Consider the following 1,153,433-nt stretch of genomic DNA (forward strand, 5'->3'; position numbering starts at 1 on the left):
CTGCTCATGAGAATGGGGAGGGTATCATTGGATCCTGACAATCACCTTGCCCAATTAATAACTTTCCTAGCAACTCCACTATGGCATAAATCACACCCACCCACACACATCTACTCACTTAACTAACTAGAGTACACATCCATTAATTAGAAATCTGATAAATGAATATTTTAAAATCTGAACAGGCAGCAAGGAGAGATATGAGCAGGTACTGAGTTAACGTTGAAAGTATAGCTTTAAAAAAATTTCACCCTCCCTCTTTTCACCCAACCTGTTCTGCTTGTCAGGATACTCCCCCTTCTCATTCCATGCCCAACCCATTATCTTTCTATTCATACTTCAAAGGCTCTTCTTTTTATGCCCACTCCCAACATTAAACACATCCATTCTTTGAAGCACATCGGTCTCTATCATCACTAAGTAAAAGGTTATGCTTCACATCAAGTGTGGGTGGAAATTCATTTATTTGGCGAATGTCATTAGGGAAATAGCTGACTACTCCCTGTTTTCCTGACACACCATGCCAGAATGCACAGAGGAAATCATTTCTTCCTCTTGGGTCTTGTACAGCTACTTATACCAGTGAAGAATGAATGTAGTGAGCTGGTAGCATCATAACCTGCTTCTGCTCTTGTAAATGACTAAAGGTGAAGGACAACAGAGAACCAGGCTGCTTATTTTTATATATGTGAGCCTTTACATTAATAATACAGAGGAAACTATTAAAAAGGCAACATTTGCTGAGATGCTACAAAGTTGTCATTTAGTTATTCCACAATTACATCCTTTTCTAGGGGCCTGATCAAAAAAGCCCGTTGAAATCACTGTAAGGACTCCTATTTGCCACACTAAGAACGCATTAAGTCATGTCAAGTGCTGACATTTCTATCGGGATCACGGTTGCATCCTGAATTTCACAACGTTGTCTCCTTTGCTTTGGAAAGTAGTGTGATCCTCATTGCTCCGCACAATACAATAGATATGCAGTAACTGACTAGTGTAGTTAAAAACTAGGCCAGCCTTCTCTAATTTGACACTAAAGGGATTCAGATTTCAAACTGTCTCTTGAAAAATGCACTTTTATGCTGAAAAGCAGCACATATGTTTCTATATGGATAACGAGCTTTGCTGACAAGGACAATTACATCTCCAATAAGCATCTGCGGTCACTCCTCGTTCATGTTTTAGAGGAAGGCTTGCTCTAAATTACTCTGTATTTGGCTCCTGTGGTTGCTACAGTAGTTCTGAAGAATAGTGTTTTCCATAATTCTACTCTAGCCCTGAGCTACCCAGCTTTGCTATCTCACATTCGCAATGGATGAAGGTACAAATGGCTCAGATCCTCAAAAGATATGCAGGCACCTAACTGCCGTCTGAACCTAATTCCCATTGATTTCAATGGGAGATAGGCGCCTCAATACTTTTGAAGATCTGGGCCAAATTTTCCTGGGTATTTTAGGCCCTAGAATACAGTATTTTACCCTCTGTGCTGACTTCTGACCTATTTCCAATGTGAATAATGCCAGCTGGGATATAGCATTGTACAGTATGACTAATATATAGTGTAACTGTATCTTATACCTCTATACTTTTTACATGGATTGCTCCTTCATCCAGGGATCTCAAATACTTTACAAGCATTTGTTAATTTGGTACTATCACATAAGAACAGCCATACTGGTCAGACCAATGGTTCATCTAGCTCAGTATCCTGTCTTCCAACAGTGACCCATGCCAGGTGCTTTAGAGGGAATGAATAAAACAGGTAATCATCAAGTGATCCACACCTTGTCACCCATTCCTGGCTGGGATGATTTAACTGGGAATTGGTCCTGCTTTGAGCAGGGGGTTGGACTAGATGACCTTCTGGGGTCCCTTCCAACCCTGACATTCTATGATTCTATGATTCTATGATTCATTCCCAGCTTCTAGCAAACAAAGGCTAGGGACACTTCAGAGCATGGTTTTGCATCCCTGCCCATCTTGGCTAATAGCCAGTGATGGACCTAACCTCCATGAACATATCAAGTTCTTTTTTGAATCCCGTTATAGTCCTGGCCTTCACAACATCCTCTGGCAAAGAGTTCCACAGGTTGACTGTGTGTTGTGTGAAGAACTACTTCCTTTTGTTTGTTTTAAACCTGTTGCCTATTAATTTCATTAGGTGACTCCAAGTTTTTGTGTTATGAGGAATAAATGACACTTCCTTATTTACTTTCTCCACACCAGTCATGATTTTATAGACCTGTATCATATCCCCACTTTGTTGTCTCTTTTCCAAGATGAAAAATCCTAGTCTTATTAATCTCCTCATATGGAAGCTGTTCCCTCCCTGTAATCTTTTTGTTGCCCTTTTCTGAACCTTTGCCAAGTCTAATATATCTTTTTTGAGATGGGGTGACCACATATGCATGCAGTATTCAAGATGTGGCCATACGATATTTTCTCTCTTATTATCTATCCCTTTCTTAATGATTCCTAACATTGTTAGCTTTTCTGACTGCCACTGCACACTGAGCAGATGTTTTCAGAGAACTATCCATGACTCCAAAATCTCTTTCTTGAGTGGGAACAGCTAATTTAGACCCCATCATTTTATATGTATAGTTGGGATTATGTTTTTCAATGTGCATTACTTTGCATTTATCAACACTGAATTTCATCTGCCATTTTGTTGCCCAGTCACCCAGTTTTGTGAGATCCCCTTGTAGCTCCTCGCAATCTGCTTAGGAGTTAACTAGCTTGCGTAGTTTTGTGTCATCTGAAAATTTTGCCACCTCACTGTTTACCCCCTTTTCTAGATCATTTATGAATATGTTGAACAGTATTGGTTCCAGTGTTCCCTCTAATTTTTGACAGGCCGTGTGAGCAAAAAAATTTCTTCTGTGCAAATTGTTGTGTTTCTGTGCAAATTTTTGTGCGTGTGGTGTTTTGCTGCGTGCGCAGGGTTTAGGATCTGTGCGCACGCGCACACGCGCATAGCTTAGAGGGACCAGTGACGGGTTCCAGTACAGACCTCTGGGGGACACCGCTATTTACCTCTCTCCATTTTGAAAACTGAGCATTTATTCCTACCCCTTGTTTCCTATCTTTTAATGAGTTACTGATCCATGAGAGGGCCTTCCCTCTTATCCCATGATGGTTTGCTTTGCTTAAGAGCTTTTGGTGCGGGACCTTGTCAAAGGCTTTCTGAAAATCTAAGAACGCAATATCCACTGGATCATCCTTGTCCACATGCTTGTTGACCCCGTCAAAGAATTCTAGTAGATTGGTGAGGTATGATTTCCCTCTACAAAAACCATATTGATTCTTCCCCAACAAATCGTGTTCATCTATGTGTCTGATCATTCTGTTCTTTAATATAGTTTCAACTAATTTGCAGGGTACTGAAGTTAGGCTTACTGACCTGTAATTGCTGGGATCGACACTGGAATCTTTTTTAAAAATTGGCATCCCATTAGCCATCCTCCAGTCATCTGGTACAGAAGCTGATTTAAATGATGGGTTACATACCACAGTTAGTAGTTCTGCAATTTCTCATTTCAGTTCCTTCAGAACTCTTGTGTGAATACCATCTAGTCCTGGTGACTTAGTACTCTTTAAGTTATTAATTTGTTCCAAAACCTCCTCTAATGACATCTCAATCTGGGACATTTCCTCAGATTTGTCACCTAAAAAGAATGGGTCTGTTTTGGAAATCTCCCTCACATCCTCAGCCATGAAGATGGATGCAAAGAATTCATTTAGTTTCCCCTAAATGGCCTTATTCTTCCTTGAATGCTCCTTTAGCATCTCAATCGTCCAATGGCCCTGCTGGTTGTTTAGCAGGCTTCCTGCTTCTGATGTACTCCAAAATTTTTTTTTGCTGTTACTTTGAGTCTTTGGCTAGCTGTTTTCAAATTCTTTTTTTGGCCTTCCTAATGATATTTTTACACTTCACTTGCCAGTGTTTATGCTCCTTTCTATTTTCCTCAATAAGATTTAACGTCCACTTTTTGAAGGATGCTTTTTTGCCTCTGCCCGCTTCTTTTACTTTGTTGTTTAGCCACCGTGGCACTTTTTAAATTTGGGGCATACTTTTAGTTTGAGCCTCTATTATGGTGTCTTTAAAAAGTTTCCATGCAGCTTGCAGGGATTTCTCTTTTGGCACTGTACCTTTTAATTTCTGTTTAACTAACTCCCTCATTTTTGGCAAAGAGTCCTGTCGCACCTTATAGACTAACAGACGTATTGGAGCATAAGCTTTCATGGGTGAATACCCACTTCATCAGATGCCATATGCATCCAACGAAGTTGGTTTTTACCCACGAAAGCTATATGCTCCAATACGTCTGTTAATCTACAAGGTGCCAAGGACTCTGCTGCTTTTACAGATCCAGACTAACACGGCTACCCCTCTGATACTTGGTCCCTCATTTTTGAGTCGCTCCCCTTAGTGAAATGAAATGCTACTGTGGTGGGCTGCTTTGGTGTCTGCCACTCCCCCCACACCATCAGCTGTTAACTTTAATTATGTTATGGTCACTATTACCAAACAGTTCAGCTATATTCACCTCTTGAACCAGATCCTGTGCTCCACTTAGGACTAAATCAAGAATTGCCTCTTTCCTTGTGGGTTCCAGGACTGGCTGTTCCAAGAAGCAGTCATTTAAGGTATCAAGAAACTTTATCTCTGCATCCCATCCTGAGGTGACATGTATGGTGTCAATATGGGGATAGTTCAAATGCCCCATTATTATGGAGCTGTCTATTTGTAACAGCCTCTCTAATATCCCTGAGCATTTCACAGTCACTATCACCATCCTGGTCACATGCCTGTGAGGCTGGTAAATATCTAGCCTCCCATTACCAAAGTGGAAAGTTAGCCACAGAAGGATTAGAACCAGTATCTTCAAGTGCTTGGGTGGGCCTGTCGAGCATTCCAGCTGGTGCTCAGCTTGTTAGTTGTGCCTAAGTTCCCCAAATGCTCTGTGGCAGTTTGGGCCATGTTTAAGGAGCTACTAGCTCAGTCAGCTATTTCAATAATGCTCAAGAACCATGGGGTCACCGAGGTGCTTCTGATTTAGCCATGTCAGGAGTAGGATTACATCTGCCGGCACAAATTAAGCCCCTCAGGCCAGGCACTCTATACTTGCTCTGTATAACACACAATCTCTGTATGTCTAAAAGAGTTCCCAAATAGAGACAGTGTAAAGAGACAGCCAGATTCAGTGAGAGAACAGAGAACAAGTGTTGGCGGGGGGGAAGAGGAAGGAGGGAAGGCTAAGGAGGAGCTGCAGTGTATGCAACCGGCCAGCCAAAACAAGTCAGGAGAAGACAGAGGGGTCTGAGTTCTGGGTTTCTGCATTGGGGCTGCATCACCTGTTCTTGCTGCTGAAATAAGCAGATTTCTGGTACATCCGTGTGGCCAGGAGAGTCATAGATGCAAAAGGCCAGAAGGGACAATTGTGATAATCTAGTCTGGTCTCCTCCATATACAGGGCATAGGCTTTCCACAAAAATAATTCCATTTGAACAAGAGCAAATCTTTAAAAAATTCCAATCTTAAAAGTTGCCTGTGATGGAGAATCCATCATGATTCCTGCTAAATCTTTTCAATGATTAATCCCCCACCCTGTTAAAAATTGTACTCCTTATTTCTAGTCTGAATTTGTTTAGCTTCAACTTCCAGTCATTGGATCTTGTTACACCTTTTTATCTTTCAGACCATCAGTCCTCCTTGCCTGACCATGGCTTCCTTCATACCCTCCTTTATTTCCGCTGTGATGTGGGCACAATCCTTTTAAACAACCTGTCAAGGTTCCTCCCCCACTCTGAACGCTAGGGTACAGATGTGGGGACCTGCATAAAAGCCTCCTAAGCTTATCTTTACCAGCTTACGTCAAAACTTCCCCAAGGTAAAAAATATTCCACTCTTTGTCCTTGGATTGGCTGCTACCACCACCAAACAAATACTGGTTACTGGGGAAGAGCTGTTTGGAAACGTCTTTCCCCCCAAATACTTCCCAAAACCTTGCACCCCACTTCCTGGACAAGGTTTGGTAAAAAGCCTCACCAATTTGCCTAGGTGACTACAGGCCCAGACCCTTGGATTTTAAGAACAATGAACAATCCTCCCAACACTTGCACCCCCCCTTTCCTGGGAAATGTTGGATAAAAAACCTCACCAATTTGCATAGGTGACCACAGACCCAAACCCTTGGATCTGAGAATGATGAAAAAGCATTCAGTTTTCTTATAAGAAGACTTTTAATAGAAATAGGAGTAAATAGAAGTAAAGAAATCCCCTCTGTAAAATCAGGATGGTAGATACCTTACAGGGTAAATAGATTCAAAACATAGAGAATCCCTCTAGGCAAAACCTTAAGTTACAAAAAAGATACACAGACAGAAATAGTTATTCTATTCAGCACAATTCTTTTCTCAGCCATTTAAAGAAATCATAATCTAACACATACCTAGCTAGATTACTTACTAAAAGTTCTAAGACTCCATTCCTGGTCTATCCCCGATAAAAGCAGCATACAGACAGACAGAGACCCTTTGTTTCTCTCCCTCCTCCCAGCTTTTGAAAGTATCTTGTCTCCTCATTGGTCATTTTGGTCAGGTGCCAGCGAGGTTACCTTTAGCTTCTTAACCCTTTACAAGTGAGAGGAGTTTTCCTCTGGCCAGGAGGGATTTTAAAGGGGTTTACCCTTCCCTTTATATTTATGACACAACCTGAGTGCAAATTTGGCTGGTGACTCATTGAACGTGGTGTAGAATGATTTCTGGCGGGCAGGGGAATGCGGAGTAGCATTGTCTGCAAGTAGCACCCAAGTTGTTGTTCCCTGGAAGTGTCAGTAAATAAGGGAAGGATAGGATATGAAGGACACTCTCCCCTCATTATTGTTCCATATGCAAAACAGTCTAGAATTTACCATGCTGTGGGTGCCTGTGTGCCCAGGTTCAGCGTGATATATGCAGGTAATCGGTGTTTCCCATTTTATCGGACATGTACCCTGTTCCAGACAAAGAATGCTGCAGTGGCCCCTTATCTGGTGTACGTTCCTTTTTGGCAACACTTCTCCTGCAGCTAGCCAGAGCAAGAGCAATGTGAATGATGTGAAAGATTGCCTTGACGCATCCTAATAGCATGGATATTTCTAATGTTTGTTTCCTGGGATGATGTGGGTTCCTCTTGTTACCCAGTGATCACTCTCCAGATCCTGTCTGCCTTCCTGCTCAGCTGGTGAAGCCCAGAGCAATAGCCCTCTACTTTTGCATTTAGGGCTACCACAAGTTATGCCTGCTGCCCATGGCACCAAGAGGCCATACCAGCAGCTAGGGTTTGCTGGGATGTAGCAACTCCAGCCACACTTCTACAGCCAGGGCCAGGGGGATAGTGGTGACATAAGAGCAACTCCAGCAGCCCTATTGCACCTGCAGTCTCTTCCACATTGGGGGAATCCTTGGTTGACGAGATCCATTGGGCACACAGCCTATTTGACCAAAGAGATTGGCACAAAGGTGCCACAGTATAGTATAGTGGAGATCTGACCCAATGTATACGACCATCTAAAAACATGACCTTGTTCAGGATGTGAAAGGTGTCTTAGAATGAGGCTCAGTACTCCCAGCCAATCATATTCTTTTCTTTTTCATCAACACTCTTTCTTAGCACTATGACCTGTTTGGATGTGAAGCACGGTTAGAGCGAGTGCACTAGTTCTGGCCCATGGAACACAGCCTACTCTTCTATTTCAGACTGATCTTCCCTCCTTCTATGCTTTTCCCTCCTTTCTCTTTTGCTACATTTTTGGTATTTTGCCTCAAGGTGTGTGTCAAATTCTAGAAAGGAGAACAACAGGTTGAATCTACAAACCAACCCTTTATGCAAAACAATACAAAACATTGCAATATTCTACAATGATGATGCAAGAATGCAATTTTTTGTTGTTGTAAGAATTACTTTTTCGGGGGTCCAAACTGGAAAAAAATGTCAAAGCTATCCTAAGCAAAGATGAAAGCTGAATGCAGTGCTAAAATCACCAGAAATGATAGAAGGTTCCAGGTCAAGTTGGCTATTGAGATAAAGCAATTATCACCTGCTGTTAGTTACTGGAACTGAGAGCCAAGTGTTTTCAGTACACACTGGGTAGGAAGTACTTTATAAATCACAGTAACTTCTGACATGCAATAACATCCAGTTTTATTAATATAAACTGCAGGGATTTTTTTAAAGTCTGTTAGCAGTAAAACCACCCTTTTCATAAAAACCTTGGCATTCACACATGCCCTGCAGGTTTGCACAGCATCTTTAAGCACTAAAAGATGTTCATTACCCGACACACTAAAAACTATAGTGGGATTATATCACTGCCTTGAATTATCTGCTTCTTCACCAAATGTCAGTGAAATTGGAAAGCGCCTATGTAAATTGTAGGAGTACTGAATTCAGAGGAGCTACCCTGACTTACAGCAACTCAGGATCTGTACCAATATTTTCCTCGTGTAGTCATTCTCCCATAACAATTGGTCAGCCTTTTTAAGATACTGTGGTGTGTGATGAGAGTTTGAGTGATATTTGTTAAAATATGGGGTGGGGGAGAGAAATGCACCTGTCTCGGTCTTTCTTCCTGTACTGTATTTATTCAACTATTGCTTTTATTTTAATATTATGATCTGAAGAGCAGGGGTTCCCTTCAGATCAGGCCCTATCTGTTGCAATGATTTTACAATCACACTAGTTGTCATCTTGTTTCCTGGTGGTAGCACATCTGTTTCCTGCCATGGGACACATAAGTACCCAGACTATTCAGCTTCCTGTGCCAGCCTAACTGCTCCTGTGTGTGAATGTTATTGTGAGCAGACTAAGGACTTGCTCCTTCTCTGTTGGTATTTGAAGTCCAAATTCAACCTCCCATGGAACTATCCAGGGGAAGGGAGTAGAGGTAAGAAGAAACTTCCTTCTGAAATGCCCTAAAAGGGAGGAGTCTGGGGCAGGGCCATGCAGCCTTCCACTCTGATGAAATCTGGAGATCCCACAGAAGCTTGGGTTCTCTATGCTGTCTCTCTGCTCCTTCTATCTCCCTTCAGGAGTCATGCTCTTAGTGGGGAGAAGACAGCCACCCTATTCCTGAGCAAAACGTTTCCTCTGAGGGAGCTGCAGGTGCAACATCTTGTTGGATCATATTAAAGAAGTTCTGTATTAAAATCACAAATGAGTTTGATTCCCCAGAGTTTCAATTCCAGGGTATTACTAATTAAGAGGTCTCTTGGTTTTTGGTGCTGTTTCTCTCCCTCTATGTGTGAAACTTGCAAGCTGCTAATTGTGTTAGTACATTCGAAGACAGAGTCTGTTCTCAGAGCAATTCACAGAGAGAGAGACTCAAAGAGATACTCTAACAACAGAAACAGCACCCAGAGACTCCCCGCCCTTTTGTTGTATTAACAATTGTGATTAAAATAGAGATAGAGGATGTATGTGGATGGATGCTTGGTGTGGATAATAACTGAATGATCAGGGAGGTGCCAGCCTAAGAATCCAGTGTCCATCGGCTGAAGAAGGCGTCAAGTGGAAATAACCAGAGGACCCCCCCCCGGAGGGCAGACTGGAATCCACCCAACAGCCTCAAGGATGGGAGAACCAAAGAACAAGATAACATCTTGGAGCCGTCAGGAATGTGCTATCTGCTGATTGATTCAGCAACAGCATGATGAAGCAATTCCCATAGACTGGCATAGGAAGAAATTCCTATAAAAATAGACTCTAAAAAGTGAGAACTTTGGGGTCTGATTCTGCAAACCAACTTCCAGGAGCATCAGATGAGCATCTGACAAGACCCTGCTCCCTCCTCATGTCCAGGCCACCTGGCCAGTGGCTTGGCATGAGCAACTCTAAGGCTGGTAACTATGATAACAACCTTGCAGAACCTGTGTGTGTGTGTGTGTGTGTATGAATGAATGTGTGAATAAATATGAGATTGAATGGAATGTTATAGCTATAACTAACTGCTTACTATGATTCTTCCTGTATTCACAATAAATGTGGTATTTTGCCTTTTTCCCTTTAATAAGATCCTGCTGGTTTTTATTTTATTGGTACAACATTTTGGTGGAGAATTGCGAAAGGGGGAATATTGGTAAAAAAACCTCAGTTATTGTAAATATTGGTGTGCACACCGCCAGCTCTAGTGAGCTAGGCATTTCTATTAGGTTAACCAGACCTGCTGGCCTCCGAGAAGGTAGCAGGGAGAAATAGGTTAACTGGACCTGCTGGCCTCTGGGAGGGTAGCAGGGGACCTGCTGGCCTCCGGGAAGGTAGCAGGGGAAAAACGCATAGATTAAGCTATGATTTCAGAATCTAGGCTGTGTCACTTGCTAAGTAATACCAGCAGTAACAAAGAGATTGAAATATCCATGTTAAGATGTTTAAAAGAAAACAGGGTAAGCCAGTACCAGAGGGAGGAATGGAGTCAGAAGGAACTCCAACCTCACCTTTTGTTAAAGAAATTACACCTTTTAAACAAATCCTTCAAAAATGTGGGCACAGTCCTTGGACTAAACAAGTCCTAGCTGATGTCTGCACTATTTCGGACCTAGAGGGTAGATTGGCTCAGTATATCCTCATATACAAACCTTCTAGTGCTGCCAAAAGAGATGCAGCAGCAATTTGGTTGTTGTGGGAGGCATGTAAGGATTCTTCCCTCCACTTGTCTTCATGTAAAGAGGAAAAGGCACAAACGGAAAAGGGAGCAGACAATTGGAAGGTGCTGGCTACAAATACCCAAAGCCAGCTGAAAATACTGAAAGAGGCACTCCAGGAATACAAAAAGAGTGAAAAAGTTAACTCTGCAGAGGCTGGAGGGACGCAGGTAAAGGGGGAGAAGGCCCTATGTACGGCACCCCTAGGCATAATTACAAAAGACAAAAGAGAGTAAAAAAAAAAAAAGTTAACTCTGCAGAGGCTGGAGGGAATTAAGCAGTTAAACTTTGTATTTCACCCAAACAACTTTTAACCGAAAATGTTAAAAAGGAAAAGTGTTAGAGAAAGAGCATTCTTGGTTTCTTTGCAGCCATTCTGAAAGAAAAATGGGCCCTTTTCCAAAGGAATGTCTGTAAATTAGCCAGGCAAAAATAAACTATCTGATTAAAATCATTTGACTGGACAATTTAGTCAAATTTGATAAAAGAACATAAGAGGGTTCTATTGGAACTTAACTGCCTCAAATGTATAAAGGGAATGTAAGATGTAAAAAACAAGAGCAGTGTGGAAGGGATGTTAAGGAAAAGAAAATGTGTATGTATCTGTCTGTGTGTGTGTAAATATGTAAAGTTCTACGGACCAGTTAGTTTTGTTTTTGTTTTAAATAATGCCACTAAAAATCCATTTGACTCTTTAATTCAAAGTTGCAAAACTGACAGACCTTTTTGCTAGACACAGGTAATTAGTGTTGTTTGGCTTTGGGATTTGGCATTTAACCCTTAAAAGGTAACTCAATGCTTTACAAAATTTAAAATGTTTTTAAGTTGTGGCTGCAGCAGGGCAGTCAAAATCAGGAGAATATAAAAAAAAAAAATTGGATTCTTTTTGTTTGTTTGTTTTTTGTTTGTTTGTTTTTGTAACAAAATAGCAGATGAGAGTTGTAGTAAAAAAAAAAATTAAAAAAAGACAGTGCCTCTCTGAAGCAACAGCAGGGTGAGGTGCACAAAACAAAAAGAAGCAATGTTAGAAACACTGAGTCTTAAAATGGCTCTGAGTAATCAGACTGTCACTTTGATAAAGGTACATGAAAACTCTGTAAACAAAAAAAGAAATAGTGACACCTTATGTAAAAATGGATCTGGATAATGTTATAGAAGTTAAACTATGGAAGGAATGTGCATTTGCCCCAGAACATGTGCAGGGTATATTGTAGAAGGGGCAAAAGAAATGCAAACATACCATGCTACTTCATTAAAATCTATTAGGGCTCCAAAGGGAGCCACAATAGGTTGGGTTTTCTTTTTCAGATTGTTGTGTGTTTTGGAAGCAGAAGTTAAAAGTAATCAAAACTCTGGTGAAAGTTGATTGTGTCCCTTTTAAGATAGAGTCTCTGAGCTGCTGATGGCTTTAAATCCAAAAGCAGGAAGTTTCTGTGAAAATGCAAATTACCTAAATGTTGAAGGAAAGAACTAGCAGCACAAAGGAGCTGCAGATAAAGGACATACTTGGTCAGCAAACAAATTGTCTAAATCAAAGGCATGGGATAACAAGATAATTTTAATAAATTTAATGATAATAAGTATCCCTGTAACAACGTATAGTGTGTATGATTTTTGGAAAAATCCTTTAAGGTCGTATGGTAATGATGCTTCTCAGTTATTACCTGTAAATAAAACTTAAAGCTTAACACAGCAGGAAAACATTATAAACTTGGTCTGCTGTATAAGAAGGAAAACTCAGGGATTTAATGACTAAACAGTGGGATAATTTCCCCATAACCCTTAAAAGATAAAAGCCATTGAAACCTGGCCTGCCTATAGAACAAAAACAGGAAAATATGGGGGCAATTTCTCTGTTTTGCCTGCAATCAGCAAGGGTATTTGTAAAAGAAATATTTTAAGCAATAATCTGCCACCTCAAAAGGGGTAGAAACATGTTCTTTTTGTCTTTCAGAAAATCAGGAAAAGCTGATGCCAGCTGAAAAGCAACCCAATACCATGAATCTACTGTCACAATAGAAATTGTGTTCTATGTTTTGTCTTGTGTTTTGTCTTGTTGCTAGCACTGTTGTGTGTTTAAAAAAAAAATACTGAAGACCTGCAGGAACTTAAAAATAAATTAAGCTTTCTGTCCCAGCTACAGGACAGCCTGATACAAAAACAAGTACATGCCAATGTAGACTTGGTCCAAATTGGTCTGGGTAACCTAAAAGGCCGATGGAATCTTTAGTAATGGCTTAATACTACCACATGGCTTATCCATAAGAAAAAAAAATATATTAGAAATAAGAAACAACACAGCCATAGCTATGGGATGCACTGAAATGCAGATACCTGCACTAGCTACTTTGGAACACAAAATGTTCTGGGTCATATTGGGAAATATTAAGGGTTTGATGCATTTGTTAAAAAAGAAAGAGATCATTGTTTGACACTTATCAATATGAATGGATGCAATATGTTTCCAGTATTGTAAACCAGACTTGTTAATGGGAGAAATTGTTGTCAAAATTGCACACCAACAGTCCCTGGAGGCAAAGGTATTGAAGGTTAACCCACTCCCCATATTACACATGGGATCCTTTTGGCTACCCTGGACCTTGAGCCAGTGGGCTGGGGAGGGAGGGAAGCTATTGGACACTAGAGGTTGTACCAAATGGACTCCTCAAAAGTGGGTGTGCCTCACCTTGCCTGTTGCCCCAGAACCTTGTAGTAAAAAGATACATCACTAGGATCATGTATGTGGCATGAATTGGAATCACAAACTCAAATTGCCTCACAGTACTTTCTCTTGAATAGGCTACATAGAAAGTGACACTGACGATTATAAATCTTAGTGTCAAAAGGGGGATTATGTTGGATCATATTAAAGAAGTTCTGTATTAAAATCACAAATGAGTTTGATTCCCCAGAGTTTAAATTCCAGGGTATTACTAATGAAGAGGTCTCTTGGTTTTTGGTACTGTTTCTCTCCCTCTATGTGTGAAACTTGCAAGCTGCTAATTGTGTTAGTACATTCGAAGACAGAGTCTGTTCTCAGAGCAATTCACAGAGAGAGAGACTCAAAGCGATACTCTAACAACAGAAACAGCACCCAGAGACTCCCCGCCCTTTTGTTGTATTAACAATTGTGATTAAAATAGAGATAGAGGATGTATGTGGATGGATGCTTGGTGTGGATAATAACTGAATGATCAGGGAGGTGCCAGCCTAAGAATCCAGTGTCCATCGGCTGAAGAAGGCGTCAAGTGGAAATAACCAGAGGACCCCCCCGGAGGGCAGACTGGAATCCACCCAACAGCCTCAAGGATGGGAGAACCAAAGAACAAGATAACATCTTGGAGCCGTCAGGAATGTGCTATCTGCTGATTGATTCAGCAACAGCATGATGAAGCAATTCCCATAGACTGCCATAGGAAGAAATTCCTATAAAAATAGACTCTAAAAAGTGAGAACTTGGGGTCTGATTCTGCAAACCAACTTCCAGGAGCATCAGATGAGCATCTGACAAGGCCCTGCTCCCTCCTCATGTCCAGGCCACCTGGCCAGTGGCTTGGCATGAGCAACTCTAAGGCTGGTAACTATGATAACAACCTTGCAGAACCTGTGTGTGTGTGTGTGTGTATGAATGAATGTGTGAATAAATATGAGATTGAATGGAATGTTATAGCTATAACTAACTGCTTACTATGATTCTTCCTGTATTCACAATAAATGTGGTATTTTGCCTTTTTCCCTTTAATAAGATCCTGCTAGTTTTTATTTTATTGGTATAACAATCTGGCATTGTTAACTCAGACATCCACGGGAGTTCCTTGACACTGGAAGTGTGAATGCTGTAGACAGGCCCTGCCCTCAAAACTCCACAGAGCCACCAAATCTGTGAATCTCCACAGAGGAGCTCCTTCAGGCTCCCGTGGTAGCCCAGATGAAAACACAAAGCTAGAACTCCCCACTTCCAGGCTCCATCATGTCTGGATCCACTTCACCCACAAAAGCAAAGGGGATGAGTGGATCTTATATACACTGATGTTCAGACAGTAATGGACAAGTTCATGTATGCATGATAGATAGAACGAGGTCATTATCCCAATATCATTGTGACAGTGATTGGAGGGCTAGATTGTGGATGGCTCTCCCTGGGTGCAAAAGTGGGAATGGGGAGAAGAGGACAGAAGCTATGCAACTCCATGCCATCTATCACACTGCCCCGTATGAACAGGAAAATCTCCCTCAGAAAATCCAGTCAGTCACTACCTTATCTTCCTTCAAATTCCTCCTTAAGATTCATATCTCCCATGGTGCCCACAAACCCATCCTGATCATGACTAGATGGGTGACAAGCTGCGACTATTCCTCTTCCCCTTCTTTCCTCTCTCTGCCCCTGATTAAACCCGCACCTCCAAACCCCAATCCCTGTAACTAACAAAGGTGGGCCAATTCTTCACCAGGTTCATTTACTTGTATGTCGTATCCTCATCCTTAGTTTGTCTATTTATGTTTTTAGAGTGTCTGACCTTCAGGACTGGAATGGTCTTTTCAGTGTCTACACCTCCCCCTACAATGAGGCTTAATTTCCAGTTAGGGGCCTGGGGTTGCTACTATAATATAAATACTTCTCCTTTCCTTGTGTAGGGGCTGGGCACAAATCTCATTGTGGAGCAGAGGCGGTGCTTCCAGCTAGCACTGAGTCAGTCTCCTGAAAAGGGTTGGGGGAGGCCTGAGGTGAAGCTCTGCCACCCCTTCTGTAGCAAACAGCAAAATAAGTCAGGTATACTGCTCCCTTACAAAGGCTGGTGGAGCTGCTGCCGCCTCAGCTTACACATAGAGATGATCCCTGCCCAAGAGAGCTTACAGTCTATTATGTTTGTACAGTGGCTGGCACAATGGTGTTGGGGCCTCTAAGCTATATTGCCATAGAAATTAATAATAGTGCTGTGTCAGCTAGAATTCCTCCTGAGGCTCCCACCTTAAGAACATGAGAATGGCCATACTGGGTCAGGCCAATGGTCCATCTAGCTCCGTATCTTGTCTGCAGCAGTGGCCAGCACCAGCACTTCAGGGGGAGCGTACAGAACAAGGCAAGTGTGGAAATATTCACCTCTGGCTTCTGCTACTGGCTTCTGGCAATCAGAGGTTTAGGTTTGCCCCAGGCATGAGGTTGCTTCCCTAACCATCTTGGCTAATAGCCATTGATAGACCTATCCTCTATGAATTTATAGAATTATTTTTTGCATCCAGTTATAGTTTTGGTCTTTACAACATACCACGGCAAAGAGTTCCACAGGTTAATTGTGCACTGGGTGAAGAAGTATCTGATCTTGTTTGCATTAAGCCTGTTGCCTATTAATTTCATCAGGCGATGCCTGGTTTTTATATTGTAGGAAAGAGTAAATAACATTTCTGCATACACTTTTTCCAACACAATTCATGATTTTTTAGACCATTATCATATCCACCCTCAGTCATCTATTCTCTAAAACTGAAAAGCCCCAATCTTTGTAGTCTCTCCTTGTATGGAAGCTTGATCATCTTTGTTGCCCTCTTCTGTACCGTTGTCCAGTTCCACTGTATCCTTTTTTGAGATGGGGTGACCAGAATGGGACACTGTATTCAAGGGTAGGAGCCCCATAGATTTACATAGAGGCATTGTGATATTTTCTCTTTTTTTCCTAATAGTTCCTAACATAGTGTTAGCTTTTTTGATCATTGCTGTGCATTGTGTAGAAGTTTTTAAGAGGATTATCCATGAGGACTCCAAGATCTCTTTCTTGAGTAGTAACAGCTAATTTAGACCCCATCATTACATATGGGTAGTTGGGATTATTTCTCCCCCCAATATTCAATTTCATCTGCCATTTTGGTGCCCACTCACCTGGTTTTGTGAGATCTCCCTACAACTCTTCACAGTCAGCTTTGGACTTAACTATCTTGAGTAATTTTGTATCATCTGCAAGCTTTGCCACCTCACTGTTTGCTCCCTTTTCCTGATCATTACTGAATATTTTGAACAGCACCACGATTTACCTCTCTCCATTGTGAAAACTGACCATTTATCCTACCCTTTGTTTCTTCTCTGTTAACCAGTTACTCATCCATGAGAGGACAACCTTCCTTATTATCCCATGACTACTTAGTTTCATTAAGAGCTTTTGGATCTTAACTATATTGACTGCATCACCCTTATCCACATGCTTGTTGAGGCCCTCAGAGAATTCTAATAGAGTGGTGAGTACCCCTTACAAAAGCCTTGTTGACTCTTGTACAACAAATCATGTTTAATCTATGTGTATGAATGCGGTTCTTTACTACAGTTTCTACCAATTTTTCCAGTACTGAAGTTAGGCTCGCTGGCCTCTAATTGCCAGAATCACCTCTGGAGCTTTAGCATGGCTCACTCCTATCTTCCTCCAGCATGGACCATGGGTTAAATCGACAATTGAGTCCTTACTTTCTTGTTTCTTTAAAATAGTAAATACACTTTATATCTGGATACAATAAAGTTGCTCCCAATTTACATAGCTGTGCATGAGAGGAAAACCAGGCCCATAACTTTTCACAGGGATATGGGTTGAATTAGAAGAGAAAAACAGTCTGCCCATCACAGAAGACCATTCACAGGGTGCTATCTCAGCATGGTAACTGCCTTTCTTTGATGTGTAATTTGGCAGCAATTCCTGAGAAATACTCGTGAAAATAACTGTTACTGCCAGTTAATAAATTGCTCATAGCTTCAAAATGGCATCTCAAAAAGCAATTAACTATCAATGAAAAACAAAGAATTTGAACAATCCATTTTCACCACTTCTACCCTCCAACAATAAAATAAAACACCCCAAACCCAGAAAGCAAAGAATAAAAAGGACAGTGAGGGACAGAATCATGTATTCACCACATACAAACTCTTCTATTTGATGATCTCAAAAAAACTGAGAAACTAGCAGATTTATGGTTATTGTTATTTGGAAGAAAACTTTGAGGAATGAAATGGACAAAATAAGTAAAATGATATGCTCAATATTGTGGGTGGCATTAAAATGTGGCATGTTCTTTAACCTCCACAATGCATACATACCCATTAGCTCTACCAATACTGTTATTTGCCATTCCCTCCTTGTGTTCTCTTTGGCCTGCTGCTTCAGTTTATCCTCACCATAAGATGGTTAAGAAAACGTACACAATAAGGGATTCACAATTTCCACTTAAATGTCATTAATGATAGTGATACCACAGCAGAGTCATGAACACATTTATAATCTTCATTTGCAATCTTTTTTTTGGGTGGAGTGAGTTGCATCAGTTTCTTCCTTTTCTGTTTCAGGAAATAAAACATATTTCCTATCTGCTCATCAAGTCTCTCGGCATGAGAAGCAAGATTTCTGTACTAAATTGGATGAAAGGAGCAGTTTAAAACCTAATCAGGGAAAAAAAACCCCTAAAATCTAGAAGGAAATTAGTGTTTAAGTGTCCTTAGAGGTCTCCCAAGAGAAAGAAAATGTTCACCTGTAATGAATGTTTACAATTTGAATGTACCTTTGTTATTGTAACATATTAGATTAGCCGAGTATAACCTTCCATAAATGTGTTTGCACCTAAAATTCACTAGGGCTAAAATATCTCAGCATTAGTTAAATCCTTTAGTTTATTACTATGCCATGTTTGTTTTCAGATTGTTATAGTACAAACAATTGTTAATAACTTAAGTACAAAGGAGAAGTCATTTGAGGTTAGCACTTACTTAAGCAGTTCTTTTTCTTTGAACAGTAGATGTCACCATTGTCATTTTCCTAACAGGAAGAGGAAAACTGTTTAAAAACCTCTTGCAAAGTATGCTGTGTGAGAAATTTTAGTTTAAGAAACAAAAATCTTGGAACCTATTCAGAGATAGAGGGGACACAGAAAAGTAGTTTAAATAATCTGCTATAGCATTTTATTTCATCTATAGCACTTGGATACAAAAAAGCCATTAGAAATGTTACCTAGAGCATTTACAATCTGTAGAGATGGCCCTGTGAAATCCTTTACAGTTAATTATATGCTGTCAAAAATATCCTTAAGGTTCCTCTTTCATGACTTTTCAAAAGCCATTTGCCTTTGAAAAGAATAATAAGAAATCATTGTTTCTTCTCCTGATCTGTTTTTCAATACTAAAACTGATGTTCTCTCTTCCTATTCTTCTTTAACTATCACTGTATATAATTAATTCTCTTTCCAAAAGCTTTAACAACAGAGTTACGGTACACACCAGCCCCACCATGCTGCAATCTTAACTCTGCCCAGTATAGCTGGCAAGAGTCACTGGGAATATATTTTAGATCTGTATCAGGCTGGGCTCCCTATGATAAGACAGCCATGAAGAATGATTATGTAAATGAACCATTTTATGGGGAGTGATATATTCCATGGAATTGTGTTCTGTCATTTTGTGACAGATTTATGTTACCAATCTGCCTGGGGCATCAGGTGATCAGGCTGAGGCTGCAGGATCTTTAGGGAGGAGATGACAGAGCACACCAGTAACTTAGTTTTAAAGCTTTATTGATAAAATAATAAAGTAACAGTGGAGAGTGATGGGTGTTCCCCAGGTTACTTAGAGGAAGGAAGAAGGCGATAGTGCCCCACGGCCTAACCCACTTTCATACTCATACACTCACTACCTGAGGCTGACCAGGCCTGGGTGTAACGTAAGAAAAAGAGGGGGAAGGGTAGATGAGAGTTCTGTCCTGTGCGCACAGGTTGTTTAGGGTCTGCTGTTGATCTCCAAATTGCTCCAGCGCTCAGGAGGGTTTTAAGTCCTGGGTTCCTTTGGGGGTGTTCTATTCCACCACCTTTGTTTTTGGTGTTCTTTGTACCAGTCTAAACTGGCTTTCTGTGGTCATCTTTGCTTTTTTAAAAAACACACCAGCTCCAGGGATGTGAAGCTTTGCTCCCCTCCTCATAGTCTTGCCTGTGTTTTCCATCTCTGCAGCCCTGGTTCAGTGTACTTTTTCTTTTCTAATGGCTGGCTGTGGCTGGGTGAGAGATAAATGCATCTGCAGACGTTCGGTCTAGCATCGTGACCCTGAACTGCGCCCAGCGTCTTATTGTCGGACTGAGCTTGCTAGCTGCAGTGTTGAGTTAACCCATTCTTTGCTCACTTCCTCCTTTGGCCTCTTGCAGCCTGCAAAGGAATCACACTTTTGACCCTCCCCAAAATGCTTTGCGATGCTTGTAACAGTGTTAGCAACGTGCAGTGCTGATCTGCCTTCCCAAGGAAACCCCAGTGGGGGGGGGGGGTCATGGGGGTGTAAAAATTTGTCTCCACACCACTCCAAATGCCCTTCACCATGTTAGGGACAGCTGTATCGGCTGGGGTAAAGATTAATTGTAGGAGGTTGCCACAGCTCATGCTGAAATAAGAGGAGAGGTGTGTCTGCACCCAAAAGAATCAGGAACCCCTCAGTTCTGTGTTGAGTTATGTCTGTTGTGCAAGTAGAAGAGCGCAATAGTCTATTGTAGCTGTGGGGGATGTATAGCTGTCTGGTAGCACTCCTGACAGTGCAGTTCAGGGCTGGGGAGAGTAAAGACATGGGATAGGATCTCCATGAAAATTTAGGTTGCACCTAAAATTTAGGTTGACCTAGTTATGTTGCTCAGGGGTGTGAAAAACTGCATGCCCCAAGTGCTGTAGTTAGGTCAACCTGACCTATCCAGATCTAAACTGGGGTTGTCAGAAGGATTTTCCCATCAACCTAGCTACTGCCTCTTGGAGAGGTAGATTAACTACATCAGTGGAAAAACCTCTTCTGTCGATGTAGGAAGCATCTACACTATGATGCTACAGCGGCACCGGTGTGCCACTATAGCCGTAGACATGCCTTAAGTTAGCTTGCGCACAGCCAATGAAGTGGTCAAGTATAAGCCACTTGTAGCCAGCTGGTGTTCTTTAAGTCCACCCTAAATATAACTTTTGCTTTAGGGAGGACCCAGCCGGAGAGTTTCCTGCTATTCCTGTGTGCTGTGTCCCCACAGCGCTCCTATCACCTGGCAGGATAGAGCGCTAATGTGTGTCAGGGGCATCAGTCAAAGAGGGCAAAGAGACAGCTTCAGGGCAAAGTCTTCCGGGCAGTGAATTTCCCTTGGTTTTGGAGGAAGGGGTGGTCGTGAAAGGGACGCAGGAGGATTACAGAAGGGTGAAGTGGCCCAGTAGCACAATGGGATGCTCTCAGACGAGTCTCTCATAGAGGTCCTATCCCATGGAATACCCCTGACACAGTATCTCAGAGGTGTGAACTAACCCATTCAACTCAGTGGATGTTCTCCTCCCACTCTCCTAAAGTATATCACAGCCCCTGTTGCAGAGTACCAATTTTCAAGAAAACCGCATTATGCACATGGGCACTTTGATTATTAAAATCAGCTCTTATTGGGGAACTCTGCCTGAGGAACCCCTAGACCACATGACCCCAACTTGCACCACTAACTCTACTCCTAGACCTCTTGTGGCACTGCAGTATTGGTGGTGGTGGGGAAATAGAGTCACCACATATAAAGTTAAATCAGGATTTCCATTTTTACAGAGGCAAGAATGGCCAACAAAAATAGTCTTTTGCGTTAGAGTATCAGTTTTAAATGTGTATTGTAGTTTATGCATTACTTATTTTTTCCATAGCAGTTGGGGGTGGGGAAAGAGAGGGAGAACATCTGAGGTTTGCTATGAGTGTCTTTAAAAGGACCGTGTGACTAACATTTTTCTAATGTCTGACATTTCTTGCTTACTCTTTTTTCCACAGAAACTACAGCACTCTGAGGGTTGAAATTGATGTGTGACCCTTCGGTTTGGGTAGATTGGATGAAATGTTGTAGAAAGTTGACCTTTGTTTTCTGTGTTTCTTTTTTCATGATAAACAAAAAAACCCACTGTTCTGGCAGTATCCTGGTGCGACAGGGTGCTCCTGTCATCTGCTCTGTCTATGCAGACTCAGACACCTTCCATCGTTAAACTGCACTAGTGTAGATTTACATTTGCTCTTCCCACCAAACTACCGATCCATACACCATATTACTCACAGTTTCAGTTTCTGCTCAGTTCCCTGGAGAGGAGAGGAAAAAAGCTCTCTATCCAGCAGTCCTTCATGGTTCTGGCTTTGCTAGCCTGCTTCTCTCTTTCCAGCACTTCCTTTCTAGGCCTTCTTCTACCTACTGTATTACTAGGCCAATTTGCTCATTAGTCCACCCCCAGCCCATTATAATGCATTAATTAGGCACCAGCAGGTACATCCTGGAGGGAATTAATTGGCATTTAAGTGACCAGAGTCCTGGCCCAGCTGTTGATTCCCAGCACTGTCACACCTGGTAATACATTAGTCACTCTCCACCATATGCCAGTCCTTAGCATAAAAATCCTTTCCAAAAAAAGAATTTAGATACATTCATGGAGGATAGATCCATCTATGGCTATTAGCTAAGGTGGTCGGGGATACAGCCCCATGCTCCAGGTGTCCCTAAACCTCTGAGTGCCAGAAGCTAGGACTGCATGACAAGGGCTAGATCCCTCAGTAATTGCTCTGTTCTGTTCATTTTCTCAGAAGCATCTAGCACTGGCCACTATTGGAAGATGGACCACTGGTCTGACACACCATGGCCATTTTTATGTTCTGTGTTATGGGTGCTCTTGCTAATGCTCAGCATCCCCTTTTGAACATGCTAAGAATCCTGTCCACTAGCTTTTCTTTGATCATACTCAGTCCCATTGTTCAGAAAATAGGTACATACAGAGGTCCTTTTGAAAACATTAATTTGACTTTTCTAAGGATAAAATACACCCCAGAGAACAAAACAAAACAATTCAAAAGTCATTTTATATTGAAACAGGGGGAGGGGGAAATCCCATTGTTAAAAAAGTCTTTTGCAGATCATCTTTAAGGAAATGTTTATATTGAAGATGGAAAGACATGCTAAAATGACAGTGTCACACAGCAAGGAAGACAAAAATCAAAAGGAAGAAGCACCGGAAATGTTTGACTTCCTCCTTTAATATATTGCTACAATGATGTCTGGTCCTTGTAAATGTTCTCTACTTGGGCAGAAGCAGCTAGCTTCAACAGAGAACTGATCCTAAGACCATTGAAATCAACAGGAATCTTTCCATTGATTTCAGTGTGCCTACATGCATGCCCCTGATGGAGGAATTGCTGATATGCTATTTATAAATCAACACAGCTGCAGTACAGATTCCTTATGCAAATGAGGATTTTAAAAATAATGCCTAATTAACAAAGGACAGTTTGGACAAGATAATAAAAGTGTCCCATTTATGGCCCTTGCTACTTAAAAGATAATCATGGAATCATAGGAAACTTAAGGTTAGAAGGGACCCATATGGCTAAATCCTGCAGTCTACATATAAGCAAAACAACATTTGAGGATGAGACTGTAACTGAACAAGGACTGTGAGCCAACCTATCCTGTTTAGCTTGAGTAGGGGTGGGGGTTCAAAGCCATCATGCCTGTTCCATTCCTTAAGAGGGTGCTGGATATACTCCCTTTCATTACCTTGCATGGTGACAGGTTTCAGAGGGGTAGCTGTGTTAGTCTGTATCAGCAAAAACAAGGAGACTGTGCAATGCCTCTCTGCCATGTACATTGGCCAAACCGGACAGTCTATATGCAAAAGAATAAATGGACACAAATCAGACATCAAGAACTGTAACATTCAAAAACCAGTAGGAGAACACTTCAATCTCCCTGGACACTCAATAACAGACTTAAAAGTGGCTATTCTTCAACAAAAACAAAAAACAAACAAACAGACTTCAACAAGAAACTGCAGAGCTGAAATTAATTTGCAAACTTGACACCATCAAATTAGGCCTGAATAAAAACCAGGAGTGGCTGGGTCACTACAAAAAGTAATTTTCCCTCTGTTGATATTCACTCCTTCTTGTCAACTGTTGGGAATGAGCCACATCCACCCTGATTGAATTGGCCTCATTAGCACTTGCACCCCCGGCCCCCACTTGGTAAGGCAATTCCCATCTTTTCAAGTGCTGTATATTTATACCTGCCTACTGTATTTTTCACTCCATGCATCTGATGAAGTGGCTTATAGCCCATGAAAGCTTATGCCCAAATAAATTTGTTAGTCTCTACGGTGCCACAAGGACTCCTCGTTGTTTTCCCTTCCATTACTGGCCAGACTCACACACTACTATGGAGGTAAGTTTGTGCCTGACCTCAGCTTCTTCTTTTTCCCTCCCCTGACACTTTTGAGGTGGTGTGCACGCGACAAGGCTCTAGCAGGGAGTAGTTCCAATGGTCAGGAGAACACATGGACTGCAACAGCAGCACATATGGGGTAGTTGAAGTGTCAAGGTAGCTGTCCCAACTATGGACCACTCCAGGAGCGTCCAGAGAGGTCTCAAGCCATCATCTGTCTTTGGGCAGGGACCTCTATCCCACTCCCTTCCAACCACGTTGTTTTAAGGTCCGTCGTCCCCCCCCCCGCCGCTGCCACTAACAGCGATACCCCAAACAAGTAAGTTTGCTTTCAGGCCAACAGCTGGTCTTTGCTTTCTCTCTGAGGACAAATACAATGTGTTCATCATCAGTTACAAGTTACCACACAGCTGTTTCTCAGCAGAGTAAATTTATTCAGGTTTAAAAAAAAAATACAGAGAAAACAAAAAATGATAAAAGTTCCTACACACTTACTAACCATACCAGAAATCACCCATTTTCCACATGGGGAGTGTGGTAGCCAGCATCCCTTCCAACCGTTCAGCATGGGTTGGGATCTCCTTTGGACCAAAGGGTCCTGCCTGTTTGCTGAATGAAAAGGAAAGCCCTGAGCTTTTTAAACTCAGACTTTTATACCAAAAGCCTTTCTTTGTCCCTTGTTCTCTGGAAAACGCAGTTTGAACCAGCATATGCAAGCCACTCCAAGGGGTGCACCTCTCTGGAGTTGAGTGACTTGCTTTAATTACTGCTCACTGTTTTTAGTCCCTATAGGATCTGTGATAACACTTCCCCATGGAGTAGAACACAGTCATACATAAACTATTCAGAAACTTAATACAGCGGTCCTCAAGATGTGGTGTGGGGTTGCAATATCAGTCACAGGTGCCTCCTGTCCTTCCCACTTGTATACACATGCAGGGATTGCCAGAAGCTGGTCCTGAGTACGGCAGAATTTCACTCTTAATATAGTGGATCATTCCATCCAATTCTGGACACTGATGAGAGAGAGATAGGGTGACGCAGCACAGGAGATGTGCACTTGAATAGGTACAGGGAGTAGAAGGGATGTTATAAAAATATTTAACAAAATAGTCAAAAATGGTGTACATTTTATATGTACCAACACATTTATGATGTAGTAGGTACATGATTAACTGAAGTGGCTAAGTTGTGGTGAACAAAGCAGTAGCATAATATCTCGCGACTGCGGAGAAGAAATCACATTTCCAAGGAAATGTGGTCACAGTTAATAACCTAAAGATGGGCCTGAGCTGCAAACCTGTGAAGTTACAAAGCTATACATTCTGGATTTACAGATGTGTACACAAAGGTTCAGACCTGGGGGGAGGTTGGTTTGGTTTGTAGACTATGACTGAAAAATTTGGATCCAGCTCTAGTTTCAAGATTACACTCCAAAGTTAGGAGTGTTCAGAACTAAGTTTGGTTCTGGACCGTCCATGCTACTGTCATCCCCCAGTAGTAAAGCCAGCTTTACTGGTCAGTTCTTGATTTTTAGAGTCAGTAATAACCAAAAGTTCAAAGTTAACACCACCAATTAAGCAATAACAAACAGGTAACGTATTTTTGCGAATACAGACTAACACGGCTGTTACTCTGAAACCTGTGTAGTTATGGAGCAGATGAAGTGGTTTTATAGGGCATAATACCTAGAATGCTTCACTTACTTCAAATACTTTGATTTGAAGACCTCATAGTGCTTACAAAGTTGGAGAAGCATTGCTGTCTCCATTTTACAGAGGGGGAGGTGTAAATACTGTGAGGTTATGGCTCAGAGAGGTTATTCTCTAAAGTGTCCATTAATTCTGGTTGTCTCTATTTTTGGGTGCCCAACTTAAAAAAAAAAATGTAGATGTCTTAGGCTGGGCTTCCAAAAACAGGAGCACATATGTGTTAGGATATAGATATTCAGGCCTGTCTGTAAAGGCCTATGCTCTAAGAATTTAGGTGTATTCTTATCACTTAGCTAGTTATAGAGGTATAAAAGAAAGAACCAAAAAAATCACTGTATGCCGGTGTAAGGGCCTTCTCTTACGGTCACAGCCTGAGGCCTTGTTCTTAGGCTAAGGCCTTTGGCTAAGCAGCAGAGGCAGCCATAAGCTGGGAAGCGACCGGTCACATCCTCACATTCCAAACGAGTCACATTGAAATTAGGTGCTATTGGGCTGTTACGAATACAATCCTGTCCTGATAGTGCCTGTCACCTCCAGAGAAAGGGAAGTGCCTAGAAGATGTAAAAGGAAACTTAGGTTGATAGCATCCTGTCTGGCAAGAATTCACTTATCAATAGCTGGGATGTGAAATCCTCATGTCTGTGTTGTTCTATCACTGTAGTCCCCATTTCCCTATTGTTTGTCTGTGTAGTCTCTGTCTGGTTCTGTGATTGTTTCTGTCTGCGGTATAATTAATTTTGCTGGGTGTAAACTAATTAAGGTGGTGGGATATAATTGGTTAAACAATCGTGTTATAATATGTTAGGATTGGTTAGCTAAATTTCAGTAAAATGATAGGTTAAGGTATAGCTAAGCAAAACGCAAGTTTTACTATATAGTCTGCAGTCAATCAGGAAGTGAAGGGGGGGGGGGAAATGGGAACAGGGAATGGGAGTGGGGAAATTGGAGTCATGTTTTGCTAAAGGGGGAGATGGGAACAGGGAATGGGAGTGGGGAAATTGGAGTCATGTTTTGCTAAGGGGGCGGAATGGGAACAGGGACACAGGTAAGGCTTTGTGGTGTCAGAGCTGGGAAGGGGGACACTAAGGAAGGAAACTGGAATCATGCTTGCTGGAAGTTCACCCCAACAAACATCGAATTGTTTGCACCTTTGGACTTTGGGTATTGTTGCTCTCTGTTCATGCGAGAAGGACCAGGGAAGTAAGTGGGTGAAGGAATAAGCCCCTAACAATATGGATCGACATTTTTGAAAATGTGGCTCTAAGTGACTTGCCCAAATAACCACAACAAGCTAGTGGCAGAGGTGGGCATAGAAACCAGATATCCCAACACCATATGCTTTGCTCTATTGTAGAGGTCACTTCCCCTAAAGCCAAATTATTTAAAATTACCTAAGAATTGAAATAATCCTTTAGCATACAACATTTAGGGCTCACCCCATGCATTCCTTCCAGGGCATTTTGGGACAGCAAGAAATGAAGGATTGGACCTTAAGGATAGTCATCTATTAAGATTTCTGGACAGCTTCAACATTCTAAATCAAGTTTTAATACAAATCGTGTTGTTCTGTGTAACTTAATTGCTGAAATTGGAACTCGAACTATTTATTTAATTCAACCAGGAGTACTTTTGGAACATCATACATATGTAATGGAATGGATCCCTTGAATTGTCTAGAATTGCTATAAAATAGAATTTCATGCATATGTAATGCGAAAACAGACTGATTCATGCATTTACTAGGCGTTATTGACATGGGTAAAAATAACATCCTTAGCAACCAGTTAGAAAGCCTGTTTGTGTCTGGATTTCTCAAGAAGTTTGTAATTTATCTACTTATATTCATTTCATACAATGCCCTGTGGCTGTTTAAGAAAAAAAAATGCTGATATTTTCTGAACGCTAGTAAAATAATGTGTGCTCAGTGACCGAGAATTAATGGGAAGAGAATTCTAACATGCCAGTGATTAGTGGGAGCAGCACTGGATCTAAAGTCAAAATTCCCATTAATTTCCAAGGGAGCAGGTTTGGACCCAAAAGTCTGTTTTCCTTCTTCTAACAGTGACAGAGAAGGGTGTGCCAGCATGGTACACAATAGGTTTTTAAATTGTTAATTTGGTGGTCAGCAGGTCTCCTAAGGCTCATTCAGTGTTTGGAAAAAAAAATTGATTCAATGAACAAGTTTGTTCCTTTCTGAATTATTCATGAGAGAATCTTCCACTGGTAAAGGAGTAAAGCATGCGTGACATACATGACCTGACCAAATACCCGCTTGAGTGACTACATTTGGCCAGATCACTGAGAAACCTTCAGGGGGGGCCAAAGCGTGAACAAAAACTCAGCAAAGTTCTCTAGTATGGTGACTGGAACTGGAGAAAGGGGGCCAGGAAGGACCAAGGTTGCAGGCTTGGCGTGACACCGGGCTTTCTGCAGATACACAGGCATCTTAGCATGTACCATGTTCATCCTGCCAATCTATCAGGCAATTGTTCCCTTTAGCGGGAAGGACTTGGACTACACAAAGTGGGCAAGGGAGAAGAAAAACATCCCATTTATCAGATGATGGAGCTGTCCTGCATTGTCACCTGCATCTCCATACAACAGTGCTGGTTGGGAAACAGGGGGAGGCTGGTGCCCAGATACCCACCCCAGAGTGGCTGAACCACATGAGGTGCAGGGAAGCCAGGCTTGTCACCTAAGGGATATGCTTGAGCGGGGATGAAAGGGTCCAAAGTGTAGTTTGAAACCACATGATCACTTTGACATACAAAGTACACCTTAATAAAACACTAAAAATAACAACTCAAATGGTTGTATGCTAGTGTCATGTATGTATTGGCATTCACTCTCATACACATGCATTTGGGGGAAAACTTTAAAATATCTTCCATTACATACATTTGAGAATATTTACTGTTATATTTCTACTTTACTTCTATTCTCTTTTGGTGTTCAGTTCAATTGCAGTATTGCACCATATTTACATTGAGGATGGCAAACAAACTGTTTTTTTCTGTAATCTGCAGTGATGGAAAGCTGTGGTTTAACTTTCCAGCATTAGGGGCTGCATACATAAGAAGTGCAGCCATGTAGTTCCTGAAGAAACTGAACTTATTTCCTTTGTACTCAGTGCCTATTTACAAATATCTCAAATACAGTATGTGTTACTTAGGACTGCTATTGTGTTCAGCTAAAGTTTAGCTGAACAAAGGTGACTGGTTCTTCAGTCCTTCTCCTGCTGTGACTGGCTACTCATGTTAGGTCCTATTCAAATATTTGTTTGGTTCCCAGTGATTTAAAAAAAGAAAGAAAGAAATGACAGAATGTGTACAACATCATTAATGTGAAAAGTTTAAGGTCTCTTAATTGGTATCTCTGGTTTCACAAGTAATATACATATACATAATTAAATATCAGTTTGGTTATACAAGTCAATATATATTTTAAAGGACAGCACATAGGTCTATATTGGTATTAAGAAGGTAGAGATTATATTACAGCAGTAATAACACTTGATGAGGTACTTAGCCAATCACTAAGAGTGTGGGTTAGTGGCCCATGAGTTGTACTTGGTCAGTCAGGGAATAAAAATTAGCGGAGTTGTCCTTTTAATAATAAAAAGAAAAAAAGTTTTCTGAGAGAGAAAGGAAATGAAAATCTTTATGTTCCCCTTCTGTCTTAAAATCCACAGAAAGGAATGAATTAATCAGAAAGCCATGCCTTGGATCTATCCTCCTCCTCTTCCTCACCCCATGGGAACTCTGGCAGTTTGTGTTTGGGGGAGGGAGGTGGGGCATGAAGGACCATTACCTCCAAAGTGTGCAAAGGCTCAGAATATGCAGAAGTATGGTCCATAACCACATGGCTCTTCAGTCCACCAGCTCTGCAGGAATGTTGCAGAGGGGACAGTAGTGGCTACAGAGCCCATCTTGCATAGGTACCTTTCTGCATACTCTATCCCCAACCATCTCCTCCCCTGTAGGATATGGGTGCTCGGCACCATGCCACAAAGGGAATGTGTGGTGATCTGATCCTGTATATTTATTCAAAGGGTAATTCTTTAGTATCATTTTCTCCACTGGCATCACACTCCAATTAGTCACTGAGGGGGTTTCAGGTTGTTTCCATTCAACTGTTATGGATAATTGACTTCCATCCCAGCTAGATCTATGAGAATTGGACTGAGCCTATAGGGATGATCCTGCTCCCATTGAAGTCAATGACAAAACTCCCATTAACTTCAGTAGCACTTAATTGGGCCTGTACATACTTTACAAGGTAAATTCATTGGCTAAACTCTTGGCTATGGAGAGTTTGCTTGGCATTAATTACAACACAACCAATGTCTGTAGTCTTCTCATACTTTACAGTATGGGTGCAATAGTGATTATTAAAGGTATACTTTTCTGCACAAGGTGCTCCATTTATTTTTCTGGTAATGATTTTTTTCCTCAACTGAGCATTTAATTAGAATCTGAAATCATTCGACAGTGGGCAGAGGATGATATTTAAATCCTTTGGTTTCCTGCAGTCATATACTATAATATATACATCCTAGTATATTATATTCTACTCAGACAGCAGAGTGGCATGAAGGACGTCATTGTTGAGAGCAGGCATAGTAAAGTGTGATGGGCCAGGCATATAGTGAGGCTCAATGACAATCGATGGACTGCAGCTGTCACTGAGTGGTACCCAATGGAACTGAAACGACCACTCAGCTGACCTCCATAGAGATGGGAAGATTTTAATTGTGAAAAGACATGGCCACACATGGAGAAGGAAGGAGAGGATACGAAAAGAATGGAAGATGTGTTATGATTGGCACAATCTATACAAGGGCTGAAGGACCTATCGATCAAGGTGATACTATATTTGGCATGTAGTACACTCGAGCCATATCTAACTTTTTTTCTTGTTCGTTATCTAAAGATGAAGAAATATTGCTGGTTTGTAGCCTAAACATCCTAACTTAGAAGAATATGGATGGTAATTAGGCTGCAGGTAAAGACACCAGCAAGCGCACAGATCATACTCAGAGCCACTCCTGACAAACAGCATCTCCCCTGGATGATGGGCAGTCAATCAAAAAGGAAAAAAATATTTAAAGGTGCTGCATGGCCTCAAGCAAATCTCCCTGAATGACAGTTCTGAAATTGAACTCTGTCAGATAGAGGAATTGGGGTTTATTTAGCCAGAGGGTGTAATGCTTGCAGTGATAACTGGGAGGTTGGGAAGAAGTGGGGAAAGAAAGGATGGGAAGAGATCCCCTGAATCCCTCTACAACAGCAATGGAGGTATCACTGACCTGTGGTGGAAACTCCATCTATTTTCCCCCCAGCCAATCATATCTCAGTCTGAAGGAGACTTACCCACCTTTCGTGTGCTGAATAGAACCCAACCGTAATAAGCAAAGACATTGTTGTCTGCAAGCAATTATGTGCAAATAGTTTTAAAGATAATAAATTTGACTTTCTGTGCAAGTAGGGTCTATGACCATCCTTTGTCAGATTTTTGTCTGAAGCTCCAGCTGATAAAGGCCCAAATGCTCTTTGCCATGAGAAACAAGGAGAGGGAGGGGCGAAAAAAGCAGATCTGGCCTGCGGAACTGTGAAAGGGGTGTATATTGACTGCACAGCCTTCTTCCCCTTTTTGTCCAACCTAGTATGCCCCCACCAGTGGGACCTCTAGCGTTTGGATTCCCTGGAACCAGAGAGTACACTGTAAGGATATAAATCTAAAGCCACTGTGGAGCATATGATTCTGCCCTTTGGAAACACAGAAGTTTATGCAGCCATCTATGGTCAAAATTGGCATAAGCGATCACTTCTGAATGGAAGAATCCCCTTCAAATAGGAATCAGCCTCCATAATTACATAGCTCAGGAGACTTTGAGATCCTCTGTAGATTAGAGGATGGATAGACAGCAGTCATGGCAGCAATTTCTGGTCAGTGGCAATACAGGACTTATGTCAATATACAGTCAGAAATCTTGTTCAAAATATATTAAAGAAGAATTTAACTTAATTCAGTAAACTAATTCTTTCTACAGAGCAATGATAAATTGCAAGCACTTCTAAAATGTCAGGGGAAAACTATCTTTTGCACAGCTTGATTTTTGTTTCAAAATATATGCTGCTATCTAAACATTTGGGGCTTGATTGCACAGCCTTTTAACATGTTTAACACCCACTGAAGTAGAGTGCAGTTAAAGAGCAAGAGCAAGTTACTAAGATTTAGATAATGATTAAGAAAAGCTGAATCTCTAACATTTACTGTACCAAATTGTGCCACTGAATAGAATAGCTTCAAAGTCCAAAATGATGACCACACTATAAATTGCAAAGGATAGGAAACCAAAGCAGAGGAGCTTAAACTTTAACATTTTCAGATTTCCACTGTCTGTGACACTTTGATATTTAAACAGAAAATATAATGAAGCCACATTGCAGAGGTTTGACATTTAAGCATACAATAGCAATATATTGTATTGTAGCTGTCATCGGAGATACATGAAAACAAAAACCACAGTGTTTCATCCACCCACACAAACTATAATCAATAGGATGCATCAAAGGGTTACATGAAAAGGGCTTTTTAAAATGGTTATGCACGATACAAAATGTAGGATTTTTCAGAATCACTACTCTAAAAGCTACAGTTTATTAACAACAAGAAGCAGGAAGACTGCTATATGTACTTTGCACTCTGTAGTCTGACTTCCTTTATACACAATTGGCCAGATGCTCAGCTGGCGTACATTTTTGTAGCTCTTAGTGACATCAATTGAGTTAAGATGATTTACATAAATTGAGGATCCAGTCCCATATCACTTATATTTTAGCATAATTTATCTGACAAACTGGCACTGCACTAAGAACAGGCAAAAGAAATTCCATCCTGAACCTCAGTCAGCATGATAATCCTGAATCTCAAATAAATACTTAATAAAAAATCATTTGTGCTCCCAACTGGCCCTCCTGCCTTAATCAATAAGCCACAAAACCTCACCACTGGTTCCCTGAAGGCTCAGCGGTGTCTTTTGGATTGGTTCACTCTTTCATCTATTTTCCTAGGACCAGGAAGACACCATACATTCTAGGGTGCTTCTAGGTGTGCCTCAGAACAGATAAACTTTGAAGAAATGTCTGTTCTATCAGCTGTTGCCAGACCTGCTAAGACCCTGTGGAGGAACTAGTGGGATCTAAGAATAGGTGTGTCAGGATCAAGAGGAATTGATTTAAGTCAAAGTAATATAACTCACTGATTTAAAGCAGCAAGCAGGAAAGCTTGATTGTAATTGTGCTTTGCATTTGTGTCGTTTAGTTATTTTCCTAAAGAAAGGTTGATTCTCATTGGATGGTATCCATTGAAACATGTTGATTTCCAACTAAATAATAGTCTTTACACTAAATGTGGTGCTTTTTTTATGTCTATACACATTTAAACAAATACAGAGTTTAACAGATAAAATAAGAATCTGAATAAATGTATTTATTATTCTAGGAAATGGTGAATGATACATTTTTTATTTGTATCAAGCTCCATTTGAATGGAAATTCAAATTCGGTTAAACTGTACAAAAAATAAAAACTACTTTATGTGCTGGAAATAAGAAATAAGTTTTTTAAAAATCATAACATGTTTTGCATTTAAAACCAATTGATTAATTAAACAAATTAAGTATTATCTATAGCTAGCAAACTGAACTGATTATTTCTGGTCACTATGTCTTTCAGTATTTTAGAATCATAGGACTAGAAAGGACTTTGAGAGGTCATCTAGTCCAGTCCCCTGCACTCATCGCAGGACTAAGTATTATCCAGACCATCCCTGACAGATGTTTATCTAACCTGTTTTTAAAAGTCTCCAACGATGGAGATTCCACAATCTCTCTAGGCAATTTATTCCAGTGCTTAACCACTCTGACAGTTAGGAAGCTTTTCCTAATGTCCAACCTAAACTGCCCTTGCTGCAATTTAAGCCCATTGCTTCTTGTCCTTTCCTCAGAGGTTAGGAAGAACAATTTTTCTCTCTCTCCTCCTTGTAACAACCTTTTATGTACTTGAAAACTGTTATCACATCCCCTCTCAGTCTTCTCTTTTCCAGACTAAACAAACCCAATTTTTTCCAATCTTCCCTCACAGATCACGTTTTTGAGACCTTTAATCATTTTTGTTGCTCTTTGCTGGACTTTCTCCAATTTCTCCACATCTTTCCTGAAATGTGGCACTCAGAACAGGACACAATACTCCAGTTTAGGCCTAATCAGCATGGAGTAGAGCAGAAGAATTACTTCTCGTGTCTTGCTCACAACACTCCTGCTAATACATCCCAGAATGATGTTTGCTTTTTTTTTCCGGCAACAGTGTTACACTGTTGATTCATATTTAGCTTGTGGTCCACTATGACCCCCAGATCCCTTTCCACAGTACTCCTTTCTAGGCAGTCATTTCCCATTTTGTAGAAAGTCCAGAGAAGAGCAACAAATCCATGCTGACTGTTATTTATCACCTTAGAACTAGTAGCTCTCATCCTCTCACAGCTAGTTTTGTAAGAGGAAAACAAGCTATCCTGCTTTTTCAATCCCCAGTTGATTTTTAACTTTGAATGAGCGTGTCATTGAACTGAACTAATTGAATAAACTGAAATGAAGAAAATATTCTCTGCACCTACAGAGAAGGCTACTGCTGTCAAAAGCTGTTTTAGCACTTCAGTTGACTCTGGTCCCAGGTATTTAGCCAGTGACTTCCATCAGTTTAGTGGTTTGACTTTCATAGAATCATAGAATATCAGGGTTGGAAGGGACCCCAGAAGGTCATCTAGTCCAACCCCCTGCTCAAAGCAGGACCAATTCCCAGTTAAATCATCCCAGCCAGGGCTTTGTCAAGCCTGACCTTAAAAACCTCTAAGGAAGGAGATTCTACCACCTCCCTAGGTAACGCATTCCAGTGTTTCACCACCCTCTTAGTGAAAAAGTTTTTCCTAATATCCAATCTAAACCTCCCCCACTGCAACTTGAGACCATTACTCCTCGTTCTGTCATCTGCTACCATTGAGAACAATCTAGAGCCATCCTCTTTGGAACCCCCTTTCAGGTAGTTGAAAGCAGCTATCAAATCCCCCCTCATTCTTCTCTTCTGCAGGCTAAACAATCCCAGCTCCCTCAGCCTCTCCTCATAACTCATGTGTTCCAGTCCCCTAATCATTTTTGTTGCCCTTCGCTGGACTCTCTCCAATTTATCCACATCCTTCTTGAAGTGTGGGGCCCAAAACTGGACACAGTACTCCAGATGAGGCCTCACCAATGTAGAATAGAGGGGAACGATCACGTCCCTCGATCTGCTCGCTATGCCCCTACTTATACTTTCTTTAAACACTGGCAACAACTATGTTCTACTTGTATTTAAATTCAAAGAGTGTAGGCCTTATAATAAGTGTAGGCCTTAACATTGATAACCTATTTTAAAGTTAAAAAAATAAACCTGTAAAAAAAAATACGTTTCAATTAAATAAACATGGATTTTAAAAAAAAAAAAATCCATCCTAGTCAGGTTGGAAAGTATAGGGGGGAAAGTGTTCATTCCAGTCAAAGTGATCAGCAAGCAAAACAGGATGTGGGTTGGGAGAGGGGGGAAAAAAAAAAAGAAATGATATCAAGGGAAGAGAGAGGATCTAGATGGGGTGTGGATTATGGAAGGAGAAGGAGTGGGTGTAGAGAGAAGATAACTTCAAATGGTTTAGCTAAGCAGCCATTTTTTTGTTGGTTTTTTTTTTTTTTTTGCCTTTGCATCTATAGTTATATGCCTCTTAAAATTGCCAAGGATGGGGAACACAGGGATTGGGCTGTAAATATCTAAAAAGTGGCAGAAAAACAGGAAACCAGTCCAAATTATTCTAGAATGCGATATTCAGTGTGTGGATGGGAGTTCCAAAGTGAAGGTACTTCATCTGGCTGGTAGATGCACGGAGGCATTAATGTGAGATAAATAAGAACTAATCCACATTTCTGTTAACTGTCTTTTCCCTCTGTGTCATCTGAAAGAATCTTAATGCTTGTGTGTTACTTAAGCAGCAATAAGGATATATATTAAAATGCAGTATTGCCCCTTCTTTGTGTTGTTTAGCATTATGAATGTGTGGTTTTCCTTTTTGTAACCTGTGAACATCCTTATAAATAAATATTTTCTTTCACTTCTAATAAGAGTGTTGGTTTAGCTATTTTTTCTTTAGTAGGTTTCTCATGACACTATGATCTGTCTGTTAAAGAAATGTAATAGCATAAGGAGGAAAAACAAAGATGTAGGAGACTAGCCTCTAATCAGAAACAATCTCTACTGGTTACTAGCTCTGTAAAATATAATGATGTTCACAAAACTAGTTTTGTACAGGGCATGGGTCTGTGACACTTGTGTAAGCAAAAGTGACTCTAAGTCAAAACTCTTCTCTCTCCCACCCTCATTAATTCTTGCCAGCCATGTAGAGCTACCCACAGTTTGGCATGAGGAGATACGGACTACATCAGTCGGTCTAATTCCCCTGAATTTGCAACAGCAGAAGATGTGGAGGCTGCAGCTTTTGGGGCACCAGAAATAGCAGCATCGGCATAGATAAAAAAGAGAGATATGACCATGTCAGAGTCTATCATGCATCAGAATAGCATTTGTGTGCCACCTACAACTGGAAAACAACTCATTCTTGTAGAAGGCCATAAAGTTCAACACTGTGGAGTCACACCATAACTAATCCATTCTACTGTTATGATTGAAATATTTTGAATTCTCATGCCCAGATTTAAAATGTGTACACATATGGGGCCAAATCTCTCTCACAGTCCAATGTGTAGACATACAGCATGGATGTCCTTGAACAGAATATTGGTTATTAGGTGCACCTGTCCTTGTCACAGGAAAGATTTACATTCATATCCACACATTCAGTGCTTTCTAGTCAAAAGAGCCAAGATAAAAACATTCATTAAAATAAATAATAAATAATAAAAAAAACCCACCCACACTTGGGTCTGGCACTAACTGACTGAATTATGGCTGGTGTTCAAGGCGCTTTGTTAATGCATTCAGTAAAACGCTGTCTACAGAAATAAGAATTCGCAGGTGTACTGATTCATGTGGAAACAAGTTTTTTTTTGGAAGATTCAGTCTGGAACCCTATCTTCATTTCAAGAAGAGATTTTACATACATAACACAGTCATAAGGGCAACAGCCATAAAAAGGTATGAAAATGGAATAAAGACCAAAATGTTTTATGCTCTACTGAGGGGTAAAGAAAAGACAATGTGGGTTATGTTTAATAATCTGTGCTGGAATCTTCATGTGGCAAATCACTAAGTAACCAGTTAAAGGGAACAAGTAGAGTACATTGATTGTATCTCTATCAGTATTGTTGTTGCATCAGTTCTGGAAATGATTAATGAATTGCTCATATTTCTGTATTTTAGATGATATTTTTGCCAAAATAAAATTATTGCTCAGGCTTGTGATTTGTATTAATGATCCAACAAGACAAAATGATCACTCTAACTGATGTTTTCTGTATTTGCATTGGTTGAATGTTCCCTCCCTCCTTGTGTAACTGGATAGAAAGTGTATTGGAAGCTGCTATTCTTATTAGGTGCAGAAATGGAAGTACTCAGGCTTCCCAAATCATGCCAAAAATGTTACTTTTCATGAACAAAAGTTGTACTGTTTGCAATATTCACATATGTAGGGAAAAAAACCTGATGACTTCATTAGATGCCTTGTTTAGCCGTCTTAAAATAAATGCTGTCTGAAATGCTTTGTATCCTCTGTGATGTTCCAAAATATGAGGGACCAAATTCATCCAGGGTGGAAAAGTATCACACTCTGTCTGTGGATTATACTTAAATGATGATGTGATATTTGTACATCGCTCACTTTTGATTTCTCCCTGTAGAGAATTGTTTTCCCATATTATCTCTAGGCATACAGTGCCATAAGCTAGACAGTAAAGCTCTTCATGCTTCAGAATCTGGATCTTTCACGTTCTCTTGATATGCTTCAGTGAATAACTGTTAGCCAAATTCAACATGCTATCCTGTTGTCGTACAAGCAGGTGCCCAATGGTGATGCACAGAAAATACAATTGGTGTCAGTTGCTTAATCTAAGATGGCTGCCAACTCATCCTTACTTCCAGTCATGGTTCTACACTCCAGCTACGGCTATGTAGATGATAGCTCTTCCAGTCCCATGATGCTCTCTGTATACTGTACTATCCATGCTTTTGTGCTTGTTCAAAAAGAAAGCAGTGTGACTTTCTGAATGTGTCCCGATGTTGAGGAAACACATGTGTTTAAGTTAGCGAGGCAGAGAATGCTATATTGGCTGCATGTCTGTCGCAATGGAACGCACAGGATGCGCCTTCTAGGAATTTACCTGAGGTGGAGTGACAGTCTATGAAAGTAGTATGGGTGGATGCTTTGGACTTGTTTCTGTGCCCAGGGAATTCAATGGTAAGAGTCTCATTGACTTCATTGGAAATGGGATTGGGCCCTTTTCTGAGAGTGGAAGCAAAGTCCCATGCTCCTCTAGTGAGCATACTGAACGGCTGTAGTATTTAGCTTCCCCTCCCAGAGGGCAAATACTACGTCAGGCTGTTTAACTGACTGCTGAAACTATGAAGCTTCCATTTCTCAAGAGCGGTAAGAGGATAGAGTAACAATGTTTGTGATTTTACCCAGGGACAAAGTAATCATTAATAATTCAGTTATAACTGTTATGCTGTTGAGAACCAGGGTGAATCTGTCTCCTAATTTATTCTAAATTCCGTTAATTAGTGTTTGGAATTCAGTATTGCAATAATCAAATGTAGTATTTGCATGGGAAGTTCTCAGGTTGGTATAGAAAAGGCATGATGGTTTGTGATGTGTGTTGATGAAAGATTATTGTGAAATCAAGTCATTCATGTAACAGGAGCTTGATGTCCTAATCAGCTCACATCATAAAACTGCCAAGCAAAGCCTCCTAGCTATTTCCAAACAAAGATTAACACCGGTTGCTAGCAACATAAGAATGGCCATACTGGGTCAAACCAAAGGTCCATCTAGCTCAGTATCCTGTCTTACAATAGTGGCCAATGCCAGGTGCCCTAGAGGGAATGAACAGGTAATCATCAAGTGATCCATTCCCTGTCTCCCATCCCCAGCTTCTGGCAAACAGAGGCTAGGGACACCATCCCTGCCCATCCTGGCTAATAGCCACTGATGGACCTATCCTCCATGAATTTATTTAGTTCCTTTTTTGAACCCTGTTGTCGTCTTGGTCTTCACAACATCCTCAGGCAAAGAGTTCCACAGGTTGACTGTGCGTTGTGTGAAGAAATACTTCCTTGTGTTTGTTTTAAGCCTGCTGCCTATTAATTTCATTTGGTGACCCCTAGTTCTTGTGTTATGAGAGAGTAAATAACACTTCCCTATTTACTTTATCCACACCAGTCATGATTTTATAGACCTCAATCATATTCCCCCTTAGTCATCTCTTTTCCAAACTGAAAAGTCCCAGATTTATTAATCTCTCCTCGTATGGAAGCTGTTCCATACCCCAATCATTTTCGTTGCCCTTTTCTGAACCTTTTCCAGTTCCAATATATCTTTTTTGAGATGGGGCAACCACATCTGCATGCAGTATTCAAGATATGGGCATACCATAGATTTATATAGAGGCAATATGTTAAAGAATAACAAACAGACAGACACTGGACAAACTTTAAAATAAATACTGATTTTTTTTTTAAATTAACCTTTAGAATACCAGTTAATCTCCATACAGTGGGCCTGATTATGCTCTCAATTATCTTTTTTTTAAAATAGATTGCAAGTTCTGAGGGGACCACTTGTGATCTAGTCTGACCTCTTGCAAAGAAGAGATCACAAGTCTTTCCTGAACTAATTCCTGTTTGAAATAGAGTATATATTTTAGAAGAGCATTTTGTGGCAAATATTGTAATGTCATGTACTATTTTGGGGGGCCATTACATTAAATTTTGAATGGTTTATGTTGGACTGTGTCCTACTCCATAGTGGAGAGTCACCACAGCTTCTACGGGAACTGCAGGGGTGATTACTCCTGAGATTGTAAATGACTCCAGAAGTTCCACCTCCTGGGGGGGGGGGGAAGTGATAAATGAAGGGGGGAGCTCCCTTTTATGGACCCAGCCAGCCAGTTAGCTATGAAGTCCCTCTTGGTAGCTGCTTGCTTTAGCTGTAAAGAGTTAAAAATCCCCCAAGTTTAAAAAAAAAGAGTGGACACCTGACCAAAAGAGCCAAAGGGAGGGCTAGAACATTTTAAAATCGGGGAAAACTTCTCTGTCATGGTCTCCGGGAAAGCCAGGTATGAACAAAAAAATCATCAGATCATACCTAGAATTACTTATTTGGAACTCCCAAATGTGTAAATAGATTAGGAATGTTTAGAAAGACTCAATTAGGTATATTTCTGTTTATTTCTTGGTTTGTGGACTCTTCTGTGCTAACCCCAGATGCTTTTGTTTGATTGTAACCTTTAAGCTGAACCCCCAAGAAAGCTATTTTTGCTTAATGCTTAATTTTGGAATTGCTCCTCTAAAAAAATCTAGCGAAAGCCTAAGTTCCAGATGTATTTTCTTTCATTTTGTTTTTAAATAAAACTTTACCTTAAGAACAGAATTGGATTTTTGGTGTCCTAAGAGGTTTGTACATATGTTGTTTGATTAGCTGGTGGCAACAGCTAATTTCCTTTGTTTTCTTTCTCAGCTCTTCTCTGGAGGGGGCTGAAAGGGCTTGAGGGTACCCCACAGGGAAGAATTCCCAAGTTTTCCTTCCTGGGCTCTAGGGGGGTTTTAAAGCTGTAACCTTGGGAGTGTAATACAAGCCTGGAGTGGCAAGTATTAATTTTTAAAATCCTTGCAGCCCCCCCACACCCAACTTCTGTACTTGAAGTGCCAGAGTGGGGATTCAGCCTTGACAGGGTGGTTTGCATATATTGGGTTAGGCTGGGTTTTCCAGAGACTAGAAAACAAAGAAAGGGCTGTTGGTATAAAAAGATGAACTTGAACAGACTCATGGCCTTCATTATGATCCATCAAACAGACGTGACCTTCTGTCCACGGGGAGCCCCCACCTTGGGGAAGGGTTGGAAAGACTTTGGTCCATTAGGGCCCCATAAGACTGATGTGTGACTCCTGGTAAGTTTAGTGTTTAAATCTGTTTATTGTTTTTATAAGTTTTCCTCTGTAATGCTTTTAACTTAAGAATAAATGTGGTTGCTTAGAAAGCTGTACGGTAACTTGTAACTGCTAGTAACACACTACTCATCGTCCTTGGAGAGAAACCAAAACACAGGTGCTGACCTTTAGACTGACTTGCTGGGAATATCACACTGTAAAGCAGGGAGCAGTGGATCCTCAGAACCCTAGTCAGGAGGGAGGAGGGCAAGAGACAGGTGTCAAGAGAAGACCTGACATCTAATTGGGAACTCCTGGAGTAGACCACAGAGGAAAGGGGACACAGATGCAGTTACCCTGAAGCCTTGACACATCCAATCTTGATTAAAAAAAAAAAGTTTCCAGTGATGGATAATCCACCAAAACTCTTAGAGAGTTGTCTTGACTGTTTAAAATAAATAAAATAATAAAAATAAAAACCCTGCACCTTTTTTCTTGTCTGAATTTGACCAGCTTTAACTTCCATCCCTTGGATTTTGTTTGACCTTTGTTTGCTAGATTGAAGAGTCCTTTATTTATCAAATGTCTATTCCCAATGTAGGTACTTATGAACTCTGATCAAGTTCCTCCTTAACCTTCTTTTTGTTAAGCTAAACAAAGTGGGCTATTCAAGATTTTCACTATAAGGCATGTTTTCTAATACTTTACTCACTCTTGTGGCTTTTCTCTGAACTCTCCAATTTTTCAACTTCCTTCTTAAATTATGGATACCAAAACTGCATCCAGTAGCGATCATGTCATGACAAATACAAACGTAAAATAAGCTCTCTACTCCCACTTACGATTCTGCTCTTTGTACCTTCAAGGATCACATTAACCCTTGACCACAGTGTCATGCTGGGAACTCAGTTAATTATCCACCATGACTCCCAGGTCTTTTTCAGAGTCGCTGCTTCTCAGGATGAAGTCCACCATCCTGTAAGCATGGTCTGCATTCTTTGTTTGTAGATTGATGACCTTACATCTGGCTGTATTAAAATGCATATTGTTTGCTCGCATCTAGCTTACCAAGTGATCCAGATCGCTCTGAATTAATGACCTATCCTGTTTATTATATATCACTCCCCCAATTTTTGGTCAGCTTTTTCAAAACATTTGAGTACAAGTTATCTGCACCTGCTGATTTTAAAAGGTCTAACTTTTGTATCTACTGTTTAACATTCTCCATTACTATTGTCATGCAAGGTATGTAGTCAAATACATCACAATCCTTTTTTCCTAAATATGGAACAAATATTTATCAAACTTTTGCCTTCTCTGTGTTATTATGGACAATTCTACCATTGCCATCTAGTAACGGACCAATATCATTGTTAGCATTCCATTTGTTACTACTAAAAACCTCCTTCTGATTATCCTTAATTCTGTTGATCACAAATTTGTCCTTGTGTCATTTTGCTTCCTTTATCAATTTTCTACAATTCATAGCTTCTAATATATATTAATTGCTGTCAACTTTCCCTTTTACCCATTTTATACAGTTTTCTTATTTTATAGCTGCCTTCATTTCCCCTCTAAGCCAGGTTGTTTAACCAGCGTAGCCTTTTTTCTTGATTGTGGCTTTTGGGGCATCTAGTAACGTGTTCTTAATTATCATAAAGATTTTCTATTTAAAATTGTTTGTTCCAGGTGATTTGGCTTTGTGAAACTAGCTCTTAGACCACCACATATATTACTGGGTTGGATTTTTCTGTTTGCACACACCAAATGTGAGGACGTCGTGATCATTTTCAGTGCTGAGAACAGAAGGCTGGATACTTCTAGCACTGTGAAATTCCTCCTGGTTCTCTTTTTTTCCCCTAGAAGTAACAATCTACCCATCTTCTTCTGTGTCCAGGGATGTAAAATGCCAGCTAGCTACACAAGTACAACTCCCTGGCTGCAGTGGAGTTACTCCTGATGCATACTAGTGGAAGTGAGAAGGGACTCGGGCACCATTTCTTCAATACTTTGGGGACTAGAAAGTTTCCGGGGGGATGGAAATGGCCACTGTTGGGATGAGTTTTGCTGTGATGTTCAGGTGAGAGGCTGTCACAGTTAACAGGCTAACTGTACCTCTGACCCCTCCTGGTTTCTCCGAGTGCACCTGTCTGGGCCATCCCCTCTCCATCGGCGTAGAGTCACACAATTCTCCCACTGTCATACTAAGCACTGGACTCTTGGGGTCAACTGTGATCACCTCAGCAGGCCCGATTTATCTTCAGGGCCTGTGGTTTTGTTCCCTGGGGGAGCAATGACCGTGGTAACGAGTGATCAGACAGCTTTCTTAAAACACTTATTTAGAAGTACAGCACTTAAGGGAGAACAGATCTTTAAATAAAACACTAGTCTATATACATGTTTGTCTCTCCCTAAGGCTACCATACTCTAGATATGGGAGAAAACACAGCTTCTTTAAACTCTTCCCAGAGTCCCCTGAACAGGCTCAGGCACGCAGACACACCCTACCTACCTACCTCTTCCTCTCCTAAGAGGGTTCTCAGCCAAGCTGTCTCACTTTGGCTTGGAGCAGAGAAGTAGGCTATTGTCCTGTCAGTGCCCCCTCACATGGTTTCTTGGGAAGTTTGCTTGTGTACAGCTATTGTGTTTCTTTCCTGCTGGTCTTTCCCACAACCCCCTATTAGGCTAGATCAGTGGTTCTCAAACTTATTTGATCAGGCCTCCCTTCTTTGCATCTGTAGTCATTTACATCCTCCTCCTCCCCGGCTCCTTCACCAAGTATATATACCACCACCAGGGTGGAGAGCAGTGGCTGCTGGCCGGCCGTCTCTGAAGGCAGCACCACACCAGCACAGAAGTAAGGGTGACAATATGAAAAGTGATCATCAATATCACTTTTCACCGCAGACTTAGCTCCCCATTACCACCCTTACTTCATCGCTGCTGCTGCCATTTTGGGACTGACAGCCAGAGCCCCGCCAACTCCAGGTGAGGGATTAGGAGTGGGGGAAAGAAGAGCCCGAGCAGCGGGGCTGCAGTTGTCTCCTTTATCCCTGCCTCACAGGTGCGCATGGCCCTTCTGCACAAGCCCCAGCCATTTGGGGCTGACAGCCAGAGCTCTTTTAAAAAACAAAACAAACAACAAACAAACACATCCACACACAGCTCATGCCTCCCTTGACACATTTCCACATGTCAGACTTGGGAGGCCCACCCCATCATTTGAGAGCCACTGAGCTAGATCAATATGTTCTACAGGAAAGTTTTATAATCCAATATACAGTAGTAAATTCACCTCACTGACCAGATCATGTACAGTGTTCAGAAGAGTATTAAATCTAAAAATACGGAGATGAATCACAAAGCTGCTCCACCTCTGTCAGACACATTCTAGCTATTGGCTAAAGAACAGGTTAGAACTCCTGGGAGGGCCCAATCCTAACCCGCTTGGCTTCCTTCCTACCATAATCTACCTCCCACACAGTTTCCTCCTCAAATGACAGCCTCTTCCAGATGGCTGCCAATTCCTGACCCATCCTCTAAAATAAGAATGAGTAGAGGGAGATTACACTGGTGACAGTGTAGGAGAGAGCCTGGGAGTGGAACCTAATGCCCTGGGGCGGGGGGGGAAAGACAGGATCAACTGTGAAGGGGATGAAGGTAGGCAGAAAGCAAGACGCTTTCCTCTCATATACAGTGGAATTCTTCTGATGCTCATTGGGGAGGGTGGGTCTTATGGGAGGCGAGGGTGGTGAAAGTGGAGGAGAGAAGGAATTGGCAGGAATGAGGAGGTAGGTGGAGCTCCAGTTCGGGTGGAAGAGCGAGGGTAGGATATGGATGGGAGCTGGATTTGTTCAACCTCAGTTTGTCAGTAAAAGATCACTAAGAATTAGTCAACTAGTCTTCAATATTCTAAGCACTGAAAGCACTACAGCAGCAGCAAATAAAGAGACCTTCTGGGACCCCCCCCACCTCAAAAAAAGCAATATTAATTTATGTGAGCAAAAGTAGCTGCATCTCTATGACCTTTACATATGTGCATACTCACTCACCTGTTGCCAGCTGTCATGATTTATAGCATACAGTGTTGTCCCAGGATATTAGAGACATGGTGGGTGACGGAATATCTTTCACTGAACCACCTTTTCTTGGTGAGAGAGAGTCAAGCTGACACAGAGCTTGGTCCAATAAACGATATTATCTCACCCACCGGGTCTATGATTTATAGTGTTTTTTTGAATGTCCCAATTGCTGAAATCAAGAATTTCTAGGAGAATTGCAACTTTCACTAAATTAAAAAAAAAAGAAAAAGAAAAAGTTGTTCACCCTCCTCGTCATGAAGAAGAGCTAGAAAGCATGCAGCAAGTACACCCTAAAAACTCAGAAACCAAAAGGCAAATAAAAAGAACCTCACATTTAAAAAATATCTTAAGCCAATCATAATTTTGGGGGTTCTGGCTCATGATTTTTGAATTCTTCCATTTGGCAACACTGTGTACCTTTTATTTCTTCAAGTACTGCTTCACTCAAACAGCCCAGGATTGCATCCTCATCCATATTTGAGGCAGATCATTTCCTCCTCAGGGAAGAAATAAAAAAACCCTTTTCCTGCTGCAACACAAGAAGAAAGCAACAACACAGTCTGAATTCACACACTTAACACCCTGCAATTTCCAACCCTTACTTATAGAGAAGTCTTCTTAGCCAAGAGGCCATGACACAGAGAATTAGTAAAGCATTACAAACACACTCTCACTACTGTTAAAGAAAATATAGCACCATAACACACACTTCCACTACACAGACCATCGTGCGTCTCACACATCCTGTCAAATCTCTCAACCCCTGTCTCACTGCAATTTGGAGACACTGGAACGGCAAATCTGATCAGTTCCCTCAAACTTCTGCCTCTACAAATGAAAAGGACAGCCAACCCACTGTGAGCTTTCTGTTTGCAGCATCTTATGGCTCCCATGCAATAGGTCCTCATTCTGATTAGATCCTGCATTTGCAGGACTGGATTTGATGATCGAATGCATGGTTTTCCATCTCTAACTTGTGTGAGCCTCTCTTTGTACGCTTAACTGCCTGAGATACTCTCACATCTGGCCAGCACAATCAGCACATCTCCTTTGAGTCTGACTGCTGGCAGTTCTCCTTCCTGAATCCTTTCAAGGAATTTCTTTTCCAGTTGTTGTGCACAAATGCAAATAACCTCTCTCGCTCAACCAACCCTGAGTTCCCCATTGTGAGAATATGAGAATTTAGGACTGGGCCCTATGGGCTATTCCAAAACCCACCGAGGTCAATGGAAAAAAAGTCTTCTACCGATTCCAAAGAACCTGAGCTAAGGCATCTCAAGATCATTAATATATAATATGCTATAACCTTAAGAATGTAGTACATGATATACTATGACCTCAAAATCTTTGCCCATATTTTTAAACAAACTACAGAGAAAAAGCATACCATAGAAACATAATTTGAACAACTAATTCCTTCAAGGATATGCTATGGTGCAACATCTGCTCCAGGACATCTGTTTCTGCTTCAAAAAGATCTTACGTTCTCTAAAGGGATAATTAACACCAGTCTAAAAGGCTTAGACATTGATAGTTTACTTTCCTTTCTGCTAATTTTATTCTTTCACACACATTGTCATATTACCTTCATAGAAAGGTCACCAAAAATATCTCAAGTTAGTATAAGACATATTTAGAATTCAGAGTAACTCATGGGCTCTACTTTTGGGTCTGTCAGTGACTCACTGTGAGACCTTATACAAGTTACATGACTTGCCCAAAGTTACACAGAAAGTCTGTGGCAAAGTGGCTCAGTTTACTTAAAATGGGTATAATACCGTATCTATCACAAAGTAACAATTATTTCATATCTATAAAGTCCTTGAGATGAAAAGTGCTATAAAAATTCAAAATATTATTTATTGCACATAATTATACCATGAACTATTTCAGTAGTGCCAACCCCAATGATTCAAAAACCACGAGTCAACTAGTGATTCCAGATAGCAAGTGTGAAAAATTGGGACAGAGGGTAGTGGGTAACAGGCACCTATGTAAGAAAAAGCCCCAAATATCTGGACACTCCCTATAAAATCGGGACATCTGGTCACCCTGGAGTCAACCCTAAAAATCTGAGGTTCACTTAAAAATCAGGGTTTCAGAGTAGCAGCCGTGTTAGTCTGTATCCACAAAAAGAAAAGGAGTGCTTGTGGCACCTTAGAGACTAACAAATTTATTTGAGCATAAGCTTTCGTGAGCTACTAAATTTGTTAATTTCTAAGGTGCCACAAGTACTCTTTTTCTTTTTAAAAATCATGGTATTTTTTTTTAAATACATTCAGGGTTCTTTTTGCCTTCTGGTTCTTGAGCCATTAGGATACACATTATCAAACTTTGCTCTGAAACCATCAGGACTAAAAACTAGTTTTTAAAATGAAAGCTGAGGGTCTCATATAATCACATCACTTCACTGAGCTGGGATTTTAAGAAAAAAAAAATCTAGATTTTAGATGAGTTAGCAACATTGTATTTCCTCTTGACTAGGAATCCCTGGAATTGGAACAAACCTTTGTTATAGACCCAAACTTTGCTTTACTTGAAAATTCTCTCATAAAAGTCCATTTTATAAATAACATTTCCTTATTTTGGCAGAGTTTTGGAAGCTCTGACTTAAACAGAAATAGCTGGAATGCGGGCACAGGGTGTGTGTGTGTGTGTGTGTGTGTGTGTGTATTAGGGCTGTTGTCGATTAATTTTTTTGAGTTAACAGCCGTTAACTCACGTGATTAATCAGTTTTAATAAAACTGTTAAACAATATAATACCAATTGAAATTTATTAAATATTTTGGAAGTTTCTACATTTTCAAATATATTTATTACAATACAGAATACCAGTGTACAGTGCTCACTTTATATTATTTTTATTACAAATATTTTCACTGTAAAAATGATAAAAGAAATAGTATTTTTCAATTCACCTCATACAAGTACCATAGTACAATCTTTGTATCGTGAAAGTGCAATTTACACATGTAGGTTTTTTTGTTACATAACTTCACTCAAAAACAAAACAATGTAAAACTTTAGAGCCTACAAGTCCACTCAGTCCTACTTCTTGTTCAGCCAATTGCTCAAACACATTTGTTTACATGTGCAGGAGACAATGCTGCCTGCTTCTTGTTTACAATGTCATCTGAAAGTGAGAACAGGTGTTCGCATGGCACTGTTGTAGCTGGCATTGCAAGGTATTTACGTGCCAGATGCGCTAAAGATTCATTTGTAAGTTCAACTTCCATGATGAAGAGATTGCACTACGGTACGTGTATCAAGTGAATTGAAAAATACTATTTCTTTTGTTTTTACAGTGCAAGTATTTAGAATAAAAAGAAATACAAAGTGAGCACTGTGCATTTTGTATTCTGTGTTGAAATTGAAATCAATATGTTCGAAAATATGGTAAACATCCAAAAATATTTAAATAAATGGCATTCCATTATTCTTTAACAGCACGATTAATTATTTTAATTGCTCGACAGCCCTAGCAGACAGACATATTGTCGGTGACCAGAGAAGGTGACAGCAGATGGTGCTCAATAGCGTGCACCACGGCTCCTGGGGTTTCTAGGGCAGGACACCTGGCAGGCTGCACGTGGCTTGGTGCTGCTCTCCCCAGCAGCTCGGATCCCAGGGCAAGCCCGGGGGCACTGGGTCTCCCTGCGGGGGTGGGGGTCCTGCCTTATGCCCCGCCCCCAGAGAGGGGGACTGAGGGCCGCATCTGTGCCGCAGGCCCAGCCCCGTGTGTGTGTGTGGGGGGGGTTGGAGTGGGCTCACGGGAGGGGCTGTACCGCCGCATCGGAGCCCCCTTCTCTGCCCACTGTGGGGGAGCCTGGGCCAGAAGGCGGGACTTTGCCCCTCTGCTTTGCACCGATTGGCCAGTTAGTCCCTCGGTAGCGCCCTACTGAAGCGCCATTGGACCTTTCCGTAACCGAGGCGTGACGATTGCTATGGCGACCGGGACGCGTCCGGCCGTCCCCACTCCTTGCCTTACCAACCCCCCCCCCCCTCCAGCCGCGCGCGCTCTCCCGTGAAGCCGGGATAGAGCCAGGTGGAGAGAAGGAGCGAGCTGTTCTCGCGAGAGGTTCTCCGGGGGACCCTAGCAACGGCGAGAGCGGCGGGGAAACAAGCGACCCGGAGAGCCGGCGATGGAGGGGGCGGCGGCGGCGGCGGCGGCCGGAGCCGAGGGGCCCTTCTGCCTGCAGCGTATCCTCTCCCCGCGCCCCCTCAGCGGCTCCTGGCGGAGCCGCGCTGGGGATGGGGGGGGGGCGCGCGGGGGATTTGCTGAGGGTTCACGCCGGGGGCTCCTCGTTCTGGGGGCGGGAGGTTCTGGGGGTTCACCCCGGGAGAGGGAGCCGGGGATCTTCCCTCTGGGGGGCTTCAGCCAGGGGTTTCAGCTGGGGGGAGGGGGCTCACGTTGCGGGGCGGGCTGTTGGGCTCTAGCCTCTGGGGGGTTTTTGGAGCCTTTTTTTTTTTTTTTTGAGAAAAAACCAGTTGGGGGGGGGGATTTGGAGTCCCGGGCAAGTTCAAGCCGTGGGGAGGGGTGGGGAGTGCTGGGGTCCCCTCGTTCTCTGCATGGGTCAGTGCCGCTCCCCGCCACCGCGGTCACCTGAGCTCTGCCCAGGATTGAGGAAGGACCTTCTCTCTGGCCCATCAGCCAGGCTGCTCAGTGGCACCTGCAATAAAGGCTTCACTCGATGCCCCTACAGTTGTATTTGCCAGGTACAGACCTGCCCAGTGGGAGCCAGGCCAAAAATCACATAATTATGGTGGGGAAAAGTTGAGATTACCAACTTATTTTACCAACACTCCCCTACTTGCTGCTGGCTAATAGTGAACTTCCCTGGGAACTGCCAAAAAACGATAAGTTAGGGCAGAATTTAATTTTTCTATTTGAACAAAGACAGCTAAGCCTCCAGGCCTCATGATTAAGAGGAATACCTTCCCAATGTGAACTGAGTGTAGCTTGATGTAGTGCCATCTTGCTGCATCTACAAACAGATGACTCCAGTGCCTCTGGTATGGAAACAGAAAAGTGAAATTGTCCTGATTCTTGTTAGTTTCACCTAGGGGTTCTGAATAGTAACAGTGGGACTGTCCAGAGTCTTGTTCATTTGGGAGTGCTGTCAAGATCCACTGTTGTTGTTTAGAATCCCTGGGTGAAACTAACAAGAACCATAACAATTTCACTTTTCGGTTGCTACTCGGGAAAGCTGTGAGCAACAACTGAAGACCTGGAGCTGTTGCCTCTTACTCCTTTTTGTACTTGTCTCCCTCTAGCAAGCGTCTGGTAAATTTTTCTAAGCCTTTTCCATAAGGCACTAAATACGTATCAGAAGGTAATCCACATTTGCTTGTTCCTCCACTTAGCAATATTCGAAACACTGACCTAGAGCGAAAGGCTCAAATTCTGTCATCTAGTGCCTGAATTATCCAATCATTCCCTAAAAATCTATTTTTAATTGAGTAGTTTATACAAGTAAAATAGGAATTTTAGATTGCAGAGCAGCAATTTAGAAGGTTTATTTCTGAGTTATGACATTTAGAAACAATCAGTTTGACTCCTTTTCAGTTTTAAAAAGAGCAAAGGCAAACTATAAATTAGTGATCGCAGGTTTTTTGTTTTGTTTTTCTGTAGTGTATATTTATTTAGAGGCTGGCACTCAGGAGATCTGAATTCTGTTCTCAACCTTGGTACTGACTGACTTGCTTTGTGACCCTATGTAAGCCACTTCTCTGCAATTCAGTTTCTGTTTCCTTAAAACAGAAATTCTTCAGTGCCCTGTGGCTGATAAGACACTACAGAAGAGTAAAAAGAAAAGGAGTACTTGTGGCACCTTAGAGACTAACCAATTTATTTGAGCATAAGCTTTCGTGAGCTACAGCTCACTTCATCGGATGCATACTGTGGAAACTGCAGAAGATCTTTTTATACCCACAAAGCGTGAAAAAAATACTTCCTCCCACCCCACTCTCCTGCTGGTAATAGCTTATCTAAAGTGACCACTCTCCTTACAATGTGTATGATAATCAAGGTGGGCCATTTCCAGCACAAATCCAGGGTTTAACAAGAACGTCTGAGGGAGAGAGGGGGGTTGGAAAAAACAATAGGAAATAGGCTTGAATAGAGACTGGGAGTGGCTAAGTCATTATGCAAGGTAACCTAAGTTAATTGTATCCAATTTGCAAATGAATTCCAATTCAGCAGTTTCTCGCTGGAGTCTGGATTTGAAGTTTTTTTTGTTGTAAGAAAGCGACCTTCATGTCTGTAATTGCGTGACCAGAGAGATTGAAGTGTTCTCCGACTGGTTTATGAATGTTATAGTTCTTGACATCTGATTTGTGTCCATTTATTCTTTTACGTAGAGACTGTCCAGTTTGACCAATGTACATGGCAGAGGGGCATTGCTGACACATGATGGCATATATCACATTGGTGGATGTGCAGGTGAACGAGCCTCTGATAGTGTGGCTGATGTTATTAGGCCCTATGATGGTGTCCCCTGAATAGATATGTGGCCACAGTTGGCAACGGGCTTTGTTGCAAGGATAGGTTCCTGGGTTAGTGGTTCTGTTGTGTGGTGTGTGGTTGCTGGTGAGTATTTGCTTCAGGTTGGGGGGCTGTCTGTAGGCAAGGACTGGCCTGTCTCCCAAGATTTGTGAGAGTGTTGGGTCATCCTTCAGGATAGGCTGTAGATCCTTAATAATGCGTTGGAGGGGTTTTAGTTGGGGGCTGAAGGTGACGGCTAGTGGCGTTTTGTTATTTTCTTTGTTAGGCCTGTCCTGTAGTAGGTGACTTCTGGGAAGTCTTCTGGCTCTATCAATCTGTTTCTTCACTTCCGCAGGTGGGTATTGTAGTTGTAAGAATGCTTGATAGAGATCTTGTAGGTGTTTGTCTCTGTCTGAGGGGTTGGAGCAAATGCGGTTGTATCGCAGAGCTTGGCTGTAGACGATGGATCGTGTGGTGTGGTCAGGGTGAAAGCTGGAGGCATGTAGGTAGGAATAGCGGTCAGTAGGTTTCCGGTATAGCGGGTGTTTATGTGACCATCGTTTATTAGCACTGTAGTGTCCAGGAAGTGGATCTTTTGTGTGGACTGGACCAGGCTGAGGTTGATGGTGGGATGGAAATTGTTGAAATCATGGTGGAATTCCTCAAGGGCTTCCACCTGCGGAAGTGAAGAAACAGATTGAAGAAACCCCTCCAACGCATTATTAAGGATCTACAGCCTATCCTGAAGGATGACCCAACACTCTCACAAATCTTGGGAGACAGGCCAGTCCTTGCCTACAGACAGCCCCCCAACCTGAAGCAAATACTCACCAGCAACCACACACCACACAACAGAACCACTAACCCAGGAACCTATCCTTGCAACAAAGCCCGTTGCCAACTGTGGCCACATATCTATTCAGGGGACACCATCATAGGGCCTAATAACATCAGCCACACTATCAGAGGCTCGTTCACCTGCACATCCACCAATGTGATATATGCCATCATGTGTCAGCAATGCCCCTCTGCCATGTACATTGGTCAAACTGGACAGTCTCTACGTAAAAGAATAAATGGACACAAATCAGATGTCAAGAACTATAACATTCATAAACCAGTCGGAGAACACTTCAATCTCTCTGGTCACGCAATTACAGACATGAAGGTCGCTTTCTTACAACAAAAAAAACTTCAAATCCAGACTCCAGCGAGAAACTGCTGAATTGGAATTCATTTGCAAATTGGATACTATTAATTTAGGCTTAAATAGAGACTGGGAGTGGCTAAGTCATTATGCAAGGTAGCCTATTTCTCCTTGTTTTTTCCTACCCCACCCCCCAGATGTTCTGGTTAAACTTGGATTTATGCTGGAAATGGCCCACCTTGATTATCATACACATTGTAAGGAGAGTGGTCACTTTAGATAAGCTATTACCAGCAGGAGAGTGGGGTGGGAGGAGGTATTGTTTCATGGTCTCTGTGTATATAATGTCTTCTGCAGTTTCCACAGTATGCATCCGATGAAGTGAGCTGTAGCTCACGAAAGCTTATGCTCAAATAAATTGGTTAGTCTCTAAGGTGCCACAAGTACTCCTTTTCTTTTTGCAAATACAGACTAACACGGCTGTTACAGAAGTGTGTCTATATTATAAAAGACATTGAAAATAAAATTTGTAGACAATGTTTGCTCAAAAATGTAGTTGAATGAGGAATTGTCTTTAAAAGATTGTGCATCTGAAATATGATTTTTCAAAAATCATGTCAAGATTTTTAACATGAGGTTTTATTCCACATGCATAGCATCTGCAACAACACAGTAGTCTAGACCATAATGGCACATAAGGGCTATTGAGTTAGTTTAAAAAACTAACAGCAAACTCACCTTCTTGGAAGCACCTAAATCACCAAGATCATTTGCATTAGTTTGGAATGACTGGTGGATATGACATTGTGACATTTCTGTCCACATTGTAAAATATTCTACAACTGTAGAATAGAACTGTCAATATGGAGAAAAAGGAATGAAGTATTGCACATATGTAAAACAGGTTGACAAAAATCTGTCTCTCATTATACAATTAAGCTTCCAGTGAGAGAAATGTTTTTAGCCAAATTGCTGGATACACAATATTGTATTTAAATTGTACCTTATAAACATTCAAACCTCTTCTACTACAGTATGACAGTACCAAAAGGCTACTTAATTAATTGCAGTGACATTATCCTGTCTTTTATTATTAGATATTTTATAAAATGATACTTAGTACATTTTTCAGCTTCTGCGTACTTTGCAAACTTTAAATAAAGTACCATTCAGTTATGGTGCTAATTAATTAATGGTTTCATAATCATAATTGTTATATACCCAACAAGGCAGGTAATTTATCATCCCCATTCAATGGATAAAGGACTTTAAGGACCAGACATTTAATCTGATTTGCGCAAGGCCCCACAACACCATAGTAGCAGGGCCAGGACTAGAACTCAAAACATTTCTAAGTCCCAGATGACTAGATCATACATACCTCAAATGTTTTTTATTATAACTTTTGCTATAATTAAAGCAGTTGCAGTTACACTGTGATTTCTATTATAAACTTTTGTTCATGCACCTGTGTAGGTTTCTGAAAAGTCCTTTGTGGCTGAAACTATTCTCAGCTCTGTTGTTTTTGCTTTGTTTTTTAAAACTGGAACAAAATCCCTTCATGATCTTTTGTTACTGGAGAGAGGGGAGAAAAGTGTTCTCAGCATATTAAGACTTCTTTGGCTTACCAATAGCTCAAAAGCATTTGTGGGGCAAGCCTTCTAAACCTCACATGTAAATTACTACATACTTTGCGGTGTGTATAACTGAGGCAAATTTAAAAATTAATGCTATAAGAAATTTAAAATAACCCCTCTTCTTAAATGCTTATTTTAAATCAGCAAAAGATTTTTGTAGCTTCAGCTAACGAAGCCTTATCCTTTAGCAATAACATAGTTAACTTTTTCCTTTGCTTGCCTCTCTCTCTAAATATATAGACAAAATATAATATAGCCAAGGGCAATTTTCCAAATAAACCATGGATTTTAGGAGGCACTAGCAGGTATACAAATATCTGATTCAGGCACATAATCACAGAGTAGGTATAAATACAGAAGTGGAACACATACATTGGCCCCTCCTTTATAAAAAAAGTTGGGCCTTAGTATCCATGCTGTGTAAATAGGACCTCACTTTTTAAAGTCTCATTCACAAGATATCTGCCCCAGACATAAAGTAGCATCATGGTCACTTTAGGTACATTGAAAGAATGAAGACTGAATTAATCATAGAGTGTTTAGCTTTTAAAAAAATGATTCTTAGACTACTTACCAAACTCAATCAACCAAAACTCCTGACCTCCAAAATCCATTCTTCTGCCACTAGACTTCCTCTGCTTTTACTGTTCCCTACCAATCTCCAGAGCCATTTAAAAAAAAAAAACAGTGGTTTCCCTGTTGTGCATTTTGCTCCCAGTTCTTGTTCAATAGGTCAGAAGTAACTCTTCTCCTTCCCTGTCTCATCTTGTAAACACTAGAGCAGCTGCAGCCACTTAGCTCTTTCTGCCCCTCTAGCATACAGTTAGTGGTCCCTGGACCACTTTGCTGCCTGCTTCTCCCCTGCCCCCCTCCAGTTAAAGGCTCAGCGAATCCAGGCACCACTAGTAGTTTCTTAAGAGCATAAAAAGAACAGAAGTAGCTGATGATGTAAGGCCTCCAGTATTTGCCTTTGGGAGTGGGGAGCTGAGACTCAGGAGCCAGACAGCTGCTAAAGTCTTGGAAGGGTGGTGAGGGCTTCAGTTCTTCAGGAGGAGCTCTTCAAAGTCCTCTGCAAAGTGCAACTGTTCTCAGCTATGTTCTCCCTGCCCAACTCAATGGACCACTTTGCCAGAAGGAGATTGTAAAGTATTCATTGAAACACATACCTCTCAATCCTCCCATTAAAATCAGTTAATCCATTTTTCCCCTCATGTAACTAAAGGAGATGTAGGACTGTTAAACCAACATAACAGAAGCTTCAATGCTCAATTTACTGTTATTTTCCCCCAAAGCGTGGATCCACAGATGTGCATTTGCCACGTCGGATCTCTAAACCTGATAAAAAATGGTTAGTTTTCTAAAAGGATGAAATTCACCCAGAGGCATAAGGACAATGAAAGTCTCCTGGTACAATATAGCTGTTGTACCAATAAAATAAAAACCAGCAGGACCTTATTAAAGGGAAAAAGGCAAAATACCACATTTATTGTGAATACAGAAAGAATCATAGTAAGCAGTTAGTTATAGTTATAACATTCCATTCAATCTCAAATTTATTCTCACATTCATTCATTCATACAAACATACACACACACACACACACAGGTTCTGCAAGGTTGTTATCATAGTTACCAGCCTTAGAGTTGCTCATGCCAAGTCACTGGCCAGGTGGCCTGGACATGAGGAGGGAGCAGGGCCTTGTCAGATGCTCATCTGATGCTCCTGGAAGTTGGTTTGCAGAATCAGACCCCAAAGTTCTCACTTTTTAGAGTCTATTTTTATAGGAATTTCTTCCTATGGCAGTCTATGGGAATTGCTTCATCATGCTGTTGCTGAATCAATCAGCAGATAGCACATTCCTGACGGCTCCAAGATGTTATCTTGTTCTTTGGTTCTCCCATTCTTGAGGCTGTTGGGTGGATTCCAGTCTGCCCTCCGGGGGGGTCCTCTGGTTATTTCCACTTGACGCCTTCTTCAGCCGATGGACACTGGATTCTTAGGCTGGCACCTCCCTGATCATTCAGTTATTATCCACACCAAGCATCCATCCACATACATCCTCTATCTCTATTTTAATCACAATTGGTAATACAACAAAAGGGTGGGGAGTCTCTGGGTGCTGTTTCTGTTGTTAGAGTATTGCTTTGAGTCTCTCTCTCTGTGAATTGCTTTGAGAACAGACTCTGTCTTAGAATGTACTAACACAATTAGCAGCTTGCAAGTTTCACACAGAGGGAGAGAAACAGCACCAAAAACCAAGAGACCTCTTAATTAGTAATACCCTGGAATTTAAACTCTGGGGAATCAAACTCATTTGTGATTTTAATACAGAACTTCTTTAATATGATCCAACATAGCCACTGTAACTGTGTACCTGAGAGTAGAGTTTGGCTTATTGTTTATATGAAGCACAGCAACTGGTATCTAGCTATAGCAGAGCAAATAGGTGGTATTTTAGTGCTGTGCAGTCCTGCAATGAAAAGTTTGAGTGCTAAATTCTGTTCTTGAATGCAGAGACATGCCTTTCACTGGGCATCCAAGAGCCAAAATTAGCCCTAAATATGTGAAATTTGGCCTTACATAGAACAGGGGAGAGGCTGATAAGGACTGATTTATGAATAACTGTGTTTTTTTTAATGGTCATATACAATTGTTTTCTCATTGGAAAGCACCAAATACGTCAGCTGGTTTAGACTTGACAAAACATACAGAAGTTACCATTACAGAAGACTCAGAAGATGATTATCAATATGAAGAGGTAATTTACTTAATAATATTGCCAATAATAATAATACCTTTTTCTTTTATAGTACCTTTCAAAAGTAGATCTCAAAACTTAGGAGATAGTCTTAAGAAAGATCTGTATTGTAGTAACCATCTCTTTTTATTTAAATGCACCATACTGTATCTTAGCACCAAAGAAGTAAATCCTCTTTTATGAAGCATACTTTAAAATATGCTTGATATTAAGCATATATTTTCATTTAATAAAAAGAACTAGTAACATTTGATTTATTATGTCTTATTTCCATTTAAATAATTTTTAAAAGGTAACAGTAACTCAGTTTAGCTGATTTCAGCTTATTCATAGTGAGCTAATTTCAGCTTACTCATTATTTAAATATGTTTATATTATCATATAATATATCTTTGCTTTCTTGGATATTGTTTTCAGTATATTAATGTCTTGGTCTTTGATATAAACAAAATCCTCTAACTCAAGCCTGTGCTCGATCTCTTTCTGAATAGCAGCTGTGTGAAGAACTGTAAACCCCACACTGGTGAACAAAGTGTGAGTAGGAGCTGGAGAGCACTAGGAGGGTGTGTCAGGATTGATTTGTTATCAGACCCAGCTGAGGAGGAGCTGTGTCTTCTCATAAAGCAGGGAAGTGGAAACTACAAGAGGGGGTGCATGGGTGAGGGTTAGAGTAGAGGGTAAAGGAATCATAGGGTGGCTGTAGGAGAGGAACTAATTTTGTGCTTAGGATAGGAGAAGTAGTGTGGGTGTTCTATACCAGGATGCTGGGGAGAACCTTGTGGGATTAAAAGATCAAGTCTGGAGGGACAGAAGCTGCTTTATTGAGGTTTGGTTTCTCGGGGATTTTCTGTGCTTTGTTGGTGAAGGCTGAGGGAGACCTGGGAATTTCTTTCTCTGAGAGAAGTAGGACTGTAAAGGAATCTAGTTTGAGCAGAAAATACTGTGGTGGTAATTAAAATGTGTGGGATACTGCTCATGTGAGACAGTGATACCTCTGAAAGGGTGAGACTTCTAAGGGACCTACCTGGAGGACCAAGTTGTGAGGAGATGACGCCACTGTAGGACTGAAGCAGTGGTTAGCAGAAAGTGCTACTGAGGAGAGACTTTTATCCTGGGCTGTGCCAGCAGTGAGTCTATTCTTCCCCCCCAGAATCTACACTGTCAGACAGCAGGCTCTCACCCTAAGCCAGGTGAAATCCATGAGAATCTTTCCACTGAGCCTTGGATCAAGTGCCAAGAGATCAGGGTTGAAAGTCTATCCCCAAAGAAGTCAATGGAGTTTTGTCACTGATTTACATAGGGCAAGGATATCACTGAGTGTGTGATACCTCCTTTTTTTTTTTTTTTTTTAAATTGTATGCTTCAGTACCAAGTAGAACAATAATCAGTTGTGTAATTATAACACCAAGCTCCTAATATGGCTACTAGCATAAGACTTTTTATTTTTAACTGTGTGCTGTTGGGACTTAATTATCTTCTGGAAGAAAGTACAATCCATTTAAAATATTCATTGATCTGACTTCATTTATATTTGGGTTTAGGTTCCAGCAGATGATGATATTAGTCTCCTGGAAGGTGATGAAGATCTGGTAAAGGCTTTACAGACAATACAGGAGCAGGCTGAAGATGCACAAATTATAGTAAGAGTTTTCAAAATACTGTTAAGAATCCATCAGTAATAAAACTGATTTCTATCGGCTTAAAGTTTAGACATTGAACACGCTTAATTATTGAATATAAGTATAGATAGAGCATTTTATATTTCTTATGGCATAAATCTCTAGAAACATTTTATATATGATGTCACTGTGAGAACAATGCTTAAATGAATTCATTTCCATCCACCCTGATACTCTTCTATTCACTGTTTGCTTGTCTTGTTGTATATTTCATGCATTGCTCAATATTTTAAGGAAAATAGTAGACTTAATTCACTAAAATGTGGTCTAAGTATCCTTTTCTCTAAATGGAATGAGCTAAATAAAATATTTAGGCCCTGATTAAACCAAGCCCTTTACCCATATGTTTAAGTTCCATTGAAGCATGTGCTTTAATCACTATGTAACATGCGCTTAAATGCTTTGCTGAATAGGAATAGAATTACTCACATGCTTTTTATTAAAAAAACAAAAGTATATACCTAGTTGCTTGGCCGAATGAGAGCTGTGGTCAAATTATCACTCATTTAACAACTAGTATTTTGGATACTTTTACCTTTTAGAATTTGATTTTTTTTAAAGCGCAATAGACTACCACGTAGTGGTGTGGTGGGATTGTAAGTGTTATGTTCACAGCATACACCCACAAGTTAATTTTAAAAACCTAAATACTCTTGTTGGAAGGCTGTAATGTGACACTATTTTTTTTCTTAGAATTCAAAATAACACCAAGAACCCCAAAATGCTGAGACACAAAGCAGGGGGCTCACTAAAAGAGAAGCCCACCTCATCCCTCCCTACTGTAGGCTGGCTCTTAGCGTTCTGCGGAAAAGGACCTAGGGGTGACAGTGGACGAGAAGCTGGATATGAGTCAGCAGTGTGCCCTTGTTCCCAAGAAGGCCAATGGCATTTTGGGATGTATAAGTAGGGGCATAGTGAGCAGATCGAGGGACGTGATCGTCCCCCTCTATTCGACATTGGTGAGGCCTCATCTGGAGTATTGTGTCCAGTTTTGGGCCCCACACTACAAGAAGGATGTGGATAAATTGGAAAGAGTCCAGCGAAGGGCAACAAAAATGATTAGGGATCTGGAACACATGACTTATGAGGAGAGGCTGAGGGAACTGGGATTGTTTAGTCTGCAGAAGAGAAGAATAAGGGAGGATTTGATAGCTGCTTTCAACTACCTGAGAGGTGGTTCCAGAGAGCATGGTTCTAGACTATTCTCAGTGGTGGAAGAGGACAGGACAAGGAGTAATGGTCTCAAGTTGCAGTGGGGGAGGTTCAGGTTGGATATTAGGAAAAACTTTTTCACTAGGAGGGTGGTGAAACACTGGAATGCGTTGCCTAGGGAGGTGGTGGAATCTCCTTCCTTAGAAGTTTTTAAGGTCAGGCTTGACAAAGCCCTGGCTGGGATGATTTAATTGGGGATTGGTCCTGCTTTTGAGCAGGGGGTTGGACTAGATGACCTCCTGAGGTCCCTTCCAACCCTGATATTCTATGATTCTATGAAAACTTATCCTGCTGCTAGGGCCAGATCGTGTGTTTCCCTACAGAGCCAGCCAGCTACCCACCTTTAGGCGGGACTAAGAAAACCCCTGAGAATTTGAATTGATCACAACTTGAACATAGTGGGGTGTGGTTCGGTGTTACTTTTTTTTAAGTATGTCAGAGTGAGTTCAGATGCTATTTCCAGTTGCAGAAAAATTACTTGGTTTGGCTTACTATAATCACATAGTAAGGTATCTTTCCTTTCCATTATACCATCAACTTTTTATATTTTCTTCCTTTATGCAGTGAGAGATTGTCAATCTTTGTTCTGCAAAGGCAAATGAATATAACTTTTTTTTTTTTTTAAATGAAAGTGACTAGTTCTCAGTGACAACTGAGGGAAGATGTACTTCATCGTGTGCTTGTGTGTGTAAGTAAACTCATCAGTTCTGTGGTCAATATTAAACCTTGGATGGAAGAAATCTGAAAATAAGAGGTACATCTGAAAGCAGATTCAAATATTTCCAATTCTTAAAAAAAAGTTTTAAACTGAAATTCTTCAGAAATCCGCTGTAGTTACCATCTGACTATGTACCTTGACACTTAAAAATAATAGTAAAAAACCACCCCAGAACAACTGAGAATCTTACTAGTCTAATCTTTTGACAGAGTACAACTGCCTGATCTTTCAGCTGTGTGATAAGTCTTTATTGAATTGTAAGACTGCTACACAGAAACACTTGATATATGGTACACTTGAGGGTGTGTGTGTGCTGAAGCTTCCTGCAGCATTGATAGCAAAACGCACCACGTGCATAGTTAGCCTCAAGTTCAATATGATTTCTTGTGTTCAAGCTAAAAGGTTTCTCTTTGCTTCTGGACTTGGTATTGAGATATTTAATACAATTTTCCCTGTAAATCATAGTTTTTTGGCAACAGTATGTCAATCATTTTCATTAGATGGTAGGATCTGTAGTGCAAAACAAACTTACTTTTAATCACACTTGTTGTTTGCCTTAATGCTTTCATAATGTTTGCTGCATATTTTATGAGGAGTATCTGCTAGGTTGTTCAGTGCTCATTTACTAGATAACCCAGGTGTTGAAGCAAGTGGTTTTGATTACTCGGCAAGTACTAGTCTTCTCTCCGATTGCCTACTGAATCAATATCCCCACACTGTGCTAAGAAACGCATCTTTATCTGAAGCAAAACTGAAGCAATGAATATTTGTAGCCATGAGATTCCCTGGCACGTTTTACAAGTGGTAGTTCCTCTGTCTTGGCTAAATTCCACCATAAACTAATGTCCTGGCACACCTCCACTTCCCCTGTAACTTCAGTTCAATTGTTGTATATTTTACACCCGGTTCCATAATAAAAGAATTTCATCCACTATTTAAATGCAGACTTTAAGGAAATGCAGTATTTATGCAATTGTGGTGCATAGATCAAGTAGGTATCCAAAAGTATAGTAAGCATTACACAGCCCACACCCTGAATTTAGAAATCATGGTTATTTAGAGTTGGTGTCCATGGCTTTCATTTTCTCTAAGAAGATCAAACATAGGCTGTAAAACTCAAGAAGAGAAGAAATTGTCTTTAATTTGAATAACTAGCACTTTCAGTAAACCAAGACTACTATGTGCCAAACAGCTAGGATGTGTTAGCATCCCCCATCTTGGGGAGGGGGGGGGAAAGGAAAATACTAGGGCTGTGATTAAACGTGTGTTCCTGCAAGAGATAAGGGGCAGATTGTCCGCTTTTTGAGATTTCTGCTTGAGTACACTGGAAATAGGGGCCAATTAGGGAACTAGGTGTGTCTCCTGGATCCTAAACTGCACAGTTCCAGTGCAAGCTAGAGCTGCATGGAGCAGCTCAACTTACACCATTGGTGTAAGCTCTCGGGACCTGTTGCCAACAGAAGATAGGGCATAGTGGAGCTCTGCTCTATCATGCTGCTTCACCCCTATTTTGGGAGTGGTTTGGTGGTTTACATGCAGAGCTCCCCTGCTCAAGGGGGATTCCTTAGTACTGAAACAAGGATGGCAGCTAATTTGTCCTGTTTGTTACACCTCATTACGTTGGCTGTTGTCCTTGCCTTGAACAGTGTCTTGGACAGTATAAAGTAATGTGGTGGGTGATCCCAGAATGTAATGGCTGTCAAAAGTAACTGTAGCTTTTTCCATATGGAAAAAGGAATCTTCAGCACTTTCTTGTTGTTCTTCCTTCCTTGCTTCCAGCTGAATAAGTTTAGAAGGAATCTCTTCTAATGCATTTTCTTGACAGTCTCTGTTCTACCACCTCCCATCTTGTTTGGAGTCTCTTTTAGCATTTCTTGGACAGAAAATTCCTGAGTACCAGCAGATCCTGACAGACCCTAGGTGTGAAGAAGTCAGAATGGTTTTTATTGGGCAAGGCTTTCTGTAAATCGACTCCACTCTTCATCGCTATAGTGGATAGGATGAAGGGTCACCCAGTGTCCTCACTTTTTCACTAGGAGGGTGGTGAAACACTGGAATGCATTACCTACGGAGGTGGTGGAATCTCCTTAGAATCATAGAATATCAGGGTTGGAAGGCGCCTCAGGAGGTCATCTAGTCTAACCCCTTCTGCTCAAAGCCGGACCAATCCCCAGTTTTTGACCCAGATCCCTAAATGGCCCCCTCAAGGATTGAACTTGCAACCCTGGGTTTAGCAGGCCAATGCTCAAACCACTGAGCTATCCTTCCCCCCGCCGCCTCCCCCCCCCCCAGTTCCTTAGAAGCTTTTAAGGTCAGGCTTGACAAAGCCCTGGCTGGGATGACTTAGTTGGGGATTGGTCCTGCTTTGAGCAGGGGGTTGGACTGGATGACCTTCTGAGGTCCCTTCCAACCCTAATATTCTATGATTTCCAATTGGATCACCTCATGCATAAGGACCTGGTGCGGGTTCCGCCACCACCGATTTTTCAGATGCCACTTGACAAGAGTGCAGGCATCTTCAGCGGCCTTCCTGGCGCACATCCCTATCCAGGACATCTGTAAAGCCGCAACGTGGTCCTCTGTGCACATGTTTACCTCTCATTATGCCATCACTCAGCAGGCCAGGGACTACGCTGGGTTCGGCAGAGCTGTGTTGCAATCCACGTATCCGTGAACTCCTACCCACTTCCAGGGCTACTGGAGTCACCTAGTATGGAATGGATATGAGCAAGTAACCAAAGAAGAAAAGACAGTTACCTTTTTCTGTAACTGGTGTTCATCAATGTGTTGCTCATGTCCATTCCATGACCTGCCCTCCTTCCCCAGGGTCAGAGGTTCTGGCAAGAAGGAACTGAGGATGGGGGGGAGCTGACAGTATCCCTTATACAGCGCCATGAGGGTGCCACTCCCGAGGGTGCCAGAGCTGGTCCCCTACAGATACTGCAGAGGGGAAAAACTTAAGGCACGGGTGCATGTGTTGAGCGCACATGCCTAATATGGAATGGACGTGAGCAACACATCTCAAAGAACTCCAGTTACAGGAAAAGGTAACTGTCTTTTCACAATGAACCCCCACTCACTAGTCTGAGATGAATGCTAATGAAAGATTGTGGAATCTTTGAAGATGAAAACTTCAGGCGTTAGCTTGTTAATGAACTTTTGAAACTATATTTGGGTACTGATGACCCTCTAAGTATTCTGTCAGTTTGTATGGAAAAACTGCCAGTGGGCTTGATCCTGTGAGAAGGGGTCTCCACGGAAGTGGGTGAAAATGCTGCGGGAAGAACTTGGAGTAAGCTTTTTTGTAGGAGATGAGAAAATGTCTTATTTTAGTATCCCAAAACAAAATATGCCACTGCGCATGTGCCCAATCTGTCCCCTGTAAATTTCTTTGCCTCTCTGCAGAAAAATGACTTTCTGACAGGGAAGCAAAGAGAAGCCCCAAGAGTGGTCATGCAGCCTTCCCCAACGTTATGTTGTGGGGCCCCAGGGCAGCTAGCGAAGAGGTAAATCACTGTGGGGTAGGAGGTGGGCCTGGGGAAGACCCAGCAGGTGCCTCCTACCCTGTACTAGGCCCAGCTGCTAGTCCCAGCTGGGCTGGGGAGGACAAGACTTGCTTTTCCCCTGCACAGCATCAGGGCCAGGCCCAACCCAACCCCAGTTTTCTCTCCCAGCTGAAAGAAGCTCTGCACACTCCACTTCCTGCACCAATTGCTCCTCCGCTGCAGGGGGAGGGATCCCTGTACAGGGAGCTGCTCCCTCACACCCTGTGCATACAGACCCCCTCATAACCAGACCCTTCTGCTGAACCACAGTTCCCTCTTCCCACTCCCCCCGCACGTGGATCCCCATCCCATCCAGCAGCTGCATCTAGATCCCCTGCTGAGCTCCATCTTCCCCCCACACCCACTCCTCCACTGCTGAACCCCAACTACCTTCACCGGGCCCCTCTTGCAGAGTCCCATTACTGTTTTACCCCCCCCCCCCACAAGCCCCTGTGAATCCAGATTTCCTCCCTCCCCTCACCCAGTTCCCCAACTGAGCTGCCCACACCGATTGCCTCACACTGAACCTTCTCAACCCACACCTGGATCCCCCCGCACTAAGTCCCTCCACACTTGGATCTTGCTTTGCTGAGCCATCCTGCCCACACCTGGTGCACCTGGCACAGAGGGGCATGGCCTTGGGGTGTTTTTGGGGCACGCCCCGTCCTTGTGCTGTCTCAGGGTTTGGTGCAGCCTCACTGCTGAGTCCATGTCCTAGGAGGAGCTGCACAGTGATCTTCCACATCTATGCAGCCAGTGTTCTGGGCTCCCCAATGCCATTTTGGAGCCTCCACGTTTATTTGACAAACAAAATTTGCAGAATTTTGCAGCATTTTAAAATATTGTGCACAGAATTTGTCTTTTTGGTGCAGAATGCCCTCTGGAATAATAAATTATTCATTCTTCTCTGATAAATTTTTTTATCTACACATACATACCTTAGAACACAGCTCTACATTGTAAGCTGTCATGTAATTAAGCCTGCTGATGTGTGGGGGGCAATTGCCCAGGGCCATGGATGATTTAAAAGAGCACAGGAGCCAATTGTTGTTAACCTATACAGAGAGTAAGGATTGAAAAGTAGTGCTACATACTTTCTGTAGTGGGGTGCCCCCAAAAGTGGATGCAATACTCCAGATTTTGCCTCACCAGTGCCAAATAGATGGCAATAATTACTTCCTTAAATCTGCTGGCTATGCTCCTACTAATGCAGCTCAAGATGACGTTAGCCTTCTTGGCAACAAGGGCACGCTGACTTGTATCCAGCTTCTCATCCACTGTAATCCCCAGGTCCTTTTCTGCAGAACTGCTGCTTAGCCAATCTGTCCCCAGCCTGTAGTAGTGCATGGGGTTCTTCCATCCTAAGTGCAAGACTCTGCACTTGTCCTTGTTCAACCTTATCAGATTTCTTTTGGCCCAATCCTCCAATTTGTCTAGGTCCCTCTGGACCCTAGCCCTACTTTCGAGCTTATCTACCTCTTTTCTCCCCCCACCCCCAGTTGCTGAGGGTGCAACCCATCCCATTGTCCAGATAATTAATGAAGTTGTTGAACAAAACTGGCTCCAGGACCAACGCCTGGGGCACTCTGCCAACTAGATATCGAGCCGTTGATCACTACCCATTGAGTCTGACTATCTAGACAGCTTTTTATCCATTTTATAGTCCATTCGTCCAATCCATACTTCTTTAACTTGCTGGCAAGAATACAGTGGGAGACAGTATCAAGAGTCAGTTGTCTCATCATAGAAGACAATTAGGTTGGTCAGACATGACTTGCCCTTGGTGAATCCATGTTGACTGTTCCTGATCATCTTCATCTCCTCCAAGTGCTTCAAAATGGATTCCTTGAAGACCTGCTCCATAATTTTTTCAGGGACTGAGGTGAGGCTGACCGGTCTGTAGTTCTTCCCTTTTTTAAAGATGGGCACTATATTCGCCTATTTCTAGTCTCCTGGGACCTCCCCCACTTGCCATGAGTTTTCCAAGATAAAGGCCAATGGCTCTGCAATCACATCAGCCAACTCCCTCAGCACTCTTGGGTGCATTAGATCTGGCCCCATGGTCTTGTGCACGTCCAGCTTTTCTAAATAGTCCTTAACCTGTTCTTTCACCACCAAGAGCTGCTCACTGCCTCCCGAGGCTATGCTGCCCAGTGCAGCAGTCTGTGAGCTGACCTTGTCCGTGAAGACCAAGGCAAAAAAAAGTTTTGAGTATTTCAGCTTTTTCCACATCTGTCACTAGGTTGCCTCTCCCATTCATTAAGGGTCCCACACATTCCCTAACCACCTTCTTGTTGCTAACATACCTGTAGAAACCTTTCTTGTTATCCTTCACATCCTTTGCTAGCTGCAACTCCAATTGTGCTTTGGCCTTCCTGATTACACCCCTGCATGCTCGAGCAATATCTTTATACTCCTCCCCAGTCACCTGTTCAAGTTTCCACTTCTTGTAAGCTTCCTTTTTGTGTTTTAAGCTCACCAAAGTTTTCTCTGTTAAGCCAAGCTGGTCACTTGCCATATTTGCTATTCTTTCTGCACATTGGGATGGCTTGCTCCTGTGCCCTCAATAAGGCTTCTTTAAAATACAGCCAGCTCTTCTGGACTCCTTTCCCCTTCATATTAGCCTCTCAGGTGATCCTGCCCATCAGTCCTCTGAGGGAGTCAGTCTGCTTTTCTGTAGTCCAGGGTCCGTATTCTGCTGCTCTCCTTTCTTCCTCTTGTCGGGATCCTGAACTCTACCATCTCGTGGTCACTGCTGCCCAGGTTGCCACCCACTTTCACTTCCCCTACCAGTTCTTCAGCAGGTGAGCAGCAGGTCAAGAGGAGCCCACCTCCTAGTTGGTTCCTCTAGCACTTGCACCAGGAAATTGTCCCCAACGCTCTCCAAAAACTTCCTGGATTGTCTGTGCACTGCTGTATTGCTCTCCCAGCAGATGTCAGGGTGACTGAAGTTCCCCACCAAAACCAGAGCCTGTGAACTGGAAACTTCTGTTAGTTGTCTGAAGAAAGCCTGGTTTATCTCCTCCCCTGGTCTGGTGATCTATAGCAGACACCCACCATGACATCACCCTTGTTGCTCTTGCCTCTAAACTTAACCCAAAGAGACTCAACAGGCTTTTTTCCAGTTTCATACTGCAGCTGTGAGCAGTCATACTGTTCTCTTGCATTCAGTGCAACTCCTCCACCTTTTCTCCCTGCCTGTCCTTCCTGAACAGCTTATACCCATCAATGACAGTGCTCCAGTCATGTGAGTTACCCCTCTGTTGTTCCAATCACATCATAGTTCCTTGACTGTGCCAGGCCTTCCAATCTTTCCTGTTTGTTTCCCAGGCTTCTTGCGTTCGTATACAGGCACCTGAGATAACTAGCTAATTGCCCTACTTTCTCAGTATGAATCGGGAGACCTCCCCTGTTGCACCCTCCTCGTGTTTCCTTCCGGTATCCCACTTACCTCCAGACTTAGGTTCGCCAGCAGCTGGTGACCTAGTTTAAAGCCCTCCTGTCATAAATATAAAGGGAAGGGTAAACACCTTTTTAAAATTTCTCGTGGCCAGAGGAAAACCCTTTAACCTGTAAAGGGTTAATCTAGGATAACCTCGCTGGTGCCTGACCAAAATGACCAATGAGGAGACAAGATACTTTCAAAGCTGGGTGGGGAGAGAAACAAAGGGTCTGTCTGTGTGATGCTTTTGTTGGGGACAGAACAAGAATGGAGTCTTAGAATTTAGTAAGTAATCTAGCTAGATATGCGTTAGATTATGATTTCTTTAAATGGCTGAGAAAATAAGCTGTGCTGAATAGAATGGATATTCCTGTCTTTGTGTCTTTTTGTAACTTAAAGTTTTGCCTAGAGGGATTCTCTGTTTTGAATCTAATTACCCTGTAAGGTATTTACCATCCTGATTTTACAGAGATGATTCTTTTTACTTCTATTAAAATTCTTCTTGTAAGAAACTGAAGGCTTCTTTTCTTGTTCTTAAGATCCAAGGGTTTGAGTCTGTGGTCACCTAAGCAAATTAGTGAGGATTTTTATCAAACCTTCCCCAGGAAGGGTGGGGGGGTGCAAGGTTTTGGTGAAGATTTGGGGGGGGGGAGACATTTCCAAACGGCTTTCCCAATAATAAACCCGGTTAGACGTTTGGTGGTGGCAGCGAAAGTCCAAGGGCAAAAGGTAAAATAGTTTGTACCTTGGGGAAGTTTAACCTAAGCTAGTAAAAGTAAGCTTAGGAGGTTTTCATGCAGGCCCCCACATCTGTACCCTAGCGTTCAGAGTGGGGAAGGAACCTCGACACTTCCTCACTAGGTTAGCAAGCCTGCCTGCGAAGATGCTCTTCTCTCTCTTTGTTAAGTGGAGTCTATCTCTTCCTAGAAATCCTTCTTCCTGGAACAACAGCCCATGGTCGAAGAATCCATAGTCCTCTCTCCGACACCATCTGTGCAACCATGCATTTACCTCCACAATTCGATGGTCCCTACCTGGGTCTTCTCCTTCAACAGGGAGGCTGGATGAAAACACGACTTGCACCTCAAACTCCTTTATCCTTCTTCCCAGAGCCACATAGTCTGCAATGACCCACTCAAGGTCATTCTTGGCAGTATCATTGATTCCCACATGGAGAAGTAGGAAGGGGGAGCAGTCTGAGGGCTTGATCAGACTTCAGACACTGTCACATCTTGAATTCTAGCTCCAGGCAAGCAGCACACTTCTTGAGCTTTCCGGCAGATGGATGACTCCGTCCCCCTTAGGAGGGAGTCTCCGACCACTGTCACCCATTTCCTCCTCTTGGGAGTGGTGGTCATGGAATCCTCATCCCTAGGACAATGCATCTCATGCCTTCCAATCAATGGGGTCTCCTTCTGATCTCTTCCCTCCGATAACTCTTCCAAACCATTCTCTGCTGTGGTATCTGTGCAGAGAGCCTGAAAATGGTTTCTTACCTCTATCTGCAATGTGGATACATGGGTTCTCCTCTTTCTTCTCTGGAGGTCACATGCTGCCAATTTTCTTCCCCGTTCTGCACTCTTTGATTCTTCAGCATGCTGTGCCTGCACAGCAGGCACGAACAAGATTTCCACATGCTAAGAGCAGGTGGTGGTGAGGTGCCTCGCCCTCCTAAGTAGCCTTTGGATGTGTCAGTTGAGCATTTACTTGAACTGAGCCAACAGAACAGTAGGAGCATAGAAAGGAGACCATTTATATGACAGCAGACTTATTCTATAAAGCCATGGCATTCTCACAACTAGAGTGTATCTGTCTGTGATACATCTCTAGTAAGTCAAAATACTACTATTCTGGAGTGTGTATTGACACTAAGCATATACTATTAATTTATAGCCTGTTGCATATAATTGAGGACCTTGGTTCTTTAATTTAAATGGGTAGTATTAATTGAATATAAAGATGCAGCTCATATCATATGAGATTTAGGGGAGGTTGTGTGGGGATTTTCCTCCTATTTCTATCCAGGCTCTAGACCAGTGGTGGGCAACCTGCAGCCCGTCAGGGTAATCCGCTAGTGAGCCGTGAGACGGTTTGTTTATATTGACCATCCGCAGGCATGGCCACCTACATCTTCTAGTTGCTGCGGTTTGCTGTTCCCAGCCAATGAGAGCTGCAGAAAGCAGCATGCGCTGGCTGCAGCTCCCATTGGCCAGGAATGCTGAACCACAACCACTGGCAGCTGTAGGCGGCCATGCCTGCGGATGGTCAATATAAACAAACTGTCTCACGGCTCACTAGCGGATTACCTTGACAGGCTGCAGGTTGCCCACCACTACTCTAGACTATTAATTGCAGTACTAATTGATAAAAGATTGGGAGGGACAGGTGCAGGTATGAGCATTACTTTACAGTGCCCGTGGAATAGAGCAATCTCAGTCTAAAATCCTGTCTGTTTCAAACTTCTCTCTGTCTCTGAAAATAGCCCAAATGGGCAGCTGTACTGCAATTTTGTTGTAAAACTCCTAAAATATTCTATGGGATCCTTTGCATCACAATTATAATCTTGTGTGGTTACTTTATTTTAAAAAAAGATCATATACACCTTCTAAGGCTAAAATTTTCACTCCAAAGTGCAAATGGCAAAGCTACATCTCTAGTTACTTGCCATGTACATATTTTTGTTTGTATCCAGAAAAGAGGCCATTTTGACATTCTACTTCATATCTATATGAATAGCCTCTTCCCCCAAACAACAATGAAATTGCTTTTTAGTAATAGCCTTCTGTGACCGGGTTCTTGGAATGGGCCACACTGAGAGTGCCACACTGCACTCTCCGTGTGCACTGCACTGCAAGAAATAGAGAAGGCAGTTACCAAAAACTGGTGGCTTATTCTATAACTATATTCATCTAGCCAGTAACAAAAGAGCTTCTGCAGTACCCCACTGATTAACTAGAAGCCAAACAGTTCCCTGTAGGCATTCCACTTAGACCTGTTTATCTGGATGGGAGCTAATGTGTTGAGGGGTTAATGAAAACCTAATTCACCATATGTGAGATTCTTACTAATCCCAGAGGATCAGACACATGCCTTCAGATCAATATATATTTTAGATCTTACCCAAATATCACAATCAGGCAATCCTTAGTAAGCTACTAAAGATTTATTAATAAAAGAAGAGTTATAAATGGTTAACAGATTATATACATACAAATGATTGCAATGTCCTTATGAGGTTTGTAGAAGTGATGGAATAGATTGCTGGCTTGTAAAGTCTCTCTGGTAACTTCCAAAAGATTAGAAGGTGTTCAGTCCATGGTTCAGGATGCCCCTTTTAGTTGTAAATCCCCAGACTGGAGATTTTGAGCAGGAAAGAGGCAAAATAGAGATCTCTCCGAGGTCTTTTATATCCTCTGTCACGTGCCTGGAAACTTACTGGGTGACTGGGCAACAAAATGGCAGATGAAATTCAATGTTGATAAATACAAAGTAATGCACATTGGGAAAACAATTCCAACTATACATATAAAATGATGGGGTCTAAATTTGCTGTTACCACTCAAGAAAGAGAGCTTGGATTCATTGTGGATAGTTCTCTGAAACCATCTGCTCAATGTGCAGTAGGAGTCAAAGCTAACAGAATGTTGGGAATAATTAGGAAAGGGGTAGATAATAAGACAGAAAATATCATATTGCCTCTATATAAATCCATGGTATACCTACATCTTGAATACTGTGTGGAGATGTGGTCACCTCATCTCAAAAAAGATATATTGGAATTTGAAAAGATTGAGAAAAGGGCAACAAAAATGATTAGGGGTATGGAACTGCTTCCCTATGAGGAGCAATTAATAACATGGGGAATATTCAGCTTGGAAAAGAGATGACTAAGGGGGGATATGATAGATGTGTATAAAATCATGACTGGTGTGGAGAAAGTAAATAAGGAAATGTTATTTGCTACTTCTCATAACACATGAACTAGGGGTCACCAAATGAAATTAATAGGCAGCAGGTTTAAAACAAAAGGAAGTATTTCTTCACACAATGCTCAGTCAATCTGTGGAACTCTTTGCCAGAAGCTGTTGTGAAGGCCAAGACTATAACGGGTCAGAAAATAACTGGATAAATCCATCAATGGCTATTAGCCAGGATGGGGAGGAATGGTGTCCCTAGCCTTGTTTGCCAGAAGCTGGGAATGGGTGACAGGGGATGGATCGCTTGATGAGTACTTTGTTCTGTTCATTCCCTCTGAAGTATCTCGCATTGGCCACTGTCGGAGGACAGGATATGGGGCTAGATGGACCTTTGGTCTGACCCGGTGTGGTGGCGGTGATGTTACTATCCCAAACAAAGCTGCATGTGGAAAATTGCTGGCCCAAGATGGAGTCCAGGGTCACCTGAGCATATCACATGTTCTTACATGGTTTGCTGAATCACAGGGGTAGGTCATTGGTATCGTGCTGTCTGAGGCATCTGTAGGAAGGCCTACTAGTGATGAGTTTCTTCAATGGCTCCTTGTGAGAGCTGAGTGTCTTTGATGGGCCATCAATACATAGCTTTCTAGCCTTGATGTAAATCCTTCTGGTGGATATCAATCATCAAGAATACAACACAACCAATATTCATAACTTCAAATACAAACATGATATGTGGATTTAACCAGGATAATTATACTTGATTGTAACTTTTCCATTGATGCCTTACATGATGCACAATTTCCATAAATCTTATATAAAGTGCAACAGTGATATAAATGGTCACCTTTCTTATACACAGCATCACACTTTCACGCAAATGGTCTAGATGTCTTGAATTGTTTTATTCCAATGACTATTGGATGGAGGGGTGGCCCTGGGATTGGATTATAGGCTAGGACAGTGGTTCCCAAACTTGTTCTGCCGCTTGTGCGTGGAAAGCCCCTGGCGGACCAGGCCAGTTTGTTTACCTGCCGCGTCTGCAGGTTCAGCTGATCGTGGCTCGCAGTGGCTGTGGTTCGCTGCTCCGGGCCAATGGGAGCTGCTGGAAGCGGCGTGAGCCAAGGGGCATACTGATCACCGCTTCCAGCAGCTCCCATTGGCCCGGAGCAGCGAACCGCAGCCACTGGGAGCCACCATCGGCCGAACCTGTGGAAGCGGCAAGTAAACAAACCGGCCTGGCCCTCCAGGGGCTTTCCCCGCACAAGCGGTGGAACAAGTTTGAGACCCACTGGGCTAGGAAGTAATAGGTTCTTGTATCTTTTTCAGGGATTGCACAAATTTACAATAACAAATACTAAACTTTTTAATTTCAGGCTCAGCGATCTGTTCTGACTTCTAAGCATTCAGTGTCTGAAACACCTGAAGTTGTGGATGACTTTCTTTGCAATTTCCTGGTCAGAATGGGGATGGCTAGAACCCTTGACTGCTTTCAAACTGAATGGTAAAACTTTTAAAATGTCCATTTAACTGTGAGGACTCTGGAATAAATGTAGACAATCCAGCCTCTTTGTGCTTCAAAAGTCAAACTTTACTTGGAGAAACCTACTTTTCAAGAAAATAAGCTTAAGTTGAGAATGGAAACAATCATTTTAGGGCCAGATTTTTTAAAAGAGCTGAACCCCAGCAGCTCCAGTTTAGACACCTAAATGAAGTGACCACAAGTTCTCAGAACCCATAAGCTTCTATTGTTCTCACTTTTCAAAATCTGGGCACTTTTGAAAACCCAGCATATAGCAAGCATCAGGGGGGTAGCCATGTTAGTCTGGATCTGTAAAAGTGGCATGCATGCATCCGATGAAGTGGGTATCAACCCACGAAAGCTTATGCTCCAATACGTCTGTTAGTCTATAAGGTGCCACAGGACTCCTAGCATATAGCAGTTTCCTTGTCTAAATGTTTGGAGCATGTTCTATTGTGTAGTTACTTCAGTTCTTGAGGCAGAATGAGCACAACTTTTATCATTTTATCTGGTTAGAAAATTGTGATGGCTACCCTTGTATGTTTTCTCTTTTTAGTTTAAGTCAAATACTGCTTAGAAGAGTGACCTTGTGATTACTTACCTCTGGTCTCTTCTCTGTATTTTTAAGTGGCTTGTAGAGATTTTTTTGTCCCACAATTTTCAAGCAGAGGAACTGTATAGGAGTTCCATGCACTAATTTTAAAATATATATTCCAAGTCATATAATTTGTTTACTGATTAACTGTCAGAATGACACAGCTTCTGTGCGGGGGGGGGGAGAGCTATGTTATGGATCTCTAGGGGTGACTCTGCTGGCAAGCTTCTAATGATACGGCTTCCATTAGCCCATTTCAAGCCCTCCAAGTAATTTGGGTGGGAGGTGGGGATCCTATCTACCTGAAATGTCTAAGTCTTGCTTTTAAGGCCAGGGGGAATTCTTTGGGGGTTTTTGTTTGGGTTTTTAGGCTGATTGACAAGCTATTTTGGAAAAATGCAATTTGAAAAAAAAGTTGTCTTTTTCACATAATGAAAAGCCTAACGTTTTAGAAACACATATTTAAGGCTTGAAACTTCTTGCTTGTTTTATTACTCCCTGAGTCACTGTGTCTAGTTCATTGGACCAAGCCCCAGCCACTTGTAAGACATTGGTGTTACTGATACAGAGTTTCCAAAGGCAGGCATTGCCTGTAGAGGTTATGGTTTATACACTGTATACAATGTCATTATTTTAAATACATTCATTCAGAAAGAGCACCATTCAGGAGCCTGTGTAACTCTTAGATGGTAAGCAGTTGATGATTAATATCAGATATGTAACTCTGATGGCAAAAGACAGCTAATACTAGACCGATATAAATGACAAATTTGTATAGAACTGAAACTTCGCAAGTGTCATATCCTGTTCAGATTTAATCCGTGGCAAAGCTCCCATTGATTCTAAACAGAAGAGGATCAGACCCTAGTTTATGGGCTTGATCGTTCAAACCTTTGCTCACATGAGTAGTTCTTCCTCACATGGACAATACCTTTAACTTCATTGATACTACTTGTATAAGTAAGGATTTTCAGGATCGAGTCCTAGGGAATTAAGGCACTTCCTTTGTAATATATTTTTATGATACTAGCAAGTGGTTTTTTAAACTGGTTTTAAATTGCTGATTTACACTGTTAATGAGGTGAGAGCAGATTAGTGTTATCAAGTTCTTCTTTGAACTGGTACCTTCCTCTTGCTAATGTACAGCTGATCCATGCTGTGATCAAGTCCTAATGGGATTTAAAATGAGAAAATAATGAGTTGAGAACTTCTCCCATTTACACCAAAAGAGCTTGACTAATTTATCAAATGATCCACTTAAATGTAATAGTCTGCCTAAGATCTAATGCTGTATTAAATTAGACAAAATTATTAGTGTTTATATTGCAACTTGAGACAATAGAGTACTTAATTTGCTAATCTACCTTTACTTAGTATGGACAAAAGCATAGACTGGTTTGTGTGGCCATGCCAGACTGTGGGGGGGGGGGGGCGTGCAGAGTATGCCCTCTCTTTTGTATAGGCTACAGGTATTATGGGGTAGCAGTGTGAGTGGAAAGCAGACTCTGTAGGGTTGCAATATTCTCTTTTGTGCAGTTGTACCAGCACCCTGAGGGGAAATTCACTACACTGAGTATCGACCTAGTGCAGCATCATTCCTTCCTGGAGCAGCAGAGAAACCTGGAGGCAGATTATGATGGAGTCACAATCCCCCACCCAGGCTATTCAAGGGGCAGTGCAACAATGTGTTGCCCTTTATGCTGGCCAGACTATACGTTAAAAATCTAGCCCTATGGAAGGACAACAAAGGACAAAGATTTGCTTGCTTCATTGGAGGGCATTCAGAGGGGAACCCATTCTGATCTTTAAGGCCATGTCTTTTATCTATATATTTGTTTGTAACCCTATGCATTTGTAGAGCACCTATAACTTTAATGTCAGAGTGCACTTTACATATATTAAATCAGAAGTAAACAAAATCTTTCCCTAGTAGTGAGTATATAGTCGTCAGTACATATTACATTTTCACTGTATTGTAAATATAAACTCGTGCTACTGAGTGTTTAATGTAAGGCTGCTATGGTACACTGCAGTTAATGGATATATAAGTCTTATACAGCTGTACTGAATCTCTGTGTGTAAGAGACAGGCACAGCATGGCACTGCAAGTCTCCACTAATTTGCCTTTGTGATAGGTTGGAGTGGCTACTCTGAGGATAAAAGAAAAGGAGTAGTCTGCGAATACAGACTAACACGGCTGTTCCTCTGAAATCTGAGGATAAAGAGATAATTAAACTTCTATGCTCTGTTCTTTCTTGGCCTTGCTACTGAGATTTCCAATAAGAATGGTAGTGACACAGCATGTCATCTTAAATATTCAAAGTGTTGAACATTTTATCTGATATCCAAAGATAAAGTATCATGCTAATCAATCAATCCCCACATCCATTAGCTAACAACTGCAGAATCATCACACCACCCAGTTCCTTCAAAACTTTTGTGGGGACCTGAATCTGTTTTATGGCTTGTATTGCAAGCATATTGAATTTCATGATTTCAGGGAAGACACCAGTGGGCTTTAAATCATAACCTTACAGTTGGTGGTCTCTCTTCTTGAGAATCTCATGTCGTAGGTACTTGGGTTATTTCGAGTTAAACTGTGGTGAAGAGCTTGAAGAATGCCCACCTGTACTATGTACGTTTGGCTCTAACCACACTTTAATTTGTTTCACAATTCCTTTCAAAATTTTAAAAGAAAAGAGCGAGAACGATCTAGCTATAAATACTCTATGAATTTTCACCAGCCAAATTTAACATAGTAAGACCTAACCACACTTTCTGCTTTGGCAGCATGCTTTTCCCCTTTTCACTGAAAAAGTAATGCGACATGGGTTTTTAATGGTTGTCTTGGAGAAGAGCATGTTAATTTTAATGAAATACAATTAATTCTGAAAAATCTCTTTCAGGGTTCTTAGCTCTGCTAGAAGCTAACTTCATCAATTATCCATGTCCTATGTATCTTCATATAGAAAGTTGATGGCTTTCATACTAGGGCGTTCTGTTGAGAAATTTGCTTGACAAAAGGAGCATATATAAATTGAATCTCCAACTGGTGATATTGATGGTTTTACCCCATGACATTCATAGGTTTCTAGCTAGTGTAGCCAGCAGTTATGCAATGATCTGAGATATATAGGGTTTCTTTATTTTTTTTATCAAGTCTATCCCGAACACACAGCCTTGGAGAGCAGTACAGAAGAGTAAAGATTCTCCTCCTTTGTCCAGTGGTGGTGGTGGTGCTGTACAGATTGCAGTTCTAGGTGCAGAGGGGGAAGGGCACCTAACACTTTCCCATCATGATCAAGAGGGCAGAAAAGGGAGAGGCCATGGCTGTACTTCTCGCACCATGTACCTGCCGGCAAATCTAACTGGGCATCAAAGGGTATCATGGTACACCTTGACTTGGGGGCAACTCATGTGAAGGGCTTGCCACACTGGGCCCGGATTTAATAATGGCTGTTCATAGTGTGCCCTACTCATACGCTTAATTTAGATGGGATAAATTCATTAATACTTTTCCAGCTATTAGATTAAACAAGGTCTATACTTTGGTGGTATGCAGCTTAGTTTCATTTGAGATTTTGAGTTTTGTTTGAATATGAAACATGAAGTTGTGAAACACCAAAGAATGAACTTGTGTCTAAGGTGCTGGACTGGGGCTCAGGAGATCTGGTATTAATTCATGGTTTTGCCAGGCACTTCCTTTGTGACTTAGACCTACAATTTCAAAAGCTATCATTAATTTTGGGTGCCCATCCTGAGACATCCAGGGCCTGAATTTTTCGGATGCACTGATTAGCCATGACTCCAGATCAGCCATGACTCTTGAAAATGAGGCCATTAGACCATAATCTCTGTATACATTGCTCTTCCCTTGTTTAAAATGGACATAATGTTCCTTGAAATCCAATGAGAGTTCTGATTAAAAATGAAAGTACAGTATGGTCCTGATTGATTTTTTGGGTGGGAATTTTCAATAGCGTGTAAATGTCTTAAGAACACAAGTTCTATTAAATCACTTAAATACATTTGAAAATATCACTCTTGTTGGAGAATGTTGAGAATGAATATATATATTAGTGTCATAGATAATTTTAGATGCAACCAAGATAATGAGACCAATTGTTCTCTTCCTCTACCTCTACTCAAACTGAAAAAGGGAGCTCTAAGATTCATTTTTACCTCACCAGAAAGCAGGGAAAAATTAACCCTAACTAATATGGGTTTCTTAGAATGATTTCTAAATATTTCAGGTCTTCCTCAAGCCATGAGAATGAAAAGTTAATACAACTAGATAGAAAGTGCATAGAGGAAAAAGACCAGTGAGTGGAGTAATCTGATATTACACTGCTTATTAACTGAAGGAAGAGAAAGAGGTTCATATTAAATATTATCTTTCCTTTGGTACTCTGACTCCCTTCCCCACTGGATTAGAAAGCTACTCTGTGTGGTTACTGCCAAGATTTCTAGTGCTAAATGAAAAAATAATGAGGAAAAGGGGAAGCCTTGCCTTGTGCTGCATGGCAAACTTAAAAGACCAGGACAAAATGGAGGTTTGAGAGTTAAAATAAGCTATTTAGTGCCATCTTAAAGTTCATCCTGAAACATGGTTTTCACAATATAAAATGCAAGTATTAACAAACTAGATTATCCAATGTTTTATTAGCATCAAATGACAAGACCATACATGGTCTGAGATTGCTTTTGGCAAAAAGAGCCCTTGATTTTAATGAGAGCTTTACTTAAACAATGAAATGATATGGTCATAGTTCCTTTGTAGGATAACTTGGGTAGTGTGGTTAGCCTACCTGATATCAAAAGCTTATTTTGGGTATGAAAACTAAAAGTGATGCTAGTGTTAATTTTAGCTTTGGTTAAATACTATTGAATATTTTCAAAGATAACACAAATCCCATCACTTTTCTGATGGTAAAAAGATGCATGAGTGACCGTCTCATTCCTAGCTATGAATGGCAGTGCCTACTCCTCTGAGGAACCGTGGGTAACCCAGAAGTCACAGATAAGCAATTGACTTAGGCAGAGCACATACACATGGAAACAATAATTTCTAACATTCACCTTCATCCTTTGAAACTTTACTCCCATTGGAAACAGCCATATTTTTTTTCAATTGCTGAGATAGCTGATCTAGATGGTTTACACCCCTTGTAGGATGGTCTACAGAACTTCTAGCTTTCTCAAATGTGTTTTATTGATCTGAAAACCATAGCAATGTTGCAATTATTCATTTGAAACCTGCTGTTTGGGTCCAGTTCAGGAGCTAGTGTACAGTATATCCTTCCTAGTTTTAATTTCGGCTGCTGTTGCCAGGCATACTAACTGCATAAAACAGATTCATAAAAAGTATATTTGCCTTTTTGGTGCAGCAAAACATGCTGTTATGATTTCCACTAGCAAGTTCAGCCCCAACATATCTTTCTATGGCAATCAGGTTTGGTAGACCCAAGGATTCTAGGATAGATCCTCAACTGGTGTAAATTGATGCAGCTCCATTGAGCTGATGCTGAGCTGTTGTAATTTGGCACAGCTCCTTGGAGCATAGTTTCACTGACCTCAAAAGAACTATGGCAACTTACACCAGCTGAGGATCTGCTCCGCTGTCCCTGAGAATGGAGTCAGGTTACCCAGTCAGATCCAAGAAAGCAATGTACTGTACCTCTGTGCACTAGGGAGGACTCTCTGTGGCTGTGGAACCTAGGAAACTTCTTTACAACCTCTACTGGTACAGAGGCACCTTGGGTTAACTGGGGCCCATAGGATCTTGAGTTTGTGTATGGATGTGTTTTTTAAAAGTCTTGGCAAATCTTGAAGTTCATATTCTCTCCTAGCTCAACTAGAACTCTGACAGAAGCAAACACGTAGGAGATACTGTTCTCGTGGATAGCATCATCTATCTTTTCATAGTGTCAGCAAGCCAAAGTGGAATTTGCCCTTCTGCTGGGTGATTCTATATTTCCGGTAACAACGCACCCATGAGCTGAATTGCTCTAAAGAGTTGGAGGTTTAGACTGGGTAAAGTCATAGACACTGTTGCAAGAATGACTGAGAGGCTGCATGAGTACTATGCAAATGTACGTGGCTGCCTAAGAAGCACTGTTCACTGCCTAAGGTATGGCTCGGTCTGCAATTGTGGAGCACGGAACAGGTTATAGAGTTCTACATCACAGAAGCTCGTAGGCTCAAGATTTGGCCGGCTAGTAACAAAAATGTATAAATATCACATTGAACAATGGGAAATGTGTTTGTGATTAGCTGATTCCAAAATAATGAAGGAGAAAAATGTAATACTGATATGAAAGAGTGCTATTAGTAAAATGAAGGACAAGATGTTTATGGGGACATTTTTCCAGGTAAACTATGAGTTCCATGCTTGGGACAATTGATAGGGTCATTCATCCACATATTCCATAGCTTTGTTTGAGTCCTAGAGGCCTTCAGAAAAACAAGCGTGTTAGAGACTACATGACCTAAAAGGACTGTGTGTATCTTTGGAAACTGCTACTTTTAAAGGGGTACAATTTGAGGTGAATATTTTTTCTTTTGAAAGCATAGACCAGAAGAAAGGCAGGAAAAGAACAATTGTTGAGGTTAAGGCAGTATGCCTCAAATAAGATGTGTTTTAAATGTTATGAAAAAATGCTAAAATGAAGGGGACCAAAATAGGGCATAACATAGAGTGGTAATATCACTAAGTCTGAGTATAAATGAGAATTTTTGATCAAGGCTGCTTTGTGTGTTAGTGATTATAGTTAATGTAAACATGAACATGGGAAGGAAAACACTGGGGAGGGGGTAAAGGAACTTAAAGTAAAACGTCTACCCATTTATATTATTCTAGGTATGAACTGATGCAGAAAGGTGCAATTGAATGTAAAGATATTGGATTTGTCCCAGATATGTACACCTACAATCAGCATTTGGAGATGGAGAACAGAAGATTAAAGAAGGAATTGGAAAACTATAAACTGGCTGCCAGGTATGTTAGTTTTAAAGGCATGCTACTGCCTCCTTTTTTAAACAGCAAATGCTCCAGATAAAATAAAATCAAACTCCTTATGGAATTAATACATTTCTATTTTCTCTGTGCCTCTGCACATTCTCACTTATGGATGAGGTGCTGAATGAAATTGCCAAATATCTCTCAGCTCTGTCTAGAGAGCTGAGTCTGAATTTCTTTTGTGTCAGTTTGTTTGGCTTTAGTTGATAATATTTTAAAATCCAATAGTCTCAACAAAATACTCCACAGGATTATGAAAATGTAATATGTAGGGATAGATGAAAAATTACCATATAATGCTATGCATCAAAATGCTACAAATTGTCATATTGCAACAAGTTGGCATGTAAAGGAGAAGAATAATTCCTTATTAAACACCTGATCCTGTAGTCCTTTCAAATGTAAAACTTCTATTGTTTTTAGGTTGTTTAGTAGGTAGGTGTGTAAATATATATGTTTACATTTATTGACTGTGTCTGTGCATATGGATCCACAGTAGCTGATTTTACAAGATACTCAGTAATTTACATTCAGACTGTATAATGGAGAGATGCAGCAGTGAGCTACACTGCAGTCTTTTTTTTGCTAACTCTTTTCTGCATTTGTGTTCAATGTTGAATTGCACTGACAACTAATGGGCTTTATTGGGAGATGAACTGTGAGTAAAACCATCCCTTTATTCTTCTGTGCAGCCTCCCTGAACCTTGGGGGCGGAGGAGAGAAGGGAGGACCAGGCAACTAGCTACTCCCATTTAAGTAGGTAGGGGAGGAATGACAAGCTGCAGTCAAAGAAAGAAAAGCAAAACCTTAGCCCTCTGAAATTTTTGTCCGTTTGCTGGTATCTTCTAAAGATTTTTCCTCTGTAGAAGAAAGAATGCTCCTCATTTGCACAGTGTAATAATGAACTTCTGGCTCATCAGGGTAGATCTTCAGCTGGTATAAATTGTCAGGTCCATTGACTGCAGTGGATTACTGACACTGTACATCAGCTGAGGCTCTATTCCTTACATCCCAAGTCCCAGTGCTGAGTGAAATATACTATACCACATATTTCATTTGAAGATTTCTATGATCAGCCTTTTTTCCCATTGGTGATACAAAGCTTTATTTTTCAATGCTTCCAGCTGAACATACTGGGGGAGTGCTGATTAGACGATAATACTCATTATACTCAGTGTATCAGACAGAAAGTTTTCATGGTGAGATGCATCGCTGTGAAATGTATTTGAAAATAGCTTCTAATTAAATTAGTTGCTTCTGAGCTTGCTGCTGTTGACAATCCTCTTGCTGAAAAGGGACATTAGTTGTGACACCACCAGTATGGGGGCCCAGTGTAAGAGACTGCAAACCAATTTCCTTCTGCTTTAATGTTGTTTAACTATCATGGGAAGAGTGATAGTGTCTAAAACTAAATCTAATTTTGTTGTTTTAATACAGTATGAAAATGATTGTACGGCAAATGTAGACACACTTATTAGATTCCTACCTGTTACTCAGACACATTTCACCATGGATTTTCAACATTTAAAAAGAAATTCTTGATCAGTTTCAATTCCTGTGCACAATAAATAATACATTTTTAATAGGCTGTCCAAAGTCTGAAAGCCTCTATCTGCCTACTGAAATAACTAGGGAAAACATTAAAAGAAATACAGCATGTGTGCAGAAATGCCCCTTCCACTCCAACAATACCTCCGCAAACATTAATTACCATGCAAAAACTTTGTTAAATTGAAATTTAGGCTTATTAATTTTAGGGAATTTTTTTTTAAAATGAAGTGTTCTAGTTCTAAAAATTAAACATTTGAAAGTCATGGAAATCAAACTTAAAATTGCGTTTATTTTGAAGACTGTAGAAATGTGGAGAGGAAAAAAACCCAAACTATCTTCATTCTCCTTCTATCCCTTGTATTTTCCGGACACAATCCTAGGCTTTGTATAAATGAGTATAGTTCCATTGAAGTCAAGTTCTGATTGGTTGGCAAGGCAGTTGCTTTGTCTTCAGCTGTAACACTTCTTTTGCTATAGCAAGGATGTTGTCTCTAGCTGTATAGTGGACGAATAAGGAAATGCTGAAAACATGAACTCTGAAACAATGTATTTGAATACATTGATTTATTTGTTAATTTAAATCCATCTATTTAACTAACATATACATGGAGGGTTTGATCTCAGCTAGGGTAAAGCAGCAGAATTCCATTGTTCTGAGTGATGATTTACCCTTGCTGAAGATATGACCTTCTTTGTATATTAGTTACTTTTCAATCAAGTTGTATATCATGGTTTCAAAGCCAGTTGGAATATTAAATCTTGTTATCCTGGTGATGTGAGATGCCTCAAATCTCTTTAGGCTTTGGCCTTTGATTTCAGAGGAACCTCCAGTCTTATAATCCTGTGTTTTACTTGCAGCTGTAAATATTTTAAATCATTTCCCCTACTGTTTAAACAGAGGCTATGGACTGTGTGTGCATATCTCTAACGGTAATCAGATTTAATGTGCCCTTCACCACAGAGAACCCCAACCACTATGTATTGCAAAGAGTTATAAAATTTCTAGCGCCTCATGTGGTGGGAATGTATTCGGCAGCTGTGATGATTGCTGGATGTATAGATCTTTGATCTGTGTATGCATTGTAGTAATACTTACCAGTGAATACCAGAGCTTTAAATCTGATTACATTTACATGGTTTACAAACGTCGGTTAAACTAGCCTTACAGTGTCCATGTGAGGAAATCCATTATTCTTATTTTACAGATCAGAATCTAATCTACTTGTGGCACAAGAGATTAGGGTCCTGACTTTCAAAACTGTGCATACAGTTATATACCCTGTTTGCAGCTGAAGTCTGACTGTCAAAGTGTAAAACCTTCCTCAGAATTGATGATCATTTAAAAAAGAGAACCCTTGCTTGACTTCCTTCCCACTGCACCAAAAGCCCATACACATTTGCTTGCCTTTGCCACAGAGAAAAACACCTTTTTTTGTTTTATTATGTGCAGCACTTCATACAATGATATGTGCTGCATACAGTGTGTAGGTAAAGGCAAGACGTTGGTGTAAGTGAGAATGTGTGGTTTCTGAAAGGTTCCTCTTTATATTACAGATGGCTCAAAGTTTGACAATCCCAGCCTAGTTCTACAAATAGCCCTGCTTTTTTTCTCTAATTCTGTTTAGCTAACTGCTTGTGAAGGGAGCAAGACTGACAGCCCTTACACTAAAATCTCTGACATATGTACCCACCAAAAGGGATAGAATTGGCAATGCCACCAAGAGAGTGGGATCTGAACCACCTACCTACTTTGACCTGGAAGGATCATTTTCACAAAAATGGTCTTTGACAGCTAAGTCTTCAGTCTCTCATCTGAGTAGCATTGTGATGGTGTTCTTTTTTGAGCAGACACAGTTCAGGAGAAAGTAGATTGAGGCCACCAACTTTTTCTTCTCATTTCAGTCACTACCAGTCTGGGATGGATTTGAATCCATGATTTAGGGTTTCTCCACATCCCTGTAGTCCTAATCCCAGGGCAGTGTAAATAGCAGTGGCTACCGAAGTGCTGCACTGTAACCACACCTGCAGGATCCACAAGGGGAAACTAAAAGGTTTCTACTTAACGTATTCCTCTTCAAACAGGACTACAGTAATGTGAACAAGGAACCTCCTAGTTTGCCCCTGCGGCATCCACATGGAGGAGTTACAATGTAGCACACACTGCTATTCACAGAACTGTAGTCTCAATTACTGGACAATGTAGACATAGACTTAGAGTTAAAAATTCTGTATTCCATTATCCATCTCTTAAATCAGTCTCCCAAGTTCCTGTCTTCAAGAGATGGAATTACAAGTTTCACATTTCAGAGTAGCAGCAGTGTTGTTCTGTATCCGCAAAAAGAACAGGAGTACTTGTGGCACCTTAGAGACTAACAAATTTATTTGAGCTTAAGCTTTCATGGACTAAAACCCACTTCATCGATGCATGCAGTGGAAAATACAGTAGGAAGATATATATATATATATATATATATATATATATATATATATACACACACACACACACACACACACACACACACACACACACACACAACATGCAACAATGGGTGTGATCATACACACTATAACGAGTGATCAGTTAAGGTGAACTATTACCAAGCCTAATTTAATGGTGTCCAGTTTGCAAATTAATTCCAATTCAGCAGTCTCTCGTTGGAGTCCGTTTTTGAAGTTTTGTTGTTGTAATATTGCGACTTTTAGGTCTGTAATAGAGTTTGACATTGTGGTTTCATGCAGCAAAGCTAAGGAGGCTCTGCAAAAAATACAGAAAGAACGTGATTTCCATCGAATGCACCATAAGCGAGTGGCCCAGGAAAAAAACAGGCTCATTAGTGATATTAAAAGGTAAGCAAACTGATCTTTTTTTTTTACTGTCATTTAACAGAAAGCTAAGTGAGTTTGAGTTGTTACTTGGCAATGTTATGTCATGGCTGAATTTTAAATTGTTAGACCAAAGCAGTTCTGGTAATTGGCAGTTCTGCCCATCCTTGAAAGCCGAGAAATGATAACCTAGGCCTCTAAAATTCAAATGTCTCCAGCGTTTCAGAAATTGGAGGAAACCTCCTGGGATGCAGAGAAAGGAGACATACATACATAGACTTATTTTTGGTACATAAAGCATGTAACGTTCCTTGACTGTCAATTCCTTTTTTTTTTCATGGTGATTGAACAAGCTCACTTATTTGTTTCAACTTGAGTTAGATACAACTAAATCAATCTTCTTTTTTTAAAATGTCATTAGTTCTTGTTCTTGACAGTTGTTGTCTATGAGTTGAGCTAATCTGTAGAATGTCATGATCTGCTTCTTTTTGTTTCTTTTGGGCATTTTTGCTGTACTAATGTATACAAAAAACTGCATAGTTGTAACTTTTATCATCTCTGCTTTCCATGTTGCCTTCCTTCCTTTGAAAGAAAGGATTTCATTTTGACTAGCTTTTTTTTTTAAGCTACATTTGTATTTTAGAGAAGGATCAGTAGGCCCTCTTGATAGGTAGAATGAAGGAGAAGGATTGGAAATATATAAAAGCAAATAGTACTTTGCACCTAAACAGTATCTTTCATATGAACAGCTCAAAATGTTTCCCAAAAGGCAGGTGATATTTATGGTAGTCTGGAGTGCAATCCTATTCAGTGCGGGGCTGGGTCACCACTGAAAATTTAGGTGCCTCACTGTACTTTGCTGTTGTAGCTTCCAACTTTGTCCAGCAACTCTTAGTTTGTCAGCAGCACACCAGCCACCCTTTGGCTTCCAACAGCTTTGGCTACTACTTGCAGGGTGATCCCCAACACACACTCCTGGTCCTGAATTTCCCCCCGGAACATGTGTTCTGTACTGTCCAGCTCTCTCCAGGACAATTCAAATATTTTTAGATCCATTGCCCCTGTAAGGAAACAATATACAACAATTTGCTACTTTAGTTGGAGTTACCCAAATAATTCACAACACTAGATTGGTTCTGATTAAAGAATAAAACAAATTTATGTAACTACAAAGAGAGGTATTTAAGTGAGTACAATTACAAGGCATTAAAGTCGGAATTGGTGACGAGCAATTAAGAGAAAATGCTTTCTTATTAACTAAATTTAACAAACCAGACTTGGTGCAAGGTAAAATTCTTACTACATACTCTCAGCAACAGGGCTGACCAAATTGCAGGGCAGGATCTTTTCCAAAGTCAAATGGCTGCTTCCTTCGTCATCTTAGGTGAAAAAGAAAGAGATAGGTAGGGAGGGAAGCTTTGGGGTGTTCTTGCCCCTCACTTTTTATAGTCAATTCCCCCTGTGAAATGCATTTTCCTGCAGGTTACCCCTAGATAAAATTCCTTCCTGCTGTGAGGATGGAGACTAGGAGTCTCATGGTGAAAAAGGATCAATGCTGTTGTTTGTTAAAGTGTAGATCGATGTGTTACTGATCCCTTTCTTTGCCAAAAAATGACCACTTAGCAGGTGATTGTCAACTTTGACATCTGACTAGAGGCACCAGCTTGGTGTGTTTTTTTTTTTTTTTCCTTTAAGAAACAGGTTTATCCACTCCCCAGATTTGTCTGGTAACCACATTTGTCATAATTTCAGATTATGTTAATAACTTTACATATAATGTTGCTACATACATTTCACCATGATATTATTTACCAGTGAGTTATTAGTTTTCAAATGATACCTCACAAGGCATATTTTCTACAAGTATCATTGCAGTAATGTGTAGGGAGTGAATATAGGCGAGCATTTTGGTCACAATATTATTCCCATTTTACATATGGAGAAGCTGAGGCACAGAATGGTTGAGTGAGTAATTCAAGGCCAAACAACGTGTCAGTGGCAGATTTGGAAATTTCGCACTGGTCTTGTGGCTCATAGCCCTATGTTCTAACCGATAGACAACAAAATATCCGATAAAGCAGGAAGATGTTTTTAAAAGTAGCTTTAAGATACGAGTGGGAAACAAATACTTTGGTGGAGCTTCAATATTGTCAAAGAATTTGTTGAAGAGATCTGTGAGCATCACATTACATACCTTCTTGCAGGTGCTGTATTACAGCTGACAAAGTAACTTTGTCCCATCGAGTTCTGTGTGAAGTGCCTTGGAGTGATCTATGATACCTTATCACTGTGTGGCTAAAGTTCATGGGTTGAAGTCTGGCCCTAGATTTTTTTAAATTTATTTTATCATTATTACCATATATGAATTTTCCATAGAAGTATTTAATCCTATTTATTACCTTCAAAAGACCCATTAGTGTTTGGTCGATCTCTTATCATTTTCTGTGTGTTAATTCTGTTCAAAGTCTAAACGAATGGTAATTATATATTATAAAATCTATTTGATATTGATGTAAGGCTGTCTGTCACTGTATTCATTCAAAGGATTTCTAATACTTTACTCCTCCATGCCTCTAACGCTGGGGATCCATTATTTTCCAAAAATGAGCATCTGGCTGCTAGTGGTAATTGTGTAGCTAATGTGTCCTTTTCAGAAGCAATAACCTCCTTTGGGCTGTGACCTAATAGAACAGGTTCTCTGGGTGGTCTAAATTTTAGTTACCTTGAAAATTTCTATGTACCATTTTCATCGCAATCACTATCATTTTAAGGTATGTTTGCACTTATGGTGGCCTGTAGCGTACGGATGCTGCATGCGCAGCTAGCATGGGTATAAATAGCAATGTAGATGGTGAGACACTGCTTAGGTGATAGGGCCCTACCCACCTGAACCCTAGGGTATATCTCCTACATGGCTCTCTACTTGCCCAAACAGTGCCTGCCATGTCTCCACTGCTATTTTTAGCAACGTTGTGTCCTGCTGCCTCACACTTGCTGGAGCCTTTCTCTGCTGTAGTGAAAGACTCCAGCAGCAGGGAAAGGTTCCGGTCATGCCCCACTACTGGAGCCCTCCATGCTTCCTCCCCCTTCTGGAGCCTTTCACTGCCACATGTAGCTACACACTGCAGTGAGTAGGGATGCTGCCTGCCTTTCATTGCAGCATGTAGCTATGTGAACCCTACGCACCATCCCAAGTGTAAACAAAGTCCTAGGTCATTCCCACCATATATAGAGAGAGGTCCCTAATTCCTCCACATCATCTTCTGCAGGATTTATGATTTCCTTTTTTGTATATTATCCTTATTTTAAATGGAGGGAAGTACTATTGGTAAAGTATTGTGTAGTAATTTTCCTTAATGATTAAACAAATAGATGAGCTATTGGCTTTCCTCTGGATATTTTCCCATTGTTACGAAGTGATATCTGGTTTTTAGATCAATTTTTCTACCAAGGTAGTCTTATCTTCTAAATCAGTCAGTAACAAGTTGTTGTACCTTGGGAATCAGGCCCTTTTGAGGTGGTCTTTTCATTAATTAGTCTTTCTATCCTTGTTAATAGTCTCCTGAAACTTGAGCTTTCTACCTGGGATTAGAACTGCTTTGGGTGCAAATAAACCCAAACTGTTATATGAATATTCCCTATGAGTTCTTTAGTATTAATTTCCATAATTTCATCATTACATAATAGCTGCTGCTCCTGGGAACTTTGTGCTCCTCTGCCTTTGCTAGTATTACCTGCCATTCTTTGCTGTCCAAGGTTAGGTTACTGACCAATACATCTATACCGCAAAACCAAAAAAAGCAAAAAAAAACTTGCCAGCAAATCTCAGAGCCCAGGTCCACTGACTCAGGCTTGTTGGGCTCATGTTATGGGACTAAATATTTCAGTGTAAATGTTTCCCCTTGGGTTGGAGCCTGGACTCTGAGACTCACCCACCCTGGATGGGTTTCAGAGTCCAGGGGCCAGCCCAAGTGGAAATGTCTACACTGCTATTTTTAGGCTTGTAGTGTGAGTCCCAGGAGCCCAAGTCAGTTAACCAGGGCTCTGAGATCCACTGCTGCAGGGATCTGTGGTGTTTTTTTTTTTTTTGTTTGGGCGGGGGGTGGGGTTACGTTGTAGGTGATCACCAATCAACAGTGATAATTCTTTAGAATCTCTTCCTTGAGTGGATCAATTTTAAAACAAGCTTTGGGCCAAATCCTGGGGTTGCAGATGTTAATTAAGTACCTCTCAACACCTTTCATGATTTTGGCTGACTCACATTTATATGCATTTTAACTTTACAGTCTATCTTACTGCAAGAAAACTCCCAGTTTTGTCTTTTTGCCAGCATTCTGGCAAAACACAATATACTTGAAGTTGTTAATTTGTTGTGTATTGAGCTGAACAATTTCTCCTGAAAAATAAAGCATTCTCATACTTTGATTCATGAGTTGGTATGGGTGACTTAGCTTCTTGTTAATTTGATGAAGGGATCCAAATGTAGTTTCTACTGTAATTAATGCTACAAAATTTTATATTGTAGCTGATTTCTCTAAATTAGTAGCCTACTTGGTTGTCAAATCCTATCTGCATTTTTCTTTCTCCTAATGAAATAACATCCATCTACAAGAAGGAAGCAAAGATTAATAAAGTTTAATGTATGTAACAAATTTAAAGTATTTTGAAGATTAGGGGAGTTGCTGAAAACAGAAAACAAAACTGGATAGATTACTTCAAAAGGTTTTGGTGGCAGGATATACAGATCCTATTACTGAAAAACTGATATATACTTATTTTTTTCCTTGGCACTCCAGCGGGGTGGTTGCATGCTAAGTAACACTAGCTGTGTTTTGACCTTCCTACATTTTATTCTTCTCTATAGTACATGGGGAAAAAGTTATTTAGGTGGAAATTGCTGATTTAACTCAGTCATCCTTTAAAATACATTTTGGCTTTTATTGTTCATAGGCTGAAGGCACATTATGCATCATATGAGCCAATGTTGAAGCAGTTGACTGAAAAATACCAGACTATACTGAGACAGAAAATGCTAACCAGCTTGGAGAGAGACAGAGCAGTTGGTCAGGTAAAAACATGGTCAACTACACTAGCAGAAACATAAAAAGAAAAGGAGTACTTGTGGCACCTTAGAGACTAACCAATTTATTTGAGTATAAGCTTTCAGGAGCTACAGCTCACTAGGCAGCTGATTCATATTTTTTCTTTAAATAAGAGTAGGATAGATTATTTCTGAGTTTCATGTGACTATTTACAAATACTTTTGAAGTTTTTATAGGAATCTTGATGCTTTAGTTTAATGTACCCAGACAGAATATTAAAGTCATATCTGCCTTCAAGTGCCCTGCTGATGTTGTGTAGCTGAAGAGACAACGTTTTATTAATGGTTTAAATTGGAAGTACTTACAATTAGCTCAGTATCAGTGAGACAAAATCACTAATACAGACTGGAATTTGTCCTCCCTAATAGGCCAACCTTAAGTTGAACAGGGCCTTTACTTGGGCGAAGGACTGTGTTAAATTATCAACAGGAATGGGCGTACTGGAATCTTCTTTTTAATCATTCTTTCAGCTTTCATATTTGTGAATGAAACATCAGAGAACTATGACCTAGTCAGAGGACTTACACTGAAACTTTATCAAAGTACTATAATTTTGATGATCTATTAATCCTTAGAGCCCTGCAAATCTGTGGATATCTGCAGACATCTGTGGACCATGTTTGTGGATTGTGGATCAGATATGGATACAAGTATTATATCCACGCAGGGTTCTCGTTATCCTTTATGGATACTGCACAGGAAACCATCCTTAAAGGTTATTAGCTGCCCCAATAGTTTTAATTAAATATTGTCAGTCAAAAAGCTTTAAAGAAAGGTATGTCAATTTATCTCCAATAGTTTCAGGTACTTCAAAACATGCCTGTAGAGATGCAGTATCCATAAGCTTCTAAGATCTAAGCCTTCTAAGATCATTGCAAACCTTCAAATAATTTAGCTCAGATGCTAGAGAATTAAACAGTGCATTTTTCTACTTGGGAATGATCTTAAAACTCTTGCTTCCTGAAGTAGTAGGTACAAGAGACAGACACCTTTGTACTTCAAATGGAGAGATAAAGATTGTGTTTTGCTCGTCCCTGGCCCTTTTAGTTTCATCTGATCTATAGATTGGTGTAGATGATATCTTGCCCCTTTAGCACAGGGATGGGTTGAGAACAAATGTCTACATGAAGGAAAATGTCTTGGAGGAAAAGAAGGGTTACGGCCAATACATTGACACCCAGAGGAAGGGATCAATCATTTTAAATGCATAATAAGATTTATCTTGCAAAATCATCCTCTGATGCAAAGAAAATGAAAGATCTTATACATGACCGGTCAGTTTACCACCTACTAGGCTACTAGAATGACAGGCATGCCTTAATTTACAGTACCATATTGTGTGATCAGTTTTATTGTGACAATGCTATGGGCCATATTGTGTCATCAGGTTAACTTTTAATTCAATGAGAAATTATGATTACAAGTTGATGTCACAATATGGCCATAACATTATCTATATTTGATTGTTTTAATAAATATGCAAAATTCCCACCAGAAATTCTGGATGGATTATTTTATATCGTTGGATTAAATATTTTAAAAATGAGTTATATTCAAGCTATTTCTTGAAAAGGAATGGAGTGAGATGAGTAATTTTAAAATAGTTATATAGTTAAACAGAGATCTCAAGTTAGATAAATCAGTAATTGCACATGGTATTTACTGCTTATTTATTCATGTGTGTTCTGTCTTCTGTACTGATAGTTATAGGGTACAAAAGCAAAGTCCTCATAACTGTTCTTTATTTTTACTCTTTAGGTTACAGGTTTACAAGCTACATTACAAAATTTAGAATCTGGGCGTGCCATTGAGATCCCTGTGACTGGAGGTAAAACATTCTGTTAAATGTGCACAGACTCTGAGACAGGCATCTAGTTTAATTCAGAACCTTATATAATACAAAGTTTGAAATAAAGTGGAACCTTGATTTTACAAACACCAGTCTTGTGAACAACAAGTTATACAAACCATTTGTCCAGGTGGGGAAAAAGATAATCACATAATAAAAGGATGTCATTGAAGAACAAGTCAACATCCCTTCACATTCCAGTGCTTTCAAGGCATTGAAAATTGCCTTGCAGTGGTTTGAAGGACAAGAAGAAAGTGATGCAATGCATCATACTGCAACTTATGCACGATACCAACTGTAATTTTAAGAAGCTCAGTTTAGTTTTATGAACTCCTCAATCCCCAATTAGTTCATAAAATAGTGGTTCTACTGTCCTTGCATTTAATATGTGTTACTAGCTGTTTTAGTGACAGCTACAAACTAAGGATTCAGTTTTGTAGTTTTATCACTGAATACTTATTCTCACATTTAGTTCTACTGAGGACAATGAAATTACACATATCAGTAAGGACTACTTTGCCTGAGTAAGCGTGGTGGGATCATGACCTAGAAACCTAACTTTGGATCTGATTCTGCTATCTGGTTCACTGTGTAGAACATAAGCAGGAGAGCAGTCTCCTCTAACTCAGTGTAAGGTTGGCAGAATTTGATGTCCTGAGAGCTTTTAAAAATTCTGGTATTGTAGAGCTCAACAACTCATTCTAGCATATTGATCTTCAGCGGAGGCCTTTAATAATACAGGATATATAATACCTTCTGGAATAACACCTATATCTGTATCTAAAAGAAGTACTTACCCTGTAATTTTGACAAAAGGAAGAAATTAGTGTAAATATTCAGTGATTTTTTTTTTTGTAGCATCCTGTGTGAAAAATGTCCTTTTAGGTGCTTTATATCCCATGCTGTGCTTTTTAAAATTACTTCAGGGGAAACAAGGTCTGGAAAGAACTAATAGCCAAATCTTCAACTTTTTGGTTTTTCGAATTCCTGTATTTGAGTGAAGGGGACAGCAAGTATTTCCCTAAACTATTGAGATGACTTTTATTTAACTCTTAATGCAGACATTACAGCAGTCCTCTTCTTCACTGCCATAAATCCCTTCCCTTTTGGTCATGGTTTGGTTTGTGACTCTTGATTTAAAGGATGCATATTTTCACATTTCAGTTTGTTGCAGTGACGCTGAACACCCCTGTATCTACACCCTACATACCGTTGTAATAATCTTTGTAAAAAAATGCTGTGTGAGGTATCATTTGAAAATAATAACTTACTGGTCAATAATATTGTGGTGAAATGTATGTAGCAATATTATAAGTGAAGTTATGAATTTCCCTGTATAATACTAGCACACATTCAAAACCACACAGCCCTTCCTAGGTAAAAGTTGTTAAACAGGTCTATTATAAACATAGGGGTGTGCATTTACCTCAATTGACATGTAAGTAGTAAACAGGATACTAAAGGCAGTGGGGGAAGAGGATAGCAGGAAGAGAACAATTTGGATTTCAGCAAACACAAAGGTGGGACAGAAAAGCTCCTGGAGCTTCCTTCACCATTAGACTCCATATTGCCACCTTTACTGCTTGAATGAGCTTTACTTTGAAGGGTAACCCTCAGAAGAATCCACTTCAAAGGTTCACTGGACTGTTAACATGGGGTTCTTTGCCCCTTTCTTTATCTCTTTCACCTAAGAAGACAAACACACCAACATCTTTAGACCTCTTGGAGAGATCCTGACCAAAGTCATTCACTGTCTTGCTGGAAGACTGTGGGTGAGAGGCCATCTTGAACAAAGCCTTGAACCAGAATTTGCTAGATTACATTTTAGACTTTTTTAGATGCATGTTTTCACTTGCATTTGCTTGTAACCATTTCTAACTTTTATACTTGAATTTATTTAAAATCCTGTCTTCTTTTGTTTTGTTTTATCTTTAATCTAAACCAATCCAGTGTTGTGTTTAAATGGAACTGTTTGATAACGCCTGTTAAAGTTGCAAACTGTTGACTTCTTACAGGGGCAACAGATCTTAATATCTGAACTGTCCCCTAGAGGCCTGGACAGTGCAGAACACATGTTTTGGGAAAATCTGGGACTGGGAGTGTGTTGGAGTCACCTTGCAAGTCATAACAAAGGTTGGTGGAAGCCAGAGTGTGACTGGTGCTTTTCTGACAGGCTGCTTGGGTCAGAGCTGCTGGGCTAGGGCTGCAGCTCTACACAGACACTCAGGGTGTGACTTGCATGCTGGTAGTCTGTTTTGTGAGTGGCCCAGGTTAGGACCTAAACCAGAAAAGCATTGTGAGGCATCCGGGGTTACAGGGGAGGTGGTGACAACCCGTCACTGCTCAGGATTGCACCCCAGAATGACAGTTGCTTTCATCACATACGTTCATTTAGTGGTGGTGGGTTGCCATTGCCAATATGAGGTGCTGCCATTTGGCTTCTCAACAGCACCCAGAGTTTCTACAAAATGCCTCTTTGTGGTAGTTTAGATGATTGGCTAATGAAGGTTGCTGTGCCTGAATACCTGTTAAGCCATATTAGCAGTTACAATCCATCTACTCTTGGACCTGGGTCTTCTCAACAATCAAATCAATGCTTAACTCACAGAATTGTGTTCATAGGTTCCACACTGGACTCAGTGGAAGAAAGAGCCTTTCTGCTGGAGGACAGGTCTCTGAGGTTGAGGGAGGTTATTCTCAATGCCGAGGAGTGTCTGACTTGAAGAGTAATCTTATTTCCTTGCTCTCATGGTGGCCACTACCTATGTAACTCCTTAGCCCAATGAGACCTGTGCAGCACTGGATGTCTCAGGTTTACTGTCCAAGTCCGGAACAATTTGCACTTGTGGGTCACCATACCTCCACACATCTTTCTTTCACTGGAGTGGTAATTAATGAGAACAAATGTCTTCAGAGGTGTCCAGTTTGATGCTCTGGCAGCATTGGTGATGTTAACTTCAGATGCGCCAAACGGTGGTGGGGGGGCACATCTGAATCATCGGGTGCTTCGAGGACATTGGTCTCATCTGGAAAAGATTCTGCACATCTGTGTGTTGGAGTTGAGAGCCATTTGTTTATCATTTATCAATCATTCTCTTTTCACATGCATGGAAGGATGGTGTAAGTAGTAATGGATAATAGTACTTCAATGTACTATGTCACCAAGCAGGGGGTGTGTGTTCACTTTTTTCTCCTCTTTGTGCAGAAGCAATAAGGTTATGGGATTGGTGCATCCTCCACTATGTGTTTCCAGTAACCCTGCATTTGCTGGGGGAGAGCAGTGTGACTGCAGAGTGTCTCAAACATGAGTGGTCCTTGAAGGATTAATTGGTTTACCACATACTTGCCAGAAGGAGTCGACCAGACTTGAACCTATTGGCAATAATGTGCAACAAGAAGTGTTGCCTTGTCTGCTCCAGAGCCAGCAGGGACAGCCAGTCTTTGTCAGATGCTTTTCTACAGCAGTGGGGAAGGAGCCTGCAGTATGACTTTTATCCCCTTTCCATTGATCCAGAAAATGGCAAGGATGGTACATAAGGACATGGTGAGGATGATGATCATTGTCCCAGTCTGGTCACACCAACAATAGTATACTGTGTCCTCCGACTGTCTAGCAGAGTCTCTGTGTGTCTTTCTCTGTCACTAGATCTCTTATCTGAACAGGAAGAGGTTTCTTCATCCCAACTGAGACCTCCCACACTGCATCTGATGGCTTGGGTGATCAACTGTATCTAATCTGAATCAGTCTACCAGACAACATTACAAATCAAAATGGACCAGATTTGTGACTTGGGATGACTGGGAAGGGCGTCTTTTCTGCTTCAGCATCCACGCCCTATGTTCTAGAGAATATTCCATCTTTTTAAAATATGAAGTGGTTAAGGATTCATTTGGTAACCATTTCTGCTTATCATACCTTAATTGCTGGTAATCACTGTGTTTAATACAATTAAGAGGCTTTATGAAGGGCTTATTTAATATGTATAGTCATTTGAGAGATCCTGTCCCTCTTGGATCTCAATTTGGCTCTAGCCATGCTGATGAAACTACCCTTTGAATCTTTTGCTGAGTGTTCCTTGCGTTGTTTATCTATTACTTTATTGATATGCCATCTGCCAGAAGGTAAATGCTCTTGTGACTGACCCACCATTCATCATTTTTCATAAACGTAAGTGGTTCTTTAGCCTGACCTCAGGATTTTGCCAAAGGTGGGTTTCTGATTTTTATGTCAATCATTTCATTGATTTGGTGGGTTTTGTTTTTCAAAACCACGTTATAATAAGGGTGATTCAGCTTTACTTTGGATGAAAGACGAATCCTTGCTTATTATTATACAGAACTAAAAGGTTTTGTAAATCATCCAGATTGTTTTTGTTTTTATGCTAAAAATTGCATGGAATATATGGTTTCTTCCCAGACCATTTCTAGGTGCCTTAAATAATGTATTGTTGAATGTTTTATTCTTTGGCAGAGACTTCTCTTCCAGGGACAATATGTCCACATTTCATTAGAGCTGTGGCAACGTCTCTTGCTTGACTTAAACAAGTCCCTGCTGTGGAGATTGGAAGAGCTGTTACCTGGAATTCTGTTCACGTTTTCAGTAAGCATTGTGCTTTGGACTTGGCCTCTAGGGCAGATGCTGCTTTTGGTAGAGTGGCACCTCAGTCTCTATAGAGTTAGGACTCTGTCCCCACCTCCAAGTTATTTTCAGCACTGCTTATGAGTCTTTACCCTAAGTGGGAATATGTAGAGCCACTTGAACAGGAAAAGGTTACTTGTAACTCCAGTTCTTCAAGATGGCTTTGTATAGTCCTACTCCCCACTCACTGTCCTGTCTTTGTCAGAGTCTAATTGCTTTTTGTTCCCCGACATTGCAGTGGATGGAACTGAGGAGGTAGAAGGCACTCCACTCCTTATATAGCCTTGCTCTCAGGATGTTCAGAAATCCTGAAGGGGAAGGGACTGGTGGTGAGAGAGTGCTCTAATGGATACTGCTGGGAGAAGGTTTTACCATACGGCATCACAAGACAGCACAGTACCCATAAGTATGATTATGCAGAACCATTTTGAAGAACTCTGGTTACAAATCAGTAACCTTTCTTTACTTGTCTGAAATATTTTCTTAGGGCTAGATTCTGATACCTTTACTCACATGCAGTAGTACCTTACTCATCAGTAAGTCCACTTTAAATCTTAAAGAACGAGGAGTACTTGTGGAGATCTTAAGTTGCAAATAAATGTGTAAACCTTTGTGCCAGTGGAGGGGTCCTTGTTCATCTTTGTCACATTTCAGGCCAGGAAATGGAGTATAGGCTTCTTGTTGTATGCCAGTTTAGGGTGGGTAGGTGCTGTTGCCTGAAGGCCTGGAGCATGGGTTCCTCTTCTGTGCTAGTGCTTTGTATTATGAGTGCTCCATCTGTTTTTCATATTATACAAAGCTTTCATTTGTTAGGTGATTCAGAGAACCACTGTCCTGCTATTCACACACACTTATTTATTGTCCCAAAATCTTGAGCATTTGATAATACCAAAAAAGTGACAAGCAGGGGAGTACTTATAAATAAATAAAATCACTTTACATATCCAGTACAAATTATTAAACTCATCAGTCATCCACACGCCCACACAAGCTTTGATTTACCTCATCCCACTACTTCACCTTGCAAATGCTATTTCATTTCACTTCCTTCTAGCGTCATTGGCTCTCATGCTTTTTATTGCTCTGTGTTGGTCTCACTCATGTCTCAATGGGCAGTGTGTTTTTATTCAGTCAGTCTGCACTGCATACTGAAAGATGGTAGCATATCCTGCAGCATGTCATCAAAAGCTTTTTCTGGGGATGATGTATTTGAAATCTTGAGAGGTGGACCTATGCACAGATGTAAACAGGACAAATGTTGGTGGCAGTTTTTTTCTGAATTTCATGATCGCTTATAGGGAGCCAGCATACTGAGTGGAGGGCATGTGTGATGTGCTCACAGTAGCCTGTGTAGCTGAGGATGTCCATTGCGCACTTTGTACTAGCTGTAGTTACTCCAGGGCTGATAGCTTCATGCCCCTATAAACTGAATTGGTATAGTACAGTTTCCCATAACTGTCCTCTGTGTGTGTGTCCGTACAGTTAGCTCTCAAACCTCTTTTGTACATTTCCCTGGACTGCTGCTGCATCTCTTAGCAAGGACAGTAGTATCTCATGATCAACTGTGTGGTATGTTGCAGAAAGGCTCAAGAGAAAGAGTGGTTCTCGGCCCTCTAGCCATTGATAGAAGGAAATTGTCCATCAGTGCCACTAATGCTGTTTCCATTCCATATCCTGACCTGACCAGATTGGCTTTGGCTAGATGAGCTAGAAAGTGGCTTTACTAGCTTCTCTATGACATACTGGATGGTAGGTAGCTCAGTGCAAGGGGTTCTTCATTGTTGGTCAGACTATTCCATACCTCCTCTGTCTCCTTCAAATATGCAACACTCATAGTAGATTACGGAACTATTTTCTGAAGTTGGCAGCCAGATCTGATGTCCAATTCAGGAAAATTGTCTGAGATTTACTATTTACCTATTTATTTATTGGCGGTAACACCCACTATGTTTTAAGTGCTTTCCAAATACTTTAAAAGGATGATTCCTGCTCTAAGGCACTAGTTCCTCGCAGACCTACCTCCTGTCAAGGTTGTTACTGCTGTTTTAATCTCTTGCAAGTGTGTCTGCATTCATGTGTGGTCCCAACAATCAGTGCTCTTCTAGAGTGTTCTGACTTGGCACTTATGGGGCCTAATCTAATGCCTACTAAAGCAAATAGAAGTCTTTCCACTGATTTCAATGGACACTGGATCAGGCCCAAGGTATCTGCATATTTCCCCAAGGTTGGATCTAGACAGACAATCATCCTACACCCCAATTACTGGTAAGTAACACTTCTTTGTTTGGGCCTTCCTTTTCTGTCCTCTTCTATTTTGCTTAAGGGTAATACAAATGGTCATTTGCTCTACAAATCTGTGTGATCTTCAGGGTATGCCAAAAAGCCCATGTTTTTACCTTGGTTTCTGCAGATGCATGGCCATTATAAGGATTGGTACTTGTGCAAGGTAAAATTTAGTCACTCAAATAACATGGGTTGAGTTGATTTAATCTTTGGTCTATTATTCTCTGACTTTTTGGGGTGAGAAACCTCTGCTGCTCAGTCTCTTATGTGACTGTTTTTAGTTGATGCCAAAGGTACTTAGACCCATTTTTGTGAATTTTTAAATCTAAATAACTATATGGGTTTGTATTGTAATACTTTTTACAATTGTCTTTGGCTGCATGACCTAGCATCTCAACCTTGCACATTATTTTCTGGTTGTAACGGAACAACATAAAATAAATAAAGTGAAGAGAACTTAAATGTAAAATTGTGTGTGACTAACCTTAGCAACCATGTGCTTCAACTGAACTTTCTAAATGTGAGGGAAGAGGTGCTTGCCCTTTGCCTGTTCCACACTTGATGTGTAAATGTCATTCTCTCCATTTATGGGCATGCCAGAGTTGATAGAATATAGCATGTAAGCAATCTTTTACACATTTTGAGGGAGTGATAGTTATTTTCTACCATCTGCATCCAAACTCCTAAAATACACTTATACATTTTGATATGTCGGAGAATGACAATTTCAAGTCAATTATATATTTAAATTCTGGGTCCCATGGATTTAAAATGGGTGTCCTAAATTAGAGACCAGATTGTGCCACACATTATTGGCAGTGCTGAGCTTTGTCATCCCTGGGAAACTTTGCGTGGTGTGCCTCAGGATGGGGAGGCATAATCTCTCAGGTCTCTAGAGAGCAGGAGGAGTGCACGTCCCTTTGAAGGGTGCAGCCTGCCCCAACCTCATGTGTGCTTAGCCAGTTCCAGGGTGAAAGTGGGATGGACGGAGCAAGACCCCTTCCTGCCGTATAGGGGCACACACATAGAACACATCCTGCACGCCCTGAGCACAGGGCTGCTATTTTGTCTGGTGGGAGGAATAAAAGGGTGAAGTCTGCTTTTGCTCTCGTTCGCTCAACAACCACTTGAAGTCCAGGTGCAGTAGAAGGGAGATGTGGAGTAATGTTTACTTACTGCATCGAGTCTATTTTACCCAGTGTCCATTGCAAATCAATAGCGCTCTCTCACGCGTCCTAATTAAAGCTGTCGGACATGTAATCCATGATCAGCAAGATGTTATAAAGGAGTTGTCGATCTACCCCTTTGCACATCATGATAAAAATGTGTTCCCCAGACTTCCATCAAAAATCTGAGTGATCCGTGATCTCTCTGATTATTCAGTTGTCATGTTAATTTTGTTGAGTTACTTGCCTTTCAATTTTTTTAACATGATAGTGTATGTACAGCTGCTCTTTTGGGGAGTCAAGCGCTGGGAAACAAAATGTTGCTTGTGTGAGACTCAGCAGAGGTTGGAAACAGCATTCTCAACCTCCACACATCTTTCTAATTCAGAACATACATGCAGACTTGCTATGTGCGGCTACTGGGTTTTGGGAAGTAGCCAACAAGGTCGGTCCTCCGCTCATATGCTAATTTTGCATATTGTGGATTTGTGTTATGCATGCTCCAAACATATACACATTTTCCCCTTCTCTGATGCCTTGTGGAGCACTCATCTACAGTATGGAATGGATGTACAGCATTTCTCTGTATGAACTCCCTATTGTTTTGGCCACTGGTGCAGCAAGAATGCTGAGGTTCTCTTCGCTTTGGCCCGAACATGCAACATAAGAGAGTTCAGAATTTGGCCTTTCTCTTTCAGAGCTAGCTCCACAGATCATCCAACCTGATCTATACCTAAAACTTGGGTCAACCTAGTTACATCTTTCAGGAGTGTGGAAAAACTACAGACACTGCTAGGCCTAGCTACAGTCTCTTGAGAGGGTGGATTTGCTACCTTAACAGAAAAACACCCTTCTCTTGCTATAGCAAGTGTCTGTGTTACAGTGCTATAGCAGTGTACCTGAAGCTGTGCTCCTGTGGTGTTTGTAGCATAGAAATAGCTTCAGTGTTGTCCCCATCTGTCTGTAACTGTAGGGGACAGAATCAGAGCTGATGGATAGCTGCTGAGGGACTAGTCCCCACCTTCCAGAGAGTCCTCAGTTGTGTTCTGTATCCTCTAGCTACTGGCAGGGCAGTGGAATCCAGCACCTACTGCAAGAGAGAATTAAAACAAAACTGCAGAACTGATTTGTGTTCTGTCTGGATTTACCACAGCACCCGCTCAGGTAACAGACTAGAAAGATGGTGGAGAAAGGGCCAAAGTGGATACCAAGACAGTGTCCCTCGGTTGCCCTGGAATTTGCAGCTGTTAAAGTTATTTAACACTCTGCCTGTAGCTCCATCAGATGTTTGCTCTTTTTTTAACTATTAGGTATAAGTATGATTCCCTCCTCCGGTTTCCTAAATAAATAAGTACAAGTTAGTAATTGGAAATCTTCTTAAAGGGCCAATTGAGCAAAGCATTTTAGCGCTCAACTAACTTCAAGCGTGTGCATGCCAACTGGAGTCCCTACTCTCATGCTTCCTTTTAAGACTCTTCACATGCTAAAGAGTTTGGCTGTACTGGGACCAGGGCTCAAAAGGATACAATATTAGAGCCAGTAAGGAAAAAAAAAAAAAAGGTAAATTGAGAATTTTTTAATTGAGAAGAGGGATGGCTATTTTGTGAAAATATTAATGAAAAATGTGCCCATGTTGAATACGAACTTCTTTTTAACCTGCCCTGTCCAAAATTTGAACTAGGAGCCTACACAGAGAAGGGCTAATATTTGTTCACTGAATTATTATTTGCTTGTATTGCTGTAGTAATGGACCAGGATCCCATTGTGGTAGGTGTTGTACACAGAACAAAAAGACAGTTCCTGACCCCAAAGTTCTAAGTAATCATTGTTCTGGCTTACATATATATTTGAACCCAGCACTGCTATTAGAATTGGTTCAGAAAACCATGCAATGAAATTGTTACCAGCTCAGTATATTTCTTGTATTCTCTGGAATCTGCAGCTGTTTATTATTCAATTATGAAGTCTAACTCAATGACTTTCTTCGTGGTTGAATTAACTCACTTCTAAGCCTGTTACCATGTTTCCTCCTTCCTTGATCTGATGTAACTGCTCTCAGGATGTCATGGAAAAGGAAATTTCAAAGGCATTAGTTGAAATACTTAGACCTGACTGACCTTTTCCAAGCACAAGGCAGTCAGAATGGGAAACATGAGCTGTTACCATTTTATAGAGTGTAATCACAATCCTTTAGATTTTGGTCATTCTTTCAAGCAGTTACTGACTTTTTAAGCTCTTTAACTTTCATGGTTCTGTGGTGGTTTATAAATATGTATATTTCACAAGCGCAAACAAACCCAATGTCCCATGAGCATCATAATTGCGAGTGGGTGATAGTTATTGAGTGAGGGGGAAATCTTCCACATGAATAAAACAATTCTGCATTATATAGTACTTCAGGAAATGTTATTCATAGCGTTTACTGCAGTAGTCGTCTTCACTTTTAAAGAATTGATAATAGGGCTAGTCTGTTTTGTAAGACACAGTTCTTTTCACCTTTTTGTAGCTTTTATTGGAGTTCATCATACAGAAGGTTTTGATCCTCATTTAATCCAACTTACGCATCCTGTTTTTTTGAGAGTTAGAATTTCACAACTGAACTGAACTTTACTTACAAAGAGCAGATTTTATTAGATGTGTATGTTTAATTTTGTTTCAGCCTAGTTATTTTATTTATTTAGTGCCGTACAAATAAAATGTGGTGTTTCGCTAGCAATCCTGGGGGAAAAAAAAAATAGGGTTGAACAAAACATTTCTTTAGATCCCAAATGAAATGTTTTGTATTGATTTTGAGAGCCTTTTAATCTTTTATATTTACAAAAAAATGAAGGAAATTTTGAAATGGAATTTCTGAATGTTTTTTGTTTTGACATTTTGTAACTTTTGTGGGTTTTGTTTTTCACAAACAATTTGTCAAAACATTTCAGCGTGTCATATCTACCATTTTTTTTTTGCTCTCCTCTTCCTCCTCCCTCTCCCCCCCACCCCCCCAAAAAAAAATCAGCTGAAAAATTTTGCCCAGTTCTACATGTGATGTTTTAAGGTTGGGATTTGCAAAAGAGACTTAAGAGCCTAAATCCCATGGAAATTCAGTGTTCCATTCTTACTCCTCCAGGGGTGCAGGATCCATCCCAATGCAATACCGACATGCACAGTATCCCATATGATTGCAATGGAAACTTTCTAAATATGAAGCAGGTGTAAACCAATGTAATCCTATCTGCCTTAGTCTGTGGAGAACCTGAAAGACTATGAAATTTCCCATTCATCTCAGTGAAGCAGTAACTGTCAAATCTGATGACAATTTAAATGTCAACATTAACTATCTTACTGCTGATTATTTTAGCAGAAACATCAAGCAAATGTGTTTGTGTCAGGTTTGGGAGGCAATGGCAGACACTGGGATGGAATACAATGGGGAAGCTTTTTGTGCTGGAGTGAAAATTCAAACGCCCGCTCTGTACGTTTTGTACGCCCTCTCTACATTTGTGGGAAAGGAAAGAGGAGGCGCATTCCTTCCTCCGCAGCTATTTCCTGGGTTCCAAAATAATTTCCTCATCTTATTGGATGCCAAAAATTACAATTCTCCCCTATCTAGTTACCAAACCCTGCAGCTTTTCTTTGACTACTACAGTGTTGTTCATATTTTCAATACCAGAATCTGCAGCATGCTGAAATTCTGGGGCATTGTAATAAAAGTTAAGTGGATTCACACTCAGAACTTGTATTAAAGGGGCTGAACGGAGTGGAAGAGTCGTATGCATAATTTTAGAGTTATTGATACGTGCAACCTTGATTACTTGGATATCACTTTATTTCAAAGACCTACTTTGCATGAATTTCAGCTTCCAGTTCTGTTTAGTTTTTTCACAGTGGGATTATTGCTAGGTAAATGAAATTTTCTTTTTTTAAGAATAACAAGAGAAATAAGTTCTAAGAGGATGAAATAGTTTTTTATTTTATAGCAGGTCATAGGTGTGAAAGGGAGGATGGAAGACAGGGTCCTACACAGAAAGCTGTTCAAGAAAACAGGGAGCAAAAATATCTGTATGCTGGCGTTGCTCCATATGATCCTGCCAAAGATCCAACAAAGCAGAAGGGCAAGAGGTATTCAAAGGTATGAAACGCTCATTGAATCTAAACTAATCTTCTGTGTTTTACTAAGTTAGTGGAAAGATAGTGAATCAATGTAACTGAGAGCAGAGTCTGGCTCTCTATTCTCACATGTTCAGAAAATGTATGTAGGGTAAACATCTAACCATTAAAGAGCTCCTGAGTTTATATCTTTCAGATACAAAACAGAATAGTTCAGATAATTGAATGGAGTTGTAAGAATATACAGGACTAGTGAGGTTGGGTCAGAAGTCCTGCCTCGGGAGCCCAGTCACTGGCTGGGTGACAGTGAGTGAGTGCACTAGGATAGGGAGTGCACAGAAGCTGCACTAGAAACTATACTGCAGTTCAAAACTCTAAGCAGAAGTTCTGACTGCAGTCTTACTTCTGTGTATCACATGCTCTTCGTAGGGATCCTGGCCCATGCTGTAGGGCTTATAAACTTTGCAAGAGTTTCAGTTCTGTTCATTTCGTGCCTTCAGGGGTCAGAAACACCAGAGTTGTTCCAGGTATCGGCCTACAGAGAGGGGACAGGACCGGGCGGGGAGTGGAAAAATCTGATTGCTTGTTTCTGGTCAGCTAAGATGTCCAAGCTGGTGTTCAACAAGATATGCAGTTGCTCGAGTTTGCAGGCTGTGGTCTCCTCCCAAATAATTTAAAACAAAATTTTGTTGCTTTTTTGCTATGCTTGTCTAAGAGGATTTCTTCAGATTTTTCTTGTTTTGCTTGGATTATTGTGCTGGGGTTTCTCATTTTTAGTCTCTTGATTTTAATGTGTTTTAATTTCACTTAATTTTATGTGGAGAGTTTTTTGTCCTCACTTTAATATTAACTAAAATACTATGGTCCTCACCAGTCTGAGACTGAGTCATAGCGAGGGACCATACAATGATTTCTTTTCCCCAAATTAAAGTAAAAATTCGAATATCTAAAACTATGTAAGGCACTAAAATTGCTACAGCAGCCTACTCTTGCTTGGCTGGCAGCAACTGTTGGAGCCTTTTTGGGGGAGAGAGGCTTTTGACTACCTGAATGTAGCTGGAAAGTCCAGCCCCAGTCTTGTCCCTCCCTATCTCCGCAGACTTCTGATTAAGCTTGCATAGCAGTGAATTCCTTGCATGGTTCCATCTCTTATTCTGCAAAGACCTTGCTTCTGTGGTTGACATCAGCGAGGTCCCTCCACTCTGACTAGTGCTTAGTTTTAGTTTTCTGTTCCTTCCCTCCTCTTTCTACCCCTTCCTCTGGGTAACAGCTCAGTTCTATCACTCTATTCGGTCCTTCTCCTTGCTGTATACCTGAGGCAGGTCAGTTCTGGCTTGTCTCCCTTCCTGTTATCTGAATACTGCTGTGCCTCATGCCACACTCAGCCCAGGCCCAGTCTCCTTCGATGAATCTTTCCAGTGGTCAGGAAATTTAATCCTTTGACTTACCTGGAAAGCACTTGTATTTATCTCTGGCTGCTGGGCAACTCTATTTTTCTCAGCCTGGCAGGTCAGAGATACATGAACTCCACAGAGCACTGGGGTAAAGATTAAATCCTGGCCCTACTTAAGTGAAAGGGACTTTTACTATTGACTTCAGTGGGGCTAACATTTCACCCTTGGGAATTATAAGGTTTCTTCTCCTATTACATTACAATGCTAATTGACTGGATCTGGCAGGCTTCTCTGCTGCAATGGATTTTATAAGCCCCAGGTGAATCCTATCCAGGTACCCTGAAGTCTTTTTTGGCTCCTGGAGCTAGTTTAGAAAACTAGAGAATAAGTCCAAAAATAGCCTACTAAATATTCCAGGAATAGTCAAGTATACTATTCCTTGTTGAAGTGACAAAATAAACCAAATCTGGCATTTTAGGAAAGAAAGTTAGATATTTTTTCCCAAGAGTGAAAAATCTGATTTTTAAAAAAATCTCATCTTATGACTATATTGTTCCAAAATGTTTCCTTTGGTGGAAAAGCATGCATGAGAAACTATAGGTGCATTGTTTATTTTTGGCCAAGTTGGAGATGGTGGGGGAAAGCCAAAATCTGCTTTAAAACAGGAAGCTGGTGATATCAGAGAGCTATTTATATCAGACTACCGTCTCTCCATAATAATTTCTGTCTTGTAATTCTCCTCCCCCATATCTACTGAAATACAGTTCTACTTTGAGAAGTGATTCTAATAATTACACTTTTACTAAATTTCGTAGGTGCCTCCTCCAAGTGGGAAAGATTAGGCTTTGATTGACTGCTTTATCCCTGTTAGATCTCCACTATAATGATGATGGGGATCAGACCAGTGGAGGTTGCCTCAATTGCATTGTTTGCAGCAGAAAAGCCTGGTAAAACATGCCAGATCTTAAGCAGATTGGTCCCTCACTTAGTCATGGTCTGTTCCTGACATTGCAATTTATGCTGAAGATAATGTCACAGATAACGTGATGGGCCTGATTCTTATTTACATTAAGACCCCTTTAAGTGCTCTGGTGGTATAAAGGGAATTTAAGTGGACGTAAATTAAAGTTACACTCACTGTAAAGCCCCTTTACTACTCTGGATGTGTAAAGGGGTCTTAGTGTAAATACAGATCAGGCCTCATAAATCAGGAGAGGAGTAAGCAATAGGGATCAATACAAATTAATAATCCTGTCCTTTATCATGAAAGAGGGAAAGAGACATAAAAGAAACCATGTGAGATATAAATAGAATTGACTGTAAAAAGAATGTTTTCAATAACTTTTCAGGAGGGCTCAGAGTGTTTAAAGCTTAGCCAAAGTCGGAGACAGTGAACTGTTCATCTACAATTAGTAAGAGATCTTATACTTTCAAGGATAGCCACCTTGATTACATTATTACCAGTTTAAAAAAAGGGGAAAAAAAACAAACCACTCAGGAAGTGTCTTTGGTACAAAAATTAGAAAATATTTGTATTAAATTTACTGTTCAAACATGAGTGAGCTCTAACAATTAAAGTGTTTTTTTTAAATCTTTTGAGAACACTGCGGTCCAACCATCTGCTAAACAGGGATCTCTTGGTTTGATTTGCTCAGTGTCAACTAGCTACAAATATGGCCAGTAGCTGAGTTATCAAGTTTTCTCCAAGGATAGTCAAACACTTCAGTATCCCAATGTCTTATAAAAGCTGATTTTTAATTTAAAACCTAAGGTGTCTTTGTAGGTTTTATAACAATAACAGTGAAAAAGCAGCAAGGGATTTCTGTGCAGGGAATGCCTTTTCCTAGTTCCAAAAGCTTTGTTTCAAGACTTAATTAGGTCATAAAATAACAGGTGAGGAAACAATATCAAAATCTCTACTCTGTAATTTTCCTATATCAATACCTCATAGGTTAAGCATTTGAATCTAATTTTCCATAAGACATTTACTTTAATGAAAAAACTCTTACAGCTCAGACAACCTTTGATAATATGATTGTCTATATATATCTGGAGTAGATTTTATTAATTGATTTTCTTATTAATTCATGTCTGATTTCAGATAGAGTGCACTTCGTAGTTGTATTTTTGTGTGTTTTTATTTTAATTAGCAAAGCACTTTCAGCTTGTATTCTTGTCTGTATTCTGGCAGTAATTTACTGTAAGATGTAATTTCATTTTCTAAAGTTTTTATTAGGTGCAAAACTTTATTGAAAGATGCATTGTAAAGGTCTGGGGCTGAGATATTTTCTACCACTGTGGAACAGAGGTTGAAAATGATGGCAAATGACACTTAAAAAATTTGTTTAGAGAAATAAAATGCAATACTGATAGGAATAACAGCTCTTGTAATTATTAGGTCTATGTTCCTTGATAAGATGATATGTGCGTGCATGTATGTAAGAAGTCTGAGTTGTTCCTTAGAACTGAAAAGATCTTTGTAAAAGGTACAAAAAATAGAGTGAAAAAACGAAGACCCTGATCTTGCAAACATGTATGTAAATAAATAACACTTTAGGCCTAGATCTTTAGCTGATGTAAATTAGTACAGCTCCACTGACTTCAGTGGAGCTATGCCAGTTTCGACCAGCTTAGGATCTGGCCCCTTGAGTTCAATTCACATGCCTGTAGTTACCAATATGCACGTGTATTTGCAGGAGTGGGAAATCAGACTTTTAAAACTGTTTCTGTGACTCATGTAGGTATTGCTACATAGTAACCTTATAATTCTTATCTTTACTGAAATATTCAAGGCATAATAAATCGGTGGAGCAAGAAAAAACCTTTTTTATTGCAAAATGTTTTTTCCAAAGGAATTTACACAGCACCTGTAGTGGTCTTTTATATAAGAATTGTATTTCAACGATATCATATTCCCCTTCGTCTCTGCTCTGAGATACCATTTAGTGGGCTTAGGAAGAATTTCTATCTCCCTTCTTACTCCTGCTTCCCGCCAGGGGATGTTCATACCACTCACATCTCTCTCCTCAACAATGTCAAGCTATTATTGCGTTTCTGCAAATGTAGGCATCAAGAGCCTGTTCTACCACCCATTGAAGTCAATAGATGTCTTTCCATTGATTTTAATGGGCTTTGAAGCTGGACTCGAGTCTGTCACCATCCTGGGGTTAGGAGGAGGAGATCTTTTGTGAGGTAAACCCTCACTTTTGCAACTCCAGTTATAGTGATTTGGGGGAATAGGGGAGAAACTTACATTGTAGGAGGGTTCCCCTGCATTTTCCTTGGAGTGAATGCATGCAATATTCTGTTTGTAGTGGCTGATGGTGGCCTCATTCTTAGGATATACAGTGGGCCTTTTCCATGTGTGAGAAAAATTAAAAACAAAAATAGAAATAAGATTTATTCTTTGAGTAGTGTCCCTATGGGTGCTCCACTGTACGTGTATGTGTGCCCGAGTGCCTCTAATCGGAGATTTTTGGTAGCGGTGTCTATTGAGCCCACACATGTGTTCTCCCTCCCTCATGGTCGGCTTCGAGGCTATCTAGCGCTGTGCAAGTGGACATCCCCCCTCCCCCCACAGTTCCTTCTCAACTGCCTTTGGCCTGGAGAGCGAGCAGTCGTCCCTTCCTTTTCTGTGTCATTAGCATAAGTAGTTGTTGTTGTTCTTGTTTGTTTTGTTCTCCTTAATAGTTATTGTTTCCTTTTTACTCCGTTGGGATTAAAGGAAAAAAAAGAAAAGGAAAAGAAAAAAACTTTAGTTTACATTTCCTGCCCTATGTGTGGGGGATTCCCCCTCCCCCAGGCATTTAGAAGACTTTTTTTAACTGAAAAAACTTAAAGGGAAAGAAGAGGAGGAGGAGGAAGAGGAAAGAAAACCTTTCTTCTGCATTCCTCACTGCTAGAGGATATTAGCCCCCGGCCCAGAGGCATGCCTGGTTCTAGGAGGTGCCTTTCCTGCAAGGAGTCGATTCCTGTAATGGCCAGACACTCTCCCTGTGTCTTGTGCCTGGGAGAGTCCCACAGAAGTGTTCCCCTGCCACAGCTAAAACTGCAGTCTCACAGGAACTGGGAGCTCCTTTTGGAGAAGGCACTTCAGCCTCCAGGGGACTCTGGTGCTGACACGGTTATGTAGATGCCTCCCCTAATAGGCTGGGGAGCTCATCTACATAACCACAAGGTTCATGGCAAGTGGTCTTCCACAGAAGTGACTCTCGATATCACTCTTTTGGAGCCAAGGGCTGTCAGGAACACCTGTGCACACTTTCTGCCTTTCATCAAGAAACCCACATGAAGGTTTTACATAAATTATCAAGGGGGTGTCATATCTCCCTCCCTCTGCACAGAAGCACTCAAACTTTTGAATTGGTGCATCATCACAATGTGCTCATCTCGGCTGTCTGTCTACCAGGGATACAGAATGTGACAGCTGACCATCTCGGTCATAATTTTTCTCATGACCACGAATGGAAACTGAAGTCAGAGGTGCTTTGAGAGATATTCGCTCTTTGGGGGACCTTGACTAAGGATCTCTCTGCTGCTTACCGGAACAATAAATGTCCTTGTTATTGCACCAGGGCTGGTCTTGGGGAAACATTCACTGGGAGATGTCCTCAACCTCCCATGGGACAGGGACTTCTTGTATGCCTTTTCCCAGTTTCCTCTTTCCAAGGTCCTGTTGAAAATTCAACAAGACAAAGCGAGAGTTATTCCGATTGCCCTTCCTGGCCAAGACAAGTCTAGTTCCCTTACCTGACACAGATGGCAATATGTCATCTGGTTCCTCTTCAGCCCATTTCTTACCTGCTCTCTCAAAACAACGGGCTGATCCTTCACCCCAACTGGTGGGTCCTACACTTTCAGGCTTAGTTCCAAGGCTTAGAGGCAAAATGCTCTGACAAGCTGAAAAACATGTTGCTCCACAGCCAGAAGTTGATCTCTCGACGTAATTACCTACAAAATGGAAATGATTCCGAGTTTGTCATTCTAAACACATAACCCAACCTCATCTTCCCTCCGTCTGATTTTATATTACATTTTAGATCTCAAGAGGTCAAAACTCTCTCTCAGCTCCCTTTAGGGTACATATCGTGGAGAAAACGGCTTTCCATGGCCAGGTAGAGAGATACTCCTGTATTTGCTCACCCGTGGATGCATAGATTTCTTGAGGGCATTGGGAATCTCTTTCCATGTGTGAGACCACCTGTTTCAGCCTGGGATCTTAACCTAGTTCTCAGGGCTTTGACTAGACCTCTATTTGAGTCCATGGCAACTTTCTCTCTCTCACCTGTCCATGACTACAGCATTTCTAATTGCCATCAGCTGAGCTAGCTGTATCGGAGAAATAGCAATCCTGATGGCACACCCACCGAGTATGGTCTTTGTCTTTAAAAAAAGTAACTGAGGCCGCATCCCAAGTTTCTCCCTAAAGTTGCCTCCACTTTCCATATGAATTAACAGATCTATCTTCCTGTTTTTCCCCCCAAAAACCACATTGTGATATCAGCGAGGCAATTCTCCATAAGCTAGATGTTAGAAGAGCACTAACATTCTACTTGGACAAGACTAAGGACTTCAGGAAGTCCCCTAAACTCCTTCCTTTCACTCATGGAAAGATCCAAACGCTGTGCAATATCAGCTCAAGCATTATCCAAAGAGATCTCTGGTTGCATTATCACTGTTATTAAGGGTACAACTCATCCAGAGTCTATACACACTCCATGAGGTCAATTTCTACTTAGGGACATCTTTAAGGAATGTGACGGATCTTGGAAATCTGCAGAGCAGCAACTTGGGCCTCTGCGCACACTTTCGCAGAACATTTTGCGATCACTGGAAATTCAGCCTCTGATGCCATCTTCAACTCCACAGTAATCTCTTTAGTAACAGAATCCACAGAAGCAGGGCCATCCCTAGCTATTCTGGGGCCCTATGCAGGTCCCCCACACAGGGAGGGGGTGTGGGGCCCCAGGCCTCGGCGGGGGGGGGGAGAGGAGCTGGCTTGTGGGGCAAGGGGGAACCGCCCTACAGCACTCACTGGCGACACGGCTGGGGCTGGGTCGCTGCACTTCCTGCAGCCGGTGAGTGCAGGCCCGGTCCTGCTGCACTCCTCAGGGGAGTGGGGGCAGGACTGGGGTGGAACAGGAGCAGGAAGAGGCGGGGCGGGGGTGGAGAAGGGGCAGGGGCCATGGGGAAGATGCGGGGCAGGGGCTGGAGCAGCACGCAGCTGTGCAGGGCACCCGGAAATTTGGTGCCCCAAATTTCCTAGTGCCCTACACAGCTGCGTACTTTGCGTATGGGGCCCTCTACAGAAGTCCCAGCCTCCAGTGGTGGCTGCTGCTCAGGAGTCACTTACAGTGGAGCAGATGCATATGTTTCAGTTCCATGAAGATGTGGAAAATGGGTCTTCTCTTTGGCTATCTCATAGTTTTGATTCTTGTAAAGCTAAATTGCTAGGCATCAGGTCTGATATGGTGATCTCACGCCGTTCTTCCACTTCACCTGAGATCTCACCATTTCGGAGAATAACCGGCATGTAACCTTCAATAAAAAGGATACCATCACTATGCAGTGAGAAAAATAGGCATATGTTAAGCTTTCACGATGACCCCGAACCTAACCCAAGATTAGGAAGGGTGCCCGTGAACAAGGAACATGAAGAATGTTAAGATGTTATTTGTGGACTTCGTAGTAACTTCCTACCTGCTTCTTGGGACTCAGTGAGGATTGATAGATTTTGCAATCTGTTTTTTTTGGACATTGTCTATAATCTGGTGGAGTGTGAGGAATCATAATTGTTCTTTGCCTATCAAGATTTTGCTGATTTTTAGGATGTCATTTTTTCTCATATGTACTTTCTACTATGAACCTCCCCATTATTGATATTGGGTGGGGTTTTGTGATCCTTCTTTGGAGTGTCAGTGTTTTGGTGGCCACGACAGTTGAGAGGGTAGGTATGGCAAGATATCTGGCACCGAATTCTACAGGTAGCAATTTAATTATGATAGAGTATCTAGGAGCTAAAATGTATTTTAACAAAAAATGTAAGCATAAGAGTGTTTAAACTACTTGTACTGTCCTTATTTGATAGTGGTATGTATCTGAAAGCTTTATCTCCAGCCAGATGTGCAATCCCTACTTTGCCATTTTTGAAATGCAAGGACAGGTTGTGATTTTAATTCTACTGACTTGGGACTCTGCCAGACTCTTCAGCTTAGACACATTTTTAGAAAAGGTCAGGATGTGTCTTAGTTTGTCCACCTTTTCCCCTCCTTAGTGTTTGCAGGCAGTCCTAGTCTGTTTGCTGGAGATCTATACATGTGGTGATCTACAGCTCAAACTAAGTGAAGCATCCTCGGTCAAAGCATGTCCAGGAGTCTAGTCTAAGAGTAGGTTCTGTGCCAGGCAGGCTGGAGACAGCCAAGAGCTGTCAGTCAGAAGGGTCCTCTTAAAGACCCACACACTGCATCCAGGACTACGACATTCTCCCCTCCTCCCCCCGCACTTTTGGTATGTGACAGCAATGATTTGCAACTTAAATACCTCACCACACTTTTTTGACTTTAAAAATCTTATTAGCTCATTTAGGGTTACATTGAGCAGCTTTACTCATCTACTCTCTGCCAAAGCAAGAACACTTCTGTCGCAAAAAGATAAAAGGTGGCCATGGTGTCCTCTCCGTCAAACCAGGGGAGGCTCCCTTGTACAGGGAAAATCAGGAATCCTTCTGCTGTGGGTGAGCCACATGGAAAGGGTAAGTCCTTTGCTTTGGCACCTATAGCACTCTGCTTCATTCAATGTACACCCTAACGATAAACAACGAATTAGGCAAAGGCCTATGATTTGGTAGCCTATTGTCTAAGAAATAATATATGCTAAGGGAATGAGAGGCTGTATTAGAATGCACATATGAGAGTGGCAGAGCTCGAATTGCATAACTACAATTCATTTCAGCATTGCCTGGCTTTTGAGGACTTAAATGTGTTGTCTTAATGATTTGTTATTTTAATTGAAGTGGCTAATGCCTTTTAAAAAAAACCCTAGGAAATCATTTGTATCATTGATATTGTTACTGGGCTCTGTGATGGAGTGTGGATCCCACACAGGCCCTGAAAGGGTTAATGAGGGCCTGAGAGGCCAATTACATTATGTGGTGGGCGGGGAGGAGGAGGAGAAGAGTGCCAACCTTAATTAGAGAGGAAGTCCCACGGGGAGGAGCTGAGTAGTGATGAAAGCAGAAGAAAGTTGAGAGTGGAAAAGGGAGCTGCAGGTAGAAAGTGAAGAACTCTGCAGTCACTGTCTGGGACTAGGTTGTGAGGAAAGAACCCATGGAGAAATTTGTCCAGAGATCCTCTCCCAAGGTTGGGGAGGGGGAGTGTGGCAAGAGTCCTGGGGAGTCTGGCAAGAGGCCAAAAGAGAGAGAGAGACAGACAGCAGCCACTGGGTGTGTAGCAGGCTCTATTGGCAAGCCTCCATAAAAGGGCTGTATTTGAACTTGCTAGGTGAGAGCTCTGAGAGGTGCTCAGTGGAGGAATAGAGCAGCAGAAAGGGATAGGAGGTTTAAGTTTATATACCTTTTGTTTAGGATTTTTGTTAGAGGATTCAGAGGACAGCTTGAAGGGTATGTCTACACTGTAGCTAGGAGTGAGCCTCCCAGACTGGGTAGACACACTTGCTCTAGCATCACCCAAGTGAGCATGCTAAAAATAGCAGTGTGGACATTGTGGCTCGGTGGAGACTCAGGCTAGCCAGCTGAGTTCAGACCCATGGGGCTGGGTGGACTTGAGATCCTGAGCTGTCCACGCTGTTTTTAGTGCATTAGCTCAAGCAGAACTAGCGCAAATCTGTCTATTTGGGCTGAGAGGCTTGCTCCCAGTTACAGTGTAGACCACCTGAGAATCCTGGTCCTTGGGAAGGGGGCGAAGGCACTGAGAAAAGGGTGTGAGGACCATGAGTCCCAGAGATAGGGCCGAAGACCATTTTCTAAGGACATTACTGTTTTATGTCGGACTTTGTTACCCCAGAAGGTGTGGACTAAATTGTGCCCTGGCCTGAAGGCCAAGTCATGCGAAGAGGCAGACCACTCGATCATGTGAAGGGTAGTCATTGGCTGGGGGCACCAGATGGGGAGAGCGCTGCTACATCATGTCTAACCACAAGTAGGTGCTCAAGTGGGGAGTCCAACCCCCTTCATGGGGTCCAATTGTATATGGGCGCACGCGCTCTCTCCCGCGTGTGGTCATTCACGTACAGTCTCATAAGCAGGCTTGGCAGAATTCTATGTTTTAAAATAATTAGATAAATATCTAAACTTTCTACCGATAATATTTACATGCTAACATGAAAAGGCAGCAAAAGAGAGAGTATCAGCACAATTTTTTTCCAGTTTGAATGTTCTTTCAACATAGTTTCTTGAGATTTTTCTAAGGTTTTTGTTTTTTCATATTTATAATGTTTTATTAATTTTGCCAAATACAACAAATCTATCAAAATACCAGATTCATCATAGTATACTAAGTAAAAAGGGTTAGGATAAAGGGAGGGGAGGGAAAGTGACATATCTATCTTTATGGTTATCTACTTTAAGCTTAGACCTCTCAAAAGACATCAAAAATTGCTTTGAATTTTTTGGGCATTCTCCTTCTGTGGAATGCCAGTCATTTGCTAGTTGCAAGGTCAACAATATCATTGAGCCAGGCATCAATATTTGGTGGAGATCGACTTTTCTATTTTTTCAGGATCCATTTTTTTAGCAACCAAAGCTGCACATTGGAACCGTGCTGCCTTTTTTACCAGGTAACTTCCATGTATCATGAGTATAGCCAGAATGAAGTTTAAGGGGGAGGGCTCCAATGTAGCCAGTTTTTATCATCTTTAAAGGAAAGCAAAAAGACTAAAAATTGCAGGAATGTACTATTTAGTGCTCCACACAAGGTTTGGAGGAGAGAGCCCCTCTCCTGGGACCCTTAGGAGCCGCAAAAAATAATAAATAAAAAAAAAAATAAAAAAATCTGACACAAAGGTTTGCCTTATTCACTTTGCGGCACAATATATGCACTGATGTTTGTATGCATGTCTTGATCTTTGATTATATATTTGAGGTCGGTGTAAGTCTTTTAAGATGAAAAATTATATGGCAGAGGAAAACTTGCTGAATCTATTCACTGCTCATTTCCAGACCTGTTAACAGTTGCATTATTTTGAAAGGTATAGAATTTTGGAAAGAAAATTAATTTTCGGAGGTGTTACATGAATTCCAATAAAACATAATTTTAACGTTAAGTTCTTATTTTATTTAAGATTTTTGCAGAATAAATTTTAGTCTACAGTGATGCATTTCATCACAATTCAAGTGTGTCATATAAACAGTTGGATAGCACAATGGGTCCTGATCTTGACTGGTGTATCTAAGTGCCACTATAATACAAATAATGCTTGACTTTGTGATCCATACACAATTATATCAAAATGTTGAAAAGGAAAAAATGTATTTGAACAGGAAGAATAATCACCCAGGATATATTTTTAAAGTAATATTCTTCCAAAATGAACATTCTTAATACCTTTTGTGTCAACTGTCCAAAATGGGCCCTCTTGATTATCACTTGAAAAGTTTTTTTTTTTTTTTTCCCCTGCTGATAATAGCTCCTCTTAATTAGCCTCTTACACTTCCACCTTTTTATGTTCTCTGTATGTATAAATATCTTCTTACGATATGTTCCATTCTGTGCATGCGATGAAGTGGGCTGTAGCGCACGAAAGCTTATGCTCAAATAAATTTTAGTCTCTAAGGTGCCACAAGTACTCCTATTCTTTTTGCTGATCGACTAACACGGCTGGTACTCTGAAACCATTCTAAATACAGAATTCTGTAGTTGTTCTACATTAGTGGTCAGGGATATGGTTAAAAAGAGAGTATGCATGCTACAGTACTGTATACTTACCAAAATGAAAAATTGATGTAAATTGAATGAGACCATAGTTCGCAATACTAATTGTTTTTCTATTTTTCCATTTTAATGTAGTTCAGTTTTAATTATTCATGCATAATACTGGATCCCTTTCAATTTACAGAAATGTGATTGAAATGTAAAATAAGCACTCAAAAGCCTAAAGTCTGGAGGAAGGGGCTCAGGTGCTCATTTAGTGTAGTATTTATATTTGGAATTAACAATTCTGTGTTGAATCATAGATTTTCACTCTTAAATCTTTTCCCCCAATATTTAAACAAAGCTTTTGCATATGCAAACATCTCCTTAAGAAAAATGAAATTCATTTTTCATGAAGTCTAAGTGTAAATGTTGAATCTCTCTAATATACCACAAGCATCCTGGTCGTAAACATGGTATTAGCTCTGCTATTCATCCTATTCTGTGTTGTTTACATTGTATACTTGACTTCTGGGAGTAAAAAATAAAGTCTTAATTGCTTTGGGTAGAATATACTGGAGGTGTTAAATGAAAGAAAATGCTAAGGTTACACTCCAAATAGCTTATGAATTAATAACCAGATTATTCCCCAAACCATTGCAGCTATGATCCATTGAGATGTTGGCTGTATCTTTTAAAAACAAGTAGTTTTTGCTTAAGCAGTTTTAAATGTCTGTATAAATATATACACACACTATTGTATATGGTTGTGATGGTATATAATCCCCATTCTGATCTGGAAGCAGTTCACTTGCAGTCAGAGTCTCCGTTAGCCCTTCTCCAGGTGCATCTGTATTGACTGTTAGGGCTGGGTGTAGATTTGAAAAAAGGAGGAAGCTTAGTAGTTGTGGGGGAGGAGGAAGGGGAAAAGAACAGACCAGCTTCTCCAAGGGTGAGCTGGAAGCCCGACTAAAATAAGCTGCAGTTTGCCTGAACCCCTGAATAAGGGGAGGAGCGTGCCAACCTCTGCACCATGGGGTTGATTTAGGCACAGAAGCCCGTTTACACTTCCATTTTGAGACTTTTCAGTTAGCCAGTTTTTAATCCATTCAATGTGTGCCATGTTGATTCTGTATTGTTCTAGTTCCTTAATCAAAATGCCATGTAGTACCTAGTCAGTGCCTTACAGAAGTCTCAATGTATTACATGAACACGACTATCTTTATCAGCCAAACATGACATCTTCCCCCATCCGCCCCCAAAAAATCAGTTAGGTTGACATACCCATGTTGTTTAGCATTAATTATGTTACTCTCCTTTAATTCTATATTAATTGAGCCTGTATCAGCTGTTCCATTATTTGAATGGCAGGACTATACTGACCTGGAGTGTCCTCTTGATATTTTTAAAATATTGGCACAATATTAGCCGCCTTACCATTCTCTGGAATTCCACCAGTGTTTGAAAACTTATTGAAAATCAATATTAATAATTCAGAGAGCGCCTCGGCTCAGCCAGCTTTTTAAAAATACTTGGATGCAAGTTGTCTTGATGTACTGATTTTAAAATGTCTGTTTTTATTAGCTGTTTTTTAACGTCTTCCGTAGTTACTGTTGGAGTAGAAAATATATAGTTATACGATACCAATGCATCCATCTGGCTTTCCCAAATACAGAACCAAAATAATTGATGGTGCCTGTGAAGAGGTTTGCTCCCCCAGACTCTGCCTAGTAGTTGGGCGAGGGCATGACAGGTGGCCTTCTACCTTGGAGCCCCCTGTTGATAGCCCCTCTGGCCCTATAGCAGTCTGTGCCCTTCTGTGGCTTAGCCCTCCAGCTGGGCTACAAGTTGTGTCCACCCCTTCAGGGGTATGTAGAGGGTCCAGAGAAAGGTTAGTTCTGCTGCCCAGCAAGGGGCTTTAGGACTTTGGCCAGATGAAGCCTGGACTTGGGACTCTCTAGGATATGGGGTCTCTCGTCCTGAGTATTTGGTATCTGAGAGAGGCATTTTGCCTCCAGCCGCTTCACTTTGCTCCCCTTCAAGCCCCTCCTCCAGTCTGTGCATGCATGGGAGGTATGGTGGCCCAGAGCAGCTCCTTTACCCCTTCCTCTATAGTATGTGGTTTATAAACCCCATCACTGTCTTTAAATCACCTGCAAAATGCATCACCTGCTCCATCAGCAGATGATCTCATTTACATGGGGCCAGATAGTGGTAGTTTTACTCCAGTGAAATCATTGTACATCACAAGTAGTCCCAGTGAAGTTAATGGGATTTTTTTAAGCAGGAAGTGCCATGGGATTTTTAATACTCACTAGTGTTTTCATATCTCATCCTGCTGCTGCTTTAGCAATTTTCCTCTTTCATTCAGTCTTATTCCTGTCTTGCATGCTCCGGCTTTCTATTCCCCCCCCCGCTTCCATAACACAGTAAGGCCTTTCTACTCGTGCATTGCATTAAAAAAGAAATGACCCCTCAACCTTTAAAAGTCTCTTGGTGTAGCATTTTGTTTATAAAAAAATGCTAGCTAAAAATAGAATACTGCTGCTTCAGGTAGGGGTGATATTATTTCATGCATGACAGATTCAATTTAAAATGTTGTTTTTGTGTCTAGTTTGTCATTTCTTTGTTTTTGAAGTTTTTTCCTTTTTATCATTTAGTACCAATGTCTGTGCACTGCAGATAAAGTACTGCATATTGGAAGTCATCTAAAGGAGATCAGTCAATCAAAATTGTGATTTATTGTGCATACAAGGATCTTGTATTTTTGCAGGAATGCCTCACTCAAACAATAGAAAGCAAACAAGCGTTACAAATCCCACAAAATGTTTCTGCAGGACTCCTAAACAAATCTTACTAAGTAATAGGGCAAAAATTGAGACTGTCTGCTGTGATTTAAATCAGTTGTAAGGAATTTTCACAGGTTAACAAGCAAAAGAACAAATAAACAAAAAAAAAAGTGGTGGGGGTGGGGGAATTCCAGACTTACTGGATTTTTAAAAATATTGTCAGAGCACCATTCCTTACTTGTTCACATATATATACTTCATGTGTGTGACACCCTTCATAATAGGACTAAATCCATCCCACTTACATACTGGGAGACTTAAATAGCATGTACTGATACCATTAAATGTTTAACAGAACTAAGTAATGTAACTTTATCAGTTAGCAATAAAGCATATAGCTGCAGTACCTCTTTGTGTCTTGCATGCCCTTAGCATAAGAGAGAGGCTTAGCTTTTCTTTGTAGTTCTCACGCTATAACAATACACAGTAGAGTGATCTTACATAAGAAATTTCCAGGCTTGATCCTTGACATTTCTCTTTTTAAAAAAAAAAAAAAAAGTCATTGTATAGTATGGATACACCAGCTTGGAGACAGCACATAAACGCATTCATAAAGGGCTCGGTGAAGACTTAAAATGGTATATCTGTGTTGTGTTAAAATTCAAACAACAATGATTATGGAACAGTAGCCAAACTGTGTTGTGTTTGTGTTTTTTTTTTTTTCTTCTTTTCTTTTCCAATTGCAAATACAGTTAACACAGGGATGGGCAGGGATGGTTGGATGGTATGGAGCTGTTATACCTGGTCTTGGCATGCGGGGTTTTGGGGGAGAGAGGTTGAGGGAATATATGGCTGGGGGAAGAAACTGGTAAGGGGTAGAGAGACATAAAGGAGGTGCAGGAGACTGGGTGTGGTAAATGTTAATTAGTGTTATCTTTTAATTTGCAGTAGTGTAGTACCTAGTAACCCTTATCAAAGATCAGGGCCCCATTGTGCTAGGCACTTGGCAGACATGTCTATCGAAGGACACAGTAAGACAAACTCTCCCTCATTTTAAACTTAGCAAAATAGAATACACTTCAGATTCATAGCCAGTGGTACATAGGAGAATGATGTGGCCAGCTTTACATCCAGCTGTCTTTGAGTGTCCTAATGGCTCATGTACCCATTTTGCAGCTGGGTGAACTGGTGGTGGCTTTTCAGGGTGAGAGTGCGTGAGACTCAAAGTCATGATCTTAAGGGCCACAGTCAAGCTTCTTAACCATATAAGCCAGATGAACTGGCTACTTTGATAGGAGAAGGGCTCAAAGTTTTCACTGTGGATTTACCTTCTCCCTTTCCATTCCCTTCCACTGTTCACTACCCTCATCTCACACCAGGTATATCTCCCTACATCCCACCTGTTCCTATTGACATACATTAGCAAGTCTGAGGGGAGCCCTGCTCTTATAGGCCTCAGAAGAGAGATTGTGGACTTTATACAGAAACAGAGGTTTTTAAACTGTGTTTTTAATTCAAAACCTTGAGGAATTGACATTCAAAAATATCATTAACAAGACTGAAGATTAAAAATGTTTCAGTGGAGTCCAACTGTTATCCATTCCAATATTGCTTTTCAAATAATGTGCATCTTTAACACTTCTCTTCCCCCTTGCTTCATCCCCCCCCCCCCCCCCAAAAAAAAATATTAACATGTCTGGCAATGAATAGTTAAAAGATTTCCTGATGAAAATTGCTATATAGGAGCTAGTTATATGGCAATGAAGATGTCTCAGATAGCAATTGCTCTTATATAGCAGTTTTCATCAGAAAATCTTTGTGGTGCCTAGGAGCCTGGACAATAGTACAAAAAATAAAAATATTTTGCCAACTCTGAGCTTTTTTTCCCCCTTAGTCTCTGTCATCTAAATTAACTCCTGGAGGAATTCTGTGCCAAAAAATTAAAAATTCTTAGCACAATATTTTAAAATTCTGCAAATTTTATTTGTCAAAATAGCATGATATAATCATGCCAGTTTAAATTATTTTGTAATTTATTTTAAAATTCCTGTCAACAAGTATGTCTGTAACAATACAGATGAAAAGAAAAGATGTAGGAAATGTTTTTTTGACAAATAGATTCCTTACTAGGCATTTTAATACAGAACTTTGAGTAATTCATTTAAACTACAATACAGAAACTTGTTTCCTGCACTTCTCAGAAGCAGTGCAAAGGCTTGGGGGGAAACGGGTAGCAGAGGAGCTGAGGGAGAGAGAAGAAGCCTGGGAGTGAACCTGGAGGCTTGTTGGGTGTGGGGGTGAGAAGTATGGAACAGGTTTATTGCAGGGGGAGGGAGTGTTAGGGAGTTGGTGAGCATCCCCTATGCCAGACCATGGCTGACCCCTGGCCTCTCCCATTCAGTCAGGCACATCTGCTCCCATCCCCATGTGTCCCTGAACCCCTGTCCCCAGGTGGCCCTGCAGCCCCTCTTCCATTAGCCCCTGGCTCAATGCTGTCACCCCAGTAGCTCCTGAGCCCATGCCCCAGTCTTCCCCCCCACCCTACTAGTCCTTCTGAACCACAGTCTGTAACCCCCCAGCAGCCCTGCATGTCCCACTCTGTCTCTCCAGTGCTACCTCACCTGGCCCCGCTGTGAGGAACACAGCCTCTCGGAATGATTGCCCTCTCTTCTGGTGCCACAGCAGCCCCTGTAGGGCAAAAGGTGTAATTTCAGTGTTTCTCCAACAGAATCTATATGCTGCAGAAAAAAAAAACTGCAGGGGAATATGAATTCTGTGCATGCGCAGTGGTTCAGAATTCCCCCAGGAGTAACTAAATGTGATTCTGTGTGGATCACTGTATTTTACTTTTTTTTCATTAGGGAGTAGTCTTGCTTGCGTCTAAGCTATGTAAAGTGCACTCAGATGTTACAAAGAAGGATACCATATAAACCTTTGTAATGAAACTTTTGTGCCTCTCACTCAAGTTCTTCTGTCCATTCAGTCCACGCAGCTCCTTTTAGCCCTCTTTCTAGGTCTGACCATTTGATGTCCCTAATGATGTCCCTAATATAATTTCTAGGGATGTTACTCTCATTATGAAAACTGGCTTGCACCCACTTTTTACCATTTTGATAGCTCAGATTTTCCTTCTCAAAACATACCCAGATGTTTATATCCTGTTTTTTCCCTGTCCTTCATAATACAAATGTTCTAACTAAACACCTTGTAGATCCATCTAGAATATTTACACTGCAGCTCCCAGCCCATGAAGACAGACTTGTGCTAACTCACAGTGAGGACATTGCAGCACTGGCAATGGCATGGGGTAGCCACCTGAGTCCAAGCGCACCTGATCCCCTTGGTCCAACCTCAAGGAGCTCTAGCCTAAGCCAGTACCCGTGCGCCACCATTTTGAAGCAGTTGGATGAGAGGAAGGTGATCAGGAACAGTCAACATGGATTCACCAAGGGCAAGTCATGCCTGACCAACCTGATTGCCTCCTATGATAAGATAACTGGCTCTGTGGATATGGGGAAAGTGGTGGACATGAGATATCTTGACTTTAGCAAAGCTTTTGATATGGTCTCCCACAGTATTCTTGCCAGCAAGTTTAAAAAAGTATGGATTGGATGAATGGACTATAAAGTGGCTAGAAAGCTGGCTAGATTATCAGGTTCAACAGGTGGTAATCAATGGCTTGATGTCTAGTTGGAAGCCGGTATCAAGCAAAGTGCCCCGGGGGTCTGTCCTGGGCACGGTTTTGTTCAACATCTTCATTAATGATCTGGATGATGGGATGAATTGCACCCTCAGCAAGTTTGCAGATGACACTGAGCTGGGTGGAAGGTAGATACACTGGAGGATAGGGATAGGGTCCAGAGTGACCGAGACAAATTGGAGGATTGGGCTAAAAAAATGATGAGGTTCAACAAGGACAATGCAGAGTCTTGCACTTAGGACGGAAGAATCCCATGCACTGCTACTGGTTGTGGACAGATTGGCTAAGCAGCAGTTCTGCAGAAAAGGACCTGGGATTACAGTGGACAAGAAGCTGGATATGAGTCTTTGTTGCCAAGAAGGCAAACGTCACCTTGGGCTGCATTAGTAGGAGTATTGCCAGCAGATCGAGGGAAGTGATTATTCCCCTCTATTTGGCACTGGTGAGGCCCCATCTGGAGTATTGTGTCCAGTTTTGGTCCTCCCACTACAGAAAGGATATGGACAAATTGGAGAGTCCAGCGGAGAGCAATGAAAATGATTAGGGGGCTGGGGCACATGACTTATGAGGAGAGGCTGAGAGAACTGGGCTTATTTAGTCTGCAGAAGAGAAGAGTGAGGGGGGATTTGATAGCAGCCTTTAACTACCTGAAGCGGAGAGTTCCAAAGAGGATGTAGCTAGGCTGTTCTCAGTGGTGGCAGATGACAGAATGAGGAGCAATGGTCTCAAGTTGCAGTGGGGGAGGTCTGGGTTGAATATTAGGAAAAACTATTCCACTAGGATGGTGGTGAAGCACTGGAATGGATTACCTAGGGAGGTGGTAGACTTTCCAACCTTAGATGTTTTTAAGGCCCGGCTTGACAAAGCCCTGGCTGTGATGATTTAGTTGGGGTTGGTTCTGCTTTGAGTAGGGAGTTGGACTAGATGACCTCCTGAGGTCTCTTCTAATGCCTAATCTTCTATGATCCACACTGTTATTTTTATCATGCCAGCTCAAGCAGAGATAGCACGTCTGTCTACCTGTGCTGGGAAGCTTGCTCCCAGCTTCTGTGTGAATAGACTGTAAGTCAGTGATTCTCTAACTGTGTGTGTGGGGACTCCATTTTAATGGAGTCGCCAGGGCTGGCGTTATACTTGCTGAAGCCCAAGCCCCACCACCTGGGGCCAAAGCCAAAGCCTGCTCAGGCTTCAGCCCTGGGTAGAGGGGCTCAGGATACAGGGCCGCCGACCTGCCCCGACGCTGAACCCTTTGGGCTTGGGCTCTTCAACCCCCGTCCCCTCCTCCCCCCGCCTCCTGAGGTTTTTTAGTAATTTTTGTTGTCAGAAGGGGGTCATGGTGCAATGAAGTTTGACAACCCCTGCTCTAAGTTAAACAATAAAAATCAAATCTTCAAAAAAAAAAAATCTAAATCTATTGTGAGTTTCTATGTGGAAGGAGAATTATCCTTGTCTCTCATTTTCATTCTCCTCAGATTCTATTTCAGAGAATAAAGGGAGGGAGATCTCTTTATACAAAAAACATTAAAGTGGTGGCAAGATCACAGGCACATAGCATTATGTGAGTGCATATTACCGGTCAAGAATGTTAGATTTGAAAAAAATCCAAAATACTAATGTTAGGAACTACAGAGTTAAGATAATACATTTCAAATGAGGCACTCAAACTGTGCACTGGCAGAGCACACCATCTTCCCTTTGCATGCAGAATACTGAAATTGTGTGCTACATAACAATGTTTCATATATACATGTTTCCATTACTAAGTTTGTATGCCAAACCTTGGAGGATGGTATTGGTTATCCCCTTCCTTACTGCTTGCTACCTCTTAGCAATGGTTTAACATAGCTGTACATTTATTTTGAATAAGAAAAAAGGGTTATTTCCAATTCCACTGTGTGGTAAATACTCATTTTTTTAATGGAATCTCCCTATGTTTGAGATTTCTACAGATTAATGGAAGTAACCACTGAAAATGGGAAATTGTATCCAACTTGTAAACTGGTCTGTTTAACATGAGTGCACTTACCACTCAGGAGACTCCATCGCTCATTCTTTCTCCCCACTATTTCCTTATTTATATGTATGAGTGTTCCCCAGCCAAGATACACACACTCCTTGAAGGGAGTCTCCTGGGTATTCTATGATTCTAGCATGCCACCTACACAGAATAGAATATATCACCTCAAAAATCCAACTGAGCATCCACAATAATACATACTGTATGGGTACCATTGCATTATAATGTAGCTTAATCAGCTGAAATAATGGTTCCATAGCTATAGAAAAAGAAACAAGAGAAAAACTAAATCTGGGCTAATGATTTTCTCTTGATTGAAACTCATCAGCACTGGAGAACTCCTGTCAGGCTTTTTCAACAGTCGGAAAAGGACAAACATGCATTTGATTGTGAATATTGTGGGGGAAAAATACACACAGGGTTTAACAGTAATTCTGGAAATATTCTTCTCCACAGTGCAGGGAAGATTGATTCCTAATGATTCTAAACAAAATATCATGGGTACTTCAGGCTTTCCGCAGCAAAATGTAAAGCACCTTTGATAGTAATAGTAAAATGAAGGATAGGCAAGCACATTCTTGGCACCCACATAATTAATTAGAATGGGAAATCCTGACACCAAAGAAGACAAAAATTCATAAATATAACCGATATGAAATATGATAATGATATGCAAATGGTCTTAATACAAAAATGCAATACAGCTTTACTTGGTTTAATGTATCACACAGTTAGTTATACAGTAATAATGAAAGGAGAAAGAGAGTGAGAGAAAATGATAGGAAGAAGAGAGAATTTCAGCTGAGATTTGATATAAAATGGAGTGTGTGAAAAGCTGGAGAGTAGGATGACTTCTGTTTTGCATGGCAGGAGGCACAAAGTATTGCATGTCATGATATGTGGTTGTAAAGTGACAGAGAAGAGGTCAGTGCTAGATGATTGAAAGGGAAAAAGAGGAGGGTAAAAACAGTGGAGGTCTGCAAGTGAGAGGAGAGAGCCTTTAGGAAGTTCTAAATAAATGGAGGGCAATTTGCAACTTGATTTAGAAATGAATGGGGAGCCAGTCTGAGAACAGGGTGGTTGTGGATTTTATTTTGTGTGAATAAAAGTGAGCAATTACAGTTCTACACCTGCTGGAGTATGGAGAGCTGGGACTTCGAGTGGCCAGAGATAAAGGAACTGAAATAATCAAAGTCAGAAAAAATGAAATCATGACACTCATTTCAGGAAATTTGTAGGTGTGGGTACAGAAGGTAACTTCCTGATGATGCCAAAGTTAACAGATAGTGGGAGGAAAAAGGAGGCCTGGGTCAAGAAGAAGAGGTGAGCTGTGTTTGAGGATTGCACAAGAGCTGCTATATTTGAGATATTTAGTTGAGGGAGAAGAAACATAAAGCTTTCTAACTTAAGACAGAGGAGTCATTAAATCCTACTATCCATGTCGTTTTTTAAATCGTGCACATAACTGTGGTATCTGTGTGCCTTAAAAATATTGAAAGACATACACAGCTGAGTCTCCTCTGTATAAATGTGCTAGCTAAGGTTAGAGGTAGCTTACAGACCAGAATAAAGAATAGCAGAGAATGCAAGAACTTGCCAGCACTCGGTCCTGTTTGACTCCTTTGATTAGAGGTGTTGGAGTGGAGGAGAAACCACAGGATCCAACCACCAAATCCAAAAGGTTTCAGAGTAGCAGCCATATTAGTCTGTATTCGCAGAAAGAAAAGAAGTACTAGTGGCACCTTAGAGATTAACCAATTTATTTGAGCATAAGCGTTCATGAACTACAGCTCACTTTGTCAGTTGCATTCAGTGGAAAATACAGTGAGGAGATTTATATACACACAGAACATGAAAAAATGGGTGTTATCATACACACTGTAAGGAGAGTGATCACTTAAAATGAGCTATTCACAGCAGGAGAGCGGGGGGGAAGAAAACCTTTTGTAGTGATAAGAAGTACTTGTGGCACCTTAGAGACTAACCAATTTATTTGAGCGTAAGCTTTCGTGAGCTACAGCTCACGTCATCGAATGCATACTGTGGAAAGTACAGAAGATCTTTTTATACACACAAACCATGAAAAAATGGGTGTTTACCACAACAAAAGGTTTTCTCTCCCCCCACCCCACTCTCCTGCTGGTAATAGCTTATCTAAAGTGATCACTCTCCATACAATGTGTATGATAATCAAGGTGGGCCATTTCCAGCACAAATCCAGGGTTTAACAAGAACGTCTGGGGGGAGGATGGTAGGAAAAAACAAGGGGAAATAGGTTACCTTGTATAATAACTTAGCTACTCCCAGTCTCTATTCAAGCCTAAGTTAATTGTATCCAATTTGCAATGAATTCCAATTCAACAGTCTCTCGCTAGAGTCTGGATTTGAAGTTTTTCTGTTGTAATATCGCAACTTTCATGTCTGTAATCGCGTGACCAGAGAGATTGAAGTGTTCTCCGACTGGTTTATGAATGTTATAATTCTTGACATCTGATTTGTGTCCATTTATTCTTTTACGTAGAGACTGTCCAGTTTGACCAATGTACATGGCAGAGGGGCATTGCTGGCACATGGTGGCATATATCACTTTGGTGGATGTGCAGGTGAACGAGCCTCTGATAGTGTGGCTGATGTGATTAGGCCCTGTGATGGTGTCCCCTGAATAGATATGTGGGCACAGTTGGCAATGGGCTTTGTTGCAAGGATAGGTTCCTGGGTTAGTGGTTCTGTTGTGTGCTATGTGGTTGCTGGTGAGTATTTGCTTCAGATTGGGGGGCTGTCTGTAGGCAAGGACTGGCCTGTCTCCCAAGATTTGTGAGAGTGTTGGATCATCCTTCAGGATAAGTTGTAGATCATGGAGCAGGTCCTCAAAGAATCAATCCTGAAGCACTTGCATGAGAGGAAAGTGATCAGGAACAGCCAGCATGGATTCACCAAGGGAAGGTCATGCCTGACTAATCTAATCGCCTTCTATGATGAGATTACTGGTTTTGTGGATGAAGGGAAAGCAGTGGATGTATTGTTTCTTGACTTTAGCAAAGCTTTTGACACGGTCTCCCACAGTATTCTTGTCAGCAAGTTAAGGAAGTATGGGCTGGATGAATGCACTATAAGGTGGATAGAAAGCTGGCTAAATTGTCGGGCTCAACGGGTAGTGATCAATGGCTCCATATCTAGTTGGCAGCCGGTATCGAGTGGAGTGCCCCAAGGGTCGGTCCTGGGGCCTTTTTTGTTCAATATCTTCATAAATGATCTGGAGGATGGTGTGGATTGCACTCTCAGCAAATTTGCAGATGATACTAAACTGGGAGGAGTGGTAGATACGCTGGAGGGGAGGGATAGGATACAGAAGGACCTAGACAAATTGGAGGATTGGGCCAAAAGAAATCTGATGAGGTTCAATAAGGATAAGTGCAGGGTCCTGCACTTAGGACGGAAGAATCCAATGCACAGCTACAGACTAGGGACCGAATGGCTAGGCAGCAGTTCTGCGGAAAAGGACCTAGGGGTGACAGCGGACGAGAAGCTGGATATGAGTCAGCAGTGTGCCCTTGTTGCCAAGAAGGCCAATGGCATTTTGGGATGTATAAGTAGGGGCATAGCGAGCAGATCGAGGGACGTGATCGTTCCCCTCTATTCGACATTGGTGAGGCCTCATCTGGAGTACTGTGTCCAGTTTTGGGCCCCACACTTCAAGAAGGATGTGGATAAATTGGAGAGAGTCCAGCGAAGGGCAACAAAAATGATTAGGGGACTGGAACACATGGTTTATGAGGAGAGGCTGAGGGAGCTGGGATTGTTTAGCCTGCAGAAGAGAAGAATGAGGGGGGATTTGATAGCTGCTTTCAACTACCTGAAAGGGGGTTCCAAAGAGGATGGCTCTAGACTGTTCTCAATGGTAGCAGATGACAGAACGAGGAGTAATGGTCTCAAGTTGCAGTGGGGGAGGTTTAGATTGGATATTAGGAAAAACTTTTTCACTAAGAGGGTGGTGAAACACTGGAATGCGTTACCTAGGGAGGTGGCAGAATCTCCTTCCTTAGAGGTTTTTAAGGTCAGGCTTGACAAAGCCCTGGCTGGGATGATTTAACTGGGAATTGGTCCTGCTTTGAGCAGGGGGTTGGACTAGATGACCTTCTGGGGTCCCTTCCAACCCTGATATTCTATGATTCTATGATCCTTAATAATGCGTTGGAGGGGTTTTAGTTGGGGGCTGAAGGTGACGGCTAGTGGCATTCTGTTATTTTCTTTGTTAGACCTGTCCTGTAGTAGGTGACTTCTGGGAACTCTTCTGGCTCTATCAATCTGTTTCTTCACTTCCGCAGGTGGGTATTGTAGTTGTAAGAATGCTTGATGGAGATCTTATAGGTGTTTGTCTCTGCCTGAGGGGTTGGAGCAAATGTGGTTGTATCGCAGAGCTTGGCTGTAGACAATGGATCGTGTGGTGTGGTCAGGGTGAAAGCTGGAGGCATGTAGGTAAGCATAGCAGTCAGTAGGTTTCCAGTATAGGGTGGTGTTTGTGACCATCGTTTATTAGTACTGTAGTGTCCAGGAAGTGGATCTCTTGTGTGGACTGCACCAGGCTGAGGTTGATGGTGGGATGGAAATAGTTGAAATCATGGGGGAATTCCTCAAGTGCTTCTTTTCCATGGGTCCAGATGATGATGTCATCAATATAGCGCAAGTAGAGTAGGGGCATTAGGGGATGAGAGCTGAGGAAGAGTTGTTCTAAGTCAGCCATAAAAATGTTGGGATACTGTGGGGCCACGCGGGTACCCATAGCAGTGCCGCTGATTTGAAGGTATACATTTTCCCCAAATGTAAAATAATTATGGGTAAGGACAAAGTCATAAAGTTCCGCCACCAGGTTAGCCGTGACATTATCGGGGATAGTGTTCTTGATGGCTTGTAGTCCATCTTTGTGTGAAATGTTGATGTAGAGGGCTTCTACATCTACAGTGGCCAGAATGGTGTTATCAGGAAGATCACTGATGGATTGTAGTTTCCTCAGGAAGTCAGTGGTGTCTCGAAGATAGCTCGGAGGGCCTGAGGAGGGAGTCTACACAGCCAGACAATCCTGATGTTAGGGTGCCAATGCCTGAGATGATGGGGTGCCCAGGATTTCCAGGTTTATGGATCTTGGGTAGTAGTTGTAAGCATTCTTACAACTACAATACCCACCTGCTGAAGTGAAGAAACAAATGGACAGAGCCAGAAGAGTTCCCAGAAGTCACCTACTACAGGACAGGCCCAACAAAGATAATAACAGAACGCCGCTAGCCGTCACCTTCAGCCCCCAACTAAAACCTCTCCAACTCATCATCAAGGATCTACAACCTATCCTGAAGGATGACCCAACACTCACAAATCTTGGGAGACAGGCCAGTCCTTGCCTACAGACAGCCCCCCAACCTGAAGCAAATACTCACCAGCAACCACACACCACACAACAGAACCACTTACCCCGGAACCTATCCTTGCAACAAAGCCCATTGCCAACTGTGCCCACATATCTATTCAGGGGACACCATCACAGGGCCTAATCACATCAGCCACACTATCAGAGGCTCGTTCACCTGCACATCCACCAATGTGATATATGCCACCATGTGCCAGCAATGCCCCTCTGCCATGTACATTGGTCAAACTGGACAGTCTCTATGTAAAAGAATAAATGGACACCGATCAGATGTCAAGAATTATAACATTCATAAACCAATCGGAGAACACTTCAATCTCTGGTCACGCGATTACAGACATGAAAGTTGCGATATTACAACAGAAAAACTTCAAATCCAGACTCTAGCGAGAGACTGTTGAATTGGAATTCATTGCAAATTGGATACAATTAACTTAGGCTTGAATAGAGACTGGGAGTGGATGTGTCATTACAAAAGGAAAACTATTTCCCCATGTTTATTTCCCCCACTGCTCCTCGGATGTTCCTGTCAACTGTTGGAAATGGCCCACCTTGATTATCACTACAGAAGGTTTTCTCCCCCCCCCTCACCCCGGCTCGTAATAGCTCTCCTTACAGTGTGTATGATAACACCCATTTTTGGATGTTCTGTGTTTATATAAATCTCCTCACTGTATTTTCCACTGAATGCATCTGATGAAGTGAGCTGTAGCTCACGAAAGCTTATGCTCAAATAAATTGGTTAGTCTCTAAGGTGCCACTAGTACTCCTTTTCTTTCTGCAAAATCCAAGAGGGATTTTTCAGAGGTGCCATTTCCTCAAGCAGAAGAGTGACTCTCCATGGTCCTCCCTTCAGCTGTCCGATTCATTTGCTGGGACCAATGGGGCAGGGAAAAGCACCAGGAGCTGTAACAGGGTTGAGTAGAAGACCCACAGGAGGGAGGGGAAAGGTCCAAAACCACTCCCAACATCACTCCAGGAAGCTCCCTTTGCTGTTGCGAATGGAACAAATAATGCTAGCAGGCCCTTTGAAGGTGCCTACCAGTTGATCTCCCTGCTTGCTGTTCCCACTATGTTCAACCCTGGAATAGAATCATAGAATATCAGGGTTGGAAGGGACCTCAGGAGGTCATCTAGTCCAACCCCCTGCTCAAAAGCAGGACCCATCCCCAATTAAATCATCCCAGCCAGGGCTTTGTCAAGCCTGACCTTAAAAACTTCTAAGGAAGGAGATTCCACCACCTCCCTAGGCAACACATTCCAGTGTTTCACCACCCTCCTAGTGAAAAAGTTTTTCCTAATATCCAACCTAAACCTCCCCCACTGCAACTTGAGACCATTACTCCTTGTCCTGTCCTCTTCCACCACCGAGAATAGTCTAGAACCATCCTCTCTGGAACCACCTCTCAGGTAGTTGAAAGCAGCTATCAAATCCTCCCTCATTCTTCTCTTCCGCAGACTAAACAATCCCAGTTCCCTCAGCCTCTCCTCATAAGTCATGTGTTCCAGTCCCCTAATCATTTTTGTTGCCCTCCACTGGACTCTCTCCAATCTATCCACATCCTTCTTGTAGTGCGGGGTCCAAAACTGGACACAGTACTCTAGATGAGGCCTCACCAATGTCGAATAGAGGGGCACGATCACGTCCCTCGATCTGCTCGCTATGCCCCTACTTATACATCCCAAAATGCCATTGGCCTTCTTGGCAACAAGGGCACACTGCTGACTCATATCCAGCTTCTCGTCCACTGTCACCCCTAGGTCCTTTTCCGCAGAACTGCTGCCTAGCCATTCGGTCCCTAGTCTGTAGCTGTGCATTGGATTCTTCCATCCTAAGTGCAGGACCCTGCACTTATCCTTATTGAACCTCATCAGATTTCTTTTGGCCCAATCCTCCAATTTGTCTAGGTCCCTCTGTATCCTATCCCTGCCCTCCAGCGTATCTACCACTCCTCCCAGTTTAGTATCATCTGCAAATTTGCTGAGAGTTCAATCCACACCATCCTCCAGATCATTTATGAAGATATTGAACAAAACCGGCCCCAGGACCGACCCCTGGGGCACTCCACTTGACACCGGCTGCCAACTAGACATGGAGCCATTGATCACTACCCATTGAGCCCGACAATCGAGCCAACTTTCTTCCCACCTTATAGTGCATTCATCCAGCCCGTACTTCTTTAACTTGCTGACAAGAATACTGTGGGAGACGGTGTCAAATGCTTTGCTAAAGTCAAGATACAATACATCCACTGCTTTCCCTTCATCCACAGAACCAGTAATCTCATCATAGAAGGCGATCAGATTAGTCAGGCATGACCTTCCCTTGGTGAATCCATGCTGACTGTTCCTGATCACTTTCCTCTCCTCTAAGTGCTTCAGGATTGATTCTTTGAGGACCTGCTCCATGATTTTTCCTGGGACTGAGGTGAGGCTGACTGGCCTGTAGTTCCCAGGTTCCTCCTCCTTCCCTTTTTTAAAGATTGGCACTACATTAGCCTTTTCCAGTCATCCGGGACTTCCCCCGTTCTCCACGAGTTTTCAAAGATAATGGCCTATGGCTCTGCAATCACAGCCGCCAGTTCCTTTAGCACTCTCGGATGCAACTCGTCCGGCCCCATGGACTAATAATCATACATGGAAGTAACACCTACTCAGAAACAGGGCAGTAGCAAATGACAATGGTGATCTCTTTTCCCAGTCACTGGCAGACGTGCTATAGGTGGGTGAGAACACAAAGGGAGGAAGAGAGAGAGGGGCAGAGACTACAGGGATTATGAGTGATGAGTAAATTGTGACAAAACCATTAGAAACTTGGAATTGGGAGGAAGGGAGGAAGGCAGCATGTATTGTGTATGAAGAAAGTGTAAGGAGAGAGTGTTATGATTTAGAATTGGCTTTTTGAATGGTAAAAGGAGCAGACCGCCCCCTCCCCAAATCAACACTGACTTTGCACTTGGGGATGCATGAGGGTATTATTGCAACCTGGAGTCCTCACCAGCGGTAGAAGAGTTAGGTAAGAGCAGAAACATGACAGAAGGAAACTAAAAATGTCTACATCCTGTATAGCTAGATGTGTGACAAGGCAAGATACCATAGAGTGGTCCACAGCATTAAAGCCTCTACTAAAGTCAAGGAGGGGGTGCTATCAGGAGCAGAGAGTAGGTGGTCATTGCTTACAAAAAGAAAAATGTTTTCCGTAATAAAGGGGCAGCGAAACCCCGATTTTAAATTGGTCATGGATATTGCTGTGTGGGTTGTTATGGAAGATAAGAGAAAAAGAGACCTTCCCAAGTACTGCTGAAAGACGGTTAGAAATAGATTTCTGGCTAGAGTGTCATAGTTAAAGGAGGATTCTGGAGAAGAGGATGAACCATGACAGATTCTGAAGAGTTGGGGAAGCTATCAGAGAAAGTTTTTTGCCACATATGGAAATGGAGGAAGCAAGGGCAAGGGTACAACAATGAATGACAGCAGAAGTAAAGAAATCAAGAGAGGTGGTTATTTTCTTAAGGCCTTGGATAATGTTGGCAGGATGTGAGGAGTTGCAAATGAATAGGAGAAAAAACTGATTGGGGAAGAGAGGAAGTATATAAACTATGAATAGCGATTGGTGGGAGGTGTTACAGAGTGAGAAATGTGTGTATGAATTAAAACAGTTCTACGGTAGATAGCAATAAGGAAGCAAAACCCTTTTCAGCTGGCTGGAGACAGGCTGAGCTGGGAGGTAGAGCAGAACGTTCGTGGATGGGAGCAGGAACAAGAATTATCAGGTCTTTTGTGGACATAGAAAGACATACTTGTTCAGAATCTGATGAGATTTCCAGGTCTGGCTGGGGACACACAGCATTGTTTTTTCAGGCACCAGCTCTATGCACTTGAGGGTCTGTAGCTGGTTTGAAATTTGAATACTAAGGAGAACCTGAGATACAAAGCACATAGTAGATTGGCTAAAAGTACACATTATGTGAGCAGTTTTGTTTAGCCTGCGAGAAGTAAGAGCTACGTTTTTGGTTGAAATATCCTGGAATTCTGTGATGTCACAGTTGTGGGACTTGAATATTCTAGAATTGGCCAAGCCTGGGACTTTGTTCATTTCCCTGGTTTTCTAGATAGAGTTTGTGGTATGTGCAGAACAAAATTTAAAAGCCCAGGAAAGATCAAATATCTGACCCAGCTTCTACCAAATCCTGACTAGAGAAAATGTGTACTTAGTTGTTTCTAAACAATATTAATAATTTTCTCATTTCTTTTTCTTATACCACTTCTATTAGTTTATTTCTTCTTTCATAATACCAAGTTTCAAGTACAGCTTTGTGTTGCCTAGGTCAAAGGAACAAAAAGAGACTTTCCCTGGAGACCTTTCTCCAGCCTCACTTTTGCATCTGGTTGGCTAAGCTCTCTATTTTCAACAGTAGTCACACAGCAGCTTTCTAGCCTGCAACAAACTTCCAGTTTTTAACGGGTGATAGTTGTATCCCCAGTTGTCACCAGAGAGGACGAGGTGGAAGCTCTTTTATCGATTCATAGCTTGCAGCAGAAAGCATAGGCGTTTCCCACATACTCCTCAGAAGCTTTTAAGTACTTCATTGGTGCTAGAACACTGACAGTTTAAATATGCTTAGTCCACTGAATTTGCAGGGTTATTTCTGCTAGTGTTACAGTGTCCATGTGCACATGCTACTTTAAATATCAGATCTGAAAGAAAAAAATCAAAATTTCTTGCAGCAAAAGGGATTAATATTGGTCAGATTATTTGCATTAGCAGAGTTCTCATTACTTTCTGGTGATATTCTGTTTGGTTATGGTAATCATCCTAGGATGATTTTCGCGCTATTAAATGACAAAGATTTTTAGCTTACTTCTGTGAAATGTCTCAAGTTTTATAGACTGAATTTGGAAAGTTACATGGTTTCCACCAGTGCATGCATGCTTCATTTCTCCTAGTGTATGTGCAAAGAATTCTGAGTGCAGAATTAAAATAGCTATCTGCAGGGAACAGTGACTTGACAGTCTCAGCGGATGAAGAATGAACAAGGTGACTGTACTTGCATTCTTTGTGTGTGCAGTTTTATTCCCCTGATGGAACTGTGCCGTTTTAGGATTGTAATCAAATAAGCACACACTTTCAAGTTTTTTTTCTAATAGCTGATTTGCCCAGTGCATTCATTCTACAAATGGGGCATCTAAGTGTATCTTTGAATTCCTCTTCTCAGCAAAATTTTCATGATAAGTTATCGGAACATGATGTCCTGACTGTTAAGTACAAAATATACTGTGTTTTCATATTTATTGTGTTTTTATGGATTATTCCAGTTTCTGTTATTAGTAGCAGTATTGTGATAATACATTGCACCCCAAACCAAGATCAGGGCGAATGTGCAAGGTACTGTAGATATATTTTTAAGAGAGTCCCTTAAGAACTTAAACTGTAAATAGACAAGACAGACAAAGGGTGGGAGAAAAGCAGTAATATCCCCATTTTACAGATGGGGCACTGAGACACAGGGAGGCTGAATTACTTGCCCAGTGACACAAAGAGAGTCGATTGGAAAATCTGGAATTAAATCCAACTCCCCTGAGTTCCAGAGCAATGCCTTAAGCTCAAGATCATCTTTCCTTCTTGGTTTATATTTAGCACTGCCTGTCTGTATACATGTTTGCTAGAAAAAACAGGAGGCTCTGTGAAGTCAGTATGTTTTTTTATCATTTTTAGTGCTATGTCTTTAAAACAGATAGTCAAGGAGTTAGAATAGCATTTCTTTTTGTGATAAGGATATGAAAATTGATTGGCATATATACACGCTGAAGAAGACACAATCCATTTAAAGGAAGTTACCTCCAATATTAGTTATATTTGATCAGATTTTAAGGTGGTCACCTGAACTCTCAAATTAGTGTATTTTAATTGAACATTAAGAAGCTGTTCATAGTTGTTACCACCAGATGGTTGGTCCTCTTCTTTCCCATCAGGGCACCTAGTCCATCTGATGCTATAGAACCACTGCGGCTCAGGGGTTCCCCATGCTCTTTGGTGGTGCCAAGGGGTCAAGGAGGATCCCAGTTGAACAGTGGAAAGGTCTTCACACCAGAAAGTCTGAAGTTCAATTAGGCAAAGGAGGTTATGGTGTCAGCAGGGTCCTGGACCTGTGAAGATGCCACTGGTAGTCCTGTTGCCTCCCATGGATCAAACTCTTCCCTAGGAAAGTGGTGTTCTTCCACCAGCCCATGTAGATCAGAGTTACACTTAGCTACAGAAGATGAATATTGGGCTTATAAATCACTAGGATCATTTTGATCTCTGAAAATTCCTGCAGTTTCTGATACCTCCTCCTTTTGTAAACTGTGAAGCTTTTGTCTTTGACCCTCTTTTTAAAAAAAAAAAATCCCTGTCTCATAAACATAAACGTGCTTTACCTATGTACTCTTTGGAGAAGGGACTCTTTTTAGATACCATCTGGCATTTTCGGGGCACTACTGCAACATACAAATAACTGTAAGACGCAAAAATCTACATTAATTCAGTGTCTAAAAATAATTATTATTCTATTAGTCAAAATACAACTGTTCTTTTAAAAAATGGATAAAAATAACATGAATAGAATACCTTGTAACTAGACTGCCAATAAATAACCACGCTCCTTTAGGACTGAAAAGCCCAATAATGTAATAGATTTGTACTCAGCTTTTCCCTTCTTCCTTTTTTTTTTCCTGATGGCATATATTTTAGGGCCTGATCCAAAGTCCAATGTGAGTCTTTGAACCAACTTCAGTAGCTTTAGATTAGTCCTGTAGTGTTTTGTGCTGCTTGCATGTCTTTTGGCAAGACACACCATAGAGTTATGGAGATGACCACTCATTTTGCTGGGTGGTAGCATGCAGTGTGGTCCTCAACTAAACGCTGCAGCTGCTGTCAGCCTCTTGAATGTCAGATCAGATTTCAGGCTCTACAGTGCAGATCTGGTGATGGCACTGTGTAGTCCTGAGTGCAGAGGTTTAGAAGCAGAATTTCTGAACTATTTTAAATGTTTGCCATGCACCAGAGATTAGAACCTGGCCCTAGGAGTGCCTTTATCTCGTCTTTCTAGTATGTTCGTCTTCTGTAAGTCCAACAAGCAAGTTTCTCTCCTTCTCAAAATCAGTTTCATGTGCCTGGACAGATTCCCACGGTATATTAATGGTAAATAATCTAAATCTCAATTAACCTACTCAGAGGATGTCATTGGATCATATATACAGATAAATGCTTTTTAATGTCTCTTGAGACATTTGTTCTAAACTTGTAATTGCTTGTTGATAAAAGGTCTGCCTCAGAATCAAGTGCTGCCATATCTGTGTATATATGTAGTCAGATTGGTTGAAATCTTGGTCCTGTTAAAGTCAATGGGAGTTTTGGCATTGACTTCAACGGGGCCAGGATTCAACCCATTATGTCTATGAAACTTTGTATGTAGTTGTTACTGTTCCCAGTGTGCACTATACCTTGGCCTCCCTTTCATTCACTCCCATGAGCTCCTTTTACAAGCCACCAGTCTGTGCCTGCCCTTCTCTCCAGGCAGAACTTCCAGTTCAGCCCACTTTTACACTGGTTCACCAGATTACAGCACTTCTGTTCCCAGAAGCGTATTACCTCTCCAAGCCCAACTGAATTTGGACCCTGCTGCAGAATTCTGTCTGGGAGCTTATGACGAGTATGGAATTGCAGTGACTTAGGACAGCTTTCCAAAACAAGTATGATTTATTTATTGATTGACAAGGGTTAAAATAACAAAAGCTGACATCCATACTATCTTACCTAAACTTTGATTTTTCTGGGCCAATTTTAGATAGAGTCACAGCATTGGGATGGGCAAGATAGAGTGCACTCCTGCAGCCTCTATCAGTCAGTGACTCTCTCTCCCCTTAAAGTCACAGGTTGTCTTGTGAATCATTGTAAAGTCATTTTGCTCAGACTTCTGCCTGAAGATCTCCTGGGGTTTGGAGCAGAGCATCTGAACCTGAACAAGTTCATGTGTTTCTCCAGAGGTATTGGAGTTATTCTTCCCACAGTAGATTGCCGGTATTGTCCCTTTCAGCTCCAGGAAATTGAATTCTGCCTACAACCAGAGTTTGTGGGTTTCTGAGGATTTAATATTGACTACCTTTTAGCCAGTCATACAATAACCACCCAAACCCAGAGAGATAAGTATAGATATAGATTACACCCGCAAAAATTAATAGAGATAATTCCCACATTCTTCACAGTGTTCATATGCTGTGGCTGCTATCAGATGATAGGTGACAATTATTTCAATGGAGGGCCAAAATCTAACCCTTTTAAAAATAATGGGAAAGTGTTTTTCAGTCTCCATTTCAAAATGGCAGAATGGTTTTTGCTCAAACTTTACAAAAGAGATAAGACCTGAAAGATTAAATGTTTTATATGTAATATATACTCTGAGTGTGTATGTGTAACATTTGATCTATGAATGGCATACATTTAAATAGCACTAGCTATTTAACTAGACAAACTTTAAATTAGGCTGGTTAATAGTCCCACAATGAAGAGAAGTGCCTTTAACAATGCCAGGGAAAACTTCTTTTGATTTGACTGACTATAGGGTTGTGAAAACTGTACTTTGAACATGCACAGGGAAAAGAGAGGAGGTGTTGCCTTATATCAAACATGTATACACTTGGACTGAGGTTGAGATGGAAATAAAAGACAGACATGTTGAAAGTCTCTGGGTAAGGATAAAGGGGTTAAAAAACAAGAGTGATGTCATGGTAGGTGTGATGGTACACCCCATAAAGTTCTGTGGAAATATGCTTATGAATGTATATATGTGACATAACTGGAATATGTTTTATGCTACATATGACATGTAACATATCTCTGTAAAGGTTATGATCTACTGAATCTATTCCTCCTATTTGTATGCCTGTATCATTTTTGTAGTTGAAGTTATGAATATTGGCTGTATATTTGTTTGATTTCTAAATAGTCTTAGTAAGAAGCATTTGGTCAGCTTCTTGAGAAAGGAATGTGCAAGTTAAGTACCCAGTCAAGATGTTCTGGTTTAACTTGGATTTTAACTTGAAGAGTGGTCAGTTTGGATGAGCTATTACCAGCAGGAGAGTGAGTTTGTGTGTGTATGGGGGTGGGGGGGATGTGAGAACCTGGATTTATGCAGGAAATAGCCCAGCTTAATTGTCATGCACATTGTGTAAAGAGTTATCACTTTGGATGGGCTATCACCAGCAGGAGAGTGAATTTGTGTGGGGGGGTGGAGGGTGAGAAAACCTGGATTTGTGCTGGAAATCACTTTAGATAAGCTATTACCAGCAGGACAGTGGGGTGGGAATAGGTATTGTTTCATATTCTCTGTGTATATATAAAGCCTGCTGCAGTTTCCACGATATGCATCTGAAGAAGTGAGCTGTAGCTCACGAAAGCTTATGCTCTAATAAATTGGTTAGTCTCTAAGGTGCCACAAGTCCTCCTTTTCACTTAACAGACAATAGAACTTGAAGACACCAATCCGCATCTGAGCTTTCCCAGAAATGTGGCTTGACTGGTAAGGAACTCAGTCTTGCAGGAACATGTGACTTGCCTATGTGACTCTGAAACTCCATTTTTTAGCTGGACTTTGCATAGGAGAGAGGAGGGGGTCTCCACCCACAAGAGAGAGTCTATTTAAACCCCTGGGAGACCCCTCCATTTTGTCTTCAGCTGGCTCAGGAGATAGCCTCTCCACCCCCAGGAATACCTAAAAGAAACTGGAACAAAAGACAGTAACTACAGGGGGTGTGAGTGATTGCTGGACCGGGACTAAAAGGAGATTAGTCTGTAAAAGGAACGTTACTGGAACTGGTGAGGTTTTGTCTGTATTCAGTTTTATTAGACATAGACTTGTGGGTTTTATTTTATTTTGCTTGGTAATTCACTTTGTTCTGTCTGTTACTACTGGGAACCACTCAAATCCTACTTTCTGTATTTAATAAAATCATTTTTAACTTATTAATTAACCCAGAGTATGTATTAATACTGGGGGGGGGGGCAGCTGTGCATATCGCTCTATCAGTGTTACAGAGGGTGAACAATTTATGAGTTTATCCTGTATAAACTTTATATAGGGTAAAACGGATTTATTTGGGGTTTGGGCCCCATTGGGAGTTGGGCATCTGAGTGTCAAGGATAGGAACACTTCTGTAAGCTGCTTTCAGTTAAGCCTACAGCTGTTAGGAGATGTGGTTCAGACCTGGGTCTGAGTTTGCAGCAGGCTAGCAGGTCTGGCTCTAACCAGGCAGGGCACTGAAGTCCTAAGCTGACTGGGCAAGAAAGCAGGAGTAGAAGTAGTCTTGGCACATCAGGTGGCAGCTCCCAGGGGGTTTCTGTGATCCAACCCTGTAGGTGTCTACTACAGATCACCTAACCAGGAGGAAGAGGTGGATGAAGCTATTTTTTAAACAACTAACAAAATCATCCAAAGCACGGGACTTGGTGGTAATGGGAGACTTCAACTACGCAAACATCTTTTAGGAAAGATAACACAGCAGAGCACAGATTAACCAACAATTTCTTGGGATATATTAGTGACAATTTTTTTATTTCAGAAGGTGGAGAAAGCTACTAGGGGAGAGGTTTTAGATTTGATTTTGACAAATAGGGAGCAACTGATTGAGAATTTGAAAGTGAAAGGCAGCTTGGATAAAAGTGATCATGAAATGGTAGAGTTCATGATGCTAAGGAATCGTAGGAGGGAAAACAGCACAATAAAGATAATGGACAAAGACAAAGCCTTGGAAACAAGCAGGGAGAACTGGAGGTCCTGGTGATGTCAAGGAACTATGACGTGATCGGAATAACAGAGACTTGGTGGGATAACTCATATGACTGGAGTACTGTCATGGATGGTTATAAACTGTTCAGGAAGGACAGGCAGGGCAGAAAAGGTGGGGGAGTAGCACTGTATGTAAGGGAGCAGTATGACTGCTCAGAGCTCCGGTACGAAACTGCAGAAAAACCTGAGTGTCTCTGGATTAAGTTTAGAAGTGTGTGCAACAAGAGTGATGTAGTGGTGGGAGTCTGCTATAGACCACCGGACCAGGGGGATGAGGTGGATGAGGCTTTCTTCCGGCAGCTCACGGAAGCTACTAGATCGCATGCCCTGATTCTCATGGGTGACTTTAATTTTCCTGATATCTGCTGGGAGAGCAATACAGCGGTGCATAGACAATCCAGGAAGTTTTTGGAAAGCGTAGGGGACAATTTCCTGGCGCAAGTGCTAGAGGAGCCAACTAGGGGGGGTGCTTTTCTTGACCTGCTGCTCACAAACCGGGTAGAATTAGTGGGGGAAGCAAAAGTGGATGGGAATCTGGGAGGCAGTGACCATGAGTTGGTTGAGTTCAGGATCCTGACGCAGGGAAGAAAGGTAAGCAGCAGGATACGGACCCTGGACTTCAGGAAAGCAGACTTCGACTCCCTCAGGGAACGGATGGCCAGGATCCCCTGGGGGACTAACTTGAAGGGGAAAGGAGTCCAGGAGAGCTGGCTGTATTTCAAGGAATCCCTGTTGAGGTTACAGGGACAAACCATCCCGATGAGTCGAAAGAATAGTAAATATGGCAGGCGACCAACTTGGCTTAATGGTGAAATCCTAGCGGATCTTAAACATAAAAAAGAAGCTTACAAGAAGTGGAAGGTTGGACATATGACCAGGGAAGAGTATAAAAATATTGCTCGGGCATGTAGGAATGTTATCAGGAGGGCCAAATCGCACCTGGAGCTGCAGCTAGCCAGAGATGTCAAGAGTAACAAGAAGGGTTTCTTCAGGTATGTTGGCAACAAGAAGAAAGCCAAGGAATGTGTGGGCCCCTTACTGAATGAGGGAGGCAACCTAGTGACAGAGGATGTGGAAAAAGCTAATGTACTCAATGCTTTTTTTGCCTCTGTTTTCACTAACAAGGTCAGCTCCCAGACTGCTGCGCTGGGCATCACAAAATGCGGAAGAGATGGCCAGCCCTCTGTGGAGATAGAGGCGGTTAGGGACTATTTAGAAAAGCTGGACGTGCACAAGTCCATGGGGCCGGACGAGTTGCATCCGAGAGTGCTGAAGGAATTGGCGGCTGTGATTGCAGAGCCACTGGCCATTATCTTTGAAAACTCGTGGCGAACCGGGGAAGTCCCGGATGACTGGAAAAAGGCTAATGTAGTGCCAATCTTTAAAAAAGGGAAGAAGGAAGATCCTGGGAACTACAGGCCAGTCAGCCTCACCTCAGTCCCTGGAAAAATCATGGAGCAGGTCCTCAAAGAATCAATCCTGAAGCACTTGCATGAGAGGAAAGTGATCAGGAACAGCCAGCATGGATTCACCAAGGGAAGGTCATGCCTGACTAATCTAATCGCCTTTTATGATGAGATTACTGGTTCTGTGGATGAAGGGAAAGCAGTGGATGTATTGTTTCTTGACTTTAGCAAAGCTTTTGACACGGTCTCCCATAGTATTCTTGTCAGCAAGTTAAGGAAGTATGGGCTGGATGAATGCACCATAAGGTGGGTAGAAAGCTGGCTAAATTGTCGGGCTCAACGGGTAGTGATCAATGGCTCCATGTCTAGTTGGCAGCCGGTATCAAGTGGAGTGCCCCAGGGGTCGGTCCTGGGGCCGGTTTTATTCAATATCTTCATAAATGATCTGGAGGATGGTGTGGATTGCACTCTCAGCAAATTTGCGGATGATACTAAACTGGGAGGAGTGGTAGATACGCTGGAGGGGAGGGATAGGATACAGAAGGACCTAGACCAATTGAAAGATTGGGCCAAAAGGAATCTGATGAGGTTCAATAAGGATAAGTGCAGGGTCCTGCACTTAGGACGGAAGAACCCAATGCACAGCTACAGACTAGGGACCGAATGGCTAGGCAGCAGTTCTGCAGAAAAGGACCTAGGGGTGACAGTGGACGAGAAGCTGGATATGAGTCAGCAGTGTGCCCTTGTTGCCAAGAAGGCCAATGGCATTTTGGGATGTATAAGTAGGGGCATAGCGAGCAGATCGAGGGACGTGATCGTTCCCCTCTATTCGACATTGGTGAGGCCTCATCTGGAGTACTGTGTCCAGTTTTGGGCCCCACACTTCAAGAAGGATGTGGATAAATTGGAGAGAGTCCAGCGAAGGGCAACAAAAATGATTAGGGGACTGGAACACATGAGTTATGAGGAGAGGCTGAGGGAGCTGGGATTGTTTAGCCTGCAGAAGAGAAGAATGAGGGGGGATTTGATAGCTGCTTTCAACTACCTGAAAGGGGGTTCCAAAGAGGATGGCTCTAGACTGTTCTCAATGGTAGCAGATGACAGAACGAGGAGTAATGGTCTCAAGTTGCAGTGGGGGAGGTTTAGATTGGATATTAGGAAAAACTTTTTCACTAAGAGGGTGGTGAAACACTGGAATGCGTTACCTAGGGAGGTGGTAGAATCTCCTTCCGTAGAGGTTTTTAAGGTCAGGCTTGACAAAGCCCTGGCTGGGATGATTTAACTGGGAATTGGTCCTGCTTTGAGCAGGGGGTTGGACTAGATGACCTTCTGGGGTCCCTTCCAACCCTGATATTCTATGATTCTATGATTCTATGATTTCAAGAAGTCAGACTTTAGCAAACCCAGGGAGTTAGTAGGTAAGATCCCATGGAAAGTAAATGTAAGGGGGAAAAACAGTTCAAGAGAGCTTGGCAATTTTTCAAAGAGACATTATTAAGAGCACAAGAGCAAACTATCTCACTGCATAGGAAAGACAGAAAGTACGGCAAGAGACCGTCCTGGCTTAACCAGGAGATCTTCAATGATCTGAAACTCAAATGAGTCCTACAAAAAACTGGAAACTAGGTCAAATTACAAAGGATGAATATAAGCAAGTATGGAGGGAAAAATTAGGCCAAGACACAAAATGAGATTAAACTAGCTAGAGACATAAAGGTTAGTAAGAAAACATTTTGCAAATACATTAGAAGCAAGAAGGTACCTAGCTCTCAGATGGGCAGAGGTGGGGTGGTTTAAACCTGTCCAACCCTTGTGATGTCAGGGGCTTGTTCAGCCCCAGGCACTGATTAGGGCAGTTTTGAGGGCTGCCTTAACTTGTACTCTAGCTGCTATTACATCTAAGGAACTGGTGGGTATGTCTACACACTGCACACTAAGTCTAGGTTCTGATTCATGTTTGAGCCCAAGCCTGCTTCCGTCCACACACAAATAAGTCTAACTTGGTCAGCAAGCACTCAGGACCCAGGTCCTAGGACCCTGTTTTGCGGGGTCAGTCAGAACACAACTCCCTCTATCACTTGGGTTCAAGCCCTGTCATTTTGCAGTGTGGATGCAGGTGAAGCTGCAGATCTGAGTCAGAATGTCTGCACAGTGCAGTATGGACATGGGTCCAGGAGTTGTAAACCAAGATTTATGATGCAGTGAGGACATTTAAGTGCAGGCTTGGAAACACTAAGTCCATAAGCCTGGGGCCCACAGACTTAGGCTTAATGTGCAGTATAGACATACCCTATATGGCCCAGGGAATAGCTTTGGCACAATGGGTGTCCTGGCTGCATTCCTTACACCCCTAACATAATCATGCTTGTTGCACCCAATCCAATACTGCACCAGCTAGTTCTTCTGCCAGACAGACACCCCTTTGTAACCTATGAGCAGAGCACCTAGGCATTCACCAGTGTTTAGGGTCACCATAAAACTACTCTAGATTTGTAGTGAAAGTGTGATGAGGTTTGTGCCAATTTTATGTGTGTTTTATATATGGATGAACAGCCATGGCAGATTAGGTTCAGGTGACCCTTGTAATTTAGTTAGGATTTGAAAAATAAAAATCTGCAGAGGAAAAAGCTAGTGTATATTAAAGTGTAGTTCTACTTTTAAAAGTGACTGTAGAAGAACAACTAGAATCTATCTTCCTCTCAGAACTATGTTGGTTTTGAAGGGTGAAGAGTCATACAAAGCCATAAAAACTTTAACCCATTTCAGGGGGTATGATTCTGAATACATATAAACAGATCTATTGAGTTAAGTCAGTGCCATTTTTCAGAGTAAAACTTGCATTAAGTCACCATGCCATCTGTTCTAACCCCCATAAATAAATTATCTTCCTGTCTAGAGATCTTAGAATGGGTTCAGAAATTGAATAATAACTTGCAGTTATGATATCTTACAAAAACACATGGTATTGCAATTGTGTTATTTAGGAGCAAGCTGGCAAAAATTAATTCCATTCTTCAGTACTGTAAACTTGAAGTTGACCGACTGCAAGTGGGACTGAAAGTTGAGAGTTTTACACCTAAGCACCTAAGGAATTGAGCCAGGAATTGATTAATAAAGGATCAAAGATGGGCAATATAATTAATGCCAATCAACATGAGTTTATTGGAAATAAATTTTACCAAACTAACTTTATACAATTTTGAATGAGATTACAAATTTGGATGATAGAGGTAATAGTGTTAATGTAATGTACTTAGACCTGTGTAAGGCATTTGACTTGGTGCCACACAATATTTTGATTAAGAAACTAAAATGATACAAAATCAACACGGCACACATGAAGGGATGAAAAGCTGGCAAACTGATCGGGTTCAAAATGGAATTGCAAATGTGGAATCATCATTGAGTTCGTTTCAACATGGAGTGGGCCCTGCAGAGATTGTTATCAGCTCTGCTCTATTTAAAATGTTTATCAATGACTGGGAAGACAACATAAAATCATTCCTGACAAAATTTGCAGATGACACAAAGATTGTGGAGAGGCAAATGATGAAGAGGACAGGTCACCAATACAGAGCTATCTGGATCGCATAGTAAACTGGGGGCAAGTAAACAATATGCATTTTAATACAGGCACATGTAAAGTGATACATAGAATCAAATAATAGAAATGCAGTATTAGAAGGTACCTTAATAGGACATCTAGTCCACTCCCCTGCACTGAGACAGGACTAAATATTATCTAAACCACCCTGACAGCTGTTTGTCAAATCTGTTGTTAAAAACCTCCATTGACAGAGATTCCACAACCTCCCTAGGTAATTTGTTCCAGTGTTAACTGCCCTTACAGTTAGGAAATTTTTCCTAATGTCTAAATGTCCCTTGCTTCTTGTCCTGTCCTCGGTGGATAGCTGAACAATTTATCACCCTTCTCTTTATAATAACCTTTTAGATACTTGAAGCCTATTATAATATCCCCGCTCAATCTTCTCTTCTCCGGATGAAACAAACCTAGTTTTGCAATCTTCTCTCATAGGTCATGTTTTCTAGACCTTTTATCTCCCCCCCCACCCCCGGACTTTCTCCAGTTTGTCTACATCTTTCCTGAAAAGTGGCAACCAGAACTGGACACAGTTGAGGCCTCATTAGTGCTCAGTAGAGTAGAAGAATTGCTTTTTGTGTTTTGCTTACAACATTCCTGCTAATACATCCCAGAATGATGTTTGCTTTTATTTTTATTTATTTATTTTTTTTTGCAATAGCGTTACACTGTTGACTCATATTTAGCTTGTGATCCACTATGACCCTCAGATCCATTTCTTCATGACTCCTTCCTAGGCAATCATTTCCCATTTTATATTTGTGCAATTGATTATTCCTTCCTAAGTGTAGTATTCTGCCAGGAGTTCTGACCGCCCTCACTCTGCAGCTGCAGCCTCAGCTCCTCCCTCCCCCGGCTGAGGCCCTGAGCCCCAGGGCTAATGCCCCGAGGCAGTAAAGTATTTGCTTTTTGTGTGGTGTGTGTGTGTGTCTCTGCTGCTGCCTGATTACTTCCAGTTCCACATGGTGTCCGGTTGACCGATAAGTCCCTAACTCTGGTGTTTGTATCTTTGAGGTTCTACTGTGTAGTAAGTAGTGGTAGACTTTGACAATTACATACGTTTGTGGGAAAACCGCAACAAAACACAGTACACCAGAATGGGAGACAAAAGTGAACTTGTCAAACACTTGAATGCAATGTAGTTTTAGTTATTACAGTCTTTGTGGGTCAAATTTTAAAAGGTGACCTCTTTTATTCACGTGCACCCTTGTTCACAGAATCATAGAAATGTAGGGCTGGAAAGGAGCTTGAGAGGTCTTCTAGCCCAGGGGCGGATTAGCCACTGGGCAGACAGGGCCTGTGCCCAAGGGCCCCAGCCACCTGGGGGGCCCTGGAAAAACTCTGCTGCTGGGCGGCGGAAGCCCAGAGCCCCAGCCACCGGCTGGGCGGGGGAAGTCCCCTGGCAGAAACTGTGGGATGGGGGAAGCCTCCACGTGCTCCCCCCCCCAGTCCCAATCAGAAGCCGAGGGACGGATCCCCTACCCCCTCTGCACCCATCTCCAGCAGAAGCCTCAGTGCGCTCCTCCACCCCCCCCCCCGACCCCGACCCGGCAGATGCTGTGGCCCAGGACCCTAGGAAACCTTAATCCATCTCTGATCTAGCCCAGCCCACTCATGCTGAGGTAGGGCCAAGTATAGCTAGACAGAGGTTTGTCTAACCTGTTCTTAAAGTTCCAGTGATGGGGATTCAACAACCTCCCTTGGAAGCCTAGTCCAGTACTTACCCCCTTTTTTTTTTTTTTTTTTGAAGCTGCCACAATCTCTGGTCCTCCCTATTCAGCCAGATTCCTCCATCACAAGGGGTTGAGTCTGTACTTCTGTCTTCTTTAGAGGAATGTAGGATCTCATCCCAGCTGCTCTCTCTGCCTTTTGCTGGGTATAAGGCTCCTCCCTCAGCTGCTTCAGTCTTCTTTTGTGAACTTTAGATTTGAAATGTTCCTTCATGCTATTCAAATCTACAAAGTATTGCACGCAGTAGTGCTGCGCACTTCCAGGCATGTCGGGGTCCGGCTCCTGGTGCAGCAGCCTGGCCGTGATGTCCGGCTGCGGGTCCCCATGGATCTGGTCCAGGTTCCGGCACTGCTGCTTTGCTTTCCATTGGCAGGCCAGGGAGCGCTCCTTGTGCGAGCCCGTGTGATGGGAGCTCCGCGGCTCCATGGCGAGGACGGGGCGGGGAGACTATTCTTAGGTAGAAAGTTTTTCCTGATATCTAACCTAAATCTCCCTTGCTGCAGATTAAGCCCATTGTGTGGATATGGAGAGCAATTGATCAGCCTTTTTAAAACAGCCCTTAATGTATTTGAAGATTATCAGGTCCCCCCTTAGTCTTCTTTTCTCAAGACAAAACATGTTCCGTTTTTTTAACTTTCCCTCACAGGGCTGGTTTTCTAAACCTTTGATCGTTTTTGTTGCTCTCTTCTGAACTCTCTCCAGTTTATCCACAACTTTTCCAGAGTGTGGCACCCAGAATTGGACACAGTACTCCAGCGTTGAGTAGAGTGGGACAACTACCTCCCATGTCTTACATACAACTCTCTTGTTAATATACCCCAGAATGATATTCGCCGTTTTTACAATTGCATCACGTTGGTGACTCATATTCAGTCTGTGATCCTCTCTAACCCCCAGATCCTTTTCAGCAGTATTACCACCTAGCCAGTTATTCCCCATTTTCATATCTTCCTTCCTAAGTGTTATACTTTGCACTTGTCTTTATTTAATTTCATCCTTTTGATTTCAGACCAATTCAGTTGTTTCCCAAGCTTACAAATGTGATGACAGGGTAGTTTTCTTTATCTCTCACTACTTGGCATTTCAGCTGAGAGAGTCAACAAGGGTGCTAATTAGTGCCAGCTGTGGTGTCTGCATGGACTCAGACCCTCTACTTCAGGGGAAAAATTAAAGCTTGTAGCTGCAGGAGCGTACAGGAGCTTCTAATGCTGCTCAGGGCACACAAATCTATTGCATGATGGGCTCCCTGCCTTTAAAGGATTGACACAGCCAGTGAATCAATGGAAATAAAGTTCCTATGTCCACCTTAGGGATCTAGGACCCTCATTTTAGGTACCCAGGTTTGAAAATGTGGGCCTAAATTGCCTAGTCAGTTGACATATGTGGCTATCCCAAGGAAATGAAGAAGTAAATAGGGCTGATAAGTTGTTCAGGATACAGAGTTGTATATACAAAGAATTAGACCCTTGCAACTCAACAAGAACCTGATGGAACATGACTGCAAGCGTTGGGGTCAGGTTGGATCTGGTCTGAAAACAACCCAACCCAAAGCCCTGGTTGGGATGATTTAGTTGGGGTTGGTCCTGCTTTGAGCAGGGGGTTGGACTAGATGACCCCCTTAGGTCTCTTCCGACCCTAATCTTCTGTGATTCTTGGGCTTGGTTTGGGTAGTACCTGTTCACCTCCTCCTGCCCGTCGGGTTGGCGCAGTGGCTGCATGACCCACTCCTGCCAGCTGCGACTGCCTCGTACTTCATATGCTGCGGAGTGAGAGCCTCTGTGACTTGTCAGCATACTCAATCTGCAGCACATACAGGGCAGCAAGGTGGTGGTGGCTGTCAGGAGTGGGGCACCAACCCCACAGGCAGGAAGCAGCCAGAGATGGATTGTGGGCATGGGGACCAGAAATCCCCAGCCAGGCTGAGCCCCTAGAATGAGGTGGTGGTGGTGCTGACAAAGATTTGGGCTGGGTCTGAAAATGTCTTGACTCACTCAGGATTGTGTCAGGTTTGGGTTGTTATGGTGTAGTCAGTTCAGGTTCGGCTTTAAAATTAGGTCTAAGCAGATCTCTGCACAGTAAAGAGAGTTCATAATAATCTCTCGTAGTTAATATATGTTAAAAATGATGAAATGTCTGGCTCATAACTGCAACATTTATAAAGTGCTCTACAAAGCTGAACTAGAAGTCTATCGTATAATCAAAATTGCCTATTTTAATATACCTAATTGAATTGTATGGGCTATGCACCATGTGTTGCTGTCATTTAAAATATCACTGAAGTCTGGTAGAACCCTAAGCAAAATTTAAATCTACAAAATTAAATTATGTTGCATAAGTTTGCATATTTTTACATCAATGTTTATTTTATAGTTAATCATAAATATAGTCGCTTTCTCCAATGTAGGCCTTTTTTGAGGATGAGACAGGTAATGTCCTCAGGAGTAACATGCCAAAATTGTCTTGAAAATGTACAAGTCAAAGCATAAAATGTACTTGCATCTGTTTTATCAAAATGACTGATGATAGTATTTTTTAACACTATTTTCTTCCCTTTGGAAGTGGAATTTCGCAAGTCTGATTTAATTTGCAACCACGTTCTCAGAATGTCTTTTCTCTGAAATCATTGACGTTTCCGCAACTGTGTAGCTGTAGTGTATATTTACACAGTGGGGAAAAATTGATAGGGTTTTGCATCTCAAAAGGGAGTGATTTGCTATATTCAGGGTAATTATATATTTGACGAATATGCTGGAGCATATTCTACCATAATAACTGAGTGATGTCTTGGCAACAAGAATCAGTATCAACACACTGAAGATTACTAGTTATAAAATATTAGAGAGTTTATTTTCCCATCTCTGGTGGGGATTTATATACCTAACTCCTACTAATGTTAATGGGAGCTAGGTGTGTAAAATCCAAAATCCAAGGGCATCAGTAGAAAAATAGACTCTGTACATCCTATATTTATAATATGGAATGAAACAATTTTGCTATTCAAGGGATGACAATTAAATGTGCATATTTACTTATATCTGTCATGGCCAGGTTATGGGCATGGGCCAGGTTATGGGCAGCCAGACCCTATAGTCAGAGCCAGAGTCTCCAGTCATGAGACAGGAGTCAAGTCTGCTGGGCTAGGATAGTGGGAGGACAGAAGCAGGAGATAAACTGGAGATCAGGACCATGAGTTGGGAACCAGAGTCAGGCTGGTCAGGATACCAAAAGAGCCCACTGAAGGTCAGGAATCACGGATCAGATGCCAGGAGACAAGCCAGGTCTGAATGCCAGGAAATCAGGCCGAGGGGCAATAGGCACACAATCTGGAGCAGGGCGGGGCCCAGTTGTTCAGACAGGTTCTTGTTCCTGCTGCTGGCTTTTAAATAGGGTCAGCAGGACAACCAGCTGCTCTAGGACTCCTTCATGCTGGGCCTGGTCTTTGCTGGTCCCAGGTAAGCAGTTGTCGATAGGTTGCCAGGTGGAGGGTTGGAGCATGGCTGCTTCCATGAACCCTGTGGGCCCACATTTGAGATCCAAGAGTCACAACAATATCCTTATTTCTAATACCAAGGAGTAATAAAACAATTGGGTAATCATTATGTAGTGTGGAGACTGTAACTGAATATAGTGAACTGAATTCTTGACAGCATCCTGTCTGAGCTCACAGCGACTCAATTTATTGACCTCGAGGAGATTGCTAGATGTGCTATATTGCACAATGATATGGCATGATTTTCACAAAGATGGGGAAAAAGGTATGGGCAAAAAATACTTTGATACCTTTGAGTGGCAAGGGGTTTCTTATCCAAACCGATCTAACTCTTCCTAAAGAATTATTGAATGTTTGGACTGAGGTTCAGGATAGTCCTTGACTTTTACTGACTTGTTCACTCATTCACAACTTCGATACTGTAAAAATTAAAAAGCAAGTCCTGCTGGCCTAACTTAGGTGAGTAGTCCCGTTGATTTCAGTGGAACTACGTGGGCATGTGAGATGAGAGTTAGCTCCAAAAGAGCTGTGAATATGTCCACTGTGTAAGCTATTCCAGGAATAATTCAGTTTCTCTGCTGCATTACTGTCCTTCACAGCTGAACAAAGACTACACAGAACCTGAAGTCTGAGAACCAAATTTTTCCTTACTCCAGTGCATGAATGGAAGAGGATGCAGGAGTCGTCCCCCTGCCCCCACCACCTTGTACATCCCACAGAAGGGACAGGGAGAAGGACAGATAGCATTCCCTATGCTTAGCATAGTGTGAAGGCTATTCCTTCTGGGTGAAAACCATACTTGTGTCACTTGTGTGAATGCAGAGCAGTTGGGGAAATTAAATCCATTTCTCAAGTAAGGGTTTGGGTTCACGGCTTCTGTGCTGGTCCCAGCCCTCACCCTCCAAGCCACATATACCAACCAATGAGCTGCGGTAGTGGTTACAGTCCCTCCATACATGTGGAGTGTGGGGTTTTGAGCTACTGTACTTGCATGTGTAACCCACACACCTCCTGGATGTGGTGTTCTGTCCCATCTAGTGGCATGGAGACCACTTAGAGAGAGAGATTAATGAGTTTGCTCTTCAGCCTAAGCTAAGAGCCATATGGCTTTTAGCTTGTGCACTAGAGCAGGGGTTCTTATCCTTTACTGCAGCTTGCACCCCTTTGATTCTCAAATTATGTTCTCGCACCCCTTATAAAAAATCTAGTGACTAGAGGCTCATACACTAAGCTCCAAAGTTCCCAGGTTCAATCCCGCCCGCTGACCACTGGGGTCTGTCGGTGTTACAAGTGGGAGATCATCCCGGATTTCAACTGGGAAGTCTCTAGAGCTCAGGACATGGTTCCTCAGCTATGGGAAGTATGTAACCCACACACCTCCTGGGTGTAGTGTTCTGTCCCATCTAGTGGCACCGAGACCTCTTAGAGAGAGAGATTAATGAGTTTGCTCTACAGCCTTAGCCGTATGGCTTTTAGCTCATACAGGAGAGGCTCATGCATTCAGCTTCAGAGGTCGCAGGTTTGATCCTGATGACGGGGGTCTATCGGCGTTACACATGGATGTGTGTCTGTGGCCACTCCCATTGTGATATTCTGCAAATGCCTATGTGGCTCCAGTTTGGGCAGCACATACACAGGCACCCTGGTGTAGCTGTTCTCCCAGTGGAAGCCCCACTCGGTTCTTTTATAGGGCTTACGTAATGGGTATTTTGGATGAATTTGTCTGTGTGCCTGCAGTGAGTAGGGGCAAATAAATTAATTCAGAGTGGCACAAATGATGAGTGATGCAGCCTGTACATTCGTGTGGTGCCAGGGAGATGGGGGAGGCACAATCTGTCTCAGAGCTCCACCTGGTTGGGTGCCACTTTCCATTACCCTCAATGCCGAGCCCCTAGGTGACTGACAGAATCTGTCCTTGAGTCATTATAAACATGTTACCTTGATGGTGTATGATTTTGTGTTGGATCCTTTACATATATAGTTCATTTGTTTTGAATGTATATGATTAATTGAGATATGTGATTGACACAGATATTGGCCAGCATGTTTGCAGAGTTTAACAGGAGCCAGAGCATGAACTGTGCAAGAGTTGCCTCTGTTTCTGTAGGATTATACAGTACGAATCACATAAAATATGCTCAGAAGCATTCCTTAGTTTGATATTTACTTTACCGTCTGTATTAAGGGCACTAAAGGATAGTCAAATAATGGTAATGATCTGAAAAAAGAGTACTAAACACCATTATGCACATTGTTGAATTGTACACTTGTTTAGTATCAGAAATGTAATCTTTTTGATATATATGATGGTTTCCAATTTTGTTCTTATTCCCTAATTCCACTGATATACTAAACAATGCTAAGTATAATTTTAACTACTGTAATAAAATAAATACACTACTAGTTAAAACCAGCAGCATTTCTTCTCAAACCTTATGCTCCTTTTTTTATGGTGAACAGTAAGTTCATTTCTGAGCCAGGAAAGTATCATTAAGCACCTGAGAAACAGCTGTAAACACAATACCTATTTTCTTTGCTGCATAGTCAACTGCTGTAAGAAGTTGCCTTGGCAGAACCTTAAAACTAACATTGTAAGGAGCACTTTCAGATTTAAATTTACTCTTGGCACCAGTACTTAAACTGTGTCTGAACAGTTTGATGAACACAGTAGTCCTGTAGATGAAGTAAGAGCAGTTTTACAATGGCTTTTTTAATTAATCTAACTTTTACTATCTATTGCATATTATCTTTATGTTTAAAAAAAAAAAAGAAAACGAAAAAAAAATCAGGGTTATAAAGCGGAATAAGGGAGATTTATGTAGCCACAACCGTTGTGGGTGATTTTTATGAGTTTTATTAACAAGCTAAGCAAGATGTAGTGCGCAATAAAACTGAGCTCTCCTGGTATTGCTTTCAACTTTTTTCCTGATATTTCAGATGCTTATAAAATCAATTGTACTTCTGATTAAAATAAAAAACGTGTAACGTGTCGTACTATGATATACTGATGAACCCAGTGACATTTTGAAAAGCAAGTTTCTTGAATATTAGGGATCATACAAGATTACTACAGATTGGGAATGTATTAATGACATTCCATTTATTTTACATATATATATTTCTGAATTGCTCAGATTGTAGTTTCTTGCACACATGGCTATCAGTGAAGAATGGAAAATTGGTCTGGGTGGAAAGGACAAATAACAAATTGGAACAGTAGTGGGTTGTCATATTTTACACTTATATAATGTGGTGCTTGCAATATAATGAATAGACATACACAAATTCAATGGTTTCCTGCTTAATAGTTGGTACATTTAGAATCAAACCATCTCCTCAGCACCAAAGCTAAGTCACCTGACTTTGTGTGGGTCAAGAGGGTGGGGACAGAATTTGCAGGGTGTGGGGAAAATATGAACTGACCTGAACCTTTCTTCAAATCTCAAGCTAATTTAAATCTATCTTAGTTAGTTAGTCAGTGCGTCATTATTTATGTGCTTCAGAACCTGCACCTTCTGTTTTTTTTTTTGAAGACAAGAAGTGGAGGTGCAGGAGTAATAAGAAAGAGGTTGGAAATCTCTTGAGAGAACTTATTCCTTTCATTATTATTATTTATTTATTTTGCCCACTTATGAAGTATTAGTAACTTTATAAAAAGCATTCAAATGTTGAGGTACTGAACTGACTGGAGATCACCCATCATAAACAGAGATGCAATTAAGATGATTTTTACCCTTTCTTTGATGCACACGTTTGGATTTTCAAAGAATTTCTTTATGTATATCCCCACTATTGGACTGAGTGGGTTCTTAGTGAGCTTAGAATCATCTTGAAAGCAGTTGGGGCTTGTATGCAATACTGACCTCTACAGCATGGTTCTGCTGAGACACTAAGGCCCTAATCTAGCAAAATCCTTATGGTTAAAGTTAAGCATGCTTGTGAGTAGTCCCACTGACTTCAGTGGGACAGCTCTCAGGCTTAAAAATAAGCATGTGCATAAGAGCTTTGATGGACTGGGGTCTGTATTTGTGCTACTTTTATCTTGCCCACTAATTTTTCTCTTTTAAATATATGCATGTATTTATATAACATCTTTATTTATTTCTTAGTTACTTTGTCTTTTATCTAGCTTTATATCATTGACTTTTTTGCTTCCTTTATTTTGGGGCGAATTTGCAAAAAGACAGGATATTTTGCATGCCTTCCAGGTACGTTTTAACATATCCTGTAAAATGAGGCTGGGATCAGATGATCTGCATCCTTTTATATTCTCTTTTTCATAGGTATCATCACAGGTCATATTCCACATTCTTTTATGCATTAAGGCCCCAATGAGCTCTATGCAGGTGGGTTTGTGTGTCCACACAGAGTCCCACTGAAAAGACTGGAGCTCCGCATAGATACAGGGATTGATCTATCTGGAGCTGTTTGCACAGTTGGGGGCCTAAAAATGAAATTTTAACTCAATTTTTTTATTCGTTCATGCATAACTTGAGTAGACTGCTGTGAGATCACCTACTCAATGGACATATCGAATCCATTTACAATCATGCAAATGTGACATGTAAATGGACTATCGTGGCAGATTATTGATCTTAGAACAAAATTCAGTGCATACCCACAATGTATGTTTTTTTTAAAAAACCATTGTCTCTCAACATAAAGAAAATCTGTTCCTATTGGGCCATTGGAAGGCATATATATGCAAAGTAAGGGCCAACTCCAAAAGAAATTGTAAGTTTCTTCTTCCAGTTGATATGCAGCAACTATTTGTTTTAAGTAACTATCTTTTATAATGACAAATGAGGTTTAATTCACTTTTCTCAGTCTCAGAAATAGTTGAAAGTTATTTTTGAGAATGAGGCCATTTTGAAACATTCAAAAGAAAGAATGTTTTCAAGCAGAGATCAAATTTGTCAGATTTCAGCCTGGCAGGTGTTATAAACACCTGAAAATAGCCATCTGTTTTGAATAAATATTAGGGCTGTCAATTGCAGTTAACTCATGTGACTAACTCATAAAAAAATTAATCGTGATGAATCACACTTATAACAATAGAACACCATTTGAAATTTATTAAATATTTTTGGATATTTTTCTACATTTTCAGTATTGATTTCAACTACAACACAACACAAAGTGCACAATGCTCACTTCATATTATTATTTTTTATTACAAATATATGCATTATAAAAATGATAAACAAAAGAAATAGTATTTTTTTAATTCATCTCATACAAGTACTGACCCGCAATCTCTTTATTGTGAAAGTGTAACTTACAAATGCAGATTTTTTTTTGGTTACATAACTGCACTCAAAGACAAAACAGTGTAAAACTTTAGAGCCTACAAGTCCACTCAGTCCTACTTCTTTTTCTGCCAATCGCTAAGACAAACAAGTTTGTTTACATTGACGGGAGATACTGCTGCTTGCTTCTTATTTACAATGTCACCTCAAAGTGAGAACAGGTGTTCGCATGGCACTTTTGTAGCCAGCATTGCAAGGTATTTACATGCCAGATATGCTAACCATTTGTATGCCCCTTCATGGTTCGGCCACCATTCCAGAGGACATGCTTCCATGCTGATGATGCTCATTAAAAAAATAATGCATCAATTAAATTTGTGACTGTACTCCTTTGGCGGAGAATTGTATGTCTCCTGCTCTGTTTTACCCACATTCTGCATATATTTCATGTTATAATAGTCTCAGATGATGACCCAGCACGTGTTGATTTTAAGAACACTTTCACAGCAGATTTGACAAAACTCAAAGAAGGTACCAATGTGAGATTTCTAAAAATAGCTACAGCACTTGACCCAAGGTTTAAGAATCTGAAGCACAGTTCAAAACAAAAGTAAAGTCCAGGGATGAGGTGTGGAGCATGCTTTTAGAAGTCTTAAAGGAGCAAACTCTGATGCAAAACTACAGAACCCAAACCACCAGAAAAAAAAATCAGCCTTCTGCTGATGTCATCTGACTCAGATGATGAAAATGAACATGCATCAGTCCGCACTGCTTTGGATTGTTATCAAACAGAACCCATGATCAGCATGGAAGCATGTCCTTTGGAATGGTGATTGAAGCATGAAGAGAGAGATGAATCTTTAGCATATTTGGCATGTAAACATCTTGCAACGCCAGCTACAACAGTGACATGCAAATGCATGTTCTCACTTTCAGGTGACATTGTAAACAAGAAGCAGACAGCATTATCTCTTCCTGCAAATTGTAATCAACCTTGTTTGTATGAGTTATTGGCTGACCAAGAAGTAGGACTGAGTGAACTTGTAGGCTCAAAAGTTTTACATTGTTTTATTTTTAATGCAGGTTTTTTTACAAAATTCTACATTTGTAAGTTCAACTTTCATGATAAAGAGATTGCACTACAGTACTTGTATGAGGTGAATTGAAAAATATAGTTTTGGTTTTTTACAGTGCAAATATTTGTAATAAAAATAAATATAAAGTGAGCACTGTACACTTCGTATTCTGTGTTGTAATTTAAATGAATAGATTTGAAAATGTAGTAAACATCCAAAAATATTTAAAATAAATGATACTCTATGATTGTTTAACAGCGTCATTAATTGTGCAATTAATCGTGATTAATTTTTTTAATCGCTTGTCAGCCCTAATAAACATACATAAGTAACTGTGTGCTTCATAATAGTAACTGGTAATAATGCTGAACATTTTTAATCAACATATTTTACAGAGAACACTTTGCCATTGGAAAATGCAGTTTTGTCAAAATCTAAGCGTTTTGCAGGAAATTTTTTCAAGGGAAAGTGTCAAAATGAATAATTTCAGCTTTTAATTTCATTTTGTTAATGTTGAAACATTTTGTTTCAATAGGGTAAAAACTATTTTTTACTTTATTGTTCCATTTTGACTTTTATATTGTATTATAATAGTTTGATATATATGTACTATTATGTATTGTATTATATTATAATATTTTGACATTAATGAAACAAAATATTTTGATGTTTCCAAATCAATTTTCTTTTCAGAATTTGAAAATTATTGAAATTTCAACGTTTTATTCTGATTCAGAACAAAAACAAATTTCAAAATGCCGGAACTTTCCATGAGATGGAAATTCCATTTTCTGACCAGCTACTTATAAAGCGCTTGTTGTCCTCAAAGGAGTACAAATATTAATCTTTCTGAGTATTGTCAGATTTTGGGCTTCCAGTATTGTTTCTTAAGCTCTTTTATTCTTCCTCTACTCTTTTCCAACAAAATATTTGTCAGGTGTGTTTTAGTTGTGCTTTGCGTTGTTCCATTGGAAAATTTAAAGAAAGTGACTGGTGAGTTTGTGTGTTTCAATTTTGGGTGTCCAATTTGAGACTCCTTAAAACGTCTTGATTTTCATGGGGAAGTGCTCACCACTTTCTGAAGCACTTCGTAAGGTATCACAACATGGACATCCAAAAATAGAAGTATGCTAACTCACCAGTCCCTTTTGAAAATATAAGTAATCATTTTTATGTTTGTAGTGTTATTGTAGCCATATCAGTCCCATGATATGACAGAGGCAAGTAATCAGTGTGTCACAGCTAGGGTTAAGATTTTATTTTGGTTATTTGTAGTAAAAGTCACAGACAGGTTGCAGGCAATAAACAAGAATTCACGGAAGCCTGATCCCTGCTACTGGCAAGGGGCTTGGGGGGGGCTGATAGCCCAAGCCCTAAAGTCCTGGAGGTCATGAAAAATCACAGAATCTGTGACCTCTGTGGCCCTAATCTAGCAATCTGGCCCTAATCAGTGACAGATTTGTAGGTTTAGTCACAGCCAAATACAAGGTGGGACAGATTGTTAAACATAAAGGGTTAATTAATGTTTCAGGAGACCACTTAAAATGAAGTGGGCAATTAACACCTCTGCAGTTGTAGGACAAAGGAGGGTTAGTAGGTTACAAATTGTGAAAAGTGGAAAATGGAATAACCTCTCAGTTCTCATCCTCAAAGGAAACCTGCACAACACCTTCAAAAGCCAAGCCTGGAAACTTAAATTCATAACTCTGCTAGACACTAAAAATCATGGACTTAGAGATGCTGGTTTTATGGCTCATTACAACAATTTGTAACCTACTAGCCCTCCTTTGTCCTATGACTGCAGAATTGTTAAAATGAAGGGGGCAATTAGGGGGTCTCCTGTGACATTGTTAAACATAAGAGGTTAACACATCTGTCCCAGCTTGTATTTAGCTGTGACACTGAATACTTTTTCCACAGTTGAAGAACAGCTCTGTGAAGCTTGAAATTTCTCTTCCACCAATAGAAGTTGGTCCAATAAAATATATTACCTCATCTACCTTGTCTCTATTATTTTTATGTGGCATTTAGAAATAGAAAATGAAATATTACAATTCCAAGAATAGAAAATGAAATATTATAATTCCATGAATAGAAAATACATTTTTAACGTGTTGCATCAAATTGACACTTCTAAGGATTACATATTTACTTCACTAAATTCATACTAGAGAGGGGCTGCACTGGTTTTAAAGATCTAGGAATCTTCAAACTGTCCTGCGAGTGGATCAAATACAGGGACTACCTAACCTACTTTCCAAATTGCTATGAGGCGCCTTTGCTGCAAAAGCAGTTTTTCTGGAGAAGATGTCACAATGTTATTGTAGTCAGTACTGATACTTTCAACTAGGGTTGCTTGTATATAGATAACTTTTCTTTTAAAGGCAATTGTGTTCTCCAAAATATAAATGCACTTACAAAACATATAAACACCTTCCTAAAACAGTGACATGAAGAACCCTTTTTAAAAGAAGATGCACTTGTCTCTCTCTTTTCTTGCAAGAAGTAAAAACTGATTTTAATGGAATGAGAGTAAGGTTAAAATAGCTGATCTAAATGGTGCTTTTCCAATTGGAAAAATACATAGTCATTCTTCATTTTGGGTGACATCCAAGAGAAGAATATTTCGTACAGTGAAAACGGGCAGCCAGACAAGTAAGCACTTTGTGAGGGTATTTGGACATATACGGTAGATAAATAATAAGAACTAAGCTTCATAATTCTCCCTTTCTTCCCTTCCCCCCCCCCCCATTCATTTGTTAACATGTCTCATTATTTCCTTTTAAAATGAATAAACTTATACATACAGAGAAGCAATCATTGCCTTTCACAAGATATGCCTCTTGGTTTTTTTTGTTTTTTTTTTTGCTTCAGTTTTGACTAAAAAGATTAATGGTGATTAGATATCTAACACAATTAATATTAAGAACAAAGAGGAAGGAACACAAGCCAAAATAGGGAAAGAACACATTAAAGAATATTTAGATAAGTTAGATGTATTCAAGTCAGTGGGCCTTCATGAAATTCATCTTAGGATACTTAAAAAAACTAGCTGAAGCAATCTTGGAACTGTTAGCAATTATCTTCCAGAATTCATGGAGGACAGGTGAGGTTCTAGAGGACTGGAGAAGGGCAAACATAGTACCTCTTTTTAAAAAGGGAAACAAAGAGGACCCGGGAATTATAGCCCAACTTTGATACCTAGAAAAATACTTGAACAAATTATTAAAGTTTGTAATCACCTAGAGGGCAATAGGGTTATAAGGAACATGAATTTGTCAAAAACAAATCATGCCAAACCAACCTAATTTCCCCTTTGACAGGGTTACTGGCTTGTGAATAGGGAGGAAGCAGTAGATGTGATATATCTAGATTTTAGTAAGGCTTTTGACACAGTCCCATATGATATTCTCATAAACTAACCAGGGAAATCTGGTCTAGATGAAATTACTATAAGGTAGGTGCACAACTGGATGAAAGATCCTGCTCAAAGAGTAGTTATCAATGGCTTCCTATCAAACTGGGAGGGTGTATTTAATGGAGTTGCACAGGGGTCAGTCCTGGGTTCAGTAACAGTCAATATTTTCATTAATAACTTGAATAATGGAATGGAGAATATGCTTATAAAATATGTAGATGGCATCAAACCAGGAAGGGTTGCAAGCACTTTGGAGGACATCATTCTATTTCAAAATGACCTGGAAAAATTAGAGAATTGGTCTGAAATCAACATGATGAAATTCAATAAAGATAAGTGCAAAGTACTATACTTAGTGAGGAGAAATCAGAAGCATGACTACAAAATGGGGAATAACTGACTAGGTGGTAGAACTGCAGAAAAGGATCTGGGGGTTAGAGTGGATCACAAATTGAATATGAGTCAATAATGTATTGCAGTTATGAAAAATATATCATTCATATATTAACAGGAGAATTGTACATAAGACACGGGAGATAGTTGTCCCTCTCTGCTCATCACTGGTGAGGCCTCAGCGGCAGTATTGTGTCCAGTTCTGGGTGCCACAGATTAAGAAAGAAGTGGATAAATTAGAGAGAGTTCAGAGGAGAGCAACAAAAATGACAAAAGGTTCAGAAAACCGGAAGCATGAGGAAGGTTAAAAAAAAATTGGGCAAGTTTAGTCGTCAGAAAAGAGGACTGAGGGGAGGACCTGATAACAGTCTTCAGCTATGTTAAGGACTTTTATGCAAAGGATGGTGATCAATTGTTCTCCATGTCCTCTGAAGGTAGGACAACAAGTAATGGGCTTAATCTGCAGCAAGAGAGATTTAGGCTAGCTATTAGGAAAAGCTTTATAACTAAGGCCTGGTCTACACTGGGGGTGGGGGGATCGATCTAAGATATGCAACTTCAGCTACAAGAATAGCGTAGCTGAAGTTGACGTGCCTTAGATCGACTTAGAATCACTTACTTCACATCCTCGCAGCGCGGGATTGATGGCTGCCGCTCCCCCGTCGACTTCGCTTCTGCCTCTCGCCCTGTTGGAGTTCTGGAGTTGACTGCAGGACGATCGGGGATCGATTTGTCGCGTCTACACTAGACACGATAAATCGATCCCTGACAGATCGATCACTACCCGCCAATCCGCCGGTCAGTGTAGACATGGCCTAATGATAGTTAAGTACTGAGCTCTGTGTTTCTATGATTCAATGACTGATCCATTTTTAAAAGTTTGGAAGTTGCAAGTCAGTGACTAACATCATTGCAGATGTAGAAAGATGTAATTTTCAAAGCAGAGCTACAAACTGATGTTGCAGAGCTGTCAAATGATTTTTTGAAATGGAAATAGATTCCTGCTCCTCACCACAGGGATCTTTGTGTCACTGAGTTACTTTCTGGCTATCTCCCTCTTAATAATGCTCTCACGTTTTGCAAGCAAGGTAACAAGTTTGACTCTGCTGACATTTGCCTAGTGAAGTTGACTGCCTAGACTTCCATCTACATTAGCTGGCAAAGCAGAATCCTAGCATTTTCGCCTCATAGATATAGACAAGGCTGAGATTAGACATGAACGTACTGATTTAGATGCACAATACTTCCTAATATTTCACATATCTCTTACACCATGTCAAACCTTTCTTGAATTTTGGGACTGATTTAGGTAAATTCCGCTTACACACCATTTATCTTCTGTAAGTTTTGACAGAGGTGTTTGCCAGCCTGTCTGCTCTCCCCTATTTCCGCTGTGTACTCTGGTGTTCCCCGCATAGTAGATCTCCAGAGTACACAGTGTATTTTGAAACCCCTGAGCTTATGTGCTTTGGAACTTCTAGGTCATATTGTGCACTCTGGGTTGTTAAACTAATCTTAAGTGGAAGCCCTAGAACAAGTGTCAAGGTTCCTTCCCCACTCTGAACTCTACGGTACAGGTGTGGGGACCTGCATGAAAGACCCCCGAAGCTTATTTTTACCAGTTTAGGTTAAAAACTTCCCCAAGGTACAAACTTTGGCTTGTCCTTGAACTGTATGCTGCCACCACCAAGCGTGTTAAACAAAGAACAGGGAAAGAGCCCACTTGGAGACGTCTTCCCCAAAAATGTCCCCCCAAGCCCTACACCCCCTTTCCTGGGGAAGTCTTGATAAAAATCCTCACCAATTTATACAGGTGAACACAGACCCAAACCCTTGGATCTTAAGAACAAGGAAAAAGCAATCAGGTTCTTAAAAGAAGAATTTTAATTAAAGAAAAGGTTAAAGAATCACCTCTGTAAAATCAGGATGGTAAATACCTTACAGGATAATCAGATTAAAAAGATAGAGAATCCCTCTAGGCAATCCTTAAGTTATAAAAAGACACAAAAACCAGAATATACATTCTATTCAGCACAACTTATCGGCCATTTAAACAAAACAGAATCTAATGCATATCTAACTAGATTGCTTACTAACCCTTTACAGGAGTGCTGACCTGCATTCCTGCGCGGGTCCCGGCAAAAGACAACACAGACAGAGAGAGAACCCTTTGTTCCCCCCCCCCCTTCCCAATTTGAAAGTATCTTGTCTCCTCATTGGTCATTTTGGTCAGGTGCCAGCGAGGTTGTCTTAGCTTCTTAACCCTTTACAGGTGAAAGGGTTCTGCCTCTGGCCAGGAGGGATTTCATAGCACTGTTTACAGACAGGTGGTTACCCTGCCCTTTATATTTATGACAACAAGTATTCATTCAAACCAGGCAGCAGCAGGACACGGCAGAAAAATGGGTGGACTTTGCATTCAGGCAGCTGCAGCTAATCTTACTGGGATGGTACTCAAACTTCCTATCTAAAATTACTGTGGAGTCTCACTCCTGAAAATTCTGTTAGTGTAAGGGAGGGCCCCATAATTTTTTTTCTCACAAAAATCCTGACTGAGGGCCACAAAGTTGTCCTGAAGAGTGCTGCTGTTGGAGGTGGGAATGTCTCTCCACAGTAAAGATGCAGGACAGAGAAGGAAGAACCCCTTTAGGTACCTCAGCAGATTTGTAAATTGGGTTAATAAGCAGATAAGTATCTTAATATCTTGGTAGGAAGGATGGTCCTATGGTTAAGGCACTGTACTAGGACTCAGGAGATGTGAGTCAAAATTCTTAGCTCTGCTATACCTTTCCTGGGTGACCTTGGGCAAATTACTTAGCCTCTGTATGCCTCAGTTTCCCATTTGTAAAATTAGATGGGAAACTGAAAATATTTTTTCTGCAACTCTTTGTTTTGTCTATTAGACTGAAAGATCTTTGGAGCTGGGATTTTCTCTTTTTGTGTGTACGGTGCCTACCACAATAGGTTCCCAATCACAGTTGGGGTTTCTAAGTGCTTATGTAATACAAATAAATAATAATATTGAATAGTGGGTAGAGCACTGAACTGGAAGTTGGGAGACATGGATTATATTCCGGCACTCTCATAGACCTGCTGAGACACCTTGGACATTTTACTTCACTTCCTCATGCCTCAATTTCCCTATCTGTCAAATGGAGATAATGATACTTCCTCCCCTTTGTAAGATGTTTTGAGATCTATGGCACCACTATATAAGAGCTTAATATCTGACATCATCCTGGTATTGCGATTGGCTGACACAATCCATTTCACTGTGTAATTTTAAATAACAAAGATACTGTGATTTGTAAATGACACTTTGGGCATATAGCTGGGGTCATTTGTTTTCAGTATCAGCAGAGACTAAGGCCATTGTGCTCAGAATGGCCAAGGACATGGAGATTCTCTCATGGGCACTATTTAGAAGTCAGTGTTCTTCGCCTTTAATGATAAAGTAATAGGATGTTTACAGGCAGGAAATGCATTATTCTGGTCTTGTAGATAATGTGGAGAGAGAAGCGTAAGGCCTTTAATGTGCAATGTAATACAAATGTCTAGCACACTGTGGATGCTAGAGCAAACAAAAATAATACATAATAATAAGTACACATTGCTTTGCAATCTTAACGTTTCCATTTCTTTGACTTTTGTGAATACAAATTCTTATTGTTGATGTTGAAATAGCATACGTTTTTGCAGTTAATGTTTGCATTTGCAAGAAATCCTCAGTGTGCTACATCTCAGCTGTGCTGCACTGAGGATTTCCTCCTGCTCTGAGGGTTAGTGCTTGAACACAGAATGAGGATTAGACAATGAAGAGCTCCTGTCTCTGCCAAAACTTGTTGGCATGCACCTTCCAATCAGAAAGCACAGTTCAACTGTCACATTTTTGTTGAATGATACTCTCCATATAAGGATTGTGTATTTATTTCACAATGTTAAATAACTGTAATTACCTTGGGGTCCAATCCTGATCTCAGTTGACTCCTATGAATTCAAAGGGAGCAAGTTTGGGTTCTTTTGCAGAACCAGGACTCAGAAACTCCACACTGAGCTAGCCCATCATGTGAGGATAAATACGTTAAAGATTATGAAGTGCTTTGATATCTACTGATGTTAGGCAGTATTTAAGAGCTAAGTATTATTCTGTGTAAGTTAATAAACAAAACAAAATGCTCAGTACTAAATGTTCACTGCACTAGGCAGAACCCAAAACTGTTTCCATTTCTGAACTCCATGCAAAGTAGTCACCTCAGTAGTAAATCTGATTGATTATATTAGAGGGCCAGATTTTCAGCTGATGTAAATTGGGGTAGCTCCCCTGAAATCATATTTCAATTGGACATCAGTGAAAATACCACTATTTTCACCACCTGGACCTTGAGGTGCGATAGGATCTTCATAGTTAAGGATGAATCTCATGTTCCAGAATAATGCAGGATTCACACTGTTAAGGAGTGAAGCATTTAAAGGGTTAAATTAATCACACTAATGTACTCTGACTGAAGAGTTCGTGCCAGTTGATGCTGGCCTAAGCAATGGGAGAATCTTAGGACGGAAACAGTGCAGTGATGCTTAATTGCAATGGCAGCTACAATATCTCTTATGAGATAAGAAAGGGGACATTGTAGGCCAATAAGGGAACAGGTCTTGCATAGAAGGGGACAAATTCTCACTCTTTAAAGAAACAGTTTAAAAGTGTATTAAAGAGAGTAAAATCCAATACTCTGTGAAAGTAGTATCTAAACTTTCTTTTAAAAGTCTGAAGATATGTCACATGAAAAACTGTGTAACAGATTTTGGACTTGTCTATGGGTGTGGACTGTGGGGCTGTGAATTGTAAAGTGCACCAAAGAGTTGCACTATAAGTGCCCCATATGGATGTTGCTGGTGCAAACTGGTACTTGGTTGCTGTTAACATAGTCCCCTTTCAGACAGGACTATGCTAATGTGAGCTAGGTACCATATCCACATGGGGTAGTTAGAATGGAACTCTCTGGTGTGCTCTGCAGTTCACACCTCCATAGTCTGCACTGTGGGACCGTGTAGACCTTGCCTGAATGAAAGAGGAAATCCTTAAAATAAACTATGTTGGTAAAGTTTTGTCCATGTATTTCTCTGGAAAAACAGCTTAAGAGATACTGATAAATGACTGTTCTTCTTCAAGTGTTTGTTCACATCGATTCCAATCAGGTGTGCATGCGCCACGTGCATGGTCATCGGAAACCTTTTCCCTTAGCACCTCCTGTCGGGTCAGCTGGGGAGCACCCTGGAGTGGCGCCTTCATGGCGCTCAATATATGACCCTGCTGACCCGGCCCCCCTTCAGTTCCTTCTTACCGTCCGTGGCAGCCATTGGAACAGTGACTCGCTTGCTTTGCAAGTGTTCCCCTAGTGTAGTTACCTAGTCTAATTCTTCTTCTTGTTTTCTTGTTTTGTAGTTGTTAGTAGTTAGTATAGTTATAGTTGTTAGTATAGGTTTTTCTGAGCGAGATATTTCCAGGTCCCCACACCTGGTGGGTTGTGCAAGTTATTTGCTGGTGGGCCGCAGCAAATAACTCGTGGCCCGTGGACCATGTGTTTGAGACCCCGACTGCCACAGCACCTGAGTGACTGTCAACAAGGGGCACTAGTACAGTGAGGAACAGCTATGTCATTCTTGACCATGAGGGGATACCAAGTGGTGAGAGAACTCTGTAACAAGAAACATGAATTATAAAGTGGTTTTAAAATGTGAATTAAAATGATACACTCCTAATATTCTGCAGTTTTGGAATTTAATTGCCCGATGCTTATTCCTTCAATTTAATCCTGACTGAGTTCAAGAACTAGTGCAAACACTAAAAAGAATGTCCGTAACCCTGCGATAATACTCAGATAATACTCAGATAATAACATGTGGATCCTGTTCCATTCTTAATCTTATTGGGTGATGGGAATTTTAAAGAACACTATAAATTATTCTTCTGTATGAAACTTCTTTTCACCAGTGTATTTTGGGACTGTTCAGGGCCCCAGTGGCCTAAAGGATAAGGCACTGGCTTCCTAAACCAGAGATTGTGAGTTCAAGTCCCATCTGGGGTGAAAAATTACTTTCTTTGGGGGAGGGATAGCTCAGTGGTTTGAGCATTGGCCTGCTAAACCCAGGATTGTGAGTTCAATCTCTGAGGGGGCCATTTAGGGATCTGAGGTCCCTTCCAACCCTGATATTCTATGAATGTTGCGAACATGTACAGTCAGCTAAATCTTTAGAATTCCTTTAAGGATACAAGGACTTTTTTTAAAGTCCTTAATGTATATTGTGTAAGATTAGTACTCTCCTGAACTTCTTAAATGACAATCTGTTTTTAATAAAGCCCATGTAGCCAGGCTAATTAGAGCAGGTAATAAATCTTCTAGCTGGTTGATTAGTCTTTAGAAAACGTTTGAGAGTCTACATTGATCAGAGAAGTGAGGTTGTAAAACCATATGGATATAGAGACATATCAACTGTTTAGCAGTATTGTCCTAGATAAAGAAAAAATATGCTTTTCTGAAGAGTAAATAGTAATCCTTTTTTATTTTTCTGGTAGTTGTTTAAAAAAACGAATTTATTACTAAAGATGGGCTTAGACAAAATCCCTGACTCAACACATCCTAATCCTTGGAATGTTTGAAATCTGTGTCAGGTTAAAATTTTGCTACTGGTCCCATCCTTACAATGGTCAGACCTAAATCCTTAATCTCAACACCATGGAACATTTCGGCATTTGAAATCCAGTCCTGGTTGTGCATTTGAACCCATCTCTGTACTACAATTCTGTACTGGTTGTCTAATACAATGCAGACTAGTCTAATCTAAGTTTTTATCATTCCTGTGGTATCTTTGCTTTATAACAAATTGCACATACAATCTAAATGTCTGCCAAAAAGTTCAGTCTTGGATGCTGAAAGATAGGTATATATAACACTATATTTAAGGATCTGATTGAAAGCCCATTAAAGTCAATGTTGTATTCTTTCCATTGATTTCAATGGGCTTTGGATCAGGGCCTTAGGGCTAGATTTTTTAAAGTTATTTAGGTGCCTAAAGAAGCAGATAGGTGCCTAGTGGGAATTATAGAAGTGCCTGAGTAGATTAGGTGTCTGCATTCCATTGATTTCAATGGATTTAGGCACCTAATCCACTTAGACTTCTAGTGGGATTTTCAAAAGAAGCTACCTGCATCTTTAGGCACCGACAGACCCTTGCAAATCTGGCCCTTGGTACCTAAAAAATAAATGACCTAATTTTCCCCCAAAATAAATTAACAGGAGTAAGTAAAAAGTGAACAGCATAAGTAGGACTGCTTTAGCCAGCGCGCAAATTATAGTGCAAATGCAGCTCTAAATTACACTGGAGACGATATTGGTTGAAGAATGGGGAAGGTGTAAAGGTGGTTTAAAGCCACATTGGTCTGAAAATGAGTTTGCTACAGAGCAGGACTGAATTAGGGTTGCCAGGTGTCCGGTTTTTGAAAAGGGACCCTGGGGTTCCAGTTGGCATTGCTGACCGGGCCATTAAAAGTCCGGTTGGCAGCGCAGTGGGGGCCTGGAGCTAAGGCAGGCTCCCTGCCTGCCCTGGTTCCACGCAGCTCCCAGAAGCAGCCATGAGGTCCCTGTGGATCCATGGCACATGGGCAGTCAAGGAGGTTCTGCGTGCTGCCCCCACCCTGAGTGCCGGCTCTGGAGCTCCCATTGGCTGGGAACTGCGACCAATGGGAGCTGCAGAGATAGTGCCTGCAAGAGCGAGGGCCCTGCACAGAGCCTCCCTGGCCACCCATTAGCTTAGGGGCTGCAGGGACCTGATGGCTACTTCCTGGGAGCCACAGTAAACACCATTGGGACCCTGCACCCCAACCCCCGCCCCCGCCCGGAGTCCCCTCCCACGCACAAACTCCCTTCCAGAGCCTGCACCTCACAGCTCTCCAACACCCCAGCCCTGAGCCCGCGCCTGCACCCCAAGCCCCTCATCCCCAGAGCTCACATCCCCAGCCTGCAGCCCCCTCTTGCACCCCAAACCCCTCATCGCCGTGTCCCCCCCCCCCGAGTCCACACCCCCAGCCCAAAGCCCTCACTCCCCTCCCGCACCCCAACCCCCTGCCCCAGCCCGGTGAAAGTGAGTGAGGGTGGGGTAGAGTGAGCGACAGACAGAGGGTGGATGGAGCGAGTGGGGGGCGGGCTCTCGGAGAAGGGGCGGGGCGGGGGTGTGTGAGGCGGGGTGTTTTGTTTTATGCGATTAGAAAGTTGGCAACCCTAGACTGAATCCAGGGTTTTTAAATTAGCAAATTAGCAACGTCCTTAAACTTCTTGCTCTAGTGCTGGCTAAACAATATAAAAAGATTTCTATTGGTTAAATAATAACATGTTGCATAACAAGTTGTACTCTGAAGTTCACCTTGTGCTTTATGAAACGAGTATTTGTGGCATATAGAATTTTGGTTACATTTTCTATTGTGTTGCTGTGCTGCTGGCTTAACAAATTTCACTTTTCAGCAACATATATGCCGCCCCAAGCAGGTTCATAAATGGCAATTTGAATTAAAGCATGAGACCCATTTCTTTCTTTTATTTACGTCCATACACCTGCATAAACTTCAGTAACGTTGGATGGGTATAAATGACAGCAGACCTCGGTCATCATTTTCCATTATATTTCACAGTATTTACAGTGTACATTTGCATCGTACTTTGAAAATGTTCTGCTGTGTTGAGCAGCGTAGATGCAGGCTTCAGATTTAGAGAAGGGTGGGGTTTGGGCTCCTTTTAAGAACTAACATTGCTTCAGAAACATACTCCGTGGAACACGCGTTTAAAGAAACAAATAATTAGGTCTTTGAGTATATTCAGGGTAATCATTTATAGACACCAATGCTGTAAACATACTTGTGCATAGCTTTAAGTACATGCATTAGTGTTTGCAGGATTGGAGGCTGACTGCAGTTTACGAGAAGCAATGGTGAAGAACCAATAGTGAGCAACGGAAAAAATAGACAAAACTGTATACATGCAAAATTAAATTGATAAATAATTTGTTACACAAACTTGTGCCGTAATCCCAAGAATGAATACTTTTCTTTTTTCCTAGGATTCAGAATTTCCCATAGATACTCAAGTGAACCCTTTTCTTTCTCGTGCCAAGGAATGCACCCGACCATTGAAATCTGGAGTATACAGGCTGAGCAGCACTTTAAAAGTCCATGATCTAGCAGTCAGCTGGTAGGAACCTTAACAATTTTTTCAGTTTATCATTGTATATCATTGAGTTTTATCTTTCAAAAGGTCATAGAGAACAATTTGCTGAAAGTGGTGAAGGAACTGTTCTTGTTAAACTTCTGAAACAATTGTCAAAAGCACTGTGCAGGCCAAGTGGACTATGCAGAGTCCTTGCTAAGAGACCTAACCCTCGTCTATAAAATGTACAGAGCAGTTGCTCTGAGATTCCCATGCAACATATTTACTGCCATACTCTGATCTCTATTACTCTGGTGTAAATCTAGAATAAATTCATTGAATCCAATGACTTCCTCTAGATAGACGCTTTTAGTAGTTGATGTAACTGAGAACAGAATCTGGCCATTAGAAAATATTAAATTCTGGTGTCTGTGTCCTAGTCCATTTTGTCATAGTGGATTTTCAAACCAGCTGAAAAGCATATGTGATGGACCAACATTCTCAATATATCCATTAAAGATAGCTGGAAGTTTGGCATACAGAATCTGTATGGTAGTTGAGTCTGACAGTATGTACCTCTAATGTTAACAGCCATTCTTTATAGACATTTAAAGAGTGTGTAAATTGGTCTTCATGAGAAATAAAACTAACAGAACTGGATTGCCAAGGAATAATAGATCAGTATGGTGGTAATGCTCATCAGAGTTTGCATCATCTTTTTTTGCTCCATTCTTCATCTACTCTTGAGGAAAGACCTGTAATTTGGACCAAATTTGTAGTGATTTTGTGAGTTTTGTGTAAATGAGCAAGGATAAATGTGCTAAAATTCATGTCCACTTGTGAGCTAAGCTATGTTTTTAATCTAAGGGCCAGGTCCTCAGCTGGTGTAAGTTGACAAAGCTGGTAGCACTGTTCTGCAAAAAGCACTCTGGCTGGGGTGTTGTGGATGGACTCCTAAAGTCACATGCTTTTACCACCATAACAGGACTTTAAAGGAAGTGTTGGGGGAAGCTGAATGTTCTCCATTGTGGACAAAAATGGTTTCCTTTTGGTTGGCAGGTTTGTATTTAATAATATTTTATAATGACAATCTTTTATGTGAAGATGATTGTAAACTCAGGTTCTAGTAGGCTGAATGATAAAAAATGAATGTTTTTGCAGTTGTTTGCAGCCCATTTCCTTGGGTCAAAGTATTAAGTTTTAAATTTGCACACTTAAAGTGCTTTGGGCTGAGGAAGAGTAAATGTGAAAGTCATCTTTAAAAATAGGTTACAGCTAGCAGCAAAGTTCAGAAATTTCTGACAAATTATCTAGGTGTGTTTCTTTGTAAATACATGTTTGAAACCCACCCAGATGCATTTCTTTTGCTATTTATAGATCTTTTGGAACAGTTTTGTACTGTGTACATTGCAGCCATATTACAGGTTCAAGGCTACTAAAGTTATCAGCCTAAAGACACATTGTCTTTCCTCATTTAATTTCACAAAGTTCTTGTTAAATCCATGGAGTTTTCTCCAAAGTACATTTTTTCTTAGATCTTGTATTTTTAGTAATGTGGTTTCTCAAATGTCAGTTGAAGGTCTTCCCAAAAATCAGTGTTTGAAAAATTGGGGAAACACCCAATATATTTTTATGAGGATCTGTCATATACGCAATATACAACAAGTAGAGCTGGTTACAATGTTGCTAACAAAAGGAGGTTTGTATTGGTCAAAATTGTTATCTGCGGTTCTTTCAACCCAAAACTCTTGGTAACTTTACGCTGTGCATGGTGGTGTCAGGAAATAAATCAAGGGGGACATGGCCGTCTGACCAATAGATGGCTGGCACAAACAGGACAACACAAAAATGCTGTCACTTAAAGCTATACTTTACTTAGTCTCAAGCACTTACTCATGTCCGCAACAGGTTAGTAAAACACCCCCAACCCTCAATAATTACCAAAGTTGGGTGTGCCTCTCAAGTCTTCCGATGGCCAATCTTCCATCTGCCAGTGGGGACCCCAAGATGTGTCCACAGGGAGAATCCCCGAAGAGTCCAACTACCCCAAACTTTCTTCCCTTATTTATTCATTAGTATTACAATAACACGTCACTCAAAGAAAACTTGTTAAGCAAGCAATTTCAAAGGTCAAGCAAGAGGTTTCCTTTTGATCATCAATGAGCCAGATGTGTTTTTTCAGAGTTTGCATGCCTTGAGGCTCTGACAGACACATCCCTGAGGGCATATATAGACAAGCTTCCTGTTTTCCTAAAATGCCTATCTCAGCAATTTCAACAGAGATCTCATCAGGAAGGACACCGGGGTCAAGCTGCCCTTTCTGTGGCACCCAAACCCCCTCCCCTCCTGACTCGGTTATGCTAAGGTTGCTACGTAGGCCCTCTTATGGCCTGCTAGCTTGCCTACTTTTAGGAATAAGCAGTAGTGATTCAGGCACTGTACTGGTCTGCCAAGAGCTCCCTGTACAAAAATGTTCTTGTTTGTGAAACTGGAAACAGTTTTTCAAAAATCTGAGTATGTTTCATGAAAATCCATGAAAATCTTATTTGGTTTTATTAGAATGACTGCTAAACCATTTTGACAAATTTTCACAGTAGTTCTTTAAATTTCTGCCTGGCTTTCGATGGACTTGGTTTAGTCATATGAGTGATTTGCTGAATCTACCCCATAGGGTAGGTCATCAATCACTTGATGATTACCTGTTCTGTTAATTCCCTTTGAAGCACGTGACATTGGCCACTGTCGGAAGATGGGATACTGGGTTAGATGGACCTTTGGTCTGACCCAATAAGACCGTTCTTATGTTCTTATATTCTTAAGTTCTAATGTCAACATTTTGACTTATTTTCTCTGGTACAGCTGCATACTGCATGGGGTCTCTGATCCAGTGAGGGAAGATAACTGGGTGTGACTGTGTCTCATTTCTTTCTGCAGTCTGCGTAGGGGAGTTACTAATATTCCTTGCCCAGAAGTGTACAGCCAGGATTTTAGGAGGACACTGATCCTACCTCATGCCCCTCTGTGCACACTAGAAGGGAAAGTGATCCATTCGCAAAAGCATTTAGAAGGTGTATTGCCCAATATTATTTAAAACATACATTTGTTTGTTGTAGCAGGCTAGTCTTCCCCTCAAAGGCCAGCCAATTCTGTTCAGAAGCAGAGCCACTTCAAAAATTGGTGTTTGGACCTTGTAGAGGGGATTATCAGGTCCTGCTAGAAAGGGATGAGGTGACTGACTGATGAGCATCTGATTCCTATGGAGGCTGGAAGGGTGGGTAGTGGGATTTACAGGAAACTGGTTGACTCCTGTGGTAGGCCAGGGGGCAGGGAAGCTCTGAGAAGGGAGCCTCTGAGTCAGGGGGAAAGTAGCTGTTGGGCTTATTTTGAAGTGTTTTATTTTGGGGGTTACTAAAGATGGTCAGTGCAACCAGTAAATGGTACCCTGAAGAAAGGGCCTGAACAAACTCTGGGCTTAGTATTAATACCTCCTGGGTTGGGGAGACACCCAAACACCCTAACTGTAGCTACATACACTCTTTAAAAAACATATATTCCTGTTTGCATGGAAGTGGGTGCTTCTACATCCTTTTAGCCCTACATTATACTCTGTAGTGTAAAGAACAGATTTAAACAGCTATGCCTACCACTGTTGCCATATGACTTTAGAGATAATAAAGGAAAGCAAATATAAACGATTTAGTGAGATTATCAAGGTTTTCCTGATGGGATCAGTCAAAGATATGTTTTCCTCCAAGGATTAACTCATCATTATATTTAATTATACTAGGTTTCCCCATTTGTTATGAGTGGCTTCCAGAGAAGATATTTTTAAAATCTCCTTGAAAATTCAGACCTGTTGACTTGCTGCAGACAGTATTTTAACATCCCCTCATTCTAAAATTACACATTGAGGCTCCAATCCTGCATTGAGATCTGCAAAGGCTCAGTGGTCTGCTGTGCTTTATACTTGTCTAGTTTTGAAGAATTAAAAGGTCAATGCTATAGTTTGGTTCATCATCCAATTTACAGGTGGTTTTCTTATTTTAAATGGAATCTACTTCAGACTGCTTGAGTGTTTAGGATGTGAAGACAGCGTTGCTCATTGTCAGTTATAAGCCTCTTCCTTTAAGAGCCAAGCATTTTAGCTTCTAGGTAAAGGTAAATGCTGTTTACAAAACCTCTGTGGAGCAGTGATGACACCTTCTGGGTATATAGGGAAACCCAGACTTCTAACATGGATTTTTCAGGGTCTTTATCACCTAACATGCTATTACTGTTTACAGAGTTCAAAACTGAGTAAATGGTATTTGAGCAACTACAAATTAGATAATCCAATCAGTATAATGATTAAGCAAGTTCCACACTTAAATAAGTACCTTAGAAGTACCTAAGGGTCATCCATTTGCTGTAAACTTAAAATGGTATTGAACTTAAACTTTCCCTTCAGACATTCTTTCGGGGCTTCCACTGAAGGCCCTGGGCATTGTTCTCGTGAATGAGAGAGGATAATTTAGCTAACACTTTGCAGAATTGTACATCCCATGGCACCAGACAACCATTTGATATATGAGCCATCTACCTGACAGTCAGTCTCTTTAATATACAGAAACTCATTTTTAAAGTTCCCAAATCTTGTGCTTTTTTACAGCTGTTTGAGAAATGAGTTAGGATTCTGTCAGATAATTAAGGACTGTCACCTAAGTAGAAACAGTGTGTGTACATTATATTCATAAAGTATTATCTAATCTGCAAAACCCCTCTCGGCCCCAGAAAATTTCTTTGATGCAATATGACTTGTTGAATCTTTACTGAAAAATATGTGTAACAACTACAAAAGGGCCTCATGGTCTTCATCATGGGAACAACTGGATTAGGGGAATGGAAACTTCGTGAATGCTAATTTACTTACTTTCCTCCTAATTCTTCTTTTGGGGGAATGCAGTTTCCTTCCAGCCCCAGTGGAAGTGGCAGTGGGTCCAGTCACAGAACCAGTGAGTCACCACTCTTATCTACTCTTCCTGGTGAAGGATGTGTGGGGTCTTTCCCTTGCATGAAGCAAAGGAAAGTGCTGACCCTCAGGTCACATCTAGAGCTGACTGGGAATTTTTTGACATGGGTTGTGGGGCTTTTTGGTTGGAAAATAATGGTATGTCAAAACTGAAAAGGTTCATGGAAATTCATTGGTTTTGACAAAACTTTCATTGGAATGTTTCTCTGGTCCAGGATGGAATTTCTTCTCAAAACTAGAGTGATCCCAGAATAACCAAAAGCTCAGTAATTAGGGCACTCATCTGGGATGCGGGAGACCTGGTTTCTCTCTGCTCTGCCTGATTTTGGAGCAAGAGCTTGAATATGGGTCTCCCATATCCAAGCTGAGTATTGTAACTACCAGGCTGTGGAGTCAGCCTCTCACACTCTGGCTGACTGAATATTTAATTATTTATATAAAGTGGAACAGCTCCAACAGGAGAGATTAACTTTATAACCTGATGGTTCAGGCGCTTGCCTGTTATGTGGGAGACCAGTTTCGAGTCCCTGCTCTGCCTGAATCAAAAGCTTCTTTTCCCATATGCCCGGCGAGGGCCTGCCCTAACCACTGGACAACTGTAGGGTGGGTCTGTGGGTCTCTGTTTTTCCACCAAAAAAAAAAAAGAAAGAAAGAAAGAAAGAAAGAAAGAAAGACAGAAAAGTCTCATTTGCATTTCACATCAGAACACAAACAAATTTCAATATCTCAATTTTTTTGAAAATCGAATACAGGTTTTCCAGCTAGCCTTAGTCCTGACCAAAGAAAGAGACTGTTTTGACTCTAATGTTCTCTCCTTACAATATATCAGGGGCATATAATGCCTGCAGTGTGAGAATTTTAAAGCTTACTTTATTGCCTTTGCAAACAAATCTTAAGTGAAGTAAAATAGAAATATTTTTGCTTTGCATAACAAGCCAGCTCCACATAACATTACACTGATGATGCAATTTTCTGTAGTCTACTTCTGAAGAGTCTTGGTAAGGTTTAATACACTTTCATGCCTGTGCCAGCTGCATTGTATTTCTTGCCTTTGGAGACTCATAAACACTTTTTTTTTGGCCTAGGATTTAACATCTTGATACAGAGATGGCTGGAGTATATACAAATATTAGCTCATGTATGCCTTCGCACTCACATGTGCACACATATGTTCAAACTTTTAGCAAGAGTGTTTTGATACTTGACTGTCTATTCAGCATTGTTCTATTTTATCTTCACTACTACCTTCAGACTCTTAAGTGCCTTTGTGGTGAGATTATAGTGAGAAAAACCTATTTCAAAAAGTAGTACATGTTTTTCCACAATGAGTAAATGTCAAAGTTGGATGCTGTAGAAAGTAATCGTTGTATCCTGGGGTCCAAGACAACAATATGAGATATATATTTTTTAACCTGCTTACAGATTAGACAGTCCTCCAACTCACTAAGTCTTTCTGCATCTAGCAGCATGAAAGGGATTTAAAAATTTCATTGTGAGATTTAGACTCAAGCCTGATCCTTATAATTGTATGAATAGATCAATATTTTAGTTTTAGGAGACATTTCAAATGTGTGTCCCTGCCTACAGTGATTTAGGAACATAAAATCTTATTGTACTCTCCTGTGGTAAGAGGTAGCAGACAAAGGGCTCAAGACGCAGTTCGCCTCATGGAATTTCCTTCCCACGCTCCCTTCAGAGGAGAGAAGTTTGGGGGAAATGGAAGAGTCAGAGATGGTGGCCTCCCAGCCCCCTAGATCCTTACACATCTTCAGGAGAAATAATTTGCAGCTGCACAGATGTCCACTTGGCTCTCTAGGTTCTCTCTCCCATCGGTAGCACAAGTATTTTTTAGGAGTCATGCCACCATATGCGGACGGTGCCTTTACCCTACTCCCTCTGTGAGCAGACTGCATGGAGAAAAGGTTAACACTAGCAGCACTAACTGCTGCCGAATTTTAAGGTGGAAATGCTACTCTTTAAAGTAAGTACTCCCACTCTCTACCCCTCATATCCTGGCCAGCATCTCCTAACCTCCTAAAGTCCCACCACCTTCTGCTTATTTGGGGTGTCTTCTAGGGCAGGAGAAGTTTGCTGCATTGACTCAGCTTCCCCACTTTGATGGGTTCAGGGGCTCCCCAATCTTTAATCCTTTTTAAAGTTTACTCTTGTAATGGCATGGCTGAAATAGAGCCCTCTTATGGACCTTCTTGGCTGGACCTTAGAGCCCCTTTGTGGACCTTGACATGGCTGCAGATCTCTATGGGAAGAGAGGCATGCAAGAAAGTCTCTGTCCCCTATGTCCACTGGGGCTCTCCTATCGTCTTAATCTCTTCAGGGGTCAGGAGGGACTTAGGATCTAGCTCCAAAATGTTCTCCAGCAAAAAGTAATGTCAATTCACTATGGGGTCATCCCAACTCTCCTCAACTGTTTTAGTTGAGCATTGCTCTCTCTTTGCATTTTCAATCTTTTTTCATACAAAGTTTTGTGCTTGGTATTCAGTGGTGCATGCAGAGGTTCACCCCCTATCGTTCAGAAATAACTTTTTTTTATATGATGATCACTTTAATGTCAGCTGAACAAAAATAGACAGTTTAAATTGAGGATTCATTCCCCGCCCCTGGAAATGAATCTCAAATGCTATCTTTAGAAATATGAAAGAAAAGTCTAATACAACTTGTGAGGCAAGTTTTGGAGAAAATGCTACTGTTTCCAGATTTGAAAGGCAGAGCATAATAAAATCTGTTATATAGTATCTTCTTGAGCTACGGTCCTGCATTTTGAATAGTTTCTTCTATTCCAAAAACAAAACTTGATTCAAATGGGAAAATAGAGAAGAAATATTTAAATTCTGCCTTGATCTTACCCTTTTCACAGTCACTCTATTTTAAATCATCTATGAAACCATTTTGAGGAGTTAATGCAGGGAAAGGCTGATCAGTCTTTGTGCTTTCAGTAAGTTTTTTTTGTTTTTTCACCCTATTAATTTTGTGCTCTTATCTATCCTGTTCAGTTACTTTTTTAATGGTTAAAATAATTTAAAGTGTCAGTTTTTGCAATTTAAGAAATGCAATGACCATGCCTTTATAAATGCCGTTTATTCCCCATCTGGGCTGTCATTTTTTTTTTTCTGCCCTTGATGAAGAACTGTCAAATGTGATTTTCTTTAAAGAAGTGGAATTTTCATTCTCCTACCACCAACATTTTAAAAAACTCAGAAACCCCAAGCATAATAGAAGATTGATTTATCCCTTATATCTTTCTGAAGAAGGTCACTGGGCCAGAAGGAGATAGTGAGAATGACTCTCTAGCCTGGTAGTTAGGGAGCTTGTCTGGGTAGTGGGAGACCCAAGTTCATGTTTCTGCTCCAGTTACTATTTAATTATTTATACACAGTGGAACAACTTCCACAGGAGAGACTGAGAGAGACCCAGTATATCCTCTGGGGTGAGACTAGGGCACTGTCCTCCAATGTGGGAGACTCAGTCCCTTCTCTATATCAGGCTGAGGGGGGACTGAACCAGTCTTCCCCATGTGGCAGATGACTGCCCTAACAGTTAGACTGAAGCTTAAAAGGGAGACAGCAACACCATCACCTCCTCCAGCTGTTTTGTGAATGGTGCCTCACTCCTGAAAGAATTTCCTTCCCACCCTCCAAAATCCCCACATTTTTATGTGGGCTTTCTCTTTGCCAAAAAACAAAAAATATCACCCAGCTCTACCTATGACAACTGCTTACATGGAAAAGTAATATTAGGAAAGTGCCAGATATATTTTAGCTGTCATTTTAATAAGGAGAAAGAGCTAGCAATCCATGCATCATCCACAAGTGTTATGTGGATCACGACTTGTGAACCTCTGCTCTAGAAGGTTTCTGGTTATCATAGGCCTGTAAGACTTGGAATACCTACTCTTCATGCCTGTGTAGACAACTTCTGACACTAGTGATTTCCCTCTAGGTGACATGATGAAGACCTCTAAGTTGACTGGTTGAATCGAGGTCAGTAGTGATTGCAAGTCACTTCTTTCATTCTATATATCAAATGAGGGGTAGGTCTCGTTGTTGTTGTTGTTCTGGTGTGCTTGCTTTCAGAAGCACCTTCTTGTGTTCTGCCCTGTTATGTGGTATGGCACAACCAATGTCTGAACATCACTCAGCGAAGTCCCAGATTGAACAGCAATGGAATAGTTTCACTGTATCTGTTTAACGCTATCCATTTAATTAGACATGCACAAAGTGGAATTTATATCCAAGAGGATTTGCTTTGATTTCAGTTGCCATCATTTAAACTTGGCAGCAAATTTCTGGATGTTGAGATTCATAAGAAAATGAGATATTTCTTCGGAAAGAGCAAAGAGAGAACAGTGATGATTAAATGTATATCTGAGTCAGCATACATACAGCTTGCCAATAATGAAGGAAGGTTGTACTTTGGGGAAGTTTAAAATATTCTTGAATGAAATTTCATCAGAACCCAGGAATTTTCTATATATGATATAGTAAAACTAGAGAAAAGGGGAAACTAAAGAGGACACTAAATTAAAATAAATAAATCATACTTAAGATAAATAAGTGGCTTACATAATAGACAGGTTTCAGAGTAGCAGCCGTGTTAGTCTGTATCCGCAAAAAGAACAGGAGTACTTGTGGCACCTTAGAGACTAACAAATTTATTAGAGCATAAGCTTTCATGAGCTACAGCTCACTTCATCGGATGCATAGATTGGAACATATAGTAAGATATATATACATACAGATAAGTTGGAAGTTACCGTACAAACTGTGAGCGGCTAATTAGTTAAGATGAGCTATTATCAGCAGGGGAAAAAAAACTTTTGTAGTGATAATCAAGATGGCCCATTTAAACATTTGACAAGAAGGTGTGAGGATACTTAACATGAGAAATAGATTCTACATGTGAAATGACCCAGCCACTCCCAGTCTCTATTCAAACCCAAGTTAATGGTATCTAATTTGCATATTAATTCAAGCTCAGCAGTTTCTCCTTGGAGTCTGTTTTTGAAGCTTTTCTGTTGCAAAATTGCCACCCTTAGATCTTTTACTGAGCGGCCAGAGAGGTTGAAGTGTGCTTCTACCAGTTTTTGAATGTTATGATTCCTGATGTCAGATTTGTGTCCCTTTATTCTTTTGCGTAGAGACTGTCCGGTTTGGCCAATGTACATGGCAGAGGGGCATTGCTGGCACATGATGGCATATATCACATTGGTAGATGTGCAGGTGAACGAGCCCCTGATGGCATGGCTAATGTGATTAGGTCCTATGATGGTGTCACTTGAATAAATATGTGGACAGAGTTGGCATCGGGCTTTGTTGCAAGGATAGGTTCCTGCGTTAGTGTTTTTGTTGTGTGGTGTGTGGTTGCTGGAGAGTATTTGCTTCAGGTTGGGGGATTGTCTGTAAGCAAGGACTGGTCTGTCTCCCAAGATCTGTGAGAGTGAGGGATCATTTTTCAGGATAGGTTGTAAATCTTTGATGATGCGCTGGAGAGGTTTTAGTTGGGGGCTGAAGGTGACAGCTGGTGGCGTTCTGTTATTTCCTTTGTTGGACCTGTCCTGTAGTAGGTGACTTCTGGGTACTCTTCTGGCTCTGTCAATCTGTTTTTTCACATCAGCAGGTGGGTATTGTAGTTTTAAGAATGCTTGATAGAGATCTTGTAGGTGTTTGTCTCTGTCTGAGGGGTTGGAGCAAATGCGGTGGTATCTTAGAGCTTGGCTTCAAAAACAGACTCCAAGGAGAAACTGCTGAACTTGAATTAATATGCAAAGTAGATACCATTAACTTGGGTTTGAATAGAGACTGGGAGTGGCTGGGTCATTACACATATTGAATCTATTTCCTTAAGTATCCTCACACCTTCTTGTCAACTGTCTAAATGGGCCATCTTGATTATCACTACAAACGTTTTTTTTTTCTCCTGCTGATAATAGCTCATCTTAACTAATTAGCCTCTCACAGTTTGTATGGTAACTTCCAACTTATATCTATCTATCTATCTATCTATCTATCTATCTATCTATCTATCTATCTATCTATCTATCTATCTATCTATCTATCTATCTATCTATCTATCTATCTATCTCTTACTATATGTTCCATTCTATGCATCCGATGAAGTGAGCTGTAGCTCACGAAAGCTTATGCTCAAATAAATTGGTTAGTCTCTAAGGTGCCACAAGTACTCTTGTTCTTTTTACATAATAGAATTATTTCAAGAGTAATGCAAAGTGCTCTTAATACTTTTGTTACTCAAAAATAATGCACACAATTGTCTATATTATTTTAATGATGGATTAGATTTGCCAATAATTGCTTTGTAATTTCTACTGTAAAGCACTTTCTTTGAGGCTTTACTGTACAAATTGAAAATTAATTTGGTAATGCCCTCAGGCTTTTGTTTTTATTAATCTGACAGTTTACTTGAATGTTATGCATATATTAAAAAGTGGTAAAAAATGGTAAAAACAAACACAGAGAACCCAAACTTTTCATTAAAGTCCAGTCATACATAAATACATTTAAGGTTTTAAATTTGTCTCTTTATAATACAGCACACCAGCAGTGGCATTTCAGTTGTACACAACTTTATTCCCAAATATATTTTGGGTTGATGCATCTCATGTGGGTTTTGTCCATGAAATAAAAGTGTTTGAAAAATTTGAGAAAAATCTGTTCAGCCATTTGTCATTGTCTGAGCATTTTAAACTGGTTTTCTGCCATTAAGGTGAGCATAGTACTTGATCTGCAGTGACTGCCATAGGTCTTTAGAGAAAGGAAACATGCAAATATGTATACCCTGTAGAAGTTCTGGTCAAGTTTACATGTATAGGGTGCGTGTGTGCGTGCGTGTGTGTGTGTGTAATATAATTGGACAAATACAAAGGTTGTATTGTTGGGATGTTTACAGCATTGTTGAATTGGGGGGAGGGATAGCTCAGTGGTTTGAGCATTGGCCTGCTAAATCCAGGGTTGTGAGTTCAATCCTTGAGGGGGCCATTTAGGGATCTGGGGCAAAAATCGGGGATTAGTCCTGATTTGAACAGAGGGTTGGACTAGATGACCTCCTGAGGTCCCTTCCAACCCTGATATTCTTTGATTCTATGACATTTATCAAAACCAAAGAGTACTAAAGACAAGGGAAAGTGAGGTGCCTTACCAAAAAGAGGGCACTCCACTGACATAAATAAAATGTAAGCAATACAAATATGGAACTGAGTAACTTAAATAATGGAATAATTACAAGAGTAATGTAAAGTGCTCCTCAAATCATTCACAATAAGTTTCTACTCAGGAGTAGCTGATGCGAAGATAAATTCCTTAATATCTAATATGTGAGCTACTCAGATATTATATGTGTCATAGAGCAACCTTTAAATTACTAATAAAATCAGTGTTTGCCCACACAATGAGACAGGTTGTGATGGACCTTTTCATAGGTGCTGTGTAGAGAAGACGGCTCAGGGAATCTTCCACTACCTTATGCACCTTACACGAAGAACAGGGATAATAGCAACTCCTATGCTTTGGCGAGTGTAGGGACTGCTTCCTCTTTGAGACTGCAGGGATGCATGTTACCTCAAAGGGGGCAGGGAGTTGGGGCTGCACACCTCAACCTCTGCTTCAGTTCCAGTGGAAGGAGATTGCCCCATCAGAGCATCTGTATCAATTGTGCCTCCTTGAAGGCATCCACACCCCCACACCCCTTCTCCCATGTCTAAGATACCATTGGTTTTCCTACTTTTAGAAAGGAAATACCTGGCAACTGTCTAATATTGCTAAATGTTGATTTTTTCATCGCAATCATTGAATGACTGTTCAATGAACTAACTGCTGGATTTGTTAGATATATTGATTTCACCAAATATGGGTCTGATTTCTCCACTGCACTGGTCCAGGTTTACACTGCTCTTACTCCATTGAAATTCACAGAATTACACTTCAGTAAAGAGTGAATGAGACCCTGTGTAGTTAATGATGGTGGGTTTGTGAGTATGTTCACAATGCATAAAAATAGAATTGTTTTAAAAAGATACAGTACCACTCCTGATTATATTTTACTTGATTTATCTTAACTGCAAATACATTTTCTTTAGCTTAAACCCCTAAAACATCCGTTTTCGTAAATTCCATGAGCTGTCCACATGTTGATAAGATTAACAGAGAACATACGATGCTAACCAGGATAGTGAAATTGTTTAAAAATTACCGAAAAATAGACACAAGCTGTTCAAGAGGAAAATAAATTCCTTGGAGTTTGACTTGGAATGTTGAAACTGATATAATGCTGAAATAGTCCAACAGGTGAAATTCACTGTTGGACTTTTCCCAGCACAATTCTCTGCCAGTTCCTCTGTCAGTGAATTGCCTTCTTAGTCTTTCAAAAAATATATCTCTCTGGAGATCTTCTAACATTATAGTTTTAACTGTCCAAATACACCCATCAGGAAAGTAAGTGAAACAGAACACTCTAGATTTTTCTTCAGGATGGTTTATCATTCCTTTTTAAAAATAATCATTTAATTTCTGTACACAGTCTCAATTTTTAGGCATATTTTAGGTGCAATAATCATTTATTTCCTGATGTTGATGACAGGACTTGACATAATATTTCACATTTAGAAATTCAATAATGCATTTTTAAAACACTTGTTTTTTTTTAAAAAAGATACTGTATAAAGAACAGTTTGTGTATTGCATATAAGACTAAGGTTTTGTTCCCCCTTCTCCCCTCTCTCTCCCCAGTTTGTAAATATGCTAGCATGCCATAAAAAGCGCCCTACCATATGATAAATATACATGAACTAGTGAAAGATGCATGAATGTGATCAGTTGTGACAGTAGATTTATTTAGATAATGGGCATGATTCAGCATTACTCTAGGTCAGGGATCGACAACCTTTGGCATGCAGCCCACCATGGTAAGGCCCCTGGCGGGCTGGGCGAGTTTGTTTACTTGCTGCATCCGCAGGTTCAGCTGATCGTGGCTCCCATTGGCCGTGGTTCACCACTCCAGGCTAATGGGGGCTGCAGAAAGTGGCAGCCAGAACATGTCTCAGCCCGCGCTGCTTCCTGCAGCCCCCATTGGCCTGGGACGGTGAACCGCGGCCAGTGGGAGCTGCGATCGGCTGAACCTGCGGACTCGGCAAGTAAACAAAGTGGCCCGGCCCGCCAAGGGGCTTACCCTGGTGGGCCACGTGCCAAAGGTTGCCTATCCCTGCTCTAGGTTTATGCCATCCCAGCTGGTGTAAAATCCCTTGAGGACTATAACCAGCTGTCATAAATTATAGCAGATCCTGCCTGTGCCATGGTCAACACAGATTGGCCCAGAGAATGGAGTGGCAACAAATTCTTGATCCTCCACCATCTCTTGCCTCCCATGGATATTAGCACAGGAGAGAATCTGGGGAAGAACTGGAGGCATTCGTTAGTGAACTAGGCCAAATATATCTAGAGCAAGAAAGAACCATTGACAAAAAATGGCTGAAAGACTACACTTTTTGCCAATTAACTATGGAAAAAGCAGATGATGGAAGTAGCACAATTATTAAAAAATTAAGTACTTTGTAGGGGAAATGAACTTACAAGAATCAGGGCCAGGTGAAATCCACCAGAGTATTAAAGGAATTATCTGAGAAATGATTAGCATCCTTATCAGTTATATTTAGTTGCTTCTTTTGGACAAAGGTCTCTGATAAATGATGTAGTGAAAATAAAAACAGTCTTCTAAAAGAAAAGCAAAGGACTCCCGTTAGTTTAATGTTAAGACCAAGTGAAATTTTGGAGCATTTGAAGAAAAAAACTCACGTATCTGACACGTTGTTACATGGTATTATTCATGTACAACCATAGAAATTAGTAACAGAAAACATGTATTTAGTTCCTCTTGCCCTTACCATGCTAAGGCAGTATTGTTCTTATGTGGCATATTCCTTATGTTGGGCCTCGTGTTGAGGTGGAGCTTACTCATTGTAAGTAATACTATTAAACATATTATGCAACAGGTATGTAACCCATTCTACTGAGTGGGAATTTTGTGTATTGGTATTAGGTAGCAAACCCTAAAGTAGACAAAATCGATCTCTGCTTGCTGTTTGAATATACAGTCATCACATTTTTCTAACATGTATTTGCATAACTTTTTAGTCCCCAGATTGGTAAAAGTTTGCCAAACTGCAATAAAGTGCTTATCTTCTCATAGGCAGTTCAGTGTCATCATTATTGATATTTCCATAGTCAAAAAGATTTGTGTGCATTACATTCATTTTTTTTATTGTAATTGTTTGTTTTCATGGGACCCTAGGTAAATCCTATCACTTTATCAAGCTGTCTTAACATATGATTATTAAAGGGACACAGTCGACTTTCCAATCACATTTCTTTCTGAAAATTGTATAGCTGTTAGAAGTAAACTTTCAGATCATTGGGATTGTAAGATTCTAGGAAAATGTTTTTTTCCTCTATTCAGACTGGGACCAAGTGTAATTCTGTGGACAAGTAAATGATGGAAAGGAGAGGAAAGTGTCATCTGAGTCATAAAAATCTACAGAAACATAAATTTAAATTGTGTCATCCTCTGCAGCGTGCAACGGGGGGGAACTCACTCCGCCCCCCCAACCCCCACCCCACCCAATCCAGGTCTCTCGGTGGAAATTTTGATAATATAGGGTGGCCTGAAACGGGTCAGCTTGGGTATCATTCGAAAGCTCTTTTTCCCACAAACACAATGGTACCAAACATGACAGACCCAGAACAGTTATGTAGCTATATATTCAATAAAAGGTTTAAAAAACAATGTATTAATTATACTTTAACACAGGCATGTCAAACATGCAGCCCTCACAAAGTTAACTTGGAGCTGTCCACAGACAGTACAGTTAATGCTCAGAACATGATACCAGATTAATTTTTTAACGTTAGATTATATAAATGGAAGGAGTGCTTCAAGCTGATATGCCATCATCTGCAAAAAAGCTGAGACATGGTATTGATTATCAGATTTGTTTATTATTCTAAAAGTTGTAATGAGGCACTGGTTAAGACATCAGCAAGAAATTCCCAGAATCCATCTGCAAACGGTATGGACATAGTATACATTATATAACATAATTACAATCCCAAAATAATTTATTACAAAGTCCTTTGTTTCACTTTGGTCTTGCTCATTGTTATGCATCAGTAGGGAGACAGAGTATCAACTAGTAGCTGAAACTTTGGAGAATACCACTGTGTAGAATTTGATTAAACACGATGTGTGTTGGCACCTTACATGCTCTAAGAAGTGCACCCATAAACTGAACTTGGCAAAGTTGGAGAGGAACTACATCAAGAACCAGGAACAAGTTGAAGATGCTGGGGCAAGTGCTAGCTGTCGGAAAGACTTGCCTTATACTAGATCCCATGGCATGCATCTTGAGTACAGATGCTTCCTCTGTGATAAGCCCAAGGACATCCATTAAGCACAGTTTCAACATGTCAGACAGGTGAGAATCTATATGAAGCAGTCATTCTTACCGAGAATGTTGCATGGAAAATAAACTGAGTGCATTGACCCAAAGATGCCCAGGCATATGACATTCGGTGTGCTACACTGAAAATGTGTGTAATGTGTTGCGTTAAAAGGTAAAAGCAACAAATTCTGATTTTACTCCTGCACACTGGCTGGCTCAGCTGGAGTTCATAAATTGCTTCAGAGAGGCAGTAATGGACGGGAAAGTGGTGGCAATGGCCAATGCAGAGGCTAAGTATGGAGAAATACGTGCTTTGAACAGGATTGAAGAGGAACAAACGTTTAGCAGAAAGGCTTGTAATGCACTTATTGAAGATGAACTGAGGGATATGGATGTCCTTTTTAGCAATCCTATTTGCAGGAATGAATCATCACACATACCCTTAAAAGCAGCAGAAGACATGGCACTATCAAAAGCAGAAGAAAGCACTGATGTCAACAGTAATATGAAGTCTCTGTTTGCAGCTGTTATTCTTTTTAATGAAAAATAATTTTGTCCTGCAGTAGAGGCGAGTTTCAGGGAACCACAGCTGATGCCAAACTGGGGGGGGGAACTGGCATAACTTGTACTTCTTTAAATGGTGAATTGTGGTTACAGTGTACCAGCAAGTATACCAGTAAGCAAATAGAGCACCAGGCTGGCATGGAACCATAGGGTTAGAAAGTACAATGAAGGTCATCTGGTCTAACCCCCTGCCAAGATGCAGGATTTGTTGTGTCTATACCATTCAAGACAGATGGCTATTCAGCCTCTTTTTGAACTCCTCCAGTAAAGGAGCTTCCATGACCTTCCTAGGCAGCCTGTTCCATTGTCCTACTGTTCTTACAGTTAGGAATTTTCCCCTAAAATTTAATCTTAATCTGCTATGCTGTAGTTTGAATCTCTGTGTCAAGAGAGAACAACTGTTCTCCATCTTTTCTTTTTATGGCAGCCTTTCAAGTATTAGAAGACCACTATCATGTTCTCCCTTAATCTCCTATTTCAAAACTAAACATAGCCAGTTCCTTCAGCCTTTGCTCATGTGGCTTGCATTCAATCCCTTCGATCACCTTTGTCACTTGCTGCTGGATCCTTTCAAGTTTCTCTACATCCTTTCTGTGCATTGGTGACCAGAACTGGACACAGTACTCCAGCTGAAGCCTAACCAGCACCGAGTAGAGTGGTACTATCATCTCCTGTGACTTGCATGCTATGCCTCTGTTAATACAATCTGTAACTGCATTTGTGTTTTTGTTGTTGTTTTTGCAACAGCATCACATTGTTGACTCATATTGAGATTGTAATCCACCACAACTCCCAGATCCTTCTCAGCAGTGCTGCTGCAACACCAGTTATCATGCATTTGGATTTTCTTCCCTCAGTGTAGTACCTTACATTTCTTTAAATTTTATTTTGTTCTCTAATTTGTCAAGATCCCTCTGAATCTTAGCTCTACCCTCCAAAGTGTTGGCAACACCCTTAGCTTTGTATCAGCTGAAAATGTGATCAGTCTGCTCTCTATTCCTACATCCAGGTCATTAATAAAGATGTTAAACAACACCAGACCCAGAACAGATCCCAGTGGAACCCCACTTGAGACCTCCTTCCAATCTGACATCATTCAATTAATAGATCTGACATGTTCTTTACTTATCCTGATCTGTATCCCTTCCCCTTTATTGTCCTAGTTGTCCAGTCACATGCTATTTTTTGTGAGACGACTGAAGCAAAGTAGGCATTGAGCAGCTCTGCCCTTCTATCATCGTCTTCATTCAGCAACAGACCCACACTGTTCCTGATCTTTTTTTGTCTGACATATTTAAAGAACCCCTTCCTGTCTCTCACATTCCTTGTCAGGTGTAACTCATTCTTTGTCTTGCATTTCCTGATTTTTGTCCCTACATACTCACTCTGTTCCCATGTATACTTTCTTGGTGATGTGCCCCTGTTTCTATTTCCTGTATGTATCCCTTGAGAATTTTAGATTGTTCCTTGTGCAGCCACATTGGCGTCCTGTGGCTCTTATCTTCCCTATGCATTGGAATAGCTTGATGTTGAGCTCCTAGTATTACATATTTTAGGAACTGCCCATCTCCTTCAAATCTTTTTCTACCTAATTAGTCTTTCCATAGGATCTTGCCTACTGAGTTCGTTTAAATCTGCCATTCTGAAGTCCAGTGTCCTTGTTTTGCTGTTCTCATGTCCTCCTTTCCTTAGGATCTTGAATTCTATGAGATCATGATCACTTCCTCCAACATTTCTGACCACCTTCACGTTCACAACTAATTCATCCCTGCTGGTCAATAACAGATCAAAAATGGATGACCCCTTGTTTCCTGAGCTTTCTGAATCAGAAAGTTGTCCCCTACACATGCCAGGAACTTGTAGGACATATGTTTTGTGGTAATAGTCTTCCAATAGATATCAGGGAAGTTAAAATTCCCCATTAATACTAGCTCATATACGCTAGCTAATCTTGTTACCTGCTTGTAGAATGCCTCATTCACTTCCTCTTGATTTGGTAGTCTATAATAGACCCCCATCATCACATTGCTACTATTCTTTTACATTTTTATCTTCACCCAGAGACTTTTAGTATGTCGACTGCTCACTTCCTGTTGGACCTCAGAGCAAGTGTGTATGTTTTTGACATACAGTACAACACCTCCTCCGTTCCCCCTATATATCCTTCCAGAACAAGTTATCTCCCTCAGTGCTGGTGCTCCACTCATGGGAGCTGCCATCTTATCATGAAGCCTCATGTATGAGTGCTGAAATGAAAAGATTTACAAAGTCTGCTACTTTTACCCTCGTGTAAACATTGTATAACGGGTTTTTGCAGCAAGGTAATGACTGCTTGCATTCAGACAGAATTCTAACAGGTCTTCAATCAGTTGCATCCCTATTTTGAAAATCCAAATGTATCTTGCACTGGTTGCCTCTTGTAGACAATTCCTGTTCACTAAAGCAAAAACAGTGCCCTTTTTCACTAGTTGGCAAATAATGCATTGTTCAGAAGATCCTGTTGAGTGATGTTCAGGTTCAAGACGGCCTTCATATTTCATCTATGGAATACCTGATGAGAAATATAACTACTACTACATGAATATTGTTTTAAAACAAATAAATTATACATATTTACCAGTATGTAGCTTATTTGTGTGTTCCCTTTATGCATTGCCTTCGCTGACAATGAAAATGTGTTTGACAACATAGCGCTCATTGCAGTGCTGAAAGCTCTTGCGGAACAGGGCATCAACACAAATTATATCAAACTATTAAAGGAAGTAAACTCTGACTGCACTGTGGATATAACTCTGTTATACACTCCCCTTCTTATCCCAGTCAAAAAAGGTGTGAAGCAAGGAGACATGGTTTCACCGAAACTCGTCACAGCCTGCCTTGAAATGGTAATGAGGCAGATGAATTGGAAGGGTGGAATCAGTGTCAATGGAGAGCAGTTAAACCACCTCAGATTCACGGATGATATCACGTTGATTGCCGAAAACACTATCAAACTACAGAAAATGCTGTGAGAATTCAACAAAAAAAGCAGCCAAGACGGACTGAAAGTGAACTGCCCTAAAATGAAATGTATGCTGTCTTATGCCTTGCCAAAAGCCCAAATAATAGTCAAGGGAGAACAAATAGAAGAAGTTGAACAACTATGACTATTTGGGCCAAGAAATTAATGTGCGCCACGATCAGGATGGCAAAGTCTCACGAAGAAAGAAAACTGGCTGGCACACATTCAATTCTATCAGGGATGTTCTCCAAGGAAAAATCCACAAGGCAACACGTGCCAACTTCTTCAATTCAACAGTACTGCTGGCAATGTTGTATGGCAGCGAAACATGGGCGTTGACGAAGGTAGAGGAGCAACAACTGTCTGTCACGGAGAGGGCGATGGAAAGAAGAATTCTGGGGATTTCAATCCGCGACTGACTCCCCAGTGAAGTGATCAGACAGCAGAGTGGAGTGCCGGACATTATTGAAAGCAGGTACAGTAAAATGTGGGCATATAGTTAGACTCACTGACAATCAATGGACTACAGCTGTCACCAAGTGGTACCCATGGGAACTGAAACAACTCGACTGACCTCCAAAGAGATGGGAAGATTTTATTGTGAAAATGCATGGCCGCACATGGAAGAGGAAGGCCAGGATAAGAGAAGAATGGAAGACGTGTTGTGATCAGCACAACTAAATGAGGGCTGAAGGTTTGATTGATCAAGGTGATGTAGCTTATGTGACAGGTATCTAAATCAATACTCAACCCCCTTACACTGTAACCAAGAGTAAGCTTTAGGTTAAGTTAGTGGTTAGGGCTAATAGAGGAGAAATTATGGAAATGCACAGTGTGATGTAGTTTATTAGAGAGACAGGCGGGTGATGTATTCTTTTATTGGACCAACTTCTGTTGGTGAAAGAAACAAACTTTCAAGCAACACAGAGCTCTTCATGAGGTCTGGGAAAGGTACTCGAGTGTCACTGCTAAATTCAAGGTAGAATAGATTGTTTAGCATGAGTAGTTAACACATATTCTAAGGGACCATTCAAGATGAAGTGGCCCATTAACACGTCTGCAGTCAGAAGACAGAAAAGGTGGGGGGAGGGGTTAGATAGTTGTAATAAGCCATAAATCCAGTATCTTTATTAAGTCGATGGTTTTTAGTCTCTAGCAAAATTATGATTTTAAGCTCCCTGGCTCATCTTTTGAAGGTGTTGTGCAGGTTTCCTTTGAGGATAAGGTTACAGATGAAGTGATTGTTTTGTGAGAAGTGTTCGTCCACAGTCAATATGGCATTATTACTTTTTTTCTTGAGTTCATTCGAGAGCTGTAGTGACTGTCAGGTTCCACCCACCTAGTTGTTATTGGAGCACTTAGAGTTCTGGATTAGGTACACCACATGTTGTGATAGGCATGTGTAGGATCCATAGATCTTGAAATATGCATTGGGGGGTATTGATCATTGTAGCAATGGTGATGTGTCTATGGGTTTTGCATCTGTTATGGCAGGTTTTGATGCTGCATTGAGTTGATGTGTCCTGGTCTGTGAGGAGCTTGCTTCTGATGAGGAGTTTGGTGAGGCTGGGGGATTGTTTGAAGGCCAGAAGAGGGGGGTTAGGAAAGATTTCTTTCAGGATATAGTCCCCATCGAGTATGGGTTGTAATTGTTTAATGATACCTGTTATGTTGTGTATGATACTTTGTATAATGTACAGCAGTGCATTTAATGCTTTCACATAATCAAAAATACCTGAAAAGTGGTTAGTTTACTTAATCTTAAATTGTCCTTACTGCAAAACCAACAAAAATTAAAGTTTCAGAATAGCAGCCGTGTTAGTCTCTATCCGCAAAAAAGAAAAGGAGTACTTGTGGCACCTTAGAGCTTTTGTGAGCTACAGCTCTCTTCAAAGTGAATATCATCACTTGACCAGAGGAAGCAGAGTACAATCTTCAACTGAGATCTCTCCCTGCATTTTCTGATAGCACAGTATTGCAAATTAGGAATGTATTCCATATTTAGTCCCTCTCCATTACTTTCTATTTATTTTTTTAAGTTACAAATGGTAGCCATTTTCTTTTGTTTTTACTTACCTTAAAGTTCAAAACATAGCTTGATAAGCATCATTTTCAGATGCAGCACATTCAAATTATGACAGAAAATAATTTTAGCAACTTTTTCCCAGAAATGTTTTGTTTCTTAGTATCTACTGATCTGGGAATTTGGCCTACACTATTACGACAAAGGCTCAGGGAGCAGAAAGCAAATAAAAAAACCTCCCTAAATATATTACTTATTTTTAAGCCAATCCTGCAATGTTTGGGGCCTTGACTCATCATTTTTGAACACTTGAGTGTAGCAGCACTATGACAGGCCCACCTCATAAGGCAACTTTAAAAAAAAAAGATTCATATGGAATGTGGCCCTTTAAAGATTGATAGAATAAATGGGTGTTGTATGAGAGTTGCAAAATCAAGTTGGAGCTCCCTTCCAGTACTTTTCTTTTACATTGTTTTCTTAGTTGTTGTTATCTCAGATGTAAAAGGGAAGTCTATTCAATGCCATTTGACTCATATTATTATATTTATTCTCTTTATAAAATATCAGATTGCCAGGGACTAAGTTTGTCTTAAAGGGAGTGTTAGAATTTTTTGAAACTGTTCCTGCAAGCAGCCTTATTATGAAGCACATATTATGAAGCACACTCTCCTTACATGCATCCGATGAAGTGAGCTGTAGCTCATGAAAGCTTATGCTCAAATAAATTGGTTAGTCTCTAAGGTGCCACAAAAGTACTCCTTTTCTTTTTACTCTCCTTACAGTGTGTATGGTAACACCCATTGTTTCATGTTCTCTGTGTATATAAATCTCCCCACTGTATTTTCCACTGAATGCATCCAATGAAGTGAGTTGTAGCTCATGAAAGCTTATGCTCAGATAAATTGGTTAGTCTCTAAGGTGCCACAAGTACTCCTTTTCTTTTTGCGAATACAGACTAACACGGCTGTTACTCTGAAACCTGTTATATTATACACAGTGGTTACAATGTGGTTGACAATTTGATAAACCTTTGAAAATGCTGTTAAATGACACATGCCACTATTTGATCCCAGATTACATCTCTGATTTATATATTCTAAAATTATAGAGGGACCAGATTAAGTTTTCAGAAAGCAGCATGTATTTCATAGTACAGCATGTGGTTGTGTGACTAGTTTGTTTTTATTTTTCCCAATAAGTAAGCTGGGGAGGGGATAAAAAACAAAACAAAACAAAAAAGCAAAACAAAACAAAACAAAAAAAAGTGAAGGAGTAGGAAGGAAAGGAAGGAAGGAGGACAGGGTGGGGGAAAGGAGAGTGACATCTCTTTCTATCCACTAGGAAGTAATTAACGATTTCTAAAAAATCAGACCAAATCTTTTCAAATGTGTCTGTGGTTAACGTCTTGTCTGATTTGTCAGCCACTCTGTAGCTGCCAGGGCAGCCAAGTTGCTGTGCCAGGATTCTATCCCTGGAGGCAGCCTGCCCTTGTTGCTTAGCTGTATGTCTCATTTCGCTATAATCACTGCTCCAGGGAACCTAACTATCTGAATTATAGGGTTTCCAAGATGATGTGTTATTTCCAAAAACACAGTTCTGGGAAGTAATTTTTAAGGAGGTGTATGCATTATATTAATCCTCCTGCCTACTTCTTGCCACAAGGATTGTATCCCGGGACAGTCCCAACACATATGAGCCAGTGTGACTCTGGGAGACATCTCCATCAATAGTCAGTTTTGTCAAGGCCCATGCATTGTAACCTATGCTGGGACCAGTGTGCCAGAAATATAATTTTCTGCTGAATCAGCCTTAATCATAGGTCAACAGTAGAGGTCTTTTTAATGTTCTGCAAGGTGTGCCTCCTCTTGCCTTTGCTGTTTGACCTACTCCTAGCTATTGTTTAGCTATTGCTATCTGTACAAATCAATATATGCATCACATCGGGCTAGGCCAAATGGACCACGTGGTCATGCTTTTATACTGACAACACTCTTGTTCTTGTATCTATACCTGAAGATTCTGTTCCTAACTTATTAAATCTAACTAATTTGGATCTCTCAGAGGATATTTAATCAACTGCTAAAAGTCATACATTTTGGTTTGTGATTGTTTTGTTAGGAGTTTTAAAACAAATTATTTTGAAATATTTTGAAAACACATTGGCAACCATGCTCTTGTTTTCTATATTTCCATTCTGTGGCCTACAGTAGGGAATTAACTGGCTGAAGATTATATAAGTCTTGGGAAGAAAATGAAGTAGCCATGTGGCAGATGTAATCTTATCTTATAAGAAATGTTTTCATCTGTTTGATTCCTTTTACAAAGAGCGAGATTTTTCAAAAATGCCTAAGACAGGTATCCAACTTGCATTGTTTTTCATTCATATCCAAGGTTAATATTAGGATCAGATTTTCAAAACAGCTCCCATTTAGGCAGCCAAATAATGTCCACATTTTCAAAAGAGTTCAGTTCCCATTTAGGCACTTAAATAAAATGGCCAGAGTTTAAAAAAAATGTTCAATACCCAACAAAACAATCGGAGCTACTGGACGCTGAGCACTTTTGAAAATCTTTCCATTTCACTTAGGTGCCTTATTGAGAGCCCAGCTCTTCTGACAATCTGCCCCCAGTTGAGAATGCTGAGTACTCTTGATCTTTTTTATTAGCTTTACATTTGAAACTAATGACATAGTTTAGATTTTTTAAAAATCAACAGTGTAGAAGGAAGCAGTCTACCAAGATGAACAAGTAACAAACTGATCCTGTCAAACCAGATAAAAGATCATCTTCATTTGCATTTTAAGCTAATTGATACTAACCAAAGGCTACAGTGGTATTTGCAAAATTATCATCTCTGTTTTTGTTTGTTTCAAAACAAATGAGATCTATAAATTAAACTTTTAATCAAATCAAAATAGACGGCACGCTCTAGTCCTAATCTGTCCCATTTATGCGTGTGTCGGCACTTGAGTTTGCAAAAGGAAAAAGTCATTCTTACCAGAGCCTGTGCAAAGTTATGATCATGGGTGGGTTGGCTGGTTGTAAGCATTCATACTCATGAAAGTTAATAGACTGCAGTACTGAAAATTAAAGTTTTCTATGTATCTGTCACATGCTGGGGTGCAATCTAAACCAGTGAGGTGTTGTCACCACCTGCTCTGCAACCTGGGGTGTATCACAATGCTTTGCTGCTGTAGCTCCCAATGTGGGTATCTTACAAACAGCATGCACATCACAGCTTGAGTGTCTGTGTATAGCTGCAGCCTGCTACCAATACTGACCCCACCAGCCTGGGTTACTACCTGCAGGAAGACCCCAACACACTCTCAGTCCTGAATCTTCCCCCAAAATGTGTGTTCTGCACAGCCCTCTCCTTGACATTTCAGGTATTATGAGTCTATTGCCCTGGTAAAGGGTCAATATACAACAGTTTGCTGCTCTAAGTGGAGTTACCCAACATTTCAGTTTAAACATAACACTGGATTTGTTTGATTATAATACAAGTTCATTTAACTACAAAGAGAGATTTTAAGTGAGTAGGAGTAAAGGGCATTGAAGTCAGAAATAGTACCAGAGAAATAAAAATAAAATATTTTCTTGTACTAAAATGTAACAAACTTGACTTAGGTCAAGGTAAAAGCCTTACCACAGGTTTCCACCAACAGGGCTGACCAAATTTCAGGTAAGGATCTCTCCCAAAGTCAAAATGGCTGATTCCCTTGTCTTAGCTGAAAGAGAGAGAGATAGGGAGAGATAAAAAGAGAGAATACATGGGGTGTTTTTGCCCCTCACTTCTATAGTCCAATTACCCTATGAAGTTCATTTTTCTGAGGATTATCCCTAAAGCAAAATTTATTCAAATGACAGGTTTCAGAGTAGCAGCCGTGTTAGTCTGTATTCGCAAAAAGAACAGGAGTACTTGTGGCACCTTAGAGACTAACCAATTTATTTGAGCATGAGCATCTGATGAAGTGAGCTGTAGCTCACGAAAGCTTATGCTCAAATAAATTGGTTAGTCTCTCAGGTGCCGCTAGTACTCCTTTTCTTTATTCAAATGATAAAGAAGGCAACATAGTCTGGGGGTGAAGGTCCACCCATACTCTTTCTTCTCCCCTGTGTATGCTGAAATGCAGATTTGCCTTGTCTTTCTCATTGTGTCAAGGACCCCCCCCCTTTTTTTTTTACTATTTATATGTAAATTGAAGTGAACACACATTCCTTTGTTTAAGATAGACCTGCATAACAACTCTTGCCTAATCAGGGCTCTGTGGGTTTAAACATGTGCTACTAACATCAGTCATGGGCAATTCATAATTTATGTATAATGTTGCTAAATACATTTCACCCTAATATTATTGATCAGTGAGTTATCAGTTTTCAAATGATACCTCACAAAGCATATTTTGTACTAAGATTATAGTAATGTGTAGGATGCAAATACAGAGGTGCATTTGGTCACGACATCTCCAACCTATTTACAGTCTGAGCTGCTTCAGTGATGAAGTTTTGTGAAGTCAGAACTATATATAAGGAATCAGGCTTTATTTAGGTGTCAATAATTCTTTTGTTTGTTTTGTTTGCCCCTGTATAAAATGACATGTTTGAGCCAGGGACTAACCAAACAAATTTCCCTTATGCAAGTTTATGACTCATAGTTATCCAAACATCTGCAGCCAGCTTACTCTGTCCTACTTTCACTATTTTGCTTTGTTGTTTTAAAACTGAATCTAAACATAGGGACAGTAAAATCCTTTCCGGTTATTTGTGGTACTTAAAAGAGAAAACCTGTGGTTTGGCACATTTAGGAAAACATTTTGGATCCTTTCTGATGGTTTAGAAATAATTAAGTCAGTCCTTTCAGTCTTGTGTTGGAGGGACTAGATGTCAGGTTGGAGGTCCAATCTAGTCTAAATGAGTCTGGGCTTCCATAACAAGAGGTAATCAAAAGGGAGATATTCTAGATCTGGAGAAAAGCATCTGATAACAAGGTGAGCTAGACGACTGAATAACGTTGCATGGTAGGGTGTGAGGGACAACATCACTACCAATGTTCAAGAGTAGACAGTGTACAGTACAACAATGAATGAGGGTGGATTAAATGGTCTGGTGGATCTGTTCCAGCCTTATCTTTTTATGGTTTCACATAGCACTCAGTGAAAGCAGCTATAGAAATTATTTATTTTCAAAAGGGAAAATTTACAAAGCACAGATGAGCATCAGCTTTAAGGATAGTATACATAACAAAAATGCTAATGACCCATTAAGGGTGTAGTGTAGTGAGTTATGAAGAAAACTAATTAATACTGTTTCAGGGGAACACAGATAAAAGAGTTATTTAGTCAGATGCTTTTCAGCTCATTTAAATTAGTTAATGTTTCAGCACAGTATCCCCGGTAGGGGCTCATTGCATTGACTCATTTGAATTGAATTGTAAATCTCATTTATATGGTTTTCGTTTTTCACCCTGCATTTCTTTTTAATTAAAAATTTTGCTGCCTGCAATCAATGGCTATGCTCACTGTTACATTTTTGAAATATTTTTGATAATATCACATTCACAAATTATGGTGGGAAAGTAACAGAAAAACAAACATCATAATACAAGCTGTCTAAACATCTGTAAATTAACCAATCGCTACAATTTTAAGGTTGTCAGTAAAATTTTACAAGAATTAATGAGTGGTAACCATTTAAGGTCTTTCCTAAATGCTGCCATTTGCACATCTTTTTCTTTCTGAAGACATTTGATTTTGTAATATATTCATAAGCATTTCTACAAAAGTGTCTGCAGGCAGTAAACCTGTATGGAACTCAGACCTTTGTTCTCTGAGTTAAACTAAGCACTGTGGTTTCAGATAGTACAGGTATTTCAAATCTGAACTTAGATTTGCTCAAAAATGATACTGCTATCAGAAAGGTAAGAGGAAAAGAACCAGGATAGGGTAGAATTATGGAACCTAAGTAAGAGAGGAGACTAAAAAAGACAGAGTAATCAGCCTTTTGGAAACAACAACAACTAAAAAAAAACAGCTCAAGAACATTGAGCAGTACATGCTAGACAGTATCAATTTAGTGATCTGATCAACTGTTATAAGGGAAGCAAAAACTCTGAACTGAAATCTTTGTATGTAAAGAACAAGAAATGATTAATCAACTTAAAATGTACATAAGATTTTAAAGCTATACATAAAGGCAAAACTGCAAACTAGTCAAAAACAAAGGAAAAATAGGAAGAATAGTAAGAGGCAATTATAGCTCCATCTGGAGAAACTCAGAAAGTAATCATACAATTATACACAAAGTGGAAACTTGGACAAATTGCTAGTGAGGAATACAAAAGAACAGCACAAGCATGTAGAGACAAAATGAGTTATACCTAGCCAGGGACATAAAAGACAATAAGAAGAGATTCTTTAAATATGTTAAGAGCAAGGAAAAAACAAAGTAAAGTGTAGGTCCTTTACTTAGTGAAGAAGGAGAGCTGATAACATCAAGACAGCTGAGGTGTTTAATGCCTATTTTGCTTCAGTCTTCACTAAAAAGGTTAATGGTGACCAGTTACTGAACACAGTTAATATTAACAAGAGGGAAGGAATGCAAGCCAAAACAAGGAAAGATAAAAGGTTCAAGAATATTTCAATAAGTTAGATGTATTCAAGACAGCAGGACCTAATGAAATTCATTCTAGGGTACTAAGGAACTAGGTGAAGCACTGTCAGAAGAGCTAGCGATTTTCTTTGAGAACTCATGGAGGAGGGGTGAGGTTCCTGTTGAGCAGAAAAGGGAAAACATAGTACATATCTTTAAAAAGTGGAACAAAGAGAATCTGGAGAATTATAAACCAGTCAGCCTAACTTCAATACCTGGAAAGATACACGCACAAATTTTAAACAATCAATTTGTAAGCACCTATAGGCTAATAGGGTTAAAAGGAATAGCCAGCACAGAATTGTCAAGAACAAATCGTACCAAACCAACCTAATTTCCTTCTTTGACAGGGTTACTGGCTTAGTCAATAAGAGGAAACCAGTAGCAATATAGCTTGATTTTAGTAATGGTTTTTATACAGTCCCACTTGAAATTCTCATGAGCAAATTAGGGAAATGTGGTGTAGATGAAATTATGTTAAGGTGGGTGTACAACTAAGAGTATTGAACTCAGAGTAGTCATCAATGGTTCATTGTCAAACTGGGAGGGTGTCTCAAGTGGGGTCCTTCAGGTGTCAGGGACTGTTCAATATTTTCATTGATGTGGATAATGGAGTAGAGTATACTTATAAAATTTGCAGATGACATCATGCTGGGAGAGGTTGCAAGCACTTTGGAGGACAGGATTAGAGTTCAAAACAACCCTTGATGAATCAGTCTGAAACTGAGAAGATGAAATTCAATAAAGACTAGTGCAAAGTACTACACTTAGGAAGGAAGACTCAAAAGCACAAACACAAAAAGGAAAATAACTGGCTATGTGGTAGTATTGCTGAAAAGGATATTGGGGTTAGAGTAGATCACGAATAGACTATGAGTCAACAGGCGGATACAGTTGTGAAAAAAGGCTAGTATCATTCTGGGGTGTATTAGCAGGAGTGTCATATGTAAGACATGGGAAGGTAATTGTCCCACTCTATTCCGCACCCAGGAGGCCTCTGCTGGAGTACTGTGTCCAATTCTGGATGCCATACTTTATGAAAGATATGGGCAAATCACTGGAAGTTTTCCAAAACAGAGTAGACAAACACCTGGCAGGGATTGTTTAGGTTAAGCTGGTCCTGCCTCAGTTCTGGGGGCTGGACTAGATGACCTCTCAAGGTCCCTTCCAGCCCTCCATTTCTATGATTCTATATAGTTTGTAACTTTGGTGATCTTAAACTTTTTAACAAATTATCTCAATTCATGTTTAAAGGCAAATACGGCACTGATTCGCAGAATCTCTGAAGTATTATTAGGAATTATGGATTACTATCTGAAGTGCTGCAAATGTCAACATATTTCAAACTCACCATATAGCTAAATTACTGAATACAAATGTGTTGAGTTTATAGCATTGTCAAAACTGTAAATATTATACATCTATGTTTTTTTTTTAAATCTCTGGTGAAATTTACAACAAATGCAAGGGCACTTGCTTAATGACAGAATGTGATTGATATTTCTGTCTTTACTCTCTGTGTATACCTTGACAATTTGAGAAATCCACCCTATCATGTTTTGAGGGAACGGTAGTCTGACATTTTGTAATTCTAAGTGTTTAGGGCTAAATTCGATGCTTTCTTGCACTGATGCTCCCCCACCATCCATGGTGATGTGCAAGGCCACTGCCAAATATGGAGCATCTGGAGCAAATGACCTGGCTTTGGGGAGCAGATGGGATTGGTTGCCCTTCAAACAGAGTGGGACTGTGCTGCTCTGTGTCTGTGAAGAACTGCACAGTCTCTCACGGTACATCCCTTGTTGCAGCAGCTGTGGCAGGTGCTGCTGTAGCTGTCCATGGAAGTTACATGGGAGCAGAGCTGCTGGACCTGCAGTGTAACAACATCATCAGTAGTCAAAGGAAGAAGAAAAAGAGTACTTGTGGCACCTTAGAGACTAACCAATTTATTTGAGCATAAGCTTTCGTGAGTTTTCGTGATGCATCCGATGAAGTGAGCTGTAGCTCACGAAAGCTTATGCTCAAATAAATTGGTTAGTCTCTAAGGTGCCACAAGTACTCCTTTTCTTTTTGCGAATACAGGCTAACACGGCTGTTACTCTGAAAGTAGTCAATGGGGCTCCTTGTGTAGTAAGATGCTGCCGGGCGGGAGTAAAGGAATAAAAATCTTGTCACTTGTTATCGAAACAAAAGTACTGCTTTGACTTTATATCCCTCCAAGAGATACAGCAGTGAATTCATTAGGTCCCTTATCCTGTTAAACAGAGGGAAAAAAATCATAACCTGTGTCCAGACAAGTTAAATAGTGGGCACTCCTACATCAGTGAATGAAAGTAACATTGCATTATAGCCTTGTATTATAACAGATAGGCCATTGATTATTCTATTTGCTATCTGAGGACCATGCATTTTAAATATTACATTTGTCTGTTTATTGCATAATTATATTTCATGCATGTTTTTCATAGCTTTCTTCCATTTACCATTTATATATCTATATATTGATATAATTAACCATTTACATATCTATATAAAATATAATCTTTACTCAGTGTTCCCCTGGAAAAATAATTTTTACAGATAGCCTTTATAATCGTAGATCATAGAATTTAGGTGTAAAGTGTTTGGGAGTTTGATGGAATTGAACAGCATCTCAAGAGGATACATTAGTAGTGAATTAGAAATGGCTTTTACAATAAAGTCCCTCAGGGTTGCAAATACACAATTCACTGTGTATTTGCAAATGTGGTATCAGAATTTTTATATGGTAAGTGTACTGTTTTTGTATGAAAGAGATCAGTACTCTTTATTGTAAAGTAACACCTTTATTTGTTTCACTTTTCAAACTTCCCAATCTGAAAATAATTTGCTTACATACCCAGGGATAAATGATTGACATGGTGATGAAAAGTTGCCTTCTGTGCGAGGATTTTCCGTGTTGCTAATATCAGAGCAACTGAATTAGTGCTAGCAATGGCGGATATTTTTGTAGACCTTACCTAATGTAGACAAGGCTTATGACATAGTTGTTGAGGAAGTCCCAGCATGCTGCTTCATTTCAAATAGAGCTGGGTGGGAAATATTTTTTCCATCCACTGAGAATTTTTGAGATTTAAAAATAAAAAATTCCTATTCCAAACCAGGAAGCAAACGGGGTGCTAGTAAAATTCATGCAGCACTGATGCAAGGTGCAAGGCCACTGCCAAGCCTGGGGCATCAGGGGTGCATGTCCTGGCTTTGGGTTGGTGCTGGGATTGGTTGCCCTGCTAACAGAGGGGTTGGGCAGCTCTGTATCTGTGAAAAACAGCAGTCTCTCTCAATGTACATGCCCAACAGCAGCCCTGGAAGTTTGCTTCTGCAACTGCCCAAGTCTGAAAGGTATTCTAAAAGATATACTCTAGTTAAAGCACAGCTAATAGACTGGAAATGGGAATTAATACAGTTAAGTCCTATGGCCTGGCAGGTAAGATTAGACAATGACAATAATTCCTTTGGCCTTACAATCTATGAATCATGCTGCCCACGTGGGTTCCATGACCTGCCTTCTTTCCTCACTACTCCAAAGTCCTATGCCATCTGGATTCTGTATTGGCAAAGGAAATGAGCGACAGTTGGACCTGTTCTGTCCTAAATGGGGTGGGGGAGGTGGCGTTCGGGGCATCCAGGATGCAGACTTGACCCCAGTGTACATTGCTGGCCAAAAGAATCTGAACGCATGCACACTAGAAGTGGAATCCACGTGGACAACACCTCTTGATGAACCACACTTAATGTAGGGTACATAGCCATTGTTTTTTATACATTTTGCAGTTTATTTTAGAAGTACAAGCCGAAAGGCTCAGAAGACACTACTCTGATGATAAATTGCCATACATGTTTTGTGTTAGTACCTCAGCAATATTTGTATAATCTTTCTTATAAGTCCTATAGGAATTCTTGAAAGTTGAATTGGTTTTTGTTAATGAGGTAAGTGTACTTACAAAATGGTATGAGCAGTGTTTTAGTTTTTTAAATTACTTGGATCTATTAATTAACATAGCCCTTTGAGAGCTCCTTGTGTGAATATTACTTGTGTTCCTCCAAGATAAACAGCCAAAAATGTTTCAAGTTTTCAATGATTTTGAGACTAATGTTTTTCTAATTTATCCCAAATTTTACTAAACTAAACATTATCAGTTGATGGAGGAAAGACAAAAACTCACAGGAGATGTAGTAAAGATAATGCACATCCACCCATATTAATTCCTCTGTTCCCCATCTAGATAAAATATATTTTAAATTAAAGAATGTTTTGGTAACACAAAGATTTAGGAACAACAAAATGAAAGAGAAACAATTCAAAGTAAAACTTTAAGGGGAAAATTCACCCAAACACAAAGGGACAACATCTGCACACCATGTGTGGTGGTGGGGGGAAGCCACATTGACATCAGATTGGCTGACAGAATGGGTGGCATTGGAGGCCAGCCTAAGAAGGGGTTTCTAGATGCCCAAGTATATTCATAAATCCTTTCTTCCTGCCTTCATCATCAGCAGTTTGTGAGGTCTTCATTGGCCTGGCCTCTTCGGAACCCAAAATGGGACCAAAATCTTTGCAAGGAAACTCTGGTTCTCATCCATTCAGTAAGATAGTTTTGCTGTTTTCTGCACAAGTTCAGAAGTCTTAGGATATGTCTACACTTAAAACACCACAGCACTTCATTGTAGACCAGGGGTCTCAAACTGAATTTACCTTAGGGCCAGTGCCAGTCCTCAAATCCTCCCAGTGGGCCAATAATGTCACTGAAAATGGTAGTCAGAAAAGAAAATGTTTATATTGTATTGTTTATTTTGAATTTCTTAGAATTAATAAAACAGTCATAGAACATTATTCAATTCTTCGCCTGCCAGAGAGTTTTTAGTGTTTGCCAGACACCTGGCAACGCTTCGGTTCTGTCACTTTGTTGATGTTTGGCCCTCAGTGACTGAGCAGTTGAAACCTTCAGGATTGCAGCAAGGTGGGCATCAGATCGTTGTGTTCGGTATTTTGACTTGTTTGTAGTCATTCTGGAAAAAAGTGACGCTGCTTCCATGACCGACTAATGATGCTGCCTCCATAGCTGACTCTGCCCGGCGACTAGTGATGGTATCTCTGTCCCTCTCCCCCAGCCAATGGGAGCTGCGGGGGGAGGGGCGGGGAGGCAGTGCTGCAGTGGCTGCTGTGCAGTGCAGTGCAGGCAGTGCAGCAGTGCCTGCTGCAGACAGAGCCGGCGGCGTGGCTACATGCGTCTCTCCTCCGCGGCCGCAGTGAGGAAGTGCTCGGGCCACAGCTGGCCCACGGGCCGGGGCTTTGTGACCCCTGGTATAGACACTCACTATATCGACTGGAGGAGTTCTCCCATCGCTGTACTTAGTTCACCTCCCCAAGAGGCAGTAGTTAAGTCGACAGAATAATTCTTCCTTTGACCAAGAGCTGTCTATTGTGGGGGTTAGGTTGGCATAGCTACATCTCAGGAGTGTGGATTTTCCGTGCCTCTCAGAGACGTAGCTGTGCCGATACAAATTTTCAGTGTAAACCGGACCTCTGGATATGTCCACACTTAAAATGCTATAGTGGCCCAGCTGCAGCTGCACTGCTGTCGTGCTTCAGTGTAAACACTGCAATGGCAGGGGCTCTCCCAGCGCTATGGGTATCCACCTCCCCGAGAGGCAGTAGCCAGGTTGATGGAAGAATTATTGTGTCAACCTAGCGCTATCTAAACTGGGGGTTAGGTCAGCATAGCAATGTCTCTGAGAGGCGTGGTTTTTTCACACCCCTCAGAGGTATGCTCACGTACGTTTTCAATGTAGAAATCTTCTTAATTTACTGCTGAATCCGCTACTGAGCTACAGTTATAACCTTTGGTAAACTACTCCTCAGTAGGGTGTGGTGACAAAGGTGCTGTAACTTCATTCTCAGCAGTCCCATAATCAAACATTAGCAGCTCCGTCTCCATGTGTATTGTGTAAATTAACCAAGGAACATTGTTTCCTCTGTGGTTATTTTTCGCTGTTATCACTTTTAGGTTGAAATACTGGCAAGCTCTGTCACTGTGATTGTTGTGGAAAACTCCTCTTTCTCTGATTCTTTTTGCTGCTCTCTTTCAGTGTACATCACCTATACAGTGTCATTTTTTCTGACATGTATAGTATTCAGCTTCTCAGGCTGGGCACATTTACAAGGAGTGTTGGTGTGCCTTATAACATCTTCCACATATCATTTTCACTGCTTTGTTATTTATCCCCATAATCTTCTTTCTCAGTTTCCCACAGCCTCTGCTTTGTGCCTCATTGTGAGCTTTTTGGCAGAATCTCATTGCATTGAAATTTGCATCCTCATTTGCATGCCTTTGTTATTCAGTGGGGATAGCTCAAGTTTCCCAATGAAGTGTATGTCACAGTTTCATACATACTCTTCTGATCTTGAGGTAAGTCCGATGTCAACAGTAGATCATCTGCATCATCTCTCAATCGTGCAGAGAAAACATTAATTTGTTCAGTACCCTCATGAACAAGTCCTGATGTAGAATATCACTATTCCAATGGCCTATTCATTATGACAGTGCTGATTTAACAGCAAAATTGAAGATCTCTGGAGAGACTATAGGACACATTAGCTCCATTACTTCCGAAAAAGAACTTACGTTCCATTACAAACTCTTTGTAAGATTTTTCCTAAAGATCATGTGCCTTTAAGAGAGCTCTTACTGCTCCTTTCAAGAAGGCCTCCTCCCTAACTGCTGCTGTGGGAATGGGCCCTTTTGCTGCAAGTGATCTGTCTGTGGCCTGCAGCCAGTTTGTAGATCCTCCTCTTAATAGACTTCACTTTCTCTGTTACATCTGATTTTTCTGTTTGCCTTTCTGCTGTCTCTCCTCTTTCTCTTTCAGTGCCCTGTTGTGGGGGATGATCCAGTGCTTGGGGAAAAGCAAAAAAAGTTCATTGCAGAGAAGTTTCACTTACTTGCCCTTCCTTCATCCCTATTCCTTTTCCTCACTGTTGGTGGGTTCAGGCTAGTTCTGACATCATGTCATGCTATGCTGAAGAAAGGAGCAAGCAACATAGACCTGCGTGGTAGCAAGAGGCAAAGTGCTCTATTAGTGACTGAGATAGCTACCTGATTTGTGGTTTTGTTAATGCTGCAGTACTCACTTTTTAGGGGGAGATTTTCAAAGACTCAAAGGGCATTTTAGAAGTCCCACTTCCATTGAAAGTCACCATTGGGTGCCTAAATGCTGGCGGGGAATTTTTTGGTTAAATGTTTTGTTGGAAAAGGCTGGTTTGCATTAGTTTTGGCTAACTTTCCTTGGGTCCAGGATGGAATTCTGGGGAGAGAACCCTCACCCCAGAATATCCAGTAGCCTGGAGGTAAGTTGGGAAGGGGGAGAGACCTTAATTCAGGTCCCTGCTCTGCTTGATTCAAAGAAAGGACTTGACCCTGGCTTTCCCACATCCCACTCGAGTACCTTATCCACTGGGCTATTGGCTATTCTGACTGGATTGGTTCCCCCTCTCGTGTGTGTTTTCATTAAAAATTTCAGAAGGTCTCATTTTTGTCCCACACCAGCATGAAAACACATTTCTAAACCTCAGATTTTTTTTTCTAAACCAAACTCTTGTTTTCTGGCCAGCCCTACTAACTGTCCATTGTACTATTGAAAATATCTCTGTTCTGTAGCTTGCAGCGCATCTTGATGGATGATCAACTGTTTGAAAGGCATCCCTTCTAGATGAATGAAAGACCTTTACTAAGCTGGGCATGCTATGCTGAGTTGGAACAATGTTGAACTTGAGTTTGAGTGCTGTCACAAAGGGTCTCCAAAGACACAAAGGGCATTTTAGAAGCCCCGCTTCCATTGAAAGTCACCATTGGGTACCTAAATGCTGAAAGGAAATTTTTTGATTAAATGTTTTGTTGGAAAAGGCTGGTTTGCATTAGTTTTGGCTAACTTTCCTTGGGTCCAGGATGGACTTCTGGGGAGAGAACCCTCACCCATTTCACTTGACCTTAATCTTTATCATTGAATCTAGAATTGATTGATTGTCTGCTAAACCACACATATTATTTGACCTTTGAGCTAGATAAACATATAGTGCCAACAGGAAAACTCCGGATAGATTACTCTCCTCTTTGTCTTGAAGCAGCAACATCCTGCTGACTCGAGCTGGTGTAATTTTGGATTTCTATTCTGCGGGAAGTTCTGATATTTTGAAATTGGGACAAAAACAAACAAAAATGATTTCCTGCAAAAGAAAGTTTTTGAAAACAATTAATTTCAGTGCAATCAAAATGTTCTGATTTTGCCTTTTTATTTGATATAATAATTTATAATTTAAAATAAATTTCAAAATGAAAAATTGAAACATTCTGTCCCAATCTAAATGTTTTGTTTCAATTTTTTTTCTCACCAAAATTTCACTGACATGTTCCCATGGGAAAGTTTGATTTTTGACTAGCTCTCCTGCTGGCTCCATCTCTCTTAACTCAGGGTTAGGGTTACGTCGGAGAAATGGAGATATATTAGCTTGTTATTTGCCCAAATCAGTTTGTATATTCCTGATGTTCATGGAATCAGTTTCTGATGTCTTTACTCAGATTTTATTTCCTCCTTACAGTACTTCAGGCAAACTCTCATTGACTTCAATGTGAATTTCCCTACATAAAAATAGGGTCACATAATCTCTTTATCTGAATGCAGGTGAATCTGTGCCCCCATTAGGGAAAGAAATCCATGCTTGTGCCGCACCCCATCCTCAGACCTAATGGAAGCCCCACTTTGGTGTTCCAGCTGTGTGGAGTTGTTGGAAGTTGATGCAGGAGTTGTCTGGGGCTCCTATGGATTCTTTCCTTTTCAGGCCCAGGAGAGAGAGATGCTGGATCATATTTTAAGTTGAGCTTTTGTCCCCTCTCTCTTTTATTGGGGCATCTGAGGAGAGCCATGAAGGAATGTCTTCTTCTATGATCAACAAGAGCCAGTGGGAACGGCAGGCACAGCCAGAGGTCAGGAACATCTGCACAGAAGTCTCTTGTCTACTTTGGTTTTTAAAGAACCAGAAAGACCATGGGTTAAGGGGGTGCAATCTGAACTCCATGCAGGTTGGAAACCACGCTTCCCATGCCCCAGAGTAACATGAGTAAGAAATTCTGTGAATTTAAAACATTCCACTGCACTTATTATACCTGAATAAGAGAAAAAGAAGCTTTGATGAAGGACCTCAGGATTTGGCCAGGGACAGTAACAGTAATAAAATAAAATACTTAGTGTTTACATAGTGACTTGCATTTTGAAACAGACCATACAAACAGGAACTAATCCTCAAAACACTCCTCTCAAATAGGTACTGGTATATACTGGTCAGGAAGATCTGGCCTTGCTAAGAGAATGTAGGTTGGTTCTGTTCCTGTAACTGAAGAGGAAAGCCAATCTAATGTAGCTTGGAGTGATGCATAAGATTAAATGAGACTAAATGTGTGTGTAGGGTGCTTGTTGTTTTAGAATCCTTTTCTCTAATGCTTTTTTTCAGCTACTAAATAAAAAATACTTTGTTTTAAGAGGGCTGTCGGTCAATCTCACTAGTCACAGGCTCCCAAAGGGAAGAAACACAGGCTTCTGAAACCAAGTCACACGTATAAGATGAAAAGCAGTTGGTTCACAAGAGATCCTGGGCTAAGATTGAAAGAATCATGAGATTATACTCTGAGACAATAAGGGGAAGAGGCCAAACACCTGAGCTGGATGCACTCGGAGAAACCAGAAGGGGAACAAAGGTGCAGCTAATCCCATAACTATGGCAGGGATGAGATTCTCTTCCCCACCTATTTCTGAATATTTTCTCTGTATAACTAAGGTTTACTCTGTTTACTAGGATTTTGAGTGGGTGGGGATAGGGCCGAGAAGGGAATCACTGAAAAATACTTGTTGTTGTGTTTTAAAACAAGATGAGTTTAGATTGTTTGAGGGCAAGAGAGATTTTTCATGATTATATTACAATTTATGCAAAAAACAAAAGCAAGAATGATGGAGAACTGCTGGTGTATTAGATTGCAGAAAAAAGTCACTATAGAATATGTGTCTCCCTAGTAAGAGAGGAAATTTTTGTGATGGTCATAAAAGATCTTTCATATGCATTTTTTCCAAAAAACATGGTCTGTTACAAAGATTGGTGTCAGCATGAAATATATTTTGCCTTATTTTCACTTTAAACATGTCTTTGTAGCACTTCAATAGTTTCTTCAAAGATGCATAATAATGGATTCACACTTCCTGGGTCCTTGCTCCTAGTGTGTTATTTTCAGGAATTCCTAGAGCTAGACTTCTGAAGTTGACAGTGTAGTCCCCTTAGTGACTCTTACAGTCAGTTCCATCTTTGTTGTCCTCCACCAGTTTATATGCATTACTCACATTCCTTCCTGCGAGCAGATTGAGACTAAATATTTAAGAGTTTTGATTATGCCACTCTGGAACACTCGGTTGAAAAGGGACCCTGGCAGCTCCAGTCGGCACCGCTGACTGAGCCACTAAAAGTCCACTTGGCAATGCAGCAAGGCTAAGGCAGGCTCCCTGCCTGCCCTGGCTCTGTGTGGCTCCCGGAAACGGCCGGCATGTCTGGCTCCTAGGCACAGGGGCAGCCACGAGGGTTCCACGCGCTGCCCCCACCCTGAGTGCTGGCTCTGCTGCTCCCATTGGCCAGGAACAGTGGCCAATGGGAGCTGGGGGGCGCCTGTGGGCACGGGCAACATGCAGCCAGGCTGGAGCCCACACCCCAACTTCCTGCCCCAGGTCGGAACCCCCGCCTGCACCCTAACTCCTTCCCAGAGCCCGCACCCTGCTCCAACCCTGAGCCCCTCCCGAACCCATACCCCCTTCTGCACCCCAACCCCCTGCTCCAACCCTGAGCCTCCTACTGCACTCCAAACTCCTCATCCCTGGCCCTACCCCAGAGCCCTCAGTCCCTCCCCTATGCCCCAAACCCCTGCCCCATCCCTTAGGCCCTCCCGCACTCCGAACCCCTTGGTCCCAGCCTGGAGCCCCGTCCTGCATCCCAAACCCCTCATCTCTGGCCCCACCCCCAAGCCCCCCCCCACCCTAACCCCCAGCCCCAGCCTTACAGATTTTTGTCACTGAAAGATGTGCTGGTTCTTAGCTGTCCATCAGCAGGGGCCCAGGCAGCAATGTGCCTCACCCACCCTCCTGTGCTGACCTGACTTTTCCATACTCGTACAGGAAGGGGCACAGTGTTTGATGCTCCTAGAATGATAGCTGGGGAGAGTGCCCCTCCCTTCAGCTAAACATACTGGTCACAGAGAGCCTGGAATCCACTTGGACCTGAGTGACTGAAAGCTGGAAATGCAGAACCGAGTCACTGGGCCACCGCCCCAGCATGACTTCCACCCCTTCTGATCTGCGATGGGAGCAGGGAAAGATCTACACATCCACCTTAGCCCCATGAATGGTCCTGTCTGCCAGGAAAGGGTTGCGGGGATGCAGAGTGGGATGCTCTATGTTTCCAGCCTAACTAAGGGATCATTTTCTTCTTCTGTTTCTGTCTTCCCCCGAGTCATTTATTATTGATCAGCCCCCCGTGCCGCTGCTTTGCATAGTACATTTTCACTGCATGCCGATGAGGCCATTCCATGTGGCACACAGAATGCAGGAGCTTAATTTCATGGTGAGCCCTAACTTCTTGCTCCCAGGGATGGTTCTCTAAGCAGAGCTAGCAGGGCCTGGGTCTGTCCCAGAGGAGCCCATCTGTAACGACCCTCTGGGAAGTGCGAAGAAGTGCCTCAAAGCAGGTTGAGGAGTTCACTTGGGCATGCAGGAGAATAAGAGGCTGAGTTGTTTGGGGCTGTTCAGAGAGGAGCTGGACCAGGCTCCTAGTTTGCCACACTGCAGATCACATCTTAACAGCCAGGTTTACAGGTCCCTTTCTGTGTGCCACTGTGTAGAACGCTTTCCTCCCCTCTGCAGTGGAACTGGCTTTCCCTTTACCCATTTGCCATCAGAAGGGCAGCCTCTGCTCCCCTTCACCATTGCATGAGCCCTCCACCCGTGCCCAGGTGGCTGGATTCTGTGGACTGGAGCGTTCATCTCAGGAAACCCCTCCTTTGTTTTTTGAAATGCTGTCTAAATGTGGCTGTGTAGAAATGCTGTTTTGGGTGTGCTCGCTGAGGTTCTGTATGTAGTGCCCCTCACAGAAGCCTACAAAGCAAGGGAGGAGGGATAGCTCAGTGGTTTGAGCATTGGCCTGCTAAACCCAGGGTTGTGAGTTCAATCCTTCTGGGCCAAAAATTGGGGATTGGTCCTGCTTTGAGCAGGGGGTTGGACTAGATGACCTCCTGAGGTCCCTACCAACCCTGAGATTCTATGGTATGGTTCTTTGGAGTGAGGGAGGGGAGATGGAGTGAGTGGGTGGAGCAGGTTCTTGGAGAAGGGGCAGGGCCTCAGGGATGGGGTGGGGCAAGGGTGTTCCATTTTGTATGGTTAGAAAGTTGTCAAACCTCTGTTTATGGCCCAATATGTCTAAACAGCCTCCAGAACCATGAAGTGCTAGCTCAGCCAGACAGCGGTGGGACTCTCCTGAACAGGTTACTTTTGCCTCAGTTTTGCTGTGGTGGTGAGTCCTGAAGAACCAGCATAGCAGGACAGGATAGAAGTGTTTGGTCCCTTTCAGGTCATCAGGACTAGGGATACCTTTACATGTAGCTACAGTTGCAGAGGGATACAGCAGTGGAGACCACTGGGAAAGCTGCCGAGTCATGCCCTGCAATGACTGCTATAGAGTGAAAGTCCACTGGGGGACATTCCCATTCCAAGGTGAAATTCCGTGGCTGTTACTCCTGAAAAGGAACTTAACTTAAAATAAGTGAAGTGGACTAGTCTAAAAAATATTGAGTGTTGATGAAGATGTGAATTGGTTCTTGTGTTAGAACAATGCCCAAGCTGCTTTGCACATCTCTGTATGTTCATGGGCCATAGTAGCAGCTCTATTATCCAAAAAAGCAAACGGATATTCAACAACTGAAACCCCAAAAGATTTCTTAGATTAAACATATAACTATATATTTCATCAGTGCCTACTGCGGCGACACCTAACACAAAATGCTTGATTATTGTGATGTTTTGGGGTTCAACTCAGACCAGTGAGGGATTGTGTCACCGCCCCCGCCCTGCAACTCTGGGTGCCTGAAATGCTATTCAGCTGTTATTTACAGCTCTGGCACCAGGAAGCAGCCTTACAAGTATGCAAGTCACAGCCCGGCCTCCACCGCCCAGTTACTTTTTGCAGAGTCCCAGTCCTGAATTTCCCTTGAGCCATTTGTCAATGCAGTTCTCAGAATTGTGAGTTATTGTGTTGACCTGTCTCAGCCTCAGCAAGTGAGAGATTTGTGACTGCTAAGCTGTGTGACAATTCCCTGATACACCAGCTTGTCTGTGTTGCTAGCAAACTCTTGAGAACTCTGCTAGTCTAAACAGTTAACCCCAATTCCTAAGCTCCCCAGAGACTGCACCCGGCAATGTCCAGCCAATTGTGCCCACATATCTATTCAGGGGACACCATCACAGGGCCTAATAACATCAGCCACACTATCAGAGGCTCGTTCACCTGCACATCCACCAATGTGATCTATGCCATCATGTGCCAGCAATGCCCCTCTGCCATGTACATTGGTCAAACTGGACAGTCTCTACGTAAAAGAATAAATGGACACAAATCAGATGTCAAGAATTATAACATTCATAAACCAGTCGGAGAACACTTCAATCTCTCTGGTCACGCAATCACAGACATGAAGGTCGCTATCTTAAAACAAAAAAACTTCAAATCCAGACTCCAGCGAGAAACTGCTGAATTGGAATTCATTTGCAAATTGGATACTATTAATTTAGGCTTAAATAGAGACTGGGAGTGGCTAAGTCATTATGCAAGGTAGCCTGTTTCCTCTTGTTTTTTCCTACACCCCCCCCCCCCCAGATGTTCTGGTTTAACTTGGATTTAAACCTGGAGAATGGTCAGTTTAGATGAGCTATTACCAGCAGGAGAGTGAGTTTGTGTGTGTATGGGGGTGGGGGGGATGTGAGAAAACCTTGATCTATGCAGGAAATAGCCCGACTTGATTATGTAAAGAGTTGTCACTTTGGATGGGCTAGCACCAGCAGGAGAGTGAATTTGTGTGGGGGGGTGGAGGGTGAGAAAACCTGGATTTGTGCTGGAAATGGCCCACCTGTTGATCACTTTAGATAAGCTATTACCAGCAGGACAGTGGGGTGGGAGGAGGTATTGTTTCATGATTTCTGTGTGTATATAAAGTCTGCTGCAGTTTCCACGGTAAACATCTGATGAAGTGAGCTGTAGCTCACGAAAGCTCATGCTCAAATAAATTGGTTAGTCTCTAAGGTGCCACAAGTACTCCTTTTCTTTTTGCGAATACAGACTAACACGGCTGTTCCTCTGAAACCAGCTTTCTCCTGGAACACTCACAGAAGTTAAGTTCGCTGCTCCTTTAAAGAGATAGTAACAGCAGCTTAACTGGGGTTTTGACAAACACTCTTATTTCAATTGCAGCATTAAATTAATGTATAGTAAAAGTAAAACAAGTTTATTTAACAAAAAGCCATAAGATTAAGTGATACCAAATATAAGGAATACAGATAGAAAGGGTTACAAGCAAACAAAAGTAAAAATGTGCTTCTAAGACTAATATTTAATTTCAACAAATTACAGTCTTTGCCTAATCAGGTTTCTTACCTAAACTCAGTTCGCAAAAGACATCAACCGCCTTGGCTGAAGGATCTGGTGTTCTGTGATTTCAGGAGCTCTGGGCCCTTTAGTCCCCCAAGTGATGGATACCAAAATGTTTATATCTCCCAAAGTTCATTGACTTGGTTACAAGAGGCAGGAAGGTTTCCTGCTGTTTTTCCCTCCCTGTTGATGTCCCATCACCCTGATGATTTGTTTGTAAATGGGGATTCCATTGTTTTGATTCCACAATGCTTAATTTACAGGGGAGATGGGTAGATAGCTTCCTTCCCTCCAGTCTGGAAGAAAACCTGTTTCTCCCTGTGTTTGGTCACAGACTTTAAATCACATTATCAGTGAGTAACCATAATTCCTCACATAGTATTAATAATTCCTCACATAGTATTAATGCATACCTTTCACAATGATATTAATCACCAGAGTATCACAGGTTTCAGAGGAACAGCCGTGTTAGTCTGTATTCGCAAAAAGAAAAGGAGTACTTGTGGCACCTTAAACATCTGATGAAGTGAGCTGTAGCTCACGAAAGCTCATGCTCAAATAAATTGGTTAGTCTCTAAGGTGCCACAAGTACTCCTTTTCTTTTTTCAGAGTATCACAGGCTTTCACAAAAGACTTTTTTGATACACTTCTATAATACAATAATAGTGTATACAATCAGTTGATTCAATTGCTTATCACTTGAAGTTCAGACGGCCTGTCTTTACAGATCAGTAAACCTTGGAAATGTATTCTCTGATCATTTTTCTCTCTCCTGGGATGTAGACACCATGTTTCCCACCACCCCTGCTTGTTAGCGTGATAGCTTTGTATACCATATTTGGAAATGTACCTTCATTGTCTCTGACAACTAGGCTGGTCAGACAATCAAATTTCTTTGTCTAAGGCAGATTGAGCTTACTCATTGCTTGCCAAACACGTTTCAAGAACATAATTCTATCACATGCTTATAACTCTTTGGACACACCTGGTACATATACCATGCAAGAATATTAATGATGAGTGAATTATTAGTTTTCCAGTGATATATCAAATGCCACTCTTTGGTTATAGTATCATGACAACAGTATGTTAGGTGTACTGAGTATGTCAGGTCTGATAAGTTGCTGACAGAGCGGTGAGCCACTAATAGCCTTTTGTGTAACAATGTATAACAACAACAATAATGTTGGAAATTTTAATCACTGTTGAAAACCTAGATCTAAGAATATGATATAAAGCAAACGGACAAATTAAAGGGGTTTTTATGAGTTATCAGATGGTAATCTATTTGGAGATAATTTAAGATGGTATTCTACTTATGAAATATTTGGCATTTTTCTGATTATCAGTATAACAGCATGAGTAGATTGGCATTGTGCCTTTTGAAAGATGACGGTTATACTTCACCAGCTGATGGAAGACAGATTTGTAGTAGAAGAGTTGGTGGTATGGTACATACTTACACTGTTTGCCATAATTGCACAGTTGATCTATTACATAGTTTGCTTCTTCAGCTCTCTGCAATTTATAATTATGTCACAATCATAGCTTTTCAAATGGTTTAGAGTAATAGGATATCAGAGCTCAAAAATTTGAGGGCTAATTACCTTCATGGCTCCTCTGTGTACCTGTTAATGTTTTTATGGGGCTTTGAGGGAGAGTTTAGAAATTGGGGAAATAAAGAGCTAAATACTACAAACAGGGGAAAGCTGGATTCAGCTTGGAATTCAAAAACTGGATGACTGGTATAATGATTTACAATGAAGAATAATTACGCCCTATCAGTCTGGTGACTGATGGGTAGAAGAAGGGGGAGGGATAGCTCAGTTGTTTGAGCATTGGCCTGCTAAACCTGGGGTTGTGAGTTCAATCCTTGAGGGGGCCATTTAGGGATCTGGGGCAAAAATTGGGGATTGGTCCTGCTTCAAGCAGGGGGTTGAATGGGGGCAGGGATCCCTGGGGGGCAATCAGGACTGAGAAGAGGGGTTGGATGGGGCAGTGTGGGGCAGTCAGGGGCAGGGTTTCCAGGGGCGGTCAGGGAGAAGGGGTGCTTGGATGGGGCAGGAGTCCCAGCGGGGCAGTCAGGACTGAGAGGAGGGGTTGGATGGGGCGGTCAGGGGACAGGGAGGGGTGGATGGGGCAGGAGTCCTAGGGGTGCTGTCAGGGGATGGGGCGGGGATCGGATGGGGGCAGGGGCAGGGCCACGCTTGGCTGTTTGCGGAGGCACAGCCTCCCCAAACTGGCCCTCCATACAATTTTGGAAACCCGATGTGGCCAAAAAGTTTGCCCGCCCCGGTACAGAGCCATGCACCATGAGTAGGGCTTCTTGGCACTACATTAGTACAAATAAATAATAATTTTGGTGTTGGCTTAGCTGGGAAAATCCTTGTTTTAGTGATTGTGTAGTTAAGAAAAGCTGTTGAGCAGCCTTACCTCTAAAAGTTAGATTTAAATTTTGTTTTCATACACGCTTCTCAACCTTCTCGAGGCACCTGTAACTCTTCTCAACATTCTCTGGTCCTGAGGTATGGATTCTCTTACTGACTAGACTGACCAACACTTTCAGCCTACCAGATAGACACACTTATCTACCAGCAATCAGTGAGTGCTTTTCCTGGGTTGAGAGGTATCAGCTGTAATACTGTTCTTATTCCACTCTATTATGAACCCCATCAAGTATTTTACTCATTTTTATTGCATTTGCAAGTAATAGAGTAGTGTGATTGAAGGCTGATTGGCTGAGAAATGAAAGCTCTTTTGTTATTTAGAACAGTTTAGAAATTCAAGGCATTTGAGATCTTTTCTGAATTAAATGGCACAAAAGGTGTTAAGAGTGGAGAAAAACATCAGTTTCCAATCCTGAAAAAAGAAAAAGAAGAGAGAACTTGTGTGATAAATTTAACAAGTTAGATGAGTTAAACACATTTCTTACTTTTACCCTTCACTATTTGTATGTAAATACTCTCGAAGGGGAAGGCTTCACAATAGGGGTCTGTTCTCCTGCTTGTTATTGGAGATTGAATTGCTATGGGGAAGAATTGCAGCTAGCAAGGGATGTGAAGGGCAGCAAGAAGGGTTTCTACAGGTATGTTAGCAACAAGAAGGTGATCAGGGAAAGTGTGGGACCCTTACTGAATGGGGGAGGCAACCTAGTGACAGATGATGGGGAAAAAGCTGAAGTACTCAATGCTTTTTTTGCCTTGGTCTTCTCAGACATGGTCAGCTTCCAGACTGCTGCACTGGGCAGCACAGTATGGGGAGGAGGTGAGCAGCCCTCAGTGGTGAAAGAACAGGTTAAGGACTATTTAGAAAAGCTGGACATGCACAAGTCCATGGAGCCGGATCTAACGTATCCGAGGGTGCTGAGGGAGTTGGCTGAGGTGATTGCAAAACCATTGGCCGTTATCTTTGAAAACTCATGGTGATCGGGGGAGGTCCTGGATGATAGGAAAAAAGCAAATATAGTGCCCATCTTTAAAAAATGGAAGAAGGAGAATCCAGGGAACTACTTCACCTTAGTCCCTGGAAAAATCATGGAGCAGGTCCTCAAGGAATCTATTTTGAAGCACTTGGAGAAGAGGAAGGTGATCAGGGACAGTCAACATGGATTCACCAAGGGCAAATCATTCCTAACCAACCTGATTGCCTTCTATGATGAGATAAGTGACTCTGTGCATAGGGGGAAAGTCGTGGACGTGATATCTCCTGACTTTAGCAAAGCTTTTGATATGATCTCCCACAGTATTCTTGCCAGCAAGTTTAAAAAAGTATGGATTGGTTAATGGACTATAAGGTGGATAGAAAGCTGGCTAGATCGTTGGGCTCAACGGGAAGAGATGAATGGCTCCATGTCTAGTTGGCAGCCCATATCAAGCGGAGTGCCCCAAGGGTCAGTCCTGGGGCCGGTTTTGTTCAACATCTTCATTAATGATCTGGATGATGGGATGGATTGCACCCTCAGCAAGTTCATGGATGACACTAAGCTGGGGGGAGAGGTAGATAAGATGGAGGGTAAGGATAGGGTCCAGAGTAACCTAGACAAATTGGAGGATTGGGCCAAAAGAAATCTGATGAGGTTGAACAAGGACAAGTGCAGAGTCTTGCACTTAGGACGGAAGAACCCCATATACTGCTACAGGCTGGGAACTGACTGGCTAAGTGGCACTTCTTGCAGAAAAGGACCTGGGGATTACAGTGGATGAGAAGCTGGATATGAGTTAACAGTGTGTCCTTATTGCCAAGAAGATTAATGGCATATTGGGCTGCATTGGTAGGAGCATTGCCAGCAGATCGAGGGAAGTGATTATTCCCCTTTATTTGGCGCTTGTGAGGCCAAATCTGGAATAATGCATCCAGTTCCTCCCCCCACCCCCACCCCCACTACAGAAAGGATGTGGACAAATTGGACAGCGGAGGGCAATGAAATTGATTAGGGGGCTGGGGCACATGACTTATGAGAAGAGGCTAAGGGATCTGGGCTTATTTAGTCCCCAGAAGAAAAGAGTAAGAAGGGATTTGTTAGCATACTTCAATTACCTGAAGGGGGGTTCCAAAGGTGATGGAGCTAGGCTGTTCTCAGTGGTGGCAGATGACAGAAGAAGGAGCAATGGTCTCAAGTTGCAGTGGGGGAGGTCTAGGTTGGATATTAGGAAAAACTATTTCACGAGGAGGGTGGTGAAGCACTGGAATGGGTTACCTAGGGAGGTGGTGGACTCTCCATGCTTAGATGTTTTTAAGGCCCAGCTTGACAAAGCCCTAGCTGGGATGATTTAGTTGGGGTTGGTCCTGCTTTGAGTAGGGGGTTGGACTAGATGACCTCCCCAAGTTCTCTTCTAACCCTAATCTTCTGTGATTCTATGATTGAAGTACCCGTAACAGAAAACTCTATGTAGCATTTGATTTGGTCAAAAAATGGAGGCCCTTTCGGGCTTCTCGCTAAGGATTTCTCTAGATTGCAGTCAGTGTATGTGAATGCAGTATATATTGGCAGGACTGAACCATCTTTAATTTAGTTAGCGCAGGTACCAAAACCCGTAGTAGCATGGGTTTCATCAATGGCAGTACAAACCCACTTGGGGACCTTGGGAACTTGAGTGGCAGTTCACTCAGCTTCACTACCTGAGGTAGTTAGGTCAGACTACCTCACGGATGGGTACACATGCTGCAGTCACACCTCTGATTGCCGTGTAGACATACTCTCAATCTTTAGGGCCCTCCTCATTATTTTGGGTGACTGGAAAGCTCTACAAGAGCAGGATGCTTTTTAGGGACTGTAAGGGGCCCCTTAGAGGCAGTATAGCCGGTTTGCTTTGGTACCAAAAATACAGCTAGGACATGCAGCACCAGCAATGTCAGATTAAGTATGTTCCTTTATTTAAAAAAAACTTAAACTTCCTCACCACTAGAGGGAAATACTGCTGAGTAACTGTGGCTATCAATTAGAGCTGAGTGAATAGCTGAATTTTTGTTTTGGGTTAGTGTTTTTGTTTTGTGGTGTGTTGTTGCTGGAGAGTATTTGCTTCAGGTTGGGGGCCTATCTGTAAGCAAGGACAGGTCAGTCTCCCAAGATCTGTGAGAGACTAACCCAGGAACCTGTCCTTGAAACAAAGCCCGATGCCAACTCTTTCCACATATTTATTCAAGTGACACCATCATAGGACCTAATCACATTAGCCACACCATCAGGGGCTCGTTCACCTGCACATTTACCAATGTGATATATGCCATCATGTGCCAGCAATGCTCCTCTGCCATGTACATTGGCCGAACCGGACAGTCTCTATGCAAAGGAATAAAGGGACACAAATCTGACATCAGGAATCATAACATTCAAAAACCGGTAGGAGAACACTTCAACCTCTCTGGCCACTCAGTAAAAGACTTAACGGTGGCAATTTTGCAACAGAAAAGCTTCAAAAACAGACTCCAACGAGAAACTGCTGAGCTTGAATTAATGTGCAGACTAGATACCATTAACTTGGGTTTGAATAGAGACTGGGAGTGGCTGGGTCATTACACATATTGAATCTATTTCCCCATGTTAAGTATCCTCACACCTTCTTGTCAGCTGTCTAAATGGGCCATCTTGATTATCACTACAAAAGTTTTCTTTTCCTGCTGATAATAGCTCATCTTAATTAATTAGCCTCTTACAGTTTGTGTGGCAACTTCCACCTTCTCTATATGTGTATATATATCTACATATAGATATATATATAGATCGAGAGAGAGAGAGAGAGAGATCTCTTTTTACTATATGTTTCATTCTATGCATCCGATGAAGTGAGCTGTAGCCCACAAAAGCTTATGCTCTAATAAATTTGTTAGTCCCTAAGGTGCCACAGGTACTCCTGTTCTTAACACATCTTGGGTTTCAATGAGTAGCTCTAGGTATGATCTTATGGTTTCCATACCTGGCTCAAAGCTCTTACAGCATAGTCCCAGCCCTGTCGCTGCTGTGTCTCCTCTCCCTGGAAAACAACAACAGACAGACTAAGGGAAAGTTTTATTCACAATTTTAAAAAGTTCTAGCCCTCCCATTGGCTCTTTTGATCATATGCCAACTCCCTTCCTTTTACCTATGGGCTTTTAAAACCCTTTACAGGTAAAGCAAGTAGAGAACAGCTACTAACAGGGATTTTATAACTACTGGCTGGCTGGGTGTCCATAAAAGGGAGTTATTCCCCCCCACACACACTTCATTTATCACATGGCTGAACCAAAAAAGCCCCCCAAAATTGTTTTGGGTTTACCCCAAATGGAATTTTGTGGCTTTCATTGCTGAAATGAGAAACCAATTTTCTTTTGCTTCTGATTCAGGGGGTATTTTTACCCCCATTTTAAAAATAAATCTATCTAGATTTTGGAACAAAACATTTTGAAGGGAAATGTCAAAATGTTTTATTTAGAAAATGTCAACTCAAGATGTTCTGACTTTTTCATTTTTTTTTTTTTTTGGTTGGCTAAAACAATTTGCCACATTCCACCTGCATTCACAAATAGTTTGTCAACCTAAATTGCTTTTTTCAGTGAATAAACTACTTATCTGAAAGTTTTTGGCCAGCTGTCTGAAAAATGTTATCTTCCGAGTGTTGCCAGCACTTGAGATTTTATGGAGATTGTGAGAAATCTCATGATATTTGGTGTCTTTCTTAAAGCCCCAGCTCTTTGACTCATATGATAAAAACTCTAAGTTTCTAGCCCTGGGGGTTGCAGAGAAAGGCTCTATGACGAGAAGGCAAATAAAAAGGACTCAATGTATTGGTTTTTTTAAAAAAATCATGATTTTTGAACACTTGAAGTTGCCCATATTGTTGACCAGCTGTTCCTTTCTTCTGACTGATGGCTCTCCACTGGATTCAGAATTCAACTTGACTAAATTTAGTAATCTCTCACATTTCAGTGACATTTCTCAGCTTTTATTTTTCTGTACTATTGATTCCTTCACAAGTTTTGCCTTTCATCTTTTCCCATGAGTAAATCTGCCCTTTGGTGCTTCTTGGAAACTTTCTGTATAACTACATTTATATATATATATATATTTATTATCAATTTTTGTTATCTATTTTAGTTGCATTTTGTTTTGGAGATTGCAGGATTTGGTCCATATATTGATGTGTCCCTTAAAGGCCACTGTATTGAAACCTGAGGGGCATAGCACTACTAGAGATTAGTCTAGTTGTAGTTTAGAGTAGACTGCTGGAACTGTACTTTTCTGTGTGCCTTGATTTATTGCCAAAAGACAATCCAGTGATTACAAGACACAAATGTCAGCCTAGGTTTTCCCTGGCTTAAACGGGAGTTTTACCTGAGAAAGGACCTCATATCATGCTAGGTAGGCAAGTGTAGCCAAATGGATTTATTGGATACCTGAAAGCTTCTAATTTTTAACTTTTATGTTTCCCATTTATTTTCTTACTGAAAGGCTTGCCAAAACAATTGACAAGTAAATAGTAAAATGATATAACCTATTTTTAGATGCCTATGAAAAGCCATTTAATTTTTCATCTATCCCATAAATGCTTCACTAACCTCATGTATCCAATTTAAAAAAAAATTATAATGAGCATATCAAACAGTTGTTGCTGGATATGGCACATTAGAATATAGAAAGTTGGCTGGATGCCTATCATAGTAAGTACATTAAAAGGGAATTGGAATAAAATATTAATGTAAAAGTCATCAAATCCTTGTTGAAAATAAATGAAGATAAGCTTTCAGAAGTGTCATACTTCTGACTAACCATTTAATGCCGTTCTATTCACCCAAAAGGCAAACATTCTAAGAAGAATTATGGAATTGTCATTCTCTTCTTATTTTTTCCCCTCCCATTACCTGCCTTTTATTTTTACACTCTGACACTTCTTGCATGTCATGTTTACATTAGACAGCAGCAAATACACACAGTAAATTATTACAGCTTCCCCATTAGCACAGTATGGTTCAATACACTATGAACTGTATGAAATAAGAATCATTAATGGAATTGCAAGCCTAAGCCCCAGAGCAATCGTGACTCAGGGATATTTTTTTTAAAAACGGGGCATGAAATTAATGTTGCAGTTCTCTTAATTGGTGATGTACTTGTTATTTTGATGTACAAGGCTACCAATACTGTATTTCTGTTCTTCCTAGCAATGGGCTGTATATGGAACTTGAGTAGGAGGTCTCACAGCACTTGGCAATGTGACATTACCTTGGATTAGTTCTTTATAATTGTAATACTGTAGGCTAGTTGGTATTGTAATACAAAAAACTGCATTGAGGGTAAAATCCTGGTGTTATGCTTTGCAGCAGAGGAGTGAAGTGATACTGGCCACACACTGAGCCATCTTACCAAAGCAGTACAGAAGGGCATGGGAAAAAAGCACATTAAGATGAAACTTACTGCTGCTCCTGAAAGGGGCACAAAGGGCCCTGTGCTGGGGGTTCTGCCTCCTACAGTACAGACATGCTCAAAATGGGGGCTGACTATGTTCTCAAAATGACAGACCACATATTTGTGAGGCTCTGGAGAATGTACGGCTATGCTAGCTTGGGCTCTTCCCTCCCACCCCAAGTGCTTAAGAGTACACGATGGTATCGCATCTTGTTGCTGTATGGGTGCACTTGATGACAGCATCCTTCTCTGTTCTGCATCACACCCATACAACATGAGGCATTTAGCCCTACATTATTTTATTTAATCTTCAACTGAGAAAATCAAAGAGTTTTGTGGTTCAGAATCCGGGCTGGATTTCTTTCCTTAACTCACAGCAGCATTAAAAAGCAAAATGAAAGCTTATGTATTTAGGATGGTGTGTTTCTGTGGAGAATTTATAGTTATCCATACTCCTAATTCATAGAATTCATTTTACTGTACCACATGTATTCCAGAATTCATATACTTTGTTTTTCACCAAAATTTTTAAAGTAAAACAAAGATTTTTTTGTCAGATTCAGAAAATATAGGACACTTGAGCTAACAAGCACCAATAACAATTCCTTACCTGTGCCTACATTGACTCCATACTCTTTTTTTTTTAACCAGAAAAGTATGTCACTATGGCTGTTGTGCCATTAGATTTGTGATGAGACCCATAAGAAGCCAGGTCGACAAGTATTCAGAAATTTCTTGAACATTTGCCTGATTGTGTTTTGCTTCCTGTGTTATATATGTACTAAAACTCTGTTCTACTGTCAAAAACTGATTATTGGTAATGCCTTCACAAACCTTGGAAACAGTTTACCAGTTTAAGGGTTCACTCCAGTACATCATATGGGGAAACTAGAATTACCAAAAGGCACTGAAGCTGGATTCTATAATACAATGATCTACTGCATATTTGGGATGTATTTACTGAGCCCTAGCATGACTGACACAATAACTTGGACACATTGCACCCAAGTAGGGAGGCACTGATGTTAACATGTTCAGTAATGCAATATTCCACACATGTTCAAAAGGATTGAACTTCAAGTTGCTGCAGGAATCATAACTTTGAATTTAAAATCTCAACAATTACGTGCATAAGGATAAGGGTTTTTTTTGTGTGTGTGACTATCTGACTTCCTTACTACATGTGTCATATAATAATCCCCAAAACTAGCAGGAGCAATCTACAGACTACAGATATTCATAACGAAAAATTTGGCATCGTTTTGTCTACATTATGTAAATCGGGTAGGAAACAATACAAGATACACTACGTATCACAACATTTCACTTAGTAATGCCGCATGTAATTCTCTCGGAATATTTTCTGTTCTAGTATTTGCTCAGTGCAATATTCTTTTTCTCACCTGAGTTAGGTAGCTCAGATTCTTTCTTGACGATAGTTTTAATAAATGTAGCACACCGTAGCTAACTCATTCTTCAAGCTGCCAGCCTTTGACAGTCTTCTGGTAGCAATGAGCCAGGGAAGAGAGATTTGTTCACTGTAAATGAGGCAAAGTGAAGAGCTGTGCTTCGTGAACACGTACTAAAAATTTGCCTATCATATCATGCAGCCTTCCTCCTTATCACAACTACTAATGATTTTAGCAATGGCTTGATGAATGTTAAACTGAAGAGAAAAGGTGCATTGTGGACACAGTAGGCCCATTCCTTCCATGAAGCGTCTGTTATATGTTCATTGGTAGAGATGGGAATACATAAAAGCCATAAAAATTGGCCTTTTGTGGGTCAAAAATAGCTGACCAAAACTTTGGCTAACGCAAAAGGTGAATGATGAAAGTGATCCAATCTGTCCTATACATTCGAAAGCTTCAGGGAGTAATAACCAAGCTCCATCTGCTAAGGTCACATAGAGGATGAAATTTGGTTTTTGAACATCTTACGTTATAAAAAATGCACTGACTGTAATTATATACAGTAAATGATAAAGCCATATACAGTAATTTGAAAGTCCTAGGGAGTAAATGTTCTGACTAAAAAGGTTGTAATTAAGGAATAAAGAAGAGCACATGCTTCTAGAATGAAACATGCTTCTGAAATAGGCATATTAATCACTAATAACTCTGTAAAGGTCGTTACTGTGAGAGAAGGAACTATGTCACTAGTAAAGTGTCTCAAGATCGCTGAGCAAGAGCAAGGTCAACTGCACACTATGATTGCTACTAGGAATAATATTGTTATGAACAGAATGTTAACAAAATTGTTTCTGGTTTGTTATGATTAAGATTGGTTTACTGATGTGACGTTAGGTTAGAGTTTGATATTGGGGGCAATAAAAAAGCACCCAATTTTTGTCTCATGCTCTAGGTCTGGAAGGAATCTCAAGTGTTTGTCCAACCTGTTCTTAAAAACCTCCCAGGAGAGACATTCCACAATCTCCCTTGATAACCTGTTCCAGTGCTTAACTATCCTTATAGTTAGAAAGTTATCTCTAATGCCCAACTTAAATCTTCCTTGCTACAAACTAAGCCAATTACTTCTTGTCCTACCCTCAGTGGACATGGAGAGCAATTGATCACCATCTTCTTTATAATAACCTTTTACATGTTCAAAGACTGTTATCATGTCCCCCCAAGCCTCCTCTTCTCTCAACTAGACATGCCCAATTCTTCTAACCTTTCCTCATAGGTCGTGTTTTTTCTAAACCCCTTATCATTTTTGTTCCTCTCCACTGGACTACCTCCAAGGTGTTCATATCTTTCTTAAAGTGTGGTTCTTCAAACTGGGCATACTACTTCAGCTGAGCCAACACACATGCTGAGTAGATTAGAACAATTACCTCCTGTGATTTACATGCAATACTCCTTTTAATACATCCCAAATTGCATTGCCTTTTTTTGCAACAGCATCCCACTGTTGATTTATATTCAATATGTGATCCACTATAATCCCTGATCTTTCTCTGCAATACTGCTGCCTAGCCAGTTATTTCCCATTTCATATTTGTGCATTTGATTTTTCCTTCCTAAGTTTAGTACTTTGAACTTGTCTTTTTTGAATTTCATCATATTGATTTCAGACCAACCTTCCAATTTATCCAGATAATTCTGAATTCTAATCCTGTCCTCCAAAGTGCTTTGCAGCCCCTTTGGGTTTCATCTGCAAATTTTATAAGCTTTCTTTCCATTCCCTCATCCAAGTCATTAATGAAAATATTCAGTAGTACTGGACCCAGGACAGACCCCTGTGGGATTCCAGTTTGACAGCAAACCATTGGTGGTTTGTTCTTTCAATCAGCTCTGTATTCACCAAATAGTAATTTCATCTAGACCTCATTTCTCTAGTTAGCTTCCGAGAATGTCATGTGGGACTATGTCAAAAGCCTTATTAAAATCAAGGTATATCATATCTACTGCTTCCCCCGACCCCCATTTTACGAGGCCAATAATCCTGTCAAAGAAGGAAATTAGATTGTTTTTTACATGAAGCGTTCCTGTTTTAATCACCACACATGATTCTGTGTTTATTCTGTATTGTACTGTACCTGATGGTGAATAGAGACTGTAAGTTTCTTTTCTAGGCAGGAACCCATTATTTATTTGTAATATTCATAAATATTTATTTGCAAATCAGTTTTTGTGCAGTGTGATGTAAGCTTACACTTTTTTATAAATGGTAATATCTGAATATTACTGAATAAATTTTATTAAATATTCATTTGGTGTTATAATGCTTGTATAATAAATTATCTGCTAATGTGGCACACCCTAGTTTATGTCCACCACACCTGTGAATTAAAACTTTCACTGGAAAAACATACTGTATATCATCATAACATTTTTGTGCAGTTGTAAAGAGTGAAAGGACTTTTGGTTAAAATGTTCAGAAGCCATTTACCCCTCAGCTTCCTAAGCAGTGTGGGAAGGGTTTTATCATAGAAGCAATCATAGAATATGAGGATTGGAAGGGACCTCAGGAGGTCATCTAGTCCAACCCCCTGCTCAAAGCAGGAGCAATCCCCAATTTTTGCCCCAGATCCCTAAATGGCTCCCTCAAGGATTGCAACTCACAACCCTGGATTTAGCAGGCCAATGCTCAAACCACTGAGTTATCCTTCCCCTTATCTGTATGATCCCATAGACTTTAGTGGAAGTTGCCTGCCTATTCCCCAATGCACCATTTAAAAATGAAGACACTGTTGTTGTTGTAGGGAGTTCTGTTTTCTTTGTGTGTCTTGTTGAAAGTCATATCAGTTTTGGCACGTATCATTTCTGCAGCTTTTATTGCTTTCAAATGGCAGATGCGGGTGCTTAGCATCTCTCAGGATTTGGTCCTTAGTTTGTGTCATTGAATACATGAACCTACTGAAAACACTGAGTTACATGGTTGCTGTGCTGACATTTATCTGGGAGCTGAATTAGAAGTGTTATTCCTCTATATCCCACAAACTGTTACAATTAGCTTCTGATTTAGAAGTTTCTGGATGTTTTGAAGTTTACCTTTCATGTTTAGCATTTTTAATGAAACAAGAGAATAATTTGCATGGATCTAAACAGTGGATTTTTTTTCCAAAACATTTTTTATCAAACTCTGAACTTCTGTGTTTTTTCTCATTTTGTGAAGATAACAGAAGAAGCATAAAAGTGCAAGGAAAAACACCTTCATTTAGAATGAAAGTTGTTTAAGTTGGGCTTTATACATTGATGGAGCAGACATTTATTCATTGACCCCATACAGGGGGCCCACACCGACACTAATGCACCATTTTAGCATTACACTAAGGTCCCAGTGACATCAGTGAGACTGCTCATTGCTTAATGTACTCTGCTAGATCAGGGCCTAAAATCCTGATTCAGTGTTTGTCACTGTGCCTCCGTGGGTCACAACTGAGAATACCAAATTCAGGACAAGCTGCTTAGAAAAAGGGAAGACACACCTCAAAACTGGTGGTTTTTCTTTCACGAGATGTACCAAACCAGCAACAAAAGTAAACTTCCTCAAAGGTATCTCATCCTCTATTTACATTTTTTTATGCAGATAAAGGCTACCTTTATTCTCATCCAAGTTTTCTTATGATAGTGATCTTCTGTTTTCATGTGAACCAAGCAATATTCTTACTGACTTTCTTCCCAACGCCTCACAGTAATAAGGGAGAGGATTCACTGCACGCTCCAGATGTTAAGACTGCTAGCGTTTTATCTGGAATGGACTAAACCTTTCAGGTCTTCATCGCAATTGTTTGTTGCATTTGTGGACAGAATGAAGGGCACCTCGTTTTCCATGCAAAGGATTTTGTCATGAATATCTGATTGTATTTGCCTTTGTTACTAATTGGCTAACATGAAGCTGCTGAATAAAGTATTGGGTCATTTGACTATATCCCAAGTGGCCTTTGCATCATTTCTGGCTCATGTGCCCATGTTAGACATTTGCAAAGTGGAAACCCGGTCATCATGTCACAAATTTGCCTCCTACTAAGCAATTTCTCAGCAATCTAGGGAACATGCTAAATTTGGAGGAGAGGTTCCTCCAGTCCCTGTTCATACAGACTTCAAACCTACCTGCAGATGGGATGGCTTAGGAGTTACCTGCAGTGAAATGGACGTGTGCAATCATTGGAAGAAGAAAAAATAGTTAACCTTTCCATAACTGTTGTTCTTCAAGATGAGTTGCACATGTCCATTCCACAACTGACCCTCCTTTCCCTCTCTATCGGAATCATCATTCTAGCAAGGAACTGAGGTGGGTCTGATGCAGCTTGGCCCTTTATATCTGTGCGGTGTGCACATAACAGCAAAGTACACACAGGTCACCCCAATGGGTACTGCTAAGGGTAAAAAGTCTCCAACTACTGTGCACTGGACTGCGCACAGCCCTACAGTGGAATGGACATGTGCAACCCATCTTGAAGCACAACAGTTACAGAAAGGTTAGCATTTTATTCAGAATTTCACTGTTATTTGTACTAGATGCTGAGGAAGTTTTGAATGGGGAGAAGATGGGCTGCTGAGGTGGAATGGAAAGCTAGGTATGGAAAATACAAGCAACAATTCAGGGCAGAATTACCTAAGGAGTGACACATCCCAATTTCAGATTGTTAGTTTGCCCATAGAGGACAGCTTTACAAAGTAATACTAAAATTATGCTTCCTGCATGGCTAGATTAAAAGGACAGGAGCTCATCCATTTAGGTTTTGGTGGCTGTATCTAACCTCTTGTCTAGGCTACAGCCGGACTGATGCTTCGTCAATCGATGCCCCGGGGATTGATTTAGCGGTCGAGTGAAGACCAGCTAAATCAGTGGTCGACCCCGGTACTCCACCAGGAATGAAAAGGGTAAGGTAAGTCAATGAGAGAGTGTCTTCTGTAGGCCCAGCGCAGTGTAGACACTGCAGTAAGTCAACCTAAGCTACGTCAACTCTAGCGCCGTTATTCATGTAGCTGGAGTTGCGTATCTTAGGTCGACTTACTGCGGTAGTGTAGACATAGCTTTCGTAATGGAAAATGCTTAAACCTTTATTCTTTTTGTGACTGAAATTTTAAAATATTTTAGCAGTATATTGTGGAATGTGATTTAAAACGGAAACTGTTATTTAAGACACAAAAAATGTTTGTTTCAATCTTTTATAACTCAATCTGTTTGAAGAGATTTTCTTCAGGTTTTCCAAACAATTCATATCTGAAATGAGCCAGATCATAGAATGTTTGAGACAGAAGGAAAACTTTTTGTAAAGTGGTAAACACAGGACAATTAGGATTATAATGTAATTCTGAATGTAAATTTAAGGTTACCATAGTTTGCACTTTTATAGTGCACAAAGAAGATGCAAAAGATCTGAACTATCCCTATGAGCATTCTCTGATATTAGCAGTTTCAGATAGAAACATTTTTTCTTCAAGATATTTATTGAACAATCCAGGGGATAATAAATTGTTTACTTTGCAGAGCCAGATGCTCTTCCAAATGTCCCTCAAATGTATTAAGCCTTGGGTTAAAATGCAACCACTATTTATTCATACTTGAAAGACTTCTGTAGAGCAGTATTACCTTGTGTTAGTATTGAATTTGCTTTTTTTCTGTGATATTTGTGTTCTTATACTTCTGCTATCAATATGTGCATCTCTGTCTTTCTGACATTCATAGTCTTACCCTTTTCCATTGCTTTCAGTGTTATGGTGACTAATTTATCCAAAACATACACTAAATATAATAGTTATTAACCTGAAATATACGTTGAAAACTGTAAAAACAAACAAAAACCCCACCTATTGGCTATTTTCCCTCATGGTAAATTATTTTACCTTATTCAAATTAGAAAGAATTATTGGCAGTTTAATGTTTTCACCAAGAGGTGGCACTAGCATTTTCTCCAATTTTTTATATAGGTAACTGAGCTTTTAGACTCTAAACAAGCATTGAGTTGTTCTGATGATATCTTATGGTTATCAAGTTTAATGTATTTTCTTATCCTGGTTTCTTGCTTTGTATTTTTATGATGGCTTACACAAGGAAAACTGACAACATTTTTGAAGAAAGAGTTTTATTGTGAGGTCAATGTAGGATTTTGTAAAATATATGAATCAAAATTAAATATTGCCTCAGGAAAGGATACAATTACTTTGGGTTACTTAGCTTTAACAAAATATGTGGTACTCTTTAGTCACAGAAATTAAGTTTTGTAAAATGTAAACTCTGAAAAGGTGTGACATCTCTGGTCCTCAGGCAACTTTGCTTTTTAATCATACAAACTATTAACTCAACACCAGAAGAATAGAAATATTGTATTACCATCTTCCCTTGCCCCCAAACAATGGCTCCAATCTTTTATGTTCAATCTTTCTAAAGCAATATAACAGCTTTGGGACTGCAGGGATCACTTCTGAATTATAATCTACAAGTTTTCCAAGTGAAATTCTCCAAGCACAGATTCATCTCATCTCCACTTGTAAGGTCAGCAAGTAAATGAACTTCTAATACTGTAATGCTAACATAATTTAATGCAGATTCTCTCGGCCAGAAACACAATTACTGTTGAGTACATCAGCATGCTTAGTGGAAACGTGTTCTATTATTGTTTCCATGGTAGAGAAAACAGTAAGAGAAACATGAAGAATGGAAGGCAAGAGGTCAGCAGAATGTATTGCAACCCTCTAGAAAAATATATTATCCAGTTAGGAACTATTAATCTGTATCTATATCTGTCTAATGTAAACCCGAAGGATGAATTGAGAGGTGTGGTCCTGACAGGTGACTTATGTACCAGTTACATCAAATATAAAAAATTTACATTATTCCCAGGCTGGGTTTTAGGTTATCTTCTTCCTTATAAATGCTACATCAGAAAATACTTAGAAAATCATTTAAATTAAGTATTGCATTAATGTCAGGTTTTTATTTATAATTTTCATAATTAACTTTTGGGTGCTTGAAATTTTGTGTTCTGGTGTAGGCAGAAGCAAGGAGGCCGATGCGGTTATGGTACAGGAAAGTGCTTTATTAGTAATAACCCAGAAATGCCACAATAGTCACTACTGCTACTTGTATAACGTTACAGGATAGTCTTTAAGACCATCCCAGCACAAATCTCAGTACATAAATTCCAAATGAAATCAGGGAAACTATGTGAATACAATACACAATGAATTCTATTCCTAAGTGAGTGTGAACCATTTTGAAAGCCTTAGTTTGTTTAATTTTTCTGTCTATGATTACTATGCAAGAGGAGAAACTTCATGGATAATACAAAGGTTTTTTTTTAAAGTCTGTTAAGAGAGCCTTTTATTTTCACACACAGTCTCAATTATTGTTAGTATTATTATTAGTTATTTTGCAAGTAACAGAAAATGTTTAGATTTCCTGCATTCTTGCTTTTAGATCATACTCTTTAAGGAATTCGGATATAAATAAAACATCCCACAATTATTATATGCAGACTTAAAAATTGCAAATATATCTGAAGTTTAAAAGTAGATTTGAAAATCAGAGTCACTTCTATGGCCCAATCACATAGTCCATATTCAAGCAAAACTATTGAAGTTAATAGGAGTTTTGCCTAAGACTGTGTTGTTGTGCTCTTGTTTACTTGCCAGTACAGTTCAGAATAGTGGCTACTGCAGGGGACTGGGAGAAAGGACTTTACTAGTGATTAAATGTTTGACCTTCTGCGAGTCAAGTAAACTCTCTGTGCCTCAGTTTATCATTACCTAAAATGGGTATGAGGAATCGCTTGTAAAATGCCCTAATGTCATCAGATGAAAGCTATCATATAAGTGCAAAGTTTTGGGAAAGTTACACAGATGTCTTTGGAAATTTGGTTCTAAAGTGTTATCAGTTTCACTGAATAGTGTGAATAAAGAGTAATTTCATTGGTTGACTGTGCTCTCTGATGTCACTGAAGTAGATACGATGCAACGATATTTGTTTGCAAAATGTGTGTGCAAATTGATAAGGAACATATTTAAATGACTGCCATTAATATTGTCGTGAGGAGATTAAAGGCAGGGTTGGGCTGGAGTCAGCCATAGGATAATTAGCATAGCTTGTGGAAATGCTGAATGTTCTGTGCCTCATTGGCCCACTGCAGTCCATTTGCATCCTAGATACCCTGCCTTGTGCTGTCTGCAGTGTACGCTGGTAATAATGTGGGAAGCACAGACTACAGTATAGCAATGTAGCTTCACCAGTGATGCATGAGCCACCTTTTCACTGTAACTGTGAGGTACAGAATCTGCCAGTGATGAATTGTGCATAACTCAGAGCAACTGCCCTGTCCTTCATGACATTGCTGCTGCTGCACAATGCCAAGGTCTGTCTATGTGAACGTGTGACTTTGTTTATAAAGTTGTGGCTGTTAATGGTTAGAGAGGAGAGATGCGTGCTTTACTTCCTGCATGTCTGGAATGAAAGTGCACATGAGCTAGGTTTGTGATTGTTGTACGGAAGTGCTGACACACTCTATTTGTTCACATGGGGTTTTTATACCTAGGTATGCCACTTTTACATTCTGTCTGGTGTGTGTATTTTGCCTTACAAAGCCTCATTTACTACATTTCACCACACAATAATAAGTGTGCTACGCCCAGTAGCATTCCTTGTGCACACTTGGGTGCCACTTGGATGTTTCTGAAAATCCCAAGGCCTGTGCTCTCCTCTGGACAGAGGGAAAATAATTTGTAGCGAAGGGGCAGAGTTAGGGCTGAATTTCAGAGCTGTCTTCCAAAAATTAGTATTGTATTGTATTTACCGTGGCCCAAAGAGACCACCTTTCTCTGCACTAAAAAAAGGAGGACTTGTGGCACCTTAGAGACTAACAAATTTATTTGAGCATAAGCTTTCGTGAGCATAATGCATCCGATGAAGTGAGCTGTAGCTCACGAAAGCTTATGCTCAAATAAATGTGTTAGTCTCTAAGGTGCCACAAGTCCTCCTTTTCTTTTTGCGGATACAGACTAACACGGCTGCGACTCTGAAACCTTTCTCTGCACTGCGTGCCAATCTCACCACCTTTAAAATCCCTTCCAAGGAACTGATCGACTTTAGTGGGGTTTGGATCAGTCCCCAAGTGTCTTTTTCTAAAGTCAGACTAGATTGTAAGGTTAGAATCCATTTGTCCTGACTCCCAGTTAATTGTCTGTTAGCCTACAGTTGCTCCCAACTGGGAAAGTGTTGTAATGCCTATTTTTCACAAAATCCCATAATTCACAATGCTTTACCCAATAATTGTTGAAAGCTGGCAAGGCTCCATTGGAATTTTGTTTCAAAACAAAACAAAACAAGCCCAGCAGCTTCTAGTCAGAAGTCTTCTTCCTCGAGTATCTTTATATAATATTCTGATTTGTGTTTTTTTTCTTAGTTTTGCTATACTTTATCCTTATTTGCTGGTATAGTACTACACCAATAACAGTTTCAATCATTGTAAATAACTCCCACACTGTTCTTTTCTATACACCAAGATACCACCTTGTGGGTCAAATTCTGATCTCAGCTGTGTATGTGTAAATCAGGATTTTCAGAATCCGATTCTGCTTTGGCATGAGCAGGTATCATCATAATCAGTATTGCCAAAACCAGGCAGGGACACCAACATTATTTCTATTTAGTTTTATAAAATAGATAGCTGGAGATCTTGAGTGAAATGAATTGCTCTTATTTCTACTTTTATTAAGTTGATTGCAGTTCATGCTACCAATTTTAAGCAGGAGCAGGCATGTCTGATTAGAGGAGAGGGCTTGTTGAGTGAATAGAAATTGTACCAAAAGTATTCAACCATGTGCTAAGCAGGCCATGCGCTAAATTAAATTTCATAGCTTTTTTATTATAATTATGAGCAAATTGCCATTCTTAGTAATTTTTGACAAAAGGATAATGACCTCAACTCAGTACAGAACATCTGGTCTAGCCTCTGTTGACTGAAAATCAATTAGAATCTTTAATTATTTTTGTGCAACATCTGAATAACGATCTGTGGAACAAAATTAAATGATCGTTCATCCGGTAGAGTACAATGATACCTTCATGGCAATGACAAACATGTTATTAGAGTTGGATGGATTTGTGTGTATGAATGTTGGAAAAGCTTGCCCCATGTTTGAAAAATATCCTAGGGGGTGCAATGCAACTGTAAAACCACTATATTCATATCCTTAAAGAACTCCTATCTAGGGGAATCCTTAGGTGACACGGAGTGGCTGTAGCAACTCTTATATACCTGTCCTACTGGCTTCTAGTGTAGGGGATGTGGCTAGGGGATGGGTACCTGTCACAGGGTCTGCTCAGGTTTCCACTCTGTTGTGCCTGTGCCCTGTGTTGGCTGGTTAAATAAAGAGACCCCACGCCTTCTTCGGTGCTTCACCCTTGTATCTTTATTTACAGTGCAACAGTATTATCCCCCTTTTCCCCCTCAACAGCTATCCCCAGCCAGACCCTTCCCAGGGTCTGCTGGCCCGTGAGGCTCCTTTCCTTGGGTGAGGAGACAGAGATGTAACCCTCCTATCCCCTCCCAGGCTAGCCTCTCAACTAAGCTTTCCCCAGGGCTTTTATAGCCCTCTCCTCTTCAGCCCAGCTGTCGTTACTTAACTCAACTCATAGCAGTGAGCCAGCCCTCATTAGGGCTTGCAGCTGGGCTCTCTGCTGACTGCCTGCCCCCCCCGTATCTGGCCTCCCTACCAGAAATTAGGGCTTAGCCAGCATTTTAGCAGGGCATTCAAGGGGTTTACCCCTGCCCTGCCACAGTACCCCACAGTGATCTCTGGCATGACCCTCTGGGTTCTAACTTTTACCAGGGACTGGTCCTAGTCTCTGGCTGATAGGGAGATAGATAGTCATTGGGAATATAGCAATCAAAGTCTGTTACAACTCTATGTACACCCTATTATTCTGTCTTGTTAATATTACACTAGCCTATAAAATCACATTTTATATATCTTTTAAAATGAAATGAACTTTTACTGGTTCCCTATACTTGAGAGATTCCCTATACTTAAAGTAGGTAATAGCACTGGAATCAGTACTATCATTAAAAGCAAGTAAAAATTTGTTAAAAATTATTCAGGAAAATCCATCCTGAAATACTTTTCTGAAGTATTTATTTGGGCACTGTCCTTTATGTTCAAATATAAGTGTTCCACAAATTGTCATCAAATTGCCACTCAATCTTCAAACCTACCAACATGTGACACCAGTAATCAAAGGGTATGTCTGCACTGCAAATAAAAACACCCACGGCTGGTCCATGTCAGCTGACTTGGTCTTGGTCTATAGGGCTGTTTAACTGTGGGATAGACATTAAGGGCTGGGCTGGAGCCTGGGCTTTAGGGCCCTGAGCCCAAACATATCCACCTCAATTGAGCACCCCTGTAGTTCAAGCCAGCAACCACGAGTCAGCTGACATGGGGCAGCTGCAGGTATTTAATTGCAGTGTAGACATACCCAAAATGGCTGACAAATAAGTGTAGAAAGCCTATATTTGATTACGTTTCACTAGGGTTCCCAGATAGCAAGTATGAAAAATCGGGACAGAGTGTGGGGACATAATTGATAGATTACAATTTTAAAAAAAAACTATTTAAAGGATGTCATTTCATTGTCTGAATGAAATAAACTAGATTTTAAAACAAAACTCCATCCTCCCCGTGGAAGGAAAAGGCCTGGGTAGGGACCGTCGAATCGTGGAAGTCGATGAATGGCTACGCAGGTGGTGTCGGAGAGAAGGCTTTGGATTCTTTGACCATGGGATGGTGTTCCATGAAGGAGGAGTGCTGGGCAGAGATGGGCTCCACCTTACGAAGAGAGGGAAGAGCATCTTGGCGAGCAGGCTGGCTAACCTAGTGAGGAGGGCTTTAAACTAGGTTCACCGGGGGAAGGAGACCAAAGCCCTAAGGTAAGTGGGAAAGCGGGATACCGGGAGGAAGCACAGGCAGGAATGTCTGTGAGGGGAGGGCTCCTGCCTCATACTGAGAATGAGGGGCGATCAGCAGGTTTTCTCAAGTGCTTATATACGAATGCACAAAGCCTTGGAAACAAGCAGGGAGAACTGGAGGTCCTGGTGATGTCAAGGAATTATGATGTGATTGGAATAACAAAGACTTGGTGGGATAACTCACATGACTGGAGTACTGTCATGGATGGTTATAAACTGTTCAGGAAGGACAGGCAGCTGGGGGAGTAGCACTGTATGTAAGGGAGCAGTATGACTGCTCAGAGCTCCGGTACAAAACTGCAGAAAAACCTGAGTGTCTCTGGATTAAGTTTAGAAGTGTGAGCAACAGGAATGATGTAGTGGTGGGAGTCTGCTATAGACCACCGGACCAGGGGGATGAGGTGGATGAGGCTTTCTTCCGGCAACTCGCGGAAGCTACTAGATCGCATGCCCTGGTTCTCATGGGTGACTTTAATTTTCCTGATATCTGCTGGGAGAGCAATACAGCGGTGCATAGACAATCCAGGAAGTTTTTGGAAAGCATAGGGGACAATTTCCTGGTGCAAGTGCTAGAGGAGCCAACTAGGGGGGGAGCTTTTCTTGACCTGCTGCTCACAAACCGGGAAGAATTAGTAGGGGAAGCAAAAGTGGATGGGAATCTGGGAGGCAGTGACCATGAGTTGGTTGAGTTCAGGATCCTGACACAGGGAAGAAAGGTAAGCAGCAGGATACGGACCCTGGACTTCAGGAAAGCAGACTTCGACTCCCTCAGGGAACGGATGGGTAGGATCCCCTGGGGGACTAACATGAAGGGGAAAGGAGTCCAGGAGAGCTGGCTGTATTTCAAGGAATCCCTGTTGAGGTTACAGGGACAAACCATCCCGATGTGTCGAAAGAATAGTAAATATGGCAGGCGACCAGCTTGGCTTAACGGTGAAATCCTAGCGGATCTTAAGCATAAAAAAGAAGCTTACAAGAAGTGGAAGGTTGGACGTATGACCAGGGAAGAGCATAAAAATATTGCTCGGGCATGTAGGAATGAAATTAGGAGGGCCAAATCGCACCTGGAGCTGCAGCTAGCGAGAGATGTTAAGAGTAACAAGAAGGGTTTCTTCAGGTATGTTGGCAACAAGAAGAAAGCCAAGGAAAGTGTGGGCCCCTTACTGAATGAGGGAGGCAACCTAGTGACAGAGGATGTGGAAAAAGCTAATGTGCTCAATGCTTTTTTTGCCTCTGTCTTCACTAACAAGGTCAGCTCCCAGCTAACAAGGACTGCTGCGCTGGGCATCACAACATGGGGAATAGATGGCCAGCCCTCTGTGGAGAAAGAGGTGGATAGGGACTATTTAGAAAAGCTGGACGTGCACAAGTCCATGGGGCCGGACGAGTTGCATCCGAGAGTGCTAAAGGAACTGGCGGCTGTGATTGCAGAGCCATTGGCCATTATCTTTGAAAACTCGTGGCGAATGGGGGAAGTCCCGGATGACTGGAAAAAGGCTAATGTAGTGCCAATCTTTAAAAAAGGGAAGAAGGAGGATCCTGGGAACTACAGGCCAGTCAGCCTCACTTCAGTCCCCGGAAAAATCATGGAGCAGGTCCTCAAAGAATCAATCCTGAAGCACTTACATGAGAAGAAAGTGATCAGGAACAGTCAGCATGGATTCACCAAGGGAAGGTCATGCCTGACTAATCTAATCGCCTTCTGTGATGAGATTACTGGTTCTGTGGATGAAGGGAAAGCAGTGGATGTATTGTTTCTTGACTTTAGCAAAGCTTTTGACACAGTCTCCCACAGTATTCTTGTCAGCAAGTTAAAGAAGTATGGGCTGGATGATTGCACTATAAGGTGGATAGAAAGTTGGCTAGATTGTCGGGCTCAACGGGTAGTGATCAATGGCTCCATGTCTAGCTGGCAGCCGGTGTCAAGTGGAGTGCCCCAGGGGTCGGTTCTGGGGCCGGTTTTGTTCAATATCTTCATAAATGATCTGGAGGATGGTGTGGATTGCACTCTCAGCAAATTTGCAGATGATACTAAACTGGGAGGAGTGGTAGATACGCTGGAGGGCAGGGATAGGATACAGAGGGACCTAGACAAATTGGAGGATTGGGCCAAAAGAAATCTGATGAGGTTCAATAAGGATAAGTGCAGGGTCCTGCACTTAGGATGGAAGAACCCAATGCACAGCTACAGACTAGGGACCGAATGACTAGGCAGCAGTTCCGCGGAAAAGGACCTAGGGGTGACAGTGGACGAGAAGCTGGATATGAGTCAGCAGTGTGCCCTTGTTGCCAAGAAGGCCAATGGCATTTTGGGATGTATAAGTAGGGGTATAGCGAGCAGATCGAGGGATGTGATCGTCCCCCTCTATTCGACATTGGTGAGGCCTCATCTGGAGTACTGTGTCCAGTTTTGGACCCCACACTACAAGAAGGATGTGGATAAATTGGAAAGAGTCCAGCGAAGGGCAACAAAAATGATTAGGGGTCTGGAACACATGAGTTATGAGGAGAGGCTGAGGGAACTGGGATTGTTTAGCCTTCAGAAGAGAAGAATGAGGGGGGATTTGATAGCTGCTTTCAACTACCTGAGAGGTGGTTCCAGAGAGGATGGTTCTAGACTATTCTCAGTGGTGGAAGAGGACAGGACAAGGAGTAATGGTCTCAAGTTGCAGTGGGGGAGGTTTAGGTTGGATATTAGGAAAAACTTTTTCACTAGGAGGGTGGTGAAACACTGGAATGCATTGCCTAGGGAGGTGGTGGAATCTCCTTCCTTGGAAGTTTTTAAGGTCAGGCTTGACAAAGCCCTGGCTGGGATGATTTAATTGGGTATGGGTCCTGCTTTTGAGCAGGGGGTTGGACTAGATGACCTCCTGAGGTCCCTTCCAACCCTGATATTCTATGATTCTATGAAAACCAATTTGATCTCATCCATACATGGACATCCTTCTTACATTGATGGCAGGACTTGAACCTCGGACCTTCAGCACACAACCCAATCACTTCAGCTACAAGAAGTATTGTTAGTACACTAGAGGGGGATTTGACACACAGTTTGCCCGTGGGTTACACAACTAATTGAAAGTCTGTAGTGGAATATTGGAAATTTGGAATTCTGGGTCATATGCTTGGCTCCTTGTGGTGGGAGTATTGTGTGGTACTTATTTATAGAATAACCAAAGCGCATCGATCTGGCTTATTTATTCTTCTGCGTGGGGTTGCAGACATATATTCCACTCAAGTGTGTTAGCACCCAGTGCACTAGCATCAGAGATTTTGCCCTTAGCAGTACCCACTGGAGCAGTACACATGCTTCATGCCTCCTTATGACCCTCACAACAGCACTATAAGGGTGGCAGTTCCCTGACCCCCCTCAGTTCCCTTTAACTGCCGGAGAATTTAGTTGAAGCTCGCTATGTGTGAGACTTCTCCTTACAGTTTTTTCCTCTCTGAGTCATGCTGGTTTTGCTAAGTTTTTCTCTTTGTAAATAATTTTAATAGTTGCTAGTAGTAGTCTCCATAGTTAAGTTTAGTTTTTAGTGTAGTTTTAATAATTAGTCTTGTATTGTCGTGCCTGGCGCTGGGAGTTATGGAGTGTTCTCCAGGTTTCAAACATTGCCTGCCGTGTGGGGTTTCCATCCAAAGCAGTGACTCACAGACTCGCTGCTTTCTCTGCTTAGGAAAGGGTCGCATTAAAGAAAGGTGTAGCATCTGCTGTTCTTTTAAAAAGAGAAAACAGATCACAAGAGAACTGTGTCTAAAGCAGCACTTTCTGGAGCAGGCTATGAGGTCCATGTCTGCACTGGGACCCTCCACAGCCTGCAGACAGATCCACTGATGGGGGACGGGGGCAAATGGGGCATTTGCCCAGGGGCCTGGATGATTGAAAAGGACCCAGGGGCCCCCGGCCCTTTTAAATCATCCAGGCGGGCTGCATGGCTCCTAGGCGCGTGCAGGGTGGCAGCCGGGCAGGCATGTGGAAGCCCTGCGCAGGCCGGAAGAGCATGCCCGGCAGCGCAGCTGGCAGCTCACTGGGCACCAGCAGCACAGTCGGCAGCAGCTCACTGGGCATCAACCAGCTCATGCACAACACCACCCAAATGTCAGATGGACCACGTCCGCGGCTTATGCGTGCATGCATCAGCTGCCAGCTCCGCACACATGTGGCAACACCATGCTAGTCCAGCAGCAGCGTGGGGCCCAGCTCCAGCCCGCCCTGCATGGGCTTTCTAGGGGGCCCATTGACTGTTCTGCCCTGGGGCCCAGAATTGCTGTCGGCTGGCCTGCTTTCGGGTCTGATCACACTGTCCTCTTCCACCTCTGAAGTGGCGGTAGAGGCAAAGGGATTGCTCTACGTCTCAGGAACTGCCTCGAAAGAAGACCCACAAGATGGACTGGTACAAAGGTTAGAGTCAGGCAGTCAATCCATGTCTCCCCAGTATTGGGGAGGAAGATGTCTGGTACCACACTGTTGACTCCGGATCTGTCTGAGGACGACTGTCAAATCTGGTATCTACGGACATAGTTGCATCACCAATGCTTTCGGTACCTTCGACCCCACAGGCCTGTGTGGTAGCAACAGAGTAGCTCTGTTTATCCGTGCCAACCTTGTCACTACCTTAGGAGTCAGTGAGACTATCAATAAGGCCTGCTATTCTAGGCCCTTCAACTTCTTCAGAAATGGGGCTGAGGTTAATGCCCTCAACATCCTTGGTACCGGTGACAAAATGGGCACCATCTTTAAAGCAGCTGACTGCGGATTCGGCACCAGTGCACTCCTCCCCTGTGGCACTGTCTATATTTTTCACCTTGGTGCTGAGGATGTCAGTACCCAGACTCCTCTCTGAGCCTGCACTGATTCCTTATCCTGCCAGGAAGCAAAAAAATACAATTTCCTGTGCCTCTTGGCAACATGGCTAGTACCGACAATGCTTCTGTTTTTGGGACTAAGTTTTCCCTTTTCTTCCTGGGCTATGGACAAGGCCAGGTGCCCTTAGCCCCACCTAGGTTGGCTCCACCATAACCACAGAGGGTTCATCAGATTTTGACATGGAATTTTCTAGCGCTTCTCCATCATGGTGGAAGACATGTCACAGATCCTCTAAGTGCCCTGCGGAGGAAACATCAGTATCAAGAGTGTTCACACTGTTATAGTAAGGACAGTCTATCTTGGCCTCCGATATACTGGCTTCCTGTGTCATTCCTTTTTTCGCAGTGGCCCTCCTGGGATTTCCCATTCATGTAGAGCTAGGACTCCACCCCAGCCAGGAAGCATATTTCCCTGCTGTCAGAGAGCCCCCGCTCAAAAATGTCCATCCTCCAGAGCCCCAACCCAAGCAGCAACCTCCCACTAGGGAGATAACCTTGGCTATGCTATCTCTCTTCCTGCCACCTCTGGAAGATCCAGGAGTCCCAGATTCCTCATCTCCCCTCCCAGAGGATTTTAAATTTTACCAGGACCTTTTTTGAAGGATTGCTTCAGCTCTGGGTATATAGTCTGAACAAGTCCAGGAAAATACCCACAACTTACTGGACATTCTACCTTTACTTATTGGACCCTTACTCTGAGAAGGGTTGTCCTCCCAATAAATTTTGTATTATAACCTGCAAAGGCTTTATGGTTAATCCCTATTTCACTTCCCCTGACCGCTAAATGTATTGATAAGCATTATGTACCTGCTCAGGGGTTTGAACATTTTTATTCACATGCACTGACTAACTCTTTAATAGTCAGAGCTGTCAATGAGAAGTCTCAGCAGCGGAGGTCCAAGCAACTCAGAAAGAAAGGGCTGAAAAGGCTGGATTTGTTAGGAAAATGTATTTGACTGCCTTGCTCCAGATGAGGACAGCGAACCAGCAAGCACTGTTAGCAAAATATGATCTCTATAGTTGGAAGACAATGGTTAAGTTCTCTGCCAAGCTCCTGGAGGATGCAAGGGGCAAGTTCACATTTGTGACATTCACTGAAAACTTCACTCCAGTTGGCACTTGATGTTGCAGATGCCTCTTGTAGGGCTCAGACCTTTGCAATTATAAAAAGACTGGCATTGTGGTTATGAAATTCTGGAATAGCTCTGGACATTCAACCATTGCTGCTTACCCTAGGGACTTTTAAGGAGGTTCCCACACAGTTTTGGAGTTGTTTTTTTATTCCTGCTTTATGATCCCCAAAACCAAAGGGGACCTGAGAAACATTCTCGACCTCTATGCTCTCAAAATATTTATCTAACAAGTGAGATTCTGTGTGGTTACTGAACAGGCTGATCTACACTTGTAGAAAGGCCAACAATTTGTAGACATTATGCCATGTTTATTGTGTTCAGAGATCATCAAAATTTTCAGTTCAAGTACTATTTAATTTCTAAAGGCAGCATATAGACTACAAAGGATACTGATCTCAAACTTTTACTGCATGTTCTTCATAGTTCACAACACTGATGCAAAAAATAAAATAAATTATTTTGGCTACTTACTACTGTATTTACAATGTCATACTCTTGGTGTCTATTGGCCTAGTTCAGCAGTTCTCAAACTGTGGGTCAGGACTGCAAAGTGGGTCGTGACCCCATTTTAATGGGGTTGCCAGGGCTGGTGTTAGACTTGCTGGGGCTGGGGCAGGGCTCAGGCTTCAGCTTCAGCCTTGGGCAGTGGGGCTTAGGTTACAACTCCTCCTTCCCCTGCCCAGACCTGGGCTGAAGCCTCAAGCTTCAGCTTTGGCCTCCCTCCTGGCTTTGCCCACCTCACCCCCCGCCCCCCCTGGCACTGGGGCTCAAGCTTCAATCCCCCTTCCCAGGGTCACATAGTAATTTTTGTTGTCAGAAAGGAGTTGTGGTGCAATGATGTTTGAGAAACCTTGGCCGAGTTAATGACAAGTTTTAGTCAATCAATTATTATGGTGAAAGGGGCCTTCAAAATACCAATATAGATGCAGTAAATGGTTAATTACTAGAGTTCTCATTATGGTGTAATTTCTTTAGCTATAAAAAGCTTTCAGTCACTTCTGTAAATTTTAAAGTTATTCCTAAATTATTCTTCCTTTATTCTTTAATTACTTCCTATTTGATCAATATTAATCATAATAAAAATAGAAGTCATTCAGTCTGACTCAGATAAAGTATCCTCCACGTTTGCCATTAGTAAAACAAGCCTCCAAAGTGGTTATTTTTTCTGAAAACAGCTTAGGTAGTCATTAAGTGACAAGTTGCTTTTCAGAACATTATTAGATGTATAAAATACTTAGAGAACATTTCCCATTAATTTATATAATCAATTCCTAAGTCTACTTAATGCCTCCGACATTCATTGTTTTACAGGATGCGTCACTGTCTGTCATTCCTATTTTACTTAATGACAGGTTTCAGAGTAACAGCCGTGTTAGTCTGTATTCGCAAAAAGAAAAGGAGTACTTGTGGCACCTTAGAGACTAACCAATTTATTTGAGCATAAGCTTTCGTGAGCTACAGCTCAATTCATCGGATGCATCCGATGAAGTGAGCTGTAGCTCATGAAAGCTTATGCTCAAATAAATTGGTTAGTCTCTAAGGTGCCACAAGTACTCCTTTTTTTCCCCTATTTTACTTGTAACAGCTAAATCTGAATTAAAACTATTAGAAAAATGCAGACAGGGCAATGATTTGATCCTTGATCACATAATGGTCACAAGAGGCTGAATGAAAATTCTTATTAAATCATTTAATTATTTCTCAGATTTTTGAGGAGGATGGCTCCTGGCTTCTACCTAGAATAAGGAAATGGCTTGAGGTGATGGTTGAACAAAATTCATATGTCTTCAGGTAGAAGAGAAATGCCCAACTTCCAGCATTTCCCACTGAGAACTTGGATAAGTCAGGCAAACCGGATCTGGCTTAGTGTTGAATCAAATTCTCCCCTCAGTCACATCCATGAAACTCCACTTACAGCAGTGGAGATGTAACTGGGGTCAAAAATTTGCATGTCTCCATATGTTTTGTCTTACTTCAGAGTGTAATATTGTAATGTTAGAAGGGAAGTGATGATCACTTGTTCTATTATAAATGATTAAAAAGAACATGTCCAATCACTTTTGTCTTTGCATGTGGATCTCCTGCTTGAATTGTATTTCTGAATACTAGTATGTCAGTTGAAGAAGGGTAACAGTCGGGTCCCCATGTGCTCAGTAGTAAGCTAAAACTGCAGTTAAGGCCTCTAATTATGAAAATAAGTAATACAGTCAGTACAGTAGCCCCTGTGTTGTTTATTTTGCTCTTAAATTCAATTGCAGTGTTCCTAAGTTTACAGTTTTCAGTTCCTTATAATTCTTATACTGACTACATACAGTTGGGTTTTCTGGGACCTAGTTCCACTGGCGCAACACAGATGAGTAGCTCCTTCTCAAATGCAGATCACGCAGGATAGCTACGAAAGAGAAGTTCTCCTTGAGGAAGACTTCACCTTGCCTAGGTGTGCTCCCTCTCTGTGCTCTCTCCCTGGGAAGAGGCATAGTGCAGCTTGTCTCCTTTTAGGACTGTGCAACTTGCTTTTTCCTTCCAAGAAGCTTCATATGTAAGGTTTTTCCATGGCTCTTATAATTTTACTTCACCTGGCTCTGAACCCCCTCTATTTCTATTATGCAGTATTTGAGATGAAATAACCAGCAATGAGCACACTACTCCTTATGTTGGTGTACCACTGAAATATAAAATGACATTATCATATTTTCATTATTACTTCCCATCCTATTTCTTATGGTTCCAAATATTTTGTTTGCTTTTTTTCCTCAAAGCCATTGCATATTGAGAAGAAAACACTAAAATATGGAAACTTTGATTCTGAAGTACAGTTCCGCAATAAAGATTATATTCCACAGCAAATTCTACAGCTGAAGAATTGCAGAATACATGGGGCCCTGCATATAGTGAAGCTAGCTAAATCAATACAGAATTGTTTGCTCTTCTGTTGTAGATGCCAATATAGTGGTAGGTTCATGTGTGTGTGTATTTTTACACCCACACCCACACTTGAACCGATAGATACTGAAAGTAAATCCAAAGCCCTGATGTAGGAGGGCTGTAACACTAGGGAAAAATCAATTGATCAAAGAAGACAGACTCAGTTTTTGCGTGCTTCAGAGGATCTTTGGAAGTTGCTTTTATTTCCAGAACTGGATCTCATTGTCATGTTGTCTCCATTATCCAGCATTACTCTGTTCAGTATCTATTTTCCCGGTTTTAAAAGAAGTAATTGTGACGTTGCAGGTAGAAATTGAATGCAGTTACAGCAACACCAGACCTTGGTAACTTGTTTGAATATTTATTGTTTTTCCTTTCCCTCAGCACCACGGAACAGCAGTCTTTGTTGCTTGCTCCTGTATACGTTTCATAAGCAGAGAATAAAAAAGTTCCTGTGAAGTCAGAGGATACCGATGTTGCTGAATAACAAGTGTTTAGAATGAGTGTGGCTTACAGGTTTATTTCATGCTATATAGATTAGCATGAAAAATGTCTTCTGTATCAGTACTGAGAAATAGTATAATAACCTTTTCTGTGGGTTTTTTTTTAATCATTGAATGTCTGTCATGGTTTTATTAATCATATAATTAATCTCTGGTGTGTTTGGTTCACTACATATCAATATATGATCATATTCTCTTGAGATAATTTCAAAGGTATAATGAAAGCTTCTGGCAGACTTTATGTACAGGGCTTGTCATATTATTCACACCTAGCATGGTCTTCCCAATGAAATAGAACACCTCATTCTTTCCTTTCAACTAAAGTAATATCTTCAGAGTTTTAGATTTAAAAAAAGTCTCTTGGAACATCTGAAGCATGCACTTTGCTTTTATGTACATACGGTAATTAATTACCATATACAATTAATTAATGTATCTTTACTTTATTCCTGGGGCATCTTATCATGATACGGCAACAAGGGGCTTGTAATGAAATGACAGTGAATGTTCATGAATGATATTTTAATGTTATGAGAGTGAGCATGGCTTAAATAGTTAAAACATAGAACTGGGAATTAGGAATTCTGTTTCTAATGTTGGCGCTGATTTGCTGTGTGACCTTGGGCACATCACTTAACCTTTCTGTGACTCAACTTAACTCATACCTCAGAGGAATCAATGCTTTTTTTTTTTACTCTATTAACTTAAATATTCCCTTTCAAACAGACTTTTCACAAAAGGAAAGATAGTTTGCAGCATAGTTTGCAGGGTTCCAAAAAACTGAAACAGAACCCTGTAGCCGAGCTAAACAAATGTGGGAGTAAAATACAGAAAATGCTAACTTTATGCATATACAATGGAACTGTGCCATCCTTCAAAAATACTAGAAAACATACAACCACCAGTGAACTGCTGGAATAGAATAAAAAATCTCCTTTGCTCAGAAGATATTTCTTTTGAGTATCCCCCTCTTGAAGACATTTGTTTCTGCTTACAAACAGAAATCTCTGCACACTTGTTTTTTTTTTCTTGTGTGACACAACAAAGGAAATCAGAAAAAGCCCTGACGGTACATGAATGGATTTCAGAAGTTTCACAGTGTGCCACCTATGAAGAACTGGTTTCTACAGTAGACTAAAAAACACCACAGCAGCTCTTTTTAAAAATAGAAACATTGGCTAGATGCAATGAAATAAGTAGACTATTCCTTTCATTAAATTATTTCCCCCCATCAGGATCCATTACTATAATCCCTGCATCTGTGTGGAGTCCCTCTGAAATAATTTCTATAGTAACAGGATTTCTCTGGACTCTTTTAATGAGGAGCCATCTGCAGATTTATCATTACAGATGCTATAGCTTTGTTGGGCTAGTAGACTATGCAATATATTCATTCAACTTGGAATAGGAAAGCTACAGTTCTAAGAGAGTTAAAAATATGTTCTCTGGCCATTAAATAAATTAATTTGTAAGCATACTTATTTGCATAAGTTTGGCTTCCACAAATCATCTTCTGAAGTTCCAGAGCTGTCAGAGCAGAGTTGAGTTATTGGTGTCGTCCATGACAATGAAACAGTGTCTAGCAAGATTAAAGGGGACAGCTTTTGGCAAATGTATGCCTGCATGTTTGTGCAAGTATAAGCAGTTTAGCTAATCACCTCCACAGCATATTATTGTATTTTATGAATGATTAATTTACTGAAATCTACAGTTCAGTTATGTTATATCATTTTAGAGATCACTTAGGGAATAGGTGCATTTTACTCATGTATCCCATTGCTGTGAGTCCATAGGCTCACTTAGCCAAATTACTTCAGAGATTCTTTTTAAAGAAAAGGGTAATTAATACTTAAATTTAAACCCACCCTGGGAGTTACATTCCAAATGATTCAACAGCTAAGCTAGTCAATCACTGGCTTACTTGAATTTCCAACGCTGTTCATCTTCTCTTGAGTCTTCTAACTCAAACCTATGCAGTAATATAATAGATTACACAGTGGTCACCCTAAAAACCTTCTCATCTTTGTTTTGGCAACTAGTAATGCTGTTGTGGTATTTCCTGTATGCCCTAGAATTTGTATAAAGAATACTGCATTTATTTAGTTAGTTACAAAGGCAACTGAACACTTTTTATGGGTGACCTCTGTAACAAACAACTTGCATGAAAAATACTCCTAGTAGTAGAGCCAACCTAGGGACCTTCAAACTTGCAGCTGGAGAATTCTGATAGTGGGGACAGAGGTAAGTGAAAGAGTCAGGAATGAAAAGGGGAAAGAGTACAGTAAATGATTACTATGATTTATGTATTGCAGTAGTGCCTAGCAGTCCCAGTCATGGACCACAACCCTGTTGTACTAGGCACCTTACAAACACAGAACAAAGCGTATGTCCCTGCCCCAAAGAGCTTATGGTGCCAGTCCTGTAACCTTAGAGGCCTTCAAAGGCACAAGGGGTCAACCACATGAATCTGATTGCAGCATGAAGGCCTAAACTTACATCACTGTAATTACTTCCACTGAGATATTTTTTTTGAATTGTGAAGATAAGGAATAGTTAGTATTTGAGTACCAACTGAAATTCTGTGTATTCTGTGGCAGATACAAAAGAGGGAACTTCTGAGTGACTTGGGATAAATGTTATGTTTTAAGCTCCATCACTAACTTACAATGCAGTCTTCAGCTGTAATTTTATCTCGCTGTGTTTCAGTCACACATCTGTAAAAAGGGAATAATAACAGTTACCTACCTTAATAGATGTTGTGAGCCTTCATTATTTCTCTGTAAAGAGCTTTGAGATCAGATGAGAGTGCTTCACCAATCCAAATTGGTGGTTGTATTATTATATTATTATTATTATTATTACAGTTGTTTATTACTAAGTTCTGTTGGGCCTCATCCGTGTTTAGGGTGAACAGGTGTACAGTTTTTGATTGGAACACCCGGTCGAAAACGGACCCTGGCCGCTCTGGTCAGGACTGCCGACTGGGCCGTCAAAAGTCAATGGTGCTGCAGAGCTAAGGGAAGCTAGTCCCTACTTGTCCTTGGACACTGCGCTGAGCCCTGGAAATGGTCTGCCTTAGCTCCACAGCACCGCTGACTGGGAGCCGCCCGAGGTAAGCCCGCACTTCAACCCCGAGCCCCAACTCCCAGCCCTGAGCATTTCCAAACTCAGAGCCCTCCTGCACCGCAATCCCCTCATCCCCGGCCCCACCTCAATGCCCACACCCCCAGCCCAGAGCCTGTACCCCCTCCTGCACCCCAACCCCCAGTGCTGAGCCCCCCCAAACCCAGAGTCCCTTACTGCACCCCAAAGCCCTCACCCCCACTGCACCCCTGCCCGGAGTTCCCACACACACCCCGAACCCCTCATCCCTGGCCCCACACCAGAGCCCTCACCCCTCCCACACCCCAAACCCGTGCCTCAACCCACAGCCCCCTCCCACATTCCGAATCTCTCGGTCCCAGCCTGTCACCCCCTCATACACCCCAAGCCCCTCAGCCCCAGCTCAGACCCCTCACTCCTCCCACACCCCAGCCCCCTCCCACATTCCCCAAATCTCTTGGCCCCACCTCCCAGCCTGGAGCTCCTTCCTGCACCCCAAACGTCTCATCTCCCGCCCCACCTCAGAGCCCGCAACCCCAACCAGAGCCCTCCCTCCCTCCCACACCCCAACTTCCTGTCCCAGCCTGGAGCCCCCTCCTGCACCCTGAACCCCTCATTTTTGGCCCCACCTTGGAGCCCGCACCCCCATCTAAAGCCCTCACCCCCTTGCACACTCCAACTCTTTGCCCCAGTGAAAATGTGTGAAGGTGGGGGAAGAGGGAATGTAATGAGTGGGGGGCGGGTCCTCGGGGAAGGGGTGGGGCTAGAGTGTTCAGTTTTGTGCAGTTGGAAAGCTGGCAACCCTATCCATCTTATATTTTTAACCCCTTCACTCTCCTACCCCTTGTGCTTAAAAAGGTTGAGAAATATGTATGTAGGATTTGTGAGCATGAATATTAGAGATTTTTCTAGCAAAGTCAGTTATTTAACCTAAAGGATACATAAAGGTGACAAGTTTTAGCTACCACTTTCCTTTTATGATGTTTCAAGTTTGCTGCATTTAATCACAAAAAAGGTCATAAAAATAAAGAAAGAAAATAGTTTCCTTGGACATTTGTTTTAAATAACAAACTGTGTGCACTTTATGAAATAAAGTGTTTTGAAGTAAGTACTGCATTGAAATCATGAAAATGGCACACAAGTGATTTAAAATACCTTCATTTATTTCATTTCCCTTGTTATACTTTAATAGAGCTTTGATGTATCTTCCATTACTTATTATTATCAAAAAGATGACCTCCTCATAGAAATATAATGCTTTTTTTTAACAGGAAATTTAATATAGCCCATCAAAATGAAGACCTATGCTAACATTCATTAACTGTGCTATTTGGACAGTTGGAAAGCTTTTAATGTTATTTTTGCAGCACTGTGCTGCCCTTATCCAACATTCATGAAAATGCTGTACAATAAAATTCACTATTGTGAAAAGATAGCATTGTGTAATGCTTAACATCCATTTCCTCTGTATTTCATTTGAATGGCTAAGAATACAGATTCACTGGTCACCAAATCTCTGTCAAAGATATTTTTATTATGGAAGAAAAAATGAGTATAAAATGTAAGTTATATGACTGAATAGTAGATGTATAAGAGAACACCACTCATTCACACTTGACTGAGAAAACCCAATAAATTCAAATGACTGAATTTGGGGAATTGACAAGGACGTGAATGAGCACAATAATAAAGCAAAATGCATGTTCTTCATTTAGAGCCAGATTATGACCCAGCTAATGCAGGAGCACAAGAATGTAACGGGGCACAAGGGGCCCCTGTGTGCCTCTGGGCTGGCTACTCGCGTAACAGGTAGAAAGGCAGGCCTTCCCAAGTGAAAGCAACCTCTGAAGAACTGAGAATTCCTCCTCCATGTCATGCAAGTGGGCGGAAGGATGTGTACGAATAGGATGGGGAAAAGGCAGAGCCTTGGCTTCGCATCCTCAATGCACTGGGCAACATAGTCATGGCAGAGCATCAGACAAATGACTGCACTAGATGTAGATCCAGCCCAGTTTATTCCCTCTCTGGAGCACGGACACCTGAACAGGATGGGCCATGGCCCCATCACTTTTTACCTGCCTTAAGGACAAGTGATGGGGGAGGGGCAGAGAGGAATGAGTGGGGGGGGCACGACCCTTGGGGGAAGAGGTAGAGTAGGGAGTGGGGTCATGGTTTGCGCATTGGTCCCCCCACCACACTTTTAAGGAGCTTCCAGCACTCCTGCTTTGAAACAAAGGGGGAACCAGAAAGGAGATTCTGACATTCTCCTGAGATGCTCCAGGAACAGCATAACAATGAATTGCACCTTATTCATACTCTAGCCTTTATTTAGATAGATATTTTAGTTTACATTATTTATAGTAGTTCATAATGTATTATTCTGAAAACCTGGAGATGCTTTAGACATGTAATATGACCTCTTACTAGGCCATCCTGTTTATTACAGCTTTGTTGAGAAGACAAGGAGGGTTTATATATATTTTTTGTATTTATTTATTTATTTGAGTGTGAATTATCCAGCGTGACAATTAGTAAAAGTGTGTCTTAATGAGAGTCTGTAGTTCTTGATCACAAGAATGAAATACTTTATTTTGAGATACCCATAATGTTCTATCTCATTAGCTAGATTGACTATTTCAAGAAAATCCAGCAAATATGATGAAAAACAGAACAAAATGTATATCTAGTCAAATACTTCTACCTGTGTGAGAAAGAAAGAAATTTTCATAATGTGCCATTTAGTCCAGTTGATACAGTAAATACATGTATTGATATCAGTCAGCCCTTTGCCTAAGCCAGGATGATGTCACCCTTGTTTCCAAACTAAATATAAGTGGGTTTAAATAAAAATGGATTCTTGCACCCAAAATTTCAGTCAGTGTGATGGGATAGAAAACCACACCTTCTGTGAATTAGCTGAAGATATACATTAGACTGATTATCCTTTAGAGAGAGAGAGAGAGAGAGATTGTAATGCCCAGCACTTGGTTCAGGAAGGCTCAGTGTGCACCTGTTTGCCAGCTGCACTCTTGTACTAAATACCTTCTCCTGTGAAATCCAGCAGTTGACCTACAAATGGACCTGGGTCCCATGCAATGTATGCTGCTGGAGGTTGAAGGGAGGGGACATGCTGAAGCCCCAGCTAGTCCAAACTACATCATCATATTTATTGAGCAGCATGGGTCAATGGGAGCAGATAATATCAGCGCTTCACTCTCTACACTGGCTCCCGAGCCAAGTACCAGATCCACTTCATGGTTCTGGTTCTAATTTTCAAAACCAGCAATAGGCTGGGCCTTTATTGTCTCAGGGACAGAATCTCCATTGCCCTCCATGACAGCGAGCTTTATTATGCACTCTGAAGGTGACAGTGCCCACAGCAGAGTTCACAGGGGCTTGAGGCCCACAGTTGTAGTTTTCCCTTCCTCCAGAAATCAAGATGTCCTTAGACCTCACCATGTTCAAAATGAAATGTAAAACTCCTCTCTTTGCAACATCCTCCCCATAACAGTCACCATGACTGTATGCAGAAACTCCCTCACGTGCCTTAACAGTGCAATACAGGTAAGGCTCAGTTAGCACAGTCCTTATGACTGGATGTGGCTGCATTTAATATTTCTGGTGCCCAGATATTAAAGTGCTAGATGGAACTGACCAGAAACTAGGATTCCTATTCTGAGAAATTCCAAAATGTCAAAAATGTTTTCATTCTGAAAGGGGGAACAGGAATTCCAAATTTTGTTTAGAAAAAGTCAAAATGACAGCTCATTGTCATCTTTTCTACAAGTTTCTGAAGTTCCCTGTTGCCTGGAGCCCTGGAAGCTAGGGAGTCTGAGGCTCACAGGGCCTCCAGGCCGCTGAGAAGCCAGGAATTGGAAGTCCAGGGAGTCCCAGCTCTGGAACAGCCTGACTGGCAGATCACCCCAGAGCTGGGGAGCTTGGAAACCCTGGGACCTCCAGCTCTGAGGCAGCCTGCTTGGTAGGCTGTCCCAGAATCAAGGACCCTGGGCACCCAGGCTGTCAAAGAGCCAGGAGCCTGGGAGGGAGTCTGCTAAGGACCTGGGTGGGCAAGCTGGCAGAAAATCAGACAGGTTTTGAAACCTGTCTGGCAGACAGGATCTATTGGAATGGAACCTCAACTGTGGAACACCTTCCCAGGAGAGATCTGAACAAGCCCATGCCTCATCATTTTCAGACCTAAATGCCAGACTCCTGCAACCTTTTGCATAGGGCCTCATGAAGCAACAGCATTTGTTTTCCGTACCAGCCTACAGTGAGAAAGTTGTGTGAAAATGTGGAGAGACTGAAGAATTACCGATGAGGAGAAGAAAATAAACAAATAAAAAAAACTTAAAAGGAAACACTAATAAAAACACCTCACCCTGCGGAGCAGTGAGAATATTGCCCCTTGAGGCACCCTCATTGCTGCCTGTAAATGTTACTTAGTGCTTGGACTCCACAATAGGTGCCTTAGAAATAGCGAATGAATGAATAATAATGGCAAGATCCATATCTGACCAGAAATGCTTTTGGCCACCTTTAAGTTGGTCAAGAAATCGCATCCTTTCCTTTCAGATGTAGACCTTGCCACCATCACCCATAACTCTTACCTCAGGACTGTTCTGATACATTCTACCTTAAGGCTGCCCTTAAAGGCCACTAAGAGGTCAATTTATTATGATCTCTCCAGTTGCAGCTTCACAGTTAAGGGTTTGTTAAGTTTTGCATTTAAAATAGTTATTATGAAGCTTGAGCTAGTACAAAATGCATGTAAATGTCTTCGGAATAGGGCTGACCCAAGAGATCATGTTATACTTCTGCTCCATACACTGACTGCCAAGTCATTTCTGGCTGAAAGTGAAGGTATGGTTATGTACAGAGACCCCATAGCTGTCTAGGTCCTACTTATCTCAGGGGTCACCGCTCGCCCTGTCCCTGCCACATCAGCAATGGCTTTGTCAAGAACATTTTGGCTGGCTGTCCCACAGGTGAAGATTTCAGGAGCGCGGAGAAGTGGTTCTTAGTGATAAGACTTTTGCTTTTGAAATTTGCTCCTGCTGGACTTACCTTAGAGTCTGAGCCTGGGCAGCTTTATAGCATATTATAAGATTCAGCTTCCAGTTCAGGCGTCCCATTAATTGCAGTTCTGTCTTGTAGACCTCCTATGATGTTTTCCCATCCCCGATGTCATTGAAGAAGTTAGTTTGGTGCTGTGGAGTACAGTCTTGGGGAGAAACCCTGGACCCATAGAAGTCAATGGCAAGACTTCAATATGGTCAGTGTTTCACCCATGATGGGTATGATCCTGAGTTTGAGGAAATGATTGGTGTACTTGAGACTTGACTTGTGTAAAGAGCCCCCAGATACTATGGTGATGAGTGCACTTTAAATGTGTGTAATAATATACGCGTATGTAGGAAATTTTACCATAGTTCTTAATTATACTATAGCCGACTCCCTACTAAGCGTATTCTGCATCAGTCCTCTATTTCCACAAGTGATTCACAAACTTAATTGTGCACATTGAACCCCACATTTGTTCTACTACTTGATGAAAAAGACTATTTAACATAATAGCATAGTTTAAAAAGTATATACTAGTTGATAAAAAGAAAAGGAGTACTTGTGGCACCTTAGAGACTAACCAATTTATTTGAGCATGAGCTTTCGTGAGCTACAGCTCACTTCATCAGATGTTTACCGTGGAAACTGCAGCAGACTTTATATACACACAGAAATCATGAAACAATACCTCCTCCCACCCCACTGTCCTGCTGGTAATAGCTTATCTAAAGTGATCAACAGGTGGGCCATTTCCAGCACAAATCCAGGTTTTCTCACCCTCCACCCCCCCACACAAATTTACTCTCCTGCTGGTGCTAGCCCATCCAAAGTGACAACTCTTTACATAATCAAGTCGGGCTATTTCCTGCATAGATCAAGGTTTTCTCACATCCCCCCCACCCCCATACACACACAAACTCACTCTCCTGCTGGTAATAGCTCATCTAAACTGACCATTCTCCAGGTTTAAATCCAAGTTAAACCAGAACATCGGGGGGGGGGTAGGAAAAAACAAGAGGAAACAGGCTACCTTGCATAATGACTTAGCCACTCCCAGTCTCTATTTAAGCCTAAATTAATAGTATCCAATTTGCAAATTGTTTCTACAAAGTTTCTACAAGCCATTACCCTATGATCCCACTGAGAGTTACCAAAAGCAACTACAGCATTTGCTCAAGAAACTTCCTGAAAAAGCACAAGATCAAATCCGCACAGACACACCCCTGGAACCCCGACCTGGGATATTCTATCTACTACCCAAGATCCATAAACCTGGAAATCCTGGGCGCCCCATCATCTCAGGCATTGGCACCCTGACAGCAGGATTGTCTGGCTATGTAGACTCCCTCCTCAGGCCCTACGCTACCAGCACTCCCAGCTACCTTCGAGACACCACTGACTTCCTGAGGAAACTTCAATCCATCGGTGATCTTCCTGATAACACCATCCTGGCTACTATGGATGTAGAAGCCCTCTACACCAACATTCCACACAAAGATGGACTAGAAGCCGTCAAGAACACTATCCCCGATAATGTCACGGCTAACCTGGTGGCTGAACTTTGTGACTTTGTCCTTACCCATAACTATTTCACATTTGGGGACAATGTATACCTTCAGATCAGCGGCACTGCTATGGGTACCCGCATGGCCCCACAGTATGCCAACATTTTTATGGCTGATTTAGAACAACGCTTCCTCAGCTCTCGTCCCCTAAAGCCCCTACTCTACTTGCGCTATATTGATGACATCTTCATCATCTGGACCCATGGAAAAGAAGCCCTTGAGGAATTCCACCATGATTTCAACAATTTCCATCCCACCACCAACCTCAGCCTGGTCCAGTCCACACAAGAGATCCACTTCCTGGACACTACAGTGCTAATAAACAATGGCCACATAAACACCACCCTATACCGTAAACCTACTGACCGCTATTCCTACCTGCATGCCTCCAGCTTTCACCCTGACCACACCACACGATCCATCGTCTACAGCCAAGCTCTGCGATACAACCGCATTTGCTCCAACCCCTCAGACAGAGACAAACACCTACAAGATCTCTGTCAAGCTTTCTTACAACTACAATACCCACCTGCAGAAGTAAAGAAACAGATTGATAGAGCCAGAAGAGTTCCCAGAAGTTACCTACTACAGGACAGGCCTAACAAAGAAAATAACAGAACGCCACTAGCCGTCACCTTCAGCCCCCAACTAAAACCCCTCCAACGCATTATTAAGGATCTACAACCTATCCTAAAGGATGACCCAACACTCTCACAAGTCTTGGGAGACAGGCCAGTCCTTGCCTACAGCCAGCCCCGCAACCTGAAGCAAATACTCACCAACAACCACATACCACACAACAGAACCACTAACCCAGGAACTTATCCTTGCAACAAAGCCCGTTGCCAATTGTGCCCACATATCTATTCAGGGGACACCATCACAGGGCCTAATAACATCAGCCACACTATCAGAGGCTCGTTCACCTGCACATCCACCAATGTGATCTATGCCATCATGTGCCAGCAATGCCCCTCTGCCATGTACATTGGTCAAACTGGACAGTCTCTACGTAAAAGAATAAATGGACACAAATCAGATGTCAAGAATTATAACATTCATAAACCAGTCGGAGAACACTTCAATCTCTCTGGTCACGCAATCACAGACATGAAGGTCGCTATCTTAAAACAAAAAAACTTCAAATCCAGACTCCAGCGAGAAACTGCTGAATTGGAATTCATTTGCAAATTGGATACTATTAATTTAGGCTTAAATAGAGACTTGGAGTGGCTAAGTCATTATGCAAGGTAGCCTGTTTCCTCTTGTTTTTTCCTACCCCCCCCCCCCCCCCCCAGATGTTCTGGTTTAACTTGGATTTAAACCTGGAGAATGGTCAGTTTAGATGAGCTATTACCAGCAGGAGAGTGAGTTTGTGTGTGTATGGGGGTGGGGGGGATGTGAGAAAACCTTGATCTATGCAGGAAATAGCCCGACTTGATTATGTAAAGAGTTGTCACTTTGGATGGGCTAGCACCAGCAGGAGAGTAAATTTGTGTGGGGGGGTGGAGGGTGAGAAAACCTGGATTTGTGCTGGAAATGGCCCACCTGTTGATCACTTTAGATAAGCTATTACCAGCAGGACAGTGGGGTGGGAGGAGGTATTGTTTCATGATTTCTGTGTGTATATAAAGTCTGCTGCAGTTTCCACGGTAAACATCTGATGAAGTGAGCTGTAGCTCACGAAAGCTCATGCTCAAATAAATTGGTTAGTCTCTAAGGTGCCACAAGTACTCCTTTTCTTTTTGCGAATACAGACTAACACGGCTGTTCCTCTGATACTAGTTGATGTAATTTAGCTTTTTCCATATTTTAAATTGGTCTAACTTCAAAGAATTCATGTTAAGACCAATAACAAAATTAGAAATAAAAAGTGCTGGAGTAATAAAGGCAGGGTTTTCTGACGTGTATGCCATACTACAAAGAACTGTTTATATGGTACATGAAGCTCAGTGCAAAACTGTAATTAACTTTAGTAGGAGTTCTGGATGCTCAACGAATACAGGATCAGGCTCCATGTTAACAAATGGGAACTTCATAGCACAGTTATAACAAACTAATCTGACAAATACTGTCTAAGCAGTGCCTCCAAGAGGAGGGGTGTGCACGTGTGATGTCATCATTCCATTTTACAGATTTTTGAGGCCTGATGTCCCAACCCGTGCAAAAACTCCTGTGGATTTCATTAACTTACATATGTCCATCCCTGTGCTAGGAGTAAATAATGAACCCAATAAGAAAAAATAGATTATCATGTTAAAATCCTCCAAGTCGTAGTTCATTAATGCACCCCAGCTGGCCAGCATAGTGCTTACATATCCACTTTACACCGGTTCAAAGGACAAGTGGGACACCACTGTAATAGAGAAATTCCCATGTCTGAAAGAAAGACGGGAAAAGGTATGAAGTACGGGGCAAATGGGTATCATTTTATAAAGATTATAGACTCTGATGAATAGTAGCTGCCTCAAAATCAACCCTGCTAGCCTCGTTTACTCTTCATTCTGTCTGGGTATTTCTGTAGTTCCCATCTGTGTGGCATCTCACTAACATAACTGAATGTATTCATAGTACACCCCTGTAAGGTAGGAACATATATTGTCTCGATTTTACAGAGGGAAACTGAGGCACAGAGATTTAAGTGACTTGCTCAAATTCACATGGGAATTCTGTGACACACACTATAAAATAGAACTGAGATCTCCTGAGTCCCAGTCCAGTGCCTTTGTTAGAAGACCATCCTTCCTCTCATTATTAGACGGTGCTGTGTTATACTGAGTCTTTGCAAGATTTTATAAACCTTGCACCTTATTTTTACATGTCCCGTTCGTATTTTCCCATGTCATGTCTACATTCTCAGGAGAGGGGCCTGCTGTTTTCTCTGTGAGGGACCTACCTACCTGATGCCAAGGCATGAATGGTAACAGGTTTTCTTCTGTGCATGTATTGATATAACACAATGTATACTCCATGTAGCAATAAGTAGCTCCTGGAAAACTTACTTGATGATTAATGCAGAAGCCATAAGATCATTTATTTATTGTTTCTATGGTTCTTTCTAAGAGTTTCTGAAATGAAAAATCAAGTATGAAAAGTGCTAGTTGTGAAGTATGCATAGAGATTGTTTGGGAAAATTACATATTCAAAGGAAGACGTGTGATACGCTGGCAAGGTGATTCAGGGATCTCCACGTGGAACGGGGCTTGATGAATCAATTGCAGAACAAGTCTAATATCGCCATTTCTAAAGCTAATTTTCCAAATTGAAGCATGTTCAGAGGGGCTTGACCCATCTGTGAAGATGCTACATATTTTCCTTTTGTTTTTCTGGCACCTTGTCAGATGATACTCTCAATTATCACTTCAAAGTCCCTGTACCCAGGGATTGATGACTCTATGAATTGGTCCTTTTGCAGATGGGAGGGAAAAGGGTTTTATTAAATATTCACTGAGTATTTTCAGAAGAAAATCCATTATTTATACCGCTATGTTTCAACCCTGGCAAAAATAGAATCCAGGAAAAAGCACAAATTCCTCTTATTAGCAAAGAAGTTGTTATTGGCAAATCTGGTCCCTATATTACAGAGTTGCAAAGGGTAAGGTAGTCCTAGACTGTGGTGTTAACAGGCCTTGCAGCAGGTCAACCAATCCTGAGAATGGGAGGGCATGGGTTCCAAGAGGTTTCACTCATCTTTGTAGCTGCAGGATCTGGAAATATGGGAACACAATTCTTTCACTGGTTCATCTCAAGGTATTTAAGTGCATTTTAGTACTCGGGCTGCTTGTGGGAAAGAAAAGTGTTTATTAATAATTCATGAAGCTCTTTTTGCATGGAAAGTCCCTGATTTTGTAGAGCTTCCTGTGCTGTTTGGGGAATAGAATCTGTATTCTAGGGAGATATTTTCCATGAAAGGGGAGAGGAATTGAGTCCCTGTCAGAGATTGAAGCCTTACAGAAAACAGGGGAAGAGGCAAAAATTGAGAAGTGTTGGACACAGAAGGATAAAGGAAGTAGTGGAAAAACCCTCCTGCCAGAAAGAGCATCTTTTGTCAGTCAGAGACATAAGGTGCTGCATCTAGAGGAACATCAGGAAAGGGAGTGGAATGAGTGAGTCCTGATTAATGGCTCAATTGTGGCCAGCTTTTGTTTGACTCGGGGTCGGGGCTGAGAGGAGGAGAACCAGGGGGCTTCTCACATTTTGCTTTTCCTGTTTAAAGGCTGGCCAGAATGGCCTCCTCTGCACTAGGGGACTGCAAGTTTTGCTACCGAGACTCAGACCATCAGAAGCACACAGCCTAGCTGGAAGAGAGAAGGGACAGAGGACGGTTGGAAGGAGGCCCACTATACACCTTATATATGTATTTTGTTAGACTGCACCTGGAATATTAAGTTCATTTTTGGGCAATTCATTACCAGAAAAGTATTGACAAATTGGGAATGTTCAGAGAAGTGCAACAAAAACGATCAAGGAGCTTAGTTAATGATGTCTGTTGTAGATTTAGGAATCATAATCCATGTATTGGTCACATCTAGACTGAACAATCCAAAGCTGACACTTTTGTTAGGACTGTCAGGCTTTGTCATTTAAAAATTTCATCTCTTGAGTGGGTATAGCTGCTGCAGGAACATTACACAAGTTCTCTGCACTCTCCACTATCTTATCCTATTTCCAGCTCCCTGTACTAATCTTCAAGGGCCTTGGTGGTTTGGCACCAGACTATCAGACTGTCTCTCTATCCACAATCTAGCAAAACAATTTTGGTTCATTGGGGATAGAGCAACTTTCACCTTCAAAGGTTAAACATTATGCAGCAGGAGGTAGGCTCTTGATACTTTATTTATCTTGTCAGAATTTGCATTTCTCTTGTAGTGTAATCCCACAATTCACTCCACTTTTAGAGTGGATCACCACCCCTGTTTACCAAAAATATTACCCTTTGGTCCCTGCTATTAATTTCTCCCTAGAAGCTGTGATCAGTTGAAAATGTGGTGATAGAGAGCAGCTTGTCACAACAATGTATTATTTATTCATCCATAGAATATGATAAGCAGAGAGAAAAGGGTTAAAACAACAAAAGCATATTGTGTTATCTAAACTCAGCATTTACTTCATGCAAGTAGGTAGGCCTGAATTAACCTTCGTACCTTCCTGTTCTGTAGTGTTCCTGAAGTAGAATGTGCTTTTCTGAAGATCTTCTGTATCTCCTGCATGTTCAGAGGGTCAGCTTTTTAGCTGCTTTGAAGATCTTTATTTCAGAGCTCCTGCCTAAAAGCCCTTCAAGCTGGAATCTCTCCTCCTCCCTTCCTGTGGGACCAGGCAGATCCTAATTCCACATAAGTTTCAAAGGAATTATCATCTTCATTGTTTTAGTACCAGCCACTGGGGCTGTCTATGGCCATTGATTTTTGGTTCCTGCAATGTTAACTAAGACTGATTTAACTTTTAGTTATCCCATAGCTAGCAATACAATAACCACCAAGCCCACAGAGTTATATAATAACTTGAATAAAAGTAACACAGATAACTCTCACATTCTTCACACCTACCCACAATAACAGGGGGTAGGAAGAATGAAGGTGAAGAAGAGAAAAGAAAGGGAGGAGTAGTGGGGAATCCAAGTTAAATAAACAGGTGAACCATAGGATGACAAGAGCAGAGTCAATTTTGAGAATTCTATTTCAAGCGCCTGGAAATGGAAAGGACACAGATAAAATCAAAAGTCTAATAAAGGGCTACACAAATAAGTGTTCTGTAGGAGAGACTGAAGCAACTGGATAAGTCCTAGTTAAAAGAGACATAAAAAGACATATAGAGGGACATCAAGCAATCGAGTTAGACTGTAAGCCCCTGGGGATTCTTTGATATTTGTTCAGGATTATGAACATTGAGAGAACTCAATCAATAGTAATAATGATGCAAAAATCTTGAAGTAATGAAAAAAAGGAGAAATATTTGGTGGGGTCTAAGGCAACAAGGTAAGGAGTGAAATCCTGAATAGAGAGAAAGGAAAACTCAAGTGAAGTTTTAGGAACTAGAAAGCCTACAAATGAAGTTAATTGGGCAATGAAGTAATGTGCTAAGAAAAGTCATTGAAGTATCATTGTTTTATTTTAATTAAGAGAAAATTAGATTTAATGTTAGTAGGATAGAGTAACTCATGTGCTTGTTCACAAGGATAGGCTAGATGACCCAGAAAATAATTTCCATTCCCCCTCTAAAGCAGAACAGTGACTGTATGAATGTGCTGTTGTGCTCAGCAAACCTGTAATACATGCATGCATCATTGTTTGTTAGCCCCATTCAGATTGTTTGTGTTTAAAATTAGGTTTGTTAATTAAACACCACATTACCAAAGCCAGGATGTGACCATTCATTGCAACAAGGTATGTCTAAATGATCCACATATGTAAATGTGTATGCTAGCGTATATGTTATTCAGAAGAGTGGAAAATATATGGGTAATTTACAGATAACTCTTCAGAAACATAATTTAGTTAAAGTTTCAAGGCAGAAAAATGATGGATAAGATACCCTACTGAAAGTGAGCGGTAAAACAATCCATCAGTGCTGTCTCTCATAACCCTTCTTCCCATCTGCAGCCTTCTTAGGCACAACAGCCCTGCAATTAATTGAAGCTCACTAGGAGACTGTAATGAAAAGTCTAACATCATGTAGCTGCTTTCATTAATAATACCATTGTCTTTTGTCAAGTTTAATAGCAATTGGGTTTATCCAGCTGGAAAAAGTTAGACAAAGACAGATAGACAGGCAAGTCTGTTTACTGTCAATTAGCTTAAGAAGAAATGCAGCCTTGCTTTTTAGATACATCAAACTTGACACTTTCTGCACTTTTTAGGTTTACTTAAGAAACTTTGGGGTGGGGGGGACTGTCAGCACTTTGATTAACAGGAGGCAAAAAAGTAGTTGTAGAGGACAATTGTTGGATGAGCTAATGGGAGCCACTGCTTATTTCCTGTTATAAAGATAAATATCTTCATAGCAACCCAATAAAGTTATAAATAGCTGAAAACCAGACATCTGTATTAATCTTCAGTGAGAGATTTAGAAAAAAATAGAAAGTTTTCTTCTTCTTGGGCTATCAATTTGGTGCAAAATACAGCCATGACAAAGCTTGGAAATAAATACCGCTAACTCTAGAAGATTTTTAATTTCACCCCTTTGTAATATTATATAATCTAGAAATTCATCCTCAATATCCTAATCATGTATCCTTTGCTGAGGCAAAATTCTCAAAGAGGCTTCTGTGTGAGTTATTGGTGGACTAGGAATGCAGGATAAAGCCCTAAATTGCTAACCAGAAACAATCATTCATTATTATGCAGCAAGCAGGCATTTTGTTATTGAAAGGTTCTGGCTATCCTTATTTCCCTATGCTGAAATTGCACTTCAAGTTTTCCTAGCATTAATTATTCAGTAATATGATACTGAAATGTGCTCTGTAATCACCCTTGTGTATTTCATCAATGTGCTTTCGTGCTTCATTAATTAGTAATTGGCTGGAAGTAAATGATCATCAGGTGTCAATCTTCACAAGATACATTGGTTTGCCATTCCCTGCCAGATTACAAAATGACTGTAAACTATTCCCATCATTTCTTTATTCTTCCATTCTGATTATAGCAAACTGATTAAGTCACATGATACCAGTGTGAAAAATGTGTATTGTAATCTCATAAGTAGCAATCACTTTATTGATAGCTACAGTGCGCTGGCTAATATAGTTGTATTCATGGAAAGCAGGAGGAATCTTTGCTCTTTTACTTCTGCTTAAAGTTGCAGATCTATCCTGCATAAATTAATCTGATTTATATTTAGATTTCTATAGTGTTTCTCTGTACATCTTGTGGCCCATGTAAACAATCTAAAAATGAACCAATACCTATTAGCCTATTTTAAAGGCAAAGGAAGAAAGGGCATTCTCCAGATAAATCATTCCCAGTGTTTCACACCATATTATTTTTCAGCTTTGAAGAAAACAAAAAGGTGGCCCTTACACGATACCCTGAAGGACCTCAAACTAAATTCCTCAACAAGAGAGGGAGCGAATCCAAGGTTGGGATGGGGGCTCCCTATCAAGCACTGTTAGAAGCCCAGAGAGTGCTACTGCATGAACCAGAGGGAAAATATTTTGTTGGGAAGGGACACCCATACACAGGAAAGAGCTGAGGAAGAAGACATGATAGCTAAGCATATATTTCTTCATATTAATGACTGTAGGTCAAATTCTGCTCTCTGCTAAAGTGATGTAAACCTAGAGTGACTCCACTGAAGTCAATGGATTGCTTTGGATTTACTTTATTTTAAGTTAAAGCAGAATTTGGTTCCTTCTCGCCAAAAATGGTCCAAATTCTTCATTTACGTTCAAGTCCTGGCCTCCATTTTGTCCCTTTGATGTTGATTTAGTGTCACGAAAGAGTAGCAAAGGCTGCCCTAATCAGCCAGCAGGAGTCCTCAGCTGGCATACAAGTGGTGTAGCTGGCTCTAATCAACTCCTTCTCCCAACCCTAGTAGGGATATGTTGGGTGCATGTTAAGGCGAGATGCAGGATAGATATAGTATGCTGCACTCTGGAAAGCAGTCCCGAGGCTACTCTCATTTACACAACAAACTGGCTAGCGCTTAGGATCAGGGGTGTGCAAAGGTAGCTTAAAAAGATACCTTTACCTTCCCTTTCTTCCTCTCTACTGAGCAGACCTCTGGTACGCCTGAGGAACAGGGATTCTCTATCTAAGTTTAATATTGCCAGTATGCCTGGATAGAATTAATATCTTATTTAGGTACAGTAGGCAAGAAATATGCATGAAATTAGTGTAACTAATCCACATATAAAGTTTTATACAGATAGTGAATGCCAATTGCACTCATTCCAAATTTTATTTTTATTTTTATTAGCATTTCTCTTGTCTAATAATTTATCTGCTTTCAAAAGCAGTGTCTGGACTAAGCAAAAAAAGTAGAATAACTAAAAAACACAGATCCTCGTCTCAGTACAACTGTGACAACTGTCACTATATTATCTCTGAACAGAAGGATATTCTTAATTCAGAATTATGCAAATTATCTTAATCAAATATCATTTTGCAAAAGGGCAGAGTAGCAAACACAATGACAATATTTTATTCTTACACACTGAATAGTTTTCAAATATGTTGAAGTAACAGAATTAATCTTCATTAATAAATATGTCAAGTTGGATGGGACTGGGTAGGATGCAGAAAAAGAGACTGCCAGATGCCAGCTTCACTGGAGTATAAAATGTTGACTGCTCTGTATTGATACTTACTAGGAAGAATGCCAAACAAATGAGAATTTGAACCCTGTAGAGGTGTACAACTAAGATCAGGTTTCAAAGTGTTATGAACTGCCCTTCCCCCAGAGCAATTCAGTCAAGTTTGAGAGAGACCAGGTGGTTTTAACAATGTATTGAAAACTACAATAGGACCTGTCAAGGTTCCTTCCCCACTCTGAACTCTAGGGTACAGATGTGGGGACCTGCATGAAAACCTCCTAAGCTTACTTTTACCACCTTAGGTTAAAACTTCCCCAAGGTACAAACTATTTTACCTTTTGCCCTTGGACTTCCACTGCCACCACCAAACGTCTGACCGGCTTTTATTTTTGAGAAAGCGTTGTTTGGAAACATCTTTCCCCCCAAAATCCTCCCAACCCTTGCACCCCACTTCCTGGGGAAGGTTTGGTAAAAATCCTCACCAATTTGCATAGGTGACCACAGACCCAAACCCTTGGATCTTAAGAACAATGAAAAAGCATTCAGTTTCTGAAAAGAAGGATTTTAATAGAAGAAACAGTAAAAAAGAATCACCTCTGTAAAATAAGGATGGTAAATACCTTACAGGGTAATTAGATTCAAAACATAGAGAATCCCTCTAGGCAAAACCTTAAGTTACAAAAAGACACAAAGACAGGAATATCCATTCTATTCAGCACAGCTTATTTTCTCAGCCATTTAAAGAAAACAGAATCTAACGCATATCTAGCTAGATTACTTACTAAATTCTAAGACGCCATTCCTGTTGGGTCTCCAGCAAAAGCATCACACAGACAGACTGTTTGTTTCTCCCTCCCTCTAACTTTTGAAAGTATCTTGTCTCCTCATTGGTCATTTTGGTCAGGTGCCAGTGAGGTTATCCTAGCTTCTTAATCCTTTACAGATGAAATGGTTTTTCCTCTGGCCAGGAGGGATTTAAAGGTGTTTACCCTTCCCTTTATATTTATGACAGGACCTAAATATATAATCCTATGCTATACTTACAGCAAATAAAATCTCACTCCCTGCTGGGTGGTCTGGCAAGGCATACTTGCTGCAGTAGGATGAATCTGTTTCTCTGGCTGGAGTTTATCACCATTGCATCACCATCACACAGCACCATAAAAGCCACGGACCTTTAAACTGTTTTTCAATTCTATATTTAGACACGTGACATCATTCTACTAGTTTACTTTCTTCTGCTGTCAATTCCATTTTTAGACTTGCGATTGTTATTTACTTCACAGTGTTATGATCGGCTGAATCGTTGTTTACCACCTTTTCCCACCAATTCTATATTTTGCACTATGTGACCTGCAGCTTCCATCTAATGGTGGAGTGGCTTTTGCTTATTCAAAATGGATGTCAGGGATACAAGATGGAGTCACTCAGGATCTCTGAAATCACCAGACTATAGTCATACTTGACAAAGATGTTTCTTATAAATTTCCTTTACTTATGTTTATTTATGCAATTACAGTGACTGCAGAATTTTTCAGATCCAACAGAACAATGTAGGAAGCTTTTGCTTTTGTTTGGGCATGAATTAATTTTTTAATATATAGAATGTTGCACTCAGTACATACAAGTTGAAGCACAGTTTGAATTTAGAATTTCAACATTAACCAATTTTTGTAAAATAATAAGGCCATATTCTGGTTTCTTATTAGATAGGAATATATCCCTAAATTATTGAATACTTAACACAGTACCTTTTGATTGTTATTTTTTTTATTTTAAAAGCTAAATCTTTAAAATGAATGTCATCTGAATAGTGCTAATTTGGAGTAGTGAAGATGAACATTTTGCAATGCCAGTTTGCTGTTTCATTTCTTCAATTTCCTTGGGATGATTTAAGAAAAAAAATGTCAGCAAATATACCAAGTATATTGTTGCTGTTGTGCATAACCCACTCGGACTACAGGATACTGTAACATCATGCTGTGCATTTAGAAAGCCTTGTGACTGCAGAGGAATCAATATTACTAGAGGGGTTTCATCATCTATGCATACCCTGTGTATTTTAGTCTACTTTTTAGGTATCATATGTTTGGGCCAAATTATACCTGAGTCTTGTGCAGTGGGGGCAGACACTACTAAAGCTAGGACCATGAGATCTCAGGGAAGGATTTTGCATCTTGGGACTGTGCCTAAAAGGAATAATCTAGTCTTTAAATATTTGTGTCCTTTTGTACCCTATTGGCTTTCCTTCTTTATGACCCTTGCAGTTGGGAAAGTCTTTGGAAATTTTTTTCTTCTTCTTCTTTAGGTTAGATCTACTAAACCCCACCATACACAAACACACAGAATTTTTGTGCTGCTTTCTCAAATTCAAGACCATATTCTCGGAAAGAAACACACTTATCAAATTTTAACCCAAGTCAAGAAAAAATCTGTTTCTTTGCTACAGAAGTGATTCTTTCCTGCTACCAACACTATTCAATCAGTTCTATTTCAAACCAGAAAATGAGCCCAGTAGCAGTGTGAAGTAATTGTTTTCATGAGTAATGGTGTACTGTGGACAGCAAAAATTGGGTACCACAAAACCAAATCTTGAGAGTTGGTAACATTGCTAATCTCTGCTGCATCAATGGTTTTAATTATGACTTGGAGGGAACTCTTTCTTTTGGGAAAAGTAATTTGATTTCACTGCCAGTTCAATTCTCTGTCTTTCCCTCATACTCTATAACAGTGCTGTCATACCATGTCCCTTTTGTGATATTTAACTTCTGTTTTCTGTGAAAAAGACCTAATAGAAAATTCACATAACATAAGGTCTTGATTAAGACTAAAAGTCCCAGATGAAGCACGGTTGTTTAATAGTTACACCAGCGAGACTTAAAAAGTTACTATGAAAATATCTGGTCATAAGTCCTTTGGCCCAAATGTTCTTTCACAAACCCATAGACCAGGAAATGGTCCATTCAAAAGTCCACCATTCGCACAACCTGATATAGTATCCTCACAGTGGGAAAGGTTAGTGGCACCATACAAGGGCCTTAGTCTCTTAATCATGTAGCATGAAAGGAACCATGAGGCATCTGTTGGATAACTATATTGAGCACCAGCTCCCTGTGCATTCTTTACAGGGTACACTTTGCCTGACTTTACAGCTTTTTGAGTGGCCATATGCCCATTGTATCTCTCTCACACTCTCATGCGCACACGAATTGCATGAGATGTGGAGGCTGAAGATTAGACACTAAAGATGAAAAAAGGAATGTTAATATCTGAAGTGGATTGAGGTATGTAATATGTCAGCTTGCTAGAGGAGTATTCTACCTACAGGGTTTGCTCATGGGTTTGTGGAGACCCCAGCCGTGCATTGTTTGTACAGTGGGCCTTCAACTGTCTCAGGAACTTTTTTGGGTGGGGTTGAGGGATTGTGAAGGGTGTTTGTCCACATCTTCTCTCCTTTCCCACAATTAGAGGGCATTAATATCCCTAGAAAGTGAGAAGCAGGAGCATTTGGCCCTTTGTTTTCTTGAAGTGCTAATCTCTTCATCTTCCAGATGTATTTTCAAAGTACTAAAGATCTGCAACAGCCCCACTGATGTATTGGAAATTTCTGTCTATTATTGCAATTACCTTGATTCAGCCTATGGGATGTTGCCATTCACTATTCATTTTTGACCAAGCAAAATAGCTAATATTTTGTTTCACAGTTCATTTCCTTTACTCTTTCTCTTCTGATCTTCTTTCCACTACCAGCATCCCCTTTTATTTGCTCCATACTTCTGAATTTTGGATGAAACACACCCACATTGCCTGCACTGTGGAAGCCTAGTGGCTGCCTAGCAGAGGTGTGGAAGTCATGCAGTGGTATCTTTGCAATGCCTGCATACTGGCAAGCTGTGCTTTCTGCCAGCACCAAATGGACAGGTGAAGCATCAAGGGTGGCCACTGACTGATAATCCCCACAAATGATAACTGTGGGTTGGAGGCTGGGGCATGGGTTGGTGCTCTGCAGTCATGCAGCCTGCCCTCAGGTCTAGCAGTGAGTTTCCTTTTCCCTCCAAGTCCTCTACAGGAAGCTCTGATAAATCCCAATTACTCAGCTTTTAAGTAAAAAGAAAAGGAGGACTTGTGGCACCTTAGAGACTAACAAATTTATTTGAGCAATAGCTTTCGTGAGCTACAGCTCACTTCATCGGATGCATTCAGTGGAAAATACAGTGGGGAGTTTTATATACACAGAGAACATGAAACAATGGGTGTTACCATACACACTGTAAGGAGAATGATCAGGTAAGGTGAGCTATTACCAGCAGGAGAGGAGAGGTGGGGGAAGACGACCTTTTGTAGTGATAATCAAGGTGGGCCATTTCCAGCAGTTGACAAGAATGACTGAGGAACAGCGGGGAAGGGGTGATAAACATGGGGAAATAGTTTTACTTTGTGTAATGACCCATCCACTCCCAGTCTTTGTTCAAGCCTAAGTTAATTGTATCCAGTTTGCAAATTAATTCCAATTCAGCAGTCTCTCCTTGGAGTCTGTTTTATGTGGGCCTCCTGAATGTCATCTTTAAAGAACGGTTTGGTTTTTGAGTGAATACAGCCACCGGTTCTGCCACTCCTACTGCTTCCACTCTGCTCTTCTGTTCCCAAGCAGTGCTGAATCAACACTGTCAGAGACTAGGCTCCCTGTCAGGGATTGGCATGAGATGCTGCTGCCTTCAGTGTTACTTCCCTGCTGTGGAGCCGTCAAATTAATAGTAACTGAGGCAATAAGAGGAAAAGGCAGTAGGTCTTTCAAATTGGCACTGTAAGCAATTATGGTACAAAACAACAAACCAGTGCTTAAATCAGTAGGGTTGGATATTATGGCTTTAGGAGAGACAGGACAGATCAAGCATTATTGTTAAACTCACATACAAAATTACAGGTTGCTTCTTCACATCTGGTCTTTAGGCCAAATGCAACAAACACAAGCAAAACTGGAAAATCTGGAAATTTAGCGCTACCCGTTAAATTCTGACCCCACCAATGTGCCATGTCTTGAATTAGTAATTTGAGTGTTGTAGGCCTTATTGACCCACTGCCATTCCATTGAACATTTACACTCCATCTCTTTAAATTTAAATATAACAATAAATAGAGTGTGCGATTTTAAACTTTAATTATAAGTGGGGCTGGTAGCACCACATATTATTAAGGTTGCCAGACACTTCCCAGGGTAAAACCCAGTTTTCAGTTGCTTATAACTTTGCCCAGCTTTAATCATTTGGGCGGAAATTTTCCAGACTGGGTGTTTGCCACGGGCTGATATTTTTTTTGTGGGAGAGGGAATTTCAGCCATAACAGGTTAGTGCATTGTTTTGCCCGTGTTAAAAAAAAAACCTTGAGATCTTCACTTTGAAACATTCTAGTGCCTACATGCTTTGTTGGTGGGACTTGAAACTTGGCAGAGATTCTACAGAAGAGAAAAGAGTATCTTATGGGTAAGGCAGTTGAGTGTTGTCCTGGAGAACTGGATTCCATCCCTGCCTCTGCAACAGAGTCGCTATGTGACGCTGGGCAAGTCACTTAAACCAAATTTGTCACAGGCGGTCACTAATTGTGTGTTCCTCATTTTCTGGGCACCTGAACTGAGGCTCTGGGGTACAATTTGTCGAAGACCAGAGCTCTCACAGCTGCAGCTGATGTCAATCAGACTTGTGGTTAACTATATAAAATCATAGAAGATCAGGGTTGGAAGAGACCTCAGGAGGTCATCTAGTCCAATCCCCTGCTCAAAGCAGGACCAACACCCACTAAATCATCCCAGCCAGGGCTTTGTCAAGGCGGGCCTTAAAAACCTTTAAGGATGGAGATTCCACCACCTCCCTAGTTAACCCATTCCAGTGCTTCAGCACCCTAATATACAACCTAGACCTCCCCCACTGCAACTTGAAACCATTGCTTCTTGTAATCATCTGCCACCACTGAGAAAGCTGAGCTCCATCCCCTTTGTAACCCCCCTTCAGGTAGTTGAAGGCTGCTGTCAAATCTCCCCTCACTCTTCTCTTCTGTAGACTAAATAACCCCAGTTCCCCCAGCCTCTCCTCATAAGTCATGTGCCCCAGCCCCCTAATCATTATGTTGCCCTCTGCTGGACTCGCTCCAATTTGTCCACATCCCTTCTGTAGCGGGGGGACCAAAACTAGACTCAATACTCCAGGTGTGGCCTCACCAGTGTCGAGTAGAGGGGAATAATAATTTCCCTCAATCTGCTATATAATGTAGGTACTCTGAGAACTCGGGTCCTAGACATCTCAGATTAGGCACCCAAAATAAATGGATCCTTCTAACTGTAAACTCACTGTGCTTCTGCTCCCCACTGTAAGATGGGGGTAGTACTTCCCCCCCCTCTTCTCATTGGGGTTGGAGCGGTGTTCCTAAAGATAGATTAATTTAATGTCTGTGAAGCGCTCAGATACTATAGTGATGAATGCCATAGAAAAACCCATGAGGAGGTTAATAATCCTCTCTTCAGAGCAGTGTAGTGTGCAATGAATAAGGCCTGGAGCCACACTGAACCATAAGGATAAAACAAAACATTGAAAAGCTGCTCACTTTGTGAGCACAGTCCATCTTGGGCCCTGAATGAGGCGGGGTCCTCCAGGATAAATACTGATCATGTAATTACTTTATCATAATGCTGGCACACAAGGGGGCCAAGCTGATATTGCACAGGCAACATCATTTCTGTCATTTACTAATTTTGATTCCTGGACTTGGCAACCTTAATATTGTTTTTTGAAGGTAGTTTTTCTGTGTGTAATAGATAATAAAGTTGCCTTTTTATTTTAGAAAGAAGCTTTAGCCTTGTAGATTATTAATCTCATTCTGACTTCAAATTTCACAGCACAGTGACTGTGGTATTAGATCAAAGCAAAAAGCGGCATTGCGCTAGTTTATTTTTTGACAAATGTTATCTTAATATCTTTTTATTTGAAATGTAAATATATGTAGGTAACATGATTCTCTACTATTGATTGTTCTTTTAATTTTTATTTGACCTTCATGTACTTTCTCCTGTGTTTCTTGACAATGCATTTTAACATCAAGTACATATGCACCTGCTATTGACAAGCTGTTACAGCTGTTGGGGATGTTCAGATTCCTTGTAAACTAACCAGTTGACATTTCCATTTTCTGCAATGTGTATAATATGAAAATATATTAGTGTCATCACTCAGATCGCTATAGCTAAGCCTTGTTGGGGTTTTTATTACCTCATTTCAGAAACGTATAGTTTGCACAGTTAAATTCATTGTGCTGAAATGTGGCATGAAGGATCTGAGTCTGGGAGCAAATATTTTTGTAACATTTGAATTAGCATTTTTTTTTTTTGAGTTTGAGTAAAAAAGAAAGACTTTTGAGTGCACTCTTTTGCTTGGATAACTTAAAATACATTTTACAGACACTTTGTGGTACAGAATTTGGGGGAAAATATAACTATTATCTTCAAAAAGTGAGATAATCTGAGCAGGGACCAAGTTGTAGTGATAACCTATAGGCAGCATGTTTGCTGCTGGTGGGGACTAAGCAAATTTTGTCACTTTTTAAATAACTGTTTAGTAAGGGAATGAAAACAGTACTAATGGATTTTGGTGGTGGGAGAAACATCCAGAGTCTTCCATTAGAAAAGAAGGCTGTAGAAGGATGAGAGGAAATTGACAGATCCTGGGATCTTCTGGGACTCATTGGAATCCTTCAATTGAAAGAAAATTATATTAATTCATTCATAACACATTTTGGGAATGAAGGGGTCTCAACAAAAGTGGGCACAAGCCTGTCTGTATATTACAAGTACAGGGTTATTTATAAGAAGTGGGCTCAGATTGAGCTAGGTATTTTATTATTTACCTCAGTCTAGATGATCATTTTAATTACAGTCTGAAAAAGTGCTTTCCCCAAATGCTGACTGTTAGGACATCTAACAAAGGGTTTGAAAGAAAGCTAATGTGTTTTCTCTGCTACATTTTAATAATTGGAAATACCCTATTTCTTTTCTCTTATAATAAAATGGACTTTTATTGCATATGGCTCTCTGCCCCATCCTATGGGAGAGGCAGACAGGAACAGTTGGTTCATTTACTATACTGCAACAGAGTATAGCTCTGCCTACCAAGACACAAGGAAGCAAAGGAGTTGAGTGTCAGAATTCCCTTGGTAGGCTTCAGTCTGCCCCCTCCATTTGTTGGTCTTTGTGTCCTCCATCTTGGGAGCATGGGGATTTTTCCTCTTTCTTCCTCATCCACTCGTTTTGTTTCTAGGGAAAAACAGAAATATAAAGATCCCCCATCTGACTGGTGGGCTGCAAAACAGAAGGGAGAACATGGAAGGTGTAGTACTTCCTTTGTTGACAGCAAGGTGATCTCACTAAAGGAAATAAACTTTGGGAGCCATTTCCTAGCCTTCCTCTCAGTAATGATACTGAAGAGTCTCTGTATCTTTCCTCCTTCCCTGAGGCCTACTTCTATAACAAAACATGGCATATTATGTCCGTCTATGGGATGACACACTGCTTTTGAATCAGGCAGAACAGGGACTTGAATATGGCTCTTCTACATCTGAGGACAGTACTCTAACCACCTATCTACAGAGTGCCTCTCTTTGTGACCAAAAAGCCCTGGACCCTCCCAAAAGCCTTCCCGATTCAAAATACTCAGGTTTCAGTGTAAAAAACTGACATTTCGGCAAAACTTTTTTGCAAAAACATTCAAACGGTTTTGTTTTCATTCCGGTGTGAAAGAAAACACAAATTTTGAAACCTGAAAACTTTCCACAAAACAGAATTCTTGTATTCTGGACACGTCTACTCACAACCTCACTGGATTAATTTTCAGTCTGGACTTGCTTTTTGCCCTCCATTATGAACTGATTCTTGTTTTGCAGGTCACAAGAACTATATATTGCTCCCAAATACAAATAGCGAGCCATAATGATAAATAGCCTCTTTAAAATAAATACAGTACATTAAATACAGTATACCACCAGAAGGAAATGTGATTTGTATATGTATCAGTGGAAGAAATAGTATTTGATCATGTACTTAGGATAATGATAGATAATGCATAAGCATTAAGGAATAAATACAAGTTGCATGGGTCTGTCATTTCCCAACTTGGCAATGCTTGACTTAGCAACCTTAATCATCTTCTTTTAAGATCGGTGGTGTTAATGTAATTTTGTATTTCTTTTTAAAGAAAAAAGGGAAAAACCCCAAATTTAAAAGTTTTATTATACACAACTATAACAATCCTCCCCCATGGGACATCAGCAGGGTTTGAACCATGGACTTTCAGAACGGGCCTCTACCACTTGAGATAATGGAGTAACTATTCTTTGGGTCAGGGCTTTTTGTTCTGTGTTTGTTCAGCACCATGCACAATGTGGTCCTAGTCCATGACTAGGGCTCCCAGGTGCTAATTTATTGCAAATAGGAATGATAATACAATAGGCTGTTGTCTTCTATGGACCAGCTACTAGAGGATGATGCATACATGCATAACACACTGAAACAGGGAGTTATATATGCAGGAGTTGCCCCCTTTTACAGACAATACAGTCAAGCGCACAGATTTAGCTTTCATTGGCCTTTTTCTTCTAGTGGTGACCCCCTCCCTGTGGAAAAGAGGATGAAAGGTTAGATGGAGCATTACTTCTAAACTAGTCACCAGAGCTGACTAGGTGCAGAGGGCAGCACAAGAAGCGCCTGCAAAAAGGTGGCAGAGCTGTTGTACTGCACATTCCCTGAAACACCCAAACAATTCCGGCGTGGTCAGCCACAGTTCCTTCAAGGATGTTTACTATCATATGGCTGTCTCCACCTTATGAGGAGCCGGGATTGATAGGCGCAATCTAGCCCTATATATTACAAATTAATTTCATTTACTATACTGCAACAGAGTATAGCATTAGCTCTTCAGATTTGTTAATGTTAGTGAGACTTCTATAAAAAACAGTACAAAAATTAAGATTGCATTGTTTAGAAAGACTCTTTCGCTGCCAAAAACTATGGCAAGAATAGCTGTTTGGGATCTAAAGCTTGGCCCTAAAGTAAATATAAGCAGAAGTAAACATTTGCAACAGTGGAAACTGTTTCTATTGTTTTTTTTAAAATAACTAACTCTCTATATGCAGTATTTAATCTAATTCAACAACATGATTCCTTATTGTAGGCCGAGATCTTACACTGCCTGCAGGAAAAGTTGTGAATAGTTTCATCTGCAGCTTCAGATACACAGAGAGTGGCAAACTTTGCCTCCTGTTACTTACTCTCAGACTGGTGTCTGGAGGTGGGAGAATCTCTAAACAGTAATTTTCTCCAAGACCAATCACATAATCTATAGCTCAGGATGGCCAAGCGTGATGAATTTGGGATTGTACCAGCACAGCTTCACCCCTGCCCACACTGTTATGGCAAATCAGTATTTAAAGCATCTGGGTATGTCCATAAAAATCCTTGATACAAATATACAGCTTAAGGACAATGCTCTCACTCTGTGCTGTAGAATTATGTTGTGCACTATATTGTATATTTCTTTCACTCTGACAGGGTTAGGACTCACCACCGCTGGCGCCTCCTGCTGGTTGCTCCAGGAATTAGCTCTGTCCAGTCATAGAGCATCTATTTTGTGTGGTGCCTTGCCCCTCATCTGCTCTGCTGCTTTGGGGACCCTCATTGCTCCTCACTCAGCAGTGTCCTCTTCAGGACACTGCCCTCCAGCAGTGCCCACTGCTCCAATTTCACCCCCTTCTGGTGGTTTGGTGTTATCACAGTCCACAATCTGCACCTGTTGTAGTGGCCGGCTGCAGCCTCTAAGTCTAGCCCCTTATTACAGGGCCCAGCCACAGCCTGGATCAGGCCATGCTCCTCTTCAGCCCAGTGTAGCTGAAGGGGAAGGGGGGGACCCAGGCCCACCCACTACTCTGGGTCCCAACCCAGGGACCCTATAGTGGCAGCCTCTCTGCCCTCATTCTCTCCCCTTGCCCTGTTATTGTCCCTGGACCACTTCCCCTTCGGCTCTATGCACTTGCCTGGCCTAGGCCAGCAGCCTAGGGTTTTCCTTGGTCGAAGCTCCCCAGCACAGCTCTGTCCAAGGTGCTACCTTCCAGCAGAGGAGCCAGTCCTCCTCTCTTGACCACCAGGGAGAGACTGTCCACACCCTTCCTGGTCAGCCTTTATATATGGCTGAGTCTGGCTCTGATTGGCTGTCTCTAACACAGCCTCTGATTGGCTACCACCTGTACCGCCTCCCTGGCCTGCTGAAGCCCCATCTAGGATAGGAGTGGGGCAGCCACCCCACTATACACTCACAGAGCTTCTATTGATGTCAATTTGATTTGGCATACTTTGGATGTTTGTTTGATTCCAGTGGTAATTGAAATTCCGAGGGTAAGTAGGATAATCAAGGGGAAAGTTTCAGTAGTGGTGTGGCCAGTAGCTTTCCCTTGTATGCTAAAAGCACCATATTTGCAAAGTGGAATATCCAGATGGCACTGCTGCCGCAGGACAAGTGGTGTATGTGTCTGTCTGTCTGTATATTTACAGAAACGTTTTTGAGAAAAAGCTTTTAAGCAAAATTGTCTATTCCTGGTTTGTGTGACCAAACTGAATTAGTTCAGAGTTCCTACATAACTAGTTTTTGAAGTTATTAAAGAATATGGTGAGTGGTTCAGATGTGTGCTGAACTATTTGAGCAATTGCTATAATTGTAACTGGTGTTCCAGGGTAATAACAGATACATGGATACTATTGATTATATATACTTTGCTGAACTTCTCTTCACCTCAGTAAATCTGGATGATACATTCACCATCTGAATTCATTTCTGCATACTAAAAATTGTAATTTTCTGTGACTTTGACAGAAACCCTTGATTAAATCATTTTTTTTGGCAAAGGAAAAAGGAGAAAGCTTATATTGTTTTTGTTTCTCTGAAGACAGGGCACTTTATCGTTTTTTTTTTTCATTCCTGCATTTTCTAACTGTATTTTATTGTACCCCAAGCAGCTATTAAAAGAAAATATGTTACCACTAGGTTATATGTTAATAACATTACCAAATGCTTTAAATAAAAAAGTTACTGCACAGTTTTCAGTACTGTGTACTCCCAACTCAGAGTTTTATAAATGTTTTTTATGGGAATATTAGCTATCCTACTCTTCAGGTGTGGGAATTCTGCTGAAAGCAATCAGTAAATTGATATATATAAAATTTACATTTAAAGGGATCCTAATAATAATATATATTCCCCACTCTTGTTTCCACTACCATAGTTTACCTCTTGGTTTATCTCTCTAATCTTTCCCCAACTTCGTTGTCTCAGTCTCTAGGAAGGTAAAGATTCCTAAATCTTTTTTCCTGAAAAATGCCCTTTGAATGGATGAACACCTCTGTGTGAGTGTACATAGAACTATCTGTGTGTGTGAAATATTGAGAACTGTCTAAAAGAAGACAATGCTGAGAACATGGTGGCAGATACTATCATGAGACATTAAAGCACATGGAATTTTCAGTTAAGTAACATAGAAACACCTTTAACCTACACTTCCCAAGTTCTCAAGGGAAAAAAAATCCCAAACTCTTCTCAGACCCCATTTGGAACACACACACACACAAAATAATTTATTCCAACTGAAAGTGAGTGGATGGTAGAAAATATGACTTAAAAAGCAAGTCTAGACTCATCTGTACCAATGGAGTTACAGCGGATACTTCCTATATAAGCAATTCTTGTGGGGGCTCATCTTATACATCTTTCTCATTGGTTTGTGTCCACACATGGAAATCTGACTTGGTTTTCATTGGAAGATAAAATCTGTTAGTGTTTCTGTGATTTAAGTGACTTTTTGCATGATTTAATGTTTGGTACCAATTTCAAGTAGCTAAAAATGTTTTCAGCACTGCAATTATAAAGAATTTGGTTTACCTCATTTAAACACTCTGACCTACATAATATTTTTCTTATTAACGTAACTACGGTTGGGTTTTTTTATTATTCCTAACAGGCAGTCTTCTTCTGGTTAATCTTTAGTTATCTAAAGCCTCCACTTCTTCAACAACTCTACATCTGTCAGTGACATTCCTTGTTTTAAGCCTTTTCTTCTTTCTTTTTTTCTACCCTTTTTTTCCTTGAGTTCCACAATCTGCCACCATTATTTCACTAGCTCTTACTCTGTTCCTGTCACTGAAGAATATTCTTGCATGTCTTCATATAAGTAAACATTGTTTGGCTCCCCTCTTTTTAGAGTCTTTTACTGTATACGACTGATTCTGAAAGTAGAATGCGAGTTTCAATACAAATCCTCACCACTGGGGTCACTGGGCCCCTCAAGGCCCTGATGTAATCTCACCCAGCTCTTTCTCTTTTTTAATGTTCATTTTTTTTAGTTTGTTTTTTGGATCTCATTAAAACTGAAGCTTTTGGACTTGGAATAAAAGTTCAGGTAAGTCCCTAACAGTTTCCAGAATCATGTCTCTTTAGAGGTAATTGTGAAACTTCGCAACTGACTTTGTCTCTTACCAGCCTTGCATTGAGGGAATGGAACATTAATCAAGGTTTGCTCATAATGAATTAGGTTTCCTCTTGCTTCATCTTGCAGGTACATCTTGATTCTGATGTTGTTTCTACTTACTGTGTTTTCCATATTGTCAATTGCTGCAGCTATGTCATGCCCTCTGTGGTCTCTCCTACTCTAGCTTCCAGCACAATGTCTCTGTCCTCTAAAATCAGCAACTTCTGTCATCACAAACAGAATCTTGGGACATAGGTCAGTTCTTTGAATCTGACACTAATGGACTGAAACCAGGTTTTGTAGACAATTGACTTTCATCTTTGGCCTTGTCAGCTTTGTTTGTTTTGGGTAACATGTCATCACTGGCAGACAGAGGTCCTCTCATGCTGCAATCCTGATACACTCCTCTTGATAAAATACGTTTTAATTTAGTAATTTTCTTGGGGTATACAATGGGGTCGTAGTTCATGACTAGAGCTTCTAGGTACTATAGTAGTACAAATAAATAATAATTATAATATTAGCATCCTGTGCTCTGTTTTTTGGTGTATTGTGGTGTCAAGGTTCCTTCCCCACTCTGAACTCTAGGGTACAGATGTTGGGACTTGCATGAAAACCTCCTAAGCTTATTTTTACCAGCTTAGGTTAAAACTTCCCCAAGGTACAAACTATTTTACCCTTGGACTTCCACTGCCACCGCCAAACTTTATCTGGGTTCCTGAGAAAACGTTGTTTGGAAACGTCTTTCCCCCCAAAATCCTCCCAACCCTTGCACCCCACTTCTTGAGGAAGGTTTGGTAAAAATCCTCACCAATTTGCATAAGTGACCACAGACCCAAACCCTTGGATCTTAAGAACAATGAAAAAGCATTCGGTTTCCTTACAAGAAGACTTTTAATAGAAGAAAAAGAAGAATCACCTCTGTAAAATCAGGATGGTAAATACCTTACAGGGTAATTAGATTCAAAACATATTGACTCCCTCTAGGCAAAACCTTAGGTTACAAAAAGACACACAGACAGGAATATTCAGTCTATTCAGCACAACTTATTTTCTCAGACATCTAAAGAAATCATAATCTAATGCATATCTAGCTAGATTACTTACTAAGTTCTAAGACTCCATTCCTGTTCTGTCCCCTGCAAAAGCATCACACAGACAGACACAGACCCTTTGTTTTTGTCCCTCCTCCCAGCTTTTGAAAGAATCTTGTCTCCTCATTGGTCATTTTGGTCAGGTGCCAGCGAGGTTACCTTTAGCTTCTTAACCCTTTACAGATGAAAGGATTTTTCCTCTGGCCAGGAGGGATTTTAAAGGTGATTACTCTTCCCTTTATATTTATGACATGGGGTGTTAAGTGATTTTAAGAGTCAGTGGAGATGGATTCTTATACTATTTCATGACAGCTCAGGTCTCAGACAGCTATTTTACATCTAACTTCCCTCTGGTCCTCCACTGCTGATTTTTCTGCGCAGAATGAAGGAAAGGTCCAGTAGCCCACTGTTTATGACATGGGCTTTGGGTTCAGTACTGCTCTTGATCTCTGACCATTATTAAGCACCACAATTAATCTCCAGAAGTTCCTCCATGATTGTGATCTGGCCACATTGAGGAAACTTGCTCACGTTAATGAGTGAAGATATTTAATTGCTCTGTGGGCAGCTTCTGACTTCTCATAATTCTGTTAATCAATTCATGTCCATTGTTGATCTTTGGAATTCACATATGATTCAGAGAATCAGCTTCTTTTCCTGTGATATCCATCTCACATTTGTTTTTTCATTATTCCTAGATTTGATTCACTCCGCCAGTGCAAAATGGCCTCCTGGATGATACACATTTCCTGGTCACATTCTGTTCAGGCATATGTAAATCAGCAGTAGTACTGGAAAAGCTTTATGGAGTATGACTAGCTGATAGTTGTTCCTGTATTGCATTCATCTCTGGAAAAGGAGGCAGAATTTTATCTCTCTGAAGCTAGTAGATACCAAAAGTTTATTCAGCAAGAAAATCTGGTCAGTTATCTTCCCTAATCTTCATAGCTGCCCTTATCACTGTAGTATCTGAGCACCTTCCAACAGTGTGTTAAACAGTGTGACTAACATCTGCCATCTGTTTGTTCTTTCTCTCATCCTCTCCATAAGAGAAGTGTGTGCACAGGAATGTTTTGGTTTGCTTTTGAGGATTTTTTTAACACATACAGGGTTCTCTGTGTTTATACTGGAGAAAGCAAGGTCGAAGAGATGTGAATTTCTCTTTGACCAGAAGGTGATGAGGTTTGTGGTGGTCTTTAGTTATTAGAGCAAGAAAGCTCTGTCTCCTGCTCACGTGAGCATTATTTTTATGGTAGAAAATTCCATTTTGCCAGAGGAGTGGAATTGTTGACATATGTTTGTGTGGTTGTTGGGTGATCTTTTGCCTTTTCTTCCACTGTTGTAAACCAATTTTTAAACTCAGACAGTAACTCCTCTTCTCTAGGATGTACATTAGCAGAGGGCTGCACACCTGCCACGGAAGCACCATAATTTCCTCAGTGCGTATGTATGTGTAACTGGTTAAGAGAGTACTATATTATGTATAACACTTTTTCCTGTATCTCAGCCTGCTTTGGTGCTGAAGCGCAGGCCAAAGCTCAGTCTTGTCAGAAGAGTAAAGAAAAATTTTACACAGAACTAAGTTGCTGAAAGTACCATATAGTTATATAAGCAATGAGCATTTGGAATACTCATTATACCTTTTCTTAAACAGCTAGTATGCAATAACTCCATTGGTATTTTCCCACACAGATTTCCCAACTTTATTGCTGTTGCATATGTTTATCAGTGCAAAGGTGTACCTTAGCAGGCACACACTCACACATGTCTCTCTGATCGTCTCGCCCCTCTTTAGACTAAAGAAAATCAATAGCTACAGTGCAAGCATGTGGATTACATACATGAGGGCTTTGCACAATAAGTTTTGACCTTGGCTTTTTTCAGCATTTGGTAGAACTCTGCATGATAAATGAGTATATTTTGACAAAGTCCTTTATTTTCAAAGGGTAGGAAAGTTGCATGCATCTACATTGCTGTGCTGATATATTGAGTTTCTTCCTTTGTCATTCCTGGGAAGTTAAAAAGGCTTTAGTATTTGTGATATATTATATCTGCCCGACCTTCCTAGGCAGGCAAAATAACGTCTTTCCACTCTAGAAAGACACAATTTTCATCTTTGCAAAAGACACTTTCTTTTTTGGACTTCAGCACACACCCTTTTAGAGGAAAATAAAATGCTAAAGAAAAAACATGGCTAGAATATCTTTTGAACATGTGAGGAAAATAACTCAAGTAAAATAGAGACTGTGGTCTCTTCATTAAAGCAAGAGACTGATAATCAGGGATATGTGCCCTGATTCTTGATTTTGAGGGTCTGTCTGCACCATTGTAAGTAAAAAAAAAAAAAGTGGGTAAATGTATGTGATGGGGTGCTCACCTCGCGTCAGTCCTGAAGGGGTTAAGATGGCTCAGAGGGGGCTGTAATGGGTTGGGTCACAGAAACTCTCTCAAGACTGTCACTGGATGTGCTGGGATACCACTGAGAACAAATCCCCCTGCCAGAGAAGGCTTCCCTCCACTCAGGTCTTGCTGAGCTAGACACTCCAATCAACTACAGCACAGACCGAGAGGTTGGGCCACGCCCCCCTGCAGTTCACAGAAACTAAGACCCACTCAGCTCAGGGTCTTCTCAGTTAACAGGGACTTTCCCAGCACCCAGTATTCAGTCTGTCTGGGAGCCTAAACCCCAAATACATCCGTTTTACTCTGTATAAAGCTTATACAGGGTAAACTCATAAATTGTCCACCCTCTATAACACTGGTAGAGAGATATGCACAGCTGTTTTCTTCCCCAGGTATTACTTACTTACTCTGGGTTAATTAATAAGCCAAAGAGATCTTATGAAATATAAAAAGTAGGATTTAAGTGGTTCCAAGTAATAACAGACAGACCAAAGTAAGTTACCAAGCAAAATAAAACAAAACATGAAAGTCTAAGCCTAATACATTAAAAAACTGATTAAGATAAAATCTTACCCTCAGAGATGTTCCAATAAGCTTCTTTCACAGACTGGACTCCTTCCTAGTCTGGGCCCAATCCTTTCCCTTGGTACAGTTCTTATTAGCTCCAGCCCATGTGGTAACTAGGGGATTTCTCATGACTGGAACCTCTTTTGTTTTGTTCCACCCCCTTATATATCTTTGACACAAGGCGGGAATCTTTTGTCTCTCTGGGTCCCCACCCCCTCCTTCTAAATGGAAAAGCACCAGGTTTAAGATGGATTCCAGTACCAGGTGACATGGTCACCTATTTCAAATAGTGAAATAGTGACATGTCCTGTGAGACCCCAAGCCTTCATCCTTCCTGGCCTGATTCACAGGAAGGTTTGCAAGTAAACAGAGCCATTTACAACCAATTGTCCTAGTTGACGGGAGCCATCAAGATTCCAAACCACTATTAATGGCCCACACTTTGCATAATTACAATAGGACCTCAGAGTTATATTTCATATTTCTAGTTTCAGATACAAGGATAAATACATTTATACAAATAGGATGATCACACTCAGTAGAGTATAAGCTTTGTAATGATACCTTACAAGAGACCTTGTGCATGAAGCATATTCCAGTTACATTATATTCACACTCATTAGCATATTTTCATAAAATCGTACGGAGTGCAATGTCACAGGGGCCAATTAATCTTATAGGTTGCACTTGAAGAAGAGTCAGGCTTGGTTCATAAGCACTATCTGAAGATGAAGCCCAGCTGGGCAGCAGCAGGCTGGGCTTGTATAAAGCCAGTAGTTGAGAAGACCAATGGGGCTGCAGGGAGAAAGTCTGCCATTGCTCTCAGGGCAAGGAGAGGGAGGTAGAAGGAAACCTGGGGGGCAGCAAAGCCCTGGGCTCCTGTCACTGACAGAAGGGGTGTACCCAGAGGAGTTGCGCGGAAGAAAGCCTGTGGAAGGCAGAGTAGGAAGAAGTTCAGAGAAAGAACAGCAAGGGTTGAGACTGTGTAGACCTTGGCTGTTACTGATAGGGTCACTGGACTGGAACCTTAAGTAATGGGTGGGCCTGGGTTCCCCTACCAGCCCCCGGGGAAGTGACACCAGACTGGGAACTGTTACAGAGGACTGTCAAGGGCAGTATATGGACAAGTGGTCTAGAGGGACTTTTATACCTCGGAAGGGGAAGATTATGTAGTGACCTAGCTGGAGGTCTGAGTCATGAAGTGAGAGCACCCTGAGTCTGGGAGAGCAACAGATATTGCAGGGCAAGTGATGGAGGAAGGTGGGCTAGCCTGGATGAGAACTGGTTCCCAGACCTAACCACGAGGGGTGCTCCCAGTGGTGAGAGAACCTTGTTTCAAGGAGTCATTTGGATCTCTGAATCTGCCACATTCTTTCCCCCAGTGCAGTCTGAAGTGTAGCTGGACAGGGGGTATTGTCCAAGTAATGAGTCTGGAAGCCACACACTGGATTCTCCCGTCCGCTGAAAAGTGGAAGTGGCCTTAAATTATCCTGAGGTAGTTGCTGGGGAATTTCTCCTGCACAGGTGAGCTCTCTAATGGAGAAAAACTAGTGGAGGAGACTGTGCCAATCTCCCCACTCCCTACCTACAAGAAAGGAAGGAACATATCTGGGGTATTGTTGGCATATGGGTGGAAAGAGGAGATGGAATGGCAGAGAAGAGCTCTGCTATGCCCAGTTCTCCAGAGCGATAAATTAGGGCTTCACTGGAGGCAGCTCTATCTTGTGTCAGGGCTGGGCAGATGTGAATCAGGGAGTAACCAGCAGTGGTCCCCCTCTCCCTACCTCCACCTTCCGCTATGCTGTGCTTGTTTTCAGCAATGAGACAGGATGAACCGTCACAAACACTGACATGTTAACCCATATAGGGGAAATCCACATGTCTAATGTATCTCTATACAAATTATTTTTATTGTACTTCTCCTCCAAAGATGCATGTCCTCCTACTACCTCTGTTTGTTTTGTGCCCTTTTACATCAGGTTATCAAAGCCTCCTGGTTTGTTGATAGAAGCATTTTCTCTGATCTCAGTGCAATATCCAAAAAGACTCCGACCTCTTATGAAAATTATTAGAGTAGCTTCACCTTCCATTCCCTGTGATTTTTGCTTTCACCTTTTTCTCAAAGTCAATTAATTCAAAGAAGTAATCAAAGAAAAAAATGTTAACGGTCAGCGAAGACAAATTATAACATGGAAGAGTGACCTCAAACTTGTTGAGAAACACTTAACTTAGTCCTAGGGGGTCATTAGTAGGTTACTAACATAAAAAAACAATAGAGCTCTCTCTTGCTTATTGCTACGGTTACCTACCCCTTCCTCTCCATCATTTTATCCTTCAACTTACATAGCGATGGGGTATATGATTTCTTTTGAACCATCAGGTCCCTGTTCCCTTGCCCACATATCTGACATCATTCACAATTTTTGGTGACATTGTTAGCGGCGTCCCAAGTTTTGCTGTTCTCTTATTTCCCCCTTTGTGTGTGTTCATTTTGTTTTGCCACCTTAAAATCAAAAATGGACTTTCGCAATGCCAGCAACAGCTCTAGCCCATCTCTACTAACTTCTTCTCTCTCCCACTTCAGAACCAGTTAACACCTAAAAGACTGTCAAATGGGTTTTTTTCCCTTCTAAAAACTCTCTCCAGCTATTACTTATTTGATACTTTACAATTCAAATGCCTTAACTATTTTCTTTTCTGTATCTTTAATAACATCTTTAAAAAAAATTAAAAAATGATGGTGTATTTGCCAAGGTACTAAGAAATCTAACCCCAAACCTTGTTTAAAACTATTTTATGTTAAACAACTGGATTATGTTAATACCTTTGGACCATATATCCCACCAAAATTAATACAACCGGGACAAAGTGTATTTAGGTTTGTGTTTGCCATTAGGGATTATGGTATATCTGGTGCATTTGTACTTTGTGACGTGTAAATAAGAATGAAGAACAAAGTTTCATGCTCTTTTTGAAGAAAATCATATACATTAAGTTGTTAAATGGAGTATTACCAAACTAGCAATGCCTTAAAACAATAGCAAAATGAAATTGTGAGTCTTTGAAAGAATGTAGAGGTTTAGACAGGTGTCCTGTGATATAGTTTAGCTGCACATAAAAGACATTGTTTGTTCTTTCACTACTCTTTCTTGTTCCTTCCAACTGAAGAGAACTGTGGATTAAAGATAGATCCTGGTAAAAAGTATGCTTGTCATTTTGTGCTCTTCAATTACCCCATTAACTGTCACATTATTTAAGCAAGGAAGGCTTCATAAATCAAGAGTAAATTTCCCTGTGGAAATAACTTTTTTCACAGGGGAACCTTTGTCTTTTGTCATTTAAGCACATCATAATATTACATTGTTTAATAAAAGTAGCAACATATGCAAGTACCGTAAATGAAGAGATGCAGTCTTGTTCTTTAGCAAGTTGAAGTGGTAACATTTATTTTCAGGTTACAGGGTGGTTATTTCTTCATAAGAAGGCACACAGGTGTGAGAACACAGTCTAGTAATATAAAATGTGTAAATTTTTGTGCACAACTAGCAACTTCATAAAATTTTCAGCCAGGCGTGCCCAGAGTGACAATGTTTCCACAGTCAAAAGTCAAAACCAGTTTTTTATCATAGTTGGGAAAAAGCCCTCACTCCTCACTGAGGACTCTGTGTGTATGCTGAAATTCAGAGTTTAGTTTTTTGTAGTTTCATTTTTTAAAAAGAGTGGATGTATTTATAGTGGGGAAGTTTCTTCTTCTTCTTTTTTTTTCATTCTCCAGTAAACCAAATAGCTTTTTCTCAGCCCTGTGAAAAACAAACTGAGAGCACAGATCATGGATGCAGATGCTCAACCCAAAAATGTATTTTTGGGGAAAATTATGATCAGCTGAAATAAAGAGGAATAATTGTAATGGTTTCTGCAAATTTAAACTATAGTGGTCACTACATTAAGTAACTGTTACCCAGGGATTTTCATACAGGAGCAAACCTGAAAAAGAACATTTACACACAAAAAAGTACTTAGTATATTTATCTTTCCCCTTTTTGCTATTTATTGAAGTTAATGTTCCCTTATTAAAGTCTTTCTCCCTCCCAATTCGTCTTTTCCTTTTGGTTGTTCCTGCAGTGAAGTCATTATCGTATATACTTAGCTCCCTTTGTAAATCACTTTGAGACCTACTGGTATAAAGCACTGTATAAGGACTAGGTATTATTATTATAGTTAGGCACCATTGTCTGTGTCCGTGGAAATTTTTATAATGTCACTAATTTATCATTTATAATTTAAAGCCTCAAACCTGCAGTGAGAACTGCAGTAAATTAACAAACTTACAAAGTAAAGTAGTTAAATTAGCCCTCGCCTATACTACAGAGTTAGGTTGCTGTAAGAACATAAGGCAGCTTACATCAACCTAACTCTGTAAGTGTCTACACTAAAATGTAGCTCCCACCAATGTAACTTGCCCTCTACACTGATTTAATAACTCGGCCTCCGTGAGAGGCGTAGTGCTTAGGTCGATTTAGTCAGGTTGACGTAGTGTCAGTGTAGACACTGTGTGGCTTACATTGACTGTTGCTGTTTTTCAGAAGCCTTCCCACAATGCCCCACACTGACAGGTAAATCCATGCAAGCGCTCCTGGTGAGGATGTGCACCGCTGACACAAGGAGCAAAGTTTAGATATGCAAAATTACTGCAGTGGCTTTACATCGACTAAACTAGGTTGACTGAATTTTGTAGTGTAGACAAACCCTTAGTGCTTGTGAAAGTTTCTGAGCTAGCTGCCCTGGGACCTGAAGTTCTCTTACCACAGACAAAGGGAGGACAGGCACTGGCAGTGCAAGCTTCCCCAGAGTGCCCCTCCAATGGCTTCAATACTGTTCTGGAAAGACCACCTTTTAAGATACAAATGTTCACTCTTGATGTCCGCTAGTTTTTAGCCTGGTTGTTGAGACTGGTGGTCTCAGCCTCGCTGTTGACAATTCATGTTACATACAGTGGACTATAAACGAGACCACCGTTGGTAAGGATGTTCAGTTTCTTTCAATCCTAGTTGGGTCTGAAACCTTGATCTAGAGGTGAAAGGCTCCATATCCCATTACCAGTCCTGTGTGTTTTACTGTTAACATCTTTGATCCTGTCAGTGAAATATCAACTAACGCAAAAGGCAGTGACTAACGCAATGTGACAACTATTATATTTGATCTGTGCTAGTATTTAAATGACAAACTGAATACCATTCCTATCACTTTGAGGCATATTTTGTCTCATTCAAAATACCTGAGACCAAACTGAACTTTCCCTGTCCTAACTGTGGTATTTAAATTACTTCACAACGAAATGCCATTACTTGCAGCATTTATGAGTATAAGATGCTTAACATTTATGAATTTCTAAATTTATTTAGTAATTCAGTCATAGTTTTGCTGAATACAATTTACTAAATAGATGGTCTTTATATAGGAGTTACTACTTTAGTAACTGGAAACTATTTACAATAATTTAAAACTTAAATTGCATAAGAGACTTGCAGTGTTATAACTGGAACATTCTAAAATGGGGAATTCTCAGCATTCACATTTTCAGCATGGTAATATTGAGCTGTACAACAGCCATTTGCTAGGTTCAAGTTTTCTGAAATCCACTCCTAGTTTCTGTTGAACCTATAAACCCATTGACAAATGGACAGCATTTGAATACCTTTGAACACTACTCTGCGTTTTATAATACTGAAGACATTTTGAAATGTTTGTCACCATTTTTCAATAAATGACATGAACAATTAAAAAAATCAGTGATTAGCATTAGTTATTAGATTGCCTAATATAGGGATTTTGTTCTCTTTTTTTTATTTAAAGTTTTATGTGCCAGAAATTATCAACTCGGACATCACAAGGTGCAGCTTTAAAGCAAAGAAATAGCAGCACAGCTCTGAGATATATATATATATAAGAGATATAGGTCTACACAGTACAGATTTGTGTTATTTTGTTCTTTGATGCAGTATGTGAATGTCAAATCTGACCACAGGATAACCAAGCAGATGGGCTGTTGCACTACAGTTACAAGATGCTTGTTTTTTCCACAGAAGAACTTTCTGTGAATTGAAGAACCACACAGCACTTTCTTAGACCTTTTTGCAACCAAATGCTTTACTTTTCTTTAAGCATAGAAAGAAAATTCCAAGACATTTAAAGCAGGGCTGCAGCCCCTGAAAAGATATTGGAGCAGACCAGGAGTGAGAACATGTTTCCCCTGTTGATGTATACATCAGAACATCAACAGGATTATTGTCATTCCCCTCATGCAACTTTGTCTCATAGATTTTAAGGTCAGAGGGAACTGTTAAGGTTAGCCGGTCTGACCTCCTGTGTGATACAGACCATAATCTGTGGATGATCTCAAGCGTGTTTTATAGAAAGACGTGCTCTTGATTTAAAGACTTCAGGTGGCAGAGGAGTCACTTTTTTATACTATGTTTCCCCCACTCCATTGTTGTGCCTAAGCAGAGAGATTTAAATAGCTTGTCTCATTGGCTTCCATAAACTGCTTTAACGGCTCCCTGATCATCTCTGTAGTTTTGTATCCAGACAGGTGCATGTTAGAACATACGTCGTATATTAACTCCTTGGCCATATAAACAAGTTATACCGAGAAAAGAAAGAAAGAGACACATTTCTTTTTGTTTTTACAGTTAAGCCTCTTAGGCAGTGTGCTGTTTATTTCAGTAACTCTCTACTGGGAATTGTCACTAACAGAGTCCATATTCTCTCTAGAACTTGAAGACAGTGTAACATGAGGATTAGGTTGCAAAGCCTCTAGGCAAGGTGAAATTATTTCTTTATGACTTGTAGTCTACAAGAATGTTTTCAAGGTCTCAGTTATTGTCACGCACTTAAAATGGTTCTACTAGTCAGAATGTTTTTATTGGTTTGAGAAATATTTCCTCTGTGTTTAATAGAGAATGCTAGTATAATCAGTAAAAACTTTCTAACCAATAAAAACGTTGTGTTCATACTGTACTGATTTGTTTCTTAATCACTTATGCTGTAAGACTTCGTTCCATTTTTATTACATCCTTTATATACATCTGGTTTTTTTTCCTCTCCCTTGTATAAGACTGAACGTTCAATCTGATTTTACTCTTTTTCTTTCATATTTTATTATTTTTCTACCTGCATTTTATTTCCTTTTTCCTTTGCCACTTACATTCTATGGGAAGAAAATCTGGTTCCAGGGCAGTGTTCAAAAATAATTAGCAGAAATTTTCTGTAGTGTTCCTTGAGGAATGACACTTTAATATAAAATATTTGCTACAAAATGGCTTACTGATATACCTACATGTTTATCTCTTTTTTTTTAACGTTTCAAAAAAACCTCTCTTCTAACCTGTTTGTTTCAGGGTAGTGAAAAACAGTGCTAGTATGCTTTGTAATATTTAAGAATGTCTGAAATTCCTGAATTCTCAGTTGAGAGCTATTGTTTAATAAGTCTTATTTTGGAATCTGTTTTCAGCATACCATTTTCCTCAGCTTCAGTGGTTTTGCTAAAAGTGGTACAATTTCAAGCTACCTCTAGACACCTTGCATAGGCATCAGCAGTTAGGAGAGAGGTTAGCCTGTCTTTTTCTGCAAGTCAAAATTAATCTGTTGCCAGTCTTTGATCCCATTTACTTGGATGGGACGATACAGTGACAGGAACATTAACATGGACCTTTGATCCATATTGTACCATGCATTCAACAACATTGTGTCATGAGCCAAACTAGGCTACCAACAATAGATTTTGCTAGGAGATAGTCTGTTCCAGGGTGGTTTGCATGCATTGTGGTAACGTTGTATGGAAACCTCACAGTATACAATTATTCAGCTATCACCTTGTCTTTTCAGGTTGCATATGAGTGGTGAGAGGAATTATAGGGAGCATGGAAGGGAGGAGTTAAAAACCCATCAGCCTGAATCAGCAAAGTATAATACAGAAGGCCCTGGCCCAAGCAGTATAAATTAGGTGACACAAAACAGAAAGATAAGGAATATGAAACACTTAGACATAAATAAACCCCATTTCCAAAATTTATGGAAAGCTAACTGTCCTGGGGTTTTATGTAGAAAAAATTAAGATTTGTGTAATTTTCAAATTTCAAATAGGCCCAGTCCTTTTTAACATATTCATAAATGATCTTGAAAAAGGGGTAAACAGTAAGGTGGCAAAATTTGCAGATGATACAAAACTACTCAAGATAGTTAACTCCTAAGCAGACTGCAAAGAGCTACAAAAGGATCTCTCAGAAGTGGGTGATTGGGCAACAAAATGGCAGATGAAATTCAGTGTTGATAAATGCAAAGTAATGCACATTGGAAAACATAATCCCAACTATACATATAAAATGATGGGATCTAAATTAGCTGTTGCCGCTCAAGAAAGAGATTTTGGAGTCATTGTGGATAGTTCTCTGAAAACATCCACTCAATGTGCAGTGGCAGTCAAAAAGTGAACAGAATTTTGGGAATCATTAAGAAAGGGATAGACAACAAAACAGAAAATATCACATTGCCTCTATATAAATTTTGAATACTGTGTGTGGATGTGGTCACCCCATCTCAAAAAAGATATATTGGACTTGGAAAAGGTTCAGAAAAGGGCAACAAAAATGATTAAGGGTATGGAACGGCTGTCGTATGAAGAGAGATTAATAAGACTGGGACTTTTCAGCTTGGAAAAGAGACGGCTAAGGGGAGATATGATTGAGGTTTATAGAATCATGACTGGTGTGGAGAAAGTAAATAAGGAAGTGTTATATATTCCTTCTCATAACACAAGAACTAGGGGCCACCAGATGAAATTAATAGGCAACAGGTTTAAAACAAACAAAAGGAAGTATTTTTTCACACAGTGCACAGTCAGCCTGTGGAACTCCTTGCCAAAGGATGTTGTGAAGGCCAAGACTATAACAGGGTTAAAAAAAGAACTGGATAAATTCATGGAGGATAGGTCCATCAATGGCTATTAGCCAGGATGGGCAGGGATTGTGTCCCTAACCTCTGTTTGCCAGAAGCTGGCAATGAGCGACAGGGATGATGATGACCTGTTCTGTTCATTCCCTCTGGGGCACCTGGCATTGGCTACTGTCAGAAGACAGGATACTGGGCTAGATGGACCTTTGGTCTGACCCAGTATGGCCATTCTTATGTTCTTATGTTTCAGAAATCAGGAGGAGCTTCCAGATAAGGCAGTTCTCTAGTAACTGGATACAATTGATTTCCTACGGGTACATGATTCCCCTGTTGCTCAAGTGAAAAGTCAGTTTGTCCACAAAATGCTTCTATTGTTAGGTTCTGTCAAATGCAACATTAAGAGAACCAAAAGATTTCCAACTGCGTGAACATTGCTTACACAGTCACTAATCTTGATCTCAGTCTTAGATCATTTGAAATGCTTTACAACTTGCCATCTGAAAATGGTCTTCCTCTTTGATCAAAACTATATTATCACTCATGTAACAAAAGACTTCTATGAGAGGATTTCACTCATTAAAGATGATTCCTAAGTTCAGTAGCTCTCAACCTTTCCAGACGACTGTCCCCCTTTCAGGTGTCTGATTTGTCTTGTTTACCCCCGAGTTTCACTTTGATTAAAAACTACTTGCCGACAAAATCAGACATAAAATACAGAAGTGTCACAGCACACTATGACTGAAAAACTGCTGACTTTCTCATGGTTATCATATGATTATAAAATAAATCAATTGGAATATAAATATTGTATTTACATGTCAGTGTATAACATATGGACCAGTATAAACAAATCATTATATGAAATTTTAGTTTGTACTAACTTCGCTAGTGCTTTTCATGTAGCCTGTTGTAAAATTAGATGAGTAAATATCTAGATGAGTTGATGTACCCCCGGAAGACCTCTGGGTACCCCCCAGGTGTACACATACCCCTGTTTGCGAACCACTGCCTTAGTTGGTTCTTTGACCTCTAAGAATGGTCTCTAACCCGTTTAGTTAGGGGAGGGGCAGGAGAATTCTGTATTCACTGAACAGCCACTTTATTAGATGACATTACAGCCGGAACCCCTCCCCCCAAGAGTAACCCTAATAAATGAGCATACTCCAAAGTAACAGGCAAAGCTGGTAACACTGTAATAACATCAGTGACACCATATGAACATGGGCTATGTCAGAGAAGAGACTAGAAGGCCCCTGTACTGCACAAATCTGATGCATAAGAGAGCTGTCTACAGACTTTTAAGAGACATACCAATAAGTCCTATAGTCAGGTTTCTGAATTCACTTCTAAGACACTTCTCTTCACCCCTGCACTGTGTCCAGTTTTGGGCCCCACACTACAAGAAGGATGTGGATAAATTGGAGAGAGTCCAGCGAAGGACAACAAAAATGATTAGGGGTCTGGAACACATGAGTTATGAGGAGAGGCTGAGGGAACTGGGATTGTTTAGTCTGCAGAAGAGAAGAATGAGGGGGGATTTGATAGCTGCTTTCAACTACCTGAGAGGTGGTTCCAGAGAGGATGGTTCTAGACTATTCTCAGTGGTGGAAGAGGACAGGACAAGGAGTAATGGTCTCAAGTTGCAGTGGGGGAGGTTTAGGTTGGATATTAGGAAAAACTTTTTCACTAGGAGGGTGGTGAAACACTGGAATGCGTTACTTAGGGAGGTGGTAGAATCTCCTTCCTTAGAAGTTTTTAAGGTCAGGCTTGACAAAGCCCTGGCTGGGATGATTTAATTGGGGATTGATCCTGCTTTGAGCAGGGGGTTGGACTAGATGATCTCCTGAGGTCCCTTTCAACCCTGATATTCTATGATTCTATGATTCCCCGCAGCCATGCTTCCCATGATCCAGGTTTACAATCTTTCTGTAACAGTCATGCTCAAAGGGGATGTGGTTACCTTACTGCTTCCTCACTTTGCCACTGTGGCAGCAAGTTAAGAGCAGCAACTAATGAACTGACATGAATGAATGAACAGACAGGGCATGTGACCAGGCTAAACGTTATTTTCAATGTATTAGACAGAGAAGGTGGGTGAGGTAATATCTTTTATTGGACCAACTTCTGCAGGTGAGAGGCAAGTTTTTAAGCTTACACAGAGCTCTTCTTCTTGTGACCTGAAGATGAAATTTGTGTAAGCTTGTCTCTTTCACTAACAGAAGTTGGTCCAATGAGAGATATTATCTCACCCATCTTCTCTCGCTAATATCCTGGGATTAACACTGCTACAACACTGCAGTTTTCAATATAAACATTAATAGATACTGTGGCAAAATGTACGAACCAGGCACCAGGCAAAAAGAGGTTAGAGAACAGCTTTGGGCTCAGGCAGCCAGTCCTGAAGGCAAGATGAGCCCTAAAAGGGGGAAGCCCTGTTCCGTAGGGTCCAGCCTCTGCCCATTAACTCCCAGAAAGAAACACTGCAGACAATGGGTATAAACAAAAGGAGATCTAGCTTTTTGTGGATGGTTCTCTCTTCTCTTTCTCCTCTTCTGGTACCAAGACAGCAACCTGTGCCTTGCAGCTCGTGGTAGCAACTCATATTTAAGGTTCCACTAAATCTCATTTCTAGTCATGTATAGAATAATGATGTGGTATTTATCATCAGTTACTCCATTACAACAAATCTTCCTTTCCCCTTCATTACTGACTTCTGTAGCAACTTGTGCATGGGAATAAATGCACAGCACAGAAGTTTCTAAGCTTCATCAGTATGATTTACGCTTTTAATTCAAAAATGGTATATTCACTCTTTATCTTAATTTTTTTATCCAAGTCATAAAAATTCATTTCTCTAAATATTTTCTTCAGTAAATTTTTTTCACTTCAGCCTTCACAGGAATTAACACAAACTAATAATAAGTACCCCATATAATGTTCAGAAGTTACTGGCTGGTTTAGTTTCTCTAGTTAATGTTTAACTCCCTAGCTTAAGTAAGGAATAATTTACTATTTACTCACCAGGAAACAAAAATCAAGTTAACATAGTTTAGATCTCTTTGAGTTCAATGGTTTTTTTTATTTCTTCCATCCCTGTCAGCTCAGGAGTAGTAGTAAGCATTTGCATTACAATGGATCTGACTGACAGGATGATATTTTTCTTTTTCACTAAGTAGAAAGTTAATCTATTCTAACTCTGTCCGACTGATAATGTTAGAGCTCAAACGGTGGCTCCTGGAGTTGTTCTGAAAGACTAGCTGCATCCTGGTTAATATTCCCTGCTCTATGATTGATCTGTAAATTTGATAAGACAGCTAGCTGCATCTAGTTTTGCAGTGATAAACACATACAGGAAAAACAGTAAATTGGCTATCAGACTGATAGTCTTGAAACTATTACAAAAGAGTCTATTTAAAAGCTAAGAGAATTCCATTTTATGGGCAGGGTAATTTCTTTCATCTTTTGAAAATCCTTTGCTTGCATATTATGTGTAGTTGCCCATCTTGGTCTTGACAGACAGTATTCCCAAGCCACGTCTTCTGGAGTCCATGTAGAGGATATCAGGGAATTTTGGATTCTCATGTGGTTGAAGAGCAAGCAGTGCAACAAAATCTTTTGTCCGCCTTAATTTTCCACAATAGTCTGCCTGGTGTCGATGGACCTTTCCTGTTGGGCAGGATGTAATACCTTTGATTGCAGATTGGCATGTCACACTGGTTTAATGTATCTCTCTTGCCTGATGATTTATATGATTACAGAGGCTTACTATAACATTTGAGAATTGATATTGTATCTGTATCCCATACTGTAACGTAAATGAGATTAATGCACACAGTAGCTCACAAGTATTTAATAAAATTAAAAATTCTAATACCTATTATAACAATAATAACACACAAATGAGCCAGACTGATTCCAGCTATGTATTTGTCAGTGTTCAGGTGAGACATGGGGATGCTGACATGAGCTGGCACCTGGTCTACCAGCATTACAGATGTATCTTATAAAGCTAATGATTTAGGAGCTTTCTTTTACTCATGGAATTAAAATTAACATCCGATTACCTCTGCCCGGCATTGGAAGTTTGTTTGTATGTGACGTATGGTACTATACACCAGTGTTTCCCAAACTTGGGGCGCTGCTTGTGCAGGGAAAACCCCTGGCGGGGCCGGGCCGGTTTGTTTACCTGACGCATCCGCAGGTTTGGCCGATTGCAGCTCCCACTGGCTGCGGTTCGCTGTGCCCGGCCAATGGGGGCTGCGGAAAGCGGCGGCCAGTATGTCCCTTGGCCTGCGCCGCTTCCCGCATCCCCCATTGGCCAGGCACAGTGAACTGCAGCCAGTGTGAGCTGCGAATGACAAACAAACTGGCCCAGCACTCCAGGGGCTTTCCCTGAACAAGCAGCAGAACAAGTCTGGGAAACACTGCTATACACAGATCTGAAGAGGTTTTAAATATGATAAGAGAGGTGGAAGAACTTTGTTAGACCCACTGATGAGGGTTTTAATTAAGGGTTTTGTTTAAAATTTGAAGTATTTTCATACAGATTCTTTTTTAAATCACAGGAATTTTAGCTGATTTTACTGGAATGATCATTTTATTGCCCAAAGCCTAGGAGACCATAAACACAGAAAAGATGATGGTGACAAGTTTACATGAACATATTGAAATGCGCCTTCTAATTGAATGAATTACATAATAATAATTTTCCCCAATAAATATGGAATATTCATCTTTAAGCCTAATTTGAGCTATTCATCATCCTTATAAAAGTAAAAAAACAATATACCCTCTTGCAAAGATCCATCAGTCTTGTGTGCTATGCATGGCCACACACAAAGTGCCCATTAGAAAACATTTTCTGCATGTTTGCCACAGGTTGTCTAGCACCCACAGCCGACAGTCAAAACAAACAGTCATGTTAAAAGAGTAATCTAGTAAAGAAGTGGGAGCCAAGTGCTGCAATGAACTAGTTGACTAGTTGCCACTAGGAATGTGGAAGACCCAAACTCAAATCCCTTCTATTCATCGGGCAGAGAGGGGAATTGAACCAGAGATTTCCACATCCCCTGTCATTGCTCTAACCACTGGGTTCACGCTTATAAGGGAAGCCTCCATCACTATCACCCAAATCTATCCCTTTACAAATGCCCCAAATTGATTTTCTTTTATTTGCTGAAATTTTTTGCAGTTTTCAGATTAGGTTGGACCCAATTTTTTTTTAAAAAATTCAGAACTGCCATCAAACCAAACAGTCAGTTATTTGCCCAGGTCTACAATAAGCTGTTCAGACATAAAAAAACAGATAGAGACAAAGAAAATATTCTTTTGTTCACAGTCTGTTTTCATCCAGTTTCTTGTCACATTCAAACATCAGTATATACAATACCATAAGGACATAACTTTGAAAACATAAAAGAATCAAGTTGCTAGAAGAGAGTCTCAGAAGCTCTTTTACCATACTGAGCAATATTTGTGAGCAGTAGAAGAACGGCTCCTCTACAAGACAAGGTCAGTTGCACAAACTGACTGAAATGAAAATGCACAAGGACATTTCTAATTCGTAAAGGTCTAGAAGATCATGACTTAAACTTTCAAAAGTAACTAATGATTCTGGTGCCTAATTTAGGATTTCTAAAAGGCTTGGGGCAGTAAAACAAGGCTGGAAGAGCTGCCGGTGTGGGCCCCACATTCTGCTCCTTTTGCCACTGCATTTCCTGGGAGAGCCCTGTGGTTCCATGGATATCGATTTCTATCCATGGATATCTGCATCCGTGGGTATAAATTTGTATCCACTCAGGGCTCTAGTCATGGAACATTTTTTGTGAGGGGGTGGGATTGGGGGGTCGATACCTTACCGGTAAGAGTTAAAATCTACTTGCATCACTGTTTTAAAGTAATAGATTTTAAAGCCAGAAGGGACCCACAGCTCATCTAGTCTCACCTCCTGTATGACACAGGCCACGAACACCACCCAGCCCCCTGACACAATACCCAGCTACTGAAATTAGACCGAAGTATTACAGCCCACAGGAGAATAGACTGTTATGTGCCACAGTCAGAAATTAGGAGGAACCAAGATGCACCAATGCCCAAGGACCCCACAATGGCAGGGAAATGATTAAGTGAGACATACCCAGATAATCCTGGGAAGTGACCCACACCTACGTTCTGCACAGGAAGGCAAAAAACTCCAAGGTCACTGGCAATCAAACCTGAAAACTCCTTTCCAACCCCACATATGGCAATCAGTTGTACTGTGAGCATGTGAGCAAGAACTAGCCTGCCAAGCCCTGAGAGGGAGAATGTTCGGTGCCATTTCAGAGCCATGGCCCTCTTGGTCCAATATCCTATCTCCAGACATAGTCATCCTGGTAATAGCTCACCTTAACTGATCACTCTCGTTATAGTGTGTATGGTAACACCCATTGTTTCATGTTCTCTGTGTATATAAAATCTTCCTACTGTATTTTCCACTACATGCATCTGATGAAGTGGGTTTTAGCCCACAAAAGCTTATGCTCAAATAAATTTGTTAGTCTCTAAGGTGTCACAAGTACTCCTGTTCTTTTTAATGGCTAGTGTATACCCAGCTGTTCTTGTGCCAACATTGCACTTTAGCTTAAATAGCTCTTTACTCTCCCTGGTATTTCCCCCTAATGTATTTATAGAGAACAATCATATGTCAGCCTTCTTTTTGCGAGACTAAACAAGCCAAGCTCTACCAGTTTCCTCTCATAAGACAGACCCTCTATTTTCCTGATCATTTTAGTAGCTCTTCTCTGCACCTGTTCCAGTTTAAATTAATCTTTCTTGAATGTGGGTGACCAGAACTGTACACAGGATTCCATATTAAGTCGTAACAGTGCCCTGTACAGTTGCATTAATATTTATCTATCTCTACTGGAAATGCCTTAGAATCATAGAAGATTAGGGTTGGAAGAGACCTCAGGAAGTCATCTAGTCCAACCCCTTGCTCAAAGCAGGACCAACCCCAACTAAATCATCCCAGCCAGGGCTTTGTCAAGCCACGCCTTAAAAACCTCCAAGGATGGAGATTCCTGATACATCTTATGATCGCATTTGCCTTTTTCACAACTGCATCGCACTGGTGGCTCATAATCATCCTGTGATCAACCAGCAGACCCAATTCTCTCTTCTCCCTGTCACTTCCAACTAAGGAGCCTTGTAGCAGAAATTCTTTTTATTTGATCCTAAGTACGTGACTTTACACTTTGTATTATTGAATTTCATCCTATTCTGTCATTTCATTCTTCAAAATCCTTCTATAAAATGTCCTGATTCTCCTCTGTATTGACAATGCCTCCCAACTCTATATCTTCAGCAAATTTCATTAACACATACCTACTTTTTGTGCCAAGGTTGTTAATAGAAATATTGAATAAGATTTGTCCCAAGACTGATCCTTGAGGAGCTCCACTGGTAACATCCCTCCAGTTTGTTAATTGACCTTTCAGCACAAATCATTGCATTCTCCCACTTAGCCAGTTCCTTATCCATCTTACAATTTGTGTACTGATCTCCATCTTCCCGAGTGTAACTAATAATTTCCCATGTGCTACCATGTTAAAAGCTTTACTGAAGTTCAAGTATATTAGATCTACTGCACTTCTCTTACTCAGTTATTTTCTCAAAGAAGGAAAACATGTTAGTCTGGCATGATCTACCTTTGGTAAACCCATATTGCATTACATCCCCTTTATCATTTACCTTCTTTTTTTCCCTTTTCTTAAATATAGGTATGACATTAGCTGTTCTCCAGTCATATGGTACTACCCTCAAATAGATGTGTAAAATCCTTGCTACCAGACTAGTAATCTTATGGCCCATTTCTTTCAGTGTTCTGGAGTGGAAGTTATCTGATTCCCCCAATTTAAGTGAATTAAGCTCTTTAAGTTTTTCTTCCATCTCAGGGGTAGTAGTTTCTATTTCTAGACATTCATTTCCATCAACCTTAATGACTTCATGCACATTTTTCATATTATCATCATCATTGAAAGCCAAGGGAAAGTATTAATTTAGTTTTTCCACTACAGCTAGATTATCTTTAATCTCCTTCCCATCCACACTGCATACCGACCCAAATTCATCCTTTCTTAGTCTCTTTTTATTTGTATAACTAAAAAAACCTCTTGTTGTTTGTTTTAATATCCTTGGCAAGAACTAATGCAACTTGACTTGTAGCAATTCTCACTGTATTCCTACACTTTCTGACCTCCACAATGTCACTTTTCTCTTCCTGATGGGCTTTCTGCTTGCTCTTAATAATCTTTTTGAGATGCTTATTCATCCAGCTGAGCCTGAAGCCTCTCCCTGCAAGTTTTTTCCCTCTTGCTTGGGATGCAAATTTCAGATAGTAATTGTATAGTTGATTTTTGTTATGATGAGGTAGCAAGCAGCCACATCTTCTTCCTGAAAATCATATGCAGATGGGAAATTATCAGGAATGGAATTAATTTGTGATTCTGTAATGGTTCCAGAATCCAGTTTAGCATGTAAAAAGGCAGACGAGGCAGTTTAGCACAGGGTTGGGAATTAGAGGATTGGTTCTAATTCCAGCTCTGCCATTCTCTCAGCTGTGCTGCCGTAGCCTCCGTATGTAGACATGCCCTGAGTCATGTTTGGAACTTTACTACTATCCATAATCTCCCTATGGAAATCACAGCGCAGCCCACAGTTTCAATAAATCATTTTTAATATGTCATAACTAATGAGTCACTTTTTGATACAAGTAGGTTTTGCCTCCTATGCAAAGCTGTTGTCAGGTGCTGATTCAACACCTAAAATCACCATTTGAAATTCCGGTATCATCAGAGCTCTTCCACAGCTTGCTGTTTCTGATAATTATTGTACAGCAGACTGACAATAGAAGAGGCAAGGAGGACTCCTGTAACATTTATTCCTTCCTTGTGCGATGTGGGACTTTCCTTCCCCAAGTTTTAAACACTTTACCTGAGTTTACAAAGAGTTTATTTTGTGATTCCTTGTTGGCTAATTCTACCAGTGGACCAAGATGACAATAGTGCAAGGAGAGGAAGTCTTTTAATTACAAGGGGTCTGGTAAATAGATGTTGTACAAGTGCCTTTGAAGTATTAGTGAGAGGTGATATTGACTGAGGGGTGAAGAAACATAGTGTATAACATTAGATCTTCACTGAGGACTGCAAGGGAAATAACCTGGGGTGGGAAGCACAAAGTAGCCACGTTCACCGGGCCCCTGAATCAGAGCCTGGGCACTTGCAGGAATACCTGGAAACAAGAAGGAGGAGTCAGTATCATGCAATCCACCATCTCCAGACTCCAGGCACACCAACAATTGCTTTGCAATCAGCTCGTGGACACCACTCCTGTATACCGTTAATCTGAAGCCAAAACCAGGTATGGATTTGGTTTTTTTGAACCAAAAATTTTTGAACCAGGATTTTTGAAAACCTAAATTACCCCCAGCTGTCCCATTTCTAAGAGAAAGATCCAAATGTTTCATAATGGATTATGTCAGAATATTCATGTATTTTGCAAGACACCGTGGCCTTCATGAACAGAGGGTGTGGCTTTATTTGGATCCAAAAAGAAGCAAAGCTTAATGAACCTATGTTTTCTGCACATAATACAAAGTATTATTCAAAAGGATTAGAGTGGTTTGTGGTTTTAGTGTTGCATAAATATCAGGAGAAAATATATTTCAGAAATTTTATTAGAGGCGTTCATAACATGCTGACACTATGTAGTTTTTGAAAGCAGCTAGCACTGTAGGGTGGTAAATCCTTTTGTAAACCAAGCCTTGGCATTTCAGCAATGGAGATTACTTTTTCATAAATTCAGAGTAATTTTATTTTCTAATTCATAGCAATGACTCATATTTTCCCCACCTGAAGGAACAGTTAATAACCCTCTCATTGTTCCCAGGTACCCAGCAATGGAAATGATCACTTGTGTGTTTGTGCTTTATGTTTTTAGGAAACATTATATAGAGGAGACCTTATCAAATGGTCATGACTGCACGAACAATTGCACTCCGAAACAAGGCTCAGAAAATAGACCTTAATGAATCTGTCAGATTTTATGCTATTACCAATAATTCTTTTCAGATTGAATTTATATGTATTACTTAGTTTTCTTTAAGGATCATTGTTTTATTAGACTGTTGACATTAACAGTTAATACTAAATGTGGCCACAATGACATTTTGATGTTTTTTTCCAAGGAAAACAGGTTGAGATATATACACTGGCAGAGTTTTGTGGCTGATAATATGTAATCTTCTTCAAGGTGGCTCTTATATGGCTCCTGTATATTCCCACATGTGAGATGTGCATCTTGGAACAGATGAGCATCAAGAGTCTTCTAGAAAAGCAGAGCTTATAGTAACTGCGTGAGAACCTTTTGTGGCACCAAACATTCTGAAATGACTGAGGTGATGATAAAAGGTCATGCACTGCCCAGCTGCTTCAGTGCCTTCTTTTCCATGGCAAGCTGCAGATGAAGGGAGGAGAGGTAGATACGCTGGAGGGTAGGGATAGGATACAGAGGGCCCTAGACAAATTAGAGGATTGGGCCAAAAGAAATCTGATAAGGTTCAACAAGGACAAGTGCAGAGTCCTGCACTTAGGACAGAAGAATCCCATGCACTGCTACAGACTAGGGACCGAATGGCTCGGCAGCAGTTCTGCAGAAAAGGACCTAGGGGTTACAGTGGACAAGAAGCTGGATATGAGTCAACAGTGTGCCCTTGTTGCCAAGAAGGCCAATGGCATTTTGGAATGTATATGCCGGGGCATTTCCAGCAGATGGAGGGACGTGATCGTTCCCTTCCATTCGACATTGGTGAGGCCTCATCTGGAGTACTGTGTCCAGTTTTGGGCCCCACGCTACAAGAAGGACGTGGAAAAAGTGGAAAGAGTCCAGCGGAGGGCAACAAAAATGATTAGGGGACTGGAACACATGAGTTATGAGGAGAGGCTGAGGCAACTGGGATGGTTTAGTCTGCGGAAGAGAAGAACGAGGGGGGATTTGATAGCTGCTTTCAACTACCTGAAAGGGGGTTCCAAAGAGGATGGATCTAGACTGTTCTCAGTGGTAGCTGATGACAGAACAAGGAGTAATGGTCTCAAGTTGCAGTGGGAGAAGTTTAGGTTGGATATTAGGAAAAACTTTTTCATTAGGAGGGTGGTGAAACACTGGAATGCGTTACCTAGGGAGGTGGTGGAATCTCCTTCCTTAGATATTTTTAAGGTCAGGCTTGACAAAGCCCTGGCTGGGATGATTTAGTTGGGGATTAGTCCTGCTTTGAGCAGAGGGTTGGACTAGATGACCTCCTGAGGTCCCTTCCAACCCTGATATTCTATGATTCACTCTATGCCCAGAGATCTTTCTCTTGGCTTGGACCAAACATTGATTTGTAGATTAGATATCTTTAGATTATCAAACTCAAAAAAGAGTCCTAAAAAAAGTGGAAAATAGGAGGAATATAAAAAAAATAACACAAGTATGTAGGGACAAAATTAAAAAGGCCCTGGCAGAAAACGAGATTAAATTAGCTAGAGCCATAAAGTGTACTCAAGGAGCTGACTGAGGAGATATCTAAGCCATTAGTGATTATCTTTTAAAAGACATGGAAGATGGAAGAGATTCCAGAGGACTGGAAAAGGGCAAAGATAGTGCCAAACTTTGAAAAAGGGAATAAAGACAACCCGGGGAATTACAAATCAGTCAGTTTAACTTCAGAACCTGGAAATATAATGGGGCAAATAATTAAGCAATCAATTTGCAAACATCTAGAAGATAATAAGGTGAGAAGTAACAGTGAGCATAGATTTGTCACGAACAAATCATGTCAAACCAACCTAATAGCATTTCTTGACAGGGTAACAAGTCTTGTGGATAGGGAGGAAGCAGTAGGTGTGGTATATTTTGACTTTAATATGGCTTTTGGTACTTTCTTGCATGACCGTCTCATAAACAAACTAGGGAAATACAACCTAGATGGAGCTTCTATAAGTGGATGCATAACTAGTTGGAAAACCATTCTCAGAGAGTCGTTATCAGTGGAAGGGCATATCAAGTGGGGTCCCGCAGGGATCAGTTCTGGGTCCAGTTCTGTTTCTTGTCTTCCTCAGTGATTTAGATAATGGCGTAGAGAGTACACCTATAACGTTTGTGGATGATAATAAGGTGGGAGGGGTTGCAAGTGCTTTGGAAGATAGGATTAAAATTCAAAATGATCTGGACAAACTGGAGAAATAATCTCAAGTAAATAGGATGAAATTCAATAAAGAGAAATGGAAAGTACTCTCTTAGAAACAAACAATCAGTTGTACCCATGCAAATGGGAAATCACTGCCTAGGAAGGAGTACTGAAGAAAGGAATCTGAGGGTCATAGCGGATCACAAGCTAAACATGAGTCAACAGTGTAACACTGTTGAAAAAAAAAAAGCAAACATAATTCTGGGATGAATTAGCAGGAGTGTTGTAAGCAAGACACAAGAAGTAATTATTCCACTCTACTCCATGCTGATTAGGCCTCAACTGGAGTATTGTGTCTAGTTCTAGGCACCACATTTTGGGAAAAATGTGGATGAATTGGAGAGAGTCCAGAGAACAGCAACAAAAATGATTAAAGGTCTAGAAAACATGATCTGTGAGGGAAGATTGAAAAAAATGGGTTTGTTTAGTCTGGAGAAGAGAAGATCGAGAGAGGACATGATAATAGTTTTCAAGTACAGAAAAGATTGTTACAAGGAGGAGGGAGAAAATGTGTTCTCATTAATGTCTGCTGATAGGACAAGAGGCAGTCGGCTTAAATTGCAGCAAGGGCTGTTTAGGTTTGACATTAGGAAAAACTTCCTAATGGTCAGGGCAGTTAAGCACAGGAATAAATTGCTTAGGGAGGTTGTGGAATCTCCATCATTGGAGGTTTTTAAGAGCAGGTTAGACAAACACCTGTCGGGGGTAGTTTATATGTACAGCTGGTCAAAAAATTTTCAAGGGAACAATTTTCCAAGATGCCCTGCATCATTAAGCATATAGGTAAAATGGGAGAAGGTCTTCACTTCAGAGGAGCTGGTGCCATCAGAGAAGCATTAGAAGAAACATCAGGGTGGCAGGCTATATTTGGACAGATGGGAGTTTTGGTTGTGGCTCACTTCAATCATTTATGGTGGTTGCACTTAGTTCATTCTCATTTTCAGAATGCTGCCCGGTCCCATAATATTCCCCATTTTAAGTAGCAGAGTCTTTAAAAACCATTCATTCTTCATTCCTTAGTCAAACTCAGGGTCAGTGCATATTCAGCATGAATTTTGCTTTACAAAGGACTGCTGTATATGGCACTAAATTGTGGAAGGGCTAATTCATGCTGAGAACTTCAGAATACTGAAGATTTGAAACTGATTAGTGGCTCTTCACCTGACATCGGTGCTCCATTCATGACAAAAACCCATTTTTAAACAAAAGAAAATACACAGTAATCTCTATGTATGTTGCCTTAAAGATCTTTTTAACAGAACATGGTGCGAAGATGCAGCCTTCCAATGTGCTAATTTAATAATTTCAGTGCAGAAAATGGCAGGTTTCAGAGTAACAGCCATGTTAGTCTGTATTCGCAAAAAGAAAAGGAGTACTTGTGGCATCTTAGAGACTAACCAATTTATTTGAGCATAAGCTTTTGTGAGCTACAGCTCACTTCATCGGATGCATACTGTGGAAAGTACAGCCACAGTATGCATCCGATGAAGTGAGCTGTAGCTCACGAAAGCTTATGCTCAAATAAATTGGTTAGTCTCTAAGGTGCCACAAGTCCTCCTTTTCTTAGTGCAGAAAATATATATTTACCATGTTTTGATTGGCAATCAAGTATGCAGAAACATCATTTTATATGTTTAGATATTTCAACATCCATTTCTATGACTTCATGAGAGAAACTAGCATTATTATCATGGATCTCTATTAATCCCTAACATGTCTTTGAAATATAGTGAACTTTTCTATTTTGAAGGCCAGATTTAGCTTTTCTTTCAGACATCTAACTTATTCTTTTAGATGAATAATTTTTTTAAAAAGGAAAAAAAGATGTCATTTTAGTGCAGGTTAGATAAAGGTAAGTTGTTGCTATTTAGATGATGAGGATATCTGATTTGTGAATGTATGGCTTTCTGTTTAAATCACACACATTGCACCCTAAGAAACTGACCTGACGGGCAATTAACATGGAACTATCTGTAACTGTTCCACTTTTCTCTACAATACCTCTCCTTCAAAGTAGGAATTCCAGCTCCTCAACTGCATTTCTTTTAAAGAAAGGGAGGTAGTTTTAGAAATATGGAATTAAGTAACAATTAGAGGAGTGAAGTTCTGGAACCACCTGCCAAGGGGAGCCGTGGGAGCAAAAAACCTAACTGGCTTCAAGACTGAGCTTGATAAGTTTATGGAGGGGATAATATGATGAGATTGTCTACAATGGCATATGGCCCATCTGTGACTGCTGGAGCTGGGACACTAGATGGGGAGGGCTCTGCATTACTACAGTTAATTCTTTCCCAGGTGTCTGGCTGGTGGATTTTGCTGACATGCTCAGGGTCTAACAGATTGCCATACTTGGGGTTGGGAAGGAATTTGCTGCCAGGTTAGATTGGCAGAGACCCTGGGGGTTTTCACCTTTCTCTGCAGCATGGGGCCTGGGTCACTTGCTGGATTAAACTAGAGTAAATGCTGGATTCTCTGTAACTTTCTTTAAATAATTATTTGAGGACTTCAGTAAATCAGCCAGAGGTTATGGGTCTGTTACAAGAGTAGGTGCATAGCTTTCTGTTTGCGTCTGTGGCCTGCAACATGCTGGAATTCAGACTAGAGGATCACAATGGTCCTTTCTAGCCTTAAAGTCTATTAGTCTGAGTCTATAAGTATATTAAGAATCACGTTCCTTACTTTTAATGCTTTTGTTGTATTCAGACACAGGAGTGCCTGTGTGCTGTAATAATAATGATTACCACCTCAGAAAAGCCTTGTTAATTTAAAATCCATTTAATAAAGCAGCATCATTTTGGTAGTTAGAGGCATCACTGGCAAGAATTAGTCTATAATCAATCAATCAATCTTTTCAACTAGTAAATTGAAGTTCTTTTAAATTCAAAAGTTTTATGCTAATCAAAGCATTGAGGGAGGTGCAGAGTTCCAAGAATAGTTCTGGTTTCAAAGAACTCTTTTTGCATTTTTCTAAACTGTTAGATTGGTTTTAGAATCAGACAGACTGAATAATTTTATATTATCCAGTACAAAAAAAATCTCACTTGTAAGTACCTGATTATCTTGGATCAAGATTAAGGGTATGTCTACATAGCAAAAGCTCTGCACAGGTTAACCTACCTGAGCTAGCTTGAATCCAGCTAGCACGGATCACAGTAACAGTGAAGACAGAATACCTCAGGCTTCAGCATGGAAAATACAAGCCCAGCATGGGCCCTGGGTATGCACTCTGCTCGCTAGCCTACTCTGTCTTCATTGCTATTATCACCCCTGCCACAACTGCTATGCCTGCGTCTGTTTGCTACGCTGTTGTAGGATGTTTTCACTACCGACCTGCTAGCCAAGGGCATGGGTTATTGAGTGCCAGGTCATGTTCCACACACTGGTAGGCCTGTTCATTACATATCTGAGGTCCTGTACTGCTCTGAGATCCCTGGCAGAATTTGACTAGGTGTGCAAGGAACTTGTTTCTGGTTGGTACCACTCAGGAGTCTTGCCCGTGGAGATGCTGTGTACCAGGAGGGTGGACTTAATAGTGGATACATGGAATGATTTCACATCGACAGCCGTAGACTGCCCCCTCACCCCTACCAGTCATCTTGTGAATGCATGCCATTGGAGCACAGGCGAATGGGTGAGAGAGTGTGTGAATGGTGTGATGCAAGCCATCACCACTGAAAACAATTCATGCGTATACTGAATGATGGAGGAAAGTCTTACAGTGCGGGGCAAGTGGCGAAGCGACAGGCATGGTGACCCTGCTGGTCGTTGCAGCGCTGCATGTAGGCGACTCACAACACCAATTAGCATAGCTTAGTGGAATGTTAGGACTTCATGTGATAACCCTGCCAGCAGCTGACCTGAGAGAGGCACAGCACTTGTTGCAAGAGAACTGGTCAGGTATAGGGTTGGCATTGCTGCACTCGGTGAAACCAGGGCCGTGCTGATGAAGGGCAACTTGCAGAGGTCGGGTGCAGGGTACATGTTGTTCTGGTGAGGTTACCCATCCACAGAGCCATGAAAATTAGGTGTTGGCTTTGCCTTTAGTGAATCCATTAGCTTCCTAGCTCAAAAGTCTACCTACAGGCATAAGGGATTGTCTTATGGTTCTTTGGTTGCCACTGAAACATAAGCGGTATGTTACCATCATTGGTGCTTATGCTCCTACCATGACAAATACCAACAGTAGTAAAGAAAAGTTCTGTAATGACTTAGACAAACTCATGGTGTCTACATCAGCATCGGATAAACTGCTTATCTTGGGGGACTTTAATGCAAGGGTTGGAAGTAATGCAGTAATCTGGCTGCATGCCATTGCTCAGTATGAGACCAGGAAAAAGCGTGGAACTCTGCTACTTAGAGACCGTCTCCAGGGGCAATTCACGATCACAGATATCTTTTCCCATTTACCAAACAAAAAGAAAATGTCATGGATGCACCCAAGGTCCAAACAGTGACATTTTATCCACTACATCATTGTCTGGCGGAGAGATAGACAGGATGTACAGATCACTTCAGCCATGTGTGGGGCAGACTGCTGGACAGACCATTGCATGATCCATTCCAAGCTAATTTTATTAATTTGGCCAGTACATCACAACTCAAAATCTAAACCCAGTCAGATGGCTCAACAAAAAGCGATTACAAGATAAAGCTACACAAGCGCAGCTCTGTAATAGCATTGCAGCAGCTTTGTCTGGCCCTGCTGCCTTGACTACTAGTGCTAACGTAAAGAGTGAGTCAGTGACTTTTCACAGCATTGTGTACTGAGCTGCTCATGCCACCATGGGTACAGCAAATGATGTTATCAGGATGGGTTTTATGAGAATGATCCAGAAATTCAACAGGTACTCACTAAAAATCATGACATGCATCACCTAATTCTTGTATCTCATGTCCCTGTACGCACAATTATAACATACTGGAATCTGTCATGACAGGCAATCTAAGCTTAGAGATACGTGGGATCAGTGGTGGGATGTAAAGGTAGATGAAATCCAGTGCTAGGCCAACTGTCAGGAGACCAAAGACCTATACATCTTTCAAAGCAGTATATAGTCCTTCACATACCACTACAGTGCCTTTGAAGAGTGTGGATGCCCTAGCACTGATTATTGACAAAGGAGAAATCCTTCAGAGGTGATGACAGATTTCTGTGATCTTTTGAACACACTGTCCAACATTACAGACAAGGCACTAACAAGAGTAGTGGATCAGTCAGCAGGTAATGGCAACCTGGACACAGCCCCCTCACTTGACAAAGTCAGCATGGCAATCAGTACCATGAAGAACTACAAGGTTCCTGGATCTCATGGCATTCCTGGAGAAATATTGAAGTATGGAGGCGAGATCCTGGTGAGATGACTTCATGGACTATTTCTCAATATATGGAGTATGAAGACATGTCACAAGACTTCAGAGATACCACCATTGTCACCATGTACAAGAGGAAAGGTGAAAAGTCTGTAGTATCTCATTACTCTCCATTGTTGGAATGGTACTGGCCAAGAGTACTCTTTGATCGTCTGCTATACAACATCGCTACTCATTGCCAAAGGGGTTGCAATGTGGTTTTAGGCCAACGTGAGAAATGGGAGACATATTTGTAGCCTGTCAGATGAAAGAGAAATGCAGAGAACAGCAACAGAACCGCTACATGGTCTTCATTTACCTGGATAAAGCATTTGATACCATAAGTAGATCTGGGCTTTGGCAATTATCATGTAAGTTTGGTTGTCCAGTAAATTCACCAACATTCAGAGGCTATTGCATGACAGAATGCTCAGATGAGTCCGTGTAGATGGTGTTCTATCTGACCCATTTCCTATCACTAATGGTATTAAGCAGGGCTGTGTAATTGGTTCATTCTTGTTTAATCTCTTCTATGCAGCAATGCTCAATGCTGCTACAAGAGATACATTTCCGATTCTCTGGAAAATTATTTCACCTGAACAGGGTATGATCTTCCACAAAGGTCTTCAAAGCAATTGTTCATTAGCGGCTGTGTGCCAATGACTGTGCTCTAGGGGCACCTACTTTAAAAGAGATAGAATTGATTATGGACAGATTTGCAGAGACTGCAGAAAGGCACAGGCTGACAATCAATCTGAAACAGACAGACGTCATGTCTCAACCTGCACCAGGAAAACCATACACAGAGTCACCATCAGCAACACATAGCTGAATGCTATTACAAACTTCTGCTACCTTGGGTAATATATTGTAAACTGATGTTTCACCAGGTTTGTTTCATCAATCAGTTGACTTGGTTTGATAAGTCACAATCGGGGCCAAATAAGACGTACACACTATAGGGTCATATCTATAGGCCCCTCTTGTGATTTCCTCAAAGGACTGATTCCTACTTTGCTAGCTGTTTAGGGGCCACCACCTTCTTGGGAGTACAGCTTAGCTCTTATCAGTTCAATGGAGACCCTCTTGAAGGTGTGTCATAGAGATCTAAATATAAAAGATAACCTCCCTTATTCCTATAGTGTTGCATAAAGATAAGGTGGCTTTGTGCCCGCAGCCACCATTTTATACTAAAGCAATTACTCATTTTCAGGTAAACTACTCCATCATCTTGCCTTTATTTTTCTCTAAATGGCATACTTTATGTTGGGAGTACAGGCTATATAGTTTAGATAAATAAAAAGGGCCTTTGGCTATGATTTAAATAAAAGTAACACCATTTGCAAATTGTGTAGATTATTTGTAGCATATGGAGGTAAATCCAAGGGAGCAGATAATTTCTGCTCTGATTGTCTAAGATGAGCAAGCTTTGCAAGTCGTTATGACTTTGCATTTGTTACAGTTCCAGGGACTGAGAACACATTCCACAAAGCCTAAAGTAGCCCTCCCCACTGTGTCGGTGGGGCCTTATTATCACTGTTGATAAATAAAACTGCTACCTGAGTACTAGTCAAAACTTTAAGCACTTTAAATTTAGCAGCTAGATAGGATGCCCAATTTGGAAAGCAGTCCTCAATTTTCATTTAGCTCATGCATCTCACATCTACATCCTTTGACAGTTAGTGCTGCCATTTAATCACTCAGAAGTGAGGCTCATGCTCAGAGGAGAAAGAAAGATTATTTATCAGAAATACTGCTGTTCTTCAAGTAGATTGTATGCATCCATGCTCCTACCCTCCATCCCTAATTCATTGGAGCCTTTATTAGGGATTTTGATGAAAGGGGAGGAAGTTTGGGGCCCCAGCTTCTCATAAAGGGTCAATTTTATTAGCCCTTGCGGTGGGGTGGGTGGGGGTAAGGCAGAAGGGGGAAGGGATAGCTCAGAGGTTTGAGCATTAGCCTGCTAAACCCAGGGTTGTGAACTCAATCCTTGAGGGGGCCATTTAGGGATCTGGGGCAAAAATTGGGGATTGGTCCTGCTTTGAGCTGGGGGTTGGACTAGATGACCTCCTGAGGTCCCTTCCAACCCTAATATTCTATGATTCTATTCTATGAGAAGAAACCCACCTCCCTGTATAGCCTTTACAAGGGCCAATCACCCTATCCATCCCTGTGTGAGCACAATCTAGCTCATAACCTTTCCCAGAATATTTGGTTTCATGAGAGAGCATCTGTGCATCCCCCCAAATCACTGCTTTTTAGAGGGTCTCAACCTGGACTCTGAGAGTGCATGCACAAACTGGAGATGTGTATCTATTCACAAAGGGCACAGTTGTGCAATCCTTATGTTACCAATCACTTATGTGAGTAGTCCCATTGACTTCAGCAGGCCTGTTCATGTAAGTGCTCAACTAGGAGTAATGGTTGCAGTTGGACCCACAATCTACATAAAGACAGGTTTCAGAGTAACAGCCGGGTTAGTCTGTATTCGCAAAAAGAAAAGGAGTACTTGTGGCACCTTAGAGACTAACCAATTTATTTGAGCATAAGCTTTTGTGAGCTACAGCTCACTTCATTGGATGCATCTGATGAAGTGAGCTGTAGCTCACGAAAGCTTATGCTCAGATAAATTGGTTAGTCTCTAAGGTGCCACAAGTACTCCTTTTCTTTTTGCGAATCTACATAAAGAAACTCAGTTATTGGTAAGTAGCTGTTCTCTCATTCTTCTAGCTTTTAGGAGTTTTATAATTCAGTTGCTGTTTAGAATATCACTCAAAAATCTACTGAATCTCATCATTTCTTCATTGGGTTTTTTGGTAATTTTTGTGCATATATTAGGGAACGATTAATTTCATGGTCTGGACCAGGTGTATTGTTTGAGCTTCCTGATTACACAGTGTATTACAGAGAGGGCAGAAAAGATTCCTAATGAAACTCTGCCAATACACCTTAATCCTGACAAGCAGCTTCCCTATTACCCTCGCCAAGGGCCACTGCTATATACAGATTTCTAGTCACAAAGTATCGTCATGTTTTTTTGTGCGGAGAATAAATGTCTGCGTAATGGATTAGGAAGAGATCACTGAACTCACTTTTATTTCTAACCCTACTGGAAGTTATGTAAAAGGCTAATGCACCAATAGCGTCTCATTGCCCTATCTTCAGTTTAAGGAGGGATATATGAGAAGGACATATTTTGACAATTATATACATCATGTATTTTAATTTCCAACGGGCAGCCAAAACTGGACCTAGCACTAGAGTGTTTATAGGAGTAATCTCGGTCTGCACTGAAAGAAGTGTAAACAACATTTGCAAAGCAGAATAAAGAGCTTTCATAAATGGTCATTATCTACGTCAGTGTTGCGACTGAAATTGCTCACTCTATTTTTAAGATAGCTGTGTTTTTGTCCATTTTTTCCACATGAACTTGTTTTCGTCATCATTGCTGTCATTTTGTTTGTTTGTTTCCTAATGCTGCAGCAATATGATATGCAAGTAGCATGGTGATAATTATTTATTCTCAATGTCAGATACACCAGGCAGAGAAAAATCTATAGAAACTGCAAATTTGTGCTTTCTTTATTTCAAAAAAAAAAAAAAAAAAAAAAAGTTCCTCTTCTCCAATCTTGGAGGCTAAAAATTGTACTCTCTCCCCTGGTCACCTACTCTTTTGTGGGGGGAGGGGTATAGTTGCAAATATAAGACAAAGCCTCTAATATTGGGAAAGTTACAATAATATTGGGACACCTGATCACCCTATACAGATATCAAATACATGACCTTAACTAACATCCATTAGATGAAGCCACATTGTCTGGACACGTCTATTATAGTTGTTATAATGAGTTGTTTGTTCCTGAAAGAATATGAGGTTGGAGATAAGGTCTTGTGTGTTTGAGTGTAGTGAAAAATAAGAGTTCTGGCAAAAACCCAACCAACCAACCAAACATAAAACCAGCTATTTATATTTTGAATAATTTATTTAAAAATTTATCTTATGTTAAGCTTTTCTGTAATATGAAGCCCTGTGGTTAAATTTCAAGCATGTGAGGTTTTAGATTGTCATTGAAAAAAGGTCACAATCCCTATAGACATTTTAAAAAGTATGTCTTAAAATTTTTTAGAACTCTACAAAGAAGGCCTTCAGGTAGAGTGTCTCAAACTTTTGAAAATTGAGTACTTCCCTGCCTGTCAGTAAAATGAAACCAATTGCTCCACCCTTTAACTCCACCATGTGTTGTTAAAAGTCAAGCCAAAATGAGTGGTCACTCAGAATAGATGGAGTGAGTAGATCTTCAAAGTATGGTGCTTTCTTTCCTTTCTTACATGCGTTGATAAGCAGTGAACAGTAGCATTATTGGCAGCTGAATTAGTACCTGTATAATTATTGGGGCCAGTTTATGCCTCCCAGCTATTGTTTCATGCTCTCTACAAACTCAGACAGACATTGCTTCACCAGTGTCACTTGGGTCACAGGTTTTTTTTTGGCAATGATATACACAGAGAACATGAAACAATGGGTGTTACCATACACACTGTAACGAGAGTGATCGGGTAAGGTGAGGTATTATCATCAGGAGAGCCGGGGGGAGGAGGGGACCTTTTGTAGTGATAATCAAGGTGGGCCATTTCCAGCAGTTGACAAGAACATCTGAGGAACAGCGGGGAGGGGAGGGAGGGAATAAATATGGGGAAATAGTTTTACTTTGTGTAATGACCCACCCACTCCCAGTCTTTATTCAAGCTTAAGTTAATTGTATCCATTTTGAAATTAATTCCAATTCAGCAGTCTCTCCTTGGAGTCTATTTCTGAAGTTTTTTTGTTGAAGAATTGCCACTTTTAGGTCTGTAATCAAGTGACCAGAGAGACTGAAGTGTTCTCCAACTGGTTTTTGAATGTTATAATTCTTGACGTCTGATTTGTGTCCATTTATTCTTTTACATAGAGACTGTCCCGTTTGGCCAATATACATGGCAGAGGGGCATTGCTGGCACATGATGGCATAGATCACATTGGTAGATGTGCAGGTGAACGAGCCTCTGATAGTGTGGCTGATGTGATTAGGCCCTATGATGGTGTCCCCTGAATAGATATGTGGACACAGTTGGCAACGGGCTTTGTTGCAAGAATAGGTTCCTGGGTTAGTGGTTCTGTTGTGTGGTGTGTGGTTGCTGGTGAGTATTTGCTTCAGGTTGGGGGGCTGTCTGTAAGCAAGGACTGGCCTGTTTCCCAAGATCTGTGAGACTGATGTCCTTCAGGATAGGTTGCAGATCCTTGATGATGCGCTGGAGGGGTTTTAGTTGGGGGCTGAAGGTGATGGCTAGTGGCATTCTGTTATTTTCTTTGTTGGGCCTGTCCTGTAGTAGGTAACTTCTGTAGTAGGCTCTGTCTTCTGGCTCTGTCAATCTGCTTCTTCACTTCAGCAGATGGGTATTTTAGTTGTAAGAACGCTTGACAGAGATCTTGTAGGTGTTTGTCTCTGTCTGAGGGGTTGGAGCAAATGTGGTTGTATCGCAGAGCTTGGCTATAGACAATGGATCATGTGGTGTGGTCTGGATGAAAGCTGGAGGCATGTAGGTAGGCATAGCGGTTAGTAGGTTTCCGGTATAGGGTGGTGTTTATGTGACCATTGCTTATTAGCACCGTAGTGTCCAGGAAGTGGATCTCTTGTGTGGACTGGTCCAGGCTGAGGTTGATGGTGGGATGGAAATTGTTGAAATCATGGTGGAATTCCTCAAGGGCTTCTTTTCCATGGGTCCAGATGATGAAGATGTCATCAATGTAGCGCAAGTAGAGTAGGGGCATTAGGGGATGAGAGCTGAGGAAGCGTTGTTCTAAGTCAGCCATAAAAATGTTGGATTTTCAGTACTATAGCTACTTCTGTAGCTGTGTCATATGTTGAGATTCCTCAGAGAATGGTTTGTGGGGACTGTTTTGAGCAAGAAAATTGGAGACAACTGATATTTTATAGTATTTCTAGTACACCAGACATCTACCTGTGTCAGCCAGATATGCAGTACAATTATTTGTGCAAATCTTAAATGAAGTATGCTAAAGCTGATATATGTAAAGGCCAATTTTTTTCAAACTTGGGTGTCTTAAGTTAGGCATCTAAATAAAACTACCCTTATTTTCAGAGGTCTGATCAGTCATAAGACCCACTGATTTTAATATGACTTGTGAGTGCTGAGTACCTCTGAAAATTAGGCCACTAGGTTATGATTTGGTTTTCAGTATCTGGTCACCATTGTGCTAAGAGCTGACACAAACAGGAAGAAAGAGTCCCTCCTCTAAAGAGCTTGCCATTTTTATAGGCAAACAGTACAAAAGAAATGTTATCTCCATTTTACGCATGAGGAATTGAGGCATCAAAAGATTAAGTGACTTGCCTGTTATCACAAAGGTAGTCTGTGGCACGGCTAGAAATAGAGCCAAGATCTCCTGAGTCCTACTTCAGTGCTTTAACCATACTAACGTTATCTGAGTGAAACCAATGAAGCAATGTCTACATGAGTTTGCAGAACACCTGAAACAGTAGCTGTGAGGTATGAACTGCCCCAGTAATGTAAATGGGTGCTAACTCAACTGCTAGTTTTGATACTTTAAATACTATTTCACTGCTCATCAAAGCATGTAAGTGCCTAATTATGGATTTAGGTGCTTAGTATTAAACGCCCAATTTAGACTGTTTTGGCCTGTATCTCCACCTATATACCATTCATTTCCTACATAATATTTTCTAGTGGAAGAATTCTTCATTGTGTCCAGTGTTGCCTCTAAGGCCGGGCTCTGGAGCATATTCTGTACTGATAAAATTTCTATCCTTTATTATCTTTAAGCCCCACATTGTTTTCTACAACATGTCGAAATATACAAAGCACATTTGGAAATATACAAAGAAAACATGATGAAAGAAATACAGCAGTGTTTTTATTACTGGAATATGTTAAAGTCATGCATGATCTTGATAGTATAAGGGAAGTTATTGAACTGAATACAAATTCATAGTATCGGCTTCAGCTTTCTGTGTATAATAATCTAACACTTTTGTTGGGGATGACAATTGAATGTGACTGGTTTGTTGGTTGAGGGGCTTGACTGTAATTGTTTTGAAGCATGCTTCTGTCATATTAGAAAAGTTCCCATAGAGCTGTCTCAGCTTCAACATAGGATTTGATATAACAAAATAAAAACATTAATTTAATTGTGACAACTAGCAGTATCATTTTCATTAAAGATTAATTTATCCTGTCCTTTCACCTATTTATTTACTGTATTTAATGATCCTTCAGAGAGAATATTTTTGGAGGGAGAAAAGCCCACACCTGTGTAGAGTCTGATTTTGCTAAATTAGAGTGGATTAACTGAAACTCAGTAGTTCTAATTTTGACATATATTTTTACAGTAATTCTGTCTTCAACCTCATGAGTGGTGCTTGCATTCTCAAATGAATTTATATACTATATCATTGCCCTCTGTTGTTCAGACTGGAAAGTTCCAATTCTTACGAATGCCAGAATCATCTGTAATCTTTCATACTTTGCTCAGTCTCGGCCTCACTGTAGATGAAACTCTATTAAACTAATTCTGTAAGCAGGCTTTGTGAAAGATCCTATCAAATTGCACTTTCAAAGAAAATAAATATTATTTAAATTCTGATATATTTAAATTTTGTTTTCAGAATTGGACAATATAGGGCATCACTTGGCAATCTTAAGAAAGATGTCCCCAGTTGACTGGTTATGGCCACTCAGTATGTTGTAACACCATGTTGCCATGGATAGTTCTATCATTAATCTAAAATGCATGGACAATAAAACTCAAGAACGGAACAGAATTAATGCATAGGAAAATTTCATTGTGGCATTTCCAAACATTTTAGTTCTTGATTAAAATAACTTTATTTTAACATAGGTTCTTTTTAGCATAATTGTGCTTGCACCTATTTACAAAGCACCTGTTTCTCTGTACGTACCTCATGCGCTTGACAGTCTTTTTGCTTTCCACTGCCTGGTAGATGGTACTTAAATATTTGTGTGGAATCTTGTTTTGTAGAACGGGAGAAGGGGTAGGAGCCTACCAAACACAGTTGTCTTTAAACATTTTTCTCATACCCTCTCTTCAGCCCAGCTTCACCGGAGAGCAAGTACATGCGCTAGTAGGACTCCATGCAGTAGAGGGCAGTGGCCTACGTAAAATCAGTACGTCACAGTGTTAGGAAGCATGCACTAATAGTGTTTATGCTGTTTATACCATGCATTAATTAAGGACTTCAGTTTCCAGTATTATCAGTTGTATTTTTGAACACTTCTTAGTGCTAAATTCTTTATGAAAATAGGAACAAGATGAGCCACAGCTTGCTCCACTGCAGTGGCGGATTTAGAGTTAGTGGGGCCCTGTGCGCAGCTTCATTTTCGGGGCCCCCCTCAGGACCCAGCCACGAAAAAGAATGTTCTCTCTTATCTCCCCTCCCGCCCCTGTTTTTCATTCTTTTTTTCTTCATCCTCCTCCTATATTATAAGTAATGTGAGGTAAATGAAAATAAAGTGAGGTAGTGAGGAACCTTGATTGGGGCAGGGGTTGGAGTGCAGGATGGAGTGCAGGGGGCAGGCTTTGGGAGGGAGTTTGGGAGCTGGGTGTGGGCTCTGGGCTGGGGCAGGGGTGTGGGAGGAGGAGTGAGGGATCTGGGCTGGGGCAGGGGTGTGGGCTCTGGGAGGAAGTTTGGGTGCGAGGTGCAGGCTCTGGGTTGGGGCAGGGGGTTGGGGTGCAGGTGGGGGGCAGGGGTGCGGCGCTTACCTCGGGTGGCACAGCTCCCAAAGCGACCAGCGCACATACCCCTCCAGCAGGGACTCCTAGGCGGTGGGGCAGGGGGGGTCTCTGCATGCCGCTGTCCATAGGTACCACCTGCACAGCTCCCATTGGCTGCAGTTCCTGGCCAATGGGAGCTGCGGAGTCGGTGCTCAGGGCGGGGGCAGCACATGGAGAGAAACACCCCCCACCCCAGGATTATTGGGATATGCTGGCAACTTCTGGGAGTGAAGCAGAGTGGCAGGAGGGAGGCAGAGCAGGCAGGGAGCAGCCTTAACCCTGCTGTTGACATGCGTCTGTGCGCCCTTTGTGGGGAGGGGTGCTGCAGGTCTCTGTGCGGTGCCTGGGGGGCAGCGTGTGGAGCCGCCCCTTCCAGGGGCGCACAGAGACGTGCCAGCAGCCGGACACTTCCGGGAGCGGCGTGGGGCCACCGGCCATGGCATTCAGGCAGCTTGCCTGCCTGAGCCCGGCTGCACTGCCAGCTGGGACTCAGGGGCAGGCTGTCAGATATTTGTCCTGCATTTTGGGCCCCCCCCCCGTCGTTGGGGGCCTCTTGCCACCGCAGAGTTTGTTTCATGGTAAATCAGCTCCTGGCAAACATTTGTAACAACATAAGCTATCATGAGTGGATAGTGCTCTGTTTGCTTTTACAATTTTTTCATTAACTACCATAGAATATACTTCAACAGTAGCACAAATTGACAAGCAACTGTCCTCAAGAATGCCTTTAGAACTCCCTCTTTGGAAAACGTTACATGGGTAAATGATATTCTGACACATCTGGAACCAATGGAGACTTGAGGCTATCTTCACACAAGCAGCATTTTCAGAGTAGAATTTAGGCACTGCTATAACCAATCAAATGGAAAAGGCTACAGCATGCCTATGGCAGCAGTATTCTTGACAAGATTGGAGAAAGGGACTCTAACTTTTGTTTTGCTAATGTTCTCTGTTTAGATTTCATGAAGAAGAGGTTCACGTCTCCACCTTTTTTCCATTGACAGAAGACATTGCTTTTTTTCATATGCTATTGCCTTTGGGGACACCAGCGCAAATGCTAAATTCTATTAAAAGTAATTCAAGGGTTCACCCATACGTTCACTAATTATGATTGTGAGCATCCAAGGAAAACTAGTGTATAATGTCTTAATTAAAGCAGAGTAATATAATTTTAGTTACAGATTGGGTTATATTAAGTCTTTAGAATAGTGAGTTTTCCTTTTACTTTCAGGTAATGAATATTAGTATAGCTGTTTTGATAGTACATTGTATTATTAATGAATATTTTGCCAGGACGAGTAAGAAAATACACAAAATAATTTCTTGGAAAGTCTAATCAATTATGGCACTTTAAGATTGAAAAATTCCTGTTGTTTACTTCTGTAGACTATACATACTTACTTGCAAGTTACTTTCTTAATTACTTGTTCAAGAAAATGTGCTTGCATCAGCAAAACTGGAGGAAATTGTTTCTATATGTAACCCTTCTGCCAGGTCGACTTGACAGCAGCAAGGGCCGGGTTCAGAACATAGGGGTTCCCTTTCAACAATACAATGCAAAACTGGCTCGAGCCCCCACCCAGTGACTTGGGAAAATTACACACACACCCCTGTGCGCCTCAAAGAGGCAATACTTCCCCTCTTGCAAACACAGAGTCTCGGTATAGCAAAAATCTTTAACAACATCTTTAACTACCATTAAATTGGGAAAACACCACAACTAGGGTTCATAAACACAAACCATGAACCAGAAGACCCACCCCCAAGCAGATGGGGCTGTGTCCTTTCCCTTTGGTTCTTGAGTCCAGCAACCCAAAAGTCACCCCTCCCACAGCTTCTGTCCCAGGTCAGTGTGGGCCCTCCAGAGTTCAAAAGTTCATCTGCAGAGTTTACCTCCCAGCCTGGGTGGAGGGGGGGGTATGGGGCACCTTACATGCTCCACTGCTCGTGTCAACAACCAATTGCCATGCCTTTCCATAGGGTTCAGCTGCAGTCTTCACCACAAGCCACTCCTCTCCGCCAGCCATCCACTCACCAATATGTCTTCAACCCCCCCCCCCCCACACACACACTTAACACAGCTCTCAGTGATTTCAGGTCTTAGTAACTTTAGCTCTTTAGTGAGTTCAGCTGTTAGTAGGGGAGCCTCAGTGCTGGTGCGCCACTAGCCCCGAGTAGGTCTAATGCTTAGACCTAGGCATCAGTGATTTCAGCTCTGCAGCATGTAACAAGAGCCCAAATGGAGTCAAAATTAGCTCTGTTATTACACAAGGGAGAGGAGGGAGCATATTACCAGGTACAAATACCTACCCACATCCTCTCTCAAGTCACTGGGTTTTGGATCCCATGTCCCTTGCCTAGCGAGTGCTACTTAGTTGAGAGTGAGTTCCTCTGTCACAAAATGCCAAGTACAGTTCTACTGTCCTTGATTGACATCACCAGGATAAAAACACTTTATTACTCCTGCCCCAATAACAAAGAGACTGGGGATCCCACAGCAGCCAAAGTGACCATTTGGGCAAGCAGTCCTATCACGCTAGGCAGAGTGGGTGTGCCCATGCAAACGAGATCAGCCCCTGAAGTCCTCTTCTCCAGCTCACCACCAGATGTCAGAATAGAGCCCATTCTGACGTTGCTTACATATAATATACTGTGTAACCCAGGTTTCATCTTTCCCTTAACTTCTGAAGCTGGTACACTAAAGTTTTACTGTCTTGTTTGTCTGAATCTTTATTTTTTTTTTTTTTGTCTACAGCAAGTTGCAGTTTACACACATAGTAGTGTGATGTCGGGTTCAGCTGTAGGACTGAGTCATTAAGCTTCACTTCATGGTACCACCAATGAGTTGCTTACAAAGGATGAAATCCTGGTTCTATGAAAGTAAATGGGAATTTTGCCATTGACTTCAATGGGGGGTGGATTTCACCCAAAGTATCTTCTAATTCAGTGGGATGCAACCTTACAAACAGACAATTTATAACAACAACATCTTAACTCATTATACAGCTATTTACTAATAGCAGACTAGTGACTGATATTTGTATAAGAGACAAGGTGGATGAAGTAATACCTTTCATTGGACCAACTTCTGTTGGTGAGAGAAACAAGCTTTCGAGCCATACAGAGCTCTTATGTGGCTCAAAAGCTTCTCTCTTTCACCAACATAAGTTGGTCCAATAAATACTATTATCTCACCCACATTGTCTCTCTAATATCCTCTGACCAACCCAGCTACAAAAACACTACACATACAATTTGTATAGGCTTTCTCCTTCCTTGTATGAAATAAAGATGACAAGATTTCCCAGCTCGTAATATTAAGAATGTGAGCACTATCAAGCTCACCTAATCAGCATAGCAAAAACATTCATTTCTAATCCATTGGATGAATCCCTAAAATGCTGCTGCTATTCTCCTGAATGTCAAGATTTAGGGTCAATTGTGACTTTAAGGCACAACCCTGAGTAAAAGCTAATGAACATTTTTACCATCCTACAGGGCCTCCAGACGAGATTTCTTTTAATCTAGCTATTTGTCTGCTTAGATGTTTATAGGGTTCCAGTCACAGTAATATCTGAGTTATTTTGATTTTTAATTTTGGTCCCAACAATATTGTTCCCACTCGTTTTTAAAAATTAAATAAATATGAAGATCTTACAGATAAATACACAGAACTTCAGGGGTAATGACAACAAAGCTTGGGAAAAAATGCTGTTATATTGTATCTGAAGGACACAGTTATGTACTTTTTGCTTTGTGGCTCAAGTAGTCTGTTCACAAATATCTACAAATAACAGGAAGGAATTGACATTGCATCTTTTTGTTGGTGATGCTATGATTTAAAAAGCAGAAACTGATTTATCACAGAAGTGCTGGGAATAATAGATACCAGTAAGTGAATGACTGTGCAACATTTCTTGAAGTATCTTGGTACATTGCTAATTGGATTTGAAGCTCCATTTGTAGAGAGCACCTTAGGTTTACTGTTTTCTTACACTAGGTTGATCCAGTTTTATACTTTCTATTTGGCACATTCCTTTGTCATTCCATGACATTCCTTTGTTTCATCTGACTATTTAATATTTCTTAAGCACCAAAAATGTTCATGATGCTGTACAAGAAACAGGATTAAGGCCCCAATTTGGCAGTCCTTTTCAGCAAAGTACTTAAGCATGTGTTCAATGTTAGGCACATGCTTAAGTCTAATTGAAATCAAGTTAAACATGTGCTTAAGCGTTTTGCTGAATCGGAATAGACATAACCACATGCTCAAATTCTTGGCTGACTAGGGGTCCATGACTGTACTGCCCGCATTAATCTATATTGGGTTTGATTGGCATTCCACCTGAGTAAGGGACAGCCTGTGGCTGCACTGCCCCAGAAGCTGGGCAGAGTCCAAATGCTGCCAGAGAGAATCACAATTTTGGCCCTGATTCCCTTTGCTCCATGTGGAAGCAAGTTGTGCCAGCCCTTTTCATGTCCTGTGCTCATGTATCAGGATCAGAGATTGTGACAGAGCAGTTCCCTTTTAATAGCTAACTGACGCGCCACATACTGATTGGATAGCTGTTATCATATCAAAACATGGAAGGTCTTGCATAAAAAATGGCTGTTGGATTTTGGTTGTTTTATTTTAATTTCTTTAATTACTAAGAAGGGTGGATTATTTCTAAGAAATAGTTTCCTCCCAAGGCAAAAGTCATATTAAATGCTCTCTTTATCAGAACTGGCTAACAAGCTAGGAATTGAAAACCCTCTCCAGAGCCACAGCTATGTGACCTAAGGCAGACATTACAGTGTCCCAGCTTTCTATGCTCAGCTTATTCTCTTCCTCTAAGGAGCAAGGATATGGCTAGACAGCTCTCTAATGGCTTAGCCATTAGAGACACTTGTATCCCTCTAATGGCTTAGCCATTAGAGACACTTGTATCCCTCTTTCTCGATTAACTTGCTTTCTGTCCAGTTTCTTACATGAAAAATGATACCTCTTGCATAGTTCTTTCTCCTTTAGTTGAAGGAATTGTGAATTGCATTTCTCTGTATTTAGAACATCTTTTTGTGGTTTTACTTATTACTTCTTCTTTGTTTTATGGGTTTTCATGATTTCCTGGCTCTTCAGATTCATCCGTTTTTTCGTTTGAAAAAATCTTTATTAGAACCCAAGATTGCTGGGTTCTAACAAAGGCCATGCCCCTCACATAACAATGTATGCGTTCTCTTTGATTCCTCTGACCTAATTCTTTTCAGGATTAAAGGTTAGCCAATCAAGGGATTTTGCCCTGTCAGAACTCTGCATTTCAGAGATCCTTTGATAGTCAGGAGAGGCATTTCCCTGCAACAGAGATTTTGCAGTGGAAGCCACTGAGGGAAGTCATCACATTATGCCCTGTTGCATATGAATGCTTCAAACTTTGATGGCCAGCAGTTGGAACACAGTGGCTGGGATTGAGCTGTGTGCCTAGATAATGGCACCACCGGTTCTTCAGGCTGACCTCTCTGCCTCAGGGCATGTGGCCTGCTTGTGAGTTCTCTGTTCACAAGGAATTAAGTGGAGTAGTATGCACTTGAGTGGCAGCTTGAATCAGACGCAGACACTCTGAGGCATTCTATCTGTTCAGAGCATTAGAGTCTCAGGTACCTGGAGAGATCAGTGTGTGGTGTTTTGAATGAGCAAACAACCCCACCATAGTAAAAAAAAAAAAAAATCAAAACAAAACAAAAGACCACTAACCTGTCAGAAGACTACATTCACTTCTGCAAGCTCAGAGAGGTGCAAACTGTCCCTCCCAGAACAAGCTGGGAAATCTACTTTCCAGGGAAAGCAGCTTGTATTTCCAATGACACCATCCCTCAGTGAGGTGTATCTTTCGATTCCTTCAATGTCTGCCTAGGTGCTCTGCTGGTGAAGGGTGAAGTGGTAATGTACGGAACCAGTGCAGTCCTCTGCAATCTTCACTTTGCCTCTTTCCCTGCCAGCCCAGCACCCCCACTTCAGGGCTATGCAGGCTGCCTACAGTTACTCTGGTGGAGGGGAGGTTGGAGCCATTGTCTTTTCCTGCACCTTCTGCTCAGCAGTCTCTCTACCATCAGATACTTGTCACCAGAAAAGGGCTGGAAAGCCAGTGTAATGAGCCAGCTGGGAAAGCCTTGGCTCTGTGCCACTCCTTCCTCACCCTACCTTGGAGGGGCATGGCAAAAGAATGGCCAGTGTGTTGTACTTGGGCAAACCCCAGCTATATAACAGACTCCGGGTGCTGCCATCAATGGCATAGCTTAGGGCAGGTAGACAAGATCATATGGCTTCACATTTTGATCCCTCTCCTCCTCTTCTCTGTCATTAATGTACAAGCTAGAGATTTATTTATTTATTCATTCATTTTAATGAAAACTCAAACTTTGCAGAAAATGGGGAATCAACAGCAGGATGCAAGAAGAAGCAGAAGCAGAAGCTGCCGCAACCTGGCAGGCTAGAGGGTTCTGCACTATAGAGTGAAATCCTGACTCCATAAAATTAATTGCAAAATCCACATTGGTTTCAATGGGGTCAGGATTTTCAGTCCATAGATTTAGTTCTAAAAAAGATAAGATAATGCTTTTTATCTCTTTTCAGTTTGTGTGTGTGTGTATATATATATGAGAGAGAGGGGCTGGGGAGTAGGTACAAATGCTTTCCGGCCATCAAAGGATTATGTGACATCAAAATTCCTAACCTTCCATATCTTCCAAGAAAAATAAAATATTAACCAAAAGAATTGTATGTATCAATAGCTTGTTAAGCATATAGGCTAATACAATGCTTTAAATCAGTTAAACTTTTTAAAAGATCATTAGTGCCATTTGTCATGATGGATTATGCATACTGTACCTGTTTTGTAGGGTCCTTTCTCATGTTTTTGATTTTGTAAATTTGGAAGACCACTAGTTTTCTTTTTTCATTGGAAATACTGGTGTCAGAATATTTTAAAGTCTTAGGTGGATGTGTTTCTTGTCTTCCCTTTTACAAACTCCTTATGTCCTTAGCAAGTGAATTCATGCCAAAGGGCAAAAATACATCTCACAGATTATGGTATTTCCTACACAGAATATTAATTACAAGAAATTCATTGCTCTGCAAGAGCAGGGTTCAACCATATGCAGAACTCACTTATTTTTAGTAGGCTCCAAGATTCAGGAATTTGTGTATGGTAGGCTACCTTTTTTCACTGCTGATGCATAGAGGAGCAAGTGTGTGTAGGTGGGTGAAAATTCCCTCCTGACTCAGCAGAGGTAGTTGTACCTTAGACTGATTCCAACTGAGGATTGGACTGATAGTGTTTGCATTAGCACGTCTTCTGACTAATCCACCACTTTCTGGTCTCCAGGCCCCACAATGGAGTGAATAGGGCTTTTAAGGTGTCTTGCACTGATGTAACCTTGCCCGAAGGGAGATTTTCCAATATCCATGGAATACAATGGTGGAAGCCATAGTAAACAGGGAGTAAGTGTGCCTGAATGTAGATACATTTTCGTTGTAAACTCTAATAAAATGCTTTTTAACTGAAATTAACATTTAGGCCCTGACTCAGTGTTTTAGCATGTGCTTATATGGTTTGCTGAATCAGGGTCTTAATCATGGGAAAGAGTATAGGATTCTAGCTGACAATCACAATTAGGGTGACCAGATAGCAAGTGTGAAAAATCGGGACAGAGGGTGGGGGGTAATAGGCACTATGTAAGAAAGCCCCACATATCTGGACTGTCCCTATAAAATCGGGATATCTGGTCACCCTAATCACAATATCTATTTGTATGATATTTGTGCTACAGTCATGCAGAAACATATGCCTTATCCCCACAAGTGATTAATCCATTTCCTCACTTCATTTAACACATTCATGCAATGGTTACAAGAACTCTAGGTATACAGAAGCTATTAATCAGAAAAATCAATAAGTTTCTGTATTCGATCTTGCTGAATTAAGGTCATCTTTAATTGATCATAGATGATGCACTACAGGTTATGGTGCTGCAACTAAAATTCAGCTCTATAGTCTAGATGTATTTTACAATACTTCATTGTTTCAGTGATTTATGAACTTGCCATTTTAGTGTGTATGAGGAATTGGTTGAGGTGACCTTGAAAGGCAGAGGGGCATTTTCATTTTTTGTTGTTGGCTTTAATGCATGAGCAAAACAACCAAAAGTATTTATTCCAAATCTGATTATAGTATAGAAATCATAATGAAAAACTATATAGCTATGTTATTAAATATCAGCATTGTATACAAGATTTAGACAGATATATTCTGCTTAGAGAGATTTCATTTTTTGAAATCCATTGAATGCTAATATCAAAAGCTTTTTGAGTCTGTTCCCAAATTTACATAACTAGTAAGCTGTAGTTTAGACACCCACATGCACACACACATTATATGTGTGTGCACATGTGTGTTCTCTAGCTGTGGTGCTTAAGCAGCCCCTATTAGGTGTGGAAATATTTTTTTTTAAATCCTGCATATAGTTACATATAGGGTTAGAAGGATTAGATTGTGATCAGTAAATGTTGATTTCACCATACACACATACACAAATGAAAACATATTTCCATCTATAATCAAAATTTACAGATAGGCAAAGCAAGAGAACTGATACTTGAGAAACTATTATAGTTTAAGGATATTTAAATTATGTATTTTGATGTGATGTTGACAATTTTTATTTTAACAGTTGCAAAGTTTTCGCTTTTTGAATCTCAACATCTACTGTCATTAAGTAATTAGTGTCTTATCTCCCCCAAATTTCCAGCAATTGTGAAAATATAAATTGATTTAAAAATTAAGAAATGCTTAAAATTCATAATTTTTCACATGTGAACATTTAAATTGCTGATTTTTAAAATAAGCATCAATATTATCCATCAAAATGATCAATACATAGAAGTTGAATTATTTCAAGCCTAGTTACATATAATGCATTCAGATCTACACTGCGTATCTAACTTATGGTCTTGTAACAAGGTGACGAGTCACAGGTGCAGCGCCTCCTGCTGGTTGTCTCAGGAATTAGCTCTTTCCAGCCTTCAGAGCATCTTCTGCAGGCCAGTGTCTCGCCTGCCGCTAGCATCCATGTCCCTCCCAGACCCCTGTGCCCTTTACCCTAGGGTTCTGCCCAGCAGTACCACCACACTCTGGGTCTCCTCTCCCTGCGGAACCCCCAACCCTCTAAACCCACCTTGCCTCAGTGGCTACTGCCAGTCGTCATCTAACCCCCGCTCACTGGGGCAGACTGCAATGTAATGACCACTCATCACCAGCAAGGGGGGGTTGGACCAGCTGCCTCTGCCTATTACCAGGCTGCCCCTCTGCAGCCCCAGTACCTTTCTGGGCCTTCACCAAGGCCTGCAGCCTGGGGGTTTACCAGGTTGGAGCTCCCCAGCTGCCTTGCCTTGCCTTGCCTTGCCTTGCCTTGCCTTCAGGCAGCTAGCCCTTCCCACTCCAGGGCTAGAGTGAGACTCCTCTAGCTTCTGGCCCACAGCCCTCTTATAAGGGCCAGCTGGGGCCTGATTGAGGTGGCCACAGCTGTGGCTGCTACTCCAATCAGCCTAGCTTGGCTGTTTTAACTCCTTTTCCCCAGCTGCAGCCCTCTCCAGGGCTGCTTTAACCCCTTCAGGGCCAGAGCAGGGGGGAGGGATAGCTCAGTGGTTTGAGCATTGGCCTGCTAAACCCAGGGTTGTGAGTTCAATCTTTGAGGGGGCCGTTTAGGGATCTGGGGCAAAAATTGGGGATTGGTCCTGCTTTGAGCAGGGTGTTGGACTAGATCATAGAATCATAGAATATCAGGGTTGGAAGGGACCTCAGGAGGTCATCTAGTCCAACCCCCTGCTCAAAAGCAGGACCCATACCCAATTAAATCATCCCAGCCAGGGCTTTGTCAAGCCTGACCTTAAAAACTTCTAAGGAAGGAGATTCCACCACCTCCCTAGGCAACGCATTCCAGTGTTTCACCACCCTCCTAGTGAAAAAGTTTTTCCTAATATCCAACCTAAACCTCCCCCACTGCAACTTGAGACCATTACTCCTTGTCCTGTCCTCTTCCACCACTGAGAATAGTCTAGATGACCTCCTGAGGTCCCTTCCAACCCTGACATTCTATGATTCCAGGGTGACCACCCTGCTACACACATATATCTAGAAAAGGTGGATAGGTGCACGAAGAGGGGTCATTTCTGGGATCACCATCTATTTATGCCACATCTTGCAACACAGTACTGGCTCCACATGTGGCAACTGCAGAAATTTCAATTGCCACTGGTCCCATGAATGCTTTACAGCCACTTTCTGCATACATGTGCATGACTGCTGTCATATATGTGCAGTAAGCCTGCTGTTTATTAATCTTCACCTGTTCATATTGCCACTCTTTGTTGCAGACTGTAGTCTTAAGACTGAAAATGCTCTTTAAAATACCATTTCTAAAAAAGCAAAACAAAACAAAACAAAAAAACGACCTAACAACAGATATCCATATACACATTTAACTTTATTTTATTCTGTTTTCAGTAGATTACTTCCTATTTCTCTTGAAACCCTTCTGAAAATAAGATGTCGAGATTTCACAGGGGAAATAATGTATTGAAAAAATGATTGCACATTGATTTAGTTTACTGTATTATCCCTCCATGCAAACAATGTTTTCTGTTTTTTTTGTCTTCATTCCTTTATACTTATGTTTTATTTTTTGCATTATATCTTCTTGGATTAATGTTTTCACTACTTTTTCTCTAAGTAAATTTTTAAATGCCCTTTTTAATCCACAGTAGCCAATAAATAGTTTTTATTATCCTACATTCCTGCTGGATCATCACTACATGAACTGCATTTTATGAGTAAAATCCTTGGCCAGGGCTAAGTACCCTTTGAACCATTCCTAAAGGGGCAGCTGGGGATTCCTTTGATGTAGATGACTCTCTGGTGGTGTAAAGCCAGCTTTAAATCACCCATTTCCCCTGAAACCAACCCATGTAGGGGGCATTCTGGCATGGGCTGTGGGGGCGGAGGGAAGGGAGCATAGCTGCACTCAGGCAATCCTGGCACACTGGAATGGTCCTTGGCAGACTGTCCTAGCTTGGATAAATTAGAGCTTGCCCTGTGACTGGGCTAACTGTGAGCATTGGGGGAAGTACAAAAGTAGCTTAGCCACCTTTGTGTCTCTTGCCCCTTGGCTGTACCAAGGACGGGCTCAGTGCCGCTGGGTATGGGGCTGTGAGAAGCACTGGCAATGTTAACTTTCAGCTAATGGTAGCTTTTAGCTAATGTGAATGTAGTTTAGGAAAAGAATATTAGTTTCAATCAGATTTCCCTTTACAATCTGGGCAAATAACCAGGTGCACTCTCATTTTACTTGTTCCCATTTATATATTACTGATAGCTATCTATTCTAAAAATGTCAGGGGAATGGTAGCTTCAGACCCAGGTAGAGGAAATGGGAATGTCTAACTAAAACCTGTCTCTGCAGAAGTTTGAGTTTGTAATCTAATGACTAACGGAATTCCCTAGGTGTCAGACTGCTAATCTTTGACTGGCAGCTGAAAATAGAGCTCTGTCAGTGTTGCCTGTCAAAGTGTCAACTACCAAACCACAAGACACAGACTTTGAGAAGCTTTATTTGCCCTATCGATAAATACATTCTAGCAGCTGTTAATTAAATCTGATTCTGCCCTGCTCATTAATATGCCTCCTAGAGCGATCGATATATTCCTCTAGTTACTGTATCAAAGCATTTGTCCATGCCTAGAAATGAAATGTGTATATTATTATTATTATTTATGCTGTGTCCAAAATGTGTTCTGTGCTTTACAAATCAAGTAAAAGGCATACACCCTGCCCAAAGGAGTTTACAATGTCATTTTAGTCATGATACAGTGAATTGGAGCAGCAAACAGTGGGAGCGGGGACAGGAAAAGGGAGGATGAGGGCTACAATAACAGGATTACATGATTACTTAGTCGTTATGTACATGACTTGTTAGTTCTGCTAGAATATATTTTTAACCATGATTATTTGGGGAAAGGGGATCCCAAGTCTCTACTGGAGCCGATGTATAGCAGAGAAATTCCAGCTTTAGGAAACATAACTCTCCTGACTTCCTGCAAAAATCCAAAGTTGTTCTTTTCCTTTTGGAACCACAAGATCGATGTGTCTTACCAGTTAAATGAGGAAAAGCAACACACATCCTGAGGTGGCTGACTCCTTCAAGTCCCAGACTCCTAGACCCCAGCACCATCTTGTTGTATAGAAAATGCAGGGAGAGGGGAAGGGAACTCCTTAAAATGAAAGATTTTGAATGTAAGGTTAAACTTAATGTTTTATATCCAGTCTCTGTATTCTGTGGAAGTAAAGGTCTCAGAAATGTTCACTGGTTTGGACTCAAGTTACTGGGGCTCAACAGTGAGCCATATGGAGGCTGAGATTAAGGCTTTAAAAGACTTTGTGGAAGAAACGCCTAAATATGTGAATCTACCCCCTTCAAAAATAATAGGAAAAAAGACTAAAAACTTGAGAAAACTAAATGAGGGTTAAAATGTTTGAATTCTAGATTTTCTGGGTAATTTTGATGCTATATATGAAAGAAAAGTTTCTCTCTGATCTACTAAACTTAATATACTGGAGGAGATGCTTTGAGGTTCCAATGCATGAACCTTGAGAAAGGCTCAATATAAGAAGCATCAGTATAGTCTGTCTATCTGATGTTCATGACAAGTAGAGAATCCTGAAGGCAGCTTTAGCTGTGGGTGACATCACTTACAAAGGCAAAAACATTGTATTGTTTTGTGACCGAAAACAGCCTTGGCACAAAGAGTTTACATTCCTCAAAATGGCATTTGAAAAAAAACAGGAGGGAAACCATTATATTATTTTTGCTAAACTCTGTGTTATTCATGGAGGGAAAGGTTGAATCTTTCAAGCCACTAATTCTGTTAACCCCCTATAGGAAAAAAATTCTTAAAGCTAATAGGACAGATTGAAGTCAGTGAAAGTACATTGGTTGATAGCAACTGCGAATAAGTCTGATTTCTCCTTTGAGTGATTATCCTCATGCATATTCCACTTGTGCATGTGCCCAAGTTGAAAGTCTTTTGGCCAGAAGTGTTCTTTGTAGTCGCACAGGGCATAAATGGGCAAAGAAGGCCAACTGTCACTCACTTCCTCTCCCCATTTCATGCTCGCTGTCTGTTCAACAAATTGCTGGCTCTTTTTCAGCTTTGTTTAAATGGTATAGTTAGTTGTTGCCTGTGGGTATTTTGTTTTCTCTTTCTGGTAAAAAAGAAAAAAAAACCTTATTCCTAAGAAAAACAATATCTTTCTAGTACTAGAATGGCTTCTTCTAACTTGGCTGCATTTAAGTATTGCTCCTCATGGGAGAGTGCTATGCCCATTAGTGATGGCATGTAAAATATTTACTTGGTTTGGGAGAATCACACATCCCCAACAATTGTGCTGTTTGCAAGTTCTACTTTCACATTACCCACAAATCTAGAGAAGTTCAGCTCCGAGTTCAATAATTCCCTCTCTGAATCCTGGTTCACATCTTTCAATCTCCAAGATGCATATTGCACAGGAAGTACCTAAGTTTCATGGTAGGCCACAAACATTTTCAGTATCAAGTTCTACCTTTGGCTTATTGATTGAGGGATTTTACCAAGGTGCTAGTGGTCATTGCCCTTACCTGGATGATTGGCTAGTTTGGGGAAGGACTACTCATCAAGTGTCAGCTGCCATTTGTTACATTCTTTAACTGTTCCAAGACTCCATTCTCAAAGCAGCATACAAAAATCTAAACTGACTCCCATTCAGAGGCACAAGTTTATAGCGGCTGCCCTGGGCTCCACCAAGCTCATGGTTAACCTCTGACAGGTTTGAGAACACATCTGTCTTCATAACCAAACTAGAGTCAAACCCAAGTACCACAGTGAGGATGCGTCTTGCTCTGCTTGTACATGTGGCTTCATGCAACTTCATAATACTGCATGCTAGACTAGACCTTTGATGCAAGCAGGGCTGGTTAAGGTTGGTGTATTTCCCCACCAGACATCAATAGGACATGCTTCTCTGTGTACGTCAACTAGTACTCTCCTTCCTAACATGGTAGAAAGAAAATGGTCTGCAAAGGAGAGTCCCCTTTGTACGTCCTCTCCTGTCCTAAACTATAGTGATGGACTCTTGATGGTCTGCAGACTCTGGGCCTGTGGACTACATGAGAAGCATGGTTGCACATCTGTCTGCTAGAACGTAGGGTCGTGCTCAGAGTTTGCAAGTCCCATCTCACATCCAAGGTCAACCTGTCTGTTAATGATCCACACTCACCCTTAGCACATCCCTTGTATTAGTGCATTACATCACTGGTAGTCTCAGCTCTAGCACTTCCTGCAGCCCGTCTGCCTCTCACCAGGTCTTCTGTGGCTCGGCCCTCTGGCCAAGTCACATAAAGTTCAGCCCCCTTCTGGGACACTCCGAATCAAAGCTGACATAGACAGAAGGTCCTTCACCCTTCCTGGGCTCAACTTATCACTCTCACACTTATCAGAGTGCTAACTCCTCCAGGCTTTTCCCCACTAGAAGTCCAAATACAATATAAAATCATGCTCCAACCCTGCTGGGCTTTTCTTCTGTTCCCTGTTTCTTGTAGTCCCTATATCAGGGCTCCCCCACAGGAGCCACTGTGGGTTTCTTCCATTCCATTTCCCTTTTGAAACACTGGCCCCAGGATTGCCTCCCTGGACACCTTGCCCCTAGCTCTACTCCTGCGGCTCAGCTGTCCAGCAGCAGCCTGTCCCAAACTGCTGGGACTCTCCAAAGGCACCCACCAGCTCTCTTCCCTGAGCTAACAATCAGATGTCCCCTACTGTCTCCCTTCCCCAGGGATCTGACTGTCTTCTCTGGGAGCTCTCCCAGTTACCTTTAAGCCCTAGCTCAGGGCTCCTCCCCTGCAGGAGCCTGCACTGCGAATCCCCCGAGCGTGTAGTCCCAGGCCTTCCCCAGGGACTGAAATCTCTTCCTTCCTCTCACCTGGGATCTCCCTTCCTACCTGAGCAGCCTCAGCCTACTTACACTCTTCAGGTAGTCCTCTTATAGAATCCCACTGTTTCCTTGCTAATTGTCTGATGAGCCACCACCGGGAGCACCAACCTGCTCCCAGGTGTAGTTTATGGGGTCATCAGAGGCCATTTAGTTCCTGATTCTCCCTGAAGGGCCACTGGCCCCATGAGACATCCTTGCATCCTAGGGGCCTACAGGAGAACAGGGCTCCCTCTGATCCAGGCTTAACAGACTGGTCATCCGCATCAGGGGACCAAATCCTAGTTCCCCTGAAATCAACTACAAAACTATTGGCTTCAGAGGAAGCACGATTTTGCCCCAAGCCTAAGCCTTTCTGATGTAAACATACAATTTAATAAGGAAATGGTACCTCAGTCCTGTGGTCAGCATAACAGGCAGCCTGCAAGGGATTGCAAATGAGTATAAGTTTCAAGTGTTGACAAGTTGTAGGGGGTAGCATAAGAGACAGGAATTGCAACACTGTGACTATGTATTGCCAATAGAACAGACCTTGGGAAAATGCTGTCTGCATGAACCCTTTATTCTTTGAGTTCTGAGATGACATGAAACAGGGATAAGGAAAGAATACCAATTTCAGTTCTACTTGAGATTTAATGAGTGAAACAAATACTAAAGGGGTCTGTTCGCTACTGGAATGCTTCTGTTTCTAATAATATGAACATGTTTAATAGGGGAACTGGCATCCCTTTGTATTACATTTTTGTTAACTGCATTCCCAAATAATAAACAGACAATCCCAGGCTTTCTTCTGTTAAGCAGGTTTAATGCTAAAGTGTTACTTTCCTTTTTTGAATAGTGAAGCATGTTCAATCTGCAAAATGAAATAAAAATGAAAAGTAGGAACACCATTCAATCTGCTTATCACATTGTGCCCATTTTCTCCCGAATAACTACAAGGTGCCCATACTCGGATCCAACTGCATTCTGTAAAAGAGAGCTGTCACTCTATCTCCTTAAATGCTATTTTACCTTGAAAAGCTGTCCTTTGGTTCTCATATAGATGAGTAAATTATACGAAGGAGGGAAACAATTGCTTTTTTTAAAGTAAAATATTTAAGAAGATAAATGGTCTTGTTTCCATTATGTGTCTTTGAATAAAGAAGACAGAAGTGAAAGCATTTTCAAATCTTGATAACTTCATTAGGAAATACTCAGTATCGCATTTTTAAAACTTACAGTATTAGCTTTTAAGTTATTTATTTTCTTTGAAATGACACGTTTGTTTTCCCCCTAAGTCACATACTTCACTCTTTGTAATTCATAGACTCATAGGACTGAAAGGGACCTCAAGAGATCTTCTAGTCCAGTCCCCTGCACTCAAGGCAGGACTAAGTATTATCTAGACCATCCCTGGCAGGTGTTTGTCTAACCTGCTCTTACAAATCTCCAATGACAGAGATTTCACAACCTCCCTAGGCAATTTATTCCAGTGCTTAACTACTCTGAGAGTTGGGAAGTTTTTCCTAATGTCCAACCTAAACCTCCATTGCTGCAATTTAAGCCCATTGCTTCTTGTCCTACCCTCAGAGATTAAATATAACAATTTTTCCTTCTTCTTGTAACAACCTTTTATGTACTGTTATTTTGTCCCCTATCAGTCTTCTCCAGACTAAACAACCCCATTTTTTTCAATCTTCCCTCATAGGTCATGTTTTCTAGACCTTTAATCATTTTCGTTGTTCTTCTCTGGACTTTCTCCAATTTGTCCACATCTCTCCTGAAATGTGGTGCCCAGAACTGGACACAATACTCCAGTTGATGCCTAATCAGCATGGAGTAGAGTGGAGGAATTACTTCTTGTGTCTTGCTTACAACACTCCTGCTAATTCATCCCAGAGTGTTGTTTGCTTTTATTGCAACAGAGTTACACTATTGACTCATATTTAGCTTTGTGATCTACTATGACCCCCCAGATCCCTTTCTGCAATACTCTTTCCTAAGCAGTCATTTCCCATTTTGTGTGTATGCAACTGATTGTGCTTTCCTAAGTGGAGTACTTTCCATTTCTCCTTATTGAATTTCATCCTATTTACTTGAGATTATTTCTCCAGTTTGTCCAGATCATTTTGAATTTTAATCCTATCTTCCAAAGCACTTGCAACTGCTACCAGCTATGTATTATGTGCAAATTTATAAGTGTACTCTCTATATGTCATTATCTAAATCATTGATGAAGACATTGAACAGAACCGGACCCAGCGGGACCCTGATTGATATGCCCTTCCAGCTTTACTGTGAACCACTGATAACTACTCTCTGGGAATAGGTTTCTAACCAGTTATGCACCTACATTACGGCAGCTCCATTGAGGTCATATTCCCCTAGTTGGTTTAGGAGAAGGTCATGAGAGACAGTATCAAAAGCTTTGCTAAAGTCAACATATACCACATCGACTGCTTCCTCCCTATCCACAAGGCTTGTTACCCTGTCAAAGAAAGCTAATAGGTTGGTTTGACATGATTTGTTCTTGACAAATCCATGTTGGCTGTTACTTATCACATTATTATCTTCTAGGTGTTTGCAAATTGATTGCTTAATTATTTGCTCCATTATCTTTCTGGGTACTGAAGTTAAGGGGACTGGTTTGTAATTCCCTGGATTGTCCTTATTCACCTTTTTATAGATTGGCACTATATTTGCCCTTTTCCAGTCTTTTGGAATCTCTTTTGTCTTCCATGACTTTTCAAAGATAATTGCTAATGGCTCAGATATCTCCTCTTCATGGAGGAATGTGTTATTTTTCAAGAGACTGTAAGTAAGAAAAAAGAGTTTCTGTAAAACTTCTTTCAGGAATATCACCCCAAGGATCTTCCAATAGCTATCAGATTTTGGGCATCAGGAGGTTAATACATTTCATTTATAATCATCCATTGCTTACCCCTCGATTTTGGGTGTTGTCACTTGCCATTTATCCTTCAAAATTCCTTCCTTTTCTTTTCATCTGCTGTATTACTCCTTACCTCACTACCAAAACCACCCTCTCTCTATTCACCACATTCTTCCTACCTCATCAAGGGCAAATTATCAATAGATGCTACAGGGATGGGTTTTATATAACCATAAAATTGATCATGGTCATTCTAATAATGACAGTGAAAAATAGAGGTGCACAAATGGACAGCATAGCTGGTTATTCCATGGTTGAAGTTCCCAGTTGTCTGGCCACACATTCCTATATGCCATATTATTATATACCATCTGGACTTCATCTTCCATTGGTTCATTTTCTGCATCACTAGCTGCTAAAGAGTAAAACCACACAAGATTTGAGTGAAAGCCTCGAACATAACAGAACAAATCACTGAGAGCCAGATTTTCATAAGCACTCAGCTCCTAACTTTATTAATGGGAGTTGCTGGCGGCTGAGCTCTTTGGAAATCTGGCACATAATGTTCTCCTGGAGAACGAGTGGTGGCTCGTGACCTTTTTGACAGGTGAGGCGCATATCACAAAGTGTCACAAATTCCAATATACCTCAGCCTCTTTCCAGTCCTGGTTGGGAGTCTCTGCTGTGCCTCTCCAGTGTCACAGCCTCCCTGCTTCACCCCGCTCCTGCCGAGATCCAGTGTCGCTGGCCCTGCGGCTGTTCAGGGAGCCCTCTGCAGCTCTGCTGCCACGGCCCTGCTGCCTCACTCACCACCCAGGAGTGTCAGAGCAGTGCCCAGGCATTTAAGAAGTGGGATGGCCTCCCTCGCAGCTGGAGGCTTGTCCCCCTCCTTGTAGTCTTGGCCAGTGGTCTCTGCTCCACCAGGCCAGAATGACTGAAAACTCACCTCCATCTTGCGCTCTGGTGTCTTGGCCCTTTGCAGGGGGCCCCCTGCAGCTCCACTCTCAGAACCACCCTTAACTGCTGCAGTCCTGCTTTGGCCTCACCAAGCCCTGGGTGCCACAGCAACACCCTCTTAAACTGACTCCTGGGGTGATAAGTTGCCATGGTAACAAGGCAGCTTCCTGAGGCGCTCTTACCTATACCAGGATTTGAGCCTCACCCACATCACTACATTTTCTGGCATTGCCTGTCACTACAGAGACAGAGTGAGTAATGTGACAGACTTTAACCAAACCGCAAGCACTTCTGGTGGCCTTACGTTACTTATTTAAAATGTACATGTTTAACAGTTCTTAAAAATCTGTATATATACAAAAAGTGTAGCTTTTAGAAATTAGCTTCTCAATTCTTTGGTTGGGCTGTGCTTCATTTGCCTAGGCTGATGAGACACCACTGTGGAGAACTCAAAAAAAAAAAAAAAAAAAGAGAGAGAGAGAGAAATACGGAACTAAATGGTCGCTGTCTGAGACTAAGTAAAAGCAAATCAGTGCTTTTCCAAGCAAAGTAAAGTAAAAGCAAATACACTATCTGTATAGAAGCATAAGCACATGATAAGAATATCCACTCTACACACCTAGCGCTGCCTCATCAACACAAGCTTATTATTTCCATCTAATCACTTTCCCAATTTGGTTCCTTAGCAAGGTGTGGATTTTCCAGGGGGCATGTCAGATGCTTTTCTTTGGTGTTACTGAGAGTCCTCATACTGAGAGGTGAATCTCTTGACATTTCAGTGTGCTGATGTGAGGAGCATAAATACATATTTTCCTGTGGTTTAACATAAACCAGCTGGGATGTGGACTGTAACTCTGACAAGTTGCCAACCTGAATCTATGGGGTGATGGGAGATATATCCTCCAGGGAGCGTCCATTTGAAGTTCTTCATTGCTAATGCCTGCTTTGTGACCTTTCTAGGAGCAGATGTGTGTGGCTATAAATATGCATCTGTCCCTCCATCTCCCACATGGCTCCACCTTTGCAGTAAATGTGTCACAATTGTTATTCATTTTCAGAGGTGGAATGCACTATGACTAGATATGGGGTGGAAGAATTCAGAACTAAGGGTGGGTTGAGAGCAAAATTCTTCCATTTGGCGAAGCCACAACCTGGCTTTTTTTCAGAAGCCTATGCCTCATGTGAGTGAGTTGCACGGTATGCAGCAATTACTATTAAAGCATAGAACCGTGGTTTTCAACCTTTTCCATACTGAGAGCTCCTCCCATTTAGTAATATAAGAGAGGCAGGTTTGTTTGGAACCCTCTGGCATCTTGTTGCAACCCCCAATGATCTAGAACAATACAATGATCCTCAAAAGAGATATAAAGCAATTTCTGCCATGGATTAGCCAGGATGATTTTGCTTTTACAAAGCAAGAACGTAGGATTAGCCACACCAACTCAGACCAGTGGTCCAGCAAGCTCAGTGCCTGCCTCCAGCATTAGCTTCATTTATTTTCATAAGCACACGAAAGCTCAGTCTCCATAATGCACTTCATCATGTCGAATTCTCTACATTACAAGGGAGTTAGCCCCAAAGGAGGTCAGTTGATGTCCCAAAGTGTGAGATTACATTGGCTGTAGCTCACATGATATAACTAACAAATATTAATGGTCATAAAATTATCCAACACTTTTAGAAAGCAGACACAAATACATTATTGCAGCTAACAACATCATTAGATAGTGACAGGAGGACTCCATCATGGGAAGCACTATTTTCTGTAATTGATTTTATCTTTATCAAATATCACTTTCATTGTCTCTCCTTGTTCTCATATTTTTGGGGAGAGGTAGAAAAGAGAGGGCTGTCCATTTATCCCAGGTGTTTTTAAGGGTATCAGTAAACTTGGTATCTAACATAACGTGTGTCATCAGAACCACACTGAAGAGAGATCTAGCAGTACAAGTGTAACACTTGTGTTTCCTACCCGTACTCAGGAGGAGGTAATCTTTTAGTACTAGGTCTGCCTATGTGCTGTGTCCTGATCTGAAACCCCCTCAGATCAGGACATAGCACATCAGAGAGTAACTGAAACCATCAGAAATCTATGGTTTTTTTTAATGATTGATACGTTATTCAGATGATAGGTAGTTTACCAGTTGCATACCTGTGCATCGGTAATTTAATTTCTTTTGATTTGGCTGTTCTGTTCAGATTGGTTTATTTTCAAGGGAGATGTAGACTGGTCGAGGAGATGAGCCAGGAAGCCATGGATAGGAGAATAAGGCATCTGAAATACAATTCCTAGGTAGCGCCAGGATGGCATTTCCCAATCAACATTTTTGGTTTCAGATAAAATTTTCAGCCTAAAAGTGTTTGATTCTTGGCTGAAAATATTATTTTTCCACCAAAAAAATTACCGTCGATTTTAGACCACAGATTTAAGCTGAGGACTGCAAGCCAGAAACTGCTGAGTTTTGATCCCAGCTCTGCTACTCAATGTGTGGCCTTTGACAAGTTTTCCTGTTTAGATTAGAAACTCCTGGGGGCAGAGACCATGTTTTGCTTTGTGTCATTCTCAGGGTCAAATAAACGATGAGAATTTAACAAATAATTAAAACAACAATAATAATCTCTGGTTTAGTTCCTTATCTCTAAGATGAAGATAACACTTCCTGTCCTTCACAGAGGTATTGAAAAGATTAATGTTCATACAGCACTTTGAAGATGTAAAGCACTAAGTGAGTGCCAAATATTATTGCTACTTAGATTCTCATAGAAAAAAAGAGGACATATTCATCAACCCTTCTTGCTACATGGTGATGAGACACCAGGCTCAGTATGCTCGATATCTTGCACATTGTCATTTATATCCTTGAAGTAACTATGACAGCTCAGAGCAGGTGTTCTTTAGCTGAATGATTAACTTGAGGTTCTCCCCCTCCCCCGCCAAACTTCAAGGCCATGCTCAATTCTCCTGTTTGAGAAGCATATTCATGCTTGATCTGAGCTGTAAATGTCAGCTAGATAGGAGACCCTGTTTCCTGGGGTAATATTTTAATTGATAAAAATAAGCATAAGCACCTTCCAGTAAAGACAGAATTCTTCACTGTAAGCCTGCATAGTTTCTCTGCATAGCACACTAGTTCTGGGATCTGCATTTGTACACTTTGCCGATTTTCATCAGAGTATGCTAGGAGCATACAACTCTTACGTGTGCATATGGGGTTAAAGGAAAGGGTCCATTTGTGATGAGAATAGGTCCCTATTTCCTGTTGCTTGTTTAATAGCTTTGTCCTTAGTTATGCAAGTCTGAACTAAACTTACATTAGAGTTTATTGGGCAGCTTTATTGTTCTCCATAATTCTTTGGATGGCAGGCTGTTCTTTCTTCTTTCATGGAAGATGCATTTTTCTTTTCAAGAAATCCTTCTAGTAATTCCCCTTGGCAGGATGGCAAGGGAGCTTCAAATGTTTTACCTGATCCTTTTCTTCTTTGTTTCAAGGATATTTTCCATGCATGGAATAGTACAGAAAATGTCACTATGATTAGCGGTGTCTTGAAATCGACATAGTTACTGAAAGAAACTTCAGCTCTGAATTTTGACAGGTGGATTTATAGGAAAGCTTCTTTACAAGCAATGCTTTTTTAAGGAACATGTCTTTGTATGAGTATTTTATTTCATTGTCAATAGCTGCAGATTAACGTACACATGCATTTAGCCTACCATAGCTGTCTGAATACATTTTCCCCAGCCTTGTGGGTAGGATCCATACAGCAACTTCTTTGTAATTTTATGCTGACTTCCAATGGCTTGGGAGGTTAGCTTTAAAAATGGTTGGGTAGGGCACTGCTTCAGTCTCTTCTCCTTTATTAGGAAGACTCCCCAACTCAACTCCTGGGGCTTTCCTGCTTGCTGTTTCCAAGAGTGCGAATCTGTAGTGGCAAAAAAACTGGGTTACTTCCGGAGTTCTCTAATCATATTGCCTCCACAGATCCACATGCTTCTTCCCACCTTCTGCACTTGCCTGTGGATCACTTTGTGGCAGATTAATTAGTAAGTTTGGGAACCCACTAGTGGCTTGTTTTGACGTACTGGACCCCTAAAGTCTATGCTTTTAAGGTCCTTATGAGACAACACAAGCTCCAGGAGTGGAGGCAATATATTCCGAGAACAGCATTACACAGCAATAACCTAATTTACTCATTTCTGATGGTACAGAATGCATATAGTAAAGTGATTCTATATTGGATTGAGACATCCTTGATTTCTTGTGGTGTTTCTTCCCCGCCCCCCTCTCCTGGAGGTGATTGAATTTATTATTCTGAGTGCTCTTATTTTTCCAGATACAAAAGAGGAAGTTTGTAAGAAGCAGTTTTAGTATGTCCAATAAAATAACATTAGCTTGTGTAAAATAACAAATACAAAGTTTAAGAAGAAGTATACAGTGTTTACTGTATGATGAAACTTTCAAAAACAAGAAAGCTGTGTTAGTTGCAGGATATTAGAAAGACAAAGTGGGTGAGGAAATAGCTTTTATTGGACCTCAAAAGCTTGTCTCTCCTAGCAAGAGAAGGTAGTCTCAATAATATGTATTAGCTCACCTATCTCACCCATATACAATTAAAAAAATTAAATAATATTGTTACAGTTAATGTCACCCAATGCACATTAAATTTGGACACAGATTTACTGAATTACTGAGCAGAGTGGATCCCTCGTACAGAGCTCTGATATAGCAAAAATCAGTTCATAGTGAATCAAGTGGAAATCTTGTTTCAGTGTAGTGTAGTATGCAAACTTAATTCTTGGGTTAGTGTGAACTTCCCATTTAGGTCAAATCTTGCCACTTCCTCTGCAGGTGCAGCAAGCACCACATGTTGTGGAACCAGTGTGGTTCTTCTGCAGAGGGGCAGGATTTGGGAAGGATGTGCAAGGTCTGTGCTCATGTATGTGATGTAGAGCCCAGTTCTGTTGGAGCTCCTCAAATGCTGCCAGTCCAGGGGAAAAGCATGGAATGGAAATTCCATGTCCTGGGTCCAGGGAGTAGGAGTCCTTCCCTTCCCCCACACTCTCCCTGTAGAGATCACCAGTCACTATTGCTGAAATTTCTTAACAAAGTTTGTCCCCTCAAAAAGGTATCCTTTGAAGCACATTACTTCAACTAGAGTATACTTCCATTCTAGTAAAATACAGGGCTTTCCCCATGACAATAACAGCGTATCAAAATATTTTCCTTTGTAAAAAAAAAAAAAAAATTCTCAGTTTCCTCTTGTATAGTATCTTGTTGCCATAGACCGAAGGCAGAATGAGATAATCAAGTGTGTGAGGCTTAGGCATGAGTTTGAGGAAGTTAAGGGAACAACCCTTGAAATAATAATCTGGTAAACCAAATAAATTAAATAAACTCGAAAATTAAGTGAGGGGAAAATGTCACGGAGCTAATGTTTAGAAAGATTTAAGTAAAGACATTAAAATATTAACAAATGTCAATAGAGATGATTACTGCAAATATCATAACTGTTTGTACTTTAGGGTCCAGGACCCTTGGTTTGGTTTTGCTGCACTTGGAATAGCCTCTGAGGTGCATCTTTCCACTCCCTGGATCTTGGGGCCAACTGGGGGCCAGGGTTCAGATCCTGCTGTAATTTAGAATACAGGGAGGGCTCTATGTTATGTTGGCAACAACAGTCTGTCAGTCAGGCCCCATCTGGGAGGACAGAAGAAGAAGGTGGTGTAGAGCTGATTTTACATCACCAGGAAATCCCCCTATGCTAGGGATGTAGCTGAGTCGTTAGGCTTCTTTCCAGCAGCCTGATCAGCACAAAGCACATGGACTCGTGGGGAGGAAAGGTGCAAGGAACTGGCCCAACATTTACACGTGTAAGCATAAATCAGGATAATCAATTTATTAAATGTGATTTGTAGACGTATTGCATTTTTAAGACACAGTATTTAAAATCTGTCATTCTTTATTTTTTTGCAGGCTTTTATTTTACCTTAGTACCCAGTACATCCATGCTGTGTAAATTAAATTAAATATGTATAAAATTCCAGAGACCTTTCATCAGTTGTTACTCATTTCTTAGGCAAAACTCCTGTTAAAGTCAATGTGAATTAACTTGGGTGACGTGTGAGAAAAACTAAGGATTTAGCCTGTCAGTATTTTTATTGTTTGTTAAGCAGAAAAACAAGACAGGGTGTAAATCACCTTATATTTATCTTTGCCTGTTGTGTTATTTGACATAAAGCCACAAAACAAAGTGCTGTCAAGACAACTAGGTGCAAATTATTGTGGCAGTTCTCACACCGGAGGCCTATTGTGTTAATAAAAGGTTTTAATCTCATTAGCATAAATTCCGAACTGTGAGCGTAACATTCAGAGCTCCACACTCTGAGCAGTCAGTTGCGGTGATTACAGTCAAGTTTGGGATTATTGGCCAATCAGTTCACTCTATTTCACTTGCTTATTTAATAATAAAGTATCAACACAGATAGACACGTTACTTAATATATTAAAGGCCTTGTCTACACTGGCAAGTTACTGTGCAGTAAAGCAGCTTTCTGCGGTGTAACTCCTAAGGTGTACACGCTGCCAAGCCACTTAGTGCGCGGAAACTCCTCAATCGCAGAGGTGCAAAAAAACCACCTCGACAAGAGTCGTAACCCTTAAAACGCAGAGACTGCAATGCTATGTTGGCAGTGTAAACACATTACAGTGCAGAAAGCAATCAATTGGCCTCCGCAAGTGTCCCATAATCCCTCAAATGGCCGCTCTGCTCATTGTTTTGAACTCGGCTGCCCTGGAGGCATGCACCCCTCCCCTTTCAAAGCTCTGTTTCTGACAGCCATTGGGTGCTGTGCTGATCTGCTCTGGGACACAAAGCAAACCATTCATGTGGAATGCTCGTGCTGTTGAAGACAGAGGCAGGTGTATGTGTGTGTCAGAGAGAGCGAGAGCTGGGGAGGGAGATAGGGGCTGATGTCGGGGTTTCCCTCTCTCCCGCCTCAGGACTGGCTGCTTCCTGCCACTGTCTGAACTTACAAGACAGCATGCTGACACACTCCCTGTCCCCCAAAAGAACCCTGTCTCTATCCCCCACCATACACACACACACTCCCTGTCACACACTCTTTGCCCCCCTCTCTCCCCCAACTTCAGTTGAAAAGCAGCTGGCAATGTAATAGGATGTCCATGGATGGAACAATGGGATTGGGAAACCTGCATCATGCGATGCTGTGCCTGCCCCCTGAGGCACTGCAAACCCTTCCCAAAGCACCCTGCGGCCACTTGCACAGTGCATTGCTTTCTTTGCCGTTGCAAGAGCTGCTAAATGTGAATGCGCTCCACCGTCACAAGGAGCACCGTGTGGATGCACAACGACGGTTCAATTCCAGCGCTTTAATAAAAGTGGTATCACTTGTTGCACAGAAACTTGCCAGTGTCGACATACCCTTCGACAAACCTCTGTCAGGGATGATCTAAGTGTATTTGATTCTGCCTCAGCAGGAAGGGGTGGACTAGATGATCTCTTGACATTCCTTCCAGCCCTATATTTCTATGCTTTCTGTCATTAGTTAGGTCCAGATTCTAGTCTGCATTGCACTACTCCATTGGCTCAAAACACAGTTACAGCTGGTGTTAGTGGCCAGCTGAGGACTGAGGTATGCCCAAGTAGAACAGAGCCAGCATAGGGGATATATCAAGGTGAAGGGTCATGACTGGAGAACTGCCATTGCAGCGGGGTATAAATTTATCTTCTCTGGTGGAGCAAACTGGCCCCCAACTGGCCACAGAATTATGGGGGCTCAAAGTGGTATGTAGCCATTTTCTATCACAAATCTCCCAAGATTCTTGGAGGGAACTATGGAGGGTCCCCTAATGTAAGTTGTCATAATGTGAATTCAGTTCCTTGATCAGATGGTATGTTTTTGTCACTATTTCTTTTCATTTTCTTTCCTGTGAATCAGCAATACATAAAGTTACTGTCTATTAGTATTTAATTGCTGTATGCCAATTGCTGATTGATTTTTTTTCTCTGAACTGACAACATGTGCAAGTGCAAATTTTTGAGAGGCTAAACCACACTGTGACAGTCCCATAATGCTCTTCATTAATGTAACCATTATTATTCTTTCTTTGTATTGTGCTAGCAACTGAAGACTTATCAGGACTAGAGCAGGATGAAATTTTTTGGCTGAAACTTTTTTTTTTTTTTTGCCAAAAAATGCAGATTTGGGTCCACTGAAACATTTTGCAGATTCATGTCAATTTCAGTGAATTGTTTCTATCCACTATAAGGTGGATAGAAAGCTGGCTAGATTGTCTGGCTCAACGGGTAGTGATCAATGACTCCATGTCTAGTTGGCAGCCGGTATCAAGTGGAGTGCCCCAAGGGTTGGTCCTCGGGCCAGTTTTGTTCAATTTCTTCATAAATGATCTGGAGGATGGTGTGGACTGCACCCTCAACAAGTTTGCAGATGACACTAAACTGGGAGGAGAGGTAGGTACGCTGGAGGGTAGGGATAGGTTACAGAGGGCCCTAGACAAATTAGAGGATTGGGCCAAAAGAAATCTGATGCCGTTCAACAAGGACAAGTACAGAGTCCTGCACTTAGGACGGAAGAATCCCATGCACCGCTACAGACTAGGGACCGAATGGCTAGGCAGCAGTTCTGCAGAAAAGGACCTGGGGATTACAGTGGACAAGAAGCTGGATATGAGTCAACAGTGTGCTCTTGTTGCCAAGAAGGCCAATGGCATTTTGGGATGTATATGCCGGGGCATTTCCAGCAGATGGAGGGATGTGATCGTTCCCCTCTATTCGACATTGGTGAGGCCTCATCTGGAGTACTGTGTTCAGTTTTGGGCCCCACACTACAAGAAGGATATGGAAAAATTGGAAAACATCCAGCGGAGGGCAACAAAAATGATTAGGGGACTGGAACACATGACTTATGAGGAGAGGCTGAGGGAACTGGGATTGTTTAGTCTGCGGAAGAGAAGAATGAGGGGGGATTTAATAGCTGCTTTCAACTACCTGAAAGGGGGTTCCAAAAAGGATGGATCTAGACTGTTCTTAGTGTAGCAGATGACAGAACGAGGACTATCTCAAGTTGCAGTGGGGGAGGTTTAGGTTGGATATTAGGAAAAACTTTTTCACTAGGAGGGTGGTGAAACACTGGAATGCGTTACCTAGGGAGGTGATGGAATCTCCTTCCTTAGAAGTTTTTAAGGTCAGGCTTGACAAAGCCCTGGCTGGGATGATTTAGTTGGGGATTGATCCTGCTTTGAGCACGGGGTTGGACTAGATGACCTCCTGAGGTCCCTTCCAACCCTGATATTCTATGATTCTATGAAAAGGAAAAAACAAATTTTTTTTTTCAAAAGTCAAAATTAACCATCATGACATTTATCAAAATGAAGCATTTTGATTATTCAGGCTAGATTCACAAAGGAATTTATGAACCATTCATGAAAGAGAAGGAGGTGGTGGTGCTAATCTCCGCCTTATGCCCAGTGATTAGAGAATTACATGAGATATGGGAGAACCAGGTTTGAACCCTGCTCTGTAGCAGGGACTTGAAAGCAAGTCTCCTTGCCTCCCAGGTGAGTGCCTGGCTACTGGCTATTTTGGCATTTCTCTCTCAATTTCTGCAATTGAAGCTGTTCTACTTTATATAAATTCTTACTTGATTTCTCTGGCCCACTGAGGATTCAACTATTTTAGGCATTCACCTCTGCTTCCTATTCTGACTACTGCTGTTGTAGCTGGTGGGCCTTATAGTAGGGTCCACTGGGACTTACTGTCCTTAGGCCAAACCCCATCCTGGAATCTGTAGTTAATGTCTGTGCTTATAAAATACATGTGAAGGTGAATGGCTAGATAAACCTCTAGATAACTTAGTGAAATTGAGTGCCATCACTTAAAAATTGTAATAGATGGTCTGGAAAAACTGTAGGAGTTTTTGGTATCTCGTGGGATTCTTTCATGAGAAGAAAGAAGATCCTTGCTGGCTTGGTTTACATTTTAAAACACAATGGAACGTAGGCAGTGTTCAAATATATTTAAACGTAAGTGGGAGCAGGCAAAAAAGTTCTTAGTTTAAAACAGCCAGTGAGATTGGCTCCCTCTCACGCACAAAGCCATAAATGGGACTAAATTTCAGTGTGGTTGCCTTCATGGAGTCTGCTTCCAATTCCACTATGCTTTTAATGTAATGTCATTTTATTTATTAAAGAAGTTGCAGATTCATTGTAGTATCGTGGTTGTTTTTAATAAAGTGACCATGGTGTAGTGGTTTAAAGTACAGGACTGGGATTGAGGAGAACTGCATTATATTTCTGACTCTACTGTTGACTTACTGCATCATATTTGGCAAATCGTCTAATTTCTCTGTGCCCTGGGTTCAACATCAGTAAAGTTAAGATAATGGTTATGTACCTTACAGAGGTGTTGAAAGAGTCCCTGAACTATGTTTTAAAGCACTTTGCGATCCTCAGTCTTTTGAGGTGCAAAGTATAAACTAGGTTATGAGAGACCATGTCATTAATTTTTGCAGATTGATCCATTGAATCTTACCAGTGCTGCTCATATCTCATAACTAATGATAGAAGTTGTGCAAGACACTACATTACTTCAAATTAATTTTGTCTCCTATACAAGTTTTTATAGTGTACCACTATGTAAATGTATATAACAAAATTTTGTTCATGGTTTGAAAAGTTCCAGAATACAATATCAACATTTTGTACAAATTGCATACATCAGGTGGAGTAAATTTCACAATCAAGTTTTGCACAATAAGATTGTGGATCAATTGTCTACCTGGCAAACATACTTGACAAAATTCTGTATTGACTTACTCTTTATGCAACCTAATTGACTTCAGTGGGGCTGCACAAGGTATAAATCCCACCAGAATTTGGTTAATTATTTCCAAAATATTTAAAATATGTGTGCAAAGACAGTATAGCCTAGGAGATTAGTAATGGATTTCAGAGATTTTCACTTATCATTGGTTGTAAGGTGACCCCACTCAGTATTGACCTGAAGTCATTACCTTCTAATAATCTTTCAGTGGCCTGTGCGGGGATAAAAAATGTATCTTATTTAGAGCCTAGTAGACAAGTCTTGAAATCACAAATAACATCAAATTCCTTTGGACCAAAATAGCCCAAATCTGCTGACTAGCAAGCCAAATCTTTTTGGAGATCTGCTAAAAAGGTGGCTCTATAGGAGTTTTACATAAAGAGAGTGGAATTTAGTTTATTTTTTTGTGCTGCCTTATTATATATTATGGGGTTGATGTTTTTATAGACTATATTTTTAATTATTTGTCAAAGGCACTCATAGTGTTCACATAGGTGCCTCTTGTTTCATAAATCAACTACAGTTGGCACACCTCTTGATCGTCTCTAAGTGTCAAACTTTGCAATTGGTTTATAGTGTCCCAAAATTTAGTAACTTATTTTTATGAAACAAGAGCAAGGGAGATAGTAGAAGAGGGACAATTCTTACAAATGAACTCCCTCGTCATTGGCACTGAATTATTTTCTCTTGAAGCATTAGACCCTTTCAGTGTATGTTCATATTATCCCAGTTCCTTTTCCTCAAACAATTCTACCAGCTGTTTTTTTTTTCTGGTAATGTCGAATGCCTGTTCTGTGCACACAATACCTTCAAGTGACATGGTGAAGGTACTACTGAAATATATTGTAGAACACATTATTGGGTTCAGTTATGCCTAGGCTTGGCTGAATTCAATTTTATTTTTTTTATAATTTTGATGGATACTATTGATGTTTATTTTAAAGCATTTTCCCATTATTATCAATTTATATTTTCACAGTTGTGCAAAATTATGAGTTTAAGCATTTTTATTTTTTATCAATTTACATTTTCACAGTTTGGGGAAATGATGGGGCAAATCAGACATTTAATTAGTAAACATTGAGATATAAAAGTTGCAATGCTTTATAAATGTTAAAGCACACATTGTCAACATCACATGCCGAAATATACAAAAGAAATATGCTTAAATTAAACTCCAATAAGTTCTCAAACAGCATTTTACTTACTTGGCCTTTCTGTAAATATAGATTATTACCAATGGAAATATTTTTCCATTGGTGTGTGTACGTGACAGTGAAATCAACATTTACCAATACAAATCTAGTCCTTCCTAGTAATACTGGTTTTGTGCAGTGTTGGGAGAGGGGCAGAATTATACCACTCCAGTGGGAGTTTCAGGAGACAATATGCAATATATGCTCCTTTCCTGGCCAAACCCTGTGCCTTTCCAGTCAGTGGTGACTACAAAATGTACAGATATTATATTTTTTATTAAGAGCTTGTTAGTCAAATTATTTTCATTCGTGCCTCAAGTACAAGAGATAAATCTTCTGCAGTGGTATAAATCTTATTTTTTATAAACCTCATTATCAATAGTTACAGCCAATTATTTTGCAATGTGACATATACTGCAGATTGTGTCTCATGATATATACCTCAGTCAAGATCTTTTTGATGTGTGTGTAAGTTACGAAGAATATTTTGTGACTTATCAATCATTATATTGCTTCTGTAGTAACTGTTCTGGCAGAAGCATCTTGTTGTGTGGAATAGAGCTACTGGGGTTTAATGGGTTTCAGAATAGCTGTCAGTGTAGTGTTTGAGTGTGCCGCAGCAAGTATTTTTTGAGGGGGAAAACACAGTGTAGGGAGCAAACTGAATTCAAGATAGGACAGTTTTTATTACATGAGGAACCTGTAGAACTCTTTGTCAGAGGATGTTCTGAAAGCCAAGACTATAACAAAGTTCAAAAAAGAACTAGGTAAGTTCATGAAGGATAGGTCCATCAGTGGCTATTAGCCAGGATGGGCAGGGATGCAAAACTATGCTCTGAAGTGTCCTAGCCTCTGTTTGCCAGAAGCTGGCGAGACTGCATGACTCACTTGATGATTACCTGTTCTGGTCATTCCCTCTGAAGCACTTGGTATTGGTCACTGTTGGAAGGCAGGATACTGGGCTAGATGGACCATTGGTCTGACTCAGTATGACCATTCTTATGTTCTTATGATCCTCATATGTGGGGTCAGAAAGGAATTCTCCACAAGATCTTGGGGTTTTTTTTCACCTCTCTCTGCAGTATGGTGTTTGGGTCACTTGCTGGGATTATCTGGGTAGCTCACTTAATCAGTTCCCTGCCCTTGTAGAGGCCTCGGGCATTGGTGCAACTAGATCCTTCCTATTCTCCGCCATTGGCACAGAATAGTTTACTCTCCCATGGGTTGTAATACTTCAGTCTAATTTTGATTGTTGGGTTTGGTATGTGGGTGCTGGGTGGTATGTTATAGATGCGGTCAGTTTAGAAGATCTGGTGGTCCATTCTGGCTTTAAATTAAACTCTCTATGACTGTGATTCAAGGATGGGACAGTTTTCATTCCAATTTGGAATGAAAATGAAAAGTTTCAAAAATCTTCACAAACGGGCATGGAGCCCCAGCTCCGGGGCATTCCACAGGGCTCCTCTGCAGTCTGCCTGCTGCTGCCTACTGCAGAGCAATGGACCCTGGATGCCTTGGGGTCTCAGACTCCAAGGTAGCCTGGCAAGCAGGCTGCTGAGGGTCCGGAAAGGAAAGCTCTAGAAAACCAAGCAAATTGCTGACCAAGACCTGTCTGGCATTGAAATTTCCACAGAAAGTTTCACCTAACATCCCCACAGAACATTGTGATTTCAACAAATCAGTTAAATCTGCCCTTGCCCCGAAAAGCTCCATCAGAACTTTTCTCCAACCAGCTCTAATATTTTTATTCTTTTTAAACAATTCATTTTTTTCTTCTTCTTTTTAAACTGTGTAACACTTCATGGACACGAGTGCATTCCAAGCAAACAATGGCCATTCAGATAGCAAGCTGAGGCCACTGCTTATTATACATAGCATGGCCATTTTACTCTTATCTCTTCCTTTTGTCTGTTATTCTATCTGTTATGTCCTGTCACAATTCTAGGCTGTAAGCTCTCTGGTCCAGGGTTTTCTTATTTATACGTTAACATAATGCCTAGCACAATGTAATGCGAGAAAACTGACTGGGGTCTCAAAGGAGCTACCACAGTACAAGTAATAAATAATAAAGCAAATGTAGCAACTTGAATATTTTGCCCTCCGGTATGAGCAGAAACAAATGAAAGTTGCATTATTTGTCTGAGTAGCAGAATTTGGCTTTTACTTTTGACTCTTTGTTCTCTGTCTGTTAAGGAAATTATAGGCAATGGGAAACTTAGTATTGAGTGTTATGTTGTCATTTCAAAATGTCATCTCACATCAAATCACAGAAGACTCTAATGACAGGTTTCAGAGTAACAGCCGTGTTAGTCTGTATTCGCAAAAAGAAAAGGAGGACTTGTGGCACCTTCGAGACTAACACATTTATTTGAGCATGAGCTTTCGTGAGCTACAGCTCACTCTACAATTTGAGTAATCTAAAATTTATTTATTTGCACTATAACATTGAGCTTATTGACAGACAGACAGGCCCCATAACTCCACAAATAATGGTTTATAATGTGATTTTGTTTCTCAATACCTGCACCAGCACAAAAAATACACTAGTTTTAGCTTATGGAACCAATGGTGCTGGAAACTTCTGATACTTTAAATATTATTTACAGGTTAAAAACTCGAGTCAATATTTTAATATGTTGTTTTTTGCTCTTTTGAGATTTTCTGATTATGCCAAGACCAGAGGCGGCTGAAAGCCTGCATGAATCATTTAGAATGTCAGTAGTGTCCTTTCATATTTCCAAGCCAAAAATCACTTCGGGAGGCAGCTTTATGCAGAAGGGGGGAGTAGTCTTTAGTCTTTTTATGGCACCGAGCATTTTCTCCAAATGCCTTGCTGTTGCTAGGAATATGGAGGAATTGTAGAGGAGTTAATGCAGCCCCAGGGTACACTAACTTTCCATTGGGATTTCTGATGGGCATGGGGGGAGGAATATTGTGCATGCCCTAGCTCCACCCCTGTCTTCCCCCCTTCTGCATAAAGCTGCCTCCCGAGTAACAGATCCTTGCTACACAAAGAGGACTCAATGGGAGCAGGACAATACTGTAGGTGTGGCTGTTCCCCTTCTCTTCCTGCGCAGAATGAACCCTCTACACTCCTCTTAGTGACCAATTGATCTGGTCCCTGGTCTTTAGTGCAAATCACAAGATTCTCCAGAAGATGTAAACGTTTCTCCAACCTTGTGTTTATTAAGTAAATGTTCCAAATACGGAACGTATCTCAAAATCACAACAATTTGTTATGATGAGTAGCATTAACAAGAGCAAGACAAATGATATTGTGACAGTGTTTTGTTTCTTCTCCAGCAGAGGCAGAATGGATTGCTTTGCTTAAGCAAACTGCAAGTAATGAGAGGGTGATATTCAGCATATAAAATAGGATTGATACATGTAATCATATATTAAAATGTTCTATTGATTACATGGAAAAAAATTGAAATCACTTATACTCATTTATATGACAACGTGAAAAACACCTTTGTGGGAAATTTTCTCTATCTTTGTTTCAACCTTTCATTTTTGTTCAATACATTATATTTTGCATCTATATGCTCTTTAGTATTACTACACAATGAGTTTGAACATGCAAAGCAATGTGCCGTCTGTATATTGCTGGCATTTGGGCCCGTGATGGCTCTCAGCTTCCTCTAATGGCTTCATGCAGAAGTTAAAGATAGGCAAGAGAACCAAACTTTGTGAAATTCCCTCACTCTGGGTCTTTGTTGCAGACTGTGTCCCACAATGAGGCCTTAAGAGGTTGATTGGTGGTGGGTACACACTGCTCCTTTTTGAAATGGCAATAAGGTGAAGATCACATCATGTTTCCTCTGCCTCTCTCTGCCATGCATCATCTTGACATGAACTCTGTGCAAAGCCAGAACCATCAATTCCTTCTGCAATGTGGTTCCTAGACGTAAGGGCAGGATTTTCATAATACAGTAAATAAACGAGTAATGGCAATTAAACTATCGAAGTGTATAGTGCCAAAAGCTTTATATTGGAAATTCTGTGGAATAGTCATGCCAATAAATTTTAAAAAAGCTTTTATGCATTACCTTAAATATCAGAAAAAATGTCTTACTCTTTAATCTGTGATGGAATGACAGATCTCTGCCCCAGAAAGAGCAGGAAGGAGTTAATAGTCTGTCCTAGAGGCAGGGACTGAGGCTATCCTCACTATATGATTCCCACCAGCAATAACAAGCTTAGAGAGAGGAAACAGGCTTCAGAGCTGGCTTGCTCAGGAAAAGTGATTTTGGTTATGTAGCAGAGATGACATAGAGGGTGGGTTGAGTAGCCAAGCCTGGAGGAAAGGCTTTGATCATTCTTATGGTCTTGTTCATTTGATAATAAAGTCAAAATAAAGGCATGAATTTTGAGCTTACACAGGATGTGTTTTAATATAGCTGGGAAAGTCACATGTTCACAGTCTGTATACAGCAGGGATGGGCAAACGTTTTGGCCTGAGGGCCACATCTGGCTATGGAAATTTTACGGCGGGCCATGAATGCTCACTGAATTAACAATTCAGAGATATTCAAATAAAGTCTATTTAATAAAGATATGTATTAGTGGAAATAAACATAAAATCTTACTTATTATTATAAATATACCATCATAACAACACATTACAATAATTAAACCAAACTTACCCCTTTTCCACGCCCTCTTTGATTAATGTGAACAATGCAGCTGGTCACTCTTCTTTACAATGGCATCAAAGTCCGGTGTCATTCTCATTGTGGAAATCCGTGTTCATTCAAATTTGTATATAGTAAGGGATGTTACCAAGGTGGGACGGAGGACTCATGGGTGTGGCGCGTGTGGCTGGGAGGCTCTACAGGGGTGGTACCAGGAACTCCTAGGGGCCCTGCTGGCAGTGACACCAATGCGGCCATACCAGGCACCACCACAGGCGGAGTCGGGTGTGGCCCCGGGCAGTTTTGAGAGTCTCGAGGTGGGAGCATAGGAGACTGGAAGGGTCTGGGCCATGGTGATTGTCTGATGAGGAATGAATCGAATCTCTTGGAGGAGCAGTGCCTCAGCGATTCGTCAATGAAGGAGCTCGCCGTTCCTAATTGGACTCGATTAGGGGCAGTATCCTGTGATGCTGCTGGCCTTGATCATTGGTTAGTTTGGGCAGAGGCTGGCACGAGGAGGCTGGCGCTTCGGGGATTGGTCGCGTGCTGCTATGTAGGGGCGGGGCTCCGATCCCGGAAACAGTGCGGTGAAGTCTGGATAAGTGGTGCCATTGGCCCCTACGCAGTGTGGCTCTGCATGCGGGAAGATGATGCCCAACAAGGAATTGTTAGTCAGGGGCTGGGGAGCACCAGGTGGGTGGAGTGGGGCAAGCCCCCAATGCCGGTCCCCAGCAGGAGCTCAAGGGACGGATTAAAAGTTCTGACGGGCCAGATGCAGCCTGCAGACCATAGTTCGCCCACCCCTGGTATACAGTATATTCCAAAGCGATAGCTTCCAAAGTACACATTCCATATCACTCATGAATGACAAAGTTTTCTGCAGCTTTGTGGTGGAAAAAAAATCTCACCTTTATTTAGCAAACTTTCCTGCAGATTTGTGTTGGTCCTGCAGTCATTTAGCAAACTTGAAGCAAAAATGAATATAGTTTACTAGAAAATCAATTGCACTGTCAAAAAGCACTAACATAGGGTTCTGCAGAAATTCCCATTGTCTTTCAACAATTTTTACATTGTCTCTAGTTTGGGGGTTGGAGGGTGGGGCAGGAAGGTATTTTTGCACTGTCTCAAAGAATTCACATAATATTTCATGCAAAACAATATACATATTTTTAATAATGAAAGCCATATCAAAAAGGCTCTCCATCACCCTGTTTTAGTGGTGGAAAGTAGCTAAATATGTAGGAGAAATGAAATGGTGCCCTGTACAAGACTAGCATTTTGTCTGTTTCATCTATGTTCATGATTCAATCAACTGAAACTGTATAGATTTATGCTAGCAAGATGTTTCATCTATACACCTTCTCATATCTGATGATGAGGTTTAAATATTCGCTGTCAAGACACCCTGCTGATCTCTCTGCAGGTTCAGTTAATGGGGAAAAATATACAGATATATTGTACAAAAGCATTTAAGCTAGTGCAGTTCCATTTAGTCTTTAATTTGATGCATCTATGCATCACGAAAACAGCCGTTACAAAAAATACATAAATAGAAAGTCCAGAATTAATCTTCAGCTCCACTGAGCCTCACAATGGACTTTGTCTCCAGGGAGCATTGAGGGTGGATTGCGTATCCCTTGCTGAGCTCTGCCTCTTTCCCCCAACACCCAAAGAGCCACACAGTTCGGTCTGCCTCAACAGCAGCTCAAGAAGGGTCTGTACCTCCTCTGCAGAGCAGTTGTTTTCTCAACTTCTCTCTTCAAACATGCTTCTAATACTGGAAATTTAAGCTACCTGTTTTCACTGGGTCACAAATACAATCATTAGTCTGGCTGTAACTGATCCCCTATGAACTTCTGGGTTCTTCTATTCGGTGTCCAACTCTCCTTCCTCTTAGTGAGCCCAGCAATGCACGCACCGCCACAGAGGGAAGAGATCTAATACAAGCCTGAGGAGCCCTCCTCAACTCAAGAGGCTATCCAGCCCACCTCTCTCAAGAAAATGTGAAACAAATCTAACAATCTACCCTTAAGCTAACTCAGGGTAACTCCTTATCCAGGTTGTCCATTTCCCTCACTCACTCAGACCAGGTTTCCCACAAAGTCAAGAACAAAAGAAAATCTCTGTCAGATCTGTCTGTTCCAAAAAGAAATTGCACGTCTAGCCCCAGTTTTCAGGCTTCTCTCTCAAAAGTAAGTGTTCCTCCTCTGAGATGCCTCATCCTAATCCACTTTGCTTCCACCTCAGAGGAAGATATGTAGGGAGCCGATTTGCAATAATTTGTCCCTACACTCCCTTGAATTTCAGCCGTGAGAGATAGGATTTCTCCCAGGTGAAGCTCATGAGCTCCAAAGAAAATAGTCCCTGAGCTCGGTATGTGGGACAGAGTTAGGAGCAGTGACTCACAGCTAGAGGGAGTGAGTTGAGCTGGCCCCCTACAGAGCTACTTCCTCTCTGTCACATTGTTACCCTAGGTTTTCAGAATCAAGGCAGTGGTAACCTGTTTCTCTCCAGGCGCTGTCAGGACTAAATCAATTGGGACACAGCTCCTCCGTCTGATAAATGATTGGTACAAATAAGAGTGTTTTTATGTAAAACTACTTTTTGTTAGACCTTAAGCACACACACGCTGTCTCAGTAGGTTCAGAGTGTAACGCCGACAGACCCAGGTCATCAGTGGGCGGGATTGAACCTGGGGCCTCTGGAGCTTAGTGCATGAGCCTCTATTGCATGAGCTAAAAGCCCTATGGCTGTTAGCTAGGGTTGTAGAGCAGACTCATTAATCTCTCTTTCTAAGTGGTCTTGGTGCCACTAGAAAGCACACAGTATTAATCATTAATCTCTTTGTATGTGGTCTTGGTGCCTCTAGGTGGGACAGAGCACCTCACACAGGAGGTGTGTGGGTTACAAGAGCATCCCAAACGTTTATATTTATCCAAAGTCTGAGGTGGTTTAGAGGAATCAGCAACCAGCCAACCTCAAGTCATGAAGAAGAAACATAGGAGGAATTTACACTGAGTGAAGAAATCTGCAGCATTTAGGTGTAAGGCTACAGCCCAGCACCCAACTTCAATACCTGGGCAGGGTGCTGGGCAGATGTGTGGTGGGGAAAGGAATCCTCTCTTCCAAGCCATGAAGTGGCTACAGAGCCACGCTGCAGAGTTTATTCCTGCTCAGTGACTATGGTAGCTTCCACGGGGCTTTGCATGGCGGAGAGGTTTGCTAGATAGACTGGTTTGCTGTGGTAGATTCTGCAGGGCTTTGCATGGCTTTGCATAGGGAGAGGTTAGCTGGATCCCCATAGAACTGTATCCTCAAGCCCGGCTCCTCCTTTGTCCTGCCCATGCACCACCCCCACTATGCTGCTATGCGGGAATATATTGCAGAGATATGCACCCTCTAATCCCACCTTTCACCTTGTGCAGCAGAGGCACTCTAGTTCTGCTTGGGTTGTAGGGGATCCTCCATGGTCACAAAGGCAGATGCAGGATTTCTCCCTCACTGTAGATTGCATTAACATTTTCTAACCCAAGCACAACATTTACTCACCCACACTTACTGTGTGGGAATAGGGAAACAACTTGCTTGCCGAGATGAGGGCGTGAATGTAAATTATATAATACCTTGGGAAAAAAATAAACACACAACCATTAAGCCTTGCAAAATTCCAATGAGCTGATTTTATTTTGACAGTTTAATGTTACTTCTGTAGATCTACAGTGACATGCCTCCATTTTGACTTCATGCTGTCAGCGCTGTAGATTTATCCTGACACTGTTGTATTTCATCTTGATACCATAAGCTTGATTTGACATTGCAATGCCACCTCCATAAATTAATATTGTCATTCTTAGCCCATTGTCCTGATATTTACTAAAGTGAAAGACAGGAGCTCCAGTGTTGGCGATTGGGGTCAATGCAAAGGAAAATTTTTGTGTGGTATCTAAGAGGTGTGCACAAGCAGGTGCTGGCACAACTGATGAGGGCAAGGGCTTGTGCTAGGTGACTGATAATCACTGGTAGGTGTTTTAGGGACAGAATGACAACAGATGACACCCTCGTAAGAGGTGGTCCTTAAGAAGCATGTGCACTTAAGAGGTGGTCCTTAAGAAGTCAGTCTGTTTTCAATTTCACTTTCACTTTCTCAGCCTCTAGCCAGAGCCTCCATTGTGGGTAGGTGGTGGTGGTGATGGTGGGTGTTCCAAAAAGTGAAATTAAATAGCTCAGGCACCAGGACGTGTTCTGAAAACAGACATTCCCAATATTAAGGAACAAATGGTAGCATACTGTATCCTTGGGGTTGTGGAACTCAGATGTGATCTGCTTTATTTCCCTTTGATATCATCATTGTCTTCATGGGCTCATATCAACAACTGAATTTCATTTTGACCTTGTACTACCTTTACAGAGAGACCAAGACACTGTTTCCCCTTGTTTTGATATCTGAACAGAGTTGCATTAACATTGTTCAGATAAGACCTTGAGCAACAAAGTCCTGTCTGCTCTGCATGCACATAAATATCTCATGGCACTATTTGTAGGAGTTTTTACTATAGCACCCTCGGTCATAAAGTTCCTTTTCCCCCTTCTGTTGCCCAGAGTGCTGGTTGCTGCCCTCCACTCCAGAGATAGCTGCTATTGAAAACTTCTCCGTGCAGCACAGCTGTTCTTCTGGTGAATTTGTATGTCCAATGCACTGCTAGTCCCAGAAAAGATTATATGGTGCTTGTTCATTTTCCCCATGGCTGTGGAAACTGTGCTGTGTTTCATAGACATAGGGCTGTCAAGCGATTAAAAAAATTAATCACATGATTAAAAAAAGTAATTGCAATTAATCGTGCTGTTAATAATAGAATACAATTTATTTAAATATTTTGGACTTTTTCTACATTTTCAAATATATTTATTTCAATTACAACACAGAATATAAAGTGTACAATGCTCACTTTATTTTTTATTACAAATATTTGCACTAAAAACAAAAGAATGGTATTTTTCAATTCACCTAATACAAGTACTGTAGTGCAATCTCTTTATCATGAAAGTTGAATTTACAAATGTAGAATTATGTACAAAAAAACCCCTGCATTCAAAAATAAAACAATGTAAAACTTTAGAGCCTACAAGTCCAATCAGTCCTACTTCTTATTTAGCCAATCGCTCAGACAAACAAGTTTGTTTACATTTGCAGAAGATAATGCTGCCAGCTTCTTGTTTACAATGTCACCTGAAAGTGAGAACAGGTGTTTGTATGACACTGTTGTAGCCGACGTCGCAAAATATTTACATGCCAGATGCACTAAAGATTCATACGTCACTTCATGCTTCAACCACCATTCCAGGGGACATGTGTTCATGCTGATGATGGGTTCTGCTTGATAACCATCCAAAGCAGTGTAGACTGACACATGTTAATTTTCGTCATCACGAGTCAGATGCCACCAGCAGAAGGTTGATTTTCTTTTTTGGTGGTTTGGGTTCTGTAGTTTCTGCATCAGAGTGTTGCTCTTTTAAGACTTCTGAAAGCATGCTCCACACCTCATCCCTCTCAGTTTTTGGAAAGCACTTCAGATTCTTAAACGTTGGGTTGCGTGACGTAGCTATCTTTAGAAATTTCACATTGGTATCTTCTTTGCATTTTGTCAGATTTGCAGTGAAAGTGTTCTTAAAACGAACATGTGCTGGATCATCCTCTGAGACTGCTATAACGTGAAATATATGGCAGAATGTGGGTAAAACAGAGCAGGAGACATACAATTCTCTCCCAAGGAGTTCGATCACAAATTTAATTAACACATTATTTTTGTAACAAGTGTGATCAGCATGGAAGCATGTCCTCTGAAATGATGGCCGAAGCATGAAGAGGCATATGAAAATCTTTAGCACATCTGGCACATAAATATTTTGTGACGCCAGTGTGACAGTGCACCCCGTAAGGCTTAATGGAAATATGCTTATGAATGTATATATATAACATAACCTTTACATAAGCCTTATGGGGTGCAACAGTGCCATGAAGATGCCTGTTCTCACTTTCAGGTGACATTGTAATTAAGAAGTGAGCAGCATTATCTCCCATAAATGTAAGCAAACTTATTTCTCTTAGCGATTGGCTGAACAAGAAGTAGGACTGAGTGGACTTGTAGGCTCTAAAGTTTTACATTGTTTTGTTTTTGAGTGCAGTTATGTAAAAAATCCCCCTACATTTGTAAATTGCACTTTCATGATAAAGAGAGTGCACTGCAGTACTTGTATGAGGTGAATTGAAAAATACTATTTCTTTTGTTTATCATTTTTACCGTGCAAATATGTGTAATAAAAATAATATAAAGTGAGCACTGTACACTTTGTATTCTGTGTTGTAATTGAAATCGATATATTTGAAAATGTGAGAAACATCCAAAATATTTAATAAATTTCAGTTGGTATTTTATTGTTTAACAGTGCGATTAATCATGATTAATTTTTTTGAGTTAATAGCGTGAGTTAACTGTGATTAATCGACAGCCCTACATAGAACTATTACTTGCTGCCAAAACTTTTTTGTATATAGAGTGGTCAGCATTAAATGGTCAGCATTCTCAACAATTTACCAAAACTGTACTTGGCCTTTTCACTTAAAGCAGATATCTGTAGTAACTGGTTGTTAATGGTTAGAAAAGGTTAATGACTTCTACTGTATCACACAGATAACACTGGAGGTAAACAAAAAATTGTGGGAGGAAAAGGGGTGGTGGCTCTACTAATTTGAGGACCCATCCCAGAGTACATCCTGAAGAATTTGAGCCCTACTTAGGGATTCATCACCGCCCTACATTTTAGTAAGGCAGCTCGCCATGTGAAGAATTAGGCAATTTAGTAGTCAATAGGATTCTGATAGCTCAGTGAATGATTTACAATGGAGAAGGAAGAGATAAGAATAGAAATGCATGCTATAATTAAGATGTACCTGCTGTAAATAATGGAAATTTACCATAAAATTCATGCACATGAGAAATGTTAGAACTCTCTGTCATAAAGGATCAGTAGTCCCTGACCCTCCATTTGGATCCATGCAGGCAGATCCCCCTTTCCTTTTAAGTCATTGGGGCTCCAGAAAGGCACAGATCTATTTGCAATTATCCCTGTCTCAGGACTACATCATGCCATCAATTTTTAAGCAGAACTCTCCATTAAAATCAATAATGGAGTCTGCTTAAAAATCATTGGCAGAATATGAGCTGTGGTTCCTAAATGTTTTAGTAACTTATTGTTAAACGGAGCATTGATTTTTTAACAAAACTATTCCCAAATCATTGAAATTAATAGAACTGAAAAGGACTTTTTATAAAAGAGGTGATCATTTTAAACTAGTATAATTTTAGTGAAGTATTATTAGATTTTATTACTTTTGTTGTCTCCTTGTGATTCCATCAGATGTGTTTGCTATGCCATAATGTTTGTGGGAAGAGGATGGATCTATTGCTTATAAAATCAAATTCCATAATCTTTCCCTAAAGGAGGAAAAGAAATTGATTCAATATAGCTTTTTAATTGCTACAGAGAATTAAAACACAACAGAAATGAAGTGACAGAATTATCCCTTTTCATAGTTACTTTACAGATTCTCCACCAATGTCTAATACAAAACAGATGCCAAAGGGCAATGTGATAGAATGATAAAACCAGCTGATTTTCCCCACTGTGGAATGAGTTGAGCTACTGCATTTAATATTGTTATCTGGCTGTTGTAAAGAAGTCACAGTCACTTTTGAAAGAGGTAGTAATTGTCTAAAGGAAAATAAAATAGAATTTCATGCCTGGCCATAGGGAGATCTCTGTCAGTCTGTACCCGTGTTTGTGGTAATGTTAATAGATATTTGCTTTTCACCTTGCACATTGTGATCAAAGATGGGGAATCCTGCCATCCCTTGTGTGAAGAGCATGCTGGCCCAAACTGCACTGGAGATAACACAGTTCTATCACACAGGTTTCAGGTGACGCAGTGGCTGTGCAGAGACACTGTGCACCCCCTTCTATGATGTGGAGAAACTTGTGATGTTAAAATTCATCTGTGGCACTAAAAAGGAGGGATTTGTGAGTGGGACGGGGACAGGGAGAGTGTCTTGCAAAAGTAATTGACCAAAAACCCAGCTGGGGATGAGGAGACCATAGAGACTGGGGTTGCCAGGTGTCCGGTTTTCGACCGGAATGCCCGGTTGAAAAGGGACCCTGGTGGCTCCGGTCAGAACTGCTGACCGGGCCATTAAAAGTCCGGTCAGTGGCGCAGCAGAGCTAAGACAGGCTCCCTGCCTGCTTGGCTCCATGTGGCTCCTGGAAGCAGTGGCATGTCCCCTCTCTGGCTCCTAGGCTTAGGGGCAGCCAGGGGGCTCCGCGCTGCCCCTGCCCCAAGTGCCGGGAACTATGGCCAATGGGAGCTGCAGGGGTGGCACCTGTGGACAGGGCAGCACGCAGAGCTACCTGGCCGCATCCCACATAAGAGCCAGAGGAGGGACATGCTGTTGCTTCCAGGAGCTGCCTGAGGTAAGTGCCGCTTGGAGCCTGCACCCCTGCCCCCCTCCTGTTCCGCAACCCCCACCGCAGCCCTGATCCCCCTCCCACCCTCCAAACCCCTCAATCCCAGCCCCGAAGCACTCTCCTGCACCCAAACCCTCTCATCCCTAGCCCCACTCCAAAGCCTGCACCCCTGCCAGAGCCCTGATCCCCTCCTCGTGCCCCAGCCTCCTGCCCCAGCCCTGATCCCCCTCCCGCCTTTGAACCCCTTGGTCCCAGTCTGGAGCCCCCTCCTGTACCCCAAACCCCTCATCCCCAGCCCCACACCAGAGCCCGCACCCCCACATGGAGTCCTCACTCCTCCGCACCCGAACCCCCTGAGCCAGCCCAGTGAAAATAAGCGAGTGAGAGAGGGTGGTGAGAGTGAGCGACAGAGGGAGGGGGGATGGAGTGAGTGGGGGGCAGAGCTTCGGAGAAGGGGTGGGACCTCATAGGAGGGGCAGGGCAAGAGTGTTCGGTTTTGTGCAAGTAGAAAGTTGGCAACCCTAATAGAGACTGCAGACTGGCGACTGAGGGGTTTGAGTTGGTGGGTTTCCCCTTCATCCTGTCTCCAGTGAATTCATCTTTGCACAGCTTGTTTACACAGGATTTGTGCAACTGATGAGGGTTTTACCCATACACTTTGATCCCACAAAGGTCTCTGTCCTTGCTTCCACACACAGTTCCACTTGAGATCTGTGACTCTGCTTGTAGGGGTTGGTGCTGACAGAACCATTGTGGGATTTGGTCATCAGTAAGGAACTAGAAATTTAACAGCTCTTAAAGTACCATTAGTAAACAACATCTGTATATACTGGCAAAACGCCTTTCATATAGAACAACGTCTCCTTAAATTAACTTCACTTTTCTGGCCTAAATACAAACATCACAAAGTCTCCTTTGGGAGCATGGGAAAGTGAAGGGGGTGGGGCAAGGATGGAGGGAACAAAGGACTATTAGTGACCAGAAATGGAAAACTTGTTAAATATGCCTGCCATGTTGATTCTTTGAGGTCAGGAACTGATTTTTTTTGCATACACACACCCAAAGCCAGGATTTATTAACCTTCTAGATGATGAAGTGAGCTGTAGCTCACGAAAGCTTATGCTCAAATAAATTGGTTAGTCTCTAAGGTGCCACAAGTACTCCTTTTCTTTTTGCGAATACAGACTAACACAACTGTTACTCTGAAACCTGTCACAAAGACCATAGTTTTTCTTGGGCATTTTGGGAGGAGGTGGACTGTGAGAAGATAGAACTGTGGGACATTTTACAACATGATTATTGATTGGTGAGTGTTTGTGAAAGCTGTGTGGGCAGTGAATTATTATATTGCAGTTGCTATTTGCGTTTTGTTTTGTTTTGTTTTAAGAATTAGGAGTTAACTTTTGTGAAAGCTCTCAGGTAGGCAGGTATAGTGACTCCAAATTGAAATGAAGAAATAGTAAATGATTAAATGACTTCATCACAGAATTGTAGGGCTGGAAGGGACTGGGAGAGGTCTTCTAGTACAGTCCCCTGCACTCAAGGCAGGACTAAGTATTAACTAGACCATCCCTGAGGGGTGTTTTTCTAAACTGCTCTTAAAAAAGTCTCCAATGACAGCCCCACTAAACAATTTATTCCAGTGCTTAACCACCCTGACAGTATGTTTTTCCTAATGTCTAAACTAAAGTGCCATTAAGCCCATTGCTTCGTCCCAGCCTCAGAGGTTAATGAGAACAATTTTTCTCCCTCCTCATTGTAACAACCTTCTATGTACTTGAAAACTGCTATCATGCCTCCCATCAGTCTTCTCTTCTCCAGACTAAACAAACTCTTTTTTTTTTCCAATCTTCCCTCATAGGTCATTTAATCATTTTTGTTGCTCTTCTCTAGACTTTCTCCAATTTGTCCACATCTTTCTTAAAATGTGGAACCCATAACAGGACATAATACTTCCGCTGAGGCCTAGTCAGCATGGAATAGAGCAGAAGGATTACTTCTTGTGTCTTGCTTACAACATTCCTGCTAATACATCCTTGAATGATGTTTGCTTTCTTTGCAACAGTGTTACACTATTAACTCATATTTATGACCCCCCAGATCCCTTTCTGCAGTACTTCTTCTTAGGTGGTCATTTCCTATTTTGTATGTGTCCATCTAGGTTGTATTTCCCCAGTTTGTTTTTGAGATGGTCATGTGAGACAGAATCAAAAGCCTTATTAAAGTCAAAATATACCACATCTACTGCTTCCCCCCATCCACAAGACTTGTTACCCAGTCAAAGAAAGCTATTAGTTTTTTTTTACATGATTTGTTCCTGATAAATCCATGCTGACTGTTACCTATCACCTTATTTTGTCTAGGTGTTTGCAAATTGATTGCTTAATTATTTGCTCCATTATCTTCCTGGGTACTGAAGTTAAATTGGCTGGTCTGTAATTCTCTGGGTTGTCCTTATTCCCCTTTTTATAGATTGTCACTGTATTTACCCTTTTCCAGTCCTCTGTAATCTCTCTTGTCTTCCATGAGTTTTCGAAGATAATCGCTAATGGCTCAGATATCTCCTCTGTCAGCTCTTTGAGTATTCTAGGATATATTTCATCAGGCCCTGTTGAATTGAAGACATCTAACTTGTCTATGTAATTTTTAACTTGTTCTTTCCCTGTTGTAGCCTCTGATCCTACCTCATTTTCACTGGTGTTCATTATGTTAGATGTCCAATTGCTGCTAAACTTTTTGGAGTAAACTGAAACAAAAAGTCACTTAGCACTTCTGCCATTTCCATATTTTCTGTTATTATTTTTGCCCCTCATTGAGACAGGTCTACCCTGTCTTTGGTCTTCCTCTTGCTTCTAATGTATTTGTAGAATGTTTTCTATTGTCTTATTATCCTTAACGTCTCTAGCTAATTTCATTTTGTTTTGAACCTTGGCCTTTCCAAATTTGTCCCTACATACTTGTTATTTTTTTATATTCATCTTTTGTGATTTGACCTAGTTTCCACTTTTATTAGGTCTCTTTTTTTGAGTTTCAGATCATTGAAGATCTCCTGGTTAAGCCAGGGTGGTCTCTTGCCATGCCTCCTATCTTTCCTATACAGTAGGATAGTTTGCTTTTGTGCCCTTAATTATGTCTCTTTGAAAAACTGCCAACTGTTTTCAATTGTTTTTCCCCTTAGACTTGCTTCCCATGGGATCTTACCTACTAACTCCCTGAGTTTGCTCAATTCTGCCTTCTTGAAATCCATTATCTTTATTGTGCTGTTTTCCCTCCCACGATTCCTTAGAATCATGAACTCTATCATTTCATGATCACTTTCACTCAAGCTGCCTTCCACTTTCAAATTCTTGACCAGTTCCTCCCTATTTGACAAAAACAAATCTAGAGCAATCTCTCCCCTAGTAGCTTTCTCCACCTTCTGAAATAAAAAATTGTCTCCAATACATTCCAAGAATTTATTGGATGCTATGTGTCCTGCTGTGTTATTTTCCCAACAGATGTCTGGGTAGTTGAATTCCCATCACCACCAAGTCCTGTGCTTTGGATTATGTTGTTAGTTGTTTTAAAAAAGCCTCATCCACCTCTTCGTCCTGGTTAGGTCTGTAGTAGTTCCCTAGCATGATATCACCCTTGTTTTTTATCCCTTTTATCCTTATCCAGAGATTTTCAACAAGTCTGTCTCCTATTTCCATCTCAACCTCAGTCCAAGTGTATACTTTTTGATAAATAAGGCAACACCTCCTTGCCTGTGAGTAGTCCCATTTAGAGATGAGCACATAACAGATTTTGGTTTACTGGCCATTCCGAAAAATAAAAGTAAAATATTGTTTCAAGTTGAACTGAAAACAAAGTTTTTCAACATCTCTGGTGAATCGAAAAGTTGAAAAAAATTGTTTTGACAAAATTGAAATGTTAAGTTTTTATTTTGATGATTTTAAAATATTTTTGATTTTTTAAAAGTAAAATTAAAAGATATTTTGACCCAAAATCACTTCAGACCAAAAAAAAAAAATAAATTTTGTTTTCAGAATTATGGGGGAGGGATTTTTTTAAACGAAATAATTCGACAAAGCCAATTCAAATTTTCAAAATATTTTTGACGCATTGAATCTGCATTTTTTTCCCAAAAAAAACTTTAGTCTGAAATATTTTAGCTAGAGGTAGTCCAGTTGAAGTCAATGGGACTAATCAAACTGTGTAAAGTTTAAGAGAGTCATGGACCTTGATCCCGCAAAGACTTAAGTGAGTTCGAAATATTCAGTATTCAGAAACACATTCTAGTTTTCTGAAGTCTTATGCAAAATGGGGTAAAAATCTGTTTTTTTAAAAGTATCTCTGTACTTGCATCAGCCAGCCCTAAAAAGATAGTGTAGGAAGATCTCACAGTTATTGAGTGGCTAGTTGTTTGTCACTGCTAATTTTTTTTCTTTCATGTTAAGAAAGTTGACTATTTTTAAAAATGATGATGAAACTAATTATGAACTATACAGCAGTGAGTTTAATAATAACTGTGAGGCAAATCTTAGCAGCGTATTAAAGATGTACGGTAGGACACCTGCAAAAGCAATTTGATTAAAGCGAGACAGCTGGGATACATGCAGGGCAGGTTGTGCTTAGCTAACTTGCTGGAATTCTTTGAAGACATTACTTCCATAATAGATGAAGGAGAAGGAGTTGATGTAATACAGTTTTTTTCAACAGCTTTTTGATGGAGATAGAGTCCTGTGAAAAGTGATAGTGGATAGAAAACTGGGTTATGAATCTGAAGTGAATGATAGCTGTGAAAGGACACTTTTCAAGAAAAAGGAATACAAGGGAGGTGCACCACATGTTGGCCTTAGTATACTTGTTAGAACAGACCCTTGCTAACTGTCCCACTTTATAACTATAACACAGTAAAAGTGGTTCTCTCTTATTCTTGCTCAACAAAAAATTAACAGCAGGGTGCTGTACTGCGGTCTCAGAGTCCTGTTGATTTCATCATTATCTTCCTATACTATACTACATTTACTAGAGGATTATCCAGCATCAGCACTTTTGTAAAGCAAATGACAATTGTTAAATGAACAAGGCGGGCCAGATCCACCACTGTGCTCCAGTTGCTTTGTGCTGCTCCAGCAATGCAAACAACTGCAAACCCAGTTTAAATGGCCAGTGGGAGTTGAGTTTTATAGCTGCTTTGTGTCATGGGAGTAGAGCAAAGCAGCCAGGGCATATGGGTGGCCCAGTAGATTTTGTGATGACTTATCCTTGCTGTATTAGATGTGTATTTCATTCATTCATTCATTCATTCATTCAAAAAACTCAATTATTCTCCTACTCTTTTGTGCCAATTAGCAAGATTCTACTGCATAACAAAATGATTTGGACAAAGCTATAGTCAGATTCAAATTCAAATGGTCAGATTCAGTTATACCAGTGTAAATGCAGAGTAGCTCCACAGAAGCCAGAGTTACTCTAAACTTACAACAGTAGAACAGAGATCAGAATCTGGCCCTAAACCTCCAAGGGCCAGACAGTCCAGACATGCATAAGTGTGCAAGAGAGGATGAGGGTACAGATAACCCCTAAATACAGACAAGCTCTGCAGTTGCTGATTGAAAGCCACTGCTCTATATTAGTGACTGTGATGGCACTAGACTGCCTAATGAGGGCATGGAAAGGTGGAGGGGAAGGGCCAGCAGAACAGAGCAGAGCTGGATGGGTGCAATGGGGAGCACGTGCTTTACAATTATAAAGGAGGAGTGAGCTGTCTGTGGATTGTAATGTTAAAGGATAACAATGGCTATCTAAATCCACCCCACCAACAGCCAAACTGTTATACTTGTCATTCATTGATATGGTCTGTCAAAGAGTGAAAGCTTTAGCCCTTGTATCCCTAAGTAGTAAGATGCTGAGGGGACATGTGCTTTGCCTGATTTCTCACAATCTCTGCCTCTGCAATAGCCCCATTCCCCTCCTCACACTCCCTTCCTCTCTTATATCCTTCCAAGCTTCTGAAAGAGATTTACCTTTCTGCAACCTCTCCTTCCCCTCCCTCCCGCTATTCCAGAAGCACTAAAAATGCTCCCCAGAAGCGAGTGAAGCACCCCATGTTGTTTATTTCTGTCTCACTTATGTCCTGGCTCCTTCAGAATGAAACTGTGCTGTGCTCCACTCCAGGCTGGTTTTGCCCTGGTCCAGGTTGCTGATGATGCTCTCAGCTGACCACCCCTGCCTGCTTTCTATAGGGCAAGACCCAACACCATAGGGACAATGTGGAGTTCCCACACAGGAGAAAGTGGAATGGGGCTGGAGCAGTCCTTACTCAACTGCTTCTATCCCCAGACACGGGCCTTTCCTTTTCCCTGCCACATTGTCCTGTCCCAACTGCCCCCTACTGGCCTGACCTGGTCATTTACAATAGCTCGGGACTCGCTGGGGTCCATAGTGTTACTAGTACTGAGAGTTGTGGACCTAAGTTAGAATGAATGTATGTGGAACATCATTGTCCCCATTTAGTCACACGGAAACATAGACTAATCCAATACACAACTCAGCAGCCCCAAACACCTGAGGTATAAAACTCTGCCAAATGAAATCAGTGCCATGCTCTTGAATTGCTGAGGCTTAGTTACTGAAAGAAAGGGATACAAATTAAACTACAGCCAGTCAGAAACCAACTTATCCAGAAAAGTGCCTTTAAAAAAACCCAGCAGTATTTCTGAGCAAGCTCTGAACTACTATGTTTACTAAAAACTAACAGAATACAGTAAGCATCAATATGATCAAGTTAATATTGTCAGTAAGCAGATAATGTAATCTGATTGACTCAAGTGCATAAGTGATTTATAAATATTGTTGTAGAAGCTTGCTCGTGGAGTATTATACTGTATCAGCTGACATGCAAGCTATCAGTTTCATGTCTTATTCAAAAGACAATGACAGGAGTCAAAATGCCACCCAGCAAGCAAGGATAGTAGCAGAGTTTTATCTCTTCAAGTATTAGTATGAATCTTTTTTCTTTTGATAAGCAGAAATACAACTTTTTCATTGAACTGCCCCTAAGTGGACACAGTGATCTGTATTTTTTTGTATTGTATAGTCATGAGTGATCAGTCATCTGAAAAATCAACTTTTCTTTCTTTCTTTCTTTCTTCTCTATATTAATACATTAATGCAAGGACTGTGCTGCCTAGTAATGGGCCAGATTATGATAACCCCTAGTCACATTGAGTAATACCTTATTCCACAAGTAGATCTGTAAATTAGAATAGGACTACTCGTGGAGTAAAGGCACTGCTCAACTTGAATCGGGGTGGCACAGTCTGGCCTAATGTGATGAAAGGGTTTTTGAATAAGATTTGTACAAAAGTTATTCAAGTGAATGTGCTGAAGGACTGTAAGACTGGGGCTTTTATGTTTGCAGTATTACATTCCTTTTAAAAAGTTCATTAGGTGAGCTACCGTAATAAATCTTGTTTAAACAAGAAAACAGATGGACTCCAGGGTGTGGAAAGCCACTGTGTATGGAACAAAGGAACTTTGTCTCTTGAAGAATACTTTTGTAACTAACAGTAGGCCTGATAGCAGGGAAGGAAGGATGGTTTTCTGCTCTGGATGTGGGAAGATGGTTAGAGCACAGGAAAGGAAGTCAAGAGATACAGAAACTGATTCCTGCCTAGTGTAAATTGGTATCACTCCATTGATAAAAGGGTGGGAGCTGGGTGAAAGTGTGCCGTGTTTAAGGAAACAAAGTGGTGGTTAGATAAAGAGAACTCTGTTTTCTTAAACATGGCACACTTTCACCCAGCTCCCACCCGTTTATCTAGCTTATCCATAACATCTAACCCACCAACCTCCTTCTGTGCAGTTTCCTCCTACCATCCCTTTCCACACTTACCACCATTGATTCTGTAGTTAACAACATCAACTGCATTATTGATGTATCTCTCTAATGCACCATCCATCCCACTAAACCCCATCCATGTAACTCATACTGTGCACCCACCTCCTGAACTCTTGTTCTCATGCCACTGCACATCTATGGTGAAAATGAAAGAACTGCATAGCTTTCCTTCACTGCTAATTTATTCTTTCCTTCCACACCGCTGCCCTCTTCCTTGCAAACCAGCTCTACCTGTCAAGTCAAATACCTACAAGTCCTCTCCCCTCTTTTTTCTCTCCTGCCGACCGCTTAGGACCTCACTGACTTCTTCAAGGAGATTTCCTCCTGGCCCTTCCCAACACCATGTCCTTCTTTTCTCTTGTAATTAACTGTGGTATCTTATCTACACTCCACCTACATGCCCTCCATATGTCCCTTTCACTGCCTCCCTTCCCGGATTCTGCCTGCTCTTGGTCCCCACCCTAACTCGCTCCACCTCTCCAGACTCCTTCCCCTCTAAGTACAATAACCCACTTCCTGAAAAACACTGACCCTCAAACTCAGCTGTCTCTCCAGTTACTCTCTCATCTCCAGATTAATTGAATTTGCAGTTTAAAACCATTGCTTTGGCTTCCTCTCCTCTAATTCACTACTCTAGTGCACTCTAGTCTGGTTTCTGCCCTCTCCTAGCTACTTAAACTGCTCCCACTATCCTACAGTGACCTTTTCTTTGTCAAAGGTGAGGGCCTTCACTTTTCGTTCATTTTCCTGGACCTCTCTCCTTTTTTTAATACCACTGCTCACTCAATTCTCCTTGATGTCCTTTAATCCTTGGCATAGGCCCCTTATTCTTCTACTGCCACCTCTCCAGCCATTCTTTCAGCATCTCTTTTGAAGGTTTATCATAGAATCTCAGGGTTGGAAGGGACCTCGGGAGGTCATCTAGTCCAACCCTCTGCTCAAAGCAGGACCAATCCCCAATTTTTGGCCTAGATCCCTAAACGGCCCCCTCAAGGATTGAACTCACAACCCCGGGTTTAGGAGGCCAATGCTCAAACCACTGAGCTATCCCTCCCGCTCTTATCTCTGGCTGTCTCTGGCAGCCCCTGAGGTCTCCTTGCCCTTATCTTTTCCTCCCTCTACATCTCATCGCTGGGTGACCTCATCTTCTCATACACATTCAAGTGTTATTTCTGTGCTGATGTTCAAAAACCTATCAAATCATGACCTGTTTACCTCTGTCCAGAAATGCATTTTAGCCTGTCTCTGCAACATTTCTGCCTCGATGGCTTGCTGACAACTTAACATAGCGAAAGCAGAGGTCCTTATCTGTCCCCTTAAACCCTCTACACTTCCCCCCATCAATATTCTCTTCAATCAGTTAATATTCGTGCTGTCTAAAAGTATACAACCATAAATCCCCTTTTCTCTGGCTTTGTTGACACCACCACCACCCTTCCGGTCACCTACATTTGCAACCCTGGTTTCATCTTTGACTCTTTCATTTTTATCTGCACTTAGGCACTCTCAAATTTTTACTGTTTTCTACAATATTTCTAAAATCCATCCGTATTGCCACAATGCTAGCTCATGCTCTCATAATTTACCTTTTTCATTATTTCAATCTTCTCCTCTCCAAATTTCCCTTGCTTGTTCTCATTCCCTTTGCACTAATCCATCCTAAATGCTGCTGCCAAGATCATATTTATTTTGCACACACAGTTCATGTCACCTTCCTTAATGAATCTCTGCATGTGTTTCCCACCTGCTTCAATGAAGGATGTAAGAATATCTTCATTTGCAAAGCTGTCCAGGCAGTGTTCTCTGCCTCCATTTCCTCCTAAGTGTCATCCAAAGGTCTCCTGACTGTTTCCTTTGTCTGCTTTTCTTACTTCATGCTCCCTTCAAGTTGTCCTGGGCCCTGGCACACTCCGTTGATGTGTATCAATCACTCTCCCTCTCCTCCTTCAAATTTCACTTCTTAATTCCCACCTATTCCATGAGGCTTACTTGCAGTTGCTTCCATGCATAGCCCTTTGTTTTGTTACCTGTGCCGTACTTGTCTGTGTTTTTTTTGTGTGCTCATTGTCCAGCAGCTTAATTTTTACTTGCTATTTTTTACCTGTCATGAAGCTCTGTAGACCATTAATGCATTACTGATATATCAGTAATAATCCTCTCATTAGTAGCATTCTAAGGCAAAATAGTTGTTTTCTCCCCCAGGTATGCTTTGTTGGGTTTTCGGCGTAGTTATGAGGATACAAAAACTATTGCTTCAAACTGTCTAGAATTAAACAACCAATTTAAAATAGCTGTGATCTGTGTATAGAAAGCAATATGTTATTTAGCAACAGGAAATATCTCCCATTGAAGAGAATCCAGGTGTCATTTCTTTTGTAAACTCTTTTAAGACTGCCAGCCAAGAGGAAGTTAGCCTCCATGTGACTCCAGCAAATATAATATAAAACATACAAGAACACGTTGTTCTATATTCACACATTCAGGGATTATGAGCAATGGCATTTTAGGTTTATTCCAAAATCTTAGAATAAATTGGGTTATCATCAATAATTGGTTTCATTTTAAAATCTTAACATTGTATTCCTTGGACACTCTTCGGAGCCTGGCGAGTATATTTACTTTTGCACACAGAAGCCACGATAGTGAATACGTAGAAGACAGATTTTACTTTCAACTATCAGACCAGAATAGCAGCATCATCTTTCACAATAACAATCATCCTCTATAATTTGTAAAGCAGCAACAATCAGCTCGCTATTTTTGTTATCAATCCATTATAGGCTGTGTGGCTTTTTAACATTTCTGTTAAATCACAGGACCATATTAAGGAAATTAATTTTGATCCTCGTGAACCGTTTCTGTCAGACAGAATATTCGTATCATGGTAAATGATCTCAGTCCCTTTGTAACAATGAACTTGTGCTCAAGATTCACCATTTTTGTGGAATTATTTTCAGAATCCGCTGTCTATAGGATGTGTATTTGATGTATTACAATAGGCCATTTTTGGTCTTCTAGCAAGGTGTTTCTTTCAGATGATGCATTTCATATTTGTAAGGAGAAAGAAAGAGTTCAGAATTTGGCAAAGCATCACACTTACAATTACATTTGAAAGACAAAGCAGATTTGAATGACAGTACTAGTAGCTATAGTCACTTTGAACAGAACAAGTAAAAGTAAATTTGTATGAACTAAAACAGACTTGAGTTATCAGTGCTACTACTTTAAATTCAGAGGAACAAATGAAAACAGAAATTCAAATTCTAGTTCTGGGGCCAGATCCTCGGGGGGGGAATAAATTGTCATAGGTCTATTGAAGTCAATGGCGCTACACCAATTTACAGTTGCTTATATTCTGGTCCCTGGACTTTTTCCACATTCGAGTAGTGATTTTAGTCCCAGATTCTCATACATTTATTCATGTTGGGCAGCACATATTCCATAAGATTTCAATGGTCTAGCTCTTTATTGGTTATTGTATATTGAGCCAAGTGCGCTTTGCCTTGTTCATGTGAGCAGTCCCATTGATTTCCCTGGGAATAAAGGGGCCACAGATCTCTATTAACTTCAATGGAGCTATGACAATATATAGCAACTGAGGATGTCCCCCAAACGAGCAAAATTTTAACCCTTTAAGTCATGCTTTAGAGACTCTTTAATCACTCCAAAGATGGGCCTGGGAAAATAAATTACTAATCCATCATAGATTCCACCTTAAAGTTTTAACAAGTCCCATTATTTTGATCCTGTTAGAGGAAATAAGAGTCTGCCAAGCCTTTTAAAGATTATTAGGACACTTAAAAAATTAGAATTGTATAAAGCTTCACATTGCAAAATTAATTGGACTCCACCAATTCCAAGGAAAATGTTGCCATTTAAAAGCAAATTGGCCAGGGTTAGTGGGATTAGTTTCCCTATTGGACAGAAAGTTTGGTTATCCTGAAAGTGGGGAAATTAGTCTATGATTCCCATTTAAACTTTTACATACTTCAGACTTTAGAGCAAGTTTTTGGCTGCATTCAGCAGTAAGAAGGCTTTCTCCTGATCCGTTCTTTCCATATCAGCAGATACCAGTGAGGAAATTAATATGCAGTATTAGAGCTGTGAGTGCTTGCAAAAATCTACTTGGCAGACAAGGTCTCTTTTTCTTGAAGGAACAAAGAAACTCTAAGCTCTCTATGATTGGAAGTTTCCCTTGCTCATCTCCTACTTTGAATTTTCTGCTAGTGTTAGCAGATACAATATTCATCTTCTGGAGGATGTACCAATACTAGAATTGGTGACTTTATTTCATATATTCCTTTTAGGGCCAGATGCTCATGTTAGTAGTCAAGGGAAATATTTGTGTGAATAGGGTTTTGTGGAACTGGGCCCTCAATTAGCTTCCCTAATGGCCACAGTGTTAATCTGTAGGACATAATAGTGATGAGAAAACCTCAAAAGATTCAGAGGTTTGGTTCAAATATGCAGCTTAACCAAAGTGTCCAAACTTATCATGACCACTCTTGGTAGGTCAAGATTTCCACTAATTCCTGTTTCAGTTATGCTTCAAATACTACAAGAAAAAAGTATTTGCATAGTATTTCAGTAGCCTCACGTACAGGTAAAAATAAGAAGTTACAGAAAGAAGTGTAAATAATGTTTTACGTTTGGGGGGAATGAAGCTCAGAAAATGCTCAGAGTGGATTTGGTTTGGTTCCTACTGTACCCAAACCTGCTTGCCTATCCCATGTATTTACAAGGAATTTTTATCAGCCTTCATTCTTGTTTTCTCTCTGCTCCAAGGCTGCCATATATCTGAGTTTTTAAAAAGGGGATATTCCCTCATTCTCTGCTTCAACAATATATGCTGTGGGGTCCAATTATCCATTCCAGTGGATCACTTTAGACTGCTCTAGTGGTGTAAAGGGGCTGACAGAACTGACCTCTGAAATACCCCTGGCATAAAAGGGTTCTGCACTTGGTGCTGAGGTAGTGGAATGCCTCTCTCCTTTCAGACCCCGAAGTGGAGGTGTGCTAGGGAAGTGAGGACACATGCCTGGGATTCACTTGGATTGCTGGAGTGCAGCATGATCTGCCCGTGTTCTGTCCATTCCCTCCCCAACCATAGGATGCCCAGACCAGAGAGGATAGCAGTATATTCTACAGTGTCAGAGAATATGCAGAATGGAGATGTTTTGGGAGGAAAGATCAAGATTAGGTGACACCATTAGAAAAACCTTTGTGTCAAGCCTACTCCTGCACTTTCACTTTTGCTAGAAGCAGTGCAGTGCTACCTATTGGGGTAAGAAATTTACTAATGAAATCAGCCTAAGAATGGCTGCAGGTAAAGAATTAGACAAAAATGTGAACAACACATCACAGTATGTAAGAAAAATGTATTATTTGTTTAAAGTAGTAACATCTCTTCTTGAAAATAGTCCCAAGGTGAGATTTAAAAAGGTAGAAGAAGAGAGATACCAAAAACTCGTTTGCAACAACAATAACTACCTCTTCTTTCACCTTCTAGTGAGGGCTAATAAGACTGTCAAATTGATGTAAAGCTCTTCCTACTTGCTAAATTATAGTACCTACTTCTACATTAGCATAATATGTGCTGAAAATGAAATAGTATCCTATTTCAGAGCCTGCAGATTTCTTTTATTACTTACAGGTGCTTTTCTTGTATAACTTAGTTATAATTTTCATTCTTTACTTTTTAAAGAAAAACTATATCCAGTTACGTTATATATCCAGTAAAGTTGAATGAGGTTTTAGAGAAAGAAATGGAGGACAATTTTGTTTTTCTTTTTTCCTGATGTCTTTTGAAGCCTAAGGAAATCACTTCCAGATGAAAGGATGTCACTGTGAAGTTTGAGGTATAATCTGGTTTTGAAGGAAGGATGGAAAGTACAAGAGCCCTGCAAAATGGAAACAATCCCCTCTTTAAAAGGCGTGTTCCTGCAAACCATTACTGATGCAAGTAGTTCCATTGACTTCCTGTGAAAAAGGGTTTGAGACCCTTAATAAATAATGTAACCATTTTTTCCAGTTGAGTAAAGAGATATAGAATCTCTTTTTTTCTTTATCTGACCTTAAAAAGAGAAGGTATTTTGTAGATAACCTTAAGAAGCACTTTGTTATTTTTTATACCTGAAATACTCTGGCAGATTAGGGGCATAAGATAAATAACCCAGAGAGTATGTCATCTGTGTTTGAACTCAATATTCTTTAAATAAACCTTCTCATGTAACTATTAGTGTAACATTTATCTCATTTCACTTTTGGAGGATCAAGATTTGATGGGCATGGTTTTCTTTTAATTAATTCAGGTGAAAATTGTAGCATAGTTGGGAGCTTTGACTAGCTCTTGCATTGGTAACATTAATTAGGTTTAAAACTTAAAGTAAGGATGTATATTAAAAATCCTTACTGTATTCAGCACAGAAATGCCACTTTGCATAATTAAAACTAAATGACTGCTGAGTCTGACCGTATACATTTTAATCTGAATTAATCATTTCAATACGCATGTTCTGATGATGAAACAGATCATTTTTTAAGGAAGAGACACAATGTGATGAACTTTGGCTGACTAAATACTGTGTTTAAAACAAACATAAGGAAGTACTTCTCTACACAATGCATAGTCAACCTGTGGAACTTCTTGCTAGGGGTCTTTGAAAAGGCCAAAAGTGTAACTGGGTTGAAAAAAAAAAAGAATTAGACAAATTCATGGAGGATAGGTCCATCAATGGTTATTAGCTAAGATTGTCTTGGACACAATCCCATGTTCTGCATGTTAGTAACCTCCGACTGCCAGAAACTGGGACTGGACAACTGGGGATGGATCACTCAATAATTGCCCTGTTCTGTTCATTCCTTCTGAAGCATCTGCCCTTGGCCACTACTGAAAAACGGGATACTGGGCTAGCTACATCATTAGTCTGACCCAGTATGGCCATTCTTATGAATCCATCAATAACACTATACAGTATTGCCAATGGCACTCAATCTGGAAGGAGGCTATGTCCCTTTGGGATTGACCTTGATGATGATGAGTATTGTCAGTGCTAAGCATTCAAAAATTATGTCAGTACTCCAAAAAACCCTTGAGTTCATTTTATTTGTCTTCTGGTTTTTGAGTCTTTAGAGTCATGTTTTCAAGCTTTTCTCTATACCACGATGAGGGCTACGAATTTGTGTTTTAAAAAAGAGGCTATAAGCTGGTGCTGTAACAAAACCACCAATCATCATTAGATTCCTGATAAAATCATGAGAGTCGGCAACAGTGGATATGGGCCACAGTCCCCAATCCATTCGGGGTTCTGGTTGCATCACACAGCTGTGGCAAAGCAGCATAAGCACAGCTCCACCAGCTGACTAGGTTGGGTTTACAGATGTATTGTATCATCAGAGCAGCACAAAGCACTTAGAGTATAGAAGTGAATCTGCCCCCAAAATAAGGTGCTTGTGTATATCTGTAGGCGTATAGCAAGGACTTTCATTTTTATGTACAAAATGCCTTTTTTTTTTGGTAACTTCATTCCTGCTCTCATTTTCCCCCAGTGTTTCTTCTCACTTAGGCTTGATCAGATTACTGTTGCTAAAACCGTACTATTTGTTTGGTTTACTGGGAATGAAAATAGATTTTCTTTTTTTTATTTGAAGCCATTTCCCATAAATTGCGTAAATGAACAGTGTGCTTGAACATGTGGCCAGTGGCTCTATTCCCTGAAGAATTAATTTCTCACCAGTGTAACAAGCTCATTCTTATAGGATTGTGTTGTGGAAATTTAGATTTGATAGTGTGGAAAAATCTGCACCAAATAACAGCTTGCTAGGGTAAATTTTATACAGGTTTTTGAAAGAATCCTATTTTGTTAGTGAAGTGATTGAAATACTTTGGCTATTTTCATACATAGGAAATAATAAATTAGAAAGTAATTACTATGAAAGGTTGATATTCTAAAACCCTAAAATTGCATGGCCGTCCAACCTCAGCCTGGTCCAGTCCACACAAGAGATCCACTTCCTGGACACTACAGTGCTAATAAACAATGGTCACATAAACACCACCCTATACCGGAAACCTACTGACCGCTATTCCTACCTGCATGCCTCCAGCTTTCACCCTGACCACACCACACGATCCATCGTCTACAGCCAAGCTCTGCGATACAACCGCATTTGCTCCAACCCCTCAGACAGAGACAAACACCTACAAGATCTCTGTCAAGCTTTCTTACAACTACAATACCCACCTGCAGAAGTAAAGAAACAGATTGATAGAGCCAGAAGAGTTCCCAGAAGTTACCTACTACAGGACAGGCCTAACAAAGAAAATAACAGAACGCTACTAGCCGTCACCTTCAGCCCCCAACTAAAACCCCTCCAACGCATTATTAAGGATCTACAACCTATCCTAAAGGATGACCCAACACTCTCACAAATCTTGGGAGACAGGCCAGTCCTTGCCTACAGACAGCCCCGCAACCTGAAGCAAATACTCACCAACAACCACATACCACACAACAGAACCACTAACCCAGGAACTTATCCTTGCAACAAAGCCCGTTGCCAATTGTGCCCACATATCTATTCAGGGGACACCATCACAGGGCCTAATAACATCAGCCACCCTATCAGAGGCTCGTTCACCTGCACATCCAGCAATGTGATATATGCCATCATGTGCCAGCAATGCCCCTCTGCCATGTACATTGGTCAAACTGGACAGTCTCTACGTAAAAGAATAAATGGACACAAATCAGATGTCAAGAATTATAACATTCATAAACCAGTCGGAGAACACTTCAATCTCTCTGGTCACGCAATCACAGACATGAAGGTCGCTATCTTAAAACAAAAAAACTTCAAATCCAGACTCCAGCGAGAAACTGCTGAATTGGAATTCATTTGCAAATTAGATACTATTAATTTAGGCTTAAATAGAGACTTGGAGTGGCTAAGTCATTATGCAAGGTAGCCTGTTTCCTCTTGTTTTTTCCTACCCCCCCCCCAGATGTTCTGGTTTAACTTGGATTTAAACTTGAAGAGTGGTCAGTTTGGATGAGCTATTACCAGCAGGAGAGTGAGTTTGTGTGTGTATGGGGGTGGGGGGGATGTGAGAAAACCTGGATTTGTGCAGGAAATAGCCCAACTTGATTGTCATGCACATTGTGTAAAGAGTTGTCACTTTGGATGGGCTATCACCAGCAGGAGAGTGAATTTGTGTGGGGGGGTGGAGGGTGAGAAAACCTGGATTTGTGCTGGAAATGGCCCACCTGATGATCACTTTAGATAAGCTATTACCAGCAGGACAGTGGGGTGGGAGGAGGTATTGGTTCATATTCTCTGTGTATATAAAGTCTGCTGCAGTTTCCACGATATGCATCTGATGAAGTGAGCTGTAGCTCACGAAAGCTTATGCTCTAATAAATTGGTTAGTCTCTAAGGTGCCACAAGTACTCCTTTTCTTTTTGTCCTCTTTATAACAGCCCTTAACATATTTGAACACTCTTGGCAGGTCCCCCCTCAATTGTCTTTTCTCAAGACGAAACATGCCCAGTGTTTTTAACCGTTCCTCATAGGTCAGGTTTTCTAAACCTTTTATCATTTTTGTTGCTCTTCTCTGGACTCTTGCCAATTTCTCTGCATCTTTCCTAAAGTGTGGTGCCCAGAACTGGACACAGTGCTGTAGCTGAGGCCTCACCAGTGCCAAGTACAGCAGGCCATTACCTCCTGTGATTGACATACTACATTCCTGTTAATACACCCCACAAGGATATTAGAATGATTTTCACAACTGCATCACATTGTTGACTCATAATTCTATTTGTGATCCGCGATAACCCCCAGATCCTTTCCAGGCCTAACACCACCTAGCCCATTATCCCCAATTTTGTAGTTGTGCATTTGATTTTTCCTTCCTAAGAGAAGCACTTTGCAGCTAACTTTATTGAATTTCATCTTATTTATTTCAGGCCAAGATACATAGAGGACCTGATTCTCATTTACACTAAGGCCTCTGGTAATATAAAAGAGATCTTAAAATCAGTGTAAATGTAACATGTCCACTCTAAAAGCTGCTTTACGCTGCCAGAGGTGTAAAGGGTTCTTGGTGTAAATGAGACTCATACCCAGAGATCCAGAGAAAGGCCTGCTGTACTTTTCAGGGAGCCCAATAAATGAACTCTGCAGTCAACGTTCTTCTGCTGCAACTGTGGTCACAACATCCTCTATATGTTTTCATCCAGTATCCCTTCAGCCCAGAGAAGTACATAATAGAAGGTCAGAATGAGCCAAATTCCATACTTATTACACCATACTGGACACAGAGACGATGGGGTTTTTTTGAAACCCATACTGATGTTAACATATGAAACCAGAGTACCTCTGCCATGGTCCAGCACACCACCAGCACCCACAGCCATTGAATATGGATGCCTGATTGCTTAAAAGGAAGTTAAGACAAAGGGAAAACTGTCAGAAACTTTAGTCAACAATTTTATTTTTTTCAAACAGCCATCCATGTATAAATCATAATCCAGAGCACTGAACTAATTCAGGCACTAGTTTATATGGGCCCAGACATCTTCCTAATCCCTTAAAATATCAGAGATTCTTGAATGTATGAAAGGTGGTCTTAGGGAAGACCCCCAGGAAAGCCCAAAATTTGGGAGGCACAAAGGTGTCTTAAAGTCAGCTTTGCGTCCTGAATCCACCATTCCAGGCTGCACCTCCTGAGAGGCACAGTTCAGAATCAAGGCCACTGATCCTACCCATCTTTATCCAAGCATCTATATTCCTGTAAATGGCTGGAGTATTTTGTTTCAAAGTTATTACTCATATCCCTAAGGCAAAATTTTAATTATTTTAATATTCCATTGCTGAATGTTTAAACGGTTTTGCTTGGAAGTTAACTTGAACTAATACGCATCTTAGCACCTGCTGTGGGAAGTATAAATTCTGGAGAAGCAGCTGATTGGTAGCTCCCTTCAACATTTTGCTCTAGCTGTGAGTAAAGAGAACCTTATCAATTTGTAAAGAATCCAGAATCCTAAAGAAAAAAAAGCAGGCAGCTAAGAAATCCATTTTTTCTGTCTTCTTTTCTTTGTGTTACTGATTGACTACTCTGCAACGAGAGTAGCTGGAGGGGTGATCAGTCTTTGAAAACTAGTGCCCATGCATGAGGAACAAAAATGATACTAATTTTGAAGTTACTGCAAGATTTCCTATTGATCTTTTGTTCAGATCTCGTGACATGTTGCTGTGCCTAACTGCTTTGTTTAGGAAAATATGACTCACTAATAAAGCATCAGAGCATCTTCTCCTGAATTCAGTCTTAATGGTTTTCACCTAGATACTGTGATGGAAATTCAGCTAACTGGCCGCATTTATTTCTCTTTTATACTAACAGCATGTACTGATAATGGGATAGAACCTCTGCAGGAAGTTGTAAAGTATGTATGAAATTACAAAATCTGTGCCCTGTCCGCTGAATATGAGTGTTTGCGGTCTCTTATGTATTGTGCAGTTTATTGCACTATTGATTTGGGACATCATCAACACAAAGACCAAAAATCAGAAAATAAAATAAATCTCAACTTTTTCTTTCTGTCCCTCTTTCCCCCCCCCCCTCCCCCCTCCCCGGCTTGGCTTTTTCCTGCACATATATCTAGCTATCTATTTAGTGCATTCAAGAGTCTTCCCACCAGTTTTCCCACCAGTTAAATTACTTAAAAATAAATGCTGTTTTATCATATTATATTTTAAATTCTCTAAGCAGTTTTCAAAATTATACATTTCCTCTATGCGGTGCTATAAGTAGTGTGTTAGCTGTCTCCAAAGTCTAAAACAAACTGAAGTGGCTTTTGACAATGCCAGAGAAAGAACATATTGCAGAGAAAGTTATAAAGGCAAAGTATGAGACCCTTACACAAGCTTCCGCAATATTACTGTGGTTCAGGCACGTGGAACAAGCTACCTAACTGATTGATGGTTACCACCAGGTAAATTGTGTCCAATTACTAAATACCACCTCTGTCTCTATGTAGTTACATAGTGCAACGTTCAGACACTTAAATTTGCACATGGGCTAATTCCTTTTCTGTCTTGCTGCATTTTCATTGTCTTTTCAGAAGTACAGACTTATTCAACCGTGAATTTACTTCTGCACAATCAAAGCTCTCAGAAATAATCGGGGGGAGGGGGGAGGGTTGGGAAGCTACCTCCCAGAATAACCTAGTGTGCATGAAAAAACCCTCTTGTGTTTTTAAGTATTCATGACTTAGGTTTGTGAGAATTTGCAGAATAGAAGAGAAAGAAAGAAAACATTTCCTTCATGAATACATGTAATAAAAGAAACTTTGCAAATCAGCAAAAATATACCCATATCAATATACTTTGCCACCATCTGCCTGGGAATTTAAGTTGGAAAATACCAATAGTCTAACTTGTGTCATTTGAATATTTCAATAGGTGCCTGAGAAGAAGAAGTCTGCTTTTTTATTAGTTTTGAATGGATCCTCTTATACTGCACTTGCTGGTCATTAAAGCTCTGATTCTCTTGACCCAAGGGAGTACAGCTGTTTGAGCTCTTGCTCAAATTCTTCAGATGCGAGTAGTGTGTTACCACTCCTGGATTGCTGCTCCCAGCCTGTAACTCTGATAGCACCACCATAGATCAAATTCCTGACAGTATAATGGTCATCCTCACCAACCCAACAGCCATGAGTTCACGTTCTGTGCTGCCATTTGAGGGGCTGTAGTTACAGCTGTTTGTTATTCTTGTCTCTATATTTATGAACCTGGTATTTGGCTGATCAGCTAAGTTTTTGCTTTTATCTGTGTTGCCTTTCCTTTGGCAACATTCAAGGTTTATTCTTTCAAAAACTTTGAGTAACCTTTTAATTTTTTTTTTCAGGAGCAGGGGAGGAACATGAGAGAAATTCTCAGTTTCTTGTACCTGTTTAGTGTCAAGGTTTATTTTTTCACAGATGTCAGAAAGGATCCCATTGGTTTTCAGTAGTGTCTGAAGTATGTCCAAGAGATGGCATTCATCTTTTGTGCACAATCACATTCAGTGTTTGTGCTGTCTTGAAGTGAACCAAGTTGCATGTGACTGCAGTAGCCACTCAGGGATGCCTTATTTGAACCTTCAGCTCCTGGGGAAAGCATAACAGGCTTTGACTTGATTCTCTCAGAGCAGAAAAGAAACTTTGAAGAAGACTTTTTCAAAAGTAGCGTTTGGGCACCATGTCCACTGGGGGTCCAATTCAGCTCTTGTTTGTCTTAATAAATCCATTATCACAGTCTTGTGAAATTGTCAAGAAAATATACCTGCAGAGGGAAAAATCTACTGGGTCACTCTCAATATAAACGCAAGCCATAAACTTCTCCATCCACACAATGTGGGTGCATTTGTTCACACATGCATTTGGACTCTGACTCAACACACACAATCTCTTGGAGTCATTCTCAAAGAGGTGAGGATCGTGCAACGCTACCTTCCTGGCATTTCAACAGCATCAGATCAATTTCCTAGCTCCCATGTGATGTGTTAGAGTGTAGGGGCTGTGTTATAATGAGATATCTTCCCACAAGGCTTCTTTAGGGCTCAGCTCCGAAGGTCAAATTGAAGCCTCCCTGAAGCACATGTCAATTGCCATGTAATGAGTTAAGCATACCATGCCTCATTATACTTTCTCATCTGTCTTGTACTTTGATTCCCTCACTCTTTCCAACCTCCTCAGTCCCAGTTGTTTTAGGAGAAACCCTAGTCTGCTAGGCAATAGCTGACTTCTGTACAGCCTGATAAATGACTTCCCCCTTAGACCCACAGCCACATCTCTGCTTTATGCACCAAATGCCAGCCACCACTGCCCACTTCTTTGTGCTTTCTCTCATGTTGCCCTACACACTTGGGAGGTGCTCCCTGTGCACATGCACAAAGCTACCTTCAAATCCCTTCTCAAAACTCTCCCTTGCCCATGATGCCTACACAAAAGTTGATATTGGTAAGGCTGATAGGGTGCAGAAACGATAGCATGTCATGCTGACCAGTATTATCTTATTGTTTACTTGAACTTCTCCATCTGTCTATATCCATCTGTTATTTATTGTCTTATACTTACATTGTAAGCTGTTTGGGTCAGGGAGGACCATCTTTTTGTTCTCTGTTTGTTCAGTGGGGTCTTGGTCCCATGACTTAAACTCTTCGGTAATACAAATAATAATAATACTCTCTCTGTCCTTTCTACTTTCTCTTTGTGCCCATCTGCACCTTACTTATTCTTGATGAATTATGTTAGATGTTTAGCCATCCCATTCTGTATTTTAAAAAGAGCACCTAGAGTTGTAATAAATATATTCTTCGATACAAGACAGCAATGCCTGTGAGTTATAACAGACTGTCAACCTGTTTCTCAATCAACCCTAGGTCATAAGGCTGAAAATGTAACAATACCTATCACATACACATGGTGAAATAATCTCCTTAGTAAATTAAATAACAGGGACCCTCCCATAAAAGACATTTTCAACGGAACGAGTTGTTTACAATAAAAAGGGACCACAAGAAAACACTTCTATCCTTATTTTTTTCCATCTCTATCTTCTTTTCCTGCTTTTCCCCTATTTTCTTTTTCCCCTCTGATGTTCTCTTCTATCTGTCTCTCCTATTTGTGCTAATGTTCTCTTTTCCAGCTCTATAGAAGCAAATCTTTAAATATAGCTTTATGATTTGTAAAACCATACTATGGTTGCTAGTATTAGTACTATAAGAGAGAAAACAAATCCCCAAAGGTAGAATAAAAGAAGTGCATTTTTGTACTAAAATGGAAGATTCTATCTAAGGTGGGATTTGAAGCTGCTAATAATCTGATGCCTAATGATTTGCCAATTGCATCACATACTTGACACTATATAAAATTCTAGAGGCAAGGATAGGCTGATGCAACTAACAACAAGATTAAAGAAGTTAGCAGACCCGCAGTAGTTCAGAAAATGGTAACCTAAAATAACAGCCTGCAAAAGAGAGAAATTTGAATGGTAATTTAGAGGAGCAAATTTCAAAGAAATCCTGTGATGTGAAAGAGATGAGAAGGGCCATTTAACACTTAATCAAAAAGGTTGTTGACCCAGAAAAGAAACCATGCTCCAATTTGAGATTTTAAAAGAATATCAGTGGAGGTCAGCACATAAAAGGTTTTCTTTAGACTCTCTAAAGAGCTTTTTCACTGAGATTTTTTTTTTGTCGCACTGAGAACGTGTGATGGTCTACATTAATGTTCTAATCCTAAAGAAAGAACTAGAACAGTAACAGTCCATTTCCTGAAATTGACTGAAAAAGCCAAAATGCCATACATAACTACTAGGCAATGTTGTTGTAGCCATGTTGGTCCCAGGATATTAGAGAGATGAGGTGGGGGTAATATCTTTTATTAGACCAATTTCTGTTGGTGAGAGAGACAAACTTTCAAACTTACACAGATCTCTTCTTCAGGTCCTGTAAACTTGAAAGCTTGTCTCGCTCACCAACAGACATTGGTCCAATAAAAAATATTACCTCACCCACGTTGTCTCGACAAGTAAGGAAATTTACATGCAAAGATTTTCCATCCCAAAAGCGTCTTGGCACTAAAGAAGCTGGCAGAAACTGAGCCCCATTATGGAAAGCCTGAAATGATTAGGGCTCTGAGTATTAATATTGTACCATGCAGCACACCAGGAGACTGACTAGCTCTTCAGTGCTAAAAGAGGTCAAATGGATACTTTCCCTGGCTCATTCTGACTAGTGCCATTCTGATCCATCAGTTGGGGAAATTCCTAACTAGGTAACGGTAATGTCTTTATGTTGAGAGAAATTCAATGATATTCTGGCACAAAAAATTGGGGGAGGGAGAAATGGAGTAAAACGTAAATTCTCTCCTTTTAATAACTGTTTGCAAGAAAGATACACAGAAATGTTGAAAAAAGTGAGGAAGGGTATGAGTGTCTGTAACATGCAAGGTTCATAGGCATATGCTGTGTACATGCGCACAATTGTTAGAACAAACTTCACATAGATCTTTATTGGTTTGAGAAACTAAATGTCAGAAATAATGGCTTGTAAAGGCTCCCGTAAGAGCTACATTCTCCATCCTCTTCTAAAAAGTTTTATTTCTTTCATTAAAAGGATTTGAGCAAGTTCATTTTGCTGAAATGTGGGGCTGTTTCTGTGCTCTGCAGTATTGGAGAAGACATTAAACAAAAGGAAAGCAGCGAAAACACCTTTTAAGGGCATAAAATAGTATTGGGTTTTTATAATCCAGCCAAAAGAGACTCAATTTTTGCATGTGCCTTCAATGTGAAAACCAAGGACTAATCTCAGAGCACACTAGTGCTCCAAGTGGAGTAATTTTATTCCCTATGTACTGTGATAGTGTAAGATTCAGGTGAGCACTGACAACTGCAGCATGTAGGCATATTATTTCTTGGCTTAATGTTGATGAATGTTGCCAGAGTCTGCCTACATTTATTTTAGAGCTGTCCTATTGCAGTCAATGCATGCATACAATTTTGGGCACTGCTGTACCTTTAAGAGATGACTTGTGAAGTACATCAGCCTACCTACACCTCCGATCAGCCCATCATTGTTGGCTCCACCCTTTAGTGGTGCTTGTTGACTTCCCTGGTTCCGTATCAGAAGGGCAGGAAATGGAGATTTCTACTCTTCTGTCTCAAAACTGCTTTCCTAATTTTAGGAGCCAGCTCCGAATCTTCTTTCTTTCAAGGATAAATTGGTGGTAGCATGTAGAATGGCACATTTCATAACAAATAATCATCTGTTAATGGCGGTGGTTGCCCTCTAAAGCTCAGTATGTACTCCTCCACTGGTGAATAGCACTATAGCACTTCATTTTGAAAAATTGTAGATAACAGGGAGCAGGATTGCAGATAAGAGACAAATTGGAAATCGGGAATGTTTAATTTAGCTTTTGATCAATGCAAAGTCAATGAGAGTGGAGTTGAGTGTAGGATCTGCTGTTTGATGATTATCATGTCATTACCAGAATGGATTGCCTAGGCTTTCTGCTTTTTATATGAGAAGGGCAGGTTAGGGCAAAGAGGCAAAGTTAGGTTTCACATTAATTTCCATATACATTGCAGTACAGACAGAACCAGAGTCTTGACCTTCAATACTAAGTTATTGCTATAAGTATTATTTAACATTTATCTTGTGGTGGTATGTAGAGGCCTCAGTCAGGTCAGGGCTGTGTTGTTAGTTACTGTACAACTATAAAATCAATTAATAATCTCTGCCCCAAAATGTTTATTAAAAGGGTAATGGAATTTGGCTAATTTCTCAACCACAAACTTTTCAAAATCTGAACTGTCCTCCTTTTTTAAAAAAAAATGTACATTGACATGCATGTGGAAAGCTGATACTTCCCTAGGAGATTTAAAACACAACAGCAGCAAAACAATCATGTTTTGGAATCCAAACATTTTGATTCTACCTGGAAAATGGTGAGAGTTCAGCAGAATGTTAATTATGAAGCTCTCTGAACAATCTCACCATTTTTTGTGAGAATGCATGCTCTGATTCTTTGGGGATGGGTTATATTCTCTACGGCAGAGCAGAATAACTTGCTTTTGCAATCTTGCTTTTCCTCATTTGCTTAGTTTACATTGTTCTTCATTTCCATTTTCTTGTTTATGTGCTTCCTCTAATCAAGTACTGCTAAAATATTGGTTGAAAACCAGACTAAGGTAAATAGGTAACATTGTTGCAGATTAGGATTACGATTGAAAGCATTATTCTAATTGCCACAGAGAAATATGTATTTCTTTACATGTGATGGCCTTTAAAAGACAAATGATCTTCCCTCATCCCAGATCTTTACCTTAAACCAGATGACTTTGCCTTCTTATTCAGTTCTTTATGCTTGCTGTATATTCACCCCACGCTGTCCCATTGTTCATTTTACCTACCAGCCCCTACCCCTGAAAGCATAGACACAGACAGCAGTTGATTCAGACAAAAAGCCTTGTTCCACTAAAGGGTGGAGCCAACAATGATGGGCTGATTGGAGGTGTAGGTAGGCTGATGTACTTCACAAGTCATCTCTTAAAGGTACAGCAGTGCCCAAAATTGTATGCATACATTGACTGCAATAGGACAGCTCTAAAATAAATGTAGGCATTATTTTAGTAGGTCAAAAGATAATGGTCAGGAAGGGTGGGCCCCACCTCTAAACACTCCTGGTCAGAAGGCATGAGGGAAACCTCTAGAAAGGTGTGTGTATGTGTAAGTAACACCTCGGGAAAGGTGTTTGTTTGTGAATGTTAACCCTGGCTGGCTAATGGGCCCAATGCCAGTGCCCCATTCAAACTATTCTGATAAGGACTTTGTATGTGGAGGACCTGAATATTCCAATACTTTGTCAACAATATTATATAGTTATAGTTAGTTGTTATAGTGAACATTCATTCTCTTTTTTCCATGTAATTGTATTTGTTTTTGTAATGTACAGTAATAACTGTACAATCTGTACATAGACACTAGGGAAAAAGAAAAATCTCTAGTAGTTGAATATGGGTTGTGTTTTCCTGCATTCCCGCTGAGTATTTTTTCTAATCTTTATCATTTCAAAAATGTTCTTTCTAGGCCTGAGAATGACTTAGATTAATAAATATGAGGAATTAAAAATAGGAACATCTATGACAATGTTAATAAGGTCAATAATATCATTGATTATGGCATGACCTAGGGAGTAACTTTGTATTATGCTTCAATACCCTGAAATCTCATTGGACAGTGGGGAGATTGGATCTGATTTTTTAGGTAGTTGACAAAATAGGCTTCTCTGTGTGGTTCAGTTTATTTTAAAGATAGAAATTTTTCACCATCTTGTATTGTTTAATAAGCACTCTGGAGTCAGGAGAGAAGTTATTAACTGTACAAGCACTCAGTTTATTTGGACTACTGTGGCTTCTAGAAACATCCTAGTCACACTGGGTAGGTTCAGAGGCTTACCACAGATATCATAGAATATCAGGGTTAGAGGGGACCTCAGGAGGTCATCTAGTCCAACCCCCTGATACTTGACACTACCTTTATATTCATACTTAGAGCTTCCTTGAAGGGTGCATGGATATTAAGCAGCATACAGCAGAGCTGTTCGTTGTCCTTTCTGCCATTTGTTCTGTATGATTAATAATTAAACAAAAATTGACAGCTCTTCAAGACAACCTCATGATTTATTGATTTAGGCCCAAATTTTTAATAGCGATGAGCAATTTTGGTGGCTGAATAGAAGACACCTTCCAGGGGCCTGATTTTCAGAAGTTGGGTGGTCCTCACCCTCTGAAAATCAGGCCCCTTCAAGATGGGTGCCTAAAAATGAAGGCAACCAAAATACTAATAAGCTTTGAAAATACATGCCTAGGAAAGTACGTGTTGCTCAAAGTGCCCGACAGATAATAACTCTTATATAAAAAGGCAGTAATCCTGGTTTATAATAGGCTGAAGATAATCTTCAGATGAGTACAGATTATTTTCAATATTGTTCTTCTCTGAAGAGAGATTAGGAGCAATATTAAGCAATGATTTGCATATGTAAATGAGTGCTACCTGCTTCTTTCTGAGTTCAGTGAAAACTGTTACTTATTACCAGTCAATTAAACAGCTTATTAACCTCTTGGCATCCCAAATAATTTAGCAGAAGTAAATAAGGGTTTTTTCCCCCGGCCTTCTATATAAATATCTGCTTATTGTTGTTATGTTTATTAGTGTTTTTTATTAAAATACTGGCTTATTCTATTTAATTAAACCAAGACAGTTCAGGTGTAAAGTTTAAAATTAATTCCTCAGTCTCCCAATACACAGATTACATTTGTCTGTTTTGTAATATTCAACATATCCTAATTCTATTACTGAACACTTATAAAATAGCTGATCCTAACACATAAATTAGCTTTAAGTAAAACTGAAATGCTGCCTGTATTGTGGGGTAAAGAGATTACATTAAAAAAGAATCCTTTTTGAATGGGCAGACAACACTAAATACTTGAGTCTCCAGGCTCTATTGTTCCTGGTGTACCTCCATTGTTACACTAGGATGAATTGGGCCCTTGATTTCTCCATCTGTTCATTCTTTTGTGTGTTTGTAGCTACTCCCATCTCCAGAAAGATCTTCCTCAAAATGTCTTCCATTTCTATTCTCCTCTCATTAGCAGTCAAAATATGTAAAATCTCAATAAATCTCCTTCCAAGGTTTCACTTTGAGATTCTCTTTCACCCTGTGGGCATACGAGGAAGGGTTGTCAGATATATGGTTTACTTGCAAAATTAATTTAGAACAAGATTTCAACAATTAGTTTTATCTAGCTAGTATGGCTAGATTTCAAAAATCTTTCTGGACAGCAAGGTTGAGAAATACAATCATCTTAACTTCCTCACTCTCCAAAGAGGAAAAATGGTCATCTCGTCCTGAACAGTTCATGCTGGGGAAATGTGTATAATACTGTTAATAACAATATTTTGAACTTACATAGCACCTTTCACCCCAAGAATCTGAAAGTTTTACAATGGTGGTAGAGTGGTGTTTTCCCCATTTTAGAGATGGAGAAACTGTAACACACAGGACATGATTCACAGTCCAATTGTAGCAGCCACAATGGCCTCCTAGAGAATTCACCAGGTGCAAGAAGACCTATGCGGGAGCAGGGATGAGTTTGGTCCCCAGACTAAGTGAGTTGCCAAGGTTGTACAGAGTCTGAAGTGACAGAAATAGCAATAGCAACCATGGGCCAAATTCTGCTCTGAATGTAATATCAGAATAACTTCATTGGCTTAGTCCAGATTAATTGATATCAGAATTTGGCCACATACATCTTGATGCCCCACCCCCTGCTGTAACCACTACAACTATATTTCAGAAGCATTTTGTCTTTCTGCTACTTCTTACATGGCATCTCCATTGCTGGAAGCTTGGAACCCTGGTATCCCACTCTGTACGATTGTCAGGGTTCCTTCCCCACTCTGAACTCTAGGATACAGGTGTGGGAACCTGCATGAAAGACCCCCTAAGATTATTCCTACCAGCTTAGGTTAAAAACTTCCAAGGTACAAACTTCGCCTTGTCTTTGAACAGTATGCTGCCACCACCAAGTGTTTTAAACAAAGAACAGGGAAAGAGCCCACTTGGAGATGTCTTCCCCCCAAACATCCCCCCTTCCCAAGCCCTACACACCCCCTTTCCTGGGAAGGCTTGAGAATAATATCCTAACCAATTGGTTACAAAATCATCAAAAGACCCAAACGCCTGGATCTTGGAACAATGGAAAAAATCAGTCAGGTTCTTAAAAGAAGAATTTTATTAAAAGAAATAAAGGTAAAAATCATCTCTGTAAAATCAGGATGGAAAATACTTTACAGGGTATTCAGATTCAAAACACAGAGGATCCCCCTCTGGGCAAAACCTTAATGTTACAGAAAACATGAATAAACCTCCCTCTTAACACAGGGAAAATTCACGTAAAACAAAAGATAAACTGATCCGCCTTGCCTGGCTTACCTATACTGGTTGCAATATTGGAGACTTGGATTAGGATGGGTTGGAGAAGATAGATTTCTGTCTGGCCTCTCTCAGTCCCAAGAGAGAACAACCACATAAACAAACAGCACAAACAAAAGTCCCTCTCCCCCCCACAAAGATTTGAAAGTATCTTGTCCCCTTATTGGTCCTTTGGGTCAGGTGCCAGCCAGGTTAGCTGAGCTTCTTAACCCTTTACAGGTAACAGGATGTTGCCTCTGGCCAGGAGGGATTTTATAACGCTGTATACAGAAAGGTGGTTACCCTTCCCTTTATATTTATGGCAACAATCCTCCATTAATCTGTGGATGAACAGTCCTTTTGATCCACCCAGGTTACAACATCACCCACCCCAGATGTTTTTCTGCCATCATCTTTCCCTTCCAGGGCCTGTAAACATGCATGACCCACTGTACACCTCTTAAAATGTGCCATGAAGATTGAATCTCTCTTTTCGTAAGAGCTCTGATTAGCATTTGCTGAGTTCTAATCACCTCCAATACTATTTCATTGGCTACTCTATCCATGGTATTTTCAGAATTCTTCTAAAGCTCCATAATTTGAAGGGTTGTAATTTCTTTATTATCAATTGTTTGAATATCCATGTTTCATAGCCATAATTTAACACTGACCAAATGTGTTACACAGTAATGCATCCTCTTTTCCCAGCCAATCTCGCAGACATAACATCAAAAAGTTCCGTTTTGTCTTTTCATGTTTAACGCATGATGTTCCTGATTTAACATTTCCTGAACAGGTATTCCTGCTACACGGAAAGCTGATTCAAAATGACAGATGCCTAAGTGCTTCTATGCTAATTCAGCACCAAAACTACTGACAAAAGTCTTTGTTAGCAGTCAGAGTAGAAAATATTACTTCAAAACTAAGTAGTGTTTTACCCAAGAGGTCATCTTTCCAGGTTATTGATGAAGAATTATGGAAAGTTTGTCCTGCCACTTCCTCTCCCATATTTCTTCTGTGGATATAATACAAGACAGTAATTTATTCCCAAGTCATTGAGGCACCTTCAATGAACATACCATTTTAGTGGAATCTCTCTCTGCCTCAGTTTCCTGCCTGTGAATTGGAACACAGCATGCATACTTACCTCCATTTTAATTCTTTGAATATTCAATATAATAAATGTACTTTAATCAGACAATTGTTTTGAATGCAGTGCTTGTGAAAGGTGCTTGAAGCCCTCTAATCACAGAACAGTTGCAGTGGAGGCAGTGAAAGTGAAAGCTTCCTCCTGCCATTCTATCAATTTGCCTTCAACCCTGTTCTGGAGGGATTATCTCAGAGATGACAAAGCAGTTCACTGTGCTGAAACTGCCAGTACCATTGCCCATTACTATGATAGCTTTTATGATGACACTAGGAGCTACAGTCCAGCCATCAACTTATTTCATATAAGTCAGTAGTCATTATACAATCGTGGTTTCAGTTAAGGAATGCACACGTAATTCATTGACCACAGAAAGGGCGGAATTTAGCCTTTGACGTGGGGTCTGAACTGATGATCTAGAGTGGAATGCTGTATTCAGCAGCCTTACCTCTGCTTTGAGATAGTTCTGTGTAATGGTCTGGAACAGGTTGAGCACTCACCGCCACAGCACCTCCTGCTGGTCATCCAGGAACTAGCTCAATTCCAGCATTTGGAGCACCTCCTGCTCGCTGGTGTCTTTCCTGCCTCAGGCCCCCCATGTCTCTCCCAGACCCTGGTGCCTCTTTCCTTGGGGTGCTGCTCCAGAGCAGTGCCCCCCTCACTCTGGGTCTCCCCTCCCAGGGGAACCCCCTCCCCCATCCCTACCTTGCCTCAGTGACTACTGCCAGTTGTCATCTAGCCCCATTCTCTGGGGCAGACTGCAGTCTGTAATGGCCACTCATCACTGGCAAGGGGGTAGGACCATCTGCCTCTGCCTATCCCCAGGCTATACCTCTTCAGCCCCGGTACCTCTTTAGGCCTTAAACAAGGCCTTAGCCTGGGGAGTTGCCAGGTTGGAGCTCCTCTTGCCTTTCCACTGCACTGCTTCGGGTACCCTGTGCTTCACCTGCAGCTAAGTCCTTCCTACTCCAAGACTGGAGAGAGACTCTGACCCAGCTCCTCCCTTAGCCCTTCTTATCAGGGCCTGCTGTGGCCTGATTACGTGTGGCCCCAGCTGTGGCCGCTTCCCCAATCAGCCTACCTTTTCTCCCAGGAGAGGGGTAACTGCCCCGCTACATGCTCCTTGAGATAAAATTATTTCACTTGTTATTCTATTTGAGTAGTTTTTAAAGATCACATTTTCTCATCTATTTAAACCACTGTTATTAACCAGCTGATAATTATATCTAACAAGATGTTTAAAAGTCAAAGGGGGGGGAAAAGATCTAATTTTAACTTGACTGACTCTAACAATGTTAAAATTCACTAAAAATTCTTTGTCTCTTTGTTGCCTGTAAAATATGTTGGACTGAGAATTAAATATTCCAATAGAATAAACAGATCACCAGTTTTGTAGCATTTAGCTGTCTTTGACAACATCACCCTTTTCAATTAGCAGATGTGTGTGCTGAGCTGCAGTATAGGTACCAATATTTGTCTTGTTAATCAGATATTCAGGAATCATTTGGAACCTTTCCCTTTTTTGTAATCATTCAGATTCCTGAATCTTATGGGGTTGTCTGCAGTAACAGGAGACCAGACTCGAAGACCCAAGAGGTCCCTGCCAGTCCATTGTCATATGTTCCTATGTTCTTAAGACCCACAGATTGTTGAAAAGAGGATGGTCAATAGCTTTAAAAAGCTTTATTTCTCATCTGGGTTTCTTGGTATAAACTGTCTTCTTTCCATCTTCCTTTTGAGACTCCAAGTTCCTTGCATCAAGAGCCATTTTTATTTTGTGTCTTGTGCAGCACAGAGCACATAGTTAGCACTTAATAAATAATGCAGTAGAAATAAACAATATTAGACAAAACAGAAATTAGAGATGTAAGTTAGTCCATGGCTCCTGCTAATGTTGGATTTCTCTCTAGGGAACATTTTCTAGTTCATTGTCTAATTTAGTTTTCAGGGACCCAAATGATGGGCCTTTCTCTACTGGAAGATTATTCCACAGTCATTAAGACATTTTTCCTGATGTTCAACCTAAATTTGTCTTTGCTTATATCTTACTTCACACCTCACTTGCATAATTCCTCTCCCACCTTGATGGCTCTCTTTCTTGGTATCTTGTACATGATTGTCACCTTTCGTCTTAGATGTTCTTTGCCAAAGTGGCCAATGCACCTTCACAGGTGCAGGTATCTCCAACACTCTAATTTACCCCAGCACAAACCACTTTCTTTCCAGCTTCCCTATTTATCATTCATATCTACCCTACTTCTAGTATAATCAAAATGCTTCTAACAAAATTATCCTCCTCTTCTTTCAGTAGTGTCCCCGTGGGTGGTACAGTTCAGATGCCCATGTGCCTCTTGATCCCTTGATCAGAGATTTTTTTGTTAGCAGCATCCATTCAACCCGGGCACGTGACCTATGCATACCTATGTCACACAACAAGTCTGTGTAGGGCTGTGTGGGTGAACTGCCCTCAGTTCCTTTTCAAATGTCTCAACCGGAGATAGAGTCTTAGTGTGTCCACCTTGAGCCTGCCTCAGCTAATCTCTTATAGAGGTAACTAGAGGGTTTTGTTTAGAATTAGTTCGTTTTGTTAGTTGTTAGTAGATTGTTTATAGTTAGACAGATATAGGTAGTGAGGGGATTAACTTGTTTCCTCTCCCTTCCCTACCTCAGTACATGCCTGGCTCGCAAGGGTTTCAATTCTGCCTCTTTTGTCAGAAGTCTACACCTGTTAGTGACAGCTCCTCCAAGTTTTTCTGTTGCTTGTGGGAGTCCCATGTCTGCCAGAAGAGCAACTTATGCCTGATCCTCAAATCCAGGGAAAGGAAGAACTGAGAGATTAAATTGAGGGTTCTCAATTTAAACAAAAACAAAAAACAAAAACAAAAACAAAAAAACAGAAATCCTTGATCTCCAAAGGTGAAATCCTGACTCCAGTGAAGTCAAAGGGAGTTTTGCCATTGACTTCCATGGGGGCAATATTTACCCTCTGTTTTTATTACTAATGATTTGGTAAGGCTGTTACAGATTTCTGACCAAAGATTATTTTCAAAGTTGGGCATGGGGATTCTATAATACTATAAAAACTGATTGGTGAAAGTCATGGGATATTACCTGTTGTTAAACCAAAGCTCCAGTTTACATAGTTTAGTAGACTCCAGTTAGTACACAACAGTCCTAATATATCATAAATATCACTGCCACATTTCCATACTGTTTTCTATGTATCTTCTGATAGAATTTGTATTTTGTAATTTAATTTCTATTTTTTCTTTTATCTCTATAATGAATAAGTAAGGGCCTTCTAACATTTTTCTGAGCTTCAATTTTGACATATCCAGAAAAAACTCATAGCATTCAAATGTGTGTTAGAGAAAATAAAACACAGTTTAGCATTCATGATCTGTAATTTTATTTCAAAAAGACACAATAGCAATTTTACGCACATTTTGTTAGACACAAGACTTCAGAATATGCATTTTCCTTTTCAAAGATACAAAAGCTACATAGAAGACAAAGCAGTTTCCCACGTTACGGTCACAGAATCGGGAACCTTGCTATTTTAAAACTGAAAAAAAATATAACATCACTTTATACAATAGTATAAAAGGCAGAAACCTAACACAAAGAAAGTGAATGTAACTGTAAGTAGGTCAGTGGTTTTATTCTTATTGAATTAACACAATTTGTTTAAAATGTGGATGCTGACTGGTCTCTCAATAGTTTAGTTGGGGTTTGTATCTGATACTCATTCCCTTTATCTTAAAATGCTTGGATCAACTATGGATTGACCATATTTCACACACACACTAAAGAAACGAGAATTCAAGTAATTTTGTTTTTAAGGTAGCAAGATAATTTCCTGTTAAAAGCAATAAAGCCATTGGCTTTTGCTTTGGAATTTGAACTGGTCAATTAGTAACTGTTTTGTACAAAATTGTCTCTGATCCTTACAGTAGATCTTGACTCTGTTATTCTGCCGTTGGGATATGTTTGCCAAACGGAAAAACATAATGTTGGAACTCAGATCTCCCATGCAGATCTAAATTTTGCCCTTTGATGTTATTACTGTACAGTACAATGGATTGATCCTATTATCATGTGCTCACATGAGTAATTTTACTCACATGATGGTCCATTGACTCATCACTGAGCCTTAAAAGCAAGACTCCAGCAGACTTCCAAGAGAGAATTCTACAAGTGAGGACCTTGGGACCAATAAAGCTCAATCCTAGTCAAATGACAGGAGGTGCTGGGACATAACTGATTCCCTTGCTCCTGTCCAAAGAGGCAAACAGCCAGTTCTGTTCTGTAAATCCAATTAGGAGTGTATTACAGTAGTCTCGTTGCTGGGAGTAAGGCAGGACTACGCAAGATGAATTTAGAGTAACAGGCTCATTTTTCAGATGAGATGGAGATACCACTTTGATGCACGATGGATGGGCATACTGACAGAGCACACAGGAGTCAAGTCCATATTTCACACCTGTGTCATTAGTGAAGATCTGAATAATACAAATATACACAAGCCTCCAGTTGAGAGTGAAATGTTGTAATTTAAGTATCCTGCTCTCAGTGCTGCTGTGAGTCAGAAGTTTTAGCCACTGAGATTACACTTACTCTGATGTGACTCATTCAGGAAAACACAATTTTCCTTGCAGAAAACCTCTCTGATCAACATAACTGCATGCCCTTTGAGGAAATCAATAAAAGTTTGTGTTTCCGATATGTAATGGTCTTATGAAATCCTGAGGCTTGATTCCAATCTCGCAGGCACTCATTTTATACCAGACTAACTCTGTTTAGTTCAATGGAGTTATTTTTGGCCTACAGGGAGATGAGAATCAAGTCCTTGGTACTGGTTCATTTCAAGACTGGTGGGATGCTTATAACTAAGAGGTTCTATATTACAGCTGTACATCAGTGCTATTTTTCACTAGAACAACAATGTTCCCCTTTTTCATTTATCTTGCCTGAATGACAATAGGCATATTTTTAGTTTGAAACTGCAACTTCCTTTACTGCTGCTTTGCAAGAGTGCTAAATGCATAGAGGGTGAGAGCCTCACCTCCACTCTGGCTCCTTTACACCACATAAAAGTGCTGAAGTGGAATAACAAGCTCCTGAAAGTCCCAGTTCCGTTGGAGGGAAGATCTCCCTCCTTCAGATATTGTGCTACACAGCTGTATGGCTGCCTCCCGAGGACCTCCTCAGAAGTCCCGGAATAGGGGAAGTGCTGGGGATCGGAGTGGCATGTTAGGCAGTGTGTTGTGAAGAGTTTGGGCAGTGCCAGGGCTTCTTAGAGGCACAGTAAAGAATCTCACAGTGAATCTACGAAACGCTTTGGAATCAATCAGAATGAAAGGCACAATATCTATGTAAAATATTGGGCAGGGTTGTAGCTTGGTGTAACCATCCTGCCACTTAGGGATCTCTGGGAGAAATTCTGCCTACCAGATCTCCAGAGAGCAGAGGGGACAAGCATACACAGTGGCTGCATTTTAAAACTTCCTTATGTTTTTCCAAGAGTCTACTGGTTTGTGGGAGATTCCCTGCACATGCAATGGGAAATACTGCTGGAACCAGTAATTAAAACAAAACAAAACAAAAAACCTTCTGTACGTGTGAGTATTATACTTTGGGCCAGCAAAACTGTGTCTGCAATTTTCCACACAGAGAAAGAACTGGAAGCACAATTCGAAGAAATTCCTCTAAGTTAGTCACTTGTATTAAAAAAATAAAGTAAAAAGATTTGTAAAAGAACAAAAACAACAAAATACAGTATAGTCTTAGAATACCTGTGTTCCACTATTTTATTTTAACCAACTAGCAGGAACTATTCCTATAGAAGGGGAAGATGTCAAAATAGAAAAAAAAAGTTAAATATAAACATTACATGTACAAAAATACATAACCATATCATATAACAATAGGCAAGTCATTTAAAAATATGATTCATTCATCCATTAATGCATACCTTGGGCAGCTGAAAATATAAAACTATACCTGGAATGTGTTAATGCACCACTAAATCATATCCTATCGTGGTTAATTATGGCATTAAAATAAATTTGGGCTCTCTCATTTGCTGTCAGTGATAGTCTGACCCATGTCTTGTTAGTTACCGTTTCTCTCCTCGCTGTGCCATTGACGACTCCCTCAAAGTCCTATTTCTATCCTCTTCCTGATCCTGTCTCTGGGTCTTCTATTATTGTTCCCATTCTGGGTGGACTTTCCAATCCCAGTGTACCAAGCGTACCCAGTGTACTGTACCCATTTCTTCCACAACACTAACTTATGTCAGTCAAATGTTTTCACTACCCCAACATTTCTTTAGAAGGATGAAAAGTGAGGAAGAAACACATTAAAAGCTAGCCCCTTCTTTTCGGCCTTTCCACACATCTCTGATCGGTGTCTTTCAAATTGGGAGCTACTCGGGTCAGGAACTGTCTTCATTTGTGACTTGTACAGGACCAAGTCCAGCTCAACACTTAATTTATTAATAACTAACAATGTCTAAGGCATAGTAAGTGATCAGTTTCAATTGAGTTCCTTATTTTTATATGTTTCTTTTATGAGTGCCAAAGACAGAACAGGCAATTTAGCAAGCTTATTGCATTGCTCAGATGGGTAAATTCATTTGGTTTGTCCTTGTGCCTTACTTCTACCCAATAATTACTATACTCTCACAGGAACATGCTATCTGTCATGTCTTATTGCTTAAATACTTTTCAGATATCTTTTTGTTTACAGGTAATACTAAGAGACAAATTATAGGGAATTTCCATTAACATACTCTGAAATGTAACTTGTTTGCTACTGACCTAGAGGAAGAAATTAATGAAAATTTAACATATTAAGCTCTGAAATATGCTTTCATTAAATAGAGTGTTTCAGTTATTTATTTATTTATTTATGCAATGTATGGGACACCTATCCACGACTCCAGGCAGCGTAGAACAGTTACAGAATACAAATTGCTGTAATTTAAACATCCTATGGCCTATTTATATCTCTGAAAAATTCTAGTTTTCAAATTAACAGGTAACAGATAGTGCTGTCTACCTGGTCTCCCTCTCTACAGATATCTGTATTCAGTCCGACAACAGAATTCCCTGAACACTGGCCAGAAGACACCTGTTCTAATTTATGTGAAATATGAGGATGCTCTGTATTCAGATCTCTCTAGGATACCAGATTTAGTGTGACATACCAGTTTTCTTGCCCTCTAGGACTCCTCTGCCACTGTTTGCATGGCTACGGTGTCTTTCGCATTTCACAAGACTCAGGCAGCCATCTTCCTCATCTTCAGCCTTCATCCCTGCAAGTCCTACACATGCATATCGATTCCATCTAACCAGTATGCTGTAGCTCACGAAAGCTCATGCTCAAATAAATTGGTTAGTCTCTAAGGTGCCACAAGTACTCCTTTTCTTTTTGCGAATACAGACTAACACGGCTGTTACTCTGAAACCTATAGGAAGCTTGTGCATCAGGATCTTCTTGCAGCACCTCCTGTCAAGCATTGCTATAACAAGAGAGAGCCCAAATGCTCCTTTTTATGGGCCAGATGAATCTTGCAGAAATATCACTCCTTGAGTGGAAAATCACCACTTGCATCTCTGATAATGGGCTGAAGAGGTGGGTCCTATGGGTTGGGGAAGAGATATGAAGATACCACAATGACTGGCTGATCATAAGTGTAGAAGATATAAAATGGACTGGTGAGGGGAAATGGGTTAAGAGAGAGGGGAGGAGGAAAGATCTGGATGGTTGGGAAGAAAAATAAACTCTGTGTGTGTGTGTGAGAGAGAAAGAGATGATTGTAGTGGTAAATTTTTCCAAAGCATTCTTTCAAGCCCTTTCTTCCAGCCAGGAAAGGATATATCTCTTTCTAGATCTTATCCATCCTATTTGGATTGGCCAGAGGGCAACACAAAATGCACTTCTCCCTTTTAATTTTTATATCACTAAGGTGTTGGTCTTGTTTGGCTCTAGCTATTCCTCAAAAAGAAAATTCTCGATGCAGAGTGACTTCCAGACTTGCATACCCAGAGAGAGAGTGTAAAGGTGTGGGTAAAGTTATCAAATGGTGAAACATGAATTAATATCCCACATAAATATCCACATAGTCCTAAATTCTGTTTTTTCTCTTTTTTGCTGGATTTTGAACAATTATGCCAATACACACATTTCAAAATTAGTAGTCTCTCTTGGTTCAAAATTGTGGGGCTCTGATGACTCACAGAGTCACCTACAAAGTTAATCTTTCCACCCTTAGGCATCTATAAACAGGGGTGGGGCTAATAGAAGAGGTGGATTTGAGCTTTTGGGTTGCCTTATCTGCGGGTGGCATATTGAGTTGTACTGTGGCACTTTAGTTAAGGTTGGATTTTGATTTTCTTGTATATTTAAATTGCATCAAGAGTGCTTAGAGGTTCGGTATTTTTAATATGCATATAAATTTAAATACATAAATAAAAATGCTTTATTGGCTTGACCAGCTGTACAAGTGTTGCCCAAGTGTAAAAGAGATTGAACTCTAGGTATCTGTCACAGGCCAATACAATTTGGGATGGGGTGTACACTTTGTGAAGTTTTTATTCTTTTGTCCTACTGTGTGTGTCTATTTCTGATCAGGTTACTCTGCAGTGTGAAGCCCAGGCTTAGGAACTGGTTTTTTCCTAATTTCTTTCTGATGAAATATCTTTGGCCATTTCTGACTACTTGAAAAAATGTCCTTGCTGTGCTCCTGTGTATTTCAGATTTTGGACTAGAAAGTGTTTCTCTCTTCGTCTCTTCTCTGTCAGGTTAGTTGTACATATACTTCTCTCTGGTTTTGAAATGTGCTTTGTTTCTCTATCTGTAGTGTGGAGTTACTTCGTCTGTAGCTTGTGTGAGTGGCGGGGGAGAGGAAACGAGTGTTCGATACAGTAGAACCTCAGAGTTACAAACACCTCAGGGATGGACGTTGTTTGTTACTTGGAAATGTTCATAACTCAGAACAAAAACATTACAGTTGTTCTTTCAAAAGTTTACACCTGAACATTGACTTAACACAGCTTTGAAACTTTACTATGCAGAAGAAAAATGCTGCTTTTAACCATCTTAATTTAAATGAAACAAGCACAGAAACACTTTCCTTACCTTGTCACATCTTTTTTTTAAACTTTCCCTTGTTTTTTTTAGCAGTTTATGTTTAACACGGTACTGTATTATATTTGCTTTTTTTGTTTGTTTTGGTTTCTACTGCTGCCTGCTTGCATACTTCCGGTTCCAAATGAGGTATGTGGTGGACAGGTCAGTTGATAACTCTGGTATTCATAACTCTGAGAGTCTACTGTACTTTCCATTTGTCATCCTTTCTTGCATGGTAGCCACTCTCATGTATTTGTATACTTGGAGGTTGAAAGGTTGTCTGCATGTGTTTTCAGTATTTATTCCGTGCTCAATGAGTAAGGATGGGAAAACTTGGAAAAGATGGACAGCCTGTAAAATACAATGACAGGTGAAAATGACAGCATCTGTTTATTTTGATAAATAGATTTCTTTGTGCTGAACCTCTTCACTCAAAAAGGGATATAAAAAGCTAAGATTGTCCCTCGGTAATCTGAAAACAGACAACATCAGAGGCTTGAGTGGCAAAAATGGATTAGTGGTCCTTTTGTTATCTCTTGGAACCAAGCCATAGAAGTAGGAACGCAAGATATTTTACTTCGGATTTCTTCCTTTGCATGTCTGAGAGGCAAGTAAAATGAGTTTGGAACTCAGTGGGAATTATAGCTTTCTCTCTCTCCTTGGAGACAGATTCAGGAATCGTGTGGGGGGAAAAATGTGAAAGTCAGTGGAGAAGAGTTACTGAACTATAGACATTAAGGACTATATTTTAACAGGAATGCATGGAATTGTATGTATGTAAAATTGAATATCAATGCTGCATCTTTAATTAGTTCCTTTTTAACCTTTCTTCTTCTCCTGGCCAAGATATAGTGTTACAGAGGCAGCAGCTGTGAACTGTGGTAGGTAAGCAAAACGTGCAGTCATCTGGCTCCCTTGCTGATTTTTGATAGGTATTTGGGATTCTTTTCAGTTCTTCTTTTAAAGGACCAAATTTTGCTGTCCAGTGATCTAAACTGGTATAAATGTGGAGAAACTTCATTGATGGAATTTGGCCCTGTGTATGCATTGGAGTGATGCCTTCACAAGATCTCTTCAGGTCCCAACATGCTTTTTCCTGATAATATCTTCCTTACACCTTGCATTGTGGGAAGTGATTTGATCTTGACTGGAGATCACTGACACAGCAGATCCCACTTAATCCTTTCCCAGTCGGATCAACACCTGCTAATAGAGTGAGATTTTTCAGACAAGCATTGCCCTCTAATTAAAAACCACTTCCTTGCTCTACACCCAACATGTATTTGGAGTGTCTGTACACTGCAGGACATGGATATTGGTGAATTTGCAGCTCAAAATGAGTAGTGCTTTGGCTCCAAAGGGCAAGGATCCTATTTACCTACCACACCAAGAGGTTTGTTTAACTGCTGCTTCTGCTTCTCCTGCCTGTGTTCATTACATCCCTTATGGACCTTTATCCTCCCTTTGTGGCTGTCTCTGTGCAGTGCAGATTGTAAGAATCAGTGATGTTGATGGAACCCTGGTACAGATCAGGCTGGTTTATCTGCTGCTTCTGAAGATTTACTTTCCCTTGGGGAGGATTTAAGGGGGAAAAGCTAAGCAAATTCCAAACACCACCCTTCCAATCTGCTGTGCAAACAAATGTTTGCAGGTGCAAGCCTTTGATCTGATAGCAGTCTATGGGAGACACTCCAACTTAGCCTAAGCATCAAACAAAATGGCCAAAATGTTCACTGTTTTCTCATGCTAGCTGCACCAGGCCTGATATTTACAGTCCCATTACAAAGCATACCGCGTTACATACAAACCACTGAAATGCAGCCATGTCTGAGGTGCCGGGCAGCAGATAATTTAGGAAAGGGAAGTTTTAGGTAAGGACTCCTGGACAGCTCTCTGTGCTTACAAATAGTGCCACAGAATCTATTACCTGTGTGAGGGAGAGAATTCCTTGGATTTTTCAGATCTCTTCTCCAACACTCCTCCCCAGGGGCGGCCCGTCCATATAGGAGAACTAGGCGGTTGCCTAGGGTGCCAAGTTAAATGGGGCACCAAATTCGAGGAAAAAAATCAAATTAAAAAAAAAAAGATGAAAAAAAAATACAAATAAAATAACAAAGATGTCATTATTTCAATTCCCGTGTGCGTACGGAGGGAATGTGAATTATAATTCATTTCTCTACATTTCTGAGAATGTATTAATATGTCAAATCTTATATTTACTGCAAAAATAAATAATATTTTAGCAAAAAAAAATTTCAATTTGCGACATAGGGTCAAGATGACCCACTCCGCAATTTTGATATGCAATAACTCAGATACAATGAAACACATCCACCAATGGCAAGAGCTGCAATGCTAGTGACACCTAACTTGAATATACATCAAGGTTGCATGGCTGGAAATTTATGTAGAGCGGAGATACCGCGAGTTGATACATGTCAAACGGTCATTTTAACACACGTCACAGGTAGAATTGAGTGAATACTGTGAAAAATTGTGTTTCTTGTTGCCAAAGAATAACGTCTTTCAACATTATAAATCCAAAATGTGAGTATCTTTAAGCGTTATTAAACCTTAGCATTATTCTCAGGCTGTGTAATTATAACGTTTTCTTTGTTATAACTGGTTTCCATGTAATAAATAAGGTCCATAAAAGAAAAGTAACAGTGTTAACACTTAATACACTATGAAAGTGATCATGTCACACTCCAAGCGGATAACCGTGAGGAAGGGGATTACTTTCCAAACAACCGGTGTCGGGTTATAACGGTGAAAAAGGTCGTTAAAGCAGGATAGCGTAATAGATGATTTGGGATTTGTAATAATCAAAATTATAATGAACATTTTAATGCAATTTTATTTAAAATTGGACTGAAATAGCATCTAGCTGTCACGTACAAATCTATTTTGAAAATTTTGTGTCTCTATTTTATCTGATCTCAGAAACGTTGGTTGGACAGATGGACGGATGGAAAAACTGAATAATTAAGCCTCTGTTTAAAAAAAATGCTTAAAAAACATTAAAAGGAAAAAAGGGGCAAAATGTTTCCCAGTTTACCAAAAACCTCAGCCTAGATCTGCCCTTGAGGTTTGGGGGTGGGGGACGCCGATTGCATGGTTCGCCTAGGGCACCAGTTACTGGCAGCTAGTCAGTAGCTAGCTGAGCGGGGCCAGGGCAGGCAGGCAGGGAGCCCTGGCCCTGGTGCACACCGCTGCCACCCTGGAGCTGCTCTAGGTAAGCGGCGCCGGGCCGGAGCCCACACCCCAAACCCCTTCTGCACCCTGCACCCCAACTCCCTGCCCTGAGCCCCCACCGCACCCTGCACCCTGACCCCCTGCTGCACCCCTCACCCCTCCTGCACCCCACAGCCCAACTCCCTGCCCTGAGCCCCTTGCCATACCCTGCACACCTCCTGCACCTCAACTCCCTGCCCTTAGCCCCTGCCACACCCCGCACCCCACCTGCTCCCCCTGGGGGCAGGGAGGGGGCGGAGTTGGTGTGGGGACTTCGGGGAAGGGGTTGGAATGGGGTCAGGGAAGGGGTGCAAAGAGGCGGGGCAGGGGCGGGGCCTCATGGAAGGGGTGGAGTGGGGGTGGGGTCGGGGGCAGCGACGGGGTGTGTGTCAATGATGCGGCCCTTGGGCCAATGCACTAGTCCTCATGTGGCCCTCGTTGTCATTTGAGTTTGAGACCCCTGTTCTAGGTGTAATAATTCTATCACTATCTTCCATTCTAAACGAAAGTCCTAGATCTCTGCTGAGCAAAGATGCCCCTTCACATCTGATTGTATACTTCTGGGGCCTTTCTCATTCCAGCCATTCTGCAGGTACATTGACTTCAATGAGAGTTGTGCATAAAAACTATCCGGATGATTGGACCATTTTATTTTTGAAATAAACACAAACTATGGTCAGAATGAGCCCAACAATCCCATCTTTGTCATTAGCCAAATTAGTGATTAAACACATTTGCATTAGCTCAGAATAGCCCATCCCAACATCTTCTGCTGTTTTTTGTTTGAATGATTGTTTTTGAAGGAAAATGATTCTTCCTTTACCTAGTATCTGGCAAACTGCTGATTTTTCAATTAGCAATGACTAATAAGGTGCTAGTTTTTCATGCTGCTGATTCAAAAGAGAGGGAGGGAACTGTCCAGTCTATCTGTAGAGGCAAATGGAGATGTAAACTTTTGCAAGTTCTAAAAACTATAACAAACCACTAAACAGAAGGGACTAAAGTAAGATTTTTTTTTAGTCAAAATTTCTTTTTAAAAGAAAAAAGAAGATATGTTAAAAATGTGGAGTAAAACATTTTCCTTGCCCAGCAGTTGTTTTAAGAATACGGTATGTGACATGCAACCCACAATGTCACATATCAATGAAATTTCAATGGATGATTATACTCTAATCCTATGGGGGAAATTGCATTTTTTCTTATGCGCTAGCTTTTCAAAACATCTCTGTTGAAATTCTTTTTTTGATTGGCTGCTAACAGCTGAAGAAGGAAAGAACAGGCTCTTCCTTGCAAACAAAAGTAAGAAAATGAAATTTAAAATTGTACTGTCCCTAAGGGGAAAGGTATCTGTGCAGTGGGATATGTCTTAGCGTGGTATGCAGTTTTACAATAATATAATAACTCTCTTCATGTTCTCAGGAGCTTTCAAACTAGATCACTACTTCGATGGGGAAAAAAGTCTAGTCTTCAGCTGTCTCTGATTATAGACTTGGGGAAAATATAGATAATGGTATGTGTATGTATAAGAGAGAGATTCGTTCTCAGGGAGGCTATTGCGACAAAAGGGACACGAGTTATCCTGAAGGATGCCTATCAAAATTGTACTTATGGCCAACAACATGAGAATCAATTATATGAATAAAATGAAATTTGGGACTTAAGAGACTGGAATATGGGGCTCAATGGAGGTGATATTCTTGGAAATATTTAGTGATACTCTTGTTTTATAAGGGAAATAAAGAAAAAGCTGCTATTGGATAGCAGCAAATATATGCAACAGAACTACAGGCCCTGATTCAGTAAACAATTCAACAATTAAATCCCACTGTCTTCAAAGAGACTTGATTTCAATGAGGCTTAGGCAGGTGCTTAAAGTGAAGCCCATGCTGATGTGCGTTGCTGAATTCTGGCTATGATACAGGAGAGAGGTTTGGATTCATGGAGGATTAGAATGCCATCAGTGATGAATGGAGACTCAAATCCACTCTCCGTTTAAGCAGATGGACTACTGTTTTACTAGATTCAAACAAGCAGGGCTTGTCAGGTAGACTTAGGTAGAAAACAAGTAGAACACCGCTCTTGCTTAATTAATTTTAAAAAAATCTGACCATTCCAATTTGAGTAACAAGTTAAAAACAGAAAACAAAAACAGAGCTCTAGACTGCAACCAAACATAAATTAATTGAATTTAAAGGGATTATTAATACACTTCACTCTCTACACATGAATAAATGGAGTATTAGAAATAAGCACCTGTGATGGGTTATACCTGGCATCTGTTGCCTCCGGCTGGAGGCCCTGCCACCTTGCGTACCCCACCCAAAGAAAATGTCCTTTGGTGGAAAAACACAAGCACATTTAAACTTCCAAGAGCTCCCAAACGAGGCCACCCAGGATCAGCTGTGGGTGGAACCAATGAGAATTGGCCCTCCATTGGTTCGAAAGGCTGGGAGCAGACAGAAACCAATCAGGAGCCAACAGGCAAGGTAAAAAGGGCTGGCGGCGTCTTCCAAAGGTCAGTTCTGGATGAAGCTGTGTTGTGGGTAGGAAGGATCTCTCCGGTCTTAGTCTTAACCTGAAAGCCGGCCTCATTAGGGGTCTAAGTCTGGCTGCACTTTTTTGGCTGAGTCAGTGGAACACTGTTTTTGTTTGTTTTCTGGAATGCAAAGCCCAGGTGGCCACCTTAAGTCAAATATCAATTTGACTGCTGTACAACTTTAGGGAATTTGCTTTGTGGGACTTCTCACTGATTCAGGTGAACCCATGTCTGCGCCTTGAGGCTGTCTATGCCCTAGAGCATTGAACTGGTGGTATGGTATTGTAGCCTGGATGCTAGCCATTTTCTTTCCATTGCAGTTTTGCCTGCATCACCATACTAAACAACTGCAATTCTGCTGCCCTCTGGGTACCTACCATTCCCTGCACAACTCCCTGAAGCAGGAGCTTCTGGGAAATTTCTAAAAGCCTTATAGGAACCAAGGAGAAGTGTGGGGAAAAGGAGATCAAACTGCAATAGCCAGCTAGGAAACTCCTATAATTCCCCAGGTATTTCCCCACAGCTACTTCCTGGTCCCTGGTTCCCTTTAAGTAATGGCCAGGATGAATGTTCCTCTCTCTTGCTTGACAAGGAATATTTTAAAAAGCAGTCATGAGGCAGTGTGGGGCCAGGCTTCCCCTGCATCCTGAACCTGCCAAATGCGTGGATGAATTAGTATCTGTCCTTTGGTGGAAAAACACAAGCGTGTGATTTGGGGAAACTGAAAGCAAGATGGAGACAGCTGATCCCCTACAATGACATTTCAGTGACAAATGGGGTAATTATAACAGCTACAAGCTACATTTTGTATATGATACCTGAATGCAGAGGTGAGGTCTTTAATGAACAGTGTAGCAAGGAGGCAGCAGAACGTGCAGCACCATATGCACAGCCGGATAGAGAAGCTGTTGAACCTAAGGTTGCTGCTTTATATTAGCACAGCCTGAAGTTGGCATACTGCTCAAGCTGGTAATGCTCTGGGTACACTTTTTGAGGCTGATGGTGGGGAGTTGGGATGAATCACCAAAATGGATATTTCCTTTATTTTTATTTTTTTAAAGATATATTGCTGATGGGATGTATGTGCTTCTGATAGCTTTCTATGTTTCTTTTTCTTGTGGTTAATTAATTAATGATTTGTATTAGTTATGGCCAGGGAGTTTATGGAGGAGTGAATTAATATTTCATTTATATTAAAGAACAACATGATTGATGTTCTAATTACACGGATATTTGTATTCAATATTCTCCTTTATTATGCAAAAATATAAAGACCAGCAGCAACAGCAAACCAAGGTAATATATTTACAAGGGCAAAATAGACATTGCTTTTCAGGTCCATGGGTTTCCATTTTTCTGCGCATGAATGGATGCGAGGGAGCTGGGCAATGGGGGGCAGTTTAAGAAGAACTGTCGTCCTGATTTAAACTGCTCCATTGCGCAGATGATGCAGGCATATGTACAGTTCTTGGATCAGCTGTACAATAATATTTATCTTTAAGTATTGATGGACTAAGTGTTCACTGTGTAAGGCACAGAGCACTCAAGCTGCAATTCATCAAAGCACATAAGCACATGCGTGGTCCCAGTGACGTCAAAATAGGTTGTCTTGGTTTGCTAGTGACCTGCTCTTCAGAGGACTACTCATTTTTAGTATGAAGCACATGTTCAAGTGCTTTGCCTTGTAGGATCAAACCCTAACTGAACATTTCATGTGGACACTGTCAGTCCTCCATTCTCATTTCCCATTGATTCACCCCTGTCATTCAAAAGTTGCCCTCATATTGATGCTCTTTGAAATGGTACATTCAGTCCAAGTTCTCTGTGTATATCCAGTAGTAGGTATTCAGTGTATATTCATGTCTCTATATAACTTACATACAAATGAGAACTAAAGAATCTTTTAGACCTCACTGTACTTTTACTGTGGTTAATTTGTAACACCTTTTTACAAGATTTTTTTTTTTAGAAATGTTTAAAACATTTTAAAATGTTATTTCTCTGCTTTTTGTATCTCCCTTCCTGTAAAGCTAGGCTGCCATAGAAACATGTGTCTGACTGTCAGGCTTACAAGGGTGAAAACACCGACAAATCCATTTTAGAAAGCTTTAAAAATTACTTGAAATAGATTTTCTATAAATCATAATGTTGCAACTATAAGTGCAGATATTTCACAGGCTCATGCAACCTTTGCGGTTTCCCATTGCAATATTGCCTATCATGCACCTCTGAGCAGCGTCATTTGTAGGGAGAGAAAATAAATACTGTGTGTTGGCATATGGAGCCAAATCCTGAAGTACTGATTCAGGCCACATTCCCATGAACTTTAATGGCAATTTTTTTCCTAAATAAGAGTCTCCACAAAGCCCATTGAAATACATGAAAATACTCTTATTGACTTCACTAGGCTATGGATCAGGCTGTAAGGACTTAAGGGCAAACACATGGAAGAGGATATATATACACTAGATGCACTGTAAAATAACATTTTAGTACGTAGATGTAAGCAGAGTCAAAATGAGCTCTATCCTGATATCTGGTGGTGAGCTGTGGAAAAGGACTTCAGGGGTGGATCTCGTTTGCATGGGCACACCCACTCTGCCTAGGATGATGGACTGCTTGCCCAAATAGTCACTTTGGCTGCTGTGGGATCCTCAGTCTCTTTGTTATTGGGGCAGGAGTAATGAAGTGTTGTTATCCTGGTGATGTGAATCAAGGACAGTCGAACTGTACTTGACATTTTATGATGGAAGGACTCGCCCTCAACTTAGTAGCACTCGCTAGGCAAGGGACATGGGTTCCAAAGCCCAGTGAATTGAGGGGGGTGGGGATAGGTATGTGGACTTGGATGTTGCTTTTTGAGGGCTCTAAACACCACTTTGACCCTGCCTCTCTCCACTGTGTAAAAATAGAGCTAATTTTGACTCTGTTAGGAGTCTTGGTAGGTGCTGCAGAGCTGAAATCACTGATTCCTAGGTCTAAGCATTAGACCTACTTTGGGCTAGTGGTTCTGAGTGTGCCCTGCTAACAGCTGAAATTGCTGAGAGATGTATTAAGGGGTGGGGGCTGAAGACAAGTTGGTGAGTGGCTAACAGGATGGCTAGCGGAGAGGTTTGGATAGCGGAGAAGAGTGAATAGTAGGACGGCTGGTGAAGAGGTGCAGCTGGCGGTGAAGACTGTGGCATAACCCCATGGAGAGGTGTGGCAATTGGTCGTCAACCTGACCAGCGGAGCATGTAAAGATGCCCCCACCCATACCTCTCCCAACTTTCACCCAGGCTGGGAGGTAAACTCTGCAGATGAACTTCTGAACTCTGGGGGCTGCACTGACCAAGGACAGAAACTGGGGGGGGGTGACTTTTGGGTTGCTGAACTTACGACCCTGAGGGGAAAAGGACACTGCCAAACTTACTTGGCGGGTGGGTCTTTTGCTCATGGTTTGTGTTATGAATCCTGTTTGTGGTGTTTCCCCAACCTAATGCTGCATTGTTTCCCTACTCTATTAAAAGGCTTTTGCTACGCTCAGACTCTGTGCTTGTGAGAGGGGAAGTATTGCCTCTTAGAGGCGCCCGGAGGGTAGTATGTAATTGTCCCAGGTCACTGGGTGGGGGCTTGAGCCGGTTTTGCATTGTGTTATTGAAACGGAAACCCTAGAGACTGAACCTGGCCCTTGTTGCTGCCAGCTCTGGTGGGCAGAAGGGTCACAAAGAATTTGTCAATTTGAATGACTTAGGAGCCATGCACAAAAAGTTGATGCTGTGATTCCTACTTATATTAATGAGATCCCTGCATCTAAAGCCCCATGCACCAGTTAGAAATTGTATCCCTCACTGTCCACTTATGTACTGCGATGAGACTGAGTATAAATGAATTTATTGGAACCATTCCAGAAAAAAATGGGAATGGCTGCTGTATATGAAGGAGACTGAGGGTGGCAGATGTCTCATTTCTATATAGGCGTAGTTTGGTGCTGTGTGGTATTGAATGTTAACACACTGACTTATTTTCTCAAGTCAAACAATAATGTTGCAAAACTCCACTCCACTGTCAGTAATTCTTTACTGCAATATTTTTGTTTCTGCCTTGCTGGCTACATGGTTTTGGAGGAGCCTGCAAACACATTGTTTGCACATTATTTGTTACATCCCGATATATTTAATAAACTAACACCATGTACATAATTCTGAACTAAATGGCTATAGGAAAGAAAAGTACTGTGTGTCACCTTCACACAATAGTCTGAGCCTTGACATCTGTGCAGCTCATTCACTAACTAACTTCACTTTACAGCTCTGAGCAGCTACTGTAGGTGATTTCATATGCACAGTTGCTATTTAAAGAAAGAGAGGGAGTTAATTCTCGTCTCAGATTTTCATATCCCAATTGCTTCCTGCAATGTAGAGGAAGCTGTTCTTGGACAGTTGCCCTTTATAAGACTGGGAACAGAGCTACATAGTCTATTTGTCATAGAAAAAATATATCATTAGCATGGTAATTGTAGAAGTGTGCAATGCAGAGTTTAAAGATTAATGTTGGCAAAATTTTTACTCCACATGGTGGGAAGACTAATGGGGCACATCTTATATTAGTTTAGTTTTACAAATAGTGGCACCAGTAGTAAAATTCATTTTAGACCCTTATTCTACTTAATTGCTAGTCCATTTATTTGGCTGGTGGATGTTCCTGTTCCTTTTTTTTTTCTTGGAAGAGATCTCTTCCTTAATTATATGAAAGAAACAATAATTGCATTTAAATTTAAGTAAAAGGAGCCTGAAAATTCTTCCAACTGAAAGATTAATATTAATATTTTACATGACGTTAACTAACCTTTGTACATTCCTGGATATCTAATAACAAATTAAATTCTTATAGTCCTGTGTTTGACATGATGGTGTGTATATTTTGAGGCATTCATAAATTAATATCATTTCTGTTGTTCACTTATGGGAACCAGCATTTTTTCTCTTAGTCCATTGGGTACCCGTTCAATGAAGATGATATTACACAGATATTAATTGTATAAAATTAGTATTGGTCAGAAAATGCATACATCCTGTAATTACAATCCAGGCTCATATTTTAGCATACTTAGGCGAGAACTGTTTTTACATAATTGTACAGGGGTCATTAGTAGTGCTAGAAAATGTTTCTGTATGTTGGATTTAGAGTAGCCTGGGATCATCCTGCATGCTGTATGATTGCTCCATCTGGAAAATATCAAACTCTGGCACTACAGTACATTCTGCTGCAGAGTCCACAGGCTAGTCACCGGTTATATTCTAATGCCTTGCCATTACATCACCCAAGCATTCTCTAGAATATACGAGCATCTTATTGCAACAGTTATCATCCTGTCTGACCTCCTGTATAACACAGGCCATAGAACTCCCCCAAAATAATTCCTAAAGCAGATCTTTGAGGAAAAAATCCAATCTTGATTTAAAAATTATCAGTCTTAGAGAATCCACCAAGATCTTTGGTGAATTGTTCCAATGGTTCATTACTCTCACTGTTTCCAGTCTGAATTTGCCTAGCTTCAACTTCTAGCCATTGGATCATGTTATACTGAAGAGACCAATATTAAATATTTGTTCCACATGTAGGTTCTTACAGACTATAATCAAGTCACCTCTTAACCTTCTCTTTGTTTAGCTAAATAGATTGAGCTCCTTAAGTGTATCACCATAAGGCATGTTTTCTAATGCTTTAGTCATTCTCATGGCTCTTCTCTGAACCTTCTCCAATTTATCAACATCCTTCATGAATTGTGAGCAACAGAACTGAACACAATATTCCAGCAGTTGTCACATCAGTGCCAAATACAAAGAGAAAATAACCTCTTATTATTGCTTCTTGAGATTTCCGTGTTTAAGGCATCCAAGGATCACATTCGCCCTTTTAGTCACAGAGTTGCACTGGGAGCTCATGTTCAGACCCCCACATCTTTTCCAGAGTCACTGATTCCCATGATAGAGTCCCCCACCCTTTAACATTCTTTGTCCCTAGATGTATACATAGAATCATAGAAGATTAGGGTTGGAAGAGACCTCAGGAGGTCACCTAGTCCAACCCCCTGCTCAAAGCAGGATCAACCCCAACTAAATCATCCCAGCCAGGGCTTTGTCAAGCCGGACCTTAAAAATCTCTAAGGATGGAGATTCCACCACCTCCCTAGGTAGCCCATTCCAGTGCTTCACAACCCTTCCAGTGAAATAGTTTTTTCCCTAATATCCAACCTAGACCTCCCCCACTGCAACTTGAGAACATTGCTTCTTGTTCTATCATCTGCCACCACTGAGAACTGCCTGGCTCCATCCTCTTTGGAACCCCTCCTTCAGGTAGTTGAAGGCTGCTACCAAGTTCCCCCCTCACTCTTCTCTTCTGCAGACTAAATAAGCCCAGTTCCCTCAGCCTCTCCTCGTAAGTCATGTGCCCCAGCCCCGTAATCATTTCCGTTGCCCTCTGTTGGACACTCTCCAATTTTTCCACAACCTTTTTGTACTGCAGGGGGCAAAACTGGATGCAGTACTCCAGATGTGGCCTCACCAGTGCCGAATAGAGGGGAATAGACGCTTCCCTCGATCTGCTGGAAATGGTCCTACTAATGCAGCTCAATATGCCATTAGCCTTCTTGGCAACAAAGGCACATTGTTGACTCATATCCAGCTTCTCTTCCACTGTAATCCCCAGGTCCTTTTCTGCAGAACAACCGCTTAGCCAGTCGGTCCCCAGCCTGTAGCAGTGCATGGGGTTCTTCTGTCCTAAGTGCAGGACTCTGCACTTGTCCTTGTTGAACCTCATCAGGTTCTTTTAACCCAATCCTCCAATTTGTCTAGGTCACTCTGGACCCTATCCCTACCTTCCAGCACATCTACCTCTCCCCCCAGCATAGTGTCATCTGCAAACTTGCTGAGGGTGCAATCCGTCCCCTCATCAAGATCATTAATGAAGATGTTGAACAAAACTGGCCCCAGGACAGACTCATAGGGCACTCTGCTTTATACCGACTGCCAACTAGACATTGAACCGTTGATCCCTACCCGTTGAGCCTGATGATCTAGCCAGCTTTCTATCCACCTTACAGTCCATTCATCCAATCCATACTTTAACTTGCTGGCAAGAATACTGTGGTATCTACCTTTAGCTGTATTAAAATGCATATTGTTTGCCTATCTCCAGCTTACTAAGTGATCCAGATCACCTGTATCAGCGACCTGTCCTCTTCATTATCTACCATTATCCCAATTTTTGTATCATCTGCAAACTTTATCAGTGATAATTTTATGTTTTCTTCCAGGTCATTAATAAAAATATTAAACAGTGTAGAGCCAAGAACCAATCCCTGCAGGACACCACTAGAAATGCACCCATTCAATGATGGTTCCCCTTTTCCGGTTACATTTTGAGACCTATCAGTTAGCCAGTTTTTAATCCATTTAATGTGTGCCAGGTTAATTTTATATTTTTCTAGGTTTTTAATCAAAATGTCATTCAGTACCAAGACAAATGTCTTACAGAAGTCTAAGTATATTACATCAACACTATTACCTTTATCAATCAAATTTATAATCTTATCAAAATATCAAGTTAGTTTGACAGGATCTATTTTCCATAAACAGACATTGATTGGAATTAATTATATTACTCTCCTTTAATTCTTTATTTTCTTGCCTACGATCGATGTCAAACTGACAGACCTATAGTTGTCTGTGTCATCCCATTTACCCTTTTTAAATGTTGGCACAACATTAGCGTTCTTCCAGTCTTCTGGAACTTCCCAGGTGTTCTAAGACTTATTGAAAATCAACATTAATGGTCTAGCAAGCTCCTCTGCCAGCTCTTTTAACACCCTAGGGTGCAAGTTTCTCTGGACCTGCTGATTTAAAAAAAGTCTAACTTAGTAGCTGCTGTTTAACATCCTCTTGAGGTGGAAAAGAAAGTGTGTTATCTTATGATATGACTAAATCATCTGTTTTCCCAAAGGCAGAACAGAAATATTTACTGAACACCTTCTGCCTTTTCTGCATTACTATTGGTAATTCTACTATTTCCATCTAGTAATGGATAATTACTGTTGTTAGGATTCTTTTTGTTTCTACTATACTTAAACTCCTTTTTGTCCTTAATTCTGCTCGTCCTAGATTACTGCTTGTGTCCCGTTGCTTTCCTTATCAATTTTCTGTAATTACTAGCTTCGGATTTATATTAATTACTATCGACTTCCTCTTTCTTCCATTTGTTTATGTAGGTGCCCTCACATCCCATCAGGCCAGTTTTTTTTTTTTAACCAATACAGCTTTTTTCCTAGTTTGTGGGAGTGTGGCTTTTTGGACATCTAAGAAAGTGTTCTTAATCAATTCCTAATTATTGTTCACATTTTTCTGATTACATATTTTCTCCCGCCTAATCTGGCTCAATTGTTTTCAGCTTTGTGAAATATGTTCTTTTAAAGTACTAAGTGTGTATCTATGCATGTGTGTATGTCTATCTAATCTATATATCTATCAATATATATATCCACTGGTCTGGACTTTATTCTGTTTGCACATTATAAATGTAATCAAGTCATGATCTCTTGTACCTAGGTTACCATTAATTTTTATTTCTTTGATCAGTTCCTCTTTATCTGTCAATACAAGGTCTAGTATAGGATTCCCCCCACGTTCCATGCAACACTTTTTGAGTTAGGAAATGGTCATCTACAATATTTATAAATTCCAAGCATATTTTAGTACTGGCAGCATGAGATCTCCAAAATATGTTGCTCAAATTGAAATACCCCACAGTCATGCAGCTTTTTTTGGTACACATTATAGTGTGGCAAGGCACTTTCTTGGTCTCACCAGCCTCAGCTGTTTTTAGCCTTGGCGAGACGGGCTTGGGTAAAACAGTCCCTCTTGGCGGCACGGAGCAGTCCGTTCCTTCTCTCCGCCAGTCTTTTGGGCTTGTTTTTTCTCCCTTATGGGAGGGAATGCAGCCTCCCCTCCTGGTGTGGCTCACTGTCTTGCTGCTCCTAACCTACTGGCAGTATGACTCCTTCTCTCCCTCTCTCTCTGAACAGGGGAGGGTTTAAAAAGGTCTCAGGCTGCCCTTAGTTGGAATCCCTAATCCTAATTGACCTCAGGCAATTCCCTTCCAGCTGATCCTAATTGATCTCTGGTAACTGTTAGGGGGCTTATTCCTTCACCCACTTACTTCCCTGGTCCTTCTCGCATGAACAGAGAGCAACAATACCCGAAGTCCAAAGGTGCAAACAATTCGATGTTTATTGGGGTGAACTTCCAGCAAGCATGATTCCAGTTTCCTTCCTTAGTATCCTCCTTCCCAGCTCTGACACCACAGAGCCTTACACCTGTGTCCCTGTTCCCATTCCTGCCCTTAGCCAAACATGATTCCAACTTCCTTACTCCCATTCCCTGTTCCCATTTCCCACCCCCACCCCCCCACACCCACTCACTTCCTCATTGACTACAGATTATATAGTAAAACTTGAGTTCTGCTTAGCTATACCTTAACCAATCATTTTCCTGAAATTTAACTAACCAATCCTAACATATTGTAACATGATTATGTAACCAATTATATCCCACCACCTTAATTAGTTTACACCCAGTAAAATTAATTATACAGCAGACAGGAACAATCACAGAACCAGAGAGATTATACAGACAAACAATAGCAAAGTGGGAACTATAATGACAAAACAATACAGAAGTGAGGATTTCACATCCCAGCTATTGATAAGTGAGTTCTTGCCAGACAGGATGCTATCAAACTAAGTTTCCTTTTACATTTTCTAGGCACTTCCCTTTCTCTGGAGGTGATAGGAATACAATCCTGTCCTGATAGCGCCTAACACCCCAATAGCACCTTATTTCAGTGTGACTAGTTTGGAATGTGAGGATGTGACTGTTCGCTTCCTAGCTTATGGCTGCCTCTGCTGCTTAGCCAAAGGCTTTAGCCTAAGAACACGGCCTCAGACTGTCACAGTAAGAGAAGGCCCTTACACCAGCAGACAGTGATTTTGATTCTTTCTTTTATACCTCTATAATTAGCCAAGTGATAAGAATACACCTAAATTCTTAGAGTATAGGCCTTTACAGACAGGCCTGAATATCTATATCCTAACAGTAACCCTCCCCTCAGGTGAGCCTGACTGACCTGTAGTCACCCCTCCTCAGTTGGTAGAGAGGAGGGCCATTTAACCTTCTGGGACTGTTTTCTACCCACTCCTTGCAGCTGTCTGTCCTGAGTGTATCACAGTAAATAGATGCATAAGGAGCTGGTCATCCTGTTCCCTAGAGTGATTTGGTGGTCTAGAGCTGTCAAGGTTCCTCCCCCACTCTGAACTCTAGGGTACAGATGTGGGGACCTGCATGAAAACCTCCTAAGCTTACTTTCACCAACTTAGGTTAAAACTTCCCCAAGGTACAAATTAATTTTATCCTTTGTTCCTGGATCTCCACTACCACCACCAAACTAACTGGGTTTACTGGGAAACGTAGTTTGGACACGTCTTTCCCCCCAAAATCCTCCCAACCCTTGCACCCCACTTCCTGGGAAAGGTTTGGTAAAAATCCTCACCAATTTGCATAGGTGACCACAGACCCAAACCCTTGGATCTGAGAACAATGAAAAAGCATTCAGTGTTTTACAAGAAGACTTTTAATAGAAATAGAAGTAAATAGAAGTAAAGAAATCACCTCTGTAAAATCAGGATGGTAGATACCTTACAGGGTAATTAGATTCAAAACAATAGAGAATCCCTGTAGGCAAAACCTTAAGTTACAAAAAAGACACACAGACAGGAATAGTCATTCTATTCAGCACAGTTCTTTTCTCAGCCATTTAAAGAAATCATAATCTAACACATACCTAGGTAGATTACTTACTAAAAGTTCTAAGACTCCATTCCTGTTCTATCCCCGGCAAAAACAGCATACCAACAGACACAGACCCTTTGTTTTTCTCCTCCTCCCAGCTTTTGAAAGTATCTTGTCTCCTCATTGGTCATTTTGGTCAGGTGCCAGCGAGGTTACCTTTATTTTTAGCTTCTTAACCCTTTACAGGTGAGAGGATTTTTCCTCTGGCCAGGAGGGATTTTAAAGGGGTTTACCCTTCCCTTTATATTTATGACAAGAGCAGACAACAACTAATAGCCCATTTAGTGCTTTATCTGTTAGGACATTGATTCATAAGCATTCAAGACCATTTTCTTTTCACTTATCAGTGATTCAAACTGGTAATGCCATTTTTGACATAGACCGCCACTCCCCCTTCCCTTTTGCTTACTCAGTCTTTCCTAAATAGGTTATAAGCATTGATTTTAACATCCCACTAGGTTTCAGTAATACCAACTGGATCAAATGTGTGCTCATAAATGAGCAATTCCAATTCCTCCTCTCTGTTAACCAGGCTCCTAGCATTGATGTATAGACAGTTAAAGAATTTCTTCTTTTCATGTCCTTTGTTTACTTGATTAATTTTCTTCTCAATATCTCAATTTTGTGCTGAGTACTCCTATCTTCTCTCCTTTTACTCTCCCCTCTTTTTATTAGTTTACTGCCTACCTGACTACTCTAGCCAGGCTGTCCCCACGAAGATTGGTCCCCCTTATACTGATGTGGAGGCCATCTAAACTATACAGCTCCCTCTTCCCAAAGAAGGTGGACCAATGTTCCACAAAATCAAAACCCTCAACCACTTACCTAGCTACCAGTTCACTTCCAGAATCTTCTGCCTTCTGTCATCCTTTGCTCATGGGACAGGAAGGATCTCAGAGAACATCACTTGGATATTCTTCTTCAGCACTCTTCCAAGTTCCTTGAAGTCATCTGCTATCTGTGAGATACCCCCAACACAGTGTCATTAGCTCCTATATGAACCATCACCAATGGATCCTTTCACGTTGACTTCAAATGCCGATCTAATCTTAGTGACATCTCATATCTTGGCTCTGGAAAAGCAGTACACCATCCTTTTGTCTGCCTGTCCCTTGCAGAATGTTCTTTTGATCCTTCTGAGTATTGAATCCCCAACAAGGACCATCTGTCTTCCTTGGACAGCTGGAGAACTCTTTGTAGACAAACTTGATTTTCCTATGGTTGGGCCAAGCTACCATCCACAGGCACAACCCATACATCTCTCCATACCCTTGGACCAGCTTGATCTTGAGAGGATCTTGATCCTCAGTTTCCACCTGAGGACCAGATATCAACTGGAAAATTCTGCCCATCCTCATCTATTTCCAGCCTTGTAGGAGGCTGCCAGGACCCTCTCTCTGATGGTTATGAACAGCCAGGCCTCCTCTCTGATGTGCTCTCCCTGAGTAATTGATGGCCAGTTACTTTCTTTCTTGAACGCGGGTACTGATCTTAGGATCATGCGGACAACCTCTCCCCTCGTTCATAATCCTATAGCATCTCTGTGACTTCGACAGCAGTTGCTTGTATAGGAAAAGTAACATACATTAGGGAAGTATTTAGTGTATTCTTAGCTGTCTTTTAATGCAGTTTAGCACCTTGGAACAAGATGAGAGCCAGTGTGATGGGCCTCATCCAGTGCCCATTGAACTAAACAGGAGTCTTTTGGCTGACTTCAGTTGCCATTGGATCATGCCACTTTTGGCCCTCTAGCTCTCCACAGACCACCAGTGGTCTACAGAGCAATATTTAGGAAGCTGTTTTTGAATCTGTCCTTACTAGTTTAGTTATGGCATTTGTGTGGGATTTGAGATAAAAAGTGGTGAAGCTGAGGTGAAATTTGAGACTTTTCTATTACTTTCTTTTAAGAATTGAATATACAATAACAAACACATATCAAACCATAGGCCTTCCTCAGACAAGGTATAGACTGATTTTGAGATCATTTTAATCACCATGGTGACCTAGAGTCTTATAACAGTATGAAAGACAACTTATTTTTCCTTCTTTTCTGCTCAGGAAAGAGGCTTCTCAGTTGCTAAAATATATTGTAAAAGTACATATTCCTAACATGTTCATTAATGGGCACTGAGGAAAGCAGCGGTGGCCTTTCATGCGGATGCTTATCCTTCATTACAGCTCAGTTTGAAGTGGAATAGAAAGCAGTTTGGAAGCAAGATAGACGTCAGCCCTTCAGGTAAATATTGTATAAAATTGCAGTTGTTGAAAATAAGTAATCTCTTTAGTCATATGTAGGATTTTACCCTTCCAGCACAGTATACAGAAACACTGTCTGGCAGGAATGTTACTTTCAGATGTTTACCGCAGCATCAAGTAGAATGGTACCCGAAGGCTTAGGAAGTCTTGTTGAAATTATGTGGTATTTTGAAACCAAGTTAGTTAATAGGCTGAGGTACAGGAGAAAACTTGTGATTCAGTGGTTAGTACTGTTGTGAGATTTTTAATCACAGTAAACATCAGGAAGCCTTTGATCTAAGAAGAGACATCTTTGATGGAGCTATGCTAGTGTGACCAGTAAAATGTCAGCGTTTTTAATTTTCCCCTCAAATTTTATGTGAAAAAGTGACATGTTCTTTTATCTCAAAAAAGAGCATGTTAATTACAAAAAATAGCTTACCATCAAGTTTTAAGGGTATGGGATTTGAACTCAAAGAAAATGTGTATATAATTAAGCGCTTTAAGTTACATCAGGCGCCAGGATTGTACACTGTACTTAGGATTGCCAACTTTCTAATCGCATGAAACCGAACACCTCTGCCCCTTCCCCAAGGCCTCGCCCTTGACCCTCTTCTCTGAGGTCCTGCCCCCCACTGATGCTTTCCCCCCTCCCTCCATTGCTCGTTCTCCTGAACCCTCATTCACTTTCACAAGGCTGGGGCAAGAGGTTGGGGTGCAGGAGGGGGTGAGGGCTCCAGCTAGGGTTATGGGCTGCAGGGTGGGGCCAGAAATGAGGCGTTCAGGGTGAAGGAGGGGGCTCCAGGCTGGGGTAGGGGGTTAGGATAGAAGAGGAAGTGTGGGTGTGGGCTCTGGGAGGGGGCTCAGAGCAGGGGCAGGGGGTTGGGGTGTGGGAGGGGGTGTGAGGTGCAGGCTCCAGGATGGCATTTGGGTGCAGGAAGGGATTTTGATGTCGGACAGGGGGTTGGGGTGTGGGAGGGGATGTGGGGTATGGGCTCCGGCCAGGCAGCGCTTACCTCAGGTGGCTCCCGGTTGGTGGCGCAGCGGGGCTAAGGGAGGCTCCCTGCCTGCCCTAGCTCTGTGCGGATCCCAGGATCGGCCAACATGTCTGGCTCTCAGGCACAGGGACCAGGTGGTTCGGTGCACTGCCGGTGCTTGCAGGCACCGCCTACGCAGCTCCCATTAGCCCCCAGCTCCCAGCCAATGGGAGCTGTGGAGCTGACACTAGGGGTGGGGCCAATTCGCTGAGCCTCCCTGGCCGCCTGCCCTTGTGCCCAGGAACTGGAAGTGCCAGCCATTTCTAGGAGCCCTGTGGAGCAAGGGCAGGCAGGGAGCCCATCTTAGACCCGCTGTGCCGCCAGCCAGACTTTTAACAGCCCAGTCAGCGGTGCTGACAGGAGCAGCCAGGGTCCCTTTTTGACCAGGTGGTCCGGTCAAAAACGAGATGCCTGGCAACTCTAACTGTACTGAGTTTGAGCTACAGTTGAAATCTAACTTCCATTCTAGTTCCCTGTCCTTTTCAGTTGCTCAGAACTTACTCAGACAAACTCCTTTTAGGCTGATGTTTTCCATATTCGGTCATAGCCTGATGGTGAATATTTGACCGAAAGCAGTTCAGCTGTTTTAAAATTATTGGAGTGTAAAAATAAGTCACTACTTTCCTCATATGTTCTGATTAGAAATTTTGTAATAGCTGAACTAGAAACTTCAGACTCAGTTTGTTGGAATCTGTAGATTTTAATGACCCTTAAAAAAGAAGTGTTAAGAAAATTGTTTCAGTAGTTTTAAAATTAGAGGCTAAAATTCTGGCCCCCGTGAAGTCCATAGTAAAACTCCCATGCATTATAAGGATTTGTAGACTCCATAAACAAAAGGAATTTCTCTAAGGATGTTAATAAAGTCAGTTAAGGCTACTGTTAGAGATGCTGGGTCCAGGAGCATGTAGAGATTATGAGCCCAGCAAGAGATATAGCCATTGATCTGGGAAGCCTTTAGCGTAGGGCTAGGATGAAGGAACTAACAAGCTCTCTTGGCAATGTCAGAAGGGTTGATAGTAAACTCGACAGAGTGCTGGAGGTTTGGGGATTTTTGCATTTAACTTCCCTGTAAAAAAACAAAAACAAAACAAATAAAGAAAACACCCTCAAACCAATCCCCAAATAAAAATGCAAAGAACCAAACCAATAAACAAAAGTACCTATTGAAACGTTAAAGTTGAAATGTCAAGCACATGAAAGTCAGGAAATTCAGACATTAAAGTTTATCCATATAGTGTCCATATTGCTTGTGTGGAGTATTTTCAGTTCCTGATGTCCCTGCCGAACGTAAATGTTAAGATATAATTGTCTGCTTGTTAACACATACCTCAAAAAATAGGATATGAAAGTTGACTGAGTTAAAGTAGTGAAAACAGCTTTAACTGCTGTAATTTCCAAACTTTTGACTGTTTGATATTTAATCCTTAAGATTGCATTTATGCTATTTTAATTTTTATATATTTAAAAATATATATTCATCTTCAAGGAGTGTCCCTGTGGGTGCTCCACTTTAGGTGAATCTGCATCCCTGCACCTGTGATCGGAGAATTTAAGTAGCAGTGCCTGGTTGGGTTGCACATGCACTGTCCCTCTCTCATGCCCCCTTTGGCATTTACATAGCGCTATGTGACCAACGGCTTCCCCACCCCCAGTTTCTTTACCATCCCTTGGCTTGAGACAAAGCAATAGGCAGCACCTCTGAGTTTTATCGTTAGTCTATCTTTAGAGTACTGGTTTTAGAACCCAGTTATTTAGTTAGTTAATACTTAACTACCCTATCTCTTCCCCATTTTTAAAAATAAAATAAAATTTTTGTCGCTTCCATTAGAAATTTAACAATCAGTTATAAGTATACCCTTTAGTGTAGTATAGTTACCATCCCTCATGGGAGAAACCCTATTCTAAGAGGCATGCCTGGCTCCCTGGGTTTTAAATGTTGCCTTACTAGTTATCAGTCCCAGTTTCTGACAGACATTCGCATTGCGTCCAATGCCTCGGCGAGACACGCATCCCATTAAAGAGCTCCCACTGCCATAATCTGAAGGCTCGCTCCAGGAATGCGAGGAACCTACAGCTAAAACTCCTCATGATGAAGTCTCTGCATCTGGCATCTGATCCGGGGTGACGGACCCCTCCTGAGCACTGGTCTCCAAGGGTGGCATCTGACAGAGGTTCTCCTCCACCCTCTCAGAGGAAGGAGCACTCTTCCACAAAGGCAGCAAAAAACAGGCTCCAATCTCCTCTCCTCAGGAACTGTCAAGAAGAAGCGTTCCCCGACCCATCAGTTCCCATCAGTACAGATGCCACAGAGACCATCTACCTCTGAGGCAGTGGTATCATCCGGTACTGTGGGTACCAGGCAAGCCAAAAACCCTAAGCAGGCAGGCTCAGACAAAGGCATAAAATGGAAACCCTGCCTTGGTACCACCAAAACTACTTAAACATGCGGCACCGAGCAACTGGGCAGCACTACAGTCTGTGACACCACCTCCTGCCTCCACAGTGCAAAGCGCACAACCCTTGATACCGACAACTGTGGTAAAGCCATCAGTACCGCTGACAACATCCACCTCTGTACCAATGCTCCCAGTAGCCCAGCAATTTCACCGGTATAAAGACCTTCTAGTCTCATCAGCACCTTGGTACCATTACTCCTGCATGCTCGGTACCACGTCAACTTGCAACACCACCCAGATCAGCTCCTCCTTTATCCAGCACAGAGGATAATGGTGATGAAGGGGAAATCTATTCCTCCTGTCATTCCTCGCCTATCCAGACAGCCACTATACCAGGTCCACTACACCAACATGAGTACCGCCCCAGACCTGAAACTCATGGATGGTACAGAAACTATTGATGACACCACCAATGCCATTCCCACCACGGTGGCCCTACTGGGACCCATGGACAGTGTACTATCAACACTACCCTAAGCCTCCCAGTCCACATAGAGAGAGGTTGAGACATTCTCCATCACCTTCAGTAACTGGACCCTCTGAGCCCCAAAAAGAGGCAATTGAGGAACTGGAAGAGACTTCAGACCAGGAAGTCACCCAAGCTGCCAATTTTTCATCCTGCTGTCCAGATGAACCCATCATTTCATCACCAGCCATGACGGGATGACTTTAAACGATTCCAAAAATCATGTAAAAGGATTGCAGACTCATTGAAGATGCTGCTGGATGAAGTTGTGGTATGCCAAAATAAGTTTTTGGATATCCTCCAGACTTTGATCCCTTCCAAGATTTCCCTCCCAGTAACTGAGGCTGTCATGGCCTCAGCCAAGACCATCTGGAAGACCCCGGCAACAATTCCATCCTACTGCAGAAGAGCAGATAAAAAATACTACATGCCTTCCAAGGGAACAGAATTTTATTTTCACAGCCTATGCCAAACTCTCTGGTGGCAGAGGCCATGAAGAGCGGGGCATATAACAGCACTGCAGATCTACCCTATTAATGATCTGGAGGATGGCATGGATTGCACCCTCAGCAAGTTTGCAGATGACACTAAACTGGAAGGAGTGGTAGATACGCTGGAGGGTAGAGATAGGATACAGAGGGACCTAGACAAATTAGAGGATTGGGCCAAAAGAAATCTGATGAGGTTCAACAAGGACAAATGCAGAGTCCTGGACTTAGGATGGAAGAATTCCATGCACTGCTACAGACTACGGACCGAGTGGCTAGGCAGCAGTTCTGCAGAATAGGACCTAGGGGTTACAGTGGATGAGAAGCTGGATATGAGTCAACAGTGTGCTCTTGTTGCCAAGAAGGCCAATGGCATTTTGGGATGTATAAGTAGGGGCATTCCCAGCAGATCGGGGGACGTGATTGTTCCCCTCTATTCGACACTGGTGAGGCCTCATCTGGAGTACTGTTTCCAGTTTTGGGCCTGTCAGGGTTCCTCCCCCACTCTGAACTCTAGGGTACAGATGTGGGGGACCTGCATGAAAACCTCCTAAGCTTACTTTCACCAGTTTAGGTTAAAACTTCCCCAAGGTACAAATTAATTTTATCCTTTGTCCCTGGATCTCCACTGCCACCACCAAACTCTAACTGGGTTTACTGGGAAACGTAGTTTGGACACGTCTTTCCCCCCAGAATCCTCCCAACCCTTGTACCCCACTTCCTGGGGAAAGTTTGGTAAAAATCCTCACCAATTTGCATAGGTGACCACAGACCCAAACCCTTGGATCTGAGAACAATGAAAAAGCATTCAGTTTCTTACAAGAAGACTTTTAATAAAAATAGAAGTAAATAGAAGTAAAGAAATCCCCCCTGTAAAATCAGGATGGTAGATACCTTACAGGGTAATTAGATTCAAAACATAGAGAATCCCTGTAGGCAAAACCTTAAGTTACAAAAAAGACACACAGACAGGAATAGTCATTCTATTCAGCACAGTTCTTCTCAGCCATTTAAAGAAATCATAATCTAACACATACCTAGCTAGATTACTTACTAAAGTTCTAAGACTGCATTCCTGGTCTATCCCCGGCAAAAGCAGCATACCGACAGACACAGACCCTTTGTTTCTCTCCCTCCTCCCAGCTTTTGAAAGTATCTTGTCTCCTCATTGGTCATTTTGGTCAGGTGCCAACGAGGTTACCTTTAGCTTCTTAACCCTTTACAGATGAAAGGATTTTTCCTCTGGCCAGGAGGGATTTTAAAGGGGTTTACCCTTCCCTTTATATTTATGACACCCCCCCCAAATCTCAGCTAGGGTGAAACACTGGCTGGGATTTCTTCCTGGAGCTCTAGGAAAAACAGAGTTAATAAGACACATGCATCTCTAAATATACTACCAAGTACATAAAGACTAACAATATTTTCCACATCTCAAGGATGATTTTAACCAGTTGATTCTGGGAAACTTTCACGGGAGAGTGCATCAGCCACTTTGTTAGAAGCTCCTGAGATGTGTTGGATGTCGAAATCAAAATCTTGGAGAGCTAAACTCCACCGAAGAAGTTTTTTGTTATTTCTCATGGTGGTATGAAGCCACTGTAGTGCAGCATGGTCCGTTTGCCGGTGGAAACGCCGTCCCCAAACATATGGGCATAGCTTTTCCAGGGCGTAGACAATGGCGTAACATTCTTTTTCACTGACTAACCAGTTGCTTTCCCTCTCAGACAGCTTTTTGCCTAGAAACACTACAGGGTGAAATTCTTGATCAGGTCCTTTCTGCATTAAAACTGCTCCCACACCACGCTCGGACGCATTTGTGGTTACTAGGAATGGTTTGTCAAAGTCTGGGGCCCTTAGTACAGGGTCAGACATGAGTGTCGCTTTAAGCTTGTTAAAGGCCTTCTGACACTTGTCGGTCCACTGAACGGTATTTGGCTGTTTCTTTTTGGTTAGGTCTGTCAGTGGGGTGGCGATTTGGCTGTATTGCGGTACAAATCGTCTGTAATAACCGGCCAAGCCTAAGAAGGATTGAACCTGTTTCTTTGACTTTGGGACAGGCCACTTTTGGATAGCATCCACTTTGGCCTCTAGAGGGCTGATAGTTCCTTGACACACCTGGTGTCCAAGGTAAGTCACTCTGTTTAGGCCTATTTGACACTTCTTAGCCTTAACAGTTAGTCCTGCCTCCCTTATGCGCTCAAGGACTTTTTGTAGATGTTCCAGGTGTTCTGCCCAGGAATCCGAAAATATGGCCACATCGTCAAGGTAGACGACTGCATATTCTCCTAATCCCGCTAGGAGACAATCTACAAGTCTTTGGAAGGTGGCGGGTGCATTTCGCAGCCCGAAAGGGAGTACATTAAATTCATACAGCCCGAGACGTGTAGTGAAGGCTGACCTTTCCTTGGCAGATTCATCTAGCGGTACCTGCCAGTACCCCTTGGTTAAGTCCAAGGTAGCGATGAACTGGGCCCATCCCAGTTTCTCTAATAGTTCATCTGTGCGTGGCATTGGATAGTTGTCTGGGCGAGTTACAGCATTTAGCTTACGGTAGTCCATGCAAAAACGTATCTCCCCATCTGGATTGGGAACTAGAACCACTGGAGATGCCCATGCACTTCCAGAGGGGTGGATTACACCCATCTGTAACATATCCTGGATCTCCCAGTCTGTAGCAGTTTTAGCTTGAGGAGACACCCAGTAAGGTTGGACTTTAATTGGGCGAGCATTACCAGTGTCAATGGAGTGGTATGCCCATTCAGTCAGTCCTGGGGTGGCTGAGAATGCTGGCGCGTAGCTAGTGCACAGCTCCTTGATCTGCTGTCGCTGCATATGCCCAAGGGTCATGGAGAGGTTCACCTCTTCCACACCACAAGCACTTTTCCCTTCGTAGTAGACACCTTCAGGCCACTCAGCGTCATCTCCTCCCTGGGCTGTAAACTGACAAACCTTTAATTCTCTGGAATAAAAGGGCTTTAGAGAATTAATATGGTACACCTTAGGCTTTCGGTTGGAGATGGGGAATGCTATGAGATAATTAACAGCTCCCAGGTGCTCCTGGACCGTGAATGGCCCTTCCCACGATGCTTCCATGTTATGGGCCTAGAGCACCTTTAAGACCATGACCTGGTCCCCTACTTTGAAGGAACGCTCTCTGGCATGTTTATCATACCAGGCTTTTTGCTCTTTTTGAGCATCCTGTAAGTTTTCTTTAGCAAGGGCTAAAGAGGTTCGGAGGGTGTTTTGTAGGTTGGTTACAAAGTCCAGAATGTTAGTTCCTGGAGAAGGTGTAAATCCCTCCCATTGCTGCTTCACCAACTTTCAGCTTCTTAATCCTTTACAGGTGAGAGGATTTTTCCTCTGGCCAGGAGGGATTTTAAAGGGGTTTACCCTTCCCTTTATATTTATGACAGGGCCCCATACTACAAAAAGGATGTGGAAAAATCGGAAAGAGTCCAGCGGAGGGAAACAAAAATGATTACGGGGCTGGAGGAGAGGATATATTCTGAACAGAGTGGCATGAGTCTGGCATGAGTAGTTTAGGTAACTTTGGTCTATTCGATTCTGACTGTGTGGAAATGGGGGATATTTGAAGAAGGATATATACAGATGGTTTCTAACATTTTTGTGTTGAATTATCTCTTTTTTTCAAATTGTATTCCAGGAGTGCTTTATAGTAAGTATATAGACATAATAGTACATAGCACAGTTCTTAATTTGGCAAAATCCTTATGTGGGACAAAACGCCCAATAAAATGGAAGAGGAATCTTGAATTAAAGTGTAATTAACTCTGATAAATAAAATTTCCTATGTCCTTAGAATATCAGATTTGGAAGAGATATCAGGAGGTCATCTAGTCCAACCCCCTGCTCAAAGCAGGACCAATCCCCAATTTTTTTTTTGGTCCTAGATCCCTAAATGGCCCCCTTAAGGATTGAACTCACAACCCTGGGTTTAGCAGGCCAATGCTGAAACCACTGAGCTATCCCTCCCCCAATGACTTAGTGTTTTTCATGCAACCAACAATGAATAGAAGGGAGATAAATTGATGTTGAAAAGAAAGGTGCAATCCTTTGTAAGGCAATATAGTTGTGAGGTATGCTCCTTGGATTAATTCTGAATTAGAGATACCCTTACTAACAATTCAGCTATCAGATCATAATGGTTCATCTTTACTCTGTGTTTTTATAGTCTGATATTTCAATTATTCATGGGGACCCTCTCATACAACTAGAACAAGATATACTTTACATTAAAGGATTTAGAAATAGTCAGTGAATTTAGTGACCCTGAATGTCCCATAGTACTTTACCATGCTTGATAAATGGCAGGGCTTTTCTGGATAGATGAGTTTTTCTTATTTGTTTTGGGGAGGACGATTATACTTTATTATCAATATTCACAAAATGCATCTCTCATACTTATGGAAATACCAGTGGTATTTAATATTTCATTATTCCCAGCTTCAGTTATGGCCCCAAATAGACAAATCTCTTATTTATTCATATTCCTTTGTCCTCTCTTGCTGTGTATGTTACAGAATAAAAGGAATCCTGAGGGCCATTTCTGATTTCCCTAAACAACTGTGAATCTGGGTTTTTGAGTATTCTGGGTGTTTTCGAGTACTTTGAAGGCTTTTTGTTTCTTTTCTCTTTCTCCCTTTGTGATGCCTACAACCAGCACAAATAAATATCTAATGTTAAAAACTCACTTTCCAAATACTGCAAAACAAATGCAATAAAATCACAAGGCCTGAAGGAGTTTCCCCAAATCGTGGCCAGTCAGGTAGTCCTTCGTGTGATTGTCCAAATGAAAAAAGAAAAGGAGTACTTGTGGCACCTTAGAGATTAACCAATTTATTTGAGCATGAGCTTTCGTGAGCTACAGCTCACTTCATCGGATGCATACTGTGGAAACTGCAGAAGACATTATATATACAGAGACCATGAAACAATACCTCCTCCCACCCCACTCTCCTGCTGGTAATAGCTTATCTAAAGTGATCATCAAGTTGGGCCATTTCCAGCACAAATCCAGGTTTTCTCACCCTCCGCCCCCCACCCCACACACAAACTCACTCTCCTGCTGGTAATAGCCCATCCAAAGTGACCACTCTCTTTAAAATGTCTTTGATAATCAAGGTGGGCCATTTCCAGCACAAATCCAGGTGGAAATGGCCCACCTTTATTATCAAAGACATTTTAAAGAGAGTGGTCACTTTGGATGGGCTATTACCAGCAGGAGAGTGAGTTTGTGTGGGGGGGGCAGAGGGTGAGGAAACCTGGATTTGTGCTGGAAATGGCCCAACTTGATGATCACTTTAGATAAGCTATTACCAGCAGGAGAGTGGGGTGGGAGGAGGTATTTTTTCATGGTCTCTGTGTATATATAAAGTCTGCTGCAGTTTCCACGGTATGCATCCGATGAAGTGAGCTGTAGCTCACGAAAGCTCATGCTCAAATAAATTGGTTAGTCTCTAAGGTGCCACAAGTCCTCCTTTTCTTTTTGCGGATACAGACGAACACGGCTGTTACTCTGAAACCTGTCCAAATGAATTCCACTCTTGGTGTGCATGCACTCCATATATGAGAGATTGGTTTCCTTTGGCCAGCAGTGTCTGTTGGGGCTGCACCTGTGTCCTCGACGTCCTCCTGCCCCCTACCCAAGGGCATAAAGAATGGAGGGAGCCCAATCGTCCCTCAGTTTTTTCCTACTGCATGTGGCAGTCAGATGGTACTCCTGCAGTATCTGCCTTCTTCTCTGTGACCCTATTGCAGTTAGTGATAATGATTAGTTATCATAGTTGTTAACTTTTTATTTTGCCCATTGGCTTTCAAAAGAGAGAAAATTTAGTCATAGAAAGTTGGAGCTCCACACCACCCCATGATACCAGGGTTTGAGTTGTCTGCATGAAAATTAAATCTCCAGGTTTTAAGATATGCCCCTTCTGTGATATTTCTAAGCCCCTCAATATTAGCACCTTTTATTTAGGTTAAGGGCGAGCCATGATTCCACCCCAAGCTCTGGGGTTGAGACATCTAAGACTCTAGTGGTCAAATTTGATCCAAAATTGACTTTTTCAAGAAGGGTTAGGAAGGAGCATAACTCCACAGGTGACACAAGACATAGATCTCCCTCTCTGAGAACCTCTGAACCAAGACTTGAATCAGTATGTGTTAGACTCATCTCAAGCCTCTCAGCTGAAAGGCAACCAATGACTTAAGGTGGGTCCCTTTGGTGCCTCAGTTTGGGCTACGAAGAGTATTTGCAGTAAGTCTGCAGACCACAGATTCCTCTAACACAGACACTTTAGCACTGTTATTGGTACCCAGCACCTCAGTACCATCCATTTCAGTGCTTGGGGCATATTCAGCACTGAGTGACCTGTCTGTGGGCTTGGTGCCATAATCCTAGTTGCTGGTTCATACAATATCAGCAGTGCTAACAAGGCTTTCAGTCACCAGAATCAGAGTACTTCACAAAGCTGTTGAGACATTGGTACTTTCTACTTCCCCAACCCAGGGAGAAGGGGGTAGGAGCATTGTAGCCCACCAGAAAGAGTAGCCTGAGCACTTGAGGTATATTCCTCTCTATTTTCTCCATTGGAAAATAGTAGAGAAGGAGAATGCCTGGGTCTCACAGGAACAGGGCCCCTGGATCCTGCTTTGTGGCCACCAGTCCAATATCCGTATGCTTATCAGTCATGGCCCTATTGGGCACCCTGGAGTATACAGCTGTATGCCAACAAGACAACTTTCTGTCCCCTTTTTGGGGTTAGAACCCCTTCCCCAAAGAGTAAGGTGGATCAACAGTTATTAGGTTTGATGCAGAAGAAAGATGATCCCTGCCTCAAAGAGCGTTCAGTGTAAGTGATGATATTACAATAAGTAGGTAGCACCAGTAAATCCTTAGAGAGTCACAGGGACATCCATGCAATCTGCACATGGTCAGATTGTACCAAGGAAAAGAATATTCACTGTTCCTGTGCTAAATGAAGTGTAGGGACTACTACTTCTAAGGGCCCCCATGGTGTACACTGCCCCAAAATGGTGGAGAGGAGACAGGTCCATTGCTCCACTCTCCCCTGCATATTGGTGCATGGGGCACTGAGGAAAACAGGCTGTACCTTTGCAAGGTCTGGGGATTGATGCAGCCTGCTCACCTGCCTACACCACTTCTGCACCAGAGAATTCTGATCCTGTGAGGCAATCTCTACCCGAGTTTCCCCAGGGAAGGTGCAGCTCCACTTTGCCCTCTGCTCAGGGCTGTGTCTAATGGGCACAATCTAATCCTCACCTGGGAGCCCTCCAAAGGGTGCAAAGCGGCTTCTTTACTTTCTGTGAAGGGCCCATGTCTCCTGCACTGTCAGTTTAGTCCAGGGTGGTGGAGATACAAAGGAAATTTGGCTGTCATTACTCAGATAACTATCAGTAGAACTAAGGGGCTACAGGAAAATTATGTGCCAGATGTTAGACTCCGTTCAGAGCTTATTTACAAGGGGAATATAAATTACATGCTGGTAAATCCATGTGAGCAGATATAGCCTTCACACCAAGGGCAAAGGGCAAGGTGTCTCAGAAAACAGAAGTAACAAGAGAGTATAAGTTGCTACCTCCGGCTTTAACTTGTACCTTCCTGTTTGTTCCTCCTGCCCTGCTCTCCTTTGGACGTACAAATCAGCCCTGCTCACAGCACACTGACCTGCTGATATGTAATTTACATCATCATTTATGTCACCTGTGAATTTGGCTCATAGCCTTATGAAGAGGAACAGTTTTCAATAGTGACTCCGCCTACTCTCTGTTCTCTACTAGGTCTATCAGGAATATATATATGATCCTTGGGTTATAACAAGATACTTGCCTTGTACTTACTCTCACACAGACTTTTCTGGGCTTGTTCGAATAACTGCTAGCCTAAATTTGGATTAAATTTGGTATAGTTTAAAAATATATATCTGTTTAAATAATGGCAGTCACAGCTTTGTCACAGTCTAAACTATGAAGCTTAAATAAAAACTTAAGTGTCCACAGGTGCTGCAAGCACAAAGGAAGTATAACGGTCTTCTCTAAAGTAAACTGGTAGTCTGTCAACTTCCTGACATCTCAACTGAAGGCAGGTCTAAGAAAGAAAAAAAACCTCTGCTGAGCACACTTACACAGCTACATTGGAACATGCATAATATCTGAATTAAAAGCAAAGAAAAATTTGGTAATCAGTAATAAGCAAAAGCTATATAAGCAAAAGCGAAGAATCTTTCAGTGAAGACTTTCTAAAAAGTGTAAAATAATGCTGTAAAATAATGACACATTTATTATTTATAAGTATTTGGACAAAAGAGTTATGTTGCTGAGGTTCACAATAGATTGGAATGCAACAATGGAAATAATTTGCATATTACCTGTGGGCTCTGTGGGGAGACTTCCTGCTCCCACCAAATCAAGCAAGAATCCAGTCCTGCAAAGACTTATGCAGTCACTTAACTTTCTGCCCTGTGGAGTCAATGGAACTACTCTTAGTGCATAAAGTTAACCATGAGCATAAATCTTTGCAGAATCGGGGCCTACAGCATATTTAACATCAGCATCATACCTTTGAATAGGACATTTACTCAGGTTTGATTATATATTGGACCAGCAATACAGTAAAACCTAGCTACTTCATATAAGTACTTGGGGGGTCCATTGCAACTTACTGAATTTTGCTAATTTTCAGGTAAGTGAACAAACAAAAAACCTATAAAAGTTTTGTTCATATAATTTTAGCTTATTTTCAATTAATGATAATATTTCATAATGTACTCTAATTTATAGAATATTTTGTATAACCATGTAGTGTTGATAACAAAACTGCATTGCAATGTAGCACTCCGCTATTACATTTTGTTGAGTGTGGTGCCATATTTGGGTGAGTTATAATGTAGATGGATAACAAAGTACAGATTAGTGAGGTGCAGCTTCATGAGTGTGCATATGAATTGTGAATCCATGAATAGTATGCAGCTGAGACTAAAGATTTTGCATGCAGGATATAGGTGAGGAGTGGGTTAGATAGCTCCATAGGCTACTTGCTCAGCCTTTCATCTCTGGAGAAGTGGATTGAAAGCCTTTGGAAGATTAGGACAGTTGATGAATTGTGGTCTACAAAGGATTGCTGGATGGTCTGCAGAGAGGGCTGTAGGTATGTTGGTGCCCTGCAGAGAACCACCTTTTTGCACCTTTTCTTCTTCCCCATTTCTAACTCACATGGATAAAAAAAAGGGCCAACCATATCAATAGAATATATTTTTTTTGAAAACCCCATAATTGAGATCCACCCTGAAACATAGGCCAGCATATAGGAATATGAAATAATCTGATTTGTTTATGTGAACATTGTGGGGTTTGCCTATGCCCTATTCTATTGTTTATTTTCTGGTTGATGGGTTTTGCTTTACTTTTTGTTTTACTTTTATTTTGCTTTCACTCCATATTTTCTTCCCCTCCACCACTTTCTAACAAGAAGGCAGACTTTGAGGCCCTGAGTAGGAATGCAGGGATTTTGGGGCTAAATAATCCTAGGTTTAGGTTCTAAACCCCTGCATTAGAAGTCAGGGTAATAATTACTGCTGAGGTAAGCTGGCAGGTGGGACCAATTAGCTCCAACCAAGACATAAAGGAGGTGGAATGAGCTGCCTCTAGTAGAGGGAAGTAGTTTAAGAGAGGAACACCAGGAGTACCTGCAAAGTCTAGGGAGTTGTTAAGGGGGAGGTTTTTCTGATGGTTTGTTTTTGAATTATCAATAAGGCTAAATCTCAGAGGGGGTGAATGTGGACAATAACTTCTCCTCTGTAACGGATGGGAATAAGGACTTTCTCTTTTGCTTCTCTTCCATCCCAATTGCTGAAGAAGGAAGCAGGGGGATTTTCATTGTCACATGGGCTCCTGTTTCACCTTTACCTCACCCAGCCTTGTGCTCCCAGGGAGGAAGTAAATGGAGCTCATGGCCCAGCCTTTGCATTTTCAGCAGCCTCAGACTGTTATGTGTCATGGTTCTTCTCAATAGCTTTTCCAATGAGAGCACATCAGTCTGCTCCCTCTGCTTGTCTCCGCTTCTGACTGTCCCTGTTTGTACTTTGAGTAGTAAATGCACATACAGGAGTTCCTGGGGGTGATCTTATATATATGGGCATCTGCCTAGTTGGACTATGTCTAATTTTGCCACTGGGGTGCAAAAAGCTACTTCCATCAGAGGAGGGAGACATGCAATCCAAACAAAGCTATTCTATCTACTAGAATCTATAGTAATTGGTTAGATTTGTTAGAGCTCACTGCTTGTTAGTAATGACCTGAGAGACTTGGGAATAGACCAAAACTTCCTCTATGCAACACTAAAATCATGGTTTTTAAGATGCAGCTCAGCAAAGCTCTTACACACACGCACAAGTGAGTAGTTTCACGGACTTTAACAGGACTGCCAGTGTTCCTAGTACTTAAGAATGCACTGTACTTAATCTTTTTGCTGGTTTTGGCCCTTACTGACTTTGTCTTCTGGCCATCCCTAGAAATTCCTAGCAAGCATAAGATGTAGCCGTAAAGGCCCCCAACAAATTCCATGGGTTTAATCAGATAATTTCAAAGAGGGCTTAGTTACCATCTCGTGAATAAACAGGGTGATTTGTTTTGCTGAGTGAGCTGTTTAGAAGGGCTTATAATTAAAGGACTTACTATAGTTTGACCAATATGTGGCAAATATTTTTCAGGCAGATACGCTAACTATATTTCTTCGTTTGGTAGCACAAACTTTCTAGAATCCAGTTGCCAATTTGAAGTACTATTTTCCTACTATAATCTTATTATCATAGGTGGAGCTGTTAGGTGAAGCTAATGTAGCCTAACAATTTCCATTATAAGACCCTGATTTCAGCTGTTCATGACTTCACCAAGATGTCACTGTTCAGGCTGAAATTAACATTCCTGTGGTGGGAAGAACACCTCAACAGCCCAACACTGTTTAATTTCAGAAAGGGGAGCTATGCAAAAATGAGGAGGTTAGTTAAACTGAAATTAAAAGGTACAGTGACTAGAGTGAAATCCCTGCAAACTGCATGGGCACTTTCCAAAGACACCATAATAGCAGCCCAACTTAAATGTGTACCCCAAATTAAAAAAAAACACAGTAAAAAAACTAAAAAAGAGCCACTGTGGCTTAACAACCGTATAAAAGAAGCAGTGAGAGATAAAAAGGCATCTTTTAAAAAGTTGAAGTCAAATCCTAGTGAGGTAAATAGAAAGGAGCATAAACACTGCCAAATTAAGTGTAAAAATGTAATGAGAAAAGCCAGAAAGGAGTTTGAAGACCAGCTAGCCAAAAACTCAAAAGGTAATAACAAAAGGTTTTTAAGTACATCAGAAGCAGGAAGCCTGCTAAACAACCAGTGGGGCCCCAGGATGATGGAGATACAAAAGGAGCGCTTACAGACGATAAAGTCATCGAAGAGAAACTAAATGAATTCTTTGCTTCGGTCTTCATGGCTGAGGATGTTAGGGAGATTCCCAGACCTGAGCCATCTTTTATAGGTGACAAATCTGAGGAATTGTCACAGATTGAAGTGTCACTAGAGGAGGTTTTGGGATTAATTGAGAAACTTAACAGTAACAAGTCACTGGGATCAGATGGCATTCTCCCAAGAGTTCTGAAAGAACTCAAATGTGAAATTGCGGAACTATTAACTATGGTTTGTAACCTGTCCTTTAAATCACCTTCTGTACTCAATGATCAGAAGATAGCTAATGTAACGCCAATATTTAAAAAGGGCTCTAGAGGTGATCCCGGCAATTACAGACTAACATCAGTACCGGGAAATTAGTTAAAACAATAGTAAAGAATAAAATTGTCAGACACATAGAAGACTATAAATTGTTGGGGAAAAGTCAACATGGTTTCTGTAAAGGGAAATCATGTCTTTGAAGGGGTCAACAAACATGTGGACAAGGGGGACCCAGTGGACATAGTGTACGTAGATTTCCAGAAAGCCTTTGTCAAGGTCCCTCACCAAACGCTCTTATGTAAATTAAGTTGTGTGGGATAAGAGGGAAGATCCTTTCATGGATTGAGGACTGGTTTAAAAGACAGGGAACAAAGGGTAGGAATAAATGGTAAATTTTCAGAATGGAGAAGGGTGTTCCCCAAGGTCAGTCCTAGGACCAATCCTGTTCAACTTATTCATAAATGATCTTAAGAAAGAGATAAACAGTGAGGTGGCAATTTTGCAGATGATAGTAAACTGTTCAAGATAGTTAAGACCAAAGCAGACTGTGAAGAACTTCAAAAAGATCTCACAAAACTAAGTGATTGGGCAACAAAATGGCAAATGAAATTTCATGTGGATAAATGTAAAGTAATGCATATTGGAAAAAATAACCCCAACTATACACACAATATGATGGGGGCTAATTTAGCTACAAATAATCAGGAAAGAGATCTTTTCCCCATAATATAAGAACTAAGGGACACCAAATGAAATTAATGGGTAGCAGGTTTAAAACAAATAAAAGGAAGTTGTTCTTCCACACAATGAACAGTCAACCTGTGGAACTCCTTGCCTGAGGAGGTTGTGAAGGCTAGGACTATAACAGGGTTTAAAAGAGAACTGGATAAATTCATGGAGGTTAAGGAATGGTGTCCCTAGCCTCTGTTTGTCAGAGGGTGGAGATGGATGGCAGGAAAGAGATCACTAGATCATTATCTGTTAGGTTCACTCCCTCTTGGCAGCTGGCATTGGCCACTGTCAGTAGACAGGACACTGGGCTGGAGGGACGTTCTAATGTTCTTATGTCCTGTTGTCTAACTCAGGCTGATTTTTTTTTAAGTTTCTGAGAATGAGATTATGGGAAAATATACTGGTTTTACTCATGTTAAATTCTTACAGTTGTTTCACTGAGAAACTCTAGTGTCTCCATGCTTTGGACCAGGGACTTAAAATTTGTCAGAAGGGTTGCCCTGGTGTCAAGGATCCCGTCCTTGTGAAAATCCATTCAAATTCAGGTAAATCATGAACCTCTGAAAATTACAGTTTGCACATGCTCAGTTGAGGGTTATTAGAGCTCAGCAGCTAAATTCCATCTGCACCAGTCATGCTCCCTCCTCCTACAGCTCCTGTTTATCAATTGGTCTACACATGTGCTATCCCCACGGAATAACTGAGCATGCACCATCCTGGGGGCATCAGAGGCTGAGCAGCACTTTCCCTGCAATTTCTCCTCCCAGATGCCAGGGTCCACTGAGATACAAGGCATCAGAGCTTTTTTCCCATACTGGCACGTAGGTGGAGCTAGAGCAGAAGCCTGTCTCAGATGCAGAGGGGTGGAGGAGAAGAGAGGGGTAACAGGAGGAAGAACTGTGGTGGTGGTGTTGAGAGGAACATAGAAGCTGGGGATGATGGGGATTGGGATAGAAGAGTTTATAACCACTAGAGAATTATCCCTTCCAGAACCTGGATCTGGATCCAGGGTTCCTGAATCTCAATATTTCTTTGTGGTCAGCAAATAGCTGTGACACCCCACTGGCAAAAGATGTATTGCCTATCCGTCTCGTGACTGTTCCACAGAGAATGACTACTCACCACTTCTCTCAGTGACTCCATTACTCAACTGATAGAGGATTGGGCTGTGGATCGAAAAGTCCCTGTCCTACTGATGTCCCATATGGGAACACAATGTGGCCCTACATGATGGACTTTCTGACTTCAGTTTTTGTAAAAACGTAGGAAATACCATCCCAAGAAACCTATATTAAAAATGTTGATGTAGCCAAGCACTCAAATGTTAGGAAATGTCTGTATTAAGCTTGCCCATGCAACCTTAATTCAGCCCCTTTGTTTGTATGCACTGTGATACTGTCTTCAATTACATGATCACATACTATTTTCTCACAGAGGCCCTGCCTCGTTCAGTGCATAGGCTGTACTGGATCTGGGGATGAATCAGTTTTGTGTCGTAAATGAGGCTGTTCTCTGTAGGGATTCCTGCCTCAGTTGTTGCAGAAATTGGCAGTGCGTAGTGAGTGAGGCAGGGGATTTGAGGAAGACAGAGGATGGTCTCATGGCTAATGCAGTTGAATTCATCCTGGAGAATTGGATTTTATCCCTAACTCTGCAACAAGGTTCTCATATGGTGCTGGGCAAGTTACTTAAACCAAACTTTTCATAATTGGCCACTAATTTTGTATTGCTTGTTTTCTGAGTGCCCAATTTGAGGCACCGGGGCCTAGATTTGAAGACGTGCTGAACACTCTCTGCTCCTGTTGAAGTCAGTGGGAGCTGTGCTTAGAACATATAAAGTGCTATAAAAGTGTAAGTCCACTGAAAAATCAGGCCGTGTCTCAGAAAGCCACCAAAAATTAATAAGCAACTTTTGTCTTTAATCCTTCTGTGCCTCAGTTTTCTCTGTTTGTGCAATGGGGACAAAATATACCTCAGAGAAGTATAGTGAAGATAAATTCATTAATATTTTTGTGACATTAACTATCTTTTCACTGACCTCTGTCCATCCTGTGCACTGAATGAGGCCAGGGTTCTGTGGATATAATAGTTTGTGATCAGAATATGCACAAAGGGGGCCAAATTAAGGTTGCACAGGCAACCTTAATTCTGGCATTTCCTGACTGTTGAGTGCTTGACATCACAACCTTAAAAATGTTATTTTAATGTAGCTTTTTATGTAGTATGTATTTTACATTGAAATTATCTTTTGCCTGCACCTTAAGATGCTGTATGTTTGTTTGCTGTTCAGTCAAGGTACATTAATACAATACATGAATGTTTTTAAAGCAAATTACTGCAAGCACTACATATCTGCCACTGCAAGTGATGAAGACATTTCAATGATTTCTGCTGTTGAAATGGGTATATAAATATACCTGTTTCCACAACTTGACAGCAGCAAATGTCTGAGAGTTCTCTTATTGCTAGCTATGTCCCTTTCTCCCACCACATGCACACATACACAAAAAAGAGGAGGAGAAAACGAACGTTCATATAACACACGTCCTGTTATTGATTTTCACCCTAATCCACCCAGAGTCTTCTGTGATGGAAATAATTAGACGGTGTGTACAAAGATGAAACAAGAATCAATTCAATGCCAGGTTGCCAAAAATGAAGACAAGGGCACTCAATGGTGTATAGCACTCTTTTTTTGGATGAATGTGCTTCCCATTTTGAGAAGCAGCTCAGTGGTGGTGATGTCACCCAGCCTCCTGTTCATTAAATGGTGTTAGCTTTATGCCTGTACAATTCCATTGCGGGGGTGGGGGGAATACACACTTGGGTCGCAGCATCATTTTACAGGAGCTCTGCAATTAAAAAGAAAAGTCTATAACATGTACAGTGTGAGTTCCATTCCAATTGCAAGAGTTTATTTCTTCTGATATATAATACACCTTATTTTTTACAGAGCATTCTTAACAAAGAGCATCACAAAACACTTTAGAAATGCTAAGAAGAAAATAAGGTCTAAAGGCTGGCTTTGAAGAGAAGGAAGTGTTGTTGTGCTTTGGAGGGCAGGGAAGAAAATGTTCCAGACAGATGGGGCCGGATAAGCAAATGAGCAACTTCCAGCTATGGACAATTGTAGGGAAGCCATGAAGCAGCAGCCAGGTTGGAAGAGTGGAATGAGGAGGTGGATATGAATCTAGAGTAAACCATCAGCAATCTTGAATTGAATTTAGGAAGTGAAGGTGATGTGAATGAGATTTTTAGCAGGTCTCAGAATGTAGGAAGACTTTTATAAAAGGGATGATTGATAGCTGAGGTCAGAACCTGTTGATCACTGTATACACCCAAAAAGAAAAGGCATACTAGTGGCAGCTTAGTTAACTACTTATGGAAGTACCGTGAAAGGCAGAACAGACAAACTTACAGATGGGAGAGGCAGTCAGAAGATAAAGTATTGGGTTTGGGTTGACATCAAGATTTCAAGAGGTATTCAATGATATTTTTGTAATTTTTAAACAGCAGTGAAATCCAGCTGTTCTCAACAATGAGATTAACCAAGCGGAAAGCCTCAGGCTTTCAGTTTTCCCATTGTAGGCAGGCACGAGTGCTGCCTAAAAAAATGCTTTGTGCAATATAGCTGTAGAGCAGCTTCTCTGCAGGAACTTCCTGTCTCTGAGCAGACCTCATTTCTACAGGCCTTGCTGGGAATCTACTTCTGTTCTTCCTCTCACCTACCATTCTCCTTCTACATCTACTACACCAGAGGAATCTCAGCAGCAGCCTGGTGAAAACTGTGTTCCGACGTCTGCTCCATCATCACATGTGCACTGGCTCTGCTCCTGCCTGCCATGCTGCCAATGGCTTTGCCCACATGTGCTTGCCAGCTGGGAAGCTCCAACTTAACCCAGCCTGCCATGTCGTCTTCCGAGGGTGAGAAGACCCTCGTGGGCCCCTCTATCTTTGATCTCCATGGACTCCCCTTTATGACTGGTGTTATTCTGAACTCTCCTTTGTAGCTCTGGCCTCCTTCCTGGTTGCCTCTCCCCCATTTTGGCAATAATACTACTTTCCTTGCAAGGCCTCAGACACAGTCATGTTATCACAGATTTTCCTGTGTTCTGGGAGAGTCCTATATCAATGAGAATTCTGGGTTGAGGCAGGTTGACCCATACCAATTACGCCTCTCCTCTGCCTTGTAATAGGCTGGAGATCTTTCTTTTCTTGTGACATTTCCTTCTACTCCCTCCTCAGCTGCAGACCAAATTCTTACCAGTCTAACTAATGTAATTATTCTATATTCATCACTGTAGAATGTGAATAATATCATTTCCTCTTTCTCCTCCCCCAGTGAATGGGAGGGCAAAATCCTCCTCTTTGTCCAAGAGCGCCAAGATCTCCTCCTCCTTTGATTCAGAATCCTTGTCCAAATGAGTGTCTAATTGTTAAATCCCTGGAAACTGAAGATACTTCTGTACTATGAGTTGGTGCTTTGAGATAGGAGAGCATATGTGGATATTTCTTGATGGAAAGCTAACTGGAAAAAGTGAGTTTTTATGATAGATTTGAAGAAGTGTTAAATTCTTAGCCTACTAGAGGAGAGAATGCTGGTCTGTGAAACTGTGGAATAATTATTAATAGATTATTTATGTGTAGAAGAAAGAGGCTATAGTAACAAGAGATTTTTCTGGTGTAACATTTATGTACTTCTTATGAGTCAAACTCTCTTCTACTTGGCTGCTAGGTATCCATTCTCTCCATTCTGATCCCACCATAAAACACTTCTTCCGTGCAACCTACCATTAGATCAACTCTAATATTGAGATTTTTATGTTATCTCTCTCATCCATCTAAAAAAATAGTTTCTCATCCCTCATTCCATTTTGATTTTGAACTGTATTGTTGGTCTATTGAAGCCATTTGCTCCATGAGTCTATGTCCTTCTTGGACATAGGACCAAGCACAGTGTTGATCACTATACTGATTTAAGTCAAATCAGTTAAGCCAAAATAAAAAGAATTTGGTAATGCTCATTGTCACAGGTTCACATTTTCTTTTGTAGGTGCACAATGTCCAAACCAAAAATAGACTGTGTTGGAAGGAATTTTCAGTTAAGAGTTATAATAGATGCATAATGTCCTAGCCATTGTGTTCTCATTACTTCATTACACAAAAGGAAAACCTGTAGAACAATCAGAGAGTAGAACTGAAATGAATTTACTTAACTTAGCCTAGTAGTGGCTGAAGTATTAACAATAAACCAGAGCTACTGTAGTGTAATTCAGATTTCAGTAATGTCCGTGTGCTGAGGAGATCTTAAGCTCATGGACACAGAACACTAGCACAAAGTCTGATCTCCTGTAACCCATCTGTCTTGAGAAGGCCCACAGGCTAATGTTTCAGAGGATATTATTTCTGGAACAGTGTTAGTGGTTCACATTGCTTTTGTGGGTTCATAATTTATATTTTTAAATTATGTATTGCACTCATTTAGGGGATCAACTCAGGAAAGCACTTAAGCACGTGTTTAGGTGCCTTATTGAATAGGGGCCTTAAGAGTTTGAACCTGGTATTGATTCCACTGAAGTCAATGGGAGGTTTGCCATTTACTTCAATAGAAGCAGGATCAGGCCTGTAACAGATAAAGGATTTGTGTATCTTATAACTTTTGGGAGCATAAATATTACACACACCATCCAAAATCATAGTAATGTAGACCTTGTTATTGCTAAAATCAAATCATGTTGCTTTAGATTTCTTTAGATATCTTATTTAGATATAATAAGATTAAATTGAATCAAATTCTTGTATGTCTTTCTTTTCTTCTGTAGTTTGGCTTTGCATCCTCGGAAAGACATTGTGGTAACTGCAAGTGATGACCGCCTCTGGAAGATGTGGGCCTTTCCTAATGGGAACATCATTATGACAGGCGAAGGCCACACTGATTGGCTTTCTGGCTGCTGCTTCCATCCAAGGTTAGTACAAACAGTACCCTCAACCAGCGCTAATCCCTTCTGGGGAAGTGCTTGTTTGCCTTTTCGTCCCTTGGTGGCTTGCTTTGATGACTTTCTATTCTCAGTGTAACCCTGTGCTCTCCGCTGAATTTCTAAACATGTAGATAAACGTTCCTTTGGCTTTCACTGTGTTGACTTAAGATTGATTGCTCTGGATATTTTGTACGCCCCAAACTTGGTGCACATGCCGGTGCATCGAACAAATAGTACTGAGCTTTTTAAGTCTAGCTGTGTTCATTCTCTGTGTGTCCCTGCACCGTGACGAACATTGCGTGTTCTTTAGTTGTATAGGACAGTTGACTTCCTTGTATTAATCATTTTTGTGGATCTTATTTAAAATATTTAAATTTCCCTAAGGAATAGGTGTGTGGGCTTCCCCCCAACCCTTTTATAGAAAGTCAAATGATTTTGCAGACAAAGTAATGTTCAGAACAGGAAACAGTCATAAGCTACTGAAATAGTCCAAAAATATTTAGAGTTAATGGTTATTCTATAGAAAAATGTAATTTAATTGTACTCTGGAAAACTTAGCTTTTCATCTCCTGAGGTTGGAGATGTACACAGTAAAATGATTTTGCATCAGATGTATGTTGTAAACCATGGCTTGCAGTTGTAGTTAGAGCTCTTTGTATTTTAACATAGTGAATATCTGCTTGACTCCGCAGCCCAAATTTTAACTTAAAGCCTTATTAAGCCTCCAAATCTGCATTTTTTTCATTGCGAGGCACTATCTTTGCTGTTCTTCAGAAGTAATTTTAAAAAAAATCTTTTTAATTTCAAAGCTTCTGTTGGCTTCTCATATGTTAATTGAATCTTAAAAAGGAAAAAGAAGTAGCCGTGCTCTTTTAAGCCTCAGTGCAGGAATGCATCCCAATTTGTGAGAGAACTTAAGTATGTGCTTAATTTTCAGCTTGTACCATTTTTTTCAGTGGGACTTGCATACGTGCTTGTGTGCTTTCCTGAAATGGGTTATTATTGAGTAAGATGGAAAGTTGCAGACTTGATCCTGCATTTCCTTATGTACCCAAAATTCCCCTTGCCTTAACTGCGAGTTTCAGGTGCATAAGTAATGTAGGTTCGGACCCTAAATATGATGCCTTTGTTTCAGAATACCCTCCTAATACTTAGAGGCAGTACGATGTATCAAAGGGGCATCGCTCTGATATTTGAATGAATTAAAAAATGTAGGTGGGGGAGGCAAGGGAAGGGAGGAAGAATGGGAAGTTGGGTCTTCCATTTCCCTAAATACTACAGAAGACTTTTTTTTTTTTTTCAATGAATGGCAGCTCAGGTTGCATTGAACAGAGGAGCCTGCAGTACATTCCATATCAAACTTATAGATAAACAGAACACTGCCATCGTCTCACCTCTTATGAACATCAAACTCCTCCCTGAGAACAGAAAATACAATTAGAAAAGCATGCTATCACTTATAAGGCTGCTGGGCATACTAATCAGATTTCAATAATGCGTTGTTACCATGACACCGATGACTCAGATTCAAAAAAGGAAAAAAAAACTCATTAGTTTTTGACCAGCAGACAGTCCTTTCAATAGGCCTCCCAGTCTCTCATTCAATTATTGAAATTTAAAATGAGCAAGGTACATCATTATTCACTTGCAATATGAATTTACTCTGGCTGAATGCGATATAAAGAGTAAACGAAATGCTGCTACAGTATGCGCCTGCTGTTAATGGATGAAATAAATATAATGGGACAAAATACATTTAATCGGTCTTTTTTTCAGTTTAGGGCTTCTACACATCAGATGTTCAAGATGTGAAATTAACAAGATGTAAGTGGAAAGTTCTTGTACAGGGTGTCACGATTAAAATGTAGACATTCATTAGTTTAATTTTTATTTGCATGAATAAATGGTTTATTCACAGAGGAGGTTGAGAGGAAGGGTATTCCCGTAGGAAGGCTTCTCAGTGGGGATTCAAAGACCAGGGTTCAATTCCCTATTCATCCACTAACTTCCTGTGTGACTTGAGGCATGTAATTTAATTGCTCTTTGCTTTGGTTCCCCACCTGTAACATGGGGATAATACCTACTTTCTCCCACCCTTGTCTGTCTTGTCTATTAAGATTTTAAGGTCTTCAGTGAAGGCACTGTCTCTTATAATAATATTAGACAATGCCTAGCACAATGGGGCCTAACCTGGCTGGTTCCATAATACAAATGAATAATAATCTATCTTTATAAGATATTAAAAACAAAGCTCTCTTACATTTTTAAAGGCTCAATTCTGTTAGAACTTGGGTTTCCTTTTCATAAGACAAGAGTTTTGCTACAAACAAAAGGAATAAACATTCTACGTCAAGTAGTGTCTCTGTGGGTGTCCACTTCAGGTGCATATGTGCCTCTTGAACCCTTGATCTGAGATTTTCCATGAGCAGTGTTTCATCAGCTGCACATGCTCCCTATGCCTCCTTGTGCTACACAACAATAGACTATATAAGGATGAGAGAGCAAACTGCCCTCAGTTCCTTCTCATGTGCATCAGCCTGAGGCAGACTCTTAGTGTGTTTGCTTTGAGCATGCCTCGACTATCTTGTATTCAGATTTTCCTGTAGTAGTTTGTTTAGGATTAGTTAATATAGGTAGTTGTTAGTGATCGTTATAGTCAGTTAAAGATAAGTAGTGAGAGGATTGTTTTGTTCCTCTCCCTCCCCTTGGGAAGCCTTACTCTCCTGGCAGGGTGTGCCTGGCTCACCATATTTTAAGCACTGCCTCTTGTTGAGAGGCTACACCTATGAACAACAGCCCCTCTCAGGACTTGTCTATACTTTTGGCTAAATTGGCACTGCTGTGATTCAAGAAGTGGTGTCGATTTAGCAGGTCTGGTGAAGGCAAGCTAAGTCAGTGGCAGAGCGCTGTCCCGTCAACGTCTGTACTCCATCTTCCCGAGAGGCAGAAGGTAAGTTAGAGGGAGAGTGTCTCCTGTTCACTTAGCACAGTATAGACATCTCTGTAAGTTGATCTAAGTTATGTCGACTTCAGTTACATAACTGAAGTAGCGTAACTTAGGTCGACTTACAGCTTTAGTGTAGACCAGCTCTAAGTGCGTCCATTGCTGCAGGGAGTCCCACATCTCCCAGAAGTGCAACTTCTGCTTGGCCCTCAAATCCCAAGCAAGGAAGAATAGGGAGATTAAACTCAGATTCTTGATGATGGAATGCTCCCTTCAACCAACTTCTGAGTCAGGTCAGGAGACCCCCTCCTGTACCTCTGTCTCCAGATAGATCCAGTTCCCCTTCAACCTCGGTGGAGGCTTTCCCTAAGAAAGTAAAGACTTTGGAGGCTTCATGGAAAACTTCCAAAAAGAGGGGTGCAGACTTTCTTCTTAAGGAGCCAGTTCTGAACAAGCCAAAGTCGCCTGCCAGATCAATGGTCTTTGAAGCCTTGACCTCTGGGCTTGGTACCATTGAATCATGGGACTCCTCATCCAGTACCAGCATGGCCAGAAAGTCCCAGAACTCAAAGGAGAGACATGGCTCCAACAGGGCCTCAGCACCCTCTACCAAGGACAAGGAGAGCAAGCATAAGCACGATAGATTGGAACTGTTGGGCTCAGCCCTGCCATTGGTGCCTACCCAATTGGCACCCTCAGTACCAAACAAGCAATGGCACCAGATACCGTCAGTGCATAGCCGCCCCTCCCCAATCAATGGTACCATCGGCTTCACCTACTGCATCCTTGGCTACTGCCTCAGTACCAATCCTGTATTTGGTACCACAAGAGTTCAGATACACTAAGGATCTGTCTGTAATAGACAAACCTGGAGTCTCTGCTCCTCATGGGTATTGACCACCTCTTGGTACCGAGACCCTGATCTCCAGAAAGCCACTGACCTCTGGTACTTCAGGACTCTTCACCCTTTTCTGCAGGTGCTCTTCTGTTGGACAATATTGAGGATAAAGGAAACATCCAGTCAGTCTCTTCTATTTCTGTTCAGGGTTTTCCAACCTCACCTTTCAGGAACCCATTCTTTGAAAGTCATAGGGAAGATGGCGCTCATCAGCAAGGGTGGGAGAACCAATGCTGCATGCCATCCCAACATGGGCCCCCCGAATGGGATTGCGGGGCTGCCTATGGGCAGCAATTTGCCAGACCACTGCTAGTGTGTCATAAGGAGGCTAGAGTCTTACAGTATTCTCCTCACCAACCAGGTCCCATGATAGGAGGAGACATTTGAAGAGCAGGAGGCCAAGGTGGATTAAGAAGCCACCCCTAAAACACCTGTTTCATCCTCTGCTCCAGACAAGGCTGTTATGCCTCTGCCATCTTTCATGGCCAACAATTTTGGAAATTTCAAGATCTCATAAAGGGGGTGACTGATGCTCTTGAAATTGCACTCAAATAAGTCAAGGATTCACAGCACAAACTGTTGAATATCCTGCAGTCAGGAACACCATCCATGCTGGTGTCACTCATTAGTGAGGTGTTCCTGGATCCAGCTAACACTGTATGGCAAGCACCTGTTACTATTCTATTATCACATAAACAGCCAGATAAGAAGTATTATGTTCCCTCTAAGGACTCTGACTTTTTGTTCTCCCATCCTCTACCTAACTCCCTGGTGGTGAATGTGGTAAATGAGCAGGGTAAGCAACACTTCACCAAGTTTACCCATGTCAAGCTGTCTGGAGTCATACATCGATGACTGGCTACTCAAGAGCCATTCTTATGAAGCAGTGATATCTTCCATCCAGATGGCTCTGGCTCTGTTCCAGAAGTTGGGTCTGCAACTGAATGTAGAAAAATCCACATTAACCCCAGTACAGCAAATACAGTTTTTGGGTCATCTTTGCAGTCATTGACAGCCAGGGCCTACCTTCCCTTAGACAGATTCATAACGTTGTACTTCTTCTTTGGGCAATTCAGGGGAGACCTTGAACCACAAAAAGGAATGGTCTTCAGCTCCTGGGACACATGGCAGCTTGCACCTTCATGACTGGTCATGCCTTCTCTTCTTCCAGGGTTGCCTCAGGACGACCTATTCTCACACCTTGGACAGACAGATGACTTTTCCTTTACAAGTGACAAACTCCATAGATAGGTAGAAAGATCAATTCAACATCTGTGAAGATGTACCTTTCTGTTGCCCAGCTCCACCATTAACTCTATCAACAGATGCATCACTTTTGGGATTGGAATCTCACCTCAGTGCCCTCACAACTCAGGAAGACGGACAACTCAATCTGTTGAACTCAGGGCTGTCAGGAATTCCTGCCTCCATTTCCTACCCCTCATTGGGCCAAATCAATCAGGATCATGCCATACAAACTATTCTGCATGTTCTGTATCAACTAGCAGTGGGGAGCAAGATCCCCCACCCTGTGCACCAAAGCCATGAAACTGGAACTGATGCATAGCTCATCAGATTGAAATTTCATCACTCTATCTCCCAGGTATTCAGAACATCACAACCAATTTTCTCAGCAGGAGCATTTTCCAGGACTAGGAACGAAAGCTAAACTCACAAATTCTCCACAATATAGTTTAAAGGTGGGGACTCCCAGAGGTGGATCTCTTTGCCACCACCAGGAACAAATAGTGTCCTCTGTTCTACTCAGGAGGAGAGCTAGGCCACCACTCTTTGGGAGATGCCTTTCTCCTACCTTGGATGAAGGGTCCACTCTATGCTTTCCTCCAGCACTGCTAATACTAAGGGTGATGAACAAGATTGGACCGGACAAAGCCAGAGTTATCCCTAATAGTACCAATCTGGTGGAGACACTTGCATGCTCCACCTTTGTGTCCAACAGCCATTCAAGCTTCTGACTTTTCCTCACCTCTCCCCCCCCCCCCTCAGGTCAGGTGCTTCACCCCAATCTAGGGGTTCTCCTTGGGGCCTGGATCCTCAGTCTTCTCAGAGTTAAAATCTTCCTGCTCTATGGAAGTGCAGCTGGTGTTACTGAACAGTAAGAAATGAGTCAACACAAATTACTTACCTGCAGAAATAGAAGAGATTCTTCCTTTGGTGACATTGCCACTGTCTGGTGCCTGCATCTGTGTCACTCGTCATCCCGCATTACCTGTTAGATCAAAATAAATCAGGGTTATCAGTTAGTTTGATTAAGACCCTCTTGTCTACAGTATCAGCCTTTCATCCTCCAGCAGAAGGGTTCTCCATATTTCCTCACCCTGTGTCATCAAGGTTTATTAATGATTTGTGGAATCTCTGCCCCCAGATTAGGGACCCCACTCCCACTTGGGACCTCAATTTGGTACTTAAATACCTCATGAGACCTCCATTCATACCAATGGAAACCTGCTCTCTGCTCCGCTTATCTGCAAAGACTGCCTTTTTAGTAGTTATCACATTGGCCCAGGGGGGTTGGGAAATTGGGGGCCTTGATGGCAGATCTCCCCTTTATTGTGTTCTTCAAGAATAAGGTTTCCTTATGCTGACACCTCAAATTCTTACCTAAGATACCATCAGAATTTCATCTTAACCAATCCATTCACCTACTATTCTTCCCAAAACTGCATAGCTCTCTGCAGGAGACCTGTTTCCATGCCTTAGACATTAGAAGGGCATTGGTCAAGCAGGTAGAACCAAACGAATTTCAGAAGTCACCAAGACTGTTTATTTTCATCACAGGTAGATCCAAGGGGTCCACAGTCTCTTGTCAGAGACTATTGAGGTGGATATCTGGGTGTATTATCACTTGTTATTATGCCGCAGCATTCTTCCCTCCTCTCCCCGAAAGGGTGATAGCATGTTCTACCAGATCATAACCACATCCACAGCATTACTTGAGAACTCGTCAGTGTCTGAGATATGTAGGGCCATCACATAGGCTTCACTATATACATTTTCTAAACATTATGTTTTGATCCGTGCTACCAGATCTGATGCGGCACTTGATTCTGCAGTACTGTCTTCAGTTCTAGACTCAGCTCTGAAGCTCCCTCTGGGGATCCTGCTTGGAAGTCACCTGAAGAGCAGAACCAATGGGGATGCTACCTGAAGAAAAAGAGGTTACTCCCCTTGTATAGTAACTGCGGTTCTTAGAGATGTGTCCCACTACAGATGCTCCACTACCCACTCTCCTTCCCCTCTGCTTTAGACTGTTTTCTATGGGATGTTCAGATAGAGAAGAAACTAAGGGTGGTTTGTCCATGCATCCCTATATAACCTCGGTTTCCAGCACAAGGAGGCATAGGGAGCCATGTGCAGGCCAAAAGGACACTGCTAATGGAAAATCTCCAATCAAGGCACATGCATACCTGAAGGGGAACACTCATAGGAATTAGAGTAACAGCCGTGTTAGTCTGTATTCGCAAAAAGACAAGGAGTACTTGTGTCACCTTAGAGACTAACCAATAAGTGAGCTGTAGCTCACGAAAGCTTATGCTCAAATAAATGGGTTAGTCTCTAAGGTGCCACAAGTACTCCTTTTCTTTTTACTCATAGGAATATGCATCTTAAAGAACCACAATTATTGCACAAGGTGAGTAACCTTTTCCTCTAGATCTTTACACAGTTTGTACTAGGAAAACTACAAACATTTTTTTTAAAAGCCTTTGGTCTATTGCTATTGTATTATTTCTGTATGTCAACGTGTCATTGGCTTGCTTAATTGTTTTCTGAAGTTTGTATTTTTTCTATGAAATTTTATTTTAGGGCTGAGCATAAGGATTTTTCTACTAACCACAATTTATTGTTGGCCATTAGTTGCCTGATACAGTACAGGCTAGATTGTCTTTCACAAAAGGCCTTCAAAACAAAGCCAAAAAATCCAGTATGAAATTTAGGAGTCGTAGAGAATTTGCCCCAAGGGCCAGATTCAATAAAAGCTTCATCTGGTGTCTCAGCAATGCCATGCGAGCTCTGAACTGTAATTGAAATTAATAGAACACTTTCCTTTGTACTCACCTAAAATCCCATTCAGCGCCAGCATACTACGGGAAAAAATTATGCGGCTTAAAAATATTTACTAACTATATTGCTGAGTTCCTATGGCAATTTTATATTTTATGGCAGACACAGAGAATGCTTTCTTTGTATTATTCCCCACAGAAATCTTGGAAATTGCTGCCTTTCAACTTACAGCTAATGTAACCTTGAAAAGAATCTGTTCTGACCTTTACATTGTCTTTCATAAAGCAAAGTTGCACAGTCCTCTGGTACAGCTTTTCACCAGTCTTAAATATCTGGAAAGGGAAAGAAATGGAACAGTCTCTACACAAGTGAAAAAACAGAACATAGCTTATTGGTAGAGCAGTGTGGAAAAAAAATCATTCCGAGTTGACCAGAAACAACAAAAAAATCATTTTTTTCACTGACCCTACCAAAAAAAAAAAGAAGAAGAAAAACTGTTTTGGATTGAATGAAATGTTTCAATTTTTTCATCTTTTTTTTTTCAACTGGCAAAATTCGGCAAATTTAGAAAATATTTTTGTTGACCTGAATCTGCAAGTTTTGGTGAAAAAAATTTTATGACCAAAAATTTTCACCCAGCTCTGCTTATTGACCAAAATTTGGATGGAAAATAGAATTGAATTTTCTTTCCAGTACTAATCTAAATCAAACTACTATTTGACTTTGAAGCCATCTTGACTGAAGCTGTATTCTTATTAACTGGGTAAGAATTTCACTGATAACAATCTCATATTTAAAATAATTCCCTTGGAAAACGAGGTATAATGACAAACCTATTTTGATCACTACATCATTTCATGTGCACCATAGATATCCATATATGATAACAGCTATACTGACTGACAAACCAGGGACTTCCAGAACTAAAACCATGAATCACTACAGATTGAGCTAAATAGCCAGACTTCATAGGTAGGGGGTTGTAGCAGATTCAGATCCTCTGTGGATCACGACAAGAGTGATGTGTGTATTTACAAGATAAACATTTGCATAGACCCAGCCTTTCCCTCCCCATACTGGGAAGCGCTCTTGAACACAGTTGCTAAGTGGGAGGGCACTGTGATTGGATCTCATACTACTACAGACTTAGTGCTCAGTTCTGCTCCTGGATCTGCTCCGAGGATCTTGATCCTGACTGTGATCTCACCATCTACATGGAACTCTCAGGACAATACATATAGGGAGAACAGAGTGTCTGTGTTGTGATTCCCTGTGCAAATCTGAGAGTAGTTTGGCCTTGCGCTTTTTAAAAAAAATGAAAGGAAAACTTCAGAGAGGTCCAATCATCTGTGGAGCACTGCAGCTGGAGGGAAGGAAGAAAGAGATGCGTTGTTTCTGAAGTTCAGGCGACAAGTGGTCAAACTGCAAAGGGAATCACTCTGGCTTCTTCTGCTTGAACAGTGCTTTGAAGGTGAAAGAGCTTCTTTCAGGATTCGTTTTTTATTTAAATCACTTAAGGCTAAATGCTGGCTCATCCTGTGTGAGTATGCGAGGGGTGATGAGAGAAGGGGCACTTCCTTCCACAGCCATCCACAGAGGTCTCATGCAGAACGCCGACATTAGAAATCACATCTGATGTCTCTGAATGTCCCCACAGTTTGGGGTTGTAGGCAAGGTCCCATGTCCCTGCACCCCTGATAGCAGCCTCCAGAATGAGCTGAGGGAACTCATCCTGCACCTTTAACCAGCACATGCAAGGAAGGCCATGTAGTCCCCTAGCACTCTCTGAAGAACTCTGCCTAAATCCTCCCCAGAACATCTCTCTTCAGCTCCACACTCCTCACTGGAGCAGTGAGGAACGGGTACAACTGGGTTATAAGCTTGTGTGCATTCAGCTTTAGATTTAGCTGTTTAGAAACTGACCCAGATTCACCACAGGATCGAGTCTGGCAGAGACCCCTGATGATGGGGGGGGGGGAAATCTGCAGCTTCTTCTCTACCTGTGGGATCCTAGGGAGTCAGCACAGCTTCCACAGGCTGACCACCAATCACAGTGACCAGAGAATGTGTGGATTCAGTCTATCACTTTAGCTTCAACAAGGGAGGCTCCTTAAAACTTAGAGCTGCTCTCCTTTTATCCCTGGTGGACACCAAAAGAGAGCATGAGTCATTGCATCAGCGTCTGCTCTCCCTATGGGTGAAATTCTTCCTGTGGCACAGAAGTCCAGACTGGTGCAGGGACATGTAATTTCCATCTACCTACAGCCCCTTTGGAGTGTCTCATATATGTCTACACTGCAGTTAGGAGTGTGATTGCCACTCATGTGGACACACCCAAGCTAGCTTTAATTGAGCTAGCTTGGGTAACAGATCAGTGAAGCTGCTGCAGCATGGGCTTCAGCATGGTTCTGCAAGACTGCCTGGAACCCTGGGTAATTATTTCGGTGGCTAGCCCACAATGAAGCCTGTGCTGCCATAGCTTTGCTGCTCCAATACCCAAGCTAGCTAGATTAAAGATAGCTCAGAGATGTCTACAGAAGCTGCAGTTACACCCCGTGATTGCAGTGCAGACATCACATCAGCCACTGTACTTAAAACTGAAAGTGGTTTGGCAGTCGGCAGTGTTAATGAGCAGCGTGGGGTTCCTGATGGGGAAAAGGAGTTGTTTTAAAATTCTCCCCAGTGGCCTTCTACACTTTTAACAGTACTTTACAGTTCTAAAGCCAATTTGCTTTCTCACATTCTGTTGCAAGTTATAAATGCTGTGTAGTAAAGCTCTATGAGGAGTCGGACTTTGCTTAACCTAAAGCACTGAACATCTCTCAACTGAGCTTCAGCAGTATGAAGTGAAAGGGGAAAGGGACTGATGGGCCACAACCTGTTCAGGAAAGGCTCCAGTGTTCCCAAAACATGTAGACGAGGAGGAGGAGGAAGGACACCTTAAGGTTAGGCAAAAATCATTTACAAATAATTGTATTCAAAAATAGCGGAGGAATATTGTTGTACTAGTTTAACTTATCCTTTTGCTTTAAAAACTGTTTTAAAAAAGTTTTTTTTGTAAAATAATAAAACAACCTAAAGAACCATACTTCAGGGCATGTATTATATTTTATTGGTCTATTAATACTAGCCTTAATACTAGTGGTTAAAACTGCAAACCACAACACGTACCCGAGGTGTATGTTAATGGACCAATAAAACTCACCGTGCAGTGTCTTAATGCTATATTATTTGCTCTCCACATATGCTAGCATAATGTTCAATGACATTAATATAGTATTGAATATTAATAGAGTACCTTCTTTTTGGAACATATTTTTTAGACTTTCTCATGTAAAACGGGGATTGAGCCCATGAAACAACATGAACTTTTTACTTCAGATTCTCTGAATCTGAGTAGTAATTTTGATTCATTCTCAAACCCTTGTGCTGCAAATCATGGGCTCATGAACTGGTAGTATTCTGTTGAACTGGGACAGAAGTATTGCCAATATCTTCTTATTATTTCTACTCTCTCAGCATCTCATTTATGAATTCTACACAAATAATATCAATATTATTAATATTATATGATGAGCACTAACAGTGTACTTGGCAGTGTAGACAATAGCATTTGAAGAGAGACATTTTATATAAGAAAATGCCCTATTTTCTCACTGAACTTGAGTAATCCACATATGTATTTGTCAAGCCATTTGGTGTTCATAAAAATGTACATCACTAACAATTATTGAGAAAAGCGAAAAATCAGAATGTCTATATCTGCACATTTATTATGGCAAGAACACACCACAAGTACTTCATAACCAAATTCCCGGGTCTCCTTCCAGTATGCCTTCCAGAGCGCTACCAGGTGAAAGGCTTCATAAGCTTTTTGAATCAGGAACCATCATCTTCTGTTTGTTTGTACAGCACCTAGAACAGTAGGGCCTAACCTGGTAGACTATAAGCTTTTCCGCATTATAATGTTTAACAATAATTTTAGCCTTGAATTTTTTTCTTTTGAGCACCTCAGAACATCCAAGATCCTCTAACTATGGGCCAAATAGGTAGCCTGCTAGGTAAAGCGACTGTGTTTGAGTATAAAAACTGAACTTCCTACTGAGCCTGAAATCTGAAGAAAATGGTAATTCATGGATCGCTAACAGATTAAAAGAAAACAAAAAATCTCTATCTACTCGTGTGCAAAATCTTATTATCTGAAAAGACAAACAATTTTATTTCAGTGTGAGCTCATCTGGCAAGATTTATCACTAACTTTTTTCTGAGGCCACCTCTGAGTGCTTCAGTTTGAACGTTCTCAAGAGAATTCTCCTTTTATTTTTTAATTTTTTTTGTAAGTGTTGGTGAAAAAAATCACGGCTATCTTCTTGTCAAAGGAAGGGGCGATCATCTGCCTCCTGGGTTAGTTCATGGAATTTATAGCTATAATGTCATCTGTGAGGAGCTGTATAGCCTTTCTCTTCAAAAGATGAGTAAGCTAGTCTTGTGGCCCAAAGTCCTATGTTCATGTGTAATCTGGTCTAAATGGTTCCCCCAAGATGAATTGGAGGCATTGATACATATCTTCAGAGAAGTGGTAGAAAAGCAGAAAGTTGGAAGAGGACATTTGGGAGAAATGCTCAACAGAAGAAGGCTAACAGGTTGTATGAAGGAGACAAAGAACTTTGCTGAGGCTGTGTAACCATGGCCAATCATGAGAATTAGCCAAGAGCAAAAAGGTTTAAAACAGAGCCTACTCTGACGTGTGGAGTCACTCTCATTAATCTTAGAACCTGTGTTTTAAATATATGATTTCCTCATGGTCTAAATCTACTAAATCTTAGCTAACTGTATTGATAACTACCCTGGAATTTACAAGGAAAGCTGAAAGAAAGGGTTGTTAAGAAGAAATGAGTGGCCACAAATGTTAGGGAAGGTAAAATGACAAAAGAGTTGGTGGCCATTGTTGTGATGTCAGGATCAAGGATGGAAAGAAGTGATTAAACAATATAGTCAAAGTCGGTTTTCTTCTTAAAGCACAGGATGATATTAGAAGGGAAGAAGAATGAGAGAAAATGAAAAGAAAAGAGAGAGCATAAAATCAGTAGCAAAGAGTGGCAGATATGTGAAAGTAGACGCTAATGTATTGCAATTTTATATTTAAAATAGTATGATCATTTCCCATAGTCAGCCACAGAAAAATTGAAAAGGAAACCTGAGTTGGTGGAAGAAGGGCCAAGGATTATCAATACCATCTGGAAATATTATTATTTATTATTTGTGTCAACATAGTGCCTCACAATCCTAATCATGGACCAGGAGCACATTGTGCTAGGTGCTGTACAAATAGAGAACAAAACAGACAGTCCTGCACCAAAGAGCTTACGATCTAAATATAAGGCAAGGGCAAACAGATGGATACAGACAGACGGATAGGGATTACAAGGAAACAATGAAACAATATTGGTCAGCATGATAGGGTGTGGCTTAACCATTGTCAAATTTTTGAGGACAAGGATGCAGCTGATTTGATGATCAAGGCGCATTAAAAACAGAGATCAATGCTCAGCCCTCCATTCTCCATGTCTCAAACTGTAGACTCCCTATAGATCGTACCGGCTAGTAGGGATCTAATACTGGTATATGCAACCACATCAAACCATTATCAAGCAATAATGCCCTCATACATCAGTGTTTGGTGAGAAACAGCGACTGGGCACACAGAGAGTCAAACACTCTATCAATCTGATTCCAAAAATATTTAGGCTGTTTTCTATTTGGTTGCATAAAGCAACTATTTTTCCATAATAATAAGCATAACTAGTAAGTAGTGAAACAAAAACAAAGGAAAGTGATTTGATGAAAAATTGACAGTGACTAGGGTTCTTTAATCATGGTGTCAATATTACTGAAAAAGCTATGCTGACAGCAAATATGTTCCTCCCTAACACCTCAATAATTTCTAATATCAGTCTTATATGGCATGTTTCGTTGGCGAATACAGCAAGCAACTGATGAATTATCCTGCTATTGTATCTTTTCTCTTGTTTAATAGGTGGACTTAAGCTTAGAATATTCAGTGTTGTTGAGGCTGTAGTCCCAGGATACTGGAGAGACAAGGTGGGGGAGGTAATATCTTTTGTTGGACCAATAAAATATTACCTCACTCACCTCATCTGTTTAAGCATAGAGTATCATTTGCACTGAGAGTATTCTCTGAAGCTAGAAAGGTTTGCAGGTCAAGCAGATGCTGTCAAAATCATGACTCCAGGATCTGCTAAATGCCTTTATAAAGTAATGTTTCTTAGCTCGGGTTAAACAAAACAGCATTCATCTGTATTTGATGGTCTTGTTAATTTCAGTGGAGACCTTGGCATGCTGTTCTAGAGGTCTTGGAAAATTCTGTTGATATAGAGACAAGCAGAGGCGTTTATAAATCGTGTCTTAGAGAATATTATTGGGTTCTGTCTAGACAATAGAACATGATGCTTTGAAAGGCTCCACTTAGCATCGATGAGGTCAAAATTCATGCCTAAAGTAGTGCCATATTTTTTTTTTAATGTCAACCTACTCGGGTCAAAAGGTGACTCATCAAAATGTTTATCCCGGTGGAGGCTGGAAGAGGCTGAGAATTTAAGTAGCCCCGTGACCTAGTCTCAGTATCATCCACACTCTCAGGTTTCGCTGTGGAAAAGCCTGTCTCTGCCAACCACTGCTGAAAGTGCAAAGTACTGCCAGGGACACCAGGGTCAGAGAGCAAGGGGCTGAAAGAAAAGGGAGAATTATGATAACAAGTAAGGGCCACATTGTGTGTGGCCAATGCACATCTAGCTAGGGGTCAGCAAGAACCCTCCCCATTCCTCATTTCCTAATGCCACGGGGGAGAGCGGGTTCATAATAGAAAATCCTGTGCCCTAGGGAGCACTGAGACTCATTCCTTCCTCCTCTTAAGGAACAGGACAGTGGCAGGGAGGGGTGGTGTTGGCTCTGTTCCCTCCTTTCAGGCAAACAGGGCCGGCCTTAGGGGTGGGCCACCCAGGGGACCGCCCAGGGGCGCCATAGTCAAGGTGCTGCAGCGCAGAGGTGTATGCTGCCACTGTAGAGTCAGAAACTGCTCCCAGCTAGCAGGGGAGCACGGCATGGGAGGAGGAGAGGCACACAGAATACTCTCTGCTTCCTCCCAGCAGATAGGGTTGCCAACTTTATACTCACACAAAACCAAACACCCTTCCTCCGCCCCTCCTCCAAGGCCCTCCGATCTCCACCCTGGGCTGGCTCGGGGGGTTCGAGTGTGGCAAGGAGTGTGGGCTCTGGAGAGGGGCTGGGGATGAGAGGTTTGAGGTGTGGGAGGGGGCTCCGGGCTGGGGCAGGAGGGTGGGGTGCGGGTGGGGGTGAGGGCTCTGGCTGGGGCTGCAGGCTCTGGGGTGGGGCTGGGGATGAGGGGTTTGGGGTGTAGGAGGGTGCTTTGGGCTGAGACCAAGGGGTTTGGAGGGCGGGAGGGGGATCAGGGCTGGAGCAGGAGGTTAGGACATAGGAGAGGGAGGGTTGCAGGCTCCGGGTGGCACTTTCCTCAGGCAGCTCCCGGAAGCACTGGCATGCCCCCACCCCTGGCTCCTATGTGTAGGCGCAGCCAGGCAGCTTTGCATGCTGCCCCATCTGCAGGCATCTCCCCCACAGCTCCCATTGGCCAGGAACTGCAGAGCTGGCGCTTGGGGTGGAAGCAGTGTGTGGAGCCCCCTGGCTGCCCCTACACATAGGAGCCAGATGGGGAACATGTCACTGCTTCCATGAGCCACGCGGAGCCAAGGCAGGCAGGGAGGCTGCCTTAGCCCCGCAGCACCGCCAATCAGACTTTTAATGGCCCAGTCAATGGTGCTGACCGGAGCCGCCAGGCTCCCTTTTCAAACAGGCATTCCGGTCGAAAGCTGGACACCTGGCAACCCTACCAGTGGAGGAACACTGGTGGTGGTGTGGGGGCGATGCACAGATAGGGAGGGGGTGCAGGGGTTAGGGGCAAAGGCGGGGAGCCTAGGGAGCCCACGCGGGCCAGGAGCAAATGGGGGGCGTCCATGAGGGCCAGTGCCCACAGGAGCCAGGGGCACCAAAATACATGTTCACCCAGGGCACCATTTTCCTAAGGTCGGCCTGCTGACAATGGGAGGAGTGGCCAATCTCTGCAGTCAGAGTGCAGGGATCTCAGGGACTGCTGCTGTAAATGGTCCCTACATAACCGCTCACAGTGTGGGGAGAGTTTCTGGCTGGAGCGTCCATGCTAAGTAGTGCAGCTCCACACCCCTGTCCACACAGGGAAAAAACGACAACCTCATTCTGAAGTATTAATGTAAGAGAGATGTATGGCTCATATTCACAGCAGGGACTGTTAAATAGCAGCGGGATTGAATCATTCTGTTTTGTGACTTTAGGTAAGGTGGAGGCGTTAAAACCTGATGCAGATTTCACTGCAGAAACACATACCTTATTTATCCCTGGTAAAAATATTATTGATATGGAAACACAATAGGTCTAATATATTCATTAGGACTCTTAAGTTTGTATTTTTACTGTAAAGCCAAATTGATTTGATTCATTGATGGAGGGTTTTGATAGACGCAGAACTCAACAAAGCCTTCTTTTATCAGACTAGATATTAAATATAACAGTAACTTGACCCTTTTTTGGGAGATGGCATGATTACATTTGAGCCACGTAACAGGCTTTGCAAAAACACATTGGACTTGGCAAACTAGATACATGTCAAGAGGCTTTTGAAAATGGTCATAGCACAGAACGTATCCCCCCAAAAAGCTGTTTTTTCCCCAAGAAAAAATTGTTTTCAAAAGCCTTTCAGACTGAATGTCTTTTTAGCTGCAGAGAGGTGTAACCTACGCACCCATTGACACTGCATTCTGGGTATAACAAAACCTGTATTTGGAATGTAGCATTGTTTATTTTGTCCATTTTAAAACTTCAACAATAAATAATTGGTAAATACACAGTGGGCAGAAAATCTAACCAGTACTTATTGTACAACAACATATAGAAAGAAACAAACTGCATGTAACAGAATCCTTCTTCAGACCAAGAAACCCCACTCCTTTTACTTCACAAACCTGTCTTGAGTGGGTGGATGTTAAATTCCCTTTGGGATTCTCAATCTCATTAATTTTATCAATAAAACGGCCTTTTCCTGGACAAAGGAATAAATCACATATAAATGAAATATGAGAGATTACACCAGAAGCTGAGCGTTTGCTTAGACTAATCCAATATCTTTGGCCAAATGTCTCAATGTCAAAAGCTTTATAAGTATTCTGCAGGATCAGCCTGGCAAAGAGAAATCAATAACCAGGTAATGGATTTGATTAAAATGTTTATTTTTTTCCTCTTTCCAGCTGCCCCCACAAGCCAAATGTTGCTACCCATACTAATCGGCTGCTGATATATGGAGCTGTTGGTTAGCCACTCTGCTTTTCCTGTGTGTGTGTGTGTGCTCTTATACATAGGTATATTTCACATGTGTGTGTTCTATGACACATCTCAGATATCAATTAAAGTATCTCGGTCCATTTTCAAAAATGGCATATGTACAGCTAAATATAATTTTTCTTTAGATTGATTCACCCTAAAATGCACCATTGCAGACTACAGTATATCAGTGGTTGTTTTTACTATAACAGGATATACATAGTGAATGCCTCAGAGTCAAAAAATCATGGAAATGTATGGCTGGAAGGGAACTTGACCTCCAGTTAGTGCTGGCCTCTTAAAAAGTAGGTTAATATCTATATAATAAGTTTCCAGGATTGTCACTAGAATGTCTGTTGAGTGAGTGTGAGGTGATTGAAACAGCTACAAGCGCGGGGGGCAGTTCTATTTTTTAGAATATCATAGGTTGAATCATCACTGTATTTTGCAGTCTGTTATTCAGTTTTCAGCCATTTTGACTTTACAAATTACTCCTGTTTGTGGTGTGCAGCTACAATAAAAGCACATCTACATACAGGCGTAGGCATAAAACTTCCTATGTCAATGAAACGGGGTTTTCCATCTATGTAGGTAATGGTGAGCAGCAGTAGCTAAGCTGAAGAAAGTTTTCTTCCATCGATCCAAGCGGCATCTACATCAGGAGTTAGGTTCGCGTAACTACGTTTCTCCGGGGTGTGAATTTTTCACATCCCTGGGCAACGTAGATAGGTCACTTTAAATTTTAAGCATAGACCAGGGCTAAGGCATGTGTGCATGACAAGTGTCAAAGGCCATTTTAATATCGGGGACAACTCAATCAATCATCAACCTTACTCTAAACCTAATTTGCATGCAACAGTTTCATTGGTTGTGTGAGGGAGACTGCACAGATGGTTGAGAGCTGGCCCAACAGTTCTTCACAACTATCCACAAAACAACACAACCACCATGCACAATAAACCTAAATATCACTCTGAAACCTAGGATGTCTCTTGAGTCAGTGTGAAGCAATGGAGTATTATTGAGAGCTCTTTTTGTTTAGAATATCCTCCGGTTCAATCATCATTGGGATGTGCAGTCTGTTACCATTAAATGTTTAAGTTCTCAGCCATTTTTGGCTTGCTTTTTTTTAAAACAAAGTCTTTAGGAATTACACCCATGCGACAGCATGGACTTTCAGCTACTTATAATCATGCTAATGTTCTTTGTGGATGTTGCACCTTTCCTCAGAGGAGCTTAATGTGTGTTACACACATTCATTAAGGGAAACACCTCTCTTGTACAAGGCGTCTTATTGTGCCCATTTTAAAAATAGGTAACTGGAGGCACAGGGATAATTAGTTGCCCAAGGACACTGAGGCTTTGTTTAAACTAGCATATAAAGATGAATTGTTAGAAACTGTTCGCTAACATGCTAATTAAGGGTATGTCTTCATTGACTTCGGAAGTGTGATTTGAAGCTCATATAGACACACTGAATTAGTTTTAATTTAGTGAGCATACACAGCAATAACAGCACAGACTTTGGCGTGGGCCAGCCGCATGAGTAAGTACCAGGGATCCAGGCAGAACTGAATAGCCTGCACTGAAGCCTGTGTTTCTGCAGCTTCATTGCTGTTTGGTATTGCACTAGCTCAGCAGTTCTCAAACTGTGGGTTGGGACCCCAAAGTGGGTCACGACTCCCTTTGATGGGGTCACAAGGGCTGGCTTAGACTTGCTGGGGTCCAGGGCTTAAGCCCGAGCCCCACTGTACAGGGCTGAAGCCAAAGCCCGAGGGCTTCAGCCCTGGGCTACGGGGCTCAGGTTGTAGGTCCCCTGCCTAGGGCTGAAGCCCTTGAGCTTCAGCTTTGCCCCCCCTGCCCAGAGAGGTGAGGCTCAAGCTTTGCCCCCCCCACCCCGCACATCCCTCGCCTGGGGCTCGGACGGGCTCAGGCTTCGGTCCCCCTGCTGGGGTTGTGAAGTAATTTTTGTTGTCAAAACAGGGTCGCGGTGCAATGAAGTTTGAGAACCCCTGCACTAGCTAGATCAAAGCTAGCTCGGGTATGTCTACACATAGAATCATAGAATATCAGGGTTGGAAGGGACCTCAGAGGTCATCTAGTCCAACCCCCTGCTCAAAGCAGGACCAATCCCCAATTTTTGCCCCATCCCTAAATGGCCCCCTCAAGGATTGAACTCACAACCCTGGGTTTGGCAGGCCAATGCTCAAACCACTGAGCTATGCCTCCCCCCACATGCTGCAGTCAAATCTCCTACTGCAGTGTTCAAAAAGTCTGGTGTAAACAAGACAGCTCATACTTTAAGACATGCCCCATTTGTTGAGTTAAAGCCTAGGGAGCAGCTTATTATCAATGGTCTGCTTTATCAAAAACAGATTCCTCTTAATCAATACTCTCTGCCTTTGTTGGTGAACATGCCCTAAATCAGCGGTTCTGAAACTGTAGGCCGTGACCCCAAATGGGGTTGCACCATCAGCATATGGGGTCACGGCGATCCCTAGTGTTCGAAGGATGTTATTTTGCTCGGCATGGCCTGACCTCACATGTACGGTGCCTGCAAGGTCACAATGCATGAAGGACACCATTGTGCTTTGCAAAATGCCATCCTGCACAGCATGACCTCACATGTGCAAGGTCATGCTGTGAGGAGGACGCCATTTTGCTCTTCAAAATGGTGTCCTCCAGGCTATCCAGGCATCTGGGAGGAAATATTTCATTAAAATGGGGTTGTGCCAACCAAAAATCTGGGACATCCTGTCCTAAGTATACACCCTAGCCTAGACCCATGAGTAACATGAGAAAGACAGACCTGGCGCTGAAAACAAAAAGCACCATACAACTTTATTTTTATCTTTTAAACAAATCCCTTAGTTATAGAATTGTCCTTGGAAAACCGCTTAAAATAGAAATACTTTTCAGGACAAAATACAAAATGCAATAGATTTTTCTTAGATTAGGAAACTTAAAAGTCTATCATTATATTGATTTTCAAAGCAAACAATCAGCAGTTCCATACTATGGTTACTGAATAGGCTTCACTTTTCATCAGGAATGACGATTCTTTAATGCAAAAATGATCTTTGGTTTCTATGCCCCAGTTGGTGAAATTATTGACCACCCTAAATTAGAGTGATTCACTGATATGATCTCCACTTCAATAATTCAGCAAACAGCAAGAGAGATGAATGCTGATGACTGTTCAGGAAAGTCAAAGGCAGAAAACTAGCTGACCGGGAATAAGCAATCACTCTTTTGAACAATTCAAATGTACATGTCAAATAATTCCAAGAAGGAATTGTATTAAAATAAAATGCTGCCCTTTGAGACTGCTGTGAAGTTAGCTACTTGGGTGACTTTGCATATTTATTTTCAGAAAGTCATAATTGAAACCTATTGAAATTTGTGTAAGGACACTAATAAATTCTGGTACTTGGTAAGTGCCCTTTGCATATTAAAAATATTGTACTGCAGTTTGTCTTTATCTGAAATGTGTCAGAAACATTTTGTGGATTGGCTTGTTAAGTGTGTTGTGTTGGGCAACATACTCGTGATTGAGATAAGAGGAAATTTTGGTTCATTTGGAGCTGGAAAAAAGAGTTATTTGGTATCTGGATGTATTGATTTAAATAAGAAAAAATGGCTTCCAATAATGTTTAAGTTGAGGTAGAAACTGAAAAAAATCAATAAATTTGGATTGGAGGAGGAGAAGAATGTTATAAATTTGGGATGAGGTGTTGGTCTTAATTTGAATTTCCTACATTTTTGCTGCTTTTTTCTGTATTCTACTAAGCAACTGGAATTCTAATAACTGAAATGTATGGTAGGTTTCTTTAGACATTGGTATATTTGCAGTTTGCTGAATGTGTTAGTTCCCTTTTGTGTGTCTGTGGGCGTTAACTGGAGATCCCATTAATTCCTGCAGAAAAGACATACACCCTCTGAAATTTAATTCACACATGCCAGAGAATGGTACACTAAGCACATGCCAATTGGCAATGAAACTCCCAAGGTACGTTTTTTGACATTTACCTCACGGAGTGGAAGAGCTTTTCCTGCAGTCTGGATGTGATGGAAGTAAAGTCTAATCTAGAGGAGACTGTTTTATTTAATCTAAAAGTTGTAATGTACAAAAAGAGGAGAGGATAGCGTCCAAGGGGACTACTGTTACGTTCACAGCATCCACACAGAGAAGTTAGATAAAAACAGCAGATGCACTTACTGGAAGTTTGCAATGTAACACTACTTTCATCCTTAGAATCCAAGATGATAACACAGTAACCAAAGCAAGAAAAAAAAAAAAAGCTGGCTGCTCCCTGAGGCATCACCCACCCCACCTTGTTCTAGGTTCTTTCCAGACTGACTCTATTGGACTCTTTTCCTTAAAACCCCTTAGCATGCAAACAGCACTAGGAAACCCCTTACAGTTTAAACTGACAGTTTACAGTTCCAACAGAGTTTTTAGATACATCACAACCACTTTCAAAATACCCTTCAGTCCTATGAGCTATCTAGAGTTATGACTTAGCCCCTGGAAATGTATACATTTAAAAGGAGGGTAGTATGGTAGAATGAAACTCCAGTGTATTTTACTCACTAGTGGAAAATAGCTATCAAATTTTGCAGCTAGCTGAGGATTACGGTTCACTTGCAAAGCGCTGAACATTTACATTATCATCACTATGTATTTACCAATTTTTTAAAAAGTCTATTTCTGATTTGTCAGCATATCAACTTAATTCTATTCCATTTCGGAAATACACATTGGTTAAAATGCCTTCTTTTTACCCAGTAGGTTTTAAGTGACTGTATGATCGCTCGAGCAACACCTGTATAAGTCTTATCAAATAAATTGCTTGGCATTTTTTTTTCAAATTTTAATATTTCTGGCATTTTCCTCAGTTGAGGGAAAGTGAATAGATCGCATGATGAAATAAATTGTTCCTTGGGAAAATCCTAGAAGGTGCTGAAAAACTGTATAGAACATTAGTAGACGTGTTATATATGCTATGATGTGCGAGTAATGCCCCTCTGCCGTGTACATTGGCCAAACCAGACAGTCCCTACGTAAAAGAATAAATGGACACCAATCGGACATCAGGAATGGTAACATACAAAAGCCAGTAGGAGAACACTTCAATCTTCCTGGACATTCTATAACAGATTTGAAAGTAGCTATACTTGAACAAAAAAACTTCAGAACCAGACTTCAAAGAGAAACTGCAGAACTAAAATTCATTTGCAAATTTAACACCATTAATTTGGGCTTGAATGGGGTTGGGAGTGGCTGGCTCATTACAAAAGCAGCTTTGACTCTCCTGGAATTGACACCTCCTCATCTATTATGGGGAGTTGTCTACATGCACCCTGATCGAATTGGCCCTGTCAACACTGGTTCTCCACTGGTGAGGTAACTCCCTTCTCTTCATGTGTCAGTATATTTATGTCTGCATCTGTAATTTTCACTCCATGCATCTGAACAAGTGGGGTTTTTACCCACGAAAGCTTATGCTCAAATAAATCTGTTAGTCCTGAAGGTGCCACTGGACTCCTTGTTGTTCCTCTAAAGGCATTTGTGGTCCATCTGAGATATGGGAGTGTGCTAGCCCTACCCAGTGCAGGATTGTGGTCTTAAATGCTATTTTAAGCCTTTCTTTAAATGCAAATATATTTCAGTTCCATTTGTTACTTTTCAAAATGAGAAATATTCTTAAAAGCTCGTAACTTGTGTACCAAGTTCTGTCTGTGTGTGAATATGTGACCTGAAAATAGACTTTAGTCATAGGATACGGACCCTGGACTTCAGGAAAGCAGACTTCGACTCCCTCAGGGAACGGATGGCCAGGATCCCCTGGGGGACTAACTTGAAGGGGAAAGGAGTCCAGGAGAGCTGGCTGTATTTCAAGGAATCCCTGTTGAGGTTACAGGGACAAACCATCCCGATGAGTCGAAAGAATAGTAAATATGGCAGGCGACCAGCTTGGCTTAATGGTGAAATCCTAGCGGATCTTAAACATAAAAAAGAAGCTTACAAGAAGTGGAAGGTTGGACATATGACCAGGGAAGAGTATAAAAATATTGCTCGGGCATGTAGGAATGATATCAGGAGGGTCAAATCGCACCTGGAGCTGCAGCTAGCCAGAGATGTCAAGAGTAACAAGAAGGGTTTCTTCAGGTATGTTGGCAACAAGAAGAAAGCCAAGGAATGTGTGGGCCCCTTACTGAATGAGGGTGTCAACCTAGTGACAGAGGATGTGGAAAAAGCTAATGTACTCAATGCTTTTTTTGCCTCTGTTTTCACTAACAAGGTCAGCTCCCAGACTGCTGCGCTGGGCATCACAAAATGGGGAAGAGATGGCCAGCCCTCTGTGGAGATAGAGGTGGTTAGGGACTATTTAGAAAAGCTGGACGTGCACAAGTCCATGGGGCCGGACGAGTTGCATCAGAGAGTGCTGAAGGAATTGGCGGCTGTGATTGCAGAGCCATTGGCCATTATCTTTGAAAACTCGTGGCGAACCGGGGAAGTCCCGGATGACTGGAAAAAGGCTAATGTAGTGCCAATCTTTAAAAAAGGGAAGAAGGAGGATCCTGGGAACTACAGGCCAGTCAGCCTCACCTCAGTCCCTGGAAAAATCATGGAGCAGGTCCTCAAAGAATCAATCCTGAAGCACTTGCATGAGAGGAAAGTGATCAGGAACAGCCAGCATGGATTCACTAAGGGAAGGTCATGCCTGACTAATCTAATCGCCTTTTATGATGAGATTACTGGTTCTGTGGATGAAGGGAAAGCAGTGGATGTATTGTTTCTTGACTTTAGCAAAGCTTTTGACACGGTCTCCCACAGTATTCTTGTCAGCAAGTTAAGGAATTATGGGCTGGATGAATGCACTATAAGGTGGGTAGAAAGCTGGCTAGATTGTCGGGCTCAACGGGTAGTGATCAATGGCTCCATGTCTAGTTGGCAGCCGGTATCAAGTGGAGTGCCCCAAGGGTCGGTCCTGGGGCCGGTTTTGTTCAATATCTTCATAAATGATCTGGAGGATGGTGTGGATTGCACTCTCAGCAAATTTGCAGATGATACTAAACTGGGAGGAGTGGTAGATACGCTGGAGGGGAGGGATAGGATACAGAAGGACCTAGACAAATTGGAGGATTGGGCCAAAAGAAATCTGATGAGGTTCAATAAGGATAAGTGCAGGGTCCTGCACTTAGGATGGAAGAATCCAATGCACCGCTACAGACTAGGGACCGAATGGCTAGGCAGCAGTTCTGCGGAAAAGGACCTAGGGGTGACAGTGGACGAGAAACTGGATATGAGTCAGCAGTGTGCCCTTGTTGCCAAGAAGGCCAATGGCATTTTGGGATGTATAAGTAGGGGCATAGCGAGCAGATCGAGGGACGTGATCGTTCCCCTCTATTTGACATTGGTGAGGCCTCATCTGGAGTACTGTGTCCAGTTTTGGGCCCCACACTACAAGAAGGATGTGGATAAATTGGAGAGAGTCCAGCGAAGGGCAACAAAAATGATTAGGGGACTGGAACACATGAGTTATGAGGAGAGGCTGAGGGAGCTGGGATTGTTTAGCCTGCAGAAGAGAAGAATGAGGGGGGATTTGATAGCTGCTTTCAACTACCTGAAAGGGGGTTCCAAAGAGGATGGCTCTAGACTGTTCTCAATGGTAGCAGATGACAGAACGAGGAGTAATGGTCTCAAGTTGCAGTGGGGGAGGTTTAGATTGGATATTAGGAAAAACTTTTTCACTAAGAGGGTGGTGAAACACTGGAATGCGTTACCTAGGGAGGTGGTTGAATCTCCTTCCTTAGAGGTTTTTAAGGTCAGGCTTGACAAAGCCCTGGCTGGGATGATTTAACTGGGAATTGGTCCTGCTTCGAGCCGGGGGTTGGACTAGATGACCTTCTGGGGTCCCTTCCAACCCTGATATTCTATGATTCTATGATTCTATGATATTGGGACTGCCCAGTCAAGTTTAACCATAGCGGTGTGCAGGCTCTGTGATTACCTTCATATGCTGTAAGGAGTAGGTGTCAGGTTGAATATTGCCTATTAAAGTTTTTTAGGTTACTCAAATTCACTTGAGAAATATGATCTGAACTTTTAAACTCCTGGGAATTAAAAGTAGCATATTTGATCAGATTTGTGAGTAATCAGATCCTGTGTAGAACCTGAACAGAATTTACTTAAGAAAATATCTAAAGGGGTAACAATCTATGTACAATAACAGTACGGTAGAAAAAAGCAGATGATACATTTCTGTATAATATGGAAATCTTCAGAATGCTGAAGTCCATTCATCCAGCTAACAGACAAAAGAGCTATATTTTCATATCTTCAAATAAATTCATATTATTATTTATTTTCATACGCACTCTCAGGGCTTGTGTACCTGTACAGCAGTGCAGCTGTGCCACTGTAGTGCTTAGTGAAGATGCTGCCTACGCTCTCCTGTCGACGTAGTTAACCCACCTCCTCAAGAGGCGGTAGCTATGTCAGCAGGAGCTGCAGTGGTGTCTACACCAGCAGTTTGGTTGGTATAACTGTGTTGCTAAAAGGTGTGGCTTTTCCACATCCCTGAATGTCATAGTTATACCAACATAAGTCTATCATGTAGACGAAGCCTCAGTGTGCTGGATGCTTCTTCACCATGGCAGCGGTCTTCTCAAACTGTGGGTCGGGACCCCAAAGTGGGTCGCAGCCCTGTTTTAATGGGGTTGCCAGGGCTGGTGTTAGACTTAGTGGGGCCCAGGGCTGAAGCCAAAGTCGGAGACCCACTGCCCAGGGCTGAAGCCGAAGCCCAAGGGCTTCAGCCCTGGGTGGCAGGGGTTTACCGCCCCCCTGCCCAGTGCTTAAGCCCTCAAGCTTCATCTTTGCCCCTCCCAGGGTGGCTGGGCTTCGGCTTTGACCCTCCTGCCCAGGGCGGTGGGGCTTGGCCTTTAATCCCCCTTCCTGGGTCATGTAGTAATTTTTGTTGTCAGAAGGGAGTTGCGGTGCAATGAGAAATGCTGCCATAGAAGACAGCCCAGTCCCAAGTGAGTATGTCCTTTTACCAGAGATTAGCCAGAAACAGAACTTGAATCAGAATCCATTCAAATATCATAGGGAGTACAGATTAGAATTGCAGATCTGCATCCATCCCTGCAATCCTCCCCTTCTGGTTCCAATCTATCTTACCTTAGGGTTCTATTATTGGTGTGCATCACCATAGAATCTGGGTGCCTTCACATAATATTAATAGCAGAAGAAGTGTTCATGCTAGGTGTCATTCTTGTAAATTTCATGTGAATGATAGTGTTGTATAATCTGGGGCATCCCCAGAAGTTTTACACATGGTACATCCCAGGGCTCCCCGCTGCCCCTCTTCACTGCAGTTCCCTGTACTTGTAGCAGGTCTTGAGGCTGTCATTGAGCAAGTCCTGAGGACAGAGCAGAGGGGACATGGGCTGCTGGAAGCATGGTGAGGCTGGGCAGGCCCCTGGGGGGAGCCTTGGGGCAGGAGCTGGCTCCATGGTAGCATCAAGAAGATGCAGTTATGGCCTCCCCACTGCCCACTCAGCTTTAGCTCTAGTGGCCCTTCCATTATGACAGCAGTACCAAAACTATGAGTGGCATTATGACCTGATGCATGGGGGTCTCAACGCTGCTCAGGTTTGACCCCACTGTCATGATCGAGGGCCGCGGGGCCAAATCTGCATGGGCAGTGGGGCACCCAGCAGTGATCCTCCTCACTGCTGCCATAGGGCTAGTTCCTGCAGTGGGGCTCCCTTAGGTGGGAGGGCCCAATGATGATGACTTGGTGCCCATGCCAGTGGTATGCACTGTGTGTAACGTGAGTAGAGCAGTGGGTGCCACTGTGTAAAATTATGACTGAAGATGATGGAAGTCTTATGAAATCACCTGATCTTGGGAGGCTTACATTTTCATCTTGCGAGGGAATCAAACTTAAACTCTAATCATGATTTGGCTTCATACCCAAGCACTGAACAGACAATTTGATACCCTGTAACATCCCACACCCTAGAAGACAATCTGCCTTGGGAACCATCTGGGGTTACGCTAACAGGGTCTGACATAGCTCTTGGCTGAATCCAAAAGGGAGAAGGTCTCTAAGAGAGACCCTGTCTTAAATCCTTGCCTCCGTTGGTGCTTCTGTGATGGCTACTAGCATGCAGAGAATTGTCTTGTTGGAATTTGTATGAGTGCTCTCTGTAAGGGTTACATATTTGTTCCAGGGGGGGATTGTAGAAGTCTGCACCCTGCTCTTGGAGTCCTTGGGTGTTCTGTGTTCTAAGTAACTTAATGTCATCTAATTCCTCAGTTTCCAGTGGTTGTATGACAGCTGCTGCGTGGTGCTCAATAAAATAAGTCAGATTTGCATATGTCACATCTGTTTTGGAGATGAAATAAGGATGTTTCTCTTATTCAAAATAAAGGCTGCTGTTATTTTTGTCTGGGTTGATTATTATTTCATTCTACACTGGGTGGAAATTATGGAGAATGTTGAAGGGTTGCTGCTTCCTCATTTGGGTTGCTAGCAGTGTATTTGCTCTGTTCCCATGTTATCATTTAATATGTTGTTCAGTTCTGATCAGTTTTTGTTCTCGAGATTTGAGCAGCTCTTTTAATTTAATCTTTTTGTGTGGTATTTCTGTGTGTGCAATTATCTTGAGGCATTACATTTTCTCTGTCCATTACTGTTTTCTTTTATGAATCAAAGGCAATTATTTTGTTCCTGAGGACAGCTTTCAGGGTTTCCCATGTGGTCGCTGGTGATGTATGCATGTTATGTGAAATGGTTGAAATATGCATATCGTAAAAGGGGGCTGTTAAGATGATATTATTTAGTATTACTGCTGACCAGAGGACAGCAACTTTTCAGGTTTTGAAATGGAACAAAACCAAAACCTTTCCAACATTTTCTGGAAAATGGAATTGCCAAAATGTCAAGTTTCAGGTGAAACTTTAGTTTTGCAGTTCAGCTAGGAGTATGTGTGGCCTGAGGCGAGGCCACTGCCCTGGGATGTGGGAGATTCAGGTTCAAGTACCTTCTCTGCCTGATCCAGAGTGATCTAGGATGAAAATCTGCTCTGAGTCAGGCAGAGTAGGGTCTTGAACTGGGGTCTTCCACATTCAAGGCTAGTTCCCTAATCATCAGGCTGTGGAGCGTGCATGCCTCTTATTTCATTACGCCAAAAGTGTTCCGACAAGTTCTATCTAGTATATGCTATAATGATTAGTGACATATGGTCAGTGTTTGATGATGCTCTATAGTTAGCTGGAAGCATAAACTTTGGAGAAGAATTGTGTGAACAATAAGGACTTTTTAGCAAAACCCTTTGACACTACATCATTTAATGAAGCATCTCTAAAGCCCTATAAGGAGCTTCTGGATTAGAGAAAAATCACTTCCGGGAACAGGGTTCGTACATATGATTAGGATAACACTTTTACAGAGCACTTTCTTAATCTGCATCATTAACCAGGTGGGCTTCATATTAGGATAAAAGTGGATTCAAAGAAGCAATTCCAGACTGTACCGGAAGGATGAATTGCATACTCTACACAGGCAAAATATGGATACAAAACAGATACAAGAAAGTGAGAAATTTTCAAAGAACCTAGAACCAATTTTATATAAAAAGTAGAAACTCGTTTTTAATGAAAGTTTATTCCAATTAGAAGTATTAAAACTGCCTTTAGAAAGAGTTGGGTATCTCTGAACGTGGACACACTGTAGTGCAAATCAGACTGACAATTTCCTGCAATATGCTGAATGAATTTTATTCAATTAAGTTAAGCCTTATGGAATTAGTTTGAATATCATTGGGGTCTACTGTATTAAAAATGCAATTGTATATGTGTTGTTGTGCACTTGTATGTATGTATGTATGTATATATGTATCTTCTCTAGGAGACTGGCTAATCCAATGTCTGGAAGGTATTAGGAACATCAAAGGGCTTTTTGGAACAATACGTGTGAAGTGGATTTCCTAGGAAGTACCTGGGGATACAGGGAATGAAAGTGACCCACTTCAAATCTACTCTTTTGAAGCTACACCCTGGGAAGGAAAACCCTTCTTTAAGATGCATTCCTCTCAGAAATGAATTAACCTTCTTCATAACAGGCCCTGCCTTGTATATTATTCTGGATTTATTATTCATCTAATTACCTGCTACTGGAAACTCCAGAAGACCTCTGAACTGTATAAAGGGCGAACTAAACATGTTATAAGTGTGCTTGTTCTGAGCTGAAGTTGTGATCAACTTACTACCACGTGGGTGTGGTTCTGTAAGACTGCCTCCTGCTAGAGCCCATATTAAAGTTGAGATGATGTCTGGTAAACTTATTAGCATGCATGTCGTTTCTTATTGTTTTGAATAGGTTTTCTTTTTAGTGCTTTTACTTTAAGAATAAAATAGGCTTGCATAGCAAGAGCAGTGTGGTAATTTATAATCACTCTGTTATCTCTCTGAAAGCAAAGCAAACAGATCTGCTTGGCAGCCTGTCTCTGCTGGGAATATCACAGTGAAGTTAGGGTTCTGTGCAGTCTGAGAATACCCCAGGCAGAAGGGTCTGAGACACGAGTTTCCACCCAAGAAAGGAAATGGCTGGAGAGCTGGACACTTGAGAGCGGGCACTCTAGCTGGTCCACTGAGAGGCAATGCAGGTGTAGTTGCTCCGAACTGTGACAGATATTAAAATTGTATCCTTTATTAATGTATGTAATAGATTTATCAATCTGTCCACATATTTTATATTTGCATATCACACATTAACCTTTTTTATACTTAACAAAATGCAACCAAAATCAGTCATATGAACTGCATCCTGGTAACAAAAATGCTGAGACAGTAGAACTACTACTGTTTTCAAGAAACTGGAACATTTGATACTTTGCGTATCACAAAGAATGAACCAAAGTATTTTTGTGGTAAACTTAATGTTTGAGATCTCACAATCAAGAATCGAATTGTAAATATAATAGTGTAATGAAATTAATAACACTGTGTAAAACGGGTTTCTTTCCTTTTTTTACTTCTAGAACTGTTCCATTTTGGATTTAGAGATCATAGCACTGCCATCTGTAAAGAGCCAAAGCCCCCAAAATAAATTTTGGCCCGTTTTTTACTATGTTACAGACCCGCTCCATGCTCCAAAGGCAGAAAGGGGCTGTAACCCCACAAAAAACAGCCCACCACTGAAGGGGAATCTCTGGACAGCATGGAGCTGGGAGAACGGATCTCAGGGCTTGTTTCTGCAAGGAGACAGTGGCGGATTAGCAAATGGGGCCCGGACAATTGGGAGCCCCCTGGAAAAACTTGCTCCGGCCCAGAGGCCCCACAAAACCCTAATTCGCCCCTGCAAGGAGCTGAGCACTCTGATCCTAGCAAATCACTTAATCATGTACTTCATGTTAAGTACCTGAGTTTTCCTATTGACTTCAATGGGACTATACACATGCTTAAAGTTAATCATGTGCTGTTGTATTATGTTACAGGAAATAAATGGGCCAAAGGTGTTAACATAACCCGGTCACTGCCCAACACAGTGTTAAACAAGTTCTGGGGTTTGGTAAACAGAGGCCGTGACCTGTTTAGCACCACAGCACACACCATTTAAAAATCCTTTTAGTCCTTTATAAAAATACAGAAAAGAAGGAAACCAGTTAAAGCATTTGAAATGTAAAGTATTAAATAAGGCTTTCATTTTAACAACCTCCCTTCTTCCCTTTCCCTTTAACTGGTGAGAGTCTTAAGAGGACAAAAACCCTTTTTTGACAGTCTGTTAGCTAGTATTGGATGTGGCAATAATTGTTCTTTTGGGTAAAAGCAAAGATGTTAGTTGAGATGACCAGGAGCTGGTTTTGTTGCTGCTGTTGTCAAAGTTGGATCCTGTTTCGTTTCAGCTGGTGGTTGGGATTCAGGTGGAGCTGGTAGGGGTGCCGATGTCATCTGGGTCCCTCTCTGTTTAGCTCGGTCTGGTCAGGACATCTCTCAGGATCAGGATGATGAAGGCCTGGGGTCACATGAAATGGTGGGAGGGGGCAGCCATAGTGGTGAAGCTTGCTCTTTGCTTCTCCCCACAATGTCTGTCTTTAAGTACCCACAAAGGGAATGTCGAGTGGAATAGCCCATCCCTTCATTATTTTGTCCACCAGTTAGGTCTAATATCAACACACCAGTTTTGGCTCATTAACTTCCAGTACATCATCTTCTGTTTTTAACAAGCATGATTTCAAAATAGTCCTTAAATTATATCAACATGGCCTTTTTTGTTTGGACTAATTTAATCTCTCTGTCTGTTTCTTTTGCTCCTGTTTGTAACATTCTTTATTGAAAGCAACTCAGCTTACTTTCTATTACCATGTATTAATATAGGCTCTTGTAATATTTTATAAATGTTTATATAATTTTTACAGTTGAGGTCACAGTTAGGATAAATTTCTCAGCCCAATTGTCACAACAGTGCTTAATTTCTTTGCTGGATTGGGACCAAAGTACTCAGCACCTTGAAAGATTTAGCCCATAGAGTGGGAAATTCTTAGAAGTGTACAGTGTTGATCCAATTCTGCTTCACTAAGAGGGGATTTAGGCCAATTCTGAGTAGTTTTAGAAAATCCTGAATGGAAGGTGTGTGGGCTACACAAAATTTCAAACACTTGTTTACTATGTCACTAGAGATGCCACCTCGAGCATATGCACAACTAATGTGTAAACACCTCATGTTCTTTTACCATTAAAAAAAATGGTGATGAACCTCTAAAGGTCAGGATGTAGTATTTTTGTTTTTTGTTTTATTCTTACTGAATAGTTTGCTCATTTCTTGGTTATTTTTGTTTAGCATTCGATGAATATTAAATGGCTGACTTCAGGTAGAACCATCATTCAAAGGACATTTTAGGCCTAAAAAGAAATGAATGAAGTCTTGGTGCTTCTCCATATGTCTTTTAAGGGGATTGGAACAATATAAAGGTAAGGAATTAAAAAAGGAACAACCAACAGATTAATTTTAAAGCCTGCTGCCAGTAGAAGCAAGTGAACAATCTTAATTTGCCATCTGCAGCTGTTTAGCCGTGAAAAGCAACATCTCTTTTCGCCAGATTAAGATATGGGATTGTTTAGTTCTTCTGTGCAGGATTAGAAGATTTTTAGATGAAGTGATAACGTGGAATGTAGTTTTCATTTAAAATTTTCTAAACATAAATGAGAACAAAAGGGAAGCTCTCTGTTGTGCCACTTTTTAATCATATGGGGATGGCTCCCATAATATTTTTTTCTTCTAATATATTTTAGACTGAACCTATAGAGTGGATCCTTTCGTCTTCAAACATATTTCTCCAGTCCTATATTTTGTTCCAATTCATCCTATAACTCCAGCATACGCTGGCTTAGGAAGCCTTCCAGATACGTGGACTGAAAAACACCATTTTGTACAGAACAAATCCCTGATTCCACTTCTTTGTCACATACATGTTTTCTAGATAAGCCATGTGGAAAATATATGCTAAGGCTCTGATCCTGCAGCTTGTTCCTCATGGACTCAGGGATCCACCTATGTGAATAGAGTTGCAGGATTCGGGCTTAAGTGATCACAGTAAGTGCCTGCTATAATAAAGGTTTCTATTCTGACCCCTTGCTTTCAAGTGCTTATACATTTCAGAAATGTTCTCTTTTTAGGCTAAAATATTCCAAACTTAGCCTCTGCCTGAAAAGAAGATGCCTTTTATGAAAAGTTTGACCAAAACCAGTGCAGTTATTTTTCAGCATGATGGGGATGGGTGGGAAAGTACACACTAGAACACTTCTGGAATGAAAAGAGGTCTCACTGAGTAGAAGTCCCATTGAGAGTTCTGGTAAAAAGTAGTTTTGGCCTGACTTATTGAAAATTGTCCTCTGTACATATACAGTACAGTTAATTTCTTATATAGGGTCCCAAACCATAACTTTATACATTTGAGTAGTCTCATTGGTCCGGATCCTTAACCCTGATACTGCAAAGTGCCACAAACGTCCTTAACTGCATGGCTGAGGGGATCCCCCAGTGGCAGAGGGCAGGTATAGTCCCATAAATTACTTTCATAAACTAGTTTGTGTAACATATATAGAATAGTATACACAGTACTAGAAAATTCTTCGTGTGTCTAGTTTATAGGTGAATGTGTATGACATTGTCATGCATTAAGTAATAGTAATATAATAATGTAATTAAATACTGTATCCTAATGCCTATGCTAAGGGGAAAGAGTTAAAGTTATGTGCATTGGATCTTAATACTGCAGGACTGTGGATATCATGCTGATGATGCACGGCACAAGAGAAATGTTAGAAAGGGCAGAAAAATATGCCAATAACTCTCTCATATTATTATATTATAAAGAAATTGGGGCGGGGGGAGGGGGAGTGAATGCCCACACCTTGTCAGGAGAATTAGCCCAGATAACAATAGGATCAGGGTTGTGTTCTGTACACAATGCAGTTTGTCAGTTCACATATCTGGACATCTTTCTTAACACTTTTTTTCTTCTAACCCTCAACAAAGTTTGAGATCATGGAGTCATTTGGAGGGCAGAAAAGACTACACACTAGGGGGGATTTATGTTGACATTAAAATTATTCAGCTGTTACGTAACACTTTTCATCAGTAGATCTTAAAGTTCTCTACAAAGGAGGTCAGTATTACTATCCCTATTTAATGAACAGGGAATCTAAGCACAGCAAGGTGAAGTGATTTGCCCAAGGCCACCCAGCAGGCCAGCGACAGGACTGAGAAGAGAACCTAGGTCTTTGCAGTCCTAGTCCAGTGCTGTGTTCCCTAGTCCCTTTAATGGCTTTGTGTATTAACCCCACCATAATGCACTGTTTAAAACAAACTGCATTATGAACCTTGATTGTTAGCATGCACGGCTTTATGTGATTAAATGTATTAATTTACGTAGAAATACAATAGGGCATAGGAAGGAAGCAGTTTTTGACTGAAATTATTTGGAAAAACAGTATTGACATGGAATACAGTTTATTACTTCTGAATACAAGAGAACCAGTTCTGCCACTCTTACTCACAATGACTAGCATAACAAAGAGATGGTTAAGGGATGACTTGATCACAGTATATAAGTACCTGCATGGGGAACAAAAATTAGATAATAGAGGGCTCTTCTATGTGGCAGACAAAGGTATAATAAGTTACAATGGCTGGAAGTTGAAGTTAGACAAAATTCAGACTGGAAATAAAGCATAAATTTTTAACAGTAAGGGTAATTAGCCATTGGAACAATTTACCAAGGGTTGTGGTAGGTTCTCTATCCCTGACAATTTTAAATCAGGATTGGATGTTTTTCTAAAAGATCTGCTCTAATTCAAACAGGAATCAATTCAGGGAAGTTTTATGGCCTGTGTTATTCAGGAGATTAGACTAGATGATCACAGTGATCCCTTCTGTCTTTATAATCTATGAATTTATCTGATTACTCCCAATGAAGTCAATGTGGGAGAACTTGCTTGATTGTTACTCAACATAAGAATGGAAGAATTGGGCTTGTGAGCACATACATAGTTGCTAAAGTGTTCTGTTCAAACAAAATAGCATTCATTACGTCTAACTGCATTTCCACATCATCACAATGTGTCTGATTAGAGAATTTCCAAATGTAATCCTCAATTTACTGCCCTTTGTGTTAAGAAACTTTAAATCAAAACTGGTGTTTTGCATCATTTGTTGATTTGCCCCAAATGTTTGTAATAGGCACAGATAAACTAAACCATCCCAAAATGTAATCTGACATGAAGAGATATTTCTATTCCCAGCTACTCAGCTGCAGATGGCAAATGAAGATAGTTTACTTGCAACCACTATGGCAGGTTTTCAATTTTTTAATTTTTTTTTTTGGCTTTTCCATTTTTATTCCCTACCCCAGATGCTTCCAAAACCTCTTAAAAGGCAAATTAGAGTGTATTAAGTACACATCCCTCTACTGGGTACCTAAATTATTTAAAATTCTCATTTAATTATTCTTTAATTGCATTAATTTGGAAGGAAGCTACTTATATTTCTAAGAGCACTAGGCTGGAAAGAACTATATCACTCAGGATATTTGTACTGGGACTCAGAGCTACTTATTGCCAATGGACTTGTTTGAATCTAGCCCAGGCCACAGCCTACAGTCTGTCTGTCTCCCTTCTATTGTGGTCTCGGTACATATTGTTAAATTTGGTCTCTTCCATGGTTAGTTGTAATGGGAGCTTAACAGGGGGGTCACAATTTGCACATATCTGACACAACTCCCTGTACTTGGGGTTTCAGAACAAACAAGCCAAGAACATAAGAGATGTTCAGAACTGTTTGTCCTTTTGATCCCTTTGATGAAGAAACCATTGGGTTCAGGGAAATGCTTATGAGAGAGATCAGAAAAGAGCAGTGTGAATGCTGGAGAGACCTGCTTGAACCAACAAACCTGTGCCATGTTTGTAATAGGGCCACCATCTGCAATCTGAACTCTGATGGACAACAGTGAAAAGTGGATCCCTGCAATTTCTCCCAACCAAGTTGCACACCAGCTCATCCTGAATGGTAAACCAGTCCACAAAGCAAAACATAGAATTAAACATGTTAAACAGTAACTTTGCTCACTTCTCATAAACACCAAAGCCCACAATGAGCATTGAGGAGCTCACAATAGCCATGAAAACCCTGAATTGTGGAGAGGCAGCTGGTCTCAAATGTATATCTAGTGATCTATTATTACACTTTGGAACAAGAACACAGAAGTGGCTGCTTCTTTAATTCTTGCACAGAGACAATGCAGATACCCAAGAAGGTGGAAACAGGCTAAAGTGGTTGCAGTACTCAAACCCCCTAAACATCTTAACTCTGCAAAGAGTTACTGACCAATATCATTACTCTACTTAACCTGTAATCTATGTGAGTGGATAATAAGTAGAATAACCCCAATAATGGAAGGGCAGCTGACTGATGACCAAACCAAATTCTGCCCAGGACAGTTATGCTGTGGTGAAGTTGCAAACCTAACTCAATACATAGAAGATAACTTTGAAACCTGCAAAATTACAGGGGCTATATTTGTTGATCTGTCAGCTGCTTACACCCCTGTGAACCATTGTGTACTTCTGGTGAAACTGGCAAGAATTTTTAGAAATAGCAAGATGGTCCAGGTCAACTCCTCCTTGCTCAAGAATCAATATTTGTTTGTCAAGATGGGTGGTCAGAAGAGTCGATGGCATACTCAATGGACTAGCAAAAAGAAAAGGAGTACTTGTGGCACCTTAGAGACTAACCAATTTGTTTGAGCATAAGCTTTTCATGATGCATCCGATGAAGTGAGCTGTAGCTCACGAAAGCTTATGCTCAAATAAATTGGTTAGTCTCTAAGGTTCCACAAGTACTCCTTTTCTTTTTGCGAATACAGACTAACACGGCTGTTACTCTGAAACCTGTCAATGGACTAGATTGCTCCAAAGTTCCGTGCTATCATCTTTGCTGTTTAATGTCTGCACAAATGACCAACCAGAATTCCCTGGCATGTGAAGATTAATTTATATAGATCTTTGCATTGCTACCCACTTAGAGAGATTTGAGGACATTGAGCATTTTCTAATTGACTCCCTGAGTGTACATGGAGAATACTACTGCACATAGTTCCTGAATGCCAACCCTAGACAACACAAGTGTGTGTCTTCCATCTGAAACACCACCAGGCCAAGCAAAAACTCCAGATATCATGGAATGGTCCAGTCCTTGAGCATTATGAACATCCAGTGTACCCAGATGTCATATTGGACCAAACATTCAAAAAGCACATCAAGAAGCTGAAAAACGAAAGTGAACTCCAGGAACTGTGTACTCCAGAAACAGGCCAACATAAAAGGGATAGGATCAACAGAGACCTTGAAACAAACTCGCACGGTGTTGCTATAATTCCTCATTGGAATTCCACCACCATTACTGAGGCAGCAGGATGCCTTTACTAAAAAGGGGAGACAAAAACAGGTGCATGATCTGAGACACCCAGTGTATATGGATACATACTACTAACCAAGAGTCTAAAGTCCAGAAAGGGCTTTGCTTCTAAAAATCCATTACCCCAAAATACTACTGTGAAAGGCTACAGAGTAACAAAATGGCAGGAAAGGCCAATGATCTTGGAGACCTTGGTTCCTTCAGGACAACTCCCTCCACACAGCAACCTTGAATGAAACACTGTGTACTCTAAATTGAGCGAGACCTGAGATAGCAAAGACTGGTGATAATATCACCAAGTAGAGGCTGAGGAATACCCCAGATGTGAATGTGGAGAGCCTAGCCAAACACTGAACACTGACTACTGCAGTGCCCTCTGTCAACATCTTGTAGGCACTATTTGAGATAAGTGGTAACATAAGATCTTGGCTGCTGTTTTGGGAGCAATAAGTTGATGTTATGATGACCTACAGTATGTAAAATGCACTGGCACTTGCAGTCTATTTCCTTATAGACATTAAAAAACACGTGCAGAGACCAAAGACTGAATTTGCATGCAGACTGAACTGTCCTTACTCCTAAAGATACTGGGTGTGCCTTTGCATCATGACTGAATCAAACTGCTAGTGGCATTGCTGGGAAAGCTTGCTCTGTGAAATTGAGGATTTCTTTCTTTTGTTTGAGCCAGCATATTCCACCAGTATTCTGATCACTTGAAAATGAAAACAAAAATATTTAAACATGTGGAGAACCAAATAAACATAGCACAGGTGAGATTTGGTCAATAAACTTACTTACAGCCCTTCCATCCTCCCAAAAGCTCACATGTGCTATATTTTCAAACCTTACTGGCGGTGGGAGCATGTTCTTTTTACATTATAGTGGCCATGTAACTATACCCAACTAGTCTTCATTTCTGAAACACCTTGTATCATGAGGGGGTCTGACTGAATGAGCAGACGCTACGTTGTCTTCAAGTACAACTGCCCTTTAATGTAGCCAAAGTCCTTTCACAGAGTGCTTGTCTCCCATAGAACTGGTGAGAGGTCGCTCTCAAAGAGAACATTCCCCTTCCATTGCCACAGCTTTCCTACAACACCACACCCACTTGTCAACCAGCTAGTGGAGGAGAGGAAACCAATTACAATGTCATTGAACAACAGACAAACACAAACATATTATGAAAGAATCTAACTACTATGAAGAGTGGGATGAAAAAATACCTATAATTTGGACTAGGCTTATTATGCATTACTAGTTTTGGAGAGAATTTCTAAAGGCTTCCAGATGGTAGTTTTTGTGTCACCTCCTTCTTAAAAGTAGCAATAATTGCTGACTTGGTTGAGCCAGAAATACGATGAGAACAGTTTTTTAGTGGTATTTTGGTGCAAAGGCTATATTAACAAAAATAGATAACTGAACTCTTCCGTCCTTCCTCCTTCCCTCAATAAACAAACAAAAAAGCGGGTTTGTGTTTCATCTGAATGTGTTCAACATTCTTTTGGGCTTTTCAGTACGACATGAGCAACTAAGTGTTTGGAAGTAACTGAGAAGCGACATCAACACGTTAGTGGAAGCAATATATCACTGTCTGTCATGATCTTTTTAGCCCAATGCAGTGAACTCTGAAACTTCAGCTTTCTGAAAGACAGAGATTCATATTTTTCTTTTTTTTTTTTCTTTAACTGATTTTTAAGGGTATTTAGCAAAGTCAGAGTGCACTCAGTAGGGGCCAAACCCTGCCAATCCCAGCATAGCATTGGAGAGCAGGAAAACAGACCAGTGTGCTCTGAGCACAGGGTTCCTGCTGGCTAGGACTGGATTCCTCAGGGAGGGCCAGAGCCCTGCACTTTGGAGTGATCTGTTGCTCCTGTGAGGAGAAGGAGTGTGCCTACAATCGACCAGCAGGTGCTTGCTGCTGTGTTTGCTGGACCTGAAATTTCTTAATTGGTTTATAAAATGCCAGTTTAGGATTGAGTTTGAACCCTTTTAATTTAATTCATTCTTGTCCCAGTTTTGATGATAAATGAGGATGATAAATGAGGAAAATCATATGTTTGTGATTTCTGACTCCTTCTGTGGTATCAGCTACCTGGATAAATGACACACCATGTAGGTTAATAAAACGGGTTCTTTCCTAGGCTCTTGTTTTGTTTTTAAAGGAGTGTCATTCTACAGTTATAGCATGAGAGATGTGTGCTGTAGACTCACAGAATAAGTGAGGGAGAGAGAAGGCAGAAAGAAATTGGGAGTGCATTGTATGCATCAAAATAGGGGATTTTAATTTTTAAAATCTATTATAAATAATCTGATTTACAGAACAGCAATATTCAGTAAATACACCACCACATTTCAGCCTCAGTCTTAAGTATAAAAGAATTTCTGCTAGAAACTAAGCCATACATGATATCTAAGTGGTATTGATATCTAACACTGGTAGCCGATCTGGGACTGATAGCAGGAAATATCTCTAATGGCTGGTAATGGGACATTAGATGGGGAGGGCTCTGAGTTACTACAGAGAATTCTTTCCCAGATGTCTGGCTGGTGGGTCTTACCCATGTGCTCAGCGGCTAACTGATAGCCATATTTGGGGTCAGGAAGGAATTTTCCCCCAAGTCAGATTGGCAGAGACCGTGGTGGGGATTTGCCTTCCTCTGCAGCATGGGGCACATGGCGGGTTAAGCTAGTGTAAATGGTGGATTCTCTGTAACTTGAAGTCTTTAAATGATTATTTTGTTTCAGTAACTCAGCCAGAGGTTACAGTTCTATTACAAGAGTGGGTGGGTGGTGTTCTGTGGCCTGCAATGTTCAGGAGGTCAGACTAGATCTTTCTGAATTTAAAGTCTATGAGTCTAATCTAGACTGAGTTCTTAGGAGCTGCAGAAAAGTTATATCGGCCATTGACTCCGCCCCTTTTGTATTTCAACCAATCAGCCTCCTCTACCATTCTATGCTGTGGAATGTTTTTCCTTTAATTTAAAACATTATTCCACCTTTCCCCCTCTAAATAGGAGTAATAAGGGCCCATCAACAACAACATATGTAAAGAAGCACAACAAATCTAAATGAGAACCAAGAAACAGCTAAACTAAGGATTGGCCATCCTCAGTGGGAAGCTGCAGTGCCCACATTCTCGGCACCGGGTGGTACAATATGATGGGATAAACAGCAGCACTCACACGCCGCATCACATGAGTCCATCAGCAAATACCCACTCTCCTGAGCTGTGTCCTGGTCTCTGTCTTTTGTAATGAGGTCTGAAAGAAGGAAGAAACCAGCTGTGCAGTATGCACCCTGCTATTGTTTGTTTTTCTTCCCTACCTTTCCCCTGGGGCTTTCCATACAGTTTCAGTGAAGGATTTTAATGCACCTAAAATAGGTTTTTTGGTATTAACCTAAGGTGAAGCTATTAAATGTTTTTCTCCTACTCAGTGGTAGCCTGCTCTGTCACATGGAGTAGTACAGCAATTCTGTAAATCCAGATTTAGAATAGTTGCATGCTTATAAAATAATAGAAATTAACAGAAATGTTATTTTTGCACTTTAGGATTGATTTTATTGCATGATTATTTGTGCTATTATTTCTCAAGTATGATAAAAATAGATAGTTTAAAATGTCTTAGACTGTATTTCAGAATGGTTTACGTTGGTGATTGTCTTTATTTTACAAAATGAACTTAACTGAAATTTACCTCACTCTCTTCCTGGAAACTCCATGCCTCCAGCTGACATTCTACTGTTAAACTCTAGTCAGGTGCCGCCCCCTCCCCCCATTGCCATTGTCCCTCTTAGAGTTATGAAACAAAACTTTAAGGAAGAGTCGTCCAAGCTCTTCCTTTGGCCCTGTCTGTCCTTGTTTGGAGACCCCATAATTATCACCCTGACCTATGAATCTCTGCTCATCTACTATATAGTAGACTGTAAGGTCCTCAGGATAGGAACCTTGTCTTGTTTTATGTCTGCAGAGCACTATGCATGCCCATGGCACATGCAAGTAGCATAGATGTCATTAAGTTTATGTATGTCATAAAATCTGAACCTGTATATTTTAGAATGGGCACACCCCTTCATTAATATGGGGACAATCTGTGCTCTAGGATTTAGCTACTTCCTAAATTTTACTAGCATCTCCTCAGGAGTGAGAGCATCAACCAAGTTGCTTTTATTCACTTTCCAACATCTCAGGAACACTCTTATTATGATGAAAATGAGACTGAGCTAACGGCTATGCAAGCAAAATAGTCCTCTTCTCCCACAAAGGGGCCTTCAATGTTATGTGGAATAAGGAGTGGTGACAGGAATAAACCTTGCAGAACCCTACACAAGAACGTTTGGGACAGAAACTCAATTGCCCAATGTCACTGTGAGGATCCCTCCCCTCAGCCCTTGCCAAGACCTCCTTGCCAATAGTATGAAAGGCTGTTCAGACCCTTTTGCATCCAGCAAGGAAACTGCTATGTATGGAGGCTGAAAGGAATCAGAGATGACATAATTCACTTCTCCCAAACTTTTTCAAAACCTTTACCTAAAAAGGCAATTTAAGAGACAGGCCAACAACTGGCAGGATCACCAGCATCAAGAGGTGGATTCATAAGCAGAGGCCTAAAGGCAGCCGTTTTGAGAGAAACTGTGTGTATTCCCCACTTGTGAAGATGTCCACCCTGCATAAGTAGGGACAGGGCATTGGTTGCAGACCACCTGGCTGGCTGTGGGCCAGTCAGCTGGCACAGGGGTGGTGCTGGGACAAGCTGAAAAGGTAAATTTAAATTGAGTTAATGTTAAAAATGTAAAAACAAAGACATGCAACAAATGGAAAGCTTTTGAAAAAATATATAGTCGAAAACATTTTAAACTATCAATTTTTACTATCACACTGGGGAAATAATTGTGTAAAAACCATTCTGTTCATTATTATTATTATTATGTATAAATATAAAAGGAGTACTTCTGGCACCTTAGAGACTAACAAATTTATTTGAGCATAAGTCTGAATGCATCCGATGAAGTGAGCTGTAGCTCACGAAAGCTTATGCTCAAATAAATTTGTTAGTCTCTAAGGTGCAACAAGTACTCCTTTTCTTTTTGCAAATACAGACTAACACGGCTGCTACTCTGAAACCTATGTATAAATATGCAATTATTCTAAATGAGGCTGAAATTCATCCTAACCTTGGAGCTAGGAGATCAGCCTAGGGAGTAGGCTGCGGGCATAGCCACAGGCAGGCTAAAAGAGTGGCCCAGGTCCCATGGAAGAAACCTTAACCAGCATATTGACACCTGGCTACACAACAGAGAACCTCACCACTCCATGCTCACACTGTGCCCAAGAATCAACACCACTGCAAGAAGCAGGAGGTGCCATCTTTGAGGGCTGAGGGGCTGTTGGACTCTTGGTTGCGTAAAATATTATTACTATGTGTTTTGCAGCATGGGGACCTGCTACTGCTGCAGATTTAGGCATTACTTTCTCTCGAGGCCTTTGAATGGTCCTTTTTAATAACTACGATGTTTCCCCATGAGTATGGCATTCATTTCTGGGGTTAATTCCTGCTTCCTCAAAGGTTGTGGAAGGAAGCCACGAATTTTAAGCCCAGTGGGTGGCAAGTGTGGTTCTTCACCCACAGACATGAGTGTTAGAATTTGGGGACATCTGAATGAATCAAAATGTCCCCAGTCCAGCTGTCACCCTACTCTACAATAAGGAGATGTTAACGACAGTGCTGTCAACTATTACAATTTTATCGCAGGTCTTCAGGGGTTTTCTTAAGGCCTCAGCTCCTGGGAACAAATGATTGCATTGAATCTCAGGTCTCCTTTTTTTTTTTTCTTTTTTAAAGTAAGCTTCTAGCCTTGTAGTTACAGAGAGAAGCTTGAAAATGTGACCCAAGTGCACCCTAATGATGCAGAAACCAGAATACAAAGGAAAATAACTGTGTTATTTATTTTAAAGCCTCATGATTTTGGAAGAAGGGGTAGACTGGCGTTGATTCATGATTTTTGATTGCTTGGGGTTGGCAGTGCTTTAACAGTCTCAACCAACAGTGAACCCAGTATGCTCCTGCTTGATTTGACCAGATATGAGGAGAGTGCACCTCAATGTGCATTTTGTAGGCAAGAGCCCTCCCCGCAACTCCAGAACTTTGTTAAAGCTCCACTGTCTGAAACTCAACCAGAGGAGATTTGCGGTTGCTTTTCCCTGAAGAATAAATCCCCTCACAATGAGCATGGTGTAGTGCCTCCTTCTGGACACTGCATGTACCTATCAGGAAGTGCAGAGGCAGGAGGAAGTATGTTAAAGAGACATGAGGACATGCTCTGAGATCAGGAATTCTCTTAGTAAGATGTTGAATTCCTTTTCATTCATTTTTTCAATGATGCAATAACTAAATAAAATAATTTCACTGAAACCTGAGGCTGCTTCTTCACGAATATGTCATTTTGGCAATGAGAGACTGTTTGGTGTACATAGTTGAGAAAGGTGGCGTCTCCAATTTGCCACCACCCATACCTTTCAGTTTGAATGCATTTTATCTGTAAGCAGAATATAAAATGTCTATAAACTCCTTCTATGAGACTGCTGCATTTGATTCCACCTCTTAGTAAAGATAGCTACTGTTTTCAACTACATATAGCACCCAGGACAAATTCTGCTGACCAGAGCTTTCATACACTACAGCTGATGAAAATAAAACTCTCTTTTAAGGTTCCAGATTGAGAGTGAGGTTACAAAAAGAAGGAAAGAAATGTCCTTATTTGAGTTTTATACAAGTGTGAAACAAACAAATAAAGCATGTATTACCAACTCATTTCTTTTGCACTGGTACAGCCCCAAATGAATAATAGAAACCCACAAAAATGCAGAGTGTACAATTCTGACGCATAATTGCTTCTTTCCGATATACCTCCCCTCCAGATCATTACTGAGAGAATGAGATTGTGACACGCAAAATGGCCATCCCTTCTCCTTCCACAGCTGCCTAATGATTGGCTCATTAGTGGGTGATGGATCATGATAATATCTCCAGTGATATTATGACAAATTAGATAAATTATCTAGTTGTCACTCTTCCCATGTTTCTTGTTTTCTTCTCCTCTCTGATTGGATGGTTACATCAGAGGTAAAGAAGTAAAGCATTCCCATCTCTTGCCCTTCTGCTGTTTTCTTTCATCCTTTCCTCATTCTCTATTGATACTATAGTCCTCCTGGTTTAAAATGCCACAGAATAATGTACATGTTCTGCTTTGATTTAAAATGGAGATGTTACGTCCATCTTCGGAAAAATTTGGTGTCACGTTGCTCCCAATGAAAAGGGTTTCTGCCCTTCCAAAAGGAAACATGAAGACTTCCATTTCATTTGAGAAACACCAATACTGAAATTTTCCGCACTGCAGCTGCACTATCCACCACAGGGAACATCACTAACCCCCCCATCCCCGTCAAAAAGGGAATAAATGAGAAAAAATAAATATTTATATATAAATAGAGAATTGACTAGATTGTATAATTCTTATATCTATTTAAAACAGCTAAAGGTGGTGGTGAGAGAAACGCATAGGAAAAGCTAATATGTTGTAGCTTCAGCGTCCTAATCTGTCTTGGTGTGGGACCTTGCCGCTGTAGCACTAATGGAAAAATATAATGTTTAGATGGTTCCTCAGTGGGTTGAAGTCAATGGAGCTGCCCCAATTTACACCATCTGGGGATCTGGTCTGTTACGTTACATTAGAAATATGAAACGGATTAAAGCCTATACTTTTTATTATTTTGATTTTACCTACATTTATTTAAAGTTAAATTTTTGAGGTAATATATTAGAACTTGCTTTCTTGATATAAGAATGGTAAGAATGATAATTTACTAATTTCTGGATTTACATATAGTTTGGTTTGGTTAAAGGAAGAATATTTCTTATCTGTAATAAATCATGCCTCTCTCATCTACTAGAGTTTTTGTTTGAAATTTGGAGCTAAGAGCATTGTTCATATTAGTCTAGATTAGAGAATACTGTGAGAAACTTCACAAAGAGCTCACAAAGCTAGATGAATTGCCACTATATTAGCCGATGAAATTCATGGTTGACAAAATTATCAGTGAATGTGTACTTCTGGGCAAACTGCAGTTAAAGCTGAAGTTTTAGATTTTATAACATCACTCTTACAGCTGATTAAAAATTCTGAAGCATCTCTATTTAGAATTAGAAATGGATATTTTTTACTAAACTGAATATGAAAACCAGTTATACAATCAATACAGTGGCCCATATGATTTTTTTAAAACTTTGATTTTAAATTTCATTCATTTAATGTTATCCCATATTGAGTTTTCACTGTGCTTCGGATTTTTATATGGACAATGTTTAACTGCATCATACAGGTTGGCAGCTGAAGGTTTTGACAGCTGGACAGGGACTTTTAATAGTTGGGGGAGTCATGACACACAGTTTGAGATCTTGGGATAATCCTATTAAACTGTTGTTTCTGCTCGGAAATGATCAGCAGTGAAATACTGGCATTTATGTTGCCTTGTTTACAGTTGAGAGTTAATACCTCCTGGAGATGAATAGGCAGGGGTTTTTTGTTTGTTTGTTTGTTTGTTTGTTTGTTTGTTTTTCTGAACCATTGTTGCAGGTTGACTGCAGACTCAGGAAACAAACTCTCTCTCTTTCTTTCTCTCTTTCTCCTGGCTGCAGAATCACAAAATGCCTATCGCCCTAATTGTAGGTGTGTAAGAATCAGTCAGTGAGTATTAGTAGTGCTGTTTTCTAGGAAATACGATGGAGCTGAAGGGATAATGGATTTGTAATGTAGGGAGTCTCTTTTGTCTGTGGTGTGCATCTACAGAACTTTTTGGAATGCAGGAATGGGAGAAGTAGATGTTAGGGGTGAACCAGACTTGGGAACAGGTGAGAAGAATAGAATGGTGGGGAAAGGGAATCAAGTGTGGAGACCAGTAGTCAGAGGTAAGTACATGCAGCTGGTAATGGCAAGGCAATCAATTCATAGGGTCTTGGGGACACTATTCCATGAGGCAACAGTTGGATCCATGCTATGTGGAGTGGAAATTCTGGTCTTTGATCACAAATCTGAAAGCATTTGTATCTTGTATCTTTTAATTTAGAGCAGAATGTGGGGGAAAGGTTTATGAAGATTTAGCAAGAGTTAATGCTCTATTTCTATCTGGAGAGGCTGAAACTGATAGTTCAAAAGCTCTCTGTGCTCTAATAATTCTTTTTTTAAATGTAGTTTTAGGAAGGAAATGTAGCCTTTGAAACAATGCAAAGAATTACAGCTTTAATGGAATCTGTACTGGAGATAAAATGTAAAGCACTACTCTTAATAAAGTGTTTTTTATTCCTAATAAACCTTTGGTCCTTCTAAAAATCCTGAACAAGAAAAAAAAAACCCTCTTAGATCAGTGTCGGACTGTTATAGCTGAGAGTCTTTCTGTTTCAGAGATTGAGAAAAAAATAAGGCTTAATTTGTAATAGTTGGCATGAAGAATTGTGCACGCACATTTCCGTGTGTTTGGGCTAACCGCAAAATTTGGGATTGTGTCCTGTAGCTATACTGTGATCCCTTATGTCTATGCATGGATGATAATTTATTAATACAGTTTACAGTAAATGAATAAAAACACCTGGAAACATAGAATTAGACAATAAAACCACCACCACCATCTGCCTGCCTATTTTGCAGCTGTGGGAAATTAGCCAGGTGGAACACACCTACTTTCGCCTGAGTCAGTGCTTCCGGTGGAGATGAAAAACTCCAAGGTCTCTGACCAAATGCCCAGGTGAAGATTCCTTCTCATTCTCAAATCTGAGGATCAGTAAATTCCCGTGCTTATAGGGTCTTACACAAAGTGCACTGGCTGCAATGGAAGACTTTCCATTGACTTCAGAGTGCTTTGGGTCAGGCCCATAAGCACAAATCCTGTATTAAGCATCTAACTTCATGTATAACCTAAATTACTTTTTTATGTCCAAGTATATTTCTTCTTCAGGCTTAATAAGGTTCTGCTAGTAATCCATGAAATGTAAATATTGTTTACCCCATGAAAGGGGTAGAGGGAGAGAAAGCCCACAATCTAATTAACCAAAGCTCTTTTTCTCCTGTGAATAAATCTTACACTTGTAGAGTCCCTAATGGGAATTACTGCTGATAATTGGGGCAGTGTTAGCTTAGCATTAATGTGGCATTTATAATATATTTTTTGCATTGAATAGTTACTATATATTCCAGTAAAAATATAAATAATACATCATCGATCTATATGCCTGTGTGTATATTATAGACCGATAAACATTTGCGATAGGTATAATATAATATAATATAATGTCAGCTTATGAAGATATTAAAATCAGGCAAGTATAAAGATAAATAGAGTGGTCACACTTTTAAAAAGTTGCCATTAGCTCTAGAGAACAAAATGTTATCGCAGTATCTGTAAATGTAATGAATGCTGCACTTTGGTAAGACAAATTTGGAAAAATGTTAAGCCTGACAACTGCATGGTTAATATGTTTGTAATCAGGACTTTTTGATTTAGGAGCCTAACTTTAGGTTCTTAAAATTTAGTGCGTGTATTTTCATGATCACTTATTTAAGTGCTGTCCAAATTTGCCAGTGTCATGACTTCAAAATGTATTTTCAGTAATGAAATGCTGTTGGGTGCGACAACAGACATTCCCAACAACACTGCACAGCATGTGTGTCAACTGTGGGCTTTAAGTATGCTGCCAGGTGTTTTGGGGATGGCACAGATGGGGGCAAATCCTCAGTTGGTGTAACCCGATTGACTTTCATGAAACTACACTTGATTTACACCAGGTGAGGATCTGACCCTTAATGTTGCAGGAGGTGTGGTATTGGGTACCTTTATTTTACACTTTCCTTGCACTTACTCACCACTACCAGAAGCTATCCTTCATGGGACTCTTCCTTTCACATGCAGTATTTTTGACTGATGCACTCTGCCCTCCCGCTTGTTATGGAAGAAAAACTAGACTCTATTTGACCTACCCCAGAATGCCAATGGGGATCCATTTAGACTACTTTCCTATGTATACCAGTTTTCTGGGCAGCTTACATCAGATGTCTAACTTACATCCCCAAGAGAGACAGAATTTGGGCCAAAGAACTTGTGTTTCGTGTTGCTTTTTCAGGACTGTGTATTTAAAAGTTTGGAAGTAAATAAAGCCTCATTATGAATCACAATGGCCATAAATGTGGCAATCATTCTGAATCAATCATATTTTCCATAACGTTCATTTTATGGCTGTTCCCAAATTTGTTTTAAAATTATTCTTGAATAAAAAAAGTCAATGTTCTTAGCCCAAGAACGTATTTTTTAGTAAATTTCCCTCCCATCACCTGAAATGTGATCTTTATAAATGAATAAAAAGAATAATAGCTCATCACTGTGTTGCTTTTATATGTCCCTTGAACTCAGAGTTAGCTTGAATTATTAAAATGGCAAATGATTCATTAATAATAACACATTTGCTTGTAGCAATCTGGCAAAATTAGGATCTCATCCTGCAACCCTTACTCATACTAGATGCTTTTATTCTTGGAAATATTTGAGAACGGGTAGCAGAATTGGGCCCTATGGTTTTAAAACTGCAGGGAGATGTAACTTTGAAAAGTTTTCTCCTTAACATGAGGTGTAATTGGTTTTACAGTGATTTTTGATAGAAATAGCAGGTTGAACCATGTGTGTTAAAAATGGCTGAAAACTATACTTAGGGTACATCTGCACAGCAAAAAGAGACCTGTGGTAATGAGTTTGAGAGCCTGAGTCAATTGATTTGGGCTTGCAGAGCTCACACTATGGAGATAAAAATAACAGTATAAACATTAGGGCTCAGGCTGGAGCCCAGGCTCTGAAATGTACTGAGGGGTCAAGTCTCAGAAACCTATCACCAGCCTGAGCCTGAACATCTACACTGCTATTTTTAGCTCCATAGCATGACCCTGAGTCAATTGACCTGGGCTCTGAGGCTCCCTTCTGTGTTTTGTTTTGTTTTTTGTTTGGTTGTTTGTTTTGCAGTGTAGCCATAGCCTTTGGCAATATTTCATAATGCCAAGCGAGCCTTAAGATCTATCCAGTAAATGAGACAAATGTTTCAAGCTGTCTCAGTACATACGTTTACGCAACAATCTGTCAGACATCTATTGGAAAAGAAAGGGCGGGAAGAAGTAATAGATGTAAGAAAGGCCATTCTGTTACAAGGCACAGAAGACTGAATATCTCAGTTTGTCATCAATCTGAGTGATGTCCTGCTGTGATCCTTGAGGTCAGTACTGCAGCTGGTCACAGTCCTCACATTTTCATGTCAGAGGGGCTGATGGAAGGATGTTCCCAACAGAGAGTCCTCCACTCTGGACAACACATCCTCCACAAGGCTAACAAACCCAGGGTTTGCTGGATCTTTAAGGCAAGATCCACCCACACAGTATTTTAATTTCCTGAAAGCTCTAAGACTTTGGTCTAATTCCAGTTGTTGGAGTTAGTGTGTGGGGGTGACCGGAGGGTGCTAAGTGATACACAGGTGGTCAGCTTAGATGATCTGATGGTCCCTTCTGGCCTTAAACTCTGACTCTGTGTTTCCACAGCTGTTTTCTCACTGGGTGAGATGTCAGGAGTAGTAGTTCAGACATTTGAATTAAAGTCATTTGTGGTACTAGATTTTGTATGTGATCTCACGGCATTCTTTTCTTTGATGCATTTATAAATAAAATAGAAGGCCAGATCATTGGCTGATGTAAATTGGGGAAGCTCTGTTTTCTTCAGTAGACCTATGCCTATTTACATCAGCTCAAGATCTGACAAAAAATCTGAGTGGAATTCTATTTTCACACATTTATATAATATATAATGAAGCTACTGTATGTTAGCTACTGTAATGCGACCTTACTGAGAGAGAGGAGACAGAATTATAATGTTTACATAACAATTTATTGGTTAAAAACTAGTATGGATTTTGAAAAACCTCTTTTACCCTTTTATGAAAGCAATTGTTTGCGCTTAAGTTACTTTATTGCTGATCACCTTAAAAATAAATTAGAAAAAGTGAGTGGTATTTTTGAAATCGATGTTTACTTTCCACTGAAATAAAGTTATTTTAAGTATTGTTTTCTTTTCTCTCAATATGACTTCATTAATACACACTAAAATGCCAGTTTCCTCTGCATCTGTATCAGAAAGCAGTTCAAAGACAGGACTGAGATTTTTTAGAACATTTTTTCTACACTTTATTCAAAATGTAACTCTAGGTGCCCATCCTGTACTCCTATAGAGAAAAAAGATGGTTTGCAGAAGGCCTCCAAGTAATCTTCCCCTCCATCTTTGCTAATGACCCCTCTCTCTTCCTTTTTCTTGGTAACAGTGGCACCAAACTGGTCACTTCAAGTGGAGACACAACAGTACGGATATGGAACTTCACAAAGGGTGAATGTATTCTGACTTTAGAAGGACACAGCCGTGCAGTCTGGGACTGCTCGTGGCATTCCTGTGGAGATTTTGTGGCTTCTGCTTCCATGGACAACACCAGCAAAATATGGGACATTAACAGGTGTGTACTTATTGAAAATCATTGTGTAACTGATTGATAACTATAATTAACAGCAAAATGTGGTATGTGTTAGGTCACCTGTAGAGATATATATTTAGGCCCCATTCCAGTAAAGCACATGGTTGGCTTTCAGCATGAGTAGTCCCACTGATATCAACATTAGATTAAGAATGTATGTGCTTTGCTAGATCAGGGCTTTAGTGAGCTGAGAGCTGGGAAGCAGGTAATTTAGAGTATTTCAGAACAGGATTGTTTTACTTTGCATCTGAATTTCCTTGGTGTATTTTCAAGATCAATGCTTTGTGAGCCAGAAACTTAAATGTGTGTTTTCTAGGCTTTGTTTCTAGTGCATGACTACACAACACTTTTTAAACTAAGAGTAGACCAGTTAAACAATATTTCACTTATTTTAGTTGTATTGTAAGTGTGATTTCTGACTGATTAAAGGATACATGCCCTATATCGAAACATGCGAAACCCACGGGAAAAAAACAGAGAAATTGGGCCTGGTTTTGGCTCAGTTGGCTTGTGAGTTGCTCGTTGGCTAGTTTTTGGCTTGTAGCTTGTTCTTATTTGGCTTGTAGCTTGCTGTAGCTTGCTGCTTCTTTTTTTTGATGGGCTCCCAGCAAGCAGGGGTAAGGGGGTGGGGGAGAGAGTTGGGGTGCACAGCAGGCCCAACACAGTCCCAGACTGCACGCCATGGGAATCTAGTCACATAGTGTTGGGGTTCTTTGGGATTGGCTTGTTTTGGCCTTGTTTTGAAATGGGATTAGCTTGATTTTTGGCTTATTGTGAAACTTGGGGTGCTTGTTTACTGTGTGAAAGTTGGCAACTGTGCCTATATTCTTAAATTCCTTCTTTGGTCAAATTAGAGCCCACTTTATAGGAGACACTTCTAGAAATACTTGTGTGTTTCTGCCTACAGCTCAGCTAATAATTCTTCCACTTTAATGAGGTGGCATTATATATTTCTTAATTTGCATGTATGACTCCTTGTCCCAATCTAATCTCCCTCACCCCCCAGATCCAGCTTCTGTCCCTTCCGCATTTGAATCAGGCCATTTTCTCTTCCATGCTTCCTGGCCCCAGCCGGGGGTCATTGAGAGCACAGGAGAGAGTCTTCTGCTTTCATTTTCAGTTCCTAAACTAGGCCTGGCCTGCTGCATTCCAGAGCTGCAACTGCAGGAAAAGTCCTACTTAGTCTTGGGCTGGAGCATGTTCAGTGCTGATGAAGTCTTCAGAGTTTTGTACCTTACCTGCAAAAGGTCTAGCAAGTCTCTACAGAGCATCTCTGAACTGCAGTTTTTCAAAGCCTTAACTTTTGTCCAGATTTGGGCAGATTTTCACAGGACAGCAAATAGCACATCCCTGGCACAACGTCACCTCTCCTGCAAAATTCAAGTCTCTGCGCCAAAGCATAGGGGCCCTAGATCACTTCAAAGAAAGTTTGCCAGAATTTATCATGAACAAAACACTGTATTTTTCACTAGCCTTGTCCTTGGCTTGGCTATTATGACTGAAATAAATAAATTTTGCAGCACACACCCAGCTTGTGAAATTTAAGCCCAAACAATTAAAGTTTAGCAAAGTTATAGGCAACCGAAAACAGGTTTTTTTACAATGGGAAGTGTTGGGCAACCTTAATAAGAGGCAGTTCTACCAGCCTAACTATAGCAGCAGTCTTTCTGACAAGAATGAATGGTCGACATTAGGTTGAAACTTCTCATGTCTTCATGTATCGATCGCTTGCCTCTCTTCCTAACTTCTTGTAACTTGATTATCTTTCAGCATGATGTAAAACATGTTTGTGACCTCTAATGAATAGTGCTAAGAATAGCTTTAATTCTATGTCTGAATGGTTTTAAATTTGCTTAGGTGTGGTTATGCTTTAAACATCTTAAAATATCTCCACCAAGGAAGCTTTTGTTGTCACAGAAATTAACACAAAGCTTCACCACCAACCCTAGCCTCCCACTCACACTAATTTGGAGCTAGCCTTTCTACCTTCTCTGTACAGTCTGATGTACATTTGGCATTTGGCAATGAGTGATACTCAGCTACTCATACAACCACAAGTAAGCAGCACAGTGACAATGTGAAAGACTATCATGACATAATGGTTAAAACCTTAAGTAATGAGAAAGTGTAAATGCTTAGCTAGAATAGAAGGTGGTACGAGAATGTGGCACAATATACCCGGTCAGACTTAGGAGACTCAATGGTTATTAAATTAGGAAGCTTACATGGAAACGTCACTGGTTGATTTTTCTGTGTTATAACAGTAGCCGACGTTCTCGCTTATTTACTTTAATTTGATCATATTGAGTCCAAAAGGCACTAAAAGAATCTGCCCAGCTACTCTACTGAAGTTAGATCTCTTTGCATGATGTCCTGTGGAAAAGATTTTCAGTATATACAGTATGTACAAACCGGGTATAGAAGACATTTGGAAACACTGCTCCCCACAAATAGACAAGTATTTACTATTCCCTACCGAAGACATAAAAAGAGGATATTTTGCTTGTCTCATAAAATGCGTCAAGCTGGGTATAAAAAACCTGGAAGGCACTGAAAATTAGATTGTGTTGGAAAATGTTGACCTTAAAATTTTGCACACTGGTCCATGCCACATGAGTCAGGATTCTCTGTGCATAATTTATCTGTTCTGTTACAAAAGACAACAGGACTTGAATTCAGTGTACATTGTATCATATTATTAATAACATTATTATGAAAGTATTTGTATTGCAGAAGCACTTATAGGTCCCAGTCAGCACTTGGATCCCTACTATGCTGGGCAGAGCACACAGACCTAATGAAAACACCCTCCCTTCCGAAAAGAACTTACAGATCACATGAAGTGCTTTTTAAAACGTGCATTGCTTCAGCTGTGGCTGTAGGTGCAAACAAGCTACTCCCTATGTAAACTTAATGGGTCCTTTGTACCATAGGGAGAAAACTGTCTTACTGGCAGCTGGAGATTCACCTTGTATAGAGGCTGCTGTTGGGGATCAGCCAAACCCCTAGCTACAGTCAGGGGACGGTAAAGGTGCCAAGCTTCACCTATTGCCCCTACAACTCTGGCTGGGGTCAGTGTACTCCCTATTCAAGTACCACATGAAAAAGAGGGTCACAGTCCTATTTCAAGTGCTGAGGGAGATGAGCTAGGGGAGAGACTCCAGATGGTATGAATGGGAGGAGTGCATTCCCTGCCCCCTCTCTGACAGTGACACTCATCACATATCATCAGGAACAGCATAGGGAGCCCATAACACTGGCTTGCACGGCACTCCTATCTGTTCTATGGAACTCCACAGTGTGGATCTTGACAGACAATGCATCTGCAATGCATTACATAAACAAGCATCCCTCTGCCAGGAAGCCATCAAGCTACTGACCTAGTGCCATCACCACAGAATAATCCCACTGAACAGTTCTGGTTGAGATTTCCCTCCCAAAATAGAGCCTGAGGCAGACACCTGCCATGAAAAATTTCATCCCAACCGCATAAAGATACCAGCCCTGCCTATGGTAACAGAGAGACAGCTGTTTGGCTGCTTGGGTTCTTTCCTCTTACATTTTCATACATTTCAATGCTTCGTGTTTGAAATAGAACCTATTTATCTGAACACAGGTTCCAAATGAGTACTGCCGTAGAGTAAACATGGATCCAGTAGCCCCTTTCCTGGCTCCACTCTATGCTGGTATAGTCAGAGCTGAACCCAACAAAAGGAAGGAGTCCCATGGTGCTGATAGCTTAGTGTGGACCCTCTGACACCTTTCAGATTTTACTCTGTCAGTGGGTTTGGCTGTATTAGACAAATTTCAGTTGTGTGCCATCAAATGGCTCAAAATAAAACTTTTTCTGATGTGCACTCCCTAGTGAAAATTGCCCAAGAACTGAGCCAGGTGATGCTGAGTTCAGGAAACATCAAAGAGAAGTCTGCTCTCTGTTCCTGAGTGCTGCTTCCCATCACCAGAGCCTCCCACTCACTAATCTGACAGTGTGGCCACTTTCCATTTTCCCTTTATTTTAAAAAAAATCTATATCGCATGCTGTTTACAGCTCCCAATTCAACCTTCCTAAAAGAAAGTACAGCTCGTGTTACTCCCATCAGCCAGCCACTTTCACTTCCCCACAACTGAGCTGCTGCTTCTTCTGCTGCTCCTCGTCAGCAGATTGATGTAAAGATTTTGTTTTACTATTGGACAGGTGGAATCCAGAGCACAGTATACTCCACATGTACCCTTTTACAGAATGTGAAAAGTAGGCCAGTCCCCCTTGAGGAAAAGGGGATCTGATGACAGCAAGCCATGATGAGATCTAATACAGGAGATCCAACCTACTGCTCCAATCCTGTAAAACAATCAGATGGAGTTGACCCTAATTCCACACTGACTGCTCACAGGCGAAGGGTCTACATAATGGTACTATATAAATTCATGATACTCCCATTCCTTGAATACTGCACGCAGGTCTGGTCATCCCATTCCAAAACAGACATATTAGAATTTGAAAGAGTATAGAGAAAGGCAACAAAAATTATTAGGGGTACGGAACAGCTTCTATACGAAGAGAGATTAAAAAGACAGCACTGTTCACCTTGGAGGAGATGCAACTGAGGGGGGGTCTATGATAAACCTCTATAAAATCATGAATGCTGTGAAGAAAGGGAAATAAGGAAGTGTTATTTTTACCCCTTCACATAACATAAGAATCAGAAGTCACTCAATAAAATGAATAGGCAGCAGGTTTAAAACAAAGGAAGTACTTCTTTACAAAACACACAGTCAACCTCTGGAACTCATTGCTAGGGGATGTTATGAAGGCCAAAAGCATAACTGGGTTCAAAAATAATTAGATATGTTCATGGAGGATAGGTCCATCAAGGGCTATTAGCCAAGGTGGTCAGGGATGCAGCCCCCTAAGGCTCTGTCTGCCAAAACCTAGGACGGGATAACGGGATGGATCATTCGATAATTGCCTTGTGTTCATTGCCTCCAAAGCATCTGGCACTGGCTACTGTCGGAAGACAGGGTACTAGGGTAGATGGACCATTGGTCTGACCTAGTATAGCCATTTTTATGTTCTTACAGATGGTGTTGTAAGCTAGGGGCCTAAAGGAAGGGAAAAAGAAAAGTTAGATATTAAACCATATTCACTTTTTTAAAAGTACAGTGGTCACTGTAATTAAAAGCATCTGCTGTTGCTAAATTGATATGTATTTTCCTCTTTTCTTCATTATGAACCATTTTCCATAGCAAACGTTATGTCTAAAAAGAGAATAAATATATTACAGTGCCTTTTTTGTAGAAATATAACAGCTATACTGTACTGCATGTATATGTAATAGTCAGCCTATTCTCTCAGAGGGAATTCAGCTGTCTTAGCCACAAGGCCATCCTTTCTCTACCTGCAGTCCCTTGCTTCATTCAACACCTTTCAACTTCTGCAATAAACAAGTCAGAAGTCCTTCAGATAAAAGCCTCATTCACTGCACAACCCCGATTTATTCTCAAGGCACTGTCTACTCTGTGCACTGAATGAGGTAGGGGACTTATGTGGGAAAATGTGAGCATGTATTTAAAACTATAATTCAAAAGGACAAGGATGGGGGGTTTTTTGTTTGTTTTTGGAGTGCTTGACTTTACAACCTTGGCATTATTTTGACTTAGGCTTTTAAAACGTAATTTCCTATGTTTATTTTTTTTAATTTAGGCAAACGCTACTCTCCCAGCTCTACTTCTCAATTTAAAGGGGGACCGGTTTTAAGCATTTGCAAAACAATGCATTTCCCCCCAGCCTTATTCTCAGAATCAGCTGAACTATTTTTACTGAAACATGCCAGAAAAATTCAACCTGATGCTAACGCCCAGCATGGAAAGTTTCAGCCTGAATTGTTAAAGTTTCGCAAAATTATTTTTTTTAAAATGGATAATCCATAATGGACAATTAGGCAACTCTAACTACAGATGTTGTAAAGAGCTCTGCCTATAGTATTAGTAGTGTGGTTATGCCTAAAGGCACCAATCAGAGGTCAGGAGGCTATTACGAATGGAATGAAAATCCAAAAGAATTTACAGTCTAGGAGTATGATGAGAAAACAGTGTATGCAACAGAAAGATCAGATGGGGGAGGGATTATTATGATTACCGTAGTAATCAATGGTAAATCATTCAATTTAATCCACTGGTAAGTTATTGCTAGTATTAATAAACTCATATTTTTATCAAGGAGGTTTTTTCACTGCTAACATACTTAGATGGGTGTCCTAGATAAATTATAACACTTTGGGAAAACATCACATTGAAAAATACTACAGGCATAAGACAGAAATCAAGGCTGTTAACCAGAGGCGACGCGGGGAGGGGTGGGGAGGGAGTATGCAGGGTCACATTCTCTCCCCCACCATTTCTTGGGGTGCCTCTTGTGGTGAGGTCCAGTAGCAAGGAGGCTGCACTCCTGGCAGCAGCATTCTCCATATCCCTGCAGCGTGGGGAGGGAGGAAGCAGACGGGGGTGGCTGGCTGTCAGCTTAGCTCCTCTCCCCACTACATGGGGCCGCTTTGCCTTCCTCGTTGCTGGAGTCCATCCACCAAGGTGAGTTAGGGAATGAAGGCAGAGGCAACTTGTAGGACACCAGCAGCAGGGAAGGTGAAGCAGCTCCATGTGGTGGGGGAGGAGCTCAGCCAGCAGCCAGCAGCCCTGTTGCTTCCTCCCTCCCCGCGCTGCATGGACACACTGAGAGTGCCTCTGCCAGGGGGGTGCTTCCTCCTCACTGCAGGCCATCTATGAGAAATTGAGGGGAGGGGGGGCACTTGACCCCTCAGAACCTTTCATTTGTGCCTCCCCCAGCCACAGCTACGTGTCACCTCTGCTGTGAACTGTCACCTTTCCAAAGAAGATACATTATAAATAAGCAACATGCAGAAAATCTCTCCTTGATGATGATTCTGCTTAGTACCTATATAGCATTTTCATCAGTAGATCTCAACGCGCTTTAAAAAGGATGTAAGCAGCATTATCCCCATTTTTACTGATAGGAAAACTGAGGCACAGTGAGGAGAAATAGCTTGCCCAAGGTCACCTGGCAGGCTAGTGGCACAGCAAGGCAGAGAATTCAGAGCTCCTGAGTCCCAGTCCAGTGCTTGATCTACTAGGCCACATTTCGTAGTAATGAAAGATAATCTTTGTTCCGCTCTAGAAATAAACTCAGATTTCATAAAGCAATTCCTGGAACTCCTTCACAATAAATATATAATTTTTGCAAATGCCTAAGGCAATTTCTTTCCTGGGTAGTAAATTTGGTATCAGGAGTCTTTTTTGCATCTTTTCTGTCAGTTAACTCACAAACGTTACTTCCGTAAGCATTTGAAATTAGATCAGTATTGGGCTCTCCATCCCTGGTTGGAATTAACTCAGAATTTGCAACAAAGCAGTTCCAAAAATATAATGCATGTACCATAAGACATTAAAACACACACAACTTAGTAGAGTATTACGTAAAGAATTTTGCAAGCAGAGAAGATATAATAATTGTCAGTGACAGGAAAGCTGGGAAACTGCTATATGCTTGTTTTTCTATTATTACTGTTAGGATGGGAAACTGGTTCTGAAACGTCTGGTCTTTGAAATGGAAATTATTCACAAGCACTTTTCTTTTCTGTAGCTTGTAAGTGTCTGCCATATATCAAGCCATAAATGGCATTCCTACAATCAGGATACTGCAAGGTAGTTTTGTCGTCAACAATGTTCTTCTCTTGGAGTGCCTGTTTGCCCTTGATTTAAAGATCTGTTTTGAGTAAAAAATGCAGCATCTTTTCCCCCCCAAGAGACATGCAAGTGCCATAAAAGAACTGCTGTCGAGAGTACCCACCGTTGCCTCCCAGTATTAACTGTTCTGCATAAATAGTGGTGGCGGTTTTGAAGAGCTTTGAGGTCTAGCTGTGTGCTGAAGGAAATGACCATAAGCTATGTAATGACGTAGTATCTATAGGTAAATAGAGATACCTAACCTTCCTGCTTGGATGGAAGTACTGTTGTATTTAGATATATCCAGCCTTCCCAGGCCATACCCCTCTCTGTAGTAACCATAGAAAGTAGTTTGTAGGGAGGAGGGGTAGAGGAGATGCTAATCATTATTTTGTATAACCCTCTTATTATTCACCAGTGTAACTAAGATTGAAAATATATAGCTGCCCATGTTAATAGCTCAGCAAACAATTCAGGATTGTTTTCCCTGACCATAAATCCAGGGCTGTCAAAGTCATTATGGCAAGATTAATTGTGGTTATCTGACTACAAATCTCTTCAGAGATTCAGGACTTTATCTCTGAAATGCAAATCAAGTTTAGCTTAAAGTACCTACTGTAAACCCAGACAGTTATTTCGCGGAGCATGCATATGCTGTATACAGTATATAAAATGGAAAAACTATGTTATACCTTTAATTTGAGAAATTATTTGTGCTGACTAAGAACATTTAAAATAAAGGGGCCAAATTCTTCTCTAATTTACACTGAAATTTAACTGAGCCAATTCTCCATTCTTGCTCATGCACTTTTACACTATTCCAGTGCCATAAGGATAGTGGAACCAGCCTTCAGAGAAGAACGGCTCTATAGTACCCCCTTGAAGTCTTCCATGGGAATAAAAGTATCAGAATCAGGACCACAGTTACTTGCTATTGACTGTTCCCCAGCCATTATTTGTCATTTTGTAATTCAATATCCCCCTGCTTTTATATACTAGCTATTTTTCCAATCCTTTGGACCTTCTCCAGTGTAATTAGATTTATTAAAAATCAACATTATTGGTTCAAAGTGCTCTTTGGCAATTCTTTTATTACTCTTGGGTGCAGGTTTTCCAGGCCTGCTAATTTAAAAACATTTAACTTTAATAATTGCTGTTTAGTCACTGATAGAAGATAAAGAATAGTCCTCTCTAGTCACTGATAGAATATAAAGTATCTCATTATCACTGTAATATAGGAATACAATGCATCTTTCTAAATACAGAGCAGAATATTTATTGAATGCCTTTTCTACATTATGACTGGCAATTTTACCATCCTTATTTAATATCGGATCCATACCATTGCTAAGAATTTATTTGTTAGTAATATATTTTCAGAATTCCTTCTTATTGACCTTAACTCTACTGGCAATAGATTTTTTCACTGATACCCTTAGCTTCTGTTATGTACTGTCTGCATTTCCTGACTGCTGAACTGCAGTTGTAATTCTATTCAAAGGCAGTGTTATGAATTCAGGGGATTCGGATGTAAGAATAAATGTAAAAGAAATAAAAATATGTTAAGGTATGGAATTACACAGTTACTGCTCCTTTAATCACCGTAACATGCCCCTGTAATGACACCGGATGATAGCTGTACAATTATGATTTACTCATCATAACAGTGTTTGCAGAGCCCCGGGAGATTAAACTGTGATTTTAAAAGATACAGTACATTGTTTTTATAATTTTTCTATAGTGTCTCCATGGGACAGAGTTAAGGTTGTTTTGATTACCTAATTCGCTAGTTAAACTGGGATTGCAGCCGCTTTGCATCACCAGTGCACCACAAAGCAACCAGTGTGCAATCTGCCTCCTTTACCTTCATGTTCTGCTCTACTCTCTTCCTTCTGTATTGCACTGGTTCTACTCACTTGTCCTCCTTGGTGAACAGAATGGATGCAGTGGGTAATTTTTAAATGAAATATTTAGGATGAATGTTATTTTTCTTAATTGAAATTTTTTCTGTCATCAGAGGCTGATGGATAAAATCTTCTCCTTCAGAGAAACTCGTGAAGAATTGCCAACTTTCAAAGTGGCTGCCGTCTCTAGGTGTTCTGAACAGGACTGTGGCTATAGTCTGCCCTGGATTAACATGCCATCTTTTAAAATGGCTGCCATTTCCCATTTTCTCAGTGAGAATGAGGCCATAAAATATCCTGTTTTAAAATGTCCATCCCCTCTTCTTGTTCCCTGTAGGAGTGAGCCCTGCTGCCCTCAGGAAGATGGTGGTCCCCTGTGCTGTCTGGAAGTAGAGACAAGCACTGTGAGGGGCTGGTCAAGGATGAATGGTGATGACCGTAGGGCTTTTTAAAGATAGTGTGTGGCCTCGGTCCCTTTGAGAATATTAAGAGATACCAGCCATTCTGAAAGAGGGCAATTCTTTGTGGAATTCAACTCATGTTTATTACACTAGTGCCAAGGGACAAACCAAGAATGGGATTCCACTGTGCTGTGGCCTGTACAAACAAAGAGTGGACGACAGTCACTGTCCCAAAAGGCTTACCATCTACATACACAAGATAGATTCTTAAGCTGCCACTGAAGAAGAAAATTTCACTTATAAAGAATAATGAGAGAAGCTATCATTAATCCTGGAAAAACATCTTTAAAAAATGTTAAAATCTATGCACAAGTTTTCAGAGGTTTAACTACATGGGAAGTTTGCAGAGTCTTTGTTGTTCGGTTATTGAAATCATTCAAGACAAAACGACAGGACACTCAGTGTTAAATTTCTTAAAGAACCCATTTTAAAATTTAATTTAACTGATAAATGCAATTAATGGATTTATTTGTAAATACAAAGGAAAAAGCATTCTTTGCCCAAAGAGTAAGTGTAGTAATTTTGGGGGAAGATATACATAACAAATAAGATGAAACTATACTTTAAGTGCAAAACTCAACTCAGTCTTAACTACAGAGCTGTGAGCAACACCTCCATAGTTTTTACTTATTTATATCTAATTGGAGGAGCAGGACAAAATATTTTTAAAAACAGAACTTAGTTACTAAGAAATATCTTAATAAAATAAAAATAGCATAATATTTCACATCTCTTTCAAAGCAACATACAAATGGCACTTCATGAATCCTCACAAGAACTCTGTGAGGTAGATGGATACTGTTTATTATTTATTACTGTGATACCCAGGAGCTCCAGTCACTTATGGGGAAACTGGGACATAGAAAGGTTAAGTGATTTGCCCAAGGTCACACAGTGAGTTAGCGTTAAAGCCATGGTTAGAAACACTATTTTTTCACCCTTGGATAACATAAAAAATGTCCAAATGGATTCTCTTTAAATTTCTGAAAGAAAGAAAGAAAGAAAGAAAGAAAGAAAGAAAGAAAGAAAGAAAGAAAGAAAGAAAGAAAGAAAGAAAGAAAGAAAGAAAGAAAGAAAGAAAGAAAGAAAGAGAAAAACTGTTTGGGAAGGAATGAGGTTACTGCTGCAATAATAACAGTGATTTTAAAAAATCACTGGACACTGGATATTATTCTAACTGACATTAAGATAGTACAATGTAAAGAAATAGTTTTCAGCTAAACTTTTCTGTGCTTTGGTCTAGCAATGATCAGACAGCAGTTACTTATAGGAATAAGAAGCATCAGAAGTTATATTAGCTACAATTAGAATTACAAGGGCTATCAATCCTTATGCTTCAGGGCATAAACTAATCACCAGCTGGGATCAAGAAGAAATGCCCCTCCATGGCACAGTATTACATTATAAAGCACATAATGGGAATTTTACAACTTCCATTAAAACATCCATATTGGCCTCTGTCAAAGCCAAGTCTAGATGGTTCGTTGTTCTCTCCTGTTATGGAAGGTATTCTCACTGGAGCTACCTGTGTGGGTGTAGCTTGTATTAGAGTGGCATATACTGCTTTTTAGTGAGGAAAGAGGTGTGATTTGTTCATTTGCAGGGGTATTTTTTGGGGTGTGTTCTTTTCAAATTGCTAAAAACTATTAGAAAAATAAGGGTATATCACCCCGTTGGACTCTGGTAATAGGCTTGAAATGTACAGCAATTTTATTTTTTGGATTAATTAAGGAATAATTATGATTTTGATCAAGTTACTGGATAATTTAAAAATAAGATACTGCTAAATAGGAATAGTTTTCCTCAAGTCCTTAGTTTCCTTCTCTATAAATTTGGTTTTTATTCTGTTATCTGAACTGTACACTCAGCTAGGTACATACGATTTCCACTAAAATTAGAAACCAGCTGTCAGTGGTAATTTAACTTCTCCTGGTATGTATATTTTTTTGTTCACATTCTTTTGTTTCCTTTTAAACTTTTATTATTAACATCTGATACCTTTGAAGATGGCTTTGTTAAATCATTTCGTGAGTCTGATTCATCAGCATGTTCCACTGCTCTGCATCAACCCCAAGGTGACTGCAAAAATCCCCGAAACTAGGCTTAACTGGCTGCCAGGAGGATTTCAGCCTTGGATCACTGGCAGCCAACCCTAAATAGAGCAATGTTCAGACTTAAAGCCCCTTTTGACTGCCCCTCCTCCAACTTGTACCAAACACACTCGGTCTGGTCTGGAGAACCGAGCCCACTTTTTAGAATAGTTTTAAAACATCCGTGTTTAGTATCTAAACACCACTGTTGCGAATAGAATATTTTGTCTCATTTGCAATGTTGAGACATTTTAACTCTGGGTCTTGCAAAATATTGTACATAGTTCCACAGAAAGCTTCCATAGCCCTATATATAATATGCATAATGCCATAAACAGCACTTTGGACAGCAGTCCATTTTAGCTGAAAGCACAGTCTTTCACCAAATGACTGGATTCCTTATCCAATCAGATTCTTTGCATATCCAACTCCTTACTTGCAACCTTTTCTTTCCCCAGCCCCATTTCGTGGAAACGTCGTCCCACAGCACCCCAAACAAAACAAGAATTAATTTTATTGTCAGAGATTCACACAGTAGTGAGAGCTGTCAGATAATTTTCTGCTAATCACTAAAGACAACGAACGGTTCATTAACATGAAGTATTTCAATCATCACCTCTATATTCTTTCAGTTCCAGGTAGTGCAAATTGTATATGTACCATATGTGGTACATCTTAAAGAGGTGTGTTACCCAAAAGCACAGACGTTGGATCAAAATTTCAAATAGCTTACAACTCTAGTCAGAGGACAAGAACTGGCACGTTCCTTATTATTCATAAGCAGTAGTACATGGAAAGGCACAACTGCCTGAATCCTAAACTGCTGTTAACTGTTAATGTATTCTAGTTTGAAATTAGATGAGCTGGTCATTTGATAGGAAAAGGAAAGATTGTTGCAATGAATGCCTTAATACATATCAATTGCTCTCATTTGGATTGTAGTTCTTTTGGCTTCAGGCAGTCTTCAGTGATGTATCTTTTTTTTTTTTTTAAGAGTTCAGAAAGAGTAGGCTTTGCATAAAATCTTGTATTGTCAAATGATTTTTCCACCCCGAATGGCAGAAGGCTTGTCTTTTACCATATGCCTATCCTATTAAAGCAGCCCACGTTCATCTTTGATTAGCGTCACTGCAATATGAACACGAGTCACATAGAAACCCTTAAACAATGACTTCTTCTGTATAAAAAAGTCTCCAGGGTGCTTTATTGAAGTTGGCAGACACTGAATTGTCTTTGTACCGTCTTAAAATGTGAATAAATATAATTCAGTACAACAACTCTTTCTCTCCTCAAACACAGTTTTGTAATACCTTTGGGCTGAATTCTGTACCAAAGTTTAAATGACCCCGAATGAGTATGCTCAAGGACTGCTATTTCTGTGTCATTCCGTTCTGACTGGCAGCAGCCCTTCTTCACAGATCTTTCCTTCTAGAGCTGTGAATGATCCACACAGAAGAGTGGATGAAGAGACCACTGTCAGGTCAAAGGATGTATATGCTGAAGTATATACACCCATTGCCCCTTCCAGGGCCAACCCTTAGACCCGTCACGAGAACATCTTTCTCCATGAGGTTTTGGGGGTATCTAGAATTGGGCAGACAGCTTCTTCTCTGTGCTTCCCCCTGCGGTGAGCGGGTTTTGTCATGGGTACTTAGGCACAATATCATAAAAGAATTTGGCCCCAGGGCAACCAAATTTTTCTACCTGCTTGAAAGCATTTACCAATCTGAGACCCATTTCAGATACATCCATTTATGAAACACCACAGCAGCAAAGCATTCGGACTGGTAGAAACCTTTAAGTGTTCCCATTGTATATGTGTTGGAATGTCCAGGTAATTCTGAAACATTGTACTTCCTTTGCCTTTCAATGTTTTTTTCACACATGTCTGTACCGTCTAGACAGAGACTCTATTCTAGCTGTTAGCTTCTAGCGTAATGTCACTGACGGTCAGCTATTCAATGTGTGGTAAATAGTCATGGCCCTTTCTTGGCTGCAGAGGAGAGTAACTCCAGCCAGGGTGGGGAGAGCAGAGGCTACTTGCTCAGTACTTCCCACTGTCAACAAGTGACAGGGGAACCCTACACAGCAGCCAGAGTAGCTGGCCTAATGCGGGGAAGCAATTGATATGCAGTGGGGGTGTCTGTGAGGCACAAGTCCTCCTGGGGCTTCTCCTAGGGCACTGCTACTTATGGCTTAGCTTAAAGGAACAATCTAATCCTGTATATTCCGTGGCATGCAAAAATGAAGGCAACACACTTGACACTTCTTTATTATTTTTGCTTTAGTGCTGAGTGTTTTATTAGAGTCTAGTTATCTGTGTCACAGACTGGAAATGGATGTGCTGAAAAATGAAGTGCAGAAGTGTCATCTAGAATAGCAGGTCTCTGTGCAGAAGAAATCAGATTGGGACCAACATGAATGAAAGAGATTTGCAGCTGCACCATCTGAAAGGGAAGAATGAGCTTTGTTTCCAAGTGGCACAAAACCCCTTTATCCATCTTCTCTGTGCATTTTATTTAACATTGCATTTATTAACAATGAAACACATTGTTACATTTTCAGTGTGAGGTGTGTCAGATATGTTACTGGTATAATTCTGTGGAAAATACTCAGTTGGTACAGTTTTACAAGCAAGCTGATTCAAATACTGCAGAGTCTGCATATCGTAACTTGGCATGCAGTAAGAGCCAATGGAGAACTGACAAAGTGGTTTGAAGTGAAAACTTGAGACTAACGGCAGTGCATGCTCTTACTTTATGCTCTATTCCTCAAAAGCATCATATCCAGTTCCCTTAGTAACATTGATGGAGGCTGCAAGATATTGGGCAAATTATTAATTGCCTTGACTTTGCTGACAATTTCATAATGATAATGCTTATGGAGGAATACAACCAAGAAGCCATAATTAACCTGTACACAACAGCCAAAGAATGAGGATTAAAACCGAGTGAACAAAAGACCAAATTAATGGTAACATCAAATATCAAGAAACAGGCTAAACTAGTCATTAGCAGTGTAGACATCAAACAAGGTAGACAGTTTCTACTACTACAGTTTCCATCACAACACATAACAACTGCTCTGAAGATGACATTGAGAACTGAATGGCTACTGCCAGCACAATGTTTGTGTGTCTGAATAGAAATGTTTTGGAACCTTAAATCAGTGTCCATGACAGCTAAAACCAGATTATATACAATGTTCATTGTTACTTTACAGTTGTGAAACACGGGTACTGACAAAGCTTCTGGAGTAAAAGCTGCAACCATTTGAAATGAGGTGTGACAAAGCTTGATTACACTAAGAAATGATGGCATCTGTGGAAGACTGAAAAGGCAATGTGTGATTATAATCATACCGTAGTTTGGCCATGTTGCTAGAATGACCCTATATTGACTGTGTAATTTGCTTTCTGTGGAACAGTACATGGTGAGAGAGGCCATGGATGTCCAAGGAGACACAGTGGTCTAACATGGTATACATGATATATCCAGACAACCCACTCAAAACGCTCAAATGGTGGCTCACAACAGATGTGGATGGAATCAGCTCATAATATCAGTTCTTCCCAGCCTTGGTGTTGGAAAAGGGAGATAATGATGAATTCAAACTTGGAATATCGTGTATGTCTATGTATGGAGGTTCTGTGAGCAGCCATGGTATTTGCATTCACACATTGGACCTATGCATTACCGCTGATAGAGACTTTTTTGATTAATTTTTTTGGGTTGAAAAATGCCTATTTGTCAAAACTGAAACTATTTATAGATAGGGTTGGTTTTGAGAAATTTCCCAGGACAGGAATACCATTTCCTTTCCAGCTTTACCATACATCTTTGAAAACCTAATTCAATGTAATCAAAGAAGCCCAATTGCCATTCTGCCAACAGAGTTCAGGATGAGTGTGCTCAGTGTATATCATCCTCCCCTTCATGCCAGGATAACTAAAAATGGTGAAATGGAATTAAAATTATCTATTCCAAGTCAAACCCAAACCAACCTTCCATTTTCAACTCACAGGGTAACACCTTTGGAAAGATCTAAGCATCTGAAAATAAGGCCTATAATAAAAGTACCTTCTCAGCCATAGTTATAGCGTAAGTAGTGGAACATAAAAGGGCCAGATTGTGAATCCCTTACGCGCAGTCATGAGCAGTCACATGAGGCTGAGTGGCTACTCACCGCTAGGAGTAAGCGCTTCACAATCTGGCCCATACTAATTAGAACTAAACATTTAGGGTCAAATTCTGATGCCCTTTCTCATGATAGGTAGCACCTTATCCCATGAGTTGTCCCACTGGCTTCAGTAGGATTACTCACAGAGTAAGGTGCTACTTGGAGGGAGTGAGAGTATCAGAATGTGGCCCTGTTGCCTGATTTTAGGAGGTTAATATTATTAATTTGGATAGTATGGGTTACAGGCTTGCCAATTAATCTGATCAGAAGATAATTAGGTTCTTGTCCCAGAATCAGGCTACACAGAGTTTGCAAGGACCCTCAGGGATATGATAAGGATGCTCACACGGAGACAAATATAGCCTTAAAGACTTTTATTGAGATAAATAGATAGTACTCAAATAGTAATCACATTGTAAAAATAATCAGTTAAAATGCAATAATATTGTTCTAGAGATGTATTTGATATTATATACTATAAAGCTTTTGATTAATATACTCACATCCTTCCTTGATAACCTGGTGGTAAGAGACAAAGGACCAGCCTTGCCTCTGGCATCCCAAGAGAGTTCAGGTTCAGGTTCCTCAGTTCTTGAGTGGGAGGTGTAGAGCTTAGGAGAAGCTAAAGAGCTAAGAGCTATCCAAGCTAGCGTAGAGTTTTACTTAACTGACTTAAAACTTACAGTTAAGAAGTAATAGACTAACAAACAAAGAAGACTTGAAGCTTAGAAACCCTGAAGCTTAGAAACTTAGAAGCTTTGGAACTCAGAAACCTCCTTGGCATGATGGGTCACCCCTCTTATAGAGTTTGAGTACTTGAGCCCTCCTTCTATGTCCAAACTTAGTTTCCTCACCCACAAAATGTTAGGCTACACTTACTCCATGGGCTGGTATGTTTATATGTATTGATGACATATACATACATATATTAATGACATTAGATCATTCTCACATTTGTTATTTTTGCCCTACCCGGTTATTTTGGTTCTTTCCTTGTGGTGTATCTCTTAAGTTTACAAAGGGTATGAAATTAGGAAGCCCTCTACTCCAACCTGCTTCTACATATCCTTTATCTACCTATGTTAAAGGTATGGACCTTCTGCTTTAGCTCATCACCACTATCTAGGTGAAAGGTCCCAAACATACATGTGCTAACTCTGCTTTAGGTCAACATACAGGATGTGGCCTGTAGATCCCTTGCATTACAGCCAGCATATACTCTAATATAAACCTATAAACCAATTATAACCTATTATAATAAAACAAATAATCAAAACCATCAGAAACTAAGAAACCTATAAGAAAAGATATATAGGCAAGCAAGCAGGCTAGCCCTGTAGGCTACAGCCTTTAGTTTTACTTTCACATTTGGGGCTAGATTGTGGCTTTGCCACCAACCTTGACTATGGGGCACAGCACAAACCAGATTGGACATTAATGCAAGGGGAAAGCAATCTGTGAAAGCCCTATGTGAAAGCCCTGGTTCCTTTCACTCCCTGTCCTTGCCCACACCTTTACTCAAGAGGGAGAGTAACGGCTTTTTAAAGAATTCCCTATGCCCTGCAATAGTGGTAGAGCATGCAGGGGGCAAGAACATGGTTACATTCCCTTAGTCATTGGTGCATGTGTGTGTAATGGCTCACAATCAAACCCCTATTGTCAGTCAGATCAGATAGAGGGATCTGGGGCTACTAAACTGCAAAGTATGACTATATTTGAAGTTGTACTGTACCTGACCTGTGAAGTTATACCTATCATCTGCATAATAAAGTACTATATTTGATGTTTGCAGTTAAACTAATATGTTAGGTTTTTCTGCTTAGAGGATGGTTTTTAGAGATATAATTGTTTCTTTCATTTTTATGGTAATAGCATAGATATGAAGTAACAGCATTTTGAAAGTTTAGATGAAAATAATAGCTTGAGGATGTGGTGTGTTATACAGTGTATAAAATTAACAGCTAGTGCTCTGGGGTGACAAAAATCTAATCTTGACTGTGTGAACTTTTTGCATAATTCTTATTAGGTTATCAATCACTGTTTGACATTACTTTGATTACATATTCAACACCTACAACAGTGATACAAACTAAGATTACATTCTGCAATTTAGGATTTATACAATCTGTTGATGGAAATAGCTTACACTTATATTATACAAGAAGATGACCCTGGCTGGGATGATTTAGTTGGGGATTGGTCCCGCTTTGAGCAGGGGGTTGGACTAGATGACCTCCTGAGGTCCCTTCCAACCCTGATAGTCTATGATTCTATGACATTTTTACTGAGAGTATTATACAGTGACACATCCAAATGTACAGTGCCAGCCCTTAAAATCTTAGCAGCCACTGACCTGTTAACCTTATTATAATCTTAGATTTCATGTACTCCAAGCTGGCTTTTGGGGCCAATAGTGGAGGCTCTGATTGTAGAAACATTCATGCACATGCTTATAAATTTACACCTGAGAGTTTTCTCCATTAGAGCTGAGCAAGGGAATAATTGAGTTTTCAGTTTCTTGGAAGTAAAAAAAAAAAAAAATCAACCGAAATGGAAACCAAAAAACCTCAACAAAAATATTGTTTCTGGTAAAAAAAAAGGTTTGGTTTGGTTTTCAGCCATTTTTACAAATAAAGGCCAAACATAAATTAAAAAAAGTGAAAGTCTAGAGTCACCAAATGGTTAGAGGAGGAGGAGAAGAAAGAGGTCGTACTGGTCACGGCACCTGCCGTATAACTTTGGCCCAGCAGGGAGGGCACATTCTCTTGCACTGTGGGAGACCTAAGTTCAAATCCCTTCTCCACATCAAGTAGAGGGGGCCACTGAACGCTGTCTCTCTCATCGCACAACTGTCACCTCATTCTCTGCCGCCGCCTCCTCTAGTTGTTTTTTGAATGGCAGCTAATTTGCAAAGAAACAAAAAATGGCTGAAACAACTTGGTGAATTCGTCAATAGTTTCAGGTTAACAAACAGTGTATTTTTCAGTGAATAAACTATTTGTCTGAAAAATTTAACCGAACTCTAGTCCCAGTTAAGCCCCTGGAACCATTAATATGTGTACAGTTAAGCATTTGTGTGTGCAGGATCGGGTCTAACGTGGACGTACAACGATCAGTGCTGAATAATCAGAGAGGCCAATTATATGAGGTTTGCTCTCCACTCTGGGTGAAGCCAATAGATGTTGAAAGTGCCCAGCTCTCTCAGGATCTGGTCATATGTCTATAAAGGTATGGATATTTACTGTACGGTAATGGCCAGCTGACTTTCAAACAGATTCAGATATGCTATTCTTAATCTGTTTTGATCGTCTGCCTATTCTGAAAATCTTTGGGCCTTGCTTATGTCATTAATATTCAAAGCCTAGGTAATTTTCTCATAGTCTAATGAAACGTATTCTCTTTGTTTTAGTGTACAGCCTCAGACACAATTGAAAGTGCATTTCCACTCTTAACAGTAACTGTAAATAGAACACTGTGGGGTTGTATATTTGTCTCAATTAATTCTGTATTAAATTTGCTCAGTTTACAGGTAAAAATGATTTTTCTAGCTGCCAGAACTGCAAATTCAATCTGGGATCTACAAGTCAAGCTCTGTTCTTTCATCTCATTGATTAACACTCGTAACTTAGATTTTGCAGACCACATGCTGCCCTGAATAATATTTGTGCCACCCATTTTGTCTTCAAATTACTGCTTCAGTAACACCTGTATAATCCCACTGAAAATGTTGTGGTTTGCCTAGGTGAAAAAAAAAGGCATAATTTAGCCTGAAGAATTTGCTGATTTGTAGTCATGTGTGAAAAGGAAATATTCCATGTTGACTTCAGATCTGTGGTTGAATTTATAGGGCTGCTTGTTAGAAAAGAGCCTTATTTTGTAAACAGAGCACATTTTAAATGGGATTATTGAGACACAATGAACATGGAACCTCACAATGCCATTTTTCAGAGAAGTACAGAGGTAAAATCCAGAATCCAGTTTAAATTTCATTTAAATGTCATTCAAATTTCATTGAATGACACTGAAAACAAGGGTAACTCTGGACGTTTACTTGTAAAAAGTAAACTTTAGGACACTTAGAGACAATATATGGAAGAGGGCAGCTCTTAAAGACAAAAAGAAAGCATTGGTCATTGTCTGTGTTCATTATTAACCTTTGTTATTGTCAGCTATATTTAAGATTCCCATAGTCAAGATTGCTCTGTTTTTCATGGTTTATAATTCTGCAAATATAAACCATTCAGGTCAATTGAAATCATTTCTTCAAGAGGAAGTTTTTTGGGAAAATTTCATCTAAAATAGTTCACAATTTCTGAGAATGTGGTTAGGGGAAATTACACTCTTTTAACTTTGTAAATTAAAAATCTTGTAGCTGTTTCACACATGCTCAGGAGAGACTTGTTAGAGTTTGGAGCCAAATTATCTGAAAATTGTGTCTGCACTGGGCATAGTCCATCCCCTCACAGCTCCCATGTCTGACCTGACTGTGAATGCACCATTCCCACCACGTGCATGCTTCATCCAAGGGCTGCAGGGACAAAGCAGGACTTTCTCTACAATAGCTCTTCTTGAAGCCACCATGGTGCCAGGCACAAGAACTGAGAGCAAGGAGACTTTCTCTTCTGTCAGTTTTCAGAGTAGCAGCCATGTTAGTCTGTATCTGCAAAAAGAAAAGGAGTACTTGTGGCACCTTAGAGACTAACAAATTTATTTGAGCATAAGCTTTCGTGAGCTACAGCTCACTTCATCGGATGCATTCAGTGGAAGATACAGTGGGGAGATTTATATACATAGAGAACATGAAACAAAGGGTGTTACCATACACACTGTAACCAGAGTGATCACTTAAGGTGAGCTATTACCAGCAGGAGAGCGGGGGGTGGGAGGGGAACGGGACGGGGGACGGACCTTTTGTAGTGATAATCAAGGTGGGCCATTTCCAGCAGTTGACAAGAACATCTGAGGAACAGTGGGGGGTGGGAGGGGGAAGATAAACATGGGGAAATAATTTTACTTTGTGTAATGACCCATCCACTCCCAGGCTCTATTCAAGCCTAAGTTAATTTTATCCAGTTTGCAAATTAATTCCAATTCAGCAGTTTCTCATTGGAGTCTGCTTTTGAAGTTTTTTTGTTGAAGTATTGCCACTTTTAGGTCTGTAATCGCGTGACCAGAGAGATTGAAGTGTTCTCCGACTGGTTTATGAATGTTATAATTCTTGACGTCTGATTTGTGTCCATTTATTCTTTTACGTAGAGACTGTCCAGTTTGACCAATGTACATGGCAGAGGGGCATTGCTGGCACATGATGGCATATATCACATTGGTAGATGTGCAGGTGAACGAGCCTCTGATAGTGTGGCTGATGTGATTAGGCCCTATGATGGTGTCCCCTGAATAGATATGTGGACACAGTTGGCAACGGGCTTTGTTGCAAGGATAGATTCCTGGGTTAGTGGTTCTGTTGTGTGGTGTGTGGTTGCTGGTGAGTATTTGCTTCAGGTTGGGGGGCTGTCTGTAAGCAAGGACTGGCCTGTCTCCCAAGATCTGTGAGAGTGATGGGTCGTCCTTCAGGATAGGTTGTAGATCCTTGATGATGCGTTGGAGAGGTTTTAGTTGGGGACTGAAGGTGATGGCTAGTGGCTTTCTGTTATTTTCTTTGTTGGGTCTGTCCTGTAGTAGGTGACTTCTGGGTACTCTTCTGGCTCTGTCAATCTGTTTCTTCACTTCAGCAGGTGGGCATTGTAGTTGTAAGAATGCTTGATAGAGATCTTGTAGGTGTTTGTCTCTGTCTGAGGGGTTGGAGCAAATGCGGTTGTATCGTAGAGCTTGGCTGTAGACTATGGATCGTGTGGTGTGGTCTGGATGAAAGCTGGAGGCATGTAGGTAGGAATAGTGTTCAGTAGGTTTCTGGTATAGGGTGGTGTTTATGTGACCATCGCTTATTAGGACCCTAGTGTCCAGGAAGTGGATCTCTTGTGTGGACTGGTCCAGGCTGAGGTTGATGGTGGGATGGAAATTGTTGAAATCGTGGTGGAATTCCTCAAGGGCTTCTTTTCCATGGGTCCAGATGATGAAGATGTCATCAATGTAGCGCAAGTAGAGTAGGGGCATTAGGGGACAAGAGCTGAGGAAGCGTTGTTCTAAGTCAGCCATAAAAATGTTGGCATAGTGTGGGGCCATGCGGGTACCCATAGCAGTGCCACTGATTTGAAGGTGTTCCCAGTGCTCCCCCTGACTGTAAACAGGTAGCATGGAGAAAGAGGAGCTGATTGACCGGAATGTAGAAGGATGAGCAATTGGGAATATGGGGGAGGAAGAAACACAGGGCAGGGGCACAGGGAAAAGAGCTTTGGAATTAGGAGCAGGAGGTGGGGACAGAGGCATGAGCAGAGGGGGCAGATGATGGCCTAGGGTGACAGGAATAAGAGGGGCAGGAGCAGAGGGAAGGGGAGAGGACATGAGCCATGGATGTGGGAAGGATTGCAGCAGAGATTCTGTGGGAGAAAAGTATGTGAGCACATAATTAAAGACTGTACCATAAACATATGCACAAGGGAGGGAGGGAATTAAAATTGCACAGACAACCTTAATTTAAGCATCTCCTAACTTTCGAGTACTTGACTTTGGAACCTTACCTCACTTTGTCTCTCTAATATCCAGGGACTGAGACGGTTCCAGCAAAACTGCATATAGCTTAATTCCTGTCTCCTGGCAATGCTGTTCCATTGTAATACTTTCCCACCTGACTAAATATTGGTTAGAGAGACAAGGTGGGTGAGGTAATATCTTTTATTGGACCAAATTCTGTTCTTGAAAAAGGCGTAAGAGCTCTGTGTAGCTTGAAAGCTTGTCTCTTTCACCAACAGAAGTTAGTCCAATAAAATATATTACCTCACCCATTTTGTGTCTCTAGGATCCTGGGACCACACAGCTACAGCAACACTTCAACTGTAAATGCAGAGGAGAGCTTGTGCCCAAGTTAAAACAGCAGGAGAGCATCAGTATTGTTCCCCCAAACCTTTCTAGAAGTTTGTGACTCCATGGTTATGTAACTGAGTGCATAATAGCTAGGGCAACAATTACACAATCCCTTCCAATTGGAAATCGCCTCCTTAAAATCAGGAGTATCCTTTGTTTAGTCACACCCTGGCACATCTGCCTTTTGAAAGGTTGGTCCCTTCAAGAGCTAAATCGCAGATCAGAATAAGAGACGACCTCTAGAATTCAGCCTCTTATTTGCTGTGTTTTCAGTGGTTTCTCCATATAAAACCAGACAGAGGCAATGCAGTAATTTGTTTCAATGGTTATGAAAAATAAACTGACTGAAAATGATATCACCTGTAGGTTAGACCAGGAGGCAAGGCTTTTTATTCCTCACTCTAGCAGCTGCTTATTAGAGAACCAGAATGATATTGTATTTGTTGTGGTGCTGTGTCTAACTGCACAGCAAATCCATTATTCATATCTTCCCAAGCTCATAAAGCCATTGAAACAGTGCAGCATGCCTCCTTAAGACCGCCACCCACTCAAAATCCATTTCATTTGGACAAATAATGAAACTCCCGCTCTGAAGAAAACCAATTTGAAAACACACTGAAATTCATTTTACTCACTTTAATATTTATGTGCTTATATTTATTGTGTTTCAGCCATTTTGTGCTGTTTTCAAAAGTATTTGCTAATTTCATAGATTGAAAGCAGTGTCAGTCAAATTTAAAATGAGAAAGAAAATCAAGTCAAAAGAGGACCAGGGTACCAATGATGAGTATAACGGCTCTGTACCAAGTAGATCAAACTGAACCATTAATAAGCTGTATAGCTATTGTTGGGGGAACCCCAACAATATACATATCTTCATGTTAACTTACAATAGTACAGCATTGGTTCCAAACTCTGTATGTTAGTACTGCATAATATTGGCACAGATTGGAACTCGGCATTTTAGGCTATAACCTTCCCCTATAAAGATGAATAGACCCTGCCTTGGAGGTGCTATGGTAATATGAACGAAAAGGGCATCTCTTCCAAAGAAAGAAGAAGTGCCACTAACACTCAGCGGCAGCCGCATAGCTTGGATTTGACATGCTGCAGTATTTTTATCTGACTGTGCTTTTGATTCAGTCATTTTCTTGTATGTATTAACAGGAATAATTGGATGATCTCCAGTGGAATTATGTTAACACCTTGTGCGTGGTTTTCAGTGGGTTGCGCATTTGGATGAGGAGTTCAGTGAATGCAAATTACTGTACAGTTTCTTACGTGCATATTGAGAAATCTGAATTACTCAGATTGCACACTAATCTTCTTGTCTGGGTGTGGGTGGGGGGATATGAAAATTTCCACGCCATCCTGTTGTCTCAAGAATCTAGGAATCTGGGGGAATGACATAGCAGATTAGGTCTGTCTTTCCCCCACCCATAACCAATACCTTCCCTTCCTCACTATTGTGCAGGGCCAACCTATGGATTGTTGGGAAGATTAGTGAGCTGATTTTTCAGGAATACGTCCTTTTGTGTAAAAAAACCCTGTGTATGTGTGTGTGTGAGGGGGTGTCTTTGTTCCTTTCCATGGCGTTGGGCTATATAGAATCATAGAATCATAGAATATCAGGGTTGGAAGGGACCCCAGAAGGTCATCTAGTCCAACCCCCTGCTCAAAGCAGGACCAATTCCCAGTTAAATCATCCCAGCCAGGGCTTTGTCAAGCCTGACCTTAAAAACCTCTAAGGAAGGAGATTCTACCACCTCCCTAGGTAACGCATTCCAGTGTTTCACCACCCTCTTAGTGAAAAAGTTTTTCCTAATATCCAATCTAAACCTTCCCCACTGCAACTTGAGACCATTACTCCTCGTTCTGTCATCTGCTACCATTGAGAACAGTCTAGAGCCATCCTCTTTGGAACCCCCTTTCAGGTAGTTGAAAGCAGCTATCAAATCCCCCCTCATTCTTCTCTTCTGCAGGCTAAACAATCCCAGCTCCCTCAGCCTCTCCTCATAACTCATGTGTTCCAGTCCCCTAATCATATAACTGAAGTCCAGCTGCTTGCTCCTGTCCATAGGGATAAAACAGTTTACATTTCACAAGGGAGAAGGATAGAATCTTGCATTTAATAAAAGTGAGTTGAAGCTGTCCTTCATGGAGCCCAAGGCCAACGTTAACAGAGGCCTCAGGAGAGCCCCCTCCAACTCGTCAGTGGGGAGAGCCTTTTCCTCTTCAACTATAAATTCTGCTAAATCATGCCAAATTCCTGTAAGAAAGATGTTGCAAATATAGTTTTCATCTGGGCCAGACACCCACAATTTAATACAGACTAAGGGTTGGGCTTTCAAAAGTTCCTAAGGGAGTTCTTGAAAGCCAATGGGAGTTAGGCACCTATGAACGATTGAAAATCCTGCTAGGTATTTATCTGCATGTTTAGTCTCCTAAATACTTTTTACAATCTGGCCCCTAACTAGAGCTCATTGGGAGTTTTTCAACAAAACTTTTTAATTTTTAGACTGAAAACTTGCAATTTGTCAAAACTGAAAATATTTGCAAAACACTGTTGGGTTCAAGGCCCAACTTGAAAAACTTTTGGTGAAGAAGTTCTGAAATTGCTAAAATCCCCTGTTCTGAGAGAAAAGGCAAATTCATGGAGAAACTGACCAACATGGACTTTGTCAGCCATTTAGCCAGAGGAGTGAAATTATAGGAAACTTGCTAAAATTTATTCTGGTTTAGGAATCTGTTTGGGCTGACAGATGCATGCTGTTTTACAGTTTTCTTCTTGGATCCAATGACTGATGGAAACATTTTGTAAATCTAAAAATAAATACCAGCTCATGGAAGAGAACAGGAGCTATAATAGAAGCATCCATTCAACCAGCTTTGTAGCGATTCAGTCTGCTGGAAATAAAGTATAGGAAAGACTGAACATTAAATCTAGAAAGTGAACTTTCCTGGATATTTTATTTGAAAAACTGAAACACAAAACTATGCCTGCAGAGTGTGTCTGGACAAGGCAGGCCTAAAGTAAGCTTAAGGATACTTTAAAAAAAAAAAAAGAGAGAGTCACTTGGGAAGTCATCTGATCCCTCAAAGCACAAGTCAAGGAAGCTTTCCCCTTTACGCTGTTGCCTTGTAGCAACCAGCAGCAACATCAACTTGGATGGATTAAGGGGAAAAACCTGGGTTTAGTCATCCAAGACAAATCAGAAAAAAGCAGTTTTACCTATATGAAGGGCGTGCTAGAGACCAGAACAAAAAGCAGCTTCAGTACAAGCCTCCTAAGAAATGCTTACCGAAATGTGACATCAATTCAGTGCTGATTTCAGCTGATACGTTATTTGAGGATAAGCCCACTGTCCTCAGGGAAAAAAGAACAGGAGGACTCGTGGCACCTTAGAGACTAACAAATTTGAGCATAAGCTGTCGTGAGCTACAGCTCACTTCATCGGATGCTCACGAAAGCTTATGCTCAAATACATTTGTTAGACTCTAAGCTGCCACAAGTCCTCCTTTTCTTTTTGCGGACATAGACTAACACGGCTGCTACTCTGAAACCTGTCCTCAGGGAGTGAGGCATATAATTTATTCTTTTGCTACAGAGCTGGTGGGCAGAAGCATGGTCGTACTAGTACTGCAGTGTTTCACGATGGTTTAATTACATGTTTTACATCTATTTGTGGCTATTTTTAACTTCTTAAGTGGCACCCCCCGTTTCCTTGGTGGGATAGGAGATGGTTGCTTCATAAAATGAAGCCAAGATTTTCAAAAGTGGCTAGTTATTTCAGGTACCTCTGTTTTTAAGTGCCCAATTTGAAGAGGTGTGATTTTCAGAAAGTGCTCAACCCCGACCCTCTGAAAATCAGACCACTTTCAGGTATGGGCCCCCCAAATGACTAGTCATTGTGAAAATCTTTTGCCTATTATTAATAATACGTTTCCATTCATAATACACAATGACGCACAAATAAGGTATCCATTTTAGCAAACATTTTTGGCCTGGTTGTGAGAAGTGCTGAGTCCTGGCAGGTGCTGATGACTTCAGCTGGAGGTGGGAATGCTCAGCTCCTCTGACAGTCAAGCTCTTTCTCTATGGATATTTTAAAGCAAGCTGAGCAAATACAGAGGCCAGCTTAGTCGATATTTTTAAAGAAAGTGAAATATCCATCTAAATCCGGTATGAAAAATGTGTAGTATGTTCTAAGCCTTTTTATCTCATGGGGTATTGTCACTGAACAAGCTAAGGCATTTTTGAAGTATTTCTTCCCTCCTCCCCCGCCAAAAATAAATGGCAGTCCTGGGAACGGAAGTCCTATCATCTGTTCTACATCAGAATAGATACAGCTTGCTGTACAACAGCCCAGGCTTTCCCAGTCTGCCTTGCCAATGTGCCTCAGGAGTATGCGTGAAAAACTAGTTGTCTCCCTTCATTATGATCATTCACTCTGTTGGCTTTCTGTTGACACTACCAATGCAGGTGCTAATTACTGTGGCTGTTTTCAGTCTGGCTCCTCTGATGGGCTGTGTACTCTGGCACGGATCCAACAAAGCACTTAAGCACATGCTTAACTTTAAGTCCTTGATTAGTCCCCCAATCCGCATGCATGAAGTTCAGCACCCCCATAGGGTCTTGTCTATAAGCAGATTTTGCACTGGTTCAGCTATATAGATTTAGAAATCAGCATAGCTCACCAACATGGATGCAATTACACTGATACAAAGCTGCTTTTACTGCATTCAAACGAGGGATTCTGCCAGTTTAGTTATATCAGAATAAAATCACACTCTGAATTGAAAGAGTTCAGTCAGTATCAAAACTATGTACAGACTAGCCCTAAGTCTCTGCAAGATTGGAGCTTTAATTTTATTTTATTTTAATTAGACCTTTTATCTTTTCTCCTTTTAAAACCAGAAAAGCCTTTATCTGAAACCAAAAATAATCTAAATAATAATACTTACCACTTTATGTAGTGCTCTACATGTTCAAAGCAGTATAAAATCATTATCTGACTAATCCTTCATTAGGATAATTAGCAAAAGCCTAATTATTAATGTTTCAAGTCATTACAGAACAGGTGACAAAGATTATAGTCATACACTGTTAGGATTCTTTACACTCTCCTGTTAAAGCCTAATTAGAGTAATGCCAGGATATATAGTTTAGTCACATAAAACAAGTCAAATAATAGTATCTATAAGAAACTATTTTCAGTATTTACCAAATAAGTCCTGATTCTGAGGACTATTTAAAACACACCATGCGGAAAATAAAGAATTTCAAATTTTTTTCAATATTCTTTTTCTAGGTGTCTCCAATAGGTACTTGTAAAAGTCTTCTGTGCTAGAAAACACAACAGCCACTACCATAGTGTAGTCTAGATAGAAACAAGCTCAGCAATCAGAAGAGTGGAAGGTAGGGGTTCTCATTGCATCTTAGGATAGCCAGAACCATCAGGGAGCCAAATGCATGTGCAACACCGTAGCAACCAGTGTTTCTTCACTGATGCCTCTTGGTAGACTGAGCAGTCTTCTTACTGGGTGTCCACCCAATGCTGAAAACTTCCATGAACCACATCAGTTATATAGTTTCCACTAATATACATATAATGGCACCCCTCCAAAAGTCTGTTACTATATTTTTCTCCCCACAAAATTACTTGTGTACACTAAGAAATATTGTGTTGCCTTCTGCTTTTATTTCTTGCAATAATATAATTCCTGTCTTAAATTTGTAATCAGCTGAGAAACAAGCTTTTCAGTCTTGGAGGTAAGGCATAAGCTTTTGGTGCTTCTTTTCTCCAGCACTTATAGAATCCTTGTTTCCAGAGCTGGGAGTATTTTTATGTTCTCCAGTCCCATTTCAGAATGTTGTTCTGACTAGCGAGTTGCTTTCTCCCAATTAATTGTAAGTTTGAAATCAGCTGAAGACAGGTGGCATTTGGTGAACATATCTGCAAATATTTGTTTTCAATCTGAATCCTTCCTGAACCATCAGATGTCACTAAGGACACAAACAAGGCACTACCATCCCTATCTATCCTGGGCCGCTCTTTGTGTGTTCTCTATGCCATTTAGTCCTGTAAGTTTTCCCTCTCTGAGTAGTGTTCAATGGAGGCATTTTTTCAAATTACAGAAATGCAAAAAGATAATTTTTAGACCAGGAAAAACGTACCAGGAGCAAAGATCCCGGAAGGTTCAGTAAATTTCCAAGACTAACCTCTAGCATCACAATTAGATTATTTTCCTGTTCTTTTTGAATGTTTCTGTTGAGCAGTGCGTTAAACTCAAATGACAGGTTTCAGAGTAGCAGCCGTGTTAGTCTGCATCCACAAAAAGAAAAGGAGGACTTGTGGCGCCTTAGAGACTAACACATTTATTTGAGCCTAAGCTTTCGTGAGCTACATCCGATGAAGTGAGCTGTAGCTCAAGAAAGCTCATGCTCAAATAAATTTGTTAGTCTCTAAGGTGCCACAAGTACTCCTTTTCTTTCAACTCAAATGTTGCTCATGCCCTGAGCTGCTCCATACAGGTAGATATGGGCCCCCATATGGAGAATGAGATACTATGTGGGCAGAAGGATTTGCCTGCATAGTGTTCATTGCAAGGGCAGAGCCAAAATAGCATTTTGCATTCCTTCTTCTAGTACTGTGGTAGCTGTTAGCCAACAGCTAACATATTGCCAGAACTGCTATGACTCCATTGGTTATGTTGGCACCAGATTACATTGTTGCGTAAACAAATGGCCTGATCTTGCTTTCATTGAAATCAATGGGAGTTTGCCATTGACCTCACTGTGAACTGGGGCAGGGCCAATTGTGTTTTTTGTCATGGCAAGACTCTTTATAACTTGGTGTCAATGAATAGCTGTCAAGTTAAATTCAGCTCCGTTCAAAATACAGGAAAAGTATGTTTGCCAAGTTTCTGAGAAGAAAACTGCCTATCAGCATAAATTAAAATGCTGCAGCAAGACCAAAATGTAAGCGGTTAAAATTGACTTATCTTTTTAATGAAACGAGAAGCAGTTTGAACTTTGAGAATGGAGATGTCACAGTTAAATTATGAGACTCATCAATTTTCATTTTTCTCAAAGAGGTATAACAGAAGAATATAAATGATAGTTTATTGCTGACTTGTGAAGATGCTGAGTCAGAGGAAATGTGTTTATTTATATACCTAGAAAATATTAATAAAACATCATACCATCTCGTAGGTTTTTTCCCCTTTGTTGTTTCTAGCAGGTAAGCCTTGGCTTTGATATTAGCAGACTAAAGAGGAAGGGATGTGGGGAAGAGTGGAGAATTTTTAATGTATCAGTCAAGTCTGTATTGCTTCAGGGGTCGGTTTCTTTTTACATGCGCAGTTTGTTGTGTATTGGACCAAGGGTTTGGACTGCCAACCTCCCATGGTGATAAACTAAGGCCCAGTCCAGCTCCCCCTGAAAGCAATGTCAAAACTTGCATTACCTTCAGTGGGAGCAGGATTGGGTTGCTGCTCTGATGTAGCCAATCTCCAGCCACTGCTTGGCTTACTCCCATGAGTAGTCACACTGAGCTCAATGGGATTACTGATGTGAATAATGGGAGATTTGGCACGTAGTCTTAATTTTATCCACCAATGTGGTTTAAAAGTGTACAGTGAGAAAATTTAGCTTTGAATAAGGCAACATAATTGCAGTTGTGAGGCTTAATGACTTTGGGCTAGACTCTGCAAATTGATCCGTGCAGGTAGACCCCCCTGAACCAGCACTGAAGTCAGGGGACTGCTCACACAGATCCATTTGCACAGTGCCACTGATGTTTGTCCAGGATTTTGTAGATGAAAATACTATAAGTTCTGAGTATTATTAATATCAATTATTTATACAACCAATTATCTGTTCTTCATTCTATTTCTAAGTGCATGTAAATTTACATTAGGGAAGAGAATTTCTGTATGTTTACAAAAATAATAATAAGCACCTATGTACTCCATCACTTTTCTTCTTCAAAGCACTGTACAAACATTAATTACACAGAGATTGTAAACTGAGTTTTCAGAATTAGAGGATAACTTCATTTTATTGAAGGGAGGTAATGAAAGAATATCTTGCATTGAGCTGGATGGCTCATATTGGCAATATCATACACATCTCTACCTTGTCTAAGACAAATATGCTTTATAGAGGATATGTCCCCAGTCATCAATGTCTTATGAAATCCTGGTTATGTTTAGTGAAATAATGGGTCAAGAAAAAAATCATTGTTATAAGTGATGGTAGGCACTTTTTACTGAAATACTAGTAGTTTTATATTCTTGACATGAATAATTGGATGTGTCATATGTGAAGCTACCTAGAAATAAAATAGAGGTAATAAAATAGAAAGACGTGATAGGGTGTATTTATAACATCATAAAACAAACTGGCATTTTAATGTCTCAAGCCAGCCCATTTGCTATACTTCTTTTTTGATCTTGGCCCAAAAGGTTCTGTGCCTGAGTTAAACACGTTTTGGAGATAAAGTCACATAGTGGGTAACTGATAGGGTGTGTTTCTGTTGATAGTATTCTCCTTTTAACTGGTCCCATTCTATCAGCTTAACAGGGTTGAGATTGGTATGTGATTTTACAAAACTTTCACAGAACTACTGTGTGTAGATTATTTGTTAATCACTTTATGGTGCAAATTTCCCACACGTTTTTAGTTGATAGCAAAGGTAATACAGATGGTAGGATGTTATATGATAGATATGAAGAAGGAGTTTAGTGTTATTTTCCATTTTATGATTTGAGAAAACAATTAATAAGAAAGATGCTGCTGTTTGAGGCTTACTGTTTTAGCACGTTACTTAAGTGCCTTTTTTGAATCAAGGCCTAATATGGCATTGGACTAAGATAAGTTGCACTTTGTATGATTACATGATTAAAGTTGTGTTGGTGCTTCATTATCATTTTTTTCAACTGTAACTTACTGTACAAGGCCCCATTTTAAGATTAATTATTCCATTTTTTTATCATTTCTTTAATTTAAAAATCTGGTGCAGTTGATTCTGTTTTTAAGAGGGACACACCTTCAGTTGCCAGCCTGTGTGGATTAATTAGCGTGAACATAATCAGCTGATCCCTTTACACCTAATACCCTACAGCTAGGGTTTTGCTATTTTCAAAAAGAGACCATGGGAACTTGCTGCTCTGAGCAGCAAATCCAGAATGGTGGCTGCACGTGGGTGTGGTGGAATTATCTGGCACGCACAGTCTATGGCTCGCTAGACTTTTAAACTGACAACCCTGAGTCTGTAAGGTGATAGCTGACAAAGTAGCAAGGTGTTGGAGATGGTTTGTCCTCTTTAGTTTAAGTGGACAAAGAGCTAATAAAGTGTCTCCAGCTGCCTGCTTAGAAATTTTTACTAAGTGGTATTTGAACACTACCACAATTGCCAAGCCCAAATATTCAATCATCATGAGTCAGGACCTCCCCCCAAATCAACGTTTTTTAAAAAATTAACAAATTTTGGGTTATTTCCATTTGCCTTATGTTCTTTAAGGTACACTGGGATCACATTTGTATTCTGTTCTCTGCTAACATGAGGGCTAAAAACATACTTTAAAAAATGAAAGCTGAGATACTCATGTATTCCTATGACTCCAGTGGCTCAGGCTTTAAGGAAATTGTCAGGTTGGTACAAATACCTAACCTACTAGGAATAGGTGGTTTCCTCTATTTTCTGAGCTACCCAAAAATTTCTGAAGCACCTAAGCCCATCTATAATGAGTGTTTGTTTTACAAAGAAAGGATTTTGTTCTTTGTCTCATCAGGCTCTCTCTGGAGCAACGCGTTTTGGTGTTTCTCTGGATTTACTCCCATGTCAAAAGTGTAGAATCTGGCCCATTGTGTACAAAATGTGCTAGAGTCATTGGTGGTATATTGCTGGTATATTGCTTCTAACCAAGTTTTCCTTTGCCACAGTAGAACATCTAGATAAAAGTTTTCCCTTCCAACTAGGAGGGAGCTTGTATGCAAGAAATGCAGTCTCATTTAAATTATATCTCAGCTGGAAAGGAAGATGAGTTTGTTCTATATAGCAGTCAGAGGTTCTCAGAAATATCAGTCAGTCGGTTACCAGAGTGGTAAATTAAATCTGGAGTGTGAGAAAGCTCTCTCATCACGACACATTGGTATGGAGGTTGCAGAGAGAGAGAGAGAGAGCTGTATCAAGCCTAAGTGTTTATGTGCTTGATGGAAATGTACAACTCATTTCCTTCCCTTCCGTTGCTGTTATTGTCCATCACTTTAGGCCATTTTCACCTTGCTCAGAGATTCTGAATGGGACCTTCCTGCTATGGCACCTAATTAATCTCTCACAAGTCTGTTCTTGCAGCCAGTCTGCCTGGGATGCCCCTATTTTAGATCGTATGAACTCATGAACAATACTCTTCCTCCCCCTCTCCACCTCTCTGTTATGCTGTCCCTTTCCACAAACAGATAAGATGTATTTTTCAGCTGTCTTTTTGGGAAGAGTGTGATATAAATCCTCTTATTATTCTACTGTACAGAAGTATATCCCCCAAAGTGCTCTTGTTCGCGCTCACGCTCTCTCTCTCTCTCTTTTCTTTCTTCTTCTAATGGAACATAATGTTACATTAAGATATAAACTGGCCTAAATTTTCAAAAGTTCCAGATGGAACATTCAGCATCACCAGTCAACACCTTACATAGCTCTAAGAGAAAGTGTTGGGTACCCACCATCTGAAAATCAGTTCCCCTTCAGGCATATCAGATTGGGCACCTGAAAATCACTAGTCACTTTTGAAAACGGAGACGTACATATGCCCACATGCATGTATGTATATCTGTCCTGATGGTTAAAGCAGTGTGACCATGGGGAATGTAAAACATAATAATATATATCAAACAATCATGAACATCAGACAAACTGTGCAGTAATCTCTAAAAGCCGGGAAGCTACATGTATGATATAAATAACAGATTCTTTAACTTGAATCCTTGTTACAAAATAACACATACTATACTATAAATACTATAAAAATATATAGTGTGATGTAATATCTATAATAGAATAATATGTACAATATACAGTGTATTTGAAATGTATTTCCTGGGTAAAATTTCCATTTTGGAAGCAGATACACACACACACACCTATACGCCTTCTTCAAAGACAATATTGATCTTCAGATGTGAAGTAACATATATGTTTTAGCCTGGAAAATGGAAAGGAGTCTTAAGTAAGTCTGGGAACTCGCTTTTCTCTGGCAGATCAGTGCGAGACTCTGGCAAGCCTCTTTAAGATCTCGTGGTCTGCATCTGATCTCCAGTGTTTTTAGTACAAAAAAACCCTGCAACAGCTCTATGAGTCTTCTGGCATCATGCAGGAATGGAAAAAAAAAAAAACACAACATCTTTAATTCCCTCTGCTAACAGCCTCCTAAAGAGAATACTGTAAGAAATTTGGTCTTTTCCAGTTGAGCCCCCGCAGTAATCTAATTTGCCAGCCCAATGTATTCAGTGGCCAGCTCAGAACTGGTGTGTTTTTAGCTATCAAACCAAATGTGCAATGAATAAAATACTGAACTAACACTGCAAATTATAGTGGGCAGTGGTGGGTTGCTGCTTTCTGTTTGTTTGCTAATTTATCTGCCCCTCTTTATTTGAGGCACTAGGAGGACATACAGGACAGAATTGATCTCATTACTAATTGTAAAATTCTGTGGGGGGTTTTGGCGGTGTAAGTTAATCCTTTTGAAATCTTACATAGTAACAAAAAATTGGAAACTGGCTTGACAAGCAAGTAAGGATGCAACAACTCAATGTGGGCAAAAAGGAATTGTGCTTTGGGGTTTTCATAAACTCATTATCCTCCCCATCCAAACTGTTCCAGAAGCAAGGGTGCTGGAAAAATTCCAGAGCAGAGAAGAGTTGGTTAAATGTTTTTGGTTTGACCTCATCTATGCTTACAATTCTAATATCCCCTTCCCAGGCCATTCTCCTGACCATCACCAATCCAAATGTCAATCATTGATAAAGCAAAGTAAATAAAAAAATAAAATAAAGTCAGTATTTTGAAGAGGCCTTGCACTTCTGAACTGAGACACTTATTTCAGAGAATCATAGAAATTTAGGGCTGGAAGGGACCTCAAGAGATCGTTGAGTCCTGTCCCCTGTGCTGAGGCAGGACCAAGTAAAGCTAGACTACCCCCTAACAGGTGTTTGTCCAACCTGTTCTTAAAAACTTCCAGTGATGGGGATTCCACAACCTCCCTTGGAAGTCTGTTCCAGAGCTTAACTATCCTGATAGCCAGAACGTTTTTCCTAATATCTAACCTAAAATCTTTCTTGCTGCAGATTAAGTTCATTATCAGTTGTCCTTCCTTTAGTGGACATGGAGAACAATTGATCATAGTCCTTGTGGAAAATTGCTGGCACTACTTTGATGGGTCTTGTGCTTTCTCTTCTTGGGGAGGGTTCAGGGCACCGTTTCTCATCCCTGAACTGGAGTATTAACTACCCCACTAGTGTTCTAAAGGAGGGGAGCGCAGAGAGAGGGACCTGGGCCTGCCCTCTACTCCAGGTCCCAGCCCAGGGGCCCTAGGTATAGCGGTAAACTGGGCTACTTCCCTCTCCTGCCCTTCAGCTTGTGGGGTTTCCTGCCCTCCCTCTGCACAAACCAGGTGTCCCTTTATCTTGGGTCTTGGTCGTCTTAGCCCCCCGCAGCACTTTTCCAAACTCTCCACTGCTTCCCTCCAAACTGCTCTCGGCTCCAACACCAATCCACTCTGCTTCAACTCCTCCAAACGGCTCTCTGCTCCAACACCAATCCACTCTGCTTCAACTCCTCCAAACGGCTCTCTGCTCCAACACCAATCCACTCTGCTTCAACTCCTCCAAACGGCTCTCTGCTCCAACACCAATCCACTCTGCTTCAACTCCTCCAAACGGCTCTCTGCTCCAACACCAATCCACTCTGCTTCAACTCCTTTCCTTGTCTGATTGAAGCGGGAGGGGGGCGGGGCTTATCAGGTGACTGGCTTCAGGTGGTCTAATTGGCTTCAGGTGCTTTAATTAATCTATAGCAAACTTTCTTCCCTCTACAGGGAAGAAGGCTCCCTTTTAGCACTCTCCTGCTGCCCTCTGGCCTGGGCTTTCCTCGCTTTTTGCCCCTGCTCTCAGCTTCCCCCCTGACCGGGCCAGACGCTCTCCCCCTTTCTCGTTTTGTCTTTCTGCTGTTGCTTGAGTGCTGGTAGGCTGCCAGCTGGCTGTCGGCCTCCCCCCCCGCCCGCCCTTGGATGATGCTGCCACTCCAGCTGAGCCCCCCCCCCCCCCCCGAGAGAGGGGGGGGCCTGCTGACCTGCTCCCCGGAGTGAGGGAGTGGAGGGACCCAGCCCCCAGACCCAGCCGCTTGCTGTTTGTTTGTGGACCCATATCCGGCCGAGAAAGTCTCTTATCATCTGCTCTGGCATCCCTGGAATGCTACAGCTGCAAAGAAAGCTCGGAAAAGAAAGGGAAAAAGCCATCCACCGGAGGAACACCGCCCGGGGAATCTACAAAAATTGCAGTGGAGGGGGCCTTAAGACTGAGTAACTTTCGAACAGTGCTCTTGTGTGGGGGGAGGCCTTGACTGTGTCTTGACTTTGTTTGTAGGGACACAGGGGGTGTGGCATGGAGCTGCCCCCCAATCCATCTGTGTCCTCCCAACACCCACACTACCATCTTCACCACTGCCCCCCTCCACCATCTTTGCCGGCTGTTTAATATCTGCCTCTGGACTCAGATGCTCGCCCTGATTCCACCATGTGGGCCAGAAGCACCAGCCAACCAAACAGGACTCTCTGTACGAGCGTACATTGGTTCATGTGCCCCCCGCCCCCCCGAACTGTCCATTCCACAGCTTGTCCCTTTTTACCTGACCCCAACTCCTGTTAACCACCTGCCACCGCCCCCGCTGGGGCATCGGCAATGGAGGGCACCGGGGTGACCTCCGCCGCTCCCATGCCCATCGCCTCCCCAGACTCTAGGGGAGCCCCCCCAGCCAGTGGGAAAGGCCAGGGCAAGAAGAAGGAGAAGGGCCCCACTAAAACCACCAGGTCCTCCATGGCAGGGGCCACCCCCACTGCTGCGGCCCCGCCACCGACCACAGCGTCCTTCCCCGCTGCCCCCTCCACCAGCTCTGCGGGTGTCCCTCCCTCAGCCCCCAGGACGTATGCCCGGGCGGCAGTAGCTCCCCCGCCTGCCGCCTCGTCATCTCTCCCGCCCACCACCTCCACCACCATCAATAGTGGCCGGGGCCCCTTTCCCACCATGACAAGGAAGCACGGTGTCCGATGCCTCCTGGTGCCCACCTCGCCCCAGGTGGAGACCTACGTATGGGTGTTGGCGAGGGTGGTGGGGCTCTCGGCCATTGTGGCGGCCTCCAAAATGTACGGGAAGGTCATCGTCTTCTTAGCATCGGAGGCTGCCCCCCAGGAAGCGGTGGAGAGGGGCCTGGCGGTGGGGCGGGTGTTTGTCCCCCTAGAGCCGCTAGAGGACCTGGGCGTCCGCCTGGTTCTGACCTCTGTCCCTCCTTTTCTCCCCAGTGCTGCCCTGTTACCCGCCCTTTCCACCCTGGAGAAACCTGTTTCTGTTATCAGCCCTCTCCCGTTGGGCTGCAAGGGTTGGGCTGCAAGGACCCCACCCTCCGTCACATCTTTTCCTTCCACCGGCAAGTGCAGCTTCTACTGCCGTCGGCGGCTTGTGATGGGGAGGCGCTCAAGGGGTCCTTCCTAGTCCCCCACCAGGGGGCCCATTACCGGGTGTACTTCTCCATGGGGGAAGCCTGGTGCAACATCTGCCGGGCGTTGGGGCATGTCCAGAGGGACTGCCCCTTAGCCCGGCAAGGAGGGGCACCTGGGATCCCCGAGACCTGGCAGGACATCGGCCTCATCATTGCCAACGCCCCTGGTCGCCCGGTGCCCGAACCTGCCCCCCTCCTCTTCGGACCACCAGTACTCCCGCTCAGGCCCAAGGGACACCTCCCCTACAACTCTCAGACGAGTGAGAGAGCCCCACCCTTGCTGCTGACAATCTGGCGGGGCCTATGGAGGAGGGTGTGGCAGAGATACCACCAGGCATGGGAGAGAGCCTGCTCCAGGAAGAATCCTCCCCCCCTTATGCTGCCCCACCGTTCCCACCCCGCCCAAGTCCCTGAGCCATTGCCTTTAGCCCCTGACACGACCCCTGCTAACCAGCCCCCAGATGATGCCATGGAGGGCTGGGCCCTAGTCCAGGGGAAGCGAGGCAAGCGGAAGGCCCAAGCTCCGCCTCATCTATCCGAAGTGGAGGCCCCCCGGAAGACCAGGAAGGGGGGCACCGATGCCAAGCCTTCCACTTTGCCCATGAGTGCGTCCCATCCACCAGTGTCAGCCGGGAAAGACGTGGCAGCACCGGAAGGTAGTGTCTCCCATCCACGGGAGACCCTCTCCTCCAAAACCTTCAAGGAAGCCCCTTCTGTCCTGACACTACCCGAAGCCCCAATGAACCCCGAGGCAACCATCATGGCGGGTGCCATCGGGGAGAACCCCGGGGCGGCGGAAAGTGTCCTCTCCTCCATGTTCGAGGAGATTGACGCCCTACATCTGACCCCGGTCGCCCAGGGGGAGGACGACCTTTTGCCAGCAAACCTCGATCTGGGTGACCTCACTCCACCCCTCTTTTCCCCATGCTCCCTCCCCCTAACTGCTGCTTTTGCTCCCACCTCCGAGGAGCCCCTGAACTCCTCCATCTACCCGGCCGCTGATGGCACCCTGCTGACGACCACCGAGCCTGCTCAGGTGACAGCCAGCGCCACGCGGCCAGGACACGAGTCGCCAGGGGCACCCCCCATTGGTGCGGAGCAATCGACTTTCCTCCCAGGCGGGGGCCCTACAGAAGATAATTCACCTCCTGACACTGTGGCAGCTAAATCCACCATAGAGCCCATGCCTGGTGTTACTGAGAGGTCCCTCCCCACTCCCTTAACCCTCAAGCCTGATCGGGAGGCGCCACCATCCAGCTGCTTGCCTCCCGAAACCCAGAACCTCACCTCTGCCCCTGCCCCTGCCCCTACCCCTATCCAGTTTACCTCCTGTGATGTTATCGCCACCCCCGGGGCTGTCTCCTTCCCTTTTCCAACTGATGACCCCAGGGAGCGGCCTTTGCGTTCTCCTGCCCAGACCCATTAGGGGCTGCTATTTTCCCTCCACTGCCCCCTATCACCCCAGGGCTTGAGGTGGGCCTAGAAGCTCCAGCCCATCAGGTACCCCGTCGGGGGTCCGCACCCTGCTTGCCCATTTTAGTGGGCCATGGGGCTGCACCAAGGGCCCCTCCAGGGAACAACCGGGAAACCGTAACCCCATCCCCCATGAGCTGCGAGGAGAGCTGCAGAAGATTTTAGAGGATGTCCGTGGCTCCCGCAACAAGGTACAGCTTGCTCTCCAGCGATGGGGGGGACTTTTCTCGAATCCTCCGGGCCACAAGGGCCCTCATGGGGGAAGGTAAAGGGACCTACTGGCAGGTCCGCGTCTTCCGTGAACAATTATTCACCTACAGGATGGGTCAAGGACTGTTGCGTGGCCCGCTGGGGGATGCAAGCGTCCCTGCCAGTGAGGATCCTCCCCGGCCCTCCCCATGACACCTCTCACCATCGCAACGTTGAACACCCAGGGTTGTAGGATGGCTCTCCGCAGGTCCCAGGTGCTCTCCTTCCTTTGGGAGGGAGGGTGCTCTGTGGTTTTCCTGCAGGAGACCCATACGGATCCGACCGCCGAAGACAGTTGGCGGCTGGAGTGGGGGGACAGGGTCTACTTTAGCCATTCCACAGTTCGACAGGCTGGAGTGGCGACCCTGTTCTCCCCTGACCCACGGCCCGAGGTGCTAGGGGTCGCCGAAGCTGTGCCGGGTCAGCTGCTGCATCTCCGGGTCCATATAGAGGGGCTCGTGGTTAACCTCGTTAATGTCTATGCCCCGACATCGGGCCCAGAGCGGCTGCAGTTCTATCAGCAGGCGTCTGCCTTCCTCGGCACCTTAGATTCTCACGAGTGCCTGGTCCTGGGATGGGATTTTAATACCACCCTCGAGGAGTGGGACCGAGCAGAGCCCGGCCACCGCGGACACCCTCCGGGAGGTAGTCGAACATCACTTCCTAGTGGACATCTGGCGTAACCACCACCCGGATGACACTTCCATGTTCACCTTTGTCCGGGTGGAGGCCCATCGGTCAAGCCACTCCCGGTTGGACCACATTTATTTATCACGCTTCCATCTCTCACAAGCCCACTCCTCCAGCATTCGGCCGGCCCCATTTTCTGACCATCACCTAGCCGCTGTGACTGCCTCCCTCTGTGCGGAGAGGCCAGGGCTGGCCTCTTGGCATTTTAACAACAGCCTGTTGGAGGATGAGGGCTTCATGACGTCCTTCCGGGAATTCTGGCTGGCCTGGCGAGGGCAGAGGCATGCCTTTCTCTCGGCGCAGCGATAGTGGGACCTGGGGAAGGTGCGCGCCCGGCTTTTCTGCCACGACTACACCCGGGGCAGCAGCCGACAGAGAAATGCGGCGATAGAGCAGTTGGAACGGGAGGTCTTAGAGCTGGAGAGGCATCTGGCCGCCAGCCCCGAGGACCTGCTCCTCTGCGGAGTGTGCCAGGAGAAGCGGGAGGAGCTCCAGACCCTCAAGGACCATCGGGCCCAGGGCGCCTTTGTTCGATCCCGCATCCGCCTCCTTTGGGAGATGGATCGCGGCTCCCGCTTCTTCTATGCCCTGGAGAAAACGAGGGGGGGCCAAGAAAAACGTCACCTGCCTCCTGGCAAAAGACAGTGCCCGCCTCACGGAACCGGCGGAGATGTGCAGGAGGGCCCGAGCCTTCTACTCAAGTCTTTTCTCCCCGGATCCGACCGACCCTAGCACTTGCAGAGTGCTCTGGGAGGAGCTCCCTACGGTCAGCGCAAGCGACCGAGACAGGCTAGAGTTCCTCTCACTCTGTCCGAGTTCTCAGAAGCTCTCCATCGTATGCCCACTAATAAGTCTCCAGGCATGGACGGGCTGACCATGGAGTTCTACCGCGTGTTTTGGGATGTCCTCGGCCCAGACCTAGTCACCGTCTGGGCTGAGTCCTCCCTCTTTCGTGCAAGCGAGCTGTGCTCACCTTATTGCCAAAGAAGGGGGACCTCTGCAATTTACGAAATTGGCGTCCCGTCTCGCTCCTCAGTACGGACTACAAAATCGTAGTGAAAGCAACCTCTATGCGGCTAGGGTCCATGCTGGTGGACGTGATCCACCCAGACCAGACCTACACTGTCCTGAACCACAGCATCTTTGATAACCTATTTCTGGTTCGGGACCTCTTGGAACTCGGGTGTAGAGACGATCTGTCGTTCACCCTCCTGTCCCTAGATCAGGAGAAGGCATTCGACAGGGTGGACCACGGGTACCTCCTGGGCACCCTGCGGGCGTTTGGCTTCGGAACCCAGTTTCTGGGTTTTTTCCGGGTGCTGTACGCTTCCGCAGAGTGTCTGGTTAAGCTCAACTGGACCCTGACCGAACCAGTCAGCTTCGGGCGAGGAGTACAGCAGGGGTGCCCCCTCTCGGGCCAGCTGTACGCTCTGGTGATCGAGCCCTTCCTCTGTCTCCTCCGCAGGAGGTTGACAGGGTTGGTGCTGCGGGAGCCGCAGCTGCGGCTGGTCCTGTCGGCGTACGCTGATGACGTGCTCCTCGTGGTCCAGGACCTGGGTTACTTGGCGCGGGCGGAGGCTTGCCAGTCCATCTATTCAGCAGCCTCCTCCGCCTGGGTCAACTAAGTCAAGAGCTCTGGCTTGGCGGTAGGAGACTGGTGGCAGGCGAGCTCCCTCCCACTTGTGCATCAGACCATCCGGTGGAGCGCGAGTCCGCTGCTCTACCTCGGTGTTTACCTTTCTGCCACGCATCCCTCTCTGCTGGAGAACTGGGAAAATTTAGAGGGCGGGGTGTTAGAGCAGCTCCGGAAATGAATGGGACTACTCCAATGTCTCTCCCTCCGAGGGAGAGCACTGGTGCTTAATCAGCTAGTCCTGTCCATGCTCTGGTACTGGCTCAACACCCTGGTCCTGGCCCTGGGTTTCCTGACCAACCTCCAGACATCGATTCTGGGGTTCTTTTGGTCAGGAATGCACTGGGCCCCTGCAGGGGTTCTTCATCTACCCCTGAAGGAAGGAGGACAGAGCCTGAAGTGTCTGCACACTCAGGTCCGCATCTTCCGCCTCCAGGCCCTACGGTGCAGGCAGTTCGGCGTGGAGCATACTGGTGCACGCCATCCTGTACCCCATCCGAGGGCTCCGATATGACCGGCAGCTCTTTTATCTCCGTCCGGGAGGTCTTCCGCGAGACCTCTCCGGGCTGCCGGTCTTCTACCAGGACCTTCTCCGGACTTGGAAACTGTTTTTAACGACCAGGTCCGTGGCGGCCACTGCGGGGGCAGATCTCCTCACGGAGCCTCTGCTACACAACCCCCAGCTCCGTGTGCAGGTGGCGGAGTCCCGCTTGGTGTGCCAGAGCTTGATCCTGGCGGAAGTCACAAGAGTTGGAGACCTCCTGGACTACAACCAGGGAGACTGTCTGGATCCCCTGACACTCGTTTGGCGAATGGGGCTCTCCAGACCTCGCACCCCCCCGCGCGTACTTCAGGAGGTGAAGGCCGCTTTGCCGCCCGCTGCTCGAGCTTACCTTGACCAGGTCCTGCTCGAAAGCATGCCCTGCCCACTCTCTACCCCAGGCCAGCCGAACCTTTTAATTGGACCCCTGCCCCGCAGACCCAATCAACCCCCTCACCCCTTCACTGCGAGCCAGCTGCATGAATTGCAGCCGGTATGCTTCCAAACTGTGCCAAGGAAACATCTATACACACTCATGCTCCATACCCTTCACGCCCTCACCCTAGTGTCCCGCTCCGACACAAAGTGGCGAGACCTTCTGCCACCTTTGGAGGGTGAGCAGCCCCAGTGGGCCAGCCTATATTCCACCTTGGTTCTGAGGCCCATCGGGGACATCAGTTGGCAGCTCCTTCACGGAGCTGTGAGCACGGGCATGTACTTGGCGCGTTTCAACCCCATCCCAGATGCTTGTCCCTTTTGCGGTGTGAGGGAAACCCTGGTGCACGTATATTTGGAGTGCGCCAGGCTGCAGCCCCTGTTCCGGCTCCTCACAAATCTCCTATTACATTTTTAGTTGCACTTTTCCCCTCACCTTTTTATTTATGCACTCCCCATCCATGGCCTCACAAAGTCGCGGGATCTCCTGGTTAACCTCCTCCTGGCCCTGGCTAAAACGGACATCTATAAAACCAGAGAGAGGAGGTTGGCCGATGGAGTTTCCTGTGACTGTGGGGCCGTTTTCCGATCCTCGGTCCGTTCACGTATCCGGGCGGAGTTCCTCTGGGCGGCATCCACCGACTCCCTTGATGCTTTTGAGGAGCGGTGGGTGCTGTCCGAGGTTCTCTGCTTGGTGTCCTTGTCCGGTTCCCTTTGTTTGACCCTTTGATTGGGGGAGAGAGTAAGGGACCCCAGCCCCAGCCATTGCTGCTGCGGACACCACCACCTTAGAGGGGTCCTTTCACACATGGGTGCACGTGCCTCCCCCCAGATTGTCCACCCCACAGCCTGCCCCTCTTGTTGGATACTTTCAGAGGAGGGAATTGTTGGTGACACTGGGCGTGGCGCCAGGTAACTCGAGGGGGTGGCAGACCTTGAGAGTCAATGAAGCCCCCTCGCTCTGGGCCACCAGGTAACTTGGAAGGGTGGAAGACCACGAGAGTCGAGGAAGCCCCCCCGCTCTGGGCCCAGGCAAGCTTGAACACTTCCCTCCCCTGAAGCTAATGAGAAAACAATTGTGATTGGTTGCTGTGTTACACATTGCATATGCTGTTGTTTTTGTTTTGTAAGTGTGTTATGCAAATAAAAACGCCTTTTTTTGCTTCAAAAAAATAAAACCACTCTCCTGCTGCACTCTGGCAATGCTGTATCACAGTCCTCTTTACAACAGCCATTAACATATATGACGATGGTTATCAGTTTCCCCTCAGTCTTCTTTTCTCAAGACTCAACATGCCTAGTGTTTTAACCTTTTGTCATTGTCTAGCCATAGTTTGTATAAATGATCTCTGGAATATTAGTAAGGTGGTAACTTATTGCACTGTCTTTTGATCTTTATTCTTTTTCTCTCCAATGCAGTGGGTATTGCTCAACCTTTCAAAAGTTCAAATAACTCTACAGAAAGCATAGGGAACCTTTTGATGATGGTTGTTTTAGCCTATGCAATAAACTTTCCCCTGTGTACTAACTTCTCTGAAAATAGTAACTGAGACAATTAACTCCATTTGAAATCGGATTCTCTTTTACTGCCATTGTCTTCTAGACTGCTGATTCTCTTTAATTGCAAGAGTTATATTTCTGTCATTGTTTTCTTTTATAGTGAGAGATGCAGATACACCTTGCGTGGACATAAGGATTCGGTCAATAGTATAGAGTTTCTTCCATTCTCCAACACCATTCTCACCAGCTCTGCAGACAAGACCCTATCTCTCTGGGATGCCAGAACAGTGAGTAATATGTGGTTTTGGACTCTTTCCGAATATACGGAAGTTAGTGGCACTGTGCAAATACAATAGTTGATTAAAGAAAAGAAGAGTGAAAGCTGGTGCAGAAAATCAACAAGTGTGTTGTCAGGGGACTTGGTAGTAGAACACAGAGCCTTTCATCTTCAGGTATTATATACTGACCAAAAAGTTATCACCATGTAACAGCTCTTTGGGGGACCTCTGAAATGCGTTGTTCATCTAAGGACATTTGCTAATACGCAGACATCAACATCACTGTTAGCGTTAATTGTTGTCCTTATTGGCATTCTTAGCAGAAAGGCTGAGAGATGAATCCCAGCCTTATAACTGCCCCCTGCAGAATGGAGTTGAAAACAATGGTAAGGCAGTGTGTGGAAGACTGCCCTGCTACAGCGATGCTGTATTTATTCTGCAAATAGAACAGTTGTCAGTGAGCTCTGTATGGTACCTTTCATAAGCATTAAAATTGACTTTAAATTATTTATAAAGAAAATTTAGCAGTGAAAAATGGTTGGGAGGTGAGGAGGAATAGAGGACACAATAGTGTCTAGGTCTAATATGTTTTCTTTTTGAGGGAATGGCCTTCATAACTCACTGCTGACCTCTCATGAGTTATGGGTCATTCTCTTAAGAAAGGGAATATATCACTGTGGGTACTGGCTGAAAATATACGTCTCTCCATCTCATTGTTCCCTAGCCTCACTTTTTCCTATGTAAATAAACGCCTGGAATGATAGGCATTCACACAGTGTATACAGTACAGAATGATGCATGATGCTTGGTACATTACAACCTCTTGATCTCTGTTGCTTTCAATCAACACCACAATTTAAATGTCTAATCCTAATTGATAAAGAATGTAATCAATAAAAGATCAATTTGTAAAAAATAAAAGTTCACTTAGGAATAAAATAAGAGGGACAGATTTCCATCTTCCATGGTAATACTGAAAGGATTGGGCCAAAAAGCAGAGAGAACATCTATCACCATGGTATTCCTCCTACACTGTGGGAATTCTCAACTAGGCTGTTGAACTGGTATTATGGCCCCTTTGCACTACTCTAGCAGCATAAAGCAACCAAAATATTGAATATACACAGAATATGGAAGATCATGTTGTTATGAAAAGTAATTATAAAAGTAAAGTGGGGGAGAACTATGCGAAGAAGGGAGAAAAAGTCATTGCTGTAATAGTTATGCAAATATTAGATGTGAGAGAGAAGTTCTCGTGAAGGGGACAGTGGAATACTCTGAAGTTAATTAGCCACTTTCTATTTATGGATCATAGAAACAGACAGGATAAAAGGTCATTTAATAAGAATCATGAACATTAAGCACGACAAGTTAAAATGAAGTCAGTCAAGACTCATTGTTCTTATATATGGAAGATAGTTTCTGAGGAAGTTTGTTAGAAGAATGAACAATTCAAAAAGAGAGTGAATATTGAAATACAAAAATAAAGTTAAAACTTAATTGGAAAAAAGAACTTTATTTATATTAAAATACCTTTTTTTTACCATAACTTAATGCCGAACACATTATCACCGAAATCTCACCAATATTGCTTTTTTCACTAACAAAATGATAATCAGGACACTTATTTGTTCTTGAACAAAATGGGAATAAGGACAATCTAGGAAATTACAGACCAGTCAGCTTAACTTCAGTGCCCAGAAAGTTAATGGAGCAAATAATTAAGCAATCAATTTGCAGACACCTAGAAGATAAGAAGGTGATAAGTAACAGTCAGCATGGATTTGTCAAGAACAAATCGTGTCAAACCAACCTAATAGCTTTCTTTGACAGGGTAACAATCCTTGTGGATGGGGGGAAGCAGTAGATGTGGTATATCTTGACTTTAATAAGGCTTTTGATACTTTCCCACATGACTGTCTCATAAACAAACTAGGGAAATATTATCTAGATGTAGCTACTATAAGATGGGTGCATAACTGATTGGAAAACCATTCCCAGAGAGTAGTTATCAGTAGTTCACAGTCAAGCTGGAAGGGCATATCAAGTAGGGTCCCACAGGGACCAATTCTGAGTCCAGTTCTGTTCAATATCTTCAAGATTTAGCTAATGGCATAGAAAGTACACATGTAAAGATTGCTGACAATATGTAGCTGGGAGGGGTTGCAAGTGCTTGGGAGGATAGGACTGTAATTTAAAATGATCTGGACAAACTGGAGAAATGGTCTAAAGTAAATAGGATGAAATTCAATAAGAACAAATGCAAAGTACTCCATTTAGGAAGAAACAAATCAGTTGCACACATACAAAATGGGAAATGACTGCCTAGGATGGAGTACTGCAGAAAGGAATCTGGGGGTCAAAGTGAATCACAAGCTAAATATGAGGCAAAAGTGTAACACTGTTGCAAAAAAAGCAAACATTCTTGGCTGCATTAGTAGGAGTGTTGTAAGCAAGACACAAGAAGTAATTATTCCATTCTACTCCGCACTGATTAGGCCTCAACTGGAGTATTGTGTTCTGGGCACCACATTTCAGGAAAGATGGGGACAAACTGGAGAATGTCCAGAGAAGAGCAGCAAAAATTATTAAAGGTCTAGAAAACATGACCTATGACAGAAAATTGAAAAAAAACCTGGGTTTGTTTAGTCGGGAGAAGAGAAGACTGAGGGGGGACATGATAACTATAAGGTGGATAGAAAGCTGGCTAGATTGTCGGGCTCAACGAGTAGCGATCAATGGCTCCATGTCTAGTTGGCAGCTGGTATCAAGTGGAGTGCCCCAAGGGTCGGTCCTGGGGCCGGTTTTGTTCTATATCTTCATAAATGATCTGGAGGATGGTGTGGATTGCACCCTCAGCAAGTTTGCAAATGACACTAAACTGGGAGGAGAGGTAGATACGCTGGAGAGTAGGGATAGGATACAGAGGGACCTAGACAAATTGGAGGATTGGGCCAAAAGAAATCTGATGAGGTTCAACAAGGACAAGTGCAGAGTCCTGCACTTAGGATAGAAGAATCCCATGCACCGCTACAGACTAGGGACCGAATGACTCGGCAGCAGTTCTGCAGAAAAGGACCTAGGGGTTACAGTGGACGAGAAGCTGGATATGAGTCAACAGTGTGCTCTTGTTGCCAAGAAGGCCAATGGCATTTTGGGATGTATAAGTAGGGGCATAGCGAGCAGATCGAGGGATGTGTTCGTTCCCCTCTATTCGACATTGGTGAGGCCTCATCTGGAGTACTGTGTCCAGTTTTGGGCCCCACACTACAAAAAGGATGTGGAAAAATTGAAAAGAGTCTAGAGGAGGGCAACAAAAATGATTAGGGAACTGGAACACATGACTTATGAGGAGAGGCTGAGGGAACTGGGGATGTTTAGTCTACAGAAGAGAAGAATGAGGGGGGATTTGATAGCTGCTTTCAACTACCTGAAAGGCGGTTCCAAAGTGGATGGCTCTAGACTGTTCTCAGTGGTAGCAGATGACAGAACAAGGAGTAATGGTCTCAAGTTGCAGTGGGGGAGATTTAGGTTGGATATTAGGGAAAAACTTTTTCACTAGGAGGGTGGTGAAGCACTGGAATGGGTTACCTAGGGAGGTGGTGGAATCTCCTTCCTTTGAGGTTTTTAAGGTCAGGTTTGACAAAGCCCTGGCTGGGATGATTTAATTGGGGATCGGTCCTGCTTTGAGCAGGGGGTTGGACTAGATGACCTCCTGAGGTCCCTTCCAACATTGATATTCTATGATAACAGTTTTCAAGTTCGTAAAAGGTTGTTACAAGGAAGAGAGAGAAAAATTGTTCTTCCTAACCTCTGAGGATAGGACAAGAAGCAATGGGCTTAAATTGCAGCAAGGGCAGTTTAGTTTGGACATTAAGAAAAACTTCCTAACTGTCAGGGTGCTTAAGCACTGGAATAAATTGCCCAGGGAGGTTGTGGAATCTCTGGAGATTGGAGATTTTTAAGAGCAGGTTGGACAAACACCTGTCAGGAATGGTCTAGATAATACTTAGTCCTGCCTTCAGTGCAGGGGACTGGACTAGAAGATCTCTTGAGGTCTGTTCCAGTTCTATAACTATAAAAAGTAGTCAGTTTCTGATACAGTGCTTACCATGGTTTGCCCTTTACTAAACTTGGAATTAAACCCTTTTCAGTATTCGTTCACCTGCACTGGTTTTCAAGAATGGATAGCTTTCTACTGTAAAAAAGGTCTTTGTCCAAAACATAGTATCTGTTTAAAATTGTTTTCATGTTTATTCTACTTGTGTCCCTTGGGATATCTTGCAAATCTCAAATAAATTGCTCATATTTGGATAGCACCTAAGTGACTCATTCATCATGAACACCTTGTTTCTTTCTCAAATACTGAATGATCAGGTTATACTAATGGTCTCTTCCAGAAACACGAAAAGCAGTTTAGTCACATTAGTCAGACTGGAACAATGCATTTCCCCACCTCTCTGGGATCAATTAGTGTTAAGGCATACATCTAAAGATGTTCTTTAATGAAACATGAAAATTATACACTGGTTTATTTTCCTATTAGTTGGGTTTAAAGCTTCTATTCACATTATTAATCATATCCTGCTCTTAAATCATTAGCCTAAGTCAACTCTCTATTATAAAACATAATGGATGCAAAGAACAGCATGTCAGTTCTGTCTAAGTCAAATGGACACATCAGCTTTGAATTTTGGAGGAGAATGGAAAATAAATCTTTATAATCACAAAGCTGAACCTATAAAACATCTTGCAGAGTTTGGAAATGAATTAAATGTGCATGTTTTTTTTTTTTCTGATAGCATGCATGGTTTGTTTCAACAGGTTGAAGAAATATCCATGATGCTTTCATTAAATAAGTAGTATGTTGTTTTCAGGGAAATAAGATTATGAAAGGGTAAATAAGATTTAGATGATCGTGGAACTTTCCAAATGTTTTGGAAGGAAACACAAGCTGTTGTTAAGTTTGAATTGGAAGCATCCTAACACTGGGCCAAATTCCCACTGGATTACAAGTGTGGGCACAATTCAGTGGTGGAATCTATTGGCAGTAAAGCTGAAGATTTTCATGTCAAGCAAAGGTGCTGAATTTTTTTCTTTCTTTTTGCCAGTTTCATAGAAATACAAGCATTCTGGCTTTTCAGCAGAATATTGTTATGCTGTCACATCAGAGTAAACATCTTCTCTTTGTGGGAATTGCAATGTGTATCGAATGTTAAATGTACGGAACGTGAGAAACTCACAATCCCCTAAAGCACAGTTCACTTGCATGGTTAGTTCTGTCCAAGATAAGATGACTGCCATTCATCTGTATTTCTCACATTCTGATGAGTAATTTCCAGTGCTAGTCAAATTTGTTTGAAGAAAATAAACACAAATCCAAATATTCAGTCATCTCAGCCTGCATGTACACTGAGTTTTCAAAAAATTGGATAAAAACAAAACAAACAAAAAATCAGAACATGTATTTGTCTATATGTGTGAAGTCATATTTGATTTAGTACTGTCTGAGGCAAAACAATTGTCATATTCTGTAACTAGCGATTTCACATTCTGTAACAGGTATGTAATAGTAGTTGTCATTAAAAAGTTAACATTTACTAATAGTAACACACTGTGGTATGATCTTGCAAAAACTTACACATATGCTTAGTATTACCCATCTGAATAATTCCATTCTCTTCAGTGGGATACTCATGTAAAATTAAATACATGCATAACTCTTTACAGAATTAGGGCCATACTGTGCTTATTTTTTATTCTAGCTATAGGAAAATACTAGGTAACTCAGATATCATTCTGTAGTTATTGTTGGCAAATGTTGACTTTTCAGTGGCAACCACTGTAATTCAGTTGTGTGTAGTACAATTTATGTCATTATCCATGATTGCTTTCAGACTTTGTCACTTATTTTGCAGTGTAGTCTACCAATTTCAAACATGCTTTTTATTCTTCCATACTGTTCTGCAGCAGAATGCTAGAATAATAACACAGGTGATGCCATTTCTATCCTGCTGTGAAGCTAACGTCCCTGGAATTCATATAGGAAGACAGCAAGCGTGTCAGATTTTTATTGTTTGGGTTAAAAATTACTTAAACATTGGTAAAATAGCTCAGCATTACAGTGGCCAAACTTGTGTTCAAAATCTATACATCAAACCTTATCAATGACTTAATTTGTGGACTGAAGAGCACAGTTAAAAGCTGAAAGCTCTGAAGTAGTGTGGTGTCTTTGATGAATAATGCAGGCATCAATAACAGGAGAAGAGGAAGAAAACTGGATGAGCTTGTCCAAAACACTTACTCTTCTGCTTTGATAGCATCAAATAACTCCCATTAATGCTAACTCACTTTCTTAGAGCCTATAGCTGGAAGGCCTGATGACCAGCTGGCCTGGTGCTCAGGTTGTGGCCTTACAGTTTCTGCTGACCTAGTCATCCCAGAGGGGACCCTGGCTGTGGCTTCATCACCCTCGTGTGCTCCAGTTGCTCCCCATGAGATTCTGCCATTACAGAAAAGCAGGGTGGCAAGGTAGAGGGACCCAGGCCCTCCCACTCCACTGGGTCCTGACCCACGACCCTAGGGGTTTATCAAAGTGCCCAGCCCAGTCATTGAGCTATCCCAAATTTTGTTTTCCCTCTGTCACTTTGTTCCAGTCTGGAGCTCCTCAGGTTTGGGCACCATCACAGGCTTAGCAGACTCTCCTTGGTCTCTTCGTGTACTGTTCAGCCAATCTCTCTTAGAGCTTTCAACTCCCAAGAAGAGGGGGTGGGAAATCCAAGTCCCTGATCCTAGAGTAGCCCTCACAAACTGTTGCCACTCCTGGCACAGCTCTCAGCATCATCCTCATTGCAGCTCCTTCCCCGTTTTCCTGGGTACCAGCATCCTTTTAAATTGTGTCCTGCACCTGCTGAGGGATGGGACATTCCCTAGACCAGTACTGCTCTATTCCCTGACTTGGTTCAGTGTGGGCCCCACATAGCCCATCAGAAACTGTCCCCTTCCATTTCAGAGTCACTGGTCTGCTTATGTTGACAGCCCCCCACCGCACCACCACCCCCATCTCAGGAAAAGAAATCTGCATTTTTATGATCTTTACCATTTGGCTGCAGTACTTGAAAGCAGTATGGTTGAGGGACATATACCACCACATGACTTGGTGGTTGTGGTCCTTCATGGATTGTAGCCATCGTAGGGACATGTGATCCATCACTAGCTGGGGTGGTTGGTCCCACAGGTTGCAATTCAAGGCATCATCAGCCAGTGTTAGCATTAGAGCCTCCCTCTCTATCACTGAATAGGCGGCTTCTCAGGGAAATAGCTACCTTCAAAGATATAGGACGGGATGCTCCTCTCCCTCTACTTCTTGTGATAGTACACATCCAAGACCAATGTCCGCCACATCCTTTTATAAAATAAAAGGTTTTGAAGAGTCTGGATGAAATAAAAAGGGTTCCTAGACCAGCTGTTTTTTTAACAGGTGGAAGGCTTTGTCGCTGGCCTTGGTCTGCCAGATCTTCCTGAGTGAGGTATCTTTTAGTACAGGGGTGGGCAAACTTTTTGGCCTGAAGGCCACATCTGGGTGGGGAAATTGCTTGCAGGGCCGGGGCAGGGGGTTGGGGTGCGGGGTGTGGGAGGGGGTGCGGTGTGCAGGAAGGGGCTCAGGGCAAGGGGTTGGGGCAGAGGAGGGGTGCGGGACATATGAGGGGACTCACGGAAGGGGGTTAGGGTGCAGGAGGGCTGTGGAGTGCAGGAGGAGGCTCAGGTCAGGGGGTTGAGGTGCAGGAGGGGTGCGGGATGCGGCAGGGGCCTCAAGGCAGGGAGTTGAGGTGTGGGGTGCAGGAGAGGTTCAGGCTCTGGCCTGGCACTGCTTAGCTGGAGCGGCTCTGGGGTGGCAGTGGCGTGCATTGAGGCCAGGGCAGGCTCCCTGCCTGCCTGCCCCAGCCCCGGCCCTGCACTATGCCACTCTGGGAAGTGGCCGGCACCACATCCCTGCACGGCCCCTGGGGGTGGGGCGGGATGCAGAGGGCTCCGCGTGTTTCCCTCGCCTGTGGGTACCTCCCCCGAAGCTCCCATTGGCCACGGTAACCCGTTCCTGGCCAATGGGAGCTTTGGGGGAGGTACCCACAGGCAAGAGCAGTGTGCGGAGCTCTCTGCCTCTCCACCCCCACCTCCACCCTCAGGGGCTGCAAGGACATGGTGTGGCCGCTTCCCGGAGCAGCACGGAGCCCCCGGTGGTGGCAATCCCGTGGGCCAGATCCAAAGCCACGAGGGGCTGGATCCGGCCCACGGGCCATAGTTTGCCTACCCCTGTTTTAGTAGGTCTGTTAAGGGTGCAGCTATTGTGGCAAAGTTGGTATGAACTGCCTATAATACCCACTAGCCACAGGAATAAGCATATTTGTTTCTTCATAGAAGGGATAGGGCATTCTGCCAAGGCTTTTACCTTCCCTACTAATGGGCATAAGCCTCCCCTGCCCACGGTATATCCCAGGTAGCTCACTTCCTGGTTGGCTAATCAACATTTAGCCAGGTTAGCTGTCAGCTTGGCCTCTTGGAGTGCCTGTAGGAGCTCTCTGAGTTGTTTTATGGGATAGTTAGAGGTCCAGCTGTAGATGACAATATTGTCAAAATAAGTGGCCACGTATTGACTATGTTGGCGCAATACGAGATCCATTAACCTCTGGAACATAAGCATGGCCCCAGGCAGCCGAAAGGGCATGATTCTAAACTGACGAGGACCATAAAGAAGGCTGTCTTTTTCCTGAATTTAGGGACAAGAAAGAATCTGCCAGTACCCTTTGGTTAGGTCAAGGGTGGATATGTACCTGGCAGCCTCCAGCCTCTCTAACAATTCATTAACCTACAGCATGGGATAGGTGTCGAACTAGAATATTGCATTCATTTTTTGAAAGTCTGTGCAGGGTTCTGTTTGGGCGAGAGCTCTTGGACTTCGCCACTCATTGTGTGACTCCTCAACAACTCTCATGGCCAACATGTTCTGTAGCTCTTGTCACACAGTCGGCCACAGATTTCTGGGTAATGGTCATAGACTTTCTGGCCAGATTCAGTCTCTATACAGTGGAACACTTGGTGCATCTGTCCTGCTGTTGCCAAAAGCATAGAGGGGGATGTGTTGATGAGTTTGTGTGTCTGTTGTTCCTGGTCAGGTTATAAGCCTTCCCCGATTGATACGGTCCCTGACTGGGGAACCATCATGGCACAGGAGCTGAGTTTAGTCTCAGAGGATAATGGGGTGATGAAGACCCCCTCTCATTCTTTCCACACTTTCCCTAAGTTGACATGATATATTTGGGTGGCTCTCCTCTTCCCAGCTGGCAAACTTTGTAGTCTACAGTCCTGACTATTCTTGCTATTTCAAAGCGCCCTTGCCAAGGGCCAACAGATTGGATTCAGAGGTAGATAGCAGAAGTAACAGTCAGTTCCCTGGTTGGAACTCTAGGATACAGGCCCCCTTGTTATTCTTCTTCTCCTGGTCTTGTTGTACCTTCAGCAATTTCTCCAGATCCTCCCACCTGGAGTATGGGAGTGGGTGGTACAATATTGACAGGAGACATTGTGACTGTAGAAAGCAGTGATGTTGACTGAGAGCTATATACTGACCTCCAAAATAGGACCCACCAGCTGACTCATGGCTAGGAGAAGCATGAGAGGAATCTGGCTGCTCACCCCAAAGAGAAGCACACCACCCCAAGGAGGAACTCCATATGAGATTGTAGGGCTAAATCACTCCCTCAGCATCCTGGCTCACAGAACGAGGAAAGTGTGCAGGGACAACATGCTTCCCTCTCTTCCATGGGCATATCTCTTTCTCTACACTTGTTAGAATGATTCATGCCGCTGATGGCACCATGCTATACATAATAGGGCAGGACAGCCCACAAGCATGTGCTGAAGGGCCATGTTTCATTCACTTTCAGAGACAAAGAAAAAGGAAGAAATCAGAAAGTGATGAGAACTAAAGGGGGGGAGGGAAAAAGGGTGAACAGGGGTTGTCTAAAACCCTTCTTCTAGTGTTTAAAAATTAGTAATAGGGTGGCCATGGGGTCAGATCTTCTTACTCCTGTATTCTCGGTCTGCTCTGCAAGATCTGGCCTGCTGGCTTTTAGCTCCTGAGGTCTACAAGGACCCATCAATGGAAATAGAGGGAAGAAGATAAATAATCCATGAGAATCTAGGGGAAAGAAGAAACCCAGCCCCTCTTTTATAAGAATAGTGTTTTCTCAGAGTAGGGTGGATTGTCCCTTATAAATTTATGCTGTGTTTTTCCCATTCTTCCTCTAGTTAGGCAGCTGAAAAAAAGTAGAAACCTGCTCTGCCTGCTTTTGCCCAATTACCACTTGGTTTATAGAAAAAAGACAGGGACAAAGCCAATTGAAAATACAGAACTTAGCTGGTTATTGAATATTTGTTAATATCCAGCATACATAAAACAACTCTGATCTTTGTAACTGAAAATTAAAACTATCTCTCAGCCAAGTTCTGTGCTTGAACCAGCGTCTGGGAAAATCAGTATTTTGTCCTGCTGATAGAAGAGCTCCAAATTTATAATAAAGAAATACATTTTGAGCCTGTGGACCCAGGATCATAGTCCCTCAGTTTCCAGACCAGATGGGTTAGCAAGGATGGATGTTATTTAACCATGTTACTGAAAACTTGCTTTCATGTAGTTTCCTGTTACCTAACCCAGACAACAGCACTACTGTAAATTTCAAAGGGAGGCTGCTTCCTCGCTGTGAGGGGGCACTGAGAAGAGGACATCAACTTGGGAGTACATTGACATATCTCTGCAGAATGGTTGGAATATCTTGAGACTGGACTTGGTACCAATAACACTCCATGGTCTGTTACATGTGCCAATTTATGGCCTTCCTTTCATCAGGAGAAAATATGATTCAGGCTAAAGGCCTGCAGCGAGACTGAGATCCGGTGGGTCCCACCGGACCTACTGCCATAATAGCAGGAGTGGGATAAAATGTACTTAGTTGTGGGTGGGATTGGATGGGCAAAAAAACCAGAGTGCAGTAATTTTCAGGAAAACTCTAACATCTCCATCAGTTTGTCATAAATAGAATTTCAGCAATGTAAAACAAGCTAGAAAGAGATTTGATTTAACAGGAGTTAAAGTATTTTTACATGGTTTAAGCAAGATTTGTTTTATTCTTTTAGTGGTAAAAATTGTCTGAATTCTGTTTATAATATATTAACCAGTCTTTTTTTGTTTTTGTTTTTTTTAATAGCATGGAGGAATCAGTCTCATTTGTGGGATCTAAGGTTTTTGAAGTAGGGAGCAGGGTAAAAAATGCAAGAAACAACGCGAAAGCCAGTGGGAATGGGTATTGTGGGGCGGGACGGGAGCGGGATTAAAAAATGGAGTTCTAATTCAGGCATATAGAGGTTTTCAGGCATATAGAGGTTTTCATTTGCTTAGCAAATTAAACAGCCTGCTTGGAAAACAAAGTCTGCAAATTGTGTATAGCAGTAAACTTGCAACATGCAACATACAAGTTTTACAGAGAGTCGAATCTAGATCAGAGTTGCTGGTGCATGAAAATCAAATATGCCAGATTGTTGGTTTTATTAGTGAGACTTCATAGTTTTTCCAGGTTACCAAATTCAGTGAACAGGAACGACACACTGTTCAGGAGAAAATAAAACCATATGCAGCAGAAAATACAGATACAAAAGGGCATGTGTCGTACAAGGAAAGACCATATAGAACAACAAAACAATTATAAATACATAGAATGCTGGATAGTGTTATAGCTCTTTCTTTTTGGTAAAATGTTAGTGCTTGGGAAAGGTGCTTGATTCATAGCCCTGGAGAGTGAAGTCATTAATTTGTATACAGAACATGTGCAGCATGGTTTGCAACAAAACAAGATCCCCCTGTACTGCCTCACTAATGTGTCGCAAACATTATGGGATGAGTGTCTGTGTGTATGAGCTTTTGAGCTGTCTGCTGAGATTGCTAATTAGTGCCAATTATGACGGTGTAACGTTTTTATGGTATGGACATCTGTCCCGTCACACTGGAACTGGACTGATTCATCCTTGCATTTCGCACAGCCATATAACAAGTTCTAGATGGTAATGTATTCAAGTCACTGGGGACCTGCATTGCGTCCTAATCCTTCAACCCCCGCACAGCTCACTGACCTCAGTGTTTCTTCATATGGGCGAAGGTGTCCAGCGATGTGGTTCTCAGTGCAAGATTGAGTCATTGGATTGCAGCAGGTACCGATCGTGAAAGCCTTGACAACACAACTCTGAAAATTATGGGAGATTTCTGCAACCCTGGGATAAACAGGGTTCTGGCTGAACAGAAGAGCCATATATTTTTGAAAAAGCTACAATCCCTATGTACTTTGGAACATAGTGAAGAAGGGTTGGAGGCTGGTCATTCGGCTATAAAAATCGTGAGAGGCACAAAAGAGTCTGAATTAACTGAGACTTTTAGTTGACTGAATCTTGGTTAAATTGGGTTGAAGCATGTATCCTAATTACTAATCCTACTCCTGGGGGAATTCTGCACCAAAAAATTAAAAATTCTGCGCCAAAAAATAAAAATTCTGTGCACAATATTGCATATTTTATTTGTCAAAATAACACAATATAATCATGCCAGTTTCAGTTATTTTGATAATTTATTTCAAAATACCTGTCAGCGAGTATGTCTGTAACAATACAGGCAACAAAAAAGATTCAGGAAATGTTTTTAGATCAATAGATTCCTTACTAGGCATATTAATACAGAACTTTGAGTAATGAAAACTTCAATCTTTGACCAGGTTTTAGAGAGGTCAGACTTGAATAATGTACATAAACTGTCACATATTTTAAAAATAACCTGTTTTCTTAGAAAATGTACATCCACTCAGATCTTGAGTACAATCCTCATGAGTTCAGATGGGCCCAAATCAAACTGACAACTCCAAATAGCCTCAATATTTTGAGGAATTATTATCTAGATCCTAATCTGCATCTTAATTTTCTGACTTCCATAAAAGGTTTATCCTCTTATTATTATTGAAGCTTTCTGCTAAAAATAGGGTCCAATTCATAGTATGAAGAATTAACTAGTAACAAATATATTTTATTTTTTATTTTGTTCTTCACTTGTAAATAATAGGTCTTGTGTTTTTAATCCCTGGCTTGGATGTGCAAGGGAACTTCTGAGTCACAATGAAATATGGAATAAATAACAAGCTGCTGTGAATTATTGGGTTATAATTCCATGAAGAAGTTCTGGTAGTGTCATAAACCACAAAAGCGAAGCTTTATGTTTGTATAGTCATAAGAGTGACTGGCCTGAGTCAGCTGACCCGGGCCAGCTGTGGGTTGTTTATCCTTGTGCTGATGTACCCAAGGAGGTGAGTGGGTCTGGGGGCAGGGGCAGAAGGCATGGTGGAAGAATGGATTTGGGGAGAGCTGAGGAGGCAGAAGAATTAGTTGTGGATTGTCTCTCACTAGTTTTCAAGTCTGTCAATAAGGTATTTTCCAGGTTGCCTGCACGTGCTCCTCTGGTCCTGTATGTTACTTTATATTTGTGGATTTTATTCTTGCATCGTTTCCCTGCTCAGGATCTGACCTGTGCCTTCCAACATCTTCTCTCCTCTCTCCTTCAACTTTCCTAGGCTGCGACTTCCCATTTACCCCTGTGCTTGCCCACATATTTCCTTGGGTGCATGACTACCTGTCTACCTATTTCCCATCTAGCAAGCCATTCACTGCTGACCCTCCCCTGCTTCAAGTGCCTATGGCTTTGCTGTTGCCTTCTCCATCTCAAGGTTCCTAGTGCAGACTCCTTCTCACCTGTTCAGCAGACAAAAGCTGTGTCTCCCTTCCTGCTTTCCCTGCTACCTGTAAACTGGTGTGGCTGTCCTTCCACATCAGCCTCTAAGGAAGCCAGCCTCCTTGCAGTATGCTCTGCTAGAGTAGTCTCCAAGCGAAGAAAAATGGTGGGGGAATTAGTGGTTCTCAGTTGGCCTTAGCCTTCAAGTGGGGCGTGGCCATAAACAGTCTGGGCTCTGGCCTGCAACCAGAAAAAGCAGAAGAGGTTTATTTGCCCAGCATTTAAGCAGGGCAGGGTAGGAAACAGTCAAGGCTCTGGACTACAGTCAGGCAGAGTGATAGCAGAGCACCCAGCAGAGTCTATGGAGCTCCGGCAGGAGTGTCCGAGGAGCGCAGGCCTCCTGGTCTAAGGAGGGGGAGCACTGCTACCTCAGTGGTGGGGTTGCAGTGGGGACTTGGGCCCACCCAACTCCACCTCGTCCAGCCCAGGGCCCTAACAGTGGCGGAGTGGTCCACCACTGGGTCAGTGGGGATCCGCCCGCAACACGTTGATTTTGTATCAGGCCAGCTCTCAACCATACTGTTATCTGGTTTCCCTGGGCTGCTTCCTATTCTCCCCCTCAGGCATACTTGCATCCAGGGGTCACCTTCAGTCTCCCCAGGGTACACCGCCAAGGGTAGCAGTAGCAGCTCCTTAGCACTGGGAATGGCAGAACTCTCAGGAAGCTCACGCAAGCCCTCAGGGCAGCTGCGGTTCTCTTTGGCGTCCTGCTCCAGCAGCAGGGAAGATGTGTCTGTCTTCTTTGGCAGCTCCTCCTTAACTGAATTGCTAGGCAGGCCTTTTATACTTCCTCTTCCTGTCCCTCTCCTCCGCTTTCAGCGTGCAGGATGTGGTCCTCCTAGCTTCGCCCATCGGGTGGCTTGTGGCTTTCCCTCTGCGTCCACCTCTGAGGGAGGACATTCCTCCTTGTTACATACCACATTGACTGTTCCCTACCATTCTAGTGGCTCCTACTTCACTTCCTCTTTTTCATATATTACTAATAACAGAACAATTTCCCCTGCGTGTCTGGTAGCTACTTTTGGGCCAGCCGTTTCAACCATTGAGAGTGGCTGAATCTTGTAAATCATGGCTGTGACAACTCACTTATAATTATGGATGACGGATGGTCATAGTTCAGGCATGAAGCACCGTAAATCACAGTTTGTATCTGTGTGTGAAGCCTCCCTTTGTTGTAGCACAGATGCTGATGTAGGGTTGCATGGGGAACAGAAGTCATAGAGGGAAATGTGGGAGAAAACTGATATGTTACCAAAAGAATCAGATCTTATCAATTAAAAAGCCATTGTATTAGTTTTACATTTACTGCAGGTCATCAGAAAATATTAAAGGTAATTACAGAGCTTTTAAAAAAGGTATAATTTAAAGTGTGTTAAGCTACAGCCAGGAGACACATCTGGTTGCAGATGTCAGTACGTTTTTATGCTCTTGTGGCTTCTGACATGCAGTATCTCTAGTAGGTATTACTGGAATGTTTAATGTCAAGTTGTGCTGATATGTCACTGATTATTTGGAAATAGAATGAGAAAAGCAAGCAGTATTCCTGTCTGGGCAGCAAATGGATTGACCTGAAGTTGAACTTTTTACCTACTGGCAGTGTATATCTGTAATGTGTGTACATGATATATAACAGTCCCCATGAGATTAATTTTTATGTCACCAATGTCACTTTCAAGCAAAATGGGAGCAAAGTTCTTTCAAAGGACTTGGAAAAGATCTGACTGAAAAATAACATTTTCATTGTCTTCTTGGCCCTGAAATTCTAATTAAATTATTGATTATGAAGTAGGCTGCTTTCTTAATAGTTTTTAATTTAGCAATTAAAGCAAAGTAAGTGATTAAAGATGGAAGGAATTGCAAATACAATCTCTGAAAGGTTGCTTTTAATTTAATCACTTTATTGGAAGAAGCAAGGAAAAAATAAATTAGTCATCAATTAGTAATTTTGTGTGTGTGTGTGTAAGTTTAAATATACCCATCACATTGTCGCTAGGTGCAGGTATATCAGTTAATGAAAAAAGTACAACATTTATTATTTGTACTGTGGTAGTATCTAGAAGCCCTAATCAGGGATCAGGGTCCCATTGTGTTACACACCATACACACACAGAACAAAAAGGCAGTCCCTGCTTTTGAACAGCTTACCGTCTAATTATGAGACAAAAGGCAACAGGTAGACACAACGAACAGGCAGGGGAAGCCCAAGGTAATAATGAAATGATTATATACAGCTTAGTAAGCAGACCTCACGGCACACCCACTGCCTAACTATTGGAGAGTTTATTTGTGGACAGTATTGCAAGGCGAGTTTTTAGGAGAGATTTGAAGGAGGACGATGAAGTGGCATTTCAGATGTTTATATGGAGCTCCTCCCACATGAGGGGCCACATGGGAGAATGCATGAATGTGCTTGCTGGAAAATTTTCCAAATGGGCAATCCACATTGGTATTACTTGCAGAGCAGAGGTGGGAGCTGACATATCACCGTTGTTTAAGAGATAGCAGGTAGAGCGGGGATAAACAGGCAAGACAAAAACTTCCCTGCATTCAGCAATAAAACATACATCCCTCCAAAAAGTAACAAATGTCTGATTAGAGGAGCCCTGTTTGTCATTTACATGAAGTCCCTTTGCACTGCTTTGACAGTATAAAGGGGCCTTAATGTAAATGAGAATCATGGGAGCAGACTGTACGTCCTCCCCTGAAGTTCTTCACAGTCAGGTTCTGTCAGGCCAAGAAGGGAAATGAATTTGAGTCCAGGACACACTGTATCACAGGACTTTTAAATCTAATGACTTCTAGTTTATGTACCTCAGCTCTTCTCAACTTTTGTAGTGGTTCATGCCCCGCCTTTGGTAGTTGGGACTCAAACCATTTAGGCCATGTCTGTGCTGCATCTGAGACCAAGCGTCCCAGCCTGGGTCCACAGACTTGTGCTAACATGACTCATGCTAGCGCTCTAAAGATAGTTGGGTAGATGTTACTCTGATGTTGCGGCTTAGGCTAGACTCTCAAGTCCAGCCCCTCACGCACACTCTACACACCCCACAGGTTTCGGACCCGAAGTTCCAACCTGAGCTGCTATGTCTACACAGCTATTGTGGAGTTCTAGTGTGAGTCCCACAAGTACAAGTCTGTGGGCCCAGGCTGGGAGACTTGCTCCCAGATGCAGTGTACACATGCCCTTATAGCTCAATAGTGACATCTTAATGGCACATGGAAACAAATAGGAAGCCAGTGAAATTTTTGGAGCACTGGTGTAATGTTTCCTCAATCTGGGACAGTTTGGCAAGCAGGCTCCCATATTCTGTATCAGATGTACCTCTGGGAGATCCTGAAGTGTATTCCAGTAGTCCAGTCTAGAGGTGACAAAAGCATGGATGACAATGCACATCAGGGAGAAATGGTTGCACTTGCTAGTTTTAGTTTATGTAAAAAGAGATATTCTAGGAGTAATTGAGGATCCAGACATAGCCCATCAGTATGATCTTTATGGACATATGGTGGTCAAAGCCCTTCAGAATGGGTAGATACTATTCCCACTGTATTCAGTTGATGCTTTCCCTAGATAACGAGCATCACCCATGTCTTATCTGGATAACCTCAACTAGTTTGCTCGTATCCAAATCTCACTCTTGACAAGGCATTGAGAAAAGAGACACCTCACTGTTAAGGTATGAGGAAAGATACCTAGATCTACATATCTTCTGTGTGCTGATGGCTCTGCAACTCAGACCACCTCGCTACCTTTCCCAGTGGCTTCATAGATCCATTGAACAAAACAGGTTACAGAAGGGAGCCATGCACGAAAGATTTTTGTGGTGGATTACCCTAGAGATGGTTCACCCCCGTGCACCTCGTCTCCGTTGCCAAATAATGTGAAGGGAGAGGACTAAGGAATAGCCCTACCTCCTCCCCTTCCTTTTTGGAGTGATATGCTCCAAGGGAGCAATGCCCGTGCTCCACTGAGCACACATACTGCAATTTTGACTGGCACTTGCATGCTCCCCCAGGTTAGACCAATGACAGTCTCACCCACAGTGAATACAGCTATTAAGTTTTGTCTTTAGCACATCCAAAGTTTGCACTGTACCTCTAACTCAAAACCTGGACCATTATCTGACTAATCATATATTTTTCCCCATCCCAGCCAAACCTTTACCAAGCTCTTCAATTTTCAGTTTTTTAGTTATTAACTAGACCCCTGAACTTCATCAGGAAGTCTGAGGGAGGTGATGGCTGTAGCATGACTGAATTCTCAAAGAGAACCATAAAAAAGGAACATTATAAATCATTTTCCTTTCTAATAACAATAATGTTGAAAAGTAAATAATCTATTCTCAGGGAACAGCTTTCAGGCTGGGTAAATACTGAATCAAAATGTTGGTGTTTACTGAACCTGGAAACCATTTATTGCATCGTGTATAATATTACTCACTTCTAACCATTCTTGCTTAAGTAACAAAGATATTTCCACTCCAATCTCTCATACCTTTAGTATGTGGCTTTTTAGACTTTTTGTTCGTAGATCATTGACAGAATAGGAGTAGAAACACTGTGTTGTTGGAAGCAACTTGAACTGCAAAAGAGGCAAACGTTTTCTATCTCAAGCCGTAAAAGCTTCATAGTAGGGGTCACGCTATCTGGAGAGGCTCACAGTTGTGAGTGTCTACCTCAGAGCCAACACCCCAGACTGATAGTATGGTCTATCATTAGATTTCACCAACCCAGTAACAAATGTGAAATCCCAAAGTACTTATAACGGAGTCACAGGCATTCCCCTGGTCACTCCAGTCTATCTTGCCCCCCAGGCAAGTGGGACTTAGTGATAAGTGGTCACTTACACCAAAAAAAATCGCAAAATATTCAGATTGCTCCCAGTCCCAAGAGACCAGTCACTTACCCCAGATCAACTTGTATCTTTGATCTCACACCAAGGACAAAGCCTGTAGCCAAATCTGTAATAAACTAAAGGCTTATTCACTAGGAAAAAGAAATGAGAGTTATTTACAGGTTAAAGCAAGCAAGCATATATACATAAGTGTGTTTGCCTTTGATGCAAAAGGTGACTGAGTTATAGTAGTCTGTCAATGCAAAGAGTCTTTTCAGACTAACCCATGTCAAGCAGCATGGGGATCTCTATGCTTATGTTTAGGAATCTTTGCATTTCAGAATCCAGACAGAATTGGAGAAAGTTAGTTTCTCCTTGTCAGACATTTATATCCCCTCCACTCCAGAGACCACACTGATGGGATGTCTTCAAGTGTCAGTTTCTCCTTCCTGGAGGGAGTTAAGAAAACTCTCAATATTACTTTATGCCATGTGCTATGGAGTTATAAGTGAGATCAATATATGCAGCATCCTACAAGCATTTTATAGAGTCTAAACACATTCTTATCAATATAACGTCTAATATCTGTTTTGATAATGCTAACCCACAGATAAACAAGACTGGTTTCCAGATATGCATATGCCTATGTTTATGTCACGGAGGTCCTAGAAGTCACAGAATCTGTGACTTCCAGAGACCTCCATGACATTCTCTGATTCACTGAGGGAGGGGGACGCTTCAGGTGAGTAGCTGGTGGTGTCCTGTTTTCTCTTTGGGAAATATGATCACCCTGCAGCTGCCGTGAGCAGAAGGGGTCCCCCCTGCAGCTTCCAGCTGCCATGCGCGCAGAAGGGGAACGACACAGCTCCCAGCCACCACAGTAGCAGGGGAAACCATGGAGCCGCAGCTGCAAAAGTCAGAGACAGGTCACGGTTTCTGTGAATTTTTGTTTATTGTCCGTGACCTGTCCATGACTTTTACTAAAAATAACCATGACAAAATCTTAGCCTTATCTGTGCATTTGTAAGTATCCAGGGAGGCTTGGGGATTTGGCATGAGCTGGCTGGCACCTGATCTACCAGCATCACACTAGGGCTGGCTGAGCATTTTCTTTTTTTTTTGATAGTTGAAACTTTCCATGGAAGACACCCGTTTTCTGAGCAGCTTTGTCCCATTGCACTAATTATTAAGAACTTCTGAAAACATGAGTTTGAAAGAGGATTAGGTCCCTATTATTTATTTCGTATTTGTGCTACAGCAGTTGTTCACACTAGGTATTATCCACACAGATAGGAAAACACAGTCTCTTCCCCAGAGAGCTTACAATTTAAGGCTCCATTCCTGCAATTTATTCCTTCCGTGCAGAGGAACTCTCTTGCCATCCCTGGGGCTCCACACAGGTGCATTGAGTCAATTGCAGGATCAGAGATTAAGAAGACAAGAAACATCTGAAGGGTGGGGCAGAGGATTAAATCTACAAGCAAAAATTACACCTATTTCCCCTTGTACTAGTCAGCTTGTTGGCTGGTTTTGTGTAGGTCTCATGAGACAAGCTAGACTTGAGGAGGGATTTGAAGGAGAGGGCTATGGCCTCTTGGATCTTCTTCAGAGACAGTGTCCCACGCATGGTTTTGGTGAATAGTGAGCAATTGCAGTGATAATCCAAATTTATTGAGTTCTGGCCCTTGATCCAAACAGCATTTTGCAAATGCAAGTGTGGTACATGCAGAATTGTCATTGTTGCAGAGACTCGGAGCCAGCACTGTGCTCTGACACCCTCAAACTCAGGGCATAGAGAAGAGTTCATCAAACTTTGTGGTTTAAACACAGATTTCTCCCACCCGTGGTTATTAGATAACCACAGATCTCATTTTAATCAGTATGATGCAACACTGTTAAATATGAACACTGTTTTCAGAAGCAGCATGGCCTAGTATATAGGTCACTGGATTGGGATTTGAGAGGCCTGGCTTCCATTCCTGGTTCTGCCACTGGCTTGTGTCTCGACTAGGGTTGCCAACTTTCTGATTGTAGAAAACCGAACACCCTTGCCCCACCTCTGCCTCGTCCCTTCCCTGAGGCCCCACCCCTTCTCCAAGGCTACGCCTCCCCACTCACTCCATCCCTCCTCCCTCTGTCGCTCGCTCTCCCCCACCCTTGCTCACTCGCTCATTTTCATTGGGCTGGAGCAGGAGGGGGTGAGGGCTCCAGCTGGGGATGAGGGCTCTGGGGTGGGGCCTGGGATGAGGGGTTTGGGGTGTAGGAGAGGGCCTGGGCTGGGGGTGGGGCTGAGGGGTCTGGAGTGTGGGAGGGAACTCCACGCTGGGGCAGGTGGTTGGGGTGTGAGAGGGGTTGCGGGCTCTGGGCGGCGCTTACCTCAGGTGGCTCCCGGAAGTGGTGACATAGGTGCAGGGGCAGGGGCTAGGGGCAAGAGGCAGAGCAGGGCCTGGAGCAGCACGCAGCTGCATAGGGCACCAGGAAATGTGGTGCCCCAAATTTCCTGGTGCCCTACGCAGCTGCGTACTTTGCATATGGGTAAGGACGGCCCTGATGGCCTAATTAATACATGGAAACTTCTGTTTTAGAAGTCATACTTCTTCCCCACTCACTCTTTCTTCCATTCCTCCAGTATGAGGCCTGGAGAGTGTGAAATTGGTGCAAATGCCAAACCGGACTGGCTGGTAAGCATGGAAGGGGCAGGACAAAGCATATAAGGTAGCATCACTCCTGCTTCATGCAGTGGCATGCTAACGGTTTCAGGAGAGGTGTGGGGAGTAACAGGGAGCAGCTGTTCTATACAACATTATACTCTTTGAGGCCAACAGATGTTCCATTAGAAAACCCACTGGGAGTCCATAGTGCTCAGAGCAAATCTGACACCTGCTCCACAGCTTCCCGAACAGAGGAGGTAGTGTGTAGTTGGGCCACCCATGGTAACTTGGTTTCTGAGCAAGTTACAAGGGGGAGAGCTGTCTGTGCAGATGCCTTGAGATCCCTGGATGTCCCAAGATCCTGGGGGCAACTAATAGTGGCCACCCCAATTATATACTGTAAGTACATGATGTGATTAAGAGAGAGCAACAGTTTCTTTCCAAGTTTGACTTTCCAGCCACCAACAGGATTGTACTCTAAACGGTGATATTAACACGTTAACATACACTGCATACATGTTCTGGTGCCCTCTAGTTAACTGCCTAGATAACTAACATCATCACTTGCCCCAGGACTCCTTCATTTGACTGTAACATTTCCTGAGGTGCGGGTGATGCATTAGAATCACTTGCAGAATTTTCTGTGTCTATTTTATCCTGTTGTGGGAGGCAATGATAGGCTTCTTAGTTTTCATGGCACAATCAGACATCTCTCTCTCACACACACACATACACACACACACTCACCCTCCACCCCCAAGTCAATCTCTGTATCTTTCCTGAACATACCTTACTCCCAGACATGCATACACACACAATCCAATGTAGCATCCAATTGTGAGTGCTCTAATCCCTTCATCATTGCTACCTGAAGCTGCATTGCCATCTCTCACTTCTGCATCAGTTTGAAACCTGGTGTTTTCAATTCAGCACAGCAATCTCAGAGCTCCACTTCATGAGTGCCTAGTAGGTGATTGCAGATTTAGGATGGAAGAATACGTTTTAACAGGAGAATTGCAGTATGTGGCTTGATCTCTCAAGTTCAGAACTCTGACAGTAGCTTTCTGCAGTACTACTTAAAATTAATTGTTTCAGGACTTGAAGTGTAGTGGCACAAAACACAGAAGGAATGAGACATTGCCAGAAAGGTGCCACTGATTAATCCACTGAGACCTGACGGTTCCTGAATTGTTTAGAGCAGCTTTCAGATACAGAAAGGATCTACTGGTAAACTCTGGTTTCAGATCGATGGTTTATTCAGCATTTAATTTTCTCCAAAAATATATGGATATGTATCTCATTTTTATTTCCCTCTCTTGTGGCCTGAACCCAGGATTTCTGCCTGCAAGGGCATTTTAGGCTAGTGTTTTGCTAATGATAGTGCTTTACATGCCAGTCTCTCACTCAGCTGATTGTTCTGTTTTGCTGTTTTGTTTTGCCCTGAAAATGTTTTGTAGAGAAGAAATAATCTTTCAAAGAGAACAGACATTTGTCACACAGAGATTAGAAACATTGGGACAAAACTGATATGCAAGGAGCACAATTTAACCATCTGACAAAGCCTGTGCACATGATCTTCCACTCTTGGTGACTAGAATAAATATCTGGGCCCTGATTCTCTGTTCTGGCCAAGCTACGTTCAGAACAGGAATGGGTGTTCAGGGTATGTATGCAGAGGTGATTTATAACACCTTTGGCCCTCCCTGTATTCTTAGCCCGGCTCAGGGCGTACTTTAATTTAGGCTTAGCAGCAACGATTCCAAGGTGCTGTTTTGGTAGCCATAAATATTTAGAGGGGGAAACAGTATTCAGCACTGGAATAAGGGAATGTGTGTAGGCCTAGGCACACCCCTCTGCCCCCCACACCTGCATAATCCCAGTGCCATGGGCCTATCCATACACACTTAGAGTGGCAGAGAAACCCCACATCTCTCCTAACAGGCAAGGACAGTACAATGGGGACTCCTCCCCCACAACCCCCGCACAAAAAATAGCAGCATTTCCTTCTGATAGGGTTGCCAAGTATACACCCAGTCAAAAAGGGACCCTGCCAGCTCCGGTCAGCACCGCTGACTGGGTAATTAAAAGTGTGGTCAGCGATGCTGCAGGGCTTAGGTAGGCTGGTCCCTACCTGTCCTGGCCCTGCACTGCACCCCAGAAGCGGCCAGCAGGTCTGGATCCTAGGCATGGGGGCCATGGAGCTCTGCGTGCTGTCCCCGCCCTGAGCACCAGCTCCACACTCCCATTGGCTAGGAACCTTGGCCCCATCCCCCAGCCTGAAGCCCCCTCCTCCAGCCCAAACCCCTCATCCCCAGAGCCTGCACCCCCAGCTGGAGCCCTTACCCCCTCCTACATCCCAACTCTCTGTCCTACATCCCAACTCTCTGTCCCTGCACCCTGAACCCCTCATTTCTGGCCCCACCCTGGAGCCCACCACCCCAGTTATAGCCCTCACCCCTTCCCACCCCAGCCCAGTGAAAGTGAGTGGGGATGGGGGAGAGTGAGCCACCGAGGGAGGGGGAATGTAGTGAGCAGGGGCGGGGCCATGGGGTAGGAGTGGGGTAGGGGGCAGGGCCTCAGGGAAGAGGCAGGACGAGGGTGTTCAGTTTTGTGCGATTAGAAAGTTGGCAACCCTACCTTCTCACTGGGGAGGCAGGGGTGGCAGCAGAGGAATCCCTAGCACTTACCTCAGCAGCTGACATGTATCAGAGTGCATGCGTGGGTGGCAGGGCAGGGCCTACTACTTTTTTCTTTTCCTGCTGTGCACAGAATCCTTTGCTGGGCTGGTGTTGATGGACCTCCTAGAGCAGTGGCTTTGGACATTAACTCCTCATGGAACTGCATGAGGCATTCACCCCCTCAGAGACAATATTCCAGGGTGACTGCAGATGCAGGCAGGTGTCCCAAGTGCAACCACTGCAGAGACATGTCTTTAACCTTTGCTTCATCATGCTGATAGCTACAGGCTTGTTTTTTAAATGAAAGCTGAGAATCTGACATAATCACATGACTCCAGAAGTCAGGGTACTAGGCCTATAGTGTCTGTGTCTTAATCATCTGGCAGCATCAGAGAATCAAAGGCCAGAAGGACCGCCAGGTCATCTAGTTTAACCTCCTGCACATCACAGACCACTAAACCCCACTAAGCCTTGGTCTACACTAGGAGTTGAGGTCGAATTTAGCAGCATTAAATAGATTTAACCCTGCACCCATCCACACGACGAAGCCCTTTTTTTGATTTAAAGGGCTCTTAAAATCGATTTCCTTACTCCACCCCCAACAAGGGGATTAGCGCTGAAATCGGCCTTGCTGGGTCGAATTTGGGGTACTGTGGACACAATTAGACGGTATTGGCCTCAGGGAGCTATCCCAGAGTGCTCCATTGTGACTGCTCTGGACAGCACTCTCAACTCAGATGCACTGGCCAGGTAGACAGGAAAAGAACTTTTGAATTTCAATTTCCTGTTTGGCCAGCGTGGCAAGCTGCAGGTGACCATGCAGAGCTCATCAGCAGAGGTGACCATGATGGAGTCCCAGAATCGCAAAAGAGCTCCAGCATGGACTGAACGGGAGGTATGGGATCTGATCGCTGTATGGGGAGAGGAATCTGTGCTATCAGAACTACATTCCAATTTTCGAAATGCCAAAACATTTGTCAAAATCTCCCAGGGCATGAAGGACAGAGGCCATAACAGGGATCCGAAGCAGTGCCATGTGAAACTTAAGGAGCTGAGGCAAGCCTACCAGAAAACCAGAGAGGCAAACGGCTGCTCCGAGTCAGAGCCCAAAACATGCCGTTTCTATGATGAGCTGCCTGCCATTTTAGGGGGTGCAGCCACCACTACCCCAGCCGTGTTGTTTGACTCCTTCAATGGAGATGGAGGCAACATGGAAGCAGGTTTTGGGGACGAGGAAGATGGTGATGATGAGGTTGTAGATAGCTCACAGCAAGCAAGCGGAGAAACTATTTTTCCCGACAGCCAGGAACTGTTTCTCACCCTGGACCTGGAGCCAGTACCCCCCAAACCCACCAAAGGCTGCCTCCTGGACCCACCAGGCAGAGAAGGGACCTCTGGTGAGTGTGCCTTTTAAAATACTATACATGGTTTAAAAGCAAGCATGTTTAATGATTCATTTGTCCTGGCATTCGCGGCTCTCCTGGATGTACTCCCAAAGCCTTTGCAAAAGGTTTTTGGGGAGCGCAGCCTTATTCCATCCACCATGGTAGAACATTTTACCACACCAGGCCAGTAGCATGTACTCGGGAATCATTGTAGAACAAAGCATTGCAGTGTATGTTTGCTGGCATTCAAACAACATCCATTCTTTATCTCTCTGTTATCCTCAGGAGAGTGATATCATTCATGGTCACCTGGTTGAAATAGGGTGTTTTTCTTTATGGGACATTCAGAGGTGCCCGTTCCTGCTGGGCTGTTTGCCTGTAGCTGAACAGAAATGTTCCCTGCTGTTAGCCACGGGGAGGGGTGAGGTATGAGGGGCTAGCCACGCGTTGCGGGGAGGCAAAATGTGACCTTGGAACGAAAGCACATGTGCTATGTATGTAATGTTAACAGCAAGGTTTACCATGAAAGAGTGTACCTATTGTTCTATAAAATGTGTCTTTTTAAATACCACTGTCCCTTTTTTTCTCTCCACCAGCTGCATGTGTTTCAAGGATCACAGGATCTTCTCTTTCCCAGAGGCTCGCGAAGATTAGAAGGTGAAAAAAACGCACTCGCAATTAAATGTTCTCTGAGCTCATGCTGTCCTCCCACACTGACAGAGCACAAATGAGTGGAGGCAGACAATGTCAGAGTGCAGGAAAGCACAAAATGACTGTGAGGAGAGGCAGCGGACTGAAGAGCGTAAGTGGCGGGCTGAAGAGAGGGCTGAAGCTGAAAGATGGCGGTAATGTGATGAGAAGAGGCAGGATTCAATGCTGAGGCTGCTGGAGGATCAAACTAATACGCTCCAGCATATGGTTGAGCTGCAGGAAAGGCAGCAGGAGCACAGACCGCTGCTACAGCCCCTGTGTAACCAACCGCCCTCCTCCCCAAGTTCAATAGCCTCCTCACCCAGATGCCCAAGAATGCGGTGGGGGGGCCTCCAGCAACCCAGCCACTCCACCCCAGAGGATTGCCCAAGCAACAGAAGGCTGGCATTCAATAAGTTTTAAACTTTTAAAGTGCTGTGTGGCCTTGTCCTTTCCTCCTCCACCAGCCCTCCTGGTGCTTCCCTCCTCCACCACCCCTCCTGGGCTACCTTGGCAGTTATCCCCCTATTTGTGTGATGAATTAATAAAGAATGCATGAATGTGAAGCAACAATGACTTTATTGCCTCTGCAAGCGGTGATCGAAGGGGAGAGGGGAGGGTGGTTAGCTTACAGGGAAGTAGAGTGAACCGGGGGGAGGGGAGGCGTTTCATCAAGGAGAAACAAACAGAACTTTCACACCGTCGCCTGGCCAGTCATGAAACTGGTTTTCAAAGCTTCTCTGATGCGCACCGCGACCTCCTGTGCTCTTCTAACCGCCCTGGTGTCTCGCTGTGCGTAACCATCGGCCAGGCGATTTGCCTCAACCTTCCACCCCGCCATAAACATCTCCCGCCTTACTCTCACAGATATTGTGGAGCGCACAGCAAGCAGTAATAACAGTGGGAATATTGGTTTCGCTGAGGTCTAACCGAGTCAGTAAACTGCGCCAGCGCGCTTTTAAACGTCCAAATGCACATTCAACCACCATTCTGCACTTGCTCAGCCTGTAGTTGAACAGCTCCTGACTACTGTCCAGGCTGCCTGTGTACGGCTTCATGAGCCATGGCATTAAGGGGTAGGCTGGGTCCCCAAGGATAACTATTGGCATTTCAACATCCCCAACAGTTATTTTCTGGTCTGGGAATAAAGTCGCTTCCTGCAGCTTTTGAAACAGACCAGAGTTCCTGAAGACATGAGCGTCATGTACCTTTCCCGGCCATCCCACGTTGATGTTGGTGAAATGTCCCCTGTGATCCACCAGTGCTTGCAGCACTATTGAAAAGTACCCCTTGCAGTTTATGTCCTTGCCAGCTTGGTGCTCCAGTGCCAAGATAGGGATATGGGTTCTGTCTATGGCCCCACCACAGTTAGGGAATCCCATTGCAGCAAAGCCATCCACTATGACCTGCACATTTCCCAGGGTCACTACCCTTGATATCAGCAGATCTTTGATTGTGTTGGCTACTTGCATCACAGCAGCTCCCACAGTAGATTTGCCCACTCCAAATTGATTCTCAACTGACCGGTAGCTGTCTGGCATTGCAAGCTTCCACAGGGCTATTGCCACTCGCTTCTCAACTGTGAGGGCTGCTCTCATCTTGGTATTCTTGTACCTCAGGGCAGGGGAAAACAAGTCACAAAGTTCCATGAAAGTGCCCTTGCGCATGCGAACGTTTGGCAGCCACTGGGAATCGTCCCAGATCTGCAACACTGTGTGGTCCCACCAGTCTGTGCTTGTTTCCCGAGCCCAGAATTGGCATTCCATGGCATGAACCTGCCCCATTAGCACCATGATGCCCACATTGCCAGGGCCCGTGCTTTGAGAGAAGTCTGTGTCCATGTCCTCATCACTCTCATCACCACGCTGACACCGCCTACTCGCCTGGTTTTGCTTTGCCAGGTTCTGGTGCTGCATATACTGCTGGATAATGCGTGTGGTGTTTAATGTACTCCTAAATGCCAAAGTGATCTGAGCGGGCTCCATGCTTGCCGTGGTATGGCGTCTGCACAGAAAAAAGGTGGAATGGTTGTCTGCCGTTGCTCTGACGGAGGGAGGGGCGACTGACAACATGGCTTACAGGGAATTAAAATCAACAAAGGGGGTGGCTTTGTGAGAAACAGAATGGCCCCCTCAAGGATAGAACTCAAAATCTCAAGGATAGAACTCAAAACTGGGTTTAGCAGGCCGTTGATTTCATGCAGGGAGGGAGGAGAAAATGAATACAAAACAGATCTGGTCTATTTCTTGTTTTGATCCATTTCATCTATCTTTATACATCTTGTTGGCAGCAGACTGTGCAGTACGACTGCTAGCCATCGTCATCTCCTGGGTGCTCGGCAGAAGACGGTGCAGTATGACTGCTGGCCATCGTCTTCTGCTGGCTGCAGATTCAAAGACAGTGCACTGCCGGTAGGACTGAATCACCATGAAACAAAACTTAAAAGGGAAATGACTTGGCTGAATCACTCTCATGTTTGCCCAGGCGCCCCTGACCTCATCGTGGTCGGTTAAAAGAGCACCCAGGACTACGTCGACGATGGCTACCAGTCATACTGCACTGTCTGCTGCCAAAAGGCAATAAACTGTTGCTGTGTAGCAATGCAGTACCATGTCTGCCAGCACCCAGGAGACATACGGTGACGGTTAGCTGAGCGGGCTCCATGCATGCTGTGGTATGCCATCTGCACAGGTAACTCGGAAAAAAAGGCACGAAACGATTGTCTGTCCTTGCTTTCATGGAGGGAGGGAGGGAAAGGGGGCCTGACGCTATGTACCCAGAACCACCCACGACAATGTTTTAGCCCCATCAGGCACTGGGATTTCTACCCAGAATTCAAATGGGCGGCAGAGACTGCGGGAACTGTGGTATAGCTACCCACAGTGCAATGCTCCGGAAGTCGATGGTTGTCTCGGTACTGTGGACACACTCCGCCGACTACATGCACTTAGAGCATTTGTGTGGGGGGACACACAATCGACTGTATAAAAGCGCTTTCTACAAAACCGACTTCTATAAATTCAACCTAATTTTGTTGTGTAGAAATACCCTTAGTTACTCTTGTATTGAGCCCAAAGAACTGGATTAGAATAAAGTATTACAGCTCTCAGGAGACTTAACAGGCAAAGAACAGGAGGCACCAAGGGCTCCAACCATACCTCTTCCTAAGTGGTCATCACCCCAGTGTGACCCGCCCTTGAGGGGTGAGAACAGGAGTAGCATAGAGCTGCCATAGTTGGCTCTGCTGCAACATCGGGGGAAGCGCTAATTAGGCTTGTTCCCCAGTAAACAGAACTACCTCCTCTACAGCTTCGTTACGCTGAATAGTGTAAGAGGCTATGGAGCAAGATAGAATTGGGCTGCTAGACTTAAGTAAATGAGTAGATTTAGGGCCTGATGATCAAGTTGTTGCCATTGACACACTCATTGATTTCAGTCATGTAAATTGTAATCAATGTTATTTGAAGTCAGGGTGAGTTTTGACTATGTAGGGATGGCAAGGATCAGACATTGTGAGAGAAACACACCAGGCTGTTTTACACTGAAAAGGTAATAAAGAATAATTTTGGTTTTTTTCCAAACTTGATCCCTTCCTAGAATCCTTGTTCCTCTGCAGATTTGCTTTCCATTGGATTTTGCAGTGTGTTCCCTGCTCAGTTCCCTTTTAATCCTGCTATTGACAATTAACATTTTGTCAGTTCCTCCCTGAAGAAAGCAGAGACTCCAAACACAGGTTCCCCAACACCCGCCTACAGCCATAAATATAACCCACACTGACGGAGTTCACAGATGGAGTAAATTGGCCATACTCAGGGAGAATGCTGCCTTTCAGAGGCTGACTGAGGATCCCCTACAGTTGATCAATCTTAATGGCACACATACATGCCTCTATCATGCAGGTGTTTTAAGACCTGATGTCTTACATACAAATAGCTTTAGATCTTGAGGATTATATCACGCAAGAACAATAGTCCTGCTTTATACAGTACAACATGAATATGCCTCAGAGACTGACTGTATTTCTATTCTTCGGGCTTTTCTTTTGAATCTGGAAATCATGGGGTCCGTTAGTCTAAAGGATAAAAAAAGCATATTCTTGTATACGTTTTTTTCCTTCGGAATTTAGAATTTCCAGCAATGCAAGACTGGTTTTTGGTAGAAATGAGTAAGAATGGATAATGAAAATATTCTTATCAACTAAGGTATGCTTGTGCACACAGTTTTTCTGGGTATATTTTATTCTGCCTCTGGAACAGAATTCATTTGCAATAATATATTATTTTATCGTTAGTCCTATAGTGATAGAGACATTATCATTGGACACTGGATAATGAGAAAAACTGAAAATAGTAAGTAGCACTGATCCAAAATGGGTTGCTTTTGTGATTATAGATCACCATTGTCTGCTATTTGATTTAGATGTACAACTTTTAAAAAGATCAACTGTACAAAACAATCTAACCAAATGAACTGGTTTACATTACTCATTAGCCCCATTTATCAGTAGTAAATGGACAAATATTCCTAATTAGCTTGGTGTCCTCATCACACACAAGGAAATGGATAATAACAGTTTTGTTTTGTTTTTAATTGCCTATTTTCACATTTTTATTCCATTTTTAACCTGTCAAAAAGAAACAAATGTCTTGGTGGGGCTGTGGGGAGGATAACAAAAGTATTTACTTTTCTCTTTCTTTAGCTTCCTCTTAATTAACTTTTAATCTATGTTGTTACGCAGGGAGCAGCCCTTAATACTAAATGTGTCTAAAATGGAGAAGATAGTGAGTTAAATGATTTAGATAAACATCTGCCTAGCATAAAGGCATAACATTTACAAAATTAGGAAAAGAATGGCTGGCTGCCAGCATTTACTGACAGCAAAATCAAGATTTTGCTTTCTTTTTCTAGGAATCTTTACCCTTCTGTATATGAGATCATTCGGAATGAGCTAGGCCTCATATCCAGTAGTTTGAGTCACATGTTGGTTTTCGTAAAGGAAGTTCTCCATATGTCACAAAGCAGTTAGAGGTATTCTCAGGAATAAAGTTCAATATTTTGATCAGTTTTTGAATAGAGATCTTTTTCTTAATCTGAGAAAAGAATTAGAAGATAGACAGTATTCTTTGAGCTTCTGCATACTGTACTGTATAATGCTAATCCATATTGGTTGTTAAAGAATTCTGTTTCGATAAATTGATCTGTTTTTAGCAATTTAGAATAATCTTATAAAGTAATGTGCTGTAAAAATGGTATTCAAACAATTGCCAGTCATTTATTTTCAGCAATTTTCAGCTGTCAAAAATGGCACAATGACAAAAAGTTAAACTAAAACAAAACTTTTCTCTTAGATTTCTAATAGCCAGCTCAATCGATGCAATTGTGTTTGCGTACATTTCCCCCTGTAAAATAAAGAATAGGAAAGTGGCACAAGGCTGATACCCCTAAATTCAACTATCAATTAATACTACCACATATTGTAAACTAATGCATATAGAGCAGGGATATGCAAGCATAGCTCTTATATTGAGCATATGAATTAGGTGCATATAGGATTGTCTTCCACTACTTTGACCTCAGGATGCTGTTGTATAAGCCAGGATACCAACGTGGAAGGGTTATTTAGAGGTGAAAAATCCCCCCAACCCCATCTTATTGAGTTTGGGTGAGGTTTTGGGAGGGAGGGGATAGAGTTAGAGAATGTTCATTGCCTTAGCCAAATGTCAGCTTCACCATGTGTCGCCCAGGCTCTGCATCGATTATACGGGGTTCACAGATCACAATACAAAACTGTTTTCCCACCGAATATCTGCAGTATGCTGCTGCATGACTCCCCTTGCTGTCACTGTGCTGGGATGAAGGCACGACTAAACTGCTCTGCTAACTGAGCTTAAATATAAGCACAGCAAGGAAGCTGAACTCAACCACCTGGTCCCTCATGCCACAAATAGTGTAGCTAATCAAAGGAACCATTGGAGGTAGCAGTTTACTGGATGATCCATATTGAATTAAGCATGGTGAGGACGGTGAGGCTGGCGGTGGCCTGTGTGAGTTTGCTACAGTGACTTTGTATCTCAGAACAGGAGCAAAGTAACATTGTTCATCTGCAGGTGGAAGATGCTGATTTTTGAGAGGGCATTTGAGCCCCTCGCACAGCCACTGCTATCTAGAGTGGAGATGTGTGAACTGTTTGGTCTGTTCTTGACCAGAAGTGGAATTCCTGAAATAGCACAAAAAGAGACGACTCTCGTGCTATTTGTGACTTGGCCAAAATCAGGAAGAACTGTGACTCTCACGAGAAAGCCTGCTGGATTCTAGTGAGATTTCCAAACTTTGGTTAAGCACCTGTATTCAGGGGTTTCTGAATAGAATAGAACATCTGAATGGTCTGAGATATCCTTGGCCTGGATACAGCAGGAACAGCCATGCTACAAATCCAATAGATAGAATGGATTTGATAAAAGCAGACCACTAATACGATGTGTCTCCTCCCCCACAAAAGGGAGCGCTTGAAGGCTGCCTGCTAATGTATGGTGTTGTAGGAAGGGAGGACCATAAAACAATGGATAAAAAAACCTGAATCGGGCCTACTCAAAATAGCACTGGTTTCTTTTACCTTGCTGAGATCATGGGAAGGATGCTGCCATAAAACAGAAGGGTGCAGTTGTATTAGTGCAGGATTTTTCATAAAGCAAAACTAAGAAGTCTCATTCTGCTAACGGAGCATATTAAGGCCAGATTTTTAAAGGCATTCAGACACCCAAAGATGCAGATAGGCTCCTAACGGAATTTTCAAACGGTGTTTAAATCCCACTAGGCACCTTTCCACATCTTTAAGGAGCAGATTTTGAAAGATATTTAATCTATTTAATTCTATCTGGGTAGGCCTTCATTGACTCATAGGCCAATGGAGCCTGTGCTCTCACAGTAAATCAGGAGTAACTCCATTGAAATCATTGAAATTTGTCTAGATCAGAGTTTGTGATCTTATTTGATTTCCAATTAACTCAAACTAACTAACAAGATTTTAATTGCTACTGAGGACACTACCGATGTTTGTTCCAGGACACAAAGGCTGACATCTGTAGTATGCAAGGTCTTGGAAAAAATTTTGAAGGAGAAGATAGTTAAGGATATTGAAGTCAATGGTAAATGGGACAAAATACAACATGGTTTTACAAAAGGTAGATCGTGCCAAACCAACCTGATCTCCTTCTTTGAGAAAGTAACAGATTTTTTAGACAAAGGAAACGCAGTGAATCTAATTTACCTAGATTTCAGTAAGGCATTTGATACCGTGCCACATGGGGAATTATTAGTTAAATTGGATAAGATGGGGATCAATAGGAAAATTGAAAGGTGGATAAGGAATTGGTTAAAGGGGAGACTACAACGGGTCCTACTGAAAGGTGAACTGTCAGGCTGGAGGGAGGTTACCAGTGGAGTTCCTCAAGGATCAGTTTTGGGACCAATCTTATTTAATCTTTTTATTACTGACCTCGGCACAAAAAGTGGGAGTGTGCTAATAAAGTTTGTGGATGATACAAAGCTGGGAGGTATTGCCAATTTAGAGAAGGACAGGGATATCCTACAGGAGGATCTGGATGACCTTGTAAACTGGAGTAATAGTAATAGGATGAAATTTAATAGTGAGAAGTGTAAGGTTATGCATTTAGGGATTAATAACAAGAATTTTAGTTATATGCTAGGGACGCATCAATTAGAAGTAACGGAGGAGGAAAAGGACCTTGGAGTATTGGTTGATCATAGAATGATTATGAGTTGCCAATGTGATATGGCCGTGAAAAAAGCTAATGCGGTCTTGGGATGCATCAGGAGAGGTATTTCCAGTAGGGATAAGGAGGTTTTAGTACCGTTATACAAGGCACTGGTGAGACCTCACCTGGAATACTGTGTGCAGTTCTGGTCTCCCATGTTTAAGAAGGATGAATTCAAACTGGAACAGGTACAGAGAAGGGTGACTAGGATGATCCGAGGAATGGAAAACTTGTCTTATGAAAGGAGACTCAAGGAGCTTGGCTTGTTTAGCCTAACAAAAAGAAGGTTGAGGGGAGACATGATTGCTCTCTATAAATATATCAGAGGGATAAATACCAGAGAGGGAGAGGAATTATTTAAGCTCAGTACCAATGTGGACACAAGAACAAGTGGATATAAACTGGCCACCGGGAAATTTAGACTAGAAATTAGACGAAGGTTTTTAACCATCAGAGGAGTGAAGTTTTGGAATAGCCTTCCAAGGGAAGCAGTGGGGGCAAAAGATCTATCTGGCTTTAAGATTAAACTCGATAAGTTTATGGAGGAGATGGTATGATGGGATAACATGGTTTTGGAAATTAAATATTCATGGTAAATAGGCCCAATGGCCTGTGATGGGATATCAGATGGGGTGGGATCTGAGTTACCCAGGAAAGAATTTTCTGTAGTATCTGGCTGATGAATCTTGCCCATATGCTCAGGGTTTAGCTGATCGCCATATTTGGGGTCGGGAAGGAATTTTCCTCCAGGGCAGATTGGAAGAGGCCCTGGAGGTTTTTCACCCTACTCTGTAGCATGGGGCACGGGTCACTTGCTGGGGGATTCTCTGCTCCTTGAAGTCTTTAAACTACGATTTGAGGACTTCAATAGCACAGATATAGGTGTGAGGTTTTTTGCAGGAGTGGTGGGTGAAATTCTGTGGCCTGCGTTGTGCAGGAGGTCAGACTAGATGATCATAATGGTCCCTTCTGACCTAAATATCTATGAATCTATGAATACAGGTGTCTGTCTTTCTCATGGACCTGCAAAAGAGGACACAGGAAGGAAAGGAAGTGGCCACTTTTAAAAGACCTGGGCCCTTGGTGCTATATGCCCAGGCAGGTGAAGAGAGAGGAAACAGTACTAAGGCTGAGTATAAGCTGTGAAAAGGCCAGCAGCAATATAGTCCTCAGTGGCAGAGAGCGCCTGTGGAAATGCAATGTAAGGGCGAGCCCTAGGCTAAACTCCACTGGAATGTTTTGGACTGTCTAGGCCGGCATTTACAGTTGTGTTAGTTATTTCAAGTTCATTGGCAATTCCATCGTTATCCTCTCTCATGATTTGTATTGCAGTCTTGCACAATTTGATGTTGTACTAAAAAGCTAAAAAAACTTGCTAGCCCTCATGGTTGTGGGAAAAGCTTGGCAATGTGACCAGAGTGCACCCAAAAGGCTTAAAAACTAGAAGTTAAATAAAAATGACCCCCAAATTGTGTTTTAAAATATATCCGTTTTGGGGAGAGGGGGCACTATGGTTTTGGAACATGTGAAGTTGACAATAGTCTAGACAAATCCCCAGTGTAAAACTGGTGTAAGTGAAAACGGAATTGGGCCTAGACTTTCAGCACTGCTGTGTCATGGAAGCTCTGAAGTGAAACCCCACCAGTTCTTGCTGTACAGAGAATAGCATTGTAGGAAGAGGGAGTGAGGACACTGAAAGGAGACAGCTGGATGGTCAAGAAGCTTCAAATGGGCCTTATATATTATTCTATGTAGGTTTTTATACACACTCAGAAGCATAGTATCTGAGCACTGTTGTGCAGAACATTAAGCAGCATAACTGACATCTTCCTCTCCCCTAGTGTTATACTCCCAATTTTTAGAGGTCTGAGTGGGAGAAAGGAAAAGAAGAAGAAAAGAGATTGTGGAATGGAAAGACCTGATAGTTGTCTGAAATGTTTCATATTAATCTCAGGTGTATATGGATGGTGGGGAGATCAGTGAATTAGCAGAGGGAAGAGGTAAAAAAAACCTTGATAAAGGGATAACATCAAATATAAAAGGGAAATACAAATTCAAGAATGAAAGTAAAAATGGCAAAGTTAAGCAAAATAGCAGGTGAGTGAGGAAAAGGGGAAGTGAAAGAGGTGAAGGGAAAAAGAAGACAAAAATTGGAACATGATTTTTATTTTCTGTTTGCTACTAAGAAACCGAATAAAAGGCTCTGTAATAATGATTGATTCGTAATCTCTAGGGTCATCACCCTGACCCCCAATGCCACTTGAGGCCATCTTCAGACAAACCGTTGAAAAGTCTGAGTGAAGCAAAGAAGTTTTGCCTGGCAGAAAGAGGAATTGGTAATCAATTTCCTTCCTGCCAGGCAAGGCTGCTTTGCTCTATTCACATTCACTCCTCAATATCCTATCCACAGAAAGCTTCCAGACAGTACCCAGGGAGGGAGCACACTGATACCTGGGATTACAAATCAGTCACTTTGATTGTCGCCAGAGCCTGAAGCTGAACCCTGATGACACACAGTGCAATTCTTTTGTTCAATAGTTTAGTTGTTTCTGAGGGAGTATGAAGAGCCCTACAATTATTCTTTCATGACGCATTGTTATCCTGTAGCCGTTGCTGTGATGCATAGTGGGAGAGAATTCACACCAAGGGTGCTGAAAATAATAATTGTGCTCATGGCCCTTTTCCGCTGCACAGGGTTTTGTGGTTGTTCAGGAGCAGAGGGTCAGTGAGATTCACTGCAGAAGGGTAGAGGGTCTCATTTGGGAGGCTGCGCTCTCCCATGCACACTAGGACACAGACGTCACGTGTGTATCCAAGGAGCGCAAGTCCTGTGCAGACAGAATGCTGAGAACAAAGGTGTGTGCCCTGGGCATGGAGCTACAAACAGAAAGCAGGGGGCGGAAAGCCTTTGAAAAAAGTCCCGGACCCTTGCTGTTGTGAGTCAAATAGAAGAGGGGGACAATACTAGGTGTGATGTATAAGCTGTGCAAAGGCCTAGCAGCAGCATAGTCCTCGGGGACAGAGGGAGTCTGTGAAAAAGCAGCATAAAGAGAAAGAGGGGAAAAAAATCTTAGCCTACTGGGAAGAAAGTATGGGACAGAATTTGGTGTCTCCTCCCCCAGCTTGCTGGCACCTGTGAAAAAGGAAAAAGACCATCAAAGGTGAGTTTTCCCCTCTGGGTGGAAGCAGAGGACAGACAACAACTTGCTGCAGCTGGTGGAATATTTGGGGTGTTCATCAGTACAGCTATTCAAATCTGCTCAGTTTCACTGGTAGCGGTTTAGGGGCATGAGGACTTGGGCAAATGACTGGTTGGATCCAGGGTCCTGTGTTAACTTAACCTAGCTATGGAGTCGATCACACCTTTTAACACATGTTAATCAGAAACGGTGGCCCTGCAGCAGAGTAGGCTGGAATGGGGAAAAGGAGGCCAGTGCTGTTAGCATATATATTTTTAACAGTCCTCAGCACAGGGCAAGGACTGTCTCAGAGCTTTTACTGGGATACAAAAGGGCTAAATAAAAATGGAAAAGAGAAATTATTAAAACTGTCCCTTGATAACTAAATGGTTGATCATAAATTGGAGTGTCTATGCAAATGAAGTAAATAATTAAAAACTCCAAGAACAGCATTGACTAGGTGGTTGATGGCTGGCAATTATAAAAGCTGAATTTTTAATATGCGTACATCTAAGGAGGCAGTAAAAATTAGCTGCCAAACTAATGGACTTGCCTTTCTTTCAAGGCAGAATTTTAATGAGAGCATTATTTATAGCAGAGCCCAAGAACGAGTGTACTCTTGCTTAGTCTCTCTTTTTTGTGTGTGTTCCCTGACACCTTATTCATTAAACTATGATCTTCTTTAGAGAAGAAAAATACTTTATACAGTGAGGAGCAAAGGTCACCTTGACCTCTGTAATTAGTCATGGTTCATATATTGTAAAGAGAGTTCCTTCTTTGAACAAATAATGTTTATAAAAGCCAGTTTGCAATATGTACTCATTTCATGCTGCTTCCCAGGTCACTGGCGTGCAAAGTTAGCTGAAGTGAAAATGAAGATAATGGGGTTCTTTATAGTACAATACTCCTTGTGCCACTGTGTCCTGTATGGTAGGTGGCATTACATCCTTGGGGACTATACTGGCCATTTGATGCATCAGGGGTGGTCTGAGCATGGCATTAGGAGACAAACTCCTGAATTCTAATTCCAGCTTAGATATTGGGCCTGATCCGACGTTGCCCTTATTCTGCTTTACACCGGTAGCCCCACACAAAGATGCCACAGGGAAGGATTAAGTTTAGTTCACTACCTGATTGATCCAGTCCAGAATCTCCAAGAAAAGGACCCAAGCTGGTCAATCAGCACAAACGAGAAAAAATGGTCTGTCTCCTTCAGCACATCACTTCCCAAGAACTGAAAATTCCCAGAAGATTGAGGTCTTGGACCGGTCACCTGGGAATGCTCCTGATGACATCAAGTACCTAGCTTGGATAGGCACATTTAACTGTCCCTTTGTATTTTCTAGCAATTTGGGTTGCCCACTAGTGCACTAGGAAAAGACTAGTCATGTCCATCCTTCAATCCACCTGTGTTTGCAGTGTCAACTCCTACTGATGACTGAGCAAAGACCTGGTGATAAGTAACACCCAGACTTTCTTTTGAGTGATGACCCAAATCAGTCAAACTGACTACTTCTTGAAAGGGGGTACCTAATTAGTAGGGAAATATATATGTTTGTGTGTGCGCTGTAAAAATTGTCACACAGTTACTGTGTGTGTCCTTGTCCTGTAACAAGTTGCAATCAAAATTTTTGTAAAGTAGCTTTGACACTGAACAAGTCACCAAGGCTAACTAAGACTGTGAAACACTGTACATATGTCTACCATAGTTAATAGTTTCATACTGACCTTCAAATTGTAGGTGTTTACAGACATAAAATGAGACCAAGTGTGCGAGCCTCTTGAGCTGCACTCAGTCTGTATAGTTGTTATAAATGTAGGAGTTACATTAGGTAGTTAGAGCGTTAATCAGATCCCAGGCTAATATAGTTGGCTGAGAAGTGGGTGTAAAGGGTTGGCTAGTGTAGATCCATTGGGAAGGAGACCATGGTGAATTGGCATGTAAGCAGTTGACGAAATTGTCTTATGCTTTAGTTTTGTATTTTTTCCTCTGTTGTGCTACCAACACCAGACTTGATAACCAACTGGCACAAGTAAGGCCCTATTCTGAGGGTCTCTTAGTCAAAAATCTGAACGAAGTCACCTTTTCAGGATAGTGATTAAGTATAAGTGTTATTTTCTATTGTGGTTGTATTATTTATTCTGAAAACCTGGATGGCTACCGTATCTATCAACTTTCTAGTTTATGTTGGAAAAATCATAGTCCAGTACTATGTGTGCCCTCTTGTATCCTCTACTCTCTGTTGCTGTTGTTAAGAATAATTCATAAAACTCTATAAAATTTAATTAAACTCTTGAGTCCTTTTTCTTTAGTTAAGCAATCAAAATTCAAAGAACCCTAAGAAAGGTGGTACAGGTAATCAGCTAAGTAGTTTTCTTGACTAAGGTTTGTCAAGAAAACTTATGTCATATCCTTCTTATAATGACAGGTTTCAGAGTGGTAGGCACGTTAGTCTGTATCAGCAAAAACAACGAGGAGTCCTTGTGGCACCTTAGAGACTAACAAATTTATTTGGGCATAAGCTTTCGTGGGCTAGAACCCACTTGATTGGGTCATTACAAAAATTGATTTTACCATACTAATTTCCCCCTACTGTTACTCACACCTTCTTGTCAACTGTTTGAAATGGGCCACCCTCATTACCACTACAAAAGTGATTTTTCCTCCCTTGGTATTCTACTGTTAATTGAATTGGCTCGTTAGATTGATCCCCCCCACACACACACTTGGTAAGGCAACGCCCATCTTTTCATATACTATGTATATATATACCTGCTACTGTATTTTCCACTCCCTGCATCTGATGAAGTGGGTTCTAGCCCATGAAAGCTTATGCCCAAATAAATGTGTTAGTCTCTAAGGTGCCACAAGGACTCCTCCTTATAATGTTATCATGTTCATGGTTTTGATTCATGGGCTCATTCTTCCTATTTGCACAATTGCACTCTAAGGAGAAGAAAGGACTTTGGAGGCAGTTATTAACAGTATGTAACGTTCCCGAACAAAACCAAACACTCTTGCCAAGCCCCTTCTCCAAGGCCCCACCCCGCTCACTCCACCCCCACCCCGTCTCTCACTCTCCCCCATGCACCCTCACTCGCTCATTTGCACCGGGCTGGGGAGGGTTCCTTTTCGACCGGGTGTTCTGGCTGAAAACCAGACACATGGCAACCTTACAGGAGATACAGGCTGGGTTTGAGATATTGAGTCCAAGAGCTGAGGAGGATTCAAAAAAGACCTGGTCATTAGTAAGGGGTTATAAAAAAAAATGGTGTGGAAGAGATATGAATTCTTGTGCTTCCAAGCATAAGTCAACCTGAAAGAATGGGGTCTAGGAAAAAATGTACTAAGGGCAGGTTATTCCAATCTGCTTGTTCTATAACTTGTAATTTCCTGTCTCTGATGCTTCAGAGGGTAATCTGGGTGTGATCTGATATAGCAATTCCTGTGTTCTGGGAGATTTCCACTGGTCTCAAAGGCGAGTGGTCTCAGAGTCCATGTTAAAACATATCATTTGGGGATATAATAGTTCAGAAGCCTGGTACTAGAATGTGGTGTCTTTCATGTCTATGTCAATGGTTCAAATCCGGGCAAGGTCATCAGTGACCAAAAGCTGTTACTATCTGATGTTCTGAGGCCTACATGAAATGAATTGCTGGTCTCATCCTCTTTTAGGAAAAATGTCCATATTACAAATACAGTCTCCATAACTGGCATTTCCACAGAATGGCTAAACAGTGAATAATTTAAAAAAAATACTCCTTTTTCCCCAGAGGTGGTCCCTACAAGTCAGGGTTGGACAGCATCTAGTAGCTGTAGCTGTGCTATGCCTCTCCAATGGATAGAAAGAAAACGTCTTCACTTAGAAAGTAGGTAGAATTTACCTTCCAGCTTCTCCTCTTGGCTGTGAGGAGCTTGGGTTTGCATTGATTATGTGAAAATGCACTCAGTTTGCTTTTTGTTTGACAGGGAATTCTACTGACACTCAGGGTGTGTCTACACTGCAGTTTGGGACAGCATGTGTAGGCATGCCTGAGCTAGATTTTATGGAGCTAGCTCTCTAGCTTATTCCTTCACTCTCCCCCTTCCCTGGTCCTTCTCGCATGAACAGAGAGCAACAATACCCAAAGTCCGAAGATGCAAACAATTTGATGTTTATTTGGGTGAACTTCCAGCAAGCTTAAATCCAAGTTCCCTTTTCCTTATTTTTGAATCCCAACTTACTTCCTCTTTGCCCCTAATTTATATAGTAATATTCTTAGCTATACCTTAACCATTCATTCTACTGAAAATTACCTAACCAATCCTAATATATTGTAACATGATTAGCTAACCAATTGTATCCCACCACCTTAATTAGTTTACACCCAGCAAAATTAATTATACAGCAGACAGAAACAATCACAGAACCAGACAGAGACCATGCAAATAAACAATAGCAAAGTGGGATCTATAATGACAAAACAATACAGAAGTAAGGATTTCACAAGTACCTTTATAAAGACATAAGGGTTTCCCAGCTGTGTCTATTGATAAGTGAGTTCTTACCAGAGAGAAAACTATCAACCTAAATTTCCTTTTACATCTTCTAGGCTCTTCCCTTTCCCTGGAGGTGATAGATCGGATCACCTTGCTAACAGCCCCAGATCGACTTGTTTGGGATGTGAGGATGTGACCGTTCGCTTCCCAGTTTATGGCTGCCTCTGCTGCTTAGCCAAAGGCATTGGCCTAAGAACAAGGCCTCAGACTGTCACAGTGAGAGAAGGCCCTTACACAGATTCTTTCTTTTATACCTCTGTAACTGGCTAAATGATAAACATACACCTACATTCTTAAAGTATAGGTCTTTACAGGCAGGCCTGAATGTCTATATCCTAACAGCTCACTAAAAACAGTAGTGTAGCTATGGCAGCACAAGCTAACTTCCAGAGTACATACCTAGAGTCCTGGGTGGGCATTGTACTTCAGAGGCTAGCCCATAGGACACTGCTATTTTTAGCAAGCTGGCTCAGGTAGGCTTACACATGCTTCAGGGTTGCCTCCCAGTTGTTGTGTAAAAATAACCTTAGTGGGATTTGGGCTTCCTAGGTCTCCAGGCACCTTTGAAAATCCCAGCCGTATATTCTCATGTAATAAAGGCCAGAAAGTGCCAAAGTCTCTAATTACAAACAATAACTTACAATAGAAAATGAGACTGTAATAGGAGCACCCATCCGGCACAAGGTTGTTTCAAATGCTTGCAACCTTTCAGAAGGCAGGAATTCCCTCAGGGATTGCTCCAACACAGAGAAATGTCCCGGTGCTCTCTTAGCACGTCCAGAATCCTGGTGTCATTGCGAAGAACAGCCAGTTGAAGACTGGCACAAATCCAAGATGCCTAAAAAGAATTCTCCCTCCATCAGTCACAAAGAGGCTCCACAACCCCTCCAGCCATGGCTCATTAGTCCCGGATTAAGGCACTTTCTTCCCTTTGGGCAGGAACTGATCCTTAGATGTGATGCAGGCTCATGGGGACCATGACTCATGCTGCTCCTTGGGCCTGTCCCCTAAAGCCAGATCTTAGATTCCGTTTAGGCTTGATATGCCCTTATGTGCCCTCTCCATCAGCCTTTAAAGTCCCTTCTCAAATTCCATCCTCATTATCCAATTGGAAACAGCTGGCAGCTGGATTTCCTTCTAGCTGTCTAGCCAGTCTGTCTACCAGCTCTGTGGTAGGCAGAAAGGCCAGCTTCTTTTGTCTGCTCATTGCCTAGCCCCTCATGACTATGGGGGCAGCACCAGCCTTCTCAGCGCTGCTTCTGATCTGTGGAATGGGGACTGTACATGACTATTTGTGAAATCTTGTTTTTTTCCTGCTCTGATCTCTTTATCTCAAAAAGCAGGAACCTACAGTGGTTGCCTGTGTTTTTTCTATGTGATTTTATTTTCCCAGAACATTTAAAAGTGTCTAGTATGGTATCACAGAAGAATCAGAGGTGGAAAACCTCCACTTTTGCCCTCTGAGCTATCCAAGGCCACCATTTACAATACAAGAAAAGAAAATAGAGACATCGATTTTAGAATGGGGCAGGTGGCAAACAGAAGCATTTCACATTTTCCCCACTGCATATAACCCCTATGCCCTCTATAACAAGTCAATACTGAACAATGGCGAATGATTCTCTGGATTGTGAAGTCTTAAGAGTTCACTCTGGAGGCAGGAGAATAGTGGAGTGGGGAGGGGAAAAAAGGAAGATGATTTTTACAAGAACTCAGCTCTGGCTCTTCCTACCTTTTTCTCGGAACAAATTCAGGTGGGATTTTAAAGGCTTTAATTTTCATTCTAAAGGTATCAAAATACAGACATTTGTTTCCCCCCTTGCTGCTTTTTATTCCCCACTAGCCTCTTCTCCCTTCATGTGGATGAAGGCTGTTGGGTTCTTCATGGTCTTGTTTGCTTCATGTTTAATTTCCTAGGGCTTTGCTATAATGCCTTGGCTTTTCAACGTAGGAGGCTTCCATTTCCGGTGGGTGGAGGGGGCTGACCATGCCCTGATATCAACTTCTAATTGACAATGTGCTGTGTTAGAAACCAATCCGTTCAATCACTGCACTGAAGAAGGGCAGGTTTTCACCAAAAGAAGCTCCCAGAGGGATCACATACTTTGAAGGAAATGCATTAATTAAAGCACTCAGAAAAATAGTGGGTGAAGAAGTGCTTAACACATCAGCTAGATTTTATGCTACATTGAGCATTTTTTTTACCTCGATCTCCAAATGGTAAACAGAAATGCAGTTTTGAAAGCCTTAGTACATACTGGTGGCAGAACTTGATGGTTTCCTCTGCCGTTCCCCTTTGAAAGAACAACAGAAACAGGATGCAGTTATCTTTCCCACAGCTGAAGCTGTTCAGAGCCCAGGCAGACTAACATTAATAAATGAGGATAATTAGCCTTGATTTGCATATTAAAATGGTCTTAATTAAACACAAATTCTGTAAACATTTTAAAGGCTGTAATCGATCTTTTGCAGGCTTTCTTGGTTATTTATATGATCTAATAAAGACTAGAGGCTTTGTTAATGAGACCTCTATTTCCTAACTTGTATGTGTCAATGAGATTATTGCACTAACAATTTTGGAGCTGGCTGCCTTTAATAACTCGCAAAACCCTAAGGCTGAAATTCTTTTGTCCGCAGACTATATAAAATGATAGATCTACTATAATGTGAGTTTGCTGTGTGTATTTTCTGTTTTCCATTACATACTGTAAGGAACTGTCCAGCAATCCTCACTCAGGCAGAAATCCCACTGAGTCCCTGGGAGCTTTGCCTGAATAAGGACTGCAGGATCAAGCCAATATTGTCATTTTGCAATATTAAAATAATGCAACTAATATTTTATACAGTGTACGACAGAAACAGAATAGATTTGGTCAGAGACTTCCACCCAAATGTCCAAAAAACTCAGATTTCAAAAATAAACTTTTCTTTCCATATATATACAGTGACATATGGTTGTTTCAAATTGCAGTACATCCATGCACAGTAGGAAATGTTTAGTGTGCGGCAACAGGGTCCACGCGGATACTTAGTGTGCAGCATGCTGGAACGCTGTAGATATTCACCCCAGCTTGCAGCTTGGCAAGTGCTGATGCAGACATGCCCTCCAATTAACTTGAAGTCATGCTGCAATTTCACTACTGAACTGTGAAAATGCTTCAAGGAGTGTTACTCTTCTCAGTGTTTGTTTGCTATACTAGCATCTTGGGAACACTGCTGTCGAATAGGTGGCGTTCGTGGGCCCATCAGTGCTTATTCTCTTCAGGTGCTAAATGGGTTTTGGAGAACTCATTTTTGTCTTGACAACTTTGTCTGTAACAGGCAAGAAATCTTTCAGGAGAAAGTGCTTCTGGTCAGCTTTTATTTTTTGACATCTCATTTTATTAATGGCCTCTTATCCCGTTATTTGTTTAACGTTAATCAAAAGCAACTGGCATTGATATTTTCTTTGCCATGGGATGTGTCCATGTGACGGGGTAGACTAGGCCCAGTGACCCCTGCTGGAGGCCTCACGGTCCTGCCACACCCCCTCGCAGAGAGGAGCAGAAGAGAAGTCCTCCAGGTAACCTAGAGTGGTTGTGGGGAAGCAGCCAATGAGAGAGGTTGCAGGGAGTAGCCGGTCAGGGCCCAGCGGGGCCATATAAAAGGAGCTGCAGAATAGAGCAGCAGTTAGTTTCTGTCTGGAGCTGGAAGGGAGAGGGCTGGATTGCCGGCTGAAAGAGCAGCAGACGACAGAATCCTCAGTGTGAGCAGGGACCAGGGGAGCAAAGAGAGCTCCTGGCTGGCTGCTGGGACTGGAGTTGCTGACAGGGAGTGGGTAGGGCTGACAGGCATCCGGTTTTCAGCTCCTAGGCGGGGGGCCACGGGGTCTGCATGCTGCCCCCACCCCAAGCACCAGCTCTGTACTCCCATTGGTCAATGGTGGGGGGGAGGTCTGTGGGCGAGAGCAGTGCGTGCCATGGAACCTCTTGCCCTCCCCGCCCACCTAGGAGCCAGAATTGATGGCTGCTTCTGGATCGCAGGGCAGTGCCCCAGGACAGGCAGACCGCCTGCCTTGGCTCTGCAGTACCGCCGACCGGGAGCCACCTGAGGTAAGCCCACATCTCAACCCCCTGCCCAGCCCTGAGCCCCCTTGTGCACCCAAAATCCCTCATCCCCAGCCCCACCCCAGAGCCTCCATCCCCAGCTGGAGTCCTCACCCTCTCCAGCACCCCAACCCCTGCTCCAGCCCAGTGAAAGTGAGTGAGGGTGGGGGGAATGAGCCACTGAGGGAGGGGGAATGTAATGATCGGGGGAGGAGCCTCAGGGAAGGGGGTGGGGCTAGGGTGTTCAGTTTTTGAAATAGAAAGTTGGCAACACTAGTGCTGTCCCATTACAGCCTGTGTAAGATTTTCTGGTTTTGAAGACTGCAGGGGTCATTACATAGTTTATACTCCTGTGAATTCAGTCATCAAACACAATGCCTGGGTACAAAAAATGAAACAGAAATTCCCTTTCCATTTACGTCAGAACTATTCTTTACAGGGAAATATGAACAAAGCTGAACTCAATTACATATATTTTTAAGTAACCACAAAATATAAAAATTAGAAATTGTTTTCCTGCAGTGTGATCAGAGAGTTATATGGGTTATATAATGTAGAAGGGACTCTCAAAATCACACAGTACTGGCCTAATTCTGTTCCCACTGATGTGAACTGTGGGCAATCTAATGAGAGCAGAGTTAGGCCAGCAGTGAGCCATTTTGAAAATCCAGAAGCTGCCCTTTAGCATGATACGTAAGCATGTGATGATGATTTGATGATTTAACTGGGAATTGGTCCTGCTTTGAGCAGGGGGTTGGACTAGATGACCTTCTGGGGTCCCTTCCAACCCTGATATTCTATGATTCTATGATTCTATGTGCTTTTACCTTTAAGCATGTGATTAGTCCAATTGATTTCATGTGCTTAAAGTTTAAAGCGTGTGTTTAAGTACCTTCCTGGATCTGAGCCTACATGATTTGGGATAGCTACTGCAATATGTAATACAACACTGAAATCCATGTGAGTTTTGTAGAAACAAGCATTGCAGGATGAGATCCTATGATTAAAACTGATAGGAATTTTGCCATTAACTTCAATGGGCCCAGGATCTGACCCATTCCGTAATTCAGTATCTAAACGAAAAACATTTACTACACATATATTGCAATGTATGGTAATCATGATCATGAGGATGCTGCCTTTTTAAGTGATAACTGTATCCTGGGATGAAAAAATTCAGAGGCCGTAGGCCTAAGAATTTATTAACTCAGGATGTGGTTCTGACTAAATTTAATGGGAAGCACCATCCTGTCACTGTTATACTGACATTTAATTGAAATATTCAAATTTTAAATAAAAGCTAAGAAAAAATTTCCACCCTCCGCCCAAAGAATCTGTCAAACCTGATCAAATGATTAGAGTGGGTTAAAACTGACTGAGTTTCAAAACATTGACAACATTTGAAATTCAGCATTTTGAAATTTGACAGACTTTAGGAATTTTTGATGAACCTTTCACAACTCCTCAGACAGAAAGCCCTGGATGAGCAAGTGGTTTACTTTCCATTCCCATTCAGTGCTGGGTTTCTCTGCCGAGACTGCTAATTTGGGTGCCAATTGGGGTTATGGCTCTCTGCCCAGTAGGATAATGGACTGAGATCACACATTATTTGCTCATAAACCAAGGAACGCAATTAGATGGTGAAGGAGCTGAACATATACATTTGAAAATCTATAGCACAATCAACCCACCTTGTAGATTAATGAAGACAATAAAGGATACAGAACAAACAAGGTGGGTAAGATCATATATTTTATTGGACCAAAATTGCACAGAACAAACACTAAGACACAAGAGTATACAATGCCAATCACAAATTATTACTGAAAGCTTTAATAAAAATTGCAGGGTTGTTTATAGCTTCTTTTTTTAATCTTCCTTTTTTTGGTTTATTTCTCCATTGATTTGCCATGTTAAACTTGGATGGGGTATGTTCCACATATAACAGGTTTGACAATAGAATGCACAGTGTAAATGCAGTATTGTTACTAATGAGTTTTTAAAAATAAAAATGGGATTTTAAAAAAGAAAATAGCAGTCAGATGGGTAATAGCTTTGCTACCACTGACCTGATTTGGATTCTCACTGGCACTTTGAAAATGGAAGAGGCTTATTAACCATTCCCTATCCTTGAGCCATCCTTCGTTATTGCAGGCAACTCTTCCATAGGTTGCCTGCAATGTTTTCTAAGTTGTTTGTTCTAGTTAAACAACTTAGTTTTGTTTATTCAAGATAGGCAAATAAGTACTGTTCTGGTGTGAATTAAATAACGGGTTGGTGTTTGGGTCTGAGTCTGAACCAAGGCTATGGTTCTCGTTTGAATGTGCCTACATGTTGTGAGCGCTTTTCAAGAGATTTTAACTGAAATAGAATGGAAAACTCAAGAGATTTTGCAATATTCGTGCCAGCCTGAGTTGTAGATTTTATGTATTTTATTTATTGAGAGTCCTAGGTAGAGAAGACATAGAGTGTACAGCTTTAAAAATACAATCACTGGACACATGCAAGGACTTTACAACCACAGAAGGTGTGGAGAAATGGTGGACATCTTATGAGATCAGCTCTTTTTGTTAGCTTCCCACAAACTTGGGCTGCATTTGAACCACATCCAAAAAAATAAGACTCTTTCTATATTTGGTTTCACAGAGAATTAAGATTTTAAAGGCAGGGAACTTGAATATCAATCTCCTGCTCTTGAAATCTGGGGAGGAAAGAGAATTGGCAGATTTTCCAATTTGGACTCATCTCTATTTCTTATATTTAATTCAAGTCCACTTATATATTACTTGTATTGACATCCACCTTCGTGTCATCTCATTTATAAGGCCAACATAAATTCTTTTGAATGTTCCTTTCTGCTTTCACTGTGATCACTACTTCCCTTATTAGGCACCATTAGCAAATTCAGTTAATCTGATCTTTTTTTGTAGTGCTCCTTCCTAGGTTAAGATAACTGAGGCTCAGAAGACTGAACATGAGAGAGACCTATTATATCCATACCACTTGAACATAACTCATGAAAACTCTTGTATGCTTTTCAGAGTTTTGGAATCATGAGTTCATTTAATGTGACCTTTAGCTACAATAAAAATAAACTACCCTGTTCTGTGAGAGAGAAGGGTCTCATCCCACTCATGCAGTGAGCAGAGCTGAGGGACACACTCACCCTCATTAGCAGGGTGGCACTGGCCATCTTGATTGACCATTGTTCTCCAGAACTTCTGTAGGGTGGACCACTAAAATTACAGGGGGAGGAATACAATCATCTAAATTGGGTGCTTAACGCAGTGGCAATCTGATATGTTCGTGTAGATCTCAGAATCCATTTGAAGAAGGAATGGGTTCTGTTTCTAGTGTTGTCTGCGGACATCAACCAGGTGAATAAACACTTTGTATAATCCTTAAGTCCTTCCAGCTACAGCTCCTCATACATCCTTCCCTTCAAGGACATTGATATTCCATAAATACCTTGGATGTCTTTTAAGAGGTGGTCCATCCAACCTTACACTCTCCCTCTCCCAAGCCACATGGCCGTCTCTAGTCCCCGCTCCCCTTCCAGGGGGAGGGGGAACTGTGTGCTCACTTTCTTCATCTTGCAGCTTGCTAGGTACAGACTACCCTTCACTGGTATTCAGTAGGAGGAGGAGCAGACAATGGCTGACTCCTCCCCCCGTAGGGTTCTGTAGTTGCTGGAGACATTTCAATTGCCAGTACTGCTAAAATGAGAGCACAGATGAAGGCATCCCATAATTCTGAGTGTGGTAGGCAGAAAATTGTTCTGGTTCCTTAGCAACTGTGTACTATTTGGGACAACTAGTGGTTTCCAGCTTCTGCACTATGATTTAGAGAGTGTCTATGACCCTTCACTAACTTTAACAGCATTGGCTGCCGGCATGTGTCCCAGACCCTTCTTCCTTCTGGAGGTTTTCCTCTCCCCAGAGACACTCATGTATTGTTTAAAGACACTAGCGCCGCTGAAACTGCATGATAGTGGATGTGGTCACCTGGTGCACCCTGGATTAGGGGAACAACCTGGGCTGAAAAGCAAGTTGGAGGCAGAGGAGATCGGTCCACCAGCCCCTTTGAGGACAACAAAAGAGAAATGTTGGCAGAGGGCTTGCAGTCAGAGGTGCCCTAAAGAGCAATAGGAAAGAGCGCTAGCCTCAGAAGCAGGATTATGTGGAATTTAGATCTGCATGGTTTGATTTCTCAGCATCCCCATCCTGAAAAGCTGATTAACACACCTCAGTGTTTCATGGGATCTTTGTGATCATGAGTGCTCAGAGCCTCAGTTTCACATCTTACCTTGAAGATGGCACCTCCGTTATTACACAGTCCCTTACCATTCAATGGGACTGATTCAGTGTAAACAAAAAAACACAAATTAAACTATAGCCCTTTTAGCTGCAAGGGTAAACTAAGAAGCATGAACCAAGTAAAGACTAATACAACTAATGCCTGAGGCTGAGTCTCCAGATAGTCTTGAACAATAACTGTGAGAGGGATGCAAACTGTTCCTATTAATTAGAAAGGTGGTTGACTCTGAAGAATAATGTTGATTTAAAAGTCAATGTTATCCACTATTTCTCTGCTGGTAAAGCCAAATAAGTAAGGGAAGGCTGATCTTAATATGAAGAGCTATTGTGAGAGGAGTCTCATGATGATCTCACCTTTCGGTGTCTCATGTAGGTGGCATATGGGAGAGTACTACTGCTATTCTTTTCCAGTGGGACCCTGATGGACTGGTTGAAAATGTGTGTCTAGAAAAAATGAGCCATAGGTTTAAAAAATGAATCCCACCCTACCCCCTCAAGATCTTTGGAAATAGTTTATCCTCTGGCGTGATCTTGATCAATTGAGTTCAACACTCATTGTAGCAAAGCTGACTGAACTATAAATATTGGATAAACAAGCTAAAAACTTCTATTCAACAAGTACTGAATTCCGTTGACTTGTCCTACGCTGCCTGAGGGAAGGTTGTACAGTTCTTGACACCCTTTGTCAAAAAGTGGTAGACTTCCTACGGTGGAGAAGACCTCGGTCAAATTGTCAGCGATCTGTTTTTCAATTACATCTATTTTTAAAACCTTCTCTGGGGAAGATAGTTGTTTAAACAATGCACCGAAACTCTGTAAATGTTTAGTAAATAGGTCACAAAACCATATTTTTTCCATTCCTCTGGTTTGTTGAAACTTTTTTCTGTTGAGTTGGAAGCTGATGAATCCTTCAGGAGTTCATAGAAGAGGGTACCCTACATGGTCATGTCTGTTCAAATACTGCCTCTGGTTTAGGGTTTTAGCAGACTGCCGTATTAGAAATCCAAGTGTGGGGAGAAGACAAAAAGATGATTTGCTTTCATCTCAAGAACAAAGTCAAACAGAAAGGCTTTTTCAACTTTCTTAATTCATGAAACATTTATCGTGGAGTCAGATTATATTACAGAGACATGAATGGGGTCTGTCAGCATTTCTATTACAAACCCTTGTATTCAGGGTTTGCCAGGAGAGCCTCCAAGGTTCACTTTGAACTGACTTAGCATTCAAGGTCTTGGCCTGAAAGCACATTTTTCTTCCCAATTAAGAAAAATAAGTTTGAACATTTATATCTTGGAAGAATAATTTAATCCAAAAGCTATGTTAATGCTACGTTAAGGGGAAGTTCAAATGCACAGGAGTGAGGAAAGTCAGAAATAAGTACTCCCAAAGCAAAGTTACCTTAGTTCCTTCCATATTTTTACTGATCTGTTGACCGTGGTGCTGTATGTGTCGATTCAAAGATGTGCCCAGAGGTGCTGGATCTGCGGGTGCTGAGGATGCAGCAGCACCCCCGGCTTAAAGTTGTTTCCATCATATACAAGGTTTACATTTTGGTTCAATGGCTTTCAGCACCGTCATTATAAAAATTGCTCCAATGCCACTGGGTTTGCCATAATATTTATGTGCAATGTGACAGAATTAATATGATGGGCATCTTAATTTTGTTGTGCTTACGTTCCCAACCTTGGCGGTTCACTCGCAGATTTTTTTTTCCTGTTGAAGGGAAGGCTGGTCTTGTGTTTGAAACTTGGGCGTGAAAGCTGAGAGATGTAGGTTGTGTTGGGGGGAGGGTGTAAAATGGGGGAACTGAGTCACAAGTCCACCCAATTTAGACTTAATCAATTCTCGCCTTTATTTATACAATTTCAGACAGAATTAGTGTTACTTACAGTGTCTGAACATATATTTATGCCAGAAAATAATATCAGACAAAACAGAATAGGTGTAGGGCCCAGATTTCCTAATTCTGGGACACTGGGAAAGTTAGCTTGTATTTCATGCTGGTTATTGCCTCCTCTGATCTCTTTGTCTGGTCCTTCAGTCCTGTTCCTTCAGTTCTCGGTCCATTGTTTCTCTGATTTGGGCCCTGTTCACTTCTTTTATACATTTTCACATTCCATATTTCTTTTCTCCAATCAGCTTCTATCACAGCCACCCTTTAATTCTTTATGTAACCTGGACATTTTAATTTACCCAACTCCTGCATTTTTTCTGCTGTTTTTCTGCAGTTTTTATATCCTGGGTTTTCTCAGTAAAACATCTCTTCTTGTTACAGATTTGTATGTTTCTTCCTCAAAACTTCCAGAACAACATTATCTTTGTTCCATCAGCAACAACATCATTTTAAACAGATTGGCAATTCTGGGTAAAAGAAGAACTGGCAAAACTACACTTATGCCTGCAAGAACTGAGCCGAAGTGTTACCTCATTTAAACTCACCCACTATCCATTATTACAAATTATTACTATCAATCTATCAAAACTTTTACCCTTACCATTTAACAATTATTCATTTTGACATTTCAGTGTCATATTCGATATGTATATATCATTATACCCCTTCTGTCTCTTTGTGGGGGAGGAGTTACAGAAAACACAATGATTCTTTAGTGTCAACATTTCTTATCTTCTTTAATCATGGGTTTTCAAAGGACTTTTTCATTCAAAGTCCAGTACTGTTTGCGAAACATTACAAAAAACCCCTTTCATTTGAAATTTTCCAATGAATGCATTTTGAGGGGTGTCTCAGTTTCAGGGCCTTGATTTATAGTTGCTTGTGATGATATCCCAATAGTTGTTTCCTGACACTGCCACAGACTTCCCGTGTGACCTGAGACAGGTCACTTAATCACTCTGTACCTTAGTTACTCCACCTGTACAAGGGAGATAATACTACTAATTACCTACCTCACAGGGCATCATTTGTAAAGTCCATCCTCTGATGAACAGCGTTATGTAAGCGCAAGACATTATTTTAATTAATACATATGTTTTCTACTTTAGTGTAGAAAAGTTAGGACTTCCTATTTGGACGTGTAAGGCATATGGTTATTTGAAGAAAGGATGTGTTCATTGGCCCATGAGTATTTCTTTAAGGTGCACTCAGGGATCATAGCATTCTTTCCAAGTCACAAACACCAGTGAAAATACCGATGAGTGTTTTGCTGTGTAAACACTTTTCTGAGTGCACTCACCAGTCCCTGTAGGTGCACTTCTTGAAGGCTCTAGAACTCCCAGGAAGGCCAAGAAGTCCTGCATATTTGAATCTCTGTCCATGTAAACAGGTGTATAGATTCATAGATTCATAGATATTTAGGTCAGAAGGGACCATTATGATCATCTAGTCTGACCTCCTGCACAATGCAGGCCACAGAATTTCACCCACCACTCCTAAAAAAGACCTCACACCTATATCTGTGCTATTGAAGTCCTCAAATTGTAGTTTGAAGACCTCAAGGAGCAGAGAATCCTCCAGCAAGTGACCCGTGCCCCATACTACAGAGGAAGGCGAAAAACCTCCAGGGCCTTCCAATCTGCCCTGGAGGAAAATTCCTTCCCGACCCCAAATATGGCGATCAGCTAAACCCTGAGCATATGGGCAAGATTCATCAGCCAGATACTACAGAAAATTCTTTCCTGGGTAACTTGGATCTTACCCCATCTAAAAACCCATCACAGGCCATTGGGCCTATTTACCATGAATATTTAATTACCAAAACCATGTTATCCCATCATACCATCTCCTCCATAAACTTATCGAGTTTAATCTTAAAGCAAGATAGATCTTTTGCCCCCACTACTTCCCTCGGAAGGCTATTCCAAAACTTCACTCCTCTGATGGTTAGAAACCTTCGTCTAATTTCTAATCTAAATTTCCTAGTGGCCAGTTTATATCCATTTGTTCTTGTGTCCACATTGGTACTGAGTTTAAATAATTCCTCTCCCTCTCTGGTATTTATCCCTCTGATATATTTATAGAGAGCAATCATATCTCCCCTCAACCTTCTTTTAGTTAGGCTAAACAAGCCAAGCTCCCTGAGTCTCCTTTCATAAGACAAGTTTTCCATTTCTCGGATCATCCTAGTAGCCCTTCTCTGTACCTGTTCCAGTTTGAATTCATCCTTCTTAAACATGGGAGACCAGAACTGCACACAGTATTCCAGGTGAGGTCTCACCAGTGCCTTATATAACGGTACTAAAACCTCCTTATCCCTACTGGAAATACCTCTCCTGATGCATCCCAAGACGACATTAGCTTTTTTCACAGCCATATCACATTGGCAGCTCATAGTCATCCTATGATCAACCAATACTCCAAGGTCCTTTTCCTCCTCCGTTACTTCTAGTTGATGCGTCCCTAGCTTATAACTAAAATTCTTGTTATTAATCCCTAAATGCATGACCTTACACTTCTCACTATTAAATTTCATCCTATTCCTATTACTCCAGTTTACAAGGTCATCCAGATCCTCCTGTAGGGTATCCCTGTCCTTCTCTAAATTAGCAATACCTCCCAGCTTTGTATCATCTGCAAACTTTATTAGCACACTCCCACTTTTTGTGCCCAGGTCAGTAATAAAAAGATTAAATAAGATTGGTCCCAAAACTGATCCTTGAGGAACTCCACTGGTAATCTCCCTCCAACTTGACAGTTCACCTTTCAGTAGGACCCGTTGTAGTCTCCCCTTTAACCAATTCCCTATCCACCTTTCAATTTTCCTATTGATGCCCATCTTATCCAATTTAACTAATAATTCCCCATGTGGCACAGTATCAAACGCCTTACTAAAATCTAAGTAAATTAGATCCACTGCGTTTCCTTTATCTAAAAAATCTGTTACTCTCTCAAAGAAGGAGATCAGGTTGGTTTGGCACGATCTACCTTTTGTAAAACCATGTTGTATTTTGTCCCATTTACCATTGACTTCAATGTCCTTAACTACCTTCTCCTTCAACATTTTTTCCAAGACCTTGCATACTACAGATGTCAAACTAACAGGCCTATAATTACTTGGATCACTTTTTTTCCCTTTCTTAAAAATAGGAACTATGTTAGCAATTCTCCAATCATACGGTACAACCCCTGAGTTTACAGATTCATTAAAAATTCTTGCTAATGGGCTTGCAATTTCTTGTGCCAATTCTTTTAATATTCTTGGATGAAGATTATCTGGGCCCCCCGATTTAGTCCCATTAAGCTGTTTGAGTTTCGCTTCTACCTCAGATATGGTGATGTCTACCTCCATATCCTCATTCCCATTTATCATGCTACCATTATCCCTAAGATCCTCTTTAGTCTTATTAAAGACTGAGGCAAAGTATTTGTTTAGATATTGGGCCATGCCTAGATTATCCTTGACCTCCACTCCATCCTCAGTTTTTAGCGGTCCCACTTCTTCTTTCTTTGTTTTCTTCCTATTTATATGACTATAGAACCTTTTACTATTGGTTTTAATTCCCTTTGCAAGGTCCAACTCTACTTGACTTTTAGCCTGTCTCACTTTATCCCTACATATTCTGACCTCAATAAGGTAGCTTTCCTTACTGATCCCTCCCTTCTTCCACTCCCTATATGCTTTCTGCTTTTTCTTAATTACCTCTCTAAGATGCTTGCTCATCCAGCTTGGTCTACAACTCCTGCCTATGAATTTTTTCCCCTTTCTTGGGATGCAGGCTTCCGATAGCTTCTGCAGCTTTAATTTAAAATAATCCCAGGCCTCCTCTACCTTTAAACCCATAAATTCTTCAGTCCAATCCACTTCCCTAACTAATTTCCTTAATTTTTGAAAGTCAGCCCTTTTGAAATCAAAAACCCTAGTTGCAGATTTATTTTTGTTAATCCTTCCATTCAGTTTGAACTGAATTAGCTCATGATCACTTGAGCCAAGATTATCCCCTACAACCATTTCCTCTATGAGGTCCTCATTACTCACCAAGACCAAATCTAAAATGGCATCCCCTCTAGTCGGTTCAGCAACTACTTGCTGAAGGAATCCATCAGCTATTGCATCTAGGAAAATCTGAGCCCTATTATTATTACTAGCACTCGTCCTCCAGTCTATATCTGGGAAGTTAAAGTCTCCCATGATGACACAGTTTCCATTAGTATTTACTTTATTAAAAACATTAAAAAGGGCTCTATCCATATCCAAATTAGATCCCGGCGGTCTATAGCACACCCCAAGCACTATCCCAGGGGAGGCTCTAATAGTTTTCTTCCCCAATTTAATTGTTGCCCAGACGGACTTAGTCATATCCATTTCATCGCTTCTTATTTCTTTACATTCTATCTCATCATTGATATACAATGCTACTCCACCACCTTTACCTTTATTTCGGTCTTTCCTAAACAGCACATTCCCTTCAATACCTGTAGCCCAGTCATGACTACTATTCCACCAGGTCTCTGTTATACCTATAATATCTGGTTTCACTTCCTGCACCAGTAACTCTAGTTCCTCCATTTTGTTACCTAGGCTCCTTGCATTAGTGTACAAACATCTTAATTTTTGCTGTTTGGCCTCACTCACATTCTGTACCCTATTAGGCACAGTTATTTTACTACCAGTATAACCTATTAGACTTGTATCTACACTGCCCTTCCTCCTACCTACAGCTGTATCCACTCTTACTTCATTTTCTTTCCACTCTATGCTAAATTCTGGCGTGGAGATTACCTGGACATCTCCCAACCATCTCCCCCAAATTCCTAGTTTAAAGCTCTCTTAATCAGTTGTGCCAGCCTCCATCCTAGAAGTCTATTTCCTTCCCTACTCAGATGAAGTCCATCCCGAGAGAACTGTCCTCTATCCATGAATGCCTCCCAATGGCCATACATCCCAAAGCCCTCCTTATAGCACCACTGCCTAAGCCATCTATTGATAGTCATAATCTTGTCACACCTTTGTTGCCCTTCTCTAGGAACAGGCAGAATCCCACTAAAGATCACCTGAGCCTCAATTTCCTTAAGCGTCCTCCCCAGCCTAGCATAGTCTCCCTTAATACTTTCCAGCGAGAATCTAGCCGTATCATTTGTTCCCACATGAAGGATAATTAGGGGATTCTTTCCCGCTCCCTTTAGAATCCTTTTCAACCTCAGGTCTACATCCCGTATCTTAGCACCTGGAAGACAGCACACCCTCCTATTTTCTGGATCAGCTCTGGTTACAGGCCTATCTATTCTTCTCAGTAAAGAGTCCCCAATCACATAGACCCGCCTTTTACTAATGACGGTGCTATTCTCCAGTCTATCCCCTGTTCCCTCTGGCTGCAAGTTCTTTCCATTCCCATTCTCCCTTGTAATCCTTTTTAACCCATCCTGTATCCTCCTGGGGCTCATATTTGGTGTAATCTCCATTAACTCTTCCCCTTTTCCTATAGGACTAACCGCTCTTCTCTTCTTCCTTGCCCTATCACCTTCAGTGACTACCTGCTGAGCCCCTTCTTCATTTTCCAACTCTGCAAACCTATTCTGAAGCTCTATTTCTCCTTCACTAGCCCGTCTTTTCCTCTGCCTAGTTCTTTTAGTCACATGCTTCCACTGACCACTTTCCTCACCCAGTCTCCCCTCAGAATTCCCTAGTCCTGCTTCCATCTGCAAGTCTGAGCTTTTCCCTTCAGATACCTCATGTCTTTGCTCCATAATCTGCTCAAACCCCTTCCTAAACTCTACCAGACTTTCCACCTGCATCTCCAAACCTCTGATCTTTTCCTCCATCAGCTCTATCAGACGGCATTTCATGCAGAGAAAACTCTTACCAGGTGCCCCCTCCAGGATCATGTACATACCACAGCTTCCACATCCAGTCATCTTCATTGTGTCATCTGCTACATGGGTCACTCCCACTGCCACCTCTGAATCTGGCATAGCCTTCCCACCTAAATCCTGTTAATCTGGGAAACACAAACCACACCAAAACACCACCACCCACAGCAAAACCAAACCCCACACAAGCACCACAAGACAAACTCCCCTTTCAAACTCCCACTCAAACTCCCCTGTTTACAGCTCTGTTTGCTAGCTCCTGTGCCGCTGCCTGACTGGCTGCTACCTTTATAGGACCCCCAGTCAGTGAAGCCCCGCCCCCTAATCAGGGCTCAGCTTCTCTCCCAGCACAAAGCCCCTACAAGCCCCTACACATACAGATACTACCAATACAAAACCAAACACACACAAACACCGTCTCCTCCAACAGAACTCCCACTCAAACTCCCCTGTTTACAGCTCTGTTTGCTAGCTCCTGTGCCGCCGCAGCTGTCTGTGCCGCTGCCTGACTGGCTGCTACCTTTATAGGACCCCTAGTCAGTGAAGCCCCGCCCCCTAATCAGGGCTCAGCTTCTCTCCCAGCACAAAGCCCCTCCAAGCCTCTACACATACAGATACTACCAATACAAAACCAAACACACACAAACACCTTCTCCTCCAACAGAACTCCCACTCAAACTCCCCTGTTTACAGCTCTGTTTGCTAGCTCCTGTGCCGCTGCAGCTGTGTGTAGATACGCTCAGATGTGTATATCTAAAAGATCATAAAGGATTAAATCAGTAAAGAAAATGATGTACTGCACTTACATAGCACATTATATTGAATCAGTTATAACACTTCTCAACCAAACTTTTCAGCCCTGTAAAGGATGTGCTCTTTGTGGAAGTCTATCGCCTGTGGTATGACATTCTCAGTCCCAAAAGAGTTCAAATGATCAAGGCCTTCAAAATGGTGGAGCAGCACCTTAAAACATGCAGCACAATATTGTTTTCACACTCACGTAAATCAAAAATGGCTCAATGGATTTTGTTAAACTAGCAATTAAATACATATCAGGGAAACCCAACTGCTGTGGTAAGCAGTTAATGGTCTAACTTAATTCCATAGATGAAAAGAAATGAAGAGCTGGGCTGAAATCTCTATCCTTAACTTGTCCTGTTTTGCCTAGATATGCATCGCTCAATAGCAAGGAGAAATTAGAACAGAATTTCACCCATGGCACTGAATTCCCTGGCTTTTTGCGTGGTGTAAATTAGACCTAAGAAATTATTTGAACTCAGGTTCCTTGTTTCAGTGTTCCATGAGGATTGCTTCAAGGTTACCTATTTTAGCTTCTCTGCTCCAAGAAAATGGCAAAATGCTTTCTGAAGCTACCTTTTCTTTTGTGCTGAGGTTTAAAAATAGACGCATCATCAGGGTCTTTTAAGATCATTCAGATGACTCTAATCCCAGACAGGCAATTAACAGCTATATTTAGTGAAAGCTAACAGTTTGATAAGCACCAAGGGATGTTTTTCTGTGTTATTTATAAACACTAATTCAAATAGAAGTTTAAAGCTTTGAAATGAAAAAGAATATTTATATCCATTTTTATCAACAAATGCTTCACTTTTAATACTTGTTTCCTTTCAGTGAATGCTGCTGCTGTGGTGTTTTTCTTTGATTGTTAGTTTCATGGCAAAGCTACAAAAGAAGAAAGTAGTGCACATAAAAGGAAGTGGCTAGCAGCTAGTAATTCAAAGAGAGTGGAGGAAAACCCAGTTTTACTAATTTAAATTTCAAAGATCTCAAAAGACTGGTGACTCAGTTTAAAAATGAATATGGTATTCTTCATAATTTAGTGCCCCGTGAGGCTCCTGGGCTTTGTACCCAAGGATATTAATACATTCCTTAGGGGGGAACTGGATAAATTTGTTGCTCTTTTAAAACTATGGAATTCTATAATAAACAGTTTGCTCTTTTATTTTTCTCTCGCTGGAGACACATAGTTTGATGGTCATTGGACTTGTGACAATAATGTCTAAGGAACTTTGGACCCAAATCAGAGAATCTTCCAAAATATTGATGTTGGGATAAGATGTTGTCTTTCTAACAGATCTTGTCTCTCATTATATGGGGCAAAGTACTGTGTTCCAGAGTTTGCCTCTAACACACTTGTAAATGGAGAGGTTTTGTCAAATATCAGGCATCCTCATTGCTTTCTTGGTGGCAAGAAGTACTGTCAGTAAGCCAGTCATTATGGTGTAAAGTGCTGGAGTGCCAACAATGTTTGCATCTGCTCTATGTAGGTGGGATCCATGATAGAACTTAGGCACCTAAACCTCTAATGTAGGCACCTCAGTCTCAGATTGAGGTGCCTAAATCCCAGTTTTGGTTCCATTGCAACTCACAAAGCTCTTGTCGAACCCTAAAGGCACCTAAACTCACTTGATGCCTAAGTTTTCAGAGTAAAAGTTCCCTCAGTGCTTAAGTTTCTGCCTCTGGGCACTGCTGCCTCACTGTAAGCACCCAGACACTTATCTCCCACCTAGGCCCCAAAGCAATTCACAAACCAGGGAAAGACTAGATATGTTCAGCAACCTAAGTTGTGCGCGGGGCCTGATCTGATAGGCAGACTTTGAGCATGCCTACTGTATCCAGTCCCATTTAAAGTATGACCAGAGGAAACGGTGGTGGTGTTAGCCTTTTAGCCTCATGGTTAGAGCACTCACCTAGGATGTGGATGATGCAAGTTCAATTCCTATTTCTGCCAGATGCGGAGAATGGATTTGAACAGGGTTCTCCCAGCTGTCAGGAGAGTGCTGTAACCATGAGTTATGGGATATTCTTGCGCCTTTAACAATTACTTCTAATACTGTATGGACCAGATTATGCTAATTGCAAAGGGACTCTGCCCTGAAGACACTGCAGAACCACATTGCCTTAGTGGGAGCTCCACAAAAGCCTGTTCTGCAGGACCCCTGCCTAATTCATTCCACTGGGCTCCTCCTCTTAACTCAGTGGGAAATTCACCCCTGGACATAGGGCATTCAAAATACTTCTTAACTGGGACTTACACCTCTTGTGCAGGCAGTCTGCATGGGGTAAATTTCACATTGAATGAGACCAGGGTCCTGAGGATATACTAATATACAATCAAATAATTAAAGACCAAAGCAGAATGTGTATGCAAGGGGGAGGCAGTGTTAAGGTTGTGTGTGCATCATTAATTCACTTTTGAGTGTTCAATTTTGCAAACGTAACATTTTCTTACCATGGGCTCTGATCCTGAAAATACTTATTACCTCTTGACCTCAATGGGGCTGCTCACTGTAGTAAGCACTATGTTCATCAGTAAGGGTTTGCAGGTGCAGTCATATAGTTTTTATGTATGCAGTTAGAGTACAAATCTTACCACAACTGGGGGTGCTAAAGGGAACAATAAAATGTAAACTCTGAAATATTAGATTAAATATATTAGATTTATTTGCAATTATTATTAGCAATTAAATTTGATCTGCTGATACACTACATATTATGATGAATCTAGTGGCGTTGTTGTAATTACTCTTCAGGGACACTATTTAGAAACACCTTACAAGACCATTGTCTGTTTCATTCATTGGTGATAAAGATTGAGATCTTTCTAGAAGAAAAGTCAAGAAGTGCTCATTCGGGGGGATTGTGTCCACATGTTTCTTGTCTTTTCCTTCTGAATTCCCATGCTTGGGGAAAGATGGATTTTTAAAAAAAAAAAAATATATATATATATATATATATATATATATATATATATATATATATATATATATATATATCTATCTATCAGAGTGCAAGTCACTGCCCTTCATCCTACCAAACAACACATTAATTTAAAGGGGCCAAAGTATATTTTCCATGACTACACTGATGCAAAAAATGCTTTGACATGTAGCTTGACAGTGCCACTAGGACACAAACTAGATTTTGTATTCTCAGAATTCTTCTTCACCAGACTTTTCATGAATATTCGGTTACACTCTTCCCATCTCCTATTAAGTTATTATCCAAATTTAATTTATCTCTCACTATCTACCCTGGGGATTGTGTGTAATAATGTTTCTCTGCTAAGAGAGAATTCATAATTGGGTAATGAATATTTAAATTTTCTTTTTTATCAGGGTTTATGGGTGGTGGTTTGATTATTTATAACCCTTTTAAATATATAGGGCCAAATTTTTTGTTGCTGTGTGTCCATTGAAGACAATGGATTAACACAAGTAGAGCATTAAGCCCATTTTGTGAATCTTTTTCTTCCTATAACTGAAGTTTAGATAATGGAATTTTGTAATGGTTTGTTTTTCTTTTTATTATTGCTATATTTGTATTGCAAAATTTCCATGAGAATAGTACCTTGTTCCAGCAGAGTGCTTTTCAACAGTAGATATCCAAACACGCAAATATCATTATCCCCATTTTACAGATAGGGAAACTGAGACACAGAGCAGTGAAGTGATTTGCCCATGGTCACGCAGCAGCTTAGCAGCAGAGCCTAGAATAGTACCTAGGTCTCCTGAGTCCCAAATGAAGTTCCATGTAGATTCATAGATTCATAGATATTTAGGTCAGAAGGGACCATTATGATCATCTAGTCTGACCTCCTGCACAACGCAGGCCACAGAATTTCACCCACCACACCTACAAAAAAAACCTCACACCTATATCTGTGCTATTGAAGTCCTCAAATCGTAGTTTAAAGACTTCAAGGAGCAGAGAATCCTCCATCAAGTGACCCGTGCCCCATGCTACAGAGGAAGGCGAAAAACCTCCAGGGCCTCTTCCAATCTGCCCTGGAGGAAAATTCCTTCCCAACCCCAAATACGGTGATCAGCTAAACCCTGACCATATGGGCAAGATTCACCAGCCAGATACTACAGAAAATTCTTTCCTGGGTAACTCGGATCTCACCCCATCTAATAGCTCATCACAGGCCATTGGGCCTATTTACCATGAATATTTAATTACCAAAACCATGTTATCCCATCATACCATCTCCTCCATAAACTTATCGAGTTTAATCTTAAAGCCAGATAGATCTTTTGCCCCCACTGCTTCCCTTGGAAGGCTATTCCAAAACTTCAGTCCTCTGATGGTTAAAAACCTTCGTTTAATTTCTAGTTTAAATTTCCCGGTGGCCAGTTTATATCCATTTGTTCTTGTGTCCACATTGGTACTGAGCTTAAATAATTCCTCTCCCTCTCTGGTATTTATCCCTCTGATATATTTATAGAGAGCAATCATATCTCCCCTTAACCTTCTTTTAGTGAGGCTAAACAAACCAAGCTCCTTGAGTCTCCTTTCATAAGACAAGTTTTCCATTTCTCGGATCATCCTAGTCACCCTTCTCTGTACCTGTTCCAGTTTGAATTCATCCTTCTTAAACATGGGAGACCAGAACTGCACACAGTATTCCAGGTGAGGTCTCACCAGTGCCTTGTATAACGGTACTAAAACCTCCTTATCCCTACTGGAAATACCTCTCCTGATGCATCCCAAGACCGCATTAGCTTTTTTCACGGCCATATGACATTGGCGACTCATAATCATTCTATGATCAACCAATACTCCAAGGTCCTTTTCCTCCTCCGTTACTTCTAATTGATGCGTCCCTACTGGGCAACTGCTGTATTATACTTTTTTTGTGTGCTGTCCTTGTCACAGGGTGGCTGGGCCCAGTAAGGGGAGATGGGCCTCAGCCTCACCTGCAACATGCTTAGCTCACCTTCCCAGGTGGGGAGGATGAGTAATAATGAGGTCATGTGACTAACTCAGGCCAGGCCTAGGGACAAAAGGGAGAGGCGGAGGTTGAGTGGGAGCTTGTAACACTCCAGTTATATAGAGCTAGGAGTGTCAGGCAGGACGGAAGTCTGAGAAGCTGCAGCTGGCCTGAGGAAGCAGTAGTTGGTGAGTGCCACGTGGGGAAAAACCAGGCCCTGCAAGAAGTAAAGGGGCTGTTGGGATTATAACCCAGCTCCAGGAAGGAGGACTGAGGACTGGTTGAGTCATGGAACCAGTGACCAGCAGGGTTAAGATGGCATGAAGTATTGTGTTGTGTATATGTCTGCAGCAAGGGAGTAAGATAACTATAAACTTAATAGAAATTCCATACTATGCATAAAAGTACTTTTTTTCTTTGCAAATTAGCCTAGAGACTAGGACTAACCTTGCTGTGAAAGTTTGTCTTATGAATTTCAACAATTTTTGAGTTATGCATGCCCCAAAGAGTACATTAAAATCTTTCCTCGGTGGAAAACCTGTAATTTTTCACTCTCTCATACTCATGAATGGTTAAACAGAGTTTAAAATTTTCCCCAAATAACAGCATTGGGTTGAGCATAATGATTGTAAATTCAGCTAAAATAAGAATTTCAGATAAAGTGAGCATAAAAATAGAGGGGGTATTATACGGTGCAACCTCAGTAGCAGTTCTTGCTGTTGGTCACATTTACATAACTATTGATTGGTTCCAATGCCAGTAAAATATTGCCCAAAGTGCAGAGTGGTTTCTTAACATGTGATGCTTTGCCCAAAACCTTTGGCTATTTTTAATGGAAGGCATTTTAATGCTATTTCCCTTTGGGTCAGTTTGTACTTATTTTTATTAAGATGGGGGATTCTTTTCTCCCCATGGCCCAGCTTACCAACAAGGGAAGGCCCTTGAGAAGAACATCCCTCCAAGGTAGGGGAGAGCTCTGGTAAACGCTCCCAGTATAGAAGAGCCAGATTTCAGAGGAAGGGAGTAGTTTGTTGAGGGTGTGTGGAACTGGAGGGAGGTTAGATCTCTCTGGGAGGGATCAGGCTGGCATAGTGGAGGCAAACTTGGAGCCTTTTATGCCAGTCCTCCATCCCCTGAAGACCCAGGTCATCTGTTCCCAGGACGAGGCATTGTAGGTTGCTAACTGCTGACTTCTTTGCCAGTAGGCTGCTTCCCATGTTTGGAGAGCATAGGTTGACTAGCTCCTTTCTCCCATCTTGGCCATCTCTTTCCCAGGCAGGAGATATTGTAGTTTGGATGCCTGCTGTCCACAGAGCACATGTCAGAAATCTGAGATGACATCTGACCTATACTATGGGCCTCCCTAGGTCAACTACAGCCTACTGGGGAGGGCAATAGAAGATAATGAATTTTGATTTCACTGCTTTTGGGTTCTTAAGACAGACATTAAAGGTGTATATGTAACTGACACCGTGTCTCAGTGGATCACAGCTGAGATACTAGATTCAGGACAAAATGCTGAGAAATCAGACCAATTTACCCCAAACTGGTGGTTATTCTATTATTAGATTATACCATACCAAGCCAGTAACAAAGGTAAACTTCTGTCTCAACACACTGGTTAACAGGAATTCAAAGATGCAGTGTCCTTGGGTATTCCAGCCCTTGTCTCACCACCCAGACACTGGACTCTATGAGGAGTGGTTACTGAAAACCACTTTCATCACATATAAAGTTCTTTAATTCCAAGAGATCAGCCATGGAGCCAGGTCAATATATAACTCAGGTGTTACCCAATAATCATGCTGCTGCCAATCCTTTAGTAACTAAAATCTAAAGGTTTATTAATAAAAGAAAAGAAGAGAGTTAATAATGATTAATAGATCGTATACATACCAATAACACCAAAGTCCTTATATCTGGTTTGTAGCAGTGATGGAATAGACTACTAGTTTGTAAAGTCTCACTGGTAACTTCCAAAAATTGGAAGGTCCTCAATCCATAGTTTGAAATACTCCTTTTTGTTGTAAATCCAGAGTCCAGAGAATCAGAGTGGGGAAAAAGGCAAAATGGAAATATCTCGGAGGTCTTTTTTACCCTTTGCCATGTGCCTGGAATTTTACTGTCTCAAACAAAGCTCACAGCCCAGTTTGTGGAAAGTTACTCGCACAAGATGGAGTCCAGGATCACATGAGCATATTGGATATCCTTACATGGCTTGATGACTCACAGGGTGTGGCCGTTGGCCCCTTAGAGGCTGAGGCATCTGCAGGAAGAGCTATCTGGGTGGAATGAGTTTCTTCTATGGCCCATTGTGAGAGCTAAGTGTCTTTGATGGACCATCAACACAAAGCTCTCTAGCCTTGATGTAAATCTTACCTGGTGGGTGTTACCCAGGAATACTACATGTATAAGATAAGTCCATAGCCAATATTCATAACTTTAGGTACAGAGATGAAACACGGATTTTACCAGGATAATCATATTTGATATCTTGTAACTTTTCCATTGATCCCTTAGATGATGTACTTCGTACAAGATTTGTTGCAATTGTATAACAGTGGCAATATCCATTATATAAATGGACATATTTCAATCATACAGCATCACAGTAATATATATAAAATCACTACACTTTATTAAATCATTATTGAAGCATTCACTGAAAGCTGGCACTCTGCTTTCCAAAGGACTATAATTGTATGTGTCTAGTTCATTAAAAGTGTTTTGTAAGAGAGCCATTAGCTGACAATATTTTAATGCATCTTTTCTACTAAGCACAATTGTGGAAGCAGATGTGCATCATCACATGTCTTTAAAAAATCTGCTCCTTGTCATGAATGCAGAAGTGCAGTGGCTAATTTTTAGCATGTTGAGTGACGTGCATCTTTGTACATGACAGTAAAATCAAGCTCGGTATTTATAAGGAAATACTGTAATTTACATAACTCTAAATCATTTAATTGTTTTCTTTTTTTTGGTTGATTTCCTAGGGCCTCTGTGCTCAGACTTTTTATGGTCACCTGCATTCCTGTAATCATGCTACATTCAACATGAAGGTAAGTTCTGTGCACGAAGGATAGGTTTCTCATTGTCACCGTGTTATAAAGCCAGAAGTTACCATTGTGATCATCTAATTTGCCCTCCTTTATAACACAGGCCATACACCTTCCCTGAAATAATTCCTGTTTGAATTAGAGTGTATCTTTTAGAAAAACATCCCATCTTGATCTTAAAATCTCCATATATCTCTTTTGTAAACAGTCTTCATGAACAGATATTTCCCCCTCATGAAATTGCGTATCTTGTAGGAATGTCTCACGATCCTGTGACAGTTTGTGAAGGCACACATACTGATTATAATATGTAAAGTTCCTGCTATACGTACAATAATGCTCCATCCCTACGACAAAGCTTAGTTTATTTCTTGCTGTCTCTGAGCCATTCCCCCTCACTGTGACTCAAGTTTGTTACCATCATTTCACTTCATATCCCACCGCTTCTCCAGCAAGTTCCACGTTTCCTCTGAGATTCTTCCTTTCACTCTTTTTGGTCTTTCTTTCTTGGCTAATTTCATGCATTGCCTCAATTTATCAGTGAAGATTTTATCTAAAGACTCCAGTCTTCCTTGGAAACGTTCACTTTCAAGATTGCCTCATCGAATATTTTTGGCCACTGTCTCTGATTTGCCATCTGTAGCGCTTTCTTCTCCACCTTTTTGTTGAAGTTGAGCCATGCTCTGAGCAAGCAATGGTCACTACTGGTGTTAAATGATGGCACTACTGAGCTGTCTTGTGCAATGTGCCACTTGTCGATCAGAATATAGTCAATCTTGTTCTTGTTCTTCACATTGGGTGTGATCAAGTCCACCTCCTCTTAGCCTTCTTCTTAAACCAGGTGTTACCAATGAACATTTCTTTCATCTCCACCAAAGTTGCCAGTCATTCTCCTTGTGGATTCCATTCGCCAATGCCATACCTTCCAATGAAACTTTCACTTTCTTTCGCTCTTCCAACTTTGGTGTTGAAATCTCCCATTGCGATCGTATATGTGGATTTTTGAGTGAGGGTTTCCTCGAGCTCCTGATAGAATTCTTCCACATTGTCATCTTTGCACGCGCTTGTGGGAGAATAGATCTGAATAATTCTGAGGGTGCTCTTCTTGTTCAGTTGGAGGTGTAGCACCCCAATGCAGGATGACTTAAACTTTCAGGAGATGATTTTTGAAGAACATTCCATGTTGATGATGAAGCCAATTCCTCCAATGGTTCTTGGGCTTTTTCTTTTTCCCAACATGAAGGTACTTTCATCTCTCCATTTCACTTCCATCTCCTTTCTTCATCGTGTTTCACAGAGACCAAGGATGTTGCAGTCTGTCGTTGCCTTCTCCTCCATTACATGGTTTATCAAATTGTTTCTCATCAGTGTCCTTCAGTTATAGGTGCATGCTGAGAAGGCAGTCCTTTTTCTGTCCCCTGAAATTCTTAACAGCCTCTTGTCAACTGAACTCCCTACCACTGTCGTAGAACAGATCGAGGAGCACACAAGGAGCTGGGGCCTGTTTATTTGTGTTGTTTTAGCCATTTTTGCATTCACCCACTGGCTATGCTGTCAGTGGTGTGTTTACCTCCTCAACTTAGCTAGCACCCAACCTCAAGAAGGAGGACAACCCTGGGTTGGTAGTCTGACAGCTTAATAGCATAGTTGAACCTACTGAAGAATACACTCCACTATCCTCACTGTCAGAGAAGCCAGGGTCACTGCTGTGCCACTTTGAGGCATTGAGATAGGATTTTGCAGCAGGCAACATGTGCCAGCTTCTTCAACTCAACAGTACTGCCAGCAATGTTGTACAGTAGCGAAACATGGGCGCTGATGAAGACAGAGGAGCAGCAGCTGTCTGTCATGGAGAGGGCGACGGAAAGAAGAATCCTGGGAATTTCAATCCACAACTGAGTCCCCAATGACGTGATCAGACAGCAGAGTGGAGTGCAGGACGTCATTGTTGAGAGCAGGCATAGTAAAATGCAATGGGCCGGGCATATTGTGAGGCTTACTGACAATTGATGGACTGCAGCTGTCGCTGAGTGGTACCCATGGGAACTGAAATGACCACTTGGCCGACCTCCAAAGAGATGGGAAGATTTTATCATGAAAAGACATGGCCACACATGGAGAAGGAAGGCCAGGGTACGAGAAGAATTGAAGACGTGTTGTGATTGGTGCAATCTATACGAGAACTGAAGGACCAATCAATCAAGGTGAATATTTTATTTGCTTACTTTTCCATAACTACATCACAGCTAATTTATCACCTAAAATGTTCAAGATGGCTTTTTCTCATGCAGGGCTAGGCCCTTTCATTACTTACAAAAATACATACATAAGTGAGGATATAGTTTTGCACATTTCTCTAGAGATTACAGTGCAGACTCAGACTCTCTTCAAAGGCTCTGAGTGAATGGCCCCAAGACACACAAGACTCACCAGAATAACAGATTCCACATAGCTCACTTGACTAGGGGTGCTGATGTGCCCTATCAGAGGGAGATCCTAGGGAAATTGCACTTGGAGGTAAAATCCCTTCTCTAGGTATTATCGAGGACAGACACTTTGCATAGTGCAGCCTATGCACCCTTCCATGATTGGCTATATCCACTGGCGCAGAATATGGAGGCAGGGTCATGGATGCAGCTCTTCCTTGTCAGTGCACATAAAAGGCAAAATGGGACAGTTTTAAAGGACAATCACTTTACTGTCTGTTCTGCAAAATAGTATTTTTGTTCTGAGTTTTGAAAAATCAGACCTGATATGTATATTTGTGTTCAGCAATTAGAGGAAAACAGTACAGTTGCATAATGTAAATTTCACTCAGGCAACTTGAGCTGGCATTGAACTTGAGTATCTTCTGTTTTTGTAATACACCTGTATTAAACTGTAAGAATTTGATAAACCGCAACATTTAAAACAAGTTCTCATACAGCACTTTCCAACTTGACAGGCATTTACGTTCTTTGTACCTCATTATCATACAGTAACTCTGTTTACCTGTGTGGAATTACTTCAGATTCACTGTAACTTAGAGCAAAGTTTGAACCTTGGTGTGTGGGTATAGAAATGCTTGCATATAAACGGAGGAATGCGTCACCATTCATTGGTGCTTGTTTATAACTGATATTCTCCGCACCTTGCCTGCACTAAATTAGGGGAAAAAATCACAGTAACTAAATTTCCTTAAAACAAATATGACAGGTTTCAGAGTAACAGCCATGTTAGTCTGTATTCGCAAAGAGAAAAGGAGTACTTGTGGCACCTTAGAGACTAACCAATTTATTAGAGCATAAGCTTTCGTGAGCTACAGCTCACTTCATCAGATGCATATCGTGGAAACTGCAGCAGGCTTTATATATACACAGAGAATATGAACCAATACCTCCTCCCACCCCACTGTCCTGCTGGTAATAGCTTATCTAAAGTGATCATCAGGTGGGCCATTTCCAGCACAAATCCAGGTTTTCTCACCCTCCACCCCCCGACACAAATTCACTCTCCTGCTGGTGATAGCCCATCCAAAGTGACAACTCTTTACACAATGTGCATGACAATCAAGTTGGGCTATTTCCTGCACAAATCCAGGTTTTCTCACATCCCCCCCCACCCCCATACACACACAAACTCACTCTCCTGCTGGTAATAGCTCATCCAAACTGACCACTCTTCAAGTTTAAATCCAAGTTAAACCAGAACATCTGGGGGGGGTGGGGGGGGGTAGGAAAAAACAAGAGGAAACAGGCTACCTTGCATAATGACTTAGCCACTCCAAGTCTCTATTTAAGCCTAAATTAATAGTATCCAATTTGCAAATGAATTCCAATTCAGCAGTTTCTCGCTGGAGTCTGGATTTGAAGTTTTTTTGTTTTAAGATAGCGACCTTCATGTCTGTGATTGCGTGACCAGAGAGATTGAAGTGTTCTCCGACTGGTTTATGAATGTTATAATTCTTGACATCTGATTTGTGTCCATTTATTCTTTTACGTAGAGACTGTCCAGTTTGACCAATGTACATGGCAGAGGGGCATTGCTGGCACATGATGGCATATATCACATTGGTGGATGTGCAGGTGAACGAGCCTCTGATAGTGTGGTGTTTATGTGACCATTGTGACCATTCCTGGACACTACAGTGCTAATAAACAATGGTCACATAAACACCACCCTATACCGGAAACCTACTGACCGCTATTCCTACCTGCATGCCTCCAGCTTTCACCCTGACCACACCACACGATCCATCGTCTACAGCCAAGCTCTGCGATACAACCGCATTTGCTCCAACCCCTCAGACAGAGACAAACACCTACAAGATCTCTGTCAAGCTTTCTTACAACTACAATACCCACCTGCAGAAGTAAAGAAACAGATTGATAGAGCCAGAAAAGTTCCCAGAAGTTACCTACTACAGGACAGGCCTACCAAAGAAAATAACAGAATGCCACTAGCCGTCACCTTCAGCCCCCAACTAAAACCCCTCCAACGCATTATTAAGGATCTACAACCTATCCTAAAGGATGACCCAACACTCTCACAAATCTTGGGAGACAGGCCAGTCCTTGCCTACAGACAGCCCCGCAACCTGAAGCAAATACTCACCAACAACCACATACCACACAACAGAACCACTAACCCAGGAACTTATCCTTGCAACAAAGCCCGTTGCCAATTGTGCCCACATATCTATTCAGGGGACACCATCACAGGGCCTAATAACATCAGCCACACTATCAGAGGCTCGTTCACCTGCACATCCACCAATGTGATATATGCCATCATGTGCCAGCAATGCCCCTCTGCCATGTACATTGGTCAAACTGGACAGTCTCTACGTAAAAGAATAAATGGACACAAATCAGATGTCAAGAATTATAACATTCATAAACCAGTCGGAGAACACTTCAATCTCTCTGGTCACGCAATCACAGACATGAAGGTCGCTATCTTAAAACAAAAAAACTTCAAATCCAGACTCCAGCGAGAAACTGCTGAATTGGAATTCATTTGCAAATTGGATACTATTAATTTAGGCTTAAATAGAGACTTGGAGTGGCTAAGTCATTATGCAAGGTAGCCTGTTTCCTCTTGTTTTTTCCTACCCCCCCCCACCCCCCCCAGATGTTCTGGTTTAACTTGGATTTAAACTTGAAGAGTGGTCAGTTTGGATGAGCTATTACCAGCAGGAGAGTGAGTTTGTGTGTGTATGGGGGTGGGGGGGATGTGAGAACCTGGATTTGTGCAGGAAATAGCCCAACTTGATTGTCATGCACATTGTGTAAAGAGTTGTCACTTTGGATGGGCTATCACCAGCAGGAGAGTGAATTTGTGTCGGGGGGGTGGAGGGTGAGAAAACCTGGATTTGTGCTGGAAATGGCCCACCTGATGATCACTTTAGATAAGCTATTACCAGCAGGACAGTGGGGTGGGAGGAGGTATTGGTTCATATTCTCTGTGTATATATAAAGCCTGCTGCAGTTTCCACGATATGCATCTGATGAAGTGAGCTGTAGCTCACGAAAGCTTATGCTCTAATAAATTGGTTAGTCTCTAAGGTGCCACAAGTACTCCTTTTCTTTCTTAAAACAAATAGTATTTCTGAAATTATTAATGCCCAAAAGGCTTCATAAAACATACTTCAATAGCAGCACCCAGCTTTCCCTCCCCACGCAGAAATGCAACCAGCATTTCTGGTCAGTCTTCCATTGATTTACTGAAGGACAAATAATGTCAGACAGTTCTTATACAAAAACGAAATTTCAATTTTGTTTACCTCTTCAGCAGTCCAGCTTGATGTCAGCTACCATTTAGCTAGGCCAATAATATTGATATTTGATGTCAGTTCTTATTCAGTACTGCACCCAAATGATACAAAAGCCAAATCTTTTAGATGTTTCCATAGATGGCCAAATAAAGCCAGGGCTGTCAGACTACAGCTGACAGACGGAAACCAGAAAAGAACAGAATACAAAATCAAACATGGATCTGCTGCTGCTGTTGTTTATGTATTCAGGGTGTTCAGTTCTTTGCATAAGCTCAAAGCCAGTCACTTATAAAGGTTACCTAGTAATATCAAATGTGTAATTAGACATGCAGAAGGGCTAATAGGCTCTTTTCCAAGTTTATTGCTGTCTTCATGCATAAGAAATATAATTACACAACTGGGTTACATTCTAAATGCAGATATTAGTATTATTAGTTGAAAGTTAGAAGTAAAAAAAAATCAAAGACTGAGAAGTGTCCTTATCAAGGCAAAGGGAGAAAGAAATTGCTATTCACTCACAGTGGGGCAGAGAGGAAAGTATGCACCAAAACAGAATTGTTCCTCATACAGTTTTTCATTCATTTTGCTGTAGGTAGAGAGATTCAATCAGATGCAGATGTAACTGTAGGAAGACCCTCCGTCACAAGCAGGATTGATTCCAACTCCAGTGGCTAGGGAGCTTCATCTGTGTCCCCATTCCTTTTAGGGGTTCTCTGGAATTCTGTCTCTCTGCCACACAGACTACTCACCACCCCTTTCCCCATCTCACACCATCAATACTTTGTATAGAATCCCACAGGTAGTGGTTGCCTATCTGAATCATCAAGGTTTGTCGGGCTCAACGGGTAGTGATCAATGGCTCCATGTCTAGTTGGCAGCCGGTATCAAGTGGAGTGCCCCAAGGGTCAGTTCTGTGGCCGGTTTTGTTCAATATCTTCATAAATGATCTGGAGGATGGTGTGGATTGCACCCTCGGCAAGATTGCAGATGACACTAAACTGGGAGGGGAGGTAGATATGCTGGAGGGTAGGGATAGGATACAGAGGGACCTAGACAAATTGGAGGATTGGGCCAAAAGAAATCTGATGAGGTTCAACAAGGACAAGTGCAGAGTCCTGCACTTAGGACAGAAGAATCCCATGCACCGCTACAGACTAGGGACCAAATGGCTAGGCAGCAGTTCTGCAGAAAAGGACCTAGGGGTTACAGTGGACGAGAAGTTGGATATGAGTCAACAGTGTGCTCTTGTTGCCAAGAAGGCCAATGGCATTTTGGGATGTATAAGTAGGGGCATAGCGAGCAGATCGAGGGACGTGATCGTTCCCCTCTATTCGACACTGGTGAGGCCTCATCTGGAGTACTGTGTTCAGTTTTGGGCCCCACACTACAAGAAGGATGTTGAAAAATTGGAAAGAGTCCAGCAGAGGGCAACAAAAATTATTAGGACACTAGAACACATGAGTTATGAGGAGAGGCTGAGGGAACTAGGGATGTTTAGTCTACGGAAGAGAAGAATGAGGGGGGATTTGATAGCTGCTTTCAACTACCTGAAAGGGGGTTCCAAAGAGGATGGCTCTAGACTGTTCTCAGTGGTAGCAGATGACAGAACAAGGAGTAATGGTCTCAAGTTGCAGTGGGGGAGATTTAGGTTGGATATTAGGAAAAACTTTTTCACTAGGAGGGTGGTGAAACACTGGAATGCGTTACCTAGGGAGGTGGTGGAATCTCCTTCCTTAGAAGTTTTTAAGGTCAGGCTTGACAAAGCCCTGGCTGGGATGATTTAATTGGGGATCGGTCCTGCTTTGAGCAGGGGATTGTACTAGATGACCTCCTGAGGTCCCTTCCAACCCTGATATTCTATGATTCTATGATTCTAAGGTGCAGTCAGAAAAGACGTTCTGAAGCCATCCTAGGAGGATCCTTATATCCATGTCTGAAGCATATATCCAGATCAAATTAAATATTCATGTCATATAACTCAGAAATCAGATTCTCAAATTATGAGATTAGACTCGAAAAATTCTCTTTGCTAACTCTTCCAAATATCAGAAGCTCCTCAACTTATTCACCTCAGGAACCATCACAGATATCAGCTCTCTTATTCCAGATACTGTAACACAATGTCTTGGAGAGGCATTCTGCATTCTTTCTGTGGAGAAGTCCCTAGATGTATGCCTTTTGTCTTGTTCTGATGATACTCTGAATGTCAGGAAGCCCAAGTTCATCCCTGCAAATTCTTATTGTACTGTATTAGCCTTGCAAACCATAATTCTCTTGCCTTCTAGAAGGGCAAGATGGTCTTAAAATAAAAGCACTTGAATGGGACTCAGAAGATGTGTGTCCCATCCTTAGCTATGCCACAGCTTCCTATGTGACATTGAGTTCTCCGCTCTCTGTTCTATTTCCTTGTCTCAGAGAGGTGTTGTGAAGATAAACATAGCAATGTTTGTAATACAGTTATGGTTCAGCTCAATAGTAGGGTGTCTTAACTCCCCCTGGCTGACTTCAGCCTCTGGCTACCCAGTAAATTGTTAATACCAACCTATGAGCAACCCCCAAATATATGAGTTGGGATTTTCATCAGGGCCTAAGGAAATCTGGCACTCAGATCCATTGAGCTGACCACTATGGTGAGGTAGGCCATTGAAATACTTACATTGAAAGATCATCCCTCACTTCTTTATGACAGATTATGTTAATCCAGACACCTTCTTTGCTGAGCATTGATTTAGTACACAACCCCCCTTCAGCTCCGCCTTTTCCCATAAAACAGAAAACTGTAGTTCTTCCAGTTGATAGTTGCGCTTATATTTTCATCGAAGAAATATGATCCTGGAAGTTGAGTCTATTTGAGCATAACTATCAACTAGAAGAACTACATTTTTATTTCTTAATGTGGAAAGGCAGAGCTGAAGGCATTGAATCTTTTCTCTTTATCCTTTGCACAAAGTTTTGGCATTTTTTCTCAACAAGATTCAATCTACAGAAGTCAGTTCTTTCAAGTTACTTGAGGAATCTTGGATATAACAAGACTTCCACTCTCCCACAAATTACTAGTTTGTTGAAGGCTTTCACCAGACTTAGTCCTATCAAGACTGATATCTCTAAATGGAATCTTACAAAAATACTTATAGGTCAAGGCAACCTCCTTCAATCTCACCCTCCTTTATTGTTTTAGCCATTAAATTCTCTCTCTTTTGCTATTACTTCAGCCAGTACAGTAGGTGAACTGGAAGTTCCTTGAACTTAATCTCCCATTCTTCCAAGATAAGATCACATCCTCTATACTTTTCCTTCATCCATCACCAAGCTAAAATAACTTTCCATTTGAACCAAGAAATTTCTCTTTGTTCTTCTTTTGTTGTCACATTACAGCAACTCTCTGGTGTTCACAAGAGCATCCGGTACCCTTGATAAACAATATTGTTTCTTTGCAAAATGTGTCTCTCTTTCTTCCTAATGGTAAACCCAGTAAAGATCTCCAAACTTGCTAGAAAGTCTTCGTCCCACTAAGAAACGGCAAAGAAGCTGACTGTACCATCCATCAGCTCTAAAAACCCTCCTTCTTCAGCTATCTCTACTGTCCGAGCTCTCTCTCTCTCTCTCACATGGAAGCCTCCGGGAAAGAAAGGAACATAGCTTTTCATAATGAGATTTGTAGAGCCACCTCTTGGGCTTCAATCTTCCCCTTCACTAAACATTACAAGATTGATGCCTGCTTTTCTGCAGATATTGCCTTCTGGTATCAGGTACTAAAAGCTGCTATGTTTTTCTAACCTGTTAATACCTTAATTCTCTTCCTTGAATAATGCACTGTTTGATGTATCCCAGTAGTGTTCCATATCGTTGGATCAGTGAGTACACAACAAATGGGAATGGAATAATCCCTTGTCTGTATATTAGTTATCTTGGAATAAATGCACCTACCATTGTGGAGGCTGTCTCCATCCTTGCTGTGAATTTTAACTTGTCTCTTTTCTCTGTGGTGTCCAGTGTGATACATAGTTTCTTTGGATCCCCAGGGATCATATACCAGATGCATGCCTCTGAAACAGGTTAAATGGAGCCAACATAAAAATTCCTTAAAAGATGCCTTTTTGTCAAGGATTTATAGATGCTAGTCAGTAGTTTTCCATGTGCTTCTGGAATGGTGAATGCACTTGCTCTGAGAAGAGTAATATAAATTTATTTACCTATTGCACAGGAATGTCCCATGTTCATTATTTCAATTTTCAATATATTTAATAAAATATTGGCATCTTTTTAAATGAAAAACAGAATTGATCAGTTAAACTATACTTTTTATGTAAATAAGCTTTGTTTAATAGAATTCTTGTTTTTGATGCAAAACAGGGTTTCTGCAAAATCAATTTTTTTCACAGGGAAATTAGAGAGACAAGGTGGGTGAGGTAATATAGTTTATTGGACCAACTTCTGTTAGTAATAAAGACAAGCTTTCAAGCTACAAAAAACTCTTCTTCAGGTCTGGGAAAAGTACTCAAGATGTCACACCTAAATACAAAGTGGAACAGATTGTTTAGCAAAAACAATGAGGAGTCCTTGTGGCACCTTAGAGACTAACAAATGTATTTGGGCATAAGCTTTCGTGGGCTAAAACCCACTTCATCAGATCCATGGAGTGGAAAATACAATAGAGAGGTATATATACACAGCATATGAAAGGTTGGGAGTTGCCTTACCAAATGAGGGGTTAACACACATGCTAAGAGACCATTCAAGGAGAAGTGGTCTGTTAACACTTCTGCAGTCATAGGACAAAAAAAGGGGAGTTAGTGGGTTACAGATTGTTGTAATAAGCCATAAATCCAACGTCTTTATTAAGACATTTGGGGGAGGGATAGCTCAGTGGTTTGAGCATTGGCCTGCTAAACCCAGGGTTGTGAGTTCAATCCTTGAGGGGGCCATTTAGGGAACTGGGGCAAAAATTGGGATTGGTCCTGCTTTGAGCAGGGGGTTGGACTAGATGACCTCCTGAGGTCCCTTCCAACCCTGATATTCTATGATTCTATGATTCTAAGACAATGGTACTCTTATTGAAGGAATGTTAGGACTCACAGAAACCTTCCTCAAACCACTCACCACACAAAGAGCTAGCTTCTTCCAGGACCTCCTCCAAAATAGGACAATAGCCATGGGTACTAGGATGGCTCCCCAGTATGCCAATCTCTTCATGGGTGACCTTTAGGAAGAATTTCTGGACAACTGCACCATGAACTAATGATAAACCTGAGCTACACCAATGCTATTCCCATGCTCTGTACAGATTACCCCTAAACTCATTCAGGATGGTTCTATGAGTCTCCTTCACTGTCAAAAATTGGTCCAACAAAAGATATTACCTCACCCACCTTGTCTTTCTATTGTCCTGGGATTCACAGAGCTATAACAACACAGGAAAATGTTGACTTTGCAGGATTTTTTTTAAAAAAATATTTTCCATCTAGAAAATGCAAAAATTTAGGGGTCAACGTTATTCTTTGTCCATGTGACATACCAGAGTACAAGTCCAGACCAGTGAGTAGCTGGGTCACCCCTGCCCTCTCACCTGGGGTGCCCTTTCCAATGCCTTGCTGCTCTAGTGTCCAACCTTGACTGCTCACAAACAGCCTCCAGCATGTAGATCACTTCTAACTTTGTCTGTGTGTGTGCTGCAGCCAGCCACACCTTGTCTCTTACCAAGCCTTAAAGATTATCACCGGGTTACCCCCAACACACACCCAGACCCAGATTTTCCCCCAGAAATGTGTGTTCTGTACTGCCCAGCCCTCTCCTGGATAATACAAATATATGGAGTCTGTTATTCCTTTAAAGGAATAATATGCACACAACTTGTTACCCCAAAAGGAGTTACCCAAACTCTTCAACTAGAACACACTGGCTTAAATAAAACACGTTTATTAACTACAAAGAGAGATTTTAAGTTACTACAAATAATGAGGTATCAAAATCAGAAATGGTCGCAAGAAAAATAAAGCTAAAATGCTTACTGGTGCCCAGCTTAACAAACTGTATCAGATTCAGAGCAAAATTCACCACATGCTTTCAGCAGTCTTACTGACCAAAATCTTTAGGTCAGGACCCCTCATCCAGAGTCCAACAGCTGCTTCCTTTGTCTCTTCAGCTGCAGTGACTGTGATGGGCGAGGGAAGAGAGGGGGGTGTCTTCCCCTTCTTTTTATAGTTCTGTCCCCCCACCCCTTTGAGAAGAATTTCCGTCTGGGAGCAAGGTAACAGACAGTTTATATGGAAGGTAATCCCATGCTGTTCCTTTGCTAAAATGTAGATTTTTTTTGCCCATACCTCCTTTCCTGCCAAAGAATGGCCACTTAGCAGGTAATAGTCCATCAGCCTTATTTACTCCTGGCTGAGGTGTTAGTTTACCCTTTGTCTCTGAGGAACTGGTTTGGCTACTCCCCAGATTTACCTGCAAAACCAGTCATGATTTCAGCTTATGTTTATAACGTCACATAGAACTTCATTTTCATTTTGTCATGATATCATTGATCAGCAAATTATGAGTTTTTAAATGGTACATCACAAGGCATAGTTTGTACAAGCATTATTACAGTAGTGTGTAGGGTGTGAACCCAGGAGTATATTCCACCACAGTGCACATAAGCTACCATTGTGTCTCATGGAAGCAGTTCTTTGGGTGCCTCATACCTCCATTCTACCCTAGGGGCCCGACTCCCATGGGTGAGCTGCATTGGTATGTTGCGAGAGATGCAGTTTGCCAGTGAGCGCCAGGGAAACTGAGGCACGAGGTACCAAAATACAACTCCTATGCAACACCACAGTGGCTCAGGCAGATGCAGATTAATGCCAAACCAATGCAAAACAGAACATTTCAACATTTCAAAACTGAAAAAACTCAGAACCTTTTATTCATGAAAAAAATGATATTTTTGACTTTTTGTTTTGTTTTTTTTTCCTGAAAAAAAGTCAAAATAGTAGAATTGCCTGCTGGATGGAGATTCTGTTTTTGAATCAGTTCCAATGTTTAATAAGACTGACTGTACATTTGATGCCTAATCTAGTGTAACTGCCCTTGACTTAATACAATTCTGTATGGCTAAGGAATTGCATATATCTTAGGCCAGTTTGAGCCTTTAAGAGATCCTGGGGAGAAACAGATAATAAACACATCATAAATCATACTTCTCATATATTTGAACTTCATATTTGCAAAAAATAAACAAACTGTCATACCAATTTATGCCTAAATATAATTACAAGGAAAAGAGATTCTCATTTAATGTGCTTTTGTTTGCTCAATTGTATGTTCTTCAGTGAATGTGGCCCTCTGTATGTATAATCTAAGAAGCAAGTGCTGTTTAACATGCAAAATTCAAGCAGTGCAGAAGACTTTGCCCTTCCTTCTGAGAGGAGAATTAATTTGTATATCCCAAGCAGAAACTGTAGGAATAAGGATTTTTAAAAAACTACACCTCCTGGCGAAACATGCTAGGATTTGCTGTGGCAGATTTACATAATGGGCCCTGGCCCAACCGAATTCATTTTTCATTTCAATAGCTGTTTTTTAAACTCACTATGTCACTAAACAAACAAAACTTAATATAACGAGGAGTCCGGAGGCACCTTAAAGACTAACAGGTTTATTTGGGCATAAGCTTCTGTGGGTAAAAAAAAAACACTTCTTCAGATGCATGGAGTGAAAATTACAGATACAAGCATAAACATATATTGGCACATGAAGAGAAGGGAGTTACCGTACAAGTGGAGAACCAATGCTGAAGGCCAATTCGGTCAGGGTAGATGTGGTGTACTCCCAATAATTAAAGGATAAATGGACACAAATCAGACATCAGGAATAGTAACATACAAAAGCCAGCAGGAGAACACTTCAGTCTCCCCGGACACTCAATAACAGATTTCAAAGTAGCAATTCTTCAACAAAAAAAACTTCAAAAACAGGCTTCAAAGAGAAACTGCAGATCTACAATTCATTTGCAAACTTAACACCATCAGTGTGGGCTCGAATAGGGACTGGGAGTGGCTGGCTCACTATAAAAGCAATTTTCCCTCTCTTGGTATTGACACCTACTCATCAGTTATTGGGAGTGGACCACATCCACCCTGATTGAATTGGCCTTGTCAACACTGATTCTCTACTTGTAAGGTAACTCCCTTCCTTTCATGTGCCAATATATATTTATGTGTCTGTCATTTTTACTCCATGCATCTGAAGAAGTGGATTTTTTACCCACAGAAGCTTATGCCCAAATAAATCTGTTAGTCTTTAAGGCGCCACCAGACTCCTTGTTGTTGTTTTTTTATACAGACTAACACGGCTACCCCTCTGATACTTAAAACTTAATATATATACTAAGAGCTGTATATTTCATTGATACACTCATGAGACAGGTTCCTTACCACTGACATACGCAAATTTACATGCACTCATGCACCTGCATGGATGCTATATTTTTGTTCACTTAAATTTTCTAAGGCTATGTCTACATTTCAGTTTATGTTGGCATAACTTATGTTGCTCCGGAGTATGACTAAACCACCCCCCTGAGTGACATAAGTTACACTGACATAAGCAATCATGTGCCCAGCGCTGTGTCGGTGGGAGAGGTTCTCCCACCAACATAGCTTCAGCCATTCATGGAGGTGGTTTTCTGTCTCAGAGTAGTATGAGCTCAGGCTTGTCTTCAGCCCTGGGTGACATGGCTCAGGGCCCCAAGCTTCATTCCTATGTAGAGGGGCTTTGGCTTTCTGCCCTGGGCCCCAGGGAGTCTAACCCTGGCCTTGCTTGGCGGATCCCCTGAAACCTGCTTGTGGCCCCGCAGGGGGCCCCAGACCCGTGGTTGAGAACCACTGCCCCAGGGTACAGTCTGGACTGCTGGACACTATGTTCCTTTAACTCTCCAGCTCAGGGTGCCTTTTACACAGCTTTACTATTGAAATGCAGCATCTCCATGCTCTGCTCAGACACCTCCATTAGCATGTAAAGTCACTCCCAACTAAGTTACATGAATTTTCTCCCAAACACTCATGAACTACATATAGGGTGACACCTGCAAATTCTTGGTCCCAGCCTTGCACCCCAGAAATGTGCATCTTGTGCTGTCCAGTGCAATACTGAACAATGCAAGCTCATTACTAGTCTTTCATTTCATCAAAGGAAATGATCATGCACCAGCATTTCTTAACCTGAGCAGAGATTCCCCAAACACTTCAACTGAAACACACTGGTTTAGATAAAACAAAAAACAAGTTTATTAACTAGAGAAAGATAGATTGTAAGTAATTATAACTGATAAGGCATCTAATCAGAGTTGGTTAGAAAAGAAATAAAAAGCTAAACACAGAAGCTAATTCCTAAACTTTACCAAGCTAAATTAAGATTTGAAAGCAAAAATGTTTCTCTTCCCCAAAAACTTTCAGCAGTCCATACTAACTGGAAAATCTTCCGGCTAGGACCATTCCCCCCAGTTCAATGATGCTCCTATTGTCTTTCAAGCAATCTTGCTGCTGTGAGTACAGATGGGGTAGGAGAGGTGATCAGAGTTCACTGTCTCTCCTATTTCTACTCTGACGCTTTGTACTGGAAAAATATTTGCTGGGTCATGGGATCAGGCAGTTCCATGGCATATGTGAACTGCCAACTGTCCTTCAGGTGAATTGTAAATTTCTTGTTTATAACTCCCCTGCTGATGAATCTCCCATTAACCAGGTAATGGCCTTTTAGCACCTGGCTGATGTGCCAGTGTATCTCTGTTTTTGAGATAAATGATCTGAGGAAGTTACCCAGAACTATAGCATATTTCAGTAACAAACATATAGCAATATCCCATAATTTCACATGCAGTATTGATACACATGTTTGAACAGGATAATAATAATCAGCAGATTATGAGTTTTCAAATGTTACCTCACAAGGCACACTTTGTGCACAATATATTGTAATCAGGTTGCAGAGATGAACATGGTGTACAGGGTGTCATATGGGGTACAGGGTATCACAGTCATTTTGATTGTCTAAATACCAGATTTTGCAGGTAAACATCTAAGTAATATCACCTGGAAATAATTGTGGGTGCAATGAAGTACCTAAATTTAATAGCAGGCACAAAAACAGAGGTACATTCAGGATCAGAATGAAGATTATGTCCTTAAAGGATTAGATTATCACTTATACCTTGTGAAGAAGTCTTTGAATTGATGGGATGAATTTTCTTTAGTTTGATCATCCCCTGTATTACAAAATATTTTGAAATTGGGAGGATAAATTTTGTATTATTATTATTATTACTACTGCTACAGGAAAAGCTGTGTTTTCCGGCACTTTATGAACCAGAAAACTCTAGAAACCGGTGTTTTGGGGTGCCGGATCAGGGCGGTGCTCACCTCAGCGGCTCCCCACAAGTGGTGACTTGCCCCTGCTTCTCCTAGGCAGAGGCACAGCCAGGTGGCTTTGCGCACTGCCTCTGCCTCCAGGCGCTGGCCATGCCTCCACCAAGGAGCATCAGGGACACGTCGCTGCTTGTAGGGAGCTGCCCAAGGTGAGCATCACCCGGATCCGGAACCCCAAAACCCTTCCCGCATCCCAACCACCTGCCCCAAGCCCTCTCCCTCACTCAAACTCCCTCCCAGAGCCCATGCTCCGCACCCCTCCCCCCGCCACACCCCAGCCCTGAGCCTGGAATTTTTGCCTAACCGGCAACCCCCATTCCCACAACATGCTGGATAACACGGCTTTTACTGAACCTAGAACTGATAGAGCAATTATTTTTCCTGGTGAAGAATTCTGATGAAAATGAACATATTTTTAATTTTGTTGAAAATTTTCTTCGATTTTCTTTTTGTCAAACTGACCACCTGTAAATCAAAAATATTTCTGTTTTTAGCAACTGAAAAAGTTTTGTTTGATTTTTAAATGAAAATGCAAATATATATATATATCAAGGACAATGGAATATTTTCAAGCAAAATTCTGTGTGTCAAAAAAAATGGTAGACAAATTTCAGCCAGCTTTATTTTATATTGTGTGAAAGTATTATGTATAGGTAAGTGCTGCTTGTTTGTTTTTAATGGAAAATGTTTTCTGATTTATTAAAGCTAAGCATTAGTATAGATAACTGTTTATTTAAAATGAACATTTGATATGTTACCACTATCACTGAATTTGTGGAATCATATATTACAGACACATCAGTAACCAAAATAAAGTTTTGGTGATAATGTTATTACAGTGAATACAAAACTGATTCGCAATGACTGCCCACTTATTTTTAAGTGTGTAATCCTTTACTTTAATGGTATGTAAAAGCTGAATTACAATAGAACTCTTGAGGAGAAACACATGATATCTATTGTAATATGCTATGAGTTCATTATGATCAGCAGTGATCATAGAGGGAATACCTAATGTGGTAACATTGTCACCTAACTTTAGTTTAGGCATGATATCTTTCAAAATATTCTGAAAAGCAAGTAATAGGAATTAGCATTCACCTCCTCCTGCTGCACAACTCCTGGCATTCAAAGGCACTGCTTTGATGGATAAAAAGAAAAACAGAATTGATCATCTTAAGCCCCTCTACAAAAAAGAAGAAGAAGAAGCTTTCTCTGCTGTACTGTTTCAATTGTAGTGTCAACTATGGCTAGCAGTAACTCTGCAGGGAGTGAGCGGATCTTCAGTTTTTTATGTAAATTTATGCAAAGGACTTCTGCAAGCCTAGCATGTGCTGTTCTCAAACACCTCAAGGAACTTCTTAATACTTGATGTGGCAAAGGGAAGAGAGATTCCCTCTGTTTCACACAGCAAGAGGGGAGCCTGTGGAGTGCATGTAAACAAAGGAAGAGAACAATGATCCGTCATTATTTGAAAGTTAGTAGTACTAGAAAATTTGCTGAAACAAAAGCTCTTCCTTTTTCTTTGATTATTATTTACAGTGATCCCTATAACCCATGGTTACAAAAAGTGTTCTTTATTAGCTTCCACCCGCTCCCACATTGTAAAATTAGTAAGGCAGAAATAATACCGTCATGGCATTTTCATCATTCGTATATCACATCATTTTACTGAGTCCTACAACACTAAGGAAATAAAGCTGGTAGCAAGAAATACTGACCCAAATCTGACTCAGCTTTTCAGTTCATCCCCTTCCTTTGTATGTTATAAACACACCCACCACTTTTCCTATCAACATGATGCCATCTCAACCCCATCAATATTTTATTCTGGTAGGCACATTGATTGCTATACCAGAACACTCTTCTCACAATTGATCACTAGGTATAAACATTTCAATAGGATACTTTTTACCCTGCTGTAAGCAAATTGTGTGTCTACCCCTGCTCTAACCCCCTTTGTGGGTCTGTCTTTATTGCCTATCTGAAGAATAGTAATGAAATTTAAACCTCAGTCTAGGCCGCTCCCCAAGCTTTTCTGTTTCTTGGGTTTTCCTGCAGAATCTCTTCTATCCAATTACTCAGTTCCTTCTGCCCCACAGACACTCCAACCCCCCTTATATTAAATTGAAGCTAAGAAGATCCACCTCCCAACATGAGCCAGCAGTGATTACTTTGCATCTTGATAGCGAGTTCCAGCATCTAAATTTTGATGGAGGCACCCTGCATTTTTATGAATGGCCCTTCAAACCAGCACACCATTCAGTGTGGCTGTTTTCACACCCCCGTTGTGGGAGAATGTGAGAAAAGAAGAGCACATTGCTATATAATCCTCCTAATGAGTTTGTAATAAAGTGAAGTTAATTTATCCATGGTCTTTATGGACCTCAGCTGCCAGGAGCTTGAAGGGAAATCAGCCAGCAAAATAACAGAGGTAGGAACAAGAATGATCTCCACTACCTACTAGCACAAAACATCAGCCAGCTCACTGGCAGGAGATCCTCTTTGAGCGGGGGGATAAAGATGCTGATAACAACAGTAAGTGGGATCTTGGGATAGATTCCTGACTGGATTTTGACATAGTTCTGTGTCTTGGATTCCATTGTGATTGTGAATAGTAATGACAAAGTGATGGGCACTCTATAAAGTATTTGTCAAACAGTGACAATGAGCATAATGCTGTAGAGAAAATAGAAAGAAAGCCATCCCTGTCCTAAAGAGCATCCACAGTGAGTGGGATTACTGCTGTGAACCATATTCTCAATGAAGAGAGTAGAATAATTAACCACATTAGATATAACACAAATAACCAGGTAAGTGTCTTACACTGGGCCCTGTCACTTGCCAAACTTTAGCTCGAATAGATAGCCAAGCAGGCCAAAAGTAGGGGTTGTGCACTGACAGACCTCTGCTGGCAATCCTAGAGAGTTCTTCTCCCGGAACTAACACAGTAATAGTCTCACAGATGATTTTGTCTGCCATGATGGGAAGAAAATCCCCTGGATGATATATTACCTCTATGAGAAGAAGTATCCTCTCAGTAATTGCCTTAGTACATTCAGGTCTTTAAAGAGTGTCGGGGACATACCAAGAGACAGTGGTGGCATCCTTTTGCTGGAATCCTAGATTTTTGTAACAGATAGTTAAGACAAATGGTATTACCCTACTGTGATCATCATTAAGAAGTTGAACTGTAAAAGGAAAAAGCTAGTGAAAAGGTGGATAGAGGAAAAATTTGCAGTAAGTGGCTTTAGCTAACCTTTAATCCACACTCCTGACTAAAATAATGTATTCAAAATAGAGCCACTTCTTTTTTGAAGTGGTAATCAATATAGCTCAGAATCCTTGCTCCAGTAAATAATTCTGAGTCATTTCTAGAAAAATTATTTTCATTGGAAGAAAGATGATTTAATCTTGATACCTGAAAAGTGGTCTAAGATCGATTAGCCGTAATTCTAATAATGGATTACAGATGCATTTTCTCTTCTCGCATATGATACTTTACAAGTTTAATGAGAAATTAAAAGCTCTCTCCCCTGCTTCTGCTGCAGCAGATCTTCTGGCCTCACACCACCCCTGCTCACTGCTGTGCAGGAAGCCAGATTTCACACCACACAGAGAAAGTACCACTATTATCTCCCTGCTCCATCTGTTATTTATTTGTTGTATTGCAATAGTGTCTGCAGTTACTAACAATTATCAGGGCTTGACTGTGCTAGGTGTACAAACACATAGTAGGAGACACTCCCTGCTTCAAAGAGCGTGCAATATAGACAGTACAGACAAAGCATTTAAGAAAGGAAGCATTATCTCCATTTTATAGATAGAAAACTGAGAGCCAGTGACTTGCAAAAAGTCACAACAAAAGTCTGTTAGAATCTAGCAGGAATGTGTTAGCGGACAACCCCTACTTTTGGATCTTCTGCTTCCCAATCAGGTGTCTTTATCTTTCCTCCCCTGTTATGCAGCAGAACCTTACTGCTTCAAGTGCCAGAGTACATCTGTGGCAACGTATAAGGGGGTTGGATCTGCTCCCTCATGCAGATGTGACCATTAAATTCTCTGGACATTGCAGGGACCAGACTCTCAGTTGTTTATTCTATAAACACTTTGTCATTCCAGGCATCAGTCAGACGCTCAGTAGTAGAAGATGGGATGGGGGAAACCTCAAAAAAACTTCATCCTCATGAGCGAGTCTTAGGGTTTGACCATGTTTCCATTGAAGTCAGTGGAAGTCTTAATGGTATTCTCAAAATCATTCATTAATAATAAAATATTCTTTTCATGTACATAATTTTAATTTTTAAAACAAAAGACCAAATTCAGATCTGGTGTAAGATAGTGCAACACCAATGACTGGAAATGTGTTGTACTTGTTTTCCCCAGATCTGAATTCAATACAAATGTCTAATTTTCTTACAAGATAAAAAACATAATGAAAAATACATTAGATGTTCTTTAATACTGTACCCTTTAAAAAGATCTGCAGAATGTCACAAAGCAATTAATAAGTTTCCTTCAGAGTTAAGACTTTCAAGGGAAAGCTCCCCAAAGGAGTTTATTACAATCAGAATTAGATAAAGCCATTTGATGATGTTTTAGGCACTAGTGATTTACTGTGCATATATTTAGAGGTCTGTTACTAATGGAAAGCCACAAGTGTTCATATTTTTATCATTAATAAGATCTAATAACATACAAGACTTTACACAAAGTAGTTGGTAACATTACTACCACTGTTACTAAGATTTTTCACAAATGTACTGTAGCAATAATTCTAAAAGAAAAAGCATAATTAGCTCAAACTTAAAGTAACATAGATCAATCAATTAATATTTGCAAATGGCTGGTGACAGTGGTAGACTCACTCTTGTTATTAAATTATTAACTATTTGTATTCTGTAAGAGCCACCTGAGACTGGCAACCCATTGTGCTTTAGGACTGTATGTTCTATGCATAGTAAGAGGTGTTCCCTACTCCAACGACCTCAGTCTAAACAGGCAAGAAAGACAAAGAGTTGGGGAACAGAAGTGTTTTATTCCCATTTTACAAATGGGGAACTCAAGTTCTAGGAGATTAAATGACTTGCAAAAGTCACGCAGAGAATCTGTGGTAGCACCAAGAATTCAACCCTGATCTCCTGAGTTCTCGTTTAGTGCCTCAGAGTTGATCCTTAATCACAAGACCATCCTCCTTGTTTAATTACCATAGAACAAAAACCTAATCGAGATGTACAATAGTTTATGAAATATAAGAAGCAAGTTTCCAACATCTATCTTATCAGCTTTGTGAATCATCCAGACATAATGGATCTGTATGACCAGATGAAATAACAGAGTTGATGCCTCCTCAGTTGAAGTGCAAAATAAAGCATGACAAAGAGAATGGAGCACAATTTTTGCCTTGATGTACCGGAGTTCCAACTTTTCTCCTTAGATGGCATTTCATTCTTCCCCTGCATGCAAGAAAACCATGTTCCACTGCTTTGACACTCTGGCATGTTGTTGAGTTAAATATATCATAAAAAGACTTTTTAATGTGGCAAGAAAAAGAAAACCGAGCAAGGCAGAGGCTTCATCCATGAATAACTAAAATAATAACAATAATAGGGATGAAGATGCCGAAAGCTCACATGAGACTTAAACCAGATTTCTTTTTAAAACTTTTGAAAAAGACTCATTGCCAGAGGCAGAATGCTTTAGTTTAACATGCCCTGTCAGTCACTTACTTCTTTCTTCAAAAGCCATCCTTAAAACACAACTCCATTCCTTTGCTAATATTTTATTCACTCTCGTTGAAAAGTCCAACTCATTTGATTTAGGAAAGGGGTAAATAGAGATTACACTATGCTAATGAGTAGGTGGAAAGGAATCGGTTTCAGAGTTGCAGCCGTGTTAGCCTGTATTCGCAAAAAGAAAAGGAGTACTTGTGGCACCTTAGAGACTAACAAATTTGTTTGAACATAAGCTTTCGTGAGCTACAGCAAGGTACAAACTATTTTACCTTTTGCCCCTGGACTTTATTGCTGCCACCACCAAGCTTCTAACAAATATATAACAGGGAAAGAGCCCGCTTGGAAACATCTTTCCCCCCCAAATACTCCCAAACCCTACACCCCCTTTCCTGGGGAAAGCTTGATAAAAATCCTCACCAATTTGCATAGGTGAATACAGACCCAAACCCTTGGATCTTTAGAACAATGAAAAAGCAATCCGGTTCTTAAAAGAATTTTAATTGAAGAAAAAGTAAAAGAATCACCTCTGTAAAATCAGGATGGTAAATTACCTTACAGGGTAATCAGACTCAAAACATAGAGAATCCCTCTAGGCAAAACCTTAAGTTACAAAAAGACACAAAAACAGGAATATACATTCCATTCAGCACAACTTATTTTCTCAGCCATTTAAACAAAACAGAATCTAACGCATATCTAACTAGATTGTTTATTAGCCCTTTACAGGAGTTCTGACCTGCATTCCTGCTCTGGTCCCAGCAAAAGCAACACACAGACAGAGAGAACCCTTTGTTCCCCCCGCTCCCCACTCCAGCTTTGAAAGTATCTTGTCTCCTCATTGATCATTTTGGTCAGGTGCCAGCGAGGTTATCTTTAGCTTCTTAACCCTTTACAGGTGAAAGGGTTTTTTCCTCTGGTCAGGAGGGATTTAAAGGTGGTTAGCCTTCCCTTTATATTTATGACACGCCCCCCAAATCACAGATAGGGTGAAACACTGGCTGTGATTTCTTCCTGAAGCTCTAGGAGAAAACAGAGTTAATAAGACACATGCACCTCTAAATATACTACCAAGTATATAAAGACTAACAATATTTTCCACATCTCAGGGACGATTGTAACCAGTTGATTCTGGGAAACTTTCACGGGAGAGTGCATCAGCCACTTTGTTAGAAGCTCCTGAAATGTGTTGTATGTCAAAATCAAAATCTTGGAGAGCTAAACTCCACAGATGAAGTGAGCTGTAGCTCACAAAAGCTTATGCTCAAATAAATTGGTTAATCTCTAAGGTGCCACAAGTACTCCTGTTCTTTTTTAGAAAGGAATAGTAAGCTCATTACAGCTTTGTAGGTATCCATGAAAAGTCTGCCAAGAACATTTGATGTAATAGAAATTATTTGATCCTGATTCTTAGATTGTAGGGTCCTGGTACAGCGTCTAGCACTGTGGGATTCTGGTTCATGACTAAGGTTCCTATCTGCTACCGCAATACGAACAGTAAATAATAACAATAGTAATGATCCTTATAGATAACACTTGAAGCTATCCATTTTGATTTGGCCACAAATTACCTCATGGGTGAGAACTTAAGACAGGAGTGATGCAGGTCATCTTCTAGATGTACTTGTATTAAGTGCAAGCTAAGGGCTTGCTTATGAGTTACTCCACTCCGCCATTGTGCTGGCCAGTGCAGCTAAACTGGCTCATGGGAGGAGTAAACTGCAGCAGGTTTAGGACACATTATTTTCACCAGAATAGTACAGCTGTACACTGTCCCTGCTCACAATTTACCACTAAGACTGTAAACACTTTGGGACAGGGACTGTCGTTTACTATATGTGTGTACAGTGCCTAGCACAATGAGACACTAGCCTGGTTGAGCCCTCTCGATGCTATTGTAATTCAGATGTTAAATTATAATAATAAAGAAAGGAGAAGTCTCATAGTACAGACCCATTGATGCACGCACTGATGATATCGAAAGGAAGGACTGGAGCTACAGAATGCCTTCCAAGATTATTTGGGTTTGGGTTAGATGGGTTCCTCTTAACCAGAAGGGGTGCTGATTGCCTTTGTTCAAACCTGACAATACTTGTTAGGCAAGTTTTAAATTAGGTAGCAATTAACAAGCATTCATGTAATTCAAGTGATTTGGAGTAGACTTCAAATATACAAAACAAGGCTGAAGATGGAGCTGTTCTGAAAGAAAAGATTAAGACCAATGTGTGTATTAACCTACTAAAGCATCTGTACAAGAATGCCAGAAGCACAAGCAACATGCAAAAAGGTCTAGAAATCATATTAAATTATAGAGATTATGATATACTGGATATAATAGAAACTAATAATTCTTGTAAGTGGAATGACCATATTGATGGGTATAACCTACAAAAGGGAGAAAAAGGGAAGAGGAAGTGGAGGTGTGGTGGTCTATTCCTAATGCCAATGTTTGAAGCAGCCTACATCCCAGGGGATCTATGCAGTACCGCTTCCCCTTGTAAGTGGGGTAGAGGAGGATCGATTTAAAGGAGAAGTCCCTCATAGCCATCCATGTCCCATCCCTTCTCACATTTTGGATGCTACCATGTGATAGTCTCATTTGGAGCTCTTACAACTCTCCAGTCAATAGAGTTGTGGATGTTCAGCACCTCTGAAAATCAGGTCTTGGATGTCTCAAGTTGGACACCCAAAGTGAGTATGCAGTTTTGCAAACTTGGGCCAATGCCTTTGTGAAAGTCTGTGGTGGCTGCCATCAGAGCTAATTCCAGTTTCAATATTGTTTTTCCATTGAAAATTAGCTTCATTGAGACTTAATTCAGAATAAATCTGCAATTTGAGAATAGTCATTACTGCACCTGAGAAAAGTATTAGTAATATTTTTCATGACTGACTCACCTTTGCAATTTATATAACCTGAACTTTGTGAAAGGAACCATATGTAACTACAGAGAATTAGATGAGTACATATTGGACCAGATTTTTAACAGTACTCAGTACTCAGCATGGAGAGATTGTTTGTAAATCTGGTTAATAAACTCTTATGAAAGCCTGCCCTCAACTATTGGTACTGAGTAGAGCTGTACAGAGGACAACAGTTACATTTTGTGACAACTTTTGAGGTTTCAAAATTTGTTTTCATTTTGCATTGGAAAGAAGGTTCCAAGTCCAAGTCCCTGCTCTACTAGATTCTGAGCACAATTTTTCATCCCAGATCATGCCAAATCAGCTTACACCTGGGTCTACCACATCCCAGGCCAGTATCCGAACCATCCAGGTATCGACAGTCTACCGTAGACCCAAAAATATTCCCAGTTGAAGTTTCATGGAAACTGCTAAGTCTTTGCAAAATGTTGGCCCTTTGACAAAACAGCAACTTTTGCTAAATGTTCCAACCTGCTGTAGCGCTGAGTAGTTTGGAAAATCTAATCTATGGTGATTGGAGTAATTTTTCAAAACCTCATAATCAGAAAGTTGATGTGTTGTCCCTCATTGCTTTCTGAGAAATGTAGATGATGACTGACCATTGTTCGTTTTTCGTTATTTTGTTTCCAACATTTCTTTGTAATATGCCAGAAATAAGTTTTGAAATATTACATCCCCTGCAAATGAACCTAAACATTTCATTGTAGTTGTACCTTAATACTGGTTTGCAGGTCATTACCTTCTCCTTTGGAAATGGATGTCTTCAAGTCTAAATGTCTCTATTTGCTTGATGACCCCATGCTTTTTCTTGCATGCATTAGCGCCAGGAAAGAAATGAAAATTAGGGTTATAAGCCTTAGACACAGAATCTGACCCATTTTAAAGTTGTAATAATCTGGAGCCTGATCCTGGATTCCTGGAGTCCCACTGAAGTCAACAAGCTGCATTCTGTTCTGCCAGACTGTTCTGCATCAAGCCCTGCCAACTTGAATACGTCTAACTTATCTAAATATTCTTCAACCTGTTCTTTTCCTACTGTGGCTTCCATTCCTTCCCCCTTATTGTTAATATGGATTGTGTTAAGAATCTAATCACTATTTATTTAGTGAAGACTGAAGCAAAATAGGAATTAAACCACTCAGCCTTCTTCATATTGTCTGTTACTAGTCCTGCTTCCCCAATAAGTAGAGACCCTACACTATCCTTCATCTTTCTCTTGCTCCTAATATATTTATAGAATCTCATATTGCCTTTTTTGTCCCTTGCAAGGCATAACTCATTTTGTGCATTAGCCTTTCTGATTTTGTCCCTACATGCTCTCGTCCTTAGCAATTTGTCTATGTTTCTGCTTTTTATTTTCATGTAATTAAAAAGCTCCTGACAGAGCTATATTAGCCTATTGCTATTCTTCCAATCTTTCCTTTGCTTCAGGTTGGTTTGCTGTTGCTCCTTTAATATTGTCTCTTTGAGAAACTGCCAACTCTTCTGAATGCAGTGCACAACACTTTCAAAAGAAAAGCCTGGGAGCTTAAATTCATAACTCTGCTAGACACTAAAAATCACGGACAGAACAGAGACCTTGGATTTATGGCTTACAGCAATCAGTAACCCACTAACCCTCCTTTTTGTTCTTTGACTATAGGGATGTTAACAGGCCACTTCACCTTGAATTGTCCCCTAGAATATGTGGTAACTACTTATGCTAAAATATCTGTTCCACTTTGCATTTAGCTGTGATACTCGGTGTACCTTTTCCAGAACCGAAGAGCTCTGTGCAGCTCGAAAGCTTGTCTCTGTCACCAAAAGAAATTGGTCCAATAAAAGATCTTACCTCACCCATCTTAGTTCTTAGATTTTCTTCCCATGGGATCTTGCCTTCCAGTTCTCTGGGTTTGTAAAAAGTCTACTTTTTTGAAGTCCATTGTCTATATTCTTCTGCTCTCACTCCTTCCTTTCCTTTATCGAAAAATAAATCATTTTATGATCACTTTCACCCCCCTTCAGATTCCCAACCAACTGTGTCCCATTAGTCAGAATCAAGTCTAAAATGGCTGTTCCCCTAGATGATACTTCTGCTTTCTGAAACAATACATTCCAAGAACTTACTGGACATTTTGTGTTTTGCAGTATTACTTTTCCAACAGATGTCTGAGTAGTTAGTCTCCGATTCCTTCCAGGTCTTGTGTTTTGGATTTTTCTGTTATTTGTCTAGAAATGCCTCATCTACCTCATCCTCCTGATTTGGTGGCCTATAGTAGACTCCTATCATGACATCGCCCCTGTATTTCCCCCCATTTATCTTTACCCAGAGACTTCCAACTGGTCTGCCTCCCACCTCCTTCTGGACTTGAGAACAAGTGTGTGTCTTCTTGATGGATGCTGCAGCATCTCCTTGCTTTTTCCCCGCCTGTCCTTCTGGAACAAACTGTACTCCTCTGTACCAATATTCCAGTCATGATATTTATCCCACCAAGTCACTGTGATGCTAATTAAGTCATAATTTAACTTATGTAATAATACTTCCAGTACTACTTCATGCAGCCATGTATTCCAGATAAGTGTGTGTGCCCCGCCTGCTGAAGCCAGAGAACTTTGCCTAGCAGGACCCGTCGGGGTTGCGCTTGCACCCTATGCCCCAAGCCCCTCCCTGGCTAACTAAGGGCAACACCGCCCAACCTCCTCCCCTTTAGTGCCTTCTCACTGCCTACGGCTACATTCAGAGCTTTGTGTGTTGTTTTCACCTCTCATTTTCAATCTCAGTTTGTGGAGAGTTTTTCCTCTAGATAATAGTTAGTAATACCTCAGGTTTAGTTTAGGGTTAGAATAGTGTTAGAATAGTTGTCCGCCATGTGTGATGACCTCACCAGGGTTCAAGCACTGTCCATCATGTAGCAGGGGGAATCCCCAATAGTAATCCCTGCATAAGATGTTTGTTATGTCCCAGTGAGGGTCACATTATGGAATGGTGCTTTTTCTGTTCAAAAAGAGGACTCAGATGGAAAGAGATTTACAGCTGAAGCAGCACCTTCTGGAGCAGGTAATGAGGCCCACTTTGGGATTAAGGTCCTCGTCTTATAGGCAGTTATCTTCAGAACCAGCTTGTGATGCCACTCTATGTTTGAACTCTGGGGTTTTTCTGCAAGAGGAAGAGGACTCATACTCCCTCCTCTGATGTTGTGAGAAAGAGGTCCCACTCCAGGGTTCAGGGAGACTCTTCCTCATCATGTAAGAGATGTGCTGACCATCCCCTTATTCCTGCCAGCACATGGGATGGAGCAGGTCCATCAGCTCCCCGATACCAAACAGAGATCAGCGGAGGCCCATAGCGCTGACTCCAGTTCTGGCCATGGCGTGCTCTGTTAAATTCAGTACAGCTGACGTGGGCACCAGCACCGACTGTCTCCACACTGCTGGTGTATCATATAATACATCAGACCTGCTTTGCATCTTAGTCCCTGACTCTTCACTAGTTCAGGAGTTTTCTGGTGCTGTAGCTGCTACTGCTTCATCCTCAGTTGTGCCTTTGGCACCTTTTGGCTGTATCATAGAGCTGCTGGGTTTGTCGGCACTTCAGATTCCATACAGCAGCCAGAGTCCTCCCTGTAGAGCAGCCTTTTCATAGAATCATAGAATATCAGGGTTGGAAGGGACCTCAGGAGGTCATCTAGTCCAACCCCCTGCTCAAAGCAGGACCGATCCCCAATTAAATCATTCCAGCCAGGGCTTTGTCAAGCCTGACCTTAAAAACTTTTAAGGAAGGAGATTCCACCACCTCCCTAGGTAACGCATTCCAGTGTTTCACCACCCTCCTAGTGAAAAAGTTTTTCCTAATATCCAACCTAAATCTCCCCCACTGCAACTTGAGACCATTACTCCTTGTTCTGTCATCTGCTACCACTGAGAACAGTCTAGAGCCATCCTCTTTGGAACCCCCTTTCAGGTAGTTGAAAGCAGCTATCAAATCCCCCCTCATTCTTCTCTTCCATAGACTAAACATCCCTAGTTCCCTCAGCCTCTCCTCATAACTCATGTGTTCCAGTCCCCTAATCATTTTTGTTGCGCTCCGCTGGACTCTTTCCAATTTTTCCACATCCTTTTTGTAATGTGGGGCCCAAAACTGGACACAGTACTCCAGATGAGGCCTCACCAGTGTCGAATAGAGGGGAACGATCACATCCCTCGATCTGCTTTTCTCCTTCCTTCTCTAGTGTTGCTGTAGTCATCTGTAGTTGGCTAGCATTATGTATTCACCTCCTCTTTGACTGTATTGATAAGACATTTAAAGGACAAAACAGACATTTCCTTTGACTATACAAAAACATTTTTATTGCTTTACTTTCTGGTGCTGTGGCAGCAGCTAGTTAAAAGATTATACTAGGTTAACCTGATCAATGGCATTCACTGATTTGGGAGTGGTTTCCTTTGCGTCCTCCCAGTTCTTTTGCCATTGTTTTTTGTGTGGACTTATTATTAATATTGAAGAGGATGAGAGGCCTGATCTTGCTACCCTCACTCACATGAATAGTCCATATATAGGCATATAACCAACCACTGAAGGTGAGATTGTCCTGAGCCGTAGAACTGGTGCATAGCAGTGGAGAAGAAGGTTGCCTGTCCTGCAAACACTTATGCCCGTGCTTAACTTTAAGCAGATTAGTCGTCCTACAGAAGTTAAGTGTTTGGAAGATCAGGGCCAAGGAGTTTTCCTTTGCACCCCCTTAAGTCATCATCACAACCACAGTTCCTGGTGTGCAAGTTTTCCCATATGGGATGGGGAATAAGCAGGATCTTTTTCCTCCCTGTCCCTCTGTGCTGGCTATGAATCTAGCCCACTGAGGAGAGAAGTCCAAGGATGATGCAGCATTCACATTCCTCCTGAGGCACAGTACCTCACAGAATTCCCACTGGGGCAATACAGCTCCATCTTGTTTCCTACCCTAAGCTGCTAAATGCCACAACATAAACCAGAGTGTCAATGGGACTAGTTGCATGGGTAAAGATTAGTTAAGAAGCGTCCAAGAGCCAGGGTTCCAGGATCAGGCCCAACATTGTAAAATGAAATTATTATTTGCTGAGGAGCTAACATGAGAAAAAGTTATACCAGACTGTATAATCTATTATAAGCAGATCTGTGAAAACTCCTTGGCTTGTTTTAACGATTTATACATTTAACACCCAGACTTCATAAGACATGCCTTTCAAATTTTCCTAATATACCAAAAAAACCTATGACTCTTTCTGCATCACCTCAGTGAGTAGGGGGGAAAAAAGCCTTCCTGAGTTTGGCAGCACTTCTCAGTCTCTTTCGATTGCTATATTGTAATCTTGAGCCATTCATCGCACTGTTTCAGTTATTTTACCCTGTTCTTTCAACTTGCTGCCTGAGATTCACAGGGTCTTTGCTGGAGCAGTATTTTCACCCAGGAGTTTTGACACTGATTGAATACATTCCCCTTCTACATACCTCAAGTAACCTCCCCTCCACCCCACCCCTGGCCATGTTTCCAGAATTCTTCTAATATTCCTCTGAAAAACCCTATTCTGTATAGATGTGATAAAATGTGCAGACGCTCCCTTGCAAGAGGTACATAGCCCTACCGTATAACCCTTTAGCCCCCAGGCATTGCCTCATGAGCTGTGTCACGGTTCCTCCCCCACTCTGAACTCTAGGGTATAGATGTGGGGACCTGCATGAAAAACCTCCTAAGCTTATCTTTACCAGCTTAGGTCAAAACTTCCCCAAGGTACAAAATATTACCCCCGTTATCCTTGGACTGGCCGCTACCACCACCAAACTAATACTGGTTACTGGGGAAGAGCTGTTTGGACGCGTCCTTCCCCCCAAAATACTTCCCAAAACCTTGCACCCCACTTCCTGGACAAGGTTTGGTAAAAAGCCTCACCAATTTGCCTAGGTGACTACAGATCCAGACCCTTGGATCTTAAGAACAATGAACAATCCTCCCAACACTTGCACCCCCCCTTTCCTGGGAAATGTTGGATAAAAAGCCTCACCAATTTGCATAGGTGACCACAGACCCAAACCCTTGGATCTGAGAACAATGAAAAAGCATTCAGTGTTTTACAAGAAGACTTTTAATAAAAAATAGAAGTAAATAGAAATAAAGAAATCCCCCCTGTAAAATCAGGATGGTAGATATCTTACAGGGTAATTAGATTCAAAAACATAGAGAACCCCTCTAGGCAAAACCTTAAGTTACAAAGAAGATACACAGACAGAAATAGTTATTCTATTCAGCACAATTCTTTTCTCAGCCATTTAAAGAAATCATAATCTAACACATACCTAGCTAGATTACTTACTAAAAGTTCTAAGACTCCATTCCTGTTCTGTCCCCGGCCAAGACGACTACAGACAGACACAGACCCTTTGTTTCTCTCCCTCCTCCCAGCTTTTGAAAGTATCTTGTCTCCTCATTGGTCATTTTGGTCAGGTGCCAGCGAGGTTACCTTTAGCTTCTTAACCCTTTACAGGTGAGAGGAGCTTTCCCCTGGCCAGGAGGGATTTCAAAGGGGTTTACCCTTCCCTTTATTTTTATGACAAGCTGCATCAGTAAAACACATTGGGCCTCAGTGTACTGAAGAAAAAGGTGCATGGATTATTTTTATAGCTGATGAAAAACCAGAGAATTCTATAGACATGCGTTGCCCTCTTGATACAGCTTTTATGTTGTTTGAAATTTATCTTAGTTGTACATTGTACTGGGTAAAATACCTGAAACTATGTGATGGTCAACTCATGATTTCCCTCAGGAAGAGCTATGGCCAGAGACTTCGGTGATGTGTGTTTTGTTGGTTGACTCACAACCTTATCAAACTGGAAACCCTAATAGGGGGATTTTTATTTTCATGTATTTATTTATTTTGGTTAGGCCTTCTGTGACCCAAAAACCCATTAATGCCAGCTAGCAAGAGGGTTATAAAATATCCTGATTCAGGTATGTACATTCTGGTTCACTAAAGAATGTTATGTGACGCCTTAAATGAAAGCCAGGTCACATTGCTCTGTGATATCATTGTGAAATGTGTGTACAGATATTATGAAGCACTTATGCTCTAAAATATGTTCTTAGACTCAGTACCACAGTACAGATGGAGAAGCAGGCTTTTGTTAGACAAAAGATGTTTATTCACCTTTCTGTCACATGTAAATTAGGCATGTAAGCTAACACAGTGGATGATCATTTACATAGGAAGTTATCAAAGAGATGTAGTCAGCAGAAAAGAACACACACAAAAACAAGTGAATGGTGGAGTGGGCTATACTGTGAGTACAGATAATTAACTTTGGGGATATAAGTAGAAGTCAAAGAAGACATTCCTTCATGCTGAACCTAGGAAGTAAATGGGCAGTGCATTTACATTCATGAAAACAGGATTTCTGCCCACCTGAACAGAAGAAGCTGCAAAAGGCGTTGGGTGAGATAAATTTCATTAGACAGGAGGCTAATCTAATAGTTACATTTAGTCTCTAGAAAGCATGTTATGATCTTGTTTTACATGTAACCTTTTATTTCCAATGTCCTTCCTCACTATCCCTTGAATCTTCAATTGTTGGTAGTAAACTTATGTTTGCCTTCACTATAAACATATCTAAGTGCTGTGATATTAAGCAAAGGGCTGATCCTGAGATGAATCATACAATCTGGTGTGTACACTGTTTCCTTGGGGACAGCGGATGTGGTAATTCTGTGAGTAGCTAGTGTCAGGGGCTGGGTATCACCGGGAAATGCTTTAAAGGGAGTCATGGGCCAGGGTACACCTATTAACCTGCAAGGCAAAGTAGTTCCACGGGTTGACTGTGCGCTGAGTGAAGAAGAACTTCCTTTTATTTGTTTTAAAACTGCTGCCCATTAATTTCATTTGGTGGCCCCTAGTTCTTATGGGAACAAGAAAATAACTTTTCCTTATTCACTTTCTCCACACCACTCATGATTTTATAGACCTCTATCATATACCCCTTAGTCTCCTCTTTTCCAAGCTGAAAAGTTCTAGCCTCTTTAATCTCCCCTCATATGGGACCCATTCCAGACCCCTAATCATTTTAATTGCTCTTCTCTGAACCTTTTCTAATGCCAGTATATCTTTTTTTGAGATGAGGGGACCACATCTGTATACAGTATTCAAGATGTGGGCGTACCATGGATTTATATAAGAGCAAAAATATATTCTCCATCTTATTCTCTATCCCTTTTTAAATGATTCTTAACATCCTGTTTGCTTTTTTGACTGCCACTGCACACTGCATGGATGTCTTCAGAGAACTATCCATGATGACTCCAAGATCTCTTTCCTGATTAGTTGTAGCTACATTAGCCCCCATCATATTGTATGTATAGTTGGGGTTATTTTTTCCAATGCGCATTACTTTACATTTATTCACATTAAATTTCATTTGCCATTTTGTCGCCCAATCACTTAGTGTTGTGAGATCTTTTTGAAGTTCTTCACAGTCTGCTTTGGTCTTAACTATCTTGAGCAGTTTAGTATCGTCTGCAAACTTTGCCACCTCACTGTTTAACCCTTTCTCCAGATCATTTATGAATAAGTTGAATAGGATTGGTCCTAGGACTGGCCCTTGGGGAACACCACTAGTTACCCCCCTCCATTCTGAAAATTTACCATTTCTTCCTACCCATTGTTCCCTGTCTTTTAACCAGTTCTCAGTCCATGAAAGGATCTTCCCTCTTATCCCATGACAACTTAATTTACTTAAGAGCCTTTGGTGAGGGACCTTGACAAAGGCTTTCTGGAAATATAAGTACACTATGTCCACTGGATCCCCCTTGTCCACATGTTTGTTGACCCCTTCAAAGAACTCTAATAGATCAGTTAGACATGATTTCCCTTTACAGAAACCATGCTGACTTTTGTCCAACAATTTATGTTCTTCTATGCGTCTGACAATTTTATTCTCTACTATTGTTTCAACTAATTTGACTGGTACTGATTTTAGACTTACCGGTCTGTAATTGCCAGGATCAGCTCTAGAGCCTTTTTAAAATATTGGCGTTACATTACCTATCTTCTGATCATTGAGTACAGAAGGTGATTTAAAGGACATGTTACAAACCATAGTTAATAGTTCCGCAATTTCACATTTGAGTTCTTTCAGAACTCTTGGGTGAATGCCATCTGGTCCCGGTGACTTGTTACTGTTAAGATTCTCAATTAATTCCAAAACCTCCTCTAATGACACTTCAATCTGTGACAATTCCTCAGATTTGTCACCTACAAAGGATGTCTCAGGTTTGGGAATCTCCCTGACATCCTCAGCTGTGAAGACTAAAGCAAAGAATTCATTTGGTTTCTCCGCAATTAGTTTATCGCCTTTAAGTGCTCCTTTTGTATCTCGATCGTCCAGGGCCCCCACTGGTTGTTTAGCAGGCTTCCTGCTTCTGATGTACTTAAAAAACATTCTGTTATTACCTTTTGAGTTTTTGGCTAGCTGTTCTTCAAATTCCTTTCTGGCTTTTCTTATTACATTTTTACATTTAATTTGGCAGTGTTTATGCTCTTTTCTATTTACCTCACTAGGATTTGACTTCCACTTTTTAAAATATGCCTTTTTATCACTCACTGCTTCTTTTACATGGTTGTTAAGCCACGGTGGCTCTTTTTTAGTTCTTTTACTGTGTTTTTTTAATTTGGGATATACATTTAAGTTGGGCCTCTGTTATGGTGTCTTTGAGAAGTGTCCATGCAGCTTGCAGGGATTTCACTCTAGTCACTGTACCTTTTAATTTCTGTTTAACTAACCTCCTCATTTTTGCATAGTTCCCCTTTTCTGAAATTAAATGCCACCATGTTGGGCTGTTGAGGTGTTCTTCCCACCACAGGAATGTTAAATGTTGTTATATTCTGGTCACTATTTCCAAGCAGTCCTGTTATAGTTACCTCTTGGACCAGATCCTGCGCTCTACTCAGGACTAGATCGAGCGTTGCCTCTCCCCTTGTGGGTTCCTGTACCAGCTGCTCCAAGAAGCAGTCACTTAAAGTATCGAGAAATTTTATCTCTGCATTTCGTTCTGAGGTGACATGTACCCAGTCAATATGGGGATAATTGAAGTCCCCCACTATAATTGAGTTCTTTATTTTGATAGCCTCTCTAATCTCCCTTAGCATTTCATAGTCACTATCACTATCTTGGTCAAGTGGTCGATAATAGATCCCTACTGTTATATTCTTATTAGAGCATAGAATTACTATCCATAGAGATTCTATGGAACATGTGGATTCATTTAAGATTTTTACTGTGATGCCAATTATATCAATATCCTCCTTTAACACAAGGCACTTTAGTTCACCCATCTTATTATTTAGACTTCTAGCATTTGTGTACAAGCACTTTATAAACTTGTCACTGCTTATCTGTCTGCCCTTTTCTGATATGTCAGATTCTTTTTTATGTGACTGTTTCTCATCTGATCTGGCCCATATGTTATCCTCATCCATCCTCTCCTCCTGACTAAAACCTAGAGAATCTCTATCAATAGACTCTCCTCTAAGAGAAGTCTCTGTCCGATCCACGTGCTCCTCTGCAGCAATCGGCTTTCCCCCATCTTAGTTTAAAAACTGCTCTGCAACCTTTTTAATGTTAAGTGGGGGCTGGAATAGCCCAGAGGAGAGTACTTGGGTGGCTAACAGGCTGGTGTTTCCAGGGAGATGACACCCAGTTAAGTACAAGCATGTCTCCCTGATGCTGGCGGCAGGGAGAACAAGGTGACTCAGTCCCCAAGAAGTGTCACACCTCCTGTGAACTTTTTCTTCTGGTGTTTAAACCCTTTCACAATAGGGTTTTATTAAACCTGTACAGTTATTTAGAAAAGGGTAATATAGGGATACAGTTCTGCTCACATGTGGCCCACGCTGAAGAAAATGAGTTTTATTTGGTTAAGGTCTACAGAGTGAGAGCTCTTAATAATATACCTTACAGAAAGGTTTCATGTTTTGTCCTAATGCCATCAAAAGGCTCTATATGGACGCTATCATACATGTGCCTTTTGAAACATCCTCTTTGCTCTTTGCTGTTTCCGTCAGATATTATAAGTGTGGCTATTCTGTGAACTATTTGTCACAGCAAAACCACTGATTTTTTCTGAGCTCAGTAAGCTCACGGACGAAAGTAGCTCCTCTTTAAATTCCTCCAATAGCACTGTCTGGGAAGGAGGTCTAGTGCAGGTTATGATTATGATATATTGCAATGAAAGATTAAGTATTATATTGATTGAGTTTTAATGAGAGTACTGTACTAATTATATTTATATTGTATGTGTATATATATTTATATTTTAATGACTAGTTTTATTAGCAGTCAGTAACCACATAAGCTTTCTCTGCATTGTAATATTAACGTTACCCTTAATAAAAATAACTATAAAAATCAAAGTGTAAGTGCTGCTTAACTTCAAGTGTAGCTAACATTTAAATATTCTTTTGCATATAAAATTGATCTGCAATCAATGTGAAGTCAACCTGACAATTTTTATAAACTTTTCCCCCATTGTGTTATGTTTTTTAGAGATTTTTTTTTTAAAATATCATTCACTTTCTCTGTTTTCCCAAAGACAAAACAACATGCAAAATGAAAGCATTTAAAGATACAATTTCAGTTACAAATTCATAGTTACCAGGCTAACTGCATCTTTCCTGGACTCTATAAGCTGCCCCCATTTAGGTCTCAAGCCTTTAGCCGTCGCCTGTCTCTTAGGATGGAATCAGGCAGGTCACCCACTCTCAGACCAGGCCCTGAGTTGAAGTCCCCTGTGTATTGACCATGGTTACCTCAGCAGATCGGACTTTTGTCCAGGCCCTGAAATTCTGTTCCCTCCAGGGCAATGGCAATGGTCATCAGTGATCAAAGAGCCAGCTTTAAGGCAAGTATTATTTATTTAGAACAAAATCCTTTAAGAGAAAACAGATCTTAAAAACACGGAAACAGCATCTGGACATGTCTAGTTTATTAGGTGTTCAACCATCTTCCACGTGGGGACCTCTGGACTAACTGCCGTTAAGCTTCTCCACAGAAGCTTTCTCTCTGTTAGCTTGTTAAAGCCTCCCTGTCAGGGTTCACTGACAGCTCCATGGACAGCACCTGGCAAATCACCCCACTTCCCCCAAATCATGTCACCTTTTCACCATTTATAGCCCTTTGATCTGGTAACTCCCAGCTTTGGCAAGACAAGGTTTGCAATTGGTTGGAGACAGGATCCTTGAAACTAACAGTTTGCCCCACTGTCTTTCACGTATGTGCTTGGGTGTTCTTATCTGAGAAGCCATTCTCTCATCTTCATGCACAGACCACATTGAATCTGGGCATTATAGGTGCATAATAAACATGTAACTATCTCAGTATTCTTAACATTATTACACATGAGCTCCATGTCTGCCACAGTGCTCTCTTCCTCTCTGAAGCACAAATAATAATTTATTCATTTTTTAATACTTGGCAGGGTGACACCATTGTTTCCTGTGACTCCTACGGTGTGATGAAGTTCTGGGATGTTCGGAGGGTAACACCAATGGTATCTATAGATGCAGGCCCCCATCCTGGCAATCAGGTGGTCTTTGACCCATCCGGTAGGATCCTTTCTTAAACTGACTATCAAAAGAAGTGTTTTGCTCTGAAAGCATTTTGTAATTGAGTTTAAAATTCTGAGGCCAGATCCCCAACCGGTGTAAATTGGCTTTCGTGAATCGATGCCTGTTTATACCAACTAATGATGTGACACACACTTATTTCAATTTGTCAAATTGTATTAATGCTCAGTTGTTACATAAAACCAAACATTTACAATGATGCAAAAAAAGAATTACATAAAGGTAAGAAATGCTCACTGTCTGAGGAAAACAGAGGGGTTTATTTCTCTTCCTTTTCTACTGCTTCTTCATACGTTTATACAACAGTTGTGTTTCATAACCACCGATGATAAATCCTATTATTCTCCCTGCAGCGCCCTATCATATTGAAATAAGTGGTCTGTTATGTACAAAGAATTGAAATACATATATAGTGCAACGCTTTTTGCATCATCAGCCATATATTACAATATGTCACTAGCATTGTGACTGACTGCTCCTTTATATTTTTAAGGGTGCCATTGTACAAAATGAACAAAAATAGCTTTGTTTTACCTAGGACATTAATCGTCACTTTCAAGGGGCAGATAATCAGTTGTATCACAGTACAAACTTAGGTCCCAATTCTGGAAAACACTCCTGTTCAGAGCAACACTTAAATGTGTGCTCAACTTTAAGCATGCACTTAAGTGCTGATGAGGCCAGACACAAGCATTTAAATCAAATATGAGAGATGTGAGAGAGTAGCAGTTTACTAATAATAGTACTACAGTCATAATGGTAAAAAAACTACAGAATATAGAATATTATTTCACTGAGTTGCTGTTCCTATAAAAAGTTCCATGGGACACTGTAGCATTTTATAAGGAATTTTTCAGATCTCTATATTCAATCCCTAAAGAATGTATTGTCATTTTCAGAAACTATATTGACATTATACACTTTCTACTACTTCCACAAGTCTGAATTCAGCTCTGCTCTATGTAAGAATATAGAGTTTAGAAAAATAGCTCACATTCTGCATGATGTGGATTTGAAGGAGTTTTGCTTTTTCATATCTGGAATGTAATGTAGGGGCATTTGTAAAGGAGTCACATCCCTGAAAAATGCAATAGCAGTATTTTGAGCCAGATGGGAAGTTTCCAGTAGAAAGCTTATCGGCTTCAGATAGTCTGAATGGGCAAAATTTCCCATCATTTGGATAAAATCCACTTTTTCTCTGCAGGAGTAACCACAACAGAGATGCCAAGTTGGGAAGAATGACCACAAGGAAGCATAATTTAAAAGAACGCAGTCATAAGCAATAATATCTGACTACAATAGAATATTACAGTATTTGTATCTCTGTTGTTTGTATGCTGGTAGTGCTTAGATGCCCTAATTAGGATTACAGCCCCTTTTTATTAGGCGTTGTACAGAATGAAAAGACAGTCCCTGCCCCAAATTGCTTAAAATCTAATTATGTGTTTTGTTCCCATCACCGAGATAGCTGCATATAAAAATTTACATAAATAAAGTAATCCGTTCCTTGTAAAACAACGTGATTATACTTAATGGAAGATTTTTGTTTGATTTTCTTTTGCTACCAGTTTAAGATAGTTATTGTGGGAAATCTAATGTAAAGAGAAAGGTCTTATATTTTGGTCTGAAGATGGGAACATCCTTTGTCAATGTGACAGCTACTGAAAGTTCTCCAGTGCAGAGCTGCTACTAAGAAAGCCTGGTTTCTTTGTAACATTGTTGGGAGAAACCAGATGGTGCTGCTGAAGATGCTCTTTGCTGGTTCTATTTATCTGAATGTTACTGTTGGCAGAAGTGCTGATTGGCGCTGTGATGCAGTTCTTTTCAGAAGCTGAGAATATGACCAGTAAAGTGATATTCATTTTCTCTCTGAGCCTCATTCAAAGCCCAATTAAGTTAATGGAAAGACCCTAGTTACCTAAAGTGGGCTTTGGATAGACCCCACATCTGCCTAAATCTTTCTCTGATTAAATATCAACAGTAAAGTCTATTCTCTCTCTGCCTGAGCTTTTCTCTCACTGGATCACTTTCTTAGGTGTAGATCTTGTCTTCAGTTTAAACCTATGCAAACAAAATGTTACACCCCTCTACTTGGAAGTCTCATTCTAAATATAGTTCCAGGGGTTTTTGTGTTTGTGTGTGGGGAGGAGCGAAGTTAGAGAAACTACAACGCTAGCTTATGGTATGGAAAGTGAGACAGTCCTTGAGATAGCTAGGGCACAGCCCATTGTGAGACTTGGTCAGGCTCAAGCTTAATGTCAGACCTACAAAGACATGCACATCTACTTCACGTTGTGCACCGTGGGTACCCCACTGGCTCATAGTTAAGCATGTGGGCGACTCTCTGCAGTATCGTGGCCTAACATTTCTGTGACTTATCCTTTATTATTAAAAACAGATCTGTCCTTTAGTAAGTAAGTTTACCACCATCTCCAGGCATTTATATCTATTCTCAGCACATATTGACCACTACACCTAACATTCACAAACCATGCACATGTCAAATCCCCTCCTTTCCTCATCAGCAACCCACCAACCTTGCCGCATATGATGCTCTCGGGTGTTTTTCACAGTTTCCATCCAGCAAATCCACCTGAAAAGATGATGAACAGCACAGTTAATAGCAACAGTTAGTGTAAGGAGTGAGAACTATAGATGCTGCAGGACATTCTCTTTGAACCCTAAGGTGCACACACTAATCTCCTGTTGTGTAAGGAAAGACATTTAGGATATGGCTGAGATGCAGAAATCAGCGAGTAGTACCAGGAAAATGTAGCAGTTTACTATACGTGGCAGATTCAGTGGGATGGGACAGTGTTTCTCCGTTTACACCCAGTTTGAGGAAAAGGAGCAAAATTCTGCTCTATGTAAAAGGAGTATGGTGGCTATATGATTTCTGCTGCAAGGTTTGCTGAGTTTTCTAAACATATGAGAAGACTCACTTTCTGTCTGTATTACATCCAAAAACACTGTTAAAAGAACATTAAGCTTGCCAAGGCAAGCACTCAATAGTTAGGAATGTTGGGAATCATTAGGAAAGGGATAGATAATAAGACAAAAAATGTCATATTGCCTCTATATAAATCCATGGTGCGCCCACACCTTGAATACTCTGTGCAGATGTGGTCGCCCCATCCCAAAAAAGAGATATTGGAACTGGAAAAGGTTCAGAAAAGGGCAACAAAAGTGAGTAGGGGTATAGAACGGCTTCCGTATGAGGAGAGATTAATACGATTGGGACTTTTCAGCTTGGAAAAGAGGCGACTATGGGGGGATATGATAGAGGTCTATAGAATCATGAGTGGTATAGAGAAAGTAAATAAGGAAGTGTTATTTACTCCTTCTCATAATACAAGAACAAGGGGCCACCAAATGAAATTAATAGGTAGCAGATTTAAAACAAACACAAGAAAGTATTTTTTCATGCAACACACTGTCAACCTCTGGAACACCTTGCCAGAGGGTGTTGTGCAGGCCAATACTATAACGGGGTTCAAAAGGGAGCTAGATAGATTCATGGAAGATAGGTCCATCAATGGCTATTAGCCAGGATGGGCAGGAATGGTGTCCCTAGCCTCCGTTTGCCAGAAGCTGGGATTGGGTTACAGGGCATGGATCACTTGATGATAACCTGTCTGTTCATTCCCTTTGGGGCACCTGCCATTGGCCACTGTCAGAGGACAGGATACTGGGCTTGATGGACCTTTGGTCTGACCCTGTGTGGCTGTTCTTATGTAGGAAATGCCTGTATTAAGGTTGCCTGTCCAACATTAATTTGGGCCCCTTGTGCATAAGGTGCAGTCTTTAATTACATGGTCACATGCTATTTTTTTCACAGGACCCCTGCCCCATTTAGTGCCCAGGATGAACTCCTTGAGTGGGTTGCTATTCAATATTTCTTTTTATTCTCAGGATTCACTTTGTGGACCCAGGCATTATTTACCGCACACCACCCAAACCTTTAATTGAATACAGAGTCATCCCTTATGGGCTTTTTTGTGCTGCTGTCATCATAGTATGTTAGATCTTTACAGGCATTCATCAAATTATCTTCACTCCACTTCTGTGAGGTGTGGTTATATTATTATCCCCATTTTACACGTGGGGGATAGAGGCACAGGAATTAAAGCCAATATTGTCAAAGCTGTCAACTGAGGTTAGGTGCCCACATTGAGATGCCTAGGAGGTGATTTTTCGGAGTACCTCGCATTTCATAGCTGTGTGTGTGTTGGACTGAAGCTCCTATTGACCTCAGTTGCAGTTGTGAAAGCTCAGCATGGCTGCAAATGAGGTGAGAATCCAGAGGCAGTGAAAGGTTGGTCCTGTGAGTGAGGCAATTGAATGCTGTCTTAGAGAGCAGGGTTCTGTGCCCTGCCTCTGCCAAAGTTCCTAGGTGAATGTGATGCTGAGCAAGTTACATAAACCGACATTTTCATAGTTAACCACTGTATGTTCCTCAGTTTCTGGGTATCCAACTTGAGACACGTGGGGTCTGATTGCAGAACACTCACAGTGGCAACTTCTTCCATCTGATCCTGTCCTCTAGTTCCCAGCTCCTGTTCCTATTCTGCCCCCCTCCCTTTGCCTTTCCTTGCTCCTGCTCCCCTTATCCAGCATCTCCACCCCGTACCAACCTCCTGTTACTCAGCCCTCTACATTTCAGCCAGGAAGCTTCCTCCTCCATATTGTCAGGGTGCCATAGCAGCCCACAACCGCTAGGAGGAGTAATTATAAGGAAAGTCCTGCTCATCCCTGGGATGAGGATGCTTAGTCACTCTGTGGAGATTGCAATTCAGGCAGCACATAGAACTGTGAGGTGATGAAGCATGCTCTGTGCAGATGGACTCTTCAGAGAATTTAGCTGCCAAACTCTAAAAAGTCTATACTGAGCATGTACAGTTTGAGATTGTCCAGAGGTTATAACTTGGCCAAATTAAGATGAATTTTCATTAGGATAGCAAAAGACACATCTCTGGCATCAGGGTGACTCACCTCCCAAATCTCAAGTCCCTGCTCCAAAGCATAGAGGCTCTAGAGCTTCACAACAAATGGTTGAGAGAATTTTTTTTTCAAAATGGGCTAAACAACATCGTTTTCCAATCTAATCCTGAAAAACAGCTGAACCATTTCAGCTGACACTTTCCCCCCAGAATCAGCCTTAGGCAGACTCTCAAAAGGCAAAATGTCAGCCTGAACCATGTCAAGTTGGAAAAGTTATAAGCAACCAAAACCAGGGTCTTATAATGGGAAATGTTAGACAACTTTAACTGCATAGGTCACTGCCTCTGCTACTTAGAATATTGTACTAGCAGGTTTAAAGTAAATATTGTTATAATTCCAACCTTCTGGTCCTCATATACTGCATGAGCTCAAGTCAAACAACAAAAAGGATTTGTCTGGAGTCATTTTTAATTGAGTAAAAAGGTGCCCAAGCAAAATTGAATACATAGTCATTTTCTGTAATCTGTAAGGTTGATTTCATAAATGGGATAATCCTTTAATAGAAGTTTCAGTTAATTTGGTCTGCATTTTATTTGCCGGGGCAAACAGCACATTATTAGCAAAAGACCATAGGCTGCTCAGGTGGCACTAGAAATAATTACTAGCCTTGTTTTATCTAAAACTGCATGTCAAACATTTCAATGCAATTTATACACTGTGAGCTCAGAGGTTCCATCTCCCTTTTATTTTAGGTGGAAGATAAAAGCCTCTGTAGCTTGTTTTTATTTCACTGAACAACGTGCAAATTTAAGAAAAGGAGCAAGTATTTTATTCTGGGAAAATCAGACTTGTAGAGTATGGCTTTCTAGCACGTGCAGTGTGATGAAATAGCTATAATCTTCAGCTCTACCGCGTGCATTTTGGAGTCACTCTGATATTCTTTTCTTCACTCTTTTCCTACTGACCTTTTAGAGGGGGAGTACTAAGAGCTACTTTGGGATTTAGGCTGTACACCAGCACAAGGGAATAAGAACCCTCTTTACATTTTCTATAGACAGGCTAACCTGGCTTTGGGCTATTCACCTGCTCACTCCCTCTAATAGATGGGAGGGTCGGGGTGAACCTTGGTTCTACACCAGACCCGTCACTGGCCAGAGTAGATGAGCCATCGCCTGGTGGAGGAGTTAGTAATTAACTGCTCGTCTAGATCAGTGGTAAATTACAACCAGGAGCAAGGAGAAAGCAGGGGAGGAACTGTGATTAGAGCTGGGGAGACATTTTAGCCCAAAGAAAATGTAGAGTAAAAAATAGCCACCTTCTGAAAACAGACTTTTCGTAAAACATTTTTGACATCTGTTTTTTGTTTTTCATGAATGTTTCCACAACACTGTTGTTCATATTTTTCTGTTGAAATCATGTTTGAAATTGTGATGGAACACGATTTTGATCATTGCTGTTAAAACTTTGGAAAATGCACAGAAACGTTCACGACAAATGAAAAATGTGTCCACTTTGAAATTTGTGAAAAGGAAACAGTTCCACACTTTCATAAATTCCATACACATTTTTTTTCTTTATTTCAGCCACTGTAACTGTGACTCGGGGGCAGGAGGGGGTCTGTGAGGCACACTGCTTCTGGGGGCTATTCCTGGACTGGCACCATCTCTGCACTATCCATTACCTGAAGGCATAACCTAGTCCACAGAAATCTGATAACTGCAGAAGGGTGTAACAGAAATAATCCTTTTGCTAAAAAGAGGAGAAATAGCTTAGTAGAATAAATTCAGATCTGGCTAAATTACTATGTGCTGTGCTTTAAAAAAAAATAAACCAAGCAAATAATTACTTCTACTTAATATTTTGTAGTGAAATGTATTTTAAGGTCTGATCCTGCAATGGGAAGCACACCAAAATTATTTCATTTCCTCAATTTCAGCTGGAGTTTTGGGTCCAGATCTTTGCGAGAGATTGGTGCCAATGGCAGTGATGACAGTGATATTCTTCTTCTTCTTCTTGGTCACTTTGCACCTATCAGAAGGCACAAAATGGAATCTAGTCCTAACTGGCCAGCTGAAGACTCTCCCAGCCAGGGAGAGCTCTCACTTGGTTTAATGCAGCTCTCCTGCATTAACTGCCTGGTCATGGGGCTGGGGCAGAATGCACCTCCACTCCACCAATGCTCAGCCTTTGAGCACCACCGCCAGCTGGCATAAACTGGAGTAGTCTAGAATTCAGGAGCAGGAGAAAATCTGGGCCCCATTTTTCCTGGTGTTTTTACATTGCACTTTATTTAGTATCCTCTTACTTATGGTTAAAGTAGAACTTGACAAAAAAAGAGATACTCTCATGCAGCATTTACGAAGTTAGCCTTTGTTGCAGCAGTGATATTCTGAATCTGTGGGTTTTTTTCCCTATGCCTTTAAATTCTGTATTGAAAGGCAGGTGATTTTTATACATATTTGAATTTATTTATTACAAGCATCCTATTGGCCTGCATCTTTTTATCCAAAAGGCAGATTATATAACAACACTAATAAATCTACAGGGTACCTTTTCCCTCATCATTCAATGCCTGAGCTTCAAATTCATTTAGGGTAAAATAAGGAGAATATGGAAACATAGCTTGTTCTGTCTGACTCATCCTTTGGAATTGTACTGGCATTTTTCTGAGTTTGGTGTAAAAATTCAGACAAACCAAAAATCCCTACTTCTAGTTGTTATTCACTCTCAGTTTTCTGTCTTATAGACAGTGTTATAGCTCCACCTACCAGGAATAAAGGAGGTGAACCAACCATGGATATAACAGCTCATCTGTCCACTTCCCTCCAGTTCTTTTGCCTTCTTCAGCCTGGAATAATTGGAGTTTGTGTCACTAGTCCCTGTTTCAGCTCCTTTTCTCAATAATTCTGCTTCTGTCTTTCCTTCCAGACCTGTTTAGCAAAGGAATAAGGAAAGAAGCCAAAACAAAAGATGGAATCTGAATCTGAGGAGGGATCCAAGATGAATCCAGCAGAGATAGGATCTCTGCCTCAGAGTCCTCAGATGCTCTCTCCAGTGGGGAGCAATCCAGATAGTCAGCTAGTTCAATAGGTCTTTCAAAGGGTCTGAGTCATTTTGCAGCCTGTGTGGATGTGATTCCTGGCCCATCTTTGGCCTCTTAAGTCCTTAACATTAGCCTAGTGGCAATCTATCCGCTACCTCCAGGAATCTTTCTTCCCAAGCCAGCTTAGTCCTCCTTTTGCCTAGTGATTCCCCGAACTCCACTTTCAGTTGGCCTCTCTTTCCTATCCCAAATCTTCTCATTACCAGCTGTACAGGTGCCAGCTTTTTGAGTTGAGGTCAAGGAGAACAGTCTTTCTTTGGCCAACAGAGACTGAGCATAAACCTCTTATAACTGCAGGCTATCTTCTTAGTCCTACAAACTTGAGATTCCCCAATGTTCCACAAGCATGTATGACAGTAGAGCAGCCAATAGTCAACAGTCACAGATGTAAACAGAGTAGAGGAGACAAGGAGTGCTCATTTTCTTTTGGGAGTATGTCTTCTGCGTGCCTGGTTGGTATCCTAACATGTATCTCTTCAGGAGATCACTTTATAGCTCAACGATTTTTTGACTCAGCCATCACTAATGAAGACAATGGAGGCTTAATATTTTTCAGACAGTAGGTCTCCAGCTGGCAACACCAATAATGGCCTGGTTCACCTCAACTCTATCATCCAAACTCCCTTGTGTTTGCACATAATCTGTTAGGGTCAGATCCCTGCTCACAGGTGTTTTTGCAAAGCATTGGGACAAACAGTTACTGCTGTAACAAGCCAGTGTTCTCAGGAAAATAACAAAGAATAATTCAGAGGTATTGTTGTTTGTCTCCTGGTGCTCAGACAGCTTTGTTTTTTGGAACTGTGGACGGTCTTGTTGGCCTAAGGCCCTAACCTCTTTCCTTGTCCCAGCTGGGCTGTATGGCTGTATCACAGGATGCCTCTCTTGGTCTTAAAGTCTTACAAGCAACACATTAATATAAACACTCCTCCTCCTCCAGGCATTGCTGACTATATCTACTGGCTGTCCTTGACTGACTCAGTGGTTAGGATAGGAATACAGGAATGTAAAACAAGGCAAAATTGCTCAATGATCATATCTTTTGTTGTAGTCCTCTTGTCTTCCATCATGCATCCTTTTCCCCTGACTTCTGCATTGCATCTAATTTCTCTCTCTCAGAATCTTCCTTTGCCTCTGAAATTCTCTAACTGGAAAGAAGTGGGTGGACCAGGGCCTTCATATATAGGATCTGATTGACAGGTATTTTGCCTCCTTGTGTCCTTGTAGGTGAAGCCATATAACACAGTCTATTCATTACTGTCGCTGCCTTCCAAAGGGAAGGAATTGCTAGTGAGTAATTTTCCTTTGTTTAACAAGGGGAGTTATGCTGTACAATACTTATGCCATGACATGAACATTTTTCAATGTGACCAGAGTCCATGCTATTTAAATGTGTAAAAAGGAAGGAGAAGAGGTTTTTAATATGTATAACTACATTTTCACTATATACACATGATTTAAAATGTATGAAATATTTGTATCTTGGAAAGGAGAGGGGGAATGGTTTGGAAATTCAGTGCTTTATATTTTTGCCTGAAATGTGGGATTGTATTTTGTATATTTGTGTCTGTTTTCTTTGCTGAGCTAATGAGGTGGGGACTGTGTACTACTGCAGGCAATTGCTTTGAGCTCTTAGCACTTTGAAGAGATTAGCCCCATTGATATTCTCTTCATCTTTGCTAGGGAGGAGTGCTTCCTTCCCCTGAGTGCAGGAAGATGGACAGCTGTTTAATAGAGCCAGCTTTTGTCAAGTAGATACACTGTAGATTAAGTATTCTCTTCTCACATGCCTGCATATCTCCAACACTAAAACTAAGTTCTGGATGCAAGTGTGGTACCTCATTAGAGCAATATACTGATTTGTTAGTTTCGTTGAGTACCCCAGGTTGAATGCAGCGGTAGCTGACTGGTTAAACATTATTCTTTAAGGCAGAGCAGGACTCTCGGCTGTACTGGCATTAAGCCCATAACTTGGTGATGGGTGAATCGTTTGTTCTGAGAGTGTGTGCCAGAAATGTCCACATGATTTTTGAAATCCCTGTGTTAAACTAACACAAGCTGAAAGTAATTGGAGGTTTGCACTTCCCAAGTGGAACATAACTGATCAAAATGTTGATTCTCTAGCAGCTAACGACAAACCAGATTATTTAATTTTTCAGTCGTTTTTTTTAAATCTCCCTTAAACTAGGCACAAGTATTTTTAAATATAAATCTATTCAACATCTTAAATGTTTTCTTATAACATTGGCTGCTCTTGTGACTTTATTAAGTCCATGTGTTCTTGAATTTATATTAATTCTAGTTCACAAAGGTACAATTATTATATTTCCAGTTTGAATGTGTTTACAAGTATTTAATGAAAACTCCTTTCTTTTATTCTGGAAGCCTCACTGCACTGTTCCATCTAAAGTCTGGCTTAGATACAAGACTTCATCTCCTGATTAGCTTATTCCTACAGACAATCAGACACTAAAGATCCCTTGAAGGTCATCCTATCCTTTCTTCCATGAAAGCTTCACTTAAAAGATCAACAGCTTAGTCAGTTCTTGTGCTTTGAGTAAGGCTTACTCTATTATATAATGTAATAAAAATCAGGGATTTATAAAATAAAGTATCAAATGAATTGGTTTATATATATATATGTGTGTGTACGTGTGCGCGTGTGTATAATTTTTTTTTAAATGTAGTGCAAAGAATAGGTCAGGTATAACAGGCATTCAGTGGCAAGAGGATGCCTCAGGAGATTAGTAATGGGGTACAGAGATTGTCACCCCTTGGTCAGTAGTTAGAATCTGGCTCAGTTCAACAGTGATGAAAAGTCTGACAGCTTTTTGATGACCAATCCAAAAAGAGCTGGTAGGCTACATGAAAAGTTGTCCGTACCTCATTTAGTAACCTAATAACTGGCACTAATTGACACCTCCATTGGTGATCTCAGTCGAGAGGGAGGGGTGGCATCTCTAGTTTGGGGATGAAGCATATTCAAAGGGTAGAGGGAAGAGAGAGCACAGCACAGCTGCCTATGCTAGTCCTGCTAGTTGTCATTCTCCAGTTCTTTGAGTCTGGCACCTTTTCATAAGCATGTAATCTTCTTTAAAATGAAATACAATAAAAAGTGCAGCCATAAACTTATATTGACAAATTATCAAGGGGGTTAAAAGGCCTAATCAGGGACAAAAAGTGGTCCATGAGGTTATGCAAAATAAATGGATTAATAATACAGTCTCCATACGTATGCTTAATGAGGGCTTGTTATATCTCACAGACCTATCTCTGTGTCTTCCATGCTCTTGAGGGGTTATCTTGGTTTCCCCAGAAGGAAGAGAGTGAATGGGCCTTCTGAATAGGAACCAATGCAGGGTTTAGGAGTGACTGACATCTCCCACCTCCCAGCCTAGGGATAGGACATGGGGTGGCCATACAGCCATTCCATCTCCACTAGTACTTATCACCGACTGTCATATTCTCCTCTGAATGGAAGCATCCTTGTTTGGTATGAAGGAACAAGGGCCAGAAGGACTGAAACATTCTTCAATAAGAGAAGAAAACATAGTGCATGTTTTCAGGCTTCCATGCCTGCAAAGCAGTCTACTCCAGCAGCCCAAGACCTCTATATTGGAGTTCCCCTCAAGCCTAAACAGGGAGGTAGTGGCACAGATGCCCAAAATCTCTGATTCCTACAGGCGGCACTCAGCATCATTGAACCCCCATGGTCTGTGACATGATCTTATTTCAGGATCCTCTCAAACTGCCAGGCTGAAAGTACTTGAGGCACTTGGCCTGGAACCTGAAAGGACTTGCTTTCTAGAGAATGACTATTGAGGAGAGCTCTTGCTCAGATCTATTAATTGTCCACAAATTTGGCAATTCAAGGGCTTCTGAGATCTTGGTGTTTTTCAAAGGACAAGAATCCCATTTTTTTCTCAACCAGGAATATATTGCAGTTTCTTCTAGATGGACTCTGGCTGGGTTTGAGTCATTGCAGTTTCTTCTAGATGGACTCTGGCTGGGTTTGAGTCCTAGCTTCCTGAAGATCAAAGTCTCAGTGTTAAGAGCCTTGTAGCATGTTCCTTCCATTCCTGGCCTGTTTTTGAAGCAACGTCACACATCCAAAAACTTTAAAGTTGTGTCTCTGCAGAGATGCCATTGGGAGACTAGTGCAATGATTTGAAGTTTCAGGTAATCTCTAAATCTTCTTTTTTTGAATATATGGAGGTGTGTTCTGGATATTTCCCATTATTATTTTTCCTGTCAGCAATTACATTGGACTGAAGAGCTAGCAAGTTTGGGGGTTATAGCTATCTGAAATCCTTACATGCATTTTTTCCCCAGATGAGGTGATTCTCGGGCCTGAACCAGAATTTTCTGTCTCTCAAAATTATTGTTTTCACTATTTGCTTTCCTTGAATTTTAAGACCTTCCACTACTAAGTGAATAAATTGGACACTTTACATAGAGTTGGGACATTCAAATTTGTTTTATGTATAACTAGTGCTTGAAGAAAATTGGATTCAATTTTAGGATAAGATCATTGACCTAAGAAGGGGATGTGAAATGTTCATATCCACTATTTCCAGACTGATAAATTTAGAAGAACCGCACAGTGCTTCATTCAAGCAATTTTTTGCTATTTGGCTACCTAACCTTCAGTGTATGCTTTTATCTATTACATTAAAACAGATGTGTTGTCTGAGTTTTGGACAAAGGTTTCTGCAATCTTTTCCTTGATTTTCCTTTATTAAAATGCTTCATATAGTGAGGGAAGAAAAAATCAAAACTAAATAAAAAACCAACAGAAAGAACAGAAGCAACCCCCTCAAAATCCCTAAACCCTCAAATAAGAGCTGGTTTTCCCTGTCTTGATTCAGTTTTCTTGATGTTATATATTTCCCTCCCATTTGTAGAAAATTGTTTTACTGCTGGCTACTTCCCAGTTGTAACAGATCTTGGAGTACCAACAGCCCTCTGGGAGAAAGATAAAGTGTACTTACCTATGTGTATTCTTTCCTTAGAATCATAGTATATCAGAGTTGGAAAGGACTTCAGGAGGTCATCTAGTCCAACCCCCTGCTCAAAGCAGGACCAAACCCCAATTTTTGCCCCAGATCCCTAAATGGCCCCCTCAAGGATTGAACTCACAACCCTGGGTTTAGGAGGCCAAAGCTCAAATCACAGAGCTATCCCTCCCCCTTCTCTGAAATGAGCACCTGGTTCTTCTTGAGACCCCACCCAAGGCATCATCTAACTTGCATTGAATTCCAGTTGAAGAGAAATATCTCAGTCAATCCTTTTTTCCCCTTATGGACTATTCCTGCAGAGAGATGGAAAAATGTTGGGATGCCCTCACATTGATATCTTACTTAGCCATAAGTCTCTTCATTTCCATTTAATGTATAATAGATGAATAAGTAGGTAAAAGATAAATTATCCTTCCTGAAGATGACTAATCTTTCATAATGTTTATTAATTGGAATTTATAGTTTTTCCTCTCAGCTTGGGCAGTTGCCTGAGTTCCATAGCCACTCAGTTCTGTGAATAGCTCCACCAGCTGGCATTGTGGTGTGACTAGAGAGGGATTAAAAAAAAAAATAGAAGAGCGCCTCTGTGTTGGAAAATGAGGAGGTTATTGTGATTAAAATGGTAAATTTTCAGAATGGAGGGGGGTAACTAGTGGTGTTCCCCAAGGGTCAGTCCTAGGATCAATCCTATTCAACCTATTCATTAATGATCTGGAGAAAGGGGTAAACAGTGAGGTGGCAAAGTTTGCAGACGATACTAAACTGCTTAAGATAGTTAAGACCAAAGCAGACTGTGAAGAACTTCAAAAAGATCTCACAAAACTAAGCAATTGGGCAACAAAATGGCAAATGAAATTTCATGTGGATAAATGTAAAGTAATGCACATTGGAAAAAATAACCCCAACTATACATACAATGTGATGGGGGCTAATTTAGCTACAACTAATCAGGAGAAAGATCTTGGAGTCATCGTGGATAGTTCTCTGAAGACGTCCATGCAGTGTGCAGCGGCAGTCAAAAAAGCAAACGGGATGTTAGGAATCCTTAAAAAAGGGATAGAGAATAAGACAGAGAATATCTTCTTGCCCTTATATAAATCCATGGTACGCCCACATCTTGAATACTATGTACAGATGTGGTCCCCTTATCTCAAAAAAAGATATACTGGCATTAGAAAAGGTTCAGAGAAGGGCAACTAAAATGATTAGGGGTTTGGAATGGGTCCCATATGAGGAGAGATTAAAGAGGCTAGAACTTTTCAGCTTGGAAAAGAGGAGACTAAGGGGGGATATGATAGAGGTCTATAAAATCATGAGTGGTGTGGAGAAAGTGAATAAGGAAAAGTTATTTACTTGTTCCCATAATATAAGAACTAGGGGCCACCAATGAAATTAATGGGCAGCAGTTTTAAAACAAATAAAAGGAAGTTCTTCTTCACTCAGCGCACAGTCAACCCGTGGAACTGCTTGCCTGAGGAGGTTGTGAAGGCTAGGACTATAACAGGGTTTAAAAGAGAACTGAATAAATTAATGGAGGTTAAGTCCATTAATGGCTATTAGCCAGGATGGGTAAGGAATGGTGTCCCTAGCCTCTGTTTGTCAGAGGGTGGAGATGGATGGTAGGAGAGAGATCACTAGATCATTACCTGTTAGGTTCACTCCCTCTGGGGCACTTGGCATTGGCCACTGTCAGTAAACAGGATACTGGGCTGGATGGACCTTTGGTCTGACACAGTATGGCCATTCTTATGTTCTTATTCAGATGCCCACTTCAGAGTAGGAGAACTATGGGTGTCACAAGGGGACTGGCCCCATTAAGAGAGAGCAAATCCAGTCCACCTGTGCCTCGTTAGTTGCCTTCTAGCCGTGGGAGAGAACACACCCGACCTACATAAAGGGTCACGTGGCAATGGGGAGGTAGGATGGGGCATCTTGGAATGAACAGTAGTGGAGAACTAGAATAAGCTCAGGGCCAGAAGAGCAGCAGAGTTGAGTTTGCTTGCTGACCTCTGTGAGCCAAGGGAGAAGAGGAGGTCCAAGGAAACAGTCCCAGTGAAGTGTATTTCAGACAAGGGACAGGGAGCTGGGACCAGCCCAGGAAGAACTAAGAGCTGGGAAAGCTCAGGGCCAGGAGACCAGTGAAGGGAAGTTTGCTCTCTGACCTCTTTGAGCCTATGGAGAAGGAAGGTCCAAGGAAATAATTCAACTCTGGGGACAATTAAGGAAGGACTCAGACCTGAAGCCCAGGTTGGGCAGACCTAGGTTACTTTGCATTTTTGTTGTGATCAGACCAGGCAGAAACTGTTTATTTTGTACTTTTTCATTTGGGCTTTGAGTTCAGTTTGGGGACACCAGGGAGATGCATGGGAACCTGACACTCTGAAGAAGGAAGTGGAGGAAAAGCCTGGCTTTCATGTTATAGTGGTGGACTATGTGACTCTGGGGGTTTATTTTGAAGAATTTATGTTAATAAATTTGCCTGCTGCCAGGGCACTATTGAATCTAAGATCCAAAATGGAGTTTATGAGGAACCTTATAATAAGGAAACTGAGGTCAGGGCACCTGTGGGGCCACCTCTAGCCATGAGGAGCTGCTCCAGGAGGACCTGCCTTGATACAATGTGTAGGTAAGTAATTTTACTTTTGGTTTGCTGAGTGAAGTGTTATTTTTTACTAATGTACATACAGGAGCTCAGAGGCAAGGAGATGGGAGCACTTTTAAATTCTAAAAATTAATGATTTAACTGACCAAAGACTGGAAGTCCCCAAGTTCATAGACACAAGAACCAAAGTCCAGGTGGAAAGCCCTGACTGATTTGACTACGCCTTTGAGGGAGGCCATTCTGCTCTAACATAAATGCTGGCCCCTGCGTGATCTGAGGGTGAACTGGTGCCTCAGACCCTAAGCAGTGACAGCTGAGTAGTTTAAGTAGACTAAGCACAGGACTCAGAATGAGAGACTCCTGCATTCGAAACATCACTGTAGCACTGTGGCCCAGGCGGAGTTGTTCTTACCTTTTGTTTGCCTTAGATTCCCCCACAGTACAATGGAGCTAGAGCTCAGAAAATAATTCGCTCTAAATATCTTTTTTTAATTTTGTCTGTTTTTCTACGTATTACTTGGCTCACCTTGAGGATCTCTTCTCTCCTTGGAAGGATCTTCCTTCTGGTGTCCAGAACAAAAATCTAGTGCCAAACAACCATCCTTCCCTAGGCAATGTGGTTCTCACACGTAGCAAGAAGGTCATCCACACCAATGGTGCCAGTTATGAGGGTCTGTGTGAGCCATCCCCCTCCCCCTCAATTTTTGCACTTGCTCCAAGGTCCGTAGGCTGTGGAGCCGGGTGGGACTATGGCCTGACAACTTTTAAAGAGTGGTTTCATACTCAATCAGAGTAGCTGCTGCTGAGCCATCCAGAGCATTACTCCAACTGCATAGTCACAGTGCCACTGAAATTTGACCTGGCTGTCTCTCCGTATGGACAAAGGGTGACGGGGCTAAATTTCAGTAAGTGGCATTATGGTCACATGACCAACACAATATGGCCCCTCTTACCCTCCGTCTAGATAGAGGGGTGGCCAGGCCAAATGGTGCTGCAGCCTGACACATGGAGAGTCTGTTCCTATATGGGAAGTCCGCTGAGGTAAGAGATAAGGGAGACTCCCTGACCGAAGGAGACCCGGTATACCTGTTGGGATGGGGGGGCACTAACTGGGACTGGAATTTCCCTCCCCCTCCAAAATCTGAATTGGCACCACTGCACCACATCCACCTGCTCAGACCCCTCCCAGCATGTTGCTTTTGCGCTTCCCGAAGTGATGGCGCTGCTTGGGAAGTTGAGTGGCCCTCCCGGCCTTGTGCCGTGGTGGCTCCCCAGGATGCAGTATGAAGAATGTGTCCAGAGGCCAATCTGTCATGTGGTTCTATAGGACATCTATCTTTGGGTGATGACTCCCCTACCTGCCTGGCCACACTCCAGATGCATAACCAGACTTCCAGGTGCCCAATGTATTGTCATTACCTGATGCTTCTCCTTCCAGAGGAGATACTTTCTGATGCCAGGGACCAACCAGCATAATCCAGAGCTAATTCTGGCCCATTGTATTTGACCAATCCTTTACTCTTTCTTTTGTATGTGTCTGGCTAGAAATCATTCATTCACGGATTTTAAACCCTTCTAAAATAGAGAAAATTTCAAACTTTTGAAACAAGGGGCATTTAAACCTCACATGACTTCATCTTGAAGGCCCAGCTGATAACTGACTAATTGGAAAATGTGTCACTATTTCCCTCAACAGATTTATCTGTTCTTATACTGTAAGGTGATCTGATTTATTATTATTATTAGATGTGAGTCTGAGATGCAAAGTTTAGCTGTGAGTTAAGCTGCTCCCTATCCCTAAAATACAGCATTATTTGAATTCAGGGTTTGGTGTGGTCTATTGTACAGAGTCATCCTGCTGTGAAACTTAAATTCCAGTCTGGATTTTGACTTCTCTTTCTTTCCCCCATCACCTTGGCAAAGTGAGCAGTAGTTCATACCCTAGGGTTTTGTTTCCTGCTCCTCTGTAGCTTTTGTTTCCTCAGGGTATTCCATGCTGGAGTTGTCAATTTCAAACATTCTGCCAGTAAATTAATATCTCAAAGATAGGTCTTAGTAAACAAAGGCACACAAAGAAAAACAACCCTGTGCATTGCCCTTTTAGAAAGAAAGGAAACAAAAAGTTTGTAACTGGAATTTTTGTCTCTGACTCCTACTGTCTATATCCCCTTTCCTTCACCTTAATAAATCTGCCAGCCTCAGCCTATATCCTCCTTGAAATGTCCCAGGTAACACAGTAGGCACTGTATAATGGTGATTTATTTATTTTTATTATTATTTTAGCTGTAGCTACAAGCCTGCCCTTTAAGTAGCTAGAGAAAAGCATTGAATCCTTTACCGAAAACTTTCATGGTGCAGAATAGTAATGCTTTTTCAAGCATAGTTGTTTCACAAGGAGTGCATTTACAGATCACTAAAATAACATATGAGAGGGGGTATGTTAGGTCATAGTCCTTGATCCCACTTCCTTTTTAATGTTGTCACATCTCCTTGTCACAATTAGAGCTGTGGAGATAGGGAAATGTAAGTATCTCTATACACTGCAATACCTACTGGCCCGTGGTAGTCGGAAATCTGTTGATTTATTCTCCAAAGCCTAGCTTATACCTGGTCCTTGCTAGGGTACAGGGGACTGGAAGCATCCAAGGATCCTTCCCTTGGCCTTGACTTCCGCTGCATAAAATCCAAGCTAAATCTTCGGTGACCAGGCTTGAAGGGACTCAGCGACTGCACCTCAAAAAGGCAAGCTACCCAAGGGGAGGGGAAAGTGGTGTTCTGACACATGAGTCAGTGTGCATATTATGGCATCTGGCCCCAAGAACTCTGAATTTTGATTACTGTCCAAAACTAGTCCCAGAAAATTACTTTTAAAGGGGTTTCAGTTAACTGCAGGTGTCTTTTTTTCTTTTCAGTAGTTGAAGAAAAGCTTTTCCCCCCTGGGTTTTACCTGTGCAAAAATGGAGGAAACCTTTCATTTTTGCTGTTTGTGTTTTTAATTGTATATTGCACACACGGTCCCTGTACATCTGAACAGGTATACCCAAAGGATACAAAAGATATACATGCTGTGTGGAAGAAAAATGATTCTTATTAAGGTTTCGTCAAGGATGACATCTAATTGCTTCAATGAGTGCACAAGTTTTAGCTCAGCTTCCCGATGCTCCGTTCATTTATTACTGCAAATATGTATTCTTAGGGCTTGATCCAAAGACTGCTGAAATCACTGGCAAGACTCCTATTGACCTCAACAGGCTTTGGATCAGGCCCCAATGAGTTTTACTGTGATTTCCACTATGAAACCTCCATTACCAGGAATAACTTTCTGAGCCATACTGAAAATCCCAGTGGCAGTACAAAATATGACCATTTGATCAGTCTGTGTCTCCCTGAATTGTCTTTTTAAGTGTGTATTTTAATGTCACAACATATATTTCTAACTCCTTCTGATATTGATACATATCGTTTTGAGAATCACTGTCCAATTTGTTTAATTGGGACCATAACTGAACAGAACTGAGCATCACTAAGTCACCCTCACCAGAGTATTAAAATGTCTAAATTTGCCTAGAGATTAATATAAAAGCTCTTTATATTATTTTTTTTCTTTAAAATATTACTACCCTTTTGTACGTAAAGGGGGAGAACTCCTAATTCTTCCCTCTACAAGGGGTCAGTGGTCCACTTTAGGCTTAATGGGCCCTGGTTTCTTTGTTCTTGGTGCCTACACCCAGATGCATACACTAACAGAAAACCCATATGACTTCTAGGACATTACAGTTCATAATTACAGGAAATCAAGGACCAGCAGATTATCAGGCCGAACAAACATTTTATTCCTGGAAAGGATAAGGGTAAATTACAAGAAGGGGAAAGGGAACAGGCAAAGGAAACAAGGATATCAAAAAAGCAACCAACCAATCCTGCAGAAATAAACTCTTCTTCCCTCAAAAACTCACAGTAAAGTAAAAATAAAGACGATGCCCCCTAAAGTCTCCCCACAGGCCTTAGCTGGTTGGCAGAGTTGGAGTTTGGAGAAAGGGAAGCGTTAGGCATCGGCTGATTTCTGGGGTAAGAGAGGCATACCAGATACACAGGCAGCCTGTTTCAATTTAAATCACCCCAGCCTGTGCACTGCTCTCTGAGCACTCCTGGAAGCTGCTTTTCTCCAACCCTACCCCAGACTAGAAAAGGTGGCTACATTTGCTACATGTTTTATAATAGTTCATTTTTATTGTTAAGTTATACTTTAAAATACATTTCATTTCTTTTTCCTATTAGAAAAATCCTTTTGTTCTAATAATTTTTAAAGGTCCCATTTCTGTTTTGTCTTCTCCTTTAAGACTTACAGGTTACAGTGACAGAGAGGTGAATCTCGCAGTAATGCTATGAAGGGCGGGGGAGGGGTCGTCAAAAATGGCAAAAGCAGGGGCATTTAATAAGTGAAGACACAGTAGTTGCATTTCTATAAATTAAAGAATAGATACTAATGCGCGTATGGTTGCACAGATAATAATATTGCCCTGGTACAGTGCACTTTTGCGATACGAGGGATTTTACTATGAAAACATGGTGTGGTGGGGTTTTGTTTGTTTTTTTTTGGTTTTTTTTTTTTTGATGCCCTGCCTAGGACTGGATAACAAGCTCTTATCACAATAAACTACCCAATTATGTGAACAGAGCTGCTTGCTGAATACAGACACTGCAGAACGATCATTAGGACTTCGCTTGTGCCATCATAAAAAGCAAGAACAGTGGGCCCTATCCTGCTCCCGCTCCCACTGAAGTTAATAGCATGACTCTTGGCTTCCCTGGGGGCCCAGTGGAGCCCATTACTTCTGCTGTCTGCAGAGACAGGGTTTTCTATGCTAGCCTCTAATGGCTCTATATCTGTCTGATTCCTCATAATCATGGAGAAGACATATGAACCTCACCTCTGCACCATCCCAACCATTCATCATGGAGAGAAAACAATGTCATTCTCTGGCTAACAGTAGGAATTCCCCCCCAGGATTGCCCTTATAATGTATGCACCTTGTAACATAATGAAATGCAGTTTAAAGTTTTATGTTTTGACTGTTTGGGTCTAATACAACCTTGCTTTCACAGATGTTACACAATTTTACAAAACAAACCACCCAGCACAGTCAATATTGGTTTTTGTAGGCAAAACAAGTACTTTCCAAGGAACTGTTGTGAACAGATGGACTCACATTCATTAAACAGAGAGTTCCCTAAGAAAGTGGTTTGTTTTGCATAAACTGTATTGTTTTCATTGAGGGTTACGCGGCCATTTGGTCTCATTATTTTTCATATTTGGCCATCATATTGTGAATGTATGAAATGGGCAAAATGTCAGGAGTGATTAAGCAGTGTGGTGCTGAAAGCTCTGGTGGATGTGAACTGTCATATATTAAAGAAACCAGTTACTTGTGGAACTGCTGTTTCTACTTGCACAAGCCCATCTGCTTACAACTATTTCTGTTCCCCACGGAGCAATATACACCTTATGCGAAGAACTCCCACGAGAGGTCATAGACCTCTTACCACACAAAAATGCTGTTCTCCTGCTTATTTTTCCCTCTTTCTTTTCTAAGAAACTATACAATTATTATTATCCATATACTGTTTCTTAGAGGACTAAGCCACTTTAGCACATAAAGTTAAATGAGTTTTATATTTTGTCTTGAATAATAGCCCTTGCAAAACATTGACATCTCTCTTTGACCACAGTAGCTTTTTTCTCTCTTTTGTTCTCAGCATGAATCCTTTAGGCAACCATTTCTCAAACCTAGGATACTAATTCTTTCATATCTAATTTAAACCATGTGGGAAGGCTGCTTGCACAGTATCTGATCAGCAACTGCATAAAAGCTTTACTTTGTTAAGGTTTATTTTAGAAAAAGGAATAAATGGGGTCAAAAACTTGTGGTAATCTTCAAGCCCCTGTCTTAGCATTTCTATGCATTTAGGGCTAGCATTTTGCCACTTGTGAAGAACAGGCATGTATATTCTCTGATTTAGAGTACTCTGAGTACATCATCAGAAGTATCTCACAAGCAGAATTACCAGGAATAACATCAGACATACACTTATGGGCTTTTTAGACCTCTTTATTGAATTTTGAGGGTCAAAGTGGATGTATATGCCCTCCAAGATAAGACTGGGAGGTCAGCTTTTAAGAATCACTTGATTTTTTTTTCTTTTAAGTTGGTGGCATAATTTCTTTCTAACTCTATTGAACCTCTGTAGATTGTATTAAAATTCTTAGAATATGGAATTCTGTAAGAGTTCCAACTTCTAGTTTAATTATCTCATTGTTAAGCTCTTAATGTAAACTTTAGAGACAGAGTTACTGGAGAATAAGATAAGGGCGACTCAAAAAAGGAACAATTTCAATTAGTCCTTTCAAAGAAATGCTAACTTGATTTGGAGAATTGAATTGCAGATTTAGAATGTTTTTTTTCCCTGCCAAATTCACTGGAACTCCAAACCCCTTAATTTCTGATCTGTTGTAAAAGTAAATTTCTGACCACCTAGAGAGGCAAGGTGGGTGAGGTAATATCTTTTTTTGGACCAACTTCTGTTTGGTGAGAGAGACACTTTAGAAATGACACAAAGCTCTTTTTCAGGTCTGAACGTTCTTCGAGCCCAGACCTGCAGAAGAGCTCTGTGTAGCTTGAAAGCTTGTCTCTTTCACCAACAGAAGTAGGTCCAGTAAAAGATATTACCTCACCCACCTTGTCTTTAGTATCATGGGACCAACATCAGCTACAACATCACTGACAACTTGTAGTAATTAAAGATCTCACAACGCTTTGATAAAGTAAATTTGCTAACCCTGGTGTCCTGGTCATCTTGTGTAATTACATCATGCCTGCCTAAAATCCCCCTTGTAGGATACAGTATTCTTCACAATGGCTTAGGACAGGAAGTGCAGTGTTGTTATGTTCTGTCCATATTTCACTCATCGGTGTTTCTATTTTAGCGACAAGTGACGTTACAGGTCCCAATCCTGCATTGCTGGCCAACCCTTATGCTTGCCAGAGCCCCATTAATTTCAGTGGGGCTCCACGTGGGTGCAGGAGTCCACCCACACAGACACAGTTGTAGAATTGAGCCATATATAGCAGAATATTGAACTACCTGGTTAATTAATGCTTGTGCAGAATTTGAAACTTATAGGAACAACTCTATCAAAGTCCAATGGGAGTGTTTCCTGTGACTGCAATGGGAATGTAATCAAGCCCATAAAGCAAACCATAATAAACACTTCACTCTGAAGTGCTACATATTGCTATTATTTGTCTTAATAGTCTTTATTTACCATTCTGTGACATATTATTTACTGACTTTGTTTTGAAATTTGGTCCTCCCCCCACCCCCATGTTGCCTCCCTGCTGAGTGGCTGTTGCATTTTATCTGGCAGACACAGGCAAGACGCCTGCCTTTTCCCTGCTGACACAAGGGAAAGTTTGGGATCTTTTATTAATTCCAGTGGGGCCACCTTTGAAAGCTGCTGCCCCTAATGTCAGAGATTTTCAGTGCCCCATTTGCCCTCCTGTTGACCAGGAAGACATATATAGGGCTTCTGTATGACTTCTGAAGAAAGACCCTTTATTTAATAGCTTGTCTTTATTGTCAACAGTGGCTAGCTGGGATCTGTGACTAGCTGCTCTCATTTCTTCATTTATTAGCCATATTATATGTTTTCTTTTTGTTGGACATATGATGGGAAGGGCTGAAGGAAAGGGGAGGGACCTGAGTGAGTAAATAGATCATTCTAGGATTCCCCTGTTTAGGACTGGACTCAGCCTTTCGACAGAGGGGGTGAGCAGGAATGGTATCCCCCGTGACCATGGACATGTACTGCATAAGGAGTCAGGTGCCAGAGGATGGGCTCAGGATGAGGTCTGTTTTAAGCTGAGCTGTGTTTTATGGATAAGAAAAGGTGAGGGCCTTCTGCAGGCATTCCTGTGGGTTTGGTTTGGGGAACAGTTGCAGAATTCCTTCTGAAACCTGCCCTGTAATACATTATTTATGATTCCAGTTGTAATGGCTGCAGTCCAACAAGGTCCATGGGGTTAACATGAAATCTTGAAGTCTTAGAGGATGGAACCTGGCTGCTGGTGGCTAGGGCTCAGTGGACCAACATGATGACTGATTCCAGGATTGAGAATTCTGGCTTTTTATCCACCATTTTCATAGCAGCATGAGGGATCAGACAGGAAGGGATCAGATGTTTAGGTGTAGGTTAAGGTTGTAGATGCTTGTCTCTTCCCTCTTGACATGCCTGGGATATCCTCTCTGAAGCAGAGACGGCAGTGGACAGTGAGTCCAAACTTCAGCTCACACTGATTAATGCAACGTTAGCTGCTGCTAAAACCATCACCTGATGGTTTTATTGTGGATGAGGTGCCTGAATTTTCGGGCACGATGCAGCTGTCCCTTTGCTGTCACAGATTTCTTCATCTGTGTTCTTGATTCAACTTAAGGCTAGACAGCTAGAACAGGGAATAGTGGTGCTTTGACATCTCAGATGTAAGTGGTGCACAATATTTACTTGAATGTCTTCAAATGGTATCTGAGACCTGGGATAAAATGAATTTAGAAATCCTGGAGCACATGAGTTGTGAGGAGGGGCTGAGGGAACTGGGATTGTTTGGTCTGCAGGGGAGAAGAGTGAGGGGGGATTTGGTGGCTGCTTTCAGCTACCTGAGAGGTGTTTCCAGAGGGGATGGTTCTGGACTGTTCTCAGTGGTAGAAGAGGACGGGACAAGGAGTGGTGGTCTCAAGTTGCAGTGGGGGAGGTTTGGGTTGGATGTTGGGAAAAACTTTTTCACTAGGAGGGTGGTGAAACACTGGAATGTGTTGCCTAGGGAGGTGGTGGAATCTCCTTCCTTAGAAGTTTTTAAGATCAGGCTTGACAAAGCCCTGGCTGGGATGATTTAATTGGGGATTGGTCCTGCTTTTGAGCAGGGGGTTGGACTAGATGACCTCCTGAGGTCCCTTCCAACCCTGATATTCTATGATTCTATGATGGGGTACAGGCTACTTTATTGTTCTCTCAGTTTTTACCTAAACAACGTTGCTATCCATATTGGTGCTAGACTTACCAAGATGCACTATTATGTGAAGATGCTTAAGCTGCCTCTTGACTCATTCTGTCTGGTTCTGCTTCCTGTGTTGCCTTTTGGGTATGTAGTGACACTTCTGGGAAGTAATTTCCCCCTATTTTTGTTTGCGCATGCCAATTATTTGTGTCTTAGGTACATTTTGTGCAGAGATATTTTGTCTTCCTAGAGATCTGGGTATAATGTTCTTTACATGCTTAGGCATAGCAAAAGAAAGACTTTGCCCATCCCATCCAGTGAATCTAGCAGTCCAAGGCAAGGACTAATGAAGAGTTTTTAATTAGGAATAGATCACAAATTACCTGTATGTAATGGGATTTTCTGTAGAGAGAGTGCCTTGGGCACTTTTCAAGACTTTGTGATGGCGGCTATGAGAGAAATATCATCTACAATTTCCAGTCAGCAGATAAAGGTTTCAGGCCTTCGAGCAATCCCAATCCCATGTTTAATCAATTTGAATGGAGAGGGGAAAAAACAAACACCTGTACAACTTTAGAATCACTAGCAACTAAGGCCTTAGTACAGATGGATCAGATGTTGGATTTGATTTATTCCTCTGTATCTGATCTAGAGACACAAGTAAAAGATCTTCAAAAGGTCACATCATGCCTATTTCAAAAAGAAAGCCAAGCAGCAAGTGAATTCACTTCTTTCTAGGCCCCAACCAATTATTTGATTTGCAATAATATTTCTTTGCAGAAGAATGGAGAGCATAGAAATATGTCAGTCTGCATTTTGTAAACTTTTCTTCTGTGTTGCCTGGGGAAGTTAATAATGAAAGTGTTTCATATTAGGCTGTTTTACACTGTATTTACTACTGATATTATGCAGAAATGAGGACAGTTTTCTAGCTATTGCTAAAGCATTTTTTATTCCTGTGCAAGAATGCTAGCAAGAATTCACTTCTCAGAAATACCAGGATGTCATAAACATAAAGGGAAGGGTAACCACCTTTCTGTATACAGTACTATAAAATCCCTCCTGGCCAGAGGCAAAATCCTTTCACCTGTAAAGGGTTAAGAAGCTAAGATAACCTCGCTGGCACCTGACCAAAATGACCAATGAGGAGACAAGATACTTTCAAATCGGGAGTGGGTGAAAACAAAGGGTTCGTCTGTCTGTGTGATGCTTTTGCCGGGAACAGATCAGGAATGCAGCTTACAACTGTTAGTTAGTAAGTAATCTAGCTAGAAATGCATTAGATTTCCTTTTGTTTAATGGCTGGTAAAATAAGCTGTGCTGGGTGGAATGTATATTCCTGTTTTTTGTGTCTTTTTGTAACTTAAGGTTTTGCCTAGAGGGATTCTCTATTTTTTGAATCTGATTACCCTGTAAGGTATTTACCATCCTGATTTTACAGAGGTGATTCTTTTACCTTTTCTTTAATTAAAATTCTACTTTTAAGAACCTGATTGATTTTTCATTGTTCTTAAGATCTAGGGGTTTGGGTCTGTGTTCACCTGTAGAAACTGGTGAGGATTCTTATCAAGCGTTCCCCAAGAAAGGGGGTGTAGGGCTTCGGGGGATATTTTGGGGGAAGACGTCTCCAAGTGGACTCTTTCCCTGGTCTTTGTGTAAGATGCTTGGTGGTGGCAGCATACGGTTCAAGGACAAGGTAAAGTTTGTACCTTGGGGAAGTTTTTAACTAAGCTGGTAAGAATAAGCTTAGGGGGGTCTTTCATGCAGGTCCCCACATTTGTACCCTAAAGTTCAGAGTGGGGAAGAAACCTTGACACAGGAGATGGAAGGTGTCATAAATATAAAGGGAAGGGTAAACCCCTTTGAAATCCTTCCTGGCCAGGGGAAAGCTCCTCTCACCTGTAAAGGGTTAAGAAGCTAAAGGTAACCTCGCTGGCACCTGACCAAAATGACCAATGAGGAGACAAGATACTTTCAAAAGCTGGGAGGAGGGAGAGAAACAAAGGGTCTGTGTGTCTGTCTATATGCTGGTTTCTGCCGGGGATAGACCAGGAATGGAGTCTTAGAACTTTTAGTAAGTAATCTAGCTAGGTATGTGTTAGATTATGATTTCTTTAAATGGCTGAGAAAAGAATTGTGCTGAATAGAATAACTATTTCTGTCTGTGTATCTTTTTTGTAACTTAAGGTTTTGCCTAGAGGGGTTCTCTATGTTTTTGAATCTAATTACCCTGTAAGATATCTACCATCCTGATTTTACAGGGGGGATTTCTTTACTTCTATTTACTTCTATTTTTATTAAAAGCCTTCTTGTAAGAAAACTGAATGTTTTTTCATTGTTCTCAGATCCAAGGGTTTGCGTCTGTGGTCACCTATGCAAATTGGTGAGGCTTTTTATCCAACATTTCCCAGGAAAGGGGGGGTGCAAGTGTTGGGAGGATTGTTCATTGTTCCTAAGATCCAAGGGTTTGGGTCTGTGGTCACCTATGCAAATTGGTGAGGCTTTTTACCAAACCTTGTCCAGGAAGTGGGGTGCAAGGTTTTGGGAAGTATTTTTGGGGGAAGGACGCGTCCAAACAGCTCTTCCCCAGTAACCAGTATTAGTTTGGTGGTGGTAGCGGCCAGTCCGAGGACAACGGGTGGAATATTTTGTACCTTGGGGAAGTTTTGACCTAAGCTGGTAAAGGTAAGCTTAGGAGGTTTTTCATGCAGGTCCCCACATCTGTACCCTAGAGTTCAGAGTGGGGGAGGAACCTTGACAGAAGGTCTTTACTGATTCTACTTCTGCTATAGATAATATTTTATTGAGATACTTTTATTTTCTTGATATTGTGAATGTAGTATCCTTTGTGTAGCCAGAGAGAAAAAACAGGTGTGTGTGGTCGGAAGGGAGGGAGGGCAGATGGGGCGGCTTTGGGTGTGAAGTTTTAATCCTTCTACATGTTACCTGTGCAGGTATTTATTATTAGTAGAAAATGTCTTTTTGCTTCTCAACAGCAGGTTGAATAAGGCATGATGAGATTGAATTCTTATATTCTAGATATTGGCAAAATTAGAAACATGCACGTGTCTGCACACGGATATCTATATCTGCATCAGAGCTGTTGGGAATGTTGTTTGTTTATCCTGCAAAAAATGAGGAAAATATAAATGTTTTCATTTTGTCATTTTTTTTTCTTCCACATTTTCAAGGCTTTTGTCAACTGTAAACCAAAAAACTTGGATTTAAAAATGAAACATTTTTATTTTCAGCAATTGGAGACTTGTGGGTCCTTTTGAATTGCAGAACAGGGAATCTTAGAAAGAGTTGTACTGGATTAAATCCATATGTCATCTTGTCCAGTATCTTGTTTACAAAATTGATCATACCAGCTATTTCAAAGGCAGGTGTAAGAAACCCCATTATGATCAATTAAGCAACAACTTGCCCATTAGGCAAGTTTCGTCCTAACCACATCAGCTCATGGTTGGCTGAGGCACTGAAGCATGACAGTATTATATATATATATATATATATATATATATATATATATATATATATATATATATATATATATATATATATATATAAATTGTGGGGGTTTTGGTATATATCTTCTTGTGTTTTTTTAACCTACCTGTTTTTAGGAAGAAATAAAGTATTGAATGTCATAATGTGAATAACTGCTAATTAAATGAATCTGAAGGTCTTTTCTGTATTTGAGTAAAAGATATTATGACACTTGAACCATATACAGCATCTTCATATAAATGCATGCTCTATTCAGATATAATTAACATTTCACCAGTCTCCAGCAATCAGACAGCTTTAATTCACAAGCTTTCCTTACCCATATATTTACACATTTATGGTCCTGAATACTAATTGTAATAGTCTTTCACCTTTACTTGTTTCAGCTCTCATTATTCAAAGATGAAAGTCTATTAAACAACGTAACTAAAACCCAAATTCTTAGGCAAAATACCAGCAATTATTAGCAAATTCAGAACAAGGGAAGTGTATTTATTATGGAAGTAACTATTATCAGGAAGCTACAGGAGAAACCCACTCAGCTTTAAATCAATATTTCTCATCCCTTTGAGCTAGAGTACATCAGATTATACCAGTGTGACTGGTGTTGGGAGAATTAACAATCTTCCGTGCCTTCTAGTCTGCATCAGTAAAGAATTTACTCATATGCTCAAATTTAAGCACATGAGTAACCCCATTGACTTCACTAAAACTACATACTTGCTTAAAGTTAAGCATGTGCTTTGTGGCTGAAGGCTAAAGCGCTCTACAACTTCTCAGATCAAGCCCTCTGGCAAAATTTTTGACTGGGAAAAAAACAAGTATCTTTATGGTGAAGTGATTTATCTTAATAAATAAGACCATTTTCTTTATTATTAATATAAATGTTCTCATACAGAACTGAGAGCTTCCTCCAGATAATTACTGCATCTAGCGTAGCGTTACGCAGTACTTTACGAAATGATTCTCCTGATTCATTCAAGCTTCTGACTGTAGAATGACAGGCTCATGGCTTCTGTGCTTGTTAGATTAACATCGGAAGGCAGAATGTGCATCTGGACACTAGGCCTTTAGTCATCAAGTCAGCAAATGGAGCTAATGTGAAATAATAATGGGATATCTTGCTCCCAAGTACTGAGGACTAAAATACATTTTACATGCAGCTCACGTAAGAAAAATCACAAAAGCCATTAAAAACTGAATATATCTTATTCGTCATGTCAGTGGAGGTTATCATTATCTGTTCCATGGCATTTATGATTTTCAGGCTGTAAATGTTCCTGTTGTCCATCGAACTAAGAATGTTTTGATACTGCTTTTAAATGCCAGTCATGGAAATAATGTTCCCATTTTTTTTTCCTTTTTAGAAGGCCACGCTTCAAAATATTTTTAGTGTTCCATAGAGGTCCTTCTATTGTGAGAAAGTCTAAATGCAGAAAGATGCAGGATATGAAGAGCACAGCAAAGGTAGCTTAAAGAAAGCTGCTGTGATTTATTTATTTATTTATTTATTTTTGCTTTGATATGATTTTTTTATCTATTAGGCTTGCATACACTGTAGTCTGTTCTTTCATTGGCTGGGTGATGTCTTTGCTTGATAGAACAGTGAGTAAAAGTTGCAAACACTTTGAGAGTGAACTTAAAATATTTTCACTTGTAGGTCTTCATGATGAATTGTGAATCTTCAAACAAAACATTTTAAGATCTGGAATCAGTAACTGTATCTAGGTAACAGGTTTCAGAGTGGTAGCCGTGTTAGTCCGTATCAGCAAAAACAACAAGGAGTCCTTGTGGCACCTTAGAGACTAACTCAGTTATTTGGGTATAAGCATTCATGGGCTAAATAAATGTGTTAGTCTCTAAGGTGCCACAAGGACTCCTTGTTGTTTTTGTATCTAGATAAATTTTAAGTTGCAACTAAATACATTTTTGTTTGAAAATTAGTTTCTCCTGCCCTTGCCTCTCAGGACATGAGTCCAGGATTCCATGCTGTCCCGCAATAACCCATGAAAACACAACTACTTAAAAACCAGAGGATCCCACCAGTTGATGTATGAATACTTCACTGGGCAACCTTAACTTTCCCATCTCTGCTGATAGGAGTCTTTTTTAATGGACTGCTAAGTAATTTTGGAGCTGCTACACTGTGGAAAACTCAGAATCCTGTTTACCTTTAAGCTTTAGTGTGATTGCAATCGACTGATAAATGCTGAACAGAATATTGGGTAACAACAGTAGTGTAGCGTATGGAGACAAGACACCATTACCATCATGAAAGATGATAATTTTGAGGGAATATATTAGGAAAATGAGCCAGCAATCTTCTTGCTGCATGTTAGATTAAATAATGCCTCCAAAATGTATACACACTGGATAAGAAGGTGATTAAAAATCTAAGGCAGAGCAAGAGTGTTTGATATTGGCTTTTAACCTAGCATGTGGATCTAAAAGCCAAAATGAGTAACAGTTATACACTGCTATGGCTGTGGGATACATTGGTAACAGAAGAATGGTGTAACTGTCAATACTGAGTTTTGGAGCATTATTCAAAGAGACGCAGAAGCAATTAACCTGACTTCACTCAACAGGGTTTCTGGGAACAAATAAATGGTATTTAAAAATTCATACTCAGAGTTTCAGACTTGTTTTTGCTACTGTAAATGAATATTCATTGTTTGCTCATATTTATTGCTGTAAAAACATATATGTAGGCAAATAAACATTATAATTGGAAGAAATTGAAAGTACAATCAGTCCACAAAGTTCATTTTGAACTTATTCTCATAATTTTAGAGTTAAAATGATTCCATTGGCCTGTAGGGTTGCCAACCCTCCAGGACTGGCCTGGTGTCTCACGGAATTGGCATCCATCTCCCGGTGACCATTGAAAGTAATCCAGGAGATTTTAATAGGATATTTTAAGAAAATGACAGGATGTCATGTTGGGGGGAAAATATCTCCTGGAATAGCTTCAGTCAGAGTTGGCAACCCTATTGGCATGTTCAGGGGTTAAATTGTTACAGACTTGCTCTTTCAGTTCTTATGGCCAGCTTGAATTTGACTCTTTTGATAAAGTGCAAAACTTCTCATCATTCAAGGAGATCTTTGCTTACAATCAGGGATGCCAACCATAGAGTATTAACTATAAGCAGAAGAAATCATTGGGATGTTGGTTTAAGCAGCCTTAGCGTTTGGAGTGAACCTTAGAAACAAGTTTTTGTCATGTCTAATCAAACTGATTGCTGTTCGTCATGATCCCATCTGTACTGTGAAGGGATGGCATGAACATTATGGGGTTAGTGAGGTGACCCTTTTGAAAGCATCCAGACTTAGCTAGCTCATTTTATTTAACAGTTGTTTGTGTGTCCATGCATTTGGTAGGGTTTATGGGTGGAGTGAATCTTCAGGTACAACCTGGCCTCTACTGTAAGACAAGTGGATCCCCACTGTTTGTGCATAGTTGTCAACATTTAGAGTATTGCAAGGGGGAAATATCCAACTAAGCTGACGGTGTGGGGCATGCTAGGCCCTCAGCTACTAGAGGGGTTTATATGCATTCTGAGGATTCATAGCATATGTATAACACTTCACAAACCTTAACCAAGTAACCATGAAAATGGCCTCTGAGGAAGGCAAGTATTAGTCTCATTTTACAGATGGTGAAACTGGAGCAGAGTGGTTAATAACTTTACCAAGGCCATAGAGGGCGTCCATCGGGTGACAAAGTAGGAGTCTGGAGTTTCTCCCAATAGACCTCTTATGCCACTGAGCTGCACTTCATTGTGATCATACCAAACTACAGAGTCTATGAAGGGGATATGTCTACCCTAGCTTTTTCTCCCCCTGCCCCAGTGACAGGCCCCTAGCTCTGGCTAGGAATTCCAGCTGGTGTTCCCCCTACAGACTCCCCTTCATGCTGCTCATCAGGGGATGCTGCTTCCTTAATAAGGGGGGAAACAGGGCACGTCATCCGAAGCTCTTCTGTCCTTCTTGCAGAAGAGGAGGGGAGTCAATGGGGCAGAAGGCTGGAGCTGCTGCTCTTTTCACAGGATGGGTCTGGGAGCAAGGAGTAGAGGAGGTGGGAAGCTGAGATCCTAGGAGAAGTGTGAAACCAGCAAAATCTATATAGAAGCCTTGCAAAGAAGGGGGAGGGGAGTGTAGAATGAATTGATTTTTGTGAAGGCAGAATGATTTTGAAGCATCAAATGGATTGTTCTGAGACAGGAGAAATAATTGATTGTGGGAGATGAATTAATTGCTTTTGGAGGAAAGATTTTGCATGCGTACCTGTAGCACAAGAAAATAAAGCACTCGTCCACACACAGGTAGATGTTTATCCATTCTGTGTATGCAAATACATGCTTTCTGTGTGCAATTCATCTGTGAGTTAAATTTTGCAAAAAAAAGAATTCAGGCATCTACATCTGAAAAATTGACCCTATAGATACAAATCTGTATAAGCACCAATTCACTGAATCTTGTGCTCCAATCATAATTCTAATTCAGAACTATTATGACGGAGAACTATATATATTCCCAAACAGAAATTGTGTTAAAATGGAAACAAGGTTGAGAGTATGTATCAGTCACTTTAGGGGAAAAAAACATTACTGGGATCTTGTAATTATGTAAAAAATAAACATTCCAAACACATGAAATTCAGAGCTATGTTTACATATAAAAGAACTGTAAAAATACTAATTTATGGAAATGCAAACAACCTTAACTCTGCCCTGTAGTTACATCATGCCATAGGTGTACAATTATGATTAATGAATTTCTGTGTTTATGGCCCCAGATCAGTTTAATATTTTTTTTAAAAAATATAATTTTCCTCAAATGATGCCACTCCAATGAAGCAAAACCGCCCTAAACCTGGGTGATTAAACCAGGTTTACAGCTATTTTACTTCACTGGAAAGGCCCGAAACAGCTGGAGCATGCCAGTGAAGCTGGGTTCTGACTTTCTTTGTATATATTATTTTGCTACCTCTAATCTGGGCACAGATCCTTCTTACCTTACTCAAGCCAGTTGGTCCAATTTAAGTGAATATGACTGTTTACATAAGTAAAGTGATCAGGAATTGTAGGGAAGCTTAAATATAAAAGATTATTTATCATGCTTTAAATCTGGGAATAAGCAAAAGAAAATCATAGAATCATAGAATATCAGGGTTGGAAGGGACCCCAGAAGGTCATCTAGTCCAACCCCCTGCTCGAAGCAGGACCAATTCCCAGTTAAAGGAATTTAACAGGCTAACTTTGTCAAGCCTGACCTTAAAAACCTCTAAGGAAGGAGATTCTACCACCTCCCTAGGTAACGCATTCCAGTGTTTCACCACCCTCTTAGTGAAAAAGTTTTTCCTAATATCCAATCTAAACCTCCCTCACTGCAACTTGAGACCATTACTCCTCGTTCTGTCATCTGCTACCATTGAGAACAGTCTAGAGCCATCCTCTTTGGAACCCCCTTTCAGGTAGTTGAAAGCAGCTATCAAATCCCCCCTCATTCTTCTCTTCTGCAGGCTAAACAATCCCAGCTCCCTCAGCCTCTCCTCATAAGTCAAAATAAATGGGTATAAAGACGTAGGCCAATATTTTTTTTAAAAAATGGGAGCCTAAAGTTTGTTATGGGATTTTCAAATGCACCTGACTGTCTTAGGAGCACAACTCCCTTTCAGCTTCAATGGGACGTTGCTGCTTAGTAGAGCTGGGCAGACTTTTTTCAGCAATTAGTAAATTACATTACAGAAAAATACATTTTGGGGCACCAAAATCATTTCCAAAAATGTGGTGATTGGTTTTTGGGCAGGGGGGAGAAAGGAAAAATGTCTTTTGGGAAATGTTGAAAGTTTTCGCTTTGATATTTTCTAAAAGAATCATTTTGACCATTTATTTCAAAACATCATTTTTGAAACAAATTGTCAGTTCTGAACCAAAAAAATCAATTATTCACTCAGCTCTACTCCTCGTTCACTCAATGTACATCCACACTGCAAAGAAAAACACAGCACCGAGTCTCCAAGCCCGGGTCAATTGATTTGGGCTAGTGAGGCTCGGGTTGCGGGGCTAAAAATAGCTGTGTAGACATTCCCCCACGTGTTGGAGCCTGGGCCCCAAGACCCACCCCTTTGCTGGGTTTTAGAGCCCGGGCTCCAGCATGAGTGGGAACATCTACATAGCTATTTTTAGCCCTGCAACCCCAAGTCAGTAGACCTGGGTTCTGAAATTCGACACTGCAGGTTTTTCTTTGCAGTGCTGACATATTAAGTGACCTCATAGGCTGCTGGTTGTTCATCATTTTAGGCAAAGTTAGAAACCTAACTTTAGGTACCTAGCTTTGAAAATCTTGGCCTTAAATTCTTGGCCTCGGAATTTAATAAGTGTTCAATGTAGTAGAGAGAGAGAGCCTGGAGCACTGGGCCTGGTGCAAGGTCTGAGGCCTGTACCAGAGGCTGTGAACCAAAGTCAGGCCATTAAAGCCAGATATTAAAGCAGATGCTTAAAAGTTCACTGTTCAGTATGTGAACTTGGCAGAATTATTGATATTGTTCTAGCCACTAGATATTTATGTAAATTTATTCCAACTAGTACAGATACATTCCAATGTAATACAAGATAAGATGGTCTGACAAACTAATGAATAGGGATATTTTCTCCAAGATATCAGGAACAAGGGAAGGTAACAAACAGATGTCATTAAACACATAAGGAGGTACGTAAATTGTTTAATCCAGTTCTTTGTTTCAGTCTGTAAGTCTTGCCTTAACTCTTTGTGTGGCCTAGTGAACAGCAACAACTTCCGCTGCTGATTGAGTAACTTCTTGCCACTGGGCATGCATGTTATAGTACCTGTAACTATGGAGTCAGGGCACTAGGACTGTGCCTTGAGGGCAATAAACCTGACCACGTGACTTTGTCACTGAACTGTGCCAATGGTCTTTTATGAGTAACATAAGTGTCTGCTGAATAAACAGGCTGCATTATCTGCTGTTAGTACTATCACTGAAACTCCAAGCACTGAGCAGCCTAAACAGAGTTACAGAGGCAACGACTTCCAGCCTTCAGCACTTAATAACACTCATCATTGGCCTAACTTAATTTCAAAGTGGGTGAGCATCTTTTGAAAATCCCATCTATGAGCAGCCTAGCTGTACCTAGTGTTCTGCTGACAACCAAGAAAGGGTGAATCAGAATTGTGGCCCTGGATCTGTATGGAATGAAAGATGATGAACTTCTAATCTCCAGAATTCAGAAATAAACATTAAGAGTGGGATTTTCAAAGAAATTAGGCACCAAACTCCTGCTTAAATTTAAAAAAATCCTGATGCCTAACTCCAGTAGGCTCTTTTGAAAATCCTAGGCTAAATAATTTAATTTATTTTATAATGACTACAAGAAGGCTAATGAAGTATAATGAACTTCGCTTGAGTCTAAAATCTATTGGATGGAATTTTGGCCCATTGAAGTAAGTGGGAGTTTGCCCATTGACTTTGTTGGGACCAGGATTCCACCCTTTGTCTTTGTTAAAGAACACTGAAGAATGCCCCAGAATGGGAGACTGCCACATATTTTAATATGGAACTCAACAAACTTTCCTGGCTGAACACTGAATGAGAGTGGCCCTTTTTGAAAGAAGACTAACACTTCTGAAATCACAAGTGCGAGACATCAGGTGATTTAATGGGCAATCCGAGGTAAAGCTTGTGATTGTGGAACTTTAGAAATCCAATTATTTCTATTAATATGCTCACATTAAACAGGCATATTTCAGTTCTGTCCCGTGCCTCACTTGTCTTGCTGTCTTTTATCAAACTCAAGCCTTCAAAATCTCCTGTTTGCATTTTAATTGGCCCTGGGAATAAGCAGGAAAAGAATAATGGAAATAAGTGGCAAAATTAATGTAATGCATTTGAGAAACTGGAGGCATATAACAGACTCTTCTGGCTACTCTGTGTCCCTGTTTCAGACACATATGTGTCTGCGATGTCAGATTCCTCTCTACCCAATCATTTTTTTAAAGCCACTTTAAGTCTAAATTCATTTTGTGCATATTTCTGGTGTTAATGTCTCAGCTGGGGTTTACAGTTATAACTACTAAGCCTTTCTGTATTCCAAGCCATCTTGTTAAAGTGGGGAATTTAATTCTTGTAAACACTGAGGAACGGGACTTCAGAAGAGAGGAATCTGCAGGCTGAGTTCAGTACCAGCCGTGCTAAGCAGATTTCATTGGCTTGCAGGACACCACTCCTTTGCGCCTGAGGTTTAAATCCTTCAGGGTCATTCCATTCTGGCGTCTTTTGGAAAAAAGCAACAGTCCTAGTGCTACATTCTAATAGATGCAGAGAGGGTTGGTTGTTTTTTAAAAAATCATTGCAACCTCAATTCAGAGGGAATTTAGCTGGTAATATATGGAGCATCTTTCTGCGGTGCTCTGAGGCAGTGAAATGTTTTCTTTCTTTCTTTTCCCTCTTTACTTTTCTCTTTCACCAGCTGTTTCTTTTTACCTACAGCTGGACAAAGATCCAGTGCCTGACCGGAGCTAGAGCTCCATTACCAAACAAAACAAAAAAGTTCGAAAGACCAAGTTGAGCCTGAGGTAAGCAGGGGCAAATCCATTGAAGCAAGTGATTGGCAAATACTTAAGATGCTAAATTTGGCTCAGCTTTTTTAAATGCTTGTCTTCTCTCTTAGCATTGGCCATTGTGATGACTCACGGCTAGCATGAGTTTGATTCTTATGTCAAAGTCCTTAGACCAGTGGTTCCCAAACTTGTTCCGCCGCTTGTGCAGGGAAAGCCGCGGCCGGGCTGGGCCAGTTTGTTTACCTGCCACGTCCGCAGGTTCAGCCGATCACGGCTCCCAGTGGCCGTGGTTCGCTGCTCCAGGCCAATGGAGCTGCTGGAAGCGGCGCGGGGCAAGGGACATGCTGGCCGCCACTTCCAGCAGCTCCCATTGGCCTGGAGCAGCGAACCATGGCCAGTGGGAGCTGCGATTGGCCGAACCTGCGGACACAGCAGGTAAACAAACCGGCCCGGCCCGGCAGCGGCTTTCCCTGCACAAGCGGCAGAACAAGTCTTTGCTTAATTCCTTCTTCAAATCGAATAATCATGGTGGAGTTAGAGAACATCTTTTAGAAAAACTTTGAATCATCAGTCACATTGTGTAATCTACTACTGGAAGGTGCTCAGTTACTACGGTGATGACTGATGTAAGAACCTGAACAGCACATAGAATGTCAGAGACTGTGGTGTCGTAGCTATTGGGGAATGTGGACTTTTTAATGAGGATAATTCTATATAATGAAAGGCTGATGTTTGCCTGTATTTTTCCACAACACCTGAATTTATTACTTACATCTGTAATCTTGAAAATTCACTGTGGATATGGAGAATATGTCTATAACCTCAGTTTAGCTGGCAATCTGCAAAATTCCAGATTTCTAAAGGTTAAACCAGAATGTCCTTCCTTGCAACATGCCATGAATTTGAGAGCCCACTTTGAGACTCTTTGCATGGCCTAACTATTGTGAATATAAAAGCTGTTCCTTGAGACAGATGGTTATTTACAGTGTTTTCTCTATTATACTGGATAAATTATTAAACGGAAAATAATTGAATATTGAATATGCCCTGGCAAGGAAATAATCTTTCACCAACTCTGTCAAGTAAGATGCTTCAAGTATGCATTCTAATTAGCAGAGTGGGTCTGCTAGATTAATGTAACAAGCAGTTTAGATTCATGATCTATACTTCTCTTCCAATCATTATCTGTTTGTGGCACATGTTTGGCTTTGGTTAATAAACTTTCTCTGTCTTTTTTTTTTAACTTTTTTTGACAGAGTGCATGAGTTTATGTCATATAAGTCATAAGTCAGTCTGAGTAGTAGAGTAAGAGAGTTTACTTGTTGGTATTAGAATGTATTCAGATTGGAGTTGGGCAAACCAAGCAACAATGTTTGCAGTTTTCCAAATAATTTACCATGTTTAGCATATTAATCTATGGTGCAATAAACTACCTGTCTTAAATGGACATCAAAATCACTAATCTATTTCAAGGGGAAAATGTGATTTTATATAAATTATGAAAAGTAATCACATCAGAATATTAACAGATCATCAAATGGCTTAATATATACTGATGTACATTCATTCCATGATCTATGGAATGTTATGAACACTGGAAATGTATCTTTGATTTACTAGTTGTAAAGTATTTGTATTGTAGCAGTCCCTTCAGCTGAGTCAAATACATAAGTGCAATGAATTTCATTTGAAAATAAATTATATTATTCCTATCAAATGAAATTACATTCTTTATTACTAAGGATTAACTTCAAGACATTTGACCTTTTTCTTTTAGGTCATCACTGTATTTCTGTTTCGATCCTTTCCCCCTCGTATTTAGTTCTGTTCAGTTACATTGTGAATGGACAGCAAGACAGGTAGCAAAACAGAGAAAGACACCAGAAAAAAGGCATCAAAGACATAAATTAAAAAAAGGCAAGAAAGTCAGACTTATCAGTAGCTGAACAGTAACTGTAAAGAGAGTTCTTTCCAACTCTTTCTGTTATGTTGGACCTAGTCTTTAATATATGTCTGTGCCCCGCAGAGTTTAAATATTCTTTAAACTAGTCTAGCATCAGAGTCAGAACTCTGAGAACTCTTTAAAGCCTCAAAGTTATTTCTGTAGTCTATTAATAGGACAAGCCTATTCTAAACAGGTTAAATTGCTGTACTTTTTTACCCACGAAGATAAGATATAGGTTAGTTGGCTGAAAGTGGGAGGAAGTAGAGTATTAAAGATCTTAAACTGGCTCTGTCAATCATGGCAGAGCCTGGTCCAGACATTTGGAACACCCTTGCATAAACTGTGATAAGTGACGTGCAATTCACTTGGCCGTCTTGTTCCTCCCAATTCCCTGAAAGCAAAATAAAAAGAATATCCAACCTTTTCTGAAAATACAGCCCATTCCCTGTCGGAGTTTTGAGCCACCAGCAATCGTCACGACTCATTATTAGAGTGATTTGTCCTCATACTGGGCTATTTGCTTATTTTCCAACAGTTGTGAGAGGCTTGCAGATAAAAGGAAAGAAATAAGCATGCTGAAGCAAATGAAGAAGAAAGTGAAGAAAATATTGGCATTTTCTAAGATTTAGAGCATACTAACAGTAAATCTGAAGTTTTAATATAAACCTGGCTTTAAGTTAAGAAAAGCAACAGAAATCAATGTCTAAAAAATAATGTGTGACTTCCAATTTATGACTAAAGTACTAAATAGTCGTAAAACACAGACACATCAGCAGATTTCCATCTCTTGGTCGTAAATACAGACGTGTTCCTTAAAACTTTCTGGTAACCCTTTTGCATTATTTAAGCCAAAGTGTATTTTAAAGCCCCAAACTATTCTTTCTAAACAATAATTATATGAGCTTTCCTGCTTTTTACCTTAATAGAAAGGAAATCGTGTTAGATGCTGAAAAGTTGTTTCCATTCCATTCTCCTCTGTGATGGCGTCAATTGATAATTTTCCATTCATGCGTTGTCATGGGGATCCATTTATTAACACAGATAGATACTTTCTTTTTTCTTCAAGATGACCTTTGCACATTTCATCTTCTGGGATTCACCCCCTGGCACAACTGAGCTTCAGGAACCTGACAGAAAAGCCATACCCTTCACAGCAATGAATATTCAGCTGCGAGGTTATATAAAGCTATGGAGCCCCCGGCTGCCTAAGTCCTTTCTTTCCATGGCTAGCTCCTGGTGTTAAAGACCTTTTCTCTGAGTCCACAGAGCCTTTTCTTGGCTTTACACTGAATTGTTTGTGGCTTGTTAGAGTTGTCACAGTTTAGAGTTTTTTAAATACGTTTTTAGGCAATTTAAGGCAACTTTGCACAGTGCAGATTCCACATCCATCTCCAGCTCCATTCTGAGACATCAAATCTGATCCAGATCCTAAATACCCTGGGGAAAAGGCTGGGTTTAAGCACAGTGTTTTCATGCGCCCTCTGTCTTCCCAGACTTCTGATGCACACACCAACGGCCTGATGTGCCTTGGAAAAGGCTATTCTCCACATTGCTGATCAGTGTGTTGATTCTTTATGCCTTGGTCCCAGAAAGACAAGCACACTCAGTTCCAGGTCTTCTTTGTGCTAGAAGCCTTTGGGCCAAAACCTCAGATCTCCCCATGGGTCGAGACCCTGTTTTCATGCAGGGACAGAGTTAGCCTTTGTTGGTTTTGAATTTCCCTGAAATGAGAAAAAAAGGTTTCAGTGCTGGGACTTTCTGCAATAAGTCCACTTTTACGCATCCGATGAAGTGAGCTGTAGCTCACGAAAGCTTATGCTCAAATAAATTGGTTAGTCTCTAAGGTGCCACAAGTACTCCTATTCTTTTTGTGAATACAGACTAACACGGCTGCTACTCTGAAACCTGCAATAAGAGGAACATTCTGAATCCAGTTCCAAGGCTGCTCTGGCAATGAGAGGACTGGCTCCATGATTTGATTCTGGAGCCACCAGGGATCATCTCTGATATCAGGGACTCTAGCAGCATCTGTTTCTAGGAAGAAACGAGCTCTTGTAAGTTCCTCCATGCTGGAATGGGTCTCAATTCTGGAAAGTCTCTCTCAAAGTGGAGTGCTGTCAGTGTCAATTTTTCCTGGGATCTGATGTCTCATTTGGGCCCAACATTTGTGAAAACCTAAGTTCTGCTCTTTTCTACCCTACGGCATAAGTTTAAGAGGAATCAGAGCACAGAGTGTCTCCTCCTATTGGGATAAGTGATGCAGTTGCAGAGGAAGAAGAAACATCTCTTGGACTGAAGATCTCCTTTCCTGCTTCCTTGGTTCTGAAGGAACCAGGGATACTTAAACTAAGACTCAGTCTCACTTTCTATTGTTTGAGGAAGGTGCAGGTTCATCAGTACGGGTACATCATCTTATGCATGGTACTGGTTTCTCTCTGGGAGAATCCAGGAGAGATCCTCCTTCAAATTGGGAGAGGTACCAGGAACTCCTGATTTAGAGACTGTGCTCTGGAAGCTGTCGGGTTTGGATTTGGCCTCACCCAGGAAGGGCTTGGAGGCTCACTGGGACAGTTCTTGAGACAAGGGAGCTGAGCCTTCGGTGGGTTCATGTTTCCTCTTGGGCTCTACTAGAAAGGACCTCTCAGGCTCCCTGGGACACTTTGATGCAGACTTCTCTTCCTTGTCTTCGTTCTATTAACCCCATGGCTGATATTTCTATATTGGCAGCGAGCTCTCTCAACTTTTGGTGGTCAGGGGACCACCAAAGCTGAGAAGCCCAATCCTTTAATTCACTCTTCTGCCTCCTCTAAAAGAGCTGAAATAAAGTAGTCACCTCTCTCATTGCTACATCCAGTCATGGAATCTATTGACATCTATATCTGATATTCACTTTGAGAGAGCAGTCCTGTAAACTGTTTAATCAGCCTGCCCCAGTTGTTGGGTGCTGCTGCGACCTAGACTTCCGCAAAGGAGGATATGCAGAAGCCACCTTGAAGAAAAAAGAGAGAGGTTTCTTACCAGTCACAGTAGTTCTTGCAGTGTTACCCCTGCGTGTTCATGCTACTTGTCCACCTCCCCCTTTTCCTCAGAGTTCTGTTCTGTACAATGGGGTTTAACAGAAGGAAAGGGGGTTGGTGGCGAGCCACATGGCTTACAGGATCAACCCTGAATGTTGGTTGCGATGCGGGGCTCTGCTTTTCTAGAGGGTCCCTGAAGTGCTGCAGTATAGAGGTGAGGGATACGAGGAGTGGTGTGGTCCTCCCAAAGAACCACTAGTAAGTGGCCTTTCTTTCATCCACTCAGCTGTATTTCAAGTATACTATTGAAAAGAAGCTTCTGCTCATGGTAGTGCAGTTCCTTTTATGCTCTACAGGGTTGTACTAATGTTTTCCTTGACATTCTGCGTAATAATGAGCTGAGGGAAAACCCCTCACTAGCAATATGTAACTATGGGTTACATATTCCCCTCAACAAGAAGCTAGAGCATAATGTGGTTGCTTTACCATCTGACAGAAGATATTCTATTAGCCATTGAACATTTTTGCTGTGAGAATGTTCTGTTCACCATGAAGAGTTGGAATCTTTTTCATAAAGAATTTCAGAATCAAAAGCTGAGTATAACTTGAACTAAAGAATATGATCACTGATATTATTAAAACCTCTTCTACAATAGGGCAGATGAAGATTAAGTATTTCAGTGATCATATTCTTTAGTTCAAATTATATTCAACTTTTGACTCTCAAATATTTTGTCAAATTCACGTATCAAAGCATCAACAGGCTTTCATAATGACAGGAGAAGTTAGGAAGAGCAATGCCTCCAGCAGCTAACTGGTAGAGGGACAGATATTTGCTATGATTTCCTGCTTCCAAAATCTACTGCCCTTTTTAAAAAATGTTCAAATTTGTATTTTCAGGCTACAAAACAATGTTTAAAGCTTCCATTTTAACCTGACATTCCTTAGTAGCTACACAATGAAAATGTTGGTTAAGGTACTTTTGATTTTATTACAAGTAATATGAAAATTAAATGTAGCCCCCAACATTCAAATGGTCGATGGTAGAGAAATGATGATTTTTATGCCTATACAGTACATACTGTGCCAAGTATTATGTTGCAGTTTAGGGCCCGATCCTGCTCTTACTGGACATAATGATGGCTTTATCCTTGACTTTAATGGGGGCTAGAAAGATAGTAATTTTTGTTCAAGCTATATTCCAGGCTTACTCTAAAATGTAGATTTATGCTTTTATTTTATTTTTATTTCATTTTATTTTGCATTTTTGTTCCAGAACTTCAGGGCACCATTTATCAATTAACTCTTTTTTATGTATCTATTGTTGGGATGGCGCAGGGGAGCCAATCTTTAAAACTATACATTTGTTTACATTCTAAGAAGCAGTTTCCAAAGAGGATAAATGAAGATGTATTGGTCCCCATCCTGGGACTGCAGCCAAAGAGAGCACTGCACAGCTCAGGAAGGGTAGGGTGCAAAGATGGTTTTAAGTTTTCTGTTCCTTCAAGGCCACTATGCACCAACAAGGCCCCTGATACAAGTTAGAGCAGCCTTAAGACTGCTCTAACTTCTGCAAGCTCCCAAGGGGCCATTGTGGCAACCAGGGTTTGCTGTGGTATAAGAAAGCCCAAGCCAGGCACACTACACTGGTTGAAGGAAGGGAGTTGTTGTGGGAGGTTTCAAATTTCACATATATTCAAGATTTCCATTATATATGTTCTTTTGTTTGTTTTTAATTATAAATTACATTAGCAGATAAGAAACAAGATATAATTACTACAGATACATATATGAATGTTTATCACATGGATTCCTACAATATTTTCTATTCTGTTTTAATATGTCCTTAACTTTTGTAAATTTACTTATCAGGATGTTGCTACTTCTCGATCCACACTTGTATCTTGTGGGAATTGTTGTAGGATAGCTACACTAATGGCAAAACAGGTACTTATATCTGAATTGTATTATGATTGGTATTCCAGTGTGCATAGATATAAAATCCAAGCCCTGTATATACACATGCTATGAGATTTTTTCCTCTCCTGAAGAACTTACAATCAAAATAAGCAAGGCAGATAAAGGGCAGGATGGGAAACGTAGGCACAGAGAGATAAGTGATTTGTCTAAAGTCCTACAACATGTCAAGGCATAGTCAGGACTAGAACCCAGATTCCTAAATGGGAGGCTAATGGCTGATCCCCTGGACCATACAGTCTAACAGTAACCTTAGAAAGTGGCAGCGTTTCTGTGTTTCTTGTGGAAATTATCTGTTCAGACAAACTTAATATAGAAAAAGGGAACACTTAGGGCTGGATTTCCATCAGTAACTCTCTATTTTTCCACTTTTTTGTTCTCCATAGTGCCCTATTTTTAGAAATAGCACATAGTGGCTGCACACATTATAGCAGCTGGTCTTTTAGAATTCACACAGAATAACTTCTTATAGGTTGCTCAAACTCAGCAAGCGACAGCAGGGAGAGTGAAATGTTCTCCTGCATTATGTTTCCTGCAGCACCTTTTTACAACAATAAGACAGATCCTTGTCATGTAAATTCCTCCAATCTGCATCGTAACCTGCTGCAATACAGGAAAATGTTTCCAATGATCCTCACATTAGATAGTGCATTTACTTTATCAAATGAAGATTCTTCCTCAAACTGTATAACAAGTAAGATGTCCAAGCCTGAAAGACTCTACTGAGACTGTGCAACTATCCAGGAGACTGGGAACTGCAACAGTAGTGTAAGCCAGATTGTGAGCAGTCCCTGTGCAAGGGAGGTGGACTCAAGATCAAGCCACCTCATGGGGCAGGCCACAAATGCAATACCTTTGTTCTCCTGAGTGCAGGGACTATTCTCTGCTAAAACTCGTGAGGCACAACTCACCCCAAGCAGGAGTGATGTTTGGGAGACCTGCAGGGCAATGTGGGTAACTGAGGGGTTGGGGCTCCCAGATCTCATGTTATGGTGCCCCCTACTCAGGCTGTGGCTGTAAACCACAGTAGAGCTGAACTGTAGCTAGTGTTGCATTATGGGAGGCAGAAGCTGTGCAGAGGCATTATGGGAGGCTTGCACACCTTCCGCTGAGGAAAAGAAAGAAGAGGTAATATTTTTATAGTCAACACTAAGAATCAGTATGTGCCTGGCTTTTGTGCGTATGGAAATGGGAAGAAAGAGGGCAAGGAAACTCCCCTCTCCCTTTGTAAAGAGGTCGTGGAGCACAGTTGCATTAGTGAATGGTACTAGCTGCTTAACAGGGATGTGGTCCCATCGCCTCCACATTGGTCAGTATTTTCTGGCTGAGTGCATCCTACAGCCCATGAAGGGGTGAAGCAGAGAGCACACGCCCCTGATTACAATGCCTTCTAGAGCTCCTGCTTGATCGGTACAGCTAATAAGCACAGCCCTCCTGCCTTAAATTCGCAATAGGGAGGATTGCAGGAGCCCTACAGCTGTCTGCAATGAGTGTGCTTTAGAAAGTGAGGCACAGAAATGAAAGGAGTAACTTCCAAAATGCAGCAAGAATCTAGTTGAGTTGATCTCAATAAGCAGATGAACTGGTTTTTTGTCCCACCCTTCTGTGCTAGGCAGTCTATTGAATGATTTCAGAAATACCACTGAAAGGATCATCTGAGTTTCTCACAATAACGAGTAAATATGTTCATCAGGGTAACCCTACTGGGGCCAATCCTGATCACACTGAAATCAGTGTTAAGATGCCCACTGAGTTCTATAATGCAACACTGGGTCCACTATATCGACAGTTTCTTCCCCCCACCCTCTAATGGCAATAAAGAGTTTCAACTTTGTTTCTTGATCGAAGATTCCGTGACTGAAGAGAAATCACGGCACACTTTTACTGTTCTACATTTTCTAATTCAAAGACTTATTGCACATGAATAATTTTGGCATTTTAGCCCATAAGACCACAACATGGTTTGGTATTTCATTATCCTAGGTCAGTGGCTTTCAACCTTTCCAGACTACTGTACTCCTTTCGGGAGTCTGATTTGTCTTGTGTACCTCATGTTTCACCGCACTTAAAAACTACTTGCTTAGTACAGTACTCAAAATGAGACATAAAAATAGCTCACGAAAGCTTATGCTCAAATAAATTTGTTAGTCTTTAAGGTGCCACAAGTCCTCCTTTTCTTTTTGTCCTAGATATACTTTTCTATCTTTTCCTTTAATAGCTTTCGTCCTCGTTAGCCAGCGGGCTGTGGAATAACACAGTGATTGTCTGAAAGTGCATTCCGTAATGGAGCTCTTGAGTCCTTTCCAGCCAAACTAAAATCTGGACAATGTGCTAGTAATTGGCCTGCCGGGTTTGTTATTCACAGACATAACTACTGTGCATGGCACAGAAAATGTGGTGCCATAAGAAGCTGTTACTTTAACATTGTTAAATACCTGCTGAGTAAAGGCATTGCTCAGCCCTTTAAAGATTTACCTTCTTTGAATACTGCTTTGCTCTTCAAGGCTTCTGTTTTATTAAAGTAGGATTTAGAGTGTCTTAGTGTAATTTGGGGGATATCCTTTCATAAGCCACAAAATCAGCTAGGTCAGCACAATTTGTAATAATGCTTGTTCCCAAACAATCACCGGGTAAGTGATTACAAATCTGCTCTTTCCCCTAACTTGTGATCAAATAATTTCTATGTACAAGCTAAGAAAAAAAATATCACACCAGACAAGCTTCATTATAATTGCTATTATTGGGTGTCTTTGTACTTTGGTTGTAGGCATCTTAGAAATACCAGTTGCTGGGGATATGTCTACACTGCAGTCACAGGGTGTGGGTGCAGCTCATGTAAACACATCCGAGCTATCTTTAATCTAGCTGCCCTGAGGACTGGAGCAGTGAAACTGTGGCAAGATGGGCTTCAGTGCAGGGTTCACAAGCCCACCCAGAATCCTGTGTTATTACTTGGGTGGCTAGCCCTCGGTGAAGCCTGGGCTGTCACAGCCTCACTGTGCCTTAGGGGGAGGTTTGTAACTTTTTTCTGGTGACACAGTGCAACCTGGTCAGTGGATTGGAATGTGTAGTAGAGCCACTTCTACAGGAAGGTATTGAAGAGAAGGACCAAGATCACAGTCAGTCACTTCTGGGAATGTACACTCCGGGGTTTGGTTGGTTTTTTTAAAATCATAAAAGAGTCCCTTCATAAAAGAGTCCCCTCCCATAACATTGGGTCCCTGGGAGAGCTACCTCAAAACAAAACAAAAACCAAAAAAAACCTCCCAGCAACGATATTCAGAATTAAGTACGGAATTTGAGGGTAGATTCAGGTATTGCAGGAATCTCCAAAGAGAGGGTGATCCACTCTGTCATAAGTGACGCAATAGTATAGAGCAGCAAGTTAAATCTGACCTGGCTTAGATTTTTAACGTCGACTGTCCTGGCTTTTAATTAGCCTTATTGGTCTGTAGCTTCAGATCCAGGCCTGATGAAGCCAGTGGAGTTGCACTTGCTTTACTTCTGGGCTGACTTTGGCCAATGATGCAGAACAATTAGTAGCATGGCATAAGGATGGGTCACTGGTTTTATTTTTCTACATAATGTCAAATGTACAAAAATAAAAGCTGCCTTTTCTAAGGTCAATGTTTGCATTTTTAAATTAAAGAAAGGTTTGTTATTGATCCTACAGAGTTAGAGTTCAACCCGTTATTGCAGGTGTTATGCTACTGTAGACCTTGTCTAAACTAGGATTGGGAAGGGGTTAGCTAACACATATTAACAGTCTAGTGTAGACAAGTCAGAGTGTCTTTGATCTGTATCAGGCTGGTCAGGTTAAAGCCTACCTAAGTTCAACTCAATTGACTTAACACATGTTAAAAGCACTTCGACTTTTCTATGTTAGTGGTTTACACATTAACTAACATGAGTTAGCTAATATCTTCCAAATCTTAGTCAAGACTAATCCTTAAGGGTCACAGGCAACTCCTGAAAAGGAAAACCTGGGAAGGAATTAGGATACCCAGTTTCCGCATTAAGCTACTTTGTAATCATCTCACTGGGAGAGGAACAGAGATTTCCACTGTCCAGAATTGGCAGGAAGTTCCATCCCCCAAGTTCACAGGTGTCCCCAAATCCATACACCTCTTGAGACATTTACAAAGGATAAGGGCCTCTGGGTAGAAGAGTCTTCCACCAACTCACTAACTTCTTGACAGCACAGATCCATGAGCTGTTGGATTTCCACCTAGTACCTGATGGAGGCTGCACCTAAAGGCTTTCTTAGGGGATGGAGAGTTTGCAACCATGGAACAGCATTTTCTGCTTATTTCTCCAGATATAACTTCCAGGCAGATTTCCAATTGGATGTTTGCTTGGGCCTGCTGGGAACCATGGAGATCAATTAGTTCCTAGGGTCATCTTCTCCTCGTCCTCTAGAGCTGTAGAGTCCATGTGCATAAAGATAGATGAACCTGGGACAGAATGTTGTTGAACCGCTGTTGTACTCACTCTGTTGATTTGAAACTCAATTTGCCGTATACTTTATTACTTTGCCTACAAGGCCTACATTTTGCACTAGCATGTTGCATCAGCATAATCTAATTCTTTTAAAGAGATAACATGGGATTTGTTTAAAAATTCAACTTACATGATTCTGCAGCAATGGGCAGAGAGGACCAAATTAAATGTCAAAATTGTATTTATCTTGTTCATCAGTTTAAAATACAGTGATGGTCAAGGGACCTATGTTTTGCTGCTACTGTTTTTGCAATTCACTAAATCAAAGAATGATATTTACAATAAAGTGTTATTTTATTTATAGTTCCCTTGTCAGGAAAGTACTTAAAACTCTGCTTTTATTTTCTCTATACAAGGAAAGCAGAGTGCAGTGTTATTGACCGACTGTAGTAGGTGGTTCCATATTCATGATTTTTTTTAAAAATCATTTTAAATTCCAGAGATCTTCCCAGCATCCTTGTTTGTTTCTGACAGCATAAACTGCAGCATTGTTCTGCCTCATGCTACCATGCTATATATCACGTATCACTTTTTCTTTTTAAAAAACTAACTGTCAAAAGTAAACAAATGTTGCACTTCTACTGTAGGAACACAAGTCATTTCACATTTTCTTTATCACGTTTTATCATATTGTTTTAAATGTATGTGCCAGTGACCTTGAAAGAAAACCACTTCTTTGCATACAGAAGTGTTGATAAAGCTAGTATATTTCTTGTTATTTACATTTTCTCTTTAAAAGATAATGCCTAATCTGACCTTGAATAATTTAAAATATTACTACAGTGGCTGATATCATGGTGCAGATTTATCTTTTATTTCTATAGTTTATACCTCAAGAAAACCTTGTAACAAAAGATTAGCATCCCCATCTTAAAAATATATTTTTCTTTCATCCACTCATTTATTTTCTCTGTCTAATTTTTCATCTATGTCCAAATCTTGCTTAAGTTCAGCAGCAAATTTTGAATCAATAAGGCAAGCGGGATTTAGCCCAAATAGTACATTGAAATAAGTTGTACTGTATAAAAATGTCCTTACCGTTGTTGGATGGGTTAGAGAAGGCAAAGAACAGTATTAGCTATCCAGAATGAGTGCTCACCTGAACATAGGGGGCAGGCAAGCGCAGTCCGGGAGCGCTGCATTTACGCACAGCTGAGGCAGACGCAGACCCAAGAAAAGGTGGGCAGGGGCATGAGAAAAGTATTCTTGGTCCCAGGTGTCAGTCCATCCTCCTTCACCTAATTGTGCACCTGATTCCCGATCGAAAGTCCATTGGAGTCTGCCATTGACTTCAACAGGTATGGGATTAGACAAAACCAAGAGAGGTGCATGGTCTTCCAGGGGAAGCCTCAAATCCAGCATGATGGGTTTAGTGGGTTACGTGGACCCAGTTCCTCCCTTTTGACCTCAGCAGGTACCACATGTCTCCTGTACGTTGGTGAGATGGTTCTCGCTACAGGTGTTTACAGTTGAGCTACTCAAATGTTACTCCCAGTGCTAGCTTATTCTTTCGCTTTTCAAACTGCACCGTATCTCTGTTCTTCGGCAGAAGCGTTTCAATGCCTTTACAATAAGGGCCCCACAGAGCAGTTGCTGACAGTCACAGCACTGTTCATGTCCATGGTCTGCTGCTCCTATAAAATGCTCTTTAAAAACGTGGCTTTGTAATAGGATTGTGCACTTAGGCTCATATGATACTGTCAGACCCACATTGTGAAGCTGCAGAATTTGGCAGTCTTTATAGATCAGACAGCGGCCTCCACACCTACACGAAACCAGCTGTGTTGCTTCCATCTTCCTAAAATGATAGCTGTTTATAGCCACATATTTGGCCCTGCTTGTCTGAAGAGACTCTGAAAGGGCCACGGTTTGTTTTTCCTGCATAAAAGCACTTCCAGTGTCAGCATGCACATTTACTGCATGGGCTTAGGAGAATCCCCCCCACACACCCCCGCACCCCTTAAAGAACCAACGATGAAGATACCAAATGCTCACCCACACCAACAACCTCCCAAAAGCCCCTCTTCAGTAATACTGAAGATTTCCCCACCCTCCCAATTGCTGGTTTCCCCTGGCCTCTCTTAGACTCCCAGGCACAGAGTTGTTGCATGGCCTCAGACAAGTCACATAACCTGTGTGTCCCTCAGTATCCCCCTCTGTGATGCTAATACACAGCTTTGTAAATCACATTGAGATGCACAGAGGAAAAGTGCTAGATTATATTATTTGTTGTTTTAAACCTTTCATTTCACCTTTAAGACTCAACCAGTGACTCCAGAAAAACAGTACAACAGCCATTATAAAGTCTTTATTAATAATGTAACAGTTAAAAAATCATAGGTAAATAGTTCAGATATAGATTCACAGTCCTATAATCTCACATTTACACTCTTGTAATAGTCTTGTGGTTCTGTATGGTCTATCTGCCTCATCCATTACATATTTACAATCCATTCAGAACACAACAGCACATTTCATTTATTTCTTTGCTGTATAACTCCTACATCAGGCCCTTATTCAAACACCTATTGTGGCTACCCATTATCCTGCAAAAAAAAACCCACCTTTATTATTTGTATTTAAGGTTCCTCATTCCTTGGCTCCATCGAATCTGTGTAAGATGATTAATGTTTATGTCCCTGTGCAAAGCCGTATTTTCCAGGTCAGATAATTCCCTTGTTGTACCATGTATGCCCTCTGCAATCTCCTGGTATAGCATTTTCTCTCATTTAACTGCAAGTGTGTGAAGTCAGATTATACTCTCAAAATGCTTCAGGTCAAATGTTAAAAATTCCTTCCATCTCGTTACTTTAGATGAGACGTTCCAAGTATTTCTGTGCTCTGATGTATATAATCTTGTACATCACACTGTGAAGGCTACTTTTGATAAATTAGTAAATAATAACCGTCTGTTGGCACAGTACACAACAAATTGCAGAGTCAAGCAGTAGGGTTAAGTTATGGTTCACTTGTGATCTGCAGAAGTTGAGAGGGACAACTCATAGGTGATACTCTCACTTTCCTGGGCAAAAGGTTGCCATGCACCAGCCCATCTTCTCACTCCTATCATTCCAGCCAGCTGTATTAAAAGGAGAACGTCAGCCCTGTCAGATGTACTTACTCTGCATCTGTGAAATGACTAATCTGGAAAACTGGCAGTTTAGAAGAAGAGCCATGAAAGCCTCATGCCCTTGTCTAGAATGGCAAAAGAGTAAATGCCACTGCCCATGAAGAAGTGAAAGCAACATGCAGTCTTTAAGTGTTAAAACACCACCTGCTCTGGAGAAGTTTTCCTGCTAGGTGAACTCCATTGAAAAACATGGAGTTCCTGTAAAAAAAATATTCACTTTGTGTTGGGCAGGCAGCATTTTAAAGGGACACAGTCAACTTAAACATCACACTTCTGAACATTTCTCCCCTCCTATTCTTAGAGGTAGTCGCCAAGATAATTTAGAGAGAGTAAAGAAAAGCCTTACGTTTCCCTGTTTTCAGTGTGTTTACTTTGTGCATTGAACAATGCTGTGTGCATAGCCAGCTTCACTGTTTCCCCTGTGTAGCCCATCAGGTATTAATTTGGAGGGGGTGGTCATTTCAAAACAGTAAAATTGTAAAGCCACAAATTTGGGCAGGTGAGTACCTTCAACTACTTTGAATTCATGTTTGTTTATGTTGACTAGATTTAAAGTTAATAGTGTCCATTCAAGGCTCCATGACTGAATCATGAGCGATATGCAGTGTTAGAGGGATAAAAAAATATTCTAATGCCTTGGGCCTCACTGGTGCACTTTGAAAAACCCTGAAACTCGTCCTATACTAGCAGAGTCTCCATAGCATGACAACAGGCCTGCATTTCTCTGATTTTAAAAACCTTCGGATTACTAGAAGAAATTATCACTAACCCTGTCTCGCCATCAGATTGCTAGACATGATACACAATCATTCTGGGTGAAATTCACCTCACCCTCAGGGAATTTAGATGGGTCTTAAGTGGTGCGTAGATCCTGTGTGTTCATAGGGGTGAATTCCAAGCAGGCTGTGATACTACTCACCGTGAGTAAGGGTAGCAGAATCAGGACTTAACTTGGCATTCAGACAAAACATATTGGTCCTTATTCTTCATTGTCCTGTAGTATGTATAGTCATTTACCCTGCTGCAAACTGAGTATAGCATACTCCCATTCTGCTTTGGGAGCCCAGTACAACCACTTTACACTGATATAAATGACCCTCTGTTGCCCTTCATCAAGCATAATCAGGGTCCATTGAATTTTAATGAAAAACAAGCACAAGTATATAGTTGTAGAATTTTCTGACTATCATAGGCATGTATAGGTCATGTCCCTGGCCACTCAAAGAACTAGAATGTTCAATAGACCATGGAAAAACTGACTTCCCTGTCTCAAATATTGCAGAGAATGTATGGTGATAAATGTGTTTTAATTACAGTAAATGTAGTAACAGAACCAGATAAAGCATTATTTTAAACTGACACCACAAAAAACTAATGACTTACGATTGCCGTATTTCTCATGCCTTCCTAACAGGCTGACTCAGTGAAATATGCAAAAAGAATTTGGCCATCAAACAGCCACTTCAGACATATTCTGTTTAAGAAAAGCTAGCAATTTAAGGTTCATGATCAGTTTCATGCATCAAACACCACAGTAACTTACACTGACTTCTAGATTACCACTAGCAACAAGTAGGTAATGTGACAAAAGAGGGTATTTAAGATATTCTGGATACAGATGTGTCTAAAATTCCAGACTCTCTCAGTATTTGGGGGAAAAAATCACTCTAAAATAGGGTATAGCCCTATTTAAACTGTGATCCTGCATGGTGGTGCAGTGAGTGGACCCCTTGCCTGGAAGAAGCCCACTGATTTCATTCTGACTCTGTGTGGAGAAGGGGTCCCATTATGATATAGATCTTAGGAGCTTCAATGGGCACAGTGGTCCACCATGTTAAAGAACTAAAACTACTAGCTGTCACATCGCATAAGCTTGCAGGCAACAGCTAAAGCAAACCAGCAACTTACATCTATGCTAGGTTCAGTCTGTATATTTCACTGCCATATAAAGTCATGTACACCACCCAAAATCTTTCAGTAGAAAAGCACAAATGCCAAGCAAGCCAAAATTAAGGACAACATTATCCTCTCTGAATCTCTATTGCATATGGTACACTTGTTTCACATGTAAAATGTGCAATAGGTGTCCTTAGGAATCCCAGGCATAGAATGAGTGCCAGACTTTAAAACAGAGAGCCACACTATTGAATGTAGAGGGGGATTTTGTCCTAAATTAACATTTCTTAACTGCAGTTTGCAGCACAGATTGCTTAGAATTAGTAGTACAGCCACATTAATGAAAACTTGGGACTGCTTTCACAGCTAACCTAAATTACTCCCCAAACCAAAATGCTGAATAATGTAACATGATTTTATCTGAAATCTCTCATTCCTCCCATTGATTCCAGTTGAAATATGATTGAGCCCCTAGTTGGATCTGTCATCAGTTATGTCAGAAATGAAATAACGAGCAGTTTTCAATCTTCAGTCACATTTTATGGCCACTGGGCTAGTTTCTGCTCTCATTGGCCATCCAACTCTATTGAAATCAATGGCCTTACCTATAATGGCTCTGTGGGGTAAACTTGTAGTATTGACTTCAAATCCAATGAGGCTGCATAATAGAATGAACTCAAATTGAGTTATTTTGGATTTACACAGGTGTAACTGAGAGCAGTGTTGAGCGCTCTGACACTTAACAAATAGCTGCATTGATTTTGCCCCGTCTTGACAAATTTCCATGACTGAGTAAACAAACCAGGTAGCACTTCATTCAGCATTGTGTGTGTACATACAATAGTATAAGGTCACTAAAAGACCTTTCGCCACTGGAAATCCAATGTAACAAAGCAGAGCTCCATTGCTTCCATGGAAATGTTTTCCTTACTTCAGGGATGTACAGGATAGTTGGCTCAGGGGCCAGCTCAATCAGCTTTGAGCCAGTAGAGAGTTTCCCCTCACTAGGGGGGATTCTCCATTGGCCTCTCCTGGCCAGAATTGAGTCACTTTATGGTGTCTGAATCATACAAAGTTGCCAGAATAGAACCAAGAATCTGGACTATAAAATATTCACTGGCCTCAATAATATATATAGGCAACTGGTTTCCTGAGAAATCTGACTAACTGCAAGTGGTAAATAAGATAAAAAGCTTTTGAAACAAAAATGTTGATCAATTAATTGTCATTTAAACACCTTATATAATTCTAACCCTCTCCTTTTTATTTCACTGACTTTTCTTCACCATTTTTTTTGTATCACATTGCATATGTCATCCCAACTTGCTGTTGCCATATATTATAATGATTTTATTATTTGAATCTATGCCCTCTCAAATATACCCCACTGGCTTCTAGGTTCTTCCTCGTCCTAGATTAATCACATTTCAGTGCATTACCTTGTACCTTGAAATCCCATTCCTATCAAAAAATTGTAGTATGCCAAAAACATGAGCTCAAAGTGGTTTACGATGGGGGGAAATAGGAGCTTTAGTAGCTATTTTTAAATTCTTTATGGGTATAGTTTTAATGACTGTGCAGTCTATCCAAAACCAACTAACACATAAAAATCATTTACTGGAATGGGGAAAAAGAACACCTTCAAAATACTTGAAAAAAGAACATAAACAACCTTCTTCAATGTCACCAAGAAATGAGGCATAAAGAAAATTTTAGTAGCTTGTTTTCAGACGAAAATAAGTTGACAGAAAATTGTTCCCACCATCAGACACATTCAGTGTACTTAACAGCATGGATCAGAAATCCATATGAAAATCAGAACTTTAATCTACTATTAATTAACTTCCAAACACAACTAAGTAGTTTTAATTGGCACTGTGGCTTCAAGTTTACTTGCTAGAGTGTAACTAATGAATAGAATTGTCATGATCACCAGCACTGGGTGATTTCTGAAATGCTTAATTGTACACAAAAAGTGTGGTGAAAGACGGCCATGCATCTAATTTCTAGTTTACGCTCTCTGTTTATTGGCAAATATCATTAAGACATTAAAATCCACACTATGGAAAGCTTTTGTCCCAATGGAGGAAAGAGTAAATGAAGAAGTAATTTATCACAACTGTTGTAGTCCTGACTTGGAAAAGTAACTTCTGAGAAAATTTGCAATTCGTTTTTTAGGGGGAAAAAACTTTATTTGAAAGGTAAAGAAGTTTGTTCCATCATATGGTAAATAGTTTGTACATTTAGTGTATAAAATATCACCAGGCAGCTGCTTAGGCCAGTATTCAGATTTTCACAGGCAATGTCTGACTTCTGGGAAACACCTACTCTTGCCATTAAAAGGACCTGGTCCTGTATTACATATTGAACTTGAATGAACCCTCCAGTGCCTGGTCCATAAGGGTGAAAGGGTTGTTTAGCCGGCTTGGCAATAGGCCAACCCCTGCAGTTTGCTTGTAAGTAGAAGTCCTACAGAACCCAAACCACTAAGAACTCATGTCCCTGGAATCCTCCTAACCATTGCTGTCTGTTTGTGTGGATTGGGGTTGCCTGATCTGTTTGGCCCATTGTGACAGTTCTCAGGGTACCCAGGACTGTGTGTCACCTCGTTACCCACCTCAGCAAGAGGAAGACTCGCTTAACTGGGTGTCAGTTCCCTGATACCATTAGCCCGTTAGCCACACAAGCACTCTCCTCGGGCTAGGCCAGCCCTTACTTTGCCTTTCAGGTTACCACTAGGTGCACACCAATCCCTGAACCTCTTTGAATTGTTCCCCTGTAGAGTCCAGCCCCTTATCCACTGAATGCTCACAGAAATATTAGGCTTGCTGTCCCCAAGGGAACAGTGTACACACCAGCCTGTATGATTCAACTCAGGATCAGCTCCTTGCGTCACCCCACAGCACTGATTTATAGTGAAAACAAGGTTTATTATCAAAGATTCGAGATTCAAGAGAAAGTGAGTAAAGATAATAGAAACAAAGGGGTTACAGATAAAACAAAATCATAACATGATGTCTAGAGACTAAACTTAACTTAGCAGGCTAACCTCCTATTTAAAGAAGTTTATCTCATCCCAAGTATCCTTTGCAGTGTTTTAACCAAGCCTGGTGGAGATCCCATTTTCATGAATATAACATGCTGTCCATTTGCTGCCTAGCTTCAGGATAAGGGGGTGTATTTTTGCATTCTACTTGTATCCCCAATGTTTATTTTCTGCCCTCAGGGACAGTAAAACCCTCCCTTTGCTTGTTCTTTCTGAGTCCTGCTTCTTCCCAGTTGATTTCAACATTCCCCTGTTGACTTTGTAGGTAAATGAGGCTTGCATTGTGTCGGCTTACAATGCTTAATTTATATGCTGAGCAAGAGAGAGGTAAATACACATGTTTTGTCTGGCACAAAACCTGTTTGTTGACTCTACCTTGATACAGACTTTAAGAACATTTTTTGGCATACATATGTATCTCTTTGCATAATATCTGTGCAAACATTTCACAATGATATTACTGACCAATGTGACCCTGGCTTTCATTGAAGACCTGACATGATACTCTTTGCTGAACCAGAATGTATAAACCAGGATCAGGATATTCGTATAACCCCCTTGCCAGCTGGCACCGAGGGGTTCATGGGTCACAACCATACCCAGGTCTTACTCACTGACTCCTCTTTCTCTTTTTGGGGGTGAGGGGTGAGGTAAGACAAGAGCCACATGCTCTTTGGGGGGTGGAAGCAACTTGCCCACCTCAATTATGCACATTGTAGGGAGAATGGTCACTTTGGATGAGCTATTACCAGCAGAATAGTGAGTTTGTTTGTGTGTGTGGTTTTTGGGAGGGGGGTGAGGGGGTGAGAGAACCTGGATTTGTGCAGGAAATGGCCTAACTTTATTATCATGCACATTGTGTAAAGAGTTGTCACTTTGGATGGGCTATCACCAGCAGGAGAGTGAATTTGTGTGGAGGGGTGGAGGGTGAGAAAACCTGGATTTGTGCTGGAAATGGCCCACCTGATGATCACTTTAGATAAGCTATTACCAGCAGGACAGTGGGGTGGGAGGAGGTATTTTTTCATATTCTCTGTGTATAAATAAAGTCTGCTGCAGTTTCCACGGCATGCATCCGATGAAGTGAGCTGTAGCTCACGAAAGCTCATGCTCAAATAAATTGGTTAGTCTCTAAGGTGCCACAAGTACTCCTTTTCATCTTTTATAGACCATTAAATGGGAAACATTGCTGCTGACCACTCCTTACCCTGATTAGCAAAGGGCGGTAGCACCCCCGAATATCTACTCTGTACTGTGTGAGCTGTGTTTTTCTGCTCTTTGGAGGTAGCAGATAGTAGAGAATGGGGAGTTTCCTCCTACTCCACTGCTGCCTGTTGGGTTGAGGAGGAGTCATGCCAGCTCGTGATCTCTCTGCAAATGTGGTGGATTGGAGAAGGCAGTGGTGCTAGCAGGTGATCCCAGCCAGTGGTGCTAGCAGGTGATCCCAGGGGAAAACTGTGAAAACAGCCACCCCGTGGCTCTGAATGACTCAGGGAGGTCCAGTGCTTAAAGGCTCGTTCCAAAGCACAAAGAGGTCAATGGAAAGAATCCCAGCAGCTTCAGGTCAGGTTTTTTTGAGGGGCCAAGGGGACAGACAGCAACAGAGATGAGGGAGGACCAGCCATGGGGCCTGAACATGGTGGCAAGGGAGAGGTGCTATGGGAGACTAGCCCAAATCTGCCACAAATTCACAGACCCAGGGTTAATGTTTGTCAGTTTGGCTACAAACCAAACCCACTCTGACGTGGGGTGGGGTTTGGGTTTAGATTAAATGTTTGTACAGTCTTTCATGTCTGTCCATTATTCACAAATTCATAACCATCCCACAGAGCTAACCCCAGTAGCTTAATCCTCCTGTAAAGCATACATGTGACTGGAGACATGCTATATGTAATCCATAGTGAAATCAATGTGACCCAATGTTATGCTACATATGAGAAGTGAAACACGGATTAGAGGTATCATATGGTAAATTAGAGCATTTCTTATGAGAATATGGGACCGGCATGCATTTCTTTGAAATTAATATCACCTTTATCATATACTAACAGGAAATGGAAAGGAACAGACTTGTATGTACACACTGGTTTAAATAACAGATTAATACAGAAAGCTAATCCAAAATAAACTACTTTTTGGATTTCAGTTCAGGTACTCATGCCTGTATAATTTTATACAAGCTTGCTGATCCATCTCCTGTGACATTTCATTGCATATAGTATCATTCCATTTCATTAATATAATGTGAAAGGTATGGTATTCAATTTATTTATTTAAAATGATATTTGGACTACTTGTTCTTCCGTTATAATTGAGTGAGGTTAGGTCCTTGGGCTGGATAAGAGGAAATTGTAATAAGTTAGGATTCATAGAACTGTGAAATTGACAATGCTGGAGTTGTGCAATTTTTGATACATAAGTCATCTTCAATATCTAATTTCCCAGGTTTAGGACTGTTTTGAAGGACAATAATTTCAAATAGATATGAGCGATTCAAAATTGCTAAACAAAAATGCTGTCAATACTGTTCTGGACTTCAGTTAGAGAAACAATGCTCTGAGCTAAATTCCATCAGATTGTACAGGTTTGCTCACCAGAAGAAGCCCCATGAGCTACAGTGGAACAAATTGCAAAAGATGCTCATACCAGTTCGGTGTCTTCAAGAGAGACATGAAAAGACTGCCACATGCCAGGCATCCACGACTAAGATGTTGGGGAGCATCAGGCCTTAGCCATAGATAACTGAACATAATTTGTTTGTATATACATACATACATCAGTGAACACCCAGGCAAAGCAATGGTCCCTATGCATTGACCCCCATGCAAATTATTCCAACTCTTGGTAGGAACAGAATATGAAAGGGATCTGTACATAGGACTGACCTCTGCTAGAATGCACACACATCGAGGACCCTTTGGAGCATGTATACATTGGGTGCTCTGAAACTCTTGACATTTACTGTTTGCAATAGATAAAATCGCTTTGGCATTTGCAATGTTCCCCATTCTAAGCATAAGGAATATTTGTAAATGCCATAGATAAGGTAAATACTGTATTGTGGTAAATGTCAAGATTTTAATGGCACCTGCAGATGTGGAGAGGAGGAGCCTTTGAGAGGGGAGCCACTTACATCAGTTCTACTGCATTAAAATCTATATATGGGGGAATCTCCAAATGTGGTTTCACTCATGTGGGTAACATGGCTATAAACCCACCTAGCCACTTAGGAAATGAAAAAAAATTCAGGCTGCAGAAAAATGTCCTACATCCTTCAACTGGTTTCAAAGGATTTTTTTTTAGAAGGGAGGGGAAACAAAACTATTCCTGTGAAGATTAGGACAGTGAAAACATGATTTCTTTTCACCAAAACAAATATCTTTTTGAGCTGTGCTTTCCTTAAATTGACTGTCACACTTCATTATGTTGGTAGGCCATATTGTGCTCCCGTGAAAAGACAGAAGTTAGGTTTTAAACTTTGCCATCTCAAAGGAAAGTTGCCTTACTCTGAATGTATTTTTTTTTATTTACTCATGGTTAGTGCTGGTATTTTGACTATAAGAGACAGCTGCTGATATATTTGCATCATTTGGCCAGATCCAAAATCTTTTTAAGTTAGTGGAAAGACTCCCATTGACTTCAATGGGCTTTGGACCCAGACCAATTGCAAAGTAACTTACTCCATAAATAGTCATGGAATGGAACTATTTGTAGATGAAGATACTACAGAGGGGAAGGATTGCCCAGTGATTTGGACATTAGCCTAAGACTTGGGAGACCGTGGTTCAAATCCCTGCTCTGCTGCGGACTGTGAAACTGGATAAGTAGGCCTGGTCTACACTGGGGGCGGAATCTACGCAACTTCAGCTACATGAATAACGTAGCTAAGTCAGCATACTTAGATCTACTCACCGTGGTGTCTTCACTGTGGTGAGTTGGCTGCTGCCGCTCCCCCGTCAACTCTGTCTGTGTCCCTCACGGCAGTGGAGTACAAGAGAACGCTTGGGGGTCGATTTATTGCATCTAGACTAAACACGATAAATTGACCCCCGCTGGATCTATCACTGCCCGCCGATCTGGCGGGTGGAATAGACATACCCTCAGTTAGCCCCTCTGTGTATCTTTGTAAAATAGGGATACTAGAACTTCCCTATCTTGTAAGGACACGTACATTAAAGACTGTGAGGCACTCAGATACCCCAGTGATAGGGTGATATAAATACCAGTATAGATAGGAGCCAGTGGAACTATTCATAAATTAAGGATATCAGAATCTGGCCTATTGTGTTCAGTGGGACTATGCTTGCCATAAGGTGCTATTCATTACAGGTATTAGAATCTGTCCCCACATATATAAAACATATTTCAAAAGCCACATATCAGGAGCATTTCTGTTTTATTTATTTATTTTGTGCATGGCATTACTGCCCTTGACCACAAAGTGTGAATTTAAACATATGTGAAACAAAATGAATGGCCATTAAGCTAGGAATCATAATGTGACCTGTTTGAAATACTATACCAAACATTGCATTTACTTTGTGAGTTAAGTAGAACTTTTGGACAGGCTGTGGCTGATGAAAGACCCCAATAGATCTATGGGGAAAGAGCACAATACAAAATGAATCTCGGCAATGATAAAACTCAACCAAACCAAACCGTAAGAACAGATTCAATTTTAACAGGAGAAAATTCAGATTGGTTGCAGGGATTTTCCTATGTCCTGTTTTTCCAGAATGCAAAGAAAGCTTTGTTTATGCTAATTTGTGAGCTTTAAAGGCATGGGGGAGAGACTATTGGAACAGTATTTGTCTAAATATGCCAAATATTGATGCACCTATTGTTATTTATATTAGAGAAGCACTTAGGGGCTCCAACCAGCATTGGGAGCCATTATGATACACACTTTACACACACAAAAAGAGACTGTCCCTGTCCCCAGAAGCTTACCACCTGAATAGAAAAGATAGACAAATAGTGTGTATGTGGGGGCAGAGGGAAGGGAAACCAAACCCACCTCAATTTTTGGTGCCTTCAGGATTCTCGATGAGACATTCTTAACATAGCCTCTCAGTAGATGTGAATGTATGCATTAATCACAACCAATAGTGTATACTGCATACACTATAGTGTCCTTTGTCCATGGGATTTCCAGTATGTCATATTTAATCTCAACATTCAGCCCACAGTTATTTAGAGAGGCACCCCTAGATTCCCACATGAATAACTAGAATATACTCCCTACACAGGTTACATCTTGACTAGGAAAATAGCTTGTGTTTAAAAACATGTTAGTTAAAATGTTCGAAACTCTGGTGCAGACACTGCTAAAAGTATATTGGCTGGTGGGGTTGATCGTGGCCAGCTAATGTTTTAAAAGTTGCTTTACCTTGTCTATACTACTGTTTAAAAACATGTTAGTTAAAAAGTGCTAACTAGCATATCTTTAAATACAAGCTATTTTCCGAGTCTAGACCTGGCTATATATGTGTGTGTGTGTGTGTGTGTGTATACATATACATAAAACTTCACTTCTCAACTCCTTTTCCCATTTACATGAGGTCAGAGCTGCCGATGATTCTTCGTCACTCTTTCCAGTCTATGACCCAGGTTCATAGGTCTTGGAGTTCCAGCCCTTTTCTCTTCAAACGTCTCTTGACAGATTATTTCCATCATATCCTTGGTCTTCCATGGCCTCTCTTGCTGTCTTCTTCCTCCCATGCTTTTTTCCCCTGGTCATTCTTCTTCCATTTTTATCACATGTCCAGCCCACCTCAAATGTGCATTCTCTACTGTGTGTGTCACTGAGAGTCCCAAATGCATCTTCCTCCTAATTCCCTTTTCCCTGTGTGGGAGCAGTCAGGCCGGGAAATGGGTACATTGCATAATGGTCCCACAGCTGGAGTACTTAGACGTGTTCCTGCCAGCGGTGCTACTAGCTTCTTTCCTGATCTCTTCCACAATCCCATCTCAGTCCATTTAAGTCATTGGGAGTTTTGCTGGTTAAACAAGGACCTTAAGGTTTGGTACAATAACTGCTGGGCATACAATCCTTGTTATGATTGGTTTATGAAGCAAAATTTTAACAACACTGTTCATTTACAGGATATAGCACTTTTCTGAGCATATTACAATTATTAAATAAGCCTCAAAATACATCTGTAAGGTAAGTATTGTCCTATCTGTTGTACAGACAGGGAAGCGGCAGCACAGAGAGGTTAAGTGACTTGCTAAAGGTCACGTAATGGGTTGGTGGCAAAGCTGAACCTGACTTTTTGTCCCCTACTATAAGCAGTAGACAAGTTTACACTCCCTTTATAATCATTGAGGCTCCCGATTTTCATTATTCCCCTCGTTTCTCCACTACCACTTTTAAAATTCAGTTTAGCCTTTTTTCTTCTTTCAAAAATCTATTAAATAAGAGGAGTTTTTGCAGGTGGTAACCAGATTACAAAGGGCATTTGTTTCACAACACATTTCTTAATTTCAGATTCCGGTTCCGAATGCTCCCAACTTTAAAGGTTTGGGTACATGGATCATCTGTCAAACCATGGCAGAATTCTGAAAGATGAGGCTAAAGTATGTGTAAGCAGGAGACAGGGAGCATTTATATGGGAAAACAAACAGAATAATATTGTGGGGGGGGGGAAGTAATTGGTGCAAGATCCTCAGCTGGTGTAAATCAGCATAGCCCCAATGCTTTTAATGGAGCTACGTCAGTTTACACCAGCTCAAGGTCTGGCAATTTGGAGTTTTTTGTTTCCTCCTAGGCTTCAAAATCCTCTACTGTCTGCCTCTCACACTTCCATCTCTCTGGCTTTATTTCTTTCTACATTTCCTCCAGAACTATTTTCTCTACCTTCTCTCTCCACAGTCTGCAATAGATCCTTCTCCCAAGCATCCCCTACCATCTGGATCAGCTGTTCAGCTTCTTTATTTCCTAATTGACTCCCTATCTCTTTACAATACAACTCTCTCCTCTGGCCTGTAACTCCAAACCCTTCCCAGTAACCCAACCACTTCCGACTCTCTTATTTCAGTCCCTGCTAGACCTCTCTCTTTTGTTATGCTTTCCTCCCTTTCCTTCTAGCCATCCATTCTTTTCAGTCTCAACTTGATCCCTGTCCCCCAGTTGAGTTCTGTTTTCCTTCAAGTCTCTACTCTGCTTTTCCTCTAGGAATTCTCCATTTTTTCCTCTCCCTCAGCTTTCTGGGTCTCCTACGCTGTTCTCTTTCCTTCTCCTTCAATCTCTCACCTTGATGTCTTCATCCTCTCTCAGCAAATTCTCATTCTCCCACTGAGCCTTTCAAATTTAAGAATTTTACTAAGATGATGTTAAAATTAAAAAAACGGTACAGCGTTTACGCATAGAAGTTTCTGGTTGTCAGGGAATAAGGTTACTAATTTTGATCTTACCTCTTTTATCCCACACTCCCTAGCATATTCTCTTACTGCTGTTGATTGTGCGGTCTTCCTGGACCGACACCACTTCCTGAGGAGAAGGAGCTCTCCTGTAATGATTGGTTTTAGAGTAGCAGCCATGTTAGTCCGTATCCGCAAAAAGAACAGGAGTATTTGTGGCACCTTAGAGACTAACAAATTTATTAGAGCGTAAGCTTTCGTGGGCTACAGCCCACTTCATCAGATGCATAGAATGGAACATATAGTAAGAAGATATATATATATACATACAGATAAGTTGGAAGTTGCCATACAAACTGTGAGAGGCTAATTAGTTAAGATGAGCTATTATCAGCAGGAGAAAAAAACTTTTGTAGTGATCATCAAGATGGCCCATTTAGACAGTTGACAAGAAGGTGTGAGGATACTGAACTTAGGGAAATAGATTCAATGATTGGTAGCAGTGATGTGTCTTAGGCCATCTTGTTAGAGCACAAACACTGTCATGGTTTTAGAGGAGCTACATCAATTGAGCATGGATTTGTTCAAAGGGCTCATTGAATGGATTTTTCCTATGGCTAGCTAGTAACACAGCTTGCTTCAGCTACAGACTGATTCAGAACCATAGTTAGCACGTTTCCAACAGCTGCCTCAGTTGAATGCCATGTCTCATTCAATCGGAAATTTGAAAGACCTGCATGAATCAACTAACAACGGCTGAAGTGAACGTGAATAGTGTTGCATTATGACAAGTTAACCACGGGGATAGTGTAAAGGATGTAAACAAAACCTCTAGAGCGGGAGCTATTTTTTCACACAGCGTTCATCCTGCAGAGTTTAATCAAATGGCAACCAAACAGAAGTGCATCTGCAAAACTTACCAGGAGATGCTGGGCCCGACTCGTCCCCGTGCTGACACAGGTCCTGGTGTTAGGGCAGGAAAGAGGGGCTGCAGTGGCCACTAAGACTGCTGACTCAGGCGAAGGATGCCTGAATTTGTGCCCTTTCTTCGCTGATCCCTAGGGGATGTTTCAGGGGCAGAGGCTTACCTCTTCCTACCTCTCAATCCACCTCTTTCCTCTTCCAGACTGACCCTGCCCCGCCCCAGCATGCTCCCTGACCTGCTGTGCAGATGGAACAGAGCCGGCTCTGTGCTTAGGCCTCGGGCTCCCCTATGCCTTGCATGCCATTAAAGGGCCACACTCCTGTTCTACAACCATTTGCCACCCCATAGCTGACCCAGAGGGGCCCTGGGGAAACAACATATCAGGCTCTTCTGAGTATACTGGCAAAGATCTACTTGAGTGCGTGCAGATATTTGCTAAACCATAGGTAGAGTGGGAATTTGGATACCTGCCCCTCCAGGAAGCACCTCATTCAATCATAATCTCCAAAAGTTGAAGTAGTGTTTCTGCTAATGATAATTCAGTTATAGCCAGCCAGCCCTTTCTTAAAGTACTAGTGATTTCTTAAGCTAACAGCCATAATATTTCAGTATAATGAGAAACCAGGACATGTGAGAAAACTCTTGAGGAGATACTGAGAGGAGGTCTTTGGAGACCAACCTTTTGCAAAGTGTCTTTGTCTTGCTGTTGGAAGGGCTATTGGAGGAGTAACTGATTGTTAGCATGGTTTCAGAGTAACAGCCGTGTTAGTCTGTATTCGCAAAAAGAAAAGGAGGACTTGTGGCACCTTAGAGACTAACCAATTTATTAGAGCATAAGCTTTCGTGAGCTGTAGCTCACGAAAGCTTATGCTCTAATAAATTGGTTAGTCTCTAAGGTGCCACAAGTCCTCCTTTTCTTGATTGTTAGCATGTTGTTCTAGCTTAATACATACAGTCTCTTACTGTGGGCCTGCACCTCAGAGTTGCTGATCGTACACACAATCCCCACTAAAGTCAGAGGGAACTCTCGGGGCTCAGTACCTCTCAGAATTAAGCCCCAAGATTGTTACTGCTCCATTGTGATCTGCATCCTCCTGGTTTGATTGTTGACTCATGCTTGCTGATTTAGTGGTTTTGTGAGGGCACAGGTGTGGTTATCCTATACATGCAAGGATTATATATTTGCATTTCATCTCTCTAAATTAGCATAATTCCCCTAACTATCCTCTTCAGCAAATTTGTAATTGCTGACTATTTATGTCTTTACCTGCTTATTGCAGCTTGCAATGTTTGCAATAAATTTGGCTTATGGGGGTGGGGGTAGTTACATAATTTTTGTTCTGAGCACTTTAAAGAAGCATATGTCTTAAAATCAGCAATGTGTTTACTGACTTCTTTTGCATAGATGGTGAAGTCTGGTTTATTTTACTGCATTACATTACTAAGTAACCTTGGTTGTTATTCTTCAAGGTCTCAGTGTGTTGAGCTATTAACAGCTATGAATGTATCTAAACTTCATTAAGGCTGCATAACTACAAACTAAGGGATAATCGAAGATCCTTCAGGCTTAACACAAGCATATGGACAACTCACTACTACTAGTTTAGAAATCGTTTAATGTTAAATTTTTAGGCCAAGTTCCCCTAGGATATTATCCCTAGATGGTCTTCAATTTATACAAAGCTAATAGAAAAATCTGTGAGAATAAGTAACTAAAAGTTATAGTACTTTGCAAGGAAGAAGGATCACATGAATATTTAATCTAATTGTGTATATATAAAATGAGTGCAGTAGATAAAAAATATGAGTGATGCATATATTTAATTCATAGTTCTATGCATTTTTTAAGAAAATGTAAGTAGATAAAATCTTGAGCTTAGTTAAAACAGGAAGAAAAACATTCAGAATAGTTTACTCTCTATTTAATATTGAAACACATATGACAACGCCTGAAAATTGCAATTCCCTAATGGGAAGGACTTAAGAATGTGTGAAATCCAACAATGAAATCATAACCGTTCTGAGTTACAGTGCACATAGCAAGCATTTCATGGAACCTGCAGAATTTCAGGGCATACAGTATATTGAATTTTTTAGTTGTGGCCACTATACATGCAATGAATTATTTGAGTAACCTTTTTCTACTTTACTTGCAAGGTTGTGAAGACAAATAAAATTGAGAGTCACGGTAGTGACTCAAAGTCAAAAGAACATTTATGCCTTTTGTCTCTCTCTCAGCATGTACACAAACACACACATATTTATATCAAATAATGATTGAACTTAATGGGGATTCTGGGGTATTACCTTGATAATATAATACTAGGCATTCATTTTGGTTTTGTACAGATGTAAGCATTCTAACCTGAAGTATATAAGGATCATTTTAAGAAGTACTGTATGTATTGTAGTGTGTCATCCAACGCTAGGAAAATTATTTGTCCTCTCTGACCCACTGTGGAACAATTTTGGGAGAGAGCTACAAGTTATAACAAATATCAGGACACAGATTCTCAGCTCTACTCAGTGGAAGGATCTTCTACACTTTCCACAGTATGCATCCGATGAAGTGAGCTGTAGCCCACGAAAGCTGATGCTCAAATAAATTGGTTAGTCTCTAAGGTGCCACAAGTCCTCCTTTTCTAACAGCCAGTTGCAGTTACTCTAGAGTACACCAGCTAGTGGTAGCTCTCAAGGGATTTTCAGGAAGCTGGGAATGGCTGGAGTGCAACAACTCTAACTATGCCCATTCCTACTCCTGGCATGGCCTCTCGTAAGTCAGCTATGTTGGCTATACTTCAGTTGGAGAAGTCCCTATACCTGAGAAATCGTCAGCTAGGAAGAGCTGACAAGCTTCCATCCCTTTGATGTTGCTGGAGCAGGGCAAAGAGGTCAAACTATCTATCTTTTATTGTTTATATTTGTGTTACAGTAGCACCCCAATGCTCCAGTAAAAATGTGGGTTCCATTGTGCTAAATCATGCTCCTTCCCCCCCCCCCGCCCCAAGAGCTTACAGCTATGCTTAAGTGATTACTCTATTTCAATTCTTGCTGCTTTCAATTAGAAGCTTGCCTCTTGTTGTCATTAAACAGAGAAGAAGCCGGATCTATGGTCTATATGTGATATACCGCATTTTATTCTCTGCATCTGTTCAATCGGTATTCTCTGTTTATCTCCAAACGTGTATATTAGTACCCATTGTATAAGTGATTTTTGTGATGTGGAGGCTTGTTCACTTGGAATTGGATTGAGATCACCAACCCATTTCACATATTTCACCAGTGTGCTTCACTACTGACCTGAGCAAGATTTAAGCCACTGACTAACAGTTTGGTCCAAAAGCCACTGAAGTCAACAGGAGTCTATGCACTGCCTATAATGGGCTCTGGACTAGGTCCCTAGAGAAGAAAGACTCTGTAATCAAGTACCAAGCCCCTTAACCATCCAGACCTCCCTTCACCCATCACATAAGTTGAACCGGTTATCTGTATGGGTTCATCGGTTGTTATAAAAATGCACATAACGTGATGATTGTATGTGAATTACATGCAGGGCTTCCTATTGCAATTACATAAATGTTCTCCTTGAAATAATCCCTGTCAGTTAGTGCTTATAACTTGGTAGTTTAGGAATGTTTTGAGGGTTGTTTTTCAAGTCTACTTATGGTGTGTTTTTTACATGCTACATATGGTTATGGTTGTTCCTAAACACATATTTTATAGGTATTAAGAAGTGATTTTAAACACTCCCCTTATAAAGGGATTTTATATTTTATATGCTAATGACTTCTATGGTATGGAGCATGTGACCAATAGCTGAGAGGATGTAGGAATAAAATAAGATGTTTTATGCTTCCCTGAGGAACTAGGGATGCAGGAAATGTCAGGTTGCTAGTGAACGTGTCTGTGCTTTGCCTGAGGGTTTTCATCAACCTTTTCACGTCAATTGCTGTCACTCTTTTAGCCTCGCAAATGCCCACATCTGAAACGCATGCTTTTTGGCTAATGAGATTTGCTGACTACCCTGAGCATACACAGCTCTATATAGGGAGTTTTACCTGCAGCCAATTTGTATAACTCTAGAAAACAGGAGTTTACGTGTGAAATATAGACAAACCTTTGTTGTTACAGTTTGGCTAGGAGTTGCAGTTGTAGCTGACCAGTCATACTTCAGCTAAGTCACTTAGCCATATCACTCCACGTTTCATGCATTGTATTTCAGCTCTTCATTTTCTGCCTGATTTAATTGTTCAAACTGACACACATTCGGAAAAAAATATGGTAGTGACAGGGTTAACCTTACATCTCACATAGAGTTGTACAGTTCATAATGTGCTAGACTGGAACCTTACTGTCTGTCCTTCATAAGATAGTTTTACTGGCCCAGGAATGGATTGGAGGATTAATTGTGACACAAAGTCTTCATGGCTTCCCTTTTTCATGAGGGACAAGGTGGGTGAGGTAATGTCTTTTATTCAACCAAATTCTCTTGGTGAAACATCCAAGGTTTCAAGCTGCACAGAGTTCTTCTTCATGGAGCAGCTCATTTCTCCTACACACTGGGCTAGCTACTCTGGCTGGCAAGTAGGAGGGAATGAAGCTAGAGCTAGAATCACCATATGTGGTGCCCTTGCTCCCCTGAATGGCTCAGTAAGGAATGTGACAATCTAGCCCAATGTTTGTACAGATGAGTGAACAATTTGCAATGAATACTTTATTTGACACATGTCGTTTCCTTTTCCACTCACCGGATGTCCATGAGCCAATCACAGTTTCCTCCAATTAATTATTCTGATTTTCAAATCTTTTACTGCCTGGATTCATGATGAATACAGTCAACATATCTTGCTTACCTCTGATCAGTCAGATGAGTCACATGCTATTGTTTCCGGTGCCTTAGTTGGCTGAGCACACACAAGCGCTTCTGGCGTGAATATTTGTTCCTGTGAACTTGAAACTTTGAAAATCGCTTTTCTGCAATACTTTGACTCATAAATCTGTGGTAGCTTGAACATTCATAGAAAGCAAACGCAAACTTTCATATTAATTCACCTTGGTGAATTAGTTTAAAATTCATAGAGCATTCTCAGAAAACAGTTTGCATTATTCACTCAGATGTAACAAAATCCTAGACCTTCACGTTTGCTAGGTATTACTCATATCACATATGAGCTTGAGAATGTTTTTTCCCTTGTTGCACCAAAGGAGACATTTACATAACAACTTTAAGAACATCAAATATGGTTCCAGAGAATGTAAAGAACACATACCAAATGTTAAAATAGATCAAAGATCTCCAGACACCTGTTGGGTTTCTCGCTTTCATCTTGATAGATTATGTAATACGTCAAGTGGCTGCATAACTGCTATTCTTAATCAAGAGAGCAAGCTTTACCTTGGACAGAAAGGTTAGCCAAAGGAAGACAAAAATGATCATAGCAGCTGGTAGATGAAAAATTGATAGAATATGTTGAATTGAGCCTATTGCAGACTTAGTATAGCATAGATATTAGCACTCAGTACTGTTATATTTTCGTGTATGGAGGAGCAGACGTGAACCATTCACAACAGAATAATATCTTACAATGAATGGTAATGCGGCATTATTAATGATTCCATTACTCACCATTCTTCTGACTACAGATTGATCGGATTTTGAGGTTTCTTGAATTCATGTTATGCTTGTTTTTCTTCACATACTGTGTCTTATTAACTTACAGGATTATTATAATTATATTTTGCAATATTTCTCCTGCAAGCGTGGCAGGTTTGTTTTGGGGGCTTTTTTAATGTTTTTTTTAATTAGTCAAATAAACCCTAGCCAATTGAGCTCAAATTGAAAAAAGCTTTATTCCAAACTAGTGATGCATTAGAACATTATTGGCAGCTTTTTATACTGCTCTAACATTTGCATTTAATGAGGAAAATGCTTTAAGAGCACACCTACCAATGTGGCGCTGAGGATGAAAATATTTGAGTAAACTCTGTTCACATTTGCGATCATTCCAATACTGGCCTTTTTGTATAAGCAGCCATTTAAATTACCATAAAAATAAAAATGTGATACCTAAAGGAGTTAGCAGAGTAGACACACACACACACAAAGAACCAGTGGGAAGAAAAGAAATTCAGTAAAATAAAATTAATTGAAAGTGTGGCAGGAACTTACTTCCCAAGATGCAAAGTCATTCAAAACACTGGTTAATCTGAATGATTCCTGTTGATTTAAGAGCTTTGGAGCCCTCCAGTAAGCTAGGCCATTCATATGGTATTTTAAAATGAAGTATCACACATGTTTTCATGCCTAATGTTAACGATTAAAGACATGTAGCTAAAGACAATTGCTGTGGGAGACATAGAAATATCAGTTTCATGCAGACTTGACTCTTCTTGGGGTGAAAGGACTTATAAACAAATAGGGCCAGATTCTCAGTTGGTGTAAACTGGTAAATTGATCTCAGCTGAGCCATGCTGATCTTCACCAGCTGAGTATCTGGCCCTATTTGTTTAAATATAATCTTGTCCCTAGAAAGACAAATGTATTTGACTTCAATGGAGCCACGCTGATTTATATCAGCTGAGGATCTAGTCTGTAATGTTTTGAGCATAAGGAGGAAAAAAGGCTTTCATAAATGTGGGGCATACAGCAGTCAGCAATGCAAACATCAGTGTAAAGACCCATATCAGTGACTAGGTTTGACGTAAGAAACAAATATATGATCTATATACACACACGGGGTAAATCAGCTAGTGTAAATCAGAGTAACTCTATTTGAGTCAGTAGAGCAATGGTGATTTACACCAGCTGAGTGAGGTTCATGCCCGTACATTCTGGTCTTATTTATGAAAAATCAAAGCTGACAAGCAATGCTCAGACATACTAAATTTGCAGATCCTAGTAGAGCAACAGGAGCAGTGTCTGATGGGGTCAAGTCCTTGAGCTGGTGCTCCTCTTGCACTCGGTTTCCCAATGGGAGTGGGAGATTTCAGTTATCCCTTTATTGACTGGGTACATGTCACCTCAGGACAAAATGCAGAGACAAAATTTCTCGATAATTTAAATGACTGCTTCTTGGAGCAGCTGGTACAGGAACCCACAAGGGGAGAGGCAACTCTCGATCTAGTCCTGAGTGAAGCGCAGGATCTGGTCCAAGAGGTAACTATAACAGGACCGCTCGAAAATAGTGACCTGTAGCGAGGTTCATCGGCACAGCGCCACCTGCTGGTCGTCCAGGGAATTAGCTCTCCAGCTGGCCCCGTGTCCCTCCCAGTCCCCAGTGCCCTTTTCCTCAGGGTTCTGCCCCAGCAGTACCCACACTCTGGGTCTCCCCTCCCAGGGGAATCCCCAGCCCTCTAAACCCACCTTTCCTCAGTGGCTACTGCTAGTCATCAGCTAGCCCCCACTCACTGGGGCAGACTGCAGTGTAATGACCACTCATCATTGGCAAGGGGCTAGGACCTGCTGCCTTTGCCTATCACCAGGCTGCCCCTCTGCAACCCCAGTACCTTTCTGGGCCTTTACCAAGGCCTGCAGCCTGGGGGTTTTCCAGGCTGGAGTTCCCCAGCTCCCTTTGCCCTTCCCCAGCACTGCTCTGTTCTGCTTAAGGTACCTCACTCTCAGGCAGCTAGCCCTTCCCACTGCAGGGGTAGAGTGAGATTCCTTCAGCTCCTGGCCCCCAGCCCTCTTATAAGGGCCAGCTGGGCCCTGATTGAGCTGGCCACATCTGTGGTCAGCTACTCACTCAGCTTTTCCCCAGTCGCAGCCCTCTTAGGGGCTGCTTTTAACCCCTTCAGGGCCGGAGCAGGGTGACCACCCTGCTAATGACCATAATATAATAACATTTAACATTCCTGTAGTGGGAAGAACACTTCAGCAGCCCAACACCGTGGCATTTAATTTCAGAAAGGGGAACTTTGCAAAAATAAGGAGGTTAATTAAACAGAAATTAAAAGGTACAGTGACTAGGGTGAAATCCCTGCAACCTACATGGGCACTTTTCAAAGACACCATAATAAAGGCCCAACTTAAAAGTACACCCCAAATTAAAAAATGCAGTAAAAGAACTAAAACAGAGCCACCATGGCTTAACAACCACGTAAAAGAAGCAGGTTTCAGAGTAGCAGCCGTTTTAGCCTGTATCTGCGAAAAGAAAAGGAGTACTCGTGGCACCTTAGAGACGAACAAATTTATTGGAGCAAAAGCTTTCGAAAGCTTATGCTCAAATAAATTTGTTGGTCTCTAAGGTGCCACAAGTACTCCTTTTCTTTTTGTAAAAGAAGCAGTGGGAGATAAAAAGGCATCTTTTAAAAAGTGGAAGTCAAATCCTAGTGAGGTAAATAGAAAGGAGCATAAACACTGCCAAATTAAGTGTAAAAATGTAATAAGAAAAGCCAAAAAGGAGTTTGAAGAGCAGCTAGCCAAAAACTCAAAAGGTAATAACAAAAGGTTTTTTAAGTACATCAGAAGCAGGAAGCCTGCTAAACAACCAGTGGGGGCCCTGGACGATCGAGATACAAAAGGAGCACTGAAAGGCGATAAAGTAATTGCGGAGAAACTAAATGAATTCTTTGCTTCAGACTTCACAGCTGAGGATGTCAGGGAGATTCCCAAACCTGAGCCATCCTTTGTAGGTGACAAACCTGAGGAATTGTCACAGATTGAAGTGTCCTTAGAGGAGGTTTTGGAATTAATTGATAAACTTAACAGTAACAAGTCACTGGGACCAGATGACATTCACCCAAGAGTTCTGAAAGAACTCAAATGTGAAATTGCAGAACTGTTAACTATGGTTTGTAACCTGTCCTTTAAATCAGCTTCTGTACCCAATGATTGGAAGATAGCTAATGTAACGTCAATATTTAAAAAGGGCTTTAGAGGTGATCCCAACAATTACAGTCTGGTAAGTCTAATATCAGTACCGGGCACATTAGTTGAAACAATAATAAAGAATAAAATTGTCAGACACATAGAAGAACATAAATTGTTGGGCAAAAGTCAGCATGGTTTCTGTAAAGGGAAATCATGTCTTACTAATCAATTAGAGTTCTTTGAAGGGGTCAACAGACATGTGGACAAGGGGGACCCAGTGGACATAGTGTATGTAGATTTCCAGAAAGCCTTTGACAAGGTCCCTCACCAAATGCTCTTACATAAATTAAGTTGTCATGGGATAAGAGGGAAGATCCTTTCATGGACTGAGACCTGGTTAAAAGACAGGGAACAAAGGGTAGGAATAAATGGTAAATTTTCAGAATGGAGAGGGGTAACTAGTGGTGTTCCCCAAGGGTCAGTCCTAGGACCAATCCTATTCAATTTATTCATAAATGATCTGGAGAAAGGGGTAAACAGTAAGTGGCAAAGTTTGCAGATGATACTAAACTGCTCAAGATAGTTGAGACGAAAACAGACTGTGAAGAACTTTTAAAAGATCTCACAAAACTAAGTGATTGGGCAACAAAATGGCAAATGAAATTTAATGTGGATAAATGTAAAGTGAAAGGGAGTACTTGTGGCACCTTAGAGACTAACAAATTTATTTGAGCGTAAGCTTTCGTGAGCTACAGCTCACTTCATCGGATGTAAAGTAATGCACGTTGGAAAAAATAACCCCAACTGTACATACAATGTGATGGGAGCTAATTTTGCTACAACTAATCAGGAAAGAGATCTTGGAATCATCGTGGATAGTTCTCTGAAGACATCCACACAGTGTGCAGCGGCAGTCAAAAAGGCAAACAGGATATTAGGAATCATCAAAAAAGGGACAGAGAATAAGACAGAGAATATCTTATTTCCCTTATATAAATCCATGGTACGCCCACATCTTGAATACTGCATACAGATTTGGTCTCCTCATCTCAAAAAAGATACACTGGCATTAGAAAAGGTTCAGAAAAGGGCAACTAAAATGATTAGGGGTTTGGAATGGGTCCCATATGAGGAGAGATTAAAGAGGCTAGGACTTTCATCTTGGAAAAAGGAGACTAAGGGGGGATATGATAGAGGTCTATAAAATCATGAGTGGTGTGGAGAAAGTGAATAAGGAAAAGTTCTTCACACAGCCAAAGTCAACCTGTGGAACTCCTTGCCCGAGGAGGTTGTGAAGGCTAGGACTATAACAGGGTTTGAAAGAGAACTAGATAGATTCATGGAGGTTAAGTCCATTAATGGCTATTAGCCAGGACAGGTAAAGATTGGTGTCCCTAGCCTCTGTCTGTCAGAAGGTGAAGATGGATGGCAGGAGAAAGATCACTTGATCATTACCTGTTAGGTTCACTCCCTCTGGGCCACCTGGCATTGACCACTGTCAGTAGACAGGCTACTGGGCTGGTTGGACCTTTGGTCTGACCCAGTATGGCCATTCTTATGTTCTTATGACACCTGACATGGTGCTTTCCCAGGGTCAGGGATTGAAGGCAAGAGTAAAAGCTATGAGTAGCAAAATAATAATCCTGGGCCATGATTTTCAACTGCTGCAAATCAGAATCACACTAATAAGGTTGAGGAAGTGATGCCAATTTATACCAGTTGAAAATCTGACCCTTTTTTTTATTATTTGTTGTCAGAAAAGGGGTTGTTTTTAATAAGGAGTATCCTATGTTCATGACTCCAATGATCAATTCCTGGCCGAAGCCATTTTTCACTGATCTTCTTCAGCTTTCTAAATATGCAATATTTTTAATGATTAATATCTCTGGATTGTCTTCCTTTTGTAAAAGTAATTTTGGCTGGATTGATTAACAATCAGGAGGCAACAGTTTTTGAAGGCACATCTGTTCTTAATCACAAACTAATTTTTATGGATACAATATCTTCCTTTTCCAGGCAGCCCTTCAAGAACATAGACTTTAAATTTTCCCCTTCCTCTCTTGATTGTTATTCACTATCAGCACCTCTCTTCTGCAACTCATTCTTGCTAGCTGCAGAAAGCTAATTTCTGCCTGCATATGCACAAGAAGCTTCTGTGGTAGTATATGGGCTTCATGTGTGAATCCAAGAGCAGGATTTAGACCATGATATCGTTGAACTTTGTGTTTCTGAGCTTCGTCATTACAAGTATCCCTTGGTCTTGACATCACAATAAAATAGACTCAGACCTCAAATGTGTCGAGTGGGTTGTAAAATTTCAAACCCAGAAAGTCCAATGGTCATTGAATTTCTCTAAATCTTTTCCCCCTTCATCCCTATTTATCTAGTTATTCTCTCCTTGAGAATATGTGTTATTTTAAGTCCAGATAGCTGCAGTAAGTATACCTACTTCTCTCTCTCTCTCTCTCTTTCTCTCTCTGACTGATGATGGCTTCTCTGTCTCTGAGTCAAAAATCTGCAACCATTTCTTTCACTCTGTGTATCCTTTCTGATTTCAATGAGGGGAAAATAGAAAATGGAACTGCAGGTAGAGAAGGGAGGCGGCTAGTAATTGCAGCCTCCACATTCAGAGACAAAGCATTTGAGCATTTCAAGGTGGAAATGATTTTCACAATAATCAGGCTGAACAGTCAAGTAAAAAGGAAAAACTCAACCTTTCTACGTTGGTCTTGTAAAATAAGGTATGATTCATATCAGGAGCTCTGGAAGGGAAATGAGCGTGATTAATGAAACAAATCATACATTTTAATGTGTATGATAAAACTGTTATTTCAAGCTGAAAATGATATCTTTAGCAATTCAAAATATTGTTAGTTGCACCTTTTAAATCTACTTTTTCTTTTCATTGCCCACAGACTCTGCCTTCCTGGCATCTGTTGCTAAGACATTAAAAAATCACCTCTTTCCCCCACTTTCCTCCATCCCCATGCATTTGTCTTTTAATCTTTTATGCATGTACCAGCCTAGAATTTCTATTCCCTGACACCCCAGCAAAACCTGCAGAGTTTTATTTATTGATACATTTATTTTTGTGTATCTTGAGGTTGGTTTCTATACAAAAATAACCACACAGTGAGCCAAATTCTGCTGTCAGCTACATCATTGCAACTTCACTGAAGTCATGAGGGTTTGTACTGGCGTAACTGAGGGTAAAATTTGGTCCAAGACATTAAAGTCAGCAATCCCTCAAAAAAAGTTTGGTGGCAAATGAATCTTGATAAATTTTTAGCAGCCTTCAGTGACTGCAAACAAGTTAAACAAATGAATATAGTGCTCTAAAATGGCAAACCTAGGCAAATTTAAAGGATATGTGTATAGGACGTGTTCCAATGCCCACTGAAGTCAATGGAAGGAATCCCACTGACTTACTTTAACTTTGGAAGAGGCTTATAAAGCTCATAGTGTATTCTGGTAAGGCAATAACTAATAGTCTTTCTATTCAACCTTCTATGTCCTCCGGTGGTCTATAAGCTCTATCAAATGCCTATACCACATTAAACTGCCTTATTGCAGCTGGATACGAGAAATTTCTTCCTGACTCCTGTTGAGGGTCAGTTTATGCTCCATAATATTGGGATTCATAACTTTTGTAGTGTTTTATCTAGTATAATGCAATTGCATATGACTTTCCTCTGACATCTATATCCAATCCTTTTAAAAAGAAATCTCACTAAGCTGTTTGTTTCAATGATGTCCGGTGTCAGTGAGTATCACAGTTTAATTTATATGTTGGGTGGAAAAAGTATGTCCTCTGTGTTTTAAATGTATTGCCTTTTATTAAGAGTCTCCTCATTCCTACATTATGGGAGAGTGTAAATCAGAAGGTTCAACTGCCTGTCCCTATACCATGCCCACCAATTACGAAAATCCGGGGGAGCATCGTTTTTGTTGTCATTCTCTGTTTTCCGGACCCCTCCCTCTCTGGAGAACTGTAATGGTTGTGATAACCAATAGAAAAATGTTATTGTTCAGAGTTTCCTGAAATATTATGCAGCGCATATATATATATATATATATATATATATATTAATAGGATTCTGTTAATTAAACAGTGTTAAAATGATATTGAACATTACAAAGGAGGGTACAGTATTTTGCTGTAGTCTTATTTTTTTAATCAGGATAAACATATTGAATCGGGGAGATCTATAAATCTGTGGCAAACTCACTCTTTCCCTGACCCTTCTTCCCTTGTCACTCTCCTTCTAGGCAGCTCCCTTCATTTTTCTCCCTGTCATGGTGTCTTAAAGCACAGTGATCTGAACCTATGACTAACAGTGTTTTTAGGGTGGAGTTTTCAGAAGCACTCAGCATTGGCCTAACTCTACTCCCACTAATGTTAATAAGAATAGAGTTACACCAACACAAAGCACTTTGAAAATTTCTCCTCCAGTGCCTAGCACACTAGTAAATCTGCTGGGATGACTATGCGGTCAACAAAGCAGGATTGAAAATACAGAAGCAATCACTTACCCAGAGATGAATTGCTTACCCAGAAATGAATCTTGCATTCATTACTTTTTATACTTCCATCATATACACATATTCCAAATTATTGTTAATCATCTGGCATTTTAAATTTCTTTTAGGATAGGAGTTCCAATACCCCATGCCTAAAATCATTTTCATTGATCTTCTCTGGAGTGTTTGTGTTCCACTGCGATCTTTTCCACGTGAGTGACCAAACCCGAATGTAGCATTTAAGATATGCACATATATGTTCATTGCTAGTATATTTGTATTTCTCTGTATCATACAGCCTGTCTGATTTGCAGTTTTGACTTCTGTGTGTTGAACCAAGGAATTTAGTGTGTTGTCTACAATGGCTCCTAGATCTTTCCCTGAGAGGTTGCAACTAATTTAAAACCCATCAGTTTGTGTGTGAGTAGTTTAATTTAAATAAATCCTCATTAAGTCTTGGTCTTCAACAGCGCTGATGGGACTTTATGTTGACAGCCAGAGCACATAAGCTTTTCATTTTTTTTGAATTATTTTACTGATAGTATGAGAGACATATTCCACCTTGCAGCTGCACGAGGAGCTCTTTTTGACACCAACCTCTGCTGTGAATGGTACTCAAAGCTAGGATGGCTAATGCTCACTATTGCATGGCTGCATGTATTAGGGAGAAATCTTTACCAGAGAAACATTTCTGATATGTTCATATCATGTTGTAAGTAACTTTCAGCCAAACTCTGATACCTTTATTCCATTAATAGTCTTATTGACTTCAGGAAGGTTATTTGTGGAGGAAAGTACTATTCAACATGAGTAAGGTAATTGGAACCTGAACCTTTGATATTAAATATATTTCTGCTTTGGATAATTTTAACTGGAATAGTTTTAAATTTAAATCCAATGTACATTTAGTTTCAATTATGTTTTATAAATGGAAGTTCCAATTCTCTTGATCAGAAATGTAGGAGGAGCCAAAAATTCTTGCTTTCCCTGAGTTAATTCAGATTTGATTTGGAATCATAATTTATTTTCCTCTGATTTGTATGCTGATTTGAATTACATAGGATGTCTTCTGTTACTCTCTAACATTTCTACTGGGAATGATAGAGCTTCCCATTACTTGGAACAGATATCTATCTGTTATCAGATAGATAAACCTGTGCAACTTACCCAAATTCAAAATGTTGCCTAAGACCCTTACCTACGTTTATCCATAAATGAATATTTCTGAATTATGTTGTTCTGATTCTTTGATTAAAGCTGCACTTCTTTTCATATATCGTTGGGATGTCATCTTTACATTTATTTCCATAAAATTGTGCTATACCAGATTTGGCTGTTACATTCATTCTGACCATTTTATGCACTGGTTTGGAGATCAGTCATTCAAAACTGAGTCTGTTACTGGTTATGAAATAAGTCTTTTCTGTGAGTCTATATAGAGAGAAAGCACAGTACTGAAGCTGTATCATCATGTTTAGAGATGACTCCAATTTTACATCTATGACTGCATTTTTTAACTTCTGAACTACAGTGCTTCCTCAAAAATTACAAGATTAATGCCACTATATCAAAGTAAGAATAAAAGTTTCCCCTCTGACTATAATTTTTATTTTCAAAGATTCTTTTTAAAAATTTAGTAATTAGTGCATACCAGCTACTTATATTCCAGCTGGGAAATCAACCAATGCATCCCACGGTATCAGCATAGTTTGTGCAACCAGGACTATCTATAAAGCTCTGGATACTGAATGTACATAATATTGCAGCAATTTTCATAGATCTTTAGAAGACTTAATGAATCACTTAAAATGTATGGCAAATGTAAGGACTTCAGACTGCTGGTGTTCTTCCTATTCTATCTCCTATGTGTTTGGAAGACAGAAATGAAGATCTGTCATGGCACTCATATTGTATGCCTGAGTCCTGAACTTTTCTCCTCTTATCCATCATTCTCTCGATGGAAGAATGAGAGGAGACCGCAGGGATCAGGAGATACAGCTGGCCACTTCCCACACAACCTTTAACTTTGATCCCCTCACCTTCTTGTGGTCATGTGCAGGGTTCTTTGAAAGCTACCATCCCTTCCAAGGCACTACACCCTGAAGCATCATTGAAAGCACCAATTCACCACTTCCTCCTCCTCCCCAGTAGGAGGTTTCCACAGACTTCCCTCTTCCTCTTACTACAGCCACTAACGTGGTGTGGTGGAGAGGATGTAGAGAGATAGTGATTGGGAGAGGAGAGACACCATTTGGGGATGAGATCAGGTGAAGGGTGTCAGTGTGGACCAGTTGGGGATACAAAGAGGGGATAAGGCAGGTAAAAGACTAGTTGAAGAGAAATAGGATGGGGGGACAAGGAGCAGTTGGGAGCTGTGCAGGGCAGGGAAGAGCAAGTGAAGAGGTGAGTGACCACTGTGAAAGGAATGGAGCAAGAGAGGATATGGGTTGGGAGAATTAAACAACACACTCTGATCACTGCATCATTTTGTTATGTCAAACATATCTAGACTATTTGCAATGCTTTACTCATGGTGGATTTCTTTTGTTACTCCCCTTTTAACATTTGTAATTTATCTGGGTGTAGTCAACCCATGTCATGCTGACTCCACAAGAACAGCGATATATTCTTATGTAGAATCTCATGTTAGGATTGGAAAAGACCTCTTGAGTCATCCAGTCCAACCCTATTCATAAAGTAGCAACTTCCTCTACAGCAATCCCAATAGGATTTTAGCAGATGAAGACTTCTAATGGGGCTGAGTCAACTTCTTCTCTAGGCAGGTAAGTTCTAGACTCCCCAGCACTGCTTTAAAATGTTTATTTACTGTAGAATCCTGTCACTAGGGCTAACTTGAGCATACCTAGTTTTGATCATCATCTCCCAAACATTTTATCCAGTTCCCTAAACAGTGAACCTCCTACATTAGACACACACCCCCTCCCACCATCACTGTCTCTAGACAAAGCAGGCTTTGCCAGCACTTCAGTGCTTTAGCAGATCAGTCAGGTTTTATAGCAGTCTCTAATTTGCACTCCTACAAACTGTGGTAATCTTTTCCTGAATCCAGGTAGCATTCAGAAAGGTATGCAATGTTTTCCTTCGCTTAAAAACATCAATGCAACTATTCTAGACTGAGTCTTAAAATCAATGTCTGTGTCCTTTAGTCTAGCCAAAGATCTGGGCCCAAATTCCTGCTGATATTAGTAGGTGAGGGGCAAATATATCAGACCCAATAAAAATGGCTTTATAGTAGTATGATTTGATCTCTTTAGGTGAATGACCGCTGTAAATATTATTAAATTTGAATTATACTTTATTTTCAAATTTCATTTGAAAGGGGGGGTTTGCCTCCTTTTTTGACCATTTCCCCTCATTTTAATGGTCTCGGAACACAGCAAAAATCAATGTGGTGTGTGTAAATGTACGTATTGTATAATAAATCATTATCTGATTTGTTCAACAGCTTATTGGTAGAATGGCTGCAACTCTAAGCACAGGTTAGCTTTAGGTGATGGTGGCATTTAGAATTCTTTGTGTTTTAAAGTTAGGCCCATGCTCTAGGGCATTGCAGAATCTGACCCTTACATCCCTGTCCCTCCTTGTGGCTGAGGAATAATTCTCACAATTGGAGCAGGGAGTGCAAAGGTATCTTTAAAGCTTTTGTGAAAAGACACAACCTAGAATCATCACTGCAGCACAGTAGATTCGTGTGTTGAAAGTAGGGCTGTTGATTAATGGCAGTTAACTCACGCGATTAACTCAAAAAAGTTAATTGCAATTAAAAAATTAATCACTATTAATCGCAGTTTTAATCACACTGTTAAACAATAGAATCCCAATTGCGATGTATTAAATATTTTGGATGCTTTTCTACATTTTCAAATATATTGCTTCAATTACAACACAGAATACAAAGTGTACAGTGCTCACTTTATATTATTATTTTTATTACAAATATTTGCACTGTAAAAATGATAAACAAAAGAAATAGTATTTTTCAATTCACCTCATATAAGTACTGCAGTGTAAGTTCTTTATCGTGAAAGTGCAACTTACAAATGCAGATTTTTTTTGTTTCATAACTGCACTCAAATCAAAACAGTGTAAAACTTTAGAACCTACAAGTCCACTCACTCCTACTTCTTGTTCAGCCAACCACTGAAAAGTTTGTTTACATTTATGTGAGATAATGCTGCCCGCTTCATATTTACAATGTCTCCTGAAAGTGAGAACAGGCATTCACATGGCACTTTTGTAACCGGCATTGCAAGGTATTTACATGCCAGATATGCTAAATATTCGTATTCCCCTTCATGCTTCAGCCACCATTGCAGTGGACATGCTTCCATACTGATGACGCTCATTCTGCCATATATTTCATGTTATAGCAGTCTCAGATGATGACCCAGCACATGTTGTTCATTTTAAGAACACTTTCACTGCAATTTGACAAAACACAAAGGAGGTACCAATGTGAGATTTCTAAGGATAGATACAGCACTCAACCCAAGGTTTAAGAATCTGAAGTGCCTTCCAAAATCTGAGAGGGACGAGATGTGGAGCATGCTTTCAGATGACTTAAAAGAGCAACACTCCACTGCGGAAACTACACAACCCAAACCACCAAAAAAGAAAATCAATCTTCTGCTGGTGACATCTGACTCAGATGATGGAAATGAACATGCATTGGTCTGCACTGTTTTGAATCGTTATCAAGCAGAACCCATCATCACCGTGGATGCATGTCCTCTGGAATGATAGTTGAAGCATGAAGGGACATATGAATCTTTAGCGCATCTGACACGTAAATATCTTGCGACGCCGGCTACAACAGTTCCATGCAGACGTCTGTTCTCAATTTCAGGTGACATTGGAAACAAGAAGCAGGCAGCATTATCTCCTGCAAATGTAAACAAACTTGTTTGTCTTTGCAGTTGGCTGAACAAGAAGTAGAACTGACTGGACTTGTAAGTTCTAAAGTTTTACATTGTTTTATTTTTGAATGCAGTTGTTTTTTGTACATAATTCTATATTTGTAAGTTCAACTTTCATGATAAAGAGATTGCACTACAGTACTTATATGAGGTGAATTGAAAAATACAATTTCTTTTGTTTTTTTATAGTGCAAATATTTATAATAAAAAATAAATATAAAGAGAGCACTCTATATTTTGTATTCTGTGTTGTAATTGAAATCAATATATTTTAAAATGTTGAAAACATCTCAAAATAAATAAATGGTATATTCTATTATTGTTTAACAGCACAATTAATCGCATGATTAATCCCGATAAATTTTTTAATCGCATGATTAATCACGATTAGTTTTTTTAATCACTTCACAGCCCTAGTTAAAAGCAGTTGTTTTTGTTAAATTGACTTAAATCAAAATAATAAATGTTCTCAAATAAAATAAAGGACCTTTGAAAAATACCTTCCTTTTGCATTTGTGAATAACTAGAAGAAGAATACAGGTTTCAGGTAAGACAAACATGGCCTCATCCAACAAGCCCATTGAAGTCAATGGTAAGATTTTCATTGATTACAATGGCATTTGGATCAGACAGGACCAGGAACTGGGAAAGATAAAATCCAGAGGAATTAGAACTTCAAAAACACCTGTTACATCTTCCAGCATCTACTCCAGCATCCTCTTTCAAGGGCAAGATTTTTGCCTCTAGTATATTTAAGGCATGACAGGGAGGAAAGGGAGTGAGAGAGGAAGCAGGCACAGTGGAAAACTTTCTATGAAATGCAGTATGTACCCAGAAGATATTAGAAGACTTTTGAATAAAATGACAGGTTTCAGAGTAACAGCCTTGTTAGTCTGTATTCACAAAAAGAAAAGGAGTACTTGTGGCACCTTAGAAACTAACCAATTTATTTGAGCATAAGCTTTCGTAAGCTACAGCTCACTTCAGCGGATGCATACTGTAGAAAATACAGAAGATGTTTGTTTTTATACACACAAATCATGAAAAAATGGGTGTTTACCACTACAAAAGGTTTTCTCTCCCCCCACCCCACTCTCCTGCTGGTAATAGCTTATGTAAAGTGATCCCTCTCCTAACAATGTGTATGATAATCAAGGTGGGCCATTTCCAGCACAAATCCAGGTTTTCTCACCCCCCCCAAACAAACCCACTCTCCTGTTGGTAATAGCTTATCTAAAGTGATCACTCTCCTTACAATGTGTGTGATAATCAAGGAGCGCCATTTCCAGCACAGATCCAGGGTTTAACAAGAACGTCTGAGGAATGGGGGGAGAAGGGGGTGTTAGGAAAACAAGGGGAAATAGGTTACCTTGCATAATGACTTAGCCACTCCCAGTCTCTATTCAAGCCTAAGTTAATTGTATCCAATTTGCAAATTAATTCCAATTCAGCAGTCTCTCGCTGGAGTCTGGATTTGAAGTTTTTCTGTTGTAATACCGCAACTTTCATGTCTGTAATCGCATGACTAGAGAGATTGAAGTGTTCTCCGACTGGTTTGTGAATGTTATAATTCTTGACATCTGATTTGTGTCCATTTATTCTTTTACATAGAGACTGTCCGGTTTGACCAATGTACATGGCAGAGGGGCATTGCTGGCACATGGTGGCATATATCACATTGGTAGATGTGCAGGTGAACGAGCCTCTGATAGTGTGGCTGATGTGATTAGGCTGTAGCTCACGAAAGCTTATGCTCAAATAAATTGGTTAGCCGCTAAGGTGCCACAAGTCCTCCTTTTCTTTTTTTGAATAAAATGTTTGAGTTAATAACACAAGAGCCCTATAACTACAAGTGAGTTATATTCTTCTTATTCACAGGTAAATTATTTTTAGTGCTCATATATTTCCATAGGATAGTCTTTATTTATAGATTGCATGTATTGTGTGTACTTTATTTTTTAATAAAAAGAAAAGGAGTACTTGTGGCACCTTAGAGACTAACCAATTTATTTGAGCATGAGCTTTCGTGAGCTACAGCTCACTTCATCAGATGCATGCCGTGGAAACTGCATGCAAGGTGCATCTGATGAAGTGAGCTGTAGCTCACGAAAGCTCATGCTCAAATAAATTGGTTAGTCTCTAAGGTGCCACAAGTCCTCCTTTTCTTTTTGCGAAGACAGACTAACACGGCTGTTACTCTGAAACCTGTCATTATTTTTTAATATCATACATACTTATATTTTGGTACCACAGTATTTAGTATAACACTGTAGCATACAAAAGGCTCCTATGGCCTTTCTATGGCTAATATAAATAACATATATATACATCTATATGCTGAATATATATTAAGGCAAATTCATGACACTGTATCTTTTAGCATCTAATTCCTGGATTTAGCTGTGTGCTATATTGCTTTTTATTAAAGCAGACAGTTTGGTGATATATCTAGTAGTGTTTGGAATACAAGCAGTCCCCAGTAGTTTTCGTTCTCTGCACACAGTCTGTTTTTTAGGATATTTATTGAAATGGTTGGTGAGGTGCAGGAAGCCAGACGTAATATTCCCCTTGCCTTTTCTGAGTCTACACCATAATGAAGAGTTAATAAGGGATTCCTGAAGAATATTAATCAGACTTTCCCCAAGCCAGGAGGGAACAATTTAAGAGTGGGAAAGTGAATATAAAGGTTCAATTCCTAGACCACGGACAAAGGCTGAAGAAAAGGGCCTTTCTTAACAGAATCCCTTTCTCTCATGCTGTGGAGCCCTAGTGCAACCCATGAGCGGTGGTACAGGCCATTGAACTTCCTCCACACTCAGTGGATCTGGCTGTGGTGGAACCGCTGGCCCTGTCCTCAAACCTCCTCATGGGGATGTCTGCACAGCAGCCGCTGCGAGGTGTGATTTCCAGTTCAGATAGACACACACATACTAGCTCCTAGGGGTTTGTCTGAAGTCCTCAGTACAACTTGGGTGGCCAGCCTGAGCTGCTGCCCATGGGGCCATTGCCACACTGCTATTTTTAGCATGCTAGCTTGGGCAGAGCTAGTGTGTGTGTTAGGGGGCTTATTCCTTCACCCACTTACTTCCCTGGTCCTTCTCACATGAACAGAGAGCAACAATACCCGAAGTCCGAAGGTGCAAACAATTCGATGTTTATTGGGGTGAACTTCCAGCAAGCTTAAATACAAGTTCCTTTTCCTTATTTCCGAATCCCAACTTACTTCCTGTTTGCCCCTAATTTATATAGTAATATTCTTAGCTATACCTTAACCAATCATTCTACTGAAATTTAACTAACCAATCCTAACATGGATTAGCTAACCAATTATATCCCACCACCTTAATTAGTTTACACCCAGCAAAATTAATTATACAGCAGACAGAAGCAATCACAGAACCAGACAGAGACCATGCCAATAAACAATAGCAAAGTGGGAACTATAATGACAAAACAATACAGAAGTGAGGATTTCACAACTGCATCTGTAAAGACATAAGAGTTTCCCAGCTGTGTCTATTGATAAGTGAGTTCTTACCAGACAGAAAACTATCAACCTCAATTTCCTTTTACAGCTTCTAGGCACTTCCCTTTCTCTGGAGGTGATAGGCACTATAAGGACAGGATTAAATTCCTAACAGCCCAATAGCACCTTATTTCAATGTGACTAGTTTGGAATGTGAGGATGTGACCGGTCGCTTCCCAGCTTATGGCTGCCTCTGTCGCTTAGCCAAAGGCCTTAAGAACAGGGCCTCAGACTGTCACAGTAAGAGAAGGCCCTTACACTGGCAGACAGTGATTTTGATTCTTTCTTTTATACCTCTAACTAGCCAAGTGATAGGAATACACCTAAATTCTTAGAGTATAGGCCTTTACAGACAGGCCTGAATATCTATATCCTAACAGTATGTATCCCTGCCTGAGGTGGGAATTTCCCTTCCCAACTGCAGTCTAGGACATATCCAAGGAGCACTGCTCTGCTGTACGCAGGAGGTGCAGAATGGGCTGGGTGGGAAGCAATTTCCCAATCCTGTGAAAATGTCTGCAATTTTGAAAATGGTTCTTATTCAAAATCAGGACAAAAGTTCAAAATCTGGAAAATTGTCATGAACCAACAAACTGAAAATGTTCTCGTCTGGGTCAATCGAAAGGCATGTGGTAAGAGTTGTCCCTAAAAAAAATGGTAAATGGAAAATTCTAATGATCTGTCCGTCAACTATAGAAAAATTAATTTGTTCAAAGTCTTCTGAATTATTATGCAGCAGATAAATGCATTCATAGGATTCTTTTAATTGGACAGAATGTTAAAATGAAATAGAACATTATAAAGAAGAGTACAGGATTTTGCTGGCATCTTTTAATCAGGACAAACATATTGCATCAGGGAGAGCTATAAATTTGTGGCAAACTCACTTATGAAGATCAATAGTAAATAAAGACTAAATCCTATCCTTACAGCCAAAAGCAGAAATGGCTGAATAATGGGGAAAAATGTTATTAATAAATAATTATTCAATGGAAAATTCCCCAAGTTTTATTCAATTTTGAGCCTTATGATCTCACTTACACATTTGTTAAGGTTCAGGAATAACTCCACTGAAGTAATGATGTACAATTGGTATAAAGTGAGATCTGAATCAGCCCCCTTATTTGTAGTGAATTTTTCAATCATCTCTACCCAAAGGATGTGCAGTGTGGGTAGCAACACATAGCCAGCTACACATCTAGTATCACAGTGGACTGCCATTGCCTGGCAAGATGTTTTATGTTGAGTTGGCAAACCATGCTTGGGGTACTTACTAATTCTCGCAGGGAAGCAGTGTGCTTAATCAGCTGCTGATAGGGCGTGCTTGCTACTGAGGCAGTTTATGTGGTCAGTAGGATTTTGAGTCAGCCATTTCTCCTTTCCAGCTATTCATGCCCCATTATGCCTCCTCTTAGTGCCTCATTAGAGTAGGTACAGTAGATATCAGCCCAGTCTGTTGCACTTGGAAGCATTCCGTCTGCCCACCAACATGACTTTGCTTGCCTGCTGGATTGCAACTTAGTCCCTGAGTAGGGGCCCATGAAGAACTTCATCGACCCAGCAGGAGAGGTGGCTCGTCAGGAGACATGACTACTCCAAAAACTCCCACACACAGAGCAATGAGTACGCATGCTGCTCCATCCCTTCTGGTGGTGTGGTCTGCTCCTCTAACACACCAAGCAAGTCCCATAGGCCAAGGCAGGGAGGAAGGGTCTGGCCCTGCCCTCTCCCTTCCTGCCCTGATTTTCATCCCCAGCTATGCATGGAGGAGAAGAATGCCTACATTCCTCCAGATTTGGGCCTTACAATTGTTTCTGCCCTCTCTGTGGGGTGTACTTTGGTGTTGGGAAAGGCTCCTTGCACCCGCCTATATCCTTGCTCTAGGGCGGGGCAGGGTGTCCCTAAGTGTTCAGATACTACTTCTGAACCTTGAGTGCTGGATATGGATTCTTTTATTTCAGATCTTGCCAGCCAATGGAAGAATGACTGGGCAAGCTGATAGCACTCATAAAAATCTGCAATATCTAAATGCAAGCTGTGATATAAATAGTGTAGAAAACAAAGGAATTCCTTGATTAAAACAGTGGTCTTTTGAACCGACTTGTGGGCTGCTCCTTATTGTATTAAATCAAGAATTTTTTTCTCCCGCAGGAAAGTTAAGTAGCAGGTGTAGAACTTAATGAACAGCAGCAGCTTGGGTCTAGTGGTGTGGTAAATAGATTGCGATATTCATTTCCAATTAAAGTCCTTTTGCAAAGATCAATGAAGCACATTCTCATAAATTGAATCACAGTAAACTAATAAACAAATTTCTCTCAGCCTGTTGATTGCAAATTATTATTTCCTTAACATGTTAGATCACATCATGGTATTAATTATATGATGCATGGGCAACAAAGGAGCAATCACTTATTTACCAGTATTTTTGTTTTTATTTTTTTACCTTGAAGTTAATTTTACAGAAAGGGAAGGGAACATTAAGCATTGGTAAAAGTATTTTATGTAAACATTACTAATATTGAACTTTTGCCTGTGATCCATAAACTTTTTGACAAAGTTGTTAAAGAATATCCAGCAGTAGTTGTCTTACTGATTAGAAGGTGGTGCAGTTTGTAGGACTAAGAGAAGGAGTGCAGTAATCTTTAAACTCAATTGGCATACAAGACACATTTGCATCACTAGCAGCAGTGTTTATGGCTAATAGTGGGGAAGACTTATTTATGCATCCTTAAACACACTGCTGTAGTTACTTTCGAAAATTATGTTAATTTAGCAATCTTAAATATCACCAGTATAGTCTTACTGTATGGTAATAGTGCGATGTTTTTATTGAAATCCCACTGTCGTTATATATGTGTGCATTTCCCAGCAGAATGGGGCCTTGATCACTGATCTGGGGCCTCCAAGAGATAACACATTACAGATTATACTATTAAAAGTCATAAAAACAACGCTTGTTGTCCAGTAAGAGCATCATAGCATTTTGCTGGCATCCCATTATCATCCCATTATCATTATCTGTGTGTACGATGTAGGCATAATGGGACCCTGATCCCTGACTGGGACTTCTAGCTGCAATCATCATAAAAATTATAATAGTAATAATAAAACTCCCACCATATCTTTTTGAGATTTTTTTCAGGGTTTTTTTATTTTATTTTATTTTATTCATTGAGGATCCAGTTAAGCAAAGCATTTAAGCATGTGTTTTAGTTCATCTCTAATCAACAAAACATTTAAGCCCACGCTTAAGTATTTTGCTGAATGCGGCTGGTCTGCTGAATCAAGGTCTTAATAGTAAATGCATGAATTTTGTGTAGGTGATGGACTCCTAGCACTGATGTTTCACTGTTCTGAAACAGCATTTTTTCCTGTAAGGATTGAAAGAACACACTTAAAAATGGGTTGATGTTTTATTCAAGTTTGATATATTTATCCACTTTATTCTGAACTCGAACTGTATCTCTGGACCTAACTGTGTCTCTGGATCAGTTCATTGCTAGCACTGAAGCTCCTGTCAGGCAGGGACTGAAACGCTTCCCCAAACCTAAATCCTATCTGTTGTTCCAAAAGTTAACAAGTTGAAAGACACATGTTTCTGAAAGGACAGTCACATACACTATCCCATTGTGGGATCCATCTCCAGTGGATGTTGTCATTTTATTTTTCACCCAAAAAATGACTTGTACATTTTCTAATCAGACAAAGCTTTTTCAGACTTGAAATACAGACACTGTAAACTTTTAGGCTATCTAAAATCCCAGCACCCAGGGAAAAGATTCAGCTCATATATAAATTAAAATGAAAGACTCACCTTTTGGAATTACTTTGGAAGTGACTGGGGACTTTATGCAGCTTAACTCATGTGTCTTTTCTGTACAGCTCTTATCCTTACATTCTCTGGGTTTGTGTAAATGGCGATCCAAAATACACAGTGAAATACAATCAGTCGTTTTCTTGCTGTTTGGCTCGCTGGCAGAAAAAGCTTTGCATTCTCTGGTGATCACATGTTTTTCAGTTTCCCACAGTGAACTTTGTATGAAAGTTACGTGAAACTTAATTGTCTGTCTCTACTATGGAATGAGGACTAAGGCCGTGTCTACAGTTACAAGATTATAGCAACACCGACACAGCTGTGCCACTGTAAGGGCACTCATGGAGCCATGTTATGCCAATGGGAGAGAGCTCTCCCGTCGACATAAGAAAACCAGCTCAACGAGCAGCGGTAGCTCTGTGGGCGGGAGAGTGTCTCCCGCTGACATAGCACTATGCACACAAGTGCTTATGCTGGCAAAACTTATGTCACTCAGGAGTGTGGTTTTTTTCACATCCCCGAGTGACAAAAGTTTTGCCAACATAAGTGCTAGTGTAGACACGGCCTAACACAGTGGGGAAAAGAATATAAATTATTTTACAACTAAATCTGAATTCAATTTGCAGACATCCATAGGAAGTGCTAGGCAGGATCAGACCTGTAGTCCATCTAGTCCAGTACCCACAGTGGCCAGCACCAGTTGTTTCAAAGGATGGCACCAGAAAATCTTTGCAGAGAGTAAAACTTCTTTCTACCCCACATTAGTCAGAGGTTGGCTTATGCCCTGAATTAAGTGGCTTCCAGAACTCTTGGTTGTTTTTAATCTTTAAACTCTGGATATTTTTGTTATCTGTGTAAACACTCAATCCTTTCAGTGATATCTTGTGGCAATGTGTTCCACATACATGTATGCTGGAAGTCTGTTTATATAGGTAGCAACCATGTGATGTAGTTTGATGCAGTCCGGTAGATCTTAAGAATTAACTTACATTGGTGCATACAGCATTTCTATAGATACCATTCACAGTGCTCTGTGTTCCTTCCAATGTCTTTCTACGGAGGTCACCTTCCTGCGCTGTTCTTAGTTTGTTGTCCTTATATAGCTCCCATTACCACAGTATCTGAGCATCTCACAATTTTTAATGTATGGCTGCTCACAACACCCATATGAGTTAGAGAAATAGTTGTTATCCCCATTTTAAAGATGGGGAACTGAAGCATAGAGAAGCTAAGTGACTTGCCCAAAGTCACACAAGAAGCTTGTGATGAAGCAAAGACTGGGCTGGCACCCTAATCACTGGGCCATCCTTTCTTGAATATGTCCAGATTTCATGCCTTAGATCTGAAAGCGTTTTAAATTTTAGAGGCAGAATGCAAGAAAACTGCTGAAGCGACATAATCATCTCTAAAGCGAAAATAATTAAACTGAAACCCAACAGGTTTAAAAAATAAGTGATGGTCTGACTTAGTGTTCACAGAAGTGATGGCCCAGCTTGACTGTCTGGAACAGCACACAGCACAGGCATGAGAGGTAAATGTTTCTACACAGCCCTGTCAGCGCAGCTGAGTGGTGAACTGAAATGCACTCAATATCGCAGTCCAGGGTGAAGAACTCCAATTGTCCCAGTTTGCGTGGTGGTTTTGTGAGGTGAGCACATCTCATTTCAAACAGGAGGGAATTTGCGGGAACATAATTATGTGACCACAAGTGAGCTTTTATATTGCATGTGACTGACTGGATTCTATTTTCTTCTATTAATTAAAGTCAGAGAGTAGGCCCACAGAGAGTGGGGCCAGACAATGGCATTTTGGGATGTATACGTAGAGGCATTGCAAGCAGATCAAGGGATGTGATCGTTCCCCTCTATTCGACATTGGTGAGGCCTCATCTGGAGTACTGTGTCCAGTTTTGGGCACCACACTACAAGGAGGATGTGGAAAAATTGGAAAAAGTCCAGCGGAGGGCAACAAAAATGATTAGGGGACTGGAACACATGACTTATGAGGAGAGGCTGAGGGAACTGGGATTGTTTAGTCTGCAGAAGAGAAGAGTGAGGGAGGATTTGATAGCTGCTTTCCACTACCTGAAAGGGGGTTCCAAAGAGGATGGATCTAGACTGTTCCGAGTGGTAGCAAATGACAGAACAAGGAGTAATGGTCTCAAGTTGCACTGGGGGAGGTTTAGGTTGGATATTAGGAAAAACTATTTCACTAGGAGGTGGTGAGGCACTGGAATGGGTTACCTAGGGAGGTGGTGGAATCTCCATCTTTTAAGGGCCGGCTTGACAAAGCCATGGCTGGGATTATTTAGTTGGTGTTGGTCCTGCTTTGAGCAGGGGGTTGGACTAGATGACCTCCTGAGGTCCCTTCCAACCCTGATATTCTATGATTCTATGTGTGCGCAATATACATTTTCCTTGTGGTCGTAATTACTCCAACTGCACAAGCAAATAGGCGTTTCCTTGTGCAAATCAGAGGGCTGATCCAGTGCTGATAAATCTCCCCTTGACATCAGTTGTACTTGATCAGCCTCCAAAGATAAAATCCTGTCCCCACTGAAATCCATGACAAAATGCCCAGGGATTTTAATAAGGCTCGGATTTCACCCCAAATATTAGGAAAACACCTACTTTTTTTCCTGCATATCCAAATTCCTATTAACAATGTTAATATAGTAATTCTGCCCACACGCAAGTAAGATTTTGTAGTATCTTACACTTGATTTTTTTTTAGTAACTGATTTTTTTAGTGCTGAAAATAAAAACCACAAATGCTTATTACTGATATTGTTGATTATTAAGTGATAGTGATATTAATGCTATTTTATTTGTATTTGTTACATTTGTAACTATTGTGAGCCTTAAAATGCGGCATTATTAATCCTATATAAGCCACCAGTCACCATAGTAATGTAGAGAGCAGATAGGTAGGTAAGAGATGAATGGGATCTAGCTGAGAGTGGCACCATATTTTTCAGGTGTCTTATTAAGATCTTTATCCATGGAGCAGCAATTTCCCTCATTTACTCCCTAGATCTCCCAAACCTCTTGCCTTATAGGTCTCTATTCTTAATCACATTCTCACCTTCTTAATTTTTGCACCTTCTATCAGGGCCCAGAAATCAGAGTGGTGGCTGATCCACAGATTGCTAAAATGGTGAGAGAAAGAGGAGGAAGGGGAGGGGCCTTGCCCTATAATAGTAATAGTCTCCAACTTCCGATTTGCCTTCCAACGGGAGCAGTTGAGGCAAAAAACCTAACTTGTTTCAAGACTGGGCTGGAGAAGTTTATGGCGGGGATGCTTTGATGAGACTGCCTACAAAGACACAGGGCCCATCTGCAATTACTAGTAGCAAAAATCCCCAGCAGCCGGTGATGGGACACTAGATGGGGGACTGACATATTTGCGATCAGGAAGGAATTTCCCCCCAGGTCAGATTGGCAGAGACTCTGCGGGGGGTTCAGATTCCGCTGTAGCCTGTGGCATGGGTCAATTGCTGATTTAAACTAGAGTAAATGATGGATTCTCTATAACTTTAAGTCTTTAAATCATGATTTCAGGACTTCAGTCACTCAGCCAGAGGTCTATTGGGTCTATTACAGAAGGGGGTTGTTGAGGTTCTGTGGCCTGCAATTTGCAGGAGGTCAAACTAGATGATGATTGTGATGGGTTCCCCGCGGGATGCCACCTGGAACTGGGGTACCACTGAGCCTGCCTGTCCCACCAGCCTGGGCTCCCTTTATACTGTACTGCTGTGACAAGCTCTTAAGCCCTTTCCAGCACACACACAGATAGTGACACACCCAGCTGCAGTTACATACAGACGCAGTGATCAGCTCTGCATGGGAAGGCTCCAGCTAAGGAACTGGAGTGTAAACCCAAAATTATACCATCTTGTGCTGCACAGGGAACTGTACAGCATAAGCTCATGAAATTCGCCCCCTCCCTCAATGTGGTGAGGAAATATACAACAGCTTTCTGTCCCAAGTTATGACTCCCACACACACTGGTTTTAGACAAAGCAAAAATAAGTTTAATTACAATTAACTACAAAACATAGATTTTAAGTGATTATAAGGGATAACAAACAAATCACCTAGCAAATAAAGAAAAACACAATCTCAGCTTAATATACTAAAGAGATTGGATATGAATAGCAGATCCTCACCCTAAATGATGATGCAAGCAGGCTGCAGATTCTTAAGGGGAAAGCTGCACTGGCTTACAGCTTAGAAGCCCCAGGTGTTCCATTTACAGGCTAAAAATCACTTTAGCCTGGTCCAGCACTTCCCCCAGTTCAGTCTTTGTTCTTCAGGTGTTTCCAGGAGTCTCTTTGGGTGGGGAATCAGTGAAGAGCCACAATGATGTCATTCCCCTGCCTTCCATAGCTTTTGCATGTGACTTTGTCTCCAAGCTTAGTTCCCACGCCAGCCAGTGGAAAATTACTGCTATCCCAAGACGGAGACCAGCACCAAGTGACCTGGTCACATGTCCCTGTAGTGTTACAGCAGACATAACTTGGAGGCTGTCTGTAGCATCCTCAGGAGGTAAGCCTCTTCTTAGGCCTATTGTTTTCTCCTAATGGCTCATTAACCTGAATGGGCCCTTCTCAGCCAGCCATCTCCAGTGAGAGCCTTTTGTCTAGTGGGCATTCCCCAAGTGTAAACACATTTGTAATACAGATACATAGTCAATATTCCTAACTTCAGATACAAAAATTATACATGCATACAAATAGAATAATCATATTCAGTAAATCATAACCTTTTCAATGATATCTCACATGACCTATCTTGCATAAAACACATCATAGTTATGCCATAATCATATCATGATAATATCTCTATGAAGAATATGGGTGCAGTATCACCGTCACAGTGGTCCCTTCTGGCATTAAAGTCTCTGAGTCTATGAGAATCTGCCAACTCCACCTCCCTTTCAGATCCCTGCTTGAAATCCATTTCTTCCAGGAATCTTTCCTTCCTTCCATCCCTCTCTCCCTGAAGTGCAGTCTTTTCGAGGGTTAGCTTGTCTCGTGTGTTTTCAGACAGGAGTGTGTCGTTTTCTATTATTCCAAAGCCTAATGTAAAATTATGGCACAACAAAAATGTTTTTACTGTTAATAATTTAAACTAAGATTTCTCAGGCTGCTTATATTAAACTGTGGGATATTGAAATTAGAATTGCTCCATCTGAGGTTTATCCAAATATTTAATCCTAGCTCCTCTCTTGGTGAACTTGAGTGATTCCAGTTTACAGTGAATTTGAAGACTTCTATCACCAGATAATAATGTGATAAAGAGGAGATCGAATTTCATGCCGGAAGCAATTACCTTCATTGATACAAATTTGAGAAAATTAGTTCAAGACATAATGATACTGACAAGAAAGTCATAACTGAGTCAGGATCCTCCTTGAACAGCGAAGTTTATGAGTTTAGAAGAAATAATCCAAAGACAATAACACCTCCCTCCCCAAAACAGAATCCGTTTTAGCAAAGCTAAAACAAGGAATAAAAATATTAGAATTGTGGTTTTGACAGAGAGTCTAGGATGAGAAGATCAGGAAAGATTCTTTACAAAGTCATTTATTGCACCTGTGTTGTTCCTGTTCCTTTCTTGTGCCATTAAAAAAATGAAATAAAAGTGACTTTCAAAAGCCTTATGGCCTCAAAAATCATTCTGAACCTTTATCTTATAACTCTGTTAGGTGTTTCTCTGTCAAGAAAACTGGAGGTCATAAAACAAGGATATTATTCCTGATTACACGCTCATATCCTGGTATACACAATGGAATGCTTAGGGCCATCAGCAAAGCCAAAGGCATTTTTTTATTCATTAGTCCAGGATTGTGTCTTATTCTGGCTATGTACTTGCATTACTAAAGGAAAGGCAAGAATGTCTGACATTAAAAGGAGATGGAAGTACATGACAAGGGGTCTGATTTATTATTGCACCATACACAGCTGAGAGTCAGTTATGGGGAACACATGCTTTGCCATCTTCAGCTAATATGATGATTATTTTTGGTGCAACAGGTGAAATGCAGATTGACAGGAAAGCTATTACCTAACACTTCTGATTTGTAATCTAGTGTATGAATGTTTCTATGACTCTCCATGCCAAGGTGGAACTTTCTTTTTGTATTTTTTCACATTGGCCTGTCTGTACCATCCTCATCTGTATTGGTTTTCTCTCTATGTCCAATAGCTGCTGGGACAGAACAGCTTAGGATTCTCTTCCGCCCCCCATGGTTCTTTTTCAATTTTTTATTCCTTAAGCCTCGATAATGCCAACATATGGTGACCTCACAAAAGCACATACCTGCACTCTGCAAAGTATACTGTTGTAAAAGCCTGTTTATAAAGGAGGCAGTCTTGTTTTTTGGCAATGTGAGATTGAGCTCTGAAATATTATTGTCATAACCAAAAAGCATGTCACAGTTAAAACTCTTATAATTATAAAAGAATTACAATGGCACTACGTAAGCAAAATGTCTTCAGAAATACCTAGGTTTGCCATTGTCTTTTGTCCTCCAGATGCTTTTGAACCTCAGATGCTTTTTGTTTCTAGCACTGGAACATGGTGAATCATCTCCTGTGCCAGCCATTCTGAAACATCCTGGTACAGATGTAAGTTTCTTGTGCTGCAGGAGAAGTCCTGGAGGATGGTGGACTCTGATCACACATTTATTACGACCTTCCTGTACTCAGCTGACGAGGTGGCTGCTCTCTTAGCATGTTTCATGTTCGTGTGTACTGGGTGAAAAGAGTGCAGTATTGTGAAATGGTCAGCATAGCTTGCTACTGTGAGTGAAAATTGTGGGACAGGGACCTTTATAGAATTGGGTAATGGTCAGAGCATTGTGGGCATAGGGCTGGGAGAGTATTGGACACAGGACATGCCCCTTACCCGCATCCACACTACAAACTGGCATAGATAAATGACCATTCTACAGCCCAAGGTGTGTTCATACCAACAAACCTCAGGTGTGCTAGCATTCTTGCCCCATACATGCCTTGAAACTCCTGTTTCTGAGGTTTAAATGTGAATGATAAGAGGGTACTGGCAGAACCACGTGCTTGGACCTGTGTTCAGTCACCAGTGTAAACATAGTCTACATTAAGTGGCATGCCTTGAAATGAGGTATAGCTGAGACAGGTATTACTGTCAACAAGGTTTACTGCTCTCCATATCTGAACAGATGTAGAAACTTTCTATGCTTCCTACCATGTGCTAAAACTTCTTATTTGTCTTTGTGATGGCCACGTGGTTGTCCTCTTGTTTGGGTAATGGCTGGAGGGGCCTTTGTTCTCTCTTCACTTCTGTGAATGAATGCGTTTCTCTCTTCACTTCTGTGAGTGAATGCGTTTCCCCCCGCCCCATAACTATTATCAGATTGGTTTTAAAACCAATAAACTGTTTGCCTTCAGCTTCTTCTGCAATACCAAGTATTCTTAGGTTTGAACATCATAACTTGTTTTCCAAGTCTTTGGTTTTATTATAAAAAAACCTGGTCTTTTCTAAATAACTGGAAAATCCTTACACTCCTCTGCAAAGGAGATTCTTCGCTCAGTCTCTGCAATGATCACAGTAATTTTTCTAATTTCGAATCTAAAGACATCTGGCCTGGACAGTAGATTTCCAGCATGGATTCCTACAAGCAGCAGCTCAGTTCCTGGCAAGTTCTCTGTTGTCCTCAGACCTGCAGCAGTCCTTCCCATCGGTGAGTTAGCTGAAGTAACAGTCCTGGTTGCTTTGTAAGATCTGAGTAGAAAAGAGGAAGTTGGAACTGGAGCTCTGTTAATGTGTGTCTTTCAGACCATGGGAGCCTTCTTGTTTTGTTCTTTTTGGAGTGGCACAGTGTAAGGCATATTCAAACATCTAAAATACTAGCATTCTTACAATATAGAATGTTTAGGCTCTAGGACTTGGCTCTCGAAGCATTCATGTTTCCATGATAAGGGCCATTAGCAGAAGTAATTAAGAGAGTCTTGTTAGGATCCCAAACTAATATTTTCTGCTTTCTGAAGAATGTGCAGTTAGCCAAATTATCCATTCCTTTGCTTTGCCCTGAAGGGTAAATCTTGGGTCTCAGCTTTGTGTGAACCTCCTTTTGAGCAATTTTTCATTCTGTATCTGTACTTTATTTGTTGCGTGATGTCCCTTTGGGTGCTCCACCTGGGGTTTTTCCCTCCCCCTCACCCAGGCCTCTAGTCGCAGAATTTCGACAGCAGTACCCAGTGGGCCGCACATGCACGCTCCCCATCTCGCTCTCATAGAGGCAGTTAACTAGCGCTGTGCGGCCACCCCTCCAGTTCCTTCTCAACCACTCTTGGTCCAAGTTGGAGCTCCAGCGGTGCTTCCACATGACTCACCTCAGAAACAGAGTTAAGATTAGCTGTAGAATAGTAGTTAGAATAGTTAGTTAAGACTTCTTTCCTTTCTTTCTATGCCTGTTTCTTTCTCCCTGTTTCAAAACAAATGATTTTATATGATTTTATCCCTCTCTGGGATAATTCCATTCAAGAATGCCTGGATCTCCAGGCTTTAAATGTTGCCTTTCCTGCCAAGAGGAAATTCCAATTTCGAGTGGACATTCCCTGTGTGTCTGTTGCTTGGGGGAAACACAGGTGTGATGGGTTGGACCCCCCTTTCGGGGTGCCACCAGATGTGCTGGGGTCACACTGAGCCCGCCTATCCCACCAGCCTGGGTTTCCCTTACTCTGTGCTGCTGTGACAGGCTCTCAAGCCCCTTTCCAGCACACACACGAGTAGGGACACAAACCATACTATAGAATCACACAGAGTCTGCAATCAGCTCTCTGTGGGAGGACTCAGCAAGGGGAATGGCCAGAACTCCTGTGTACACACCCTCTGGAGAGTAAACCCAGAATTATATTGTCTTGCACTGTATAGAGATCTACATAGTATAAGCTCATAAAAATTGCCCCCTCCTTCAGTGTGGAGGAAGATATTCACAGCTCTCCCCGCCACCACACTCCCAGTTATGAATTGCACAACCTGGGTTTTGGAATGAACAAAAAAATAAGTTTATTAACTACAAAAGGTAAATTTGAAGTGATTATAAGAGATAGCAAACAGAACAAAACAGATTACTGAGCAAATAAAACAAAACATGCATACTAAGCTTAATACACTAAGAAACAGGTTACAAATAGTAATTTCTCACCCTAAATGTTGTCTTAGGCAGGCTGCAGAGTTTCTTCAGCTCAGAGTTCCAGTTATTACTCTTCACAGGTTTGACCCCTGTCTCAGCCTGGACTCAGCCCTTGCCTTTCCCCAGTTTAGTTCCTTTGTTTCTTCAGGTATTTTCAGCAGTCTTCCTTCTTGAGAGGGGAGGCAGTGGAGAAGAGCCCTGATTAACTCCCTTCCCAGCCTTAAACAGGATTTACATAAGGCGGGAATCCTTTGTTTCCAGTGGAAAAATACCAGCAGTGTCTAAGGTGGTACTCTGAACCAGGTGACATTATCACATGACCTTGCAGTGTTGAAGCAATCATGAGACAAGCTTTATATGTAACGTCCACAGGAAGGAACTCCAGGAAGATGAGAGATCAGCATCTTCAAAGACCCATTGTCTTTCCTAATGGCCCATCCAGGCTGATTGTGTACTGTCTGGTGGGTGTTCCCCAAGTATACATACAATTGTAATTGTTACTTAGTCAATATTCATAACTTCAGATACAGAGATGATACAAAAAGAAAAGGAGTACTTGTGGCACCTTAGAGACTAACCAATTTATTTGAGCATGAGCTTTCGTGAGCTACAGCTCACTTCATCGGATGCATACTGTGGAAAGTGTAGAAGTGTAGAAGAAGCATACTTTGTGTGTATATAAAAAGATCTTCTACACTTTCCACAGTATGCATCCGATGACGTGAGCTGTAGCTCACGAAAGCTTATGCTCAAATAAATTGGTTAGTCTCTAAGGTGCCGCAAGTACTCCTTTTCTTTTTGCGAATACAGACTAACACGGCTGTTACTCTGAGAGATGATACAGGAATACAAATTTTATAATTGTATTCAGTAAATCATAACCTTTCCAATGATACCGCACATGACCCATCTTGTATTAAATATATCTTAGTTATGCCATATTCATATTACAAGCATATTTCTATAAAGAATGTGGGACATAACGTCACAACAGGTACCCCAAAAGTGCACACATTGCCACAATCTTAAGGCCCGCACCAGGAAAGCCAGGGCACTTAAGCTGAAACTCATACTTATGGAAAAATCTCTACACCCAGCCTCAGACCCGGGACCACAAACTTCTCCTGGCCACCGATCGCCTAATTTGACTTCTGACAGCCCTCCCTTGTCAACGCCACATGTCTCCTAAAAGGCAAGCAAAGAGGAGAGCTACCATTTCTCTTACAAAGACTTCATCAAAAAAGAAGCGTTCCCCAACTTGCTGCACATCAGCGGTACCGACCGTGACCCAGCTAAGTACCTGTGAGTCAGCAGGGACTTCCAGTACCACTAAAGCCAAAGACCCTATGCGGGCAGGCTCTCTAAAGGAAGGCAGAGAAAAGACTGCCCTTTCCACACTGGTGCTGTCGGTACTGAGTGTTTCGCAGCTGCAGAGTACCTCTAAGGCTTCTCAGATCAGGGCGCCATTTTCTGGCTCTCTGCTGCATATACCTCTATAGCCTGCTATGCCTCACTTGAGGCAGACAACATTGGCAACGATTCTCCCAGCACCACACCACCTCCCTGCACCACAACAATTCCCAGTACCGCAATAAATACAAGTACCACCCTTGGTACCGAGACCACAACACTTCCTTGTGCACAGGGACTTGAGAATGGCTGCCGCACTGGAGTCACACCTCCTGGCACCAGTACCTCCTCACACTCTACCAACCAGATCTGCTCCTCCCTTCTCCAGAGAGGAGGAAGGCAATGAGGAAGAGGAAGTTTTTCATCCCAACTCTGATCACCCATACAAGGAAGTACTAGGTCAGAATTACATTCCAGACCTCATACTCAGGGGTGGTATGGACACCCGTGGATGCCACCACCAATGCCTTTCCACCATAATGGCTGCATTGGGACCCCTGGGCAATATGTACACATTACCCCCAAGCCTCCAGTACTTGCAGGGAAATGTATAGGTGCTCCCCATCAATGTCAGTAGTGGGACCTGACAAATCTCACAAGCAGACTTTTGAGGAAACAGAGGCAGCTCTAGACCTTGGGATCTTATCCAAAAGACTCAGAATTTGGAAATTCTTGGTTAGTTCCTGGAATTCCAAGTGATGCTGGTGGCTAAGAGTGCTCTTTGCCAACTGGATCTGGCTAGTTTGCAACAAGGATGGAGTACCCAGATTCTCATATATACAATATTGATTTTATGGTCACTATACAGATTTTAACTGTGTAGTCAGATAACTTGGAGGTGGAGTGGTGGGATCCGTTCTTGCAAATATCAAATATTTGATCATATAGGGCTCGATCTTCTGACTTTATTGGGACTGTTCATGTGCTTGAAGTGAAGCACTTCTTTAAGTGCTTTGCTGGATTGGGGCCAGATTGTACTTGACCTTGTAGAATTGATCCCGTACTCTGTTGGCTGTTGTGGGAATTGCTGCTGGTTATTTATTCTGTTTTTTGCCACTTATGTCAAGGATGCCTGGAGCTTGTGTGTTGGAGGAAAGTCATTGAATTTGTGTGGTCCTTGTTCTTGTATCTCTGAAAAGGAGGTAGGCTAATTAAATGAATGATAGACATGAAGTAATCAAACATCCTGGATTTTATCACCCAGCCACCTAACTTCATCTGATAGAGTCACAGGTGATGCAAGTTACATATCAGTCAGTGAGTATATCTGTAAAGGGTGAGGCGGTAGGAGGGAAAGTAACTGACAAGAGGGCATAAGAGAAAGCAGTTTCATATCCCTCAGGTCCTGATCCAGCAAAACACATGTGCTTAACTTTCAGCATGTGGGTAGTTTCACTGAAGTCAACAAGACTACTTATGCTCAAAGTTAAACACGGGCTTAAATGCTTTGCTGGATTGGGGCCACAGCCCTCTGCCCTATCTTACACCTTCTTACTGGAGCTGTGTGATTATAGCTGAAGGGTGATTGTTTTGTTTTGTTGGTGGAAGAAGTTATTTAGGCATTGCAGATGCAGAACTATGTTCCTGTGTATCACATCGCCCTCTGTGCAGCAGTGCATTTTAACCGTCACTATGTACGAGTCCACCTGTAAGCAAGAGGTGAGACAGGAATTTTATTTGTTACTTATTAAAAAAAGAAGAGAGTCTGCAATGTTGTAATGTGCACTTCAATGCTGAAAATGTGCTTGTCTATTTAAAATAGACATTAGGCTAATTAGCATAATCCCTCCCTCTTCCTGAAAGAAGCAAAAATATAGCTCTTTGGTACTGTGGCAAACCTAGCCCACACTTATCAATATTACATTAGAAATTATGTTGTCCAGAGTGCTATAATCCTTAGAGCTAAAATAAAGTAGAAGAAATTAATCAGTTTGGCATAAGAGTTGCTTGTTCTTCTGCAAAACACAGGCAGCAAAGGGGAAAGAGAAATACCCTTCTTTGTATTTTCATATACTAAAGAATTATCAGTCATCTTCTGCACAGGTGTCCAGTGCTGGGAAATTCAAGCTGAGCCAAATTCCAGTAAGAAATCATTTCAGAAGTGGGCAGAGTTAGAGACTTTTAATATCCCAGGGGTTCCCTGTAAATATCATTCTCCATATTAAGTTTGGCCTCAAATCTGATTGGCTGTTTTTTATGGAAGAATAGGGTATAACAAACCCGTGTTTCCTTCACTGGTTTAACATTTAAAAATCAGAATGTTACAAGCTTTGAGGAATTTCAAACAAAACTTCCCTTATAATGACAGCTTCACTTGACTTTGCTTTACAAGGATTTACAATCAAAAGAGTTTTCAGGTTTTCTGAAATAATTCAGTCCCCTTTACAAGTTTAAACCCGAGAGAGAAATTATCATTGTTCTTGAAAGGACCTCTTTTGACACTGTCAATCTAGCTGATTTAATATTCATCCAGGGTTGGGGGGTTTTGCAGGAGGGGCATTCCATTTTCTGGCTAGCTCCAGTGTAGCTTCTAAAAGGGGATCCAAATAATTAATCTTGTGTATCCGGTAAGATGGATATGTAAGGAATATTTATTTCATTCCACTTTGATGCAGGCTACTGTTTAGTGTAGCTGTACTGGGATTCTGCTTAAACTCATTTCTAAAGATACTTTTTATGTCTGAATCAGGCAGTGATGCTGTGTATAAAACTGAATGAGCTGAATAATAGTTTGGACCGGTACATACCCTCTGCTTTTTCCTTATTTATGCATGTAATATTCATCCTTTTGTAAGGTGAATCAGGAAGCCAAACTGAAACCTGAATTTAGCCTAGAAATATGTAGAAAACACAGGAATTGTCATAACAGATCAGACCAATGGTCCATCTAGTCCAGCATCCTGCCTCAGACAGTAGCCAGGACCAGATGCTTTAGAGAGAGGTGCAAAACCCCTATAATAGACAATTTAGCAATAACATGCCCACTGGGGAAGTTTCTGGCTAACCTCAAGCATGTAGTGACTGGCTTATGTCCTGAAAAGTAAGGGCTGAGATCCCTTACAAATTTCCATCCCAGCTATCATAACAACTGGTAGAATTCTTTGAAATGCTACAGTTCTTCACACCAGTGAACACGTATATTTCTTGATATCTTCCATTTCCACCTCTTTTCCCATTGTTTCTGACTTCCTTATCCTCCACGTGCCTGTCCATCACTTGTTTCTTACTGTCTCTCCATGTAGTGATTCTGTCACCATCCAAAAAGCGGATTTCTGTCTTGGAGCTTCCTCCAGATGCTTCTGAAGGATTGACAAACCTCTCTAGTCCCAAACCAGAAAGGCATTCTCATCCATCCCTGGTGCTGTATATCCTGTCAGCAGTGGCAGTATCTGCTGCCAAGAGACTAGAGAACATAAATCTGTTGGTAATGACAGCCCTTTCACAGCCTCCACAGTCTGTGATTATCAGAAGCCCAGCTTTGGAAAGGAGCCTCTCCTTCATTAGAGACAAACAGGTTGCATTTCCCAACATTAAGAAGCCTAAAATAAATTTTAAAATAAGTGAGGGCACTGGAAATTACAAACTTTGTCTTTGAAAGAGAGTTGAGACCATGATTCTGTGTCCCCCCTAGATCTGAAGTGTACAGTGCCCATTAGCACAAGTTGATTCTATTCATAACTGTGGGTGAAAGTGCATTGATAAGACCAAGCCAAATTCATGAAGGGTCTTGTCATTATTTCACACACACAAGTTAAAGGGAGCTTTGCATGTAAAAGGTCTGTGAGATTGGAATACCAAGCAAACCTGCTTTTAAGTGTTGCTTCTTCTTCTTTTCTTTTAAGTATTATATGGAAGGCTTGTAAGCCAGGGAAAGGTTACTTGATATAAATGCATGAAAAAAGTGTGCTGATTTGCTTTGCTTACTTTCTGCCCCTTCTCCTTTATTTCTGGTGCTTTTTAATAGTGCTTACAGGAAAAGGGTTTCATTTGCGTCACAGTTCACAATCTTCCTCTACCGACACCAAATCTTCAGCTCTTTTTTTCATGGCTTTGAGGGGCCAGATGTCATCTTTCAGCACCCAGAGGCGAAGGTGACATTGGGCCTGATTCTTCACTCCATTAGATGGGGTTTACATCATTGTAACTCTATTGCGGTCAATGCAGTTGCACTGATCTACAATCAGAGTAACAGTGGCGAATCAGCCCCATGAATTCTACTCCTGGACGTAAGCACAGGATTGGCTAGCATCATGTACCTACCACTGATGTAGTTTCTCCCTTAAGAATGTCATGCTGGGTCTGGTAGTTCCAGGGGGGTCCGTGCCAGGGAGGTGTGGAGGCCCAAAACGTGGCCCCTGATTAATTACAGCACATGAGCACTTCAGCCGACACCATAACTTCCTTGACTATTTGTTCTTCATGTCTTATTTTTCCCATTTTTTTTTATTTCCAGCTTTGCACATTACCTGACACAGGCTCCAATCTTAGGATGCTTTTCTTTCTTCTGGTAAACTTTGCTGCTTAACCGTGATGGTTCTACCCTTCTCTCTTATTACTTTTTCTCCTTCTACTCAGAGGTAAAGAAACCAGGAGCATGTCTAATGTTGTGTTCTTAAAAATCCTGCAGGCTGATTCTGTGGGGGATTTTTCCATTCTTTTGTTACTTTGCTCTTTAGCCTGTGTTTAACCATTCTCCTCATATTAATATATCTCCTTTGAAAGCACATCATTTCTACGTTACCCTAGGAGAGTCAACCTCCATTATGGCATCAAATCTAAATATGACCTTTTAGTTCCTCTAAAATGGTATTTTAACTTAAAACAGTATAGGCCAGTGGGAGTTTTACATAAATAAAGGCAGCAATATTTGGCCCTTTTTAAAAATTCGGTAGAAGATCCTGGTATTGTAGGGTTGGATTTGCTCATGACAAAATGAAACATCATTAATTGCTGGTGGAATTTCAACTGCCATTTGGATTGTGCTGCAGGCTTTTGTTCTTTTAGAATCATAGAATATCAGGGTTGGAAGGGACCCCAGAAGGTCATCTAGTCCAACCCCCTGCTCAAAGCAGGACCAATTCCCAGTTAAATGATCCCAGCCAGGGCTTTGTCAAGCCTGACCTTAAAAACCTCTAAGGAAGAAGATTCTACCACCTCCCTAGGTAACGCATTCCAGTGTTTCACCACCCTCGTAGTGAAAAAGTTTTTCCTAATATCCAATCTAAACCTCCCCCACTGCAACTTGAGACCATTACTCCTCGTTCTGTCATCTGCTACCATTGAGAACAGTCTAGAGCCATCCTCTTTGGAACCCCCTTTCAGGTAGTTGAAAGCAGCTATCCTTTTATTATCAGGATCCACGTTAAATCGTCTGGCATACAACTTTGCATTGCACCATGTCCTTTAAGGAAAGCATTAACAGGAATCCAGTTACACTTAATGTACTTTTCAAGTCCAGCAGCCCCCCATAAGCTCCCCCGCCCGGCTCCCAGCACCTCCCGCCCACTGGCAGCCCCACCGATCAGCACCTCCCACTCCTTCCCCACACCTCCCGATCAGCTGTTCCGTGGCGTGCAGGAGGTTCCAGGGGGCAGGGGAAGGAACGAGGGCAGGGCAGGCTATGGGGAGGGGTTGTGAAGGGGTGCAGCGGGAGCAGGGCCTGGGGCAGAGCCAGGGGTTGAGCCGTGAGCAACCCCCGGCACCTTGGAAAGTTGGCCCCTGTAGCTCCAGCCCTGGAGCCGGTGCCTAAGCAAGGAGCCGCGTGTGGCTCCGGAACCACAGGTTGGCCACCCCCGCTCCAGGCTTTTGTTCAAGCAGTGGCAGCTCATGATTTTAAATCCAGAGATCACAGGCACAGCCCCCGCAGATGACCAGAGCAGGGGCCTTGTTCTATTAATATTGCCTTAAAATAGATTAAATACAAATATTGAGTTACTGTGTTTCATCCTCATATTGATCCAAGATGACTGAAGCATAGACGATAGTTAGTATATTATGTTCTAGTAAGTCAGAATTAAAATGATGGGAAAGCAGCCACCATCTTAAATCTTTTTTTATCAGTGGGTATATGTTCTGAATGCATTTTCTGGTCTGGTTCTTACCTCACCATTATTTCCTTTTATTTCTCAGTAATTATTCATGATTAAAATACTATGACATGCAAATTTACTAGTAGAGTTACATACAGAATTTGATTACGGTAAGTGTTACAGCTATGATTATAGGATTACCTCTCTCAGCCTCCACATTGATTTTCTTTCCCCTTCCAGGGTCAAAGGCATCCCAATATAGACATTATTTTCAGCATCTTTTTTTTTAATTAATTGTCGTTTCCCTATCTTTTCTTCAAATATAAACTAGCATAATGTGGTACAACAAAAGGTACATTTCCACTGCAGTCTACAATGGTTAACTGTATGACTCCTTGCAATATTAATAATTTACTCATATGGTAAATTAAAAATTTACCCTGTAGTGATTACATGTCATTTTAGCATGCTTGTGGGTTTGTATTCAGAGTATCGACTTGAGAAAGGAGTTCTTGGCCAATTTCATCCCATCTTTAAAAGATTTAACTCTTTCATAGAGGTAGGAGATTTGACATTCACCTCATTTTATTCCAAAAGAAGTGTTTCCAATGCACGTTTTAAGAATTACCTGAAGCAGCTACAAATCATAAAACTCATAAACTCATCTTATCATAAAACTCAATCATTCTGCGACGTAATGCTTGCAGAATTCTACAAGAGTCCAATTTTTAAGAATGAATAGAACCTCTTTAACATAGCATAGTTTTCACAATGTAAGAGTTATCATTTTTTCCATACCATTTTGTAATTTTCAGCAGCTCTCTATTGATCGATGAATTAAAACCATTCAGCTCTGAGATTTGCTTGCTTGTTATAAAAGCTTACCACTGTTCGTATTGTTGGGAGACATAAATTACAGTATTGCAAAATTTGCCAGTTCAAAGCTAAACTAAAAGGAAAGGGGAAATTTTCCTTACATTGTATATACTGGAGCTATAGCTAACCTGTTAGTTCAGTCACCTTAGCTGACCTGTCAGTAAGAGCCAGTCTTTTGCATCCTTTTCTCTTCCATCTTCATTCTGTATGCAGAAATGCACAGCAGGGTTGCCAAACACTGTTTCAGCTTAGTTGATTTGTTTCACAAAAGACAAGAAATTTAATGCTCAGTATTTTTAGTGATCATTTTCCTTCCAAATAATTTTTCAAGTTGGTTCTTTTTAAAAGATGTGGAAATTAGCAACACAGGGACTGACCCCTGCCCTGATCAAACAACTTCTTTCTCCTGACAGAAGGAAGCACTTCCTGCATAACAAAAGGAAACCACCACCATAATCTGCCTCAGATAACCCTTAGCCCTGCAAGATTCCTATCTTAGTTATAGAAAATTCTTCCCAACCAACAGGCCAAGGAGTAGAGAATAAGTGAGGTATTACACCTGCTCTCTCATTACTACTGTAGACACCCTAGCACCAGCATACCCCCTCCTGCTCACACAGACCTCTATCTATGGTTTTCAACGGACCTGTGACAGAAAAAGCGAGAAGGAAGAAAACGTAAATGGTATTGATGAAGAGTGTGGTCTGATACAGTCAGACACAAGAATTCCTTGAAACCTATGCCACCACTGTGAAGGATGCCAAGAGATCCTACTTCTCTGCTACACCGGCAGCAAGAGATTTACCGACTGTACATTTCTTCATAAACTAAGACTATATCCAGTCAACACCAGAAGCAGTGCCTCTCAGTGCAAGAAATTATCTTATTTTACACAGCATGTGACCCACATCAAGAACAGCCTCAAAAGAGCACCAAGAACTAGCGGTTCCTTCCCCTGGGCTACTTCCCTCTCCTGCCCTTCAGCTTGTGAGGCTTCCTGCCCTCCCTCTGCACAAACCAGGTGTCCCTTTACCTATGGTCTTGGTCTTCTTAGGCCACCACAGCACTTCTCCAAACTCTCCTCTGCTTCCCTCCAAACTGCTCTCTGCTCCAACACCAATCCACTCTGCTTCAACTCCTCCAAACGGCTCTCTGCTCCAACACCAATCCACTCTGCTTCAACTCCTCCTCTTGTCTGATTGAAGCAGGGGGGTTTTATCAGGTGATTGGCTTCAGGTGCTTTAATTAATTTATAGCAAACTTTCTTCCCGCTACAGGGAAGAAGGCTCCCTTCTAGCACTCTCCTGCTGCCCTCTGGCCATGCTGTATCACAATATATACACACATGCGTGCGTGCACACACACACACACCTAGCCAGAAGAGATATCAATAGTAATGTTTATCACTGCTGGTGCCCAACTTATTGATCTGAATCTGAACCTATTGTAATTGCTCCATTTCCTTTTTTCTTGTTCCTTGTTCTTTTCCCAAGTTTACTTTAACTTTTCCTTCTCTTAATTCACATTTCTTTGATCTTCCTTTCCCCCCATTCTTTCATGTATATCCCTTTCTTTCCTCTTGCTCTTCTATCTTTGTGTCTTTTTCCGTACTCTTATAGTTTTGAACTTATTTATATTTCTTTGCTTTTCTCGCTTTTTGACTTTACAGTGATGGCAACCATTCTTTTCACAAAGATCAAACAATGAATATAATCACACCTCTGTCTGACCCTAAAGAGATGGCCCTCTCACAGTGTGGGGCTGTCTTTCTTGTAAAGTGGTATGGACAACTTTCATTTGGTGACAAAAAAACAGCTAAACAGTAATGAAGTACAAACATTTCCTGGCATCTTGCTAAAAGCTTATATCCAATACAGAAGCTGCCATTTTGATTGATTTGCTGTTAGCATCCAAATGGGAGGTAGGTAGCTGTCCAAGTGTTAAGAATCTTTACCAGAAGCACAGATGACAGAATTAAGACAAGCCCTGAGGAATATATTTTTGAAATTTAATAACGTAAGAGAGAAATATTCCACACTTCAGTAACAAATTTAATGCCACACACAGGCTGGTGTTTTGAAACCATGTTTTGGGGTTTTTTTAAAAAGGAACTAGTTTACCAAAATCTATTAAGAATGTGATTTGCACACTCTTTCATTTTAGAAAATCACACTGATGTCTAATCCATGTTTTCCTGCTCTTCATATCTTTTGAAGTGTCTTAATTTTCCCTGCTGGGGAAAATGTCCTTCAAAAAGATGGAGGGGGGAAAAAGCTGACATCCTTATTATGCTGTCATATAAAGACGACTACTTCAGACTCTTCAAGACCTGTGTCTCTGAAAGAATGACAGGCTAATATGTTCTATTCTTAAATTCTAAGTATCCTTCGATAGCAAACCAAGCAATTTATCTTTAAAAATAAAAAAGCGAAAGAAGGTCTGCTGGTGTGTAGATGTTGAAAGTCATTGGAAGATAACTGAGTCCAATGGAAATTTCTCACATCTTTTGGCAATATAAATGCAAAATTTTGGCACACTAGCCTGTAAATGCATACACCTCCACAGTGTAAGAGTAGGTATAATTACCTGCATGCTATGAATTTAATTTCCATCACAAGAGTTTGATACAGGAATATCAGATGTGATTGCAGTGTTTCCAGTAGAAATAATGACTTCTGGTGCCATGACTCATTGTGGCGTGAAATACATTCACGTTAGTAGATGTTTCCCATTCCCCCTGGATACAAGATTGAACCATGAAAAAAATAAATCAAGTACTGAACATATATTTATTCGCCATGAGGCCTCAGACACCCAGGAATTTTGAACTTCACTGTTTTACAATAGTAGAAGCAGACAGCAATCACATTCCGGATTCGGCAATGCTGGTATTTTGCCTGTGATGTTATCATTTTAAAACCCAGCCATAGATTTCTAGATATAAATATGAAATAAAAGATACAGGGCATCCATCTGCAAAACAGTATAAGGAGCAAAAGCTTTGTATAGTGTTGAGGAATTTGCCTAAGCCACTCAGATGTCAGCAACCCACTTACCTATTACTACAAAATTAATAACTCCTATTTGACAACATTCAGATTGGGCCCAGGATGAGCAAACAGTTTGGTTTAGTTTTCTATCATCTATGCACTTTATGATCCTCAGATCTGAGCAGTATTAAGGAAAACTGGTCTTTCACATTAAAGAAACTTAAGCGCAATCTGTTCAGCTTAATGCATTCATGCCTTTTTTTTTATTGTAGTTTTGATTTTTCCTGAAGAAAAAGGCTAAGAAGAGAAGGGAGAGAATTTGCCTGTAGGATGGAGAAGGTAGTAAGATCCCACAGGCAGACTGAGCTATAGCTCATCCCAGGATACCAGCCCACTTGACTAGAAAGACATATTTCCAATCTTCATGTATTCTGTTCATATTTTCACCCCTTCTCCTTCTACCAGTGACTGACATCAACCAGACAAATGCAACTTTCCTTCAATTCCAGAGATCCTATTAAAGTCAATGGGAGTTAATTGTATCCTCTGGAGAAAAATAGGCCCCCAAGAATAGCAGTGATTGAATCTTATCTTGGAGCTTTCTTCCTTCAGTGTAATTTATTCCAGCATCATATATGACTTCTATCAGTTCCTTCATGTTTTCTGCATCAATTTACCTGTCATCTCCAAACTTTTATATTAGACTGGCAATTGACTGTGGATGCTGGCAGAACTTACTGTCCACATAACACTGCAAGCTGCCTAACATTATCTCCTCTGATTTTTCCCCTCAGATTGCTTCTTCCCTACCTCCAGCTTTAACCACCCTTATTAGATGCCAAAAGCCCATTATCCACATTTCCCTGAGCAATTACTCCATGCCTCAAACCTATCTGAAATCACTCCCCCACAGTTGTAATCCAGATGTAATTTTACTTACAACCACATCCCTTACTGTTACGTTGTCTGTCGCCATTCAATCCAGTGTGCTAAATGGCACACTTGCTATGTAACTCATTATAACCTGCTGCTCCCCCTCTGTGCACTCTCCTACGAAATACACCACCAACCATCTATCATTAATGAGCTGTTCATATTTATCTTTCTCAGGAGACGTTATTGACTCTACTCTTCAGCTGCATAGTCATTCTTCCCGAGCCCTAATTTCCAAACAATTCTCCACATTCACTCTCTGATATCAACAGTCTAATAGCTAGAAATATAACACAACACTCAGTCATCAGCAATTCATTCACTTCTCTTCTCTCCACATACATTATTTGTCCTGTCCGGTCCCTTGTTTCCCTGCTGTCACTCAACACCTAGCCCATTTTAGCCCTAACTCGCTTCCCTTTAATTTCTTCTTTACTCTATTACTGCCTCTATTCTGTCCTCTCACAGCTCATGGTGACCTATTGCTAACTTGATTTATTTGTATTGTCTCCTATGCCTTTGTCTGAGGACAATCACTCAGCTCTTGCCCTAAAACCAGTTTAAACCAGTCGGCACCTCTTAATTTATCCTTTATACCTGTTAATTATCAATCAGTTCAGAAAAAACCCGAGCTGATAAATTCAAAACAGTTTCAAGTTCCTGTACCCACCCTTCTTATTCAGAAGTCGCTACAATCTAGAGTTTAAAAAGCAACTCACTGATATTTACTCACCAAATTTCCACTCAGACCCAACTTCTTTTATGTATTGGTTCATTTAAAACTCAGGCCAAGATTTTCAACAGTGAACAGTGATTTGGGTGATTTCTGAGGGCTCAGCTGAAACACTTTTTAAGGGGCTCTATTTTCAGAGGGCATGTGCACAGCACTCTTTAAAAATCAGGGCCTGTTAAAGTGTCTCTGGTTGGAGTCCATAACTTGAGGTACCCAAAATCACTAGTCACATTTGAAACTCTTTACCTGACCAGTTCTGTTCTTACATCCCACACTTGTAGCACCACAAGCAGAATATCACTTACAGTTGGGTTCCTAGAAGCTGCCTCCACCAAAAACTATAGTAGAACCAGGCAACTTCTATCCCCCTTTAGGCAAGATAAGACAATCATATATGTCTGGTGTAGAAAACTAAAGTTTGAGAGAAGTTATAAAGTAAAACATGTATAGGAAAGAGAGTCATCAAGCCATTCAGGCCCATGACCTGCTTCTGGTCCTAAGTAACTAGCATACCTGTGCTTGAAGATCCCAAAATGGCGACATGTTTGGAAAAGAAAGGGAAGACTATAGCCCTGTGTGTCAGTATTACTGTTAATTTTCTGTTGTGAAGTTAGTGGATCAGGAGCACATTGCATCACCATAATACAGTCCATGTACTTGTTACTAGAGTAAATGTGATTTTATACATCTTCAGCTAATTTAGATCTAAATTCTAATTTCAATGCTGAGGAACAGGTGGATTTGTAACACTGTCTGAAGGACTTTGGGTCCGTAAAGCAATGAGTGGATTAGGCTCATCCACATGTAGGCTTTTAATCTCTGTCAGATATAATGTGGGTATTAGTTATCATTTCATAACTAATCCCAGCACAATTCAATACATGTTAATAACACGATCCATTAGAAATACTCTTCATGTTGTTTAACTATTTCTGGACTTCACATATGGGAGACAAAAGTGAATGGAAACTGCTGATGCAGAACATAGGAGGTGACTTGAGCATTTTGTGAGGGGTGTACGTCTCTCAGAGCAGTGAAAAGCATGTCAGACCCTGAGCTTTCTTCCGAGGCACTCTGCTGTCAAGGTGGAATGTCGCAGCTGAGAACTTGGCTTGTGATGTTGCATTCATATCACTAACCGTCGTATTGGGAGAATTCCAAAAGGGCATTTACTGTCAGAAGAGAGAGGTGTGGTTGAGCGTTTTGAGCACCAGACTGGGAATCAAGGTCCTCATGCTGAATCTGCCTTCAACTCCCTCTGTGGCCTTGCGCAAAACACTCAATTTCACTGCCCCACTGAATTTCTACATTTTTAAACTTTGGGGCTCCAAATCTTCCAGGGAGTAAGAGAAGATGCAGTTTTCTACAGGATGTAATCTTTAGCATCTAGACCCACAGCAACCCATCTACTTGGTCACTCAGGTGGGTGGGGAGGGATAACTCAGTGGTTTGAGCATTGGCCTGCTAAACCCAGGGTTGTGAGTTCAATCCTTGAGGGGGCCATTTAGGGATCTGGGGCAAAAATTGGGGATTGGTCCTGCTTTGAGCAGGGGGTTGGACTAGATGACCTTCTGAGGTCCCTTCCAACGCTGATATTCTATGATTCTAATTTAGAGAATTCTGTAACCTCAGACTTAAAGCTAACTCCTCTTAGAACTCATGAAAAGTGTCAGCGAATCTCCAAGTGAGCTCCATAGACCATTGTGGGTCCACAGAGTATGTGATGGCATTCTTCAAGAAGCTGGCTGGTCACATGGGGCTGGCTTCTCCTTTCTACTCGCCAGCTGCTAAATGGCATTAAAGACAGCTAAAAAGACATCACTTTCCTAATATTCCTATACTTGCCATATTTCTTAATCTGCTACTCCATATAACCAATTCCTGTAGTGATATTTCATAATTGCAAATGGGAAGGGGGTTGTGGTTTGCATAACAGTGCATGTAGGGGTGGTGTCCACAAGACAGTTTGTTTGAACACAGCCCTCTATTAATCCTAACTTCTCCCTTGTGACTTTCATCATGACTGTATTTTGAAGTTCAATTAAATTGTATTAAATAATTAAATGGAGTAACTCCCCTAGGTGATCTCTTCCATTCTCCCAGTGGAAGACTGAGTGGAGGAAGTTGTATGTGATTCAGACAAATGGGGTACTGAGAAACAGAAGGGGAAGAGGGTAAAGTGGAAAGAGATGGGTGGATCAGTAATACAGAACTATGCAGGACTCTGGACAATGAGACGTTTGAATTGGATTTGGTGGGGGTGGGCAGTGGAGGAGAGTGACATGATAAGCTCAGGCAAAGAAAAGTATCTTAGTAGCTGCATTTTGTACTGGGAAAAGGAGGATGGGAGGACTGTAGGTGTCTGGGAGGAAGAGGAGGTCTCAGTCATGAGAACAGGAAGTGATGAACTAAAGATGTCACGAAGGGAGACGCAGTAAGATTTAGACACAGCCTGGATGCATGCGGGGAAAGAGTGGAGAGAACCGAAGGTGGTGCTCAGGGTCTGAGCTAGAGGGAAGATAGTGATGTGTTCATCAGTTATAAGAATGGGAAGTGGAGAGGGCTTGGGAGCAAAGGTAAACAGTACAGTTCAAGTGTAAGTTGACAAGATGTCAAGGGGATATCAGAAAATATTAAATTGAATGGAGTTTGCATGGTGAGTTTTCATAACAAATATTTCATCTGACCTCTGCTTTAAATATTTTCTCCTTGAGTTTGCAAGCAGCAGTAAGAACAAAGAAACAAAACCTTCAGAGCAGGCCTTTTAGATGCACTCTCACACATTTGATACTACATTCAGATCTGAGGATAGGCTCTCGACCTTAGTCTGTAAGCAGCAGAATTTTTGACCATTCTGGATACAATTTCAGGTCCATGTGAAAGTCATTTTTTCAATTGCAGAGCAACAATTTGGAAGAAAGATTCTGTTGTTGAAATTCCATTTCACGTGTCCCTGTGTGGTTGCTTTAGCTTTGTTTAAAGTTTTTGTGACATCAAAACTAACTCCATAGACCTAACATCAACACTGTCTAAGGAAAATCAGACCTGGAACCATACCAAAGTTCTGGCTCCAAATACCTGTGAACTTTGGGAAAGTTTGAATCAGAACATTGAGCCTGGCTTCTTCTGATGTAATGGGCAAAACCAGAACTCCAGATCTGAACACTCCAGAAGTTTGGGTGAGTCCAGGTCTGGATTTGGACCCAAACTTTGTAGCTCAGGGCTCTCTTAAAAGAAAGAGATGAAGTTAATGAAACTATGTGGATTTGCCCTTACTGCGGACTTGGCCCTATGACAGTGGGACCCAAGACTCATTTATAATGGGAAGAAAAGGAGACACAGCAAAAGTGTTGTTTGATGGAAATTTCATATTGTTTAATGTCTAATCTATTTCAAGATAATTCAGTGATGAATTAAACATTGAACATTAGTTGCTTTTAGGAACGTCTTGTTACCTGAGAAATGTTTTTCATATCATCTTAGGAATAGAATTCACAGGGAAAAAATTATATATATCAGAGCACAAGCCTCATCTGCTTTAAACCAGCAGCTTTTTCAATATGATGATCACTGTGCACACCACCTACTTGAATCGTTGTCTTCCTCTACATGAAACATATGCTTCCCATCAATTCTGTAGTAACATCATTGCCTCTTGTTTGCCAGAGAAGAATTTATGAAGGCCTTTTCTGCAAAGAAGGGGAAAGCACACAGGATGTCTGTTTCTTTTGCTGGGCACGTGTAATAACCATGCTCTTCGCACACAGCCTTGGCTTTTCTTGGAATGACAGTGTGTACATTACCCATATCTGTGTGTGTTCTTCCTATAACACAGCAGTGAGATAAAGAAGTGACTCGGGCTTTCATTTTCATGTCATGAAAATTGGAGAATGTAATTGCTCCAGTTCCAGAAAGTGGTGGCTTTGACGGTGCTCACAATTAACACACTATTTGTGGACTGATCCGTGGTTAGTTCAAAACAGTAGACAGGGCAGGGTTGTTTGTGGTGGTGGTGGTGTATGTTTATATTTGGGTTGCTTTATTTTCTTTAAAAAGTTTAAAATTTGCATTGGACAGGGGGTTTATAAAATAGTCAGGACTAACTGCAAGCTTAGAAATGATTCCCACGTACCTAATTAGGATATGCTGGGCCGAATGTTCATAGGAATGTACAGCAATCCATTTATTTTGTTGACTGTTGACCCCTGACCTGATATGTAAAATGTAATCTATCTGCTAAGCATGTGTATAGAAATAAAAATGGAAGCGATTGAAGCTATAACAGCAAACAGAAGAACCAAAATACGTGTTTTAAAAATAGGCCTGCTAAATGTCTTCAGCATTAAGTGTTAAGGGTTTAAAGTGAGGCCCAGTAGAAGTTGGCAGTTGGTATAAGCTAGCAAGAGTATTATGTGTTTGATCTTATGTTATAAAACTTTCCAATGTGTCTCTTGTGATAGGTTAGCAATGCATTGTGTGATAAAGAGGTAACCCAGAAATGAACATCCAATAGCCTCGTAGGTAGGATGATCAGATAGCAACTGTGAAAAAAGGGACATAGGCGCCTATATAAGATAAAGTCACAAAAAACAGAACTGTCCCTTTGAAAACGGGACATCTGGTCACCCTACTTGTAGGGAACTTTTTCAATAAAGTAACTATGGAGCTAACTGCATTGACATATCAAAATTATTGGGACTTTAATTGACACAAATGAGGGTGATAATGGTCGGAAGTTTAACTATGGTTAGCCAGAATATCACACATGGGCAGGGTCCGAAACCTCATCAGATATGGTCCCAGACGTGCGTGGGTGGAATAGGAAAAGGTGTATAAAAGATGTGGTTATCCAGCCTGTTAGGACATGGGGATGACATGGGACAGCCAGGTAGGAAGCCTAGGTCAGCACTTTCTTCTTGGGGTGATCTCCACTTATATTTTCTTCCATCTTTGTTTCCAAAGGTCTCCAGAAGGTTGTAACTATGCACAATGTAAGATTGTAAGTATGAACAGTGCAGGAAGCCACTTTACTATACTTATCCTATTTTTATACTTATGTATACTGATTTTTCAAAGATTTCAGTTACATTTGTCTGTGTTATTGTAGCAAGGAGCACGCTGGGCCCCTCTGGTTTCTGCCCCTGTTGCCCCCTCCAATCCGTCAGGAACGCCTCAGCTTGATGCAACACCAGAGTTCTTTATTTACCGTTGTTTTCCTGCCACCACTTTCCACCTATGTACAGGTTTCGCAGCCAACTTTCCAAGTGCAGGTCTGGCCAGCAACAGACCAGAGGGCCCCCACCTCCCTCTGTGCCTGACCTATCTCTTCCCCCCTTCTTCTGGCTTCCTGCCAGCCTTTACAGCCCTGGCTAATGAGACTGGCAGCTGCTGCCCATTACCAGGCAGACACAGGGCTGTCCAACCAGCCCCAATCCATTCCCCTTTGATTGGGGCTGGAGTGGCAGAGGCTGAATAAGTGCTTCTCACCCAGCACCCTGTCACACACCTTTCCCCTTAAGCAACCGCTAGGTTTGGCCTAGCCCGGCCTCTTCTCCCTGTACTGGGGGGTTATTCCGGGGGAGTCCCTCTCTTCCCACTGGGTGATCTCTGGAGTCATCGTTCATCCCCCACCCACACAATGCACACTGGGGGGAGGGACGGCCCCACAAGTCCATTGCCACCCATAGATCTTCACACCAGTCACAACCTTGGGTTTGTTCTCCCGGCTGCTCCCCTTTTTCCCCTGGCAGGGGATCAGGGTTAGTCTGGCCTTCCTCCAGGACACCCAGGGCCTCAGGTTCTGCTACCCTCCCCAGTGGGGCCCTGGCCTTCTTACCTGGGGGTTCTATTCTGAGGCACTCCTTGGCCTCTGCTCCTTTTCCTTCCCTATTTGTGCTCTGTTGTCTAAGGCTTGTTCCTTGTTTTCTCTGGGGACTGTGGTCCTCCCCCTCACCGGTGTCCACTAGTGTAGGGGGTTCTCCTCCCTTCTGTGGGGTCCCTCCCTTTTTCCTGCTGATGGGTTTCCTCCCACTGTCTCCTTTCCCTTTTGGGTGGGGGGCCCAGTCTGTCCCCAGTACCACTTGGTACAGTAACCCCTACACTACCCCAACCTGTTTCCAGGCAAATCTGCCCTGTTCTTCCAGGGGCACCTGTGCCATGGGGCAGTGCTTCCAATCCCCGTGGATACATTTGAGCTTTATCCTTGCCCCGGGGATAAGCCAATGTGGCTTTACCAGCCCCCTCTAGATAAGCGAGCAGTTCGAGGCTGTGTCCACCAGGCCCCTCTGGAGCTTCCTTTCCACTCACACCGGAATGGTGGCTAGTCCTCACCCATTCCCCTGCCCTCCAACATTAGTCCAGCCGCAAAACTCAGCTAGGCCACAGTCCATCTCCAGGCAATCCCCCTTTTTATGTACTGGTACACGAGCTGTCCAGGGTGACTGGGGGCTCCCCGGTCTCCTCCTAGTTCCTCTCCGGGCCTTCCCGGGGGCAGTTTCTCAGGGTTTTTTTCCCCACTCAGGTCCGACCCTCCTTTCGGGGGAAGTCCACCTCCATGCACTCCTCCGTTAACTTAATGACTGCCTGCACTGTGCCTGGCTGGTGTCACCTGACCCAGACTCTCATGCTCTCTGGGAGGCCCCGTAAAAACTGTTCGAGGATCACCCGATCCATGATTTCCCCCACTGTTTGGGTATCCAGCCGCAACCAATGCGTGGCCCAGTCTGTCAGCTTCCACCAGGCTGACCGAAATTTCTGCCAGTATTTCTCCACCAACAGCCCTATGTGGGCTAGGACAGCCGCCTTTAGCGCCTTATAGTCCTTGGCCTGGTCATTGCTCAGCACCATACAGGCAGCTTGAGCCTCGCTGGCCAGATGGGGAGCCAGTCGTAGGGCCCGGGTTGCCCTATCCCATCCGGCGACCATGGCTACCCACTCCAAGGCACAAAGGAAGGCATCCGGGTCATCGGCCGGCCCATCTTACATAGGCCTAACACTGTTGTGCGGGTGCCCTCACCTCCCGGGGGTCTCACCAGTCTTTGTAGGAGCTGCTGCTGCACATTGGCCTGCTCCTTTGTAAAGTCCTGGAGAGTTTTTTCTGTTGCTTTGCCTGCCAGGCAAGTAAGGCCTGCCTCTCACGCTGGTGGGAGTGCTGGAAGGCTTGCAGTGCCTTCTGCATCTCCTCCTGTTGCTTTGCTAGCTACTGCAGGGTTCCCTCCATCTCCGGGCCACCAAACTCTTGTGCTGGCTTCAGATCCCAGACAAGCCCCCACATGTAGCGTGTCTCACACTGGACCCCTCTAGTTTCAGCCCCTGTTGCCCTCTCCAATCAGTCAGGAATGCCTCAGCTTGATCAATATCAGAGTTCTTTATTTACAGTTGTTTTCCCGCCACCACTTTCCACCTACGTACAGGTTTCACAGCCAACTTTGCCAAATGCAGGCCTGGCCAGCAACAGACCAGAAGTCTCCCACCTCACTCTGTGCCTGGCCTTTCTCTTCCTCCCTTCTTCCGGCTTCCTTTCAGCCTTTATAGCCCTGGCTAAGGAGGCTGGAAGGTGCTGCCCATTACCAGGCAGACACAGGGCTGTCCAATCAGCCCCAATCCATTCCCTTTGATTGGGGCTGGAGTGGCAGGGGCTGACTAAGTGCTTCTCACTCAGCACCCTGTCACAGTTATCAAAAGCTTATAAAGCTTCTCTGTGTGATTTATCAATTTCATCTTCTTAATTAATTCAAAGCAACCACCTGAAAAAGAACTTGTGTGTTACAAGTGCATGTTGCACCCCAATAACTAATTTGAGAATTGTTATAATTGTTCTGGCTATACCTTGATATTACTGCACTTCAATAAGGAAAAATGCTTCAGTATTTGTAATACTACTCATTCAGGTCTGAAAGCTAAATATGCAGCATTTTGTAGAGCACTCAAAAATACACAGTGCCTGCTTCAAAGCACTTAAAATTCAACTCAGATACAATATATGGGGTAACGGTTCAGGTGTGGAAGGTTTCATGAAACATAAGAACGTAAAAATGACCACAGTGGGTCAGATCATAGTGGCCCAGTATCCTGTCTTTCAACAGCAGCCAGATGCTTCAGAGAGAATGAACAGAACAGCGCAATTATCGAGTGATTCATCACCTGTTGTCCAGTCCTAGCATCTGGTAGTCACTGGCTTAGGGACACCCAGAGAATGGGGTTGCATCTTGGCTAATAGCCACTGATGGACCTATCCTCCATGGAAGAAGAGGGTCCTACTTACTCCCCCCCGGAACACCTGGGTTAGGAATGGGTAGTGCTTTGAATGCACCCCTCCTCATTGACCAGAAGAGCTGAGCCTGCACAGGGGGTGTGGCTTTGTGCTGCTGATAAGCATGGTGCAAGGAGGAACCAGGGAAGGAGATGTGGCTTAGAGAGGTTTCTCTGAGTCCAGGGCCTTCCAGGGCTACTCTTGGGTTGGTGCTCTACCCGTTGCTCATGACTGTGCCTAATCTACCTTGGTTTAAGATAGAGAAGACTGTTACCCAACTGAGTTTCACCCGTGGGTATCATAAATTCAATAAAGAGTTACAAAAAACAACAGGGAAAGTAACAGATCACAGAAGAAAATTTTAGAAAAAATAATATACAGTTCATAAAATACAAAGGATTCATTTCATAAATATAGTTCCCTGGGCAAGTGAGCTAGCTGACCCATAAGATAGATTTATGCTAGTATCATTTTACAGCATGGAACTCCAAGGGTATAAAAGTCAGAATTTCATAGTATAAGGCTAATGATTAAAGAATGTGTGATGGCAGTCACAGTAACAGCACTGAACAAGTGAGCACCTGTCTTTCTCTTAGGTGTTCTGACAGCCTGATATTAAAGAGCTGCAAGCGTCAGAAGATATAGGAAATCAACTGGCCTCTTTGACAGATTTTACAGAATAGTGTTTGCACTGTCAAGACTGTGAATATGACAAACCTGAAAAATGACAGTAGTAGGAATGTGTAGGTAAAAGAACAAGCCGCATCTCCTTCCCTGGTTCCGCCTTGCGCCACTGTTGACAATAACATGCTTATGTTAAGGGCAGAGCCTCTGTTTTAAGTTTTTCCCTGGAAAACGTTTTATTAAACCCAGTTTCTAAATCTGTGTTCTTTCACTATCACGGTAAAACACATTTTAGTTGTTTACAGGGCAAAACATTTAGGTGCCAATCATTTCGTAATAATCTACATGAAAGAAACCTCTTAAACCAATTATTATGATTTATTTATACTACAGTAGCATCTCAGGGTTTCAACACAGTTTGGGGCTCCATTGTGCTAGATACTGAACAAACAGAGTAAGATACTGTTCCTGCCCTGAATAACTTTCAATCGAAAGGGACAAAACATCTGAGAAAGGGAGCATTTTTATCCCCATTTTACAGATGAGGAATAAGTTATTGGCCCAAGGACACACAAGAAGTCTGTAGCAGAACCAGGCATTGAACCAAGGTCTTCTGTATTTCAATCCCATTCCTTAAACACAAGATCAACCTGATGAATAACGATCTCCGTCTTTATTCATTTACTTCTGGTCTTGCAAAGTAACTTAATAGCCAAAATGGAATTGTTTCATCAGCTAATTTGATGCAAATGGAAGATGAATACTAGAAGCATTAGAGCTCAAAACATGTGTTTATCGGCAGCTTCCTCTATAATCCAGCCCGAGGAGAACACAAGTGCTTTATTCTATGCGCGTACTCCAGGGTAAAAATGTTTGGGAGCGAAGGTTGCAACTTGTGAGGTGAAGCAAAATGTTTATTTTTTCCAAACTCCTTTTCACCTGAGGTCATTTATATGCATCTGATTACAATGAGTTTAAATTCTTATAAGACTAAAATTGAGCTTGACATCCACGCCTGCAGAACAACTGACAACAACTCTCGACCACCTGATTCCACTTTAATCTCACACATCCTTCATCATAAATGAGCGCCACATCTGAAATGTCATTAGGCTCAGTGCACTCTATAAGTCTCTTCTAGGAGCCAAGGGAATTGTATTAGAGAGGAAGGTGTTAATTACAACCAGTTAGAAGTACAGTAGAGACAAGAAGTGCATTACCTCAGTGTTAGAGACTGCACCCTGCCATGAAGATCCAGGTTCAGTAGTGGACACTGGCTAATGGGGACCAGATTTTTAAAGGTGTTTAGGCATCCAGTGGTATTTTCAGAAGTGCCCACATCTCTAATTTCCATGATTTCAATGGAAATATGGTAGTTAGATGCCTAAGTCTTTTTGAAAATCCACTAGGCACCCGTCTGCATCTTAAAGTACCTAAATCCCATTAAAAATCTGGCCCTTCATTCTTTAAGCTAATGATAAGGTTGAATAGATGACAGATACGGGGATCCATGGGGAAAACAAGTCATTACTTACATCCTGGTCTGATCTCGTACTCCTCTTGCATATCCATATTATCACTTGAGAAAGAAAGGAGGATCAGAGAGGCTTGTATTGAATGACTGCAGGCATCCAAAAAGAGAGAGAGGAGTAGAATATTAATAAAAAAGAGGGTTATTTTATATTCTACTAGTGCTTCTGAAAATTGTGTTTCTATTAGACAGAGACAGGTTTTTGAATATCTTGCTGTCTTTCTGTTGTTTATAAAACGCAACAGAAATATTGCATTGTGAAATGACACAAAATCTATGTCTATATATTGAGATATTTAACCCCTTTCTTAGGCCAGTAAAAAAATATAGAATTCTTGCAACTGGAATAATATGAATGCCCTGATCTTTTAGCTGGACATCATACTGACCTCTAATAGTGTAGGCCATTTTGCATCCCAATTCTAAAGAAGTCCAGTGTAAATTCCAATTTGTAACATGCACTTACATTATTCTAGGTTTCCCAGAACACTCAGAAAGATAAGGTAAGATGTTTTAGTTAACATATTTCACATCAGGGTTTGTTTCTCCCAGACTGTTGTAGGAAAGTTGCTTGAACTAGCACATTTTGGAGAAGGTATTGCGCAATGTCCAGTATTTATTCATTTAAATTGAAATTTCATTTGTGCAATTTTAATAGAAGAATAAAAATTGTTATTAAAAGTGATGGTTTAACTTGAACCCTAACAGTAATTCAGATACTTTCCACTTGATCAGAAATTATTGTGGAAAATGTCCCTGCGAATGGAGTTTCATTTTAGGACCTCATTTAGATAATTTTATGATAATTAATTCATTTGTGAAGATCAGCAGATTATACTGATCATTACTCATTTCTGCAGTCACCTTTCACTCTTGCAGAATTTTAACATTTGACATTTTCTTGTCATCTCCTTGCCCTGCCGGCTATAGCAGCAATGTTATTAACATCACATTCTCTGAAGTTCCTCAGACCACAATTATTGATCGAGTCCTTACTCTGACATGTCTTCGTACTGCTTCCCATTGACTCAGCATCGTAATATCATTAATATTCCGACAAATGTGCGATCATTACCAATGTCTATTGGGCCAGTCCGATGTTTAGATTCACAGATTATAAAGCCAGAGGGGACCACTGTGATCATCTAGTCTGACCCATATAACACAGGCCAGAGAACTTCCCTGAATTGATTCCTGTTAGAACTAGAACATATTTTTTTAGAAAAATATCCAATCTTGATTTAAATATTTCCAGTGATGGAGAATTTACCAGTACCCTTGGTAAGTTGTTCCAATGGTTCATTAACTTCACTGTTAAATTGGAGCCATTAGATCGTGTTATACCTTTGTCTGCCAGACTGGCCCTTTATTATCAAATTTCTGTTCCACTATGTAGGTACTTCCAGGCTGTTCACGTCATCCCTTAGCCTTCTCTTTGTTAAGCTCAATTCCTCTCCAATTTATCAACATCATTCTTGAATTGTGGACCCCAGAACTGGTCACAGTTCTCCAGTGGCAATTGCCAGATACAGAGGTAACACTACAGTGGTTTTAACAGCCAATTTCAAATGTCTGGCTATCAGTCCCCCAGGTCTGTGCATGATAAAACTGCTGACCTTTCTGTCCAAGAAAAATATTTCACTCCCAGTGTGCAGAAATTGTATCAGTCATGCCTGTCAATATGCAAAGAAACTAGGATCTTCCTGAGTTGCCCAAAGCAAGAGCAGGCGCTCTCCCACACTTCTTCTCTGTTGAGATCCCCATCGCAAAAATAAAAAGCCTCCTTACTTCTCAATGCACCCGAACCCAGCAACTTTACATGTATACATACATCACCATAACATTTTGAGAAATAAGATGAACAGATTGAATTAGTTTATACCAGTGGACATTGTACAGGTGAAATGCCACTTAGTTGACATACAGTTCTAACTAATCGCTACCAAAAAACTAAAAACTATTCATTTCTCTGATGATCCATTTCTTGCTCTATTTCAGTGGCTTCTGTAGTTTACCTCTCCAAATTCACCTTGTTAAAGTGCTTTGATAGGTTAGACACCTACCTGCTCTTGAAAATCGATGGAAATTGGGTGCCCAACTCCCTTAGGTCCCTTTGAATATCCCAACCCTTGATCTGTTATTTTTTTCAGCTTAAGGATAACTCCTGTGTGTGGTTACTACCAGAACAGCTGGGCCTAAGAGACAGCTTCAGAGACCAAGGCAGTGTGAAGTCATTATTGGATCCTATTCCATCCTATTTTCTCAATAGTGCACTTTTTATCTTCTCCATGAAAATACCCTCTTTGTACTACAGCAATTGAAGAGTACCAGATATTCCACCCCAAACACTTAGACAAACTAAACATAAATGGCTATAAATCCTCACGTATGTTTGCTCTCTTCAATTACCTGCTTTAGGAAATTCTAAGCAGAGTTAATGATCTTTTCACTGTTTACCAGAATGCCATCTGCCATGTACTTAATCTTATATTCTGGTAAACTCAGTTGCACAGGTGACCATACATGCACATATATAAATATATAAAATTGATATTTAGACAAAGTTATTCCTACTAGATGCAAATACAATTTGTTTTTCTTCCACGTGGATAGAAAAGATAATGAAATACTGCCATTCATAGATAAGAGATAGAACTGGTTGTTTGTAGAAAGTGAGCCATGAGCTCATCCTTCTAGATCTAGTGCTGAATGGTGAATGTGTCTTCACAACTTCACTTGAAAAGTGACATCTAAAAACTGTCCTCCAACATATTCCACTTTTCTTTTCTTAAGAAGCAACCAGTTTGAAAACAATAAATACCACCAAAAGGCCAAATAAAATCTAATTTAAACAAATTCATGTTCAGCTGAAAAATAACTGTACACTAATTGTCCAGGATCTTGTAAAGTCTTTTATAAGTCTCTTTGGATAAAGGATTTTCTCCTATCAGATACCTGCTTTCTCTGCTTTGAGTAACTTTCCAGTGATATATATTTTTTTTTTTACCAAAAAGCAATTTGTCAAGTTCTGAGAACTGTTCAAGCTTTGGAAAGAATGCCTCTCCATCTAGGTCAAGTTTTCTTTATAGAAGCATAATCAGAGCTAAACAGTGTGCTCCATTTAAATTTGCCAAATGCTGACCAGATCCCTTACTCTCCAAAAACTAAATGCTTATGGATATATCCTATAGTAAGCTCATCTCTTGCTAGGGACAACCCTCCATGCAAAGGGACTGAAGTATAACCAGCTGATGTGGAACCAATGTCCCCAATTCTGATGCAGCACCATCACTCTGTCCTGATGACCCATCACCGTGACAAGGTGGATCATTCAATGCTTCACTAAAAGCCCCCTACACATTCCTAAATTTCTATTGAGGAATTTGCCTAAAAGTATTTTTTTCTCTGGTATTAATTCCTGTTACAGTTCTCTTCCCTGAATAGTTGAGTCTAGTAAATCTGGGTCATAAAATCATAGAATCATAGAATATCAGGGTTGGAAGGGACCTCAGGAGGTCATCTAGTCCAACCCCCTGCTCAAAAGCAGGACCAATCCCCAATTAAAACATCCCAGCCAGGGCTTTGTCAAGCCTTGTCATAAATATAAAGGGAAGGGTAAACCCCTTTGAAATCCCTCCTGGCCAGGGGAAAGCTCCTCTCACCTGTAAAGGGTTAAGAAGCTAAAGGTAACCTCGCTGGCACCTGACCAAAATGACCAATGAGGAGACAAGATACTTTCAAAAGCTGGGAGGAGGGAGAGAAACAAAGGGTCTGTGTGTCTGTCTATATGCTGGTTTTCTGCCGGGGATAGACCAGGAATGGAGTCTTAGAACTTTTAGTAAGTAATCTAGCTAGGTATGTGTTAGATTATGATTTCTTTAAATGGCTGAGAAAAGAATTGTGCTGAATAGAATAACTATTTCTGTCTGTGTATCTTTTTTGTAACTTAAGGTTTTGCCTAGAGGGGTTCTCTATGTTTTTTAATCTAATTACCCTGTAAGATATCTACCATCCTGATTTTACAAAAGGGATTTCTTTATTTCTATTTACTTCTATTTTTATTAAAAGTCTTCTTGTAAGAAAACTGAATGCTTTTTCATTGTTCTCAGATCCAAGGGTTTGGGTCTGTGGTCACCTATGCAAATTGGTGAGGCTTTTTATCCAACATTTCTCAGGAAAGGGGGGTGTGCAAGTGTTGGGAGGATTGTTCATTGTTCTTAAAATCCAAGGGTCTGGGTCTGTAGTCACCTAGGCAAAGTGGTGAGGCTTTTTACCAAACCTTGTCCAGGAAGTGGGGTGCAAGGTTTTGGGAAGTATTTTGGGGGGAAAGACGCGTCCAAACAGCTCTTCCCCAGTAACCAGTATTAGTTTGGTGGTGGTAGCGGCAAGGACAAAGGGTGGAATATTTTGTACCTTGGGGAAGTTTTGACCTAAGCTGGTAAAGATAAGCTTAGGAGGTTTTTCATGCAGGTCCCCACATCTGTACCCTAGAGTTCAGAGTCGGGGAGGAACCTTGACAAGCCTGACCTTACAAACTTCTAAGGAAGGAGATTCCACCACCTCCCTAGGCAACGCATTTCAGTGTTTCACCACCCTCCTAGTGAAAAAGTTTTTCCTAATATCCAACCTAAACCTCCCCCACAGCAACTTGAGACCATTACTCCTTGTCCTGTCCTCTTCTACCACTGAGAATAGTCTAGAACCATCCTCTCTGGAACCACCTCTCAGGTAGTTGAAAGCAGCTATCAAATCCCCCCTCATTCTTCTCTTCTGCAGACTAAACAATCCCAGTTCTCTCAGCCTCTCCTCATAAGTCATGTGTTCCAGACCCCTAATTATTTTTGTTGCCCTTCGCTGGACTCTTTCCAATTTATCCACATCCTTCTTGTAGTGTGGGGCCCAAAACTGGACACAGTACTCCAGATGAGGCCTCACCAATGTCGAATAGAGGGGGACGATCACGTCCCTCGATCTGCTCGCTATGCCCCTACTTATACATCCCAAAATGCCATTGGCCTTCTTGGCAACAAGGGCACACTGCTGACTCATATCCAGCTTCTCGTCCACTGTCACCACTAGGTCCTTTTCCGCAGAACTGCTGCCTAGCCATTCGGTCCCTTGTCTGTAGCTGTGCATTGGGTTCTTCCATCCTAAGTGCAGGACCCTGCACTTATCCTTATTGAACCTCATCAGATTTCTTTTGGCCCAATCCTCCAATTTGTCTAGGTCCCTCTGTATCCTATCCCTGCCCTCCAGCGTATCTACCACTCCTCCCAGTTTAGTATCATCCGCAAATTTGCTGAGAGTGCAATCCACACCATCCTCCAGATCATTTATGAAGATATTGAACAAAACCAGCCCCAGGACCGACCCCTGGGGCACTCCACTTGACACCAGCTGCCAACTAGACATGGAGCCATTGATCACTACCCGTTGAGCCCGACAATCTAGCCAACTTTCTACCCACCTTATAGTGCATTCATCCAGCCCGTACTTCTTTAACTTGCTGACAAGAATACTGTGGGAGACCGTGTCAAAAGCTTTGCTAAAGTCAAGAAACAATACATCTACTGCTTTCCCTTCATCCACAGAACCAGTAATCTCATCATATAAGGCGATTAGATTAGTCAGGCATGACCTTCCCTTGGTGAATCCATGCTGACTGTTCCTGATAACTTTTCTCTCATGTAAGTGCTTCAGGATTGATTCTTTGAGGACCTGCTCCATGATTTTTCCTTTAGGATTTTTCCTAAAGGGTCCTGCCTTTATATACCCTCAGTCAACCATAAAAAGCTAAATTTCCCCTTACAAGGCTCCAACAGTTTCAGTCCGATTAAAGAACCAAATAAAAGTGGATCTGTCCATAGTAAGAAGCCCCTACCTACCACAACTCATGTGCTTAAAGTTAGGCCTTAAGTACCTTCCTGAGCCTGGGACTCTGTGTATTTCTATTTTCTTTCTGTTGATTGTCTCCTTCTCCCTTTATGCATTTTGCAATTGGTTTATCTGAAAACCATAAAAAATACAGAATCACAATAAAATTTCTCTATTTGCAAAGTAAGGCCCTGATCCTGCAAACACTTACGCATGAGAGTAATCGCATTGAATTCAATGGGACATTTTGCATCAATAAGATGACTCAGCAGTTTAAGTGCTTGTAGATAATTGTAATTTTTCCTAATGCACATTGCCAGATCTCTAGCATCTTTGACTTAACTATTTCTGAGAGAAAAATCAGTGATTTCTTAACAGGAACTAAGTTAGTTCAGTAACAACTGATTAAAAACCATTCCCTGTGTCAGCAAAGTCTTGAAGTCCTTTCTTTCTTTCCCAATTATCTTGGACCGAGTTACTATAATATTTTGTCAATTATTCCATATAAATTAGCACCTTCTTGAGAACATTCCTCTTCATTCTCTCTTGTGAAAAACTTAACTAAAAGCTCTGTGTGGGTGAGGGGAAGGGGTATGTGTTGTTACTAGCAAGAGAAGAGTGTTTCAAGGGATTTATTCATGTACTGCTAGAATTTAGGGATTATAGCAATGTCAAAGAAGTGCATTCCTAAGCAAAACATAGTTTACGTTTGGAAGACAAGAAATAATTACTGTATTTGTTGAAAGCTGTTTATAGAACAAAAACATATATAAAACATCTTTCGTATGGTGCAAATCAGTTGCTTGGTAAATAACATTCTGCATGGTATGACAGTAATGAACAATTTTATCTACAGCCACTGCAATCACACTTTGCAACAGCTGTTAAACATTTTATCTACTCTGACTGAGGCTAGCCCTTCATTTGCCTGTAAAGTCACAGGTGTGTTCGGATGCCTTCCCTTCCATTAATTCCTACTCCCCAAAAGTTCCCAAAAATAAGTGCTTGTGCAATTTCACACTAAATTTAAACTTTGTGGGCCAGATCCACAGCTGATGTAAATTGGCTTCAATCAGCTCCTCAAATTCACAGCAGGTAAGGATCTGTAAATTTAGAGCCAAGTCCTTTCCTCCTACCATGATGCCTACAAGGCTTTTGGCAATGGGTAGGCCGTCTGACCACAGATGATTATATTTACAGTTGTCCCATTTTACCTTGTACTGCCCGATCCATTGGCCACCTGTTGTTTCTAGTCTTTGAGTTGGGTTGCAAACTGCGTAAGGGACCATCTTTTTGTACAGTGCCTAGCACAATGGGGACTCAATCCGTGATTGCATCCTCTAGGCACTGTTGTAATATAGGATCTAATAATGATGATGTAAATTGTTGTAGCTCCATTGGCTTCAGTGAAATTTCAGCTATTTACACCAGCAAGGAATTTAGCCTCTCCCTTTTCTCCCCCTTTTTTACCAAATGCTTTTGACAAAAGGAATGCTTTACAAAGGGGACAGGCTGTGAAAACATATTTGGTACAATGTGTACTTTAAAAGATGAGTTGCAAGTAAGGTTTCAAAGCAACTTCTCTTACAATACATTGTATTGACTAACAATCATGTGCTAAAAATAAGCTAAATTATATTTCACCTCTCTTTGAATGGGGTTGCAAAGTCCTGAGTAATGACAGTGCTTGAACCATTAATGTAAATCCTTAAAATATAAGTAGTTTCTTGATACTTTTCACTTTGAGGCATCTTTCTGGAAAAACAACAGATGCCTCTCCACATACATAGAAGAAATCAATGGAGGTAATCAATAATTCCCTCCACAGGTAATAAATGCTGAGAAGCATGTCTGTCTATCTATATTGATCCCGGAGAATTGCTTTGAATTGGTTCTGATGTGTATAAAAATCATTTTCAGATTGATCAAAGCTTTGCTTTCTTTCTATGACATGTTATTTCATCTATGCTACACACTATAGTTTCCTGCTTGTTGTAATAGTTTCAGGCTTCTTCCTTGTGCAGCAACGATAAACAAAATAGCTAAAATTCATGCAAGACACCTGTAATTTGAATGAAATATGAAATGACTGGGTTTGTTTCTTTGAAGAATTCTTTGCTTACAGTTTTAAGCAGAGCTGGTGGTGTTAAATTGGGAAACCTGTTGCTCTTGGTTTGTTTTCAGTGAGAAATATAATTATTTTATTACCTCCTTCTTTCATTAGAAACAATGATCCAAGTCTTGTATTCTTCATTTTCATGAATAGTCAATATAAGTATTGACTACTTATATGAATAAAGGCTGAGGGAGAGTTTTACATGATTTTTGTATGCATTTCTTGTTCTGTTCCACAAATAAGCCAAAGAATTAATACTGGGTCTACACAAATAATTGAATTAAAGACAGAAATAATGCTATTTATATTCTGGTTTATCAGCACTAATGTCTCAGTCTAATAGGAAACATTAAGTGGTTGGTTGGTTGGTTGATTTGTGTGTGGCATTTAGCATTCATCCTACCAAAATTCTGTAGAGGCACTAGGCAGCTTGGTCCTGCTAAAACAGAAATATTCAGAGTATTCAATAATTAAATTAGATGTATAATTTCTACATTCATTTGCCTGAAGAAAAATCCAGTGCTTCAACATAAATATTATCTTATTATTCCAATCAACCAGCCCTTCATTTGTCTTTGGTTTGACGTGGACATTTAGCCATAATAGTCTAAGCCTATAGCAGGATTTAGTAGGGAAGTAGAAAGCAAATTAGGTTAGATCTGTTGGAGTGTTTTCTACGGCGGGCTCAGTTTCTGTTTGATACATTAACTGCAAAACAGCCTTTGGGATTGTGACTTGTTCCTTTAATAACAAAAAATCTAAGGCTTCGGTCAACATGATTTATCAAATGTCAAAGCCAAATATCAGTAAAACAGTCTGCTTTTTAGGCTATTCCATTGCAAAAATGACATTGTTTATGGATACTTGGATACGTCGCATCGTAAAGCGTGGCCTAATGTTGTCTTGGCAGAGCTTCGCTCCGAATTCATTTTACAAAGACAGCTGGTAATCATTGCTGTGATTTCTATTAGGATCTCCTGGAATATGAATTGTCAATTTTTTTGTCCTTTGACAAATACAGGTCTTGTTCCCTCTACCCTCGGTAATTTGGCTTTATCAGCCCAGCAAATTAATCTTGTCTAGTTTTGTATTCTGAAGAAATCTGTCATGCAGTAACAAATTAAATTAAACTGCTTCAACAGTATTTTACATGTAGCCAACAATTCATATCATGAGATGGATTTCATACTGTATTTATATAAAGTGGTTTCATTATTGTTATTATTATTTACTTAGCATCATTGGTGTTTATGGCTCTTTATAGTCAAGGAAATAAAAATACAGATCCCTGCTTCCATAGAACTTAAAATCAAATTTAGTTAAACATACAATGGCCGTGACTTTGGACTCATATTGGCTTTATCCCAGTGCATAAACTTCACTGGAGTTACTCTTCATTTGTATCAGTGTACGAAAGATCAGAAGTTCATCTCTTATTACCATATGTGTATAAAATGTCCTTAGCTCCAAAATCTTACATATATTCCTTAAGTTATAAGGTCAGATCCTCAGCTGGTATAAATCAGCATAACTCCATCAATGGCCATACACCAAATGAGGTCTGGCCCATAAAATAAAAAGTTATAACATCTTTTGAGGTGCTAACTGATTGATATTACACCTCTATTCTCAAGAGAGAACACCCAGGGGTATGTTTTATATGTGCAGTCTTTCTAAAAGGGCAATGTTGATAAGAGGGCAAGGGGAGAATTGCAATGATCTTCAAGATTTTATCATTTTTCAGGTATAGATCTGGCCAAAACTTCAGGATTATGCTTGTAATTAATCAGTGTCTAAAATAAAGATCTTGGCTAATCTGTAAATGGCAGCATGACAAGCTACCATGCAGGAGCTTACAACTGGAGTCCAAGAACAGCTCTTCGCTTGTTGTACACTGGAATTTGGGAACAGTGTGGAGATAGCTAATTCAGCTGCTGAGGCCATATGCTCTGTTCCCTTATTCTGCATTTGGATGGAAAGGCTCAGAAGGCCCTAATCACTCAGCAAAAGTCAAGGAAGAACAGAGAAGAAATGTGACCATACAGTCATAGACTCCCACACATTATATATCTGTTGCAAGCCCTTATATGGTCTGTACAAGGGGAATTAAGCTCTATGCTGCTGGCCAGTAGAGAGGGAAGGAACAGACACAACAGACACCAAACACATATGCAACAGGGAATGTTATGAATATGTCCCACCATTATGATCTCTAGTGGCTTCTGGCATTTTTTTTCCACTGTAAAGCAAGGAGCAAGTATAACTAACATGGTCATAAGAACTGGCCCATCTCCTGTGGCCTTCTGTCTGCACAGTGATTCACATTGGTGCTAACACCAGTCAGCTGAACAAGAACAATTACCCCTATTCTAGTCACAGGCAGGAACAGTGTAGCTGCATTAGCAGTAACAGTGGAGTGAGTGCTAGAGTAGACGGAGTTCAGACCCCAGAGGTCTCAAAGTATTTTGCAGTGCCCCTTTTGGAGCCATATTACTCCTAGCACATCCCCAGGGCCAGTACTCTACTGCCATTGACTGTCTAGCTGCCCGTCCTGTACCCTCCATCTGTTCATGAGTATTACTGCTGATGAAGGCAAAAATAACTGCTTTGAGCAATGACTGCAAAAATGGCAGCCTGAGTTTCCATGCTTATTGTCTCTGTGACTCCTGATCTAATGTGCTCAGTTGCTTTCCCATCCTCTTTGCTAGCCCTGCTTCCTGACATTGGGATCTCAAAATCAAGCAGGTCCTGTGTTTCTTTGAAACAAGAACAAATTTGTTTTGGCAGGAAGGAGGGAGTACATTTACTTTATAATCAGCAAATCGTCATGAGCAGGTAGATCAGTGTTGACATAAAGGGTAACGGAAATGAGACATTCCCATTATGTGCCCTCTGTTCCTCATTTGCTGTTTCACTCACTCACACATTCACTCATACACCCTTCTGCTCCAGAGCAAATAAGTTGCTTTGTTCATAGTCCACAATAGCAATGCGCCATAAATTGGCTAGCATTGAAGGTGGGTGAAAGGAACCATTCTCCACTAACACTTACATACCCCCAAACATTTTTCCCAGAGAGTACTAGCTATCAGACACATACTTCTTTGATCACTACTGCGCAATCTAGCTAATTGTTACTATATTTTACTAACATTTTCAGATATTCACATACCCCAACCAAATAACATAAATATCTGTATCTTTCAGGCATATGATTTAGCTGGCAAAGGTTATAAAGATGCACTGTTAGGGCCTGTCCTACTCCCCTTGTACAGTAGTCAGCGAGAATTTTAACTAGACAAATAAGTTTATTGTTTCAAATATCAATTTGGATGGATTTTACTTTCCGAACGTTAACTGGGACTGTCCAAATCCTCTCTCTTTTGAATATATGCATTTGTTACTGTTTTAAAAAGATGAAATGTGACAGTAACTCCCTACCCAGCTGTTTCAACGTTAAGACTCTGAGCTAAAAGTCATTTGTTTGTCTCTTAGGGAAAACCTCCCAGCAATTGCCTATAGAGTCTGGTCGCAAGTGAAATCCATATGTAATGCTTCTGTCAGCAAAGACTTGCAAAGACTTGCTAAAAGAGAGTTTATAATAAATATTCGCATCTGGTGCTTTGGACACCCTAATCCATCCTACAGATCTTTGCTGTGTCAGGCTTTGTTTTAGATGAAGAAGCCCGGTAGTTATAAAGGTTTGCAAATAAGGCATATTTATCATGGTTAGCTCTACTTCCATACTTCCACCTCTTGTACAAATAGCCATGACCACTCCAGGCATAACCTGTGATTAAATGTTCTCAATGCATTTTTGAGATTATTTTGCTGGAATGTTTCACTTGATAAATGGAGAAAATGGCATTTGTTTACCTCATACGCTGTCAAATGAAGCCATCCTATTGTGGTGAGCATAACAAGAGACATCATTGTTGTGAATTATTCTGAAAGGACGGACAGTATATTTCCAGGATAAAATTTACATCAGATTCTGATACACAAATCCTTGTGGCTTCATCATCATTAAAATTACATTTTCTTTTGGGCCAGATTCTTCCCACACACTTGTGTTCGCTCCTAAGTCCTGATCAGCTATTCATGGAGTAAGTGTGGCAACACTTGGACCTGTTTTCCCTACTCTTCCTCAAAAACTTTTGCTTCAATACCGCATTGGCTTTGTCAATGCCACCATTAATTCAGCTTCTATGGGTGATATGTCTTTGCTTTCAGGGGAAAAAAAAAAGTACCAATACATAAAAAAGGGCCATAATCATTCAGAGGGTATATTGAACCTGCCTCTAATAGCTAAAGGTGTTTGACCCAAATCATGACTTGAAATACAATGATGGCTTTGTTGAGCAGACCATATCTGCCTTGAAATGAATGTATTGATTTTGTTGTTGTTGGGTACTGTTATTGTTTTGTGTGTAGGGACATATGTGAAGATCCTGATTATTGCAGTTAATTTCGAAGCAGAGAGTTTCTCTCATCTGATGGCTGAGAAAACAAGGGGTGATTCAAATGTATCACTTACCAGCTGTTGGCCATGCTTTTTATTTCAACTGCAAAATAATAACCTTATAAATACATAGTGGGCTTGTTTGGACTGATAAAATATAGAGACTGCTTGTTTTAAAAATAAGTGCAAGGAAGCTTTGGATTCTTTAAGCCCCCCTTCTCCCCTCTGCCCCCCATTTAACTGCTGTGTCCACTTCTATATTGACTGTTTAATTAGGCTGGGAGTTTTCACTGGAACCCAAGGGACTTATGTGCTCAACTCCTGCTAAAGTCCAATGGAATTTAGATGCCTAAACTCACCTAGGCACCTTTATTTATTATGCTGGGAATATCAACATTAATGTCTGCTGGATTCTGGTTCATTTGGGTGACATGGCACCTTAATCCAGGAGTGCTGACTAGTTTGAGTGAAACTACCTGTAGACTAAAGTGCTTCTCAGCCAGAGTATCAGAATCTGGCCCTAATTCATTGAACCAAAATTAAAATAGAATAGCTGCCTTCCCAAGGAGCAGCAAGTCCAGGTCCTCAGCTTCACTGAATCACTCTGAAATCTCCTCTGTTATTATTGAAGGATGTCCCTTTCCTCTCAAGGAGTGAGATGAGCCGGACAGGGTGGCCTGCTAGATGTGGGTGCATTTCAAGCAAGAGTCCACAGCATCAGACTTCACAGCTGGAGCCTTTGCTCCCCCAGGTCGCCTTCTAGAACTCTGATGTCTTTGCTCTGAATTCCAGGTCACGTCGTGGCCCTGGCAAGCAACGACGGCACGGTGAAGACTCTGGAGCTCAAGTCGGGGCAGCTTTCCAGCTTGGTGGGCCACGAGGAGGAGGTGCAGAGCGTTGTCTTTGATCACAAGGCGGAGCACCTGCTTTCGGGGGGCTCGGATGGAACTGTTCGACTCTGGAGCTGAGTGAGCCCCCCTGGATGTCATCTCAGGTTGGGTGGGGGGGGGATGCTTGGACACCATGCCAGCAGCGATCCACTAGCTAAATGCCTTCGCCCTCATTGTTGGCTGAGCCGTAATTTGCGTGAAATGCATCTAACTCTGCCTTTGATCCCAATAAAATCCCGACTGTCTGTGCTGAAGTGTGTCTTTCTGAACACAGGGAGCAACCTCTGGGTGCTGCTGGAGAAGTAGCTTTACAATGACGCCTAATGCCAGCCCAGACGAATTGCAAGGAGGCCGGTTTTGACTGTAACACAGCGAGAGCCACAAGAGCTCGGCTACACCCCCGCCCCAGTCCCCCCGCCTACCTCCCCCAACCCCCCTTCTAGCCTGCGAGCCGCTCCGAAGTTTGAATAATGCAGCAACGTGGGGCTTTCCCCCGCTTTCCTGCAGCGACCGGGTTGATCGCCGGCAGGGCGAGGGGAGCTGGCGAGAGGCGCCTGGCCGCTCATCTCTGCCTCTTCCTCCAGTAGCTGCAGGGAGCCCCGCGGGCTGACCGGGGGAGCGCCCCCCGGCTCCGGACTGAGCAGATCGGGAGCGGGGAGGGGTGGGGAGCGGGGGCTGGCCCCTGCCTGGGCGATCTGCTGACGCGTGTCTTGCAGTCTCGGCTCTGGCCCCCGCGGCAATGGGCCGTCCCAGGAAGGGCTCTTAGTTTCCGCGCCCGGCACGCCCAGCGCCCGGCTCGCCATGCGGAGCGCTGGCCGCGGTGCTGAAGGGACCCCGGCGGCGGGCACCGTGCGCCCGGCCACGCGGCTGCGGGGCTGAAGCCCGCCCGGGGAAAGTTGCTCCCGTTGCCCGAGCGGGGCCGCGGGGGGCAGCGCCCGGAGAGCCGCTGGAGGCGGCGTCGGGGGATGGTGCCGGCTGCGGTCCAGCCGGGGCTGGCTCTGCGCTCCCCCAGCCGGCGGCGGCTGCCGCGCCCGGGCTCCTCCGCCTAAGCCAGCCCCGCTGCGGAACAACGCCGCCGGGGAGCCGCCGGGCCACGGGGCAAGTTGGACGCGATGCCGGAGACTGGCTGGCTGCGAGGCAGCCTCGCCTCTGGAGCTGCCGCTTGCTTTGAACGCTGAACCCCGGGCGAAAGCTCCGCTCCCCTGCCGCGGGGGCTGCCGGAGGTGGAGGGACAGGGATTGCCCGGGACTCGGCGCTGAAAATGTAATCCAGAGGAGCTGCTTTGGCTAGGAGACTGCTGACCTTTTCGTCCAGGTTGGCCTGTGACCCCCACCTGGCGGCTTGACACCCCGAGCCCGCTAGGTGAGTAGCCGCGAGTCTCTGGGGGAGATCTGCCTTTGCTCACCGGGTTAGCCGGTCACGAGAAAGGATGGAAAAGTTGAACTGTTAAAGTGAGTCGTAGCTGAGCCGGGTTTGTTTACTTGGTGAAAGCCCTTCCCTAGAAGGGAGCTGCAGTCGGGTCCGTTTCCCTCCCACGCCTTAGCCTGGGTCTTTGAAATTGCTGTGGAACATCTAACGAGGGGCACAGGCTGTACCAAGCCAGCATGGATTTATATGTAATCCGTTCATTTGTAGTGCCTGACCAGCAAACGGGGATAGGTTTATTGGGTTGGTTGGATCCTTTCACATTACCTCAAACATCAATTGCTTTCCTGATGGCTGTTTCCCACCCCCCCCCCCCTTAAATCTCCACTTACCTGAGCTTAGAAAATTGATGCCTACCTGTGGCTTCTAGGTGGGCAAAACTCTTTACTCTCCAGTTCTATGATGCAGACTTATCTGTGTGCATCACACTTTCCCCCCCCCTTCCCCCAAACAGCATGTTATAACAGTTCTTGCTGACGGTACTACAGTACCTTACCCTTGTGATAAAATCATATCTAGAACTTGAATTAAGAGGATATCTTTTGATTTTGACAAAGCTTGTGTAATATCCGGTGTCTCCCCCTATAGTAGCTTTAGAAAAACTGCCTTTTTTAGCAAGATCCTTTAGCTTCTCTTGTGAGGTTCTAGCTTTCTCCAGATTCATTCTTTCTGACGGATTTTTTTTAATATAACCATTTAACATCAATACTCACCAAAAATCGGAGTACACAGGAAAAGTTTCTTTTGAGGGAAGAGGAAATAGATATCCATATAAATATGTGTGCATTTCTACAGATGTGTGTGTGTGTGTAAATACACATACCTATATTCATGTATTTGTATGTATGCTATTAGCAGATACTGCAAGCCTCACTATTAATAAACATAAAGCTAATCTTTTTTCAGTTCATAAAAAGTTTCCTACAAATACTTTTGACTATAGGACAGCCATTCCCTGCCCAGTTATCTGAAAACAGGTGAGAGACTGTTTTCCTACTGCTATTACACTGGCATCTGAATGGCATTTAGAAAAGAATTGAGACTGCATGCATTGGTGACAGTGATGTGACACACAACACAGACAATAATGTAACAGGAAAATATGTGCTGAGTCTTTCTTTTGTGCCTAATTCTTCCTGGGCCAGGGCCAGGCTTTCCTCCCTTTTCAGATCAGTCAGTCATTATCTTGGCCATTTAAGTCTTACTCTCCATTGCCAAATGGTATGAGTGTTGTACGTAGCTGTGATGGCATATTAAGTTTTAGAATGGAGACTGTCACTAACCTAATGAGACAAATATATTACGATAATTCTGTGCGCTTGCCAGACATTTTAAAATACTGTTATATAAATTCCTAGCTGGAAATTAATACAAATCTGAATACTGCTTCCCAGAAAAAAGTCAGCATCTAGAAATAGTAAATAAGGACATTGGACTATAGCAAAAAAACAACAACAAAAACTCCAGACTTGACAGATGTTCTCAGCCGAACCTCTTTACCTTCCTCTGAAAAAATGCCACATTTAAAACACTGTTGCATTCCATCTCTCTAAGTCTAAATAAAATACAGGAGTGTCTTTCATAATTGAAGCTCAAATCTGACCAGAATTCATACTATTATTGTTTTACCTTTTTTCTTTTTTTCTGCTAAGCCTTCTCCTGATTGTTTATTCTCTTGATTTTAAGAAACTGAGCTGTGTATTGTAGCAGGGAAGAGGTAGTGGTTACAGCAAAAGGAAAGGAACAGTTCTGATCCTGCGTTCAGTCCCAGTGAATTACCCACTCACTGTGCGATTGCAGGCAATCATTCCACTTCTTTGTGTGTCAGATGACCCAATTATACAACTAGGTAAAAGCAAACATTAGTCACCGGTGTAAGTCAGCATTTGAGTGGAGATGTCATATGGGCCCGTGTGTGCATTCACGTGTGTGTGTCTATATCTCTCTCTATATATATATATGCAATTGATTGCTTTAATGTACGTATTTAGTATGCTTTGTTCTCCTTCGGAATAATTGAGGATAAGAGACTTGTTTCAAATGAAACAATATTTAACATCTGTATGTTTTGAAAGCACTGTATCTCCAGATACAGGTTGAAAGCATGGTCTTCATACGTCTGCTTTTGTTAATATTTCAAGTTATTCTCATTTTAAATATTTGTTTTCAGACCACCCCTCTGGTGTCCCTATGGAAGCAGCTGTTTCTATCTGAGACTGGGACCGTATGCAGAAGTTGAGGAGGGGGATGGCTTGTCCTATTCATGAAGCCTGCATACTTCTGTTGCTAATACTTGGGTTGGTCACTCCAGCTGCCATCAATCATGAAGACTACCCTGCTGATGAAGGCGACCAGACCTCAAGTAATGACAATCTGATCTTTGATGACTATCGAGGGAAAGGCTGTGTGGATGACAGTGGCTTTGTATACAAACTGGGAGAACGATTTTTCCCGGGGCATTCCAACTGTCCTTGTGTCTGTACTGAGGATGGACCTATTTGTGATCAACCAGAATGCCCTAAAATCCACCCAAAGTGTACTAAAGTGGAACACAATGGATGCTGCCCAGAGTGCAAAGAAGTGAAAAACTTTTGTGAATATCATGGGAAAAATTACAAAATCTTGGAGGAATTTAAGGTATGAGCCATCTTAGTATTTATTCAATACTAGCATGTTATATGAACTTTAGTGGTCGGACTTTCAAAGGCACTCGGTATTGGCCTATCTCTGCTCCCACTGAAGTTAATGGTAAAACTCCCATTGATTCCAATGGGAGCAGAGTTAAGCCAATGCTGAGCTCTTTTCAAAAATCCCGCCCCAAATTTGTACAACAAAAAATGCCGGTTTAGTGCTCAGAGAATTAATATTTACAAGAACATCAAAGTATGTAACTGTCGTTAGCATTTGGACTTGCTGTGTCTGGTTAAATAATGATAATCAAGTTCACTAGTAGCTAAATTTCCATGCAGGTGACTTTAAAATAATGGGAAGTATATGGCTCAGTAATTGATCATAACTGTCAAGTTCCTATTGGGAGAATTGGGTTGAAAGTACTCAGTGATACTTTTGAAAGAACCCTTAAATGTAAGACCAAAACATACTTTCAAAAAATCTTTACCATTAACGCAACATATATTTGTGATTTTAGTAAGTTAGATTACAGGTTTTCCATTAAGCTAAGGAAAATGCCATACTGCTGTTGCAAGTAGCATCTATATCCAACACATGAATTTATAGTCCTAGAACATGTGGCCTCCAGATTCATAGCTCAATAATGAAGACTTGCTTTGAAGCGCAACCTTTGACTCTTCATGGGTATAAGCCTTATCCCTCTATATACTTGCCAGTTTCTTTTCTTCTCTGGCAGTGAAAATACTTTCACCTCAGTCTTCGTATTTTCCAGCATTTCAGTAACACAAGATAGAACTTCTTTATTTCCAGATAGTATCTTCTCTTGCTGTTGTTACCTGTAGTAAACAGTATATTGTTTAGTTTTTCTTTCATGGGGGATTTCCCATCTACCCATAACTAGCATTAGTCAGAATAGGGCTTGTCTTCACAATCGGGTAAGTCAACCTAAGTTATGCTACTCCAGCTATGTTCTCTGGTCAACTTCTCTTACTGTTCTTGGAGAGCTGGGCAACCAGGGAGTGCTCTGCCATCAATTTAATGGGTCTTCACTAGACCTGTTAAATTGATCCCTGCTGCATTGATTGCAGCAGCGTTGATCTCCCCGTAGTGAAGTCCAGCCCCTAGAAGCAGCCTAATAGCTTCATAAGGTGCCATAGTGCATTAGACACTGTGACAAAGTTCCTCCTCTACCTTGGTGGGTCTTGCACTTATTGGCGGATTTGCTCACCTCGGAGATTCACAGCAGCCCTCAGTTTGGCCATTTTCGTGAACCCACAGTCCAGGTCAACTCCTCCTGTGTCTGATCAGGAGTTGGGAGGTTTGGGGAAACCCGGATCCACCCTCTACTACGAGTTCCAGCCCAGGGCCCTGTGGAATGCAGCTGTCTAGAGTGCCTCCGGGAACAGCTGTGCAACAGCTACAACTCCCTGGGCTACTTCCCCATGGCCTCCTCCCAACACCTTCTGTATCCTCACCATAGGACCTTCCTCCTGGTGTCTGATAATGCTTGTACTCCTCAGTCCTCCAGCAGTATGCATTGTCACTCTCAGCTCCTCCGGCCTCTTGCTCCCAGCTCCTCACACGCGCACCACAAACTGAAGTGAGCTCCTTTTTAAACCAAGGTGCCCTGATTAGCCTGCCTTAATTGATTCTGGCAGCTTCTTGATTGGCTGCAGGTGTTCTAATCAGCCTGTCTGCCTTAATTGTTTCCAGAAAGTTCCTGATTGTTCCGGAACCTTCCCTGTTACCTTACCCAGGGAAAAGGGACCTACTTAACCTGGGGCTAATATCTCTGCCTTCTATCATTCTCCTGTAGTCATCTGGCCTGACCCTGTCACAACACATATCCTTGAAAGACTCATGAACAGTGTGTCCTTTGCTTTGCAGAAGAATACGACATGAGGCTGCTGATGGTGTGACCTGTAAAAACATATTGGAATGTTGGTAGCCTAAGAAAAATTAATCCAACTTACTATCACAGGCATCATCTCTGACCCTTGAAGATGGTACGTTACCATCTTTGGGTGACGCCTTCAAAAATAAGTGGCCTAGTGTAATTCCTGGGTCAGGGTCGAGTACACAGGCTAAATTAATGTATAACCTTTTCAGGAGAGATCCTAGAGCATAAGGGATGCCAAGTGGATCTTTATGTCACAAACCCTGTGCAAGAAAAAATAAGTTGTCACAGAACTAATGGTCACATTTTACCTTTATACTCAGAGAAACAATGAATGAGTACTTTACCACTGATAACACTAGGTGTATGTTTTCAATGTTATGCACTGAGATTGAGGCGCAAAACTTCAGTTAAAATTAATAAGATATATTTGATTCTCTGTTTATTGTGCTGAAACTTAACCCCCACCTGAACTTCATGCTAAATTTTTAGCTGGAGAGTGATCAGTAGACAGAGGAGTTCCAAGATCATCATGACCACCCAACAACTAAGGAAAAGCCTATCCGATAGAGGAATGCCCCGCATCAAACAATCCTCAATGCAGGACTTCAGTGGAGACACTCCTGATTCAATTTAGATCACAGTCAAGCCTCTTCTTGCTCATAGCTGGGTTCCTGTGTAGAGCGGAGTGATTTTTTTCCTGCAAATAGCAAATTCACAAAAAGGTGCACTTTTAGGGGCACTGAAACTTCACAAAGTCAGCCACCGAACTGAAAAGTCAATTATTCACTCATCTCTGCTCCTGAGAAAGTGAGAGGGGATATACTGTGGAGATAGAGTGGCCCTTACAAGAAGCTTGCTTATGGTGAAACTCCAACTATACTGAAATAGCAAAGTCCTGTTATTCCTCAAGGTATTTCTATGGAGTTAAACTCTGTTTACAGTGCAGTACAATTCCATAGATATGGGAAATCCAATTTTTTTCTCAATCTGTTGCTCTAAGTGAGTACAGAGGCATTTGACTAGTTTTGGGGTTAAAGAGAGGTACCTGGTGCGAATTGCTTTGTTACTAAGACTCACATTTTCCAAAATCTGACTTCCATGTTGAGGACACAATTAGTGCCTATAATTTTTGTGCACCCATAATAAACTATGCACAAATATGAGCATGTGGACAGCCAGCCACCTCATTTGTACCAGCTACTCACTAGCTGTCCAAATGTTGATATTTGCATGCCTAAAAGAAAGGCTGAGCTGAAATTCAGATGCAAATCTAGCTTCAAAAATAGTTTGTATACTTTATAAAGCTCCTTATGTGTTTGTTACACACTGCTGGGGAGAAAAAAAGCTGTGAGCCACTGTGTTAACTCTCAGCCTCAGCAAGAGAGAGTTTTGCTGATGATTAGACTTGGTGTCAGCTCCCTGCCACATCAGTCTGTCTTTCTCACCAGCAAACCCCTCAAGGCTCTCCCAGCCCAAACCTCACCTAGCAGGAAACAACCAATGAACTCCAGCCCTGGAGCTCCTCTGAGATGTTTCTCTGCAATGCCACTGTGCATTCACAGAAGATATTAAGTTCACTGCTCTTTTAAAGAGTCAGTGCATCATAGTTTATTAATTTAACTGGGGTAAATACTCCCTTCCCTTCCAGAGTAAAAGTGAAACAAGTTTATTGAGAAAGGAGCAAGGATTAGAGGATACCAAGTAAGAGAGATAAAGGTAGAGATGGTTACAAGCAATTAAAAGCAAAAACACTCATCTAAAAGTCTCAAACTTAGTCTAGCAAGATACAGTTTTCATTCAAGATGGTGCCTCTCATCCACAGTCTCCTTTCCAGACTTTTCCTGGCTGACCTGTCCAGGATCCATCTCAAAGATCAAAACATTTGGTTTTTTTAGTCGCTTAAAGTGAAGAATAAAGATAGAGTTTCTCTGTGTTCCTTATATTTCCCAAAGGGATGTCTTTGTTTCACAAGTCAGGAAGGCATTCTGGAAAACTCAGTCTCCTGTGTCCAGTGCAGTAACCATGTTAATTCTCTGTCTCTCAAGTTCAGGAACAGGAGAACCCCTGCTGGTTTAACTCTATAGCTGTGTTTACTACTAACATGTAAACTGAGGTAAGCCCATATTGCTTTGTCTAGGACAGATCTGTTTGTCATCTTTATCTAGGCTAGGCTATCTTGTCTTAAACATCATATAGAGAAAATTCATCGCTTCACATATAAAGTTAACACATGCATTTTACAGTGATATTAATAATCAGCATGTTATTATCTTTCATATGGTACCTCACAAGGCATATTTTGCACTGACAGCATTGCAGTAGTGTGTAGAGTGTGACTACAGGGTGCCTAGGGTCACAATGTTATAGAAAGGCCAAATAACCTTTAAGAAAACCATGAAGACCTCGTGACCCTGATGTGAACCTTACAAGATCTTCATGGAACTTCAGCCCAGGGTTGGGGATCCCATCTGGAGGGAGTGGGTAGGGATGCAGTAAGTGCTCTGAAGATGATGGCAGTACCCAGGATCGCCTTGCTAGGCACTTAGGCACAGAGTTGTAAAAGTATTTAGGTGTTGCTGCACTCAGCATCATAATACCTGACTGGTTTAGGAGCCTGAATCTGCTTTTCAAAAGTGGTTTAGGCACAAAGATGTCTATTTCAACTGTCAATGGGATTTTGGCTCCTAAATCAGTGAGGCATTACAACACTGAATACAGCAATGCCAAAATACCTTGAAAATCTGGGCCTTAATAGCCACAAAACTGACCAGTTTCCAGGGTTTTGAGATGGCTTTTGGGGAGCAATGTGCAGGGGAAAAGGGAGGCAGGACCAGGTCAGGGCTTTTGGGAGGAGCCAGTCTTAACTCAGCTTACCTCACTACTGCAGGAACAAACCCTCCTCTCCCAGTCTGAGTTCCCAACATGGCCTTCCTTGGACTTCTGCATTAGTCCCAAAAGGCAGAATTCCCACCACCTCCAGTGGGGTTCAGAGAAGAGGGCGGAGCTCTATGCCTTCTACCTTTCTCCTTCCCTCATTTTTCATTCTCTTCCCATCTCGTTAGCCACTTCCTGACAGCTGCTGCCTCTAGAGCCTTCTTCCACTCTTTCCCCTGCTCCCAAGGTCAAACGTCAGAATGACCAGTGGAGGTTGGTCTTTCCTTTCTCTCCCTCCATCCACGCAGTCAGAAGGTGGCAGTAGCAAAGGGTGGAGACGTTCTTCATGTGATGAGATAATATAGGGTTCACCCTATTGTGAGGTCATGTGGTGGCCTTTTGTTCCCCCTCACCCAAGTGGTCAGATAACCTTCTTTCTTCCCCACACATCAGCCGTGGCTTCAGTTTCAATTACAAATATCCAAGACCCGTGCCATTCAGTGCCAACCTAGAAAACTCTTCTAACAGATCAGGAGCTCTCCCGTTTCTCACTGGATGGGATGCAGGGGGGAACCCAACGACAACAAGGAAACAGCCTCAGGTTGTCATAAATGCACTTAGTGTTTTAAATTAGCATTTCCACATACACACTTTTGTAGATTTAATGAGACAATGTGTCAGATGACTCTTAGTGTTAATTAGGCAAATATGAAGGAGTCATGAGAAGATCAGACTGCAGCTTTTCTGTGTGCTTGGTGATTTTTTATTCTAATACATAATTTACGGAATAAAAGGAGTCATAACTCCCCCCCTATTTAAAATACTTTTTTATAGCATGACTATGATACATTTATAGCCATAGGTAGGAGCATCCTTGAAATTATTAAGTTTTTACTTTGATGAATCCATTGTGTGTCCATAACAGCTTCTGTGCATCCCATGATTCTTTCACCACTCAGGATAGGAAGACACAGACTGATCATCAGAGTGCTCCTCTCTATGTGTATATATCAACACGTAAAAATACTGTTTAGGAGCATTCATTGCTGGGGGATAAATGATCCATCCACTCTATACTGTCAGCCAATATGGTGCAATAATCAGTTAGTACTAAGGCAAGGCAACCATGAGGAAGAGAAGTGAGTAGGTCTTGCTTCCTTCCTTCCACTTCCATATCAATGGAGGATCTGCTCCAGGGACACTGGGGCCCAGAGACCTACTGTCCTGCTATGTGATCCCCCTCCTTCCCACACAGATATTACTCACACAGCTCCAATGGCAGGGCCTTCCCACCTTGTATTCATGTCTCCTACGGCACCAGCTCACCACCAATGCTCTGAACCTAGGAGCTGCTCAGAGGGTTGGCAAGCCTGCCTACCCAGCACAGTGCCTCGCTTCTCCAGACTCATATGGACCAGAACTCCAGGAGTTTGGGGCAGCTCTCCCCACTCCTCAGTACAGACACTCCTTGTGTGCTGCAGGATGAGCTACCCCAGTCTCATGTTCCAACTCAGCCAATCTCCACCAACCACAGGATCTCAGGCTCTACCAGCTACTGACTGACTCTTACATCTATCTTCTTTGTTTAACATGTTCTTACTGATACCCTTTCCCTGCCTTGCCATACCACCTCCGCTCATCCTCCAGATCCTTATCTATCCTTCTTCTTCTGATACCTGTCCCCAGCCCAGCATTTCTTATCTCCTTGTTCCTCTCCTGTGTTCTCTGCCACTCCCATGTAACTTCACCCACTCTCATATCCCTCACCACTTCCTTTCGTCTCATTGTCTCACACCCATCCCCCAAAAGAATCCCTAAGTAGCCAGTAAACATTCATAATTTGTACTGGGCCTAGAATCATAGGATTGTAGCACTGGAAGGGACCTCGAGAGGTCATCTAGTCCAGTCCCTTGCACTCAAAGCAGGACTAAGTATTATCTAGACTAAGCATGACCAAGGGGTGAAAAAAAGAGAGTGAAAATAATCCATTACCACTGTGGGATCTTCCATACCATCAGGATATGCACATGACTGAATTAACACAGGATGTGGAATCCTGGCATCACTGAAATTAATGGCCAAATTCCCACTAATGTTAATGGAACCAGGATTTCACACATGCTGTTTTACTGTCAGCCTCATCCTCCCACCTCAACTTCCCCCATCTCTTCTTAAATTCACTTGTATCATGTCTGAAATTTGGCCCTGATCCTCTAGTTGACTATGCATGGATATACCGCTGTGCTCTGTTGGCTTGGGTTTAACACAGCAGGCCAGAGTTCATGTCTTCTGGTGCAGTCCCTTGTCCAGTGGAGTTGCAATCCTGATTGGGACCTTTTGGGTGGTAATCCAAATACTAAGTAGTAATAACTGTATTAAGTATGGCTTTGTAAAACATTAATTATTAATTTATTTGGGGAACATTTACTTGGGAATACTAACGTCTGTTCCATTGTTACTTCTCTTTAAAAATGTTTTGTTAATGCAAATGTACTCATAATATTTTGGAAGCTAGGTAGTACCTTTTATCAACGCACAGCATACGTTATTCAGGTATCCTCATGACACCCCTGGGGACTTGACAAGTATTAATGTCTTTTTGTTCTGTGTTTGTACAGTGCCTAACACCACAGGGTCCTGGTCTATAATTATGTTCTGTGCACTCTGATGATGATGGTAATACTAATAATAATTAATAATGTTCATTTTATCTTGGGGTAAAATGAGGCGCAGAGAGTTAAGTGATTTTTTTCCTACAGTGACTGCCAAAAACAGAATCCAGATGTAGTGACACCAAGATCCCTTCTCTAACCATTAGCAACTACAATAAGTACAGCCTTATTAAATGTTAATTAAATGCACATTTTGGAACCTTAGCAGACTGTTACCAATTGTATGATATTGTTATACCAAGATGAATCCCAAAACTGATATACAAACTGTCTGTCACTCGAACTATAGTTTGTTTAATCAATGTCTGCATTATATTTAAAATTCTTAGGTCAGACTTCTCAGATCTATTAACTGCCGTGGGGATTTCTATTGCACATTCCAAGCTCCTTCACTGCACAAAATTCCCATTGATTTCAAAGGGATTTCTGCACTCATTTCACGTGCAGGCTATGTGATAGAGATGTGCAGTGTGGATGAGAGAGGAAAATATTTGCGGCATGTTTAATTTGAAAACCGATGATCATTCCTCCTCAAACTCCGCCTTTCCCAAGTAAATCTAATAGTCCAGTTGCCGCTTTGACGAGCATTCTATATTTTAAAGTGGCACAAGAGAACAGAAATATGACATCTTAAATCCGAGAAGCTTCATTAGTCTGGTAACGAATTTTCCATACAGAGTTTGCCTCCTCCTTTCATAGCGTGAACATTCAGTGTCAGTTTCATGTTGAACCCTGGCAAGCACTCAGATCAAAGGAGGCTAATAATAGCAAGAGCAAAGGTTATTAAAACCTTTTGGCAGTGTGCTGACCAGTGATTCAAGTCACTAGTAATTTTCAGATACCTGTTTGTAAATTACAAGAAACTGATTACTAACAAGGTCAGCACAGGGCCTCAATCTTAATAATTTTTTTCCTTCTTAGACGCATTCAGCAGTGATTTTGCATTACAGCTTGAACAAATGAGACCTTTTTCTTATATGTTCAGCAATTTCACGTGCTGCTAGAAAATCATAGTACAAAAGACATTTCAATAACGTGCCTATCCTTTAATAAAAGGAGCCATGAACAATGCTAGCTTGCAAGATAGCACACAGCCACTGAAATCAGATAGAGGAAACAGAATGTCAGACAAATGGAAAGGTATGATTTATTGTCTCCCTCCTGGCAAAATTACAGTGACAGTGTCTGTGCAAAGGTATCTGAAATTACTGACTTACTGTATTTCTGTCATAGTTTATACAAAAAATACATAATAAAGTAAAATGGCATGACATATTCTGAACTATAACAATACCTACTTTAAAAGTGTGCTGTGTTTTTAGGTACTGACGGTGTATATATAATAATGTCTATTACATTATACGCGAGTACAGTATTGTAATATAATTTGATGTTTCTGTTACCAAGTCTAATAGTAAATGGGGTGTATGCTGCTCTCAGTTAGATGGGTGTAAATCTGGAATAATTCCAGTCACTTCATGTTGTTGTTATTTATTTGTATTACAGTAGCATCTAGAGGCCCCTGCTGAGTTCAGGCCCCCGTTGTGCCAGGCACTGTATATACACATAGTAAAAGATAGCTCCTGCCCCAAAGAGCTCAACATATAAATAGATATGACTGAAAAAGGAAACATCATCCCTATTAACAGATGGGGAGCTGAGGTGCAGATACCCATGGGGGGAAGTTTTTAAAGGTGTAGATGGGAGTTAGGTGGCCAAGTCCCATGGGTTTTAAATGGGAGTTGGGCCTACCTGGTCTATGTAAATCTCCCCAGCTGACTTGCCCAAGGTCACAGAGACGGTCTGTGGCAGCACTAGGAATCAAACCCATATCCCCTGAGTCCCAGTCTAGTGCCTTAACCAAAAGCCCATCCTTCCTCCTTGCAGCAGAACAGAGGAGGATTTGGTCTGTAACCTTATGCCCATGTGTTTGGGTATTTCCCCACTAAATAAGACCCAGGAATGAACATGTGGCCATCACTAGTATCACTAAAAGCTGCATTTTCAGAAGTGTTCATTCATTTTGTATGCCTCGACTTGTGGGTGCCCAACTCGAGACATCTGCTCCATTAAATAAGCCACTGGGTCTCCTTCCAAACCTGCTGGAAGACAAGGTATCTGCTCAGAGAAGACTTGTGCCACTATGTAACCCACACACCTTCTGGGTGTGGTGTTCTGTCCCATCTGGTGGCACCGAGACCACTTAGAGCAGGGGTGTGCAAACTTTTTGGCCCGAGGCCACATCGGTGTTGCGCAACTGTATGGAGGGCTGGGTAGGGAAGGCTATGCCTCCCCAAACAGCCTGGCCCCCGCCCCCTATCCATCCCCTCCCACTTCCCTCCCCCCTCAGAACCCCCGACCCATCCAACCCCCCTGCTCCTTGACCCCTGACAGCCCCCTCCCAAGGCCCCTACCCCTAACCACCCCCCAGGATCCCACCCCCTATCCAATGCCCTCCCTCACTCCCTATCCCCTGACTGACATGACCCCTATCCACAACCCTGCCCCTAACTGCCCCCAGGGACCCTACCCCATCCAACTCCCCCTGCGCCCCGTCCCCTGACAGCCCCCCCGAACCTCTGCCCCATCCAACCGCCCCATGCTCCCTGTCCCCTGACTGCCCCGGGGACCCCCTGCCCCTTATCCAACCCCCCCGCTCCCCGCCCCCTTACCATGCCGGAGCCAGCCATGCTACCATGCTGCCCGACAGGAGCAGTGGGCCAGAGCGCTGCAGGGGAGGGGGGACAGTAGGGGAGGGGGGACAGCAGGGGAGGGGCCGGGAGCTAGCATCCCCGGCTGGGAGCTCAGGGGCCGAGCAGGATGGTCCCGTGGGCCATAGTTTGCCCACCCCGACTTAGAGAGATAAAATGAGTCTGCTCTACAGCCTTAACTAACAGCCAGTTGGCTTTTAGCTCATGCGGTAGAGGCTCATGCACTAACCTCTAGAAGTCCCCGGTTCGATCCCGCCCGCTGATGACCAGGGTCTGTCGGCGTTATGCCTGCACTGGCTCTGGCCCTAGCAACACCCTCATCTCCACAGGAACCACGCTGCTAGGGATAGATCCAGGGAAGAACACCTAGCATGCAGCTGTTCCCAGGCACTCCAGAGGGAAGGCTACATGGAAAAGCTAACCTAGCCACAGGCTGTATTATCATTCCTGATTAAGGGCAGGATCATATGGGGTATCGTCCATGTGTCCCCTCAGCCCTACCCCAGAGCCCGCACCCCCGCCGGAGCCCTCACCCCCAACCCCAACCCTCTCCCTCACTAAGTGCCTTCCATGAAGGCCTAGAGGTGGGGGAGTCCATGGCACAAAGAGCTGATCCCCTCTCCAGGAGCGGGGGTTCCCCTTCTGTGCCTAGATCTGGCTCTTTATTTTTAATCATTTTTTTCATGAGTCTTATCAAAACATTTCAGTTCCTTTGACCATATGGCTGAAATCTCATGATTCATGAAGAGAGTTGTAAATATACAGCTTTACATACTGTATGTCATCGGGACCGATCCTGCCATCAGCCTGTGAGCACAGCTCCTACGGAAGGAGATGAAAAAGTAGTGCAAGAATTCATGGAAGGTTTTCGGTACTGTAATAGAGTGCTCTGAAAAGCGTAGGCGTGTGCGTTGATGGAGTGTTGATAGCTGCAAGTGCTTTACACAGAATTACATTAATTAAAAAGTAATGCCCGAGTAGATAATTAGCCTAGTGATTGTTTTTAAACCAAAAATTGAATAAATCATTCAATGACAGCTTTCAGTATGGTTGGTTAAAATAGAGACCATGTTAAACTGTGATTCTGATTTCATAAGTCAGGGATAACTCTGTTGGAGCCTAGGGAGTTACACCAGTGTAAAACCCATGCAAGTGAGAGGAGAATTGGGCCCCAAAACAGCTGCATAGGATTATAATGAAGGCAAGAACCACACAGCCAGGATCTCTGTCCTCTATTTTAGCAGGGGAATCTTGCTAACAGTAATTTAATCCAGGGCTATCTCTGGATGTTCGGTAAATACCAGTCCATTTCTTAAACACAGGCAAAGAATTCCAAAATCCTTTCAGAGAAAAAGACCTTTCCTTGCCTTCCAGTCATGATCAGAGGTAATATCCCCTGGGGGCAGAAAAGACTTTCTCTGACATCCTTATGTGACTCCCTAAGGGATTTCAAACAATAGCAGTTGGAATTAGATGCCTCCCTCCCCTCCCAACCTGTTATTAATTACTGTTATCGCTGAGCCAGATTGCCCCCAAGAACTTCATGTGGCTCTCCTGCCTTCATGGCACTGTGCCCCCTTCACCTTGGGTGTCTGCAGGGAGGCTGGGGAGACTCCAGCCTGCCCTCTGCATCCTCACAGTCAGAATGATCGGAGAGAAACTATGCTAGAGGATCCTCATGGAGCTTTCCTCCCTGACAGCCCTTCGCAGAGCAGAGAGATGGTGCCTTACTAAGGTGATGAATGTTGTTTAGATTGTAAAATCTTTGGATATGGGCTGACTTTTAGTCTGGGTTGGTACAGTACCTACTGCAATGGGGCCCCGATCCTAAATTCACCATGACCCAAAAAGTGAGGATCACTAACAGAGGGGGAAACCTCACTAATTATGCGGGGGCAGGGAGGCATATGCCCTCCTCCTCCATGGCTGCATTGCTTTTTCCCCGCCCCTTCCCCTCGCTGCCCATAGGTGAGTTGGCTGGACTGAGTTTTCAGGAGGGATTTGAATGAGCACAGGGAGTAGTTACCAGTGTTCCCTCTAATTTTTCCCACCCATGTGCGGAATGAATTTTGTTATGTACACCAATAGGGAGGTGAAGTGTCACACGTCACCTCCTTATTGGTGCATATAACAAAATGCATATGGTGGGGGTGGGGCCAAGGGGTTTGGCGTGTGGGAGGGGACTCAGGGCTGGGGTGGAGGGATGGGGTGCAAGGGTATGAGGGCTCCAGCTGGGGGTGCGGGTTCTGGGGTGGGCCAGGGATGAGAGGCTCAGGATTGGGGCAGAGGGTTGGGGTTGGGGGTGAGGGCTCCGGCGGGCGGATGAGGGGTTTGAGGTGCAGGCTGCCCAGGGGCTACGGTGGGGAGAGAGGATTCCCCCTTCCCCCCAGCTCTCTCTCTCCCTGCAGTAGCACCTGGGCGGGGGTGGGGGGAGAGGTGCCTCTCTCTGCAGCGACAAGTCCAGGGCTGGGTTGGGGCTGGGGGAAGGGCACCCCGGCCATGGTACGTCCCAGCCATGGTAGGTCCAGGCTGGGTTGGGGCCGTGGAATAGGCATCCCTCCCCCTCTCCTTCCCCCAGACTCAGCAGGTCTGGGCAGGGGAGGAGCACCCCTTCCCTGGCAGGTCGTGGCCGGGCTGGTTCCCTGAATGCCTGCACAGCACTTAATAGGCTGCTGTGTGGCCGTGCATCTTACAGGGAACATAGGTAGTTACCTATTCCTGAACTAATCTATGTTAAAATCAAGGAGACTTTCCCCATGAGAATTTTATTCCAGTATAAAATTGAGCCTCACCACCCTCCTCTCTACCTTTTCCGAAATGTATTCGTTGGCATTTTATATAAAGTGTACAAACACTAACGAACTGATCCTCTCTACCTCCCACCCGGTCTTGTCGGCAGCATTAACCAGCATTTTAACAAAGGAGACATTAAGAGATAGAGGTTAAGTGACTTGCACAAGGCCACAGAGTAGTCAGTGTCGGGGCTCCTTGGTCCTAGTCCTGAGCACAAACCGCTAACCCTTTGCTTCCCTAACTTGAGTGTTCCTGCCTATTACAACACAGGGATGGATCCTGCAGCTCCTTTGAAATCAGTAACAGCTGAGGGCACTGAACACCTTGCAGGATTGGACCCATATTATTTTGGCCTAAAAGATACCCTGTACAGAGGGACCATTGTCTTCTGTGGTTTGGAATTAAATCCCCTACTTATCCATCCTAAAACTCTGTTTGGTTTTGGTTTTGTTCTTTTTTTTTGACAGCGACTAACAATGAGTGTCAAATTCTGATCTCAGTTACACTGCTGTAAATCAGGACGTCAATGGAGTTATTCTGGATTTACACTGGTGTAATAATCTGGTCCTGTGCCCTGAATTTCTGGTTATTACTCTTGCCCTGGGTCCTTTTCCTCCTGTGTTTTCTTGATTAAGGAAACATTTAGAATTTATATTCGCCATCTCAGTGGTTCTTTCTGGGTGCCCGATTTTACATAGTCTGACACTGTGTTCCATCATGCCAGTCTTTTACCCATTGCCCTGCGCTGTTTAAATACTCTTGTACAACACTGCCATCCTTTTTAGTGTCATCAGCCTCTCCTGCCTTCATGTCATCTGCATCTCCTGCTACTTAGTCCTTCATCCAAACTGCTTACTAGCAAGTTAAATAGGAGAAATCTCAACCTGGAACCTTGGTGGGGTCCTTCTCACTACGTCATTCCAAGAACACTTGCTTCCATTTAAAAGACCCTAGGCCTGTTTTCTTCTCTTACTCTCACCAGTGTAAACAGGAATGAATTCCACTGTAGCCTGGGAGCCAGATTCTCTGCTGGTGTAATCTGGCACATCTGCGTTGATTTCAGTTAGCCCAATGAAGTTATGCTGGTTAAAATCTGGTGTTAAGTCCGAGCTGCCCCTATGGAGACCACGTGATGCTGAGCTGGGACAGGGATTGCCTGAGGGAGTTTTCATGCACCCCACTCCCTCTACTTCAAAATTCACCGACCAATCTGACAGAAAACCAACATTAAGTCAAAGAAAGAACCTTTGGGAGTGAAACTGATAGAAGGAAGAGGAAAAACAACCTTCCCAGGAACAGCAGCAGGAAAGGACACCTCAACCCACTGCAGTGGTGAACCAAACAGCAGCATCTACCCCACTGATGGAGCATCAGCAGATGGGAGAACCCAGTTCACCCTCCCTCACCCCCTCGACCAGTAACATAGCAGCAGCAAGACTGAGTGGGCTTTCCCGAGAGATGGAGAATCCAACCTGCCTCCTCCCCTTTCGCCAGGCTGGCAAGCACAGTTGTGGCATCAGGGCAGTTCAGCCATACCATGTGCCCTGGGCTGAGGGAGCAGGACATTGAGAGGGGGTAAGTAGGTCAGTCTTCCCAGCCCACTCTCTGCCATCAGCAGCAGGGGCTAGTTTTAATCCCTTTCTTGCTGTCTCTTGCTCTTTCCAGCAACACTCTTTCTGTTCACTTTGGTGGGCTTGGGATCAAGCCCTGAAAGGTGTGTGTGTGTAGAGCTGTAAACACGGATTCATCCCCCCACCAAGCTGGTGCACTGTCAGCAGCACCAAGGAAAAGGCAAGCCAGCAGCTCCCAGCCTCTCCTCAGCCCTGGCTCAGCCAACATCCCTTTACTTTGGAGATAAAGGGGAGGAAACAGCCAAGCTAAGCCAGCACCACTGACCAGGATCAAAATGAACTATTGCCACCAATGTATCCCATGATTCTTAATCACAGGGGAATCCTGAGTTGAATGTAAGTGAACAAGAGGACGGTATTCAGGAAAAATGAGTCCCATCAACAGCAAACTTATTTAAAACCAATACACAAGGCAGTGTGGGCCACAGAGAAAGAATGGACAAAACTCTGTCTGCCCTAGGCTGAGCTGCTCTAAATTCGTCCCACTGGTAACAGTCCACAAGGGGCCATTATACCACGTGAGGGATCACTGGAGTACACCAGCTGTCTGGGTTCACCTTTCCCACCCATATAAGCCAAAAGGGACCAGTGTTGCCCCCACAACACTGGAATCTTCAGCTGCCCAGATCCGGGAGCTTCATGGTCCCTTTGTGCAGCCAGAATGGCACAAAAGAATCTCAGGTCCAAATTCCTAGAATTCCTGGCCCTAGAATTTCAGAGGAGAGGGACAAACCAGTCACTGATAAGACTGGACCAAACTTTTGGCAGGTGCCAAGAAAAAAACGAAACCAAGAGGTGGAGTTTTGTTTTGCCACTGTGAACCAGAAGACCCAGAGAGCCATTCACACCACAGGAATGTGTAAAAAGAAAAGGAGGACTTGTGGCACCTTAGAGACTAACAAATTTATTTGAGCATAAGCTTTCATGAGCTACAGCTCACTTCATCAGATGCATACAGTGGAAAATACAGTGGGGAGATTGTATATACACAGAGAACATGAAACAAAGGGTGTTACCATACAGACCATAACAAGAGTAATCAGGAAAGGTGAGCTATTACCAGCAGGAGAATCGGGGGGTCGGGGGGGAAGGAATGTGTGTGTGGTTGGCATTCCTCAAGAGGCAGCAGGGCTAAGCCTAGAAGAAGAGCGAAAGATCCAGTGGAGATGCTGTTCTCCGCACAATCTCAAAGCACTGCACCCACACCACAGTGAGCCCACAGAATTTCCACTGCCATCTCCGCCCCCACTGAGTTATTTTCAAAGTGCTGAAAATACAGGGACAGGAGGCCTTGCAACATGCTTGACTCCAAACACTTACTTCAACTCAGCTGAAGGGCTGCGTTCTGGACAGTTCCCATGCAAGGGCTCACGGGAGGGAGCTTGAAGGAACAAGGATTATCTCCCTTTTGTGGCCCTGCATAGGAATCAGCCATAAATTCAGATCCTCAGCTGGTGTAAATCAGCGGCTCTGATTGCAATGCAGTTACATTGATTTACACTCGCTGAGGATCTGACCCCAGTGTAGTAAGTCTGGGGAAGTGCAGACCTGAGGTCTCCTGGGCTTTTGACAGCAGATTGCTACCTTATAAGGGGGGGCTGAGGGTGGAATTGTGACCCTCCCCAGCAACCAGCATATTGGTGTTATGCTACTGTCAAGTCCCTGATATAGTCTCTTTAGCCTAGCAACATTGAGGGCCTGCTCTTGCCGCTCTTACCCATAGTCAGTAGTGTTTTATTGCACGATTAGTCCCTAATCAGGGTAACGCAATGACAGCAGCAGAATCAGACCCAGCGAAAACACAAGAAATAAGAATCAAAATTCCAAACAGGCTTTGGATTCACCCAGACTTCCAAAGAAGCCTCCCCCTAAGGATGCTTCACCAGGAGGACCACATGCAACAATAGAGGGTGTTGAAGAATGCAATGTGGATCGGGAAGCAGATACATGGGATAAATTATGCATTCTCTTGGTGTCCTAAACCAACGGTACTTCACACGGTCCAGCCATATCCTGATCCCTGTGTTAGTCCCAGCGGTAACCTTTAGAAAGGAGACTTACTCCACGTGCGGTGGGCGGGTCCAAAACGAAAAAAGCTATCGGAATAGAAGCATACTAATTACAAACCCAAGTAATACAAACCGCTAGTCCCTCCAGCCATAGGGCTCTGTAAGTACAGCTGTTGTCAGGAATAAAATGATGTAGACACGTGTGTCTACATAAAGTTTTGCTCTTAGAAGAGAAGTGCGGAGTCATGTTGAATAGCTTCCGTCAATGAAATAACGGACTCTGGATATGCAGGCTTTTGGGAGAGGCCAAGGTTGGATCCTCTCACGAAATTTGGTTCCCTTTTATCCGCTAATTGAAGGATGACGACCCAGACCAAAAACCAGTTCCAGGAGTCTTAGGCTATGTCTACACTACAGAGCTTACAATGGCGCAGCTGCAGCTGTTAACGCCGGAGCGCTGCTCATGCAGATGTTCTAAGCTGGTGGGAGAGAGTTCTCCCGTCCACTTAATTACTCCAGCTCCCGGGAGCGACGGCAGCTGCGGTGGCAGGAGAAGCTCCCCCACCGACAGCAGTGTCTACACCGGCGCTTAGGTGGGTGTAACTTACGTCACGGGGGGTGGCTTATTCACACCCTGGAGCAACATGACTTACACCAACGTAAGCTGTAGTGTGTACATAGCCTTAGAAATCGGTCAGCTGGACCGACACATGGAAAATACAGCAAACCTAGCAAAGCCAATCATTACATGACCCTCCTGTTACACCAAATATGGGACCTGGTTAGCTCTGATGGTACAACCCCTGTGTGCTGCTCCCCCAGCCATTAAGCAAGCTTTACCGGCTAGCCTGGAATTCTTGCAACATATGGAGAATCCTCAGTGGTGGGGATGCAGTCCACTGTTTATAGGAGGGGCATAGTTAGGGGAAGGGAAGGCGTGTCCCCCATAGGGGCAATCCTTGCGTGGCTGGGAGCTGCCAAAGAAGCTCTATGTCTCTCCTTAACAACAGCACTCAGTGCCATGGGGGGGTGGCCAAAATGCTTCTGTGTTATGGCTTTTCCTAGCTGCTAAAACAGCCCCTTGTGACTGCGGGCAGCTGGACATAAGTTAGAGCAGCCGTTAGGCTGCTCTAACTTTTGTTTAGAGCTTCTGTATGTGGAAGCGTCAAAGGTGGAATCAGGTCATCTTTGCTTCCTAGTCAGGTGCCGAACTGAGTACAGCTCAGCTGGATTTGAGAGTCAGGGCTATCATTTCTAGAGAGTGTTTTACTTATTTTAAAGAACTTGTATGTTTATTCCCCTGTTCTTTCGGTTGAATAAATAATTCCTCACTGGTTGCTACATTTCAGTGGTTACCATGATAACCCTTGTATATATTGCCCGGTTTTCAGAGATGCTAAGCACCCTGTTGACTTGGACTTATGGATGCTCAGTGTTTCTGAAATCTGTCTACTGTTTGCATCAGTCTCTAAAGTGGATTGAGTGCTTCTGAATATTGTGACGCATGACACTACAGAGGGTCAGTCAATATTTATTTAATTATTCATTGCAAATAAATTATCTAACCATTTTAGCACTATTATCTATTGACGACTCATTTGGGAACCAGTCCTCTTTTCTATGATTGTATTTACTGTGTGTAAATATTCACCAGCTAGTTTATTTGAACACAGTTCAGCCTATGGAGGAGGGTGTGAACCTTTGTGATTCCTGTTGTGTGAATGGCCATGTAAGTCACACAATATTGTAGCTGCTCTGATTGGATGTTTGAAACTTTTAAAATGAAAATAAACCAACAAGTAATGAATAGTGACTAATGAATACTCACATGCAAATAGCCGTGTTTGTATGAAGAACAGCCATTCCCCAAACATTAAGGTGAACAAAAAAACCCTCAGTTATGAATAACAAATAAAAAAGGGCACAAGCATGGCCAAACTGAAGTTAGTCAGAATTCAAATGGATGTTTGCAATGAATGGGATAATTCTAATACCCTTATTCACACTGAATATCTTCTGCCTATTGAAGTCAATGGGGCTAATTATGTATTGTAATAAGTTGCTGCTCAGAATCTTGCAATATTAAGCCACCTCTAATTATAAATAAATAACCTACTATTCCATCCTTTCTGATTGATCCTGCTATCTTGGCTAGGGTGGATGTCAAGCTAATCTGTCTGTCCTCAATAGTTTAACACCTGATAAGTTTCTTAGGAGAAGGCACTCCTTCAGCTTTCTTGCAATCCCCTGCTATTCTGCCTGAGATCAGAGGCAATTTAAATAGCAATGAAAATTATTCCAGTTTCAACTCCTGCAGTCACCTCTGATGAATGCCATCCTGTGTTGATGGTCTCTTTTTATTTTCATCTCTTCCCATTTATAACCTACTATCTTAGCTGTAATGTGGAAGCCGTTGTGGCTCAGATCTTATTCATCTTCCTCCCTATAAATTCACCACCTGAAACTGTAGCTACAAAAATTATCTCCATCAGAACTGCCATTGTCCTTAGCATCATTAACATTTACATCTACGCTCCAGGTATCAGTGCACAATTTGACAGACGTCACCTTACCTTTTTCTGTACTTCCTTCTGCTATCTCTGCATAAAGCATGATTCCATCAGTAGATTCTGCACAGAGGAGGTTTGATGGCAATTATCTATATGAGAGCTGGTACCAGTGGCTCGCAGACAATGAGAGAGCAGGGAAATGGAATTATTGGCAGCCATGAAAGCTTTGGTGACATGCCACATCTTGCCTCTGCTTCGTGGGAACCGCTAGGGTGGCAGCAGCATCCCTGATGGAGAGCAGGTCTTTTGAAACCAAGTCAAAATGAGTCCAAACCTAAGAACCACGTGCCCCCGAACCTTGGTAACGTTGGGAACTGGGTCCAGAATTTACAGCTTGCATCCATTTTGAGATCTGACTCTCTCCCAAGCAGTCCATGGCATTGAAACTGAAAAGGCTCCAGTAGAAACTGATACAATCACACAAACTATATGTTAGAGGAATTTCATAGAGTTATAGAGTCATAAATTTTCTGCCAGAGGGGACCACCAGATCATCTAGTTTGATCTCCTGTAAGGGGCCTCGCTGGAGCTCGTCCCTCTATGGGGTGGTGGGGCACCACACCGCCTCGCTACACCCTCTCTGCTGGGTTGGGGAATACCCAGTCTATGGCCCAGACCTTCAGGCAGGGCTCCGCAAGCAATACAATATAAGCCCGGGCCCTGGGTCAAGGTGGGTCCAGCAAACAAACAGTCAGAAGCTCAGGCCCTCTGGCAGGGACTGAGCAAATCGTTCAACAGTAAACCTCAGGCTCCTGGCTTTGAGCGACCAGGGAGAGGGGAAGACGGCCACCCACGAGTTGGGTGACAGCGGGGATGCAGGCCCTCCCACTCCATTGCGTCCCAGCCCGGGGCCCTAGCAGCGGCTAAAGACCCACTGCTGGGTCAGTGGGGATCCTGGCCGCAACACACTGACATGGCCTCTGGCTGTGCTGCAGCCCGACTAGGGTCGGCTGCCCCCAGGCTACTTCTGGACTCCCCCTCGTAGGGTACCTGGGTCAGGGAGGTATCCTCGGAGGGTTCCAGCACTATGGGTTCCTCCGGCTAGCTGGCGACGGGTAGGCTTGGCAGCTCCTCGGGGTAGCTGGCAACGGGTAGGCTTGGCAGCTCCTCCATGCACCAGTCGGCATTAGCCGGCCCGGCCAGTCCTTGGGTCAGCCGCGGATTGTCAGGGTTTTCCAAGCCGGAGCCAGGTCACAGGCATCTGGCCTCTCTGGCGGCTGCAGCCCGAGTGAGCTCTGGGTTTGGGCTTTTATACTTCCTGTCCTGCGCCTTGACCTCTGGGGGGGCGGGCGCAGGTTCCACTTGCTCTGCCCACTTTGGTGTCTTGGGAGGTTCTTCCCTCTGCGGGGTGGTGGGGCACCGCACCCCCCACTACACCTTCCGTATATCACAGACCACCAACACCACCCAGCACCCGCACACTAAACCCAACAATGGAAATGAGACCCAAGCATGCCATCCCACAGGAGACTAAATTATTGTTCGCCAAAGGCAGAGAACAAGAGGCACTGAGGTGCACGAGTGCCTGGGGCCACTGCAATGGCAGGGAATTGATTAAGGGAGATGTACCCTGGCTTAGGCGCCGACTTCCTCTCTACCGGGGGGATGCTCGACCCCCACTCCACCCCTTCCTCCAAACCCCCACCCCCGCCCTGCCTCGCCTCACCCCGCACTTCGCCTCCACCCCCTTCTCCAAGCATGCCCTTTCCCCATTCCTCCCCCTCCCTACCAGTGCCTCCTGCATGCTGCGGAACAGCTGTTCCACGGCATGCAGAAGGCACTGGGAGGGAAGGGAAGGAATTGATCAGCAGGGATGCTGGGGGGAGGAAGGGGAGCTGACTGCCGGTGGGTGCCCACAGAGTCGGCACCTAGGAATCCTAGTTAGCGTACTGCACCCAATGCTGCAGAGGAAGGCAAAAAGAACCAAGGTCACTGCCAATCTGACATGGGGGAAAACTCCTTCCCGATCCCACATATGGTGATCAGTTAGACCCTAAGTAAGTGAGCAAGAACCAGCCAGCCAAGCACATAGGTGCTGGAACTAGGGGTACTGCCGCAGCACCTGGATTGAAGTGGCTTCCATTGTATACAGGTTTCAGAGTAGCAGCCGTGTTAGTCTGTATCCGCAAACAGAAACGGAGGACTTGTGGCACCTTAGAGACGAACCAATTTATTTAAGCATTGTGCACTGGGTTTACAGTTTAGTTCAATGGCTCTCAGCACCCCCACTGTAAAAATTGTTCCAGCACCTGTGGCCAAGCACATGACAGAAGGAATGCTCCGTGCCACCTCAGAGCCCTGACCCACCCCATCCAGTGCCCCATCTCCAGCCAGGGCCATCTTTGATGTTTCAGAAGAAGACAACCAACCTTTACCCTCCCCCCGCCCCAAAAAAAACCCTTACAAAATACATATAGCAAAAAATATATTAAAAAAATAGCAACTCAATATCTGTCAATATTCAGATACATTATTGAGAATATGTTTATTTTTTCCAATCTAGACTTAAAACATACATATATTTCTGCATTCTCTTTATGGATAAAGAAGGGCAGGGCAGGTAATTTGTCCTGACTAAAGTAGTTATCCTAAAAACAGTGGAATTTACTCTGCAGTTGTGAAAGGTGTGGATGTATCTTGGCTTCAGTGGGAATTGTGTGTCTTCAAAATAGGCCCCGCTGTGTTCATTTCTCTATTTGTTCCAAACCATGTGGAATTTTCATCAACCAATCAGATTCCTCCTTTTATCCAGCCCTTTCCGTGAACTTGCATGCATGTATTTCACTGTAAGATGCATCGTGGGCCTGACCTTAGATCCATTGGTGTCAGTGGAAAGACTCACATTGCCTTCAACAGAGCTGGAACAAACCATAGATGGTTTAACTACAAGACAACTATAACTTGAATTAGATGATAAAAATAACCTGATATGCAACCTTCCTACCAGCCACCTTGAAAATATTTGTGAACTATCTTTTGTAAAGTTTGCACTGCTGTACAATCGTTTACTACTAAGTATTTGTGGTGGACAAGGAACTGCTATGAAACAATCTGAGAATACTGAGATGTAATGCTTTTCTGAACACTTTTCAGAGTGGCAGCCGTGTTAGTCTGTATTCGCAAAAAGAAAAAGAGTACTTGTGGCACCTTAGAGACTAACTAATTTATTTGAGCATAAGCTTCCTTGAGCTGCTTATGCTCAAATAAATTGGTTAGTCTCTAAGGTGCCACAAGTACTCCTTTTCTTTTTCTGACCACTGTATGTGACCTGGTCAGTGAGGGGAAGTTATTGTATATTGGATTGTAAGACTTTCCCTCTATGAATGTTTTGATCTAATTTAATAGGGAGCTGTGGGAGAAACAATCAAGGAAGCAAAACAATGAATCCAGATTAGCAATCTGTAAACAAACCCTTAGGGGACTATTACAGGACAATGGCCCACCTTGATTACCATGCACATTGTAGGGAGAGTGGTCACTTTGGATGAGCTATTACCAGCAGGATAGTGTGTTTGTGTGTGTGGTTTTTTGAGGGGGTGAGAGAACCTGGATTTGTGCAGGAAATGGCCCACCTTGATTATCATGCACATTGTGAAGAGAGTGGTCACTTTGGATGGGCTATTACCAGCAGGAGAGTGAGTTTGTGTGGGGGGAGCGGAGGGTGAGAAAACCTGGATTTGTGCTGGAAATGGCCCAACTTGATGATCACTTTAGATAAGCTATTACCAGCAGTACAGTGGGGTGGGAGGAGGTATTGTTTCATGATCTCTGTGTGTACATAATGTCTGCTGCAGTTTCCACGGTATGCATCCGATGAAGTGAGCTGTAGCTCACGAAAGCTCATGCTCAAATAAATTGGTTAGTCTCTAAGGTGCCACAAGTACTCCTTTTCTTTTTGCGGATACAGACTAACACGGCTGTTACTCTGAAACAGGACAATGGGAGAAGCACTTAGCTTTGAGGATCTTGTATCTTGTCTCCAGTGAAGATGCAAGCCTTGTTTTGTCAGGGTGGCAGCCCAGAGATCAAAATAATGACAAACAGTTAAAAAGCCTTTCTCAGGAAAGGAGTGGTGGAGAGGGGTGGAGGTGAATAGTTAGGGATTATCTGGGGACCTGTTGACAAAGAGGAAGGCTCTGGAGAGGAGTCTGATTCTAAAAGAGCTGGTGTTTCTTCATGTCCAGGGGAATGTAAGCCTTAGGGAGAAGCAGGCCTGCATGTAGACTGTTTTATTCTTTTTAAGATCTGTTGTCTCCGAAATGCTTTTGTGCTAAATCAATTATATGTGGCTTTAAGAGGGCTGTTGGGTTACCAGTTACCACTGTCATTGCCCTTCGGGGAAATGAACTGCAGGTACTGAACCCAGCTCAAGCCTGCTGCGGTAACCACAATTGATCCCAGGGGACTGCAGCCCACAGCCTGGTCTGAGACGGGGAGAATCAAATAATTCCACCATGACAGACGGGTCATGGCTAGAGGCCCAAGACTTGAGAGGGGCTGCTCTCAGAGAGACCAGGCAGGGCCAGAGCTGCAGTTAGCCTCCTAGTTAATTGTGACAGTATTAACTGGGGCGGGGGGCGGAGAATAGAGAAAATCTCTCTGAAGGATGAAACAAACAGGTAAAGAAAAAATATCATTCATCACCTTGAAAATTCTTCAGTGGTCTTAGATAACTGCCTATCTACCACTCTAACTAGGTTTGCTTAGAAGTACCTAAAATTGATTGAGAAATAGACAGAGCTACTCATCTAAGGCAACTGAAGAACTTGTAAGGGAGGCCACTATATAATATTTATTTTACAGATATTTGCTCCATGCTTTAGTAAGAATTTTTAATACCCAGTGATAAACAATTGAAGAGCAAACCTACATGGTAAAGACAAGTATTCAACATAGTTTTGGGGAATAGGCAGATAGCTTAGGCAGCTAGTCAGTGACCAAAGAGGTGATGGTGATATCTAGATTAGATTCACTCTAGAATTCAGGGTCTAGGCCAGTCTAGGGTTCAGACTGAGCAATGCCAAGCTCTTGTAAATGCTTCTGGCGAGGTTTAGACAAAAATGTCCAAAGTCTTTTGAGATCAGTTATTGTCATAGGTTTGCCACCATCTTTGGCTGCATCCAGACTAGATCAGGGAAACATGCCCAACCGACACCCAAATGTAGAGCGTTGAACTGGGATATTGGGATTTGAATCCCAACAGGTTTTCACATTCTCCCGCAAAATAAATAAATATCATCATCATCATCATCATCTTGGGGAAGGATCATTATTTTTTCCTCTTGAATCCTTATCTCTCCTTTCTCTTTGTTGTCTTCTTGGTATGGTTTATAACATCTGTCAGATTTATCCTTATCTCCTCCCTTGCACATAAAATGCTTATTTCGCTGTGTTTATTCTCTATCCCAATTTTTAATTTTCTTTTCTAAAAAGTGGCTGTAGATGTCCACCACTTGCCAAGACAAGAGATTTACATCTTCTAGCCCGACCACTGTGCTGGAGGGATCCACTTCTAGGAAGAAGATGATAGTTGAACTATGATTTTTCGGTGAATGGCCTCTTTGCTGAGACTGCCCACAGGGGAGCTAAAACATTGTCAGTACTGATGGTGAGAAAGGCACCGGACTTGGATCCACCAACTCAGTTCTTAAAGGCCTCTGAACAATAGTCAGATGATGGCCACATTTGCGCCATACTGCCTTGGCTAGAGTTGGAATCAGTGCCCTAGAAAATGAAAGCACTACATTATTTCACCAGCTCCCCTGAGCTTTGATGGAAATGACAACATGAAAATCTATACCGACATCGCTCACTGGGGTTCTAATTTAGTATACCTGGATGTTAATTGGAGATCCTGCAAAAGGGGTAGAGAATTTGACCCTGATCCATCATATTGTTCAGAATTTCTGTTGAAAAATATTATCAAAGTGATATTGCCATAAGCGTGTGCATATGTATTATATACATATGGACATGAATCATGGTCCTTCTTTTGGTTGGATTGTTAATGAGACGAGTCCTAACACACACGCACACGGGTTGGTTCTTGAAAAGTCTTGTTAAAAAAATGCTTTCCTAAAGACCTCTTATAAGACATTGTTCTTGTTCAGAAGGATAGTGTCAAAAATCTTGCCTAAAATCTTGTACCATACATAACCCTTTACTCATCTGAATTCATTGATTTCCTCAGAATTTTTAGTAAAGTATCAGCTCTAAAAGATTCTGGTTAGTCTATTTGCTCTGTCTAAAAGTAAGTGTCATGACTGAATGCTCTTTTTGTATGTCAGGCGTTAGCAAACATTCCCATCACTGGTTTTCAATAAGGACAGGAGAACATCCCCTTTGAATTTCACCGGTTGCAAATTTACAAACTGTTTACCACGGTGCCATGCTCCATGAGTGACACACCTTTAAATCCCAACCCTGGTGCTGCTGAAAACTGTCCGAGTTTCGCACGGCACACTATAGAGAGCGCTCACCATGTATGATATTTGCATAGGAATAAAAAGCAAACAAAGCAGCAGCATCTGGAAGAGAACTTCAGTAGGGTCAGTAGAAGAGTAGCTGATGCCTGGAGGAAAATAAGAACAGATGGGCTGGATAGAGAAGTCAGAAAAAGACCTGGAGGTGCCTCATATGAATCCCAATTCCTGCACTAATTCCCAGCTTCAGTTTCAGTGCCTTTCCTCCCAACACTTGACTCATCTCTCTGTACAGAAGAGCAGTTCATTCATGAGATAAATAACAGACTCCTCAGTCAGTTAGTTTCCTGTAGGCATCCCAGAAGAAGTGTGTCTCTAGGAGGAATTTAAGGCTCTGAGCCAAAGCCCATTCATGTCAGAAAAAAGAATCCTCTTGATTTCACTGTGCTTTGGATCAGATCCTACAGAAGACAGGAGCGGCTTTGCAGAGCAACTCCGGAAGGGTGTTCCCTGTATAAGGTGAGATGCTGAAGAAAGCATTGAGGCATTTGTAGTCAGCAAGCTTGGCATCATTGGTGAAGGCGAAGGAATGTGTGGGTGCTGCAATAAGAGACTAATGAGTATAAAGGGGCAAGGTTAAGCATGGGTGTGAAGGCAAGAACGAGTAGGTTGAACTTGATGTGGTGGGAAATAGAAAGCTGGTAGAGAAATTCAACGTCGAATATTCTCTTATCTTCTGCAGAATGTTCATCCTCTGAAAAGCTGAAGAGTTCTTTCCATCTTATAACTGAGTAAAGGTCTCCCATCCCAACAGCTGCTTCCAGTGTCAAATAACATCACCTTTTATTACAGTGTCATTTTCAGGTAACGCTAACAACACGGAAGCAAAAGATATACATGTCATGTCTCATTTACTCAGTGCAGAGTCATTTAGGGGCATCTCCTACATCTGCTGATGCACTTCAATCTCAGTCATATGCAGTAGAATAGCTTGCAGGGCTAGCAGCTCAGCATCACAGAAACCAGTGTAACTTTGTGGCCGGGAGACATTCTCCAGGATGTGTTAATGAAGGTCTCAATATAGCAGAAGATCGAGCTGGACTATTCCATATAACTATTGGTTAAATTGGGGAAAAACAAGACAGCAATTTTCTTATTGATCCCTGGGCTAGTAGTTTGGGTTTCTTCTGTGTTGTTTTTATTGTTATTAAATAGACTTGAATAAGAAAAGCAGGTAAAAGGAATTGAGCTTCCTGGTGCTGCAGATAGAAATCAAAGCAGAGTGGAATGAGGGCAGATAATTAGACAGAAGATTTCCACCTCCACAGACTGCTTCCCTAACTCAGGATGTGCTGATTTTATCTAATTTGCCAGAGCCACTAGTAATGAGAGTTGATGGGGATTACAGGTTGCAGACGTTCAGACAAAGCGAGGGATGCTTTAATTAGTCCATTTTAGGGTGGAAATGAATTCCCTGGGCACAAATGATTTGATTCAAGACATATGGAGCCCCTTCGAGGTGAACAGAAAAGCTTTTTACCTGCCAAGACCAGAACTCAGGGTGTTCTGTATGTCTTGTACGAATTGGTGAAAGACGTCACCATGATCTGAAACATTTCATCGGCGTTCTGCTCTCATTTAATATGGAGGAATTCCATTGGATTCAATGGCATTATTACAGCTTTCGCCTTATGTGATGGAAGGAAGAGTTTGCACCAGTACCCTCCACCCATTAGTTTAGCTGCTAGTGAGGGGATCAGCTGTTTCAGAAGAGGCCCGAATTCAGTGTCTGACAGGTAATCGAATAAAATGATTTTCTAGTGATTTGGTTTTCACATGCGCTTAATTTAGTCGTTTTTATTTCTCTTCCCCACCCCTAGTCCCACTCCCTCTCTCCAGTCTATCTAAGGGCATAGCTGGATGGAGCATTAGTGCGTGGCATGCTGGGCTGTAACATCAGCACTCTAGCGTGGGGCACACGAGCTGGTTGTAGCCCCTGCTCCCACTCACTGGAAGTTCCCTCGTGTGCTATGCTGTTTCAAACTCGAGTAGATCAAAGTTCACGATGGATTTTCGAGTGTGCAGCAGCATGGCCCACACGAACACTTGGTGCACGGCATGCTCGATTGCTAGAGATTTCACACACCAGTCTGCCAGGCACTAATTCTTCAATTGCCCTCCTTTTCTCTATGTGTGTGTGTCTGTCTCACCTGCATGCACACACGTGTTGTTTTGGAGACCTGAAACAGTGACTTTTCTATTTTTTAAAATATTTCTTCCACTCCCCATTAAAAGGGAAGGCAAGTGAGATGAAGACAACTCTCTCTACCATGTTCAAGGCACACCCTTTAGACTGGCAGTCCTAAAATGTAACCAGTTCAGTTGGTTCCCAAGCGACTCATTGACTTCAGTGGTATTACTCAGAGCTTCATCTTGGGCATATGCTTAAATACCTTCTTCAGGGTGGGGCTAGAAAATTAAATTATTATTATTATTTATTATTTATATTGTGGTGGTGCTTTGGGGGGCCCAATTGGGGCTCTCTTGTGCTAGGCACTGTGCAAACACAGAACAAAAATACAATCCCTGCCCTATAAGAAAAGCAACAGAAATTCTTCTTGATTCCGAAAAACGTATCCACTCTTCTAACCCGAGGCTGCAACACTGAAGTTTCCAGCTTTTGAGCCAGCTGATCCGGCAGCAACACACTCAGGGCATTAGGTTGGTTTGCAACTGTGAGTTTACACATGACATGAATGTGCATTTGAACATCATGCAGTCCTTCTGCCCCCTTCCCAAGAACAGCCACGGAGCTGAGGTTTACTAGAATTCTGCTCTTATAACTCTTAACACCAGACTTACTCACAAGAAGACAACAGATGAGCAACGGAACACGATCTGTGCAATGCATTCATGTGCCTTCAAACAAAAGCCAAACTGGTGACTTGCTTTAGACCCGCTGACCTGTTCTGGGTCCTTTTATAATAGAGAGGTAAGTGTGACAATGGACAAAGTACAAGCATGGTCCTTAAAAAATATATAATTCTGAGCATTCTCCTTAGCACTTTTAAAAATATTTCAGAGTTTACTATTTTGTCCTACAGGCTAATTTGTGTTACACATGATGAATGAATGCAGTGAAGTCGTATTAAACGCAGATGTTTTGTCTTATGGCAACATATAAATGTTACAAATGTTTGAGCTGCAGGAGGAAATGGGCTAATTTTAGATTTGTTCCTAGCCCTCTCCATGTGAATGGTGTCGTTGTGAGCCCAGCAATGAAGTTCACTGTCTTGTAGCAGACTGCGCAGTTCCTGAATGTGTCAACCCAGTCTATGAACCAGAACAGTGTTGTCCTGTCTGCAAAAATGGTAAGAATATACTGTATTAGCTTTAAAGAAGAGATAACAGCAAAATTCTATAAAGATTTTTTTATTACCTACACGCAGCCCAGAAACTACTTTGCCTGGCAAAGGTCGATGTTTGTTCCTTCTCATTGTGTGTGTGCTTTCGTTATCAACTTCCATCAATGCAACTCAAGGACATTCTTACTCACATGAGTCTTCTCAATGGGATTGTTCACCCGAGCAAGGATGTGTCCTAAAACTAGTGAGGATCAATCAAGGTGAGAATTTCAGCTCTCCAAGGGCTAATTCCTGCTTACCTTGCTCCCACACTTAGTCCCACTTGAAGTCAGTTGGACTATTTACATGAGTAAGGGGCGCAGCATTTGGCTCTAGATTGAGATGACAGGGGTCAACATTTGTCTAAGGTCAATAGGCTGCTCTTGCTCTCATTGAAGTCAGTAGCAAAACTCCCACTGGTTTTGGTGAAAGCAGGGTTGGGCCCTCGATTATTTAAGTTATTATTTGCCACTGGTCAGCGTTTTTGGTGCAAGCATTTATCTTCCATTGACAGAGACCCAGTGCACTACTTGTGCCATAATATCACCATAACAACAGCACACAAAGCGGGGAACCTATGTCAGGATACAAAGCATCTTTAACCACTGCGACTGTCATTATGACAGTCATTATGACTGTCATTATGACTTCATTCAGTGAGTTATGCCTATGGGCATTTTTAGGGTGTCATTACACCATCTAGTCAGAATCAGATCCTTGTTTTGTAAAGCCCACTTTGTAGCTGTATGCGTTCACTGGAGAATGGAAGGGAACGGAGCCTTAACCTTAGGCTAACTGTAATTCAGGTCCTTTCTATGGTATTATTTGTCTCCATTCGTTTCTGCTAGGTACTTACCTAAATAGCATCTACAGTGGCACTCAGTCTATCCTTGCCACATCTCACCCCTTGAGACATTCTCTTTAGTCATGCATTGGGATAAATTCAGAGGTGAGTCTAAGCAGGTGTAACTTACACTTTCTTCTAGCCCACTTCACATGTGAGTTACACCAGCTTATACTCAGTAAGATCATAGGCTCAGTAATACTCTCAAACTCCCTGCTGTTCATGTCCATGGCTTCTTATCAATGTGTAACTTCCACTCCCTACACATCTCTAGAGTTGTCTGAAATGTTTTCCTGGTGGCTTTTGGTCAAAAATGAAAATGTTTGCACAAAAATGTCAACGTCAATAAAATGTTCTAGTCTTTTGACACCTCCCCCTCTAACCAACCCCCCTCCCCGCCAAAACTAAAAACAAAATATTTTCAGTAAAATGGTTTGGTAGATTTTTGGTAGATTTTTTTTCCCCAAAACTGAAAAATGTTACCAGAAATGGAATCTGGAAATGCAAAACTTTTTACCAAAACCCATTTTTTGACCTTGGGCAAATCACTTCATCTCCCTATGCTTCAGCTTCCCACTGTGTGGAATGGGATAATGATCCTGACCTCCTTTGCAAAGTACGTTGAGATCTACTGATGAAAAGTGCTTTGTTAGAGCTAGGTATGATTATTATACTCACCCCCAAGCCATTTAAGATCAAGAGCCCAGGTCTGTTAAGGACGGTGGGTTTCTGAGGCAAGGGAGGATGGTGGGGAAGAAATATGGGAGATTAAGGCTCACCAGTTATCTGTCTGTCCATGTCACCTCTTTGTTATTATAGGAAACATGATGAGCATTCCTGTTTGGCATTATTGTTTCTACTGGCATCTTGATAGTTGACCTCTCATCTTGGGGGACTGTATCCTGGGATCCAGGGACTCTGAAAATGTTTGGGGATTGGGATGGATAATCAGCTGAACACGAGCTCCCCGTACAACATTGTGGCCAAAAGGGCTAATGTAATCCTTGGATGCATAAACAGGAATCTCAAGTATGAGCAGAGAACTTACTTTACCTCTGTATTTGGCACTGGAGTGATGGCTGCTGGAATCCTGTGTCCAGTTCTGGTGCCCACCATTCAAGACAGATGTTGATAAATTGGGGAGGGTTCCGAGAAAGGCCATGAGAATGATAAAAGGATTAGAAAACATGCCTTACAGTGACTGACTCTAGGAGCTCAATCTATTTAGCTTAACAAAACGGTTCAAGGGTGATATGATTTCAGTCCATAACTACCTACATGCGGAATAAATATTTAATAGTGGGCTCTTCAGTCTAGCAGAGAAAGGTGTAACATGTAATTAACCATGGAAACAGTTTACCAAGGGTCAAGGTGGATTCTCCATCGCTAACTGTTTTTAAATCAAGACTGGATGTTTTTCTAAGAGATCTGCTCTAGGAATAATTTTGAGGAAGTTCTATGATCTGTAATCTACAGGAGGTCAGGTTAGATAATCATAATGGTCCCTTCTGACCTTGGAATCTATGGCTCTGTGAAATCCTTGGTACCTTGATTGCAAAAGCATAGAAAGATATCGAATGGGTCACCTCACCCTCCGAAGCCCTCTGACATATGCTAAAAGGAGGTTTTGCATCACTTTCCAGAAGAAGCCAGCTACCCATGTTCAGACCAAGCTTTTATTTCTGAAAACTCCACTGCACACAGTCAATTAAAGATAAGTTTCACAAATACGCTCATGGATCATTCTGTTTGACAATCTCACTTAACAGAGTGATACAATTTTTTCCCCCACCCTACAGCTTTTGTTTTCCATTAAAGAAAACTATTTCAGTGGAAAGATATGTTGTGATCAAAAGATTTCGGCTCAGTCTTACTGCTTGTCTGGTTATTGTTCTATAAAGCCAAATGAAAGAGATTTGGGGATATGATTAAATCTGCAGAGCAGTGTGCAATGCACATTCTCATTTGAAAAGTTATTCCTTATGAATTTAGCTCGAAAGGCCATTATTGTTGGTTAAGATAGAGCCCCATGTCCTTTGCTGTGCTTTCTTTTGTAAGCAGTGTAACTTGCTTGTGTGGGTAACTGTTGCTGTCATTAACTGGAGAATAATTTCCTTTTGATACATTGAGAATGATTTTCATGCCTGTCTTAATTATGTGTTGCCAAGGGCAGAAGCGCTGTGCAGAAGGAAGGTTAATGCAGAAATGTGTTGACTCTACCCTACCTGACCTGAAGATTCATAAGCAGCCAATATCAATTCCTTTCCCATGCATCCTGAACAAGCGGGTCTGGAAATTTACTCCTAATTGTCCAAAGAAATAGAACTGTTATCCTGTGCTTTGAAAAATTCAGTGGAATGACTGCAAAGCTTGTTATATCAGGCAGCTTAATTGAGTTGCACATACAGTAGGCAGAGTTCATTGCAAGGCTAAAATTTGGGAGGAAACATTCCTTCTTTCATGTCCCATTGTCCAAATTGTCACAGTACATTTTAAGGGTGATGGCTCCAGGTACTGTACAGGGTTTTTGACTAATGATGGAAGGTTACTGGATTTCAAGTTCTCCAGGAGTGACAGAATACAAAATTATTGCCCCAAGTTGTTCTTTATGGTCATTTTGACTTTTCCAGATAAAAGTCTGTCAACTATTGTGAACTTTTGTCTCCACATGATCTTAAACTTGCCTGTTATTATTTAAATCAAGCTCGAGACCGCCCTGGTCTGTGATGTCCCTCCTGCCCCATGGGCTTTACTTTATCTCAACAAGAAAACTGTCCGCTCATTTCACACTGAAGCAAGAGCAGCAGCCTATATAAGCAAATTCCCACTAAGATGTCCCCTGAGCTTTTTCGCCTAGGTCTTTCTGCACATGAGAGTGTGTTGTTATTTCTCATCTTGTATTTTGTCACGTGCTCTTGGACCCTTCCATCTCTAACATCCAGCATGAGACGCTACCCATCTTTTTCACCACTACTTGTTGCTAATTATGGGTCAGAACTGCAGCTAGTGTTGTTCAGGAGACGCACCCTTGGATACAACTGAGCATCCAGCCAATTGTCTCCCAATCAGCCTGTCGTACTGTGAAATTGGTCTGTCCCCTTGTTTGCTTCTTGTCACCTAACACAACTTCCATTGTTACTCTCACCAAAGGCCTGTCTTGAAGTTGGCGAGTGGTGCTTGGATTTGTGAGTAAGGGACCCAGTCTCAGAGCCAGAGCTCATTATCAGTGGATGGACATACTTTAAAGCTCTTTCCTAAGGATAATTGGGAGGTTGCTCTTTATGATGCCTTGAATCCTCTTGAATACACTCTGGCACAGAGTGCATTCGTTTTTTTCTTTTTTTAAGTTTATGATCTTCCAATTCTTTTAATCTGATTTAAGCTGCTGTCCAAGTTAAATGGGTTCTTATCGCCTTTGGATCGTGGGGAAAAATGTACAAGATGAGAGAAACTTCCCCATGCACCGGATTGTTTGCCTAGGACCAAGTCCTTAGGACTTGAGGATTTGGCTCTTACGTTTTAAAGTTAAACAAGGAGAACAGCTCGGCTATAGACCATAGTCCTCTGGGAAGACGAGATAGGTTGTTTTTTTCCTATGCTGTTCTGAGTTAGCTACAGTGTGATCTTTACCCACTGCTCTAAATTGGCTCTGCTTGATATAGTTCCACGTCAGGTTTGCATCCCACTTCCCATTCACTGCTCTGCTAAAGAAAAATCCAGATACATTTTAAAATTAAAAGAATCTAGACTGGTTTGGGAAGTGTAGTTGTGAGTGAAAACAAGGAAAGGGCAAAATAAGATTATGCAGTAAATTCCCAGAGGTCTCTATTCTCATGAATTATGGGCACTATTTAAAAATTCTTTCCCAAAATAATGTTGACATTAGCAAGAATTCATCACTGGGGCTTTTGTGGCATGCCTATGTCACAGAAATTAATTTAAAAATCCAATAAACGCAGCCCTAGACTAGTTAACATTTTTCTTCACTAAAGTGTGAAATTCTTTTCAGAGCAAAAGCTTTCTCACCCACTTACATGCACATTAATGCAGTTGCTAAAATATTAGACTGTGCCCTGGCATTTTCATTTTCAGGAGGGATGAGCAAAATAAGCCTTATACGTTTCTGATTTGGGCTCTGGCTTTCACTTTAATTTAATTTTTGTTGCCACTAACCCTCAAGAAGGTAATTAGTTGCACACAACAAAACAGATGAAACCTAACACATCTGCAATGAAATACTTTCTGGCAACTGTACTTATTCACTAGCTGCATAGACTACGGGTGAGATTCATGGTGAAATACTGGATAGGAGAAAGATGTTTCATAGGCAATCTGTCACCTGCGTCTGTAATTAAAGTTTTAAATTATCACAGTTGATACAGATTTTAAAATAAAAAGTCTGATCCTTTCCTCTGTACAAGGAAGAGTCCCATTGATTTCAGCTAGAGTTTTACGTGGGCAAAGAGGCCAGGATCCGGCACAGTTATTATGTACATTTATTTTAATAGGCTATAAATATTAAAAATTTCCTCATCTTTGAGGGCATGGGCACAAATTAATGTAAATAACAATTTATTTCCTTGCATAGAAATCCACATTTCACCTAAGCTTCTTTCTTAATTTACTTAGAATATACGCTCATTACTCATTATTTTGGAGTTTGAGTTAATTTATCATAGAACCACAGAAGATTAGGGTTGGAAGAGACCTCAAGAGGTCATCTAATCCAACACCCTGCTCAAAGCAGGACCAACCCCAACTAAATCATCCCAGCCAGGGGCTTTGTCAAGCCTGACCTTAAAAACCTCTAAGGAAGGAGATTCCACCACCTCCCTAGGTAGCCCATCCCAGTGCTTCACCACCCTCCTAGTGAAATAGTTTTTCCTAATATCCAAGATCTCCCACACGGCAACTTGAGACCATTGCTCCTTGTTTTGTCATCTGCCGCCACTGAAAACAGCCTAGCTCCATCCTCTTTGGAACCCCCCTTAAGGTAGTTAAAGGCTGCTATCAAAAGCCCCATCACTCTTCTCTTCTGCAGACTAAATAAGCCCAGTTCCCTCAGCCTCTCCTCATAAATCATGTGCCCCAGCCCCCTAATCATTTTTGTTGCCCTCTGCTGGACTGTCTCCAATTTGTCCACATCCTTTCTATAGTGGGGGGGGGGGCCAAAACTGGACAAAATACTCAGATGTGGCCTCACCAGTGCTGAATAGAGGGAAATAATCACTTCCCTCAATCTGCTGGCTGTACTCCTACTAATGCAACCCAATATGCAGTTAGACTTCTTGGCAACAAGGGCACAAGGCTGACTCATATCCAGCTTCTCATCCACTGTAATCCCCAGGTCCTTTTCTGCAGAACTGCTGCTTAACCAGTCGGCCCCCAGCCTGTAGCAGTGCATGGGATTCTTCCGTCCTAAGTGCAGGACTCCGCACTTGTCCTTGTAGAACCTCATCAGATTTCTTTTGGCCCAATCCTCTAATTTGTCTAGGTCACTCTGGACCCTATCCCTACCCTCCATCGTATCTACTTCTCCCGCAGCTTAGTGTCATCTTCAAACTTGCTGAGAGCGCAATCCATCCTATCATCCAGACCATTAATGAAGATGTTGAACTAAACCAGGTCCAGGACCAGTGTTCCCTCTAATTTTTGACAACTATGTGCGGAATGTATTTTGTTATGTGCACCAATATGGAGGTGATGTGTGACACATAACATTCATATTGGTGCACATAACAAAATGCATGTAGTAGGGTGGGGCCAAAGGGTTCGGAGTGTGGGAGAGGGCTCTGGGGCAGAGGGTTGGGGAGCGAGGCTGAAGGGTTTGGGGTGCAGGCTGCCCGGACTGCAGTGGGGAGAGAGGACTCCGTCCAGCCCTCTCTCACTGCAGCAGCTCGGGGCTGGGGGAGAGGCGCCTCTCCCCGGCAGCAGCAAGTCTGGGTCCTGTGCCTGTAACCACTAGTCTGTTGCTGCAGGGCTTGGAAGGTTGGGAAGATGTTATTTCCCATGGTAGAAGCCTGCACATGATTTATTTTAATTTGGGGAAGATGGTGTGCCTACAGCAACCACACGATCATGACAAGTTGGAGGGCTGTGGCCCAGTGGCAGGGAAAGTCCGAGACAACTGGAGATCTCTGCTTGCTGCAGTCTTCATCCACTTTCACAGCTGTTGAGATCCGAGGACCCTCTTTTGCCTGATCTACCACTGAGGACTTGGGGGATTGGGCGGAGCTTTGCCTGGGACCTCCCCTCAGACCTGTTCGCCTTGGGAGACCCTACCAGGAACATGAAGCTCCTGACAACTTAGCTCTGAGGATCATTGGAACACACATGCCCCTTCATCACAACAAGGTGACAGCCCCCAAAGAGATGAACTGAATTAATGTACATTAGGAATAGATACCTTTGGAAATTAGGTTGCTTTAGAGTTCAGCATACAATTTGTGGGGTAAAGGAAGCAAAATAGCATTCGGAGGTCTGGTGGAAGATCACACCTCTTACAGAACTATTATTAGCCCTTTTTCTTCTTCTTAACCCCTTTCTTCTAGCGTAAACATCTTGAAGACGCTAAATATTTGGTCAGGTTATGGGCACACAGAAAGAGATGCCATTTAAAAGGCTAGGTAGTAGGTGGCAAATTAATTTTTCACTGGGGCTGTGGCAAGACTAAAGGAAACAGATAGAGAATGTCCTTTACTTATTGGTATCCCCTGACTCTTCTATGGTGTTTGAGTCCAAGGTGCTACCTGGGATGGTATAATCTTCAGTCACTCTGGAAGCACATTTGCATACACTTAAAGCCATAGAAGAAAACAACCATTTATGTATATGGCAGCCATAACTATTGTTAGCAATGAATGGGTAAAACCCAGAAGAAAGACTGGGCCAGATCTTCATCTGGTGTGAATTGCAGTCAATGGAGCCGCTTTAATTTACAACAGCTAAGGATTTGACCTATTGATCCGCTTTAACCAAAAGTGTGTGGATTAGCGTGGTAGGCAAAGAACTGATCCAGAAAAGACAGACTGAGTATCTGGGAAATCTGCAGTGTATGCTAGGATTCCTTGCTGTGATAAGAAACACAGGTTGAGAAAAGCCCATGGGACAACTTTGTTGAAACTTTGTGTAAAAACTTGGGAATCACTGTTAATCCTTTACACTGAGAAGTGTCTTCAGATTCCAGCATCTCCCTATCTCCAGGGCAGTACTTCTGGACCGTGTACATCAAGATCAGGTTGGGAGCATAGGTAAACTGACAGAACCGGAGCAGTTCAGAAGGTACTAAAATGAAAGCAGGCATGTCATTATTATTCCCAGGGCAATCAAATCATCACAGTAATTTAGAAGAGTATGAATGATGTTTGTATCCAATTATGCTACTGCAAACCATTTGGCTGCCTTAGAGACCTAGGACAGATCCTCAACTGGTGTAAATCAGTGCAGCCCCATTGAAGCTAATGGACCTACACTGATTTACACTAGCTAAGGATCTGGCCATCGAATCTAATGTCTATGACTGAGAGGCAAACTATGAAAGATGTTCTACTGGTCAAGCTTTCTGAAAGAATTACAGAAGGGTTTACTTTGCTCCTCCACAGGGTTTGGATTATTAGTCATAGCTGTATGAAAAGAGCTGCCGAGGCTGGTTTCATGTATTTCTAATTTTATGAATGTTTAATGCCTCTTATTGGTGCCTACTTATATGTAGAACAGAGAACGTGTAAAAGGGATTGACATGTCAAATAATTGATGTCTGAGGTGCTCCCTTTACATGAAATAGGGAGTTTCTAGCACAAAGAGAATAGAATAAAAATATGAATTAAAGATTAGAGCTAAGTGAGTTTCGGAGAAATTAGAATGAAAAACGCACTCAGAAGTTTTCTCTCCATGTTTCTCCTGCCCCCAACCTTCCATCCACTCTGACTCCCTGGTGCAGTCACTAATTTCAGACCTGGGGCTTTTGTCTTGTTCTCACTCGTCCACCCACACACCATTTAGAATTAGATCATTCCAGTAATCTTATTCTGGACATTATCATATGTTTAAGCAGCATCCTTGGTTCTTAAGCTTGCAGAACTCCCACTGGCTTGATTAGTGGGATTTGAAACATGTTTTTAAGGTGCGTCTTTCATCCCAAACCCTGACATGCTCACAGAAGAAGAGCATAGTCTCCCAGGCAGAGCAGAAAGCTTGTGAGCTTTGTGAAACTGGTTTGCCAGAGGGACCCGCAATTTCTAACAGCACTTGTTCGTGCCCTGGGAAAAGATTGGCAAGTAAGTTGTGGAGATGATGCTCCTTTGCTGCAGGTGAATGAATGTGGTTAACTTTGTGCTATGTATATGTGCAAGTGACAATTTTCCTCTTAATTTTTTTCTTTCCATCAGCTCTTAATATGCCAAGCGATTTGCACTTTTTGCTGCAGGAATTTAATTGAGTGACAGAGAGGCCTCCTCAGCATTCCGTTCCAAAAATGACACCTTGACACCGACCAGTTATTGCAGTCCTGAGAGGCTGAAAACATGAAAATAAAGCACACAACGAAATCGGGGTGGGAAAGAGAGACAGTTCCAACATGGCAACATGGGGAATTCCACACCATTGCTGCTCAAAGGCATGCCATTTGCAATTCATCATCATCATCGACTTCGTGCTAGAGCGTTGGCCCAACCCCTCGCCCTTTTGGTTAGCTCCCATCATCCTCCGCTCCCCGTGGATGTTTTCATCCGCTCTGTACTCCAATAAGTGGTCGGTGTCAAGGTGTCATTTTCGGAACAGAATGCTGAGATGCCTCTCTTTCACGTAATTGAGTTCCTGCAGCAAAAAGTGCAATCAGATTGGCACACTGAGGGCTGATTTAAAAAAAAAAAATCAGAGGAAAACCTTTTACAAGGTTGTAGTGAATTCCTCCACACTTGTGCTAAGCAAAGCTGGGCAAGATTCAGATCTTGCCTGGGCTTGGTCATCCTAATGTGCGTATAAAAACATGGGTTAAAGAAGAAGGGAATGTTGTTTTCATTTGGGCTTCCCATGGAGGAGTTTACAGTTCCCCAGGAGCCTGCAGACTTTTCCTGCAGGCCTCACCAAGTTCTTGCTTGGGAAAAGCTCTCACTGAAGTCATAGAGAATGGTAACTTTTATTATGATATGACCATGGTAGGCTGGTGTATTGAGGACTGTGTTGGAATTGCAAGCTGTCACTTTAAGAGCGTGAGTTGTGTGTGGCGGGGCGGGGGGGATTGCTGGTCCAGTTTGCAGGCTAGAGGGCTCTGTAGGGAAGCTGGCAATTCTAGGTCTCAGCAGTCAGTCAGCAGCTAGCCAACAGAGAGTAAGGCAAGGTGAGTTTTAACTCTTTGTTTTAGGATGCAGCCTGCTTTGGTTCTCTCTGGTTATAGCTACGCTGCAGCTAGGAGTGTGCTTTCTATCTAACTAGCCCAATCCTGCAAGATGTCAGGCCTCCTCCTCTTCCATTATACCTGGTGGGAGCTGAGGGTACTTGCAGGATTGGGCATCTTGCAGGACTGGAGCCTCAGAATATATTTGGGAAAAGAGTTTTTATTATGCGCCACGGCAACTGTGCCTTTAATTACATCTTGCCCAATTAAAACTCATGAAAAATGACAGGAGATGTAAGTTTCAGAATTCCTGTTTAATATTGCCTCTGTATTTCTGAATCTCATTAGCCAAAGTCACGGCATTTACCAGGTTTCTAGTTTCTCACTTGTGGTGCAGAATAAAGCAATGACCCTCCTTCCCCCTCTCATCTCTTAGCATAAAAAAAAAAGACTCAGAAACTGGGAGCAAGCAATCCCCCTGATTGATTCCTCATTCTGTAGCCGAGCAGAGTGGAGCAAATCTATTGCAGTCAATTTGCAGTGTTTCAGTTCAGGAGGAACACAATGGATCTTTTAAATCAATGGGTTTGATTATACAGATTCTTACCCTGCAAGCCCTGGCTGCTAGTTCTCAGAGGGCCCAATCCTGCAAAATCAGACTCTCACGGGTAGCCGTTCGGCATTGGAGCAGCCTCTTTGAAGTCGATGGGACCCTCCCAGGAGTAAGGATTGCTGGCAGGAGTAAGGTCTGCAGGATCTGATGCCTCATTGTTAATCCCCAGTAAGTGAGAAATAGAATGCATGCTGATAGTGGGGCAAATTACCAAGTTCAGTACAGCATAGTAATTGCAGATATACTCGCTGGGTTACAGATCAGGTCATCAGATGCCAAAAATTAATGAAAGAATTTAGTTTGCCTTTATTTGACACGCTGCCGTTGATTTGCACAGGGCTCTTGTGCCCTGATAACACTGCAAGTGAAGGTTCGACAGAGAATTTTTGGTTACTTTTCAAGCGGTGTCACACAAGCAAGAAATGCATTACAGGAAATGATGAGCAGTAATTATAAAGGAGGAGGAAAAACTGTGATTAAAACCAGAAACCTCTCGGTTATACTGGCAATTACTTTTATTCACTACACGCAGCACAGAAGCCACCTTTTTCAACTGTGTTTTCTCTGAGCTGGTGTATACTAGCATAGCTCCATTCCCTCCAGTGCAAATACACCAGTTTACACCACCTGAGGACCCAGCCCTGTGTCCGATTTTATAATAGCTTTGAAATTAAATAGTAAAAGCTGAATTTCCAGGGCCAAGTCCTCAGCTGGTGGAAATCAGCATAGTCAGCCAATTGATATCAGCTGCAGAGTGGGTCCCTAGTGGTTAGCTCCCCTACCATTCAGGATAGCTGGGACCAAAAGGCTGCCTCTCCAGACCGGAGGAACGCTGTGTTGATTAATACACTGAAAGGCTGCAAGACAGAATTTCAGCATGACGCCCAAAGGCTTTTCCCTTTATGCTGTGCAGAAGCCAGATCCACTGCAGGGGAAAAAATAAGCTGTTCTTTTTTTCCTGCTGGAGCTGTATGACATGTCCAATCCTAATGCCACCAGCGAATAGCAGGGGGAGGTGAAGCAGTAGCCCTGCGTGGTGGAGATAAGAAAGGATAAGACAGGTGGGAAAATGGGAATACCCTACCATTTCATGACCTACATAATGCAGCGCCCGATGGCGTCAACAGAAATTGCATTTTAATGTCAAAAGCTCTTGGTTTTGCAACCCATTCTGGAGAGGGAATTCACAGGAGTCTGGAAATGCAACCTTATAACAGCAAACCTCAATTTATTGATTTTGGTTTAAAGTGCGATGGCTATTTAGCAGGGACCTATGTATTCTCTGCTTTACCAGTATCTCCACTATACCTTGGTTTGCCTTGAGGTGCACTGGACTTCTAGAAATAAGTGACTACATCAGTTCTCACCCCTGGCTTTTTCTTTATATTCGCAGCCTATAGCTACTTAACAGAGTAACAAACCAGCTCTTTGGGGCCGGAACTGTCTCTTTTTTTGTATGGGCATGTACAGTGCCTAGCACAGGGGCCTGATCCCTGACTGGAACCTCTAGATGCTACTGCAATACAAATAATGGGCATCTAACTCACCCTAGATGCCACTCAGAACTTCACAGTGGCAGCAGGGATGCAACTCAGAGCATCCTGTTTTGAAAGCCCAGGACCTTACTATCTGAGTGAAAGGGGATGCTGCTTAGGCCTGGTCTACACTAGACGCGATAAATTGACCCCCCGTGCTGGATCGATCGCTGCCCGCCGATCCGGCGGGTAGTATAGACATACCCTTAGACTAATAAGACCTGTTGCAAACAGAGAAGCAGCTCTAATGCCATCCAATAGAGGGCAGTGGTACATCCACATAGGTACTTGCTGAAGGACCTGGTTTCTCAACCTGTGGGTCCCAAACAGCTCCAGAGGGGTTGCAATCTAACCTCCCGTTCTTTAAGGCTAGAAGGGGGAGGGGCGCCTGAAATGATGGGCAAGGAGTCCAGCAACATTTCTCTGCTGTGACCTGGTGTCACGGCATGGAAAAGGTTGAATCCCACTGCTGTAGTGCAACAGCGTCTTCAAAACAGAGCAACGACCTTTTAAAACCAGGCGGTGCCTCTTTAGGGATCTGCACGCTGAATATTAACCAGATCCCTGAAGTTCCCAATGACAGATGGTGCTGCCCCAACCCAGCGGTTCTCTGTTGCACACAGTAGCAGGTTTCTGAATGCGTGTAGGCCCTGTTATTTGCACTTAGTGTGATCTCAGAAATGTTGCCGGCTCCTTTCCCTTCTACCCCAGCGCCAGGCTCACATTTGATCAAACAAAAGCTCCGCTTCTAAATTCAGGTTAAATAAATCATCAGTGTGTTGTGAAGCCAAAAATGAGATTGGAGGAGACGGCCGGTAATTGGAAGCACTAACAGTAACCAGGCTTGGCAGGTCCAAGTGTGATGCTATTCGACTTCCAGATATGCAACAGCAGACTGCATCAGACATTGCATTCAGCAAACAGGCAGTCGTCTCTCAGCCTCCAAATTGCCTTTTTTAAAGCAATAATGCTTGAAGGCATTGCACCTTTTGCATGGAGGATGCTGAAGTTTAGAATAATAGTGATGCACCGCAGCCTAATTCTCATTTACATTAATGGTCACTTGGTACTGCTCTGGCAGCATAAAGGGGACTGAGCACAAATGAGAATCAGGCCCACTGTATATTTTCAAGGACAGCTCCTTAGGTTTGAGCCCTGGCTAAATGTATTCCTATATAACCATGGGCCAGATCCTCAGGTGGTGTAAATCAGTGTGTCTCCACTGGCACACTGGCTTCCACTGTTTAAGGCTATGTGGATTGTCGTGGGACATAGTTGCTGAGCAGCACAGTTACACAGGAGAGTTTACAGCAAACCGGCAGTATGTGAATGTGCTGATTTGACTGCAGCTTTGTATTTTTTAGCCAACGATTGTTTTAACTGGGGAAGGTGACACTGGGGAATACATGGCAAAGTTAGACTAGCACCGTATTGATCTACTGCAGTGTTTCTCAGCTGATGGGTTTCAACCCACAAAGGGGTCACGAAAGGCTATTGGGGAGGGATCGCGATATTCTAATATTCAAATTCCAAAGCAAAGAAAAGAAAGTATCCAGCACCTCTTTGGGGGTGGCCAAAGCCTTCAAAGTTTGTGAGGTCAACTATGTTAGTAACTGTAGTAGGAGCTCTGCCCCTTTCATGTGCATGGAGGCAATTGTCTCTGACTAGCTCGCTCCATGACCCCCTGCACACCCTTACCCATCAAGGTTAAGTATTCTGTGTCAACCTCTTGAAACACTTAGTGTACATCTACATTGCAATAAAAGACCTGTGGCAGGACTATGGTTGTCCCAGGTCAGCTGACTCAAGCTTGCCTGGCTCGGGCTAGAGCCCCGGCGCTGAGATCCTGCGAAGGGGGGTGGTCTCAGACTCCAGGCTCAAGCCTGAACCCAAAAGTCTACACTGCAATGTTTAGCCCTGCAGCCAAAGCCCTGCAAGCCCAAGTCAGCTGAGCTGGGCTCTGAGGCTCAGTGCCAAGGGATTTCTATCGCAGTGGTGGCATACCCACAGAGAGAGAAATTATACATGCTTGTCATTGTCGTAATGAATGTCGGGGATGGGGGAGCCGTGAAATGTTCAACTTTGAATAAGGGGTCACCAACCAGCAAATGTTGGGAAACATTGATCTACTGGAGCTTGATGACACCTTAGGGCTAAAAAGATCTCCATACCATTCCCTTCCAATACAATGGTAGCGAACAGCTGACTAAACCCAAGAAGGTCTGTCTACATTGAGTTCCATCTGGGGCCCCATTCACTCAGGGGCTGCACCTTGTCCGGTCATTTACACTGGCCATGGAGATTGTGCAGAGTGGGTGGAGAATGTTACCAAATCAGAAAGGTTCCATTTTGCACATATATAAATGGATCCATAACGGGTAAGGCTACAATATATCTGGCCCCTTATCCTTTGTAGGCAGCTTCTTGCAACATGAGCTACTTGGACTTGATGAATGGCCCTAGGCTTCATGTTCCCAAGCCATATCAATCCTTGTCCAGCATGTCATATTTTGCAGTTGTGCATTTCACCCAGAAGTCCCTGGTTTTCATACTTTCCCCAGATTAAAACTGCAAGAGCAATTGAGGATTTATGTCGCACATTCTGCTGGAGAGTTTTTTGGGGCAGAAAAAACAAAACAAAACAAAAAATATCTGCATCATCAATAGGAGTGACCTTGCCATTGATACTTTAGCTTTTAAATGTAGTCAAGCGTGTCTTGTATTGTGGACCATGTTTTAATTCTTATTAGAGCTTTTGATAGAATCTCACTGGCATACAGCCCTCTGACAATGGCTCTATGCAACTCAGAAGATGCCATTGGACTCTTTGTTTGAGTGTATTTCTAGCTAAAAGATTAGCATTTAACTGCAGAGAAAGGATTTTATAAAGCATAAGGTGTTTGCTCATCAGCGTAGGTGACAGTTTCATGTCACAAGGAGGAAGATGGCAAAATGAGATTCTAGATTAGAAAGCTTGACATTGAAGCTAGTCCAGTATAGCCCCCATGATCATTAGAATGAATTGCACAGCCCGGCAGGGATAGACAACACTCCACAGAAGTATTTAGTCTCGCTGCCTGATTGCTCACTTGTGATACAGTGGTTAACAATCCCGTTCTGTAACATATGTAGCTGACACTTTGAGAACCTGCCATTTATTAAGAAGTTCAATCAGGCTGCCCAGCAGCAAAAGTCCGCTTCCAACCGGCTAGGCAAGAGTGGCCAATAGCAAATAAAAGCCCATGGCACAGTTTTATCACCCAGGTCTAGTCAGATCCTTTTAATTAAGGCGGAACAAAATAGCGTTCAAAAGGGCTTGTTACCAGCAAAAGAGTGACATGACCACAGAGAAGAATCACTCTTGGCATAAATAAGAACTGAAAATGAAATACAGTATATAGAGGAGGCTCTATGGCTGTGGTGTCCTAGTAGGAAGAGACTTTGTTTAATTGTTATTCCCCCACCACGACGACGACCATCACCATCACCACCACCACGCTGCTTCAGCCAGCACATTGGGTTCCAAAAATAAGTCTTCTTGCCAGCATGGCCAACTGCAAGATCTCGAGGAAGGCTTTCCTTAAAGTGATAGCACGACATGTCTTTCAAAAGAAATGTTTCACTGGTTCAGATGGCGGCAGAGATGGTTTTGGTTAGACAGAGATGGTTTTGGTTACAACTCTTTGGATTCTGATCTTTGGTGCAATCACTGGCGAGGAATAAAGAGAAGAAGCCAAAAGAAAAGAAACCAAATAACCAGCCCAACTTCTGGGGCTGGCACGTTTTCATCTTCCAAGGTCAATGCTGATTTCATTTGGAAAGTGTTCTGCTCTTTTTTGCAGTTTTGGCGAGAGCAGCCGCCGTAACCATATGTACAATGGCCATCTGGAAATCTGCTCCTCACTTTAGTGAGCATTACATCAATTTGCCTTGAGACTGTGTTTACTCACTGGCACTGCTGTTCCTTTTCAGCGGCTGCATGCACTGCTTCCTACTCGAGTTTACTCCAGATTCTACTACTATCCAAAACAAACAGTGGTAACATCTACAATTCTCCACGGGACAGGCAGCCACGTACTGAGGATGGAATGCTTCCCCCAGTGTTTCTCGATAATGTGTACTCTTCTTTCTTTTTACAGCCATGTAGTTGTTGAGTTCTGCTTTTGTTACATGCATTCAAGACTACAAGACCCTGTTTCTTTCTCCAGCTTAGGAAATGCTCAGAGGTATAATCAGGTCCTTCCACAGTATTTAATTAGCCATAATTAAAGGCATCTACACAAAGCACAGGCTTTTCAACGCCTATTCTTGTGTTCCACTGCTAATGAATTAAGTAATTAATTGGCATTGAAAAAATATAATAGGAAACATCAATCTTTTAAATTGACACCTTTTTTTTAACCATTTTGTTAAAGCACTAACCGAGTATCTAAGAAACACACGATAATTTGTTATAAGGGGAGTGAAACGCCTCACAGCTTGAGTGGATATTGTTGTTTGCAATGGCATGGTCATTTCAGAATAGTGATGGAGTCACTAGGGGCTTTACCACAAGCCCTGTGCAAGGGGTATCTCGATGTTGCAGGGGCAGCCCAAGATGCAGATTGTTCCCACCTCACACCCCGGGCCAGTACCTAGGGCAGTGTACATACTGGTGCATCCGTACTGAACTGCACATTGGGGCGGGGGGGCAATGTAGTGGGCCCATGGAAGGCCCACTACACACTGGCACCAGAACCATGCCCCCCCCACTTTTTTAACAAAAGAAACACAAGAGCAGAATTCATGTCCCGCACAGATTTTTTTCCCCTGCAAAATAATAGCTTCTTCTGCAGAGGTGCTGCAATTACACCTTTCACCCACCAGGGGCTTTTGCACCGCTGCCCGTGGTTTGGGTAGGAAGTCCAAAGAAACAAGGGGACATGTTTACCCCCTTACTTCCCTGCACAGCCACAATCTGGCTTCGTGATACTTCATTCCTCACCACTGACAAAGCATCAAAAGTTTGGCTAAATATCAAGCTGGTCCAGTGACTGGGGTGCTGTCCTTAGATGCAGAAGAATTGGTTTCAATTCCCTGCTCTGCAAAAGATTTCCTTCGGCAAGTCACATAGGCCCAGATCCTCAAAGGTATTTAGACACCTAAATGCCATTGAGTTCAATGTACATTAGGTGCCTAAATAACTTTGAGGATCTGGGCCTTGGTCTCTCTGTGCCTCAGTTCCCCATCTGTACAATGGGGATAATAGCACTGCCCTGCCTCACAGGAGTGCAGTGCGGTTAAAGGTGCTCTGATACTGAAGTAATGGAGGCCGTATGAATGCCACAAAAAGATTTGAGTTGGTTAATGTTGTTGAGCCAAGAATAATTTCTCAAGCGAGAAAAAGATCTTGAAGGATTCTAATAATAATCTGAAATCTATAAAAGAAACATCATAGGGGGAGCCTGATTCTCCACTGCATTGCAACTTGGGTAATCATTCATTACAATGCAAACCGGGTATAAAACCCCACCAGCTCAGAATGGGATCCGTTGCCTTCACATGGACAAATCAGCCCTTTTGCACTGTCGTGGTGCCCAAAAGGACTGGCACACAGCAGTGTGCCCAGTTCCCAGTTGGTGATTTAATTCAATGCAGCGACTTCCCCCAGGAAGTGGCATATGCTCAGTTTATTTGATCAGCAACCTGACTCGCTGCGCGGCATTGCAATCCAGCAATCTACGAAGGTCATAAATCTCATTAATTGCATTTAAATGACAAGGCCTTGTGGTGGAAAAAATGAGTTGCATTCTTACTGAAGTCTGTTCGCTACATTCACCAGCCTGAGGCAAAATAGACCCTGAACCTATTCACTTGGGGTACCCGACCATTTGCGTCCCATTGACGTCAATAGGCGTCTTTCCACTGATCTCAAACGGCTTTGGCTCAGGACCTTGGAGCAAAACCCACCACCAGCCTGACTAAAAGGACTTGGCACAGGGAGCGGGGGGGGAAGGGGATGGGGAGGAAGTCCTGTTGTGGTTGTGGCGTGTGGGTTCTTCCACCTTCAGACCACAAAGTGCCACATCCAGGCCACTGTTGCAACCCGACTGTGTTAATATCATCAGCCCATGTGCACCCTTCCATGACATGTTTGGCCTCTTGAACAGGGTAGCCAGGGCATCGTCATTCCTGGCCTGACCCTTCTGGCTCTCCAAATTGCACAAGAGGTGCAGACTTCTGCATTGGCTCACAGCATCCTGCCTCCCTCTCATTCCACAGTGGAAATGAGTCAATTCTAGAGTGGTCAGAGCTCAGGGAGCCAGCTGAATGACAGGTGATAGGCAGGCAGAGTAAAGAGTGGCACTCATTCATTTCAAGCTAGTGTGTGTTTCTCTGAAGTGGCCTGCACTCCAGAAGACATGTGTTAATCAGCACACATTGTGCTCTTTTGCATTCCCATGCAGTACATGTTATTGTGTGATCCCCAAGCTCCCGCTATCCATACTGACAAGAGAAGCGCCCAGCTGCAAAATGTTGCAGATAGATTCAGATGCGGAGCAGAACTTTTCCAGAGTTCGGTAGACGTTTGGATCTGGAGTGCCTCATCTCTAAGAATTGCCCTAAAACTCTGGACTGTCTAACATTTTAATTAACATAGTGATGCATATTCTGAAGAATGTAAATATTAAGGAAATCCATGTACTTCTCATAGTAGAAGGATTATTATGTATTCATTTCCTTGAATTTGTTTTCCCTCCTAGGGCATCACTGTCAGAAATTTAGAGTCCCAACCTAAATTAAGAAAGTACATTTCTTTCGTTCTGTTTATTCACTTCCTTGCTACTTCTCCACAGTCAGTCATTTATAACAGGTCTCCTCAAACACACTTAGGCACCTAACTCCCATTTATTTTACTAAAATCAATGTGCGTTAGGCAGCTAAACATCTCTGAGGATCTGAGCCCCAGTCATTAGTGCAACTCAGTGAGAGTCTACTGTCCTGGGAGACCTGCAGAGGTAGGAGGGAATTTGCTTTATTTAGGCCCCATTCAAAGCCCATCAGTGGGCGTCTTTCCACTAACTTCAGTGGGCTTTGACTCAGACACTAAGGCCCCAATTCTGCAAAGTGATGTGTGTGAGCAGACCTCTGCGCACGAGTTGCATTGACACCAACAGGGCTCTCTGGGGGAGCAGGGCTGCAAGTGCATGCATTGAAAGACCGTGGAGAAAGGAGTTAAATTGCAGTTGGCAGTTAAATTTACATATCACTCAGACCTTGCCCCGTCTAGATTTGTGGACCGGCTTTCCTAGACTGTGGGTTTTGCGCACAGCAACACTTATCATTAGAGCTTTGTGGGAATTGCCACATTTCCGAAAAATGTGTTTTCATTCCAAACTGAAAAATGAAACTGGAGAATTTCTAAAATTTCCCATGAAGCAAAAGTTTTGAAAAAATTGAGTTTGGGGTCAACTGAAACATTTTGTTTCAATTCCAACTTTTTAATGCAATATTATGGTGTAATTTATAATGTAAGCTAAACATTTTCAAATGAAAAGTCATTTTGAAAGGAAAAATTGAAATGCTCCCATAGGGCTTAAATGGTATGCTCCATTCAACTTATCCGAACGGTTAGTTTCTTTTCTTTTCTTTAACAATATTTTATCACAACTGACACGTTTTGAATTCAACGAATTGGCATGTTCCAATGGCAAAAAGTTCTGTGCAGAAAATTTTCACCCAACTCTACTTATCACTCTTGTGGTTAGGGTTCCAAATGGAAAGGGGGCTCTTTCATTCCTTCGCATAGATCTGCACGCTTCATGGGCAATTACTTACTGTTCACATTATACCGATAATCAATCACTACGCTGACTTTTGTACCAGTGCTCCTTCATAAAGCAATAGTATGTTAACTAGCTGTAGTTCCATTAACAAGTAAGGTTTGCATGGGTTCCTTTGGTATACACAGTGGAATGCAGCGTTCGCTCACATAAATATGTCTGAATTCTGCTGGTGGCGCTGGCTTTTAAAATTAATTGTATTTATTTTTGGTGTTTTAGAAGAACTGTGTTGTTCCAAAATTGGCATAATCACCGTTTCCGCCTCATTTATAACCAATATAAAAAAATTGCAAAAGCCATCATACACAGCTGTAGCGGTGGAGTTAGATTCAATTTTGGCTTTCTGCTGACTTGACTTGCAGCCAATACTTTTACATACATCATCTATGATTGCATTTAAAGGAGGAAACACAGCTTTAATTCTTCTACTGAATTTATAATTATTTTGTTAAAAGATATAAAAGTGTTAAAACAGACATTAAAATCATTAAATTTTCAACTAATGCATTACTATGATGCTCAGGAGTTGGCTAAAACTGGAAAGAACCAGAAAATTCAGAGTTAGTGCTTTAACTCTGTTATTAACTTGCTGCTTTATGGGTAATATTGCTCTTGCAAGTAAAATCCCACCCCCTCTTGAAACCAGTGGGAATTTGCCATTGACTTCAGTGGGTGAGGTTTTCACCTTGTATTTTTACAGACATGGAACAGCTATTGACTTCCGTCAGAGCTACATTTGTATAAGAATGGCAGGCCCTGCCTTGTAATAGCAGTGAATGGTTTCCAAGAGCCTTAGTGCTGCTATATTAGGGTGAATTAATATCACAATAATGAGCATGGTATAAAAAACCCCAGCAGACAACTCGGTGAATCAGCTATTATACATGTGAACGATTGTCTTTTTGGACTTCATTTAAAACAGCAATATTAGAAACCCAGGGACAGATGCTCAACTGGTGGTGTTTTGACTTTGGTGTAATAAATGAGCCCCGAGTTCTCTGTTTAAGACATCACTTTTTTAGCTTTCTCCTTAGCTGACAATTTATACAAGCTGGGGATCTGACCACAGCTGGGGGTCTGGTATATAACCACCAAAGGGACATCAACACTGATATGAGGCATTATAAAACTGGGCCAGATTCTGTTCCCTTTATTCATTCTGAGTAGCGCCTTGCTGTCAGGGCCGGCTCTAGGCACCAGCGTTCCTAGCAGGTGCTTGGGGCGGCAGTTAGAAAGGGGCGGCAGGTCCTCGAACCGCGGTGGCAATTCGGCAGCAACTCCTCTGTCCCGCCGGCCGCAGAGGCAAATACGTGGCAGCTTCTCCCTTTTGCCATCTGCAGCGGCCGGTTTTTTCACTGCTTGGAGTGGCAAAAACTGCAGAGCCGGCCCTGCTTGCTGTGCAAGGAATGCCACTGAAAGCTAAATATGAGTCAACAGTGTAACACTGTTGCAAAAAAAGCAAACTCATTCTGGGATGGATTAATAGGACTGTTGTAAGCATGACACGAATAGTAATTCTTCTACTCTACTCTGCACCGGTAAGGCATCAACTGGAATATTGTGTCCAGTTCTGGGCACCACATCTCAGGAAAGATGTGGACAAATTGGAGAAAATCCCCAGGAGAGCAAGAAAAATGATTAAAGGTCTGGAAAACATGACCTATGAGGAAAAATTGAAAAAAAAAAGGGGGTTGTTTAGTCTGGAGAAGAGACAACTGAGAGGGGACATGATAACAGTTTTTAAGTACATAAAAGGTTGTTACGAAGAGGAGGAGGAAAAATTATTCTTGTCAACCTCTGAGGCTAGGACAAGAAGCAATAGGCTTAAATTGCAGCAAGGGTGGTTTAGGTTGGACTTCAGGAAAAACTACATATCGGGGTAGTTAAACACTCAAACCAATTGCCGATGAAGTGAGCTGTAGCTCATGAAAGCTTATGCTCAAATAAATTTGTTAGTCTCTAAGGTGCCACAAGAACTCCTTTTCTTTTTAGGGAGATTGTGTAGCTTTTCACAAGCAGGTTAGATAAACACCTGTCAGGGATGGTCTAGATAATACTTAGTCTTGTCTTGAGTGCAGAGGACTGAACTAGAAGACCTCTTGAGATTCCTTCCAGCCCTTCAGGTCTATGAGTCTATCCAGAATGAAAAAGGGTAGCAGAATCTGGTCCATAATGAATAATAATAAATTGACACAGTGTTGTATATTAAGGATATATGGCCTTATCTGGCATAATATTACTCAGACAAGTAATCCTTACTCACATGCAATTCCATCGACACTAATGGGAATACTTGCATAAATCAGGATTCCACACATGTATATGTGTTTGAAGGAGTAGAACCAAGAGTTTAATCTTTTTTATTTATATTTCCTTTCTTTGGCTGTAAATGTTACTCATACATGTTGTTCATTTTGCCCCACTTTGTATTGTTACTGTTAACTTTATTAGTTTATTTCTAATTAGTTTACTTTACATGAAGTCAAAAAGAAAAGAAAATCTCTGCCGTATTTGATCAGCACCGTCCGTGCTATTAGAATTAATTTGAGGCTAGAGCTATTTAGACAAGTTTTTTAAAGCGTATTATTTATCTTCAAGGTTGTAATGGCCCAGAAGTAGCTTTTATTGCCTGCAGCTAAAATCTATCAATAATTCTTAAAATGAATATTCTTCACCTAAAATGTCGTGCCATCTGCAAAGGTATCTTATTACATCTTCTCACTTATGTATCCAGGCACATTTTGAAATACACGTGGTTTAACCAATAGACAGCTGTATGGTATGTGAGAGTGATGGTTTGCCTTGTAAATATATCTTTTAAGTGGGCATAGTAACAATCTGATTTTAAAAGTAATGCTGCTGACCTACATGCAAATTAGCTGCTTTTCAAATGGAAGTATCTTGACTACTTGTATATTTCTTAATAAAGATTAACATTTTAAAGCTGTCTACGGTATTTGAGCACCCTGTTCCCATTAAAATGAATAGGAAGTTGGTATGCAAATCCCCTAGGGGACTTTGGAGATGTCAGCCTGCATTTTATATAAAAACAATAGATTGATTCATCTCCCATTTGGGGCCTGATCCTGAGAAGCGCTGGGCACTTGGGCCCAGATCTTCAAAGGTATTTAGGTGCCTTACTCCCATCGTCCAGATTGTCAAAGGTAATGAATTATCTACATTCCATTTTAACTAGTGGGAGTTCAGTGCCTCTGTACCTTTGCACATCTGGGCCTTGATCTCCCACAGCTTTGATGTGAGTTGTTAGAGCTCAGCACTGTAATGCCATTTGATTAAGTGAAATACATTGCTCAGCCACTAGAAGTATGCAACTTAAGTAAGGGAATATTAATATGTTATTATTTATTTGTATTGAAGTAATGCTTAGGACCAGGAGCCCACTCTGCTTGGCGCTGTACAAACAGAACAAAAAGACAGCCCCTTCCCCCAAGATTTTACAGCCTGTGTAGTGTTGCTATTCTATTAATACTGCTCTTCACTTATCTAGCACCTTTCACCTGAGGATCTGAGTGTGAAAACCCTGATTAACCCTCCCGATCCCAGTGAGAGGTGAGAAAGCGTGAGAGGATGGTCTGGGGCTTTGGGGGATTATGTACACCAGGGGAGGGTTCTTCCTCCTTTTCAGAGACGTCTCTATAGTTCACAAGGGCCAGATCCCTGAAAGGAACTCAGGGCTTCAGTGCAATGCCCCATGTAGGTACCCTGCTGCCCCGTGGAATCCTTGGCCCCAAGGTAGGCCCCAGCTCCCTTTACAAAGCCTGGAGAGACACAGTGACTTTGCAATAGCCAGCATGCTGAGCAGGGAGCTGCCTGAGCTAGCCAATAAAACATGCTGAGGAGAGGGGTGGGAATTAGGCCCCACCTCCCAAAGCGGGTTAAACATCTAACTCTGGGCTGGAGGAAGGTGCCTGTCTACACTCAGAATTCACAGCTGGGAACTGACCCGTTGTTGAAAAAAAACAAGCAGGAGGAGAAGGCAAAGTGGTGATGCCTCCCCAGTAGCTCAGTGATTAGCGCACTCACCTGGGCAGGGGGAGATTCCCAAGTTCAAGGCCTGGTGCAAATCTCCTGCATCCCAGGTAAGTGTTCTAAGGCCTGAGTTGTAGGGGGGGCTCCTCCTCAGGTATGTTTTGTGGGCCCCAATCCAACAGGAGTACTCTAAAGCAGACTGTGAGACCCTACCAGATTAGACCCTACAGATGAGGTAGGTGTGTGAAGATCCTGTGAGGGTGTAGGCACTGAGCAGCTTCCCTATGTCAGGATTTTGGCAGTTTTGCACGTGGCCAGCGGCAGAAAGTTAGGCAGGTAGGGGACTTTACCCTGGGAAACTTGGGTACTTAGGGAATTTTGGCACCTACAGGGTTAGGCAGAAGCTGATCAGGAGTTTTGAGGATCTAATTTTTGGACTTGGGCACCTGAGGTAGCAGATAGGCACCAAAATCCCATTGTGGATCTAGACCCCAAATTCTTATGTTGCATGAGTACAGATGAGTGAATATGAAAGATTGTCCTATCTCCCCCTGCCCCTTGGTTTTGGGTCTATTTTTTCTTAACCATTTTTCTGCTCTAGCTCCTGTCCTGCTTTCTTTTGGGAGTCAACTGAGCCCAGAGAGTGCTGGCACCTGGGAACCAGTTGGATTGCTGGAACAATTATCCCAGAAAACACAGGGACTAATAGCCCAGGTTTAATCCTGAAAGGCCAAGTGAGGCTTATTAAGGAAGGCAGAGTCTGGGGCCAATCCAGACAGGAGAAGAACCAGATAAAACCAGCTCTCCTGAGTTTAAATGCTGGAAGCTGCAGGTAGTCTGAACCTGAATGCTGGGGCTGGTCATTGGAGGACTGCAGGCTGAAACCCCTGGCTGGTAAACCCGAATTTTGATTTTGGGGGCTAGATCCACGAAGGGGGCTTACTCAGTGGTGCAGTGGCTAGGATTTAGGCATGCTGCTGTTTAGTGGAATCCACAGCCCAGAGTTAGGTGCTCAAGCTCCAATCCAATGAAAAGTTTAGGCGCCTAAAAATGGGATTCACAGAAGCCAGCATCCTGAGCTGGAGTTGCCTAAACTAGCCATAGGAAAAGCTGAGGAGAGGGATGTGGCTTAAGCATCTCCCTGCCCCTCAAAAGGACTTAGGTACCTAACCCTGAGATGCGGGGAGATGCTTCCCTCTGCTTGGGACTCCCAGCTGTGAATGTTCTCCTGGAGTTAAATGCTTAAACCAGATCAGCTCTTTCTTGCCAAACGAACCCATGATGGTGATTTTGTGGTCTTCCCCCTGCGACTATATCTCGGTGGCTCGAGCCTTCAGCCAGGGTGTGGGAAACCTGGGTTCAAATCCCCACTCTCCTCCTCAGCTGGGTTTTGTGTGAGGCAGCCAGTCTCTGGGAGTCTACCAGATTCGGTCCTGCAGGCAAGTTAGGTGGAGGGGTGCCTTGTTTGTGGATCCTACCAGGCCTGAGGCACCAAGCAGCTTAGGGGGCTTTGCATATGCTCACTTTGCATATGTACTTAGGTGTCTAGGGAATTTAGGCAGCAGCAGAGAAGGGATTTTGAGGATCTAAACTTTGGATTGGGTACCTAAAGTGGCAGCTAGGCACCTAAATCCCATTGGGGATCTAGCCCCCGGTGTTTGTGTTTGGAATGTTTTGTGCACATCCTTTGCAAGCTTGGGGAAGGAGGAAGAAAGAAGGAGGAGCACCTGTGGTTATTGCTTTTGTAAAGCCAGACCGGCCCCTCATGTCGTTCCTGTGACAGACACTCTGCACCTTGGTTGTACACAGTGGGCAGATGTAGGGCAGCCATCACCTCTGCTTTACAAACTCATTGCAATCAGTTTGTTTGCAAATACTTTGCCTCATCCAAAACCCACTTAAGCGAGTGTGAATCTTTTCATGGCTTTCAGTGGACTTTGGATCAGGCCCTAGAAGAAAAAGAAGCTAACTTCACTGAAAAATTCATTCAGTGCAAATATTCACTTCAGCTCTAAGTGCTCCCAAACTCCGGCAACATTGTTATTTCAGGCATGTGCTCTTAACCAGAGCGTGTGAAATGCACCAGTCGGGGTAGCTATGTCTTCTTTGATATGGCCAGATCAGTTTAATTGTACTGCATAATCTGCAGTGGTCTTTGACCGTTAAAAAGATTCATTCCCTGTGTTCTGGTTTTTTGATAGTTTATTATCATTTCTCCTCTTCCTCCCCATAATAAGACGGCTGAAGTCTCCGGAGTGGAGTTATAACAAAGCAACAGCAACTCAGCAGAATCAGGCGGGTCCTGTGGGGTCCAACATCACAGCTCTTCTGAACGTTCTGCTTCTGCAGTTTCTTCCAGCTCTGGCTGGAGAAGCAGGAGCAAATGTGAAAATCAGAACAATTGCACTCGCTTCTTAGAGAGGCTTTACTGCACTGCAGTGTTTCCTGCTCTGAGGAGAGGGAACTCCAGAGATGCCATGGTAAATTTTATTCCCATGGCACAGTAAATGTTGGGGTTTTTTTCCCCAGTGATGATTTTGGTGGTGCGTTTTGCCACCCATCCTACCAGGAAGTCATGATGCAGTATTGCTGACAGCACAATCATTACCATGACAGCATGGTGTGATATTATCAATACAATTGTATCGATAACACCAAGGTGACTTCACTGTGGACTCAAACTCGATTAGGAACTGAATTGTGGAGAGGAAACCTCTTCCCCCCCCCCCCCCCCCAGATAAAGTTTCCAATGAATAACCATGAGCCTGATTGGCTCCCACAGAAGCGGCTGAGAGTCTCTCCACTGGGAGCTGGGTAGGTAAGTATGAAAAATCGGGACAGGGGATGGGGGGCACCTATATAACCCAAAGCCCCAAATATCGGGACTGTCCCGATAAAATCAGGACATCTGGTCATCCTAGAGCTGGGTCAGGCCCAAAGGCAATGCAGAAAACTGTCGTCACAGAGTATTGCATTTGGGATAAATCTATTTGTAGCATCAGGGATATATGAAGGAATGAGGCGGGACCACGCTGTCTAAAAATCCAAGCAACTTTAGCCCTAACACAGCCGCGCCTGCCTCTTCCAGAGCTGGTGGCAGGCTGCACTACCCAGCCCAAGAACACTGTGGGTATCCGTGAGCTGCAGTGCTTCCCAGCCTGACTAGAAGATGCGCTAGGTCTGCTTGGCCCAGCATGCTAAAAGTAGCAGGGTAACACGGATGGTGGCTTGGGCTAGTAGCCTGGGGTCCGGGCGGGTTTGTTCTCAACTGGCTTGCCCATGCCGCTGTGGCTGTACCGCTAACTTTAGTGCACTTGCTCAAGCCGTGCCAACGCATGGCTGGCTACCAGTACTGGGACGCACGCTCTCAGCTGCAGTGTAGACAGCCTTTGGGTCCATTTTTATTCTCCCAGCCTTCTCAAACCATGCACCTCTGCCATCTAGCTAACGAGGATGGGAGGCCCATTACTGTATTTTTCTCAGGTTTGCCTCGTCGTGAAAGGTTAAATTAACACCATGAACCACTTGCTTGTTGAGACCTATGGGACCCGTTTGATTAAGAGGCCAACCTTGCCCATACAATTCCCCTGGACATTGGTGGGAGTCGCATGAGCTTGAGCCTGACATGCCAAGCGATATCTAATACTAAGGGCCAAAACTGGTGTTGGATCCCCATTGGTGGCCCATGGGATGTCTGTGGTCAAGATTTGGTCTTGCTCCAATTAAACAAAAATCAGATCTTTTTTCTTGGTTTAAAGCTGAAAATTGTCTACCCTATTGTGGGACTTGTCGGAGCCAAGCAGGGTGGATGAGTCACACCGGGGTAAAGCAGGGATATGTGCGTTTACATCAATTAAATCTCAATAACCAGTCAAGAGGATAATATGAATGTGAGGCCTGATCCAACAAGGAGCTGAGTATCTCCAAGAAGCTGAGTTGAGAGTACTCGGCTTCTTGGAGGATTGTCTCTTAGGACCCAGACATGAATTCCTGCTTCGTGCTCAGAACAAAACAAAGGAAATCACACAACTCCAAGCTGGGCCTTAAACTCATCTGTGAGATCCAGCAAATCTAGTTCAGAGGGTCATGCTGTCACCATTAGCTCTCTGATTCAAGCCCCATTACAGCTCATAACAGAGAAGGAATGCTGGTCGTGAAGGTGGGCAAAATATTGGAGTGAAATTCAAAATGTGAGAATGAAACAGAACACAACTAAAGTCAGAATTGCTTGCGCTTCCTTTAAAGATCAGCATCAGCTCTGAATGGGGTTGTTTCCACGGCCAAATGTTGCAGTTTTGCGTGTTCTTGCGACTGAATTACCATTTTTGTGAAATTTTAGAAAAACGCACACATTTTGGGGCACGAACATGGGCAAAATGAATTTGCAGGAGATTTCTCTGGCCTTTTTGTTGAGCTGTTTCCGCAAATTTGCACAGCCTTAGCCCCCTAGTCAGGAAAGTATTCCTGTTCAAGATGGAACATAAGGACATGCTTTAAATTAAGCACATACTTAAATATTGTCTTGGACAGGGATGGATTTAAGCACATGATTTAGTGCTCTCCTGAATTGTGGCCCTAATTCATAGCGTGCATGTATAGGCAACTTTCTTCCTGCCTTTCTCTACAGCAGTGGTGGAGAACGCCATAACCCTTGCTAGCAAACGGTGGCAAATATGTCCCTTTTTGAGTTATATGTGGTGCTGCGGAGCCATGGAGCAGCTTGTGTTGGTGCCATTACTTGGTAGGGAAAAGGTTCTGCTGGAGTGAAAGGCCACCCTGCAATGAAGAGGAAGGTTTCCAGAGTTCACACAACTCTAGTTTGCATAAGATTTCACCCATTTTTTTTTCCAAAAATGGAAACCCCAGTGCATGGATACCAAGAATAGTGCATTTACTACCAATCAGGAACATAATAAGGGTCACTAATTAGAACTGAGCAATCTGGAGGGATAGCTATGCTGGAGATGATCATATAGTCATACACCTGTGGGAAACATCCGAATACACGAGCAGCTTCGTTTGGGCTTGGAGGGATGGCATGCCTTTGCCATGTTACCTCAGACATGATGCTCAGGAATTGCCTGGGGAAAGGAACTTGGAGATGCAATTTTCCGCTGATCTGTTTTAAATGCTAAAAGCAGCAGCCTGTATTTAACTTCCTTTTGGAGTAGTAATCTGTATTCTGTGTGCACATCTCAAATCAAAATTTCCATTGGTAGAAGCCATCCTTCCTAAGCAGAGTGCTTTCAAATTGCATCTATAGATCTTCTTTGTACCAAAACATTTCTGGTTCAGTATCTAGTGCTGCCTGCATTTATGTCTCCTCATCAAATTAAGTAACTGTGCCATCAATAAAAAGGAGTAATGCAGTGTATTCCCTTAGGATGCCTTCCGTCCCTGATTTGTTTGGGGACTACTGCGCTTGATTAAGAATGATAACAAGCTATTGGTAATCTAAGTTTGATGCAAAGCAGCTAAGATTAAATCAATCTGTGTCAGTGGAAGGCAGATCATCATTTAGGAAATGCACGCTTATCCCCTATATTTATTAGCCTGAAATGCAGTGGACTCTTGAGGCTGCCTGGCAAATCACCATTGACGTGCCTTGGTCTAGCATCTGTTTCAGAAACTTTTCTTCATCAGAATATCTCTGTGAAAGCCACGTAGCAGAGGAATAACCAATGAAAACTGATGCCATTCAGGGCTAGGCTTCATACATGTATGTGTTAATAATTACAAAGATAGGGAAGATGAGATTTGAGATAATAACAGTGTTCTAGCAAAATGAAAGCAATACCCGTGCAGTTTGGTTAATAGACATCTGCTTCTGACTTTGGCTCATCACCCTGCATAGAATCTACAGCCTCAGAACCTTCTAATTAATTTGCTGTTCTTATACTAAACATATAGGCACCAGATCATTGGCTCCATTGTGGGTTGCTTTGGTGTAACTGAGAGCAGAATTTGGCTTATTGAGCCTGATTCTCATAAATATGGCCATACTGGGTCAGACCAATGGTCCATCCAGCCCAGTATCCTGTCTTCTGACTGGCCAGTGTCAGATGCTTCAGAAGGAATGAACAGAGCAGGGCATTTATCAAATGATCCATCCTGTCATCCAGTCCCACCTTCTGGCAGCCATAGGTTTAGGGACACCCGAAGCCATGGGGTTGTGTCCTTGACAGTCTTGGCTAATGGCCATTGACTTATATCCTCCATAAACTTACCCAATTCTTTTTTTGAACCCAGTTATACTTTTGGCCTTCACAACATCCCCTGGCAATGAGTTCCACAGGTTGACTGTGTGTTATGTGAAGAAGTACTTCCTTTTGTTTGTTTTAAACCTGTGGCCTATTAATTTCATCGGGTGACCTCTGGTTCTTGTGTTATGTGAAGGGGTAAATCACACTTCCTGATTCACTTTCTCCTCACCATTCATAATTTTATAGACTTCTGTCATATCCTCCCCCACCCTTAGTCCTCTCTTTTCTGAGACCGTGTCTACACTCCCACTTACGTTGCTCAGGAGTGTGAATATTCACTGGTGCCACTATAAGCTCTTTAGTGTAGACATAGGCCAAGATGAATAATCCTGGTATTTTTAACCTCCCCTCATGTGGAAACTGTTCCATGTCCCTAATCATATTGTTGCCTTTCTCTGTACTTTCTCCAATTCTAATATACCTTTTTGAGATGGGACAGCCAGAGCTGCACCCAGTATTCAAGGTGTGGGAGTACCATGGATTTATATCATGGCATTATGATATTTACTGGCTTATCTACCCTTTACTAATGATTCCTAACATTCTGTTTGCTTTTTTTTTCCTTTTTTTTTTTTTTTTGATGGCTGCTGCACATTGAGCAGATGTTTTCAGAGAACTATCCACGATGACTCCAAGATCTTTAAATGGTAACAACTCATCTAAACCCAATCATTTTGTATATACAGTTGGGATTGCTTTTCAAAGGGCATTACTTTACCCATTTATCAACACTGCATTTCATCTGCCATTTTGTTCCCAGTGACCCAATTTTGTGAGATCCCTTTGTGACTCTTCACAGTCAGCTTTGGACTTAATACAAATGTACAAACTTTGCCATCTCACTGTTTACCCCCTTTTCCAGATCATTTATTGAACAGCACTTTTCCCAGTATAGATCCTTGGGGGACTCTGCTATATACCCCTCCCCACTATGAAAACTGACCATTTATTCCTACCCTTTGTTTCCTATCTTTTAACCAACTACTGATCCATGACAGAACCTTCCCTCTTATCCCATGATTTTAAAGCTCCTTTACACAGCCTGAGTAGTACAAAGAGGCCTTAGAGTACATGAGAATCAGGACCATTGCGTTTGTTAACTGTCCTCAAATACAAGGTTGCGATGTTGCTTTGTTGGCCCTGATCCAGTTCCCGATTAAGTCAATGGAAAGACTCCCTTAGATTTGAATGGGAATTGGACTGAGCTTCCTCTTAATGATTTACACCTTAATTTGAGTAAACAACTTGGATTTCAAATAGATAAGGAAACTGCAAATAATTCTTTTACTTAGAGATAGTAACTCTTATGTAGCAGCTTCTTCAGTTGCCCTACAAAATAAATGAAAGCTAGAAAACCTCGCTGGAGAAGATGGGAAAACAATTTAAGATTAGTTTGTGGAGATTTATTTAGTTCCACTTACGCCAATATCCTCAATTAGTTTTTTACCTGGAACACTGGGCCCGCTGAAGTCAAGGGAAAGTTCAAAGCTCTTTGAAGTCAAAGGAAAGATCTCTACTGATTTCAGTGAGCTTTAGATTAGGCCTATTTTGTTGTGTCCAGAAAGGAACATAACAAAGATAAAACTAAAGGCCTGACTGCCCACTCTTCTGCACCTGCTGGTCATGTACATGGGCATAAAATGGATATAAAACAGTCAGACATTTGACCCCCCAACTTGCACTGATCACACAAAGTGTGGGGCAACGGTGTAGCAGGCCTTAAATCTTCATGATGGATTGGATGGGGCAGGAGATTGGTAATGGGATGCTAAGTCTTTCACCCCCTGGTCAGTAGGATGAATGTGACCCAAACTAGGAGTAGCTAAAATCCATTACTATGTGATGGCCTATTCAACACATGTTGGAAATCTCAGCTGTTAGGGAAGAGGGGGTCACATAACAAAAACCATCATCATGTTTGTCTTTAGTTAGCATCTTTTATTAGCACTTTCAGCAGAGAGGCCAAGGATCGAATGGGCATAGAAATTGAGCTTCTATGGGGCTTCCAGCGAGTCAGGAAATGTTGACTTGGCTTCCAAAACTTTTCTGGGCTCTTCCTGTTCCATGAATAAAGAGAGAATTGGGGCTTGAGGTGGTTGGGAAATTATTCCTTCCCTTTCCTTCCTTCCTTCAACAAAAAAAATATAGTCCTCAAAATTGTTTGGGTTCTTGTCAAAACAGCAACAATTTCAGTTGCTTGAAACAGTCTTGGAGTTTGGGGATTATTTTTTTTTTGACAAATCTTGACATTTCCACAGAAATGGAAAATTTTTTGCAAACATTTTAATTTTATCATTATTTTGTTATTATTTGCAGAAAAAATCTTTCAGTAAGAAACTTTCAACCAACTCTGTGCAAGCCTGTAGGGCTGTCAATCTCTCATCATTCAAGTTCTCTGAAAATTCCCAAAATTTAACCAAAATCATTTTGGGTTCACCCAAAAACAAATTTATTCAAAATTTTGGTGTATCTTAAAAAAAAAAAGTACATTTTAGGTTGAATTAAGCATTTTGTTTGAACCAAAATGATTTTTTTATATTTCAAGCTTTCTTTTCCATTTAAAAATAAAATTAAAGTAACTTTGAAACAAAAATATCATTTTGAATTAAAAAGTTGAAATGTTTCAAAAATCACAAAATTAAATGTTTAAACATTCAGGTTTTTTGGGGGTTTTTTTAGATTTTTTGGATTGAAACAATTTATTGAAATTGATGTGAATTGGTGAAATAGTTCAGTTCACCCATGTATGCCTTTTTTTGGCTGGAAAAGAACTTTTGGACTAAAAATCTCACCCAGCTCTGTTCAAGAGCATTGTTTGTCTTTTAAAAACCACTAATCACAGAACAAAGACTTAGTTTGGCTGGATGAGGAACAACTGCGTCTCCTGATTGGTGGCTTTCCCACAACAGTGGAAGGTTTTCATCCAGGAGGACGTGTTCTTGCCTCAATATTCTAATGCAAAGACTCTGGAGAAAAAACTTGGAAGGATTTGTAATGATTTAATCCATGCTGTCAGAGAGATAGAAGCATCCTCTTTCTCACGGGGATGCTTGCCAAAACAGCTCAGCTTTGCTTCACTTCCCAGTTTTCTCACCCATACCACTCTCAACACAAAAGGCTCTCACTTTCTTGGATCCCAGATGGCATGTCTGCATTCCTACCAGGGACTTCTATTGGTGGAAGCTAGACGTGAAGAGCAAGACTGCAATCAATCAGGTCTGCGTCTCGGGGTCTATAAGAGGGGATTTATTGTTTACGCTAGCAAGCAGGATTCACCTGCCTACGCTGAAAATATTTACATACAACGCACATGGCTTACAAGCTGTGGAGTTTTGAGGACTAGCATTTGTGGTGGCAGATGGGTTGGCAAAGATTTTGCCGACCACGTCAGAGATTTACACCAACCACAACACCCTGCTCCCTGCCATAGGCGGGGTTTAATTGGAAGCATTAAGACTGATGCAGTTTAGTGGATTTTAAACCTAAAATTTAGTCGCTTTTTACACCTCTGCCCCACCCTAAATAACTGCCGAATACAGACCGTTGATATGAACGCAGCATATTTTGAATAGATGCTGCACATTTCGCCTCTGAGGAGCTGCCATAGTTCAGAGAGGGTTCTGCTGGCCTGGGGAAGTTATTCTGTGGTTGGCAGGGAGAGGAAGGGACTGGGCACCTGAGCAGAGAGAGAGACTAGTAGATAGGCCTCCTGCCTTCCAGACCAGTGGCCTGTGTTCTCTTCCTACCTCGGTCACTGATCTTGGGTAAGTCCCTGTTTTCCTTTCTATGTGTAGAGAAGGGACTGTCTCTTGTTCTGTGTACATACAGAATGGGGCCCTGATCTCAGTTAGTATCTCCTGGTATTACCTTTGTACGCATAATAATATGGGGATAGTTGAAATCTCCCATTATTATTGGGGTTTTTTTCCTCTTGTTTCTCTCTCATCTCCCTGAAAATTTTACTATCACAGCGACCATCCTATTGCTATACGCTTATTGTTCAAGCATGGAATTCTATCCATAGAGATTCTATTGTACAGCTTGATTCATTTAAGAGTTTTACTTTATTTGACTCTCGGCTTCTTTTCACACAGAGTGCCACGCCCCCACCAGCAAAAGCTACTGTGTCATTCCTATGTGTTTTGTACCCTGGTATTACTGTGTCCCATTGATTAGCATCAGAGAAACTTGGTGGAGTGATGCCTATTATAGCAATATCCTCAGTTAATACCAGGCACTCTAGTTCACCCACCTTAGTATTTAGATATCTAGCATTTGTATACAAGCACTTAAAAGATCAGTCAGTATTTAGTTGTCTGCCTTCATGTGATGTAATTGAATGGGACTCTTTTCCATTTCAGTTTCTTTTCTGTTCCTACCTGTACTTCATCAAGTTCTATTCTCTCCTCTTTACTAGGATCTAGAGTATTCCCTTTAATAAATCCTCCCCTACGGGATGCCTCTGTCTGAACCGTGTGTTCCTCCGAACCTGTCAGCTTTCCCCCAGCCCTTAGTTTACAACCTTTTTAGTTTTATATGCCAGCAATCTGGGTGTTTTGGTTTAGATGGAGCCCATCCTGCCTGTATAGGCACCTCCTTTCCCAAAAGGCTCCCCAGTTCCTAATAAATCTAAATCCCTCCTCCAAACACCGTCATCACATCCACGCGTTGAGACCCTGCAGTTCTGCCTGTCCAACTGGCCCAGTGTACAGCATTTGAAGCATTTCAGAGAATGCCACCACGGAGGTCCTGGACTTTAATCTCTAACCCAGCAGCCTAAATTTGCCCTCCAGAACCTCTCACCTACCTTTCCCTGTGTCATTAGTACCTACCTATACCACGACCACCAGCTTCTCCCCAGCACTGCACATAAGCCAGTCTAGATCATAGAATCATAGAATATCAGGGTTGGAAGGGACCCCAGAAGGTCATCTAGTCCAACCCCCTGCTCAAAGCAGGACCAATTCCCAGTTAAATCATCCCAGCCAGGGCTTTGTCAAGCCTGACCTTAAAAACCTCTAAGGAAGGAGATTCTACCACCTCCCTAGGTAACGCATTCCAGTGTTTCACCACCCTCTTAGTGAAAAAGTTTTTCCTAATATCCAATCTAAACCTCCCCCACTGCAACTTGAGACCATTACTCCTCGTTCTGTCATCTGCTACCATTGAGAACAGTCTAGAGCCATCCTCTTTGGAACCCCCTTTCAGGTAGTTGAAAGCAGCTATCAAATCCCCCCTCATTCTTCTCTTCTGCAGGCTAAACAATCCCAGCTCCCTCAGCCTCTCCTCATAACTCATGTGTTCCAGTCCCCTAATCATTTTTGTTGCCCTTCGCTGGACTCTTTCCAATTTATCCACATCCTTCTTGAAGTGTGGGGCCCAAAACTGGACACAGTACTCCAGATGAGGCCTCACCAATGTCGAATAGAGGGGAACGATCACGTCCCTCGATCTGCTCGCTATGCCCCTACTTATACATCCCAAAATGCCATTGGCCTTCTTGGCAACAAGGGCACACTGCTGACTCATATCCAGCTTCTCGTCCACTGTCACCCCTAGGTCCTTTTCCGCAGAACTGCTGCCTAGCCATTCGGTCCCTAGTCTGTAGCTGTGCATTGGGTTCTTCCGTCCTAAGTGCAGGACCCTGCACTTATCCTTATTGAACCTCATCAGATTTCTTTTGGCCCAATCCTCCAATTTGTCTAGGTCTTTCTGTATTCTATCCCTCCCCTCCAGCGTATCTACCACTCCTCCCAGTTTAGTATCATCCGCAAATTTGCTGAGAGTGCAATCCACACCATCCTCCAGATCATTTATGAAGATATTGAACAAAACCGGCCCCAGGACCGACCCTTGGGGTACTCCACTTGATACCGGCTGCCAACTAGATATGGAGCCATTGATCACTACCCGTTGAGCCCGACAATCTAGCCAGCTTTCTACCCACCTTGTAGTGCATTCATCCAGCCCATACTTCCTTAACTTGCTGACAAGAATACTGTGGGAGACCGTGTCAAAAGCTTTGCTAAAGTCAAGAAACAATACATCCACTGCTTTCCCTTCATCCACAGAACCAGTAATCTCATCATAAAAGGCAATTAGATTAGTCAGGCATGACCTTCCCTTGGTGAATCCATGCTGGCTGTTCCTGATCACTTTCCTCTCATGCAAGTGCTTCAGGATTGATTCTTTCAGGACCTGCTCCATGATTTTTCCAGGGACTGAAGTGAGGCTGACTGGCCTGTAGTTCCCAGGATCCTCCTTCTTCCCTTTTTTAAAGATTGGCACTACATTAGCCTTTTTCCAGTCATCCGGGACTTCCCCGGTTCGCCACGAGTTTTCAAAGATAATGGCCAATGGCTCTGCAATCACAGCCGCCAATTCCTTCAGCACTCTCGGATGCAACTCGTCCGGCCCCATGGACTTGTGCACGTCCAGCTTTTCTAAATAGTCCCTAACCACCTCTATCTCCACAGAGGACTGGCCATCTCTTCCCCATTTTGTGATGCCCAGCGCAGCAGTCTGGGAGCTGACCTTGTTAGTGAAAACAGAGGCAAAAAAAGCATTGAGTACATTAGCTTTTTCCACATCCTCTGTCACTAGGTTGCCTCCCTCATTCAGTAAGGGGCCCACACATTCCTTGGCTTTCTTCTTGTTGCCAACATACCTGAAGAAACCCTTCTTGTTACTCTTGACATCTCTGGCTAGCTGCAGCTCCAGGTGCGATTTGGCCCTCCTGATAACATTCCTACATGCCCGAGCAATATTTTTATACTCTTCCCTGGTCATATGTCCAACCTTCCACTTCTTGTAAGCTTCTTTTTTATGTTTAAGATCCGCTAGGATTTCACCATTAAGCCAAGCTGGTCGCCTGCCATATTTACTATTCTTTCGACTCATCGGGATGGTTTGTCCCTGTAACCTCAACAGGGATTCCTTGAAATACAGCCAGCTCTCCTGGACTCCTTTCCCCTTCATGTTAGTCCCCCAGGGGATCCTGGCCATCCGTTCCCTGAGGGAGTCGAAGTCTGCTTTCCTGAAGTCCAGGGTCCGTATCCTGCTGCTTACCTTTCTTCCCTGCGTCAGGATCCTGAACTCAACCAACTCATGGTCACTGCCTCCCAGATTCCCATCCACTTTTGCTTCCCCCACTAATTCTACCCGGTTTGTGAGCAGCAGGTCAAGAAAAGCGCCCCCCCCCTAGTTGGCTCCTCTAGCACTTGCGCCAGGAAATTGTCCCCTACGCTTTCCAAAAACTTCCTGGATTGTCTATGCACTGCTGTATTGCTCTCCCAGCAGATATCAGGAAAATTAAAGTCACCCATGAGAATCAGGGCATGCGATCTAGTAGCTTCCGTGAGCTGCCGGAAGAAAGCCTCATCTACCTCATCCCCCTGGTCCGGTGGTCTATAGCAGACTCCCACCACTACATCACTCTTGTTGCACACACTTCTAAACTTAATCCAGAGACACTCAGGTTTTTCTGCGGTCTGAGCAGTCATACTGCTCCCTTACATACAGTGCTACTCCCCCACCTTTTCTTCCCTGCCTGTCCTTCCTGAACAGTTTATAACCATCCATGACAGTACTCCAGTCATGTGAGTTATCCCACCAAGTCTCTGTTATTCCGATCACGTCATAGTTCCTTGACATCACCAGGACCTCCAGTTCTCCCTGCTTGTTTCCAAGGCTTTGTGCATTTGTATATAAGCACTTGAGATAACCTGTTGATCACCTCTCATTCCCAGTATGAGGCAGGAGCCCTCCCCTCACAGACATTCCTGCCTGTGCTTCCTCCCGGTATCCCGCTTTCCCACTTACCTCAGGGCTTTGGTCTCCTTCCCCCGGTGAACCTAGTTTAAAGCCCTCCTCACTAGGTTAGCCAGCCTGCTGGCAAAGATGCTCTTCCCTCTCTTCGTAAGATGGAGCCCGTCTCTGCCCAGCACTCCTCCTTCATGGAACACCATCCCATGGTCAAAGAAACCAAAGCCTTCTCTCCGACACCACCTGCGTAGCCATTCGTTGACTTCCACGATTCGACGCTCCCTACCTAGGCCTTTTCCTTCCACGGGGAGGATGGACGAGAACACCACTTGCGCCTCCAACTCCTTTATCCTTCTTCCTAGAGCCACATAGTCCGCAGTGATCCGCTCAAGGTCATTCTTGGCAGTATCATTGGTGCCCACGTGGAGAAGCAGGAAGGGGTAGCGATCCGAGGGCTTGATGAGTCTCGGCAGTCTCTCCGTCACATCGCGAATCTTAGCCCCCGGCAAGCAGCAGACTTCTCGGTTTTCCCGGTCAGGGCGGCAGATAGATGACTCAGTCCCCCGGAGGAGAGAGTCCCCGACCACCACCACCCGCCTTCTCCTCTTGGGAGTGGTGGTCGTGGAACTCCCAACCTCAGGACATCGCATCTCATGCCTTCCAACCAGCGGAGTCTCCTTCTGCTTTGTCGCCCCAGACATATCATCTGGTCCACTCTCCGCAACGATACCTGTGGAGAGAACATGAAAGCGGTTAGTTACCTGTGTCTGTGTTACTGGAACCCGGACATTCCGCTTACCTCTTCTGGAGGTCACATGTTGCCAAGCTTCTTCACTGGCCTCTTGGCTCCTCTGTGCAACCTGCTCTATATCTGTAGAGCTTTGTGCCCCTAGAAGCCTATCCTGAGTTTTGTCCAGGAAATCCTCAGTTTCCCGTATGCAACGCAGGGTTGTTATCTGTTGCTCCAGACCTTCAATCTTCTCTTCCAATATGGAGACCAGCTTGCACTTTGTACAGACAAAGTTGCTTCTGTCCTGTGGAAGAAAGACAAACATGGCACATCCAGTGCAGGTCACAACAGCTGAACCCCCCACCCCCTTCCATATCACCTTCCTACTACGAGCTTCCTCAGAGCAGTTTGCAAGACGTAAGCCTCACTGGGCTCCCTCCAGGCGAACTCCCAGGCAAACTCCTGCTGTGAGCTGCTCTGCTGTCCCCGCTGCTCAGCTGGTTCTCCTCTGCTCAGCTGGTTCGCGAAGCTCTGGCTATTTTTAAACAGCCAGGCTTCCCTGTCGCAAACAAACAGACACCCTACTGCCCGCCCCCTGCAGGCTAGCAGCCAACCAGACACTCACTCAGGCTCTCACACTGCCCCCCCAGCAAACACATGCTCGGATACTTCCTCAGCAAGCAAACAAACACACACTCGGATACTTACCAGTCCCAGGCAAACTCCTGCTGTGAGCTGCTCTGCTGTCCCCGCTGCTCAGCTGGTTCTCCGCCGCTCAGCTGGTTCGCGAAGCTCTAGATGTCTCAAGAGATCCATAAACTTCACACCCTGCAGGCAATTCACCATGCAATTCTCCCAATCATTGCAAACCCAGTTGTCTATATTTCTAATTGAATTCCCCATTACTATTACCTGTCTCTTCCCAATAACTGGGCTCCTGTCTCTCAGAGGTGTCCTCTGTGAGAGGATAGCATGACATTTGGAAGGAGGTTCCCAACTATGAGATCATTTCCCTCCACTCCGCTTTGATGTTCTCCTTCCCTGAGACTTTGATCCTCCTCAACATCACAGAGTTTGTCGGACTCAGGGGTGGGACTGCCCTACTGTGTCTCCGAAAGTATCATTTATGTAACTTTCTGTCTCCCTTCGCTCCTCCAGTTCAGCCACTCTGGTCTCCAGAGCCCGTACTTGGTCTCTGTGGGCCATGAGTTCCTTGCACTGAATACACTCACTTGCCGTCCACCCACAAGGCAGGGTGCATTCAGTGCAATACACTGCATATCCCGCACTCTGCTGCTGGACTTCTGCAAGATTCAAAACAATGCAGGCAGGGTGGTTTTGTTTTTGTCTTGTAGTTGTGGGGTTATGGGGTTTTTTTTGCGGGGGGGGGAGTAGGGGAAGTAGAGGTGGTTATTGGCTTAAATTTTGAGTATGTTTCTTAGGTGTACCTGGCTCTCTCTCTCTCTCCCTCACAAAACTCATCAGTTCGCTAGCTCCTCCGGTCGCTTAGGAGCTGGCTTTTTAAACCCCTGTTCTCCCTCAGTTAGCCCCGCCCCCTTGCCACAGGATCCTAGAGGGTTAAGGGATCAAAGGATGGCAGGCTAAGGCCTCGTTAGGAAGTTCTCAGCCTCCTCTAGCAGGCCGCTAGGCTCAGCTCACAGCCCCCCCTCAAAACAGACCACACTGTAACCTTCCATCAAGCAGGCACAGGGCAGGCAAGCAAGCACTCAGGCTCACAGACAACAAACTCACCCAAAGGTCACCTGGAGAAGTCCCTCCCCAAACTCCCCTATTTGCTGCTCCTGTTGGCTAGCTAATGATAAAGGGCCTCCCATTTCCAACAGCGGTCCGCCTTTATAAATCCCTTGGCGTTACATTAGCACTCATGTTTTGGAGTGCCCTTTGTTGAGAATTTCTGGTATGAGATGGGTCAGTGGGCCAGTTTGATACTGGCTGCTCAGTTAGAGCCATCCCCCTTAGGCTCCCTTCTTGGAGATATTCCAGATACCGGCAGGTTACCTGGTAACAAAGCAGCGTAGGTCCAACATGCAGCTTTGGTCACTAAAAGATTAATCCTGACAAAATGGAAAAGTCCATCCTTGCTAAATATTGATGCCTGGCTTGCAGTTAACAAACACCTGGCATTCTGCAGTAGGGGAATTTCTGAACAATTCAAATCAATTAGGGCTGACTTTTTAGAGGTTGAAGATTAATGTAGACCCTGAAGATAGATATGTTGCTTCCCCTCCTCTCCCTTTAAGTTACCCCTCTTTACTTTGTGTGAAGGGTTAATGTTTAGCTATTCCACCTGGAAGCAGGCGGGGCACACCCTGACTGTTTCCTAGAAGCAATGCACACATTGCTCTATCCAAGGACAAGGGCTAGATATGAACCCTGAGAACTTGATTGTTTGGACAGCAACTGTGGGAGGCTTTTTTAGCCTGGGCTCAAGGCCTGAGAACCAGGATTGTAGTAGATAGAGGATGGTAACTAAGCCTATGAATCAACGTCATACATTCCTTTGTGTAGCAGTGTGTAATGCTTAGGGGGAGAAATATAATAAAAGGAGAAGGTGGAAGGCGGGGGGGCAGAACAGCCCATCTCCGCTGACCAGCCTGTTTGCTTGCATAAAGCTGTGTTCTGTCTCATCACTGAACCGCCACATTTGTGCATGATGATGAATCTGGTATTTTGGTATATTTGTTGTATTTGGGAAAAATAATAAACATGATAAATATAACACAGTATTGTTACTGGCCTAATAAAAGCAATACTCTAGTATTGTTACTATCCAATATATTACAGGAGTTGCTGCTGTGGTTTTTTGGGGGGTTTTGGACCAGCACTGTAGAATCCTGGAGCATTATTTTAAAATCTACCCCTGTAGACAGGCAAACCTCATCTTAATCAGCTGACTTTTGAATTCCTCATTTTGGCCCCGAAGAAGAGTTTAAGTTTTGGTATCTTGGGGGGAAGCCAAACCTCTCTCACTGTTTTGACAAGTTAATTAAGGACACAAGTTGAGATCTTTTCTTACAGTCTGAACTGGCTATAAATAGTTGTTTGGAGTGCTGTATAAATAGCGTTGAGAGAAAGGAATTAACATCTGAAAAGCTTGTGCAAGATCAGCGTATCTAAACGGCATTATCATACAGAAGTGGGGTCCATTAGGAACCAGATTCAAAAAAGAACTAGATAAATTCGTGGAGGATAGGTCCATCAATGGCTATTAGCTATGATGGGCAGGGATGGTGTCCCTAGCCTCTGTTTGCCAGAAGCTGGGAATGGGTGACGGGGGATGGATCGCTTGATAATTCCCTGTTCTGTTCATTCCCTCTGGGGCACCTGGCATTGGCCTCTGTCGGAAGACAGGATACTGGGCTAGATGGACCTTTGGTCTGACCCAGTATGGGCGTTCTTATGTTCTGATTCTGATATCCAGTCACACTGAGTAACAACTCACTCTGCAAGTAGAGCCCTTGGCATCCAGGGACCTGCTTGTGCGATAACATCCTATTCAGTGTGAGTCAAGGCATCAGAACCTGGCTCATGATACATCCAGGTGGGCAGAGCAAGGAATTTGAAATGTCTCCAGCCTGTAAGGTATGTGAAATAGCTGATCCATGTGATTAGACAGTTCCTCCTGAAACAACAACAAAACCTCAAACAGGCTGAACCCATAGTTCCTGACTTGTCTGACAATGGATGGCGGGGGGAAAGCTTTGGGGAAAATAGCTGTGGGTGAGGGTATCCGCCAAAAACAATGATAGCAATAAAAAAGAACAAAAAAATGGAAATTCAGTGAGAATATGCACCAACCCAATTGCTTTGCTCTTTATTTTATAGCATGCTTTGGCTGGATTCTGGTGCATTTAAGAGCATTGATTGATTCAGTAGCCAAGCTTTGCGATGCATGAGTATTGAGGTTGGACAGCAACAGAGTGAGCTGGGATATGTTGACTGGCACTTGTTATAACGCTTGCAATAACTTGTCACCTCGAGTTCAAGAATAGGCAGGGAAGCTCTGTTATAGCCTCCTTTCATTGAGAGACCTCAAAGGAGCTCCCACGCCATGCGACTTGTCCAGCTGTGCGACATGGCTGGACAATTTTACCGGATCAGAATAGTGCAGTGATTTAGCACAGGTGTAAATATAAATGGCTAAGCCAAGTGCAAGACCTTGGGAATCAGGCACAAGATATTTAAAAATATCACAGCGTTGTGAGGCCTTGTTATAATAACTCCACAAGTGGATAAACTGAGGCACCCAGGATTTGGAACTTGTCCATTGCCTTGCAAGGCCCACTGGTTTCTCAAGCATTTGGTTTAGGGGGATGGTTGAGTTGTGCATTGTGAAATGTTGACACAAGTGCCTGGAGTGGTAAATAAATAACCTCTTTTATACATTGTGAAAACAAAATAATATATACAAGACTATAGTGACAGAATCCGGAATAGATCCGGGCTTAGTCCAACTTCCAGTTCTTCCCTCTACCCCCTGGATACGCTCCTACATGGGCCACAGTCATTACTTCAGGCACCCTCGTGAGAAATTAAGCAGACTTGCTGTGAATGCATAAATATTAATAGAGCTGGGGGAATAATTTGTAATGAATAATTTATTTTACAACTGTCACCTCTTTCTTGTTTTGTGGATTGGCTGCAAGCAGATTGATTTCCCTCCCCTGTTTATTTTTGTGTATAATTCTTGCTCTGTAGCTTGTGTGTGGTCAGTTCTTTGTGAATAATCAGTGTTGGGAATATGAGTTGTTTGGATTGGACATGCCGGCCAGATGCTATTGTTTTAGTTCCCCGATTGGATGGTCATAACTCAGAACAAGGTTTTTGGTGTGAATATTTGTGGCTAGGAAATTGGCATTCGCTTTCTGAGAAGGTTCTGCCATACTTGCCAGAAACTCTTTCCATTTCAGCAAACGTTTCTGCTAGAATATTCATGGACCGCAAACTCTGACAGCAAATTCATTAAGACATTTGAATGAATATTCATGGGAATGTTTGCAATATCTACCCAGCTCTGAATATTATGGAGTCAAGGAGAGGATTATTACCTCAAGCAAAAAAACAAGCCAACACCCTCTTGTGGTTACACAATGTAACTTCCGCTCCTTGGGAATGTGCCACATTGTTTGGGAGACAGAGGAAATATGTCTAAATGTACTTACTGTATGTCAGGTAATTGGCAAGAATTAACCAACATGAGATAGATAAGAAAGTATCTGTTCACCTCTTCCTAAAACAATATATATCCCTTGGATTAACCAATTATCTGAATTATTTTGGAGATGTTAGCCATACTGGGCGGGGAAGGGGACCCATACAGCTGGGTGAAATTTAAGTCCGTATTGTGATATCTTTACTTTCCAGAAAAGTACTTTATTTACTGGAACCTTATTCCATGAGTAGTTCCACTGAAGCCAAGGGGACTTCTCGTAGTGCAGGGTACTATTCAGTGTGTTACCATCTGCCCTACGTAATTCCTGCTCACTCATAGTGTTTAATCTTTTATTGCAGCATTCGTTCACATGTACGTGGCTCAGCTCTGCACGGATGTAGGCCCCCCGGCAAAGCCATTGATTTCAATTGGCTTGCCTGAGATGTAACGGAGAGCAGAATGCAGCCCCCATCGCTTAGGAATCGCTGTGACATTTGGCACTGAACTGCTAAAATGTACAAAACGTCGGCATGATGCCATATGCTCAGCGTCGGAAAGAAAATTAAACCACATGCTCCCTGCTACTTGTTTGCTTTAAGTCAATCCTTGCAGGATGCTATTGAATTCTAATGTTTTATTCCACATCTCAATAATGCCGTAGCAGGGAGTAGGACAAAGTCATAATTTACTCTAAAAGTGGCTCAACAGCAGTCGGGTTGGATGCTTCTCTGGCATTTGTTATCAACACAGGTGCTCATCCAGGATCATAAAGAGAAAGCATAAGGCTTGGATTATGGCACATTCAAAATGTTAGTTTAGCAATCAAACAAAAAATCATGTCTGTTTTTTAACTCATTTCAGTCAGTGTTAAACCAGGAGCATAAAACTCTGTCTGCCTGAGTGCCCCATGTCATTAGCATTTATTAATCTAAGTTATTATTAATGGGGAAGATCCACATCTGGTATAAACTTGGCAATTGACACCAGCTGAGGGTCTGACCCAATAAGTTTTGGGCCTTTGATTGCTCCCGCTTCCTCCCACCCCTTCTCTGTGGGTTTAAATGCCTCACTAAGAGCTGGTTACAATGGGTCCTTATGCATGAGCACAGGGGGAGGAACCATCTGCCCGTCGCATACAACATAAGCACATAGGAATCACCCAGCTGGGTCAGACCCAAGGTCCATCCAGTCCAGACTCCTGTCTCTGGCAGTGACCAGCGCTGGCTGCTTCCAAGCAAAGTTCAAGAAACAGGCAGTAATGGAATAACCTGCCGCCCCCGCCCCCCCCCCCCCACACACACCATGAAGGTCTCATCCTAATTCCTAAAATTGGAGCAGTCGCTTGACTCCTCTGAGTGTGGAGTCTATCAGTGCACCCCCCCAGAAGGGGAACATATCACTCCAGAGAGAACAGAGCAGGCGGAGAAGAGCGCAGCACCTTTGGTGCAAGCAGCCCACATTCCTGAAGCTCGGCACAGCATTTGCAGCCCCGTTGCCACCTGTAGGACCCGGGAGGGTCCGTCCCTCTGAGTTCCCACTGCCTTGCCCATAGCGATGTGGGGCCCGATCCTTGCTGCTGCGGGGAGTGCTTAGTATTACGCCCGAATGGTAGCAAGGGGTTGCTGGCACCAGCCCGTAGGCTGTGACTCTTTGCACCCTCGTCCAGTGTTGCCTTGTGACGGAAGATCTTTAAGCAGGATTGCTGGGAAAGTCTGTATCGTTGTTGCTTGTGCTTTTTATTGCTAGGTTTGCTATAGTTTGGTGTTTTTCTTAGAGCCTCAGCTTAACAGTGGTGGCCAGATCTGGTCCTCAGCGGTATGCATTCATGGGCCGTGGTAGCACTTATCGGAGCACTGGGGTGAGGATAAAGGGCGCACAACGTGAAGCGTATTGGAGCTAGATTAGATCTGCCACAGATCAAAATACTTTATTTTTGCCATGTAATCCGCTCATTGATTTGCAGGTTGACATTCATCCAGGGAATATCACAAATCCACCTACTGCTCCCTCGTGTGAGATTCTGCCTTTGTATGGCTGGATTAGCTGTCAGATGTGTAAACGCACAGGTAGCTAGAAAGCTCCCCAGTGACTACCCGGCTTCCAGTTCTGGAGAAAGCCACTTATTCCAAGCAGGCTGTCGTTGGAACAGTGCGCTTTGCTGCTGATTGGACCCTCATTTGGACACATTACACCACATAGGAGGAGATCTGCCCTTTTTGAAGCATGGCAGTGTTCCTGTTAGATGTAGAGGCAGTTGTCAGGTCCTTAATGGATCAATAAATCGCAGAGCTTGGTAGGGTTATTACTATTTAATTCACATTTCTATTGCGGTAGTGTCTTGAGGTCTTACCCAGGTGGGGCTGCTATTGTGCAAGGCGGGTCCAAGCACATCACATGCCCGACATATGGTGCACCTGCCTTGTCTCTCCTTTCCAGTGGGTGCATTGTGCTCCCAGTTCCTTTCCCCCACCTGTCCCCTCTCCTCTCTCTCATTCAGAGCCTGCCCACCTCGCACTGTCCTCCGATCTGTTTCCCTCCATGAGCTGCTACTCCCCTACCATTCCCCCTGGCTGCTGCAATCTCTGTGCAGAGGGACCGAGGGGTGGAATGGTCCAGCAGTTTGCTTGATGGCCTGGAAGCCAGCCAGCCCTCATAGCCCAAGGGAGAGAAGCACAACCCAGCTGTAGCCAACCCTGACTCACAGGCAGAATGAGACTAACCATTAGTCAATGTCACTGCAAAGTCCTGCTCTGTGGAGAGCACAGTGGGAGGGGAGCAGATGGGCAGGGAGAAGAGGGAACAAGGGGTGGGAGGAGAGGGAAGAGGCAGCAGAGGAAGGTGGGAGAGGAGCATGGAAGCAACAGAAGGTATGTGGGGGGTGGGGGAGTAGGGAAATAGACCAGACTAAAGGGAGAGGGGTAAGAGACAACTGATCCAGGGGGCTCCTCTAGCTTGCAAGCAGCCTAGATGGTCTACACACACCCTGTCTGCTCCTCTCGGGTCGATCCCTGCATCAGCTCTCCCTGCTTTGCTCCTGGAAATATGGGACCCAGACGGGAAGCCGAGCCAAGTACTGCTGTGTGGAACACAGAGAGCCCTGCTCCAGCTCTGGCCCTACATACCATCACCAGGGCCGGAGCTGGGCGGCTCTCTTCCACCAGCAGGGTGGTGGGATGGGGAATGGGGCAGACAGCCAGGCCGGTGTGGAAGGAGGAAGCAAAGCAGGAGACCTAATCCAGCCCTCCCCCTGGCCTTGCAGAATCCCTCTCCAGCGCTGAATGCATCTCTCCTTCCAGCCTGGTTCTGCAGCTTGGCAGCTCTTTGCCGGTGTCATCCCTGCTGCATGTTAGTGCCACGGACGCAGCCAAAATCCATTGCAGGAAGGCACAGAATTCCCAACCTGGGCTCTGCTAGAGGCAGACAAGCAGGGTCAGCGGCTGCAGTCTGTGCTAGCGGCTGACAGGTAGAGGATTCCCTCAGCCTGTCAAACCCCTTGGCGCTAAAAGATCCCAGTTCCCTCCCCTTCCCCAACACAGCTTGGCTGCATTCCTCCTCACGCATTCAGAAGAGTTAATTGGAGCCTGGTGCTATAAATCTGACATCCTTAAGTGCCAGGCAATCCCTCCGTCTCTCATGTGTGTGGGAGTTGTGGGAGTATTGAATTTTCAAATAAAATGATTAACAGGCAGCCTTAGGGCAGCAATCGAGAAAACATTCTTCCCCCTTCTTTGCCACCCTCAGCTCCAGAGGAAGCTTTTTGTTTAAATTTTAATGAAAAGGGCTTTTCTCTGTACTCCGGGGGCAGATAGCCCTTGCCCCGATCTGGTAACTGTTTTGGAATCTGTTTGTTGTTAGGAGTCTGGCAGGCAAACAGACCGTTGTTCTGAAGAGGTACAGGTGCTTAGTTCAGCTTTAAACCCAGCTCGCTGCAATTAGTGGCATTTCAAGTGTGTTTGACCTGGGACTTTAAACAGAAGCAAATGAGTCTACTTGATGGAAAAGTCTGTTCTAGGTGTCATAACACAACAACGTATCTCGGATTTCATGAAGCAGAGAATTAAAAGCTGTTGTGAACACCACAGACAGCAGTTTGGTTCAGCCGTACGCAGAAGTCTGTAAGCCTACTGTGTGAAGAAACAATTACTTCAACAGGCTGGTGAAGAAATATAGACATTGGGTTTATAATCTGCCCTGTTTGTGCTGCGGCAAAACTCATTTACTAGAGCTTTCAAAAAGGCCTGGTCCAAAAATGGTTCTCAGAATCTATCCTGCAGAGGTCCCGTGTGAATGAAAAAGTGATCTTTTCATGAATACCAAACGTACTCATTTAGGATCAGATTTATTAGCATGTAAATCACTGGAGTTGAAATTGATAAAATACATTTCAAGCGGTGTTCTAAATTATGCTTTCAACATTCAGCGTTGGATGAGTGACATTCATGTACTAGGGAGGAGATGTTTTGGGAAGTCGTTTTTGCCACAATCTTGTCATTGTACTTTTATCTACCATGCTGCTATTCATGATATGTGTTATTGTTACCGTGAGTGGCTAGCCAGAATTTGAGATCTTGTCGGTATTTCCAGTTGGGTGGAGAAAGTGCATCACACTCTGTCCTTAATCTTGTTTGTGTACAAAGTCTTGTTTCCCTGAACACAGGAGGAATCAAAAAGAAGAGATTGTTTCTTTGCTTACAGCCCCAACTTTCTTTTAGCCAGCTTCTTCACGCTTCGCATCTTCTGACCCTGCTCAGGCTGTCTCCCTGCTTCCCTCATGTACACAGTTCAGATTTCTGGGTGGGCTCCTGCGCCCTCTTTCTCTCAGGTGGCAGCTGTCTCTTACAGCTCTTTTCAATGAGGGGTGGAGGACACACTCCACAGTTTAAATGAGGTTTAACCCAACCTACAGCAGTATGTTACATACAATATGTCTGCCAATACGGAGTGATTGATTAATTAAGCAAAATTGCAGACCAAAGTCTGTCCTCCGAGACCAGGCCTGATTCTCTGCTCACAATGGTGTAAATCAGAGGTGACTCTGCTGGAGTCCGTAATCTGTGTGAGTGAGAAGAGAGCCAAACCCTGGGTGTACAGCTCTCTTGACATTAAGACGCAAGGGGTGTGGGTGAAAGAGAGAGAGAGAGAGAGCGCAATTTGGTCCTGCTTCTGGAGAGCAAAGCCTTTATTTTATAAAGAATGAAAATGAAAGTCATGAAAACAGCAGAATGCAAATCGCATTTAGCATTATCTAGACAGCGCAGAGTCATTGTGGTCGTTAAAAGGGAATCCAGATGTTGTCATTTTCTTTTGTTGAAGTCTTTTCTGGTTTAGCAGGAAGGAGGGGAAGAGAGAGAGAGAGACCTACCTACATCAATTATAACACGGTTCCAGGTCGGGTATGAAGATTAAACCCAGAACCTCTGGATCTTAAAAGCATGAGTGTCTGGAACTAAAGTTTGTTAGATGCGTGGCAGCAGCAGACTCATAAACGTTTAACATGTTCCAGCCACTCGATGGGGACAAAAAGCTATACGGCCTGAACACATACACAGCCATAGAAATGCTGTGTGCTTCAAAGCGGAGTAGTGGAAATGCTCCATTAAGGCATCCAAACAACATTAACTCTTTCCTGTAGTGACACCATGAGTGGGGGACTCTAATCTTGGATTACAAACATTAAAATGCATTAATCATAATCCCCTGGGTATTGCATGGCATCCCTAGGGGGCAGAGTTTAGCTTATTTGGGTGTCCTAACTGCATTTTACCGTCACATGTCTGGATTTCTTTTAAGTTTAACCTTGGCTCTAAATTTTCTGGGATGGTCATACTTGGTTTGGGAATATTTTCAACATCTGTGTACCGTATTTCACCGTAAATTGCTGACATGCACTCTCAGCCTTCACTCCAACTTATTAGGGCCTGATCCAAAGTCCTCTGAACTCAATGGAAAGATGCCCAATAATTCCAATGGTCTCTGATCATTAATATATCCCACAAGCACCAGTGTCCTCCAAACCTGTGCTCGTATCTGCTTGGGTCCCACTGCAGCTGCCTCAGTTTCAGCTTGCTCCCTTTTCTAGGCGTTCATCTTGGCCGGAATCACATTGTGCATGGAGTTGGCCCTGCCCACACCTTCTTGCAGCGGGCCAGGCCTGCTCTTTTCAAACAGGCCTGAGATCCCATGAAGCCCCTTTCTTGCTCTCGTGGGTCTTTCTGGAGGACTGGCTGTACCCTTTTGTCAACCAGGGCCCACGCAGCCGATGCTTGACTCTGCCTCACGGAGTTACTCCGAGGCAATACGCTTCTTGCGCTTCTCTGCCTTGTTTCTTAAAGCCGCAGCGCACAGAGTAGCAGGATGGGCACAGTACTCCTTTAAAAGGACTAGTGAGGAGATCCTGGGTGGCCATTTAAAGGTCAAAGTTGTTTGCTACAATGTTAGTGCCACATGGTAACGAGATGGTTATTTTTATTATCCATTCTTTGTGTGATTGCCCGGAGGGTCCAGCTAAGATTGGGAATGCAGTGAGCAGGGCGCTGAACGAACACATAGTCAGAGACACCTTTGCTCTGAGAAGCAGTCCAAATCCACAGGAGAGGAATGATTATTCCCATTTTGCAGATGGGGACCTGTGGGAAATGGCCTGCCCAAAGTCAGTGACAGAGCCAAGAACTGAATGCAGCTCTCCTGAGTCCTAGCCCTGTGCCTTAGTCACAAGAGCTTCCTTTCTCTCCCAACATGGAGCATGGTACTTCTATGCACCTTGGCTATACCTTAGCCCACCACAGTCTGCCAGGTAATTGGAGAACAGAGACAAATGCACTAACCTACATAGACACCGACTCCATGGGTGCTCCGGGGCTGGAGCACCCATGGGGAAAAATTAGTGGGTGCTCCTCACCCACTGGCAGCCAAGCTCCCCCCACCCCACCTCGCCTCCTTCTCCCCCCTCCCCAGCACACTGTGTCCCCACTCCTCACCCTCCCTCCCAGCGCTTCCTGCCACCCCACTGCCTAACAGCTGTTTGGAGGCACTTACGACTTTCTGGGAGGGGGGAGGAGCAGGGGCGCAGTGTGCTCGGGGGAGGAGATGGAGAAGGGGCGGGGCCAGGGACGGCGGGGGGAGTCGAGCACCCGCCGGGAAGACGGGAAGTCGGCGCCTATGCTAACCCATAGATTACAAGGAAGTGGTTCCTATTAGTATGAAAGTGGATGGTAGTAAAGTAGCAGATAGAGGGCGTATATAATAGCTCCAGATGCTAGCGTGAAAGTCATCAGAGGTGTCTCACTCATATGCTTTTATTGTGACTCTATTAGCGTGGACAGTAGAAGCTGAGACAAAGCTGATCAAAATTTATAGCAGCACTTATTAAAGGGAGGGATGATTTAAATGTGAATAATAGCCAAGAAACACCAATTATTCTGCTTGACAACTATCTAAATTACTTCTGGGTAGTTAAGACCAGCAATGTCAAACTTGTGGCCTGTGGGCTCTGAGAAGTGTACTGTAAGGTCATGGTACTAATAAAGTTAATGAGAGGGGAAAAAAAAGTTTTCTGATGCTGTAAAATGCAAACATCTTTGGTATGGCGCCAGACCACCCCATTCCCAGTCATGCCTGTGACAGGCACGGACCAGTAAGTCCTACCAAGCTACATACTGCATTTCACCTCCTTCCCATTAAATGGCTTGGCCCTCGGATTTAGACTCATCTATAATTTAGAGTGCCCAGATGTCTTGCTTTGCCCATAATAGCTCCAGTTTTCAGGGGAGACATTTCAGGCGAGCAAATGTTAAGCTAAACATGTGAAGTTCACCGCCCTCCCTTTGTTTAATAGGATGCCACAAAGTTATTCCTGCAAATGGATTTGTGGGGGGCAGGGAGGGGGAGAAAGTTTTGAATTGTATTTCTGCCTATGTAGTGAGGTTAAAGCACAGGGCCTAACTGGGAGTCACTTGAAAGGTTATTTTATTGAATTCATATGTATGGAGATATTTCTGTTGTCCATTGTCCATGGAATGGAGGTAACCTTTCAAGTAGATGACTACTGCAGTATATGCAGTGTTTATATGCTTAGATTTCTTCCGTTTTGGGACAGATTACCAGTTCCAGCAGTAGTCCCCATTTTTAAGTCTTGGGAATGTCATGCAAATGGCTAATCTTTCAAAACGCAAGAAACTTGAAGAGCATTTCCAGTGTGTGCTTGGGTCTGTCTGTGCACATGTACGCTTGAAAACTTCCTTTGGTTTCCAAAGGTTTGGCCGAGAAAGGCAAATGGATGGTCCAGCGGATGGGTTACTGTTCGCACAGTCAGGAAGCCTGGGTGTTGGACCTGGCTCTGCCACCGATTTACTGTGTGACCTTGGGCAAGTCATTTGCCCTCCCATCCATCATCTGGCTTGCACCCTTGTTTGGACAGGGCCTGTTTCTTACTAATGTGTGACTAGCACACAGCACAGTGGAGCCCTAATAAAGCAGCTAGGTGCTACTATACTACAAATAATGTCAATTTGGGGGTCATATTGAATGGGAAACAGCTACTGATGATGACAACTTGAGAACAATGACTATATTAACATTTCCACATGCACCAAGCCAATGGCATGAAATAAACTTTCAATGGACTCTTAACATTGGTACGGTACGTAGAATTGAGGGCAGTTTTGAAATTCTGTCCCGTGAGAAATTCTGACACTTAAACATTTGATTTTTGTCCTGATACAAGAGATGTAGCTCTCATGGGAGCTTGAACCACAGAGAATCAGTGCCAGAACTGTAACTCCTGTAAAGCAATGGACCGCAATAAGAAAATGCAGTTTAATATTTTGTTGAATTGATTCAAAAGGAAACATTTTGGGTCATTTCTGATAATGAAATATTCTAATTTGGGTTGAAACAACCCAAAATAAAATATTTCACTTTGATTTTCCCTGATGGGGAAATCAAGTTTTGGGGCAAAATCAGTATTCCAGATTAAAAATAATAATAATTTTGCCAAAACTACATTTTCCCATTAGAAAATCACTCCAATGGCCAATGCCTAACCAGCTCCACCTGTTAGTTAATGTGAAAAGAGCCTGGAATGCAATTGAGCCTCCCCGTTTCACAGTCACTTATATACGCATGTTTACAGATATGCTTTTTTTTTTTTCTTGAAATGTAGATTTAAAATGCACTACGAGATAGATCAATAAATACAATTGGAAAGAGCTGCTTTCCCTTCAAACAGTGCTAAGCCTAGTTTAGAGCTCTGCGCTACAGCTAGCCTGTGGTTCACGTGCTTTGATGTTCAAATATTATTGCAAATTCGCTCCCGGTAGTAGGAAAACAAATGCAAAAAAATGGAACTAGAGCACAGTTGATGATGTTACACTTGGCCACAGTTTTGGGCAATACCAAATACACGAGACAATCAGATTTCCAGAGCAGTTTGGTTTAGCTAATTTAACCTCTACAATCAGCTCGCCTGGTGATTGGGATAATGCAGCCAACAGTCCTCAAAGAGGCTAAACCTCACATCGCTGGCTTTTCAGAATTGATTTTATTGAGATCTGAAGCTCGGTATTACACTCATACATGCACAATGCTAGTGGGTATGTGGGAGAGAAGCATTGCATGTACATAACCAGCTGGGCCATGTTTTCTTTGTTGGGCCTTTAATGGGCATGAGAAAACAAAAATCCTGCTGACTTCAGAAGCAACTTGGGTTTGAAATTGCCTAATAAAGATTTTTTTTTTAAAGTCAAGATCAGCAGATTAAAGGAATCCCCTTTATAAAATAAAATCTATAAGCAAGCTTGTTTGGGAGACAAATCAATTATTGATGCTGTGAATTATTCATTGTTATCAGGGAACCAGCTCAGGATCCCAGGGACTGAATTTAAGGAGCTGGAGGGAGTTTTAGCAGCCACATGTGCCGTGGGTATAAATTGGCAGGGCTCCAGTCACTTCACTGGAGCGCTGCCAATTTACACCAGCTGAAGATTTCGTCCCAATGTTTTCCTGCGGCCTTGCAGCCGGGAAGGGGACACTGCATTACCAATCAGCTGCTCAGGGGAAGCCTTTGACCATGACAAAGTATCCAATAACAGGGGAGGGGTGTGAAGGAAGCTAAACATTTGAAGCTTTGTTTTATGCTTGGAAACCAATTCAGCACTCTCCTGCCTTCTACGAAAATGTTATTGAACTGTCCAATGGGCAAAATCCTCGCCCCATTGACGTGAATGAGGGTTTTGCCATGGATTTCAAGGGGGCCAGGATTTCCTGCCTGGTGCTAATGGACTATGGTGATGTTGAACTGCCTGGTGATTTGAAGGGGTGGAGCGGGGTTGTACTTTGGGGTGACTTCATCAGACTCCCTGCTCGTAAACGATTCTCATGTGGTCTCACTCTCAAATCCACCATGCGTCCTGCCCCCCCACCCTCCTCCCATACACACCCAGCCCCAATTTTAATTTATTTATTTATTTTGTATGTGTGTTTCCAGGTCCAAACTGCTTTGCAGGAACCACCATAATTCCGGCTGGCATTGAAGTGAAAGTGGATGAGTGTAACATCTGTCACTGTCACAACGGGGACTGGTGGAAGCCTGCTCAGTGTTCAAAACGCGAATGCCACGGCAAGCAGACTCTGTAGAGGCAAAATCCAAACCAATGACAAGTCTATTAAAAAGCAAACGTAACGGCTTCTACACTGCACATGTTAAACCTCCTGCCAGCTGCAATAGGGTCACCAGCAAAACCTTTTAGGGTTAACAAAAGTGAATATTTTGCTAACAGGAAAGTTCTCACACACCGTATACAGAATATATATCCAGTAGCTAGATATCTAATCTGCTTTTGCTTGATGGGGACTCAATAGCTGAGGTTTTGGAAGGGAAAATACCTGCACAGGTTCCTCCACTCATAATGCCTCCACCCTGCCAATTAACTTGTAACTTTTCCTACAATGTGAATTGCATTTTCGTTGTTGTGATTTTTTTTTTTTTTTTTTTTTTAGCATCTTCCTAAACTTTTTCACAGCCAGGGTCTTCTGGGTAATAAGATTATGGGTAAAACAAGAATGAACACTTTTTAAATGTCTCATGATGCTAAAAATAGAGATGGGAGGTGGAATAAATCAAACTGGACTGTAAACTACAGAAAGGTCAGGCTAGATGCCTAGATAAAGAGGGATCGGCCATGCGCTAGGAACACTCTGTCTGTGTTACGCTTTCTCCACCGAGTGGGGACAATCAAGTTGAAGAAATCTACACAATAATCACGACCGATACGTTAAAGCTGTCAATCAAATCACTAAATGATGCCGGATAACAGCAGTAGGTGGACACAACTCCCTTGATACCGATGAAGATGATGGGAAAACACAAATCAAAATAATTTGGAAAATGACAAACACTAGATTTGCAGCCGAGGTTGAAACTGTGCCCCATTTGTCACCAGCATGGATCAAGCTCTTTGTTTTGGGCTGTTCGTAATCACTTTGGATACACATACATTCCTGGTGTACCTGTGCTGCCTTACACCAGCGATTAGTTCAGCCCTTTGTGGCTTCTGCTAGCATAAACTGTTGGCCCAATGTGCACAGACCCACTGTGAATATGCATTGACCCTAGCCCTCTGATTTGGTTTCAACATGCAGCTACGTCTGCATGTACCTTGTCACTGTGCCATCACCACTCTGCCTCAAACCCTAGTCTCACTGAAGTCAGTGGTGAATTTCACTTGACCTCAGTGAGACCAAGATTTGGCCATTGTTTCTGTTTCAAGTGCAGATCTGAACACATCTCTGACCAGCCCCCCAGTGAGATTTCTGCAGCTGTTTGCTGGAGATTTTTTGTTATGAATTAAAATATTGGATGTGATAAAAAAAATGTTAAAATCACAAAACTGCCCCGGAGCACCCGCAGAAAGAGTGACAATGGACAACTGGTTGTTCACAGAGCAAGCTAAACCTATGCCCTCACTAACATACATGGTATGAGCTGTTGCCCAGTGTGTTCTCCTGTCCTATGGACAGTGGACAAGATATGGTTTCCTGAGAACACTCTTAATGAGCCCCTCATTTTCTCACCATTCCCCAAGGCCTGTGCCCACATGGCCAAGGAACCCATCTGTAACATCCCCACTCCCAGGAGGTGAGCATGCTCCTTGCACCTCTGACACGCCTAGACCCTAGCAGCCCAAGAGCAAATGATCAAGTTTAAATGAGCTCATCCTGGGACTCTTCCCACTGACTCCAGTGGAAACTGGCCAAGGCTCAGACTGGTGTGATGTGCTACCAGTGAACTAGGCTGCAAAGGCATATTTCCCTGGATTTACAGCAGCACTTGTCATACAAGGCCAGATTATTAACCTCCTCTCCATGCTGAGTCATACCTTCCTCCTGGTGTAGCTCAATTGAAGCCAGTGGGCCCAATCACAAAGCAAGGTGCTACTCAGCATGAGACAGAGGATCTGAATGTCTCCCACAGACATTACACGTCTTCCCTCCTAAAAGCAGCTAGTTCCAGCAAGAGCCGTTCCTAAAATGAACGTGGTGAGGGGTTGGCCCTCCAACGCCTTAAGTAAACTGGTTTCCCTGCAGTACAAATAGCTTTGCCATCGTGCAGACCACCAAGAGCCCTTTCTGCAGAGCACCGATCTGCACCCAGGTTGGAACTTTACTGTGGCAGCCATTCATAGATAATATGCGATCTTGAATCATTCATGAGCATCCCTGTGTGATTTAGTCATGCCCACACAAAGTAGAGGCATTCCAGGCTTTCTGTGCACGGAGAGACATGGTTTCCTTTGCACTAAGGTAGCCTAGTGCCAGCTTTGAAATTCACATTCGTGGGAATAAAAAATAAATGATGTGGCTGGGGTGGAAACACAGAGAAAACCTTTAATAGAGCCATGACGTATCCATTATTAAGGAGCTACCGTGTCCTTCTTAGGGGAATGGCATGAGAACATGTAACTGGGACACCAAGATGTAATAATTCTGCAGCAAAGGCTAAGCACACCAAGAGCTATATCAAGGACTTACTAGGGCAAAGGGTGCATACACTGAGAAGCCATCTTCAAAAAGCAGCTGCCTGGAGGAGGGCAGCTCCGTGGTCTTGGTTAGCAGCCAGAGAGAGTCTTTTCCTCACTGCAAGCGAGTTACTTTCCGGCTTTGTAGCCCTGACACCTGTTTGTTTATCTTCCTGAAGATGTAACCCAATACTGTGACAGACCTGCTCAAAACAGTAATGCCACTTTACAGTTCTATTGTAACCAGGTCACGGCTTTTGAACCATGGTTTGCTTTTTTATTTATGAATTTTTTGTTAAGACTTTGGGCCCCGAAACTGCTCTTGTTAGAGTCAATGGCAAAACTCTTAGGGACGGCTCCTCGGCGGCTTTAAATTGGCACAGTTCCTCCGAAATCGATGGAGCCATGTTGATGTAAACCAGCTGAGGCTCTGGCCCACTTCGGCATCAATGGTAGGAGGCTCAGATCCTTTGTTTGCAACCAGCCTGTTGCCACTGTATTCTTATTTCCTCCCCATTTGGGTTTTAGTGGGGCCAGATTCGCAGCTGCCAGAATTCAGCATAGCGCTGTTGACGTCAGCTACGATTTACACCCGCTGAGAATGTGGCCCATGTACCCTGCTACTGTTAAATAAGGGACCATCACACTTACTTGTAAGCGGCTAGCGGGCAATGACTAGCCAGTTTCAAAACGCTCTAAACAACAGTGTGCCTGGAAAAAAGAATGGGACAAAAACCCCAAACATGACTGTAAAAATACGGGGTTCAAGCAACAATATTTGATGTGTAAAAATATATTATTAAAAATTATTTTGTTAAATATAAAGTGTGTTAACCTGCAAAAAAAAAATGTTTTTTGGTGTATTTTACTCTGCCACTCGTCCCCCAAACTACAAGTCAGCTCATCACTCTCCTCCAGTTCCAAATGAAACAGGACAGCACGGGCGTTGGGATCTCCGCCGGGGGGTTTTGCTTGAGTAAAGACTGTGCAGAAGAGACTGCAGGAGCTCACCTGGTGGCTGTAAATAGCTGAGGAGTGCCTGGATTCTGGCGGAGTAGGTTAAACCACCAGATCCTCAGCTGGTGTAAACTGGCTTAGCTCCACTGATGTGAATGGAGTGACGCTGATTTATACCAGCTGCGGCACTTTGCTGCAGCCTTTTCTTGAACATTCGTTTATTGGTTGCAAGATGGCTCCTGAACTTGTAATTGCTTTCGTGCCTTTTCAACTCTAGCCTACACACTTATGTCCCCAGGTGCGACAAAGTTAGTTTCTGGCTCAGTGAATTGAAAGCCCAGTAATTCAAACTATAGGATGGCGAATTACACAAGACACTAGATTTACTCCATAGGTCTTGTACTGTGGTAGGAAGCGCTTGACTAGTCCCAAAATGGTAATTGTCCTTGGCACTTCTTCAGCGATTACCAGCCAAGGATCTTGGAGCCCCTTAACAGACATTAATAAAATACTCAGCTCTTAAAATGCTTTACAAAGGAGGTCAATAGCAAGATCTTTCTTTTATTGATGGGGAAACTGAGGCACAGAGGGGGTCACATGACTGCCCAAGGTCACACTGAAAAGTTATGGTAGTGCTGTGAACGCCACCATCCTGACGCCTGGGCCTTTCCTTTAACCCCACTGCTATCACTCCCCTTGTGGTACCACTTTAAACCTGATGCCATCTAATCAGAGGAATAATTTGCTTTCAGTTCACAAAATCAATTTGGTACCTACAGAAGGAGAGGCACATTATTTACCCTAATTAGTAGTTACACTAATTAATTGCAGATGAATGAATGTAGTTAATGTTTGTACAGTGCTTGGAACATGTACAGCAATACACGTGCAAAATATTATTAATTAAACTAGACATATCTATATCCCAGCCCATGCTGGTTAATTGTTTCCTAAAGGCCAGACTCTCACACTAGTACTTGCATGGAGTCATCCCTTCTTCCGTGAGTAGTGCGGTTGATTTCAGTGGGACACCTCGCAGAGTAAAGGGCGGCTGGGTGTGAAAAAGGGCTGACGGGACTGACCGTGTCTCTCTTCCCCAGCCAGTTGAGAAGTGGCTTGATAAACAATGCGGGGACTACTAACTTGGATTTTGGAAAATCATTTGGCAGAGAGATATTAGGAAAAAATGGTGTCGCGCTTTTAAAGGAGGAAATTAACAAGCTGCTTAACTTAGTAGTCAAGCCGTGCTCCTAGGTTATGAAAAAATGGATTTTGCTGCAGGGAGATACAGTGAAGCCCGGCCATGCTTCTGATCACTTCCAAGAGGCAGTCACCCTCAGGGCCTGCCAGTGAGCTTCTCGCCTGTATTAGGCTCCTGGCTGAGCTTCTCATAGGTATGTACGAGGTTAAATACCTTTGAGGATGTGGGCCCCTGTGAAAAGCAGGCCTGCGGGCAGCATATTGCTGCTAACACATTGCCCACTCCAGAGGCTGCAGTTGTATCCTCTAGTGCTCAATAGCCACGCAAACCAAAAGCTGCCCAGCTGCAGCAAGGAAAGGCCACCAATGAACCAGCAAGGAGTTGAGAAAGGCACCGAGAAAGTGCCCAAGGGGAAGTTGGGGTTTGGGAGGCAGAATAAAGTAATACAAGGCTGGTGAGGCTGACAGGGAAATAGCCGGGGAGGTAACCTAGGGCCAGGGACAGACAGGGCATGTTAAGCAGCAGAGATAATTTGTGCCATGAGTGGGAGGGAGTGCTCAGTGGCTGAAGTCGTTTCAAAAGAAATAAAATCGTGAGGTAAGCTAATTGAGAGCATGCAGCTCGTAGGCAAGACAGCTTTATTGTACTATGGTTTACCCAGCAACTGACTTGGAAGCAGCGGACAAAGCCAACGTTCACAGCGCTGTTCCGGTTTGGTAGCATGGAAACAAAGAGCTAGCTTAAAGCCCGGTGCAGCTGATATTGTTATCACAGGTGGCAGCAGCTGTTGGTGTTACAGCGAGTCTTCTGAGGTAGCGTTCTTGGTGTGAGAGGTTTCAGAGCAGTAGCCATGTTAGTAGCAGCAAAACCAAGGAGGAGTCCTTGCGGCACCTTAGAGACTAACACATTTATTTGGGCATCAGCTTAGTGTGAGAGCAAGTTTTGCCTCTTGGGAAGGCATGATGTCTTGCTAGTTTGGGATTATGCAGGATTTGGGGTACACGGGTAAGAGGAAGGTATGGGAGGAGCAGGAGAGTTTGCGTTATCCCTTGGTTCTGATTAGAGTCAATATTTGTGACAGGGTTGCTCCATGGGATCCAGGCATTGTTGTTGGACTGAGATGCCTGGAAGGCGGGACTGCCTGCATGCTATTTGACCACCCCATTCCAGGACTGGTGGAGAGTGTAAAGAAAGCAAGTTACACCTAGCACGTACCCTGACCCCACATCTCTGAGTTCTCCTCCTGAGGGAAGCTGACCTGCAAGGCCCTGGACATCTGTCACTGCTCAGCAGAGAGGTAACACTGGTTTCTGATGAGGCTACTGCGATCAGAAAAACAGATGACAGTATCCTGGGTGAAATTAGGGCTTTTGTTCCACAGAACGGAATTTAAAGGATTACATAATGGACTGGCCAGGAAGAGCCTTTTACATAGGCTGGACTTGAACCGCATTTACACTGTGGCCCCTTTCATGGTGTAAAGGAACACAAGCTTAAATAAGAACCAGCCCTTCACTTATACATTTCTGAAGTGATTATATCCATGCTAGCTGGGCACTGACATAACAAAATAAGGCCTAATTCTGTCGGAAGGATGGTATTTGCCATCCATCCCTCATTTTATGTTACTTGTGGGTAATTTTTCCCCTTGTTGGATTATTCCTGTTGTTCTACAGTGCCAGGGTGTTCTTCTGCCATTGTTATTGTGGGAAGGGCTGTGCCAAGAGCTTGTTCCTACATCTAAAGGCTTTGGGCTTGTGCCCATCTGTAGTGGCAGGGAGATCCATGGTCCATGGCCTTTACATACATAAAAATACATGATGCTTTGAGTTGTGGGTTATTTCTTCAGTTTAAAAACAAACAAAAGGCAAATGGTGCAGTCTAAGAAGTAGGTCCTTGGGCCCTCCTATCTCATTTGGGTCTAGCGTGTGTCTTGCACTACAGTCCTTCATAAGCTAGAACTACCTCCCTTTACACACTGGCACGGGAGTAAGCCGATGACATCGGGTCATTTACCCCAACCTGAGATGGAGTAATGAGCAAGGAGTGGGTGGGCAGAACCTTGCCTCTGTCCTTCCAGTGCACGGCCCAACACAGCAGAGTCATCCTTGGGCTGTTGTAATTACTACCGGTATGAGTCCAGGCGCAGGGGAGAAGTTGTCCTGTAGCAGGGTATCTTTGAGTCCTATTGCAGCCTAAGGCAACACCTTTTGCTCAGGGCTGTGTCTAAAGGCACCATCTAGCCCTTTGTGTGCAGACTGTGAGTTATTCCTATTATTCAATGGACACGGGCATTTGCTGTAGCGATATAAATTCTTTGTGTCACACAATATGGCGTATGTAAAAACCACATAGACTAAAAATCCTTCTAATGTGTCTTGTGGTTCTGGCTCATCTCACTTAAAGGGCATGACTAATAACACAGCTGAATGACTATTTAGCTGACACATCCTTAGGCAGTCATCTGTTACATTCAGCCCTGCTCGCTAGCATTAACTGGCACCATGGACTGCCACCACTTCACCTTGGCATTGCTTACGAGTTTCTATGAAAAGGGACTGTCAGACAATTGGTTTCTTGCTTGGATCCTCCAAAGCCCAACTATCGCCAACGCTGAGTAAGAAAGATATTGACTTGCTGCTAGGGCTCAACAGCTTTTACCTACCTCCCCTTTCAAAACGTCCCATGTCGGCAGATAGGGGAGTCCAAAGGCAGGGTCATGCTCAGTAAACGGGAGCCCTATCTATTATGAACTACAGGTGAACAGAATGACTGCTTGCGTTCTCACACTGCAGGTCACAGCCGGTAGCTACGAGGCAGGTTTGCACCAATGTAGAACTCTGTCACATGTGAAGAACCTCACCACCACAATGAGACATTGGCCCAGATCCTCAAAAGGTATTTAGGTGCTTAACTCCCACTGATTTCAGTGGGAGTTAGACACCTAAATACCTTTACGGATCTGTGCCATTGGTCCTCAGACTTCCTTGTCAGCAAGGGTGATGCAGTCACTGGTAGCCCTTAAGGCTTGGATTCAAAGAGGACCTAAGGGATTTACATGCTTAATTCCTATGGCAAGCCAGTGGGAACTGAGTGCTTAATTCCCTTACACTCATTCGAAAATCCCAGGCTAAGTGTCTGCGCCCATATGTAGCTGCATAGTGAGGTGGCCATGGGCCTGCCTCTTGCCCACCCCCTTTTGCGTGAACAGGGAGCAGTGCTTGGGCCAGCTCCTGAGTAGGGGATACACACTGGGGAGGATCTGGTCACAAGCTGTCCCTAGCTGACTAGCCCCAGAATTCTTCATCCCTAGTCGGTCGGTATTTTGCATAGTATTGTACAGTAATCTATCTGCTGCTCTTTGCTCTGAGCAGTTTCAATACGATAGAAGCACGTCACAGAAGGACACACCTGCAGTCATCTCAGCAAAGTAGAGCGGGACCAGCTCATGTTAACATCCCTGGCCAGCTAAACATTTGAATAGCCGTGGAAAAGGAACGCATTCCAGTATCTTCAGAGTAGGCGGTGCAGCCTAATGGATAGGCGAGTCATAATGCCTGGGCTCTGGGCCCAACGCTGCTAATGAGCTACTGAGACAAGGTGAGTGGACCAACTTCTGTTGGAGAGCGAGAGACAAGCTTTATTACCACACCCACCTTGTCACTCTGCTATCCTGGGTCCGACCTGGCTACAACAACATTGCATAATGACCAACTGAGTCACCTTGGGCAAGTCACTGTGGCATGCCTCCGTGTTCCCACCCATCCATTGTCTGGCTCAGCTGCATAGGCCCCAGTTCAGGAACACACTTGAGCACATGATTGAAATTAAGCACATGTATAAAGTACAGTCTTGAGTAGGGATGCTCTCCTGAATGGGGGCCTAGATTGCAAGCTCTTTAGGGCAAGGACTGTATCTCAGTATGTGTTTGTACAGCACCTTGATCTGGGTCCTGATCTGGGTTAGATGCTAGCGTAATACATATAGGGGGAGATTTTCAGAAGCACCTAAGGGTTTTAGGAGCACAAGCCCCATTGATAATAAATGCTAATAATAATGTAGTGCACAGTGAGTTTTATTAACAATTTTCCAGGACAGGAAGCATTAAACTGAGACTTTTACCTTCTAGTGAGCTGTCTAGTCTCTTCATTTGTATATTTCCAAAGATAAGCACACACATCTCAACGTATTTATTTATTTTAATATTTTGTGGTTCTCTTCCCCTTTTAATTAATCACAGCACTGGGCCAGGCAGACCCATTAACTACTCTTCGGCCTTTCAGAGATACAGTTGCAGATGCAATTTAATTTCTTGACCCATGATCGATAGCAATTAATAGCAGCTCTTTAATCTTGTTGAAAGATTCGTGTGGGGCTTCCAGGATCTGCTATCTCAAGAGCAAGGTGTCTGATACATACGTTATTAGATCCAGGAGCACAGCCTGTACTATCAACCTGTCCTTTCTCCTCCTCTAAAGCTGACACTCATGGCTCGATTTCGTAATGCCTGGTTTTCAGTGAGGGCTCTGCACCTGCAATTGTGCTCAGAGGATGCGAAGGTAAATCCTTGCTATGAGCTGTGTATGTCCATAAACCCAAGGCGGAGAGGTATCTCTAATGTGACTGCAGGGGCGTTCCGGTGGAGAGGTCTAGGGAGCTGGACAGGCGTGCATTTAGGAGCTGGCATAGTCAGCAGATGCTGCTCAGATCAATCTAGCAGCTATGGAGTGGCTGGGTTGTAGCCCTGTGATCCAGCAATCCCAAGGGGCAATGCAGGAACTCGAGTGTCACTCTCAGAATCACAGTCTGGTCTCTGCTTCCCCCTTGCTCCAGAGGGGCCGCACGTGCCCATCCTCTTATTGGCACAGATTACTGCCCTTTCTGAACGGGCTCCAGTGTGCAGGCTTATGGAGCCAGAGCTCTGCCTACCCCTCACCCACTTGTGCCAAGCCTGCCTCTCGGCCCTGTGGTTCCAGGGCTGTGACCAGCCCCAAGCAGTGGGGCCAGGGGGTTCAGACATCTCCCTCCCCTGCATGGCAGAGCACCCAGGCTCATGGATAAAAGATGGCAGACAGCCAGGTTCAGAACAGGCAGCAGGGGATCTGCTCCTCTTTGTGCCATTTATAGCGTCGGTCTCATAACTGCCCTGGGAGCAGTGCAGGGGTTAAGGGGATGGAGGGGAAACACCAGGGGAACTGAGGGGATGGAGAGAGCGCTGAGGGGATGGAGGGGAAGCTTGGGGGCGTTGAGGGGACATAGGGGGAGTGCAGAGGGGAGAGAAGTAGGAAGGAGCTCAGTGGATAGAGAAGGGAGCACAGGGTGAGCTGAGGGGATAGAGGGAAGTGGGGGGGAGTTGGTGGAGAGCATAGGACATTGCTTGGGAAAATGAAAAGAGAGACGAAGGTGGTAAAAATGGAGCTGAGGACAGAGATAGGAGAGATTAGCAAATGGAGTTGGGGTGAGTGAGACAGACAGAGAGAGAGACTGAGGCAGCGTGTGGGAGGGTGTGTGGGAGACAAGTAGGATTTTTACAGAAAAAAATGATTTTTTCGTAAGGCTGATAAGTAGAGAAAATGAGTCTGAGGGAAAACATGACCACCGAGAAATTGCAGCAAAGTCACACAGGGACCTAGGTGACAGAAAGAGAGAAGAGGAAACTCCACAGGGAGCTGGTAAGTTATTGCTTTTTAAATTTAAATACAGTTTGCTTTATTCAAACTTTTCAAGCTGTAACGGGCTCCGGTTTCCTGTCCCCCGTACTGGTGTGAGCATACATCTTCTCTCGCCTCTTTAATGAGAGTACCTCACATCTCCTTCAGTCCCAGGAGCTTTGCCTCACAGTATTGTCTGTTTTCAGAGCCTTATTAATATGTGGTTATCTAGAATTTGAGATTATTTTCCCCACACTCCTGTGGAAATCGATCTTTGCTTTGTGTCACCTGCAAAGCATGATGAGGCATATTTCATCCTTGTGTAACAGCATTAGAGAGGCACTTATTGAAACAGACTAAGACTGGAACAAATTGAAGTTGCAACTCCCTTCATCCGTCCCTCAGCCACCACCAACCGCGGTCAGCACCCAGACTGCTGATTATCTATGCCCCTGAGTCAGCAGCGTGTAATTGCTTCAATGGCACATAATGACTTGAGTTCCATTTTACTTGACCTTCTTGAGGATCGAGCTGTCAGCCCAATCAGCAGGGAGGCCAGAATCACTGCAGTGAAAGCTATTCAGCCGTGCGTCTGAAAAACATAATAAAGCAACATGCATGCGCACAAAGAGCAAAGTCTCACTGTGACTGTACCGTCCATCCACCAGATAGCATGAAAGACTCTCCTTCCGTTTACTGCTTGTTAAAGGGAAAAGACAAAAATACATACAATCAAGGAGAGACCAGGTGGGGGGAGGTAATATTTTTGATTGGACCAACTTCTGTTGGTGAGAGAGAGGCAAGCTTTTGAGCTCACCAACAGAAGGTGGTCCAATCAAAAATATTACTTCACCCACCTTGTCTGTCTAATATCCTGAGACCGACGTGGCTACAACAATCCTACATACTACAGTCATATTCAGTTAAACCAGTCCTGCCCTTGCAATGCACTGAAGGCTAGCTAACACCCCTCCCCAATAAAAAACAACCAAGGAGATACAGTATATGACCATTCTGATGGCATGACGCTAAGTGCCGATAATTTCTTGTTTAAAAGCTACAGCATATTCATCCATTTATCAGATTAGATAGATAGGTAGGTAGGTAGGTAGGTAGACAGATAAAAACCCTAAAAGAGTCTAGGCTGGGCCAAGGAAAACCCTGAGGGTAGGTGTTCAGTGCGTGCCAAAAATCAGGCTCCATTAAAGGCATCCAAAAATTGCGGCACCAAAAAACAAATGCAGTTCGTACCCTGTCTGCCACCACTGCTTATCAGATAGAGGTGAATCATAGAATCATAGAATATCAGGGTTGGAAGGGACCTCAGGAGGTCATCTAGTCCAACCCCCTGCTCAAAAGCAGGACCAATCCCCAATTAAATCATCCCAGCCAGGGCTTTGTCAAGCCTGACCTTAAAAACTTCTAAGGAAGGAGATTCTACCACCTCCCTAGGTAACGCATTCCAGTGTTTCACCACCCTCCTAGTGAAAAAGTTTTTCCTAATATCCAACCTAAACCTCCCCCACTGCAACTTGAGACCATTACTCCTTGTCCTGTCCTCTTCCACCACTGAGAATAGTCTAGAACCATCCTCTCTGGAACCCCCTTTCAGGTAGTTGAAAGCAGCTATCAAATCCCCTCTCATTCTTCTCTTCTGCAGACTAAACAATCCCAGTTCCCTCAGCCTCCCCTCATAAGTCAAGTGAGTGGCACAGTGGTGGCTGGAGTCAGCGTATACTCACTCTTGCCAGCTCTGCTTGCTCCCCCGTGGATTCCTGAGGTGTTAATAACACGTGGTGGCCCGCAGTTCACGAGAGGCTGATTTTGGCGCTGCTCTTTCATAGATCAATTCATCCACAGCCTGCCGATCCCTGCCTATGCACCGTCAGATGGGTTAGCAGACAAGACAGAACCAATATCAAACATGTCAATCAAGGGCAAAGTGTGGAGGGTCCCAATTTGTGGTGTGCATGCCACTGGTCGGACATGAGCTTGTTGGAAGTGGGACACTAAAAACTCTTTATAAAAAAAAACTCACATTCCCTCCAGTTGTCACACACACACCCACTGCAGGACACGAGAAAAGGCCCACAAACCACAAGGCATTCTCCCGATTGCTTTCAGCCTTAACAGCTGCTGACCATGCTGGCAGAGCAGTTTTACTTAGTGGTGTGTTCTGCACAGTGGCTGTACAGACAGATGTTGTACGCTCCTTGGGCATGCAGCTGGGTGGCTTTCTGCTAGGCCCTGCCTTACTCAGTTCAAGCTACTGAGGTGAATGAGCAAAACACCCCCAGCTCTCCTCTCATCCAGAACAGGGCTGGTTCAGAGCACTTGTAAAACCTGCAGCCACATGGAGCCCTGAGTTCAGAGAGTCATAGAATCATAGAATATCAGGGTTGGAAGGGGCCTCAGGAGGTCATCTAGTCCAACCCCCTGCCCTTAAAAACTTCTAAGGAAGGAGATTCCACCACCTCCCTAGGTAACGCATTCCAGTGTTTCACCACCCTCCTAGTGAAAAAGTTTTTCCTAATATCCAACCTAAACCTCCCCCACTGCAACTTGAGACCATTGCTCCTTGTTCTGTCATCTGCTACCACTGAGAACAGTCTAGAGCCATCCTCTTTGGAACCCCCTTTCAGGTAGTGGAAAGCAGCTATCAAATCCCCCCTCATTCTTTTCTTCCGCAGACTAAACAATCCCAGTTCCCTCAGCCTCTCCTCATAAGTCATGTGTTCCAGTCCCTAATCATTTTTGTTGCCCTCCGCTGGACGTTTTCCAATTTTCCCACATCCTTCTTGTAGTGTGGGGCCCAAAACTGGACACAGTAGTCCAGATGAGGCCTCACCAATGTCGAATAGAGGGGAACGATCACGTCCCTCGATCTGCTGGCAATGCCCCTACGTATACATCCCAAAATGCCATTGGCCTTCTTGGCAACAACTGCACACTCATATCCAGCTTCTGAGTCCCCACACAGGAAGCTGCTGCGGGGGATGCATGGGGAAGAATTCCCTCCCGTTGCTGCAAGAAAGTTGAGGGTTGGTGATGGTCGCTCACGTGCATAAAAAGCTTGGGCTAAGGAGAGTGACTTGATTTTTCAGCTGGTGGATGCAATTTGAGCCTCCTCCGAGCAGAGGGAGTGGTTCACCCAGCACTGTAGACAGCCCTGCTTGGGAGGGAGCCCGAGCTTCTGAGGCGTAACCTGCTGCCTGACACCCAGCCAAGTCTTTCCCACCTCCACCCTTCTCTAAGCCCCCTGCCCTGAAATACATGTACATCCCCTACCAGAGACCCCTGCCTTTTACATACACACACCCACTCCACCAGAACCTCCCCCGGCCCTCTCGCACACGTGTTCCCTTCTCATTAACTCCACATTTTGTTTTCCCCAAGAGCTACTCAAAACGCTTCATATTTTCCTTGATTGAAATTCGATAAAAGGGAAGCCAAGTGAACTGTGGCTCATCAGTGTTCAACAAAGAGCCAGCTCAGAATGAGCAGGAGCTGCACACTTTCGTTAGACACGTTTAAAAGCGGCGGAATGTAGTTCATCGACACACACCCAAACGTGTCAATGTCATTGTGTGACATATTGAATTGTTCCTGGTAATCTGTGTATCACGAAAGCCGAGTAATAATAATGGCTGCTTCACTGTGTTTCTTTGTGATGAACTGTCTAAATACCTGAGCGGTTTTATGTTATAATGGAACACTTTAGCCTTCCTGAGGCATTTATTTACTATTAGTAGCTGAAAGCACATGCTATCGCATGTGTCTGGCAGTTGGGCCAAGTGACCACCATCTGGGCACTCTCCCTCATACAACCAATGAAATTGTTGTATGCAAATTCCCTGTAGACTATGGGTGCTGATTGGTTGAGTTCTCGCTGCTATCGCAAAGGTCTGGCATCGATATATGCCTTGCTCTAGCTTTACGTGGCACAGGTGTAGTTCGTAAAGTCAAATGGCTGAGAACTTAAAAATTGGAAGATAACAGATTGCGAATCCCAGTTATGATTGAACCCAGTGATAAACAGAAAGAGCTCTGAACCATATTTGTAGCTGTTTCTATCACTTCACAACGACTCAACGGATAGTTATGTTATCCTATGGAGGCCTAAAAATAAATGTGCATAAAAGAAGAAATTTGTATATGTTATTTCTAACATCAATTCTTTAAAGAAAGTGGTATGCGAACCAATACAATTTGGGACCTTTCTGCAGTGATTAGAATATTGCCACGCATCTCATGGTGCTTTATTAGGCTCACCAGTCTACAGACTTATGGGTGGATAGAAAACAAAAATTAGTGTCATGCTCTAACAAGCATCTGGACCCAAAGTCCTGAAAAAATTACAAAAGACTCTACAGAGTAGGAAAGTAGAACAGGAAAAATATTGTGAGTGCCAAACTTATACCTTCAATGCACATATGAGAGACTTCGATTTCAAGCAAAAAGGGATAGCAACATACATGGTTGTGATGATAGCAGCTATGCTGGCTGCACGAAGGTCATATGTAGGTTTGGAAAGATTAGATTTTTACTGGCAAATGTCAGTAAACATCGCTTTCCCCGTACACACACAAACCGATGAAAAAATATTTCCATCACTAATGATCAAAATTCACAGCTAAGCAAAGTAAGAAAACTGCTTGAGAACTTATGAGAGTTTGATTTATGGCTATTTTCTTTGTATATTTTGGCATGTGATGTTGACAGTTTCTGTTTTGACGGTTATAAAACTTTAACTTTTGGAATCGCAGTGTCTCCTGTCATGAAATAATTCTTGCCTGATACCCCACAGCTGTGAACATTTAAATCACTACAAATTGACATCATGGCCATAATATTGCACAAACATGAACATTTAAATTGGTAAAAATAAAAAAGGCCTAAAAAAAAAAAGCTATTCTCCATCGAAATTATAAAAAAAATTGAATTCTACCCAATGTAGTCATATGACATTATCACTCCTGAGGAACAGCAAACATCTAAACAAAACCAAAGAGGGCATTGGCTGCCTGTTTCTTGAGGACACAAACAATGCTGCTGACAATGCTTGTGGGCTGACTGAAGTAACACGTGCCCAGCCAGTGACTGACAATGATAAACACCACGGAGCTGTAAATATAGGGTCCAGATAATGGAACCACTTCAGACCAGGCTACTGCAGATGGGACTGGTTTACAAAAACTGATCTGCCTGTGACCATGACGCTGGCCAGGGTCAGCGATAGTTACTGGCAAGTGGTCAACAAAACACAGGAAAAATCCCTATAAAGAATATGTACGATATAACACTTAAATAGTTTGAATAAAAAAGTTGCAAAGCTTCACCTAAGAGATACTAGGCAATAACATTAAAGCAGTATGATAGAACTGGGTTATATTAATACTCACCAGTGTGATGTTCACGTTAAGAACATAGGAAATTCCAGGCTGCATGTCCTACTGTAGTCATCACTAGCTGATTCAGAAGGTGCAAGACAAGGTAGGTATACGATCATTTGAACACTAGGAAGTTTCTTCCTAAACCTTATTGATTAGAGGTTTATAGCCTTTCCAAAGCAAAATACTAATCATGTTTTTAAGAGTGGGCCATTAATTAATTAATAATTAATGACTTGGTCTTAATAACGTGTTATTATTACCATTGAGATGGCTTGATGGAGTCAAACATCATCTGCTCGCTTCATAAGCACAATCCTGCTGGAGTCCCTGGATGTCAACTCTGTTCCTGTATTTCCATTGCATTATTTTTTACCATTAAAGCTTTTTGAGACAAAGAACTTCCCAGGAGAATTTCTCATCGGTCGCACACAAAAAAAAAGATCTGAAATGGAGTCGGCACAGAGTCATAGCAGGCTAATAGAATAGTTTCTGTGTTGTCTGCCCCCATAGATGGATACATGTATTTTGAAGGAGGGGGAAGGGACCAATATAAATATGTGAGCAACAAATAATTCTCTCACATATGTGGTGAGATGCTCGTTTTTCAGTCCATTAAGTTCAATTTAACGTATATAGCACATGTTCAGAATCAATGGGATTGTGATGGTTTCATATTTAATTTTCCTTAGATGAAATTCAACATGCTCCTTGCTAGTGCTGGTATTTATGTAGCAAAGACAACAGGCCCCACAGGAAGCATGAGGCCAAGGTTAAAGCACTTCTAAGTCAAGATGCTATAATACCCAAAGATCCAATCTTCCATTATATTCTTCTAGTATTTTATTGGCATGAGAGGAATTTGAGAGCAAAAAGGGAGCACTGGGACCTATTTCAGTTGCAGGTGTATAATTCTTGTCTTTAAATTTCCCCTAACTTCCACTGGATTCAAGTTTACTGTGCTGGACTATTAAAGTCCTGTAGACATTTGCTAATTTTATAGCTAGCCAAAACGCAGTGCATGATTGATTTCCTTCCCTCCCCTTTTCCTTTACAAACATTGAAAAAGAAACACGTTTACCATCAGGGTGTGAAAACCCACAGAGTATCTCAGACCCCACAGCATCTCTAATCCATCCTGAAACAAGCTGCTTGTACTGGTAATGACAGCAATATATTGAAGGAGGGCTGGATGCCTTGATAAGAAAGTAACAACATTTACAAATGGGTTTTATATCCAGTGTTCGGCCAGCATTGTTCACAAGGAAAATGGTAGTCTCTGATTCGGACAAAAATGGCATTAGCGTCGCACCATCTTAGCTATAAACCAAGGTTTTGCAAAGTGGAAAGGGAAGGAGCTCAACATTACCTTAATGGGACTGTAGGTGGAATGGCCACTCGTGGATGATGGGGGAGTTCATAGAGACCATTACAGAGGGCATAATGTGGGTCAACCAGGGACAAGTCAAGGTAACCAGGTTGATATGGAACCCAAACTTTCCACCACACACAAGTCAGGCAGACAGCTGTGACCAGTGCTCCAACCTACAGGCTAGAGTAGAGGCTGTAGGCAGAGGGGTGGCAAAAAAGAGTGTATGCTCAGAACTTTCTGAACATCAGGCCTCTTTATGGCATCTTACGTTGGACACCCCAAAATGGAGGCACCCAAAGTCCCTAGTTGCTTTTGAAAAATCTTGGCTTTAACTATTGGCTTGAGTTTTGACGGCTCTTCTTGCTAGAGCAACAGGAAGTCTCTCATACTAGGTTTCCCCCCCAGACATAAGAAAGGGCTCAAACAAGTTGAGACAAGTGAACATTAAGGTGTCTTACTGGGAAATAGATACTGTCTGAGGTTAGTAGATGTAGTCTCCTAACATGAGCCACACTGAGCAAGCCAAATTGGGCCATTGTAAAATGGCTGAGCTGCAGAGCTGGCGAAGCATTGGGACAGGCACACGACCACTCGCCTGTGTCCCGCTGGGTTGCTCCTGAGGTGAGGCAGTACTTCGGGGCGACAAGTTACACTTGAGTGAGTGTGGTGGCAATGGCACCTGCTGAGGGCTCACTGGCTGGACCTGGCAGAGTTGAGCAAGTCTGGGAACCAGGCCCAGAGTGTCACAAACTGAGCTCCCAACCACTGAGCCATCCCACAGCAGTAGCCACTACTGAAAATGTGACCCTTTATGTCCCGGTGATGATCAAATGCATGTGCCCATTGCTGAGCGTCACCCAGATTATGTGCCCAGTGCTGATTATGTGCAGATTAGGTGCAACAGATTATGTGCCCAATGCTGAGAGTCACCCAGCCTGTTCTAGGTTGTTTTGTAAATGTGCGCTATGCCTGCATCCCATGGTGGGGTAGTATTTCCTTGCACAGCTATGGCAGGGCCAGAGACTGAAAGTCAATGGGACTTAGGATCCTAAGTGCCTATCACTTTTGAAAATGTCACTTACCCATCTAAATCACTAGAACTCAAAGGATCAAAGGGAATTAGGTGTCTAAATACCTTTGAAAAGCTACTGATTTCAGCACCGATCCTGCAAGCTCTGGGGCTGGCATCCTGTGAGGTGCTGGGCATTCTGGCCCAATCCAGCAAAGCACCAAAGCACCCACTTAACTTTAAATGCATGAGTAATCCCATTTAAGCTAATGGGGCTACTTGCATGCTTAAAGCTGGTCACAAACTTCAGTGCTTCACTGGAACAGGCCCGAACATTCAGCATTCAGGATTGAGCTCGTGCTTAATTTTATACATTGCAATGGGATGACTGACACTATAAAAGTTAAACAGGTGCTTATTGTCAGTCTATTTAGTACACATTGGTTCCTTGCCCGCTAGAACAAACAAATATGATTTGTTTCAATCTCCTTATACAAGAGAAAATTATTGAATGCATTGCTGGAGGTGTAGAGAACCCCACATTCCTTTGTGAACTCAATTCTTTCACCTGGAATTAAATGTGTAAGAGTTTCACTGCATGCATAGTCTTGGCACCAATTATTACACAACAGGCATTTATCAGGGTCAGATTACCCGTTTTCATTATTTGATACATTTTCTGTCGTGTAACAGGATTTATCGGCATTGAGGTGTGCAGCAGGTTCATTCGTTACAGGTTTTATTACGCACCTGTTCATTTAAGCAGGTTTCACCGTGTAACTGGGGCTCTTTAGTACTCTGTGTCACGTTTTTCGAGCTGGAATAAAAACGGGCATTGGACTATAATACGTCGGCCCGGCTTTTCCATCTCTATGAGGCCCAAGGACATCAAAAGGAGGAAATTACTTCCACTCTCGAGCCAATGCATACAGTGGGATCAATGGTCAGCAATTCTGGGGCTCTGCTGTAGCAGATGCTGGAGCTGTCATAGCCTTTCTCTTATCATTAAAAGCTGTTAAAGGCTCTGTTATGAAGAATCTAACACTTGGGAGCTTGGTTCAGGGAGAGAAAAGAAATTGAGCATTTTAGAAAACAAGAAAGTATTAAAATGTTTTTTCATATGGCTACATGGCCTGGGGAACAGACATAACGGCATGAAAGTTAATGAGGCACACAGTTACCTCAGATGAAATCATATTTTTAGTGCCAGATCTGGCGTTGATTTCAATGGGGGCAAGCTTGGATCTTAAACTCAATACAAGCAATGCTAAGAATCTTCACATGAAGAACCTGTGTCTACAGGTCATATGTTAATATCCCATTGTCTACAATTGAATTACTTACAAGCAGAAATGTTACAGTATCCCAATGCTTAATTTTTTACATACATTGGTGATAAATAACATAGGTCAAGCTGAAACACAAACCTCAAAAAAACATGTGTCCTGATCAAAATGCTAGGGTGCGGATGTAAACCTAGGGATTTTCTGTAGACTATTGTTATTCCGGTGCACCATCTATATCAAAATGATTAGGGCTGAAAATTCAATATTGGTATGATAGATCACGTCAAAATATGGACTGAGGTTATTATTAGATTAGTATGTGGCCTCTGAAAATTCCCAAAGAGCAGCAGCTGGTATAAAAAAATCACATTACTATTGATGCACCATATTATGGTTTGGATTATTATTATTTTTATTAACAGATTTTTCATCCTTCCTCTGCTATGGAAAGCCCATGAGATAAGGTGGATACATAATAGCAAAACAAGAGCTTTATTATCTGGGCTAATGCAGATCATTTAGAAGAACACGAGGTATTAATAAAGTTCAAGGATTAGCCATTTGCAGGGAATTGTGTTTCACATAACTGATAGGAAAAGCTCACTTTGGGGAGGAAAATGCAGTGTTACACAAAAGTGATTTGCAAGCAAAATGGTCCGGCCATATATTATAAAACTAATAAAAGTAACAAATATGCAACCATGTAATACAGGGATTCTTTTTTTTTTACACTCTTGGTCACAAATCACTTGTGCTTCATTTCTCATGGTTCATATATTATAAACCATCTCACAACAACATTATATCTTTATATTAGTTGTTTTTCTTTTGTGGCAGGTAGTTTATTCAGATTGTTTACTTTCTACAAATAAGAAGTCATATATTTTCCCTTCTCTGCAGTCTTTTTGATTAACAAATCACAGACACTTCACTTTTTAACAGCTAAAAAGTCTTTTTTTTTTAAATCCCCGGATCTCAAAGCATTTTACAAATGTGGACAACCGTTTTTATTCCATTTTATAGATGGGGATATTGAGGAACAAAATGCCAGATTTTCAAGTGCTGAGCATGCACAATTTGGGGCCAGCGTTTCCAAAGAGCACAGTGTCCAACAGGGAGACATGACCAGATTTTCAAAAGCGCTGAACACCTTTTCTGAAAATCTGACGACTGATTTGGTCACCAAAATAGGAGCTGAGCTCTTTTGAAAATCTGGCTGAGCGAGGCTAACTAATTTGCCAAAGATCACAAAGGCACATCTGTAGCAGAGCTGGAGCGTAACACATCTTCTGACTCATCATCTGGTGGAATAGGATACGGTTGCTTCTTTTGTTCAAAGAATATGAGCAACAAGGCAAACCACTCTGAAAGAGCAGTGCCTTTTAGGAGCAATTCTCTTTGATACATCCTAGTCATCCTTGCTCTTCCTCCCTCAGCCCCGGGGAAAGACTGTGATTCAGTATAAGATCAGAGCAGCAGGAAACAGGACCCCTGGGTTCCATTCCAAGTTCCGATACTAACTGATACCGTGTGATCATGGGCAAGGTACAGTAACCTCCCTGCTGCAGTCAACGAGCCACCTTACCAAACTTACAGAGCTTAGTTAATGTTTGTAAGATCCTTGGCTGAGAAGAGGTCAGAGAAGTGCATAGTATTATGATGCCAATTGTGTGTACTCAGGTGAGCTATGGAATGTACTGTGAAGGTTGGATTCAAACAGTTAAGAGACTCATTGTTTTGGGGTATTTGGGGGGGAAGGGGAGAACAGGGTGTTGACATCTCAGATTCCCCCATTTGCCTTGTTTACTTAACTTCATGGGCTGTCAAAGGCCCCATTTCCCAGCAACCTTCAGTCGAGCCATCAGTCCGTCTCAGTCTGAACGAGGGATTCATGACTGCTGCTGCCTTCAGAGCACTTCTAGTTCCTGCTGAGTTTTAGGGAACAAAGGACTTAGCAAATGTCCCGCTCCCCACCCCCCATTGCTACTACTAAACTCCTGAGCAAGAAGTAGGAGCCTGGCTTTGATTCACATCTTGTCCGGGATATCAATACTGTCTCTGTTCACAACCACCAGCAAATTGTACAAGGAAAGTTACCCTGATCTTATTTCCAGTCACTTTGTGGGCAGCTCTAGAGCAGCCAAGGCTGGGGGCACAGAAAGCAAAACATCAGGCTGGAAAATACTGTCCTCACCTGCAAACACTGTGGAGGAAAAGTTTCAGAAGACAAGAGGCCACCCCTTCCTCTCCTTCTCCTCATCACGAGATGGGGAGAGGAGTGAGCTGGAATAGCTCAGCCCTCTTCAGGGTGGGAGGGAAGGGTTGGGCTGCTAGAAACCTCTAATTCTTCTCTCTGATACAAGAATCTAACCCTGGTTGTCAGGGGTGAAGCCATCTTCCTTAGGAGAAGGCAGCTTACATGAGAGCTGTTTTGGGCTGGGGGGTATCATGGACAGGGAAAGCCCCAACGAAATGTCCCTGCTGTCTCCCACAGAGAGAGGAGTAGATGGTAGGTAGACGAGATCTGCACACCATGCAAAAGCATACACTCTGTGTAAATACTCTTTTCCTCCTCCTTGGGTGCAAGTACATATACTAGGGTGAATATTCCAAGGGAAATATTACTACTTCATATTTATATAGCACTTTTCTGGCCCATCCTTGTACCCTGGTACCCACTGAAACCAACAGAAGCTTTGAGTGCTCAGCACGTCGGAAAATCAAGTGTAGCTGGACATCTAAAAAGGGAGACTCCCAAAACCAAAGGACCCTTTGATAAAAACCTAAGTGACTTAGCCAAAGTCACACAGGAACTCTGTGAAGTAGCCAAGACCCACCCTGAGGCCCTCATGTCTAGTTCTGGTCTCTAACAACTAGACTGTGCCACCTTCCAGTATGCATGCATGAGAACAACAGAGAAAACATAGGAACGCAAAGGAGATCTGCTTATTCAGGCCAGAAAGGGCTATAGACACCTGCTCACAAAACATCCCCTCGAGCAAAGCCCGGCAGCCACATCCCGCCCCAGGTGGGTCATATTTTAAATGAAATGTCACTACAATAAGACATTAAATGTCCCCTTAAGGCATTCTGCTCAACATTTATAATCACTTAATAAACACAAGAAAAATTGCATGGTACAGCCCTACATAATCTATGTGCAATGATCCTCGGTGACAATGTGTAAGTGACCAAATCCCTTTTCAGATATAATGATATTTTGCTCTAGTAGGCTAGTGATATATTTCACATGACAAAAAAAAGAAAAAAAGCACTCATGCATAAAATTAATACAGTAAGCGCCGAAGACATAAAGCTCTCACAGTGATTTATTTGGAAGGGAGAATGACTAACTTGTAATTCAAGTTCTCCCAGTGCCTTAGCCTCTGTAGATTCTTGGGGCACCTATGTTTTGTGTGCCAGACTTGGGAGGTTTCTGAAGTGTATGAAATATCAATCAACTAGTTATGGAGCCCACTTGGGTCACGTGCATCGAAGACAGAGAAGATGTCAACAGTGGGGTCGTTGTAAAGGGTCACATTCTTCCATGGTTTCCAGAGTTGCCTGAAAAAACTGCAACAAATAAGCTATTCAGGGAATGTTGCCTTTATTCTTCCATTTGAAAACAGGTCAACAAATTATCAAATGTATTCAGTCTTTGAAATTATTTGGGAATTTTTTCCTGGTGAAATTCAAGACCATGCCCCACTTAAGTCCCACTTGCCCACTTAGGGGATTCATCTGCCAAAACTCCATTGAGAACGTCTGCAGTGTGCCCAGAACTTTGTGCTGTGTTGCCTAGTTTTAATGTTTCTTGTCTGATTGGATGATTCATGTAACTAACCAACATGGCGCAAAAGACAAACTGTGATTGGTGGAACTGAAAAGCTGTTTGGGGCATGGACTGTCTTGTGTTCTGTGTTTGAAAGGGGCCAAGAGCAGTGAGGTCCGGGCCCACTATTAAATGTTCTATGTTACTACAATTCATATACAATTCCTCGGTGCTATGTTACTACAATTCATATAATTGATCGCCTTGCCTCTCTTCTCATTAAAGCTTTCATAGCTGAATCCTGTTGTGAAACTTCCTAGGACTGCATAAAATATTGTTTTTCTTTTTTCTGATACCCTGTGGTATTACCATGAATCACTAACACTAAGCTGCAACAGTCAAAATGAAGGAACAGAATACATTGTGAGGTAGTCAGACCACATAAAAAGAGACAATCCCTGCCCTAAGAAGAAAAGAAGTACTTGTGGCATCTTAGAGACTAACAAATTTATTTGAGCATAAGCTTTCGTGAGCTACAGCTCACTTCATCAGATGCATGTAGTGGAAAATAAAGTGGGGAGATTTTATATACACAGAGAACATGAAACAATGGGTGTTACCATACAGACTGTAACAAGAGTGATCAGGAAAGGGGAGCTATTACCAGCAGGAGAGCGGGGGAAGAGGGGGAACCTTTTGTAGTGATAATCAAGGTGGGCCATTTCCAGCAGTGGACAAGAACAGTAGGGGGGGAAATTACACAAAGTAAAACTATTTCCCCTTGTTTATTTCCACCCCTACTGTTCTTGTCCACTGCTGGAAATGGCCCACCTTGATTATCACTACAGAAGGTTCCCCCTCTTCCCCACCCCCGCTCTCCTGCTGGTAATAGCTCCCCTTTCCTAATCACTCTTGTTACAGTCTGTATGGTAACACCCATTGTTTCATGCTCTCTGTGTATATAAAATCTCCCCACTGTATTTTCCACTGTATGCATCTGCTGAAGTGAGCTGTAGCTCACGAAAGCTTATGCTCAAATACCTTTGTAAATCTCTAAGGTGCCACAAGTCCTCCTTTTCTTTTTGCGGATACAGACTAACACGGCTGCTACTCTGAATCCCTGCCCTGTAGAGTTTACTAACAGACAAAGTCTAGGAGGACAAACAGAGGCAAAGGGACATGCCCATGGTCACGACAAGAGGGCAATGAGTTGGGAATAGAACTCAAGCCATGTGACATGTCCTGCCCACTATATCCTAGCTAGTCACATTGGGCAGAATTTACCCCCCCCCCCCACTACAGAGGAACGGTGCTAGGGCTTTGCATCACATAAGTCCCACTCAAGATGTATTTCGAAGCCTTAAATGGGATTTAAGCAGTGCATACAATTTGTGCTGGCCTCTGCACTGTGAGAATTTTACCCATAGTCTGCTCCTGGTCCCGCTGAAGTCACCAGTAAAATTTCCATTGACCTAATAGTGCAAGACCAGGGTGTAATTCACAAAAATCAGTCATTTGAAGGGTGTCTCCTAGTCATTAGTGAGGTTCACCCATAGGCTACATGATGGGGAGAGGACAAAAGAGAAATGCCTTTTGTTTCTTTCATGGAACACATTGCTAATATAATGCATGTGTCACACTACACTGTGAGCACTATAATGAGAATGGGTACCTCTGGTTCCATGTCTCCAGTTTCATAACAACATTTGTCATGAAGTTTGACTTCATTTTATGCCATTTTCCATTCTTATTTACGATTTTTTTTTGGTCATAGGAATGGTGTGTTAGAATGCTAATGTCTCCTACTGTTACTGCACATTGGGTGTATTATGGAGGTATGGGGCCTTGACCTTTTCAATATTCTGTGGGCAGCTCTTATTAATTCAGGGATCAGAAATCAAAACCAAACACGACCTTCTTCTAAAGGAAAATGCAAGGTTACTCCTCTCTGCCCCATCCCTAATAGTGGGAGAGGCACTTTGAGGGTCAATCTGTAAAATTATCAAGCTGAAGGAAATATGAACAGGATGGGAGACAACCTGGAGGAGTAGATGAGAAGGATAAAAGACAAGGGAAGGAGAAATAGGACATACAAAAGAAGGAGCGTTGGACAGGATAGGCAGAGAGTATCGAGTTCTCTTTCAATGTCTTGTAGCATATACGAATGACACTGGGGTTGTTTTTCAAATGTCTTATCTTATCCACCACATCTACCCTACGTTATATTAAATAATATACCCACAAAATGTGCAGGAACTAAATAAATGCCATATAAATTCACACACTCATTTCATGAGCAAACCATTCCAGATAGGTAGTGTGGCTCGAATCTGGGAATTACCATCTGATGACGTACAACTGGGAGTACCTTATTCCTCCATCGCCAGCACATAGAAGAGGTCACTAGGTGAAACAGATACTACACACCCAACTGTGCAGCGGTACAAAGTGCTACTATGCTTCTGCTCTGAAAGCTGCTGCTGTGGGGATGAAATACAAGAACATGCTGTGGGATTCACCAGGTCATGAGCCACGCGTCTTTCAAGCAGAAAAATAATCATCATTATAGTATAATAATGTCCGGAAGCTGAAAAATCAGACTTTAGCTCTCCAGTCAGGAATACTGTCGGGTTATTGACTTTTGGATACCTGACATAAGGGAGGATGCCACAAGTACTCTAAAGTGCCACAAGGACTCCTCGTTCTTTCTGCTGATACAGACTAACACGGCGACCACCCTGAATGTTATCAAAGGCTTTTTGTTGGTAAACTGCTCCAAAGATCATTGTAAGATTACGCGCAATTGAAAAATATAGATTGAGGAATCATTAAGGTAGAATTAAAGTGCCACGGAATTTTTGACTTGAACACGCAATACCTAACAGGGCAAGGCAGAATCAAGCCTTTTTTTGCCTCTGTCTTCACGAACAAGGTCAGCTCCCAGACTGCTGCGCTGGGCATCACAGCATGGGGAATAGATGGCCAGCCCTCTGTGGAGAAAGAGGTGGTTAGGGACTATTTAGAAAAGCTGGACGTGCACAAGTCCATGGGGCCGGACGAGTTGCATCCAAGAGTGCTAAAGGAACTAGCGGCTGTGATTGCAGAGCCATTGGCCATTATCTTTGAATCTGGAGGATGGTGTGGATTGCACTCTCAGCAAATTTGCGGATGATACTAAACTGGGAGGAGTGGTAGATACGCTGGAGGGCAGGGATAGGATACAGAGGGACCTAGACAAATTGGAGGATTGGGCCAAAAGAAATCTGATGAGGTTCAATAAGGATAAGTGCAGGGTCCTGCACTTAGGACAGAAGAACCCAATGCACAGCTACAGACTAGGGACCGAATGGCTAGGCAGCAGTTCTGCGGAAAAGGACCTAGGGGTGACAGTGGACGAGAAGCTGGATATGAGTCAGCAGTGTGCCCTTGTTGCCAAGAAGGCCAATGGCATTTTGGGATGTATAAGTAGGGGCATAGCCAGCAGATCGAGGGATGTGATCGTCCCCATTCAACGTTGGTGAGGCCTCATCTGGAGTACTGTGTCCAGTTTTGGGCCCCACACTACAAGAAGGATATGGATAAATTGGAGAGAGTCCAGCGAAGGGCAACAAAAATGATTAGGGGTCTGGAACACATGACTTATGAGGAGAGGCTGAGGGAACTGGGATTGTTTAGTCTGCGGAAGGGAAGAATGAGGGGGGATTTGATAGCTGCTTTCAACTACCTGAGAGGTAGTTCCAGAGAGGATGGTTCTAGACTATTCTCAGTGGTGGAAGAGGACAGGACAAGGAGTAATGGTCTCAAGTTGCAGTGGGGGAGGTTTAGGTTGGATATTAGGAAAAACTTTTTCACTAGGAGGGTGGTGAAACACTGGAATGCGTTGCCTACGGAGGTGGTGGAATCTCCTTCCTTAGAAGTTTTTAAGGTCAGGCTTGACAAAGCCTTGGCTGGGATGATTTAATTGGGGATGGGTCCTGCTTTTGAGCAGGGGGTTGGACTAGATGACCTCCTGAGGTCCCTTCCAACCCTGATATTCTATGATTCTATGGCGCTTAAGCATGTGCTTAGTGTTAAGCAACATTGACAGCAGGGACATTGTATTCAACACCTTCCAGAATCAAGCCTTAACCACTGATAAAGCTATATAGTGCTATTCTAGCTTAATTAGCCTAGAGATGCTAATATTCCTGACCTTTCACAGTTCTGTGGGTTTGAAGCCTGGGAGTTGGATTAGGGCACATCTAAGATTTGGTGAATCATAAATATAAAGCCCCAGACAGTGAGCCACTGATGAGAGAAAACAACTTCTCATGAAATTTACTAAAACACCACATCAAATTAGGCACAGTTCTGATGCATTGTCTTGGAGGCTTGGTGGTTGTGGCCATTCGCTTAACAGGGTTTAAGTCCATTGTATCAGTGGTTCTCAGCCAGGGATATGCATACCCTGGGGGTACCCAGAGATCTTCTAAGGGAATACATCAGCTCATCTAGATATTTGCCTAGTTTTACAACAGGCTACAGAAATAGCACTAGTGAAGTCAGTACAGACTAAAATTTCATGCAATTACTTGTTTACACTGCTCTATATACTGAAATGTACAATATTAATATTCCAACTTATTTATTTTACAATTATATAGTAAAAATAAGAAAGTAGGCAATATTTCAGTAATAGTGTGCTGTGACACTTTTATATTTGTATATCTGATTTTGTAAGCAACTAGTTTTTAAATTAGGTGAAACTTGGGGGCACCAAGACCAATCAGACTCCTGAAAGGGGTATAGTCATCTGCGAGCCACAGTATTATGTCATTTTGCCTGACCTTCCGTACAACATAGGCCACAAAATGGGGTAGGACAAGCTATATTATTTCTTTTTGGGTTGTCTTCTGTTCAACATACTGGGAATGTAACTGGGGAACACTTAAATGTGTGAAATCACGGTTTCTCATGTAATCCAGGACCTATGTGAGCTAGAAAGCCATTCCCAATGGGATCTGTGCCAGGGAGACAAAATCTCAAAGATCTACACAATAGAATTTTTTATTGTTGAGACTAGTGTCTCAGAAAGCAGAGACCACATTACTTAAGGTGCAGTGAATGAATCAAGCTTCATCGACAATATTTAATCAGAGCAACATTAATAGCACAAACGCGTCTCAGATACAGGATTTCAAGTGCTTCATGCCCTTTTAAGTCCTTGTGAATTTACAGAAATTGGTTGTCTTGTACTAACAAATAAAAAAAACTAATGGATGTACATTAACCTTTTGGTAGTAGATTTCCTGATACTAGCTACTAATGCAAAAATCCATTAGTCGGCATTGTCTGGAAATCAGGACATGCAGGATCATAATGTCGAGAATTAGCCTGCAAAAGTCTGATGCAGAAGTGGTACCCCAAGGCAAGGCGTTTTGAGGAGAAAGTTGAATAAAGAAAATCTACACAGGTTTAGTTTAACACAGTGTTACTGTATGGAAGACCTTTAAAAGGCCCTCAGAACTGAGGATTTTGAAAAAGATCCTCTCTTATTTAGTACCCCACAAATAATATGACTGTCCAGCCCACATAAGTGGCCATATAGTTTACCTCTCTTGCATTTTCCTAAGTTTTTGAGTGCTTGACTTTACAACTTTAATGTTCATTTAACTTAGGGTTTTTTAATATAATACTTTAACTTTGCAAAGGAGTCGTCCATACAGTGAACTAGTTAGACATGTGTATTTTCCCCCCCACTATTAGGAATTGTATAGGATTCCCTTCAGTGAAGAACAATCACTTCATGAAGGTCCTGCGTCCACTCTCTCTCATCACTTTCACATCAATCTATTTATAATTCAGTTTTTTAACATGCTAAGTTTAATATCAGCTAAGGTGTGTGCATGTGTGAGAGAAGCAGAGAGCCCATCATCGACTTTTAAGTTTGTGTATATGGATCACATCCTACGGGCTCATTATATACCCTGCTTTCCGTGCTCAGATGCATTTCACTTAAGAGATCAAATATTTTAAAAAATGTAAAAAGATTTATCGCTCTGCAGGACTGAAAGGAAATTGTGATTTAGCCTCATAAGTAATGATAGTTTTAGAAAGATTGTTGGCAAACTAGGACAAAATATAGCTTAATTGGCCATCTGGAATCCATTTGGAACATCGCAGGATGAACTCTGTGAATCTAATTCTTCATAATACCACACACCAAGGGCGACAGTCTGAGCACAGGCCTGGGGAAGAGGTGCCAAGGAGAAAAGATGGTGCAGTTAGGCTCTTGGCTTGGAGTCAGGAGATCCAGGTTCAATTCCCAGCTCTGCCACAGCCTGCTGGTGTGACCGTGAGCATTTCACTGACTCTCTCTGTGCCTCAGAGCCTTGGCTGTAACATCAGAACAGTGCTGCCTATGTCTTGTCGAGTCACACGGTGAAATCTTCAGGTCTCCTACCGTGTGCACGTACAACCCTTTGCACAGTTAGAGCAAAGGGTTAGTTGGGCAGGAATTCCCCGCAAGAATGTTTGAGATTTTGAAAATGTTTCCTGTTCTGACCCGGGATGCAATCTCTGCATCTTTGTGAACCAAAACTACCCCTCCCCTCCCCGGCCCCAATTTTTTGGCTCATAATAATTTCAAACAGTTTCCATTTTTGACCTTTTTATTTTTTAAATAGGTTTGTTCTAAATTAATTTCATTGTGGAAGGAAAAAGTCGGTTGGAACTGAAAAACGGGAAAGTGTCCAAAGACCCCCCATTTCAACGCTCTTCACTTCCGTTTTTCTCTCCCAATAGAGGAACTTTGTCAAAACCAACCCTTTCCCGCAAACAGCTTTGGATTCCACAAATCTGCATTTTCCAATGGCAAAAAAAAAAAAAAGAGAGAGAGGTTTAGTCAAAACATTCTCCATCAGTTCTAAATACAACAGACCCTTGCACTTCCTGGCTTCTGGGGCTGCAGCCGGACCACTAATAAGGATTTAAGCCACCTTTGCAGCTTCTTTATCTAGGGGCCTTTTGTGCAATACCAGTCACCAGGGTATTGAGATGTTAGTAAACATGATAATAATCATTTGAAATGGACTCTTTGTCTACCTCCTGAGGGTCATCCACTTAAGCATGGAGGCGCTCTCTTTCCTTCTCTCCTCCTCCTGCTCTGTCTTGCACCTCGCTCTTCTATTCACTCACCGCCTCAGAAGCTCATTGCTCCCCCAAGGCTTCTGCTCCACTCCAAGTGGCTGATCTTGAAGCCTATACTTAGTGTGAGTGCCCTGGGTATGTTACCCGAGTAAGCACTAGGGAAGACCTGCAAATCTTAGGGAATATGCCTTGTGAATGACATGTGGCATGACCTTCAATACCTGATAAGCCAGGAGTTGTGTGAAGCTGACAATTTGTTATATGCAGAGATTCTGGGCTGTATTTTCAGAACCGTTAACCCAGACACAACCTGCTCCTGGGGCTGGACGACAACACAACTCAGCAGCGGCTTTAGTCGCCCTGCCGCAGGTGTGCACCGACAAATGGCTCCGGGAAGGGATGCAGGCTGGTACCGTCATACGGAGAGCTTGCCATAACCGTCTCTTTCAGAAAGGTGCTTTGAGAACTAAGTTGCTTCATGGCTCTAACATCAGCGGCACTAATGAGGCTCCATGCTGACACAATTGGTGCCCTGAGCCAAACTGATGAGGAAATAAAAGCAAGAATAATGGGATTTTCATGGGCTCGCAAACACGTAATTTGGTGGATTACAACAATAATGGATACAATTTGCAAAATGCAAATAGCTTTCAGTCAAATACGGCTCCCTCTCCTCTCGCCACCTCCCACGAAGGCTGCTGAGGATGGGTTAGAGCTCTCAGCGTGAATCAAGTTCCATGTTTAACGCTGATGGGTCTTCTAGCTGAGGCCATAAAGTCGAGGCCCCTTCTGCTTGTGTGGGGGCATTAAAGCTTGGATCAGATGATATTCTAGAAGAGCAGGGGTTTGCACTAGTGTAACTGGCCAGAATTTCTCTATCCCCTCCCCCACCGTGCACTGGCTGGCTGCCACCCCAGCTGCAGGTCAGTGGCATTATACAATCACTGAGGCCACTTCACCCCCCTCTGACAGTGAAAAGGGCCAGTTCAGACCCACTTTAAAAGCCCCTTTATTGCCGCAGGAGGGTAAAGCAGCCTTAGTATAAATGAGAGCTCAAGCTAGACCTGCATATGTTCTACACAGTGCATCTGACCTATCATCATGTTTGCTGATACACTCCGACTGCATAGCAAGGCAGCCATAAATCCATCTTAACTGGTTGGTCAGGCCAGCTACACGTCGGGTTTGCCTTGCCAGCGTGGTGCAAAGCAGTCAGAATGTGACCCATATGCCAGGAGGTCTGCTCAGATCCCCATTGACTTCACTGGTGCCCCACGAAAGCACAAGAGTGAAGCACAATGCAAGGCCAGGGCCACTGTTTGCAGCATGCTTTGGGATCCTTCGGGATGAAAGAAGGTGTGCAAACATAAGCATATTATGGGACAAGGACTCAAGCATGTAGTGCCTCTTTCAATCCCCTCCCCATGGTCAGTGTGAGACAGTTGCACCATGGAAGCACTTGTGTCTCAGACACATGGTCTGGTGGTGCTCCCGCCTCTGGCTGGATGCTCCCCAGTCTGTGGGGTTTGGAGCCCACCTCACTGGGCTCCTTGTGCCCTTTAAGTCTCCTGGGTCAGAACGCAGTCCAGGCACTGCCCCCGGCTGGGGTCTCTAGACACACTCTTGGGGTGTTGCTCCTCTGTCTAGCAGCCCTGCCTGAGAAGTGAAACCACAAGTCCAACGGTCTAGTCCCTAATGCGAACCCCTCAGGCTCCCTCATAACTGAAGTGCACCCTCTCTCAAAACACCGGCCGTGTGCGTGCTCCAGGTTGCAGCATCACTCTTTAGGGCATGCGACAGGGAAAGTAACAGACATTTTGCATGGATCAGCTCCTTCATTTTTAATTCAAACTTAAAACCACTGGCTCCACCTGCAAGACTTTCCCTTTCTTCTATTAAAGTTGTCTGCGACCAATTATTTACACTCTAAAGTAAATCCTTTCCGAATAAATCATATACAATAATAGAAATAAAGAAACGGTAACTTACTATAACGGTGGGTCTTCAAGATGTGATGCAGATGGGTAATCCACGTAGGTGTGCATGCATCCAGTCCACCAGAGCTGGAGAATTTTGCCTAGTAGTAGCCGTAGAGGGGCCGCGCTGATGCCTTATGGCCATAGCCCCTCCCCGGGCTACATGAGGCAGCTCCCCCGCACCGCCCTTCAGTTCCTTTGCACTGAATGCCCAGAGACTAGACTCCAATGCAGAGGGGACAGAGGATGGGTCGCACAACACGTCTGCATCAAGTAACCGTTTCTTCTTCTTCTAGTGGATGCAGCCATGTATAGCACTTAGGTGACTCACAAGCAGCGCCCACAGGAGGCAGGGCTCAGAGTCTGTCTGAACAAGGATTGCAGGACTGCCCACCCAACGCTTGCATCCACTCTGCTTGATGTGGTAATAGCGTAATGGTTCATGAATGTATGCATCGATGACCACGTGGCAGCCCTCAGATGTCCCCTATTGAGATGTCACTGAGGAACTACTGACATTGCTTGAGCTCGCACCCACTGAGGAGGTGCCATCAAAGCTATTTTGTATGCAGTCTTGATATGAGATGATATCCACAAAGAGATCGTAGATGAATAGACCACTTGCCCCTTCATACAATCTGCATTTGACACAAACAGATGAGGAGAAGCAGCAAATGGTTTAGTCCTGTCCAGGTAGAAGGCTAGCCATCACTTGACGTCTACAGTGTGGAGACGCTGCTCCTCCGGAGATGAACGCAGCTTAGGAAAGAACGCAGCAAACATACCACGTAGCTCAAATGAAACCAAGAGACCACCTTAGACAAAAAGTTTGGGTGCAGCTATAAAGTTACTTTATCTTTAGAGAATTGTGTGTAGGGAGGCCGTGCCCTCAAAGCCTGCAGCTCACAGACCCGCCTTGCAGATATTATTCGCGCCAGGCATGCACGTTTCTCACACAAAAGCGGGAAGGAACAAGATGCCAGAGGCTCGAACGGTGGTTCCATTAAGGCCGCCAGGACCACGTTAAGGTCTCACACTGGAACGGCTCTTGGATTGGTGGATGGAGGCGAAGAAGTCCTTTGAGAAATCTTGCATTGGAAAAGACTGATCTTCCATGAGTGAGGGGTGAAATGCTGAAATTGGCACAAGATGCACTCTCAGTGAGCTGAGCGCAAGGCCCGCAGGCTGAGGATGTAGCCAGTACTCCAAGATGTACTGGGTAGATGCGAGCATCAATTGAACTCTGTGGGCGAATGACCACACTGAAAACCACTTCCACTGAGCTGTATAGGCCATTCTGGGAGAGGGCTTTCTATTATTAAGGAGAACCTGTTGGACGGCTGTCAAGCAATGCCCTCCTGCCTCACTCAACCACAAAGCACCCACACTGGGAGATGCAAGGACCTGAGCCCGGGATGCAAGGTATGACCGTGATTCTGTGAGGGTAGGTTAGGATGGAGAAGAAAGGGTATGAGAGGCTGAACTGACAGCATGAGAAGGTCAGAGAACCAACTCTTCACCATCCCTGGGGAATGAGGATGAGCTTGGCCCCATCCATTTTCAGCTTGAGGCTGACCTGTGGAATGATCAGGCTTGGGGGGGGAAGCGTTCAGGAGCTCCATATGCCAGCACAGATGGAAGGCATCAGAGAGGGAGCCTGAACAAAGGCCCTCGCAAGAGCAGAACAGATGGCATTTCCTGTTGACCCTTGTAGCAGATGGGTCAATCGTCAGAATGCCCCAAGCCGTAAAGACAGCCCACAGGACACTTCCCTACGCGGTATCAGGGAATGGTTACAGGGAGCTGCTCCAACCTGTACGCCACCATTAACACCACACCAACCCATACGCTGTCCGGAGGAGGCAGAAGAGTCACGGAGTGGTCACAATAGGTCTTATACAACCATTTCCTCGATGGGGAATGGCTCCACTGTCTCTTTGGCGAGGTGCCAGGTCCAGAGTGCAAAACAGCAGCTCTCTCAGAACCTTAGGGCGACCTCCGGTCTGACGTAGGCCTCGGTGCCGAAGCAGGACGCATGGTCTGTTGGAGCAGGTGCTGCTTTAGGAGAAGGTCTCTAAGCCACCCGAGTCTGTTTCATGAATGATGTGCACATCGAACATTGCTCTTTGACATGAGCCTTGCCCAAGCAGAGCAAGCACCGCATGTGGGGAATGCTGGGAATCACTTCCCCCCCAGACACAAAGGACAGTGCTTACAGCCTGGTGAGGGCATCCCCAGGGAAATACGCAACTAACCCTAAATCTAACTCACCCTAGGGCACTAACTATATACAACTAGAAAAAAATCACTGAGATGGAGGATTGTGAGATTAAACCACACAGAGCTCCGACTCCAGCCACAGGCGGTAAGAAGGAACTGAGTGGGGTCAGGGCAGCACTGCCTCATACAGCCAGGGCAGGGACGATAGCCATGAAGCATGACCACCACCCCTCTATGACTACTGCTATGCAAGATTCTCCTGCTCTGGTGTGCTGAGCACGCACACACCTAAGTGGAATACATGGCTGCATCTACTAGAAGAAGAATCAGGGATTGCAATCCCATATTTTCATGTAAAACACAAAGTTTGACTTGGAAAACACCTTCAACACCTGAGTAATGTATTGGGGGTTGGTGGAAATGAAACAATTATCAGTTAAACATCAGCATACTAGGTCTGTTCTCACGGGGTGCTCCCATCTATTTCAATGGGAGATGAGAATGCTAAGGACCTTGAAGTATCACTCCTAATATTTATGACCAGAAGACTCAAAATTCCAAAAGAACACCTTCAAAGGGGCAATCCAACACTCATTGCTGTCAATCTGAGCCTGTTTGCTTCACTGAGCACTGGATTTCTTCCTAAGGGCTGATTTTTCAAGTGCTCAGTACCCATAACGCCGGGGCAACTTTTCCAAAGAATTTAAGGTCCCAATGAGGCACAAAAAAAGTGGCCAGATCTTCCATGGAGCCCAGAACATTGGGTGCTGAGCTCTTCGGAAAATCTGGCCGTAAATGGTGCAACAGGTGCTGCTGAGCACTTCTGAAAATCTGGCCCTTAATTAGGGGTTTAAATTGGTGCCAAGCTCTTTGGAAAATCGGGTCTATGTCCAAGAGCCTGAACGGGGTTTATTTGGTCAGGAAGTTTCCTGTGTTTCTCACTGCGCAAGTTAAGATATCTTTCACCAAGCAATTTCTCTAAAAATGCCATGTCTAGAAATGGTCTTCCATGGCAGGCCATCATTTGAAAACAATGGCTCAGTGTGATTTCATGCCTGAAAGGTTTTACTGCTTTGTGTTTGACAAGTGTGTTAAAAGCAAAGAAATGGGAATCTGATGGCTTGGAGGTGGGGGTGACCCTCTTAGCCTTTAATTGTAGTCTCCTCGCTACAGTTAAATTATATTAACACTTGTGTTAATGACAGTTTCTCTATTAAACCTTCTGCCTATGGCCATAAAAGAATTGCTCAGGGTTGGTGGAGTTTAAAACACAATCTGGAAACTGTTCAATGGGGGCTCTGGATGGCTTAAACACAATATATCTTTGTTGCCCAGTCAATGGTACTTGACTTGATTACCTTCCTTACTAACAGCAGCCAATAGTCACAGCTTCTGGAGCCAGACCCTGATCCAAAAGAATTCAGTGGAAATACTCCCATTGATGTCAAGGGGCTTTGCATTCAGGCCACGGGATGTGCCTCTAAAAGGGGTGTGTCCAGTGGTGACAGGAGTCACAGCTGGAACTCCTGCTTTCAGTGCCTCACTCAGTGCGTGACCTTGGGCATGTCTGTCTGGTTTACTGATTGCAGCCCAGCACGATACTGCTCTTAGCTGCCAAATCGTCCCTCCAACGGTGCCTGACTCCCGGCTGCCAATCCCTCCACCTCCTCTGGCACCTCTGCAATGCAGTTCATGTTATCAGCAGTGTGAAAAATTCACATTGCTGCCACAGCACAAAATAAATGGGGGAAAAATACCTCCAAACCAGAGGCCTTGGTATTGAATTGAATATTAATGTAGATAACACAATCTCCTATTATGCTGTCCATATTAATATTTCATTCAGGAAAAGAGCTTTGGATTTTATTTCATGCTGTGGCAGAAATTTAAATTTTGCTACAGAATTTAATCCAGAGTGGCCCAACATCAGTGTGGCACACTGATTTCTGGAAGAACTAAATGGAGTCAAAAACACTCTCTGAAAGCAAACACAACAGAAAGGAAAGTGTTTAATTAAGAGAACTGTACAGTGGTCAGAGCACAGGGCTGGGAACCAGGAGACCTAGGTTCTGTTCCTGGCTCTGCTACATGACCTTTATGCTTCTCTTCCCATCTCTTTGTCTGTCTTGTCTATTTAGCTGTGTAGGCCAGCTTTTGCTGATTAAGCACTTGTAAAGGCCTTATTACCCTTACAGGAGTACCCAGTAGACATTAATGATTTTATCCTCAACAGCCCAGCGAGGCAGAAGTATTCTCTCCATTTCACAGATGGGGAACTTTGTCTCAAACAGACTGAGTGACCTCCCCAAGGTCACACAGCAAGTCTGTGGCAGAGACAGGTGTTGAACCTGTTTACAATGATTAGTAAGAGTTGTGGATTGCAATCAAGATTCAGAACCAGGAAGCTCAAACGTTTAAAATTGGCCCCAAATGCTTCAAAAGGGGTTCTAGGCGTGCCCTTGTTTGGCCTTTTACAGAAGTAAAGCTACAGAATCCTAACTTTTGTGAAATCTGAACAGCGTTTCTGTTTTCTGCATCTTTGATTCTTTGTCTACATCAAATAAATAATTCCCTTTGCAGCAGTAACCTCACCAGGTCATCCTATGGAATCAAATACCCAAACCACTTGGAAATCAAATTAAATTAATGTGAGGGTACAGCTTTTTTTAAATAAGCAGCAAGTCAAAAAATTTAACAGTAAATGTAAACTATACTAAGTACTAGAGTTGAAACACTCAAAGTGAATACTGCTATACTGGTTCTCTTAGCGGATTTTAAAAAATTCTTGTGTAGTCTCAAATATATATATTTATTTTTTACAGAATTATTCCATCTTCTAGCCCTAAAACTGGCCCTGATCCTGCAATTATTCCCATAGGCAGATTCTGGTACCTACACAGAGCCCCCTTGAAATCAACAAAAGTCTGACTGCAGAGAAAATCTTGCAAGATCTGGGCCCAAGTTTATGACTTTTGTATGTTCTGCTGAGAAGACTAGGTAACACTCAGTCTGATGTTATATGGTTCTTGCAGCATTTCATAGAAACCCAGTTTGGAAATGTGATCTAGTTCAGAAAAACACAAAAGTCCACTTGTGAGCAAACCAAATAAACTTAGGAGGATGTGGTTATTTTTCCCATCCCCTGACATTGAGTTGTGGCAACTTTATATATTCTATGATTCTATGATATTCTATGATTCTATAGTTTCTAACCTCACTTCTATTCAGTCCTTAATTCCCATGTGTGTGATTTAGAATTTGCAGCTCCCCTAAACCTCCCCAAATGGTGGATTCTCCACTTAAAATTCTGAGGAGAGTGATTAGATTAGTAAATCCTTAAAGGGTTAAACTCCCTGTTGGTGTAAAGCTGTGCTCCATGACAACAGCAGTGAATGCGTCTTATTTTTATGAAGTATGCTATAGTCTATTACTTAGATTTGATATTTCGCTGTTAACTGAACTACCAGTGTCAAAATAAATTAATGGATACATGTTCGCCTCTGTAGTGTTTACTCACATCGTTTGCTTATTCACAGAAATCAGCAGTTTGCAACAGTTACTCCGTTAATCAGTGAAATTTGTGCGCACGCTTGCACACACAAAGCCAAGTGCACGAGACCTGCTTTTAGTATACGGTGACAGTCCGAAGGCTACCCAGGATAAATGAGAGATCTACATCCCGGGGTCTTCAGCTCCTAAAGTCACTTTGCCGCTTCTGAAAATTTTACCCATTGTACTGTCTGCGAAGAAAGCAACATTCCACAAAGAGTTCCATGGAGAATAATGGAAATGGCCTACAATCCCCAGTGACAATGGCTATAGAAAAGAAATCATTTGTCCTTCCCGCAGAAGAGTCTCCCACAGACGGAATCTTTGTTGCGCTCAGCTGCTGTGTCGGGAATTTATGCAAAATAATTCTGAAATTCTCGTTAAGTTATGTACAAGCTTCATATCTATTCTGCAGCTAAACTTACGTAATAAATTATTTTAGTCATTGGCACCGTAAGTTTTATTACAAGCAATACAAAATACGAACACAAAGGCTTAATCCCATCACACAGCCATCGTCATCATCACATAGCAATCACTACAATCACCCGGCTCCAAGTCATGATTATACCATATGCAACCTACAGGATGAAAAGCTTCACAAGCCATTCGAATACATTGAAAAAAAGCAAGATTATAGACATTAACATAAACTGTGGTCAATTAAGAAAGCAATAAAGGATTCAATAAAAATCAGTGATTAGAACGAAATATGTAAAATGTCAAATTTCACTCAAATGCAATCAGGATAAATTTTTAATAAAAACTCTATTTTCTAAAAGGCATGATTTTATGCTTGTGGGTGCCGTAGTTTTCCCATTAAAGGGGCTATGATAGCAGTGATATGTGTAATACAATTACCATTTGTACGCATGGATAAAACAATTCTTATGATAGCTGTAATCTGACTCTTTAAATCTAACTTTTTTTTTAAAAAAATCACACCTTAAATGAGATGCTATTTTGCTAGGATTTTTTTAAATTATATATTTACAGGTATGAAAGTGGAATGAGTTTTGATAATGACTCATATGCTGTTGTGAAACATTAAGAGTAGGTTAGGTCAAGATTTTTAAATAGAGGGGTGGGATTTTTCAAAAGTGCCTAAGTGACTTAAGACCACAAATCCTATGGAATGTCTAATGGGACTTGTCCTAAGTAACTTAGGTGGTTTTGCAAATACCACTTAGGAGTCTGAAGTTAGACTCCTAAATCTGTATTCATTTTCAAAAGTGCTGAGCACACAGCTACCTTAGATCTCAGTGAAATTAGGCAGATGCTGGAGTATGGTTTTAGGCATTTAACTTTAGGGTTCTATTTTTTAATTCTTGGCTTTAAAGGGAAATCTGACTATGTGATACTTACGGTAGAACGCTGTTAATTTATACATCACACATAAGAAATGGTGATTTCATCCACTTTGAAGGGAAGGTTTGAACAACAAAGGGTGTTATAAAGGTTTCATGTTACAAAGACTTCATTATAAATTACAAAATACTATATGGAACATATATTAGTATGCTGAAATATAACAACTGAAAATTAGCTGTGTCAAATTAACTTAAAGTACATTTTTGATGCATTATCCTTATTTTTCATTGCTTGCTCATTTATTCACAAAATTCAGCAATTCACAGTGAGTCTCCCAGTCATTAATGGGTTCTACTGTGGTTTTAAGTGTGGATAATGAAGAGCGGTTTTAGCTTTTGATTCTAGACTGCCTAGCAGTGTGTTCCAACTGCCCAAGAGGCTCGGAGGTCATTTGTGAAACTTGTTCATGCTGCCGGGATACTCACTTTGTAACAGGTAACAGCTGAAATGACGTCACACAATCTATAAGCCAGCTGGAAGGGGCCATCCAGACTTTGCCTTGGCGAATTTTATCTGGGTTGTATTTAGAAGACACATCATAGATAACGTATTGTGTGCAGAAACTCTGGTCAGAACCAGGTTCGGCATGGTATGCCACTGTGTTGATGGTCTGGGTCACGTCGCTATCTGGCTTTGGCTGCCTAATGAGGATTTGTCCTCCTGCTGCTTTAACCAGCTCTATGAGATCATTCTTCTGGTGGTGGTTGAAAGTTCCCCAAAAATAGAAGTAGCAACCATCAAACAACTTAGGCAGCTAAGAAAAAAGAAAACAAGAAATAGAATAAGTACAGGGTTCCACAGCTCCGCATATGATGGGGAAGTCAAAGGAACAAGCATTAGCTCAATAGGAGCATCAGAAAATATAGGCTAAGTTGTGCAACAAGTTACCATTCCAGTTTCTAGAAACCTCAATATACGTTTCCAACCAATTAAAGCTAGTCTCTGAAAGGCATTTACTTAGACTGTAAGCTCCCTGGGGCAAGGAACACCTTTGTCCTCTGTTAGTACAGTGCCTATCACGATAGGGCCCTGGTCTTGGTTAGGGCTGCTAGGTGCCACAACAATACAAGTGATAAAATTACATCACACCACCAGTCCATTTAAATCAGGAGATGTTAGTTAAAAAGATAGGATGGACCTAGACTGAATGAAAAATAATTACAATATTTTTCCTTCCTTTTAGATGGGAGTGATTCCAAGTAGCAACTGAAACTGGACTGGAGAATCCTAGAGGAAACTTCAGCCTTTGTGTTTCATGCAACTTCTTGCATAATGACACGGAGACTTCCCTCTGAAGCTTTGGCAAGATTTATGGGAATATAAGTCAGATATCCATTAACAGCTTGTGACCATCATTAACAATAAATTCAATCACCACTCACAAAAACACCTGAATAAGTGCACACTGAAGTATTAAATCTCTTATCCACGCATGTGGTAGTGGTATAAAAGATCACTTAAAAAAAAATAGCTACCAGCTGGTCTTGGTTGAGTCTGCCTCTTCGTGGGCCACCACAGATTTCATACTTCTCCTCTCGTTCACGAATTCTGCTTTGCAAACATGCCTTCACCCCTGCAATTAGGCCACATGTCAAGGCAACAGAGCAAAACATTGTTATTGCCAACTCACAGGAGTACTTCATATATTCAGGTCGCATTTCAACAAAGAATTACATGTGTGCTTAATTTTACATACTGTGAATAGTTACATTGAAGTCAAAGGGATTATTCCTACCAGATCAAGTTAAACATATGTGGAAATCCTTGCAACATCAAAGACTAAGAGATTCCACTTTAGCCAATTTCTAAGAATTTCTTTAAAGTGAATTTATAGAAGTGCTTCTGAAAGATGATAGCTTGATGCCCCTGGAAAATGAAATCCTACTCCTAGATGGAATAGGTACTGCAGTAGAGCACTGTAGCTGAGTGGCGTCAAACGTTCCATCCACAGCATACACTGGGCCTGCCTGATATATTTAAGTGACTCTGCTGGACATTCATGCTGCAGAATCTAAGCTTTCATTTCAATTAGGGGGAAAAAACCCAACCACCATGCATAGTTCTCACGATTGCACAAATAATCTTCCGAATACAAATCAGACGGACAAAATTGCATCAGGTCTTCAAGCTGCCTGAAACAATGACAGACAAGTATGAACTCCATCTCCCATTGGGCATGAACTCTGAAGTGTCATTAACAGACATTTTAAAATGTCACAATTAACTACTGCTTTGCTGATCATTTCGCCCCTTAAATAACCTTATTTTGGAGGCCAACCAACAGCCATCAGACGATAGCAAGTGCCTGACCTGGGCTGGTTATAAGCTAATAAAAAGCTGACTCTGTATTGCATTACTAATATAAGGAATCACATTTCATTCCTGTTTTAATGAAAATGATCAGGAACAGGTCATTTGTAGTTGATGTTTGAAATCAGAACAGAAACATCCGAATACCTTAACTTTGGCTTTTCCCTTTCAGATTCACCAATTTATTTGCATTTGAGTAGAGTTTTAGAGGTGCACAAGTGTGAATGCTACATGAATACACATTTGTGAAGCTGCTTTTGAAAGAAGATCAATAAAACCTGTTAACAGCCATCAAAAGGTGCACTTGCTCAGTAGTACTCACAATATTGACACTCCATTATACACAGGCCCCCCACCCATCCTAAAATCGGAAACCAACAAAACCAAAACTCAACCAGGACAAAAAAAAACCAACCCTACTTACAGTTTTTAGCCCCCAAAGGAAGAAGAGCCCGAGATTCCATGAAGTCTATGAAGGACATTGCTATGGTGATGGGTGGCACTACTGAACCTTAAGAGAGAGATCTTCCAGCTTGTGCCAACCCCAAGGAGCCTGAAAGCCCAACTGTGCTCCAACAGGCCACTGATCAGTTTGATTTTAATTTTCATTCTGATTTTTGAATTTTAAGACAAGTTATAAATAAAAAACTCACCAAGCTATTTGTTTACATGAAAGCAAATGATAATTTGATGAGGCAAGTTGTGCTTATATATTTGATTGCAAACAGGGCCTCCCGTATATGGGGAGGTCAAAAATTCTACAGGCCTAGTCTACATGCCACAACACTATGTTTTCCACATTTTTTTCCCTCTCATCTATGCATGCCAGCCTGAATCTGTGCGTGTTCTGCTCAATTCCTTTGTGGGAAATTAACATGAACTTGCACAAAATTTAAAAAGGGTTCCAAAAAGATACTTATTTTCTCAAAAAGGAAGAAATCACGTATTTACTGGAGACCCAGAGCAGCAAATACTGACAAAATATTTCAAAGGTTTTCATAACTCAAGCACTAACCATAGTTTTAAAACGACTCCCACAACCCTTACGTTGATACCACTGCACATGGACAGAAGGAAATCCCAATAGGACTTAACCTTAAGGTTGGGTTTTTTCCCCTCCTCTCAAGAATGCACGGATGTTAATGAGTATTACTTATAATTAAAAGGAGAAATGTACTACCTGATCTAGCTTTGAAAACAGGACTGGTCCTTGCATTATCTACAGATCACCACAAATAAACTTTTTACTTTTATAGAAAAGTACATTAAAAGTTTCCCATATTTAAAATGCATGTTAAAATATATGCCTCAATTTTCAGAAATACTCCACACCCACAACTCCAATAAAGTAAATGAAAGTTGCATGTGCACAGCACCTCTGAAAAAGTATTAGACTATTAACATTGAAGTATCAGTTTATATTTTTCAAAGAGCGGCTTTGGTCAGGAAAACAGAATGACAACCGCACATTTTCTGTTTGGGTTACCAACAAATCTGGGTTATTTGCTAGCAGTGCAGAGCCAGTATACCTGTTGGAGAACAGGCTTTATGCTATTCTGCTTCATGCATCAGTCAATCTGCCAGCAAAGTTCAAATTCCAGGATCCTTGCTAAGGAAGGTGAGGCTTTACAAGGCTAGATTAATCACAACTTGATTTTCAAATGACAACTTGAACTTGTAGTGCTGGCAGTGGTAAACAAAGCAAATTTGATAAGAGCAAAAGAGGAAGCAGAACGAATATGGAACACTACGTTATCTTTTTACAGAGTTACTTCCCTGAGGATAACTGAACTTTAAATCGTGAAAGTGACTAACTGGTAAAAGGCATCTATTTTAGCAGAAAATGCAAAGTACATTAAATCTTCTCTGCATACCTATGTCTCCCCATTTCATGCAGGCAACTCCACTGATAAATCCTTTCAGTAAAATTTAATTGCAGTCATTGTAATGGTTTAATTTTTTAACTGCCATGAGAACATTTAACCAAGATAGTGACGATGATACTGATGTTACCCATCTCATTTTCACTAAGCTCCAACACTGAGAGTTAGAAATGTTACAGGAATTAGTGCTAAGTATTTTTTTAAAACGTATACACATGCACACACCCTACTAATAAAGGTTTGTCTGAAGACTTTTCATCTCATTCATTTTAACCTCCACTTTATCAGAATCACACAATGTACACGGTACACTTAGTTACGGAAAGAAGTCTTGGGCATAAGTTATTGGTGCACAGATGAAAATCTTTCAAATGCAGACATTTTAAGTGAGTTGACTTCACTAAGGTTATATACCACTCCTTGGAGTGATCTTTGTAATAATATGACTGTAGGCTTCCACCATTTGAGAAAGTCTATCCTATAACGATGCTGAAGCAGAACTTGTTTTAAGTCATCGCTCTTGTAATATTCGACAACTCACGGCTAGACGGTTTTACAGAACCACGTGTGCTGAGATGCTTTTTGAACAGCTGTCATTAAGTCTCTTCTCTAATCTCCCGTACCTTGTTCCTGTCTGTGTATGGGAAGCAATGTGAAAATTACTAGAATCCTCAGCAATACGGGAATGTCAGTTGCTGCTTCAAACTTCTAAATCCTAGATGTCATTTTACTGTCAAATAGCATGACTAATAGGTGGTCAGGAAACAGCACCGCTTGGAAGAGAACAGACAATACACACAGGATAACAGCAGAGACACAAGAATGCATAAGGAAGTGAAGGAAATATTAAAATTGCCATACTAGATCAGAGAAGTGGTTTATTTGTTTTAGTATCCTGTCTGGAAGTTGTAAGGACCAGATGCTACAGAGGAAGGTGCAAGAAATCCTAATACAAATAATTATGGAATAATTTTCCCATAGGGGAAGTTTCTTCCAAACCCTGTGAGAATAAAAAAATTGTAATCTCTTTTGCTTTAGCATATAAGCCAAACACTAACTGTGGACATTCTCCTCCGTAAGTATTTCTAAAGCTACTTACTTGTTGGCCTTACTGATATATTGTGACCATGAGTTCCACAGGTTAGTCATATACTTTGTATTTCTTTTCTGTTCTGAGTGAATTAGTTCAATTGAATATCCTCAGATTCTAATATGAGAAAAGTTAACAGAAAGGCCCAAAATACTTTTCCATAGTGTTAATTATGTTTACTTGTATCAGAGCTCCCTCTTATTGGAGTAGTCTGTAAGTCTCAATCTTTTTCTTCTCAGACAGAAGTCTTCCCATGTCTCTAGACCACTGTTTCGGCTATATCCTTTTTTAACTAGGATGATTAGAACCGAACACATTACTCTAGGGAAGGCTGCACCTCTGAGAACATTAGAACAACTGTTTTGTGATAGCACCTAGAAGCCCCAATTATAGAACAGAGCCCCACTGTGGTAGACACAGTTCAAATTACACAGAAAGCTGATTCCTACTCTTAAAGAACCTACCATTTCAGTACAGGAGACAGGGTACTTGGATTCTACACTCTTTAGGGCAGGACTGTCTGTTTTATGTACGGTGCCTAGCATAGTGGCATCCTATATACCAGTAAAAAGAACAGGAGGACTTGTGGCACCTTAGAGACTAACGCATTTATTTGAGCATAAGCTTGAAGTGGGCTGTAGCCCATGAAAGCTCATGCTCAAATAAATGTGTTAGTCTCTAAAGGTGCCACAAGTGCTCCTGTTCTTTTTGCGGATTCAGACTAACACGGCTGCTACTCTGAAACCTATATACCAGTGGTTCTCAACCTGGGTACACGTATCCCCGGGGATATGCAGAGGTCTTCCAAGGGGTACGTCAACTCATCTAGGTATTTGCCTAGTTCTACACCAGGCTACATAAAAAGCATTAGCGAAGTCAGTACAAACTAAAATTTCATATGATTTGTTTATATTGCTCTATATACTAAATTATATGGTAACGTAACGTGCGTATATACACTGTATTAGACAGGCATTTTATGTCTTTACTGAGGTATGCAAGCACGTTAATGAGGTTGAAGTTGTCATGGGGTGTACGTGGTTGCGAAGTCAAAATGGACAGAATTTTAAAAAGAGGAGCTGAAAGCGGCGACAGTGAAAATTGTAATTCACTGCCTCCCAGCATGACAAAGCACACAAGTGAAACAGGCTCAAATATCACACTGAAATGTAAGTGCAATATTTATAGTCCAATTAATTTATTTTATAATTATATGGCAAAAATGAGAAAGTCAGCAATTTTTTCGTAACAGTGTGTTGTGACACTTATATTTGTGTGTCTCAAGTAGTTTAAGCAAAGTGATACTTGGGGTATGCAAGATACATCAGACCCCTGAAAGGGGTACAGTAGTCTGGAAAGGTTGATAACCACTGCTATATACTACAGTAATACAAATAGACTGGAAAGCCAAGACAACGAAACAATACCATTATACAGCTGAACTTGCAGTCTGCTGTATGATAACCACTTTATTCAGCAATATGCATGAGTGCCTGAATAACATGGTAGTTTCCTTTTTAACAACCCCTCTACCAGATTCAGCCAGTCATCCTGATTAAGAGGAGACCAAATGAAATAAAATACTATACGGAATGAATAAATAATTGAGTTATATTTATATACGTAGAGAAGGATTTTCAAAAGTTCTCAGTGGTGGCCCAACTCTGCTCCTACTGAAGTCGCGTGTAAAACTCCCTTTGACTCCAGTGGGAGCTAAGTTGGGCCAGTGCAGAGTGCTTTTGAAAATGCCACATGATCTGTGATTTCACAATTTCCGTACTGAAAGACCAGAGCTGAGAATTTGATCCTGAGACACTGGCTGAATGAGCCATCACGAAGCAGAATTAAGCTATAGTCCCAATTAAAAAGCAATTATCATCACACTCCATCATTAACATGCTACTTCACTTCCCTAGAACAGATCCTATAAGATGGTCATCCCTGAATTGATAAGCCTGGGAAAACAAAGACAAATCCATAACGGATGTCTGAATTTTAAAAGATGATCTATCTTTTCAATCTGTGCTGACATCCTTGTCATTAAACTGATGACTAACTGCTGTGGCTAAAGTTTGTTGGATCAGCTACCCAAAAGAGTAAGAATACCTCCCACTTCAAAGGGATTGGACTCATACTCTAGGGGTACAGTAACCTACACCAGGGTGTCCATTTCTTAGTAAACCATGTTGAGAATCTGTCTGATGAAGGATCGAGTTGAAGCGCAATTGCTCTTATAAAAAAAAGTTAATTGTTCATCTTGGAGATAACCAGTGTCTAAAGATATAAATCCATACCATTCAAAAAGTAGTCCTTTTAAACCCCCCTTATTTCAACTTTAAGCTCTCTGTGGCACAGACTCGTTTGTCTGTGTGCACACAGCATCTACCAAATGGGGCCCTGAGCAGGTGTCCAGGCATTAGTGCATTATAAACATTAAATATTAGAAGTTGTAAGCTTGTGTGTTAATGTCCCCACATTTGGGAAAGGGGAGACTGACTTCTTTCATACAGGTGCTGCTGCTCACACTGTTCCTCTTGTTTACCCTGAATCATTTCTGTCTCTAGTCTTCCCACAACCCATCACAACACATTTGGGGCAAATACCACAAATTCCCAATGCACCATCTGCCTGAATGCTCACACTAATTTACCTTTATTACTACCCTTTCATGTTCATGTAGCTCCCAGGCCATGGAAATTAAGAAACTGCAATTTGTAAATTTTACAAGGTGAGGACACAATCCTCCAACCCTTACTCACATGAACAATGCTACTGATTTTAGTGAAGCTATTTGCATTAGCCAGGGTAACAGGAGTATGGTTTTATTCACCCACTGTTACAGTGGCATAAGCCCTAACTTACTGCACTGACCTTAATGGTGTTATGCAGGATTTACACTAGGTACAACTAAGCACAGATTTTGTTTCTAAATCTTTTAGAATACTACCATCCTAAAAAACTTTCTAAAAGGTTAAGTGACGTTTTATCTTTACTGCTGCTATTGCACAGCCAAATTAGTATCAAAGGGCCCAGGGTCTAGTTGTGGCAGCAACAGCAAATGTTCACTTACCTGTAGATTGGGACCCTGGAAATGGAAATATAGGGGTCTCTATGCAGATAGAGCAGAAACTGATTAGGTGAATTGACTGGGAAAAGAAAGTAGGAATTCTGGACCAAAAGCAGCCTTTGCAGTTAACAGAATCTGACAAAGCGGTTGGCCTACGCCTTAAGCATAGTAGTCTTACTAGTATCCAGAGTACCTTGGAAGAAACACATGAGATCAGATTTCAAACTGAAAAACATAAAAAGGTTTCTGAAACCATTTTTCATAATTAGTTTTACAAACGCCTTAAAATTACATATTTTTGTGAAGCAAGGTAGAGATTGGAGTGGTGTAGTTAAAGCTACATATTCCTGATGTGTGCATTGACATGAAAATGTTTCTTGAATGCATTTATTCTGACATTCATAGTAGCTATTATAACAAGAACATGCATCAGGATTGTCATCTATTTAAATGGGGAATGAAAAATAGTCAAGCTTTTTTTTTTTTTTTAATTAGGAAAAAGGGAGAAATGAGTGAATCCAGAGATATTAAAGAATTCTGCTGTTTTTAATCAAATTATATTCTGATTTAGGAAAAAAAACAGATGAAATTCAGTAATACTTGAAACTTAATCTCAACATACTTACTGGAGGATGAGGATATGCTACTTTCTGTCTCTATTAAGGTCCCAGAAATAATGAAGGCAATAAAATAACAACAGCAACGAAAGATATGGCCAACGGCAAGGAGCAGGGTGACAATGGTGTCTCAATTGATTTTTATGCTGCTCTGAAAATGGAGATATTGCCAATAGTGTGTCAAGTACATATAAAATGTATAGACAATAAGCAACTGGCAATAGGTACTATGAAATCTTTCCTCTCTGAAGATACTTCTTGCACAGTATTACCCCTCTTACATCATCAGCCTCCAGTGAGAGCCAAAAGGGAATTCAAATAGTTGAGGTTTCTGGGCCATCTGTAGTAGTAGCAGGCCTTGTCCCTAGGTCAAATAAGAGTAGTGCACTTCACTAGAATGTTCCAAATTCAGCTTGTTAGTAAGCAAGTATATAGGGAGATCACACATAATTCTAAAATAAATATACAATCTCCAATACTGCATGATGCTATAGAATGATTCAGGCAGCTGAGAAAGGAGATTGCTTTTATTACACAAAGGTATGAAAAGCTGCTGTAAGGGAGGTGTTCACACAGAAAAATACGTATTTTTATTAAAATATTTTTTGCAAAGTATAAAGCAAGTATCTTTTTTGTGACATGAACAAACTCTTCAGGCCATAATGTAAATTTCCTTTAAAGAACATACTTGGAAAACAATTTTAACATGTGCCGCAATGGGAATATTTTCACAAGTGAAATACTGGATCTTTCTATTAACTCAGTGAGTTTTGAAGTGGACCCCAAGTTTGAATTCCTGGCTTAAAAATTTAAGCAAAACAAACATCTCTTATGTCTAATTTATTTGTAATGGCTTTGATATAGATTCAAGAGAAATACACCAGAGTAAGGGCACACTTTTAAAAAGTTTATTTTTGTGTCTCATCTAAATGGATGTAACCAATTACTTAACAGAAGCCATGAAAGCAATGATAAATAAGGAGAGAGTATGAAAAGCAGAGCAAAGTAAAACCCTTTTTCCTAACAAATGTTTCATCAGCAGGCATCCAATTATTTGTTATAACAATCTTTAACTTGTAAATGACTCTGAAGAAGACCAACAACAAACTGGTGGGAGCAGATGGAATGGTGTTGTTAATTATAGGCACTTAACTGCATCAGACCCCGTGAGTTATTACTAACATTTCCCGGTAGGGAGGAGAAGCACTTGCTTTTAAAAAGTATGTTGCTTACTAAGCTATAAGCATTAGCACCCAGGAGTATAATCATCAGTACTTTACCACCACATTAAATAAAACTCAACAGAAAACAAAGAAGTGTATTAAAATGTCATGGAAAAAAGATTTCTGTACAGACTGCGTTTACTTTTTTCGGTTACGTTTCTAAAGTTAAAAAACAACCAAGTTCTCTCACAAATGTTCAATCTCACCTCTGCAAGAAAAATCCATCTTCTCCCTAGTGCTTAATTGAAGGAAGAGATAATCCTGTACTGGTGACATCATTATGTATTAGTTTCTATATTGTTTGACCAGTAAAATGCTGAGATGGAGAAGAGGAGGATACTTAACCTGGAAAATTAACAAACCTCCTGAACAGCCTGTATGTAGCTTTGATAAAGTCAAGATCTGCCACAGAAACGTTAGATTTAAATATTCTCAGTGAAACAGAATTCTAATTACTGAAGAAACTCCATATGCACTCTGTGCAAACCCAGGTCTGGCTCCTAACCCCTCAGAAATTTGTTACCCCCAGCCACATAGAGGTTTTATCTTCCTGCCCACGTGTAACCTCTAAGCAGCCAGACATCTACAATACCATAATTGTCCCACAATTCCCCACTACTTTTCAGCAGCCAAACTATCTGAAGCTAGTCCTCGATACCCAAACCAACCTGTTGGTTTGGGCATACCAACATTTATCACATGTCAGAGAGAGTCAATGAGAAACTATTCATACTTGTAACAGATTGCAGTACCAAGACTCCTTGAAGATTTTTCTTTTTGAATTACCTATAGATAAATGGGATGAATATAATCTGTTTTAAATAAGTGATATCCAAAGTATCCAAGGGAACATTTAACCAATGTGCCATTTGAAAAGAACAGAGAAGAAATCAAGTGGATGTTAGGAAGTTACATGGACATTAGAAGCAGATGGCCAAAGTTTTCCAGAGTGACTAGTGATTTTGGCTGCCCAACTTGGAACACCTTAAAGGGGCCTCATGCTCAGCATTTTAGAAAAAAAATCAGGCCCCTTTAAGCTGGGCACCCAAACTCAGTAGTCCATTTGAAAAATTTAGGCTAAGTTATTTGAAGAGTCCCTATTGAGTAAAGATGAGTTTTCATATCTAGTGTTTAATCATCCAAGACACTCCTGAAACCACTTGAAGAAAGCTCTCTATGAATTCTCCATTGATAGACAAACTGCACACAAATTAATTATAAAGGTTGGGGGGCGGAAGGGGGGGAAGAGGGGTTCCGTCCCTAGAGAAGTCAAGGGAAACAAGAAGGGTTTTCACAATGTAAATTAGAAGGGGAATTAATAAAGTCAGATGTATACTATATAGATATTTGTTCATCTGCCCTTTCATTTATGTTACTATTTTGTTAGATGGCATATATAAGTCCTTGAATGCAGAGGTGTTTTGGATAGTGTAACTACTGCTTTATATATTGCTTACAAGCACTGATCCCATACCCCTAAAGCACCAAAATTTTCCATTGACTTCCGTGGGAGCTATGCAAAGCATAAGGAACACAAGGATGGGGCCATAAGCTTGACTGGTTTTTGCTGGTAACTAGTCATCCTGTCATTTCTCCTGATCAGGAAGTCTTATACTACTATAGCAAATCAGCCCTTCGACAGCCATTTAAAATGCTTAAACACATACATCGGAACATTTACCATGAGCATTCCAGCACTACTGCTAATATGCTGAGCGGTAAACAAATTCATCCCCTCCTTACATTTGGGGGATGACTATTTCACTGGTATCTGATTAACAATGATGCATTACACATTTTCCACAGATGGAGTAATTACACGTAATCACAATTAATTACATTAATTCTTGTCACTCAAAATTTAAAAAGCCCCATAGTTTAGGTTAAGCCAATATCCATATTTGAAACAAGTTTCTGAAACAGGAATGGAAAGTTCTCAGACAATATTAATCCTCAGGTCAAACTATACATTTGTTTGAAAAATAAATGTTCCACCTATTCAAATACTTACACTCAAATTTCAGGACCCAACATCCAGCCAGAATGGCCAGCATACCTTTGATAGTACTTCGCATTGGATCATCAGCGATAATGACGTGAGTCACTAGAATAAAAAGTTACACATGTAAGAAAGCCTACAAACCTAAAATAACCAGATCTATAAGACTTGTTGCAAATCCAGTCACCCCCAATTTACGAACTCTTTCCTCCCCATTTATGAGCAGCCATTCTTCCCCAAACTCAAAATCTGTTTTCATTCACTGCAATTAAACTCTTCTCTTTATAAACTTGTGCAAGTGGGTGTTATAACTGAAAACCCACAATATTTCTGTCTGCTTTTAGTTGTTGTAAGTGTAGCCTTGTAGTTTATAAGAGAAGGAAGCATTACTGATCTATTAACCTACTTCTCCTCCAAAGGTATAATTGAAATAGGATTCTCACTACTGGATGTTAGTACCTTAATGCAAGACTGGTGGAATTGTCTCAGCTCGAGATTTTCAGGTTCAACATGCAACAGTAGTTAGGTGGAGCATGAGCCTGGCCCCTTCTAAGCATTTCCATTACACATGATCAGCTTAACCACAGCCTGAGAATCTTTCAGTCAGTTCTACACTGCATGGTAAATCTCTCAAGAGGAATAAGAATCGATAAAAGGGATTAAGAGAATGCTTAAAAAAAATATCCAACAAATGTAACTATTCATCATCAACTTAGTAAAGATGAACTTGAAACTCTGAGGACAGATGGCAGGTAAAAGAACTCGTCACAATACTATCTTCAGAGAAGAGTTACAGATCAGTAAGTTGCTTTTCCTCTAAAGATACTACCTGTGTGGGATTCTCACTCCAAAAGTGTAATAAAGCTCAAGAGACATCTCAAGTAATGAAGTAAAAGTGCAACAGATAGCAACTCTAGGGCCAGAACCAAAACTGTGATGAATTTTTTCTGTCCTTTTAAATGAGGAAGGAGAGTAACATCAGCTGCCTGGAGTTAGAGACTTTAACAACAGCATGCTGAAATGCTGCTGGCTTCTTCTTTAGCTCTTCTCACCTTCTGGAGAGGCCCTGCCTAAGATGAGCTAAAGCACTGCACCAGTGGCTCCAAGCAGAGGAGCCCCAACTGTGGCCTCAGCTTTGAAGGCAGTGGTTTCAAGCACTTTGACGAGGCCATCCCACTAATGATGGGCTTCGGAGAGGGGAGCTGGGTTTGCACCAATGCAGGTAGCACCAACGCAAACAAGACAAAAACAGAGTCCTAAGTCAGCAGGTTTACCAGGCTGGCTTCATGCAGATTGATAGGAGTTTCCGGGGTGTTGAGGCAGACCTGAAGTATTTTCCCATGTTTTCTTAGTACTCAGGGTGACATCTGGCAAAATGTGACATTGTGGTAAAGTCCAAGGAAGATAACCATATTTTCTACCTTATGTACTATAGACATGGCCTTGCAGTACTAACAAGCGTGAAGCAGCTTTGCTGTGTCCCTTCCTTCCTCCATGTTAGAGGTCATGTAACAGAAATGACGCAAAAACAAAAAAGAAAAAAACAGAAGATGAAAAGATGCAGCGAAGTGCCAGAAATGCAAGGAGCTGAGGAATCAGAGCAAGAGCAGAGATCCCCAGCGTCCAGCATGGGAGCACCAAGACAGGTGCTGAAGCATGGCAAGCATTAGAGCTGTAGTGTTGAGGCATCAGAACTAGAGGAGCAATAACAGGGTGCTAAGCATCCATAACACCAGCACAAACGCAGAAGCCGGCACCGATAAGTTACCCAAAAATTGCTGCCAAAGTGCGAAGTAAGCGGCAAAACACCAGCCACACTGGTGCTGAAATGCAACAGAAAAAAAACCCAGAGACAAAAAACTAGGCAACAAGCACCCAAGGCAAACAGCTTCACAAACAGAAATGCTGCTCCTGGTTCTACCTAGAAGAGAAGGACTGTTATGGGAGAAGGATCTCAGATGTATGAAGATATGGATGAAAATAGCCAAACTGGTGACTGGCAGACACACAGAGCTCCTGCAGGCAGTACCTTCACCACCTGTGGTCCAGAAGAACTGAGTGGAAGGTTCCAAGAGCAGTAGGTAAGCTAAGGAGGGCTAAACTACCACGTCAATGGCATGGTACCCTGCTAGCAAAGTAATTGGGGCAAAATATAAGCGTTTAGTGAATTCTGCCTGTCTTGCACTAGGAAGCTGGGAACTCAGAGTTAGTATCCTGGTGGTTGGTTCCTTTTAAAGGATAAGTTTCTAGTCAACTCATTTTTGTTGCCAGCAAGCTCACATCTTCTCTTGTGCCAGAGGCTTCTCTCTCTTCAGAAAGAGCACCCATAGGCTGTGGGCTAACAGATGTGAAACTTTATATTGCTTCAGTCTTATGAGCGGCATAAATACTATATCATTCTTGGAACCTGAAGTTTTATTTCAATCTACAAAACATTATGCAGTTAACATCTTGATAGCTAAAATGTATAACCCTGGTACAAAGTGAGCATTAAAACATACATACCTAAGAGACATTCCAACGTGGGCTTACTTACCTGTGCTGTTAAACTCCACACATTTTCTAGCCTTCAGCACTGCTGCAAGTTTGCTCAGTGATTTTTGTTGCTCTGAATTGAGGCTGCTTCCCAGTAAAACAACAGGCCCTTCTCTAGGGTGGCCTGGGCTTGCTTGCTGTGTGACAAGAGGAAAAAATGCTAAAGTCCTTCCTAAACTGAACTTAAAGAAAACAACTAATCTATTTGACAGTCTATTAAATAAAGAATAAGACTTTGAAATGAATAATTCATGGCATCTTACAGGACACATACATAAATCTATCTAGAGGGAATGCTATGGCATTGTAGATACTTTCTTTAATTTATGTAACATACCAAAGCAATTTTCAATTAACTAAAAGTTCGGTCTTGGGGACCTTTTGAATCAGTAGCAGCTTTCAGCAAACGGGCTGATGAAGATGCAGCGTGTTTTGTTTGGGAACTGTAGTACATGCCTAACTTCCATAGGTCACAATAATGTGACAAGAAACTCACCACACAGTCCCGACTAATAGCAATTACTGAGTATTAAGCAACTGAAGAACATAACGTACTCAGGAACATTTTAAATCAACGTGTTCTGAATGGTTTAAACTGGGGCATGAAAGGGTAAAGATTTTAAAATCACCCTTAATGTATAGTGCCTAGCACAACATAGCTTTTTATTTCCCCCCCGCCATTGGGTCCTCTGGGTGCTACCATAATATTTTTGTATATATACACCCACAAGACATACAAACACAGACACATAAAACACATGAATAAATGTTTGTACATTAGCTTACAAATGGTATACAAATTTTACTGTAATGAGGCACTAAGAGTTGAAACCGTTCTACAAAGACACAATATCAAAGACAGCCACAAAGTCAGTTTGTCCAAAGAGGCACCACCCTTCCCCCCAGCCCCAAAGGTCTTGCAGGGCATTCTAAACAATGAAGAGTAAACATTTTTATTACATTTTATGGGTACATAGAGAAATACGTATGTAAGGTCTAATTTTCATTTACACTAAAGCCTCTATACATTCCTCTAGCAGGGAAAAAGGGCGTGTGTGTAAATAAGACCACCACCCACACACAGTCCTACAATTGTTACTGTTAAGGCGCACAGTGAGGCCAATTTGTTATCTCCAGCTGCGAGAAACTGAAAGGCCTCTGGCAGAAGACTGTAAAGACATGTAATAACCCAGCAGTGGAAAACATCTTAATTATTGGGTGACGGGAGATACTGGAATAGCCTATTATACTTTTAAAGTGTGTAAAAGCATTTAGAGCAAAGAACAGGTGTGTCTTTTTACTGGATGTGTGTATACAACAAACAACAGAGGAAGACAACACACGATGTGGAATAAAGTTTGTCAGTATTTGGGAACCATTCTGAGTTATCGCAAAAAGAAAAGGAGTACTTGTGGCACCTTAGAGACTAACCAATTTATTTGAGCATGAGCTTTCGTGAGCTACAGCTCACTTCATCGGATGCATACCGTGGAACCTGCAGAAGACATTATATACACACAGAGACCATGAAACAATACCTCCTCCCACCCCACTCTCCTGCTGGTAATAGCTTATCTAAAGTGATCATCAAGTTGGGCCATTTCCAGCACAAATCCAGGTTCTCACCCTCCGCCCCCACCCCCACAAACTCACTCTCCTGCTGGTAATAGCCCATCCAAAGTGACCACTCTCTTCACAATGTGCATGATAATCAAGGTGGGCCATTTCCTGCACAAATCCAGGTTCTCTCACTCCCTCACCCCCCTCCAAAAACCACACACACAAACTCACTCTCCTGCTGGTAATAGCCCATCCAAAGAGACCACTCTCCCTACAATGTGCATGATAATCAAGATGGGCCATTTCCAGCACAAATCCAGGTTTTATCACCCCTCCCCCCCCACCCCGGGGAAACACACACACACACACACTCACTCTCCTGCTGGCAATAGCTCATCCAAACTGACCACTCTCTAAGTTTAAATCCAAGTTTAACCAGAATGTCTTGGGGGGGGGGGGAGGAAGGAAACAACAGGGGGAAATAGGCTACCTTGCATAATGACTTAGCCACTCCCAGTCTCCCAGTCTCTATTTAAGCCTAAATTAATAGTATCCAATTTGCAAATGAATTCCAATTCAGCAGTTTCTCGCTGGAGTCTGGATTTGAAGTTTTTTTGTTGTAAGATAGCGACCTTCATGTCTGTAATTGCGTGATCAGAGAGATTGAAGTGTTCTCCGACTGGTTTATGAATGTTATAATTCTTGAATTCTATAATTCTTTGTGTCCATTTATTCTTTTACGTAGAGACTGTCCAGTTTGACCAATGTAAATGGCAGAGGGGCATTGCTGGCACATGATGGCATATATCACATTGGTGGATGTGCAGGTGAACAAGCCTCTGATAGTGTGGCTGATGTTATTAGGCCCTGTGATGATGTCCCCTGAATAGATATGTGGACACAGTTGGCAATGGGCTTTGTTGCAAGGATAGGTTCCTGGGTTAGTGGTTCTGTTGTGTGGTATGTGGTTGTTGGTGAGTATTTGCTTCAGGTTGCACGGCTATCTGTAGGCAAGGACTGGTCTGTCTCCCAAGATTTGTGAGAGTGTTGAGTCATCCTTCAGGATAGGTTGTAGATCCTTAATAATGCGTTGGAGGGGTTTTAGTTGGGGGCTGAAGGTGACGGCTAGTGGCGTTCTGTTATTTTCTTTGTTAGGCCTGTCCTGTAGTAGGTAACTTCTGGGAACTCTTCTGGCTCTATCAATCTGTTTCTTCACTTCTGCAGGTGGGTATTGTAGTTGTAAGAAAGCTTGACAGAGATCTTGTAGGTGTTTGTCTCTGTCTGAGGAGTTGGAGCAAATGCGGTTGTATCGTAGAGTTTGGCTGTAGACGATGGATCGTGTGGTGTGGTCAGGGTGAAAGTTGGAGGCAGATAGGTAGGAATAGCGGTCAGTAGGTTTCCGGTATAGGGTGGTGTTTATGTGACCATCGTTTATTAGCACTGTAGTTTCCAGGAAGTGGATCTCTTGTGTGGACTGGACCAGGCTGAGGTTGATGGTGGGATGGAAATAGTTGCTATCATGGTGGAATTCCTCAAGTGCTTCTTTTCCATGGGTCCAGATGATGATGTCATCAATATAGCGCAAGTAGAGTAGGGGTTTTAGGGGACGAGAGCTGAGGAAGCGTTGTTCTAAATCAGCCATAAAAATGTTGGTATACTGTGGGTACCCATAGCAGTGCCGCTGATCTGAAGGTATACATTGTCCCCAAATGTAAAATAGTTATGGGTAAGGACAAAGTCACAAAGTTCAGCCACCAGGTTAGCCGTGACATTATCGGGGATAGTGTTCTTGACGGCTTGTAGTCCATCTTTGTGTGGAATGTTGGTGTAGAGGGCTTCTACATCCATAGTGGCCAGGATGGTGTTATCAGGAAGATCACCGATGGATTGAAGTTTCCTCAGGAAGTCAGTGGTGTCTCGAAAGGTAGCTGGGAGTGCTGGTAGCGTAGGGCCTGAGGAGGTAGTCTACATAGCCAGACAATCCTGCTGTCAGGGTGCCAATGCCTGAGATGATGGGGCGCCCAGGATTTCCAGGTTTATGGATCTTGGGTAGTAGATAGAATATCCCAGGTTGGGGTTCCAGGGGTGTGTCTGTGCGGATTTGATCCTGTGTTTTTTCAGGAAGTTTCTTGAGCAAATGCTGTAGTTGCTTTTGGTAACTCTCAGTGGGATCAGAGGGTAATGGCTTGTAGAAAGTGGTGTTGGAGAGCTGCCGAGCAGCCTCTTGTTCATATTCCGACCTATTTATGATGACAACTGCACCTCCTTTGTCAGCCTTTTTGATTATGATGTCAGAGTTGTTTCTGAGGCTATCTTACAACAAAAAAACTTCAAATCCAGACTCCAGCGAGAAACTGCTGAATTGGAATTCATTTGCAAATTGGATACTATTAATTTGTATTAATTTGTAAATAGAGACTGGGAGTGACTAAGTCATTATGCAAGGTATCCTATTTCCCCCTGTTTTTTTCCTCCCCTCCCCCCCCCCCCCCCCCCCGACGTTCTGGTTAAACTTGGATTTAAACTTAGAGAGTGGTCAGTTTGGATGAACTATTGCCAGCAGGAGAGTGAATTTGTGTGTGTGTGTGTTTCCCCGGGGGAGGCGGGGGGTGAGAAAGCCTGGATTTGTGCTGAAAATGGCCCACCTTGATTATCATGCACATTGTGAAGAGAGTGGTCACTTTGGATGGGCTATTACCAGCAGGAGAGTGAGTTGGGGGCGGGGGGGGGGGGTGAGAAAGCCTGGATTTGTGCTGGAAATGGCCCAACTTGATAATCACTTTAGATAAGCTATTACCAGCAGGAGAGTGGGGTGGGAGGAGGTATTGTTTCATGGTCTCTGTGTGTATATAATGTCTTCTGCAGGTTCCACGGTATGCATCCGATGAAGTGAGCTGTAGCTCACGAAAGCTCATGCTCAAATAAATTGGTTAGTCTCTAAGGTGCCACAAGTCCTCCTTTTCTTTTTGCGAAGACAGACTAACACGGCTGTTACTCTGAATTCTGAGTTATGGAGATGACCCCCCAGTCTTGCATATAAAATCTTCTATATATCATTTTTGTTACAGAAATCTTCTTGGGAATGTTGGAGAGTTTTACAAGTTTGACTGGGACTATTTGTCCCAGCCCATTTCTAACCGGTCTGTAAAGCCAGATGCCCTAGTTACCCTAGGTCCAAAGTATTCAGGGCTCACAAGATGAATTTGATTTTTAGGAACACTTACTTCCCCGCATTGACTAAATGAATATGATTCATTCTTCATTGGTAGCATTAGCACAGACTTCATCTTTTCAGTTTCTGCGTAGTCCACAGGGCGCAGACCGAATATATTACTGGTAAAACAAGCACAGATGGTTTAAGTAAATAAAATGTGTGACGTGATTCTTAACTAACTGGGTGCATTATCTGGATAGTTTTTCCACCTTCTTACTAATATGCAATTTCTGCTAAAACACACAGAAAAGATTCAAGAATTGCATCAAAGGCAGATGGATTCAGAATCACAAGCTGCTACATTCAACATGAAAAATAAGAGAGTTTACAACCGAATGATAGGTTAAATAAACCACAGCCCTTGTTAAATGTTTTGCTGCTCACCCATTGATATCTATCACAACAGCCAGCATTTTGCTTTGTAACGCTTAATTGCAATCACGCCACCAGGGAAGAAAAAGCATGTTGATTCCAAATGGAAAGTTCCAACAGACTATTACAAGTTAAATACAAACAAATATACAGGTAAAACAGGCATACAAGGTCTTCACTTGAATCCACCAACATTGTGTCACACTGCTGATATAGAAAAAAAAATATGCTAGCAAGTATAAAAATACACAGTTTAGGTACAAAAATCCATATTCGCTACTACAGACTATAAAAGACATACTGAAAGTCTCTATATAGTAGGTTAGAGATACTAATCAAGCCAAGACCAAGGGTTTATTGTAAATGTTATTTTCTCCTCATTCAATATTCCATTAGCAAATAATCCAGCTACCAGAATTCAAACACAATTCAAACAGAACAGTGTCATATTTTGATCTATATGATGTACTACAAGATGCCTGTTAACGAGACCACAACTGTGACAGAAAACACCCATGCGCGTAAGGCTCCCACAGCTAGCCAAGATTGTTTTCTATTATAGGCATCAACTCAAATTTTGGTCTCTCTCTTATTCAGTTTGCTATTGTATGTCACAGGTGACAAATCTGCCAACAGAGAGAAATCAGGGTGATTACTCATGCTACGGGGCATGCAGGAAACCTCCTACTCCCCACATAATTCACCAGCTATAATTTGGATAGTTGTACCTGTAGTGAACCATGGGCATATCTGAGTGTGGCTGTGACATCTGTCTCCTCCCCACACCACCTTATAGCTGCAGGACAGTAGTTAGAGAGGAAAAAGCCTGCAGCTACAGAACAGGTACAATAACTGGTGTTGGTAAGCCTGGTCTCACTAGCACTCCCCCGGGGCATTGTACCTGCCTTGTCCTTTGTAGGAATAATGTCTACTACAGCTATTCCTCTTCCTTCCACCTTACATGGCCCTAGAGCTTAAAAGGAAATGTAAGAGAATGGGAATGAAGTGACTTGGTTATGCCATGTTACAGAGTAAAGAGTAATAGAAAAAGCAGAGCTAAAGAGGTCCAAAAACTGCTGTGTCACTATAGCACTATCTTTTCAGGATAGCCATATGCTGCCATATAAAGCCTGTATCTAGGAGGAAATCTGATTTTAGTCCATATGTGGAAGTACCTCAGCATAGTTACATGATTTGGCATAAACAGAAAGATCCTTGTATTAATCTTAACCAAGAAAAAACAATGAAATCAAAGCTGTATGATCATTCTAACCTAAATGCACCACTACTTTTTTCATTGCTCTTTAGTACATGCAACTTATTAACAGAGAGAATCTCTGGTCAAAGATTCTGGACGGGTTTTTGCTAAAACACCCTAATTTCACAATAGTGCCAGCCCCTAGCTCTCCTGTATTTCTGAATGCTGGGAGTTGGCATATTACAAATGCTGCAGATTAAAAGATAACTTGTCACACCTCAGTCCAGCCCTGGGAATTGCAGCCCATTAAATACTACCACGCTGTTCCTGCTTTGTCATGCGTCATCAGGGTAGGCTTTGGCCTCTCCTTAAATTAGGACAATATTTAAATCAAGCTGCTGTAAGATGGTTCCTTTAAACAGGTCCAAAAGAGAAATAAATATTAGCATATGCATTAAAATCATCATCTTTACACCAGATGGCTGAACCTAGCTTTTAAAAATGTTAAATTTCATATCACTTTGTATGCTTTTTTTATTTCATAGAGTGATAGTGATGTCATTAATTGTTGCAAAAGAATCCTGAGGGCTTCAACTCTTGACAATTAAGTGAAAGAACAACTATATGCCTTATTACACAGTTTGTTCATTTGCACTGTTTCAGTCTTCATATTGTATTTAATTGGGGTTTTATGACAATTAGGAATTTTTTGTCTCAAAGAGCATTTTAAGTTTGCCTTTTACCAGTGCATACACTGCCTAAGCTTGATATTGCAAAGTGACAAAAAATAAGGGATGTTCACATAATGTTAGAGTCAAACAATTGAAGTACAATAATGCTAGAAAATGTAAGACCTCAGGTTTTCACAAGTGGGCCATGTTACACATGCTGAATATTTTGAGATATATATTTTTATTTTAATTGTGCAACTGTAACATTGAATAAACATAGGCTGTAGATTTTGCTAAGTAGGCCAAAACCTGTGGCCCCTGTAATGGCAGGAAATAATTAGGTGAGATATGCCCAGATGATCTGAGCAGGCAAACCACATCTTATCTACAGAAGGTGGTATGCCCCACCCCCAGCAAGGTCCCTGCCAATCATGTGAGCAAGACATACCGGCTGGGCACCGAGAAAGGATTCTCTGTATTACCTCAGAGGTGGTCCACCCCGCCTGGTGTCCCATCTCTAGTTTAGATCAATGTGATGCTTCAGAGGCAAGTATTGTGGGTTTTCTTTCCATAAGATCTTTATGCCCCAGCATTGCAATGAGAGAGCACATTAAGTTGATTATTTATGATAAGCCCTAAATCCCCCTAAGTCACTGCTTTCCAAGACAATCTCTCATCCTGTAAATCAGTGGTTCTCTACCTTTCCACACTACTGTACCCCTTTCAGGAGTCTGATTTGTCTTGTGTACACCCAAGTTTCACCTCGCTTAAAAACTACTTGCTTACAATATTAGACATAAAAATACAAAACTGTCACAGAACACTATTACTGAAAAACTGCTTACGTTTTCACTTTTACCATGTAATTATAAAATAAATCAACTGAAATATAAATATTCTACTTACATGTCAGTGTATAGTATATAAAGTAGTATAAACAAGTCATTGTATGAAATTTGACTTTGTACTGACTGCTAGTGCTTTCTGTGTAGCTTGTTGTAAAACTAGGCAAATATCTAGATGAGTTGATGTACACTCTGGAACAACCACTGCTGTAGATAACCTGTGTTCTTAATTCCCAGATCTATTACCTTGATTAGACTGATTAGAACACATTGTTGGGATTGTGATTATTTAGCCAAGGGATTCAGATTGCTCTACAACAGTAACCTGTCCCACCAAGCTGTACCTCATCTACAAACTTCACCAGCAAATATTTTATATCATTGTCTAGATCACTAATAAAAATATTTAACAGACTTGGACCAAGGACTGGTTCGGACCAAGAGCCGATTCTTGGGGGACCCTGCTGGAAACAGCCCTGCTCAGTGGCATCTCTCTAACTACATTTTGAGATCTGTCTGTGATCCAGATTTTAATCCATCTAATGTGTGTTCTGTTAATTCTATATAATACACTTTAAAAAAAATCAAATGTCATGTGGTCGTAAGTCAAAGCCCAGTAGAAATCCAAGTATACTACACCACAGTTGCCTTTATCAACCCGTTTTTTTTTTTTTAAACAGGATTACAAGAGCTACCTTCCATGAAACCATAAATTTTATTCATTGACAAAAAACAATTAATTGAGTTAATGTTGCCCAATGGCATCTTGTGCCAGTCCACTTCTCTCTCCACTAGGCCCAACATGGTTGTGTGAAATCATAAATACCCACCTCTATACACTTTGCTATAATAGAGTAGGGATAATGGTCATGCTTTGAAAAGTTTTGCATGTATAGTTGCTAACAGGGAGAGCGAGAGAAATCAAGAACTTGACAGTTTCATTACATGGCAGATACAGTAACTAAGCACATAAGCAAAGACTCATGTCTCTCTCTCCTTTTCCACTCCCCCTCTCCCACAACATACAGGCTCCCCTACCACCATTCCCAGCTCACCCTTCCAGTCCTGACCCATTAATCCGTAGCACTTTAGAAGCTGTTAGAACATAACAAGTCTGGCACACCCTGCTGCTGCATACACATCAGGCAGATTAATGGAGGCTCGCCTGCCTCCTTGATTTTTGTAGCCCGAGTTGTACATGGAGTCCTGCACACCTCTTACTCTTCCCCCACGCAATAGACTCCCTATGCTCCTGCTTTGGCCGAGGCTCCTCTGCCACACTCAGTCTACCTTCCCTCCAGGCCACTCCCATCCCCCCACTCCACACAGGGATGTAACTTTGTATTTCCTGGTACTCTCAGGTTTAAATCTGTGTTACCTTAGGGCCTCCCAAGATCTTGGCCCACACATATGGGGAGCAAGAAGAGGATCTCAAATCGACCACGCAGGGGCAGAGCCCCCAGATCCTAGCACAGACACAGGAAGGAATGGGAGCATGACAGGGCCCCACACCCCTAATACCGTCTACTCAACCTGCCACCAACTCCCAGTGTCCCATCCCTTGACCTGTGCCCCACAACCCCTCTCCTATGCACTCCACTCTTCTCTCCTTCCCCGAGCAAGTATTTGCATGTGTAATTTATTTTCTTTTTGAATATACTTTGAGCAATTTCTGAATTTTCTGCTGTATTCAGATTACATTTCCCTGCCCACTTCCCCCCAAAACAAAAACCAACCCTTTGACAAAGGCAGATTGGAGCAACATGCATACATTTCATTTTCAGATTTCTGCCAAGGGTGGGTTCTGAACATATAATACCCAGGTGTTGCTATGGTTTAATGGCCACAGCACGGACCCTTGAGCCACCCAGGTCATATGAAAATGGGCTGGGTAGCAACCTTTTGCATACTTTGCCTACACGTGTGCAGTGTAATCCGTTTGGTGCGTAAACCTTAGGCTCAAACCTAAGACTTTGTTGAACAACATCTTCAGTGTTGCCTTCCCAAGAGGGCAGTGGTTGTCACTAACTGGGGCAAGTGTTGAGTGATTGAGACACCTTAGGCAAAATCAGAGCCATGGTTTGACCCCCAGGTATGCACAGAAAAAAGTAAAAAAGAAAAGGAGGACTTGTGGCACCTTAGAGACTAACAAATTTCTCTAAGGTGCCACAAGTCCTCCTTTTCTTTTTGTGGATACAGACTAACACGGCTGCTACTCTGAAACAGAAAATACTAAGTAAAATCAACCCTGAGAAAAGCTTTTTTTCCCCCCCCCCCAGGGGAGGGGCAGGAAGAGACTTTATCTTGGGGACCTTTTGCTCAAATAACTCCAAATTTAGATCACCCTCACTAAGGCACACCACATTTCGAGGTGATCCATGTAAGCATGCCAAGTTTAGAGTACATAGAAGAATCTCCTTTTAAACAAAGAGCTCCTCAACCTTAACTTTAGCCTCTTATTCTTTGTTGATAGAATCCTGAAGTTAGAGGCTCCATCTTTTTTAGGTAAGATAAATGTACTACTCTTGCTAATCCAGAGTCCAGAAGTGCTCCAATAAATACCTCTTCTTGAATGAGGGTGAAATTAGACTTTTCAAGATTAATTTAGGTCTACAAGAGCCAGATGTATCCTTTGAGGCAAAAAGCCTATCAGCTACTTATCTTAGTACTGACTGATGGTGAAAACACTCCAGGCTAAAGAGAGCCTAAATCTAACATTGGAAAGATCACTGTGCTGGAGAACAGAGACCTTCGAAGGCACCTCAAGCCTGATGCTTAAATGAATACGGAGAGTGATGCTGCATATGATACTGCAGCTGACCCCTCAGGACCTTCCATGCTGGATTTTGCAGGACCACAAAGTCAAAGACCTCCTCAACAGCAGCTGATGACCGTTAGCACTGGAGTTTGTTTGATGGGGCGACACTACTGAACTCCAGGGCGTTGGGAGTCCATTGGCTACTGCCAGTCTAATGGGATCTTAATGTAAAATTCCAAGGATGTTGGTTACTGAGGGATGAGGGTGACATGGCTGACCACAACAGGTGGAGCTTGACATTGGCCTCAAGCTAAACAAGTGCACTTGGTGCAGGGAGCAGTGTTCAGCCTCAGGGTAGGGCACAACGGGGATTGAGAATATTTCTCCGTCATGGAGTTAGAGGCTTTAGAAGGATTCAAATTTTTTTTTTTAAAAAATCAGTACATGTTGATTTCACTGTACACAACAAACCAACAAAAACAATTTCCATTGATAATAATTGAAATTTACAGACAGGCAAATGAAAAATGCTGCTTGAGAACTCCTTTGAGTTTGATTTAAGCATATTTACTTCATATACTCTGACATGTGGTGCTGACAATGTGTGTGTTAAGAGTAATAAAGCTTTAACTTTCTGAATCTCAACCTCTATTGTCATTAAATAATTATTTTTTCTGATCCCAATCATTTCCCACAACTGTGAAAACTTTAAACCAATAAAATCAGAAAAAAGTGTTTAAAACAAACATTGATAATATCCACTGAAATTAAAAAGAAAAAATCCAAAACACATTTTACCAAGCCTACAGATACAGTTCCAGCATATGGGGTAACAGTAACAATACAGCAAAGTGTAGTGAGGGGAAAGGACAACCTGCTAGTCAGGAAATAAGGAATCAGAGAAAAGGAAAGAATGTATGATAAGGCAAATATGTGTGCAGAATTAAGGAGAGCTTCAAAAGCATTGAGAAGGCTGATTTTGTGTTTGTCATCTCCAATTTAGGCAGTCAAATGCTAAATTTTTGTATCCACATGTATATCCAACATAAATAATACTTGTTCTAAATGCCTCATTTTAACACCTCTAGCCATTGTATTTTTATTCAGCAGGCCAATGTAAATAATTTTTTCCCCTGGTTTCCAGACCTTCTTGGAAAAAGAAAGATCAGCTCCCAGTGCTATATTTTTACCATTTACCCCTATGTGGAAAATTCCTTATCATAGAATATCAGGGTTGGAAGGGACCTCAGGAGGTCATCTAGTCCAACCCCTGCTCAGAGCAGGACAAATCCCCAACTAAATCATCGGAACCAGGCCTTTGTCAAGCCTGACCTTAAAAACCTCAAAGGAAGGAGATCCACCACCTCCCTAGGTAACACATTCCAGTGCTTCACCACCCTCCTAGTGAAAAGGTTTTTCCTAATATCCAACCTAAACCTCCCCCACTGCAACTTGAGACCATTACTCCTCGTTCTGTCATCTGCGACCACTGAGAACAGTCTAGATTCATCCTCTTTGGAACCCTCTTTCACATAGTTGAAAGCCGCTATCAAATCCCCCCTCATTCTTCCCTTCCGCAGACTAAACAATCCCAGTTCCCTCAGCCTCTCCTCATAAGTCATGTGTTCCAGTCCCCAAACCATTTTTGTTGCCCTCCGCTAGACGTTTTCCAATTTTTCCACATCTTTCTTGTAGTGTGGGGCCCAAACTGGACACAGTACTCCAGATGAGGCCTCACCAAGGTCGAATAGAGGAGAACGATCACGTCCCTCGATCTGCTGGCAATGCCCCTACTTATACAGCCCAAAATGCCATTGTCCTTCTTGGCAACAACGGCACACTGTTGACTCATATCCAGCTTCTCGTCCAATGTAACCCCTAGGTCCTTTTCTGCAGAACTGCTACTGAGCCATTCGGTCCCTAATCTGTAGCAGTGCATGGGATTCTTCCATCCTAAGTGCAAGACACTGCACTTGTCCTTGCTGAACCTCATCAGATTTCTTTTGGCCCAATCCTCCAATTTGTCTAGGGCCCTCTGTATCCTATCCCTACCCTCCAGCGTATCTACCACTCCTCCCAGTTTAGTGTCATCTGCAAACTTGCTGAGGGTGCAATCCACACCATCCTCCAGATCATTTATGAAGATATTGAACAAAACCGGGCCCAGGACCGACCCTTGGGGCACTCCACTTGATACCGGCTGCCAACTAAACATGGAGCCATTGATCACTACATGTTGAGCCCGACAATCTAGCCAGCTTTCTATCCACCTTATCGTCCATTCATCCAGCCCATGCTACTTTAACTTGCTGGCAAGAATACTGTGGGACTGTGTCAAAAGCTTTGCTAAAGTCAAGGAACAACACGTCCACTGCTTTCCCCTCATCCACAGAGCCAGTTATCTCGTCATAGAAGGCAATTAGATTAGTCAGGTATGACTTGCCCTTGGTGAATCCATGCTGACTGTTCCTGATCACTTTCCTCTCCTTTAAGTGCTTCAGAATTGATTCCTTGAGGACCTGCTCCATGATCTTTCCGGGGACTGAAGTGAGGCTGACTGGCCTGTAGTTCCCAGGATCCTCCTTCTTCCCTTTTTTAAAGATGGGCACTACATTAGCCTTTTTCCAGTCGTCCGGGACTTCCCCCGATCGCCATGAGTTTTCAAAGATAATGGCCAATGGCTCTGCAATCACAGCTGCCAACTCCTTTAGCACTCTCAGATGCAGCGCATCTGGCCCCATGGACTCGTGCTCATCCAGCTTTTCTAAATAGTCCCTAACCACTTCTCTCTCCACAGAGGGCTGGTCATCTCTTCCCCATACTGTGCTGCCCACTGCAGTAGTCTGGGAGCTGACCTTGTTCGTGAAGACAGAGGCAAAAAAAGCAATGAGTACATTAGCTTTTTCCGCATCCTCTGTCACTAGATTGCCTCCCTCCTTCAGTAAGGGGCCCAGACTTTCCTTGACTTTCTTCTTGTTGCTAACATACCTGAAGAAACCTTCTTGTTACTCTTAACATCTCTTGCTAGCTGCAACTCCAGGTGGGATTTGGCCTTCCTGATTTCACTCCTGCATGCCCGAGCAATATTTTCCATACTCTTCCCTGGTCATTTGTCCAATCTTCCACTTCTTGTAAGCTTCTTTTTTGTGTTCAAGATCAGCAAGGATTTCACTGTTACGCCAAGCTGGTCGCCTGCCATATTTACTATTCTTTCCACACATCGGGATGGTTAGTCCCTTTCACCTCAATAAGGATTCTTTAAAATACAGCCAGCTCTCCTGGACTCCTTTCCCCCTCATGTTATTCTCCCAGAGGATCCTGCCCATCAGTTCCCTGAGGGAGTCAAAGTCTGTTTTTCTGAAGTCCAGGGTCCATATTCTGCTGCTCTCCTTTCTTCCTTGTGTCAGGATCCTGAATTCAACCATCTCATGGTCACTGCCTCCCAGGTTCCCATCCACTTTTGCTTCCCCTACTACTTCTTCCCAGTTTGTGAGCAGCAGGTCAAGAAGAGCTCTGCCCCTATTGGTTCCTCCAGCACTTGCACCAGGAAATTGTCCCCTACACTTTCCAAAAACTCCCTGGATTGTCTGTGCACCATTGTATTGCTCTCTCAGCAGATATCAGGGTGATTGAAGTCTCCCATGAGAACCAGGGCCTGCGATCTAATAACTTCCGTGAGTTGCCGGAAGAAAGCCTCGTCCACCTCATCCCCCTGGTCCGGTGGTCTATAGCAGACTCCCACCACAACATAACCCTTGTTGCTCACACTTCTAAACTTAATCCAGAGACTCTCAGGTTTTTCTGCAGTTTCATACTGGAGCCCTGAGCAATCATACTGCTCTCTTACATACAATGCAACTTCCCCACCGTTTCTGTCCTGCCTGTCCTTCCCGAACAGTTTATATCCATCCATGACAGTACTCAAGTCATATGAGTTATCCCACCAAGTCTGTGTTATTCCAATCACATCGTAATTCCTTGACTGTGCCAGGACTTCCAGTTCTCCCTGCTTGTTTCCCAGGCTTCTTGCATTTGTGTATAGGCACTTGAGATAACTTACTGTTTGTCCTGTTTTCTTAGTATAAGGCAGGAGCCCTCCCCTCTTGGGCTCTCCTGCTCGTGCTTCCTCCCAGTATCCCATGTCCCCACTTACCTCAGGGCTTTGGTCTCCTTCCCCCGGTGAAGCTAGTTTAAAGCCCTCCTCACTAGGTTAGCCAGCCTGCTTGCGAAGATGCTCTTCCCTCTCTTCGTTAGGTGGAGCCCATCTCTGCCTAGCACTCCTCCTTCTTGGAGCACCATCCCATGGTCAAAGAATCCAAAGCCTTCTCTCCAACACCACATGCATAGCCATTCGTTGACTTCCACGATTCGACCGTCTCTACCCAGGCCTTTTCCTTCCACGGGGAGGATAGACGAGACCACCACTTGTGCCTCAAACTCCTTTATCCTTCTTCCCAGAGCCATGTAGTCTGCAGTGATCCACTCAAGGTCATTCTTGACAGTATCATTGGTGCCCACATGGAGAAGCAGGAAGGGGGTAGCGAGCAGAGGACTTGAGTCTCGGCAGTCTCTCCGTCATCTCATGAATCCTAGCTCCTGGCAAGCAGCAGACTTCTCGGTTTTCCAGTCAGGGCGGCAGATAGATGACTCAGTCCCCCTGAGGAGAGAGACCCCGACCACCACCACCCGCCTTCACTTGTGAGTAACCGATTCACTGTTCATACTTACGCTATATAGTGAACAGTAAGAACCCTCTTCTTATATCATGGCATTGGCGGTGTAGACTTTGGATCTGGGAGTACACAAACAAACAGGTCTGTTTATTCCCCCTGGGAGTAGGTGGATGGGGAATGGGTAGCGCCTTGGCTCTGCTCCCCAGTGCATCAGCCAGCACTAATTAAGCTGGGTTGGGAGTGGGAAGGGTTATGATTTGCTGCTGGTATAGGGCAACAAGCCAATTAATACATACCTCCAGCAGCACTCAAGGAAGGGGGAAGCAAGGAAGGAATTGTGTCTGAGGAGTATCTGAGGCACAATATGATCTGGGATACTCATGGGGTGGAGCAGTATATGCCCATGCCTTGCTCACATCTGCACCTAGAGGCACGTCTACCTCTAAATAAAATATTCCCATTTACCTGGGATTGTTCACACTCAAACTTGCACCAACTGGATGAAGGCTAAAACACACCTAGAAGAAATAAGGCAATGAGACTATTTTTACCAATGTTAAACTTATTGTGCATGAGGAACTGGCAAGATAGCCCATTTGAGTGAAGCATTTATGAACAACTGTGAAATTGCAAATGCAATAGATCTAATTTTTCAAGTCACTTGGCTTGCTGTGAAGCAAGGAAAAAAAAGACAGAACTCAAGAGAACAAGCACATGAAAACATAAATGTGTAGGAGATTAACCTAAAAAAATTAACTAGACCAGCCGGGCAATTAATAGGTCCACTGGTCCATATAATATTTTCCATTTGCAGTTCGTATCTTTTTTAGTCAGAAAAAAATTGAACAGCAAAGAACATGCTCTAACTGCTTAATCTTGCAGATTTTCAAAAAAGTATTGCCAAGGAAAATTGAAATCCTATGATTTGTCTTCTGGAAAATAAAAGCAATTCTGAACTGTGTTCTCATCCTACAAAATATGTACACACACTCCCTTTTATAGTAAAGCTATTTCCTATACTTAAATCACAGAGATAAAAATCTGACAGTATTTTTGAGGTGAGATGTACTAGATGTAAAGTTTACTTCTACGGTACATCAGATGTCTGTTTAAAGGTTTTGAAAAGTAAAATTTTAAAAATTCACAAAGACTCTCTATATATGAGTAGTATATGGACAGCTAAAATATTAATTCTTGGCATGGCCACAGACTTCCTGTGTGACTTTGGGCAAGTCTTTGCCTCAGTTCTCTATCTGTCAAATGGGGATAAAAGGACTTCCTTCCTCTTTTACAATCTAAACAGACAGGGCAGACAAAGCATAAGATTTCAGGTCTTACCATGTATATCTACAGAATTTAACCCAGTGGGTCTCATCTCAGTTGGGACCTCTAGGCACTACAGTAAATTAGATACTAAATACCTAAAAAGCAGCATTAAACTAGGTTACTATATTTTATAGTACACTTTTTACAAAGTGTCATATAGAACTATTTCAAACTCGCACTCTAAGGTTATGCCCACACTTCGAGCAGGAGAAGATACACCTGCACTAGCTCTGTTCAAGCTAGTGAGCTAGACAGCGTTGTCATCGTATCGCAAGCAGTGGCAGGAGCTAGCCACCCCAAGTACGTGCCTGCCCAAGATGCCAGGTACAAATCACTTGTGCCCCAATGGCTACACTCTATCCTTACTGTGCTAGCTCGACCAAAGCTAGTGCAGGTATGTCTTCTCAAGCTCCCGCTCTCAAATGTAGAAATACCCTAAATTCAACTCAGGCATCACTTTTATTCCAACACCCCAAATTACTAATGCACACTGTTAAAAAGAAAATATTGGTTTACATAATTCTGCAGTCAAAATAAAAGTGTTTGACTGCAAAAGCCACATTTTGCTTAATGATGGATATATTTATACAGGGGGCCTAAATACGGTTTGAACACATTTAACATGTTGACAAAACTTAGTGGGCTAAGAGAGATACAGGAAAACTGATTATTCAGGCTTTTATATGGCTCTAAAAGGTTAATCAGCTAATTAAGAACCACTTATATCCCATGTCAAAGAGGGCTCTCTTTAATAGGAAGTTTTAAACTTCTCAAGAGCCTGGGGAGATGGGAATGAACAAAAACTAGTAGAAAATTGGAATATTAGTCAGATGAACTGAGATGAAGAAAACAGCAATGCAGTTTGAGCAGTACAGCCTAAGACCACAAACTTATTCCATTTCAAGTTGTGCATCCGTCTAGTAGACTCTTAAGCAGCTAGTAAAACTTCAGATCTTGCTCAAAACTCAGTACTAAATCTCTACCCTTTCAAAAACCTGGCTGACAGTGACAGAAATCCCATGGCAGATGTGTACATAAACAGCCTGAAAGACAATGGGATTATCAACTCAGCGTTAAGAAACCATCCTGCCTTGATCAATAAGGAGCTTTGAACCTCTATATTACCAGCTTGGTCACAACTATTGCTACAAAGGCAATTAGAAAAGTCAGAATTTATGTGACGTCGTGTTATGTCATGCTTTCACTGAAAATAAATTGAAGCAAGGGATGCCAAAAAGAAGAAGACTGAAGAGCTGCGAGGTGGAGGGAACTGCAGGAGTCTCATTGTAGGGTGCTGTCACACTGGGAGTAAGAGCAAGCGTTATAAGAGAAGTATTTCTACGACTCAGAAGTTTTGTTTGAATTTTAATTTTCTCTGTGCCTCAGTTTCCACATCTGTAAAATAGCAATTATAATAATTGCCTCTTTGCAAAGCGTTTTGGGATTTACAGATGGAAAATACCTAGCTTACACTGTACTATTACATTGAAGACTTACTCCTGACATCAAAGAAGGGGTGGCATTCTTCTATACATTACAACATGGGAGTAACTTCATCTACTGGAGTAAGAGGACAAATTGCTTTTACCAAATGGGAAGAAAAGTTCTTTGATGTAATTCTGCAACTACTACAGTAGTGTGTTACACAACAGCATCTCAGCAACAGATACAGAAGGACTATATAAGATGAGGAAAATTAAATCTTTTTTGTGGCACTTACCAAGTGGCATAACACTAAACACTTGCCATGGCATTTGCAGGTCCATTTGCAAGAGATGAAACACAAAGAATGCTAAATTTGTACGCAGAAGATTTTAATAAAGTTTGAATAAATCACAGTATAAATTACTCCATGAGAATTATCTAGCATTATTATTCTCAGACATCACTCGCTTTACAGAAGCCTTTGGCAAGGTACATTTAAAAATTCTTGCTAGGTGTAAAGCCACTTAAGAAACTATAAATGAATTTTGTATACCCTGGAAATTCTGTAGTCATAGTGCCTCCCCGTTATTAACATTGCCCATTTAAAAATTCAAACAGAGACCTTTTCTGTACCACTAAAGGCAGTATGCTGATACAACCTGTAGCCAGTCTCATAAAACATTTGATTTTAGAGGGGATGTAGTCTTGGATACCCCATATCACACTGTTTCAGATATCATTGTTGCTACAATAAATATTAGAACATTGCTTATATTCACACTAGACTATGTCTTGTCAGTTCACATTTTGAATGGAACTGGACTTCAATCTATTTTCTTGTTTTGAAATGAGGAGGAGACTTTTTGACCAAAGGTGGTCATATATTTGCCAGTATGGCTAACGGAAAACGGTGGGCTAATAAGACGACTGACCTAAAAATTTTAGTATTGCCAATTTAAAGTTCTACTGTACAATTTCTCCAGTCTTTTGGCTGCTATCAAAAAGATTTATGCCCAAATTGGTTGGTTGTGTAATATTTTCAGAAACCCAGGAGAGTTGTAAAAATCATGCAGGCAGCTACCAATACCCAACTGGTGAACATTTTATCTTGAAAAGCTGACACCTGAGGAAGCAGATGTACTATCCTATTTTTTTTTTTTTTAAATATGCTGCCAGGCCAAGGGAACGATTCCTTTTGTACTTTTCTGATTTATTTTTATATCCTGACATTTCATGTAAACTAGAAGTATTTTCTGATCCAATACCTCCATTCTGTAACAGAACTTCAACAAGTTTACAACATTTGAAACTAGCTAATTTACTAAAGCTTCCTTATCCCCACTTCACACTATGGCCAAGGAGGTACATACGTCAGCAAACAAGTCAGACATGAACAAGGCTACATTCTACAAGCATGTAATGTGCACATGCCATTTACGACAACATGCATGGTACCAGATTACAGATTGTATACAGTAGCTGCTGATACAAATAGCAACGCTACTGCCATTGTAGCATGACATGAACAACCCAGCATCTCATTCAACTGATGTGATGACAACGAGAAAGATAAATCCATGAATAATTATTGTGTGTTTGAGTCAGTATCCATCACATTACAACTCCAGATGTTTGCTACATGCTTATCAATAGAGCAAACTCACCAGAAATATACATAGCTAAAATGGAAGTACTTTTTTAAAATTTCAGTAATAATCTCCCTTATGCACTCAGATTTTTTTTTTAATGCTAATTTATTTTTTTAAAGCCCAAACTTTGGGATTTGTTCCAAACTTCATAAAGAAAAGCTTAGGACAATCCTGAACCCTAAGCAAAAAAGATAACATCCAAGTTAGAAAGGGGCATTGTATAATTGAACACAAAAAGAAACTCCCATTGAATAAACCATATATTTTGTATTAAGAGCTTTGGATCAAAATTTACTCAATGTTACATCCTGGACTTTCACCAGCAACATCAATTTTGAAATAAAGACGTCAATTACAAAACAACATCACACAGCTACTCACACTGCATCCTGGGAGGCTCCATGTGAGAGCAACAGCTCAACAATGCTCATATGCCCATTCTTGGCAGCATCATGAAGCGGTGAGTCATTCTGATACCCAGTAGTGTTCACCAATGCCCGGTGCTGTAGTAATAGCTCCACCACCTTCCTGTGCCCGTGATTACAAGCCTCATGCTAGCCGGTGATGTTGACAAGAAGCACACGGGGGAAAAAAAAAAAAAGACATAAAATTCTAATGAAAGTACAGAATGTTTTTTTAATAATGGATGTTTGTCACTATGAGTTAATGCATTCACTTTCATAGCATCTCTCAGACTGGCAGCATGATATGGAGATACTATTCAATTTTGACAATGCAATGGCCATCATGAGTAATTATCTTTTCAAACATGGCATTGATAAAGAGCACAGAGGAACTGAACACAGACCATGTGGTGTGCAAAGACGACTATAAAGGAATGCCTTCCAAGCTATCGACTAGGGTCAAACATGCTCTTTGGGAGAAAAAGGCAGCGGATGAAAAGGGATTAGCACTCACTACCTATAAATTTTTTAATGAAATTCAAGCATGCAAGAATACAAAAATATATCTAAGGTATACCTGTTGGTAACCAAAGTTCAAACTCCACTATTTAATGTGTACCCAAAATGGTGGGAACTACAGATCTAATTAACAGTTGACAAGACTTACAAAAAACTGTACTTGCACTCTAACCTGGAAAGAGAGCATTTTGCACACTTAAGAAATCATAGGTGAATATGATGGTAAAAGTGATAGAGAATACTGACACTTGATGAGAGGTGGGATGATTCTACAGGAAGAGCACTCTCGCATTGCCATAATGAAGACTATTTCTCATAATCATCTTCTTTATGACAGGTTTCAGAGTGGTAGCCGTGTTAGTCTGTATCAGCAGAAAGAACGAGGAGTACTTGTGGCACCTTAGAGACTAACAAATTTATTTGAGCATAAGCTTTCATAGGCTAAAGCCCACTTCATCAGATGCACGCAGTGCAAAATACAGTAGGAAGATATAGAGAGACACACACACACAACATGAAAAAATGGGGGTTGCCATACCAACTCTTAATGAGACCAATCGATTAAGGTGGGCTATTATCAGCAGGAGAGAAAAAAACTTGTAGTGATAATCAGGATGGCCCATTTCAAACAGTTGACAAGAAGGTGTGAGTAACAGTAGGGAGAAGATTAGCATTGGGAAATAGTTTTTTAGTGTAATGACTCATCCACTCCCAGTCTTTATTCAAGCATAATTTGATGGTGTCCAGTTTGCAGATTAATTCCAGTTCTGCTGTTTCTCGTTGGAATCGGTTTCTGAAGTTTTTTTGTTGAATAATTGTGACTTTTAAGTCTGTAATGCTCAAATAAATGTGTTAGTTTCTAAGGTGCCACAAGTACTCATTCTTTCAGTCTTCTTTACGTTTTGGATACAATAAAGATAGGGGCAGGAAAGAACAAACTGTAAAAAATGGAAGTGTGGAGGAAAGGACAACAGACAAAAATGAAAATATCAGAAGAATGTTGACACCCACCAATGGTGTCCATCCAGCATGGTCTTTAACATTGGGGTCTGCTCCATTTTTCAGTAAGTGTTCAACGGCTGATACATCACCCTAGAAGGGGGAAAAAAATCATTGCTAAACATCTTAGGAAGGATAGATAGAACAAAGAGAAAAATAAATGGGAGAGAACAATAAGCAGCTGCATCATTTTGATTACAATTAAATCAAGACTTTCATTTAGACAATGTCAACCTGACAAATTTTACTCCTTGTTTTTAAAAAAAACACTGTTTATTAGTATAGTGTAGTCAGAAACACCTAAAAGCTTTATTTAAGTCAGGAGCAGACTGAATAAGGCACATCTCACACACTATAAATAATTCAGTATACATAACTGGACAAGTGTGCGTAGACTGCAATCTATTGGCTAAGACTGACTGCAAGGATTAAGACCAGGTACATGTCCTTCAAACCAAAAATTTTGTCAAACTAATCTAAATGACTAGCTAGAAATATGCACAAGTGAACCCAATTTATATGCCTGTCTTAGAAACATCCAACTTGCATGACTAAAATATTGAAAGAAAAGCAAAGAGAAAGTATTTCTATTTAATCTTTCAATTATTATGCATGTTAAAACTGCCAGCACCCTTATATCATTGGCAGTTATGCTACCATCATAATTTCATTTCCATTCTGGCAGAACACAACAAGATATTCAAGTTTTGCTACGGCACAGAGGTGGAAGCAATACAGGAAGGAAAGGGGAATGCCTGAGACAGAAATTATGGGGAGTAGAAGGAGGAGCCTAGAAAAATATAAGCTACAATTGACCAGAATACACATAAAATTGGTTAAAGTTGGGTGACTTAACAGCTCCCAAACTCCCTGCTTATTAGAATTCTGAACCTGTGCAGTCAGACATTGCTTAGAGCATGAACAAGGCTCCTTCACCCCTGTTTATAATGCTGTTCGCTGGAATGGCTACTTTGTTGTGCTTCTATCGCTTAATATTTTTATGAGAATATGTTATTGCCCTATCACTCAACCCCAACCTTGAGGACCAGTTGACTGTGGTTCTTTTGGTTCCTATCTTTTCACTTGTCCAGCTTGATGGCCCTACCAGGAGTTAAAACTCCCACCAGCATAGCTCTCGGTCACTGGAACACATAAGGCTTCCCACTGTGTCAAGGTACAGTCCCCAGGGAAGTCTTAGAACTGTCCTTGGCAAAATTTGTACTGCCAGCTACAAACTCTAAGATGGGAAGAGGGAAAAACGAGGCAAGAGGAGAAAGAAAGAAGGAGGGACCTATGGAAGAAGAGACAAGGTAGGAAAAACCACAAGGGAGAAGTAAGAACTCCATGTACCAAGAAACCTAAGGCTACACGGATGGCAAAGAAAGGAGAGAAAAATAATTGGAAGTGGAAGACAGAACTGCAAACTTAGAGAGAAACAATATGGAATAAAACAAAATCTCCTGCCCCCATGGCAAAAGCTGAAACAAGGAAGGGCTTCAAGTGCAGATCTATTGAAAACAGAGAAAGGGAACCCAAAAAGGTTAAAAACCAGCAGCTCTCTCTCTCTCTCAACAAAAAGCTGTGGAAGAAGTTAATACCTGAATCACAATGCGATAGCTGTAATTCTCATGCCATCAGGTATATTAACTGAAAGAGATCCCGATCATTATCCCACTACATAACTTAGAATTCACATCTTTTTTTTAGGAACAACAAATATGAGGCCCAAAATTGAGCACAGTAATAAACCAAATGAAGGAAAGCATCAAACCTGTTCTATGATATCAGGGAACATTTCTGAGACAATGTAGAATAGCATTAATCCTCATTCTTTACAACCAAAGAAAACTCTTCCAAGACAACAAACTCTGTTCAGCAGAAAAATAACCAGCAACTGATAAAAGAAATATTAACTCCACATTCACATAAAATGCTGAAAGGCTCTGGTTTTATATCAGTCAACTGAATTTATATAACAGAGATATGTTCCATGCATTATAATCACAACCCCAGCAAAATGTTATATTTTAAGCAATTAAAGAAAAAGCTATTTTAGTTAGAATATTTTTTGGTCTCAAGGAAAGAGACAAGTGGAAACCATGTACAAAGAGAAAATCTTCACAGGCATTGGACACAGTGATCAGTGCAACAGAGCTTTTCCCATGGATAAAAAGAATTACCTACGGTAAGTGATATTTGAGCTTCTCTTTTAAAATTATTAAGTTTGCAAACATGTATAACAGTGGTTGATATTTTTGCAGTGTTCCCTTAGAGCCGTTACAAATAATTTGAATCTGGTGTGGGCATTAGGTACATTAACTGCTCAGAATGTTAACATTCATATTACAAATCCATAAAATGCTAGTTTAATTTTTATTACAGTAAAATTTTTCTGTAGAAGTACTAGAAGTACTGTCAACATATACAGAATGAAAAAGTGTTAGAGTAAAACTAGAAAACTATATTTCTCAGTTTACAATGGAGTTAAGTGGGATTTTTTCCCCCCCTGGAAATGAGGAAAAAAATCCATTTTTGTTACCGAGGTTGAACTTCTCTTTTTAACCACTTACAATTCACAATAAAAGTGGAGGGAATGGGAGAGAAGCTTTCATTTTGATTACACACATGCACAATGACTGAACAGCTACTGTCAATCAGGATTAGAAGTGATGCATTAAGAAAGCTGTTTGTGGCCTAGAGACTGACAGAGGAAATACAGCCAGAAATTAAAGTTTAAATTTACAGCTGCAGGGCATGTTAGTAGACCCATGGAAGTTATGTCTTCTGCACCCTGAACTTTTAAGAGGTTCTGAAAATGCACTCAACTACTTCACAGTGAATACTCGTTGAAAAAAGAAACATGCAAGGAAAAAATAGGTGGGGACAGATCTTCAACTGGCATATACTAGGGATTCAATCTTGCTAGGTTCCAAGCTCCCGACAGTGCTCCAACAATACATTTAACAACATAATTAACTTTAAGCATTGACCTCAATGGATAATTCACATGTTTAAAAGGTAAGCAAGTGCCTTAAGCATTTTGCTGGGTCAGGGCCAGAGTGCTCAGCACCTGGCAGAATTGAGCCCCAATTGAGGATCTGATTCTATATATGGTCCATCTCCAATTGGAAGGAATCAGGAAGATGAGTGATAATTTAATGTTCTTTTGACAGTTTTCACCGGCTGCAAAGAAAACACAACAGGAGCTCCATCTATACATATTTTTTGTTTCAAGAGTACCATCTAGTACTCATTTAACTAAAAAGCACAGAAAACTTGCTTTGGCTTTTATTTTAAAGTAAGTTAAATTTCTCAAGATCAGATACAAAATTATTTGCTTGATTCTACATGTTTCTGTGACACTACGATAAGTCATCAATCCCTCTATCACACAATATTTGCACTGAGGTATGATACTACTAAAATATTTTGTGCCTGTTTGAGCTTAAGCTAGCAAGGGCTTGTTATGTTAAGGTTAATGGAAAAAATGGGCCCAAAGAGTCAAAAGTGTTAACATGACCCTGTCATTACATAATACTAAACACTGAAATATGATTTGGGGCTTCAAGTATAGCCACCTCAGCCTGCTTTGTCCCATAGCGCTATCCTTAATAACCTTTTATTAAAGCTACAGAAAAAAGGAAAAATAGTTAAAGCATCTGAATTGTAAAGTACTAAGTAAGAATTTCATTTTAACAATATTTCTTATTCCTTTTAGTTGTATACAGTTGGTTTTTTTTCAGAAGGAAAACCTTGTATGACATTCTTTTAGATAGTATTAATTATGGTAACAACCGGGGATGGTCATCTGGGGAAGAGAAAAAAGTTAGTTGAGATGGGCTGGAGCTGATGTTGAAATCCGATCCTGCTTCCTTTCGACAAAAAAAAGGACAAATAGCCACAAAAGGGTATAGAAAAGAATCACAAAGATAGAAAATGGAGTTTCTGTGGTGTTCACGCTTACCTGCTACCCTGGCTGTGGAGAAACACGTGCAGCACACAGTCTTACCAGCCATTCTGAGACCTGACAAAATTGTATCAGCATCTCAGCATCAGGCTGTTTAAGACATTACTTAGAGCTGCATCTCTGGTTGCAGGCTCACAGCAGTGTTGTAAATCTCTTTCTTGGGTGGCTTAGCCAGACTTATTAAACAAAAGGCAAAAGAGTGATGAGAAAAGAAAAAAAGATGGACAAGGAAGGAACATGGCATGCGGGAGTTGACAACAGAAACCCAAATCTCATGATCCGGGTGATGCTCAGGATTTAGCCAAAGCTTGTGAAGGTGGCAATGTCATCTGGGTCCGTCTCTCTGGCCCTGCCTGGTCAGTTTAGGACATTTCTCAGGAGCAGGACAGTAGATGTCCAATGGTGTCATGATGGATTCTTGGGTCCCAGCAGATGATGGCGTAACAGTAATGATGGTAAAGCTCACTCATTACAGTCAACCCATTTCTCAGCATTAGATCCCCCAGAAGTCTTTCAAAAGGACCTGGGGGTTAATGGACAGGATAGCCCATCCCCTCTTTTGTCCACCAATTAGACCTTGTTTCCAACCCACCAATTTTGTGTTGTTAATTTCCGATTCCATTCTCCTTTGTTTACTAGTTATGATCTTAACCTTTGGGTGACACGAGTAGACCTTTTAGTCTGGACTAATTCAGTCTCTCTCACTTTTGCTGACTTTGAGTAATTTTATGTAACTCACTGAGCTGGACTTCTCTGACCTTGGTCAATTTAGAATATAGGCCTCTACCCAACAAATTTATTGGAAAGACTTGGGATTCTCCTACTTGGGAGGATACTGCCTGATGTTCATATGTTTGACACAGGAAAAGAGGTTAGCTAGCTAAAGCTGATATTGTAAATTAATGGGGGGTGGGGTTATTGTTAAAGAGTGAATAACACCCCAAAGAAATAACTAGTTTGTGTATAGGAAGAAAACCATCACAGGGTGTGCGGGCACCATTATCTGCTGGAGACAGACCAAGGGAAGGCCATTTTAAGCCATTATCAAGATTGTGAATAGCAGCAATGAGAAATTACACAGCTCCGGTGAGCCTTCACTATGCTGCAGGTTGGGAAAGCTCCAAGCAGCACAGCAGCATGAAAGGCACTGGAGCCACCTATCTGCAAATCTAGAAGACAGCATTGCATTGGTTTACGAGGAAAAGGATATTTTCAAAACCATTACCCCCAGCCCCAGGTCCCCTCCTTCCCTTTGTTAATGAAACCTTAGATTCTGCAGATGCTGATGGCACTTCCCCAGAAAAGCTTCCCATTTGGCATGGGCAAGTGGATTTTTTCAAGTCCTAATATCAATTGTATCAAATGCTAGTGCTGACAGATGGTTAAGAAAAGCAGCCAGCAACCCTTTAACTATTTTATAAAATTTCCCCCCTTTTCTACTTCTATTAAAGATATTTTGCAGCATCCTTATAATAACCAGTGAGTTACAGTTAATGGTAATATTAAGTGCCAGGGTGGAAAAAATGAAGTACAATGAGAATTAGAGTATCGCATGAAGAAGACTGAAGCTGAGACCAGGGAATAAGTCCACAGAATTCTACTCCCTCTCTATTTTCTAAAGCTCCACGTGATTTTACTATATTGCAAGTCAAACAAAAGAACCCAATACCTTGATCTAATGACTGAACTACTTGATTGTTAAACAACCCAATTTCCCCTCCTCCCCCCCACCAGCTCTTATTGCTTTCCCACATCTTATTTATAACTTGTATTAAGCGGAGAAAGAGAATGACAAGGAATTAGAGAACTTATAGTAATTGTGAATGCTCTGACTGAAACTTTAAAGAAAATAATCACCTCTGATTTCTCTAAAATTAATTTCCTCACCAACAGATCATTTAGTGAGTAATGAGCATGGTGGTTCAGCACATATATTTGTAATATAAAACATCCAAGAAGAGTTAAGCTCCCCTCTCATAACTAAAACAAGTCACAGAGACTGAGCACTGTAAAAAGCAATATTTGTAGAACACTGGAAACAATTTTACATTCAGCACTAATATTTGGGAAAGATTGCTGTGATCATGGTCAATTCTTTTATTTCTAAATTCAATATTTTAAGTAGTTATGAGGCTTTTATATTTGTCTGAAATACATTTAAGCCATCAGGTGTAAATTTCATTTGAAAAAACCTGGAAATTATTGTCTACAATAGTCTGCTTAGTATTACTACAGCACTTAGATTTAAAAGGACACAATCAACTTTAAATCTCTTCTGCTATGTATGGCACATGGAGTGGGGTGGTTGCGGCCTTACCCTGCCTCATGCGGAATCGACATCAAGAGATTAAATCAATTTCAAACAAATTAAAGGCAGTAGCAGGTATTGCACCTGCTTCTGAGTTACCCTGCCAATTCCTGGGGTTTTTCAATCAGTTTCCAGTTCTTAAAGAACTGGATCTTTCTTCACTGTTGCTGTGTGAAAAAGCTTTATGTGGCTTAGGTATTTAAACTGATTGCCTTTTTTACATAAAACTTAACCACTCTAGTTGTCCTCAGGAAAAATACTGAGGTTTTGGGGACAGATGACTGGTAAATTGAACTTGTTGAAACAGAATCCAGAAGTCACTTTATAGAGGAGTTTGGAGTGTGGACATAGTAACTTTAGGCTCAGGAACACTGTGAAAGGAGGTTTATACCTTATGTGTCTGAATCTCTCTAGAAATGCAGCCCTATAGGATACATGATAAAGCTCAGGTGCTCAGAGGGGGTTACCCAACAGTCCTGACTGCACTAAATGCAAGTACCATGAAAGTAAAGGGTCCAGTACTGCAGACTAAACTCAGACAGATGCACAAAAATTGAGGATCCCTGGAATAGAGAGGATAGATGCCAAGTAATCTTTTTACTAACACCCAAAGCAAGTCCTGATTGTCCCACACTGTTCCTTCAATTAAAATAAAGTCACCTAAATACATGTAAATTGCTTCCTACTCCCAGAGTCGGAGAGCGGGCATAAAACTCAAACTTTATGGCATAAAGCTCAAACTCTCTTCCAAACTAAATGTGCTATGCATCTGTGTTGTCCTCATCCCACCCCATGGTTTATCATTCTTTCCTCTTGCTGGACTTTATACTAGTGCTGCTTTTGCTTAGGAAGCCTTCCGTACAGTCTCTCCTTCCCAGTCGCCCTTCAGCTTGCAGGAAAAACACAGGCAAAATCTTATCTGAAGGGAAGTTTATGCAAGAAGTTTACAGGATTCTCTAATTCCAGGCCAAATTTAAAACCCTGTGTAATTATAAGCCAAGAGGTGCAAGTTCCCGTGTTTTGATCACCACATATGAAGGGCAGTAGTTCTCTGATCTAATGTTTGGTAATAGAAGAATTTAGATAATTAAGATGTGGGAGGACTGTGATGGAGTGGGGCTTTCCCCAACCGTTTAGATCATTTTAAAAGTATAAAAGACCACATTTTGCACTTTAACTACTTGGAAATTTTACCTTTAATGAGTATGGAGAGTAATAAACATGATTTCAGTTCACTAGGCAAATAGCTACGTTCATTCTAATTTATGAATGCAGTTCAGCATGAAGCTCATCCACTCTATAACCTTTTTTCAGAACCATTTTGCTTTTAGTATGTTTATTATTAGTGTAGAAGTAGTAAAATGGGAAACAGCCGCACACTCTACCAGCTTCGATTGATTTGGAATAGCACAATATACTTAATTTTAATGCCTGATAATGTTGTTAATTATCTCCTTTAAAAAGACAAAAAAAGTAAAACTCAATTAACTTTCATTAAGTGCAATGTATTAGGGTCTACATGCTAATGAAACTAATATAGATTTTATAATTAATGAAGTCCCAGAGAATTTAGTTTTAATTCTGATTTTTTTTTTTTTTTTTTTTAAGAAGACTGTTTCCATTACAGTGACAATTTGACAAACATGGGTGAATGAAGAAATCAGAAAAACGTTAGAAAGACTGAGAAAAACTCATTCTGCTTGTGGAACTAAAATCACTGACTGGGCTACCTTACATGTATTACAGTCTAAAATTCTCTAATTTAGCCTAATTTACATGAGAAGTCAAGTACAGAGATTATTCAATTCCCCTTTTTGTTTGTTATGTTCAGTTCACTGTATACACACACACACAATCATTTGCTCAAAGGTTGCAAGATAACACTATTTTACTTCTTTGAATCCAGAACCATAAAACACAAGAATCAACACACACAAACGAAGCAGGCTGTGCCCTAAGACAGAGAAGCATAATTCAGCTCACCTGGCTGTTTACAGACCGACTGCTGAAGACCCAGATCGCATGCTTCCCTATGTGCACTCTTGCCTTCAACCAAGACTCAAAAACCCCTTAAAACTTAAAGCATAGCTTGTAATTTTAAAGAGTTTTAAATACACCACAGCTTGCATTACAGGGGTTCCTAGAGCACTGCATTAGCAGCAGTATGCACACTTAATACAGGATATTCCTGCCCTCAAGATTTTACAGTCTAAATACATAAGACAAGTGTGGAAGAAAAAGTATTATCTTAATTTTACAGAAGGGGAAGTGAAGCACAGATAGATAAAAGGTATGTTTACATTACAATTAAAAACCAGGCTGGCCGGTGCCAGCTGAATTGGACTCGCAGAGCTTGGGCTATCTAACTGCAGTGTAGATCTCTGAGCACAGAAGGAAGCGTGGGCTTTAGGACACCATGAGGTGGGGGAGTCCCAGTGCTTGAGGTCCAACCTGAATGTCTACACTGCAATTAATCAGTCCCTTAGCCAAAGCCCCCCAAGCCCAATTCTGCTGGCATGGGACAGCCGTGGGTTTCTAATTGCAGTGCAGACATACTCTAAACTAGTCATTTTGGGTCACACAAGAAATCTTTGGTAGACCTGGGAATTGAACCCAGGTCTTCTCAGTTGAGTTGCACGTCTTAAACACAAGATCATTCTCCCTTTTTTCAGCTGTTGAACTTAAAGGCAGTCACATTCTATTTTAGGGCAATGGAGAAGCCCCATCTAATTAAACCAATAATTAGTAATACTGGGTGGTTTTTTAATGCAAATAAAGAAAATTGAGAAAAATTGTACCAGTACTAATGAGGAACAGCACCAGATTTCCATTTTTAGCTCACTCACTATAAACATCAAGAAAACTGTACCTTGATAATTGCACCTTATTGACTTCTCTTAGTTTACTATGAATCTCACGATAAAGCTGCTCTTTTTCCATCTCAAAAATACATTGAACATACCGCAATCTTGAAGGAAAAGTGTGGGAAAGCTGTCAAGATAGGCCCAATTTTAGGACAATCAATCCTGACAGCATCCTTTTAAAAAATCCTCCTGGAAATATACAGGGATAGTTTGTAAGCAGCATTTTAATAATAAAAAAGATGAGTATGCTGAATCTGTGAACTGGAGTAATAGCCGGACCATCCTTAGAGCTCTCAAGTCACTAACTACAGTATGTGCAGAATGTGCAGTTTCCACGATATGCATCTGAGGAAGTGAGCTGTAGCTCACGAAAGCTTATGCTCTAATAAATTGGTTAGTCTCTAAGGTGCCACAAGTCCTCCTTTTCTTTTTGCGAATACAGACTAACACGGCTGTTACTCTGTAACTACAGTATATAATTTTCTCTACCATGACTAATTAAGTATAAATGATTTCAAACAGAGGATTTGTACTCATAACCCATAGGCTCTACTTCCATTTAATCAAATGGAAGAATTGTTTCATAAGCAGCAGGTGAGAATTGCTATAATGCCTCCATGAAAGGAAGAAAACAGTTATTTATCAAGGAAATTCTTTGACTCTGCAAATAGAAATGTTGTGTGTCAATGTCAGGATGTTTACAGGTATATCAATTCTAGAGGTACAGGCATTTTATTGATGAGACTATATCTTTTATGTATGATTTAATATAAAATATATTTAAAGTGCTTATGCACAAAGCACAAGTTCTTTGAAATGACCCTAGATAACATTACCAAAATTTTCCATATGTGAGACTTCTCTGTCTGATCCCCCGAAAGAGAACTTGAGGAGCTGTACAACAGAAAACAAAGAACACCCTCTCAAGAGGACACAAATTTAAAAAGGTCATTTATGTCAAACTGTTTTAGCTGCTATTAGAACACCTATGATTACTATAGCCAAAAAGAGAATGAAAAAAATATCCCTCCCCTTCTTGTTTATTTAGTGAATTTGACAACAATGACTACACAGGGGGAAACAGTTAACTAAGTACAGACAGTTTTTCCTGTTTGTGTGGGTCTTTCACACAGCAACAAGGGAGAGGAAAAATCCATTTAAAGAAATAGGAGCATGCCACTGTAACACCACAGAAGCTGACAGAGGGACTCTGACTGTAAAACGTCAAGGAAACTGGCAGGTTTGATCACAGATGAATGAGCACTGTGTAAATGCAAAGCATAGTTAAAAAAATGAAATTGCATCCAGGAATCCTAACTCTCAGTCTCCTGCTATAACCATCAGATCATCCCCTCTCCTCCCAGAGACAGGAACATAGTACAAAAATCCTGATATGCAGCAATCTACCTCTGTCTACCAGTTATGACTGAATTTTTGCTTTCAATTATGTTTAAGAAAACCATAAAAAGTCCATCTAAAAAGTGATATTAGAAGATTATTATTAGTGCTGTAAAGTCAAGATCTCAAAACCTAGGCAATACCAGTATTCAGGTAGTCTTATGCAACATTAATTATACTTAAATAATCTAGCTCCAGTGTTGATGTGCTCTTTGAACAGCCAACCAATTAATTGATAAGGCCACCTAGCAGGGTAGACTTGAAATATCCAAAATAAACCCAATGACAATGTCAATCACACATTCAACTTTTTGGCATATACAATATCTTTAGAACAAAGCCTAGACTGATATCACTTTCTGGAAGTCATTGCAAGACAATCCTAGCCGATCTTGGAGTATACACTGAAATCTCCAAGGGTAATAGCTGCAAGAACCACACCTTTGACATCAATTTGGAGAACCCATGGTATTTCTACACTGGAAAAAAAAAGGGGGGTGGAGGGGCCAGAGGGGAGGATGTACCCCAGCGAGTGTCAGAGCCAGGGCAAACTGAAGCAGGCTTGCAGGACTTACGCCGTGGGCCTGAAAACAGCAGTGCAGATGTCCCCGCTTGGGCTGGAGCCCGGGCCCTGAAACTTGGCAAAGGGGGTGGGTCTCAGGGTATGCCTATACTGCAATTAAACACCTGCAGCTGGCCCATGCCAGCTGACTCAAGCTACAGGGCCGTTTAACTGTGCTGTAGACATTCAGGCTCGGGCTGGAGCCCGGGCTCTGGGATCTTGCAAGAAGGGACAGCTCCAGACCTTGGGCTCCAGCCTGAGCCTGAATGTCTACACTGCAATTAAACAGGCTCTTGCCCAAGCTGGAGCGAGCCAACAAGGGCAGCAATGGGTGTTTAATTGCAGTGTAGACATACTCTTAGAGCCCGGGCTCCAACTTGAGTGGGAACATCTACACTGTTCTTTGTAGCCCCATACCACAAGGCTGAGTCAGTTGACCTCCAGCTCCGAGACTCACTGCCATAAGGCTTTTTTTTTGTTTTGTTTTTGCAGTGTTAACACACTCTCATTACACTTGGTGATCTATACAACAGCAAAACCATAAAAATTGGCCCTGCCCCAGAAAAACATGATATGGAACTAATGTTGCAATTTGAAAGTGACAGTCTGAAAAACATCTGCACTTGTCTTAACGTAACCATTGAACCATTGTCTCAAACCAGAAAAATAAGAAAGTCCTACCTTGATTGAAGCAACATGGAGCAAGGTCTCTCCTCTGTGATTCCTTTTGGTAGTTGTGTTATTACTAGGAGACTTCTTCAAGAGGGAAGGACTGTGTGTGGTTTCCATTTGATTATGAGTATTTGAAGTGAATGGGGTAGAGGGAGTTTTTGAAAGTGAAGGGCTATTTATTTCTTGAAAAATTGCAGAGCTTCTTGTCTTTGATACAGTGCCACCAGTACGTTTCAATGCAGGAGAGGAGATATGAACTGGAGTTCCATGTTTAATAGTTGGTGAGATTTTAATAGTGCTCATGGCAGTTACCGCAGGATTGCAAACACCTTGGTTGACTGAGTGTGTATCAGCACTCTGGTCACTTCTTCTCAGTCTTTTAGAATGACAAACAGTGGAAGATATGGACTGCTGCCTTCTGCGCTTTAAAGGAGTAATTTCATTTTCTGATGGCAGAGGTTTCTCTGTATTCATTGTGTTAACTTGTGCAGAGCTATCTTTATCCTCTGTGGGTTTTACATGTGTGGCCATTTCCAAGTGGGACACACTTCCATCCTTACGGTCGGTTTCCGTTACAGACTCCTGTCCTACTGTCTCTTCCATATTATTTGGTTCGGGACTGCATAAAACTAATGGCTGGCTGCAAAAGGTCACAGTCTTCTCTTTAAATTCATCTTGGGTCTCCCCTTCAGTTCCACTGCCCTCTTTCTGCTTTTCCTTCTCTATACCCCATACTTGGTTGATGTGCGCTAGACTCTTTTTCTTCAGCTTTTTCTTCGATCTGTGTGGTGGTGGTTCCTTGGTCATCTTGGAAGGCTTCTCTTGAGGAGGAGAAGGAAGGAAGTCAAAAGTAGAAGATGGGCCCTGGTGAATGCTGCCACCATTAGTCACCAGCTGATTCTGCTTCTGAAGGGAACTGCTGTTTAGCACACACCTGATCTTCCTACTGCGTGGGCTGAACCACATTTTTATTTGCCTCTTCTTACTTCTTGTTTCATGATCAGGACCTACTGATGTGAACAAGTCTTCTGCAGAATCTGGTAGGAAACAGGGATTTTTAAAAATGAGCTTTAAGGCCAAGATCAGCTGTTTACCATTCTGGAAATAGAACTAAATCAAAATTCTGAATATTAAAAATGGAAGCCTGTCATGAGATTGTAATAAATGTATTACTTCTATTTCAGGGCATTCAATTTCCAGCCATAATGTTGTCTTCTCCATATCTTCTATTTTTAGAATTAGTAGCAGCACTCACGCTAACTCAAGCAGTAGTAAGTTTATGGATACCAGACAGGCATGCTACTTTCCCACTCTCCAACAGAAAGGAATTTGAGATAATTTCACTTTTAACAAACTTCACATGAAAAATTGCAAAGATAGATCTGACTAAAAACTCTGCAGTATACCAGTCAAACACCAAAACAAATACTTCCAATAATCTTCAAAAATGATATTTCAAGATAGAAGGCTTTCCTATCCTTAGCTAAATTACCCTACGTATCCCTCCAATTAAGTGTAGTTAAATATGTGGAGATTCAGTTTAAAAAAAAAGAGAAACATACGGCATTAGGCTGAGATTTACTTCAAAAAACAATACAACCTCAGGCTAGCTGATCAATCATTTAAATATCCAGTAATAGCTACGGTATATAGGCATGATGGTTGTCAACTACAGCATTATAGATTCTCCACTTACTTTAAGGAATGGGTTTGATGGAAAGTTAAAATTGAGACAAATCCTGTAACTAGTTAACCTTTATAAAGATCTCAGATCCAATTTTGTTTTAATAACTGTATCTAAAAAAGGAATGGCTTGATTGCAAACAGATGCACAATATAAAATGCAGATATTTACTTTCATCTTGTCTTCACTGTTTACACAACTAGCAGAGTCTACTCTAAAATATTTACCTTGATATAACTACCATTCATCTCTATGGACTAGAGGAGTGCTACTCTAAGTGGTGGTCCACAGACCGATGCCGGTCCATGAGCCATCAGCTGCTGGTCTGCGTGCACATTGGGGAAAAAAATTGCCGGTACCACACATCAGATAGCTTGAGAAGCACTGGACTAGAGAACAAGAGTTAAATAAATTTGCAAGTTTCAGAGTAGCAGCCGTGTTAGTCTGTATTCACAAAAAGTAAAGGAGTACTTGTGGCACCTTAGAGACTAACCCATTTATTTGAGCATAAGCTTTCGTGAGCTACAGCTCACTTCATCGGGTGCATCCGATGAAGTGAGCTGTAGCTCACGAAAGCTTATGCTCAAATAAATGAGTTAGTCTCTAAGGTGCCACAAGTACTCCTTTTCTTTTTATAAATTTGCAAGAGTCATGTGTGTAGAGATTTTGTACCAGCCCAGATTATTTTAACACATATAGCACAATAAGAGAAAAGTCCTAGAGATATCGTGATGACAGGCACTATCTTTCAGTAGTACAAATTCTAAAGCAATATTAATATAATTAAATATTTGCATAGCACATTATGCTTCAGATGTACCACTTGTGACATCAGTAGTGCTTGGAAAATGGATTACAGAGATTCTCAAACTGATCTGTGGACTACTGACAGTAAACAGAGGGCTGGCTGGTCATATAGAAGTCAGACTCCTCAATTTTAGATTAGTTGCATTAAAAGAATGCTGAAAATACACTGAATACTTTCCTAGTATTTTTCCTATAAGCAATTGCTTCAGTTGCTATATGGATATTGCATGATTATTAATAGGAGGAGATACATTCAAAAGACTATTAAATGTGGTCTATACTCTGAGGAAATTTGAGTATTCCCAGATTTCCAGACACTTACTAGCCACAGGCCAATATAAAAGATGAGCCATAGAAATTTAGCCACCTACCTAGCTTCTAGGAAGGGGACTACTAGACTCTTACAAGGTATTGTCCCTGGATCCTCTCCAGAGGCTTCATCTTTCAGAAGAACCATTGCTTAGTAGTATCAGCTACAGGTGAATCTTTCCACCTGGCTACTGGAAAAAAGCAACAACACTCACTCTCCTACCTATTTAGGGACTCTCACATGGGGGAGAAAAGACAATTAGGACAAGTGCCAACTCTACTCCTTTTTAGGGGGCAAGGGATAGCTCAGTGGTTTGAGCATTGGCCTGCTAAACCCAGGGTCGTGAGTTCAATCCTTGAGGGGGTCATTTAGGGATCTGGGGCAAAAATTGGGGATTGGTCCTGCTTTGAGCAGGGGGTTGGACTAGATGACCTCCTGAGGTCCCTTCCAACCCTGATATTCTATGATGCAGATGCAGAGGCTTTCAGAGTTTTGTGAGAGAGGAAACACACCTGAGACACTGAACCCTCAACTCCTCCTTTCTGTAACCCCATCCCAGATTAACACGTGTTCAGTAGGGGTGGAAGACAATCGATTTCCTTCTATTCTATCTGCAGAAGGACATTCACATGGATCTATGTTACAATTTAAGAATTGTATATTAGCTACAAAAAGGAAGTTCTCACAGTCATTTATACAGAGGCCATTACAATAATTAAGAACACTCAATTAAGCCTCCGTCAGAAAAAGTTGCAAGTAGATTTTGATCCAAAGGAATCATATGCTGCTTCCAAGATAGAAACAAAAAGTTGATACAATTTGCACCTTAATGTAAAAGAAGAAAGTTAGTTGTATGTGTTTAAAAGTTAATTCTTAATTCCACTTATATCTCACCCCAAAATTTAAAAATTATCTATTTAATAGGACAGACAGACCAACACAGCAGAATTTGCTAATTCTGGATTACCTAAAGCAATTACAATAATGTAAAAAAACAACCCACTGTACCCATATTAAAACCAGCCCATAATAACTCCAGCAAATTTGGTCTTGATTACCTATATGCTAAACACAATATTCATATACATGATAAACAAACAGAATCATCTCTATTCACAAAGTCTGGTTTATTTTCACATAATAAAGCCAAGTTTCTTAACGTTGACATTTAATAGAAATCAATTCTGTGGACTGTAAAATGATTCAGACCAGACAAAAATATTATGAGGTACAGAGAAACTTATTGCTAAAGAGCTCCATATTCAAGTTTTTGCTGTAATGCAATAATAAACTGTAGAGGAAAAAGAAGCAATTAGAAAATGTGTCTTAGCTATCATTAATCTGCATCAAAGGAATATAATGATGCACATTGTGTGTCTTTCAAATTATTCTCTATTATGGGTTTCAGAACAGAAGTTGAGAAATCTCTTTGACAAACTAGTCCCTTATTAAAAATCAAAGGGAAGTGCTTTGGTACCATCTGTGCAACATTAGTGCCTTCACTGAAGAATGATTATTTTGCAAGTTAAGTATTCAGCACGGGTGGGGTGGGGGGTAGGAGGGAGAGAGAAATTCCAGCTATTCAAACACTCATCTTTCGCTATTATGAAAAATGTCACAACACACACAAAATGCAATGTAATCTGTTACAGAAGGCATCCGATATGTTTCCCTCCACATAAAATATGGAAACTAAATTGTGATCTATAAAGGCTAATCAAAGGTAATCTATTTTGCTGCCCACCAGCATCAACGCGTGCTTAACAGGATCTGACCAACAGCTGTAAAGTCTGGTTTAATATAAAAATGGAAAGAATTTAAAAAAACCTCAATTTAACTATTAGTTTAAGGTATATTGTGTTATGAAGAAGAAGATAAAATTATCTATAAATGGTTGTCAGGAAAATTTATGACAGAATCTCTTCTCTTTCAAGTACATTGAACTGAGAAAATCTACTGAAGTATTTAGAAGCTAATTTTGAAAAGTATTACTGTAAATCAGGCTTCTTTATCTCTAGTATGCCATACATTATGTCCATGATTCGACAAGTTCTTCCTAATTACCCACCTTAATTACAGTAATTATATACTTTCTAGTAAATGCAGGTAATAAGGTTCACTTGGAAGGGGAATTGTCAAAAATGGTGAGACAAAAAAGTCTTGCAACTATGGGGGATGACAGAGCTGTTAACGATAATAATTCAGAGGAGCAGTTTATCTCCTCCTTCCCAGCAGAGAAGAGGACTTTTGTATTTTGGGGAAGGGAGAAGAGTACTGAAAGTCATTAGCAACTGCAGCAACATACACAATACTTCAGGCGAAGGGGTTAGTACTGAAACGTTTTTGTAGCTCTAGGAGATGTCTTCAAAAAATTCAATTCTTCATAATATACAGAGAGTACAAATCTAGAGAACATCAAGACAAGAACACAGTTAAGGTGCAATTCTACTAGACATATGGCATGCTTTAATGCACAGATAGAAGAGATGGAAATTGGTATGCAGGCACAGTAGTTGATTTTCTATTATATGCTCCATTTTGTGCCCTATATGGGTATAATCAAGCTCTTATTATGTCGCAATTACTTGTATTCAAGATTTCATAAAATACTTTAATTGTTTAAGGAGCAGCATCATAGATTCAATGCTGGCTAAACAAGATAAATTCTTAAGGTATTCTAATTTTGAATTAAATTACATGTGAATTAAAAATTTAACTGTCCCATTAACACATTTAATAACTGTATTGCCACCTGCAGGCTATTTCTTATAACACAATTCCAATATTAACTAATTTTTCTTAAGATGTGCAGATTCAAGTCTACACAATGCAGATCTTACTTTACAATTGCAGATTTCTTCTCCATATTTGTGGTATAAAAAAGGTGGTTAAAGAGATGGCACTTTTTTGAGAGAAAGAGAGCCAAGCTCAAATCCAACAAATGAAAGTCCTCCACTTAGGTGTACGTACTACCAGTCACTTATACTCAAGGGCAACAAAAGTCTGCAGAGATCTGACTACTTTGTTTTCTTGTATGTTCAAATGCAGGATCCCAAGTGTAAATATTAAAAGATGGTCTCTCTCCAACAAAAGTTGGTCCAAAAAAAAATTATATATATATTACCTCACCCACTTTGTCTCTCTAATATCCTGGGATTGACACAGCTACAACTACACTGCATACAAAGGCTGGTCTTATCATTTAAGACACTGGACTGGAAATCAGTCATGGGTCCTACCCCTAGTTCTGCCTCGGACCTCAGGCCGCTCAATAACTAAAATGAGGGTTAAAAAAACCCCTTCCTTTCTCCCAACCCCCCCATCTGGTCTATTTAGACTGGAGAATCTTCAGCACAAGGGTTATCAGACTAGGTGCCTTTATAGCAACAAGGACAATGGGGCCCAGATCACCATTGAGGAATATGCGCACTACCTAACTAAAGAGACCCCCATATTCTGGATCCAGTTTTTCACTTGAGGCTCCAACAGCAGGAGTCCAGGACAGACACTTTTTTGTGTGTGTCTTGCAGGCTCTCTCAAAAACAGCTGGTCCCCCAACACACTTAAGTACTTTCCTGGATTGGCATCCATGTGCAATAGTTGAGTCTGATACGCCTTCCAGCATAACCATCTTCCTGCCCTCCACTCACAAAGACTGCCCCAAAACTCATCTTTGTCCGCCATGCTGGTGTTACCAAATCTCTGCCTGCAAACACAGTTTGCTCCTGATTTCCACCCATCCTCAATTACATGGAGAAGGCCCCTTCCAAAATTACTCCACATACGCATATAGAAGCAGAATGCTGACTTGCTCAATTTGCCTTGCTACATGCACAAAAAATGCAAAGGGCAAAACCACAAAAATAGAAATTTGTCCATTTCTTATTGCCACAGGACAAAAATGTGGCTGAAAGTAAGCCTTGGCATGAAGGGTTACTTTTTTGTGGCTTTACTATAATTGTTATTTGTATTGTCTTTAGTAACCCATCTGGAACCCTGCAAAAATACATTGATCTGCATTGTGCAAATTACCATCATAACCAGAAAGGTCTGATCCTGCACAGACATATTCAACTTAACACTTGTGAGGTAGTTCCACTAGACACACATCTACAGGAAGTGACTAATTTCCAAGCGCGAGCAGGAGTGGCAAAACAACCTAGATTACCACAATTTGTAAATCTTCAATTCCTGCAGCCTTCTATCATTCGTCATTAGATGTAGCATAATAATGTCTTTATTTTCATTTGATCAAGCCTAGTCACCTAGTTATGTCATCCATAGCATCTATGACAATACACTATCAACATCCCTCAAGAACTGCTTTTTCCTTAAGTCAGGAATGAGATTAATAAAAGGTCACTAATACTTAATAGGGGAGGAATCCTCCAAAAATGGAAAAAATCAACCACCACATCACTTTAAATTTTAGCACTCTCCTGCTGCAGTAGTACTGAAAAATTGCTTGTAAAAATACTGTAGTGGTTTTAAAAAAAACAGATTAGACACAATAAAGCTCAAGTTTCTCAAAGCTGAATATATTTACCTTTAAAATAATTTCAGGAAAATATTTCATCTGTTACTCTGGTTTCCACTGCACTGCATGAACCTTATTTTAAAATACATTTCATTCCATTCTTCTTGTAATTAGAGCCACCATATAGGGAAACTTCACTTCAGACCAAAAGAACCTCATGCATGATTTTCTCCATTCACTTTGACATTTGGAGTACCACTAAAGTTCACTCGATAACCATAAAAGGTTGCTTCTCAGCTTTGACTATTATTCTTCAACACTATATAAAAGTGCCTCAAGCCAATCACTTCAAAAGCCCTCCCTTCCCATTATACTCTTAAAGTGTGTACTCTTATACCACACTTAAATATTTTCCCTAACCCTATTAAACTGTCATCCACATTTTCTATCTTACTCATAGCTTTTGATTACCCAGAGATTTCAGCTGCATAAGAAAAACTCTTTATTACTGTTAGACATCCTTTAGCCTCGCTGCTTCAGTGATATCACAATCCAGTGTTTGGATGTCAAAAAAGGACTACCATAGAAGTGATCGTGATGTGAACCTTCTGAGGGAATCTGGTTGATAAAGGAGAATCTTCTATTTAGATTAATATTGGAAATAAGCAATGAGGGGAAAAAAGTACCTCATCTGTATTTGACAGCTAAATGAGTGTTTTCTAAAATGTGATAACTACTCAAGAGACAATCATTTTGCCTCAATCTTCCCTTCTTTGTCATTCAGCCAAAAGTCTGGCAAGGAAATAATGGAAGGGAAATCCTAGATCAGCAACTCTGCAGTTTTGTAGCATAGACACCACCACAATGGTCAGAAATGACAGATTTTCACAACAGAGAATAGGTACAGTTGTGTCACTCTGGTTCTAACAATCCAAGAGAATTGAGACTTGCCTCTCTCCCTCCCCATCATAAAGCAGAAAGCATAAGATTTCACATGTACAACAACCTAATCTGAAAACTACTGGACACATTATATATAGGACGGCAACAACACGACGATGGTGAGTGAAAAGAACCCTGAACCTGCAATGAGATTGCCTTGTATAGGGCTCACTGAAGAATTAAGCCTTAGAACATTACATGCTCTCACAAATGTAGAGTATAGGATACGACAGTGCTTGCCATTTTCCTACTTGTAATTCACTGTGTCATGTGACTTCGGAATGTTACATATCTTTAACTCTAAATTTAGCAGACAGATTCTAATGAATTGTGGACTAATGCAATTCTAGACTTTTTCCCTTTCTTTAATAAAGATCTATGTAGATTTGATGAAGGAGATAAACCCAGCAACTGTTCCATTCAAATGCTGATTTTCCAAATATGATTTGATATAACCCTTCAGAATCTTTTTTAAAGACAGTTTTCTTGTCCTTTAAAAGCATATGAAATTGACCCAAGTTTGAATAGGGAGCACAATGTGGGGAGACCAGATCTCGTCTCACCTGTGAAGTCCTTGCCCAGTAGATGACGCAGTTTGCTGCACAGCTGGATCATGTTGTCTAGCTGCCTATTTATTTGCACATCTTGTACCCAGGCTGGAGTGTGACACACTGGGCATTCTGTGCCAATACAGTCCCCCACACAAGCTCTGAAAGTCAAGCATGTATAAACACAAGTCATTCAACACGAGTAAACTGGCATATTCTCTTCAGTACCCAGCTATGTTAGTAGTTGATAGGCAAGACTTTTTTATTTTAATTCCAAAAAGCTGACCATGCAAAGACTACAAGAATTACTTAAAATTCACTTATCACTGCAGAAAAGGAAATCAAATATTTGGCCTGGCAAATTACAAGCCAGAATTAAGCAAAAGTCTTATCAGGAAGCTGTGTCATCAAAACTGTTTAATAAACTTTTGAATCTCACACTCACCCATGTTAATCAAAATTTAAAATATTCCAAAGCCTCACTTCTACACATTGGCATTACATTTCTGAATAGCTTAACTCTAGATTCTTCTGTCCCCTCAACTAAACAGTGCTGTTTTTCAACAGCATTCCTTTTTACAAGTGTGATAGAAAATCCAATCTATAGTAAGCTATCACTTTCACCTGTCTGTTATTAAAACTGTCTTGGTACTTTTAAGTTACACACCTCTCACCATTTCTAAGTAAGAAGTCCCCTAGGAATACACAGGTGTCAGAATTATTTTATCACTTTATTTTTTTCAGAGCATTTATTTCTGAACAGCTCAAGGAGAAACAAGTTTGCTTTGTAAAGGTCACTTAAACCCAAACTCGTAGCTTCCAAGTACTACTTTTCCATCCTCCTCCACAGAATTATATTCACTCATTTGATTACTATAGCGAAAAGACTTTTGGGTCCATCATACAAGTTATCAGGTGGGATTCTCAAAAACACCGCTCTCATGTTTATCGGATTAGTGTTCTCTAGATTCGTACTCTGACTTGCCATGCACTAAGTCTCCATAGACCTGACCTATGGGAGCAGTTAGGTCAACACTGTGGGGTTTTTAAAGTCTCTCCAAAACCACCACACTAAGGTATACTTCTCTCTGTTGATTTCAAGGTGGAAGATTTTTTCAAAGGCACAAATGACAGTTAGGTGCCTGACTCTGTATCTTTGAAACTCTTCCCCCATGAACTTTACGTTGTTGAGAGAACAAGTGGTCTTGCAGTTAAAGCACTGGATTGAGACTAAGGAGATTTCAGTTCAACTTCTGGCTCAGACAGACTCCTTGTGTAACTTTGGGCAAGTCACTTATGGGCATGTTTTCAGAAGAGCTCAGCACCCAGCTGATTTTGTTCTTAGTGGGAGCTGCCAGGTGCCGAGTATTTTGGAAGTTAAACTGTTCTCTCTCTTATCCTCAGAAACTGATATCCCATGTTACAGATGGGGATCTTTCTTCCACTCTGTATCTAACTTATGTATTTATTTAGGTTCCAAACTATTCAGGGCAGGGGCTGTCAATCTGTTAACTGTACATTCCCGTATATATTCCATTATCTTGATGCAGGACATCCATTCACTGTTGTTAACCTGAAATTACTTTGGATCAGATCATACTACAGGGATGGATTTCAAATAATAAATATCACAGCCCATAGAAAAGTCTCCAACATATGACCCAATTACTGCAGGTCACTTGTATAAAGATAAATGTGTGAAAGCAACATTGTCACCTGTTTCCCTCCCACCCTTTTAATATATTAATAGTTTTCTCTAATGGGCTATGGACCAGAATAACCTCATGTCAGACTTTGACCTGACCTCTTGCTGGCTTGTTTGGAAACAAACTACAGTTGAATAGCCTAAACCATCATATAAAAGTTCAATAAAACAAACAGCCACTATGCAGGAATAAGCTACCACAGGAAATGGATTGGAAATAATGATCAGAAGGTATAGACGAATAATAAACTAGTTCATCACTGAATAAATAAAGGACCATGAAGCTCATGCTCAAATAAATTGGTTAGTCTCTAAGGTGCCACAAGTACTCCTTTTCTTTTTGCAAATACAGACTAACACGGCTGTTACTCTGAAACCGATTAGTAATAAAGACTATTTGCTTTCTAGCAGCAAGACCTGGAGGGGAAAAAAGCAGCCTTTATCAAAAGCTAAGGTGTCCATTGGTTACTCCTCCTGACCCTCAACTCAGATTAGAGCATCTTTTGATGTTCTGAAAGCTTTTCTAAAAAAAAAAAAAAAAATCTTACTTCAATAATAATATCCAAAAATCTTTGAAGATTTGTTCTCCAAATTAGAGTGGGGTTATCCAAAACTAAATTACTATGTTTTAGATGTCTGACAACCAGCCAATTAACTCAATTAAAGATTCCTATTACTATTTCCCAATGATCCATATTACCACCTCTCAAAACTGCTTTTATTAAAACAATGATATAGCCTACACATAGTAAAGTCTCTTTGCAGAGCATCAAATACTCTGTGGTAAGATGGTTTAAATGGAACATGGTAAAGGGAGTCCAACAGAGCCTGAGAGACCGTGATTTAAGAGGGATGTGAGGTTCCAAAGAAGTTGTAGACAACGTCTGGAAGAGAAACAGTGGCTGTGGTGGAAGTAGGTCACTTTGGGACCTTTTCAACAGATTTAAATGGGGAAAGATATTGCCAGAAGCTCCATGGAAAGTGTGTAATTGCTGCCCTTTAACTTACTAGCCCTGAAGAATCAGAAAATGCCTGTTGCTACCATTTTCCCATCAAGGCCCTTAAGGCTACATTGCGATAAAAGACCAGCAGCACAGACACGGCTGGCCCAGGTCAGCTGACTTGGGCTCGCAGGGCTATAAAATTACAAAGCAGATGTTCAGGCCTGATGTGTATGCAGCTTTCTACTGCAGATCAAATGTCTGCTGGTAAGCAATTCAACTGTGCTCAAAATGGCTTGACGTTGGCGTTTGAGGATCTGAGTGCTCTGAAACTTTATTCATTTCTTTAATGGCGTGATCAGTGAGGAGATACTCTTGCAGTTCCAGCATTTGTCAGGGAAACGTTAGCTAACACTCAAAAGATGTTTGAGTCTGAAGACACTAACAACATATTATTAAAGAGACTCATACTGCTGTAACTCAGCATATGCTACAACTACTGTAGCAGTGCTGTATGACCAGAACAAGAAAGAAAAGGAGACCCACAGAGACCTGAATTGCTTGCACCTCAAACTAGCCATCAGAAAGGACAAGTCATTGGCCAAACTGCTGTCACATGATGAAGTTTTGATGAGCATGTCAAAGGGGCATCTTATCAAACAAAGATTTGGATGTCTATGCAACATAGGTAAACCAGATATTGGATCACCATTGCAAGATGGATGGAAAAATGTGGATAATGAACTATTTCCCATATTCTTCAAGGGCCCAGTGACATCTAAGCTTCTGTAACACTTTATTTGTGTCTCTACCAGCATGCGTCACTGCATGATCAACTGCGTCTGTAGTCAGAACAATCTTCCCTGCACAAAACTGTGTATGTGCCAAGGCAACAAACACTGTGGCAACTCCCACGCTCTTGACCGAGACCATAATGATGAACAAAATGACCATGGAGTTGACCAGAAATGTCATCAGCACTATTACATTTCAATGATACCTGTGCACATTTATTATTAGATTTTGTTTTATCCTTTGGACCATTGTTGTGATGCTTTGAGGTCACAAAATCCAATACTGAGTCTTTAAACCGATGGAAGTGAATGTAAATATTTGAACCGGTTGATGGTGCCATTGTTTATACCAATTTCTATGGTAACAACACTGTGTGACAGCCTCACATCATACCTCATCTTAAAATAGACATAATAAGCTTTCAAATGATGTGCCTGTGTGAAGAGAGGATACATTAAGTAGACCAAATTGGTGGTGTCTGCCACTCTCCTACCTACAGTGAAACAGGGAGAGCCCCACATGAGGGAGAATATATTGATCATGTAAACCTTTATGGGCACAGTGTCTACCGTATTAACAAGAGGTTACGGTGATATGCAAATTAACTGACATCAAGTAAACTGTTAAGCTAAGGACTTGCATATCTTCCCATCTGTAACCTGATCCTGCATGCTATATGGGAATTTCTGGACAGTGAAAACAGACAGCGTTCTCCCTTTCCTGCTAGTTTGGATACATTAAATCCTCTGTTTGCGCTTTGGTATGCCAATAAAACCTATGAATACTTCAGCCTGTCCAATATGTACATTGTTCTTTCAGATGAGGGTACCACAGCGTGGACAAACTACTGAATCTTTCCAGACTAATTCCTGTAACTGTAAGGCTCCCCTTGGTATTCTCAGCACTACAATTCAAATATAAAGAAGATAATTTTAGCCTTACAGTTCAGAGAATTTGCCTCTTACAAATACAACTCAATGAGCTATGAACTAAAACCCTAAATATGTAGGCACTGATCCTGCTAAAATCTCCATTCAGACAGACCTCTGCACCCACCTGGATCCCTACTAAAGCCACAAGGCTCTCTGCTTGGGCAGACCTCTGTGGGACTAAGGCCTTAATTCCAAGATTTGTGATTCCTTGCGAAGACCCAATCAGGCAGAGCCTGATTTTTATTTTTTTAAAAAACATTTACACATCTAATTTTCCCTGTTGTATTCCCCAAGCCCTCCTTTCCCACAGAACGACTATGAGAATAAGGACAGCATGAATTTCAAATATTACTCTCTTTTAAAATTGTTTAGCTTTTTCTTTTGACCTCACTGTCTCCAAATCAGGAAAACTTAAGCACATGTAGAATAGTCCCACTGATGTCAACTGAACTACTCAGATATGTAAAGTTAAGGGTATTATACATAACTGTTTGCAGGACTAGGGTCCTTTTCTTTATAGCTGTTTCATTTTAAGTAAATATGGTACTTACAGACAGAAGACATGCTCACATTTTCCCAAGCACACAGGTTCCTTAAGGATGTTCATGCTATTCAGAGAGGAAGAAAAGCATTAACGATTAAAAAAAGTCTTAGCTCCTAGAACATCAAAGAACCAATTAGTTTAGTCTGAAGGCATCTGTATTTGTGTCTACAGTTAAAACATTATTGCCAGCAGGACTCTAGCATGATTTTTCTGATGAGTTTGAGATATTCTGTTTGAGGACAGTGTTATAAATCACACTACTGAATCAGTGGAAAGTAGCATACAGTGTAGCTAGCATGGTTCTCTGATAAAATGTCTCCTTCCATAATAATCAGGGAAATCATGATAGAATCCTGCTAGCAACACATTTTTAAGCCCACTGACAGCTAGCATGGTTCTGATTCCAGTGTAGATGGATTTACTGCACAACCAGCTTCCTTAGGCTCTGTCCATACAGCAGCTCATCAAGCTGCCAACAGCAGTTTTCTGAAACAAGTAAACACAGTTCTGCTTCACTACATTAGCACTGCTCACTGTTAATCTCTCTAGGGATGTATAAGCCCATTACCACAGTAGCCAAGTATTGGGAAAATCCAGGGCATTTTTACAGCAGTTTTACAATACAATCATTATAGGGTATCAACTCCCACTGAGGTGGATGTCCTTTTGGGAGCGATCACACCACCTAACCATGGCAATGCAATTACATCAAAATTACATAGAACCCTCCACTAGAACAGGATGTCAGTTTCCGATGGTTTAATGTGTCTGGTGGGGAGGTCAAATGTGCTCTTTAAACAGGAAGCACTAAGGGGGCCTGAGGAAGGGGGGTTATTCACTATATTTATTGTTAAGTGTTCAAGAACAGAACAGTGTATAATTCCTGTCTCCCAAAGTCCCTACACATTAACAACACTTAGGCCTCAGGCGTGTCATCAGATGGGCTAGCTGGACTCTTGGGGGGAAAGGGGAGGGAGTGTTTCAGGGGGAGCCCCAGGGAGGAGGGAGTGTTTCGGGGGGGAGCCCCAGGGGCCGGGTCAGGCTCTCCGCGGGGGGGCAGAGTGTTTCAGGGGGGAGCCCCAGGGGGGAGGGAGTGTTTCGGGGGGCCGGGTCAGGCTCTCCGCGGGGGGGCGCGGAGTGTTTCGGGGGGGCCCCAGGGGCCGGGTCAGGCTCTCCGCGGCGGGGGGGCGGAGTGTTTCGGGGGGGCCCCAGGGGGGAGGGAGTGTTTCGGCGGGGCCGGGTCAGGCTCTCCGCGGGGGGGCGCGGAGTGTTTCGGCGGGGCCGGGTCAGGCTCTCCGCGGGGGGGGGGGCGCGGAGTGTTTCGGCGGGGGCCCAGGGGGGAGGGAGTGTTTCGGGGGGGCCCCAGGGGCCGGGTCAGGCTCTCCGCGGCGGGGGGTCGGAGTGTTTCGGGGGGGGAGCCCCAGGGGGGCCGGGTCAGGCTCTCCGCGGGGGGGGGGGGCGCGGAGTGTTTCGGGGGGGCCCCAGGGGGGAGGGAGTGTTTCGGGGGGGCCCCAGGGGCCGGGTCAGGCTCTCCGCGGCGGGGGGGGGAGTATTTCGGGGGGGAGCCCCAGGGGGGCCGGGTCAGGCTCTCCGCGGGGGGGGGGGGGGGCGCGGACTGTTTCGGGGGGGAGCCCCAGGGGGGCCGGGTCAGGCTCTCAGTGGGGGGGGGGCGCGGAGTGTTTCGGGGGGGCCCCAGGGGGAGGGAGTATTTCGGGGGGGAGCCCCAGGGGGGCCGGGTCAGGCTCTCCGCGGCGGGGGCGCGGAGTGTTTCGGGGGGGCCCCAGGGGGGAGGGAGTGTTTCGGGGGGCCCCAGGGGCCGGGTCAGGCTCTCCGCGGGGGGAAGGGCGGGATCCTGTCGGGGGGTGAACCTGTCCCGGGGGAAGGGCCGCTCAGTCTCCCCCAGGGTCGCGGTGACCCCCCCAGCCCGCGGGCCCCGGGGCAGGCGCGGTTACCAGCGGGAGCAGCGCAGCCGCCCCTCCAGCTGCCGCAGGGCGGCCCGGGTGCCGTCCCAGCTGCCGGCGGGCCGCTCCATGCCGCGCGGCGCGGCCGCGGGCCTCCCTGCCGGAGCCGGCTGGTTGCCGGATCGAGCCCGCAGCGCAGCCCACATCTTCCCGCTACTGCGGGACCGGCCGCCGCTCAAACCAACCGCCGGCTCCCGCCCGAAGCACGGCGCATGCGCGCGTCGGCTCGGGGGGGGCGTGGCCGGGCGCGCGCACGGACTGCGAGGAGCGCGGAGCCCCGCCCCAGGGCCGCTGGCGCAGGGTCTGGGGATGGCGGGGCGGATCAGGCAGGAGAGCGACTGCCCGGTTGGAGCCCGCTCCCCGGGGGCGGGGCCTGGACGCAAGCCCCGCCCACTCTCATCCCGGGGACGGGGCCGAGACTCCCCTCCATCCCCATCGCCCTGGGGGGGGCGGGGTCAGGCCCCAGACTCCCCTCCCCTCCCCTCCCCTCCCCTCCCATCGCTCTGGGGGCCAGAGCTGAGACACCTCCCTCTCCTCCCATCACCCTGGGGGGGGGGGTCAGAGCCGAGACCTTCCCATCCCCTCCCTCTGGGGGTCAGAGCCGAGACACCCCCCTCCACTCCCATCACCCTGGGGGGGTCAGAGCCGAGACACCCCCCTCCCCTCCCTTCCCTCTGGGGGGCAGAGCCGAGACACCCCTGTCTCCTCCCCTCCCTTCCCTCTGGGGGGCAGAGCCTAAACACCCCCCTCCACTCCCATCACCCTGGGGGGGTCAGAGCCGAGACACCCCCCTCCCCTCCCTTCCCTCTGGGGGGCAGAGCCGAGACACCCCCCTCCACTCCCATCGCCCTGGGGGGGGGTCAGAGCCGAGACCCTCCCCTCCCTCTGGGGGGCAGAGCCTAAACACCCCCGTCCACTCCCATCGCCCTGGGGGGGTCAGAGCCGAGACACCCCCGTCCCCTCCCCTCCCTTCCCTCTGGGGGGCAGAGCCGAGACACCCCGCTCCACTCCCATTGCCCTGGGGGGGTCAGAGCCGAGACACCCTTCTCCCCTCCCCTCCCTCTGGGGGGCAGAGCGTAAACACCCCCGTCCACTCCCATCGCCCTGGGGGGGTCAGAGCCGAGACACCCCCGTCCCCTCCCCTCCCTTCCCTCTGGGGGGCAGAGCCGAGACACCCCGCTCCACTCCCATTGCCCTGGGGGGGTCAGAGCCGAGACACCCTTCTCCCCTCCCCTCCCTCTGGGGGGCAGAGCCTAAACACCCCCGTCCACTCCCATCACCCTGTGGGGGTCAGAGCCGAGACACCCCCCTCCCTTCCCCTCTCCTCCTTCTGGGGGGCAGAGCCTAAACACCCCCCTCCACTCCCATCACCCTGGGGGGGTCAGAGCCGAGACACCCTCCTCCCCTCCCCTCCCCTCCCTCTGGGGGGCAGAGCCGAGACACCCCCCTCCACTCCCATCACCCTGAGGGGGAGGGTCAGGGCTCAGACTCCCCCCTCCACTCCCATCGCCCTGGGGGAGCAAGGCCGAGACTCCCTCCCCTCCACTCCCATCACCCTGGGGGCCAGGGCTGAGACACCCCCATTCTCCCCCCTGCCCTGGGGGATGAGAGATTTTCTCTCCCCTGTTGTGGCCATCCGCATTGCAGGGCCACACACAACAAAAGTCCTGGGGCTCAGTTGGCAGCCAGGAGCAGCTGGGCCAAGGCTCTCACAGCTGCAGTGGGTCCATCATTATGGGTCATCCCTGCCCTGTGGGAGCTCAGTGGGAAAAGTGACACCATCTCCTTTGTGATCTCTGCTGGGAAGGGGGCAACGTACAGCCCACAACTCCCTGGCCCCGCCTCTGGCTGCCCTGCTCCTCATCCAGGCCCCATCACTTGTGAAGATCTCCAGCCCCATCAACTCCACTAGGTTCAAAGAAAGGAGGGATGGTGCCAGCCTTTTCTGCATATGGGAGGTCTCTAACTGCAAATCTGAGAGCATGATCTCCCAGCAACGATAGTCCAACCAATCCATTTGGCAAGCACTGCACATTTTAGTAAATGTTTGCAGGATTGGGCCATTTAAACCAACTGCAAGTGTCGCAGCAGCTGAAAAAAAGTCTACAGCTTCAAAACTACACAATTTACTCAGTTAAAGAATTGCAGCACAGAGCACAGAAATATACATGAGGCAGGGCTGGCATTTTCTATGCAAGAAAAGCAATATTAATAGCGTACTCAAATGTACAGTGCAATGGTCTATGCATTCTCAGCTCAGTACTGCAAAGAGATACTACCTAGTTCCATTGATTTCCGTGCAGTTGAAATCAGCGGGACTGGTTTCTCATGGCAGTGTTTGCAGGATCAGACACTTTGTTTGTTTTTGCAGAGTTGCTGGAAAGTAATTCGCCACAGGAACAAGTCTGTATGTTTCCTGAAGAAAACAGAACTAAGCTTTTTATGGATTTCCTTAGGCTATTTGTTCAATTTTTTATACATTAAAATATTAAGGCCTTCCCACGTCTCTGTATTTCTCATTCCCTTTCATCTCTTTAGTTGTGTTCATTTAAAAAGTAAAATGGTAAGTTTTCCACTCCTTGTAACAGAAACTGTTCTGATTCTGTTCCTCATCAAGTTCAGTTCTGGATAGATAGGCTTGGAAGGATTCGATATTGATTGGGAAATGTGGATTTCGCCATACACACATAAGCTGATGAAAAAAGTGTTTCCACTGAAATTTATACATCAGCACAGTAAGAAAAAGGCTGCTTGAGAACTTACTAGAGTTTAAGGGTATTTGAATATTTTGATGTGATCTTAACAATCTGTTTTAACAGTTAAAAAGCTTTAACTTTTTGAATCTCAGAACAACTTTTCTGAACCCCCTATTGCCTGACGCTCACCTTAATTTCCTGCAACTGTGAACATTTAAATAGATAAAAACCACAAAATATGTTGAAACCCATAAATTTGCAAAACTGTGGAAATTTAAATGCATGAAAAAATATTTAAAATGCATAAAAATACATAGCAATAGTATCTGTTAGAATTATAAAATAATAATAATTGAATTCCACCCAACTTATGTAAAGAGTATAATCAAGCCAGGTGACCTTAATGGAACTACTTACAGTAGCAAGCACAATGCTTGGTAGAAAGTTATTTTTTTATTATTATTATTATTGTTGTAGTAATTAAATATTTTATAGAATCACATGGGCTTTTCTAGCATATTAGAAGACAAAATGTTCGTCAAACGTGTAGCTTTTGGGAGTGTTCTTATAAAGCCGTTCAAATTGTGAGCCTAAACCATTTGGCAATGTCTTTTTAAGACGGAAAAACATTCATAATGAGATTTATCTACTTGTCAGTCAGATGGATCAAGGGCAATAGAACATGAGAAGCCACACTCAGCTGTCAAAAGAGAGAGCGAAAAGGAGTACACAGTTAATTTTCTGCCGTTCTGTCTCGATTGTGATCCACCTTGGCTGAGTATTTCATTTGGCCCATTGATCACTTGCCGCCAAGTCCTCAGCTGGTTTATATTGGCACCGCTCATTGCAAACGGTGGAGCTACGTTTTATATCAGTTATGGATCTGGCCCAATGCATTCCTCCTCCTATTTGAAGTGTTCCAAATTTGTCCAATTGCATGCCCGTGCCTCGTCAATCTGCAGGCCGTGTAGCAGTTTTTAACTTCTTTCTCTCAGTTGGAATAGGCGGGAGGCAGGAGGAATTTTTAGTCTCGGCTAAGGGAAATAGAAAAGATTAATCCTTTGCTGAGTAATGCCATTTTGTAATTCACTTGCCTCTTGCTTTGATAAGGATACATACAACTATCTGTGCAAACCTATTTCAAACCTCAATAATTCTCGCACTTAGAATACTCAGTGCTCTGTAGGCAAATGTTTAATCTGATAAATGGAGCTACATTGCCACATCCTCTGTTCTGTAGGACACTTTAATTAGATTTTACATGCATATTAGGGGATATTTCATTATACATGTCAAAGTACAAATTCTTATGAAAAATTAAAACTGAGCCTTCTCTATTTATTTTCTTGACCCTGTCCTTCTAATTGAAGGCATCACGGCAACCCTTTCTTATTGGAATACTGAATATGGTTTCAATGATCTGAAGGCATATTGAGTATCAATAGGCAGCTGAATTTAGCCTCAACATTTCTCTCCTTTTGAATTGCATACTACAGCTACTATGATGTCAGGGAATAGCAATGAAAGCAAGTCCTATCATGGTATTGCCCCATTTCTTCTGCATAGAGAATCAGCAAGCGCAGAACAAGAATTAGAAGAGGAAGCTCCATGAGGGTCCATTTCTTATGTTTTCACCTTATGTAACAACCCTCAAAACTGGTTTTAAACTTGGACTTTCCATTACCAAAACACAGACTCTGCCATTTAAGCTAATGGGTGATCTCATTGGCTGGGAGCAGTAGTAGGCTAGTACCCTGTGTGTAGACTAGCCACTGCAGGGGAATGCAACACACATATGATACACATGTTATACAGACTGAAAAGGAAACCAAAACAAGTTGGCAGATCAGAGAGATGAGTTTTAAATCTTCCTCAGTCGGATGACACCAAGATTTTTGTGATTGTAGTGTTTGTGGGGACCTAACAGCACAGTCATGAAACTCCACCCTGTGGAACTGCACTTGCTTTGCCCACGCCAAAGGTTTGTTACCTAGCTATCTGAGGAAAGTTATAAAATGTTTAAAATGTGGAGTTCGTAATGGAAATGCCAACACATTAAATACTGTAATGATGGCATGATTGGGCTCTGCTGTAATCGTTAAATTCTCCAGCCTGGAAGACTCTCTGCAGATGCAGTCAAAGCATGAAAGGTTGTGGAGAGAGATGGGGTGAAGGTAGCAAGCCGAGGCCAGTGGTCTTTGAGTTGCTGTGTATGTAAACAAGCAAAAATGTGCATCATCACAACACGGCAATATTAAAATGTTCACACAGTGGCCTTAAAGGTTTCTGTGTCTCTTCTATTTCCTGATCATTTATCAAATTCAATCCGACACAGATATTTCACTGGTCATTGTTTTTTGTTCACTAACACTTCAGAGTTCAAACCATTCCACTGCTTTTACTGCTTGCTATTTTTAAAGGATATCTCTGTAGAAGCCCCTCCCTCCCCCTTTTCTGCACAGTGTAATTACTGAAGCACATAAAGCAGTTATAGCAGGAATTTATCACTTTCAGGTAGAAATACTCCCAGCCAAATCAAAGATAGAGTAGGAATGCCAGAAGCAATTTATAACAGGCTCACTGACATTTCATGTCGAGAAACTCTCCTAGTGAATACTCATCAAGTCATAAATCTCTGAGCAAATGTGATTAAAGCAAGCAAGTTATTCTTTGGGGTGGGGGAGGGACTTCATAATAAAAGAATTCTGTGGTGCAGAGCGGCAAAATTTGGTTGACAAAAATCATGGAGAACAGCTGTCAGTAAAATGTACAAACAGCTTGTTTTAAATTTCAGTGGTGTTTCAGCAGCTGCTTGGGCACGAGTAAAATGTTCCTTTGGCACACGGACCCTGGCACCCATTCCATTTTCCTTTGTACTTTAAAATTTTGCAATCAGCTCCATCAGAACTCAGGCAGTAATTTCAATTCGTATCAAGGGAGCAGTTGACGGCCCACGGCTGTGAAGACAACGTTTGTGACTGTAGTGTTTCAGCACCCACAATCTTTATGATCACATACACTACTTTATCATATGGTACTCCCCATAATGGCCACTACTCAAGGAAAGTATTTAAGCATGTGCCTAACTTTAAGCACATGAGTAGTCCCAGCATATGCTTAAGTACCTTCCAGAATAGGGGCCATAAAATAACTATAAAATGGCATTTATTGCCATAAACCCTTTATTTTACTGACAGTCTCTCCAGTGGTTGAGATATATTACAACACTTAATTGTTAGGGAACAAGTTTTCGCTCTTGTTTCTGGGACTTTTAACTGCTGCTTGATGGAGAATTTCTGTTGACTATTAAGTCTGGGTTTAAAATGTATCGTAATGAGTTTGCTTGGGGTTTAATATGGAGAAATTACGCTTTTGGTAGAAGGGGTGGCTAGCTTGTGGGATAACACAGGGAAAAGCACAAGTATGATCCCTAAGAAGAGGGATATGGTCCTCTCTTCAATCGCATTCTCCCCTTTTACTCTCCACATAACATGAAAAGCTAGTTTTCAGGACAATTTTAGAGGTATCCAAAATCTGTATACACTTGGGCTTAGGGCTAAGTAAGGGTGAAATGCAAGGTATGCAATGCTGTAGCAATGTTACCAACCATAGTTAGAGATTGGATAACTGCACTGTGTCCCCTCAATCCAGCAAAACATTTAAGCACCTGCTTAAAGTTAAGCAGGTGCTTAAGTGCTCTTCTAACCAAGGCCTGCATGTTGTGTCTTAGGGATAATGGTGTGGCAAAAAAAATTCCTATTCAATTCAGATTCCTATACCTTGCCTATCATTTTGGTATCAGAGCACTGTCTCTTCTTGAGTGTGTTTGGACAATGTTAGCAGCATCCACTGTTGCCCTTGGGGCAGATCTTTCTGTGATATTTAACAAAGATTTGTAGCAGAACCCTTTTTATTCACTCTCTCCCTTACTCAAGCAAAGATGAGTTTTGTTTCAGCAGCTAATTTAAGAAGGTGCAAAACTGAACACAGGAGCCAGCTGTGTATTCCTGCTAAATGACAAAAATGTGGCACCTGTAGATGTGGCTAAGGAGTTATGGGCAAAGAATCAAACAGTAGCTCCTCAGTTTTGGGGGATATTTTGTGCTTTTGGGAGGGCCCTCCACAACCGTTTGCATAAGGTTAAATAATCGTCTTCAAATCAACTAATTAGAGCACCATTTTCAGTGTATTGCTCCACTTAGGGTAGGATTCTCAGCCTCACACGGGATCTGGAGTCTAGAAATCTCTTAGCGTCCTCAAAGTCTCAGAAAATGTCCTTATTGACATCCAAAATAATTTGAAATTTGGTAGGGTAAAATATCACCCCCCATGAATTTCAACCTTAGCAAATTCAGGCTTCAATAAATAAGATTTATGCCTCCTAATCTAGGTTGCCCTAGATAAATCAGGGAACATGACAATGCATCTTTCTGAAAAGGTAATCATTGTCTTTGTATTAGAGATAACACTTGTTCCTTATCCCCCCAGGGAGGAAAGAAACAATGAAGATGCATTGAGAATCTGATATAAAAAACAATGACCCATCTTTTGCAAGTGTAATTGGCATCAGCAAAATCTGCATTGGCTATTAAAATGCAAAAAGAACAGGAGGACTTGTGGCACCTTAGAGACTAACCAATTTATTTGAGCATAAGCTTTCGTGAGCTACAACACACAGAGCTAAAGATGCAGGCGTTCTGATTTGCACCTGCACCTCATTCTGCATGTGCAAAAATACAGGCCCCCCCTTTGTTGCCATTGGCAGTATGGTAGTCACATCTGTGAACTAGGTTCCAGCTGTGAAAAGCGTGGTTAGAGTTCTGTAATAGCCTGTTTCTGGGGCTTGGGAAACACGCCCCACTATGTTAATAATACTGAGCAGTATCCCTTTAGTAACTGCCTGGAATCACAAGTGGTGCGATTTAAGTGGTGTGTTAACTTTGTGCTGGCCATCGCCTCATGGCTGAATTTCACCCGCAGTGAATAAATGATCTAGTCATACCAAGAGTGGAAGCGAAAACAAAAGTGGGCACCTTGAAAGAAGAGATGTTTAGATCCCTTGCATAGTCAAGGCAACAGGCTGGCAACCAGCATCGTTTTGTCCCACAAGGCATTTCTGGCAGTGAGTGACCTCCCTGAACAGCTATCCCACAACATCAATCTTATTTGCATGATTTGATTGGGAAAAGTTGGAAGCCAGGGATTAGGGAGCAGTTTCTTGAATACAGAGTATGTGATGAATGCTCTTGTTCTAGCGCAGATTACTATTATTATCTAGCTCTTCTGAAGCACTCGCCCAAGGTCACCCAGTGGCAGAGCCAGAAATAGACCGCCCCCGCCCCCCAAGCTCTCTTGAGTCCCAGTCCAGTGCTCTACCCACTAGGCCATACTGATGCAGAAGAGGACAGCATATCTGGAAGGCAGGAGGTTTTCTTCGGGGATGACTCATGGCTGAGTTTCCTCTTCTGAGAGAGAAGATGATGAGGATGAGGCCAGTGATGCAGCAGGGCCAGTTGCTGCAGAGGAACAGGAAGGTCACGTCATGGAATGGCCGCGATCAGGAGGCACTAGCGGGCTATATGCGGCGGCCGCCATCTTACTGCAGGAAGAGTGTCCCAAAAGAAAAAGCACATACAGGTGATGGAGAGGAGGTCCTGCTAGTGGAATGAAAGAGGCCCCAGGGGCTAGTAAGGAAGAATGCCGGCGATTCCTCTGATGCTGTCTGTACTGCTCCAAGCAGTGGCAAGATCAGCAGAAATTACAATACCCAGTATGCAGCGGAAAAAGACAAAAATCATGGATGTGTGAAGCCCAGATTTCTCCCCTGCCTGGGGATATCTCATCAAGCAGCGACACAGTAACGAACAGACTCAGGGGAAAAAACAAAACACAAGTGAGGCCTCAGCATGGGCAGGGCAGGAGAAATACAGCTGTTGGGAACACTGGGGCATGGCCACTAGGTAACTCGAGGGGATGGAAGACCACAAGTGTCGATGAAGCCCCCTCGCACTAGGCCCCTGTGTCCTTGCCCCCCCCCCCCCCTGCCTGGAGGCACTCGCAGCAGCTCTGCATGCTAGGCCCAAGTGTCCTTGGCCCCCCCGCCTGGAGGCACACACAGCAGTTATGCTGAGAATCTGCAACAGTATGTTGCAGAGTCAGACTGCCTGAAACTAAGCAAGGCCAAACAGGGGAGATATGGAAGAACAATGCTGAATAAAGCAGCTTTATGTATAGTTTAACAAATGATACAGAGAATCAGGGAACTAGCTGGGAACTGGATTGGCTGGCTATATGGATACTTGGAGCAGCTTGCTATTGGATAAGTATGCTGGGAAAAAGGATGTATAAAAGCCTGTGTAACTTCCTGCTCTGGTGTACAGGATTTGAGATTCAAATCTCCCTGTACCTTTTTGAAGCTTCAAATAAACTTTTCTGCTTCTCCACCCCGTTGTGATTATTGGGTGCAGCACACCGGGTAACGAACCAACTCAAGCTGTTGTTCAGCCTCTCGGCACTGGGTGCCGGCAACACAGCCATCAGTGAGACAGAACAGCAGCAACGCCCACGGGGGCCCCATTCTAGCCAGTGCAAGTTTGAGCAGCCCTCTGGGCTTGCCTTCAGGATCAAGGCAGTGGAAGAGTGGCAACAAGTCCCCTATTTCCCCTGCCCAGGTGAATCTAGCAGAATGCAAGCACACCGGAGGAGCAAGCCATAACTCTAAGTGATATATAACCACAGGGCAAGGATCACTGGAGAGCAGCATGCTCTGGCTATACCTCCCAGCCTGTCCTTCTGTCAAAACTAGCACTCACATCCCCTCAGATGGCCAAGATGCCAGCGGGGTCAGCACTGGAAGTTGAAGAACAGGCAGTGAAGTCTCTGTGCCATGTGGGGGTCCCCTATGCAAGGGCAACGCCTTGTTAGCGCAGCTCCCCATCCCGCTTCTCAAAGGGGATGGAGCCGGGGTAAGGATCTGCCTCCTCAAAACTCGAAAACCCACATAAGAATCCGGAATTAAAGTAATGTTCTATTTGCTGACTCAGTCACTAAATATGAGCAGTCACCAAGCTGATCCCTTGCTTCATGCTCCTTTTTCTTATGATTTATGCACCACGTGCTCAATACACAAAAACTGGAGTCCAGCTGATCGGGTTATAAGGATTAGAACATTGCTAAAGGTCTTCCTGAGAGAATGAGCCTTTAACAAGTAATCCCAATTTGAAACGTTCAGTACAGGCTACAAACAACATATGATCCATAGAGCTCTTTTGTGAACTTGGCATTTACATTAGAAAAATATGTGATGCCAATATATACTGTATAGGACAATAAAACAGCTAAGTACCTCATCTTCCCTTCCACTAGTTGAAATATGCTCGGAGTCCTTCCCAATAAATCAGTATATATGAACATAGCCCCCATTGTGCAGAAACATTATTTGCAGATTTACAAATATTTACAACCAAGATAGACGTAAGACAAACCACTGCCCCAGGCAGCTAAGAGCTAACAAATATTTTTATTCAGGAAATTTATAAAAGTCGTGAGTGATTCATTATCCCCAATTTTGTAAGGTTAAGGCGTTGCAGACACTGAAAATATAAGAACCACCTGTCTCTACAGTGAATTATTGCAGACCGTTGGCGAGTCAGAAGCAAAATGCTGCAGACAACAGGGGAGTGAAAAATAAACAGATCACTAAATTTGGTTTATGCAGTATTTAAAGTACAGGCAAAGGAATTCTGGCCTATATGAGGCCCACGTATTTTAAAATCAATTTGTTATGTGACAGAAAGCCAGTAAAATAGTTTCCGTAGTGGTGTGATATAGTGAGATAGTCAAGTTCCATACATGCATGAATCAAGTATTCCATATCCTGCCGAGACAACAATGCTCTTAGCCTTGCTAAATTGATAATGTGATTTCTTAACAATGTGGTTCTTCAAAGAAAAGCTCAGGGTGAAGTATGGTGCCAACGTTCCCAACTGACAGGGAAGGGAAAATCATATTCTACCTTGTGCTAAAACAGAGCGCTGCCCATGTGGTAATGCCCATTTTATGTAAATACACCAGTACTTGATATTTTATTCATTAAGCAAAGTTCCCCGCTGATTTTCAGTATAGCTACAATTATTATTTTATTCATCATGTAACAGCACCAGGCACAGTAAAAATGACAGTGATAAATAAAGGCAACTGCCCTTATGTTTGACAAGTCAGGTTGCTTTCCCCACACTGAAAGACTATGAACCAGTGAGAGTTTTTCCCTTTTAAATCAGGTACCAAGCAGCTCTTTAAATAACTCCTCTTCCCTCTCAAAAACACCGTGTCAAAGGTGGAACTGGGTCCTGCAGCAGTTCTAAAGATGCGCCACAGAAATGCTCAGAATGGTTCATAGAATATCAGAGTTGGAAGGGACCTCAGGAGGTCATCTAGTCCAACTCCCTGCTCAAAGCAGGACCGATCCTCAATTTTTGCCCTAGATCCCTAAATGGCCCCCTCAAGGATTGAACTCACAACCCTGGGTTCAGCAGGCCAATGCTCAAACCACTGTGCTATCCCTCCCCCCAGTTGATTGATGGTTGATATGGTGCCCAATTCCACCTCTGAAAAATCATGTAAAGATTCCCACTCGGCCCTATCTGATTGTACTAGACGAGCTACACGGATCATAGCTCCAGGGGAGTGTGCAAGGGCTGTGGGGTGAGGGAGTCAGTGGATGAAAGAGGGCAGGGAGCAGGTAAAGTCATGGCCCCATCTGCCCATACACCAGACAAGGGAAGCTGCGCCCAAAGGCTGTTGTAATTACTCCTCACAAAGTGGAGCCCTAGGAGGATTGTGGATCAGAGACACAATGCTTCCTGGTGACCTGCCTACTGACCAGTAAAGACCTTGGGACTATAAAGATAAAAGCTAGCTATCAGGGTTTGTGTGAAAGCTCACGAGACCGCCAATGACAGGAAAGAGAAATCTGCTCCAGCTAAGTGACAGTGCTTCAGTTCTCCTTAAACAGTGTGGTAAAATTCTACTATAAAAACAATGCAATGGCTATGGCCTATCTGCCATTCATTAATGCTGATCAGTAATTGTGGGAGAGAACCCACAGAAGAGCTGAGTGTTGTGAAAGCTTCAGAACTTCCCTAAGAAATTAGTATTTAGATTTTCCTTGAAACTACATCTTGTAGCGTGTCTGTGTGCATGTTGGGGGCAGTTCGTGTTATATTTTCTTCTGTTGTGGCTTTACATAGGAAATCTCTCCTCTTGCCCCTCCTGTTTCCACAGAAAGAAGAAAAAACCAGCACTGAACCAAAAGATGAATCTCATAAAGATCTTAAATTAGTTTGGGATTCTCCGATCTGTACAGAGTGGTTTCAATGAGTGATTGAACCCGTGGTTGCAAATGCAAATAATCTGTCATTTTAGTCACTTTTTAACTTGCTATTTTTCTATTTCGGTTTCAGAGAGTGCACGCGGACAAAATCCTTTGTAGACGTGCCCTTTGGATTTAGCGATTCATATAGTGAAAGCAGAACTGATGAACCACAAGCTTCTTTGCTGCTGACTTTAATTAAAAATGCCATGTCTAACTCCAGCAGATGTTCCTGCTGTTGAGAGTAGACTAATAATTTGATGCTGACTCTGCTGCTTAGACGAAGAGTGTAAGAGACTTTTTTTAATTTCCTTTTGGGAACAAATCCCTCAATATTCAAAATTTTCTGTTCTAGTGGGCCTGAACCAATTATGAGTCAAATCATCTTAAGATTCTACACTAGCCTGAAAGGCTGACGTTACTAAGATGCTTGTGAAAATACTAGAGTAATGTCTGGGAGCTCTTAGGGCTTTCGCTGTGGGTTGAAATTAGTCCACGCATAGGAGGCCTGGTGTACAAACTAAACCCACTAGAGGGCTATAATTCTGTTGTTTGGGGGGGAAGGGGAGTTCCATTCTGTTGTCTTACACTCATAGACCTTAAGGCCAGAAGGGAACATTATGGTCATCTAGTCTGATCTCCTGCACATTGCAGGCCACAGACCCTGCCCCTCTTCCTGTAATAGACTTCTATCCTCTGGCTGAGTTACTGAAGTCCTCAAATCATGATTTAAAGACTCCAAGTTACAGAGAATCCACCATTTACGCTAGTTTAAACCTGTAAGTGACCCCATGCCTCATGCTGCAGAGGAAGGCAAAAAAACTCCCAAGGTCTCTGGCAATTTGGGAAAATATGGCAGTCAGTGGGACCCTTAGCATTTCAGCTGGACACCTGGGAAAGAATTCTCTGTAGTAACTCAGAGCCCTCCCTATCTAGTGTCCCATTACCAGCCGTTAGGGATATTTGCTACTAGCAGTCGCAGATCAGCTACATGCCATTGTAGACAATCTCATCATATCATCCCCTTCATAAACTTATCAAGCTCACTCTTGAAGCTCGTTAGGTGTTTTTGCCCCCACTGCTCCCCTTGGAAGGCTGTTCCAGAACTTCACTCCTCTGTTGGTTAGAAGCCTTTGTCTAATTTCAAGCCTAAACTTGCTGATGGCCAGTTTATATCCATTTGTTCTTGTGTCAACAGTGGCCCTTAACTTAAATAACTCCTCTCCCTCCCTTGTATTTATCCCTCTCACGTATTTATAGAGAGCAATCATATCTGCCCTCAGCCTTCGTTTGGTTAGGCTAAACAAGACAAGCTCTTTGAGTCACCTCTCGTAAGGTAGTTTTCCATTCCTCAGATCAACCTAGTCGCCCTTCTCTGTGTCTGTTCTGGTTTGAATTAATCTTTCTTAAACATGGGAGACCAGAACTGCACGCAGTATTCCAGGTGAGGTCTCACCAGTGCCTTGTATAATGGTACTAAAACCTCCTTATCCCTATTGGAAATACCTCCCCTGATGCATGCTAGGATCACATTAGCCCTTTTCCATGACATTGGCGGCTCATAGTCGTTCTGTGATCGACCAGTCAACCCAGTTCTTTCTCCTCCTCTGTCACTTCCAACTGATAAGACCCCAGCTTATAGCAAAAAATTCTTCTTGTTAGTCCTTAAATGCATGACCTTTCACTGTGCACGGTTAAATTTCATCCCATGTCTATTACTCCAGTTTTCAAGGTTGTCCAGATCTTCTTGTATGATAGTCTGGTCCTTCTCCATATTGGCAATACTTCCCAACTTTGTGTCAGCTGCAAATTGTATTAGCACACTCCAAATTTTTGTGCCAACGTCATTGATAAAAATGTTAAATAAGATTGGTCCCAAGATTGATCCCTAAGGAACGCCACTAGTAACCAGCTGAGATCTCTCCACACCCAAAGGTTCTACAAGGTTTTCAACACGTTCTAGGTGTCAATAATAGAGCTGGTAGGAAACTTTCTGTCAGAATGTTTTTTTAAAGGAAAATGGCTTTTAAATGGACTGGAAATCTTCACCAGTAATTTTCTTTTTTCATGGACAATTTTTGGGGGGAGGGGTTGGAAAAATAAACAAAAAGTGTTTTTAGAATTTAGTTTTTCAATAAAACCCCCCAAAACATTTCAAGGGGAAAAAATTGTGAGGAAAAAAATAATTTGCTAACCAACTGTAGTCCACAACAACACCACAAGTAATCTCAACAGAGTCTAGCCAAGGAGGGGCACATGGACCTATGAATCAACCCCTAGAAAGGCAGTGTGATATGGCACTGGAGTAGGATCTAGGAGGTATGTGCTCTGTTCCTGACTCTGCCACTGACCTATTGTGTGACGCTGGCCACGTCACTTCCCTTCTGTTTCCTCTCCCATCATTTGTCCTGTCCATTTAGATCATACTCTCCTTGGAGCAGGGATAGTCTCTTACTATATGTTTATACAGCACCCAGCACAATGGGAGCCTGCTCTTAGCACTATCATAATTCAAGTAATAAATAACTATAATAGTGTTTTGTCCTGTGTTTGTACAATGACTAGCCCAATTGGGTCCCGGACAATGACTGGGCTGCTCGAAGCTATGATAATTCAAATAAATAATAATCATGCTCTGCACATTGTAAGCTTTTTAAAAACTCTAAATACATTAAACTTCCTCTTAGACAGATAGGGTGCCTTGGTGAAGGTTTAATTGCCTTTTTTCCAGTATGCCTCCTTTTGAACATGTACTGCAGTATTCCCCTTTCAAGTTCCAGCCTTTTCAATTTGCCTTTTTGATTGCCATATGTGCTGTAAGCAGGTCAATGATCCTTATACTGTCAATCAGAGATCAGTACCCTCAGATTCATCAAGGTAAAACAATGGTGAGCGCAGCTGCGGGGTTGATTCCACAGATAAAAGTGATGTTACATGTTAATAAGAAACCTTCACTCCTTTTTGTTGCTATAATTTGAACAACTTGGGCTACATTAACTGGAGCAGGGAAAATCTGCCCAGATAGAATTAAAGAAATTAGGAATACAGGGGGATGCAAATTCTGATCGCCAACGTGTGTTTGCTCTTCTAATAAGAAAAGCAAAAATCCCTTCGGGGTTGGATGAGGCCAGAAGTTCACCCAAAGGCTTCAATCCTAGGGCAGAATTTTACTGTGTGGACCAAATCTTCAGTCAGCCCAGCTCTTTTGGATATTTTGGTCAGAATCTTTCTGAGACGGGTCAAAAGGAAGAAACATAAAGCAAGAGGGATGAAAGTGTGCAGACCTGAAGCATGTGGGAATTAATGAGCCTTTCGTTCATATTAGAATGCCTTTTTCAACAGATGAAAGAGGAAGCATTGCTGTTGGAAGTCTGTGCTTCAGTAATTTGGAGCAGCATTAACTCATCCACAAAGCACTGTCTTTTGGCAGCGCCATCTCACACAGATGCAGCCTTCAGGATAAGGTCACAAGCAATAGTATTGTAACCATCCTGTTTTTATTGCTTCCCAAAGGTCCTGATTAGTACAAAGGAATGTACTAGAAAGGAACATTTATTCTTGCTCGTAATTTCCCCATGCACTGAATTATCCTCCCGCAAAAGCAGCACGGCCCTCCTTTCTGCACAGATGCTTCTAAAATTCCTGTTTGCTACTTGAATTATGATAGGGAATGTATGGGACTTGAGAACCGACCCACAGACTTCAATGGGGACCAGCAGGCTCTGGCAACCCCTTGATTAAAGGAGTCTCTCACCGCTACATAAACACCAAAAACATGACTAATCCACAAATGTGAGTTAAATGTTAAGTGAATGAAATCCCTATTATGATGGGCGATAAACATTTAGGATGTATCAGTTCCTACCTTTGTTCCCAGGCCTGAGGCAATGACTATGATGGCTGAGGCAGCAAATTTAAAACTGATCCGAGAAAATGATTTTTCACACAACACACAGTGAGGCTGTGGGACTCATTGCCGTGTGTGAGCTTAGCAGGATTTATAAGAAGGAGCAACCATTTGTATGGAAAATGAGAGCACCCAGAGTCTGGATTGAAAAGAAATCTTAGAAGAGATTTAAATCCTTCATGCTTCTGGACATAAGCCAGCCTCTAATGCCCGGGTGTTAGAAAGAAGTGTCCCTGAGCGCAGGTTAACCCATAAGAACCTATTGCAGGGTTTCTTGCACCTTTGGCTGAAGCAGCTGGGGTTGGCCAGTCAGAGACAGGATACTGGACTGGATGGCCCACTAGTCTGATCCAGTTTGGCAATTCCTATGTTCTGATTGCAGACATTACAGAACAGCACTGAGAGGGAGATAAATGGAGTCCTACTTATTAAAGTGGGTCTCTTCTTAGAGGTGAATCAGACAGGGGTGAAAGTAACTTAAAGGACATACCAGTACACCGGAGTCCTGAGTAGGGAGCATGGCCTCAACCAGAAGAGGCGGGGCCTCAACCAGAAGAGGCGGGGCCTTTAAATACCCAGCCCTTTAAATCACCCACGGAGCTACAAGCTGCAGAAGCAGCTGGGAGCCCCGGGGCTCCCCGCAGTGGCTGGAGCCCCATGCCCTTTAAATCACCGCCAGAGCCCTGCTGCCACTACCCCAGGGCTCCGGCATCAGGGCTCGGGAGCCGATTTAAAGGGCCCGGGGCTCCAGCCGCTGCACGGAGCCCTGGGCTCTTTAAATTGCCAGCCTGGGGAAGCCGGTCTGGTCTGGCACGGTGTACTGGCTCTTGCCAGTACGCCGGACCGGACCGGCTTACTTTTCACCTCTGGAATCAGCCCTTATTACGCCTTCTCATCCACTGAGCCAATTTGGTGGGGAGCGATCCAGGGACTCATTGCTGCTGCTTGGGGTTGCCATGCCCCAGAGAAAGCAGGGGAGTATTATAAGGCCTCTGGCAACCATTAGCTATTTCTAGGCTTGCTTCATGAGCTGCACTGGGGAGAAGAAAAGCTAGGTAGAGGATGGGCTCAACATTTCAGAATTTGCTCTGAAAGTATGAATGTAATATTTAGGGTTTACTATACCCACACTTTGAAACCACATCTGTGTATCCATATGGCCCCCTCCCCCGGTATCTGAGCACCTCAGACTTTAATAATGTAGACTCCTAGCACCCGTTTGCAATAGGGATATATACTCCTGTACAACTGACATTTACTAATGGACTTACCTAAACTCACACAAAACACCAGCCAGGCATTAAATCAGCTCTTCCAGATTAAGCCTTAACCCCAAGACCATCATTCCCTACGTCTGTGACTAGGTCTGGAAAATTGTAATACCAACACTTTTATGTAGCTAAAACTTTTTTCCTGACTCAGTTGCTAGCAAGAGAACACTAAGAAAAAAAATCCCTACGTATTTACAGGTAAGAATGGTTTTCTTTCCTACAGATTTACATATTAAATCCAAATTAATACCAAAGCAACCACTCATGATTGATGTTGTTTCAGTAAATAACAGCAAACACAGACTGCTTTGCTTATGAGTAATGATCCTTATTTACAGTATATTCAGTTCAGTTCTGCAGTTCTACCATTACAAATTTCAAAGGAAAGTCAAGCTTTCCTTTTTCCTGTATTTTTAGGCAACACTATAAATCCTTGGTGAGAAAGTCTCCGATGACTGAATTCTAATTTATACACTGAACTAGCTCTAATATAGCTAACAGAGGAATACAAATGTACCCAGCGATTTGGTTTTCATTTTGTTTGTTCCCTTTTGCCAGAGAATTCTAACTTTCTAATTGCAAGGCTCTGCTATGCCATTAAGGCCCAGGCTTGATAGTAACTTCTATGCTCATCACCCTCCACAAGCTATGTAATGTAGGACAATGTCAATTATAGCACTATGAGACACTATACCTCACAGAGGCATCGTCCCTTCCAGTGCGCCCCTTTGGTTGCTCTGAATTACTTCACGAGCTGGCCTCTGACTGGTCCAGCATCAAGGGGGTGGGGGTGTGAAAAGTTTGCTTATAGCTACCTTTCCCCACAGCTCTCCTCTGCTACATTGAGTCCAACTTGGAGCAGCTGTCAGTCTTGTCCCAGAAGGCAAACAAGCTCCAGATGAGAGGAAAGATGTTACTAGCTGGAGCTGGGTGGAGAAAGATGGAGGCTACATGGAGCATTTCGGTTCCATTCTGATTAGGAACAAAAGTCTCCAATTTTGAAATTCTCTGTGAAAGGGAATAGAGCCCTGGCTCTGGGGTAGTCCACTAGGCAAGCTGCCCTGAGATCACAGACCCTGGAAGTCCTGGGGTTCCCAGCACCAGGGCAGTCTTCATGGTGGGGCTTCTCTGAAGTCCTGGACTCTGGAAATCCTGGGGTTTGTGGCACTGGGGCAGTTCTTATGGCAGTCTGCCCCAGAGCTATGGACCCTGGGAGCCCAGGCTCCCCAGCAACCTGCCTGGATTCCATCAGAATTTCAGTGCAATGAAACATCTTCACAAAACATGTCAATTTTGCTGAAGCAGCAAATGCAGATGAAACAATGTTTTGTCTGAATTTTTCTGACCGGTTCTAATGCTAACTTAGGGCAATAGGAGATCTTGCCTAAATTTCCTGCTCTGACATAGGTTGCCTGTATGACCCTGGGCAAGTCACCATGTGCTTGTCTACATGAACATGGAGGTCACGGCAAGGTGGGGTCTGAATCTACCCCTCACTAGCCTGCTATGGACTAACTGTGTGGTCCCTGCCAACGCACAGTAATAGTTTGTTAATGCACTTTGATCTAGCCCCATCTCAAAGAGGACTAGATCAAAGCACATTAACCTACTGTTAATAAGTGTCAGCAGGGCCCTCACAGACAGTTAGTGTACAGCAGGCTGAGGGGCGGAGGGAGATTCAGACCCCAGCTTGCTGCAAACTAATTGTTCATGTAGACAAGCCCTTACTCATTGTGCCTTAGTTCCCCACATGTAAAATGGGGGTATAGTATTTCCCTACCTTACATGACTGAGAATAAATACATTAAAGTTTCTGAGGCTCAGATACTGTGGTAATGGGGGCCACGTAAGTATCTAAGATAGGTACGAGGCCTACATGAAAACCAAAATTTACCCATCATGACCTCCTTCCTTCCTCAGGTGCTACTCCAACATACCTGAGGCACTGGCCCAAACTATTGACTGGGTTAAAGGTGAAGGCAGGCACCCACCATCCTGCCACACCAGTGATTGAAATGTGCTGCCATTTTGTTCTTTTACCACATGAGTCAGTATCTTGACTGTCAGAATAGAGTAAGTAGTGATAGCCAGTGCTACTGAAACATCATACAGGCTATACTTGAGGAGGAAAACAAACCCGCCCAAGTGTTGGAGTTGGACTCCATGCATCTGAAGAAGTGGGGTTTTTACCCACAAAAGCTTATGCCCAAATGTATCTGTTAGTCTTTAAGGTGCCACCGGACTCCTCGTTGTTTTCCTTATCAGAAAGACATTATTCATCACTCCAAAAAACCAAAGAGGAGTATGGTACAGCTGGCTAGGAGATAAATAAGACTGCCTGGAAAGGAAGAACGGTAAATACATAACCTATATTGCTGTCATAGGTGCCGACTTCTTCTGGCGCCGGTGGGTGCTTGACCCCTCCTTTTCCCCCGACTCCATATCTCGCCCCCTCCCACCCACATTCCAACCCCTTCCCAAAGTCCCCGCCCCAACTCCACCCCCTCCCTGCCCCATTCCGAGTCCTTCCCCAAATCCCCGCCCCAGCCCCGCCTCTTCCCCATCTCCTCCCCTGAGCATGCCACATTCCTGCTCCTCCCTCCCTATCACTACTTACTGTATTCTGACAGTCAAGATACAGTCCCTCCCGGAGCTTGCTATAGTTGTTTGGCGGCAGCAAGCGCTGGGAGGTAGGTGGAGGAGCGGGGACGTGGCGCGCTCAGGAGAGGAGGTGAGGTGGGGAGGGGAGAGCTTGGCTGCCAGTAATGATGTTGGTTTGGCATTTGGGATTTCTGTAATTATTTCAATATGGACGCTGTTTCCTGCTGATGCTTCTAGCAAATGACTTATGACACAAACAGATGTGTGTCCTAACCCTTTTTCCCCGTACACACCACCTGTCACTGGGTTTTCTGTGGATTGCCTGCATACCCAGCTGGGGTATAAATTGGCTGATAATTTGCTACGTGTTAAAATGTGTGGAAGCTGGGATTTTTATCAGTACATGTCGGTAAACGTTGATTTCACAGTAAATACACATACTGACAAAAAATATTCCCATCGATAATAATTGAAATTTACAGAGAGGCAAAGAAAGAAAAAATCTTGCTTGAGAACTTATTATAGATGGATTTAAGGGTATTTACTTTTGTATATTTTGACAATCTGCATTTTACTGGTTATAAAACTTTAACTTGTTGAATCTCAGTGTCTACTGTCATTAATAATTGTAGTCTGATTTCTCTCTGGTATCTGATCCCCCCCAATGTCCCACAACTGCGAAAATGTAAATAGATAAAAATAGAATAAAATGCTTAAAAATAAACTTTGGTACACTCTGTTGAAATTATAAAAACACTACAATTGAATTCTGCCAAGCCTAAATATATGGAGTAAAGTTTTCAAAAGTGCTCAAGTGACTTAGTCTTCTGTGTGCATAAGGCCCAGCTCCTCAAAGGTATTTGGGCACCTAACTCCCATAGGCACTAGCTGGGTTGAAATTTTTGGCATGCACGTTTTTTTTTAAATGAAGGAAATGGTGCTTTTCCCAAAAACGAAACTTTTAGCAAAAAAATTACCTACATTATCAAAAATTTCCCTGTTGCATGAAATGTTCTGCCATTTTTAACTAAGAATTTCCAGGATTTTTTTTAAAATGTTTTTTGTACAATTCCTTCCCCCCACCCCCCAGCTCCAATTTTCTTACTGAAAATTGAGGGTTGGGTTAGCAAAAAATGTAAAAACATTTTTGGTAAAACATATGAGAAAATGTCACCAAAAAATGGAAAATGGGTCCATTTGGAACCCTGCAAAACAGAAACAACTTTGATATTTTGAATAGTTTTGGGACACCCTTCCCCCATTTTTCAGCTAGCTCCAATAGTCACATGCACTCAGTCTCACAAACAGACAGTCCAATCCTGCTCCAATCAATGGCAAAACTCACACTGATTTCAATAGGGCAGGATTGGGCCCGAACAGTAAAAATGATACACAGACATGACTATAGAGCGGTTCAGTTATATTTCAGCTCTTTAGCACACAAGGCCCAATTTTCAGATGTGGGTGTCTGAAGAGGGGCCAGATCCTCAGCTGGTGTAAACTGGTAGAACTCTGTTGAATTCAATAGTCCCAAAGAATGGCCCAATAAGTTCTGAAAATCCTAGTCAAAAACCCCATCCATGGAAAAGTAGACTGTCCCATGGAAAATGACAAAGAAAACTAGTGATCGATAACCAGCATGCAAACCTTTTCCACTGGTGCCATCCACTGAAGTGTAGCAACTCAAACTCTTCAACTTTCATAATGTACCTCACAGATGCTGAATATGCTCTGGAAGACAGGAACTTCCTAGCCTCATTGATATCCTTGGAACTCTCATCCTTCAGAAACAGCTGTAACTTCCCATGGCAAATTTGCTTTCCAGCCAACACCTATTTTGGGAACATTCCTGCTGAAATAATTTAAAATGTTGTGTTCCTGAAGTGGGGTTATTGAGCTGGGTGTAGACACACTGAAAGACAAACGCCTTTTCCCCATGGATCTGAAAATTCAGTCACCATCTCGAGCTGAGCCAGATACTATCGTAGATAGGACGTTGGGCTGGACATCCAGAGACCCCGGGTGCTGCTCCTGGCTGGGCGGCCATGCGTAAATCACTTCACCTCTCTGTTTCCATTCCCATCTTTTGTTTGGCTTGCCTATTTGGATAGCATGTTCCTTGGGGCAGGGATTGTCTCTTACTGTCTATTTGTACAGTGGGAGGCACAATCTGAGTCAAGCCCTCGGGTATTATCATCATAATAATAGCAACATTTGATGAAAAGCAATTGTACCCCTGCTACTCACAAAAGAATGTAAGCTTTCAGGGATAACTGGGTGAATTTCTATGGCTAGTGTTATGCAGGCGGTCAGACTAGGTGCTTGACTAGTCTCTTCTGGCCTGAAAAGTGATGAATGTGTGAATTCTTTGCTGGTGAACACAAGAATGGGACTCTACAAATTGCTTAGGACACTAAAGGCCAGACCCTAAGCTGGTGCAAATCGAGTTACAGCTGTTATACTATGCTGAGGATCTGGCCCATAATACTTAACACAGGGTGGCCACTTTAAAAGGCAATTGGTCCAGTCCACCTGTGCCTCATTAACAGCCATGATGGGGCTTGACAGAGGGTAGCTGGTCTCTATAACTACAATACCCACCTGCGGAAGTGAAGAAACAGATTGACAGAGCCAGAAGAGTTCCCAGAAGTCACCTACTACAGGACAGGCTGAACAAAGAAAATAACAGAACACCACTAGCCATCACCTTCAGCCCCCAACTAAAACCCCTCCAACGCATTATCAAGGATCTACAACCTATCCTGAAGGATGACCCAACACTCTCACAAGTCTTGGGAGACAGGCCAGTCCTTGCCTACAGACAGCCGTGCAACCTGAAGCAAATACTCACCACCAACCACATATCACACAACAGAACCACTAACCCAGGAACCTATCCTTGCAAAAAAGCCCGTTGCCAACTGTGCCCACATATCTATTCAGGGGACACCATCACAGGGCCTAATAACATCAGCCACACTATCAGAGGCTCATTCACCTGCACATCCACCAATGTGATATATGCCATCATGTGCCAGCAATGCCCCTCTGCCATGTACATTGGTCAAACTGGACAGTCTCTACGTAAAAGAATAAATGGACACAAATCAGACGTCAAGAATTATAACATTCATAAACCAGTCAGAGAACACTTCAATCTCTCTGATCACGCAATTACAGACATGAAGGTCGCTATCTTACAACAAAAAAACTTCAAATCCAGACTCCAGCGAGAAACTGCTGAATTGGAATTCATTTGCAAATTGGATACAATTAACTTAGGCTTGAATAGAGACTGGGAGTGGCTAAGTCATTATGCAAGGTAACCTATTTCCCCTTGTTTTTTCCTACCCCCCCCTTCCTCAGACGTTCTTGTTAAACCCTGGATTTGTGCTAGAAATGGCCCACCTTGATTATCACACACATTAGAAGGAGAGTGATCACTTTAGATAAGCTATTACCAACAGGAGAGTGGGTTTGTTGGGGAGGGTGGGGAGAAAACCTGGATTTGTGCTGGAAATGGCCCAACTTGATTATCACACACATTGTAAGGAGAGTGATCACTTTAGATAAGCTATTACCAGCAGGAGAGTGGAGTGGGGGGAGAGAAAACCTTTTGTAGTGATAAACACTCATTTTTTCATGGTTTGTATGTATAAAAACATCTTCTGTATTTTCCACAGTATGCATCCGATGAAGTAAGCTGTAGCTCACGAAAGCTTATGCTCAAATAAATGGGTTAGTCTCTAAGGTGCCACAAGTCCTCCTTTTCTTTTTGCGAATACAGACTAACACGGCTGTTACTCTGAAACCTTTCTTTCTGAAGGTTAACGGATAGAGAAAAAATCATTTGCAGACCCAAATCCCCAGCTCCTGCCATTCAGGTCACAACCCGCAGTCACAGAAGCCAAAGAAGCCCACCTCTGTCAGTGAAACTCTCCCTTCCCTCCCGTGGCCTGTCAGCGGCCCTGTCACTTTGGTGCGCGTCATGTATTGCCGTGCTAGACAGGAAGTCATCTTTTGAGCTGCACTGTACATGGGCAGTTTTATTCCTCCCACCCAGTCCCTTTGAGAGAGTTTATTACTGCCTCGCACCATGACCAAGATATGGATGGGATTTTACATTACCTTCTGACTGCATTTATGAGACACGAGCAAGTTCAAAAGTGCTCAGCCTACATCCAGCTGGTGAAATAAGCCACAGCCAAGTGCCAGATTATTCACACTTTACCCAAGGGCAGCTCCCCCCAGCGGACTACAAGTCATTAACATTTAGGTAGGTTTCAGAGTAGCAGCCGTGTTAGTCTGTATTCGCAAAAGAACAGGAGGACTTGTGGCACCTTAGAGACTAACCAATTTATTTGAGCATAAGCTTTCGTGGGCTAAAACCCACTTCATAGGATGCAATCATTTAGGTAGACATTCCTGGCCCAGGCTGAAGTGTGGGTCTTTCAGGCTGGATGATCATTTCTCTCACTCTCCCCCCGGGCATCTCTGCTTCCCCTTGCTTAATTGTCAGTTGAATCCTAGCATAGCCGCCTCAGACATTCACAGCCTCTCACCGTTTATTTCTATCCGAATAGTCACTTACAGAACTCGGTTTGTCACAACTTGTAGTTACCAGTTCTAAGCATCATGGAGAGAGAGGCTGAGATTTTCAAAGGAGACTGTGTTAGGTACCCAAATCCCACTGAAATGTAACCAGATTTTGGTGCCCAGCTCCCTACGGGCTTATCAACCCAGGAGAAGTTACTCCGGAATAAGGTAACTTTAAAGCACCATAGCTAGTCTAGAATAATTCCCTGTGGGATATGACTATTCCATAATAACCAGGTCCACACAAGGAGCTATTGAAGAATAGCTGGTTGCACAGTAAAAAACTATTTTGGATAATTTCCCCATGTAGACAAGCTCTTACTAGGCTTCTTTGAAAACGTCAGCCTAAAGCATCTGTGCCTTCATTAGAAATCATGAGGCACAGGAATGAAATGCAGCTGTTGCACATTATAAAAACTTGCTGCATATTAAAAACCCAGAGCTAGATTGTCCCCTCCATGTCTGTGAGCAAAGGGGACCCAGACCCACTGATTCCAGGCTAAGGGTGCGAAAGGTGAAGGGGCTGCTGGCTCTGCAGCAACACCCTCCACTTCTGCAGGGGCAGTCCCTCTACCAGAGCAACATGATTGAGTGAATCAGGAGGAGACAGGCCAGAGCTGGGGGTGGGCCAGATGCTACCTTGAGGGGGCGCAGTGAGGAAGTCACATGGATGACCCTGGCTTCTGGTGGGCTTCCCAAGATGCCTGCAGTTCTGAGGCAACTTCAGGTTTAAGAGGCCAACCCTCTAGTGCATGTTACAGAGTTACAGGGATATTAAGGGGATGGAAAATCCCTGTGTGAAACATGCGGTATTTCCTGTCCACTCCCACCCTCTCCATCCTCACTGGGTGGGTGATTCCCACTTAGGGAACGATCAGATTCTATATATTTTTGCAGATTTAGGAGAACAGGAATAAGGAAGTTATTCTCCATGGGATAGGGGGACCAGCAGACAGCCTACACACCACACAATAGGGTGGGATCTATGCCACATAGTGCCCTATGGTTTAATCCGACTCCCTCTGACTTATGTCTTTCCATTGACTTGAGTGGGAGTGAGATCCGGCCCCCCATTGCTCAGGGGTGCACCTTAAGTGCCTATCCCACGCTCACTAAAACCAGTGGAAAGACTCCTGAAGGGTATATCTATACTGCAATTATACACCCATAGTTGGCCTGTGCCAGCTGACTCGGGCTAAGGGTCTGTTCAATTGTGGTGTAGATATTTAGGATTGGGCTGGAGTCCAGGCTCTGGGACCCTGCAAGGTGGGAAGATCCCTGGAGCCCGAGCCTGAACATCTCCACCACAATTAAGCAGTCTTGCAGCCCAAGCCCTGTGAGCCAAGTCAGCTGGCATGGGCCAAGCGTTCGTATCTAACTGCGGTTAAATGTCAGTGGCCTTGAGATGAGGCCCTAGGTGAATTCATCCAGGATCATATTTAGAGTGTGTATCATACTTTAGTAGTGGATAGGCTGATCCGGCCTCTCTCATTCATGAAGTTGTGTATGTAAACCTCATAAGTAGCAAAGACAACAGAAAGTTAAGGGACCCGCTCTTCCATACTAATGTTGTTCTCACTGGTTCAGTGCCGTCTTCCCCATTGCCACATGCTCCTCAAACAACTACAGGTCTCCAAGGTGAACAGCCTCTGGCATGTTAGAACAATGTAGGTAAGGGAAGTCGGCAAGCCGGATACGTAACTTCGGGATAAGGATTGGCTCTAAGGGCTGGGACGGTCGGGCTGGGCCGCGAAGCGGGGCTGGGTGCGAGCTGCGGCTGGACGAGGCCTACCCTAACCATAAACTAACTACAGCAAATCTTATTTAAAAACCATTGTAGGCTAATGATTCCAGTGGATTTAGGGTCTGTCCTTTCTCAGTTCATCACCCCCTCTTTCTTTTAAATACTCTGTTCGTATTTTGTTACATGACAAGATCACAGCTATTGTCCAGTAGAAAAAAAACCAAAAAAAACCCCCATCCTATGTTCAGTTGCCTTCCAATGATCTTTTTTTGTGTGCAGCCCATTTACGAAACCTATTGCCTCTATTAAGTGCAGACACTTAAAGTTTTCTCTGTTCATAAAAAAATCCTAGAGTCAGCTCGTCAGCTGGTATAAATCAGCATAATGATTTCAGTTGCACTACGCTGAATTATACCATCTGAGGACATGTCCTGTAATTTTTTTCGACTGCTTTAAGCAAAAATGTGACTCAAACAATTTTTACATTTCCTATCTAATCCACATTTTTATACGTTTTAATACTAAGAATCAGTTGAAGTCAACTTTTTTATTAATTTAATAAAAAATGTTATTGCAAATTATTATGTAATTAAACCTCAAACTGGGCCAAATCCTCTGATGGTGTAAATTGTTCTGGATCACTTGACTTTAGTGGAGCTATGTCAATTTACATTTGCTGGGGATCTGGCAGCAGGCTAAACAACCTCTAGCCTGAGACTTTTAAAAATGGGGGTGTCAAGGTTCCTTCCCCACTCTGAACTCTAGGGTATAGATGTGGGGACTTGCATGAAAACCTCCTAAGCTTACTTTTACCAGCTTAGGTTAAAACTTCCCCAAGGTACAAACTCTTTTACCTTTTGCCCTTGGACTTTCGCTGCCACTACCAAACGTCTAACACCAGTTACTGGGAACGAGTTCGTTTGGAAACGCCTTTCCCCCCAAAATCCTCCCAAATCTTACACCCCCTTTCCTGGAGAAGGTTTGATAAAAAATCCTCACCAATTTGCATAGGTGACCACAGACCCAAACCCTTGGATCTTAAGAACAATGAAAAAGCAATCAGGTTCTTAAAAGAAGAATTTTAATAGAAAAAAAAGTAAAAAGAATCACCTCTGTAAAATCAGGATGGTAAATACCTTATAGGGTAATTAGATTCAAAACATAGAGAACCCCTCTAGGCAAAACCTTAAGTTACAAAAAGACACAAAAACAGGAATATCCATTCTATTCAGCACAGCTTATTTCCTCAGCCATTTAAAGAAATCATAATCTAACGCATATTGAGCTAGATTATTTACCAAGTTCTAAGACTCCATTCCTGTTCTGTCCCCAGCAAAAGCATCACACAGACAGAGAGAGAGACTTTGTTTCTCCCTCCCCGCAGCTTTGAAGGTATCTTGTTTCCTCATTGGTCATTTTGGTCCGGTGCCAGCGAGGTTATCCTAGCTTCTTAACCCTTTACAGGTGAAAGGATTTTTCCTCTGGCCAGGAGGGATTTTAAAGGTGTTTATTACCCTTTCCTTTATATTTATGACAGGAGGCATAAAATAAGGCTTCTAAATCCTTCTTTAGGTGCCTAAATAAACTGTCTGAAGCTCCTCTGAATTCAAAGGGTCCTGCAGGTTGCTCAGTACTTTGAAAAACCCAGCCATTTCTTTAGGGGCCTACATAGGGACATAAGTCATTTAACTTTAGGCACCCATTTTTGAAAATCTTGGTGACAGTATTATCAGCTAAGGCTCTGAGCTTGCAAACAGTTTATCCCAGGAGAAATCTTATTCACATAAGTAATCCCATTAATGCCAGTTGCATTATTCACATGAATAAAATTACACACCCGTGTGTTTGCAGGCCTGGGGTCTGAGTTGGGAACTTGTTGCTACATGCTTGAGCCTGCCAATGAGTAATTTACACACATGAAGTCCCAATGACACGTCAGTCCAACTACTCATGTGGGTAAAATTAGTCACATGCTGAAATGACACAAAAGCTAGTTTTTCTTACACAAGCAAGTAAGCAAATAAACAACAACAACAAAAAACCCACTAGAGTTTGATTTTATATTCTAACTAGAGGCAAATCAGAGATGTTCATTGGATGGTGCCCTTTGACTGATGTTTTCCTTGCTGGCATGAACTTCACTTTGCAAATTTACCACTCAGGTGCCATCTATTTCACCCCATTGCTGAAGTCAGCCTCATTCAGATAAAGGCCTTGCATTTGGATCCAGGAAGATGGAAGACACAGTAGCAGAATTCAATGTCTCTGCTAAAAGCAGAAGCTTCATCTGCAAAGTCTGAGCCTGGAGCTGTGTCACAAAATAAACAGCTCCCCAAAGTGTTTAATTTAACAGAGACAGGAAAGAGATTTGAGCCAGTGTCTCTAACTCCACGTTGCCAATTATGAAATTGATTTGAATCAGTCTCACAACTCCACATAACTAATTATAAAATTCCTACTTGACTCCCTGGCCCCAGACTATTTTAGCCGTTACGTAGTGTATGACTGCTTTTCACTTTCCTCTGTAATTTTCAGGAGCCTTCTCAAATTAAGCCCAGTTGAGGACCATGCAGTTCTAATTAGCATGTATAAGCCACATACTCCATCCAACAGGGACTTGTCTTTACTCTCTGAAAAATCGGCTGGCATTATGAAGGCTGAAAAGATAATGTGTGAGTGAGCAGAGGTCAAAGGCCTGCTCTCGGAGTTCATCTCACACCCACAGAGAGCTGATGAGCCGTGGTACTCAGGCAGCTCCTTCTCCCTCGGAGACAAACCAAAAAGGCATAACGGGGGCCAGCTTTTCAGAAGAGCTTAGCTTCCATTCAGGGGCCGGAATCAGAGCTCGGCCTCTCGGATGCACATCGGGTGCTGAACGCTTGGGGACATTTGGCCACAAGTGTCGCCCCGGGAGCTGCCGGCTGCCCTTATGTAGGTGCCTCAATGGGAGAGGGGCTTTTTTGAAAACCTGCCTGTAATCATGGGTGCAAAGCAGGGAGTGCATCAGACAGAGCTGGGGCTTGAAGTGGGGGGTCTCCCACATCAGATGAGTGCCTTAGCCACTGGGTTGTAGAGGCATTCTCACACTCCTCTGTTGGAGCTGTTGCACTTTGCAGCTGGGGACTCACCCCGACAGGGGGAGACACAGGCTCAAGTTCCTTCTTTGATTCTGAGCAGTGTCTTTAACCCACTCTCCCGCTGCCCAGGTAAGATCCCTAACCACTGGGCTATTGGCTATTCTGGTTGCTCGCTCCTTTGGAGCAGACAGTCCGCTCTCAATCTGAGAAAACTTCCCAACAAAATTTTTTGTCAAGACCAATATATTTCTGCAAAAAGTTTCCGTTTGACAAGCTGCCATTTTCCAGTGAAAACACGTTTCATCGAAACATTCCCAACCAGCTCAGGTGCTGAGTCCTTGACAATCTACCACCAGGCTCTTCTGAAAATCTAGCCCTCTCAAGAGGATATTATAAAGGGAAAAGTGGGAGCTAGGGGTTTAAACGGAGACAGAATGAGAGAAAATGTACCTGCAAATAAGCAGAGTGATTCCTCAGATCAAGTCACCTGTTATTTTCCAACACTGTCAGCATGGACTGATCCCCACACCTCATCATAAACTAGCCACCAGTTTGCATGAAAATAGACTCGTGCTGACCGATAAGTGGTTAAAGTGTGTAGGATTCCATTGCAATGTAAGTCACACATTAATTGCTCACTGTCCCATTTTGATGAGTCCATTTGTGTCAATTAAAGAGATTGGCATTTAAAGCACCAAAATATAATAGTCCATATTATCCTGATATTGCCTGGGCAAAATTCAGGCTTGTCAGGTGATTTTAAAGTCAGAATTTTTATCAATTGGCATCTCAGTTTCTCTCTTATTCCCAACCAAACGTGAGACCAGAGTATGCCCTCCCATCAGTGTAGCGAAAAGAAATCTCTATGGTGGATTTGAACAGGTCCTCTGACAGAGTCTCCCATATCATTCCATTGAGAGGAAGGTTGGAGTTTTCCTCCACCAGAGAAAGTCATGGGTAGATCCAGAGGGATCTGCAGGAGTCAGAGACAGCTGTGCTTGTGGCGTGGGGGCTCTGCAGGAAGCCACAGAAAAGCTAACACAGATCTGGGCTGTATCTGTTATAATCTGTCTGATCTATTTGCCAAAACAATTCAAACCACCTCTCCAAGGTTTACCAATAAACTACTTGAAGCGTGTAACTTTTGCTTGTTTGGACTGATACCTACAGATTTGACTGAGGTAACAGACATTTTACTTTTACCACCAAGTTCTAAGTATATATCGTACCCCTGGCCCATCAGGTACAATGGCTAGACTTGGATAGAAACTCAAAGTTCTGCCTTTAAAAAAAGCCCACTAAAACTTGCTGAAGTATTCTAAAGAATCATTTCCCCTTTTTTTTGATCTGTACAATCTAAAGAAACACAAGCATCTCTGTATCGCAGCCTCTCGCAGTTAAATATAAAGTACATCTGGACACAGCATTGAAGATCCATCTTCCAGGGGCAGCATACAAAGCAATTGACATAATAAAATAATACTCTGATTGGAATTCCAGATAGGTTTTAAATCGTAGACATGCTTTGAATCCTTTGCAGAGAAAGCAAGACCTCCATCAAAGACAAGACTAATTTCATCCAAGATCTGTATAATACATGCCATGAAAATGAGAAAAGGCAGCCTTTTACAGGGCAGAAGCAACAATAATAAATAAAAGTTACAACGAATGCTTTGGCGGCATTTTCAGTTACTTCTAAGTTAAGGGTGTGAAGTGCGTTCTGTAGAAAGGACTGAATTCCTGTTTTAATTATGATCAGTGGGTTGGGTTCTAAATTTAGGGCCAGCTGCTACCATTGAAACCCAGTGATGTCAGCAGGAAGTTTGCACAAAGATCAAGGGTAGACAATGACCTTTCTGGACCAACCAAACTACATGAGGCTGAAGCCCACAATATGATCCTGAACACACTAGTTATGAACAATACCTGCCCCTGTGTGACTTTTGCAACAAGCCTCAAAATCAAACTTGAACTAGGGAAACTCATTCCCTAAAGATCAAAGTAAAATATATCACAGGTCTCATCAAATTTTCCCTTGGCCCAAAATGAGTTTGAACAACCCCCCCCCCCCCCGTTTGAATGTTGTACGTGACCCTGAAACCAAGCGAGGTTCACGTCATTTCAGATTTTGCAATGGAGGCTTCACACAGCTTTATTGGGGATCCCCTTTCGTACAACAACACCAGTATTTCAGTTGCAAGCTCGCCGGGGGCAGGGACCACCTTTTGGCTCTGTGTTTGTTTAGCACCTAGCAGAATGGGGTCTGGTCCATGGCTGGGGCTCCTCAATGCTATGGAAATACAAATAAATAATACAGGTATAATATTCTCTGACCTCATTTGAACACCAACTACTCTTGGAAAATAGCAGTGAGATCCAATGCTGGGGTTTTTAACCTGTTTTTCTGCTGAAAGGTGCTAATGGCTGTCAATCAGCAGGATCTTAGATCCAGTCACAAGCCTCATTAAAGCCAATGACGTAACAGCAGCTGCAGACAACTGGGAGATAACCCAAAGTAATAGGTGGCATGGCAGAGCTGAGCTAAGCTGTGGGAGGGAGGAGTTTCTCTGTTTGCAAATGCAGCGGCTAGGATATCATTAGCAGGTTGTGTGTGGTGAAGGCAAAAGCCAGAAGGATTTGTGGGCATGACCCCAAGAGGAAGCAGAGAGACAGGGCTGCTTGTGCACAGAGCTCGCTTGAGAGGTAGACTTGGGGATGTCTGAGCAAGGAAACAGCCTGCTCCTGTTTGTTTCTACTGGACTCAGATCAACAGGACTTTGTGTAAGGTTTTTTTGTGTTTTTTTGGGGGCGGGGAGGAGAAATAAATAAGACTATACCTGACTCAGCACTGATTTCTCACCCTCGCGGAAACAACCCTGCCAGGCCCTGAATACTGCTGAACCTCCCAGGCCAAAGGGGAAGACAGAGCAATTGGCAGCGTGAAGTGCAGCACCCCAGCTGGGAAGCACTGTCCTCCAGGAGGTGTCGTCCCTGTGGGGTGAGGGATAAACCTGGCGGAGTTCTGCAGGGATTGGGTGATTGGTTGTTCTGGGAGAGGCCGGGTTAACGTGTTTCAGTTGGTGGCAGAGAGGTGGTGATTAAATTGGAGTGTGACTGGGCAATATTGCTCGGTACAATGCTTCCTGTGGTCAAGCTGTTGGGTTTGCAGAGTTGTGGAGTATTGGTAGGGGAAAATTGCGTGGGACCAGGAGATTTGTACTAGGGGTCATGTAGAGTTGGTGCAAACTACAGAAACAAACAAAAACAACAGGAAGCATGGATTTTAAATAACTGTATTAATACTGACATAATCCACATACAGAGAAAAGCTTTACATAGCTATCTAAGATGGACTCCATTGCTGGAGAATCACCACCTTTAATGTATCTAGACTCACAACACCTCTGGGGGGCAGGAAAGTGTTGTGATCCCCCCATTTGACTGACATTTCAAGTGACTTGCTCAAGGTCGCACAGGAAGTCTGTGGCAAAGTAGGACATTGAACCGCGGGTTTCCTGAGGGCCCAGCTAGCGTCCGAACGACTGTCCCGTCCTTCTTCTCACTTACGTTCCTGACTCCAGAGCAGCCGCTCTGCTCTATCCCCCACTGTTCTTCTTGGTGACAGCCAATGGCGAAGAGCTTCCAGCGTATTTGAACAGCAAGTATCAGGAGATGTCACCAACTTTGCAATATAGATATAAAATAAACCTAGAACAAGAACTGTAAGACTGGGGCAAGACCAATCTGACATGCCAGTTTTACATGTTTACCAGGTTGCTAATAACAAAATAAGTAAAAAAACCCATTGTTTAGAAAAATACATTTTTTTTTAACACCGCAATATCCCTTTAACAGATGGCGCTTATGTTGGTATCTTGGCTACTTGTATCCGAGCAGTCTGAGCCTACATCTGTACTCGCATCTGCATTGTCAGCCCCAGTCTGATCTTTGGCAAAGTTGATGAAAACCTAAAAGTTTAAAGGAAAATATTGGTTATGTGACAAACCTAAAAAAATAAGTCAAGAAATTGCCAAAAAAGCCTTTTTTTCCTATGGACCATAGCCCTGGGAGGGAGGGATTCTGTGGTTGGGATGGGATTTCCAAAAGGAGTCTGAGAAACCTAGGTCTCAAATGGGATTGGGGCACTTACATGTCTGGGGCTGCTTTGCAAAGCCCAGCTTTAATGTATATTTTATATATACACATGTATACCTATATACACACATCTACCTATATATTTATATGGTGTACATGCGCAATCCTATATATATACACACACACACACACATCTACATTATATACACACACCCTTCCATTCTACACACACACACCCTATTACACACATCTACACACACAATTCACTCTCAGAATTGTATCTAGGATTGCAGGGTAATAGTTTTGCTTCCAGATCCATTCACTTTGCACTACTCTGCTAGTACAAAGGGGCTGGACAGCTGCCCTATCGGATCAGCTGAGGATTCACCTGTCACAGAGGAATCGCCAGGTGGCATAAAAACTAGATAGCTCCACCACACCACCGGGACTAAAAGTGGGTCATCTTGGGGGCATGACTGCAGAGCCTAGTGCTCCAGCTATCCCCTGCCAATGGGATGGTCCAAGCAGGCCTAACTCAAGGTAGCCCTTAAACTTGGGTTTCTCCTACAATATTGTATACTGGTGAAAAAAGTTTTGAAGTGGAAATGGAGGGAATGTAACTATGGCACCCACATTACAAACAATCATAAACAAAATGAGTATTACAACAGAATCTAGATGCCCCACCTGAGATCGGGGCCTCACTATATAACTATATAGAGGCAGATCCTCAGCTGGCATACGTTGACGCAGCTTCACTGAAGTTCATGAAGCTATGGCAACCTACATCAGTTGAAGATCTAGTTCATACTAAGAAAAGAGCAGCCAAAGAGCTGGCAGTCTAAATAGACAAGCAAAAGCTGGGAGAAAGGAATATTATCATTTTACTGATAGGGAATGAAGCACAGAGAGAGAGAGTGAATAACTTCTGAAGTCAATGGCAGGGCCAGGTACTGAAGCCACAGCTCCTGACTGCCAGCCTGGGTCCCTAACCACAAGACCACTCTTCACTTCGGAAAAATGTGGGTTGAAATTCTGCCTTCATTTACACTTATATAGTCCCACTGAAATCAACAGTACTGAACCGGCGTGACTGAGGGCAGACTAAGTCCTTTGTGCCATGTTTTCATGTGTGTCACACACAACTTTGCTTATGCATTTTACCAGCGCTACCATACGCATCTGGAGACAGAAGTGCGAGAAGATGCACGTACAGATGTGCACACTCAAAAGGCAAGCGGAATGAAGCCCCTTTCAATATGTGGTCCAATGTGTCTGTTAATCAGTTCATGTCTGAAACGTATGCTGAATTTCTTACCTCCTCTAGAGTGGTTTGACTCACTGAGAAGTGCCTGATTTTGAAGGCTATTTTGTTGGTTTCCAGAAGATGAAATATGTTTGCTACTCCTCCTGCGGAGATGGGCACGTGATATTCCACCATGTTGAGATGCCGGTCCTGTGGGAACAAGAGCAGAGTGACAAAGTCAAGTCACTGCCACCTGTAAAAGGTCCCGGCAGGCCATACAGCTGCTTGGGTGTAGTATAAAAAGGTAGGGGAAGCTGACTCAAAACGGAATTAAGGGGGAGGATCTGTCTTCTCCCTTTCTGACTCACTCAAGTGAGAAAAGCCTATGGGCAATGACTGCCTAGTGCAGCAGTTCTCAAACTTCATTACACCGTGACCCCATTCTGACAAAAAAAATTACTACACGAACCCCAGTGCCCTGGGTGACTCAGAATAGTTAGTATTTTAAATAAGAAGTGCTTCAGCCCCCCACTGCCGCCTCTGAAGCTGCGGGCTAGGGTTTCAGCCCCACCACCAACTCCAGAGCTCTGGGCTGGGTCTTTCTGCCCTGGTGACCCAATCCAAATGGGGTCTCAACCCAGTTTGGGGTCATGACGCACACTTTGAGGACCGCTGGCCTCATGTGTTTCCAGTGAGTTGCTTTATGTTTGTGGTACTCTTTGGTGGCCAATAAACAAGCCCTGAGGAACAGGGGTTTGGAGCTTTATTTCTCTTTCCTGGCTGGTAAAGCTACTCCCCAGCTGACGTGCTAGTTAGTCCATTCTGTAATGTCAGCTAGCCTCAGTGAAGACTGAGAAAGCTGGAGAAGAAATTTCTTGCATGGGAAATATTGTTGTGCAACAAATATCAGGTATATTCTGGAATCTATGTGAGGATCCAACTAAAACTTCTATTATCTTAGGCTTTTGGGGAAGACTAAAGTGCATGACGGACTAGCGTTTGGATGGATGACTTTGAAAGTTGGCGTTACGCTAGAGGGTTGGCTGGTCCTGCTTCAACACTGTGTTACTCCACCTTGATGCCAATGTAATTCTATCACCAGAGGCACTGAGTAATCCCAGCTCCCACTGAAAACAAGTGGAGCTAGACAACTAGGGAGGTGGTGGAATCTCCTTCCTTAGATATTTTTAAGGTCAGGCTTGACAAAGCCCTGGCTGGGATGATTTAGCTGGGGATTGGTCCTGCTTTGAGCAGGGGGTTGGACTAGATGACCTCCTGAGGTCCCTTCCAACCCTGATATTCTATGATTCTAACTCCAGCCTTCTGTAGCACTGACATCAGTGGGATTACTCAAGTGAGTAAGGAGTTGCCAGATTAGACTCCTCTCTTGCATGCTCACTGTTACCATTTGGCTGTGTTTTTAAAGCCACCTAGGAAATCTGGATGCTCTAATTCCATTGAAATTAATTGGACCTCGGTGTCCAAACCCTTTTGGCAGCTCTGTAAATCTGAGCCTTGCCTCTGCTTTGGAAGAAGGAGTTGGGTGTACAATTCCCTTATGCTTTGAGAGCATAATGCTCTGGGCAGCTATTGCTGAGTCAAAGCTGTGGTCAGAAGAAGCTTACAAGATATCCATTGTGAATATAACAGGTTTGATATGGGATTCCATTCTCAGTTCCCCCAGCATATGGTCTGATCTATCCTGCTTACCTTCAGGCACGTATCTGGAAAGTGGGACTGCATTAACTCCGTCAGAGCCTCCGTGCTGACCTCGCTGCTCATCAAGTGCATCTTCACGGTGAATCCTCTTCCAAACCTAGACAGAAAATCAGAATGCATGCTGCACAGCAGGTACGGAACAGACACAAGAGAGTCAAGTAGCCTTGCTGGAAGCTCTCGTGAAACAAAGCCAGCCCCCGAGTAACTCCAGTGAGGTCAACAGCGTCATGCTAGGAATAAATCTGGATCAGCAATCCAGTCAGGGTGATCATTAATAAGCTGTGAAGTTCATCAATATCATATGTTTTTAATTTCCATATTAAAGTCGACCAAGTTATTGTGTCATCTGTGTAGAGGAACATGCCTCTCAAACACTGAACAAAAGCTTCATGGAGGCAGAACATGCATTATTGAGAGAGCCGGTTGACAGTTTGTTAACAAAATGTTTTTTTGTTGGCAAGTGTCGATTTGTAGAATGCTCTCAGGTCCTGGGTGGATGGGAGAGGGAGAGAGAACTCCCAACCAACCCCAGAAAAGCCAAGTGGCTAGAGCACTCACTTGGGATGGGGTGACCCTGGTTCAAGACCCTGATCTGCCTGTTGTGGAATAGGCCCTTGAACTTGGTCCCCCTCACTACAGCTGAGCGTTGGCTAGTCTGGGGTGGGACTCTCTCACTCTCAGACATGATGAAAAGCCTCGGCTTCGTTCAGCTGCAGAATGAAACCCAATGCCAAAACCCCAACATTTATCACAAAACAGAACTCGTTTGCCAGCCAGCCCCCTGCCATTATTTATCACAGATTCTCAGAAACAAAAGACAGAAAGGCTTTCAGTGACGTACAGGGTTTGTTCGCTTCGTGTTAATGCCCTGAATACACACAGCTAGATCCTCAGGTGACGTAAATCAGCATCCTTCAGTGGAGCTCCACTGTTGTTCATTAGCTGGGCATCTGGCTCTAAATGCAATACAGTGAAAGGATAGTAGATACATTTTACTGACCTGGTCTTAATATGTTGCAAAGAGCCAAGGCACTGGAAACGTCCATTCACCATAATAGCCAGCCTGGTACAGAGAGCTTCACATTCTTCCATGCTGAAAAGCAAACAAAGAAACTCTATTCCAGGAGTGGCCAAACTGTGACTCGTGAGCCTCATCTTTTATAGTTAAAGTGCGGCTCGCTGAGCACTCCTGCTTCCCCCATTCTCAACCTACCACACTGTGGGGGGCGGGGGGGAGAGCTCAGGACCTCTGCCTTACAACAGGGTGGTGGAGTAGGGGCTTCTGCCCTGTCGGGAAGGGGAGTCTCGGGGCTTCAGTCTGGCAGGGTGCACCTCCAATGGCTCGGGGCCTCAGCAGGAGTGGAGCTGAAGCCCCAAGCCCCGGCAGATGCTTCCTGCGGGGCAGAAGCCCCAATCCCCTGCAGGCATGCCCGGACTCTCAAACTTCTGAAGATTGTCATATGTGGCTCAGAGGATCGGTAAGTTTGGCCACCCATGCTCTATACAGTCACTGAATGGGAATAAAAGAAACTCTAATGGCCAGAACATTAATGGTTTCCCATGAGCTACTCAGGAGATTAACCTGTAACTCATCATCTTAATCACCTCACCTCAAATCTTTATCTGGCTCTTATTCCACTAGAATAGGGAGGGCCCAGGTCCTCAAAGATAAAGATATTTAGGCATTTAACTCTCTTAATTATCTTTGAGGACCTGGGCCAAGGATCCATTCAGTGCAAAGCAATCACACATTTCCAGGAAGTGTTCAGCATTTCCTGGATGATCTTTCTGGATTTTCTTATTACATGTTATTGCAGGTGCATGTTACTAAAGATGGGCTCAAGCAGCATAATGCAGATCCAGATACATTTTTCTGCTGCTGTGATTCAGAATTAGGATTCAGTCCATTATACAGACTTGGAAAACTTGGAACTGGAAATGTATTTAAATTTCAGTGCCCCCAAAGTTCCAAGTACCGAGGGAACATTGGGGGCACTGAAATTTGGCGGGCCAAGGGACATACTGGCCGCCGCTTCCAGCAGCTCTCATTGGCCTGGAGCAGCGAACTGAGGCCACTGGGAGCCGCGATCGGCCGAACCTGCAGACGTGGCAGGTAAACAAACCGGCCGGGCCCGGCAGGGGCTTTCCCTGAACAAGCGGCGGAACAAGTTTGGGAACCGCTGGTCTAGGGTGTTCCAAAGTGCAGTTTTAGTTTGGGCTTAATAAAGCATAAAGGCAGCCAGTAAACTCTACCTGTGGGAAGTGAGTATCACGGAACATTGGTTCTGGACTTCCTCAGTGATGATTTTCCAAAGGTGTCGTTTAGCATTAGGATCCATTCCAGAGCTTGGTTCATCCTTTAAAAAACAACAACAAAAAACAGATTGTAAGTTTCAATAGGAAAGAAAATGTCATTTCTCTTCCTCTCCATATCTGCTCTTTGTTTAGAATGGTCATTACAGACAATACAGCTACCAATACAACCACTTAGCTCTTATATGGAGCTTTTGGTCTGTATTATTTGTATGTATGATGGCAGTGCCTAAGATGAGACCCCCCTGGTGCTAGGCGCTGTACAAACACATACTAAGAGGAAGTCTCTTCTCCAAAGAGCTTACAAACTAAATAGATACAGAGGGGAAGTGACTTGCCCAAGTTCACATAGCAGGTTTGTGGCAGAGCCCTCTCCACAGCTAAGGACCTTATCTGAACATTAAACTAATTTAGAAACACTCTGGCTGCCTAGAGGATTTGGAAACGCACTTCCCATTCATTTCAAAATATCAATTGATTTGAAAATCTCAGCCTTGCTCTTCCTAGCGCAAAACTGACTCTGATAAACATCCCTCTATGTAGATGTTCTATTTCACACTTCTATAAATAACAACTTATTAGTAAATTGTAGCTGCGATCCAAACATGAGGTAATACCAGACTGGCTCTTTGTCTCCACACCTATCTGTCTTTTGGGTAATATCTGCTTCATTTACGGACAAAACAAGTTTTCTGTCTTCAGGATTCCATAGACAATAAGCTACAGATGAGTAACAGTATGTCGTGCCCCACCACATTCATCATCAACAAAATTACCAGCCAGCTTCCTATTGTAAAATTGTTATTGTTGGTGACAATGTATTATACTAAGCAGAAAGAAAACAGCTTGTTATTCAGAAAGCAGCTTCTGCTTAGACAACCTCCTCTTCTCCCTTTTTATTGAGATTTTATATGTAAGAAGAGAAGTTAGAAGGAATTATATAAATTTAGGGGTGGCGCTTCAACGGGTGTAAATCAGAGCTGTACTCATCTGGCCCAATGTTTGGAAAACTGATCACTAAGTATTGCAGAATTTACAACACAGCAGTGGCAGGTGGTCTGGTACTTTGTGGGGTTGGTTTCTCCAGTTTAAAAGACTTATGTTGCCTGTGGTGTGACTGAGTGAATGTGCTATGAATGGCGTCTGAAAGATCATCTTCTCTTGGTTTTCCCCCCCTTCTCTGTTATGTTTATTTATGCTGAAACATTTTTCTGATCCTCTCACACTTCCTTTTCTTTCCTACGAGCCCAAAGAGTGCTGACATGTGGGAATAAGGCTGGTTGCCTTAACAACAATTAGGCAGAAAAGACTGGGTCTAATTGCCCTGATTTAATCCTGAAAGGCCAGGTGAGGCTTGTTGAGGAAAGCAGAGAATGAGGCCAATCGGAGCAGGGCCAGAGAAAAGCAATTGCTTAGATGGTATGGGGGTAATTTAAACATTGGCCACTTCTGGATGCCGAGTGAACTAAACCTGGTGTGCTAGGGCTATGCCCTGGAGAACTGCAAGCTGAAAAGCCTGACTGGGAAATCTGAACTGCGACTTTGGGCGTGCATGTATGGAATGTTTTGTGTGCGTCCTTTCCTGGCTGTCTGAAACTGTGGGTGACCCTCAAGAGAGAAACCCCTGTGACTCTTACATCAAAGCCAGACCCACTGCTTGAGGCATCTCTTTGACACCAGCAAATGGCAGTTTGCTCAAAGAGAACATTTGTAGTTATGATCCTACTTCAGAGCAAAACTCCAGTATAATGTAAGAAGAAAATGTTAAGCTACATTTAGGTGAAACATTCTAATATCCTCCATGTGGCAAGAGATATATGCTTTCTAGATTGTATCTTAAAGGAACACTACTGTTCTGGTTCTGTTTTTCACCCCATGGCAATTTGGGGCCACTGGTACAGACTATCTGCTCTTTTCATCCCCTTCTTGCTATTCCAGGGAGGGCGTGATCACATCTTAAATCTGATATGGACATTGTAGATAGACAATAAGTATGGAATAATGTGATGGCATTTTCGGTTCCTTTCCTTTTAAGAGCAATAGGGAGACACCATATAGTATTCGTGAAGGAGCACTCATGCAGAGCCTCTGGATTTCTCTCTACCGCTGCTCGTCTGAAGTAGGGGCATTTCAGACATGTACAGTCAGGAGGATAATGATCTCCGTATACAGCATTGGTTAGACCACGCTTGGAATACTTCATACAGTGTCCACATTTTGAAAAGGCTATTGGAAAATTGCAGAGGGTTCAGAGAAGAGCCACTAAATAATGTGACGACAGGAACAAAGAATACCTTAGAGTGAGAGACTTAAAATGCTCCATCTGTTTAGCTTACCAGAAAGAAGATTGAGAGGTGGCTTGATTAAAATATGTAAGTACCCTCCTGAGGAGAATATAGTGGGAACTAAAGTGCTCTTTAATCTAGCTGAGAAAGGCATAACAAGAACCAATGGCTGGAAGGTAAACACCAGATAAATTCAAATGAAAAATAAGGCTCAAATTTGTCAGCGAGGCTGATTAACCATTGGAACAAGCTACCAAGGGAAGCGGTGGATTTTTCATCTCTTGATGTCTTCAAACGAAGACTTGATGCCTTTCCGGAAGAAATGCTTAAGTCAAACACAACTTATTAGGCTCAGTACAAGGGTAACTGGGTGAAATCCCAAGACCTGTGTTATACATGTTGACCTGTGACTCCTGACCAGACCCTACAGAGGTTATAAGCCAAGCTTGATATATAGGTATAAAATATTGCAGGTAATAAAATTGCTTTTATTAGTTATGAGTGACCTAGGGTTATAAGATTTAGTAACGAGTGCATTACAATACACAAGTGCACAGCAAAGAACAAATTAAAGGAATGCTAATGAACTTCTAGGGGATTTTTAGTATGTGTAACCATGAGGTTAACTTCTTGAATATATTGGAAACACTAGGAAAAGTATTGATGCAAAAAGCCATATCAACGATCATAACAGCAATTATGATTTCCTGGAAACCCATAAATGGACCGAAGGCCAGAAAATGATCTAACCATGCTCATGGGACATGTGTGGGTATTCAGGGGAAGAAGGTCTGAGACATAAAATAAGGTGTAAATCCAATCTTTAATTGGGATCATCAGAATGACACAGTTAGCGACAGCCAAAACCGTCATCACCACTTATTTTTCTTTCCATCTTCACATCTAATGGCCTCCATAAGGTTGCAAGTAAGCACAATGCAGTAAACCACTTTGCTGTACTTATGCATATTGATTTTTCTATCATTTCAGTTATATTTGTCTCTACTAACTAAAGTCCAAAGTTTGTGTGTGTGCTTCACCAATCTCCAACTCAGCAACATTTCTTACATAGCTGCTGAGTAAAAGAACCTGTGATGAGTGACTGATGCAATTTGCACTTTAAAATTATCCAAGGCTATGGACGGGAGGTCAGAATAGATGATAGAATGGTTCCTTCTGGCCTTAAAAGCTACGCATTTTTTCATTGCAAAATTTCTGATTTCTTACCAGCAATAGAATTGATGGATTACCAATAAGGGCCAGAGCAGTTGATAACTTTCTATTAGTGCCATAGCTGCACATCGAGGTGACTCTGTCTTTGTACGGCATCAGATTAAGTCTATGAAGAAGCTGATGTACAATCTGTGGGTACAAATAATAATAATAATAAAAACTTGGTTTACATTGAGAATTACACCAACCATAGAATATCTGGAACAAGTATGTATTTGCCAACAATTCAGGACCTAATCCTCAACAGGTGCAAATCAGCTACACCGATTTACATCAGGAGGGATCTAGCCCTCAGTCTCTGGTGGTTCAGATACTATAATTAAATGTCCTTTGAAATAGCATATTGCTGCCAGGTTGGGTTTCACACCACAGAAGTCTTTGAAGTGTGGAGACTTGCTTTCAAATACACGTTAAAATACATAGGAGTTCAACGATTTCACAAAGACCCCTTGGGATCAAAACATCAGGGACACAACTTTTACTAATCCCTTTTACAAATTCCAGCTTCACTTGTTCATTTAGGACTTGATCTAGTAAACACTTACTACTGAAGTCAATGGGAATATTTGCACAGATGTCTATGAAGGGAGAGTTTTAACAGCATGGCCCAGTTCTAAGTCAATTCATGTGACCCTGTGTTACAAAACAGTCAAGTTCTGTGACCATCCCACAACCATCTAGCCACAAAGCAATGAAGTCCCAGGTTGGAAATTCATGATTGTCATCCTCATTGTTTATTATTACACATAATGGCCTTGATCAAGACCACTGAAGTCAATGCAAAGACTCTCACTGACTTGACTGGGTCCCAAGGGAACTCTTCAGTCAAATGGGTCTACTCACTCCTTTAATCTGTTTCTCTGGGGTGCCGTGTAGCCGAGCATAGTAGTACATGTGCTCTTCCACTGTCAGCAAGTCATCCAAGGCATCTTCTTGAGGGCAGTAGCCGAAGAGCGACCAGTGGGTGTCATCAATGTCACTCAGGGATCTGGATCAGGAAAGGTGAAAGGTCATTTTATAAACACTTCATAAGTCTCCTATATGCTCTATTAAACAGGAAGGAAACGTATCCCCCACTGGGGCAGGAATGCTTTTAGTTCATGATAGCAAGGCCTGTGCAGATCTGACATTCTTAGCTCCTAAAAGGAAGGATTGTGCGTCTCACACTGAGTAGTACCTCACACTGCTTGTATGTCCAGTGGTTTTGATGGGCCAGTTTCCAGTGGCCTTACTCATGTTTAAAGCTAAGATTTAGACATGGGTATTTTTAGTAAAAGTCACGGACCGGTCATGGGCAATAAACAAAAATTCACCTGTCCGTGACTTTTACTATAAATGCCCATGATGACTAAATCTCTGTGCTGTGGGGCCCCGTTCCAGCAGCGGAGGCTGACTGCCCCACAGTGGCCTGCTGCTCCAAGGCCCACAGAGGCCGCTCTCCTGAAAGCCTCCAGGGCCGCTGCTCTGGCCGCCCCCGGGACCGCTGCTGCTCCAGTGGTCCCCACGGCCGCCCCCGGGACCAATGCTTTGGCCCTCCCTGGGGCCATTGCTCTGGCCACCCCCAGGACTGTTGCTTGGGTGATCCCCGGGGCCAACTGCTGGCACCGGGGACTGCCTGAGCAGCTGGTCCTGGGGCCACTCCAGCAGCGGCCAGTGTGACTGGCCCCTGGGCAGCCCTGCAGCTGCGGAAGTTATGGGGGTCACGGAAAGTCACAGAATCCGTGACTCCCATGACCTCCATGACAGACTCGCAACCTTACTCATGTTTAGTAGCACTTTACTCCATCATCAGACCCACTGATTTCAGTGGAACCAGTTGTGGAGCGTGATATTATTCAACAAGAGAAAGGGTGACAGAATCAGGCTCTTAATGACTGAGGGCCAGATTCTGATCTCACAGTGGTGTAAATCTGGAGAAACTCCATTGACACCAACAGAGTTGCACCAGCATAAAAATTTGTCAGTGAAATGAGACTCAAGACCCGAGGAAATAAATATAATATTTTAAATGGCTGAATTTTCTGCTTTTTATTAAGTCTAACTCTTTTTAATTTGCTTTGTTGATTCATCCAAGCCAGGGCAAATGACAAATTGTTTTCCAGACAGCCTTGTTGATACATCACTTCTGGATAGCTAATCCTCCATACCCAGTTTGATCCCGGACTCTCAATCTTCCACTGGTAGCCCCGATGTCTCCTGTTAGCATTTTAAAGATAGTTGTCTTTCCGGCACCGTTCACGCCAAGCAGCCCGAAGCACTGGTTTATGAGACAGAAAGAGAGACATTTAGCATGCTGCATTTAATGCTAACGTATTGCTATGCAGCGAGTGCTCAACGCGACTTGACACTTCTCCTCCCCTGGCCCTTGAGCAAGACGAATTATGGAAAAGCCTCAGGCAGTCAAAGTGCATATAAATATTATAATGGTGGTTGTTTATTGGGCAGTGTATTGCAGTGTGTATTAGGCTCCTCTGTTTAATATAGTAGGAAATAATGGATGTGTCTATAACACTAGCCTTCCTTTTATTGCAAAGTGCATTTTCATATGTAGGCCATGTGAAGGATCAAATCCTGATCATTTTACTCTTGCAATCCCATGCTGCTGCAGCATCACTGTCATTGGTACTTGCATTGGCCAGATTAAAGCTAACTCAATATGTCCACATGTGCTTCAGATCATACCTCCTACAGCAGTGTAGACAGACCACAAGTACTCCTTTTCTAGTCACTGTACAGACACTCAGTACCATTCTTAGGCCCTGGTCCTGCAGACGCAGACAGATGGGAGAGGAAGCAAAGGTATAGAGGGAGAGAGAGTCAAATACACAAATGGCAGTTAGGAGTCTAATTCCCACTGGCTTTCATGGGATTTAGGGTGTATCTGCCATTTATGCCTTTGAAAATCTCCCCCACTGAGATCAGAGGCTAGATTTTCAAAGAGTGTCAGCTCCCATTTTCCCAGCATGCTAAGCTCTTCTGAAAATCTGGCTGTTGGTGTCAAACTGGGATCTCAGCAATTCTGAAAATCTGGCCTTGCCCAAGATCACCCAGCAGGCTAGTGGCAGAGACAGGAACGGAACCCAGGTCTCCTAGTCCCATCCATTGGCCCACACTGCCTCTCTAACTGCCCATCCCACTTTCCAAGCCCAATGCAGTCTGAATAAAGAGTCATGACTACATTTCTAATGGTAACTGTAAATCCATGACAGACAAACAACCAATGATCAAGACCCCACTGTGCTAGACGCTGTATAAACACACAGTAAAAAGATAGTCCCTGCTGGAGTGCATTCTCTAGATTATCATAGTTTCCCTCCCACCTTTCCTTTGTCTTGTCTATTTAAACTTTCTGAGGCAAGGACCATCTCTCGCTTTATGTCCATGCTATCCCTAGCTCCAGGGGGTTCTGATTTCAGTTGGGTTCTCTGGGCTCTACTATAATACAAATAATCAATGATACTCAATAGATGGAGGTGACGAATACCAGAGGGAAGAAAGGAAGGATGAGGTACCAGTAAAGCAAGTTATTGTCCAATAAGTTGCTGTCAGATGGTCTCCCTGAGTCTTAAGCAGGGATTGGGAAGACAATGAGGAAGTGGCTTGGAGGACATTTTCTAGAGGAGAGGCTGCTACTGCCATAGCCTGCTTGCTTACCTCTCCTGCTGGGATTCCAATGCTGACATTTTTGACTGCCATGATCCTTCTGAGAGGAAGATGGTAGATCTTGGAGAGGCTCTGGAGTTGTACCACGTCGACGTCTGCTCGGCCAGACTCAACCCGCTCCCTCTCAGCCTGAACGTCTTTGTCTTCATCAGCTGCCTCCAGCAGAAGCGGTGGCCTGCCATGCACTTTGTCGAACAGGAATCTGAAGGCGAAGGAGACAGGTGACTTTACATTCCAGATCTGCGTGTGCAGAGGACTTAGTGTCTTTTCAGTAAAATTGAAATGAGATCCTATTATATGCTCTCATTATATTAATTTAAAACTCTCTGCTATTATTATTCCATGTACGAAGCTTAAAAACAAATGTTCTTTCTTTATGAAGCTTTTCCTTGTATTCAACAAATGCATTGCTTTTGGTGTCGGTCCTACATCAGGGCAGCTTTCAGTTTTGATGACAGTTTTTACCGTTTGAATTTGGGGGGCAGATCATGCATGAACTGAACCCAAATCAGCTTGGGCTCAAGGTGCCCCTGTATGAATTGAAGGGGCTCTGGATCTGCTGGCCCCAGAGCCACTCTTCCGATCAACCCATCAGCATCCCGTGGCACTGGAGACCTGAAATGGCAGCCCTTTGAGTTGCCTTTCCAACACAGAATGGATACAGTCAGCCAGGCCTGTTCTTTGAAATTGAACTCACTGGCCTACACAGGTATTACAACAACGAATACCTCTCCCTTCCCGGGTACTGGAATTGTCCGGCACATGCAGAATTAGCGCAGGATAAGCAATTACTCCCAATGCCCATAGAGAGGGAGGTGCAACAAAAAATTAAGGTGCACACATTTCCATTAGTCATCACTATAACCACAGATAGATATGGGAACTGCCAGCAGAGAGAGCTTACACTGAGTTTGCAAAGCGTTGAGTAAGTTTATGGAGCTATGCAAAATAATTATAATTGATAACGATGACAATGTCAACGACAAAAGCACTGAGCTCTGTTTTAATCTACATCCATTGTAGGAATACCGATGTTACTTACTCTAATATACTAGACCAGACTTTCTGAATCATCCCGTCATGCATTAAGAGCCGAATTGCAAAGAATATAGTGCCCTGGATAAACATGCCAAGCAGCTTGGAGCTTATTCTGTCCATCTCAAAGGTTCTGTCAGGGTAATCCACGCCATAGGCTTTTAAGAAGCCCATCAGCGCCTGGTGCTGAGACAATTCAATCAAGCTATATCCAAAGCAGAATTGTGGAGAGATCAGGAAAACGTGCCTCAAGATTTCAGAGAGATCATGCAAGCCCTGAAAGAAGAGAAACACCAATGATCATTGTGACTTTATTCTTGGGACGGCATTGGGACTGACGCCTGTTTGGGCTTATTGGCCTATCTCAAACCACAGATAAATCAACAGCAAAGAGCTCCGAAACGGTTTGTTTCACAATTGCAAGGAATTCAGGGTGGGAAAGTCACTGGGAGTTGGTGCCTAACTCCCTTAGGTGCTTTAGAAATGGCACCCTTCTAGCCAGCACCCAGTGATCATACTTCCTGGTACAGATCCTTAGTTCTTATTCCAGCTTGTTTGCACTGCTCAGGTAGCAGGCAACCACCAGAACGGTGCTCTGAGGCTGCAGCTGGGAATTCTCCTGATGCAGGGAATGCACAGGTGAGGTAAAGCTGAGTAAGCAGGTTGCAGACTGGTGTTCTTCATGAAGTTGGGGTAGCTATCTAGCTGCGCTAACCCTTGCGGCCCATGTGCTCCCCATCCATGGAGCCTCAGAGCTGTGGATCCATCCCGCTGCATGCTGAATTGCAGGGCATCTCCATGAAGCTCAAAGGGACACAGGTAGTACCCAAATCCTTCTTCTTGCTTTCTGTAGCACAAGCGCATCAGTTCTTCTTGGTCAAGCAGCTCCATGCCCACTGACAAGGAGACACGTTTGGCCCAGGGAGTTGCTAATGCATGACAAACAGCCAAGCACCGAGCCTAGCAGTGAAGAGCTCCTGTATAATATCGTTATTCGCTAACACTAGCAGTGAAGACTGCTGAACACTACTGACATTACACATAGCACATTGGATATGCAATAAATTAGCATGGAAGGAGATTGTCTCCATCCTGATGTGGCTAGACAACTACAAATGACATGATCCAAGGGTTTAGTAAACAGGTACTGCCTGACAATGGGACAAGGGCTGATTTTTTTTTAATTAAGGAATTGTCCTTGTAACAAACAAAAAAAACCAAAGCTTACATTTTAGCCAGGACGGATTCTCTAAGACACACGAGAAGTAGATCTATTAAAGAGCAGTGCTCCACTTTAGGGAAATGTCAGTGCCTTCGAGGCACTTTTCCCTTTGTATGGACAGGAATTCATTGTAGAGATCACTTGTTTCACAGTTAGATGACAGAAGGTTCGTCTGCTGATGTAGCCCTTGGGGCACTGAGATTTAGTACTCAGCCTCAGTAATTTGCACTAGGGAAACTTAACTCCCAAAACAACCATCTTTCTCAAAAAGGTGGACCCGCATTCATTCCCTGATCTCTCCCACATGCATCTGATTTCCCCCTCCCAGATGTCCACTCCCATCTGCCTCTCTCTCCACCCTTAGTTCTTAATCACAGGGGGGAGGGGCTTGGGTAAATTAAATGGAGAAGAAAGAGTCTCATTTGCCCCATGTTTGGACCTTAGAGAACCTCACCAGATCTCTAGAGTAATGTCCCCTACTTGACCTGCCTCAAAACCTTGAAAAACAATGGAAGTCCACGGGTATGATCCAAAACCCATTGAGATCAACGGAAAGACTCCCACTGACTTCAGTAGCCTTTGACTCAGGCCGCAACGTGTGTTAGACAGACTTGGAAACCAATCAGTTTTCTAAGAGTTAACATGGGGCTTCTCTACATGGTGCATTAGTAGTACTGTTTAAAACGGGAAACATTAGCATACACTAGGAAATTTTCAGTGCATGCCAGCAGCAGGGTCCACCCAGGCCAGTTAATGCGCAACACACTAGTGTGCACTAGAATTTACACTCCTTTAGTGAAGACTGATTCATCATGTAGACAAGCCCAAAGTGTTAGTGAGCTCTTACCTGATCAGTAGCCTTTTCTTGGGAAAGTAGAAACACAACCGAATGAGTAATGATGGTATTAATGCTAAAGGACAAGTTGATGCTGACATAAACTATGAAGGCCATTCCTGTTTCCTTGAAGATCCCAGCCAGCAAGTACATCCATGAAAACGTTGCATATCTGTAGATCACCGGCAGCAGAGAGAATATGAAAGTAATTTAAAGAGTGGTGAAAACTGGCAACAAAATAATTCAGCTCAAGCACTTCTGCCTCACTCGCTATACACAGGCGGGTATAGTCGTAAGGATGCCTATTTCTCATATAGCGCCTTTCATCAGCAGATCTCTTCACCACCTTTTAACCTCACAATGCTGCTCTGAGGCAGGGGAGAATTATTAAATTGTCCTGATTTTTTTTAAATTTGGGAGTGTCACTGATATTTTGACATTTGAATAGTTTCAATCAGCTGTAGTTACAATCCAGGCTGTTTCTGTGACCTTGAGCATATCGGTTTTTGGTGTTAGTTACGAACATTTAGAGCTGCTATTCAGGTAAAGTCTGTGTAAACAGGAAATAAAGACAACCATGCATCATCCACCCCAACCATGGTGTCTTGGGTCTCTGTAATCTCTACAGTTTAAGCGGTCACCTTTGGTCCACCCCTGTCTAAAATGGGGATAACAGTTCTTGCCACATCTCTCCCAAGCCTTCTGAAGGCTAACTAGTTAATGTTTATCAAGTGCTATCTATATTACGGGGTCAGTTCTGCCTCTCCTATTCTGCCAAGAGAGAGGATTCCCAGTAGCGGTGATGGGAGAGTCGTACAGCTTTGGTCAGGACTCCAAACCCTAAGCAAATCCCCCTCCACCCCACCATGGAGTCATATTCAAATAACTGAGCCACACACTTACCCGAACATCATCATCAAAAGAAATACAGCCACGAGGTTATTATCATTGAAGAAAGCAGGTATTTGGAAAGCTGAAATAACTCCTATTGAGAGGGCAACCGGGACCATAAAAAGAACCTGTGAAATGATATTAAAGAGTTTATCGTAGTCAGAATAATTAATACTCTAATAGAGCTACATGCAGCTTGTACAGGGGAGGGCATGACACCAGGTGTCAAGTTTGCTCTAGAGGTGCAGTAAGCTGTCCATCAATGAGAGGGGAGACTTTAAATTCTGTTTGGCCCTCCGGAGCATCCCAGTTTTGAACCCTAGGAAGTGTGGGCATGAAAGGCCTAGATGTGAATGAGAAATGTCCCGTGCCTTTCCTATTAGAGAGTCACATTATGCTGTTTACAATACTCTGTCAAGCCAGGGATCTACACAGTAGATGCCTCAAGCGGTTCCTGGTTTCCCCGACTTTGGGATTTCAGAGAATTTGCTAGTAGGTGTTCAGTGAGAAATATCCGGTTGCTGAGAGCTCTGGATTAGTTTCAGCCTGCTGAATAGTGATTGCAGTTAGAATGCCGGGGCTATTTCGATCGGCTCATTTAAAAATCTGCGGCACCAACTTGAGAGCCCGGAGCATGAAAGCAGAGGTAGGCCAGAGTCACAGTCACAGGTCTATGACTAGTGACTCAGCGCCAATTCTTCAAACCTGGCTGCATTTATGGTGTGTTCAAATCCCTCGTTTGCACTCACAACCAGGAGCTGCTTGTTCCATTGCCCAACTCCATGAGCAGGTTTAGGCGGATAGTTCTGAATATTTGGCTCTGTTGTTATTATTCCTATTCCAGTGGTGCCCAGCAGCCCTAGTCATGGGCCAGGACCCCCTTGTGCGAGGTGCTGTACAAACAAAGAACCAAAAGACGGCTCCTGCCCCCAGAGGGTCATGTGGAGTTAATCAAATCTTAAAGCCTTGCCTCTCCTGGGATTTAGCCAGCAGTGTAGCCGCATTGCAAACTGCTAATATAGGTACATTGACATCAGCACAGCACAGTTTGCATTGATGCAGCTTGCAAGCCAAGGTAAGCTGCACCTGCACAATTCAAGCTGCACTGCTGCAAAGAGTGTCTATGCTAAGAGCCAGGTCATGGGTGCTTCATATGCCGCCCCCTCCCACCCCCACCATGGTACCTGAGTGCCCCACAGTCATTAATGTACCCTTCCCATAACCCTGTGAGGCAAGGCTGTGCTATTATTACCATTGTGCAGAGGGGAAACTGAGGCACAGAGTGCATGACTACACAGCAGCTGGGTGGGAACCTCCCAGGTGAGGTAGACAGGGCTCAAGATAATGTGCGAAAAATGGCTGTGAGCAGGCACATTGCTGCTCCAGGAGACACTCAGGCTGGCCACCCAAGCTCAAGCCCTCCCAGCCTGGAGCCTGGATGGTTAGCCTAAGCGGCAACATCCACACTACTATTTTTAGCACGCTGGCTCCATGCTATCTGCCCAGCTGCCGTGTAGACATACCCAGAGCAGCTAAACAACTTGCGCCAGGCCACACACTCTGTGGCAGAGGAGGGAACTGAAGCCAGGTTTCCAAAGTCTCTGGCTAGCACCCTAACTCCCAGGGTAGCCATGCCAGTAGCTAAACAGAACCCAAAAAACCCCTCTCCCTGTAGACATGGCCCGCAGCAGTTTCTGCCACAAGCTGTGTGAGCCTGACTGAGGGACACGTCCAAGTTAGTGTGTGTGGTGTGGGAGGGAGATGGGGGGTGGGAAGCGGAAGCTGCACGAAAAGGATAACGTTTACAATGGGTGCCAGAATTCTGACATCCTGATGACCAAAATAAGAATCAGTTACATGGCGAGCCAAACAAACTTGTGGGGGGAAATCCTGAACAATACAAAAGAGAAAGCAAATTCATGCTGTCAGATAAACATCAACTCAGATGAGCTGGGGGATCATCTATTGGGTGAAAAGGTTCTGTTTCATTGCCACCCCCCTGAGGTTATCTTCAGCACTTTCAGTCGTCATGATTTTGTTGTGAGCCTTGCAATGCTTGCTGGTTTTCTTAAAACCTCAGCTTCTGGAGTCAGGTGAGAATCTCACCTTTTTTTTTTTTTTTTAAGTAAGTTCCTAGCTCCTTGTGGTTGAGGAGAAAACCTTGAAAATGTGACCTTTGAGCACCATAATGGCTCACAAACCATAAGACAAAGGGGACTATGGAATCCTGAAAGGGACATTTTCAAAAGACGTAAAAAAGCGCGGGATCCTTTTGAGGCAGATAAGTCAGATATATACAGCACATCACCCCTGACCTGACTAACAGTAACAGAAGGTAACTTTTCTTTGATGTCAGGAGTTTGGAAACCTTTATATATTATATTACTTAACCCACCAGTTGGCTTTTTCCAATCTTGCAAATCTCCACCAAGAGATGTTTACAAATGTAGGATCTTGTATTCTGAAGGTTCCAAGAGTGTCTGCCATCTGCAGTAGAGTTCTGAAGATGGGTCATATCCTGCAGCCCTTCCTCATGGGAGTAGGAGCTGCAGGATCAGGTCCATGAGCCTTACCCAGATGTATAAATCCTGGATGACAACAAGAATTCCACCTCTGCAATCTAACTTCAAAGGCAATTTGGCATCTACATGTTAAAAACTAAGCCAAGTTTTGGTCTTTGCCATGTTGATCTCTTATAAATCTGCTGAGGTTTATACATACCCCAGTGTTATGGTTCACAATTAATAATCGGTAATGCTTTTGAGAACAAGACCTAGCTCTTTTGGTAGTGATGATATTAATAAGTCTAGGTAACAAACAGAAGTGGGGATTTTTCACTCTAGAATCCTGTTCTCTGTGCATAAAAGTTAAGTAATTTACCAGGTCGTAGATGAAGTTAGTCACCCAATAGCTTGTCACGCTGATGCCTGAAATATGCTGCAGTTGCTTGGCTTTGGTTTGATGTTCTTTCACCACATAAAGCACAAAGCTGGCTGTTGTGATGGAGTAGCCAATCAGGACAGACATTGAGACTAGGATATCAAGCAAGCTACTGAGCCTGAGGAGAAAAGGGGAAGAAAGACAGAGTCAATGTTTGATCTCCCTGATTTAGAAGACAATATTCATAGCTTAAAAAAAATCAAGGGCCTGATCCTGCCAACATTCCCTACTGGTTGTAGAGACCATTCAGGGTGGTACCCACTAAGGCTGGCAGAAAGGCTTTGCAGGGTGGGGGACTGTGACAGCAGATTGTTTGGAAAGGCAGAAAGAAAAATACGTTATTATCATTGCTGTGGCCGTGCTCCAAAACTGATGCTGTTTCTATAATGTCCCCACATTTATCAGGCCTTCTGGGAAGAAACTCAAAGGGAAATCAGTAGCGCTGTAGACATGGGGGAGACAGTTTGCTTTTGTGAAAAGAGCAATTAGATCGTTCAGAAAAAGTTATTGACCAATTTAGGTGTTTCATGATTTCCGGGCAGCTGTTTTGCTCCTATTGCCACTAAATGAATCAGAGCAGCAGGTATCAGCCAAATTAAACCGCTTACATGACTTGTTCTTTACTCTGTCCACCGGGATAGGGATGACTCACAATGGAAATACCTACAAAAAGAAGAGAAGTAGTTTTGTAACATGTATGGTGAAGTTCCTTGTTAGGCGTGGAGGCTGGAAGTAATGCCGGCTACCGGTTATGGAAGGGAATCTGGGGCAGGGGGAGGGGGGTTCTGCTCTCTGCCACTGATTCATGGCATCATCTTGGGCAGAATTTTCACAATTGCCATCAACTATTTTGAGTGGCTCTTGCAAGGCCTAATTTTCAGGAGTGTTCGGTGCCTACAACTGCAGTCAGTGGGAGCTGTGGATGCTCAGCAGCCCTGAAAAATCAAGTCCTGCAGTCTGAATTCAGCAAGGAACCCAAGCATACGCCTTTAGCTGTGTAACTCGTCCCTTTGACTTCAATAGGGCTACTCACCTACTTAAAGTTAGGCATGTACTTAAATAGCTTGCTGAATTAGGGCCCATGTGCTTTAAGTTGGGTGGCCCAACGCTGAAGCACGCAGAGGCCACATTTTAAAATCCTGGCCCTAATGTCTGTGTGCCTCGGTTTCCACATCTGTAGAAGGTGGATAGCACTCACCCACCCTTTGTCCCTGGAAAGAACACCATCCTATGTTGGTACAAAGACTTATTTAATATGTCCGTTTCCAGTGGCCCCATTCAGACTCCAAGTCCTCAGCTGAGAATTGCCTGACCCAGTGATTTCCAAGAGCACTCAATCAAGCCTAGGGTCCTTTTTATCTGCAAAACCCTTGACACCATTAACTAAGCCATTAACTAAGCATTATCCCCATTTCAAAGCAGGGGAAGATAAAGGCAGAGAGGTCGAGTGACACGCCAAAGCCACCACAGGAGTTGATACAGAGTCAGGATTTTAACTCACCTGTTACAAGTCAGGTGCTCACTAGATCACTTGAACAGCCCTCTCCCTATTAGTACCACTATCACTAAGTATGTACTGGAGTGATAGGCAGCTCTTGTGATTCTAGGACATACTTTTGCCCATTTTTGATGAGCTGCCCCATATCTGATAAGTATTATCTTGGATAACCCAGTGTGGAATCATCTTTCACATTCTCCACTGGGTCTCCAGCCTTTCAGCAGACATTGGAATAAGCTTCAGATAACACTGTTTGCAGTTAGGAAGGCAATCAGTATATTTTCTGATGAGAAAGTTTAAACTGAACAGTTCTGTCATGTGAAGCAAGAAAGAAGCACCTGGACCAAAAGAAACAGCCAGCCTCCAGAAATTGGTCTGACTATTGGTTTTAGCCCTGTGAGAAACTCAAGTCTTTCCCAATCAGATTCACAAAATCAGGTCTGTGACAATCAAATGGCAGTGGGTGGCAGGAATTCTCTTACCATTATATGGCATGCAGAGATCTGCCAAAATGTTTGGTTTAAACACTTCCCTTCCAAAGCCAGCATCTAGCCCGCAGTATGGGTTATATCACATATGAAGGGCTTTTGCTCTGTTTAGAAGCAATGAGAATCTATTTATCTACTGCACTGAGATAAAAAAATATTCCAGCAGTGCAAGGACAATCATAAATGGATTAGAACCCACAACCTTACCAAAGTCTATGGCCATTATTCTCACTTATACTAAGACTCCTTTTACACTAGCAGAGTGCTGTAAAGGTGCTTTGGGATCAATCAGAATAGGCCCTGTATTATTGCAGATCTATATTCTCCATATGGAAAAGCCTACGTGTTAATAGCCTGTTTTGAGAGAAGAATGTCGAGTTCCTCTAGGAGAAAAACATTTGTCACTTGCTAAATTAGCCACTAGGGGGAGCCCCGTGAATAGATTAGAAACTGATGCTGGGAATGAAAAGTTAATTGACATGTTTTTATAAGAGCTGTAGAGTTCGTGCAAAGGTTATTTCTTTGGCCAAATCATGCTCAGATTCATGCCAGAGGTAGTCACTTTTTTTTTTAATTCGTATGAAGGAGAAAAATTATCAAGAGTTCTCCTTTCTCTTTCTCCATAACATGTACGATTACTTGTTTTCATGATTACTGATTTTGAGTGAACATATTTGTACAAAATCCACAAAAGAATCAGCTTGATGAAACATTTGTGATTGCCACAGCAATGTCTTCAGAGGCCTGGTCCAGTATTAATAAGACTCCAGGCCTGATTCTCCACTGCTTTGCACCCCGAGTTGTCGTTTACATCTGTGCACAGTAAGAGCAAAGCTGGTGCAAAAAATTTCCATCCTATTTGGCAGCATTTAACACTCACGTTGTACTGGTGTCAATGGCCATGCAGGCGGGGAATTGCTGGCCCTCACAGGCCATTCTTTCCATGGAAATAATGAGCTTCTTAGGCTGTGCAGTGGAGGAAGCTGCTCTCGGTTCCCAAGGCGAAGAGGACTTAACATAGCTGCAGAATGTCGCTTTATACATTCTACAGCCTCCCTGCTCTAGGATGGGAGCTGTGCCGTTGATGAGCCATCTGTGGCATCAGCCCCTGGCAAATACTATTTTGTGAGGATGGATTTTGATTGGCCTCGTTACGGCTTCTTTTCTATAGACTTCTGCAGCATAATACAATAAAAAGAGGGACTCCACTGAACCCCAGTGGATCAGTTCCAATTTCCAGTGAAGTTCTATGGAAGAGGGGACCAGCTTCCATGACTTTTTGGACCTGGAAGAGGCTAAGGTAATATTTTCAAACTTTAAATGCCTAAAATTATGCAACTAAATCCATATTTAGGCACTGAAGTGGCCTGATTCTCAGAGTGTGCCGTTAAATTCAAAAGGAGCTGAGAGTACTCCATGCCCCTGAAAATCAGCCGCCTTCCAATTCGGTGCCTAAATTTATAATGCTGTATAAAGATGGTGGCCTCCGTTTTATGTGCTCTATTCAGTCTGTATCATTGAAGCACGTGGAATGGTGCGATTTGGTCTGCAGTTCATTTTAAGGAAAACAAAAGCGGTGTCATTCGAGAGCAATATTTTTCTTGAGGGATTCAATATAAGTCTCCAGTTGCTAATAACGATGTACAAACAACTAGAAAATGTTTTCCTTCTGTAAAAAAAAAAAAAGGTGATCCAGTCTGACTAATCTGTTAATGCAGCAGAATAAAGCCATTTTTCCTTCACTGCGGCTTAGCTTGAAGTCAAAATTTCCATTTCAATACTTCTTTTTGGGCAGGGGCGGGAGGTGTGGAGAAAAGGAAGCCCAGTATACCTAAGTCGAAAGCTATTATGATTTGCTTGGTGACAGGGCAAAAAGCTCCTTTTATGTGTTTCTTTTTTTAAATATATGAAGTTTAAGTCAAACCTCAAAAGCAGGATTGGCACCTCTTTCAAATTGCTGAAATGACTATGCTTTTATCTGGCCACTTCAATGGTTCTTAAACTGTCATTTATTTGTCACAGCAACAAATGGCTTCCGCTGCCAGCAAACTACTGCAGAGAAGGGTCTCTTCAGTTGTATTTCAGACCAGTTTATACAAGTCCTGTTAAGCTTTACTCATCAATTCATTTATTTTCCCTGTACTGAGTACAGGTTCCTTAGGGGGACCTGGGAATTATCAATCTGGTCATTTGTTATCATTCATTTGTTTCCAAGGACACCCAGAACTTGCTAGATGCAGTGCAAACTTTAGAGCTGTTCAAAAATATTCCAGCAGAACATATTTCCATCAGAAAATGCCATTTTGTCAAACTTGAAACTTTCCATGGGAATGTGTCAACCTCATTGAAATTTTGTTTCAGGGGGGAAAAAGTCTGAAACAAAGGTCAAACTTACCAGAAGGGAAGGTTTCGATTTTTTTCGTTTCAAAGCGACTTTTTGTTTGAAAGTTTATTTCATATGATAAAGTTTAACATAATTTAAAATAAAAAAGTCAAAATCAGAACAAAGTATTTCATTTGACCTGATTTAATTTTTTTTTTTTTCCAAAAATTGTGCTGGAAAAGTTCATCTCACAGGAATTTTTTTTTTTTTGTTTCATTATAATCCAGAATGAAATGTTAAAATATTAGGATTTCCCCTGGAATGGGCATTCCGAGGTTTGATCTGCTCTAACAAACATAAAAGGCCATCTCCAGAAAGCTTGGGGACAGATTAGGGAAAAATGGCTCTCCGAGCAGAAGAGCGGTTTGGGAAATATGCTTCAACTGTCCTTCATTTTGAAGGACGTCACTCATTTTAGTCCCCAAGGTACCTGTTTTCCACATATATGCGGCATGCCCTTCCTTTTCATGTTGAAAATTATTTAAACCAGAAATAAAGCATGGTGACGCTGGGGTGGCAGATATTTGTTCATGTTAAAGGGAAAGATCCTGCAGCACTTTGGGTTTCCTTCTCAAATAAGTTTTGCATCCCTCATTTGGGGTCTCACCCCATGTCCCATGCTGGGGCCTTGGCATGTTGAAAGGTACGTTTGTGGGGGACCCTCTGACTGTGTCTGCCCATTCCCACTCATGGCACGGGCCACTCTATTTTGGATAAGGCTTGATGAGAAGGCGCTGCTGGTGGAATACTCAGCTCAGCTTGAGTAGCTCACTGATGATTGGGTAGGGGAATCTTCCCCAGCACACCACCACACTCCTCTCCACGGCCAGGATTCACCCCTTGACAACTAAATTGGTCAGGGACATTCCTGCTGGGGAGATGGCCTGTGGCTCTGTGCCATACTGCGGCAGCAGAGAGGAGCTGGAGCCCATCTGTATTTTAAAAAGAGGGCTGCCAGCTGGCCCCTTCCCACTTGGGGATTTGCTCCCACACTGAGTGTGGAATAGCTGGGCCCTGCTGACCCGAGAGGTGGGTGTTTCAGGTATGGTGGAGGTGGCTGTGGGGCCGGGGAGTTGGTTTTGCTTCGCGAGAAGATGAGTGCTGAGGGAGTTTGCCACATGAACACTGGCTGGTGATTATGATGTGGTGATGGGGAAAGAAATCTGTGCAGATGTTTTGCCTTTCTGCTTAGGATTATATTAGATTGTAAGCCCCTTGGGGACGAGGCCATCTTTTTGTGCTGCGTTTGTACAGCACCTAGCACAATGGAGCCCTAGTCTCTGGCTCCTATGCGCTGTGCTAATACACATAATACATCATTATAATAGTAATCGTGTTTTTAATTATTGTCAAGGAGGCCTAGAGCTTCAAATAGGCCTTCCTTCTCTGTTGGATTTACCTTTTAATTCATCCGTCAATAAAGAGCTTTATGTTGACAAGCCAAATTACTTTCCAGCCCGTTTCCCCTGAGTATGATCCTTTAGCAGGAACACAAGCCATCTGACATGAGAGAGGCCAGGAGAGACTAGAATGTGGCAGAATGGCTGGTGTTTGCTGAAGCAAGTCACTTGATAGGTGAGTTCTGAACTCTTGTCAGGCCCCATAATCGAATATAAGACTTTCTTCTCTCTCACTCTACAGATAACCGGCGGTATCGACACAAGGCATGGTTTACTGGAAAGCAATATGGTTATGCTGTACTGGCAAAGTGCTCCTACTGTGGATATAGCTATCTTGACAAATTGGCACTTTGACCAAAGTAGTAAAGCCCCGCCCCACGGGTGGAACAAGCTGTACACTGGTAAAAACACCTCTTTGTTGACTATGAGAGCTATACAGAGGATGCTAGTAGAAGTCTGTAGTGTAGACCCGGCCACAGCCAAACACACACCCGCACAAACCAGTATGCCTGAATTACACATGTAATGCGGATGGAACAAACAGTGCAGTAGAGTATGAAGGTTTATCAGCATGAATTTGGGACACTGCATGGTATCAGTGAGGCAAAGCTAAGCAGGTCATTCCAAATGAACGCTGATAAACCTTTACGCTCCACTTCACCACCCTGCATTTGGTGTGTACCAAATGACTTCAGGGGTGTGTGAGAATATGTTTGTATCCCTCCCCACAACGTATACACCTGTAAAATAAAATGCTTTAATTACCACAAGTCCAACAATGAACAGCTCAGAGGGAGAAAAACATTAAATCTAACACCCCACTGGAAGCAACCTAAAGTAGCCTTTCTTTGCATAGAAATGTCACATCTTTACAGTCAGCTATCTCGATGCTGACGTGGAAGTCAATACTAGGCAGAAGCCCTTGTTGCTTGTGGGAGAAGGAAAGCCTATTTTTAAGGTTTTACCTTGTCCCCTCCTCTGTTTCTAGAAACAGACATGTGAAATACTGACACCCTTTAAAGGAGAGTGAATTGAATCAACATTAGCGGACATGGCCCCATTGAAGTCAATTGACGTTTCACCACTGACTTTAGTGGGGCCAGGATTTCATCCAGAGGATAAATTTCCTTCTAGTTTAAATGGGCACAGCTCCATTTTACACCAGGAGTGAATCTGGCCCACCCACTATTGTCTTCTGTCTGCAGGTGGAGAACTGGGCCCCCTTCACATGGGGCAGCATGAGCTGTGTCAAGGATTGGTTAGCACCCACCGTATTTGGAAGACTCGTTTTTCGGCATGTTCGCTCGAAGAATGAAGTTGTTGAGGCTGTTGAGGTAGGCTGGAAGGCTGTGATACCCCTCTGGATTATACCACACCTGTACCCCATTGGGAAACAAAAACAACAGGCAGAAAATCGTGACCAAGAACATTGGTTTCTTCCATTTGCACAAATGAATGCGTCCGTAACTCATATTTAAAAACAGTAGCAGTAAAAACATTTGCTAAAGCTGGGCCATCTACAAATTACGGGCCAGCGACCCAATCATGCAAGATTCTGAGTGCATTAGCCCGGATCCTACACTGTGCCGAAGCCTGTGACTAGTCCCATCGACTTCTAGAAGACCTAGTTCGGTTGACTTCAGAAAGATAAGAAAGACACGCCCGTTGCTAATGGTTTATGTTAATGGTGCCTGGGGCATCACATGTACTGACACTTTGCTTTTCCACAATAGGTGCTTTTGCATTTCAGCAATGTCAGTGGCTGGTATTTTCTAAAAGGCCTATTGAAGTGAAGTGCCTACTGGGCACCTAATTGTCCCAGGGTAGAAAACACTGTGAAAACAGCACCTTGTTATTTAACAGCTGTGCCCCCTGGGATAAATTCTGCTCTCACTTCACTGGTATAAATCCAGAGGAACTGAAGGGAGAACAGAATATGGAATACACACTTTGTGTATTACACGTTCTATCTGCTTACGTTAGCGACACATGTACGTTTTTTACTCCCATTAGCCCTGCAGAGGCAATGCTGCTATGGGAAAAGGGAGCGGGCTTGTGCACTCTCACCAGACCTGTTAACAAGGGCCCAGATCCTGAAGTGAGCTCTGTACAGACCCACAACAACTTCAGGTGTCCATCTATGGAGGGCTCGGTGCAGGATGGCTGCCAACATTCCAACTGCAGAGACTTTACCTAGAGATGGTGCCCTTTCTACTCCTAAAACCCTACAAAAAACCAGCCAAACATAAAAAACCCACCACCTTTACCCCTAGCAGAGTTTTCACCCTGAAAATGAGACATGCCAGAGACTCCATGAAGTCCACTAAGGATTTTGCTCTTGATTTTACATGGAAGGTGCCCAGACATCCCGTTGATGGGCAGTAAAATCAGTGCACATCTCAACTGCACTTGATCTACAGCTGAATTGGAGGTTCTGGGGATGTTGAATGACCCAGCCTGGGTTTTCTCATCTTACACTTAGATTGTAAACTCTTTGGGAGTCTTTGCCCAGGCCAATGAGATTCCAATACCTGACCGGGGTCTCGAAGTGTTACCTCAAGATGAATAACAACAAACAGCACTAACTCTCAGACTGCCAGCTCAGGCTGATGGGCTGGCGGTTAGATAAAAGCATCTTTTTTACCTGCAAGCAGAGCAGGTTTGCTCTGAAAGTTACTGAGTCAATAAACTATGTAACAGCACAATTCCATTTTGTACGAAGCCACATCTCAGAGCAGAACTGTGCTTGAAGGAACACTGTCATGGCTATAAGGATGTACATGAATTTACCAGATCTTGACAGTTTTCATACTGTGCCTCTTTTATTTCAGAGTCCAACCATGGATTTTTTTATGCCAATTTATACTTGTTACAACGTTTTTGAGAGATGAGAAAGTGCAATGGGTAAATCTGAGTGCACTAAAGAAACAAGCCGGCTGCAGTGAGGGTCCATCCCGCTCCCTCAAAGGGCAGATGGTGTTGTTAGCGTGGCTTTGCCACTCATCAGTAGGTAGGAAAAAATACAACTAGTAATACCCATAATGACTAAGAGAGGGAAGACGGAGAAAAGAGAAGACAGGGACAAGCAAAATAAGGGAAGGAAACAGATATTTTTTAGTTCTTTGGCCCAGGCAAGCTGCCGATTTCGGGATGGATTGACTACCTGCATGCAAACCAGAAAAGATGACTGTATTTTCTGAAATAGCCCAATATTCAGTTGGCCTTCTCTACCTTGCTACATTGAAAAACAAGCAGCCCCATGACTAAGTACAAATGACTCTGCACTACCGCCCAGATTGTGCCCCCTTTACTCACACTGGTGAGCAGTTACTCACCCAGCGAGGAGTCTATAGGTCTATTCACATGAACTCCCTGGTGCATATCTGGCACTCTGTTAGGTAGTATTCTAGGAGGCAGGGCATTTGTCATCTGTAGCAATGCTTGATTTAAAGGAACGGACACAGTTGCATTTGTAATGCCAGACCTCTAGCACAGTAGAGGCAAACTGTCCAGGGCAGTTCAAGTGAAGGCCATACAAGGCTTTTTAATATGAGGCGTGGAAAGACTGCGTAGGAGTTTGATTGATGACCAGGGTAGAGCTGAGGGGAGAAGTGTGTACACTGGGCAAAGCCCAGGGACTGCTTCTGTTACTGGGAGGAGAAACCCCAGCTCACCCTCATAACAGATGGTGCGTGAGCAGTCTAGAACTGAATCCCTATGCCTGACCGGCACTGCTAGATGGCAGGATATAATGGCTTGAGCAGCACTGAAAGACCCCTCTAGAGGGCTCTCTTGCTGTCATTCTGGATCCCCTTGGGTGCACCTTCTGTGCTGCTCCCCTGGCGGAGAGGATGCAGAGTGAGGGAATGGGGTGGAGGTGGGAGGAGAGGACAGGAGTCCTAGCGAGGCCAGGCTAGGTGAGCCATTACTGGAGCAAAGCAGCAGCGGCTGGGGAGAGTGAGAGCTTGTGAAAGTGAAGAGCTGGGCTCTGGGTGGTGTAGGTCCTGGATGCAGCAAGAGTAACAGAGTTAGGGGGAGCTGAGGGGTACAGTGTCCCTCCCTTCACCAGTGGAGATGAATCCAGTTCCTTCAATTTCTTTTTCCCTCCTTAATTCTCTATGTATTTCCTTTTTGTTAACGGTAAAATGAAGAGTTCTGTGCTTACTCAGTAACGCCCCTAAAACACACAAGGACATTAATCTTGCTTCACCTTCATTTAGCAATGGACGTTTCAGGCGCCTGTCCACTCGGCACTGACTTTACAGCTGCATTGCAGCAGGAGGCATTCATTACCTTAGTTAGCGTTCTGTTTGCAGGCACTGGGCGTATATCAAACTTGAGGTCAGTAGTCAAAGGCAACCCAAAGCTCCAGCCGCCATATCTGCATGGTAAACAATACAGCAAAATGCATTATTGTCATTGGAAAGAGGCTGGGCTAGATCTTCGGCAGGTGTGAAGCAGCATTAGTTCCGCTGAAGTCACTGGAGGTGCGTCAATTTCTCGTGGGGCCTCCAAGCACTATACAACGAATGATCATCACAGGTGTCACCCTGGATTCACACAGGTGCAGGTGATGAGATGAGATGCATTTTGGTTCCTGCAGAGTCAAGCTATCTTTCTACCCTCTTTAGTGGTACAATTCCACATTTGTGGAAGATTTGCATGGAAGATGAACAGTTCCCTTTCAGTCAGTACGGAGAGTAGGTTTTCCCTTGACTAATTTAACTGTACATTTATTTTTGCACCTTAGCACTTTCCACACACAAACCCAGCTTGTGCTATACAGCACCAGCTAGCATAAGGCCCTGGTTTAGCCGGTTTAAGCATGTACCTAATCTTAACTTCAGTGGACTGAAGCACGCATTTTAAAATGAAGCACCCACTTAGATACTGTGTGCACCCAAAATCTGATTCAACAATCTCTGTACAAGGCTTGTTTAACTGGGTACTCTGCCAGATTTCTTTCCTTAAGTTTCTAGATTGGACAAAGGCTTTTCTTCAAAATCTATCAGAGTAAAGGGGAGGGGAGTTGACCCTTAATAGCTGCACCTTTCAGTAGTTACGCATACGCTGTACGATATAACTTAGCAGAGTGCTCAGTGCAACCAACATGGAGTCCCACCACACTTTAAAGTAACCGTCTTGGGCCTATCGCAATAAGCAATGTGAGAAATGAATATAAAAAGGCTGCTTTCCTAAAGGAGAATCAAACACGTAAGAAGCCACTGGCCAGCGAGACATAGGACAAAGAGAAAGAGAAGAAATCGTGGTATGTTCAACCTTTTCTGGAGGAAATCTTTGGCAGTTGCTAGAAGGTACGTTTCCACATCATGCCCAGTAAGATTATAAATCATCCGAGAGGAAAAAGTTCTTTTGTGAGGTGGGGAGAAGTCAATCTTTGGACAAGTCTGAAAACAAGTTTTAAAAATTGTTCCTTTAATTAAAAACATCACAAGGCAAAATTTATATTCCCCCGCCCCGCCCAAGGGTCAATTCTTCACAAAGACAGGAGTCCGGTGCTCTGTAGTGTTGGGCCATACATTCTGATTAGTGTCCCAATTCAGCAAAACTCTTACACGTGTGCCTTAGTTTAAGCACAGGCTTAAGTCTACCCCTATTCAGCTAAGCACATCCCTGGGCCTCCGATTTGTGGAGTTTAAAGCTACAAGGGATCACATCACTTCGTCAGACCTATTTCTCCTCCACCCTTTGCCCATTTAGGTCCTGTTCCTGCAAACACATTGAAATCATTGGGGCTACTTGCGGTAGGAGAGCTAAACACACGCATAAATGTTTGCCTGAGCAGGGCCTTGGGCAGAAAGCTCACTGGGACAGCCTCTCACAACGTTTGTGCATCATGCCCAGCACAAGGAGACTCTGATCCCAGTTAGGGCCTCTAGGAGCTACTGACTGTAACACAAGCTAGGATGAATCTGAAGCAGCGACCTGGCGGTAATGACTCCCGAGTCACAATGCCAGGCCTGTGAGCCGTCCCACAGGATAGTTTCTCCAGCACACTAGGTACCTCTTGAGTGTTTTAAATTTACTCTCCCCCATTAAGGTTTAACTTTACCTGGCTGCTGGCTGTGCAGTTGCATGCAGAATATCTAGTACTCTGGTTTCCATGGAATACCCACTGGCCAAGCATGCTGTCGTTCAAACACACCCTGAAAATGAGCACACGTTACCCTGAGATTTTCTGTATACCGGCAAGCAGGTGACTTGTAATTGCACAATGGCAGAGTTCTAGTGAATGGACTGAAGATGACAGAGCACAGGTAACACATTGCAGAGACTGATGTTTCTCATGGTGCTTCTCGGGAGGTGCTGAGCATCCTTCAGCTCCTGCTGACTTCACTGGGGGCTCAGGTTGCTCAGCTCTGCTGATGTGGTGCTTGGCCTTGCTCCTTAGTGGTTCTTGCTAGATCTGTTTCTAGTGATTGCGCTGTGAGACTTCTAAGAAAGAGCCTGGTGAGGCTGCTTCAAATCCCGTAGAAAGCAGCCTAAGAAGCTAACATGAAGAGGACAAAATTATCTTACAAAAGAAACATAACCCCCCCTCTCAGGGGTGTTGCATTAATTGGATAGTCCTCTGATGGCTGACAAATTGTGTCTAGGCAGCCCAAATATTTCTCTGCACGGCAAACAATGTACGAAGTCACTCAGGAATTCTCAGCAGTTACTGCACCGACCCCCTGAAGATTTAGCAGTAAAATCCCAGGAAACCTCACCCTCTGCCCACTCAGCCAAAAGATACGAGACCCTTCAAGCTTGGATGTTTACCCGGCCTCCGGGGCTAGACTGTGATAGGCTTCCTTATGCTGAGTAGTACCCAAGATGTTCATTCTGGTCTATATTTACTACAGGGTAACCCTTACCACCTATGATGAGAACTTACTCATGTGAGTAAATTCAGTGAAGTCAGTGGACTACTCATGTAAGCGCTCACCATAGCGTGTGTGGGCTGCACAATCTAGTCCTCCGAGTTTAGACAAGTTTGATTTTCTTTGTAAATTTAAGGAGTTTTAAAATCAGATAGCTTCAAGAGGTGAGTCTATCTTTGGGAACTCTGGCAAGAGACGAAGCCTTTTTTGATGTGACTCCAGGGTATGAAAACTTTGCAGCTGATCAAAGGATGTTATTAATACCCAACAGCTATTAATTTTATGTCATTTCCTTTTTGCAGATTAGGAATTTAAAAGGAAGGAGATGAAGAACTACTTACGAATTGCTTTCATTCAAGCATGTGTTATCTGTTCCAGGGAAAGAAAGCATCGAAGCAACTAAAGCATCTGTGGTCTCATTAAAGTTCCTAAGATTTAACAAAGAAAGAGAGAAGTGTTCAAGATACTTGCAGTATGGACCCAGTAGTAAAAACCCATCCACTGCATGAAATAAGGATTGGAAATAAATTATTTTAGGCCCTGGTGCTGCAAAGTACTTAAGCACATGTGTAACTTTAAGGATAAGAGTAGTTCCACTGGCTTCCACAGGACTGCTCATATGCTTAAAGTTACATACATGCCTCAGTGTTTTGCTGAATTCAGGCCTAGGGGGTGGGAGGGGTCGCTATGGCGTATACGATTATGGCAGTTCTGAATTTCGTTCCAAATGAGAGCCATCTACTGTGGTTTCAGGTAATGTAGTTAGAACAGGTACATGTCAACATTCTCACCTCCATCAATTCCCCCCGTCTTCTGTGAAGCCAAAAAACTCTAGTCCGCTCAAAGAAGAGCCTCCCTCCAAATCCATCCATTTGGCAGTGTTTGCCTTAAACCACCCACCCTGTTAGCAGGAATAGGTCATGCTGGGAATGGAGGACGTGAGTTCTGCTGACTCACTGAGGCAGGTAGCTCTGCCTCCCCACCCCACCCAGATAGCAGTTGGCTAGAAGAAGAGGACATGAGCAGTGCTAAGGTAAGAACTCTAAGAGCAACAAGGCAGCGGGGAGAAGGCTTGAGCTGAATTTGGTATTCCTAACTGAAAGACCAGGTCTACTGGAGACAGCCAGGAAACTTCATTATTGAATTAGAAAGCTGCACATTACATTAATTTGGGTGAGGTTTTGGAGAAGTCAAGGGCTGGTTTTAAGCATAATTAAGTCTTTATGGTTAGGAAGATCCCCAGGCTTCAATAGGGAAGGGCTTACGTACTGAAATCAAACCTCAGGGGTGGGGTGGGAGAGGAGACATGACTAACCTTTGGGTAACTGAGAGGTTTGGTTAAGTGAGGCCTAGATAATGGAGCCTCTGCTTTTTTATGAAGATGGGAAGAGAGAGGCAGATGGGCCCACAACATGAGTTGGGAGCTAGAATTCAGTCCCAGACCTATAATCTAGTAGCCTGGAGCTGAAGGCCCAAGGGTTGGGAATAGGTACACCCCCTCTTCTTATTACAAAAAGGAAGTGAAATATATCCCTTTGGGCAAGATGGCTGCTGTCAGCAGTGGATTTCAATGACAAATACCATTAAAACCTTGGAGCACATACTTCCGAGTTAATTCCTAGGGAGAGATTTTAAGTTATTCAAGCTATTTTTTTAAGCTCTCAGATTGCTGGGTTTAGCAAAACTGTTCTCCCAGGCAGACAAGCTAGGAATATGACTTTATTATTACATGGTTTTCTGTGTAACACTTTTCCACTGGATTTGCTTAGTCACTCTCCTGACAGCACAATCTGCCATTTTATAAACAATCAGTAAAACAGGTTTAATAATAATGAAAAAAGAGAGATTTACCCAAAGAAATCTGCCTGCCCTGAGAAACCATACAGGGAGGGAGAAAGGTGGAGTTCTGGGTATTCAGCCACCTCAGTTCTCAATGTGCTGAGGCCCATGGCTACTGTCACAAAGATCACGGGTAGGATGCCCTGAGTAAAAAAGCCTTTCAAGTTCCGTCGGGTGTGGTGGAACCTCTTAATGAAAACGGCTGTTGTCCTCTTGAGCAGCAGTGGCAAACCGGTCACCTTTTTTGATCTAACCAGGACTTGGTCTGTGCATAATAAAGAGAACCCCACTTAGCACTTGTCATTGTCAAAACACTTCAGAGTTATGAATCAACCCCCCCGCAACACCTCTGTGAGGTATGTAAATATTACTGTTCCCATTTACAGATGGAGAGAATTGGAGCTGGGAGGCTAAATTATTTACCCAAGGCCAGAGCTGGGATTAGAACTCAGGCATTCCTAGATCAGGTCACTACATCACCCCTCTCTCTCACAGACGCCTGCCTATGTGCGAGAGGGAGTGAGCCTTTTACCTGTTTTAAATACTTATATGCTGCCCCCCTCCTTCTGTGCTATCTGCTCACCTCACAATCTTTAATGTATTTATCCTCACAGCACTCTTGTGAGGTAGGGAAGTGCTATTAGCCCTATTTTACAGTCAGAGAATTGAGGCACCGTGTGACTAAGACCAAGGTCCTCAAAAGTATTTAGGCACCTAACTTCTGTTCAAATCAGGATTTGGGCCAATGTAACTTGCCCAAGGTCACAGAGGAAAGCAATGCCACAGCACAGAACTGAACCCAGGTCTCCCAATTCACAGGGGGGTGCACTAACCACTGAATCATCCTTCCTCATTCCTTACCCTAGCGGCAAAACACAAATAGCTTACATGTACAACTGTAACTGGCATAGGAAACTTACAGCTGTTCATATTTGCAAGTTTGATGTTTTCATCATTTAATAAATAGCTTCTTAGACACACAAATCAATAATAAAACTTATCTGAAAATTGCAAATGAAGAAAAGGAACAAGGCATAGGAACTGCCATGTAAACTAATGGATAATTGCACAGAATACATAAAAAATGGAGACAAATGCTTGTACCAGATATTCTTCTCTATTTGGTCCATCAGAGTTTTCTTTGTCATGAATGAAATATTACCACATATATAATACAGGACCAAGCAAATAATGTTCAGTGCTCTCCTTTGGAAGGGACATAAAATCATAGAAATGCAGGGCTGGAATTGAGTTTATACTTAATCCTACATCATCTAGTCCAGCCCTTTGCACTACGGTAAGATTAAGGGCTTGTCTACACTTACATTTTATAGAGCTCTAACTTGCCGGCTCAGGGGTGTGAAAAAACACCCCCTTGAGCACAGCAAGTCTGAGTGCTTTAAAGGGCTAGTGTAGACAGGCTGGGAGCGTAATCCCCTCGTGGAGGTGGATTACGAGGAGCGCTGGGAGAGCTCTCTCCCAGCACCCGCGCACAACCACACTCGCACTTCAAAGTGCTGCTGCGGGAGCGTTCCAGTGTAGACATACCCTAAGTATACCTAGACCAGGTATCTGTCTAATCTTTTCTTAAAAACCTCCAGAATTCCACAGCCCCCTTATGTAACCCATTCCAGTGTATAACTATCCTTATAGTTAGAAAGTTTTTCCTAACAACTGGCATTCCGCAGAAGGGGCATAAGAACGGCCATACTGGGTCAGACCAATGGTTCATCTAGCTCAGTATCCTGTCCTCTGAAAGTGGCCAATGCCAGGTGCCCCAGAGGCAATGAACAGAACAGGAAATCATCAAGTGATCCATCTCCTGTTGCCCATTCCCAGCTTCTGGCATCCCCAAAATTATTTGGGCTGACTTTTTAGAGGTCTATGATGAATGCAGACCCTGAAGATAGACATGTTGCTTCCCCTCCCTTTAATCTACCCCTCTTTACTTACTTTGTGTATTAGGATGAAGCTGGTATTTTGGTATATTTGTTGTATTTGGAAAAATTAATAAAAAATTATAAATCCAAAAAAAAAAAGTTTTTTCTAATACCTAGCCTGTATCTCCTCAATTACTTCTCTATCTTACAGGGTCCATTTACAAGCAAAAAGATAGGTTTCTAATCTGCCAGCATGGTTATGACAGAAAGAAACTGAAACCAGCTCACTCTCCCCTAGCTGCGTTTGTGCTACACAAAATTAAAGGTCTTTCCAGGTAGTTTCTTTGAGGCTGGTCTAATTTTTATAAATAATCATCTGCATCCGTTACAGTGCTTACACTCAGATGCACATTTGCATCTTTACCGAGAGCTGTATTTGACTGGATTAAATAATAATAATAATACCCAGCTCTTATCTAGCACTTTTCATCAATGGAGCTCAAAGCATTTTTCAAAGGAGGTCAGTTTAATTGTCTCCATTTACATATGACAAGAGTGAGTCATAGGGTGGTGATGTAACTTACTCACGGTCACCCATCAGGCCAAGGACCAAACCAGGAATAGAACCTGGTTCTCTTGAATCCCAATCCTGTGTTCTAAGGAAGGACTTATTTATCAGAAGGTGAGTAAAAAAATATATTGAGAACATTTTTTGTGATTCAGACAATTAGAAACCAGTATTATTATAAAACTATTATGTACTGTACTTGTATTGGACAGATGATGATTGGTTGGCTGAAGTTTGGTCTGTATTTAACCAAAGAAAGGAGACAGTGTGTTCACTGCTGAGCCTAGCTGTCATTAATTACACTTGGTATAAATTGGGAATAAAATCACGTTAAATGAGTACCATCTCTTTCAGTGACGCTATCCGTGCTCAGAGACATCTCCTTGGTGTCCATTAGTCCACTGGCCTCTTGGGACAATCCAGGATCATGCTGTTTGTCTTTCTCCAGGTCTTTAGTCAGGTTAAGAAATACCTACAGGACAAGAAAACAAAAGAGAAGAATATTCCAAGTTACAATCATTCCCTAGCATAACAACAAAACAGAACAACCATTCAGCTTGTCTTCTTATCATCCAGTTGTGCCCCTGGCCTTCGTGAGACATTGTGAGATTCAGAGACACCCCTCTGAATTAAAGTCCCCTCCCTGCTGTCCTCCTTGCTCTGGGTGAGGTGTAAATTTGCTGCTTTTGATGGAGTGGCTTCCTCTCCACTGTGCACCCTATCAGCTACTTTGGCTAGTGAGTGAGTCTCCACCCACCCAGGTTCCCTCTCTGCCTGTTCACTTGCAGTGGGGCGTACTGAGCAAGAAGCCTTTGCTCACCCCACTGAGAGGGCCTTCCTTCACTGCGGAGTTATCCCGAGTTATCTACACTCGAGTGAGAGGCCATGCTGTGAAATAACACTCGAGTTGCTGTGTCTGCACTGACTTATGTGTGGCACTCTGACTTCTGGGGACACATCCCATGATTCTTAGTGCTGCTGTTACACTTTTTCCCAGTGAATTACAGAAGAACTTGTCTGGGCACATGGGGGGAATTGTGGAAAGGCACTGGAAGACTAACAGCACTCGCGTGGCAGTAGGCTGTATCTGCACGGCAGAATGGTTGTGTTGTCAACTGAAAAGTTGCGTTCCCTCAGGTTTTACCCTATACCCGCTTCAGTCTTGTCTTTACTAGGCAAAAATGGTGTGTTCTTGACTTGAGGTGAAATTGTAGTGAAGACTAGGCAATTTGTGACTTTCACACAAGTCAGCAAGTCGCATTAAGGATTACTGGGAAGCCTAGTTTTTAACTTGACCTGCTGACCCATGTGAAAACCACAAATTACTTTGTCCTTGCTAGGATTTTACCTCAAGTTAATTAACTTAAGAACACACCTTTTTGCCTACTGAAGACACAGCCTCTTGGTCCAGCCAAGTTAAAAGCACTCAAGTTAGGGGGTTTTGTGGGGATGGGCAACACCCATGTTAAGTCAAATTAACTTTGCAGTGAAGACAAGTCCAGGAGATCTGTTCAAGGGGGTAATGGTGGCCTTTTGCCCCCTTACTGCACTGCCAGGAAAGGGCTGTGATAACCTAGCCCTTAATATTTAAAATTTCTTTATGTTTCGCTGAATGCCTGTGTTTGGTGGGAGTTAATGATTCAGCAGTGGGAAATAAATCTTCTTCACAAGAAATGTCAGCAGATTCTCAACACTAGCCTCACAGTGACTTTGGCTAGGATAGAGAAAACACACTTTCTGGGGGTTAGAGTCCAACAGGTCAGACTGGGCACCTGGACCAATGCCTCTCCAGCAGCCCCTATCAGTTTCTGAAGAATTTACTCTTTCATCTGAAAACATTTATGTTAGTGAACTAAAGCTTCTGAATGGGAAACGATGCAGCACTTTCTCTGTGGGTTTGCAGACAGACAGACGGAGACAGTCATTCTGAGTGGCCTATATGGTGTTCACCCTGAAGCATAATGGACAACATACAAAATGTAGATATTATGAACTCTCTCATTCTGATTGTTTCAGCCGAAACACCCTGATTCATTGGGATTGCCAAAAGAAGTTAAGTAGCACAGCACCACTCCCGTTCCCCCCGGCCCATCATCTCTTTTTCCTGGGAAGATACTGAAAAACACTGAGCAAGGTGGGAATTTTTTGGTGAGCCAGAACATTCTCATTGCTGGACTTTAAAAAAAATAGAACTACAACAAAACACAAAACCCAGTGGGCGGGGGGGGAGGGGGGCACCAGCCGACTAACCTACCAAAAACCAACACCACACCATTCCCACCCAGTCGTGTCACTGGTTGGCCCCAAAGCAGAATTATAGATCTTTGGGAAAGTTAATCACAGACTCTCCATATCATTTAATTAAAACTAAAAGATTTTAAACTCATACCTCTTCCACGGTGCTGTCTGAAATGCCATAGCAGCCAATGTGGAGATCACTCAAGCCAGTATCTAGAGCCCTCAGGAGAGACTGATACGCTCCAGAGACTCTGGAGTTGAATGGTGGAAGCACATACACAAGCTCTCCACCAACATCTTCCTTGAGATAAGCTTCTGGGAGGTGTGACTGGATCAGGGAGGTCACTGCTGAGGTGTTGTACTCCTCTGCCAGGTTCTGGTTTGGACACTAGGAAAAGAAGATGTTTCTTGATGATCAAATATCAGTCAGGGGTGCCAGCCTCCTAACCCACGACTTTATCTGCGAGTGTTATGTGAACCGTCTTCAAGACACGAGATTCCAATTTTATCAAAGGCAGATGAAATGGTCTTACAGCTGAGGCACTGGACTGGGCTGCAGGAGATCTGGGTTCAAGGCCTAGCTCTGCCATAGACTTGATTGACCTTGGGCAAGTCACTTAGAGTATGTCTCCACTTCAGCTGAGAGTGAGCTGCCCAGCCTGGGTAGACAGACAAGCACGAGCATGCTCAAAATAGCTGTGTGTATGATAGGTTTCAGAGGGGTAGTCGTGTTAGTCTGTAACAGCAAAAACAACGAGGAGTCCTTGTGGCACCTTAGAGATTAACAGATTTATCTGGGCATAAGCTTTCGTGGGCTAAAACCCACTTCATGCATGGATTGAAAAAACGTATGCAGGTATAAATATACAGCACATGAAAAGATGGGAGTTGCCTTACCAAATGGGGGGTCAGTGCTGATGAGGCCAACTCAATTAGGGTGGATGTGGTCCATTCTCAACAGTTGACAAGAAGGGGTAAATATCAACAGAGGGAAAATTACTTTTTGTAGTTCTAATGAGGCCAATTCAATCATGGTGGATGTGGCCCATTCCCTTCTTATCAACTGTTGGGAATGGGCCACATCCACCCTAATTGAATTGGCCTCTTTAACACTGAGCGCCAACTGTAAGGCAACTCCCATCTTTTCATGTGCTATATATTTATACCTGCCTACATTTTTTCACTCCATGCATCTGATGAAGTGGGTTCTAGCCCACGAAAACTTATAGAATAACAGGGTTGGAAGGGACCTCAGGAGGTCATCTAGTCCAACTCCTTGCTCAAAGCAGGACCAATCCCCAATTTTTTTTTGCCCCAGATCCCTAAATGGCCCCCTTAAGGATTGAACTCACAACCCTAGCAGGCCAATGCTCAAACCACTGAGCTATCCCTCCCCTGAAATAAATTTGTTGGTCTCTAAGGTGCCACAAGGACTCCTTGTTGTTTGTGTGTGTACGAAGCAGCTCCAGCAGAGACTCAGGCTAGCCACCTGAGCTCTAACTCACCCGGCCCCTTGTGTCTCTGCCAAAGCTGCAATGTTCACACAGCTATTTTCAGCCTGCTTGTGCTAGTCTGTGTACCCAGGCTGGGCGGCTCGCTCCCCGCTGCAGTGTAGACATACCTTTAGACCCAGATCTTCAAAAGTAGGTAGGCACTTAATTCCCATTGATTTAAATTGGAGTTCTGCACCTATATCCCTCTGAGGAGCTGAGCCTTACGCTTTCTGTGTCTCATTTCCCACCTGTAAAATGGAGCTAATACTGCTCACTTTGTCTCTCTTATTTATTTAGACTGTGACCTCTTTGGGGCACGGAGTGGCTCTCACTAAGTGTCTGCAAAGCACCCTACCTGGCAGGGCTTCTGATGATACCATAGTATCAATAGCAGATTTCTTCTTCTGTGAAGTGGCAGAACACTCGGCTCCAGGGACGACATTTCCCATGGACTCTCTCCCAACTGCTGAATTTACATTCGACAGGCAGCTTTGCCTTTAACCTCCCATGATATCCTATTCCTCTTTTCGAATGGAGGACGTCTGTGTTTCAGCTTTCAGGGGGGCAAAGAGGGTGGGTCAATGGCCTAGTTAGAGAACTCTCTGCTCTAAGGCAAATTCAAGGCCTCTGCCCCTTGTTAGTCTCTTCCTCCCTGAGCTGGCCCAGCACTCAGCCCCTGGGCCATGGGGGGTTTAGCTGGTCCAGTATCATTTATAAATAGCAGCAGGGTTGACAGCCAGCTCTCTCTGTGGATGGTATGGCTTACTCTGGTAAACCATCATAGACCGCAACACAGGCGCAGAGCGTGGAGTGAGGAGACTGAAGGTCTCATTGTCAGAAGGAACACAGAACCTCTGTAAGACTTTACTCCTGGGGGAATTCTGCACCACTGCACATGCACAGAATTTATGTCCCGTATAGATTTCTTTGCTTCCCCCACAGAAAAATGACTTCCTAACAGGGACGCAAAGCAAAGCACCAAGAGCAGTCATGCAACCCTCCCCAGCAGTATGTTTTGCGGGCCTAGGGCAGCCAGCAGAGAGGTAAATCACTGTGGGGCAGGAGGAGGGACTGACGAAGGACCTGGCTGATGGCTCCTACCCTGCGGGCTCAGCTGCTAGTCCCGGCTGGGCTGTGGAGGATGGGACTTCCTCTTCCCTTGCACAGCATCTGGGGCTGGGTCAGATCTACCACCAGATTTCTCCCCCAGCTGAAGGGAGCTCTGCAAACTCCCCCTCAGCCCCCCCCCCCCCCCCCCGCTTCCTGCACCCATCACTCCTCCGCTGCAGGAGGAGGGATTCCTGTACAGGGAGCTGCTCCCCCATTCGCCCAACCCCTATGCATCCTGACCCCCTCATACCCAGACCCGCCTGCCAAGCCTCACCCCCGCACTCAGAACCCCCCCCAATAAACCCCACTCCCTCTGCACCTGGACCACCCAGACAAGCCATCTGCACACAGATCCCCACCCTACCGAGCCTGAACCAGCTGCATCTGGACCCCCCACTGAGCCTCCCACACCCATACCCCCTCTGCTGGGCTCTATTCCACCCGCATCCAGACACCCTTCCCCCACTGAGCCCCAACCACCCTCACCGGGACACCCCTGCAGAGTCCCATTACCACTGCATCCAGAACCCCCCACCAAGTCCCTGTGCATCCAGATCCCCCCTGCACCTGGATCCCCCACTGAGCCACCCGCACCCAGATTGCCCCACACAGAACCCTCTCAACCCACACCTGGATCCCCCCACACTAAGCCCCTCCACACTTGGATCCTGCCTTGCTGAGCTTGCCTGGTGCACCTGGCACAGAGGGGCAGGGCTCTGGGGTGTTTCTGGGGTAACCCCAGTCCTTGAGCTGTGTCAGGGTTGGGTGCAGTCTCACCGCTGAGTCCATGTCCCGTGGGCATTGCACAATGATCTCCCACCTCTGTGCAGCCAGTGATACCCAATGCTATGCTGGAGTCTCCACATTTATTTGACAATTAAAATTTGCAAAAATTTAAAATATTGTGTGCAGAATTTTTATTTTTCTGGGGCAGAATTTTTAATTTTTGGCACAGAATGCCCTCAGGAGTAATAAGAGCAGCTACTTGGTAATCAGAAGTGGAGATGCCATGGCCAAGGAAATCCCCCACCCCCATCCACTGGGAAATTTCTCTATTTTCTGGTTACATCCCACTATTTTGTTTCTTGTCCCCTAGCACATCAGACTAAAACCTTGCACACAAAGGCCCCCTTTCAGAAAAGCACTTCAAGCACGTGCCTAACTTTAAGCAAGTGCTTAAGCCCCATTGGCCGAGGCTGAGATTTTCAAAAGCATCAAGAAGGATCAGGGCCACAACTCCCATTGATTTTGAATGTGGGACCTTCATCTGCTTAATCTCTTTCAAGCTTACTTTATGGATAAGCATGACTGCAAGCTAAGAAAGCTGAGAAACACTGGGCCAAGATTCCCAGAGGCTTTCCCTGCTTTAGACAGCGAGGAGGAGAGAAGACTCACCCTTCCCCTAAATTCCCCTTTTGACTCAGCTTCCTGTTCCTTTTGTACCCCACCTGAGCAGCCATGTGACTGGAAGGCATCCATAAATAGGGTGACCAGACAGCAACTGTGGAAAAACGGAACGGGGGTGGGGGTGTAATAGGTGCCTATATAAGAAAAAGTCCCAAAAAACAGGACTGTCCCTTTAAAAACAGGACATCTGGTCACCCTACCCATAAACCCTTTATCTTTTCCCAGTGTGATTAAGTGCTGAATCAGGACTCAAGGTTTCATTTTGATTCACTCCACCACTTATGGCATGTCTGGGGAAACTCAGACTGGCCACTATAGCTATTCCAGAATAATTCCCCAAGTGGGAACTCTTCTGAAATAAAAGTGACTTTATTCTGGACTAATATCATTTTTAATCTGGAAAAAGGGTCCATACATGAGAATTATTCCAGAATAGCTATTCTGGTCAATTTCCACCATGTAGATAACACCTTCTACCAACCTTTCCACAGTGTGCTTGATTTTCATGGGATGCCGTTATTTGCCTCTCTCTTCTCAATTCTGTTTACGATGGAACTCAGGCCCCTTGAAGGTATTTCAAATTGGGCAACCAAAACCACTCGTTATTTCTGAAAATTTCAGCCTAAACCTCTTCAGTTCCCAACACAGTTACAAACCTTCTTCTTAGTGAGAGTCAGGTGGTATCCATCACCGAACGTTTCTTTGAGGTAGAATGGAGACCCACAGCATTTGAGTCCTCCATGTTCCAGGAACGCAATTCGATCACTCAAAACTTCCGCTTCATCCAAGTGATGGGTAGAGAGAATAATTGTTCGGCCTGGAAAATGCATATGAAAACAAAACAAAAGACACATGATAGAATAAATGGAGATTTTGAAATATGTGGTACAGGCAAAAGACAGTCAAATGAGGGCTACAGACAGTGCATTGAATATCATATGTACATGTCTAGAATTAATAGTGGAGTTGATTAAGAGGCAATATTAGGAAGAAACTGAAAGCTCCCCTAAGCACTATGGCAGAGTTAATTTTTCAAAGTGAATTTAGCGGAAGATAACAGGAGCCCATCGAGGGTCTCAAAAGACCCTATTCCCCATAAAGCCCAGCTCTTTGTGGTCTCCATATCTCATAGTCCATGGAGGTTTTTAGAGAGGCAGAAAAAGGTGGTACCAATGGATCTTCCACCAGCTATAGATCCAGAGGTGCTTGGGCTATGGAGCTTCATCCATCCCTGTGGCTGGAGTAATGCCCAGGGAGCAGTCCTGCTGCTACTTCATAGCCCAGGGAGAAGGATTCTGGCCTGGTTGAACCATTCAGCCCTCAGACTAGTCACTTGGGTGCTAGTACAAGATCGGGCATGAATCATGTGGACTGTCAGTCAGGCCCCTTTCATGAAATTGTTACAATAATTAAGACTTCGAGAAAACTGCTCCCTCCTTGATAAATGTATTATAATTCTTCTGGAAATATTTTTCAAGGACTGGGGACCTGGTCCAAAACCCACTGAACACTCTAATTCACTTAAATGAGCTTTGGATCAGAGCCTGGATGAGGGACACAATTGCTTGGCCAAGCCTGTCCGTACCCATTCTTGAACATCCAACCATTTTCCAACCAACCCTAATCCTGCCATTAGCAGCAAGGGCAACTTTTACCTGCCAGGGCCCCCATTTCTAACTGTGGCTACTGCTGCTGGATTTTCATGTGTAAGAATCTTGGGTAATGTTTTCAAAAGCAACAAAGGACCCTAAGCCCCATTTTCAAAAGTGATGTAGCCACTTAGGAGCTTAAATCACTTGGGTGCATTTAAAAAATGCTACCCCGAGTATCTTTGCAGTACCTTTTTTATTTTTCGATATAATCTCCCAAATACTCCTCCGAGAGCATGGGTCCACACCAGTGGTTGGTTCATCCAAGATCACGACCCTTGATCCACCAAGGAGAGCTATCGATATAGACAGCTTTCTTTTCATCCCTCCCGACAGGGAGCCAGTTAGTTTGTGACGATGGCTGTACAAGCCAGTATCCTTCAGAGTCCTTCAAAACGCAAAAAAGCCCCCAAAGGCTGCAGTTCAGTTATTTAGCAAAAGGAAGGGAATCTGAATGCATCAAGCAACATTAACACAAATGAAAAACTGCTCAGGCATGAACTGCCACGCAGAATTGTCATAATGCAGCACGATAGTTTAACATGTAGCTCAGACACAGGGGGGGTGTTTTTTAGGATGCTTCAAAAATTCCATCTGACATGTCAAGGTTAAGGGCAGGATCTTGCGGCTGGAGAACACAAAGTGCCAGATTCACTGGTAGGTTCCTGGTCTTTGCACGTTTTGGTGACACAAAGCAGCTCTAATCCCATTTTAGCTGGCTCGTTGGAGCTCTGTCTCTGGAGTGGTGCAAAGTACCTGGAACCATACTGGGGAATCTCATCAAGAAGAATATCTACAGCTGATTGTAAGTTCCTTGGGACAGGGTCCATGTTTTCCTAGCTCCAAAGATTTTAGGCCAAAAGGGATACTATAGTAACCTAGCCTGACCTCCTGCTTAACACCGGCTGTAGAATTTTACCCAGTGATTCCTGCATTGAGTCCAACCACTTGTGGTGACTATTACAGCCATACTCTGCATTAACATGCGAGAACACTGTAGGTGACACATGCTGAGGGAGTGTGGCATCCGCATTATCAGACCTTTTCACTTCCTCATCCAGCTCCTGCTCACTCCAGTGCGGGACTTTGATGTAGCCATAGAGCAGCAAATGTTCCTTGGCAGTGAGGCAACTAAATAGCACGTTGTGCTGCATGCAGACACCCATGTTCTTCCTGATGAGGTCCTGATCGGTTCTGATATCCTTGCCATAAACAAATATCGTGCCTGATGATGCAGGAAACAGCCCTGTCAAAATAGATCTGGGAGAAAAAAGAAAATGGCGTAAACAAATGCGGAGATTCTCTTCCCCAGGGGCTCGCTGAGCGCCTAGCAGAATTCCCCTAGCGGGACTCCTAATATAACTCTCCTTGATTTAGTGCAAGGCAGCCACATTCCAGCTGCCAAGGGGAAGTCCCAGACAGCTCTGGGGGCCTACAGCATGAGGAAAGACTGGACTGACCTGTGCAGCCAGGTAAAGAGAAAGGGAGCAAGAGGTATCCCCACTTCACCTTTTTATCCCTCCCCTGTTGCCATTCACAAAGGCTCCACATCATGGCAACGCTCCTTTCCGCCAATGAGGACAAGACAGTTCCCTTCAGAGCCTGTCAGCTCTGTGTCTTTGCTGGGGAGCCCATAAGAGGGTTATTCTATAACAGCAACACGCTCAGGGTCTGATGGCCCAGAGTCAAGGGGCCAAAGCTCAGGTTCTGAACTCAGATCCTCTTTGTGGAAGCACATTGCTCTGCCATCAGGCTACCGGGCTTACCCCACACTTAGATAAATATGGACCCCTGAGCTGCTGTTTAGTTACTGAAAAACCACATTGTGAAGATCACTCTAAATTTTAGAGAGTTTTAGCTGCACTATCTAGTGACCTCCAAATTGCTGGTAACCACATTGGCTTTGAAAGTGAGAGTTCACTGAGTTCACTGCCATTCTTAGCAAGAAAAAGAGCAAATCGTAGACTTCCAGACAAAATACCTACAGTGAGCACCTCATGTAGTTCAGGTCTCCATCCAGTAGGTTAGTTCAGGCAAATAATTACCTACCCAGTAATACCCAGTGGAACTGAGGAAAGTACTTTCTCCCCAGAATGACTACTAATGCAATATAGGTCGCTTTCAGAGACTTCCTGTAGGGTTTAAAAGGAGAAGCTATTTCTCAAGCTGCCCCTTGGCCTTTCCAGCTGCTGCTAAGCCCTGAGCAAGAGCTCTTCATTCCCTTGGGACTCCAAACCCTCCCTTAATTGCATTTAAAAAAGGAAAAGAAAGGAACCTGTGACCCCTGCTCATCCCCGTCAGAATTTGCCCGAGCTCTCAAGTTCCAGAAAGTCACTATGATTATTCTCACACTATCTCTCTCTGTGATCTCCTTGGTGGATACAGGATGAATTAGTAATCCAGAGTCATAAGGTGTGTCTGCCTTTGTGGGTCCAGTCCTCCTAGGGATCTCTTTACTTATCAGCTTAATGTACTGTCCGGGTAACGCCTACATGTTCGTCATTCCTGGGCCTTTCAGTTGTTGCAAGGTTTGGTATGCTGTGCCTATCGCTCTAATGCTGGGGTGCTGTGGAAGGGAAGGAGGGCCTTGTGTTAAGTCTGCAGCATAGGACTCCAGAGAGGTGGGCTTACAATGGAGAACTCTGGGTTTCATACTCTCTAACCTAGGCACCTGTGTGACTGATGGAGCTGCTCCTGGAACAGTCATTCCCCAGCCTAGTGCACCACAGAGGACATGTTTGGGGAGCTAGGATGGATGTCAATTGTGGGGTGGAGTTCCATTGTGCTACATTGCTCTTGTTGTGATGTAGGGTTCCTTAGGCTGCTCTAACTCCTGCTGCTTTTACGCATGCCTGGATTCTCCACAGACCAGTTCACAGCGCCGGAGGTGTAAACAGCTCCTGGGGAGCTCATCATCCCACCCTAGTGCTGAGCACAGCTTGGACGCAGGGGAAATCCAGTCCTACAGGTCTGTTCTAAGATTCATTATTTTAAAATCCTAATAATGAAAACATGCAAACCTGGCAGAACTGAAAGGCCAAAATAGATTAACCCATTGCTCTTCCCAGCCCAGCAGACTCATTTGCTTTTCATTTAAATACGCAGCCATTAAGCTTCTTCCCAATACTGCTGCAGCCTGGGATATGAGCCAATCAACCGCTGCTTTTGGGAGCAAGTTGCCATGGGCACCAAAGTGCCATGGAACTTGCAGTCACTGCTGTGCTATATAATATTATAGGAATTCCATTAGATTAGGACGCACCCAATGACTATTATGGCTTTTAATTCTGTTTCCTCGATATCAGGAGAGATCACTTTCCCCTGTTAAAATGCTCTAAACCAGTACGGTCAGACTCCAAAGTAGAAAAACACCCTTATCTATCACAGGGGGGATGGACAAGGGGCAAGGTACACCATGTACGATAATTACAAAAAGACCAAATCAAAGAAGACATCTTATCCAGACCTTATAACACTGAGAACTCCCATTTGTTCTTTCACTCATCCCCACTCGCAACACAGACCCATTTGACGCAGCGTCTAATAACCACTCTTCAAGAGAGACATACATTGTCGTTGTTTTTCCAGCTCCATTGTGCCCCAGCAAGGAGGTGATGTTTTCTTCATAGAAGTTCAGGCTGAGGTTCTCAACGGCAGCTTTGGAGCCATAGGTCTTTGTTATTCCATGAAGAGAGACTCCCACGGTGAGGTTGGGGGGTTCAGGCTCGAGGTTAGGAGGAAGGGCACTTTTGACATCTAAAAAAAGAACCAGAAGAGATAACTTATGACTTTATATATGTGGCTATGGACCTTTTTATCGAGAAAAGGTATAGGGCTTTTTATAAAGAACAGTAAAGAGAAATACATTCTTGTCAGCTGAAAACTTGGGAACATTCCCTGGTATTTGCATCATTTTTGAACTTTCCAATATTTCTCCCTCTAACTTCCTACAGCTTCAAACTTCCATGATTGTATGTGGTGCTGTAGATGTGTTGGTCCTATCACCCCACACTGGAACCCATACAGGGTATCATTGAACAATTACAACCCCTACTCGATGGGGACTACATCTTAAAAGACATCTTTCCCGAAGCCCCTCTTCTGGCCTTCAAACAACCTTCAGCCTCTCCAGACTCATCATCAGAAGCAAGCTTCCCAGAGACCAGCACACAGCAACTCAAAGCAGCACCAGACCCTGCCAGAACAACAGATGCCAAACCTGCAGACATAGCTCCACTGCTATGATGATCAATACCCTCCCGCAACAAACCTTTCAAGGTCCATGGGTCCTACACATGCCTATCGCCACATATGATGTACCTCATCCAGTGCACTAAATGTCCCACTACCAACGATGTGGGTGAAACCAGACAATCACTGCACTCTCCAATGAACTCTCACAGGAAAATGAGAAAAGAAAAAACACCCTGTCACCTGGGCTGAACATTTCTCACAAAACTATCACTCTATATCGGACCTCTCAGTCCTCGTCCTCAAAGGAAACCTGCACAGCACCTTCAAAGGACGAGCCTGGGAGCTTACATTCATTACTCTGCTAGACACTAAAAATCACGGGCTGAACAGAGGCACTAGTGGATTTATGGCTTATTACAGCAATCTACAATCCACACAACCGCCCCTCCCCAACCTCCCGACAAGCTGCCTTTTCCTCACACCCTTTCCTTTCCTCCCTGTGACTGGAGGGTTGTCAATTGGCCGTTTCACCTTGAATGGCCCCTGGAAATGTGTGTGAACTACTTATGTTAAATAATCTGTTCCATCTTGTGTTTAGCTGTGACACTCGGAGTACATTTCCCAGACCCGATGAAGAGCTCTGTGTAGCTCGAAAGCTTGTCTCTCTCACCACCAGAAGTTGTTCCAATAAAAGATCTTACCTCCTCTACCTTGTCTCTCTACAGCTTATAACAACACATACCAGTAAAAATTAATCAGTTTATAAGTGGCCCCATGCCCATGCCACCTAACGCAAATAATGCTCAATAAATACACAACTGTCTGAGGAGGGAGGGTGTGTCGAGCGGCAGGGTACTTAACTGGGAGTCAAGACACCCGGGGCGGCACATTTGTATAATTTTTGGTGGTGCCCAGAATAGGTCTAAGTACCTAAAAGAAAAAAGAAGGGTCCGAGGTGGAAAGGCAGGGTCAGGGTCAGCCTGCCCTGGCCCTAGAAGGGGGTCACTAGGACCCTGCGGCAGCAGTTGATGCCCGGAGCCAGCACAGCAGAGCACAGGGTGGAGCTGCAGGGGGCAACCACCAGCTTGAGACAGGGATGCTCCGGGGTCCAGGGGAGGCGCCCGGGGCAGCAAGTGGGGTCCGGGAGACACTTGGAGGAGATGCGTGGGGGCAGCAGGTGGGGCTGGGAGAGAGACCTGGCCCCAAACATTGGTGGAGCTGGGCCCCTGGGCCCTGAATATTGCTGGAGCCTGGGCACCATGGGCCCATGTAACTCGCCGCCCCTGCCTGGGCTCTATTCATGGTTTGATGACTGACCTGTCCATGACCTTGCTCAAGACACTTCCACTACTTCTCTCCCCCCGCCCACCTCCCTTTGTCTGTCTTGTCTGTTTTGTCTGTTTGAAGGGTGAGCTCCTTCGGACCAGGACTGTCTCTCATTAGGCCTCGCTGGGGGTGGGGGAGCAATCGTGGTTGGGGCCTCTAGGCACTTTTTTGTAAAAATTAATTATTATCATTAGTAGTAATAATGATGCTAATTTAACTGTCTGCATTGTACTCTCATTATTTTAGCTGCTGCTATTCCTGTTCATATTATAAAAAGCCATTATTTGAAATAATAAGCACTTTATGAACACGAGAAGCATTATATAAGAACGAAGCGTTTAACCCGTCTTCACTAATCAATCAGTTTGTTCAACACCCCTATCAGGAAGGTAGGGAAGGGTTACAGTGCTAAACACATTGTACAAACAAGGAAACTGAGGCTCTCTCTAAACTAGCACTCTTATTGGTAAAACTTTTGTCGGTCGGGGGTGTGAAAAAAACACCCCCAGGCAACGTAATTTTCACCGACAGGCGCACCGGTGTGTACAGAGCTGTGTCGGTGGGAGACGCTTTCCCACCGACATAGCTACCGCCGCTCATTGGGGGTGGTTTAATTCAATTATATATTAAATTAATGAAGCTCTCTCCCATTGGCACAGAGCGGCTACATGGGAAACCATACAGTGGCACAGCTGCAGCGATAGAGCTGCGCTGTTGTAAGGCTTCCAGTGTAGACACAGCCTCACAAAGAGCTGAAGTGACTTGCCCTAGGCCCCAGAGGGAGTAAAAGCGAGGACTAAAACTCAGCAGATCCTGGCTCTGTGCTCAGATGCTTCTGAAGAAGACAAACTAAAGAAATTTATGTTACAAACTGATTAAAAAGAAACAGACATGGAATTATGTCCTGCCATCCTTAATCCCTTGCCACTTGTCTGAGATAACGCCTTAGGTCCTGATCCTGAAAACACTTGCTACAAAGCATAGTGAGAATAGTCTAACTGGTTTTCATATGATTTCTCAAGGCAGTAAGCACTAGGCTTGATAGCAGTTGTGGGATTGGATCCATCACTCCCTGACGTCAATGTAAGGGGTTTTTTGTTAAGCTTGTAGTTAACTAAATAATATTAGCTCAGCTTTCCAGAATTGAAGGTATTCCCTAAAACACGCATAGGGCATGCTAAAAATACCAAGCAAACCGTGACAGGTTGCAGAATAGCAGCCATGTTAGTCTGTATTCGCAAAAAGAAAGGGAAGACTTGTAGCACCTTAGAGACTAATCAATTTATTTGAGCATAAGCTTTCGTGAGCATCCAATGAAGTGAGCTGTAGCTCACGAAAGCTTACGCTCAAATAAATTCGTTAGCCTCTATGGTGCCACAAGTACTCCCTTTCTTCAAGCAAACCATATTTATGTACCTTAGGTAAACCTAGCAAGCTTTTAAATACAGGCATCCCTTTTGTCAAAGGCAAACCTGCATTTGCATGCCCAAACTAGGTAACTGCACCCTTCTAAGATTGCATGGGCCAGTGTCAAGTTTGCACATAGACATGGCAGAGCGGGTGTACTTAACCCGGTCATTCTGGTTTTAGATAAGGAAAGGTTTCAGAGTTATCCCTTACATTTAACAACTGGGCTACCACTGCAACCAGCAATCTCTCCAGTACAGGAATGGACTTGTTAAGTATTTAACAAGTCCATTCCTGTACTGTCCATTCCTCTGGACAAACATTGCCTACACACGACATGGCGCCCCCGTTGTAAACTTAGCTTCATATAGCGCTTGCCGGGGTTACCATCATTAACAATTCTAGTAGGCACGTACACATCTTACTGGCGAATGCAGCCTCTTTTCTGAGCAAGAGTTTGGTGAAGAGGAGTCCGCATCTCTTCTCATTCCATAATGGTCTGTCACCGTAGCTTTCGGCCCAGTAGGAGGGAAGCAATGGGAAATACCATGGGGCAGCCATGCCATATTTTCCTGCAACCATAAACAAAAGGAAAAAGGAGGAAAGAAGCAAATTGAAGTGTATGCTCGTTGACATCTTACAGAAAGTACTGGCTGCGACTGCGCACTGGTGAATAGCAAAGATAAAGTCCAGAGGAGTTTATCCTCGCCTTGATGCCCACGTGTACGATTGGTAACTCCTGTATAGGATTTTTCTCCGCTTGCATAGTAGGAAGTATTGTGTAATATATTATCCTGAGTAATTTCATAGTCAGATGGAAGGAGCACTTTACTTTTCTTCCCAGGCCCACTGTAGGTGTCTGTACACTGATAGACCATTTCACCAGCCAGGGAAGGGAAACAAACACCACATCCAAGTCCTTTAAAGCCCCTTGCCTCAGGGCATGAGTTATTGTGTGAAATGAAAGGAGCCGTAGGACACAAAATAAAACAACTCCACTGACAAACATCGGCACCGACTTCTGTTCCCACTGGTGGGTGCTTGATCCCCCTCTGCCCCCACCCCTGCCCCCATTCCAACCCCTTCCCCAAAGTCCCTGCCCCAACTCTGCCCCCTCCCTGCCCCTATTCCGACTCCTTCCCCAATCCCTGCCCCGGCCTCACCTCTTCCCTGTCTCCTCCCCTGAGCGCGCCATGTTCCCGCTCCTTCCCTCCCTCCCCACCCCCGGAGCAGCCAAACAGCTGTTTGGTAGCGGCCAGGGGGAAGCGCTGGGAGGTAGGTGGAGGAGCGGGGACATGGCATGCTCAAGGGAGGAGGGGGGGGGAGAGGAGCTTGGCTGCCAGTGGGTGCAGAGCACCCACTAATTTTTCCCCGTGAGTGCTCCAGCCCAAGAGCACCCACGGAGTCGGCTCCTATGCTGACAAATACTGGCTACATCCCCAAAGGCTTTTCCCTGGCTTCCATCAGCCAGGGGAAAAGATACGCAGCCTTTCCCAGCACAGCTTCTTATATAGCCCACCTAGCCATGTGACCGGCAGGGACCCCCTAACCCTTTCTGGGCTGCTGCGTCACCCTGTCACAGTTTCATTACACCTCTCAGATACCCAGTCACAACTGGAACCCAGGGACACCCCCTAAGCTATTACTGTGTGTCACATACAATTAAAAAGCAAATCACGCCTCCTTGATCTACAAGTGGAGGGCGCTGCCGAGGACAGATCTACCCACTCCCATGAATTCTGGAATCCGCCAGGGCTGATTTATAATTTTCAAGGGAGACTGTGTGGCAGTCGCCTGTAATACTTGGCATTCTTACCTGGGAAAACATTCCTAATGTACCAGCCCAGAATGAAATAGATGAAAGAGTCTATCAGAATTAGCCAGCACATCCAGCCAAAAGAAGTATTGTCGCCAGACATGGGTGAGCTATACATATTGTCCCATTGCAGGCCTGTAGTAAAGATATAGAGAATATAGTGTGAAATATGTTGATGAAGTATCACCGTCATGAAGGAGTAAAACTTAGTTTCATATGTCCCCTACTTACCTATGCCCTGTTCCTCATAACGAGCAATGTACTGACTTGCATAACTGAATGCAGTTGGGGACAACAGGCTCTGTGGAACAAATTGGAAAACAAAATTACTGAAGAATTCACAAAAAAACCTTCACTGGGCCTGATCCAGTGGCCAGAGATGTGGCAGCAAATCTTTCCCCTGACTTCAGTGAGCACTGGATCAAACACATTATTGATAAAATTTTCAGTGGTGGTCTCTAAAAGTGCCCCTATGATTTTGCATATGCAGTTGCTTCTTTGTGCAAAAACATGCATTTGTACACAAAAATCAGACAGTTCAATATCTTACGCAAGCAGTATTCACAAAGAGAGGATTTTGGCCGATACAAAATTTTGAAAAATTGCAACTTTGCAAGTTAATCAGTCAGTCAGAATTACTTGAAGCACGGGGCAAAATTAATCCACTGAATTCTGTGGACTTATGTTTGCTCATGCAAGCAATGAATTTTGCTTTTGGGACCTAAACATCTATGATTCCAGAGAAAATTTTGTCTCCAGTCAGAGGTTTTTACTTATGAGACTAATACCTTGACTTTATACAGTCCAGGCAATGAGAAAGGTACTCCCGTATGCCAAAATGACACTAAGGCCCAGATCCTCAGGGGTATTTAGGCTCCCAATTTGAATTGAAAGCAGTGGACATTAGGAGCCTAAATGTATTTGAAGATTTGGGTGTAACTGCTTTACATTGTGGGATCCCAATGGAGTGCAGGATCTGAGGTTTCCATTGCAGGACAGAGATGCGTTAGCCAGTGAGATGTTTTGCCCCTCCTGCTAAATCCTTTTATTCCATATCTCAGTTCAGAAAGGAACTGATATCTGATCATCTTGTTTTTTCTCTTTTGGAGCAAGCATTACGTTATAATTCTTGAGGTCTGGTTTCATTGCTATGTAAAGGGGAATTTGAGGTTTGTGCAATCAACGAATTGGCAGCGCCAGGTGTAATGAAGTCAGCAACCTTCCCTTAAAGCGCTGACAGAATCCCTCATTTCTATCCATAACAGCCTTGCTAGTCTAGCTGTGGGTAGCTCTTGATCAGAACCTGGAGAATTCTACCTTGTGTCACGTTGTGCAGTGGCTTGGTGATGTCCCTAAGCAGAGTCTAGAATGAAGCCACTCAGCTCACATTCATTTGTGACCCTCGGGAGCACCAGAAGCAAATGTCTGCTGCCAGACACCCCCACCCCTTTATTTTAATGAGAAAAAAACTTACCAGCAGACTCTTCACTGAAAAGCTCAAATGATTCTCAATTACCAGCAGCACAATGAAGGGAGAAAAGGTGAGGCTGTAGATAAGGCTGCCAACCAAGGCGGCGATGTTGGTGTTGTTGAAGAAGACACTGATGAGGTAGCACATGGCTATGATGGAGAGGCTGTAGTCCATGAGGTACAGGAACAGAATCACCACATTGATTTTGGGCAGGATGTTGCCAACTTTCAGTATAATGATGAGAAACATGACTGTGATTAGAAGGAAGGTGGCGCTTTCAATGAACCAGGCAATGAAATGGCTGCTGGAGTTGACACCCATCATCTTCATGTACTATGGAAAAGAAGGCAGAAAAGGGACAGCTGTTTATTAAGAGATATTTCTGATTATATACTTGTCACTGAAATACTTCTCTCTCTTCTCACACTCTGGATAGTGCATGAAATTAGAGCATGCCCTCTCTAATATTGGCATATGCTCTACTTATAAACCAGTGTAGCCTAGCAAATTTGCATTTTCGGACTATCCTGTGTTTGCAGAACAGTCCAGTAAAAGAGTGACATGTCCCAGAAGGTATACATGGCCCCCAAAATCCAACGCAAATACTAACATTAGCCTCTCGTATAAGCCTATAGTATTCGTTGCTTTTCTAAAACATTTTGAGTATATTTTAAAAGACTATTGAGTGGTTTTACTGCAAAGACACTTTTAAAATCTCAACCAAGGACCTCATTGTAAAAGAAAAAGTCAATTTCCTCATTTCCCTCTTACCTAACACTAGAAATCTAGAGCCTCCTGGTATAAACAGACACTGCTGCAACAAAGGCTCACTCATTTACATCAGCTGTGAACCTGGCCCTCTCAGCTTTAGTAGCCTAAGAATATTATGTGCTGCAAGAGAAACCACATTTACAGCTCTTTTCTATAACTGATGCGACTGGTTACATTTCTAACAAGCCTGCCGCTACTCTGGTTCCTGTGGAAAATGGCATGAAAGCTGCGATCAATTAGATCAATCAATTAATTGGTTTTGGGTTGTTTTAAGAAAAGAACTCATGAAATTTCCTTCAATTTTTGTAAGTGTCCATTAGTTTAAGACATTTTTTGGTGATCCAGCAGCTGTTTCCATGGGAATGGTAACAGGAACAGATCTGTCTGAGTTCTTGTTGATTGCTGAGGGTTAGGCTTGCAAAAGCTCTTTGGCTCTCAAGGCTGTAGTCCATGTTCACTTTGAAAATCCAATTAAATTATGGCAGGGAAAAGAACTTCACTTTGCTTTCAATGCTATTATTTTCCCTCTGGTAGGCGCAATGAGCCAAGAGCTCTCTTTCGCAAGAGATGATGTAAAATACAACACCTGGGGCATTGTACTGGCTGGGGGCCTGCCCCAATTTCAGCCTCTCCTTTAGATACCCAGGGAACATTGTGTCTCCTGAGTTTGCAAACCCCTCCTGATCACACGGGGTATGGGTCCAATCAGGGACACAAGAGACGAGCCATGAGACTTATGTGACTAGATTGCCCTGAGCGACCTTTCAGGAAAAGTCAAGATAACAGAAGATTTGCAAGACAGTTTACACAAACAGAGCAGTTCCAGCAAACCATTGCAGCACGTTCAGAAACACAGGTTAAACTTGAACCAGGCTGTATATAAGTTGATTTTAGGTTGAACGTTTCATATAGCTGTCCCCCATTCCTCACTGAATAAAACCACTAATAACACATCGACAGCTTGTCATCCCCACCCACCTAAATGGAAACACGCAGCAGGAGTTGGTTTATTTGCAGAAACTCTGTCAGCCGCCAGCTCTCATTTTAACAAAGAAAGTAAGTGATTTCCCTTCAACTACAATTCATTCATTTCATTGACTCCATACATTTACATGTTTAACATGTGCATTTTATACATTGAAAACGGGGCTTTTAACACTTATGTTGCTCCAGTCAATGTCACATTATCTTCTAGATAGAAAATCTAGTCATAATTTCATTACTGTACCTCATATAGCCTTAGATCTTTCTCTTGAACAAGCTTTTTCACAAAAGCAGCTATAAACAGTGACCAAGCAGCCATCAGAGCAAATGGAAGAGAGTAGGTCACACTGCTTAAGAACCTGTAAAAGACAAATGCAGGATTTAGCTGAATAGAAAATGTGCTGGATTGGGATTTATGAAGAATATACTTTTCAAACTAATACTCTTTGCAGAGGAAAACCATGCTCATATTTTTAAATGTAGAGTATAATTATTAGAATAAGGGTATTTTGTACTTACATAGGACCTTCCAAACAGTTTAAAAATATTAATGAATTAACCCTTTTTACCCTGCTACCATGTAAGTATTATTCGTCTGATTTTAACCGCTGGGAAAACTGTAGCACAGAGAAATTAAGGCCAACAATTTCAAAACTGTACGCCTAAAGTTAGGCACCTAAATCCAAAGTGCTGGGAATTCATGACTCCGAATAAAGTTAGTCAATACAGTCGGCAGATAATTACCATTTCTGAAAATCGGGCTGCTTATTTCCCTGCCTACATATGGATTCAGGTGCCTGACTTGACACCCACATTTGCAAACTGTGACCCAAGTGTCTTGCCCAGTGTCAGACTGTGACAGAACTGGTATTAGAATCCACATGTATTGATCCTCATCCCTATGCGTTAGCCAGCAGACTTTCCTTCCACTCAAAAGGAAGTAGTGGTGGTAGTAAATTGAGCCTACTGTATTTGAAAACAAGATTGTTACCTGATTGATTTTCCACAGTAGATTAATTTTAAGGAACATATAGCATGTTCCCTTTCTGATGAAAAAAGCCAGTACTATTTCTGCAAAAAGTCTCAAATGAAACTATTTCAAGCGAAATTAAAATTTAATTTTGTTCTGAATTGTTTTAGTTGGAAACTCAAAGACGTCATAAAAATCAACCCACGTTCATGAAAGGTTTTGATTTAGATGAAACTGCATTTTTCAACTAAAAAGAACGTCAACCAGGTCTCCAAATTTCAGCAGTTTCCAAATGTTACGGTACAATGACATATGAGATTGCCACAACTTTGCCTGTAAAATGGTAACTAAGCGGTAGCAGTTGATGAATGTTGATTTTATAGCAGCTTCTACTGCAGCGTCATTCCACAGCTCCTGGGTATTTTAATGATTGAATGAAATTTCATCTTCTGAACTTTCCAGGTGGGGGAAAGAGAATTGTGAAGGTGAGTTGTTTTCTTGGCAGCAAGAGTGCGAGAAAAGCAGCTTACAGCTCAATAATGAGTGCCTCCAGGAAATAGTTCATCATAGTACACAATGATTTAACAATAATAATCTGTATTTTTGCTGTAAATAATTGACATATTGTCTGAACTATTCCTGACCACTTCACAGTCACAATAAGGTGGCAGACCTTTGCATGTGAATTATCCTATTGTAACCTACATTAGGAGAATACAACTCTCTCTCTCTCGGTCTCTCGGCTGATCGACCTATAAGGTTAACAAGTGCCCTACAGGATGCAGCTAGCTTTTTAGTTCAGGTGGCACAACCTCATGCTTTGAGAATGAAATGTCCTGCATTAAAAGCGGCCATACTGGGTCAGACTAAAGGTCCATCTAGCCCAGTAACCTGTCTTCTGACAGTGGCCAGTGCTAGGTGCCCCAGAGGGAATGAACAGAACAGGTCATCATCAAGGGATCCATCCCCTGTCGCCCATCCCCAGCTTCTGGCAAGCAGAGGCCAGGGACACCGTCCCTGCCCAACTCTTTTGGTCTGCCCGAGTGGAGTCAGTTATACTGCCCTCTGTAGAATGAGTGTCCAAGCCAACAGTGCAATTTGCTGAACATCCCTCACTGCTGTAAAATACATTGAAAATGGCTTTTCACACATGTGTTTACCCAGCTTGGATGCTGCCTCTGGTCCCTGTAATAATTCAGAGACATCACAGACCCAGGATCCCATTTCTTATCATAACTGTCGCACCCAGGGGCCAGATCCTCAGCTGGTATAAAGTGGCATGGCTGTATTGAAGTCAGCTGAGTTATGCTGATTTACGCCCACTGAGATCTGGCTCAAGGTGAGCAGAATCCAAAACTCCTCACTCCTGTGCCAGTCTGTTTATCAAGACTCACTCTGGTTCATACACCATTCATACTGCACCACTTGGTATAGCAGGCAGTTAACCCTGACTGCTCAGTGCACTGGAATCTCATCTGTCTCCCCTCAACATTGTTGAGAGGAGAGTTACAACCTCATCTCCTCTATAGCTCTTGCAACCCCTGAGAGAGAGAAGCATATGTAGCAGAACTGTACACTATGAATGGTGTCTAAACTGGAATTGCTGGAACAAAAAATAAATACCGCAACTTGAAGTAATATCAAGTAACTTAAAGCTCATATTTAGGCTCGTAAACTTAGGGACTTTTTTTTTCCTCAACAGATAAGCTACTATCTGCTACTCAGCTACTATCTAAGCTACTATCTGGATTTATACACCTACTGAAATAGGCCAAGACTCCTGAAGTCTAATCCCAGCTCCGCCAGTGACTCACTATGCCTCAGTTTCCCTGTCTCTAAAATGGAGGTAGTAATTTTCACCTACAGTAGTACCTATGGGAATTATGACGATTCACATATTTATAGTACAATGATGAGACAAGGCACTCTGGGTGAAATCCTCACCCCACTAGAGTCACTGGGAGTTTTGCCATTGATTTTGGTAGGGCCAGAGTCTCATCCTGGATCCTTTAAAACAACAAAATAATATTTCTTTAAATCTTCATATAGATTTTCCTTTTCTATTATGATTTTCTTTTCATGGGAGCATGGCTTTGAGGAAGCCGGTAAGTCCCAACCATTGTAATTATCCTGCTAATGTATAACACGTTCTGCAAGTCATTGTCATTGATGAGAAGTAATGGGTTTAATCAGCAGCAAGGGAGATTTAGGTTAGATATTAGGAAAAAATGTCTAGCTAGAAGGGTAGTTAAGCTCTGGAACAGGCTTCCAAGGGAGGTTGTGAAATCCCCATCACTAGAGGATTTTACGAACACTGTAGATAAACACCTCTCAGTGATGGTCTAGGTTTACTTGGTCCTGCCTCAGTGCAAGGGTATGGATTTGCTGACTTCCTGAGGGCTCATGAACTTACATGTCCTTATTGTAGCAGGGGTAGGGAGTGGCCTGGACTTGAACAGCTATTTCTTCTGGACTCTTCCCAGTCTGCAACTCAATGATTGCTCTCTCGATACTGTCCTGGATATAGATAAAGGCTCGGCTGTAGATCTGGCTCTGCGAGGTTGAATTATGTGGGCCCACGGTCCAGATCCTCTCCCTGATCCTATTTGTCGTTTGGGAAATCCTGCTGCTCATTCGGATGGTATAATTGACTAGTGGAGGAAGGGAGAGACTGTCGGGAGTTGCTCTCCTCTGTCTGTTACTGCTTGATGGTAGATTGAAAATGACACCTTGAGAAAACAAAGTGAAATTTATTTTTCAGTCAACAATGGTTGCAGTAGGATAGTGCCACGTATAAGTATCAAATCTGAACTCCTCATTTTTATAATCCTTTTGCATATTAAAACCCAACCGTCTTTTAACTGAAGAGCCTACTGCTCAGCTAGATATGCAATTTGTTGTCACTATCACGCATGTCAAAGCAGAGTTAGCTGTTGTTGCTCACACTGTATTTATGCTGACATTTCCAAAACTGACTGGTGATTCTGGGTGCCAAGAACCCACCCTCTGAAAAGCAGACCCTTTTAAGTTGTTCCTACATCAGCACTCAGTATTGGAGGTACCCAAAATCACTAGTCACTTTTGGAAAACCTTGGTTTTAGATCTAACCCGACTAGGAAAACTATAAATATTCCATATACAGATTATCAAATCTCATGTATGATAGAGGTACAAGAAATCAGTTTTAATAACTACTGATACATCACATTATTAAGGTTAGTAGAGTTTCTGTTGATAAGGGAGATGTTTTTAATGGTGGCTTGAATTATGGGATATTAAAAAAGAACAGTTTATGGGACTTTCAAGAAAGTCCTGAGCTCGCATTCCAATTCCTTTAAAAATTAAACGAAGGACACACATAAGATCCTTTCTTTTTCCCTACTTGATATGATAGCCAAATATTAATGGGCCAAATTCATCTGACTTTTACGAATGTAGTTCTCATCTGCTAATATATGTCTCCTACAATAATGGGCTACTATTTGGTTTCATTAAAGCATTTTAAGAACAGTATGATCTGCTAAAGAAAGGTGTGGTCTCTTCATATTACTTGCTTTACATATCCCTTTCCCTCTACAGGCCTATCTGGAGGACAGCTCTGTATCCTGGAGATTCACCAGGGGTTCCCAAGGTGGCTCAACAGAAGACCCTACTGGCACCTTGCCAGGATACCAAGGGCTACCTACACCTATCTGCATGAAAAGGAGCAGATTGTAGCCCACTCTCATCTGTGATAAGGAGGCATGGCCATGCAATATGTCATGGCTGATTGGCTGAAGATTGCAGGTTGAGCATTGTTTGCTGGGACCTATTGTTTTCCTAGTATAGAACTCTGGGTATAGCACTTGACTCATGAACTGCACTTTGGCTACTGCACATGATAACAGGGTAAAAAAGGGTTAATTCATTAATTACATGGGCATTTCTGTAACTGAACATGGCACTTACTTCCAAAAAGTTCATTCCTCAAAAAAAGCTCTTTAGCTACCATTTCCAGCGCCTCTCTGTTTTTTGCCACCTGAATGCGATCAAACGACACACAGGAGGATACATTTACTGCCAGGGTAGATAATGTGTTCAGTTGATTGATGATGTCAGCGTTGTTCTGCAATTCCAACCTTATATCATCTGGGGTGAGGGGGAAGGGAATGAAGCAAAAGAACCATCACTTCATTATGCTGTTACTGCTAATAACGATGGAAAAAAACAATCACACTAAACATTAATCGTAAAATATTATTCTGCATTTATCAGTGCAATGAATGCATGTGGTTGACCCAATTTTTAGGTTAATCATTTTTTACACGCTCATCAGTTTGTCTTTGGGAGAATGTCAACTATGGAATGTGACAACCATTTCAAACCAGAGGTTACTGCTAATCTGCTGTTTTTTTAAACTGTGTATGATGTTCTCCATTCGTTCCACGTCCAGTGATTTTCAGTGTAATCGCCATGTCTGCTGATCTGTTTTAGCTCAGTGGTGAACACAATCTATTTTATCCAAGCCCGTCAAGTAGGAGGTAGGTCTGCCATGGTGCTGTGTGTATTAGACCTGTTAATGCAGCCAATAAAAGTACTGCTGTCTTCTGGCTGTTGTACATTGTGACTACATAATGCAGTGTAACTAATGTGGAACAGCGGCCACAAGTATGATGGTTTTGCTGCAGTTAGGACAGGTGATTGCACCCAATAGGTGACTATTTGCACTCATTTCATTCTAAACAGCATGCTGATATGGGTTGCAATGAGCTAGACTCACTCCTGATCTACATCAGCTTCCACTCGCACAAACAAGGGCTGTGTTGGAGTCATTGTGGATAGCTCTTTGAAAACGTTCACTCAATGGGCAGTGGCAGTCAAAAAAACAAACAGAATGTTGGGAATCATTAAGAAAGGGATAGAAAATAAGACAGAAAATATCATACTGCCTCTATATAAATCCATGGTATGCCCACATCTTGAATACTGAGTGCAGATGTGGTCGCTCCATCTCAAAAAAGATATACTGAAATTGGAAAAGGTTCAGAAAAGGGCAACAAAAATTATTAGGGGTATGGGACGACTTCTGTATGAGGAGAGATTAGTAAGACTGGTACTTTTCAGCCTGAAAAAGAGACGACTAAGGGCGGGGGGGAATATGATAGAGATCTGTAAAATCATGACTGGTGTGGAGAAAGTAAATAAGAAAGTGTTATTTACTCCTCAGAACACAAGAATCAGCGGTCACCAAATAAAATTAATAGGCAGCGGGTTTAAAAAGGAAGATTTTTTTCACAGAATGCACAGTCAACCTGTGGAACTCCTTGCCAGGGGATGTTGTGAAGGCCAAGACTATAACTGGGTTCAAAAAAGAACTAGATAAGTTCATGGAGGTCCATCAATGGCTATTAGCCAGGATGGGCAGGGGTGGTGTCCCTAGCCTCTGTTTGCCAGAAGCTGGGAATAGGCGACAGGATGTATCACTTGATGATTACCTGTTCTGTTCATCTCCTCTGGGGTACCTGGCATTGGCCACTGGGCTAGATGAACATTTGGTCTGACCCAGTATCGCTGTTCTTATGTTATTAAAGTGGCTGCTACATTACTCCACTGAGGGAGTAGGGAGGAGAGGGGGACCTGAGAGACCTGAAAACTTTAAAGCAAAACTCCAGTTCTGATGTGAGTGAATTATTAAAATCACTTCCCATCAGGCTTCCAATTCACTATTTGGGTGAATAATTATGTCTGAACAGTGTCCTCTGGTGGCCAGAGGGGATTAATACAATTTACTGCAGAGATTCTCTTGCAATGTCTATTTGACTAACATTCAGGATTGGAGTCATTTAAACTAGGCCTTATGGTTTTTAAGACTATTTTTCATAAATTTTGAGGCTGGAAGGGACTATATAATGGAATGCTAACCCATATTACACTATTCAGCCATTAGGTGGCACCGTGTTCATTTACAGCCGTGGTCTCCAACCGTTTTACACACAAGATCACATTTTGAATTTAAGATCAACCCAGGATCTACCTCGCCCCTTCGCCAAGGCCCTGCTCCCTCCAGTCCTTCCTCCCATCCTCACTCACTTTCACCGGGCTGGGGCAGGGACTTGGGGTGCAAGCTCAGGGAGGGAGTTTGGGTGCAGGAGGGGGCTCTGGGCTGGGGCAAGGGGTCGGGATGTGGGGTCTGTGAGAGAGCTCTGGGCTGGGCATGGGGCGGCGTGGTGCAGGCTCCAGGCAGGACAGGCAGCACAGCAGGGCTCAGGCAGGCTGCCTGCCTGCTGTGGCCCCACGCCACTCCCAGAAGCAGCTGGCTGCTGGCATATCTCTGCATGCTGCCCCTGGAGGGAGGGCGGCAGCAGGTCTCCGTGCACTGCTCGCACCTGCAAGCGCCACCCCCGCAGTTCCCAATGGTCGGTTTCCAGCTAATGGGAGCTGCGGGGATGGTGCAAGGGGCGAGGGCAGCATACAGAGCCGTCTCACCCTCCCCTTCCCCCAGGGGCCGCAGAGACATGCCAGCAGCCAGCCGCTTCTGGGAGTGGCGTGGGGCCAAGGAAGGCAGGGCTGAGCCCCTGCACCCACTGGACTTTTAGCGGCCCGGAGATTGCGATTGACTGGCCGAGGCTCCGGGATCAACAGGTTGGTGACCACTGATTTAAAGAAACCTCAGCCATACCTGGCAGAGCATTAAAGGAACTTATGATGAACACGTCACATGTGTATAAGCAGGCTCTGCTGCCAGTCCATATCCGGTACTGGAACATGACCATTATCATCATCTAGTCTGACCTCCGACGTAGCCCAGGTCATAGAACCTCATCCAGTAAACACTGCATCAAGCCCATAACTTCTGTCTGAGCCCTAGCTTATCTTTTAGAAAGACATCCAGTCTTGATTTAAAGACATCAAGTGATGGAGAATCCATCATGTCCCTAGGCACGTCATTCCAATGGTTAATTACCCTCACTGTTAAAAATTTGCACCCTATTTCTTGTCTGAATTTTTCTAGCTTCAGCTTCCAACCATTGGAGCTTTTAAAGCCTTTTTCTGATCAATTAAAGAGTCGTCTGGTATCAGAAGTCTATTCTCCAAGTAGGTACCTGCATGACCTTCTCATAAACAAACTAGGGAAATACAGCCTAGATGGAGCTACTATAAGGTGGGTGTGTAACTGGTTCAAAAACCACTCCCAGAGAGTAATCAATCAGTGGTTCACAGCCAATCTGGAAGGGCATATCAAGTGGGGTCCCACAGGGATCAGTTCTGAGTCCAGTTCTGTTCAAGATCTTCATCAATGATTTAGATAATAGCATAGAGAGGACACTTATAAAGTTTGTGGATGATACCAAGCTGGGAGGGGTTGCAAGTGCTTTGGAGGACAGAATTAAAATTCAAAATGATCTGGACAAACTGGAAAAATGGTCTGAAGTAAATAGGATGAAATTCATAAGGACAAATGCAAAGTACTCCATTTAGGAAGGAACAATCAGTTGCACACATACAAAATGGGAAATGACTGCCTAGGAAGGAGTACTGTGAATAGGGATCTGTGGGTTATAGTGGATCACAAGCTGAATATGAATCAACAGTATAACACTGTTGCAAAAAAAGGGAATGCCATTCTGGGATGTATCATCAGGAGTATTGTAAGCAAGACACAAGAAGTAATTCTTCTGCTCTACTCCGTGCTGATAAGGCCTCAGCTGGAGTATTGTGTCCAGTTCTGGGTGCCACATTTCAGGAAAGATGTGAACAAATTGGAGAAAGTCCAGAGAAGAGCAACAAAAAATTATTAAAGGTCTAGAAAACATGACCTGTGAAGGAAGATTGAAAAAACTGGGTTTATTTAGTCTGGAGAAGAGAAGACAGAGGGGACATGATAATAGTTTTCAAATACATAAAAGGTTGTTACAAGGAGGAGGGAGAAAAATTGTTCTCGTTACCTTCTGAGGATAGGACAAGCAATGGCCTTCAATTGCAGCAAGGGAGGTTTAGGTTGCATATTAGGAAAAACTTCCTCACTGTCAGGGTGGTTAAACCCTGGAATAAATTATCTAGGGAGGTTCTGGAATCTCCATCATTGGAGGTTTTTAACAAACACATGCCAAGGATGGTCTTGTTTTTATATAGTCCTGCCTTGAGTGCAGGGGACTGGACTAGATGACCTCTCAAGGTCCCTTCCAGTCTTATACTTCTAGGGTTCTGTGATTCCTCATTTACAATTATTTTGACATCTATTATTTAACTAGGTTTTAATCCATTTAATATGGAAAACAGGAATTTTGTATAGTGTTAATTTTTTTTATGAGAATGTCATGCAGGACTAAGTCAAATGACTCACAGAAATCTATTATCTCAGCACAATTACCTTTCTCGACCAAACTAGTGATCAGTTTATGATGAGGTACATTTGTTTGACAAGCTCATTTTTCATAAAACCATGTTGATTGGCATTAATTATGCTACTGTCCTTTAATTCTTTACTGATGATATCCCACATCAGCCTTCCTGAAATTTTTCCTGGGATCACTATCAGGCTAACTGGCCTGATCTGCATCATCCTGTTTACCTTTTTTAAAAATATTGGTTTGACATTAGCTTCTTTAAAAACAACAACATAGTAACAGGTTACATTTCAGGGATCCCACAGCTAAAAGACTGGCTTATGCATCTGATAATGTGTTTTGTGTTACACACTGGATGCCACATAAGACATATTTATGGAGAGGATGAGTGGCATTGGGCTAAGGTACAAGACTGGGACTCAGGAGACTGCACTTCAAGGCAAAATCTGCCACAGAATTCCTGTGTGCCCTTGGCTAAATCACTTAATCCCTCTATGCCTCAGTTTTCCATCTGTAAAACAAGGCTCATAATGCTCCCTTTCTCCCCCCATCTGTCTTATCCATCCATAATGTGGGCACTCAAACCACATTGCTCAGGACATATGCTGATATTTTAAGAAGGTGAAGGAGGAATCTTTCCAGGCAAATATACACTATGGATGAGCTTGATTGGCACTAATGCATCAGCTACTGGCCAGCAGGAATCGTTACACCAATGGTCTAAGGCAGTGAGGCAGTTGTGATGTTCTGAGCACTGTTATATAAATAGGAGGTGTATGAATAGCAACTTACCCAGTTCATTTATTTCGCTCAGCAGTTTGACAGCATCCAGCTTCACCATGAGTTTGATAAAAACTTGCACAAATGGATTCTGCAGGGTATTCTATCAAATGAGAGTGAGAGAGAGAGAGTGACATTCATCCTGTTTGGATCCCCTCCATGTTACTTACACCCTTCTTGAGCCTCCTCTCTTCACTTGATTTCAGTTACGGAGAGAAAACTTTAGCCAGTGACAGTCTTACAGCTCTCTAAGGGCCTGATCCAACGGAAAACGATCCCATTGACTTCACTGGGCATCGGACTGGTTCTGGAAAGCACTTAGGCCTGGATGCTTAGTGACACAGAGACGTTAAAGTATGTGCAAATGTAATTTCTACCAACTTTTGGTGTATCTGCAGTTTTGGAGCCCGCAGGAGCAAGCGTCCCAGCCCAGGTCAGCAGGTGTGGTTTACCCTAGCGCTCTGAAACTAGACATACAGCCAGTGCTTAGACGCTGTGGTTTGGACTCTTCAGCCCACCCCTCTCCCTGGGCTTCAGAGCCCAAGGTCCAGCCCCGTCTATACAGCTATTTTTAGAACCCTAGCATGAGCCGTGCTAGCCCGAGTCTGTCGACCCTCCTGGGAGGCTCGAACCCGCGGGCTCCAGAATGCTGTGTAGACAGACCCTGTAAGGGCGCTGTACGCTGTCAGAGCACAGTGCAGAGTGGCCTGCGTGTAAATGAGCTTCAGGCCTTCAGGTTTGAGCTTAGCTGAATCTCTAATAGCTCATTCCACAAAGGAGTCCGCTCAGTGGAGAATGTTTCATCGCTGACTCTCACACGCTCCGTCCTGGATTTTCCAGGAGTCCAGCTATGCCATATACACTGTGGTGAATTTCTCCCACTGAGACCAGTTAATATTTACTCTGTGTTCCCAAGATATCCTTTCTATAACAGGCTGTGTTCTGTTTCTTCACCAAAAAGAAGCCAATCACTGCTGCTAAGGTAACTTAAGTAACTCAAAGTAACCTCAAAGTGCCTCAAAGTAACTTAAGCACGGAGAGTGAGTAGAAAGAGGAGGCACGTTACAGCTTTCCAGGTTTGAACAGTGACTTGTTCCTCATGGAGAGAGTCTGAAGTTTTACCTTGATATTTAAATATTTTTCCTCATTGAGCTACAAAGGCAGAATGGCATTCGTTCATCCTCTAGGCTCTCCAGCACTTTTCTAATGAGGAGAACTAGGTATTATCCCAGCTTTTCTGCTTCCTGAGGAGAACCACTTCTTTGGTATCTCAGGCTGGGGTGAGCCCTGTGATGAGTCACCCAGCTTTGATTGCTACGTCAAGCAGACGGCAATTGCATTTACAAACCTAAGAGAATTCTCCCCTTTGTATGGCCAACCATCAGTCCTCAGTGTGTTGGAAGTTTTAGAGGAAGTACTGTAAGCATTTCAGAAGGAGGGTTTAGCTCTGAAAAGGTGCCCCTTTAGAATCTCTTGGTGTTTGTATTGTTGGTGGATGTCAATAGAGCTATGACAATTTATATCAGAGAGGATCTGCCCCCAGCCTTCTGTTAACTTGAGCGACAAAGGAACCCTGTTAGCTGTGAGATAATAATACCTTGACAACTGGAATTGTTTCGTTTAATGTAGTCAGTGAATTCATGATCAACGGTGACTTGTCCAGCCATTCCTGGGACTTTTGCATTAGATCAGCCATCTGCTTCAGGGTTGCATTAGACTTAAAAAAACAAATCAAAACAAACACATACAATAAATCCATTTGACCTGTTTACAAAAAGCTAAATTAATATTTCCATGGTCCTTTCACATGACATTGAGCAAGTTTTTCCTTCTTTAGGCCCCGATTCAGCAGTCCATCCCTGTTCTGCTGAATGCTTAAGCATGTGCTTAACTTTAACACATGCCTCAGTCACATGTAGGTGCTTAACGTTTAGCCTACGTTTCAGGGCTTTGCTGAACAGAGCTGGACTTCAGCACCTGCTTATATGCTTTGCTGGATTGGGGCCTTAAGTATTATGACGAAAGGTCTCATCTAAACTACAGACCTATATCACTATAACTACGTCATGCAGAGGTTTGAAAAGTCCACACTCCTGAGCGACGTAGTTTATAGCAACCTAACCCCCTGCATAGACAGTGCTATGTTGGCGGGAGAAGCTTAAAGTGTTTTAACTGTAGACTTCCTCTATGTCTAAGAATAAAAGTCCAGTTCTGTTAATCAAGAATCAACCATTTTCCTCCCCGAAAACTCCTTCAGAAGCTACTAAAGGTTATTGACCTCAGCTCCTTATCGAGTTAGCACAAAGCAGTAATTTGGTGCAGTCACAAAACTCTCTATATTTTCCTGTTGGGTTACACAGCGTGCTGTGATGAAGGACCAAAGTCAGTCCTGATGAAGGGAGAGCAACTGCCATTGACATTAAGGCTATAAGGTGGATAGAAAGCTGGCTAGATTGTCGGGCTCAACGGGTAGTGATCAATGGCTCCATGTCTAGTTGGCAGCTGGTACCAAGTGGAGTGCCCCAAGGGTCAGTCCTGAGGCAGGTTTTGTTCAATATCTTCATTAATGATCTGGAGGATGGCAGGGATTATTGCACCCTCAGCAAGTTTGCAGATGACACTAAACTGGGAGGAAAGGAAGATACGCTGGAAGGTAGGGATAGGATACAGAGGGACATAGACAAATTAGAGGATTGGGCCAAAAGAAATCTGATGAGGTTCAACAAGGACAAGTGCAGAGTCCGGCACTTAGGACGGAAGAATCCCATGCACCGCTACAGACTAGGACCGAATGGTTAGGCAGCAGTTCTGCAGAAAAGGACCTAGGGGTTACAGTGGACGAGAAGCTGGATATGAGTCAACAGTGTGCCATTGTTGCCAAGAAGGCCAATGGCATTTTGGGCTGTATAAGTAGGGGCACTGCCAGCAGATCGAGGGACGTGATCGTTCCCCTCTTTTCGACATGGGTGAGGCCTCATCTGGAGTACTGTGTCCAGTTTTGGGCCCCACACTACAAGAAGGATGTGGAAAAATTGGAAAACATCCAGCAGAGGGCAACAAAAATGATTAGGGGACTGGAACACATGACTTACGAGGAGAGGCTGAGGGAACTGGGATTGTTTAGTCTGCGGAAGAGAAGAATGAGGGGGGATTTGATAGCTGCTTTCAACTACCTGAAAGGGGGTTCCAAAGAGGATGGCTCTAGACTGTTCTCAGTGGTAGCAGATGACAGAACGAGGAGTAATGATATTAGGAAAAACTTTTTCACTAGGAGGGTGGTGAAGCACTGGAATGCGTTACCTAGGGAGGTGGTGGAATCTCCTTCCTTAGAAGTTTTTAAGATCAGGCTTGACAAAGCCCTGGCTGGGATGATTTAGTTGGGGATTGGTCCTACTTTGAGCAGGGGGTTGGACTAGATGACCTCCTGAAGTCCCTTCCAACCCTGATATTCTATGATTCTATGATTAATGGAAGATATTGCTGCTTATGCCAGGACTCATTTGGGTCTAAGGCCTTTTGCAGAGAAATGCTTCCAAACCCCGTAATGCCCCTCACATTTCTAGTGCTGCTTGGATTTTTCATGCAAAGGAAACTATTGACCACAGTCACAAAGGGGTAGATTACAAATCGTTGCTGTCTCTTTAACAATTTTATGTTTCAATTGACCTGTAGACCATAGGAATCACCAGAATGTATCAGACCTGGGGTCCATTCAGTCCCACATTCTGTCTCTGACTGTGGCCAGCATCAACTGCTTCAGATTATGGGGCAAGAAACCCCTGCAGTAGATCGTTATGGGATAATCTGAGCACAGGGAAATATTTTTTCTCCCCCCATTCATTAGAGGTTGGTTTATGCCTTGAAGAGTGAGTGTCTCCATCACTTCCAAAACTCTTGGGGTTAAATCCTGGCCCTATGGAAGTCAGTGATGTCATTGATTTCAATGGACACAGGGTTTCACCATAATTTGTTTTTACATTCTTTCTATTATAATTCTGGATATTCTTGGTATCTGTCTAAATGTCCAGTCCTTTTTGTAATCTTGCTAAGCTCTTGGCCTCAATGACAGCTGGTCTCAAAGAGCCCCAGAGGCTGTGCATTGTGTGAAATCACGCTTCCTATTCCCCAGTTTTAAATTTGCTGCCTTTCACTTTCATTTGTATTTTCGTTTCTTGGAGATCAGGATTCTCTCTGCAGTGCCTTCCCACAAACAGAAATACAAAGCTACGGCGCACTGGAAACAAGTTCCGAAGGGTTTGCAAGCTTATCTAACCTCATTATTTTTAGGGATAACCCAATCAGCGATGGGTCCAAAGCAAACCCCGAGCTCTGAATACTCACCAAATTGTGATCCAGCTTCCGTAATTTCAGTTGGTCCCAACCAACACCCCACGATCAGTACCTCACTCCCATTTTGAATTTAAATGCATTAAACAATTCTTTGCTGATGACTGATCTACATTCTTCTTTCGTCTCAAAGAGTCTTCGAAGCCTTAGATTACCCCCAGTTTGAGACCACATCAGCTATGTTCTACAGTAATGTGTCAAGATTCATTTTTCTCCCGGGGGGGGTTATCAACCAAGTCTAATACTTGCAGCACAGTATTCTGCTACTTCTTCAAAAAGCCAGCCTGCGCTGGAGACTCAACAAGAAGCTCTCTCATTGGGATTTGCTTGACCAGAGCCCCTCTCATTATTCACAACATCATACCTTTTCCATGATCGCTCGAGTTTCTGGGGTGTCTGGTGTATACAGAATCTTCCCAAACAGCATAGGTTTGAGGAAAGACCATATTAAAGCTCCAGTAGAGGTACTAACCAAATCCAGATAAAACGATAAGCAGAAAGGTGCTGCAAGGCAAAAAAAAAAACCAAATAGCACAAATAAAGTAGACGTACGAAACTCCCCAAGAGTATTTTTGTTGCTGTGTCCGATTAATGTCTGCATAACCCTCTCTGCACTGACTGACGTAATACCTCTTGACAGAGCTAATCCACCCCAAGGTCTCCTGTTGCTGAAATCAAGACAACAAGATTCTCATTGTTCTAGCAGAGCTTTTTTTGCTTTAAGGTTAAATGGACTTTTGTGAATGAGGAGGAGCTAATAATGTTAGTGCAGCTGGAAAAATGACACATTAGGATGAAAGCATTGACCTGTCAAGTCCTAAAACCAGCCCACCACAGGAACTGGGAGATGAGGGAACATTAAGCCGCCACCCTACTCCACTCAGAAGCCTTTTTAAACTTTAGGAAAATAAGTCACCCATAAGCATAGTGAGCCAGATCCTCAGCGGGTGTAAATCAGCACAGCTCCATTGAACAGAAGTATGCAGATTTGCACCAGTTGAGGGTTTGGCCCAGAACAGCTGCTCGCTGGATCTAATCAGAAATGCTTGGGTCAGCTCCCAAATGTTTCTGTCCCAGTGTTCAAACAAACAAGCAGCTCTTTTTCGTTACATAAAATGGAAAAGACAGATGCCTAGAGGAGCAAGACCTATGTCGAGAAAAGGGACTTCATGAGTTCCCGTAGAGTTGTGGAAAGCAGCTGTGTCCCCCAGCCACATCGACTCCCACCTGGCTTCTGGAGCCTGATTCCCACAGACGGGCTACTGCAGGCTTGGGGGAAGAGAGGGACAATGCCATGAAGGCTGCATTCCCCACTTCTCCACCGGGATCTGCCAGCTCCAAGGCGTCTCCACTTGCAGAAGTGGCAGGGATACCCCAACCCAAGCTGTCATATCATGCAGCATCTTGCACAAAATAATACATCACATTCCACACAAACTGCTACATCAGGAAACATTACAGTTCCATGATCAATCAATCAGTGCTCCACAAAGAATTGATACAATAACCAGCTGGTGGAAGTCGGCATAGCACCATTGATTTCCATGCAGCTTTGCCAGTTTAACCCAGCTGAGGATTTGGTCTGAAGCATTTGTGTGCCGCTAAACCTGTAGGGGCTAGAGCTGTTCAAAACCTTTTTTTAAAAAACTGCAAAAAATTTCAAAATTTTTTTCCAATTGTTTCTCAAGGTTAGAAAGGAACCCACGAAAAGAACATTTACTTTACCAAAACCCAGAGTTTTCAATAACCAAAAAACTGTCACCCCATTTAGCTAGTGGCATCAGAAAGATGCAAGGGAAAAAGTAATGAAAAATTTTAAAGATGTCAACACAGGTTTTCACAAAATTTTCATGAAAAAAAAGCAAGCAATTGTTCAATGAAAAGTTTTGTCTGAAAAATTTCAACCAGCTCGGGGGGTGGGAGGAAGGGAGTGATTCTCATGATGAATCAGGGAAGCTCCATTGAAGTTAACTGAGTTACGCCAGTTTACAATTAGTGCAAAAGAGAACAGAATCTAGCCCACACATTTTTAAGCTGACCTTCTGTTTAAGGTCTAACTACATTCTCTGAGAAAGCGAATAGTTTCAGTGTTTTCTCTTGTGGCGCGTCTTTCGCCGCAAACTCACTGGGATCTGGGGGAATGCCATATTTCCGCATTATTTTCTGTATATTTTCATCCTGGATAGAAGAACTAGGTCTTTTTGGATCTCCAAAATTAGGCAGCAAAGATTCAAAAAACAAGGGTGTGATTTCCTCATTGCAGAGAGCTTTCGAAATAGACTTAAATGATCCATGAGCTATTGTTATGTTGGTTGTTTTAAACAATGCCTACGGGACAAAAAACAAAAGCAAAAAGACACACCTGCATGTTTAAAGCATCTTATCTCAGTGGGAGAAGTAAACCACATTTATGCTGGCTTTTGGATGAGAGTTCATCTGTGTACAAAACAAGGGACTTTACTTGGAAAACCTTGAGACTATCTGGCTTGGTCCTTTGCATGCTTATGCATAAATATGAATGAAAAGCATAAATATCAAAGGATACTTTGTGCTGATATGTGCTAGCGGTTGGCAAATTTATAGAAAGGAGTTGAGAACCCAATCATGAGACATGCTGGAGGTCTCCTGTAAAGTGCAGAGCATCCTCAACTCTCATTAATTTCAAGGTGGTTTATTCCCTGGAGTATGTAGAGCAAGATTTACTCCCATAATGCAAAAGATGCAGAATGACAGGACAAGAGATGAGCTGCGGAAGGATGGTTACCCAGCCCTAGGGATAGCGTAAGGTACCATGACCAGCCAGTTGGCTGATAAGTGTAATCACAATGATAAGTGTGATTACAGCCTGAGCCAAAGCTCACTGAAGTTGATGGGAGACTTTCTATGGTCTTCTGTTGGCTTTGGATCAGGCCCATGGTAGCGGGTGAACCCCTGTTTTGGGGAACCCGCGAGCCCTGCCTCTTCTGCCCAAGGCCCGCCCCCCCTCCCCCCCCGCAGACACGCTGGAGCCCCAAACCCCCCCTTCCACCATAAAAGAAGAAGCCCCTGTCTGCCCACCACAGCCACATCAGGCCGAGCCTCCGCCCCTCCTGACTCCCCCCCTCTGAGCACTAGGCTGCGCCACCAGCCTCCCTGTGTGCCAGCCCAGCCTCAGAGCCAACCCGAGCCACCGGCCCCCTTGCCCCGACCCCCACCTCTGCCAGAGTCAGGCTGGCACCAGTGCCGGGCCTAGCCGCTGGCCTCCCCCAGCGCTGGGCCATCCTCCACCCCCGCTCCAGAGTCAGCCCGGGCCAAGCTGCCGGCCACCCAAGCGTTAGCTCCTCCCACTCCTGAAGGGCCCCCACCCCGCCGAGCTACTGGCTCCAGCATCCGGCTGAGCCAAGCCGCCAACCCCCCAAGAGCCAGACCAGCCCCAGTGCCGGGCCGAGCCTCCTCAGTCCACTAGCCGCTGGCTCTCCACGTCCCCTCCTCCTCACTCCCCCATCCCAAGGAGGAGGGATGCAGCGAGCAGCGGGGACCTGGGGGTGAGGTGTGGAATGGAGGAAGCAGTGGGGTCTCAGGGAAGCAGCCCGATCAGGCTCTTGCTGTGTTACTCTCAAGCATAGGTGCTGGAACTAGGGGTGCTGCCGCACCCCCTGGCTTGAAGTGGTTTCTATCATATCGAGAGTTCACTGTTTGGTTTCAGCACCCACACCCCATACGAATTGTTCCAGCACCCCTGCTCTCGTGCTGTGTTTACTATCCTCTTGTTGGGTCTTTTCAATGTGGCTGCAGGTCTCCTTTAATCTCCTTCTTAGTTACCCCACTTCAACATAGCTGTAAGTCTTTTGTGTTTTCATTCCTCCCCTTGCCCATATTGACCATGTGACTGCTACCTATGTCATTCCAAACAAGAACATTCTAGGTACCCTGACAGAGACTTGCTGACCTCTAGCTACTTCCCTGGATGTACTTAGAGATTCTATGGGCAACACTGTGTAAGTACTCCAAAGGCATTTTAGCTCAGGACCATTCCCATGCTAATACACACCTTGGAGAGGGGCACATTTCTAGACTGCCGTAGCTTTTTGAATGAATTAATGGCTTCTAACAGCGGGCGCATGCCAGATGCCACCTGGTTCCTGAAATGTTCCATCTCTTTCAGGAGGCCTAACATCTTGTCCATTGATTTCTGCAGTTCTTTGGGGAAAAACATCTAGAAGACAGAGGAAGGAAGAAAATAACTGTCAGCATATACACACCTATCTAGCACTAATTCTTTGGGGTCAGAGGTGGGATTTACAAAAGTGGTTAAGTGCCTTAGGAGCACAAATCCCATAGGAAATCAATGGGACTTGTACTCCCAAGTCACTTATCCACTTGTTGAAAATTCCACTCTGGAACTTTAGGTATAGTTCTAAAGAACCTGGCTCTGAACAGTTAAAATGTGGGAAAGTTTGTTTTGAGGATGGCTGGAATACAGTAGAAGACCCTCAGCACAAAAACCATGGGCCACCCAATGAAATGACTAGGCAGCAGATTTAATTCAAACAAGAGGAAGTTATTTCTCATACAGTGCACAATTAACCTGTAGAACTCACTGACATGGGGTGTTGTGATGGCCAAAAGTATAACAGGTTCAAAAAGGAACTAGATGCATTCATGGAGCTTAGATCCACCTGTGGCTATTAGCCAAGATGGACAGCGATGCAACCCCATGCTCAGGACAACCTTGACTGCCAGAAGCTGGGAGGGGAAGAAGTGGGGGATCTCTCCAAAATTGCCCTGTTCTGTACACTCCTTCTGAAGCTCAGGTACTGGCCACTATTGGAGACAGGATACTGGACTAGATGGACCATTGGTCTGACCCAGTATGGCTGTTCTTATGTCCTTGTGTCAATCACTACAGAGCCAAGTTCACTGTCATTCTCATTTGATTGCATTGTTCAGAAGGACAATTATTTCAGCATTGTTAAAGGTGTATCGAAAACATACTTGTTGACGAATCATACCTATTTTAGCATATGGTTGTTACCAACCGTAGTTACACATATTGAATATTTGATTGGCCATAACAGCAATTGCAACATTATTATGGATTGGGCAAATAAATATCACAGAACCTTTTACAGTTTTGGATTTAGTGGGATAGCTAATTGGTACAGTGAGCCTTAGCCCAGTGTCTTGTATTCATTGGAACCTGGGTTCACATCCTGACCTAGGCTAGGATGGTTGGATGGTGTACCAGGCAAGAGTAGCTTGTGAGCCAGGTCCTAAGTTGCTGTAAATCAGTGTGGCCCCAATGGTTACAACTGAGGCATGCCAATTTACACCAGCTGGCTCTATAATGGACAGTTGTCTTAATGTATATGTCAGCATAGGTATGCAATATAACATTATTTGTTATTTCATACACAAGGCCAGATCCTCAGCTGGTGGGAAGCAGCCTAGCTCCATACCAGTACAGGTATACCAGATGAGGATCTTAGCTACAGTAGCTAATAAAAGCCAGAAAAGTGCTCTAAAAATCCAACACAAACCTTGTACAGAAAATTGTAAATGTCTAAGTGACGTAAGAATATGACCCCCAGAATGTAAGACTGGCGGGTCCTTTCTGGGAGTGATAGGTTGCAGAACTCCTTTACTACTGCGTCTAGCTTTGGGTCGATGGAATGGACGTCACACGACTCCAGCTGGAGAATCCAAGAAACGAGCTGTATTTGCACAAAAAGCAGGAGATTGGTACATTATTAGGTTACTCCAACATGCATGGGTTAAACTACTGCTTCTAAACTCTTCCCCAACATCACTTTCCAATGCTGTAGACTAAGAAACATACCTTCTCCTCCCTATTATTCCTGCATGGAGAATCAAAGCAGAATGGTAGTGCTTTAACACATTTTGCACAGGCTGAAATGACCCGACAGCTTAACTTTCCCAGTGATTGACAAAGCTGGGGGTTGGATAAAAGTGAGCTGTTTGAGACTGAAACGAGACAAGATGATGGTGAGGCTCTGAGGCAGGGCTAGGGGAAGAAGTCTTTGGAGCCGAATCATTGAGGATAGCGTGTCCATCCTTAGCTGAGATTCATTGTCTGCAAGGACATTTTGGATCCCAGGGGTAGCTCTTATAATTATTGGTGGCATCAGTGGCCAGAAATGCCCTTTTCCATCTGCATTGCCACTGTTTCTCTGCAGTGTGGACCTCACCAAAAATATCCACGCATTTGTGACCACTGAACTGGATTACTGCAATGCACAATGCACTAGCTAAATATTTCAGCAATCACCCACTATGTGACTACCCACCCGCTACTCGTGTCAGTCAAAGAACATACTGCTCTTGGTCTCCAGAGGCTGCTCTGGCTTACAAAGTTCTTTCAGTTACAACTCAGGGTGTCTATTTTGATCTATAAAGCACTATAGAGTTTGTGTCCCTTAAAGATCATGTATCTCCCTCTGCGTTCCCACAGGAGCAGAGAGTTGCTGAGCTGCTTTCATTAATAGCCCCTGGATTTAATTATTTGAGTGCCCAATTTAAAGGGACCTTCAGCTAGAATTAGGATAAAACTTACCTGAGTTGTGTTTTCTGGGAGAGGCATTTCCATCAGGGCTTTGATACTTGCTGTGGACATTCCTGCTTCATTTCTGAGCTCCTCTTTGAGCTGGTCGACATTTTTAAACATAGCCATTAGCATTTCTTTAAAATAAAAAACCAAAAAATGATATAATGGTTTTCTCCATACTTACAGAACTATTATATATCTATGCACAGAGCACCTATGTTAAGACAGCGGAAGAGAAACATTTTTGCCCAGACTGAAGATGTTGTGCATGTTGGCTGAGAGGAGCACTACCGTGTGCTCAAACATGTCTGAATTTGGATGGACCATTTGTCAATCTGTAAGCCTCTGGCAGACCTAGGGATTTTTGGAGCCATAGCTTTTGGGGCCTGCACCGAGCACAGTTTGCCTGTACATACGTTTCGGACCTCTGACGGCTTGAGCCAGCAACTTTGACTCATTAGGAGTTTTGTAACTGACTTCCGTAGGCCTACAGCCTGTCCTAGAAAAGAAGCCAATGGACATAGCACATGCTTACTTCCGTCACCATATAGCTTTCATAAGACAATCTGTGAAATTTGCCTCAGAAAGGCCAACAGCAACAAGTAAATTAGCGACCATTCTTATAAACCAAGGTTTTAAAGTAAACAGGTAAAACTACCTTGCTTTTGAGAAGCTGTTGCATTCTCAGTGGTATTCATCATGGAACTCATTATAGCCATATACCGCGGGATATCTTGAAAATAATCAATTTGCGCTACATTTTCTTGAATCCTTAAATTTTAAAAAATGGGAACATTAAAAGAAAATAAAAGGGTCCACATTAATAATTTCAGGAAGAAACACTGGTGTAGAAGAGCTTAGAGAAGTCCTTACCAATTCATTTGTGACTGGATTTTGGTGGGATCCCCAATCAGTATATCTCCAAGTTCTCGAAAAACCCTGTTGTGATGAACTACATCTGTCATAAGGTGATTGCTTAACTCAAAGCTGTGAAGGAGCTTCTCATGAAATTGACTTTGTTCACACAGTGCTTCAAAGCTAACAGTAGGGAGCTGACAGATACGCTGCAGTGATTTAAAGCTCTTGTAGTCACAAAGAAGTTTTATCATGCTTCGGAGGCGAGATGTCTTTAAATTAAAAAAAGAGAGACAGACGCAAGTTAAAGAAAAGGATGATCAGAAGTGGTCTTTAGGCTAAAGGATATAGACATTGCTTTGATTTTATTCAGGATTCAGCTTTCGAGCCCTTTAGTTCAAAAGGTCTTAAAATGAACTTGTGGCACCTTAGAGACTAACCAATTTATTTGAGCATGAGCTTTCGTGAGCTACAGCTCACTTCATCAGATGTTTACCGTGGAAACTGCAGCAGACTTTATATACACACAGAAATCATGAAACAATACCTCCTCCCACCCCACTGTCCTGCTGGTAATAGCTTATCTAAAGTGATCAACAGGTGGGCCATTTCCAGCACAAATCCAGGTTTTCTCACCCTCCACCCCCCCACACAAATTCACTCTCCTGCTGGTGCTAGCCCATCCAAAGTGACAACTCTTTACATAATCAAGTCGGGCTATTTCCTGCATAGATCAAGGTTTTCTCACATCCCCCCCACCCCCATACACACACAAACTCACTCTCCTGCTGGTAATAGCTCATCTAAACTGACCATTCTCCAGGTTTAAATCCAAGTTAAACCAGAACATCTGGGGGGGGGGGGGGTAGGAAAAAACAAGAGGAAACAGGCTACCTTGCATAATGACTTAGCCACTCCCAGTCTCTATTTAAGCCTAAATTAATAGTATCCAATTTGCAAATGAATTCCAATTCAGCAGTTTCTCGCTGGAGTCTGGATTTGAAGTTTTTTTGTTTTAAGATAGCGACCTTCATGTCTGTGATTGCGTGACCAGAGAGATTGAAGTGTTCTCCGACTGGTTTATGAATGTTATAATTCTTGACATCTGATTTGTGTCCATTTATTCTTTTACGTAGAGACTGTCCAGTTTGACCAATGTACATGGCAGAGGGGCATTGCTGGCACATGATGGCATAGATCACATTGGTGGATGTGCAGGTGAACGAGCCTCTGATAGTGTGGCTGATGTTATTAGGCCCTGTGATGGTGTCCCCTGAATAGATATGTGGGCACAATTGGCAACGGGCTTTGTTGCAAGGATAAGTTCCTGGGTTAGTGGTTCTGTTGTGTGGTATGTGGTTGTTGGTGAGTATTTGCTTCAGGTTGCGGGGCTGTCTGTAGGCAAGGACTGGCCTGTCTCCCAAGACTTGTGAGAGTGTTGGGTCATCCTTTAGGATAGGTTGTAGATCCTTAATAATGCGTTGGAGGGGTTTTAGTTGGGGGCTGAAGGTGACGGCTAGTGGCGTTCTGTTATTTTCTTTGTTAGGCCTGTCCTGTAGTAGGTAACTTCTGGGAACTCTTCTGGCTCTATCAATCTGTTTCTTTACTTCTGCAGGTGGGTATTGTAGTTGTAAGAAAGCTTGACAGAGATCTTGTAGGTGTTTGTCTCTGTCTGAGGGGTTGGAGCAAATGCGGTTGTATCGCAGAGCTTGGCTGTAGACGATGGATCGTGTGGTGTGGTCAGGGTGAAAGCTGGAGGCATGCAGGTAGGAATAGCGGTCAGTAGGTTTACGGTATAGGGTGGTGTTTATGTGGCCATTGTTTATTAGCACTGTAGTGTCCAGGAAGTGGATCTCTTGTGTGGACTGGACCAGGCTGAGGTTGGTGGTGGGATGGAAATTGTTGAAATCATGGTGGAATTCCTCAAGGGCTTCTTTTCCATGGGTCCAGATGATGAAGATGTCATCAATATAGCGCAAGTAGAGTAGGGGCTTTAGGGGACGAGAGCTGAGGAAGCGTTGTTCTAAATCAGCCATAAAAATGTTGGCATACTGTGGGGCCATGCGGGTACCCATAGCAGTGCCGCTGATCTGAAGGTATACATTGTCCCCAAATGTGAAATAGTTATGGGTAAGGACAAAGTCACAAAGTTCAGCCACCAGGTTAGCCGTGACATTATCGGGGATAGTGTTCTTGACGGCTTGTAGTCCATCTTTGTGTGGAATGTTGGTGTAGAGGGCTTCTACATCCATAGTAGCCAGGATGGTGTTATCAGGAAGATCACCGATGGATTGAAGTTTCCTCAGGAAGTCAGTGGTGTCTCGAAGGTAGCTGGGAGTGCTTGTAGCGTAGGGCCTGAGGAGGGAGTCTACATAGCCAGACAATCCTGCTGTCAGGGTGCCAATGCCTGAGATGATGGGGCGCCCAGGATTTCCAGGTTTATGGATCTTGGGTAGTAGATAGAATATCCCAGGTCGGGGTTCCAGGGGTGTGTCTGTGCGGATTTGATCTTGTGCTTTTTCAGGAAGTTTCTTGAGCAAATGCTGTAGTTGCTTTTGGTAACTCTCAGTGGGATCATAGGGTAATGGCTTGTAGAAACTCGTGTTGGAGAGCTGCCGAGCAGCCTCTTGTTCATATTCCGACCTATTCATGATGACAACAGCACCTCCTTTGTCAGCCTTTTTGATTATGATGTCAGAGTTGTTTCTGAGGCTGTGGATGGCATTGCGTTCCGCATGGCTATGGGTACCCGCATGGCCCCACAGTATGCCAACATTTTTATGGCTGATTTAGAACAACGCTTCCTCAGCTCTCGTCCCCTAAAGCCCCTACTCTACTTGCGCTATATTGATGACATCTTCATCATCTGGACCCATGGAAAAGAAGCCCTTGAGGAATTCCACCATGATTTCAACAATTTCCATCCCACCACCAACCTCAGCCTGGTCCAGTCCACACAAGAGATCCACTTCCTGGACACTACAGTGCTAATAAACAATGGCCACATAAACACCACCCTATACCGTAAACCTACTGACCGCTATTCCTACCTGCATGCCTCCAGCTTTCACCCTGACCACACCACACGATCCATCGTCTACAGCCAAGCTCTGCGATACAACCGCATTTGCTCCAACCCCTCAGACAGAGACAAACACCTACAAGATCTCTGTCAAGCTTTCTTACAACTACAATACCCACCTGCAGAAGTAAAGAAACAGATTGATAGAGCCAGAAGAGTTCCCAGAAGTTACCTACTACAGGACAGGCCTAACAAAGAAAATAACAGAACGCCACTAGCCGTCACCTTCAGCCCCCAACTAAAACCCCTCCAACGCATTATTAAGGATCTACAACCTATCCTAAAGGATGACCCAACACTCTCACAAGTCTTGGGAGACAGGCCAGTCCTTGCCTACAGACAGCCCCGCAACCTGAAGCAAATACTCACCAACAACCACATACCACACAACAGAACCACTAACCCAGGAACTTATCCTTGCAACAAAGCCCGTTGCCAATTGTGCCCACATATCTATTCAGGGGACACCATCACAGGGCCTAATAACATCAGCCACACTATCAGAGGCTCGTTCACCTGCACATCCACCAATGTGATCTATGCCATCATGTGCCAGCAATGCCCCTCTGCCATGTACATTGGTCAAACTGGACAGTCTCTACGTAAAAGAATAAATGGACACAAATCAGATGTCAAGAATTATAACATTCATAAACCAGTCGGAGAACACTTCAATCTCTCTGGTCACGCAATCACAGACATGAAGGTCGCTATCTTAAAACAAAAAAACTTCAAATCCAGACTCCAGCGAGAAACTGCTGAATTGGAATTCATTTGCAAATTGGATACTATTAATTTAGGCTTAAATAGAGACTGGGAGTGGCTAAGTCATTATGCAAGGTAGCCTGTTTCCTCTTGTTTTTTCCTACCCCCCCCCCCCCAGATGTTCTGGTTTAACTTGGATTTAAACCTGGAGAATGGTCAGTTTAGATGAGCTATTACCAGCAGGAGAGTGAGTTTGTGTGTGTATGGGGGTGGGGGGGATGTGAGAAAACCTTGATCTATGCAGGAAATAGCCCGACTTGATTATGTAAAGAGTTGTCACTTTGGATGGGCTAGCACCAGCAGGAGAGTGAATTTGTGTGGGGGGGTGGAGGGTGAGAAAACCTGGATTTGTGCTGGAAATGGCCCACCTGTTGATCACTTTAGATAAGCTATTACCAGCAGGACAGTGGGGTGGGAGGAGGTATTGTTTCATGATTTCTGTGTGTATATAAAGTCTGCTGCAGTTTCCACGGTAAACATCTGATGAAGTGAGCTGTAGCTCACGAAAGCTCATGCTCAAATAAATTGGTTAGTCTCTAAGGTGCCACAAGTCCTCCTTTTCTTTTTGCGAATACAGACTAACACGGCTGTTCCTCTGAAACCTGTTAAAATGAACTGAAATTCACAGTGACTGTTCCCAGCCCTGGAGAGGCAGAAAGGTCCAGGGACCTGACCTGGAATTCTCAGCTCCTAATTCTGCTGCTGTCTTATGTGACCTTGAGCAAGTCACGTCTCTTCCTGACTCTGGCTTCCCCTCCCACCCTTTATCTGCCTTGTCTATTTTGATTGTAAAGTCCTTAGGGGAGGGATTATCTTTTACTATGTGTTTGTACAGTGCCTAGCTCACTGGGGCTTATAGGTGCTGTTGTAAGAGAAACAATTAACTACAGTGTTACATCATGATGTCCATTACACCACTTTTGTGATTTTGCACAGTGTATTTGACTTCTCTCATATATTTTCAATAAAAGTTAAGCATTGTAAATAATTCTGAGTGTGTGCTCTGTGACCCCTTCAATAATATTTAGGTGTTTAAACTTAAATATAGGACACTAACTTCAGGTACCTGTGGTGAAAGCCCCACACCTGCTCTGGTTCCTTGATACTGTTTTAAAGAGCTACAGTGGCATAAAGAAACCCTGGTTGCAGCCACGGAGGAGTCCCCTATTGTAGGCATGGTGGTAGACAGTTACTCTAGCCCACTCTCCTCTTGGTCTGCAAGTTCTGGGTCAATCTACTTTGAAAAAAAAAACCCACAATCCTGTGGCAGCAGGTTTCAGAGCCTGGGTCAACTTACTCGGGCTTGTGTGGCTAGCAGCACAAGGCTCAAAATAGCAGCAGAGACATTACCATTCAGGCTGGAGCTCAGGCTCTGAAACCCGTGTTTCTGCTGTGCCCTTCCAGAGTGGTCTGGGGAAAAACTGGCTATTTTTATTTTCAAGAAAGACATATCAGCACAAGAAAAGATGATACACTGGCATTACAATGCCAACCCTGGCACTAACTAATTCCTGGGACAGGATCTCCAGCAATGAAAACTCTTATTTGTTAATTATTTATTATTAATTATTATTATATTATTGTTCCAGTTGTGCTGAGGGACCCCAATCAGCATAAAGACTTGCCTTGCTAGGTACAGTGTAAACATATTTAGAGAGAGTCCCTACCCGTTAGAGCTTACAATCTAATGAGACAAGCAATCATAGACAGGAATATGCCAGCAGAACGCCAAAGGTGCACGTCTTGTTAGTTACAGGGAAGATTTTCCAGTGGCAGTTAGAGATGCCTAACTCCCATTGACTTTCAGTGGGACTTAAGTGCTGAATTGTCATTTGTGCCTTTGAAAAATCTCCCCGTGCATGATTTTTCAAATGCACCTGTGGGAGTTAGGGCCACAAGTCTCATGGGAATGGTGCCCCTAACTTCACTAAGCACTTATGAAAGTCTCACGAGTGGCTTGAGCCTTAAAAATATGGATAAACCTTCCATCCATCCAACAAGGAAATGAACTGCCAGTCACAAGCCACACAGCACTGATTGCCTCTTCCAGAGGGGTGATGAAAACCACTGTAGTTCGGAGTCAGTCTGGGCAGACTCTGAGCACCTCCCTTTGCTCCCAAACATGTATGGGGCATTTGCACTGACCATGTGGGAAAGAGTGTTCTCTGACCTGGGTAATGGTAACCCCAAAGCACAGGCAGCTGCAGTAAGATCGAGCTCCATTTCTAGCTCACGTCAGGTGTTTTAAAAACTGTTTTCTATATGCTGGTTTCCTGAACGCTTCATTGCACACTGATGTAGTATCAGTGCGGGGTTCCTCTGAGTCAGCATTTTAAGCAGACTTACCTTTGACTGTAGGATCTCTTGAATAGATGCATGTTTCTCATAGATGCCATTTTGAGTGAAAGGAGCTTCTTCTAGCTGACCGTGGTTCAGAAGACGTGTTATGTTTTCTGCAAGGGAAAATATGTTACTTTAGATGACACACAAGATCTTACAGAAACCCTGCACAATGGAAAACTGAACTTCCTCTTCAGGGGCCTGCTTTCCTCAGGTGCTGAGTGCACGCAGTTCCCATTGAGTTCAAATGGTGCTTAGCACCTCTGCAGTCATGCTCTCAGGCCTGGATTGTACCCCTATAGTCCAGCTTGTGAGAGCCTCACCCCCACTTGGACCCTTTTACGACATGGCATTAAAGGGACAGAGTGATATAAAGGGGCTCTAAGAGCCCCTGTTGCAGCCAGAGAGTTCCCCCAGGACAGGCATGGCAGGAGACAGCCATAAAACGACATCCCGAGAAGCCCTCACATAGCAGCATTGCCCAGGAGCAGGGTAGGAACCGAGAGTCACAGGCTGGTCCTTGCTTCCTTCTTGCTCTGGGGGAAGTAATCTGCATCAGCCCTTTTACTAAAACCCTTAATGAGTCTGCCAAGATTTTTCAGAGATCACCTTCAAGATAACGCCCCCCCCCCCAATCCAGAAACATACCCCATAATGGAAACAACACTCATGAAAGCATACGAGACCTAGTGAGTCGGTAACACCTCGTATGTGAGGCAAACAAGCAACTCCGGTGCTGCTGTAAGTATGTACCAAGCGTGTCCATATGAAACACCATTATACCAATGGAAGCTTAGCCCTCAGGATAATGGCTGCCACTTTAAAGGATTGTAGAAGCTGCAGCAGTACACAGCAGAGGAGGAAATACCAGATTGATTTTACTAAGGACTCACTATTTAGGAGTCAGCAGCATACATTTTACTAGCCATGCAACCACAAAGGGAAGAGTGTTCCATGTTTTTATGATTACTGGAGTGGACAAATTACACTGATACCGTGACACATCTAAGGACCAAAAAAATAAAAATCCATGAGACAAATCAAAAGGGACCTCATTTTCAGAGGTGCTGAGCTCTCATGGCTCCAATGGACTTTCAAGCACACTGATAACACGCAGCACCATTTCTTCATGTCATTACACGCAGCATTTTAAAAAGATAGGCTTAAGACATTACCAGATAACTCCCACAGAGTTAATGAAATAATTATTACCTGTCAACTCATTGTCTTGCCTTCCACTCACATTCATTAAACAGATCAAGTATGGCTTGTAAATGTTATTGGCTGACACCTGTAAGATGGCATTTTCCAATTCTAAAACCAGAAACCTGAAAAATAAGACTGGAATAAGTCCTTTTCGGCTTAAAAGAAACAAGGGGCATTACTGAGTAACCTGTCAGCAGCACTAGGGCTAGATCTTCAGATGGTGTAAATCAGCATCACTTCAGTGAAGTCAATTAATTTACATCAGCTGAGGATCTAGTCTGTGATATTTAATCACTGAAGATGCTCCTGCTTTTTACTGCATTGATCTCTTTTGCCATTATCTCACCAACAACAGGAGAAGTCCTCTGCAGAAATTCACTCTGAGACAATGAGCAAAAGGAAATGTATGTTAAATGGTCACTCATTTGAATGAAAGTGACTGATTTTAAAGGCACAGTAGGGAAAACTAAGAAGCAGGTGGCAGTCATTTAACTAGGGGGAAGAGGCAAAGGAGTTTAGTTTCCCTAGGGTGAGATTTTTCAAAAGCATTTAGCATTTGGTTGTTCTCTCTCTATAGCCAATGGTTAAAACTCCCATTGACTTCAATGGGAACAGAGATAGGCCAACACTGAGCACTTTTGAAAATCTCCCAGTGTTCGTATGGTTTAGTGACTATGAAATCTTCCTCACCCCCATGTTCTCAATGTCTGTGTGGATTGGAACCATAAATAAGGGCGGTAGGTCTCAGACACAGAATCAGAGAAATGGGGGGTTGGAAGGGACCTCAAGAGGCCATCTAGTCCAGCCCCCTGCACAGAGGAAGGGTCAAATAACCCTTGAGCAACCCGATAGGTGTTTGTCCAACCTGTTCTTAAAAACCACCAATGACAAAGATTCCACAAGCTCCCTATTTCAGAGCTTAACTACCCTTATAACTGGAACTTTTTCTTAATATCGGAATTAAATCTCCCTTGCTGCAGATTTAGCTGATTATTTCTTGTTATATCTTCAGTGGACTTGAAGAAAAATAGATCCCCATCCTCTTTATAACTGCCCTTAACATACGTGAAGACTGTTACCAGGTCCGCCCCTTGGTCTTCTTTTTCAACGCTAAACTTGCCCAATTTTTTAAACCTTTCCTTATAGGTCAGGGTTTCTAAACCTTTTATCATTTTTGTAGATTTCCACTGGATTCTCTCCAATTTCTCCATAGCTTCCCTAAAGTGTGCCACCCTGAAATGGACGCCATGCTGCAGCTGAGGCCTCACCAGTGCCTAGCAGAGCAGGACAGTTACCTCACATTTCTTACGTACGACACTCCTGTTAATACACCCAGAATGAGGTTAGCCTTTTTTGCAACTGTATCACATTGCTGGCTCATATTCAATTATTTACCTACTGTAACCCCCACATCCTTTTCAGCTGCACTACTGCCTAGCCAGTTATTTCCCATTTTGTAGTTATGCATTTGATTTTTTCCTTCCTAACTGCAGTACTTTGCACCTGTTTTTATTGAATTTCATGTTGTTGATTTCAGACAAATCCAACAATTAGTCAAGGTTGTTTTGAATTCTAATCCTCTCCTCCAAAGCACTAGCAATCCTTCCAAACCTGTGGGCATCCACAAATTTTACAAGCATACTTTCCACTCCATTATCCAAGTCATGAATGAGAATATTAAATAGTACTGAACCCAGAACAGCCCCCTGAGGGACTCCATTGGACACATTCCCCAAGTTTGATAGCGAACCATTGATAACTTCTCTTTGTGTCCAGTCTTTCTGATAATTTTGCACCCACCTTGTAACAATTTAATCTAGACTATGCTTTCCTAGTTTTTCTTATGAGAATGTCATGTGGAAAGGTGACAAAAGCCTTACTAAAATCAAGATATATTGTGTTTACTATCCACTAGGGACAAAGAAGCAAATTAGGTTGGTTGGGCATAATCTGTTCTTACAAATCTCTGTAGGCTATTATTTATAACCCTATTATCCTCTTTGGGCTTACAGACAGTTTAATACAATTTGTTCCAGTATCTTTCCAGGTATCAAACTTTGGCTGAGTGGTTTATAATTCCCCAGGTCCTCTTTGGTCCCGTTTTTAAAGATAGGCACTACGTTTATCCTTCTCCAGTCCTCTGGGACCTCACCTGTCCTCCAGGAGTTCTCAAAGATCATTATTAATCATTCTGAGATTGCTTCAGCCAGTATCTTAAGTACCCTTGGGTAACTTCATCAGTTGTAGCCAACTTGAATACACCTAACTTATCTAAATATTATTTAACCTATTCTTCCCCTATTTTGTCTTGCGGCTCTTCCCCCTTGTTAATATTAATTGTGTTGAGTATCTGGTCACAATTTACCTTTTTAGGGAAGACTGAAGCAAAACAGGCATATTAAACATTATAGCCTTCTTGATGCCATTCATTATTAGCGATCCTTCCCTAGTAAGTAGGAGACCTACATTTTTCTTCATATGTCTCTTGCTCCTAATGTATTTATAGAACCTTTTCTTATTGTATTTTATGTCCCTAGCTAGGTGTAGCTCATGTAACTTCAGTGTAATGTTGCTCCTTTAATAGCCAAATAAAATAAACTGGAAGCCAGAGGTCATTGTAGATTCTACAAGAAATTGTGACAGTTATGAAATTGGAAATAAATTAACTTACTGTGTGACCAAATTGTTAGGAGACAGGGTTTGTTCTCCTTCATTCCAAGTCAGGCTCTTATTGAAAAGGGTTTTTGCCATAACACTGAAAGGATGAGCAACACTGTCCAATACAGTATTAAAATCAGCTCTGTTAGGGGCGGACTCTGGGTTGAGGTCCGTTTTCAATAAAATTGGCAGATCAGAAGAGTTCAGTTTCTTAAGAACATAATAAGCAGCTTCTATTATTCCTGGAGATAATTCGCTGTCAGCCAGATCCCTCTTCATCACTTCCAGCAGCTTCACATACCCCGCCGCTTTGGTCAGGTTCCATTTGGTGCTTAGCAAGTTGTCAACTGCTTCCCAGACTCTGGAGAAATTATTCCATTCAGAGAGGCTGGCAGCACTTTGGACCATCTGTAGCAGTTCATACACGCTGGAGTTCCGCTGGACATCAGCTTGGACATCACTGAAGAGAATGAACAAGTTCTTCCAAGCCACTGAGCTGCTCAAGAAATTTTGTGAATTCATGTCCGTCTCGTTCAAAATAAAAGCAATCAAACTGCTTAAAGGATGAGAATTAAATACTCTATCCATACTCTGAAAAGCTGGTGGTAGGCACGTTGTATTACTCTGGGGCAGCTCCTTAGAGATCGCTGTCAGGGTTTGATACTTTCCTTCTATCCAAGGATTCTCAAACTGAGAGACAGTATTTAAGTTTGAAAGAAAACTAGAAGAAAACTGTAACGACTGGATAATACAAGACACCTCCCTTGAAAAATATTCACTATTGTTTTTGAAGATGCTAGCAAATTCTGGAGTCTGCTCTAGATTTCTTACTGCAAGCTGAAACAATTCAGTAAATGATTTATTTTCCATTGTTCTGGTCTGAATGTCCATGGAAGTAAACAGGAATTTGCAATGGCTTCCTGGTAAGAACTCGCGTAGTGTGGCATTTTTAAACAGCATCTGAAGTGTTATGTAAAAAATGTCATGGACAGAGCAGTTCTGTGGCTTTTTGTTGTCATTGTTACCTTCCTCCAGGAAGGGACTCAAAGCTAAATGCAAGAGATCCAACACTTTCGCTTCTAATGAAGTATTGTGCTGTAAGGAAGTCTTGTTAAATTCCTTTTGAAATAGCAAGTGTGAGAAATTATAGACAGCATCAATTTTTTCTTTATTGGATGCTTCACCCAATCTGGTGTCAGAAAGGATTTTCATTCCCACCCTCAATATTTCAAGCAATCTCTGGGTGGAGTTATTGTCAAAATTCATCCATCGATCAATAGTTTCCAATTCACTGATATTAAACTTATGTTGCAAGTCATTTATAATGAATATACTCCTTTGTACTGCTTGCAAATATTTTGAGACATTCGCTTCTCTGGCGTCTTCTCCACCATACTCTTGGGATGCAAGTTTTATCAACTGCTCCAATTCGTTACTAAAATGGAGACCTGAGCCATTTTTCACTGTATGTAAATCTTTTTGCAATGCATCTAAAAGTGACTTGTAGGCAATCACATCGGTGCTGCTCCATTTCATGGACCGCAGTATTTCAGCAATGTGCCAGTAACTGTTGAGCTCATTCCACTGAGCTCCATCAGTGGAATTTTGGATATACTGCATTAGTTTAGGCAGGGAAGAGATCAATAGGTAATGCTGAATTATGTTCACCTTTGCCATGGTAGCAAGGAGTTTTTGGAGGGATAAAAGCTCTTTATTTATGAGTTTATACCAAAATACTCTAGTTAAGTTTAAAAAACATTGCGTTTCCTCTGAATAGGGATTAGTATAGAAAAGTCTTTCAGCGGGGATCTCATTTGATGGGGCAAATCTTTTAAACATCCTCTGCAAGTCAGGTTTGTTCTTTGTGGCAGAAGTTGAGTTGAGGAAGTGTTTTAACAAACTAAATATACCTTCCAAATCTGCGGGTTTCATTCCCAAGCTAGAGTTATGAAGGAACTGATGTGCTTTTGCTTTTCTGGGAGCTAATCCAATGTCAACAACATTGAGAGCTTTTTTCAGTATTTCCAATAGTTTCACACTGGAATCCACTTCTGTCAGGTTCCATTTGCTGATCATCAGATTGCCAATGCTCTTACAGACTCTTGAGAAAAGTCTCAATTCAGGCTGGTTGGAGGCATTTTGGACCATCTGTACCAATTCATATATACTGGCATTCCACTGGGGAACAGTTGGCAGAAGACTGGCAGTAGACAAAGGCAACCTATTCCAGTCCAGTGAACTGCCAGAGAAATTTTGTGACTTCAAGTCTGTTTCATTCAAAATAATAGGAATCAAAATGTTTAAAGGATAAGATTTAACTACACTATCCAGATTCTGAAAGGCTGGTACTAGGCACGTTGCATTACTCTGGGGAAGCTCCTTAGAGATGGCTGTCAGAGTCTGATACTTTTCTTCTATCCAAAGATTCTTAAAGTTAGAGACAGTATTTAAGTTTGAAAGAAAACTAAAAGAAAATTGTAATGACTGGATGATACATGACAGCTCCCTTGAAAAATATTCATTATTGTTTTTGAAGATGCTAGCAAATTCTGGAGTCTGCTCTAGGTTTCTTACTGCAAGCTGAAACAATTCAGTAAATGTTTGATTTTCCATTGTTCTGGTCTGAATATCCATGGAAATAAACAGGAATTTGCAATGGCTTCCTGGTAAGGACTCACTTAGTGTGACATTTTTAAGCAACATCTGAAGAATTATGTGAAGAATGTCTTGGACAGAGCAATTCTGTGGCTTTTCATTACGATTGTTATTTTCCACGAGAAAGGGAGTCAAGACTAAATGCAAGAGATCCAACACTTTTGTTTCCAGTGAAGTATTGTGCTGTAAGAAAGTCTTGTTAAATTCTTTTTGAAGTAGCAGATGCGAGAAATTATAGACAGCATCAATTTTTTCTTTGTCGGAAGCTTCGCCCAATCTGTTGTCGTAAAGGATTTTCATTCCTGCCCTCAATATTTCCAAAAATCTACCAGTGTTTTTATTGTTAAAATTAAAGACTAGATCAATAGTTTCTAATGGACTAATATTAAACTTTTGCTGCAAATCTTTTAATACGTACAGGGTTTTTTGTATGGCTTCTATGGTCATTGAGATATTGGCCACCGTGGAGGCTTCTCCACCATACTCTTGTAACGTTTGGGTAGCAAATTCTGTCAGCTGTTCCAATTCTTTATTGAAAAGAACATCTGACCCATTATTCAATGTATATAAAAGGTTGTGCAATATATCTAAAAACTGCCCATATGCAATGATGTCAGTGTTGTTCCATTTCGTGGATCTTAGTTTTTCAACAGTACGCCAACTGGCATTCAGCTCCTTCCACAGATCTTCATCAGTGGAATTTTGGATTATCTGCATAAGTTCAAAAACGTTTCTCAATAGATAGTACTGACTCATCATATTCACATTCATCACATTAGTAAAGATTTTCTGGAAAATAAAGTACTGCTCCTGAAAGACTTCATTGATAGTAGGTTTAAGAAAAGAATCTGAAAACAAAGATGGGATTTCTTGCATTGTATAGATAGAGTTTTTAATGTCTTCAGGGAATGATGAAATCCTATGAGATATCTTCATTTTGATGATATCCCATGTCTTCACTGTATTAAAATTAATCTTATTTAAAAATTCTAGATCCCAAATCACTGTAGCTAATTTAAAAGCACTTTGAATTTCTTTCCAATGGGCTGCTGTATTGAAAATAGAAGTCCCATAAAAGTCTTTCTGAAGTAGAAGAGATGTGAAGTTATAGACTTCATCAATTGTTTCTTTACTTAATGGTTTCCTTAATTTATTGTCAAAGGGGATATTCATTCCCAACTTCAGAATTTCATACAATCGCTGAATGGTTTCATTCTCAACATCTGTGAATGGATTTACGTTTTCTGATTTGTTTCTATTAAAATTTTGTTGGAAGCCCTTTAAAAGATATAGGGACTTTTGTATGCTTTCTAAATCCTTTGAGAAAATAGCTCTTCTGAAGTCTTCTCCATCAAACTCCGGTAATTTGATTTTTCTAAAAAGAAAGAAAAGTGTTTTAGAAAATATGAAATCAGTTTAAGTGAAAACATAAATGCAGATTCAATGATATTTTTGTCATTTTCCATGGTTCTGTAAGTCCTTTTTTACCTCCAAACTTCTTCCATCTGAGATACCAAACTTTGGTTGTCTTTCCAGTTAATGGAGAGATTGCAAATATCAGCCACTGTTGAGCTGTTATTTTTGCCTACAATGGAAGCATAAAGAAGATGCATATGTTAATTTGGAAACTGAACTGAAAATTATGGTTATATTTGCAAACTTGGATGTCTAAAGTTAGGCACCTAAATCTATATTTAAGCAGCTAAATAAGTGTCCTGGTTTCCCTATCTATGTTTTCCCCATATGAGGAACACCTTGGGATCATGAACATCTGGCTGCTAGCAGAGGTACTCCATTAGCACTACCAGAATCTTGCTGCCAGTAATACAACTTGATGTTGCCTGCTTGTTCAGCTTCCTGTGCTCATCTTCAAGGCCCTTCACAATTCCCTCAGTTGTCTGTTCTTATCTCTGTTTGCACCACCTCCCATACCCTCTGCTCTGCAATCATTGCGACCTCGAACCTCTTCCCCTGTCTGTTTCTCCCACCAGTTGACTTCATGCTTTTTTCCAGACCACACCTTAAGCATGGAATTCCACCCTGTACTAATCCCACAACCTCCTTATCAATGCCAACATCTACTATCCATGAATCATACTGAACAAGACAACAGAAAATTGATTAGGACTAGGTAAAGGAGCACATGGAGAATAGCATATTTTGTATATGTATATATAAAATATGTTTTATTTCCCTCCTGACCACTCATGTAATCCCACTTGACTATACCCTACAAGTTTCAAAGGCTTTGCCTTCACTGCCAATAAGTTTGTTTTTAATGCAAGACAACTACCTTGAGATAGCTATCTCACTGTAAAGTCCAACTGGAGACAAGGCACTGCAGTTTTCACCTCTACATAGTTACCTGAGTTCAATACCATACTCTCCACCTGGGGTTGACCGTGCCTAGTTACACTGAGGTAAAAACTACGGCACTTTGTCTCCACTAAGATATTACACTGAGAAAGCTAATTCATGTTAATTATCACGCTGTAAAAACATATCTTTTTTGGTAGCAGCAGATTAATTGAGGAAGAGTTTTAAGTTTCCATTGGCAATGAGACATTTTATTTATTTATTTAGATTTGTTAAAAGTTGAAGGGACAATTCATTAAGCTGAATGGCACAGGACTGGTCCGGTTGCCTACAAGCTCACAGTATGTTTCTCCTTGGTACTGCAGTTTTTCAACAAAGATACAGCTAGTTTGAAGGATCTTACCTTGTTCTGAACAGTTCTGGGAATACAAAAGACGCAAAGCCCTTTTTTGGATAGGTTTGATTCCATCATTACTCATTACTGGAGGAGAAATCTGTTGAGATGCCATCAGAGCACTACGGGGGAAAAACAATGATAACAAATTGTAGTTCCAGGTTTACAGAGAGAAACAAAAGACCGGGGGAAAATAGCTGGAGTGCGGCATACCATTCTTAAAATACTTGACAAAAAAGACGCTGCCCTTATGTTTAATTATGTGTTTGATCCTGCACAAAATGCTAACAAAGGGCTTTGAAGGAAACCCATAGCAGTATAATAGCAGAAATGTGTAACACCTTACACTCATTACATTCACTCCTATCAAGAAGCTCAAGCAAAACCTATACACTACTTAACTTCTCAAAATAAGGCATAAGTAGGACAAAAGTGACACACAGTCCTGGCGGTGCACTGTGCAGGGTGAATTTTATCCTGAAAGAAACTAAGAAATAGAGCAGGTAAGGATCAAGATAAAGTGGGAATCCACAGAAGACAAGATAAATGGATGGGAAACGTGTGACCATTTCAGAGAATTCATTTTTTCTCTAAAACATTCAGACCGAAGGGAAACAAGGGCTCTTTTAGAAAAGAAAAAGCTGTCACTTAGGTTGATTGTATTACAGTGGTATCCATTAAAATAGCTATTCAATATTCACAGTCTTATGGATCTGATTCAAAGACCATTAGAGAGACAAGGTGGGTGAGGTAATATCTTTTATTGGACCAATTTCTGTTGGTGAGAGAGAGAGACAAGCATTCAAGCTTACGCAGGCCTGAAAAACCTGAAGAACCTGACCTGAAGAAGAGCTCTGCATAAACTCAAATGCTCGTGTCTCTCACCAACAGAAGCTGGGCCAATAAAAGATATTATCTCACTCACCTTGTCTCTCTAATAACCTGGGACCAACACAGCTACAACAACACAGCATATATCAAAGACTATTGAAATCTTTGGGACGCTTTCCATTGACTTCAATGGGCACTGGATCAGGCCCTCTATGTTCTGCATGTATAAAATTTATGGTAGGTGCGGAGTCATTTTGCAGTGCAGCATTGCATGTGGAGTTACAACTGCTGCCCTGTTTACATACTGCAAGAGATATGCAAACAGCATAGTAGAGCTGATTTGTACTGTGTGGACGAACACATACTGCCTTGCAAGAATGGCCCCAGAGCAAGGACGAAGTATGCTGCTTATTGCATCTCCATATTTATTGTAATGTTCTTGGATAGGTTTTCTCCCCTCATTGTTAACCTGAATATTTTCATTCTGCCCAGGCGCACATTAGAAAGAGTAAGCAGCAAGAGCCTCAAAAGGGGAAGGAGCTGCAGGGACATGCATAAAAATTGCACCTGACTCATTGTGCCAAAAGCATCAGGAAAGGAATAGTGAGGGCACTAGATGCTATGGATTGCCAAAAGTGAGCAAAAATTTTGTAAAGGAGTAGGTAGTAGAAATAGAAACTGTTTGTCTTTTATTTCGACATTGAATAGTTTTGCAAGAACTTTTGTGGTCTTGAAGGTAGCTGAAGAGTCCAATTATTAATTTCCTGGCTGGGCAGGAAAATTTAAAAAACAGGAATGCTTACTAGGTGTGTCCATAATAAGGGTTGCCAAAGCCCCCCAGGATTGTCCTGGAGTCTTCAGGAATTAAAGATTAATCTTTAATTAATTATTACGTCATGTGATGAAACCTCCAGGAATATGTCCAATCAAAATTGGCAACCCTATCCATAATTCTTGTTTTCTTTGCTTGCAAGGCCTCAGTTTCTCCTGTGGGGTAATAAAATTTACTCCAAAACTTTCTGCACAAGATGTTACTTGACTGCTCTGCTCTGGTGCAGCAGCTTCCCATACGTTAATATCAACGTCACAATGGATGGAGGTTCTTTGTGTGCCTCTTGATCATTCACCTATAAAAAGATCACTGTTTAATATTTTCTTGAGAACCTCATCTTTCCTGTAGAGGACATGCCCAGTCTGGCTAAGACGTACTTTCATAATCATAATTTCGAATTGTATTTGTGCAAGTTCTTTGCAGAAACCCTTTATTGTTGCATTTATCATGCCACTTTCTAGGTATACCAGCTCCAAGGTGCCACGAACAAAATTCTGCACAGCTCTTTGATGTACAGGTGATAACATGTCCCTGTGAGATGGAATAGCATAGTGAATGTTATGTCTTCTTGCGTGATATAGTCCTGGTTACAGGTCTGGAAGCAGCAATCTAATGAATGTGGACACTCACAGGTAACTCCTTGATTAAAAAGAGTAGCATTGACAAAACCCCTTCAAAGGAAGTGAAATCTGTTATCACATTGAGAGTGGCTCCACTGAGGATCGGGATACTAGAGTTTACATGTGCGTCCCCAAGCGCAGGTTAGGACATTATCTCAGTTTTCTCCAGACTAATGGCACTTGGATTGTTTTTAGTTTCCTCTGCTTCTTGTTAATGATGAGCAAGAGTGAGTCCTCCAAGATCACAATCAGCTCCATAAAAAGGTTCACAACCAACCCTCTTGGCAACTTCTGCAAGGGTCTTCAAACTGTTCAAGTTAAGGAGCTTAGCAGGTGTTTGATATTAAATACAGCTTGCCAGCCTCATCTCCATCAATCATTGCTGGAAAGAGACTTGGCAAAGAGATACGTGGTTTGACTCCATTGGATATTATAAAGTGGACCAGAGACAATGATCTCTGCAGATACACTATCCAGCTTTCGGTCACACAGCCAGTGGATGAGTTGCACAAATTTCTCCTGATACCCCAATTTGGGGCACATCCTGAAGTCCTTTTGATTTCGATGGGAGTTTTGTCTGAGTAAGAATTGGGAAAGGACTTCAGGACTGAGCCCACTAAGGAAAGTTTTCACAATCCTAGTTGAAGATAGTGTCAAAGGTTTCAATCGGGGCAATAAAGCCTATGTCTGAGTCTCTGTTTTGTCCCCTCCATTTTCTCTGTAACTGTTGAGCAACAAATATCATGCCAAAGGTACTTCTTCCTACCTAGAGCTATAGTTTCAAAGCCACAAAACTCTAAAAGCCAGATTCACCTCTCTGGTCTGGCTGCTTGATGCCAATGTAGCAATGCGAAGTAACCATAAACCTCATTTAAGATTTCTTCTAAGCCAAATTCAGAGAGTGGTACAAAGCCGCTAGCGTATACCAGCGCATCTGGCCCTGAGATCCTCTGGAAGGAGCTGGTTAGCTAATATCATCATCAAAAATCTATCGCAGAGCACTGAAGAAAGGATGTGTCTTCATCTGACATTTTGGACAGTCAGTTACCTAGCGTTTCAACTTCCACATGGTAATGATAGCTGCATACCGACTATGCCTCAGAACAGGCTGACAGCCAGCTGACACTGGGTAAAATTTGCAAAAGTGCTTGAGTGGCACAGGAGTCACTTTCACAAGTGATTTAGCGACATCGGGTATGTCTACACCACCCATAGGAGCAAGCCCTCCAACCCAGGTTGACAGACTTGGGCTAGCAGGGCTTGTGCTAGTGCTCTAAAATTAGCCATGTAGACAGAACTTTGAAGTTGCAGGTCCGGGTGGGCTTCAGAGGGCGAGCTCCAGCCCAAGCTGGAATGTCTGCAGTGATGTTTTTAGTACACAAGTCTGTTAACCTCAGGCTGAAAGGCTCACTTCTGCGGGCTGTGTACCCATAGGGGCTCGAGTCTCACTGAAAGTCACTGTTTTACCCACTATCCTTAGAGACCTTCAGACATATAGTAAGATAGCCCTGCACCAACAAAACTCAGGTTTTGTTGCTTTGAGTTGCCACATCACGACTGGCTGCTCAATAACAAGCATAACCACCCTACCGTCAGCGCCCTTCCCATCCGTGCTGTTCTCCTACCTGTTTGTGTTTTGAAGAAAAGCAAATATATCCTTCATCCTCAGACTGCCTTGGACCACATCTGGGGCCATCAAGAGGAAATGCCACAGAGAGGTATCATTCTGCACTCGTGAAATGAGTGACAGGAACGAGACGGTTTCTTTGACAAACATCATCTGGTACTGAGGGTCCTGCTGCAACTTAAACCATAAAAACAAGATAAAATTATTTAAGGGGTAAAGAAGAATTTAATATTTGTTAACTAGCTGCACCACATAACCAAAATATTCACATTGCACATACAAACGGGTACAGCTATCTAGAATTCGTACCAGAGCATTTTAAACTCTGGTAACCCCAGGACACTTTTGGAAGGCCTTTACCAGTTGTATGAAAATTAAAATTGGAAAATATTTTTGAATGTAATACAATTGTGGGCTGAGTACGCTATTTATTCTGAGCGAGGCTGTACCCTTACAATCCAGCCTCAGCAAGGGATAACACACAACTGCAATGACCCAAGAGCATGAGAAGGAACCAGATTGGGGTCACATGGAGTCACAATTCAATCTCTGCTCTGTGGGGAAGTAAGATGCCCCCTCCCTTTTTCTAGCACAGTTTACGACCCCCTCTAAGACAGTTTAGTTGTGCTGCCTGGTGCTTTATGGGGTTCTGCTCATTCCACACACCTGACAAACCACTCCTCACCAACCTGTGCGGGCAGGGAGGGTAGCAGTCCATTGGCAACTGATTTCCCTCCACTTAGGATCTGGCAATGCAGGTACACTCTGTAGGCAAGGAGGTTCCACACGCCTCCTTATTCCCCTGCGCAGGCATTCAGCAGATCTCATATCTGGGTGATTCTGCCTATTGTACCTACAGTTGTGTCAATGGATCATATTCCTCCCAAGTGTAACTCTGCTGAAATGAATGGGTTTACACCATGGATGAATTTGGCCAGCCTATCTAAATTCCATTTCAAGCGATTGTTTAAGCTGTTACAGGTCTTGGGAGGAGTCCAGCTCTAGCTAGTCCTTCCGCGGTGAGTCACTGATGAGCACAGCGTGGTGGAATAACTTGTTCTCCTTCATGAAATCCTCTCTGCGGATTCCCTCGTGGACCGAGAACAACAAGGTTCTACAGCAGAGATCATAAAACAATGGACGTAGGGAAGATGACAGGTGGTAAAACGAGAACCATGGGGGGGGGGGGTGAGAAAATAACATGGGCCCAATTCCCTGATGGTGCAAACAGGGAGAAATCCATGTAAGTCAACAAAGCAGCATCTTTACATCAGCCGACCATTTGGCTCTAAGTGGCAGAGTGCCGTGACCAGGATTCCTTTATTAGACGCATCTCAGTGCTGGAGTATGAATGCGTCAAAGCATAAGATCCCTGCGGTCTAACTAGTTTTAAAGACTTTGCATCTGTGCAGCACGGGCTGTGACTCCATCAGGCGATTCGTTCGGAGAACTCTGCTCATGGGTGTCACCTAGTCTAGCTTTCTGTATGAGACTGAGAATGAGAAGGCAAGACAAGTGAAAACCAGCCCTTGTCCTGATAAATAGGGAGCATACACTTTATTTAAGATATAATTGTTTTGAGTGATAAATTATATGGCCATTTGAAAGATATGCTCTTTCACAAATTATTGGGATTGACATTGTGTAAAATTATATGGCTCCTATGAAAGAGGTCAGGTTAGATGGTCATGATGATCTCTCTGGCCTTAAAAATCTACTAATATTCTCAGCAGATCCCTATATTTACTAAAGCAGGCAGACTAATAACAGGAGGAAACAAACCATCTTTATTATGGAAATTTTTAAAACACCAGTGGGAGTAAGTTAGGCACCTAAGTCTCATTGCTTTTCAATGGGCATTGAGTGCTTCATTCCAATAGATGCTTTGAAGAATGTGACCCATAAGCAATTACATTATCCTTGTTCCTAAGGAATTAGAATGCAAATTATTTAGGGCAGGGACCATCTTTTGGTTGTGTGTTTGTACAGCACCTTGTACATGGGATCTTAGTCCATTAGGAGGGCTCCCAGGCACTACCCCAATACAACAATCAGAATAATAATAGCCATTATTAATATTCTCAAGACAAGACAAGAGGAGGTGGCTAGTCACCTGAGATATCTGACTTCTGAATGCTTGGAAAAATGACTCTAAAAGAGACGAGTTGGTAAAACAAAACGTCCTGTGAACATTTGCTCCCATGCTTTCCCAGGGGAGATCAGAAGAGGCTATATATGGTGACAGGATCTCACAGATAACAATTTTGATGTTTGCTGCCGATGAATCCTGTGTCTGCACCTAAAAGGGAAATTTAACTTTAGTGGTGATAAAAACAGGGTTTTCCTGACAGTGACTTTAATCAAAGCAATAAGGAATTGTGACTGGTGGTAATTACGTTAAACAATTTAGCCCTGATCCCACAAACATTTATGTACATACTTTAATTTTATACATGTGAATGGTGCCACCGACTTCTCTGAGTCTATTCACACGCTTGTAGTTAAGCACATGGGTAAGTGTTTGCATGATTGGGGCCGTAACATAAAAACATTAATATATTCATTATAGTTTATAATTCATCAATTAAAGGGTGACAAAGTCCAGAGAATAGTGTTGTACATTAACTGACAAAAAGCTCACATCCCTAAACAATTATTATCACAGACGGATATTGGGGCATCTCTGAAACCACCGTGTGGTAGCTGTTGGCAAATGCTGACTATGATCGCAATGACTGTGACATGGTATTTTAGTTGAATGTGAAAGAGGATATACATTTTGCCTCATGGAGTGCCCTTGCTTTGAAGAAAATAGAAAAGTCCTGTGCTCGTATATCAGGGTATGGTCTGTTGGTATTTGGTAATCTGTGAAGTGGCAAAGTAATTTGGATGTCTAACATAATACTTGCTGGTTATGTTTAGAGGAAAACTAAATTGGTTAGTCTCTAAGGTGCCACTAGTACTCCTTTTCTTTTTGTAAATTTACCATAGTCACTTAACAACCCATCCTCCGTAACTATCTTCCCTTTCCTAAAATAAAATACATGTTCAAAGGATAGGGGCAGCTTGTCAGCTGGCGTCACGATCATCATAACTCCATTGAAATCAATTCACACCAGCTAGGAATCGGCCCCATTCCGCTTAAAACTCTGTTATTTAAACAAAAACAAATTCATTCCACGGCACTGCGCCACGGGTGCAAAAATTACCTTTCCCAAACTTAGAATTTTGTTGAGCACGTTTATTCTGGAACTCAAGTTGGACGGTGATGAAATGTCCTCCAAGGTGCTTTTCAGGTTAGCTACTGAATCCAATATCGCTGTAATAATGAGAATTTTCAAACACTATACTTAATGTAATGTTCTGACACAAATAAGACCATGATTCTTAACCTCTCGAGTAAACCACCTCATGCAATAGCACAATTAGCAACGCTACGTCTTTGCTTGTGTGATTAGTAACAGTGCAGGGCGGAAAACAGTTTTCCCATTGCACAAAAATTGTATCAAAACATTTCTCCTCCCAGACTGGGACAAAAAGTAATAATTTTGACATTGGTTGCTAACCGAACTTTTCTTTTTAAATCAGGTGTGCTCGCTCTCAAAACATTTCATTTTGATCATTTCAGAATGTTTTGTTTTGATTTTGACCATTACACCTCATTTTTACAATAATTAGCTCAAATTTTAAAACAAAAATTAATTTCAAACCAAAAAAGCTGAACTTCTTTTTTCAAAAATGTCGAAACAAAACATGTCGACAGTCTCATTCCTTTCCCCCCCCCCCAAAATTTTCAACTTGAAAAACTGGTCGAAACCAACCCATTTCTGTAAAAAGTTCTGGCTTCAACAGTGGCATTTTCTCATGAAAACTATTTCCCAAAAAGTTCTAGTCACTACTCCATCTTCAACGATGTATGTCAATATCAAATATTTAAGGGATTTATCTGATCTAATGAAATCCTAAGGGTCACATTTTCCTTTTGTAACCTTTTAAAACTCATCCATTTGAATGTTTTATTGGGTCTTCACATTTACTTTCATGCTGGGTCTTCAGTCTTGCAGTCATCACACTGGTGGAGTCATCTTACAAGGTCTTACTAGGTAATGGAGGTCAGGCTGGGCCTGTGGTTGGGTGGGACATCTCTAAGGAACACCAAAGCACTGCAGGAAGTGAACTCAGTGATTCACCGGGTGGCACTGTTTATTATCCTACTTGAGGTATACTGCACATCCTCAACTGTAAATGTAAATCGGCATGGCTGCACTGAAGTCAACATTCTTAGAACTATTTGTATTAGGGCTATAGATTAATCGCAGTTAATCAAATGATTAACTCAAAACAATTAATCGTGATTAAAAAAACTAACTGTGATTAATCGCAGTTTTAATCACACTGTTAAACAGTAGAATACCAATTAAAATTTATTAAACATTTTGTATGTTTTTCTACTTTTTCATATATATTGTATTCTGTGTTGTAATTGAAATCAAAAGGTATATTATTTTTTATTACAAATATTTGCACTGAACAAATGATAAACAAAAGAAATAGGTTTCAGAGTAACAGCCGTGTTAGTCTGTATTCGCAAAAAGAAAAGGAGTACTTGTGGCACCTTAGAGACTAACCAATTTATTCGAGCATGAGCTTTCGTGAGCTACAGCTCACTTCATCGGATGCATACCGATGAAGTGAGCTGTAGCTCACGAAAGCTCATGCTCAAATAAATTGGTTAGTCTCTAAGGTGCCACAAGTACTCCTTTTCTTTTTACAAAAGAAATAATATTTTTCAATTCACCTCATACAAGTACTGTAGTGCAATCTCTTTTTTGTGAAAGTGCATCTTACAAATGTAGATTTTTTTTTTGGTTACATAACTGTACTCAAAAGCAAAACAGTGTAAAAGTTGAGAGCCTACAAGTCCACTCAATCCTACTTCTTCAGCCAATTGCTACGACAAACAAGTTTGTTTACATTTACAGGAGATAATGCTGCCCTGTTCTTATTTACAATGTCACCAGAAGTGAGAACAGGCATTTGCATGGCACTTTTGTAGCCATCATTGCAAGGTATTTACGTGCCAGATATGCTAAATACTGGTATGCACTTTCATGCTTCGGCCACCATTCCAGAGGACATGCTTCCATGCTGATGATGGGGAAACTGAGTGTTTGGGAGAAGGGGTGTTGTGATCGTGATTCAGTGGAAGAGACCCCTGCTGCTCATGAGCCTTAAAGATCCCCTGGGATTCTTTTGGGAAGTGTTTTGGGAACCTCAGTGTGCTGGCTGAATTCTAACTGAATCTGTATATCAGAATAAAAGAAAGTCAGTTATCTGGCTGCTGAATCTTGCCCATATTCTCAGGGTTTAGCTGATCGCCATATTTGAGGTCGGGAAGGAGTTTTCCTCCAGGGCAGATTGGCAGAGGCCCTGGAGGTTTTTCGCCTTCCTCTGTAGCATGGGGCACAGGTCACTTGCTGGAGGATTCTCTGCTCCTTGAAGTCTTTAAATCATGATTTGAGGACTTCAATAGCTCAGACATAGGTGAGAGGTTTTTCGCAGGAGTGGGTGGGTGAGATTCTGTGGCCTGCGTTGTGCAGTAGGTCAGACTAGATGATCATAATGGTCCCTTCTGACCTTAATATCTATGAATCTATGAATCTATGCTCATTAAAAAAAATGTGTTAATTAAATTTGTGACTGAACTCCTTGGGGGAGAATTGTATGTCCCCTGCTCTGTTTTACCCACATACTGCCATATATTTCATGTTATAGCAGCCTTGGATGATGATTCAGCAAATATTGTTCATTTTAATAACACTTTCACTGCAGATCTGACAAAACGCAAAGAAGGTACCAATGTGAGATTTCTAAAGATAGCTACAGCACTCAACCCAAGATTTAAGGATCCGAAGTGCCTTCCAATATCTAGGAGGGACGAGGTGTGGAGCATGCTTTCAGAAGTCTTAAAAGAGCAACACTCCAATGTGGAACGTACAGAACCTGAACCACCAGAAAAGAAAATCAATCTTCTGCTGGTGGCACCTGACGCAGATACTGAAAATAACATGCGTCAGTCCACACTGCTTTGCATTGTTATAGAGTAGAACCCATTATCAGCATGGACACATGTCCCCTGGAATGGTGGTAGAAGCATGAAGGGACATATGAATCTTTAGTGCATCTGGCATGTAAATATCTTGTGATGCCGGCTACAACAGTGCCATGAGAATGCCTGTTCTCACTTTCAGGTGGCATTGTAAACAAGAAGCAGACAGCATTATCTTCTGCAAATGTAAACAAACTTGTTTGTCTGATCATTTGGCTGAACAAGAAGTAGGACTGAGTGGACTTGTAGACTCTAAAGTTTTACATTGTTTTATTTTTGAATGCAGTTATTTTTTGTACATAATTCTACATTTGAAAGTTCAACTTTCATGATAAAGAGATTGCACTACACTACTTCTATTAGGTGAATTGAAAAATACTATTTCTCTGGTTTTTTACAGTGCAAATACGTGTAATCAAAAATAACTATAAAGTGAGCACTGTACACTTTGTATTCTGTGTTGTAACTGAAATCAATATATTTGAAAATGTAGAAAACATGCAAAATATTTAAATAAATGGTATTCTGTTATTAACAGTGCGATTAATCACAATTAATGTTTTTACTTGCTTGACAGACCTAATTTGTATACATTCACATGTTCGCAACTATATTGTTCAATGAAATCAATGCAGTTATGCCAGTTTACATCTGACCTGTAATTTTTTGAATTAGATGTAAAACTTAAGCCTTCCTGACCACCTCTGGTCATTATGAATACGTAATAGATATTACAGAATGTGAATTGTGAATTCATAATTGAATTAGAGCTCCTTGGAACAGAGATGTCCATCCTGAATGTTTGGGAAACTCCTAGCACATATTGTATAATAATAATTATGATTATTTATACTTGAAACCTAAGATATACAGTACTCCTTCAGTGAAAGAGAAACTTGTGACCAATGAAAACATCTCAAAGATTAAATATTCACATTGCCACAAATGAGCTACAGGGAAAGGATTATTCACAGAAATTATCTGCTGAAGAATTTTGAATAAGAAATTTGCAAAAATCATAGTCAGTTTGTGGACGAGTTCTGAACAGGGAAAAAGGCAATATTAGTTACATGCATTTTTATTTATGAAATATTTGGATGGCCCTAGTGGGCATCAAAGATCTCATGGCATTCCTTAGAAGAAAACTTTAGTGTTCTGGCCACATTCCAACACCGGATTCGGCTCTAGGAGGGCCTAACCTCTGATCCCTAAGGGGTTAAGAAATTTTTGAGCTTTGTAAAGACATTTATTTGTGATTATTCCCACGAGTTTAAAATAATAGCACTAGTACACTCAAGCGGCCATGGAGAACATATCCATCATTTCAACAGCACTCTTCTAGGAATTGCATCTCTGTCAGGAGAGCTTTAAAAGATGAACCTTTAAAAGATTAGACCTTTCCATGCAGCACACCGAGAGCTCTCTAAACACTAATAGAATTGAATAACATACCTCGTGAAGCGTTCCTGCTTTTTGGAACCTCAGCACTCTGCGGTGATGGATGGATGGCCTTCCCCAGGTTAGATGACCTTTTCTGTTTTCTCCTATAAAGAAAGAGACAAGACCTGTAACTCCACATACGGTTGCTTAAAACTGAACTTATGCTAAACTAGAGATGGTCTCAGGTTAAAGCTGGAGCTGACTTTCAGGGCTGGTTGGATGAGGGGTTTTGATTCATGCTACGCTGAAGTTTGCGCTGAAGTTCTGGTTCAGTACCATTGACTCCAGTGGCAGGCCCAGATACTGAATACAAAGAGAAGGCCAAATTCACCCCTTATGTAGCCCCACTGACTACATTTGAATTACATCTGGCATTAATTAGGTCCAATCTCTATCTAATGTCCTGTATTTGAATGAAGGGCTAAACATAATCACGCCAGATTCTGTCCTTTGCCCAAGACATGCTCGGCACAAGACCGGGATGGGACACCAAGGAGCTGATTGTGTTTCCCTGATTTTACAGTTGCCCAGGCTCTACTGCAAGTTAAAGCAACCTAGGGGCTACTCTAAATTAAGACAACAGGCTGTGCTCACTAAGGGACTATACTCCTCTTGAGAATCACCATAGGGTACCAGAGCTCTACCTCCATCCTGTGAATCATCTCCTAAACTGGGGGTGGGAGTGAGGAGAGAAGGGTGTTGGCATGGGAACCAGTTTCACTTCACTGAGGGAAATCTCAGCTGGCTAGCAGCAGCCAGATGACATTCAATTGCTCCGGAAGTGAGATGGAACTGAAGCTGAGAAACTGGCTTATTTACTGTGTTTGGAGCAATAGAAATGAACAGTTCAGAGGTAAGTTAGCAAAATGACAAGTTTAACCAAGCTGCATAATAGGAGACAAATTCTTAGTTTTCTCAATGTGACTCCCCTAAAATCCTCCAGAAAAATGTCTAGTGGCAACACATCCAGCCAGTGAAACACCAAGATAGAAGTGTTACGTAATCAAAACAAATTCCCATTGGCTGATCCTACCCTAGAGCCATAACTGAAATCAGAGACCTCCGGATGTTGTTTTGCTCCAAGTAACCCTTTTGCTGATATCACATACCCTACAGTTTTCAGTTAGGCTTTCACAGCCTGTAAAATGGATAAATTAAGCATCTAATCAATGAACATGCGAGCGTGCATACACAAATGCATGAGCACATACAGATACACTCGTTTTATATTGTACAAAGCAATGTATAAACATTACCAGTGACAGGGAAGCTGATTAACAATCCAAATGACTGGGGGGAGGAGGCAGGGGTGCTACAATTTGGCCAAAATATTTTGGTTTTCAGTTGCCAAATTATTATTATTTTTTAAATCAGTTTTTGAGTTTTCAAGTTTTTTTCCACATTTGTCAAAATTTTCTGCTGGGAAAATAAAACCTTATCTGGCCCTCTTTCCACAAAACAATAAAAGACAAATTAGGAGGAATGGCAACAATTGAAACAACTTTGGGCCTGAGAGTTATAATTTCTTGATCCCTAATTAACCACCTTCTTTAAGAAGCACAAATGATGACTGCCAAAACAGCAAGGGCGGCCTGGTCTACCGGATTGAGCAGTGGACCGGGAATCGAGAGACCAGGCCTCTATTCATTGCTCTGCTACTCATCTCCTAGGGGACCTCAGGCAAGTCCAGCGCTTGGTCTATTTAGCAGAGCTGTGAGGAGAAAGGGAATTCTGTTTCATGCAGGATTTCAATATTTTCAGATTTGGTTTCATTCCCATTTGGAACGAAACCCCAAAATTTTGAAATTCTAGGTGAAAGGGGATGGAGCTCCAGTTCTAGGGCAGTTCCCCTGGTGGTCTGCCCCCGAGCTCCCCTGGAAATTGCAGCTCCCAAGACTTCCTGGGTCTTGGCTCCCTATCAGGCAACTCGATAAACACACAGAGAGCTGGGAGCGCTGAGAACCCACTCCACAGCTGCCCGTCAGGAAAACTGCAGAGAATTGAGAAGCCAAAGAGCTTCGGAGCTCGGGTTCCTAGTGCTTTCAGGTTCTCAGCTGTCAAAGAGCTGGGCAGGTGAGGAAATGAGGCAGGTTTCAGAAACCTGGCAGGCAGGATTCCATCAGAGCCCTGCCTGGGTTCCATCACAATTTCAACAAAATCAAACCGTCTCTATGAAATGTTGCATCAGAGCTTTTCCGACCAGCTCTACTACCTAGGTAGCAAACTTTTTAGTGCAAGAACTGTTACTTAGGGTACTTCTGCCGTGCTCTGCCCATTTCCCGAAACAGGAGTGCAAGCACAAGCAGGACAAGTTCTTCAAATGGGGCCTCATCCATGTTGCTGGCTCTGGTTGCCGGGAGCATGCAGACCCGAAAGATGGCTCAGCTGGATGTGTTGACAGGCTGAGATGGTTTCTGGTACAGTGCCACGGAATGGACAGTCAAGTTTTCCCACAGTGCACCACGAACAAAGGGCTACAGCTGGGGAGTGCACTAAGAAACCTGGGATAGGCTGGTCTGGCTCTGGTCTGTGAAGGGCAGTGGGGACGTGTGATCGAGGGTGTGAGATCAGGGTTCAGAAATTCTAAACCCAGGGTCACTATCAGTGTGAACACTCAAGCGCAGGCTTAGAAGCACCGAGCCTGATGACTTGAGACCCACAGACCCAGGCTCACCCTACAGTGTAGACACACCCTTACAGTGTGTTCGTATAATGCGGAGCATAATGGTTCCCTGCTCTTGGTTGGGGCCTCTAGACACTAGCCCAGTAGAAATGATAGTAGTCACTCTAACACAAAGTTCCCAGTGTCACCCCAGAGGTACTGGGCCAGATCATCATGTGTGTAAGTCAGCAAAGTTCTGCTGATTTCAATGGAATGACAGATCATCTACACCAGCTGAGTATCTGGCCCACCTGCCTCGGGTGATAGATCATCATTCTGAGCTAGGAGAGCTGATTTACCAAGAGCATCTTTTAGGGCTCAAAGTAGGGCAGGGGTTCTCAGCCTTTTCTTTCTGAAGCCCCCCCAACATGCTATAAAAATTCCATGGCTCATCTGTGCCACAACAACTGGTTTTCTGCATAGAAAAGCCAGGACTGGCATTGGGAGTAGGAAGCAGGGCAATTGTCCAGGGGCCCACGTCACAGGGGGCACCATAAAGTTAAGTTGCTCAGGCTCCAGGTGATGGGGCTGCAGGCCCTCGGCTGCAGTCCTGCATGGCAGGGCTTTGGCTTTCTGCCCTGGCCCCTAGCGGGTCCAATGCCAGCCATGCTTGGTGGATCCCTTGAAACCCACCCGTGGCCCACCAGGGGCCCCCGGTTGAGAACCGCTGCTTTAGGGAATATTGACAAAAGATGAGTGCACAGAGGTCCTGCTCGTAAAATCTTAACCCCTGCAGTGGGGATCTGCGCCACCCCTGTATTTCTCTGGCAACCTTACTTCAGCCCTCGTGTGTGTGTGTGTGCATTGAGTGTTGGAAGATTTTCTTATCGTGGAAAGCATCAGGGAATTATAATGTTGGTGCCAGCTCCTTCTATAATTATTTTAATAGAAACATTTTTAACGTGCCCAGTGGGCAATTTGCCCATTCTTACACACGTTTCTAAAGCACTGTAGTGCCTAGAACTGGTCTACCACTCACTGAGAGCGATGCACAGAAATTGCATGCATGCTTGCCCCCACACGTCACTGAATGGCTGGCTCCATAGCCAATAACAACAAGGCAGTTTCATATTCCCTTACCGTCTGAGAGGGGAGTTGCCAGGAAGTCTTGGTAACAGATCTTCTGGTGTGTATGGTGTGTCCTTGCACTTGGCATCTGAATCACAGAGCAAGGTTTGTAGGAATGGGAAAAAACCAGCGCTGGGGAGGTTCCGAGGAGCTAGATAACCTGAAAAAAAAATTTTTTTTTAATCTAATTCTTGTGACATGGTGTTTTCTTCATTTGAATCTATAATGATTTTCTAAGCTCAGGAGCTTTGGCTTGATTCTCATTTGGTACTTGTGAAGGACATGTCTGCCTATGTTAAGGCTCCTTTAGCCTGCCAGAACCATGACAAGGGGCCTTAGTGTAAATGGGAACCAGTGTTCCTTATTTTTACTAAGGTTTTTGTCAGTACACACACAATACAAGCTTTTGAGAAATGGGAAAAAGATGAATATATAAAAGATAAGAAAAGCCATAGAACTGTGATGGCTAGTTCCTGTTCTTGAAAGGCAGGACTTAGCTCCAGCATAATGGCTAAACATCCATAATCACAGGGTGGATCTTCAGGGTTTGCTTGGGACAACCTCTTTGCAGGACCACTGGCTTCTGTATCCAGCTCCCAGTGAAGTAATGACTCCATTGTGGCTTTTGCTACAAGCTTCACAGATGGGGCAGTGCAGGAGCAGATCTGGAACCAGACGGCTTCCCCTAGTGTGCTGGCTCGTCTGTGCTGATCTAGGCACAAAGGGGGATGGAGCTACCAATGCCTGTCCATTGGCCTCAACTTGTTTGGGAAAGGCAGTATCAGCCTCACAGTGGCTGCATTCCTCCCACTCTCCCACATCCCGTGTTCAGTGATCCATCATCCATGTAGCCAGCCCAGGGGAGTGAGTGGGTGCCTTTATGTCCCCTTCCTCCCTTGTGCAAGCCCATAGCCAGGGCCAGAATTGAGCTTAAGGGTATTGCAACAAAACACCCGTGGCTGGCCCATGTCGGCTGACTCAGGCTCACAGGGCTCGAGCTGTGGGACTGTAAATCTGTCGTGTAGATGTTTGGGGTCGGGCTGGGTCCTGGGACCCCGTGAGGCAGGAAGGTCCCAGAGCCAGGCTTCAGCCCAAGCCTGAACATCTACACTGACATCTTATAGCCCCACAGGCCCAAGCCTGCTGACCCAGGCCAGCCTCGGATGTTTCACTGCAGTGTAGTCATATCCAAAGACCCAGATCCTCAATGGTATTTAATGGGGTCTATGTGATTAGAGAGGCCAGCATTTTAAATACAGTTTGCCCTGCCCTGCCCTTTGCCAGCCAACATGGCTCATTAAAGACCCTTATTTTCAGTGACGGCACCTCTAGTAAATCCTGAAGCTCTTTCATTTAATCACAGCATATGAGAAGAGATGCACAAGTAATAAAAAACACCTGGCAAAGAAGGCTGCTCTTATTTCTTATACGGAAATGAGTCAGCCACCTGGAAACTCTGTGTGGCCTGTAGTGGCAATTGATTAGCTTCTCCTTTAACCACAACAGACGACCAGTCACACCTTTTCCTGATCTGCTCACCACTTTCTCTCCATCTCTTTTTTGGGCCCGAGCATTAGACCTATTAAGTGTATTAGCGGTCAGCAATGCCTGCAAAGCTGAAACGACAGCCTGAACGGTCCCAGTGGTAACATCAGTGTTAGCAACATAGCAAACACTTGGAACATACGGCTCTGAGTCAATGGGATAAATACATTTAAATCCAGGGAATCTAAAGAGAACGGTTTCCTTGCATTCCAGGACCCAGGTTTTCATCTGCAAGGGTAACCCTCGGGGCAGTGTGTGTTACAGGGCCCTGCTGTGACAATCCACAGAGGATACATTGTGCTGCCCCCACCTATAGAGCCTGGGCCCTTTAGCTCAAGGTGTAGTGGTTCGTGCATTTAGCTCTGCAGGTTCCCAGGTCAATCCACAGTGTTTCAGCCATGATGGTGACTCGCACACCAGCACCCGGAGAGGCTGGTTGCCTTCATATCAATGTCGCAAAGGCACCAGCTGTGGGCTGTATTCCACCCACTTTATGCCATTGCTGGCGGCTACAACAAACAGATCCTTGTTGCAACTGCCCTGGATCCAGCCGCTTGTTTTTCCTGATGTGTGCCATTGCTGATCTGCTCCCTTAAAGGCACAGTCCACTACCCTGGACCTTGGTGTAGAAATGGGGAGAGGACAGCAAAGGTGCCTTGAAGCTGTTTTTGCACCTCCTTGACTTGCAGCCCCTCCCCAGGTAAGTTACAGCAGCCACAAGGTTAGGGGTAACTAAGGACTGTACTGCGGCCCAGCACAGCTGGAATGTGATGCGCAGCTGCCGTATCTACTCGTTCCCCCAGCTCGCCTCTAGCAGGTCTTCTATGCTGGAGCTGCAAGGGTCGGTTACAGAGAGCTGCCCTGGCAGCTCTCTGCCACCCAGAGAGCCCCTGGCACTGGGGGCATTCCCTGCCATCTTTACAGTCTCTTTATGCCAGTGGAGCGTGTTACCAGGCAAGCAGGACAAGTTCTTCAAATGGTGCCTCATCCACCTCTGACCACTCCTGGTCTCTCTGAGAGCATCCCTCTAGCTGTCACCTTTCTCAGGATGGAATCATGCCATTCTCCCACTCTTAGACCAGGCCACCAACCCCTGTGATTAACCGGGATTCCCAGCAGACCCGGCTTCTGTTCAGTACCCGCAGTTCATTTCCTTCTGGGGCAATGACCGTGGTAACCAACGGCCTTCTTAAGGGCAAGTATTATTTATTTGGGACAAAAGGATTTCAGAGAAAACAGATCTTAAAACAACAAACTATATGTGGGGAGCAGGGAGCTGAGATGGGGCAGCCAGGCTCCTGGTGGGGAGCTGGAAGCTGGGCTACTGGCAGGGAGCTGCGCGCAGAGCCGAGAGCCCGGTCTCTCAGCCCCCCACACTGCCCCTCTTAAGTCAGTGGAAGCGGTCCTGGTGAGGACACGAACCACCGACAGAAGAAAGGCAGTGCGGGCAGATGAATCACCGCCGGTGGCTGTAAGTCAACCTAACATAGGTCGACTTAAGTTTATAGTGTAGACATGCCCTTAGTAGCCAGATTCCATACCAGTATTCTTAGGTGGTTACAAAGCATCACCACATCCATCGCAGAGCAGAAACCAGGAAGTTCTGAGCTTTCACCCTCAACTCTGCCTCTGGCTGGCCATATGGCCTTTGGTAAGCCCCCAGCCCCAAGGGGCACTCAGGGCAGGAGTTGTACCTCACAGAACCCCTGGCTTTGTGGGGGAAACAATGTAAAGCAGTGGCAGCCCTTCGCTGTCACTGAAAGCGTGCAGCAACACGTCCAAGGAAACGCCTGCCCTAGTCTTTCCCCTGCTGCGATGAGGGCAGTTTACAGCAGCATCTTCGTGTCCAAGTGGATTCACCCACTCTGACAATGTGGTTCAGAAGCCAGAGTCTGATCTTTTTAATAAGACATCCAATGGCACTCTGCCTTTGCTAGCAATGAAAGCCAGCGCATTCACACCCCTCTCAGGCAAAACCATGTTCCCTCTCTAAAACTGCTTTAGGTTTCTTAATTCTTTACTAACTCTTAAAGAAAAGTACATAAATCCCAACCAAACAAAACTCACAGCGCAATGAGATGCAGACCTACGCCTGGATTCATCTGGGTAGGCGTCCGCACCCACAGAGAGACATAGTAGGCCACATCTGCAGCTGCTGTAAATCAGTATAGCTCGATTATAGAGCTGATTGGGCACTGGAATGCCAATTCCCCAGGAAATTCCAACATTTTGACAGTTGTTTGACTTCCAAATTGGAACAAAAAGTCAAAAAATTTGAAATGTCCTGCAGAATGGAAATTCCAAAAGAAAAAATTGATTTGGAACCATCAAAAGGTTTCATTTTGATTGAATGAAAATACTTTGCTTTGATTATGCTGAAACATTACAAATTATTATCGACTATATATAAAACATTAAAATTAATATTTTAATAGGATATAAAAGTTTAATCAAAATATCTTGAAACAACAAAGTCTAAAAAGAAACTTTTCTACGATATCAAAATCAAATGTTTTGACGTTATTAAAACAGTAAAGCCAAAATGGTTCATTTTGACACTTTTCCACCTTAAAGTCTGTCAAAATCAATATGTTCTCATGAAATGTTTCGGTTTTGACAAAACGGCATTTTCTGATGGAAAACTGTTCCATCGAAAATTTTTCAACCCGTTCTACTAGACTAAAGCCACTAAAGTTACACGGATTTGCATCAGATGAGGATTTGGTCTGCTGATTTCATTGGCGCTTCCCATGAGCACAGGAGTCCTCTTGCAGGATTGGGGCCCAGAGGAATACAGCCATGATCCCTGAGATGCAAACATGACATGCTTAACAATATTCATGCGAGAATGTTCATTGAAGTCAATGAGACTGCTCATGTGAGGGAAGGTAAGCAAGCACTTAAGTGTTTGTAGGATCAGGGCCATCATTACCAACACCAGGCAAAGGAAATCAAACTTACATATCTTGCATTTTCTACTTTAAACTTCCAGAGGTTTGTCTCCTTTACTTATTAATTTTTGTACGGGAAAAACCAGCACAGGAGCATGAGATAATGGTAAATGCTAATGACAAACATAGAGCCAGAGGCTCAGTTGGTTGTAAACCCACAGAGAGAAGCTGATTTACACCAGCTGAGGATCTGGCATGTAATCTGTTGACCAATACACTTCTCTACCTTTTCCTTATTCTCTTTGATTGGGCATTCTCCAACCCTGGTTAAAATGCAGCCTTGGCATAAGAATATGCAACTCCCATTTGGAAGTTACGCCAATTTATACCAGGACTGAATCTGCTCTGCTAACTTACTCACTGGCTTCCTACTACTGCTGTCCTTAATTAATTTCATCTTACGTGTCTACATCCTGTATTTCTGGTTTTTAGTGCTTCACTTCACGTTCTCTGTATTCGTCTTCTACCTTGCAGCACCTGCCAACGTTTATATTCTGTACTACAAGATGGATGGAGTCTGAATGGTTACTTCTCAGGCCTTAAAAATGTTTGCTCCTTGCCATTTAAGAATATTTTTCCTCCCCCTATTCATTCTTTATTTGTTTCAGGCAACTTTTATGACCTTTTGGTCCATCCGCCCTCTCTCCCTTCCTCACAGAACTACCACTTTCTTGGGGTAAGAAACTTCTCTTACTCTCAACTTTGCCATATCATGCCATCATATTATAAACCTTATCAGGTCCTCCCATGCTCCATACATAAGACACGTGGACTCCATAGAACACTCAGCCTGCCAAATAGTGCATTAAACGTATTTGTGGATAAATTTGTTCATTAAAAAGCACTGTGTTTAATCCGAATGGTGTTTTGTCATTCGGAACTCATTAGATGTCTATTGTCGTTTATACAGTAGTTACTAAAATTTTACAAAATGTATAGTAAAAATATTTACATGAAAATTGACCTTGTTGGACTTTTCCACACAAAATGTTTAAATCTGCTGCGCATGCCATCTTCTCCCTTACCCCAGACACCATTCCCTCTCTCACTCTGTACTCCCATCCCTATCACGTCCCTCCCTTATGCTGGCAAGGAACTGTGACTTTATTTCCTGGCCCAGTCATATGGCCATGGTCAGGAAGATAAAGATCAAGACCCCTGTCTCATGACACATGACTCCAGTGGCTAATGTTACACCCTTTGTGAAAACCATCAACTCCGTGCCTCCAGCCCAGTGCTGCTTGGTGAAGCTCCAGAATTTGTTGTTCCCAGCTTCAGATAAACCACACCCCAAACCAACATTAAGCCAGTTCATAACTTGGCGGTTACATTCACATCAGCCATTGTTTGCTGTTGTAGCCTCTCTAAGCTCTCTCAGTGTTTCATACACACCGTCACTGTTTGGATCAGGACGCTGGTAATACACACTCCCCCATATTTTCACAAGCACAGATTCTACCTCATGTTCCTCCATTGAGAAATATTCATTTGATACAGGCTAGGGCTACTTCTAGATATATCGTTGCACTCTTGGCTCTGCAACCTACACCACCTCTTCTATTTAGTTTATAACCAGGAATTGGGGTAACCCATTAATAATTCTCACCTCACCCTCTTCTCAAATTACCAATTATATTCAGGTCTTATTGAGAATCTGTGCCAGGGCACATCATGAGGTGATAAAAGGGGGCTAGGGAGTGAGGAGAGGTTAGAAACCACTAACCTAATACCGCTGTTCCAGCGAGTCCATTTTTGCTTATTTGCCTTCTCATGGACTATATGAGAACGTGTAGCTTTTAATTCAGACTGGTGCATTATGTGCTTCTTCTTACACTACTGAATTATTCCTCCTTGTTCAACTTCTTCCTTCCCCCTGCCAGGACTGTAGTTACTGTCTGATTGCTTTTTAATGGATATATCGTTCCAGTGGTACTTCTGCCATCTTCCTTAGAAGATTTCATTGTGTGACCTGAAAGCTCCTCAGAACTTCCCAGTCTTTCCCCAAATCCATGTTTATCCCTTTAATTGGTGACTAAAACTTAATTGTGAAGAATAAATTGACAAAACTCTGTACCAAATGCAACTATTAACCTCCGGGCCTGGCATCCGACTGTTTATTAGAGTGCAATTGGGAAAGCTAAAGAAAAAATTGGAAGTTTTGTTCAAATATTTGCCCATCCACGTGGATGCTTCTCCCAACCTTATCCAGGGAATCCTGACATGTTGGATCTACAGAAACAAGATTCATCTGCTTCCAGCTGGGCTGGACGTTGTACAAGAACAGCCTCTCTAATTTTATTTTGGCACTTCCACATCCAGCTGAAACCCAGAAATGCGGAACAGTGGCAGAAGTGAAATATAATGAAAGAAAAGTAGAATATCCAAAAAAAGATTTGGTTTGAGGTTTTCAATGGTAGTTGAACGGGATCAAAATCCTTATATTATCTGAATCTATACACCCATGTCTAGTATCAACTAGGTAGCATCAACTGATCCAGATGAGTCAAGATCTGAACCTTCCCAAATTAAAGGCAACTATTCAGCTAAAAGTACCAGTATGAATATGAGGTTTCAATTTACTCCATTATAAGCATGAGGGCCAGACACTAAACAAGATCCAGAATTTCCTAAAGTTTGGGGTTTTCAGATCCAGGGCCTTGGAGCAGGCCTCTCACAGGCTGAATGAGAAAATACTGAAGTGCACAGAAATGGAAAGAAAGTTAAATGAATTCCTTCAATCCTTAGAAAATATCTGAATCTCGCTCTGGATAGAAGACTGAGGTTGTTCCTATTTTACCAAATCTCATTTGCTTATCCCTCCTTTATTTACCGGTACATTGAGTGATGAGGCATTACCCCAACACTATCAACATGGGGTAAAGAGTCTTGTTAAAATATTGACCAGTTCTGCCCTAGTGACAACTATGTGGCCTTTAAGGACAACTGACATAAGAGCCATTGGCATCTCTCCGAAATGTAGCTCTGACACCAAATATACATATTAAAAAAATCAAACAACTTCAGAATTATCTGCTGAATGACCCAATAACTGACTGGTCCATCCCTAGCTTTATGAATCTGGTAATAAGATATTGCACATGAATACAGGGAAAAGGATTTCATTAAAAATGTTTACCAGCTGGTCTCTGCTGCCAGCAGTTTAGTGTATTGTGACATATTGACAACAGAGTTGTTGGCATCTCTCCAAAAGTCAAGACTGAACTTGGCCCAGGAGAAACAAGCAGGCGTCACCAACTGATAAAAGTTTTACCATTGACTTCAATGGGAGCAGAGTGAGGTCGGTGCCGACTCTTTAGAACTCCCACTCTAACTAAGGCTTTTTCCCTTCATTTTCACAGCCACGATATCAGTGCCATCTGTGGTTAGTCTCTGAGGTGCCACAAGTACTCCTTTTCTTAGTGCCATCTGTGGCCAGCTGGCTCCCACTTGGTCTTCTGCCTGAGCACAGTCTGCTGGTAGCCTCATACCAACCATTCGTTGTGGTGATCTCAATCCAGTGCCTAATGGGCAGGTCTCCACATAGCAAAAGTCACCATCAAAACCGATACTAACTGGCAGCCTGTCCCACAGAGAGGCCAGGGCTTAGCTCTATCGGCCGTCCCTGCGTGACAGTTTTGTATCAGCAAAGAGAGAAGGAAACCTGCAACATCAATGAGCCCTGAACTAGCTCCCTAAAAATGTGATGGGGGTTGCCAAATTCTTTAGCGGGAGAACGAGGTAAACTAGTCTGAAAACGCAAAACAAGTTTTCTAAACTATAGATTCCAATTCTCAGGTTCGGTTGAACTGTGCTTGGCAAGGGAACCAGGGCAGGGAGCAAAGGTGGCCTTAAAGAACCAATCTAGCCAGCTGATCCTGAGGCAGACTCATCCCTTGGTGCAATTTATAGCCACCTGGGCTGCTTAGGTAGCAGTTATTGACTTGTCTGCGTGCTGTCCTTCAGGGTGTTTGTGATCTGCTTTGCCCTGGGGCAAAGGTTCTTCCCTCCTGTGTCACAAGAAGTTTTTTTAAAGTATCGTTTGTGAAAAGAAAAACTTCAAAATGATCAAAAATGTAACCTTTTATCAAAGCTTTCCAATATAGAAGAGAACATGAAGCAAAGCCCCGACCCACGTAAGCATTCAAGCACGTGCTTAATTTTAAACACACGTTTAGTCCTATTGCCTTCAATGGGATTACTCATGAGCTTAACGTTAAACACAGGATCATGCCCTTAGTGTCTGGAAGCTCATTTTACCAGCTAATTTAGGGATCATGAGTGAAATCCTGGCTCATTGAAATCAGCAGCAAAACTTCCATTCGGTGGGGCCAAGATTTCACCCCATGAATGATGCTGCATTGGAAGTGCAGGTTTCCCCTGTACCACCCATGAAGTCAATGGGAGTTGAGGATGCTCAGCACCTTGCAGGATCCGTTCTACTCGTGTTCAGATATGATCGTCCTCTCTGTAGTACCTGAGCGCTTTCCAGATGCGCCTTTGTGACTCGCATCTGTCACCTGGGGTTCTTTCTTTCTCTCTTCCTAGCCCCAGAGTGAAACTGTTCAGGGCTTTTTAAATGTCTGTTATTTTAAAAATGTAATATATGTATCTGTTGCTTCTCCTACACTAGTAGGACCCTAGGTAAATCCTGGTTCATGTGCCACAGGCAAATTGTATAACCTCTACTTTTAAACGGAGGTGTGGCATTTTCCAGTATTAATCCGATAATCATTATCTCATGCCTTATCATCTCCCTCTTGAGTTACTAACTTAGAGCCCAATCCTGCAAGCAGTACTCCCCTCTGAGGCCAATGGGAGTTCCATACTCGGTGGGCTTTCAGTGTCCACCCACCCGGTCCTTGCTCATGGGTAGCACAGTCCTCCCGCTTTGTACATTACAATACAAATGTGTCTGGGCAGAGCTTAGACTCAAGACTGGCTTTCAGCACAAGGATCATCTTTCTCTCTGCACTAGACCCTACCCCCGAGATTACAAGTGTCAAAACCAGAGACATGCTGGATGATGGAAAGTGGGGCAGGGAGGAGAGCATTCTTCATGGAGGGCCCCCAGATGAGGAACCCTTTCAGGGCAGAAATGAGGTACGCTCCTGACACATTAAGAGCACACAGTGCATGGTTCTGCTTTGTGCACAGGCCTTTCCTCGGCGAAGCAGGCTGTGAATCAGCCCAGTGACATCTCCTTTGTAAACTGTGTCGAGCACGATTCCTCAGAAAGTCCATGTCATTGGAAGAGCGGAGCTTATGGTCTAACTGGAGAGCGATGTACTTGCACTTGGCATTACAGTGATGGGTGCATTGTAACTGGGCAGCTAAGTAAGAATATCAAACAGTTGTTTGAATCTGGTTGTGGTTTTCAAGACATCATGCACTGAATAGAAGACAGGGATCAGTCTCCTAGGGAGAGCATATACTGAGAATAGAAAGATGTGAGGGGGCAACTGAAAGGAAAGGAAAGGAGTAGAATAAAAAGGTGGAGGAGAGGGACAGGAAGGTTTGGTGGGGTCAGGCAAGTGCCAGTCAGGGCGAGGAGTTTAATTTATGTTCCTCAGCAGACTGAGTGGCTTGAGCCCTTAGGGATAGATTCTATCTTGTACACGTTCCCATGACCTGTAAAACCATCTGGGCTGCCTGGATGGCGCAGAGTGATGTTTTTTCCATAGTTACTGTACCAACTAGTTAATTTTTCCACTCCAAGAGTGAATATTTTACTAGGCATAGCAAATAATGTACCTGACCCATTTCAGCTCTTTTTCTGTTCCTGAATTATCTGTGAACAGCACATTATTATTACAATGTGTACTGTTGTTGCAGCTAGAGGCATCAGTATGTGCTAAGCGCTGTACAGATATGCAAAAAAAAGATACTCCTTACCCCAAAAATCTCACAATCTATTTGTTCATTATTGAACATTGGTTACTGAATTATTCCAGATCTGTCGATTGCATATGAGCCTGTCCTATGGAGAATTTGATATTAAGATGTGAGCTGTGTTAGTCTTGACTGGACATAGTTGCAGATCTCATGGTACTTTTATGTTCTTAAACTGAGGTTTTCCGTGAGAATCTTTAAGCATACAAAAGTTGGTGTCTGAGAAGCTCGTTCTATCTCTCTGCAGCTTATTCTCTTTCCTGACTGTGCTAGCTACATGTAATAATCTGTCCATCGCAATGTGATTGTAAACAATTCCTTACCTACGCTTAGTGACTGCATCCTTAAAAATATGCACTACAGCTGGTCAGGAAGCATGGGGTGCTGTAGCCCTGCCCCTGACATTTCTCTCATATTCCTTGTCCTACTCCCGCCATGCACACTACATCACAACTTGCAAGGGGGTCCTTAGCCGGCAGACTTATGGCTGTTTCTGTGGTGGCTGCACCAAAGGAATCCTGCTTTGGCCAGATACAGGGGTTTTAGGGCCCTTTACAGGGCTACAGTCCTTTTCCGTGCTGTAACAGGGCCACAGCAGGGAGGAGGATTTCACCCCATATTTCCAAGTGTTCCTCTGCAACTACAAGAACTAAAAACCTACTTTTTTACAAAAATGAAAGCCGACCACATAGTCACATGACTCCCAGAGGTGAAGCTTTACAACAAAACAGCAAATATTGCTCATCATATGATAAAATCCCAAGAGTTGGCAACACTGGTTATGTGCAAACCAAATGGAATACATTTAAGACCAGATCTTCAGCTGGCATAAAGAGGCAGATCTCTTTCATCCATTTACACCAGCTAAGGGTATGGGCCCAGATCCATAGAAGTATTTAGGCTCCTAACTTCTGATTACAGTGGAAGTTAGAAGCCTAAATACCCTTGTGGATCTCAGCACAGGCCAATAGCTTTGTACTTACTTTCTTTGCTGAACAGAATATCAGAGTTGGAAGGGACTTCCGGAGGTCATCTAGTCCAACCCCCTGCTCAAAGCAGGACCAATCCCCAATTTTTGCCCCAGATCCCTACATAGCCCTCTCAAGGATTGAACTCACAACCCTGGGTTTAGCAGGCTGATTGTCTCATACTGCCCTCTCTCCCTTTGTTTATCTAGGGGGTTATATTGCCCCCCATTAGAGTAGTACCTGAGAAGATCTCAATGGGGAACATGTGTAAACCCCACTTTCTAACTATGAAGATAATATGAAAGACCTGTAAACAAAAATAACCTCAGAAAAGCAGACATTTTGTATGCAGCATTCTGTACCTAAGGAAATTTCATCTGGAAACTATAAAGAATTGTACATGTAAAGGAACCAAATACTTAAAAGTAATATGTCTGTCACTGAAATGGGAACTAAATCCCAAAGATATAGAAATGTTCCAGTTACTTACAGTTTGGTTGTGGTTCCGGAGGGAATTTGATTCGGACAATAGCCAGGATTATAAAAACAATCAAAGGCCAGGAAATTAAGGTGAACGACCAAAGCTATAAAACAGGAATAAAGGCATATTTGTTATATTGGTGGTATTGGTGAGCACCAGAACTTGGTTAGAAAGTACAAGTACCAATAGGTATGTATCATAAATAGTATGCTGTAAATAGTGGTTGTCTTGTTTTGAGAGGCCGTGTTGCTTCAGGCTCGTCTTCACTATGAGCAAAATTGGCACTGCTGCAATCGATGCAGCGACATCGATTTAGCCGGTCTAGAGAAGACACACTCAATCGATGAAGAGCGCTCTCCCATCGATTTCTGTACTCCACCTCAACGAGAGGCAGAAGCAATGTCAGCGGGAGAGCTTCTCCCGTCAACATAGCATAGTGTGGACCCCACGGTAAGTAGATCTAAGCTACGTCGACTTGAGTTACACTACCAACGTAACTCAAATTGCATAGCTTAGATTAACCAGCAGCTGTAGTGAAGAAAAGCCCTTAGTAGCTAGAACAGGGATATGGAAAAGTAGGGTTCTACTCCCAACTCTGCTGCTGGGTGAGCTTGGGCAAATCACTTCGCTGCTCTGAGCCTCCTCATTTGTAAAGTGGAGATGAGAATAGTGACCTCCAAGTGCTTTGACATCTACTGATGATAAAACCTGGGTATTACTATTATATGTACACTATTAAAAACCAGGTAGTATTTATAAGGGCAATAGAATTGCAAAATGGCCTTAAGGTGATTCACTTGGAAATACCGAAACACAGGAAGGTTCATCTCTTAGATGGAGATAATGTTATACACCTTGAGATAGTGCTAGATAATAGTAATGGCAGGAGTGTAAAAGTTCCTGGGATGGTGGATATTACGCCAGAAGTCAAAGCATGAGAGGATTCTTTTACTGTCTCAAAGCCGACCCATTTTAAACATATTTTTCAATAATATTCACAATTTTTAAAAAAAGATATTATCCACACAGTTTTCCAAAAGGTGATGAAATGTTCTCTTTACTGAAAACCCAGAGTTAGGCCCATTGCCTAGGAGCCTGATTCGTCTCTGAGATACACCATCAGAGGGAGGATGGATCAGAGGAACTCCAGCAAGGGCAATGGGGCATGTGGACTTACGCCCGTGTAACTGACAGCAGAGCTGATTTCTAGGAGTGGGACAGAGAGTCTTTGCATTGTCCAATGGGGGAAACAACTCCACCAAACCAGACACAGGAAAATGCTCCTTCCCATTCAGCGGCTATTTGCACAGTTTCAGCATTTAGCAACATTTGAGCCTGTACAGACAACTGATTTACATGCCTTTTCATCTCTGTGCTATTTAGAACACCAACATGTCACTGAAAATAGTCCTTTTATATTATTACCCACTTTCTCCTCCTCCCTTGCAATCAAGTCTCTGATGCATGTTGTTTAATTAAGAATACCTTGTGCACATACACACACACACACGGTATTCCTAATGTAAACTCCTGCAACGTAATTGCAGGCCAGGGTGTTGGGAGCAGCACAAGAATCAATGAGAGACGAATAAACACTGCTGCTTATGAGGAGGCTAGGAAGATCTGCAGGGCTGCTGGGTGCACCATGGGAGGAAATGCATTCTGAGTTTCTCTCTATAGACAAGTCCTTGTTCCTTAGAGTTTGGGGCCAAAATGGCCCCATGTTCACCATCCTCAAGAAGTTTCCCCTTAGCAGCATTCTTTTGACAGAATTAGAATTAGCTGCAGACATAAGAATGGCCATATTGGGTCAGACCAAAGGTCTATCTAGACCAGTATCTTGTCCCCGACAGTGGCCAATGCCAGGTGCCCCCGAGGAAATGAACAGAACAGGTAATCATCAAGTGATTCATCTACTGTCGCCTATTCCCAGCTTCTGGCAAACAAGAGGCTAGAGACACCATCCCTGCCCATCCTGGCTAATAGCCATTGATGGACCTATCCTCCATGAATGTATCTTGTTCTTTTTTGAACCTTGTTATAGTCTTGGCCTTCACAACATCCTCTGGCAAAGAGTTCCACAGGTTTAATGTGCACTGTGTGAAGAAATACTTCCCTTTGTTTGTTTTAAACCTTCTGCCTATTAATTTCATTTGGTGACCCCTAGCTCTTGTGTTCTGAGAACACTTCCTTATTCACTTTCTCCACACCTGTCATGATTTTAGAGACTTCAATCATATCCTCCCTTAGGTGTCTCTTTTCCAAGATGAAAAGTCCCAATCTTATTAATCTCACCTCATATGGAAGCTGTTCCAGACCCTAATCATTTTGTTGCCCTTTTCTGTACCTTGCACTCTGCTCACCTGGAGCTAGCGGTAGGATCAAGTCCTTAGTTCAGACAGTGAAAATACCAGATATGGCCATGTTCCTGCATCAGGTCCTCCCAGCATGGACCTCTGGACCCCTGTAGAGCCCCACTGACTTCCATGGAACTCCACCTGTATGCCCAGGGTCCATACCGGTGGATCCCGATGCAGGATCAGAGCCTTTGACTTCAGCTGATGCAAAAATACAAGTTTTCACTTCCAGTCCTCCTCCTCTCTCTACACCAGAAAAAGGCTTTAAAAACTTGCTCCCAAAGGCTTTAAAAACTACTGAACTCCCCTTCCCTCCATTCCATTGCCTCATTCTCTCTCCTCACCCCTCCAGCAGCTTCATTTTCATACTCACAGGCTGCCTCTTGACACTCAGCCAGTTTTTCCACAGCAGGATCCGCAAGTGCTGAAAGAGTGAAGCCATCCTTGGGAGAGCCCAAGCAAAAGCAGACGAGCCGCTTCCTCTTTCTCCCCTCAGTCTCAGAAAGCCAAAATTTATGCTCTGACCCAACCAGATTTGCTGCGTCCAGCATACGAGCCCCTTCCTCCTCCCCACAGCATAGCTTTGGAGCAGCTACCTCAGCCACTCATAGCTGCTGTATTCTCAGTAAATCTAGCTCCCTTCTCCACTGCAATAGCTCCTAGCAAAGGCAACAGGTTATTCTTCTAATGGTGCGGAGACAGACGCAGCAGCCTGTAGTGGCTTATGTTAATTATAATATCCAGTCTCTCTTAACTGTGCTTTGTTCAGTCCCTGAGTGATAAAATGGGTGGCATTCCAAGATGCGTCTGCTGAAGTTGCTACATGCCTTGATGAAACTACCTATCTGCCCACACATAGCACCTGAAGAAGAGGTGTCATAAAAAATTCATGACTCGGCTGCTTGCCAGGCCCGTATGACGGATCATATTTCTCTGCCCTCCTTTAATACACACGCAATGGCTGGGAGTCAAAACCAGCAGCAGCGAAATGTGCATTCTCTGCTTAGCTGAAGTCAGATTAGCTGTGTATACATGGGGGTTCTCTATCAAATCTCAATTTAACGGAAATTATTATAAGAATGGTAAGGATGGAAAAATACATCCATTGCCTGTAAAATTCAACCACTGTTGGAATAGCTCAACAGCTCAGCCAGTGGGAGGATCTGAGCAGCTCTGATTCTATGTAAAAGAGGGCAACTGCACACACATATACTTGGATACCTTGCCTTGTAAGGCTGAGTTCATTCTCAAATAGCTACAACTCAGTCCCATAGTCAGGAGTTGGGAGAACAGCAGTGCAGTTAAACAGTGAGTGGGATTTATCTATTATAGTCTAAGGCCACTACTAAAGAAAAGTTGAGAGTAAAATCTTTGACCTGAAATCATTGTTACTACAAAATCTTGAGGATTTTCAGGTAAAATGGGACACACACATACCCTCTCACTCAATCAAAACCATAACCTAATCAGTGAGGTTTGGAAATAAAGTTGGGCCATAATCAAAATCAGTTATCTGAATTCTCCTAAAGTCTGGGGCTTGGGATTCCATGGGAGCTGGATTTGAAATACTCCTTGTTTTAGTTTTGCAAAGTCTATGTGTCAAGCAAGTCTACCAAGTAAACCAAGACCACATCAAGTTTTGCTCATCTCCACATTTACATATAAGTCACTACGATTGTTAGCGACCTGAATAAATGTGGATTTGGGAATAGGACCCATCTATGTATTGACATTTTTGTACTACACCAATCACCACATGATCTGGATACCTCACACAGTGTTCATAACCATGAAAGTCCCTTCTTACCAAAACCACAGGCTTCTAGCTCTTGAATTAAAAGATAGTCTTCCATATCTGTTAGATTAGAAGTATGAGAGAGTTTGTCTCTTTTGGTGGTGGAAGACACAAGATTTCAAATTTCCAAGAATTCAAAAGCTTGTTTCTTTCACCAGTTCAATAAAAGATATTACCTAACCCACCTTGTCTCCCTCATATCCTGGGACCAACATGGCTAAAAGAACACTGCAAGCACATTAAAGTATGACATCTCTCTCTCTTTCTAGTCAGCCACTAATCAGCTGTACAGTTCCAAACTGATACACACTCAGAGCTATGATGTAGTATTGTGGGAGCTTCTAAGCCGTCAGGAAGTTGCATAAATTCACAGATTCTAAGGCTGGAAGGGACCACTGTGATCATCTAGTCTGTTCTCCTGTATAGCACAGGCCAGAGAACTGCCCCAAAATAATTCTTTGAGCAGATCTTTTAGAAAAACATCCAATCTTGATTTAAAAAGTGTCATTGATGGAGAATCCACCATGACCCTTGGTAAATTGTTCCAGTGGTTAATTACTTCCACTGTCACTCATCATGGTGATGAGTGCTGTAGAAATGGATTGGTAAATAGGTAGATTAGACAGGATTTAGCTCCAGGAGTGGGTTGTTTCCTTGCTGAGAGAGAAATGAATTGACACACGATATTTAATCCTAATCTGTATTGCTTTAAAATGTGTACACTTCTGGTGATAAATTTTAGATATACCACCTTATAAAAGCACATCTTATAATGCACAAGGCCAGAAATCCAGCAAGCAACATTGTGTCAACTTCCAGTTCGATGGTTTGTGTGTCTAGTTGTTGTAAGATTCTGCTTGTTTATTCCTTGTTATATACAGGTGTCATTCAGTATCACTCATGCCCCCTCTCCCCCTCAGCCGGTCTTGGTGCCAATCAAAACTACCTCCAGGCTGCAGCTAATCTGGACCTGCCCCTTCCCAAGAGGAAGCCAATTTGAAGCTCAAGAGCTCAGCCAAATCCTTCCACTTCAGAGAGGACTCTTCCCTGAAATAATGAGTACTACAGACTCCGTATCAGGTGTGACAATGCGATAACAATTGTCTAAATCCTTGCCTTTACTGCATTTAAGCATGGAGTGCTGTCCCCGGTCAGTAGAGCACTATGCTTATCACAGCTTTATTCCACACTGTGGCTATACTAAGTAGTAATAATAATATCTGCAGCATCCATACTCCAAGAGACGTCTCCTAACTCAACTGGCTGCGCCCCTTGGAAAATCAATAGGGTTTTTTTTCCATTTCCCCTCCTAAAAACGGTTGTGTTGTGTCACTAGTGCAGGATGCAGGTTACGTCTCCGAAAAACAAAACCCAAAAAATACCCGCCAGCCACGCTCAGAGCCTGAGGCTCTGAGATTTGCTGCCCCAGGGTCGTTTTTTCCCCCGCAGTGCAGATGTGCCCCTTTGTTCTACTCCCCATAGAGCTGCAAGAATGGTTCCCATATGAGGGTCAACAAGAAAACCAGCTTGCGATGCTTCCCTAGGGAAGGCTCTATGTAAAATTGTTACTCTTCATAAGCTTAGCCTTCACCATGCACTGTGCTTATGTCTATCAGCATTCTCTAACCAGTCAGCAGGCCAGCGTTCATATTTAGGTGACAGTCACATTTGGAGGGGAGAGCCTACGCTTTAGATCTGACATAGAGCTGGGTGAAAATTTTCTCCTGAAACTTTTTTTTGTTGAAAAATGATTTTTGACAAGATGAGAAGTTTTGCAGAAAGTAACAGCTTTCCTTGAAAACTTTCAACCTCTTACTGGAAAACCCCAACCCAGAAAGTTTTCAGCCAAAAACTGAAAAAAATATTAAAATTTTGGTCAATTTTTTCCCGGTATCCAGTAGTTTGGGGATTTTTTTCCCCAACAGTTTTTGGACATTTTTTCCAGTTTTGGGTACTTTTCCTCTTTTTAAAAAAAATCATAATTTTCCATGGGAGACAAAAAAACATTTTCCAACCAGCTCCACTGATTTACCAAATATGGTTATAAACCCACTATGATTATGAGGCTCCCCATTCCCCCATCCCACCCTAAGAGTCAGAAGATACAAGAGTCTAATCCTGCCTCTGTCACAACACTTCCCATCTAACCTTAGGGAAGTAGTTTACTCCATCTGTACCTCCATTTCCCCACTTATAGATCGGGAATAGTAACGCCTACATCCCAGTCCTGTTGCTTAACTAATTAATGCTTGTGAAGAGAGCTGAGGTGCTGGGGTGGAAGATGCTATGTAAGTGCAAAGTATTATTATTCCTCTCCTTCAGGGCTTGATTGGGCTGCGACCGTACATTCCCCAGCCCAGCTAGGATGTGTCCTCTGCATTGCGATGTCACTGGATTACCAGGCCAACCTTGAGATCCTGTGTGTAATATCTCATTTCTCTACTGTTCAGGGTTGAACAAAACACCTTCACTGCAGGGATTAGAGCCTGGTCATAGGTGTGATTTGAAATAGCCTGATTGCCCTTGATCAGTGTCTGAATGCATTAGCAGCTCCCCAGTGTTTTCATTGCCCTTAAAGGAAAGTGGTCTGTGGGCTGACAAAAAGTCTGACCCAGTTTTCCATCACGCTGAGTCGTAGCATAGCACTTTGCAGTGTTCCATTTAATCCTCCTGCAGAAGAATATTCAAAATAACAGGCCAGATGCTCAGGTGGTTAACACCCGCTGAGGATCTAACTTCCTGGGGGTCCAAGCACAAAGCTCTGAGGTGACCCTAACAAAACAATAAATGAAACTGGATTTGATCAGACAAGGCAACATTGTCAAACACGCCCTAAAATGAGAACATAACCTACAACTGCCTACATCCAACTCTACACATATAATACGCAACGCCAACACATACTAACACCATTGTGGCCTTGGCCTCTATGAATTTTGGCATGTATAAATGGGGAGAGAACCCCAGCTACTCAGTGGAGAAGTTAAACACAGTTTGCAGTGTTGTTGTAGGTCTCAGGATATGACAGAGACCAGGTAGGTGAGGTAAAAGCTTTTATTGGACCAACTTCTGTTGGTGGAAGGTACAAGCTTTCAAGCTACACAGAGCTCTTCTTCAGGTCTGGGGAAGGAAGCAGAGTTAAACACCATGGAATAAGCTGCAGAATTTTTAGTTTCTTTCTTTCTTTCCTCTAACAATAATCACAATACAATCTTGACTGCCTGTTCCAAGGCAACGTGCATGCAATTTTGGTTACGACTTCTCGCCTCGAATCTCTTTCAGCAGGAGTCACCCCCTACCTAACTCAGACAGTCTTACCAAGCTCTTTTGGGCTAGCTGGCAAAATGGAAGGATGCATTTAGGATGGGATAGGGCAACAGAAGGGACAAATCAGCCTTGCCCATGAGTTATTAGCATCGCTTAATGAGCTGGTTTAATTGTCACTGAGACACCCACATTTCACACTTGCTGAAATAAAAGAGAACTTTATAATAATGTCATGGAACAGGGGGTGAATTCAACATGCAAAGCCTGCCTTGAGCCTCATTTCCTGTCCCCCACCTTTTATTTTATCATTGGGCCAATGGGTCTTTTCTCCTCTCACTAGAAAATTTGGGAACTCACGTGGGGTGAAAAAGATATTTCTGCCACACTTGAGCCAGCTTTGTGACTTGCAAAGCCAAGATGACAATTAAAAAGGCCCTCCCCTCTCCTTACTTTGGAGCCGGTTCTAATGGCCAGAAACAACTGGAAGAGGTAGCAGAGCAACTACAAGCCAATGGCGTTGAAATAACAAAGATGGAGCTGTTGCCTGCAGAAGTGATGCGCCTTCCCTGCAGAGGTTCGGAATGCTGTGAGGAGGAGTGTGCGCGTTCAGGAACTGTGAAGGAGATACTCCAAAGACTTTAAGGGACCACAGCCCAGAAGAGCTCACAATGTAAACAGACAGGGCAAAGGATGGGAAGGGGAAACAGAGGCTCAGACAGCTTAAAGAACATACCTCTGGCCAGTCACAGAACAATTAGGAAGAGGATGAAAAGTCCCCATTACAGCTGGGCAAATAACTGATTCTTTTTGGTTCTCTGCTCAAACTGAAAAATTGTGGAAAACGTTTATTTTGAGTCAACCTGAAATGAAAATTTTGTGACATGAAAAAGTTAAAAAAAAAAAAAAAAAAGTGTTTCGGGGCAAACAAAATGTTTGGTTTGAACTGAGATGAAACATTTTGTTTCCCTCTTTGAGATTTTTTTAACCTTTTAAATAAAAACAAAATTCAAAACCAAATGTCATTTCAAATACAAAAATCCAAACGAAAATGTCAAAATGAAACATTTAGATTTTGGGGGATCTTTTTTCCCTGACCGAAACAATTTGATGAATTCAACACAAATTCATAAAATGTTTTGGGAAATGGGAATCCACATTTTTTCACACACACAAAAAAAACATTTTGTCCAAAAGATGTTACCCAGCCAGCTCTAGTCCCCACTTCCCAAATCTGTGCACAAGTTGCCCACTACTCTATGCTGTGAGTAGAAAAGTATCATTTGTGTGTGTGTTTCAACAGCATTTTCTAACACTGGGAATACAACTCTAATTTTAACAATGTGAATGAGACTCTAGCATGGCAAACTTCTTCTTGTCCGATTGCCATTTACCAATCTGACTCCATTACTCTCGAGCTGAATAAATTCCAGAAAGGGAATGGAGTTATGGCTTCACCATTCAGCGCTTTGCCAAGGTCTTATGAGGCAAGAGTTTAATTGCTCCCTTTTGGTATTTACTCAAACACTTATTTAAAAAGAACATTGTGATTAGGATAATAATTGTCTCAAGCAAATTTATATCCTTCATTCCTTTTTGAACTGAGTCCTCAAACACTCCCTGTGGGAGGCAGCCAGAGGGTAACTTGTTGAAGAGCAGAAGAGAATGACGTTTCTGCCATTCTGGGTTCAAGTGCAAACTGCCGATTCTGATTTCCAATTTCACTCACACGGGAGTGAAAAGCAGAATCTGTTCCTGTGAACATGGAGATGCGCAAGGAGTGGGGAAAGCGAGTTGCAAACACATTTGTGAGTTCTGAAGCATGATTCAGCATAATCCAGGTGTGCACCTTTTTTAGTTATTACTATTATTTATATTATGTAGCACCTAGGAGCCCCAGTCATGGACCAGGACCCCATTGTGCAAGGCGCTGTACAAACCCAGAACAAAACGATAGTTCCTCATCCAAACAGTTGTTTGTCTTAGTTTGCTTTCCCACAAACATTCACGCATCTGGATTTTGTTTGGGAAGTTTTTATTCATGCAAATACAGGTGTCTGTGCATAAACTAGTGAATGCAAATGAGCATCTTCATGTTCCATATACTTGCCTACGGGCCCTAAATAATGTAGCTTTATGTGTTTGGGACTGAGAGCACTGGAAAGTAGTGAGAAACTAAGGGTCCCTAGGATTCCCAGGGAGCGTGTACTCAGGTTGCTAACCCATGCTGCCACATCTACATTACTAGTGTTGCCTGTGCTAACTAGATTAAATCTAGCACTGGTTGCCTATCTGAGCTACAATCACACCACCACTTGCATGGTAGGCATACCCTAGAGAGCTAGCAAGCCCAAGTAGGACAGAATGAAAAACTACTGAGTGGTCTTCACTGGTGTTCATGCCAAAGGCCGAGCATGTTCTTAAGTTCTCTGTTGGAGCAGCAGCAGAGTGCTCAGCACCTTGCAGGACTGAGCCAACACTACACGTGTCAGAGCACGAGAGCATGTAGTAAGGTGGAAGTGACCCTAACTATCCCTAAATTCACAGCCTACACACGATTGTAATATTCTTTGTACAAAACGTGCCTTGTGAGGCATCGTTGGAAACTTAATAACTCAGTGATAGTTAATATCCTGGCACGATGCATGTATGTAGTGTGTATTAAGAGTTATGGATACATGCTGGAATGAGGACTAAAATGTGTGTAAGCCAGGTATGTCAGAGGGCATTGGTAAACAGATCTGCCCTAGACAAAGGAATGTGTATTTGGTTCTCTGAATAGTTGTCAGGCAGAGACAATGAAGATCCAACAACTATCAGGCAAACAAAGAAATCAAGCTAACAAGTGGGGAAGGAGACAGCATGGCATCTATGCCCAGCAGGAGAGAGACACTGGGTCTCGGTTTTAATCTTCAAAGAATACATTGCAAAGGTTTACTGGTCTATAAAGATGCAGGGTGGGGGCGGAACCACACGTGATAAGCAATTGAATTAACTGACTGTATACAATATTACTGTATTATAAAAGCGTAGAGAGAGGTCTTTTCTGAAAGCTACTGACACTATGGTGATTAATATCATGGTACAATGCCTATATTAGCACTGTATGAGGAAATATTGATCCTTGATCTATATTTTGCAGTCTGTGGCCAAACAGGGTGGAGATATGTACCTGTCTCCTATGGTTGAATCAAAATAATGGAAGCCCCATTGACAGATAGGTGAATGGAAGCACACAGGAAGGGGAAAACAGCATCCTGCCTCTTGAAAAAAGGCATTGAACTTTGGAAGATATAAGTAAAGACAAGCCATCTTTGGCGCCCATCACTAGACAGACACAAGAGGCCAGAGTTCTTGGAAGCTGAGAAAGATGGGTCTTCGGCCAAGGAGGGGTTGAAGTTTCTGAAAACTGAATATAGCATGGGGAAAAAAAGAATAAGAACAATCCCCGCAGTTTCTGCTGATCCACCATGTGGGTCGGGGACCAGCTCAGAGACCTTCACCTCTGGTGGAAGCTCCTGTGTTGGGCCAGGAGTTGGGAGGTTTGGAGGGAACCCGGGCCCACCCTCTACCCCAGGTTTCAGCCCAGGGCCCTGTGGACTGCAGCTGTCTAGAGTGCCTCCTGGAACAGCTGGGCGACAGCTACAACTCCCTGGGCTACTTCCCCATGGCCTCCTCCCAACACCTTCTTTGTCCTCACCACAGGACCTTCCTCCTGGTGTCTGTTAATGCTTGTACTCCTCAGTCCTCCAGCAGCAAGTTCTCTCACTCCCAGCTCCTTACGCACAAACCTCACTAACTGGAGTGACAGCCTTTTTAAACCAGGTGTCCTGATTAGCTTTAATTAATTCTAGCAGCTTCTCAATTGGCTACAGGTGTCCTAATTAGCCTGCGTGCCTTAATTAGCTCTAGAAATTTCCTTTCTGTTTCAAAAAAAAAAAAAAAAAAAAATAGTCCCTGTTATGTTACCCAGGGAAAGGGAACTGCTTAACCTGGAACTAATGTAATATATATACACACACACACGGGGTTGCCATACCAACTCTAACGAGACTAATCAATTAAGGTGGGCTATTATCAGCAGGAGAAAAAAAACTTTTGTAGCGATAATCAGGATGGCCCATTTCAAACAGTTGACAAGAAGGTGTGAGTAACAGTAGGGAGAAGATTAGCATGGGGAAATAGTTTTTAGTTTGTGTAATGACTCATCCACTCCCAGTCTTTATTCAAGCCTAATTTAATGGTGTCCAGTTTGCAAATTAATTCCAGTTCTGCAGTTTCTCATTGGAGACTGTTTTTGAAGTTTTTGTTGTTGAATAATTGCAACTTTTAGGTCTGTAATTGAGTGTGCAGGGAGGTTGACGTGTTCTCCGACTGGTTTTTGAATGTTATAATTCTTGACGCCTGATTTGTGTCCATTTATTCTTTTGCATAGAGACTGTCCGGTTTGGCCAATGTACAGTGTACATTGTTCTTTTCACTTGGATTTGACACCGTCTTCGATCAGATTTCAGCATTATACAATGGCAGACATCTTATTTGCACAAAAAAAGTCTCTCTACATTCTTACATTCTTTGCAAAAAGCATTAACCCTCTGACTGCTGCATAATCTACCAGTGACTTAGGGAAAGATTCAGTTAGGGCTCAGCGCCACAAGGTGCTGAGCGCTCTGGGTCAACTCACATACTTAAAAGTTAAGCACATGCTTAAGTGCTGTGCTGGCTTGGGGCAGGATTGCCTGCAGGACTGAGCTCAATAGATATCCCATGTGCCAGACAGCACAGCACCAAGATCATTTCTACCACAGCAGAGAGGATGGAGCAGAGCACAGCAACGAAAGAGTTGATTCATTAGTATTAAATGCCCTTGCAGCAATGAGGAAAATCAAAGTTAAGGGACCTGCAGCCACCTTCAATCTGCTGTCTTCCTCCTATGCAGGGTAGGTTTCTGCAGGAGTATTTGATCTCTCGGGGCAATCACTTAGTTGATGCTGAAGAGGCGTGAGAGTTTTATGCTACCGGAGCAGGAACGCTGCTTGCTATTTAGCATAAAAGGCTTTGTTGGGCAACCCAAGGCACTCCTTCCCCTCAGAGGATGAATAAAGGGGCCTGATGCGTCACTCCAAGCTCCTTGTGAGCAGACAGCAAGTGTCTGGCACTGTAAGTCTCCCCTATGGGAATCAGAGGCTTTTTCCCCACAGTGACTCATGGCTTTGGGGCCTCAGGTGTCCAACTGAGACAGTTGCAAGGGATCTGATTATCTGAGGACAGGTGCTCAGCACTTTCTGAAGTCAAGCCCCTTAAAATGTTTCGCCCTAGGCACCCATGAATGGAGGCCACCAAAATCACCAGTCACTTTGGAACAGCTTGGTCCACAATGGTAGCATACTGCCACTGGACCAGGTGTCTTCCTATGTTTTGGGGGCAAAATAATGGGTTCCTTTTAATTCTCTCTCTTAAAAAGGAAGTTGTAAGAGTTCCCCCATGAAGCATCCATCACACAGGAGAGAAAAGGGAGCTGTAGCATTGGCTGTGGGATCAAGCTCTCGGATAGCTGCTCTTTTTTAGAGTGATTCCAATCAACTCTGCCTTAGAGAAGAAGCCCTCGGTCTGAGGGAGAGTTTTAGGCCAACGCTTTCAAACCTGAGTGCCTAAACGTGGCCATCTAAAACAAAGTGGCCACATGTTCAAATGTGCTGACTATCCAAGCTTCCATTTCAGGCACCCAGGATTGAAAAATCTGGGGTGGGATTTTCATGTGTGCTCATTATTGGCTATTCCTCTGAAGTTAATGGTAACTCCAATCCAGTCAGAGTGACACCAAAGCTGAGCACTTATGAAAAGCCGACCCTTTAAAGCTTCAGAGGCTTATTAAGCAGGGCCAGGCAAAATAAATAATACGCTTGATTGCTTGGCTTTACTGCACAGTCACCAGTCTTGGCTGGTCAGCTCTTTATCACTGGATGCCAGCTCCCAAGTCAAATCCACCTTCATTTGCTCTTCAACAAGACACAGCTACTTCTATGACTAGCAGCTACCGCCATCTATTTGCAAGGAGTGTAATCTTTATCTACCCCCTGTAATGGGGCCCCTCACCCCTGGAATGCTTCCAGGATACCCAGCACAGCACCACCTTTGCAGCTCTGCCTCACTTTCCCCAAACAGCACCCCTTCAGCACTCTAGTTTAGGCGAGTCCAATGGCAGAACATTACACAAATAGGTTTCCCCTTCAGCATCTCTATCTGAAGGGTCTAAGTTAACCTTAGTCTGTCAACCCCAGTTGCAGACAAGGTGGTCCTTTACCAGTGAGGCCTTCATGACCCAGAACCCTTCTCTGGAGTTAGGGACCTCTTGGCACTAGGTAAAGAGGAGCCAAGTTTCTGCATGGAAGCCAAGCCACAAGGACCCTTCCTCAAGACAGCATCTAATTCCTCTAATCTTGGGCATCTGCTGTTACCAGGTGAAGTCTTTCATCAGAGTCAAGTTTCTTTGAGACATACCATCCACAGTCCCTTCCTTCCAGGAACTCCCCTACTGAGGAGCATTCTTCCTTTGCTGGGGAGTCCCGCTCACCAGCTTCCTCCTGAGAAGCCCTCTCTTTAGCAGCTTTCTCTTTCTGTGCCCTGGGGACTGTTCCTCTCCCCAGAAGGCTTGGTTCTAATGAGGACCCCCTGGGAGCAGTTTTCTTTTATGTTACCCAGGTGCTTTCCTGCCTAATTACCTGCTCCCAGTAACACAAGGTGTTAACTAGTCCCAGGTGAACCTGAAGTTGCCTCATTCCCCTAGCCTTGTAGATCCTGTCAGAGGTAGGCTAGGCCCCTGACCCTTTCAGAGAACTAGTTGTGAACCTGGATGAGAGGAGCAAGGTGGCTGCTGAGTCAGGGCAGGCTACATTTGCTCGGCAGCTCCAGGGAGGACACCCAGGGGATTTGCAAGGAAGGCCTGAATCCCTCCTGTTAGGCTCTCATTTAGGAGCAGGGGAGAAAAAGGAAGAAGAGAAGGGAGGAGGACAGAAGGAGGCATTGCAGAAGTGCAAGGGCATAAAGCAGAGGGTATGGAGAGTAGTTTGGGCCAATCCAGAAGGGCTGGGACAGGAGAGAAGGGGCCTCTCTCCCAAGTCTGGGGGTGGGGAGAAGGGCTTCTCTAGGGAGCCTGCCCCACCAGGAGGAGTTCTTGCAGCTAGTAGACCAGAAGACTTCTGAGAGCAGGGAGCATATTAGAGGACAGGGAAGAATGTTGGGATTCAGGAGGGCAGGCAGTTTGGAAAGGTTGGGGGGAAAGACCCAGGAGAAGGCAAAGAGCTGGACAGTAGTAAAAGCCACAAGCAGGCGTCATTGAACATGGTGGCGTAGGAAAAACAACAGAACCAGGCAAAGCTAGGGAGTGTGGAAGGAGGAGAGGGGCATGAGCTGGGCCGCTTTCTCTGTCCGCCCTGATGGTGGAGTTTGAGTCACAAGGTCTGGCAGGAGCCACTCAGGTGGATGACGGAGGGAGCAGCAAGCATGGTGGTGGGGTGCTGGTGCTCAGTAACTCACCAGTGCCTTGGGAGAGCCTGCTCTGCTGCTGGTGGTGAAGGCAGTCTTTTTAAACCAGGTGGGGAAAGGGGATTTGGACACCTCAACCCAGAAGTGAGAAGGGTGGTGGATACACATGTTTTTAGAGGGGCAAGGGGGACTAGAACTGATAGACTGTACATACAGAAGGGAGTAAAGTGTGTAGGGTTTAGGACCATTGCATTGAAGGTTTCAGATCATTTCTTGGTGCAGGTCACTTGGCATTTGGATACAGTCATTCGCTTTGGGAAGGGAATTTGGAAGTTGAATCCGAGGCTCATGGAAGTAATGAGTGGCAGTGACTGGGTGAGCAAGGGGAAGAGGCCTGGGTTTTCATTTCCTTGCTCAGTTTAGGAATTCAGAGACCGTAACTGAGGCATACCCCTCCTTGGCGAGCCGGTGGCTAAATAGGAAGGAGGAAATGAAGCGGTTTTTCAGGAATCTTGCCAACAACAGGCAGATTCAGAAAATGGAGAGATACTGACTGTTTGGCACAGACGGGGCAGGAAGATGGGGGGAGGAGGCCCTGGGTAGAGAAATGGTGGAGTTAAAAGAAGGGTTGTGTTATATCCTCAAGAGAGGCTGCAGAGTCTCAGAGTAGTCACTCTTTATGGGAAGGATCCCCTCACAGACCCAGCTTTGACCACACCCTCTTCCTGGTCAGCACAGATGGGTTGACAAGTGAATTGCACCAGATTTTCCCAGAGGTTTTCACCTGGGTGTTGACCACTGTGTTTAATCAGGCACTGAGTAGGTAGGAGTTGGAGAGATCATTTAACAAGGGCTTGTTGATCCTGCTGACCAAATGGGGAGACGGGTGGTTGTTAGAAAACTTGAAAATCTCTCACCCTCTTGAATACAGATTATAAAATCTTAGCAAAGGTGCTCCTGAAGAGGCTTGGTAAGGTGGCTCCAACCCTGATCCTTTAGCCCAGGCCAGTGCAGACAAGGGCAGGCTGCTAACAGACTCAGTGTGTAATCCTCGGCAGGTGTTTGAGGCGGGGCAGCAGGTGCGTGGTGAGGGTACATGTAGTCCCTGGATCAAAACAAGGCCTTTGATCGAGTGTGGCATGAGTATCTGTGTGATGTACTACAGCACTATGGGATCCCCCAGTCCTGTATCTCCTGGCTGCAGATACCGTGCAAGGGAGTGATTATCTACCCTTTGGTTAGTGGCTGGCTTGGGCAGAAGGCAATCCCACTGAGGTTTGGGCTGTTCTTTAAGCACATGGGGTTCTCCGTGGATCCCACTGTTAGACTCTTAGCATCAGATAGTGGAGTTGGGGGTCGGGGGGTAGAAGGCCAGGGCCAGGTCCATGTCAATGTCAGTTTCCCTCAGGTTGTAGCTTTTGTGGATGACATCAGTCATGGTCACGAACCGTGAGGAGAATGACAGGCTGGGGACTTACGTCCAGTAGTCTGAGCAACTGTCAGGAGCCATGTTAATTTGACAAAGAGTAAGGCATTATGGTTGGGGGATGAGTGGGACGGGGTGGCAATGATCCAGCATTCCCTCCTTTGGAAGGACTGTACAGTAGACAGCAGGAAGGTGGGGGGCAGAGTTCTGCTTGCAAGGAACAACTGCAAGACAGAATTGGGAAAGGGCCCTGGAGCTGGGCGAGTGGGTGATGGAACAATGGAGGAGCTGGCTTGGACCCTCCATAGTCTACAGCAGGGGTGGCCAACCTGAGCCTGAGAAGGAGCCAGAATTTACCAATGTACATTGCCAAAGAGACACAGTAATAGGTCAGCAGCCCCACATCAGGTCCCTCCAGCCCCAGCTCCCACTGCCTCCCACCCAGCGGCAGCTCCGCAGATCAGCACCTCCCTCCCCCTCCCTCCCCGCACCTCCCAATCAGCTGTTTCGTGGCCAGCAGGAGGCTCGGGTGGGGGGGTAGAGGGAGTAACGAGGGCATGGCAGGCTCAGGGGAAGGGACGGGAAGGGGTGGAGTGGGGGCAGGGCCCATGGCAGAGCCGGGGGTTGAGCAGTGAGCACCCCCCAGCACCTTGGAAAGTTGGCCCCTGTAGCTCCAGCCCTAGAGTCGGTGCCTAAGCAAGGAGCCGCATATTAACTTCTGAAGAGCCGCATGTGGCTCCGGAGACACAGGTTGGCCACCCCTGGTCTACAGAGTGTGAATGATACATCAGTTCCTGCTTCTGCTCTTCCTTCACTTGCTCAGAGTGTGCATGCCACCCTCAGCCCAGTGAATGGGGAACGTGATGGGGTTGTTTTGCCTCTTGTTGCGGGGATGGAAGATGTATCCATTCATTAAGAGGTCTCTGGTCTGTCGAGAGGTGGAACATGGAGGCTTGGAGATGAAACACCCAGAGGTGGTCTTTTTAGGACTTTGAATTTTCATTTTTATCTGCAAAAGATGCAGCAGGTTCTGAGTGACCAACAGGGTCTTACCCAGAGTATGATTCTAGTGTGGGTTCAGTGCCATCAGCAGGGGGCCTGGTGGGCATCGTTGGAGGGCTGGTTGGAAGAGAAGCTTGTGAAGCGATAGCAAGGATGGAGAAGTCAGATGAGGAGGCAGAACCAGCTCCCGAAAAGCCTTTTTGGAGTGTTCCAGTTCTTATGGAAATGTGGGATATGCTGGGATGAGGGGAAGGGAGGACACACCAGGTGGGGGTTGTATCAGAAGGTGTTGGAGCCCTGGCAGTTGGCTGTTTGGCCAGATGATACGGTCATTTCAGGGGCTTTGAGACTTCTATAGTCCCAGAGGGTCCCCTTTAAATACAAAGAGATGGCCTGAGGCTTTGCCATGGTAAAGTCTCTGTGTTGTAAAAGCTTGCAAAAACAAGAGTAGGTGTGTCCCAGGCAACAGCTGTGTTCAGGGACGGTCCGAGTGATATTTGCAGGGCCGGTGAAAACTGCTTCCAAAATGAAAGTCATCATCTTCCTTGTGTAAATCCCAGCAAATGGGGTCCACTCTAAGACTCCTCTCCCTTCAAAGTGCTCAGTTCAATGCTGTATCCTTTATCACAACACATGTGAACATATCTTCCTTTATGACATCCCAACACTACTTCTTGGGTTGGCCTCTGTCTTTTTCCTTCAGCCTTGATCTGTTGGACTGTCTTACCCACACCGTTATCAGGACCAAACCATCAGAGCCTGCACTCCCCCATATTTTCATATGGGGTCCTACTTTGAGCTCTAACATGCACATTCCTCACATGCTCTTTCTTGCTGACACCCCTCATCCATCAACATTCGCATCTCTGTGGATTTGCTCATGTTTCTTCTTTTTTACCCAACGTTAGTACCATACATTAAAATGGGATGGACCACTGGTTATAGGCTTTTCCTTTTAATCTTACTGGTATCTTCCAATCACATACTACACCACTGCTCTCTCTCCATTTGTGCCAGGCACTTCTTATCCTAGCTCTAATTTTGTCCTCGGTTTCCCCATTTCCCCAGATTCTGGAACCCAGACACTTGAAACTTTGCATTTTTGGTATTGTCTGCCTATCTAGTTTCAGGGCTAATTCTTCAGTGTTTACATTATTCAAATTACATACCATATATTCTATTTTTTTCTCTGCTGATTTTGAGGCCATGTCTCTCCAACGCATCTCTCCATTTATCAAGATCCTCTTCTGGACTATCTTTCTCCTCATTGCATAGAATGATACTTCCCAAATAAAAGTGGCAGTAAGCAATCAAAAAAACTGAACTGCATTTAATTAAAAAACATACAGACAGACTACAAGGGTAAAGAAATTCATAGTTTCATCTGCTCTAAAGCCCGAGAGGGCCACTGTGTAACACAAGCCATAGGACTTCCCCAAAATAATTCCTGTTTGAATTAGAGCATATGTCTTTCAGGGAAACACCCAATCTTTATTTAAAAGTTGCCAGTCATGGAGATTTCACCACACCCTTAGTACATGGCTTAAGTGGCAAAAGCCAGATTTGCTTGTGAGAAATATGGAGGAGTTTTCAACATTACCCAAAGGTCTTCATCGCTATCAGGCGTGTGGTGTCATGCCTACAATAAAAGCCTCTTATAAAAGTGTGTTCCCCTCAAAAAAAACACACAAATATAAAATATATCCATCAACATAGGGGTGGAGGACAAAGATCTGATAGTGCTGATTCAGAGATAGAGTTCTTTATGAAGTCTTTTAACAAATGTGCTAGGCAAGGCTAGGCAAGAGATTGCTTTGGGGCATTGGAAATAAATGAATAAAGAGTGTATTCCACAACAGATACTTGGAGCTAAGTGTAACGTAATCACAGAAAGTGTATTCGGTACAAAATAATTAGGGAACACCCACTGTTAAACAGAAACTTAACCTTGCTTCATATACTGGGCACAAAATCAGTCCAGGTAGTGCACACATCTACATAAGGGCAGAAAACCCTCAACGCAGCTTGAGATAGTGGTTTAGGAAGTCCGATGTATGTAGCCGGGTAGCAGAGGGGTGTGAGTTGCAGATTCATAAATTCCAAGGCCAGAAGGGACCATTGTGATAATCTCGTCTGATCTCCAGTTTACCACAGGCCAGAGAATTGCCCCAAAATAGTTCCTAGAGCAGATCTTTTAGAAAACGTCCACTCTTGATTTAAAAATGGCCACCACAATCCTTGGCAAATTGTTCCAATAGTTAATTACTCTCCTGTCAAAACTTACGCCTTACTGATGATCAAACGGGTCAGCAAGTGTAACTTGCCTCCAGAAAAGTATTCTTAAAGAAATTGATTAGGTATCCAATGGACGTGATTGCATCAAAGATAGAATACAGCACATTTCTATTGATCCCAGCGTGCCTCCAAAAATACATACATCAGGCAAATCAAATTACCAGCCAAAGTAAAAAATGTTTTTTTCTCTAACAACCTTTTTTCAATGAAAAGAATTTTACCGTCTTGTCACCATGGCCCAGTGAATTAGAAGCCAGCTCCATTCAGCAGGATGTTGATATAACAAAGAGGAACTTAATGGCATCTGTAACCAGCCACACTGGTATTTCTGTTACAGTGCTGCTGCAGTCAAATTACTGGAAAAGCCCATATAGCTTAATCAAGCACAGAAGCAGCGAGGAAACGCGCTCAAAAGATTAAGGCACCGTATGTCCAAGCTGCTAGAATAGAAAAACCACCACAAAGCTCATTTCTTGATCCCAAGGGTCTCGCACTAAGGGTCTCGCACTAAGGGTCTCGCACGAGTAGAAGCGGAATTGAACGGGTGGTGAAATTAGATGTTATTGAGCTAATACAGAAACCATCTAACTAGGGTAAGAGTGTGGTTACTGTAACAAAGCCAAACAAAATATGGATTTGTGCAGATCAAAGCGGATACATTATATGTATGGACACATTTCACTGGATAATAAAACCTCTTTTTATCCTCTAGTTTGCGTGGAGGTGGAACTTTCTAGAGGCTGTTTTCTAGAGTGAAGGACTGGGATATATGGAAAAAAACTCCCAGATATGAAAATCCATCACCAAAAGAACTAGTGAATGTGATATGGCTCATGAAGCCATTTGACCCTCTAACAGCTAAAACTGCATTTCGAAAAAAACTGGTCTGTCAAAATGTGGTGCAGATATGTAGAGAGACAAGGTGGGTGAGGTAATATCTTTTATTGGATCAGAGATGAGCTTTCCAGCTTACACAGAGCTCTTCTTCAGGTCTGGGAAACTAACTCAGGGTGCATCCGATGAAGTGAGCTGTAGCTCACGAAAGCTTATGCTCAAATAAATGGGTCAGTCTCTAAAGTGCCACAAGTCCTCCTTTTCTTTTAACTCAGGAGCGTCACTGCTAAATACAAGGTGGAACAGATTGTTTAGCATAAGTAGTTAACACATTTCAAAGGACTGTTCAAGGTGAATACCCCTCCCGTTATAGGGTTGAAGAGGGTTGGGGGAGAAGCAGCTGGAGAGGGCTGTTAGTAGGTTACAGATTGTTGTAATAACCCACACAGCTACAACAACACTGAGTGCAGATATGTGGCATTTATAAGTTGTTGTTGTTAGAATGATTTCTTAGATGTCCATCACCATGGTAGCTGGGTGCTATTACAAAATTAGCTATCTAAACACACACCCTTATTTGCAAACTGTAATGGACTATACTGATGACTAAGTGCAAATTGCACAAGTTTAAGCTGCATGACAACTTCCCAAAGCTTGAGCTCACCCACTGCAAGAGGATGTGTGTATGCAGATCATTTCACAAAGGCCTTTAGGCACTGTAGGTGAATGGGGAGCGTGAATATAAATGCTTGTGGTTGGAAGGTTTGCTCCCATTCAGAGGGTGTTTCAAGCAGGTCTCTAAACTATAGATAAGCAATGCTAATGTCATCCACTATTCATCAAGTGGTATGCATCTCCCCTCTTTAATTCATCTACAGAGGAGAGCTGCCTGCTACCCCTCCAAGACACTGGAATCCATCTTCTGACTCAGGTCATAGAGGTCTGTGGTGTGGTGTGAAGGGAAGGTTTCAAAGTGGGAGTTACAAGGGTAAATGTGAAGTTTCAGAGTAGCAGCCGTGTTAGTCTGTATCCACAAAAAGAAAAGGAGGACTTGTGGCACCTTAGAAACTAACGAATTTATTTGAGCATAAGCTTTCGTGAACTATAGCTTACTTCATTGGATGCATGCGGTGGAAAATACAGTGGGGAGATTTTATATACACAGAGAACATGAAACAATGGGTGTTACCATACAGACTGTAACAAGAGTGATCAGGTAAGGTGAGCTATTACCAGCAGGAGAGGGGGCGGAGGGGCAAAAAAAAAAAAACCTTTTGTAGTGATAATCAAGGTGGGCCATTTCCAGCAGTTGACAAGAACTTGTGAGGAACAGTAGGTGGGGAAAATAAACATGGGGAAATAAAGTTTTACTTTATGTAATGACCCATCCACTCCCAGTCTTTATTCAAGCCTAATTTAATGGTGTCCAGTTTCCAATGAGAGACTGCTGAATTGGAATTAATTTGCAGTCTGTTTTTGAAGGTTTTTTGTTGAAGAATTGTGACTTTAGGTCAGTAATCAAGTGACCAGAGAGACTGAAGTGTTCTCCGACTGCTTTTTGAATGTTATAATTCTTGACGTCTGATTTGTGTCCATTTATTTTTTTACGTAGAGACTGTCCGGTTTGGCCAATGTACATTGCAGAGGGGCATTGCTGGCACATGATGGCATATATCACATTGGTAGATGTGCAGGTGAACGAGCCTCTGATAGTGTGGCTAATGTGATTAGGCCCGATGATGGTGTCCCCTGAATAGATATGTGAACACAGTTGGCAACAGGCTTTGTTGCAAGGATAGGTTCCTGGGTTAGTGTTTTTGTTGTGTGCCTCAAGAACCAAATGCAAGCCTGCATGCACACCGATACTCCAACCAACACTCTCTCTGCTCTCCCCTCGCCAACAAACTCTAGTCTAGTTAACAAGAACCAACCACAAGCGTGCATCCCAGGCAAGATCCAAGCCATCACCTGACCTGGATCTGGGGCCCGGCCCCCCAGGATCAGGAGAACCCCCTCTTCCACACGATGAAACAAGACCTTCAGAACCCATCACCACATGCCCGACATGTGTGTCTGGACAGAGGCCCGAGGCCAGGCACCCCAAGGGAACCGCACCACCTGGATCCCTGAGCAACCAGCAAGGCACCACAGAAACTGCCCTGTGCCGGCCTGGCAAATGTGGGGGTCAGTTTAGTGGTGCAGGAAAGAGCGCCTAGTCTGGTGAAATCAGATAAAATACTTCCCCAGGGACTAACCGATCCTTCCCAGAGAGAAGCATGTTCACCCCCGAAGGGTTGGAAACACAGTGTGTTGGGAGAAGGCAGTATGGCGTAACGGAGAGGAGAGCAGGACTTGGGGCATGCCTACACTGCACTTGGGAGGTGTGACCGCAGCATATGTAGATAGCATACACTGCTATGGTTACTTGAGCTAGCTAGATCAGTCTGTCTACATGTGCTGCAACCACACCTTGCAGTTGCAGTGTAGACATGCCCTTGGAGTCAGCAGGTGACCCAGATTCTGTTCTAGCCCTGTCTCTGACCAGCTGCAATGACCTGAGAAAATCACTGATCATTAGTATGGATAAAACTCACCCCTCAGCAGAGGACCCAGCATGAGACCAATGTCCCAGATTTTTGCCACACGCAGGCCTTGCTCATGCCACTTTTTTTGTTTTATATGAAGCCAAACATTCAAAGTCTGTATCATGATCCACAAGCAAGCAGAGGCTCTTCTGGTGTCGGAACTCATGCAAGAGGAGAGTTCACCCAGGATATTGGGTCCCTTGGCACGAGTTAGCTGAGGCCTAATTTTCTAAGGCTAACACCTGTGTAATCTTCTTGATCCCTGGCAAGATTACACTGTGGATTAAGGCCGAGACTGTGACTAGGACTATGCACTTGTGCAGGGGAGTAAGAATCCCAGTTGAGCACCTCTGTGAGACACCTGGATTTTGCATCAGAGCATGCGGGTGTGAGCACAGGGCACTCACTGTTTCCTCCACTCTCCAAGGGCAGGTAGTCAGGGAGTGGCAGGACCCTTGACTTCAACTCCCTCGCCTCCCCAGTGTACCAGCCAGGGTGACTGAGTCATGTATAGGGGGTGTTTTGCTCCTGGTAATGGCCAACAGCAAATTACAACCCAGTCCCCCTTCCCAGTACAAACAGGAAGCTGGAAGGAATCGTGCCTCTGAGGAACAATGACTCCTGGACAGAACCTTTTTCAATAGAAAATTGGGGTTTTGACACAGTAAAATTTTTTGTGAAATCATCCACTTTCTCTGGAAAATTTTGACTTTTTTTGTTGCCAAAAATGGAATGCCCCCAAACTAAAATATTTCTATTTGGAAATGCTGCCACAGTGCTTCATGGGAACTGTAGTTCAATTGCCTGACATCTCCATTATCCCCTATAAGCTGGGCTCGCTCCCGGACTACCTTTCCCATTGTGCACCATTGCCAGTGACTTGCTCTCCAAGAGGGGGGAGTCTATGGTGCATCATGGGAGATGTAGTCCAGCCAAGGAACCCAGGCCCCAACCTCTAGAGGAGAATGAGAGTTTAAGGTACCCAGAATACAACTCCCATAAGGCACCAGTGTGGCATTTCCAAGTCAAAATATTTTAGTTTTCAAATTTCCACTGAAAATCGAAATTTCAGTGAAAAAAGTAAATGAAAATGAATTTTTTTAATTGAAAATTTTTGTGGCACCCCTCCAGGAGCTGCTTCTGGGGAGGTGCAGTTTAGGTACCACTTCTTGCTCAGAGTTGTGCCTAAAGAATAATCTATCCTTTAAAAGGCACCGTCGATGGCTGACTTCCAATTGTGGGGCCTGGTGCTGAAAACGCTTAAGGACATGAGTAACGTGACTCATATGACTAGTGCTATGAAAGTCAATGGAACAATCTGTGGGAGTGAAGTTACTCACATGTTTAACTGGTTTCAGGATGGGGCCCTCACGCCTGTGCTTTCATAGCGTGCCCGTGTGCTATGTGCAAGCTCATTACAAAATAGACAGTAAAAGCAGCAACCTCCATTTGTACTGCCCTGAGACTGAGGAGATACTTACAGTGAAGATCTTTCAGGGGAAACAGAGATCACAATGATTTTATGCCCCAGATCTGGGAAATGGCGTCTTCCCAGAAGTTATTGCATAACCAAAGCATACAGTATGGAGATATTTCTTCTTGACAGTCATCTGACACCGAGTGAAGGTACTTCTTACGAAAGAAGGCCATTGCACAGACATGAGATATACAGTATGAAGAAATCTAGATGTACGAGTGTTATAAATAATATGAAATAGATGAAACCTATTTGAATGCAGCATACCACCCATCTCCCATATAATTAAGGTTTAGTTCTTCTTCCAAATTTAAGAACCCCTGATATTAAGATGTAGTTGGCAAATTTTAGAAATGGGCTTCCATAAGGACTGTCTTATCCAGCGTATCTTTTCTAGAGCAGTAACTGTCAGTTTGTCTTAATCTTGCACTAAGCTCAGTTAAATCATGATGGATCTGGAAATACTGAAAAAATGCTCTGGGGTGGGATATTCCCAGTGGCTCTCTTCTGCTCGAATAGTTTCAAATCACTCTGTGGATTCAAGTCCCCTAACAAAAGCTAGTTATTTGGAGACCAGTGTAAGTTACTCCAGGGTAAAACTGGAGTAACACAGTGACGAACCAAGCCTTAAATTTCTGGAGTGAGACCCTTGTCCACACTACAGCCCCTATACATCATGTAAAAGGGCTGGAGCAGCATAAAACATCTTTAAAAGCTGTAGTTCCAGCTAGGGAAGGTTCCTTGTAAAACCACAGAATCTAGCTTCCTTTACTTCTAAAACAGTGATCATATTCAAAAGTCTCTGGCACCTTTCTCTTACTCTGGACTGTAGTGTAACTCATACAAGACTCTGAAAGCCACAGGTCACCTGACCAAATGATGTGCATTGGGCTGCTTGGGCTAGCTTGTATTCTTGACTTCACTCCTTTTCGCAGAAGCACAATGAGCGTTGCTCATTTCTATTCCATACAGGAAAACTAACAGATATCAAATAAACAACAAACCAAAAAGAAAATCAGTTCTAAGACCAGCTTCTGTCTAGCGCAAGAAAACTTAGTTTTAAAAGGCTTAATTCTTACTATGTGCATAATTTAATTTAATTTATCCTGGGTTATGGAATTGTATTTTTGTATGTAATAATATGTTTGCTGTTCAAAAATATCTTCAAAGGTAATTATCTATGACAGGGAGTGTGTCACGGAACATCACCACCTTCAAATGATTGCATAAATCAGCCTACAGCTTTGTACCTAAATGATCTATCTGGCCTAGTGATCTTTAGCATGGCACGCCTTGTATTTTATTGCTGAGCTAACAGATTTCTTTTTGTGTTCTCTTTTGATGCCAGATGTTATTCTAAACAGACATGGCTAATGAATAGTATCTGGATTTAAAGTACCTACATTGCAATGCCCACTGTGAAGGTAGTAAAATATTGCATTCAGCAACCGCTTAAAAAAATGCAATTCTACCCCTAAGCTTTTCCTTTGTAGATTCAAGCTGTTTCTTGAGTACCTGCAGATGCCACCCCAAGTTCATTATTACTGGGAGGGAGCTGCAGATATCTTGCCGGCAGCTGAGTCTGCTAGTCTATCATAGATAGAGAGATCGGATATTGGAGAGTGGGACTAGGGCAAGTCTTGTAAAAGCAGCATCCTATCCATGCTACTTCCATTGTCCTGGACTCTGTTGTCAATTATCAAAATCAATATGGATTACAAAGAAAATACTGATGGTGACATCTCATTCCAACTGCTCAGCGCAGGTGCCTGTGGAAGACATTATGGAAAAAGCCAAAGAAGACTATCAGAGCTGTCTATGGGACTGTTCTACGCCTGTAGAAATTATTCCATCAGACAGAATACCCGCAAAACCAGGAGGACCTGGGATGTTCTGAGAGGGAGGGGAAAAAGTGATTTTGAGTGTCCAGTTTTAAAGCCCTGTTAAGTGCAGTACTGTTCCATTTAAGAAAAATAACTCTTACGTGAGTTGCTAGATTAGCAGAGAGCATCAGGAATATTCTAGCAGCTAAAGAAGGGTGAATATTGAAAACAAAACAGCTCCAAATATGCATCTGAATTTTTAACCAAGTTTATTTTGCACTTCTTGAAGTGTTCCCTGTCAGCAAACGCTCTTCCAGTGAGTGCACTGGCAGAAAGCTACTGAAAAAGGGAACGCCAAGCAATTAGTGCACAATATTCTGATAAAACAAATTCTGAATTTGCACTGTTGCCCACTCTCGCAATATTTGATGTTCTTCTTAAAGCCCCAACTCCTGGAGTCATTTAATTAAGTGAGAACGTCAGCTTCCATTAAAAGAAAAAGTAAGTTTCTAGCCCTATTGGTTGCAGAGAAAAGTTTGAAAATGTGAACCCTAAAGTCTCAAATACCAGAAAGCAAAAAAAAATATGACATTTTTAAAATCTTAAAATATTTAGGCCAATCTCATGGTTTTGCTGGCCTGATTTTTGAATGCTTGGAGCTGGAAATACTGAACTCATGATCACCAGCATTTGCAACAGAAATTTGAGTCTAAGAGTTACCCATATACAATAGGAAGCAGAAACATACCATGTGGCCTATGTGCACAATGCTGATTTGTAATGAACTGCTCTCAAAGAAGTTGCCAATCCAGAATTACTTGTAGGAATAATTTAACCAATAATTTTGAACAAAGTAAATTTGCAAAAATCATGGTCTAATCATTCAGCTTAGCAGAATTTGATTTTTATTTTTATAATTTTAATGGATAATACCAATGTTTATTTTAAGCATTTTTTCTATTTTTATCTATTTAAATTTTCATAGCTCTGGGAAATTTGGGAGGGAGGCAGGGGGGCAGACAATTATTTAATTACATTAGATGTTGAGATTCAAAAAGTAAAAGCCCTACAACTGCTAAGACACCAATTCTCAGCATCACGTTAAATTATACGAAGTACATATCCTTAAAACAAACTCTAAGAAGTTCTAAAGCAGCATTTTTCTTACTTTGCCTATTTGTACATTTCAATTATTGATGGAAATATTTGTTTTCCGTTTGTGCATGTGCGGTGAAGCCAACATTGACTGACATGTACCAATAAAAATCGAATCCTTCCAAGCCTACTTATAATGGTCTACTCATGATGACAAAAATAGGCATAATGAACCAACAAATGATTTATGTATGCCTCACCCAGCCCTCTACAAATGTCAATGCAAAATGTGATTCCATACCAGCTCTTGTAGGAAGCCTACTTTCTTCATGGCCTCTTTGTATCAGGTTATGTTTTTAACCAATTCAGCTTTTACCCTGATGACTGTGACCACTGTTCTTCACTATGGTGCTTGCTGCTTTTCCACTCAGAGTAGCTTGCCAACCAAAGGGAAGATACTTTTCAGTGATGCTTTGTGTTAGGCCATTCTCCTTCAGTGAGAACTGGCCGAGCAAGAGCCCCATTGCCAGATCAGAACCAAGTGTTTAAAGCACTCTGGGAGCCTTCCGAGTGAAAGGTGACCTAAGTCACAGTAGGTTTTGCAGCATGGAAGAATATTAAGGGAACAGAGGAAGTGAGGGGATACCAGTTGTTGGTGCATGGTGCTGTGAGACAGCATGCAGGCCAGATACTTCACACAATTCAGATTATCAACCAGGGGAAAGGAATACAATCCGGAATACGGAACAAACAAATTAAAGAATTTTTCAATAAGTTAGATGTATTCAAGTCAGCAGGGCCTAACAAACTTCGTCCTCGGGTATTTACGGAACTAGCTGAAGCACTGTCAGAAGAGCTAGCGATTTTCTTTGAGAACTCATGGAGGAGGGGTGAGGTTCCTGTTGACTAGAGAAGGGCAAACACAGCACCTAACTTTAAAAAGTGGAACAAAGAGAACCTAGAGGACTATAAACCAGTCAGCCTAATTTCAATACCTGGTAAAGTACTAGAACAAATAAACAAACAATCAATTTGTAAACACCTAGAGCAGTGGTTCCCAAAATTGTTCTGCCGCTTGTCCCTCGGCCTGCGCCACTTCCAGCAGCTCCCATTGGCCTGGAACAGCAAACTGCGGCCACTCGGAGCCGTGATCGGCCGAACCTGCGGACACGGCAGGTAAACAAACTGGCCTGGCCCGCCAGGGGCTTTCCCTGCACAAGCGGTGGAACAAGTTTGGGAACCACTGACCTAGAGGAAGATAGGGTAATAAGTAATGGCCAACATGGAGTTGTTAAGAACAAATTATGCCAAACCAACCTAATTTCCTTCTTTGACAGGGTTATTGGCCTAGTGAATTGGGAGAAGCATTAGCCGTGATATATCTTGATTTTAGTAAGGCTTTGACACCGTCCCACATGACATTCTCATCAGCAAACTAGAGAAACGTGGTCTAGATGAAAATACCATAAGGTGGGTGTATAAATGGTTGAGAAACCATACTCAAAGATCAGTGGGGTAGCTGTGTTAGTCTATATCCATAAAAACAACAAGGAGTCCGGTGGCACCTTAAAGACTAACAGATTTATTTGGGCATAAGCTTTCATGGGAAAAAACCCACTTCTTCAGATGCATGGAGTGAAAATTACAGATACAGGCATAGATATACAGGCACATGAAGAGAAGGGAGTTACCTTACAAGTGGATAACCAGTGTTGACAAGGCCAATTCAGTCAGGGTGGATGTGGTCCACTCCCAATAATTGACGAGGAGGTCACTACAAAAGCAATTTTCCCTCTCTTGGTATTGACACCTCCTCATCAATTAAGGTAAGAAGCTGGTAATAGCTTCAGGAGTTGAAAACACTGGGATCCAGTCTTAGCTTGGATGCTGCCTTTGATCGGCTGCCTTGAGATGCATTTGATACTTGATCACAGTTCAGCGGCTCTGCCATGGATGTGAAAGACAGATAATTCCTTTATGTCTCTGTCAAGGTTCCTTCCCCACTCTGAACTCTAGGGTACAGAGTGGGGACCTGCATGAAAACCTCCTAAACTTACTTTTACCAGCTTAGGTTAAAACTTCCCCAAGGTACAAATTAATTTTACCCTTTGCCCTTGGATTTCCACTACCACCACCAAACTTTATCTGGGTTTACTGGGAAACGTAGTTTGGACACG

General features: G+C 42.1%; 4 protein-coding genes across 8 annotated transcripts; 2 read left to right on the forward strand and 2 right to left on the reverse strand.

Moving 5' to 3' along the window:
* The first annotated feature begins 56,624 nt into the window (after window positions 1–56,624).
* Window positions 56,625–779,493, forward strand: SPAG16 (sperm associated antigen 16). 3 transcript variants are annotated; one of them, XM_073306724.2, is made up of 15 exons: window positions 56,625–56,883; window positions 58,425–58,523; window positions 72,773–72,900; window positions 80,373–80,510; window positions 84,822–84,929; window positions 89,856–89,973; window positions 91,766–91,835; window positions 103,910–104,061; window positions 170,516–170,646; window positions 443,177–443,320; window positions 494,027–494,212; window positions 539,032–539,158; window positions 605,648–605,713; window positions 642,996–643,122; window positions 779,154–779,493. In XM_073306724.2, the coding sequence occupies exons 1-15, from the start codon at window positions 56,740–56,742 to the stop codon at window positions 779,327–779,329; spliced, it is 1,914 nt and encodes a 637-aa protein (XP_073162825.1). In that variant the 5' UTR covers window positions 56,625–56,739; the 3' UTR covers window positions 779,330–779,493. The 3 variants fall into 3 exon arrangements, with proteins under 3 accessions (XP_073162825.1, XP_073162826.1, XP_073162827.1); XM_073306725.2 differs by lacking the exon at window positions 642,996–643,122 and having other exon boundaries at window positions 779,154–779,283; XM_073306726.2 differs by lacking the exons at window positions 56,625–56,883; window positions 72,773–72,900 and having other exon boundaries at window positions 58,438–58,523.
* A 694-nt stretch (window positions 779,494–780,187) lies between these two features.
* On the forward strand, window positions 780,188–905,277 carry VWC2L (von Willebrand factor C domain containing 2 like). 2 transcript variants are annotated; one of them, XM_073306731.1, is made up of 4 exons: window positions 780,188–780,613; window positions 782,847–783,313; window positions 812,131–812,260; window positions 904,874–905,277. In XM_073306731.1, the coding sequence occupies exons 2-4, from the start codon at window positions 782,903–782,905 to the stop codon at window positions 904,903–904,905; spliced, it is 573 nt and encodes a 190-aa protein (XP_073162832.1). In that variant the 5' UTR covers window positions 780,188–780,613; window positions 782,847–782,902; the 3' UTR covers window positions 904,906–905,277. The 2 variants fall into 2 exon arrangements, with proteins under 2 accessions (XP_073162832.1, XP_073162831.1); XM_073306730.1 differs by lacking the exon at window positions 904,874–905,277 and adding an exon at window positions 866,846–867,466.
* Window positions 889,445–970,225, reverse strand: BARD1 (BRCA1 associated RING domain 1). Of its 2 annotated transcripts, XM_073306727.1 has the most exons (12): window positions 970,003–970,225; window positions 968,058–968,114; window positions 963,149–963,294; window positions 954,375–955,402; window positions 942,607–942,687; window positions 941,054–941,226; window positions 925,766–925,874; window positions 920,983–921,118; window positions 918,459–918,551; window positions 907,733–907,830; window positions 906,683–907,011; window positions 889,446–889,814 (listed from the first exon to the last, which is right to left on the reverse strand). In XM_073306727.1, exons 1-12 carry the CDS (start codon window positions 970,155–970,157, stop codon window positions 889,703–889,705), a joined length of 2,517 nt encoding a protein of 838 aa, XP_073162828.1. In that variant the 5' UTR covers window positions 970,158–970,225; the 3' UTR covers window positions 889,446–889,702. The 2 variants fall into 2 exon arrangements, with proteins under 2 accessions (XP_073162829.1, XP_073162828.1); XM_073306728.2 differs by lacking the exon at window positions 963,149–963,294 and having other exon boundaries at window positions 889,445–889,814; window positions 970,003–970,092.
* Window positions 970,226–1,002,576: 32,351 nt separating this feature from the next.
* ABCA12 (ATP binding cassette subfamily A member 12) lies at window positions 1,002,577–1,092,986 on the reverse strand. Its single transcript, XM_078848028.1, has 45 exons — window positions 1,091,444–1,092,986; window positions 1,088,779–1,088,894; window positions 1,087,573–1,087,679; window positions 1,081,398–1,081,651; window positions 1,081,183–1,081,295; window positions 1,080,534–1,080,658; window positions 1,079,500–1,079,673; window positions 1,078,011–1,078,175; window positions 1,076,107–1,076,308; window positions 1,074,345–1,074,484; window positions 1,071,231–1,071,350; window positions 1,069,646–1,069,736; window positions 1,064,475–1,064,654; window positions 1,062,940–1,063,255; window positions 1,059,801–1,059,915; window positions 1,057,805–1,058,134; window positions 1,056,562–1,056,631; window positions 1,056,331–1,056,465; window positions 1,054,931–1,055,086; window positions 1,051,157–1,051,343; window positions 1,048,629–1,048,847; window positions 1,047,779–1,047,975; window positions 1,046,595–1,046,755; window positions 1,042,080–1,042,316; window positions 1,040,033–1,040,162; window positions 1,037,255–1,037,507; window positions 1,035,745–1,035,831; window positions 1,034,593–1,034,686; window positions 1,033,800–1,033,927; window positions 1,032,813–1,032,900; window positions 1,029,790–1,029,895; window positions 1,023,359–1,023,413; window positions 1,022,691–1,022,868; window positions 1,019,823–1,019,938; window positions 1,018,932–1,019,091; window positions 1,016,870–1,017,138; window positions 1,015,819–1,016,029; window positions 1,014,312–1,014,421; window positions 1,013,008–1,013,152; window positions 1,012,159–1,012,293; window positions 1,008,587–1,008,690; window positions 1,007,334–1,007,426; window positions 1,006,325–1,006,430; window positions 1,004,687–1,004,824; window positions 1,002,577–1,003,241 (listed from the first exon to the last, which is right to left on the reverse strand). The coding sequence occupies exons 1-45, from the start codon at window positions 1,092,964–1,092,966 to the stop codon at window positions 1,003,122–1,003,124; spliced, it is 8,259 nt and encodes a 2,752-aa protein (XP_078704154.1). The 5' UTR covers window positions 1,092,967–1,092,986; the 3' UTR covers window positions 1,002,577–1,003,121.
* Between the last annotated feature and the right edge of the window lie 60,447 nt (window positions 1,092,987–1,153,433).

The sequence above is a fragment of the Lepidochelys kempii genome, chromosome 11 (assembly GCF_965140285.1).
Source record: "Lepidochelys kempii isolate rLepKem1 chromosome 11, rLepKem1.hap1, whole genome shotgun sequence".
NCBI classification, from domain to species: Eukaryota; Metazoa; Chordata; order Testudines; family Cheloniidae; genus Lepidochelys; species Lepidochelys kempii.

Excerpts from the sequence above, each read along its gene's own strand:
- SPAG16 (XM_073306724.2), top strand. The coding sequence starts at position 56,740 with ATGAATAACTGTGTTTTTTTTAATGGTCATATACAATTGTTTTCTCAT. Across the intron at positions 56,884-58,424 it reads ATGATTATCAATATGAAGAG|GTTCCAGCAGATGATGATAT; the intron begins GTAATTTACTTA and ends ATTTGGGTTTAG. Across the intron at positions 170,647-443,176 it reads CATGATCTAGCAGTCAGCTG|TTTGGCTTTGCATCCTCGGA; the intron begins GTAGGAACCTTA and ends TTTCTTCTGTAG.
- ABCA12 (XM_078848028.1), bottom strand. The coding sequence starts at position 1,092,966 with ATGAAATGGAGCAGCACCGATGTGATTGCCTACAAGTCACTTTTAGAT. Across the intron at positions 1,080,659-1,081,182 it reads AACAGCTTCTCAAAAGCAAG|AAATGCTAATGGCTATGTTT; the intron begins GTAGTTTTACCT and ends TTTATTTTAAAG. Across the intron at positions 1,019,939-1,022,690 it reads CTAACTTCATCTACGACCTG|GTTCTTTTTATGGTCCCGGT; the intron begins GTAAATTACTTA and ends ATCATTTCACAG.
- BARD1 (XM_073306727.1), bottom strand. The coding sequence starts at position 970,157 with ATGTGGGCTGCGCTGCGGGCTCGATCCGGCAACCAGCCGGCTCCGGCA. Across the intron at positions 942,688-954,374 it reads TCCATGTTGCTTCAATCAAG|GGTGATGTATCAGCCGTTGA; the intron begins GTAGGACTTTCT and ends TCCCCCTTCTAG. Across the intron at positions 918,552-920,982 it reads TGTGGAGTTTAACAGCACAG|TGACTCACGTCATTATCGCT; the intron begins GTAAGTAAGCCC and ends TTTTTATTCTAG.
- VWC2L (XM_073306730.1), top strand. The coding sequence starts at position 782,903 with ATGCAGAAGTTGAGGAGGGGGATGGCTTGTCCTATTCATGAAGCCTGC. Across the intron at positions 783,314-812,130 it reads AAATCTTGGAGGAATTTAAG|CCCTCTCCATGTGAATGGTG; the intron begins GTATGAGCCATC and ends ATTTGTTCCTAG. Across the intron at positions 812,261-866,845 it reads TTGTCCTGTCTGCAAAAATG|GTCCAAACTGCTTTGCAGGA; the intron begins GTAAGAATATAC and ends GTGTGTTTCCAG.